We start from the raw sequence: 1,153,433 nt of genomic DNA, 5'->3' as shown, positions 1-1,153,433 counted from the left end.
TGCTTTTAAATTAGGATTACACATTTTTCATTACAAAAACAACATCCATATAACATCTCTAAATCACCATGAGTTAAAGGAAAGCAACCAAAGAAAGAAAGAAAAATACCTCCATAACAAAACATATCTGTATCTCCAGTTGATCTATAAAGCACACAAGAAATATTATTTACCTGCAGCTTTCATTCTCTGAGACATGTTTACTATGCATATAGTCAGAGTTTGGGTCTTATTTCTGAAAGTCAGATATTTTTTTTAATTCTCAAGCAGCCAGCAGTTGTGCCCAAGCATGCCCACGGCTGCATGGCTTTTGTGCTGCCCGGAAAAGAGCATTGATTGATAGCTCAGACTCAGAAATACCGTGCTGAGGAGGGCTGCAATGTAAGTAAATACACTTTGAAGAGGAATTGTCATAGGTATGAAACTATGCTTTTTCCTTTGACCACCTGGATATATCTAGGAGTGTTCCCTAACTCCTACGAAGCTGAGGAAGGACAGTGCCATTGCACTTGGTGAAAATACAATGGAAGCTCCAAGTGAGAGCAGCTCCACACCACAACAAACTGGAGATGGATGAGCCTGCCTGCCCCAGGCAGCTCACTAAAAACCTCACAAGCTCAGGGTTGAAGACTACATAAGCCCTCTCTCAAGGTAGAAGGATGGAGATCTTAGTATCTAATTCCAACAGAAGGAAAGGCTCAGCATCTTCATTCACAGCAAGTCATCCCGATAAGAAAGTGGGGTAAGTACATAAAGTGGGACAGACACCAGATAAAGCAGTCTGGCCCTCTTACCTATAAAGAGGGTCCTTTTTTTTTTTTTTCTCTTAACGAAAATATAACAGGAAAAAAAATCCCCTGAGCTTCATACTCTGCTATGTGCACATGGCGGAGAGATGTTTGGTCTCGGAGCTCCACCTCGCCCTCCTGCACTGCACGGGAAGTGGGGCAGACACACAGGGATGTAGGAGAAGGTTTGCAAGAAACCCCCAAGTCAGACAGCACCAATGATGAACACGGAGGGCTCTTAGAGGAGCACAAGGACTATCCTTTGAGGCTTTGAAGTCTAGAGATGAGCAAAACAGTGTTTGATGCTTAGTAATTATGCTAAGTGGGCAGGTGGGAGCCAGATGCTAAACAACAGCTTCAGATGTGAAGGCACTGGTGCCCCAGTGCTTTGCCTAGACCCTCATGTAGACATCAAATATATTTACACATAAAAAAAATCTAAGATCTGAACCTGAAAGCATGCTAGTGAACAACAGAGTATGTTATACCGGTTGCCATATTGGCTTGTCTAGAGCATTTGGATAAAATTTGTACATTTGTATATTTTATGTGGGATTATCATTTCTTACAGTTTCCACATGTTCTTTCATCAGGAAAATAATGCACGATTAAATGGTAAATCCTATTTTTAAACTGCTTTATGCAATTGAACTGAAAATATTAGTTTATCTTCTGCTATTCTGTCAAGCAATATTATACTGATTAAGTTTTTAAAGTATTATTGAGGCAGATGGAGTATACATAACCTGTGTTTATACTCCATTTCATGTGCTTACATCTTGAATCCTGACAAACTTTGAATTTTTGGCCATACCCCTGTGAAGGATCAGAATGTCATAACCCCTTTAGTCAATATTTTGAAAGGCTAATTTGAGTGAGTAATTGCATTCCAGTTCAGAAGAATATTAAAATAACTAGTTTATGTGAATACATCCATCCTAACAGAAATATACATTCCAGAAGAGATGGAAGAATTAGCTTAATATCACTGCTGTATAAAATTCAATGACTTGAGCTTTCAGGCAGGGCTGCACAGGCAGACTGAAAACGTTTTGGCTCGCTTGGGTTTTCATCCACTATATCTGCTTCCAATCTCAAATTCCAATAAACGAACAACAAAGAAATCAAAAGGAAACGATGTGGCTCGCCAGCTTGAACCTTGCTTGCAGAGAAACCAGACAAAACCACACAGTGTGAGGAAACAAACATAAAAACACAGTGTAATATGTTTTCTATTGTTTCTGCCAAAAAACATCAGTTGGTCCAGATCCACACAAAATCTGCCTTCCCCTGCTTAAATTTACCCCACGTTCACTGAAGGACTGGTGAGACCTAGTGAGCTTTAAAGTAAACGAGGCCAAGTTCTAGTGTAACCTTCATTTTGTTTCTTTGGAAAAATATCACACACAGCCATCTCTCAGTATTAAAGACACAAATTCCTAGACAATTAAAACAAACCCTTATGCTCATGTTCAGCTTACTTTTTCTCTATATAATGCCTGCTACTTCCATGCATAGTTTGGATAGTATCTTCTAATTTCCCAACTAGTAGCTTGAATAGTATTAATAATAGTACAGCAGTACAAGCACACATGAAACAATTAAATCCTCAAGGGATTACATTTTAAGATTGCTTCTAAACTGGCAGCATCAGTGGTGCAGGATGGTGATAAAAATGTATGGGATATATTGGCAGCAACTTGCTGCTGTGGACTGTGTCCCTGGTGTTGAGCACATACTCTGCTCTGAACCAGAAGAACATTTTTCTACAAAAGTGTTGTAGAAAAATTATATTCTTCTAAAACATATCAGTTTGATGAATTACCGGGTTTAGGCAACAGGACTTCCATCTAGAAAATTCTCTCTCTATACCTGTATAGATACTGCCTCTGCCACCTGAGCTAGCTACTACAGTGAGAAAACCACCAAGAAACGATAAAAAGCCACCTCTGCTGGTTGATGCTCTCCTGGCATCAGCAGCTGCAGCCTGGAGATGTCATCAGTCAGAAAGAAGAGTGTACTTCCATCCATACATGTGCACAGCCATAGACATCCAGATACATTTGCTTCTTATTGTTGGCTTGATCTTGAGTTAAGGGGAGAGCTGGTGACTAACCTGAACATACCATGTGGCAGAATGTATTTTTTTTAAGCTTCTCATATTTACTTATTGTTAATCTAAAAGTCTGAGGCCTTCATACAGACTGGAGAAAAGAGAAATTCTTAGTAAGGATCGCTGTCCCGTTCAAAGTTAAATACCGTTACAGATGGCAACAGAAGGACTTATTGCTGCAGGACAGTGATCTTACAATGCACATCTGGAGCATATCATCTACACCCAGAATGGCAGTGGAGACTGAACCCATCAGATGCCATTAGTCAGAAAATTTGTTAGCAGAAAGAAATTATGATAAGTGCACAACATGGTCAGATGTAAGGAAAAGCACCATTTGTAGATTTGTTAGTCAATTAAGCTTTATTTCAAGTGATTCTCCCCAGGCTTCTTGAGTTAGGAACATTTGTCTTCCTTCATTTCACCTAGGCTTGCTACAATTCAGTGACTGTAGAATTCTGGATAGTCTCAGTATTTTTATTTTCAGGACTGTCACTCAAAGCATCACCTAAGCTTTGACGTCTCTCCTGATCCTTACTAAACAACCACATCCAAACACAGATACAACAAAAAAGCAGAAAAACGTTACTGCACAAAACTATCAGCCTTTGTGCCGTGACTGTTCTTAACCTCTCATTAATATTATGAATTAAATCAAGAATACAGCGTCACCATTTTAGTTAACAAATAGTGCTGGTCAAGACAGATTACTCTCACCACCTATATGAGTTCCACCTTTAGGAGGGATGTGACCTTTTTCATTTCCTACTCTAAGATGGGCTTTTGGGGTTTCCAGTACTTGAAAAAACACTCTCCAGCAAAAAAGTCTTAGTACACAGAAATAAAAGGCATTTGTGCAAACCCCAATCATTTCTAGTCTATAGTGTTTACCTACCATTAAAAATACTTTGTTCTCAAGTCAGAGGGTATGCTGAATGCAACAATGCCATACTGTGGCTACCAAATAAATTAGGGACTAGCAGAATAGGTCATAGGCTAAAACTGGTTAGCATCACCTGATTATACCATTATAAAACAGGAAATAAATTCATAGACATCTGAGTCAATTTGTTAAGTGAAAGAAGATTGAGAAAGTTGAATAGTTCACTTGTAATGAATAATCAGAGTAACTATGCTCTGCAATACTGCAGATATTTCAAAGTTACATATTTACTAGAAAGATCTTCAAAATACTTTTTAAAAAGTAGAATGTGTGCTGAACTTTTCTGACATTTACAAAAGTAATTAATTAATATGATTAAGCAAATTAGACTGAGCCAAAGTCTGACTGATTGTAAAGCATGCTGCAAGAGCCACCTGTTTGCTAGAAAGATTAGATACTATGGTGCTGGCAGCTAGAAAAAAAAAAAAACAGAGAATGATGAAAGATAAGATAGAGAAACTTCTATATATACTGATCTTTGAGATCTGTCTTGTCTAACATGCATCACCAAATCATCTCAGCTTTACCTGATGAAAGAATTGTCCATAAGACATTTTTGGTTGGAAAAAAGCCCTACAGATTAAGCTAAAACAGAGTCACTGCTAGTTAGGTCCATAAGAGTATTTATGAATCTGATTCCTAATTAGGTACCTCAACTCTTCTGTGGATCTAGCCAGTTCCCAAGGTCCAGGAAAATCCTCAGCACTAGCCATCTTCTCTCTATATTTGCTTTCCTTTACCTTGAGGGCAGCAGTGTATGTTCTGGCTGAATAGATAACAATATCTTTGCCTCAGTTAACATTTAGCATTTGAGAATCAAACTTCTGGTTAGCAGTAATTGCTATGAGATGCTGTAAAATGTGTAATTATAGAATATTCATCCCTGGCCACCTTTTACAACTTTAAACAAAACTTGAAAATAGAGCAGAGGGATGCTTTCTTGTTTTTATAGTTTGGATTAACATGAAGCCCCAGTCGTGTACCTTATAGTGTCAGGCACTATGTACACATGGAACAAATCCATCACCTCTGTCCCTAGGAACCTACAGTGAAAGTATAAGAGGAGAGACGGCAGATTCAGCTTTAAAGGACTTAGAGAAGAGCAGCACTGGTGGCACAGCACATAGCACGGACAAGCTGCTAAAGTGCTAACTCAGGCTGGTGCTTGATGAGTACTTGATGGACTAACACTTGATAGCACTTGATTTTGAAATCCATACTGACCCCTTTACTGTCCTGTCTATGGTGCTGTTTATATGGAAATCAAGTCAAGTGAGCTTTACTACAAGACCATCAGCACATGTCCGGATTTCAGTGCAGAGCTTTTCTCCAGGCTCTACAGTAGGCCTGCTGAGCTTGCCTCCATGGTTAAGTATGAGAAGACTTCAGAGAACCCAGTTTGTATTCAAGGCAGGAAGGGGATGAGGACTGGAGCAGGAGTGTAGAGTTTTGTGTTTATAGTGCAGACACAGTACCTCAGCTGTGTTGGTAAATGAGATTGTTCTGCACTGGCACAGGGACAAAGTCTGGAAAGGAGGCAGGAAATGTGAGAGAACCATTTTCCAGAAGACAAGCCAAAGGAGCAGATAAAGATGTGGAAGAAGAGCAGAATCACAGAAGCCTTGAGGAACAAGATTTTGAGAACAGTTTATGGTGTGAGAACTGTAAGCCTAACAGTTATCAGGCTAGGAGAGAAGGGCTGTCAGTTCTGTGCAGTTGTATCAACCCCATTAACTTTTTCATGGAAATTATGCCTTAGTGCTCGCTCTACACCCTGCAGATTTAGCTGAGGCTAGTGTGGTGCCTTGTACATTAGATTACCATCACTAAAATAACACATTGGAACCTGAGCAATAACGAACTTTGCAAATCACAATTCTTGCAAAGAGAAAATGCTAACAAATGGTCATCCCTGTGAAAAGAAAATGCTGGATATATAAATTAGCAGAGCTCACTGCTAGTTATGCTCAATTAGGAGTGTGTATGTGGACTTTTCTAGAAACAGCTCAGCCCTGCTGCTTGTGCTATACTTCTGCCATACAGATTAAATAAACACAATATTAAAGATGCAAAAAACTGTGATTTGAACGTTCTAACATAAACAGCCCCTAAAAATGAAGCAAACAGAGCACACATTGTCTATGCCATTTGTGAGCCAGTGGATCTAATGGTTCACTTACTTTACAACCTGCTTTGGAATAATTTGGCACATCTCTAATTTTAACAAGCTTCAGTGGGATTAGATAAAATGCAGACTTTGTTTACATCAATTAAGACTCAAAGAAGTACAAAAGAACTTGTTAACTGCGTTTATGAACAAAAAGTAACAAAGTGAGAGTTTGTCCAAACAGAGTTACTGTATGACTTGCTCAGATTGGCACAGTTGTCCCTAAAAGACTAAAAACAAGGCCCCAACAACTGAACTGCATGTTCAGAGGCAGATGTGTATTTTTAATTACATCAGCAGATACAATCTACATTTGCAATAACTGCATTATCAGTTTTGCATACATCAAATTCACAAAATGACTGCTTTCCTTCACATGCCATGTACACATTCACTGAACTAAGCGGAAAACCAAAACCATTGCAGCCGAGCTGGCAAATACATTGGCCGTTGCTATATTATTATTCCTATTTCCAATTATTTTACCTCGACTGATTACAAGCACATTCTTCTCTACATGCTACAGAGCTGGAAAGAAAACGTGGATGACTTCAAACCTATCACTAACCGTCTTCAGAGATAATAAATGGACACATCACATACTCCTCATAAAATGTTTGCAAATAGTGAGGGAATAAATAAAGATACAGAGAGGGAAGGAAAAAGCAGGTAGAAGGCAGACAGACCTTAAAAAGTGAGAGAAGGAGAAAAGTGCACTGCACTATGGAATATACTATACTATATACTGCAGTATAATGTACGTGTCAGCTATGCTTCTGAAAGATTCAGTCTTTTTGTTGATAAATGTTTTGCCCCCTGTATCACATCATTTCCATAGATCTGTATGTCTTCGAATTTCTAAGTAACATAGAGATACCTCCAGAAGTTGCTGGTTTTTTAACTCCCTCAGGATCAGGCACTTCTAAGGAAGCTTTCTGTTCCCTTCTCAGGTGGGGAACAACAGGCTGCAATCTTTTCCCTCTATCTTTCCCCATTATTACCTGAGAGATTCATAAAAAGATGTCGACACCAATGATGTTAGTTACATTTTGTGTGTAGCCAAAAGGCCTGGACAATATATAAACACACTTCTGTTACTCTAATAACAAGCCATTTTAATTAGACGTGATGCCTCAAAACAACACAATTGAGCTGCTCGCACACACTGTCGCTGGTGAAAGCACTGACCGGTCAATACTGTGTTTCCTGATCCTGCAGTACTGCAACTTCTCCCTCCTAATATGACAAAATTAGTTCTTACCACCTGATAACAAGGCTGTTACTATACTAACAATGGTAAAAGGTGGCTCTGCTGGAACAGCCGGGCGTACTTGAGCATTGCGGATCAAAGGTCTATTGAGCTGCAACAACAAATAGAATCAATTTTTTCAACACTTTCTGCATTTCTAAACTTGCAATGGCACGCCACAGATCGTGACTTAATGCTTAGACGAGCAGAGCCACAGGACAGCCAGCCCTGCTCCAGTCACCAGACCTAAGGGAGAGCTCTCCCAGCCAGGGAACCCGGCCACTGCCTGGAGACAGCTTCACACTTCAGCGTGCAAGGATGGTCAGGATGGAGATCACTCAATTAGCCAGCTAAGAAGAAGAGGCAGGAATGGTGGGAAATGTGCAGTTGACTATATAGATTGATTAAGCCGTACAAACCTCAGTGATCTCTCACCCTGAGCGCCGGTTATGCCCTCTGCCCACTTAACTCCACCATGCTGCTGTTTCAAAAGCTGCACTGATTAACTGCAATGGTTGTGCCAATGGAGAAGCAAGGAAACAGTCTTTAATCAATGGGGCCACATGAGCCATATCACAAGCATCATTCCTTAAGGTAGGCATATTAAGTGAAAAAAAAAAATATTTATGATTTTTTAAGGAAGTAGAACAAAGAGAACTCAAGAGCGAGAGGAATTATATGACATTAAATGTAGCCCAGAGAGAACATGGGGTTTTTTAATAAAGAGTAAAGAGCGAGAATTTAGGAAAGTAACAGGAAGGGAAATGTTCCTCTAAAGTGAGGAAAACCAGCGATGATACAAATCAAGTAAAAAAACCCATAGTTTTAAGCATAGTTACAGCATTACTGGTATAACTTTTTAAAGGAAGTGTTGTGAATGTCATGTAGACCCAGAAGCACGTTGGGACCTGGAGCCTTTTTTCTAGTAACCTAACAAATGGTGGTTACTGAAACAATGACAGCCTGAGAAAACAGTCATGCACACCCTTAACAACCAAGTAATTGAGTTCATAGAGGCTACTTGATTTAGCCCATAAGTATTAACATAGGTATCTAGATGTATCAGAGAAATCTGACTCCAAAATTATCTCTAAAGAAGACCCACTATAAATGCAGAATGTCACAGCACTTATAGATAAATTCCTGATAGGTATCCAAACCCTGGACAATCTCATAGCAGCTTATCATTGATTGCATGCTACACAACAATTTAGGTTTTGTTTTCCGTTAGCAAACACCTCAAGTTACATGAAAGCGAGAAAAAGTTCCCTAGATACAAACATTAAATATTTATCAGCCTTATGTCTGCTCAGTCACCACTCCTTTAAAAAAGTCCATTAATTAAATACTTCAGCAACGATTAAAACACTTCTTTAGAACTTATTGGCACCTGTTAATTCACTGACCCTACGAGGCTATGGCAGTAAATGTCTCGTTTGATTGCTTCTGTTACCAATAAGTCAGCAGCTTAAAGACAAAGGAGACATGATGCAACTCCGTGTCCCACAACATTGCCTTAAAACACAAAAGCCAGTATCTAGAGGCAGAGAAACAGAACATTTATGTAGACAGGGCAGCACAAATAATCTATTTAACCTAATCTTTTAATTACAGGAAACATCTCGTAGCAAGACATACAAGAGCAATGAAATGACCCAGAGCTAGAAATCAAGATGATATATTTGTGCATGTGAAAGTAACACCAGCAGAATTCATAAAAGAAAACCTCCTTGGGCATTATTATCTTTCCATCAGGATATACTGTCATCACATTGAGAGCTGGAGAAAAATGGCTTAAAATATGTTATTAAAATACAAAAATGTAAAATAGAGAGTAAAGGAAAAGAAAACAAGACTAGAGAAAAATAAAATTAGAGGGGGAAAAGTGCAGGTGAAAAGAAATCTCCGTTTGAATTAAAAAAAAAAGGAGCATCTTATGAGGGGAGGGAGGAAAGAAATAAGGGACAGACCCTAATAGCTTGACATAGCCCAGCACCTACTCTACAGAAGCTGCAATGATTTCGGTGTCATTATTTACTCAGAACTGCACTATGCAGCAGAGAGGGGTGTTCAAATCTGTCCCTGCTTGGGCAGTATGCAAATCCTCTCCCACTCCTCTGCAAGCTTTTAAGGATAGCTGGCAGAGAGTCCCCTGAAGAGTCCTGGCAATGCCACACTCTGCGGTGGGGAACGAGCATCTTGCAAAGGACCCCTGAGATCCTCCTACCCCCTCAAATCTGCGCAAGTGGAGAAGTGTTGTCTGGAAGGGGGGGGGCGAGATGGAGCATGTGTGCAGGAGAGGGAGTGAAAATAATACTAGTAATTATAAGAGAGCCCTGAAATACCAGGAGATGGAGATAATAATTGATCCTTTAAAAAAAAAAAAAAGTGTACTCCTTGCTATATATAATGTTTTTCCCCTTCCCATTTGTGATATTCTGACCCTTTGTTCAGATCCTTTACCTTGCTGCATCTAAGTTATTACCGAATATTTGAAAAAATTGGCTTCCCTTCCTTTGATCTTCTACTATTGGATTACATTCTTCCTACTCCCTGTACATGGTTCTTCACTCCCACATTTATTTTCCCCGTTTCTTTGTTTACATTCAATTTTACCATATTTCTTCACACTTTTCTACACGAGTAAAGTCTATGTTATACTCCAACACACATTACTCTTATTCCTTACTTTGCACTTTTTAACTGTTCATGTAGAATATTTGTTTCCAGAATGACAATGAAAAAAAAAGAAAAAAAACCTCGTACAACGGTGAAAACATGTTCCTTCTCACTCCAACTCCAGCCTTAGCTGAATTGTGCTGCCATTGTTTTCCAGCTGAACTTGCATTTCCAAACTTGGGAATTCCCATCAGTCTGTTTGACAGAATTTTCCTGTTTTTTCTCAGAAGGTGTGTATTTTTCAAATGCCAGTAACATACCACTACAGAATTTCCCAGGAGTAACAGCTTGGTTTGAGGGACTCTTATTCAAAGCCTTAGTTCCAAAAAAGCCATTTGAAACAGAAGAATCAAAACTGATTATTTACATTCTATAAATCAAAACAAAACTATAAGCAATGCATTTCAAAATATTGCTATAATTATTTTCTACAGGCTGATAAATTGCTGGACATCCTTTCTTGAGCACTGGTTGGCAATTCTGTGAGCGCTAAACAAAATGTTTATTTAATTTTAGATTGTGAATATAATTATTAAAAGTGTGATTCCAAATCCAAATAAAAAAAATAATAATATACAGAGGGAAAAAAAGAGAGGGGAGCATATTTCAGCTCCATTACGGTGTTTTTACACCCCTGTCTATGGAAGGGGTGAGAGAGGCACTTGCCCCAAGGTGTAACTTGCTGACTGTGCCCTGAGGGATGGCAGAGCCCAGCCTCAGCAGGTCCAGAGCACCCTGAGGAAGGTGACAAATCTCGAGGCCACAGTAATGTCTTCTTATGCCAGCTTGGGGCTGAGAAACTACAAAGCTCAGGAAATCTCTCTCAACAATCCTGACACCATTCTCTAAAATATATTGAAATGAGAGACACGTAAAAATGTATTTTCCCCACTTTTATCAGCATGTTTAGAAGAGAATCTGTGCCTTACTTGAAAAGATAGGGATTGTTTTCTGAATAAATTGCATTTTTTCTTTATAATCTGTGCACCATGCTCCTTCTTTCTGCTACAATAAAAGCCAGCGGATGTTATAAGCTGTGAAGAGCCATAACACAGTAGTAGAACTATGGAGAAAGATTCTTGTCTCTGACTCCCACATTGACACCTGAGTGTTTCCATTTGTGGCCTCTCAAACACGCAGCTTGAGCTGTGCTAGCTGAGGACCAGCTCATACAGACTCTGCCCTATCAGCTCATGAACACAAGAGAAGTAAAAAAATTAGTCAATTCATCCTACATTGATTTAAGTACTGGAAGGTGAGGTATTGAAATGGGTAGATATTGGTTATTTCAATCCCTTGCTCCATGACACCTGCTTGTCTCCTTTTAAATTTACCATACATGAATGATGCTTCTGAATTAATTCAAGAAATCTCTGTACAGCCCACGATTAAAAAAATATTCAATTTTCATTGTTTTTCAGCAGTAGTCGTGGTCAAAGCACAAGTCTGCTTAGCCTGGCTGAGAGTTGGGCGTTTGTTGGTAACAGGTTACTTCAACAGTTCGGGTTAAAAAGTGTATCATTCACTTAACGATGCAGTATCGATGCAATTCATCTCAGTCCGTAACAGATGACATGTTCAATGGAATATGTAAAGTATGCCTCCACCTAGTGATGGCTATGTACAAATAATAGAAAATAATAACAATTCTATTACTTAAGAGGATCTTAATCTCCTGTTTTCTTAAATTAACATGTGCTCTCATACAAATATTCACTTGTACAAACGCACACTTTCCATCCTGGAAAACTAGTCTAAAGCTCCATCTGTAAAAGTTTACCTGTAAACTCTGAATTTGGGGGGTGGGGGGAAGCTAAACACTTTCTAGGTTTCAAGTAGGTTAAAATTTTAAATAATAATGTATTTGTAACAATCATGACTGTGATCAAAAAAAAATGAAACAAAGGGAGGCTGACTGAAGGGCTGTGGATTTTAAGTGTTAAAATCATGTGAAAATTTAAGTTAGTCTATTTTTAAACGAAATGGTAAGAAAACCACAAGTCCTCTTTGCAGCTTTGTTTTCCAAAAGCAATATTTGCTAAGCTTCTTGGATCACCCTGTTTTACAGACGCAATTGCAGATGTAATTACATGAAATTCCTAGGAATTTGTTCACCCCAAATCAGAGAAAAGTCAAAGAAATAAAAAAAAAAAACAAACTAAAATTTAAAAAAATCCCACCACACCAGAATTCAAGCAATCCATTCCCCTAAACTCAAACTCATTTTTTTAACAACTCTCATAATCCATATAAAAATACTCTATAAATAGGATCAATTGGAGATGCATCCCCTAAATCAATAAACTTGAGGAGGAGGTTTGAAAAGCCAGGGTCCCTTGCGGAAAATATTCTTCTGGGTTTTCCTTTCATTTGTACCATCTGGGAACTACCTTAAATGTCTTCTCAGGCTGACTACGCTTGTATTACCATTTCAAAAAGTCTCCCTGTCCCATTAGTGGTCCATGAATCACAGCCTAAGAATGACTGCTCTGCTGAAATCCGGTATATTATCCAAAAGTGAGGGCAGGTCACTATTTGCATTTCTCCCCTTGCATTCTAATTGCCAGCCATTGTCCAGTTAACACCTTGAAACATCCCAAACCATCCTCTCCCCAAAGAATGTCAATAGAAATCATTGCGACACAAAAAATGTGAATCCCTACCATATCGTCTGGCATCCCTTTGCACACAAATGCGAGGTGCTGCCTTTCAGAGAGAGGACAGCCAAGGCTCGCAGTGCCCAGCCAACTTTAAATATCTGCCTCACTCATTAAAGAGAGACACAAAAATGGAGCGAAGTGGCTTCGCCAAGATTTTAAAAAATGTAGTGGCTGAATACAGAAATACCAGCACCAAACATGTAAACAAGTCAGATTTGATTATCTCTGAGTGAGTTCATTTAGGATTCATTTTTCTCTTGGTTTTTTTTTCAAGAGTTCGATAAATTAAGGGATCCTGTGCAATGTTTGCATCAAGACAATTTTTTTTAATATTAACTTACATTAAGAAAGCTGCAAAAATCATAATGCTTTTAAATTAATTTAGCTGTTTGCACTCAGGAGAATCACAAAACCTTAGAGTACTAAAGAATCAGGACAGCCAGGCTCCTTTCGCATGTCTGCACTCCCTTTCAGCTGTTGATTGCCAGGTCTATGAAAACACCATTTTACCCATTTTATGCGTACACAAAACACAGCGCCAAAGGCCCCACATCAGAGCACCCTGGGCTTTACCAACTTTGCCAAACTGGATATCTGTAGCAATAATTCTCATTACGTGCTTTATCTTGAACCAGCCCGTCCTTATGAAGCTATTTACCCTCGCTGATCGGAAGATAATCACCATTTTAAAACATAAAACTAATACCGCATGCATAATTTAGAGAATACAGGTTTACGGCAGCACTATTCCTTCCTAAAAGCAGACATTACCTCATTTAGCAACCAGCTAAAATAAATGTTATTAATATAAACTATTCCGCCAGACACCGATTTTTGCCGAAAGATGCTTAAAAAATGCTCGCTACGGTGATGGTGGGTGCTAAGTGACCTGCACCCCATTCTCTGCAGAGCTGGTCCTCCCTGGGGAAAGGCACAGCCCTGGCGGCACTGGCCACAGCCCTGGTGGCACTGGCCACCTTCACTGCCCACACCACTGCCCGCACCGGCTCGTGCGCTGCCCACGAGATGGCAGCAATATGTTTATGAATAATGCAGCAAGAGGCTGCAGCCCACTGCCATTTCGCATGCGAGCTGCAAAACGCCACTCGCTTCTTCAGCTGTAAAAAAAAAAAAAAAAGAAAAGAAACAAAAAAAAAGAAACAACCAACACAATCTTCCATCAATTCAGCCGAAAAATGATGGAAAAAATAAGCAGCTCCACTGTTGCACTTTGCTCATGGGTAAGCTGCCCGGACTGCTTCGGCGTTATCCAAGGCACAAGGTGCTTCTTGTGCACTCACATATTTGTCCAGACCCTTATGTTCAGCTGTGCTTCTGCCCCTGACAAAATCATTTCACATGCACATTAAGCATTAAGTGCTGTTATGTTTTATTTTTGCCACGCAGAAAATGCCTGTGGCTTGAAATAAATATTTTCTTTTCTGATGGACAAATAACATCTGTACTTCCGAAAGCTGCAGCGTAGCTGTCAGAAGCTAAGTGATTCACATAATTTCTTAAGAAGCACATGTGTATGAGCGCACGCAGCCACTCATACCTGTCACAGTCACTCACATATCAGCACTTACATCCGTCAGAAGATGGGCTCTTAAAAAAGCACGGTGAGCTATTATAATAATCGTTTTTAGCAGAGAGACATCTATGTACACATAAAGTCAGATTTGGGGAATACGAGTTGTGGGGTTTTTAAATCAGCCTGATCTTCACAGAAAACTTAGGCTCGCTTTTCAATTTCATTGTGGAGTTCTCTGGGTTTCAGTGAGACCCCAAGCTCCGGTGTGTTACAGGAGCTGGTTGCCCCGACGTTTCATGGCCTGCAGTGAGTACCACAGCAGAGGCGATCTGCAGCATCACCATGCCCACAGCAGCTAGCTCTTCATCCAGACTTTCAGGCCTTTTCAAAACCTCTGCGAGCCGTTGAAGTTACACTTCTCAAGTGATATTTTTACCAACATGGTGAAATTTTAATGAAATTTTTCATGGGACAGTAATTGGAAAAAAAGGAACTGTCTAGCTAAGATGATATTTAGCTACAAATCAACAAAGTTTTGTAGAGAATTTTGGCTCTTCCTTCAAGTAGCCAGGTACAACAAAATGTTGCTTATTAGGAGTGGACTTTGCTATTTCTGAAAAGTAATAACATTTTCACATTATCAGTAAATTGGTGACTAGGATTTTAATTATTTTAATAAAAAAAACCCTACTATCCTGATTTTGTAGTCACAAAATACATAAAGCCTTTGCTGACACCACTGAGGTTTTGTGTTACCCCAAAGCAGACAGAGGAACCACAGAAAGTGAAAGAAATATATTAGCTATAACTTTGCAGCAGCTCTACCTTAACTGTTCAGCTTGACAGTTTTATGAATAAAGTTGCTGTTCCTTGAAATGCTTGAAACTCTGTTAAAGAGGTTGAATATACAGAAGTTCCTTGAAATTCTATTATAGAGGCTGAAGACTCAGTTTCCCAAACCCTTTAAACGTACACCATCGTCAAAGTCCAGTGTTTTCCTCATGATATCTTGTCTATTTTCAAACTGTACATAGTTTGAAACATAGAATCATAGAATGGGTTGGGTTGGAAGATACCTTAAAGACCATCTAGTTCCAACCCCCCTGCCACAGGCAGGGACACCTTTCCTCTAGACCAGGTTGCTCCAAGCCCCATTCAACCTGGCCTTGAACACAGCCAGGGAGGGGGAAGCCACAACTTCTCTGGGCAACCCGGGCCAGTGTGTCACCACCCTCACAGTAAAGAATTTCTTCCTAATATCTAATCTAAATCTCCCCTCTTTCAGTTTAAAACCATTCCCCCTCGTCCTGTCACTACTTGCCCTTGTAAAAAGCCTGCTTTCCTGTAGGTCCTCCACCACATTTTCTGGGGGGAAACTGGCTTTATTACCCAGCGTTCCTTAAAACATGATTCACATCAAACATTTTTGTGTCCATGTTTACAAAGCAACCTGATTTTCATTTCACTCTCAATATACTTTCTTTGGGCTAATGTGAGTAACATTAAATCTAAGTGTGAAACACTGGTGAGAGAAGGCAAACACGCTCATTCGCCCAGGGTGGTTAAAGCCTGACCATTGCTCACCTAGCACTTCTGAAACAAGGGTGAAACTGCATATCACACAGCTTATACGAGTGCCCCAGTTAGCAGGCTCTTGCTTATTCTGGACTAAATTAAGATCTTTTTCTTTCTCAGCTAATGCTTCTACCTATTGTGTTCTTTAATAACCTGGAACACCTCCTTGGGTCTCAGGGAGCAGCTACTGTCAACACAGGTAAAGTGATTACAATTACACCTGCCTTTTATATACACCAAAAAAAAAAAATTACCAGTCATCTCTAAATGTCTCTCCTCTTTATCACCTTAAAATATCATGTTAAAATCGATAAAGGCAAAGTGACTTCTCAATTGTATAATGTTTAGAGTGCGTATTGTGTGCAATTTTCTATTTTCTGCAAAACATTCCCCACAATCAAGGATATTTTTCTTTTTACACTATGTACTCTCTCTCTTTTCTTTTTTAATCAACAATAAAAATTTGATATACAGATACGCAATGAAAACACAACTCTACTGCCATCACTTGCATAAGATCCAGCCTGGTCTTGCATGCTACGAGCACTATTGTAACAGCAGATTCCAAAAGCAAAGATCGTGTTCTGAACTGCTTGACACCTCAGCAAATTTGGGGACTCAAGTAAGACAATGAACTAAAGAAAGCATAGTTTCATTTGCTTCTGGTTTAAGAGAAATTAAAAGATAATAGGGCAATTAATAAAGAGCCTATTTTTCAGCAGATGTAAATCAAAAGTTTTCCCAAAAATGTCCACAGATCTACGCAATCATAAAATTCAAATAAAAGTTGGGTCCCAGAATCCTGAAATCAGTATAAATGCTATATATTTGAAGTGTCCACCATCCACTGCTCTGACTCTGCATTTTGTATGCATTTCTGTCAAATATGGTAAGTATTATGTGACTTTCAAAATGGAAAATATAAAGAATAAAGACAACTAAATTTGAGGAAAAAAAATGCATTCACAGGTCTTGTATTCAGGTTACAAAAGAAAACAGCTGATAGATGGAGAGGTCAGAAGATTTTCTGCATCTGTTGATTAGGTTTTACTGAATATTTTGGCAGGGGCTTTGCTGGGAAGGTCACTAACAAGACAGTTAGAAGAGAGAAATAGAAACACAACACAGAGCCCATTCCACGCTGTAGTGTTCAAGATCTCCCACTTACACCAATGAAACCAGAGTGCTTCTTACATAAAAATATACACTTGAACATCTCTAAGAGGATTATTAAGACCATTTCTTGTGCTTTTTTTAAACTAATTATAAGTTTATTATTTAAAGAACCTCTTGCTGACATCGTCTAATAACTGTGTGATGTGGCTACGGTCTTTTAATTAGGCAATAATATATTCGGGTCCCTGGGATAGAAATTAAACCACAAGCACAGCAGTAACCTCCGGAAGTGGCAAAATGCTCTACAGATGTTTTAAAATCACAACAGGTCCATCTAACACGTATCTAATTCAAAGCCAGCAAAGGTTACTGCGGGTCTCATAGGAGGTGCAGGCAAGGGCACTGTCAGGCTCAGGAAACAGCACGTTCTCTGGGGCAGGTTCTGGATGGGGAACACGCTCCAGCTGCTGATAAGGACCTACCAGAAGCTTTACATCCATCTGAGTGCAAGGTGGCTTTCTCAGATTTGCCTCCTCTATACAGCATTTACATTTAAAAACACACAAAGAAATCCAAATACCAATCCCAGCCCAAGCCCCTCCACATTGCACTCTCAGTGCTTCCTCTAGAGAGATCATGGAAAAGAAAATGATCCCTCCCATGGCAGAAAGTAGTGACTTAAAACATTCCTGGGAGGCATCCAGATACTATACTGATCCTACAGAATGTAGAACAAAATAGCTTATCATTCAGATTATGCTCTTGGACAAAGCTGGATAGCTTCAAGGACAAGGGAGTTACCCTAGATCAGTGCCATAAGTGTTATTATATATGAAACAGCTGCAAGATAAATTCTTTCATATTACACATAGGTACAGTTGTACTTTCAGCTGTCTCACTGTTGAAATACTGTATGTCTTATACAGATTTCTCTATTTGTAAAATACATTTACAATTCTTAATTGCATATGAATGAGTAACCCCTTACAGCTGCAGTTTCTTGAAACAAAAAACAATAACACACCAGACCTGTGGCAAGAGGTACATAGGGAAAAAATATTACTAAAGGAACTAAAAAATTTCTGTTAGTTAAATGATGGTGCTATTAAGCAGCTTCACAGATTTGTAAGTATGCTGCTCATGACCTTTTTTTTTGCACTCTTCCACTCTCTCTTATTTTTCATTTTCTTTTTTGAATCATCTGAGAGAAATCTTCCAAAACCTCTTCAAGGAAATAGTCTACAGCCACAAGACTTTGTGCTAATGAAGCTCCAGAATTATGAAGCCAGAGGTCAATAGCACATCTTCCACGACGTCTGGGCTGAATTTGAAATTAAAAGGACTGCTTGACTTAGAGTAGAGGATGAGGAAAGCAGGGGAAAGGATAAACTCCAGTTGAAAAGTTTACTAGAAGCAGAAAACGTTGAATATTGAGAAAATCTCTAAATTAACCTAGTTACTGATGCCTCAGCAGCCGTGTCAGTATTGACTGAAAAGCAGCTCATCATGTTATTTTTTTTTGATAACCCGCATCAAGCACCTACTCACTACAAAACTAAGCCAAATAAAGGAAAGAGGAGAACGACAGAGTGACATAGGAGCTGTTTCTGTACCAGTTGCTAACTGACAACACTGCCATCCCTTAACATGGTTTTATTTAGTTATTACAACCATCTCTCTGTAAATGACACTTAGGATTATTTAAGATTATGTTGTAATCCTTTTAATCCTCAGTGCTTTAAATTTCAGGCTAAACACCAAAGAGCAAACTAGCACTTAGCAGAAATATTTAAAGCATGTGATTTGAACATAAATCTCCTTTTATTCACCACTCCTCTGATGAAGAACTAGTGTATCGCGTCATTCAGCCAACAAGAACAAACAGCACGGTATCTCACTGCAAACTGCTACGTTACCCCACATCATGTGAAGCTGTTTCTAACCAGTTCTTTTCCTTGGTGCTAGCTATATCATCAATAAAATAAATTCAGGAAAATCAGAAGGTTATATTTTGTAAGATGTGCATATTTTCAGTTACTATTAAGGAAAACTTGGGAAAAAAACCTTACTATGTTCATCAAGAACAGAAATAGATTGCATGCACAAATTGGATAGTGTGAGAGACGGATCAGACTTATCCTGTTAAACAGGGAGTAGCTCAATTAAAATGAGTGGAGTAACACTGCTGAAAACCTCATGATCATGAGCAGACACCCAAATCTTACTGCCTGAATATAATTTACTTGCAGTTTCCTCTTTTTTTTTTTTTTCCATCGATCATGTTTCCAATTAATTTTCTTTATGATGATCCTAATACTTCATCTTCTTGTTACCATCCATTAACTGTCATATGCTTAGATTTTAAATTCAAAATTTCCTTCTTTTTCTTCAAACCAAAATCTCAATAGTCATTTTCTATTTCTAATCTATAATTCATGAACTCAAATTGAGCACCCAGGCTAAATCAAACTCAAAATTCTGCATCTACTCCTGGTACAACACATTAGCAGAAAGAAACCATTGCTCTGTTCGAATCAGAAAATAATGTTTTGTTATTCAGACAGCAATGAAACAAAACCCCACCAACCACGCTTTGTTGCCATGCTTTGAAGATATAAGCATACTTATTTCTGATCATTTCAGAGTTAGGCAACTAATGTATTTAATCAAATGGCAATGCAATTCATCTATATTTAGGTCAGAACAAAAAAAAATTGAAAAAATCACCCATGTTCTTTTCATTTGAACAGATCTATGAATAAGTAGACACATACTATCAATCTTATTCCCACCCGCTAGGGATAAGCAGATCATCAGAAGCGTTTCCTGAAATACTCAGTATCCAGGTACAAACTGACCTCTCCGCTTTCGAACTCGCCTTGGATTCCCTCCAGACTATCTCATAAATCTTCGCGCTCTCTCTAGTCCCCTTCCCACTCTATCTGCTCGTGTAGCACCAGTCTCGTTCAGTCCTTTCCTTTCCCAAAATGTCACCACTACTGATGCCAAAGCCTTCTCCTCTTTCGCTCTTACCATCTGGCATAATCTTCTTGTAGCTCTCTGTCTAAACAATACTCCATCCCTTTTCAAAACGTGTCTTAACATATGTCCTTCCTCCCATGCTTTTACTTCTTAATGTCTCTCCCACTCACTTATTGGCTTGATGAAGACACGTTTTAATGGGTTCAAACAGTAGTGCATGAGTTCCCTTTCTCACATTATTCTGATTCAGGGGAGTTACACCTCACACTAACAGAAGTGAGAAGAAAATGCATTGCAAAGTCTTCGTACAACCAGTTTGATAAATCAATAACAGAGCTGCTTTTGTCTTTACATTGGAAATGTATTAACTGCAATGAATCACCACTCCAATATGCATTTCCAAACAGAAATTTTGCTTACTGCAAAATGAGAAATAAACCCTAGAAGCTCAGAAGACTTGTCAATGTGCTCAGGGGGTTGCAGGAGTGAAGGCTAAGGTTATACTTAATCACATTCCAAGTGAAAAAGCTGAAGATTGACAGCAAAACCAAAATATTTATTCTAAAAATACCTAGGAAATGACAAAGCTCCAAGTGTTGTCTCAAGACAACCTGAAGGATGTGGGGGGTATAAAAGTATAAGTCTCATTTCTCTTGAAGAAGAGGAATATTTCTAAATATTGCATGTGCTTTAGAAAGATGTCTAGAAAAACAAACCTTGAAAAAGTCTCTGTAGAACACAATTGACCTAAAGAAGTTTCTTTTCAAGAAGCCATGTACAGTCCCTTAGAGGATTTTTGTCTGTAGTGGGTTTTTTTTCCTCAAACTCCAGACCCAGGCACTGTTGGTTCCTCCAGCATGTTTAATTGGTGATGATGCCAAAGGACTATCTGGTAACTAACAGTATCTTGACCCCGACACATTCCCTTCTGCAACTCTCCTCCCTTTATTGTTTGTATTGTTAAAAATTCTGAATGTTAGAACTCTGGGAAACAATTCAGTTCACAGAGAATAATGTTTTGATGTGGCTTGATGCAACTTTTAGTGAAACAAAAAAAAAAACATTTCTACTGATATTCATGGGAGCAGGATTATGTCCAAAACCTGAAGATGTTGCAATAAACTACTTTAGTCCCTAGATCTTGGAATGTTAACCTTACAGTAATGTTTTTCTCATCCTTTCATCTTCTTGGGCCTTGATCCTCCCTTTCAATTCAATGGGATTGAGATGAAGTAATTAAATAATATTATTTTCCATCAATGAAGAATAGTCCTATGAGAAATACATGTCCTTCTACGCTGGCTCTGACAGAGGCAAGCTTTTAAAATCCTTCCCTCCCCTTCCAGAAATGAACCTGGGTCATCACCGTCTGAGGACCCTGAACAGCAATAAAAATAAACAGAATAACCACACTGTGTTGGAGCAATGCTTGTATAAGCAGTTTCAAGAAGTTGTGTTTATGGAAGTCCTTTAGGTCAAGATTCTAGGCCTGAACCCAAAGCAATTACCTACTAAGTTTTAAAAACAAATTGAATATAGAGTATTAATCAATAAATCAACAGGTTCTCATGTGTTTAGGAGACTCAGTCATCAGAAATCCTTCTCTTAGAAAAATAGTAAACTGATGCTTGATAAAAAGTTACACTCCTGTATTCGTAAGAAAAACGTTGTATTAAGTCTCTAGTTATTAAAACTGAGGGAATAAAACCTACCTCTTAACAGAGTTTATACTCAAATGAGCAATGAAATGCATGGACTGCCTCTTACCTGAAAGACATTCTTTCTGCTGGATTTCTCTGAGGTCCACTCAATGCGAGCACCACACAAATCTACACACTCAGGTTTATATCCCGGTTTCTGGAAAGAAAAAAAAAAAGTCAACCATGAATATAGCCTGACTTTTCACAAGTGGGGACAGTTATCAGATAAAACAAGAATAGATCAAATTCCAGTGACAGATTATTGTAGCACAGCTGTTGGTATTACTGAAAAGAGTTCATTATTCCCTGGTCTTATTAAATAACCACTCCTAAGGTGTCTTAACTCAGAAATAAGGTTCTTATGCTAGATACATAATTTTAAAAACAATTAGATGGTTTAAAAATCAGTCCAACATAACAAAATAGATCAAAACACAAATGCATACACATTGACCACATATTATAAATGCTTACTTTGCAAAACCTCTTGAAAAGCCATTGAGTTTAAAGGTAAAGTTTTATGGGTTTTTCAAATACAAATTCAAACTGATGTAGCTGGAAAGGACAGAAATTAGATAAGAACATATATTGTATCTGTAAGACAAGCTATCTCGTTTCTCCAAACAAATTATCACTTCTAGCTCCTAAAAAAAGGCTTCAAGGGCATGTGTGACACTCAAAGATCTCAGCACTAGGGTAGCTCCACACAGTTCGCTACTTCGCAATGTCAGCCCGTGCATCCCCGAGTGACACAGCTCTGCCTCCCTGGCTCCTCCGTATGGATGCAAATAATTCAAAGAGCAGATTTGTTTGCCTGTATCATTTACATTGCTGGGAGTTGGTGTAAAGCACAATAATCCTCATTTGCTATCTAAGCTCCTTCTCCAGGGACTCTGCCTATGCAGCAGTTCTGGCAAATCCCTCGTAGTTTAGAGTAGCCTTTGTAGATTAGGTTGCTGCACATCCCAGACAATAATAAAAATACTGCTGTTAACAGTATAAAGCACTGATAAGTTCCTTTTGGGTAAGATATGGAGTAATATCCATATAACTTAATTAATAAGATTGATGCATCTTTTTTGCTCTGTTGTTCTTAAACCATTTTACCTTAAAAAATGGCATTGGTGATAAAGATAAGACACTTAATAGAAGTTAACAGTGGTCAGTCCAGCATCAACCACATAATCAGCGTTCCGAAGATTGCTCACTGAATTTCTCTGATGTTCTTATTAAAGGCTAAAAAAAAAAATGATGCTTTTGAGATGGGTAGAAAAGGACGTATTTAGGTTAAAAGAAGCAGAGTAAGATATCCTGGTCAAGTAATTTGCAGCCAGAGTCTCTGGTATTTTTCAGTACTGGAGTTATAGGTATGTTCTCCATTTGCCAAACCATAAAACCACCATGGTTCAGCTCCTCTAAAACTGATGGTCCCATGTGTCTTTGTTCTTTTTTGTTATTTTTTTTTTTAATAGAAAAAACATGCTACTCAAAACAGAAGGATGTTCTTGTGGCTAAACCACTGGAAGAGTAGGGTTGGGAATTTTTTCCCCCCAACTCTGCCTCAGACTTCCTGCCTGGCCTCCGACAAGGACTTAATCTTTCTGAACTTTAATAACAGATCAAAACTGCAGTATTGCTAGTTGATTTGACACAGAAGTTGTGAAATTTAATCAGTTAATATTTGCATGGCAAAAGTGACAAAGCTGAAAAAAACCCAAACACACACCAGTCTATTAGCACAAAGAAATACTCAAATAGGAAAAAAAAAACAAAAACAAAACAAACAAACAACAACAACAACAAAAAAACAAACAAACAAAAAAAAACAAACAAAACACAACTGAACTTTCAGTATTCCAGTACTGCACTTTTAAAAACAGGGCTATGGTGTCTCCTTTGACTAGATCACTCTCCTTGGCCAGGAGAGCCCCCAGGGAAGTTTCCTCCCCAGGACTCAATGCAAAGAGCGAGTCTGCACTTGCACAGAGCAAGTAGCTCTGTAACCCACCAGGAACACAGAACACAGCCTTGTCAAAGCGGGTCACCTTACTTTCTTTGAAAAAAATTGCCCAAAAAGAATAGTTTGAGTCTGAAAATACTTTTACAAAGAAGGGCAGCTTTATTCCACCAGCAGAAAGAGTCGAGAAATTTTGGAAACACATAATGAGATGAAAAGATTAAAACGTAGACAAAGAAACAGGAAATAGTTTCTTGATAGTGAAGGATACTGGGCTACAGAATATTTTCCTCAGGAAAACTGCCATGATATTTCACACTGAAGTGAGAAAAAACAACGGAAAGCCCAGGGAAGTTTTGCAGGAAGATGGAGTAGGATTTTACTGTCTCTAATTTCTATGATTGTACAAAAATGTATGCAGCAGCAGAACTTGGACTGCTCTGTGCACTCAGTGCACACACAGTTTAATTTCGTTGTTCCTGTAGTAACCTGGAGTTTATTTACAGCTCTGTTTTTGTAACAAACAGAAGAAAAGTATAAATATGTGCATGTCCCTTTTCAGAAAGGACGGGATGCAAGCTACGGTTTTGGGAAGATGAACACCCTTCCACTATATACAATAATCCACTGGAAAACTCCTTTGGAGAATTTAGCAATTCTGCCCATGATGGGATATGAGGTGTCTGTGAACACCATACAAGCCTCCTGGGTATGGCCTACTATATGAAGCTTCTGGTGGAAACTACATGCAAAACCATTCAGAACCATCAAGCCTGGAACTGTCCATCGTGTGCATCAGCCCTTCTTCTGCATCCGGGGAGCTCCACACGATGTGAAGCCCTGCTTAAACCCATAGGGGCCCCAGGAAAATTGCCTAGAAATTCACTCTGGCCTAAACATTGTCCTGTTACACAGTTTGTTTTCCAGTTTATGCATCACCCTGAGACACTGCAAGAGAGTAAGTAAGGTCACTGGGAAAGCCTGAGCACTCTGAGTCCTTGCTTTGTGTTTTGCAGTCAGAGCAATTATGTTATATCAGCGTTGTTGGAGGGGGTTATGCTGTAAAATGATACAAGTGTCTGCTACAATGAAATCTTCCTAAACATGAATATGGATTTCAGCAGCGTTTTCACTCACTAAATTACTTTGCAAATAGGCTAATAACCTGAGGTTAAAACAACCTCTGTTGAATAAACTATCTGAGGGAACACACAGACCACTTTTTCTTGGTTAAAAAGACCAACTGATAACAGAATTTAACGATGGTAGAAGGAATGGAGCTGTGATACAGTTAGATCACAATGTCCTTAATTTAAAATAAAGTGCAAGTTGTATTCATATGAATGCTAAAAAAAAAAAAGTATATCAAAAGTATGATCAAATGATCAAGGCAGCAGTAAAAGATAAAGATTTATTTACATGGGACTCAAACATGTGTTTTCAATAATATTTGTAAACACGCTCATTTTCTGGATCTCTCCTCTGTGTGCTTTAATTGTTGTGCTCTAACTATTACTAATAATACTACCAGATATTGCCACTAGCTTCACCAGAAAGCTATGGATCCCAGTCTTCTCCGTGCGAATCAATAGGAAAGTTGTTATAGTGAGTCCTACATCTACAAAGGAACAACAAAAAATCCTTTTATCTTTTACTAGTTCTTTGTATTAAAATATTATTAAAGCTTTTGGTAAATATAATTTTAAATCACCTCTAGATTTTATCCTATTGTCAGAAAAAGAGGTATGGTTAGAATATGCTTTCGTTTCCCTCTCTCCTGTTGCCTTATTGTGAAATATCATTCCTCTTATAATGATGCTGTCTTATTCTAAATTTTCACTTCATGTACAGCATTTAATAATTAATAATTAATGAATTAATATCTTTATAATACAAAGGAACATTAATCTTTTTGTTAAGTCACATAATTTTCCTGCTAACAATACAAATGCTTTGTTATAAGTCATACTATCGTGAATGAACATTGCCTGTTACATTGTTTAATTAATGGTTGAGCTCCCCTTTTTCCAAAGTAAACTACAGCTGGGAAAAAAAAATTAAATCAGTAAACAAATGATTCCTAATGAATCCTTTTTGTATTGTTTCCTTTCCACTATCAAAATTACATCTGGTTAAATGGTTTACAAAGGAAATAAGCATTGCATTTGCTTTATCAGATGAGATCAACATGCCGGTTTAGCTTTTCTTGATGTGTGAAATTTGGGGTTAGGAAATTGGGTTGTAAGATTTTGAATACTGACAGCTCTTGGTTTTTTTAGGCTTTACTCAATTTGTTTATTTACCACTGCATATACATTATAGGCAATAGACAGAAAATGTAACTTTAACAGCTTTTTCTCACCTAGTGAACATTGAGTTCACAGCCCCAAGTGTTCGGACCTAGCACGGAATAAAAAAGAAAAACAAACACTATTTTTTTTCCCCATAATGAGCAAAATATGGGATCAATATATCTGTGCTCTTCCTAGCACAGGAGGCAGTAGATGTTATCTCACCTATTGTGAGCACTGGGGATGAAGTGAAACTTCAGGGAAAGGGACTGACTTCTAGAAGATCCTTTCTCATAACACATCTTAATTTTTTGAGTTAAAGAGATTGAGATCTGGGCCACAGCCATATTCTCCAGGCAAGTCTACTTTAGCATCTAAATCCTTAAACAGCCAATGGGAATTTTAACCATGTGGAGGAGTCTCAGAGCAAAATCACGTCTCCTGTGTGTTGAATGCCTGCTCCGAATTTCGCTCCTGGGATTTGGGTGAGTGCTTGCAAATGAAGAGAAGAGGTAGCAGGTAGAAGTGTAAGATAGCTAGTAAGTTATAAGATTAGTTCTAAGAAGTTCACTTGAGACTTTTTTTTTTTAAATAACATCTAATTCAACTTTAAGGAAAACAGATGATTCTGAAAAAAAATTTAATTCAAGCTGTAGTGTTTTCATGGCTTCGGAAAAGTAGTATTTTCCAGCTGTACTGGATAAACACGAGCAGAAAGTACCAGATTTCATCCTTTACTTGCTTTTATTGTTTCATCTATTTTTATTATTCTGCAACCCTCATCTTCTTTTCAAAAAAGCAATGCATGAAAAGGTGTTCTTTAAAGCTGACTTTATAGCAGGTGGCATTGGTAGATCACGAATATATAGAAGAAAAGGTTTGTATCACCTGCCATGGAAAAAAATAGCTTATTGTTTGTGACTCCTGCCAAAGAGAGCACCTTTGTGGCCACTCATCATGCCAATGAGATTTGGCAGGTTTGATCAGGCCTTGAGAGCCTTTCACAACAGGGTTTTGTCAAACCTGTCCCTTCGCTGCCCACAGTGTCACACATTTACCGAATTCCCTTTTTGTTGCCCACATTCAGGTTCGTAGGCTCAAACTCGGCAGTAACCAACACTGAAGGGATACGTGCCACTATTGCTTGCACAATGTAGCTGTCACAGCTCTGGAAACTAAGAAGAGTAGTCTTTCCTTTGGGCACAATAAAAAGGTACTGCAAATTTCACTTTGTAGTAACTATAGGCTACAGAAATTGCATTAGCTGCATTAGATGGAGTCATAGAAATATTCAGGAAGGTTAGCGGGATATGGTAGATGTCACATTTGTGCTACGATAAAAAAATCACTTTGCTAACTTATAATGTTTTCTGCTTTGGTAACACCCTATATTAAGGTGCCATTTATAAATAATTTATTATTATTTATTAATGTATAAGCCACTTTATAGGATGGTAGATAACTTAAATTCATGTATTAAAGATGCACATACATGGTTTAATACAATTTACGTCTCACAATATCCTTCGCAACAGATTCTCATCGCATCATCTGTTAAGCATTTATTACTAATGCATTTTATAACATACTTTATAATACATTATTTGAGAAAGTAGCTGCATTTAGTGATCATTTTCATAAATAAGAATAAAGCATTTATAAATGGCACCTTAATTTAAAGTGTTACCTTCACATTACTGGATAGTCACTCACCATTTGTCTCACTTTGCAATTACTCTCAAAATGCACCTCTTAATAAAGGACATGCTAAGTCCTATTTCTTCTCATACACTACATCTGATTAAAAGTTTATCAAGGCATTTTCCTTCAGCTGCTCTCAAACCTTTGAAGGTTGCCAGCTCAGTCTAAATTTGTCTTATGTAAACACTGAACTTTTTATACTGAAATAATAGTTGCAAGGAAGCCAAGGGTATTGGATGGTTGATTGCCTACCAGGTTGGCCAGCGCCGGCTGCTTGGATTCTTTGTAGAATTCCATTTTCCGAGCTGTGAGAACAATCCAGGACGTGGACCAGTTTTTCCTTAAAAATAAAAATAAAATAAAATTTGAAAAAGGAAAAATTAGCAAGGCATGCAAGCAGGAGGTAAAAGATGCTCCATTTGTAGACTTGGTTTTTAGTTATTTCATTTCAGAAACAAAAATGGTCTAAAGTCAGTATCAGCAACGCATTTCCACCAATATTGATGGAGTTGCACCACCCCAATTATGCCTGGATGTGACCCAACAAAGCTTGAAGGCCTCCTTTCTTCTCATTCTTGCTTTAAAGCTTATCTATGTTCCTTTTCCACCAAGACACCTTAACCACAGGAAAACAGTGGGATTAATCACACATGCTTAAAGATGACCTACACTTAGAGGGCTCCAATAACTGGTGCTCTTCTGGTAACTGATATTTAAAACAGAACTGAGAAGGAAAAATGTAATTTCAATCTGACTATACAAAGCTCAGCAACGGGTCTATTTTGAAAGGTTCCAAATACTTTCCCCTTTCCCTAAATTAGAAATTTACAGCAGAGCAAGGAAGATGAGAATGATATCTGAGAGAGGTTTAAGTAACCGTTAAACATCAGGAGTTCATGGTACAGCTCTAGAGAGCTAGCAAACTGCTGGGGTACGAGAGAAGTCAAAATACACATGGATATGTGAAACAGCGTCCCCTGACGCAGACGAACATAATAATCAACTCAGAAGAAAATGCTGTTATATATTTTACATATAATGTGATGTTTCAAATCACAACATAATCATAAACAAGTAGATCTGGTCTGATAGAAAACTATTTTTAGATGCAATTCTCAAGTTTGAACCTCTGATTTGAGGGTCATAACACCTGATATTTACAAAAATACTCATAAACCCACTATTTTCTTTATGTGAATGCAAATCACAAATCTGAACATTTTAGAATAAACTTGAAAATGCATATGATAAACAGGCTGCTTCACGTGTGCATTGCAGTGTGTTAAAACGGAGGGAGCTGCCTGTAAGGACATGGAGGGCCCACGAAGGAGCTGTTAGAAACACTTTTTCCTCTCTCTTCCCTAGTCACTTTGAGTTTTCTCTGTTTATATATTTCTAAATAACTCAAACACACTCATTTTTTTATTCTAGCAAAACCTGGTTTGGTTGAGTTTTAAAGCCTGTCTTCTTTGTGATGCTCACTTCCAGATCCATCTCAAAGCTCTGCTGCACTCAATATCCCATCAAACTACACATCAGGCATAACAACAGGCAGTTTTTCTACTAATGACTTTTCTTTTAAATATGTTCCAATCATCAGCTTAAGGAGCATAAGAATATTACAGGTGAAGCCCTAACGCCACTGACATTATCAGAGGAACTTGCCGTCACTTCAGTGTGGGTGAGATTTCACTCAGCATGATCTAATGATCATCCCTAAAATACAGCCAACAAGAGGCAACAGCGAAAGAAAGTCTCTGTAGAGGAGATGAATATGTCTGAAGAAAATAGATCTGTATTTTTTATGCCATGTTAATGGGGAAAAAAATAGAGAGAGACATTGAGAAAAAAAAAACAGCAGGGGTTTAGAAAGTACCTGACCATCACTAGCAAATATTTCCCCATGACTGTTTGTAAGTCATTGAAATTTTCAGCTAAATTTATTACCACTATAAAGTTGCATCCTTAACTAACACGAACTATGGACATAGCTGTGGATTGTGCATATTGGCATTAAGAACAGGTCAATCTCAGCTACTTATTTTTTAAATTATCTTTAGGAAACGAGTGTTGTAGCTGAGAATCATCATCAAGCTAGCGAGTACAAGTTGTCTATTGGTAAGTACTCCAGTTCTTTTTAATTTTCTTATTTTTTTCCTACTCATAAAAGGTATTGCAAGTGGACAGGGGAGTAAGTGGCCAAGCATGCTGTGTGCTGGCTTAAACAGATTTTTCCTACAGGTTGGATATCCTGGATAGATATGGATTACCAAAGGATTAAAATCCTTGGGACACAGCTTAGATTCAGTACCCAACTCACACCAAGCACTTGACATTAGCTATGGAGAGGAATATTTCTGTGTCATGGCCACTGCTACCAGCCAGAATGCTGCTTGCTCCAGCTGTTTATGGGGCAGGTTTTTCTAACTGAGAAATATAAATCAGCAATTGCATTCTGGGGTCCCAGACTTGTGTGCAATCTTCTTAAAACATTCAAATTTCTCCTCAAACTAACAGAGAAGTGTGCCAAGATTTGAAAATATTTCATTTCAATCTGGACCTCATTTAAAAAAAATAAATAAACCCAGGGGTTTTTTTTGTGGTTTTGAAATAAGACGTCAAAAACAAAGAAATAAAAAGTCAATGATAAGTATTTCTTAAATTATATCAGGTGAGATGTTTTATCTAAGTTTCATTCTGAATTTTAAGGGGACAATGCTTTAATTCCATCAGGAATAAGAAAATTTAGTGGTTCTGCAGGAAACTATAGGAATTATAGAAGCTATGAGAATGCAACTCAATTTCACTGTATTATCTGCAAGAACAGTTTTTTCCCTTAAATTTAAATTCCTTAGTTCTTTTATTCTAGAGTTGTTTCATTTTAAAAGTGACATTTTAATATCAAAACTTCATTACTTATGTGACCTAAAAAGTATATAAACTAGTCAACGCTTTTATGAGATTGTCCATAAAGTCATCAGTCAGATTAAAAAATTAAAAATGCTTTAAGGTGTATTAGGCTCTGTACAGATGGGCACACATTGTATTTCATGGGATACATGCAGCAACATAAGCTTTTTAAGGTCTTCGGAAGAGTCTGTTCACAATAGTCTAATTTTCGCTATGTGGCACCAACGTTAGTCAATAAATCACTTCCAGCCCCTGAACAGCAAGTTCAGGTAAGTGAAAGGAGGAGTGAGCCAGAGTGCACGCAGACAGATGAATCCCCACCACCCATCCTCTGCGTGCGTAAAGAGCCAGAAATATCATTATGCAGAGAAGACCCATCTGGAATTAAGAAGGATGTTGTGTGAATTCATATGTAGCAAGAAGGTTAAGGTCATGGTTGCAATAGAAGGTTAGGGTCACGGTCGCAATCACAGAATCAACCAGGTTGGAAGAGACCTCTGGGATCATCGAGTCCAACCGTTGCCCTGACACCACCATGTCAACTAGAACATGGCACTAAGTGCCATGTCCAGTATTTTCTTAAACACCTCCAGAGATGGTGACTTCCACCACCTCCCTGGGCAGCCCATTCCAATGTCTAATGACCCTTTCTGAGAAGAAATTCTTCCTAATGTCCAACCTGAACCTCCCCTGACGAAGCTTGAGGCTGTGTCCTCTTGTCCTATCGCTAGTTGCCCATGGAGAAGAGGGCCGACTCCCAGTTCCACTACAACCTCCCTTCAGGTAGTTGTAGACTGCAATAAGGTCACCTCTGAGCCTCCTCTTCTCCAGGCTAAACAACCCCAGCTCCCTCAGCCGTTCCTCGTAGGTCAGACCCTCCAGACCCTTCACCAGCTTGGTCGCCCTCCTCTGGACTCGCTCCAACACCTCAACATCTTTCTTGAAGTGCGGGGCCCAGAACTGGACACAGGATTCACGGTGCGGCCTCACCAGTGCCGAGTACAGAGGGACGATCACTTGCCTAGACTGGCTGCTAACCTTCGCAATAGAAGGTTAGGGTCGTGGTCGCCACAGAGGGTTAGGGTCAAGGTCACAAGCCACAGCCGGGGAGCGAGGTGCGCCCGACCCGCGGGGCTGCGAGCGGAGCCCCGAGCGCTGCGGCCGCCTTTGCATTCTGTCCAACGGACACCTGATGGCAGCACGTCATAGCTGCAGCGGTGCTCGCGGTCTCCGAGGCTGGTTAAAACACGAGCCTGTTCAGAGCTGTTTAAAAATGCGAGCGGCCAAGCTGCGCTGCGACCTCCCTGCGCCCAGCGCCGAGCCGAGGAGATGCCTTGTGCTAAGGGCACCCGATGTGCTGGGAAGGCAGAACTCCCTCCTCGTCTGGGCACCTTCGCGGGTGATGCCCAGGCTCTGCGCACTCTGCAGAGCAGCTTCTGCCACTGCCTGAAGTGGGGAACAGAGTATTGCTGGATTCAAAGCCTTTTCCCAAAATGCCATTTACACCAGTCTCTGATGGCCCCCAGCTGCAGCACGCTTGGCCAAACAGTGACAAGGTTCTTGCTTCAAGTGAGAGGCTGGACTAGGTGAGCTACAAACCCCCTTTTCAACGAGCGTTTCTAGGATCCTTATGCTTTAGCACTATATAGGTATGAGAACTTATTACTTGGCTCCTTTCTCCAGGCATAAAATGTAACATGTCACATTACACTCTCATTGTCACTGGTAATATACAGTGCTGGTCACATCACTGCTACTCTTTTACAGGCTTCTAAATACAGCAAACCACAGCAAATCCTTCCATTAAAGGTAGTATTAATATTCACATTACTTTCAACACAAACAGTGCTGAGTGAGTAAGCTCTGACCACTTTTGATAATCTTGTCTTGGCATCACCACATGGTGGGTTCCTACACCCCATCCTTGACCCCTCAAACACACACTCTGAACCTTAAAATTTGCCTGCTGGAAAATATATTATTGGTTTGCCTGGTGCCTTAAGGTTGCCCTTATGTGTATAAATATATATAATATAGAGGCTAACATCGACACATGTTCATTGCATGCAGTGAGCCTGTTAGGTCCCGTCACTTGGTTTCTGGGACTGTAATCATACATTGGCTTAATACCAAAACAACGGCAGTTTGGCTATAAGTAGCAATACATACTTAAACATGCATCAACTCTGAATTTTGCAGCTGATAAGTTCTGTAACGTTCAGATATAATACCTTAATTTCTTGCCACCGTCTGCTATTTTAGCTTTTAGAAGATATCCTTCTTTCTCCACTACCTACAAGAAAAAAAAAACAAACATGTCATAACCATATCATTTATTCATATGAATGAATCCACTTAGTACACACATGAGAGTCTGCATCTAGCTAATCTACTGTGGGGGCATTTTATTACTAATTCTCAGTTTAGTCACCTATTTTTTCTGATACAGTCAGTTCTTTCGAAAATGTGCAAACAAATTTTCAAGTTTAAAGTCAATTAGTACACAGAATTAACCTCAAAACCGCCCAATAATAATCTATTTGTTGATTTAGAAGAAATTCATTTTAATGTAAGCAAAGTTTCTAGCTATAAGTAAAAAACGAGTTGAAAATATATTGCAAGATTATGTCAAGGTATCATTTCATATACTGAGTTTCATTAGTAGCTATGAGGAACACACCATACTTCTGTAGAAGCCTCTTGCTTCTTATATTCTAAAGAGAGTCGTATTTAGGGGTAACCAATGTCAGAGAAACATCAAATATCTGTACAACAGGAAAAGTTACGTTGCCTTCATAGGTGCCACATTTTGCTTTGAATCAGCACCAAATCAAGGCTCCTGCAAGATACTAAAATGCATCACACTTTTCAGTGGTGCTGCCTTTCGGATGAGCTCTGGTATTGAGGCGCTCACCCCTCACAGCCCTTAAAAGATCACACTGCACTGGGGTTTGTGCATCCATGTGCAGGGAGAACTTGTCTTCAAGTTTCCAGCTGAGCTAAATTATCTCATAGTATGGGGCAGAAAACCAAATTGAGCAGTTCTGTCAATTCTCGCCATAATCTGAAACTGGAATTATAAACAAGGGAAAGCACAGCTGTGGTGTTGCATTTTCCAAAATACACCCAAAAAGGCAAAGCCCGTAGCTATTACCTATAAAAAGCAGCATGCGATATTAGCAACCTGATATCACCTTTGGAGATCCCATACTCTGCTGTCGCTGTTACCGAAACCTGGTCCCTTTTCTGTGGTGTCAGAACAGGCTGAGGGCTCTGCCGGTATACATAAGGCTGTGACCCTGGTTGCAGGGTATCAAGGTTGCACTTGGGATTTGGGATATTAGAATCAAGTCCTAGGCATGGTCATTTGTTTTCATTTCTCCCTCTTAATTTGTGCTCCTCCACATCTCTGCACACACTTTCCTTAAGCCAGAGGCCCTTGCAGATACTTGGTTCTCTATGATCTAGTGGAAGGTGTCCCTGCCAATGGCAGGGGGTTGGAACTAGATGATCTTTAAGGTCCCTTCCAACCCAGACCATTCTGTGATTCAATGATCTGCTGAAACAACTCTTGTATAGCTGCGATATACAATTTGGGATAGGAGTTTTTTTAGGCAATGTAAATTTATATTTAAAAGTTAATAAACAAACAAACCAACATGACTGCTCTTCAGCCAAACCCATTGACCTGCCATCTCATCAGATCTAATCAGCTAAGAGTGTCCCAATTGTGTCACTAATGGGAAAAGAAGCAAAACTGTGTTTCAGAGTGGGTCTGGTTTTCTTTTCAAAAGCTACTGAGTCAGTGCCTGACTGGGATACTGTGACTCCACATGACCCTTATAGTGAATTGTGTCACAAGGAGATTTTGTAACAATTTCAATAGAGTTTTGCTGTCTGCAAAGCCATTAAATAGCAATAAAACATGCTTCAACATGCAACATAAGGATTTTTAAATCAAATATATCTGTTATTTTGATTATACAAAATATCATGATATTAACAGTTTAATATATTTATTTCCTTAGATTTTGTCTGTTGCTGGTATACAGCACATAATGAAATATATGCTGTGTACGTAGCTGTTTGTACCTATGAAAAGGTCCGTAGGTCTGTGGACGATGATTTAGGTGACATTCTCAAATGGGTACATGAGGATTAATGTGTGCATTTCCTATAATTTGTACTTATCTCATGCAAATTCCTGTCATGCATATCATTGCCATAGAAAACCTAGAGAGAAAGTATGTAGGGATTATTGTGCAGAGTCACATCACTATTTATCTAGTAATGGATGGGTGAATTATGAGAGCTAAATTAAGACTTAATCCCCATCTCCACCTACTTTTTTTTTTTCTTTTTCTTTTTTTGAAAATTAAACTTATTTTATATCTTTTGATATTTTTCTTCCAATTCTAACCCTTCATTTTTGTAGCATAAAACTTCTGGTGCTTGGCCAGGGCCAGAGATGCCAAATAACATATGAGAAAGGTTATTCTTTTTAATATCTCTATCCATCTGGAAACAGAAATTGGGAGGAGCATTGGCTAACCATTCAAGCTGTTGATTGCTTCTCTGAATCAGACCAAAAATCTCATGCTTTCAAAGTTTACCCAACACCCATCCCAAGTTGTTATTTTAACCAATCCAAAACTAAAGGCAAATATGATTTTCAACATCAGATCTGAATCACCTCTATTCTCACATTTTGGGAAGTTAAAAATTGGATGTCCTTCCAGATGAAAACTCTGCTGCTTAGTCATATTTTCCTTATAATTGTCTAGAGCTAGAATATCAAATCCACTAACAAGTGTTGGGCATATAAAATATCCTGATTTAAATTACGTAGCTCAAATCTGCCATTTGTTTTAAATTAAACAGCTCAAAATTAAACAGCTCAAAGTTAAACAGCTCAAAAATACAAGATCTTCAGTTAATATGAGACCTCTCAGTGCTAAGCAAAGTAACTTTCATATATATTGCTTTAAGTGAATTAGTACAGGTGCTGTCTTTAAAAAAAATTAACATGGTTTTCATTAATTGATAAAATTGTGCACAATTTTATCTGGAATTAGTGTAAAGGGCATTTATAGAATTACAAAACAACTTTACCACGAAGACAAATATAAAGATTTCTAGGATGAGCCAAATATTTTTATAACCTCTGTTTGAGATGCTGTATTCCCCTTGTTTAACATCTATTAATATCCCCTTTAGTGTTCTACTTGCTTTCAAGAAAATACTTCCAAGACAGCTCAGGTTCAATTTACAATATTTCTGCAAATGGATGATATTAGATTAAAAATAATACCAAATATATTTTAATGATATGCTGTGTTGTTTCTGTCTCAATAAATATCATCATTTGTTGTCAAGCTGCTGCCCTTCCTGCACCTTTTCAACATATGGAAGGTTGAAAAAATGACCCAAAATACCCTGAAGAATTAGCATAGAAATTTAAAAAAATTAATTATTTTGTTGGGGTTTGCATTTGTTGTTTTTTTTTTTTTTAATTTGCTCTTTAGAATAATATTGAAGATGAGAGTATGTATGTGTAAATATTTGAGTTTCTAAATTAAAAAAAAAATATACTCATGAGCTAAGAGTATTAGAAACTATAAGGAAAAGTAATTATCACTATATCATATGTAGGTTCTATAATTTTCTTAATTAGAAGAATTCAAAGCTTCTGAACCTACCTAACCCTGAAAAGTTTTTGTAGGTAAAGTACTACTGATACCAACATCTCTTTGATGAATTTGTATTTGCATATCATTTTCTTTTAATAGAAAAATCTCCATGTTTCTCATTCCCCCTAGAATCTTTTAATGTCAAGGAAAATTTTGTTAAATTTTGTCATCACTTTTACTTATAAAAATTGATATTAATATTAAAAACATCTTAGTATGGGCAAAGACAGGACAATGACATGGTCGCAGTCCTTTATACCAAATATTAATACTGATGAAACTACAGTCTAGTTCAACTGAATTAACAGCAAAGTCAAGCTATATAAATTGCTTTGTACCTTCTAGAATTATTCTTTTTATTGATTAATCAAAGTCCCTCAAATCCCTTAACATCTTGAGGCATCCAAAGCCTTGTGTATTTATTCTTTAGTAAAGCATGTGTAACATTTACATTATAAACATTTAAAATAAGAAGGGTGATGTATCAGTTCTATGGAGCAATTGCTTACCGTGTGCTCCTGTGTACTAATGATGTCTGCAAGCGTTAAGTTATGTTGGGAATGATTTCTTCTGTGACGATTTACCTAAAAAAAAAAAAAAAAAAAAAAAAAAAAGAATTTAAATTCAGGGAGGATTCAAATACATGCAGGTAAAGATGGACCAAAAAAATTAATTACTGAGCATGCATTGGATGGAGTTTTGGAAATCTGGCTCATTTCTGTGAAAACTGGTGTTCCTCTGAGCCCTGTGTATTTGAAATGTTCAGCTATTAAACTCTAAACATCTCTGGTATAAATGTGGTTTTTTGTGATGTCACATTGGCAAATTTACCTAAAAATTAACCAAGTGATAATAACCATTTTAAATTATGACTTTTCTGTCAGGAATCTCAAAAATTGCTTAACTGGTTAGGTACTCTTAAACCCATTTCACAGAAAAAGGAAAGATGTTAATTATAACCTCAGGACCACAAAGCAAGTCAATGAAGAAACTAGAAAATAATTGGGAACAAGCACATAATATACCAGGTACGTTTAAACTGCTTTAAAGTTTATTTTTAATCTCTCCGTGTCTGGAAGGTTGCAGCAATACTGGACTCTGATCCTACAACTGTTCCCAAGGACTGAGTCCCTGATTCCTCCAGTTCCCTCTTTTCCAGGAGGAAGGTAGTGTCACCATCTATGACTTAACTCTGGAAAATTATTAGATGATATTGTACCAGAAATGATTAAGACGAAATAGAAGCTGCAGCATGAATGAAGGGTTTGGCAGAGCTCGACAGCATTTTACTTCCTTACAAATCTGCAATAAACAACGAGTCACCCCAAAGTATGTGTGTATATATTAAAAACTTTTACTGCTTAAATTCAATGACAATCAATAATAATGTAATTTGGAGTTGGGATCCTATAAAATTCAGTGATTATCTCCTCTCTTAACTGAAGCCAAAAAGCAAACAACAAAATATAGTCTCAACTACTTTCCACTGTATTCATCATAATGCATTCTCTTTTACCCTATTAAAGCAGAGTTAACCGAAAGTCATAATGTATTCTGTTTATATTTAAGTGTCTGAATATAGAAAATGTTCTTAATTAATCCAGAGGGCCACACTCAAAAAAACAGTTAAACATATTATGATCCCATATTTTTTCTCCACACATTACTTTCATGTTTATTTGTAAGCACTAACATTTTTAAGCCTTGAAATCTATATCTTAGATATTGCTCTACTCTCCTAGTCAGAGCTAATGAGCATAATGAATTACCAGTTCTAAATTTAATACAAACATTTCAAAGAAAGAGATAAAACATTCTTCACAATTCAAAAGTTTCTCTGACCTATTTATGAAGAATATCACTTAACAATTTCATTAAGGGTGAGTAACAGCTGGTGACATGGCTGTGTCCTAAAGTGTTTTTCTCTCTTAATATTCTGCATCTTAAGCAATCGAGCTTTCATAAGAAATACTTTAGTTAGTGGCAGTCCCTCCTTTGGGGAGAAAAAAAATGTCAGACCACATTTTCTGTATTTTGCAATCTTGTTTTCAGGAGTGTCATGTTCCTGTTTTATTAGCATGTAGGGTAAACAAGAATGATTTGCTGATGCTATTGAGAGAACTTCTAAGATTACAGCCTTCCTATTTAGATTTTGGATGGAACTTAATATTAATGCAGGCAGAGGCATGTATATAAATTCAAAATAAATTAATTCTATTTATCTTTTTCTTTATCTTTACTGTTTAACAACTCTGAAGTCTCTATAGTGCTCAAGACGTATAACTGAACTATTCAGGTCTAGATCATAGAAAGTCTTTCTTACCCAGATCCCCCATTCTAATTCTTTCTTAACGTACAACAGCACATTGCGCAGCAATGATGTCTAAAATATATTCTGCACTCAGCCAAATTAAATAACAAGACACACCACTACTCCACAGTATCTATTTTAACTTTCAGCGGCTCTCTCCAGGAATCACACATGTCTGTTGAGGGCCCTATATGCAACTTTGTGAAGTGCACGGCACCGATCAGAGCTTTCGGTCTGGTCTTTGGTTCAGCGATCAGAGCATCAGCAAAAGAAACGCTCGCATTTGATACACACTAAAAAGAATATATCAGAAGCAGGAAATCCATCCACAACCAAATGAAGAAAGGACATAGTAAAAAGTTCTGGTTTAGCAGTACTAGCATATTATTAGTGGTAGTAGAATAAAGAGACAATACTAAAATTTCCAGGAAATATGAAAGGAGAAGAAAAAGATTAAATTCCAGTTATAGATGATATTATGTGCTTTGAAAACCTATTTCTACTTTGCATACAATGAAGATTAAGGAAAATTACATGTGTACAAGAAGAAAAATAGACCTCCTTCCTGATTATTTAATGTGATACTTTTGCTAAAAAAGTGTTTCTCTTATAGGGCAAAAATACAAGAAATTACACTACTTTGCAGCCCAGCAAGGAGCAATCTCCTGCAAGAAAGTCCAGAAGATCCAAAGTCTGAATCTAGTTGCAGAAATACAACTAAAATCCACAGCTATGTAAGCCAAGATCAAGCTCTTATGGAAAAACACCTCAAATATTTGGCTTACAAATGGAATTAATGGAAACTTCAACAAAGTTCTTACTCATTTCTACCAGCCTTTTGGTTTAGGAATGGAACTTTAAAAAAATGAATCAAAACAGCTTGAAAAAACTCAGGAAAAACAGAGGCAATATATTCTTTAATAAGATTGATTTTATACATTTCCAGCAGGCTCCATACAAATTTGGTCTTAAATTAACTCATTCAGCAGTATTTGAAAATATGTCATACCACTTCCTTTACAGTGTATTAATTTCAGTGTTAAAATGTTCCTAGCAAAAGAACCTGGGTGACAGCAGTCAATATACTCATGTTTCAATATACTCACAATTTTCAGTGGTGTACCGAAATATTTAAAGGGAAGCGTAGGCTCAATTATTTACATTCTTTCATTCAGTTTTTAATAGACAGACTATAAAGGAGATGTTTCGAGATTTTTATTTTTCCTCTATATATCCATGCAATTACCCTAATAAACAGAAGAAAAACCTAAATAATATCTGTCACAAGTCCTCTACCTCACCTCCCAGGGTATGATGAAAGGCAGAGATTTACAGGGGAAGTTCGTGAGATCCCTTTTTGGGAAAGGCAGCTTCTCAGCAGTTTTCTGATTTTATGAACATTCTTCAGTCAGCAACAATGTCACCTGCAGCATTAAAAATCCACTCTGCGAGCGCTTGCAAGTCTGTGGGCAAGTCTGGTTTTGTTAAATTCAGCTTCAGCAGGCCCCCCTCCGTTCCCTTAGCTAAAGGGTATCCATCTCCTACCAGAGTTATTCCAGCATCTAAGCACTAATCCGTCATCATCCTTTCTACAAAGGCAAAGCCTCCATTACATATGCCTGGTATCCTGGCGTGAAGGGGCAACCATCTGACAACTGCTGTTTTAACATTGATGAAGTAAAATACAATAACCTGATGTTTAATTTCATTTCTTCTTATGTTCCCATTTGTTCTTTAAATTCTCCCTCTTTCTTGGGAATTCATCACGACTAACTCATTGCTACTCTCTTCAAATAGTGTGGAGTTGATTTAAAAGAGACTTGGAGGACTGATCTGGATTTTATTTCCCATTACAAGCATATTTCTGACCTAATTCATCTAGTCAACGAGAAGCAGCATACTTCTTTTTGATTTCAGCCAAACCTAACAAAACCAACTAGCACTTCTCAAAAGGCCCAGAATGGATGCTCTAGTGCAAAGTACAAACAGCGAATTATTTCCTGAAACATCGTTCTGAATTCACTCCTATCCCTAAATAACTAATATCATTGTAAGACCTTTCTAAGTGGTTTCCAAGATTTCGCCACAGATTATTTACCCACAAACATCACCTACAAGTAGCCTGGGAAAACTATGGTTTGCTCAAACAAGCAGCACCTGGTGCAGTGGAGCTCTGCTTTGGATGAGAAACCCTGCAATGATTACCTGCTCTTTCTCCATCAGTCACTGTACTGCTCCACCAAGGAGAAGGTTCTCATGGAGGTTTTGTTAGATTTCTACCAAAATATGTCACTGTGTTCATGGGGTCTAATTATTGTTTTGTTTCATCCTACCCACACTGCAGTCATGTGTGTGGAGATTCCTTTATAAATACCCAAAAAAGAGAGAAACCCCTACTGCTGAGTGCTTGCTCCTGCATGTTGCTTTGCTCTGGACCTGATCCAGCAAAGCACTCTCCAATGGGCTGAGTGTTTTTCTGGATCAGGGCCAGAACACTCAATTCTTTATAGGATCGAACTTACTGGTAGCAGCTTGAAAGTTTGCAATAAAAGTACAAACTAGTCACATAAACTTTTGTTAAAACCATTCCCTCAACAGAGAAGGAGGGGGGATACCTGATTTAGTGATGTCTGTGGTCATTTCATTCCCAGTCACTCCCATACTGCAGTGACAGCTCATAATTGCTTAGATAGAGAAACTTAACAAAAATGTATTATAGCATTTCTTAATAACCCCATCCCTTGAAAGACACCTAGGCGAAGGCAAGAGAGAGAAAAATCTGGTAACATTTCACTCACTGCCATGCTCCAAGTCATTTGTTTTGTTTTAAAGATCCAGTCTTAGGCAGTATGGGGAGTCCATCATTATCTACAGAAATTATATGGAAACAGCTCTGCTGTGGTATGGTTTCTCTTCTGCTGTGAAAGGCATTGAGAAAATCCCATGGGGTTCCCCACTTGGAGATGCTCCTTTGTCATCTCAGCAGGTAAGAGGTTTCGGTCCATCCTCAAGAAACGGAGGCTGTCAAGAGACAGCAGGAGCTATCCCCTTCCTCCCTCGACCCACTGTTGCGGATGCTCTCGGTGCATTAGAGCTGTGCAACAGCTCAGTCCAAGACCCCGTTCAGCCCCAGGGAAAGCTCCCCGTGTCCCAGCAGGCTCCTTTCCCGCAGCCGTGACCACTGGTGCTGCTGGCTTGCTCCGAAGCCCTCCTAACACCATCCTCCAGGGGGTTACGTTAGAGCCACATGTTTTGTTTTTTTCCTCCTTGCTTGCCCCAAATACATTTCTTCAGAAGAAAAGGTAACGGAGACTACAAGGCAGTATAACATGACATTAGCTCTCTCTGCCTTTTTTTCTAAGGCTTGCAGGGAGAGAGAGAAGCAAGAAGTGCAGTTTCAGTCCTGGCCCCACCAGCCCCCATTTGCTCCTGACCCTCCCTTCTCATGCCCAGGCCCCCAAAAACTCGTTACTACACAGGTGACCAAGCGCTTTGCTTGGGAATAGGAACTTGCATGGATGGAGCTTTTGTGCGCTGGCTGCAGACCAGATAATCTCTCTATGCATCATTTAATAAGAAAACCACTTCACAGTCCTTACAGGCTTGAGTTTGTCACATATGACATTCACTCAGCAGAATCTGAAGACTGAAGTCAGTGGGGGGGGGGGGGGGGAAAGAAAGCAGGATTGCGTTGCATTCCCCCTGCATGTCTCCCTTTGAGCACACTGCCCTCTGTATTCAGTTCAGATCTCCAGAGCCTGTGAAAATAATGATAATGGTTTTACTTCCCTTGACCTCTTGCTCCCTTATAAATCAGAATCCTATAGACCTTTCCCACAGTGCGAGGGTCCTCCTACGTATTCGAGCCTGTGAAGGTAGGTATTTTATATGAAGGCAATTTAATCATGTGGGCGTGCTCCCTGGCTTCAGAACTTGCTGTAGACAAGCACCATGGCGCTTTTACTACAGGAGTATCTCGATTTATTCAGCTGCTTCACTCATGAAATAAGAGCAAAATAATTATTCAGATCCTAATTTAAATTTCAGTCAGTGCTAAGATGAACTGATTCTCTGTGATCAGAGGATAAATAATCACAAGTTTGATTACAAAGCACGGTCTGTTTAAAGCTATGTCACCTTCCTTCCCAAAATTGTTGGAGGGATGATCCAAATTTGGGGTATCCGGTTTGGGCTAATATTTTAACTCCAAGGATAAGCCTACATCAGGCACTAGGTAATTTTCTCCATTCATGTCTTGCTGTTTCCCAGGAGCAGTTTTTCCCTAGAGTGAGAGCCCTTTTGTTCCCCTAGCTACTCAAAAGAACTTTGAAATTTGTCCAATTGATCCTTGCTTTGAGGGAGTCCCAGCTGATGTAGTTGGCTTCATTTTTAGTCTTTTCAGGAGTAGGAGATCTGCCAAAACCATATGTAGAAGAGGAGACAGCTACAGAAGGTTCTTACCACCCATATGAGTTCAAAAAATCCTAAAGCTGCTCTAAATTTGACTGCAGGTCACTCGGATTCACGTACCTGGGGATCAAACTATCACAAAGGGACCAACAGCTGCGTTGACTCTATTCCTCAGGGTTTCCAACTGGAAATCAAATTGGAACCTGGTCTCAAAGCTTCAATATGCTTTAATTGTATTAAATAAAATACTAATTGATTCAAGAAAAGAACATTTAAAGTGAGGCTTTTTTAATATTTGTACTAGCTTTTTCTGTTGCAACCTGTAATATGTAACAAAATACAGCAACGTGCACACTGTGACGGTATTCATCTAGGCATACACAAAAATATCATAAAATAAAATATATTTATAAATTGCCTACTCATTTTTTTCTATTCATAATGCAGTTGTTGCTTTTGGTTCCCCATGATATTAGAATATATTAATCTTAACTACTGCAGGTGCTTTAGTAAAATTACAGATGAGTAGTGGACCAATGATTGAGGAAATACAGAGTAAAAGCAGCAAGAAAAAATGCAAGACATCAGTATTTCGGCGTTCTTTGACATCTACATCTGCAAAAATGTGTTCTTTGATGTTATGTCTATAAAAGGTAAAAATCAAAGTTAATACAGACAGAGAGTAACAGTAGATTATCTTTTCATGTCCCCTTTGGGTCTTAGGAAAATAAAGACAATAACTATGAGAACTCAGCTACGACAGCAAACTGTGTCAGCAGCTCTGACCTGAAATTGCACCCCTGAATAGTATTCCCAGGATGAGGGGCAAGCAAAAAAAATCATTAAAACTTCATAAGTAAATGTGTAAAAAATCCAGAAGAACTGCCTGTACAAAATCACATCCAGCACATACACTACAATAAAAATGCACTCGAAAGCTCTGTCTCTCCTGAGAGGACTGTCTTAACAGAAAGAGCATAATTAACATTGATGTCACACTCCTGCAAGTCATCGGTTACCAAATACCATATAAATACCCTTGTATACAATATTATTAGTATTCCTAGACAAATGCTCAGTCCTCTCTAGTGGACTCTACGTTAATACATCTCTTTATCCTGCCTACCTAATTCTTTCTCTCGGATTTAAACAAGCCAAAAAACTCACCTTATGCTACTGCAGAAGCAATTTTTATTTTTGAAGGTTAATCCAACTCAGCAGGATTTAGGGATGGCACTTTTGCTTGGTTGTAGGCATGTTGGCTCAGGCCAGACAGCTGTTTGGACATTCTCCACTGGGAATCTTGCCCTCAACACCCACAGTTGATGCACATACATGGTCTACTGGCTGCCTACTTCCATGCCCATCTGTTCAGATGGCATGGTGCCCACTCACAAGTTCGCTGGATCCTTGCCCTTAGTGTGTAGATGCCAGGCAATGATGGGCTTAGATGGGCAGCCTGCAAAATACTGAAAGGGATCATTTTTTTCCTGTAGGAAGTCCTTCCTCTGCAATAGCACTGAAGCATGGACACCACATGCTACCCTACACTTAATAACACCTGTGGACATATATGTGCCAGAAGTACAAGGGCAGGGGGGAATATATTGGGGGAAAAAAATACAAAATGGAATGATACAGGGAAATTGCAAAGATTCTTCTGTAAGAATATGCTCTACGTTGTCAATGGCAGTGGAGGGATACCTGGGCTAACTTGAAACAAACTGGCTCAAGCATCAGAGCAGCATAGCCGTGGCCACATGAGCCAGAGCACAGCCTAATTTATACCACTTCCCAGGCTAGCCTGCTTCTGATATCCTACTTAGCTTAAAACTACCTTGGGCACTGCACATCACTCAGTGGCCATAGTGTATAAAAATCAAAGGTAGATAATACAGAAAGCAGCGTGAACCAAATCCAGACCTGTCTACAATTGTTTACCTTCAATGCACATTCCATATACACCGTTACACACAAAATATTCCATGGTAAACAATGGCACCAGAAAGGTAGATAGTAAAAAAGTCATTTCAACAAAGATCCATTTTAATTTGTGTCATTGTCCTTTGAAATAATAACTGAGAAAACCCGACTTGGTAACAAGGGATTCTTTTTATAAAAATTAGTAGAGGACAAAAGCTTCTGTCTCTGGTGGTTTTGAGCTCAAAAGCCAACCCTATTGCAGATAATTTAGGACAAAGCAGTAATGTTAAAAATAAAGTATCGTTTTCTTCCCAAACATACTTAGATTAACAGCAAATGAACACATAAAATAATTTTATTACTTTAAATATAAGCTACTTACCAAATTAATATTTTTGTTAACTATTACAAAAAATATATTTTATTAACATTCTAATTGAAATTATTTGAACAATTTTATGTGTGCATATAAATCCCGTGGTATTTTTACACACACTTCATAGATCTTTAGCTGTCCTTCATGCACTGAGAGTCATTAGAAAAGTTACATACTATAGTTTCTGCTCTTTGATTAGATGACTGAAACTTTTAAAAGGAGGGAGAGGAAAATCAGAGAGAACTCTGTAGCAAAGAATACTTCCAACAGAGTCTTCCAGGACTTCTTTCTGCCAACACTCTGGCGAACAAACTATCACACTTACAAACACTCATGGAAAATTAATAAAATGAGTTGCAAATACCCATGAAACATATTCACGAGATTATTCTAACAAGTGTTTTTCTCTTTTTTCTTCCCCTCCTCCTTACTCAGCGCACCCCAATACTGCTCTAACGATTACGGACACTTGCTAGCAGGCTGAAAGGAGATATAAAAGCTACAGCATGGCTGGATCTGCAGCCTGGCTTGGGGCTCTTATCTACTCAGCAGTGGAAGCCTGTGCTCGAAGGCACATTTAAGCTGTGTCTAACTTAGTGTTTACTCTAGGGTGACTGGATTTGAGCGCGCTGTCCCTACCCTAGAGAATTGTTTGCTGCGCAGAGACATCAGTCTTGTCTTTGAGCATGCTCCGCCGAATCAGTCATGTATGACTACTTGATCTGTTTTGGTCTGGACATATTGTCAAATTGTTGTGTCCAAGTTTCACAGGAACAGCGCCGAAAAAGTCCTGGCTCCAGAATGAAATTAGATTTATAAGGAACACAAGCCAAAAAAGTCGATATGAATGCCCAGTGACAAAACTCAAAGAACCTGAATAAAAACTATTTTGCTCTGACTTCCAAGCTTAGTTCAGCTCCTTTACTCTGAAGGGAAAGAACCACTAAGACTACCTCCTTTCTGACTTTTAGGTTGCTGATTCCAGGCAATGCAGAGGTAAAATATTGGTTTTTACAATGGAAAGTCCTTTGTTTTTGTCAGTAGAGGAATTTTCACAAAGTACGTTTTTAATGAGATTGGAAAGAATATCTCCTAACACAGGTCATGGCTGAAAAACCCATAGCCAAAACTTATTAAAAACTATTCAGAGATCAAAATTAGAAACTGTAATACAGAACCACTTGGATACCTGTCAGATTGAGAATATCTAGATGGCCATCTAACTTGCCACCTGCTCTCCCTTCCCTTTGCACTAATAACCTGAGTAAGCTTGTGAATGCTTTTTTTCCCCAACCCTGTTGGCTCATATTAGTCTCTCATATCATCACGACCTGTAATCTCTTAAAAAAATCAGTATTGCTTATTAGCATCGTTCAGACAACCAAAGTATGTACGCAGAAGAAGAAAGAATGAAGCAAAGTTTTCAAACAGATTTTCCCAGGTGCCATTATAAACACTAACATGAAAGAAATAGAGTAATCAAGATAATAACTGATCTACTTCAAGTAGCTTTTTAAGCAAATGGGTGATTTTGCAAAGGTCAATTAACAGGGTGACTCCTTCCTATTCTGTTTGAAATCATGTTATTCAGCTAGGAAAAGAACAAAAATATTTAAAAGCTTAACTTTTCTTCACTCTTCCTTTGAGATTTCTCAGTTTTATATTAAATCACAACCTTGCAGCAAAGCAGGTAGGACAGCAGTGATTGCTCATACTGTTAGCCTGCTCTGGGATTCTCCGTTTGCAATTTGCCTTCATCTCACACAAAATTAATATCCTAGCACTTTTATCAAAACCTACTGACACAGTAAAAGTACTATAATGCAAAGGTTAGGGTTTGTTTGGGTTTTTTTAAATACCAAAATTAGTGCTTCAAATTTATATTGGGCTTCAGGGTTCTTGATTTGATCCTTTGTCACACAGGTTAAAAAGAAAAAAGAAAAAAAAAAATGTCATCAATTTGTGTCTTGGCAAAGTAAGAACTACAATCGCAAAATGCTATTATCCATATTGCTTAAGTATTATTTCATTATTTGCCCTTCATATATAAATAAACATTTCAAATAACACAACACTCCCTTTTGTGCACTGAAGACCACATATAAGAGAGGGAAGTGCCTATTTCTGATCCAAGCACACTGAATCTCCTGGTTTTATTCTTGTGGCATTACACTGATAGCAAACCACATAACACTAATACAGCAGACAAAGAAAAGAAGAAATGGAATTATCCTGTTTGAAACTTCTGAAGTGTCTAGACAGACTGAAAATTGCCCCTGGTTTGATTTTCCTCATTCTCTTCTGATAAAGAAGTCTCCTACCTTACATATAACAGAAAACCCTCAACAAAACAAAATGAGAATCATTCATTGCCATCCAAAATGCAGGCAGTGTATAAAGGCAGTACTTAGTCTGGGTGCACTGCCAGAAAAGTCATCGACCTTATTAAAAAAAAAATTAAATTAAAAATTAAATATTACAAATTTTTTAAAAGAAATTAAAAAGAGAAGAAAAGGCACCTCAGGAAAACAAATGAGCCAAATGTTATTAGAAGCTTAGGTGGTACATGAAAACAGAACTTTGAGTATATATTTCAATGCATATATACCATGCTGTACACATATATATACCACACTGTCAGCAAAGTCACAAACATGCATCACATAATGGAGGGGAAAAGGCTTTGATTTATCACTTATGTGCTGGGTTTCTTCCTCTTTCAACCCCAGTCCAATGAAGGCTTTCAAATAGTACCTGTCACTGGATCTCTTTGCTTCTCCACCCCTTGACATGGCTGAGGAATCAAGATGGCACTGCTTATGGAAATGTTTTTATAAATATTTTATCCAAACTGCACTGGACTTAGCCTAAGAAATTTCTGTTTGATATCTCCCTGGAAGGGATCCATTTCTTATTTGAAGACATGAAAAAATGATGAATTTACCAATTCTCTTGATAGTTTCCCACTAGTCTTTGCAAAATGTACTGTAACTCTCATTTTGTTTTGGGAGGGTTCCAACTTCCAGACATTTCATCTTGTATTGCCTTTTTCTGCTACATTAAAGAACTGTTTGGTGCCCAGTGTTATCCCTCAATGTAGGTAAGTAGGAAATCAATTGCTTTTCAATTTCTGTTGGATAATTTAAACGTACTGAGGTCTGTAGGTCCTTCATTGGCAAGAAAATTTTCCTAACCTCCAATTATTTTTTTTTGCCTCTTCCTTTCATAATTCTCATTATTTTAGTATTAATATTCTAGTTTCCTTTTCCTCAATGCCCCTAATAGAAATGAACACTTGCTGTCTCACCTCTTCATTATCACACACGAGGGTCAGCTCAAACTTTTTGACACCGAAACACCTGTAGGAGCTATGTTTTGCAGTAAAGTCTCAGAATACACTTCCTAGTTCTGGGAACAGCATGGTCGGTGTTTCCCATAGATAGATATATTTGGATAAATTAAAATGCACTTTCAGCCATTAAGCGATCCAGATCACTCTCCACAAGAGCCTTTACCCAGATCTATTTGCCAGTCCATCAATCTTTGCTTTATTTTAAAATGTTATTAGAACTGTTCTATTTATTTCCATATCATGGATAAAAAAAGAGTGATTAGTGTCAAGCTTAGTACAAGTCCCTGGAGAACAACTCTAAAAATTCACCCAGTTGATGATGATTCCCCATGGACTACTTTCCGAAATGTGTAAATTAATCAGTTCTTAATCCATTTAACATGTGCTTCACTGATAGAGCACATAGCTAATATTTAATCAGAATGCAACGTAGTATTAATCCGAGTGATTTACAAACTTTCACTACGCTTCACAAACACGGCTGCCTTTTTCAATGAGACCTGCATCAAAAAATAATGGTGTTTGGTTGGGTTTTTAAAATTTGGTTTTTATTTTATTGACATTAATGACATTCTTGACTTCTTTTCTTTTTTAATTAAACCCTGCAACAATTTTTCCATTAATTGACCCAATACTCTGTTAGATTAATTTGTCTATAAAATTTTCCGAGTCATATTTTCCCATTTTGGGTATTGGCACAACAATTACCCTTTTTGAACCTTTTGTAATTTCCATGGCAATCTAATATTTATTTAAGATTGAAATCAACAGGCAAGGACCACCTCAGAAAACTCTTTAAGGCTCTAACATGACATTCATTTACATTTCCTAAAATTTTGCTAAATTTTGCTAATTTTTCTACAATTAGCATCACTGGTAGATGCCATTCAGCATGTTATGAGTCATTAATAGTGTGGAAAGTTCATCATCAGTTTCTTGTAAGCAAATCATGCCTGATTTTAAAACAAACAATCTAAACCCCACAAATATTTATTGACTGTTTCTGTCTTTCCTGCATCACTATGAACAGCTGCATCACCTTAAGAGTGTGCTTGTGAAAGTGCTGGCATTAAGCTCTAATTTTAAGAGATAAAACAAGATTCTAGACACTATTCCTGTGCACAGAGTTCAGAACTTAAAGAATTGTGAAAAGTTAAAGCATCAGTTTGGTCCAGCATTGCAGTGCTTGTAGGATTCCCCTCAGCAATACAATAGCTGGGTGAAGTTTATTACAGGGAAGATTTTATACGCTGTTTAGCATTTGGCTGCTTTTCACTGTGTAAAGGACCTGTCTATCTCTGTAATGGGTGCCATTACAAAAACCAGTCAATTAGTCAATATATCTCAGTTTGTCACCACCTAGATTCAGTGACTATAGATTTATAAAATGGTGAATGCATGACATGTTGTCTTATAGAAAGGAAAAAATTACCTGGATTCTACAATTTCCACATGCTGAAGTAATGAAGTTCATTTTGCAGTGTGCTGTATTTTATACAACCATCTATTTATCTATAAGAAATGTTGCCAAATCAAAAATGGGATAATTTGTCTCATTTATACAGGTGCACATACAATCAGAAAGGCCGGGGCAAGCTGGCATATTGCATCATGCTGATTTTTAAAATATCTGCTTATATCTTCTTGCAGGTTTAAGCATGTGTATATGTTAAAGTGGAACAAAATGGAAGATAAATCTGCCTAAATTACAAATCCTTCAGTAATGTATTACACATTGTCAAAGAAATTAATTTGCAAACTATTTTCTGTGTTGTTCTAGGAATATCAAAATTTAAACAACGCTCTGAATAAACATCTTAGAATGTTCTAATGTCGGTATACAAAGGGCCATTCTCTTCTCAGCTCATATATCCCAAATGCTGTAAATGGAGATTGACCTAAAAAAAACCCTCCTCCAGATTTGAAGATCATCAGATCTATTACACAAACCCATTGAGGCACAGACATAGCGGTTGTTGTAAATGTTCAGAAAGATTAGCATAAAAGCACAAGTAACTCTAATAGGTGCTTAAGAACAACCAGTGGGAAGTGGAAATGGTTGTTTGCATATATACCACTGTGAGAATTCATCTATTTATGGTGCAAACGCACACAGAAGTGTGTGATGATAGTGAATTTTTTCCGTAAAATATTCTTTTAAAAATTACTGAAAGATTAAGAGGTAGTCAAATGGCATAGGTGGACTTTTCTTTTCTTAAAATTGCTTGCATATGCTTTGTAAGTGATATTTTTCTGAGCCTAACACCCTCTGTTTTGTAGGTCATACGGATATCTACAGACTGTGCGGATACTGAAGGCGCTTGTCCTTTAGCCTTCTGCCTCACCACATGATTGAGCATCCATATACCTTACAACCATACACCCTGTCGAGTGTTATTCTCTTACATATCACAATTTACCTCGCTTTCTCCACTCAAACATGCAACCAAGCTGAGCAACAAGCTGCTTCAGCTGCCATGTCATTTCAGTTTTTACACATCTTCTCTTTTTATGTGTGCTCTACATCTCCGTGATGTCTCATCTCCCCGTTCCACTGCCATAGGCTACAAGTCAGGAACAAAGCTCAGGCTCAATGTCAAACAGAGTGAAAATGGGAAAATATCATAGAAGAAAAAATTAATGGGCACAAACACAGCTCTAAAACTTCCATCCTTGTGGGCTTTGCAACTTTCCCTCATTCCTTGGCAAAATCTGAAGTAGAAGGCAGGAATAGTATTTGTGTAGAAAATGCCTTAAAAAGATATTTAGCTAAGGAAAATACAAGTACAAAAAACTCAAAATGGAAGAGTTATGCTTACATATTAAGGAGTAAATAATCCCATGAAATGTGCAAACAGCCCCCTTTTATCTGAAGCATTTTCCACTTTTTTCCATTCCCCTCCATTCTCCTGCCTTCCCCTTCTCCTTGCCTGACCACCATGGCTTGTGGAGATCCGCATTTCCAAAACTGGAGTCCGAGGCTGAAATCATAGCTTCTCTGCCTGAACCGAGGCCTTTCACTCATTTCAAACAGGGAAATTTCATGTGAAACACAAGTGACATCTCTCTCTTCTCAATGGGTTGACTAGTTATGTCTTTAGAACAAAAATGTCACCTTTCATCTTTTCTCACTGTTTTTTTTAGGTAATAAATATTTTTGTTTTCCTAAGGAAATTACAAAGTTTGCAACCTACATTTGAACAAAAATAATTTAAAAATGTAAAACCTACTTTAAAGATGATTGATCTTACCCACACTGACGTGGCCAGCAAATACACAGATTTCCATTGCATGAAATGATGGTCTTACATGTCATTAGTCATTCTGTTACTATGAAATCTAAGACTTTTTAAAAAAATAGGGATCGTATATTTCTGTTACAAAGCAGAGATCCCACAGCACACTATTGTATAAGGAAAAGGGGATACTTTGTTTTTATTCTCACAGTATTGAATTATCTTCTTCTAGAAAATATCTTGTTCAGAACCCTGTCTCGCTCATCCCCAAATGACTTTATTTTTCAAAAAATAGCACTCCTCCTCTTTTTGTAGGTCCCCAAAATCAAACACAAGAGTAAATGCTAATAAGACAAATATTAACATTGGTATTTTATTCGGATCCAGATACTTAATTTATCAGCTAAATTATTTATGTGGGAGATAACACCATACTCTGTGTGACCCTGTTTCTTATTGTGTGTAAACCTTACCTGAACATATTATATGTAAGCTTAACAAACCCTTTCACTTTTACATTACTATACTTCATCTTTTCACTATTTGAAGCATATAATTTATGTTTTTGAACTAACATGCTATAACTGAGTTTAATGCACATTATACATATATTTTTTAAAATTATATAAGATGAGCAAACCAGAGTTGAAAAATAAAATGCCTCTTTTTTTAGGGGTGCATGCATTCATGATGCATCTTCAGTCTGTTTATTAAGTAATCATATCTGGGTACAAGTGTCAACACAATTTATGTTTTGAATAATGTGAAGCAGATAACCTCAATTAACAAGTAATTAGAGTCATTTTCCTATTAAGCAGTTTCCCTAATTGTTTTTGAAACCTGGAACTAAAATTGTAATAAATAATAAGCGGCCAAAACATATCCCTGCATTAGCTTAATCCAGGCTCTTCCACTGGAGCCTGGCTAAAACACAGCAGAAATAAGGGCTGAATATCCATGCGATATTGAGATGTGAGAAATGCTGTTTTGTGGCTGTGGACCCCTGCATAGTCCACTCTTTTCTGTGATTGTTTTTTTTTTTTTCTTCAACATTCTTTTTCCTTTCCCTCTCTCTTTTCACCCCTGTGATTTCTTATTTGAACATTTAATGTGTGAAGTATTTGACTTAATCATTACTGTGGATTGACTAGAGCTTATCAGGGAAAAGCCATCCCACAGTGAATACACAGAGTATCATCTCTGTTGAACTACAGTTTGTAGTAGCACAAATTAATTTGATAGCTCATGTTCTACCTTGCCAGCGTATTATACCTCTGTTTATGTAAAATGATAAATATGACCTGGTTTTCCCAAAGAACTTATATAGAACAATTTGTGGGTTTGCTGCTGGTCATCAAAAAAAAAGTCCTTCCCTTTGATATCGGTCTTTAAATAGATACAAGTCATATGTCAAGTACAATAAATATGCTCAGAGATTATAAAAATCCCATATACATTTATCTGCTTACACTACATGAAATCATGGAAAACACCTATCTTGCCTTTTGTCTGCCATAGCAAAAAATGGGGGGGAAAAAAATATCTAGTTAAATACAAAAAGAAATCCAGCAGCTGCTCTTCACCCTAAGCCAAAACAAACAAACTAAAAACTAACAAAAAACCTATTAAAGAGTCCCAGGATAAAAAAGCAAGTGCAATAATATTGTCTTCACCCACAAACTCCAACCTTAGTCAAAGCCTCAGGTCTTGCAGATAGATTTATCACAATTGCAGCTAGAGAGCTGTAGCAGTAGGATATAACATTTTCACCTGAAGGTAAGGAAAGAGAGATTTCTTCTAGTCTGTGAAGGAACCAAAGTATCTGTGACTACTCAAAAGGGCTCTTAGTATATATCTAACTAGACTGTATCCCCTGCCCCACAAATAGACACTTTGCTGTTGTCTCTTTGTCTACAGGAAATTTTGCCAGCCAGCCCTGGAAGATTATAGGACATATATTTTCTCTATTTTTTAAAAAAATTTTGATAAGGTAATAAATCAAAACCAGACCCCTGAGAATAAAAAAGTGAAAACCCTAGGAAGACACCCTGAGAAATTCCAGGAAAAACTCTGACAGTTACAGGAGGACATGAGCTGTTCAGAAGGAATACAAACATTTAAATAATATATTTTGCTGGAAATTAGGCTTTGGGAGAAATCCCATTGATTTCTTTTAAGTCATTTTATTAAAATGTCTATTAATGCTTGGCTTGCACTTTGTGGCTATAAGAGATGTTGGAATGAAGAGCTATCAAAGGTGGCTATCAAAGTTTTTTTCTTTTTTCCATTTAACTTTTTCTAACTATTAAGCTGCTCATTTTGTGGAGACAATCATTAGTGTCTTTAATGTGAAACAAAGCTTCTGGATAAGAGCTGCTAGCTGAAGATCAATATGAAAGATATCATTTCAGTTACAGCTTTAATAACTGTAACAATAGGGAGCCTGGCATCGCCGACTTTATGCATTAATGTAATTTAGAATCTACCAGGTACAAATCTTATCAAACATTAGCAGTGGCTGCTCTGGGATTTTCTAGGTATGGAAACTGCGTGATAAATGGGAAGTATTTTAAAGGTAAACTTTCATGTAATCACGCTCATCTTCCATAAAACCATGAAAGAATTTACATGAAGAAAATAAAATAAAACCAAAAGAGATTCTTGGAAAAGGATGGCAGTTTATAAGGAACTGGTGGTGCATGGATATGGAACGTGCTCAGAGTACACTAGGATGTCTCTCTTGTGTAGATCATTGCAAAAATCGTAAGACCCACAAGACTGGAGGAGGATTAGGAGTTTCAGCCAAATTCAGTGCAATTAAAGATTTTCTACAAAACACCATATGTAGAAGTCCACACCTACCTGGACGTGCATTGCATAGCTTCCAGTTAAACTATGGAATAGATGAGGAGATTTTTCCCAGGCTGCCCGCAAAGCATCAGCTCTGCAGACCAGGAGCATGACTCTTCCTCTGGCTGGGACCCACAGCTCTGCACAGCTGCAGCAAATTCACCTTTCCCACCCCATTCTTCCAGTCCACCTGCCCCAAATCCCTCAGCTCCCTACTTGCTCTGTGCTTTTAACAATCACCAGCCCATTACCCCAACCTTTCCCACGCTTTTGAGATATTCATGGTGGTATCATCCTTATTCTTCTGCAACAGTTTATCTACAGTCATGTTATTTTTTTCCCAGCTCTTCAATTTCTTAATTAAAAAAAAAAAAAAAATCACACACACCCCCCCTCAAAAAAAAAGAAAATCAGGTCTGAAAATGTTAAAACACAAATTTTGGATCTTCCCTGCAAAGTTACTCTTAAAACCTGATGTAACCAATTGGCAGTTTTTTAAACAATTTGTTTAACTTGTGTCCAAATGTCTTCAGGTTTTAGTGCTTACAGGTGGCCACTTTAGATTTACACTTTAATTTTGAGAGAGATCTAAACTGGGAACACTAAATTTTCAGTTTATCATTTGCTGATAAAAAATGGAAAGCTCAAAGTTGAAGTAGCCAACTACTGAAAAGAGTTGGCACCTGGCACTTTAATTTTTAAACACTGGGTTTTTTTGTATAACGAGGTTATAAAGCAAAGAGTCTGACTTCAGGACCACCATCAAGAAGAATGAGCTCTTAAGGATGACAGAACTGCTGACGTGAAGCTCAGTTGCTCCAAAACTCAGGTTTGGTCCAAATAGACAAAAGTTTGGATGCTCATCTGGGTTTTCTACCTGCCTTGGGGCTAGAGATGTCATGAGAACAGATTCGCTCATCACAGCTGCAGTACTTCCAGTTCTGGCCATGGATGAAATATCTAGGAAGACAACCTTTTTGCAGAGCGCTGGGGAGTGGGGGAAAGCAAGGGAAAACAGGATAAGATATTTCAAAATCTTTCAGATTTGGTTCAAAAATTGAGGGAAGATTCAGAGACTGGAAAGGATAGCACATTATTGCTTTATTTGGGTTTTGCCTGTACTCTTAAATGCAACATTTTACTGTAGCAGTCAGAATATGTGGCAGCTCAGTCAATAATCATGAAAAGAAAGGCATGACTGTTTCTAAAGTTTAGACGTATTCAGCATTGCCCTAAAATAACAAATATAAAATAGTAGTATTGGTCCCTGACATACAAATCATTATCATTCAGTCTGTACACTGAACGATGGATGTCCTTCTTTCCCTCAAGGTGTAGGGTCCTGGGCCCTTGGAAGGGGAAGGTTTGAATTCCAGTCTTGCCATGGCTGTGAAATCGCACTGCATGTATGCGTGCACACCCATAAACACAAAATCACAGATGACCAAGATCTATTTCCATTAAGGCTATGAACCTCGCCAAACAAGAAATCAAACAGAAAATAAAATATTACCATGTTAACATGACTGGATCAGATCCTGCACTTATTGCTCCTAGAAAAAAAAAAAAAGCTGACTTCAAAGGGAATTTGATCTGATTTAGGGCAGGAGAATGCTGCTGTCAACTATTTGTCTAAGAATAGGCACATTGCCTAACAAGGACACTCCACTGTCTGGTTTAAAACCTCTTCTCAGTGCATTAAACAACATTTAGTAAGCATGTCCATGTACTGTGCAATAGCACATGTATTTAGGGTGTGCATAAAATAATTTGATCCCCATTTCATTGCATCGGTAGTGCAATTATTACACTGCAGTAATAAAACAAACAAACAAACAAAAAAAACATGGTTCTTTACCTCTCCTGTCATGTTGCGTTGGGTCACTTTGTGTCACATGATGTGATATAATGTAACTCAATGCAAGGAGACACATGTCCCTTCTCATTGGAAATTTAAAGAAATGGAGCTTGCTTTTCCCCTGTGGGAAACTATGCAGGTCAGGTGCCCAAGACTAGCTACGGGAAGTTTGATATCATCTCAGTTTCAGTACCTACATATTTCAAATCTTATGGTGTTTTGAAAGGAAACGTGTTAGGTGCCACAATTTAGCCGTAATACAGTACTTAATAAAGATAGCGTAGGAGGAATATAATTCCACAGCTTATGTTCCTTGTCACGGCGTGCGCTGACACATATTGCCAAAGAGACTCTTTCAAACAATACTTTTAAGCATACGTTTTGAAATATACACTATAAAACATGAAAGCCCTCAGAGAAACCTAATGCCGCTAAAAAGCACGTGGGTATGGAATCAAGGGAACAGAACTGATTAATGATGAAGCCAAAACAAGACTTTTTTTGATGAAAAATAGAGAAAAAGTTAAACACAGAGAATATAGATAAGGAAAATGTACAGGACCTGGGGCCAAGTTCCCTTCTCAGTTACACCAGCATAATCGTGGAATAATTCTATTTCAATTAATAGAGTTAATATGATGAGAATAGAATTATCTACGTAATGAGCACTATTGAAACATAACAGTTGACCCAGCTCTGAGGCAGACTCTGTGATGTGTGCAAAGGAGATACACAGCCTCCTCAGTCCTGTTTTGCAGGTAGAGAAACAGAAGAAAGGACTCAAAACCTCTTGGCAGGCCAATGTCTAAGCTGGGACCAAGGGAAACATGACAAATTCCAGTCCAGCTCCTTCTCCACTTAGTTACAATCAATAAATACAACACAAGGCTATCATGGAAGCCAAGTGAAATTTTATGTATATAAAATATTATCTCTCTGACATCATGGCACGTTGCTCTCTCACTGCTGAAGCAAAGAGGAGTAGCTTTATAGTGTGTTCGGACAGTTAGCGTCAGGGTAGTAACTTCAGTGTCATTAACATGTCTATACATTTGAGTGCCACCATTTACAGGATAAAATAGCAGAAAAAAATAGAAACCTGAGAAGCACGTTCAGAACAGATGCACGAAATAAGTTTTTCCTTCTGGCAAAAAAGCACAAGGATGTATGGAATGGACTATGAAATAATGAAGATGATCCAAAAGAACTGGGATCATTTCAATTTGAATTAGACTTTAAATTACAGAAAATAATACCATTCAAGGGGTTCTGTTTAGTTAAAACCTCATGTCTAGGTTTTCTTAGTCAGCTCAATTTCCTTACCAGGACAGTTCAAAGGCTTAATTTTGCAGAGCTTTGGAACAAGCAAGTTCTGAGCTACAAGAACTTGATCCAACTCCAAGATCGTCCTTTGGCTTTGAACAAGCAGAGAAACATTTGGAGTTTTTGCAATTTACCTCTTTCACATCAAATTCATAATTTTTGCACATTTTTGATAGAAAGAATGAAGAAAGGGGGTGTCTTTTTTTTTTTCCTCTTTTTCCTTCTAAACTCTTGTTGGTTACACAGCCTCAGTCACCATTTACCACTGAGAAATTAAAACCTTAGTCTGCACCTGTCCCCTGCTCTTAAATGAGACATCACATCCTATGTAATGTGCCCAAAAATTGCTATTACTGTAAGTTTGCACTGGTATTCCACAGATTACAGTAAACCAAATAATTTCAAAAGAAGAAACACATATTTACCCCTTGCATCTCCCTGTGTTTTCTGAAGAACTACTAACACCACCCTAGAAGATATTTTCTGAGTGTTTCTTTATCTATTTTTCTATCACTTTGGAAAACCATGGCTTACTTCCCTAAGTGTCGTGAAGAAAAAAAAGGATTCATTGGTGGAAAAAAATGCAGTAATATTTTCCTTTTCCAAAGATACCTGACAGGGCAAGGGAAGATTACGTAGCATGAGATTGAAGAGAAGAGTGTTCAAGCCACCCTGCACCACAGCTTCTGATGTTCCCTTGAGGGAAAGGATGATGTTTTAAATGAACTACCTATGGGTTAGGCAGAAGAGCAAGGTCTGGGCTAGACTGCCCGTCATCGCCTTTCCGGCAGATACACATGCGTTGGTGTTGCCAAATGAAGGTGGGAACTCTGGCCAGACATCTTACAGGGTGAAGATGGGGTTCCTGATCCTGCCCCAAGCTCTTGCACCTGTGATGACACCCCAAAGCACCAGATCCTTGAGAAGAGCCGGCACTGGCATCTCATGTCTCCAAGGCTACTGCCAGTATCAGAGACAAAAAGGGCTGTTAAGAGGAAAGCATAGATTAAAAGAAAATATGAAACAAAAGAAGTGGAGCACGGTTTTTAGATGGCAAATTAAATACTATTTTCACAACCAAGATTTCTTTTTTTTCCCCTCAAGATATACATTACAACAGAGAGAAATGTCATACCTGAAGAAAAATAAAAACCACCTCTTTAATTTTTTATCCTTTTTTAGTTTGTCCTATCAGCTTAAAATTATTTTTTAAATCTTTACACCATGCTTTCTATGAAACTCAAAGGGATTTGCAGGCTCTGAGGAGCACATTGATCTTGTCAAACATCTCCCAAATTGTAGGCAACTCTACTAATGATGATACAAATGTTTCATTCTTTCACTAGATGTCAGGAAAACAATGGTGAGACATTCACAGAGAGGATGCAAAACTTCCCAGCAATGCATTCGGTTAGGAAGGGCTTTCAATATTGAGCATCGCTTCAAATGAGGTATTTTCAAGCGACGGATGATGGGAACGTCGACATGCTGGAGTCAGCGGCTCTTCTAGCTAGCATCTCCCCAATTTTTAAAGGGGGAAAAAAAAAAGAAGGAAAGGAAGGGAAAAAAAAAAAGCCAGTTTGGCACAGACTTGTGCTGCTGCAGCATCATCTGCTCCGCGTGGGATCCCCGGTGCTGCTCTGCCCTCTCGTGCTGCCGCTGCCGCAGAGCAGCCCCCGCGCATCCGTGCGGGACCGCGCTGACAGTCCCCCCTCTGTCACTTCTCACTTTTCCGGCAAGTTCAAGGTCAGTGCCTAGCTATTTTCAGCTCATCTCTTCTTGATCCGTGTAGAGAAATGACAAGGTAACGTGATTTGGGGTCAGCTGTATTACAGGAACCGTTACATAAAGGGAGAGAGTGGAAATCAATCCCAGCTGACAGTGTCTTCAGGATAATCAGCGCTCACTCCATGCCGCTGTCAGCTCTCCTGCATCAAACACCACGTTACTTCTGTCAGATCTCTTTAACAAAACCCTATTCTCACTTTTGGCAAAGTAAATAAATATTTCACCCGGGCTTGCATTTAATTCATTGTTTAGAGAACTTTAACACTTTGGTCTTGCAAAGAGTCCGCATTTATACCGGCAAAGATGCCTTAGCCTGTAGTGTCCATTGCTGCCTGCAAAGGGCATTGGCAAAGATACAAAGTCTTATGAAATACCCCGTTCTTCATATTTTGTGCTTGATTTCTTCATGCAGACAATTGTCCTCCAATTCTCCGTTATTGAGCAGACCTCGGCTTCCCAAAGTGCTTACCTAACCCACGGTCATCCTCACCCCAACCACATCAGAGCTTTTCCTCTAATGTTTCAGGACACCTTCCTCAATTTGTTTGATTATTATTACCTTATCTGAAGAATCTCCTCCCCTAACTAGACATCTTCCCTAACACAGCATTATGAACATATCATTTCACAAGATGTGCCGCGTTAGCCGCGTCTCAATGACAGCACATGGTATGTCACTTTAGGGAGAGAACAGCGATTCTATCCCACCCACCTTGTGCTCCCATGAAACTGCCAAGCCCGCAGTACTCCACCGAAGAACAATTTACCATAATATTAGTTGTCAGTAAATTCAAAGACGCAACTCCTAAAGCTATAAAATGGATTAGAAGCAATTTAAAAAAGAATTAACAAACTAGAGTAAGAGTATACTGTCAACAAACAAATGCTTCATCATAGCACTGTAATTTGGAATTTTAATTACCCCTCTGCTTCTGTAACAAAACAATGTCTGAACTGGCAGCCATTTGAATCTCTCACAGGTCATTGAGCATTCTAGTTAATTACTCTATGAATAGCCTGTTTTTCTCCCCTCTGGAAACACGTTTCTAATGGCAGTCAAGGTCTGACAAATGTGTCATCTACATAATTAGCTAGGAAGCAACACAAAACATTAAACATGCTTTGTGCCGACAACTATCAAAACATTTCATTTGTTGTCAATTATTCATTACTTTGTAGGTTCTGAAGGGGTTGTTATTATGGAAATAAGTCCAGATGCTAACAAGGTTAGAGTTTTTTTATTCAAATTAGTAATCAGAGGACTAACTTTAAAAAATGTATCCCATGTATGTTTATGGCAGCGTTCAATCAGTACTAAATTATAAACGAATTTAGTTAAGTTCAAGTTAAAATAGCCATGGCAGAGCACATACACTAATTTGTAGAGCTGCATCTCTCTTTGAAGTTTTAGGATCTAAGCTGAAGTAGCAAACTTTCAGAACCTTTGGCAAGACTAATTTGTGCTTGGTAAATAGAGTAAAGATTTTCACAGCATGAGATAATGTAAGATTGAAAAAAAAAAAAAAAACCTGGAGGTTTTTGAACCCTTTTTTCTACCCTTCTGTCACACTGAGTAAAAGTCAAAATCAGCAATTCCGACTCATATAATATCTCGTCTGAACTTCAGTTTGGTTTAACAAGGAAGCCAAACCAGTTACATTCACTACTCTCTTAATAGAGCTGAAATGAATTTAGCCTTGCTTTTAAGAAGAAATAGGTGCTGGTTATTTCTTTTTTCTATGATCTCATTATGATGCTGCCTATCAAGCTACACAGCTGAAACGGTACAGTGAAAATGTGTGGAGGAGAAATAAATGGGAAGTTTTACAATAAAATTAACTTATTCCTTTTTAACCAACATTATTTCAGTTGGAGTGCTGTAACACAAATATACAATAAAGAAAACCTTCTCATAGGCATGTATAAGAAAAAGAAGGGGAAAAATATTTGGAATAACCAAAGGCTCATTCTGAGCCTGAAAAAAACACCTGCAGGCAAAATGCTGATCCTGAAAAGAGGTTTGGAGGCAACTTGCATTGCTCCATTGAGAAAAATAGTTTATTGAAGGTAAAGTGAACCCTAAAATATGTTAATGCATTAATATTCTACTTTCAGGCTCTAAGTCAAAAGAGTTTATGGGATGTAGAACCCCCATGGACATGCAGGGGCGCGCTGGGAGCAATGCCCAGTGCAGGCTGAGGGCCTCTGCCCTGGAGCCGGGGCAGCTCCTGAGGTGAGGACCAAGGGACACGCGTATGAGATGGATGAAAAACTGGAGTCAAGGGCTGAATGAGTCAGTCTGCAAGCAAGACACACACCAGAGCACGGATCTAGGTTTTGAAAGCACAAAACCAGCTTGAATACAGTAAGGGGACATATGACACACTTCATTTTTCATTTTCCTGCACTAGAAAGGAGAATGACTGATGTTACTCAACAGATTTTTTTTTGAGAATATTCATGTTCAAGAAGCAAAATTCAACTGTGTTTATGGTCTCACTGCTTTCATACCCACCCTGAAATATTTGGAGTGAACAAGGTGTAAACTTGTATTTAATAACAATTACCACACTTGCCATGGGAAGCTCATATATTTTTCTACATCTGTCTCAGTGCTATTACATGACTTGTGTAACACCTTGAAGGGAACACAGCTAGTTCCTTACAGTGACAAAAGTAGATGCATCTATAATGGACTAGTATATTACATTGAAATTTACAGAGAATAAAGCCTGGGCAGTCACTATTAGAACACAATAAAGAGAATATTTTTTCCCTTCCACCTCAAGTGTACACAGCTATGACAGGAGAAGGTTTTCTACTTTTAGAAATATTTTGTCAAGATTTGTTTTTTCCTCCAGGAAAAAAGTAAGCTGAGAAAACAAAAGTAATCCTCAAAAACTTTCCCTAAATAAACTATACTATAAAAGAAGCTCTGATGATCTCTCTGAGGTTGAAATAATCCATTTTCAGCTAAAACTACCCATAGCAATGAAACTGAAAATACTCTAAAAGAGGGCTGGAGTCTGTCTTGTAATTAACATTAAACAGATAACATATTTGTGAGGAAGTCAAAATATTTTGGAAGCCGATAATCCTGTAAGCCTTAACATGGTATAAAAACAACAAATAAATGCAAAGTGTTACTGTTACACATGCCTGCCTGATCAATGGTTTTCACATATTGATCTATAAATGGAGTTGACAGTCTGTGTTGGCTGCACATTTTCCAAGCAGCTCTATTTTTGTGCAAAACCAATACGGGCAATTACCTTTGTTTGAGATGCCAAGTCTTATCAATTCAATGTGATTTAGTGTCATTTTAATTAAATATCAGGATCTACTTCAGGACAATCTATACAAACAAAGCCTCAAACTTGACTATAAGCTTGATTTGAAGTAAACATGTACAAGCCCTGCAATTTCAAAATATGGCTCAAAAACTCTGCTAAACAGAAGGCTTATATTTTTAGCAATTTTATTTCTGTCTTTTTGGCTAGCCATAACTTTGGCAAGTGTTCTATGATCACAGGAGTAAGAAACAAAAGAAGATTGCTTCCCGTTTCCCTGATAAAGTATTAGAGAGACAAACAAACCTACCAGTTTGTTTAACCTAATCAGAAAAAGCTCTAATACATTAACATTTTGGAATGTCTAAATAGGTTCTAATTCTTAATATAGACACCAATAAAAAAAGACATTTCATTGTTTGAAGTTGTTCTGAATGAAGCAAAATGCACTTCCCTGGGGTTTAACAGATGAAAATAGCAAATATTCATTTACATTGCCAGTTCAGACACTAACATTAAGCAGAGAAAGAGCCCTTGCTTACCACAGTCTGTGTCCAGCTTCATGATTTGTGCTCTTTAAACTCTACATTAATATCAATTTCAATCTTTGTGCAAACCTCAAGCATTTCCACCGAGAATAAATAACGTAAACCCCCAAGAATCTACATTTAGCTTTTGCATCACTTAACTTATGCACTACACATTTGCATCTTTACTACTATAAAATGCACAAGTGCATATGGCCCTACTGATGTACGATGCATATCCTTCTTTGTCACACTATAGAAAATAATCTGTCCACCTTCAAAAGTATAGCCCCAGGTGTGCTTACAAGCATCACAGCAAATGTTTGGGAATACAACAAATCCCTTAGAGAAAATTATGTATTTCCTTCTCTGTAAATCACCAGTTTTGTGCCTGGTTTTTGCGCCTTATTGTCTAGAGCTTCTTTTTTCCCCAAATATGTTTTTGGAATATATATTTCTATTGATTGTTTAAAATGTGCAAAATGCTGATTACCTTAATCCACTGCAGTCAGTAGGTTTTGCATAAGTTGGGTAAAGAGGATTTGACCCATTTATTAATAGAACACAGGGTATAGTGCACATGTCGAATACGAGTGGCGAAAGAGTAATATGGAGCCCCTTATTCAGCTATTTCTAGTTTTTAAAAAGTAAAATCTCTCCAATGATAGAAGAAAAATATTCAGTCAATGTAAAATAGAAAATAAATGTAATCAGTGGATACCTTATAGATTATATAATCTAAAATCACAGAGGCAGACTGTTGAAAACAGAAAATTTCCAAATAGATGATCAGGATAAATCCTTTTTATCTTCTAGCACAAAATAATTAGCTTTGCTTAACCTACTGGCAATATGCACCTTTTAGCAAGGATCTACGTGACTTTAAATGCAAAAGTGAAGACTGTATATAAATGCACTGGAAAAGAGCGTCACGGATTTTAAAACAAGATTGCTAAATGTGTATATATACACATATATGTGTGTGTGTATCAGTTTGACCCTGCTTTTTCAAGACGCTTGGACAGACAGAGCCTACTCCATCACTTTCCCCATAATCCTTCACGAGTCACACGCGCAGATTCAGATGTGTCAGCACACGATTGATACACGCAATTGATATTTCACTGCTCTTTTAACTTGAATCTCACCACGTTTAAAGCATGTATTTGAAAACCTTTCGATCCTTAAGAATTCTGCTTTTACTTTGGGCATTAGCAAACAACTTTAAGAGGCTTATTTAAGTAAATACGCCCAAACACTTTCAGTCTGTCGATATCTAGTCAGAAAATTCCGCGTGGCAAAAAGAGATGAAAAGAATTGAAATAGAGAGGAAATTAGTAGCATGGCAAGCTTTCAATCTATTATGTCGGAGCCAAGTTTGCTTGGGAAAATGACACAGACTCAGTAAAATTCCGCTTTTATATAATTAGCTACTAAACAAATGTAACACAAAGCAACTTTTCAGCTCTCAGCCAATGGATGTATATTGTACCTGCTATGGTTATTGGAAGGCAGCAGTGAATATTTATGTCTAATTTAACTTTTTAGAGCCCTTGCTCTGTAACAGTCCAGCATACTAGCCCCAAAACCAAAGTTATGTAACAAGGTAATATCAACAATGAGAAACTGCATGATAAAATCCTGCCCAAAAGTGAAAAATGCTAATTTTGTCTCATTTAGCAGCTGGATACAGAAATGCTCATTAGTTTTAAGAGGGTTAATCCTTTTAACTTTTGCATATTGATATGCCAATTATGCCTAATTGTACAAGAGGCATCAGTCAAGGTAATAGTGCATAAACACATGAAAGTTATTAAGTACATCCCAACATGTAATAAAGTAGGTGTTAATTGGTAGCTGAGTTCTGCAGGCTATTGAGGTGGATAATTCATTGAGAGATGGATCACTTGTAATTTCTCTACATAATTCCTTTTGCAGTCTCATGCTGTGATGTTTTCATGCTTGTCAAAAACAACTGCAGCCTAGTGCCTTTTGTTAAACACAGCCAATAAAATACGTTAGGCATCATTAAATATACTTAACTTTTAAACTTTTTCAAAGGTACAGTTCTTCTTGATAATACATTATAGTATTCCCAGTAAATTACTATAACCATCGTTTCAAGTTTGTAAAGGAGGAACATTTCACGTCAGATAAAAAGGAAGAAACATGTACAGTGTGTCTGAAGCAAACAATATCATTTAAATGGAAGGTAAATGAGTATCTTATCAGCTGCTAAGATCTAAACAGATTTTTCTCTCCAGATGTACAAGGCGAAATGAGTTAAGCTATACCAGTGAAATTAATGATTAAAATAATGTATTTCTAAATAAATCTGAATTTTGAGTTTGAAGTTTGAGTAAAAGGGAAAAAAATACAGCTGTTATTATAGGCTTCCTCCACTTAATAACTTTGTTAGAAAGCTGAATAGTTCATAGGAATCCATTACATCAACAAAACAAAAAATGAATGGTTGGCATGGTTGTGAGAAGTGACTGAGACCTGGGACTCTGTCCCCAGCTAACAGAGTTTGCTCCCTCATTTGCATTCTCTGAGAACAAAATGGATCTGGAGTCCAAAAAGTGGCTAACATTGCATAAATAATTTTGTAACATCATATGGCCTCAGCTGCAAGTTGCCACCATTATGGAAGAAAATTAACCAGGAGAGACTCATACCAATCAGTTTGTTTAGTAGCTCAGAAGGAGTACGGGGCAGGGACGCAACTGGCAATAGAGTTCATCACTAACTCTTCAATTTCCAAAAAAATGGTAATGGATAAAAAATGACTCAACACTTTCAACTCTGTCAACTATTAAAATAATAAGATAACTTCAGTGTCTGATTTTTACAATTCATTCATTCTTACAGCAAGCCTTATTTTTGTTACGGACTAAGTTGTCCTTTATTTACAGAGTTGTAATTTCCACTTCTTTTCTTTGTATGCTTTTAAAGTTTGTCTTTTGAGAAATCCTGACATATATCTGATACTGTAAGCACTATTCTCTACAGCAGCCATACTTAAGTACTGTAACATTTGAGAGTTGAAATGCTGAGTAGATCAAGGCCCCCAAAGCCAAATTCTGTCTTTCATTGAAGGAACACCTAGCCATATTCCTAAAAATGTATTAGTGCCATTAAATCCTTCCTTGCAAGGGATGATCATGAAACCAGTATCTTAACCATACTTAAGATAATTCTGTAGTTTTTAAAAATTGAGAAGACTCAGAAAATACTAGGAATATTTTACTTACAGGCTCAGTGACTTTCACATTCTCGGACAGGATCATAGATTTGCTTTGGCTCAGTCTGTCGTGGTGACTGTTGGCATTTTTGATCCTCATTTGAACAGCCCCCGTACTGTGGTGGGAAGGATTAGGCTTTTCAGAGGCTGTATCACTTGTAGACCTTTCCATGGTTACTGGATTGACCTGAAGAACATAAAATAAGAGTATTAATCTAGGGACTCTTCATACCAAAATGTTTCAATGCCAGTTATGTGTTACTGTAGTCAGGAGAAGCTGAGTGATCTTGATCATCTTTGAATACCAGGATAACTATCAGCTGTGTCAGCCTGTAGTTTTGTTATTGTCCTTATCACTCACCCATCCAAACTGCCTTGGAAGAGTTAGTTTATGTAAAAGATTATCCTTATCTCAAAAGCCATTCTCCTTTATGGTGTAATCTCCCTGCAAGCCTCTGTCACGTCCAGCTGGCCGCTACTACACTTCGTCTTTGGCCCTGCTCACACTACACATTTTAAATCTTGCAAAGGAAAAGGACATGCTGTGAAGCCAATTAACATATCTTACCTCCACAGATTGATACATGCATGTTACAAGCGTGTTACAGGACCACACTGCAACCCTGCTAGTGTCCTAGATTCAAAGTCAGATCTGATAAAATATCCCTTAATTGTAACAATTCTACCAACAGCACAGATGGGATTTTTGTTTCTCTGTTCATTTTTAAAATTCTGAATGAGGAAAAGGCTGAGTACATCAGCTCTCAAGTCCTTGGAAGGATCAGGGGGAACTTGTACAGAACGATCACCTTCTCTAACAGTGCTGCTCTTCAGCCTCCTGTCTTGGCATAGTGCAACTCAACAAGCTGTTCTAGCTGTTCAAATTCCCAAAACATTTTCTATCAGACAGAGTTGCTTTATATTTCCTTTACAAAACATTCGGACAGTGATGTATGAAATACTAGGACAGAATACAACTCTTGCTTTTTTTCTCTCCCCCTAGCTCACCCTGGCACTACTACACGTAAATCGTGGGTGAAGTAATATGGTAAGAGTCAGAAGAAAACTTGCTATTTATATTTCTATGTAACCATATGAGAAAACATGTAAGGAAGAGATACTATATAAGATGGAATTTCTGATTTCCCTACTATGGAGCCAGTGAAATGGAAATCCATTTAAGTGCAGTTAAAATACAAACTATTGAAAATCAGCATTTTCCAAATGAGCTTGAAAAGCACAACTTTTTCTAGCAACAACTGCCCAACCTCTGAAGACTCTAAAAGATGAAATTCCCTGATTTCAAGACAGTACGCTTCTATGAAGGTATCAGAGCAGATGAAGATACGGTACAGGTGTAAAGGTAGGAGATAAGGAGCACTACTGCATGTCTCTGGGCAGGACCACAGCCATTGTGTTGGTGGAAGGACACAGCTCTTATAGCTTCACCCTCTTCTGGCCCAAATAAATCAATTCCTTACAGGAAAATGCCTTAGATGTAGAGGATAATAATGAGAGGTCATGCAGTCACAGAATGGTTGAGGTTGGAAGAGACCTCGGAGGTCATTTGGTCCAACGCCCCTGATCAAGCAGGACCACCTAGACTTGGTTGCCCACAACCATGTCCAGACGGCTTTTGAATATCTTCAGGGGGATTTAAACTCATACAGCCAGAGATATGGGAAAGTGAGGAAATACAGCACTCTTGAAGAGAGGAATGAGAAGAAGGAAGTGCTTCAATATGAGCCATTACTCACTCAACGTTACATGTCATGATAGAAACACTAACTTTAGGAAAAGCAACAGTAAAGCGTATACTCATTGGCTGTTTCCTGCATTATTTACTCAAGGATCCCTACAGAAGCTGAACCACAGAAAAAGCAGAGTAAAATTTGGCTAAAGCTGTTTCCTGATGCTCAGGAGTATCCATGTCTATTGGTGCTGCAGAGCTGGTGTATGACACTGGGCAAAACTCTTTATGTGGACCTTTAGGAGACAGCACTGTGTGTTCTTCCTCTCCAAGACACTTCTCACCACCCTTCGGAGCAGTCACCATCCAATCCCATGTCACAGGGACACTTTGCCATTTTGGCAGTAAGGTCTGCAGCAGCACAAAGCAGGAAATGATTTTTTCCTCCTTCTAAACTTGGAGAGTTGAATCATTTTGTATTTCATGTTGGTACCAAACCAAATTTGCTTCTTGACAGATTTTTCAGTAGGCTCTAGGCTGGAGAGCTGATCAGACTCGAGAGACGAGAGCAACACTGGCTCTGTCACAGATCCAATGTTTGGCTGGAGCACATCTCTCAGATTTTCTTCTGAAATTTCCCACCTATAAAACTCTGACGTATCTCTTTTTGGGAGCATTATGAGTTTTGATTAGGTAGTCTCTGTCTGGTGTTGTCAGTACATGATGTGCTATAAAAAAGTTTAACAGTATGACAAAGTCATGCCCTGGATCTTAAGTAGGAGCAGAGTCAGTAAATGACAAGTCTGAAAAGACTTCTGAAAATTTTATTCTAATCTCGTTGAACCTTAGTTAATATTCCCCAAAACTGGAACTAATTCATTACAAGGAGACTTTCTGAGGCACTAAAATTACAGGAACCACCATAAAAGAAAAAAAAAACAAACTATAACATTTCCTCCATCAGATGTTATTTATCTTAGCATAGAGCATGGTGAGATCCTGCTGAATATGAAGGAGATTTTGCAGAACGTGAAGGAAAGGTACAAGTTACAAAAGTTGCTCCCTTAGGATTTCCAGGTAGAAATCCTTTGCTGCCCAAACTCCATGGAGACTCCTGAGAGCGTTACCAGCCCTGCATGCCAGTAGATGGCACCCTGAATATGAGCTCCACGAACTCAACGGCCTTGCATTCGTGTTTGCAGGAAGAATTCGGTAGTACTTACACTCTGCCCTCTTTTTTTTTTTTTCTTTTTTTTTAAAACTTTAAAAAATAACAGAGGGAAGACAGAAAACAGACAAAATATTAAGACAAAGCAGAAAAAGGATCCCATCTGAGGCTTGTATGATTTGCTGTTTCCAAACTGTTATTAGCAGCATCAGGGCCAAGTTCGGGCCGGTTTTGCAGGGGAATTCGTTTCGCTTACTTTGGAAGGCAGAGCTGCCAAGCCCTGTGCAACTGCTTGTGAGGCACTCCATGTTCATTATATAATTAGCCAATTTGCCTTTTGGCAAATAGTTAGCATCTGGATATAAATTTTAGTTTTGAAACCTCCTACGGTTGATTTGCCGGAGAAGGGCATTAAACCAAGACAGATTTTCCTCTCCTTCCCTCCCTGTTGTTTATAGGGTTCCTGGAGCAGAGGAGTAGCAAAACTTTAAGGCATTCACCTAAGAGAAGGGGGACAGGAGAACACCCTGAAAAACCCTCTCGGAAGTAGTTACAGAATCACATAATGGTTAAGGGTTGGAAGGGAGCTCTGGAGATCATCTAGTCCAACCCCCTGACAAAGCAGGTTCCCCTAGAACATGTTGCACAGGGTCGCATCCAGGCGGGTTTTGAATATCAGAGAAGGAGACTCCCCACCCTCCCTGGGCAGCCTGTTCCAGTGCTCTGTCACCCTCAAAGTAAAGAAGTTCCTCCTCATATTCAGATGGAACTTCCCATGTTTCAGCTTGTGCCCATTGCCCCTTGCCCTGTCACTGGGCACCACTGAGAAGAGTCTGGCCTGCTCCTCTTGACACCCACCCCTAAGGTATTTGTAAGTATTGATAAGATCCCCTCTCAGTCTGCTCTTCTCCAGGCTGAACAGACCCAGCTCTCTCAGCCTCTCCTCATAAGAGAGATGCTCCAGTCCTCTGATCATCTTTGTAGCCCTTCGCTGGACTCTCTCCAGTAATTCCTTATCTTTCTTGAACTGGGGGGCTCAGAACTGGACACAGTACTCCAGATGTGGCCTCACCAGGGCCATGTAGAGGGGCAGGATAACCTCCCTTGACCTGTTGGCCACACTCTTCCTAATGGACCCCAGGATACCATGGCCTTCCTGGCCACAAGGGCATATTGCTAGCTCATGGTGAAATTGTTGTCCACCAGAACACTTAGGTCCTTCTCTGCAGAGCTGCTCTTCAGTAGATCAGCCCCCAACCTGTACCAGTGCATGGGGTTATTCCTCCCAAGGTGCAGGACTCTACACTTGCCTTTGTTGAACTTCATGAGGTTCCTCTCTACCCAGCTCTCCAGCCTGTCCAGGTCTCGCTGAATGGCAGCATAGCCTTCTGGGGTATCGGCCACGCCTCCCAGTTTTGTGTCATCAGCAAATTTGCTGAGTGTACACTCTGTTCCTTCATCCATATCACTGATGAATAAGTTAAACAGGACCGGACCCAGTACTGACCCCTGGGGAACACCACTAGCCACAGGCCTCCAACTAGTCTGAGCACCGCTGATCACAACCCTCTGGGCTCTGTCATTCAGACAGTTCTTGATCCACCTCATTGTGCACTCATCTAACCCACACTTCTTGAGCTTTCCTATGAGGATGTTATGGGAGACAGTGACAAACCCCCACAACAGTGTCACCCATGTTAGCCTACCCCTTAATTCTTACTCATAGGCTCTCTACTCGTTCTTCATCCTTCCATAGGCTCAGCTCAATACATTCCAGTTGCTCTCTCACATAAAGGGCAACTCCACCTTCTCGCCTTGCTGACCTGTCCTTCCTAAAAAGTACGTAGCCATCCATGACAGCATTCCAGTCATAAGAGCTATCCCAGCATGTCTGTGTAATTGCAATGAGATCATGTCCCTACGACCTCACATAGATCTCCAGATCTTCCTGTTTGTTCCCCATGCTGCATGCATTGGCATACAAGTATTTCAGAGAGGTAGCCAAGCATGCAGGTTTCCCAGGAGAGGCGCAAGGGGATCCATGATATCTATACACACCCTTGAGGCGGTTGGCTTCTTGTTCCTATCTTGGGAGGCAGATAAGGAATCTTTCTCTCTGCTCTGATTGGCCTGGTTTATTCCCCCAATAGAGGCAATGGCATGAGCATTACCGCTCTGGACCCCACACCCTAAGTCCTTCAGTTTAAAGCCCACCTCACCAAGTTGGCCAGCCTGCTGCCAAAGATTCCCTTGCCTCTTTTAGACAGGTGGATTCCATCTCTCCCTAACAGGTTATAGTTGTCAAAGAGTGTTCCATTGTCATAAAAGCCAAAACCCTCACGATAGCACCAACCACGAAGCCAAGAGTCGATTTCCATTACACGTCTATTTATGGTTGCCCCCTTTCCTCTGACAGGTAAAATGGAGGAGAAGATAACTTGGGCACCAATATTCTTCACTTGCACCCCCAGGGCTTTGTAGTCTTCCTTGATCCTACCCAGGTTCTGGCTCATGGTGTCATTCATGTCCACATGAAAGAGAAGCAGAGAATAGTATTCTGATCTCTTAACAAGTTGTGGCACCCTCTCAGCAATATCTCGCACCCTAGCACCCAGAAGGCAGCACACCTTTCATGATTCTCTGTCAGGTCGGCAGATGGGCGCCTCAGTGCCCCTCAACAGAGAGTTACCCACCACGAGCACTCATCGTTTCTTTTTACGGTATCCAGTGTCTGCTGCTGGTACAGTTACACCTTGTGGATCTTGATCATGGGTATCTATAGCCATTAAAGCTTCATATCTGTTTTTGGTTGTGATACTGCAGGGTGGAGACTGAAGCGGAGTCTTGCTTTTGTGAGTCACCGGGGTCCAAGGAGCCTCTTAGTGGTGTCTTCTAAGGGGGCATAATGCTGATACCACCTATCTATCTCTGCCTCAGCTCCTCTAATACTGTGCAGCCTTCTAACTGTTTCCTTTAACTCAACTACTTCACGTAACAGACCATCAGCCCGTGCACATCTCAAGCAGACACTCACCTTTTCACCGGGGGAAGGGCTGGGGCACTCGTTGCAGCCCACCACCTGTGCTGAAGCCTTTTTCCTTACTGGCTCCGTCTGGGTGAAAGCATCAGGCTTCCCAGGGGCCTTCTCTGCAGAAGCGCTGGGTTTGGCTCTGAGGCGAGTGCACACCATTGTGGCAGGGGCCTGAAGCGTTTCCCTGGGACTTGGGCCTACAGGCGGTTTGCAGGGCCCGGCCTGCCCGCCCCACCCTGCTGCCACGCCGCGCTGCGGGCCGGTCGCGCTCCCCAGGGGCCCTTCAAATCTTCCCGCGGTGCCTCCAGCTCCGCCCCCTCCTTGCCTGATTCGCTGCCGAGAACTTCCGGGTCCGGACGGGCCTCGGGGCCGCTGCTCGGGTGGCCCCGGGTACAAAACCTGCCCGGTACAGCCCGATCTCACCCTCGCCCGCACTCACCTCAGTCGCTGTCGCTGCCTCACCGACTAACTGAGTCAGTGAGTGGGGAAAAGTCAGGGAACAGTACGGGTACCAGAGAAATCCCTGACGTGAGGTTGGATGGATGATACAGGAAGGGAAAATCGATTCATGGCGGGGGGGAAGATTACATTAGATGTGAGAAAGAACAACTTTAATTTCTGGAGAGTGAGTAGATGTACTAATGGGGCAAGAAACACCTATGAGCTGAAGGGACAAAATCATCTTTCTGGCTAGGACAGCAAAACCAGTTCAGTCCTACACAGACAGCCAGTTTGGAGATACCCACAGGACTTCAAAAGCCCTCACTGAAGGAAGAAGCGGTTCATACTTTAAATGAAATTCGCAGCCTCAGTGGGTCAACACCTGCAGTCACTTTTCCCACAAATCGTCCATATGGGATGCTCAGAGAGGAGACAAGCCTGCTCCAGCAAGTAGCACAGCATCCCTGTAGCAAATCAGGTTGAACTGAGGCCAGAGCTCAGCCACTAACTACAGGTGTGGGGTGGCTGCTAAATAGTCAAGTGACATTTGACATATCTGGCAGATCAATGGTTAAGATTCTAAAACCCCGATTTCTAAATGTACAGTCGACTTTCAAACACGTGGTGTGGAAGTAATGAGTATTACAGAGGTGATAAATGGAAAGGTTATTGCGGATGCAAATCCGTACACAGAGTAAAGCCACCCCATTTCTGAGAATCAGGCCCAGGTTAAGAGAGTAACACAGCAAAGAGCAGAGATCAGATCTTGGGCTTCCTCACAAAGTGCTGGATGTTGGCAAAACCATTTTCAAAGAACATTTTTTGCAACGTTTCTTTTAAAAACAATGTTTTCAAAAAAACTTGATGTTTGATAACAGTGAAAATATTTAAATTAGTTCTAATTTTCCTTTGATGGGAAAAAAATACTTTTCTGCCTCTTCTCTTCAAAAATATAAAGGAGATGATAAAGCAAACAAAGTAACATTGTTAACTTTCCAATGAAAAACAAAACAAAACAGGAAAACCCTTCCTTTTGCTCCTTATAATTTCCATGAAAAAAGGAAAAAATACACTTTTCAGCTTTTTGCAGAAATGAAGTGAATTGTTCATCTCACTGCCATTCTTATGTCTTTAGTAGTTTAGTTATGGTTTCTGTCTCACAACGACAGCCAGTAAGTATTCCCCTCCTACAGCAGCCCATGGAGCTAGAGGAAGTATCATGTTGCATTTATCAGGTTTTTAGTCAATTTTGGTGTGTTGCTTTGCCCAGAAATTGATCATATAATGACTGGTGTTACCCAAGAACTTTATTTCATGAGTTCTGGTACAGTATCGGTAAAGTTAGTATATGGATTTTCTACAAAGCAAAGCAAAGCATTAGTTCTTCAAGGAAAAAGAGGACAGCAGTATTACTAAATTTTGGCTTGAGTTGTGCTTATGTTTCCTACAGCTACGTACAGTGAAAGACAGAATGCAAATGTTAATCCATTAGCAACTTGTACCAAGTAGTAGTTGTAGCAAGTACTTTTATTCAGGAAAGGAAAAAAAAAAATCTATCCATTATTAATATAATTTGTTGCACTTGATTTTCAAGCTTATGAAATTTAAAATGTTCTGTACAATTTTCAGTATTTATCAAAATAAGCTTTTAATTTCCAGCCTCATTCCTTATGACGTATCTGCCACTCCCAAGTCGGAAGCGTAATGAACATGAAAGTACTCAACATAGTAACACGAAAACACTGCAAAATCAAAATGCATCGTTACATTCACTAATTCCATTCTTCTGCTGAAGAACATGCTGTACAAGAAGAGCATCCACTGAAGCCTAATGCAACAATATTACAGAAGAATCAAAATCAGCACTAGGTTCACCATTACACTAGACCTGTGAGTCTGAAAAACCATAAAAATGGAAGAAGTAAGAGTTAACAAATGAAAAAACAAGCTAATGCCACACACGTGGTGAGTCAGAGCATTCTTGTAAAAGAGAAAACATATTGCTGTGTCTGTGAAAGTAGCGTTTAAAATCAACACACCTACGTAAATATTTCTGCTGTTGGATTTCGCTCTTAGCCTTTGCTACACTGTTTGTTATCTCTGCTGAAGTACAGCTCAGGGGCAGCAAGTGCTTAAACACACAACTGATGGAAATAAAGGGCGACAGATGAAAAAGCTACAGGTAAAGAGAGAGGATAACAAGTAAACTGCCACATAGCTTTTTTCAATTGTTCTTATCTGCCCTCTATTCTGTATTTATTTTTTTTCAACCATCCCCACCACGCTGCTCTCACAGCTAACACATCACACATCTGCGCCCAGGGCACGGATACAAACAGCAAAGGCTGCTGAGGGATACAGTGTCCTGGGCTGATCCCCAGAAGAGTCCTGAAGCCAGTTTATCTGAGTACTAGAAAAACAGAAAAATCCATTGTAATGAAAATACAAAGTAGATGTAACATTCCTCTGCCTTTTCCTCTGCAGAAAGATGTCATCCAGTCTGGAATAATTTGTACTTAGGAAGTAGCATTGATTTCAACCATCAGTCATATCTCTAGTCAAAGTAGGAGATCAGAAATGGCACCACATCACCATTGCCTGGGTCTTTACTCTAGTTTTATCCTTTTATTTCAGATAGACAATAAAACAGAATTTCGTGCCAATTGTAAAATGTTAAATGTCCTAAACACAACAGCACAGTTTCCCTTATCAAGCAAAATTGCAATCTCATCAGCATACGTCAGTGAGTGAGTTGATACAAAGTCCTACAAAAGCCATGCTCATCAGCATTAATTATCACACCCCTTTTTAATTTTTTCTCCTGTTGCAGCCATATTAGACTTTCAGTGGTGTCTCTCAGAATAGACAACACACTGAGCAAGGATCATGGAGGTCATCTTACCTCATGTGTCTAAGGTAGGCTTTGTGGTCACTCTTTTTTAGACCAGTATTTGAAGACTTTCTGCAAATAAAAGCAGAAATGGCCCACAGAGTTCTGCAGGTAACTCTAATTTACATGTACAGTTACCCACGCCTGTCCTGTGGTCAAAGAGAAGAGTATAGTATCTTTTCTGGTTTGTTGTAGCAATATCTCGCTGCCCATCTTTTCTCTGTTACCATGTGTGGAATACAGTGCTCAGCACATTATTCGTAATTTTATTTGTGCTCTGAGGTAGATAATCCAGTCTCTATGAAAGATGCACCTAAAGGCAAATTTCTTGACACGACTTGGCCCAAATCATAGCAGATTTCCTAGGCAGTAGTACAATACAGGTATAGCATTTTCAAGCATCATTGTTAAACAGCTGTTAGGCTGAAAAATCTTTTATCCTTGAGATTTTAACTTGATCCTTGACATGATGACCATTTCAACATTTTTGGTCTATTCTCTCATATCGAGACAGGTTATATTTTACAATAACTCTTGGTTAATAACTACATAATTCTCATGATTGAATTCTCACAGCTTAATATCCAGTAGGAATAAAGTGTGTTATAGTTTAAAATAATTTCTTCCTAGTTTTTGCAACACAGGACGTGCAGTTTCAGACAGGTCTTAAAGGCCTGATCCTGATCTCAGGTTCACAGTGAACCCACTGAAGTTAATGGAGTTGCAGGAGTGCAAAAGTAACATTAAGCACACCCAAGGAGGAAAGCCAAAGCATTTATTGCATTACGGAACCAGATGTGGAAATATACTTTATAACAGGCTGCAAGAGGGTACGACACACAGACTTGCACCTTTGTACAGCAGTAACTACGTTGTTTAATTTTGGGTCTAAGAACGTACTTTAAGGTTGAGTTCCTAAGAATTAAAGTGTTAAAATGCAGTACTTCATTTCTCATTCCCGATAGCTACCACACACATTAGGAATATGTGATCCTCCACTTACAGTACGTCACAGACTCACATGGGTGCAGAGTCTACACCTCACAGCACCTCACAGACTGTTCCAGTTTGATGCCTCAGTGATTCCTGCTCATTGACGGCAAAGCTAAAAATATGAGGAGGGGCTTACTGCTATGAAGATTGACTGTATGGGGTTTTTTCTATTTTTTAACTAGTGATAGCACGTTACATGCTAAAAAAATAAAATGATAAAACAAAATAATAAAAAGCTGATATCGAGTACTACTTTCTAGCAGATGGCAGCAAAATATCTTACCCAAATACACAGTTTCAGTGGAAATATTATTAATCTTTGCAACCTTTTGCTTGATTTGTCTCAAGGATTGGATGAAGAGAGACACAAAACCAGAAAATTTGAATAGCTGTGCAATAGCTATCAATGGGGATTTAGGTAGGGAGCTAAGGTCCTCCTTTGTGTCATTCTGAAATTTTGTAGAAGATGATAGCTGAAAGCCCCAGGGTCTGTTCCCTGCTACACGTAGACCTTTAAAAACAGTAGGCTCAGATGACAAATAAAAACAGGGATCTGGAAAAGCTACTTGTACCCTACAGGGCAGAGATGTGCTATCTCTGGAAATGCTTTCCTGTCTGGATATAAATGGCCTGAGAATTAGAAAGAGAAGAGAATGGGAGGCTGTTACTATTCCAAAGTTGTGCTGATACAATGACAAACTCTTCACATCTATGTTTAATGACTACAGATCCAACTCTAATTCTGTAATCCTCCATGACTTGCTATCTACAGGACTTCCCTGCACAAATAAAAGCTTGCTAGGAAATATTGCTAGGATATCATTGGAAACGACAAAAACACATGCAATACGGTAAAAGAGCTTCTTCAAATCAGCAAGTGGCTGCATATGGTCATGTCTCCTCTTGCATCACTTAGTTTCTTAATTGTATTACAAGTGAAGGTCTCAGGAAAGGTAACAGTTGTTTCAAAAGTTCGTCTGTTTCAATATATCATATGGGATAGCATAATGGAGTCTATTTTCACCACTCCTATGTCAATTTAATATCTCAGTTTCAAGTAGAACTTGAAGCTAAAAGTATCCTTTGTGTACAGTTTGGCCTGCATATGTTCTGGGAACAGTCGTCCATAGTAGAAATTCAGCTGAATATGTAAAAGAACATGCCTGGGAAAAATTGCTACTTCTAGGTCTTCCTGCTGGCAGCGCGTTTCATTTCTTTCTGGAGTGCATCTGATCCACGACACCTGCCTGCATTTTCCATGCTGTGCAAGCTAGACTACAATCCTTCAAATGATGAATATTGGTCATATATACACAGTATTAAAAAAAACAATGAATATTTTCTGATATGTAACACTTCTAACACATCCTACAACACTGAACAACAGAATGAATATGGCTTAGTCATTAGACCAATGACAGCAAGTAGCTCCCAGCATCCTGAAAGTCCATCACTATTTGATTCACACCAAAAAAAGACCTGAGAAGTGCTAGAGGGGCCCATAGCAGTACTGCTTGGTTAACTCCTGACCTGCCCTCAACTATCAGGTGAGGAAAAAGTTTCCTTCCACCTCCTTCCTTTCTGCTATATATTTATGTACTGCAGATAAGTACAGATTAGATTCATGTCTTTAAAACCACCACAGGTACGACTGAGCACCTCTAAACTCATTTTACACCTGCATGTGATGCTTGTCACATGGTAACTTTTTAGTTTAAAGCTGTCTAATTCTGAATAAAAAGAATCCAATGTTTTCTCTAGGAAGATCACATAAGAATCACAAATTTTCTCCGGTGCTTGAAATAAATCTGTTCTTATAGCCTAAATGTTCAGAAAAGTGTTACTTTTAATGTTGCCAGATCTGAAGTGATGAGATACTATGGGAAAGGTTATTCTTGCAGTATTTACAGATACAAGCAGAAGCAGAAGTGACAGAAATTTCAAAGTAAGACTGCTTGAAATACTTCCAGCTCCATTTTGCAGAACTTCTCCACACAAAGATTCAGATATTCATCCATACTTTCCATGCTTACCTGAACTAGACATGTGGTGATGGTAATTTTGGAACAGCCCAAACTCTCTGAAGAAGCGGAAAAGTTAGTTCCACAAGACAAACTGATGTATTAGAAAAATATTTTTTAAACGCCTGAAAGCCTGCTGCAAATAGCCAAAGAAAAAAACTTCCTATAAGTTCTAAATTTCACAGCTTTGCCAACAGAAATTTTGGGTTCAGTTTGACAGTGGCTGTACAAACAAGCTGTCACAAGGCCAGCCTGGGTAGGATGTTACAGCACATTTATGACCTGCACTACATTCATGCACATGGTCCACTGGTTGATCCACAGTGGAGGGAGCACCTTATGTTCATCACTGAGTAAAACTATACACAAGTTTTATTGCACTCTACCTCTAAATCAATCACGCACTACTGAGCACTTGGAGCAGTTTTAAGTCATGCTTCAGTTTGTCTTCTCGTCCTTACTTCCTGCAGCAGCAGCATCCCCTTCACTAGAAAAAAAAAATGCTTTCTTGAGCTCTGTTAAGACTTTGGTGAAGTAGTGGCAGTTGTTTAAACCTCTTAGAGTATCTTAGACTACCTTAACTTAGTAGTTTAAATGCACATTTACTGTCTCTTAATCCATTTTGTGGTTCCACATACCCATCATCCTAGAGAAGATGTCTGTCAAACTGAGATACTGAGATTACTGAACAAGAAGGCTTTAAAGCTTCTCAGATTTTAAAAATAAATTAAAAAATAAACATAGTAAAACTGTTTCTGACACTACTTGCCTCAATAGTGTCTACAACAAGAGGATTGTCCCTTATTCGGACAGCAAGACCCCATCCCTCTCACTCCCCAGGATAATGTTCAACTCCCTGTGCTGTGCACACGAAACAGTCCCTCCTACTCTCTCTCAATATTCCTCCATACGTATTTGCAGCAGTTTTTTGTGCTGTGATCCTGCAGCTGCTCCCTTACTTCTCACTGCTCCCACTTCCCATCTGAGGAGGGGGAAAAAAAAGCTCCAGACACTTTTAATCTGTTCCCACACTCCATCTCCACTTTGCAGAGCTCCTGGTGCTGCTTTTGTAAGAGATGCTGCTGTGAAACGTAGAGGAGTCAGCACCTACAATTTTAGGAGAAAACTTTTAAGCTATGGCAGGAGCTAGAACGGGAAATTCTTTGCGGCTTGCATCGAGCAAGCCCCTCTTCTGCATTTCATGGGGCCCCTGGTTTGCTTTCTTCACCAGCTGCCTCTGACATGGCCCAGAGCTGAGGATAAGGTGGCAGGAGGGCCTGCCCCACCGCGCTGCTCCTCAGCACCACATGGCAAAGCGGGGAGAAGACAAAGGCATATGTTTTATGTGATAGTATCTGATACTACATTGTGTAGCTAAGATGTCTGCTTTCAGCAAAGGGGAAATACCAAGGGTATTGCGGTGTCACAAATATAATTGCTTTGCTTATGCAAGAAGTTCAAGCGTAGGCTCTGTTAATTATATCTAAAATTTTTACTGCAAATATACATTGTTTTGTGAGGGACTAATGAAAACTTCGCTTCACTAAGGTGGTTCAAGATGACTCTTTCTATGCATGCTTTCTGCAGGCCAGGGGACCAGAGCCTACCTGCACCCCTAGTCCCACCACAGACGTGCTGCACTTGGTAGGAGCAGAGTCAGCAGCAACGGCAGCAGGAGTGCGATGGTGCCAGATCCACGTGCGAACACCAACAGTCATAGTGAGAAGAGTGTCAGCCATTCATCTGCCCCCAACATTTTTAAGAGCAAAAACGCTTAACAAGAACTACATCTGCTATTAGCTGTGGGTTTATTAGGTAACATTTATTAGCAGAGCTGAGGAACTCCTCAAATCCCTTGCTGGCTGAAATTGCTGCACTAAGCTCAAGTGAGCCTTTGCAGTCCCTACGTACCTAAGTTAAAATGTTCTTACAGTGCATCAACATGATTCCCTGAACATCTGTATCTTAGTGGCAGTTGTATCTTAGTGCATGATACAAGTCTGGTAAGAAATCTCTGCATTTAATGTTTTTTGTTCTTTTATTTTATACAATTTTTACTCCACATCTTAACAGGTTCCCTCTCTTCACTTACACTCTAGGCAAGATTTTATAAAAAGACCCAAACTTTAGATGAAAATTAAAACTAGAAAAGAAGTTTTCCAATTAAAGTTTCTGTGAAGCATTTCTGAGTGTCTCAGGTCTGTATGACTGCATACTACTCGATGCAGAGCAAATACTAGACTGTCCAAAGGAAATTCAAGAATGGGTTGAAGAGACCAGTTTCTCTAAGCCTCCACTAAGACTGGGGACACTCCTTGCCTTTGCCAGGGTCTAGGATTCATGAATGAGGAGGAACTGACATGCTTTTACTTGGGCTGTTTCCACTTCCTTTGCCACTCCAAGAAGAGTGGATGGATTAATGCCAACTCCCAGTCCAAATATCATAATGAGAATTTGATTACTCATTACTACTGGTTACTATGCGCTGCTTTTTTTGCTAATAAAGTAACCAGGTATGCAATGAGCTACTGATAATAGAAACATTAATCTTTCTAGATCAAGCCTCAGCACTACTCAGCCCAAAGCACCGAAGCAGCAAGTGTCAGAACAGCTCGGCCAGTTGGAAAGTCTGATGTAACACCTTCCTAGTGGAAAATGTTGATTCATTTGTAGCAAAGCTATTCACTAGAAATGCATTTTGTTTGAGAGCCAGGGAGGCTTCTGTTGGTGTTTGCTGTGGGTGCCCATGGTGTTACCATCAGGGTCTCCTGCAACGTGTGTGGGAGTTTGGCTCTGGCCAGCATCACTTTGTGGGCTGGGGATCCCTCAACCAGTGGGACACACTACCAGTGTTGGTCCATTCCCCTACTGTGGACTTCTCAGTTCCTCCAACTCCACTGTCCCAAGCAGACATCTGCCTGACCCAGCAGCAGGTACATCCTCAGCTGCAGCTCCAGCAGAGACACCAACAATTCTGAGAGCATCCTGACACCCAGCAGGCTGGTGACAAACACACCAGCTGTGGACATGACTCTCTTGGAGACAGAACTCCAGAGCTTCAGTTGTCTTCACAAAATATCTGTGTCATTTCCCTCCTCACCCACAAAGGAAGAGAGTTTAGTAACATCCTGAGCAGCAGACAAACAAGTACAGGTGCTAAGCACTATGCCTTGCCTAGGAGGAGCTTCGGTATCTGGTTCAGATAGGTGCTTCAGTATCCAGTTCAGCACCAAATACAGTTGTGGCTTTGCTCAGGGTGTGGCAGGAAAAGAAGAAAGAAACAAAGAGTAAGCACATACTGAAAGCACGTCTCTTCAGCTCTCAGCCACATTCAGTTCTGTTTTTTCTTCCTTCTTGTCTCCCGCCCCTCTTATCATGTTGCAGTTGTGCTGAAAACTGATGGATGTCTTGGAGAAGGAATCAGAAGTCACTTTAAGTTCATTTGCTCAAGGCCTGTGCCTGTTTAGTTTATCAGGCACAGAGTTTGGAAGAAATATTAATGAAAAACCACAGTACAAACCCACAATACCCAGCTTAACTACAAGTGTTTGATTTAATACCTGTCAATCTCAAATGGTAGGAAGTGTTATATTGTGTCTTAAACAACCTTAAACCACTAACCATAGCAATATCAAACTTGCTTAGCTAATTTACTGAAGAAATGCTTCAGTAAGTATCTGTGCACTGAGTTAGTATTTTACTGCGTAACTTGCACATAGCCTCAGAAATTCAGAAGCTAATTTGGAGAATACTAATACCTGTTAAATAACCCTCTGATGTCTTTCCTACTTAATTCCCAAAACATTTCTTTCTCATGCTAAGTAAGGTGAATGAAAATACAGAGAAATGAAGAGAAAAAGGCCAAAATCTTCAAGCATGTATGAATATGGGGTTCTCAGTTTCTGGCAAACAGGACTCACTTTTACACACGCCAGACCTCAACACTTCCAGGTGACTTCAGCGTGAGCTGAGTAATGCACTGAAATCTGCTACAGCATGACCTGGCTGCATCCACAGACTGATCTCCAGCATGAGTTAGATTTGCCCCATGGCCAGTTTGCAGCATCTAAATGTCTATGCCCAGAAAATGAATGCCTGTGTTTCCCATTCAGATAACCGTCTTAAAAAAAAATCCAATATCATTTCCTTTGCTCCTATTTCAGCCAACCTGGAAGAGTGCACCCCAAGGTCCTTCAAGTTGTAATAAAGGTGATGGGAGTCCACAGACCCTGTGATAAGAGGCCTCACTCTTAAAATGAAAATAGATCTGCATTGAGGAAGTCCCTCTGCAAAGGAGGAGCTTGCAGCATTTGTTTTGTAGTGAGTCTCCAAAACAACCTTTTTATAGTATTTCTCAAAGCAGAGGAGACGGAGGCATGTTGAGTGCATGAAGGCACAAACTTAACATCCAGCACAGCAAAAGGGCAACCACCTCTGTCCTTCAGATGTTGATAAGAGAGTTGTCAGTGAAATTAAGATTCATCAAGACTGCTGGTTGAATCAGACCAACTTTATGAGAAGGTTTCAGATGCAGGTAACACCAATGCCTCCTGACCTAGACCAAGCTCACAGGCTCCCAAATGCACGCCCAACAGCGAAGTGTGCCATTGTGAGCAAGCTGAAGGCACCAGGGCCTTCATCCTGCTCTGAGACTAAGAGGACGTTAGAGCAATTAGTTTGATGGTGACAAAAGCTGTTGGAAGCTGTTTCAATTAAGCTAACACCACACTGGAGGTTTTGGTGTTGTGCCACCCAACATCAGAAGAAGAATCGAAATGTGTCTCTGTCACCATTTTAGTTTCTGCTTCCTGCCTCACTCCAGGTGGGGAGGAACATGCCCTAGACTGCGGTCTGATACAGATCTCTTCTTTGCTGCCCTGGAAACCCCAGCCCTAGTGAGAGGGGTTACCAAGGGGGCCACACACCCATGCTTCGTCAGAAAAAGATGGAGGATCTCTTCCAAGCTAGGGTATGACTTGTGTCAAAGCAAAAGGAAGTTTCTACAACAAATGCTGCCAAAAAAGGCAAAGTTTTTTTGTAATTCAATAATAGTGTACAGCAGGAGCTTTAAAATACAGAGTGTGCTTCAGCTGTTCACCCTGTTTGGAAAAGAAAATGAACAAATGTGCATTACAGATGTAATTGGATTGAGAAGTAAAGTGAACAAGAGATGCTGCTTTTAAATTAATATTCTTTGGACAGAAAGAGGTAAGTTGCAGGGAAGGGAGAAAATAAAGAAAAACATCTCTGAGAATTCAAACTACTTTATGAAATCTCACAGCTCTGTGGAAAATGCATTTCAAATGGCTCTAAGACATTGCAGCAGTAACATAAAAACCACTACAAACACAGCCCAGGAAGAGAACATGTTCTTTTTATACAATTTCCCTGTCTGTGCTGATTTGTGTATGCAGGCGGGACAGCTTTTTTTTCTCCAAAAAGCACAGAAAATTTGAAATATAATCTTACAACACTACGCTAAAATCTGTCTCCAATTAGTATGCACAATTTCAAAATGAGCTTCAAGCCACGTGTGATATCTTTCAACTCTGACCCATATTTCTAAAAGAAAAACAAGTTTTTTCTTACAATAAGGCTATCAGTTACAAACAAAAGTACATATCACAAAGTTTGCAGCGAACTACACATTAGCATGAAAAGAAAACTTCACTGTAGAACAAATCTTGCTAATTCTGGCTCTCCTTTATGTGGCCCCTAATCAAAGCTTTGTATTGTGTTATTTGAATGTCTTCCTAAATCACTATTCCCTTGTAAGGCTCTGAAGGCCAGAAGGCAGTGTTTGCCCACTGATGGCAGTGCAAAGCGATCTTTTCTGATAGAAAGCTTCCAGTGAGATGGGGACTCAGGACACACAATCTTTTTCTGGCCAGCTCTGAGGCAGAGGAGGAGTTAGCCTGGTTCTAAACAGCCTCATGCGGGAAACATGCTACCATGACATCTCCATCGAACAGCTCCACAAGGAACGGCATTGAGAGTGCCCACAGACAAACCAAGGATAGTCCTTGTACAAGGTCCTTTATGCCCCCCTGTGTCCTATTCCTATTAGCACCACTGATGAATAGAGTGGTACCAAACTTTTTGATACCGAGCAGAGCAAGAGATCCCTCTATCCATCTCTTAAATCTCTAGTGATACCGAGTATCAACTAGATACCTACACTTACCATTCACTAACTCTTACAGTATCCACTGCCGCTAATCACCTCCCTCATGGTCACCAGCAGGGAAGCCAGTTAATCAAACAGTGCTAAATTGCACCTGGCAAAGGCAAACGCTGGGAAATGTGATTTAATCTCATTTCCCAGTCTGTGCCACCGGCCTTTTCTACCTTTTGGGGACAACTAGTTAGTACCAGCAGGGATAAGAGAAGTGATTAGTGGTTTGGGATACTAGAGAGGGTCAGATACAGTTGCCTCTTGTGTAGGATGCAAAAAATTTGCTACATTCTTAGTACTAATTTTACCTTTAAAGCATCGTTTCATATCTGTACCCTCTAAGTTGTTGCTCATTACTTTCATATTCACAAACGCTGATAGAAATTAAATAAAATAAAAATTTCCTTACCTACAGCCTCACAGATGTTGTCATCTCATCTCAAACTGCCATCAACCAGCAACAGTTTTAACTATTTCAAAAAACGGAAAACATCTAGGTCACATGTCTATAGGCAGCATTTGGGTTAATCTCCCACAGCTCATAAAGATAGAAAAAAAGCAGGAAAAAAAAGTAAAATAAAACCACTTCCTGCAACAGCAGAAACTAACCATCTCACCAGTGAACGACTTACACCCAGGTTTAGTGCAAAACTCTTCCGGATTGGATAAAAAACCAAATTTTAAAGTATGAAAGCATCTTCACTGTTAAAATTGCAACAAACAAGGAGGGTTAGTTTCTGCAGAACGTAAACACGCGGTTTGAAAGGAAATGCTGAAAGGAATTACGATTCTAAGCCTCAAGACAACTTCCCTTTTCTTACCTTCAATGAAACCCTTTGAGTACTGAAATAAATAGCTTGCAACAAATCTGCTTTGCTGGTTTGAAATGTAGCTTTAGTAAACTTGACACTTAACCATACTGTTACTTTAGATTTATAAAATAGCAAATTCTAGCCAATGAGAGAGTTTGCTACTAAAAAAAAAAATAAAAAATTACTTGTACTGTTGCCTGATGAAGGTTACCCAGAGAAACACTTCTGTTTCTTTGATTTTCTGTTTTAACACTTCTCCACGAAGCAGCCCTTGGAGAAGCAGAGGCACACACAGCTGCTGCCCTGTCCCACTTCCCACAGCATCTTGCACCATAGCAGTCCCTCTCAGGAGGGGGAACCCAGAGAACCAGCAGATTCAGACACAGCTCTGCACCTTCAGAAAAGCCCCTTCCTTGCATACGCCTTCACCAGCGTCTTTCCCCGTGGCCTTTTTTCAGCAGGAAGCAATAATATCTTCCCAGTATTTCTAGCTTGACTTACAAAATGAGGGCTCCTCTGCCTGGTGCAGCGGGGGTTCCCTCGCAGGGCAGGGTGGTTGTGCTGTGTGTATAAGGACCGCCACGGTGCTGGTCAGGCTGCGGAGCCCTCTGTTGATGCTTTGGCAGAATAGGGGGATATTTTTTGTTGTTGTCATCTCCCACAACAAAACAAATAGCTGAGAAAATCAAGACCATCCTGAAGTTTAAAGATTTGTCCCAACAGTGCAGTAAAATGAACCCCATTGACAGCAGTTGCCAGTGGAGCTCCTCAAGATGATGTGCTCTGTCTGCACAGATGTCCAGCAAGCAATTAATTGGGTGCCCTAAAGGAGGATCCTGCAGAACATCTCATGGAGAAAGGGCAGAGAGTTAGGAAACAAGGGCTGGGGCTGGAGTAGAGCTTAAGAAGACCTAGAAATTGATCGTGACAAATTTTACAAGGCTGCAAAGAAAAGACTGATTTGCAGGCAGATCGTTTCCTATTGCAGCAAAAAAAAAAAAAAATGCAAGAAAGTTCTTGTAGAGAACAGCTTTACTGTATCATGCACACACTTGAAGCACATGGGAGTCCTTCAGGGACTCAAGAAGAATACCAGAAAGTAAAAGGGGGAACATAGCATCACTGAAGGAATGGCAGAGCTATTAGGGTACAGAGTGACCCTTACATTATTGTTATTGATTTTGTAATAACTTTTACAACCTCCATTTCATGGCCAAAGATCCAATTATGCTAAAGGCCTTACAAAGCCAGAACCAGCATCGTCCTTGTTCCCAAAAGCTTACTCTGTATTCCATGAGGTAACACACACGTACAGGCAAGAGGAGTTGAACAGCATGACTGCTGGTCTTTGCCGTTCTAAACTAAAATACCATTTCTTTGTAGGCACTGTATTTTAGGGATGTTTTTTAAAGATGGACTTTTGGAACAAAAAAGTAGATGTTGATATGACTGGTGATGAGATGTTTCTCCCAGGTGTGAGGAGGTGAGAAAGCAATACTGTGCTTTTCTGTAAACTAACAGCTGCTAATGCTGGAAGAACCTGCAGCAGCACTAGTTAATTGCTAGCTCTTTTAAAAACAGTATATGTTTTAACTAATTTTGTCATATGGAATAAATTTTATAGACCCACTAATTGAAAAATCCATCGTAGCCATATAGATTTACCTCAAATAAAACCATCAGAAGCATTTTTACAATTAGAAAATATTTGTGAAGTGTGGACAACAGAACTTCATCACTAAAATGTGAAGAAACCATCAGCAAACTTGTAAAATACTGCAGCAGAACTTGTCTCTGTTACCTTGTCCAAAACCTAGATTACCAGGGACATGACATTTTTCATGAAAATGTCTTTCACTGCACACCTAACATTTCAAGTCGAGTTGCATACTCCGTCTGATTTCCTTCGCATCCATTTGACAGTATGTCAGTAGTGACAAAATTCTATAAAAGGATGGCAGCTTTGCATACCGCCTAAACGTATGCAGCACAAGCTTCCTGTGTGATCTCTGGAAGGCTGAAAATACTTTAGATGTGCAAAAAAAAAAAAACAGTTTAGCAAAATCTAAGAGCCTATTTAATCTAAGTAAAACAGAACAGGAAACAGAAACTGCGTAGATGTTACCTGGAGCATCTTGCTGCTCAGTAGGTTGGGCTTTGTGTGTTTGCTGTGCAAGTTAAAGATGGAGCATCATTTCTGAAGCTCAGATTTCTTGTCCCTATTTCAGTGATTCATGACATCATTGCTTATGAGACATGTCATCAAGCTGGTGAACATCCAGTTTTCCACATCTCATAACAGAAAGCACAGAGCATTAAGGCTAAAACAGCAGTTCTAAGAATCATTCTTGACCGAGGATGCTGAATGCCCAGCAGCTCTTACCAAATCAGATCTAATAAATTCAAGAAGTATCGTAAGTTTCATCAGGTACTTGAACAGTGATTCCAAGACTTGTTCTGGATGAGCAGTCTCCTGAGGGGGAAAGACGACTTGGCTTTTTTTTCTTTTTACCTAGTTCAGCCTTTACTCTCTGTTGGGATGACTGACTGGCAGCCCCTAGTCTGGCTTGTGTAGCAGACATCCAGTGGCAAATCTAATTCAGTGGGTAAATCAAGGTATAATAGACAATACAAACCTGATCATCATGCAGGCACAAGTGTGGAAAAACAACTGTGCATGCAATGTCTGGTTCCAGAAGAAAATAATTTTTATTAATTAAAATAAAGTTCCAAAACTTTTCAAGTCACTGGGAAAAACCCTAGGAAACTGCTAGACTATGTGATAACAAAGAAATAACGTACTATTTCCCACATTCTTCACCAAAGAAATTATATTTTTCATATTTGTAGTAGGTTTTAAAATATTGAAATTAAAAAGAAGAACAAAGAATTATGTCTGTATGGACAGTAATTCACGCTCTTGCTCACAGCAACTGTTTGCTCGGAGATCAGATGTCCATTCAGTAGCTGTTATTTTTTTGCTATAAGGGCTTTGAATATTTTATCCCAGTAAAAACATTTCTAGGAGCACATTGTTATGTATCGAGAAGGCCAAGCACGTGACCATGTAACAGCTCCAAGTCCAAGTTAACAGCAGTCTCCAATATTACCTGATCGGGCAATAAATGCTTATTATGTAGGAGCTTGTATGTAAATGTCAATGTAAATATACAGTAATGGTTAAATTCACACAACCCTCTCAACCATAACATGCACTGTAAACATTCTGGTATCATCTTCCAAAACCTTTTACTCTGAGCTGATTTTTCCCCTAAACAATCTATTTTACTTACCACAGTCTTAAAAACATAAAAGACATTTTTAAAAAATTGTCACAGGTGGTAGAATATAGATCCTTAGAGCCTCTCCAGCAGTTTAATGCTGGCTATATGGGAGGAACATATGCGCTGTGAATTAAGGTCTAAAACCCACAACATTCAAATTTTAGGAGACAAATGATCTTGCATTAAAACATCTCTTAATAGCTGAGCTGTTAAAGTTTTGATAACAGATATACTTTACAAAGCAGCAGAGAAGTTTAGCATAGAATTCTCTGAACATTGACTTCCGAATAAAGACCATTTTGCCTTATAATGAGGTTTGGATGTAGAAATATTCATAGCTAAGAAAACAACATATTTCTTTATTTTTACACTCACCATTTTTCCAGCTTACCTAATGTAATTTTTCACTGTTTAAAAAAAAATTAGGACACCGAAGTTAATGAAAACTACTAGGTAAGGAAATTCTATATAAATCCAAGGTGGTACTTTTCGCTCTCTTTCTCAGGTGTTTTACGGATCTTGACACTTATTTTAAAGGCCAGCCTTGCCTCAGGCTATTTTTAATAACTTAGAAAAGCCTCTCCAACCCATTGTATAGCCATACTGTGCTAAAACAGAGACAAACCCCCAGCATATGTTGATGCATTATGTAAAGACTTTCCTTGACAGGATTTAGTTACATGCAAGCTTTAAAGGCAGTGTAAATGCATTTTCTGGAGTGTTAGGCCTCCGAGTGCTAAAAGTGCTACAATACCAAACTGCCAAAAAGGTAGTTTTACATCACACAAAAACGGACCTTAAAAAAGACAAATGAGTCATGCACTTTGGATGACAATATCTTAATCTATGCACCCGTGATCAAGTCAGAGTTGCAAAGTGGTGCTAGCAAAATCCTCTTCAAAGCCCTTCTCTTCTCCCTAGTGTTCACCACTGGCTTCAGATGTGACCTACACTCTCCACGCCAACAGCTTTTTGTCTGGAGATGTTCCAAAAACTGTCAATATTTTCACAGTAAAGGAAGTATTAGGTAGCTCTTCGTGGTATAAAACAGATACTCCAGCCAGTGTTGTTTCTACCTCTACTAAAAAAGCTTCAACTACATGCTGAGCAACAGTGGGGAAAGTACCAAGCCCTGCAAAATCCTACACTGAGGATGGATGCAGAAGAAAGCTGAGATGTTCTCGGATATTCTCGTCCTTTGCTTCAGCCTTTGAGGAAGGGGAGGCTCATTTTTACAGCATCAAATTCCACATTCACAAGGAAGATAAACGTAAGCATGCAGCAACATAAGGCATTCACAAAAATAATACGGCCCCACCAAATCTAGTGGAAAGAAGAATTGTTGAAGTCCTTGCTTGTCTCTTCCTAATACAGCTTTTATCTGTGCTGTAGGCTCTGCTCTCACTCCGCTTCCTCCCATGCAGCCATCGCAGAGTGAGTCAGAACTGTCCAGGCAGTTGTGCCAGAACAAAGAAGTCAATAAAAACAAGAGAAAGTCAGATGCAGGAAGTAAAAACTCCTCTGCAGACAGATGGTTGTCCTCTCTCATGTCCAGAAGCTTTCAAGGGAGACTGTGCTGCCTGAAATGAACGGGGAAACAAAAAAATTAACCAGTTGATCGAAAACTTGAAACAGTTAGTTGATTTAAATAATTCAGTATGTCAGTTGCAATCGCTTCCTATGATTTTATTTGCCCATGTAATAGGAGGATACTTTTTGTTTTGTGCATGACTGTACTCCTCCATTGCCCTTTTCCCCAGCTCCCTCTTTCTCACAAGCAATTGCTGTTGCAGGCTCTCCTACGATCTGGGAGATGTCAGGAAATCTTACTGGTTATTGATGAATGGCCGTATCCAGATTTGGGTGAGGAAAAAGAAAAAAGAAGAAAAGAAATGCACCACTAGTGCAACTCCTAGCCACTAGGTTGAGTATTAGACATGTTGGCTGTTTGCACTTCTTGGAAGGCTTCTTCACAGCAGCCACCTACAGTAAATATGGAGGTGTTCACTCAGAGCACTCCAGCACGTCCTCACAAATACATTTAATTTCACCTTGCTTCAAGCAGGCAAAAGTAGAAAACTGATGGTCCTCATTCTATAGCTTTTGAGATTTTTCCAGTTTCTTCAGTTCCTCTTAATCTCTATAGTCTGTGGTCTCTGAAGTCATATACTTCCTTTTCCCTTGTTTCTCAAGACCACTCTGTTCTCCTCTTTCCTCTGGCTCGTGCTTGTAATCTTGTTTTTATAAGACCCTTCTTATTCTATATCTGCCAAACTTTGTAGGGGCTTTCCTAAAGCAGGTGCACAGCACTGTGATATTCTGATGCTGTAGTTATTTATGTAGGTTATCACAGAACAATCACCTTTACGCTACCATAGCAGGTACTTAATGCCATGTTTTACATCTCCACTCTTGTCTGCTGTTGGGGTGGGAGTGTGCTTAGCAAAAATATTACAATGCTGATTTCTTATCAGCCAGAATTATACCTTCTGAGCTGTGAAAAACATTCATCCAGATTCATTATTTCTATTAGTCCAGACAAGCTCTGCAATGGGACAAAATGTATCATCATCAGCAGTTCAAAAGGCAAATGGTATTTAGGGTTAGCAAATATTTTTAGGTTTTTAGGAGTATTTTGGATTTAGGAAAGAGGAAGAGAGGGAGTTTAAGAAGTTAGGTGTGGCACTGCAGGTAGCAGCCCCCACTCCTTGGTCATGCACGTGGACAGGAGTGTCAGCAGAACCGCACCTCTGCTGCAGCCTCTGAGTGTTTATAAAGACTCAATTAATTATAGTCCCTTTAGTCCACCCCCCTACCTGTGTTATCAGTTCATCTTTATTTCAAGCTTCAGTTATCATGACCCTTTTAGTTCTTCTGAGCAAAAAAGTCTTAGGACTGTTGGGAAAAGTATTCTCCATGAGACTTTTTAATCCTGGTTTATTCTTCCCTTGGAACAGGGTCTGCAAATACAACTTGCGCTCATTAGTCATTTCGTCACAGAGCCAAGAGGTTTTTTTCTAACCTTTAGCAGCGACAGCGCGATGGAGGCACCAGCCCTTCTCCCCTCGTGCACAAGCTTGCAAATCTAAAATAGGACCTTAATGAAAAAAATTTAAACATTATAACTCCACAGTGTATGTCATTATGATATGCTGAATGCAAAGCAGCTGTTCCTAACAGATTTGGCACATAACAGGGGTAACGTAATTTTACAAAAATCAGTATGTTCATTATATTAAATCAATAGATTAAAATTAGACAGCAATGTTTTTTTAAGACCACCTTACCCACAGATCTCTTTATCCTTATGCTCTAAGGTTTGGGTTTTTTTTCTCCTCAATATTCTGTGCAGAGAGGACATAAATGCCCAGATCACTAGGAGTATAAGCCCCTAAATTCATAACTGTTGAGCCTCTTCCAATATAAGCATCTGAAGGAAAGGTACTTAGGGGAAATAGAAAATGACATCATTTTTTCCTGATCTTTTGAAGAGTAAATTATTTTTTTCCCATCCTACAGGAACAGATTCTGGACTAATTTTTTCTACTAAAGGCTTTAAAGTCTAAAATTCATCAAACATCTTGTCCTCAGAGACAATGTCATCCAAGTTCAAAGAATCTATAGCCCTGCAAAACTGATGTCTTATTTCAGAGCTAATGCCTTTGTTTTCATTGAATGTTGGATTTCATCAAATTAAACCACTTCTTATACTTTTTATAAATGTGAGAAAAAAACAGAAGACAGAACCAAACCTCTTGATTCTCTGAAAAAGAACACACATACAGACACATATAGAGGTACGTATATATCATTCACTTGGTATATTTTTCTGTCTAATATTTTTCCAGGATAGTTTTAGTGTAGATTATGGGGGTTTTATATGTTTTTTGAAGAGCCTTTGAATTAAAAATAGTAGTCTTTCAAGACATTTGTTTTAATGAACATCATTATAATTAAGAGCATGCTTTTCATAACTAAATATAAAAAGAATTTTTTTCAAGTAGTCTGGGTGTGATTACTGATGGAGGAACTTCAAGATCTTTTTTTGCTAAGCATTTCAATATTCATTCAGAAAAATGTCAAGATAACAGACTTCAGCATGTAATTTTGGTGATTCATACTTTTTCTGGTATTTTATCACTTCAGTTTTAATATCCAGTTAAAGCAAGCAACTTCGAATAAAATAAGAATACTAATGAACATGAAGCAGTCATATGCTACATCCATACTTCCACAGAACTTAAGATCTTCCAAAAATTGACCTGTAGCATTATCTTTCGTCCATATCTGATACAGAGCAATAGTCTTTGTTTTCTTAGTTAAATTTGAGAAGTTGAGACTAATTTCTTTCCAAAATTCAGTGTACTTGTCACTCCTGCTTTGGTCCAGAAGGAGTTTACCTTATCTAACTCAAGTTATTTCAACAACAGATGAGACTTAGATGCTATAAAGAGGTTTATAAATTCATTAATCTGCCACTGAACTGTGTTCAGACTAGAAGTCATAAAAAATGATAACGAATGGGATTTTCACATCAATTTAAGAGTCAAGTTCCACTATTTTTTACACAAATGTATATTAAACATGATATGGTCTAGGAAAGCAGGAAGCACAATCAACCATTAGATTCTAGAAACCAAGCGTGAGGTCTCGAAATGCACGTTAGCACTTCATAATCAGTAAAACTGAAATACCTGACACCAGGATGGTCAACCATAGAAATCAAGTTGTGTCCTGAGGTTCCCTGCTGCGTGGAGAGGAGGTGGGGCACCCTGAAGGCAGGCTGCACTGCCAGAGGAGGGAACTAGGATTCAGCAGGGCTTTCCACAAGCCCTGCACTGAGGAGAGTTACCTTAAATATAGCAGTGAAAAGTGCCTCTAAACTTTTGGCCAGTTCCTGCTGGGCTCAATGGATCTGGCACACTTGGCAGCACACCTCTCCATGCTGAGGCTCACGTGTTACCTACCCGTCCTCCCCCACCTTAGCTCTACATGATTGCAGCTGTTAGTTAGCACCTGTTTATAAAAATGGAAAAAAACAGAATTCCCTTAGGCTATCAGCACTGCTTTGGTCCTGGATCATGAAGGAGCAACCCCTCAATTCCCCATCCTAGCAGGTGAAACCTTTTTCAAGCTGATGTGCTGGAGAACTTTAAAGACAGCTTATTTTAAAGAAATGTATGTTATTAACCATTATATTTACCCCTCAACTCATAGATTCTACATTTTATAGCTGTCAGATCAAAAACATTTTTACAGTCAGCGATACGGAAATTCAACTGTGGAATCAGGAAAAATAACTCTTTCAGAGGCAATTAAGAGAACTCAGAGGCAGGTGGATCTAGACTTTCACTCACAGACAATTTCTCCAAGGAGACCATATTTTTCTCTGTAGAAAGCAGCAGTACAGGAAAGTCTAGGAGCATCCTTAAAAAGAAACATTCACACACTCACAAGTTATCCAGTTGCAAGGTGTTGTTCTGTCTAAGAAGGCAAGAAATGGCAGAATCTGTTGCCTCTTGACCACACTGGTTTAAATTCGATATCCACACAAGAGCATCTGAGCATTTTGCACAAATTTTCAGCTAAGACGTTAAAACTGCTTCTATGTCCTATCTAAAGGATGAATATTTCTGAAAATTTCCTTTCACGTCCCAGGTGGAAATTCAAATAAAACACTTGTTAAAAAGAAACACATTGTCAGTATGTATGAGGTATGTCAGACATACCTCACTGCTAAAATAAAAAATATATTACCGGCCTGTTTCTGTCGAGACTCATTAGTGACATTTTAATAGCTCCCAGTTCTTACTACCTTGTGCTCAAGTATCAGTGTGAACTTTGCAGGCACCCTGCAGACAGCCTTGCAACAGCCACCTCACATCATGCTCTCTCCCAGACGATAAACATAGGCACCAGGAAAATTTGGACCCATGAGGCTTGATTCGTACTCCATTACCCCAAGCCTATGGTAACACCCATCACACTAAAGACACTCTCTCCTGTAGCAGGCAACTTGCTCTGTGTTGCAAATAGGTGAGACCATGGTCTGTGCTGCAATCTATATGGGTATCTACACAATCTATACTCTGCCGGGTGGGTGGCATCCCAGAAGGTATAATTCCTCTCAAGTGCAGTGGTGTCTCTAGGGCACAGATGCTTTTGTTCATTCAGAACATGCTTTGCTATGAAGAAAGAATTGGAAAAATTTTCATATGTATCTTCATATTTATACCTGGCACTGTGATGATAAGACTGCCATTTGCTTTTATTTCAGATGAAGTTTTCAGTGCTGCTTGCCCCCATACTTATTTCAGAAGCCTGTATAAATCTTACCACATGGGAGTCATTTTGAGCATATTAAAATAATGATTTTTCTATGTCTCTCCCACTTTGATGTAGCCTCCTAGGAGAAAGAACGATCCTGGAAATACAACTTGGTCATGTTTTAACAATTTGATGATCTCTTCAAAATTCTTCAATAAAATGTAAGTTTTCTTAAAAAAAGGAACTTCTGCACTTAGCTCAGTTGGTAAGATGTCCTGTCCCCCACAAATTAGTGTTGCAAATTTTTGAACGCATACTTTAAATTCACAATTCGTTTCTTATTTTTAAAGCTATTTTTTAACATTTGATTAATTGCTTAAAACTGTACACAAAGATAAAGGGAACTTTGAAATTCATACCTTGGAGTATTAACATGTACTCAGGACTAGATGTAAATGTCAGAGAGAAAAAAGATCTAATGAACTCTTTATTGGTGAAATATTGTATTGCAGCTGCCTAGAATTTTAAATGGTTTGTCGCTGGCTCCAAAGCGAAATAACTACAGAAGTTTACTTACAGCATGGACTCTCATTCAGAATTTCTAATGTCTTCTTCCAGGATAGATGGAAGCCATTTGTTTTGCTAGAAGTTGCAGCTACTTCATTTTGTTGAAATTTAGTGGATCCTTTTAACGTTAGCAAAATGTCCAGGAAAAAAAAAAAAAGAAAAAAAAAAAAGAAAAAGTGCAACCGCAGAGGTATTTTTCTGTCTAGAAAATTACGTGACCGTAAGTTTTGCTTTTCCCTGATGTCTTCTCTACCATAATAATGGCTTCAGGATTTAAATCCTTTGCTGCTATTGTGACTTCAAAGCCTTAAAACTGCAATTGAATGAAGTAGTTCATCTGTCATTATTCAAATATGAAGCAATTATGATGAAATAAAGATAGAATTCCATTGAGAAATACCCCAATCAATTCTCACTTATATTTAACTAGAAACATAAAATTATGCTTAGAAGAGTAAGTTTAGGTAACAAAAACGTGGAATATAAAAAGTATGAATTACTAATCTATAACTTACTCATTTCTGAATAAGTTTTCTAAATATATTTCACAAATATTGACAAAAGTTTAAGCTTACAATGCAAAACTCTCTCTCAGCTGGTCATAGAGAGTGACTAGCTTTTCAGAAACATATTTTCATCAGAGTGTGTGCCCAGAGGTTCAGATGGGAACCTACTGAGATTTTTAAGGGTCTCTGAGCACGTCAGTTCCCTCTGAAACATGTAAGATCATGACACGTTAATTGCAGCTGGAATAAGTGGGTTTTATAAATGAGTATATGAAATAACACACCTACCTCAGCCATGTCTTCATTATATTGCTGCCACTGCTTTGATGTTTGCACATCCTGTGAGGCCCCTCTGCGGATTTAGTCCTAGATGCTTATTTTCACCTTTCCGCACACAGCCAAGGCCCATCCCTCCCCCTGGGGCTGGAATTTCACAGGGAATTCCCACCTGTACCCAGCTGTATTTGGGAACAGGACCATAACATAACATAACATAGGTTAAAAAGTTAATTATTTTTATTATCTTCCATCCTTTCTTTCTCCTTTCATCTTTCTTGCTTAATCTACCCATGTATAACACCTTTTGCAAGGTGGATTCTGCAGTAGTGAGACCAAGGGCTCCCAACATTTTGCATCTTAAGTTCTTCAGCTGGGTCATGTCCTTCCCTTTCTCAGTCAAGCAACAAACTCAGACGAGAAAATAACTATTTGTCATACCATTTTTTTCACTCATAGTGTTCTGTTCTTTTGGAAAACAAAAATCATCCTTTTCTGCTTATGGAAGAGGATTTTACTTTATCTTTAGTCTTCCCAAGGCAAAACAGGGTAAAAAATGCAGAAATGGATCCTATAGTATTTTTCCCTCATGTTTTCAACAGTTGCAGTGAGTTTAAGAGATCTGTACAGTATTAAATCACATTAGATGACAGAGATCTACAACATCAGAGATCTACATATTCATGTTTATCTTCCTTCCTTTTGTAGGCATTTTATCACTCTACCTGGGTATCAATTTTCTGTCATCTACAGACACTCATGTCTTGCAGTTTAATTTGAAAAATGTAATTTCTTCAGACAATCCAAGAACTAAATGTTATCACAATTAGAAAGCAGTAGTACTTAATACTGAATTTTAAATCAGAGATGTAACCAGCAAGAAGCATTCAGGGTATATACAATTAATTATTTCACACATAATTATTCCTAATATTACTCTAACTGTAATAACTTAGAGCATTTGAAAAAGCAGACTGTAATATGCTTTTTTTTTTTTTGCACAGAAGCTCTTTCACTTGATATTCTCTCACTAAATAATATGTAAAATACTGACACCTAATGTTAACTTTCAGTATTATTCATTTTGCAAAACTTACTACAAGTAAGGAAAGACCATGTGAAACTGGTGCTTTTGCTGCAGTTTTGTTTCATGTAAATCCAATATAGCCTTCCCTCATTTTTTGGAAATCATTTTCTGAATTTATATATATGACTACAAAAGCAAGGAGCTTTCACGTTTATCTTCACAGCTCACAGGTAAAAGAGAGAGAGTAATTCAGAAAAGTTGAAATAAGTGAGATTTGATGCACTGAATTTAATTAAATCCATCAAATGGAACACATTTATTTATAAAGTCAATATTTGTACCTGTAGCCTGAAGTGTTACTAAAAGACAAAATACTATTAAACATTTATTAATAATATGTTATCTTTCAAAACCTGGACTGTATAGATTCAGTAAGTACTTTACCTGTCCTACTTGGTTCACTTTCCTCAATCAGAGACACAAGGAACCGTTTTCACAGTTTCTGAGTTTAGTGCAGATGTCAAACTGTGACCTCAAAATTCACCATTTATGTCCCTGTGACTTCCAAGACAGCTAGTCCAAACCTAATGTCTAGGTGATATTTAGGAAGAGATTTTGAGGTTCTTACCCTTCCTGAGCTTACCAAGGTCCATCTGATACCAAAATAAGGTATTTTATAGTATGACCTAGTGTTATATCTGGATTTATATTAAGCTTACCTGACTTTATAGGGAAGACATAAGTGACCGTTAGCCAGAGCTGTACAGCAGCACAAGTGCCTCAAAGGCACCGGCAGTGAATGAAAACACTTTTCAACACTGTGGACTGTCACGGTTTTATATTCAGTGCTTTTTTTCATCAACAGTCACTTTATGGAAAATGGTCCTTTTCTAAGATCGTGTCACTTGACAGATGAAAGTAGCTGTGCTGCAGATGCAAGTATAAAAATAAAACCACAGCCACTGAAATACAGATACCTGGTCTGCAATACAATGACAGTGACAGCTAAATTAAAGATCGATGACGTCAACGTAATCAAAACCTCTTGAGTCAGAGCTTTCCAACTGATTAAGACTCCTCTGCTATCCTTTATAACAATATTCTAGTTTAAAAAGCTGTTCTTTTTCTTCACAAGTGCTAAAAATACCAACAAATGCTTTATTTGCAGTTCTTTCAGCCTTTTCCCTACACGTTACAACCAATGAAATAGGTATTACTGCAGCAGGGATTTTAAAACTACCCATTTTGGGGGAATTTTAGAGCACAGGTAGAAACTGCGAATGCCCTTGAGTTTCCTTGTGCAGCAGGAGATGCACAAAGAGTGTGAAAATTTCAATCAGTGGAAACGCCCTTGAGCCAAATTAGTTTGGAGTAGTCGTCAATTCTGCCCCCAAGTCCTTTCTCACCCTTGAAATGGAATAAAAAGAAGTACTACCAGAAGTAATTTTCTAAGTGTTTCATACCAAAAATCAGACACGCTGAGTATCATCAGAGAGAAAGTTTTAGTTGATTCTTGAAAAACAGTATGTGCTAAATAGCTACAGACTTAGAAACTTGGTTGCCATTTATGCCAAGGTCTCGCTTATGTCTTAAAACAACTCCGGGTGAAGTGTTGGTTAAATGTAAGCAGTTTTTCTTCATTGCTCCTAGCTGGCTAGTGCAAATCTCTGTAAAAATTTGGGCCACACTGTAAGTTTACAATGAGATATTTTGCTGCTGCTTAAACAGTTCAGAGTTCATTTTGCCTAATCCGAAATAAGCCTTGTTAAAACTGCAGTAAGTGCTCACACAGCCCTTCACACTGGCTTACACGAACTTAAAATTATTCTCATCTTTCTCAAGCATATCATCTTCAAGATGACTACCTAGAAAGGTAAAGAGTAAATGTTTTGTTTTAGCCAACTATCACACCCAATACGGTATCTGTAATGTAAATTCATTCTTCAATTAAATCATTAATTAAACTAGAATTTCAAAATGTTGGGCCTTTTGAAAAATCCGGCATACAGCAGTTAACAGTTTTTAAACAACCGATTGTTCAACTTTTACTTTTCAAGTATACCATGTACTTTAAATAGAATTGATAAATTAAAAATGTAAATTGGACTGTATATTTTAACTGTTGGTAATTTGTCTATTTTCCACTTTTTATTATGCATTATTTTTATAATAAAGAAGGGATTTTTTTTCATTCCTGTTCTAGTTGATAGCAAATCTTCCATGCTTCTCAAAGCTAATGTAATAGAACTACATAAAATGTTTAAGAAAAGCCCCATTAAAATATACAAAGCATACTAATTCATGAAGTCAAAGTCAAAGCAGAGTGGAAATATGAGCTTTAATAAAACTATGTCTGTTGTAAATAACTATTCAAGCACAGTAATTTTTTTGCAAATTGCATGGGATATAGCTCGGTCTACTCGAAGCACAGAATCGCTCAGCGGGATAAATGCATCTTAGTCAGAAATAGATTAAAAGATACAGCTGAGCCATCAATAAGAACCAGATAGCGCAGTATTGTTTGCTGTTTGTTTTGAAGATGTAATTGCAGATCCCAGGATTTCAATAAATCTGTGCACATCACAGAAAGAATTGTAGAGAGGAACTGGGGCAATGCGAAGAGCATTTGGTTCTCGCATGTCACACTGCAAAACACAAAGGGAATGCTTAGTAAATTCAGGTCACTTCATATTTATCTGTCAGACTATATTTTTAAATGCCATCCTTGTCTTCAAGGCAGAATGACTGGACCAACAAGGAGACACACGTAAAAATCTTTGGGACCCCCAAGAAACTACTGAGAGGAGCATTATTGTGAAGAACATAGCAATAAGAGTAGTGTGCTGCATAAAACAGGATGCAAGGCTCAGGATGGGCAGGACTCTAGCAGTGCCATTGAGGGACTCCAAACCAGCTATGTATCCCCATAATTTACTTTAGCACTGACAGCAACCCATAGTTGAAGAGGCACATAAGTGTCAAAAAAGCCACCACAAAACAGAAACAAGCCAGTATGATAGAGTGTCTTGTACTACAGGTACAAGTAATGTCTCGGGGCTTGCAGTATTTTTCTTCCCCCTTTCAGTGAATTTGAACATTTTGCTGAATAGAATAATCTCTCATATTTGAAGCATACTACTGCATCATGAAGACAAGCCAACAGTATAAGGCCTCGTGCCCTCTTAAAAGGAGTAGTTCCTGGAATTCCCTGGCAGCACCAAAACAGCAGCATATTTAGCCTAGAAGAGTTGCCCTTTGGGGACACAAGTCACCAGCAGAAATAAAACTCATATATCATTTATATGGCATTACGCTATCAGCCTCACCTTCCAGCACTTCTAAATCACCAAATGTATAGCCTTAAATTTGGCTTTTATTCTTTCTGAGCAGTGCTCACTGGTAACCATGCCTCTTTTTCTAAGTGCTAAAACACATCTCTAAGGGAATGATAGCTTTTTAATTTCTCCATCTCGTTGCCTTGCAAAGAGCAAGGGTTTGGCCATTTGCAGATCAGGAAAGGGACTGGACAAGAGCACTGAACAGAAGAGGCCTGTGCAGGCAGTACATTGCACAGGACAGCTGTGTCATATTCATATTTGTGTTTTTCCAGTGTTTTTTTTCATTTATTTATTTTCTTCATTTTTTATTTTTCCTGTCTTTCCTGCTCAGACCATCAGCTTCAAATCCATGACACCTCCCACCATAATACACCCATAAAGCAGCTCTGATCTTCGTAGTGACTACTGGGTGCTACTGACAGACCTATTGGAAAAAAAATCAATAGAGAAAGGACAATCTACAGACTAACAAGTAATTTATAAAATAACTCTACCTATTAGATTGAAGACACTATGTAAGCAATTTTCATAATTCCCAGTCTTTTTTAGCCTTATATGAGACTATATTTGAATAAAAGCAAAATTATTATTTTGCTATGGTATAGATTCACAAAACAGTGCATAAGAAGACGAAGTTCGATTTACTCACAGCTACTCCTCTCTTCTCCAGCTCTTTAAAAACAGATTTGATTGGAAGGGAAAAGGATAGCGTGAGCTGGCATCCTCTTTCCTCAACCTGAGATGGTGTGATTATTTTCACAAAGGGCTTCTCTGGGTTTGTTTTATCCTCACTGTAGTAAAGTTTTATCAGGTATTCCAAGTAACCGGTGAGTAGAATGGATTTCCTTCTCAATGCTTTCATTGTAGTTTGACCAAAAACCTATAATGATTTTAAATCATTAGAACGATAATGTGCTGCTGTAGAAAATAAAAAGGAAGTAAAGAAGACTAAAAGAGTAGCAAATTTCTCTATACGTTATCACTGAAATCCAGTAGTAATATCAGATAGACATTATACATAAACATGGCAGGACTGGGCTTTTGAAAACACAGGATAATGTCATTACTTTAGATAATGAATGACATTTCTGTCTACTGTTAAAGTTTTACACACATCCTTATCTGCATAAATGATTTTCTACACAAGGACAGTTTGCTAAGAGAGCATTCATTTGCATATCTGAAGAGGATCCATAAATTCTCTATACATGCAACATGGCTGCATGAAACTCAAAATCACATACAAGATTTTTCTTGTATGTACCTCAAGTAAAAAAAGCCAAGGGTCGAGACTGAAACATCATAAGTGATCTACAAACTCTTGTCTTTGAAAACAGAAAATTTGTACTAAGGTTTTGACTTTAATGTTTTAAGTCCTGTACAGGCAGGGTTGCAGGCTCTGTCTCTGCTAGTCTGCAAAAGAAAAAATATCTGCTTGATTCTGGTTTAATAGCTCTGTGCTCCTACACAGCTACAAGGATAGGTGAGCTGCAAAAACGCAAAACATCGAGAGACATGGAAAAGAAATTGCTTAAAAATGGCAGTGCTACTTTGCCACATAGACAAGAACAAACAATGTGACAGAAGAGCTTGGGCACAGGAGAAGGCGAGACAGCTTCTGCTTGTGCTCTGGAAAGGCTCAGTTACAGGGAACAATAGAAAATGTGACCTCGGAAACAATTCACCCCTGACTTCCTCAAAGCCCCTCTTTTCTTCTTCCCATGCAAGTAACTTCAGGGAAAAAAGACAAGATGTAGACATGCAAGTATGCAATAGTCCCTTCAAATCAGATCCTGGCACATAAATGTGATATCGCTGCTCATGGATAATTAAGCTTCCACTGACTCCAGCTGCAAAATCAGAGGCAAGGGGGAGGTCCTGCATGGAAATCCATGATCCAGAAAACACCGTTCTAGTCTGAAGGAGTAACACTTTTGAGATTACTTATATCCTACTCAAAATACAAGGTTTGGTTTCCAGCAGCATCTGGAAATCACTCCTTTGTAGAACAGCCCAAGTATCACTCCACGATGCTATCGCACTCACTAGATGCTACACAAAACCAAAAGCCCCTGCATATTATTTCTGTGAAACAAAACGTGGCTGCTGTAAGACAGACTTTGCACAGAGACAGTGCAGTCACAGAAATGCATGTGACAGGGACCAGAGCCACCAGCAGTCAGGACTTGTATGGGTCAACAAAAATCCAGAGGTGCTTCCCTCACCACACAGGGAAGCAGAGGGTACACGTGACTGTTCAGCACATTGCTGGAGATAAAACAGAGACCTGCCTCCAATTCCTCTGGGCTTCGCAGCAGTATGAGGGACGGCTCTCCTTAGGCTGCGTGCAAAAATTTGTTTGCTCAGGCTTTGTGCAAGGAGTATTTGGCCTCCTGGGTGAAATTTTTGCAAAAGCTCTTTTAAATGTGGCTGTAGAGCGCTCCCCTTTTTTCCATAAAAGGGAGCAGCTACCGCCATAACAGTCACTTTAAGCGTTATTGAGGAATAACATGCATTAACACTTGCAGTTTTCATTGTTTCCATTGGAAACACTGCCTTCTGCTTAATGTGTCCCAGTGAAGGTGGCATGCAATTTCACCAGCCATCTCTTGCCAGACATGAAGACTATTTTGTTTCCCACTGTATTAGAGCAATTAGCACTGGGAAATCCTGGCTGTGCCAAAAGGTAATGCAGGCACGGAAAGGGGAGGCGATGGAAACTGCTCAGCCCTCATTGTTCGAGGCTCCCTGCAGTGGGCTAAATGACATCAACCCACACAAACTGGAGCACTGACAATCTGGGTCATAGCAGAATAGCTTTCAGCTTATCTCAAAGGTCACATAAAGTTTAAAAAAATATAGTGGATGTTTAAGGACTGACAAAATAAATTGTCAGGCAGAACAAGAAGCATCGCTGTGCCCTTTGCAGTCCTTCAGCATTGCATGTAAGCTGGAGAGAGCACAACTGGCAATTTTCTGACTTTGTTTGCTTAAGATACTGTTTTTTCAGTAAATGAAGAGGGACATACAGCGTATGGACATTGCTCTTTGTTCCAGCATCAGTTTTGCTGTTACCCTAGCATTAATGGGATGCTAGCAGAAATAAATTTCTCCCCATTTATGCTGATGGCAAAACCTTGCTAACCAAGGCTGGCTTGAAAAGCAGCTTAGGAAAAATTTTAATACAGTAACATATGTAGCATATAGTAGGGAAATCTATGTAAAACCATCCTTTTCAGCCACAAAGACCTAGAGTCCTGTGTTTCGGGGGTGAACCACCCATAAGAAAAATGCTGCTACATCTTGATATGAAACGCAGCATGATACGAGGTGCTCGGAAAATAGCTGCATGCCTTCAGACAGGGCTGAATTGTGCTCTCCAAGGCAGACCAGAGAGCTTTCAGCACGTGGGTCACACTTTCCTGGAAAGGAAAGGACTAACTGTGTATGGCAGGACTGCCCTCTCCACAGCCGTGGTCTCAGCGATTCATATAGAGATAGGTCAGAGATGGGGTTTCTGCTCCTTTGGCCACCAGAAACTAATGAAGAGATGAAAGAACAAACAGTCTGGAGCTATACTACACTCACAAATTCCCCTTTTAGGAAGCACTCACAGACAGCTTCTGTCTTTTCTGTTTGTAATGAAAGGGACAACAGTGGAGGATGAGCCACTGGTTCAGTTTAGACTCCAGGACATCCAGTGGACACATCCATTTTCTTTCATAAAAGAGTTAAGCTGTTTCGCCCAGGGAAATATATGTAGAAGCAACTCTGGATACAACTTTTGAGAGTTACGTGATTCCTTCCTAGGAAGATCTCTAACAGCATCCCTTGCACAAGCTGCACTGAGGCAAGCCCTGAATATCTCAATGGAAAAAGACTCTCTTGGTACTGAGTCCCAAAAAGCCTGGCCAAACACAGTGCTAGCAGTCAAGTTTGCAGGTACAAACCCCAGGTGTACTGGGTCCAACAGCAAAATTTATGAGAACAGTGAAGGGGTGAGTGTATTTATTAAAGGCCTTGGTCTCTCAGGGTTGTGGGGTTATTTTGTTTGTTTTTCATTCCCCCACCCTTTGCTTTTTAGCTATTCTGCAAATTTTTTAAGGGAGACAGCAATAATACACATAACATTCATTTAACGTTTTTATACTCTTAAATTCAGGCTCAAAGTAAAGCAATTACTTACCTCTAAACTAGCTTGCAGAGCACAGACGAGTAAAATTGGAGGATTTGATAACCGAAATCCATTAATTCCTTCACTTAGTTGCAATTCTGGAAAATGGATAACTTATATTAGTGTTTGTGATTTGTTCCTTTTAATGGATTGGACCTTATCTTGAGAAAGTCCGTCCTCATGCAATAAAATATTTCACTAATGTGGCCTGTAGGAATCAGTCATTAGGAGGAAATGGTAATCTATTCACAGCTAATACTTTTAACTTCGAGAGAAGCCCAATTTTATCCAGCGGAAGACTTCATTAGCGGCTTCATGGGAACTAGAGAACTGCAATTAATTTGTTTAAATGGTGTGTGTCAAAACCACCTTTACACTTGAATCTCTTTTAACACTGGCACAAAACAGAGAAACTCCAAGTCAGCAGAGGCACGCTCGCACGGAGCTGCCACGAGCAGGGAATCATGTTCCTTAACTTTATTAAACTGACGAGACACGTGGGAGCTGCATATGCAGCTAAGTGTAGCTTCAGGCCACGTAGAGAAGTTGCGTAGACTTTCGGCTGTGAAATTTCACAAAATCTATTTAATAAATCTATAAAGCCTCGCTGTAAGTTCTGTGTCACCGTTTATATTTCATGCTCCAGCACCAGAGCAAGAGGATGCTGCGGAGGAAATGCTTTTCATGCGCTGCAGATGGGTTAATTTTATAACGATCATTGCCCAACTTCTGCCCTATAAACTGCCCATGGAAATGAATAAACAATATTTTTCTTCTTCTAACAGTATTTCAAGGCAATTTGTGTCTCCTGCTGGCTTTCCAGAGTGCCACTCTCTTACATTTGGTCAGAAAACAAAGAACAGACTGAGGCTATTAGGGAGGTGTTCTCCAGCCAAAGTCACATCAATAGGCGCTGCCACAGAAAATTAAAAATATATTAAAAACAAAACAACCAAACCAAAAAGCTCCTTTCTCCTCCTGATCCCTCAGGATATTCTCTCTGCCATACTTTAAAATGGAGCTGAACAGTCTAGCTGTCGGACTTGGAAAGGAGTCCTCATTTCGTATTGGGACAATAAATATTTAGCTGTTTCAGAGCAGGTTTGGTTTTGTCTTATAACCCATCCTTTGCTAGTGCGAGGGATTTGGAGATGCTGAAACATTAGTGGCATTTCACGACTTATGTCAGGTTGTCTTACCTTTATTTATATAATTTCTCATTAATTCCAGTGGAACTAATCCTAAAGTAAGATATTACCCAAGTCAATGATAGCAGATCCTTGCTCCTCAGAGATTTATGTTTAATTCACTGAGATACTTTGAAACTTTGATCCATATTCTACATCTGCATTTTGAAGGTATTTCAGCAAAATATCTAGAAACAGTCAGACCCATATGCCCAGAGACCAAATTTATTCCCACATTTATTTTGTGAACTCCATTGCATTACATATTTGAGAGGAGTTTAGCTTAATACCTTTAACATAAGTAAGGAAATGCAAAGTTCTATCCTCTCTACTGAAACTGCTATGAAAGCGAAGGTGATTATATATAAATACATGAAATAAGGTACAATTGAAAGTGTAAAAATACATACTGTTTTCCATGAGGAATCGTGTTTTGAAGTCATGACCCCACCAGCCAATTAGCCTACAATTGTGTAAAGAAAGCAAATTAACAGCAGCCTTGGAATAATATCTTTTAATTTAAATTTGAGAGTTAAAAAATATATACGTAAGATTAAGAAGTATGTACATTTCTAAGAACACATTGTATTTCTAACAATGACATAAAAATGCAATAAGTTATATGAATAGCTAGCACTAAAAACTTAATATTACTATTTGGGAATTTCTCTTCAACTACTAATGATAAAATGTGCCACCTCTTTCAATTAACTATTGATTTCTAACAACATCCATTTTGCCTGAATTCATTTCACAAAACGAAAAAGAGAACAGAAATATTTCCACTGTTTTGTTCCAAGGCATTAAATTCACCCCACCCCACATCCCCAGTCTTAGTTTAGTGAATATTGAAAGCTAAAAGGTGTTATAAAATGGTTCCACCAAGCAAAGTAGTTGGTGATGGACAGCACACAGAGAACAGGGCCTCAGAAGGAGGGTTGTGCAGGCATTGCATTGTCCTTACTGTTGGACAGCAACGTGAATTCTGAGTAAACTTTTCTTCTGAATGGAGCTTATTATTAAAAAGTCTTTCTTTAAAATAAAAATAAAACCAATTTAATCCAAAAATCAGGTTTTTATATCATCTTCAGGAAGAAAAAAAAAATTAAAGATCAATTACTTTGAAAATCATTTATCAAAGCTTTTGAATTAGGATGATATTACATTATTATTAACATTTGCATGTTTGCTGAAAAATACGCTCAAGGACACAGCTATAAACCGTTTTCCAAAGCAGCTGGATGCACTGGATCACCTAGTGCGCAAGGCCCTGCAGATAAACTCAGTATTACCAAATCCATGAGTCGCTCCCCGCCTCCCTTGGGTTCTGTACTTCTTGATTCAGTACATGATGATATCGGTGACTAGTAACATCAGCACTACTTGAAGTTTCCCATGTATCAATGCTATTACAATATTAGGAAGTCACCACTTTAGAAGGTCAGGAAGGAGTCTGTGGTCTCCAGGACTGGAGATATTGCACACCACTTAGTCCAAGGCTTTGCTCAGTTTTCTCTATGCCAGGTAGCAGAGCTGTTAGGAGTGAAGCCTGGCAAATATGTAAAATTTGTAATAGTAAAAAATCTATAAGTAAAACTCCCGGTAGATCAGCCCTCCTGGAAGTAAACAGGGGAAAATAAAGGCATTGCCCTGATCTAAAGCATGAGCACTTCTTCGCAGTATACTTAAAAGAGCTTAGCTCTGCGGAGTTAAGACCACGTTTGAGTTAAAGACTTGTTATGTGAATACCATTACACCATGGTGTCAAATAATACACTTCGTATTTCTGTATAACAACACAGATTTTATGTTTACTTCTATGAAAGGCTCTGAGCTGCATCCAAACATAGTGTATTCAGAAAGAGCATGCTTTTTTCTTTATTGCTGCGTGATGTTTTCATTATTCCAAGACCCATGAAAATCAATAGTGCAATACACATTCATTTCAAATGAGATATTGCATTGCCAAAATGAAAATACCCCAAATAAAGTATAAGGCGTATAGTGTCTCAGTTACTGATGTTTTGAACCATAAAAGATATTCCAGCTATTTAATATGAACTGTATAATATGTATAGAACATTTTACTATAAACCCTGAATGTTATATGTTACTACAACATACTACTAATGCCAATGGCACACACATTCCATGAATTCCAAAAGTTCTAAACGGAAAAAAAAAACATCCATGGGAAATATAACATTTGGACTATTGCTCTGTAGCAAGGAGAAAACAATACTATGTTCTGTTTGGACCACATCCTAAAGACAAAGACAAAATAAGTATCAACGTGAATATTACCCAGACAGAGCCTGCTGAAAAGCACTCTGGTTGCATTTTGAATGCTCAAAACTTGCTAACTCCTAAGCTGGCTTAAAACCAGACCTCTGCTGCAGCACCACGTTTGCAACTTGGAAACTGAAATTTCAGAACTTTTCCAAAATGACAGAATGAAAGATTTTTTTAAAGGCAGTTTTCGCTATCTTACCCTTTTCTTACCATAACTTTGACAATTTGATTTTTCTTTTTTTTTTTTTCCTTTTTGGCTGTTCTAGAACTTCAGAGGTGTCACTACAGGATGTGCACTTTGAGACACTCTCATTGATCTAATGGTCCATATGGATGTCAAATTATTTGACATTTAAGTTGACAGGCTTCAAAGTGTGGAAATTAACAAAATCTTTACAAATTAGCAATTTGCTGTTTACAATTTTCTGTGAAAATTTTAAAATGAGAGTTGCCACTGCTATGCCAAATTTCAACCTGTTATGATGGGAAATAGCTAAGGTGTTAAACCCCAAGCATAAGGCTTTATAAATGCTCGCTAAAAATAATAGGCAATAAAACTGCACATTAAAGATACTGCAGTAAAATTTCTTATTAAAGAGCTGTTGCTCTGCATGTGAAATGAGTATTTTGAAACGCAGTCACCATTTTGACTATTCCTGCTTCAAAAACAAAGGCACCAAGATCTAAATTGATTTTTGAATTCCAAACCATAACCTTTGCAAAATGCATAATGTGGAAGGCTCTGAAAAGCCTTATATGATGTGCTTGGGTTTTTTTAAATGCCTTAAATTTGTCAGTAACTGGACTCTAAAGTTATATCCTTTTCAGTGCAGACAAAACCCATTTTGTGAAGTGTGTTAAAAATCAGCGTGCCTGGGGAGAAAGGGGTTCCTGGATCACCTCTACAACTAAGATCTCTCCATCCAGCAACAAAAGAGAACATTAAATCCATTGCAACCACGTCAAAAAGGAAAGTAAATTAGTGCCAGATCAGCTGTGTTTTTTTTCTGAGGTGTACGTGTTCTTGCAAACCCAATTCTGTTATAAATTTTAAAATAGATAACACATTATTCTATTTTATCCCTCAAACAAAACCCGTGTCCTCATAGTTTGACAGCACTGAGATTTTCCCAGGGAATTCTGCAGCTTCCAGTCTATGCACAGAAGCAGTCTTTAAATATGACATATAAAATCTAAAGGAAAATGTTACTAGCTCTGTTTGATGAAACAAGTAGGCATATGATGAAATATTGCTGAAAGGTTTTAGAATTCCTTATTTTTAGCCCAAAATGTTATCTTATTTTACAAGTTAATGAACAAACATTTGCTGGGTGAAAATTACTCCAGAAAGGAGCAGTATCCTCTCATTTAGTCATACTCTCCCCTTAAGTGCATTTACACCAGGGAACAATCTCTTCAATAAGTATTTTTATTTAGCTCATTTTCCTCCTTCATATCTATCTGCGTTAGACTGAAGCACTGGTTGTTCATAACTTGAGCCATATCGTTTGTAGTTGCATTAATGATGCAAGAGCACGGGATATAATGATCATGATGTATGTGCAGCGTAAACATCAAAGAAGATCCAGTTAAAGAACACAGAAAAAATACAAAAAAATTCCTTTGACCTTTGCTTCATAGTTATAGATGATCATGCTACTCATTTATAATTTACAGCCTGAAGCAACATGGGTCTCATTTCCCTTCTTGGCAAGAAAAAATAAAAAGAAAACTCTTGAGTAGTGTTACAGAAAACAGGGAAATACTATTAATGTGGCCCAACTTTTACAACTCAGGGCAATGGGCTGGAAGTATCCTGTCATCTTACGTCCGTGAGAAAGCATGTTGAAAAGCTACAACAGGGATGCAGTGTGAAATTAGTAATACTGTATATTACATTTGCCCACTTCACTGGGCATGGAACAGTTTGTCTTCCCTCCGTTATCAGGTCACAATGCTATCTAGAAATTTCGTACTCGTTACTTAGATTATATCTATATTAGGAGCATATACCAGCAAAGCATGCTATGTTTATGAAAGCGTGGATTAAGCTAAATCATAAACAGGCAGTTTTGGGGCAGACTGTGTCCGCAAAGCAGTTGATGTAGCTGCTGGGTGGCAGCTAAGCTCTTCATTCACACATCGCTTTATTTTTGCAAAAAATTCCAGGTGTTGGCAAGGATTTGTTTGAGTTTTTGTGCTACTGTTCTAGCTATGAGTAAGAATCAGCTCTGAGGATTTAATAAGATGTCTCCCTGCTCCCAAAGTTTATTACACAGAACTCAGGCAGATATTATGCTATGTCTGCAAAGGCAGCCTCGCACAGGAAAAGGAGTGAGATGGAGCACATCCATAGCACATCCATTCCCTGTGCTTATGTCTCACAACACCTTTAAGACCTGTAACAGACAACCAAGAGGCACAGTACAGTTCGATACAGGCTTGGAGAACAGACATTAACTGTGTCTCCAAAGCACTCCATTAGCAGGAAATGTGTTAAATAAACAACCTCTTAGGTCTTAGAAATTAGACTTCAAAAGAATGCAGAAAGCCCGGAGGCTGGAGCCAGCCTGAAGCTAGGAACAAACTACATCTGACCTCAGTCACAGTGACTTGACCATGTTTGACCATCATCCTGCTGCCTAGGAGAATGTGGTGATGCCACACCACTGGTGCCACATCCAGACTCTAGCTCTGCCCAGCTTTCATGTTTCAAAAGGCAGGTTAAAAAAAAAAATAATGGTATAGCCATTACTCCTTATTCCAAAAGTATTCCTTAACATGCTTTACATCCATGTATCAATCTCCAGCTCAACTGAAAGTTTAGTTCCAGACCTTGAAGTACATTCCTCCAGTGTCCTGGGCTCCGCGTAGCACAATACAGATAGAATAAGTATCCAGGACTCAGGTCGTGAGCAGGAGCATCTCTTAATGCTGCTGCATTCAGACAAAAGTCAATCCCAGAAGCCAAACTCATACAAACAGCTGTATAACCCGAAGCCACCTTGCTTTTACCCAGATTTACAAAGAGCCTTCCTCAAACTCTGAGCACAGACCTGATCCGCAGGCTCAACAGCTGGCGCACAGTCTTTGCATTCTACTCTGCGTTATTTTTATTGCAGTTTTCTAATTGCAATATTTTTATATGTTTTAATTTCATTTTTATTGCATTAATTTTATTGCAAGCACATGAGCATGATTGTACCTTTGGATTCAATGCCAAAATTCAGAATAAATAGCAAGAATGAACCCTCGCCTAAAGAAAGCAGAAAAAACTGTTCATTGCTCCATATAGAAAATTTTGACTCACTGACTAGAGTTTGAGAAGGAGTTTCAATTTTCTTTGCTATCACAGACTTGTCTGATCATGGATGAGTCGTTTAGTCTTCCCATGCCTCAAGCCCTCATTCTAGAAATGCTGCTCAGTACTGCCCTAGCTCTCTGGTGAGTGCTGAGAATATATTTGTTAAAATCTTTTCACATACTTAGTAATAAGGACCAGGTAAGAATGGAGAAAAGATTTCCTTGGAGTATCTCACTCTGGATTTTTTGAAGTACAGATAGGGAAAGGGGATTTGGAGGTAATGGCTGATGCAAGGGGTTTTTTTCCCCTCTTCTCTGCCTTTCCCCAAATTATCCTCTCAGGCTCAAAAGTTGTTTCCAGTATCAGGCTTCCGTTGAGTTCAGAATTTAATATTTTTCTTGATCCATGTCACCTAACTGGCACTTACATCAAGAAAAAAAAAAAAAAAAAAAAATCAATATTTCTATTGCTTAATTCCACATAGTGTTTCACAACTGTGCTGGAATAAAACTGAAGCCCAAGTGGACGGACAATGTTATTCCTCTGCAACTCTGCCCTCTCCGTGCGGGGCACCGCAGCAAGGTCCTGCTCTGACCCAGGGCTCCCCTGCTGACAGCTCGCTGAAAGGGAGAAAAATATTTCAAATACTATTTGGTGTGGTGATGAGGGGTCTGCTTAATCAAAACAAAGAATAATTGAAAAGTGACTCCCAGTTTCATTACCAAAATGCAGAACTCAAAGATTTTAACTCTCCTGTGTAGGTGAAATTCTTCATATGCTGCGAAGCTGTCAGTTATTGAGTGTACTTCGTAGTATATATATGGGCTAGGATTTGCATGAGGGATTAAGGGAGTTAGCAGCTAGCTCCTGTTAGAATCTAGCAATATTTGGAAACGTAACTCTCACTGTCTCCTTCAGAAAACCTTGCCAAGATTGCCAGAAGCTATATTTAAAGCCTCTTTTTTTTTCCCCCCTCTCCCTTCTATCTGTTTAGATATCCTTTATCCCAAATGGTAAAATTGGGCTTCTTTCATTACTCTCTCCTGTGCAATGTCTGTTGTTAATTTTAAGTAGGATCTGTTGTTAGAGTTTGAAAAGCTTTTGAAGTCCAGGTAATTATTAGCCTCAGACTTCTGTAGTTTTGGTCTCGTACATACTCTGATGCTTTCCTTACCCTTTTCAACTCATTACAAATGTTTCCTAATTATTAAGCATATGTGACTTGTGAGCAATGTCATACATTATTAATGGACAAGTCTCTTAGAACTCAGCAGAAAAAATCAAAACTCCTTACGAAAAGTTGCTACTGTGAAAGTAGTAACTTTTCATATTTAATATCAATGAGGCTTTACTTTGTCAAAAGACCAAAGTAATATGATTGTATTAGAGGCTAATAGAATGACATTTTTCTTCCTTTAAGTAGCTTGCATTTTCAGCACCATCTAAAGGGAGACAGTTTTTCTCCTTTGTTTTGAGGCTTGTCTTGGTTTAAAAAAAAATAGCTAAATTCACTTTCTGCCTAGCAGCAAATTTTAAGAGCAAAGTCCAAAATCCTGAAAAACAGTTTCATAATCTAAACAATGACACTTACCTATGCAACTGCGAATGGGTGAAATTAAGAAAACTCTAGATTTGAGTAATTATCCTTTTTCCAAAATCAGCTCCCTGATCCTCACTGTTCTACGAGGTAGGGAATTTATTGCAACTGTTGCCATGATTAGAGAGACTCTTGGGTGAAAACCTAGGCCGTTTGGTCAATCAAATGCAAGGTGATTTAGAGCTGATAGGTATTTGAAGATAGAGGGTACACACACGCTCTTCTTGAATTGATTTTTTCCTTGTTAGTCTTTTAGACTCAACACAAGTGGGAATACCTCAGTTTCAACATGTCCCTCCATATTACCCCTCCAGGTCAAAACAAAAGGAGATTGAGTTCACTTTTGTAGCAGGTAACAAGTTGTTGTGATGAGGGCATGAGAAAGAGAAATGGCTGCAATGCTGTGAATCCAATCAGGGCCCCTTGGAGTCGCACAGAGCTCTCCACCAAACCTCTAAGGCGCTTGCAATGAGGGATGATAATTTCACTTGCCATGATCAGGCAAAAGAAAGGTATGATCAAGCGGCAGACAAAATTAGAGCCTAAATTAAATCCCAGGAAAAGATCTCACAAAAACCAACCCCTCTAAGGCTAATGAAGTTGAATTAAAAACTGTTAAATGAGATTACGAACAACTATTATCACAAAGTGCTCATATATCACTTCCACTATCCAAATATCAGATATATGAAAAGGGAGAATACAGCCAACATTATGTTAGCACATTTAGTAAGGGGAAATAAAATATTCTGCCTAACGTCAGAAATTAAAAATCAAGCAGGGAGCCAATTTACTCATAAAGATTATTAATAAAGTTCTCAGCAATTTTTATAAAGTATTGAATAGTTCCCAATTATATTATGGTAATAAAAAACAGCATATTACATTCTCTAAGAATTCAGTAATTTTTTTCTAGGCTGTTTCAAATAGATTAAATTAAACAAGAAGCAAGAGAAACAATCCCTCCTAGAGGTACTTTTAAATGTGACTTCTGACTTAAAGGAGACTTGGATGGTTTTGATTACTATGATGCATTCACTGAACTATACAGTCTCCTCCATGCCTTGAATGAATCTTTGAGGGGATGATATCTAGGATAGATTTCTAAATAATACATGTATCTGACTGAACTATAATATAAAAATTTTAAGATCTGGGAAGTTGTGCTTCCTCTAGTCTTTGTTGTTTTTGAACACTGTAATCACAATATTAATGCAAGACCTTTATCATACTAGAATCCTTATTAACTAAAATGTAAGAGTTATCACCTTTGCTCTTTGCCTGAAACAAGAAGCAATCCACATTAGATGAGATTTTCTTTTTTAATGTCAGTGACTGGATCTTAACTGAATTCAAAGTTTTAAGTGTCAGTAGAGTTGCCACAGAATCCAGTAGTTGTGTTACAAAACATTTACTAACACTAAGTGATACTCAAGGAGACAAGAACTCAAACGGAGTTTACTGAGCCGAAGTCTAAGACATGAAATCATTAAGGGAGAACAGAAACGGGAATCTTTCAGAGTTATTTTAAAGCGTCCCTCCTCAAAAAGTTGACATTTCATCCATCATTAGAGAACATGAGAAAAACGTGACGTAGGGACCTTTCTTTACAGGGTTGTAGTAGCCCTGATTTTCAGTAGCACATAAACTGCCAGTATTTGGGCCTTAAAATATGTTTGACACGAGGTCAAACGTTTGACATGAGGCCCAACACTGGTTTTGGGAAGCCTCCAAGCTCTTCTCACTGCAGAAGCAGGTGAGAAGCCATCAAAGATGCTTATATGGGCTTATTCTTGTGTCACAAACTATCTGCAGCACTCACCACCAACACACACTGATCAAGTCTGTACTTATCTACAATGGGTTGCTAGAACGTCAAGTCAGAAAACGGTCAATGAAAACAAAGGGATGCTGAAAAACTAGATTAGGTTAGGAAATAATTAGACTTTTCTTCAATAACTGTACACAGCTAAAGAATTTAATAAATAATTCTTCACTTTGAGGAGTTGTTTTTCATGCCATGGGACAGAAAGAACCTACAAGTTTCCCAAAACAGTTGCACTGGTGTGATGAGCTCCCTTATTTGATGGCATGCTGACTGAGAAACTAGGAAAAAGAAGGGAATAAAAGAGGGATACAGCATCCTTCCCAGCAGCTCACTGGAAACTGCTCTTCAGACACAGGAGGGAACACCGATTTCTGTGTCCCACACCGAAACTGTTGCTGTAGCTGCCCTATAATTTCCACACCGTAGGAGGCAGCAAGAGGCACCTGCCAGCAAGTGCTTCCAATGACTTCCATGGCAAATGACGAGCAGTGACTGTGATAGCAAGAACTTACCTTCAGCAAACAGCTGTGAAAGTAATTACTACACAAATGGTATGTGAGAGGAAGGATGGCTTAAAGCAAGTGGGCAAGAAGAAACAGTGTAAGTCATGAAGGTCTCTATGAATCTCCTGGCTCAAAGGTGTGTGGAGATGGGCAAGAAGTAAAGGACAGCAGGCTGTGGACTTGCCTTACTGGACTTACCGAGAAAGGAGCTGGGGTGGCAGCCAAAGAAATTATCTAGCTTGCCCACAGCAATGGTGAAGATAAAATAGATTTGACTAAGGGAGCCCAAGGAAAAAGAAAAATATGAAATTGTATACCCTGGTGAGACCATCTTCTTCTGGCTGAGCACTGGAGAGATGAAGGTTCAGCCAGGAGAAAGAGGGGGTATGAGGATCAGAAACCCCATGAACAAATGGAAACAAATAAACACAAGAGGTAAACCAAGCAAAAAGGAAAACCCATACAAAATCCCCCCAGTGTGCACAGACACAGAAAACCAACTTTGCAAGTAATAAAGAGGCTGAATTATTTCCTTAACCTGGGCAACGACCTTCCAATTACCTTTAAAAATGCTTATGGTTTGAATCAGGTGCTGTCTGTGATATGAATCACAATATGAGCTGCATGTGTGATCCCAGAGCTGCGGCTACAGCCAGAGAGCTATTCAGCCAGGACAGGGACACGAATAGCTCTGGGAGACATGCAGTGCAGGAGACCACATCTGAACCGGTAACAGACAATTACAGGAGTATACTCCAGGGGACATAAATGGGGAAAAAAAGTAACTGTACTAATGGCACAAAAGCACAATGTCTATTGCTGGTACTTTCAGCTTAGAGCGATTTCAAGGCATACCATGATCTCGAAGCATATTCAATAAGGAAAAATTAGAAACAATTCCCCACTGTGGGCTAATGAACTAATGCAAAAGCATGAGCAAATCTCATTTTTAAAGGACGTGTGTAGACTACAGCTTTAATTGAGAGTCTTAGGAGGAACACCTCATAGAAAGTACCAAAAGTGGGAATCTGAAGTAGAAAAAGTGAAAAATGATCAAACACAAACTGAGTCAGTATCTAGTAGGAAATCCCAAATGCAGAATTGCATTAGTTCCAGCACATTTCTGCACAGAGGTGAGATCTTCGTGGACACAGCAGAAGATTTACTTGATGTTTTTTGTTGAAAATAAACTTTTTCCTCCCTAAGAGAGAAAGGTTCCGTGAGGTGGATACAGGAACGTACAGATTGAGATAAGCATAAAACAGGAGATAACGTCTCTGTGACTAATTATAAAGGCAGGCAAAGAAGGATTTCTTTCCATTTTGTTAAAAGTGTGTGACACCAACTCGAGTGTTGCATCTCTGGAAGTTCATTCAGCCTTCTCTTATTGGGAAAAAATCAAGACACAGCAAAGTGCCTTCAAAACTACCTGTGTCAAAGTGGAGAACTGAGGCACGAAGAGCAGGGAGTTAACAACACAAGTCCGTGTCCTTTGAAGTGGGGAAAAAAAAAATCGCAGCAACCACACAGACTCTGAGGAGAGCCCCAGGATCTCTTCCTTGTTAGTTAACGGTGATGCAAGAGTTGCCTCCAGGCTACATTCACCTTTCAGGCTAAGCCTGGTGGGTTCCTTTCATGTGTTGAAGCAATTGTGTCTTACACCATCTGATGAGAAAAAAAAGCCAGAGGCGGCAGATGGGAAAGAGCATCCACAAGGAACACAGCCACCTCCCTCTCATTTCCAAGGCTGGGAAGAGGAAAGGGCCATGGCAGAGCAGACTAAGTGGTGTGTGTCCCATCAGTGTGGTCCAGAAGGAGACATCCATGAGAAATTCGAATCTACTCAGATCTAACATGTAAAGTTACTAGTTTAGTGAGTGATTACTGAAGAATTAAAGACCTATTGCAAGAATTTGACCAGCCTCAGCCTTAAAATAAAAACTAGTAAAAAAGAAAAAAGGCTGTGACAAGCACCATGCTTTAAATGACATTCCTTCATATTCTTGGTGGAGTTTTGGACAGAAGAAAGAGCAAGTTGTCAGGCAAAGATTTAAATATACGTAAAATCTCCAAATCTGCACGCAAGGTATGTGCAGATGTCTGCAGCCAAGCATACCTATGCTATAAATACTATTTTGGAGAAGATATGACTCATAGAAGCTAAGTGCTTTTGTTTACTTGTTTATGTCCACTTATCCCAGCATTCTGATGTCTTGATAACAGGCATGAAAAGCAGGAATAAGTCCAGCGTTATGCTTTTTAAAAACACTACTGTATATATTGGAGAAATTTGATAGGAACCATGTCTATGATTTTGCACATGCTCCATTTTAAGGTTTGAGTTTTCAAAACTAAGAGTAAGTGTCTAAGTAGCACGGGAGCACACACAGGGAATGAAAACAACCCAGTACTTTCTCACTCACTCCAACTATCGTATAGGTGACGCAGACTTGATATACAGCACATTTACTCATATGTAGTCCCATGATTTTACAAGAAGGTATACAGCTCCCCTCTCAAACAGCTTAAAATCTAACCAGGGTAAAGATGGCAAAACACAGGGAAAGACCTTCAGGGAGAAAAGAACAAGATTATTATTTATAATGAGAAAAGCAGCAAGATTGCTTGAAGATACAGCTTAATTACAATGGAGGATTTAAAGGAAGTTAGAGAGAAAATGCTTGACAGAGAACAAGGAGACAATCATGGGAGTCACATAAAAGGATGTACAGAGCCGAAGAAATGAAAATGGGAATAGATGATGTGAATGCACACTAACCTCTCTCTTCTTTTCTCCCAGAGACTCACTTCAAAGTTAAAAAATGCTCTTGGATATTTGCCATTCAGTTGGTGAATCCGAGAACACACCCCTGCAGGCCCATCATGGGTCTAGATTGGCCTAATAAATCACTTGTCCCAAGATAATGCAATTAAGCCTAATTATCCGATGCCTTTATTCCTAAACAGTCTCTTCCCAAGGGAGGTTTTAACTTTTGGTTTCTAAATTAGCTCAAGGAGCTAGATTGTTCTCATCTCCTTGGCAAAGAAACAGTTCATTTCTACCTTAGTACTGCATACTTTATGCACTCAGGGGACACGTGTTGCACTCCACAAATAGTTTATCCGTACAGGAGTCCACAATTTGAGTCCACTAGGACCAGTGACAAACCCTTCTGCAAACAGCAGCGTATACACTTCCATCTGTTACCACTGACGTTTGCAGCTCCCTGGAAGTCTCTCCATTGCTTCTCCACATCCTCTCCTTGGCCTGGGAAGGGTGCTCTGCTCTGCTAAAACTTTCAGCAGTGCTGAGATACTCAGAGCTGATAGATTCCAAGGGTCAGTGAGAATTGGACCATCTTAATCTATTATTCCTAGAGGCTTTTTAAACAAGAGCAGCTTTAGTTCTTTCTGATACAGTAGATGTAAAACAACCTTCCCAATTTTTTTATGATTGTCCTTTGCTCCCATCTCATGTTGCTCCAAAGACACATTATTTTCAGCAGTTTTGCAGAAGCTTCAGCTATTTAGTTTGGGGATTATGAGGCTTTAATTCAAAGAGGAATAATGTGATATCTCCTCATAGATCAAGAAAGTAAGTAAAGAAAAACTCAGCTGGAGCTACCAGTCCTAGAAGGGGTTGAGCAACCTCTTCCAAGACAAAGTTACTGGGCAAAGAGGGTCTGCAGATACTCTGCTGTGAACACCTAACTTTTCCTGTACCTTCTATTTCAGGTGCTCACAAACATTCACATTTCATTATAGCTAACTTGCTTGGTAGATTTTAGTTATCCTTCTTTATATAAATGGAGAAATTAAGAAATGGGGGAAGAAAAAAGAAAAAAAAAAAAAAACAAAACTTTTCTGGAGCCCAAAAAGCTAATCAAGCAAAATTTCAGTATTAGTAGGTCACCTTAGCACGCTCTCTGTCTTGGAAACCTCCTCTCCATAACATGACTGCATTTATGTGGAAACTTAGTGGCACAGGATCAGCCTGCACTGACCAAACAGCTTCAGTAGTGTTTCATAGCTCTGCTCTGTCCAGATCTTTTTTTTTTATTTGAAACCTTCCCATAAAGAAATCACTCTACCACAATTAGCCAAGAATATATTGCGTTGTGATATATAGAGCAGGTATTAAAAAAGCTATTCAAGTATTAAAAGAGACTTCAAAGGAGGTGAGATCATGAGAAAACAGGGATATATTGGACCCATATATGTCACATGGATTCAGTTTTACTGCTCTAGGAGGAAAGATAGGGGACTAGCAAAGGACTACCCATCATACTTGGGTACAGATGTTAATTAGGATGGTTACAACATGTAACTTTCAGACCCATGGCCCTTGCAGTGAATTAGAGAACTGTACCTAGGTAAGCCAGGGAGGGCAGGATGGTGTTTGCAGTGACACAAAACAAGAAGGGGATGTATCAGTGTATTGTTCATAGCCTCCATCTGCCAGCCAGGATCAAACCTTGCTCTTAGGAATAAATCGTTTTCCAAGTTGGTGAGCTACTAACTTTTAAAACTCTTGTGGGAAGCTTGCCTATCCATAAAGAAGAGGAATGGGATTGGTGTTGCCTTTTGTCTGCTGGGATATGAAGTGGTATTACTGAATAACACCGGTTTTGGGTTGCATAGGTTTGGAGTTAGGCTGCCACAACCTTCATCTGCAAAGCCAAATCAGAAAACAGTTTCAGCATGGCCCCAGCTGCTGGTGGTAAGGCTATTAAATAAATTAATAACTCTTTCTCAAGTTGCATTTTAAAAGAAAGCCGCAGCAAATAAGTGTTTGGCTGTCTAGGGGGTAGGCTATGGATGGAGCAGCACCCGTGGGGAGCAGCTAGAGGGGAACCCCGTTTCTGGAACTGTGCAGAGCTACAATGCGAGCGCCTGTTTGCTTACACTGCTCTTATTTGCAAGACTCTGGGCATGGACAAAAGCATACTCACAAAATTAAGGAGAGTTAAAACAAAATACCTAAATGCCTTTGATGATGGGCAGTAGCTGGTCTTGAGGGTTTTAAATTAAAATTTTGGATTGAGCTGTTTATAATTTTCAGTAAGTACCTAAGTCCTCTTTGCCTCAGCCTCAGTCAGGAAGAGGCAAAGGCACCTGGAAAATGGTTCTGGGTCTGCCTCTCTGAATTATGGTCAGAACATACAGTTTTTATATTAAAATACAATATACTATTTTGATATAAAAATAACTACCTAGTCAATAGCTTGCAGAAAATATGAAGGATGAGGCAAGTTAAAGAAATCTTTATAGGTGGGTAAAGTGACTTGCATAATACCTACTGTGAGTTGAAAACAGTATTTCAGACAGTTTAAATGACAAAAGGATATCAGGTGGATTGGAATTTAATTACCCACTTATGTGTGGGCTGAGATGCAAAGAAACCAGTGTTTGGTGCTTCTGCTTTTGGCAGCAGGTGTGCGGCCACTGGGTGTCATCCTTGGTTCAGATGACAACCGCAGCCTTTTTAGATGCAACATAAAACCTGCAACTTCCAGAGCAGTTAAATTCCACTCTATTTGATTGTACAACACACAGCAAATTGCTCTGCATTTAAATCAGCTATAAAATTGAATACTTTGACATAGACAAATTTTCCTTTGTCTCACTGCCTTATTTGGAGACCTGAAATGTCTGGTTGATGCAGAAAAGAAAGAAAAGTAATGCAACCGGGGCATATTAACTACAAACAATTTGATGAGTGATTATGAAATCTCAGGAAATACAAAATAACTATGATTAAGTAATGCAAAGGGTCTGTGCAGGAAGTTTGGAATTATATCCTCAAATAGGCTGAAAAACCTATTTCATATAGGCAATTGTATTGAAGACATTCAGTATCCAGATTCAGTACACAAGTTAATGACTATGTATGAAGAAGCTGGTTCAGAAAAAACTAATTTAAGCTCTTACCTACAATACCAAGCTAGTACCCTCACAGAAGTTTCAAAATTTCGTCACGGAGGAAAAAAAGACTCAAAGTCCTTGAGATTTTATTTGTTCCTCCTATTGCTGTTCTGTGATTTCTAGCTGGCCCACATTTTTTCACTGTTCAGCATCTTCCCATCTCCCCACAACTAGGAGCCAGAGATTTGGCCATGAGAGCAATGCCTGGACCTGGCTAACGGGGAAGAAGAAAAAAACTTTCCAGAAGAAGCATCCAGACATTCAGAGTATTTTGCCAGTGTTCACATGGGAGGATCGAATCAGCTCACAACAGGTCATATGTCATCCTAATGAGTTTTCTGTTATGGGTGGCTGAGAAGGACTTATCAGCGTTGTTTTGTTATCTCCTGAGAGTCTAGACAGTCTGAAACAAGCACACAGTGAAGTGAAGCTTCTTATTATAATATTATTTCTCTCTGAAACCTGATTTAGTTTGCCTTCTTCGAGCTAAAATAAAAGTGCCAGCAATTTCTCCAAGTATTATAGCCAGAATGAAATGTTTACATTTATCAGTGCATTAAAAGTATTGCTCTTACTGTTCCTAATATACATACATAGAGTACAGTCATATAATCTTTTAAATAACAGGTATTTTTTTTTAATGCATCTAACCTCAGTTGATAGCACAGCTTTTCATGGATCATACAGTCTTTGAGAACACAGATCTCTATGTAATGCTTCCTAGCTTTACCAGTGAATATAATTTTAATGAAAACATGCCAGTATTAAAGAGCTATTAGACACAGAGTTGAAATTGGCTTTGATTTTGTTCACCAACCAAAGACTTCAATGATTTTAAAAAATCCTTTTTTCAAGGAAGATGTTAAATATTCTCTTTACATTAAACAGTCTCATATGCACACTTTAGGTTACTTGGTTTTAATATTATAAGCATTCTCTTTTATGATTAATTTAGTTTAGAACTGATAGCAGACTTCAAGGAGGAAATGCATTTAAGATGTGAGAATATACATTAACAATTTCAAAATTTACTAAAATTAACATAGAACAACCCATCTGAGGTAACAAAGTCATATAACCAAATTATCTAAACTTGTAATGCCCTTTTAATTAATGCAATAAGTCAGTAACAAATATTAACCTAATGAGGTTTTTTTTGAAGCAGGGAATTTCTTCTGCATCTATACATAGATACGCATATTCATAGTCTATGACTAGGAATCTATACTGTTTCTCACTTTCAGATCTCAACTCAAAGGGAAGATATTTTCCCTTTTAAACTTCACAGCACCTTTTATTTGGGTATAGAAATATACTTACGCTGGTTTAATACTCTGGGAATGCTTCTCATGAATGTAGGCACCAGCGAGGCCTCCTGCTCCAGAATTTAAATACTGCAAAGAATAAATCAACATGTACGTGTCATGCTCATTATTTGCAAAGTATAGCTTTTCTTCCCTCACCCTGCTCTACAGAACAGACCGATTTTAACATTTCTAGTAGTTTCTAACTGTAGATCTTAGCATTCGTCTCAAAGTGCTGATGTAGGTAAAAGCAGATATATTTTTTCAGATTAGTTCTAAAATTGTCTTTCTTGGCTTACATATGATATTTGAAATGTAACAGACAAAAGGCTAGAAAATTGAAGTACGTCTGAAACAGTCTCATGTCATAATACATATAGCAAAGTCATCAAACAATCCATCCAAATATATCTGTCAGTTCTTAATCTCAAGAGAAGTCAAAGGAATTGAAGATACCTTGTTCTATGATCTGAAATTATTTAAGTTTAGGCAAGAATATTCTCTTATTTAGGGACCACTTAAGAAAATCCAATAGCTGCAAGACCTTCTGAGTGTGGGAAATGAGAAAAGCCTCTGATACTGTGATCACAGAGCAGAGTGTGCTTCAGAGCAGATGTTTAACCACCTTAGCATCCATCTCACATCCCCAAGACCTTGCAGATCATTGCCACTATTATCTTTTGGAACCTCTCATAACAAAGCCACCACTAAAGTCAGTGTCCATCTCCTCGTTGTGGCTGGTTCAAAGATTCAGCCAAGACTTGATCAACAGTTCAGGTACAGTTCTCATTCATCTGACCTGTTTGCTGACCCATCATGTAAGTGACATTATGGAAAATAGTCTCAAATAATGAATCTATTTTACCTTGTAGGAGCACCAGCAGGCAAAATCTACTCCCCAGTCATGCAAATGAAGCTCGACATTCCCAACAGCATGAGCCAGGTCAAATCCAACAAAGCAACCCTGCAGGAAAGAGGTAATTAATATACTACTTATCAAGATAAGCATCACTATAAAATTATTTTGAAAAAAACACCTTTAGAGCTTTACGTGTTCTCTATATTGGCATGCTAGCAAGGCCCATCTGTTTTGGGTTATTACTAGAAACATGTTTTCTATACCACAGATATACGTAGAAATCGTGAATTGTTTGTGAGCTTGTCTTCAAGGACGCTTGAATATGGTTTAGTTTTTTCTGTGGTTTAGGGGGTTTTTTGGTGTGTTTTTTTTTTCCCTAAGACTTTTTTCATGCTGTAGAGTCACTTGAAATAAGTATTCAGAACGACTGCATAATTTCAAACGGTTGCATGGCATGACAAGCTCTAGGCAGAGACAAAATAGTGGTGTACATAATGATGCCAGTCACTCGTGAATAATTACATTCCACTATATACTTATACTTAAGGTCTCCCTGATATTTAAGCTATAGGGATCTTGCTCTTTGGGACTCCAAATGGGTGAGGTAACAGTCTATGCAACAGGTCGATCTTTAAGGACTTTTGTATTTGTCCCTAAAAAGTTACAAAAGCGTTCTGGCATATCTCTGAAAAGTGCTGTATTTGTCATAACCAGAATTTGCATAGGGCACGGGGGAAAACAAAAAAAACACAAAAAAAACCCCCAAAAAAACCCCACAAACATCTAAGGACCACAGACGTATAGATCAAAAAGTAGCAGTTTTACACACAAAATAGCCACAGGATGGCAGCATTTTTAAACTAAAAAGTTCTTCCAAGCTTTGCTCTTTATTTAAGTGCAGCGAAATAAAACTGCCTTTTCTGCCTGGACTACAGATTAAGTGCTATTTTGCATTTTGCTTTTAAAACACAAGCAGCCTGCTTGCAAGCAGCACAGTAGGAATAAGAGAGAGAGCAGAGGCTTCAGAAAAATCAACGTCCAATAATAAAACAAAGGATTTTTTTAGGAGTCTCTTGCTGTTCCTTGCACAAAGAGAGCCTTAGCTAAATTATTTAAATGGTACTTTTGTATATTTAATTTTCTGTATAAACTAGATAACAATTTGAATGAAGCAGCATTTTAAGAAGGTGTGACACACTAATTCTAATGGAGGCATTAGTGAAGTTATCAGCCTGAGAAGTTGCCCCAAAATGATGGGAAGAAAACTCATTTGCACAATCTGAACGTTTGCTCTTAAACCGAACCAAAGTTCCAATAAACAGTCTAGCCGTCACATCGTTGGTGGCTTGTCTTCACAGGGACACTCAGAAGTGAGTTAAGACAAATCAACTGAAATGGTGAAGCTAATGCAGAGAAGCTGAAGCACACTGAATGCCCATGGGAACACTCTCATTCAGAGATAAAATGGCCCTGGTTCAGAGAAATAAGCTACAGCAAACTAAAGCAAACCTGCTATTGAACAGGAAAGTTTTCATAGGGTTTTAAGGCATTAACTTCAAAACTTCGGTTGTCTGGATTTCAACATTTACAGGTATCCCTTCGTACATACATCCCACACAAACTTTTTTGAAGAACTGCTATGAGAGATTCGTTGGTTGTAGTAGGAACCAGGAATAACACGATATGCTGAGTCTTGCAGAACGTATGTGTCTAGCAATACGTTAACAAAATTAAAACAAAAACTAAAAAAATGGTAGTTGCTCATGGAAAAGAAACCTGTAAGAAATTTAATTCTATGGTAAGCATGTGTTAAAATCAGTTGTTCTTTCCCTGTTGGTAAGTGATAAACTCTATAAACAAATACATTCAAGCACAAGACGACAAGTTAGGAAAAGACAGTAGATGGAAGGTAGGACAAGACTCCTTAGGACACCAGCAGGTTGGATACCCTCACAGTCATGATAGTGTATAGCAAGGCTCCCTAGCCGTATCTATACCTGTAACCTCAACACGCACAAACTTCCCTGGGCACTGGCACTGGCTGGAATAGATCAGCTTGCACCCACACCGTGGGCTCATCGCCCACAAACAGGACAGCCACCGACATGCCACCCATGGGTCATCTTCCTGAACTGCTTTAACTGCTCCTCAATGCTTTGAAATTGGTTGGTAAATCTTACTGCGCACTATTAAACTTACTAACGAGGTGTAGCCTGAGAATCTGGGTTCAATGCTGGCAGGTTTCCTGCATCACCTCGGAAACACCCACTCGTACCATTTTGTTCAAGTCGTCATCTGCAAGACGGGTGGTGCTGGTTTGCTTTCCCAGGGGAGGCGTCTGACACTCGAGTCGCACAAACAGCAAATGTTTAGCCACACAGATTGCATGGGAAAAAGTAAAACAAACTGAAACTGCTCTCCCTTCATAAGCCACGCAGAATGATAATGCGTGGGAACGTCGCTTCCCCAGACTAGGGGGAAAACAGAGCTCTCCATCTGCTCTGGGCAGAGAAGAGGACACATGCTCTCCCCTGCCTCTTCCGTTTTATTCTAACATCTAAAAGTCATTTCTGCAAAGTGTCTGGGTAGCTGCTGATAACCAGCAGGTAACAACTCAGCATGGGCAATGACATTTGGAGAGAGGGAGAGAAATGACTGCTTCACACCAGCAAAGCTGGGACATTCAGAAAGAGAGACAGGAAAAGAAATTAATATGAAGGATCTTAAAGCTCTTCCTACTGGGACTCAAGAGATTAAAATACTTTACATACAGTACAGAGTCAGTGGAAAGTACAAAATAACTTAAGAAATGAAAGCTAGAGGCTCCTAAAAGTCAGGCATTTCTTCACTTGTAGAAGAATAAAACAACTCAACCCCCTCCATCCTCTAGAGCAACCTCAAAAGTATGAAACAAGGAAAACTGTTACATCCTCTTCAGCCTGCTGATGAGTCTCTTGCAAAATACGTAGTAATTTTGATTTATCTGAGAGACCTAAGATGGAAAAATAGCCTGAGGTAATTTTTCAAGCTTAATTTAGTTCATTTAATATTTAATGACTTAATGAAGCTGTCTATGTGCAGAGCTTTCACTCTGGGAGAAATCTTAACATACGTAGAGAACTTAGGAAATTGGCTTAAAAAATGTAGAAGGAAATCAGTAATGTAATTCATAAATGATTGACCTCAAGAATCCTAGGACATTTTCCAGACCTCCAGAGCTTGCAGCTCAAATCTCTAGCCAAGCCCTGATAGGGCAAAACACTGCAGGATTTTTTTTCAATAGTACATTAAAAGAATTATTAAGACCATCTGTGTAGGACTCTCCTCTCTGTTATACCAGCTGACAAGTGATTTTTTCCCTTCTCTTCTCAAATGACATTTTCACCTTGTATTTTCCCCTTCTGACTCTCTTGCTTGTCAGCTCTCTCCAGTCTATTTTCTGTTCAGGAGCATCGAGTCGTTCACCACCCTTCATCACCAGGAAGGGGAGCCTTGCATTTTTGCTATCAACATGGCTTCTCAGGATTATCCTCTTTCAACATACATTTTAAAGAACTTCTAGCCTTTCTTTGATAATATACAAGACAATCCTGGTTTCATCAGGTCCAGAAGCTCTTGAAGGAGATATGGTCTTTAAGTCCATGCACTTACTGTCCTGAAAGCTTGTCAGCCTGGGGACAGGGACTGGTTGGATGCCACCAAAAAGAAATTATTCCCATACACATTACACAGAAGCTAATGGCTCTGGTTCAGCAGTTGCTTTCTTGTTCTCCTCTAACCCAACAGCAGCTCCTAACATCAGCTCTGATCTGGGAACGCAGAAGAGGAGCTAATTCCTTTTGAAGATCCAACATTTTGGTCTTTTTGGTAACCAAGAGAAGCAGCAGGATACAGGACTGCCTCTTACCAATATTAAGACAGCAAACTCTTCATGAATCGCTGATTTCGTAGCTGTTCAAGCAAATATTTGCCATATGCAGTTGTTTAAGTGTGGTGTAACAGTATGTTACATAGTGGTTTTGTATAAACATATAAACATCACTCTACCCAGGGGACAGAATCCATGAGGACATTGAGCTGAGTGTATTTGATAGTAGGGAAACAAAAACAGGGCTGGCTCATGCTTTTCAAGCCTTACAGGTACGCAAGCAGATCATCAGGCTGAATTACTTTCTTTAAAAAAATACACTAATGACACTTGAGGTCATTAATCGAGCTGAATCCCAGTCCTACGTACTCTAAACACAAAGAGACTGGTAATTATTTTTTTTTCCTTTCTTTCTTTTGAAAGATTTCTGGAAGAAGAGATTCATTTCTAAGTTATGGCATTTCTAACAGGCACACAGGCAGAAACAGGCCTTTGACATCTATCTGTGCCTGCTGGAGTACTGAACTGCTGTCAGAAATTGCTCTCCTCTTCAGTAACACAATACAATCTCTGTAAAAGTGTGCAGTGTTTTTGTGTATATCCACCACATGGAAGCACATACACCCAAGTTAATATCATTATTGCACTGCCTTATAGAAATTTTAAACTCTCTTCACCAAGTCCTAGTTATCTCCTCAGATAACATAAATATCAAATCCATTTTCGCTCCATATAATGAACTATCAGCAACTACTTTTCCCAGAACACAGGTTCTCAGCCACTTTGGGGTAGTTTATAGCTTTCAGTGAAAGTGCATCACTTCCACTCATCCAAGCATCTGGCCCACTGTCCAGAGCACACCAACTCTGGCAGTAAAGTGATAGGCTTTTCCTAGGTTGTTCATGTTTACAGTAGAGAAGAAAGATTTCTCTCTCAGACACCTTTCAGACACATCACAGAGCAGATTTCAGGGAAGAAACACTGTAGGCACGTAGGCATTGGCGACTGAACGAAAGCTTTGCTGCCACCAGGAGTGAGAGCAAGCAGAGCAGTGGGTGGCATCGTCCTATTAATAACCCATCTTCCCCCTTCAAACTTTTTGATTATTTGTGGTCAGCAAGGTGCTGGAAGACCCTCAAGGAAGGCACCACGAAAGTGTTGCTTTTAGAGCTATATGGAGCTAACACGCAGACCTGTTTTCCCCTGCAGCTGCCTCCCCGTGTTTCTGTCTTCCTTGGCTTTCTGCACCCGTGTCAGAAGTCGGTCTTGTTTTGTACTATGTTCAGGACCAATTTTGTCACCAGATGTTGCTCAGTGAGAACATTCCCCTTTTATATCCCCTGGGCCCTGCACTAGCTCTCACACCTGCTGTGCTCTCCCAGGGGAGACTTTACCATCACTTTCCAGCAGCATAACTTACTCCCTGACCTCCAGAAAAATTTCCACTGCCAAACCTACAGCAACAGAAGATGTATAGCCTGATGTGAGCCAGGAATCTCTCCAGAGAGTTAAAACATCCAATATAAATAGTTAGCTGGTTTGCCAAAATGCAGTGATACTAAATAAGTTTATCCTTGAGTGGTTTAATCTTATATAAGGTACATCCAGTAAAAGACTGCCCCTACGGAAAGTCGTGTGACCTCCTGTTGATGAGAAGACTTAATTAAAAACTATTTTCTCCTGGATTCCTGAGGCAATTTAGATGGTTAAAGAAGTTTTACAGCTATGTCCACAGAGCACACTGCCTGCAAGCTCCAAAGGCTGAGTCATCACTAAAACACAGTTGTCTTGTGACGTTGATGTGCCCCATGTTGTGCCTGTCTCCGGAAAACTGATCAGCTGAGTCTGAACACTGCTGGCTCCATGGGGAGCTCACCTCCCTGCTCACTAGGGGCAAAAACTGCCACAGCGTGGCTGCGGGAAAGGAGGAAAATCATGAAAGTCTGCCAAAAAAGCAGAAATCTAATGCAAACTAACTTTTAAAGAGAGAGTAGAGCTGTGATTACTTCCTCCTCCTTCTCCATTGAGCCGCTTAAAATTCTATCCTTAATAAAAGCCCTGTAGAAGTTAATAGTCATGAATTATCTCTCCATATAGTTTAAGTCACACCTGCAAGATTGCTCTCGCAGGGCTATTTCTTCATACAGCCCACAGCCCACAAAGGATCTCGGCACCGAGTGCTTTTACCTTTTATCAGTCCCACATGTTTCCACGTGCTCTGTTTTACACCATAAAAAGTAGAAATTAAAAATATTTCACAGGGAAAATTAATCTAAAATTGGTGTTAAAAGGACGGGTCTGGAGCAATCCTACCTTTTCTTGGCCAGCCTTTGTTATTCTAGGGATGTCAAACAGCTGTCCCGTGTAGTACTGCACCCCACTGAACAGAATGACAGCAATAGAGTCCCCTTCCTTCTCAATTACAGCAAGGATATCTTCAGTCCTCAAGGTCTCCTCCCCCTAAAACAAAGTTAAAGCACACATTTTACATCAACTCTGGCAGTAATGAAACTGTCATTTCTTATTTCATAATCTATATTTTACCATGAGCTGTGCTGCTTGCATAAGGAGATCAAAAGCAAATCCTTAACATGGTAATGATATACAAAGGTAGTGCTATGAAGTAGCCTATGAGTAAGTTACCACAAAAAAAAAAAATCATTAGCAAACTTATCTTGAAGGTATCAGTTATAAAAAGTCTATTCACTTCATATTCTAGCATGCTTCATACTCTTAATATTTCAGATAGTTTTAATTTACAGTAAAAAAAAATCCTGGTGCAAACAGCATGATTTGTATGAGGCATCTGAAATTTCTGACATCCACAAGACTTGAAAGTTGTCTATCAGTTTCACTCTGTTCTGATAAACTTCATATCCCACAGGAAGCTATTATAAACCAGACATAATTATAATTAAAAAAAAAGATAAGTTTCACATAATCAAAAGTACAAAAATTTCCAAACTTGGGGTCATTAAATACAGAGGAATTTCAACAACAAAAAAAAAAACCACCTCATTCTTGATTTTTTTTATAGGAAAATTACTGCCCCATCCTCCTCCCATCTTCCTAGCAAGGGATCACGTAAAACATACCACCACCTGGGGATCAATTAGGCAGTGAATACATAGAATTAAACTAGGCTTGGTACAGAAAAGAGCTTGGGCAAGATTGTTGAATTGCAACTGTTATTATTTCAACAATCTTTGCAAATCTATCAAGTGTTCAGGAGTGAGCTCTTTACCCACAGGATGACTCAGATTTCAGAAGCGAAAGGTCACCATCAGTTTACAGTTAGGTGGCAAAGTTCTTAATACTACAAAAGTGAAGCAAAGCACTCTTTCAAATTAATCTGAATTGCATATTACTCAAAGCAGACCTTTCCCTTAGTCTGTGCTGATACACAGACTGCTCTTGTTCATGTTATGGCAATCTTTTACCTTAGGACATTAAAAGGACACTGGGGTTTCTCAATGAGCTACTGTATTTTGCAGTTCTCTCAGGATGCTATCAGGTTTTGCAAAGAGGAAAAACAGGGAGAATAACTTTTTTTGTTCTATAAAGGCAAATGCACTAGTTGAACCAGACAATTATATAATGGGTTCTAATACCAAAAAATATACACAGAAACAGAATACACGATTCATAAATTTTACATAAAACTATTAGTAGAAATAGATCATAACTTCTGCAGGCAGACACTACAATATTCAAGAATGGATGACTACTCTCCTATGAAACATGCTTCTGCCCTTAGCAATAGCAAGCAGAACTAACATATTTCTCACCAACCTCCTGTGGTTGCATCATGAGCATAGATTTCTCCACATCAAGTCCATGAAGTTGAAGCTGGGACTCAACAGCATACTGGAAGAGATTTCCATGCAGAACATGTTAGCACAATTACATCATAAAACAACTAAAAGAAAAACACATCAGAACTTCAGAAAAAGGATTCAGATGCCTACCTTTCACTAGAAATAACACTTGAAAGCCTAATCCAAACTCCACTGAAAACTTTCTAGATTTCCTTTCATTTGAAAAAGATTGGAATTTAATTCGTATCAGACAGAAAGGATAAAGTCAAAGCTTAAATAAGTTCATGGAGCAGGATGATGGTGGAAATGTGGTGAAGGATGTGCTTTACCAGATTCCAGCAAGCAAAGCCTGCACAGATAACAGCCACAGAGAAGACTAAACATCGCCTCTCCAGGGGCCCTGGGTACCCACTTTGCTTGGTAGCACATGTTAAATCCCATGCTGTCACATACCCACTGCTGTCGATGCAAATGGGTTTTGGCCAGCACATAGATGCTGTCCCATGCCATTCTCGCATCTTAGATTTGTTGCACAGCTGGGAGGAAATGAGAGCTCTAAACTCTCAAGCTATTTTGAAAATCCCACCCACTGATTTTATCAATAAATAATGATTCTAGAGAAAGCATAAAAATCATCAAATAATACTATAAAATTGTTTAAAATTACATGACAGGAACTGAAGTGAGGTCAGTTGCACAGGTAATTACTGAAGTGCCATAGAAATTTAAGCAGCTGTAGTCCAAATGTACAAGCATGTCTGGAACAAACGTGGGATTAGTATGAACATTACTTGGAATAAAGGTAATTTGAGTTTTATACACATCCGTGCTGCCATCTTCATTACAAATAAACCTGTTAGTAGCTTGAATTATTTTTATCGCACCTTAGAGATCAAAATTGTGATCAATTTCCATGAGTTTATGGAGTTGATGATAAAGTAGCAGTGGGCCACAAACCCAAAGATTAATTTGCTCTAAGCCATGATGCACGGGCTATTGTCTTCTATTTTATAGCAGACGAATTATGTTTGAACTAGTAATCTAAAGTGCTAAGAACAAACATTTCCATCTCTGTCTGGGGATATATAAGTGTTAATGTTGTGAGTTTGTATTGATTTGGTTTCATAAAGTAAAACAGCAACAAGAATTAATAAAACATTTACAGCTTCAGTTGATTTAGGCCAGTAGTTTGCTCAATGTCTTTAAAAAGACTAATAAATCAATGTACCCATTCAATCTTTTCTTCTTATAACATTTTTTATTTGAACAAAAGGAATAAAGCTACGATCTGTAAAATATGCTGAGCTCAAAAGCTTCTGACAGATTTTTTTTATTGTAATGTTACTTGGACAAGATGAGCTAATAAATATTCAAATCAGACCACTGATATTCTTTGGAAAAATATGATTAATAATACAAATATGGTGAAATATTAATTTCTTACATGGTCAGAGGGAAAGGCTCTGGCTTCTAGAAGAATTTTATAGCGTCTTGGAGTAGGCTTAAAGAAAGATAGCTGTTAAGAACAAAAAAACCCCAAAAAGATATGTTGAAATGTATCTAAGCAGAGATGAGAGAGATGCTCACAGTATATAACTTAATAAAGACTGCTTTACTGTCATGCAGACTACAGAGAATCCCCCAGAAATTACAAATATTTCTTTGTCCGTATAACATTTATCAAAGTGTTGTAATACTGTATTTAATATATCCATAACAAAGGCCACAAAAAGCCAGCAGTGAATACGTGCTCTTACAGAAATCAATGGCAAAGCTTTGACTGTGGCCAGGGAAGCTGGGATTTCACCCAGCTCCATCCCACAAGCAAAAGCAGCAGCTGAAGAGTAGCAAACAGTGCAAAGGGATTGGATTTCCATTCCTACCCTAAAACATTAGTTATTAAATCATCCCCTCCTCTGAAACAAGCCTGACCAAAGGACTAAGCCTTGTGCAAAGACCTCATCTCAGCACATTTAGGTGAATGGCCTTTCCTTATCAGCTCCGTGCGTGGAGGCAAGTTGGGCTTGCCACCATGTTGAGGGGAATAGGAGAAGACTTACAAGCCCCTCCTGCTCATAGTAGCAGCGGTTACACAGAGCTCAACATGGGCTGTGTATCCGAGCAGTTTGGCACAAGTCTGGCTGCATTGCACCTAATTGACTTGTACTTAGCACCATCCTTCCCTGCTTCAGGTTTCTTAATTTAATGAAGGTCAGAGACATGTTACAGAGGAGCAGATCTGAGTGATAAAACTTCTTGTGTGAACCACACAAAATGAAGCTTTACATTTTTGTTCAAGTTGAACTAAATTTTTGTAAATACTAGAGAATCAGGCAGTATGTAACCACAGAGAGACCTGCACATAAGGAAACCACATTTATGGCCACTATGTACTAAAAATCAAAATCAGATTCTTTACCACATTTTAGGGGTATATAAGACAGCATAACTCAAAATACTACCTCTTGTATGCAACTGCATTTAAGTTTGACTGAAATTATAGCTTTGTCTTGCTCACAGTTGAGCTCTTGTTTCTTAAACTTTGAAATTTGGTGTGAAATTCAAAGTTGAGAAGTTATTTGGAAATGTTTCTTAAATAAGGTCTCCCCTCTGAGGACTGACATGCAGCACATGCAAGAACAGCTCAAACTTTCCCTAGAAAGTCCTTGAAAATATTTCTCTGTCCAGATTTTCTGCTTAATATTGAGTGGAGCCAGGTCTTGCACAAGCCAAAGTATCACTCAGGATATCACTTCCAAGGCTTAAGAAAAGTTAGGTTTTCATCCAGTGCTTGTCTTTGAGGTCTTCAGAAAACACTTTGCTTACATTCACAAAGAAAGGGGAAAAATACTTGTCAACACAGCATCAAATAAACATCATAAAGACATACCATCTGGAGATGCAAATTAACAGTTAGCCCATTCATTAAGGCTACTTCATGTCTTTGGGCCCCTGAAATAATAATAATAAAAAAAATCTGGTTAGGAGTTCTCTTTAGAGTTTCAGAGATATCTAGTAGAGTGTTGAGAAAGCAAAAGTGTGTTTTCAGTCAATGTCTCTCTAAAGACTGGAAAGTAAACAAATGTTTGAGGTGTCATCACAGCAAAGTAAAAAGATTTCTTGTCTGACTCACTACACCACACTGACAGGAAAATATTTATTTTTTCAGGTCAGACACAGAAAACAAAAAACAATGAAGTATTTCCATTTCCCAGCAAACCACTAGTGGATTTATTATCATTAATACCTCAGACAAAAATCAGGTCAAAGACTATAAGTAAAGCAAGACTTGCAGGCTTATTTTTGTCATAAGTTTATATGGTAAAACAAGTCAGAAAACATATTGAGACAATCATCTATCGTAAGTGGTTACTGTAATGTCAAGCTATATCTCATCACTAGTAAAAAAAAAACAAGCAAAGTTTGCCTATTGCATATAACAGACCATTATTAATGTAGCACCATAGCAAGAAGCCATACTAACATAGCTCCAAGGAGGCTAATAAGAGATGCCTTTTGGCTACAGCTAATCATGAGCAGAGCTAATGGAGTAATTAATTGTTATTACTAAGTATTTAGTAACAAATTCTCAAACCCTTATCAACTGCTGATGAAAGGTTTTAGGCAGGACAAAGGACTGCGTGTTGAGCAGGGCGCCACTGAGATATGGAGAAAAATCAATTCCTGTTTCCTTCTGTTTTGCCTGATGTCTGTTGTTGAAAAGCAGTAATTCACCCTTGACACAAATCAGTGCTTTGAGAGTCTTCTTCGTCTGGAAGATGGGCTCATGAACCTTGCCCTGGTCATCACCCCAGAAGTGGAGCTCGCAGAAGGTGGAAAGAGGTTGCAGACAGGGAGGGATGAAGACAAGTGTAAGCAGGCAGGCAGGGCAACAGCCACCCTTGACATCAATAAAAAGGAAGGGAAAACATGATGTTGGGGTAAAAAGGGTAAGGGGAGCCACAAGAAATGGAGAGGTAAATCCTATCCCTGCCTTGGAGGGCACAGAAAGTCCCAACCAACACAGAGAAAAGGCAGCAAGAGCACTGAGACACTCCCACCATGCCCCACAGAGTTTAGGTTCATTGAGTTATCACTTTGCCAGCCTGGGTAAAAGACACAAGCATGAGTTGAACTCAATACAAGCAAATACAGCCCAAGAACATGGAAATCTATAATTAGGAAAGGCTTATTCATAAATCCTTGCCAGGCAGGCCTCGGTTTCCGCCACCAAAAAAAAGCCAAGAACCATTCTGATTGAGATATTCAGTGATCCTTTTTTGTGTTACTGAAATCTGTAGTATTGCACAGAAAGATCTGTCAAGAGCTGTCAGTGACTCCAGAGGACCTGTCCAGGAGATGAGCTAGGAGGAAAAAGAGATATCATGAATAGATTCACTCCTCCAGACACCAGTCACATTACCAAGTTTGTGGGAAGAAATATAAGTGGACCTAGTTCTTCAAAAGGAAAAATAAGCTCTTTTCCTCACTTAAACGACTCTGCTTTGCTTTCTTTTCTTCCCTCTGATAGCATTGCATCTGCAGGCTCCATGCTGTTGGAAGAGGTCACCTTGTGGCTGTTCTATTGCAGATACAGAAGACAGCTAGAGAGAATGATTGCAGCTCAAAACAGTATTATTTGCAGTCTTAATATTTCTATGGAACTCTTGAGGCTGGAAAAAAGGGATAGCATCAAGAAATGGTATTGTTCTTATTTCTCCCTCTGCTCCTTCCAGGAAATCTGTGGCTTTCACAGCAAATTCTGCACAAGCAATCCTCTGCCTGCCTGCTGTACCGTTTCCGTATAAAACAAATGGTTAATCTGTAGATCACTTTTAGCTGCATGCTAGCATCCCAAATTAAATATGACACTACATTTGTCATGTAAGTCCTGGTCTTCCGTAAATTATATATTTATTAAAAGCTTTCCATTATTGAATTTCATGCCCACAAAACCAACCTCATCCGTGTCATTGGAAAACTGTTATCCTTTATAACCTGCACTGCGTTTCAGAAAACAACCTTTCTATGATCCAATTAACCTATTACAATATTCAAAGACCCAGCACACAGGAGACAAAATTATGTTTGCTTTCTTTATTTCCTAACTTTATACCGTATCTCCAAGGCAGGCTAAAACCTGTATGTTCTGCTTGATAAATCTCCTCCTTAATAAAAGGAAGCAGCATTTGCAAAGTACAACTTTGGAGACAATTATGATTGCATTAGGCAGACACTGCCATCCTTCTCCTCTGTGACTGCAGTGGGAGCCTGATCCTCACCAGAGTAAGTAAAAAGCATTTTGCAAAGTGATTGAAAAAAGGCTAAAGGCCCCAATTCTGAAAATAGTTTGCTTATTTCAAATAATCCTTATCACTCAAAGTCACTACAAATCTGCCCAGCATTCAGTCTTCCCTCAACAGAGACCTGCCTGAGCACATTGTACAGCAGCAGCCATACAGTTAATCTTGTTCCATCAGAAGGTGATCCTGCCAAGGTTGGAATGTTTTAATAAAGTCTGGTAGGAGAAGCAGAGATTACCGTCACCGCGTTATGCCACTCGGCATGAGCATAGGAAAAAAGCTTTGGCCTCCACTGACCTTGACTCTGCATTTCACAATGTATTTACTACTGTAACTTTCATTGAACAAGAAAATGTGACTGCATTTAATAAGCAAGGTGTTATAGCACTATAAACCACTAAACGGACAAAGATATTTTATAGTCTTTAGTCCATTCCTGAATAAATCTCACCAAATAATTTTTACTTACTACTACTACTTAAAGGGAGAAATGACAATTCCTCCTCCCTCACAACATATTAAATAATGAATAAAAAACAGGATGAAATACTCTATGTTCTTACATTAAATTCACTAAAAAAGGAAACTCAGAATTCACTCAGCTCATACATACTCAGTATTACACCTTGCTGGAAAACAGTACTTAATTGTAAATACCACGTTGGAAGAGAGCATTTATTCTCTTAGCCTTTTCACTATTGCATATAATTTTAAAAATCAGATTTTATTACAATGCATCCATTATTTGGGAAATATTAATTTATTTACATTCTAAGAATCACTCACCTATGTCCTGGAAAAAGCTATGAGGGTATTATATGAATAAAACCCTGCATGTGAACCTGAGGGCCAGATTTGAGCCCAAAGCACATCTTATAGTTCAATTAAACAAAGTCCAAACAATCCAGACAATAAAATCCAAACTGGTAATGTTGACATGCCTTTTATTGCTGAGGAAAACAACAGGACTATGAAACCCTTCCTAACAACGAATTTTAAAAACAAAAGTAAGTTAAAGATAAGGTGACCTCAGTCATAATAATTCTTTTACAGAAATCTTCAAAATATATGTTTAAAATGAAGAAAGTTGTAATTAATTCAGCGTAGTCTGGTAATTCTGATGAAATAGCACCAGTGTCATACAGAGTTTGGAAAAGAAAACAGAGAGATTGATAAGAAATTAGGGGAAGTTTAAGCAAAGCTCTCATTTCCCTCTCCTTACACCCAGAATACTTTTAGTTAAACAATTATAATACACAGTGAGCTGGCAGCCTCTGCAAGGCAGATGGTTAAGGGAAAAAAAATCCCAGCCTGACTCCTGGCATTCTGCAGTGACTCTTAACCTACAGCTGAGCCCAAGCTGATCCCAGCACCGGCGCTGGCAGGAGGTCTGTGCTCAGCCTACCCCGGCACCCGGCGGGGAGTTCACGCGGGCCCACGTTTTGCAAGCAGAGCAGTGGTAAACGTTCACAGAAGGCGATGCAGAGGATGATAGTTTAGGTGCTTCAAGCTGCCCGTTGGGGGATCTTGGCTCTCTCTCTTGGTTATGTGAAGAGCATCAATGGTCTACCTTGTTACTTTACTAATTTAAGTGCCTGAAAGTAGGTAGGTGTGACTATTCTCCCACTCTCATAAGACATAAGATAAATTCTCCACCCTCCAGTTAATTAAGTTCAACATTTCCAATTTAAAAGCCCTTTCTAGTTGTGTGACAGGTCACATTTCCCCACCTGCCCACAGCTTCCCAGTTATAGCCTACCAGAACGAGAAGATCCACTTGCCAGGAGGGATCAGTCAAGCTAGAGAAATCCTTAAATCAGCTGCGTTCAGCATTTCAACACCCTCTAACCCTTTACATTTTTATGTTCTATGATAGTTAACAGATGAATGTACTGAACTTGCCCTTGAATGTAATGAAAGCAAGAAAAGCAATTTCTTAACCTCCTGAGCAATACCAGGCACTATGGTAGCAACTTCCAAAATCAGAACAACCAATCTGCATTTTGGTTTTTATTTCTTTCTGCAGATGGGATTGCTCTGCATAGCCCAGTGATGCCCAGTGTAGCCATGCTGATATTTATGTTGTCTTTAGTGCTTACCTCATGGATAGACAAACTATAACAATATTTTCTTATATTTGCTCTGCTCCAATAATAATGTCCAGTACTTCATCAATTTGGAAACTTCATGAAGAAGTCAGCAAGTGAGTTTATTTACAAATATATAAATAAACCTCTCATGAAGCATTCCTTAATGTCTCTTGTTTCCAGCTGTCCAGACCCCACTTGCTTCTCTTGAAGGAGAAAGCCATAAAACTTTCTCATTGAACACTTGTCTATTGTTGGAGGAGAAATTAAGAGGCAATATCTAGCTTACAGTAGGTCAACTTAACTGTAATATTTTTCCTTAGTGAAGGCACAAACGAACACATGATAATTCAGTTCAGACAGTCAGTATTGACAGTTGCCTTCAAGGGCTAAATTGAAATACTGACCAAATCTCACTAAAATCTACTAACCTAGCCTTGACAAGGGCTGTAAGGGTTGGGGAGAAAAAGGGTCTGTGAGGGACCCTGACAAGATCATTTCTCTTCCACCTTCTGACAGTTACAACTCTGAAGGAAATCACAGTGAAAGATTATTTCAGCAACTACACACAGGTTAGAGTAAGAGGCGATAGAGGAAATTTGCATTTGGACTCAGACAACTACTTTCATGTCTGGCAAACTCAGCAGGAGAAGTCTCCAGGGCTCCTTCTCAATCTCTAGAATAACCAGATGCATTTACTGCCAAGGTCCTGCAGCACGGCAGATGCCTCAAGGGGTACAGCAGGGTAATGGGAACTTACAAATAGCAGGTCCTGCCCCAATTATCTGCTTCATTGACATAAGCAGTTCTCAAATATGAGGCTGGATTTAGTGGCAGGGAAAGAAGGAAAAGCAGAAAATGTCTAGATAGAAATCATTTTTCAAAGGGGAAAGTTCATTGGTTTATTTCTAGGAGAGAGACTGAGAATCTGTAATGCCAAGTGCCCTTTAAAAGGGCTTCACGTGTTAGACCAAGTGGTTTATGATGCTCCAAGAAACCCTTTGCTGTAATTAGTTTCATGATATGCATATGCTCATATATTATTGCATACATTCATCTCTTAAATCACTCGCAGCTTTAAAATAAAGTGTTAGTCCATGCACACGGCAGTCAGAAAAACTACTTTAAAGCAAAAGAATGCAAGGAGCTAGACTCTGGTTACAGAGTGTCAGGACTTTCAATCTTAAAAGAAAAAATATGTTTCCATTTCTAGAGAAAGATTTTCCCTGCAATTCACACCTACCAACCAGCTCAGCCATCAGGTCCAGGATGCACTCATCTGCCAAAGCCCATGGGCGCTGACCATTAAAGTGGCCATGAACTCCTCTGAAAAGGAAGAGGCAAACGATGAAAATATATGCTGTTCCCTTTGGATTGGTCCTAAGAAACGTACTTGATTTGGAGATCCCACATTTGGAGGAGGAGACTCACTAAGCTGAGCACGGTACTTATGTCGTGCCATTAAAGCTCATAGCAAATGCCATTAGTTTGTTGGTTTCTGACAGGTTTTCAATTGCTTGAAAACTACTCATTTTGGCCCCTTCAAAATTCCTCTAGAAATCCCTCAAAATTAGAGATGATAGCTTCTTCACAAGCCCTCCAGAAGTCTCTGCATGGGTACAGGAAGCCTCCAGGAGCAGGTACGCCAGGAAAGGGCACGGTGGTGCTCTGTGCAGGATGGCACCCCGCTAACCCAGCTCACATAAACTACGCAGAGAGCAGAGATCACCCTGCAGAGTTACTCCATCTGCATTTCTAGCTGAACACAGTACAGTGCAGAGTAGACTTGAATACTTCCTTGCTCCAAGACAGAAATGTTTCTTGTCAGAAACAATTTCTATCCTCCTGAATCTCCTGTCTGAACTCACCCTTCTGCATAACCCAGGCGGTACTTCATGTATATGCAGGGAAGCACCTGCCCGAACAGAGCTGCTTGCTAATTTTCATCGCTTCTCTTCTCCCTGCTAAATTGTTCTAGATCTAAGTGTGCGTAAAGCTGTTTGGTTTGACAGAGGGCATTTAAAAACTTCATTTTGCAAACTGTTCCTGTCTACAGTGGATCATATGGGCACCTTAAACCTGAACACACCACTACTCTGAAGTGACAGATATGTACATTCAGTTCTGGATTAAGAGCTCTGAACTAATTTTTTCTTCAAATGTGACAGAGAAGTAAATTTCTAAGGTAGCCACCATGCATATACAAATAAAAATTTGCCAAGTTTCTTAAACGTGCAGTATGTCGTGTACAGATTTAAATGCAAATGAAGGCAGACTGAGAAAAGTAATAACAGTGTTAATCCAGGGGAACATTGCTCTGGGCTTCCATCTCACACTGGATGATTTTCATATTTGCTGAGCACCACGGGGTACTTGTGGAGTCAGAAATGCCAGGCTCGTGTGGCTGAGGCAAACCAAGTACAAAGCTGTTTCAAAACAGGGACAAAACCAGTAGGAAACTGGGTAGAGAACAAAAAAAAGCCCTAAAAACTGTGATGAGAGAAAGGGAAAAAAAAAAAAAAAAAAGAAAAGAGCACTTAATAAACTTTTTAAAGAGCAGACCCACAATGTTCACTGAAAATTATGAGATGATGTCTGGCAGATTAAGACATGAGAAAGGAGGGCATATGAGACACTACAAGCTAGTGCCCCAATGCTTAAGGCTATTTAAAAGACTGATTTTCCCCATCCACCTCCTACTTTCCCTCCTCAAGTAGAATTTTGTTCTGTCTCCCACACAAATTACCTGGATGTTTTACAGTCAGACCCCTTCTGATTGACTGGGGTCTAATTCACACCTCCTAGGGATATTTCCAAAAGAACCACAGTCCTAAAGAATAGAACTGTTGCAAAAAACACAGTTTCTATTAACCATTTCATGCCTCTTATCCTTGCAAAGTACCATTTGCCTTTGGACTAGTTTTGGTCAACAGCTGAAGGAGGATACAGGTACAACTGAACATCTCTTACAGATAAAATAACCTCCCTATGTTCAACAAGTCCTACCCCACACACACAACAAGGAGGACCCCAATCCCTAATCTGGATAAGGTTGCGGTAGACTAGCTGACCTCTTTTCCCTATTTTGGAATTTCTCTCTGATGAGACCTTGATAGCAGAAAGCAGGCAGTGTGAAATAGTACTCATTTGCAAGGACATTTAATAGATGAGGAATAAAAGCAGTAGGCAGGTAGGGGAGAAAATGCGGTTAAAGGGCAGGATTAGTGCTAAAAGTTCCTCCCTTCTCTGAGACCATAATGCAGCTGCGTTCCCTGAAGACAGTGGTATGTGTTTCACAGACAGCAAAACATTTATTGCTAATTTCCCCTCTCATTCTTAACTGTAATATAGTGATCAAGGGACTTTGGGATAATACAGACTGTTTAAATAAAAAAAAAAAAACAAAGATTTTCAGTGGCTCCCAGCCTGAGTGGATCTGTATTTCTGAAAGAGAAGAGCAAACATAATAAGATGGGAAAAAGAAGCCCTAACTACCTACAGGATTCTCTTTCATTAGCTTTCTCTGATTTTATAGCCATTAGTGTCCTTCTAATGGGAATTTACTGATGAAAGCTCTCTCTACCAGCACACAGGACTAACAAAATTTCAGAAGAAATTTCCAAGTTATCATGAAAATAGATATGAGATTTTGGGCGTGAGAATATTTTATTTTGAGAAAAAAATGATGGAAATTTAAGTATATAGAAAGAGGGAAGAACCAGTACTAATTATCATTCATATTATTATTATTATGGCACAGCTTACTTCCCTCTTGATGGCCAATACAAATGCCAAGAGACAAAAATTATTGCAGTTAAAATTGTAGTTAAAGGCATATTCTTGGACCCTTTTTTTTTTTATTTTAATCACATGAAACTGTAGCCTTTGCTGATGGCACAATACATCCTATTACGCTTAGGTTGTAAAATTCTATGCTCTGCCTCAGAGAATTTATATCTCTGTATATTATGCCACCCCTCTCTCAGCTCTGGTAGGCACTGGGGGTAATAATCTTTAAGGACACAACTGCGGTGCTTCTGGCATTCCCCTCAGACACGGATAGCCTACGTCTCATTTTGTTTCCACTGCACCCTAGGTAGCAAGAGAGATTTAAATCAAGGCACCCAAATAAATGAATACAAAACGTGGCCCATCAAATCACAAATCATACAAACAGAACTATTTCTTGAACTACTGTGAGAGTCTCTCATTGTGCAAATTAATTTTTAGTCGGTTACCATTTTATTTTCAATTTGGCAAGAAATCACAATGCCACATTTTATTCGCTGAGGTCTGGTTGATTTAAAGCTCACTAAGGGAGCTAGAAACACATTTCCTGATATGATCCCAGGGTTTCAAATGCGCTAACAAAAGGGATTTAAATTAATTGCCAGCTTCAGGAATCTTCTGTGCTCATCCAAATCTTGTTCAACTGGAAATTTTCTTCTTATTCCTTTGCCAAAAATGATGCAAGGTATTTAATGAGCCAATACAGACTCTTAAAAGTTTGATGATGGTTTCAAAGAAATAACCAAAAGAAAGGAAGACATATCCAAAGCAAAAGAACTGTATGGAGCAGTAGATTGAAAGCAAAACTGAAAAACCCAGGGCACTGAACCAGGCATTTACAGCTCCAACATACAACCTGCTGAAAGGCACAACGCAGAGATGACTCCTGCCAAATGGCAGAAGTGGGGCTGTCAAACAGAATACGACCGAGCCCCGCCAAGCTGCACTCCTGCTTGCAGGACTGTTATATCTTGCAGGAGAAGTTCAGCACACCATAGAACTAAAGATAACTTTTGACTTACTGAAAACAGTCCTTTCCTACTGCAGGTGCTATATTATAAAGCCTTCCACAGACTTGGATTTTTTTTTTGTCTACTATAGTCACGTCAGAAGCTTGTTGTCAAACTGCTTCAATGCTTAGAAGCGTATATACATATTCAGTTTCTAGCCTCAATTTATTAATTCCTAGTTTATATTTACTCTGCTAGCATGTTATTTCACATAAGTGGCTCCTTTTTCCCCCTATGTTTACCCCTTGATACATTCACAGAGAACAATCATTTTTCCTCTCAGTCTTCATTTTACTCAACTAAACAACTCTAATCCTCAAGACTTCCATTCTTCAGGTTCTCCGCTCCCCAATCACCCTACCAGCCCTTCGCAAGAGCATAACTGGCTATGGCAGACTCCCTTCTGTTTTAATAGTTCCACTTTAACGAGTTACTTGGACATGAGAGACATTGCCTGCTGCAGCGAGTATGTTCGCATGCAATAATGATTCTATAAAATACATTAATTCCTTAAACGGTTCTGGTGGGGGAAAGGGAAAGCAAGACACGGCAAAGCACCTATTGGCCTTTATCCAACCAAACAAGTCACTTCAACTTTAGTCTTTTAGATTCAAAAAAACTGGATTATTGGCTGCTCTAGGCTAAGCACAGAAGAGACAACCCTTCATCCCTTTTTGCCCCTCATTCAATAAATCTTGGATTTAGCTGAAATGAAAACAAAGAAAGATGAAATCTCAAAGGCTCTTTCTTAATCCATACTAAAAACGCCAGTGGCTTGAATTTGTAGTCTTTATACATTAGCATAAAAAAGAGGACTGAGAAATGTGGAAAGAAAGAGTACAAAAACAGAGCAGGTATGTGGGAGGCAGATGTAAGAGCAGAAAACTATAACTCACCATTTAAAGGCGGGGGATGGAGGGAAGAAAAAAGGGACAGTGACATGTAAGAGGGAATACAAGAAGAAATAAATGCATGAAAAGGCCTCTTTCTCTCTAGACTTTAACAAGTTGCCATCACCACACAGCGCTAAAACTACAAGCTTCCCTGCCCTTGACAACAGCTAGCGTGTAATCTTCCTTTTCACTCTTGCCATCAGCTATAAGCAGTAAAAACCATTTAAATAGACAAGTATAGTAGCTATTTGAGATGAGTCCCCAGACACAACAAAAAGAAAATGCAATAAACCAATTTATAAGAGAGTCAGAATCTATATCACAGCTGACTTGAAGGATATACCTAATTTGCATGCCATTTCTTAGATTCTCACTACTTATTTCTCTAAGCCACAGCCACTAAATTCTACGTTGCTAACACACAAGGCATTGAACAGGCTTTGGCTGGTAACTGCTACTACCTTAGACTGGATTTTGCTAAGCTGACCTTGGTGACTGGAATAAAAGCATCCATTTGTGTGTCTCCAGCCACCTATTCTTTTGCAGCCCCCAGCACCCGATCCCGTCCATCAGCTTCTTTAAGCATACGTTGCTCTGTTCTAATTTAGCTTGACCTTACCCTGACTCTCTCATTTCCCTTCGGTACATATGGAGGTAGCAGGATTTTGTTCTGGGTTTTTGTTGGGTTTGGTCTGGGTTTGTCATGTTGTGTGTTTTGGGTTTTTTTAAACTTTGATTTATTCTGGGTAAGGTGTTTGGGGCCAAGCTGTATTTTTGGCAAACAGCCTTTCTAGATATTCTCTTTCTCTCCCGATGGCTTAAAATTGCATTCAGACATATTTCCCCCTTAGATAGAGCTACTGAAAGCACTTTGGATCTTCTGGAGAAACATGCTGCCTACCCTTTTCTTTTGGGTCTTTATAATCATCGAGGAAAAAAACAACAAAACATCCTTCACTGTAGCAAAGACAAACATAAGAATGGTAGTGAACAGATGAAAAGGTACAGTGAAGGAGCAGAAATACGTTTGCACTCCCAGACTCTGAGATAAGAGTACTATCTGACTTCTACCTTGTGAAAGAGCTCAGCTGTCTCCCTGATAAAGTACGATAATCATACAGAAATGGGCAGGGTTGCATTTTTTTTCAAAAGACTGGAGAAACTGCAGTGCTGTGCTGAATGAATAAGCAGGAGGAAGGAGTGCTTCTCAAAGTTCACATTCATTCCCAGTCATTCTCAGCCTCCTTCTCACTTACAAGAGTACAATAATAATAGGAAACAGTAAACCATTTTTACTACCCACAGCATTCATATATTAGCAAGGGAGAGAGCAGCTACAGAGTTTCCACATTTATGTTGTGAAGCCTGCATCTAGACAGTTTCTACTGAAACAAGGCTGCTCCATTAGCAGAATTAGTTTTTCCTTTTCTGCCTCCCTATATTTCCTCTGCTCTCTCACCATGAAGCCACATCCATTCCCCTCATATCCCAAACCCTATAGACGTGTTCATCTCTCTCCCAGCTGACTCACTCATCTGGATGTTATTTTCCTTTCCCATCTTCAGCTCGCTGGTTTTTACTTATCTTTTTCCTTACTCATCCCTGCTCCAGCTGCTCAGGCAGGTGCTGGACACCTCAAAGCACAGATTCTTTATGGAAACAAAATATAATATTAAAAAAAACTTCGCCTCCCATATATCTAAAAGTTTCCCATCTGCTATGATGGTAACGCCCCTTTCCTGCAATGCTGAAACATGTCGCTCTTTTGTCTTCCTGTCTCTCCTACATCAGCTCCGTTCAGCAGAGCTCATTGTGATCCACCCTCAGCTCCTCACCAAGATGCTCCTGAAAAGACAAGAATGCTTCTTGCTAAATAAAATGAACTTGTCAGGCAGAGACCTGGTTTAAGAGGAGCCAAAAACCTGCCAGTGCTGGCAGCAGCACCATCCGCGCTCGGTGCTATTTCAAGGGGAACTGCCCATTGCAAGGTCTGCAGGGTGAATCACAAGCAGTTAAAAATACTAATTAGAAAATCACAGGACCTGAAACTGAATCGTGTTCACCAGCAAGAAGCAACCAAATGAGTTTGTATGTCTTGGGTTTAAATACACATCACAATTGGATGGGGATGGTTAAACTGTACAGGTCCTGCTCATACCTTTAAAGGAGCAATAAATAGTGCTAGGAAAACACTGAACATGTTTTACACCTGGGCTGTAGTGGTTTTAACACACTATTCCTCTAGTTAAGCATTTCCAAGGCAGACCCCAAAATAAAACGAAGTGCTCCTCTGAAGCACGGGTTAGCATCTCACGTACCCTGCAGTGTACTCACGTTCGAGCCCATTTGTCCAGTTCTTCATCCAAGTAAGCTTTAACTTTTCTTGGCTGGAGCCCAAGAGAATTCCCAGCAAAGTATACACAGCTCTCCTCTCCATTCACCAGGCTCAGGTCAGCTGCAAAGAGAAACCACAGAAACAATATAGAATAGAATCATAGAATCTTTTATGTTGGAAAGGACCTTTCAGATCATCGAGTCCAACAGTTAACCTAACACTAACAAGTCCACCACTAAACCATATCCCTAAGCACCACATCTACACATCTTTTAAATACCTCCAGGGATGGCGACTCCACCACTTCCTTGGGCAGCCCGACATGCGCATGGGAGCGAGTACAGGAGGGACAGCACACACGTGTGCGCACACACACACACACACACACGTATCACCACCCAGATCTTTGCCTGCTCCAGATCTCCCTGGGACACCGTGGTCCTCATGTGTGAACAGAGGAGCTGCATCCTGCCCTTCCTTCCAGGACCCCATGCAGGTGACCCTGTAAAGGGGTCTAAGGAGGAAGACAGCTGTGCAATCTGTCGGCAGTTATTCCCCTCATCCTTCTGCAATTTTTGGCCTAGTCCATCTAGATCTCTTCTGGAGCTAATGTGAGTTCAGGGAGCATTAAATCCTCAGGTGTCTGGGGCTGTGTGGGAAGCAGACACTGGTACCGATTTTGTCAGGTCTGTAACCAACGGTGAGAGAATAGGGAGCATTTTCCTGACCAGGCTAACCACTTTTCTTCCATCATCAATATAATCCTACTCAGAGCCACGAAACTACTTGAATCATGCATTTAATAAAAGTTAAGACTAGGTAAATCTGTCTCTTTCATGTAAGTTCTTCCTGCATAATTAAATTGCTATTTAGAAAAACATAGTCTTTGCACAGAATATTTTAAGTCAGTCTCAAAAGTTCTTGTCTTGTCAGCATATATTGTGGGCTGCACTTCATGTCATCATCATCATCCGAGGAGGAAATCTATGTTGACAAATCCTTTCAATGATTAGGAGAAAAGCAAGGCGGTAGAAATTTATAAATAGTAGCTCTAGTGAGGTTCTGAACAATCTAATTACCCCGTGTCATCATCTATCAATCCAAACATTGCCTTTTTCTATTATTTCTCACGTTAGGATTCTTGGAGGGACAAGTGATGGTGACCTTCTAGAAGTAGTGAGCAATTTACATTCATCTATACATATACTTACAACACCCCGAAAGCTAACATTACACCTATTTTCTGTAAATATAGTCAATATACTTCAGAAAAAAGATCAAAAACATAACAAATATGTTAAGATACATGCTCTAAACAAATTATAAGATCACATTTCTCTCTGTGCAAATTTTATGTTAGGGCTGTAGAAAAATAGATTAAATGGCTGGGAAAGGTCTCTTACTACCTTTTGTACTAACAATTACCAACTTCATTGAACTTCACCAGAAACACATTTTTCAGAAGTATAGACAACTTGGGTAATTTCTTAATTAAAGCTTGAGAAGCTTTTAAAAAGCATAAGTCAGAGACCAATTTCAGCCTCGTCTGTTTTACAGATACTATGTCTGCTTTTCATCTCTATTCTAACATGAATGAAAACAGAGAGGCATAAATATTATCCATGCTTCTAAATGGGTTCTATTAACAGTTCTTTTCCTATCAAGAAACACAATAATACTGTCTCATTGGGAATAAAGAGAAGGATCTTTGCTCAAGAATTTGCAGCTCAATCTCACTAATATTCTTTATACTCCAGTCAAGCATTAAAACAGGTAAGGAATTATAAGCAACTTAGCTTTTCTTGCACCACAGTCCTTCCTAAATAAAATGCCTCTTGAGTCACTGTTGGAGAGAAATGGTATTACCACTTTGATAAAGTGTATTTTTCTACTTTATACCTGTTACTTTGGATATTCTTTTTTTTTGGCATATTATCGACTCTGTATTGGGCTGTACTCTCTTGCTTTTCACAAAAAGCCATTTACTTCCTCCTCTCTGACATCATTAAAAGATTCATTTTGGACCACTGCTGCTTCCCAAACTAGGCTTGTTTTTTGCAGCATCTTTGTTATTTCACAACTTCTCCTGACCAGCACACCGTTGTGCTCCAACATTTCCTCAGTCAATGTGATATTCTTTACAGTAACACATTTGTTTTCTTAAGACTAGTGCTTGTCTTTCCCCAGATTATGCTGTCCTCATTTCTCACAGTATTGGCCTTTTTTCTTTCTGGAGGAGCTGTGGTTGACATGCAATATATATTGAAATATTCAAATAGGAAATAAGCACAATTGACGAAATAAAGTCTGGTGCAAAACAAACAGGAGATAATAATTGAAAGGTGTCCTCAGAGTAGCCTGAATAAAAAAAATACGTGAACAATAATTTACATTAAGATTAATTAAATACATTATAAATTATTCTCACAGCTACTCAGATTCATGCAAACTAGTCAGCTCTAATAACGTTCATTATTTTGCATACTAAATATACCCATTAATCTATATTAAAGATGTATTTCTATATCTTTTAAACCTCAAAAATAAAGCAAGTTAATTTTCAGAAATATTCAGTCCAAACAAAAGGGAAAAATACAATGTCTTTATTAACAACAAAGGAAGGACTAAATCTGTTTATACATTGTCTGAGTCCTATCTCTTGCTGAAGGATAAAAGATCACCTCTTTCATACCTTCCTACCCCCCCCTCCACAAGCCCTCCAAACAAGGAGCCAGATTTATAATGTTAACCACTACCTTTAACCATCTCTTCAGGGAAATATAGCTCAACACTTTCACTCTGGGACATCTTTTTATTCCCAAGAAACCCAAATGATTCTCTCTTCCTTTACAAGATGACAAAGCACAAGCCATCGCCTTAATCAGATTGGTGATTTGGTGCCCCATTGCCAACTGCAATCTCGTCATTCCTACCTCCCTCCAGTGCACGAAAAAGCATTACAGAGACTTTGTTGTCATCTTGAAGAGCGAGGAGATCCAGACGTTTCTCTAAATCTTCTGCTGTCATCTTTTCCTACCTGCTCACCTGAGCCTCGTCCCTCAGGGCACATAAAACCTCGAAGATTTGCCAGGGAGTTAGTCAGCTAGTTGTTTCCACTTGATCAATATAACAAATAAACAGCCATGACAGTTTATAAGTTGATAACTAAATTAAACTATTATAATGACTTTCTAAATATTTTTATGTACGTAATCTTACAACTGTCTCCTGTGGGTATTCTCATCTGCTTCTTGTAAGGTTTCATTTTAAAACCTCATTGTAATGTTTTATGTAAATATATAAAGAATATTTGATGGCTAATAACTGTAATGACATTTATCTTCAGAAGCATGTTATCTAGGATCCGCTCCTGTGCTCAGATAAATGTCACGGGAGATCTGTCTCTGTGGTATAGACACACAATGTAAATATATATATATATTTGCACCCCTGCTGTTTTTCAGCAGGGAAGCTGTTCCTGATGACAGCTGAAGCACAGAAAATAGACAGGGGAAAAAGAGGAGGGGAAAAAACCTCAATTTGGGAACACGAGAATGATGGGTTCTCTGTGCTGTTCAACTGGTACAGCTATGTAGGCTGCTTATCTTCACTAAAACATATACATCCACAGTCTCAGAAGTAAATATTAGGGTAACTGAGGAAAAAAACCACATCAGCAGTCTTTGGTCTAAATATCATAGTAATTGAAAAGCAAACAATAATGGAGGATGGAAGGGAAGCAATGAATACTGTCACAGGGATATCAAAACCTCTGCATACTTCTCAGAAGATTCTTTAATATGAAGCTGCTGAGACACTACACTGAAAAGTGACCTTTCATATTCTTGAGACACATTTCACATGCTGCAGTCAAAGACATGGCTGCAGTTCAGGTACCCTGGTTGAGCTGGATTTCAACAGCACTGTCAGATTAAGGGCAGTAGCACGACAGCCATGTGAGCTGCCTTCCAGCATCTTTCCAGCTTTGGAGGGACCTTTTGCAGAGGCACGGTGGCAGCTGAAGTGGCTTTGAGTACAGAATAGTCACACCCAAACAAACAAATGTGGTTTAGGAAACCTCTCAAGCAACCAGAGGGAAAAAGAAAAAAATGACTTCTTGGCAGGTGGGCTGAGAACACCTCCTCTGAATGGAGGAAGCACCTAGTTTAAATATTTTTAAAGTGTCCGGTTCTGCTCTTAATAATATAAATAGCAAAACTCGAGGATTTAAATGTGGGAAAAGATAAGGTAATACCATCAGTACATAGACAACTAAGATTTATCATCCTCATGTCCTAAGGACAGGAGCAGACTGCATTCCCAACATTCATCATCTCTAGGCAGAAAGATACTGAAGACAAAGATAGTTTCAAAAGATGTCCAGGAATTCAAACAATTGATACCATTTTCTATCAGAGATCTTTACTGGACATGATTTGGTGAATGTACCTGTAATTTCTCATGTGCCATCAGTACAGTTCAGAAAAAAAAATCTGCAGAAAATTGTATCTGCATTTATTAGAAAATTAATATATTTTTCAAGAAAGTTCTATTATATTTTTTTCCTTTACTTTTTAATAGATGCTTTCTGCCAAGGCATGACTATGAATGACTATGCTTATATATGTTCACAATCTAATTCACAATGCCATTTCTTCAGCTTCCAGTGTGTGATGACCAGGGCCTGCAGAGCATGGACAGGTTTTGCTCCCCATGTATTTGACATGTGACCTGAAAACAAACCCAGACAGGACTCGGGAAGCAGGAGAAGAGCCCAGGATGGTGCTGCCTCCATAGCTGGCTGCTCCCACCAGGTTTCCCTGCATGATTTTGGCCAGACACAGCAGCAGTGCTGGGTACAAAAAAAATAAAGTGGAAATGTTTTGTACTTTTGCTGGGTTAGGAGTGCTAACTCAAAGCAAATGCTTCCCTCCCAGTTTGCCAGCCCTCCCACACACCCCTCCTGCCTCCCTGCCTGCACACCAGGTCCTCTTTCAATAAATGTGGCCCCTGCTCCCATGCCCAGGCAGTCCACAGGCTCCTCAAAACAACCTACAGACCAGGAATGAAGCAGAAAACTTCTGAGAATCATTTTGCTTGACTACATTAAAGCCATGTGCAGTTACATATTTGTAGGCAATTCATGAGGAAAAGTGGGAAAGATCTTCAAATAAAAGGTTTCATTATGAATTATTTGCTCAGATCAATTATTTGTTCTACGGCACAGTCTTCCATTTGGCCTCAGGAAGAAAATCATCTCTACTACTTGCAATAAGGCATAAATGTTAATATAATATACATACCATCTCTTTCATTAACTAAAATAATTGTAACTAGATAGATAATACCGAACTATATTATACCAAGGAAGCAACTACTCCAAACTACAAGCTACATTGCCGTTTCAAACCATTAGATAGAAATGCTTCTGCCTGTAATTTTCAATCAGTCACTATATTGTTCAAAGCAGCTGACTGACAGCATAAGCACCACGTAAGTACTGTATCCTCACATTTTATTCAGGATGGGAAGGAGAGCATAAAGCTTTCGGTGCTAGAATAAGTTGATGGATTGATTTAGCAACATCAGGGACATACTGTGCTCAGATATGACTGCAGTTGCTCAAATCTCATAAGTGGCAACGATTTCCAAAGATTTGTGATAAACACACGCAGAAGATATGAACCCCCACCCTTCCCCCCTGCTCTCCCACTGTAATTAAAGTTCTCACTTGGAGGCAGATCCTTGACTTTTGGGATACAGAAACATTCACAAAGATGCTTTAACTCATCTTCTTCATCTAAGCAAAAAGCAAGTTTCTTGTCTGCGGGACTGCATCCTAGCCGCAAGGCAGTCTGTTCTAAAATGGTTGCTGGTAACGCAGGAGAAGATGGATCCATTTTCAGGTCATTCAATTTCACCTTAAAATGAGAAATGCCACAGTTTAGCTTCTGCAGTATGCATATTCACAAGTGGCTGATAAGCAGCCACTTAAAGCGGCATCACTCAAGGTTCAAACTTATTTGACGTAAAGCTTTTTAAAAGTGAAGTATTTGAATAGAATGGTAAAACTGATCAATTCAAGTATTTCCAAGGCAGCAAATTGCTGTAACCCCCAAAGGCTTTATTTTGCCCCCCTCTAGAGATACGATGCCATTCGTGTTTTAAGCTATATCGGCAGCTTCTAAATTCTCCCACCAGACCGATACCAGTTACAAACGCTGAAGTGCCATTCACAATGTTGAGATCTCAAAGCCAGAGGCAGCATTATTGTTTCTGCAGTCTGTGCTCCTAAAAATAGCATGTGCATAGCTACACTGAAGTTGTTTCCGGGCTGTGCAACGTTCAGCCTCTTTCAGCTTTTCTTTGTCATAAGTAGGAGGGGGTGTTTGTGTACAGCCATGCTCACGTACAAGGGCAGAGCAAGCAGGATGCAGATGGCAGACAAAGGCATCGTTAGAAACGTAGCTTTCATAGACGAGGACCTTGAATTAATATTTCTTTCTAGCTACAATGAATATCCTGGTGTTATAGCTCCATTTGTCCCGGGAAAGGAGAGAAGCCCAAGTCAAGCTGCAAACATGAGACCGTAGTTTTTAATACAATATCCAAAAATGTAACTGCAAAATTTACAAGCTCATTGATCCTTATAAGAAGAATAGTTCTGTAACTACAATGCTCAGAGACACCATTGTGTTCAAGATAGCACTTGTGCACTTGGCTTTACAGATCTATGGGCAAAGAAAATTCAAAAAAAATACTCTGTACTTTAGGGTAAAACTTCGCCAGTGTTGCCTGCTGAGTTCTGTTACAGAAGGCAGTCAAGAGGCTCACTGGAGTACTTGGTGGGTTCCCCAGTTTAGGGAACTGTATAGTTAGACCACAGAATATTCTCTGCCTTTTTAAACATCCCCAAGAGTTATGGTGCAACAGAAAAACTCCAGGGGATAGGCAGAAATAGGACAAGATTAGCACACAATATGCAGCATAGAGCCACCAGAGAATATAACTTTCTCCCCTCTGTTTGAAAGAGAAGTCTTTAAGTACGTATCTTCCATAAGTACCAGTTCTCTTCTTAAAACCAATAATATATTACAGACAGTTATCTAGAAACAAGCTGTGGAGAGAACAACAGATGATTATATGGGTTGTAGCCAGCTGAGCATTACATTCATTGTCACTTGACCTAGCTTGGGGTTTTGTGGAAGAGAAGTTCTGAGAGTCAGTGTGATGGTATGTTCCAAGTTACAGATTTTTTTAATTAAATCCCTTATGACACATTCTTCTGTATTCTTTTTTGTACAAATACATAAATGCAGATTAAGTTCCTTTATCAAATTTTTATACCAGTCCCTGAAGACCATCCAGAAGAGCTTCACTGACAGATATGAGAAGGACAATAGTTAGTATTTAAATATAAACCCCTAAATAGCACAGCCTCATTACAGCCAATTAATCCAAACCTGTTTATACTCTAGCCAAATGGCCAGCATGATGCTAGTTACCTAGTTTAATTTGCTATCATTTAGTTTATGATGAGAACATTTTCTTTTTCCCCTCCAGACTTGATGTCTTACACAGTAACAATTTTTTGTCTCACATCAGCACATACAGTTTAAAAAAATAACGCCAGCAGAGCTCTTTAAGACAGCAGTTTTCATTTAGCTAATGTTCACCCTCTCCTGAGAGTTATTGGAGATATCCTATTTTTGTGCTGGTTCCGCACAGGTTGTTCACACCTCCTCATTGTGACCAAATTTACCATTCCCACTCATCCATCCTAACCATCCCTTAGCTGATAAAAAGGAAAATAAAATGGCAAAAATGGTTGAAAAAAGAAAAAGATATTTGAAAAATCTTCGTTCTCAGAGTGTTTTTCAAGGGATCTAGGAGGCAGAGGGCTACACCTAGACAAGTAGTTGGGTGTGATGCTAAAGTGGCTGAGCTGGCTGGAATCAATACACCCAACTAGCAACCTCCTGAAGAGTTGCCACCCCACTGAAAGCCCTGCAGATGGGGTGACCAGGGTCCCTATTCCCCAGAGAACCAGTTCTCAGTTCCTCCACAGCTGAACAGCAGATCCAAGACCTTGCCTCTGCCAGCTCTTCTGGTGGGGTGTGGGTAACGACACATGTGCTCTTCTGCAGGTCAGAAGAGTACTGACCTTCTGGACTTTATTTGGCAGTCATTGGGGATGATGGTTTAGAGATCTTTATTTCCTCCAGTAACTGTTGTAAAACATCTAGAAAAGCAAGCTAGGTTCACAGACACTGTGGCCATCACTAATACAGGCACCTCGTTGTAATCTAAAGACACTGTAAGGTAATTTAAGTGTCACTTCTCCAAATCACAAATTTTAAGAACCCATAGGCTTAATCAGTGAATCAGGGTTTATTTTTCAAGCAATATTAGGATCAGCATTTGGAAAGTAAAACCACTTTTTGTTTCCAATGGCTTATTTCTTTGATTTACAGCACTAGCATGAGTGTCCTAATCCCATAGGCATTATCAAGTCATGTCCAGTACATACTCACATATTCAAGATATAGTCCTCTATTTTTAATAACAGTGACATAGCTCCTGAAGTAAGGGAAGGAGCCTTTTAATCTCTCTAAACAGATGACTCACTTGAATTAGAGATATTTGTTCAGTGATGCTTAGCTGCCCCGGTCCCTAGGAGGGGGACCATGCAGCATTGGTATTGCAGTAACCTATGTCCTCTCCTGGATACAGCCTATGAGGAAGGTTTGGGAGCCTCCAATATTTATCTCCTGGGGGCCCATACAGGCAATGCCAGCTAATTCCCCTGTAATTTATGATCAGGAGATGGATGATAAGGGTGCTTGAAGGACAGTTTGGTTTTATACACCAGATCCCTCTCATCTGGTCTGTAGATTTTCTGCTTTACACCATGTGGACACAGCGCAGCATCCTACCATTTGTCTTACTAGCCACCATTTTTCAGTAAGGACACACAGTTATTACAGTGGATTAATGACTATCATATTCCAGGTCATCTGCTGACCTGTCTGGCAAGCATAGACAGGTTTTGTTTCCATTTGAGGCCTGACCCAAAACCCACTGAAGTCAATAGGTATCTCTATTACAGACAAAAATTTCTGGATCAGGCTTTTGGTTCCCTGTCATTGCTGTAGTTTGCTGCATCTGATCAATGACTTACGTTTATTGTGATTCTTATTTATATTAAATTTTGACAGCAAATATAATATTAAATACAAAGATCTAGAAGCTAAAAATGATTAAGTGCTCAGAGGTATCTGATTTAATACAAACATTATGAAATAAGATAAAACTACTAAAATAAAATCAATCAAAATCCTATTGAGGAATGAAATCCCAGAGATTCAATTCTGAGACCAGAATAAGAAAGTACTTTTGTCCTTTGAATGGGAATTAGGCTTCATATAGAGGGAATCCCGTAATTTCTCAGTTGTTTTTTTTTTACTCTGACTAGCATTATTGCATTTTCTAATTGCTCCAGAATAAGGTCCCATGCAATTATTTTACAATAATTGATGAGTCTTTTGTTGTTTTCTACAGGTAGAGCAAATACATTTGTATAAGAACAACACACCTTTATTCCATCCAATTATTTTCATTTAACTGAAAACTATATTCTGTATCCTCTTCAAATTAAAATTCAGACCCATCAGTGCAACATGTAATTCCCACCTTGATAAACATGGTTCCTTATCAGGATTTTTTTCATAAACTTAAGACTAAAAATTATCAACATTCTAAGACAAACAACTTGCCTCCACCACCTACTTCGAAAAAAGTTTTCACGTGTTTTCTTCTTCCTTTCCTTGAAACTTTATTACACTTTTTGACTTAATACACATAGATGACATGAAGTCAGCATATTTTTTTTTTTCATTCTTTCTTTGCTCTTTTGACTCTTCCACAGAATTTGCCTGTACTGTACTGATTCAATGTAAAGAACTCACCAATGACTGTTGGCAATCTTTCCTTTTCAAAAAGAGCATATGCAACTTAAATTAAGAAAGTAGTCATTATTACATATTTTATCAGCACAGATATCAGCCCTGCTACTTCATCTCCCATTTTAAAACTCTAAAAGACAATGGATGAGAATTAGTCAGAGACAAGTGACACAAATGTCTGGGTGATTATTTCTGTTTTGTCCTTTATGCATAATTTACTGACTAAATAGAAAAAAAAGTGTGAATATTAGCAAGCCATCTTATCAATCTTTCACAGGAAGGTCCATTAGGCTTAATTATAAGAATGACAATTTGTCCTATTTTTAGATCCACTTACAATATTTTTATAAGTCTACACTGTGTCTATGACTGTATCTTGATGTCTTTATTATAAAAAAAGTCTGTAAAGTCCCCTCACCCCCCTTAAACATTTTCTTTAAATATTCCAAGATGTTACTCACAGTCTTTCTACCCAGCACAGTGCTGACAGGCATACAATGAATCCCTACTTAAAAAGCTGGATCTATCTCCACAGAGAATAAGAGTTTATCATGGAAATAGCATGTCCTGCACTTTCTGCCCCCCAATAGCTGTTTACCAGGTTGCTAAATGCAGCTCAGCACACAGACCTTTGACATTTTCAGGTTAGCTTCCAAATGAACCCTTTGGAAGGAAAACCGGGGGTGTGCACATGGATAAGCGTGCAAGTTTGCAGTATAGGTCCACACTGTCAAATTACACCCACTGAAAGCACCAATAGCACTGTGGATTGAAGTTGTTTTAAAAGCAAACAAAGAAAAACTACAGAAATGCACAGTGTGTAAGGGCTGCTTCTCCTTCCCATCTTTGCACAAACAAAATTACTTTTGTGAATACAGTTTTGCAGAAGGAAGTTCCTAAAAAAGCACAGCCCAAAGCAACGCACATTCTAGATTACTTCAGGTTAAATACCCTTCAATGAATTTCTTTAAATCACAGAACTGCAGAGAAAGAAAAATCTAAATATTCAGAGCACACCCAACAACAGACACACAGCGGCAAACACAACTGTATAATTAAATGAGTTACATAGCACAGTGTCACAGCTGCAGCAAGGGAATGTGACAGAGAGGAATTATAATAAACTCAGTTACTTAGAGTAATTTAGGCACATATTGACCTTCATGTCAAGAAGTGGTTTAGTGTTAAAAGTAATTTTACATATAAAACTCCTATTTTCCCCTCCATAGTGAAACCACGTTACCCTGCGGTTGGCAGCCGTTCCTGAGAGAGGGTGATGAAATTCTTGTGCAAATACTCGGCATTGCATGAAGAAACAACCACAGTCACGTGCCTGTTCCTCCAGACTCTGACCCGCACAGCAACCAAACACATGATCTCTGAAAGTTAACCAAAAACCAGGTATGTGTGTGTATATATATATATATGTTGGGTTTTTGCCCCTTTGTCACCATGGCCAAACTTAAAGCTCTGATTAAATTTAGAAGGCCCCTTTCTCCCATACAGGCACAAGAATACACAAACAATTATAATGAAAATGTTTTTAAACCAAACTCTTTTGCTTTAGTGAAGGAGCAGATTGATAGCATAACAGCTAGAAGTCAGCAGTGTTAGCAGCTACATGGCAGAGGGAGTGGTGGGAATTTACACAGAGCATGGATTTGCCAAGGTGGAAAACAGAGGAAGAAATAGAGGTGAAATTAGAGAAGAACAGAGTTGATATCTTTCTTCACTCTCTATAAACGTTATCCAAACCAGCCACATGCGAGCCCAGTTACCTTCATTCAAGCTTGAATGACACCCATTCCTACACACAGCTAGAACATAGTCATCTGGAAGAAACAAAAATAGTTTCTCTCTGTTCAGCCTCTGAAGTTTCAGGTGGGGAGAAAAAAAACCCCACGCACACACAAAAAAAAAACCCAAACAAACAGTGAGGAGAGAGATAGGGGCAAAGGGGTCAGAGTTGTGGACTAACAATGTGATTTAGAGATATTACTCCATCTTGGGATTCTGCATGCACAGACCCCTGCAGTAGTGCTTGTTTATTATCTGGATTTCTATTTTCAGTAAGCAGCAATATATTTGACACTGTTGAACTGTAACATTTTATCTCTTTGCTAGAAAAAAACACAACAAAACAACAACACAAAGCACTTAATATTGACCCAAAATAAAGCTCACCTCTATCCATCAGTTATTGCAGTATCCTTACCCTATTTTGCACTGTCAAATGATTTTTTGGACTTCCCACTGGCTTGTCTTGTTTAGTCCACCAGCAAGACAACTGGAGTGCTGCTCAAGAAACTTTGTACCACCAGGAATTTGGGCCAAAAAGCAGAAGGCTGAGGCACTTCAGCTACTTAGGCAAGAGGGATTCAATGTCAAACTCACTCGCAAAGGGTATTTATTTCTTGTTTGGTTGGCCATTCAGGTCAAACCCAACTGAAACACACTGCAACTTTTCACTTTGCACTTGGAAATAAAACTACACGAACAGTAGAGTGAAAATTTTCCCCCTGCATTTTCTTTTGAAAAAGCATCTTGAATTTTACCCTGGATTGTCAATGGTGGCAGGAAAGCAGTCGTGCTGGTAAAGGCCAGATCTTTGTAGACTTTCATGAGAGTACAACTATTGACCCCTTCTTCCCAGCTACTCTTCTCAACATTTCAGATTGAATGAAAGAAAAACAAAGACAAAAACCTTTGCCCTTATATTCAATGCTCAAAAATCAGCAAACATGTCTCCTTGCTAACTTTTTTAGCTGCAAAACTAATCTAATGGTCTGTATTTTTTTCCTGTGATGCTGTGAAGTAACCAGGGGGCAAGAAGATAAGAAGGAGCCGCTGCAAGCCACAGTGAGACCAACGTGCAAGGGAGCGAAGCCACATGAGACAGACACTAGTTGATGTGGCAGAGAGAAGGCAGAAAATGCAACAGAGGGCAGCCCTGCCATCACCCTCTCAAAGGAGCTGTTAGGAGAGTGATGAGAAGGCAGTGACATTTGACAGACAGTTTAGAGAAGGATAAAGAAAAAAAGGATTTGCAGCTTTGTGAGAAGACAAGCTCTGCATGTCTGTAACAGAGGGTTGTATAGGGTACATGGGGTGGAGAAGGAATTAAGGGGTAGACATTTCTCATACCAACAACTTCCCCTGCTCATTCAGAGGTGCTTAACCAAGTTAAGCCACACACTACCAGACACATCCATGAGCGTGCTGATACTGCTTCATCCCATCCTTCACCCTAACCATTTGCCGTACCTGTCTGCCATCCATCACTGCCAGCCCCAGACTCACCGGAGCACGTTCAAGCTCTTGTCGTGGGAGCCTTGTCCCTTGACTGAGAGAAACTACTTGAGCTTTTCCACAGGAACACCAATAAAAATTGTAATAAATTCATTTGAAAAAGCATATGTCTTCTTCTTAATACACGTGACAACAATAAATAACCAATGGTGCCCTGAAGCACACCCACGCCATGCCAGATGGGATGCCAGGACGCTTGGTCTATCAGGTCATGAAGGCTTGCCTTAGCACAGCTAGCCCAGAGCACTCTTGCTGTCAAGAGAGTAAAACGATCCAGCAAACAAAGAAGTATTCTCTTTAACCGAAAAAGACAGGTCTTACCCAGATGAGATGGCCTGGAAGACCCTCAGGCATGGAAACACTGTGGTTTCTACAGCCTGAGAAGGAGCAGTGAGGCAATGATGTACCCAAGCAGCACACACTGCACCTGCAGCACAGGCCTTGCTCAGTACACAGCTGCTTAGAAAAACTAAGACTGTTTGTATTTATAAGGCAAGCCCCACAGCTATTTTTTAAAGCACGCCATCTGCACCTTGTGATGGCATGATCATTTCACCTCAGGCCTAACAGCAATGACTTGGTAAACAACAGCATAAAACCTTTGGTTTTCTTCCTGCTGAGCTTGCTACACCAACTTCTTTATCACTTTTGTTTTCTCTCCAGCCCACCAACACTTCTGCTCTGCCTGAAAAGCTCATCTTTTACAGCAGGCTGCATTTAAACCCTGCTTGATCAGGATGGCCTACACCTGCTCTCACTTACCTTGTTCTCCTCCCTCCCTCACAGGCCCTAGAGAGTTATATTTTGCTTCTGAAGTGATTTGAAGGGAACATGCATATTTGGCCTATTTGCAGCAGTGGATCGCTCTCGTTGTGTGATTCTGACTTTTGGTTTTCTGGTTAAGACTGAAAAAAACTCACTGTCTTTGTTTAGCCCACACCCCAAGCTTAAAAATAAAGTTATTCTATCACCCAATCTCCCCTCCCCAGCTAAAAAAGGGAACTGGGAAAAAATGAGTTAAAATTTAAACAGATTTAAGAAAATAAGAAAACCAATATCAATGCTAATACAAAACACACAAAATTATACTTAGCTCACAGAGTGCTGGCAAGTCCCTCCAAAGATAGCAACCTTTAAGGAGAAGGAGAAAAAGGGAGAACAGAGAAGCTTTCCCATTTATAGTGACCCTGACGTTAATGCTATAGAACACACCTGTGGGCCAGCCTGGGGCACCTGCCCTGGCTTTCACTGCTAACGGCCTTGATCACCATCCCACAGCTGGCCACACACTGAAACAAAATGGAACAGAAAAGTGATTCTATAAATTTTATCCCCACGAAACCAGGAGACTCACTCGGTCCATTTAGCCTCACCTTATGGAGCGTTAACTCTCTATAACTATGATCCAGGGATTCTTTTATTTATGGAGCAGTTATTAGTAGCTCCCACTAAATTATTGGCTCTCTTTTGGGTGGCCAAAGTGAGCTCCTAAAATCTTGCTTGTCTGAAGGACTATTCCCTATTTTCTTTTCAGTTGGACTGTTAGACACACCTCCTTAAATTCCCTGTCCTCTGATCTGCTGCTAATAATGTTTTTCTTCATGCTCTGTATCCATGATTATTTTCATTTCTTCCTGTGTCTTTAAACATAGTATTTGTCATTTAAACCCTGTTCTTAAAGTAGAGTCTCTATGGAGGAAAAACAAACAGAAATAAGAAATTATTTACTTTTCTGCAGTAACATTTAGGGAGAAATATCCCACCACTTCACTTATAATAGTAATACCCATAGGGGGACAATAAGGGTATCAGGGTCAAGTGATTTCCACATAAAGAAAAACAAGAGCGGTAACTCCCCTTAGCTTTGATAACTCCACAGTAGCTGCACCAGCAAAAGAATGTCTTTTGAATAGATGAAACTTCCTTGTATCTCTCCAAGTCTGCTGCTACTAATAAAAGTTGACTGTACTTCTGATGCTCTTACCCACATTTCCAGGCGGAGTGCACATACACATAGGTTTTTAAAAGCCTCTTGCTATAAGGAATGGTTTATCACTGTTGTTTATCTTAATGTTTTGCAAAGGAAAGCATTTTTTCCCCCTCTCTGGTCAAATATTTGGTCTTAATGTTTGCTTTGGACAGCAAGGACTTTTCAAGCTGTTTTTACCAAGCGCAGGGACAGGAGAGGGGATGTGTCCATCCCTTCCCGAGGCAGAGGCAGTCTGACAGCCAAGGGGGCATTTGAGAGACTGGAAGCAAAACAGGGCACCTGGCACCCCCTTTTCTCATGGCAGCTGCTTGCTATGTTTTGCATAACCTTCTTTAAGATAAATGTGAGTGCTTCGGGGATGGATTTACTCAAAGCCAGGTAAAGGTGTCTGTGTATCAGGTATAGCCTCTTTCTATATAGCCACCGTTTCATCTGCAGATCCTGACCCACCAAACGACCAGCGACCAGCGGTGTGCTCAGACTCTCACAGAACAGGACAATTGCCAACTTCTTCATCTACTTGCAGCACATTTCCTGCCTGTGGTCAAAAAGCTTCTGAGAAAGAGGAAATCAGAAACCAGCTACAGGCCAGATGCAATGGGATAATAACAACGAGACCTTACTGAGAGGCTCCCCACAACATCAAAGCTTTCTTTTTTTCTTAAGTGTTTGTGTACCACGTCTTTTATGATGCACTTCATACCGTTGTAGGTTGACTAGTAGCTGAGGACATTAACTGAACCGAGGTAGACAAGCAATACTGGTGCACTTTCCTTCCTCCTCTGCCCCCTGTTTGCAGCTCCATAAAACTGAATGCACTTTACACTTTCATTTTTATTTTTAAGCTCTTGCAGCAGTTACCATCTGCAGCAAGACTCAGGAAGGGAAGAAGGAAGAAAAGACAGGTCAGAAAATAACAAGCTGAGTTTGTACTACATGTGTGTTGTATTAAAAAAAATTTTTTAAAAAAAAAGAGTGCCACATACAGCATAGAACTGGTTAATGAGAAGCACCACGTGGATCCGGACCCTCCAAGGGTTGAAATTGCAAAGACGGGTTATGCTTGATTTAAATAGCGCGCTATTGTTCTGGGTGGCCTTGAGGCAGTAGAAGAAGCAATAGTACATAAAGGATTGTGACAAGCAGCAGAGTGGTGTGTGACACCCCCGGGAGGCCACCATAAAGAGCCAGTGGTGGCTTAGGAAGGGGATATATTCATACACATCCTGTGATAAGAAAGTCATTCTACAGCTGTCTATCAGAAGGGGTTTAACAGCACACATTCAAACAGTGGTAGATCTTTTCGGCAAAGCAGAAATTACTGAAAAACACTTTAATGCCAAATAACACAAGAAAACCAACAAGCTCTTGCATTAAGGCCACCAGGGCATGGCATCGCTCTTGCAAGGGGACAGAGGTGAGGAGAAAACCTTGCCCTTTATTCATAAACCCAGCAGGTTCCACGGGAACAACAGAAAAGTACCAAACTCTTTCTAGAAGAACAAATACGAGTTCTTGTGCTGCTCAGAGGAGCCTTTTGATAACATACACTCACTCTTCCCCTCCCCAGCCCCACATTTGAACATCTCAGCCCTCCCTAACTTAAGATTTTATCTTTGTTTGATTCACTAATAAACTGATTATGCAGCAAATCAGACCACAAACCGGCCAAGGTCTAAATGGAGCTTTTGCCAATACTCAACTTCCTGCCGATATTTATATTCCCCAAATAACCCTTTGCTTGAGCCTCCAGTTGCAGGCAGTGACTCAGCAGTCGCAGGGCTCCTATTAGTATTCTCAGAGCATTTCCAGAGCGTTTTAAACCGACTGTCTCACTTGTGCTGTGATCAGACCTATCAGTTTGTGGCGAATTGCTCTGAGGAAGGTTACAGGTCTCCGTAGGGACTGCACATGATCTTTGAAAAGTGCATTTCCCTCTAGCAAGTCATAAACACTCAGGAGAGTTGCTAAAGATCACTCAAAATATACTATTGAATACTTTGATGCCGTACTCTCATTCTGTGTTATCATATACTTAAAGTATTTTAAAAGGTTCCCTAAATACCAAGTGCATTTACGTGGTATAGATTTGTGTTTTCCAAAGCCAGAAGAAAATAGCTTTGTATCTTTATAGGATATGTAACACTTTCTGCAATTCTGCAGAATAGATTATAAGCACTTGACAGTGCGCTTTTTTTTTTCCTTTTTTTTTTTTTTTTTCCCCAACACCAATGACTGTTGTGATAGACTTTAGTTAACTTCTTTGGATTCTTTTTTCCTTGCTAACGGTCCGCAGTCAAAATGAAAAATAAGAACCTTCTGGATCCTGTCTTGATAAGGTCAGATTGTAGAATTTTTCTTTCCAGCAATTTAGCCAGGCTTTCTCCTTCCAGAATGCATTTACTCCGTAACAAACATCTCCAGACAGCCGGGCTGTACAGACTGGAAACAATTAAGCCAAAATTGTGGAAAGCAGCACATGAATAAGTATTCCACTTTAATGAAATTAGTCTGAAAAATTCAGGAGCAAAGGAAGTAAAAGCATTTTCAAATTGTATTAATTAGACATATTTGTAAAAATCTGTGCTCGTGCAAGTACCTTATGCATTTTTTAATATCAAACTATGCAGAAGATGTGCTGGGTAATTGCAAGCCTTTGGTGCTGTAATGCTGTGGTCAAGCACCAGGCACACACCAGCATTTGGGGTACATAATTTTATGTTTAGTAGGAAAAACAGAGAAGTTTAGCCAATTTTCTTTAAGGCATATAAAAGGAAACCTGCCAAGCAACAAGTTAAAAGGGTGTGCCTTACTGAACTAGAATAAGGCTAAAAACCAGCTTATGCCAGAAACAAGTTAACAGCTTCTGCTATGAAAAAGCCTCATCTCTCAGCTAGGTAAGCAATTAAGTAAATATGTTTCGCTGTTCCAGCTTCTTAGAGATCCAAGTAAAATCCCTCTGAAACAACCCAGAGTTTTTCTATCATCACAAACATTTCACCAGATCCTAAATTCTGTAGTTTTCCAATTTTTGCACAAATGCTTTTACCACTTAGACATCACACACTTACTTGCAAATCCATCACCTGTTTACTTGCAGTAACTGAAAAAAAAAAGCACCTGTGCCAGTATTTGTAATTAAGTTATCCTCCTACACCTGCTCTATCCAACATCCTCAAATAGTTTATAAATTCTAAAATAATTTAGAATTGAATAATTACACATCATGTTTGTGACACCTCTTGGTGTGGTTTTTCTCCAGAGACTCAAAACTAGTACAAAACTAAACTGGGTTTTATAAAGCATTATTTCAATTTGGAAAGTTCACAGCATTTTCAAGAGGAATTAATGAACGTTGCTAATAGCTGGATTCGAGTTATAAGGCATTAGGAGGACACAATCATGAGGAAAGGCAATATATAACCTTTAGATGGGACAATTAGAGATCAATTATTAGAGCCAGAGAAGAGCATTTGAAAGCAGCTGCTTCATTAATCAAAGATTATCCCAAATTAGAATGTTTAATTATTTGCCAAGGTTCTTTGTGTATTCTTCTGCACTAAAAAAAAAAAAAAAAAAAAAAAAAAAAGCCAGGGGCTTTTGGAAAACTCCTAGCTTTTTGGACATTTAATTTTAACGTGGTTTTATGGCAAAAATGCCAGATAATTTAAAGAACCGGTAACACAGAGAAACATAATTCGGAAAATTACATTGAAAATGCCACAGCTGCTGTTTTTTAATATACTAAGACCGGTGGGTATTGTTAACTATTTAGATGTCCAGCTACATGGAAAAAATGTTTTAATAGAAATGGCAAGAAAGGAAAAGATGTGAATATCCTACACACTGTAATGATTTGGGGCAGGATCCTAGGATGTGATGTTAGACTTAGATCAAACTTGTAGGCATCTGAGTTTTAGGTTCCCAAACAACCGAGCATATCCAAAAACTTAGAGTGGGAGGCATCATCACAAACAGGCACAGAAAGGGTGACTAGACCAGCTGGTCAGTAGAAAATGCTGGGCACCAGCATCTGCTCCCCTGCCACCGCACGGAGAGTACCATCTCCCATGTCAGAAGCAGTCCTCCAAATGCAAGCTGCAAAACATACTGGAGGTTTGTTCAGCATTACCTTTCCCCAGCTGGTAGCCATCACTGACCAAATCACCATGTATATTTGTATATTCTGACAGTTTAGATGATGGCTGTGAGGAGATATACCTGGGTTGCAGGAAGGGCCTTTTACAAACAGGAATTTTTGAGAAACCTAAGGGGAAGAGAGCTTTGCTGAGATCCCTTTGCAGTTTAGGCAGGTGCAAAGTACGTGGCTCAGGAGGAACGATAACTCCTACTCATCCCTATAAGAGCTGAAGTGCTTGGGCAAGTCCCCTCTAAAATGGCCCCAAAAGCTACTAGCTTTAGGGAGTACATCTTCAGCTGTGACAGTATGGACAGGAGCAGGAGTGGCCGAGCTGTCCTGCAAAGGCATCGTGGCCATCCCAGAGCACAGTTCTCACACTGTTCGGGAAATGCCATCTGTCAGTTGTTCACGATGTAAAAGTCTGTTCAACCTGTGCTTGGCACACTTGCCATTTATCTCCTATGAGGGAGATAAATGCTTGGTGGGCACAATGCGAGCTGTCCATGGGGCCGTGGGCACCTGAGGACCTGCTCATGGATCTTCTTGGGAAGGGTGCCCCAGCGCAGTGCCTGGGCAGTTATTCTTCAGTGACAGCCAGACACAGATACAGATGTAGTCTAGGGAACCAAGCTGTTCCCATTATGAGATGCCTTTCTTACACAATTATTTTTTTTCTCATGGCCAACCTTATATTCAAGCCACAATAAAATTTCTTTATGTCTCTGTTGCTCAGTAAGGTGTATCATGAAAGTAGATACAGAATTTCTTCTTCTTATAGATGACCTTTCCTTTCAAAGCCCCATCCTTTGTGGGCTAGGTCAGGATGACCCCAAGCATGTTCAGAGTCATTTGAACAAGACTTTTGTACGTATTGCAACCACAAACATTTCTGGCATAACTCCACTTTTAATAGAAATGTATCCTGAGCTCATTCAGTATAGAATAACTAACCCCACGATATTCTGATTAAAACCTGACATGCTTTGTGAGAAAGTATACCAGGACCCCAAGACAAACAAATGGCTCTCGGTCTCTGTCTCTCACTAAGTCTCTCCCCTACCGTTTGTTATTTTTCCTGCTTGTATAGTGAAGATTTGTCAAACATGCACACTTTGATGTAGCGATCTACTTAGTCACCACTGAAGAACATGGCAGTGGTACCTGTGACACATGACAACTTCTGCTGCTACCTCACATGGCGAGGTATGAATTCAGGTGATGCAGAAGGGCTTCTTCCCGCAGAGTGCTTAGCACAAGATCGGAGAGGAGTTCCTCCACAGACGGACATAAGAGAAGGCAGTGTAGGGGATACTAGGGTGATCCTTGCTGATAAAAGAAGGGGGTAAATGCAAAGAATGATGAAATCAAAGACGTAGGAAAATCCACACAATCATTTTCAATGCTCTAGAACTTGTCTTTACTGAGACCAGAGTTTAGGGTCTTGCAATGCCTGTTGGCATTGTCACCAGAACAAAGCAAAATGTTTGACCCTTTCCATACCAAATCGTCATGGGGAAGGGGTGCCATGCATGCCATCATCCTTTTATTTACTCACGTTACCTTTTCTCCACTTTGAATTTTTGACATTCTGCTAAGTATAAGGCAAAACAATGGATAGCTAGTTATGCTGTGTGCTCTTCGCTGCAATTAAAGTCAATTCTTGAAAATCCTTGGTCTGTTTTTTCTTAAAACTCCACGGAAAAAGTTATTTTCACAATTCCCACAGTTTTCTTGAATGCTTTAATTCTTACTGCTGTAAGAACATAACAAAATGAGGTGCTATTTAGAATTACTCAAACGTTCAGCTCATAATAATGTGTGACATAATTACTATATAGACTTTATCAGAGAGGCTGTAGCCAAAATAGCTGTCTATAGGAATATCATGCAAACATATGTGAACATTCAGTATGATAAGTAGAATATAATATGGTTGTTCCCACATTGTTCCTATTTTCTGCAGCAGGAAAAGCATCCAGGTCTGAGGAAACAGGACTGTGGCCATGGCATGTCTTACACCTTATCGATTCCTGGCTGCTTTCTCTGCCCTTTGAATCAGCCACTAATTGCCTTAATGAGAGCAGATTTCAGGATGCTCAAGGTCAGTGCCACCCAACCCAACTATGCCAGACTCTACTCCATTTGTTAATTATTTATGCCTCTTCACAGCATAAGTCACACACACCATGGTGCCCTGCACTTCACTTGCCGTTCCATAAAGCTTTATAGGTAAGATGCTTCTCTCAAGTTGAAGACAGGAGCTAAAAGATTACAGTTCCACAGTCACTTTAAGTCGGTGCAAGGCTTGGCTATTATTGACAGGTTTGATCTCTCTCTATGTAAACTGCCTGTTAATGCTCCCTCCCCTTTTTTTTTTGCTAGCACTTGCACTTCTATAACCAAATCATGAGTTGCAGCTATATATATTGAATTGCTGGATTAATTTTCAGTCATGTATCTGCAGGCATGTTAGGAGTCACATGGGAAAAACAGCATGAATAAATAATTAGTCCAACGTAGGGTCATCGAGACTTCAGTCCTCCATGGCATCGCAGCTTAAATCAACCACTGTACCACCTAAAGGGGTGGCTACCGCATTATACATCTCCATTTACTGAATGCACAGAGTTCAGCAATGGGACACTGAGGCATACGTAAATATCTGGCCCAAGAAAGAGCAAGTAAACCACAGTAGGATGTCTGCATATTTGAAAACTTTTAAACAACTTCATTTTTTCAAGTAGTAAATTCATGTGTTTTTTGACTAAAGAAGCAAAAACCCAGGATCCTTCATGGGTCAGTTCAGGGCTGTGGCAACTCAATGGAAGGAGCCTCAAGTGACGGGTCAGATTTAAGGCCTCAGTGTTTTCTACAGGCAAGCTCTGTGTTGTTTCTTACTCAGCGTGCTGATCTTGCTTAAAAAAAAAAATTAATTCTCTCATATAACATAGGAGGAACATAAAAATATTCTATAGACTAAATAGTTGTGCATTAAGCACTTGATGAGTTAAATATATTCTCAATGGGAAAAGTATTGGTATAAATTGAATTATGCAGCAATCTCTGAAATCTGAAATAGTTTCTGATAGTAGACATCACTTAGTTCACTGATACAGACTTATTAATTTGTGGCAGAAAAACCACCTCTTAAAGCTGCCCATTGACATCAGCCAGAATTTGAGCCAAAACTGTGAGATCCAGTTGCAAGATTTTTGTTATTATATCAGTGTGGAAAAAATGACTCGTCCTACATTTTAAGAAAGCACACAGTTTACTTGCAAATTACAAAAAAGTACACCAATTCTATCATCTGTTGTCACAAAAATTGCTTATTGATTCAAAGAAACTGCTAGAAATATTTTACATAAAATTACTGTTCTAAAACTAGTTTATAGCACTGAAAACTTTTGTGAAGAGTCGTTAAAGGGAGGAAATTAGTTTTATGATAAAAAAGGATAAAATATATTTTAAAAATGTTTTGCAAAAAACCCCTAAATGCAGAAGTTTTGGGTTTTTAAATAAGGCTATTTCTACTTAAGATACACAAATACAAAACAAAAAATAGTTTCTTCTAGCTCATTTTAGTTCATACCAAATCAACATTATCTGTATAGAAATGTAGGGTATTTTCTTCAGAAAGCAGAATCATTTCTAGCAATGTAATATATAAAATAAAATTATTTTTTAAAAATCAGAGTAGAGCATAAATACAAGCATTGTGGCTGTGCTGCTGTACCACAGAGGTAGCTCTCAAGCTTTAATCATTTCCATTCTCTGCACCACGAAAATATGTGAGAGAGGGCAAGAGAGCCAGGAGAGGGCTGGTACTCGTGCAGCAGCACTGGCTTTCCCTTATCAGCAGCGAATGGAAGTAAGCGCCTTGCCTTGACTTCACAAAGTTATTCTTTAGGATTATTTACACAATCAAAATGAAACACCCTCTTACGTGTGGCTAGATCAAAGCCAGAGGTCCTCCCCAATTACAACCCTTCCCTGTTTTGCTGGTGGAAAACTTCAATTTGTGATTCAGCAAAGCACTTAAGCATGCAGGTTGATTCATCTAAGTCCCGTAAATCAACATAAATATACACACACTTATAGTCAAGTACATGCACAATTGCTTTGCTGGAACTAGACCTATATCAACAAAGGAACTTCTTACCGGTCTGTTAATCCTGGTTTATTGTATGTCAATCCTTCAGCGCCAAAAGTGTGTCCAAGACAGAGAGCTGGAAGGGAATTTGCAGACATTTGGGCTTCTGAGGACAACCTGTGTTCCCACACCAGCTCAGGTCCTTGTGTCTCCTCACACTGCAGATCTAAAGGTGCTGGATTACCAGGGATTGCATTTGCCTTTAATAAAAAGGAACCCAAGGAATAAACACTTTTGGAAGGAATTATTGTCTCAGTTACCACATTTCTACCCGATCTAAGATGAGGACACTGCTCTCCATGTGGTTAAACCCTCTTTTGCACAAGAGGTGATGACAGGGGTTGGAAGATCCTCTTCACAAAAATATGAGAATACACAAACCCCCTTCACTGCCCCTCTAGTTTTTGCCTCAGGAAGTTTATTCTATAATCTTATTTTAATGAAGTATAAGTATCATCTTCTTCCTACTGGTGTAAACTTCTTCAGTTCAGTTCAGCCAGAGATTTTGAGAGACAGAGCCCATAAAAACGATGTTACCTGACAGTAGCACAGGCTGCACATTTCTGGCAGAAAGCAAGTTTCACTTGACCTTGGAGAAAAAATTTCCCAACAATTCAGAACCAAGGGTTCATCTGCTTACGTGTTTCCACCGGCTTTACCTGTGAGCTCTCCAACATCCTTCCACACATAGTGTTGAAAAATCAAGGCCATGACTTCACAGTCAGCTGCAAAACTAAGTTTAAGATAAACTTTTTGCAGCAGGGTGCATCTTCACAGTTCACAGTATGGATGTTCAGAGCACGTTATAAAAGGATCCCAATACCTCCCCACGACCACTGTGAGCTTTTGCCAAAGAAAAAAGGAAAAAAAGATAGTGGTGGCATTAATACAGGTGCTAGAGCTCTGGTCAGCATTTCAAATAGCCCCAGTCTGTTAAATGTATTAACCTAACTTTGAAAATAAAATACCTGGAGCAATTCTTGATGCATTTCCCATTAAAGAAAAAATCCCAGTTCAGCTACTTGAAAATTGGTTGCATATGTGATGAGGTATTTCTACAGTATGGCAGGCTTGACCCCAAAATGTTCCCAGTTATTCCTGTACACTCTATTAACAAATGCCTGAAAACAGGATTTATTACAGAAGTGCTTGATCACAGCTTTACAAAAGACAACACCATAATTTTGATGTCTCAGGAGGTGATTGGAAAAGCACCTCACTGCAGGTTATCAGAAATTCTTATTAGCCAATATCTAATTTTGTTCTGTATCACACATGATATATTACTATTTTCAAGTCTCTCAGAGCAGTGCTAAGATGCAGTATCCACCAGGTAAGGGCCAGTCTTCCCAGCTGAGCTCTCAGCTTCACTGTAGGCTTTTTCTATAGTTCCTGTAGTGCAAAAGGTCTATAAATACCACCAATAATACCTCTCATGTCTTCCCAGTACAAGTCTTTGGGATTTCACTGCTGGAGTAGTACCCTTCCTCCCCCAGAAGGTTATCTTTATGGAAAGAAAAAAAAAAAAAAAAAATATGTACAGCTAAAAAAGCCTCTGTGCCACAGCAATCACTACTCATGAAATCAGTCAGAAGCTACTGAGAGCTACAGCAATACCTTTCGTGATTGTGCTGGGGATGAAGTGGCTGCTCAGCACACAGCATAGCAGAGGTACAAAGCCAGATTTCCTTTTCCTGAAGAAGATATTGCCCTGCAGAGGAGGTGGTTCCCATCAGGAATCAGCAGTGACCCCGTGCACAAAGCAATTTCAACATGGGGTCTGTTGGAAAATGAGTCCTGAATAAAAACTCTAGTAATAATTAAGGGAATGGAAGAATTCTGGGAGAATATTCATGGTGGGGACAGCCACAAATATGTGCAGAAAAAATGGAAGTTTTTATTTAAAAATCAGTGTTTTAACACCATCTCAGTAATAAGGGGTTATATCAGATGCTGGAATAATTAACAGTGTGTTGTGAAAAATCATATTTTCTACTCCACTTTTTCTCTCTGACTTCAGAAGGGCAAATGTGATTAGCGGAGAACACATCCACCTACATAAGAACGTTTTCTAATTATTCATGTGGCTATAAATGACCTCTGGCAGCTCATAACACAGTGAAAACTGAAGATGAACAGTACATGCCATTGGGAAAATAGTGCAAATCCTTCCCCATTTCCCTTGAAATGAAATTTTTGGCCTTGCTATGGCAAAGAAATAAAATTGAACACATAGTTTTATTAAGGTTTAAGATCCTCTCTTGTCTTGGCCACATGCTTCCAGCACCTCTCCTGTGTCAGCACTGATAATCATGTGGTTGACAAATTATTTTCTGTTATCCTTTTTTTTTTTTTCCCCTTTTTTTAAATCTATCTTAATTTTCAGCCATGTCAGCTCCTGATCCAGCTTACTATAAGGTCACTCAAAAGTATCACTGCTGGCTTATGCAGAAGACACCTAGATGTTTTGCACAGACAGAAGAGGGGATGAAGGGATGATAACCTCAATGCCAACAAGTTCTTGGACCTGTTCAAACTAGTTGCCAACTTGCAGCCTGATTCATCCTCGTCTGAGGCAGCATAGATGTCCATATTACATGAAGACCTGTGCAATCTTTCATGTTGTGTTTGTAACTATTAACCGCAGCGCAACCACACAATATAATAAAACAAATTGGTTCTGTCTGAGAATGGGAGAGGCAAACTTGTTAGATAAGATGAAAGCCTCTGCATTTCACTCAGAAACAAGCCTTACAGCTTAGTCATAAATACCTAAAAATCTTGTTTTCTGATAGAAATGTGATACAAGTTAATATATCTCATTTCTGGGTGGCACATATAGCACTAGAAAATCCAATGTGTCCCCATGGCAAACCTACGACTGGAAGATGCAATGTTAGTTTTTTCGATACAGCTTACCTACAGGAACAAAGTTCAATCTAGCCCCAGCGGAGAGTTAATTTAGTCATAGTGTTTGTTGTAGTAGCCCACAAAATAAATTATATCATACTAGTATTGCCATTAAATTATGGTATATAGTTTTGAGGTAGCAATGTTAAATAAATATTTATGATTTTCTTAGTGTAGTGATCTTGAATAGTGGTTATTTCACAATTTGCTTTGTCCAATAAGCAGATTAAGTTGCAGATGGAAATATTAAACTTTTTTCCTATTATTTTTTTGCTTTCTTAGAAGAATATTCTTATTGTCCTATTCTATTTCACAATAATTATGCTACACTGAGATAGCTTTAACAATTCAGTAGCCAATTAGAAAAAAAAAAATGCCAAAAATGTATGCAGTTATTAAAGTAACATTAAGTGCTTTAGTAATCATTTTTAGTTGGGGCACACATGTTATAAATAAATTCAAATGCCATATTAACCTTAAATTAAAAAATAGAAAAATTGCAGTCAGCAAGAAAATTAGATGTCTTACCAAACTTTGTATTGCAACTTTTAAATTCCCCAAGAAGATTTTCCTGGAAGTGATACTTAACCTTTATATGTTATGATCTTGGAATGGCAAGGTCTACACTTCTATGGCCAGGCCAATTATCTTCAATTAAGCAATAAATGTGCAAAGCTTGTTCAGTGCCAGTATAAATTCCCTAGCTTTATACTATACCTTCAGAAATACACTAAGAGTTAAAAAACAGAATCACCTTCCAGTAACATTTTAATGAAACACACCTTTACGTAACTTCACCATTTAATACCTTTCATTTAGATAAGGTTTTACAGCAACCTTAAAGCATAAAACTGCTTGGCTCCCTTAATTTGAAATAGAAAGCATATTGCCCTAGTGCCTTACAGGGGTGTCTTAACTAGCAGAGAGGTATATTCCCTCTGGACAATGACAATATAAAAGATTAACATGTTGAGTGTGTTCATTGTAAAACATGAAATTTATAGGAGCAGTTCATTTTTAAAAAATTTACTGTCAAAGATTACAATCACCTGCCCTGCAGGCACAATGGTAACACATCTGCAACATAGCTCACTCATATGGTTCTTTTGTTTTTGTTAGGGAAGAGGTATATAAAATAGATCTGAGACACTTGCTGGGATTTTTTTCAAGATGCATCAAAAACATTATTTAATTTTTCTCAGAAGCAACATATTCTACTGAAGTGCTTTTATTAGGCAAAACACATTGATTACAAAGGTGTAAAAGAGCGGCTGCATGGACTGTTCTGGCATTACCAGGGCACAATAGAAAAGATCCAAATGGGTAGGAGAAAAGTGAAATACAGGGTTCTCCCTGATTTTCACTGAGTGTGTATGGGCCACTTACATCACATCTTGCTTTATAACACAATCCCAGCACGCACAGAAGTTTTAGGATTCACAGAAAGGCTGTTACGCTTTTCCTGACCTCAAAAAGTATCAGAAAATTTTTAGTGCTTAGGGAGAGAAAGCAATACAGGAAAAATAAACCACGAATGATTTTACAAAATGCAGCATGGCATTTACTACCATCTGATGTGCCTTTTAAGCACACGTATTCATTTATTCCTCCAATACGTGTTTCCCAAAGTGAGTCTTGCAAATAATAGTGAAATAAAAGATCACAGTAACCACGTCCTTTCCTTACTAACTGGAGAGACCAATCACTTTTTATACCTGTTTTTACACATAGCCACTTTTTTTTTACCAATGCATTTCTTTACAAAATTGCAGGGCCTGATGAGTCCTGCTATATTAATATTAATATCACATTCACTAGGGTTCACCTGGGTGATGCTTTCCAGCCCAAAGACACCAAGCTAAATTACCAGAGGGTTTTGAGAGGAGAAGGCTCTGAGGCAGGAGAGGGCACGACAGCACAGAGAAGGACACCAAGGACCCTCAGAGAAGCACGAAGAAGTTATTTGCTAGTAAATGGCAAATATCCCCAACAAGGAGGTTGACGATATCCTTCTTGATACAAAGAAAAAAAGAAGCAGCAAAGCCCTGGGCAGGTCCAGCCTCCAAGAAATACCATCAGCTGTTGACAGGAGGCAGAGAAGCAATGCAAAACCCTGTTGCAGAGGACTATCCATGGCTGCAGCTCACCGCTGGGATTGCCTTGGCCACACTCAGAGCAAACGCCTCATCTTTCTAAATTCACATTTCAATGCAATGAGTGAGTCTCCCAAAAGCGTGCTGAGAACACTGATTTGCCAAACTTGCAGGAGCCAAGGTTAAAATAGCCAAAATATTTAATGCTGCTTCTGCATATAAGTCCTCTGCTGTTTCACGCCCTGTTTTCTGTTTTGCATTGCTATCTGTATGTAAAATAAGTGCATGTTGACTGGCACTTGATCTGGGTTTAATAACTGAGAACAGGCAGAAAGGACTCCAAAGCACCAGGCAGCTGGGCAAAGGATAACACAGATTGCTGGATGGAGCCGCTAGCCACATTTCCCTGCTCTCCAGCTTACTGGGAATTCACTGGGCTTAACATTAACCAAAAAAAAAGAAAACAATAGTACAAGCTGCCAGGCAGCCTTAGAGAAAGTGCCTCATTATTTACTGCAGTGAAAAATTATTCAATTTGTCCTTAAATATTTTCAAATGTTTTAGGATTCATTCTTTAAATTTGTTAAATAAAGCTGCCAGGTTGTAAATCTTTGCTGTTCTGTATTGAAATGAAAACCTTTGCTTACATTGCATATATTTTGCTGCAAGGTTCCAAAACATATATGCAAATTTTACATCTAGTACATTCATATAGATATATTATGATCATCCCACAGAATCAGGTTTTAATACGACCTTAAAAGAACTTGTGTTTGTTAATTGGATTCTCCAGAGCCCAGAAACTTGTTTTTCCTCTCAGGCAGAATCCCGTCGGCAAAGTAATATTCAAAAGATACTGTTGTCAGATCCCTCACGTTCAGTTATCGCCTTTGTTCCTACGAGGAGAAGTGCTGTAATTCATAGTCAAAGATACGAAGGTCATTCATAACCAGAGAGATGCACATGTTATGATGCAACCTTCCCAGCAGACATTTTTCATAGTGGATAATCGAAAAAGGAAGGGCTAACATCTATGCAACAGCTTTAATATACATACTGTAACTCTCCTCCCACCTCTGCTTCTCGCTTGTTCAGATGGTGAATGTGCAAGACTCCTCTCCTTAGGGGAAACTTTTTGTGGCGTTTCAAAAGCAGCTATTGAACACGTCTAACAACCATACTCCTCTCGGTGTCTTTGAATCCTTACAACAACTTGCTTTGCCTGGCTCTCAGTAGAGATAAAAAGGATTCAACTAAGAATCTGTGATGTCTCACGCCTTCTCTCTCCTGTTACCCTCTCCATCTGTGGACTTTAAAAATGAAGTCAATGCTGTAGTGCAGGGGTGATTCCACGATAGAAACATGGTCCTTAACTTCCAAACGAAGGAAAAGGAGGTGCTTCCTTTAGCCCAGTTTAAGATCAATCACAACAGCTAAAAAGGAATCAGTTTCTCAGGTTTGCTTTTGTTTGGCTCTAGCCAAATGAATTTGACAGTAATTTTTCTTTAACTTTATAATGAGACTAAAGAAACAAACGTGCAATATCCATATATTTAATCAGAGCCTTATATGGACTCTGATACATCAGTTGGACATAGGGGAGTGGCTATATAGTTACTGCAGCCTTTATTTTGTAGATGGTATTTGCTGACAGTGAGTTATTTTACAATGCAGTGGTTTTCTTCTTGTGGCACTGCTAATTGTGATAAAATTTCTTACTGACTAAATAAACTATCAGAAATATATCTTTTTGATGTCTTTGTTGAAAGCCCAGTCATAATGTCAGTGAGTCCATCAGGAAGTGGTTGGAGGCTTCCATACCTATTTCTCTGAAAAATTATCATGTGTAGTGTGGGCATTTCCACACAGTACGTGTTACATAGAGCACGTTTTCCTTGTACCTGGCCACCGCATATAACACAGCCTACAGCTGATTCTCACCTGCAAGTCACAGCGACAGCACTGCTCCATCAGTGTCATGATAATTTAAAGCGTTGGGAGCTGACATCTTATATGTTTCCGCTTCCTTTCTTAAACCAGCTTTAATGCTCATCTGTTTCCAAGATGAGCTGATGTGACGGATTATAAAACAACTCACCAAGAGAGAAGAGCTGCTGGCTCAGCTTGTGGCAGTGCTGCCTTGAGCCTGCACCATCTTATGTACCCCTAGCACAGACAGCAGCTTTGTTGGGTATACAACTCTTCAAGAAAACAGTGGTTAAAAAAGATAAAAACCCTGACAACTTTGTCTAATTGAGTGTTCTTCCCAGAGCAGAACCTGAGTATCCACGGAAGAGCTGTAGATCTCAGCATCACATTGCTATCTCCCTCCCAAGAGTGAGCGTATCCTGAACGGGAGGAATACAAAAGCAGAAAGCTGAAAAATCATCTCTAAGAGTACTTCTAAGGAAATATTATCACCACCACTTGAGATGTTGGAATTAAGAAAAATTCTCAGATTTTAGATTTTATCAAGTATGCTTCTCTTTCTTAATCCAAATAAGCTTTGAAACATTAACTGTTTTTCTAATGCAGGTTGCACTTCAAACTAGACAATAAATTCATAGCTGTGCTTAAAAGAGTTTTCGTAAAAGTGTAAAACCCATTTCAGTGAAGGGCAACAAAAAGGACTGCTGAGAGACTGAGCAGAACCAACACCAGCTTTTTACTGTGCCTGTGACCAGAAGGGGACTGTCACAGCCCACATAAGCACTCTGGCCACTGCCACTACCCCCGCAGCAACACCTAGGTGAGCTGTTACGGGACAGATATGCAAAAGAACAAAGATAAAATCGCACAGACAATTACACACCTGGCATTTCTTAATTCTGAAGTGGTTTAACTTCACAATTAAAATACTGCTTAGGCAATACAGTTATTCCGTATGTAATATATGCTTTATGAATATATATGGAGATGCTGTACTAAAATCAATGCAAACATCTGAAAAATACTTAAAATATTTTTTTATTAAATGAAGCCAGTTGAACTGATAGTCTTTGGTGTAAATCTATTAATTTCAATTTAATGTCCCCCCTTGGTTATTTTTTTATTTGTCTTGCTTTGATCAGTCTCATGATTGATTCCAAACTGTGAAGCTACTCCTTGCAAAGTGCCTATGATGTGATAAACCGAGTCTATGTGTTTAAGAACATTAACGTTAATAAAGATTTGAAGTTTTTCACACATATCCAAGGCAATAAAAGTAGGATTATTTTCAGCAATTTGAGAACTAATTTTTATTTCTGTGATGAGCATCTATTTCCCTTTCAAGAAGAGATTTCTTACAGAATACCTCCAAGCATAACAGTTTTTATAGGAATTTGCCATTGATTTTATAAATTTCAAGCACATTTTAGAATTGTCAGCATGAGGCCACCAGTATTATGTCACTCAAATTGAAGTCGGCATTTTCCCCCAGTATAACTGACAGATGTCCCAAGAGCAAATCACCTGTTACATTCAGTGATCTGTAGCTGACACTTAATTAGTACGTTAGAACATTACTCCACAATAATTTAAAATTATTTTTCTCTTCAATGGCTTTGAAACAGATAAAGCCATTTGTAACACAAGCCAGACAATTTTTACACTGTGGCAGCACATCCCACATTTTTCTCTGCTGCAAGGGTTTCACTCACAGTGGGAACAAGACACCTATTTAATATCATCCAGGGTAAAATTCACAAATGTTTTTTTTTGTGTTCAATTTACCAAGAAATGCAATAAGGTTCTAAACGCTTAAAGTAAAGGCACCCCACATGGCTCTGGATCTTGCTGAACAGTTTGCCAACTCAAAGGGATGTCAGGAAGAAACAACATTTAACTAGCTGTGATATGCATTGATTTTATGAAAGATTAAGTTTTGCCAAATTGCAAGAAGAAAAATTTAGGCTTCAGAAATTTATTTAACATAAGGGAATGAATGGTGGAGGTTCATTAATCAAAGTCTATAAGGACTTTATTAATAACCTTAACTGTTAGTTATAAAGGAAAACAATGATATTTTAAAACATTTAGAACGTTTAGGGTACCTGCAGGAATTGCCTTTATTAGAAACTATATTCAAACTCAAACTATGTTCATAAGCTCCACTAATAATAAGAAAATTGCTGATATCAGTCTGAGGAAAACATAAAAGAGTGATTTGAGCAAAGATGTGCTTGCAAGAATGCATTGTTAGTGAAAGCACCTGACAGTAGTTATTTGGAGCTTTCCCTGGGCTACATCTATTGACACAACAGCATCTCAACACACCAGACCACATTAAAAAGCTGTAAAAGTAGAAAAAAAAGAGCTGATGTTCATCTTGTTTGCTGTCTTCAATGACTTGACATAGATGACTGTTTAGCTTTTAGTACATGGGGTGCAAGGCAATTCTTTAGATTTTGCATGGCAAACCTATTAATTTCTGTAATTAGTCAATGAAATGCATGCAGTTAAGCCTGTCTCATCTGAACTAATCTTGACAGTGAACCCAGCATTTTTGGGAGAATGTCAGGTTTTGTGGTTAAAGATTAGTTCTAGTCTAATTCCTAATGTACCAAAATGTTACTTGGAAAGCATTTGAAAAAGTTCATTCCCAGCTGTAAAAGGGTTCAGGGAGAAAAAATTCCACAAGCAAATATACAACATTGATAATCAGGTTATTGGAGAATTGAATTAACCAAAGTTTCCATAGTGGAAGCCTTATCCTGAACTTTGATACATACAATCTAAAATTATTTTCACATTAAATAGATAAATACATAAATGAACACAGGCTTTTTATGAATGTTCCAGAGAGTAGAAAATATATGCTTTTCCAGTTTACATAATCCTTATTTTTCAGCTGCACAGTCCTATTCCTTTTAAATTTTGCTTTAAATCTTCCTCTTTCTCTGCAGGATTACTCTGCACAGCATTTGGTGAGGACCTCCACAAAGTATATTATTTAAAAATAAATAATATCTTCTATTTCAGTACTTTTATTCGGGTGAATTTGTGTGAACACCATTAACAAAATTATGACATTTTTTGGAAAGACCTTGGTGTTGAACCACTAAATTATCTTTACTGTGCTGCAACATACCTCTACAGCAGTATTCAGTAAAAGCAATCAGGCTATATTTTTCCACTCATGCTTATGTAAATCAAAAATAAATCTTTTGAAGCCAGCAGGCATGACCCAGTGAGAACAGGTTCCCAGCTGTTAAGTATGGGCTTAGTCAGGAAAAATTTGTTGGATGCTGTGGTTTAGGCTAAATGCAAGTAAAGAGCAGAATTCTCTTTGCTCCTAGTTTATAAAACACGCCTGGAACTTGGGCTTTTGTAACAGGCATTATCACTTTGTTCTTCCCTGAATGCACACAGTGTGTTAATTGCTGTGAGTAGAAGGAGTTGTGATCCCATTCAAACTCTGATTCAGACCCAGCTACTCCCTGACATCCTACTGTCGCCTGAACAGCCTCTTCTTTACACTTCTCACACACAATAGAGGCAATTTACTGACAAACTGCAGAGCCAGGCAGAGAAATAATGTATCCCCCATCTTATCATTCTTTTGGATTCATTTCTTCAGGATTTAAGCTAAAATTCCCAACCCTGAGCAGCTTCAAGTACCTGATCCCTTTTCCCACTGCATTTATCCTGCCGCCTGTCTCAGAGCTGCCCTTTGCAGGCTGGGCTCAGAGAAAAAGCCACAAGACATCGTGGTACAGGGTTGAAGGTCAGCATCAAAAACATTTTACATTTCTTGACGTCTTATTTATCTATTTGTAAAACATGCTAATCACAGTCTATCTGATATAACCTGGCTCGCCTTGCAGCTATTCTGAATGTAACTTGTTATATGTCTGAGAAGAGACAAATAAGACTGTCTGGGCTGCATAAGGGTCGAGTTTGGAGAGTTTCCCCACACAGTGACAGATGAATATACATTCATCCTCGTACAGACCGAGTGCATGCAAACATCAAAATCAAATTTAATTTCTTCTCTATCAAATAAGACAGAGCATACTGTATACTTCAAGCAATCAGTATTATCTACTCAGGCATTGATATTTCTAATCTCCTAAACTCTGTTATCTTGGCCTTCGGAAGATCTTTCTCTGTGATTAGATAGTGGATATAATGCAGTCAAATGAACGGTTGTATCAGCTCACATGCACAACTGCTGATGTCTAGGCATTGATATTGGGAAAACCAAATCCCTTCTGGTCTACATCCCATAATCGGGGGAGAAGGTCTGTTAAATAAAGTAACATCAAATTAGAAGGAACAGGCTCTGCTTTCCCAGCTCTAAACTTACTAAAATTTATTTTACTAAATACACAATCTATTCACTAAATACTATTTACTATTTACTAAAATTTACTAAAATTACTCAGTACAAAAAGACATGCAATGTGGAATCCCACATGTAAAAGAAAATATTCTCCCCAGAACCTGCTGAATTACTGGTTAATAGAGCTACAGTTTGAATTAAACTAAGGCATGATTTTTTTTTCCTTAGTATGGAACTTTCCGGGGAATAAAACACAACAGGTGTTTCAAAAACATATTTCCAAAACTAATATTTCCTTTTAATAAAGCAGATGCATTAAGGGACCAAGGCCTTATTCAATCATTTGAATTACTTAATGGCATGTAAAACAGAAGCAAAAAGTTAAACTGATGGCTGTCGGCAGTCCTGAGCTGCCACGGCCTTAATCAGGTACTTTCTGGACAATAATCCTCATCCAAACCCACCTTCCAGGGCTCCACACCCGAGCTACTGATGGTAAAGTCATTGCCCAGTGCAGTGCTGAGGTTCAGCTCTGATGGTCCCACGCAGCCGTCCGAGCTCAGTCCCGGGATGTTCCAGGGCTTTTTATAATCTTCCCAGTGTAATTACACCCGCTATAAGCCAGTCTGTCTTTGTGTTCCCTGGGCTGGGTTCTGGTCTCCACAGATCACCCTTAAGCATATGGGACCATTTCATCTGACCTCGTGCAGAGCCAGGGCTTGACTCTCCCTTCTGCTACCATCAGCCTTTTTGTTTTACAAGTCTGACTTAGTTTAAAAGCCACTTAATTAGGGTCTAGTGTCTGCCTTTATGAACAGATATTAGTATATGTTTGCTTTTTATTGTTAAAGAGTTATATTTTCCAATAAAAAAATAAGTTTTACAAGTTTCTTTCCATGATTAATTCTATATTTAAACAGACATAGCAACAGTGAGAGTTCAGATCTTCTTGAGTCCTGGAATCAGGAATCATTCAAGCAAGTAAACTCGAAACAGCTGCAGTAATTGGCTGAAATTGCCACTTTTAATGACACAAATTATACCAGAGTGATGTTTAATGAAATCTACAATTCCCAGCTTCTACATGCAAAATTTAAAACATTCTCCTAAATTGTGTTGACCTCTCTTGTTTAATACCCTGCTAATCTTTGAAAATTGGAAACAAATGCTTCAATTAAGAGACAATTAATTGACAATTAATTCAACAATAAGCAGATGGCCAGAAAGAGCATCCTGCTATTAAATGAATCAAATGTGAAAGGGAGCATTTGACCTTTCTTATGTAAAGCCCCCCCCCCCCCACGAAAAGAACACTTTTCTTATAAAAAAAGAAAGCGTAAGGATTTTTTTGTGTCATACTGTGCAGAGCTATAACTTTGAAAAATGAAAATAAAAAGCTTATTTACATCAGTATTTCGGTCTAGGGGATAGGAAATGTGAATTAGGATAGGAATAAATAGAAATAGCATGCAGAAGTGCAAGAGGATTTACAATAGCTCTTGCACCCCAAGGCCTAATAGAAGAAAATAAAGCCGCCATTATCATCAGAACTGCAGATGATCTCATAAAGGGCTTGTCTACACAGGGAGGTCAGTGCAGAACAAGCTCTGTTATGAATTTAAAGCGTGGTTGCAACTTTGCAGGCACGTCGCTGCTTTTCCATGGTTACGATGGATGAGGCTCGGGGTAGAAGTGCCCGCTCTGATCCCTGTGCCTTAACCAAAACTGGGGGAACTACAAGCACAAAGCAAAGGCCAAGCATGTACCTTCTGCGGGGTGTAGGCAGGAATATTGATGATTTACATCGTGTCACCCCCTTCTCAGCTGCTCTGCAGGTGGGGAAGGGGCAGATCCGCACTCCGGGGAGGAAGAAGACTCTTCACATTCATCTTTCCACTCTTTCCCCAATAACATCCCCACGCAGACTAGCCTAAGAATTTATTATTCTTATTACACCTTCAAAGAATCACAGAATCAATCAGGTTGGAAGAGACCTCTGGGATCATCGAGTCCAACCATTGCCCTGACACCACCATGTCAACTAAATCATGGCACTAAGTGCCATGTCCAGTCTTGTTTTAAACACATCCAGAGATGGGGACTCCACCACCTCCCTGGGCAGCCCATTCCAATGTCTAATAACCCTTTCTGTACTAATAACCTTAGTACATATCTAACTATTTTGCAGAAGGTTTGAAGAGAAGCAGTGAATTCTATGGCAGAACTCCCTCAGCCAAGCCAGGACTTCACTCCGTATACCTCAGCAGATCAAAGCCAGATTCTCAGTGACATTGGGGATATTTTCAGATAACTTCAGAAAACAATCCTTCTTCAGCTATTTGCTTTTTTGAGAAGACAGGTAAAGTTCTAATTTTTCTCAAAGAACCATCATATGTGTAAATATAAATTTATGGTGAATTTGTAATGCAGTGCATAGAACAGAGAAGACACTCATCCCATGCAAAAAGAATTATGCATATGGGACACTAAGAAATTAATTTTATTAGAAAAAAATTAATTGTTTTGCCTCAAATAAATTACAAAAGAAAAATCGATGAAAAAAGACTTGACCAAGGTGAGAGTTCCTGGCAAAGAACCTGACCTACAGATAAACCAGTGTTGCTGTTCTCCAAATTTTTATTTAACCTATATGAAAAAATGAACACGATTAATGACTGAGACATAGAAATAAAACATTTCAGTCATCCTGCACATAACACTGCAGGACCTCCTACTATGTTTCATTTGTTAGCATGTTTTATGCAGTCTGGCCATGACTTCATTGGTAATTTGTACTGCATACCTTGACACCTTGCGTGGCAGAAGCAGTAAGCTTGGCTTTCTAGGGCTTTGGCATAGGCAAAGCAAGCAGGGTAATCATTGCTTATACCTGGAGCTCTCTGAGTTTTGTTAATATTCATCAGATACTCCTGCCCTTTATTTCAATGGATGTCTCTTAATCCCACCATGAGAACAAGCTAATCCAAAAGCTGGAGCAGCAAGACCATCAAGCAAATTCATGAATACTTTCCTCATAATACTCATCTTTCCTATGTCAACATAATAGTGATGTTTTTTTCCTTTAATATTAATAATACATTTGTACTTGAAAAAGGCTTTCTTAAGTATTCCAAAAGTTAAACAACCAAATAAAAGTTGCTGTATAAAATCAGATTTATTCTGTGACTCGGGCTCGGACACAATGGTGTCTCCTAGAAAGTACCTCCTGAACTTGTGAGACTATAGACAAAAGTTTGCATGGTTTAGACAAGAAATGTGTAGACAGAACTAATTAAGCTGGGTTTCTCCAGGTCGTTCCTGGAAGGTGGAAGACATCAGTGTAACTGGAAATACACTTGAACACCATCAGGACAAATCTGTTTGTGTCTGTCAGAGCTCTGGGAACTCCAAGTGCGTAATAACACAAGCACAATTTAGGACAGGTCAGCCAAAATCTTTATTAACTATGATCATGGTAATAGAATATCCGGACAGCGTCTCCCCCTCTGCTGCCCTGGTCTCTCCCAAGCGATTGCAGGGGCTCAGCCTATACATTGTTTCAGGGGAAAAAAAAAAAGAAAAAGGTGAAGAAAAACAATCATTTCGCTGTTAACAAAGCCAGACTCCTTAAGTACCTTGCTAACTGCCACGATTCTAAGAAGGAACCAGGCCAAATAATGGGACAATATGGAGAGATGGCTCTTGGTGGAGCCTACAGGAGTGGCACAGTCGGTATTGTCAAAGCTCAGAATTGGGGAGTTGGAAACAATCACAGCTTTTAGTTGAAAGGAATGTGCTTTTAGTTAGGATAAACTTCTTAGCCAGACCTCTCAAATCTTAAATATTAATGATTTTACCACCACACATCTGTTCAGTTTCCTCCTGCTCAAGCTTAGGACTTGAGACTGCGAAATAATGACAAATTGTAAATAAATTTATTATGTTCAGAGCCATAGAGGAATATTTTTTTCTCTCTTATAAAGACTTTTTTACACTTGAATAGTAAAGATTCGATTACTCAAGTTGTTATCTCAGTTCTTTTTTTTTTTTCTTTTTTCAGGAAGAGAGGTCTTGTTACTGCTTACTGAATGATCTTGCCTTTCCCAAATCAAGCCATAGGTGTTTCGTCAAACTTCCTGTGCTAGTGAACTCTACAAACTGCTTTAGAATTGTAGCATTGGTTGCAATTTAATTCTTTAATTAAACTTTCAGAATCCCCTAGCAGTTTTGTAGTTTTGTGCCTCTCTCTTCACTTGGAGTATCTCAATCAGTTCCTGGTCGGCACGCTGCACAGTGCTGAGCCTGCACACTCATTAGTAGATGCCATATAGGTGGGGGGAAAAAAAAAAAAAGAAAAAAATAGAAAATAGAAAGAAGATACAGAATACGATTCAGGAAAATTCACACATAAAAATGTGCTGAGTCTGTCTTCACAGCTCACTGGAATTTAAAAATATTTTAATTGTTCTCCAATATCAAAGATGTAAAAGGAAAAACATTTTTTGAAGAGTCAATTTTGATTATCATCTTTACATAATTTATTTTTAAACTTGAAATAAGAGAAAAAGTATATTTTTACCTTTTCATTTTCAGTTTTCTATTTCAAAATGCCTTTTTTAACTTTATGTTGTAACAAAGGCATCCAAAAATGAAAAAACAAACAACAAGCAAACAAACAAACCAACAATGCCCACCCCCAAAAAAATACATCAAAGCATGAAAGTAAAAAGTTTAGTTTAATAGGAAGTAAGTTTTCTTGGGAAATTTGTTATTTTTAATTTTCATCCTAATAAGAGATTAGGAAAAAAGTATAGATCAGCAAGAAAGAGCAACTTCCACTCATAGTCAGGCTGTATAATGTGAATTTTAGGTAAACATTGATTTTTTAAAAAAAATCACCCCACTTTCTGAAGTTAATGAAAAGAACTTTTGTTCTGATTGCTATTATTTTGTCTAATATTGCTAAGATTAAGATGTCCTTTAATTTTCTGAAAATTATACGTCAATGGTCTCATTACTGTAGTAATCAATATAATTAGAAAAAAGGGGTTTTTATTAGTTCCATGCCAGAATTTTCAAATGTCTGGCAAAGCAGCTATAATAACCATTAATATAAGTTATATTTGTAAGTATTCGTTATTATATTAGTATAATATGGTATTAGAATAATCTGAGGATATTCCAAATGACCAGAAGAAATCTGGACAAAAACATCTTGTCAATATTTTAACAGAGTGCACAAGAGCATCTGGGTAATTGTATTCCTTAGCCTTTGGTTCCAGGCTCAATTTACTTATCTAATGACACCAAAATTGAGGCTTTAACTAACACAATACACCATCCCTCTATAACAACCATTACCGTGAACAAAGGATGAGTGCTCCTCAACATCACACTGAGATCAAATAGATACGTTAGATATTTAAACTGGCAAATTCAGGTATGGTTGATTTCCTTTGTCAGTGAAGGTATTTGAAATAATAAAATACATAAATAAGGGTGTGTTTAACTATTCCATCATTAACAATCTCTAAAGGTGATTTATATTTCACTACAGATATTTGAAGAATTCGTATAAAGCCGGTACCATCCAGGGATGAAACACGGGTCCAGATATCTAAAGGGACCCATGCTCCGTGATGGGTTGTGCTCAGTTTTGCAAATTAAAAAAAATAAACAAATTAGCAGTTTTTCTAGTCTTTTGCCCTCATTTTCCTTTGTTGCTGCTGGAACATAAGCTTAACCGTTTTTTTTTTGTAGCCCTTCATCAAGTCTTGGCAGCTTATCACGGGCTCCAAGGCAGGATACGGGTTAGCAGGGTATTAGCTCTGTGTCGTGTTCACTTGAAACCAAAAAAACGTTCAGTCAGCTAATGAAAGATATAATAGACCTGGCAGTTCATTATAAATCCTGTGCACTCATAAATGGTCCCAACAAGCAGGTACGCTCCCGCAGCTCTCTGATCCGCAGTCAGGCATTTCAGGGATGCATGGAGGATAATGTTCCCTTTAGATCCAACTCTGTCCCTTGCTAATCTCCTGTCAGCCAAATTCTCCTTGCTCTTCTCCATTTTGCACCGTGTTTCATTTTAGAAATCCTTAATTAGACACCGAGGCAGGTTACAAAAGCGTGACATCACTGCTGAGTCAGCATTTCAGCTAACAATTGCCAAAGTTTTTTGATTTTTTTTTTTTTAAGTCCCAAACCCAAGGAGTGTCTGGCTCTGCAGCTCACTTTCTGGGTCTTTGAAATGCAAATGAGTAAGGCCAGTAGACTGAAACTCAATCTGAATTACTCAGAAATGTCAGAACAAGAAAGGCTTTACAAGTGCAATGCCCTATTTAACAAACCTTTTTTAAAAGATCATGGTAGAAAGTGGGGAGTTTGTCACTTGAAAGTCTTTAAAAAGTGGTCTGTCTAATCACAGTTACCACTTTCTGAGCAATATTTTGAACACACAGGTATAAAAGTGTCTTTAGCTAAAGTACAGTTTCTATCCAGTTCACCAAAACCCCTCTGACTGTTTTTATATACAGTAAGGTGTAAGTGTGGTGGTGCAAAGGGTGATGAGCTCAACAAGTTAAGGGCCAGATCCTCAAAACTAGCTTTATTCAGCCATGATTTCTGCAATTCACATTACATTTCAGTGGTGCGTGTGAAAATTGACCTTAGTCCCAGTTAAGTCACGCTTCTGTGAGGAGAGGTGAGCAAATGTATGAGAATCCCCTTGAATGGATGCTTCTCTGACAGACTGCTTCCTCCCATATAATAATTAGTAGGAGTTAACATAAGAATTTGTTCCTATAAGACTTTTTAGAAGCATCAGCCTTCAAAGCCCACACCAACCAGAAATATCCTACGCAGTCATTAACTGTATGATTCACCAGAGTTAAATGCTATATGGGAAATATCAGCGTGGACACTCATTCCCAGACACGTGACATCTGATCTTGTTGCCTTTTTCCCTTGCAGATATGGGGCCCCCTCTCCTTTTCAGGGCTGCTTCTGCTCATTCTCCCGCTCCGACTCTCGTACTCTGTGCAGTGCCCTAAGCCTTCATGCAAGTTGTCAGCTGCATTGGTCTACAAATAAAACATGTCACAAGACAGACACTTTTCCTTAGGTGAACTGAATAAAGGGGTAGAAAAGATGCACTGGCAACTGCTTATAATTTACTCATCTTTTACAAGGCAAGTAGCCCAGATTGTGCTATGAAGGCTTTTCAGAACAGACATTAAGGTTAATCTCAAGGTGAATGCCTTGTATTGTGACTGTAAAAGTCTGATAATTTTCTAACCCATTGAATTACTCCTGGAGAGTCAGGGTGTCCAACGGGGTGGCCAATGCCTTCAGGACTTGGAATCTGCTTGTCAGAGCTCTGGGTGACAGACACCTACCAGGTCTCCTGGTCCACCTGGGGAATGCTACCTGGGCAAAGAGGGGTTTGCCTTTCCAATAGAGCCCTTCTGTATTTCTGTGTCGATTCACTCAAGAGCTCTCTGTAAGAACCACCTGAAGGAGAATGGATGCAATCACAAGCCCTACAACGGCTCCTTGCAGAGCTGAGTTGGTGTTGCACTCCAGGGTCTTCTACCTTGCATCTCACAAATCAATAAAGGCTGCTGGGTACCACCTATTTCCTATCTAATTATACCACTTAGGAAATCTAAACACAAGAGTTTTCCTACTAACACAGCCAGGAACCCATTTTCAGATGGCTAGAGCTGTTCTCTGCTTTATGCAGAGGTGAAGTCTTAGGTCAGCATTTTGTTGCTACAATACACAGATGAGCTCAGCAAAGGTCTTTGAGAAAACAGACCTTCTCAGACCTAATTTCAACCACCACTGAGCAGTTTGTATCATCATTCTTTCTCACCAGTCGACGCCTGTGAGCTCAGCCATTTCGCCTCACCCACTAAGTTACTTCAGATCAGTGCTGTCAAGAATATAAATAACTTTTTTATTTCACCCCATTGCCATTCCTCCTCCTCCAACCGATTCAGAGATCGAGCATCCAGATGGAATAGCAGACAGAAATTCATCCTCTTGTTTGAGTTGGAACACCTGTGCACCATCTCACTTGCATGATTGCTGCACTCCTGGTGCAACCACTGCATCTTCCACATTATTTGGCAATTTATAAACGTAGCTGAGAAACTAATGCATGTACGTTGCACGGCTGCCTGCTGACCCCCAGTTTCTGTTTGGCATCTCCCATATATTTGAAGAAAAAAAACACAATAAAACAAAACAACTTACGGGAATAATGAAAGACTATACCACGAGATACCTGCCCAGAACAGAGTGATTAATTCAAATTAGCATAGGGACTTCAGCGGGCCGCAGGGACACAATGATTAATGTGAAAAATACTTTATGCTAGAATAACAAAGTAGACTTACTCAATTCCATACAGTATTGCAATTAGAGGAAAAAAAAAAGTAGACTGTGCAATATTTCCATGGAGGTGAAGCTAAACATACATCTGTATCAGTCCTTAGCGTGCATGTCTTCAGCCCAAAACTTTACCCTTAGAGCTTACCAGCTCTTCCCAGGGGGGCCCCTGTCATGTTGAACCCCCTGTGACTCATCCCTGCGCCTGCTCCATCCCTGAAGACACAAGCCAGTCTCCCCTCCCTCCAGCAAGCTTCGCTTGGCTCTGTCACACCTTCTTAAAGGAATGTAAAACAACTGCAGAGAAAGTGCAAACAAACAGGAGCTGCCATGTACGTGTTCTGGAAGAGCTTATTCCTGTGTGGGAAGTGCCAGAGTGTGCTAAAGAACTTTCATATCTGTGTAAGCGTAACGCCTTGGGATCGTGCCAGCATCGCCAGAGAAGGAGAATTTCACATCCCTGTTTATTCTATCAAAACTTTGTGCAGGCCAAAATTAGGTTTTATTAACATTGCTCACTATTTACATAACATGCCTGTGCATAACTCTGAAACGGGATGAAGAATGTCCTCTTCCTATTGCTTGAACTGATAAACAACTGAAATATCAGTCTGCACGTGTGCATTTTCAGTTCTACCCATCATGTGTTGCGCAGGAGTACCACGACCGGAGCTCCGAGTCTCCTCCGTATCCACAAAGAACAAATACTCCATGAAAACTTCTACCTGCCCTGTATCTGGAAAGAGTCTGATTTGAAGTACCACGTGCGATCAGGTTTTTTTACCATGCATTTTTAATGAGTGGGGAAATGTCCTGGCTTAAACCTATAAATTTATATTAATAAGGATCAATCAGTAAATAAAAGCATTCAAATGCAATGTTGTCCCCTATGGCCAAAGAAAATACCTTCTATTTGCCGTAGCATAGTGGAATCACTGAACTGATAAATAAATAATACCAGCTAGCACCGAGACTACTGTCGATGTTATGTGCCAAAAGAAACAACACACTACATTTGCCAGGAGCAAAGACAAAAACAATACCTTGAGTAATAAGGTTTGCAAAGTAAAATGTAACTATCCTCTAAAGTAATTAGCAGGTGCATGAAACATGTAAACAGAGGAAAAGGGACATCCCCTGTTTCTGCATCTCAGACTGTCAGCCACGGGTGGGGAGTGTGAACCTGTTTGACAGTGACAAGGCAGCACCGGGAAGCGTAGCACCGCTCGGTGGCAGGATTTCATAAAACCACAGCTCCTTCAGAAGGGCAAATCAGCTGTTCTTGTTCCTCATTCTGCCCCTGCTAAAATATACTGTCTGTGTCCAAATAGAGACATAGGGACGCAAGACAGCTGGGCTGTCGGGCATCCTGCTAACCTAGATCTGTCAAGGTGAACATGGGAAAGACTTCAGTTTTTCGTACACTGGTTGGAGGAAAGTGATGTGCTGTCCCTACGAAGCTGCTGCTGTCGAGGAGTCAGGAAGTTTTCTGCAACACTCGATGGTGTTTGAATAGACAACATACTCATTTACGTGTGGCTTGAGGATGCAGCCGTAAGGTGCCCACATGGAGGGGCTGCTGCTAAGACAAGACATGGGAAAAAAATCATGGCTTGGTTTGTTGTGTCGAGGGAAGAGCCAGGGTTGTTTCCCACTTCACAGTTTTCTTTATCTGTAGCCCAAGCACCCGCCCTGATAGCATCAGGCTCACTGAACCGAAAAGTTAGCAATCCCAGCAGCATTGACTCAATTTTTAATCTTTCTGCAGCAGAAATTACTTTAAGGTTGAGTACTATACATGCTGGTGTTCTTTGGGGTGAAGTGTTAAAATGGGAAATCACGTCTGTTCCATCTGGGCATTTAAGAGCTGGTGGCATTTTGGTTACAAGCCACAGTCATCCTGGCTTCTCCCAGAGATATTACTTCAAATTCTGACAATATTTTCTGAATAATATCATTGAAGCTAAAGTTTTGCACTTTTTTCTAAGATTCATGCACAGACAGAAGCACAGCGGTACATGCACCACTGTAGAAAAGATAAGAATTTTACTAAAATAAGAATTAGACAACATCAGATGAAGAAAGGGCTACACAGGCAAGTGGTATCCTGACAGCATGCTCAGCAGATATCTTTTCCAGATAAACCTAGTCAATACTAGGATGAGTTAAGAGAATACTTAGAGAAAGCAATAGGTGTTTTCAAAATGGATGGGCCATTAACAGCAGATAATTGAATCCTTGTGGTTAAGAAGTGCCATTGAATTCAATAGGAGCCGCACATACATCTAAAGCCAACACGTGCTTTTGTCAGAAACTAGATAAGGGGGGGGCAGCACAATTCTGAGTAAAGAAAAAAAAAAGCATTAGTTTAAGTAAATATTGAAAATTCAAATTGAGGCCTAAATATTTTTAGCATGACCAAACTTTTCTCAAAGTAATGAAAAGCTTGGGTGGAAATACGTGATTCACTCCCTTTGGTGCTCCTTCATAAATACACAAAGTCTCTGTTCCCTCAGGTCTAGTCTGGGGGAAAATGAAGCACTGGGCTGTTTCACCAGAGGTCTGAGGTGGAGGAGTTGTAGTTATGTGGGTCTGCCATAAATTTTCCATTCCTGTCTACCACTTATGTTGAAGAATATATATATATATACACACTTGTAAAGGGTTCAGGTTCAAATTCAATATCCTTTGGATCACTTAACTTTGCTCCCATACAAGGAGCGACAAAACTGCTCCTATGTTAAGATATTCCTGCTTGTTCAAGAGTTTTGACATCCTCCAGACCAATAAATGAGGTGTGTCAAGGGTTTTACACAGCTTAATAATCTCCCCTAGGGAAATCAGAGAATTCACATGATAAGCTAAGTAAAGTGGTGGCTGGAAGACACACACCTCAGGTAGGCACACACTGGCAGATAGATGGAGGTTACCTCCCAGCTGTATTCGAATCCAGCCAGTGTTATAGATCCTTTTTTATGCCTTGAGAGCATCTTATTGCATGTGAGCAACCTCCAGATAATGTCTTGATGGTATCTAAAGACAGTAATTACCCATCTAGCTGTAATGAACCAGTACAGTGATGCATCACAGTCAACATAGAGCTTATACCAGCTTCTCATTGATTTATAGGAAAACATTCAGTCTGGTGGGTGCATGTTTATGCCTGTAAGATCATAGCAGTAGATAAAGTTAAAAACAAGACTTCATGGACTTGCCTCATGTCGTGAGCCTTGGCTTCCCTAATACAGAGGTCCCAGAGCTGACCTGAACTCTTTGACTACTTTTTGACCTTACCCCATCTGTTAGCTCTTTGCTACATTGCTATATGCTATATTAGCATCTTCTTACCCTAGTTATTTATCTGGCTTCAGCTGCCATGTATTTGATTATCTCCCTACTTAACTAAAATGTCGCTCCAAATATTCCCGTTGCCTCTGCTTTCACTTTGAAATTAATTATGCTTTGTTTTCATCTTTAATTTGGATTATGGCTATACATTTGCAAAAATGCTTTGCTGGGAATGCATGCAGCATAATTGCCAGCAACTGTTCTTAAAATATGCCTACTGAAGAAGCTCCTGTGCCAGAAAAAAAATTGCAAAGTTCAAAAGAGTTGCACAGAACTTACAAGACTTTCTCCTTGTTAAAACTTCATGATTTGTATTAAGCATTTGAAATATGAGGTGAATTTATGCAGTTTCAGAATATTATTTTCCTGTAAATTTTGCCAACCTGCAAAGGTATTTCTTTGCTATTTCTCAGTATTTCTCCAGTATTTCTACATATCTTTGTAGGGCTCTGTTGATTACAGTTGTAAAATACAAATTGGCTTACAATTCTTTTGAAGACAGTGTTAGGACTAAATCTATAATGCTCTTCCCGATACATCTGAAGAAGACAGAAGTGAGGATTTCAGAGAGGTCATGCATACCGATGTCTGTGCTATGTGATACTTCACAGGCATTTTTCTCAAAATAAATATGATTAATTTAGTCAAACCTTGGATTTTGAATCTGTAATCACTAATAGGCGGATGTTCCCCTGGTATAAAATGACATTGTTCCACTGACGTTGACGTAGAAAAACCAAAAGTCTTCCTACCTCTTAATTTTGGTTGTGCTTGACCCATTTTGTTTTAAATAACTGCTTTTAAGAGCTAAAATAATCTTAGATTGAAGCTGATTATCAGTACATTTTTTTTATGAATCGAAAGCTGGCATTTTTTGCCAATTTATCTGTTATAGACAGATAAATTGATTTATCTATAAATCAATTTATATAAAATAGATTTTTGCCAATCTGTTAGAAAGCAGCGTAGGGGAAAGGGACCTGGGGGTCCTAGTGGACAACAGGATGACCATGAGCCAGCAGTGTGCCCTTGTGGCCAAGAAGGCCAATGGCATCCTGGGGTGTATTAGAAGGGGTGTGGTCAGCAGGTCGAGAGAGGTTCTCCTCCCCCTCTACTCTGCCCTGGTGAGGCCGCATCTGGACTATTGTGCCCAGTTCTGGGCCCCTCAGTTCAAGAAGGACAGGGAGCTGCTAGAGAGAGTCCAGCACAGAGCCACGAAGATGATTAAGGGAGTGGAACATCTCCCTTATGAGGAGAGGCTGAGGGAGCTGGGTCTCTTTAGCTTAGAGAAGAGGAGACTGAGGGGTGACCTCATTAATGTTTATAAATATGTAAAGGGCAAGTGTCAAGAGGATGGAGCCAGGCTCTTCTCAGTGTCATCCCTTGACAGGACAAGGGGCAATGGGTGCAAGCTGGAACACAGGAGGTTCCACTTAAATTTGAGGAAAAACTTCTTTACGGTGAGGGTGACTGAACACTGGAACAGGCTGCCCAGAGAGGTTGTGGAGTCTCCTTCTCTGGAGACATTCAAAACCCGCCTGGACGCGTTCCTGTGTGATATGGTCTAGGCAATCCTGCCCTGGCAGGGGGATTGGACTAGATGATCTTTCGAGGTCCCTTCCAATCCCTAACATTCTGTGATTCTGTGTGATTCTGTAATTTCACTGGTTATGCATATGGGCCAGAAGAAGGGGCGTCTCCATTGTACTAACTATCCCAGTAATCTTACAACTAAATATTTTGAGGCAATTCCAGAATGATGTATTGGTCTCCCAAAGGTGACTTACGGTCATACTTTTGTTTACAGATTATTCTTCTATAATTTTTAGATATTTTTTTATTAGTGGTACTGTTCTCTAAAATTGAAGATGTTATATTTTATCACTTGAGAGGTGTTGCATATAAAATTGCAACCTGCATGATTCTGCTTTGTGAGCAGTCTGCCAGCATCAGAAACTCTCTTTAGCCTGCTAAACATCTGTTGGGGGCTCTGTTTGTATCAGGAATTAAATAGACAATGAAGAACATGACCACTTGAAAACAATTTGTGTTCTCCACCCAGCTTCCATTTAGTTGTCTTTTCCTAAGAAATATTTAGCTATGGTGAAAAATGCTCGCAGAAATTCTGCACATTAAAAAAAAAAAAAAAACAAAGATTTTTATCCTTGCAGCTGACAAGGAAGAAATTACTGTGAGCCATTATGTTTTGGAGAATTGGGAATACCTTGTGTGAGGGTAATGGTGCCAGCGATGTTGCTGATCCTTTTGGGAGCAGTGACCTTTACGAAGAGCAGCAGCATACAGCACCTTCTTTCTTCCCCACCCTAAAGCACTAATCTGCAAAGACAGAGGAGACATACACAGAGTTCATAAGCACTTGGGACTAGTTGCTAAGAAGGTAGTCCATGAATATGAAAATCCAGCTTACAGAGCACCGGGCAGCTCTCTGGCAGCAATGTCAACAAGAGCTATGCCCTTCCAGTACAGAGCATATATATATATATTTTTTTTTTTTTCAATCCATCAGAATTTGTGCTTGTGCTCTGAGAATTCATCAGCCAGCTATAAAGGCATGACAATAGCTGGTCAAGGACAGAGCATACAATGCCTTTTCACATGGGGCAAAGGCAATCAAGAGATTTCACACATATTTGTGCTGCCTGAGAAACATCCTTAATGTGTGGGGACACAGACAAGGGTAAGAGCAAGAAAGATAAATTATCTTGCTCCTAGTCAGCCTGTGGATAGAAGCAGATTGACACAGTTGAGTACAAGCACCACGAGCCAGAGACTGTAAATACCTGTTAGAGTGCAAGCTGGGCTGAGCAAGGAAAAATGCCTCTCTCCTTCTTCCTAACCCTTCTGCTCATCTTTATCTGTCTCTCCTGGTAATTTCACCATCCTTCTCAAAGAGCAGAGAGGGGGTGGAAAGGGTAAGTGGCATTTCTAACCCTGATCCTAGATATTAAAGGTGAGGTATTTAAATCTGTAAAATAGATTTAAGAGTCATCAACCCCCGGAGACGAGCTCTTAGATTAGCAGCTCTAAAAACTCTTCAGGAATTACAGCTAAAGCAACTCATACAAAGCCTCCTGGTAATCCCATTTTTGCACACTTGCAAAAATGGATTGAGGAGGCTGAGAAATATTCAGTCCTTCTGAAACCTGGTAGCTTAAGTGGCTACTGCTGCAGAGTTTGGCTACTTAGAATCATAGAATGGTTTGGGTTGGAAGGGACCTTAAAGACCATCCAGTTCCAACCCCCCTGCCATGGGCAGAGACACCTTTCCACCAGACCAGGTTGCACAAAGCCCCATCCAACCTGGCCTTGAACACTGCCAGGGAGGGGGCAGCCACAGCTTCTCTGGGCAATCTGGGCCAGTGTCTCACCACCCTCACAGCAAAGAATTTCTTCCTAATATCTAATCTAAATCTCCCCTCTTCCAGTTTAAAACTGTTACCCCTCGTCCTATCACTCCATGCCCTTGTAAAAAGTCCCTCTCCCACTTTCCTGCAGGCCTCTTCAGGTACTGGATGGTTGCTAGAAGGTCTCCCCAGAGCCTTCTCTTCTCCAGGCTGAACAGCCTAAACTCTCTAAGCCTGTCTTCACAGGAGAGGTGTTCCAGCCCTCTGATCATCTTCGTGGCCCTCCTCTGGACTCGCTCCAACAGGTCCATGTCCTTCTTACGTTGCGGGCACCAGAGAATCGTTCAGGGGAGAGCCTCAGCTCCACAAGCAGATGTGGTCCAGAGCTTACTATAAATGTGTGTAATGGATGGGAAAAGTGGGAGTTTTTCTGTAAGAACTGCTGGTCACTTTGTCTTCTTACATATTCCTGTACTGGAAGAGACATAGGAGAGCTCTTTGTACTGGGAAACTGAAATCCTGACTGTGTCCAAGAACAGCACAGTGATCATCTGGGCACATGACCATATGACAGGTCGTATGTGCCAGGTGAAGATCCCAGGAGAGGATTTTCCACCTTCAGAATATTACTGCTAATCACACTCCTCTAGATGTGACAGGCAAAATGCACAGGAGCCCATCAGACTCATAGAGAGGTCTATAAAAGAACTAACATATTCTGTACACAGCAAATATAGTACAATATTGAAATATGAATAAGAACAGAATACATTGGAATAATATTATCAGTGTATTTTGAAATACAACAGTAATACTTTTTGACTGTCTCCAATTGAATATTCTTGTTTTGTTTCACTTCAACTTCACTTTAATTTGGAACTTATTTCACATACGAAGAATTTACCACAAAACAGAAAAAAAAATGTTGCTCATCAGTCAAAAGCAAACACTTTGCATTTAACATGGAAACACAGCTCCTTAGAACAACATGAATTCCTGATCAAAAGAGAAACTTCTGTTTTTTGAAATCAAATATTAGTGATTACTGTAAGGATCACTGTAAATACCATCTACATGAGTGCTCAAGAAGCCCACTGAAGTCAGGATCTATTCACAAAAGCAGCTATGCTAATAACCATAAATTAGACTAGAGTTTACTGAATGTTACGGTTGTGGAATATCAAAAAAAGAACTTGTAAATTCCAATGCAGCTGATCATCCTCTGGATGAGCCAGTGAATAAAATTGTCCCTGAAGTGTTCAAATACATGTACTGTTGAATCACATTTTTCATCTCTGATGGAAAAGCAGAATGACTCTATGTTACCTTAGTTTTATCTCCATGGAGAGCTAAAGACAGCTACTGTCATCTTGTATGCCAGGTCTGTCACACTTGGGACATCTCACATCGGGAGCCTAAAAGTATTGCAATTTTTAAGTACGGTTTCTCAAAAGCAAGATACAAGCTCTGAAAAATTCTTACCAAAGGAGGAACTAAGAAAATCATTCCTTAAGTCGCAAATTGAATGGAAAGGCACACTTCTTTGCCATTTCATTTCCAGAGAGAAGAAAAACAAAGGTCATAATCAAGTGCAACCGTTCATTATTAAAAACACAATTCAACCAAAACATCACAAATAACGTCTGTTGGCTGTAACAAAAACTTAAGGCACAGAACTGACCACCTTCTAGGCAGTTCTCATTGTCCGCTAGAATCCATGTGCTCGCTTACCTACAGTGTTGATAACTGCTTAAGGAAAGTTGATCGGTGTATAGAGTTGAATTATTGGCCAACAGTAAAATAGCAACAAAAACACTTTACTTATGAAACCAGATAAGTTAATGACAATACTTTTCAAAATAAATATATAGTTTTCATTATAACAATGAAGTGTGACATGGAGTCAAGGCCCATGAATGAGATAAAAGGGAAATTGTGTGGTATCCCCCCACCCTTCCTCTTCTTTTGTTGTTCTCTGTAAAGAGAAGAGCCCCAACAATCACTTAAGGCTTTCAGTGAACAATTGCATCAACTTGGGTGTAATTCCCCAATAACCGGAGTTTTCAGGAGTTTCCCCAGCCCCCAGGGACAGAGTTCAGCACAGCTATAGAAGGGCTGTAAGGTGGCTTTTGTCTGCATGATGCCTGAAATACCTATGCATTACCAAGCCAACAGCCTAACACAGAGCAGACATGGACACAGTGAATGAGCCCATAAGCAAGAGGATGGGACCGGTGAGATCTTCATTTTTATGCTGGAGGAGCTGTGTCAAAAGCAACGCTTTTGCTATTAAAAATTAATTGCCTTAAACATTATATGACATTAAAATGTAAATTTAAAGCTCAATCTTTTAAGGAGCTGAACTGTATGGCTTTAATCCAAGGAGGTGTTAATGCTTGTATTTAAACTATGTATGTGTGTAGTCCTATTGATGTAAGCACCTCCATAAAAGGGGACAGATTACAAAGCCTCTTTGAAGATCTAGCCCTCAACAGTGAAAAGAAGTAGTTTAGGCCAAAGACATCAGAGTGGGCTAGAGCCCACTTGTGTTATTTGCATTTTGAATGAAAGCATTTTAATTTAATCACTTTTGAAAACCATTGTACAGAGACCATCCCTCGTCATTTTGAGGAACTAAGTCCTCTTAAATTCTAACTCTTACCCTTCTGCATATTGACAAAATAGCTTTAAGAAGTATCTGGCCATGTCTCAGCTTTTCCATCTCTACAATACTTACCTGAAAGGGCTATTGTGCATGTCATTAAATAATGCTGGTAAAGCACTCTGAAGATCTGCACCGGTATATATAGAGATATCGTTATTGCAGTGTTAGTACCATATGAAGTTTGATACAAATCCTTGAACTACACCATTGGTTACAATTCTTTAAACACAATCTTCAGCATAAAGACATTAAGTGTAAGAAATAGTTGACTACCTTAGAACATAGTTCTGCAAAACCTTTATTCTTGTAGCTATATTATATTCAAATGTCAGAATATATCCAAACCCCTATTTTTATTTTAAGCTTGGCTGATTTATTGATGGTTGTGCTTAATTTTTAAAACATTTTCTCCTTCAGAAATTAGTCTTCTGTCAACCTTTCTAATGTACACAGTCTGGAGTCACAGCGTTCATCTTAAGCAGCTTAGCATTAATGTTTAATTCTGCAGTCTTTACCCTGGCTGTGCAGAACAGTTTGATAGTTTATGTGCTTTTGCTATCAGTAGCTAACACATATTCCTGCATTCTCAACTGTACTGATAGTAAGTTACCATTCTCTCCAACTCTATTTTTCCTGTTTCTTCCCCCTGTAATTTCTACCTGGCTTAATACTCACATAATTTTTCAATAACAGGGAATTTTGAAAGCCAGCAATGGAAATGCTGAAGTACCTGGGCTCTCTGGCCCCTCTTTGGATGCTGGAGTTCGTGAGATGCTTTTGAATCAGATTGTCCAAGCACCTTTGGACATGTTGTGCTTGTTTGCTTCTGTGGGTCGTCCCTTTGCCACCAAAGGCTTTAGCCACATCAGTCCTTAGTGTTATGAGTAGCTCCTTTCCCACACAGCAGACCTTCACACAAGTGTTATTCTTGTTTTAATAAGCAGAAACAATATCTTAACCCTCTCTGGCACTTCATATAGGACAAAATAAAACATGGGGTGCCTTATGCACTGGCATGTCTCCCCAGGGGAGTTTAAATTAGCTTAACTGCACCACTTTCCTACATTTTTGATACCCTCTGTCTACATTTATACATTATACGCATACATGTCTATATACCGCAGGTTTTGCTACCTACTAGAGTCCACACAAAACCCTTTTTTCTCTAGAAGAGCAAGCCTGGTACTCTGAAGTATATGGAGATTGGTTAGGTCCTGATTCAACAAAGTATATGAACATTAGCCCATGCTTATCTTCTATTAAACCTAATAGGACTAGGCACTTGTTTAATGGTAATTATACACTTATGTGTTTTATGGATTGGGGCTTCGATTACTTATTTGATTACAATTAGGCCTGTGATTGCATGTTCACTGAGCTGAGACTATTCAGCAATGAGCCTGACTGCTTGCCTACTCCCCACTTACCCTTGTTTTGAGTAACAGAAGTTGCCACATCTGCAGTGCTGAGGGGTTTTATACGCCTTGTGGCAATGAGGGATTCTCTTCATATTCAACTACAAAAATAAAAATACCATTACCCTTTTTTCAGTGCCTTGTGACCATGTACAGAGACATATCCTTCTCAATGAGAGAATTAGCAAACTATCCCCAAAACACAAACCTTTTACATCTTCAGTACATGAATACACACATACATTACTTTTGTCCAGAGAAGCTGTAAACAAGACGAACTCTTCTAACCTCACTCAAAACTGTCGAACTAAAACCAAGAGAATAAATGCTCTAGGGAAAAAGAAGAGGTAGAGCAACCTTTAGCAGAGAGACAAGGAGATCTCACCGTTTCCACTGTAAAAGCAGAAACCTCAGAGGAGAAACTCCTGCCCTGTGAAACACTAACAGGCTTAGCGCTTACTGTGACTGCAGCGATTTAACAGTTGACCTTGTGGAGTTAAAAACAACCGTCAGCTGGAAACAATATTAATTATAGCGGTACAAGAACGATGCATTTAGAAATCATTTTATAAAGGGTAATAATTATAAAGTTTTTAAATAGTTCATTTCTTTATGCAAAGTGTCTTCTCTAGACAAACACATTAAGAAAAGCTGATATCCTCATCAGAATGGTCTTGTGGTTAAGGTAACGGATGGGGAGTCATTTCTGAGGTCTATGTCCTTTTCGTGTCTTATCTTTGAGAGACAGATTGTGAACCAGTTATTCTCATTGATGAGCAGTACTCGCACTAGTTGTCCCATACAAAATAACGATACAGCTCATGCAGACAGTCATCCATCACTGCAAAAACGACATTCTCAATGTAACCTTTAGATTGCATGAGATGTTCAGGAAAGTTACTATCTCCTCCTGCGTTTAGCACAAATATCTCCCTGCAGCTGGTGTGTCAAAGTATCTGCAATATAAGTAGACAGCCTCAACTGTAGCCAAACAATATCTTTCAAGAATATGTAAGTAAAGGTTATTACAGACAAAATAATAAATTCTCAATATTTTCCACTGTAAAATCATTATAGTCCACATCTCTACGTCTATTTGAGGCCTCAAGAACAAATTTGAGGCTGAAACTATAAAAGAAAAGGAATAGTTAAATACTGATTCATATATAAAAGCTTGGTTTGTTTTTTCCATAAATGACAATCATTCAAACTATCAATCATCTGGAAAGGAAGAATCAGCAGGCAATCTAATTCAAGGAATTAGATTGTAATGCCTGATGTAGATCTACCAGTTAATTTAAATAATGAGTCACCTGGTAGGCAATCAAATCTAGGTCAGGACATTTAGCAGGCTGAAAATAATGAGTCTAACAGCAACAGAGCTAGCAAAACAATCCAGATAATAATGACAGCACAGAATGACAGTCCTAACATAATCAGACAGCATGCACAAACTGTAAATAGACAGAGTAAAGAGAATGAAGTTACGCAGGAAGCAAAACATATTCTCCAATGAAACTATTATGGAAGAATTATGTTTGGTTAAAACGAAGCACGGTGACAATCACAGTGAGGACATACAATATTTATGTGTTGTTACTGCATCTACGATATCTGTGAAAGCATTCCTTCCCAGCTTTTTTTTTAAATTTTGTATGTAAAGCAAATATAGTAAAATTTGATTGTTGTTGCTTTTAGGAAGTGAGACAGAAAGACAAAACTTTTCCTAGTATCTTTTCCTGACTTTTGCTTGCATTGATTGATGATCTTGATTTTAGAAATTGCTTCTTGGTTCAAGAAAATAAGCCTAGTGGGGGAAAAGAAAGGAAATGTTCAAATACAGCTTCCCCTGCACTCCTCTTTGTCTCAGTGTGCCAAGGGGTAGGGGTGTTAGAAACACAGCGAGCATGGACAGGCACCAGAGCCGGGGAATTTCAAGCCCTCATCTTCTGCCACCCTCTCACTAAACTGATGTCCTGGAGCCACGCACCCTGTGCTCTCTGAGTAACCAAATACAGACTGCTCCTTAAGAGCACAAGCAGACGATTTGTTTAAGCAGAAAACACTAGATGTCAGCAGCCCTCCTCACTCTCTGAAGCGTGCTCCCCACTCAAGAGCACAGCACTCAGCTTTAAGCTAATTCAGCTATTCCTGGCCAGGGGCACAGTTACCATTTTATGGGTCTTTTTTTATCTCCACATAGTCCTACCTGTGCCTGGCTGCCACAAGGTGTTCTCTTCTTGTGTTTGATTTCAGTCTTGTTCATTTGCACAAGCAGAGCACAACTCATTCCACTGGTGTGTTGGGATGCTGGGGTCTGAAAACCCTCTTACATAGAGTCCACTGGGTAAAGCGCCTCACCTGAACTGAGGGGAGGCCAGCAATACCTTCCTTCCTTTCCCAGTGGTCTGGTCCAGTATTTTTAAAGGCTTTTTTTTTTTTTAGTTAAGAACAACTTATGCTTACCAACAGCATTACTAAGTTATTAGGATAAAATGTGGAATGGTAACAGGTTTACCTATTGAGATGCATTTTCTAATCCATTACCCATATGATGCTCCAGGCAACTGGCACTCTGTTGGCTTGTTACTAATGCTGGTCTGTTGAGTTTATTCAGCTTAAACAAATAGCGAAGCATATAGGAGGTGACTACTAAATAAATATTCTTCAACTTTGGCATCTCATTATGCCTTTAACTTTGGCATCTCATTATGTCTTAGAATGAATGATGGCAGTTCTTTTCAGAACTCCAGGTAGCTAGCTAATGTTGAAAACCCTTTTTTTTTCCTCTGTGAGCTCTTTTTTTAGGTTCTAATTACAATTTCAGTTTTAAAAGCATTGTTGAGTTACATCCGCAGATTTAAGAAAGGATAGAGCTTTGTAGCTCAGCTTCGTGTTTCCAAACGTGTCACCAACTTCTTTGCTCCTTCCTGCGAATCTGTGGGAGCTCTGGTGATTCCTTACATCATGCTTTTTTTCTTTGAGAAGTAAGGGAATGATCAGACTTTATTCTTTCTTACATCAGTGCGAATTATATTTGCCTATGGACTGGATCTACTGTGGTGATAACGCAATATCTGGTACTTCATCAGGTTTCAATAATGCAAAATGGGTGACAGAGCCTAAACTGGATTTTATAGAAGTAAAAATTTCATCTTCTAAGACAATCTTAATCTTTGGCTTGAGTTAGCCATAGTATTTCAATGTTGTTTACCTTTTCACTTCATTTTCACACACAAAAAAAACAGTGAAAGCTGTTTCTAAAGCATTCAGTATCAAAAGAGCAATAGCTCTTCATTCCTGCAGCAGCACAAGTTGAGTCACGTCTGGATCACAATATCCATGACCAAGGGGCCTGACACAGGCTCGGGGCAATGGATGATGAATGAAAAGATCCCAGCTATTCCTCCAGTTCTGCTAATGATTTCTGTCTTTCCTTGCTGAAAACATTACATATTTTTATGCTAATCCCTCTCTCGCCCTCTGTTTATATTGTGGATTTCTTTTAGGACTTCTGAGCTCTACTGCAATCCAAATGCTAACAGGAGCAAGAGGTTGCAGAGATATTACTCCATCTTCCCTATTCTGCACTCAAGTCAGCTATTCACAGAATTACAAACTCAGAAGTCTTTGTTGTTGTTGTTATTTAATTCTATTTTATGTTAATCAGTTCTATGTGTTCTCAAAGTTAACAAGAACTTTCTGTTGCGTGAAGTGCGTTGTGGAGTATTTTGAAGTCCACCTAAAAGCAGGGAGCCTTGTAAAAGAGAAATTATAACCAAAGAGCAGGCTGAACATTTTAGAATACACAAGAAAACACCAGCCTGTACGGGCAAGATGGAAATCACAACATTATACCTAGTTCCTATATTTAATTTGCATGATTCTTGTTTCACAAATATTGAAGCCTGTCACAGCTAGAATGTTTTTTGCAACTTGGGAGTAGCACACCTAAGTTGTAAGTAGTTAAAACATTTGGCTAGCTGGCCTGCTAAAATGGTAATCCTTAAAATAGTATTTTTCCTCTTTTTACTTATATTTTACAGTTTATAGATGCCTAAAATAGTAATGCAATATGTAATTCTCTTTCTAGCCAAGCTTACTTAAAGTAAAGCAATAAGCACAATATTTTTTCTAATCAGGTCCCCTTGGAACGAAATAATGGAAAAAATGTTCCTGCCAGTTCATGCTGATTACCTGTGTGTCTCATTATTCTAAACCCTTTCTGACAGCCGCACAGTCATAACTGCTTTTCAACAAGAACTACCACTGAGCCTTTTAAAAATAATTTTATTTCAATTTCTAGCTAGTTCTAGCTTAAACAGCACATATAATTGCCTAATAAGCAGTTCATAAGAAGAACATAATTTCAAAGCAAAATGTTGGACCTCTCCAGTCTTTGACAGTAACAGAAATTAGAGATGCCTTTTAAGTCCTCCAGTGCAACTTATTCTGCAACAGAGGAATCAGTAACCTGGAAACTCGTTAGAATACTGATTAAACTTTCAAAGTATGCACAGAATTAAAAAAAAATTGTTATTATTAAGCATCTACTGAAGTTAAAAGGTAAAATCTTTAACAGTTTCAGAAGTAGTAGTAGTCTCTCAAATAATAAAAATCCCAACAGGTTTGGTACGTGGAGAGAGTTAATCATATTTAAACAAGGCATGGCCACAGGTCTAAAATCCTAATTCACCATGTTACAGGTGATAGAATGAGTCCCACACTCACCTTCTAGACTTCTGTCATGTCTTAATTCCTCAAATAACTAAATGTTAAAGTCCAAAGCCTGAAACAGAGATAGTGGCTAAGGAAGCTACCCCCTACTTTTCCTTTCTGAATATAAGAGGTGCTGAGTAGTCTAGATAATGTGTTTCCTACCACTGTGCATCACTGTAGGATGTATAAAAAGTTTTGGCAAGTACCAAGAGAACCAAAAGTGGCTGGCAGATCAGGTAAACTACCAACCTGGGCATTAGTTTAACATCCAGGAGCGTTTTCTGTATCTGGAAGACAGTAAAGCCAGTTACTACAGGAGACATGCTATAGGAAGGTAGTAGGATCAGCTAAGGTTTTTAATGGTAATGCTTTTCTGTTGAAAAAATATTCAGTTCTGGAAATTAATACATTTTGTCAGAACGTCTTGTCTCTGATGAAATTGTGCAAATAAAAAAGAAAGAAACGAATTAAAACCCAATTATTTTCATAAGGTCAAATGTACTGGAATATCTCTATCTGTTATTTTAAATGAAGTTTTATTTTTTTTTATGATACTGTTACAAATTGCATGACCATAATGTAAAAAATTATAAGATTTCTATATTCTGCTTTTACCTGAATCAAATGGGAGACTCTTGACCTTATTTTAAAAGAAAATATTGTGTTATTAATATGGTGCAACTGTTTTGTGAGATTACTTTTAGTAAAAGCTATCAAGAAATTGTAGCTGTATAGAATAAATATCATACAAAGTGAAATAAAATTGCATCATCAAAAAATAGAAGACATTAATTAATACAGGAAATACTTCTGAAGAAGAAATTTCCTTCTCCCATCAGCTCAAGATAGAATTGCCTGTGTTTTTACTCCCAGAAAATGAGAAAATAATTTCATCTATGAACATGAAGATTTAAAAAAAACTAATAAAATAAAATTGTAAAATATAAAGTCATAAATCAAATGTAAGAAAAATTTCAGAAGTGATCAAATAATCCATTTTCTACTATAAATCTGCCTGTGAAATACCCCTTTAACCTGCTTTTTCTCGTTACTTTGGGAAAGTATGGTATATTCAGTTCCTCAGCAAAACTCTTCTTACTTAAAGCATTAATCACTGGTTAATTGTAATTACTTGGCCTGTGGAAAATTTGGGAATGGAATTAGACTGTGACTACAAGTCAAATAAAGTTTGCTTTTACTATTGATTTAAACATTTTTGAGACAGATGTTCAATATGGTTTGCTTAGCACTTTTTTTTTTGGTAATGCTTGGTCAATGCGCTGAATAATAATTGAACTCAGACTTTATACAAATTTTTGTATCACATAAGTTACCTTGTAATCATCAATGTTCTTAATAATAGAGGACAACACATACATTGCTTTTCCAATATACCTGCACAAAATCACAAACCAAGGTATTTTTGAGCTTCTATACATTTTGTTGTTCAATTGCATGAAGCTGACAACATTAAAAATGATTTAAAGCCTGCAGTATACACTTCGACGCCTTCTTTAAACACTTTTAAACTTTTTCAGTATCACAGTCCAATGCCTTTTTCTTAGTCTCACAAAATTGTAATTATGCACAGAAGGCCAGATCCTCAATAGGCTTTCAGTGTTGCAAAGCACCGAGTGAGGATGGGGCTCTGCCTACATCTGACACTGGATTTTCTTCAGTTATTTAGGGCAAGACTCTGAAAGCTAAGGTCAAGGGCTTAATTCTTCCATCATTGAAGCTAGTGTCTTTTTTTTCCCTTCTTTTTTTCTCATCACATTTAGTGTTGATGACTTCAACTATGTGAATAAATATCCAATTTTTCACTGAATTTGTTGCAAACTGGATGAGGTTACTTTCAGAGCCAGTCAAACTCCTTCCCCTCTGTCCTTCCATCTATGCCACAGAGCCCCTCTACAACTTGGGGCTCCCAAAGCTTCCTCTACCTCTGGTAGGTCATCAGTAATACAAGTTCATGAGCACCTGAAGAAATGGATTTGTGTCTTGCGAGGCATTGGCTTTTTAACTGAATTACATCAGTGGTTCACCTCTTTCTGTGTCTGAGTCTGCAAGGGGACAGACATTAGGCCGCCTTACCCAGAGACATAAATCAGTGCAAGTCACCAGAGAATGCAGGTGGGAAGAAATTTTAACTGAATGGTGGAAATGGTGTCTAATAAGGTGTTTCACTATGTCTTTCTCGCTTATCCACTTACCTATTTCACAAAACCTGTGGGAAGTTCCTGTTACCCTCAAGGCTCAACACTTCTGTTGAAACTGGATGAAATCAGCCCAGTGGTCTAAAAGTCCATCCACTTGGAAAAACAAAGCAACTAATAAGAACTTCAGAATAACTGTTCCTGTAAACATTATCTTCCCAGTTTGAGAGCTTGAGATTGGTGATGCAGATGTATATTTACTAAATATATCACAATTCAAGCTGGCAAAAATAATGCCCACCTTCCAGGGGAAACTGTAATTCCAAAAATGTGAATTGACTTTTAAATCTAAAAGAAAACTGAAATGTACTACTTTTAAAAAGTGAGAAATTTGAGATATTGATTATTCCATTTTCTCTCTTGTTCTTTCTTTTTTCTCTTTTTTTCTTTTTTTTTAAAATAGATGTATAAAAGTGGAGGGAGAGAAATAAAACTGGGGAAAGGAGACATTGAAAAAGGAGAATTAAATCACTGATGAAAGACTCTGGCCATAATGGTAAAATTTTGCCAAGAAATATGTTTTTTTGCAAAACTATAAAATGGCAGCAAAGAAAACCTTCCCTGTCATATCATGATGTAATGATGTAACAATACTGATTTTTACAGCAAATAATTTGCTAGTTTTTAAAATTACTACAGAAATTTTTTATGGGCTTCTGAACCAAGCACACGTTACCACTTCTAGTGGCAGATTATTTCACTTTCCTAAATTCTATTTTTCTAAACTTAAGTCTGAATAATAACAGCATTATTTTCTCTTTTCCATTTAGATTTCAAATAAAAAGTTAATGACATTTTATTATGACATATTACTTATTCATGCAGTTTGAATCTCTTGTAAAATACTTACTTTTAAAAAAATATCTGAAAATATTCCCCGATGGGGGGAAAAACATATTTATTTAGAATAATTGGAGTTTTATTTTAAATTCAGTTCCAAATTGATGCTGCTGCTTCAGTTTCCACCATGACCAACCATAACATGACTCATCTAAAATAGCTTTGTCTATTATTATGCAGCAAAAACATAGGAGGTATTATTATTCTCAAACACTTTTAGCTAACTTTTTCCTTATTTCCAGTGAAGGCTAAGGTAATAATTTATTGCTTAGCAGAAAATTATAAGACTTCCACAATGACTCATCTATGTTGTTTGGGTTGTATGTGAAAGGAGACGTATAGCTCATCTTTCCCACACTCTTTTTAACCTGTTTTGTTCTTAAGATTTGGATACTTTTTGAATAACAAGATGGGTAACAAAATGAAAAGATTTTGGCACCTTAAAGTGTTTAAACGCTTCAGCTCTAGGTTGCTACAGCAAGAGCAGGCAGACAAACCAGGCTGATTTCCTGACTTCACGCTCGACCCCAGCTTCTCCAGAAACCTGTGCTGGCCACCAAGATCACGCCATGTTTGTATTCCTTACCCCACAGAACCAGCACTTACAACACCATCTCTTTCATCTTTCTTTTGTAACTGAGGTGATATAATAAAACCCATTAACAAGGACGCAAAGTCCTTCTGATACTCACATAATTCTCCATATTACCCCAGTCTACACAAAGGGGCTCAGATGCAAGTCCTGGGCCAAGTTTCATCAAGCCATGTGGGTATTTATATGGGAAGAAGCACCCTTGTCATGAATAATGCATCAATAAATAAAAATGTATTGCCTTTCTCAGAGCTCTTTCCTACAAAGTAGTGTAGTAATCATGAGCCTGTTCTTACTTACATACATTTTTACACACACAAACAAAGACAAGAATTCAAAGTAAAAACTTGAAGAGAGAATGAATACAGAGCAGAAGTCAAGAGTTACAATATAACTATAAAGGACAATATCAGCAAAACATTGCATTGACCTCTCTACATTTGGTCATGATATAATTAATCCAGTCCAAATCCTTTTGTAAAAGAAATAACTAGTAAGATAATTTTAATGAGTTTTAAACTGTGTGTTATACTTCACATTCTCTCTAAATCTAAATATTGGCAATAATTCCTCCACTGAAATATTTTCTTCTATTATAATTTCAATAACTACAGTGTATGTAAGCCAAGATGTGCCTTAGTAGAAGAAAAGAAACTTTGGATAATATATCATTAACCTGAGGCCATATTTTAATCTTCATTTCTAAAGGTTTCCCTTTCTATACAGTTTATTCATTACACATTGCCCGCTTACAACAAGCAAATTCAGCAAACATTATTTATCAGAGTTCCTTTGTAGGCTAACGGCTGCCTGGGTTTCCTGTTGTGTTGTGGAGGACAAACCAAGGAGGCAGATTCAACCGAAAATAAACGGTTGATGCCCAGGTTTGCACTCTATTTCTTTAAACGTAGTGAAAATGTCCTTAAAATCTGCAAGGACACATAGTAAAGTGTCCCAAGAGGAGACTAATTCATGCTCTGGCCTTTTATACCAGTTTGGTTATAGCATGTATTCAATTCCCCAATTAAAAAAAAAAGATGAAGAGATGAAGAAAACAAGCATAATCCATAACAATATCATCTTGATGCCTCTGATTCTTGAACTGAGTCATGCCTTACTTATAGGCTACAATGAGGTCCTCAAAAACTAATAATCCAAGGACAATAATAGTTTTTGATAAAATATTCTAAACTGAGTTAATCTTTTTTGATCAGCTCTTTTTATGAAACTGTCAAATTTTTCTGTTATGTAATATCTGAATTTTCTGCCCACTCCTTACTTTCCTGTCTTCATAAACCTGGAAATAAAAAATACGTCCTCATTTGAAAGAAGGAGGAGATTCTTTACATCAAAGGATAAACAGTACTTTTCTATCTTGGTAAATGAGGTCATTTTGTTTACATTTTTGTTGCTCCACTCTGCTTTTTTCTTTCTTTCCCTGGATACTGCAGTCTGAAATTAAATTATCTACACTTCCTTTTCTAAGGAACTGAAAAGGCAACTTTTGTGTACATCATAACATTTTTAATATTGTTCTTTTTCTAGTATTTCAGTGTGTTATTTAACTGCATTGCACATTCCATTTCTTAGCTGTGAAAGTTGCAAAGCCACATGAATCATAATAAAATTCAATAAGTTTCTCATATGATACCCAAGGGAATATTGTCATAAACTTTGGCTACATACTAAGAACAATATTTTTCAAAAATATCTTCTCATTTTGGTTTATTTGGTCATTGTGTGATTACTATAGATGTTAGACCTGTGGAGGACATCCACTGGTCTTATTTAAAATTGTAGATATTCATCAATTTTCTGAATCCAAACTCCTACAACAGGCATTTTTCTTGGTGTCACTGATGTCAAACTGAGTTCTGTTGATGAGTCAATGGTACCACCTTCAAGTCTGTAAATTCGTGTGACATTGGGAAAGTTTACATTTCATCAATACCATATAATAACAGAAAGAGTTTTCCAGGAGTTCTTATCCAACAAGACTTTGTTGCAAAAGAAACACCAAATCATCTCCATTGCATCCAAGACTGATGTTAATCCACATTCAATGAGATACCTTACATGAGTAAGAATTACTCATGCAACTAAAAAAAGTTTGAAGGGGTGGCAGTAATATTTGTTATAATTGTACAATGACTTTCATAACTGATAAATCATTGATCAGTTTTATTTTTAAAAGAAATTATTATATTTTTTCCAAAATTCCATAGTTAGTCTTTTTAAAGAATTGCTGAAGACTGAATAGATTTACAATATTCTTCTGTTGGGAAGAGAAACATTAGATTACACTTCATATTTTATGTGAAGAAAATTGTGGCTATTTTGGCCATAAATATAGTCTGGAAGAAAAAAAAAATACTGAATTTGATTGCCAGTGCAATGCTATTATGCCAGAGTAATATAATATCCACACAGATATGATAGGTGCTTTCAAAAAAGTACAGATATGTAACACTCTGTAGATGAAACATTCTCTCTTAATACATACCCTGCATAACAATTTCAGTATAATAAACAGTGGGTGGATTTCTTATTATTGATTTTACTGTCTCAGACATTTGGAGGTCAGCATACATTTATACAGTACAAACTACAAATCCCAGTAGTCATAAGTACACTGCCTCAGCTTTTTTTTTTTTTCATATAGTTGGTACAACAGTAAACACAGAATAATAATCCTTAGTGCTTAGCAATTTCTTTTATTGTCCTTTATATTATATACAATCTTTTGGTGTGAAAGCCCTTAAGAGAAACAAAATCAATAGGACACTATGAAACTGTAATAGGAGTCTACAGAAACCACTCTAAGAATCATCAGATATAATAGAAAGTGATAATATCTCCATAGGGCTTTTCTTTCTAGGGCAAAGACTCTAATAATTATAAAAAAGGTAAAAGCTTGTTTGTTTTTTCCTAGTAGATTGTCTTATATACTACAAGGGCTGAAGAGAGAAAAGGTGTCACTGTAGCTCTGAACATACCCTTGAAGTGTAAACGCAGAGGAAATGCTCAGCCTTCCTTCCTGAAGGACTCACAGAAGAAGACTCTCCCAGAGCATCTACCAAGCTTCAAAAGGGTAAATGATATAAAAAAGATTGGAAAGACTGGAATGTTGGGGGGTTTACTTCTCCAGGCAGTTTGAGATCACCAAGTGCTAAACATCCAAAGCAACTTCTGAGATACTATGCTGCATCGTATTTTATTTAGAGAATAAAAAGATGATACAACTCCTCCATAAAGCCCCCAGTGCTTCCCTATTTATCCCTTGGAAGGAAATCCCAAAGCAAAACAGTTTAGATTTGTGCCCAACTTCTTTTGTGGGTTTTTGATGTCAGACTGCCCAATTCTATCACAGTTTGAGAGCTTTAGCTGTGAAAGGTTCCTTCCCATAATGGCACATCCTGATGAGCTGATGACTCACAAAACACAATACTAACAACACTAAGAGCACCACAAAGTTATTCTTATGTAATTTCTATGTTTAGTGATACCCTCAAAACCTTTCAAGAAGTTTAAGTGGTGACAACAGTATAGGCCCTGATCCAAACTTACTATCCTTACCTTGCCAGTAAGGATGTAGTCAAAAGACTTTGATTTATTTAATCCTGATTTAGTTTGATAATAAAGCCAGTACTGAATTTTAAGTATACAAATAGTTCTATTAAATCTAATTAGCTTAAAATTATGTATACAAATCCATTTCCAGATTGGGGTATATGTTAATACATAAAACATGGGTATAACTTTTCCAATAAGCTTCCTTTTCACAACTAACAAATTCACAGTGGGAAGTCTCAGAATGAGTACTTAAAAATTATATTCCAAGATAAGCAAAAGCTTCAATGATCTTCTGAGTTAAAGACTGGAATATTCCCTGTCAGCTATCATACTTCTGAAACCTGTAACCATGGGCTCTTCATACGGTTTAACTTCTAGTATATTGTGGAGGTATTTTGAATCGCTATCTGCAGATACTTGTCTTTCCTGTATAGTCTACTCAGGCTCCTAGCTTGGGATAGCTAAAATATCTAACTTAAATGCCTAGAGAATCTGAAATATGTGGTGAACCCATCCTCAGTCAACAACAAAAGATCACGTCAAACCCTACCCTCTTCCACATTGATACAAATTTATTGAACTGAATAGATTTAAGACCCATTTGCACTACATCACAGAAAACATATGTATTTGGTTCTGTATTAATCCTCAAATCATTTGTGTAACTATATAGTAACAGTGGAAACAATTTTTTTGTTAATGTAACCTTCTTTTGTGCTAAATATCTAAATCAATCTAGACCGAGGGCTGAACTGATTCATAGTAATGGTAATACTATTAGTGTTCTATTTCCCCTCAATATCCCAGCCACAGAAACACCACTCAGCCCGTATATTCATCAGAGTGTTTTAGTGTATCTTTTAAATTTTCATCATTCTCTTTGCTCCATTAATAAAACTATTTGCATGAAAGAAAGAACAAATTGTCTTCTAACCGGTCTATTACAAGGTACATTAATAAATATAGGGGAACTTTATTAGTACTTTTATGGTGCACCCGTTCACATTGTCACTGGTGTTATTGTTATAACAGGTTGCTTCACAGACATCTTAAAGTGCTGCTAGGTACAACAAACAATGTATTAAAATACAACTTTTACACTTGTACTATGCTTTTTCCTCATAAAATAAGTATTTTCTGAGCAACATTTACCACCAGTCATTTGATGGCAATTGGTATTTGGGCATCTTAAATGTATTTACCAAGCTAGGCACTTCAAGTTCCGTATGACTTCGTCCCTGCAAAGTGACTTTTTTTTTTTTTTTTTTTTTTTTAAACAAAACACAGTTGTAAAATAAATTTTGAAGAGCAGAGATAAGATAAAACTTAATGTTTTATCACATTAACTAAATGATGTCCTGGAAAAAAACTTTACTATAAAATACTGCATTAAAGTTAATGCAAGACTGAATATTATTATGTGGACGTATTCACTGCAGCTTAAATCCTCACTAGGAGTAAGCTTCCATGGACTTGGCTTGAATAAACATGGAGAAATTAAACCTTACATTAAGGAGGAAAATGACCTTCCAGCACATGGGTCATTGTCCTGGTTTGGCCTAAACCAGGCCGATTTTCCTTTCAGTGATTTTTACTTTCAGCTAAGTCTCCTCTAACTAACTGCATGTTTTTGCAGACAGTGTCTGCTTCCAGGACTGATAACGCTCGAAGTTTGTAGTTATCACTGAGGCACCGGTAGGGATGTTGTGCAGAAAGGCTCTTGCTGTACTTATTCTTGAGAGAAACCAAGGTCACTGCTGAATTCCTCATTGCTTACGAGTGAAGAGCCGAAGGGGGGTCGCAGCTGCAGTGGGAAGCAGACAGGGCAGGTGACCCAAAATTGACCAACGAGGGTACTCCATCCCATACACGTCATTCTCGGTATAAAGTGGGGGGATCACGAGGGTCTCGCTCTCTTTCTGCTATGGCCGGTGTCCAAGGAGGACTCCGTCTGTTTTCCTGCTGCCCCCGATCCCGATCCGTGCGTTCCTGAATCCAGCTCTCGACCATCGCTAGGCCCAGGCTGGGCCTTCCCGGAGCCTGCCCTGCAGTGCCGGTGGTGACGTGGCTGACTTCAGGGGAGCTCAATCTTGGTTTTGTATATATATTTGTATATATTTGATTATTTCTATTATTATTATTATACTTTTTTTTTTTTCATTATTATAGTTTATTAAAACTGTTTTAATTTTCCAACCCAGAAGTCTCTCTCCCTTTTCCCTTTCCCTTTCCCTCTGGGGGGAGGGGGGGGGATAACAGAGGGCATCTGCCGCAGGTTTAATCGCCAGCCCAGCTTTAAACCGTGACAGATTTATTGGCGCCCAACGTGGGGCTCGAGAGAAGCTCCGACAGGTTGCTCTGATAAGTCGAATCCCAGCTCCAGTGGGAGGAGACCCGGAGAGCTCAGCCAAGAGAGTATCAGATTTCTTCCTTTGAGATTTACGAGGGGTTGGAAATTAAAACAGATAGCTAAGATGGTAATGTCATTTGTGAGCCTTGTGTTACCTCTTCTCTTTATAAAGCTTGTTTTACAGTTATGTGTAATGATACCTTACTTGCCGTATGCACTGTGTGTTAGTGCTTACGTGTGGTTTAACAGGGCGTGCTGGTCAAAATGTGTCGTTTCGGTATGGGTTGTGATACTGATTTATGTCGTGATAAACTGGGCAGTCATTATTCCGATCTCTTATCTCTATGATACAATGATGGGCAGCTTTAATCGCGAATCGGTAGCTGCGCACACCGGGCGTCTTTTAACTGATTTTGATAGTATCTGCTCCTTTTTTGCCAAGCTGATTCCTGCAAAATTCGAACAGGGCATGTTGTTATTTTTGGGTGTCCTGTATGTGTTACTGGTGTGCTATGTGATTAGATGTCGGTGCAGCAACAGCGGGAGGTATCATGCTGCCCCTGTAACCAGGAGAAAACACCGAAAGAAATCAACTAGTAAAGTGAAGGATGATGATTCAGAGGCTTCTAAGGCAGAGCCAGCACGGGACCCAGGTGAGGGCCCTTCTCAGTCAGAGTCAGGGCCTGACACAGAGGGGGGTTTCCTTGATCGTCTTTTTAAAGAAGGCCCATTACACAAGAAGGACAAGAAAGGTCCTTCTAAAGCAGAACAATCACAGGAGGACTCGGACTCGGAAGTAGAGATAACCTACCACTCCTTATCCCTGAAAGAACTGCGAAATATAAGAAAAGATTTTAGTCGTTATGACGGTGAGCCAATAATTACCTGGTTGCTCCGATGCTGGGATAATGGGGCAGATAGCATAGAATTGGATGGCAGAGAAGCCAGACAGTTGGGATCCCTGTCCAGAGATGGTGGTATTGATAAGATGCTTCCAAGAAGGTCGAACAGTATCAGTCTCTGGAGGCGACTCTTGTCAGCTGTAAAGAGCAGGTATCCCTATAAAGATGATGTTATGAGCCACCTAAGCAAATGGACCACTATAGAAAAAGGTATTAACTACCTTAGAGAACTAGCTGTGCAAGAGATCATTTATAAACACCCTCAGGACATTGTAGATCCTGTAAATCCTGATGAAGTGGAATGCAACCGATCCATGTTCCGGAAGGTTGTGAAGAGTGCTCCACCAACACATGCCCCTACATTGTCAATATTAGTCTGGGGAGAAGATGCTATGGCACGACCTAGTGTGGGCGAAATGGCTAACTATATGCGACAGTATGAAGATAGTATTTCTTCCCCACTGCAGGCCCGTGTCTCGGCTGTGGAAAAACTGACTAAGGAAAACAAAGACACATTGAAACAACTGTCAGACAAACTGTCCAGGATCGAGAATAAACTTGACTCTCTACCTACACAGGCCCGCGTTGCAGCCTTTAGGAGGCAACGCCCTCCTACTGGACCGGCTCAAAGGAAACGGAACACGTCACGAGGTATCCTGTGGTTTACCCTGCGTGATTATGGGGAGGACATGAACAGATGGCATGGACAACCTACCAGTACCCTACAGGCACGAGTACGTGAGTTGCAAGCTAACAGAAATACCAGAGAGAATTTTTCTAGGAGGATGGCTGCTCCAGTTACCAATGAGCAGGACTCCAGTCAGGGTAGATGGGCCTCAAATCCTTTTTTTCCAAGAGTGAATAGAGGAAATGAAGGTCCAATCCCCGTGAGCAGCACGAATCCAATCTTTAATTAGAGGGGCCCTGCCTCTAGCCAGGAGGAGGAGAGGGATAACCGGATTTATTGGACTGTGTGGATTCGATGGCCTGGCACATTAGAACCACAAAAGTATCGAGCCCTGGTAGACACTGGTGCACAGTGCACCCTCATGCCATCGAATCATAAAGGGACAGAATCTGTCAGTATCTCGGGAATAACAGGGGGATCTCAAGAGTTATCTGTATTGGAGGCCGAAGTGAGCCTAACTGAAAATGAATGGAAAAAGCACCCCATTGTGACTGGTCCAGATGCTCCGTGCATCCTTGGCATAGACTACCTTAAGAAAGGGTATTTTAAGGACCCAAAAGGATATAGATGGGCCTTTGGTGTAGCAGCTGTAGAGACTGAGGACATTAAACAGCTGTCTACCTTGCCTGGCCTCTCAGAGGATCCTTCTGTTGTGGGGTTGCTGAAAGTTGAAGAACAACAGGTGCCAATTGCTACTGCCACGGTGCACCGACGACAATATCGCACCAATCGAGACTCCCTGATCCCCATTCATAAACTGATTAGACAATTAGAAAATCAAGGAGTGATTAGCAAGACTCGCTCACCCTTTAATAGTCCTATATGGCCAGTGCAAAAGTCTAATGGAGAATGGAGATTAACTGTGGACTATCGTGGCCTAAATGAAGTTACACCACCTCTGAGTGCTGCTGTGCCAGACATGCTAGAACTTCAATACGAACTGGAGTCAAAGGCAGCCAAGTGGTACGCCACTATAGACATTGCTAATGCATTTTTCTCTATTCCCTTGGCACCAAAGTGCAGGCCACAGTTTGCTTTTACCTGGAGAGGTATCCAGTACACCTGGAATCGACTGCCCCAGGGGTGGAAACACAGTCCTACTATTTGCCACGGACTGATCCAGACTGCACTAGAAGAGGGTGGAGCTCCAGAACATTTGCAATATATTGATGACATCATTGTATGGGGTGATACAGCAGCAGAAGTTTTTGACAAAAGGGAGAAAATAATTCAAATTCTTCTGCAAGCTGGTTTTGCCATAAAAAGAGGCAAGGTCAAGGGGCCTGCCCGGGAGATCCAGTTTTTAGGGATTAAATGGCAAGATGGGCGTCGCCAGATCCCGATAGAGGTGATCAACAAAATAACAGCCATGTCCCCACCAACTAACAAAAAGGAAACACAAGCCTTCTTAGGCGTTGTGGGTTTCTGGAGAATGCATATTCCAGATTACAGCCAGATTGTACGCCCTCTTTATCAGGTGACCAGAAAGAAAAATGATTTTCAGTGGGGCCCTGAACAACAACAGGCTTTTGAACAGATTAAACAAGAAATTGTGCATGCAGTAGCCCTTGGACCAGTCCGTATGGGACAAGATGTTAAAAATGTGCTCTACACCTCAGCTGGGGACAATGGTCCTACCTGGAGCCTCTGGCAGAAAGTGCCAGGGGAGACTCGAGGTCGACCCCTAGGATTTTGGAGTCGAGGATACAAGGGCTCTGAGGCTAATTACACCCCAACTGAAAAAGAGATACTGGCAGCATATGAAGGAGTTAGAGCTGCCTCAGAGGTAATTGGTACTGAAGCACAACTTCTCCTGGCACCCCGATTACCAGTACTAGGCTGGATGTTCAAGGGTAAGGTTCCCACTACCCATCATGCAACTGATGCGACGTGGAGTAAATGGATTGCATTAATTACACAGAGGGCTCGAATAGGAAACCCTAATCGCCCAGGAATCTTAGAAGTGATCATGGACTGGCCAGAAGGCAAAGACTTCGGAATGCCACCAGAAAAGGAGGTGACACGTGCTGAAGAAGCCCCACCATATAATGAACTACCAGAGGATGAGAAGCAGTATGCCCTGTTCACCGATGGATCCTGCCGTCTTGTAGGAAAGCATCGGAAGTGGAAAGCTGCTGTATGGAGTCCCATACGACGAGTCACAGAAGCCACAGAAGGACAAGGTGAATCAAGTCAATTTGCAGAGGTAAAAGCCATCCAGCTGGCTTTAGACATTGCTGAACGAGAAAAGTGGCCAAGGCTGTATCTTTATACTGACTCATGGATGGTGGCAAATGCCTTGTGGGGGTGGTTAAAGCAGTGGAAGCGAAGCAACTGGCAGCGTAAAGGTAAACCTATTTGGGCTGTTGAACTGTGGCAAGATATTGCTGCTCGGCTAGAGAAACTAGTCGTGAAGGTACGTCATGTAGATGCTCACGTACCTAAAAGTCGGGCAACTGAGGAACATCGAAACAACCAACAAGCAGATCAGGCTGCTAAAGTGTTCCAAATAGATTTGGACTGGGAACATAAAGGTGAACTATTTTTAGCTCGGTGGGCTCATGACACTTCAGGTCATCAAGGGAGAGATGCAACATACAGATGGGCTCGTGACCGAGGGGTGGACTTAACTATGGACTCTATTGCACAGGTTATCCATGATTGTGAAACATGCGCCGCAATTAAGCAAGCCAAACGGTTAAAACCTTTGTGGTATGGGGGGCGGTGGTTGAAATATAAATATGGGGAGGCCTGGCAAATTGACTACATCACACTCCCTCAGACCCGCCAGGGTAAACGTTATGTACTTACCATGGTGGAGGCGACCACCGGATGGTTGGAAACATACTCTGTGCCCCATGCCACTGCCCGGAACACTATCCTGGGCCTCGAAAAGCAAATCTTGTGGCGACACGGCACACCAGAGAGAATTGAGTCGGATAACGGTACTCATTTCAAAAACAGTCTCATAGATAACTGGGCCAAAGAGCATGGCATCGAATGGGTATATCACATCCCCTATCATGCACCAGCCTCTGGGAAAGTTGAACGGTATAATGGGCTGTTAAAAACTACCCTAAAAGCAATGGGGGGTGGAACCTTTAAAAGCTGGGATAAGCATTTGGCACAAGCTACCTGGCTAGTTAACACCAGAGGATCTATCAACCGAGCTGGCCCTGCTCAGTCAGACCTTTTACATACAATAGAAGGGGATAAAGTCCCTGTGGTGCATGAAAGGAATCTGTTGGGAAAAACTGTCTGGGTTCTTCCTGCTACGGGCAAAGGTAAACCCATTCATGGGATTGCTTTTGCTCAAGGACCTGGATGTACTTGGTGGGTGATGCTGCAGGATGGTGGAGTCCGATGTGTCCCTGAAGGTGATCTGATCTTGGGTGAGAATACTTAATTCTGAACTGCATGATGTTAATTGCTGCATAATACTAACAGTGTTCATAAGTGTCTTTCAGGTTGAAGCAGTGGTGATGAGACCGGAGCTAGCTGCAAGTGGAGTCCAGTAACCTCCTCGAGACTGACATCTTTAACCTGCAACCCGTGGGCACGAACTGTGACAAAGCTCATATCATCTCTCCTACCCTGGGAGACTCCTAGCCAGATGGAAACCCACAATCCTGAACTAAATGAACTTGATGAACTTTTTTTTGTATAGAGATGAATCATAAACTAATGTTATCTGTATATATTTTAAAATGAAAAGTTAGTGGTGATCTGAGTATGACGTGAATGGTATGGAATAAGGGGTGGAATGTCCTGGTTTGGCCTAAACCAGGCCGATTTTCCTTTCAGTGATTTTTACTTTCAGCTAAGTCTCCTCTAACTAACTGCATGTTTTTGCAGACAGTGTCTGCTTCCAGGACTGATAACGCTCGAAGTTTGTAGTTATCACTGAGGCACCGGTAGGGATGTTGTGCAGAAAGGCTCTTGCTGTACTTATTCTTGAGAGAAACCAAGGTCACTGCTGAATTCCTCATTGCTTACGAGTGAAGAGCCGAAGGGGGGTCGCAGCTGCAGTGGGAAGCAGACAGGGCAGGTGACCCAAAATTGACCAACGAGGGTACTCCATCCCATACACGTCATTCTCGGTATAAAGTGGGGGGATCACGAGGGTCTCGCTCTCTTTCTGCTATGGCCGGTGTCCAAGGAGGACTCCGTCTGTTTTCCTGCTGCCCCCGATCCCGATCCGTGCGTTCCTGAATCCAGCTCTCGACCATCGCTAGGCCCAGGCTGGGCCTTCCCGGAGCCTGCCCTGCAGTGCCGGTGGTGACGTGGCTGACTTCAGGGGAGCTCAATCTTGGTTTTGTATATATATTTGTATATATTTGATTATTTTTATTATTATTATTATACTTTTTTTTTCATTATTATAGTTTATTAAAACTGTTTTAATTTTCCAACCCAGAAGTCTCTCTCCCTTTTCCCTTTCCCTTTCCCTCTGGGGGGAGGGGGGGGGATAACAGAGGGCATCTGCCGCAGGTTTAATCGCCAGCCCAGCTTTAAACCGTGACAGATTTATTAGACATAAACTTTTTTCTTTTTTTTTTTAAGGTTACCCATCACCATTGAATATTGGAAACGAAAAGGCAAATTAAAATGCCTTGTTACTGTTGTTATCCACTGTTATCCAGCAAAGGCTATGTGCCACTGTGGGATGGGCTGGATGTAAATGTCATATACAGGATATAAAATGTGTTGATTCCATAACAATTTCTCACACTGTCACAAAGCATCATCATCATGGTTTCTTTTGTTAGAAATATTTTTAGCCATTTCCTATTAGAAACTGTAAACTGTTTGTGCTTCAATAAAGTATTACACAGAAGGTAAATATTACACAGAAGACAAATATTATAAAAACACAATGTTTAGTTTGCAAATATAAAGAGAAATTTGTTGTTGCTCATATGACTGTTCTGTGTATTTCAATGCTATAAATGCCATGTATATCTAAATTATATATATATAGGTATATGCTACATACTGGATAAGGTTGCAGTCTTTTCACAAGCAGTCCAAAATAACGGGAACTGAAATCAAAACCTTAATAGAAACTGATATTAAAGAGGGATAGTTAAAGCACACTTTTATACATACATATATATATTACAATTTATTATTCACATATGTGAAATTTCTATCATCAGCTATGGCACAGTATCACTTTTCAATGACCTAAGTAACATTTTTCATTGTCAAAGCAAGCTGAATATTTTTTTTTCATAAATCACCATCTAAATTTCTAAATACTTTGTCCTCCTATTCATCTCCAGAACATATGCAGAAAGACTCTTCTATTGAAAAGTAAGGTAAAAAGCCTTTTGCAAGATTATGTCTTGCTCTTTATCTGGTTTAAAACAAAGAATTGTAAGTGTGGGCAGGAAGCTTTGGAGTCACCTTGTTCAGTGGGACCTACCAGTGATAGCGATGGGATTGTGATAAATATTTACAAATGTGCATGGTACAGATATCTTTGACATGACCTAATTTCACTCCATATTCATAATCTGTTCATTCATAATCATTTAGCAGCTTGTGGGTTTTTTATGAAGTACTGTTTGTCAAAAAGGTTTGAAGAAAACTTAATCTGGTGAAAGGGTTTAAACATCTCAGAAGTACAATGAGGTTGAACTTAGCATTAATGTTTATATTCATGAAAACCACTATTGTCTGAGCATTTTTATACTGCTATTTTTCCAAGTTGATAACATCGGCTGATGTACTGTGATGCATTTTTTATTAAGTGTTTGATTATTCAGTTTGATTTCCTGAAGGCTTTAGTGTCTAATTTACTGAGGAGGTAGGAAATGAGCTTAAACTTTGTGCAGAAAAAAAGAGAATGGCACATCTTATGCAGACCTATTATGATGTGGCGTGATTATATGAGACCAATCTTTGTGAGGCTATAGAAATAATCTCAGTTCATGATAAGTGCCAGTGTGGTAGAGCATATCAGGTTACTAGGAATATTTAAAAAGGAATACAAACTTTATGTAATAACCTCAAAATTTAAGAAGTGGGAAGGAAGATATACTGCCACTAGATTTAATTCCAGTTTTGGTGTTGATTTTGCATCATCTACATTGCAAAGACTAAAACATCTCACAGATGTAATTATGTAATTTTTCATTCCAGAGTTCAGCACCATTCTATTGACATTTTCTAACTTAAACAGAGGACTACTAACTAGTCTAATTTTACAACAGGTGAAAAGGACTCCAAATAACCCTTCTCTGATGCTAAGTTTAATTTTTTTTTTTTAATAAAAAAAGAGGATTTCCCACCTTCAAAGTTTATAAAGAGATAAGCTAGTTTAATTGCTGTGTTTGATATTTTGCACTCTATCGTAATATATGGTATGGTAGGTTGAATATGATTTACATGTTGCTTAATATCATATTAAAATTTATATGCAAAAAATATGAGGATGAAGTGCATAACTGCCATTGACAGACTCCCCCAGAAGTTAAGAGGAAGGTTGTATGCAAGGAAACAACAGTATCAAACCTTTGAGTTCTTTGACTAAATTCTTGACTAATGTTCAGGAATGAGGATAGTCGCTATTAGAAACGCAGGTGATATCTTCCACTCAATGTATTTTGTATCATTCACAGCCTGGGTAAAATCCAGCTTGCCCAATTTTGTGTTTGGGGCTGGTAGCACATGTACTGGAGGAGATGCAGCTAACTTCAGGGCCATTTCTCCTTCATGTTATTATTTTTTTTTAATATCATGCATACTTGTTTTGATAGACATACTTCTGTTAGTTGTTAGAGGGGCTTAAAGTATCACAGCGGACTGTATATTTCAAGAAGTATATGCCTAAGAAAAAGTTAATGTGATATAAAACATATATGTATTCCAGTAGAAAGGCTTTATGGGGTTTTGAGTTAAAGAAACTTATGTGGAAAGTACTCAGAAATGGAAGTAAACGACATCAACATAGATTTCTCTCTGTATTTAGTTCAATGTTTTATAATACTGATACAAATGCTCACACAGGTTATTTGAAAACACAAAGCACAGCAAACACAAACAGCGAGACAGAAAGACCCAACCAATTTTTTTTTCGGTTATTAAGCCTCTGACATTCATAAATCACTAGGAAGGCTGACCAGATATTCTGAAGCCCATCCAATTTATCATTGCACTGATAGGTTACACTTTCGAAACTTGCTTGTTCATTCTGATCATTATACTAATTTGAAATGACAAGATAAATGCTTATATTGATTTCATTAAGACAGTATTTTTTGCCATTAGAAGCACTGTTTAATTTCCCCTCCCTCCACAGGTTTAGGCACCAGCTCAGGAAAGCATCTGTCCATAGAGTTGAACACATACTTACTGTACTCTGAGTTTAAACATCTACTGAAAGCATTTAAATAACGCACTTAAATGCCTTCTGCATAGAAACCTCAATATCAGCATTTTTTGTAGAAAGCTACAGATTGCAGCTGGCCTTGCTGTCACCCATGGCTCCTGGCTCCGCAGCGCTGGCGGAGCAGCCCACTCCCAGCCTATCCCATCCTCACCGGCATCATGTTCCCCCTTGCCTTGTGAAAACGTGCATACCTTATCAAAAATATATTTCATTATGTTACAGGCTCAGTCTAAGATGCACTTGTAAAACCAAATCTGTATTGTGCAAAACAGAAAAATAATTTGAAAAATCCTAAACATTATATAGATTAAATAGAATTGGTCGCTTTTGTGAAGCCCACTGGCTTGTTGCAGTTCACAAAAACACCAGGCCCCCTCCCCCAGGTTTAATGGATGGCATATACCTCAAGTTATACATTAGAATCCACATGTTCTTTGTCCTAATTATACAGCTGTTTAAAGAATATATAGCATTTATAGAGATGCGATTTGTCAAAAGTTAGAAATGATGCCTCTCGGCAGGCTGGCACACTCAGATGACATGTCAACCTACAGCGTATACCCATCTAAACATTGCCATAAATAGCGGAGGGAAAGGGGAAAACTTTGCTATTTACCAAGGGGTAAAGTTCATTTAAATCATATTCTTGATTCTTGCTGCTGCTTGTTCTCCTTTCTAAACTCTACAAAACTCTACAAGCTTTTTTTTTTTTCCTTACCCTGTTCCTCTGGGACTCACAGAGCTAACTGCTCTTAATAAAATTCCTCAGAGAATTGTCCTCATATAAAGTGCTAAGGAAGATGACTGCTCGTGCTAAGGAAGATGACTTCTCCAAGAGTTCACCACTGAGTTGGTGACAGTCCTCATTTTGACACACATCTCCCTGCTTTCCCTGACTGAACTCGAGTCAACAAAGTCATCACCATATCTTTGCATTAAAGTCTCTGCACAGCTTTTTTTCATGGTTGACTATCACTCCTGTCATTAAAATATTAAGGATGACTGCTCGGCATGCATCCAGTAGTGTTTCCAAGAGCCCTATTGCCTTCCATTAGTAATGAGCAGATTGGAGCAAGTTTGACTCTAAGCCTTTGAAAGAAGGAACTATAGGAAACCATGTCATAAAAAGGTTTAAAATTGTTTATTTATAACACAGTAGCACCCATGACTATGAGCCAAGAACCTGATTTCCATTGTGCTAGGCATTATGCTGACACAAAATTAAAGGATAATTTTCTGTACAGAACCTTTAAGGCAGTTAAAGTAAATTATTGGATTATCTTTAAACAGTATTTAAGCTTAAGCATTTTTCTGTCTGCTGATGGTTTGTTAATCATTCTACTTGCCTTGGAACCTTCTAAAGCAAAAGCTTAATTTTAAAATATTTGACTTGATTGGACTTAAGCTTGTACTTAATGACTTGAATCAGGTCCTATTACATAGCTCTACAAATATTGATAAACTGTGTAATCTTTCTATGCGTGAAGTGTGATGATGGAAAACACACCCACAAATGAGAGTCAACATTACAGTGAAAAAAATACACTGGCTGTCCAGGTATCAGTTGCTCTCTAAACAGTGGTCCATCTAAAGGAGTCAGTATTTGAAAGACATTGTCACTTATTAAGTAAAGAGACAGTCCAAATACCTTAATCTCAAAGGATTACAACTAGTACAAATGGAAACAAACTTTCTAGCTCTTTTCTAAATTAAACAATTAAGTCTAATATTCACATCCTCAGAGACATTTCACTTGAGCTAGCATGTCTAATTTATAATCAATGATTAACAGAAGATGCAACTAATTTGTCTTTGTTGTTTGATTTTGCCACAGTCAAATTTGCTCAGTAAAATGGATTGAAACAATGTTCTAAAGACTGGTAAGCATTGAATTAGAAATCTGGTATCTGTCTTCTTTGTAGACAAGCATTAAATAGATGTAATACAGGACAGTATCTCTTGCATTAAGTAGTTTTAACAAATTACTTTTGACCCATGAGCTTAATAAAGTCTGTTAAGTAGGCCCAACATCTCTGTTAAATTAAACGGAGACTGAATATTTAATTATTTTAATTGTCTGATAAATTTGAAATTGAGAAAGTAACATCTCTGCAAATCTTAAAATATATTTTCAGCCCTGTGTGTCATTAAGCATTACTCTAGTGATTTTACTGCATTCAAGAGGTTACAAAGTCAAGCCCAGACACCCCTGATTGAATGAGAATTGCACATTAGTTCAAGAAAAATAGTTTTCCAGAGGTTAAAGTACCAGTCCAGGGAAGCCAAGACACATTTGCAAGAATATTTAGAACAGCAATTAGGCAGTAGAAGAACTAACAAAGATGGGCAGCCTTAATAATGATAAAATATATTGTGCTGAAGTCAGTTGCAGTAATTCTTATAATAAAGGACATGGAATTTTACTTCTGTATGTATGAAGAACTATCACTGTCATAGTCGTCGTCTATGCTAAATATAGAGATGTAAACGTTAAAAGACGAGGTAGCTGCAGCAGAACTATACTGCCAGCCACAGCATGGCTGTGTGTGCCCTCTCCTCTCAGCTCTCCCAATTCCCACCAATATACAGTCTTTGCAGACAAGCAGCAGTCTGCTCCCAGTTCTTTTTTGTATTTAAGAGCTTTCTTTTTTGCCTTTTTTTGCCTTCACCCCCTCCTTTTTTTTTTTTTTTTTTTTTTTTACACATACTTACTCTGACACACATCAATAAGTCATGCTTCCACAGAAACCTCTCATATCTGCAACACCATAGCTCTGCACTCTGTTTAAGCTGGTGCTGCCTTTGAAAGACTATGTCCTGCATCCCCCAGCCTTTGGCACTGGAATTGTGGCACCCATTCCCAAGAGGTCTGCTGACCTGGATTGGCAAATACCTGTACTGTCACAGAGCAAGAAGGTGCAGGGAATGGAGAAATATTGGGCAGTAGAGGTAAAGATGCAACTAAACCTTCAGATAGCAGTATCTGGTTATCCAACTACAGCCCAAGTATAAAGTTTTTTGAGCAATCTAATTTCTGAGCAGCACCACTGAAGTCAGTAATAATTGAGACTGTGATATTTCCTAGAAAGAGCTTTCAAAAAAACAAAAAAAAAGTCTTAACAAGAATCATGATCGAACAGAAAAGTGACTTTGCTATTGAGAGGCAGAAAAGTATTCCTTTCATGGGAAATACCCTGTGCAAAGATGGAGTTGTAGAGGGGCAGATTAACAGTACACCAAAGAGAAGAAATATCGTGATATGCTGGGAGAGACATGTACATTTGCATATTTACACATGCCAGGAAGACAAGGATGACAATGTTGCTAATATAGGATTTAATTCACTGTACAGAAATAGAAATTAAACGTCCAACACAATAGAATAACTCAAATATTCTTACTGTGGAGAATGCTAATCACAAAGAATTATTTATTCATTTCATTGGCTCCAGGTATTAGTTCCACCTTCAGACCGGTAGGTACATTGCTTTTCTTGTGTAGCTTTCTCAGTTTTGTGGAGTGCCTATGCCACAGCCTCATATTTTCCTGCAAGATTTTTTCCAAAATGGTTTGAACTGAAATCATCTACAGTTTATGGGCATGCAGTGCAACAGGCCTCTTACCAAAATCATATATTTTAATTTTCCGTAATAGTCCAATAAGAACACAAGATGAGTCAACTGCAACTATTAGGTCTGATCTCTCCAAGTAATTATTTTACTAAGGAAAAAAAAAATTAGTATTTCTGAAAGCATTTTCTCCAGAGGATGGTTGTGCAGTGGACGTAGGATAGATACTAATCAGTCACAGTAAAATAAAAATGACAAAAAGCAACTACAATCAGTATGCTAAGAAGTCATCCCTGTTAAAATCAATATCGTGATTAATGCTGAAACACAAGAGATCAGAATCCATCATGCAATATTTTTTCCTGTCTGTACTGTTATTTTTATTACTTTAACTTTGCTATGCTGATCTGTTTCAGTTCTGAATAATTGCTGGAAACCAGCTCCAGCCCTTTCTTGAGAAACAAAGGGAGGCTGAGGTTCATGCTTAGCTGAAAAGGAAGAGGATAAGAAGGAAAAACAAAGTGAAAACAAATGTGTTATTTATATGAACTTCATAGCATAAAGTATACCATTCAACCTGGCAGATAATTCCTGCTGAAAGTGCTGCAAAGTCTTTCAAGGTTTTCTGAGATGAAGTTAGTCAGTCTCTGCCACAGACACCATTGCTCCGGTGACCCTGGACCTCCCTGGTGAAGGACTGGTGGTGGCAGTATTTCTGCCCCTTACCTTGTACTGTCCTTTTCTGGATTCATTTTCCACTACAGGAAGAATCATGTCCTCAATTTCCATCCTCTGAAAAGCAAACACTGTGAAGTAACCATGATGCATTGATATATAATTTTAAAAGACGTGATCAAGTTCATATAATTTAAAGGTATCTGTTCAGAATATTTCAGTCTTACATTTTTTTATTTATTTAAAGACTTCGATTGCTGCAATAAAGAATGACCTTGATACATAATAAATGTGTTGGTTGTCTGGTAGTTTAACAGATAAATTGCAATGTGGGGTAGACTGCTTTACAAAAAAGGGATAGAATTATATTTGCTTGGATTCTTGAAATAAAATAACTAGCCATGCATCTGCAAAATTTGGCTGGTGACATACCAATATTTACTGTGTGGAAACATGTGACTGAGCACATCATGAAATAACACAAATAATTTTTTCTACCCATAAAGATACAGTGTAAAAAGTAGTCATTTATTCCAGCTGTTCCCCATCCCCATCTACCTACAGTGCCTTAGCACACCCTGGTATACCTTGACAGCACTGCACTGGGGACCAGACTGGTGAGTACCAGCAAATTCACAAAGAAGGAAAACTAACACTGGAGCATCTTAGTTACAGAGTATTAACTCAGAAATCCTGCCCCGTACAGATAAATGTGTTACTCAAGAGACTAACAAGAAGTAACATCCATTATCTATGAAAAATATACCACAACAGGGTTCTCTTCTACTCAAAAGCTATGCTCAAGCAATTCCACCAAAGTCTACAGAATTACACTGATATTAGGTGAATAGAATAAATGAGATGATAGAATATCCTATTTAAGAAAAAAAAAGAAAAAAAAGAAAAATTAAGTCATTCCTATACTTTCTGCTTGGTTGGGTTCTCTATTTATAAATCAGCCTCAGAGACATGGCAGTCTAATGCATTGTGCCCTTAATGTTGTCCCTTTTCCACAACAATAACTCATAATATTATTGATTTCTAAATAATTAAAGTAATTTGCATTTGCCTTACAACTGACATGGGCTGAACATGTTTTTAAGACCCTTAATGACCTTTTGGTCTCATAATATATAAAAACTGCAGAAGTGTTCAGATCATTACTTAACCATTGCTAATTATAACAATAAATGATTTAGCATTAATTATTAAGTCATACAGTAGAGAAAAGGTACATATATTTTATACACCTAGCAGATTTTATTAGACAGCTGTATTGGGCTTTGCTTTTCATCATCTTGCACAAGTTTTTATATCAAAGATTTTACTTTGACATTTTTTTCTCCTTTCCATTTTATATATTATTGATGTATAATTTAATGACAGAAGATTTTGAATGCGTTTGTTGATAAATAGGCGAGAAGCTTTGTTCTCCCTAGGATCATTGCTTTTTAATCTTTTCTTCATCGAATTGTCAAGACTGCATACTTAATCACAGCTAGATGTTGGGCCTCATCTTGAATGCCATGAAGTCAACGAGAGTTTTGCAACTGATTTTTATTGGAATGGGACTGAGCACACTATTGGTAATGTGCAACTTATAAATGCCATTCGCACACATATCAATTTTATTAACTCCCTTAGTACGGAATTTTCAGGATGTAATAGTTTGGCAGGCATTACTTTAGATTTATAGTGCTCCAAGATGACACTATTAAGCCACATTCACACCTCTGAAAATTGCTATAGCAACAGGTTAGGACCAGTCCTTCCTCCACACTGGTAGGTGAGAATCATCTCAACAACTGAAGCTTCTGCTGTCATGTTTTGGAGGGTGTCTCTTAAGGAAAAGGTGGCTGTGCGAGACATTCACCAATATATATGCGTACAAATAAATATAGATGCAAATAGTACAAGCAGATGGTCACAAACTCTAAGGTAAACCAGACATAATATGGGAATGCATAGGGTGTGTGTGGGACAGTCTGATTTTAACTGAACTGCTACGGGGGAGTTCCCCTTTTTGGGACGATGCCTTCTGAATCTTTTTGTCTTCTACAGACCTGGAAACCTGGGACAAAAAAAGATGGTTTGAGCATTTCTTGAAATATCAGCAATTCCTACAAAAAGAGACAAAGTGACTGACCAGTCCGGCTCCCAGTGCTGTCCCCAAAACTCTCTGTACAAACCACGGTTGACCCTGCCAGAGCCACTCTTTCTGTTGTTGAAGGGGAAATATCCACCCAATTCGTCCTTGTGAGCTTCCTGAGGGCAAAAGCAGTGAAATCATCAGGTTTCTGGGTACCCTCCAAGACACAGACCACTGCACAGAGCATGCAGAAGGCCTGAACAGACAAGGAAACAAGAAGTCAAGCTTCGCTGAGGATGCTACTGGAGAGAAACATTATGCACACAACCCCCACTCACCTTCAAGGAAGAAGGGGGATAATCCAGGTAGAGATAGAACCAAGTCACTAGACTGATTTCTCTGGGAGAAGGAATGGAGATTCTCCCTTTGTCTGAGAGAGCAGCTAACCAAAGAAAATCAGGAGGAAAAGCAATCTCCTGTTGCTATTTCCTGCCCTTTGAAGTTAGCCTTTATCCTGGCTATGAAACTATCTTCTTAAAATGTGAAACGTTAAGGGACAACTATTTGTTCTTTAAGGACACTTTTAATTAAAACTTCATACATTTTACTAAACCTTTAAATTTCTACTTGCCTGCGGAACAAAAGGTGGCTCTGACTCCAATGACACGGCAGGTTATTGTACTTTTAAATGGTATTTCAGAATTAGCATCTGGGTCCATCTCCTCTGTAACTGTAATGCACAGCAGAGCCTGAGTCACTTTTTTTGGCAATGGTGACACTCCTGACTAATGCTGAATCATGCTGGCAATGCTATTTAATAATTTTCTAGCAGAAGAGCTACAAGCAGTACTTTTGCAAAACTATGAACAAAGATTAATTTTCCACACAAAAAAATTAAACTCATTATATACTTGTGAGTTTGAGATGTTCTCTAAAGAGTTACCTAATTCTGAATTAATGCCTTCTAAAGCATTTCTGAACAATTGCTTTTTGATAAGATTATAGTGATATAGGTAGTTAGCAGATAATCTTTTGAAATAAAGAGATTTAAAAGCCAGAGGAGTAATCTTCTCAGTGCCTGGAGATGGAGTGTAACCATTGCAAAAATCTCTTCAGTTTTTCTTCTTTAAAAGATGATAAAAAGAACAAAATTGAGGATCAAATTAATGCAATGAGGAGACGCTGGCAGAAAGCAGAATAAGGAGGCTGTGGCTACTTCACAGGTCCAGCACTGGTTGGCAGCAAAGCAGTAGGATCGTCGCTCTTCCACAGTAGCTGGTTGGAGAACAAACATCCAATTGCTTCAAACCAGATGCTTGAACATGGGTGGCCTGCATTCCCTCTGTTTTCTAACCACTGAGCAACAGATTCTCTCTCTTTCTGCAGTAACATTAATTAGACAATACTCCAGCAGCAGACTCCTGTCCTCCAAGATGTACTGAGACAAGAGCTGACGGGGGCGTAAATCATATAATCTTAAATCTGCTGTGCTGAATCTGGCCCAAAGCTCTTATGATTCATTGTGTTTCAAGGTTTTTACTATAATGTCAAACCAGTGCCACGGCCACTGCCATCACCCATGTCACCATTCTTACTCCATGTATTCTCTGGCTAGTCCCTGTGTCGTGAGCACAGGATGACACCAGCAGACACTTCTTGAAGAGGACTTGAGAGGAAGAAGAAAAAAAGTAAAAAATTATTTCACAATTAGCAAGTGAAATGGTATTGTCCTCACAAAATACCTACTGCATCAAACCTCAGATGCAGCTGTTTCTTCCCTACTTCACTGCATGTTTGCTTATGCCTATGCATAATTTGAATTCTCCTCTATGAACCCATCTGCTAATATGTGGCTACAAATGAATTTTGAAAAGGTGGCTTAGCTCACCAGCTATGGAACTTACTCTTTCCTTTCTTTTTTGTTAAATGGAGCACTTCCTTTTAAAGAATGCGGTCACTCCTCAACTTAGATATACTTACATCTTCCTGAAAAATACACTACATACTGATAATATAACTAGTTCTTTTTTGTTGACAGGTCACTAGCAGCCCTGGAGAAATAAAAGGTCCCGCATTAGAAAAAGAAGAAAAAAAATAGCGACACTTAAAGACAGGGAAACAGCTTCTGAGGATTGTTTTAAAAGAACTGAGAGAGGAAATGGGCAAAAAATAGGAGTCTACTAGCATTTTTTGTGTGAAAATAATTTTAAAATATTTGCCATTTGGGGCAATACTTTTCATACCAGTGGTAAATAATACACATTCTTTCCAACGACCTTCAGTTCCTGCCAGTTTAGTTCTGCCTACTCATCTTCAACCTGCTTTGAGTTTCCTATGGATCAAGGTCTCGATTATTATGTGCCAGCTGCATAAATTACATATTATAATCTGAGAAAATTCTGTCAGTATTTTCTCATTTACTATTCTCTTTTCTTCTCAGATAGGTTGTTCAGATATTTTTTTCCCAGATTTCCCTACTATTTTAGCTAGTCTCTTAAAATCTTTGTTTCCTGCAGACTGATCTCTGACAAAGCTCTTTCCTCTGACAAAGCCATTCCAAGGATTACTAAATTGCATATCACTATTGAAAAGAAACTAAGGTATTTCACACAAAACTCAAAGTGAGCCAAACATTATTTATCTTTAAAAAGCTACAAAACAACAGTCTTAAGATAGACACAGAAAACATTCAACAAAAAGTACAATCATTCCTTTAGAGCAAAGGTAAATCACGATGTAGGTTACAAACACCAGATATTTGCACTTGTGTTTTCCCAGGTGATATTGTTGGTGTTATTCATTTCATGTCTAAACTTAAGTCCCAACTCTTTAATATGTAGACAGGATTCTAAAAATAGGTGTTCTTAAATGCTACTGTCTTTATAAAGACCTCTGCAAAAACATAAATCAATATAAGTGCAGCATTTATTTATATTTTCTGTTTTTCTTCTAATGTATATCAGCTGATTTTCTCTCTTAACAGATGGCTTGTTCAAAGTAAGGCTGAATATATGCTATACTGTTTCACTGTAAAGTAAGAACTAGTTTCCTGATTTCTTTTAATCTACCTGTAAACTGTGAAGTCTGCCATCACATAGCTACATATTAGTTGTGGGTGTTATAATCTGTCAATCATTGAAGATTATCTAAATTAGTACGTTTCTTAGACAGTGATTTTCTCCCAGATATCAAGTTATTTCCTTCTTAAAAAGGATACAATAACTTCAGACACCTGTGTGAAAAAACACATGAAGCTCATGGAACTTGTAGATTTGTTCCCACACACAATTTTGTGACATTCTTAAATTCCCCATAAAGTCTTCATTATATGAGTGATTTTCATCTTTGGTGACTAAAACTTCAGGACTACAGATACAGGTTTTTCTAGTAGAGAGGAAAAAAATACTTAAAGCACTCTGTAATCAATGCTCTTCAACATGTGGAGTATAATCCTCTGTTAAGGGCATAAGAAATTCCCTACTGGGTGAGACCCTTCGTCTATCTAGTCCAGCTGGGAGAGCTTGCACGACTTGCCATGATCTGCAGTCTTCTCCAACATCCGCATTTGCTGGATTAGGGATATTAGTGCAAACACCTCTGCCTGATCCCTTCCTTCAGTAGATATTCGTGGTCTTGTTATCCATGGATTTGTCTAATCCCTTTCTGAACGGGCTGATGCTGTCCATCTCCACAACCTCCCGAGACAGTCAGTTCCAGAACTTCACTTCCACAGTGGGAAAAAAAGTACTTTTCTCTTGTATGTTTTGAACAGATTTTTTTCTAGTTCCAATGAGTTTCAGAACCAAGAGGAGTTTGATATTAAAATGCTCCTTTGGTCTATCCAAAGCCCAGACCTCAGAGCACAGATATGACACATTTCTCTCTTTTCCAGCGGTTTTCCAGCACGTGACTGTGCCTGCAAAATTCACCATCCTGTGTTAGCGAGCACACAGGCTCTCCCAGTCTTTTCAGCACTACCACATCAAGGCTTACTGAATCCACAGATCTTCTCTTTTAGTTAGTCACTCCACTTCATTTACCTTCAGCCGTAGGGCAAAAGTCTTCCTGTTGCATAGTCTACCCTTACTCCTTGCACGGACATCAATGGCAGCAATGCAGCCTGAACATGCGGCAGAGACCCGCAAAGCCATGCGTGGTGTGGATCAGAAGTTGGCACTTTGCCCTTGCTCGGATGCCAGCTGGGAGAATGGGGCCTCTTATAGCGGGGAAGCACCACAAAAGCAAAGGAAAACACAATTTCTGCAAATAGACCGCTCCCAGGAACCACTGATGCCTTGACATGCTGTGTCAGTAAACTTAAATTAACCATTAAAATTAATCTAAGAATGACCATTGCAACTGTAGGAAGTAAAGACATTTCTTTAAGAACACTGATTTAGATACCCTTCTCTGTGGTTTCTTAACACATAGCAAGCCCCACTATCTAGTACACATAAATGTCTATAATGGTGCAAGGAATGAAAAGGGCTAAGAGGAAAAAAAAAGGCAGGATTTGTTTAGCTTTTTTTTTGCAAACTAATTCCTTAAGCCTGTTTCAACTTTTTATTTGAAGTGGAATTCAGATAGGTGCCACTTGGAGGCACTCTTATTCTATTCTCACTTGAAGTTTCTTATGAGCACTTCATGCAGGGAAACAACAATTTTTTTTCTTTTTTTTTTCCTCCTAATAATCATCTAGAAATGGGTAATTAACAATGGTTTGGGTAATTAAACTTTGACAATACTCGTATTTATTACCTTGTAATTTTGTTCGAGGTAAACAGTCCTCTATACATTCAATAAAACTGACTTAATTCCCTTGTGCAACGGGTGATAAAATGTTGTCTGTGACGCAATCCTGTTTCTAAGAAGTGGTTAGAAAGGATTGCAAACTGCAAACTTACACAAATTGCTCACTTTAAAACTGTGTGGGGTTTTATCTCTTCAGATTTGAAATTAAACACACAGCTTATAATTATATTCTATATATGTTAAATTATATATAATTTTCTTTGAGAAGAAGTAGAGAAAAGTATTTCTGTTTTATAGGCACATATAATCTCTCCATTTTGATTGAATGTTAGATATGGAACTTCAGAACACATTTCATTGTATTTGGAGCACTGTATTTCTTGCACAGATGCAAAACTCAAACAATTATTCTCAGTCTAAACAGAGATGACATTTTGCAAAACATTTGTGCACCGTAACAGTTCTTTTAAATTTTAAGTGTGATGTTTCGGTTAATTCTCCATAGTTTGAAGAAAAAAAATAATCAAATTAAGAGAAAACTTGCACAGCAACACATTGCACACCTGTGAAAGCCTACAAAGAGAAAAAAACAACTTGAACCATAGTGTTGTCCTCAGTAAAGGATACATAAAGGGAACTGGTCAACTAACAGGGGAGACAAAAAATTCAGAAAATTGCAGATTGGGTCCTTTTCACTCTAACCCAGGGCTGTACCACCCATGCTTCTGTACCACTTCACACCTCTGCCTTGGGTCAACTGACCAAGATTTGTAAGGGAATGACACAGGATCCTGTTTCCTGCTCACCCTGCTGAGGGTGAGACATTAACGGCATCACAGGACCTGTACTGAGGTGCTGCTGGCAAACCCCTTTGCAAACAGCCCAGGGAGGAGAGCTCGCTCTCCTGCACCACCACAGCCTTATGGCATCTCAGCATCAAGCAAACAGCAATATTACAGGCAAGTTCCTAGCGAGGTCTTCCCGCTTCAAACAACTGTTTCACACAGCTAAATCGTGCAGTTCAAAACACTTTTGAACACCACGTGTAATTCAGAGTCATGTATCTCATGTTCATCTTTCCAAAGAAAGTCTTGCATATGCTCTGGATACACATTAGGAATTCCTCAGAGTGAAGGAGATTAGCACGAACTATACTTGAGCACAGCATAAGTCTAAATACCGAGTAGTGAGAGATAATACCTGCCTAGGGAGCCATAAGGACAGAAGTGTACTTAAGGAGAATGATGGGTTTCAGCAATGTCATAAAGAAGGCAGCAAGTAGAAGCCACCTTGCCAGGAGGAAGGGAAGGAGCTGAAAGCCAGGGAAGTCACATGCCATGAGAAGAGCAAAGGGAAGATAGATATTAACCCTTTGGAAATCTTCCCACTCTGTTTGCACTCTTCTTTTTAGGGTCTATAACCTTCCCTTCACAGCAAGCACTGATCACGCTTTTCTGCCAGCATTGTTTTCTTTCCTGGGGGGAGCAGCCCCACAGGGCCAGACCAGCAGTCCCAGGCCCCTTTCCTTTCTCCAACAGCAGGTAAAATCCAAAGCCTGCCCCTGCCCATCCCACCGCCAGCAGCTCAGCACCCACCACATGTGCTTTCCAAAGAGTAAGTTACCCACAGGGAATTTTTCTTCAATGAACGTGTCTAGGTTCTATCCAAACAAAGTCTCTTTGCTATGTCTTTTTATTTTCTCCTCTCTGCTAAAGACATCTAAGCTATTTCTGTATGCTGTACAGGTTTAATACTGACTGTGAAAAAGCAATGGAGACAGTACAAACTTTCCCAGCATCCTATGGCAGGAGTTTCAGAGCTTACCCCCACACTTTACAGCTTGTTTATTTTGAACCTGCCACCTCCTGGCGATCCCTCTCTTTATCTTCAACCACTTGAAACACTTTTTTTTTTTGCCCTTTTCCCCTTCCCATGTTATTTATTTACCATTTCTCTTTTTCACTTCATCCCTACTTTCTTTTTTTGTTCTTCTCCCCTTCCCATGTTATTTATTTACCGTTTCTCTTTTTCACTTCATCCCTACTTTCTTTTTTTGTTCTTCTCCCCTGCCTTTATTTTTCCCCTCCAGTTTCTAAACTCTCTTTCTCATGTCAGGCATGTATTATTGGCATAAAAATATTCTCTGCAAAATTAAGCAGGAATTGGAAAAGCACAACCCCTAAGAGGCAGGATTTCTTATAGGTCTTAGTCTGTTCAGAGAGGTCTTCTGGCACTATTCGTAATGCAGAATTCTATTGAGTAAATAACTGAATATGTTTGGGGTTTTTTTCAGTGAACTGAAGTAGCTGGTTTGCCCTATCTTCCCCCGCCACCCTCTCTGCTAAAGGCTTTACACACAAAAAAAGACCTAAACAGAACATCACCTAAGCCAAGCATTTATTACATGAAAGTCAAATTTTCTGAGAGCAAAGTAATGGAGGCAGCACAAAGGATCTGATGTTTGTTAGACTTAATGAACTATGCATACACATCAGTTTAGTTAAACATGGCTTTCTGAACAGCCCTCCATTAAGGATGGTCTGGAGTCAAAATCTCAGCAGTAATTGGATTGTGGGGGAATCAGACCCTGGCATTAAGGACTCAAATACCTTTTCTCAGCCCTGCCATTATTTCATAGTAGAGCAGTAAGTGCCTCCATGACTTCAGTGTAAAAGGACTCACACTCCATGTAAAAGAGATCATCTCCAGCTGGTCAACCTCTCTGCTTGATGCTTATCAGAGCACAGAAGAGGCTTTTCTTCAAGTTAAAAGTTTCCTTTTAGCTAATACTTCATCCACCCTCAGGTCACCAAATGATTTATGCTTGTGGTTTTACACCCAAACTGGTCCCTGATGCTAATTTGACAAGCCAACTGGTGAATCCTTAAAACACTTTCCTGTTAAAGTGACTAGACAGAGTTGAAACTGTGCATTAGGGCGTCAATCACAGAAACCATCTGTTCTAACAGGGTTTTTTGTGCTTTCCAAATTCAGGCTTTCTGAATGAGATGCTGACTGTTTTATAAAATACTGACAAGAATCAATATACAAGAAATTACCTATTCAGCATCTCTTAGAGATGGTAATTGACAGTAGTCAGTTAACAAGTAAAAATGTTTTGAATGATTAATATTAGGGAGGATGAGTTAGAGTCTCTTCATTAATTCTGTATTAAATTAACCTTCCTAACACTTACAGTTTGAGAATTGCTTTGCAAAACATTGCATAAGAGCCTTAAGTGCAAGGCGTTGTTTCCCATGGCTAGCCACAACTGCCATAAAATAAATCTGTGGTGTGGATGAGCTTTGTTGTCTTTCTTCAAGACAATATCTTAAGGTAATTTTATCTTGGGTCATGAATAACTCACTATCACCATCATTTTTTCATTTATCATGCTAATCTTTCAAAACTAAAAGAAGAGTGATTCAGAGTAGATATGAGGGAAACCTTTTTTCTCCATGAGGGCAGTCAAGCATGGGAGCAGCTTGCCCAGATATGTCGCATCATCTTCAGCCTCAGAGATTTGCAGGACCCGAGTGGATCAAGCCCTGAGCAAGTGGGTCAGACCCCAGAGCTGACACTGCTGGGGCAGGGGGTCTGATCAGAGACCTCTTGGGGCCCCTTCCCACCTAAATTACTTTGCAACCCTTGGATCCCAAAGTAGTCTACCTACACCCAATATTCCACTGCTAAATTTTGTAGACATTAGGCTGACCCTGTCTTGTCTCAGACACCCCGAGGCTCCCTGATCCTTGACAAGTTTAAGGCAGAGTCATTGTATTGTTTCAATTCTCATCAAACTAACTACAACCCTGACCTCTGCTCTGTCCCCTTCAGCACATCTGCTGGTGATCTACCGCACCAGGCTTTTCTAGAGAGATAAAGTATTGCTTCCCTAGAATTTCTTTCTTCCAGACACTCTACAAGTGTGTTTATTGATAGCAGAGTGTCACATGTGGAAATACAAATATCTGAGATACAATTATTCCCAAACTTTATGCCCTTCAGTAGCTACACGGTATTGCCATCTTGAACTTCTTGCAGCAAACTGTAATGGTTATCTGCAGGTGGTTGAGAAGGTACTTTCCTATTCTGAGGGCACAATTGATAAAGAAACAGGTAATACTGAGAATTCAAAAAGGAAAGAACACTATAACAGGCTTCTGTTAATCTGTAATAAAATTAAGCTTCAGTTCATTTTGAAAACAGCAGGCATCAACCTTCCTATAGATATTTATCAAGACTTAGTACAAATATATCCTCTGACAGATGCCTTTTATCCTTTATGATCCTATAACTCTCTACAAACAATACAGTGTTCACCTGTTGATGTGCAGCTACAGTAGGCAAAATTCCTTCACAACAAAAAAAATACGAGTGCCAAAGCGATTCTCAGAGAAAGCAATATATATACTTTAGAGAAGAAATGTCCACACAGAGTGGGAAGAGCCTCTCCATTAAGGTCTTCCTTTTATGTGTTGATATAAAAAACAAGAAAATGGGGGAGTGAACATGACACTAAAATTTATTTCTCTAAATTAAAAAAAAGTCTGAGATATATATATACATATTACATTACAGCACAGCATTCCTTTCTCTCAGCAGCCTGTGAAGCTCACGATGCCCTAGGTGTTCTCGGTAGGGCTGCTGAACAGACTGCGGCGATAGAACAGACCTTTGCGCCGTGAAATCCTGCTGACAGCTAGGAGCTGAATGCTGCAGTTTCTTGTACCCTTAAGATAACACAATTGCTTGGATGCAGCCTTTTACGCAGTTTATGAGGTAGTGATCAATCTCTGATTGACAATTCTAATTAGCAGCTCTCTTATGTACAACATTATGGCATTTTATAGCAACTTTCTGTTGCCTATTAAATCTCCACAGTCATCTTATATGAAATAGAGTACTTCATAGATCATTTGATACCTACCCAATGCTGTCAGTTATGTTTGTTTATACTGAAAGGTTTATTGGTATTGTAACATGCTGATTTTGATATAAAAATTCATATCTATAATACCTACTGATATCTTCCAAGACCTCAGTATTTTTTCTCTAAGGAGCTATTGGCATTTGAGGCTGGCACAGGAGGACTACTCTGTCCTATTATTACTGTTTCCAGAACAGAGTGCATTTCAGGTATAAGGTTTTGTACATTTAGAGATGAATTTTTCCCCCCCTTCCAATGGAGGTGATTCATAATGGAATACAGTAATCATAAGATAAATGACATCTGTTTAAAAATATGGTTCTCTGTTACAGTCACGATGACATATTACATTTTGCTTGGTTGAAAACATGCTAGAAAATGGTGTTCTTTTGAGATGTGTTATGAAATGTCTAAACAGATTTTTCATGGAATAACATCTTTCCCAAAAAACCACCATAAACTACACAAAAATTACACAGCAGGGTCATACCTTACCATCCCCACTAGAATTTGTAACTAGTAGACCTAGGTCCATCAGAAACACAGGAAATAGTCTTGTCTTTTGGTCATTGAGTTTCTCACCTGTATTGAATATGAGTTTGTTTCAGGGTTGGTTTTTTTTTTTTCCTCCCTGATATTTTTTGAGAACTAGGCTTTCCATCATACAGAAGGTGATAAATTACTGAGAAAAAATAGTATCTTTTCTTGTCATATGTGTGGATTGTACCAGAGATCTGTTTTCCCTGGTGTTCTTGGAGGAAGAGAGTATATAAAATAAAGTTTTCTTTCCCCCTCCACAGAAATCCCAGAACAGTAATTTGAGCTTAAATGTTACCTTAAGCACACTTTAAATTAACCACTGAACACTTCCAAAACTAAATTTAAAGATGAGTGATCAGCAAAAATTTTGTAACAACACCAAAAAAGAAAAAATGATTGTGAAGTACAGATAAGGAGGTCGATGATATATGCACTTGAAATACTAGATATCAGCAGACAGAATGCAAAGCACAGCAGGGCAGTTACAACTCAGTGTGATTCATCTTTTAAATGACAAGGCTTTTCTAATTTTATGAAGTATTTGTCATATCAAATGCTTCCTAGTTCCATGAAAAATTTCTTTGATTTCCATCCCTTAGGATTTTGATGTGCAGTACAGTGTTGCCTTCATATAAGGATTAATGCTGGAAGTATAAATAAACCACTCAATATTTAGGGCTATTGATGGTGGTGACACCCTGAAAGTTGATTTCCCTCGCTTCACAGTAACTGTACAGTATCACACAAGACTAAATGTACAGGGAGGACGTCCTCTGTTTTATTCAGAAGGGAGAGGGCCTGAAGATGCATTGATTTCAAAATTATTTTGCAAGTTGCTTTTAGAAAATATTATAAATCCTCCCTGTAAATAGAGAAATGGTTTTTCCTTGGGAAATTAGTCAGGAGGCAATATTATGCATATATCTAATACACAGGCACACATATAAAAAAATTTACTGGAGAAGAAAGATTAAGTTGCATTGCATTAATAAAAGCAAAGATAAAAATTCAAATAGGAGCTTCAGCATAGCCCATCTCTCCTAGTCATATTGACTGTGCATGAGTGAAACCATCCATGATACCCTTTGGCTTTCCCTGCCTTCCTGCCAGGTCACCCTCCTCCTGTGCCCCAGGCAACTCCCACTTTCAGGCTCACAGATTTTTCCTTCAGCTACCAGCCCCGATTGCTATTTGTGCTGCCAGGTGCTCTGCATATCCTCTGCTAACAAGGCATTTCTTCTGCTCTGCTGAAAAACTTTGTCTTTTGCTATTTTGGTAGGCTTCATTCTCTTCCAGCTCTTACTTGTCACCCTCATCCCCCTCCTCTCCTGCACCTTCCTTGAACCACTCTCTCAGATTCACATCCATAGGTCTGTCGGGTCACTATAAGGAGATTCCTGCGTGAGCCATCTAAATAACCCCTGTCCCAAACATCAGGGAGGACCTCTCTGTGCTACACACTCAGTGATGGTACATTTTAGCTTTAAATTGCGCCTTTCCATGACATTAACACAAATTGTTTCAATATTTTCACACAACGTATTAAAGAATGAGAGAACTTGGTCAAATTTAAACAGGACCCTCTCTCCTATGCATTAAAAAAACCTGGCCAAATTTGCTTAGTGTGTTAAATAACAATAATCAGAAGTGGCAAAGAATGCTATTAGCAAACATCATTTGTACTTGGAGAGAGCATGGAATCAGCATCACCCATCCTGAAATCACTGTTAAATTTGTCATCACTAACAGTGCCATAGACGAGGATAAATCTTCCTTCTCATCCTCATTCAAGTGCAGTTCGGATCTCTGCTGTATGTTCTGCACTTCTGCTATTCTCTACTGATTTTTGGTAGAGAGATATATAAAATATGCAACACGGACCTGTGGTGCAAACTGGAGGATGTAAGTTTATTCCTGCTTTGATGAAGGGGAAAATACCCTTCTCTCATCTATTCCCCTTGGACTACATAGGCAGGAGAACTGAGTTCCCTGGTACACCCTTGGAAAGGAAAGTGCTGTTAGCCCAAATAACTCAATCCAGTAATAATGAAAAAACAAAAAAAAATTAAAACACCCCACAGTTTTAATAGTTGACTAGAATTGTGTGACATTCCCTAAGCAGCAGAAATGCCTCTACAATTTTTAAAGTGTTGAACTCACGGAGTTAACATTTACATTTTAGCTGTATAATATAGCTCAGATCTCACCTAATAATCAAATTTAATAAAAATCTGTTGGAAAGCCTTAGGTGTATTTTAAACATCCGTCATTTTTTATCCAGTATCTCGAGATCTATATCCAAAATGGAACTTCAATAACGTAGAGTGTAAGTGTGACGGACAGAGTTTGTATGCCTTAAACAACTTGTTTGACAACTCTGGCTGGAGAAGGATATGGGTGCTACAGAGGCCTGCAAGTCTGGCAAGAGATAAGGGCCTTGGGAATGGAACAATACCCCTGCTGTGCCTTAATTGTTGTGATTTACAACTCTGGCTGGAGGAAGAGATAAATCCTGCAGAGGCCGGATGGTATCTTTTCCTTGGGGCCAGCCTACATGTGCAACAACTTTGCAAGGCCTCAACTATGCTTGTGCAGAAGCGGGGTCATAGAGCGGACACCACAACTAGGGGATCATGACCATCAGACACCCCTTGGGGGACCACCGACTCATTTCGAGAACAATCTAAGACTACAAAGCGCAGACGTCCCAATTAGCATGGGAAGCGAGCAGAGGGGGGGAGACAAGAAGGATGTTACCACCCTCTCCTATCTCGCATGCAAATGACCTAAAGTATTTAGACCTCCTCACTTGGGATGCTGGTGCGTGCTCCCGCCTGCCACCTGAGGACCGATCCTGCAAGCGATTTACCGGAGGAGCAACTCTGCAAGCAACTTACCAACTCTACAGACAACTTACATCGCCGGATCCAAGGGTGGTGATCTCTCTTTTCCTCTCTCTCATAGTCTCTATCCTCTTTCTCTTTTCCTTTTTCCTTTTCTCTTTTCTCAATGCCTTTAGAAACCCAAGACACTTACAACCATGCAACTTTCCCTGTATTAATAAATTGTTCTTAATTTCATACCAGTTATTTGGTGTCGTTTCACCTTAATTTACTCCAAGGGACTTATGAACTAGTTGCGACCAGGTCGTAACAGTAAGCAACAGTCATGCTGAGGATCTTTTACTTTCTTGTAACTATCTTTTTTTTGTATGTATGGACACCCACACCATGAATCAACTTCGGTGGTATATCTTAATATTTTTCAACCTCTGCTCTTAATTTTCTTTCTATTTTATTTGGGTAGCTACCAAAAAATAAAAGCATTTACATATAATAAACTGTTAAATAAAAAAATAATTTTGCATTTTAACATTCATTTTATCTCAGATACTTTATGTCACTTTATAAAAGTTAAAGATACTAAATTTTAATTTAGAAGCTTAATTTCTATTGAATTTTAGAGCTAGTATTATTTAAAGTAGACTTTATCATTTAAAATGACCTATAAAACATATAGACAAAGCACCTTCTGATATACGTGTTCCCTGTACCAGGTTGATCTACTGACATGCCCTCAAAAACTGGTTTACAAGGAAATAATTTAAAATGCTCCTTTATTTTTCTTTATCATTGTATAGATGGGGAATAGGTTAACAAAAAAATTAATTTGCCCAAGATTATCTAGACAATTCTCTAGGAACTCAGAGGTAAAGATGGGGATTGAATATGCATCTTCAAGTTCTTCTAACACTGATGCCTTCCCAACAGACCACGTTATCTCCTATACCGTACCACTTAAAAAATACCCAGAAGATAAATAGTAGACAGGTGAGACTGCAGCCCTGTCTGCTACTTTCCCTAGTTAGAAATGCAAACAAGAATTGACCTGTACCACTTCTCCTGATCTCAAACCAGTTAGAGTGCCTCTCCAGAAGCCAGGCCAAGGGAACCCGAGTCAATGACCATGGATAAAAGCTTTTCCGATAAACTCTCAATTCATTAAATCAAATGGAGACTTTAAATTGATGAAGATTATAATAAATTATTTCTTAATCCTGCTGTATCAATCATAGATGATACTATAACACAACGAGCAGTAACACTAAAAGCTTTATGAAAATCATCTCATCTTCATTCAGAGCTCAGTGATGGCTGGGGGCAGGAGAGGAGTTACAGTGGAGGATGTAGAGCAGCAATGGGTCAACTTCTGTGCAAGTGGAAAGTGGGACCTCACATTGGCATTGCGCTGTGAAAAGTGACACTCACAAACCAATGTCAGCATTTTCAGTGGCTTGCACATATTCAGCAGTTGCCACAAGCTTCTCCCCTACTCTTCCCCACTCCCCGGCCAGGTTTCCAAGCCCTGTGTGTGTGAAGGGCAGCCCAGTGGCAATATCTAAATATGTGGCAGGTAGACCAACTAGTTCAGTCAGCCTAGGAGGAGTACAACAAAGCCAAGCAAAGAATATCAGATTTACGTTATGGTACACCGGTTGACAGTGCCATAAGACCAATCTGTTCTGGTTGCTTTGAGGAGTGTAAGGAACAGGATGTTTCCTCAAATTTAGGGAATATTTACAGTTGTTAGCTATCCCTATACTATTATTATTAACAAGATTGTGAAGCACAGAGCCCCATTAGTCTGCTGACATGTTAGTTATTTTGAACTCTGCTAGCTTATGATTATCATATTAATTTTGGAAAATGCAATACCATTAGTTAACTCTTTGAGCATGTTAACAGATATTTTTTAATGAAATAATCAAAATAGCAGCTGTTTTCAAAGCTCTTAGTATTAGTAAAAGGAGGAAGCAATAGCTCTAAGGAACTTTTGTTTATTTTTAAACAGAACCAGCCTGATAAAAGAAATACACCTTGAAAATGCTCAGATATGGGCTATATTTACTGACTAGCTCAGAACCTGATTATTTTATTACTATTATACATTTCTGCCTGATGTTTTTCTCACTGGCACTTCTGGATTCAGAAGCTTACCTCAACATTGGTAAAATGCAGTGTTGGTTTTGACCCATTAAACTGGATCCTCCTTATCTGAGACTGTTTCTCTACTTCACTACCACAAAGCAAAGAGTGATAATGCCTCCAAGGAAGCACCTGAAGTGGGACAGCATGAGGGCCTACACAGATGGCCCTGCCTAAGTGTCTCAGGCTGTGCAGCCTTCCTCTTGCTGCTTTTGGTTGGAAATGCTCATGTGGTCATCAGGATGGTTGTTGTTCAGGGCCCTTACACACTATTGACTTTCAGTAACTCATGGGAACTTCCCAATGATTTGTATTTATCTAAGCACATATGGTTTTGCATTAGGACAATGACATCTTGACAAGGCCCCCTTCTTTTCATGCTGAACATTAGCTGCTTAAAGACCAAATGAGTTTTCCAATGGTAGTGATTCTACAGTTTCTGGGGAGTTTGGTCCACAGAGTAGCTAGAAAAATCTTTATTTTATTGTCTGTGCTTAACAGATCAGCTGAGCCCTCATATCTACCCATCATATCTGCTCTGAGCTGCAACATCTGAGAGATCTAAAAACAAAAACAAACCAAGAAATGTTTGACTTTGAGTTGCATTTCACTGTAGATATGTTCTATGCACCACAGCATGCTCACAAAAGGCAAATCTGATGGGAATACTACATTGTCCTAAGTTTGAGTCCAGTATCGAAAACTCAAGAGCTTAGATAAAAATCCAAAATTTTGAAGTTCCTTGTAACAGTATTTTAAACTTACACAGCCATACAACTCAACACATTTTATATTTTTATAGGAAAAAATCTTGCAACACTTCTGTGAGACAAATGTAGTACAGTCATTTTACAGATGAGGAAACTTAAGCACAGAGCAAAGTACATAACTGCCAAATTGACATTTACTTTCAATATCTAAAATGGACTCTCGGGCATCTAAACGATGGCTTAAGTATTCACATTCAGAAATGAGCATCTCACTCTAACTCAAAAACAGTTGTCTTCACATATAGAGTACCCAAAATACTAAAAATAACCTAGTCAACATCGTAGGTTAATTTAAAAACTTAAATAGACAACATCTACCTGGTAAATTTTCAAACAGCAACCTTAGGGGGAAAGCAGAGGTCTAAATATTAATAGTCGTTCTTTTGCCACTGGATCTAGTATTACTATAAAGAGAAGCAATTATTTTTGGCTTAAGAGTGTGTGGTTGGGATGTTGATTTATCACCTTGGTAAATGAAAAAAAAAATCAATTCACAAATAGAAGCACAGTAGGACAGTTAGCAACAACTATTGATAAAAGTTGGTCCACCTCAACAGAAGAAAAAATATGTCTCTCCCAGCTAAATGCAGTTTTTGTAATTTTCTGTAGCAGGACATTCTTCAAGAAATTTTTCTATGTGAAGCACCTTTATGTTTTCCCTAAACTGTGAACCCAGGGCATGCATCTCATTTTGATTTCTTGTGCCTTCAGAGTTTGGTCATACCACCTTCACCCACTTGCCACTTCCCAAACCTCTCCTCTTCTCCATGTGCACGGGAGATGGCCCAGACAACACAGAAATCATTCAAATCACTTTACATTTCCAGTACCCGCTCTTCTGCACACACGTTGGATCTGCTATGGCTTGCACTGCCTTGTATCCTCTGCAATAAATTTTAATCAGATACTTTGTACCCAGTTGTACTCTTGTCTGAAACCATCCAAAGTGCTGTTGTTGCTAAGGAAACCACTTCCCCGTTATCCTCACACTCAGCTCTGCTGCCTCCTTCCCTCCATCTCCCCATTTTTCCTTGGCTCCAAGGGGCAACTTTGGCACCATATTATGAGCGCTGAGCCATTTACCCCCACATCCCTTGGAGTGCAAACTCACTTGAAACACAAGAAGTCACAGCCACAAGAATTTGTGGTATTTAAAGTACAACCATCCTTTCACAGGCCCATTGCATTTAATTAATCCTTATGCAGCAAGAGACAAGCCGATCCCAATGGGCTGTGAGAGTGAGGAGGAGCTCTAACCCACTGTGAAAAAAAGCAGATGCTCCACTCTAGGCTCCTCTTGCAGGAGCTGAAAGAAAAGTATATGAAAGAGAGCAGAGATGGGATGGATATGTGAGTGTATGAGTATTTTTTTTCCTAAGCAATAAAGTTCCAGACCCCTTCACTCCCCTCTGTGCCAGCCCCACTGCAGGAAGAATTGTTTACCTCTTCAGAGAAATAAAGTCCCCTCAGCCATTTGGCTGCAGAATTGATTTCTGACCCTTTGCTTCCTTCCAATCTCCTAATGTTTAAATTATGAAGCCAACAAGCAGATCACAAGAGCAGCTCACATTTAGGGTTATGTTCTCAAAGCTGTGAGCAGTGCATGCAGAGCACAGCTCTATGACCACAAGCACATGGAAAAAAAGAGTGAATTCGGCTTTCACCATGTCCCTCCTGTAAGTCCAGACCCAGAAGGCAAAAATGTAAGCCAAGCTGTTAACTGAAAGGCACGGGGGAAGCACAGTAAGGAAAGTTAACAAAATTAGAGTGCTTTCTTCAGCAGGAGTTGATAAAAGAGTATTTAAATAAAACATCAAGTTTTATTTTGTAAATTTTTTTTTTAGGGAAAAGGGAATACATTCAACATACACAACTCCCTAATGAAAGGGCCCCTGTAACTGTCCATTGTGCTTGTCAGTAATGGTAATTTTGACACATTTCAGCTTTTTCTACGCTCGTTACTCTTTTTCCCTTGCCTTGCTTTTGCTTTTTTATCACATTCTACATCCCACTATACAAAGGTGAAGAGACAAAAGGCAAAATTCAGAACTAAAGAGCAAGTAAGCTCTAATATTATGAAGGCTTCTCTGTGCTTTTGCTTTTCCAAACTAAGCCTCATTGCCATTAGTATTGAGTGTAAGGATCCTGCTGGGTCTGTTGCGGTTGTCCTATTGACTTTCTCTGGATGAATAAGTTCCTGTCAAGAGCACTACTAAATATCCACTTTAGAAAAGCACTTTTAGCCATAAAAAGCACATTTTCCCTTCCTTCCTAGAGTCAGAGCCAGCACTGCAAAGCAAAATGAAAATGCAGTCTTTGGAGACAGATATAATTATAAGTAAATACTTCATAGGCATTAATTAGCAACATTTTTTCACCTGTGTTTTGTATAGGGAGTCAAACATCCCTCAACAGAATTTGCTGGTGCTCCTATACTTCCTACTACCACTTTACAAGTAATAATTACACCAAACACTTGTACTGCACCAAGCTTCAGATGTTTGAATAATATGAATCTAAGTTCTTTAGTTGTACATTTTTTTTTTCCTAGTCAAGAGAAGCTAAGATACTGATTCGGAAGCAACTGCATGGCAGCTTCTTAGTGTTTCTTTGTGGTCAGGAACTGAAGTAGGGATAGACTCATTGCAAAAAAATATCCACAGAATTCCATAATGTTTATTTGGGACTTCAGTTAATTATCTGAAAACAACCATTGAGAGGAATGAAGCAATGGCTCATCTGCATTCAGCATCAGTGCCATAAGATGAAGGTTAAAGAAAAAACCCAACAGAAATAGGACAGCAAAAGAGATGAAAAATAAAGGTCACTATTGGTCTTCACACTTCTAGAAACAGCAGAGCAAATGCTCACTGAGAATATAAGCCACTAGGTCTGCATTTGCCAGCAAAGAGAACAGCCAGTTTTTTGGGGCTGTTTATGTCCAAAGGCTATGCGGTTTTTAATCAAAGCCTACTGCTCTCGCTGACATAGACAGTGCATTACTGATATTGTACAGTAAAGAACCTTAAAGAATTGCTTAAGTTATTTTTCATTAATAAATTTAAGAATTCTTGACTCACTTGTCAGAATTCAGTCCTTTTCTTCAGGCACAAGCCATGAAAGATGTCTCTTCCCTTGCTTTGCTTGGATCATGTTCAGAGTTAGAGCTCCTACACCAACGCAGAACACCGCAAATCCCACAGAGATGCTCAGGCATATATTGCCAGATATTTACAAAGGTTTTAGTCTGGTGAACATTATCATCAATAAACCTATGTGTTACAGAAAGTTCAGAGGTGGGTGGAAGAGAAACGTTGATGTATTCATCTGAAAACTAAAATAAGTGCTAGGAAGACTGGAATTATTTTGCAGAAGTCTTGAAATGAATGCCACCAGTGTGTCTGTATAACAGCTATAGGAAGTGCTGGCTGTGAAGGCAGACTAGTGGAAAAATAACACAGCCACTTATGGCTGTGACTCAGCATCATGACTGTCTTCTGCCATACAGTTTACTGCTATCATGTACTCAAAGGGGTCCTTAACATCAAGTGGCAGAACCTGTATTTTCATTCTTAAACACGTTCACGTTTGCTTAACCTGGGACTTGTGAATGCCTAGTTCACCTCATCCCTTAGCTGGGCAGAGGGGAACATCCTTATAACTGTCTTAACATTTTCATCTGAGATGTAGAGTTCGCTGTTGGAACATATGAATATGCAGTTCGAGCCAGAAGCTGTCAGAAAATCATGCAGCTATTCACTGGAACAAACAAGAGAGGAGAAATGTCTTAATATCAGAGCTGTCTTGACATTTCCCAGCATAACCAGATCTGGCTGTGGTCTGCAAGAAATCAATTCACAGAGAAGCCACAAATATCACCTAATGCCTCGATTCATAAACTTTTATCTGTGCCGGTATGAAAGTCCTATTAAAGTAAATAAGACTATAGTCTCATATACTCAGATTGCAGGACCAGAGCAGGTGAGAAGTCAAGCAGCCTGTTTGAAAGCTCCCTGGGGATGAGGGCAGGGATGTCATTTGGAAACCAGCCCTAAACTTTTTTCCTTCATACAGATTCACATCCTCCTCGTTTTACCCACCCTGGACAGTCTGAACTAATGAGATTGCTTAGCGCCTTGGTTTTGGTAACAAGTACATAAATATGGATCACTACTGGAAAGGTTCCAAAAACCTTTTAAACTGACACTTTTGTTTTGCACTTCTTAATTATCATTCACATATTTTGGAAAGAAGATTTCCAGGTTCCATTTACTTGATAAATGCTTTTACTGAATATTGCGAATAAGAAGCTTTTATAAGACTAGGTAAATCGTCGGAAGATTTTTGTTTTAAGGACTACAGTTCACTCCTTTAGATCTGTTATTTTTGACAAGAAGTAAGAAAGGTTAGAGTAGTGTACAGCATAAATAATTTTCAACTAATGATCTAAAACTTCAGGGTCAAGTCTTTTAGGGGTTTATTATTAATCTCTTGACTTCAACTGACTTACAGTTTCTCAGGTTTTCATTGATGGGTGTCTTGATTACAATTTTCCTGAATTCATGGTATGCTTCTGATGAAGAAGGGGACTTGGGGGCTATTTAGTGGGTGACAGGATGTTAACACTAATTGGGGCTACACTGGGAATTATTCTTATAAGTATTATTATAATGGAAATAGAAATAGCCAAGACAGACACATTAAATGTAACTGTGCTTGCAATAATTAATATTTCAGAAACCTGTGAAAGCGAATTGGCAGTAAAGAGCCAGAATTGCAGCTTGGATTTCCAAGTCTCTGCTCCAAAACTAAGCAAGGTCAGGGATGGGATTAATTTCTTCCACACAGGTTACTGTCTCAGTGGTTGGTTAAAAACTATATGACCATTAAAAAAAACACGACTGGTGCATGAGAAGGAAGTGGAAGAGTATTGTTTATCCCCACAACTGATAGAAATCAAGACCCATAGGAACTTTCTCCAAGGTTATTGGCTGAGGTATGGGCTACTACATTTCCAGGTACTAAGAACTGTTTCAGTGATGGCCCTGCATCCCAGCAATGAGGCACACAAGTAAATAGGTTTCCCATTATACACGTCATTGCTCAATTAAAGACACAGCACTAAGTGAGCTCTCAAAGTCCCGACCCAAGACAGGGGTAACATCAAATCTAGGGGAGAATCCCTCAGGAAAACATCTTCTTTGCTATCTAATTCCTTCTCTAAAGCACTACATAGGGCAGTCCAACTTCAGCTCTAAGTTTTTTTTAATTTTTGGGCAGTTCTTTGTCAGCAGTTGTACAAGGAAGGACTGTAGAACCTTCCAGCATTGTGTTAAACATGTAGCATTTAATCACAAAGATAGTATTTCGATATACTAATCAAAAATACCACACGTTAAGGATAAAGCCTATTGAAAATATACTTTGTCAGGAAGAGGTCTGATTTTCTATCAGGTGCCCTTTATTTGTAGCCCGGTTTTGTAAAGAGCAGCAGTGGCTGAAAACAACAGCAAAGCTCTGGTTTACAGAGCTGAATCCCACAGCCCTTGCAAGAGCAGAAGCCCCTCCGAAAGGAAGGGACTGACCATCCTAAAGCAAGAACTGCTGCTGTACAAGGAGCAACTCAGCAGGGGAAAAAGAAAAGTCTCCCCTTCGGCTAGGATGTTACGCCTGAGAAGCTGTGCACACAGAGCTCCAGCTCTTCTAATGTCTCCTATGCTACCAGACTCATGAACATGTAATTCCCACTTAGGTAAAAAGCATTAATAACTGTTTTACATACATAGTGGAGGATGTTGGGTTTTTTTTAAATACACAGAGAAGTTAAGCCATCTATATTCTGAAATCATCCTTTACACATTTTTAGAAGCACACACTTGTGTGACGGCTGGAGTGACCACGTGGGTGGCTGAACTGGCCTATGTCTCCACACCCTTTTCTTGCAATGTGGAAGGATCTGGCTGAACACAACCCCTTACACCCTGTAGGCAGACTTTGCAGCTGATTAGTCAGCCACACGCTTAAGTCTATTAATATATATCTTTATTGCCATGGCAGCAGGTTAAAGTTAGAAGTAACTAGATTTGAATAATTTAAATATGCTAAAAATACCAACTTCTAGGCTTAAGTGGTTTTCTCACTACACTTTGTCATCCATAATGACAATTACCACCTATGTTAGAAAGGCTTAGAAAACTCAGTCACTGCATCTGACTCTAGTGATGCAGTAGTTCTCTTATGTCTTCATACTCCAAAAATCTGTGTCATATAGATCCACTTGCAGACACCAAGGCCAGTAGTTTTGTTTCTCAAATATAGTGAATACATGCAGTTTGAATGATATCATAAGCCACTAACCAGATATTGGAAGAAGGCTGAATAGATTTGGTTTGATTCAGTATGGCCTAGCCAAGTCAGCCTCCAGACAAACCTGAGTACAATTTCATAAGTTTCTCTTTTCCTACGTGCTTACAACTACACAAAGACCACACAAAAAAAATAAAAAATTTAGATTTTTAAAAAGTGATTTTGCAATTCAAACATATGATGAAAACCTGCAGAAGATGCAGAGAATGCCAAACTAAATTGTCCTATCATCTCAAAGTAGGGACCATGCTTGAAAAAAATAAACCAACCACAATAATTAACACTGGGCTTCAGAAAGTTGATAGAAAAGGTAGTTCCCCTACATCAGTTCGCCCAAGAGCAAACCCAATGTCTGCTAAAATTTTTCCTGTTCCTCAGAACTCCTGAGTGCTCCAGAGCCTCCAAATTAATCCAGTACCAATCCCAGTCAATATAAAGCACTCACCTAAGTAAAATCACTCAGGTGTATTAGTGTTTCCACAGCTGCTGTTTGACAGCAATGAGAAAGAGACATGGCTCAGTTAAAAATTCAAAGGAGAATTTCTATCTGTATTTAGCACAGACCCAGGATTCAAGATCATCTTGGCTTCTCATATTCATTTATTAATTAAAAAACTAACAAGGAACATTAAACATCTCCTTGTTACATCTTTCAACTATGCAAATTATAGATACAAGCCTACCAGTAGTAGCCTACTAAAAGATGTGGCTGTATGACAAGCAGGTGCAAAAAAAAAAAGATAATTTTAACATCAAGTGATTACAACTACAAATTTACCTATCAGTAATCCAGTTGGGAAGCTAGTCTAATGGACACTGGATTGAGGATTTTGAAAGAGAAGTAAAGAGAAAGGAATGTACTGCATAGTATAGAAAAATATATTGTTAGCTCTATAATTTAATATACTTTGGAATGGATAATCTTTTTCACCTTCTAGGGGATGAAGAAACTGCTTTTATTCTTATTTGTGCCACATCTACAGAGATTAAAAGACTTCTATTTGCAATTTACACGTAATTCCCCCTCCCCATCTATCTGGTCCAACTCTTGCCTGCTGGTCAGACCATAAAGCCATGGATAGACATAACTGCATTTATTTCAACTATAAGAACAAATCCAACTCTTGCATAGTGATTTTCTCCCTGCATCCCCATAGCACTGGCTATGCATTACTTGGAGCACATTATCTCTCAGTCCGTGTACGTAAAGGTGGCCTTGCACAAGGTGAGAAAGAGCTTTTGTGCACAAAAACACGTGGGGGAAATTGCTCTCACCTTCAGTACCTTCTCTTTAATGAGACCCCAAAGATGGTAATAGCCCAGTACGACCAAAGGGAAAGATGTGACTCAGTCCCCATTTCTGGCTCCATGGTCATTCCCAAGAAGAAAGATGATAGCCATGCAATGCAGCCTGGGACATGGTGCCTCAAAGGAGGCTCTCCTCCTCCCTACATCTTGTGCAGCTCATTGCAAGTGAGGAAGCAAATGTTTTGTTGATTTTTTTTTTTTCTGGAGGAAGAGAAAGGAATGAGGCAGCATTATGGCTTTGATGGAGCAGAGACATCCTCAGCCAAGGGCCAGTATGGATGGAGATGTCTCTACACATTTCTCCCAGATCCCCAGGGGCAGAGCAATCCTATTTTGGTGAGGTGACAGAAAAGAGTGAATGGCCCATGACGAAATGACTGCTTTGCCTCTGCCAGGCTGTCTGCAGTGCAGTCATGGGTGGGAAGCAGCTGAACTGGGGGTCCTGTCAGGCCAAAGATCCTCCCTGAGCACGAAAGAAGAAGGGCAGCTCATTCCCAAAGGTGGAACAAAAAGTACTGACTCTTCCTAAAATGGTCTAGCTGCATATAACAGGAACAGGAGGCTAATTGGCAAATAGGGCTGCAGCAAGGAGCTTCTGGAAGGGATTCTAAAGAGGAAGAGAAGAGCCAGCTAAGCTTACAGAACAAGCTGATACTGATAGCTGTGTGAAATGGAGATACAGGGAGCCAGAAAGGTTTTAAATTTGAGCTGTTGTTGCAACTGTGGATTTCAAGAACTGCTTCATTTGTTGCCCCCACTAGATTGCCACTCTAAATTTCTGTTAGATTATGATGTTCTGGGAGATCCTTCTCCTGGGATCATTAGGCATCTCTCAATTTAGTTTTCCAATAAAAATCTGAAAGTTACAATTTAGTGGCACAGCTGCAGTTACTGAAATAGCTCTGTCTCTGCTGGCTGAGGGCTCCAAGGTAGGGAAGGAAGGGCAGAATAGCCACAGCACAGAGGAGCTGGTCAGGGATGAACATAGGAAAGACATGGGAAGGACAAGTAGGCTTCACATCAGCAGAAGCAGCCAGGAGAAAAGGTGATGCATGTCAGCAGAGACTTTATTTCATTATGTTCCTCTTTCATACTTTAATGAATTACAAAATCTTGTTCAGACCCGGGCCAAGACTGCAAGTTCACCTCCCTGTTCGACCTGTTCATGGTCCTCCCCACATGTGCTGGGTATTACCTGCATTAAACCAACAGCTTGAGTATCTTATTAAAAAAAGAGGCAAAACGAAGACATCTACTCACAATTATATAGCATAGCACCACACTGCACAGGCTGTCATGCTTGCTGAACTCATAGGACAGCTGTTTATACTTTGTATATGCTGACCCGTGTTAAGTACTTGTGTCAGTTGTGTTTCTTATGCAGCCAGTTCAAACATCTAAAATGATGCTTCTTTACTTCTATGAGTGGATAGGTATGACCAAGCTGCAGATGGACTTGCCCATCAAAACAGGTCTTGAATAACACCATTAGTACTATCAACTTCCACACTTTGAGCTGGCTTCCTTAGGTCTTTTGGATTTATCTATTCACAGCTGCAGGAAAATGAAGGAATGAGAATAAGAATTGTTGGCTGCAAATCTGAAGGCAGAAGATTTATAAATTCACAGAACAATTATGTTCCTAATCCAAAGGAACAAAAAAAGGAAAATGTACGTTAAAAGGAAATGTCAGCAAATTTGAAGGAAAAGTCAAGATAGTCCCTGGGGTTAAAAAAACCCAAACACACTCTAAAAGTACAGCTGGTGTCAAAGGACAACTTATTAAGGGCACTATATCAAATAATCCTGATGCAGGGAAAATGAAGAAATAAAGAGACTCAGGACCTCTAACAATCCAGATAATCAAAAGAAAATTGTCTTTAAAGTGGAATTGTGCTGAAAGTGGAAATATAATTAAGAACTAGTGTAAAAGAATAGCCCAAGTACGTAGGCATAGAATTGAAAAGGCAGAGTCACAAAAGCAAGTTATAACCAACTATTGATGTAAATGAAAACAAGAAAAAAGTTCTATAAATGCATCATCCATAACAGAAGATAAAGAACCATCAAGGTCCCTTATTTTAGTCAAACAAATAATGGCAACGCAGAAAAGCTCAAGTACCCAAAGCCTGCCTTTCTTCAGTTTTCACTAAGGTTAATTACAGCCAGATACTTGAACAATTAATTTTAACTGGGAGATAAAAGTGTAGGACAGGAATATGAAAAGGACAGGTTGAAGAATATTTAAGTTGGACACAGTCAAATTTTAGGGACAAATGAAATGCACTTTCAAGTACTCAAGGAATTAACTTAAGCCATCTAAGAACCATTAGCAATTATCTTTGAGAACTCAGAGGACAGGGAAATCCTGGGGGACTGGAGAAGGGCAAACAGAGCACTGACTCTTAGAAGAGAAGGTGGCAGGAAGGTCCAAAGATTTAAAGATCAGTCAACCTTGCTTTTATACTTGCAAGTATATTAGAACAGCGCTTAAAGTGACGAGACAAAAGTGTGAGCATCGACTGTATGAATGTCTTGAGAACAAATTAATCCAGTCACCAAAAAGAGGTATTCCTGACACTGATAAGCACAAGGTAAGTTGCAGGCATGCTGATAGCTAGAAGATTAGCTGTCATAAGTTTCATGAGTAAACTCAGGAAATATGGCTTAAATATTATTATGAAGTTTATAGACAACTGGTTTAAAAACACCAGTTAAAGCTATTACCTTCGATCATCAGATAAAATGGGAAGATGTTTCCAGGGACCTTTAAGAGGAGGCTTTTCCTGGACTTTGTTCTGGTTTATATTTTGTGAGGTGGTAGAATTGATTGCATTTCTTCATAGGTCTTTCTGAGAGATAACATGCTGCTTTTTGCAAGAGATGCATGTTTTCAGATACCACTGTTTGAGTGGTCCCAAAGTAGTAAACAGATAATAGAGTAGCATTTTGCTAGAGGACTGGGAACAGTTATTTTGTGTTGGAGACATTTCTGTAAAGGTTGTTTTGCATGAAATGCTGTATGTAGTTGCCATGCTCAGTAAATTTAAGGTTGCCTCTTGCTTCTGTAAGAAAGCCGGTAGCAGAGTCAAGCATTCAAGTGACAGTGCTGAAGACAGATATAAGGAGATGAGGATTTATCAACTGAGATAAGGGGCTTTGGCTTCCTCATCAGTTACAGCCACTGTGGTTGAGCAACTTCATCCAGACCAGGGGGGACAAAGCTAGCTACAAATTGCTGAGAATGCTGCATTCGTCATCAGCTCCAATTCACTTCCAATCTAAACACTAGCAATGCAGTTGTATTTATACCTCATTCAAGGAAAAAAAAAAAAATAATAGTCATAACAAAGAAACAGCCATTCTGGAGCAGCTTGATGCAAACCCCATTTCAGACTTTGGGAATGCAAGAAGCTCATAGTTCCCACCATAACTGAACAAGCAGTGCAACACTACCCACACAGCAATTTCTTTTCTTGAGAATCAGCCAACCATAAGGACAAGTTAGCCCAGCTGAGAAGCAGGCCATGTTATCTAGGTGGTGTGCTCACCAAGTACAGTAATATTGCTCTTGGTACTCAAAGCACGTCTTGCTCAAGACTATGGAAATCAGAAATTATTTTACCCTTTTTGTTAGATTTTCTTTACCATCCCCTGTACAAACAGATAAGGAACATGTTCTCCCTCATGAAATCAAGGGCCTCTTCAAAGTCTTAAACAAGTTTGAAAGAAAGTCACAACATAAGACCAACCATTCACAGTAACTGAAAAAAGTACAGCAGACAAGCTCTACAACTGCCTGTCCTTGGGGAAAAAAAAAAAAACCAAAACACCTCTATGGTATTGACCTTTTTGTAAAAAGAAATAAAAACCACTGATTAACCTTGAACGGCTCTAGTATTAAATGATCTACAGAAAATTTTCCCTGCGCTTTTGTAGTGTTAAGAACAGACTGCACCTCTTCTCCATTCCAAGGAGCCTACAGATATTTTTATGCATAATACAGCTTGACCCAGAAGAATATCAATTCAAGGAACACACGCCTTGACAGCAGAACTGAAGATAAATCTAAACATAATAGAACAAATTTAAACTGTTGATGGGATAGTTGCATAATAATCAAAAAGTTGCCGAGTTCTTGATATTGAGATAAATTAGATTCATATAGAGGGACATGAAGAACAGTGTGAATAGAGTTCTTCCTCACTTGTGCTCTTCCACATGCTTCACTCCTAGTCCTTAGGCAACAGCACAAACAACCAAAAAAAAAAGAGTGATTAAGATTAAGGCTATTACTTTTCCACCTGTAGTCTTCTCAGCAAGCCAATTGGGGTATGAGCACATGATATTTGGAAAGAGAACAGCAAGGGAGAAAGCAGGCTTGTGTTTCTTTGCTTCTCTGAAAGTATTTTCTGGAAGATCTTTTCTTCATGTGGAATTAAGCTTAGTCTTTCCAAGTTTGACTAAATGATGAGGATATTTAGCATGAATGCTCTTGTCTTAAAAAGACTGATGGGTTAAAGAGGCTAAACTTTAACAAGCTGTATTTTCTAGAAACTCATTGGACCTCTGACTTCACAGAAAAACAACTAAATTATTTGCCCCAAATGCTCTGTTTTTATGTTATCAGTGTTACTCCCTGCACTAATGATTCAGTCACACAGGATCTTTCAACCTTAATGAGACCAGACTTCTAATGTAAAACATTAGCAGAGTTCCACCCCACTTCTTCACAAATATTGCAACTCTAATACAAAGCAGCAAGACAGGTCACCATCTTTTTTTGTCCAAGTAATAAAGTATTTCAAAGCCATGTCCCCCAGGCATTGTATACACAGACACACAAGCACAGATCCTGCTGGGCAGAGACTTGAAACTACAATACAGCATTAAAAAGTATATTTTTCCTTCAAAGTCCATTTGTAATTCCCACCAACACTTATGGGACCTGTGCAAACCCATTAAGAAAGAAATGAATATACTTCCCTCCTGAGCATAGCCTTGAATTACAAACCAAGAAGAGCTACAGAGGTCTGACACCTAAAAGAAAACCTTGAAAATCTATATTTCTAATGGAGATGCATCTGCTTCTCTCACTCCAGCAGTGCTACAGTACGGTGTGCTACGCTCACCTCCGCTGCCGTCGTTATGCAGATATACTCTCTATGGTAAAGGTGAAGAAGTGTTAATGATATTTAAAATCCATTTCCGTAACAGTCCTTTCTGCATCTCCCTCTCCATCGGTATCTGTTTACTTGGCTGAAAAATCTGTCTGCAGTACTCTGATATTTTTCTGTAGAAAAGTCATGCAGACATTTATTCAAGGACCAGAGATATTCAGCAGGTTTCCAAGCCTCTGTGGTATTTGTCATTTCCAAAGTGCTTTCTTGCTTTCCATTATAAAAAATAGTCATAATGAAACATACTTTGGAAAACAGGAAAATAAACATCAGCTAACAGCTACTTATTCCCCTCCATCCACCTGTCCAGGAGCTCTCACTAGTAGCTTTTCATAGACTCAAAGCTTTTCTTAAAAGCACTTTATGGTGGCCTTTCTCACCCCCAAAACTATAGCTCTCTCATCAAAGCCAGGTTTTGACCCTCCTCACACCGACCTTTATAGTCCTGTGATGTCAAACACCTGCTGAAGCACAAGCATGGGCCTCAATGGGCTTGGCAATTTGTCCTTCACAGGTAATATGGGAACAAACACATTGAAGTTACTTCATGCAGAAGGAGCATATGATTATATTGGAGTTCATGTGTGTGAGAAATTAATTTATCAAAACCAGCTGCCCATTTGCCTTTAAGGGTGTAGTGAATTAATTCCTACCACTGCCTCCTCCTGCACAATTTCATTGCATAGACTGGAACAAGCATAGTTTGAAGCAAACTCAGAATTAATTGTAAGTCATCCTACTTAAGGACAAATTATTTCCTGGACTAGCTCTAGAGAAACCCCAGTTCTTTTCCATCTGTGTTATCCACTGACTGACCTGTTCACGTTATTTTTTCTGTGTACCTTATTTCTTCACTTGAAAGGAGAGTAATAATCTCCAACTTGAGTACTGCCAGATCAATTTGCCTTAAGAACAGCTATATATGCATAACTAAGAATTTCCAAAATGCTAAAGACAACCTGGTGCCAATCTCCTATGGCCCATCAGTGAAGCTAACCACTGCACCACTGGAAATCTTCTCTTCCTTCCCTAATCAGGACTAGCAACCAACCCCTAAGAAATTCCTAACACACAGTAACTCCTTCGTTATTTTCAACACTTCACTGTCATTTACAGATAACTTCTGAAATTAACCCATTGCACAAAGCATGTTCCTTTACAGGTAGATCATATAAAATGCACCAGGTGGTGATGGTGCTCATGAAGTAATCAGAGAAATTTTTTGTCAGTCAAATGACCCCAGGGAGCTCTTTGTTGTACAGCCACCATAAGGATGGCTAGTGTCTGTTTCTGCCCTTTTGAAATATAGATTCTTTAGGTTCATCTGAGATGCCTGGACAGCGTCTGCCCAGAAATCCTTCACTTGTTCTCCATCACACACAAATCAACCCCTCAGCGCATGCTCACTGCCCCCAAGGAGTGTTCGAACGACTGCTTGCCTGCTTTAAAATTGACTTTTACATCTTGGCAAATTTAAAAGCCCCAACAGTACAGCTGCGCGTGTCAGGGCACGCAGGTCTCATGTTATATTTGCTGGCACACGGCATCACAACAAATGGCTTTTTTAGGGGACAGTGGAAAAGGGTGAAAGGTGCCGGAGCCTCAGGGAATCATTCACAATTATTGCAAAGGAGAAATGAAGAGTTTACTGAAACAAATCCTTGTAGCAATAGCAGACTACAAACTACTCTGTTTGCAGCTCTGCTTGTGTTGATGAGCCAGAAAAGTCTGTACATACCATCAGGAGAGAGCAGGACTCAGCTTTCTAGGCAGCTCTCTTTTGCAATGTAGGAGTTCAACTTTTTGATTATTCCTGGTGGTTTAAGGATGAACTTTGTTCTAAACTATTAATCCATGGCAATGGGTTAAGCAGATGATCCTTCTAATGGAAAATTGATTATACAGCAAATTTTGGTGCAGAACTGAAATAGTATGGATGTTAAATGGCTCTTAAGCAAGGAAAAATGATTAGTCATCAAAAGTTCTAAGTAAGTTCTGATTTGAAATAAAAGGTTAATGTTTTTTTAAAAAATAATTTCAGCTTCATTGAAATATTGTTTCGACAAACATCTTTTAGGGTTTGAGGTTTTTTTTAGAGGTTTAAAAAACAAAGGAAAAATTAGAAGTCAAAACCTTTTTCAAACACATTTTAATCAAAGCACTGAAAAGACAGCTTCCTTATCTTTTGTTAAAGTTTGCTTCATAAGAATTGTGAAACTGTATTCAAACATGCATGCTATCAGATCTGCACTTTGTCAAAGATTCCATGGAGGAACCTCTGCACTACTCCTTTTAATCTCTTTACTTGATTTTACTGTATTTGAAGGGCTTTTTTTTTTTTTTTTTAAATTGAGCCCTACTCCCCAGCAGTATTCAAGGCCAATGCTGAGGTGTATGTGCCTGTACTCAGATGGGCCACATTTCTGCTCTGACCTGTTATCTCAGATAATTCCACTTTTCCAGACTCACTCGGATATCTCTGTTACACGTCAAGTATTTACCTTAACTAAACCTGGTATGGCTGCCTGTCAGACTGCCTTGACAACAGCCATTAGAACAGTTCTATGAAACACTGCACTGAGTGTATGAAGTTTCCTTCCCGATCAGAGATGCACAAGCAAACTTAGTTTTTATCAGGTGCAAAACCACTCCACTTAGGGGCTGAACAAAAGGAGCTCAGTTTTCATCCATCTTATGTCTCACCTGGCCACTTCCAGTGAAATGCAAAAAACCTGCCATCCAAGAAGAGAAACAGGCTATACCTACTGCAAACTTGCTTTGCGCACACATAACCATCCAGCAGAGCCAGCTTCACACATTCAGTGTTGCTTAATTCATAAGGCTCTCCAGTGGAGCTCAAAGGCAAAGTAGACCAGTAGAGGAGGTGGGGAGAAAGTGAAAAACGGGTAAGAAAGAGTGAGAACAAATGTTGCTGGACATAATCTAGAAAAAGGACAAGACTGAAAAAGGAATTCTCTCAGATATTCAATAAACAAAAATATAACAACTATCCCAATGTGCAAACACATAGTGCAGTAGCAAGTATTTATGTTAATGTCATTTAAGAGAGATTTCTATTGTTCAATGCAGAGGGAACAACAGTCAAATTCATGATGAACAGATTTCAATGTTTTTGCTCAAAGAGACTGCAAAATAAGAAAACAATATGTACAAGCACATTCACAGTCTGGAAGGCAGGAGAATATGAACACGGTAAGGCAACTTCCTGACCTAAGAGCCAGAAGTTCAATGTGTTTCTTTTACTACAGGTAGAAGAGACAAGCAATGTCATCCAAAATACAACTTCACTTCTCATAGTGGTTTGACACACTAAAGGTATTTAATATTTGGCATTAAAATCATTATCTCAGTGGAAGCCAGCTAAGCAACTGTAGCTGTTAGTAATTTTTGAGAATTACTGCACACCACAGAATCATAAGTGTATTTTTCATTAGGGAACACAAAGAAAGGGAAACTAAAATTATGCAACCTATCAGCAGCTAAAAAGAAAACAGACTCCAAAACTCTCTTCATTAGGAGGGACAGAGGAAGAAAAGAGCAAGAGTGGGATACATCCACTGGTCATTGCAGGAAAGTGAGTAAAATAGGTTAATTTATGTCCAGGTGCTGAAGAATGAGCAACAGCATCCTTCCAAGGAGGCAAATAGAGCTCCCATTTTGTTTCAGAAGGTCTCATACAGCCAACAATGTTGACAGGTTAAATGGCTTCATCTAAGGACACTTTCCATCTGAATAAATGTATTCTCAAAGAAGTATCAACATCTCACAGAGGACCACAATTTCAAGTGGTAGTGAAATTTGTCTCAAATTAATTGAGCATAATGAACTAAGCTAATGGTTTGGCAAGTGTTTGAAATTTTGCTCATTGTTGTTATTGTTAAGCTTGGATGCAAGAAGAGCAATCAAATGCTTTATCTGGGGAAATCTGGGGGCAAAAGGCACCAACACACTTAATGAATGCTGGTAAAACATCTTTCCCAAACAACTCTGAAAAAGCCACATTTATCAAGAAGTCCATTTGAGGTTTTTTGCCTTGAAAACGGAGTCTAGGAGCTAATGTGTCATGAACTCTACTATTTGTATTGAAAAAAACCCTTGAAACAGGGTCTAGGTGAATGAGAACATGTCCACCACAACACAGCTTCCAGACTCGATGCTTAGGGCTTTGGAGAAACAGAGACCACACACCTTTTTACAGACAAATAGGACTGCCGAGAAGATTACTTGTTTCTGCAGCTTCAGAGACATCCTGCCTAATAGCTGTCACTGTAGGTGAAAATGCCATCTGGGGATGAGAAATCACTTCTGTGGGAGTGCTTTTCCTCCTATTGCTGCCACCCCTGTGCAAGAGACATGTGGCCCCCTGAATGTTGGCTTTGGGAAAGCAACCTGAACACTTTCCACATTCACTTTTTCACCTGAGCTCACTAAAATTGGGACTAATGTCTCCAATATAACACTGCAGATCTTAAGCCACGAACAGAATGAGAAAACCCTCGCTTTACTTGCCTGGCCAATAAATTTCAGACTCCTGCATAATCAGTGCTGCACCTGGCTGCTGCCCAGTAGCCCTCTCAGAAAGGCTATACATTTCTGAAGTCTCCTCCACAACCACCAGTTAAAATGGGAAGTTTCAGACTGAGAAATAATCAGTGTCAATTTTATGAATTTTTTTTAAAAGCATATTTACCTCCTACCGTTAAACAGATAATATCTTGGTAAAAATAGACTCAAATTATAACCAATAGTGTTCTTAAGCTTTCAGAAACCTTGCAAAAGTCAAGGGGAAGTGTCACGGTTTAAAGCTGGGCCGGCTATTAAGCCTGTGGCAGACACTCTCTGTTAACCCTCCCCCTGCCCCACCCCGAAGGGAAAGGGAAAAGGGAGAGAGTCTTACAGGTTGGAAAGTTAAAACAGTTTTAATAAACTATAATAATGAAAAAGAGTATAATAATAATAATAGAAATAATCAAATATATATACAAATATACACAAAACCAAGATCGAGCCCCCCCAATGTCGGCCACGTCACCCCCGGCACTGCAGGGCAGGCTCCGGGAAGGCCCAGGCTGGGCCCAGCGATGGTTGAGAGCTGGATTCAGGGATGCCCGGATCGGGGGCAGCAGGAAGACAGAGAGAGTCCTCTTCGGACACCGGCCATAGCAGAAAAGAGGAGCGAGACCCTTGTGATCCCCCCGCTTTATACTGAGAATGACGTGTATGGGATGGAATACCTTCGTTGGTCAATTTTGGGTCACCTGCCCTGTCCGCTCCTCCCTGCGGGTGCGATCCCCCTTCAGCTCTTCACTCGTAATCAGTGAGGAATTCAGCAGTGACCTTGGCTTCTCTAAGAATCAGTACAGCAAGAGCCTTTCTGCGTAACATCCCTACCGGTGCCTCAGTGACAACTACAAACTTCGAGCGTTATCAGTCCTAGAAGCAGAGACTGTCTGCAAAACATGCAGTTGGTTTCAGAAAGTGCAGTTACTTAGAAGAGACTTAGCTGAAAGTAAAAATCACTGAAAGGAAAATTGGCCTGGTTTAGGCCAAACCAGGACAGGAAGAAACAGTAAAAGGATAAAAGGTAAGAAGTCACTTTCACATTCTCCATCACGTATAGGGAAAAAATATTATATACCTTAATCATTGACACATACATCTATATACTTAGCTACATTTCTTACTCACAGACCTCAAAGCCACAGTGGAACAGGGAGAGTCACTCACATTTTCTAAAAGACAATAGATTCTCCTATATAGCTTGGAAGGAGAAGTTTTCAGCCAGTACCATACAATGAACATTATCCACTGCTCCTTTATTGAGATAATACCTGCCAGATTTTCTTATTGACCTTCCATTGAAGCCTCAGTACTAGGCTGTCAAAAAACTGTTTCTTTTTTGTACCACACAAGCTAAAGAGTCATCATCCACCAAACAATACTGTGACAAAAAAGTGCTTACAGAAACAAAAGAAATATGAATTTTGCACTCTAACATGAATATAATTTTTACCTAGCAATAAAAAGGAATCATAAAGCTAGTCCACCATTGCCTATCTTTTTCTGAAAATAATTTGAGACAAATATATGCTGCAATTCAATCACATATGGAGCTTGGGAACCTCACATTAGAAGTTCTTCAGTGGCATTTCTTCAGGTCTTGCTTTGTGATGTAGGACATTAACATAGCTCTGGGTGCAAAAATACTTTAGCCTTTCATGCCATTTCACACATATGTAGATTGCAGTGTGGTGTTACAGCTTGTGTATTCTCTCATTCAGAGGTTACGAGATGTAAACACTCCCTGTGGCTAAGTGCTTGTAATTAAATACAGTGCTGAAGGAGCTAATTAAAAAATGTTTTGATGATAGCTGCATAATACTTAATAACCTTCACAGTGGAACAGCTGTGCAGAAAATATAGATTTGTTAATGTTTTGGGGAGTGTTATATTAATACCATGTTTACATGACTGCAGGCACTAAGGACCAGGGGATACAAGCATTAGCTTGAGTAGCTTTTGGGCTAATCACAGGGGCTAGGTGTCACCTAACCTGCCCCCAGGACCTGGGCACAGGGGAACACTGCTCTGCACCACTACCTTTTGTAAGACCTTCAAGGCCAGGCTGGATGGGGCTTGGAGCAACCTGGTCTAGTGGAAGGTGTCCCTGCCCATGGCAGGGGGGTTGGAAGAAGATGATCTTTAAAGGTCCCTTCCAATCCAAACTGTTCTATGATTCTATGTGCAGGTACCACTGCTGAGGCATCATTTTAAATGCACATATAGCCTTATGGTAAACTCGGGCTTGGCCATCTTGCATGCAAAAGTTACAGAAAAGGCAAAAATCTGCTTACCATCTCGTGGTGGGGAGCTTCCCTTTCATGACAGGAGTGTTTTGGGGCTGCATGTGTACTCTCTCCCCTTTGCTCTATATGGGACCTCAATGCAAAGTTTGGGATTTCTGGTTTCTACTCTAGGGCCAGGAACTAAGAGGTAGAGGGTACAGCATATATAGTGACCATTTTCTTACTTGAACTAGCTCACGTACCCCAGATTTAGTTATTCTCTTTATATCAAGTCATCACCCTCCAACAGTTACTGGGACTTAGCTCACTGAAGTCATAAATGGTCTCATAATAAAAATCACTCTTTTTCCATGCCTCAACAGCACAATAAGTTTTCACAAACCACAGAAGTCAAACACATATCACTGTAAGGGACAGATTGCAAAGAAATATTTCAACTTCATATGCACATGGAAAAAAAGGGGACAAAGCAAAATCAATAGCAATATGCTTGCTAATATGTGTCTCAGCCACAGGCTGCAGCATGGAATGTAATATACATAAGGTAAACATTTTCAGTGCAACAGTTCAATAAAATGATAGATATTCTAAAAATAAAGTGTCCTCAAAGAAACAGAAAACGTAATATCTGCCCTAAAAAAAAAAGAAAATCCTTGTAGTCTCAGCGATCAGTATACAATGATATATGCCTTCAAGGCTAACTTTGTAACAAAAAGGCCTTTTTGGGGGGAAAAAAAAAAAAAAGTAAAGTTTCTGATATATTGCAGTCCTGCAGATAGGCCAGGCACCTCAGAGCCACTCACTAGCAGGTGGTGATCAGTAACACTTGCACGGAGGTGTACTTCTGGAGGGGGCTGCACTCAGGGCTGTGTTAGCCAGAAAGTTCAGTAACCTCCCGTGGCCATAAGCCACAGGGAGGAGAAGGTAGATCTGAACAGAGTCCTACGGGCTCCGGCAGTGCAGCAATGAGCTTTCAAAGTGGAATAACGTCTTCCTCATAGCACAATATCTTCCGAGAGTAAACAATGTGAGAGTGAAAAGCAAAAATTAACACTTTAAAAAGCGGAATTTCCATTTCCAAGAACTTTGAAAGGTCTTTGTTCCTCCTGCATTTTTCACTTCTCATCACTGTCACTGTGGGACTAATTTCATACAACATTGCCAAGGTTTCATCTGATTGCTGTATGGAAAGAAAACACAAATCAGTCCTCACTGCCTGTTTGGCAATTATCTGATTTTTAACGCAATCCCCCAGTGCATGTGATTTGTAGGGGAGAATCTGAATTTGACAGCCACATCTCACAATATTGCACATAAATTTAAAACATATCATGGACTTCTCAAAGAAAAACCTTCAAAACACTTAGCTGGACTTGTTGCATCAGAACAGAGCAGCTCCTTATCAAGTATCTTCTTATCCAAAACTGGTCATCTTCATTTTTCCAGTCAATTGGAAAGAGTCAGAAAAGGGGAGGATGACAGAGGAAGCACAGCTTGCTTTAAAACATTTTTATTGTTTATACTGAGGAGCCTCAAAATGTTGAATTGCAGTCCAGTTAAATGCAGATGCTAAGGATTTGGTCTAATTGCTCCTTTTTTCATCTTGCCAGGTTATTTGCTTTAATCCTATCACCACAGTGACTGCCACAACCTAATTATACCTTGAAGAACCAAGTAAAAAAATCTAAAACAGAACATGGCCAAGGTTTCTTGAACACTGTCTTAAGTCATTAATAAAAATGAAAAATCATTTAGGAAAACAACAGTTCAACAAAAACATAGAAATCTGATTCTTCACATGACTGTTTTGCAAGAACAAGTATTTTTGTGGCTGCAAGATTTTTGTTGCAAAAGAATGTATTTTTGGATGGCAAAAGTTTCTGGAACCTTCAATGACTGAGTACCTTTTTTCATTATGTTAATTTAAGTGGTAAAAGGGTTTCCTGACTGACACTAATTGATGGTCCCTCCTGGGGCTTAACTGACATGAGTTTGTCCCTATAAACCTGCACTGTTAATCAGCTCCTTACCCACTTTGAAAAAATGTTTGCAGCTGAAGTGTCAGTGGGGGTTACAGACAGACAACATTGATTCTAAGTGAGGGTACTTTTGAGCACTCTAGTTGTGGGTATTTCATTAAACTGATATTTTCCTAATCTCATGCTAAAGTAGAAAGATAGTCTTGGGTTCATTTACTACTGGAATTATTTTTTGTTATTGTTTTGTAAGCATTTCATTTAGATGTTAAGTGTTTCCTTTTATATCTTGCAAATCAGTAGGCTTCGACAACTAGATGTTAAATTCTGTCAGAAAACATATAGAATCAGCTAAGATATCAAGTCATCCTATTCCTCAAATAAAGAGTCATCCTTTTGACTCTACACTCACAGTATTCCTGTAATGATACCATATTTAGGAAATACAAGGAAAAAATTGTGTTATGTTATAGTGATTGGACAAATATCCTTTCTTCCTGTACAGAACCAGCATTGAATATTTTCTGAAGTTTCTGTCAACTATTAAACTACACTAGTATTAAATTACCCCAACAACTCTGCCGCTTGGTCTAAGATCTTTGTATATTTGATTTAAAAAGTCCTTTTTTTAAAAAAAACAATGCTTACTATCTAAATTGGGCTATAGCCATAGTCCTTTCTCCTATACCAGCTGCCAGTGCTATTTCCAACTTCTCATTTTTAGCACATCTTCTACTTGTATCAGTTTTACGATTTCTTAAGAAATCCTGTGTATTCACAATACAAGCCATTACCTATTAATGATAACACTACAGTTGCTATAAACTTCCAAGATAGGTGATAAGTCTGAAAATCTGAATTCCTATCTATCATGCATATAAAGAAAAGGTGATTCCATGGCATTGTTTCTCAATAGAAAGTAGGGTAAGTGTCAAGGTACCACTTTGCTGATTATAGTCTTTGTTTGCTAACAGTATCGGAAAACTGGTTAAAAACAGTTTTAAAGAGTAAAAAGGGTGATTTAGGAAGCATAACCAATTACTTTACTGCCCATTGCAGATGGTAGGGATGCTTGGCAGAAATAGGAACTGCTGAGCAACGGCACTGCAGGTGACACACAGAGGCAGAGAGCCCACTCTATGTTTTAGAAGGACTCTTTCTTTTCAGAGTTTAATTCTCAAAAGATCTTTGGGAAGATAAAGCAAAACAGCTATAGATAATCTTAAGTTTAAGTAAGTTATGCAGAACTAATCCACAAGATATTTTGGGGATGCAGCTTTTCCTCTTGCCTTAAGTCATTGGCCGGGCTCCCAGCCTTTGGGCCTCAGGAACAGAACCGCTCTCCTGCAGCCCCAACCAAAGCAATCCTGCTGTACTGATCTACATGCATAATGCTCATGTAAAGAACACTTTACTAACCCATCATGCTAACTACACGGCTCCTTTCTATGCATTCCTCTACTCACAACCCTCCCTAAAAGAATCAAACAAGTTGTTTGTTTAGTTTCACAGCCCTTAGCAAAATAACATGTGCTCTATCATCCCTCCTGCTCTATCAAGAGCTCAGTCTTTTCCCCATTCACTCCACATTGTTTAAAAAACCTGAGCGATGAAAGCCAATCATCTTTGTGCTATCTTTTACTCTTGGAGGAACACTTTAGAAATACCTGTAAAGGTGTTTCATTATTCCCCTTTTCAGCTCTTCATAATTCATTTTCTATGAAGCACTTTGGAACAGTAACTAGATTTTGGAAGGGGTTTTGCCCTGTGTTTGTACAGTACTTGCTATAAGGTCACAGAAGCTATAGACAAGTTGATCATAATGGTAATATCTGGTGGGTTCACAAAAATGCTGAACTACCTTCAGTGTTATAATAGCTACCTGAGTGGGAAACACACAGCAGTAAACATGGCCAAATCCATTTTTATAGACATGTATATAGATTATTGGGATAAACTCATCAAAAGCACAGCAGGTTAACTGGTATACCAAGGAAAAAATCTGATGATGTCCTAAAAAGAGCAATACAAGCGTAGCCTTTAAATTGTTAAATTATTTGGACAGGGAAAATTATGTACATAAAGATAAATTATTCAGTATGCATCCTGTGCTTATTTCAGTTCAAGCTTTTGTTTCCTAAGAAGTCAAAGCTTGTGGGTTGCTTTGAATTTACTAGTCATAATGGGCTGATCCAATTTAAATGAGCACATTGCAAGTCCCCAGAACCATTTTTCACGGCATCCATTTAATATCTTTTTCTTTTTGATGTCTGTATTGTTGAGCTGGTCATATGTGAAAAGGTACCATATACTGTCAGGATATTTTCTTAAAGTTACGCCAAGGAATAGACTGAAAAGATTTTAAGATGGGCTCATGAAAATTTTCAATCTTATGCTGTTCCACAATACATAAATCATACAATTGCCCAGGTGCCAGCACTCAGTGTATGGTGTACATCTGTTAGGCAAGCAGCTATCAAAGCCATTTCATATTTCTTCCATTCTGCTATATTTGCCTGCTTGATACCCCATCCAGTGTGGCTTCTCTCTCTTCTTGCATGAAATGCAAGACATAAAATACATAGATATGGTTCACTGTTGTCCAACATTCACAAAATTGACTTGAGGTAACAAACTACTGAGAAATAATCATTAACTGCTCTTAAGTACAAGAACAGTGGCTATAAAGCAAATTCCAGACTAGATAGTGGAAGAGTCATGTACTTACTCTAGCCAGTTATAGTCACATAGTAAAAGCTGCCATTGTAAGGTTCAAGCCCAAGTTACCTATAGTTCTTACTTACAATCCCCCAAGACATTTTATTACTAACATAAACAAGAATTTTCCCTCCAAAGCATTCTCCATCATACTCTGCTCCTACTGCTATCGCTGAGATGCTGAATACTGAGATAACACTAGCCAACACTCACTGCATTTTACAGTAATCAAATACATTGATAGGGTCCAGCACAAGCATCTCTTGAGTAGCTCAATAGATGACTGGTCCAGACTTACAGAGTTGCACTATGGTTGTGTTACCTGAGCTGACACAGACACATAAAAATCATTTCATCTAAAAAATTTGTAGCAAGCAGAAATGCCCGCAGCAACCTGAGAACATGTTATAGCTGAAAACAAAGCTCTACAGTCAACCCTGACAAATTCCTCAATAAAATGCTATTTCTAAATAGATTAAGTAAATTATTTATGGCTCTAGAAGAGTCGCTGTGTGGCGTGCTTGCCAGCAATTCGCTCAGGAATTGAAGAAATTTTTCTGAAGCCCCTTGGGAAGCTCAGACCTCAAGCATTTTCCCCTACCACCCTGATGCTGTTGAATGTAAATGGGTATACACCAGTCACTGGGAACTTCTTCCACTCCCACGTTTGTGATACCAGCTGCTGAAGCATCCTCACATTAAGGAGGATCTCTTACAAGTCTTATAGCCACACACTGGCCTCACTTATTTTGTTCCTTAATATCAAAATACTTGAACATTCCAAAATTTATTTGTTTCTACCTTAACAAGGCTTGGATAAATGAAGACACACTTCTTCACAAACTCCAAACAAAAACAGAGGCTTAGAAGGATGTAGATGGGGAATACAGTAAGTCTCATTTAATACACTTACTCCAAGGTTAAGCATAAAAGACCTTTTCTGTCCTAATCTAGCAGCCAAGCTTTAGGCTCCTATTTAACCTAAGTAGGCAAAATCCTAGTTTTAATCCACATCCATATCCCCAGGATTGTTTTCCCAAGCACAAATTTTGTGTTGGGAGGTATCACCCTCAGACAGATTTGCTCTTTGCTTGGGGATTCACTCACACCTCATCTGTTTTACCCTTGGACTTGTTCAGAAGGGTATTTTTCCTTCAAGACTTCACCTATTTGGACATATAAATTTCACTTTGGCAGCCCATTATTTTTTGCATTTAAGTGGCTGGAAAACTGGAAACCCATTAGGCCATAAAAGGCTCTTTCTCACCTGTTAACACCATGCACAAACCTAAGTGCCAAATGTTTCCAGTCAGCCAGGGACGTAGTACATATTTATGTGCAAACAGACAATCACACTTTAGAAATCTATAAACTTTAATCCCATTTATATAATTAATAATTCTTGATTAATCACTTTGGGGGAAAAAAAGGCTGATGTGTAACCCTTGTCTTCGGACGTTACCAAACCAAAAAATTTAATTGTTATAAGAAACCTAGCAAAAAAAAAAAAAACAGATAAAAATGTATATACAAGTCATAATCTAGTAACTGTCTGTAGCAAACACATCAAGAATAAAACTATGGAGAAGAGGGACAAGAAATCCTTAAGCAAACTCTGGAGTGTTATTACGGTGTTTTATACAAACCAAAACCCCCTGACTTCATGCATTTATATATTCATATCAGAGGTAGCATGCAGTAGTACAGCTTTCAAGCATGTATACAAGTTACCCATTCTTGATACAGAATGGATTTATGTGGGAAATTGAGTTCATTTCCAAAGACTCAAGTAATCAAAAACAGAAAAATAAGCGGCTCAGATTTGAAGCAAGCCCATTCACCAGGCAGCTCTAACATGAAATGTATGCTTTATTAAGTCAAGGAAAGTGTGCACATTTCTGTTGGCTAACAGCCAGTTATTGTGAAATATATAGATCTACGCTGCTTTTCTAGACATAGACGTTCCTGCTAGAAGAGTTAGTTTGTCAGCTGGGTGATCTAATTAATTTACTCTTTCTGCTCAGGTACTGTAGTTGTCACAACTCAGTAATTAGGTGTGTGCAAACAGATGTGTTCTAAGTCAGCATTTTCTGAATCAAAGGGTTGGTTTGACTATCAAAACTTTCTCAAGATGAACACTTAATGCTTATATCCAAGTTACTAGTCAAACATCCAGGCTTGGTGCAATGAGCATACTAGTGGCATGTAATTGTAGCCTTGTGGGGTCATTTCAAGCCTATTTTGACAAAATCAAGAAACTATTCTCCACAGACAACAAGGATAGTACTGGAAATGAGCATCTCTGTCACCACATCAGGTCCATGCTTTCTTTTCCTTTTGCAGTGCTGCATACATTTTTACAATGACTTATTGCCCCTGAAGTTACGCTAACAACAGGCCTTACTAATCAGCTCATGTTACCAGCATGCTCAGAGAGAACTTTGTTTTTCTGAAAAGGTGATGCTTTTATTACAGTCAGAGACTGATTAAAAAGTCAAAGAATGGTTTTCCCTGTACAGTTTCACAGGTACTCACTCAGGTTGTCCCTGTATCTCTTCTGCAAATTCCCCCACACTATTTTCTTAGAGTGAAACTAGATAATACCACTTCTGATAAACTGTTTGATCCTTCAGAGGTAACACCTATCTTCTTGTGGATCATTCCAGGAAATTAGTATTTTGGGGAGTGTCAATGACACTGTGTAGGAACTCTTATCTGTTTTGGCCCCCCTCCTCCCTCCATGGTTTTATCTGCATTTACACACAGGGAAGGTAATGTGCAATACTTCAACAGATATTGCATAGTTTCTGGTTGAAAAGAAAACCCTTAAATTTAAAAACCCACAGAGAAAAGAAACTGAAAGCCAATGTTAAAGGCTCTGCACTAAGCTCTCCATACACAATTACTGTGAAGTGTTGCGGGACAAAAGCAAATCCTTGCTAAACACTGCTTTCAAACTGTCTTGCCACATTATTATATTGCAGCTTTTCAAATACAAGGAGTAGCTCTTAACCCCATATATTTTTGCCTTTTTCTTCTACTTTTTAAAGTGACAGCTGCAATCAGTCGTCTTTTCTGATAACATTAGGAGTTGTCCATATAAAATGCTGCCAAGGAAGACTCTCATACACTTTATAGATTTTTTTTTTTTTTTTTTAAGAAAGAGACCCTTTCTTAAGTCTAAGAGAAGTAAGAAATAGGAGAAGCAATCCAAATGCACTACTAAAAGAAACAAAACAGGTCAAGCAGTTAAATTCTATTTGGGAGGTGAGTGTTTTCAGAAAGAGTAGCTTATGAATCTTTCAAGTTTAGACCAATGTGGATAGTTAGAATACTTAAGTCTAAAGAATCAGACAGACACATGGAAAAGAAAAGAAGAATGCATTTCCAACCATGCCATTACATGGCTGTGCATACTAGTCCAGCTCTTCCTATCAGATACATTCAGTGCTTTCCTTATTCTGGGTTGCTACACAGACAGCAAGACTGACAAGATAAATCAGTCAAAAACAAATCCCACAAAAAACAGGTGATATTTCCTTATATCAGTGACATAAGCTAGGTTAGAGCAGGTACAAGAGAAGAAAATGGAAAATGTTGGGGGGAGTGCAGTGAATTCTTGACCCCTCTGGTGGATGTACCAGCTGAGGTTAACCCCATCTCCTCAAGAAGCCACGACCTGGTAAAAACAAGTACAATCATTTTGCAAAGTGAACGTGAATAAAGAGGCATTTTTTGTTGTCAGCCAGTTGAAAACCAAGACAGGAAGAATCGCCTCTTGCAACCTGCAAGTTCACATGATGATATTTTGAAACCAGCACTGAATAATACATATTAGGACACTTGGCAAAACTCAGCTTATGTCAGGAATCATTCCTGCCATTACAGTGGCAACAATGTCCCTCATTGAAACACTGCCACTTTTTTGCACTCCTGGAAAACAGATTAACATCTTGGTTAAAAATTCTTGGGGTTACAATTCCTCTATCTAAAAAAGAGCCTGCACAGCCTTTTAATACGTGGATTAAAAACAAACCTAAAGAAACAGAGAAACTGCTTCACAAAACACACCAGGCTCACCATTGCCATGGGAGGAGCCCCTGGATGCTCTGTTTAAGCCTAGTTGATTACTTCTCACACAAAAGGTGTTCACACTGGGGAAAACTACTTTAGTTTAGTATCAATTTGCTGTTGGGCATCTCTATAGTACTGTGCTGTGTCTACAGTGCCTCCAATAAATATAATAAAAAGTAGTAATGCACTGCTATGTTACACGATGACCTCAAAAACGTAACAAGTAGGGGCAAAAGCACCAGAATCTTAGAAATGGAGAAAGCAATGCAAGAAAGGAGCAGGTGGGGAGGAAATTACAGAGAAAAAAAAATCAATGTGGATTTAAAAAAATACAAGGAGTTACTACAGGGACACCTAGGCTGGATGAAGAAAGGTAGAATTTAGGTGGCTGGTTTTATCCCCCTCTAAGGTGCTCTATATCTGGAAAGATATTGAAGGGTCAGAGGAGTTGATATTAATCACTTGACTTGTAGTTACAAGCTGCCATTGCAATGATGCCACAAGAGAGAAGCACGAGACCTGACTCTCTTAATCAAAGCTGGAGAAGCTACTCCTCATGCTGAGGAAGATTATATGTACTCTTCCTGAGTCTACCCAGACTGTTTCCCCACTTATTTAGTTTATGGTGCATTCATGTGTGTATTTACAAAGTGAGATTTTCATGGTGCTAAGCCACAAACATTGGGGGGAAGAGTTTCTGTCTGTTCATAAACAGCATGCCATAACTGTATAGGTGTCAAGGTTGCAATTCAACTGAGCGTCAATAGCTGACACTGAATTGTGATAACAGAGGCAGGATTGCATAAAGGAAGTTCTTCTCACTCTTAAATTAGATTATTTCACCTTTGTCTTATTCAAGGTTTTTGTTATAAAAAGGAAAATAAAGCCTCAGATTTCTGACTCATCTGACAAGTGATGAGGAAATATGAACATGTTGGACTAAGGAAAAGACGGCTTGTAACTCTGGCTCTGTCCCAAAAATCTCTACGATCTCTCCGTTTCCCCCTGTGCTTTTAGGGAGTGAATCCCCTTGCATGTGTCCCAGCCCAAGCAGCCATTCTGCAGTTGTAAAGAAAATATACAACAAATCTTCAAACTCCAAATCTGTAAACACAGTGTTTGGCCATACAAGTTATCCCATATCATTATATTTAAAGTGAAAAAAAACATCAAGAATAACATCCCAGGGAGAGTATGAAAAATAGTGACACCTATCCTAAAAAGGCACGAAGCTTCTCAGAATACCATCCTCACTGGTATTTCTAACTTCACAGCATAAAACTTCTGTACACTCTAAAAAAATATCTGTTAAAAGTACAGGTTCTGCCAGAAACAGACACAATAAAATGCAAACTTTCTGAAAAATAGGGAAAGCTTATAATATTTCTGTCTTTTTTTTTTTAGTGTGCCCTTGGAAAACATCACTCAGAAAATATGAAAGAATACAAGCATAATTACTATGTTGCTGAGCCTCCTTTTTCTGAGCCAGGTGTCTACATGAAGGGAGCAGATCTTCAAAAGCAGTTAATACCTCATAGCTTCCCTTGATGAAGGTGCTAGCAGCTCCAAAAATCTGGTCTCCTCAGTCTCATAGTTTAGCTATTACTGCATTTAAAAAGAAACTAATACAAATAATGTATGCAGTCACAAGCTACTAATATGTGCAGAAGACTTGCCACTGTGACCAGAAGCATCCTGGAGACTCTCCATGAAGAGAAACTCTCCATTTCTTCTTCACCCCTGCCTCAGTTGGAGTGTCACAGCTTACAAGAACCAGGCAGAGAACTTGGAAGAAATCCTGTGCCAAATGCTCTAAGATGCAGCAGGCCTTTCTAAATGAGGGACCTGTAACTAAATGGACCAGCAAGAAAGAAAACTAGAAATATTCACATTTCAGTTGATAAGTTCTTGCCCATACACTAAGAAATAAATTTGGAACTAGTTACAGGATAAAAACACCTATTTTTTTAAAGGATTAATCAAGAATTTCAAAGGGCACCACAGGGAAACCGATAATTAGCTTTTCTGAGCCAATCTGTACTTTGAGCACTGGAAAATTATGTGGTATGTTCCATATACCTGCCAGCACAGAGGAAGCAAAGTTTATCCTTATCACTGTGAGCCAAGTCCAAGTTCAGCTAGCCAGGCTGCAAGTGGCTGTAGACTTCTGCTAATGTTAAGAAAGGTACATTCATTCATTTGAGGGGAATTTACTGTAGGATATACAGATCAACTAAGCAATTCTGAAACTTGGATATTTTGTGGAACAATTAATTCATTTAAACCGCCTTTATTACATTAATTGAGATAAACCAAGTTTTATAACAGACAAGCAGCCATAAACAGCTTCTCTGCTAAATAAAAAAAACCAAAAGAATACGTAGGTGTACATTTTGAAAGCTTTTTAAAGCATCTTTAAATGTAACATCAGAATCAGTGGGAGGCAACACAAAGCACCATTTAAGCAGCGTCTGCAGAGGTTTGCTTGGGTGAATTCATTATCGCTTGGCAAACTAAGCACTTTCCTCAGGAAAATTTTTGTCATTTGGAGTTTTTTATTTAAACATATTTAGTGGATGCAGCTTCTTCCTAAGTCTCTCTTTCTTAAAAGCCCCTCTGGCAAAAAGTAGAGGATAAAGGCAGAGCAGAGCCAAGTAACCAAGGATCTACATGCAGCTAATGCCTGTGTGCAACAGCCCACTGAGTACCAGCTTCACCCCCAGAAGCCAAGGACAGGACAAAGGTGAACACAACCTTGACTGTAATGTCCTTGGGCAGCCATATTTGGAGGAGGGCCTGCCTTACAGCAAGAGCAAAACCCACCAGGAGAGCAGTATTCCTAGTTTTCCTAAATTAAAACAAATTGTGTTCAGCTTTTCCAGAGGAACCCCACTACCCCCAACCCAGCCACATGCCCATACCTACCTTGCTGCTGGCACCAGGCTTGCTGCTATCCCTCCTCCCAGCAATCTCCCCCATGTGTGCTCCCTTGCTCTTAAATGCTCTTCCTTGCAATCAGACATGTAATTCCTCCCACCTGTGCTACAGGGCAGCCTGGCTCACCCTCAGTCTAAAGGCCAGTAACATTAATATATGCTATGCTGCAAAAAGATGGCATCTATCTCAGGCTGCCACTGCTTGTACAATGAGTACAGCCTGGAAAGATGAGACAGACCAGATGAAGGCCCTAAATATTTTCAGTCATGAGTATCAAGTAATGAATAGAGTCTTGGATCTCTTCTAAGAATAAAGCTCATGGGAAAAAAAACCAAATACTGGAAATTTCTTACCTGTGTTACATACGTTGTGTAAATCCATCTAGGCGAGGAGATGAGCTTTCTAACTTGGAAGCTTATGTAGCCAAGATAGATATGCAGGCTCTAGCACTTCATTAGCAGAAGAGACTTGGTTACCAGAGAGCAGTAACTATAAGAAAAATGGGAGAGATGGCAGAAATCCCAGTGTCATAAGTGGCACTTTAGAGCAATTTGGGCTCCTAGTGCTGAAGGTCCTCAGGACCGTCCCCGCTACCGTCTGTCACAGCAGCATCTCATGGGTATCTGGAGGAGCAACTTGCACCTCCATGATCATCAGGGGCAATTTTGAAGTCATCTGCAAGTCTTCGATACTATTTACATTGTGAAATCCTGGCAAGAGTCCTGAGTGACTCTGGGACATCTGGTGTGCTCTTGGAGATGAAATAGGAGTTTGTTTTCTGCCAACAAGAGTATCTTGCAGGTCATAGTCATGGGAAGTCCCCTCTCCTGGCTGCTGTCTCTAGTGACAGAGAGCCAGAACCTCTGCAGAGGTCTGGGTACCCCACGGACCAACTCAAAGCCCATTGGGTCCGTTTCTGGACACCTGTCTCTGCAGCACAGAACTACATAGGTTAGGTTGGGCAAAGAGCAGAGGCAAGAGCAGAAAGAGTTTATGTGGCTTAGCTGAGTGTGAATACCAGAGAGGCTGAACCTAAATATCAATATAAACTATTTCCTTCCAAGAATGTATTTCTTGGCCACTGACTGATCAGTTAATCCTCTTTTTTATTCTCCTCCCTTCAGTAAAACTCCCAAGTTATTACAGGTGTTATCCAGGGACACAATATTCACGGTTCCACTGTAGTATGTTTTACTGCTCCAAATAAAATTTGTACAAAGTTTACAGACTGAACGTGAATTGTGCCCTTACTGGAAGCTGCTTGAACCCCTTGGTTCTGCACTTTCATCCCGCACGATGATTATCCTCTTCTCAGAACTACCTGAATGATAAATGAACCCCTTGCGTTATTTCTCTTCCTTCTCCTTTTCGTACTTTCTCTCTTATTTTCTTTCTTTATGTCCCAAGCCTTCCTTTTTATAAATCCTTCAAAGTTCAGCATATGCATATACCTCAGTATGGGCCTATCTTGAATTGCTAATACCATGTGCTATACGTGCTTTCCGTCTTGCTGGAGTGAATGCGGTAAAAGAACAGAATACATTTTTCTGAGATGTCATGTAACATAAGATATGTAAATTGGCTCTGATTGGGAAGAAGAGATTATTTTTCCTGTCAAATACATATGCTTTATGTAGACTGCTTGTTAGAACAATGTTCAACAAACATTCGATTTTTAAAGGCTAGAATACTCTGAAAACGAGTTTTGCATGTGAAATCGTCACCTCTAAGAAGAAAAATGGAAGTCCTACGCAGTGTGTTCTGTTATCAGGACTAAACAAGGGTAACAACAAGAGTCCGAGGGAAAGCGAGGAATGGAGACTGCCAAGCCTGTCTATACAATGTTGAGTTTGTCCTTTTTTTTCTTGACCTGTGTGGTGTGTTAGGGGGAGAGGGAAAATATACAGCAGTGGTGCCAGCAACCGTGCCAGCGCTAAGAGGAGGGAGGGACAGTTGTCGGGACACGGTGGCTCTGTGCAAGCTCTGTGATATCCATAGGATTTAGCCAATCTGTTCCTGCAGATGTCTGTTTTATGCATGATTTACCTGGCTTGACACGGCTCCTGCTCCCGCGCCAGCACTGCCAGCTCGCAGGTTCGAAAGCCGTGGTGCCCCGCAGCCGCCGCGCTGCCAGGGCTGTGCAGAGCATCTATTCAGCCCTCTGCTGCCCCAGAAAAGGGAGTCTAAAGCTTCTGTGACTTTGGTCTGCTTTGTTTTAGGATTTTTCCTGAGCTTTTCTATATACCTCTGAATATTTGCAGTAGAATTTTTGTCTTTTTTTTTTTCCCAGATGGGTTTCTACTAAAGATTACAAGTAAACAAAGGAAAAGAGACACAAAAAAAAAATGCTTTTTTGAGCCAGACACTGGGACAGCACATGCACTTGTCGTCCCCCCGTGAAGTATTGGCTGTTACAGATGTAATATTTCTGCTATATCTCAAATGCAATATAACAAGACTGACTCTGAGTGAGTGTACTCGGCTGACCTTCTGTGAGCATTTTCAGTACACTTCAAAATATCATATTATTTACCAGTTGTGGGAAAGCTTTCTTTAGTAAGTAGTACAAAGCAATCACAGTGGCTTTGGAGATTTTAAAGATTTCCTAAGGAGCCACTAGTGTCTCTAAGATGCCCTTGGGGCTTCTGTTTTGCACTGTGATTGTGCAGTGGTTTATTTCTGTCATAAAATGCATACAAAGGGAAAAAGAAAGAAGTAATCTTCTACAGCTGGAAACCAAATTACAGGACTCTCTTATAATAAGGAGAGATTTTCCCCAAAGTGACACAGTGGGACATTAAAGCTTTGAATTTGATCCTACCTAAATGAACAGGAAAAAATTCCATTGACTTTAGTGGTAGAGGATCAAACTCCAAAGGAGCTATTTAAAATGTTATGTAGGTGACTTATGAATGTGGTTTTATATATGTTCATTAAGAGTCTTTTTATTCCCTCCCTCTCCAGAAATACTGTAGAAATATTATCAAATTATGTGATTACAGCTGTGTAGTGATATGGCAATGGTATCTCTATGAACAGCATTTCTGTTGAGGTACTTACATGGGCTTTATATTAACATGGATTCACAAATAAGGATTTGTTATCTCTACTGTTGACAATTGTTAGTACACACTAAAGCATTTATAACATTCATGCAATCAGCAAATAAAATACTACACCTCAGTACTGACAATGTGTTGGTACATTCAGGTTCCAAGCATTACCAGGAATTTGAGTTCCAAATAGTTTCCTACCTAATCGACCTTTTAGCAGTACTTCCAGAAGAGAAAGAACAAAAAGAGTAAGAAAGCAGCGTTTCTGAGAAGGACACTGTGGCATCTTAAATCCTCGAATTGACTTTGGAGAAAAAAATGTATGCATCAGTAAATTAAATGCTACATGCGCCCTACTATATTGGTGTGACACACATTTAGGAAATTCGGCTTCTGTGGCCAGTTTCATAGAGGTCAATATTTCCTATTTTACCACTCATAGATACCATGTGGAGCACCTAGAACTGAGCTCAACTTGAGAGGAAATAGGAATTTTACAGTGATTATTTTGAGTATGAAAATGAGTATAGTTTAGTACAATGCAATGACAAAGTGGTTGTAATCCACTTAACTTTATCTTTTTTATCTGCACTAAACTGTGAAGTTGCTTGCAAGTCAGCTGCCTCTGGGTTATACTTAGAAGTGTATTGGAGAAAAGGTATTGCAACTTATGAGGTCCAGTATTTCAGTCTCATTCCAGTCAACCTGATGTCCTGAAAGGACTTGGATTTGGCTTGATGCTTCTTTGGCAATAGGATAGCTAATGGATCGCCAAACTAAAGTTCAGCTCTTTGGATTATTTTGGAAAGCCACAACTGTTTCGTTGGAAGGTCTGATCCAGCGACCGCTTGTGTCCATCTTCCCATTCACTACAACAGACTTTAGAAAATGTTTAATAGAGAGTCAGAAAGTGATATGAGAGCAATCGTACATTTGGTTGCTAACTATTGAAAGAAGAGATGAGCTAAAACTGAGCTAATGGCTTGCCTTGAGAGATTCTTATAGAATAAGATCATTCTTAAATAAAAACTGTCAAGAATAGGTTTTCTAATTTTGTGAGAGTTGCTCCAGTCAGCAGAGTAGCTTTGCTTTTTCCACAGAAAGAACTTTTAGTTTACAAATGTAGGGTATAAAATTGCAATATGGAATAAACCAGGCAGCTTCAGGACAACAACTAATGAAGCAACCTTTGAAAGAAAAGATAAAAAAAAAAAACACCTTTCAAAAGTAGTCTCTTGAAGATCCAAAGAGGATGATTTTGTAATTCACTTTCTTAACAAAATCCTTGCTAATACCTACGTTCCTGTAAGATCAGAAGTGCTGCTTTCACACAGGCAAGCAAGTCTAGACTGCCCAAACCTGAGCTGAGCCCTCCCAAACCATAAGCTTTTCAGTAAAACGCAATAACATCCCTAACAAAAGTAGCTGCTTGACTCCTGGCAATTGCTTTCTCACTCACCTTCGCTTTCTGTTGTTGCCTTTACGCAGCTGTGTGCGCATCACCGCTGGTCTGGTGCCGGGCTCTCGGGTTTCTCTCTCTCCTGCCTATCCGTATTTTAGCTCAGGGCTTTCAATCGCCGTTTATGAGATCCTGTGTTATTTTAAAAAGAATCTAAGGGCTGTGACTGCACACAAGCTAATGCGCTGTGATGCTTTCCTGCTCCCAAGTGGGAGGTCTTGTCTCCTTTGCCTTTCCTTCCCCTGTGGTCCCTCGTCTCTCCTGCCAGCTCTGCCCTTGCTGGGTTTGTCTGTGAGCCCAGTTATCTGTATCACCTAGCAGGAACATACCTTTTTGCTGGGTGCATTTTCCACCAGCTTATGTAGTTGAATTAGCTCACAGAGGGGTGTGATGGACTGGCAAAGCTGGTGCAAAATACACAGTTGGAGCATGTAACAGGGAGGAGAGAACAGGAAGAGTGGGGTCTCCTCTTTCCAGTGGCAATAAGTTCCTGTGTCAGCTCACTGCCTCGTGGAAACGCACCCACAGGCATGTAATTGGGGCTGTAATATCTTTCAGTCTACTCCTCTCTAAAGCAGTATTTTGTGAGGGTCAAAACCAGCCAGCACAAGAGAGCAGGCTAAAATTGATATCCTCAGACTAAAGCTGCCAAGAGGGAGTAGCAGCACATCCCAAGCATAGTCACTCAGGGCTGCGTTCAGCAAGAGCCCCCTGTTTGGTATCATTAATGTCACACACTCTTCTGCAGATACGTCAGATGGATTCCTTGGGGAACGCAGCAAAAGCTCACATTATCATTTTCGTTAAAACCACAGACTGAGCCTAGAATGGCACATTTTCCTAAAGAGAGCTGTGGCTATGGCACTTCCTCACTATGAGGAAGACACATCCCTGATGCTGTTCAATCATTTTAATCACCTGCACGGCAGCATATAGCCTGGCCTCCACTTGGCTGTTACAGCTCCGTGTCCTAGTTTAGTCCTGAACGTGAATCTCTGCTTCAGGGGAATGATTATACAGCTTACATGAAACTCCACTGCATAAATAGCTGGTCTTTGAGGCAATGACTACACTCCAAGGTCCATTGCTCCTTAGCATCCAAACCACAAGCCTACAAAAGCTTCTTTTGTGTTTTTTATCCTTCTCCTGTTATACTTTGAAGTACTTTTATGCAGAGTGAAGCAGCTTGAGAAAGAGAGACGATAGGTGCCTTCAGCCTGCATAGTCTGTAGGCTGGTACGCGCTGCCCAAAGAGGCAGGTTCAGGTCTTGCCAGGCAAAGCTGGGAATTCAACATGTTACTTTCCTCAGGTAGGTGCTCTCCATGATAAGCAATGAATAAGAAGGGATATATAACCACCTACTCTGAGAGAAAACAGGCTGTAGTCATATTTAATGGGGAGCTCAGTTTCCCATGGAGCATTGCTGGCAATGTAAGGGCATGATGGGCACGAGGGAAGTCGTAGCTCAGCTGAGATTAAAGAATTTTCTGCAGGCAGTCCTGGTGTAAAAGGAGAAAGGGAAAAGGCTGTAAAGGTTGTACATTGCTGCATGGTATTCTGGGGCAAATATCTTGCTGAAATGGCTGCAGCAATTTCTGGAAAGCTATTGTGTCCAGGTACTTCATTAACGACTCCAGCTTTGATTGCTTGATATGTTTTCTGTTCAGTAATTTGAAGCGATCATTAAGTAATTAAGAGTATAGTACTCTCAGTGATACCTGATCCTCTGAGATTGGAAAAGTAACTTTCTTACACCACATAACATCTCTTTAACTGTCTCTGTGGAGATTGCAGGGAAGCAGTCGAATTTTTTTTAAGCAGACCTTAGATTCAGAATTCCAGCAGTGCAAACTGGGAATACTATGTTCACAAGAAGCATGATGGCCTGAAATCCGAATAGCTTTTACCTACGTTTTGTTTTTTTTTTTTTTAAGAACACAAGCAGTATCAGTGGAAGTTTGCTGAAATGGACCACTGATTTTACCCAGAAATGTTCAAAAAGCAGACTTTTGAATACATACGGCATAGAAGTAGGAAGAGTAATCACTCAGTCAATAAGATTGGCCTGGACTAAGCAATAGGTTAACCTTCTGAAAAACTATTATTTCAGTTTGAGATCTGACTTCTCATCAGAGCAGACCAGGGTCTGTTTCCAAACAAGCATTCCGATCATAAGACCTAAGTAAAAAAAAAAAAAAAAAAAATAGCCTGAGAACAGAATTTAAAACTCAAAACAGATTCCAGACTAAGAGTTTAGATATCTAAAGCCCCTAAGAGTAATCTGGAAAACTTTCACATTGTGTGGGGCATTACTAGGAGCTAGCTATTAGGAAATGCTAAACACATAACTGTATTGGAAGTCTCAGTCCTCTCTGGAGATTAAATGCCAGGCTGAATCAGGTGGGAAAAAAGGCACTCCCATTCCCTTCAGGCTCCACAGTCTGCAGTAGATTCCCAAGGGTTTAAATCAAAAGTTTAAAAAGTTTAACTTTGCAAAAGTCTCAACTTAGTGCCAAAGCCTAGCATTATGTACCATGACTCAATTCCCTCCTCTGGGTAAGCAGATAAAACATGCATTTTTCATCTCAGAGAACCTTACAGATATGCAGTATTTGCACAGATGTGGGGTCACTGTACAGCAAAGGATGCGGGAGTTCAGGAGTCAGAAAGGATTAGCAAGATGGGATATAAAACTCAAGCTGTAGCAGATCGTCTGCCCATCAAGGAGCAGGAAAGTTGAGTTCAAGTCCATGCTTAGACAGTATTTTGTGCATTGTTCTTCATGATGATAACTGGATGCAGAAAGATAATAATGTTGAGGGTTGGAGCACAGGACTCTGCTGAGCCTTTCAGCTTCTGATCATCCCTTCAGGTCATGCATCACCTTGCTAACTATGGAAACCAGGATTTGGAGCAAGAAGGTGCCTTAACCCAGATCAGCCTACAGGTTCATTTCTCGGTTGGAGTTTCAGACAGGAGGCATGTCTGAGGCACAAACTTCTTCTTCTGGAATGTCTTCTACAACTAAGGATGGGCCAGAAGACCATGGGTGCTCAGCAGGTCACAGCAGGCCCAGCTCAAAGGGGTCTTGGTGGGTGGCTCACCTGGGGTCACAGGGTAGTGCTACAACCCCTTGCCTGATCAGCCAAATTTATTGCCTGGCACATGCAAACTTTTTATATTGCATTTCAGTCTACAAGGAGAAAAAGAAGGGGGGTAAGGGATTTTGATCTGGAAATTAGATAAAAGTATGGTGGGGGTATATTCTTTTTTAGTTTTGTTTTTTTACTTTAGGATGTCTTATTTAAATATATGGTGATTGCTATCTTTTTTGAAAAGGAAGAGTTTCAGAACTCAGCTGTGCAGCTTTGAGGTTTTATCAGAAAACTGAAGATTTAGCTGGAAGCTTGTTTTCGGTTGTCCTTCAAAATTTTTAGTAAGGTTCAAATTTATGTATTCATAACAATTTTATTTGTTATCTATTGAGTGACAGGCTAGAGATAATAACATCTTTGAAGAACTGGGTTTTTTATTGGATATGAATGTAGGTCATTTTTTTCTTTGGGTACCTTAGGTAGAGCCTAAAATTCAGACCATTTTAAGGCAAATTTCTAATGGTAGCATGATAAGATTGTGAGAGAACAACAGTTCTTGTGGTAATTTCTGTTCTCAATGACATAGATTTTTTGAGTAGAAAATGTACCTCTACTGGGTGCTGCAATTCTTGTAACAGATCTGAGCTGCACAAGTCACAGGCACTGCTTTCAATACATTGAACATGGATGGTACAGTACTAGACCCTCGTTAGGAAAGAACATTTGAAAAATAATTGTCTAATGCTGCAAAAGGTAAAAAATAATGGAAATGTAATTATTTTTTCCATATCTCCTATTGAATCAATCTCTGGTCTTCTTAGGCAAGGAAAAAAAATGCATGTGTCTTTAATAAGGTGAAATACTTCATCAGGAACAATTCTCTTGACTTTTTGGAATTGGCATAAAAGTTTTTTATGCAATGTGTTGCTTGATTTAATTTCTGGCATGATAATCTCTCTCCCTTGCTGGATTTTCAGCTGCTTGAGAAGAAGAAAGATGATGGATTCGATCTATGTGAGAAAATCTTAGTCAATGAAATAAACTGACAATTTCATCTAATTCCAACTAGAATGAATGAACACCACACAGATGATAAGTAAAAACAAACAAAAAAATGTTTCAATGGCATTTAAGTCTTGTGTTCACTTTCAGTGGGAAATAAAATACTTTACTGAAAAAGTATTAGGATCTCCAGACAGCTTCATGTCCAGACTAAGGAGGAAATACTCAGAAAACTTTCAATTAGACTGAACCTTTAAGCTTATCCCTGCATATAATTGGAGTCTGGATACACAGATGTTTAAGCCTTCCTCATTTATGGCTGAAACAATTAAATAATTTTTCTTAGAGCATGGCTCCACTAACAGAAGAACTTTAAAGTCTACCTGTGAGCCTGTTTTATATTCCTTTTAGTTTCCCCTTGAACCTCCTGCTCCTTCTCCTCCTTTCCATTGCAGATTTTGTCCGTGGTTTTCTCTGCACCTCAAGTCTGAAAGTCTGGGGTAGAAATTTGTATTTCTCACAAGCCTTAGTGGATCTGCAGCCATTAATATGTGTATAAAACTTTTGTAACTTAAGACATATTTTGCTTTTCATCTTTGTTATTGGCACAGAAGCTCTTTGGATAAATGGATAACCTCAAAAAAAAGCCAGTTATCTAACTAAATATTAAATCAAGCTTTGGGTGAGCTTTGGCTGAAGTGGCTCAACTGGCTGAAATGTTTGCCTCTTGTCCATATGGGCATTGCAAATTCTGTATAAAATTTACAAATATGTAAAATAAAGAGGCAGTATAAATGTTGGGTTTGTCCATTAGGATGTACAACATAGAACAGCAAGTTTTTCTTTTTATCCCCTTTCATTTAGCAGCAAGATTGCTGCAGCTTATTATGCTTCATTATGTGTTTAGCAAAATCAGCAAACAAGTTCAGCAACTGAATAATTAGAGGATCACACACATGTGAAAGTGTACAGGAGGAGTCAGAAGTACAGAATTACAAGCTAAAAATCTTTGTAGGAAGAAGCAGCTCTCAGTAAAGTTCCCCTGTGATCCTTGACCACGCAGACACAGGGACCATCTGAGTGAGTGAACTGCTGTTCAGTGGGGTAATTGTTTGAGTAGTTATGGCAAGAGTTGCCTTATACAAAGAACAATTTCTTCCTTTTTACATTTTCAGCTGTTTCACAGACAATTTTAAACATCAGTGTTTCACTCTTTCAATGACAATATTTAGACATATTGTCTGTGGAAAATACTTTCCAGACAAACACCGACAAGGATCAGTAGGTTGAATTTTGCTCTAAGCTGGTCTTTGTTCTATGCTGATTACAACTTCTTAGCCAAAATCAAATGCCAAATTCATTGCTTCCTTCCTCAGCTCCGTTATCTGTACAACTAGAATATCGGTCTGCAACTGATGGTTACAGTCTCTTTTCTAGACTCTTAGGAAATCTTCCAATGTAAATATTAAAAATGTTTCAACAGCACCAATCTATAAAAGTTGATGGAAAGTCTTACTGGCTAAGCTGACTCTGCTCCTTAATGGCACCCCCAAGTGCTATCCATCATTCACCAGGATAGGCTGCAATATCAAACATCCCCACATGTCAGAGGTTGAGGTCACTTCTGGAGTGTCCTGTCTCCCTCTACACTGCACTGAGACAGTGTGTGATGCTTCAGGTGTCATGCAGCAGTTTGGTACTTGCTCCTTTAGACCCTTCTAGCCCTTCTGCTGCATAGGACCTTTCTGAACCATGAAGAGCTTGCAACCTACATCACCCCCTTTCCTCAAAAGACGTGACATTAATGCTCTCCCTATTATGAGCCTCAACATCACATGAAATCTCAGTGCCCAGACCCAATGTATCTCTGCAGCTTTGGAGGAGGAGACCAGCCAAGGCCCCATGTGGCTTTTCCATAAGGTAAGCAAATGCACCTGAAACTGCAGATTGGGGCACCACTAGGGCAGCCGTACAACCACAGACACTGGACAGGATTGCCCCTGGCCTACTGCACCTTGATTTGTCCATTTTGTCGGGTATTTTTCATTCACATGTACAGTACAATTCCTGAGGAGTCCTGCCAGTGAATACATGCCCCATCCTTCTCCCTGGAATTCGCATCACCAGCAGGAGCACAAGCCACCTGCAGAGCAGTTGCCACCTGAGGAGCCCATGCTGCACTAGCTCAGGTGGTGCTAATGCATGCACTCAGCATGGCGGACACTGGCCACCAGGGGAAAACATCCTAGATCACATCAGCACCAGGCTTTGGTGGAGGAGAGCCCCTGACCAGCAATGTGCCCCAGCAGATGGTGTACAGGTGGGCTCTCATGGAGTATCTGGCATAGAAATAACTGCCCAACCCATCCCTTACCTTGTCAGCCCCATGGCTGCACTCCTTCCTGAACTCCAGTCTGCTTTGGCCTGCTGGAGATATCCAAGGCTGATGCATCTGGTGTGGCTTGAGCCACGAGTGGTGTTACCCAGGTAGTAACACAAAAAAAGGGAGCAGGCTGTTGGCATTCAGTAGCTGGATCTGGCAGCAGTGTTCAGGCACTTGCTGAGCCCTTTTTTCCCAGGATTCTTGGTAGCTTATGTGGCTGGCAAAGATGGGTTTGGTAAGCCTTAGATCTCCCATGGTAGTTTCTGGCAGGCTTGAGGCAATTCATATTTTAGGAGAACTCAACATGTACATCTGGTGGCATGCCCTCGTGTCAGTTCCAGAGGTGTTCCTCTCAGCTGAAAAGTGTGAATAATCTATGCCGACGCCACGGATGCCCTTACAAGTCAGCACAGGTACTTCATCTTAATGGGGTTAAAAATCTTTGGTTGTGTAGGAACTGCATAGGATACTGATTTACCTCAGGAAAACCAGTGTATTAATGCGCTTTTAAAATGTAAAGCACAATTTCCACTAAGAAGCCACAATGAATCTGCAGAGAATCTGGTAAAATTGATTATTGCATTATTGTCAGATTATTGCATTGAAAAAGCGCAGCTGTTCTCCTCCAATTTCTATGTGGTAAAAGATCCTAAAGTTTTCAGAAAGTAGTCAGGAATTTCCTTTACTGTGTCTTCATTTTCAATGTATCGTGATCCTACAACTTTATGTTGAGTGTAAGGTGGAAGATGCTTTTTCTCTTATCTGTAATACTTTCTAAATTCTCTAGGACTGCTGTGTCTCATCTTGCATAACACAGCAGATGGGAGAGAGAACAGAGTGGGGCAGAATCCAGTAACATCCTTTGGATGGTTGGACTGGCAGATTGCAGGGAACTGTGTTGATGGTACCTGCCAAGTCACCAATCAGTCTGAATCAATTAATTGTCAAACTGGCACACAACTCCTAGCAGGAAGCTCCATGTCTCATTCCGGCTGGTCGTCTTTGTTTTTCTATTTTTATCAATCCAATGTCACATTTATTAAAAAAAAATAGCTTCATTCTTTTGTATGAAAGTTCATCTTTTTTTTTTACTGATGTCTCAAGTATCCATACTTGTAACTCTGTAGATAATACATCAAAGTCAGTACGGCCTGATTTTGCTAGTGTTTAATGTTTTCTGGATAACAAATTGTTTTCAGAAAGTGAAAATATTATTCAAGGGAAGATATGTTTAAGATATCAGAAGTTAAAGCATCAGTGACAATAACGGAAAAGAAAACATGCTTTATTTCTTCATTAGCAACATCCTCCAGCCACTAAACTTAGAAGTTTTATTTTCTATTTTTGCATGTGCCTTTCTCCAGTATTAATATTTCTGTTGGCTTCACATAAATGACCTTGTTTATGTCTTCATATTTATTCATAGCACCAAGCTATGATATAGTGTACAAATGTAATGTACGCATGACTAACAACATTTAAATTAAATATGGTTTGTAGCAGAGGCAGCTCTTTCCTTGAGGATAGTGAGGTCCATCCCCACCAACCTTATTCTTGTTGGTAAAATTTTTCTGAGCCTTATTTCCTCCAGGGCAGAGAACATGCCAGCCCCATGCTGGCACTGAGGCAGTAGGCACACACAGAACAGGAGATGCTCCGTGAAGCCCTCGTGGGCTTCCCCACCACCTAGGAAGCATTACAGATGCCCTTTATCTAGATATTATTTTATTTTGGCTTCTTTTCTCACCAGATCTTGCTCTGCCTCATCTCCCTGCCTGCCCAAATGCCTGTAAAGATATAAGGCTCCAACCCCAGCAGGAGCAACATTTCCCAGCACAGTGGGAGCACCCCATTTCCTCATACCGACTGTCACAAAATCTGGGGTAACATTGATTAAAGCTACTGTGGACAGAAGCTGGCTGCACCAACTAGTTTTTGGGTAAAATGTAGTGCTCTTCGTAAGTGGGTTGGGAGCTGCAACAGTGATCTCTATGCAAAGAACTGCTCTTCAATGGACAAACCCAGAAAAAAAGTTTATATTTTCACAAGTGTAACTTTCTTTAAGATGTCTTTTTTGTCAGTGTGTGGAACATACGATACGCTTCTAGAAGCGGGGGCCTGGCCTGTAGGAAGCAGGTGTTCCCTTCCAGTCCTGCGTTGCCGTCAACGGTCTCGAGACATATGTCATTGTGCATGGAAAGGTAGTCTGAGCTGGAGCAAAAATGCATATGTAACTGGGTAAGTTTGTATCGAATGAAAAAGAGTTGCAAATGTTTCAGAAAAGAAATTAATGTTAAATACTGCAGCCTGTGCAGCACCTAGGAGAATCTCGTAACCTAAGATGGTCCCACAGTTTCAATGCTGGGTGGCCAGGGCCAGATACACCCCTCAAGTGATGAAGGACTCTGGGTCCTGCAAGGCATAGACCCTTGCTATTAATACTAGATCTTTACACCAGATTTGACCTGATATCTCCATTTCTCTCAAAGTAACCAGTGCACAGAACATGGATTTTGTGTCAGTGTTATGACACTGAAGGAAGACAAATATTGGATGTCCCAGCATCCAATGATAATGATAAGCACGGTGTCTCCTCATACAAAGTTAACCCATCAAAAAATTCCTGAACACATTTGAATCAGCAGAGTGGGTTCAGACCAGGTTAGTGCTCTGTATCATGAGGCCACAGTGGCCCTAACCCGGTAGCAGAAGCCCTGCCAGATGATGACTGAGCAGGGATCTTGGATAGCCTGTGGTCTGTCATGTCCATGGTCTCAGCCTTCTCCTAGACTGCAAACATTACTCCCATTCATGTCAGAATGGAACTGCATTGGGGTAATATTCACCCTGGATCTAGCAAGCCCAAGCACTAGGGAGATCAAATGGCCAAAAAGTAAGACTAAGAGATGACATGATTCTCAGAAATACAGATCCTCTAGAGAGCAAAGGATGAATGCACAAGTGCACGTCTGTCATGGAGGTGAAATCCTTGTCTGCACACACAACCGGAGAATTCGAGTGCACAACTTTTCCCAGAATAAAACACTCACATGCCCAAATATAGAACTGCATATGAAATCTTAGTAATTTTTAATGGGTTTTAATCCAGCCCTTAGGGTTTATTTGGATACTTGCCATTCTCTTCCCACATCAGTGCATTATTCAATAATAAGTTAAACCTATTAAAAAGTTGCTTTGTGTTGGCTGAAGAATAGAGTTTGAATTGCTGTACAAAGGATTTTTCCACTGATGAACCTAGCGTATGCTGACTCTCTCTACACTTGCCCAATTAATTTTGTTTCTAAACTTGAAAAAAAAAAACCCCTTGTATCAGGGTAGTTCCTGTTATACTTCAATGCAATTTTGATTACATTATACTACAGAAGCAGCACTGGCCTTCCTTCAAGTCTAGGTGAGAAGCTAATTGGCTTCAAACTGTTTTAAATATGCTGAAGTTATAGTTGTCAATTATTTTTCTGGAACAATAATAATTTCTCAGATTGAACCCTGTTTTGTTAAAGAGCTTTAAAAGCTAAAATAATTAAATAAATGACATAATTGTTCATTGTCTTCCTCTGCTTTCACATTTAGAATCCTTTGGTTTTTGACCTCCAGATCCTGTTAATTTTGATCAGCTTTCATTCTGAATTTAAAGTGTGCCGTGTGCTCTTATTTTAAATTAGCATTGTATTAATACATTTTACATTGCTTAAAGTTACTTCAGGAACTGGTGCCAAAGGAGATGCAGAAATATCATTTAATAAGCTTGCTATTCATGCTTACTTTTAATGTCTTTTTACTGATCTAATCAATAGTTTTAAAGCAGCATTGCACCATCTTTGTAGCCATCTCTCATCTAACAGATTACAAATTCTTTTTAATAAATATTCAAGGCTAATGGGCTGTTATAAAATTTAACTATAGAGATGCAATAGTGTTGGATGCACTCAGAATTGCTTTCAAAATTTCAGCTGAGAGTTGCACAAAATTATTATCCAGTTTCCAAAAAGAGAAATACTTCCACAAACATTGCATTAGATGTGTGTTTGTCCCAACACCGCATTCAAAACACGTCTGCTTACTCACAGATACAGCAGTCTTTTCGTATTCTCTGGGTAATATACTGTTGCCACAGAACAGTTATCACTTTTAATACGTAATTATCTGTAAAACAGGGATTAGGATTTTGTTGGGTAAGGCCCAGCCATATGTGAAATCAGAACAAGGGTCATTACCTTTAATGCCTTTTTATCTCTTCGGATGCTGGAACAATTACCGTTTGGAAAGAAGGAGGACCAGGAGTGAGAATGGGCGTATTCCAAGGTGTTCAAGACATCTGTTTGCCTGGATCAGTGTACAAGAGAAAATAGAAAATCAAGACATTCAACCAAAAATTAGCAGATAATCCTCCTCAAAGGCACATAGCAAAACCATTGCAGGGAATGGAGTGTGCGCTGGAGACGGATGGGATGCTGATGGAGCAGAGTGACTGGATTTCCTGATGGAAGAAGGAAGATTTCCTTGGCTGTGTATGGCCAGAACCATATTTCCAGCTTTAGCCCTCTGTTTTCAAGAGTGATTTAGGGTTTAACTGATGGAAATGAATAGCCTGATGGAGTTAGCCTAGATATCGAAGCCTGAGGGAGTTAACTTTAGTTTTGGAGGGTTTTTACATGAAAAGCCAATATACATTTTATGACTATAAAGAATATAGGATTCACCTTGACAGATCACATTAATCTAGCACAAGATCCTTCTATCAACAGTGGCCAATATCGATGTCTGATACCACTCAAATAGCTCTTGGATATGTCTATAACAACTGCTCACCCTGACCCTGAGCAGCCCGATAACTTCTCTCCTGGTGTGCGGGGATATATGACCCTCATATATTTCTATTCTCTCAGTGTAACTGCAGACATTTTATTGGGGTATTTTTGGTTTATTTCAAATATTTTTTTCTCATCTTCTTTGAATCTTATTAAGCTTCCCTATTATTAGCTGTAAGGCTGAGCTGGTGTCACTGCAGCTCAGTGTGTTTACCTAAAAGGATGTGTTAAAAAAGATGCTTCTAAAGCCAGACGTACTCCTCTGAAAACCTGGAGCAGACATCTGATCCTGCTCCTGCTCCCGTTGACATCAGGGGAACTGCTGCCAGTGACGTACGTGGGAAGGAGAGGAGATCCTGCAGGTGTGGATTTTTACGGCTCTATACTAGGTGCCATGAAGTCGTGATCAAAGCTGCGTAGTCTGAGGCGTGCGCAGCGCTTGCGAGCGAGATCTGAGCGCCTCTGAGACAGCGAGCTGACGCACGGTGGGCACGGATGAGGAGAGGGTTTGCAGGAGTTCCAAATATCCTTTTAAGAACTGCTTGCTTCTCTTACCCACTTGCGTTCGGTGTGGCATGCTCGTCCTCCCACTTACCTGCAAGTTAAAGCGAACTGAAGCAGCAAGGGGACCCCCTGCTCTGCCCACGGGAGCAGGCTTTCTGGAGCACGTGGAGGGAAAAGGGAACTTCATTTTCTTGTTCTCTGGTGAATTTACCCATGTAGAGAGACTCCTTCAGAGTGTCATGAAGACAGGATAAATGTTATGAAAATAGACTAGATGATCACTGTAGGTCCCTTCCAACTGAAAATATACTCTCTTCTCCTCTCCTCTTCTCTCTTCTACTCTACTCTATCCTAATTACCAAATGCCCCTGAAAGAATGATCTGACAGAAGGTATCTGCTAACATAAGGTGTGCTGCACTTGGGGCTGAGGGAGAGATTGGTTTGGAATAGCTTTTTTCTGTTCAGTTGAAAATGTACTTAGTTACTTCAGAGATCAGGCTGCAAGACCCAGAAAACCGTTCTTTCTCCAGATTGGGAGCATGAGCTGCAGCAGCAGGCTCTACTTGTTCATTCTGCCAACATGTCTCTGTCCTGACGAGGAGAGGCCACATATTGAGAAGTGCAAGTAATTCACTTTCCACACCAATTCGTTTTTTTTGGCTTCTTCACTAAGATTAATTCTTCTCCTTTGTATTTAATAGCACCATTAACTAGCACAACAAAAACAGCCTTATGAATATCAGCAAACAAATCTCCAACCAGGTTGCCAGCTACCGTGGTGGCTTTGCAGGCGAGACATCTGTCCGATGGCAACTTGACCAAGATCACCGGCAGAGCAGCAGTTGCAGCCCCACGTGCTGACTTCAAGCTGGTGACCTCCAAGGACTAAATGAAAAGTTGAGATTTTCTCAGTTCTGCTACCAGTCCTCTGAAATTTCCAATCTGTTTCTAAAACACACTTTTTATTTCATACTTGGCATAGGACATGCCCCAGAATGCAGCACAAAGCTTTAAAAGCAAAATAGCCTGCTCTTCTTTCCATGGAGTTTATGCACAGGCTTTTCTCCAAGGCCTCATTTTCGTTATCCAAAAGATACTCGGACAAATTTCAGCCCCCATCACAGTCACATCCTGAACAGAATTTAAATTTAAATCTATCTGAATAAAATAAAATCCCAGCTAAGTATACCCTGAAACTGGAACCTAGGGCTGAAATGTAAATCCCTTGGATCAGAACACAAACCCATTTCTAACTCTAAAACCATGATGGACTTATTCCTCAGTTAAGGCATGGTTGCATTCACACGAGAAAAGCTATTTTTGTAAAACTTTGCCTTTTGATGGCAGGAATCTTAGATCTAACTTCTACAATTTGAGGCTGAGCAGCTATGAAACATATGTTGTGAAACACAGAACAGAGTATCTGACCCTCTACTCCAGCCCTTCTCAGCCTCCTGCTCCCTAGCAGCCTTTTCTGAGCCCTCGGGTCCCAGTTTGTGCGCACAGTGCCAGCTTTTCCCTCCTTTCCGTGCCAGCCCCAATCTCTTGTCTGCTCTAAATACGGTTTTGGCAATGGTTTAGGCGTTTGGTTGAAGTGTGTGTGTGTGTTTTAACTGGTACACTTTTTCCCCACAATTCCCTTACAGGAACATGCCAGACTGATTTGAAAGTGCCTGACACAGGAAAGGCTTATTTGCCTTTCCACCCAGGAACTGGGATGCTCTTAAAAAGCACAGTTACACTGGAATAACCGAATCTACACCAATACAGGTAAAGTGGTGCAACGTCCTGGCACTCGCAATGCATTTCTCCAGTTCGCAGCATTGCTCCTTGCCATGACAACTCAGTCTCTGCTTTTGTCACGTTTAGCATCTCTCAGTCCCCACGCCAGGGTCTTAGGGCAGGGTGGACAGAGCCCACCAATCCTCTGTTATAATCTCCAGGACTTTTTAAAAGAAATGGAATCGATATAGTCCAACTTTGAACTTCCAGCACGCTCTGAAGCTGGCTGAGCATATTCTTCCATCTTCAGTTTCTAATATGCCTCTGTTTGTCCTTGTTGTACAAGCAGTTCTTGGCTAGACATGACTGTCAACTTTGCTGGAGACACAGTGTAAATATTTTGCACTTGTACAGCAGTGTACTTACTGAAGGAGATTGTGCTGCATACCAGTCTGTGCCGGGTTAACAGAAAAAGCAAGTTTTCTCATCTCTTTGGAGCAGCTCAGTCTGTAGTGTGGTGCATGATTTAGCAGCACTTGTGATGTTTGCCTGATTAATTCTTAAACAGGTCTCCTAGCAACAAACGAAGGGAGACCACAAGTACTTTGCCATAGGAGAAACATCTTTGTATTTTCTCATGATGTCAAGTATTAGGATTCTTACTTTCCCATTTATGAATGCACACAGAGGTCTCTGGTATAGTCACCTCTCCACACAGATATTCCTGAGATAAGGCACTGCGATAGGGGAGCTTCTGTAGGCATGATAAAAATAAGAAAAGTAAGTTAATTTCTTAAAATTCTAGCAACTGGATTGAAATTCACAGTTATTTCTTGGTTAAAATATTTCTTAAAGGATGACAGGTTAAATTTTAGAGATTTTTGGACACATTTTGTACCCTTCTAGGAAATTCATAGATTAAAAGAGCGAGAAAAGTAAGGTGAGACTCTTTTTTTGATATTTCTGCACACAGAACAACTGTATTTGTGATTACTTTCCACTGTTATAGAAACTATGTGTAAATATATGTTTATGTTTGAGCTCCTGACTGATATGATCAGAAAATTTCATATTAGAATGTGACCCTCATGCATTTTTATATATGAAACTGAAATAAGACCGCAATAGAATAAATGCACCATTTCCATTTCTTTCTACCTTCCAGCCCATAAAAGCCTATTCCTTTAAAAATTAAGCACAGTGCCTACCAAAGTGTCATTAGCCAAAAAGCAGTATGTTTCCACTGAAACACAAAGTATCAGTAGAATTCATCTGCGATTTGAATTAAAATTATACCAAAAGACTGCAGCATTTGTGCATCCTTCTGGAAAAATAAGGGTGGAGCCTCAATGGCAGATTTGCCTTTGCACGCGAGGAAACCTCCCATTGGGCGTGCTAGGAGGAAAAAGCTGGTATTTTCCTAAGGGCAGTAAGACAACTAGTTAATCAAGGGAAAAGACAGTTGGATAATTGTAAGCTGTTAAATCCTTAATTAAAGGACAGTACAAAGGAATCTCAGCAGACACATACCCAGTTCTAATAAAATTGTTGTTTCGATGGATTTATTAACTGACTTCAGGATTAGATGCTTTCCTTAGGTATGTCTTCACGATCTGCAAGTAAAATTAACATAACACCAGAAAGCAGATTCCAAAGTGAAAAAGAAGTTGAAGTGCTAAAGAATTGAGTAATAAGGAAGTGCTAAAGAATTGAGTAATAAGGATAAGTGCTTAGTTGAGGGGCTAGATCTCTTTAGGAAGCAAAATCTAACAAATTAGATTTGTTTTCCTATAAATTATATCTGGGGAAGTAGGACTTTATGGGAAATTAATCCCAACTTTAGAGTGAATATCCTGTGTGTATTGGTTGTTGCTTGTGTAAAGATTTGCAAGGCTGAGCTCTCAGCATACATTCCTCAGTCATTACCTTGAAATCAAGTTTTGAAAGCGAAATATTGAGTTGTGGTCATTTCTGAAGACCCTACGGTGAGTATTTGTCTAAGTAGGAAGGTGGGATGGGCAGATGGGCCAAGAGGCAGGTTTGGGTTCCCCTGTGCTGGGGAGCGGGGAGGGGATCGTGAGGACTGCAATCCCCCAGCATGTACAAAGGGATGCTGCTCCATCCTGCACCCAGAGCTCGGCACTGCTTCCAGCTCAGCTTGTCCTCTGCTTAGCTGCCTCCTAGGGCAGTTAAAAGTACGAAGCCTCAGCTCCCATTTCCAATTCTCAGCTCTCTGCTCCGCTGCACTGTGGGCAAGCAGTTCTCTACGCTGAGAAACAGCTTGACAGTTTGAAGAAGTGTATAAGACTATCCATCATTAATATGAAGCCTTAAGAGTATGTTTAATTTTGTTGTCTTCAGGAAACCAGCAGACTAAAATTCCAGCTGCTCAAAATATGTCAGCGTTAACTGCAACCGCAGGGTTTTGAGAGTAAATCGTAGAAGCCACATTGATTTATACGTCTACCTGCTTCTGTGCTGCAAAGCTCAGTCTCTGCCTTTTATCTTTGGTTCGTTATTGGTGCATCCCACCATACTTGTTTGGTTTTTATTCTCAAGTTTTGGGTAGTTCAAAACGCAGGACCAGTGCCTGAAGAAGCTGCCGTCTTCAGAGATGTTGAACTATATCAGTACAACCCAGTTGTGATTTTCTTGTCTTGTGCTAGTAGGATACCCCTCCAAAGAAGCACTGGGTGCAGTTTTACAGCTAAGCTCACCTTACAGTACTAACACCCCGCTTCTCTCACAGAAAGGTATTTCAGAATATACAGGGTAGTGTGGTTTCCATATCCTTTCAGCAGATGGCATCAATTAACCCGTCTTCTAATTCAAAATGTTAATATTTTATAAGAATGAGAGAACATTCACTTATTTTCTTCCCCTTCCCACACACATACACTTAAAAATATTTCCTAACTTATCTTAATTCATATCTCCTATTTTGTAATTACCATTTTACTATACTTTCTGCCCCTGTCAGAGCTTAGTTATGTTTTTTGAAATTTAATCAAATAATAATTGAATTCTGAGGGTAACACCTCTGGTTATCTCTCCATAATTAAACTTTACTTTTTCCTTCAGAAATATTTGAAAGGAAAAGGCAATTGCTTGTAAAAATGCATGCATATCGTTTGTGTGTGAGTTTGATGACTGAAGTGACTCTGGCAGGGAATTCAGAGATGTGCTTAATGCATTCAGATACTGGCTTTTTGGAATTTGTCTTTTTTCATGTGGGATTGGTTAGCTAGTTTCAAGAAGTCCCAAACAAATGCCTAACACAAAACCCAAGATGTTTGTAAGTCTTCTATCTTAAACATTGTTTCTGCTGAGCAGGGTAAGCAATAAAAATTGTTCTCTTTTTTATTTTTCCTCACAGACAGACTAAATTAGGCTACCGTTTAACATAACTCAGAATTCTTTCCTAGATGTTTTCAAGGGGGATTATCAATATTTGCATAAAGGAGCATTGGATTTTTCCTGAAACCTAGGGAAAAATCCAAATCCCACTTTGCTGAAGAGGAGTGAGATAGTTAGAGTGCCATTAATATGGTGAGAGCCATGCCCAGGGTACCATTCTGCTTAGGCAACAATCTTTCTCCACTTGAGGCAAGGGTTACTTGGCATCTGAAATTCACAAAGACAAAAAAACCCCACACCATAACCCTCTCAATATTTCAGAGTTTACATTGACAAAATTGTTCTTAATATTTTATTGGAGTATCTCCTCACTAGACGGCTTGAGGGTATTTTCCTCAAAATAAATAATGGTCGAGAAGATCTAAAATAATAGCTTTATATTGTATGGTTATTTACAGTCCCATGATTAAGTCATGAAACTGCAGAATAGGTAAAGAGGTGATTATAACACTGTCAGTGTCAAGCAAGTTGTCTGACAAGAGTTCGCTGGGCAAGTACATCCCCAGCTGTGACAGATGTGGCAGCGAGTGGATAGAACATAGTTTTAGTCTATCAGCAGTGGAAAGTGAGATTTGAAAAGTGCTGTCAGAGATGAAGAGGGAAAATTATTATGATGATAGAGAAAGTGATGCAAGTTTCCCCAAAGCTGAACTTACAGCAGGGCAAAGAGAGGGAACAGTAAATAATAATCAGTGTACATGTTACAGGAAGGATGATGTGTTTGTTCTTAGTTACATGGAATAATTCTGCAAGCAAAATGGGCTGTTAAGTATTACACATCAATGTTTCTTACCTTATTAGATTACAAGGTTTTACAGCACTCTCTCAGAACCTGATAACAGTTCAGAGTCCCTCTCCTTACACAAACCTTGACAACTATACATTTTAAATTTAATTACTTTAGCTGAAACTGTTGCTTGTACAAAGGTTGTTTTCAAATTAATTAATCTGCTTCCTCCATATGTCACAATTCTCTTTTGTATCCTTCGTGATCTTTCAGACATGCACAAAACTCATCCAAGATCCATATGTCTATATATTTGCTGCTGTTCTACATTTGTACCTGATACTTTTTATTTAAACTTTCATTGAAAAGCTACTTTTAAAAATAATAAAAAGCTTTTCAGAATGTCATCTAATCATAATATACTTTTTTTTTATTATGTGAAAACTGTTATCCCCAATATGAACACTAATCTCATTCATATAACAACTACCTAAGGAAGATACTGGGCATTTGATCTTTTAATGCAATCCAAGAGCTGGAATAACTTAAGCCCACAGAAAATCAGCAGGAACTCTGCAGATCACTGTCTAGTTGTCCACAGACCATACAGCTAACTGCTAATATTCTAGAGCAGTTAGCACCTAATCTAATTAGTTTCCTTGGGTAAAAAAAAAAAAATATAGCAAGCACTATCTCTCTGGGTTTATAATGTCTAGTTTTTAATCCTATAATTAGCATTGCAGTGGCTTATCCTGGTAGCATGAAATATTCAAAGTTATCAGCTTTGCTACCTAAATTAGAACTCTTAGCCTCTCCCAGTTCAAACTATCTCAAAATAATTATTATAATTTTTTTTTTTAAAAAAAAGACAGGAATCTCACAACTGTCTTGTGTCCTCATACAGTACGTTTGCTGACAAAAATGAGAACCTTATTATTTTCCAGTGGTTCTCAGAGGTTGGGCTGGCAGAGGACAATTGTCTGGCATCCTCACATTTTTTGGTACAATCTCACAGTAAAAGTGCTCTGGATCTCAGAAACCTCTTGGCCTCTTGATCGATGAAGGACTGCTGTGACCCAGGGAATGGGGAGTGCTTGAACAAGTCCTACTTCCAGCTGCAATAGTCTCAGCCATTCCCCTTCTGGGAAGGCTTGGAGATCACTGGACCAGCAAAATCTTCACTAATAACAGCCACAAGTATTAGAAAACTATGAATATGTCCTCCCTAACTCTTTTCAATCTCAAGGTTTGTTATCCGAAAGCTGAAAGAAAATGTTTTTTCTCCATCTTAATTTTATTACTCCTTTTTTTTTAAACAGGAGCAGAGTATATATTAACAGTAACACACCAGGTCTTGAGTTCAGTTACATTGTTAGGAATCCACTGATAAAACAAGTATTAATTTGGTAAATTATAACAACATAGTAAGTGCTACATAAAAAAGAAAAAAATATAGCCAACTTCTACTCCAAGGTATTTTTTTCTTTCCTTCTTTTTTTCTTTTTTTTTTTCTCCATATTAAGGACAGATAGCAAAAAGCACATGGTTTTCACTTCAGATTTTACAGCATAATTCTGAATACACCTTAAACCATGAAGGATGAGGCATAGAATACCAAGAATTATCCATGCCTCAGAAAAAAAGGAGAAGTTACTAGCATAGTTTTGTCCACAGCTCTTCTTTACAAACAACAGCAAAAAGGGAGGAGGATGGCAAAATGAGAAGATGATGATTTATTACTGGCAAAAGCTCCAAGTCTGGGGAGCCTGATACAAGACCCAAAATGTGACAATTTAAATATATGAAATTGCAGAGGATTAGGAACTCTATTCTGAATGTCATATTGAAATACACTACACAATCATCTGCCACAAAAGTGGAGCCATTTAATTTTAAGGCAATTTTAAAATCAAAGTGAACACATCTCTCACTCAAAGTGAGTGAGACTTGGCAGGTCCTTTACAGATGAGAACAGTTAAGCCATGGTGCAGACTGCGAAGTTTGGTTCATAGAGGAAGAAACTACAGAAGGGAAAAAAAATCCCTAACAACATCTATGACTGAGGGGAAAAGTGTGCCCCTGAAAATCAGAAGGGAAATCAGAAAAGTCATTGGTGTGGGAATTTTTATCTCCAGATCAAAGCGTTCAGAGCAATACAGGCTGTTTATGTAAGAAAAACATCTTTAGAGCAGGGAAGAGAAAAAAAGATAACAAGCACATGGGAGTATTTGCTCTAAGAAGTCAATGAAAAAATAAGTATTCATTACTAAAGAAGAAACATTTGCACAGTTCAACAAACAGCTGATGAACAACAGAGGAAAGGGTAGAAAGCACAAAAAGTTTTGAGTGTGATCCCAGGAAATTAGTTTAATAATCTTAAACTCACATATGATTGAATGGGTTTGTAACTCAACGCAGACCATCAATGTGAATGAGACAATTTGATACACAGGAAAAAAAAAAAGGCTAAACTCTGCAAAAGTGCCTAGCGAACAAATCTATTAAGTTATTCAAGTGACTAAACATGTACAGAAAAATCAAAGTGGATTTTTCAAAAGCACCTAGATATTTCCACATACTGTTGGCCCCAGCTCAAGTTTTTGAAATGACCTAGGGTTAGATTTGTGGAGTTGTTCAACAGCCTAAAATATATACATAAATGCTAATGGGACCTACATAATTGCTTAACTAATGCAATTGCTTGACTTCTGGTAAAAATTTCAATTAATATATTCCACTGGGCTTTCAAAAGAAATTGTAAATGCTGAGAATTTATTCATTAAGCATTAATCTTCATAATCTAGTGTGTAAGAATAACAATGTTAAATGCTCTTTGCTGCCATCAGTTGTATCTTTTGACTACCTAAATCCAAGCAGTCTGAAGTTATCTCCTGTAGACTGTTCACTATGGCTTTATCAAACATGGCAAGCCAATTTCACTATTATTTCTCCTAGCATAAAATTTGAGTTTTATCTTCAGATGTATCAGTATGATTTTGGCTCCATCTGCACTTGGTGAGTAAAATTAATTGGAATCACATTCACCACGATGAAACTAAAATTAAATAAGATTATTTGAATGGAGACATATTTTTTTTCTGTTTTAGGTAAAGCTAAAATAGATTTTTAGTGTTCTTTCCTGGCTGTGGAATTTTTTCTATTCACTCTTAAACCCAAAGAAATAGAAGAGAATTCAGCATACTACTCTGCTTTTTCTTTTCTCTATTACCAGTTAAAAAACACTATCCATGCAGGCTTTTTCATTTTAAAACACCAATAGCAAAATTATAGACTCATCTATTTCTTAAAAAAAGAGTACCATTTTGAAAATATACAGGGAAAATGATTAATAAAAAATGGAGCACCGGCATTGACTGAACATTAGTGTATATGCTCAACCACTAAGCCGAGCTGTGTAAGATGTGCTTCATCCTCAGAACATTGTGCACATTCAGAATGAGAAAATTGGTTTAAAACTATCTGAGAACTTCTGAACCACGGATTAAGTTCTATCATCCTCTACAGAAAGGGAGAGCAATTGTCATCCACTTACTGCCAACACAATCCAGGAAAGGAATGCTTTACGCTCTCTTCTTTATGTACATAGAAATGGCATGCAATTTTAATTTCTTTCTTGGTGAAGACACCGAGGCTGTTTTCCTGTATTACCTCTAACTTTTTATTTTGTATCCACTGACAAGACAGGAGGAGGAATAAAAGTTGAGTAAGAAAAACCTTAAAAATATGTCAACATTTAATCTGCAGATCATCTCTGCCCAGAGTGCTGTTACCCAGCACTTGATATCCTACATTAAATTACACTTCTAATGGTTCTCTCTAACCTTGAGTTAAAGGTCCATTTCCACCCCTCCTCCTTTTAAGCAAATTTTTCAGGCTGACCTTTTAAGACAGAAGATAACAATATTATTTTCCACTCTGATTTTTAGAAGGCATTCAATTTCTGAAATACTTTCAATTAGTAGAACATGGCAAAGGGTGTCCAAGTCATATTTCCATTCTGAAAATAACACAAGCTCTCATCACTAACTTGTCAATGCAATTAGCCACGTTCTTCATCTGATGCGTTTCTCCAAAGCACTACCTTTCAGTTTATTGTCAAGGACCACGTATCTACGACAAACCTTTCAAAATGAGTGAAGAGGTTAAAAACATCTACTCTGAGTTTGTGTTCAAATGTTCTGCACGTTCTCAAACATCCCCCTCCCCGACTGATTTTCTGAGGTCATGTTTTTCATTCTTACTCTGGTGCTGTGGTTGCTATGCCTTTAGACATCGTGATACCATGTGAGAAAACGCTAAATAACAGCGTATTGTGAGTGCTGACTTAGTAACTAACAAAATGAGAGCTTTACTGAACCACACAAAAGATCCATGTTTCCTTACACTTAACAAACTGCTGAAAGACCTGTAATTTAGATAGCAGGAACTAAGAAGTTCTGTGCTCTAAGTAGGGAAGAGATAAAGGGCTATAAGGCAGAGGAAGGGAAAAGATAAAGAGCATCTCTGCAAGACCCATTTTTGATCCTATCTATCCCTTTTAGCCATCCCTTTTAGCTAAAAGGTTTGTTTACACCACCCTGGGTTTTTATTCCAAATGTCACAGTGACAGGAATGATATGAAAAACACAGATTAGAAAGCAATTGCCCAAGTGCAATGTCCTCTGAGGCAGAGAAGAGAATTGCTTTATGAAGCCTTTGACTGAGGGAACATGATAGCCCTTTCGTACTACAGATTGCAAGCCAGCTGACTACAACAATACTGCTAAAACCCAGGATCTCCCTTGTGTTAATCAGTGATTGCTGCCTATACTACACCAACGGCACTAGTTCCTGGAGTTCCCTTCAATGGAGAAAGGGGAAAATTGCTTCTGTCTGTCTTGGCAGACCATGTCAAGGAGACAGCTTTGACCTTCAGGCCAATGGAGGTGGGTAACCTCACTCCCATAGAGTGCAGAGCTATTACTCCTTGGAGCAGACTGGACAGGTCTAAACTGGAGAACACTTGATTTGCATTCCCATGGGTTGCATACGTCACCTGTGGCTAAGAAGGGATCACGGGAAGAAACTAGGATGCACGCTACTTGGACAGCCCAGAGAGCAGGGCTTTGGAGTGAAGTGGGAAACAAGCCAATGTAGACTTGGATCCTTTTTGGAGGAGGGCAAATAAGTATTTACATAAGCCTTCCATGTTGCCAAAACCACCTTGACACCACAGGCCAGTGTAAAATTGGGTCTGGTATATGGGATCGTTATTTATGCAAGGAAATGAGCCCTTGGTTCTTGATGTGCAATATTGCTACTTCAAAAAGAAAAAAAAAAGCTTTGAAAAATTGGTGGGACTTTTTGGAGAAAGCATTAAAATGATGGTTTGCAGAGCTATATGATATATTTTAAATGCATGTAAAACCACCAACCAGTTCTTTACAGCATTGTCTCAGTACCAGATTTTGCAGCAGCCACATCCACAGAGCCCTACTCTGTTTAGGAACACACCAGATTTTTCAGCAGCCCTATCCACAGATTTCTACTCTGTTTGGGAACACCAAACAATAACGATTGCTCCTCTTTTATAGGTGCTGCTTGTCAACATTTTGTTACAAATGGCTTTCACTGAGCTTCAAAAGGAGTTGATGTGTTAGTGTCTTTGACCCTTGTTCCCTGCAGAGAATGATTAAAGTAAGCAAAGAGGTTGCATTCATATGGTAAATTTAGCCAAGGCATGTCTATACAAGTGCAGCTACCAGGTTTTACCGTGTTCAGGTCAGGACTTGAGCTCACCGTGTGCGTGTCCACACAGTTCAAGAAATAACCTAAGCTCCAGAAGAGGTCATAGGAACAAAGCAGCATGCATGCAGGATGGGCAATCAAGAGCCCAGGGCTTCACAATAGATTAGGTAACAAAAAACTTCTAAAATATGGCTTGTATGACAATGAGGACTTTGGACTGGATTATCAGGAGGTGGGTAATTCAGCTGCTCTCCATGTTCTTGTGTGGTGGGCAGCTCTGAGGGTTGTCTCAGTTTGGGCTGTGCCCTGAGCTCCTAATGTTTCTAGCTGCAATGCAATGATTGACTGTGTAAGTGATATTAGTCCAGCTCAGTGCAAAGGTGAGCAGAGCAGTTTAAATCATTCTTCAGCAGTCATTTAAACTGTATTGAATTAAGAGCATCCCTTTACAGTCATACCACCTACAGCTGTGGAGAGCTTTAAAAAGCTGTCCTTGACACCTCTTAGCTTTTACTTATTCTTATCTCCTTGTTTCTTTATGACTCTGTCATTCAATCCACCATCCAAGCTGCATCTTGCTCAGAAACAGCTCAGGCCAATTCCCTGGTTTTCAAGAAAAAAATGTGATAGCTAAAGAACAGAGAGTGTCTGAGGGCAGGATCAGGGGACTTGGCAGCAAGGGAGGAGCAGGACTTTAAAAGAGTGGTATTACAGCTGGACATAACTGCAGCTGTTCTTCCTCTTCTCCCTCTACACAGGCAGGTGAGGTCTGAGCCTCATTCAGGGTTGAAAAATGCCATCTTTTTGGTCAAAAACAGACAGAGTAGCTCCTGGAGAGGGAGAGCAGCTGCAAATAGTCTGGTGTTATGGTGAAAACTGTTAACAGCTCTTTTGGTAACAATTATAAGAATTACATTGACACTTTTCCATCTAACTTTTGGCTGTTCACTCATTTTTGTATGAATTAAGCATCGCACAATCACCATTTCTTTAAGAAATATCTACAACATTGTGAGTCTATCCGAAACAGACTTAATTATATTCTGCCCCAAATTTATATCCAGAGTTCTCTCTTAAATCTGTCTATAACCCCATATACCCTTAATTGTGTTTTCATGAATCATAAATTCTTGCAAAATATTTCACTGCAAATCACACACAATCCCTTAGTATCATTGTGGTGGATTATAGAGGGCTTAATCTGCTGGTCCTCATACCTGCACACTCAGAGGAGCGATGCTCCTGTCTGCAGGTCAGGCTGGGCACAGTCTATTTTGCTGGTTGCACCCCATGCATATATATACTTCACTACCTCAATGACCTACTGTCTTTTTTTAGCCCACACCTGGGGCTAAACAACTACAGTTTTTCTCTCACCCAATGTCCCTTCCCCAAATGAGGAAGGAAATTGGGGAAAAGAGGGAGAATTGTGGGTTAAAATTTAACAGATTTAATAAAAATCAAGAAACCAACATCAACAATAACACAAAACACACAAAAGTATACTTAGCTACAGAGTTGCAGCAGGTTGTTCCAGGAACAGCAATTGTTGGCAGTTAGAAAAACAGAGGCCAAAAGAAAGAAGAGCAAAACCAACCCCACCTCTCACCACCAAGCCCTCCCTTTTATAGTGAGCTTGATGTTAATGCTATAGAACACACCTGTGGGCCAGCCTGGGGCAGCTGCCCTGGGTTTAGCTGCTAATGGCCTTATCACCATGGCTGGACACAAACTGAAACAAAATCCCAATGAAACCAGGACACCTACTCAGATTTACTCTGCAGTGATAATGTAATAAAAAACCACATGATTTTGCCCACACACAGTATCATGTACGTATCAAGTTTGATCTGGTCTTATCTCACCTTGGGCTGGCTTGGGTTGGAGAGCACTGTTTGGCACAGACAGAGCAGGCGAGGAGGGCTGGTGGGGTGCCCACATTCGTGCTGCTCTTGCTCAAGCAACAGCAAAGCACAAGTGCAGCACAGATCAGCGCAAGACTTGATGCTCCCAGTGCACCTTCACACTGAAATGTTCAAGAAACTGGATCAGCGAAGGCAGTACTCAGATATCCTTTTTAATCAGGTGTTCCTTTCCAGCTTTCAAAGCCTGAAAGGGGGAATATGTAAAAGCAGCACAAGAGACACAACCCAAAGTGGGCTTATAATTAAAAAACAGTAGCAGCATAATTAAAATGATAACAGAGGCAGAAAGATAACTAATCTTCAAAGGTGATTTGAGAAAGCACCAAAGGTGAACTGAGATTTTTGCCATTAACTAACCAGGGCTGGGCTTTCGCTACAAATTTAACGCCTTCCTCCGTGTCCGTCTTAATTTTTGTACTTATTAGGAGCTACACAGGTGAAAATAAAGTACATCATTTTCATTGTGTCATACTTTCAAAAATTGCAATGGAAAGTTGTATCCTAGAAAAATAATGTTTTAATTTTAGAGCATAATATTTATTTGATAGTTCAGTGCACTATTTCAGCATTTCCTTTTACATGAAATGATATGTATGCAGCACGGTGATACAGAATGGTATTATAAGAAACATTTCACAAAGTTCAATTGCACATAATGGTTTATATTGCCTATGCATATGTGCATACACTGTATAAATTTTATTTCAGGAAAAAAAACCAGAAATCTGCAGCATTTGTTACACTTATCAGACTAGAACACCTTTAAGAGGTTTCTTTTGAAAGATGTTTCTGTGTGACCAAAAGCAGTTAATAGTAGTTTCTTGTTGAACACCTCAAGCTATCTTTCCATAAAAGACTGATACTGTAAAGCCCTGTATATGTATTTCTGCTACGGCCTATGAAAATCTAGTTGCACGACTGCAGAAGAAGGAGCAGTGCTTGGGCAGTGGGTTTTGTTCAGAAGGGCTATGCTATGCATCTTGTCTGTGTTTTCACAACAATCCACTACTGCTTAATAACAATCCATAATGTCCTAAAAATAATAAGCCTAGGTGGTCTGGAAAAATAGAAAATGGAAATCTTGTCACATTTTATCCAGAGGGATTTGATACATTTTGGTTTGCTCTATTCCCTAAAGGGTACAGCAGATGTACAGGTGCTCAGCTAGAAATAGTTATAATTACAAAACCTGTATTCAGTTCCTTGGAGAGCTTTGAAATTTTCAACATACAGTAGAAACTCGAGCTTTGAAGAGAAAAAAAAATCCATATGCCTGAAGAACAATAGAGTAGAGGATGATTTCCTGAATTATTTACTGCAGCAAGTCGATCTAAGAAATACAGCACAACAAACAAAAGTCAGAAGAAGCACTGTAAATCTAAACAATATCAGAAACAAAATTGCTAGCCCACAAAGGGTTTACATATATACATACACATACAACTTTTGTTTTACACTTTCTGCACCTACAGAGTGGTTATATAAGAATCTATACAGACTGACGTCACTCTTCTCCTCACCCTGTCTCTGCTGCCTGTGAATTGCAGCTGTTTGTTTTCTGGAAGGGGAAAAGTCTATATCATTACTAACACAGGAAAATGAGTTGAATTCTGTATGTTCTTGTTCAGCTGCAAAAAAAATGATGCTTGCTCTTTATTTGCAAAAGGTCTATCACTGGTGATAGCAATAAAAGAGAAAAGATGTTCAGGTCCTTGCTTACAATTGTGTTGTGCTGTTGGGTACCATGCCGTTTTCTTAAGTCCAAGAAGCCAAGGATGAATCTTCTGGTTTCTCGGGCAGCTCCAAAACTTACTGACATCAGTATGATGCTCATAGCCTTTTATCAGTACTGCTGGGACACTCACATGTTTCTTCTAAATCAAGATACATAATTTATGGATATCTTCTGAAGACTAGAACATTTTATATAGATCTGTCCCAATTATTTGACAACCTGCACTATTCAAATTTCATCCCTTCCTCATATCATTTGAAATTCATATGGAAATTGAAATGCACTGTGAGATGGTTTCAAATTTCTCCTGGGAGTTTGGCAGAAGTGGAGTTGCCTTGTGTTTAGCATTTTAACCCCCTGTTGTATTTACCTGCAGCCACCTTGCTACAGGGGAATGCAGCAGCCATCTCAGGGATAAACGGGGAGAAGCTTAGTGAAAGCGATGCCTGGAGCATTTGGTGACTGGCGTAACACCAAATTATTAATACTGTGATAACAGCTTCAAACCAGGTCCTGTGATGTACATCCTTTTCCTTTTAATCGCTGAGTGGTTTTCTGCTAGTCACTGTCACGGCTCTTATTTAATCTCTTATGTTTAGGAGATTGTGTTTAAGTGGGAAGAGTGAGGCAGCAGAAAGCAGGAGTGAGCGATGTCGAAGGAGGAGACAAGAGCAGAAGGCTCAAGGCAGTGGCTCAGACAGATTAACTGAGCCCAGGGCAGCCATCATGAATCCCTGTGAGAAGACACGAACTCGTGCACTGGTACCCCCAAACAGAATGAAGCAGGACCTGGGATTTTTCTATTTTTTCGCTTTGATTTCTCATCTGTTTGCAGATCATGCATTATGCACTACTCCTTACTTAGCATGGTTTACAAATAACAGCCTAATCCCAATCATCACTAAAATTATTTGATAAATAATCTGTTATACTAGCAAAACTCCAGTTGCATTGAAAACCTGAAAGCTATTATACAATAGATTTTTGGCAGTCTCACTGGAGCCCACTCTGATAAAATCTATAGAGAAATCACTCCCTGCATTGCTCTTCTCATTACGTGGCTTTTTAGACAATAGGCTCACTATTGCTAAATAGAAAAACTTCATTCTTTGCTGTTTTTCACATAAAGCAAACCCAAACACCAACAAATAAAGAAGTTATCAGTTAGCTATTGCTGTCACTTTGGAGGGACCTTACAGAGTAGGAACTTTCCATTCAGTCTCTGCAACTGAGAAGGAAAAAGTGTTAGCTCTTCTGTTCACCCTAAACACAGCATCATGTTCAAATGGACTTCACAAGCTCAGCTCCATCAGCAGACACAAAAGGAATGCAATGTCACAGTTATTTTTTCTGTGTGTTTTCAGTTGGTGTAGCTGTTTCTGTTATGGAAATGTACCTTTCAAGTCTTCAAGATTTGTATTCTCCAATACAGAATAGCATGAATTTAATAGTATTGTCTGCATCCTGAGGTGCCCCGACTTGAGAAACAAAGCAAGAACCTACCTTTTAGACTTTTACATACAAAATGTATGAAATGGGAAACTGAAAATCTCTGTAAGTAGCATCATTCTGTGAGCTTGATAGGTTTCTAAAGTATGTACTAAATTGTGTTAGTACGGCTGATAAACAGAAGCATTTAAAAGAAGAGTATTTCAGTTTTTTTCAAAAAAACCCACAAACAACTGAAAAATAACCCTCAGAGAATATGCTGGCACTTACATTTCTCACAATTAAGCTCCAAGCAAGGGATTTTTTCTCTACTTTGAAGGAAACTTCTGTAGTAACCTTTCCAAATGTTGCAAAAAAAAAGAAAAGAACATACTAGAATTGCACCGCATTGTGTTTCATCTGGCATAGCTCTTCAATCTCTTCAATAATTCCTGGTGCCACAAAATGTCTTCATGTAACATAGCAACAGATTCAGCAACCAGGCAGATTTAGAATCATCAAAAACACTGTAGTTTGGTCTAAATCACATGGATCCTTTCCCTATTCTATGCATTGTATAATGGGTAGGTATGGTATTTACAAATAGCTGTCTCCCCTCCCACAGCAAAAGAGAAGAATAATAAAACAATGAGAACGGATACCACGTCCGATGCTTGAAATCTCTACGAGGCATCTGAGACATCTTGGAAAGGAAAAACTCCTGACTTAAGGGGAAGATATCTCATTTCTTTTTGAATACTTAATAGCAACACAGCAAAGATCAAAATAACCAGATAGCAATAAATAAAGTGGAAATGCTAAACCAAAGAAAGATCTATTGCTTGTGGAATGTGTGCTTTCTCATGCAATGCACAGAGCTCCAAAATAGCTTTTAAATAGCTGGTGCATTGCACAAACCAGCCTCTGACAATAACCATGGAGCACTACGCTGCTGTCTTTACACAACTTCTCTCTCTCTGTCTGGAGCAGAGCTGCAGCTAGCATGGAAGGTACAGGTTTCCCATTTCAGCAGCCATTGAGATGTTCAAGCCATGAGATGCTGGTAAGCAGGTGAGCAATTCGCTCATTCTGAATACGTAGTTTCTGGAAAGATCTCATTTTCCCTCTCGGAGAGTACATCCTGGCAAATAATGGTGAAATCCAAGATGGGTATGAACGCTACAGGAGTTACACACTAGTTATTCACTAGTGGTACCTGACTTCATCTTCAGCAAACAGCACATTGTAAGCGTAGGAGAAAGCGTAATCTAAATGATCTCATTTAAAAACAAATATATGATATTAGGGGAAATCTCATCCTTAATGAAGTCCGTTAGGTCTTGCAATTAACCTCATTATAACCAGGATTTCATGCACATGGTTGCTTGCAGTATTAATACTGACAGTAACACTTGCCACAGCTGGAGGTCATGAGAACTTAAGGGTATTTTCCAGCCCTCTTCCCTGAGCACCACTTTTACAAGGAATAATTATGCAGAGTGAAAGCTGATGGATTGTTCTGATATCAGTGAAGCCTTCATGTCTTTTCACCAGATGTAAAGTGTAATCAGGATTTTACAGAAGTACTTCTGAACGTCATTTTTTCAGTTTTCTTGGCAGCTTTTTAGAATCCATTTCCTGACATACACGGGGGTACAAAGAGGCAGAATTGTAAAAATGCTGCATTTCTTTTCCTCCTTTTTCTTAAGCAGGGGAAAGGTAATGACAAGAAATAGAGAATCCAATCAATATCAGACGTGTAACACTGTGGGAACTTTGGTAGCCCTGAAAGCTGGCTGTGTTTTTTTCCATAGTCTGATAGTGCCAGGTTGCCTATTATCTCAACTTTTGTTTTGTAATTAAAATGTCTTTAGTCAGAAGTATCGCTGTATTGCTATGCTTACTGACTGAATATTTCAGATCATCAGCATCCCTTGCCAAACGCCTCATGCACGCTGTGCCTAGCACCTGGAACGTGTGGTTTACAGCAGCTTCCTCTACTGCAAAGAGGAAATATTTGGATTGCAATTCGGGACTCGCAATGGTAAAGCAGAGCTAATGCCGGAGCGTGGTGGTGTGCTGCTGTGCCAATGGCAACAGCAGATCGGAGCAGGGGAAAAGCTCAGCAGAAGATTGCTGAATTATTTTTATAGACAATCACCTACCTGGCCAAACTGCAGAGAAGCCTGTGGCCAGTCACCAACTTACTATTGCTACTGGACCTTTAATTGAAGTCTATCACTTCTAATTGCTGATAGTGTGCAGTTAATTTAGTGTTGGTAGATCAACTGTGTGGACTGTTGCAATGGGCATTTGCGAGTCCACAGTGCCAGGTCATAAAAAGATTGGCAGCACACAACAATATTGAGAATCTTACACCTGTAAAGCTGTCAAACCGTAGATAATGTACGTATTCATTGTCTTACAAAACAGATAAAGAGAATAGTTTATCAAAAGGAAAGGAATGTGCCTGCCTGACTGCTCCAGATTGAAAGGAAAGATCCGTATCAGCAAGATCTTTATCAATTTAAGGCTGTTTTCTGGAATCATTAAGGGTATTTCTGCTTCTCAGACTTCCTCCTGACTGCTACTCTGGGAGATTCAGCTTAGTCTTTGCTTCTCTTCTCTGTTTTGCTTCTTAGTGAGCATTTGTACATTGTAAAATAGGCTCTTTCCCTTTAGACTGAACACAGGCGACGACTGGGAGTTGTTTCAGGAGACCTGAAAGCATAGTGAGGGAACAAAACTCGAAAGCTCTTGTTCTCAGTGTTGTACAAATAAGTTATATTGTAGACCATGTTTCTGAAAGATCAAGGGAGAAAGCATTGCCCAGAGAACAAACAGTGCAGGCAGATGATGTGGCACATCATGACCAGCTAGAGAAGGTACCTCTGTAAAACATTTTAGTGAAATAAGGCCAAGTTTTATTTGTTTTTTACTTTCATGACATGACTTCAATACCAAGGATGTATTTGAAACTGTGTTTGATTTTGATCTTGTTAGGAGTTAAATAAATGGGATGGTGACTGACTGCAGGAGATGTTCTCCCATGATGTTTTTTACACGAGAACAAAAAGTTGTCATATTATGCATTGCGTGAGTAAAACCAGGAACAATGGAACTCAAGATAAACTGCTACACAGCATCTTGATGTATTTGTTGGGTAATAAGAGTCCAAACAGTTTGCCTTTGTTGTGGTTAATTAGCCCAGTAAGGGCTTGCAAAGTTAAGGATTAAATGATGCTCTGCAGTTTTTGCTCTATCATCTGCATGATGTGGTTGTGCTGAGATATTATGCTTGACCTTGGAAACAAATGCAGTCTGAAACAGCTGTCTGCCTGTGCATCCCATACATAATGCAAGCTCCATGAGCTCTTCTTCATGACTAGTCACTTCCACCTGAGTCTGCTAAATCGCCCTTCCTGTTCCTTCTCTCATTTTTATGATCCTGTTTTAAGATGGATTTGCCATTCCCTGAACCCTCTTATTTACCTTGTTTGGCTTTTCCCTCAAAGGCTTGGCAGCTTTCCACAGATAAGGTTGCTATTGAAGATACAGTATTTCAATGCTGTTGTGGTTTAACCCCAGCTGGCAACTAAGCACCACACAGCCGCTCGCTCACTCCTCCTCCCTGCAGTGGGATGGGGAAGGGAATTGGGGGAAAAAAAGTAAAAATGTGGACTGAGCTAAAGACAGTTTAATAGGACAGAAAAGGAAGAGAAAATAATAATATAATAATAATGAAAGATTATACGAAACAAGTGATGCACATGCAATTGATCACCACTCGCTGACCAATGCCCAACCCATCCCCCTGGCCAACTCCCCCCCGTTTATATGCCGAGCATGATGTCCTACGTTATGGAATATCCTTTTGGTCAGCTGGGGTCAGCTGTCCTGGCTGTGTCCCCTCCCAGCTTCTTGTGCACCTCCAGCCTTCTCGCTGGCAAGGCATGAGAAGCTGAAAAGTCGTTGAATTGGTGCTTAGCAACAACTAAAACATCAGTGTGTTATCATCATTATTCTCATACTAAATCCAAACCGCAGTATTATACCAGCTACTAGGAAGAAAATTAACTCTATCCTAGTCAAAACCAGGACAAATGCCAATATAGTCAGAGAGGAATTTAACTAATCGTTATCCAAATATTAGTATGCATGCCAACAGTGATAATGTCGCTTTTATGACAAATTAGAATGTGCTTTCTAAATCTGCTTTCAGATTTTCTTCAGGGTGGTGAGATATTTTCCAATACACTGTGCCTTTATACCAGACTGCTGCACTGGTGGTATGTGGCTGACAGGTAAACAGAGAATGTGAGCATGAACAAGAAAGGTTAATAATTGAGCATAAATTACCACAAGTTATATTTAACCTGGGAGATGTTATAATCTCTAAGGCATAAGACACAGGGGTCCTGTACCAGCTGACAATCAAGACATGCAACACTGTTACCCACACTATAAGAAGGTTTATTTCTATTCCTGTAATTTCAAGTAGGTCTTAAGTAGAATGTAAGTCTCTCTTAAGTTTGCCATCTGCACAGATGTGAATTTCATCAAGCTCCGATGTAGTTATTATGCATTTAAAAAAAGAGCATCTAAAACAGCAAAGAGCTGGGCTCTATCCAGAAATACAGCAAAAACAACTTCCCTAGGCGTCACGTGTCTCCGATTCTGCTCCTTATGGCTTTGTGTGACACAGAGCATCATAACCTTCTCATAACCACCCAAAAGGAAGGATGTTTTGTTTTAAAGGAACCCTTTAAATTTTCTTTGCCCTCCCCAAGATGCCTAAATAACATAGTCAAGTCATCCAACCTTGAAGCCGACTTATCCAGCCTTGATTTTTCCACACCCACACACCAATATGAAAAGAAATACTGTCTCAAAGTCAATAGGTTTATGTATGCATTCAGGAAGATTTAAGTCTGTGTCAAACACAAGCACTTGCTTTCAGATTTAGCTGAGTACGATCAAAACTCTTGTCAGATATAAGTCTTTAATTAGATTGATTTTTTCTCATGCTATTCCTACAGTAACTTTTATATAACCTGTGAGAACTGGTAATATCATTCTCCTTGCAGCATATTTACACTCCAACAAGCTCCTGTGTCCATAAATGCACCCAGAGACTGAGACCATCAGTTGCCACCATTCCACAGCCAAGAGCCAAAACAGAAGAAAAAGGGCAAAGCTGTTCATGTATTTTTTCAACAAACTAAAGAAAAAGAGTCAGTCATGAGAGCAAAATGATTGCCACTCTATGAGAGATAAGGTTGCAGCTGCAGAATGCAAAAGAATTTCATTGACCTATTGTTAGTTTGAAAGGATAAAAGGTTTTCTCTAGAAGTGCTTTAAAAATGCATGTATACACACACACATACCCATGCACACGCATAAGAGTAATAGAAAGCTAAAAAAATTCAGCTGCAAGCAGTGGTTAGAAGCTATACCAGCAGGGCTATTATCTCTTCATGTGACAGTGGATGCATTGTGGTTGTCTCACTGCTTGTCGAGTCGTTTCTGAATGTCTGGAAAAAGAAGAGAAATCCCTGTTAATTAAAGCTGAGAATGGGAGAAATGCATCTGTGAGAAATAAAGGGAAGGAGGTAATCAATGAGGAAGGAGGATCCTGCTGGTAAGATGCAATTAGACATCAAGGAAAAGGACACAGCGTGACTGATCATACGATAGCGCCCTGGCTATCATGAAATATTTTGCTTCGTTCACTATGAGGACACAAAAGTGCTAATTGTCAAATTAGTCAATCTTGCTGTCAAAGTTTTAAACAAACAGAAAGTTGACACAGATAATTGTATTGAATGAAAAAAAAAACCCCACACTGGCAAGTATTGAGAATCACAGCATCTTTCCATTAGATATTGGGAAAGAGAGAAAAATGGAATAACAAACCTATTGCACTGGTGACAATTTGGTCTCAATAACGAACTCTGATACACAGAAATAAAAGCTGAATTGTCTCGGATGATCTTACAGAACGAAGCCCAGCAGAATTGTGGACAGAAGTTTCTCCTTAGCAAGGTTGGTAGTAGCAGGAAGTGGTTTTGATGAAAAGTAAAAGAATGAGTAAATATGTAAAATAAAGAAAATCTGTTAATGAGTAGAAAAGCACATGAGATTTTCTTTTCTGCAGAAACCACAAGACAGCCTGTAGCTGACGTGGATGTCTGTCTCCCTTTGTGGCTGCTGCGGGTAGACGTCCTTTGAAATGGGATGGACCACTGTGAGAGTCTAGGTGAAATGTTTTTGACCCAAATCTCATCCTATTATGTGAGTTCACATTTTAATATTGAATTCTGTTCTGGCTGTGGCAGGGGGTCAGGACACCACTGTGATAATGCTTGTCAAATTCATATTAGACAGGGTGGTCTCAAAAGCTCATAACTAATTATCAGCTTAGTTGTTTATTAACAACTAATCCAAGCCCTATATTTTTTATAGAAAATAGGATTAATCTGGTTTTAAACTTCCCTCAGCCCAGTATACCTTCTGGATTATTCTTCACATAGGCTCTGTTTTTTTTTTTTATTTTTTTCAAATCCTTCAACACTGTATGACAAATGCCCCCAAAAGACAAACCATCAGGGGCACAGAATGGACTGGGGCAGGATATTACAGGACATAAATAGAAAGGAGCAGCTGTAAATTCCTAATATGCTGACTACTTTCCTTACCTTCACCACTGGGGCTCCCAGGATATATCGCTGCCATTGAGGAAGTCACCTCTGAAACCGAAATGGAGAAATGGCAAATGTTGTGTTCTTCCTGCAAGGTGTTTTCTTAGAGGCATTTAATTGTTTTCTTTTTTAGCAGGGAAGCCACAGCAGTTCATTCTGCTTTTCTTCTTCTTGAAATTAATGTTGTGAGCAAATGAAAAAAGTCACACCTAAAATAATTCCCCATCTGTAAAAATGGGGGTAATAACACCTTCTACACAGGGGTGTTGTACATCCCAGTTAAGGGTTTGGCACTCTCTGAGCCATCCTCTATCTCTTTGTGTGGCTTGGTCAGCCCTCATCTCCCTCCCTATGCATTTGCACAGGAACTGAACCTCAATAACATTTTAGAAGCCTTGATTTTCTTTAAAACTAGTGGCCTAAAGCTCATAGCTTACCCTCCAAATTTCGAGTCTCTAACCTGTAGATCTTGAGTTTTACTCTGATACAGACTTCAGAAGAACACAGTAAAGTATAGCACATGTTGGGTGATCATTTAAGAGACTTTTTGTAATAATATGCTCTAAACAATGTACAGCCTTTGGGTACTGCTGGGTAATAGTCCAGGGCTGGCCAAGGGGGAGGAGATGCAACCTGCATTGCTGGAGCTGGAGGACCCACACCCAGCTGATACCCTACATACTGTGCTGTCAGCCCTATTGTACTCATAACACAGCTGCCGTTCATGCAACTTCCTGGAAATTATTTGAAACAATTTTTTTTCTTTTCCTTCTACTTCCTCTAAGATTCAAGCTGATGTGAATTTGGATATGTTTTTTTGCAGGTTGGGTTCTTCCTTTCCTACATGAAAAGTGACATCTTTTGACAGCTGGGTGATAATTCTTTGACAGGAAGGGTTTTTTTTGGGGGGGAGAGGAATCAAATTTGCAACCATGAAACATTTAAAAAAATTGCTTTGGTCTCTCTGAGGAGCTTGTGCTGAACAAATTTCATAAAAAGCAGTTAGATTTGTGTTGTACTTTGCAAGGTAAAAATAATATCATCTTAGTGAGCATTACTCTTGTGCAATGGAATTGCATATGGCTGAAAGATACTCAGTGAAAAGACATTTTAGAGACACTGAACATAGATTAAAAAAAAAACTTTGTTTCTTACCACACTTATCTCCTCAAAGAAGAATGTTTTCCTAACAAAATGTTCATGTTAAAATATTCTCCACCATCAAGGGCTGGAGTGAGCTGCAGTTCAGGCTGAAGACAATTGTTTTTCTTTAAAAATCAGTGGGAGAGGGGATGTCAGTGGCATCATTTCTCCCTACTTCACAGCACATTGCAGCCTTTCCAGGGCCCCCAAGCTGCAGGAGAGGTTTGCTCCCTTCCCCATCTGTACTTTCTGCCCACCACTGGAAATGGCACCCAGTGCAAGAGGGTAGAGATACAGGTTTCCTGTTTTATAAATATCCTTCTTATTGTGGGATACTGGCTCTGCCACCCCCTTCACTGGTGTAAATCACAGCTCAATACGTAGAGATGCTTTGGTGTAAAACCAGCCTAAGGAAGGGAAGAGTTAGACCCCTGTCTTTGAGGAGTTCCTGGTAACATGCTTTTGCCTGTGGCGATGGTTTACTTTTGAGGTCACCTTTCTACAAAATGTACTTTCAACAACTTTATCCTGTTTTCCAAGTATTTAGAATATATTTGCAGCAGCTCAGGGGAGTCAGAACTCTTAAAAAACAGGTGAGACACCCTTATCATCTTTAAACCTCAGTTTAAATATTCTTTTTTCTCCCCAATTGCATATATACATGCACCGTAAACAGGATATATTTATCACTAAACTTACACTTTTCAAAATTAAACATTACAGTTTCATAACATACAGTCTAAAAGCGAACAATATGAGAGGTAGTGGTGTAAGGGCACTTCACACCAGCCTACTTTCCCCTTCCAGAGGGTCCCAGTGCTGAGCTGAGACCCAGCTGCAGCCCCGCTGCGCAGTGGCTGCCCTCCCACTGACCACCGCTCCCTGCCAGTATTTCCTAATTGCTGCCGCCAGCACCTCTTTGCTGCGGGGTTCCTCCTCCTAACAAATGTGAGCGCCTCCGTGAATGTCAGACCAACCCTGTCGGGATGAAAATCCTCAACAAAAAGATGATGATTACAGAGTCATTAGGCAAACCTATAGTGAAAGTGCTGTGACCAAATGTTCAGTACTTACGGTGCCATAAATTTTCCTAAATGGTAAAGCAGTGTTTGAAGCAGGCACACACTTATTCTGGGTCAGGGTCATTAGGGAATGTTTCTCTCTGCTTTAACTCATGTGGCAGAAACAGAGGTTGTATATCTTGAGGTTGCTTCATTTTTACTTTTAGAGATGGTCTTGAGCCAAAAGCCTGGATCTGAACTCAAGCTTTGAATCCAGGCTTGCACTATCAAAGCATCCCTCTAACAGGCAAGAGCAGTGGAACATAGGAAATGTTTCTTTTGGATTTGAATTTCAAACTTCCAGCTGAAAGATCTGGATCCTTGTTTTTTGATCCACTGAAGATGTACAGTATCTGTACACAGAACAATTTTGGTTTGCACCTTGTATTTGGGGAGCATAGATTGTTTTATAAAGAAAAAGAAGCCTAGTATACTCACAACAGCAATTAATATTAAACATGCTGTATGTATAATTGATGGTGATGACGACTGAGTAAATTAACTCTGGGTTTTATTTTTCTTGGAGGGGTTTGAGTGTTTCATCCAAAATTGATTAGTTGCCTTGCCTTGACTTTGTTGCACCGTATTGAACTCACTGGCACTGAACCTGCTGCACCTGTGTCTTTGAGGGAATGAGTAATGCAACCTCCACAAAGTGTCATATGAAGGAAATAGCAATCTGGACAGAGAAACAAAGTTATTGATGTCTGTCTTGTAGTAAGCTAAAATGATGCTCACTGTATCTTCCACTGAGTCCTCCAATATTGGAGCATGTTGGACATCACTCAGATATTTTCTTGAAGGAACATCCAAATGGAAATCTTGGCCTCCTACAAGAAACTGAGTAATAAAAAAAAGAACTAGACTTTGGATACAATTCTACTATGATTAACAGCAGAAACAGTGAAAATATTTTTCCTGACAGTGTAACTGAATGTTCAGTTTCATCATTTTTTTCCTGTGTACTGCAGTATTTTCTCAGCTGTATCAGGAGTTACTGTTTGGCTCTGGTCACCAGAGGGATAGGCAAAACGAGCTGAGCAATAATAGAGAAATTTGTGTGATTTCAAGCACTCTTGCGTTTGCTTTTTTGAGTGACAAATGGCAGGAAGCCAACTTTTAAGCTAGTGTTTGGAAGAAGGGACGAGTTCATTGTACTCCCGTTCAAAGCATGCCCACGGGTAACCGAATGGAACAATTTACCACTGTCGAAAGGCTGAGATGGGACATGATCTCTTTTCTGAATACAGCATGGAGCTTAACACTGGAAAGGAAGAAGAGCTGCTTAACTTAGAGACAATATTGGCACAAGAGAAAAACAAAGAGGATAAAATGTTCATAAATAAATGGAACTGCAAATCGGAAGGTTTTTAACCATTACAGGAGTAAAGTTATGGAACCATCTTGAGATTTAGGTCCACATATCAGCAGAATCTCATTCCTAGAGATGACCCCACAGTATTTACCTGAGTTCCTTCATTCCTCTCGAAAATGAAAAAACAACTCATAGAAATGCTCTATTGACACGGTGTCAGTCCCATGAGCCTGCCGTATTCTGCAGAGAACTGACTATAGCTCCACTGTTATCCACCTGGATTGTACTGTTAGATTTGCACATTTGCTCTCTTTATTTTTTTTTTCCTTTACTTATATTCCTGTATGTAATATCTTTCAAAGATTAAATAAATTACTTTTCAAAAGGCAACATTACAATTCTGTTTATACTCCCAGGTTCTTCACTGAAACTCAGGACTACAATGCAGTTTCTAAAAGTGAAAGAATTTGCTTTTTTTGTAAAATATGTTAATATAGAAAGACTTTTGAAGGAGAAGGAAATTGAAAGACTCTGTAACCATTACTATTCTATTACTATCTAGTCCATACAAAGGTTATCACAGTAACTTACCTCTATGACAGTGCATATGACTACTTATTTTTTCAGACTTTAGGACATATGGGGGGAATGAATTAAACTATCAGTCATTTCACAGAATGGTTCTAGGGAAAGATTAAGCTTCACCTGTGAATTTCCCTGAAGTACAGTAATTTGTACTAATATATGAAGCAAAATGCACTTTCACAATATTGTGTCATTATACAGAACCCTTTTCCCCTAAATAAATACTCAGCAAATGGGCATATTTGCACCTTTGCTGTTTTTTTTTTTTTTTTACTTGAAGGATTATCTTTGTTACTCATTTTCATACCCTGTGAATTATTACTTGACTGAAGGACCTGGGAGGTTATGTAGGTATTTCAGCTGGGGATGTTAAAAAGGAGTTCAGTGTCTTGTCGCCATGAAGATTTCTGGATCTGCTTCAGTGAACACAAAAGCCTAGAGCAGGATTTGCCCCTCGCAGTGGGTGCTGCTGGATTTATTAGACCCGTATTGCTCTAGCTGCTGGGCATCTCTGGGAGCTACAGGAATACAAGGAGGATGGACTGCAGAGAGGGGTAGTAGCCTCAGCCCTCCCATATATTGCCACTATATTTCCCTCTGCCTCTGTCAACAAACATAATATCTCTTATATACTTTAATCACTGGGGATTTTTTTCTTTAATGAACCATCTTTTTCAAAAAAATTAGACTCGCACACATACACTTATATATACTGATATTAATCAGGCAAGATATTGCATATGCTCCGAGCCATGGAAACTTCTTATTCTCCAAAGACAGTTACAGAAATTGTAATCATTATTAAAGAAAAAAAAAAAAAAACAAGAACCTCAAACTGTCAAACCTTCAGAAAGAAGTTTATGAAGATTTCTAGAGGTCTCTGAAAGGCAAAGGGGAGCATTGCTTCTGCAGTGTGCCCATCAGAGGAAACTCAGAGCACACGATGCTCCACCAGGCAGGTTACTCTGCACTGTGCACACGTGGCAGTGAATGGCACCCCACAACAACAGTCGGCTACAGAAACCATTATTCCACTGAATTTCAATTATTCTTTTGCTTTGAAACAAAGTCTGTAAATATATGTTTAAAAATCTTTTCCGCTGTCTTTTGTCAGCACAAAGCACCTCTTCTCTGGTCTGTATTTAGTATACCAGACTGAAAGAAGGCACAGCTTTGTAATGCAGGCAGGTGCCCATAGTGCTTCGTCATGGGGCTCAGTGGGCAGTGGATTGGGGAAAAATCATCCCTCTTCAATCCCCTTACTATGCCTTAATTCTATTTTAAGAAAACTGCACACTGCCAGAAATCAAGACATGAGAAACATCTGTTTCCTCATTTTTGTTACACAGTTATTCTTTGAGTACTGTCTGATGCACATCCTACACTTATTTTTTTGTATTTTGCACATTTTACATTAAAAACTATTTCTTCTATCATTTTCTTTTAGAGTGCTGTTTATTCTTTCTGCCATTATAAGGTTATTGAAATTTAGAGAAGGAAAAGCAGTAACCATGAGATCTTGAGGTGAGTGTGTAAACTAAACCATGGTTTAGAAAGAGCCTGTAACAAGGTATTACAACAGGAATAAGCATGAGACAGGTGTATCATCAGAAGTCAGTGAAAGCAGAGAAATGACAGAACAAATTAGGTTCTATAAATTAAAATGTAAAGAAACTCTGACTAAGCATCTTGAATGTCTCATGAAATAAGACATCACTAAAAGATTGCTCTTGCTTGTGTCAACAGAATCCCTTCAAAAACAAGTGCCTGTCTTGTGCTGGTACGATGATACATCTATTCCTCCATTACTAACATCTACATTTTTGCATTACATCTCTGTCAAATATTGAACACAGCATCTTTACTCATTACCTTATAAATCCACTGTAGCAACCTAGAAGTCATAAAATTGCCAATGTGTATTTATGGAGTAGGTGTATTTTATCAGGGCTTTTTCTTCCACATATTTTAGTGGCAGTAGACTGATACCTATTGCAGTTCAGAAACATTTGATATAAATAGATATTTATTCGGTTGTTATTTAAATATATGAGACTGTACTATGTGTGTGGCTCCTGATACTGACATGCAAATTTCTTTTTAAAAGATGACTAAGCCAATTTAAACTGCTTGTAAAGAAAACATTTCTTTACCGAGACTTGCATGTCAAATTTCAGCCAGAGAGAACTTTAATACAGAACCCTTAGACTTACAAACCCCTCAGAAACAATATTTATAATGGAAATTTTGACAGCACCTTCAGTACAGCAGTGAAAATAACACCACCATAATGAAAAAGAAATTATGATAAACAGAATATATTATAAAGTAGGGTCTAACAAATTCATAGCCTTTATTTTTGTCAGCAAGCTGGCGACAGGCAGTGAAATACAAAACAAGCCTTAGCTTTTAAATAAGAACAGCCTGAACAACAAACAGGGCTTCTGTAAAATAGATTAAGAAAATATAATACCATCCTTACTGCATAAAGTACTATTTTCATTAGAGACCATAATTCACAAATTAACACTAAGAGCACTTAGAACTGAGGAGGTGAAAAATGTGGCAATCTGTCATTTTGGTAGCATATTTTCTTCAAAGACATTCTTATTACATTTCCCAGGCAGGTTTGTTAATGCCTTTTGTTTAAATATTCATACGTGGGCTTTTGAGTCTGACTCCTGTGAAAAGAGACAGAGCCTGGGAGCTCCTGCTGAAGCTGCTCAGAGATGCAATCCCTGGCAAGATGGGGTGACAGCCATGGGTGGATATATGGCCCTCCTTCCCACACTATCCTTGTGGCTGCCCCACGTCAGAACGTACGCACATACCTACGTACATACGTAGCAACAGGCTACATGGGAGTCTGGTCCATGCTAGAATTGGCAAAGCAAACACTGGGAATGATCCTTTTTCTATGTTTTCTCACCATGTTTCTGCATTACAGCTTTTAAAGACAGCAGCAGAGGACCAGTTCCAGCAGTGGTATGTTGTGAGGCCAGGGGAGGAGATCTTCTCTTGCCTAACGCGTCACCGAAGTGACATTTCCATATGTATGCAAGATGTAAATGCTCCCATAGAAACAAACGTGGGTTCTCATCAGTTTTTTTTGTATGTATACAAATATTAGCTTACACAATGAGCCTGCCTGTGTAATAATATGTTAAACGTGGAATCAGCCATTCTTGCATTGGTAGAAAAGACTCTATTTAGTGAAAATGTACATCTACAATAGAATTTAGATTTTGTTAAAATGTAAAAGGTAAAAGATATTACCCAGACACTACTTGGTTTCCATATTTAAACTGTCTAATGTAATGCAATACTTAAAAAATAAAATGTAAGCCAAAAATTTCAGAATAATGACACCCTACCTCTCTATTTGGCATGTTCTATGCAAATCAGATACTCCTGAGTTTGCAAGGTATTTAATTTTCCATTCAAGACAAATATCAAGATTAAACCACTAGAAATATATATTATTTCATCTCTCGCATAATTTCACTGCAAAGCATTGCCATTTGCTGGCTAATGTGAACTGAGGTCTTTAAAGCAAAGAAACCAGTAACTTACTATATAATTTTGAAATGATCTTCACAAGAAACATGATTCCTTATACGGGCACACTCAGATACACAGAGATGTCTATTCATGCATATCTTTTACTGTCCTCCATGCCTTCAATGCCCCATTCGAGAAGGCAAGGTGTAATTTATCTGCTCTGCAGAGTAGATCTTTTTCATTTTAAAGGTTACTATGAACAGAGAAACAGTCCCTACCTCTTTGTTAGTTTAAGTCTTGTGTCACTCCTTTCAGGATCCAACCCAGCAGATATTCTTTCTATACCCAGCAGAGTCACATAACTTGTGGGGAGCTACTCATTACGTCACCTCACCTCCTAATGGGCATACGAGGATGACAATTACATGATAAAAACTATAATAATGAAATTATTTTATCTTGTGCATTACGTGATTTGTCACAGTGTAAAAGATTAAACTAGACAGCAGGTAGTTTTCTTCCGTGTCTGTCAAAGCCGGGCCTTAAGTCTTCACTGAGGCCTTGGAACACTTTACATCCATAAAAAAGTGATAAATAGTAATGGTTAATTAAATCTTGGGTTTCTGCTAAGAAAAGATCCTCTTTCATGTTCTTTTCTTGGAAAATCCTTTGCACAAGTAACCTGTGCACACTAGTTTATTAGAAAATGGGATGCATAAGGTAAAGGAGAGAAATTTTTTTACCCATTATTTTTACTTTGAAGAATAACATTCACTTACCTCTTGAAGGCAGTCTATCTTGTATCTCACTTTCTGCAATGCCTCTCTCTAGCCTGCTGGAGATATATATAGTAACCAGATAAGCCATCTTTACATCTCTCTATTAAGTTACACCTGAGGAGTGTCCTCTCTGCACTCACAACTCTGTCCTTCAGATTATCTGAATCTGATGCATGCTCCATACAATGTGGAATATCTGTGGGCTTGACCCCCAGCCTAGAAGTCACTGTAACCTTGGCTAGGTACATCTAGCACTTCAAAGTGCTGCATCATCTGTCCTGTCCATGGATTTAAATAAAATCACCTGAATTGCTATTTTCGGCCAAGACACAACAGCACAGAGGATGAGGCACTGGGGCAGTGATGCTGGGCCAAGGTCACATCCAGACTCCTGGGGACCACAGCCAGGCAGGGGAGAGCGACAAGCACCTGCCCCTCGGGCTCAGCCCCTCTGACTGCTTGCACAGAGACGGTGCCTCCTCCTCTGCCCATGACACCGGGACCAGGCTGGGCCAAGCAGCAACCTCTGCAGAGATCTCACAACAAAACAGATGATAAGCAGCAAAAACTGGGCCTGTATATTTCACTTTACATGCTAACCTCTCAGCAGCTGACAAATACATCATCCATTTGTTAGGGTGTACCTGGGACAAAACACACTCTTCACATTTTTGTTGCTGGCAATTTCCTTTGGCATTAACCACATTAGCAGCACATTACACCCCATCACTAATTTTCTGTTAACACATAATGCTTTCTGGCCCCATATGACCTAACCTGGATATACGCTTCATTCAAATAAAAAGCTTTCTCCTGTGCAAGCACTGTGGACAACACCATCATGCTGTCATTTCATCAATTTCTAGCTCTCTTTCAGGTAAAATCTTGCAGATATTTTCTGCTCGACACCTCTAGGATGCATAAGTATTATAAATATCAAAACAGTTAGAAGTTAAGCGAGGGTCTCTTCACCATGACTTTCAGTTTCTGCAGTACTCTTCTCTTTGACGTTATCAATACGTGCCTGCCTCGAGAAGAATGCTGTTCTTAATCCTCTGTCTTGCTCATATTACTCCTCCAGCTTCCTCTGCCGTGTCAAACACAAACTTCTTGTTTCCTCCTCTGAAGTCATGTTGTATCCCCACCTCTGACCACATCACACTGCCAAACTCCATTTTTAAAACGTTCATTTTTCAAGTTGGCATTTTCATGCTTTCTCCCATACTATCACTCCCTCTTTGCAGGAGCTCCCCATAAACATAAGAAAAAATAACTGCTCCTCCTCCAGAATGTCCCTCAAACCTCTCTTTTCTGGAAATGACTTTTCTTTTCATTGGCTATGGGCACACTGAGATGTACTACATACCATGGTAATCAATATTACCTCATTGCTTTCTCATATTCACCCATTCTTTTTTATTTATTTCTACATTCTTGCCTGTCTTACTCGGAGATTAGAAAATCATCTTTTAGTCCTGCATGTTCACCTTATTTAGATAGCTGCCCACCCCTATGATGAGGCCTCATAGGCAATATAGTGACACTAAAAATAAAGAGTTATAGGCATATAAAGATGTCTGTGAATTGGAAGCATTCTCCTAAAGGGAGCAGAGTGGGAATTTACCGATGAACATTAAATCTCAACTGCTCTTTGATTTTAAAAAGATGATGCACCCAGACTTGGATGGAGACATACTGGTGAGCAGCATGTGGTTTCTCATTAAGTACAGAGATATACTTTGAGTTATAGCCATGCCTTGGCTCATTTTTTACAGGAGAAAAGTACAGAATCTCGGTAGGATTTACCTCTAGGTAAATATTCCTGCCAGTCTCCATGAGACCAGCGTTTTGCAGCCTGCCCCACCAAGAGGTTGTACTTTAGTACTTATTTCTGGAAGAAGACAAGGCATTTGTTGTTTTTTTTTTTTTTCTCTTCTTCAGCACAGATGTTTCTTGATTCAATATTACATATAATGTAGCATATGTACTTGAATATGCAGGAACAAGTGATACAAGACCCCCCACCTTTTACCAGCCACTGTCTGCAAACATTATGATGAAAAATTGTAGATGTTTTCCCATCTTATGCTGTTCTTCATAATAACTAGCATAGGAGAGGTATGACAGGAGGCACAGGATGCATCACTGTAATACTTTTTAGAGACAAAACTTTGCAATATACTACTGATTAAAATGTTCTTGTTGAAATGGTGATGATGCCACCTTTTATTCTCTTAAGGACAAAAAAAGCAGTAAGCTCCAATATTTTTTAATACTTCTTTACATGTGCAGATGATGGAATGCCAAAGAAAATCATGCAAACAAAACCTTCATCAGCCTGTCCTGGAGGCCAGCCAGAGACTAGATAATTTGGACAAGACCACGATGGGCCGGATGAATGAGTGGGAATGAGGTACTGCTTCCAGGCTTTGTAAAACTGCTGTAGACAGTCTGTCCTCTTTTTAAAATGTGCTTAATTTTTTTTTTCCTAGTAAAAACAAAGCCCAGCACTTCTCCCTAGTTAGCTTGAAAATAAAGTCTTGAGAATAAGGAAAGAAGCCATGTTTTGCTATAATGGTGCTATTCAATTCGGTCATAATCTTACAGCACAAAAAGTACACCACTTAAGAATCTGCTTTTTAAGAGCTGCCAGGATTTTTAACCTCTTCTCAAAATACATGAAAGACCTCTTAAATGTATTGCCTTAGCACATTGCAAATCTATTCATTTAGCAGTTGTATCAGATATATTTCTTTGTCAGCTACCCATTTAAGAAGGGATCATCTTAAAAGGCACTGACATAAATTGTTGTGGGGAAGATCGATTAGTTTAAAAGGTTTTTCCTTTTAACAGATAGGATAGCTATTATATCGCACCATTTGGTATATGGAATTTTCATTGAACAATTTCAGTATTTAATTACTTCTTTAAACACATTCATTTTAAATGATTTCACCCAGATTCCATGATCATGAGTTACTTAAATGAGTTTTCCACTTGTGTGTTGTATTGACTGGATGTGATCAAATAGCCAGGAAATTCTTCCAAAGAAACCAGTTTAGTTAGCTAGGAGAGGCTTTTGTTGGAAAGGTAGGCTATTCAGCTGAGGCAAGTAAAAGCAGCTTTTATGAGGTAGGTCTTAAATTATCAAAATTTTGCTAAGTATTAGGGAACATACAGGTGAGCATTACACATCTCTAGCAGTCATGGCAGGGGCAGTTTGTTGTGTACATGACAATTAATTCCTACAAGTGTGTAAAAAGAGTCCACATGAATGGTTATTTACTCTTCTGAAAAATCACACTTTTTTGACAGATACGTAATTGCTATTGTTTCCTGAAATTATTTCATAAGAAAGATACTGAAAACAGCAATCTGGTAAATAACTTTAATTGAATTCTAAGGGCAAAATTCTGCCAATCATTATTCCCATTGGGTAACACTTTTCTCTGCAATTAGTCTGTTGATTTCGTTGAGATTACTGTCAAGGTTCACTTTAGGTACCACACAAATAAGTGACAGAGCAGAACTTCACCTTAGCACTGAAATGTGGCAAGGATACTTCCTTTCTCAGAGTCTTTCTATCTTTCTTGGGCTGATGGACTCCATCCTCTATCCTGGGCCACCAGCGTTTATTCTATAGCAGAAATTAGACAGGTCAGATGGGGTACTGCTGAGCATCTGTGCCAGTTTTGTTTCCTTCCTATCTGGAGAGACCCTGGCAGCTAGAGTAAGAGTCCTTCTAGCATCCAGTGGCCATGATCCACTACTTCTCTGGAAGACGAGCCTACAACGCCCATACAGTCATCCTGCTTTAATATCAGCTTGGATATTATAAATAGTGTATAACAGAAGCATAAAGTTCTAGTGATAGACTTCAGTTGTGTGGTTTCTTCTATATGAATCGCAACAATTTATTTTTTTTCCTTGACCTGTCAAAAAAAAAGTTTGACAGCTCCACAAACTCCAGACTCACCGAGAATTAAAAGAACTGCAGTAGAACTATGATCTCATGAGCCTCCCACACATTTACTTTTGTGTTATAGTCATTTATACTGCATGCCTAATTAATCAGGGGACTTGACAATTACAAAACTAAACTACCAATAGATTTTATTACAGTCTTAAAGCTTTGGAAAAAGAAATAGTATAAAAAAGACAGGGTTATGAATCAGAAACTTGCTGGAAGTGGTATAACCACAATCCTTCATATTTAGAAATCATTCAGCTATCTTTTCAAGCCTGTGAATGAGTTTTCAGACTAAGTCGCACAGCAAACCCAGATTTATACCACTGCTAAGGGATTCTTTTATTATTTATAGTTTGTTTTCTCGTGAAAGCAACATAGGAGAAAAAAAGTATTTCCATCTTTATTCCTTTTTTTAGCATACTTCCATAATCTCAACAGGAAGAAGAAAGTGTCATATTTCAGATGATTTTATACAGATTCATAGAGTTTTAGAGGCAAGAATATCTCCATATGAATGGCATTTCAAAACCAGATTCAAACATTATGCTGTAATTCCCTCTGAAGATTCTTTCACATACTACACATTGAATAACAACCTGAAACAACTCCATGTTTCAAAACTAAACTGGCTTTTTTATTATGAAAACTATTTACAGAGAAGCTGCGCACTTCACATACAATACACTGACTTGCTGATTCCCCCTGAACCTCTTTCCCCTGCTAACCTATGCTCTTACTTAAGCTTGTTATTGGCTGATACAAGTTCCTTTTTAACGTTTGCTGTTTGTATTTCACACAAATGTCTGCTGGGGACAGAAGTTACATAACTCAATGAATATTCATTTTCTAAAGCCACTGGCCTCCCAAATGACAGAAGGGACATTTGTGCCTAAAATTATTAGTTTCTTCACTGTTGAAAATTCATTTTTATCTCTAACCTTTTTCAGGTTACATCGTTATGTGCATATAATTGTGTTTGTACCAAATCCATCCGGAGAGTAAGAAGGAACCAGATTCCTTTCATGTTTTTATCTCTATTTTCTGGACTACCAGCACAGCCTTTCAGAAGTCAGTAGATGTCCTGCATAGGAGACCTCTTTAAGTATTAAAGAAATGTGTTATTATATTCCTATATCATATTTTCTTCTCCTCACAGTCAGAACAACACTAATTGTAGCTTGAACTATAAGGGAAGGAGAAGTCCTTCAAGCACAGAGCTTCTGCAAGAGCTCCTGGACCCCATAAGCATGCATGCCAAAAGAGACATGTTGAAAGACTCTGTCAAGTGGCTCCATGACTCCAGAAAATCAATATGTCAGAATTCACAAAGAGCAAATACATTTGTTCTGCATAGGTCAGACAGTCTGTCCACCAAAACTGGTAATGAATAGTCATTTCTGTTTGGTCTTTGTTCAGTGATAGTGGATGAATTCAAAACCAGCCTACCCACAAAACCATCTGGTTTACAACACATTCAGACATTTTGCCTTTCCTTACAGGTTTCCAACTTCCCTCCTGCTGGATTTTACTAGAAGTGGTAGAAGTCCATATTTCAGTTGTGTTTCAAGTTGCTTTTGGGAGGCAACTAAGGAGGGAAGTTTGTTGTTTCTAAGTCTTGCTTGCCCTCCAGGAGTCCCTGAAATAGGTGCATTCTTTCAGGTAGGCTCAGCCAGGGGTGACTGCTCTCTCACATTGACAGTTGTATGGTGTATTCAACAAACCCCGCACCTTACATCATCCTACTGCCACACTGTTGAGTAGACTCTACTCTTGTGCATCTACTTCAGGCAAATACATGTTCAGATAAGCAGTATATATTACACTTGTTGGATTTTTCTGGGTAGTCTTAATTTTCTCACTAGTCTCAGAATATTTTTACTATACTTCACTACTACTTGACCATATTTCTTCACATTGCTTCTGGGGTTATATTCACAGAATCACAGAATCAACCAGGTTGGAAGAGACCTCTGGGATCATCAAGTCCAACCACTGCCCCTACACCACCCTGTCAACTAGACCATGGCACTAAGTGCCATGTCCAGTCTTGTCTTAAACACATCCAGAGATGGTGACTCCACCACCTCCCTGGGCAGCCCATTCCAATGTCTAATAACCCTTTCTGTAATTGTTTCTTGCTGTCCAGTACAGCTGGAAATAAATGATTTGAGAATAAGTAATTGCAAATACTGCCTTCAAACGTCTAGCAATCTTTTTTCCTACATTGTACTTATTACACATATCACTTATTACATTGTTTTTGTCAGTCATTGCATATTTTTTTGCCTTTCTTGTTACTTTATGGAACATATATACTTGACATGAGTACCTGTCAGTGTGTCTAGCTCTTCACTGAATATTCTAGCTATGAGCACAGAAACCAACTTGATGAAATATTTTCTAAACATTGCCTTTCTGGTTTTCTCTTGAAGTACCACTTACAAAAAATTAGAAAGGACTGAAAGCAATCTGTCAGGAGAATGGACCAAATGTACTTGGATTAAAAAAATCTCACGACTGGAGACATTTGTATCAGACTGTTGATGCTTTAGTTGTGTGCCCAGTCAGAGTACATGCCCTGATAAAGAAAATAAAGCAGTGAGATTTTGAATTAGTTCATTCAGGTGACAATTTTTATTGGCATGTGCAATGAGTTAAGCGGTATTTCTTATGTACTAATGATGAACAGCCTTTCAAGTACATAAAGAAGGTGCTTTTGCAAAACTGACTCATGACATACATTGGGATTTGAGAATATAACATTACAGTTTCATCTCTAACCACACTAAACCTACGTTGTAGGACACTTTCCCAAAATACACATTAGTAGTATGTCCTATATCCTCTCTGTGTGCAAGCCAAAAGCAGGTAATAGTTCTCAATCACATAGAAGGAAGAATCTCTTGAATAATCAAAGAAGATTGTGACTACTTAGTATTTCAGAGTTGTTTTAACCAGGGGAGAGCACTAAGAGCCTCTCAGGAAAAGATGGCATGCTGTAATACACAGGCAAGGTAAAGATTCATGCCTGTTTTTAAAAATATGTAAGAACAACTTCAGATAAAATAAGAATTCAAATATTTCATGTATTATACTCAAGGGCATTCAAGCTCCTAGCTAGCAGGTATAATGAGTAACTTCCCATTTAGCTATTATATTGTTGTGCTGTATAGGGTTTTTCCACCTTTCTCTGAAGCATCTGGTATGGGTTATTGTCAAAATCCTACTTTGAGCACCGCTTTGGCTTAACATAATAATTTCTATGCTCCTGAAACTAGGACATTCTAATTATCTTTCAACTTTACAGTACTGTGCTACTAAAACCACTTTAATCTATAATAATAACAGAAAAGAACCATAAGCCAAAAGACTGTTTACAAGTTGACACAAATGACCTAATCTTTGCGAAGAGTCATAGTGGAAAAAGTGTGAAAAATGTACTTCACAGAAGCATCCTTGGCAGACAAAGTGAATCCAGTGAAAAGGTTTAATACATTTTAATGAAAGCCTGAATTGGATGGCTGAGCTATAAGAAGTGTATCTTGTACCAAAAGTGTGGCCAGAAAATATCTTGGAAAAATATAGTACATATCTGCCGTGTTACTGAACTTGGTTTAAAATAGCAAATACAATAAACAGACAAGTGGCAAGAAAGCGTCTGAACACAATAAACTAACCTCTGCAAGATTCTTCACGCTATCTCCTTGTATATGACCCGTGATTTGAATGTATATCAATATTCTTCTAGCAGTTGTATAGGTCCATTAGCCAAATGCTATTCTTCATAACAAAACCATTATAAATATATGGCCACAAAGTGCTTTTGGCCTGATTCCAGCTGATCCCATATTTCAGCAAGCCATTTCAATATAGGGAAAAGAGAAAGGGAAATCTTTTTCTGAGCATGTCATATCTCCAAATCTAATAATGCGTAGCAGGACAGATCAGGCAGATTTCTGCATTGTCCAAAAGTTATACGTTAAACCTGGGAGAGACTGTTTAATGAAGTATGAGTCCTGCCTGGCTTCAGCACAATATGAAACCATGACGTTAACCTCAATACTGCTGTCTCAACAGCATTTAGTTTTCCTCTCTGGAAAGAGAAGTGAGATTTGAAATTCCATACTCAAAGAGGAAATGCCTGGTAATATTGCCAACCAGAAGACAAATAGAAATAATTATTTTATAAAGTCTTATCAAGGATATTATTATTTTTATTTTATTTAAGTAAGAGAAGTGAGAAAAAATACTGTCACATCATCCTGAAGTAAACTGTGCTTACAACAGTGCTTAAAGCAAGCCCAACACAGTTCACCAATACTTTGTCTGAGAATCGATCTTCGCAAAACAAAGGGGAGGGCTGTCTCGGGCAGCATCTGTTACAGCACAAGCATAACTTAAGTGCTGGAAGGAGAAAAGTTAATGTGGGTAAAGCAAAAGGCCAAAGCCACATTTTCTTGACTGTGATTTCCCAGATTTATTGTCGTGCCCTGGTGCAGATTCCTAATTTTTCCTTTGTCTCAGCTTCCACATCTATAAACTGGGCATAATTTGCCTTTATCTGCCTTGTGTATCTATTCAGTTTAATTCATTTTCACTGAGTACCCAGGATACACAGAGGTAAGAGCTATCAACAGAAGCCTTCTCTGCCTAGCTGATATTGCTTTGTCACTCACTGTTGAATTTTTTTCCTCATTTCCAGGGATCACATACAGTCCAGCTGTTGAGCAAGTCTTCTCAGAAGCTGATCTACAAGACAGCGTGAGCTTCTGCACAGAGCAATCAGCAGCTGACCACTTCAGGGGGCCTAATGGCAGAAAAGCTGTTCAGTGTGAAAACGGTCTATTGCTTTAAAGGAAATCTAATAATCAGATCCAGCCTAGGGAAAATGTTAATTAGATGTTAAATGTTAACATTCTAGCACAAGCAGAATGTAATTCTAATTGCAGACTTGTTAAAGCAAAATATATTTGTATGGTTTTTGTTTGATTTTTTCTTAGAACACAAGACACAATGTGAAATCGAGTAGCTCCAGTAATGTTAGTGGGACCATGAACAATCAGTTGATCAACAGCTGGGATTTGCCCCACCCTGAGGGTGTCAGGCATAGTATGGTTTAAGACAGAAAAGTGCTAGCAAGATGCAAAAGTTCTTGACAGCATATAGACATCAGGTAGTATAACAATAAACAGATGTAAACAACCATTTAAAAATATAAGGAGATTAAAAATCAGGCTTCCCTACACTTAGTGCCACAAAAATAAGACTTCCAAAAACAGAGAAGTTCTTAGAAAGATCTTGTCTTTCAAATTGCTTAAAAACTCTCCAATTCCTTTTTCTCTTTACCTTTTTCTCTTTGTTCTCCTTCCCCCCAAGAAATCTGAAAAAAGACTGATACACATACAAAAAAAACCAACACAAAAACAAGTAGCACAGACAAAAAAATAACTGGAGGGATTGCATTTATCTTATACAGCTGGAGCAAAGCACAAATCCAGCAACAAAAGGTAAGTATCAATGAGGGCTTAGCTAGCTCCATCTGAGACAAAGACACTTTAGCCAGAGGTCTCAGAATAATAGAGATTCCACAAAAGCAATCACTGGAAGTAAACAAATATTTGAGCCTGTAGTAAAAGGGACTTTGCATGCATGTGTGACAAGAAATCCAATGAATAAACAAATTACATATAAACACTGCAAAAGCCCTCAGCTCTGCAGAAGTTCTGAAGCAATCTGTGGTTGCAAAAACTTTTAAAAAGCAGGAGAGATTCACAGCCAAGTCACCTTTCCCTGTCCCACTTTGAAAGGTAGTTGGGCACTGGGAAAATAAAGCTCATAGGGGGTTAATCACCCCCAGATGCTACAGGTCAGCAGTCAGCTTGACCACAGGTCAACACCATGGCAAAACAAAGCCACATAAGCCCTATTTGGAGTGTCAACACAGCAAAAAGTTCCTGACATTGGCCTTCCTCTGGCCCACACATTGTGGTACTGGGCTTTATGCAATGTAGACCTGTCCTGTTCAAGGCTGCCTTTCACCAAACCAAATATTGCAACAAATAAGAGAATCAGGTGTGCTGGCATAAGGGCTCCAAACTGCTGAGCACCACATCCCCACCATGTGGGGGTTATCAGGTTGGGGTTTTCTTAGCAAGGCACTAACACAGGAGAGAACTAAGAAAAGAACATGTATTCCTTTCAGTTAATGATTTTTCAATTTTTAATTTGGTTTTAAAGATTTTTCATCAATTGTATATTCCCTAATTTTTCCACTGTTTGAACGTGTCAGACAGTTCTGAACCAAAGCCAGACCACATCTACGGTCTCAAATTAATGAAAAAGGTAAAATGAGGAAGTTTTATTTCCAGTAAACTAAATAAGAAAACTCTGTTGCAAGTAAACCAAATACACAAAACCCAAGAAGCTGAATGCATTCTTAGCCAATCTGAGAAGCATCTATTTTAAAAAGGGTACAATTTTCAAAAAACATTTTGTCTCCATTTAGCCCACACCCAGGGCTAAACAATAACCAGTTGTTCTATCCCGCAGTGTCCCTTCACCAACCAAAAAAGGGAGTTGGGAAAAGGAGGGAGACTCATGGGTTAAAATTTAAACAGATTTAATAGAATAAAGAAACCAATATCAATGCTAATACAAAACACACAAAATTATACTTAGCTCATGGATCTGCGGCAAGTCACTCCAGCGACAGCAATCATTGAGAAGAAGGAGAGAGATGAACAGTAGAAGAGATCAGATCAAAAAGCTCACCCTCCTCAGGAGCTTTCCCATTTATAGTGACCCTGCCGTTAATGCTATAGAACACACCCGTGGGCCAGCCTGGGGCACCTGCCCTGGCTTTCACTGCTAATGGCCTTGATCACCATCCACAGCTGGCCACACACTGAAACAAAATGGAACAGAAAAGTGATTCTATAAATTTTATCCCTGCAAAACCAGGACACATTTCAATCCTATTAAAAAAAAAGATGCAATGCTTTGGGGCCCAAGTCCCATGCTCCATGGTGGCATTACATACATTGGGAATTCGTATTCACAACTGTAATTTCAGCTACGGTGAGTCAGCCATGTTGCACCGAATGAGTGGGCCTTTACACCAGCTGAAGATAAGGCTCAGTTCAAGCAAAGTTTCCTTTAGTAACTTGCGAAAACATGATACTTGGTTTGAGACACTCATCTTGAGAAACAGCTCTTTCTTTTCAAATCTGCAAAAGTTATTTGGGAGTGCATACTTTCTGGTCCTTCATATTTAATGGCCACAATACTTCCATTGTACGATTGTCATTAAATATAACACAGCCATCTGACCTTTGAATCACCACTAGAAGACACTGTGAACAATTTATATGCCAATCTTGATTCCCAGAGAAGGCTCAGGCACAGTTTTTTTGTAGCCTCTCCTTTTAAAATGTCCAGACATGCTTTGTATCAAAATAGAAAGTAATATACTTGTGAAGTACTTACCATTGATTACAAATATCTGTTGCAAAATTAAGTTGGTGGAAGGTTCTTTTATGCCCAGAAACTTTAAAGAATTGCCAAAGGCTAAAAACTGTTAGATACTTTAAGTAGGTTTATAACAGAATACCATATCTTTGGCTTTGGCGTGTCATGAGTATAAAGCTAAACTGATAGAATTAAAGCTATTCATACTGGAAAAACCCAGAGTGTAGTTATCAGACTCCAGGACTAATATGCATAATGAAAGAAGTCTTATGAACAGAAGGGAATTAAAGAAAAAAGTTTGAGGAAAAACTCATTAAAGGACTGATCCTCAATGTTGATACATTATTAGCAAATCTGGGTGCTATGCACCTTTCCAGACCAAAGCCTAAAAGCATTATATGCTTCAAATGCCTTTTGTAATCAGATAAGGCTACTCTATATTTCACTATTGTGTATGAACCATTCGCTTTATGCAGGATTTTGATAGTGGGAAGTGTTATGAATTATTTTTAATAATTAGCCTTATTTGTTAAGCCTTGAAAATTGCCTTTGTACCTTTTGCAAAGGGTTTTGTCTTTTTTTAGTATTTCTCCTCCCACCCACCTACCAAACCACTCTTAATCCTTTTATTCTAAAGAACAATATAATAATAATTTCTGTTTATATGAACAAGCATGGCTCTCTTAAGCATCTTGAGCTCTTACACAGACTCCACATCTTATTCACTGAGTACCAGAAGTGAGATGGGCATTGAAGCATGAACATTAGGTATTACGCACTGCTTGCAGGATCCCTTTCAAATTAGGGGACCATGAGATGGTCCCCATGGGCCCATGCTTTGAGACAGCACTGCATATGAGCATGAGAATAAAGTAGTTAGAAGAGCCAAAATTCCACTGTGCTCTGCATATTTTATGTGGTTTAATTGTATTATATTGATTTGAGTCCATTATAGCCTGGTTTGTTACTCTAATAAATTACATTGTTCTTTGAAACAATGATGGCTTCAGATTGAAATATTATATTAAATCTTATATCTGACTGGCATGCTTCAAATTTGATATTTACCATTGGCTGTGGAAAAAGTAATCCTTGAAAGGTTTTCACTCTTTGAATAAAATCTCTAAATAAGAACCTAGAAGTTTAAAAATGGTCCTCAAGCATTGGTTACTGTGGGAGGAGAACAGCAGAGGGAACTGCCATTTTTCAGGCTGAGATTTACAAACAGGACATGTAAGAAAAAGAAAAGGAATAACTTCTCATTTAGATCTGAGGAACAGGAAAGTTTTAGTGTTTAAACTCCAAATAAAGCTTTATTATAATAATTGATCTTCAATGCTAATACCCTTTTGTATACACCTTAAGTTAGGGCTTTGGAAAAGTGAAAGAAAAACAACTTTCCAAACATATCTGTATTAAATATGTCATTTATTATTGACTGTATGCTTTATGTGGCAATTCATATGAAATCTGAAGCTAGAAGAATTTGTATAAGACAGCATAAAAAGATGAATTATTTTTGTGACTGGGCTTGATTTTTATTAAAAACACAACCAAAAGTGAACATCTTCAAACTAAATACTGAGACAAGACTGAGAAATTAATTTTTTTAAAAAAGCTGCTAGGCACCATACACTCCACATATTCTGTGTGTTTTTCTGGAAGCACAAAGTTTTTTTAAATGAAGTAAAAGGGAAATGGCGTATTGCTGGAATGGAGAACAGCATAAACAGCTCAGAGAAGATTTAAAAAAATAAATTTTTTGATATCGTACACACTTAAATGATGAAGGTGAGTCATCAACATAAGATGAATACCTTATCTTTTAAACCCTACGGGACTCCTCTTTGATGAGCAGCAGCATAGTCACTGCAGGTAGGTGCATGTTGAGAGGCTAAGTGCTGCATTGCACTAATTTGCTCTGTCAGAAATTCCCACTGTAGCACTGAGGTGATATTCTTGCGGGATTTAGCTCCTGGGATGCAGCAAGTCTGGTGATGGGACCCTGCAGGAGTAGGTGTTCAGTGGCAGAAGTGGAAGCTGTTACTGAATAAGAAAAGCATGTCTTTACAGCCCAGATAAATTACTGAACAATACCCTCCGACATGCAGAATTTTAAACTTTATGTAAACTTATTCACAAAAGTGAACTTTGTTTAAAACACTCATACATTGCTTTTGAAAATACCATGAAAAAGTGTAACTAACAGAAATGGAATTTTTGTAATTGTGTTCAAACCTGTTCATATTTTGGTGCTTAGTTTGAAAATATATGTATATAGTCTACTTCATTGATTACTCATTTTGCCTGCTGATGAGTCTGACAAATACACACAAAGTGGGACTGGACGACTTGCTCCAAATGCCTCCACTTTGAACCGAAGCAGGACTGAAGCCACAGGAGTCTGACACCCCACGTCCCGCAGACAAGAGGAGCTGCTGTTCATCGTCCCTCCCGGTCCCTCTCCCCAGCTAGGTCTGCAGACAACCCGGGGTTTGGTGGGTTGTGCCGTTGCTGGAATTACCACTGGGACTGACATTACAGAATTGGTCATTCATCATGTTTGACACCCGGGCTATTTCGGAAAGTACTGCTTTGGCACATTCAGGAATAATTATATCGAAGTTGGTGCTGCACATCGCTTCAGAGGGAGGTCATGCAGACAATAATAATGCATCATATTTTTTTCTCAATTGTAATGCTACCTATGTCTTATCTATGTCTCTTGCTGTTCGTCTGTAGCCTTCCGGTGCTGTGCGCCAGGGCTGTTTGCCTGCATGCAGATATCAGTCAAATAGCAGAGAAAAGTGGAGAGCAATACAAAAGAAAACAAAAAGAAACAAAAAAAAAAGCATTTGGAAAAAAGTAGGATTCTTATACAAAATTATACATGTTAAATATATTAAAAAGAATTCATAAGAAAAGTCAATGTGACTTGCATAAATCTAAACTTATAGAACAATATGCAAACTACCATTATGTGTTCAGAACATATTATGTTTCATTTATAAAGGCATATTTTGCAGTCACAGGAACAGACACTGCAAAATTACTTGATTTACACAAAGTAGAATATACACAAACCAAATTATAAATATAAATCAGAATATTTTAACTGCAATCAAAAGGCCTATCTGTATACCTTTCGTACTAATAGCAAAATTGTGTTTCCAGTAGGCATAAAATTGGCTCATCATGGCCTAACCCCACCAACGTTACTTACCTCGGCCTAGTCTGACGTCAGCCTTATGAATAATTCTATGGGTGTCAGGAAAGATGCAGCTGTTAGAATGGGAAGCCAGGCCTGATCATTAGATTAGCCTGGAAACAGTGACTTTAAAAATGGGAGTTCTCACAACTGACTTCTGATGTTAAATCTTTAGCATCACAGAAATAGCTTTCTCAAGCTTTTCTCCACCAAAACTTAAAATTAGGACTTTTTTCCCTTTTCCTTTCTCATTCTCTTCCCTTTTGAAAAGCTCCATTTTCATCAGCAACCATAGCTCATAAAGGAGATTTAAGGGGAATATCAACTGCGACAAGATTTACAATAAACAGGCAAGAATCAGCAACATGGAGTTTGCAAGAGATCTCTTCATTTATTTACTGTCTTAAGGAGACTGTCCTAAGGAGACAGAAACTACTCAGTACCACACAAACAACAATATTATCTCTTTTCATGTTTGTACAAAGTGAACTTCAAGCTCCAGAAATCATATCTATCTAGTTACATTATCTCCTGTTCACAAAGATTATTTACCTGACGAGCAAACCAGCAGAACTGAGATGATTTCAGTCCTTGCATGTACGCAGTACCTCAGGTTTAACAGTCAGTGTGCATCGCAGACAAACAGAACACCTTAAAACACAGTTAATTATAGCTACTGCTGTGTGCTTCAGATGATATAAATATATAAGCCTGTTTATTAGGAAAGGCATTAGGACTTTGACCTACTGGCAGTTTACATTGAAAATAAAAGATCAAACAGTTCTCTAAACATTTAAAGACCAGTTTTCCTTATGTCAGGTAACGGCAATATTAAAAGCTCCCATTATTATTTATATTTTTACCTTCTTTACAATGATGATGAAACCAGAACAGGAAAATAGTTCCAGAAAAAAAACCCTGAGAAATATCCTTACACGTTCTATTTTTACAGCTGTAGATTACATATTGAACATTTCATCATTACTGTCCTTGATTTCCTATAAGCAAAGCACTCCTATGAGTCAAACTGCACACAAACACCCAGCGACTGCACTTGCTTTCACTGCACTGGCAGGAATGCTTTAAGATTTTGTAAAGGATTTTTTTACCCTATAGAGTTATGGCTGAACATGCCTACTGCAACATAAAGTTATGTTTTAACATTTTAACCACAACCAAAATACACCTTTTCTGACACAGCAGCCACACAAAACTTCCCTGGAAAACACAGAGTAGCAGCTGGTAATGAAGATAATTCTTTGGTGTAGGCACTAGCAGCTCAGAAAGAGGAGACGCAAAGGTACAGGCATTAATGACAGCAGAAGGCAGAACTGGGAGACGGAGGAAGGGTGACGTCTGAGGATGAGGAAGGAGGAGGTGATGCATGAGTGCAGACAAGAACTGACCCTCCTCCAAGAAGCATGCTCCTCTGGGACCCTACGGACAAAAGGATAACCATTTTGTTTTAATATCATAGAATAGAATCATAGAATCATAGAATGGACCTTAAAGACCGTCTAGTTCCAACCCCCCTGCCACAGGAAGGGACACCTTTCCACTAGACCAGGTTGCTCCAAGCCCCATCCAATCTGGCCTTGAAGACTGCCAGGGAGGGGGCAGCCACAACTTCTCTGGGCAGCTTGGGCCAGGGTCTCACCACCCTCACAGTAAAGAATTTCTTTCTAATATCTAATCTAAATCCACCCTCTTTCACTTTAAAACCATTCCCTCTCATCCTGTCACTACTTGCCCTTGTAAAAAGTCCCCCTCCAGCTTTCCTGTAGCCCCTTCAGGTACTGGAAGGCTGCTAGAAGATCTCCCCGGAGCCTTCTCTTCTCCGGGCTGAACAACCCCAACTCTCTCAGCCTGTCTCCATAGCAGAGGTGCTTCAGCCCTCTGATCATCTTTGTAGCCCTCCTCTGGACTCGCTCCAACAGCTCCATGTCCTTATGTTGGGGGCCCCAGAGCTGAATGCAGGACTCAGAATCACAGAATCACAGAATCAACCAGGTTGGAAGAGACCTCTGGGATCATCGAGTCCAACCGTTGCCCTGACATCACCCTGTCAACTAGACCATGGCACTAAGTGCCATGTCCAGTCTTTTTTTAAACACATCCAGAGATGGTGACTCCACCACCTCCCTGGGCAGCCCATTCCAATGTCTAATGACTCTAGGGCGGCTCTCACAAGAGCAGAGCAGAGGGGCAGAATCACCTCCTTCGACCTGCTGGACACGCTTCTTTTGAAGCAGCCCAGGACACAGTTGGCTTTCTGGGCTGCAAACGCACATTTCTGGCTCATGGTGAACTTCTCGTCAACCATCACCCCCAAGTCCTTCTCCTCAGGGCTGCTCTCAATCCATTCTCCGCCCAGCCTGTGTTTGTGCTTGTGATTGCCCCAACCCACAAGCAGGACCTTGCACTTGGCCTTCTTGAACTTCATGTGGTTCGCACAGGCCCAGCTCTCAAGCCTGTCAAGGTCCCTCTGGATGCCATCCCTTCCCTCCAGCGTGTCGACCACACCGCACAGCTCTGTGTCGTCACCAATATATGAAAATTGCCAAAAAAATTCCACATAGAGAAAATATGACAATCTGAGACCCTGGTGAAACTGAGCATGGCTTAGCTTCCCAATTAGAAAATGTAGGAAGTCAGAATTGTGACTACACTTGAAGAAAAACATGAAGTTTGAAACTACACAGTTAAGACCAACAATCTCTGTACTGCATCTCAATCATTAACTGAAAACCAATCTCATCCTTAAAAAGGCACTGCTTCCCCATTTCTGGTGTCAGGAAGCAATCTGCCTAACTTGCCATCTGACTCCACTGCTTCCAACTGACTGATAGCCAGACAAAGGTGTGCCTGCACCCATCTGTTCCTGACACTTTTAAGACCCCATGTAGCTTTGACAAAATGAGAAGTTTTTACTTTTTCTTTTTTTTTTTTTACCATTTCAGTATTTAAGGATAATTATCCTCAGATAAAGGACAAGTGAAATTCAAAACTGTTCTCATGTTTTGAGACTTAATATATACTCCTAGGTATCAATGGTGGGATGATATCTGCTGGGAAGCCACCCTAAAGTACCTTACACAATAAATGTTCAGCATAGCAGTGATGATACTTGGCAGGGATCAGGTTTCCAGCTGTTAGTTACACATTCCAGAGCTTGTTAGAACCATATAAAACTAAATCAAACAAAACTGCTTTAAGTATTATGTAAAAACCCTCCTAAATACTAAAAACCCTGCTAAAATACTAAAAAATGCACTATGTAAAGTTTGCCTCTAAAACAAGGGTGATTGATAACATTTTTTTCTCTCCTTACCTACAAGGGTAATCCAAAGCAAGCCCCAGATTTTCACTTTTGAAAATAAGCCCATATCTTTAATGGAAACTCTGAGGAAAATGTTAATTAATACTTAGCAGAACAAGGAGTCCCTTTTAGGTAAATTCTCTTTCTTCCCAATAGCTAACAAGAAAGGCAAAGGAAAGTTTTTGGAAAATAAAGGATACAAAACCCCATCGCTTATACTACAGGTTTCCTTGGAACAAAAACAAAAACTTTGTCTGATGAGCACGAGAAGCTTCAATTTACACATGGCATAATTCTTTTCAACTCTCATGTCAAACAAACTAAAAGAGGAATTCTGGCATAAAATCCTCTAATAATTTGCTGTTACACTTTTAACTTATTCAAGAGGTATGAGGTAGGGAACCAGTGACTTTGCTGAAACTGGAAGAAATTAGTACATTGATTGAGTAGTAACGCAAGAACTTCATTTGGATGAAACGCTAATACTTTGATTAAGCATCGCCGTATACAAGGAGGAATTTTTACAGATAGATTTGCTGGCTCACACATTTGCCCAGAGTTACCACAAAGCACCAGCAAAATTACATCTGTAGCCTGGAATCACCCTGTTTTACCCATGATATCACACTCATAAAATTAGAATATAATTTAAGATTTCTTGCCCTTGCACTAATTGAACTGACACAGCTCTATTAAAGTGCATACAATCTAATAACAGCATTTCAATGGATGGGAAATACATTTTCTTGTTTTTCTTAAAAGACAAGACGGGAGAAAAAGATATTTTTGGGTTGGCTAAGCATCTGTTCCCAACTCATAATAAGGTTGTTATCAAGCAGAAAAGCCTATTAAGCTAGAAAATGAATACTGAAAGCTTTCTAATTAAACACTTTACACTTACATGATACTGAAAGAATAGAGTGGAAGATGGTGGTACTGATACTGTATTAGTCATCGTATCACTCATATCATGATGTTGTAATCAGCTTTCGGGATAGCGTACATGAATAGCCCAGGTGCTCAAGCTGTGCTGCAATTTGTAATTGGCAATATCTTTGGCTAATAGGTGTCTCATGAGTTGTCTTCTCTTCCTGTCATATTTTTTAATGTTATGTGACTTATAATTGAGTTTTGTATTAACTGTCATGGAATTGTTTTTTAAAACTTTAAGTCTGATCCTGTCAAGCTGCTCTGTGCGGATTTGTCCTGGGCTGGAGTGGAGTATCTCCATGGACATGGTATGGTATGAGTCCCTCTGAAGCAGCCAGCAGGATTAAGGCTGCAAGCTTTTCATTCTTTGAGGGAGGATATTATTTTCATATCTATCCACAAATATCCCCAGAATGAGTTGTATACCCTGATATAGGTACCAAATTATTCTAGTAGCAACAGAGCTAAGCCAACAGCAACATTCCCCTTCTTCAAATGGATATCTCATATCACTCCTTACTAAAATTTTGTGTAGCAGAGGATGCAATGAGTTACAAAGATTTCATTACATTGAAAGCGTAATGCAATATTCCAAAATGTTGCTAACAAGAAGCATCACTTTTGCCATAGCTGCCAATAAGTTCATGATTCTACATATCTGGTTTGTTTCAAATGTAGTAATGACTTTTGTCGTTATGAGACATCCAAGAAAGGGGGAGGATTTGGTGGCCAGCCTGATATGAAAGAAGCTTGAGAAATGCAGAAATTAAATTTGGTCTGAGTGGCAGGTTAAAAATCGTAGCATCTCAGCTACATGAAAACTGCTGGTATGTTGTAGATTCAAAACAGTCACAGTGAAACCCACAATATTTCAACTAACATAATTTATTTCCTTCATATTTTTAATTAGGTATATCCACAGATCTGCCACATATTGTTCATGGGCTTTACCAAGACACAGCACAAGTCTATACAACAAATCATCTTGACTGAAACATTAAAATCATGATTAGCTTTAATGTTCTCCAGTGTAAACTGTTTCTAATATATATTCTTCTATAGTCTAGCCAAAAGTTTTTAGATTATGCAGTAACTAGGGTACTACAGGTATACCAGTAACGGCACAGATCTGAGAGCACTTGATGCAGTACTTTCACAGAAGTGAAGCAGATTAAAAAGCTGGATATAAATATATAGTCAATCTATTAAATATATTAATTACAGCTAATTTTAAAGTGCTTAATGCTTTATAAGAGAGCATCCCTACCATAGGAGTGCATGGCAGCCTGCACGCAGGACACCAACTCTCCCGCAACGCAGTGACCGGCAAGGAGAGGATGATTTACAGAAGTTCCTGTTTGTTGAGGTTCTTCCAAATCCCCTTCTGGGGATGATTGTTCTTCAGTTTTAGGAAAGTGACTGTACTTAGTGGCTGTTTATTCTCTTGGCTTTCCCCCATGGCCAGTGATAATTCTCCAAGTACACATACCAAGGACAAACAATAGCAGGGGCTCCTTTTTGGACACAGAAGAAGTGGAATTAGCTGCAGTAATATTGGATTATGGGGATTGTTGAAATCTTTTTGAAATTTTAGACAGTGGTTTGGTTTTGACCCAGAAGAAACTGCAGCTGGCTGGCAGTGCTGCCCTACAGAGCAGGCTGTTTGTGTTATCAGCCTTCCTTGGCTGATTAACTACAGGGTGATATGTAAAAATGCAGTCCAGGTTTTAATTGCACTCTTCTTTGGAGGAGATGACTGCGGACTGTTGAATACAAGCCTCATGGCTTCCTCACCCGGTTTTGCTGGCCTGGCTCCTTTGTTTCACTCCCCTCTATGTTTGGTTACACACAGAGATACAGCTAATACTGCCTTATGTTGTACAGTGGCAGAGGCTGCCCAAAAAATTATCCTCACTAGCCAAACAATTTCTGTGAGGCAATGTAGCTAATTCTTGTTCTAAATTGTTTCATCTTCACACCCAAGGTCGCTGTCTCCATCCCTGTGAATCAATCTACAAGATGGGAACCAAAATATGTTGTGGTGGCCAAAAATTTTAGATTTAAATTGTAAATGTGCAAGGAAAGCATCAGCTCAGTTCTTTAGTTGTTGGTAAAATACAGAAATTTAAAATGTTTCCCTTAGATGCAAATTCTGCAGTGTTTGACAGTGCAGAATCTTCCTTCCCTGGGAGTTTGGGAACTTAGTTAACCATGCAACCATGTGGTCATTTATTCTAATCAATGGGAATACATTTACATTTGCAGATCTATCAGCTTTTGCAAGCCCAGAAACAGCCCGCAGTGGTTTTATACGGTGCACACTGATGTGCTGGTGGAGCACAGGACACGCTGTTTAATGCAGAAGGACTGTAGGTACCCAGTGCTGAAAGCCCCAGACCTCCTCGCGCTGATTACAGATCAGCTCCATCCATGTCTTAGGTACTATAAAGATAGGAACCCTTGAGATGCGTTGCACTCGTATCATCTGGAGAATACAACGGTGTTACACACACGTGCACTGCTCATCTGTTTGGCATACTGAAGAGCTTGGCAACCCTAGAGGTCACTGCTCACAACAGTAGTGTGCTGGGCTGAGCAGTGGCATCTCACCAAAAATCATGATTGCAGTAGCAGAACTTGGGTTTTTAGTGGTAATGAAACTGATCTGACTCTTTATTAGTTCACTAATAGATATATATTTTATTTCTAGTCTGTTCATGGTGGAAAAAAAATTTAAAAGACTTGAGGATGAGCTGAAAGAACAAATGATAGACTAGAAGGGTGGTGGAAGGACAAGCAGGGTGGTGATTTGAAGAGTGGGCATTGACCTGAAAGGAGTGGACTTGAAAGTGGACAGAAGCTGTAGTCTCAGAAGTTGAAGATTTTGTGCAATGTAGAAGGCTGAATTACCCTGTATAGGCAGCAGACAAGAGCAGCCCTATGAACAGTTACATCCTGATCATCCTTAAAAATCATAAATGAGGACAAACTGGTAGAAGAGGTGGTATGAATTTGATAAAAAAATTACATGTGCTGTTATAATACAATGGGACTTCCTACACAGTTCCTATGTACTTCCTATGCACTCTGTTCTCAGTAGATGTTTCCCGGTATCTTTGACCCATGAAAGCCTGAACTTACCATGTAACAGTAGTGGAAACATTTTGTTCTGACAGAGAGAGAGATCAGAAACTGGACTTAATTCTTCACATTAAAAATAAAAAAATCAAGCACATAGACAAGTCTCCTTGAACCTGCATAAATTAGAGCTGGCCCGTTCCTTTGTGCTTTGTTCCCAACTGCTGTTACTTTCTTCTACAGACAAGATTTTATTTTGGAAGTCACAAGTTGTTAGTTAAAACAGGTTTAACTATTTAGCATCAGATTCACCCACCTACATAAAATTCTCCAACTGCTGAAGTTGTTAAAGAGACACTGTCAATTTTAAAACTGCATGTCTGTTTAAAAATCTTTTACCTTCTGTTGTTAGGAGTGAGCCCTAAGGTTGTATACTTGAAAGGCATTAGGGAGAAAATATCTCCTTTGACAGTATTTTGGGTATCATCCATTTCACTGATTTTCTTCCTAACTCACTTAGGCCAGATCCTGCAACGACACACACTGATGTCTCCATGTGGGACTCCGGTTGTAGTGTAATTGCTCTAGAATTAAATAGATTTTTTTTCCTAAGTGATTGCCTGTTAAGGTGATGCTCAATACAGGATAAATTATAGTGTAAGTTTTCAATAGTGCCAGGCAAAAAGATCTGCAAGAGGCAAAGAGTTAACATCAATAGTGCTCCCTTTGCCTGACATCACATCTTCTCCGAGTCCCCATGGTTTGAATCCTGCCCTTGATCAACTGCTTCACATCTCTGACACTCACCAAGAATTAATTCTTCCAAGGACTGACCTGTACTGAGAGAGGAGATTGCAATGGTTTCAGGGATGTTGAAGAAATAGAGAAATATAGGGGTGAATGAAGAAGTAAGAAGATTTAAGGACAGGTGAGAGAGGGTGAAGGCAGACTAATACCATGAAGGAGCGAGGGAGAAGTTTTGTGGGAAAAGATATGAAAAGCTGTTATTAAAGACAGTATGATATTCCACATGTAGAAGGAGGCTTAGTTTGAAGTGGCATGAGGTAGCAATGGTTTTTATGGCATTTCCAAGCTTCTAAGTGTTTGATTTTGCTAACTTAACATTCTTTTAATGTATTTTTTTGTATGTAATATAGAGATTTGGAATGCTCTATTTTTTGTGAATGCAATGTATAATTCTGACCGACTCAGCTCTTAATTCAATTTCCTCTTCATAGTTCAGGTTAGAGGTCTTAAATGAGGCTGTACAATATAAGTGAACTCCCTATCCTTTAAATGCAAAGGCATGGGAGATTTTGGTAAATATAGCTTTCATACAGCTTTATCTCTGTCAGAATAACTGGAAAGAAGGAGTGAGAAACACTGAGGAGATGCTGGCAGGCGGTCGAGGAGCACCCCAAACCACCGATGCCTCAGACTTTCCTGGCAGCACAGAGAGAAGCAGCCGCTGGAGAATGCAAAACTCCCAGGATAAACTCACTGAACGGCTCATCTCTGTATTTTTGCATACTGATGCATGCTAAAGGGCAGAGAAAGTTTTGTTGCTGCCTTCAGAAGTAGAACTGGCTTCCAATGCATTTTAGATGTTGTGTAAATTACCTACATAAACCCATGTTGTCCTCATGTAAACCTTTGCAGGTTTCTAAATAAGCAAACCAAAGTGTCTCAGCAGTCGCTTTTTTGGAACGAAGTCTAAGTGGGCGCACATCATTGTGCTCCTAATCTGTAAGAGAAGGTAGGATGTGTGTTCAGGAGAGGAGGAAGAAGGAGAATTTGGTTACTTTCTTGTCTTTCTAGGATGTTCTGTCTTTCCACAGTTTTATATTTTTAAGCATTGCAAATTATAATAATGAAGACTAACGACCTCTTCAACTTCCTAATTTTAACTAAGGAAGATATGAATAAACTAATACTGACTCTGATAGACAGATGGGTATAACGGCTGTTTAGAGAGACAAGAGAGAGAAATAGACAAAAACGCGTATGTTTATTAAGGCCCCATTCACAATCACAGTTCACTATTTGTCAATAAAGCTGCCTGAGTAAATGCAAGCATTTAATGGCACTTCTCTTCTGAGTAGAGTTATTTTCTCTGTAAATACCTGCAGAATAGGGATATCAGACACCTGATATTTCTCTTCAGGACCACAGCAAGGGACATTCATTCTGATTTCACTATGCTAGTGTACAAGATCGTAGAATTTTTATCAGTATCACGATGTTTTTCTAAAAGACCTGATTTTAAAGGTGAATTATGCATGCTGGAAATGCAGGGAAAAGGAGGGTTAAGTGTCTATGTGAAGGACTTTTGCTCGTCTTCTGGCATAAGCAAGAATATTAACAAATTTTCTGAAAAAAGGAAAGTAGTTCTGTATTAGATGACATTCATTTTTCTGAAAGATATAACTACTTTACTTAATGCCTGATCTAAAGCCCTGTGAAATTTTACTCACTTCATTGTACTCCCATCTTCTCCGTGGAAGAAATATTTGGTCAAACAGTTAACAATTAATTAAGTAAATTAAGTACTTTGGCCCCAACTTCCTTCCAGTAAGACTTGAGTAATAATAACGATATCAGTGCATGACATATGTGCAATGAAGTCAGCATTTGACATAACGCTTCTAAAGAAAATTTCAGTGAAGTATGTACCATTAGTGATGATAAAGCTAAGAGAACAGGCTTAAAAATCACATTCTCTTACTTAACAGATCTGATCCTGATGATCACCGTGAGTCTGTCAGATATACGTTTGACTCCACAACATATGTGACTCACAGTTGCCGGAAGGCAATAAAAAAGTGTTTAATGGCTTTTTTTTCGTAGTATATTTTCATAGGGACTTCAGTGAGAATGAGGCAAGTTTATGGGGATGGGGAAATTAAGGAGTTATTATCACTTAAACATGCTATAGTTTTAGTGCAAAGGGAAAACAGAATCAAGCAGAAAAAGAATCCACAGAAGTCTCCAAGCACAACATACTGAGTGATAGACGTTTCAGACGAAAGAGAGAGAAAGAGAGGGAGAAAAGTATTTTCTGAGCTATAATATGAATGAGAAGTATTCTAAATAGTCCAGAGAGAGTTGCTTTTGTTATTGCCATTTTCACTCGAAGTAAGATTTGTGTATTTGTAAATTAAAATAGATTAAGTTAATTTGAACATATTTCCCTGTTGTAGCTTTATGATGTTAGCTTCTTTACTGGTGAAAAAACTGAATCTTCTCTGGAGGTTTGCTTAAAAGCCATTAGTGTATACAGTAATTTACAGCTACTCAGAACTATGCCTTGAGTTACTAATTGATTGCTAATGTTGATGCGCTTGATTGAATGTCAAGTTATGTGTAAAATTTATTGCAAATAATTTTGTTTCCTTCCTCTCTCTACAACTCCAGTCATTAAATTGAGATATATATGCAGGGTAGTTATATCTGTCTCCTCAGGCCTGATCTTTTATAGAACCTCCCACCAGCTAAGACCTTTTCAGACTATACAATCAGGTTATCCTAAAACGTGTTACTAAGAATAAGTAAAATATAATATTCTTGTGCCCTTTTATCCCCTACTATTTCTCACAAAGACATGAGAAATGTCGATAGCATTCAGTGCCAGAGGAACTTTTCCGACATTTCAAATTATATTCAATTTAATAAAAGCATAATGAAAAGTCAACAAAACTATGAATTGTAGCATGATCACTTCATATTCATTTTTCTTTTGTTTTTCTTCTTGGATTTTAAGTGAGAATAGAGCAAATGTGCTGAGAATTTAATCCAAAGACCCAATGTGCCAGCGGGGATTAATGAAAAGTGTCTAAGGTCTCTGCGATAGGAGTTTCTGCAGTAAAAACCCCAGCAAACAGTACAGCTTCCAATTTTCTAAACCTCCATTGACTGTCTTCAAGTTGCCTCATTACCCATACGAGCAGGTTTAACCTACTGCGCTTTGAAATCAGCTGGAACGTTAACTGTGATACTTCTCCTTCCTCTGCGAGCTGCTCCAAGTCCCCACGGTCCTTTAAACTGTGAGTTACAGGTGGTGAATTACCTGTGTGAGATGAAAGAGCGATAGGTCTGAACGCTGTCATCCTCTCGGGAGGCAGCGAGGACGGCACGCCGGGACAAAGCCAACCTGAGAAGCGTCGGCACTGAGGAAGCCGCTGTGCGCTGCCGCCAGCGCGCTTCGCGATAGGACGTTGCGTGATTTTGTTTCCTGGCTTTGTAGGTGCTTCAGGACATGCTCAAAATGATCAACAGAGCAAAACAATTTTCTAATCCCAAAAGGAAGTGCAGCTGTTAATGTGTATATATTGACTCAACAGCTGGAAGGTTAGCTCAGGATCAAATATCTGAAAGTTTACTTTCCAACTGGTAGAGGGGATAAAAAGATATTCTCAGACATTTTAGAATAGTATTTGTTTCAGTTATTAAGCATTGAAATAGCACTACTACCGGTCTAATAAAAGGAATAGTTTTAAAAAGGCTGGACTTTGTGCTCCCTGGCATGCTGAAAGGTGGGGAGGATTGGAGAGGAGACAGGAGGGACCCCGTACTTGTGACAAAGCTGATGCAGAAGCATCAACAGCATTGTTTGCATTCAAGACCTTAGAAATACTCCTGTGTCTGTGTGTTTGTGGAACAAGGTACTTTTTAGTCTAGAAGGAGGCAAAGGTACAAGCAAAATTTGACAGTGTTTATAGTACTTTTTTCCTTTCCTCTCCAGAGATGGGCTAGACAGAAGAGAATGACTCAAGAAAAACATGTTACGAGGGAGAAGAATGCATTTGATCAAAGTGCCTGAAAAAGTGCCTCATTTTGGAGGAGATGTGGGATGATCTAACCTACACTTTTGTTTTAAAGATTACCTGAAAAAAATTACTTTCCAAAGCATTAATATTACTAAGCAAGCAACAAAACATTTCTTAAAGTCTATGACATGAAGACATTAATATTTCTTTGGGGACTTCTTTTTTAATGCCCCTCCTGACACAGCATTAGGACTGGAGCACCTATTCCCTTTTTTCACAGTAACTTTACACTTTTACCTGCTGAAGGTTGTGCCATATGTGCTATGCAGATCCCTCCGTGGCAGGGAAATGCGACAGCAACTCCACAGGGTAAATGCTGAAGAAGTCTGGCAACACCAACCTGCTTCCCAGGAGATTTCCCAAAGGAAAAGCCAAACTGTCCTTTGGAGCCCAATTCAAGGCTTTCTATGAGTTTAAAATGTGTTTTATTTAAAGGATAAGTAATATACAATTGTATCGTAAAAGAGAGAAACTTTACAGAAGCAGGAGCCGTGTCTGTAATTTTTTCTTTTAAAACAAATTGCAACATTTTAGGCGGATATTTTGAATTAAACCTTTTACCAGTAATTGTTGCAGTATTTTGCTGTCTAAACATCCTATTATGTACTGTCATCGTATTCATTTTTCAGCTTTCAACGGCAAAGACGTGTAAATAACAAAATAGCAGCATGTCCAAATTAGCTTATATAATCATGAGTACTGCAGAGTAAATAATTTAATAGAGACCATGTTTCTGGAAAACCTAGCTTTTTTTTTTTCTGTTAAGAGTACATTCGAAAGAAGTTCAGAATTGACATGAATTAATTTACATTCCACACATTTTGTATGGAGAATTTTTAGCTTGCAGTTTCATCTTGAATACCTCTTCGTTAGGTTTTAATAATCCGTGTCTGAAAAGAAGGCTGCCCCAGCGCTCAGTGCTGCTGCAAGGGAACTGGGAGAGCAAGACCATGCATGGGAGGGATTTGGCCTTAATTTCTCTGTGCCTCTAATATCCACTTGAAAGATGATGATAATATCACAGTCTTTTTCAGAAGCACAAAGGAAGCTCCTTCGCTTGCAAAACAAGGGAAATCCTGTGACAGTGCCTGTCTATGCTTCATATTCTTGGGTACCACCTAGTGGCACCAACTTGGTTAACGATGGATGTAACTAATTTACAGAGCACTCCAGAGTTTGGTTACCATGATTCTGAGATGAAGTTTGTGTCCTTAATAACTGACCTTTTCAGTGTATCTAGAAAGTGATGAAAAATAACTGCAGTAACCTACTGAAAAGAAACAGGGCAGATATTCAGAGACAGTATAAATCAATATTTCTTCCAATCTAATCACAATAACCCATGTCCATCACTTCATTATAGTGGTCGCTGTATTAATCTTAAGTCTTTTTCCTTAAACTGCAACTGATTTACTAGCAGCTGAAAAACTTTAAGATATTTTGTACCAGTTTGCTACTGCAGACATATCATTATTCCCATGGAGAATAGCTTCTAACTAAACAGGAGAAGCGTACCAGACCCTCTGTGGGTTTGATGGTACATCCACCAGCAGTATAAACTCTTTGCAGACAATGCAAAATGCCTTCATTTTATAGATTCTTTCCCCGGCATCCTGAATGAAATGCATATCACTAACCTATTAAGTACAGATCGCTTAAAGATGTAAATTTTTTATGACTTGCTAAATGCTAATGTATGACTTGTAAAATGTTAAAGTAGTAAATAGCTTCTTTGAGCTCATACACACTAAATTTCATTTTGTAGCCCTAAGCATTTAAGGTAACAGTCACAAGGTATAAGTCAGAGAGATTTCCATAATCCTCATTGACTTTAATTTATTGTTGTTAAAAAAAAAAGATAATTAAGAGTTAATGTCAGTAGAATAGAAAAATAGGCCATTGTCAAAGGATAATGGTCTTCCTCTAATAGGAGACTGTTGAGACATTCACTGAGAATAAATGTTATGAAATATGAAACACATGATACAATACCACGATGTGTAATAATAGCTATTTTATGTCAGCTGTTCTGACTCTAGAAGACATTATCAAAATCTGATTAATGTATCTGCATTTGATACTTCTTGATCTATTGATGTAATAACCAGCTGAGAAGGACTCTTCACAAACCCAATTTATTTAAAGTTTGCCATAGTAGCTCATACACACCCTGCTTTCCATCTTCTAGAATACTTCCTGTATTTAGAATAATATATGTATATAAATGAAAGCCACCAAGTGGAATTTGTTCTGGCTGCAAATATCAGAGGCTGATATGGTTATTTGTTGAGAACGGAGCAAGTCAGTTTCCAGAGAATATTGATGAATGGTCTCCAGATACACAGCAAAGAGCTAAATTTGGAGATGTGAAATTAATGTGACTGCACCTGTGAAAACTAGCCATGAATTTGATGCAAAATGATGTATTATGAATATATGGAAATACCAAAGATATCCAGGGCCTTGGAACAAACACTGTAGTAAATCACAAAGATCTTAGCATTAAAAAAAAGAAAGGGAAATATAGTTGTTCTTTTTCCCCCACCTTTGCTTAGCTATGTCAAAGTTATCCGGATATTTAGTAACAAATTTTGATTCTGTCATTCTTGGAATATTTTAGTTTTCAGGGACTGTTTAGGAATTGGTTCTTGCTATCAGTACAGGTTTTCCCTTCAGGTCCCAAGTGAGTAGATATGCTAAATACTTTCGTCTTCTAGAATAAAGATCATTCTGTTTCAATTTTTAATAACGTTTTGAGGTCTAATCTAAATGGGATTCATTTAAATAAAAATCAATAGGTTCAGCTGCTTCTTTTGAATCATTTAGGGCAACATTTTTCCATTGGCTCTTCATCAGGGCCCAAATTCTGACCTTATTTATGCTCTGATTTACATTGCAACCCGTTGACTTTAGAGGATTTGTGCATTGTGTAAATTAGCACAGATTTGACTCCAGGGATCTTCAATAAGTGGCATAAATTAAGAACAGGGAAATTCTGCTCTCTTTTAAAACCCCATAAAGGTCAATACAAAATTGAGAACAAGATACAGCCCCAAGTCTCTTAGTTAAAATGTATTAAAAGGTTTCACGAAGCCCTTTAATCCTCCCTACCGCAATCTGCCCTCATTCTCCTGTCCCGCGGTGTCTCATTTCACACCCACCACGCCGGTATGCTGAGAATAATATGAGTCAGATTTTGCCCCCCAGAGAAGCATATTTCGCATACTGTGTTGACTTCTAAATTGGATGATAGCACCTGGCATCAGCTTAAGTAAAGGTGACTGTGGCTGAAACAATCGTTTTTATCGCCTGCAATCCCACAGGCTGAAACTTCTGTCTGAGGAAAGGATTTACGCAATGCTAATCTGAGCATTTCATTACAAGTATTAATATTCGAGGACATCTGAGACTTCTGCAAGACAACTGCATAAAAAATTCAGCAGTACCAAGGAGCCTTATTGCTTCTGGATTTTTACACAGAGAGGCTCCCTTCTGGCAAGAGCACCTTCTCTCTCCTGTACCATACAACATATAGGGAAACAGCTATTTGTGACTGGTGCCCAATGTTGTGCTCTCTCCTGGTAATCAGTCACTTCCCCTTGGTCACCAGGATGGTCAGGGCAGATTGCCTGCTGTCCTTTGTGCTGACAGGGTCATTTCAGCAGTAGAAAAGACACTAAAGAAGGTGAGATGTGGTCCTTTTGAACTGTGCAGAACTGTGCAGAGTGAAAGCTGTGGAGACCTCTATTGGAATTAATTAGGTTTTTCTTAACAAACATCAAACATTTCCTTATAAAATGCTGGGTCTCTCTTAAAAAAAATCACCAACGGTCAAAGCAACACTCAGCTGTAGACTATCTGCTATTTTTATGAGAAAGACTGGCTAAAAGAATCACTCTGCAGTTGTGATATGCAGTAATCTCGCATGGTCTGACTCATGACTGTGTCCTAAGTTTATGTGCCCCGGGAAAGTACATCCTATGAGAACATTTCACATGAAGCTGTAGGTTGTGCATTATCTTCTTGTAAGACAAGCAGTATCTTGCACCTTTTCTTTCTGAGTATGGAAGCAGTGACTGCAGTGTCTGTCATTAGATGCTGTCAATGGAATTAATGGGATGCAGAAAGTATTTTGGCCAGTATAATCTATGACTCATACAAAACAATAACTAGGGGACCAGACATCAAATCTGAAATTAAAATTCAATTTACTCTCAAGGCTGCAGGGAACTAGACTTTCTGATGTGTGAACAAGCACAGCAAATAGTCCTGATGGACTGGTCTCTTTAATGTATGTGGACAGAGTTAATCGAAGCGAGGTGAGGATTTTTGTGCATTTGATGAATTCAGGGAGTGATGAATTCTTTTAGGTTTACTAAGGAGAACTTTTGTTGCAATGCTGAGAGAAGCATAGGGCTTATTACTCATATGGTAAGTGATGCAAATTAATGCAAATATTTTGTGTGGGCCATAATAGAGAGAATTTTACCTTTAGAGAATAAGATAAATTCCCTTTTAATCCCAGACAGGCAGCTATATTTAAGCATCCAAAGCATTCGGTATATAGACAAGTTCACAAATGCAAGACTCCACAAGAGTCCACGTAGTTCTCAAAAGCTATCTCCAAACCTCCAAGGAATAAAGTTCAATTTTCAAATGGGATTCAGAATTTTGGCCCTTCCTGAGTCATGCTTAACACTTCACACTGTCTGGATTTGCAGATATTAACCTTCAAAAATTGTTTCAGTGGGTGCAGGGATCCATTGTAGCTATGGTTTCTAGCATTTGATACATTAAGTACCTGGTTCTGCAAACAGCAGTTAACAGTAAGAATTGCAAACATCTAGCTGTAATACTTGAGTAGTGGTTCTATGAAAATTGCATATTACATCTACATGTACACCAAATACATTTATAAAGAGTACTGTCATTGCAGTGAATAGCAAAACAATGAAGTGTGATTAACCTCTTCTTGTGAAATGTTGCCATTAATTTTGGTATTTACACTGGAAATACTTTTGAAATTTTACAGGAGATTTGAGTATTTTTATTGATATTTTCATGGGCTTTTTGGTTACTAAGAAATGAATTATCTGAACATTTTAAAGTCATGAATATACAAGAGATGAGGAAATACGGCAACATATATCAAAATGTTCTACCTTCTCCATTAAAATCGGCTTTAAGGCACAGGACATAGGGAATTAAAAAGCTGGTCTAGCTCAACTGTTTATAACTATCTGATACTCTATCAATCACTTTAGTTAACATTAGGCTATTTTGACAAACACGTAAAATAAAATCCTCAACTCACTTAAATTCACTGACTTCAAAAGCGTCAAGATTTCAACTATATTCTGCTATTTTTAAGGAATAAAAATTGGGTGAAGGATAAATGAATTAATTCAAGTTCAGCTATTCAATTACACAAATACTCATTTAGCTTCAGAGAGTTTCCCAAGCTTTCAATCTAGGTTCATTTTCTGAGGCAAAACTGGTCTCTATCTGGGTGGATTTTATTACTCCCCCACTTAGGTGAATTAGATACTCATAAAAACTGGCCAGTGGGTAAGGGCTGGGGCTCTCATATTTACAAAAGTCTGACATTTCTGACCTGCACTTACAGATGGAAATCGGGCAAGAACTAAGTTGTTTGCTTCTAATTTGGATCAGCATGAATTTCTAGAAGTTTATTCCTTATTGATATATTTCAGAAAAAAAAAACAGTAAAAATAGTTTTATCTAGAGTATAATTCAAACAAGATAGGAGATTCCAGTTTCAAATGACTATTTATAACAACACATATCATTTTATTCAATTAAGGAAAATGTGGATTTGTTACCAGCACCTATAATTTATTCATACAAAGTCAAAGTTCTTTTTGCCTCATGAGTTCAAATTTATGCCAGATGTTTCACATGGAGGGATGAGCCCTCTATCCTCCTGAGATTAAACACAAAACAAAGACACTAAATAGAACACCTGGGAAGTAAAGAATCAAAACCAACGAGCACATCTCTACAAAACAAACAAAAATCAGGAAGAATCATAGAATTGTTTTGGTTGGAAAGGACCTTTAAGATCATTGAGTCCAACCGTTAACATACACTACCAAGTCCACCACTAAACCATATCCCTAAGCACCACATCTACATGTCTTTTAAATACCTCCAGGGATGGTGACTCCATCACTTCCCTGGCCAGCCTGAAGTCATGCAAGAAGTTTTCTGAACTGATTGCGAACACATTGTACAGTCAACTCATGCTCTTCAGAGTCCCAGTGAGCAGTGTAGATGAACTGGAGGCATGGAGGGGACAAAAAGGTGACAGTGGCAGTGATGGGCCACCAGCCACAGTGCTACTGAGTAGGGGAAGGAGAGAGAGACAGTCTTGACCGGTCTTTCAGAGACTCTAGCTTTCAGAGCAGTTCTGCCTCCAGGTTGACAACCCAGAGCAGATTACCCAGGATAGTGGAAATGGCAGAGTGGGAGCATTCAGTTGATCCTCATAGATTCATTTTATGTGAGAGTGAGGGTCAGATTAAATTTTTAGATAAATTAAATGAACATGTAATAGATTAGATAGATAGTTAGGAAGAAGCAACTCCTGACTTTGTCCTAAAGGCCACTGAGCAATAGGAAGTCTACCTGTACTAAAGTAATAGCAATTTTATTGAATTAATAAATCATCCTAAATTTTATACAGTAGTTTTCAAATTAATATATGACATAAGGAAAACTGTAGAAAGTTGAAAACACCTTTTAAAAAGTTGCTAAAAGGGGAAGTCAAAGGACTGACATGTTTGCAGTAGGCTGAGAGCATTTTTGATTTAAAAAAAAAAACACCTTGTTTTTGACTTAAGGCAAACTCTCAGCAAAAATAACTTTAGAAAGGTCAAGAAAAAAAAATAATCATAAGGCTTAGTTAAAGAACACCGCACAGGAGATAATTAGAAAGAATAAGACATCCTTAGAAAAAGTCAAATCCAAATAAAGGAAATAATAGAAAACAGTATGAGCTCTGTCAATTTAAATGTGAAAGCACGGTCAGGCAAACCTGAGTAATAGGAATGCCTTCTGCAAGGAGTAGTGAAAGGATTTCACAGTGCTGAGTAACGGAGCAATAAAATAGCTAAAGAAATTACAGGTGTAGAAGTGTTATGGAAAGTCAGTACTCACTCAAAGTCAGAAAAGCAAACAAAATGCCAGGGCGTGTTAGGGGAGGCACAGAAAGCGGAACAGCAGTCATGCAGCATTGTGCCACTGCACAAACCCACGGTACACGCACATCCTGAACCAATAGTGTAAAGGCATAGCAGAATGGAAGAGTTTGAAGAAGATGACTAGAGATTTTTTAAAATAATGGGATGGCTTCTGTATGAAGATCAACAAAATGGGATACCACCTGTGGTCTGGCCAAAAATTCCTTTTATTCCATTCTTCTACTCATGGCAAAGGAGGACAGCATGTGCTCAGTCTCATCTGGAGTGTTGGCACTGTTATTTAATAGTTGTTTTTGTGTGTGTGGTGCCAAGCCATTGATAACATATAAATCAGAGGTGATACGTGGGAATTTTGAATAGTTTATACCTTAGCATGAGCAGAATTTAAATAGTCAGATTGTCTAACTCATGTTTTAAAGAGCCCTTACATTATCAGGTGGCCTCTGTGGTTTGAATTCGTGTTTTTTTTCACATCTGCATCTCACTAGTAAACAGCAAGATGTAGGTTTCCAACTTTTCTGCCTCGGTCACTCTGAGATTAGATTCCTGCGAAGTGTTGCCCATGCAAATGCACCTTCAGTCTACTTGGTAATCGTTTGAGTTGCAGAAGGCACATGTGCTCCTAAGTGATACCAGTGTTGTACGAGTTTTTCTAATGGCTTCTGGCTTGGATCTGGGGTGGAATTTCATCGCCTATTAATTCCTCAATGCCACAAGATCTGCCTCTAGGAAGTCTGCATCTCCTCCTGAGTAGTATCTTCTTGAGTCTAGTAACCCCTTCAAAAGTAATTTTAAGTGCTCACATTCAAATAAGGACTTTCTAATAATTTCCATGTTTATGAACATTTAGTGTACCCAGATATTACTCTTCACAGGGAGCACAAAGCATGGTCTAACACTGATCCCCTTGATCGGTTTATATTTGCCAGAGTAAGTCGTGTTGATACCAGAATGATATTTCAGTGATGTTTCGTTCTAGTCTTAATTTGCAAACCAGGATAGTCCTGCCTAATGTAAATTAAATTGCAGGTTACTCTGAAAAGAAGGTAAACAACTAATAGGTTGAACATTTTATTTAACACCATCTATTCACTGAAAGAATAAACTTTTTAAAGCTAACCTCTGACCTGTCCTTTGATTACACATCCCCAGGTTCCTCTCACACATTAGTGAGTGTTACACCTGGACCATATTTGACCCATACACACAATATTGATGCACTGTGATTTCTTGTCAATTCAAACACATAAGAGAAAAAGCTTAATTTAGTCTACCAGATATTTAATTTGAACAAGTAAAAAATTAGCAAACCCATCATTTTCTGAATAGCATTAGGTAATCAAAGGAGAAACAGAAATGATATAATTTAGTCAGAGGGGGCAACACTTTGCAAGCCACAAGTTCTCTCTTTTAATAGCTTTTATAAGGCTTCACTTTAATTTTCTTTCCAAAAAGCAATAAAGCAGAAGTTGTTTTCACAAAGCAGATAGAAAATTGATTCACTAAATGTTGATCATTTTCCAAGGGTAGTTCAGAATTTCTAAACTCCTGCATATTTAATAGCAGGGTTTTTTTTATTTTAAATAAAAATCTCAATAAATAGATTAATGTTTAACCTGCTTATGATTTACATATTGATATATTATTGTTTCTGGTACATTTATCCATTATGTTGTTCTGTTTGCTCATATTTAAAAGTCAGACTTGGACATTTTTGTCCTCTTTTACATTGATTGCTCTTTTTGCTCACCTCAAGTAAACTACTGTACAACTGAAAATAAAAATCTGAATATAATAGCATATTGCAAGCAATTTACTGCTTGTACTGCTCATTTCAACTGGTTTTTTTTCAGTTTTTTGATGGGAATGCAATTTGCATTTTCTTATTAATGCTCATAAGAAGCTGGACATTACAGTTATTGAAAACACAAGTCAATTTGGTTTGCCCTTCAAACAAAATACTCCTTTGTTACGAGATTTGGCAGCTCTGTGTTAAAAGATTGATAGGTCTGAATGCGGAATTCTTTGTAACTGAAAGGTTACCAGCAAAGACTTTATACTAAAGCTGAGAGAGAATTTGATGCTACCTGAAGCAAAAAAAAAGAAATTAAAAAAATTATGAATATGTGTATGTATTTTAACTCTAAGTAGTTCTGAAACAAATGCGAATTTTAACCAGTGCACTCAGTGTACAAGAGTGTCATCTCAAAGGAGTTGTGAGAGAGATGCTGAAACAGAAAGTACAAATGCATGAGCTACAAGAACAACACACAAAACCTGTTTAAGGGAAGGAGATCTTTTTACTTCAGTCCAGATTATAGTTCTTTTATAGACAAGGTCACATAATTTTATAGATAATGAAACTAGTGCCAAGCAGATAATAAGCTGCTCTGCTCAGAATGTTTGTTTTTCAGAAAAATTTAAAGTACAGTGGTTCTATTTCTCTTGCCAGGAAACTGGATATGTTTTTGGATAAATTTTGACAGAAAAAGGCACTACCTTTTTATTTTTTTCTATAGGAAAGCTTTCTTCTCAATCCATATCTAAGGACATAACTCGATTCAGAAGCAATAGCCACTAAGGCTTCTTAATGCTTTATATTTTTTTTAAATTGAAACCTTAAAAAGTAATATTTTTATGTCTAAAAAAAGGTTGAGAGGGAAGAGGGAATAATGAAAGAGAGCAGAAGAAAGAATGCGAGAAAGCTAGAGCTGACTATAAAAATATTTTTCCTTTGTCCTCTCCTTTTATTTTCATTATTATTAATTCTTCCACCTTAAATTTAAGTTCCTGAAATATTGGAAGAAATATTCACCTCAAAATAAATGTCTCTTTGCCCTTTCAAAACAATCCTCTGCTGCCCTGTTCTCACAGTGTGCTTTCCCTCTGGATGAAAAACGTATCCATTTGAGGTTGTTTGTTTGTTGGGGTTTTTTTCTGCATACAAAGCAGGACTAATACAAGGAGCGGTCCAAGCCCATTTCCAGTAATAACACTGTGAGTTCTGCTGCTGAGTTCTCAGGATCCGTATTTTGCAAGACTCCGTGCATGAGTTGTTTTTCTCTCGGTTGGAAGTATCACTCAGGGTAAGAGTCAGGTGTGACAACTGAATGACTCGGGCTTTGCACTTGCTTACGACTTATGAGCAGGTCATTTATTAGAGTTTAGCCTGGGCTGTACATCACCACATGGAGAATGCCTTTATTGATATAAAGATATTCTCCTTTAGATGCATGCCCCTGGAGAATGACAAAACAAAAAGAGATGGCACGTAGTCCTTTGGTGCTTAAAATAGTTTGCTTCTAACTTTATAGAAACACATCAGGGCTTGGGGATCATATGACACCAATTTGATTTATATAAACTAGCTCCACTGTTTGCCTTTGTAGGTTGTACTAGACTTCAAGGACAGTTTTCATGTTGGAATGACAGAATGGCAGGATTCAAGTAAACAGAGCAGTCAGGGTTTTTTTATTTTGTTCCTCTATTTAATATAATTGCTAGTTTTTTTCTCAGAGTGACCCTGAAAGTCACCCCAGTGGTAATGAAATCGAGCTGCATAAACAAAGCTGTCTGATTTGAAAAAAAAATTAAGGTCCTAGTTTTTCACAGATAAGGAGCCCTTCGAAGACTGATGATTTGATTTTAAATTGACCATCTCCAACTGAATATATGCCTTTATCACAAAAAGCACTACTGTTTTCTTGATTAGTGGTTATATAAGAGAGAAATATGTCTTGATCTGCCATGTTTAGTTATCTTAATATATGTTAACTTCACCACTCCCCCACATCCTCCAAGACAGGCAAGTCAGGGCTGGTCCTATTCATTGATCAGTGTAGGAAAGATCCCATTCCCTCTGTCCATGAGACTTAAAGGAGGTGTTAGGAGGATTTGAATCTACCATGCTGTACATCCAACACCTAAAATGACTATTAATTGCTTTTTACATACATATGTTGGACACAATAGGATTTATCTAGTTTACCTGCTTTCAAATATGTGCTCCATTGACCGAACAATGATGAGCGTAAGGTTTATGCCAAATGACCATGATGGGAAGGTAGCTATATTCTTGTTAGGGTGTTGCCACTGCTCCTTTTTAATTCTGCTTTTTATGAAAGAATATGGAGGTATCACCTAGGTCATTGTGATCTATGATCACAAGGCATGGGAGTGAGAAAATATGCAGCTCAGCTCAGGCACTTAGTGAGTCTCCATGGGATAATCCTTTTGTAATGGGAGAGAGTTCAGAGTTCCCAAACAAGGAACCCTTGAGTTCACTCCAGAGAAGATCTTAAATAGGAACTAACTTGCTAGGTGGGGGAGTGTGGAACTGGCACGAAGATGGCACAAAATGAGGAACTCGCTACAGAGATCATTTTAGTTCAATATCTGAGCAACTAAATAAAGCTTAAAGCCACCTCATCACAAAGCCCGAGACCACATCCAGCACAGGAGCTACAGGGACTTCTCTGTCCAATCACAGACATCATCTTCTAAAGGTCCTGCTTCTGTCTGTTGAAGCTGAAGGAGACAAAGTAACTGAACTGGTTACCCCAGGTGCCTAAATGGAGTGGTATAGGGAGCTGGGATGGTGATTCCTGTTTCCCTAGAGGTGTGGGCACCCTCAGTCTCCTCTTCAGCATGTTTGCAACACTTTCACTCTTTGAAGTTGCTTTCCTCAGTGTGTTCCTAGACCACCTTAAAACATTAAAACATTTTCATATAGATAAAACTGTCATCTTTGAGGAACTGAGCATGTTGTTAAGGTTGTGAGCATTCATATGATATACTCTATTAGATGTATAGGATATAAACAGTATAGGCTACTCATTACACTCAATTTCTCTAACTTTGGAAAGAAGGACTATGCCTTCCCCCACTTTGTCCCCTTACAACACTTCTGAACTATTCCTCGTCTATTCTGTCATTCTCACATCTGAAATGTTAACAAACAGAAAGCTTGATGCTCTTCATGCTGAAGCCAAGGGAGACTTTGCTGAGACCATAAAAATCAGCTGTAGGTGAATTCGGCCAATTATTTGTAGATTTTTTTTTTGCCTTGACTCTCTCCTAGCATTAAGTTTTCATTAAGTTTTCTTAATTGAAAGCAGCCAGGTTCAAGTAACACAGCCAGTTTACTTTTGGGTGACTTTTCCAAATTCTGACAGTAGGTGCTACACATGGTGTCTCTTCAACACAACACCATATCCATCAGTTACTTCTGTGTTAAGTTTCATCCAGTAATGATTTTTTTCCAGTGTCAATCAGAACCATAAAGCAGAATGGATAGCTAGAAGTAGGAGTCAAGATTTTGACTGACAGTGAATAGCAAACAATATTTCCAGCTCAATAAATGTCAGTGAGCTTTTGATAAGCAAGATAAACTATAATAATCTCCAGAGCAGAACATAGTACAAGAATAGTAAAAAAAAAATTCTAAAAATTTAATTTAGGTGAAAGAAGCAAATTCAGTTATTTGAAATGGTGTGATCACAACTCTGTATGAACAGATGTATTTGGAAAAAAGAAAGGTAAAGAGCTTGTTTTCATTAATTCTGTAGATATAATGAAATGACCTAAAACAAAGGCAGCAATATAAAGGAAAAGAAGGTTAGTTTTTGTATTGCCAAAATTAATGTTTACTTTTTATGCCCAAACTATTAAAAGAGCAAGTTTAATCACCACATGTAATAAATACATCTAATACTATACCTGGTCTAAATATAAGTGTAATAAATTATGTAATAGGAATCTTTAAGGATCATTCTCAGAAGCTATACAGATAAAAACAAAATAAAACTACAGAAAACATTTCCAAACTGTGGATGAAAACCCTCTTTTGGTTTGTTTGGTGCAGTTGACTAAGTTTAGAGGTGGATGTATTTGGGATCTCTGGACATTCATTTCCATAGTGCATATATTATATGTCTCCAAAATTTGTTAGAGTTGAGTATTGTCGTGTACATAATTTTTCTTTCCTTTTGGGGCAGGGGAGAAGGGAAACATAGAGCATTGATTTCTTGTGCTTAGAAGTCATCATGTCACCTTCTCATTAATCAGGGATATGCCCAATCCTAGATGATTACAAATTTTGTAGTCCATCCTTATATTTTCAGTCTCTGGAGATCTTTTCAGGGAGCATGGCAAATCAGCAGTCAATACTTGGACTTAGGTAGACCTAGATTAATAAACAGGATATCTCTTTGCTTTCTGAAACCTGTCATGCTGCGCCATAACTTGCTTCAATAATCCAGCACAAAAAATAGAACCACTTCGAAATTTTAAAGTGATTCTAAATCTTGAACTACATGATTTCTTAAATTTATTTAGTAAACCCTTGATTTAAGTAGTGGATTCACACCTTATTCTCAGCTGAACAACTGTTTATATTTTTTCCCAACATGCCATAACAGATTGCAGAGAGGAAAGTTTTGGAGAATTTTCTGTGCTTATGAGGAGGTAGGAGGCAAGGTAAGGACTGAGAACTAGTTTTTGATGTATAGTAACTTGTATAGATGTTTTGGGGGTAAGAATACGTTATTTATTTCCTGATAGAATATTTTTGCACAGTGCAAATGATGCTATGATCTGCCTTCCTGATCAAAGTCTAGTGGACATAAAAATCTATAATGAAACAATGTCAATTAGGCTTCTAATGGTGTTATTACTTTGGTAGATTCAAGATTGTAATGGATCTGGATCAAGGCTTAAAAAGGTGTTTTTGGGGTTCTTTTTATGTCAAACATTTCATTTTCTATAACAAAATATCAATACTTAGGAAGGAAATTTTTCTGGGAGACACAGATTACAGCTATTTAGGAAGCTGAAGACCTTCTGAATCGTGAATATCCTCCTAAAAATCTCAGTAGCTGTACATGATCTTGACCCACATAAGTTGATAAAGTGCCACAGAGTCACACTGGAGGCTTCTCTGAAGCCTCATTTGGTGCATTGCTTTGGTCTGGGCTTTGTTTGTATTTAATCCTCTCAACATCTGTGTGAAACAAAAGTGCATTAAAGTCTTTGTCAAAAAATAGGCTACAAAAGAGAAGATCTTCAGCATTGCTAAGGGTTCACTGATTTCTAGTGCCTCCATTTTGCTGGAGGGAGAAGGATAGGCACTCATCAGAGACATCTAAAACGTATTCAGAGATGTAAAATTACTATAATCAGCCCCTACTCATAATCAGTTTCAGTAAGTATTCAGCTAATCTAAAAATTGATCTCGGAAGTGTCTCTAGCTGCATGTTCAAGTGGGACCCAGAAGGAGTGAGCAGCCTTGGACCTTTGGGTGCGCTGCCTGGACAGGACTGGCTGGAGAGGCTTCGGCAGCACTGGGAATCAACCTGCTCTAGACCAGCCTCATTCTGCGTCAAACCCTCCACCTCAATTCAGACCAATTTACAACTGCAGCAACTGCTCCACTATGGAGACCTGCTCCTGGTCATCACTGCAGGCTAATACAGATACAGCCACAAAGTGCATGAATAAACCAGGGGGGTCTGCATTTACCATTGGGGTTCTGTGCCCAGCAGCAGGTATGTAGCCTGAGACGTACCTCATACGTAGGAGAGAGAGAGACGATCTTTTCCTCTAACCAGATCATAAGAGATCTGATAGTCTGACAAATGCCTGATACAATTTTTCCTCACTTGTGGCAATGTTACAGTTTTAACACGCATTTTTTACTAACCAAATTACCATATTTGGTCTCTTATCTATTCACTGTCATCAACTTACCTGAAAATAAAATAAAGAAATCTAACAATTAGGATTCAGTGTCTGGGGACGATGTTGCCTTGACTGAAAGCCCTGGAATGGCTTGTCATTTTACCACAAAGAACAGTAACAATTTGTTCAGCGACACTGAAAGGCCACCCAAACTCTTTTACCTCTCATAACATTGATTTGATGGGATCTGTCTCAAAGAGAGAGAAAGTAATTTTAGCTATGAAATTCTTGCCTTTTCCCTTTCTGCAAGGCTGACCACCTGTGATTATTTGGTGTAAACACTTCATCATAACACAGGCTGTGAACACCAGCGGAGAACGCGGCGGACCAACTGAGATGAGGTAATAACAGTTTCCTCTCAGCAACAGAGGTGACCAGATTTAAACAAATTCTCCAGTGAATTGTACCTATACAGGACTGACTATGGATATCCATTTTGGGCTGCTATTAATTTTACATTAAGGAAAGAAAAAAGAAAAAGTATTAAAGTAACCAGAGTTTTGCCTTTCTTCTTGTAAGTCATTCAAGTTGAAATGACCTAAAGCCTTTCTCTTAGCTATCAATTTGGCAGATTTCTTACACTTTAGGATATAGTCCATTGTAAATAAAAAGATGGGGACATCTGTTACAAGATTAAATACTTCTTATCCTGTTACCTATCCCCTCAACTATTAACTGCCTGCCCAGTTCCCTCACCAGTGTCTTGTACTTACACTTTTCCCCTTACGTACTGAATGACAACCCTGTATTGATCTGGCAAAAAACCTCTCCTAATTTAAATCCCCTTCAAGCCTTTCCTCTGTCATGACAACTTTGGGAAATCATCCAAAAAACGGAGACTGATTTGGATGAGGAGAGGCATGAAAACTTATCTTTAAAGATAAAAAGTGTATGCAAGCCCCATGTTCCTCCTCTTTTCCAACCTTATGCAGAACTGCCTCATTTTCAGAAGCCAGACTGGAGGGAAGGAACACTCTGGCCCCATCCCTTGGGAAAAAGGAAGAAATAGGGCTATGTGGAGAACATCAGTTCCGTGGACTTTCTGCCCAGAGCCAGCAGTTCCCGCACTGCAGTGCTGTGGCTGTGCTGCCGCACACACCCACGCCCGGCCAGATGTTGCAGCATCTGCAGCTCACCGCTGAGTGATGAGCCGCAGAGGGCACGGGGAGCAGAGTTCAGCTCATCATCCATCCTCCTCTTCCCAGTAGCCATTCCCTGACTCTTGTCGGTCAAAAAGGGCAAACCAAAAGGGACATGCAGCCTGAGAGCGCTGCATGAGGCCAGCACTGCTACTGACAGCGCTACGCCACCGATCCTGGGGAGTTGAGTGCAATATGATGCATCGATTGGACAGAATTAATCATTTCACAGATGCCTTTAATGTCATCATTCAATCAATTTGGAGTTCGCTTACATTTTTAATGACTCCTAAGTAATTGCCAAAGTTACCTTGGGGACAAAGGTTCACATAAATAACTTGGTAACCGTAGCCTGCTGCTGGGGGTGGAAAGCTTCTCCTTTTCTGGAGTCTCTCACCAGCTGGAGATCTGAGAAAAGAAAGCTTTTTTGTTGTGGTACTGTGCTGTAAAAGTTATTTAGGTTCCATTGAAAAACACCAAAACAGAACAGGTGGGGTTTTCTCTTCTTTCTCCTCCTTCATCCTCTGTCCCAGAAGATGCTGGAGGCATAGTCTTCCTAACGGAAATGTCTTGGGTTGCCTTCATCGTATCATGCTGCTTTTGCTTTGCATGTTTTTGTTCTTAGCTGGACCATTAAGTGCTAACGTATTTTCTTTTTTTATTGCTTTTTACCACAGTGACTCGAGGAAGAGTCAGATTCTAGAGGAATTATTTTAAATCTGACTTTAGAGGACCTTGGAAAGGATCCTGAATTTGAAATACATTGTTCTGCCATCTTAGAAACACATTTTGGCACTCCCTGTTTGAAGATATCATAAATGGCATATATGATCTTTTATTCATAATCTACTGTTGCAGCTGATACAGTTAGATCTATCTATGTTTTTTTCTTCATAGATAACTGCATTCTTTAAATGACTTTGAATCTTTTTTTAAGTATGAACATACCATAAAATATGTTGTGACAACTGGTTAATTAGACCTGATTTCTTTTTTTTTTTCTCTTTTGGATGTTTTCCTTTTGTGCACACACTAACCTGTGAATCATGTTTACTTTCCAGTGTCAGCGATACCAAAAACTAAAAAGCTATTCACAAAATCAGCTACCAAAAGTTCTTGGGCTTTTTTTTTGGTTGGTTGGTTGTTTTTTTTAATTCCCTTGGCTACCATTTCTGACACATTAAAGAGAGAAATTTGCAACCATGCATATCAAAGAAATTCCACAAAACAGCTAGACTCATGCTATCCCATGTATTTGATCTTCCACGTTTATTTGATCTTCCATCTGCACTATGCAGGAAGTCAGACGTCACAGCCTGGCGAAGCTGCAATCAATGTGACGCAGGGCTGGGCTGGTCAGCTCGGTGGCTGGCAGTGGGCGGCCACAGCAGCCTGCAATAAATGTTTGCTGCTCCCTGAATTCACTGGTTTTCATGCTCTTCTCCATCCCCACCTGTCTGCTCCTGCCTTTCCACAGATGACTTCTGGTGCTCACTGGAAACCATGATAAGGTCTGAGCTGACTTGCTGACTCTAACTACGGCCACAATAATGTAGACAGACACTGTGTTTTGATAGCTGTTGTCCTTAAAATCTACAAATCTGTGGGAAAATTATGAGTTATGAAAGCAGTTACATACACGAATAAGACAATTCATTTGATCAATCCCAATTTTAGTGCTATTGACTGTATATTCCTTTGGAACAAGAAAATCCATATATTGATAGTCATCATCTCCAAAATTGAATTAGTGATAATTCACATTTCGCTATATTATTATTTTTATCTATCATCTAGAGCCTGTCATGTAACAAAGCCTACAGTGTACAACGGAGAAAGAGTGCCAGGAAATTAAATCAGAAAAACCTACTAAATACATTATCTATATTAAACTTATGATTCTGCAGATATTTAAATTCAGCATGAAATTGATCCACAGCACTCCAGAAGGAAGAAGATTGCATTTTGGTCTTAAAAGTATCCAGACTGGCCTCTTTGTGTTATCATGCCAGCTCTTATCTTCCCCTCCTTGCAGGGACAACAGTAGACTTATACTTTCCATATCTTCCTGAATACCTTTCAAAAGCAGAAGTGTGTTACCCAAAATAATAAGGAATTTCATATATTCTCAGTACTTGTGTATTTTGAATAATAATTATATATCATTAAATCCTGAAGGTCTTTGGGGTTTTTCTCAGCGTACAGCCAGACAAACTCCCATTCATACAGCTATCCGTGAAGCCCATAAACTACTAGTTGCAATTTCTTGCCTTTGACATATGGATCCTAGAAAAGTCAATTGTAATTTCAATTAAAAAAAAAAGTTTCTATCTTCTTCTATGTATAGTGATCTCTATCGCTCAAAGTTACCAATTGCACCTAAAATTAGCTCTCAAAAGCTTCCGAAATTTTGAAAAATATGACCTTACATACCTTGATTTTCTGAGAGTCTATCAGCTATGAGTCATTTCACCCCTGGTAAAACTGGGGCAGGCACGAGCAGTCCCCTGTCTCCTCCTGCTGCCTTTCTTCAGGAAAAAAACATAGCTTGATGGGATTTCTGAGAACGTGAGTTAGAGAGGTGGGCATTGAACTCAGGTGCTGTGCCTGAGCTCTTACCTGGGACAGAGTGGGGTCCCTCCCCTCAATACCCTGCTTTTGTGTGATCTGCTGTACAAATTAATTGTACAATTGTGCTCTTGAACTCTCCTTTTTATGATGAAGTTTTGTGTTGGAAAAGAAGTTCAGTGAATGCATTAGTGGATTCTGGTGCCTTCGTGCACCGAGGACCAGCCCTCAATGGGGATTTCATGGGCTGCCCCTCCATTGCAGAGACGGGCATGTGGCAACTCCGGCTACCCACAAAAAGGCATGTGGCAACTCCAGCTACCCAGAGAAGGAGGTTGCAAGGACATTTACAAAGAAATGTCTCGTTCTTCTGTTTTCTCAAATATAACTAAATATTCTTGTCTTGCTCAAATTCTCTTGAAAATTTACAATGGTTTTTTTTTGTATAATACTGTTCTCTCAAACCCCCATTGCACGCACACACATACGTCCACTGCAAGTTTTTTTGCTGAGAACCCCACCAGGTAAAAAGCATTAGAGCCACCACTGCTGTGCCCATAATCAAACACGTCTGAGTTATAGCAGTTTAACAGATTACACTTATTAGCTGAGTGACTGCATCTGACTTTGTACATAGTTTGGGCTTTTTTTTTTTTCACAATGACAAGCATAACACTTTAGCTTAAATCTCTGTGGAGGTGATTTAAGTAAGGTCTATTGCTCTATGATTTCAGCTTTGAAAGTGCCTTTCTGTGGTCTTGGTCAAATAATATAATTTTACCCCTATGATGCCTCAACCACTTTCCTCTAAAACAGGAAGAACACTTGGTTGACATGGAGGACCATAAAATAATTGAAGCTGTTTTGTTAACTGTTTATTTAAAATGCTAAAAGGAGATCAATATGGTGATTTGTGTGAGCAGATATTGATTTGCATGAGCAGATATTTGAGAATGTGAGTAAAGTGTTAATGATCTTTCCTAACTAATTAATACCTGCAGAATGCTAAAAAAAAAGTCCTACAATTCACTGAATATAGGAGTATTCAAGGCCTGAAATTCCCTTCAGTTTATTCAGGCAATTACTGCCAATTTTTTTTAAAAAAAGGTATAAAAGCTTCATCATGATGGAGTCAATGCAGTTACCAGCCAGGACAACCTAAAAACTATTCAATAATGGCACTTTGGGTCCAATTTGAAAAGTAGCCCAAGACAGGAAGTCATTTCCTCATCTCATAAAACATTTTCAGATTATGAAAGTCCTATTCTGAGGTGAGGTATAACCAAGAGGTTTCAGAAGTTTTCACCATAAAGCAAAATTATAAAAACTCATTGTTGGAGGCATGCACCAAAGGTGTGCCCGAGCCAAGTTAAGCTCTCCCCCTGTCTGGTTCAGGGACTTCAGTCTGGGACTTCTTCTGGAGACTGGTGCCTGCCAGCCTGTTAGGTATTCCTGTGCTGTCCTTCTCCTGGCTAAGTCTACTTTTCACAGATAAATAAATAGCTTTTGAACAAGTAGAGGTGTGAGGGTGAGGAAAGGAGGCTGACTAACTGCTTGACTCAAAACAATGACATGATCCTTTTCCCAGGTGGGGACCATAACAAATTGTTCAGAAAGTCTTTATCACAGTGGTTCCTCTTTGTATAAATGCTATTTTGGAATAGGAAAAAAGAATGAGACTACACCCCAATGGGGATACATGCTCATATATTTGGAGAGGGATGGGTTCAAGTGTCTAGTTTGCATCAGATAAAAACAGACACTTATTTCTAGAGGTAGTTTTCTCTTTATACTGCCAGAATCACAATTGTCACCCTCAATTTGTAAAACATTTGAGATAAAAGTTTTCTGAAAACTGGTACTTTCACATGAAACACTTCTCTTTACTACAGTGAGTCAGAATTTCCTGACTAAAACATTCTGCTTAAAAAAAAAAAAATCCTGACTATACTGTAAACTTTCCTTCCATCAGTAATGCTGTTAGGGGAATTTGGTGCATGTTAGAGTCAAGGTTAGAAGACCATTGCCCATATGTAAAATAAGCCATTTAAATATAAAGTCCGCTATATACTGAGGTCATTGTGGAGTGACTTATCTTCGCTGCAGAGAAGCAACAAACTACTACTTTTCCCACCTTCTGCTCAGTCAGCCATCTCAGTTCTTATTGATTTCAACAGAGATTCACTTGCTTTAAGGTCTGGTTTGTAAGTTATACATTTTGCATTTGACCTATTACAAAGATATATTTTTACCCGTTTTCTCCATTTCTATCCATGCATTTTAATCCCAACAATTTTACAAAGGAATAGAGCAACTAATTATAAAAAAATCCTTCTCTTTGAAAGCCAAATTAGAAAATATACAACCTTTTAAATGTTCATACTCATTATTTTCATTGTCATATTCATCTTTTCTGTATCATGATCAGAAATAGAATGAAAATAATTATCCTTTCCTTCATAACTGAGCAGCATCCTTACAGAAGGGGGTAGGCTTCTAGTTTTCTTCTTCCACTTATGACCTGATTTAGGAAATTATTCAAGGTGATTGTGGACAAGATCTAAAAGCGATGCAGGTACCTAAAGTGTGACTTAGGTGAAACTGAAGTATCCAAGTCAAACGTTTTGCTCAAAATGTCTTCCTGGCTGCTAGATACCTCCCTGTGCATGTAGCGTTTGGCCTCTTTTGCTGCCCACACTTTCTCCCCTCTTGGCAGGGTGGTGCCTACTTTACCTGTCACGCTGATCGGGACTCAGAAATCAGCCTTCTTTTCTCTAAATCTCTTGAGGAATTTGATCTAATAGCTGTTCACAGATCACAGCCAACAAACATGTGAAGAATACAGATGAAGTCACTTTATTTTTAAAACTTGGCCCTGGAGAGCATGATTGGTAGTAGTGCTCATGTGTTATATACGCTAGCTATTTCTTACAGCATTTGCCCAAGAAATGGGGAATATATATTTAATTTCACCTTCTGCCAGGGAAAGTTCAAGCCCACATTTCCAGCCCCACAGTATAGTTCCTTAACCATTGCACTACAGGCTGCTGGTGGGTTTCTGATCTCAGGATCAGATGTATTTTCCAAAGGCAGTTTAATCTAGCAGCAGAGAGTTTAATTGCTTCCGACTGGGAAGGGAGCTGCACTCCAGGCTTCCGTGTCTGTACAAATGATCAAACCAGTTGGCTGTTTCACAGGTGCTGGACGTGACTGCTGGCTCTTCCTAAAACAAACCATGAACCTCGGCCGGTCTGTGAAGGGTGGTCAGAGGTACCTCTCCCAGGCTGAGGGTATAAGATGGACAATTCACCCACCACGGCTGTCACTCTGCCAGCTGACAGCTAAGTCTGGACGTGGGCAGGATGGAAAAGCCTTCTCTGTGCTCAGCATTTGCTGCCACTGGGCACCTCTTTGCCCTTACCCTGCTCCTTTCCCAAATACCTTCTTGCAGAATTTCCACATGGTGTGTTCACCATCCCAAAGATGTTTCGTGGAAAATAGTAGCCCTGAATAAACTGCTTTGTTGAAACACTTCTCTCTGAATTCTTTTTTCCTTAGTTATTTAAATAGTCCATTACTATAGCAACTAGTGCCTCACTATCTTTAATGTATTAAACTTCACTACACCATATGAGGCAAAGGAATATTATTATTTTACTTTGCAAAGGTGGGAGTGAGATAGAGATACTAAATGCGTGTTTACATAGAAAAGCTAAGTTAGGATTTCAGCAAAGAAGGCGCATTCAGGTTAACTCTAATTTAGCAGTCACTGGTAACAACAGGAGCACAGTCAAACAATCTAGTGTGGACTAGTAATTGGGAGACCAAAACTCCCAGCTCACGTTGAAACCCACGCCGTCATCTGCCCCCTGCTCCCCTGCTACAGGTCCACGTGTCAGAGGAAAGACAGGGGAAACTCACCTTCGTGTACGTTTTGCAGCCACATATTATTTTGCCTGGGTGATCAGGGAGTCAAGTGTGATGGGCATGAGTTTTCCTTTCATAAGTCATAATACCATATTTTGATCCTTACATTTCTACGTATAGGAACACAGCTCTGGACAAAGCTGAAACATCGCTCAGCTAAGAGCTGTAGCCCAAGCACCATGCTCCATCCCAGTCCCAGGTCAATACTGTATGAGTAGGCAAGTACTATATCAACCAGGGTTTTGTGTGTCTGTGTAGCATGTATCATACAGTATTATACAATATAAGACGTGTCACTTCTTGAAGTCAACAGCATTTAACTGAGAAAGCACATGAATTGATAGCACTTTATTAGCATTGCTGGCACATCGCTCCTGTAAAACAGAGTGGCAAACGAGGTCACTCCCTCATGTGAAGAAATGTGTTGTATTATTCCATTACTCATTTTGATCTTTAATTTATTTGCTTCATTTAAAAAAAGATCACTGACGGATATGTTGATTCAGAACGTCTGCTAACACTAGTGCTCTGAGGTTTACCAAAGACAGACATGTTTGAAAAGTAAGCTAGATTTTGAAAAAGAAAGAAAAATCAGAAAAATATAACACAAGGGTATTTTTTTCTTAAAACCTTGTCTGAAAATTATCCTCAAAGTTTTAACAGCAGCTGTTGCTTCAAATAGATTGTCAAATTTTTTTAACTTTTTCAATAAAGATGTTTGTAGAACTAAGTTTGAACTTAGATTTAACTTAACCAATGAATTAATAATTATAAAATACTGCATATGATCAGGGGATCTAGGACTAACATGAGAAGAAGTTGGCTGCTCATACAGATAGCTAATATATATGGGCTAGATACAGAGTCTGCAGAAGTCACCTGAAGTCTCCTTACTGACCTTAGCAAGCTGCAAACAACTATATTGAATAGAATATTGCAAAGCCTGACTGTGCCCTGCACCAGAATTTGCATGGAAAACTGTTCTTTACTATGAAATCATCTTCTGGAGTCTCAGGTTATGGTTCTTAGATGCTCTGCTGCTAGTCGTGATGGTTACAAAGAGGAGCTTGAAACAGGTAGCTGAAGGTGAGACACTACAAGAACATATCCCTGAGTTTTTCAAGTCTGAAATGGTGTTCGTGAAAAGCAGGAATTAAGTGTTTATCCAAAAAGCTTGTTAAATCCCAGCCCCTGGGGTAACAGCAGGCAGAGAATTAAATGTGTGGGGACCTAAAGAGACCGTGAATTTCAAATCAATATAAAAATATATAACACAGTTGTTACTGTAAGCGAATGTTGTTCTTTTTTCCCCATTCAAACTCCACTTTCCCTTTGGCCATATTCCTGTTATTAAACAGCAGAAATGTCATTAATGTCACTGTCCCAGTAACTAATCTATAACCTGAACTACTGCCACATACAAGACCAAACTGGCGTTTAAAAATACATGCTTATTACTAGGTTTACAAAAGAGATTATTATAATTTGTGCAAGCATTTCTTTCAGCGTTGCAAAGGAAAAAAAAAGTAATGAGGAAAAGTCAATGCTAATAGTAGGAAAAGCCTCAGGATGTGCCTTGCCTTGCAGCACGTTGTAACACACGGTCAGGGATGTGTTCTCCTTCTAAGGACGCCTGCGTGTGTTTCCCAGAGAGGCAAAACCTCCTTTCACAGGCAGCAAGTGCTCTGCTGATAGTAAGGGCATAGGATGGAGGGGATTGCTGTGAGGTGGAGGAACGTGGGGGAGTGCTCCCGCAGCCCAGCTGGGAGGTGGAAGAGATAAACTGCTTGTACTGTTTCTCCTAAGGGAAAAACTCAACACTAGTGCGTGGTTATGTGAAAAGACCTTAACGCTCTTCTGACGCCTTGGAATAATCTTGAGACATGTCTGTGGGCACCAGAAAGGAGCCCTGCGTGGAGAACAGGCTTCTGAGGTTGCAAAAATTGTTTCACCTTTCTTTTTGTCATTTTAAGGGGTATATGCTGAGGGGATCCTGTTGGTATGTTTGGGGATTTTTTTGAGTTCTTAATAGAATTTTTTTTTTGAGTTTTTAACACATTCAGAAGTTGTCTTGAAAATATAAGTGGGATTAAAAACCCCCAATCTGACTGCTGTTGGCAGCATGGTACAGCACTAGCAGAACCTAAGGAGCCACCATCCTTCTCTCTCCTTTATTCACCTTATGACACAACTCAGCAAAGGTTGAGTGCCTGACACTCCTCTCGCAATCCTCTCCCTCCACTCTGTTCTGGCCCTTTGAAATATCCCGTTTACCCCTGTGCACTGCCTGGGTACTCCTTGTCCACTATAACCATCCTTTGCTGCTTGATAAGGAGTGATGTGAACTCTCATAGTCGCTGGCTTAAAAGCCCCACTTTTGGGAATCATGTGAAAAGCATTTCTTTTAAAATGAAAAAAGCAAACAAAACCTTTTTTTTAACTATCAAGGCTACAGATAAGAGCATGGAAATACATGAAATTAACCAGCTTATTGGTGCTGAAGGTGTCTGCTTTGTATGAATTATAAAATCCATCTTCAAATATTTCAAGGCACATTTTATAACAGACATTTGACTATTGAAATAATAGTAAAAGTAAAAATAATGGAATTTTTTTTAATCAGGTTCTCTCTTCAATCCATAACAATATTCTAGTTAATGACTTGACCTATTATATAGTTCTGTTACATGCTAGTAAACTTAATATAGTCCCATTTCAAAAGTGCTTTCCAAAATTATTGTATCAATTATTCTTATTAAAGTCTTCTGGTGGTCCTGTGGGGTGGATTGTGCAAACTCAAGGTGTATTGTTACTATGCCTCCCTAACCCTTTAAAATGTGTAGCGTAGATGCTACCTTTTGAGCGTTATTACACCAACGTGTTGCTTTTGTGTATTAGCAAACCCTTTTGCAATAACACTGTCAAAGGAAAGTAATGCCATGGTTAGCTGTACATTGAGCAAACTAATGGATCTGAAAGAAATTGCAATGCAGTAAATAATCTTCCGTCGGCTATAATTAAGGACGTAGTTGAGAAGAGGAAGATTACTTATCTGCTAGCATGAAAGGAAAAGACGGTGAATGAAAATAAATTATGTGCAGCCCTCTCCAGCAAAGAGGACTGCTCCTTGGTGCTCACTCCAGGGGATTTATGCATTTGTGCAGACGTTCCTGCATCTGCCCCCTCTCTGGCACAGAGCAGGCAGCTGTTCCAGCAGCCGCTCCTGCCAGGCACAAGTCCTGCAGGGCTGACAGGAGGATGGAGGTGAAACCTGCAACCACCGCTGCCACTGCTCCTCTTCCCTCTATGGCAGGAAAAGGTAATGCCAATGTCATCGTGCCACCAGCCTCCTCATGCTGCACAAGCAACCTAATACCTCATTACACAACATTCACAAATTATTCTCCATTCAGATGTTGAAAGTCCTGACACAATATCTCTTTGGCTGATGTGAGCTGGTGTATGCTTATGTACACATCATGTCATATTGAACCATGGTAAGTAAAAGCTCGAAAACTAGGAAGTCTCTAAATGATTCAATAGCAAGTGCTGTTTAACTACAACACGAGCTATCCTCCTCCCTGCCCTGCCTTTTAAGATGGGTTTGTAGGATGTTTATTCCCCAGACCCCTGCTCACAGCACATATTAGGTTTGACAGCAAAACCATAAGGTAGATGAAGAATAATTTCACCTGGGGATGATTTCACATGAGATTATTTGCAGGGAATGTAGCATGATGTATTTTGGAGAGTAGTGAATGACCCATCTACCTGTGTGCAAGCCAAACAGACTGTATCAACACCGTGCCAAGACCAAACTCAAACACACATCGCATCTCATCTCCTCTTTGTGGGTTTCCTCCCATCTGGCTGCCTCCAGTGAGAGACAGTGCTGGAGAGGAAAAAGCTGGGAGGAAAAATTTTTGGAACAGAAGACCTGAATTCCATGAAATATGACATTATTCACAGGGGTTCAGGGGCCCTGTGCAATGTTGCTAATTACTTTGGATGCAGAAAAATCAAAATAACTTTTATGATGTTTTAGGAGATGTTGTAATCTTACTATGGAACCTGGCATGGACAAAAAAGCAGCAATTTTCTTCTTTCTAGCACTTGCAAGAAAGACGCAAGGACACCTCAGAAGGGACAAGGTTGCAGAGATTTTTTTTTCTAACTCCAGCATGTGGTTGGCTAATTCCATGAAGCGTGCGCATCTTATGAAGTTGTCACTGTACATTTGATGGTGGATGCTCTTGCTATCTATACAAACCCATATTCTTTAGAATCTCAACTGTGACTAACATTGAGTTTCAGAGGTTAATTGTGTGAGAAGGTGGGAGAGAAGACATATAACTTTCTGCTTTCTTACATGTTTGAAAAAAGAGCACTTTCAATTTTATTGAATGTTTTATCCCTCTTACATTAGAAAGTTTATATGATCTCAGAGTTTACCTCCTGGAAAGCAATATACAGCACTTAGTATTTTATTTACTGCTTCCTTTTTTGTCATTTCTGCACAAGTTAAACCATCTTATTTTACATCATATTTTCCACATATAAAACCAAAATTATTGAAAGGTTTCTCTTTTTTACAGTTTGCATCTTTGCTCAATATATTCCATTATTAGTGTTACACACTATGAAATAACCAAAATTGAAGTCATAATTACAGGTGAGGCCATACCATTGAGATGATTTGTTGATGCTGTAACCCCTCCAGCAGTAAAAAATGAAACAGAAAATTATCCTAGTATTTTGTTTGCCTTTCATTCTACCACTATGGCCAGATATAGTGTTATACATTCCACTACATAACTCAAAAAAATCTGAGAGAATGGATTAAAATAGGTATGTTTACTTTTACCAGTGACTGTAATGCTTTTAAGAGGTACTTTCTGGTTAAAAGGTACAGAATTAGTGGTTCTTTTTGTTCGTTTGCAATCATAGCATCACCTAAGCTGATAAGCATCCTGACTCTCACAGACCTTAGGAGTAGAAATACTGGTTCATAATCATTCTGAAAGCTCCTGGAGCAATCCAGAGGCCAAACTATATTATTCTGCATTGGTACAATATTGCTTCACACGAGAATCTGAAGAAATGTAGTAATTTGAATGGATGGGAGTTCAGATGGAGGCTTTCATTGAACCTACTTTATCTAGAAAATCCAGATGTGTAAAGTCCAAGTTGTGACTCTGTGAGCCAGTTCAGGGAACAAGCATCCTCTTTAATTGCAAAGGATAAATTCCAATTCATTTTTCTCAACATTGCCTCTTCCTTTTCTCCTTACATGTTTCCAGATGTCTTACAGAATGCCCCCTCATCACTGCTTTCTGAAAGAGCAGCGCAATACGGAGAAAAACAAGGTACAAATCCTTTTTGTGTCTCCAACTTCTCCCATTAGTTTGGCCAAGTTGGTAAAAATTTGCATCTCATTTCTGATTTAAGGCTATGTCAATATGTTTTTCTGCAAAGCACTGGCTGCGTGAGGGTCCATACACTGGACATATGTATATACACACACATATATATATATATATAGTTAGGTCCTCTGATCATGCAGAAGCTACACAAATAGCCCAGAAAGTTTCCCAGAAAGGTGAGCTCTTATTTTACTGGAAGTACTAAACTAGAGCTTTTTGCTGTTATTTTTTCTTCTCAGATTAATTTCTAATTTTGCTTACTTTCTTGATCTGACTATGACATCTGAGAAGAGATCACTGACTGCAAATATCTCTTTGGCAGAGTCATCCCAGTAATTTGTGCTGACCATATGATTATCCAGGTAGTTAATACAGCAAGGGAAGGCTTTGTTTTTATAAAGGGGGGAAAAAAAAGCGTTCCCTACAGAGTGTTGTGTGAAAATATGGGATCTCATTGAACAATTCAGTTAGGAAGAAATTTTAAGTTCCAGTAAAAATGCTTATTTTCAGTTACTCCAGTGTAGATTTGAAATTACTTCATTGAAGTAAGTGAAGTTATTTTTGTGTTACCTTGGGCTACATGCTCAGAATTTAGCCACACTGCACCAGTATGCATTTTTCCCTACTAAAAAGGCAGAATATCATAACTTACTTTTTAATGGTGAAGGAGGCATTAGCACCGTATTTGAAGTGGGAGCTTTAGCTCCTGTGTCACACAATTGCCAGGGAAATGTCACATATGAGCACAGGACTGCAGCCTGCCTACCTCAGGCAGTAATCACTTTTCTGGCTTGCAGTAGTTTGCTTGAGGTGTATTTTATTTAAAAGAAGGTATTTTCCATATAAATTTGGAAAAAATATATGTTACATATACATACGTATGTGCATGTATTCTGTCAAGGAGAAAAAGTCGTGTAGGAAGCATGCAGGATAAGTGGCATCCCTCTAGTAAGGTCAAGAATGAGACTGGAGATAAGTCTAAGCACACTGTAAAAAAAAAAGCCAACCTCCAAAATCATGAGACTTTCAGTGTGTGAATAAGTTAGCCTAAAGTCAACCCAATTACTGTCTCTTCAGTGTTGATTCTAATTCCTTCTGGATATTTTTATTCATTTCCTTGAGCTTCCCTCAGGCTGATTTCTGAGTTTTTAAGCTAATTTTTAGGCTCTGTGTTGTTTGTTTTGGAAACTTCAGAATATTTGTAGTTTTCATGTAGCAGATATCATGGCTTAATGGACTAAGCCCACAGGTCTCCAATTCACACTAAATGAAGGGAAAATAAAAATCTATTAACTGCTTGTTTTATAACAACTCCTAAATTATGTGAATTATATTTTAGGGTAAAAATAGAAAGGCTTTTAAAATCAAAACTAAGGAAGTAATCTCTGTGTGTTCATAATGGCTCTTAAATCAAATGATTATTTTGGGTTTTCATTACTGTTATTAACATTTTAAAAGAAAATGTGTGTAAAATAATCCAGTATTCCATTCCAAATCTGTTGAGTTTTTTAGGAGATCTCATTATTGGAAATAAATTTGATGTAATTCCAAATGTCCAATGTGAAGTTATTACCCTAGCTAGTAAGATTACGTCGATTTGGAGTTTCTTCTAAAATCACTATAAACAGAAGGGAACAGTAGAAGAAAATATCCTGAAATCTCTGCTTAATAGACAGGAAAAACAAGAGAAGAATAGGGAGAGAAAGAGAAGGATGGAGCTGATGGTAGATTAAAATCATATTGCCCTAACAGTCAACTTTGAAAAAGTTCAAAGAAACGTAACGCCTTTATAGAGAAAGCTTTAAAGAGAAAGGGAATTTAAATGATCATTCAAAATTGCTAGTATATTCACTTGTGGCTCTATTACTCTAGCAAGACACCCAGTTTCCTTTTGTGCCAAATGGAGTAGCATACATGCATCAGCAGACTGACAAGACAAACTAACAACATTTTATGTAGCGAGCTATATTTGGCATCACTCAGTACAGTCTTTTATAATTCTATAAAACTACAGTTGTGGTTTTTCAAAATCACTGTTACCAAACCTATTTTCTCCATTTGTGCATACTAATCCTGTCCAGCAAAGTACTAAAAATACATGCAATGATTGTGGGTCCCTTTTTCCTGCTTCTAAATTTAACATCATTCTACTAATAGAATCCCATAGTTTTGGTCCTGTCCTGAAATTCAGGCTTACATTAATTTAATGTTACTATTAATGGATGACATCTATAAGGCCCATGTAGCAAGACCTTGCATAAACTTAAAATATGTCAATAAAATTGAATCCATGCTAATGAAGTAATAATTTGCTAATATTTTCAGGTTCTCTTAGTGAGCAGAAGACAAAGGTGTAACTTGAATCATGACTGCATATCGCTATTGTGATATTTTTTTTATCTAGTTCCTTTAAACACGTCTCAACTACACGAGTCAAGATGAGATTACACCTCATGGAAGGAGCAGCAGCAGCAGCTATTTTTCTGCAGCATAATCTCTTACAATATATTCTTGATGATAACTTTGGTGTGGGGGGTGTCTTTTTGTGCCGATGCACACAGTTTAAGCTCTCACCTTCAAGTTAATTTTATACCGCAGCAGGCAGAGCAGCCATTACATAGGAGCTCAATGAAATTCAGAGAGCATGCAAACACATGGTACCTGTGAGTGCCCAAGTGCTGCTATGATGCAAAGGCCTGTCTTCCCAAGATGGTGAGGGAGGATGGTTCAGCAGGAGGATGCTCCTCGATGACCTGCAGAAATACAAATACATGTCACTAACCAGCCACAAGTCACTTAAGTTTAGAAGTAAAAGCGGTGAGAAATAGTAGAACACAAAGCTCTAGGTATTAGAAACTTAGACTAAAAGTTGAATGCCTTCGAAGTTGTCTCCATTTAGCCCGCACCCAGGACTAAACAATAACCAGTTGTTCTATCACTCAAGACCCCTCCCCAGTTGAGAAAGGGAATGGGGAAAAGGAGAGAGACTCATGGGTTGAAATTTAAACAGATTTAATAAAATAAGAAAACCAATATCAATGCTAATACAAAAGACACAAAATTATACTTAGCTCATGGAGCTGTGGCAAGTCACTCCAGGGTTAGCAATTATGGAAAGGAGCTGAGAAGAAAAACATAGACTAGAGCAAGGCAAAGAACCCCCCCCTCCCTAGCAGCTTTCCCATTTATAGTGACCCTGATGTTAATGCTATAGAACACACCTGTGGGCCAGCCTGGGGCAGCTGCCCTGGCTTTCACTGCTAATGGTCTTGATCACCATCCCACAGCTGGCCACACACTGAAACAAAATGGAACAGAAAAGTGATTCTATCCCTGTGAAAACTAGGACAAAAGTATGAACCAAAAAACCCAAAGCACTGAGCAGGGATGCACTCTGATGTGCAAGAAGAAATACCAATGACAGAGGTGAGCCTAAAATTGCATTGCTGTTGTAAGCTCAGCTGCCTGAGCTAAGGCTGAGAGCACAGTACTTATGTTGCCGGGAATGAAGCCTTAGAGGCATCTTGTAAAGGCGGCTGCCCATTGTTGCCCTTCCAGGTAGGGCTTTCTCCCTTTATAACCCAGCTGGATGATGAGGTACTACTGACCCATACACAATGTAAGAGTTTCTGTCCAAAAAAACCATTTCTAGACCCACTCTACGGAGATGTGAACTCCTCTTCCCTTGTGTCAGAGGGTGCCTGGCTGGAGGAACACCCTCGGGGTCTCCTATTTCAACTTGCCAGAGGATCCAAAGTGGGGAAGAACATTTAGGGCTCTCGGCTGGTAGAAAGGAGCTCTGGTTCCATGTCTTGCTCCCATACATCTTATTCTTCATACTATAAATAGTTGTTAGATATACATGGAAATAACTCTGATTAACAGAGCATTATCCAAGATAACAGGGAAGAACACAACCATGAGAGAAAAAAAAAACCCAAACCAAAAGATGGCATTTTGAAATGCCTGAGAGGCTTGTTTTCTTCACAAATACTTGGATACTGCAAGGTAAGCCTATTATTTCTGCACGAACGGGATAACTGATGCCCAAGCACATTCTGCAGCACAGAATAGACTGGATAAAATTGTGAGGAATTCAGATTTGAACTAACAGTATAATTTTTCTCTCTATTTTTTTTTGTGAGGACAGGGAGGTGTTTAGGGGAGGAGAGAGACAGGGCTGTGGTGACTGTAGTTTTTCACCTGGTACTTCTCAGGTGACAGACAGGCGCTGGGAATTAACCAGAACTCCTGTGCCAAAGTTCCCATTTTTCTTCGAATGAAGCTGCTTTTGCCAATATGCTCCTAATTCATGATGTTTACCTTGACCACAACACAGTTTTAGATCTAGTAATTCTTGGCTCATCAGGTTCAAAGGAACTTTCCAAACTAGTTTTTATATATACACAGGTGCACCCCAGTACTGGGGTGTGGATTAAAGCCTTACTCGCAGGATGGAAGCTTTGACTGTAGGAGCTGTGAATGGGATGTTCTTGGCATCTCTGGTGGGCAGAGTAAAAACCAGTATTTATGTATAGGTGCTTCCTGACTGTGTTCCCGCACCCATAGCCTTTTACATAGTTTATTGCTTTTACTGTTATCGGAGTAGAGCAATACTATGCTGGGTCGCTGCCAAGCTGAGGATGCTATTAAAACTGCATTTTAAGGTTTATATTTTGAGTGCTCTTTTATGCAACTTTAGATTTTGGCTGAAATGTTGTAATGCTGGAGAAATGTCTAAAAATAATACTTTATAATTGCAATGTATAAATCTTACGTAATGCTGCCTTTCAGCTGAGACAGGTACATTTGCAATGGGAAACTGAAGCCCTTGGTGCTTCTGGCTACAGCAGAGATTCAAATGGGGAGGAAAAAAAGAAAAAGCCTTGTTCTTTCCTACAGAGTGTTGTTCTTTATTACTGTCAGTATTCATATCTATTATCAGAGGTGTCTCAAGACCTCCTGAACAAGGTATGAACCGTGCCACAAATACAAAACACAAGAATTTACACAAGGACGTGGCAGACAGGACTGAGTAAGATGGCAGCAAAACTCTTAGGGCTGCAATCTTTTTTCTCTAGGCTTGAGTAAGGGTTGGTCTAAGTGAGTAGTGGGGACAGGCTGGGGCAGCGATAGGAAAGTATGAAAATAGGTGCTGAGGTGAAGAGGCTGAAGGAAGTTGGCAGGATCCTTTGGTAGCAGGACAGGATCAACACCAATTTTGCAGTCCTGAGCTATAAGCAATCAGTGCAAAGCATTTAGCAAGTGGCAGGCTCAAGTTTGGGACTCAGGATTTCCTTTTTCTCATCTTTTTGTTTATATCTTATATTAATTTCTCTGCAATTTAAAATATAGTTGAAGTAAGGGAATTATAAGTCAATTAATAATCATTAGACCCAAACTAAATAAGTTTTGCCTGTAAGAAGCAGAAAAATAAACCAAGCATACCTGTGAATATAAAAGACATTTCAAAACAGAGCTAGTATTTAAGTGCCTTTAGACTTTAAGCAGAAACAGCACTTTTCCTCTTTAATTTGAGTGAGGTGTGAGATCAATTTTTACTCTTCTGGACCCACTTTTTAGCAAACTTAATTTTTTTGGTTTGGTAAAGAAAAAGCATATAATTGCCACAGATATGGCTATATTTTTGCAATTTAAGGATCAGAACATGCAAGTTCTATCTTGAAATTATTGCACATTTTAATCTTCTCATCTAAGGCCTTCAGTATACGATTGTACAGGTGTGTACTGACTTCCTAACAAGGTTCAAAATGCAAATCCCTCTCAGTAAGTTGGCTTTTATTCAGCAAAGAAGTAAAACTAGTAATTAAATGATTTTTTTTCTCACCATCATTAGGTGGGAGAGGATAGAATACTGGGCAAGAATAAGACACCTGCTTATTGCATTGTAAGATGTTTTCATATTCCCCTGTTGAGCGTGTTATGAATAATGGGTTTTGATAAATTTCTCCAGCCTTATTCAAGGAAAAATTGTTGTCTTCATCAGCAGAGGCAAAAGAAATCTTTTTCTCTTTTTCCTTTTGCCCAGATCTCATATTTCTGTGGTTGCTATAGAAAGCTATTACTGGAACTCATATCTAATAAGGTTTCTTCTCCATCACCAAATAACCCTCTAATACCCAGTATCCCTAGGTGTTTGTTTTAGACATTGTTCTTCATGATATCTCTTTTTTTTTTTAACCTGTAAAAGGGTCAAGGTTTTCTTTTCTCTCCACATGATACCTTCTAACTTAAAAATTTCCGAATTTAATGTAATTCTTCCATTGTCAAGCTACAGCCACCAATATATACAGCAAACCACTCTTAACTTGTTCTGCTTTTGCTCTGTTGCGAAGACAGCTTTTCAGATGAACGCTGAATGGTCGTGGTTCCTCCTGTAGCTGACAAGGACCAGCTTTGGTTGCCTGCCATTTTCAGGTGGACTGATTTATGCAGGGTGGCAAGTCTTTGCATCTTTCTTCCATAGTAGCAGGGGTGCCATTAGCCTCCGCTGGGCCAGCAGGAGCCAGGATGGGAAGTGGGGTGGGAGGAGAAGTTTAAAAAAAAATAAAAAGGAAAAAGAAAAAAGTGGCAAAGCACAGAACTAATGTTTTTTTTTCAGACAAAATAGCCATGGCAGCAGCCTTGCTTCTAAAAAGCAGATGTAACGTGGGTGACAGGAAAAGGGTGAACTGAAAAGTCTTGAGAGCAGTTCTTGCAAAACACGCGGCACCCGTTTGTACGGGTGACTGGTAAAGATGGAGTTTTGCCTAGGGCAGCAGAGCCCCTCCAGCCTGCCTGAGTGAAGGGATTATTCAGGAAACCTGCTTTCCAGTCAGTGTCAGGTACGTGCAGGAGATGATGCATAACTTGACGATACATCATTTATGCTATTGTCCTATGAGGTTTATGAATTTCAAAATGTAAAAGGCACTGTATGACACACATCTACTTTTTACCACTCCCTTTAGTGAAATACAGGAGTAAAGATGTACTAAAAGCAGAAGTGTTAGCTGAATTATATCCCATCACAAGTTTTATGTATCAAACAAAAAAGATTCATACTTTTAATTATGCAGAGTGAAATGCAATAGTAAACTCAAAGACTTTTTTTTATCTTACTGCTTAAATGTTAAACTAGATCTAAAAAGGATGCATAAATAAATGATAAATTGTTGATTACTTTGAAAGCTTATTTGAAATTTGTGTACTGTGTCGCTGACAGTGAGTGTCCTAAATTGGCCTAAGGGATGCAACTTAATGTAGAAAACACCATGACAGCATGTAGATTCACCTGATAGTGAGAGGGGGGGTTGGAGTAGGGTTCAAAGTACTAAAGTGATTCTGTCCACGTGAAAATAAAGCCATTACGTAATCTGTTACAAGTTTGTGAGGTTTCTAACACAGGAATAATGAAGGAGGAAATAACTCTAAATTCAGCCATTAAATCTGGCCTGGCCTTGAAGAACTCATACAAAAAATATGACCTTGATTTTCCTGTGTTGAGTATTTTAGTGTAGCATAAATCTATGTTTAGCTAATTCCCCACTCCCTGCCTTCATTTCTACCAAACATTGCATTTGTACAGACGCATGCTCACACTTCACCATATGTACACTTATTCCACGTATCTTTTAAGGTGCCTGAAATTGGTCTACCGAGTGGCAGAGCATGGGTTTAATGGTCTGACTTCAAAATTATACCTGTGCATTCACTCACTTCAGAAAGGGAGCTACTACCCTTAATCAGTCCTTTTCTTCAGGTTGTCATCATGTCTTCTCCAATCTGTCCTGGTGTTCTTGCTCACAAATCCTGGAAAGCTCACAAATCCTCTCTCTGCCACCAGCAGGATGAGCATTACCTTCAATAGGTGAGGACAAGGCAGGCAGGCAAGCAAGCAAGCAACAGCATGCTCCTTCTTTCTGCAGCTTGTGGACAAGTCAGGTGTTACTGAGAGTTAACACACCAAGGAGCGGGATGTAAACCTGGCATCTGAATCTCTGTTTGCTTTACAACTCTCTCTGCTGTTTGATTAGAAAATCAGGGTTAGTCAGTTCCCTTGGGAAACCCTGCTGCCCTCCAAGGAAATTGCTGTGCTCCGGAAGTCTACAGGAGTATTGGCTTAAGCTACCCTTCTGGGGATGCAGATATTTGGTAAAGTGGAAAAGGCTTTTGTGAATAGCACAAAAAAAACAGAGGAACATACTATCACAGCCCTTCCCCTCCACAGCTATTTTATAGAGCCGTGCAGGCAGTGAAATCAGCTGCTTTTTCAAAAAGCTAGGACAAGTGGAGAATATTTGATCCTGTGATGCATACTTTTCACTAGATTAATTTCATGCTATTTAGACCTCTCCTGGAGGAACTGGTAAATGAGTGGGGCAACCAAAGGCAATGCCTGACAATTTTACCACAAAGCCAGCGTCCAGTGGAAGAGCAGGACCTTGCCCCATAGGTATCGCCCCATCCGCATTCCCCCTTGAATGACCTTATCGCTGACAGTCCGGCTCCATCTGTGCTACAGCCTTAGCGGGTTGTGTGTTTCCTATCAGCGCTCTGCAAAATGAGGAAGGCAGGTTTACTTCTGTCTTGAATTGCAATAATTGAGATGCTTTTTGCATCTGATGCCTCTCAGCATGCCGAACACAGATTACATTTCCTGGATTGTCCCCCCGCTTCTTCCTGTGCCATCCACCACCCACCTCTGCTTGCGCTGGCTGCCTTCTGCACTGCGCAGCAAAGGGCAACATATGCTCCATAATCAGGAGCATCTCCCCTCCAAAATTCAGGATGGATGGGCGGCCAGCCGCAGTATGACAGGCGACAGACAGAACGCAGCTCATGCGTAGGACCTAAGGGTAGGGAGAACAACACATGCCAAAACCTCTGAGGTCTGGGTGTGTTCCTGGTGGGTTTTGATGCTGGGCCAGACCTGCTGCCCCAGCTCCTTTTCTGCTCCGTGCGCTCACTCCCCCAGGGAAAAATGTGGTGGGGCTGCGTCTTTAGGAAACTCAGATGAGCCCCAAAGTTGGGGGTTTCACCTTGCTGTGTCTGCCTCCTTGGAAAGGAGCAAACGTTTCTTCCTGGGGTGGTAACGAGGAACGCGGGTCCCAGGAAGTGGGATCAGGGTGCCGAATGCCAGGGCTGACATCCCGCAGCCCTGGGAAGGAGGCCAGTGCATCTCTGGAATCTGAATTTAAGACTCTAGGCTGCCAGGATTTTGTTAAATAGATCTCATTCTCTACGCGCCGGACCAGATCTTGCACTTTGAGCATATCACTCAAGCTGCTGACAACAGGGTTCAGCGAGCTGAACCTGCAGGATCAAACTCTGCCTGCTATGTAAAGTCTGAGCTCAGGCAGCAGGCTGGGCTTTAAAGGAAGGAAATCTCATATTTATTCATGATTTAATTAAGAGAGATCAGGCTTTTCAACCTGTTTTGAATGTACATGAAAACAAATACACAGGTATATCATTCCTCATATCAGCCCTGTGCTTCTGAACAAAACATAGCAGTTCCAAATATTCTTGATAGAGTGACTTAATCCACCACTGAGGTCAGACTCTTCTTTTCCTGTATAGGGATTTAGAGCGTGGTACTACAGGTTTGAATCCTGAACACCAAACAAAGACACACGAAAAGCAAAAATCCCTCACTGAATTTTGTTCAAGCCTTGCTTGAACACAAACCTCCCTGTGCTCTGGGTTTTATTCATTAAAATAAAGCACACAAAATAACTCTCACCTATTATTATTAATCACAAGGATTTGCTCAGGAAAACAAATATACTTGGGCTTTCAGAACAAATCAATCCAGAGAAAGGGAACATTTTGGCTGCCATGGCAGCCCAGAAGAGGGTAAAAACAAACATCTTTGCTGCTGCTAGTTTGCAGCTGACTGCGAGATGGACTGTTGGTGATGTGTGATGCTATTTTTAAACAGCAATTGTTTAATCACTTCTGTTCCCCTGGGCTGAGACTAAAAATGATGCCTCCAGAGCACTTTGTCTACAAGCAGGTAGAAATAATTTGATCGCATCCTTTATGTCTGCAGAGGAGATGGAGCTGTATGAAGTATAGGCGACACATTTCGCAAAGAATCTAAATACTGAGAAGAAGTGAGGGTGTGTTGATCATGACATCTAAGTGGCGTAACGTCACCAAGGGATCTGCTATGAAACACATCAACATCTCCAACAGAAAAGGGAATAGCTTGCTTAAAAGTGTATATTCTTTTCTGGCTTTCTTTTTTGCTGCAGAGTTAACTCTCGGGGCTCATGTACCCACTATACATGAAAGGCATAGATTATTGTGAAGGACATATGTAATTGTATGTCAGCATTTCAAGTGGGGGTATTTCTGAAATTCTTTATTGGACTTGCTGCTGGTTTGCAATAGTTGACATCTCTATTGTGAACTTCTACCAGGGAAAACATAATTAAATACAGATGGACTTGCCAGGCAGACAGTGTGACAGTGTCTCACCAACAAGATTTAAACCGTAGGCTCCTTGTAATGCTTTAAAAAAAAAAAGTGTTTCTATATCTGAACTTTTACAGTATATCTGGATCTTACTTGTAATACAGAAATAATTCCTATTATTAATGTTAGAAGCAGTTACTCCTGCAGAAAAACATTCATTTCAGCAAACTGGAGATATTTCCTCGGTCAAACTGTGATGTAACTCTGTGTAAATCAGCAGCATTATGCAAGCAAGAAACTTGACCTAATAGAGAGAGCAAACACTTAAACCTCCAGCACAGAGAGTAATAGCCCGGCTTCAGAGATGTCAATGGGAATTTTACTATTGACTTCCATAGGGCCAGGATCTCACCCATATCTGCATAGATGATTAATAGCTCCCCTGCCTTTCAATATCCTCTCTGGCTATCAATAAATTATCTCTGCCAGTGATTACTTTTAAGATGTAGCTCATAAAAATGCTTGTGAAAAGCAAATAGTTTTGCCTTTGGGACAGACTATATTAAAGTAAGTGTTGGATATTTCTGAAATCTTCCCCAGATGGATTGCCATAGGGCACTACAAGACCTTCCTGTCTTCATTTCAAATAATCCCAGCCACTTGTCCTGCTATAGCGTTATCCTCGTAGATTTTTTTCAGAAAGAAGGAATTAAGCATTCTATTAAAGTGCATTTAGTATGAGTGTTTGTTAGATGGTTTTGCCTCCTTCCTTCTTTATGGGTTTGCAGATACTTGTGTTTACTTTGAGAAAAGACATAAATACAATCCCTGGCGTCTGGTGTGGTTTTTTTTTTTCTTGCATAGACATATACCCCTAAGAAACAGTACAAGTTGATGAGGGGAATCTGTTATTGTAATTTTATTTTTATCGTCTTAAAGTATTGGCCAAGTGCCAGCTTTGGCATGTACGTCGCTAGAAAGAAAAACCCTTACTGATAAAGAACTGAGCTCTGATTTTGAAAGCTGCAGGACCCCTTCATTCAATAATCTTCCTGTGGGTCACTGGCTATTTAACACCTCTTTCTGCCAGAGAAGGCATTCCCATTCCTGCCTCTCTCCACCTTTTTTTTTGATTTAAATAAGTTACTAGATAAGCTGGAGAAGGCTTCCACTAGGACCACTCTTCCCAACTGGTGCAGCTGCCAGCAAGTTTCCCTTTACTGTTCATTTCTTGGGTTAGCCTTTCTGTCTTTTCTTGCTTTCTATATCACTTACTTACTCTTCTTCGATCTCCTGCATTCTTATTTAGAGGAAGGGCACCGGGTTACTGGTGTACACAAGGCTTCTGCATGTATTAAGACAGACAAAGTATAAACTGCAACGTAAGTGATGTCTTCTTGGCTTGTGTGTGATATTGCAGAAATATTCAGTCTCCTTGGGGACCCCAGTAATGACTTCTACTTTCTCCACTGAGAAAATAATCATTTACTGTTGCCCTTTGTTTCTTTGTTAGTTATTTATCCATGAAAGAACTCCCTCTCTCATCTTGCTGCAATTTTCTTTTAAGACTTCTTTGACAGGAATCCTTGAAAGCCCTTTGAAAAAGAACATGCAGATGTTGAACCGTGTCCCTCTTGCACGGAGAAGAGCAGCTGAGCCCCGTGTTTCTACATGTGGGGAGAAGAGATGTCATGTTGCCATCAAGGAAAAGGGCTGGAGAACAGATCCATATTCATATCCTCGTGATTAGACCTGAAAGTGAAGTCTCAGTATCTCAGGCCAGGTCCTTCACAGCCACAGACATACACATCTGTTATGATATCATCTGCCTTCTTTTGCTGCTGTTCCAGTGTTGAACAAAAATTCTAAAGCCCTTGAAGTTATTTTGCACATGTAACTGGCATTGGATATTACCTAATATTGAGTGCCCTTTTATTTCTGTATGAGTGCACAGCCTGCTGCCGCTTTCCCTTTAGATGGGCATATAACACACAGCCATGAAAGAGCTTCTCAGGTTATTGAAGTGAGTACCCATATGAACCAGGATCACTGGAACAAGGGATCAGTTTATCGTAAAGGTCTTTCGTCTCTACTCTTCTCCTTTTCCTCCAGTACCACTGCCTGTAGCCTCATCCCAGCTAAAGAACATGGGAGAATTTGTACAGCCCAGAGGAGGAGGGAGGGAGGGAGGGAGAGGGCAAAAGGAGCAAATCAACATTTTGAATTATAATCACATTTTCAAGAGGAATCTATCTAAAGCCCTTAGTAGTGATTGTGAAACTATTATCAATGAAGACCTACATAGCAACTTGCTAAAGGAAACTTCTTCCCGATCTACTCAGGGTACATTGCAAAGCTTGGAAAGGGAAACAGGCTTCTGAGTGTCCCACTACATCAGCCAAGTCCAAGCAAGCAAAATTCCTCCCTGCAAGGGAAGGCTAACAGCAAATGAGTCGGACTTCAAACCAAGGAGAGTCAAAGTCATTCTATGGGAAGAGTCACTCTGCAGTTTTAGGACAGGGATTAAATTTAATGTATAGGGTCATGCTATTCTCATTTGTGCGCTCGCACAGATAGCAGATCTACCTGCTTCTGTTATGAGGAAGAAGAGTTATATAAAGATGAATGTGATCTTTGTTTAGAAGTTGAATTTTCAGTACCTTGTTGTTTCACTCAGCACCATTCACTGTATTTTCTCGTTTCTAGTTCTCCTTCTCCTGCATGTAGCAATTTCTGAGTTTCATTGTTATTCCATCTACTGACATGAAAGAGTAAATGCTGTGATTCCCTTACAGCATTAGCTGAATAAGGCTGGGGGAGTTCACCCCTCAGAGGCTTTCTGTTCCGTTGTGAAGCATGTTGTAACATGTTTCGCAATGACTGCACCTCTTGAACCTTTTTTTTTTTTAATATCACAGTTGATTTTTTTTTCTCGGTACTTTCCTTTGCCCCTTCTGCCACCTTCCTTCTTCATGCTCCATAAGCGCATTTATGCAGACATAAGATGCTCCAAAGGTAGGTAGGTATTTGACAAGGAGGTATTTGACACCGCCAAGGTCATATGCCTGAAGTTTCATCAGCTACCAAGCGCAATGTTTACTCTAACATCACCCAGCAGATAAAAGGACAATATATTTTAATGTCCTGCCAAAGATAAGTGGAAGGCAGTTATAAAAAGAGAGAATATTAACATAACTTTAAAATTCATACTTGTAAAGTGTGCATCATAATTAACTCGTTATTTTCTTGTCTAATAGAATATATGAATTTATTTCAATTCTCTTACTTTGAGAACTACATCAATGCAATTTACAATATCCTTTTGCAGTTTGTCTTCCTATAAACCTTGAATTCTTCGTTAATTCTGTTGGAAAAGTGACTATTCTGCTTTTTATAATACATTATAACTATGAGGGAAGACAGTTTATCAATGTAAATGGCCATACTTAAATAAGTTATATTTAGATTTAACTAAAGCTTTAACCCCCCCTATACATACACAGTCCTCAAAAAAGAAAATATAATGTAAAGAGTGATTGGCATCAGAGTTCTGTCAACCACTGTAATTTTCCTTTGTGCGCTATATCTTGACTGGGGGGAAGCTGTTTTTAAGGTTTTAGGCTCCTTTTCCCCAAGATAGAAAGATTTTCGGTTTTATGCCTAGTTCAAAACAATTATTTGAGCAGTAGCCTATGGGGGGCACTCAAGTACTGCAAACAGATCCTCCTCCTCCCAAACCAGTCACACTGTGCTGCGAGGGAATGGGGCAGACCCTGGGGCACATTTTCACATTACCTTTTATATTGAGAACAAAAGTGAGCAAAATAAACTAAAACATTTTTTGTCGCAGCCTTACTATTCCCCGATGAAAGACAAAGTGATATTAAAAGGTGCATTTAAATGACATTCAGAGCCTGATTATGCTAAAAGCACCGTGTAGACTGTGGAGCTTGTCTGCATTTTTAAAATTCCAAACAAGGTACTTTGTACATTATGTTTCAGTGGTAGATACAATTATTATTTGCCTACTGAGTTTTTGGGATTGCTTTAAACTTTAATGACAGTCACACGCTCCGTTCTTGATTTTATGGACTGAAACAATTATTTATTCAAATTACTTTTGAAAATGTTTGAGGGTTTTTTTTGTCATGAAGGAAAATTTTGCCTACTGTTGTAGTGGTGGCTGTTTGCCACAGCAGTCATTTGGACTGCTACCGTAAAGCCTTTATCTGATGGCAAAAACCTTGTACCAGATGTTCCTTTATTTGATCTGTTTTATGATTAATCAGATTTAGCCCAAATTCAGAATGAAAATCCTGCTATGGCACCTGGCTGCCATCACACAATAATTTTCTCTGAAGTGGGGGGGAGGCTCATTTAGTCTTTAAAATGCTGTGGTGCCGACCTGTAAGTTTTCGTTCTGATAGATTTTGGAGGAAGATACTGTGGAAGTGAATATAATAGCTGTCGGCAGGATAATTTTCCAAACGTCTCAATCTGGTAAATACAACTCATTTCTCCTAAAGGAAATGTTAAAGGAAGTTTGAATAGCAAACAGGCACACGAGCTCTCGTCTCTGGCCAGGCGGCACTGATGCCGCTGCAACGCAACAGGGCTGGGACGGAGGCTGGGACGATGTACCAGTAGCCATAGGGCTAAACTCCGGCTAAGTAATAAAATGCAGCTTCTCTGTAGAATAAAAAGCTGTGCCAGAAGGAAAGTGTTTGCACAGGCTTCTTCAGTAATGCACGCGTCCAACATTTATCAAGAAGGGGAAATTTTATGAGTTTGTAACGCTGATAAATCAAGCAATATGGATGTACGTTTGGGATGGCAAGGGAGCCTGTCCCTTGGGAAAAGCACCTATAATATAATCCCACAAAATCAGGAAGTATGAACTGATATCATTGCTTTGCTCCAAACCAAGATATTTTTTGCATGTGGAGCTGATATACAACAGATAGTGGCAACTTTACTTTTTTTATACTAAATAAATTTATTATAATTTATTTTCTTGTCATAAGGAGAAGTGATTTATGTATTTCCAGGGCATGTTAGATAACCACGAGCTTCCCAGGTTTGTCAGTATAGGCACACCTACTCGTGTGGTATACCATCTTTTTCTTCATGATATGCTGCATGATTGTGAATACGTGATTGATACATATCATAACGGCATGCATTTACAATACTTACTAAGTGCTACGAATTCTCTCCCATTTCAGTACCGCCAGATGTAAGTCTTAAAAAAATACTTATTTTTTTAAATATTATCTCTAGTTTCTGCGCTTCTGGCAAAAGACAAATATATGCTCCTGGAGAGCAGTAAAATATGGAAACCTAATAGAAGATTGTGGAAATGCATAATGACTTCTGTCGAATGATGTTATGCATTATGTATTATTATTATTTTAATCATTCACTATCACTGAGATAGATCCCACTAGATTATTCCTGATGCCGTGTTTAGGAACTAAAAGAGGTAGATAAAGCTGCACACTTTACTTCACAACACTTAGGTGACAAAATTGAAAATTTCATAGATTAGTTCATTGAGATCTAATAAAAAAAAGATGAGTTCTCTCCTTAGGCAATTTTCCTGTAGATTTCTGAATAGATCCTATGTGAATTTATGAAATTAATCCAAAGTTACTATAGGTAGGATTGCTTACCTCTGCCACTTCTAGGTAGTACTGTAGAGGTGCTTAGGTGTCCAAATCTCAATCATTTCAGCAACTGGACCTTCGGGACTAACGATGTAGAATATTAACATTTGTGTTTAACTTTAAGCATGTGCTCACAGGTATTTGTGAGGTGAATTCAAGGTGTCCACTGTCTTGGAAAATCACATTTTATTAAACAAAGGTAATTTTATTACGGTACTTGGAGCTACAGAGTATATTTATTTTGAGATAAACTGGAGAAAGAAGTACTTTGAACTGGTTAATACGCCACATGGTCTTGAAACAAATTTTACCATGGGAGTTTGAAACAGATTTAACCAGATATTTTTCTCTCTTTTTTATACTTTTCATGTTTTTTCTCAGCATCAGCCATAAACGCTATTTTTTTGGACAAGGAGTTTCTACTCCACTTATTGGAAATAAATTTGATCTCTCCCTGCACGTTGGTGCAGCAGCTCTGAGTGCAGCAGGGTGGCAAGTAAGAAAGTTGGTCTGTTTTATATAAGCAACTTAATTTATTGGGTAATGAAATAATACGAAAGTTTCTTTTGAAAGGGATGCTTCTTTTTTTTTTTCCCTCATAATTGTCCTTTAAACAGACTTCAAAAGGTGATGAGTTCTTTTCTGTTCTAATAACTTTTATGAGCCTATTTTTATGAGAAACAAACCTTGCAATCAGCATTAAGATCTCCCATTTATGCCTTCGCTAAAGCATATCCAGTTAACTGCAAAATGTCACTTGTCCCGAGCAGATGTCCGGGTACCATCAGCTGGCATTTAGCTGCCTTGTCTTTAGCAGACTTGCAGCAGTTCATTGCATTTCCCCTGAACGGGCGTATGGTCCAGCACCACCTCTCAAGCATTCGCAAGCAAAATGATATAATGGAATTTCTTTATGATAGTCAGCAGATGGACACTAGGAATAGCTTAAGATCATGATTTCCAGGTTTAGGAATTTGGGTTTTTCTCGCCCCATTTATTGTTGCGCTTGTGGGGCAGGTCTTCACACTGATCCGTTTTCATGTGTTTTTTAATACCTCCCGATTTATGTACTAAAGCCATGCATCTCGGACGCCAGGCAGCGATTTCCATCCGTGGCACTCGGTATGCAAATACACACATTACAGCTCACACATGAAGAACTTTTCCAGCAGCTGTTGAAGATGCACATTCAGAAAGCCTTTAATAATGAAACCACTGTTGCAGTGTAGTAATGAAAAATTCCTTCAGGGATGTTTTCTCCAGTAGGGACAGCTCGTAACGCAAACCCCTGAATTCAGATAGGGTGGGTTTTTTTGTTCTTTTTTTTAATCTTTGGTCTTTCTTCCCTTCTCGCTCCTCTTTAATACTTTCTTCCTTCTTTCTGCTCCTGGGTCAGCTGCTGCCTGGCAACTTTTCTCTGTCTGGTGGGACAGGGCAGGGCACCCGGCCGCCTTCAGACTGGCTGCCAGCACCATCCCCTAGCAACCCGGCTGGGCGCCCACGATGCTCTCCAAAGGGCCGCACACATCGCCAGCAACCTTCAGCCCTACCGCCCCGAGTCCACAGCATCCCTTAACTTGCCCCCGTCACATCGGGCAGTGGGGGAATCATCGTCCCTACCTACCTACACGCCTACTCGAGGGCCATGGCTGATATACAATAAGTAAGTAACGACATAACCCAATCCTCAGTGATGCAATCGAGGTAGTTTCATAGTGACTAATGTCAGAATTACCTTTGGCTGATAATTAATATTCCTGTGTTGTGTTATACCAGCGAGTACAAATGATTGGTTCTACTTTGTTTAATTTATCTCAATAAGAGATTTCATAATATTCTATACCTTGATGAATTCATTTATTTAACCTGTCAGTGTTAATAACTCTGATTAGGAGGAAGAAGTTATAAAGCACCGTAGGAACAAACTGATCTCTAACAGTAGTTTTAACTTTGGATTTTCTGTCCAGCAAGTACTTCACTCTAGTCTCCTACATAATTAACTTTTTTTTGGCAGTAGCAAGGAAAAGACATTTCTACACGCTCAATTCCTTTCTGTCTCTCTCTTCCATATCCACTCTCAGTTCAACTCCCTGGTGCTTTTGGTTCAGTTCTTTCAAATGGGAGTGGCTGGAGACCTCAACAGATATTTGACAAACCGATCTCGTTCCTGATCTGTGTGTCTGCCACTAGTCCTGCGTGTCTTGATGTTCAGGCACCACGCAGAAACTGGAGTGAAGTTGTGTGCATACAAACAACAGCAGGGAGGCTGGAAACGCACAAACTGTATCCAGCTAAAATCTCCATTTCCTTTATTTTTTCTCAGGTCTGAGGTATAGGAAAAGCATGTTGTACAGCAGGTGCTTGCTTAAAGCGTTTGAATTATAAATATAGATACTGGCTTGGATTCTTCTCTGGTCACGTCAGCAAACATTTTTAGGTTTATTCATAGAAGATATACATTAAAACTTTCATACAGCTTGTGGCGCTGCCTTTTTTTTGAGGTCGAAAGGAGATATGAGAGATATCAGAATGCCGGTTACTCCTACGTATTTTTACTGTATTGTTGAAGTTGTCCCATGCCATCATATAGAGATGTCCCATTGTCCCATCACTTCATAGCGAGTGATGTTTAATGGAAGTGAAGCAGAGGAGAACGATTTATCAAAGGTCAACTTTTATTTGTTCAACAGTCTGTATTTTAAAACCAGGCTTCTATGATAATTATCGCCTCATAGTGCCATCTTAAAGCAATCTACGTTTTTAGGCAGCAATTTGACAAATGATTACTTACAGGTAATTGCATTTTTAGTCATAATTCTGACTGCATACTCCATATTGACACTTTATTTCCTGTAAACAAGGAGGCCATTGATTTTTATTATAAATATTATTTAAATATTTTAATAAGTTTAGGTGCATATGTGATCTGCAGTATTGAAAGCAAGATCAATTAATTCTTCAAAGACTCTCATAAATGTTAATGTTGAAAATGGGCAGCAAATTGCACCGTATCATTAAAGAAAATTACTCAAGAAGAGTAGTGAGGACTGTTGTTAAATAAGTATGGAATAAGACCAAAAAGGAGCAAATTAAAAATGAAGCATCAGCTGGTGGAAAACAGGATTTTAGTCGAGGTGTTTTTGTGAGAAGGCACGAAAGGGCAGCACGCCAATTAACACATAACGTGTAGGGGAAAAGCATGACCCCTTGTAACCTTGTAGACCTTGAGACTTTTGCAGAAGATGCAAAAGTCAAGACGAAAGAAGACCATTCTATAAAAACAGTTCCATATCCTGAGAATACAGGGACAGCGTGTTCACTCGCAAATATGTGTTTCTTTATACCATGTGACAGTCCTGGCATATGGGAAATGTCACTGATTTGAGCAGGAGTTCCTCACAACTTGGAATTCCCTGGTTTTCCTTCACACATTTTCTCATCTGGCTCTAGTATCTACATATTTTCATACTTGAAATGTAAAATCAAATAAAATCATAATTAACGCGTAAGAGCCGTATAGGTGGCTCTGGTGGTTTACAGAAGGATGCAAAGCAATCTCATCTGTAAATGCAGTGGAATAATGTTTCAGTGTGACATTCAGCATGACTTCATTTTGGTTATAAAAGCAACCATGGACACTGCCAGATTTTTTCACCTTAATTCAGATCTGCTCATTTCTGTATTAGCAAAGGTTTTCTACACTGGGATCTATAATTCTGCTCAGTTATGGCCATACAAATACTAATTGACTGTAGGGGAATTACACAGGCTTTACAGACAGCAGATAAACGCAGAATTTGATCCAACTGGATTTTTCTCCTCAGCCGTAAATTATTTGCAGTAATAAAGCTACCAGTAACCCTCTGTGAGTGTTGCCAAGCCCTGATCCCCGAGGAGCCCCTGGAGCCAGGACTGGGCTTTTCAGTTCTTGGGCAACTATCACAGGGTCTTTCCCCCTTTTCAACAGAAATAATGAAATATTTCATGTTTCTCCTAGGTTGTATATTATTCTGTCCTTCAGCATCACCTGGTCTTTCTGCCCCTGGAAACCTCTTGGCTGTCCTGCTTCATATAAAAGGTATTTAGGTTCTGTGTTGGGGAATATAAACATGAAGTTAAAAGGACTGAGGCTTTACCCTTGAAATGTAAGGTCTCAGCAGTCAATTTTAGCACCTTGCTGTCTTTGGAGAAAACTAGTATCTGAGGATGATGTAAGAGCTTTAGCACCTTTCATCTGTTGAAGGGCCTGGTTTAAAAAAGATATGTGAAAATGTGATAAGCGAGCCGTGTTTGTGTTATGCGACAATTTCAAGGTAATACGCTTATGTAAAGTAAAAGTTATGATTCAGCCGCGCAAAGCGGGGAACAAACACAAAACGTGAGCCTGCTGCCTGCTCAGATGTACTTCCAGAAGCATCATTAGCTGAGGCCAAGTTTGCGAGAGCTGCTTTGGACGTCACCTTCGTGTTTACGGACAGAAGCAGCGCGTAGGCCTCTCACGGCGCCTTCATCCCCGCTGCTTAACAAGGCACGAGTGTTTGTGGGTTTTTTAACCTTTTTTTTCCTTTTTGCTGACTCACCCACCGCACCACCCGCACCTTCCCGAGCTTTGACTTAAAGAATTTAACAAAAAATGCCTCAAAACTTAAAAAAAACCCCAAACCCCACAGGCAAGGCGGGAAAGCCGGGGCCACGAGGCGCTTCCCGCCCATCCGGGGCACCGCGGCTCGCGCCCGCCCCCGCGCGCGCCGCGCGGCTTCGCGCCTGTCGCTCCGCGGGCGCGGTGAGGGTGCGGGGCGGGGCCGGCGCGCGGGGCGGGGCGGGGGGAGGCGGGAGGCGGAGCGCGGCGCTGCCGGCCGCCGGCGCCCCGCGCTGCCCGCTCGCTGCGTGAGGCGAGACCAGCCGCGGCTCCGCGTTGAAAAGTGACGGCGCGGCGGCGGCTCCCGCAGAGGCTCCGCGCACACGGCGGCGCTGCCGCTCCGCTCCGCACCCGCGGCAGGCAGGCAAGGCTCCTTCCGCGGCGCGGTAGCCGCGATGTCCGCGCTCCTCCTGGCCCTGGCGACGCTCTGGGGATTACCGCCCATCGCTGAGGTGCTGGCAGCGGCAGCCCGCGGAGGTAAGGCGCGTCCGCGGCGGGACGCGGTGCGAAGCGCCGGGGCTCGCATCTTGCGCGCCGCCCGCTGAACTTTCCGCCGGTACCGGCTTCTGCCCGGGAAGTTTTGCGGCGCCTTGCGCGCCTCCCTGCCCCTCCGCGCTGCGTGCGGCGGGCGCGGCCGCGGAGCGCTCCCCGCAAACTTGGGTGCCGGGTTAGCGGCGTGCTGGGCTGCGGCTCGGCGGAGCGAGAGCCGGGCGAGCGGCGGGGAAACGAGTGGGGACGGGGCGGGGGAGAAGCTGTGCCCCCGCAGCGAGCCGGGCTGAACGCACCGGCTCCGAATTGCCGCTTCGTTATGAGAAACCACCGCGGGCGTTAATCGCGGGGTCCAGCCCCCCCGGCAGGGGAGAGACTGGTACCGGTGGAGCGGTACCGGCCCGGGCTGGGCGGCGATGTGCCGCAGGAACGGCGGGTGCCCTCCGCTTGCCCCGGTGTGTCAAAAGTTCCTGCCTTTAATTTTGGTAAGTTGCCACCCACTTAATATCTGAAGTTGTACGTAGGCAGCGGGTGGCTGCTGAGCTCGGTACAGCCGGTGCGGGAGAAGGAGCTCGGGACCCTTTAGCCCAGGTGGGGAAAATTTCAGAAGTTGCAACTCTGTTTCTTCTCGGAAGTCTCTGATCAAAGAGGGCAGCCGTCCTCTTACCGGAGCTGGTCTCAGGGTACCAGACCTCTCTTATTTTCCTAGGAGATGTTTGGATTGAATATTTTCTAAAGTACAGACTAAGTCCCCTTTCTGCACCCTTCAGGTACGGGAACGGCGGTGTGCTGCTCTGGCTCGGGTTTTCTGACCGCTGTAGAAAACGCTGCTAATCAGAAAATAGTCTCTCGGCTGGTTTGTAGCCCTTTAGCTTCGAAACTGCATGATCTCATGAATGAGACTGCTCTGAATGTTGTCGTACCCAGTCGGCGAGGATTTAGCCAGATTTCAGTAGAAATATAACTCTATACAGCATTGAATTCTTACTGTTAGACATCCGGCTCCTCTCCACCATGTATATGCTATCTACTAAATTGTTTACTAACTGCTTACAACTCGTTTGGGTGAGTGCAGATGCCTCTAGCTAGTCAGGCTGGGGTATAGATTAATGCTTCTGTCGAACTACCAAACGTCTCCGGTCCCTTTCCCACCTACCTAGCAAAATTACAGAGGTGATTCATGCTGTAAAAATGAGAAATAACTACCTATCAGAGAGAAAAGTATCGCTGCAGCATCACAAACTTGCATGTTTAAAACACTGCATCGTAAGGTACAAGGATATTGCAAAGAAATGGGGGTAGCATGCAATATACTGGTACCTGAACAGCCAGACAGGAAAGGTTCTGAGAAAATCTTTCAGTTTTGTGAAGGGTACATATGCTTTTACTTTGATACATGAAGATTCGTGGTCGTGTTAGTGCTTCTTTGACGGAAAATATTTCAAGAACTTTCCATGCTATTCACAAAATGGTCAGATTACATTTCAGCAGCTCTAGTGTGTGCCTGATCTTATGAATAAAAATCAAACTTTCAAACATTTTGTGGAATTGTTCTGGAAACTGATTTGTCACTCTGTCTTCCTTGATGGAGATAAGCAGGTGCCAATTATTCATGAATGTTAATTTCTTGTGTTTAAATTTTGCTTCATTTCCCCTTTGTTTTGTTTTCATAGCTACCTTGCTCTGATTTAGTGTTTCACCAAAAAAAAGTGCTGTCAGCTTACATTAAAATCAATCCCATCTTAAAAGGCAACATCCTTGTAAATCATAGCAGCCCAAAAAGTGGGATAAATCAAATTTGCTTAGAATCAACTAACTCATCATAGCATAATGTCATGTCTTATCAAAACCGAGTGGAGTACAAATTAGGATGTAAAAGGCATTTTGTTTAAAAAATGTCAAGTGGTCTCAACCTAAACGGGATTCAGGATGAGGCATCCAGAAAGAGAATTACATTTGCACATCAGATAAACTTTGATACACTGCAAAAATTATTGACCATACCAAGCTGATTTTCCTTTACAGGAGGAAATTCTGAGTCACTGGAGTGTGCTAAGCTTAATGTATGTGAAAGGCACTGAAATTTGGAATGCACTGAGGCTCACCATTGGTAGTAAGAGAATTGGGAAAATGTCACAGGTTGTGTTAATAGCAGTGTTGTGGTAGCCATGGTAATATAAAATATTAGTGAGGTGCTGTAGGCAGAGGCAATGCCTTCTGTTAGACCAGTGGATAACATCAGGAGAAAAAAAAAAAGAGGTGGTGGGGGGAAACCCCAATTAAGTTTGAATTATCTCTTTTCTCTTGGTTTGAAATAAAATGAAATTCTTCCACTCTGTCGGGTCTGTCCTCAGCCAGGTTACAACTCCTCTGATTTTGTATGTATAAAATTAGGAAGAGAAAGTGATAGGGAGATGGGGAGCGGGAATTGGGATGGAAAAAGGAAGTGAGGAGAGGGAATCCAGCCAGGAGGGTGACAGGATAAGGGAGAAGTCCTGCAGTTGAGGTTGTGCCATTTAAGCCATGAAGAGGTGTGATTTCCTTTTCTTACGCTTCAGTTAGTCGGTTCCTGAGGAAGCTCATGGACCCACGTTCCCTTGCAGTTATTCTGTGAAGGAGTTGCAACTGTTGCAATAAATGAATTTCAGAAGTCTGAGGAAAACCTTGCTAACAGCTTTCCAAGCTGCAAAGACTATGTTTGTTACCTGCTCTCCCTGAAGATGTGCAGGGGAACTTCATGGGTCCCATCTCCACCTCTTGAGCACTTGAGCTGAAGGTGCTCTGCAGCTCTGGTGGGCGTATTTCCTTCCCACAGCTTTCTCCAGCCTTGGAGCTCCACCTTGGCTTAACGCCTAGGCTCCTACATCCCTTTTTTGTCATACTTGTTTGAGTTTTGTGGCTCTGCTGCAGTGGAAGAGCAATTACGTGAATCCACTGCACTAATTGGCATCATTACCTAGAGGTTATCCAAAGTACATAGATGCCCCAGATAACAGGAGCTGGATTTGGATAATCTTCACAAACGCGTGGTGTTGTCAGTGAAATGTGTATCCACAGTAGTATTAATGTGTGCGTTGCTTGTTATTAATTGACTTGCTGTCTGTGGTGAAGGTGCAGGTTGGTTGTGTTCGGTGTTGGTGGCAGATCACTCCTGTCGGCAGCACTGAAGTGCTGTCTCACTAGGGACTCTTCCACATGTGGTTTTAATGTGTCAGATCTGTCATTCAAGTGCTGGTGTGATGAAACAGCTCATCAGCAATGTCTTGCAAGAGGTCCTCCTGTACAGGTAGACTTTATACAGAGTGGGAAAATGTTGTAGGGGAATTTAAAACTCAAGTTGCCTGAGTGATGGCAAAGCCTTTACTCTTTTTTTTGGTAATTTTTAAGCTGTTTTAAAGAAGGAAAGGCAAATTTTCATGAACATTACTCCTCCCTGAACGCACAAACACTTCTAAAACTTCTGTCTTTATCCCACTTAGCAGGGAATTTATTGTTTTCATGGTGTCCTTTGACCATATTTAAGTGAAGGCTGGAAACAAATTACTTTGAAATGGAATTTTCAGGTTTAAGGTTCAGCTGATGTGAGTTTGGATTACTCACCCTGGTAGCAGAAACACAAACCAGGTGAAATAAATCTGTCTCCTCCTGATGACTGCTGTTGGCCTTCGTTCCCTGGTAAGGTATCACAGCAGGCAACAGCGAGTGCATCAGGGGGGCTTTACAACTCTCATTATTAGTAGCTAAATGTTTGAAACCAAGTGTACCAACCACTGCTCTGTTTCACCCGTCTGAGCTCCAGCTTGGCCATCCATTGGAAAGTATTCTCAAAAAATAAAAAAAAGCTGTTTCTGTGCTGTACTACAGGGATGTCTGTTCCCATACTTCAGTCTGTTCTGTCTTGAATGTCGATAACAAGTATTAGTATCTTGCATGCAAAAGAAATGCTTCCAAGGTCACAGTGACATTGCTATTTATTTATTTATTCCAAAAACCAGCATTACTTAAGAACTTACCTATCATTGGAGAGGCAAAATTAGAGGAGGGTGAAAATATATAGAGGAGTTTAGTTAGAAGGATGTGTGATAAGAGGCAATTAAAGACTGAAATTGTGCGAGATGTCCACAAGTGCAATTTCAGTGACTGGTTTTATAGGTGGTCGGTGATTTGTACATGTCCTCAGTTGAGTATGTGAGTGTGTGCACAAAACCCTGACTTTTCTGGAGACTGAACAAACTGTGGATGTGGTTTTCTGTGAACTGATGTGCACATTCTTTCTTATCTGGATTGTTATTTTAAGTTCAGTCGTTTTGGAGAGCTTTAGTATATTACACTAACTAATACAAATATTTATTATATAAAAATAAATAAATAAAAGGAAAAGTTGTAGAAACACACTGTTTAAAAGGGTAAAATGCATTTTAAAATTGAAAAACTAGGTGTTTGTCGTGAAAAGACTGTGTAAACTGGTTTTGTAGCAAACCTGTTACCAATTTATTGTAGAGTTTTCTGCTGATACTCCTGCAGGTTGAAGTAGCTGTCTTCCAAAGACTTAAAGAAGAGCTCTTAGTTCACACAGTGGCTCTTTTAAAGTACTATGTGACTGCCACTATGTAAATTTGAGCATAAATCATACTTTAAGGTTCATATGGACCCCAGTCTTTCTCCATTTAAAGAAAGTGGCAAAACTCACATTGACTTCAGTGAAATAAGTCTGCAGCTTGGAAGCACATGTTCCTCTAGCACCTTGTTACAGAGCCTTTTATCTGCTGTTTGCAGTTGAGGAAAATAGGTTTCTCTTTATTGTATTGACTCTAAAGGATGTATATGATTTTAATTTGTGAATTTAGAATTATGGCTATCTGTAGAAATGCTAGTAGTTTAGATAGCAGAACATTGTTTTTGCTACAGTAGCATATTTTAAATCCCAGCATGTTGTTGCTTTTTCCTAGTTTTTATGTATTAATCTGTTCTTTAATAGTCTTGTTCCTTCAAATGCAATTAAAAAAATTTTGCTTAGAGAACTCATTTTAATTGCACTTACCCAAAATGTTCTTAATGATGAACAGTGAAGACAAAAATATCAGAACTTAGCTATTTTTATGCAAGTCATGCAGACTATTGAGTCTGTATTTAGTGTGAGTTTGGACTAAGTGTAGACATTGCAGAACTAGGTCCTAAATTTGTAATAGCAATTAGGAACTAATTGGATTTTTTTTAAATATAATTACTCAAAAAATGACTATGCACCTTCTGTCCAACCCACTAGTTTGTTTTTTAATTAAACAAGTTGATTTTTTTTTTCCCTTAAATTCTGTCTCTTGAAAAGATGAAAATATTTGTAAATGTAGTTATATTCCAGCTAGCGAGTCAGTTATTGCGAAAAATTCCCAAGATGTATCAAAACTCCTAGTGTGGTAAAGCAGAATCTTCCTTTTTACGTAGTTGGTAAAGTGAAATAACCAGGACTTGTTACTGTAAAAGCAGCCACCTGACCCAGCTGTGATCCAGCTGATGGGGTGCCTTTGCCTTGTGTGTGTGAGGGTGCTCCAGAGCCTTGGTGGGCTGGAGAAGGGCTGTTTCCCGTGAGTGCCGGGCTGTGTGTGAGCAGGATTGGACCTCGGTAATGGAATTCCAATAAAACTCAGTCAGTGCCTTTTAATTAGATTTAATGGGAACTGGGAAGGATCATTACAGAGACAAACACATGCTTTTGCCAGTAATATATTCACTATATTATTAATCTGATTTAATTTGTAAGATCCTCATAGCTGGAATAAGATCTTTCTAGGTACCTGGAAAGTGTTAGATGGGTCTATTATATTTTGTTATTCTATATGTCATTGCTTCGCAAGCAGTATGTAAATACAGAATTGGAACTGGGCTCTATGTGTGGTGTTTATGAACCCTACCAGTCTGAGGATAGAATTGGATGCTAGAAAGAAGGTTGTCTGTCTGTAGCAACCACGTGTTTATTGACTATTTGTAGTGAATTGCAATTGTGTATAAATAATGCACTGCAATATGTAGAGTGTACTACTAAGTAATAGGGCTTTTTAAAGATGATGTAATGCCAGTCTGGAAGTGAGGTACACTTGGAGATTTTTATTTCTATTCAGTTAGAAATGCAGTCTAATTCTCTGAGGTGGAAAAATAGAGATTACAGTATTATGAGTTCTAGATATGGTACGTTTACTCCTGAAATGTGCTTTCAACATCTGCCAGATGTTCCCAAACATCTCACGTGCTGCTTCCTACTGAATGATGTGGCCTTCCAGAGGAGCCAAACTGTTGAAACACAGCTTCGCTGCAGAAATAAGAATGTACCTCTTCTCTTTCCTGGATAATATCAGTGTACTTTGGACTGTCTGTTGCCTTATTGTTAGTAGGACACCCCTTGGTAACTTTTGTGTGTGACACTATTGAATGACTTATGCTTCAAGTGTAATAGGATAAGTGCTGTAAGATAAATGTTAAGCTTTGAGAATAAGGAGGAGATGTGTAATTCCTCAAGGTTTTTACTAACACAGAGTTTATTAATAGCACTTAATAAGCTTCACTATTGTTTTTCCTTGAACGAACAAAGAAAACCTGGAGAATGAAAAGGTGCAGTTTATTTTTTTTTTTACTGGAGGGGGAATAGACCATGTGCAAGGCAAAAGCTGATGCAGTACTTTGCAGATGCAGTATTTTTCGTGTGAGGTGTTCTGTCAAGGAGAAAGACTTCTCTGTTAACAGGGACACACACTCCTGCAAAAACATGCCTGTGTGACTTTCGTATAACGCTTTATGATTTTAGTTTACCTACCTGCAAAGTAGCAAAAATATTCTTGTCAGTGACTTTTAAAATATAATTCTTATATGATCAAATAGTTTGGGCTGCTACTTATACTGTTCTCAGAGGCTGTGATGTGGTGGAGAGCACTTGTGTTTCCATGTATAGGTCCCTTGACATGCAGCAAGTATTTTTCCTCAAACATAGTTCTTCTGAGTAATTCTAAGGCACTGGAACCACCACAGCGCTACCTTTTCTGGTACATCCTTATTCAAATGTACCTTTTTGGAGAAATGCTGTAGTGTTGTGTAGTCATAAAAATACGTTAAAGTTACCCTAGTGCAAGAAGATAATGAAAAATCACAGTAATTTTCTGCATAATAGATAGGTTTCCCCAAAACATCTGCCTCTCTTTGCTTGCAAATATGGTGAGGATAAAAGGAGAGCAATGTAAGGTTGTTGCTAGTTGGATGCTCTTTGGCATATGCAAACACACGCTGATTTACCCAAAGCATATTGATATTTGTCTAAAACTGTGTGCTTATGAAATGGAAGTATGTCATTCACCAGTGAAACTCTTCTCTAGAGAAGAACAGTTTTTATTTATGTTTTACTGTGCTAACAAATAGATTACAGACCTCAATCTACACCACTGAAGCCAATGAATTCTTTGTTTGTCTTTGGTGGTTATATGGTCAGGCTGTATAAGTAAGGGAACTTTGGACCATTTTATGAAAATTAAGTCTTACTTAGAAGACAGTTAATGAAATTACAGTCTGTATTCTTATGGCTTTTATTAAAGAAATATCTATTTCTTGCAATATTTTTATTGCAAACTTTGATTCAATTTTACCTGAGTTCCTTATATGGAACCCAGTTTTATTTCCCACATCTAATTTTAAAAGATATGGATCAAACTCTTGATTGCTTTTCATTTCTCAGTTTGTAATAATCCTCTAGAAGATGAGTTAATAGGTAAATTATTTTTAATAAATAAATCAATAATTTCTCATTTAGAAAAAATCAATTTTTGTGAGGAGACCACCTTCTCATGAGGTCAGAAAACCAGAAGGAATTTGAGACAGCTCAGTATGCTAAGATGTGTATGGTCTACTGCTTGGAAGTCATTAGGTTAACCTAGTTCTGTGTAATACAGATGAAGCTGCTGTTTTGTTTAGATGAACAACTGAACTTTTAGTTGTGGAAAATTTGTATTGCTGTTGGCGGGTTTTGGTGGTGTGGAAGGAATGTAAAGGTGGTACCTTCTCATGCAGCACGTTGGTTCCCTGTGAATCTTTGCAGACTTAACCAGGGACAAGCTTGCTTGGCTTTCTTTTGAGACTCGTCTAGACCATAACTGGGGGTGGGTCAAGCCTGGGTGTTCTCCAGTGCTGATACTCCTGTACTGCCTGGAGGGAAACTGGCCTGACTTCCAAGTTCATCAGAAACACTTGGTTTAAAATACGCTTATTTTGTGTAACTGTGTTGAAGTTGGTTTTTGAGCGTTGTTTGCAGGCAGTGGGAGTTAAGGGCTAGAAGCAAGGCAAGAAGGCTGCAAAGCTGAATTAATTCCTCTTGGGTTCCACATTCTGAGCCAAGTTGTTTATTCTTATATTCAGATTACAGAACGAACGGTGAACAGCGAATGGTTTCTTCATAGTGGTGTCTTATTATAGTAGTCTTCGGCAAAACACTTGATGCTGCAATATTAAATCATATACGAGGGAGATGAAGCAAGTCGAGACTACAACAGTGTGAAAACTAAAGCACTGTCCCATGCCTACAGCTTGTCGGTTGAATTGCTTTTGCGCCTTTGATAGAAACAAAGCGAGGCTGTGTGGGAGCAAGAAGGACTTTTGCAGGCCGTGTCATGGAGGCTAACCTGAGCTGCAGCAGTTAATGGTATAGGGCTGCTGTAAGCCACTTCTGTGAGAATGTATTGCACGTATATACATGTGTATATAAAACCTTGGATAGAGAGGGAGAGCCATGAAAAGTCGTATTGCGAAGTACAGAAAAGCCAGGAGTACCAAGGGTTTTCTTGAGCAGACAAAATCTTATGCCCTGACCCAAGTGGCTCATTATCACATTTCTTCAAATTGGACTGTGCTATTCGGGTCAGTGTGTATGTACAGACCCATCTGAGTGAGTTCCTCAGCGTGCACTTGCTACGTTATATTTCTTTCTCTGGCTTTCGAATGGCTGTGACTTGAACAGAGTTGACAGTACACAATATTACCCATTTACTCTGTAGATTATACTTCTCTGGAGAATTGGTGTCAGCTAATCTGCCACATCTACGTTTTCACAGAGACCTGTGAACTGCATCTCCGGTAATACCGCAGGAGAGTGTCACATCTAGGTTTCTGTAATTTTGCTATTTATTTCCCCCTGATTTCTAGGTGTGTATGTCCAGGTCTCCAGCCTTTGTCCCTTACATTGTCCTGTGAATAGTTTCCTTTCTGTGCAGAAATTCTGTCTGTCAGTACCCAATTTTGTCCACTCTTAAGGCGGTAAGAAGCTTGAAGCAGATGGTTGTCAACAGATGATGACGAAATTCTGAAATACTGCTCAAGTACAAACTGTGAGGCTCAGTATTTAAAGCACATTTAAGCGTATAAAACCTGCTTATATTTCTAATGCCATTACTACCTTTGCTGTGGAATATTCTAGGTACAATTCATACATTTCTGTGATAACAAATTGCTTCTTTTACTGAAAACAGCAGAGCTCCCCATACCAATTAGTAGTATTCAGTAATGAGTAAAACACTATGAACCATGTTATGATTTTATGTCAACTGGAATCGTTAAATGCTCCTCAATGAAACCGCATTGATTTACATTAATTGGTAGCCTGTCTTCTCATGATAGTATCCCACTGTGTCAAAAGTGCCTTGCAAGAAGTTAAATACAACTAAACTTGCAGTGGTTGCCATTCTGTTGTTGGCTGGTGCTTCAAAGACAACCAGTGAGAGTCTTCAAAATTCAGGAGAACTTAATAGGTAGCTGTGAATCTTGGGAGTTTTAAGTAAAAGCTTTTGCATAAAATAAGTGCTAAAGCGCTAGTAGGTGTGGCATAACTTGGATTCTGCTTCTGCATCGCATTTGCTTATCCAGCAACTTGGAGTAATTTAAGTGCATTATAAAAGGCTGTTTATGTGTCTATGAAAAGCATGATGCAAATATGCAAATTTAAGAGAGTGTCTACAAGTTTATACATCTTAATGAAAAATGTCAAAGCGTAATGGATCAACAGTCTGTTTAGCCCCATGGTAGCCATTTTTTTCTAAAGATAGCACAGCATGTCCTCGATGGTCCTAGGAGTAAATTAACACTGCAGCGTGCTTGCTCTTGAAGGCAGCTAATGACTATTTGTCTGATTTTGGGGAGGAAATACCTGTCTGTCAAGGATGGTCATCTTGAAGTGGTCACCACTGCCTGGTCGTGCATACATACAAGTAATCTGCCCTTACTAGTTTTAAAATATCCCTTTATGTTTCATTCCATTTGCTTTACTGTTTGATGTTGAGTAGAAAAGTTGACCCACCTAAGTGGAGATCTTCGAATATCTGTATTTCATGTGACGCTTGAGAAGCATATGCTGGCCATGGGCTCTGTGTTCGTACCGTGGGCAAGCGGAGTGGTAATTCTTCTTGTTCGCTTTGGATTTCACATTGGCACCTTCAGTAGGATATCTCATTTTTTTTCTGTCAAATTTACAAAATCTCATGCCTGGGAAAATCTCTTACAACTTCAGGTGACCAGGTGCTGCAGAGCTTATCAGAGGGTAACAGCTTTTGACGATACTGGCACCTGTTGAATGCTGCTTTCATTTGGGATTACAGCCTCAGGAAAACAAACTAGAAGTAGATATTGGAAACAAAGAGAGGCAGGGAGGATTAGTGGTTAAATTACAGGGTTATTTTATTTGGTAGGGAGCAAGAAAGGCTGTGTCCAGTACAGAAATCCTAACAGCTTCCACAGTGCTTCTGAACCAAAAAGAGCGTGTATTTCTGAATAGGTGAAGAGATAAGCAACACTTGGCATGTGCAAGTATTGTCTTTTGTAAGCCATGGGGAAATCAACCTCCATTCTTTCTTTCCTGAAAATACAGGAGCCTCCTTGAAGCACTTGCTTTTGGGAATTAATGTATTGGTGAAGAATTCACGGATGATCCGGATCTAATTTTTATAGAAATGAATGGTAACATGCTATGGGAATTCAGGTCTGTGTGGGTGTATTTTACATTCACCTACCTTATTGTAGGCTTAAAGAATTTTTTTTTTGCCACTGATAAATAACTGAAGGTTTAAAGTAGCTCATCCTGATAGAAATTGCTGCCACTGTAAGGAAAAAAAAAAGTCGTCAGCTGTAGTGCAGTGATGTTTTAATAACACAAAGTAATTCCCCCATACTTTAGTAATAAAGTTACATGGGCTACAGTTCGCTTTCTTGTTGGCGTCTTTCTATTGACACCTTTCTGTCAAAAATATGAAGTGAAGAGTAAAACTGAACTCTGTTTTCTCTTATGTTGAACGTATTCTGCAAAGCTTTTGTGAAATACAAAGCATATGGACTTTGCAGATAGTGTTTGCATTTGGGACTTGTGGGAAAATTTATGTGAACTTTGTGCTGTGGAAATTGTTGCCCTTTACAGTGGTTGGTTATATTTAACATAAGCACATCCCTCAAAACTGGTTTGTTTTTTTTTTAGAGTAGTCTAATCTTTAGAGCCCTTCTGTTTTTAGGGGCAGGAGTGTATAATTATTGGTATAAACTGAGTTCTCAAAATTGGCCACTTGGAATGCATAGATAGACCTATCATTTTTTCTGAGAAATCTGTTAGTGTTTAAAATTAACAGACCAAAACAAAACCCTGGCAAACTCAGCCCACAACTGCAAAGTACTCTGGCTTAAACTGTCTAATAACATAGTCCAAAAGCTCATTAATATTGACCTTCTTAATTCTCTCAATAACCCAAACACTGGTTCTAATTATAAGAGGAATAAAAAGCAGACTAATATGTTCTTAGATGTCAAAGTCTGATGGACCACAAAACATCGCAAAGGATATCCTTGAAAAGCAGTAAGTAGGAGGTATGTGTATGAATTTCATTAGCTGGTAACAATATGCGTACCCATACTTGGGGGAAGAACACCACTTAAAACATGTACTTTCTGCTAGACCAGTGGGGCTTGTACACCTCCCAAGGTTAGACCTTCTGCCACCCCTTTGCAGGCTTTTCTGCCGAAGTGGCTGGGGCAAGCATTTGCAAAACTGCTGAGTTAAATGTATTTTTTAAAGGAAAATACCTGAACAGTTGGGTCTAGGTAAAGCACTGCAGGAGAGATTGGAGTTGGGCTTCTGCTTTGCCCGTGTTGGTGGTGGAGCAGAGTTGCTCATGGGCATGTTCTTCAAGCTTATTGTGTGAGTGAGGCAGGCATCAGGAACAGGGTTAGTTCTTTGAGCAAAGATAAGTAAGCATTCAAATGCGTTCTCCTTAAGAAAAAAAGGAAGCATTTGTATTTTTCAGGGCAGTGATAAGGATTATAGAGTGGGGAAGAATGTCTCTCCTTTTTCCTTCCCTCTTTGCCCTTGGTAACCCTTTGATTGCCAGATAATCTGATCTGAGAGAGAGAGAAATGCCTTCTGTGCTGGAGGTCGCGGTGCTGGTGATGCTGTACCTGGACTGGGGTGTCCTGGATGTACCTCTGTGACTTGCCCACCTGCACCCTATCCTGGCTGTTGCCCGGGGGAGGGTGCTCACTCCTCAGACCTCTTTATCTGTCAGGGCCAGGTGACCATCTTTGATTTATGTTGGCTTTGAACCAAATAATGAGTAAAACAGGGAGGGGAAACCTGAGCAGCCCTTGGGCATTACAATACAGCCCTCAGGGCTGAGGTTGCTCTTCTTTCCATGTGCTTATCAGGTGGGTGATGCTAAAGCTTGAGATCTTAAGTTTGAGATCTTGAAACTCTTAAGTTTCAGTGCCAGAGATTTGGAGAAGACTGGCTAGTAATAGTCCAGGGAGGAGAAACTGTGTCCCAGGAAAGGCAAAGACATGGCTGAAGAGGGAAAACCCAAGGGATTTCCTTCCCTGAGTGCTCACAGCTGGGCTCTGCCCTGTATGGAGGAACAAAGGGAAAGGCTCCATCAATCTCCCTCTTATTAAATTGACACAGCTAATATAGTCCGCTAAAATGTGTTCATCATGCTGTTTAAAACAACCAGGTTAGAAATCTACTGACAATAAATGAAGATTTATTGGTTTTGGTGTCATTGGGGCACCTAATACAGGTTTGGAATACTAACTGGAATTTGTGAAAGGGGGGAAAAAAAATGTCCCAGTGCCATTTAATTAACTATCTGGCCAATATTTCTCCCTTTTTATTGAAAAATCTGTAAGCTGCAACTGGCTTCAAGCGTACTCTCGTACAGCTCTGCCAACAGTTAGCAAATAAACACATTAAAATACAGAAAGTCTTGCACAGCTCCACGTGTACCAGGTAGAATCATACCCTGAACTGCAAAGATGATTTGTTGTAACAAACCAGAATATAATAATTACGTTTTGTAATTAAAAGAAAGTGATTAGAAGACAACTAGTATTTATTTTATAAGCATAGCAGGAATATTTCTTGGTAAGTGTGTCTGTGTGGGATAACTAAGAGATCAGTGCAAATATAAGCAGTGTTTTCTTTATAACATAAGACATACTGGTAGCCCAATGTAAGTAACCTATCTTATGAAAGGCACACTGCACAGGCACTTTTATTACTTATTCTCTGTATTATATTGTTATTCTGAGTGACACTGTAAGCTGTGATCAAAATAGAGGAGCTGCAAGTCTTAAAGTTTCTACAAGAGTTTGAATCAACTTTGTTAAATCTTATAAGGTTTAATTAAAAAAGATACAGACTGTATTGTCCTTTTGGAGAGCTGATTTAAATGAACTTTCATATAATTTGTCCAAGCAATCTTGAGTGAGAGAGAACTGTATGAATTGTGAGCCCTAACTCTCTTTCTGGGATGTCCTAGAAGTCTAAATGGGAAGTTTCTGTGCTTTGCTGGTCATGGTCCCTCTCCATGCTTCCTGTGGGCTCCTGCAGCTCCCTGACCCTTGCCAAGATTGCACCCGCTGCTTGGGGAACTGCTAGTGTAAAAGAAAAATTCTGGATTTGTCATTCAAGGTCAAAGCACTGGCGTCAAATGAATAGCTTGGGTTTTAGCTTAAAATGCTGCAGACAGCATCTTACGGGCACAGAATAGGTAAAGCTCACCTCTTCTGTAAGATCTACCAAAGGGGAAAAAATCTAAACCTGTCTGGTGACACATTAATGCCATGTCAAACAACTAGGTTTTGGGGAGATGGAGACCAAGTTTGGAAGAGTTTAAAAGACAACTAAAAGAAATCTAAAACTACTCAATTGACTTTATTATATCTCTCACAGCTGCTGGAGCTTTTGCAGTCCCTCTGGTCAGGCTTGCAGTGGTAGCTTTCAGGTTGAAAGGTTAACGACTCATTTACTAAGCGGTGCAGTTTTCTTTCATTTTTCATTTACAATTATCTCTACTCCTTAAAAAAAACCCGAAAGGCCCTTCCAAAATGTACTGTACTTATGCGTTATTACTGTCAATTAAAGTTATTAAATCATAGAACTTTAAAAGTGAATTCCAAATGTACATTAATATATTCAGTCACTGCATAGCCACTCTGTTTAGAAGTGACAAGTATCGTATTGAGGCAGCTCTGGACATTGGCAGATGTTCCTTTCTAAGCATCGAAGTGTTCACTTGAATACCCATTTTGTGGGTATTCTGGGGGATAGATGGACACTGAAGGAAGAGCCTTAAGGATGGCAGAGTAGGGGAGTGGAGCAGATCCAGCTGTAGTGTTGGTTGTGAGTTGCTGGGGCAGATGGGTGAGCAGATGAGATGGTGATGCCTTGTATGTAGAGGTAATAAAAGATAAGAGCCACATCCTGAGCCCTGGTTAGAAGGGTGATGAGGAAGAAAGAGGAATCGCCAATAACTTGCAAATCATAGGCCTAGAAGACTGAAGTACTGGTGGTGGTTTCAGGGAAGGGAAGATGACGAGGGCAAAAGCTAAATTTTTCACAGCTGTTTGATCTGGTATTCATGTTCGTGCTCCTTTGTGAATTCCTTAAATTAGCGATTTCACTTTTCTGCGAGTCTACTGTACTTTGACTCTTCACTGAATTAAGTCCCATTATAAATGACATCTCTCCAACACTTGGAATACAGGTTAGTGCTCCCAAGAGGGGTGCTTTAATGAGGGTGTTGCTATGACAGCCCAGCTTCATGCGGCACACGTGCCACTTCGAAATACCCTCTCTCCCCTCAAATATTACAGTAACTTCTGGGAGCAAACTTTAAAACTTCCCTTTCAGTGGAATTTATGACCAGCACTTCATATTTCTATTCTCCCAATAATGCAGCTGAGGTTTTGACAGCCTGTGCTGTTTATTTCTGCTTTTAATTCTGAAATGTTAATAGCAATGCATGGTTTGACAAGTTAAAGAAACAACAAGGAGTTAACTCTATGGAGATTTCAAAGGATACTCTATGGAGTAAGTCAACAGATTTACAGAAAGAACAGGCATGTACACTACAGTGTTTACAGTGGAAATGTATTGGGCCTGTTTGTCTTAAATTCATGTCCGAGAACTTCTCAATAGATGGAAATTGTTTATTATATACTATGGCAACTGGTAGGAATAGAAGCGTTCCCATTATGATGAAGCCATGTAGGTGGGTGCAACAACTTTGCTCTTCAGAGGAGCTGGCTGTGGTCTATGGCTGTGCTGCGTATGTAATGTCCTTCCCTATCTCAAAGGTGTTAAATCATGCAGTTGTATTTTTCAGAAAGACTTTCAGCATGAGTCTGTGAAAGGCTGAGAGGCAAATGCCAGTGTAGAAGCCAGCAGTTAGGTGCTGTTTCTGCCGCCTGCAATGCAGAAGGTGTCAGCAGTGCTTTACCACTGCTGCCTGCCTGGGTCGTGTAGGCGCCCTGGGTAGGAGAGAAAGAAGCCTGTCCTCTCAGAAACCAATTCACTCCATCTCTACATTTCTCCACTGGCTCTGTTCTTCTCTAATACCAACTTCTGCGTGGTTAAATGTGAGTAAGGTAGTACCAAGCCCAAGGCTTTGAACCTCAGTATGGCTCAGAATGATGTCGATACTAGTACCTTAAAAAAAAAAAGTAGCAAAAATCAGAACAATTATTTAACAATGTTATTCCACGAAAATGTTGGGCCAGCCTTTAGGAAGGATGGTGGCTGAGTAAGCAGTCTGTATTGCGAATATTTCTCTCTTGTTGCTCGCCTATGAAATAGCAAAATGTCATGTTTAAACTCAAATGAGCAGCTCTAAAATATATTTCTGCTGCCTCGGTGTTTTCCAGTTGCTCTGTAGACGTGGATAACTCTTCATTGTTCAGTCTCTTCCTTCCAAGCTTTGGTCATGAGTTTTTAAATTTAAGACTTTGACATACAGAAAGGAATTGTACTCAAATCTGACATGCCCTATATAAATATTGCCTTAAACATTGGCCTGGATGAAAGGGCTTATTCCCTTTCCATAGGTGCTCAGTTTGCTTGTCTGCTTAGCTGGGCATTGCTGCAGTCGCTTCTCACCTGACATGTGCCTCTACCCACCAGTGGGTGCTCTACCACCTCACTACCTCTTAGAAACAAGCTGCTTTATCCCCACTCATATCAGTGAAATTAAACCCAGGGAGCTGCTGAGGAGCTATGTATTCCACCCCAGAAAGCTTTGCCTTTTTGAAGTTAATTGGCTTAAAAAATTTTTTTTGTTTGCCGCTGCTGTAGGAACAGTGCGCTATAAAAATCTGGATTTATTTTTTGGAGTATTTTATTGTAAACTAAAATACCTTGGTACTAAAGAATAAAAAGGCTGGCTGTATAAATCAATGCTTCATTGTATTTATTATGCTATTTACTAGGCTTCCAAGTGTACTAAATTTTTATAAATGCAAAATCATTCAGCTACATCCAAATTGATTCAAAAGATGCTGATGAGAACATTTAAGGTTTTTTCAGGTTCTGATCATACCCTTTGCCATAGGTGTGCTCTTGTCCCAGTCTCTTTCTATGACTGAACTGAAAGTGCAATTTCTGTATAATTTCAATGACCAGTAAATAGATTCACATATTCCACACATCATGTTCTTTTTCCTATTCTCTGTTTGGCTTGCTTGGCCATTAGTGCCACTTATTCCCTGGTCATAATTTTGTCCTCTTTGGAAAGAAGGTGAGATGGAGATTAGCGGGTGTTGTGTGTCCCGTCTCCCCCCACCCCCAAAAAAAAACCCAACAGGAAAAGCCAACCCAGCACCCAGGATGCATCAACAAAGGAGACCAGATGCAGAGTGAAAGGCACGTGATACGGATTCTGACTTCTCCCTGCAAAGACTGGTACCAGAACAGAAAACACGCTGTGATTTATTCTCGTGGTAAAAAAACTGCAAATGGAACAAGAAGTACAGAAATCTCAATATGTTGGTGCTAATGCAATTTACATTTAGAACAGTGTGTCCCCCATCGCCACTATGCTCTGGTTAAACACAGCTAAATTAAACTAGACTATAGGCAGAGCTGCTTGAACTGCAGTCAGAACTTTCACTAAATGAACATCTAACACTTAATTTAATGGTAATTATACAGCTTCTAAAAAAACTTTTCCCATGTATTATATTTATTCAGTAGCTATCTCCATGTATAATAATATCAAATTATTATGCTGTCTCTCAAAGTCATAAATCGTATCATTTTTACACAGACCACAAAATGACTTGCACTTAAAGATATGTTTATCTGTATATATGTGGTGGATTTTAAATTGAACAGTTCCAGACATAATTTTCCTAATATTGGTTAATCCATCTTTAATTAAAATGTTAATTACTAATCCAGATATTACACATGGAAAAGTCAGCCTACAGTAAACTGTGCCTTATTTGCACAAGGACGAAAAATGTGCAATTACATGGCAATCTGCTCTTGGGAATGTCAATGTAGGCATCTTTCATCTGTGATAACCAACTAAAAACATATTGCTGAGTTATTGTACTCATTGTTTACCCCTGAAAAAAAAAGGAGAGAAGGGGGGAAAAGTTAATTTAGTGCTAGTTAAATATTCCCACTTGGATCAAAGTAGGGCCTGAAGTACTCGTTTGGGGGAATTGTTGCACAGGATGGGTTGTGCCAGTGCTTCTGCGGCCAAAGTGGCCTCTGACAGTCCATCGGCCGGTAAACACTGCTGAAATCATGTCTCCTACATAGCCCAGAACAAAACTCCCTCTGTGTCTGAGCAATGTATTTCAGAAGTCAGACCCAGTCAATCTTGTTTTCCAGCCAAGGGTTATGGAAGGTAAAGTTAGCTCGGTGAAAGTTGTGCTCGTCATGTAAGAAGTGCATTAAGGCTCCTAACTTGCTTCGGAGAGCTGTGGTGAGGAAGGCTCGCTTCTCTTTTCATCGCTGCGATACAGTCTGTGTGCAGCTCTGTTTACTGATGTTTTTTTTTTTTTTTTAAATACTCCATACAGAGTTAAGCAAGTGAAGTTACATCATTTCACACTTACAAGTAATAATCCTGTGACTCCCTGTGCAGAGTCACACATGTGATGCGGCCATAAGTCTTTGTGGGGGGGGGGGGGTTGAATTAAATGATCTTGTTAACAGAAGATAATTACAATCCTAGTGGCTGAAAATTTCTTATTCCTGTAAAATATTAGGAAATACTTAATTGCTGAATGGAGTGACATACAGTGCTTTGTAACCTGAAATCAGTTCATTCAGGTCTTCTGGCTTGTATGTATCTTTTCCATCTGTCATTAATGGCATTGTTAGGGATAATACAATTTAAACATGTTTCATGCAACTTTTTCAGAGTAGTCATGTTCAAATCACAAGCTCTTCAAATCACGCAAGATTTTATCAGTCCAAGCCATATATTAAATGAGGAAAATAGACTTGCCTATAGAGTGCCATCTGTTGATTTTTATTTAATTAGAAAATAATTTCCATACATCTGTCTCACTTATACAAAATGTATACTAATAGGTAGGCTTTTAAAAATATCCTCATTTTTTTTCTTAAGATGTGAAAGGAAAAACATTCGCCCAAAATACATGTAAAATATTAACTATCACTAAATAGTTTTAAACAAAAATAATGTCTCTTAATTCCAGAAATCTTAACAATCTGTTCCTGTTAGGGGTTTGCCTGAATACCATTGGAAAGGCTTGAGCTGTTGGGTTTTGGGTGTGCTTTTTTTTTTGTATTTCTTTAACTTGTTCATTTTTTCATCAAAGGAGGTCACCTCTTCACCTTTCTTCTAATCTTTCCTCCCTTTCATTCCCCTTATTCCAGTGTTCTTTCCAACTTGTGAAAGTCACTTAATCTCTGTTTGAAACTGTACCTGATTTGCTCCAGCAGCACGGCTTCTCTTATCAAGTTCATCCAAATGGATAAAGAGGAAGATGCCTTTGACATTTCTGCTGTACCGGGAGGATGCAGCCGCTCCTTGGCTAAGAGCTACAAAAGAGAGGTTATTTTAGGAATGGTATAGATTTGTATGTATCGCTGTGGCTCAGTTTACAGTCACTCTGTCTTTGAGACGTGTTTGAATATCTGCTATTGATGCATGAATAATACTGCTATTTATAACTTGTTTTCAGGCAAAAAAACCTGGCCACTGCCACCAGGAGAGGCAGTCTGCCTGCCTGCATGGAAATTGTGTTCGTTTCAGTTCCTCACAAGGCCAGAACAAATCTAAAAAAAGTCCAAGCTCCACCACTTTTTCAAGGTGAGGGGGTGTTTTTGAGCTGTGCTCCTCGGCCAGGCAGAGCCCTCTCCAGAATGGCTTGTCTAGGCAAGCCCAAAGCCAGGCTCCTGGGGGAGCTCTTGTCTTTCCCTCTGCCAAGTCCTTAAACCATCTCTAGTAAAAAATAGGAAGTTGTGCTATCAGGTGAAAACGTGCCACCCTACCACCTGGTATCCTTATCTCTGCAACCTGCTGGAAAACTGATCTTCTTCCCCATGGTCTCCTAATGCCTGGTCAACTTAACACAGGCAGGTAGGTGGGGAAGAGGAAGTTCACTTGTGCATCAGTGGTATTATTTTCTTTTGTTCTTAGCTGACAGAACGGATTAAGAATTATGTCCTTTTCCTCTTGCATTGTAGGCTAGGACTAACAAAAACTAAAGACAAATCTCCTATTACAGCTCTTCTCTATGAGAGAACAGAGTGAGTGATAAGGTTCGGGACTGGCAACTAATAGACATGTAATATCACAAGATATTCCCAAAGTCATTATTCAGTGAATTATTCAGTGAATAATCTTATAAATGAGGGGTTATATAACAATTGCATTCTCAAGAATAATACATTTTTCACTTAATTTGCCTTTGCCAGCTGATTTTTCTTGAACCTGCAAAATTGAGTTCCTTCTGAAGTAGAGGATCAGTTACCAAAAAATTATGAAGTGCATATTTGATTTATGTTGAGTCAGGGGTTATCTGGTGTGGGAAAAAGGATGCATTTAGGAAGAGAGCATGCAGATAAATCGAAGTTTCTCTTCAAAAGAGATCAGGACACCCACTCCATGAATGTGAGCAACTGCCAGGCTTCAAATGCCAACTATTCGCTGGTGATGAAGTGGGAATGGGGATGAAAAGGTGAGCGACTGGAAAACAGTTGGAGTGGGTGTTTAAAAAAAACAACAAACCAAAGGCTTCTGTTAGCATGATAAAAGGGAAGGATGGGAGGTCTGACTCAGGTGCTTTTAGTGGGTAAAGTGGTCAGAAGGGTCCTTAAGTTTTGAAGCAAAAAAAAAAGATTAGGGTGAGAGACGTAGTTCTGGGGAAGAAAAGGACAAATGAAAAGTGGGAGATGTCCTTAATTTCTCGAGAATGCTTCCTTTTTCCTTCCTTGTTCAACGTAAGCAGATTCACTCTGAATCCCTAAAGCTCTCACATTTATCTTGGAATAACCGTCCCCAGAGCTTCAACCTTTTTACTAAACTACCTTTAAAAAAAAGCTCTAAGTGAAAGTTTAACAACCCTTCTCCTCCAATAAAGATTGTTCAATAAAATCATAACTGTGTATTTCTTGGCCCAAATCCATGTATCTGATTCTGCATAGATGCAGGGCAAAACCTGCTGGAAGGCTAGGAGGGCATCCACCAGATTTACCCTATTTGTTTTTTCTTTGCTTATTTTATCTCTGCTTGCCCCCCTACCCCCTGTCTTTTTCTTTATAGACTTTTTGGTGCAGTTTATGAGACAGTATTGGTGTCTCTGGTGTGTGAGCCCTTTCTTCACATCATCTCGCTGTACATGTTTTAAACCAGCTTTAAAAAGGGTCCCTTTCTAATACCACACCCATAGTTTTACGATTGGAATGCTCCGTGTGAACAAAACCCCATAACTTATTTACTGTCATGCTCTTGGGCCTGCCTGCCATCGGACTGGGTTGATGTACCTCTTCTATCCCGTAAGGTTCTCTTTGAGGTTAGCCATTTATTTCCTGTTATAGTCTTTACGATCCTACTAGCTTTTTATTTAATATGCTATGCTTGTTGTCATCAATTTAGAATTTCCTTGCAAAGTAAGCACAACTCTTGTTTTGTTTGGGCAACACTTCAAGACCTAAGACTATGCCTGCAGTTGTAGAAAATCATATAGGGGGAAAAAAAAAGTCTCCCTTTAAGAATACATCTAATAACTATGTTCGTATTTCTTCAGTGGTATAGCAATAAGTGCCTTCCCACTGTGGTGATTTCTAGTTCACTTTCAAAAATCCAGCTTATTGAAAATGTCACTATTAATAGCCTTCTGGTGGTACAATAAAAGATAATTCAATAGGATATCCCAGTTAAGCAGGGTACCTTGTTTACATTGGGTTTCTGCCCAGCAGCTGCTTATGCTAAAGTTCTACAAATAATGCAGGAATTAATCAAGGTGTAACCATGGGGACAACACAAGCGTAGTCACCATAATGTGACCTGTAAAGATGAATTACATAATTCATCTGCAATTTGGTATGATCATAGGTAATAAGCTACCGATTTCTTGACTGCCTTAGGGATGTGGCAATGCTGTTGTCGCTGATGCTTCCCAGAAGAGTTGAAGAAAATGTAAAAACAGTATTTATTGAATTAGGGCTCCATTTTTCTTAAAGGTGTGTCCGTAAGGTATGAAATTAGGTTCCAAGTATGTATATATACAGCAGTATAAATGTGTTTCTTGGTGCAAATTACATGATAACTTGGGCATGTTTTCTGAGTAAAAGGTGCAGGGAAAAACAACTGGTCAATGTTGGTGAGAATTAAGTCATTTAATTGGATTTCTCATATTTATTTTTAGCTTGCAAGATAATTGCCTCATTATGGGTGGTAGGTTCTGATTTTATCATATCAATGTTTATCAGAACTACATGCAGTTCCTGGAAAGATGTAACCAGTCCCAAAAGCCCTTTGGGTGCTCAGAAATGGCTATTAAGAAAGGAATCGTTCAAATATATAAAGATGGGTTATTTAGCGAAACAGCCGTTTTGGTGAGGCCAAGGGTCATTACATTATGTTAAATTAATAGTACCATTTCAGCTAACTTGGTCCTACATTTAGGGCTCATCAAGACACCCATAGGAATATATGAGTTTGTTTTAATTGCATTATTTAATTTGATTGTTTATGCAACCATTTTTTAGCTGAAAACACTTTCTGATTTGGATTTGCCTGTGTGCTTGTTGTCTGTGCTCACTATTTTGGTTCTCCTCCGAAGACCTTTTTTTCTTTTTTTTTTTTTCCCCTCAGAAAAATAGTGAGAATTAATGTGTTGGCAAAATCCAGCCATGACTTCAGAGAGAGCTGTGAATAATGAATGCAAGATCTTTCTCTTTCGCTGCAATGGCAGTAAAACATTAGCCAGCTTTTTATTAAAAACGCTGCATTTGTAATTACGCCCCAGAAAAGAACAATTCAAGTGCAGAAAACTCTTAGACCTTGATCTGCCAACATATTCCGTGTGAGTAGACAGATGGGGCCTGATTTGATGTAAACAGTTCAGCACTGGTTCAAACAGCTCTATGTACATGCTGCTGGATCCAGGTTTAAATGTTCCTGGAGAAGAAACAAAGTTAACTTTCAACCAGGGCTGGTTAAAAGATAAAGGTGGGAGGGGATGACATAGGAAAAGCTTTACAGCATGAGGTTGTGCGATTCTTGATGCTGTTTTATATCAGTCTGTAAAACACCTTTATCAGACGTGGCTAATAATTGTTTAAACGTGATTCTGGCAAAACCAGGCAAGAGTTTGGTTTGCGCAGCCGAAGGGGATCCTCCTAAACCATCCTCCTGAAGTCAATGGCAGCTTTGTCATTGACTTAAAGCTTAAAGGGTTCAGGAAGGTGAATTGACTTAAATCAAAGTGATATAGCTCTGATTTAAACCAACAAGCAGAAAACTTTGCTTTAAATAATTGTTTTTAATCTTATTGTGAATTTATAGTGTTAGCTGTTTTCTTAGAGACGAATTACTTGACTGATATATCAGTTTAAATGTACTGATTTGTGACCAAATAGAAATTGAGCAGATATATTTTTTGGCCAAACAGTGAGATACTCCCCTCTTCCCAGTTACATGGGTCTTTTCCTGACCAGGTCCATATTCAAGCTTAACTCTTCATAAATTTTTAGCTCCTGTTTGAAATGTCGGTGGGTGAGATTTAATTCAGTATCTATTAATTCTCAAGCCAGGTATTAGTTTTTATATGCCTTTATTTTAAAACTGGGTATGACTTAGCTTGATTCCATGCACTTTGTTCACCCTTCGGAGTGGATTTTTGTGGACACTAGAGGGAGCACATATTGTTTCAGGAACTTAAAATTTTAGTGCTGTCAAACCAGGGTGATCTAACCAGGCAACAATATATAGCTATATATATGATATTAGTAGTCATGTTTGTATATCTCAGGTCACTTACCAAGGGGAAAATGTGAAAAAGATACAACATTTTTAAAAAAACCCTTCTCTTAAAAAAAAAAAGTATTTATCACATTGTCTAGGATGCAAGAGTGGCACCTTGCGTTCTCTAGCATAGTTTAAAATACAAATCAGGCACAAAGTGGTAAGGTAGTATAGGCAGATCTCAGGCATATACTGTTTTTCAGTCAGTACTGCTGTGTGGTTGGGTGTGAGAGAGAGGTACCGGCAACATACTCCTGCTCTTCTGCCAAGCCCTTGTTTTGCACGGGGCTCAGTGTTTACCTTGCCCCATCACAGGAAACCCCACAAAAACCATAGCATCCAGGCAATAGAGACATGAATCGGAAGATATTTTTAACTAAATTCCTAAATTACCTACCTAAACCAGTAGGTAAATAGAAATTAAAAAAAAAAAAGGTAGTAGTGCAATGCTTTTCACGCTTCATCCTTCTTTCCTTTGTGTTAAGGAAATCTATTGTCTGACTAAAATGAGATTGCTACGATCTAAAATATCTTTTGGGCAGGGACATGGAGTTGTTGATACTGCATTAGATTGTACAAGATGAATGAGGTTAGTGTTTGGTGATGAAGAAATAGAAACATCCCATGCTTTCTGATACATAATAACGGTTGGAGCACTGGTAGTAATTTTTTTTGTCTGTTTTTTATTCTCTTTAGCCTTTTAACCAGTTTTGACTTTGAGTTCCAATGACTCCACGTTTGTTTCAATAGTGTTACATACATTCCAGTGGAAATTTATTGGTTATAAGAAGAATATTTCGTCTCATGTAATTTTATTGGCTTGTGTTAAAATGCATTGATTTTTTTGGCTGAAATATTTGGGCTTCGGGGTAGATGCATTTGTTCTGGTTAGGAGTGCACTGGAGTCAGTAGAGCGCTTGTGTGTCAGCAAATACATTTCCATTTAAAAGCAAATGTAACATTTGAAAAGATTAAATGGACATTAATCGGTCAGGCATCATATTTTCAAACATGCCATTCTTTCTAACGTAAAACGTTATGACACTTGAAAGGATGCTTTCTAATCTTACTCTATTAATCTTAATTTTAATGTATGTAATTGTAAATCTGTTTTGTAATGCGGTGTTTGCCTTACTAAAATATGTGTTTATACTAGTGATTTCTGTATTTCTGTCTTAACTCAGAGCTAATGAGGTTGGCTGACTAATGCCTATTTAATTTCTCTTACCTCTGCAATGTAATTGAAGTGAGATGTGAACACAACGTCTTTAACCTATCATCAAACAAGAGCCTTCAAGTTTCTGGTCTGAAGTAGGGCTATCAACATCATCCGTGATAGCAGGTAATCAGTTGCACCTATTGATTTGACACGGATTTCCATCACTGCTGCCAAGTGTGCTGCAACCCCTCCAAAGCATCTGCTACTCTAAAGTTACTTTCTCTTCTCTGCCTTCTTTTCTGCATTTAAAGTGGGAATATTTTCCTGTCTTGCATGGTGAAGAACAAATAGTAATGTTTTAAAAGTATTATAAAGTTCTAGAGCCTTCTGGCACTGCCAGAGTTTGAAACTTTGTCATTAATATGCAGGGTGAAGTTCACTAGTGCCGGTACTGGAAACCAATACCCCTTGCTTAAGAAACCACCACCTTTGAACCAGAATCGAGACCCAATATTGAAGCTTAAAGCAATGGCTGTATGGCTTTTTTCCAACAAATTACTCTTCCTTGTGTACAGTTATAATGCAAACTCTTTGCGGTGGTACTTAACATATATATATATATATGTAAAATACATATATTTATTGAACACATACATAGACCCATATTTTCCATTCCCACATTGAAATCCATGGAAAGGGTTTTGACAGAGGAAAACTGCAGTTGTTTTGTGGGGAGCCTCTCTCCCCCATTCTTTTTGTTTGCTTGTAATTCTCCACCAGTCATCTCCCATCAGGAAAAATTGCTCTTGCTTCCTTCTCCATGAGTAGTCACTAGCTCAGATTTTTGATAGGTCTGTGCCAGAGATGAAAGGTCTGTAGAAATTATGGATATGATAATTCCAGCCGAGCTTTGGCTGAGAGTGTTGTCCATGTCAGCAGATGGGGCTCCAATGGACCTCAGCTCTGTTGCCAACACTGAAATTGCCTCACTGGCTGGGCAGCACAGTTGTTACTCGATGCCTGGCAGTCTGGTCCCAGGTTCATAAATAAGATGCATTATTTGTGTTTTTTTTTGTGGTGGTGTTCTCCACAACTGATGTGACCAGCCATAATGCAGATGGAGCAAGTGGACTATGGTAGAAACAGCTTATCAAGCCATTACTTCTGTAAAAGAACCATACCTGTGATGTGGCTGTTGACTGCTGCCGTCTGTGCTGTTTGGCCATGTTGAGGAGGGTGGAGAAGCCTTCCTCTTGCTCCCTTCCTCCTGCCAAGTACCCTGCCCCCTGATAAATCTGTGCCCAGAGTATGAGCAGAATAACATGAGATCCAAAGATTGCTTAAAATGTGCATCATGAAGCCAACCGTGACATTTTGATGAAAGTATGTTTAATATTAAATACCTGTGCATAAGATGTGCAACACATACCTGTTATGAAAACGTTGTTTTACATGTGTATGTCTTTCTTGTGACCTTAACTATTTTTTCTACATTTAGCTGCTCAGCTATCCCTAAATATCATGCAAGTATTAGGTTAATATTCAAATTCTGTTACAGCTGCCTTTAATTCATATAAGAATATTTTTTTTTTACATACTGAAAGAGTCTAGCTGCATATAGAAATCCTGTCACCTCTAATGGTTGTTACTCAAAGTAAAACAAAGGCAAACAGACTTTTATGTGTTTAAATCCAACTAGTATAGCTATCAACAAATTAACGACTTACAAAACCAAAAGCAATTCTGCTACATTTGATATTCTGCAACTGCAAGCCAGTGTATTATATACATTAATCAATTTGTCATAAATGAACCCCTGTTTTGTATACAAGCAAATAAAATAGACATGCCACAACATATTTTATTCATAAACCAATACGTAACAAACAAATGGACATAGATTTAACCTCTCACTTTTTAAATAAAATATGCTTACATCAATCTGCTTATTATACAAATTTATATAACCTATATGAATCAATACGTGATATATATAACCTGTTTTTAACTCTGACATGTTTGGTACTTCATAATTACCTCAATTTAATGAAAAGTTCCTAGTTTTAAGACAGTCCTAGAAGCAACTCAGATTTTAATTAAAAGTTTTACCTTGGTTTTAAAAAGGTCATTTTAGCCAAGGGGAGATAATGTCCTTTTATAGAAGTACATCTTGCTTCTCTTCGTAATTGATGTTATTTGCTGGCTGCTGAAGAATAATTCATGCTGCTGTTAGGGAGAGGTGGGGCTGGGGGGAAGAAAAGAATTTCAGTAGTGTTGTGGCAATTTTTTAGAATAATGTTTTTCAGTACCAGGATGGTCATGCCTTTTCTTTGTCCTAGTAGGTAAATAGTGTTTAAAAAAGAAATGCATAACAATGTTCTTAATCGGTGGAAAAATGTGCTATTTTACTAACTAGTAGTGGCTGCCAGGGTGTGTTTACTGATGAGACAGCAGTGTGCGCTGTGGCCCACTGGAAAATGAGGTGTTGAAGCATATACATACCTGTCCTCTAGCTTCCAGCCCAGTCCTGGCATTGCTTATCTCGTTTCTTTTCATTTTGGTTGGGAAAGTGCCCTGTCTGTGATGCTGGTTGCGGAGTATTTGCTCCAGCACTGCAAATGTGTGATTACAGAAGACTGCTAGGTACCTTTAAAAAACTGCAGGTTATTAGAACTAAAAAAAAAAAAAAAAAAAAAGGAAAAAATATAAGAACAAAACAACATAACAGTTCAAAGAGGATATGTAAAGCAAGTGCTGAGCATCATTCAAAAATCAAAATAGCTGCTGTTTCAATCCAACACATTTTTTCTGAAAGAAATTCCCCTCTGAGGCAAAATACTTTCTTGAGAGGACTACAGACTAAGGGGATACGTGATGGGAGACAAATTAAACCAAGGGGAAGACAAACAATAGATTGACAAAAGCAATCAAGGGAACAGTGAACGAAATGAGGAAAATAAGGGCAATATTTTGACATCCTGGTCTTAAGGAAATCTCTTCCTAATCATCCTAGTGTCTGTAAGAGTGGCCCTGCAGTCGTGGTGTGGTGCTGTTTAATTCAAGGGAGGCCCAGGGCTGGAATAACAGGAACTTGAAGGCAAAAGCTGATCCTGCTGATAGACACCTCCACTAGCCAGATCGTAGCCTACAAGGGCAAAAAGGAGAATGTTTTGAGATATTATTTTTCCTTTGCCATGTGCATGGTAATGTGATGCCCAGCCCAAAGATAATGAGGAATATTTCAGTATAATTCAAGAAACTCCTGCATATGTCTGCATTTATTTAATTTATTGATGCCATTATTGCTTCATTACAAACAACCCTTGTGTTTAAGCCACTTCTTGGTCCTAAAATGATAAAAAGAAAATTCTTTTCATATTTATTGAAGAAATTGAGTGACTACCTAGCTGTCGTTTTCGTAAAACTGTAATCACAAGGATTGAGCACAACAGTGACAGATGTACATGTAACTGTTAAATTTTTGAAAAATAAATTTGCTAAAAAAAAAAGCTCAGACACCTTTTGTTAAGGCACTTAAAATTTAAGAGACAGATTTACAAATACTCACTGTCGGCTTGCTCTGAGAATTAAGGATCCTGCTGAGCAATAAGAATTATTGAAAATCAATAAATTCTTAGTATGCAGAAGGTCAGATCTGTTTCTAAAATAGAGAGATGTACAATTAAAGTATTGCAGTGCATATGTGTCTTGTTTAAAAGATCTCTTTACGTCAGATTGTTATTCCCCTCAATCTATCAAGTAGTTAATTTTAAATCCTAAGGAAACATATCCTTATGTGTGTTACTCCGGAAAGTTGTTATGTTGCTTTGAGTGTAATAATGCATATTTTTAATGTTGTGTCTGCTTCTGTTTTTGTGTCAAATTGTTTTCAGAGCCATTGTTATTTTTATGCTAATTACAAAGTTATCTCCTTTGCTGTTCTGTAGTACAACTCATGGAGTTTTAAATTTCAACTCTTTTTTTTTTCTTCTTCTTTTCCCCCCTCAGCAGTACAGCGCTCTGTCTTTACGCCCCACGCCAGCCTGGCTATGCCTCCATTAACCTAGATTACTTGATTTACTACCTGATTCATTTGATCTAGAGCCTGGAATTTTCAGAAATCTACTCTAAAGCTTAGCATACGAATTCGTGCTTAGGTACCAGAATAGATAATTTGATCGTCAAAATTGCAGAGTTTGCTGCACTTCCCACAAAGTCAAAAGAACTGCTTGTTATTCGGGGGGGTGAATTTAGCAGGCTGGGGGAGTTTCTAGTTTTTAAAATCTTGGTCCAGATTCTTGCTTTTGCCAGACAAGTAAGAGTTAGGCAGTCTGTCTGTCTGCCAGTCTCAGAAGGTACTTGCAGTATCGGATGATGTAGCACTATTTGATAATGAATTTCGAATGTATCGTGGAACCGACTGCTACGTGCTAGGAATCCTGCAGCGTCCATTCGTATACTGTGTCGGCAGTGTTAACAGTGATTCTGCCACTGAGCGTCAACACTCCTCAAATTATCTTAAGTTCTGAATAATCAGTGTAATAATCAGTAAAAAGCTCATTTAAAAATAAATATTAGTTGAGCTAAGGGCTTTCCGTGTCTCCCTCAGAGATAGCAGCAGAGCGGAGATGGTTCATCCCAAAGCTGGTGTCACCACAGTGTGGTTAGTAACCTGTGCCTGGTCTCGGTTAAAAAAAAAAAAAAAAAAATAAGCATACATTAATCCACCTGTATGTAATGTGCATGTTTATCTGAAAAATGAATTTCAGTGGTTGAACGCTGTCCCTGAGCAGTCAGGGGCTGTGTAAAGAGGAGTAGTGTTTCTACGCGGTGGGTGGGAGAAGACTTTCTCTATCTTGGCAGTGCACAGCAAAATAACATTAAGAGATGGCCACGAATTGCAGCAAGGGAAACTAAGTAGAGAGAACAGAATTTCACCATGAGAGGATGTTTAGCAGTGGTACAGGTGTCCAGAGGGGCTGTGATATCTCTAGAAATATTCAACAGCATACTTAACAAGCTTCAGTGCAAGCTGATATATCTCTGAATTTAATTCCGCTTTGAGCAAGGGTTGGACAAGGACCTTCAGAGGTCTGTTCCAACTTACAGTAGTATATGACTTCCAAAGCAGAAGAGTCCAAACAGTATCACAGTCTTAGAAGATTTTGAACCACATTCTCAGTCAAGTACTTAAAAAAATAAAAAGGTGCATCTGTCAGCCATTGAAAAACACAGGGGCTGTGAGAGAAGCCTTTAAAACTTACCTGAAAATTGCACCAAAATAGTAGGCTTCTCGAAGACACAGTCCCATAGTTGAGGCCAGATATACATGTATTTCAAGTTAGCTTAAATCATGGTTTATTTCAAAAAGATTTTTGAAAGCTATGGCATTTGAGCAAACCATTATTGTTAGATAACAGAAAATATCAAAAGTTCAAGAAAGAGCCCCTATGTAAATTTGCAAAGGAAATTTTCAGAATATAAAAGGCTTGTCTTTAGAAAAGCTGTTTTCTCTGTGAAAGTGTTTCTGACCAGTGCAGTAACTGCTATGGGATGTATGTAGGGTAGCCGATAATATAGCGTTGGCATTGTAGTGTAATGTCTACCTCAGAAGTAGGTTTTCACTGAAAACCAACTTTTGGGTTGCAAAACCAGTTTAGATAGATACAATGAGCAGCTTGATAAAGCGGGAGGAGAGAGATTTTTGCTTTGTATAGTGACATCAATCATAATTGGAAATTTTACAAAGAGCTCTGAGCCTTGCCAACACAAAACAACTGAAAGAGACTGACAGGACAGGTTCAGCTTCAGAAATTTAGCTTTAGCCTGGGCTAGTCGTCAAAAGTGGTGTTGATCCTTGGGTAAAGGTAGCCTTGACTTTGACTTGTCAAGACTCTGAATGTGAAGCAGAGGAGATGATGCATGGGCTATGTGTTTAAGGCTGTATAGCAATGTTTATCTCGTTGTACTTGAACAACTGTAATAGTTGAGCCAATGCAATGCAAGTGTTATTTGGACAGGGCACATAGAGCTTTTCAAACATAAGGGACCCCAGGACTTAATAGGGTTTGCACTAACTGACCTGAGTGGAAGATAGGTCAGAGGCCCTTTGACTAGTGCCAACTTGTGTTGGAAAACCACCTTTCAGTGTAAAGTGCAAACAGCCACTGAATGTGTTCAGAAACTGCGATGATTTAGAAGTTGGTGTTGGATTTGGGGGAGCAGAGCCACTCCCAGAAACCTCCCAGGCAATGGCGGACATTTTTATGTGTTTGTCTTGCTCTGTGAGGTGCAAACATTTTGGGGAGAAACCTTTTGAAGTGGTAGTGTATGTTCATGGAGCTAGCTAGGACACAAAGCAACCTCATCTGTTATACTGCAGACCATACATGTAAAAACTTAGTAAAATATCACATCTAGAAGTTAGCCATAAGCAGAGCTGAGAGGCATCATGACTCTAGATTGACTTTGAGGACAAATCTGCACAGGATGTTGAAGTAGAAAATCACTGTGCAGATGCACTGAAGAGACTATAGTAAGCCAAGTTACTAGTGAGTTACTTCCTGTTTTAATTATCAAAGACACAAGCATGGTGGGACAGAGGTAGCCTGTGAAGAGGTAAAAGTCCTATTGACACCAGAATTAAAGTCAAGTCTTACAGACCCTGAGCTTTTGCAGTGGCTCTGAGTGATGGAGATTGAGAGGTGTGAATTATGGGGATTTAACACAGCAACGAAGCCAACAGCTATGGGAGATCTAATAGGTGCCCTGAATGGGTCCAAATGACTCGTTACAAAGGTTAATGACAAATCCTGCCTGTTCAGAAGGAAAGCTGTTTTATGGGTGAAGGATAAGGTTGTTTTGGTTGCTATGGTAGTAATGAGAAATTGGTCAAAAAATGCATCTTGAAGCTCTACAAACATACCCAGTCTATATTGCTGGTGGAACAAATTACAGGAGTAATATGGAAAAATACAGAAAAAGTAAATTGTATATTGAGAAGGCAGGATTAGAAAAAATATAACCAGTAAAAATTCTATCTTGTTCATGTCTCTGGTAATGCAAAATAATTGTGTAGAATTGTGCTGTTCAACGAGTGGTGGCCATACCCCACCTGTATGGGAACTGCTGTTCCTCTGGTTTCTTCACTTTGGACCTATAATCTCTATGAACAAGTTTTATTTTCTTTTTGGCTGTGAATGCAACGCAGAAGTTCAGAAGAATGCCACTTTTCATTAAATTGGTATGTTCATCTAAAAGATTAAAGAAGTTCAGGTTTTAAGTTTTTGACGGCACTTTGGGTCAATTCCTGTTTCTAGCTAAATTGGTTCAGTCTTCCCAAGCTACACTAATATGAATTCCCACATGTATAAAAAAGCTTTGTGAAGCATAACATGTCTACAGACTTTTCTGTAAATGCAGCAAGGAAAATCAGACAAGATAGGTACATCAAGGGGAAAAATTCTGGCTAAGCAGTCAACTTGCAATAAAAATAAGAAAAGTAAAGACTGTAAATTACTTGCTGAAGTAGCACAGTATCCTTTTTGAAGGTGTAGAAAAGAAGTGTGAAGGACAAGAGTGACTCAGCTGAGATTTTATAAATCACAAACTTTAGGCATTCAGTTTCTTTTCAGATTCTGACATAAATACGAATCCCAACCAAACCACTGTTCGTTCAATATTCATGAATGAAAAGTCATTTTGTTCTTAAGTCTGCTTCAAAGAAAGTGTTCCGAGTACTGAGGCCAGCCTTTGGAAGTTTAAAATTCTGGATGAACAGGTAAGTTTTGAGAGATGATAAAATAATAGGAAAATGAATAAATGTCAACCCAAACATAACGGAAGCGGTTTCCATAGGAACACAGATGTGTGGCTCCTGTGCGGGACATATTTAGCAATTTGGTTGCGTGTTTGTTCTGACCTTACAATTGAAAAAGGTCATTTGAGAATTCTAGCATTTGAGGATCCTAACAAGGGATGGTTATGCTAACAGCTCCTGAAATATCCCTAAACTCCTGTGTTAAAGTTCATAGCTGTAAATGGCTCACAAAGAACCTGAAGCATAAATCATTAAATGACTGCGTTCCACTTTACCCTCAGCAAAGTACTCTACTGACTGTTAGCACAAAGAAAATGTGTGTGGAAATGTTCTTTAATGTATGTCATGGTGATCTTGAAAGCCGAAGCAGAAGTAACATTGAGCAGGAACCTTTATCCAGTAAGTACAGCGTTTTCACGGGTTGCCCTTAGGGCAAGTGTACCCTAACGCTCGTTCTGTGGTAGCCCACCTGCAGTTGCACAAAGCCCTCCTTGGGGTCTGCAGCTTCTCCTGCCTCTGATGCTCCTCTTCTTACCAAACTATATATTAAATGAGAAAAGTCTCCCCAGGCAAAAGCTATGTTTGTAGAGGTGTGTAACTCCGTAGAGACCTTTGGAAATACACTTGATTACAGATAACTTGTTGATTAATGTGAAACATTTCAGTGTCCAGTATCTTAGCTGCTTAGGCTGAGCTTTGTAGAGCTTGCCAAATGAGTCTATGTGAAACTTTCTAATCTGCATAAAAGTTGACCGGTCAATAATTTTAGCCTCTACTGATTTGAACACATTGAAATGTTCACGTTGATGAAAAAGCTTTCTGTGCTGACTCATGTGGCTTTGTAATTATTTTTTTTTGATGTGCAGATTCAAAGTCACAACCTGAGCAGTGGCCCCTCTGTTGTGGCACTGTGCCTCAGCAGGTGCTGGGGACACTTAATCGCCTCCAAGGCACCATGCCATGACTTACTTGCTGTGAAATTCTCTTATTTCTGCTGTAGTTATAAGGGGTATCTAAATTGGAACATAAATTGTCTCTAGTTAATTATTTCATTAAATGAGCAATGTGGACTGCTAAGCATTATTATTCCCATTTTACAATTGAAAAAATGAAGTTAGCGACGACGTTGTGATACAGATGTAAGTATTTAGTTGCGTGTCTGGACTCTCATGAGTATCATAAATAAGAGCAAAATCTGGCATGTTTCAACTGTTCTGGTCGTTGAAAACAGACTGATAATGAAGATAAATTTGTGCATATGTAGTACTTGTTCTGAATGTACAATTGCTGCTCATTTCGGCAAGAATCAAAGGCGAGGTCTGAACTCTGGCTACCAAATGCTCCCGGATAATTAGCAAGCCCGAAAAATGAATCCCAAAATGGGGTATAGTAATACTGCTGATCTCTTTGTTGTAGCAAACTCAGGTGCTCTAACAGAGATCTCTACATTTAGATCCGCTGTTTCATCTGGCACATGATTTTCCTGGAGATAAGGATACACATTACAATCTAGTGGTATTTTTCAAGGACTTTTTTTTTTTTAATTGAAAAAATGGTTTGTTTTGTTGCAAACTTCTTTTAGCAAGATGCATGTTACCTTTCAAAGCGGGGAGCGTGTGACCTGACTGGGTGCTTGTAAGGATTTCCTTCCATTCCCAGACATTTTGTTGTTAAGTCTTGACAATATATGGGTTTTAGCACTTAGTTAATCAGAGATGTCTGAATGGAGCATCAAGGACACTTAGCTCTCAGGTGAGTCTGTGACTGCTCTTGGAGTACTTGAGTTATGAAAGAAAGAAATGGTTTTCACTGGCTTTAACTTTCATGAGAAGACATTAAAATACTTTATTTTGGCTCTTCAAATCACCTTGAAGTGAAAAAACAGAATTACTAATGCAAAATGAGACTGGCGTCACCATTTTTTTTTGTTCTCCAGCATGCAATGTTTTTCCAGATCCAAATTCTCTTTTAGGCATGCCAAGCTGAGGTGGAGTGACATTGCCTAAATACCTCCGTGGGGTGTGCTTATTGTTTTTTTTCTCTAGTACAGATGGAGCGAACACAGGGTGTCATATAGATGCAAGTGACTGTTTTCTCGTAAGGGTCGTTGTCCACATAACATTATTATTCATTGCAACAGATTATGTTACTAAAATACTCAAGGAGTACAGTATTTGCATAAACTCTTGGGCATACCTGTGCTTCAGTGTTGTAATTAGATGGTTGAGGGTTTCTTTATGTGACCTATCACCAACACTGGGGCACTTGGAGGACCTCGTAGGCAAATGAAAATGCTGTCGATTTGTGGAGAGCTGCGTTCCTTCGTGAGATGTATTTGTGAGATCCTGCGGAGAGCTGAGGAAATCTGTTTCAAATACACTGTGCCCTGCAGAGAGAGCTTTCACGTAGGCATTCTCTGCAGATCTCTGAGGAAATGCTGAACTTTTAAGTGCTCACCAGTGTGTGTCTCATCCAGCCCAAGGGAAATAATTGGGAAGTGTTTATAAAAGACATCTTTGGCATCAGCATTCAGGAGGGGATGGGAGAAAATGAGATCCTGTGTCGTGGCAACCGTACTTGGTATTGTAATAAAACAACTGAAGAAAGAGGATTTGTGTCATATGTTGTAACTAGAAAGAATCATAGAATCACAGAATCGTTTTCATTGGAAAGGACCTTTAAGATCGAGTCCAACCATTAACCTGGCACTGCCAAGTCCACCACTAAAGGATGTTCCTAAGCACCACATCTACATTGTCTTTTAAATACCTCCAGGGATGGTATATCCAATCTAAACCTCCCCTGGCACAACTTGAGGCTATTTCCTCTCATCCTATCACTTGTTACCTGGGAGAAGAGACTAACAACCTACAGCATCTATGGCCCAAGCAAAAAATGCGTGACAATAAAAACATCCAAACATACTCATGCTCTCTCCCATGTGTTGAGTTTAGAGGCCAGTTTGGTTAAACTACATTACTAAAACAGCAGTGGCTTAAGGCAAAGTAAATTAGATGGGAAAAGGCAATTTCTAAATAAATATTTTTCACACCCTCATGCATTTGAGTTTAGTATGCTGATCAAAATGGTCTTTCCAAGGAAGCTGAACCTCCTCTCGCCCATGGGACAGTAGGCAGAGAAACGGGTGATGGCTGGTTCAGTTGACATGAAGCATCTTTGGATTTGCCAGGGCCACGGAGGCCCTCTTGCTTCTTCCTCAGAGCTGTGTTTGCTTCACTGTCAAGCTTTGTGTGAATAACGTCTGAAAGTATTGACATCTAAAGAGTTAAGGACCGTGATGTATGAAAGGCAGAATTTTACAAACTCAAGAAGATACATCTTACTATTTAATCATAGCCTCAAAATCACGGACCCAAATGTGTGTGTTTTTTTTTTCTCTTTGCAACACTTATGATAAACCAGAATTTCTTCATAAGGTATTGTATGAAATTCTGGAAGAGGAGGCTAAGGGGATTGTTTTGTGGCTCCATCAAAGTATTTAAAGAACGTAAGTTTGGCTTTCAGGATATTATGAATCAAATGCTTATTTTGGAGTTTTGCTGTCATCCAAGTCTGGGTTTGAAGATGAAATCGGATCAAGATTTCACAAATGTTTCTTTCCATGGACCTTTTCTGTGCTTACGGGTTTTTTGATTCAAAGATAGATGGCTGGATAGAGAAAACTGTTTAGTACCTAGCAACTGCAAATGATCTCAAAGGGATGATTTTTAAAGCCCCAGATGGGCACAGAGCAGCTATAACCTTTAGTGACTTTAGAAAAGTTCATTGAGCAAATGGGAACGACTCCGCTCAGGTAACCTGCTACCCTGGGGAGGTGCCTGGCTGTCAGCTAATGTGTTTCTTAATGTTGTGCCCAGAATAATACTTTCAAAGTTAGCGAGAGATTGGTTTAAGCATATTTGAAGTTACAAGCATATGATCATTGTAAACATGTACTTGTGTCATAGAAAGAAAAATCCACCTTCTTCAAAGAGAGACCAGGGCACAGATTAAAAAAAAGCCCCTTCTTTTCTCTGCCATCTCTTACAGGTGCATTGTCATGGTGCTCCTCTCTATCCAACTCCACGTTCAGTTAAAAGGAATCTATTTTAATGGTTTTGTTATATTTTATTCTTATTTTTTTTTAGGATGGCTTTTAGACCATTTATACTTTTGTTACTTCTTCAATCTCTTGGTGAATGCAGTAGCAATATTTTTTTTAATTAATATTATGGCATTAAGTAGGCCTAGGATAAACCAATGCCAAATTACTTCCTATCCTCTGATGCAAAGTACTGCATATTCCGAGAGGCTTGGTTTGTACGTGTCTAAAAAAAAGGGGATGTTATGCTACAGTATCAGCTGATATTTGGCTTTAAAGTGTGTTCTTTTTGTCTCAAATAAAATACCTTTCCTTTTGCAGTACAAAAGGATGATGATCTCTTCCTGCAGTCCTTTCCCATAACACTGGAATGTAAAACTTGCTACCAGCTACTGTACAAAGCAGCTGGCACTGAACAGAAAAGTCACAAAGGATTGACCAGAATTCAGACTGCCACAAAATGAAATGAAAATAATCTCCTATCAGAAGCATCTCAGAAGTATAGTTTCCTTTGAACAGTAAAAACTAGCATTTAAATTGCATGACGGACCTGAACAGAACCACAGAGCGTAAGAGGGAAATATAGAACGCTTAGGTCAGCTGAGCTTTTCTTGTCTAAGAGGAAAGGCAATGGCAGATGAATGCACTCAAATACTGGAAAAATAATAATGCTTTCTGGTATTTAATGCTTGCCACTGGAAGACCTCCAGATTTTTTTCTTTAAATAATAGTAAAGCATTTCAACTATTTTTAATATCCCATTAAGGAAGGCTTGATTATGTCCCTTTATAAGTACTAGAAACAAGGTTCTGTCGTCCTTTATCTCAGGTTAGAAATATGGCAAATGGTAAATCTAGGAATAAAATCAAGGCGGTGTAGACAGAGCGATTGAACGTTTTCACTCTGGTGTGTCAAAACAGGCGATGTTCCCGTTACGTTCAAATACCACAAATATCACGGGCTGTCTGATCTTAGATTAGCTTGTCAGTTCCCAGAAGGGCTGTTGCCCTTCCTGGTAGGTGAGTGCTCTCAGTGAGCTGCTTTTCTGCCCTTTCCTGCCTTGGGGGTGGTCTTCATTTTGCAGAAACCTAACTCTCCCAAAGAAAAGTTGTACGTAAATTCACCTGAATATATAAATCAATGAGTTTGAAAAATGGCCATAATCTGGGTACCTGGTACCTTTTTAAATCATGAAAACATATAATAGGCGAAAGGAAATAAGAGCAAAATGAATTAGAAGTGAGGAAACGAGGTATTTTTTCACCTCTGATTTTTAATAGGTGAATTTAATGGAAGATCAATAGTGCTGGCTAGCGTCAGCTCAGCTTTAAGAAGGTAATATGTGCAGTTCTCAACATGGTCTTCTACAGGATCTCAACCATGACCATAAATACCATTTGATTCCAGTAGTGCATCAGTTGGAAGCAAAAAATGCCAATCATGCTGTCTTGTGCACTGATGTATGAGGAAATCAATAATAATGGAATTTGGTTATCAAAGCATGTTACAAGGTAGTGTACAAACATTAATTAACCTTTAAAAATAAGTATGAGAAGAGTAATGTTGTTCCTGTTTTGGAGCTTGTGATAACTGGAATATAAGAAGATAAGCATGGCTGGGTTTTCCGAAAATTGCAAGGGTCTTACTGAATGTGAAGGAATGGCAAGTCCTCCAGTCCTGGGGTGCATTTTCTTGTGTAAGACATCACTAGAAAATCCCAAATCATCTCTAAAGGTATCTGGCTTTTCCACCCTGCCTAATGCAGCAATTGCATTGGAGTAGCACAAGTTGTAGATGGACGCAGAACCAGCACTTTGGCTTTCCCGTGTTTGGTGCAAGACCAGATCGTAGCTAGTGGGCTGTACTTGAGGCAATGCATTTTAAAGGAGTTTTGCTGGTAATGAGAGGAGTTTTTAGGTTATTTTGTATACATATTTACAGTGTGGATTTGTGCTGGTGTCCAGTGTGAAAACACTGTGACGTAAATCCTGAAATATGAGGGGTAACGGTTTTAAACTGAAAGAGGGTAGATTTAGATTAGATATTAGGAAGAAATTTTTTCCTGTGAGGGTGGTCAGACCCTGGCCCAGGTTGCCCAGAGAAGCTGTGGCTGCCCTCTCCCTGTCAGTGTTCAAGGCCAGGTTGGATGGGGCTTGGAGCAACCTGGTCTGGTGGAAGGTGTCCCTGCCCATGGCAGGGGGGTTGGAACTAGATGATCTTTAAGGTTCCTTCCAACCCAAACCATTCTATGATTCTATGAATAGAAACTTTGCATACCCCATTACAATGCATATTTTTAAATTGTGGGTGTGGGTGCAACTCCATATGCCTGTGGCAGTGTCTCTTCTGGAACTGTGTGAACTCTTTGCTTTTTTCTCAGTATGTAAAAGAATCTGTCATTCTGACATATTATAGGCTCTTTCATTAGATTTAATTTCTTCTCTTGTTTATTTTATTGCACTGACTTAAGAAAAATACGCTACCATTCTTGTCATTGCCTTAGGGTTTTTTTTTCTATATAAATATTATCTTTTTGATGATTCCGAGAATTCTGATGAAAAAAAACTATTGATTTCTCTATGTCAAAAGGCTCTTCTGTATCTCGTAAATATTCTTTTTGTCAAGATTTAATAATTCGTTGTCCAAGCCAGTGCTTAAGTGGAATAGATTTATGTTAATACAAACTTTCTTTGGTATTAAGATGATCCATTTTTCAAGTGAGGAAAAAAGGGAAGGTGTCAGGAGCAAAAAATGATCATATGTACTATGGTTTACTTATAGCCTCAGGTTCAAACCAGATGATCTCGAGGAAGAGTTCATCAGAGAGATGTTAAAGTGCATACAGGGAAAGAGGTACTTTTTGCATAGCTACCTGTAGGGGAAATACTAATGCTCATGTGCACTTAGTGCCATGGTCTAGTTGACACAGTGGTGTTAGGTCAAAGGTTGGGCTTGATGATTCCAGGGGTCTCTTCCAACCTAGTTGATTCTGTGATTCATCAGAGTCAACAGCTGTTGAATCAAAATGTTTACAAGATGGTTTTCCACACTTGTCTTGGACAGCATCCAGGAACAGGAAAAGTAGAGTCAATATTCAGATTTCAATTAAGCCTGAAAAACCCAGTCCAGCGTGCTTAAAAGCAGTTGGACAGGTCCGTGTTGTTCACCATCTCTTAGCCAGGCTGCAGCCACGCACCCGCAAGGCAGGGAGAAGCTTTCTGTGGACTTGAATAGGAGTCCTCGTAACGAGGCAAAAACGTCCCTTCTCCTTACTAGAGGTAAGAGTAATTAGGTTTTAAAGTACTTCATGTAGCAACGAAACCACAGTGATTCCAGTTAGAGTAGATGAAAATGAGACAAGGTACTCAATTGTACTAAGTGTGATAAAAGCCAGTTTGGGACTGAGGAGATAAAGACAACTGGTACAGTATTAATCTTTTTGGGCTATTTGTGCCTAGTAAAGAAAAGCTCTTGGTAAATGATGACTATATGCATATTACAGACAAGATGAACCCTACAACTTGTGTAGGATCACCTCTGATTGAAAAAGTTAAAAAAAAAAAAGCTGGATCCGTTGCCTGCCTTCACTGACCTGCTTTATTAACGTGTTTTTTGTTACGAGTGTTCTCTCTAAATGTAGGCTGAGTTTTGTTGCTGACTTTCTAACCATGAGGAACACAATTTAGAAATAAATCCATCCTAACTTAATTACCTGGGCTTTGTTTCTAATTATATTCTTCTACTAATCGAACAGCAAATTATGTAAAATTGAGAATGGAAAAATAAATTCGCAGGGTATTTTTCTTTGCGGTTCTGGTGGTCATTATGTTATGAAATCGTACCTCGTTCATGAACTGAGCTGGGAAGGTAAACTAGAATGTAAATATTTTGTTACATGTGTATTGATGTTTTGTATTTTAATAGGACTCAAAGTTTGACTTGCTGCCTGACAAAAATAAGAGAATTATATTTCTTTCTGCAGCAAAGTTTCGGACCACTGAACCTTCTGGCAGGATGATCAAAGCTGAGTTTCAGCGATGGCTGTACAGATTGCCAGATTATATTGTATATAATTAGCATATGTTGTTCAAAATTCTTCTTGGTTATACCAGTGAGAAGCCAGAAGTACTCTCCTGAGGTCAATGCATTTTCTCTGCTATTTACACTGCTGAAATCACAGTTTAGCTCATTGTGTGTTTTTATAATATGTTGTACACAACTGTGAATACATATTTGATTGTAATAGAAATGTGATTAAATTTCAGCTTTGTTCACTTCACCTGCTTTTGCTCACTGTCTCTCTACTGAGATTTATTCCATCGTTCAAAACCCTTCAACTGCTTCAGATAGCTGCCAGAAAGATGAAAACAGCGAACAACAAACAAACAAAATCCCTTCTGCCAAGACCTTGATTCCTTCTCCTCCTACAAACACGGGTTTCATCTCTGCCACTGTGGCAAATTTATACATCGGGTATTTCCATTCACTGTAACAGCAGAAATAGAGGCTCACAGTCGAACTGTGAGAAGTGGATAGGGCTTCAAATACGAGCTTGAAAATAGTGGTCTTTTTATGTAACAGGTAAGCATACTTCCCTGTATTTCATGCGCAGTGGTTTATTTTCCAACAGGAAAATTTAAAATTATTCTGATAATTGTAACACCATTGCAGTCTCTCAGAAGAGGCTTTCCGTAGCGTACATGGCGGTGCCGGGGCGCCTTATCGACGTGCACATGGGCTGCCCGGCGTGAGTCTCAACTTTGTCATTTATGAGGACTTCTGCAATCTCAAACACCAAGTAGCTCTAAAATGAGAAATAAAACTTTGCTGGCATTGTTGTCCTGTCTTTATACGTGAGAGGCAAGCTCTTGGGGTAAATCAGCACTCTTGCTTTAATGCCTGTCGACATAAGCCAAAGTTCTCCTGCTGCAATTTTTCCCTTAGTATTGCATCCAGTTTTATGAAGTAAGCCTGTGATTATTATCATCTTCTCTCCCTGTTTGAAGCAGAAGAATACAAGTTATCTTTTCTGAAATAGAAGGGCAGATACGGTCATGGAACTTGCATCTCTGTAGTGCCCTGAATTTGCGTGACAGAGTTTTCCTTTTTGTTGGAAACAATGTGCCAGCCACTGACTGGATCAATGAAAATTGATTTTTGAATAGTGAGTAGAAGCAAACAATTGCATAAAGGGGGAAATAATCTTATGCTGAAAGTAATGGGATAATACACATTTTACCAGTAACTGATGGGCATGTGGAGATAAAAAATAAAGCAGGTAATTTATGACCTAGGGAGAAAAAAAAATTAAATGAGGTTTTAATTCTGATTTGTGGTATTTTTATGACTGATATAGAACAAAGTATCTAATTTTATTTTGAGCAGGGTGATTCTGTTTTTTTTTCCTTTTTTTTTTTTTTTATCTTTGCTGGCTTATTTCTGTTTAGTTGTGAGAGAAGTGTGCTAAGTAGACCCAGAAGGGTTTTCAAAGGATAGATTGCTATTGCTTTCGGTTGTACAAATAGGTTAATTATGGAGGTTGGGAAAATGTTGCTACTTTAATGATAAGGGACTGCTATACAGAAATGACTAACTGAGCTAGTTTTCACGGTCATCTTAATTTTAAAATAAATGACAAAACATCAGGCTCCTTGATCATTCTGAGCATTAAAAATGAAAGGTCTGACATGCATGAGAAATACCTAATGACCAGAAAATCTGGAATAGGTAGCAGAGGAGGAGATCAACCAAAAAATAATCCATTAGAATTTCTATGTAACACAATCTTTCTAAAAACTAATTAAAAAAATGTACCAAACCAAAGTTGTAGAATTTTTGCCAGACTTCATAGACTGTTAAATAAAACAGAATTTATAATAAATTAAACTGTAATTTAAACCCCTATTTTTTATGCTTCTCCTCATGGATCTTAGTCAGCCATTCAAGTCAATTAGGTACTGCAGGATTTCAAAGGAGAACAGAATTTGGATTTTATAGTTGACATACTAAAGTTGACATATTATCACCATTTTTGCTTTAGTGCTGGTCCTGTAATGCAAGTTTTCAAATACAAAATATGTATTTCCCCCCATTTTTGCACTAAGTAACTGAAAAAGGAAAAGGTCTAGTCAAGGTTTGTGCAACATTTCTTTGCCAGGAATATGAAGACCTGTAAATTACAGCATTTACTAGAAAATACAAGGAAGACCATACCCATCAAATTAAAGAATGGTTGCTTAAGAGCATCATCCTTGAAAAGTGCTGAGACCAATTGTGGGTAAACCTCCATAGCTACCAGAGATTCACATTCTGCTTAAATAAGTGCTCTTATATGAATTCATTGTGTCCAATGAAAATTGCTCGGGGCTAGCGAACCTCTAAGAAATCTCGCAATAACCAGCTGCCTCCTGAGATTGTCTCAGCGAGGTGCCCTTGAGGATCACCTCTGTGAGCAGCACTAGGTACGGGTTGTTGGGATCCAGGGCTGTTCTGTGCTGGGAATGGTTGGTGCTCTGCTGCCAAGCCAGGCCCGGCAGAATTTCACAACAGAGGGAAATCCTCTGGGGCTTAGATGCAATTTATTTTGTAATACCTTCTGTATCTATTACCTTACAGCTTTTGACTACTGTCATTATTTTAAGTCATCTGTTAGACTCTGAGTTATATTTGAGGACCAAGATAATGCAGCCCAGGCTACAAGGAGTTTGAGTTTTGCACGTTCCACTCTGTCTTTGGAGTTGCAAGAATTTGCATTGAATTTTGAAGGCAGACATGTTTTAGCCCTATTCCACCCTACACTTTACTGACTTGAATGAATTGAAAAGCGTCCTCCATCTGCCTGCTGTGCAAACAGAATACCTGTAGGAAGTGACCAAGCAACAGTCACATCAGTATTCCCAAGATGCTTCATTTGGTTTTAATACTTCAAAATCCAATATCCCAGTATTTAAAAAATTTATAATCCTGGCCTGTTGCTGTTGCAGTCAATGAAAAAAATATGTTCAAGTAATGCAGAACTGTTAATACAGTAGAAGTTAACAAAGGTAGATGTTTGGAAGTTATTGCATTAATTTATAATTCATAGAATTAATGAGTTTTGTATAAAAGTTAATATCTTGAGATACTTAGAATGAAAACAGTTATTAGAAACATTGTTATTATTGAAATGAAGAAACATTTTGCTTTTCATATTCACTTCTGTGCATGTCTTGCAGTTTTGAAATATGTCTTACAAACTGTGATGGTGCAGGAAAAAATAATTGTGGAAGTTTAGTGGTGTTGGGGAGGTGGTGAAATATGGGATCTTGGCAGAGCATTACCTATGTGAATTATTAATATTAGTATATTTGACTTATATTTGTTTCTTTATTGGTTCTTTAAAGGTAGTTTTTTTCTGGTGTTTGCAAACAGGACTAACCCTCACTTGGGGTGTGTCTGTGGTGGGTTTTAGTTCAGGTCAGCAGCGGCAGTTGTGCCGTGGCATCACACTAGTGCCCAGCGTAGGCACAGAATGAGCTGTAGACTATAGCAGGTATCATGAGGTTGTAGCCATTCCTCAAAATTGCATGGGTATTAAATAAATAGATATGTTTGTGAGATTTTACAGTTAGGTGTTGTTTCTTTACTGTCTTGTTGGTAAGAGTTACAAGACTTTTCCCCAAATTATGTAGAACATTGGCTACCATAATCTACAACTAAAGAGCAAAACTCTTGCTCATTCCAAAGAGTCGTTACTGAGATCTTGGCAGAGGCACAATGTTTGGATGATGTAGAGTTAAAGAAAATGCTGCTGGTGAAATAATGTGGGAAAGTCGGTTGTAGAAGCTGATGCTTGTTGTGATGAGAGCAGGAGCTGTAGCTGGAAGAAGGGACTGGTTGGTGAATGGAAAGGGCCACTGCAAACTAAAATAGGTGGTATTGCAAAGTAAGGGAACTGAAAGCAAGGCAAAGACAAGGAGAAGGAAAGCATTTAGTAGGAAGACACTGCTGAGCAATGGTTTTAGTAGCTTGTGAGTTTGTAGTTTATGCAAGAGGATCTTGGATTCTGAGAGCAATAAAAATTACAAAGCATAGAAAATGAGAATTGTGGATATTGAGAGTCTAGAAAATGCCGGGGATGAAAAAGACTGACAGGAGGGGTTGGGAGGAAAAGCGGTTTGGTGTGTCTGTGTTTGCAGTGAATAGATCAAGCCACTGGTGAAGACTCCCTGGCGCTTGGGGTCTGTTTGGGGGAGTAAATGCAGAATTCCTCTGTGCTCCAGAGATCTCTTGGGCACTAGAGACCCCTGGCTCAGCCTGGCACTTCGCTGCTTTCTGGTAGACTGCAGTTCACTTAATTTGTAAATTTTTGCACATGTAAAAATGCAGTGTATATGTAATAAGTACATAAAAGCAGTGTGTCTTTTATTGAAATACCTCCCCTAATAAATCTAAAATATAAGCAGTTGGCTTTGTTCATTCCGAAACATGTAGTTTTGTAATGACAAATAGTTCCATTTGCTTTTGTTTCACATAAATACAGGAAATAAATATTTTTATTTAAGGTAGTTATTCCTGACTAGCATATGTTAGTTTGCAGCATAAGCAGCATATATAGATTTAGGAGTTAACCAGGACTTAAGTATAATTTTGAGCATTTAGCTATTAACTTCATGCAAGTAAAACCATTGAGTTGCTTATTTAATGGCTTATTTGTTTATATGGAAAATCAATTAGCACAGCCCCTGTGGTTTCCTTACCTTTTCTCTTCAAGGGTTCTCACCAGGAGAGGCACTGACACAGCGTGCTTTTGGCACCCGCCGAGTCCCGCGGTTTGCGGGGGGCTCCCGTGGCGCAGGGACGTGCCAAGTCAGTGCCTCAGAGCAGGGTAGGAGCTGGGGAGTGAGACTTCAGGGCCTTTAAACTTACTTTTAAGGCTGGCATTAATAAATACCAGCTTCAGGTATCGATGGGGAAGATAAGGTTAATAGAAAGGGAAACATCACTGTTTTATTTGAATTATTGGTGGCTCAAAAAGACTCAGTTCCAGCCTGTATGAGCACTTGGAACTGTTTTTTATGTTGGTCTTTTTTTTTTTATTTCTGCTTTTGTTAAGAGGTGGATGTCCTTTAGGACATGAAGTTGTGTACGTACTGGCGAGGAATGTGCTGGAATAGCACCATATGCGTGCGGGTATGGAGGCGAGAGGTGCTGGGCAGGTCTCTCTCATTTGCTGCCAATTCAGCTGTTTCTGGGCTGTGGTCGTTCCAGGTCTGGGTCTTCTCAGAGCAGGAGCAGCCAAGAGGCACTGCTTTGAAGCAGGCATACATCCTCTCAGGAGTCTCTTGAAGCCTCCAGCACCTAGTGACTATGCCTAAACTGGCCCAGATTTACAAAGCAGTCCGTATATGCTTGCTACACTGAGATAAATCAGTCTTCTTTTCATGGCAAATCAATTGCATTCCCATTTATTTGCCTGCATGTGGCTATTGATAGGAACACTTCCAGTCCAGGAAGGCACAAAGCAGGCGATGAAGTGAACCCCACACCCTTCTTGTGGTGTTTGGATACCAAATCGGCATCAGCATGCACCAAGATAGTGTTTGAGCGTGGGCGTGTTGACAGCAACACGTGTTCGTAGCAACTGAATCCCAAATTAAAAACAAATGACAGTGACAACACGAGCAAGATGTGCTATTAAGAACATTATTTTGATCCAAAGCAGTGGCAGAGGGGTTGGATGAATAAAACACAGCCAAAGCACCCTCAAGGGCAGCCTTAGTCTGGTGCAACGAGCACTCTTGGCCACGCCACTATTTTCAGTAGACATTCAACAATACTTGTTTTTTAATTCCAGCTTTCCCTAAACCCTCACTGCAAATAATAAAGGAAACTCTGGAAATAAAACAGCAATACCTGATCTTCTAAATTCTTGTTTATTTTAATCATTAGTATCATGGAGCTTCCTAAAGACCGGGAGATGTTTTGATCGTTCTATTTAGCTTATTTGGAGTTTAAATCTTTTTTTTTTTTTTTTTTAATTGTAGAAACCGAGAGAGAACATTTAAGAACGTTTATTTTTAAAAAACCTTAGTTTCTAATAAGTTTGGTGACTTAGCAAGAAACTGAAAAATAAGGACTATTTTAACCTGTTTGGAAATACTACACCTCGAAGTAAATATTGATTTATTTAAATAATTGTGCTAAATTTTGAAACTAAAAATTTTAAAAGGCAAAGAGATTACTATTCATGGAATGGATGTCATGTGTCATTTCACAGTTTATTAACCCATGCTGCTCAGCAGAGGAAAGGCAGAGGAAATACCCTGCTGAATAGAGTTTGATCATTGTGTTAGGTGTTGATGAACTGAAACAGTGACATTCAGCAAACAGGTTTTAAGGCCTTTGTGGCAGATATGAAATGAAGAGTAAATATTCCTAGTGGACTGTATAAGCTTATACCATCAGCATCTCCGACTGCCTCAGTCAATCATAAACCTTCCCGAGGTAGCGCTGGAATTGGCCTTGTGTTACGCAGGCTCATTGACTTTTATTGTGTAATGTATTTCATCCTCTGCAGGAAGAAGACAGAGGGGCAAACAGAATCTTTGCATTCAACTTGTTCTTAATTGCAAGGAGAGGGAGTTTGTTGGAAAGGAAATCAGGACAGCCGCTTGCTCTTGGTCGAGGAGGAGATGCTCTGACTATTTTAGGAAACATCATCAGTCTGAAATCCAATTAATTAATTATATTTTTACAATAGTTCACACATCCTTTCAGGTGTTATATATGTGCCTGGGGTGTCAACAATGTCATTTTTTCTACTTCTCTCAATTATCACCTCTGCAGCTCCATGAGAGCCTGACACATACAAAAGGCAGCCAGACAGACTTTGTTCTGCAGTCTGCCCCTGATGGGAATATGTGCACGGTTCCCATTAAAGTGAAGGGATGTCAGCGCGGGAGCAGCGGCCTGCTTGGACACAGCTGGAAAAACTGGAGCTTGAAAATATTATTTCAAAACAGCAACCATGAAACTGGTGACTCATGCAAAAAGTGCTGACAGTACCTTACTATGCACGTGTTTTTAACATACACAGTAATACTTGTATAAAATAGAGTTAAAAATACAGAGTGTGGAATTACCATTAAAAGAAAGTGCCATCATTATGGAGCACAGAATTTCTCTAGGAAAAATTCAGGTTCTTAGAAGTCCCAGAAGACAAATTAAATAGGTTACATCACTAATTCTTGTTTAAGCTGTGGAGATTGTGGAGTTCAAAATGGCTGCAAAAGTGAAAAATTGAGAAATTTTGGATGTACTTGAAAGGGAGAGACTGGAATAAGTGCCGAGATTCAGAACAGATCGGTTATTTTGAGTACAAGACTGAGGGAAGCTGGTGGGGTAGGGTAGAGGAAAATCATTTTGGGGGAAGTCTTTTTTCAAAGTGCTCTTTAAGAAGATACTTTCTTTGTGGTGTTTAGTACAGAAAAGAGAGGTTATGGTCATAAATGAGTATGTTCCACAATGAACATACCCAATTCTGTGTTATGAGCCTCTGTGCCAAACAGGAGATAGACCTGCGAGGCCTGCTGGCAAAAGGGTAACACATTTCCATTTAATGGAAATTAAATGATGTCACGTGTAAGAACTTGGGTGCAGTTGGCCAAGAAAAGTAGAAGAAGTAAAAGATTATTTGTCATTAAAGGCCATAAATCACCGTGGTCAGATCTCTTTAGCGGGGAGTAGTGCCTCAGCTGGTTGGATGTCATCCCGGGTGAGCAATAACTGCGTAATGGCATTCCTGTTAGGGCAAATGGAACCCAAGGAGAATTTTGTAAATGTTCCCAGTTAATTAAGATATTACCAGTTCAGCAAAAATAATAAAAACATTAAAAAATGGAATGAATGTAGATACAATTAGCATGTTTTAATGGATTCGTTCTTTGGTGATTTATCTCCTGGTCAGCATTACTTCCAAATACAATAAAAATGGAAGAGATGTGGAGTAACTGGAATAAACGTGGTTGTGAACTTCTCTAGGAGTGGTGCAGTGCTAATGCTCTTGATCACCACTCACACCTACGCACTGACACTTTAACTGCGAGCACTTGCAATTAAAAAATGAATCCAGGTGCCTGTTGGTGTCTAGGAAAAGAGAGAGATGTTATATTTTCAAAATATCTGTAAACTTTAATATGACACATCTGGCAGCAGGTGGAAAGACTTACTACTTGAGTTGTAGGAAGAAAACCTTATTTATATTAGCTCGCTTACCTTTCAGATGCTTTTAGAAAGGCTGAAATATGTAGCTCAAAGGAAAAATATTCTGCCTGAAGCTAGGGGGAAAAAAAAAGTCAGGGCTGTTCCTCTTTCATCTTGCTGCAATTAGAATACAACTGTACACCATGTATTTCAAAAACTGTGAACTCACAGGTCTGAACTGAATAACCATCTGTAAAATTTTAAAAATTAAAATCCCTTTAGGAAATAGTGACCTTGCAGAGCTTAAATTGCTTATAAAATTCTGAAGGCTGAGTTAGTTAGGAGTAGCGATGAACTAGATAAAAACTAAGTAAAAAAAAAAAAAAATACAAGCTGTTCCTCCCTGTCTGTCCAAAGGGCTTGAAGAAACAACTGATTTCTCGCTGAACTATCTGTGTATGCTGGTTTTTCCAGTTTGCTTCTTATCGTATTTATGATCAGACCCCAGCAGCTTTAGCGAACAACTTGTGCAGTAGCTCAGCTTGGAGTGATGAACTAAGTGTCTCCTGCGACTGCGATCGATGCTGTCAGCAGGATGGACCGGCACGTGCCGGTGGGGAAGGATGAATGTAAAACGGTACTTACACAACAGAAGCATTTTGTACAAACCATAGGTCGAAACCGGGTTGCAGAAGTGGATCCATCCTGGTGCTGGTGTTGGGGCTTGTTGGTATTTGGTTGTTTTCTGTACAGAATTCGAGTCTAGATAAAAGGAGGGATGTTGAATGCCAACTCCCAGTTGTTGCGAACTCAGCGGAGCTAAGGTACTGTTATACCTACTCGTCTGCGTGTTGCAGACCCTATACTGTTAGTAGTAATAGGGTGGTTGTTATCTCGGGCGGTGGTGGTCTGCTGCGGTGAGAAAGGTCTCGCTCTACTCTTTCTTCTCTACCTTTGTATCAAAGGTGATGCTCCTGAGGAAGTTTTTGGTGGCAGTAGAAAAGTTCCCCGTGGCCTCTGGTTGTCAGACATTATAGACGTTTTATTATATGGTAAATAAGAGATGCTGTGGAAGGAAAGCCATAAAGAGAGAGATCTTGGCCAAAATACCATGATGCAAAATGGTCTATAAATTAGCATGCTAGTTAACTCCAGCACCAGCAGAAGCAAAGAACCTTATACTGGCCGTTATGGGGCACTTAGGAGTTTTTACAGCAGGCTGAACTTTCTGCCAGTTAATTTTTATGTTGTTTTTAAACTTGATCATCTTCACTATTGTTGTCCAAATGCCATTAATTTAAGGAACTGTCAATCAAAGCTGATTATTAGTATGCAGGGGTTGTGGTATGCTGCGTGTCTAGCAGAATTCACTGAAGGCTGAAAGGCTTTAGTGCGTTTTGCTTGTGTACAGGATGGAGATCAAAGATGACAGTGGCTGTTAACAAAATGATGAAGAATCTCACAAAGCACACAATGTATTTTCAATAGTACTTTGAAGTTGGAGTTTTAAAATTCCATTATTTACTGTTTAACCACAAAAAAAAGGTACTTTCTAAAGACTAGGTAGCAGTGACATGATGTCATCAGCTTTTAAGAGTTTTTCTTTCATATACATACCAGAAGTTGCCAAATGAAGAGTTTAAATCTGAAAAGGACAGAATTGTTGTTCCAGTGGTACAAAAATAACAATTTAATACCTGTACGAAGGAGCATTACTGTACATAGGGAATAAAATGCTCTGTAGAAAACCCCAAGTATAAGATTATTCTACTAGTTGAAAACATACTTGCTTTATCAGAGATCTGATAAATAGCTGAGCCATGTTGGTTACAAGTTAGGTCTGTTGCCTTTCTGCTCTTCGCTATAGGTAGTGTCAGATTTCTACCTAAAACAGAGCAAGAAACAGTAATAAAACTCTGATATAACCAGCACAAAATTTCAATAGTGTACAAAATGTCACTTAGGAAACTCTTTGATGTTTATGGAAACAGGGTATTAGCTTTGTTTGTCAGTACTTTCGATTTGCGTTTCTGTGCTCTTTGCTTCCTGAGGAAATCTTTTTCCGTTTAATTAGAACGAAAAGCTAAGATACGTACTTGTTAACATGCTTAATTTGCAATGCTATGCCAAAGGTTCTTTCAAGTCTTTGTAGGGAGTGTGGGAAGAGAAGAGAGTTTCATATTGTTCCTACTAAGCCCAAACGATAATGGTTGTTGCTGCTTTCGTACCACTGTCTCCATTGTATCTGCTGTTGAGTTCCACACTTTTTTGCTCTTAATCAAATTTTAAAAAGACCCTATCTCACCTACCTCACCGTCTCATGCACCTGCAGATGTGTATGTAACACCAGTTCTAGGTGGTGGTAAATCTGTGACTTTGAAAATCTCATAACTTTAGTCAGGTACATACATTATCAAAATTTGGGTTATAATCTCATGGAAACAAAGTTTTTCAAGGTTTTCTAAAATTTTAAGTTCACTTCGGATTATGGTCATCTCTTGCCTTTGTTGATTTTTAGAACCATGTAAAAAACAAGAAGGGCGAAATATTATGGCATGAATTTCTCTTGTACACAAAAATACATATGAGGGTCCTAATTAGTAGTTTTACAAACTTTCCTTTGTGTGTGGACTTCTGTACCAAATCATACCATGTTTGCAGCATGATTTTTCATGCAAAGTAATTTTCTTGTCCTGTTAAAGGGTACTTTCTCTCTTTTTTTATACAGATAGGTTGCTTACCACTATTTTGCAGTTAGTGGTAGGAAAAAAGTCTTTCCATCCATCAAGAAGGATTAGAGAAGCTAGAGATTAACAATGACAGAGACAAAACTTCATTCTCCTTTAAAAAAAAATTATGAACCAAATTCAATCCTGGACTTCGATCAGCTTGTTGATTAGTACTCAAAAAAATACCAAACCATTGACTGACGTAGTATGTTAGGATCCATGGGCGAATTCCATATTGCAATATATGTGCAGAGTGTCTCAGCCTGAGAAAGCTGCCCCGTGTAATTCACAATATTCCACCTAAGGAAGGACTAACTCAAAGAAAACAAAAATCTCTGCTCTCACAAGCCTAATGGCCAGCGGTACTTACTCGTCATGCCAAGCACCTGTTGCCGAGCACATTTGTTACTTTAAACTAATCACCATCCTAAAACAACTTCAGTGTAATCCCAAAAGGTAACTTCCAAATCATACGGATTTCCAACTGCCAGCAAAATGCAGCTGGGAATTCCCTCACTTGGGGTGTTTTGTAACAGCAGCAGATGACTGAATTATCAGAATGGAAACATTTAACCCTGAAGGGTTGCAGACCAGCCCCTTACAAGTTGAAGGAGCGAGGCAGGCAGCCTGCGGGTGCTTCGCTGTAGCAGCAGCCAGCCCGGCTCCTCCGTACATCACTTCAAGGTAGTAGTGTGCGTGTGTAAATGAAAATTAACACATTTCTATTTTGTGCAAACACCAGCATTTTCAACACAGTGGACACGTGGGCTGTTTAGACTATATGTATAAGCTTGGAAGCAATTTAACTCTTTAATTACACATTTTATAACAAGTTACTAAAGTGTACATAAGTAATTTACACATTGAGCAGTACATGGCCCTCATCCTCTCTTCTTTTTTATTCCCTTCTTAAAAACGGCATCTGCAAGTAACTTCTTTATTAGCAAAATCCTCATGTTTTCTAGGATTTGTTGCAAAATAAAATTTGACTATTTTATTTCATCCCTTTCGTTGGTTACTGCCTTTTCATACTCTTAAAGCAGTGATGTACACTGTAGTGCTTGAGCCTTATTCACAGCAGTCCACTGTACCAGTGTTCCCATTGAAATCCCTTGAGTTTGGTGCAGATAAGAGGGTCTCTGCCCCTGGAAACAGCTGGAAGACAGGGGGCCTGGGTTTTTAGATCTTTAAGTCACCAGGTAATGGTTTGTATTTTAAAGCACAGTGTACATTTATAGTGCTGTTTACATGGTAAAGAACTTAGAATCCACACTGAATGTCCTGGAATATGCTAAATGAGAAAAACTACCAAGCGTAAGAACCATAAAAAAATCATACTCATTGTGTCGCAAATAATTTGTATAATTCTATTTAATTTCACTCCACTGCTAAAAGCTACTTGCAGCAGCTCAGGTTCAAACTCTCTTCGTCTAAACCTGAATCCCTGCAAACTTTCACAATTTCCCAAGCAAAGGCTGGGAGTTCAGTTCCGTGATTGCAGTTTCTTTCCTCAGTCGATTTAGAATAAAACCCTGTTACTCGTAGGCACGATTGGCAGACGGCCGTGCGAGGTGTTATTAGTTAAATTTGTGGAGACTCGCAGTGCTTGATTCAGTCCTCTTGGGCTGCCTCAGCAAGACTTTAGGAAGGATGCTTGCACATTGTTAATGCTTTGGTAGCTACAGAGAGAGGTTTAGGAGGCTATTTCCCATCCTGGAGGAGTTGTGTTCCCCATAGGAAGCTAATGTGGCCTTCTTTTAGAAATAACAGCTGGAAATCACACTGCAGCAGGTAGGACAAGCTATACTTGGACTGGTTTTGCAATGCCCGAGGAAAAACAAACAAGCATCTAGGCTGAGACCTGGGGCTACAGCTCCAGGAAAGAGGATGACAGGGCTTGAGTTCATGGGATGTCAAACTGTATGGGGAGAAGCAGAAATGCCAAGGGGACACCTGTGTCCCAGTCCACTGGGGACTTTGCAGAGAAGCCACCAAATAACCTTCACTGCGTCCACTTGCCACCATCTCTGCAGGCTTAGTTAGGCTGTATGACATTATCACACATTGGGTCACTATTCCAGAGGGAAATCCTGGAAAGGTTTTCTATGAGGCAGTGCTGAAACATCCCTCTTGATCGTTTTTAAAAAATGTTTCTGGATTGCAATTTGCAATTATTCTTGTTAAGTGGTTTATTTTGCATTTACAAGATGATACAACACAACAAGGACAGGCCTGATTTAAAATAATTATTTGGACCCACTTAATTGTTTGTTTAGAATGTTCATTTATGCACATTTTGAAAATTTAGGGCTTGTCCAGAATTGGAATAAAAATAAGACTTCAGATGTCTAGTTTATGTAGGGTATTAGTTATGTGCTTCATATCCAATTTGACTAAAATTATACTACACTGAATCCGAATGATGCCATACCCCCTTTACATAAAACACTTTCATTATTGTATATTTGTAACATTATACTGAATATGCTATGTAAATTGAGTTTTTTTGATTGAGAAGAAGAAAAATCATTGGTCATGTCTGACTTACATCTGCACTTACTGTAGCATTTAGAGCTGAGACTGAATTACTGCTTAACTGAAAAACCAAAAGTGTAAGAGACATTGTACATCTTAACAACATTCCAGAACCTTTCTAGATTTGAAGTAAGAATCAATTGTCTGCTTTATCAGGCAATATAGGGTTTTAATTGCTACTGTCTTTTCAACCCATACTGTCACAAATTAGTCATGATTTATATGTGAAGCTACACACGATGAGTTATTAACAGGGGCAATATATCCTATTATGTATGATATGTATACTCTATATATACAAAACACAAACCAAAATGCATCCATATGTATACAAATGCACAGTTATAACTGTGTGTACATGAGGACATACCGAATCCACTCCATATGGAAGAGGATGACCTTCTGCAGGACCAAAGGAATTACAAAATCTTTTCTAGCTACTACGAGTGTATAGATTATATTCTTCGAGCACCCATAAAAGTCATAGTTACTGTCAATTTGAGAAATTTTAGCTCAGTGCTTCTGTTTCTCTTTTGCTGTCACAGGAGAAAAGAAATCCTTTTTATTAGAAGCACAAGATGTACTACTGGATCGTACCTTGACAAATGACCTTTTCCTGGCTTCAATAGCCCTAGGAAGGGCATCCTTGCAAACAAGTGGGTGTTTACATGTGCCATTTGCAGGGGGGAGCATTGCATGTTTAGCCTGGCCTCTTCGGGTAACGTGGGGGAAAATTGCCTTTTGACATATTCATCCTGTACATTTCTCCTGTGCTGAGGAGTAGCCTGAAATTTCTCATGCTGCTTTTGTTTTACTTCAGTTTCATAACAATTGATACAGAATATCTTGAGGAAACAGATTGGTGCAGTATTGCTTGTTGCAATATTGCATTGCTGCATTAAGTGGAAAAAAGGCATTATTGCAACTTTTCACTAAGGAAGGACAAAATACAGCCTGCCTTATTCATTAGACCCTGTCAGGCTGTGACCGTTCTGTCACAAGTGAGATGACAGGAGGCCATCCTTCACAGCGATGAACATGTCAGCCCGTCCTCTTCTCCGCTGTCACCGTATCATTATGCATATGGCAGAGAATAAAAAAAAAACGGGCACTTTGATTGAAACAGGGATTTGTTCAGATATAAGGATCGCGCTCAACAGATGTGATCCTTACATTTGAGATACGAATGAAAATACGGATCAGCCTTTATTAAAGTTTGCCCAGCTGCCTCTTATTGCTGATGTCTTGGGTGAGAGGGGTTCTGGTTCTTCAGCTTTCCTACACTGAACACTTGCTTTCTGATGCCCTTCACTGTTTGGTCACCCACAAAACAAGCTTCCTTATTTTTAATAAGACTACAGCTATGTCTGACAGTGTTTGTAATAACAGATACAGCTCCTAGTCCTAACCTTCACAAATTAAAACAGGAATACCTGGTAAAGACTTTACTGAGTAGCTTGTTGCCTGGACCTTTAGAAAGCAAAGCTTTAAGTCGGTAAGGGTCAGAGGAAGAGCTGGTCTCTTAGGGGAAGGCTGTGCTGGAGCTGAATGTATAGCTTGCAGCAGGACCTTGAGCAAACTGCTGAATCTTAAGAATCTTTTAATAAGCACAGCTCAGATAATACAAATTTTATTTTTTGTGTAAATATTACAAAGCAGCTATACAAATACCTTACATTAAAATCACTATTCCAGTTAGAAATCTATATGATTCTTACAATTCACTACATACCAGTTTGACCCAGACTATTTATATAGCTTCTTAGCTTATTAACTATACAGCTGTCTAGAGAGAAGAAAAACATCCCACGCAGATTTCACAACTGCCTGCTATCAGAAGAAGTGACATTAAAAGCCATTATATTTGAAGTCTGTTGTAGAAGGGGGTTTTGATGCAGCAAAATCATACATTGAATATACTGTCGTTAAGGTATTTGAAAACATGATGCTAATCTGACAGAAAAAATAAATGTGAAAACGTTGACCTGTGTAGAAAACAAACTACTGAAGGGAAGTAAATCAGATATAATGCCTGTGGTGACCACATCAAAGCGTTTGACAATGTGGTGTATGAGAGGAAACAGTATCGAGAGGAAGGAAGGGCTGGAAGTATTTTAGAAAATACTTATAATTCTGACGTTATGCTTTCAGATTAGACTGATTAAGGAAAAACAAAACCAAATCCAAACTCATGACTCCTGAAATTCGCATAATGCATTTAGTCTGAGAGTCACTAGTGATAAAAAAAGTGACAGAGGATCCAAGGCCTATCTGAGAAGAAGAAAAAAAAAGTGATGCAATGTCCTGGCTTAAACTTGATCTCATTTATTCTAGTTATTGCAAATTAGTGGAAACTAATTTAAGCCTTACTTACTGCAGAGTTGCTGCTCCTGATCTACAGAGTCAGGAGGGAAACATGAGCTCCGGTATCAGCCATCTGTACAGCGCTTTTTGTTGAGGCCCTGAAAAAACCCCACACTCAGGACTTTTTTAACTTACATAATGTGTTTCAGTCCCAATTGCTCTATCTATCTATTAACCTATATACGTCTATACTGGGAAAAAGAGTGCAAATCTAAGATGCTATTTGCTATTTCAGTCTGTCCTTGAAACTTCAAATAAATCAGACAGAATAAGACCGCTCTGGTTTCCACCAGCACCACACAGAGCAGGGTTTCACGGGGAGTAAGTAGCAGGGCTCTTGCTGCAGTAATTCAGTGTAGCAGCAATGTATTTACAAAGGGGTTTTTATTATTTTCAGATTAAAATGTAGCATCAGGGATAATGTACTTCCTTGTCACCACACTCTAGGCAATAGCACATCTTTTGAAGTACGATCAGTGCTGTATGCAAAGCTCCTTTTTTCTTTAGAAATAGAAATGCTGAATATTTTTAACTATGACATGCTTTTAAAATACTATCCTCCGCTGTCACTAGGCTTTAATAAGGGCAAACATCACGCAATAAAATAAAAGGTCATTTATGACAAGAATGTAAATAGATGTTAAATCCTCCACAAAGATATGCCTTGAAGTTTGTTGGGGGAGTTCATTCCAGTCTAGCTTTCCTAAGGGTAGAGTATCTTAAGCTATTTGTTTATCAACAAATATTACTCTTCATAAATTTCATACGATGCTTAAGTCTTTTTTCCCTGTTTGCTTTATCTGCAAAAACACACACTGTCTGTGGCTTCTTCAGGCTGATCCTGTGCAGTCCCTAGCATAAGGGAGCTGGTGCAGCTACGTGTTGTTTTCTGGGGGGAGGTTGAGGTTTTTTAATTTTTATAATTTTTTTTCAGGAGCACTTATTTCACACAGTGAGCCAATATGAGCTATATTTTGAAAAAAAAAAAAAAAAGAAAAAAAAAGAACAGAAAAAGTAGGATAACTTCAAGTGATGTTTCGAGGCTTTGCTAACAGAGCTGCACCACGGTAATTGCTGCTGACAAGACTCCGCAGTGTGAAGCTGGCCCGGCACAGGAGCAAGGGCACAGGAGCTGCACAGCTTCATTGTAAAGCCCTGGGAACTTGCCTAGAGGTCCCTCCCACCCGCTGGTCTCAGGTACTCTGTGGTACCCCAGGGATTAATTACAAGGATTGACAATTAATAGGACAAAGCTAGATTCAGCTGTACTATTCCACATTTAAGAAGTCCTGCCGTTACCTTAAAATGATGTATTTCCTCAAAGGCTTGGCAATTCATCCGAGTCTGAGCTAAACAAGAGATGGGACTAAGAAAAGCATAAACCAAAAATAAAACCCTTGGCCTGAATCTGACCATTTCAAGATTTACTTTGTGCTTGATTTTGTTCACTTCCTATGTGCCCTGACACAGGACTTTGTTTTCTCTGTGCGTATTAATAACATTATGCAGGGAAATAATAAGATGGAGTGAATGTTTGGGGGAGCAGGTAGTGTTACTCTTAATTCATTTCTACAGTAATTACTGTTTTTCTGCATTTTTGGTTCTATTCTAAGACCTTTTTTTTAGAAGCACTTACATCCAGGTCTCATTTTTTACTTTTCTGCCGTTCTCTTTAAATAATAGAGGTGTTTATTTAAGGACAAGTAAGAGGTGCTGGGAGGGGCAGGCATCGTGATTGAACCGTAGGTTCCAAATTGAAAAGACTTTTAAAGTTAGGTGTTATTAAGAGCTCATTTAATCAGGGAAAGTGACAAACAATTTGTTGTAAGACACATAAATACTAGTGGAAAACTAATTTCAGTGGCATAAAAAACAATCAAGTCTTGCATATAAAGTAAATGGAAAAAGAGTTCCCCTGCACGTTATTGCTCCTGCCGTGTACCACATTCATTTACAACAATTACTTACTTCTCTTGACCAAAACAGCCTTTTTTTATCCACAGAGTAAAGCAGGAGCAGAAAAATATACAGAAAGCACAGTAATATGCAAAACCAGCCACAGGTTTTTCCTTTTTTTTCCTTCTTAGTTGGTCATATTTAATAATCATAAACTGCCGTGTTGCTTAAGAGCCTGACCTTCTCTGTTAGCAAAGCTCGCACCTAAAAATCCTGCAAAGTTTCAATTTCTAAATGTCACAAAATATCAAATGGGTGCAGAAGACAAGAAGCAAGTCAATAAATGTTTGTATTCTTCTCTTGATGCTCTTTTTTTATTTCATTTTATATGGAAAAAAAAATTAACCCAAAGTTTAATCTCTCCTCCAAATAAAAGAAAGAAAGAGAGCAGAGCCTGGGGTAACAGTCAGCTAAAATATTGATTACAGTGCATAGCAATTTACTGAAAAATAAATAAATAAACCCAAAATGCCTTCAGACTATTTAGGAGAAAGCATACTGTTTCCTGTGGTGGGAAGAAGTATAATTAAAAAGCTATCAACAGTCCGGGATTGTCAAAAGTACTTTGTCACCTGAAGCACATTCCTTGTAATTATCTTCTGGGCTTTAAGCTAGATCACCATTAACCTCCAAAGAAGAAGGGTTACTATGCTTTCTGGGGTGAGAAATTGTATCATCATGTAAATTAAACCCTGTTAGGTAGTCAAATTGGATTTGGGAAACGATTGAGTATTAAACCTAGTCATGTATATTATCAAATGACACAAAGCATGAAATGCTAAGAGAGAAAGAAAGAGAAAAATAATTTTTTCCTCACTTAAAAATGTCGACATTCTGGTACATTTTTTTTTTTTAGGGGGGAAGGTAAAAACAAGAAAAGGAAGTAATATATACATATTTTGATTACATATTTTCTTTTTAATTTCCAGAGAATAGAAAATGAGACAACCCAGTGCTAGCTGATAATAATGTAGCAGTCCTTGAAATCATACTTATCTATTACCCAGGTCTCATACCCTGACACGAAATTACCAGGGTTGATAGGCAATGGCTCCTTCTACCCATAGGAATCCAGTTTCCCAAATTTCCTGCTGATTCATCTGCAGCAATAGTGGATGGAAAGCAACTTTCTTCATCTTTGCAACTTAGTCTAGCGGGTATTGTGGAACACATGAAACAGTTTTAACCAAATGCTGAAAAATTAATAATATTCTTCAGAACATAGTAGGTATTATTTAGGAAAAAAGGAAAGGAAAAAAATTACTTGATTTTCTTTTTACCGTAGTCAGTTTATGCCTGAAGAATTTGTGTTTTGAATCCAAGGAGAATAAATACCTTTTAAGTATAGATTTTTTTTCTAGCTGTGTTTACAAAGGTGCAGTATTTCGATGACAAGCATAAATTAAAGGGTGGTTTCGCTCTGCTTGATAACAAGTTAGTACTTGGCTGTGCTGGAGGTGAGCCTGCAAAGATGCCAGGTCGGTGGGTAGGTTTAACGATTGCGTGTTCCTGCAGCTGTTTTAGATGGGCCAAGCTGAGGTGCATTATCGAAATTTCAGGGTTTAAAAATTGCTTATGGTGGCAAACTTGTTCGTTGTCCTGTTCCGTGCCATCCCCCGTGTTTGCTGCCAGCTCTCTGAAATACTATAAGCTCTTCCAGAAATCTCAAGCTCATAACAAATGTCTCTGTGTAGCCAGCCCAAATGGGGCGGTACGAGGTCCATCACGTCCATCACATCTCCCAGCTCAGCATCGCGACCGGCCGCGCTCGGCTCTGCGGCCAACGTGATGTTTGCATCCAACACAGCGTGTTCAACAAGTGCTGTTCAGCCGTGCCTAACAAGGCTCCGGCTTGACATCAGCTTTTTAACGTGTAAAGGAAAATCTTTTCCCTTTTGCAAAACATGGTGTGCAGAAAGGAGAACGCTGAACTTCAGTTAATGGCGAGGGAAGAGTAGATAATGTATTTTTCTCAGAAACATGAGTGAAATCCAGAGCTTTGCAAATTACAAACACCCGGTTCCATCATTAAGGAGCACATGCTTCTTTGTAGTTGCTAAATATAAAAATAATTTGCCAACAATCTCCAAAGCTTTCTGAGAGTTGAAATATTTTTTTTTATTTTGAAGAGAGCTTGTTTTTTAAAAAATTTTTCTGCCAAATTACCGCGTGTTGACAATGGGCTGTATCCAGCATTTATAGTCTTTCTTCTTTCAACTTGTGGAAAGTGGGTAATTGAAGTGGTGTGCACGATAAATGAGAACATCCATTGGTTCCGTATAAACCTTTTAAAAGCCTCGAAATGGAAAGTAAGGCAGGCTAATAGGAATTGCAAAAGGACACAATTAATTTGTACATGAAAGAAGATTTTTAGTATGCCATTAGCCTCTGTAACAGCCAAAAATAAAAAGGCAATCATGTATAACCTTGCCAAAAGTATGACAAACTGCTTGTCATGAGAAAGTTTTGTATTTTAAACAAATGCATAATGTTTTAATAAAAAATTATTCTGTTAACTCTTTTATGCTGCCAATGAAATTAGGTTTAAAAAATGCTATTAAAAGGTAAGATCATTTCAGAGTAGTCAAAAAACATCAAGAGCATCTGCTAAAGCAGGTGGAAGTGCTGTTGCTGTTTGGAAGACTTCTGAATTTTCAGCAAACCAATTCTGTCTTATTTCCTCTGTGTCTCTACTCCTTTTCATATGCTTTATTAATGGAAGCATCAGTTAAAAAAAAAGTCATGAGAAAGTTCTGAATCTCTGTTCTACATCCCATATCTTTAAGAACCTAATTTTTCCCATTTTTTTTAAATGAAACTCTCTTCTCTTTTATTGCCTTTTCTTCTCCCTAAGTTACTTAATCTTTTTCAGCATATATTATCTGCATATTATATAGCATATATTCTATTTTTAGAAAAAGTATGTAAATTCTAACAAATTATTAAGTGGTTTTATTTCTAGATATAGCTAGCCAAGGTCATAAACTGCTCTTGAAAATTCCTGCTAACAATGAAAGTTAAATTACTCTACAGATATTAAAAAGACAAGATTGTGTGACTGATAAATTATTTTCTGCATACCATGAAAAAAATGAATCATGGGATTTCAGTAGCCTGATTTAATCAATAACTCTGTAGTTCCTAGTCAATCATAGCTTACTTTTATCCATCATTATGAGGGTGCAATAATTATTAGTCCTCTGTGAAAGTATCTGACAGCATTAAATAATATAGGTAGAATAGGAGCACTCTTATGAAACAGCAGGGAGCTGGTGTCTTGTCAGTGATTGTGAGCAACCATCATTTATGTTAATAACATGGAAAATATCACAGTAGCCGGAGGAGAGACCCGAGACCCCTGAATCCTACAGCAATAATAGGGATTACCAGTTGGATCTACTGGAAATAAGGTTGGGGATATTTGGTGGAAAAAATGTATTTCTCAAATACTGCATAGTATGCAATGTTTAGTATGTATTTATTTGAAAAAAATCATTATGATAATTTATGGTACAATAAACTGCGGTATGAGGGAATTGTATAAGCCTTTCTCGTGTGCCCGCTAAGGAAGAGTCTTATCGATTATCAGTCTGATGTTTTCATCAGTGCAGCTCATTTGTAACTCTGTTCAAAATCATTTGGTAGAAGGAGAAGGGACAGTTTCTCAATGCCTACGGCAATTGAGACAATTTATCTCCAGACAGAAATCTCCGTGCCACCTGAGTCGCAGTGCTCCGGTGACAGCTCGGTAGCTTCTGGGCAAAGTCCTGGATCTGGTTCCCTCCTTGCTATTTGCTCACCTTCATACTCTTCCTGTGCAAAGGTTTTTATATTTCTTTTGATATGTTTGGTTGTACATATCTGTACAAATGACTTCTTAAAAAGATCCAGTTGGATCTCTTTGTGTTAGGTAGATTTATGATTGCCTGTGATATCACTTTAGTCTGGCATATTTTGCCATATACATTTTTAGATTAATCATATTAATTATGTTCTGAGTTCCTCTCTTTCTCTTTTCTTCTTTGATATTGTAAATCTGTAGAAAACAGGACTGATGAGAAACTTGCAGTCAGTGTATGTTGTGTAGCAGAGAATCTGTTTCTCACCATTACACCCAGGTTTTTCTTCTTCCTTTGTGATCCTTCTTTGCCATCTCTGACAAATTTCTCCCCTCCGCCGTGTTTTATTTCTCTCATTTTTCCTCCCTCCTCTGGATAAATGCTGCCTTCTCCAGCCTCTCATATTTTCTCCGGTTGTGTACCACTCAAGGCTGTGCTTGTCCCGGGCAGTATTTCTTTTATCCTGCTCTCCCCTACGGTCCCTTCTCATTGCAGCCGTGGCACAGATTTTGTGTTTCAGCTTTGCGATACCTCATTTTTTTGCCACTTTTCCAGCTGTGGAAAATACCCCTTTTGATGAGCCAGCTGTTGCAATTGTTGACAATTACAACCCCATTAAGGATTCCTCCTATACGTTGGCTATCTATAGTGCTAACCCCAGGATGGGATTGGGCGGGGACAAAGACCTACAACCTGATCTAATGTTGAAGTCAGCCCTTGTACGGGCAGGAGGTTGGACCTCCTGAGGTCCTTGCAACCTAAATTATTGTATGGTTCCAAATATAACCTTTTTTCCAAAGAATGCTTTAAAGAGACCCGTAAGACTCCCTAAGGGTGCATGAAGCATCTCCTCTTCTTCCCCATCTGTATTTCTGCGCTTCATTTTGTCTCCCAAAGAATCCACACTTGAAAGCACAGCCAGGGTATTAGGCTTCTTTCCAAAAGAGATAAAGAAATATCAAGTTCCAATTAGTCTTAAACTTCTTGATTTTTTTCTGAGGTAGGAAAAATTAATAATGACTGCTCCCATATAGAAAACTGGGAATTACATACAAATGGATTATTATTATTATTATTATTATTATTATTATTATGGATTTTACTTGAATGAATCTTTCCAGGCCACTTAAATTTTCTTGGCTTATTTATTTAGAACATAACATTAGGTAAAGGATTGTACCATTTGCACTATAACTTTTGATAAGAAATGTGGAAAGGCAAAGAGTCAGACTCACCCTGGCATAATTCGATCTGTTTCGGTGAAGTTACACCAGGGACTAGTTTGGCTCAAGAAGTTGGTAATCATGTACCACAGATGTTACAGTATTTGAAGGCAATGGTCCATAATAGCAGAAGGAACAATGTTATGCCCCAAAGGACCTATCAAGTGAATGAGATGCTGGAGAGGTTTTTTACACAAACACTGAATCAATACTGGTTGCAAGATCCAAGTGTGCCTAAGAAAATGAGAGACCTTACTGGATCTTAGCATTTTAGATTAAACCTACCAATTAAAAAGCAGAGGGCTTTTTCATATCATCCCCTAGCTGCCTATATAGAAATGGACACTTCAATATGCAAATGGCATTTCTGTTTCTTTACCAATGGTCTTAAAATTTTTGAAATTATATCTTTATGTGTAGCTCCAAATCTTGCAGAAATTTTATCTTAATAGAAATGCTTAATGTAAGTTCTTAAAATATTTTCAAATATTTATTGTAAGTAAATTTATGTGAAAATCTACAGACATTTGTGTATTTTGAAAACCAGTTACATGGTTTATCCTCTGGAGGGTAGAGGTCAGAGACATATTAGAAATAGAACAATTATGGTTTGTACTCTGTGATTAAATATCAGAAGCATTAACCAGCCACAGCATTACAGCCATAATATTAGAATAAAAATGACAGTTACTCTTGTAAAAGGCTAATGAGGTTGTGTGTGTATATAGCTCTTCTGTAATTTAAAATCGGATACAGACCTGCACGTACCGATTCATTCCTCCCACTCAAAAAAAGAGACTTCCCAAATGTTTCGCATGCCCCAAAGTAAACATTGAGTCCTTTGTTATGAACCAGCCAAACTCTGAATCACTGGGGGCTCATTCCCAGCAACCCAGCTAGTTAAAACGGGCAGCTCAATAGCTCTGTCTTTTTGGGTTTCCTTCACTGGCAAGTTGTAAGGGACTAAGATGATGAACCTCAAAAGAAGCTTTGGTTTCCGTACTACTTCTTTAACTGACAGTGGAAAGAACTTCCCAGGCAGCTCAAGTATCCAATAGAGTCCATTTACTTCTCCTGGTGACTGAATAACAAGATGCTCTTTATTCTGGGAAGATGTCTTATGCACTTTCTCGTTTCTTAGCAGTTGGGTTTTCTTTTTCTAGGTTGTTTGTGTTTTCAGCCTTGCTCCTGAAGGTCACGTGAGTCTCAAATTCTGCTTGCTGTGGCGTCAGCTGCAGACTTCTCCATTGTTGCTGGTTTTCTATGTGTGTGTTTTATTTAGATTAAAAGGCAAAGTACATTCATTCAAGGCTTAGGCAGTTTAGCATAATTAATTGTACAATACAAATAATTTAATTAAGTTTAAACAGTGCTAAATGAAGTCCTCAGAAACCACATTGACTGTTTTTATACTGCCAGACATACACTCTCTGTCTTCACTGGAGATTATTTTTTTCAGTGTACTCAGTGCAAGGAAGTGCCAGGGAATAGCAACAGTCCGAAAAAAACACCAGATCCCAGTGAGGGCCCTTTGCTCTTGTAAGAAGGGGGTCGAGTGCTCTCACAGTAAGACAAGTGATTGCCCTTAGCTGTTGGATGGCCATCGCATTGAAAAGGCTGAAATGATTCATGGCTCTCCCTGCCCCTTCAATCCCTCTCCTGGAAGGGTTGCCCTTGCCCCGTATAACAACGTATATTGTAATATTGCGTTGTGTTTCTCATGTCTGTCCTACAGAAAATGGATTGAACGTGTCTGTCAGCCCCATGAGGTCTCCAGAGCGCTATGATTTCTTCATTACTCTTCCCATGATTGGATGTCAATTAATGACTTAAAAATAAAGTCTTCATCAAGTTAACAATCCCTTGGGCTCATGAGTCTCCCAACACCTCAACCATTTTAGCTAATTTATTATACAGATAGAAATGAAGTACTGCTGTCAGGTTGCACTGGGGAGAGGGAGCACATGAGCTCCTGTGTGCTGTGAGGTCTCAAAGACCCAGCCTCCATCGAGAGGGACCACGGCATGTCCTCCGAGAGACTCGTCCTTAAACCAGCTCGCTCCTTTCAACTCGGTGACTCTTTTCACCTACGTAATACGAACGCTTCTAGATATGCCTAGCACGGCATATTTCTGCCTTTTTGCTACTCAAGAAAAAGATTAAGGATGAAAATATCTGCCAACTTAGGTCTTTTCAACTGATTTTTCAAGATAGAGTCCAGCCGCAAGATTTTGTATTGACAGTTGGTGAAACGTTCATAGAAATGACATCTGCCTGTTCAAAATATCCCTCTTACTTTTCCATGTCCTCGGGGGTTTCAAAATTGCAAATAATTTTCAGGAGAGATGTAGCCTTAGATCATGTTATGTAATAATATATCACTTCCATCAAGTGAAATAATCACGGTATGATACAGGAATATTAAACAGCTGCCTTCCCGCATGGTATGCACAGGAGTTTTTGGAGATTTCCTCTAAGTGCCTTCGATTGTTATTTCGTATTGTGACACCTGTAATTGTATATAGCAATCTAGACTTTAAAATCCTGACAAGGCTGCTATGGGTTCCGCAGCGTGCATAAATCCATCACAGCATACAAGATAGATTTTAAATTGATGGTACCACACCAAGCACTGAAATAAAAGCACTAGCAGCACTTATCCTTGTAGACTAATAGCTGCAAATGATTTTATGACTCATTAGTTCAGATCCTATAGTCCTACCCATTTTAAACCATTTCTAGATTAATGCTTTTTTGTCTGTGATATGATATTAATAGTCTACTGAAAAGCACGCAGTTTCTAGTGGTGTGTCACAGCAACAGCTTAGTGGTGGAAGGGAGTTTGTAGTATTGCAATAGCTGATTAATTGCTCTCATTCGGATAGCCGGCGCTTTTTCAAGAGACTGTCTCCTGAGAGCTAGTATCTTGTGAACAGATCCGAACAGGAGCACAGATTACCTGCTCCTGAGTAGTTACGCTTGGATGATAACATGGGACAAAACCCCCTCAGATTTCATACCCCAAAAGTACTCCCTTAAGTAGCAATCCAGCAGGAACCAGCAAATGGTGTTTCAGCGTTCCCCTGGTTTTGCTTCAGCTTGTGTCGGTAGAGCAGCGAGCAAACTCTGAGCATCAGTTGTTGCACAGTCTGTTGTGGCTCCTCTCCCTCCCCAGCTTCAAGGCAACACAGACAGCTGACGGCAAACACAGCGCCAGTGGAACTGGATTGTGCCTGGAGCTGGTGGGTGGGAGCTGGGAGGGATGGGACACAGGGACGGCTGTCGCTGCAGCAGGGCCCCGGTGTTTTGCTCCTGCGCCCTCTCCAAAATGGGGCCTTTCCCTTTCTGATCACATTCAGGACTTTTCTGTGCCACAACAAAGAAGTGCTGAGAGATGTTTTCTTCTTCAGTGAGTAAATAAGATCATAAATTCTCAGTTTTGTGGAGGAAGCGTCATCTCAGGCCTCTGCTCTTAAGTCTGCAATAAAGATCCCATTATACGAAGGCAGATATTTCTTCTGTACGGTAACTATGCATTTAACCAGTCATTTTCTTGTTCAGTTCAATTAGTATTTTCCGGTATTTCTCTAAACACCATGTGGTAAATGTCGTCAGTGGTTTGCAGCAGATCACTGTGCAGCTCTCGCTAACGTGAGCTGTATCATGTTGATGAATCCTGATCCTGCTTTAAGTATTTAGCTGCTATTTTTTGCCTATTCATCTCTCCCAATGTGGTGAAATGTGCTTGCTCTGAGTAGGTTTTTTCACAACTAGTGCTTACTACTGATGACCTAGATGTAACCCCTACATGATGCGTAGGGATGTCCTTTAAGGATAAAGTCAGCACAAGGAGGGCTTTGCACTGGGATGCCGCAGGTTCGTTGCCCAGCTTTGGAAACCGTGGGTGCGTTTCCTTCCAGGTTGTTAGATGCAAAATAAAGGGTGACAATTTAGAAAATCCATGTTTATCACATTGTACTGTACTTTTTCCTGCAGCTGAAGAGGATAGCTGGGTGTCTTCCAATACTCCTTCCATCTTCCATGTGAATGTCCTTTCCTTGATGAGCAGCTGTGCCCTGGCAATGACTGTCCTGGCTAGAGCTGTATGGGTTTATCTGCCTCCCATTACCAGGGACAGTGACCACAGGCCTTTAATTTCTGGACTATGGGAAGGCCATGCATCCTACTGCATGCCTAGGGCTTTGTGTAAGCTTGATAATCACAACAGTTTCAAATTCAGCTCTGTAAGAGTAATTAATAATTACACAGAATGAGCAAAACTCTTTAAGTGGTTATTTTAAAGTAAATGAATCTCAACTGCTACCTTTTGGCTTAATAGGTATTTAATATTAATGATACTAAAAAGGTGAAATAGAAAAATAAAACCCAGTGTGTCTACTCCTACTCAGGCAGGCAGAACAATGCTCTTATTTTCCACCTCCCTGTCATCCTCCCTAGAGAAGTCAGGGCAACTGGTCTTTGGAGGAACCTCTCTGCTCTCCATTAAGTGTACGGAGCCAAGGAGATGAGGCTTTTCATCGTACATACCTAGACAATGATGGTATGATGTCACGTTTTTAACACAATGGCAGAAAAAAATCTATGTCTCTGTTGTTACTTAACAGGCTTCCTTTATTGTGCTGTTGAATCCAGGAGGATCAGAGGTTAGTAGTAACAATGTGATATAAGGACCTGGAGTGCTTGAGGGCTAACACTTGAAAGGGATGCACTTTCTGTAACGGTAAGTTCTTGGAAACTGTTGCAGTTTTAATGTTCTTACTGCTTCATTTAATTTACTTCTCCTTCTACAGTGGGTAGTAAATCACAGAATCACAGAATCACAGAATGTTAGGGATTGGAAGGGACCTCGAAAGATCATCTAGTCCAATCCCCCTGCCGGGGCAGGATTGCCTAGACCATATCACACAGGAACGCGTCCAGGCGGGTTTTGAATGTCTCCAGAGAAGGAGACTCCACAACCTCTCTGGGCAGCCTGTTCCAGTGTTCGGTCACCCTCACTGTAAAGAAGTTTTTGCTCATATTTAAGTGGAACCTCCTGTGTTCCAGCTTGCACCCATTGCCCCTTGTCCTGTCAAGGGATGTCACTGAGAAGAGCCTGGCTCCATCCTCATGACACTTGCCCTTTATGATGTTGAATATATTTTCTTCTGTATCCCAGATGAGAGACTGACATCCATCTATACCTCATTTGCAGTGGAAGGCAGAACCATAACTTTTTTTTACCTTTTCTTCTACTCTATCCCGAATTCATAGGCTGTAGTATCTGGTTTGCAGTACTAAAAATAATAGAAGTCTGTGCATTTTCCAGACATCTGTAAATAAAACATGCAGGCATGCGTACATTTTTAAGTTGCAGCATATAATGTTATCATATATTAATAGGTGCAAAAGTCAGATTCTGCTATCGAGATATTAGCACTTAACTTTTTAGGTAGATAGGTAGACAATTTTGTATTTAGATCATGTTACCAGGCACATCATTCAGTCACTGCACCGCAGACCTTGAACACACACAAGCTGACATTGATAGCTACGGAGTGTGCTGTGGAGGTTACAGGGGAGTTATCTCTATCATTATGTGCCTCCGCGTTCTTTAAATAAGCTGAAGGAATAAAAGAGGGAAGAAATGCAAGAACAAGATTTCTAGAGGATGACTGCATAAACCTGGGAAGATGGATGGGTGTTAGATCCAGCACACACGCTCATGTAGGAGGCTCCTTCAGCAGACCAATGTGACCCACATTCTAGCTAAGGAGAATGGCACAAAGTCAATGTCACTCCCCCTCTTCCTAAGCTTTTTTTTTGTTTTTTTCGCCATTCAAGGTTAATCACGGAGGGATCTCATGTCATGTAAATTAGAATAACCCATCAACTTCAGTAGCGCTGCCAGGATTTCCACCAGTCCTTGAGCCCTTCCAGAGGTTAGCAGGGGGTATTGCATACCTGAGTCAGCCTTCTCTGTCTAGTTGCCTTAATCAATTCCTGAACGCTGTGCTCAAACATATCATGATATTCATCAATTCCCCTCTACAAATAAGCAAGAAAAATTCCAGGAAGGTTTTTCTGTCATTGCTGATGTTCATAATGTAGTGAGATTGATGGATGGCACAAAAATCCTCACTGTGGCAATGGCCCATTTTGAAATGCGTTGGAAAAGAAAATTACTTTAGTGCAGAGGTATGCAAGAATATTTAAAGGTGTTTTGGTGAAATGTGCTGGATTTAGAAGGGATATGGGTATATGAGGAAGAAGCGTAAGTTTAAACAAATGTGTAAATCATGAGATCAAAACTTGTTACTGAGCTTTAAAAAAATGCACTTTTGCAAAGGCATCCCTTTTACAGTTTAATTTTCGTAATTTGTAATAAAAAATGTAGTGTGTTGTGGACAGTCTTTGGGAAAACCTTAGCGGTTCTCTAACACACAAAAGCCTTTACAGGAGGTAGTTAAAGGGCTTGTCAGTAAACCTAAAAAATAGGGTTGCTTAGAAGTACTTATATTGAACATCATATATGCAGATGGTTTTGTAGAAGGAAAATTAGTTTTCATATATAATTTGTATCTAAAAATGAGAAAAGAACAAAGCACAAGATCAAAGTAAATGAGCTTTTAGATCATGCAGTATGTTGGTGGCGAATGTAACATTCGCCAATATTATTTGGCTCCACATATTATTTAACACGTTTGTGGAAAATGTGCATGTAACCATAAAAGAAATCTCTGCATTTGATCCACAAATAACTACCACAACAACTGTCCAGTTTGCCTTTATTTATCACTGAAAGCAGGAGAATTTCTTGTACAGTAGAGAAAATCATGTCTTTACAAGGATAGAAGGCACAGATATTAAATGCCAGCAAACATCACTCCCAAAACTAACCTGCCACTTTCATCCGAGAAACAGTATTTCACCTTGAAAACTGTTTCTTGATCTTGAGTGTTTGACACTCAGTCCGGCTGTCTTGTATGGTCAACAAGATCAAACTATCAGGGTCTTCCATGTAAAAGGTCATACAAGGCTATCAGGTCTGCTTTAGCCAAATCTGAACAATCCCAGCAAATCAAACTCCTGAATCCTGTATTGAAAACTTTAATTTCTTTCTCCAAGATCATATCTGCTCTATCTTATGTTTTCCAAGAACGTATCAAGCTTCCTTTCAAATCAATTTGCCTGTACCATCTTCTTTGGGAGGTCTGCAAATTGTCAGAAATCTCCTAAATTCCAGTTTAAATTTATTCATGAACAATTTATAGCCTCTCTGTCTTGTATGAGTATCAGCCTTTAAAGTTAAATAATTCTTCTCCCTCCCTGCTGTTTACTTCCGAATGTACCTATAAAGAATAATTGTATCCCCTCTCAGACTTCATTTTGCTAGGCTAAACAGAACAAGCTCTTTTTAATTTCATCCTCCTGAATCATCCTACCAGGACTTAGCTCTGCTTTTTCAAACCAAGGTGTGCAGAATGGTTCACAGTATTCTGCATTGCATTCTGCTAATGCTTCATGCGGTGGTCTTGTCTCTGCTTAAAACTTACCTTCGTGAGTTACCTCTTACTAAATTCTGCAAATAAGAGAATGTACTCACAGCTTAATTTCAAAAAACTTATTTCTTATCAGAGTCAGGAATTATCCGTTTGATGGCAAAGCCTGCTACTGCCTGTGCAACCTGCTTGGGTTGGAGTCAAGCCTTTGCATTCAAACACACAAAAGCTTCTGAGAACCCTGATTTCTCTAACTAGTTTTATTGTTGTCTATTCCAGAAAGAGGCATCTTCACTGTAGAGATGCAATTTTTAGGTTGAATCATAACTGCCCTAAAGCCATCCCAAGCAGGCTTACACTTGCTGTAAACAGAATAAAAAGTCATGTGCTGTCCTCCCTAATTTCGTCAGCCGTGGCGTAGGACAAGTTCTTTAGCATGTGCTAAGATCCATAAACTCCCAGTTTCACCTACGTGTTGCTTGTTTTGCAGTTTAGGCTCCTTTTGACACCTCGCCTGGTTCATCAAATTAATTTAAAACAATTTTGCACTAATTGTGTGATTAGCCAGCATTCACTGTAGTCCTCCTTTTGTCTTCTGGGATTTTCACCCAATGCAAGGAAACTCATAGTGTATGTTGTTCCAGATTGTATAAATATTTGTGAATGAGTATTAAAATCTCGGATGTCAAGTACAGTGAATGATACCAGAAATGCAAAAAACCAGACTCATCAATTTCCTTCCGTGATCTCATTTTGTCATCATTAGGTGACCTGCCAGCCAGCTAGATGGTCATTCAGCGATCTTACAATTTTCTGTCTGCTCCTGAAAGACCAAATGGGTAAGCGGCGACTTTGTCTAGCAGCAGTGTGGACTCTTCCCAGCTCTGCCTGCCATGACCTGCCCAACCTCTCCGTCACCGTAGCTATACAGTTTGTAAATTACAGTTATCTGTCCCCTGGCAGGGACTGAGGACCTTGGTTATTAAGAATTGTAAAGAGCGGAGAAATATTACAGGCAGTCAGTAGAAGAGCTGAGATGATAGCTCGTGGTCGCTTCACCTGGACCTCGGTGTTCTTTGTGCCGAAGCCGAGGGTATTGTAGCAAGTGGCTCTCGGAGCAAGCACGTGGCATTTTATCCGTTTCTTCAGAAGCACATTGCAGTGCTACAAAATTCATGATACTCCCCCAAAACAAGTGGCAGGTCTATATGTAAGTGTCTTCAGGCTTCCAGCCCTGTGCGTTAACCTCTGCCTGTGCATCTTCTTGGGGCTCCCTTCTGGCTAAGACGAGGGTTCCGATGAGTGACTCTGGGATAAAAAGAGTGAGTTGGTGCCTCCTCTGTGGCAGGTCGGGCTGGCGGTGGGAAGGTGTGACTGCCTGCCTGCCCCTGTGTGCCGGGCTGGGGGGGATGTCGGAGCACGGGGTGGGAGGGAACCTGGCTGTGGACAGCCACAAGGTCACCCACGGGCTGGTGATAGTAGGTGACAGAGTAAAGAGGTGGTACAGAAACATGGCGTTATCCTGCTGAATAAGTAAAATTATTCTTCTTTTTGTCTGTTAGAGATGGGCACCAAGTGACGCATTCCTTTGTATTTCTTCTCAGAAAAGAATTTGTATTTCTTCTCAGCAAGGGTCATTAGACATTGGAATGGGCTGCCCAGAGAGGTGGTGGAGTCACCATCTCTGGATGCATTTAAAAAAAGACTGGACACGGCACTTAGTGCCATGGTCTAGTTGACATGGTGGTGTCAGGGCAATGGTTGGACTCGATGATCCCTGAGGTCTCTTCCAACCTGACTGATTCTGTGATTCTGTATTCACACTCTTATGGATAGAAAAGACTTGTGAAATTATATCTATGTTTTCAAAAGCTAAATGCTGCTTTATCAGAAATAAAATCTGAGCCTTTAGCATTTCATATTGGGCCAAAACATCTCAATTAATATCAATACAGCATTGATACTGTACAGAGGCCACAGAAGATTGTGCTCCCGAACTGTCCGCTGTTGGGAGCAGAGACATTTTCAACATCAAACCAGGGTTCCCTCTCTGCCTGGCTTGGACACCACCATTACAGCAAATGGCCACTTCTGTGTCTTCTCCCATCCTCTCTACTGTGCCCAGTGTTGGTGGAAGGATGCTCACTAATTTCAGTAGGCTTCAGGTCTTGTCTTAAATGATCTGAAAGCAGCCACTTGACTGTAATTCTTTTGTAGTAGATGTTATGAAGAAATTGAATCCACTGTTGATTATGAAATTCCCCCCTCATTCACAGTTCACTAGCTGAATAGGAGATGCAAGTGAGGGTGCTTTCTAAAAACAGCAGATTTCTCTTTTGATACAGTTAATCGTGCAGTGCATGCCTCAAAAATCCCCAAACCAGACATTTAAGAAGTGTGAATTTCATATAGGATAATGAAACTAGTTTTGGGAATGCACACCTGGGTGGAATCACACCTGGAAAGAGATGGTGGATTGGTGGATTTTTAAGATTGGGAATAGTACTTCCTCTGCTATCGCCCAGGTATTGATGGAGGAGTTCTGCTCTTGGGGTGTTCCTTGGGCTCTTAATGATGTGCTGCTGGAGAGGCTGCAGATGTCTGTAGATGTCAATATGATTTTCCCACCTCTCATCAAATTGCATGTTGGACTTCTTCCCCAGGGTTGGTGAGAAGTTACCTGTGCAGAGGTACCTGTTTTTCCACAATATGCAGAAAACTTGACATTTGAAGACATCAGATGTCATCCCATTTGCTATAAGTGCAGGTTAGAAAGGTGTTAGAGAAATATGAAGGGGATTAGGTGTTGGTTGAGCAAAGGCAGTTGGAAAGTTCCCTCTAAGAACACATAAATGAAGGCGACATATGTAAGACATGGAAATCACCTTCTTCCAAACTAGCCCCAGAGGCTACCCAACTTCACTTGATGGGTGATTCTGTTTTCTGCAGTGCATGTGACATCTTTATGTGTGCAGGATAAGAGAATGGCTCTTATAGGTAAAGATTATGTCATTTATTTAAAACCAGTAAAATGCAGATTTCCCCCCTCAGATCGTCATTGCAGTCCCTTGCAAAAGGCAAGCTGGGCTCAACTCCCCACAGACGCGTGTAGATGATTGCGTGATTTGTATGTCTGAAGGCTGCATTGTGGAACTATGATTGGAAAACATCTACAGCAAAGCGTACGTGCGTTAAGTGCCAAAGCCTTCAGTCTGAAAGCAGCGCTTGGAAATACTTTTTTGAAAGGCCATATTGACAGGCTGAGTTCTAAGCACAGTTACACTGATTATACGGAATTATAGTCTCCTTTGCACTAAAATGCGCCGCTATTAGATCGATTTTTAGTCAGGTGTTATGTGAGTCTCAAAGAATGACAACCAATATACTGGAGCAGTTAGGTTTTCTTTTCTATTATTAGTGGCAGCGTTCTCCTGAATATTGAAACAAGTGTGCATTTTCCACTGAAAACCTTGTGGATAAAAGAGGTGAGATAGCAGGGGCTGGTGTGTCTGGAAGAACACATCCTGACAGCAGAGGAAAATGGGGTCACCAAATACCAACTATTTATCTTTAAGGGGTTCTCCTACTACCCATATACTGTCATTGTCTCTTTTGCCAACACCTATGTCTTCAGTCATATATCATTGCCTGCAAGGCTTACTCAGTTTTTCTTAAAGCAATTCTCCACTTTTTTCTTGGCTCCTCTGCAGAGCTCCTGCCACAATTGGTCCTTTCCTCACACTTGCCTCTGATGTGGTATTTACAGCGTCCTGAATAACAGCCGTGCATTTGCGTGCAGTAGATGCCGACTGTGGCACTGATCATCATCATTTCGCTGTCATGGCGTGCGTCTTTAACCTCTCATTGTACCCATCTGCTGTCTCTGCCTCACCTTATGCTTTGGTTATGAAATTGTTGTTGTGGGGATTCTCTGTCTGGGATCACTGTTTGTACAGCTCTTAGCATAGTCCCGTCCTAATCCCAAATCAGAGCTTTTAATTGTTGCTACAATACAGATACATTGACAAGGTCATGCCAGCTGTTACAAAAATCAAAGCTACCTTTTGGCTGTCTTCCTCTGTGCCAGTGCCCTTCACTTACAGAGAGAAACACTATTGCTGTGCCCTCAGTTGCCCTCCATGTATCTCTGGTGCTTCAGCACTGTGAGCTTTTACCCACTTCTCTCTCCCATTTAGGTTATTCCTGTAGTTTATTTCTGGTACCATACGTTGTGCAGTGATGTCTCCAAGCCAGGGAGCACAGCTAGATGTGGGGTGGTTCTCGCACAGCTCAGGAGGCTCCGCGGGTACCGCTTTGGGGTCCTTGTCCTAACTGTTCCACGCCTTTGGGAAGTCCCATAGAGATGTCACGGAGAGGCACGGCTGTGACGATGGATAGTCCTCATGCCAGCAATCATGGGAAAAGGATTCCTTTCCCTTTGTGCACCTGTGAGAGCCTAGCAACTATTTTCCCCTGGGTTTTGAAGAATACTTCGCAGGCTACCATAATTTAAAAGGTTAGGTGAAATGTCTGGTGAATTTAAAACTGATAGCATTGTCTCATGTAATTTCTTTATGCTTGTTAATGAGCCTTCATCTCCTTCTGTTCATATTAGGGGCGTAAAACAGTAGTGGAAGTTGAGATACATAGAAAGGCTTTGACAAAAGCCAGTCTTCCATGAAATAGAATCTCAACTTTAAGGAAAAAATGACCCACTAATAAATTGCATTCCAAAATGTATCTTCAAATAATGCATGAAGTCTGATTTACATAAAAACGTGTCTGGGAGCCCTTAAGCTCTTGTTGTTCTACAGCAAGCCAGGATCTCTTTCAGAAAGACAAACGAGAAGTGTCCCCACTTGCAACCTTAGCGTAGAAAACTGATGATTTTCCTGTGTCCCCTGTTCCGATGAAATTGTTTTCCTAAGCTTAGTCTGTTGACAGACCACTGCAGAGGATGCTTGGGAATAGTGGAGTCCAGATACGCTGTGTACATCCCCCCAGTGCCGCAGAAAATCGTGTGCACCTTTTGATGTGTGTGGTCACTGGTGGGGACCATACATGCAGGTTTGAACCCTTAGAGAAAAGAACGGGAGACTTTTTTCCCCCAAAGGAATATTGTAGACAGCAGAAATAAGTAATGATGCCAGCTAATGCCAATCATGATTAGGGTTTGTTGAAGAACACCCGTTAGGGGATTAATCACGCTTCTCCTCTGTGCTATGAAGGACTCTGCCTGCCTTAAACTCGTAAAGCAAGAAAAATGTTGGTTTTGAGGACCTACAGGCAATTCTGCTGAAGAGCAGCCTAGGACACAGCGTTATGGATGCGGTGAAAGGTCGTGGTGTCCCACTTTCAGAGGGGCTCTTGTTGGGCTCTCGTTGAGCAGGATTTCTCCCCATGGGCTCTGTAATGTGTAAATGGCACCGATTCCCACAAATCTCTGCTCCTAGCCATGTGTCCATCAAGTCTTTGTTTGTTGATTGGTCTCTTTCTCTAGAAAAGAGCAGTTATGGAAGTACTGTAAACCCATAACGTATGTTAGTTACAGAAGGATAAAGAAGTCAACAAAAAGATATTATTTCCTTTATTTTTCTGCATGATTGTGCTTGCTGGGGTTGAGATGCTTTCAGAAAGAGGAGGGACAGCAGCTTAAGCTGGGAAATTCAGATGAACCCTCAAATGAATTAGTATTCAGTCTTGGTATCAGGGACTTTTTAATCCTTCCTTAGCCTAACATCTCCCCAAAACAGTCTTATGAGAAAAGCAGACCAGCAAAAAAGCAGCTTATAACAGCAACTTACAGGTTTTCTTGAAGGTTAATTAATTGCAATTAACTGTGAAGTACTGTAGCAATGAACAGTAGCTCTGAATTTGATAATGAAAACTGAAAAAGAAAAAAAAGAGAAAGAAACAAGGAAAAACCCATATGGAACAATCCTGGGCTTGCAGATGTGTCTTTTTCCTCCCCTCTCGGAAGGTTTGGTTTGCAAACTTAACTCAGACAATTTACAAATATAATTACAGTGGAGAATTAATTTAGGGGCTGTGCGGTGTGGTGGAAAGAACAAAATGTTTTCATTAGGAAAGCTGAGACCGGCAATTCTGTAAAGGACTTGGTGAGCAAGACCATACCCATGAGCTTCACAAAGAAAGGGTGACTTTAAATGAGTTTGTCCCCTGATTTTGGGACTTTTCTATTTAGATTGAAATAGATATTGAATCAGGATTAAAAAGAATGGAAGGCTCTTTTTTTGCCTTCAGTTGCTGTAGAAGAAGAATCTTCTCGGAAAATGAGCTGGGTGGTTTGGCTGGTTCCCCAGAGGGGTTTGTGTCGTGGAGTACAGAAACAGGACTGGGATAGTCACTGGGAGGGACTGGGATCACTTTTCCCATCTTATCTTTCTCTTTCCAATTCAATGCTCTGAAGAGACTGTTGTTTGTTAGCATTAAGGTAGCGCCAAGAAGCTCCAACCAAAACTGTTGTGGGCAAATGTTGGTAGACATCTCCTAACCCAGACAGCTCACCAGTATACAAGGTGGGGGATTGAGTCAGTAGAAGATTGATTTCTTGAAGGCCAAAATTGCTGGCAGAATGAAAAACAAACCCAGAACCCACTCCCTTCGTATTGGTGTGCCGTTCCCTCTCTCATCTCTCTCTCTCTGCCTCTTGCCTACCATGACTGCAATATTTGAGCTGGTGGTTCACCTGGTGGCTTAAAGACCCATGGCCCGGAGCGCTGCGTCGCTGTCACACCTCCGGGGATGCTGCAGAGCCCGTGGGGAGCAGGCTCTGGTGCTGATGAGTTGGAGGAATTCACAGCACAGCCTCCCCACTTTCCTTGGCCCGAAACAAGAGTCTCACCGTGCAGGGGAATTCATTTCGCTGCCTTCTCGTCTGCTGAACTAATAGGGTCGGATCAGCGAGGAAAGCAGAAATTACTTTCAAGTTCCCTGACTCGCTAAGAAGGCTGCTCTCTGTGTATGATATGGTTGCAGCTCCCAGAATGAGGTATTTATTTTACAGCCGTAGCTCTGAGTGCGCAGGGCAGGGTTACACAACAACGAAAAAGTTTACAAAAAGAGATACTTACCTTGAAAATGTAGAGCTAAAATAACAGAGTGCAGGTACACACAGAGATGTGTGAGATATAGCTGGTAACGTTTGTTCATAACAGACTCATCCTGTCATAATAAAGGATCCCTTGAGCCATCTCAAAGTCTTATTTCAAAATTTATTATACTATTTAGCATGTACAAGGTTAAGAAAATCAGCACCACAGCCAGATGGCTGGGGAATTGTATCATCCTGTTGCTGTCTTCCCTCCTGCCAATAAATTTGGTGGCCAAGGCAGGGTACCAGATGCAAGATGCTGCCAAGTGGGCCAGCTGTGGGAGCGAGTGCCTGGAGCTCCTCCGGTCTGCTGCCGCTCCCTGGGAACTGCCTCTGTGGTTTGGCTGGGCAGTCTCAGTCATACAAGAAGTTACTGCTGCAAGAGGAGAGCGCAACAGGGGTGGGGTCAGAGGAATCGACACTTTATCCGCCTGTTAAAGAGGAGAAATATTACCAGTGCCATGAGGTTGTTATGAAATGAATTAGATAAAGAAGAAAAGTCATATTCAATTAAATCATGCCCTTTTTCTCTTCTAGAAAATGTGACACTGAGGCTATGCTTCACAGTTTATAGATTTGTGTAGAAATTGGTGCTAATAGTCAATTTTGTGTAATTATCGTGCTAGTAACATTAAAAATGAAGAATCTGGGTAGAGGGAGGAGGAGACAATACTTCTATGAATAGTTAATATCCGAAGGAGGCAGATGGGGTAAAATTATATTTAGAGATTAAACTGGCAGCAAAGAACCTCTGCGATCTAATTCCAGCTCTGACCTGAAGTTTCTGTCCATCATGAGATATCACTAAAGCTCACTGGGTTTGGGTTATTTTTTTTTTTTTAAATCTTTTACATGAAGATAATATCTTGCTGTCTCACTGGGGCTTTGTGACAATTCATGTCTGTATAACGCTTTGAAGCAGAGCTTGTAAAGCGCTAAGTATTATTACGATGAGATGAGGAGAATCTCTCATCTCAAACACCAAGTTCTTCAGGGGTGGGGAAGGAGGCAGTGGTCTATTATCCATGATACTTCTCTTCAGACTAAGTTTGATCAGCCTTAGTGTGATTCAACAAAACCCCGTTCAACTGTGGACAAATGGACATCTCTATTACAAGTGATGAAATGGAAAGCTGGATAAAGGGAGAAATCACCCAACACCGTCTTTGATCATAATCTATCTGTGCCTCAAAGGAGAACATAATAATACAAACATATTTGCAGGAGTAAGCTAAAAATAACTCCTACTGTTGTTCTGCCTGCGTAAAGCTGTCAGGAATGTGCACAGACAGTTGTTGTTGTTGTTGTCAGCATTGTGCGGTGTTGCCGTGCCAGTTAAGAGGCTGCCAAGTAGCTCGCTATGGGGGCTGTATTCCAGCAATGTGATTCCCTCTTTGCAAAATTTTTAAAGCACTTGAGCGTCTTTCAAAAAGGAAATGAAGAATTATGATAAACTGTCACTCGATAAATGCCCACTAAACCATCTCTGGGCTAGTTTAAAAAAATAAATAAAGCCTTGTTTTCAGGCAAAAGCTTGTTGCAGAGAGAAACATGGGACAGAAGCGGCTATGGGGGCAGATGGCAGCAGGATGGATGTAGATAAGTTTTAAGCAGTAGCACAGATTCTCATCAGGTCTTTGAGGAAGAACAGGAGGGAGTAATTTGGTATGTAAAAATGCTCTTATCTGTCACTAACCATGTTATGAAGCAGCCCAGAGACACACTAACATTCAGAGGCTATGCTTTGCTCTTTCAGCAGTTGGAGCTTTCTGGACATTATTTCAAGGTCACACATCACTGTCACCCCTATTGTCAATCAAACAAGCAGCGTCTCGCTCACTCCTCCTCACGCTTTCTGCTTGATGCTCCATTCTGCCTCCCTGTGCCCAGGGTCAGCCTTTAGTGCCTTTTACTTTAAAGGATGCCTTTTGCTTACAGGGTAAGGTGTTTCAAAAAATAAATAAGACTTTGAATTCTTCTGATTTGCAAATCTTTCCTTTTTAGAAAGTATTTCCTTTAAGTAAAAGCCTGGGAAATAAATGCAGATTCGTAAACTAACTGTTATTCATTTGTTTTCCTTGTGGATCTGCAGCACCTTTCTGTGAGATGTGACACTTGATGAATATTGGCATGGAAATAATGACTGCCCGTTGCTACAGTGCCACTTGCATTATCTGTTGGAACCAATGCCTTCATTACTTAATAAAAATAAACCAATAAAAGCTATTCTATCCATTTGCAAGGTGACCTATAATTTGCACCATAAATTCTTATCTTAAATAATCGTGTACTTCAAAGGATGAGTGTGCTGATTGGAATAGTTTTTAGAGAATTTGGAGTCCCTGAAGGACATATTTCAACCAATTTTCATTAATAATTAATCATGACACTGGTACTAGAAGGTTAACAGGAACATAACAAGTATAATACTCCCAGAATTACAAGCTTTGGGTGAACATGGCATGATATATTGGCATCTTTTGCCACTTTTATCTGCTGTGGCCACTACTTGGGATGGGGATGAATAATGAACGATTGTCTGTTCTCTGTCCTTTCCTGCTGTGTGCCTCTTTCTTCCCAAAGACGTTTTTCCCTGTAACTAATGATGGACTCATGTACCTGTTCACTTGTGAATATCTACTTTATATATAGGAATATATATATATATAGGAAATATATATGGGAAATACCAGTAGGAGCATCTTTATTTGAGTTTTTACCTTTAAAGGTTTCACCTACTCTCTTCAGAACCATCCATCTCTATGAGAGATGGCATTTTTGTATTTCCTACCAGCATAATATTCCAGGATTGTCCTAATTGCATGTGTCAGGTTTAGCCCCTCCATGCTCACTGAGTAATCCTTTCAGGATTGCTAGGATGCTCCTTGTTATTGATGTATTGTTTTTTCAATATGCACTTTGGAAATTTCAACGTACTAGAAGGTAAAATTGCATACCGTAGGAGCTCTTAAAGTCAGATTTTGCCAACCACAGACTTGTCAAAGGCAAGTATATAAGGCTAATGAAGGAAGAGTGATGGTATCTTGAATCTCACAGTGCTTTATATTAATTGCTCGCAAATGCTGACTACTGGCAACTGTTCCTCAGTCAAAGTGTAATGGACTTGAGAGGCCAAACTTGCATTCCTGCAATGTAGCAATTTTTTATAATGCAGTCAAAATAATTGCGGAGGACATTTAAGTGTCTCTCTCTGCCCGGCGTGGTTTGGGAGGTCTGCAGGAGGAGCAGCCGTCATCCGAGGGCAAGAGAGGAGGAGCAGGGGAGGAGTAGCAGTTACTCTGCAGGTGTCCTTTGGTGGTCTTGGAAACCAGCGATGGGGCTCCTTGCAGCTGGAGAAATGACTTGATTCTGCACGAGGTCCAAGGCTTCGTTTTCTCCTAGTCCTCACCTTGCAGTGGGTATTTTTCAGACCCGTGCAAGGGCATAGCACCACCACCCCAGGCATCTCTCTTCTTTGGTACCTGGCAGGCATTAACACCTACACGTGCAGGTTTTGGAAGTGTGAATTCCCCTGTTGGCACATGGTAGGGTGAAAAAGCATTAAATTCTTGGGAAGATTTTAGTATTTGAAATCCCGAGCTGCCAGAGTTCATGTGAAGGAGAAGAAGACAGACTGATGCTTTTTGTCAGACGGATAGACTAAGGAAAACCAGGTCCAGCTGTTACAGTGTTGGCTTGCTATTTTGAGACTTTGAATGTTCATGCTTATTTTCATAAAACGACTTAAAATAGTTCCAGTGGGTAAAATAAATACAATGTGGTTTACATTTTTTGGGGAGGGTTCATATTAAGAACAGGTTTATTCCATTAAAATTAAAGCCTGTGTTACATTTATACAAACACAAGATCATACAAATGATACATTATCCAATATAAAAAACAATCAACAACAAATGCTTGTGATTTAATAGTAATAATAAAATAATTGTACAAAATGTAAATGCAACTTAGCTAGTGTGTTATGTACACTTAAATTAGCTCTTACCACATTTTCAGATGAACTCTGCAGAGATACAGGATACAGAAAAAGAAGGTCCAATATCCCAGCCCTTCTGATGGCTCTTAATTTGTCTGAATGTAGCAGCGTAGTCATAGATGATACTCACACAAAATGTATTAGTTCAAAAACCAAAGCAGATGAATGGAGTTAAAATTCTAGACTTTCCCTACTCAAAATATATTGTCTGTCTTTTTCAGAATAGAAGGTAAAAGATATATTAAAGACAGGGAGGCATTGCTTATCTAGTCTGATAGATTAAAAAACGTTGGGAGACAAGTGGGAGAGTGGCATGCCTAGCCCAGGGAGTCTGTGAGAGAAAGTTTGGCTTTGTTTGCCTCCTTTTTGTAAGATAGTTTCCAATTTTTTGACTGTCTTCATTAAACTGAGGTGTTTTATCTTGCTTTGTACATCACAGCCTACTCTTATTCTTTCTTGCTCTTTCCTTTTACCCTGAAACGTATGTTCTCCTACCTAAATAAACAAAGTGAATATGCAGAAATGGAAAGGACAGGATGGCACATCATAACGTGTCTCTTTTGCCTTCCTGACTTTTTCCCAGCTCAGAATGTTTTAATGTTTTGTCTGTAGAGGCATGTTTGCAGGTTTTTTGCATATGAAACCTCAGGAGTTTTTAAGAGCTGCTAGTGGACAAGTTAAAACCAAACCAGCAACCACGAGGACTTTGGGGAGTATTCTGTTTATGAAACGTTTCCAGCATTTCCCTTTATGCACTGGGAGGTATTAGGACATAGCGCATGTATGTGTTCCAGAACGCTGATATTTACTTGTAGCCCAGTGCTGTGGAAATGGTAACGAATGAGCAATCATAGCTTCTAATTAACAGACATGGGGAAAAGTATCGGGAACAATGAGGTTTTAAGAAACAAACCTCCATTTTTCTGCACATCCTGTTAGCAATGGAAAATAAGGGAGAAATTCATAATTACAATACATGACATTAAAACTTTGCTTCTCTCTTAGGTATCAGCTCCCCATAATTGGGTGGGTTAGTTACTAACGTGACTCACCGTGTTTTTGCGGTGTCAGCAGCGAGAGGCTGAGGTGGTCACCATGGACCCACTGTGAGTGGTTGAGGGATTGACTGAGATGTCCCCAGCACAGCTCAGTGAAAGTTTTCCAGTTTGACAAGTGACTGGTTTGGCTGAAGCCGATCCCCCTTTGACAAATGTCCTCTGCTGCCAAATTGCTCTTGTGCAACGTGAGCATTTAATAACACTGCACCAAGACTTTGGGAAGATGTGCAGGCTTGGAGGGTGTTTGTGTAGCATTGCTTGTGGCAGGCTTTCACCCATAAAAATCACTCCGTTGATGTTGGAAGAGGTGTCTGTGTTAATCAGCTCGCGCTCATCATTATGAGCAAGCTTGACATAGCTGCAGGCTCAAGATTCAAGGCAAGATTTCAATCAAAATATAGACCACAGTCATTTTTGTGGCCAGATCTGCACCCTGTGCTGTAACAGAGGAGCTGTCTCTGCCTGTGGCATAGAGCATTCATAAAAGACCTTAAAAGCATCCTGCAGACCAAGGCAGACTGAATTGTGGCTCCTCCAGAACTAGCCAAAAGATGAATCAAGACACTCTCGTGCTTTTCACCGTGCTCTGTGTACCCAGACCATCGCCCTTAAACAAGCTGGGTGGGCTCCAGGCTTACCTGAAACTTGTGTCCCCATAAATAACAGAAGCCTATTACAATAATTATTTTTTTAAACAATGGAGATTTGTTTTTCCTCCAAAAGCACTTAAAGGTTTTCTTAAAAGATGCTAAAAGATGTATGTAAAGTTATTTTTGCTTATACTAACAGTAAATAAGCTTATACGCAAATTAACTTTGAAAAGGTCTGAGCGTTCCTAGAATGCTTCCTGTTATTTTACCTAAAATGCGTACATTAAACAAAGAGTTAATGCTCCTTCCTTTTGTGTTTAGACAGAAACCAGGTAGTTTTCCACATTAGGCAGCAAAAGTTATAACTCTGGCAGAGCCATGGGGATAAGCTCATTCAACCCCACTGAAATGTTGTCATTTTCAATAACTTTTCTTATTCTGCATGAAGAAAATTTTCTTGAAGTCTCAAAAAATTAAGCAAAATTACAGTTGCATAATGAAGCTAAGGTCTTTATGGCTAGTAATAGAGGAGCAAGAATTGAGAATTTAGTAAATTCATAGTGGTTCGGAAATGTTATGACAGAAAGAGGGCAATGCAGATACAATAGCAGAAGAACTTTCCATCCTATGACTTCATGCTTCATATGAGCAGATTGCGAGTTCTGGCACAATCTGTAGCAGAAAACATATCTATTTTTCATTTTGCAATTATCAGAAAGATCAGCAGTTCCTATTTTTGTATATTTTGCTGGGGGAATTTGGCTAAGTTGCTCAGAAGCTAATCCCTAAGTGTTTTTATACGTCATGTGCACGTACGCGCACCTAGTGGCGGTAGCCCTTTGCTCAGTGAGCAGCCTCATCCAGATTCACAGTGGCAGGAGGACCTTCCCCACCAAGAAGAACCAGCAAAGCGTAGCTCAAAGCATTCCCATGGCTCACCCCAAGTTCTTTCACAAGTCCTGGACTACTCCTCTGCCATCTAACTCACCTGCCTCCCACGTGTGCTGCAGCCTAATCGAGCTGCAGCCTAATCGAGCTGCAGACTGAAATACTGTGCAGTGAGACTCATGCAGTCATTTCATCCCTTCTCGTTCAAAATTGGGCTGGAAGGCATAAATAAAGAGAATAACATTAATGGAGCTTTTCAACAACAGCTTATTATGTAAGTTTGATTCTGGCAAAGAGTTGTGGGCTGTGAGGTACAATTCGCCACGTTCATTTATTGGTTTCGATTTGCTTGTGCGTAATCTTGTCAAAGTGATTTTTTTCCCTCTATAAGGCTGTTGTGTGAATGGGAGCTTCAAAGTCAGCAGTACAGAAAATCAAACATGACTTGGTGTATGCCTTCTGTAAGCAGTAGCTCTTTTGCACACAAAGGAGAAAATGAAAACAAATGAAAACATCCTTCAAAGACCGTGTTTCTGCTACATCAAGATCACTGGCTGTGTGATGCAAGGGATGATTTCTGAGATATATTCACAGAGAGCAGCGAGAGCTTTGATACTGAACGTGCACGGGCTGTGGTGATTTTAGCACTGCAAGTGCAAAGGAAGCCGTGTACTTGGGTTGTTCTGTTTTTTTAAATTAAGGATTCATTATACTAATAAGCAAAACAGATGCACAGGAAAAGATGTCCTGTAGTGAATGTAGAAGGCTCTGTAATACATAACTTAGCAAAGCATTAGAAATGCTCTTTGGCTTTCCCTTTGTGGATGCTCAGCTGCTTAATGTCGGGCATTTTTATACTCACAAAGCAAAGCAAACTCTTCTGTAGTGCCTGTTGCCTTGGTGTTTAAGAGACATGCAGCATGACAGGAGGTTTCATGTTTCTTACTTTGGTCTTACCCCATTCCTAGATGAACCATGATTTCACAACTTAGGGACCGCTTTGATTTGCATCGAGTACCATCAGTCCCCACTGCTTCTGCCGAGCGGGCACCAGCCACTCCAGCCATCTCCGTCCTTTTTTCTCCAAGCTCTACAGAGATCAGATAGCAGCTCCCGTATCCTCCCTCCGAGCAGAGAGAACAATGGGTTGCCATAAGCATAAAGAGCACAGATGGTTTAGTTCTTAACATCTCAAGAACTTTTATTTTTAATTTCATTTGGGCTAATGACAGAAAAGACAATTAACCTTTCATCATGAAAAGAGTTTCCCTAAATAGTTGCAGTATAGATAAAGTTCAGGACAAGTAGGAGGAGGAAATCTGCTTCACCTCTCTCGGGCCAAAAAGTGTGCATAGTTGTGCCGAATGCAATTGCAGTAGTTTTTTGTGTGCCCAGGCCTCTAGATGGACATAAGGTTGGGGAAGTGGTGGGGTTTTTATTATTGCAAGGCACAGAGCATCTGCATGCAGCCTCTACCATCATCGGTTACATATCACCCATCCCTGGACCGAAATACTGAAGTGCAGCGTTGTTGAAAGTAATTTCTCATTTACTCCTTTCTTTGTGCAGGTTCAAACAGTATTTACTGCTTCTCTAAAACAAGGTGCTTGTAGGAAATCTAAACCTCTGCTATGTTTTCTGCAGACCATAAACCAATATCTGCAACAAACTTCTTCAACGTTACCTGCTTGAAAGCCTGGAAACAAGTCGGCCCTGGGGCTAACAATACAATCTCTCTCTGTTCCTCCCACCTGAAAATTTCTTTGTATCTCTTCCTTCTGACTGGTCCATGGTAGAGCTGCTCCCAAGGATTGCTTTTTCAGGTTGATTTTTGTCTCATGCCAGCTGGGGGCTTCAGAAGAAACAGCACAGGCATTTGGGGAGCGAAGACTTGACCCCAAACAGGCAGGTAACCAGAGAAAAACAAGAGATGATATTCCTCACCCAAAGCATTGAATCATGCTGCATCTGACAGTCCTTTTCTTAATCCCAAAGCCAGTGCCTCGTGTCCTGGCACACAGGAACCCCGGAGCCCTCTGCTCCCGCCCCTGCCGCGGGGTGGCTGTGGTACCAGCCTCTCTGTTGCCCATCAAAAGTAAGTGATATTTCAGCACATCAAAGAGAAAAAGTGGGAATGCTGTTATAAGTATGAATGCCAAATATGACAAGATATTTAAGAAATACATTACTTGCAAGTGGAAGGTGGCTCAGCCCTGCATGACGCAGATAAGAACTGGTAGTAGCGACAAGCCCAGCTCGGAGCTTGTGACTTGTGAAAAAGTTTTGTCTAATGAGGAAAAAAGCTGAAGCAATCAGTGCTGCAAAGTGCTGACTGGAAGAATAAACATTAAGGAGATAAAGCAGACCAGAAGGCAAAAGCAATCAGATTTGTAAAAGAGAGCAGATTCTGATTTTATCTTATGGAAATAAATGCAATAAAAGCTTTCTAACTGGAGTTGTATAGAGTTGCAAATTTTTTTTATGCAATAGGAGAAAAATTGATGCCGGTGGTTGTTTTAATATTTTATGGAAATGCTTCAGCAAATAAATTGAAGTGTTTTTTATTTGCAAACAGAAGGTAAATGGGAGAACTGAAGCTTTTTTGCTAAATATATTTATTTTTTCTATTAGACGACTTCACCCAATGGTTGGGTAGCTTCTGCAAATAGTTTTTAGATACCATTTAAATATCACGAGCCAAGCCATCTCTGAACGTCCAGGACTGAAAGTGTTAGGGGCTAGAAATGCTCGCCTCCGTTTTACCGCAGCGCTGGACTTTGTAGCCACCAAAACCCATTCCCTCAGTTCAGAAGAGCAGTGCCAGATGGATCAGGTATTTTGCATGTTGCCGTTCGCTCTCCTGAAGTCACGTTGGCACCCTGCTGTTTTCACAGCCTCTCTGAGCACGCCGAGCGTGGACCATCGATCTGACCTAATGGCCAACATTCAGATCCTGTCTCGATGTCGCTAATGTAAAGCCTGTAGTATAATAAAGCTGACAACGAAACTGCAGCACATACAGACGTATATGGCTTTTCCTTTGAAAAGTAAGGGAGCCAGCACCATGCATTAAAGCAGTCATTTCCTTTTATCTGATAGGGGGGGAAAAAATTAACCCAACTAAAAATAGGCAGGGCATTTTGCCCTATGATCTCTCTTCATCCTATGGATCAATATGTCCTGAGCTTGCATCCCATACATAAATAGCTTTCATGGGTGAGATGACCTTGCTGTGGAATAGATGGATCTTTAATCAACAGACCCGTGGTACAGTAGTGTGAGTAGGGTGGAGGCTAACAGAGTTTATAAATAACTGAATTCAATTAAATTCCAGCCAAGATAAATCAGAAGATATTTCCCCAAAACCTCAAGACTTAACGTTCATGAAGATGTCTAAGTGCTGTGGGAAAACCTTGTTGATAGTAGCAGCACGTTACCAAAACCTGGCAGTTCTGTTCAGTGACTCTTGGGTTTTTGGAGGGGGGGCATAAAAATACTCCCACCTTTTCTAATTTACCTCTGACAGGTGGAAACTGGAGGGGCAGGAGGAGTGCGCAGCACACAGGGATTGTGATGAAATAAGAAGCTTAGGTCTGGCTGTGAAACAAGTCATCACACTTAATCCCTTTATTATTTTAGAGTGCAAGGAAGGCTTCCACAGTTTTTACCCCTAAAATTAGTAATAATTGAGGACATCTCTTTCTTTTTTGAAAGTAGTGGTTCTTTCATCAGTAAGTGCTGGGCATGGTGTCCTAAATGAGTAATTAGAAGAATACTGAGACTTAGCTGCATGATTTTGTACTTCGGTCATTTGGTCGTATGCTAGGAGAATTGTATTTATTTTTAGAGTTAAGAAAGAATTCTTTTAGAGATTTTGTTACTAAAATGCAGGCTAGGCCCTAAACTAACAGAAAGAATAGCCATTAATTTATTTTATTGATATTATTTCCTCATTATTTGTCTTTCTTCATAATTAGGACATAATTTTTTTGAGTAACATAATTCAAGAAGTTCATAGGAACTGTAGATTTCTCTGTTTAAGAAACACAGAGAGCAGACAGGATCAGCATGCTTGTGCATGTGTGCAACGTGTGAGGGTACGTACGTGGTACCTGCAGGGAAAATACCCTTCATGCATTTTTCCTTCATCTCTGCAAGACTGCACCAAGTTAATGCAGCCAGCAGTGAGGCAAGTGAAAAGCATTTGAAGTGGGGAAAACCTGAGTGTAATAAATACAAAAACTCTGCAGCAAGTAATGTCAGACATGTTCAGCTCTAAATTACATCTGGAGTATGGTGGGGCTGCTTTGTGAGGAAATAGAATGGGTTGAAAGAGGATAATATACTTCACACATTGAGACTGCACCAAGGTTTGCTGCAGAAATGGTCCAGGAATCCGCAATGAGGTTGATCCTCCAGCACTGCGCACTGCGTTGGATTTCTGTGATTTCCATGCTGTTGGCGAGTCACAGGCTCTTTGCGATTCTCAGTGTGTGAGCCAGCCTGCCTGGGGGAATGGGGACTGATAATTAACCCAGGCCATTAGCACGGCCAAATTCAGTCCAGTCTGACGGGTGTTCTGTCACACTTGATTTATTTAATTTCTGCCTTGATTAATATAAACTTTTATTAACACTTCAATTTACAATTTTCTTATCAGTTTTAAGCAAAGTTCAAGTAGAAGATGTAAAGAATTAGAATTAGGTGAAATCCGTCATGTCCTGATTTGATTTCTGCCGATGGGAGAGTTGCAAAGGAGAGAAAACATCCATGGAAGTACAGAATGCAAATGGCTCAGCACGCAGTGGGTCCTGACACAAGCTGGGTGTTAATTTATTTAAAGCTCATGATATTGTAATGAATTCAGGGTTTGCTTGGCTTTGAGGGAGAAATTGTGCATGTATCAGGTAGCAGTAGGATATAACATTACAGAATCAACCAGGTTGGAAGAGACCTCTGGGATCATTGAGTCCAACCGTTGCCCTGACACCACCCTGTCAACTAGACCATGGCACTAAGTGCCATGTCCAGTCTTTTCTTAAACACCTCCAGGGATGGTGACTCCACCACCTCCCTGGGCAGCCCATTCCAATGGCTAATAACCCTTTCTGTAAAGAAATTCTTCCTAATGTCCAACCTGAACCTCCCCTGGCAAAGCTCGAGGCTGTGTCCTCTTGTCCTATCGCTAGTTGCCCGGGAGAAGAGGCCAACTCCCACTTCACTACAACCTCCCTTCAGGTAGTTGTAGACTGCAATAAGGTCACCTCTGAGCCTCCTCTTCTCCAGGCTAAACAGCCCCAGCTCCCTCAGCCGTTCCTCGTAGGTCAGACCCTCCGGCCCCTTCACCAGCTTGGTCGCCCTCCTCTGGACTCGCTCCAACACCTCAACATCTTTCTTGAAGTGCGGGGCCCAGAACTGAACACAGTACTCAAGGTGCGGCCTCACCAGTGCCGAGTACAGAGGGACGATCACTTCCCTAGACCGGCTGGCTACGCTATTCCTAATAGAGGCCAGGATGCCATTGACCTTCTTGGCCACCTGGGCACACTGCTGGCTCATGTTTAGCTGGCTGTCGATCAGCACCCCCAGGTCTCTTTCCACCGGGCCTCTTTCTAACCACTCTTCCCCCAGCCTGTAGCACTGCATGGGGTTGTTCAACCGGTTAATCTGGCCTCTGCTATTGTGGATAAAGCCCATGCTTCTTCCTCCTTCACCTCTTGAAAGCAGTGGCATGGCTCCTCGGGGTAGGATGAAATCCTTGTAAAACTGTGCCCTGGAAGGAAGGAAAGAAGGAAAGAAGTCCGTTACGTAGGTGAAACAACATCCTTGCAATCTGGGGCATACTATGTCTTCGTTCAGGTGAGTCGCAAACGCGGTGGAGGAAAGGCTGAGCCGTTTAAATTTTATAGCCATGTAAATTACAGATAGAAATCACTTCTGGAATCGGGTGAATTACAATTGCCATGTTCAAACCGACCATTCAAATGGCAGCTGATGGGTAAGTTTTGCGAGATGGTGATCAGTGGGAGTAGTCACTGGTAATAATTTTATTTAAATTTCAGCAGTGTCCAGAGACTTCAATTGAGCTTCCACCGTGGAAATCTTTGCGCAAACACCTGACAGGAGACCTTCACAGGGGTTTAGAGTAGGAGACAAGAATTGTTATTATTCTCATTTTAGAGATTTAGAGAGACAGAGCAATTTGGGAAACGGCTCCCAGGAAGTCTAACGCAGAGCATTGCATTGCTGTTAGTAAGCAAAGAAGAAATCCAGTCGATACTTTGGTGGCTGCAATTTAACTATAGTGCTTTTAAAAGCCATGCCTTTTCTGTCTTTGCTTTTTGGAAATATTTGGTGTTACAGTTCAACTCATGAAAGACTTCTGCTTACATCCTCTGGCAATTTTTTTCTCATGGTTGCAAAGTTTCATGTGTATTAGTCCATAACCATTATTCAAAGGCAACTTTCTCTTAATTAATATGCCTGTATTATGGTTTATGTTCTAGTGTTATCTTCGAGTTCAGTACATAAATTTTGACGTTTTCCACCCCAAGTCTGTATAAGCAGAACAGGAGGATAAGAAATATAATGTTAAATTATACATGGCCCAATAGCGTGTTAACCACTTTCATGTTCACCAAGTAAAATGGAGAAAAGCAATTTGTGTCTAAACAAGGGCAGCATTTTTACATTGTGGAGGTCACTGGAATGTGTTGTACTCATTAGATACACAGCAACCTTGGTAAGAAGTTGAATCCTAGATAAGCAAAAGCAAACCTCTAATGGATAGTCTGCGAATATATCAGCTGATTTGTAAAATGTAAATGTTTTATGAGTAATAGGGTTTTAAAGCTGATTTTGTTTAATGAAATGCAATCTACTTATTCCTTCAGCAGTCAGCCTACAAGCATCTGACCAACTAATTAGTCTGTTTAGGTAAAGTATTAAATCTGCCTTTTGTTTAAAAATAGGAAAAAGAAAAACAGACCTGCTCTGGAAAGTAGGTGCAGTAAGGAAAAAACTTAACCCGTGTGAATGACCTAATTAGAAAAGCACATAATGACTATTTCAATCTTATAAGTGAAATTATTAAGTGGAAAAAATGGGGGGAAACTAAAATTACATCTTTATATTTTGCAGACTAAGGCAAAGATGGTTTTGTGAAATTAGGTGAGGCTGTGAATCTTCAGGTCAGTTTAGTGGTCATTAACATGGACAAGTTCTGCAAGTCTAAGAAAGTTCTCTTTTATTCTTTTAGTTTGCATCCGTGCCCCAGATGCCTTAGTGAGATCAGGTATGTGCGTTGTACACTACGGCATTTGTGAATTGGATTTCTTAAATGATGTGCTGGAGAAGACGCTTCCAGCAAGAACTTGCTGAAAGCCATTGACCCAGATGTTATCCATGTGATAACACTGGTTTTGATGTTCAAATATTTGCAATGGGAAGCACTAAAATGGATTTGGTGGATTTTGTTTGTTCCGGTTTTACCGTTCTTCCTAGTTTTGTTTTATCTTGTCTATCCCATTAAAACAAGAAGACTAGTTCCAAACATGTTCAGTTCCAGCATATTCCTCTCACAGGGATACAGTCATAAGACTGAAAACTGCAGATGATTAACAACAGCACCTGAATCAACCACACACCCTGGGGTTATATTGTTTACATACCCTGATACCATACCTTCATCCTATGCCAATGTCCATCAAGTATGGTGACCAGAGAGGAAAGACACTTTAAAAGGCAGCGAGATGACACCTTTGCAGGGATAAGAGAAGGGAGAGTGGCAGAGACAGTGTGGAGAAGACAGGCGGAGGCTCATCTCATTCCCAAGAACTGTTTAGTTTTCTGAAATAATGTGCTGGTTGGGCTCTTCCGTTGCAATTCATGAGGCTGTCCTCTCCATCAGAGCTTGTAATGAAGCCTGAGATTAGTTGAGGCCAGATACATGCATACTGCGGTTAATATGATCATTCCCCAACATGCAAAAAATATTGGAGCTGTTAAAACATTTCAGACTGCATTTCATCTTGTACGTGTTTGGCCACTGATGGTAAGTAATTGCTGTCCTACTTCACTGAACTATCGGTCTTTGCATAATTCTTCTTTTACATTTATATTTACTTACTATGCTGACTGCTGCTAGGGAGAGATGGTAATTTTCAAGAGGCAAGATCTGGAGTGATAGCAATATTTTACTAAACCTCAATGAAATTGTACCTTCCTGACTAACTAAAGTCTTCTTTGGGTACAGCTTGTACAAAGGTAGGAGCTCTGGTTGTCTGTAGTCCAGTAAGATCGTATGCCTGAGTGACAGCTCCAGTGCTGCGGAAGGAAGGTTCAGTCTTTCATCAGTGGTAGAGACTTTGTTGAGAAATTTCTCTGATTCAATTTCACATCATCTCAAAAATAATCTGATTTTTTTTTAAAGAATATCTATTTTCTTTGTTAATATTTCCTTTCTTTCAGGTATATTTCAGCTGTTTCTCTTTTCCTCTGCCTTTCCATTTGCCATTAGTTCTCACAATAACATGCCTTGATTGTTCTTTACTGGTAGTGCCAAGATCACCCTGGTAGTACATCAGCTATTTCCCTTAGGAAATGCATTTCTTCTTCTTGGAAGAGTGGAAAGTAGGAAAAAAATACTATATTTCCATTATATTTCTAAACCCATCTAAATTATCTGCTTCACTACATGTGTAGACAGTGCTGCAGGACAGTCAGAGTCAAACCTGTTTTCTCTTGCTTCAGAAATTTTCCATTATTGCACATCTTGATCATTTCTTTTAAGTGAAGAAACTTCTGCATAAAGCATCACACAAAATCCCTCTATTTCTTCGTTTTGTGAGATTGGAAAGATTTGGTACACAAACACCATTTCATCCTGAAACTCTACTAATCCACATTAGAAACACTTACTCATTTCAGTGTTTCCTCAATTCTACCTATAGGGTTGACTTTGGTAAAGATGCTCTGGCTGTTACTCAACACGCTTATCCTGCTAATATTTTCATGATTTTCCCATTCTCTCTCTTTTGGATGAGAATTAGGATTTATTCTTCCGCTACTCTGGAACCTTCTCACCCTTTTAAATATCCCAGGGGGATCTTTCATAATTCAGTTACTGTTCCTCCGCAGCTCTAGCTGTGAAAGCTCAGGCAAAGCTGCTTAGCAAGTAAGTGAGCTCACTTTAGAAAAAAATTGCCAGATTCACCAGGCTTTTATGTTTGACATATCCGTACCACATGTCAGTTCACTGGGTTCTCCAATTCCTTCGCTTCCTTGTAGTGGCTGCATCAGCAAAAACGGGTTGTCAACCAACAAGTGACACAAGCTTTGTATCTTGCCCTTTGCTTTCTATCGATATATTTGTAAAGTCTTTTAGCGCTTTTCTGTTTTATTTCCCGCGAGATGCTTTTAGCACTTATCCTGTTTAATACCCTCTGAGCATTCACAACACAACAGCTGTACATCAGAAAAGGTTTATATCTAAGTCCAAGGAGTGAAACATTGCCATCTTTCCACAGCGAAGTGGCAAATCCTCTGACCAGGACAATGCCTGGAAGTCATTAGTGAGGATGGAAGTGGGAAAACTGCTGCTTTTAGTCCGAGCTTTCCGGCACAATGATACTATAAAGCCTCTGACCATTGCCCCAACAACCTACAGCGTTTTGGCACTCTTTATGTTTGAACAATTCAGCTGATGCTGCCCATAGAAGCGGTGCCTTCCTGTGCAGATGCAGAAGTAAAGGAATCCCAAGAATATCCATGGAAGCACAGAATAATTAAGGTCCATATGCAAACTGAACGCTAGCCAGCGCGCCTTGGTTGGTAGAGCGCCCATCTGAAACGTAGGGATGAAAAAGCACTAAAAGGCCATAGTTAGTTCATGTTGCTGGTTCATCACTAAAATTACTAAACAGGCTCGTCATCGGGATACATTTATTTTAAAAAATGGACAAACGCTTTTTGCTGCAATGCCGTTAGACCATTTACAAAAGTCAGAATGGTTGTACATTCTGTTAATGCGTTACTGGAATAAAATCACGCTGCACATTTAACGCTGGATTATGTGGAGAGCAGCCAATACTTGTAGCATTGATTACAAGGTCTATGCCTAAGTAGTTCTCTTCCTGATTTATGAGCAATGCATTATCATTCATTGAGTGACAGAGTAAGCTACTAGATTTGTTAATTGGACAGTAAACCGCACTTTCATTCTCATGTTACAGCGTTGTTCATTAAAAAAGAGGCATATCTAACATTTAACCAAATGTTTAAATAAATAAATGGATACAGAAGTGTTGAATATAGAACATTTGCTTGTTTCAGCAGAAAGGAGTAGTGTACGGCGTATTTATTAATTAGTCTGGCAAAACATAATTAAAGGGCTGTAAACTCTGGGAAGGAAGTTAACCAGCCTTGTAATAAATAGCAATTTACAGGTACAGTAGGTCAGGTAGTATTAAGTAAAGAGATAACCTGCATTGAAACTCATTTTTAGCATGGAGACAATGTAAATAAGTTGTCATCTTGAAAAATACAGCTGACCTTGCAGATTCAAAGGCAGCAGATTGCAATGTTTTCACAAGTTCACGTAGTTTTTTATCTCCTAGCAACTGTATGTCATTTACATATTTTAGCACATCGAACATCTTAAAGAGATTTTCTGATGACTGTTGTCGGAAAAAAGTCATTGTAATGTAGTTCCTGGAAGACTGTTGTTTTTTATAACTGTGCTTAATGTCTTTATGGGAAGCTCTGAAGCTACATAAAAGATTTTGGTGTAGGAATTTGATATTACAAGCACTTGCAGTTATTTTGTGGTGTTTACAAAAACACTGGGGTCTGAGTTCAAGAACTGGCATGGCTCCTGCTGACATCAGTCTGAGATGCACCAGTATAAAGTATGCATATATATAGTGTATAGATATATAAAATTGTATGTACACTTTATATATATATATGTATATATAAAAAGTATAAGAATTTTCTTCATTAGTGTTTTTCTTCACTAGTTTATCAACAGTGTTCTGCTCATTAATTATCTTATGGCTTCTGGAATAACAAGGCTTCAATTAACCCATAGGGCTCCCTGCAATGGCAAGGGAAGGAGGCTGGGGCCATGGGCTGACATACGTAGTAGTGTTTCTGTCTGAAAGGTTAGACATGGATCAGGCTGTACATTTTCATTTCTGTAGGAAATCTTTTGTTCTTGTACCACTAATGGTAATAGGTGGTGAAATTTCAGTAGACCATGTAAAAAGCTTGTTCTTTTCCACGCTGATGCCAGGAAAATCCTGGATCAAGATGCAGACGTCATCCAAAATACATGAGGAGAAATGAAAGGTTGTTGCTATATCGTCCATCCAGTCTTCTCTTGCCTGTAGCTGAGAAGCAGAAAGACTCCTTAACAGTGAGCCTCAGGCATGGGTGTTGTACCTGTCCCTGCCATTAGGAGTTTAGTTGTGGTTGCTATAAATCGCTCTTCAGTCCCACCAATTTTCTATCATCAATGTAATTAATAGTGGGCTCATTTCTCTATCCCGGCAATTTTGTGTAATCAATTATAGCACCCCAGTCAGAGCAGTTGCTTTGTGAAATTTGTGAGATGACACAGACCTCATGCAAGCTGTACAAAATTACCAATTATGGAACTACACAATCTTGTCTAGGATGCCATAAAGTGTCGTTATTTACCCTAGAAAGAGAATATCTAAACAGATCGGTTTCTCATCAGATGCCATTGCTCAGGGATCGGAAAAATATGGAAATGCCTGAGTTTAAATCATCCGTATGCCTGAAACAGCATAAGAAATTAGTTTCTTGAGCTATTTTTATGTTTTTCTAGCTTACAGCTAAATCATGTATTATGGTGAATCATTAACTACTGACTTTTATAGCTAATCCTTATATAGCCCATTTTTAGCTTTGATGATATTTTTGAAATACAAGATTTTATAGACTACAAATATGCATCAGACAATGCAATTATCTGTTTTCAACATGTCTCCAAGTTTAGTCTTTCTCTGGAGAAAATACAGAGAGAGGCTGACCTTTATTTCTAGTGTGCTTTGTACTGTACTTTGATTCCTTCTATAGACTCACCTTCATGGGGAGTGATTTTCCCATCATTTGGGAGAGATGCACAATTCAATTCCTGCTACACATAAAATCCCCGCCGATCTGCCGCACGGACCGAAATAGCCGACATCTGCAACACCGAGCGCTCTGCGTTCCCTCCCTGTCACCAGGGAGGAGACGAATCAGTTCAGACTGATTCCTGTCAGGGTAAGATTGGAGGGACATATCTGTTTGCTTGCTACATTTCAATTGAGAACAAGTCAGGCCTTTAAACTCGAACGCAAATTCTCCTGTAATTTCTTTGTACGGAAATGCGGATAATCAAATCTTTTTCTTGCCAGAGACAATGTAATTTTATGCTTTGATTTATTCTGAAGCATTCGATTTGTAGTTCTCCCTGGTCCCAAAGAATCCTGTTGGAATTGAATAAAGCAGTGGATAACATCCCAGTGAGAGTTTTCTGCAGGGAAATAAAATAAAGGAAACTCTGCCAGAAAGAGATCCTTGATGAAACCTGGGGCTCGTAGGTGTTTTAGCACATGTAACTCTTGGTGACAGTGACAAAATACAGATAAAACTGAGGATGTAAATAGACAAGTATGTGGGTTTAACTCCATATGTGCATAAACTCAAACTATGGAGAGATGCAGGAGCCTCAGTTGGCGTCCACGGGGTGTGGGATCTCCTTATGCTGCCAGCAGAAAATGCCTGGTATGGACAAAGGTTGAAGACTGGGTCATCTTGGCATGGCCAAAGGTTGAAGACTGGGTCTCCTTGGCATGGCCAAAGGTTGAAGACTGGGTCTTCTGCTGAGAGCTGTTCTTTTGCATAGCATGCTGAAATGGGTAATAAAATAAAACAGGAAAGTAGTGTGGGAGAGCAGGAGTGAGACTGACAGTGCAGGTAGCACCCTCATACCTGGGTGTGGGGAGCAAGGACAGCTGGGGCACAGCCTGGTCTGGTGCTCCCAGACCTCAGATTGCACTGGGACCTGCCTGAGCTGCAGGAGACACTTCATATAATACAAGAAATAATAATAAGGTGCTTTAGGGAAAGAGGTTTGTGCTAAAAATGGACAACATACTGGCCCTGCAGGAGGGAAGGGCAGCAATGAGGCAGGGAGCGAGACCTGCAGGGCCATTGATGCTTTGCAGCATACAGACATCAGAGAGTCCAAGGGGATTTTAAAGAATTACTTTTGGTCCAGCACGTGTCAGACAGGTGTACAAATCCTGCTTAAATTTCTCTTTTGAATCTACCTTCCAGATAGAAGAGTAAAAGGGCCAATAAAAGTGTGCCTAAAAATGTAGCTCCGGTTTTGATTGCTCCCTTCTCAAGAATGTCTCATTATTACTCACAACTAAGGTCATTCTCTTCATTATATTTAGAAATGCTTCACAACATTTTTTTTTTAATGAAAATGAGAAGACCCCTTGACAGTTCAGACAGGTATACATTAATATTGAATGATTTGGTTTAGACTGACAAATTGAGATGCTTTGGTTAAACTTCAGTTATCTGAAACGAAATTATTTGTTTCCATTTTTCAAGGAAACGATGGCAAAATCAAACTCTATGTAAACTTTATTTACCTGGAAACTTCAGAAGTAGCTCTGCTTTCAGATGAGTTTCTGGGGTTCATGTCTAGGGTTTGTTCAGGATTAATCTAAGTCTGTACATAGATGATACCTTTGTACCTCCTTCTCTCTGCCAACACCACCATGGGCTCCTGTGTGGTAGTCAGGGAACCAAGGAATGCAGCTGGTTGCAGAGGGAGTCCGGAGCTGGAGGCAGGGGCAGGGCAGGATCGCTGCAGCAGCTGCAGGGATGCGGGTTGGCAGGGGGATGAAGGTTAAACTGTGTCCTCAGACTGGGAGTGAGATGGAGAGCACGGGAGATGAGTGAGAGGTGCTGGATTCACATCACTTGTGGTATGTGATGGTAAAGAGATGCCAACTCACCTGTGTGTTGGTGCCCAGGTCTTGCTGGGCCAGTTCTCAGAAAGGTAGTAATGGGGCCCAGAAAAGAGAAGAAGAAAAACTGACTCATGCCAAAGCTGAGGTTTTAGTCTTTTTGAGATGGTGGATGTAAAACTAATAAAAAAAGGAGAGATTTGAGCTTAATTTAAAGGTAAGCCTCATCATAAGCACGTGTCTTGCCTCGTAAAGGTAAGGCAGGCAATTCATTCTCATATGCAGATGCACCAGCAAGGCTGGGAGTATTATGCAGTAGATGGTGGGTAATGATGCTTTAAGGGAGAGAATATAACATTTTTGAATTTTTCACAGCTCTCCTTTTTGTTCTCTGTGGATAGGAAAACAATTAGACTTATAAAGCTCTCTGATTAGCACTAGGATGGGCAGCGACGTATCAAATGCCTTTTCTCAGGGGGAGGTTAAAGCATTGTGGGTAAACTTTTAAGTAAACAGAAGATTTATTCACAGTAGTTGTGTGCCTTTCTTCCAAACTGAAGGCATCCTTTTAATAAAAATTATCCAGTTCCCCCTTCCCCTGCAGCCTCTGAGGGTGTGTGTCCGCAGGGACGAGCACGGGGAGCGCGTTCCCGCTGCCTTTGGATGCCTCACAAGTCTCTCTGTGTGTGCCTTAATAGCCTTCCGAGGGAACTGAAGTCTCATTTTGTGTGACTGTGAATTTAAATCCAGGTCACAGAGATGTTAAATAGCAAATGACACATTTACTGTGCCACCCAGCTGCCTTCTGTAATGCAGCAGGAATGCTCTCTGAGCAGGGACAGTCTGCCAATATTAACTTACATACAGGTTGTTTTGTTGTGGATGCTAATGTTCAAAAATAAGGAAAAAAAAAGAAAGGGATGCTGCTCACATTTAAATAGCTACTTATTCCCTTTGCACCTTCTCTCCTGAAGTGTTAATGCTCTTTCCTGACTGAAGAATTCCTAAAACATTAGTTCTTTTTGCTTCAGACCTTTACATTTATAATACCAAAAATCCAATTCCGATTTCCAGGTCACCAGAAATCAAGATGATGCTGTCAATATGCTATTCTAACTTCTGTGCTTGGTTAAAAACCTGAATTACCTCTTCGGTTTATGATACTGTCTGTAATATTCTCCTTTCGTAAAGGCACATACTTTATTTCTCAGGGAGGAAAGCGGTTTGTCAGAGGCTGCTGCATTATTGCAGCCTTACGAGGAAATAATGAAGTTGGACACCTGCATTCTGTACAAAAAGGCTTTTCTCAGGCAGATGGAGAATGTGCTCCAGGGCATCAAAAAGGCTCATCACAAGATAGAAAAGATGGGGATATTGGGGTATTCGCTACACAGATGTCCTTTCTGGAATAGTATTGCAAAATACGTAACCAAACTGCAGCTGAATTGACTTTTGACCAATAGATGGAGACAAAAAGTGTTTTTCTTCATTAACCACTTTGGTTCATTCCTGCTGAGCAGGTCAATTTACCTGCAGTTCCTTCTCTGGAAGCCAGTTTGTTGAAAGCAGGTGGGTTTCTCTCTCTTCCCGCGCCCCGCCCCCCCCCGTGAATATTATCAGATGAGGGATTTAGCATTGCTGAGTGCTTTCTCAAGTACCACAGTTTCTTTTCCCTGAGTTCACGATGCTGTTCTGATGCTGTGGAACAGCTTTTCAGGTTCAACATTTCAGGTTTGCTTCAATTTTTTTAACCACATACAGACACTTGCTGAACTTCAAGTATGGCAGTCTCTAACATGCTAACGTTTGTGAATTTTCTTTGCAAACCCTAGGGCCTGAATCATGTATGTCCTTGAGAGAGCCCCTTCAGCCCCTGGGACCTACAGCAGGTCCCCTGGGACCTTCCCTGAACTAGGGAAATGTGGACAATAGTTAGGCTTGGCCTCAGGTTTCTTCCCTGCTCATTTGACAGTGTTTTTAATTTAAAAGTCAATCTCATATTGCAACTTACCCTTTTCTGAATCTCTCTGCCTTCCAGGACTGAGTTACCCCAATGTCTAAGTTAGAAGTTTCTTCTTCCAGTTACCCGGTACATGGGTTAACCTCTTTCATCTTTCCTATATATATTCTAATTGCCACATTTTTAAAACACACATTTATTCCAAAATCCTTGTTAAGCTCTGACACTGTTGTCTTATAAATCTAATGTAGATAAATGTGTGCTAAGAAAAAAAATCAACACAAAAGAATCCCCAAACCCCAGTAGTGTTCTGCCATCTGTTGATTATGTTCTGATATGCTGTGGTGAATCAGTACGTATTTCTGATCCGTGAATCTAAACGTAATTTCAGTTTAGCTCTGATTTCCTCAAACCACTGTGTTTAATTTATAAATTGCTTCTTATATATTCCACTCATGGCTAGTGAATATAATTAACATGTTCTTGTGAAAAAACCCTTACCTATAAATATCAAGGCCATGACACACATTATTAATTAAAAAAAATGGTGGGGGTTGTTGGTTTTGCAAAGATGCAAATAGCTTTCTGAAAATGTGTAATAAATGTTCACATCTAATAAGTATAAATATATTTATTTTATGTTTATTAGGAAGGGGATGTGAGAATACCATAGTAGTATTTAAGTATCGCAGCAGGATCAAATTAATGAGACCTGGAATCACTGCTCAGTACTAAACACCCTTTCCCGTGCATGCAACTGATTTTGGTCCTGAAGGACATGTGTAAGAAGTTTGCATTAACATCCAATTTCTAACCTAGGATTGAGGCAGTCTGCCTTCTGTACCCTTTCACTATTATTTACATCTCCTTGGCAAAAAATACTCCATTGCTCTTGAAATAATGTTTGTTCGTCATTGGAACCATTAGAAATCGTCTTTAAACTGGAAGTTAATCAGTTAAAATTTTGTTGGGAGTTTTGAATCTTCTGAATGACTGGAAATGTGAATCCTCAGCATTGGTCTGTCTCAAATAAACCATCAGAAGATGGGCTTTGATTAAAACCATCCCAGCCAAAGTTTGAATTTCAGTGCAGTCTTCTATCTGTTCACAGGTTGGAAAATAAACTGACTCACTTAAATAAAGTCAGGAAAGTAAAGTCAGAAATAATCTGTGCAAAATGGGTTATGATCTGGGCCCTTTGAGTGAATTTGTGAAAAACTCTCCGTGACTGTGGTGCAAGTCAGGGGTTAGCACTGCTCCTCTTTTCTAGCTGCTTCTGGTTTCTTTTTTTTTTTAGGATTGTTTCCTTGCCCTTTTTTCCAAGAGTTTGATCCCAGTATCTATAGGAATTCTCTGGGTGGCTGATAGGGGAATTTTACCTCTTACTGCTCATCTTTTCATAATCAAACACATGAGATTTAAACACAGAGACCCAATTTTGAAAACTTCTATACAAACAAGCGACAGAAGTCCCTTAAACACAACTATGTTTTTAAGTGCCCCCTTACTACTGATCTTCTCAGGCTTTGGTGGTGGTGCAGCAGCATGCTGAGGATGTCAGTTTGGGAGGATGAAGCAGTTTCAGGTGTCTGACTCTTGCTCCTGGGACTACATTTTCCTCTTTTCTCCCTGTCAAGGAGTTCTGATAGATTTTCTTCTTTTCTTGCCTAGATGGCAGATCCTCGAGACCTTTATTTTCTGGCGTGCACAAATAAGGCTTTTCTTCAATATGAGATATTCATAGAATAAAACACTTAAGACGATATTAAAGGACAAATGGCATTTAGTCCTGGTCCCAACCCTTCCACCAATTCATTCAGTCCCATAAAGGTGAAATTCTGCTGGGAGTTAACACAGAGCTGTGACTCAGAAATGAGGTGATGAGCTTCAAAACAGGTTGGAGTAACCATGCTGCGTATGAAGTTCTCATAATGTCGTGGTAAGTATTTAGGAGGTTTATTTAAAAACACATTTTACAGCAGGTAAACATGATAGGCTGAGCTTGAGCAATGCAAAGTTCTAGCTCGTTTTCTAATGTATCCTGCACCCAATTTTCTGCGTGTTATTATGCCAAACTATATTTGCCCGTGAACAAGCCCAGATCAACTGGGGGTTTGATTAGGACAAGAAAATTAATTTTTACTGGGATTTAGGGTTTATTTGAACCCACTAAAGAGAGGCTAGCCCTATATTTCACCTTGATTAAAGAAAAAAAATTGTCTGGTATTATACAATTACACCAGAAGTGACATTATGATTTATTGCGTCAAACCTTTCCTTCTTCTTACAGCACCACAAAGGTCAGTGACAAAACAAGTCTGCTGCGTAAGATGGAGAAAGAAACTGGTAGTGTGAATAAAAGCCAGGAATGTCATTTTTAATTTTCAATGTCCCTGCTTTTGTGGCGGCGAGCCAGACCGTAACATTTCACTTGCTTTTAAAAAAATTATATGCAATGCTTTTTTCAAAGGAGTCCAGTTGCGCTCCCTGGAGAATTGGGGTCAGGGCTAGAAGTGTAGTTAAAGGGATGTTAGAAAAAATACTTGCAAACTTCTTTTTTATGACATAACCTTCTCTGATTGGATTCCTAGTGATTAATTTTTTTATGCAGTTTTATGGCAAAAGGGGGAAAGAGGTTGCTTAGAAAAACTTACAGTGGCACATGTTGGCATTGCCCTGTTATATCATGCAAATCGTTTCTAATTCTTCAAACTCGTCATGCAATTAGAAAGCAGAAAGAATGGCAGGCACCTGAGCTGATAAATTTTGTAAAATAATATTATTTATAAATTAAGAGTATAAATAGCAGAGGAAATAAGCAGCAAACATCCAGAAGTCCAAGATAGTTGTGCGTGCAGTGTATGGCGCTGAGTTTCTTCTGAAATGAATTCAGCTCAGTTGTTCTGAAGACTATTAGTAGTATGATTTTAATGCAATCTTAGTGACACTTTACAGAGAATTACAGAAGACTGTTGATCATTAAATAAGTAATTCACTTTGATTACTTTTGTCCACCTCTAACAGTAAATATGATTATCTTGAATGTGAAGATGCTGTCTTTGGGATGGAGAGCAGCTCATTTCTCATATCTCTTTTTTCTAATCTTCTGAAGTGTTTTATAAAGTAACATCTTTACGTGTTGGACATTGGAGCGCAGTAAGCACAGACAGAAAAGATCCCTGAGGTTAATAGTGATTTTTTTCAGCTGAGTGCAGTGATCTTCATGTGGTTGGCAATATTTGACTAGGTCTTCAAACGCTGCTGTTCCTGCAGGTTAGCTGCAGAAGCCACAATGCAGAAAGACTGAAACTAATCAAATAAACTAATTGTTCTATAACAACAACCTATCAGCAAAGGGGTAGAAAATCCCATTTTGGCAAGGAAACACTTCAGCTTTGTTCTTCTGGTGTTAGGATGTTATGAAGAGCCCTCAACAGAGCTATAAATGTGTGTTACATGAGTGTTTATCTCATGCCCTCCGTGCACGTAGTGTATAATTTGAAACACTATCCATACTCTTTTCTTGTGCGTTCGTTGCTTCGTCTCTCCTGGTCTCCTTTTACAGGAGGTCTCAATTTCATACAGGCTTAGGTGATTCAGATAAATTAAAACAAGTGTCTCTACAGACAGTGTTATTTCAGTTTATATGACATACTCCACTTTACCGCAGATTGCCTGTGGTGCAGAAATCTGTTACTCATAGTAACGAGTTCCTGTGTCCAGGACTTTAATCTGTTTTTTTAAATTGATTTAAACCACGGTAAAAATGGTTTATAAGGTTTACAAAGTCTTTTCACTGGTTCAGCTAGATTAATTTAAAATCAGGCGAAGTCAAATAACAACTTGGGGTAGATAAGCCCTTATTCTTTTCCTATCTTTCTCTTTCACGTGTCTCTTGTTCTTATAATCTCTTATGACTATGTATATTGCAGGACATATTTTGGTATAATTTAATGACAAGAACTTTTGAGCTCTTTCCCTGGCAGCTGCGGGAGATGGCCAGGTTTTTGAAAGAAGATATTTACAGCTTGCTGTTGTAAAAATAGTACCTTATAGTACCTAAAAATCATGGAAACTAGCCACACGTGCAGTCAGCTAAATGGCTAGGAAACATCTCAGTCTTTGAAACCCCAAACACAGTGCTCTGCATTTTGTTCTTGTTTTGGTAACTGGGTGTAACTGGATTGACTTCAGTAATGCCACATTTGAGAACTGAAACAGGTTGGCTCCATAATAATATCGCTGCACAACTCCATGATCTGTGGATGGAAACTTGATATACAAAGTTCACATTTCTGGGGATATTTGCATATATACTGTATCAAGTCAGTGCATGTGTGACGGCAAGAGTGTGGGTGTGGTACTGGTAATTATTGAATTGCTCATATAGTGAAAATAAATGGAGGGATATGAAATTATTGTCAATTGAACCTAGCCAATTTCTAGTTAAGCATATTAAAAAGAGGTAATTTTGGAAGAAATCTGAACTTCAGGTAGTTGCATATAGTGGTATCAGTGCTGAAGAGAGCTGATCACATGGTGCTGTGGTCAGGGAAGAGGCTTTTATTTAACTCGGCCAGAAGTGCCAAGGATGGGCTTCTGCCCCGCAGCACCACGCGGATCCAGCCTGCAGTGCTACCGTGATGCCCACCAGCTGGGTTCACACTGCAGGGGATACCTGAGAGGTGCTTCACGGGTTGAGATAGGTACTGTACAGTATGTGAGAAAGGTGGAGTGAAAGGAGGCAATCGCGTGGATTATGTAGGGAAAGCGTGGGAGAATTGTCATGGAAGACTGAATAGGTAGGGTTGGTAGTCCCGTGTTACATTAATTGTGTGGTAGAGGTGGGTGGGATGGATCAACACCCCTGTCCTAGCATCCTTGCCTTCCCTTTGAGCTTCTAAAACGTGACTGTGATGCCCCTAGCAAAAACGAATACAGTGGTACTACCCAAACACTCCTCCTGGATTCAAACACTGTTCAAGTTACTACTGAGGAAAAAGAAGTTCAGAAAGATTCAGTGCAAAGAGCAGACTTTTCCAGAAAAAAACTTTTCAGAACTTCTTAAGTAGTGTCTCAGCTCCAGTCTCTTTTGGTGGGATTCAATACGAGACTAACTTAAATGTCAGTACGTACGTGCAGCCAACGTGTCTCATCTGCTGTGTCAGTGGAGACCTCATCGATAAAGCCAATGAACCCTGGGGAGTGGCTGGGCTCCGGCTCCCCATCGCGTTGCTCTGCAGGTTCCTCTGCCTGCATGCGCTGGAGCTCCAGCAGCGATGGGGTTTTAGGCATCTGGCTCATACACAGGAGTATGCACACTGGCATGGAAATTTAATCTTCTTGTACTGCGGCTTTCTTGCCATGGCCTCAGACAGTCATGCTATTTTTGAGCTTATAAACTTTTAACTCCATCTTAATGAAGTTGTGCTACTAGAAGGTCCCATATAAATAATTTAATAATATGTCTGAATGAAATGACTGCTCTCTAACTTGTAGAAATAACAGAAGTGATTAAATTAAATTCAATATACACATTAGCCACTGAACTACATAGCTATAAAAGAAAGAAGAGTGTGGTCTGAAGAGTTGTCTCTTTTCCTCCCACAGCTTTATAATTATATCTTCAGGGAAATGCCACAGCTCAGCATTTAACGATCTGCCATCAGAGACATTTGTGAGGAGATTTTCAGGGAAGGAGAGAGTTGATAGTATCTTTTTCACAAAAAAAAGCAATCATTGAATAGTCTGGCAATCGTCTGCTGAGAGGAACATTGGTCTGTATATTTACATATCATGTGAAATTAATAATTCTAAGTTTTTCCCCCAAGAAAATCCCCAACAAGGTCATGATCTCCCAGGACACGTTTGGAAAATAGAGCATAAATCTTGGACAATGTCAATCTGTCACTGCCCTACAGCAGATCTGTATGGTTTGAAAGAGCACAGCTGGTCAGTTCAATGACTCTGAATATTTTCCATGAGGGATGGCTCGGGCAAAACCCAGCCCCTTTGCGACGCTAAGCACAGCGTATACTGGAGAAGGGGGAGACATTTGCAATGTAGGAAACAGCGGAGTGAAAGTATTCATGCAGAATTAACAGATGGCACAGAGTAAACAAATGGAAAAATTAGCAAAATACTTTTCCTATTGCCAGACTGTAAATCAAATGAAACATCCTTTGTAGCTGTAGCTGGGATGTATGTGCAGACATTACTGTTACTTTTGAGGTAAAAACCAAAAGTCTGGATGAAGACTAATCTATTAAGTGCTCAGCATGAGTAATTTCCAGCTTAACTACATATGTGATTACCCAAATGCACAAGAAAAAGTCCAGGTTGTGGTTATCAGGCGTTTCTTAGACATTTCAAAACATGGCTTACGTAACTGCTTATCTCTCTGAGCAGATTAGATTGTCCAAACAGATTCTGAGATGCAGGAAAAGATCAAGTACCCTTAAGAAGAAGAAGAAGACAAACTTAAACAGATCTGTGAGTGCATTTATTTGACTGACTGAAACACTCAATAAGAGTTGAAGAAGTCTCTTTAATTAAATTACATGCACTCCTAATCTAGTGAAAAGGGGATTTCTGAGATGAGATTGTCAGATTCCAAGTGAGGTGGTAACAACATCTACTGCTTTGTCATTTGTAGTGACCGTTTAGCACTTGCATTTGTCCCAGCATACGCAGGCAGATAGGTAAATCACAATAATTTCTATTTACAGCAAGAATCAAAATACTTTATTATGTTTTATCCAGTTTTAAAGTGGTAGCTCCCACTGATGTCATTCACAGACTTGAACCTCGCAGAGTAGCACTGCCATATGTGTGAGAGCGACAACAGTATGCCTTTTTCTTTTGGGCATCCTCTGCTGCAGCCAGCGGACAGGAGAGCCCGTCATCACTGCCGGGATTTTGCGAAGCAGGAAGTAACCAAAAAACCTGGTTCAATTTCAAGCACCATTAGCCACAGTGTTTGCCAATGGAAGAAGACCAAGTTGGTTGGAAATCTTGTCCTGAGACCTCTATGTTGGTATTAAAAATCAGAAAGAGAAGGTAATTATAAACAGAAATCACATAATATATCATCTGAATCATTTACTTTAAAAACACTCTGAGTCTTTTAATGTTTTTGGCTTTTTTTCTAGTAGAATTGTAATTACTAATGTTCTATTAATTACAGAACTGTAGTAGCAACCTGGGTTTTCCAGTACCAGGTTGTTGAGATCAGTGTTTGAGTGACTTAAAGATAATTAGACCGTGTGTGTGTATATATATACACACACACTATACACACACACACGTAAATTTTCTTTACTTTTCTTTATCCTTCTTTTAAAATGTTGCAAATGCACACATAGCAATATATGATGTGAACACTGTAAGCAGAGGAAGAAAACAGTATAATTAATAAAGAGTAAAGCTGATTTGAATCCAATCTATTATTTTTACCATGATGATTAGTTTGAGTGGCAAGATTTATTGCTCACTCTGCATACTGAAGTGCTTGTTTTCATGCAGAACTTTTCCCCCAGGAAGCTATATGTTCACATCTCATCAGATCCACTGCCGTTGCAATGCTGATATGTTATTCTTCCTGCAAATGTTATCACGGATGCTGGGGGTGGTGGGCTCCTGCCCATGAGTTGAGAGCCAGGTCCTGTTGAGTAGGGTGAATGATAGGTTTTACAATTTCACATTAGGAAAAATTTCTTCACCGAAAGGGTTGTCAAGCAGCAGAACAGGCTGCCCAGGGAAGTGGTGGAGTCACCAGCCCTGGAGGTATTTAAAAGACGTGTAGACATGGCATTTAGGTACATGGTTTAGTGGTGGACTTGGCAGTGTTAGGTTAATGGTTGGACTTTTCCAACCGAAATGATTCTATGATTTACATTTAAATGATGAAGTCATACTCAAGTTTTTAAGGTCAGAAGAAGTCACCAGAGTACCCTAAAACAACATCGAGGAAATTGTGGGCCACAGAAGGTCATCTCCTTGTTTTGTGTCCAGCTCAAGTATTTGTAGGGGAGGCTCAGTAACTGATGTAAGAAATATCTCATTGACTCTAATATGAAGTAGGTTGGGCCTCTGCTCTGAGATATCGGTTCAATTGGTTCATCAGCTAGAATGATTGACACGAAGGGATTCGAACCCAGTCCTGCAATTTGGGCTGATAGTCATTAGCTGGGCGCACGGCCCTGGCGTGTCGTTCGTAGGCCTGACAAGCCCCAGAGCGGCTGTCGGGCATCTGAACCATACAGCTCTATTCTCCATTTCCCCTTGAGAGCTATTACCGGAGTTGCCAGCAGAAGGTAGTGTGAAAAATTAAAACTATCCTTAGTTTGGAAAATAGAGACCCTCGAAAGGCGATAGCAGCGCAGATTCTTGAGTCACGTTCCCATGAGGGTGAGGGGGCTTGGGCTGGAGGTGGTGCCACAGGTAAGGCAGGTGAGACGAGCAGGAGAATTAAATTGACTCAATGGAATTTAAGTTGAATCAAATTTAAAACGCATATATATTTGTGAGCTTGTTTGTTAGGAAAGATGGAGTCAGTTCTCCCAGCCACCCTTGGGGGCTGCGCCGGCCGCCCCCGTGCAGCGTTGGTATGCAGTGCCAGCAGCAGGCTGCTGCGTCCCAGAGCGCTGGAGAGTGAATGTCAGCTCATTTAATCTTTGTCAGCGTGGTCCTCCCTCACTTCATCCTCTGACAAGGAAGTTTAAAAGGATGCATTTAAAGAAATGTTTTCAAGATTCACTCCAGGAAGTGTGCTGCTCAGTATCTCCCGGCTTTAGTTAACCCGTTACTCTCCATCAAGTGATTTCAGAGTCACCTCCAACAAGCTGGAGTAATTAGTTCTTATTGAAGCTCCTAATACAGTGATTGCTCTGTAACTCAGGAGGGAAATAGCTGTGTGTGTGCTGGGCACTGTTTAAAAAGTCAGTGTTTGCCAGGAGGTGGCAAATCCTAGGGCTTGCTGTAGTTGGAGCCGGACCCGTTCTTGTCTTGTCACTCAGATTTTGTATATATATGTATGTGTGCATGCATATATATATATATTTATGCCAGTATATCTATCTATCTATCTATCTATCTATCTATCTATCTATCTATCTTCTCTCTCTCTCTCTCTCTCCATACATACCAAGGTTGGTAAGGAAAGAAATTGATATAGTCTCATGTAAAGAACTATTTTAAAGAAATACTTTCACATCTGATTTAGCTTGAAACAAGGGATTCTGAACACTTTGGGGCTTAAAGATCTGACTGATCATCTTGAGAATGTGCTGAATATATCGGTGTGTTCGCGTTCGTCGAATCCTTTGGATGCTCTTTGTCACTGCGGGAGGACAGGAGACTTTTACAGCCAGGAAGGAGCAGCTCGTATAGTCTTTCCTACAGAATCCTCCTCTCCCATACGAGAGGTTTCTACTTCCCAGGGAACGGAAGACGGCACACACTGCTCGGCTTTATTGCAAGGCACTGCACCAGCTGAAGAAATGGATCCACTCATTCAGGGCAAGTAAGCAAATTCAGCTGGCTGATGAAAGGAAGCCTAGACAACGGTGTTCAAACACTCGCTCCCATTTCCTCCCCTCCCCGCCCCCCGCCCCAGATGTCTGGTTTCAGTTTTAAAACATAATAACATTTCATTAAGGAGCCATAGCAACCCTTCACTAATTTGTGAAGAGTACATTGTGAGCTACATTCTGTACTTATCAACATTTGAGCACTTCAGATCTTGTTTCATCTCATTAGTGGATGTTTATGGGACCTGAGGGTTTCAGCACTCTCTGACTCATTAGTCAGCCTGTGGTGGTGCAGGTTATATACTACAAGAAATGATTTCCCCAGCCCTTAAATGCTCGCAGAAGCTTCAACAAGAAGTTCAGTCGCAAATGTTTTCTCACATTAAACCGCCAGTCAAAAAGGAATGTGCAAAGGTGTGTTGTTTTTTTTTGAAACATCACCATTTAGTATAACACCGTGTACATCAAAGTCACGTTGTGCTGAGTCGCAGACAGCTGCACCGCTGAAGAGATGGATATTTACATTGCTGCCTGTGGAAAATTTAGGCATGGGATGGCATTTACAGGAAACAGCAAATCAGAAGAGTATGTTGCATTGGAAGTTGCTTGGTATTAACATCAGAAAGAGTAGGAGTCCTGTTTCCCTGCTCACTTACTGGACCAAAGCCTTTTTTTCCCCAAACGCTGCAGTTAACGTAGGTTCATGCATGATCTAATTTGTATGAAAATAAATGTTCTTTTTCCTCTACTAAATTTATTAAGCAGTGCACCATTTAGTAAGCTGTCAGTAGCATCTGTTGGAGAAAGGCAAATAAAACGCTGATGCAGGAGGAGGTAGTTTGTCCAGATTACTGGCAAGTAGTTTCACGTACTGTGAAAAAATTCCCTGAGTGCATAATTTAATAGGAAATAATCCACCAATCTGCTTTTTGTGGGTTTGTTTAGAATATTGCTTTTTCTTCCCCATCATGATGTACAGTTTTCTCTGAAATGCACTAACAAATAGGAAAAACAAATACAAGTGTGAATTAACAGTGTGATGTAAATGACGGAGCAGGAAATGGCATCTTAAATTTGTTTACAATATGCTGCAAGTCAAAGCATAGGAAACTGCTTTATTAATAAGCAGTTGATAGTCATGTTAATTAGGAAATCACAGAAAAAAACGTGCTGCTTGCATGGTAATTGCCTTATTAACACTGCATAGACTGTATCCATTTTTTCAAGGATTAATGTGGAAGTCAGATTCACATGTTGTGCTTTTGCAAAGATAGTAGGGATTCGCTTCGTTATAGGTGGAGCTCTGGTGCTGTAATTGGGAGAAGATGGTTGGTGAGGTCCTTCAAAATCTCAGCCAAAATGCATATGTGATGAAGATCAGTATCAGATCTTATCTGAGTAAATATTTCTGAATTTTACCGTTGCTTCATGGCAAACTCTGCATATGGAATAATAACTTCACAAATTGGAAAGCTCTTGCCTCGCTTATCAAGTGTTCCTACACAACAGGAGGAGTTTGCTACCAATCCTTTACGCGTGAGTTGCTGTGCACAGGGTGGTTCTGGTGGGAAGTGAAAAAACGAGGGCTCATTGAGGGGATTTGAATTGGAAGGAGAAAAGTCAATATTTTATTTCAAAAGGCTGCAGTACAGATAGAAGCAACACCAATGCTTCTGTTTCATGCCAACGACGTGGCCAAACAGTTTGTAGAACAACAAGCTATTAAGTTCCAGCACATTGTCCTCCGAGAGGCTGCTGAAGTTGTCAGAGGACACAGCAGCTCGGCCGCAAAACGCTCTGGTGTGCGACAGAGGCTGTCGGGGTGCTGCGGGAGCAATGGTTGGACTCGATGATCCCAGAGGCCTCTTCCAACCTGGTTGATTCTGTGATTCTGGGAGGACGTGCTGTGGCTCCGGCATCGCGGCAGGGCGCCGGGGCAGCACAGGCACTCCTGCACCGGCAGCTTTCCCTGGGAATCCAAAGTGGGGATGATTTACAAGAGGGTGAGGCTGCTGCATTTAGTCCACGTTATACTGTTTTCAGCAATTAGTTCAAGATGACGCTGGTAGTTGGGATGTGAGGACCCTGCTAGTTGAAAACAGCCCAGCGCGGTACCTGTGCGCCCGCCAGAGTGGCTGTGCTTAAGAACCAGACGGCACTCGAGAGCGTCTTCAAGCTCTAGTGCTTGTTCCATTTTATCCATATTTCTTGATTCATTTCTTCAGCTGCAGAAGTTTCTGCGCTTGCACGAAGGGTAAAAGCTGTGTTTGTAGAGTTGTCTGGCAGCACAGCTTTCCAAGCTTGTTTTTTTTAATAATGTTACTTGAAGCAAAGTGCTTGCTTTTCTGCTGTGCACAACTGATGCCTCTGTAGCAGGGTGGCAGCACCTGCACACACCTGAGCTCATGCCATCACTACATCATCCCTATCCAGGTATCCAGGCGGTGGGCTTGAGATGGGTTTGAGAGGTCCATGAGGAACATTCTTGAATGGAGGCTGAAGGCTGGAGTCCTCTGGCAGGAATTGGGGAGAAATGTGATTTTTCATGGTCAAGATGTATGCTTGATAGGAACAATTGCAGCTCTGCCTGGAAGCAAAGCCTCCTCTTCCCATGGTGGCCTTGCAGCTCACGAGGCAAATGGGTCAAGGAAATAACAAGGGAAAGGGTTGGTGGGTTAGGGAAGGTTTTGGGCACTGCTTTATCTTTAACCTTTTGCCCTGGGTTGCCACAGATTGTGCTGTAGCATTTTCTTCCAGCACAGGACAATTCTGTCACTCTGACTTCATGGCCTGACACGAATCTTGTTTAGGTGATCAGCCTTGACGAACTGAGGAAAGGTGCTCCTCTCTGAAGTGTTTAGGGGCAAGAGCGTTTGCTGCAAGAGCATGATTAAGCTGGAGGACTTAAAGGGACTAAACATTAAATGCTGTCTTAAGCTTGCTCGTCTCTTGTTAAGCTTCTTTCTCCGGGTCCTGGTGACATAGTCCTGGCTGTTTGTCAGGCATTTCCAGTAGTCCAGGACAAGTTAATAGAATTACTTCAGTTCTTTATTAACTTATTATATGCCTTCAGTTCCAGGGCATGGAGGCCCTGGAATTGCTGCTTTTAAAGGCTGTTTTGAGGAGTTTTCTTAGGCCAATACCCTGTGTAAGTGCAGTCTTTAGTCCTGGGCAGAAGCCACTGATTTTTGCTCTTCATGTTGATAAGTTGTGTTACTGGATGACTCAACAGGGATCTTCTATCTTCATCTGTGCTGGCTTCCTCTTCTTCCTCAAATCATACCTGTCCCCCTCACCATCCTTTCCTGTATTGCTCTTCTTGCTCTGTCCCTGATGTGTGCCCTGTGGAGTCCAGGCCAGACCTGCAGTGCTCTCCAGGGGCCAAGGAGATGTTGCCGTCACATGCCTGGAGAATCACAGCAGGAATGTGCAGGAGGTACTCCAGATCTGTCACCCTGGTGGCTGTTGGGAGGACAGGGACTATATTGTCACCTTGAGGTATGCAGGTAGGAGAAGTCGATGGGCCATGCTGGGCCATGCTGAGCCATGCTGAACTGGGCTGGACCGTGCTGGTAGTCAGCACCATCTCGCCTTCACAGAGTATCCTGCTGCTGGACTTCTGCTAGGAAAGATTTATAACTCCTTCAAAAATACTAATAAAAATATCTTTGTAGGTAAATTTGCCACAGATTTCCACAATAAAAGCATGAATTCTAATCTAAAATCACATTTAAATGTGCTTTTGCAAAGTCTACCTTCTTATGAAGCGTTTGTCCTTGGCCATGGTACATCCAATGCAGCATCCTGGCTGTGACCTTAGATTTGAGTAAGTAGATTACTTACATCTTCTTTACTATGTAGTGATATATCTGCATCACAGCTCAGCAGACACTGAAGTGTTTTATTGAAGTCAGAGTCACGTAAGAAGGTATCGCTGAACTGCCATAGACCAAGTTCTTGGCGAACTGGAAAATGAAGAAGAAGGAGTTGCGGCAGGGGTCTGATTCACTGCTCCGCTGTGACTCAGTGAAACTACGGGAGTCACAGAGGTGTCGGACTGGGGTGGCACCGCACTGAGACCGCTCCCTTGCCTCGCACTTACAAACACCAGGCTCTGCATTTTCCAGTTGCTTTATGACTTTACCACGTCGATGCTGAGCAAGGGGAATGGGCGCAGATCTCATTTCCTGTTGTTATCAATAAGAGTGACAGTTCATAACTCCCCAGGGAGTTAGATAATATTTTTGCTCATTTTTTACTTTTATATAAATGAACAAAAAAGGACTAGCAATAAGCACACAGTGGCCAAGAACATCCTGATACTTACCATGTGCAAAATTTATACAATGATCGCGGCAGGAAAAACAAGTGAATATTCCAGTTTAAATCCACTCTTTACTTTGGTCTGGCTTGCCCACATGGCACAAAACACTTCTCCTAGCTATGAGATAGATGGCACTTTTTATAAAGATACAAGGAGAACGAGTAATTGTTCCAGTCAACGATGACATATGTCACATCCCGTTTAGTGAACTCAATCTCTTTACTGGTTCGAAGTGTTATTTGTGAAGCCCTTGATGTCTGACACATTGACTTGTCCGTGGAAAAGGCAGAAATACCTAACGTTTACCTACGAACAAAGTTTCCCAACAGCTGTCCAAGCTGGAGGCCCTTCTGGGACACATGGTGAGAGTTTCTTCAGCTGCAACCCAGAGGACACATAGAGGGGGGGTAAGGGAGGCGGCGTTTTGGCCTCATCCTGCCACATCCAACCCAGGAGCTGGGAACTGCTGCCACGTTCCCGCATCTAAGCAAAGCCTTAGAGATTACGTCTGCTTCCTTCAGCATGAGCTCCTGTAGTCCCTTATTTATGGAGAACGTTGTTTATATAAGGTGCTGTCTCTCAGGTTAAAAAAAGAAAGCTAATACATAAATGTTGTAATTTTGATTTAATAACATAACTGACACATTTGCTGTTTAATATCCTATTCCACACTGAACAAAGTCCCCAGACTCATCATATGCTGTTTATCTAAAGTAATAGTAAAATACATTATTTTCTGTTTTAAAGATCTATAAAGCAGATATTAACTGATATTAAAATACATGTACTTCATGCTCGTGTGTAAAGAAATCGTCGTCTTCCCAGTTCTGTTCAACTGCAATTCTACAGAACAATTTTTCTTTTGCTCAGATAATTTTTTTTCCTGTGAATGTTTAATCTGAGGATGTGATTTGACTTCTTTCACTGTTCAGGGCACTAGTACAATTCGTGCTGTGCAATGTACATTTTACATGCTATTCTGCTTTCACAAAAAGCTAATGAACACGAGCATTTGGGATTCATTGGAAATGGTCTACTTAATGTGATGCTTCTGTAGCAGATACAGTACTTTCCAAAAGTTACTGCTGCTCCAGTCCTTGCAGCTATTCCTATCACATACACAGGGGATCACTGGCAAGGACATGCAGTACACTAGCTTTTTTAGTGCCAAAATGACTCTAATCAATCTTAATTCTTGTTTATTCTTTTCACTAACGTTCAACAGAAAGACAAGCTCCAAATTCTGACTTGTGGTAGCGTCTTCATTAGGACATGAGTGGGGAATTCAGAGAACTTATGTGCTTGGGACACTTCTTAATAGACATTTTGGAGTATTTCCATGTCAGCAGGAGTCTAACCCTGATCTTATTCTTCTGAAGCCTGTGATGATTTTCTTTTTAAATGCACTGGTTCAGCATTGGCTGGTAATAAAGGAAGAGGATGATTGTCCTTAATAGTAAACCTTTCAGTCCAGATCATTGTAAAAGTGGTGTTAGTGTGATTAAGAAGAACCAGGCCAAGACTATTTAACTGCTTAATCTTAGAAATGAGATAGCACAGATTGCAGTGCAAGTGCCTGGGCTGCAAGATCAGCACAAGATGTGCTTTTTGAAAAATACATACGTGAAATTGTCTTGCCTGTCCGTGAAAAACACTAGATGAATGTATGTGTCCCACCTCTGCTGGGAAGGCAGCAAGACTGAGGGAAGCCCTGCCATTGTGCCATGCAGAAACACCCAACCATCCTCCACTGGGGAGTTTTCTGGGCTCTTCTCAGAGGGGGTTTGGGGGACAGAGGTATAACTCCATAATTATGTAGCTGCTATGCCTTATGAAGGGAGCAGACCACAGCAGTTCTTCTGCTCTCTTGAACCCATCATTTGTGGAACGAGTTCAGCTTTAGGTTGGAGGCTTTGTTCACCCAGTCCCAATTTCCATCCACTTCAGATACCAAAGCTGTGTGCTGCCAGCTCCCTAATGAATCCCTCGTTCTTTAATGTCTCAATCTTGATAATTCCTCTGTGAAGTTAGGAAAAGCACAGAAATTTTAATTGTGACATTAAAAGCCACCCAGATCCTTGTACTGAAATCCAAAGGTACCTGTGAGATTTCTAAAAAAATCTTGTATCGGGAAATGTGACAGGGAACTGAATCTGCATCCTTTTCATTACAGACTATTGCTGTAATGATGCAAACATCTTTTCCTCATCAGGGACAGCACATTTACCATGCTATCCATTAGGGAGACAATTGCTCCTGGAAGATATGCCAAAATACCACGTTTTTGATGTGTGAATGTTCACAGTCACCTGTATAAATAGCAGTGGGCTGCTAGAGAAAACTGTATTGATGCTTTTGCCTTTACTTCTGGGATTTAGTTTATTTGCCTTTCATGATCAGTGAGAATTTTGTAGAACTGCTTCCCTAGAGCAGTGCCTGTAAGGAGCAGGGGGGCAGCGGGCGAGTGCCGTGGGCCTGGGGGGGCCAAGCTGGCAGTCGGAGCTGGTACCTGTCTGAAACTGTGAACTTCATTTAAAAGATATCTGGCGTCTGCAATAAGTTTTATTTCTAGACCCATACTTTGAGAGGGAAGAGGGGCAGGGATCTGAGAGGAGTTCTCTGTTATTGTTGCCCCACACGCTGCTGCACCAAAGCAGCGATAGATGCCAATAGGTTTCTGGTAGATAATTCATGGTAATGTTCTTCTGAGCACTGCAAGATGGGAGCCTTTAAAAGAAAGAGGTTAAGAGACAAGTAAGTGGGACTGGAGTGCTATTATTACAGCTATTTTTCTTTACTTCTAATGCATGTCATCCTCTTTTGTTAGGAGCTGACTGTTGAACCAGGAAAACCGATGCCACAGTATAAAAATGACACATAGGCAAGGAAGTATCATTAATAAGTGATCCGAATGGTACTGATCTTTCAGAAAAATTGGATAAAAATATACATGCCTTGAAACTTTCAAAAGTAAAAGATCACCTGCATCCTCTCATTGTGCTCAGAGAGCACAAGTGCTTCTAGCAATGACAAGGAAAACAAAGCCGCCGCGATCCCCACCTTCACCTCCCAACCACGGGAACTAGCATTGTGCATCGCAAAAATCACAGCTCTCGCTGCACCGGGGAGCTGAAAAGAGAACTGAGAATATCAGAGATGTCACATTTGAGTGAATGCTCCCCAAGTCCCACTTGTACAACTGTTACACTCTCAGTAAGCTATTCAAATATCAATTAATTAATGTTTGCTATTGTGTGTGATTTAACCATATATTCAGGGCTGCTTTGTTCACTTAGCAGCAATAAGATGTCACTGCAAGATCTACTGAGAGACTGAGGGGGAAAGTCAATTTTTAAGTGTAGCCTTGTGAGCTTTCAGTGATTTCCTATAAATTTATACTGGCGCTCTCCCAAATTCACGCTCTCTTCTTTCCGGGTTCTCTGTACCCATAGGCACCCATCCTTCCTGTTTCACATATGAGAACACAGTGTTTGTCTTAAACATCAGTTTTTCATAGGTTAGATTTTGTAAATACTTTGTAATATACCAGTGTGTTTGTATGCATTTGATGTGAAACTTGCCTACTTTCCTTTTCATCTCCATAAACAAGGTTTGTGTGTCCTGCTCTGCAGAGGCTGTTGCTGTCAGCCTTCCAGGACTCTGAACAGGGAGTTTTTGGCTGAGATGTCTTTTTGTGAGCTTCTGCTTGGCTGCAGCAAAGAAGTCTGGGGAAAAGACATTAGGCAGCTAATAGCAGCTCCCTCCATCACAGCTTTCTGGTACCTTATGAAAGAATTCTGTTTAGACTAGAATTTGCAGGAGTGGAGGCATCCTTGATCAGCTGAATATAGCTTGAAGAGAGGAGATTTTAGTCATATGCATCCCGTTCTTTAATGTACCCAAAACATGTATATACAGAAAGAAGATGTAGGTGACAAGGCTGGCAATGAGTGCAAGAAAGCTGCTTAAACTTCTTTGTGTGGACATTATGTAAGTAGAGTATGCACTCACACAGATCTGCATCTATATACACTTAGATAAGCTTTCCATTAAGGAATATAGCGAGGGACATTGGTCAGATATGGCCCTTTAAACCCTCCATTTGAAGCTGACTGATTGCTTTCTGCCTGTGTGTCAACACAGGGGTACCTGCGCGTTGGTTTGCAGGGGGCTCGGAGGAGCCTGTGGCTGGCTCCACGGCTGGCATGGGGCTCCCCGAGGCACGAGAGGTGGCTGCTCGTGGAGAAAAATAGTTTACATAGGAAACTACATTCCTCAAGAGACATAAAGAAATAACAAAATAATAATTAAAGAGCTCTAAATCATCCAAACATGGATTTTCTTCTAATGCTTGATACCCTTGGAGAACTTCAGAGGAGCTGATTTCCAGAGAGTGTGCAGTGTAGTGTACTGCCAGGTAACTTGGAGTTGCCTAATTTCCCCTTGCTGTTTCCTTCATTTCTTTTTTACACACGTTATCCAAACAAATATTGAGAAACTGGGAACGAGGAGAGAAATAGCCCCAATGTCACATCTGAATTTGGCTATGCTATGGGCTTTGTGTTACGCTGATAAAAAGATCAACCAACTGCAGTGTTAAAAGATGGGTTTTCTTTTAAATGAGTTAGGTTGGATTTAGCTTGATGTTCCACATCACAGAACTATCAGTCTTTCTTCTGTGAACCTGAAAGCTGTCGGTCATATGGAAGTGAAGGCCATATGTATGTAAGGGTGGTGCAGATTCTTCCTTTTGACCTTCAACAGTTGTGCTCTGGGTAACACAGAAGAAAACTGCTGAGGTCTTTGGGGTGGGCAAGGTCTTTGTCTCTGCTGGGATCCCTAAAATAGGGAAAAGAACGGTATTTTAGGGACCAGTCTTTCTCTAAGGAGGGGAAAAAAACTAGCAAGGAGACTAGGAGGTTAAGGGGAGCAGAGGAGAGGTAGGGAATGAAAGGAGAGCCAAGAGGACTGCTGTCAGCTGAGGCTTGACTTGGCTTGTTGGAGATGGTATGTCAGTCTTGGCTGAGGAACGGCTGGAGATCCCATTGGAAGTCTGACTTGACGCTTCGGCCTGCTGTGTACAGGCCATTCTGTCATTTTCTTGGGGAAAAAATTCCTTCACTTCCAGATTGCTAGTGAAAAAAAAAAAAAGCCTTTATTTTTCTGCTCAAACCCTCCCTATCAGGGTGTCGGGTTGGTGAAAATTACCTGGCAGCAGAGGTCTGGTGTAATGACATTTTGTAAGGCATTGGCTCCTTAATAAAGTGGAATTAAAAGCTGATTTAGAGAATCATCTTCTAAAGAAGCAGCAGCAGAAGGTATTGACACCTACACGTGATATAAAACGATCCCTTCCCCAGCTCCTGGTACAGAGGAGGTCCAAGAGCACCCCAGCAATTGCCTTTCTCCAGTGTGAATGCAGGTGTTTTAACAGCAGGCTAAAAAGTGGAGAGAGAAAAATGGCAAAACCGAGTTGTGTTTCTGGACACGGGTGGTATCTTCAGGAACAGAAAAGTAAGTCAAAATATACCAGTTCTGTTGGTAAACAGGAGACTGTGTGACGGTTGTGACTGTTGCTCCAAGGCAGTGCAGGATCTGACCATCAATGTTCTCGCCTCTCCTCCTGGGTAAGCCACGCAAAAATGGAGCCTGTTAATTTACTTGAGAGATTGTAGTGTAAAATGAAGGTAGAAATCCAAGCCTTTAGGCCAAGTTTTTTAATCTTCAGGTTCGATTTAAATTATTGCTTAAAGTATCCACCAAAATAGTGTTACGCGAGTAATTAGCAAATTAATAGCTCACCATGTTGTGCAGAAATGTCAGCCCCTAGAAACGTTGTTGCTATTTCTTTACTACCTTAACTATTCTTTTTTAGACCAATTATTTTTCTCCACTGAGAACGTGCTGTCTTGCTGCTGAATAATGGAACAATATTTATAAGAAGGCTAGAATTTCAGCATTTGGAAGACGGCTTAATTGACATTAATTGACACTTCATGTACATAAATACATCTTTTTGCCAAGGTGATGTTCTTCAGCCTGCTGGAGGCAAGGGAGAGGTCTGTATCCCATCTCCTGCTACCACAGCTCCCAGATGAAACAGAAGATCCTGGAGGTTTTGATGCTTCAGCCATCCTCAGGATCTGAAGCACACAGAGATGTGACTGGCACCTTGGGGAGGGACCCACTGTTGGCCATCAGCCATGTCTGGGGCTGCATCAAGAGCAGGCAGCTTGCAGCCATGGCCTCTATTCAGAGAGCTCACACACGCCATGTTCCCCGAGGTGACAAGGGTCCACCCATTTGTTACACACTGGCAATAATTTTTTTCCTTCAGCCATTCTCAGCCAACCCCTTTAAAAATAATGATCGGGATGCGGGAGCCCAGATCTGGTGGCATACCTGAGTAATGCAGCACTTAGTGCTTTGAGTGCCTCCACGCTGCCGCTCAAGTGGCACTTGTACGACCCCGTGGGTGTGCTCGTGAGGTCTGTGCCGCCGTCCCTGCCGCTCCCATGGCAGGGATTAGATCACCCCAAGGGCACGTCTCTGGGTGGGTTGCCTGCGCTGCCTGAAGAAGCAACAGGACATCTTATTCTCCTTCAAGCCATCGTAATATGTTAATTTACTTTAGAGATAGTAGCCTTCTAGCAGCCTCCCAGTACGTGAAGGGGCTACAGGAAAGCTGGAGAGGGACTTTTTACAAGGGCACGGAGTGATAGGACGAGGGGTAACGGTTTTAAACTGAAAGAGGGTGGATTTAGATTAGATACCAGGAAGAAATTCTTTCCTGTGAGGGTGGTGAGACACTGGCCCAGGTTGCCCAGAGAAGCTGTGGCTGCCCCCCCTCCCTGGCAGTGATTAAGGCCACTTGGATGGGGCTCAGAGCAACCCGTTCTAGTGGAAGGTGTCCCTGCCTGTGGCAGGGAGGTTGGAACTAGATGATCTTTAAGGTCCCTTCCAACCAAAACCATTCTGTGATTCTATGATAATGCACGTTACAGTTTGTGCGTCTCTGTTACGTACTGCGCTCCGGGATGAAAAAGTCAGCTTTGGTTTGCTGTAGGAGCCCAGTACAGAGCTGGAACAGACCAGTGAGGGATGAGAGCGTGGATCGTGTCTTCAGTTCCTGCAGAAACCTGCATTAACTCTGTTGCAAAAGACGTACTGGAATCTGGTAACTCAGCAAGGAATTCAGCTCTGAAAAAGAAAATGGATTATGAAAATACTGTATTGCATTGCATTGTACCTACCAAAAATCCTGGTACCTGCCATTTAGCATTCGTTTTTGTTTGGCTGGATAATTAGAAGGCTATTTTGTCTTGTTAGAGCAAGTGCAAACAAATTGATCACGTTATTCTCAAAATGCTTTGCTTTCTTAACAGTCATTGAAAAGCTGGGGCCAGAAAACCACCATCAATACCCATATTTATCTAATTTAAAGTTTTTTAGAAACTCTTCAGGAGGGCAAATAAGTATTAAGATGACTTTTTGATGCTGATGAAAGTAAAACTGGAGTTTTCTTTTGTGTGTTTTTTTTTTTAAGCTAAACCTCTTTGTTATATACTCTCTGGTAGAAGTGTTTGAAGGTTACTATGAGGTAAACACAAATAGTTGCTAACTCCTTTTTCAGTTGTTTTATGCTAATTAAAAGCAGAATGTTGTTTACTGCATAATATTTATTTAATTGAGGTTTGCAAACCCCAAGTAACAATTTACTTTTATTGTTTCAGCAGTTCAGATCAGTTTCATTTTGATCACAGAAGAGCCGCCAAGTAAACAGTTCATCTGCATACCATAGATGATGTTTTTTTTTTACTAGTGGGAATTTTTCCTGGTGGATTAACTCTTTCAATAGCGACTTTGACATTATTGTAATTACACCTCATATATAACCTATCACATCAGTAGGAGGAAAAAATTAAGAGAAACAGCCATTAATTTTGTTCATTCAAATTGTGTTTGCTTGCAAGAAGACAGGCTATTATTTCTTCTTACAAAAGCCATAATGAGAAATTTTCAGAGCTGATTGTTCGGATCAAGCAGAGGGCAACGTGCATTTGATTAAAGTCCACCTGAAGCCTTGAGCCCAGGCGTATCGAATGAGAAAGCAAACTCGGTTTCTAAATCCTGGAACGGTTAGGTAGACCCCGGGCCAGGGTCAGTTGGGATTTTTTATCAGAAAAAAAAAAAAGTAAGGCTAGATTGGCTGGAAAGGTTAAAGGTGAGTGAGAAAAAACCCCCAAACACAAGCAGATCTATTGTGAGTACTTCATACCTTGAAAAGCACCGTTGATAAGACCCAGATAAAATCTTTTCTTGACTAGAGTAGATGCCACTTACTTTTTGGAAGTTCATTTTATACTCACTTTTTAGAGATTATTTCCCTCTTGCATTGTTAGTACCTCTGTTTCCCCACATGCAGCACTAGGAAAATAACAAGCAATATGAAATTTGTGAAAATATCAGTCAGTTCGATGCCCCATACTTGATTAGATCCCTGATCTCCCTGGGTAGACATGCCATTTCACAGGATGCAATCAATACGGCAGCAGCAGCAGTCTGCGAGCTCTGGCAGTGTGTTAATAAATCCCACTTTTCCGGTGAGCTGTAGATGAACTTGGCGTTGAAGTCACTTGGAGTTTGGAGAGCTGATCAATGTCAGGATCGGACTCAAAAGCCTAATGAAGAGGGAGAAAAAATGTTGTGCCGCTCCAAGTATCATTGGTGTGAGCGATATGAGAAACTGTGTCATACGATTTGCTGCACAAAGCAGAGTGTTTAAGGATCGACAGCAGAGTTTTGCTGATGCTGAAGACTGTGTGAAAGGTACAGAGAATAAGTTGAGGTGACATACATCAATCCCAAACGTTTACTGCCATTTACATTTGCAAAGAAAGAGGCAAAATATTTCACGTCGCGGTGCACTCGAAGGAACTGCTCACCCCCGTCGGGTTACTGCCCTTTGTCCAGCAAAGATGGTCTCATGTACATTTTTTTCCCCAGGAAGAAGCTGTGCACAGTAGTTGAGGGAAAGGATGAATACAAAAAGTGTAGCTCTTCAGTCCTAGCTCAGCAGGCACTCGTGCGGTCTCGCAGTGCTGCGGTTGTGCCCTTGCCTGGTGTTACCCTCCCTGCTCATGGAACAGGGCTGTCAGATAAGACCTGGGACAAAATCTCAAGAGGTAAATTGGTACAACTGGGATCATGAGCACCACTAGCCATCCCAGTACCCTTTTATTTCATTTACTTCGCTGTCTTTACTTTTTCTTTTTTACCCAATTAAGTCTACAAAAATTAACCAATCTCTTGGTAAAAAACCGCACAATTTGGGCATGGTAGCTTAAAAGGACTTGACTTTGCCATTCAGTACAGAAGCGGGTCAGTAGAAGCAGCTACTGTAACATCTACTTCACCAGAGACTACTCTGGATATTTTTTGCGCTGGTTCTAGGACATGCAGCCTACACACTGGATCTGCGTTGGAGCTCTGATGGTGGGGCAGGATTTCGTGAGGATGCACGCGAGCCCCGTTAGAGCTAAATCAGAAACACCACCGTATTTTCTCTAATAACACCTGTTATTAGATCATGTAGTGTTGCAAAGGCTCAGGGCTGAGCTACTGTGTTTAAAAAGGAGCGATGGGAACACTTCCTCTGAGGTACTCCGGTTGCAAAAAGGGGTGGGAGTGGAGAAGGGCTCAGCCCTGAAGACTTCCTTGGCAGTAATAGTTACATGGATACGTCTTGTTTTCTGACTAATCTGTATCCTGGTGGAAAAATATATTCTTTTCAGCTTGACCTGCCCATGACCGTGATGTTTTGCTTGTGTTTAAATGAAGGATATTTTTTAGCTGATACCCTTTCTGGTGAAAACCGCAGTTTTGTTTGTGAACCCAGCTGGGTTCTTCTAATACTTCCACCTTATTTCAGCATAAGCAATTTTGTATGCATGAAGGGAAGTTTTGGAAATATTAATTAAAAAAGCAAAAATGCCAGGTTTCCTGAAAATGTCTGAGGCTTCATAACCAAAAAAGAAAAAGGACACGAAGTGTTGTGTCTATTTGTGATTTCAATTTAGGGCTTTGTCTCAGAGCTGTTAGGGCATTTGTTACTCACTTGGATATTTCCTTGTACTCTTAACAGAAAAATATGAGAATATATAAATGTAACTGCATAATTTTTAATTTCTGCCCTATGGCTCTAGTTATTAGCATTAATTGCTCTATATTCTTTTCCCAGGGATTTTTTGCAAAGGACAGTTAGTGTGTGAGAAACGTTGAGTGGTTTTGTACCTTCATATTTGAAATACAAGCAGCTTTACTTAGATGCACCGGATGATGTAGTGTGTTTTATTCTCTGGTTAGGTGTCTGCTCCCATGCCCAGTGAAGTCAAAGAAAGAACTTTATTGATCTGACAGAGTTTATTATTAGGATGAGATTGCTATCACGAGGTAGATGAGTGAAAAAAAAATTATTTTTGTATAAACATGATTATAAGTTTAAAATTCATATCCTAATGTTATTCTATTCATATTCTGGGATATTAATTTTAAATACACTGCTTCAGTGATTAATCTTGCCTTAAACAAATTTGCTGGAATATTGAAACCCAGGGAACACAAAGGGACAAGAATGGAGTAAAAAGAAATTCTTTTAACAATCTGGATATTTCTAAAATGGTTACTGTTCTGGTACTTACTTAGCAATAGGGTTTTTTCTTTCTAAGTTTTTATGTTGCCTTGTTTTTAAACTTGCTGGTTCATTCGTTAGGTGAAGGCAACGGGAGTTTTTCCATTAACTTCGTTAAACTATGAAACAGGCACCGCATGTCACTGCGTACATCAACCCATCAGTTTAGTCTTAGTGTCTTTTTTTTTTTGAATGAAACAAAATAATAACTCTGCAGGGCAGCTGATCACCTTATTATTATCCATAAATCTACATTACTGTCACACACAAGAACTGCCTCTCTGCCAGAGAAGAGATTTGATTAAAAGGCTGCCAGAACAAATGTACCTGCCCTGCATCCCAAAGTCAGACACATTTGGTTCCAGCACAATCCAAGAGCAGCTTTCTCAGATGAAAGCCCTCCGCTTGAAATGCCTCGCCCCTATTTTTACAGAGTTTGCTTGAGGAATCAACAGCCGAAACGTCTTTTTACCGCCCTGATGGATCATAGCTCACTTTTTCTCTATCTAGACAGGGATCATGTCATCATAGGATAGAGCTTCTCACTGCAGATGATAATGTAGTTTTGCTTTACCAACTATTTACAAAAAACTATCTAAACGTGTTACCTCTTGTTTAGTGTAGAAATTTCCTGTTCCCTCATTACAAGATACCTTAATCCTAGATGGGATCATGGTAGATGATAATCCAAACAATACAAAAAAGTAAGTTACTTTTTTTTCAGGAGCCACCTCTAAATAGGGAGGATTTGTTCAGGTGCCCTGTGCTTCCAGCAAGGGGTCCATTTCTGCTGTGTTTCTGTGCTCTTCCTTGGGATAAAAACAAGTGAAACATCTAAACCAAGAATTCTCCTTGGGAGTTCCTCATATTGGTGACAGGGGAATTATATTTAAAGAGCCTTGTACATTGTAATTAGTTAGTGGCAGTATATTAAAACTCTATTGAAATCACATCTTTAGAATCTTGTACTTAAAAAGAATTTCAGCTTTCTATTTATTTCTGTATATGAGAGTTAAGTTCTTGCACCTAGAGTCAAAACTTTAGCATTTTCTTTCTTCTGTGCAATATCTAAAGGCAGCAGAAAGGCTCATTGGATTCTCATACTTAGTTTATCACTTTGGTGTATTTAGTAAGCTTTTCAATGCTTATCTTTATTTTTTTGTCTTACAGAAGCAAAAATAGATGTCATCTATCATCTACTTTTTCTGCACTAAGAGGTCTCATACTTTTTGATTCTGTAGCATTTTCTGCTAACATTTCCATGCTGCTGTTAGTGACCAGCTTCACTCAGGTGCCACGTTATTATTCTCTTATTATTTTTTCTGGTGTTAGTTTATTATTGGTTCAAATTTCCTCATTTTTAAAGTTGCTGATGACATTGTAGAAGTAGTTTAGTTTCCTTCTGATACAATTACTTGTACTTCTCATACTTTCTGACGCTTAGTGAATTTTTTGGGAGGAGAGCCATCGCCTTTGTCCTGTGTGCTAGAAGGTGTGGTTGCTAGGGAAATTAGTCACATGCTGCTGTACCCTCCAGGTCATCAAATAAAGCTGCTGTTTAATAAGCAAATCTGCCTGTGCAGATTCGTAGCAGATTCGTATCAGTTACAGAGCTCGTTCTGCACCCATTATTGGGGCAAGTGTCTTAGTGCAAAAAATGACAGTGTCTGTTTAACTGAAATATAAAGAAAAACTGCAGGTAAATTTAAAAAAAAAATAATGCTTGCACCTAATGCATCTAGAATTAGGGTTTTTAAAGGGAAGGTGTTCTGTAATGTCCTACCTTAAGGAAAACATAAGGAAATCTGTGTGCAGCAATGCTCGTCAGCGTACAGCAGAGTTTAATGGCAGCAGGTGCCAGTAAGTGTAACATCACCTACGTGACAGGGATTTTAAGGCTAAGCCCCCGTCTTGATGGTCTTTGCCTGTGAGCTTCCCTTGGGGAATGGTGAAGATGTGAGAAACAGCCCAGCCTCTTCTCTGAAACCCTCTCCCTCCTGGGAGCGATGAAGCACAGGGAGGCTCGGGGACGTGTACAGACCTTTTTGTCCCCCGTCCGCCCTAATGCACCTCCTGCACCCGCGATTCCCTGTGCGGAGCGTGTGTGCCCAGTGTGGGAATGATTTTGCACTAATCAAAATACGGTACCTAAGGAAGCCTTTGAGAAGGGGAGTTTCCAGTAGTGATGTCGGCTTCAAGCCTTCCCGAAAGCCTGTGGACATGGCAGGTGTGTTATGATGTTTGCCAGCTATCTCATCTCCAAAGCTACAGCAGAACTGGAGACACAATAGGAAAATCAATTTGGTCCCAACAAGCCAATTCAAAATAATTTTCAGGGCAAAAAGCAGCGAGGAGCCTATGTTGATCCTGCTCCACTAAGTTCTCATTCCTCTCAACTTTTGGAAGTAATTGTTATTACAGATACAGTAAAAGAGCAGAAAAGCTCTGTTCAAGCAACATGTAGATATTTTTTGTCCCAGCAAAGGACTGACGATACGAGGATTTCTCTGGTGACACGAAAGATTTATTTAAAACTACTTTGTCCTTTGGCAGCCCATCTAATGGTGATACTGTGTCACGGTTTAAAGCTGGGCCAGCTATTAAACCTGTGGCAGATGCCCTCTGTTATCCTCCCCCCCTCCCCCCAAAGGGAAAGGGAAAGGGAAAAGGGAGAGAGACTTCCGGGTTGGAAAGTTAAAAGAGTTTTAATAAACTATAATAGTGAAAAAGAGTATAATAATAATAATAGAAATAATCAAATATATACAAATATATATACAAAACCAAGATTGAGCTCCCCTGAAGTCAGCCACGTCACCACCGGCACTGCAGGGCAGGCTCCGGGAAGGCCCAGGCTGGGCCTAGCGACGGTTGAGAGCTGGATTCAGGGATGCACGGATCGGGATCGGGGGCAGCAGGAAAACAGACGGAGTCCTCCTTGGACACCGGCCATAGCAGAAAGAGAGCGAGACCCCCGTGATCCCCCCCCTTTATACCGAGAATGACGTGTGTGGGATGGAATACCCTCGTTGGTCAATTTTGGGTCACCTGCCCTGTCTGCTCCCCGCTGCAGCTGCAACCCCCCTTCGGCTCTTCACTTGTAAGCAGTGAGGAATTCAGCAGTGACCTTGGTTTCTCTAAGAATCAGTACAGCAAGAGCCTTACTGCACAACATCCCTACCGGTGCCTCAGCAATAACTACAAACTTCGGGCGTTATCAGTCCTGGAGGCAGACACTGTCTGCAAACATGCAGTTAGTTTCAGAAAGTGCAGTTACTTAGAGGAGACTTAGCTGAAAGCAAAAATCACTGAAAGGAAAATCGGCCTGGTTTAGGCCAAACCAGGACATACTGGTAGAGGTATACTGCATTTAAAGTCATTTTTTTGCCTCCTGAAGTGCCATTGCAGAGTGTGTGCATGGAGCTGTACTGTGAGCGCATCGTTTCCTGCAACATGGTGTATGTGCTGTGATGTGTGTGCTGGACCTCAGCTGCCTGTAATGCAGAGGAGATGGCAGGAACCGGGTTGTAGTCTAGGAGTAAGTACTGCAAGTTCTCGGCTATTTTTTCCACCTTCCTAAAATAATACAGAAAATGGGACATTATTATTTCAGAGTTACAGCACACGGGAAACCTGCAAGAGTGAGTATGCGAGGGTCTCTTTGGAGGATGGTCCCCTTTACCTCTCTCTCAACAAGACGACTGTGGAAAACAAGAGTTCTGCGTGAGCTTTTCCTCCATCCGAAATCTCTTCTCCTGCTGTGGGGTTTCTCTGCCAGCGAGCTGCGACTCTGCCAACTGTTAGGGAAACAAAAGCTCTTTCCAGTTCACTTCCCCCAGAAATAGCCTGCTGTCTAAATTCCTTCCTAGCCCAGCTCCCTGCTCTCTATTTTAACATCCCCTTCCTCAGTTCTGTGAGGAGAGTCCTAAACCTCCAAGGTGTTTTTTCCTGCAGGTCTGGCCTCAAGCTCCCTGCGGGCTGGGCTGCAGGATGCTGTGCCACGGCCTCCTTTCATGGCACAGGGCACAGAGGATGCTGCAGAGAGAGGTCAGAGCCCTTCATGGCGAGAGATCCAAGGGAAAGGCAGCTTCATACACTCTCAAAGCCAAAATCTTGCGAAGGCTCTCAGGGAAACGCATATGTAATATCTCAATTCTATTTTAAAGCTGCCAGACAATAAAATAACACCGAATCCCTGGCCTGATAATCACATTCCAACCAGAGGAGACAGAGGAAAAATACCTTTATTTCTCAGGAAAAGGTCTGATTATGCTGATTGTGCACTGACATCCAGAAATCCGCAAAGAGCAGCCCATGGACACTAGAGGGCAAAACATTAGATTGCCCATTTAGTTTACAGATAGCTGGATTTAAAACAAATAGTTATATGAAATTTTTCACTCTGGTGTATGCACAGTGCAGGGTACTGACAGGCTTCCCAAAGCACATTCTGCAACAAAGAACTCGTGTGTATTATCTGTGTGTTGTAGAGAGAACGGGGTGTCCAGGTCCTGGTGCTCCTGGATCTGACTCTGCGAAATAGATGCAAGAATTTTATATGGTCAAGCCCAAATTACTGGTGCAATCACTATTATCTGCTTAAATGAGAGTCTGCAAAGCAGCAGATGCATCACTGAGCATTACTTGAAAGTTTGAAACATTATTTTATTTCAGAATCCTCTGATCAGAAACAGAGCTTGTAGGGGATTTTTAAATGCATTTTCAAACACACGTTTAAATCTTTCCCACTTAGTTTTAGCAACTAAATACATTAGTGCCCCCAGAACAGAATATATCTACCAGAGATGCTGAATCCCTGAGCTCCCCTCCCTCCTACATCGCTGGGAAACTTTGTGTTGGAAACTTGGAGATCACGTATGACACTATGGCAGCTACCTGCATCAAAATTCTTGATTGCTTTACAGACTTGGCTTACTTTGCAAATCCTTCAAGTACATTTCAATCAAACTTGAATTTGACTTAAAAATAAAAATATTTCATCCAAGAAATTGGATTTTTCAATTTATTATAACTTTAAAAAAGATTCAAGCTAGTGTGGATGACCCAATATTGTATGACTACGATGTTTTAAAAATCATCAAAGCAATTCTTTCTTATCATGTGAATTTGCTTGCAAGGTTGACCTTACTTGCTGCATTTTCCACATGTACTGCAATGCTTTAACCACATGATTTCCAGTAATCTTTCATGGCTATAGCTCTGCTTAGAAAGTCAGATGGGTAATAGCATTTCAGTGATGTCACTTTTCTTTATATCAACTTAATCTAAAAATTAAATACTTTGAAATTACAGGGAAATTGAGGGAGAAGCAGAAACTCTTTTTTTCTTCTGGAAAATATTTAAGATTTTTATATACATCTCCCAAGGCTGTTAAAAGCTGCAGTAGGCAGGATGGCTTTCCTCTCGTCATCTGTGAAATTCAGGAACCTGTAAATGATAGTTCTTATTTGTGTAACCTTAGTGTTGTTGTAAGGAAACGATTACTGTATGTGCTGTACATGTTACCACTCTGGCATTGCCTAGACTGATAGATCAAAATAAGGCTTTTATCCACATCCAGGTGAGAGTCAGAAGAACAGATGACTGAACTTGTTAAGACTGTGAATCAAGTTAGAAGGGGCTGTGGTTCCACCAGCACACAGAGAAGTGGTTTCTGAGGCTTCTAGGAAAGATTACTACTTATTGATCAAAGCTCCAAAAATATAGTAGAAAAAATAATCTCTTCTTTTTTTGCCAGTGTTGTGACTCTTTGTCCTAAAACTATTCTTCTTATGCTCCAGTCATTGTGTAGGACCCCAACAGTAGTGGTAAGAGTCCTCCACTGATCAAGGATCTTGCTTTTCAAAGCCATAATAAAGAATACTAAGGAGTGTGGCATCAGAAATTCACATTAACACAGCCTTGATCATCTCCTCAGATACTCTTCTCTCTTTTTGCTTTGTGCTACTGGCACCAAGACACAAAACATACCAGTCTTTTTATAACAGTCAGATGCAAAGTACAGTGATAAGTGCTGAATGTTATGAACTGGGAAGCTTAAGACCGTGAGCTCTAGCAAACAATCTACTCTCCGTACAGTATTTTATACTTTCCGTTTTTACTTAATGCCTGGTTTTGGTCTTCTGAGTAGTTTTAAGTGTTATAATTACAGCTCTGCTGAGTGCATTGTGCTTAAGGCCGCAGCCCTTGAACCATGGTGCCTGTGAACCTGGTGTTTGCAGAGGTTTTGACCCCATTAGCTGGGCAAACCTGAGTGCATTTGAGTCACAGCCGTGCTTTGGGGAAATCTTCATCTTATTCCAACATAATTAAGGAAATCCAGGCCACGGTGATTCAACGTAGAGTGTTTTATGCTCACTCAAGTAGCATTACAGGGGACTGTTGAAGAGGTGTATTAAAATCTCCAGGATTGTAATGTGTGACTTTGATTGCCAACCAAAACACAGAGACAGTTATTTGATGACTTGAGTGTTGCATTTTTCCACTTGTAAAGACTATATTGTCAAACAGGATAATTTAAACTTCTGCAAAAACAAGTTCTGTAAAAACAGTTTGTATATAATATCTATTTAATACATCAAATCTTCCTATACTGCATTTCCTTGGCAGTGTGGCCTGTGCTGCAGGGCCAGGCCAGCCGTGACGCCGCGATGTGAACGGGCAGCCTGTGTACCGTGACCAGGAGCACACGTTGGTCACGCAGTCCACAGCATGAGCCGGAGTTTTACTCTTTGGATCTTTGTGCAGCAAAAGAAGAGTGAAATTTTGCATCATTTGCATGTCTCAAAGGACAGAATTGAAATTCCCCCTGGAACAGGGTCAGAATGATAAAAGAGACATGAAAGAGGGTCTTTTTAGAAGGGTGTCATTGAAAAACTTGGGCTTGAGAAAGAACAAATGTCTCAGGGAGTTGGTAATGGGATTCAGATTATTTTTCCTATAGATCACTGTCTCTGTTCCTGTATAGATCAGTAGTAGTGACTGAACAGCACAACTAGCTAACAGCTCAGGCAGGCAGGCGATGTGAATGTATCGACTGTTTCGGTCTATTTTCTGGTGTGATTATTCACATCTCAAAAATGCCATCTTGCCTCTGAGTAACTGCTGTCCCCATTAGCACTGTAAACAAGGAGGTCAAGGACCCAACTGGAACAAAGGCTGAGCTATTGCCTCCTTTCAGGCTAGGCTGAGCCTGGAAGCTCACAGGGAAGATACAGTCACTCTGCAGTGAGATTTCCATCTGCAAGAGACTCTTCTTAAAGGGCTAAAGTGTCCAGCTAGATTTATGCCCTGACATAAGGACTGATTAGAACTGAAAATAATGTGATGAATAGTTTAAAAAAGAGTAGTTCAAGCTCACACAGAGAGAACAAGCAAGGTAACTTTTTACCTGAGACAGAAAAATTGCAATACTATTTTGAAGATGGTTTTCTGCTTGTCTTGTAGCCTTTAAAAATTGTAATCGTATTTACATTTCTAATTTTATACATTTCTAATCCCATATATTTCCAATCCCATGCATTTCAATGGACATTATGCACTGAAATACATTTAATCCCATTCTCTCCTCCCCAAACAGAATCTCTGCTTCAGGGCCCAACGTTTCCCTGATGGAGAATTGACTGACAGTCTTTTAAGTGAGAGCATCAAAAAACCACCATGAATCTTCCAGTCTCTAAAGCTGTATTTTATTAGAACACAAACCTGATAATCTGGAAAAAACTCTGGTTTGCTGGATGACACAAATTGCATGTTAAAATAAAAAAATAAATAAAATTAGAGAGCACATTAGAAATCCCATTTATTTCCAGCCCAGTGACATTCGTAGCCCTCTAGGTTGCTCCAGCAGCACATAGTAAGTAACAAGCAATGAGTAAGAAGTAGTGAGGACCTCCTTTCTGCTCCCTAGTTGCACCCTGTTACTGAAACACAGAACAAATGCTGCTTATCCATTCAGCTCCGAGCAAGCAAATTAAATGCTTCTACTGCCAGTCCTCGATGGGAATGTTATTTATCTCACAGGGATGCCAGAGAAGACATTGAGCACTGCAAAGGACTATTAGGTCTTTGGAGAGGACCGAGTGCTGTACAGCTCAGCACAGCGGTAGCAAAGCACCCCACCACCTTTTAGCATCCACAGTCCAGGGAAATGCCTGCCGTCCTCATCGATTGCCCGAGGAGAGTTAAGTGCTGGAAATGGAGCTGGCGGCGGTGAGGGACCGCGCTGCTCTCTTGGCCGAGGAATAAATTGGTACGTGAAGGCAAAGGTGTCAGCAGGACCCTGCCACTTTGCAGATGTTATACAGTTAAGCGGGGCTCGGGGACTGAGTGCAGGGATCCCTGCCTTGCTCAGTAATAAACTCCGTGATCACAATTAGCGTGTTGGCTTCTTTATTGCAGGTAGCGCTGCTTTTCTCGGCTGTCTTCTCTGTAGGTTCCAGATGTGCTCTGAAAAGGCACGTCAGGTCTACCTCTGGAGACAAGAATATCCATTTTTTTTAATGCATGCAGCAATTTCTGATAATTTCTGTACCTGTAGATATTTTTGGCAATTTCATATCAGAAATAAAACATGGTTTTAGGATTTGTTTGGACCTGTTTGTGGCTCTCATTCACAGCTGGTGTGGTGATGGATGAAGCTGAGGGGGATATGGGACAGCGGAGATCTTCCTGGATTATGACGTGACCACATAATCTCTTTTATTGATTAATCAAACTCCATTTCAAGCTGATTTGGTTTATGGTGTACTTTTGTCTCTGCTGTCCTTCCTGGGAGGCTGTCCAAGAAGATGGTGTCTTATAAGGAGCTGTCAACTTCTTAACCTTTGCTACTCCTAGACAAAATATATAGTATCTTACTCCTTGGCAATGTCAACTTTAAACTTGAACACTTCTTTCCTCCTGATGTCTACTCCTTTTTCTCTCTATCCCATCCAGCCTTACCTCAGTGTGTAAAGATATATGACATAAACCTTATTTTTTGGTTTCAGGGTAATTAGTAATATATTGGACCTATTTTTTTTCAAAAGGAGACTGCAGGTAAGAAGTGTAATATCCACATAAAGTCTAATTTCTATGTCAGTGTTATTTTGGAGTGATTCAGTAGATGTGTCTGCAATGTGACTAGAAGGTTGATAAAGTAATTACCGTTTTTATGAATCTTGGAGTTATTATTCCCTTAGTACAAGCCCTTGTAACTTGTCAGCTTCAGGGGGAACATTCATCACAATTTTTTTTATGGTGACATGATATGAAAATGCCTTATGCAAGAAAATTCAGCTTACATGTTCTAATAACTGCCTTCAATTTGTTCTTCCCATCAGCACCATTAGTATGCAAATACGATCCAAAATTATGATGTCACATTATAGACCTATTCACTATATTCTACTTTGTATGTGACATTTGCTATTCTTCTGGAAAAATACAAAGTATATGGAAATAAATCATGATGACCCTAATTGTTGTTCACTATAACCATGACAAAAGAAAGGTAGAAAAGTAAAAATGAATATTGGAAAAATGAATTAGCCCTCTGGGTCAGCCACTGGCAGGTGTCCTTTTTAGACAGCTGAAATGGATCAATAATGTCCCTGGAAAGCATTAGTTTGTGATATATTGGTTTTCTCTTACGTGAGTCAGAAGATCATATTGACACTCAGATTTGTGATTCTGTCTGATTTGCTCTGTTGTACTATTTTACAATATATTTACATAAAATTATTTTAAAAAATAATAATCCTGTTTGGCTGCAGCAATAACACAGAAATAGGCTGTTATGGTATTTGTATTTATTTGTAAACTTTTGCTTCTCAATAAGTATGAAATTTTTAAAGCATTCAGGTAAATGCTAATTTAGTATCCATCTTTAATCGGTTAAAAGAAATTTCAAGAAAACTGTACAGGATGTGCATAGAATGAGTGCAGCCAGCACGGAACTGGCGTGTGTGAAAAAAAAAGGAGAAAACAGTGTTTCCAGCTGCTAATTTGAGATGTCCATCCTTGGTCTCTATGAATCCACAGGCTGTGGTGTAAAAATAATTTGTTGGAAATATCAATAGGCTGTAAGAAAAAGTGATGTCAAAACCAATACTGGAAAACCAGTCTTTTTCCAGGGGTTCCAGCAACCTGCTGCTTTTTAAATTTTCAGAACCACGACGCCCCATCCTCATGGTGTCTAACTGCCGTGTTAATTAAAAATGGTTTTCTTGAGGTAAGAAAATGAATGCAAGGAAGGCAGTGCATTAGGTAATACTACAGGAATGTTGTGTGAATTTACAATCAATTTTTTTTTAAAACCATATATTAATATCATTTCCAGTTCTGTTTGTTTTGTTCTTTAATAGCAGCAGATGAGCCTGAACATATCTGTCGTTTTCTTCTAAGCTTCATCTAACGGCGGTGATTATAACTTGATAAAGTCCATCACTGGATCCTCCCTGCAAGAACTAGACACTAATGTGAGATTTATGAAGTATTTAAGTACACGGTCTAGAACCGAGATCCAACAACCACCCTTCATCTGCTTATTTTTTTGGCTAAAGGTAACCCAGACATCTAAAGATCTGCAGAAAGTCCTTGTTCTTCTGGAAAGAGGTACCTGGCTCAAAGTGGGTGTAAGCCTCCCCCAGCATTATAAAACACGTGGATACTGGGATCACACCATTGTAAAACACGCGGGTACTGGGATCATGCCAGCAACTGGTTTATTTGCCCTTTCTCCTGCCAGGAAGCTCCAAGGGTTGCTCCTGGCCGGGGTGCTGGGGTGAGGGAGCAGGGCAAGGAGACACCAGGTATTCTGAGCAAAACACTGCAAAAAGTAGTGTTTTCCTCTAACAGTCCTGTAATCCAGAAACAGTTACAGTTGCAATAGAACAAGATAGTTCAATTTTTTTTTCATTTCGTGTCTATTTATGTTCTGTTACACGGTTTTTAAAAGACCATAGATAAAGTTACATGGCATCCAGCAGGATTTCGAATTTTTTTAAGATGGCAAAAGGTCAGGTCAGGTGTGACTAAAGAGGGGAAGAGTTCAGGTCAGCTGTGATTAATCAGTTGCCTCCTCGTTGGACTTGGTGGAAAACACCTGGACCCCATAAGGATTCAGGAGGCAAGGATGGAAGAAGAAAAGCAGTAGCTTTTATAGTGCTCTAAGAGGAAGCAGGTTCTGGGATTTAACGTGGGAAGACTGAATAATCAGACATACAGAGCTGTGAAGAATGAACAAGGTGAGTGGTAGAAGATTAATTACTTTTAGATAAAATTATACAGTTTGAGGCTGAAAGGAGAGAGCCATCTTTAATATGGGTAGTTTAGGGTCTGGAAGGAGAGGGTTGGTTTTTATCCTTATTGAGGGCAGAGCTGGCAAGTGAAATAGGAAAGGACACTCCTTTATAGAAGCCTTGATGCAGTGACTGCACTGAAAGAACAGCAAATTTTGTGAAGATAAGAAAGGTAAGGCAGGGGGTATAGTCTCTGGGGTAAGTCTCCAGTGTTTGTGCTCTAGGACTGAAAAACAAGGGGGCTTTGGTTATCGCGGGTGTGCGAGCCGTTCTGCTGAGAATTTAATGTGCTGGAACTGCTCGTGTCATAAATTATTCTTGGAAATAGGTCTCAGGTCGAACCTGGGGAAGAGTAAAGATTATTTTCAGTGTTGAGACAAGTAACTTGTTGTTCAGGTTTATTGGTGGGAGAAATTTGCTATTTGCTCACTCGGGGTCCAGGGGAGAGAAGATGGATGTGGGGAGTGAGATGAGGTGGGGATACAAGGGAATGGTTTGTTTTTAGGGAAGACCTGTGCAAGTTTAAATACAAGAGAGAGAAACAGTCACATTGGCTATTATTAGCCACAGTTGAACTATGACTTCTGAGTGCTGTACCTAAGCAGGGGCACAACAGCACTGTAACAGCTGGAGACACCTGAGTGTGCAAAAGAAAAAAAGGGAAAAGAAAAAACCCGCCCAGGTGTCACTGGGGAAACTTGGACTAGAGCTGGTGTTGGCCCTGGCTTATGTAAGTGGCTTACAAAGCCTTGCAGAGCTGATTGGGTTTACAACCTCAGAAATGCTTCTTGATAGTTTCTTTGAAGTCGGCTGTTACAGCACGGTGGATTTTGTGTGACATGGAGCTGACTCTGAAGTTTACTTGTGTATTGATAAGGCTGCTTATGGAATAAAAATGCTGTCTTTCTGTCGTCTGGAACAAACCGTGTAAAACACGTGTAGTTTTTAGAGTGACTTGGACTGAAAAATACCCGTGTACGTAGTTCTGCTGTGTCAGAGCGCTTTTGCCAAGCCAGCCTGTATCCCTGGTCAAAGCAGAGGAGAAGCATTTAGGTTCTTGGATATAAATGGATAGAGAAATGGGATCGACTGTCTGCTTGAAAGTAATTTGTGTGTCTGGGTTGTATCAATTCTCTGTTTCCTGAGGCTTGATGCAGCCACATTGAAAAGCAAAGAGAGTGTATTTCTTCGCTTCAGGCACAGTACGCTGTATCCATACACCGAGATAATAACTATACAAATTTCCAACAAATATTTCCTTTTATTTTGGAGTACAGGGAAAGGTGCAAGGCAAAGAGGATGCTGAAATAGCATCATTTGGCCAATCTGGAACATGCATGGGGCTCAATTCTGATTTTGGTTAGCTAAGGGTAAATCATCTTGACTCTCGTGACTGAATACTTTGATTGACATGTGAACTGCCTTCATTTCCCTGTGCTTCTGTATCTGTCCCTGCATACCTAGTCCGTCTGTTGCGTAGTATTTTTTTTCAAGGTCAAACTTAAATTTGCCTCAGCTACTTACTCCGTTATATTAAAATAAATGTTTCTGGCAATGTCAGCAAAACGTATCCATCTAATCAGCATCACACAGTGGATCCCTCCTTAATAGGAACTGGGAAGCGCTGTCTGGTGGTGGAGGCTGACTGGCAGCCGCGGTGCTACTGTGCAATTTAAAATCCCAGGGTTACGTCTCGGGATGTTGTAGCGTTCCCTCGAGTCCCAGAACCATCTAAATTGCACTTCTCTTTTTCTACCTGCTATTCAGCACTGAGCTTTGTAGGCTGGGGCTAATCAAAAATACGTTTGCCCAAGGGAGAAGGCGAGTTTTGTATTAAGCACTTCCTTCCTTATAAAGAAGTTCAACTGATTGAGATCTATATTTTTTTAACCAGAAGCAATGGGGAATTCCTTCACCAAAATATCTGAAAACTTCTAAGATGTTTCAGTTCTGTGCACAGTTGACAGAGAAACATCCTTCAAATGTAGTCATATCTTTGTTTATTTGAAAAATAGAAGTTTATCAAACTTTCAAAACCCACCTTTCAGTAAATGGAAGTACAAATTTTATTTAAATTTTAGGAAAAAAACACAATATTTTCCACATACTTTAATTTGAAGTAACTTGATGTTTTTAGACCACTTCTGATCTTACTTATCTGCCGCAATTAATGCGAGTGGTGTACCCAGGAAAGCCAAGGTGGAGCATTAAAAGAGAAGAAGGATCACTCCAATTTATGTGAAATACTTGTTGTAAAGGGTATGATAACCACCTTAGAGATATCTAGAGGTTATTGTGAGTCTCCAAGAGAAGGTGCGTGTCTCTAATTAGCTGTTAATTAAAATCCTGATTATCTGGCCTGTATCCAGTGCCATTTCCAAACAAGATGATAACATGGTGCAGGTGTAATTCTGTTATCTTAGAAAACTTTAACTAGATTTCCTACCAGCCGTTGTCACATAGCTAAACTAATTTTTAAAAAATTATTCTCTAAAGACAGTTCTGAAGAGGCCAGGTGAAATATGTTTTAAAAAAAACAAACAGAAAGGAGAAAATAGTCTCAAGATCGTTGTACCAATGTAATAGTTTTTTCTTTGTCTCTGCTTCTCTTGGAGTTGTTTCTTGCTTGCACATAGTTCCTATTTGAACCTGGTAAGAGCCTATTAGCAAGTGACAGATGTCAAGGTTTTGATGCAGAATACTGAGGCTTCAGCTGCGGAGCTAATGTAACAAGAGGCTGGCAACGAGGAATAATCCAGACCTCCCTGTATAGTGGACTTTATGATAACACTGTGTTTAAAGATTCTGTTTCCCACCTCAAAACCTTTGTCCCTTGATTGCGGAGCTAATGTGAAAGCTGCTTTAATGCAGCTTGTGTAATTCATGGAGCTTTTCTCCTTTCAGCAGCTGCCAACATCTTTCATCGTCTAGTCCTTGGGGAACAGAAGGTAGTGCGAGGGACCGCGTTTCTTTTTGCTGATTACAGCCGTCCTGATGGTACTACATAACCTGGATGTTGTTCTGAAATGTTACGTGTTGCGCATGGGTCTCTGTGAACAGGCTGTCCAGGGAGGTTGTGGAATCTCCTTCTCTGGAGATATTCAAAACCCGCCTGGATGCAACCCTGTGCGACATGCTCTGGGTGAACCTGCTTTGGCAGGGGGTTGGACTAGATGATCTCCAGGGGTCCCTTCCAACCCCAACCATTCTGTGATAAGCTGTAGGAGGCAGGTTGCAGCGTGCTGCCATAATGAGTGGGAGATAATTTGCTTACAAAATTTGTTTCCTGGGGGCTTAATTGTAAAGGAAAGTGACTTTTAGTAAGGAGCAGAATAGTTTCGTAGAATCATATACTCAGTGGTGACTTACCACCAGCTATTTTTAAGCTTAGGTAACTTGTTGGTGTCTTCAACTGAAGTTTTCTTATGTAAGAACTATGGTGAATGAAAGATTTTTTTTTTTAAAAAAAAAAAAGGTGTGTGCACCATATTTGTTGAGTTTTATTTCATTACTGTTAGCTACTGCTAGTGTTTTATTCAATTTAATGTCTGAAAGGACTAATTAATATCTTTTTGCAAAAAGTCCATACCTGCCATGCCCACGTGATTTGTTCTTTTCCATCTTTAACAAAAGAAGATTTTCTTTGGCAATTAATTCTTGTTGGTTTCTCAAGATAGATTTCACAGGTTTATTAAAGTTTTCCATTAACTTTTCTCAGGGAGGTTTGAGCATCCTCCTGGAAAGCTGACAAAGAGATGTAATTGGAAAAGGAGTTAGACTTTTCAAGGTAATTGTTGGTTTTATTGTTCAGTAATTGTTTAATGCAAAATTGTCTGAGCCCTCCTAGAAGTGGAGGCTGGAGCCCAGTCCTGACAGATGGTCTGTGGTCTGATGGGATCCTTGGTGCAAATGCTCTCTCTCATCCAGAGAAGCTTGTGTTACCAGCCGTGTGGTGACGTGGTTGCAGAAGAGGAGTGTGGAGTCCCTAGCTAAAAGCCCTGGTTTGGTTGTTCCCCTGGGAGATGGAAATTTTGGGTCAAGTGTCTTCCTTAGCTGAGGAGTTTGTGGTGTATGTCAATGCTTTGACATACACACTAACCATTTGACTACTGTAGAAATAGCCCTCCAGCATGGTTTGAAAGGAAAACAGTAAGACATTTCTTGTTATTTATCTAATGGATGTTGATTCTGTCCTCAAGGAGAAGGCTCCAGCCTGTGGCTCTTGTGCAGATAGAGGCACGTACCAGTGTATTAAATCAGAAGTACCTGCTCCAGAAGGAGTAAGACTTAAAGCCCATATGGGTAGCATCTTTCATTAACTTTAATCCTAGATCAGTCTTTCTACAGTGCGCATCCTTTCGAGCAGCAGCACTGAAGTTGTTCAGGTGTCCCTGTGTGCTCTACAGGACCTGCTCCCGTAGCTGAGGATTTCTATCTCCACTGCTCTGGACCCTTTTTGTGACATCCCTGATAGCCCTAGCAGAGACTGAGAGTGCATAATACAGCATCTTCTGGCTCTGGACACGGCGTTGTTACCAGTTCAGCATGTTTTTGTTTGTTTATGAGAGTGTGAGCAGTATTGGCAGTATGAATCAGAAGTTAATACACTCAACTGAATGTGAGTGCGTTTGCCCTGTTCACATCCTTGGTTCTATAAAGCTTGTAACAAATAGTCTGAGTGGCCAGATTGCTTTTTTCTATTCTGTCCACGACCCCCCTCTTTTGGTGACTGATTTCTCTAACGTTCAAGTACTGTTAATCCTGTTACTCTTAGTTTGGAAGGCACAAGGCATTTACTTTTCATCTATTCTCCCTTAAAAAAAACCCCTACTAAAATGAAATAAGAAAGTCAGTTTGCTTTTTCACCTAGCTGTGGTGATGAAGTGCCATTCTGTTCAGGAAGACAGCGGTGATGTTAGGAGCATGGTGAGGGATGGATCCATTTGCTCTGTTCACCATGGTTTTCTCAGGCACGTCCTAATGCACCTTTACAAATAAACCCCCTGGAAACAGGACACTGCTGTTCTGGCACTGAAAGCTGGCAAGAGTTAATGTCATCTTGAGCAAAGCTTTTTGCTCATTTTATGCTAATCCTATGAAAGTTTTGTAAAAATAACAACTCTGTGGTTCTTTTGTATGTAATTTTGCTAAGGGGAAGATCTGAACCCTTTTGAAGTTGGTGGCAAAATGCCATTGACTCGTTCAGCCTTTAAATCCTCCATGTATCAACCAGACCGTACAAGTAAATAACCTTTTTCCATGACTTTGACTAAACCTCACTACACACGCACAAGTTTCGCAGAACATTAAACAGGCGAAATGCGGCACATGTTCTATTTAGACGTTGAAGAATTCCAATTTTCTTCAAAGCCAGATCTTCTGCAGTATCATACAATTACTTTCACCTGCGTATATGCTTTTACTTCCAGGACTTGCCTTAAATGTGTTTAAAAGATAGGAAGGAATTTCTACCAGGAGATAGCATGAAAGATCAAATGTGTTCCCTGTCTTCATTTTCTTTATCTCTTTAGAAGGCTTAGAGACAGCAGCAGGTAATTTGGGGTCCACGTTTTTGAAGAACTTCAGCCCCTAGCTGTTCCCGTTACCAAACCAAGCCCTCGGAAAAACATGGTCAATTCATAAGGATGTCTAACAAGAGCTGTCTTTTTTTGGGGAAAAAAAGAAAACAAAACGCTGTTCATCCTTAGCTTCTATTTAAATAAAAACTGAAATAACCTAAAAAGAGGAAAAGCAAAAAGGGAATAATATTCAGCAAACATGGAATATATACGAGAAGGGAAGTAGCCCCTCTGGTAGGATTATAAAAGAGAGAGGAAAACGTGTTTTTGCGTGGCTTTGTCTTTGTGCACTCAAGTAATTAAAAAGGGATGGTAGGCTTGGGTTTGGCAAATGGGAGGAATGTGTCCTAGCAGCACTGAGGGGGGTTTAATCCTATTTTTAGAGTTCATAAAAGTCCTTTCCTGAGTCTAGTTTGAGAAAACATTACACGATCCCTTTGGTGGCTCGTGACAAATAGCTGCGATCACAAACAGGTCGCTGGTTGTTTAAAAACAAGACATGAAGTTTGTGTGGGGCAAAAATAGCGCGTGTCTGCTGCCTTGTGAAAGTTGGGTTTGGAGGAAGGTGAGGATTTTCACTCTGAATGTGTTCTCACACTGAATTTCTCACATACCACATTCCTCCTCTTCATCCTCCCCTTCATCTTTTCTCTCAATGATACTAAACAAAACACCATCAACATTGCTCACAACTAAAAATGTTTGCTACCTCTCCAGCATTTTACTTAAACAAGAAATGCGGTTTAGTTTCCTTAGATGGAAGACTTGTTGCCTTGCATATGGGTCCTTAAGTTTTCCTGTATTATCAAAAACGTATGAAAAATTAAGTAGGCCTTTTAAAAAGGCAATCTAGCTTTTTGTAGCTCTATTCCCCAAATTCATCCTCTTTGCTGAGCAGCTCCCAGCCTTGTTGATGGCATCCATCGCTGCTTGGCCCTGCTAAACTTGGCTGCCCTCACAGCCAAGGGACTGGTCATGTGGTCCTGCAAGTCCCGGGCTGTGTAATGCTGTGCAAATTCAGAAAAGCATGATAATAAACAGGTCTAATTCCGATTCTTTGTTTGAGCTTCATTTGTGTGTTTGTTTTTTTCCCACATTGTTTTGTGTACTGTCTGCCCTGTAAAGTGTTGTCCAATAAAGCCATTAAATTCACTTATGTTCACTGTGGATATTAAATGTGTAAGTTTGAAGCTGGTGGGAGGAAGAGTGAGTGAGGTTGAACTGTTCTCCTCTTCTTTCTGACATGGCACTGCTCAAAATTTCCAGAAGGCTTAAGGAAGAGGCTAATACTTTAATTGTCTTGTATTTCTCCAGCTGGGATTAATAGCACTGTCAGTGCATGAGATGATGTGAAGCTGAAATACATGCAGGAAAACGCACAGCAAGAAATATAGAGCCTCACCGATTCACTCGGAAGGGCCAAATCCTGCTCCTTTGGGTACATCGCTGGCTGTGCGTTGCGAAGGTTCTAGGCCAGCTGGTCACGGTTATGTTATGCTGCAGCTGGACTAGATGATCACTGTAGGTCCCTTCCAAGTGAACTATTCCATGTCACCTACCCTCAACTGTAGTATAATGTGTGTACATACAGAAATACAAGAATTTAGTAATTCCTAGTGGAAAATCCATAACTTCTGTGGAAGGCAAACAGGTTTAGAACTGGGTCCCTGTGCTGGAGTCATCTGCCAGGGCACTGGGGAAGGGGGAAAACCGTGGCTGGAGCTGTGTAGTAGGTACCTTCCACTTCACTGAGGGGGTTTTGCGTGGGTTTGAAGCTATCTGCTGGTTTCACTTGTAACCCTGCTTCTAAATATAGTCCCTCTGTTCCTTATACTGAACGGTTCTGCCTTCTAATTACTGGTCTGCTAGCAAGTATATGCATCATTGGTTATGTTATAAGCCTGAAGGACATTGCAACTACGTGGGAAGACGTGTTGCTCTTAAATTTTGTTTTTTTTCCTCTCTAATATGGGTACAGATTCTTCATGTTGACTCTTCAGCGTACACTGGGAATTAAAAAAAACCCAACAAACCCTATTGTAAGGGAAGAAATATTAATAACAGAGAAAGAAAACATCAAAATTTGCTGTTCGGTGTTTGCTCCTCTGAGTATTTTTAAGGTTGTCAGCTGGCAGGGGGTGTTGAGCCCAGACAGATGTCCCTTTTCTCAACTGGAGACCGAAAGCAGAGGGACAAACTGGATTTTTCATTGCTCATATTTCTCGTGAGAGAGAAAGTGATGTGAAACTTAGTTTCTACATTACCAGAGAGAAAACAGCTGTTTCCGTGAGCTTCGGCTACAGATTTCCAGTCATCCTTGGGCTCAGCACTGCAGCGAAGCCTGGCTGCCAGCCGGCGGTTAGTGCAGTGCGTGGTACGTGCAGAAGGACATGGAAGAAGTGGGGGGAGAGCCGGCATTTGTGGGTGCCTTACAGCCACCATACAGGGTATTAGATTTATTTGTGTAACTAATGGATTTTGTAAATTGAAATTCCACTTGAGGTAATGCTCATCTTGAACTCTCTAGCAATTGTGTATAAGATGGTTGGGTTTTTTAATAATATGTGCAACTAATTTGCATCTCTTTATTCAGAGGACTAAGCAGGTGTAAGATATGGTACAAACATTTCCTATACTTGCTCTTGGAAATGGAAGTGTCAAAGACCTCTGGGAACAAAGGAGGAAAAGATAGGCTACTTACAAACATAGCTATATTTTATTATTTCTATTTTATTTGTCATTTTAGGAGAAGAAGGGATGAATCTGCAGAATAATGCACATTATTATGAAGAAGCCCTAGTTCTAGTCTCCTGTTTTTCTGCAGCAGGAGAGCTGGATGTGAGCTTAGTCTCCTGGTTTTATTTACCCTGGTGAATTCCAGCCATGATTCAGTCTCACTAATGAGATGAAAGCACAGAGTTCCCCTTGCACTAACACACTACCTCAAAGACATTAATTGCTTCTCCAAAATATATGTATGTTGGCAAACCCACGGAACTTCATTTTGTTTTTGCAGGTGCTTAACCAACCTTTGAGCTTGAAAAATATATTATTTATTTTATTGCACTTTATGCCAAATGAATCGATGAGAGATTACTCTCCAGTGAAAGCAAACCCTGGCAGGTAGCAGCTCTCTGTGAGCGTAGCCAAAGGTCAGTCCGGGCTGGGTGTGGGAGCTGATGTAGGACATGCTGATACTGATAAGGGTGATGAACTTTTATTTTCTAGCCTGAGAAATTGATAGGGCAGCAGAACCGATAGGATAGCAGTGTAATGCCTTCCTAAATGGGATTAAATAGGATTGGTGCTGAAAAGGTGATGGCAAATTATGGCGTATCCACTTCTGTCTTTGTGAAATGTATTGCAGTTATCTGAATCTATTCTGGCTGTTACCGAGAAGCAAAAAGGTTGACCTATAGGGCAATCATGGTCTTTAACTTAAACAGTTTGTAGACAATGTTATGCTTAAAATATTATTTAAAAAAACAAAACAAAACAAAAACCGTAGGCTGGTCCAGTTGTTTTGTAATGCAAGTTAAATTCCAGCAGCTGTGTATGGCAGGTGTAGATGATCAACACTTCATGACAATCCTGTTTCTAATTTTCCTCTAATTTCCTTGATTGCTTATGAGTTAATTGTGTGTGTGGTGATAGAAAGACTTCAGAATGCTGCTTCATCAGTTAATTAAGAATAAATAAACACATTTTAAATGGCTGTAAAATAGTTTTAGACTTTTGTTTATGTTTTGTTGAGCAGTAACTGCTTTTTTACATTTCTTTTTCTTCTTCTGAACTCAGTCCTCTGCAAACTTGATGTGTAATTGGCGATTGGCTACTGAATTGGAAGTTAATGGATTAGACAACTATCAACATGTTAATTAAGAGATAGTTTTATATTTCTGAATCTCTCAAACACCTCTGTTGAGAGATTGTAGAAAGAATACTGGATCTGAGCGATGCTTTGGTTTTAGTTCACTAAGGAGTTTACACGAGTATGAATATAATTGCACCTCTTTTTGCCAATTGATTTTATTACAGTGCTTAATGGTTTGTTGAATAGTTTATAGGATAATGAATGTCATTTCCTTGTATTATACTATAAATAACTTGGCAAATTTTTAATTAGGACAATCATGGTAGCTTTCTCTACTGCTGTAATCAAGCTTTGCTTTTTGCATCCAAGAACTAATGTACATCTATATCAAGTTAGACCAATTATGTTTTTCTAGAGAGTACAAGTTTTTGTTGATTGTATGTTTGTTTTATTTTTTTAATAGCACTTCCCTTCTTGAATCTTGGCTCTTCTTCTGTTGAAATGGTAATTAGCTCCATTGGATGAGTTTTAATTACTTTAATACTCTGATTAGAAGAATGCAGAGGACAGAAGTTCTGTTCCATGAAAGATCTTGAAGTTTGGCTTTCTGTAGCATTTGAAGAAAATCAGGCATTTCCTAGTTTAGTGTATAAAGAAATGTTAAAAAGCACTAATGAAGTTAAATGCTTACTTTGGTTTCAGGTGTAATCTTAAAGCCTATTAACAGTTTTAAATATTAAAAAGACAGAAAAAGAGAAGCAATTCAAGCAGAAGTTTGGAAGTGCTCCAAGTACCGCATGGAGGGATCTCCTGTTTGGGGGAACGTGGTGTGCAAGCCCATATCTCCAGCACAGCTGGGGATGCCTGAGGGTCCCCATCTCCTGGGGGCTGGCAGGATGGCTTGCTGTGCCCACAGACCCACGCCATGCTGTTATCCTGACTTTGGAAAGCATTTCCACGGCCACAGCACTGTATATTGTGAGGGAATAGTTTCCATTTGCTTTTCTGGCCACCTGCACTTTGCTTTTTTTATTGCCTGCATAATGTTTACTCCTTATGTGGTTAATTAGTGTATGACTGGTCTTTACAGAAAAGGTTTTGTACCGAAGTAGTGCTGTGGGTCTTGCACTGACAAGAGTCACGCAAATGGGAGTTGTGGCCAAGTAAATACTACAAATTTAGACAGGCATTTTTGTGTGGAATTGTACACTGTTCAATTCAGTGGGATTCCTCTTCTCTCAGGCCAGGATTTCAGTCGTGCAGCACAGGGCAGATCTGAACCCTGCTGCTGTACAGTCAAGTGGATGAAGCCTTGAAGGCGGTGGGCAGCAATGTGCAGCTGCAGTGGAGGGTATCAGTTAATGTCTCCATTTCACTTACTTTGTTCTGCTTTCATAGTTTGGAGATCAACTTGAAGAGGGCAAAAGTGCTCGGGGCTTCTTCAGTGCCTTGAAAAAACTACATTTACATCCTCAGCTAAGATTGTCAAGAGCCGAAAGCCTTAGAAAGCTTTCAAGAGTGAAACATTTTCCTGCGTTTGATGACTTGTTATCTTGTGGAGCTCTTCTGGAGGGGTGATCTAATGAGTTGCACATGAGGCAGCAGGACAGATACTTGCAGTTGTTCTTAAATACCCCCTGCACCTCTTATGCTGCTGTACCCTGAGCACGTTCTCTTTGGAGTGCCTTAGAAGTTGCTGGTTGGAAATTTTTTCAATTACGTAGACTTAATCAGAAAAAAGCTGGTTTGTCAAAAAGTGAAACATCGTACATGTATGTGGAAAGCATACCACTTCTAGTGAAACTTTTAATTAAGAAGAGGATCCTTGGGTTCACAAAGGAATTCTTGACAAGAAAAAGATTCTAATTTTGCTATTTTGAGCAAGAAGCAGTTTTCTACCACCTACAACTTCATAAAACATTCATGAAGTTTCTGTCTTATCATGTTGCTGTATTGTAAACGATGATACATTACAGAAAGGCCAGCTCCTCTTCTCCACAGAAACCAGCCACTTGGACAGATTCAATTTTACTGTTTCCTTGATTACTCCTGTAAAAGTAACAGAGGGACCTAGTTTATATTAAGGGCTGCCTGGCTTCATGCTTCTACTATAGTTGACAATATAAATACCCATTTCCTTGCTAAGATTTGGAAGTTGTTAATGTGGCTTTTGCTGCATTGCAGAAGGTTTCTTCAGCTCTGTGGCCACAACACAGCTAACGTGAAGAGCTCTAGCTGCTTGCTCGCTGCAGTTTTGCAATTATGTCATCAAATACAAATCTAAACATATGGTCATTTCTGTAAAATATGGAGCCTGAGAAAACTGGAGAGGGCAATGATGAGTCAGAAAAAAATCCAGTGGAAATACAGAGTTAAATGTCAATGTCTGCATTGTGCCTAGTTAATATTTCACAGGAACGCAGTCAACTTGTTATAGAGCCCAAAGGATTTACACATTTTTCTGACAGATGATCATGATTCCCATCAGTACACATAATGCCAACATCTGTAGGGTTCCACCTAATTTGGGAAACAAATATATTCTGTCCTCGTCAAAAAAGAATACTTTGTATGTTCCAGGAAATGCTTATTACTTTAGGGTCATTGCAATTAAGCGGAGGACAGAGATTTTTTTAAAGGAGTACGGCATGGTAACATTATGCTTTCCTTTTGGCTGCTGTTTTTAAATGCAAGTTGGCTGATGACAGCTTCTGGTCTTCATAACGCAGTGAAAGAATGCTATTGGTAATAGCTCTGAGTAAACACATTAAATTAAAGTGTAAACATGCTCCTTAGCACAGACTATGGAAAGTTTCAGTCATACTGTCTGTGCTTTATGGATCAAGAACGCTGGGAATTTATTATATAAAAGAGCTTCATCTCCCATTCATAACTTTATTTAACCTCCACTGTATTTTTTTTTTTTTAAATTTATTTTATGCCTTTATTGTTCCTTAGGGAAAGTATCTCAAAATCTAGCTTCTCTAACCTTCTTTACATTAAATCTTGGCCAGTTTAGATACTAATGCACAAGGACACCTGTATAAACATTCCTTTTTCCTGTGTCTCTTCTAACATCTTCATAGATGGTGAAGATATTCCCGTCAGCCTTTGCTTCGTTCTGCTAAATAAATAAATTTCACTTGTTCTCTTGGTGATCTTCATTCCCCAGATCACATTTCAACAAGCTGGATTTGCTAATTATTTATGTGAGTGTACTAATACTCAAGGAAAAGTTAGATGTCATGTTGTGCATGAATTATTTTTGTATGGACAAACATAGTTGTATGATACCAACATAGCTTTACTGCAAGTAGAAATAGAGCTTAGTGCTCTTCGGTCATTCTGTAGAAGATACAGCAGTATACCTGGCGTGTAGCGTTGTATACCTGGAGGAGGTAAAGCATCACCAAAAATTCTGCAAAATGATAACAGAATTTCTCATGAACTCTTTGAAAAATAATAGCAAGTGCAGAAAGTGGGAGATGTTAGCTTGTATCGGGTTAAGACAAAAGAAATGCAACTTGAGTTTATGCAAAGAGGTCGTTACTTTTGGAACACTCATAAAATGACTTTCCTATAATCTGTGTAGTTCTGCAGATTTTTCTGTTATTTATCGCTTCTAAGTTATGTAAAGTAACTATCTAGGTTAAGTTCAGTGTTGCTGAATTTTAATTTATGCAGCACTTAAAGCAGTTACCTTCAGGGTTGGAGGGAAAACAGGAATTTTTCATGAAGTGATCTCTTTTATGTCGGTGGTGTTTAACCAAACCATGATTAGAAAAACTTAGAGAAGGATTTTTACCTGCCACAGAATGCTAGTTGGGATATTTTTTAGGTAAAATGTTTGCTTTTCAATGATAAATGTACTATTATGTACTGAAATGTCAGCATTGAGATTGTCTTGGGCCTGTGTTCTTTTGACAAGATGAGGAGGCACAACGGTGTCTGTCAGTGAATCTGATCAGAATAAAAATGAACTTGTAAGCCAATAAAGTGGATCTAAACCACTTTATTAGAAGCAGCATTGAGTTAAACAGGAGCGATACTGCATTTGGTTTTGAATGATGAATAGGACTTCAGTTTCAAAGGTTATTTTCTCTGTCTACTTGATGCAAACTTAATGTAACACTGATAAAAGGTTCCTTCTGACTCACCTGATTCCTCTGCGGATTTTAGATGTGCAGAGGTCCAGTTTCTAAGTGTATAAAAGACATTTCGCACAAGATAGTAACTCCTTGGGCAGCTCTTTGTTTTGCCTTCATCCTGGTAGTTTTTCATATTTTTTAGTTGTCTCTCTTTTCGTTTCTTTCTTGTCTGTCTTATCTCCAACATCATTTCATCTTGTTTTTGCTTCCTTAACAACAGTCCCATGGTACTCTTGGCCTTTTCTGTCTTCAAATGAGAGAGTTCTTCCCTCCTGGCAGCTTTTCTGGGACATTGTTAAATAATGTCACTTGGTAGAAATAAGAGGGGAGATGATGTCCAGCGATGTGTTTGGGCCAACACAGAAAACCATGAGGACCAAATGATGTCTTTGTTGTCCTTGCTGAGGTCAGGGACTGCAGGGGAGTGAAATCATGAAAAGCAGTTCTCATGCAGGTGTCCAATAAAAGCCTTAAAGACCTGACCTTTCTGTCATGAAATCAGTGTATTTTGGAAGAGTTGTGTGGAAACATGGATTTGTAACTCATTCATCTTTGTAAAGCGTGAGAGATTTTACTTCTCCTCCCTAGTGCTCACAAATACACAAGTATTTCTGCTGCAGAAAGTAAAATTCATTTGGAACAGCAGATAAATCTCTGTGGGAGGTTAAATCGGTCACACGTCTGCCAAAAGAGGGAAACTGTGGACCCGGCTCTACCTCCTCGCTCCTCAGACTGCATTGTGTCGTGCCCGTTTTAGCTCAAATGGATTCACAGTGGGATATTTGTGAGTGAACAAAGGCAAGGGAAAGTGCTGCCCGAGGTGCAGGCTGGGGTAAAGCGCTGTTCTGGCATGGGTCTCCATCAGCACGTCAGGAGATGGGAAGAGAAATAGTGATTCGATTGGCAGATGTAAGCCAAGATGGTTTAAAAAAATATTTCTTTTGTGAAGAATAACATTGGTAGTTTGGATGTTTATGCCTCGGTCTGTGAGGAAGATGGGAATGGTGTGCAGAGATCTGAACAGAGCCTTGAACCTTAAGCCACTCAGGCCACGAGATACAGCTGAGCTGGTGCAGCCTCAGGAGGCCACGCTCTGTCCCCTCCTGGGACTGCTTAAAACACCTTAGTGTTCCTGGAGATTTTGTGAAAGTCATGACCGCCTATATTTGACTTACCATCTTCTCTGTCATAATCTAATAATAATGATGAAAAAGTCCTCGTTCCATTTAGCAAAGCAGTGAACAAATTACTGTGCGACTAGGCCATCTTACGCTATTTTTATTCTGAGCTGTGTCTTGGGCTTCAAAATTGTGAACGTTTTGATCAACTGTTTGCAATATTACAGTGTCATCTTCTTTCTATTTCCTCCAAAGGCCAGTTTCCAAAATACTTTCAAGTATCCAGTCATTTTAATGCGTGTCTCAAGGGATCTTCAAAATAACTTTATACAGGTGGTGAGAGTTGAAAAAAAAGTCTTCCCCTGTGTATTCAGCTGCATTCATCACCTTAGGTCTGCTTCAATATTCATGTCTTTTACCTGGAATACTCTTTTTGTCCTCAGTGATAACATGTGATTTTCTTCAAAACGAAACATATGGTTTATTTTTCTTGCCAAATTGCCCTTAAAATCTCTTGGATTTTTCTGGTATTTGTATCTTTCAGGATTTGAGCACTTGTGGTTGCTTAAACTTTATATTTATGATAGTGATCATTGCTAGGTAGCAAATAACAGGAAAAAAAAATTTCTTTGTGCAGATGCACAAAGCAGCTTTCAAAACAGCCTGTGTATGTTGCTGGATCTTACCTAATGTTTCCTCCTGACCCATCATAAATTACTTCAGTCTTACAATGCAGTCATTGGAAATATATCTGAAACCATTGCTTTTTTTTTTTCTTTAATGCCACTGCAACAAAATGAATCTTAAAAAAAAAAGGTTTTAAAAATGTGTCCTTGAAACAGAGTGGGATTGGATGGGGAAAAAAACCCAAAAAACTGTATTGTTATCAGTTAAGTAGAAGGTAGATGATGAAAAATTATTAATTTATTAATTCCTAAGCCTCGGTTTAGTTGGACTTGGTTCAATCAATATCAGTCTTCTGTCATCTGAACTTCTTTGCTTATAAAGAAACTCGTTGCAAGGTAATAATTGTTCTTCATACTAATCAGTCCACAATGGCTTCATGAGAACCAGGGGAGGTTCAGGTTGGACATTAGGAAGAATTTCTTCTCAGCAAGGGTCATTAGCCATTGCAAGGGGCTGCCCAGGGAGGTGGTGGAGTCACCATCTCTGGAGGTGTTTAAGAAAAGCCTGGACATGGCACTTAGTGCCATGGTCTAGTTGACATGGTGGTGTCAGGGCAATGGTTGGACTCGATGATCCCCGAGGTCTCTTCCAACCTGATTGATTCTGTGATTCTATGAGAAATATATTTGAATAACTTGAAATAGTCATCGGGACAAAAGTCAAAAGCAGTGTGAGGGAAAGCATGGACTTCTCTTAAGGTGAGAAGATTAATGTCTCAGCTGATCTCCCAGTGTAGGTGGATGGAAGGCATGGCTGCGACGGCAAGGGAGGAGGTCCCTCCAGCCCTGGTGGTCTGTGCGTGCACTCAGCAGCGAAGTCGTACAATGTGCTTAATACCAGTTTGACCCAACTTCACGGGCTGATTTAGTTGCAGTCCGTAAGTGATGGTGTAATAGCATCTTCAATTCAATTGAGGAACAAGGGTTTTACCACACTTCTTCGGTGGAAGTAAATACACAGGTCTTTGGAGCTATCTTAGGAATTAGTGAGCCTTAGTTACCGGTGCTTGAATACATTTCAGTGAGCCAGATCTGTATTTTTATTTTTTTTTTAGATAAAAAAGAATAGGTGCCACCATTTTGCATTTCTGTGAAATGACACTTTAAATCTGCTTGAGCATCATTATTGAAGAGACTCAAACAGTTTAGATCTTAATTGATATTAATAGGAATAACCCTCAATGACGTGAACTTGGCAAGCCAGGAATTGCAGCTGTTCTCAGCAGTCGTGGCAGTAACAAAGATAATTAATTGTTTTTCCCTGGGAGATATATTTAGATTGTACAATCTAAATATTCCGTTCCCTGAGCCCTAATTCAAGCTTGTATTTGTTCTGCAAATGCAGTAAGCAAAACTAAAGTTAATATTTTTTGAATGTCACACCATAATATGAGCTATTGCAGTTATTTTTAAGTGATAAAATATTTTTAATATTTATTACACAAGCCTTCAAATGATGACTTAAACAGTTAATACTGTACATGATCTTATTAACATAAAATAGGTACGAATTTGATTTTTTTGGAGGGGAGGGGGCGGAAAAACCCTTTGTAAGAGTTGGTTTATAAGAGCCAATACCTCAGCTGGCCCCAGCAGTAACATACAAAGGGTGTCATATTGGGTGTAGCAGAGCACGTGTTCCTGGCAGAGTTTTAGACAAAAAATATTCTTAAGTGAGCTCAGCCTCATTTGCTAAGAACTGGCAGTCGGCACTGTAATCCTCCTGGATTATTAAAGAATGCATCAAGGTTCAGTCTTGAAGTGTTGAAGTGCGCAAGGATGTGTTAGTGGCACTGTAAAAGGTTAAGACCCACTGTACTAGAGACCTCTGCTTGGGTTATTGATTGCCAGGCTTTAAATTCCTTATGTTTTGCTTCAAACATTGTTCTGAGGGGTGAGGAATCTTCCTGGGTACTTCCCCCAAAAAGGAGTATTTGCTTCTGGTCTGGGTTCTCGAAGCTGTAATAGAGACACCCACAAGAGTGTATATTCATATGCTTTAAGTGTGTGGGTTTTATTAACACTTATTTTAATAGGGGTTGTAAAACTCATTACTTTAAATGCTGTTCTATAAAGGGACGTCGTTCTGAGCGGGGGTTTCCTTTCATCAGTTATTTGTTTCCACAATACGAAGGCGCTAGCGTAGGTATTATTTTGTCTATGCCAATAACATCCACCCTGAAAATGCAACATGCACAGGGTGCTCTATTGCTTGCTACAACAGTAATTTCCTATTGCAGGTTTAAACTCTGTGTATCTTAAAAACCAGACAGCAGCCCCTGGGTGGGAACTGTCGCCTTCTGGGCCGGGCTGGTGATGGAGATGGCGGTGGGGGCTCTTACTGAGGCAAAGCAGGTGCCCTCCAGCAGCTCCACAAACACATCCCTTCCTAGTCAACATATGAGGCTTTATTTACCTCTAAACTAATTTGGCACTAAACCACCAAACTAAACATTTACCTTTGTGAGGTAAATATTTCCTAAGCTGAGCTTCTATCAAATTGCATGCTGCTCGGTGAGAGATACAGACTTTGCAGCAGGAAAAGCTGTCTTTCATGAATGGGATGAAACGCTTTTTTCACTTGCGTCTTAAATGAAATCTAAATTATACATCATGCCTTGCATACAGCAAAAGTAATAGGTATAATGAAAAAACGATTGCATGTGATCAGTAGGAGTAGTGATTTGAATGTTTTGTCCTGTATCTTTCCTTCAGCCTACTGCCCAGAAAAACTGCTTTGTTGGTGTATTGGAAGAAGTCACTTGTTCACCAACTGAGATATTTCAAAACTCTGTTTCTGTGGATCTCCCTGTGTTATTTTGACCATTATATGGATGGAATATCAGTTGCTTAGGATGCATATTAAAAATACTGCACAATCTGGGTTGGCATTCAGGTCTGCATCTTTTCAACAACAGTGGATTTGAGAGGTAAAACTGCTTTTTGCTGCTGTCCTAAAGTACAGTGGACTGCTCTTAATGAGTTCCCAGCTGGAGGAAACGTAGAAATATGGTGCCATAAATAAAAACATAGATAAGCACTGAAAAGTATTGTTATCACCGTGATCATAGATCAGGCCAGACCAGCTCTTTCTGGCGTGTGTGTACGTACACATATGTTTCTGAGGCATCGTAAGGATTGTGTCTGCTTCAGTGATTTAGCCCCGTCGCTGAGGTTCTGTCGAGCAGCTGCAAAGAATAACTAGCGCAGCACCAAAGAAACAGCCTTCTCTGTAATTCCCTCACTCGAAATCACTTGCAAGTAAAATCGTTCTGCTGCGGAGTCCAAAGCTGCATCTGTCTTTTGGGGAGAGTTGGCTGGTTGTGTGGTTCTGCATCTCTTTCTTTCCTGCTGCTAGAATATAATTAAAGTTGCTAAAAATACATGCTTTCTAATATTGTTTTCTCGGTGTAGGCATCTGCTATTATACTATTCTCAAGGGAGGAGATAGTATAAGGATGAATGCTACTTAACTCTCTTAAGTGGTCCATACTACACAGAAATACAAGACCTCCTTATTTATGGCCTGATCCAAAGTCCCCTGAAGTCTTTAAATTAGTTTTAAAAAAAATAATTCAGAGGAACCTGCTGGCTTTTTTAGTTTTACAGAAGTGTTTTTGCCCATCAGATGAGACAAGACTTCTGAACTGTGAACCACCAGTTTCGTGCTAGCCTGTGAGAATTCATGTTTTTAGTGCTAAGGAAATGAGTAGAACAAATGGGGGCATAATTACTGTGCTTTTACAATACTGACATCGTACTAATTATAGTTTAATCTACAGAACATACTGTTTGTTTTATAAGTCCCAGCAGAGGTAGTTTGAGCATATGTTTTCGCATCACCTGGAGGTAGCTGGGGATGACTGTGGTAACACTGTCAAGAAGGTGACAGTTTGCAAGATTTTACGTATTTTACAGCGTACAGCATGGCTCACCTTCGATATGCATGAAGTCACTTAAAGGTGAGCAGTAATAAGCATATAGAGCCAAAGTAGCTCAATGCAAAGAGAGTCTGTTCCCCTTTATATATGGTAAAACCAAGGCATAATTTTCTAGCAGCTAGGAAAGCTGGTAATAAAATCCTCAGCACCCCTCTTGCTGAAGTGAGATCTAGTTATTGCTAACCAAGGTTAAACATCGATCACCCTTTTGACCTGCTAAAATGATGATACGTGCAGGTTTTATCCAAGCTTACTACCTGAGAATGTCTTTTCTTGGTTTTTATTTGAAGCTGGCCAATTTTTCCTGACTATGATGCTCTTGGTTTCCTCTCCTGTCTCCTCAGCCATCACTTGAATTTTAATTATTGTTTTCCACATGTAGAAAGTCTCAAAAGTAACTTAAAGATTTTTGGAGATAGGAGAGTGGTGACCTGAGTTTGTATTTGTGGTGGCTGTCCTCCAGACGTTTTTGTTGTAAGGTGGGACCTTCCTCTGCGAAAGTTGCGGTATGTCATATTTATTCAGGTGCCCCCTACCTCCTTACTCAGCACATCAGGCTTATGAGCCTGATTTCCGTGACTGCAGTGGAAATTTTTAAAAGTTAGGATTGCCTTGGCCACCCTTCAGTCCTCAGATACCAGTACACTTTTAAGAAAGCAGTTATGTTAAAAATGAAATTATTTCCTCCTCGATTTCCATGCAACTAAAACCTTTAGCACGTGTGTGGAGTCATGCGTACCATCGTATCGATTCTGTTCTTGATGCTGTCTTTAGTTTTCTAATTGACTGTTTCCATCCTCTTGACCGACCCGTGTGACACGATTAGCCCTAGGGATGGCAGGGATCTGAAAAAGCAATAGCTGGTGGAAGCCTTCCCACAGGACCGCTGCCTGTGAATCCTCCATAAGGATGTGGGTCTTGTTTATCAAGTGTCCATATGTGTTGGCAATAAACTTTTCTTAATTATTTCTACAAATGCTTGATAACATTATATCAAAAATTGTCTTTATATCTGTTTTGATATCTGTCTTCCTACAGTATTTTTTAAAAATATAAGTTAACATTTATGAAGGATAATAGAATTTCACCTTAATAAGCCAAAAGAAATAATTATCTAAACTGATAGTTCTCTGGTTTTGGTTTGCCTTTGAATAATTCAGTACTTAATTTTTATATATGATTGATTTTTAAAAAGATGATAATGTTTCAAAACATTCAGTAAATACATTTTTATCATAACTTTTTCTATAACATTAAATAATTCAGAGCAATAGCACTTGGTTTTCCTTGCATGGTGAACCTATGATGATCCTAGAATGCAAGCTAAGTCAAAAGCTCCTTCCTGCAGGAAAGCTTTCATCAGGGATGGATGATTCCTGGCTTGCTGTAAAAATAAAAGTTTTTGTTGTCGGTCCATACTCGAGGCCTGTGATGGTCTTCTCACCCTTTTATCAACCCAACTCTTCTCCCTAGTGTCAAAGCTTTGACCGTTTCCTTCTTATTTCCAAGGAGCAAACGGGCATATGTGCTCATTAATCCTGCGTGTTGTTACTCAAGGCTCCCATAACTCACTCAACGCTATTCCCGCTGTCCTGTGTGGGATAATAAATCCAAGCAGGGGTAGTTTCAAAACTTGTTTGTAGGTAGCTGGGTGACACTGTGCTGTTCCAGGTGATGCAATGTGCCCATATGTTGGCTGTATCTTTACAAAGCAGAAAGGTACTTCAGATATGAAGTCCATCCATTATTTTGATGTGATCCTTTGTAAAGTTGCTGGTTTAGACAGAATACAAGTTCCCCTTGTAAATGCTATTTAATATTTTCCAGTAGTAACACTTTACTAAATATTACACCTTTCTACCTCTAAATAATATGTTTGCCTGCTCAGATATTCACATTCAAGGCATACTGACAGCAGCAGCTAAAATCACAATACATTGTTCTCTAGTGGTGTGAAAATTATTATTCAATGAATACATTTCTAAATTACACCTTAAATTATCAGTGTTGGATCATGCTATCAAAAAAGTCAGAACTGAACTGCAGAAGATCACAATTTTAACTACTTTCCTGACAGTTAAATTGCAATCAAGCCTATATTAGGTGACCCTTTGGTGTGCCATTGACTTAATTCTTACAGTTTAACTTAGAAGTGTTGATTGCAGTTATTTCTTGTAATATATTATGAGAAATTAAGCATATTTCTCTATAATGGATATGACTTCAGTAGGGCCCAGCATAAATATGGGGCCATTTGTAGGGCTGGAGTAGATTTTAGAGTTATTTATATCAAAAATAGATACATGTGGTCGTGTTGTTGCAAGTTTCTAATGTTACTACCACATTTTTAATATTTGTTCTGAGCTTTTTTGGTACTAAAGTTATGCAACATCCAATTTGAATGGGATACTTAACCCTGGTAATAAGACTCCTTTTAGCTGTTTATGTAGACTGTATTTAGAAAGGAATTGTAGCTTGGTTTTCTGCTAGTTATTTCATCCTTTTAATCATTGAGTTTAGTGTAAGGATATCTTACAGTCTTTAAGCCCATTTCCCTGTAGATTAATTATTCCAATATAAAATGAACAAGTATTAAACATATGTAGTTGCTTACGGTAGCAGATTTGGCTGTTTCATTTCATATAAATCTCCTGTTGCACAAAACAAAACCTTTGTGTTTAAGACTTCTGTGGTCATTAAAATTGAATTATGTAATAGGCTTCCATCTGCTATCGAAACCTGTTCATCATTATTTCATGTCATTAAGTGGGATCGTTCTGAGATACGTTTAGTGGCAGCAGGCTTGCCACTCCTGATGCTGAGAGTACGGTAGGACAGGGCTTCCTTCCTAGCTGCACAAATGTCTTGGTGTTTGTTGTCTTTGGATAAAGTTTCCTCTAAGAGTTGGGTTCTCACTTCTCCTGCCTTGCCATCCTCCGCGTCATTGTGTACTTAAATTGTGTGTAAGTTGCAAGTTCTTCCATACATCTCCCCCAGCCCGTTACATTAATCGCTGTGGGATAAAAAGCAGCTTTGCTATCCATCAAACTCGGCCACTATCTCCATGACACTGATCATGGTTAGCAGAGCAGTTAGTATGAAATGATTGGCAATGGAACGACAAAAGAGTGGGTAGAGAAGATGGATAGCCCGGTGTTACTGCGCTTACGCGTGAGCTGTGAGCGGCAGTTCAGAGCTGGGTAAATATTATCTGATTGCTGTAATGACAGCTGGGCTGGCCGTTATGGCAAATGTGCTCTCTGTAAGAGTAGCTGAGTATGGGAATAGATGAGCTAAGGAGGGCAGACATTTCACCACAGGATTTAAGAACTGCATTGGTAACTGTGTGCTAGATAGGCCTTGGGAAACAAGACTGTGCTTTACATCGAAGGAGCTGGACGGGATAACTTCATGGGGTTGCTCCTAGTCCTGCGTGTCTTGAGGTTCTCTGAAGTCGCTGATGACTCCCTGATGTCCCTGAAGCACACGGGTGGGAGGGAAGGGAGAAAGGCCCACTGAATCCACAAAAAGTAATAGAGTATATATGAGCTCTTGGGATTTTTCTTGAACAAACCATTTAGTTGCTGGAAGACTGTACAATTTCAGGATTAGACTATCTGGTACAACATTGAAAACGTAATTTTTGGCAAAAGGAACAAAATTAGTCCTTGAGTCTTAAAGCAAAGCAAACAGGCGAATCAACCACCGATGATAATGAAGCCTCAATCCTTCTCCAGGGGAATAAAAGAGAAAGCAAAGAAGACAGTTCTGTTTAGTCCAGATACTATATAGTTCCTTTCATACAGCTTTAGGTTTTTTTCATCCTTTAATATCACTCGTTGGTTATAGTTATTTTCTCTGGTTTTTTTTTAAGAATAACTTTGTTTTCCCATTATACAGACGTCTGAATTACCTACATCTTACCTAACTGTCTCTTTCCTTCATGAAGTTACCTACGCTTTAAACGAAGACTTAAAACTTTACTTTTATTCAAAGTGATGATCAACAGAGCAGAATTTTTTATTGCCAGAATGTTCCTGGTGTCTTCCAATATTGCAACAGTTTAGTATGTGCCTTTCCTTCCTTGCTTGGGCAGATGTCATTCTATTAGCATTTGGGAAATTAAAAACAAATGGTTTTGTTATGTTTTACATGGTAATAAAACTACTGAATTAAAACAATGACATCATTGATTACCCTTTGATATATGCAATTTATCTAAATTAATTGTCTTCCAATATTTGCTAAAAATGTTAGTATGTGAAAATTCACAACGATAGAACATCTGCTCAGCAGAAGCCTTATCAAAGGTATTGTAATAAGCTATGTAATGAATGTTTTCAGCTTTCAGAAGAGAAAACGTTGTGCATGGCATTTATTTAAATAATTTGTCTCGAGTCAGGATTTCCATCTTACTTTAAGAAAAAAAAGCAATTTTGCCGTGAAAACATGACAATTAAATTTGGAAGCTCTACCACTAGCGAAGTTAAAAGTGTAACTTGGAAATAGTTAAAACAACTAACACAGATAGTAGATGAAAAAGATTCATTTGAAGTCCTGCTTAGAGGCACGCTAAGAGGCACGCTGTGTTGAATTGGGTTTGAAATCGGCGCAGGGTGACTTGTTCTCAGTCCCAATCCTTCTGCTCATTTCTTCTGCTTTTCAGGGGTTTGTTTGTCAGACCTTTTTGAGATTTGATCCTGGGAGTAGCTGAAAGCCTTCGTCTTTTCTCCATTGAGGTTCCTGAAGAAGCAGCAAGCATGTATGTGTACACAAAATGTATTATGCAAGTCATCTCTCCTAGAATTTCTTTTGCATGTGAAATTTGTGTTGCTTATCAAGGTATATACTTGGACTAGGGAGCACATCGTGTCCTCATATATGAGCTCTTGGGTGTCCTGTGAAGGTTCCTACCAAATTCCTCACAATTCCTTATAAAGACTAATTTTTTATTTATGTATTTATTCTTTTTGAAGTCTTCTGTTGCAACCATTTCCTCCTGATGAGGAGGCTTACACCAGAGCAAATGAAATGATAATATTATGAACACATTATGACCATACAGACCAAGGTGGAGAGATTCAAACGTTTTCACATTCCATATAAATGGTTTCTTCAAAGACATTTTGTTCTGTGACATGGGAAAGAGAGAAGGCTTGTTTCAGTGGAAACCTTTGAGGGCTTTCCACAAATGAGTGCATTTTTGCTCATGTTCACCCTGGCACTGTCTAACTGTCAGCAACTGAAAGGGCACGTTGTTGACTCTGTTATGGGTCTTGTTGTTCTTCATGCATAGAGGGATAAGTGATGGTCATTTTGACCCTCCATCCTGATAGTAACATTCAGTCTAAGCCTGGCTGTTTGGAAAGAAGGACAGCTTCAATCTGGGGAACGTGTTTGCGTGTGTCCTTCTGTTTTCAAGGAGGTAAAAGATAATTGTGAAGAACTGGTTCGTAGTGAGCTTGCTGGGACTTCAAATTCCTTTCTGTATATGGCTACTTGGAGTAGGCATTGGCAAATGACAAGATTACAGGTAATGTTTTTCTATTAGTATCTCTCTATTGTATTAAAGAAGGTGTCTGGCTATACTGTAGTATTTTTGTGTCATTAGAGAACATCTCTATCATGTCATTTCGGAGTTTGCCGAGATACGTATTATTATGTGACCCTTTGCTGATTAGGTAAAAATTGTCTCAGGAATATTTGGGTCTTTCTCATTATGTGAATATTTCTTAGATTTCTCTGTCCATAAAGTGTGCCAAATTAAGGCTGAATAGTAACCTTCTCTGGTTCAAATCTGCAGGAGGGGCCTCGGGGTCAGCCCCCACATGGAAATAGGTTTTTGTCAAAGGAAGAGCAAAAATGAGAGGAACAAGGCTGCCCCTAGGCTTATCACCTGCCCAGCTCCAGAAATATTTCAGGAATTTTACGAAACAGTGGATGTTTCTAGTCTTCTTGTTAATACGGATCTCTAACAATATTTGCTCAGCCTGATCCATAAGTTATAATAGCACTGAGCAGTCTGAAAAATATTGTAGCTGCGTGATGTAAATAAGGAATTTGAATGTGAATATTTATGGACTAGGGTATGGGCTGAGAAGTAGGATGTCTGATGTCAACCAAAAGACTGACCAGACTCTAAACAAGATGTCTGTGACCTTGTTGGGGTGGAGGATGTGCAGGCTGAGAAAACTTGCATGTGACATTGAAAGATATGTAGCATAAACTGAACATGTGGTGCTTTTAGTGACTGGTACCTGTGCATGTGCTTTGCCTATGGATAAAGCAATTAGTTGGTTAGTAAGTGCTGAGTAAGCAATAACTAATATGCCAGGAACTGAATAATTACATATAAAACATATATTCCTGTTTAGGAATGCTATATACATATGAACATACCCGCAGCTGGTTAAGCCCCTTTGCACTGCAGAAGCACAAATCAGGGTCTGGTAAATCTTGAGAGAGATTTTTGGATCCTGTGAATAAAACTTTACTCTCTGACTTTGAACACAACGTTGTACTGAACTGGATAGGACAGAAATAAATGATGACATTTTTTTATACTCTGAATGTAAAATTCTGTTTACTGTTTTGCAAGACTCATTCCAAGGATTTTGTTTGTAGATTAGTGCAGCCAAAACATAAATGTTATACTCTATGGTGGGCTCTAAAAATGTAGATTTAACACAAAAGGTATAAAAGGTTGGAAAAAGATTATGAAAGTCTGAAAAGTCGTAAGTAGGAAGTGCTGTGCATGCTCTTTCTTCACATCTCCCTTTCAGTTACAGTAATTTAGGTTTTAGCATATGATGAATTCTATCATAAATTACTACCGGAATATACTTTTCAACTTTTGAGTAAATTTTGGAGAAATTAATCTGCAAACCCTTCCATGTTTCAGTGAGAGATCAAAGAAAATCCCAAATGGAAAACATGCTTTTGAGAGGGGGAAAAAAAAATTCTGAGTTTTAAAGCTCTTGTAATGAAGATAACTTAATTAAAATCAAAGCAAAACTAATTAAGAACTTAAAGTGCAAGTTTTTAGTTGCATAATATCCCTGAAACATGGCAGAATGGGTTTATTATTATCCGTAGAAGTTCGTGGTCATGCGGACAGGTGATGCAGTCACCAGTGGGTCAGAATGAAAATATACAGCTGGATTAGAGTTTTCTGACCACTCTTATTGGCCTTTCTGCTCCTTCTTAGTCTTCCTGCTCTTTTGCTTCTGAAAAACTTGCTATTTTGGCAGGCAGTTCCCCCTCTTTCCTGGGAGTTTTGCCTGGGTACGCAGTTGGGGACAAGTCAGCTGAGTACTTGTATGTGTTTATCTGGGTTTTTTTTTTTTTCATGGTTTTCGTGGCTCTTTCCTTGATCTTGCCATTCCCAAATTGAGCAGGAAAGCATGTTTGCACATACGTCTCCTTATTCTGTGTGTGTCTTTTCTTTCCATTTTCTTTGCTGAAAAAGGAGAGGAGGTTGAAAATTCCAAACTTGTTTGTTTCTCTTGAACCACAGTAAAAATATCTTTAATTTTTTAATGAGTGCAAAAATTTGTTAAATTGAATTAATGAAACATTCTCACTTCAGGTTAATCTTAAGCTATTTTTATAAAAGCTTTTAAAAATTATGTTATGTGATCTTTTATCCTAAACATTCATTCAGATAGTGCTATATCATATCAATCAAAAGCTTCTGTTTGAATGTGATTTTTGGATTAGTTTGCATATGTGCTTTTTATGAATATTTAGTGAAAGCCTAATGAGCGTACTCCCTGCTATAATGGATCAAGACTTTATTAGACTGAGTTTTGTTCGCTTTGAAGAGTGTTGCCATATGGGAGATTTGTTTTTTTGGGCTCTCAGGTGCTCTAAGCAGATGGAGATGGAAGTGCTGTGAAGACAGCACACCAAGCAACTGCTGCCTGAGCGGGGTGGTGGGGTCACCCGGACCGTAGCGGAAGCCTGTCAGATCCATAGAGCACCCAAGCAATGAAGTCCTGAAAGTGAGGACAGTGCTGACACCTGCAGGGAAAAGCAATTCTAGAAATCAACAGCTTCTCTGTGCGTCTGGTTCCTTGACGAAGGCAGATATTAATTAGATGTGCGGTGAATCATTTACATTCACATGGTAGAGCTGAAGAAGCACTCAATTATACAAATGTTATCTCCTGTATAGTTCTTTTCAAGAACCCTATTGACCTGCTTTTCATAATTGCATTCCCTCAAATAAGAAGGATCCAGACACCTTTGACCTCTACCCGTCAATGTGATCACGGACGGTGACCTTTATCCATCATCACTTGGGAGCTGAATGCATGTTTACAGAGGCAACTGCCCTATTAAACTAGGAGCATTCCTGTTGTAGGCAGACATTGGCCAATGTCTTCTGTCCTGGTTTTTTTTTGTTTACTTGCCTTCCCTCCCCCCCCCCCGCCCCCCACCTTGTCTATGAATTTTGTTTTTCCACGATTAGTGTAATTGCATAAATTGTAATTAGTTTTCTAATGGAAATTTTCAGCTTTGTCCTCTTTAAAATATGCTCATCTTTTGGAAAAGAAACACATTTTTGGCTCTAGAAACATTGCCTTTAAAACAAAGGCACCGTCTTTTTTGTGAAACTTTCCTTCTAAGAGGCATTGCCAGGTGTTTGCAGCATAGGATAGGAGTAGTGTCCTTAGGGAGGCAAAGCTTTCATTTACCCATAGAGAGATGATTTCTAACCATCTGCTCTGTATCTCAAAGAATTGGTATGTTAAAAATACGTGAATTTTCTCTTCCGCTGGGAGCCCGCCTGTGCAGCACACAAAATACAGAAGGAAACTGTGCAGAGAGGAGTCACTGAAAATAACTGTTTTCTGCAGTTATTGGCTTCAAATGCGATTTTCTTAATGCTGGGCTCTGCTTGCTGCAATATATAATTAGACTTGGTGTATTGCATTTTGGCATAAATGACAGCATTGATTTCTCCTTTTACCCAATTATTCAGTTAGGACTCGGGGAAAAAAACAAGATTTGGTTTTGTATAGGTATTTTGCACGGAGGTAATTGAGTAAGTTTATGTAGAACCAGTCACTTGTGTAAACTTGACTGTATAAGTGTTTTCACAACTTTATATTTTTGTATTTATTCATTAATGGTTTTTTCACTTAGCTGCCAGTCGAGAGATCTATAAAAAGTAACATTTAGAAAAATCTAATTTGAAATAATTTGGTCTTATGGATCTTAATTCATGCAAGTTAGCTATTTCAGCTGTTTTTTTTTTTCTCTGAGAAACGATATACAAAAAGAAGAAAAAATATTGAATGGATACTATGAGCATTTAAGTATTTCTACTATGGTTCTGATGCTTAAGACAAGGCCACCAATTAGAAAAATAAAAGTTCTTGAGTAGTATAAATAAGTGGACATGGTAAATAACTGGTTTTGTGCTAGTTTTAATATTTCCAGGTCTATTACGAACAGTCATGTAATACACAGAAAATGATAGTTCACGCTATGCTACAACGTTTACAAAAAGGAACAGAAAATTATTGTGGATTTCAAGAATATTATAAAAACAAATATTAAAAAGTTCATGCAGATTTTGCTCATACAACTGTTTCTCTTTGAAATACTGAAACTTGCCAAACTCTCTCCCTCTTTCTGACTTCCAAGATGATTTTTCAAGAAGCGCTATCAAAGCAGGACCTTTAGTCATTTCCCCGAAAGATTTAAGAAAACCACTTCCATGTCTGTGTAAACTGACACTTTTCATTATACAGTAACTTATTTTTTACAGAGATAAACAACTTAAATGACTGAGTGCTGTTTGCTGTTGTAGTAAATGCAAGGAATTAAAATATAACAAAAATGCTTTGATTCCTACAGTGTTATAGAGGCCACGATGTAGCTAGTTGAAGCAATATGGAAGGTATCTACATAGTAGTTGCAACTTTGGCTCGCTTAAAACTGTAGCTGTCGATAGTTTTAGAGACTGACCTTGAAAATGAGGTGTGCACATATGAAATGATGGGACAATTTTAACAAAGTGTTTCCGTTGTTATTTCCTAGAGTAGTAATACGTAAATGTCCCCAAAACTGTGCCATAAGAGCTTTCCTTTCAAGCTCAGTCAGCTTTACAAGCACATTTAGGAACACATCTCACAGTGATTAGGCAACACAGTACATATATAGTATTTGCAAAATAGGTATTTTGTTCAGAAGGCTACCTGAGTTGTTCTGAGGAACAGTGGATTTTTGTTATCATGCTAATTCCGGGTTGACATATCAGACTAAGAAACCAATATCGTAAGGCTTCTTGAAAAGTCAAAGCATTTAATCACAAGTTGCAGCAACGAAGGTCTTTCAAGAGAGCAACTCGGTTCAGCGGGCACTGAAGCTGACGGTGTGCAGGGCACTGACTTACAGTGTGCAACAGCGATAAGGAAAAAAAATAATGTTATCTGTTGGCTTTTCGTATGAACTAAGCCAATGGATAGACCTACAAGTGGCATTGGGCTTAATTCTCTCCTTATTTATACCTGGTTTTGTATCTTTGTAACAGTATTGACTCCAGTGAAGTTTTTTCTCACTAGAATCAGTGTAAGAATAATAACAAAACCTACTCCTAGAGATCTGCAGTGTAACCTTGTGGAAGGCACTACTGTAAATTATATATTGATAAAGTGAATAGAATATATTGCACAGAGGCTTTGTGAGCTTTAATTAATGCTAGAATAGTTTTACATTAATTAATGATGGAATAGTCTTGAGTTAATTAACTCTCGATCTCAAGGACATCAGACTTGGTGGTTGAATCCAGCAGATAGTTTAGGTGCACCAGGCTTCCAAAATTGCCCTCTGTTTAAGGCAGTTGGTTTCAACGTGCCTCAGTGTTGACCTTAAATAACTAAATCCTTTGTTTGCAAATTTGTCATGTGAAATATAAAATAGTTTTTATATAAAACTGTGATAGGATTTGGTCATTAAAATATGTACCTAAAGAAATAGTAAAAGATATCTTTGTTTTTTTAACAAGATCTCTTACTGCTTACAAAAATACATCTTTGAAAACTGATTACTGGAAACAACAATTTGAAAATATTGTCTGGGGCAGGAGAGGAGAATGGGGTTACCTCCCTGCTGATAATATGAAATTAAAGGTTGTTGATTTCTATCTAGTGAGCAAATTTACTTCATGGTGAAATAGTTAGAGAAAAATAGAATTTATTAAAATTCTATTTCATAGTGCTATCTTAAGCTAATGCTGTTCATGTCTTGTTGGAACAGTTATGGGGTGCTCCCACTGAAACACTGTGGCTGGATGTTAGGGCTCTACAGCCTAAGTAAGGGCATTGCCATTAGGGATCTCATTAAATTATTACTTCACTTTGTTTCTATTGTTTGCTTTGATTTCTGATTTCAGAATCACTTTATTTTCACTTTTCATTTTCATCGTGCCACTTTATTTTCCTTCATTTTTAATCATTGCATTCTAAACCATTCTCATTTTCAGAGGAACATCAGTTATGTGACGTAGGAGAGTTTCCGTGTCGTGATCGCGTGACGTGTGTCTCCCAGCACTGGCTGTGTGATGGAGAGCCTGATTGTCCTGATGATTCAGATGAGTCTTTAGACACATGTAAGTAAAGAAGGAGCCAATCTTATTTTATCTTCCTTTTAATGGTAACGTTTATATTTGCACTAACTATACAATTGAAAGGATGGATGGATTCAGTTTTTTTTATATAAATCCTGAATAAATCTTCATATCAAGGGGAACAGGTTACATTCAATGCGTCGGTGAGAAACAAAAGAAACGGAAGAGTTGGAAGATGTTTTGTTCATGTGCCACTTGGTAATGAACACTGTCGCCAGAGCATATGTTCCCTGTGCTCTCACTGAGCTGTAGATGAGCTGTAGAGGGCAAAGGCAAAGTCAGACAGGAAAAATGTGTTCCTCTCAAATGGGGGGAAATGAATAGTGCAAAATGTTTTCAATGAAAGTATGAAAAGCTTGCAAACATCAAAGGGAAGAATGAAAGAAGATGTAAAAACTATGAGGGGGAAAGAAGCAAAGAAAGGAAAATGAGGGAAAGCTTTAATAAAACATGTTTAATTATAATAAAAGACCTTGTTTTTTTTAATGTGGCTAAGAGCTTCTGAAGACCAGAGTAGCAACCTTAAAGACTTTTTTCTTATCAGCCTTGTAGACTACTGATGAGGTGATATTAAATCTTAATGTTCCCTTGTTTCCTGAGTTCTGAAGAACATGAGGGAATTTCCTGGTTTTATCCCCAGGATAATCACTTAATGTAAGAGAAGAACCATGTATTTTGTATCAAAGCAGTACTGACAATCAGGAAGGCTAGAAATGTGGTTTGCTGCTAAAAGAAAAGAAAATATCAAACATCAGACGGTATTTAGGAGTCTAATCTTTAAAATGAGGGACAGAAAGTCGAGATGTCTGGAAACCATTTCTGTCTGGGCAAACATTGCACCGATGATTGCAATCTTCCTGCTCCACCATTTGTTCTCTGGAACAGATAGGAAAATTGCCTCTGGGGCTGTGGTGAGGGTGCTCTGATTAACCAACCGCCTTTGTAACACGTTGGGATTCTCAAAAACAGAATAGTGTAGTTGGAAGCATCAGGTACAGTTAAGACTTTATTACTCCTTTTATGGTTGATTACTGTCTTCTCTAATATAATCTTAAGTTAGTATCTGCAGTTAAAAGTTTTTCTGCTAACTAATGAATATTGTGATAAGAGCACCAAAACGGACACACACACAGTTTTTAATTTGCCTCCTGATACTTGGCAGGTGGTTCCAAATCCAGCAGCTTGCTGGATGCCTAGATGTTTTCCTCTCAAGGACTTTGCATGTTTATTGTACTGGACCATATGATCTCTGTTTAGTAATACCATTCAAGATCACAGCATATTAAAAACATAACCTCTGAAGTTTATTGATGGCTTCAAGAAAGGGGGACGGGGTGGAAATCAAGCCTGCACTCTTCCTGATATCAGCTTGCCTGGTCCTCTTGGAAACACCTTCCTCTTTGCAAATGCTAACAGTTTCTGTAGGGTGCATTACTTAGGCTGTCCTAAGTCCAAGGTAGGAGTTAGCATCATTGCTTTTCTGGTCATAGAGCAGGAAGATGTTTGAATCCTTCTGCACGTACAGCTTACGTAGCCCTTTGCTGATGAGCTGCTGGTTAATGAGGTGCCTGGGCAACACTTGACTGTATGGACTGAGAGGGTAATGATGTTGGGTCTGGTGCCCTGTCTCATCCTTTCAGTTCAACTCAGCCCAGGACTCTGCGTGAGAACCAAGCGACCACTGGAATGCTGGGGGAAACTTTCCTATGTATTTGTTCGCAGTTGTTTTGCTCTTGATGGTTCTATATTTGTTTAGTCCGCATAATTTACTGTCAACTCTGGTATTTCTTGAAATATGTGTATGTACTCTGGCTTCATCGGGTAAGTTGTTTCTCATTAGAGATTAATATAATGTTCCTGGATTTTCCTGCTGATGCTTTGCATCACGGTATCTGTAAGGAGTTATAAACTACCTTAAAAATATTCTTATGAAATATTTGAGGACTCTGTGGTGTTAATGCCAGGGACACAGCGCCTTCCAGTTTTAGTGCGTCTGTTTGTTTATAGATGAGTGCAGCCTCTATTTGTCAGCTCTTTGCTGACTTACGTACGATGAATTATTTGGTGCAGCCTGACAGATACTGCTAGTTGTTCCTATAGCCATAAACAAATGGAGTTTGATTGATTTTTCTGTGGATTTGTGCCGAGTAATAGGGTTTTCTGGGTTCTAATAACGTGCAAGCATTGATCAAAGCTTTTCCTGCAAGTGGAAGTTCTTAACTTCTCTCCCGTGGGGATTTCAAGGTGTCTAAAAGGAGAGAAATTCTCATGCTGCACTTTTTCCCATGGTGAGAATATGAAAAGTCTTATTAGTCTCATCACTCAACCGTCTATTTGCAGAAAACTTCTAGCAACTAAATATGTTGGTGACCTCTCTATCCTGGTGGCATTTTAACCAGGTTTTGCAACAGAACTTGAAAGTTATTAGGCTGTACAAACACAAATGATGTGACTGTATCAACTAATTTCCTCAGGAATCCACCTGAAATCATACAATCTAGTCCCTTTATTAGCTTTAGTAAAGAGATCTGGGATTGGACAGAAGGGAGAAAAAAGCAGCATTATTATCATTGAATTCAGTCTCTGTGTTGGCAAAGGTTGGGGCAGGGCTTTAAGCAGGCACAGCTTCCATGGGCTTTCGACGAGTGTGATGGAGGTGTCCTGTCACTGCCTGTGCTCTTCTCAGTCAAGGGACAGCTTCCATCACCACTCTGCTCCCCTTCTACTTCCCATCTTCCACTAAAAGGTCTCACGAATAGCTTTGTAAAACCAGAAGCTAATTCCTACAGCACCTGTACCTGTGTTCTGTTCTGTTTTTTAGCAGCTGTAATTCTTTCTGCTCTCAGTGGAGCTGCTGCTTTTTATACTGCCAAAGAACCTGGTTCAGTAATTCGTAATGAATAATTTAGTGAACAAATTTTGTTGCTTTTCTGTTAGTGAGTTGTTTGTGAGAAAATGGATTTAAAAAAAACTGTAATAAAACTCTTGACCATGTAATTTCTACCCTTTCTTGGGTGGTGAGTCTCTAGGTTGTTCATAAGGTTTTTGCAAATAGTCAGGATTCAAAAATCAATCTGCTTAACCTAATCGGATGATGCTCGGTTGTTCAGTAGGCTAAATCAGCAAGCACACTTGAAATCAATAGAACTCTATCAGGTGCTGCAGAATCTGACCAGACGTGTGACTTTTACAGATAGATCTTGGTCTGGAGGTTAATGCGAATGCTTAGAGGACTTCCATACTGTAAAAAGAAAAAAAAATGCTGTCTGTAGGCTCATCTGCCAAACTGTTTCGGTGGGACAATTACAGAAGTCAAATATACTGCTGAAAAGCATAGAGTTTGAAAAAGAAAAATAGTGACATCCTTTTGTATCGCGTAGTGTCTGTTCAGTATTGCCTGCTTTAGGCACTCAGTAGTTGGAAAAACATGTTTATTACTGTTTTTCCTGGGGTTTTTTGTGTGTTTTGTTTTGGTGTGTTTTTTTTTTTTTTTTCTAGTTTTACCATTCTTGCCACTAGTATTGGTCTTAAGCTGTAAGCATTTGCTTATCTAAGCAACTTTTATAGCATCTTTAATAGGGAAGGTCACTAATTGTATCTCAAGGTCCCATTTAAAACATTGTCACTTTAGAGTACCAGTGTGTGTTGCGTTCCGCAGTTGTACCTCTGAATAACATATTCATCTCTAAATGAGCCATGCAGTTGCCCAAGGAATATCAATGGCTGCTGAAATCTAGACATTTGATGTACTATTACCTGGTTTCCTGCTCAACATCCTGCTAATAGGGTTGAGATCTAAAAGGTATATTGGCAAATGACACCATCCATTTAATATTTAAGGATTTTTTTTGTGTGTTTGCCTCTTCAGGATTTGTCTGGCTTGCACATTGTTTTCTAATATCAGTTCACAAACTCCTCTCTGTCAGAATGCGTTGTGCTAAGACAAGGTGAAACAAAGGAGCAGGAAAAGAAATTGCTTATTTTCTGTAGCTTCTTTCTGGAACTGTACACACTGATTGTGTTTGGGTTTTGTAACGCTTGGTGCAGCAGCAGTTCCAGCAAGGGCTGGTTTATTGTCTCTTAGCCATGAAGTAGAGGAAGGTGCTATAACACTGCCTGATACTTGCCCTGGGAAGAGAGACTTGAGGTCTGGCACAAGTATACCCTGAACTCTTTTCATATCATTCTGTGGCATGTTGCAGGCAGCAGAGCTTTGCTACGGCACAGTTGCCCATTAGAACCATCTATGACCCGAAGTATTGCTTGAATATCATGAATATCTATGAGAGGGGAAAAAAACACAGTACAATATGAGATCTTCTACTACAAAGACATGAAAGTATTTGGCACTCAGTTATTTTAGCAGCATCAGAATTCTGAAAACAATTTACTGCACTGCCAGACTGCAACTCCGTCTCTTGTGTTGTCCTCAACTGCACTTTCTTTGTTATCTTGGCACTGTTGTTCTTGTATTTGAGCTTTCTTAAATGGTATCCGAATGCCAGTTTGAATACATGCCACACACACAATTTATTTGTAGTTGACTCGTTGTGAATTGAAAGAACCCCAGTTTTCATTAGCAAATCATCAAATTTGAATGGTCCCTCTCTCTGGAAGTTTGAGTAGATGTAGCCCTATCATAACATGTTGAAATTATCTCTGATAATAATCTTTCTCTGGGATTTTGAGGGAGTATCATCTTCTATAATCATGATTAAACTGAAGTTGGAGGAGCAAAAGAAAGGCAGCAACCCGAAGCACCTTGTTTAAAAGCTTGAGTCTCACTTTGTTTGCTAAAATAGCTTCTTTCATTCTCTGGATGCTAATTATGTGAGACTAGTTTCACAAGCTTAAAAATTGTTAATTGGGTACCCCAGTTGTAGTTCTTTTACCAGCAAAGGATAAGATAATTGGATGCCCTGTTGCTTGTGTGGTATGAAACAATAAAGAAAAATTTTCCTAAAGCTCCTAATTTTTTATGAGTAGATTCATTGAAATTCATTAGAAGCCAGGCTCCCAGACCACTCTTAAGTAGCTTTGGAAAATTCCAGATCAATAAATAACTTATATAGATTGAAGATGAGCTGCCATAAGGCTATTGAAGGTAAAAGAAGAAAACACCGGACATGAGGTAAAAATATGGTCTTGTGTTTTCACTCTTTAAAATTTTGCTGTATGTAGTTACTATTGAACAAAGAATCTGTTAGATGAAATAGCTGCTTACACCTGTTCTTCAGCAAGACACTTGGCCGTGTTACTGGTCACGTTAATTTAAACTGCTCTGTAGTGATGAATGTATACTCACTTTTTCTCTCTGAATCAGGATCTTTCATGTCAGTGGCGTAAAACCTAACTTCTAAAGCTCTTGTAGGAAATGAACCACAACAAAATGACAAATGTCAACAAATTTTATTAAACTGTTGTTAATTTACATAAAATTAAGTTAAATGCTTAATGCAGCAATACAATATTGCCGCTCTCTTATGTTAGCTGGTGAAAAGAAGTGCTTCTGACAGAACAGGGTGGGTGTTTTGAAGCAGGATTAACTTTCCTGATACTGTTTTTACAGACCTGAAAGAAACCACACTTCCCACTGACAGTCTCCATGCAGTTTACCCTGGTAAAGCTAATGTGGTGCGTAACCACTGGTAAAGAAAAGATGTATAAAGATTTTTATTATGGCTGATGATTTGCCATCCTATTTTCTGACATATAGTCGCTCGGGTCTGCTGTGCTGGATCCCGTTCAGATAGTTTGTCGTTGTCTGCCCCTTTCCACGTGGTGAACACCTGTGTGACTGCTACCAGGGCTTCAGCTTCTGACCTCTGCTTTCTCCTTACTCCATCATTTGGGAAAACTACTGTGCTCAGCCCCTCCAGGAAAGGTCGTTTTGCTGGTGTGATGGGATTGCTGACGTTCTGGTAGTTAATGGAATATTAGAGCAAACAGTCTGGAAAGGATGAATGTCGATGGTGCTCATACCCTCTAAGCCTTTTGGAAAGGTTATAGAGAAGCACCCCGCTGAGACAAATCCTGCGTTGCAGTTAGTCTGGAGGACTTCAGGTTGTTCCACTGTGGCGTTTAGGACCGGTGTTGATGAGGCCTGGTTGTCTTCCTGAGGGGGTTTGTGCTTTGGGGATGCTCCTACATTTCTCACCGCTAATTCTGTTCCTTTGCCCTTTGGGCCACCCCATCCTTGGGTGCAGGGGAGCACTCGTCTTGGGCCAGGAAATAACCTTTACATTTTTGCACTTACTTTCTGTCACAGCCAGCATATAAGCAATGGTATTGAGACCCTAGAGAACATTTAGAGGCAATTCCTTTTTATAATTTCCCAAAGGATGGTAATACTACTTCTGAGACATAAGCACATTATCAAATTACTGGAATATGTGCATTATCCTTCTCTGAATAAAAGTAGTTCATTTTGTATGAGTGACTTTGAATACTTGGTGTGATGAAACATATGTCTTTGGCCCCTAATACATGAAGCTTCTTCCTAATATTATTTGGAGTTGTGCCGGGTGGTGGCAGCCAGGCCTGTGGGGCCTCTGTGAGGAGAGGCCAGGGCTGCCCCGTGCCGGACACAACCGGTTCCGCAGTGACCTCAGGGCAGGGCACCACCGGGCCTGTCAGCGGCACTGGTGGCACCTCTGGGAACGCGAATTTAAGAAGGGGCAAAAAGCTACCGGGCAGTGAGGTGTGAGGAAAGAAACAGCCCTGTGAACCCCAGGGTGGAGGAGGAGGAGGGGGCGGAGGGACTGCGGGCACCGGGGCAGAGATTCCTGCAGCCCCTGGGGAGACCATGGAGGAGCAGGTGGATATTTCCTGAAGAAACTGTGGCCCCTGGAGAGGAGCCCACGCTGGAGCAGGTTCTCCTGACAGGGGCTGCAGCCTGGCTCTGAATTAAATTAACCTTCCCAAACTCGAGTGTGTTTTGCCTGTGACGGTAACTGGTGAGTGATCTTCTCTTTATGTCGACTGATGAGCTTTGCCATCGTATTTTATCCCACATCCTGTTGAGGAGGGGGAGCGAGTGAGCAGCTGGGTGGGCAACTGGCCACAGTCAACTCACCACAGAACCATCTCTATCTGATCGCAGTGTTATATGGGCTGGGTCTATACAGCCTGGATACAGATCTAAACTGGCAGCGAGTGAAAGCCAAGCAAATGTGCTGGTGTAACACTGAATGCTGGTGTAGCACTGAACACAACCTGATGGGTCCCACCAGAAGGAGGTTATATGGCTTTTCGTTGGAGCTGCATGGCATTCTGCTGTCTGAGGTATGGAATGACTAAGCTTGTGCCTGCTTTTAATTTTTTTTTTTTTTTTTTTTTTTTTAAATGAGGAAGGGTGGTGCTATGTATCCATGATAACTGTGGAAACGAGTAGGGTAGGAAGATCAGATCCACAAGGAGTGTTTGAAAGGATAGATAACAAAGTTCTTGAGGAATGCCATGGTACGCCGAACACCTATTGTATGTATCATATACCCTGTCAGATGGGTAACGCTGCAGGAACTAAAATTTACACTGTACTGAACACAAAGATCTTGCAAGAGTGAGTTGTAAGTCTGTCCAGCTGGTGTTAGGAGTATAGGGAGTCTCGTTCCTGGTGACTTGTTGGGCACTGCTGCCTTATCTGTAAAGGGTTAGCAACAGGGGCTTGGCTTCCAGCAGCGTTCGTTTTCAGTTTTGTGAATAAAAATAGTTTTTCTTAAATGATTGTTTTGTAAGTGACATGCTACAGTGTTGCATGCAGTCTTCAACAATAACCCGTTCGGCGAAGGTGACACAGAGGCATCCCCAGCCTCTGGGCCAAGAGAGCACAAACACCAATATGAGGATGCTGCAAATGGCGTTTATTTAGAGTGATACATTGCTTTATATACTCTATAGATCTGTGCACCGCCCACCAGTAATTTTCCACTGGTCCGAGCCTTATTGCAACACTTATTCTGAGCAAGCTTGTTACTTCCTTATTGCTAAGCCCGCATACAATAACATGTTTACTCCGTTGGTGTGGACTTATGTAGTCAGCAGTTTTATTGCTGCATTGGCATTTTCGGTCCCTATTCTTTCCGTACATCTCGTGATCTTCCGATCGCCGATCCCTACACTACAGTCAGGTAAACATCGGAATTTGGCAGGGAATAGAATTACTTGCTTCTGCTATTTTTTTTTTTTTTAATAATTTTAAAGACTAAAAGCATTCAATAACTCTTTTGTTTATAGTTTATTTTCTATACTGTGTATTCACTTCTACTCTGTTTTCCAGTCTGAATGTTGTTTAGAGTTGTCCTTTACATAGTCCATATACCCAATCCTGTTTCAGCCAAACGTAGCTGCCTTAAAAGGTAGTTGAAGACTCCGCAATAGATTTTGATTATCATTCTGGAGTTCATGTAAGTGTTATATATGCAGATATTTGAACAATTATTTACAACTTACCAATATAAATAGTTACATTAACTTTTATTCTAGGCCCATAGGTTTTTGTAAGGCTAGCTCTTTTGTGCTTTACTAGTAACGATTCACGCCTTACAAATGTGTAGCTGGAGATCTTTGTGGTTCATAAAAAGTTTAAGAAAGAATAATTCCTTTGTTTTTTAAATGCTTTGAGCTCGTAATATGAAATGACATTTAGACAAGATTTTCCCTTGTGCTCAGGAAAGTGCTAGAGTTTATGTGACTATCTGAGTACATTGCTGCACCTCGAATCCTGTGTTCAGTTTTGTGCCCCTCACTACAAGAAAAACACTGAGGTGCTGGAGTGAGTCCAAAGGACAATGAAGCTGGTGAAGGGTCTAGAGAACAAGTCTTACAAGGAGCGGCTGAAGAAACTGAGGTTGTTTAGCCTGGAAAAGAGGAGGCTGATGGGAGACCTTATCGCTCTCTACAGCTACCTGAAAGGAGGTTGTACCAAGGTGGGTGTTGGTCTCTTTTCCCAAGTAACAAGTGATAGGAGAGAAGAAACAGCCTCAAGTTGTGCCAGTGGAGGTTTAGATTGGATATCAGGAAAAATTTCTTCACCAAAAGGGTTATCAAGCATTGGAACAGGCTGCCCAGGGAAGTGGTGGAGGCACCACCCCTAGAGATATTTAAAAGACGTGTAGATGTGGTGCTGAGGGACATGGTTTAGTGGTGGGCTTGGCAGTGCTGGGTTAGCAGTTGGACTCGATGATCTTAAAGGTCCTTTCCAAACTAAACTATTCTGTGATTCTGTGATAAAATGCAGCATTAGATTTCTTTTTGCCTTTCCACACAGGGCAAATTTTTCAAAATGTTTATTTCTGAACTTAGGGGCGGGGTAGTGTCAAAATCACTGAATCTTATGTCTGTGTGAAAGATGAGAACTGCATGGGGAATCATGGTGTCTTGATTGCACGGGACCTCAGCGTCCCTGGCAAGAGGTCCAGGTTCAAATAGGTATAATTTCTGTAGCTCTCTGGCTGCACGTTTTCTTTTGGAATAATGTATGCAACATGAAGTTCAGGATTGAAGGACTTAAAGGTCATTGTATCTCTCAGTGACACGGTCATTAGAAGTGCTACTTTTTTTTTTTATCTACAGCTGATTATCTTGAGCATGGTGTTCCAAAAGTGGTTCATGGGGAATTCAATTAAATGCTTGCTGACAAAAATGAGCAAGGTCTGTGGAAACATGTAGGTATAATACAAGGCCAGGATAGAGCCTTTGAAGGATGATGCCCAATACCTAAAACTCTGAAACAGCTCATTTATGGATTAATTGCTTGCTAAAATTGCACTTCCTACACAGAAGCAGATCTAATGGGATATATACTCATAAGAAAAGAAAATGAAAAGATCAATCTTTTGAAAAGCCTATAAAAGTAATTCATACTTTGACCAAGGCTTTGTTTTCAAGTTTTTAACTCAAAGCAATTTTATTTTTGTAGCTAAGCTATAAATTACACCCAAAAAAAAGTGCACGTGGGGAGAAGAGATGGAAAGACTTGGCACAGTTTCTCTTTCATGAGGTTGTGCTGGCTGTTAAGCCTAACCTAATGACTTAATCTTTTTTCAGCATTGACCTTCTTGACAGTATTTGACCACAAATAAGACACATGTTTCAGTGTTAATCACAGTTTGGGCGTGGGCTGTCTTTCAGGTACAGACGCAATCCCCTCTGGTTTCACAGCAGGGATGCATCTACTATACTGTCCACACAGGAGGGCCCAGTGAGGGACTAAACACTAGCACTGTGGTTGGAAGGATCTGCACCAGCGAGTCTCTGAGATATACTGGGGCAAAAAATGCCTGGCTGCCTGAAAAAGTGGGGCAGTAACTGATCATTGGGCAAGTGACCGAGGGGAGAAATGTGATGTTGCAGCGTGTTTTTTTTTTTTTATTTTTTTAGAAGCTCTTTATTTAGTTTGATGTGCATCAATTTGAACTTTTTTCTGTGATGTTTTTGTCCCTATTTCCATGCACATTTATTTGTAATCCATTTAATTTTCATTCTCTTCTACAACTTAACAATTTTATTACTCATTTTCTTTTCTCCTCTTTCCTTTCATACTTATGTCCTTGCAGCTCTTTCAGGGCCTTCTATACTTCAGTTATCCCTTTCACTCCAGCTCTGCATTTTTGCACAATATTTGTTTAGCCCTAATCCTCACTGTTGCTTTATTCATTATTTTCCCACTTTTCTTGCTTTTTTCTTAGTACTGCTGACAAAACTACTAAAACTACTATGAAAACTATTTTTCATCCTCTGTGTTCCTTTATTTTTCCTTTGTTATAATCCTAAACAGATTCCCTTTCCCCTCTCATAGGTCTCATCCTTTTCTTTTCACTGATGTCTTAATTCTTATTCCTTCATTTTTTGTCTCAGTTTTTATCTTCCCATTAACAGTCCTTTGTCTCTTGCTGTCTCCTCATGCTGCTGCTGTTCAATAGTCAGCATCAGGAAAAGAGTATTTTGGGAAAAGGGGAATGCACCTTAAGCAGCATAATTCAGCCCAATATCAAGATGATTGTGAGAACGTTGATTGTTAGGCTGTCATTGCACTCTGTACCCGGAATGGCTTTGGTAAAAGGGAGGCAGAGAAATTACTGTATCACAGCATTGTCTATTGATTAGGCATTGATAAAATTTAAAAACATATTTAGGAAAAAACGTACGTACATAGCATCATTTTGGCTTTGCTAGTATAAAAAGGTAATTTTTGATAATGCAGGGATTTATAAATTACAGCAATATTATGTATGAAATGTCTTGTTGAAAGATTTTTATCTGAGGTGATGCTACTTTGCTGTGGGCCCCAGTTGCACTGAGACTCGTTACAAATGTTTATAGTTATAGTGATGCATCTGGCCTGTAGATCCTGTACTGGGAGGAACGTAGTGTATTTAAATAGTGGCCTGGTGGTATTCTTTATTTGTCACTTAAAAAGTGCTAAAGTGTAATAAGCATTTTTTTTCTCAAAATTACTGATGAAAACAACTCTCATTAGCAAGCAGATGGCTTTCTGGAAGAAAAGTAAAATTGCTCTTTTTGAAAATAGGGCTGTGATTTAAAATAAGAATTCAGTTGTGTTATTAGCGATGAAATGCACAGTAGTTTTAGTCAGCAAAGAGGGCATTTTGCTATGGATGAAGAAATAATGCAAGACAAAAACCTCTACTCACAAAGAATAATGCATAACTATGACAAAAGAGTGTAATTCACTGTAGCCAGCAGTCTGGATTCAACTGTGCTACGTTTTAGCCTTTTAATAAAGCAGAAAAGGCAATGATGGAAAAGATTTCATTTCAAAAAGTATCCCTCAGGATTTAGTTCCTTATGTTAACGTACAGATGTACAGAACTAGTCCAGAAAGTCCCATGTTTTAGCAGCTCTTACTCATGCCCCAGTACTTCTGGGTGAAACTCAACTGTGCCAAATGAAACATTTGAAAGTCTGCGTTGCTTAACGCCTTCATCTTACATTATTCAAAGGTGCATCAACATCCACGTGCATCTACTTTGTAGGACTGTGAGCTGTGCCCTCAGAAACAGGTCTTAAATTGTATGCAAGACTTGGATATGCCCAATATGAAATAATTCCGAGTTAGTTCTACTCATGAGAACAGGCATTTATAGGGTTGGACCCAAGTTTGTGTATATATTTCCTCATGGAGAATGTTAAATTAGTTTTTACCCTCTGACATTTTTAACCTGATTAAAGGCACAGCTTCTCAGAAGATACAGCTGTTAATGGTGTATTTGAAATAACATGACTTACTCCAAAGTAAAGATGTGGCAAGCTTATTTTTCATTATTTAAGAGTTGAAACAAAATCTAGGTGGAAAAATATAATTTTTTTTACCCATCTTGTAATAAAATTGCCTCTGAAGTGTTTATTCTCTTTGCTCCACTTCTTAAACATTCATAAGTATGCCAAGGCTACAAAGAGTGTCTCTTACTGCCTGTACGCTCAGGCTGTAGAGAATATTGAGGTGGCATTTTCTAATTAATTCTGACTTTTTCTGCTCTTCTATACTGGGCTATTTGATATTTTAGGTAATTTTTTAAACTATTTAATCTAAACTTCTCTAAGGTGGGTCTCTAATGTGCTACTGTCTTTGTTTTTTAGCTTCTTGTTGCAAGAGGTAATTTAGTTTACAAGTGTGCTCCATAACCTAAAGCCAATGGTATGTTCAAATACGAAAACCAGGTACAAATAATGGATAGTGTAAATAATAGATATCTGCTCTACTATTGAGAGAGAAGTTATGTAGCATAGTACCTGTTCAGTACAATAATAAAGATACGTTATTCTTCTTGAAATCTATCTTCTCTGACTGTATTTTCAGTAAAATAAATAGCAGCTGTTGTTGTCTTGCCTTTCAATGAATTCGTCTCAACCTCCTCACCCCCTTCAGTCCAGAGTCTTGCTGGTGGCCACAGCTCTGCTTTCAGCCCCTGGGAAGTCACGTGCAGGAGAACATGCGGGGAGCTGGGACCGCAAGGGCAGCGTGTGCTTTGTCCAGCATATAAAATTAATAAGGGAACCTACTCGGGTGTTGGCTTTTCCATGATAACAAATGCTTTGTTTCATTGATTTGTAATTCCCTGTTCAAAATGAGACAATTCCGTTTAATAGCAGACTTATTTTCACAGTTGGGTTTTTATTCAGTAACACAGTAGTAAGTTCTCTATCCAAGATAGAGACTAGTCTTTTCTGTCTCCACCCTACCCAAAGCTGGATTTTTAGTTTTTTATTTATTTCTGTGACCTCCATGTACATGTAAGTGTGCTGAAGGCTGACGGTTTTACTCATTAGGCTCCTATAATGCCAAATCTCATTTCACTCTGGCTGCACTGGAGATGTCTCTGAGGTCAGCCAGGTCAAGGCTTCAGTTGCTACAAGTAACTGTGTAATTTCTTTCTTGCATTCAAATCCCCAGGATAGTTAGCATCTGATGAATAAGGTCAGTTGAACTGAACTATTTTTGTATTTACAAAATTATTTAATTTGCCTTGTTCTTCTCTTCCATGGCAGTGACTTTGGCCTGGCCTTCCACCCTAGTCACTTCTTGATACGTGATGGGTTTTTGTGCATATCCTGACTATGTGACTTCATGGCAGGAGGAGGAAATTACCAGAAGGTCGTTAAAGTGTGAAATTAAATTCTTAAAGATGAAACATCTAAAACAGCTAAAACATTACCCCAAAAACAAACAGTGCAATTGATCCTACTTAATTACATGCTTAATAATTTCATACCAATGTAAAGCACATTGATGATGTACTAATCCATTTCATATTCAGTGCCACCACAGATTTCCTCCTCCTTATTTGCTTTGAATCTCATCATTATCATGCACATAAAACCAGTATTCTTAGAATTTTTATAGTATTATTTCCATATAAAATTAGGAAAAGTCTAATATATGAATACTAAACAGCTCATTAACATGGTTTGTAATACATCTATTCGTGATAAAAGCAGCTGAGAAATGCTGATATAAAATAGTACTTCAGTCCCAGAGTATATCTAAGATTAGAAGAATCATGCCTTGGATAATAAATACTTCAGGGAAAACAGGAAATCTTAGATACAAATAACATCAAATAAAGAGGTTTGTATGCTTAATTAAACACATTAACAGATGCATTTATTTCAGTTAAATAATTAATGTATTACTAGTACTGGCAGCAAGAAATTTTGTGTGATTAAAAAAAAATAACCTGGAAAGGTTTTAATTTCAGGAGAAAAAAATGCTGCCTTTAAAAGACATTAAGGATGTTTTTATCTGGAACTGGCACAAAGATTGTTAATGATGGAATTACACAGCGAGCAAAACGCCTGGCAGAACAGCCTAATCTACCATGTCAAGAACCCTGATCTTTAAATTTGCTCTATATGGGCAAGCCACTGTCTCCAGCCTAAGAAACAGGATTGGCTTTGAAACAGCTTAGGTGATAAACGGTCCTTCTCTACCCATGTGCATTAGGAGTTGGTCCTTGAAGTTATTGTCTCTGGCCTTTTAGCTGTGCTTTCTGTGTCTGGGCCATGGGAAGAGGCTGTTGTGAATTACCTGTCCAAAACTGTCGTAGGTTGTGTGGCAGAGAAAAATTCTGCTTTCATGGTGAGTGTTTGTTAGAGATTGGAGCTGAAATTTAGGAAGATGTACTGCAGGATTAAATGATGTATTTGGGGTTTAAGTTATCATCAATTTATATTTTGGCATAGATTTAGCTGTGTGCTTTTTCCCTTTCTGCAAGCTTTTTGTACTGATCTAAACCAGAGTAGCTTTGCTACTGTTTAGTTGTAGTTGTGCCATAACAATTCAGCTTACGTTTCATATTCAACCCCGGAATTTTAACCTATGAAGAAACACTGCTGACAGCTTTATAAAGGGGTTAGGTGTGGTCTTAACCTTTGCTCAGATACCAAATTATACAAGATGTAATTAAGATCAAGATATAACAATGTTTGATCATCTGAAATGTCAGTAAATAAATATCCCACAAATTATTTCTATTAGAAATGCATCTGGTATTGTTGACAGAAAATGACTTTCTACACTTCTGAATATTTAGCCCCAGTTTGGAAAACTCCCACTGATTTTTTTTTTTTTCCTTTTTTTTTTTTTCCTAAGATAAATGCGAATTCCTTCTGCAGTTTTCAACTTGGTTTATCAGGAACCTGATAAACCAAGCAGGAAAAATGAGAGATCATTCAGAGGGTGAATGAATTCATAAATAAGCAAGGTAGAATGCATACTTGTTTAGAAGATCAGTATAAGGACCATTCACAATGTCCCTTTTAGCTTGTGAAGGAGAGAGCACAGTCCTGGTGCTGGGCTTGGGCACAGGGCTGCCCTCCCACCACCCCTTTAGTCGTTCGTGATCATTATTTGCAGTAATGGTACAGATTAGCAAGAATATTAAAAGAAGCCCCTTCATAGCACTGTTCTTTAGTCTGCCACAGAAGAGGATGCTGTAAGAGGGGTCTTGGCTCATTTACTGTTTCTATGAAGTATGGTGATACCTGGTTGAAGTATGTATGTGGATTTAAACATTTTATTTAACATTCTTTTGTATTTCCCTAGAAGTACTGGCAAATTTTGAAAGAGATAAATGTTTCTTAATAAGCTAGAACAAGGTTAAGTTTGACTAAGCTAAGCTTAAAGAAAAAGAGATTTGGTGGTTGGCTTTTTTTTGAGCTGATGATAGGTTGAAATGATGTATATAATATTCCTTGACCTTTAAGACCCGGTCTCTTTGTTTCTTGGCTTGCTGCTGTCAGGAATAGCACCCAGAAAGATGAGAGCACGCAGCAGTTATACAGCCAGCATCTATAACGCAGGCACAGCTCGTGATGTAGGAAGCCCAGCTAATGCTGGTGCAATGATCTCTTGCAGCTGCCTGTTTGAGGAGCCTCAGAAGGCTGCGTGGGACAAATGGCTGAGGGAGAGCCCTTGGCCTCGCGAGGGGAAGCTGTAGATGGAGGAGCAACAGGATCTAATCAGTTCCCAAGTCTTCCAGCAGCCTACACAGGTCAATGCAAACGGTGCAACCTTTACACCTCCACCCAGATTACGAATGGCTGCTGCCAAACAGTGACACATGCACAGTGACACATGCAGGCTCGCACTCGTGAGTCACCTGCCCCTACCCAGACTGCCAGACGCTTAGTCACAGGCTATTGTTGAGCGCTTTTCAGCTCCTTTTCCTACACTCAAACAGCTTTATCTTGTGGTCCTGTCTGCGGTGTACAATTTTTTTTTAAATCTAATTAGTTTTCAAAGTAATTGGAATACTTTGCTCTATTTGGGAGCGATCCAAGCCTGGGAAGGAAGGGAAAATTGCAGTGATCCAGATATCTCCGTTGCTCTTCTGTGGTAAATCATAAAACCATGAATCATGGTATGTTTATTCTGTTTTTCCATGACTCAGCTGTATTTGTAGCCACGTTTTAGTAGCCAACAGGCTTGCAATTTTGAAAATATAAAAAAATAGTGTGAGATTCCTTAAGAGAATTTTACTTTTTTCAATCTGATTTTTGTAACAGTACAGTTTTTTTCTGACAGTAAATAGCTGAAAAACTTCATGCACAGTCAAGGGGAATGTTCCTTTTCCAGCGTGGAGAAGAATGATAAGAGATATACAAAATGGCAACTGGGGAGCCAATCGTGTGGAAGAAGCAGTGATGCAGCACCCATAATTACCTCAAACTTTCATTTTTTTAATCCAGATTTGGACTCCTTGCACGTATGACCCTCATTGGAAGGGGTTGGTAACTTACTAAAAAAAACTCCTAGTGCTTGGAAAATCCATGTGAAAAGTTACTCAAAGCAGAAGGAGGTGTTGGGTTTCAGGTGCTTCTGTATGGCTGTCTCTGCTGGGGAGCTCTGTGATTGAGCTCTGTTTATATTTTTCTGGCTGTGCAGGGGAGCACTACATCAGATGTTCTTTTATTCATGTTTGAATTTAAAGATTTCTTTCTGTTCTTAGAGCAGTGCAAAAGAACCTTCTCATAAATGTGTGTGTGTGGGGGTGTATATTTCTATAACAATCCTACTTTTAATTGTATATAGCACATAAGGAGCTACATACTTCTAAATGCACAGGTAAGTGCATGGATTCAGTTTAAGCCTGAAAGCAGATCTTGTGCTACGCTGGTGCAATGCTGGACTGAGACTGAAGCCCTTCTCTTGGGAAGTGCATCTTCCTATCTTGATTAAAGCTATATAACTACATGAACCATCTGTAGCACTGCAGGTTGGTAGAGTAGTACTAAGCTGGTATTCCTGTAGTATGGTACTGTATGTACTTCTAAAGGCTGAGATCAGAGGGTTTCCCCAGGGTAATGCTGTTTCAGTGCACAGTGGTAGGCAGGATTCCTTCTCAGGCACAGACTTATTAGTGGTACAATTTAATGATACTGGGATGTTCCTTGAAGGGATTTTGTCTTATACCAAATTTATGCATCAAGTTGACAGTAAGATCTCTTTTAGCAACTGAAATTTCCAGAATAAAAAGTCTGTGCAAAAACCCTAACCATAATCAGCATAGAAACATGCCAAGTACCAAAGCTAATTCCCACCACCATGTGATGACCTTGGTGAGCGTATTACACCGTGTGCCCGTTTTACTGTCACTTTTTTATAATGACAGATTCGTTTTAGCAAGATGTTTTTAGCTTGTTAAAACTGCATTAGTTAGTCTGCAGCCAGCAGTAATATTCGGACAGTGATCCATGCCCACCCCAAGAACCTGCTCACGAAGCAGTGATCTTGGGTGCAGGCCTCTGTGCATGATTGTGCTAAGCTCATTAACATGTCTTAGCCTCGTGGAAGGTATCAGCTATATTAAGTATGGAGTTCTGGCAACACAAACAAATGCAGCATGGCATGGAAATACATTAACATCCCCTGGTTCACCGTAGCATCATGTTTTCAAGGAAACAAACAAAGGCAATGTAATAAACTGAGCTGGCAGCGGCCCATTTATTCTCGGCGAACTGTAATGGCTTTCCCAGGGTTCAGGGTTGGGTCTTCTGCATCATTAACATTCCTCTAAAGGCATGCAGGGTCTTTATTGTTGAAATAAGGAGTGAATAAAAGAAAAACTAGAAATCCTTGAAGGCTGTACAGGACCTTATGCTGGTGTATTACTGAGAGATGTTTAACAACATAAAAAGCTCGGAAGCAGCGTGGATGGTTTTCCTGGTAGCTGTTAGGGCCTGTTCCAGCCACCCACAGCACAGCCTGCCACTGATGCCACTGCAACGTTTACTGTGTTGCTACTACTTGTTATTACTGACTACTCAGACGTTAGTTAAAACCAGTCTCTCTTGCATGTGTGCTCTGCTCAGTGCGTAAGCTCTGAGTGCTTGCTGTGATTCACTAATAAACTGTGTAACAGCAGTTGGACATGGCTAAAACATCTCAGAGTTATTATTCTGTCTTATATTTTGCCAGGCAAATCTAAGGGTGTATGGACGAATCGGGAGGAGTGTGGCTTGTGCAAACTAATCATTTCTTACTAATCTACATGGCACCCTCCATTACCACCCGGGTAGCAGATTTCATCCTCAGCAGCTCTGGCAATCACTGGCTGCTTTTTAGCTGGTGTTGGAAGAGATTTTACATATATGCAGAGTCTGCTTCCAGTTTGGACTTCATGAATCCTTTGTCTACAGAGCTCAAGTGCTCAATACAATGTTTTTCAAGTTTGGTTTGTGAATCCTCTACTGGTAAATGTTTGGTTTGTTTTTTTTTTCCTTATTTTTTTCCCTTTCTCTTCTTCTGGAGGGGCTTTTGCAAGGCTGTTTTAGCAAGGATGGTACGAGGGTGATTGTGAAGTGCAGCTAATTCTGGCATCTTGTAAATATCAAAACAACACATTTTGTTTTTACACTAATGCGCTGAGGTCAAAATTGCCTTTCTATTTGAAGAGATAAGTGTTTCATCTTTGTTAATATCTACAACTTAAAAGCTGGAGGAAGAAAACAGGAATTTTTAATACTGATGTGTTGTTTCAGCTTACTCTCTGAGGAAGACTTCTGAAGACAAAAATATAAAATGACAATGTAGCACTCTGGTGTATGCCAGCTTGTTTTGAGTGCTGTGTATGGAGGTGTGTAAGCTGCTTTCTGGCATGGTACTGTAACAGGACCGGTCAGTGTTGTTCTGAGCTCTGTGCTTACTCTTGTTTCAGGATAGTTCCTACTTTTAATTAAATCCCTTCAGTTTCCAAACTGTCTATTGAGGTTGGAGTCTGGTATCTGTTGGACGTTCCTGAACAGTAGTTTTTTCATGTTGCTGACTCAGTTGGCATCATTCCCCCCAGTATCATTGTATCTTATTTACTTTATGTGTGCATCTCTTTAGATCTCATACTCCTCAGGGCATACAAGATCACTAATCTGAGTCCTCAGTTTTAGCTCACTACTTTCTTATTCTTGCAGTTTGATGTGCAGTATAAATATCATTGGTGCTTGAGCACTAATGTACACTTTAAAAACAATAAATACCCCATTTGCTGAAGGCTAACAGTCTGTTCATTTTGTGCAGTAATATCGCCTGTTACTTCTGTGAAGAATTTGTCTTCTGAGGAGGTGATTCTGTGATCTTTGCCATGCCGTGCAAACTCTTGCAAAGTGATAGAGTTTCACTTCTTTCTTCTCTTTTTGGGCAGCCTCAACTGCCTGCCTTTTCATGGATTTAGCCTGATTGCCAGACTGCCTCTGTGTGCCAGGGCAACCACTTGCCCCAGGGCGAAGCTTTGAGTGGTGGAAACATGGTAAAACCTGACTCTGGAGGAATAGATGCTAGTGCTGCCTGGACCCCGGTCAAGTGGAGGTTGCCTTGAGATGACGGGTAACTGCATTCCTTGGTGACATCCTCAAGTGTAAGGCTGGGGGCATGCAGGCTCTGCCTTCTACTCAGCATAGCTTGATTTAATGTTGGTTTACCTCTGACATGTTAATCAGTGCTGTCCGTCCATGTGAATTGTACTCCTTAAGTTTGGCATTTTATTTATTTATTTACTACTTGTTTAAGGACTACTTCATTCATGAGGAGCATCGTTCCTCATTTCAGTCTTGCATTACCTTGAATCTCTTCCATGTTTCTACTTTCTTTTTGTACTCTGTAACCCAGGAGAAATACAGCTCACTGTTTTTTCATATTTAAGTGGAATGCAGTGGTCCTTGAGTTTCATAGTTCGTTTTTCTATGTGAGTCAACTGGAAACTTTTTGCTGTTTTAACAGAATTTTCACCCCATATTTTAAGAGACAGTATAGCCTGTAATGGGCTTAATATCAGCCATGTCATTAAAAAAAAGTTATACAGTTACAAATGTTATTCTTTAATCACTCAGCCATGAAGGCTCTGAAGAAAGGTTGGTTAGGTGTGGCCATAAAAATGTGACCAGTATATTGCAATATTAGCTTTGGCACAAAATAACAACCACTTTCACACTCTTCCCTGAGACTTTTAAATATACAGATTCTCACATGCTAAGGCCACTCTGAAAAGTTCCAGGAATTGTGAGAGAATAAAAAATGTTTTAACCCTGTCTTTAATAAGGATTTTCAGCTTCAATCTGTGAAGCATGTTGTAACATGAATAGAAAAAGAAACGTAAATAAGTGCAATAAAATAAGCTTTGCTTGATTTTAAAATGCAAAATGGCACATAAAGAACATAGATCTATCTAGAAAGGAAATTTTTAAGATAAAAATATATGATAATTTATTATTTCCAAGATTGTCTCTGTTCAGTAGTGAGGAAAAAATGTTCTTTTTTTTTTTTTAACAGTAAGGTGAAATAAAGAATGTTATTAGCTTTTTTGGTGAGTAGTGGTATAATCAGTTTATCAGCCTATCAGCACTTGATAAATATCTATTGGAGAAGATCTACGTATATGAAGAGAGTCTTATATTAAAAAAAACATCTATATAATCTCTGTGGAGTTCTGTCTGATGTCACAGGTATCACATGGTAGGTGTAGCTAAAAGATAAAGCATTTTAACTTCTTTTAAAGGTGATAATTCAGATGAAGATCGACATATGTATACACACAGACACACACACATGCACAGTCATACATACATACATACAAAAACTATCTCTTGTGGTGGTAGGTTATTCTGAAGAAGGTTTATAATGGTGCCACAAGTGAAGTGGGGGTAGAGAAACAAGAGATGGTTTAAATGGTGTGTTAGCATAGCCCTAACAGAACACCAACACCAACAAAAGCGTGGTGCGAAACCTGTGATGTTGCTGTGTGTGGCAGTTAGAGAACCTGAACTACCTCTAAAGTAAAAACAACTTCTGAGCTTGAATCAACAGACTTGAGAATGGCTGTATCTCTTGGTGTCCAGTTATTTTGCAAGTAAGTCACAATCACTTCATTGTTTCAACAAATTCAATATTTGGGGATTTTAAAAAAAGATAATATTTGATTGCCTGTACCCATAGCCTGAGTCAGCAGCATAACTATCAGGAGAGCACTGAAGCCTATGAACCAAGACATGGAAGAACAGCAGTGAAAAATGTACGCTTGGCTAGACAAATGGAGACTATTTCCATTCCTTGCACAGGGACCCTGTACAAATGCACCTTGCTCCTATACTGTCACTGTAAGCAGTACTACCCTTTAAGGCAGGTTTTTTTTTCCTGAAAATTTAATAAACAGAATCGGTAAAACATTTGACCAATGTCTTTCCAGTAAGTATTTTTGTTCCACACTTTAATTTAAAAGGTTACAGTGATACTTACCTTATAAAATGGCCTATAAAACTGTACTCAAAATGTTCTAAACACATACAGGACAAGAACAAAATGTCTTGAATGTCGGACATAGTGGGCAGAAGTAGAGCCTATGGTGACTTCATATTTGGCAGGTATCTATCCCATCTATATTTGTTTATAGGTTTACATAAACATGTTGGGTTTCTTTCTCTGGCTTTCAAATCTGTGCTGATTCTGGATCAGCAGTTTGTGAGATGATGGCTTTGCAGCAACTGCCAGGCTTCTGTCATGTTGATGACAGAATGATATGGTAATTAAGCTATTGATCATATTAGGAATTCAGTCACAATTTAGTGAACTTTATTCACTAATATTCCAGTCAACATATTTCTTTCTCTCTTGTAATCATTATGTACTTCAAGATTCATGTGACAGATTTTAGAATATGGGGTTGTTAAAAGTGTCAGCCGAGAACCACTGGTTTAATGAGGTGGTAGGAAAACAGTTGCAGTTTGTACCAGGTGAGAAGTAAATTAATCTGCCTGCTAGCTTGGACAGCACCTTGCTCTCTGTATCAGCCAGAAGGTGCCTCACAACATGAGGTGACCTACATGATATATTGTGCAAAATATATTGAAAGAGTTGAAAAAACTTTTTTATTTCATGATGCACGATTGGCTAACATGGTATAGAGGATAAGGAGCATTTAATGTTAATGATTAATGACTATGATTTAACGATAATGGTTATTACTGGTGCACATAAATTGCTAATGAACCAGGAGGCACACTCTTAAGCTTTTCTAAGCTTTTTAGACAGTCTTTTACTTACCAGGTAGTAAATCTAGATGCAAGCATTTCTTTCACTGATCACAGCAGCATAATATTATTCAAAGAAGCTGTTGCAATATTTGTGGTGGCCTGGAGGCAAGCTGATTCAAAAAGATGCAAAACTCTTGCCATAGTGATTTGCCAAAAGAGAAAAATCTGAGGAGTTCTCATTTTGAAACCTACACAAGAAAAGTATGTGATGGATTTGAGTTTAGGAATGGAAAGAGAAGAGGAGACCGAAGCTTTGATGGTGTCCCTTTAATCTGACTGCGGGAGTCTTTGTGTTTGGCTGAGCATTAGGAGTGTTAGAGCAGTGTTGTGCAGAGCCTATTGAATTGGATTATTGGTACAGTTGTATATTTATCTTAATTTCCTCTTACATATAACAGCAAAGGACTTCTTTCCTCAGCATACCAGACTGAGACAGTAGTGTACTTACATGTGTGTTTCTTGGGTAGGCAAAATCTATAAAAACATATATCAGAGAGAAAGCAAGATCATAGTTATTTATGGCATTGCTCAGTGATCGTAACAACACTGAGCTTTCTTTAAAGGCTTTTCTAAAACCTTAGACATTTTCGATGTAAAATATAGTTTTGCTGTTTGTTTACCTTTTTAATTGTATTGTTCACACTAAACCTCCTGAGAGCCCTTTTCAGCTTTCTTCAGTAAAGTATCACAAATAAAGTTGAAGAGTTAATCTACAAATCCCTTTGTCATGTCCTATAATAAAAAGATGAGCAGAAGGTAGTTAAAGCTATTTATCACAGCATACTTGCCAAGTCTGGGATGTGTTGAGTTAGATAAATTGGCAACTACCTGTTCTCCATTCTTTATCTTATAAGACAAAACTAAAACCAAATGAAGCATAGAGCCTTCTTGCTTTAGGAAGATACGGGAGGTTACTACTGTATTTTTTATTTTTTAAACTCAGAAACTGTTGAAGAGAACTTAGGACACTATGCCTTTGCTTCTATTAAAAAATATCTTATGTATAGTATCTTTATTTAACAAGTATAATTTGCCTTTCAAATTGATTTCCCCCCCCCTTAACTCTGTCTGTCAGAAAATTATTACGTATACCTGGTCATTTCAGCCACTTACACTGCATGCTAAATACACTCAATCAGCATTTCATTTAGCATTAATGGGATAATTATTGTATGTGAAATACTGATTTATGATAAAAGGCACATTTACTAGGATCTGACATTTGTTCTATTCATTACTCATGTTAGATAGCAATTAAACTTTACAAGGTTATTTTAAATTGATCGGTACAGAATTTTTGTAACAAGTTACTATAATACATGTGCAGTGATACATCATGTACAGCTACAGTGCCACGTTAACCAAACATTAATTTTAACTAATGTCTAGATGTTCAGCTAATTATAGCTACTCATTGTTTACAATGTGTTGTAGCATAGAAGGCAGAGGTAGTAGGTATAATGGGTATTATTATTACAAGTGTGCAGACAGACATAAAGGCTGCTGGTTTTCGTAAAAGGCACTTCTGGCACCTCCAGCTTTAGTCTTCTGTTTCCTTAATCTCCTGTACTTCTTGGAAGAGCCGTGGGGATTTTCTGTTTCATTCTTAAATTCCTATTAAATAATGTATAAAGTCCCTGTCCGTCCCATGAAAAGTCAGCGAAAGTGAACACTAAGTTTCATTTTAAGAAGAAGGGTGTGTTAGACAAGCAGCTGACCTTCGTGTCGATCACTGCCTTTGAACTGTGAAAGTTCTCAGCATTCCCGTGGAGCAGAGTAATACTGCACTGGGAGAGGGATATAGAGCTCAGACAAGGGAGGCAAATGAGCAATTGTGCAGCTTGTATGGGACTCCGAGCTGCCTCGACAGCTTCTGCCAAGATTTCATGTTGGTGAGCTCCCTGCGGCTCTTGAGCATCTCGAAGGGAACGGACAGCTTCAGGCTCCCCATCGCCACTGCCTGCCCCGGCAAATTCTTGCTCTTCCAACCAACGGTGACAGCGGTTGGTCCTGAGTAGCTGGGGAGCCAAATAATAAAACTCTTCCACTTTTGGCTTGTTGCTTGCTATTTCTTTTCTTTTGTGTGCTTAGTAGTGTAGAAATTCCCCTGCTGCATAGCTTTTTTTTTTAATTTCTTTTTTTTTTTTTTTTCCCCCTCTCCAAAAAATACAAGGGAGGTATAAAAAGAGCGGGATATGAAATGGGAAGATACTCCAGAGACTAGAAAAGAGGAAAAAAGAGACCTGGCTTTGGGAGGGAGTTGAAAGAAAAAAATCTTCAGTCCAGCATTAAGTTAGGGCTGTGAATTCAGAAAACCATTATTTCCAAGGCTTTGAAGTCTGTTTCCTACCAAAAATCCCTTCCTTCTACCAGGATAAGTGCTCTTTATTAGAGAGAAAAAGCACAAGCAGGATTTACAGTATTTGGTTTAGGAACCAAAAATATGTATTTGTGGGAAATGGCATGGATAACCTTTAGTTAGCTGTCAGCTCTGGTATCTAGAGGAAATCACTTTTACATACAGATTTTTAAGTTGGTATTATACTGATTAATAGCAATGGTATGAGGCTACAAATTGTTGGAGACTTGAGGAAAATAGGTAGGAAAATAATACCAGGTACTTAACCATAATTGGCAGGCTTTTTAGTGTAGTGTTTTGATTTAAATTGGAGGAAGATGCTCGCACATCAGCCCTAAGTATATAGAGAACAGCAAAGTGCAGCATGTTTGTGAGAAGTGGGTCTGGTAAAGCATCTTTATAAAGCGCCCAAATTAATTCTGTGTGTGAAAAGGGAGGACTGGGAAGGAGAGTGGTTGTCATCAGAAAACTTGGATTTTGAGATCAATTCCTTTGATCACAATGCATTTTCAGTTGTCCTATTAGCATAATTTAATAACATATATGGGGTTGGATTCTTGCATATAGTACGAACTCTTTACAGTTACTGTGGCTGACCTTTCATATTGCTGGGGCTTTTAGGAACGTTTGCCATAACACTTGGTTGTAATTTTGTTGTAGTCGTGATGTTTTCTAATAGGTTAAGATACAAAAACAAACCACTAAAAGGTAAATGTGCATTTAACTCTATGCACTATAATTACAATGATACTTATGTGCAAATATTTACAAATTCTAAGCATTTGAAGGTTTGTTGGTTTTTATTTTAGGTCATTTTCTTGATGCTATGAAAGACTGTATGCCCATGGTTTAGTCTGCTGTAGTATGCTAACTTTCTTGTATTGTTAGAACTTATGCGTCTTCTAAAATTTTCCAGGATTAAAAAAAAAAAAAATCCTTTGTCGAAGTCAGATGGTTTCTCACAACTTTATGTATTAAAAAACTCCATCTTTTCAAGCCCTTGGAAATGGGAAAAAATTCTTGTAGAGAACTCTAATCTCTTGCTCTGATTTATGTAACGTATAAAACGTATCCATTCTTTTTAAACTTCCAGTTAAATAGATTCTCACTCATTGTTACACTGTTCCAAGGAGGAAAAAAATGAAATAATACGAAAAAAGATGAAAAACTTTTTTAGAAGAGAGACTTCTTATTGCTCTTAGAATTGGCAAGTTGGATTTTATGTAACAGCCAGTGACTGAAACGTCAGTTCAGAAATTAAAACTCCTCTGTGTTTTCACACAGTTTTCAACTTCCCCATCACTTCTAGTTTAATGTTCTTGTGATTTCAGAAATAAATTAAAATAAAAGTTTATCGCAAGAAGAGCACTGTAAATAATTTTATTTTGATTTTTCTCTCTGAGGCAAACGGACAACCTAAATCACTGGTGTTGATAAAAAACCCCCGATTGTCAGCTTTTTATTGTTTGTCCATTTTTTTAATGTTTAATGCAGAAAAATGCTTAATGTTGCTTGAAAATAAAAAGACAGAACATTTTGGATACAACAAGGTGAAACATCTCAGGTTTTTGGAATTTTTGGGGGGCCTGACCCCCTTAAACTTGTGCATCACATTCTATCTGGTGTTAACTCCAGGCTGTGATTTTTATTTTTTTATTTTTTCCAAATAATTTTTTTTGTCTGAAACTCCTTTCAGTTATGAAAATACAACTATTATACTCTGAGCTGCACTCCTCAGAAGAGCAAGTATTTGCAGGGATTGTGCTGCTTAAGAATGCCACAAAAACTAAAAATGAGTGTATATGGTCAGTGTCCTGAACCCATGTGGTATTATGGGAGTAGATATTCTTAATATGAAGCCAAACCTACTTATGAGCGGGTTTGATAAACTAAAATGGAAAATCAATGCTGAGAAACCAGAGTGAAAAAGGACACGTATGTGCTTTTGGGTTTTTTTAGGTTTTTGGTACCTTGAGTAACTCTACACATATAGCATGTTTCAGTGGAATTAAAAGCAGCATTTCCTCCCTTGTTTTCATATTTTTAGCTTTCAGCTTTTAGCTTATATGTCTGTGGAACTTTCTAACATAATATACTGGGATGAATTCTTGTAGCTATTTGATTGCATAGGTACTTTTGGAATGATTAGACTCTTCAAGTAATTAAAAAAAAAGGAATTGTTAGTTAAATTGAAAAAAAAATAAAAGGCATAATTCTGATTTTCCATTAGTCAATTCATTTGTTTAAGTAAGTGGAGAGAAATAAAATGTCCCAAAGTATAAGTATGTCTCTTACAGAGGATCACTCCCACAGTGTTATTTCATTCTGTCTGGTTTTATGTAGCCTGCTGAAATTGCCTGTTTTCTTGCTTTCTCTATTCCTGTTCGTACATAAAGAGTCTTATTAGCACATCAGTGATTTGCAATCTAAATTCCCTCGAGGGACTGTATTTTTCCTGCACTTTTTATGCAGGTGTCGGTGTTCAAAGCACAATGCAGAAACCTCAGGTTCGCCAAAGAAATTCTCCTGTGTCATCACGGCACTGATTCTTTTTATATTGAAGAAATGCAAAGGCTAATGGAATTGAAAGGAAAGTTATTGCAAAAAGTGCTTTCTCTCACGAACTGGTGTCCTAGCTCCAGAAGTAATAGCAGATTGAAATGGGAAGAGCGAAGTTTTGCTTGCGGCACTGGGCCATAATGGGTCATAGGATCTGAGTGTTTTTACAGGTTTGCATTCTGTAACTTTACCTTCACTTCTTTAGCACATCTCTCTCTCTTATGCTGTGTTAAGAAGTTCCTTATCTCTCTGGTTACGAAAGGGGAGCGGTGAGGAGAGCATTACCGCCAGAGAATAGCTGTCTGCTTTCTCTCCTACCAGAATTATAACTTGAGCTGTATCTCTGCTTCTGGTAGAGACTCTCCTGCCTCCTGAGGCAAGGCACTCGCCTGGGTATCCAGGATTCACCTTTTATGTTGTGTAGAGGTCAACAATTCAAGCGGGCGGTGAAATCCTCTGACTATTTCATGCTCGGCATGCTGTTGTTCACGATGTCAGCCATAGCACGGGCTCCTCATGTACAGCCTGGCATTCGGTGGGAACACGCTGTGGTTTGCAGGACATTTACATGGCTATTTTCTTGTTCGCTTGGGCTGCCAGACACTGGAACAATTAAAGGCTACATCCACAGAGTTAAGACAGATGCCTGTCACTTAAGAAGCTAAGTCCAGGCTTTAGATCTTCAACAAGCAGCTCAGCTGCCACTCAAGCTGGCAGTTTCCAGCGGTCTCTTACGCTTTCTGAGGAATTGTGCTCTGCTATGCAGAGTGTGCGTGACGGATTGGGTTATGTAGGAAGTGCTGGTGGCAGCTGTAGATTAAGTATTTGGCATTCATTGGAGCGGGACTGCAAGTGAGGCAGTCATCGTTAGCTGAATGTCCTGACCAGCTGCTTCTTGAATGTGATTTTTTGACTCAAAATGCTCTTTTGATGCTGACCCAATGAATATTATATGTGTAAAATGGAGCAGTGCCAGCAAGCAGAATGAGATTGCCTGCTGCACCTTGCTCAAAGATGCTGTGTAGGGCAGCGTGTGGAGAAGGAGAAACAGGAGATGCACACGTAGACCCTTCTGCTGTCATCTGGGACAGTTTTTGAAAGACAAGCTATCGCGGAGGTGTGGTGTTGGGGCACTGAATTGTGAATGAAAGAAGTAATGTGCTTTCATCTTAATCCCACAAAGTGAAGGACTGTATTTCATATCTGCTTTTTTGTGTTTTAATGAAAGTCACGGAAAGATAAAAAGTACAAGATCTTCTTAATCATCAACGGCCTTTCACCTGCTTCAGCACCTCAGTTCACTTTCTGCTATTCTTTTTTTTAGACTATGACAAACTTAGCATCTTTTAACTTAATCTAAGATATCTCTTGATCCTGCCTTCCCCTCCATCCTGCCCTACCAGGGAAAGGGGTTGGGAATGGACAAAAGGGAGATTTGAAATCCAGTTTCCTGAGGACAGCTTGGGCAGCTAAGCCGCTGCTTGGGCCGGCGCGGCGGAGCCCCACGGAGGCTGCTGTGCCGCTGTGGCCCCAGACAGCATCTCTGCTGGGGCTGTTACTGGTGGTCGCCACGTCCCAGCAGCTGCTGTGCCTGCAGCCACTGAGACTGAAAGACAAGTCCCGCTCTTCCGATGACTGTGGGTGATACAATTTGGTTGTGGGGTGCGAGGGGAAAACAAAATATCCTTGGTGGCTTGGTAAAAAACAGCTTTTCTCAATGTAATATGAGAACAAAAGAAGTTTGGTTGTAAATTGCAAGCTTAATTGTAGTATTTTCAACCTCTGGCTTTTCTCTTCATGTATCTTTTTAGAGTATTTATTTCCTGTAATATAGTACCTGTGTCACAGAGATTATATCTTTGAATAGGAATTGAACCTACTAAAGGAAAAAATGTTAAGAATCATACTACACTTCTTAATGCCATAGGGTCTCTGTAATAAAATATATTTGTTAAAATTAATAATTACGTTATTTTTTGTAACTATATGAGTGTTAGTGGAGCAGGAATGTGGTTTATGGAGGAATTCCTTTTACAGAATTGCTTTCAAAAAATTTTCAAGTAGAATAGTACTCTACTACTTTTTTTTTCAGTTCAGGAAATCTGTTTCAGTGGGAATTGTACTAGATAAAAGCAAAACTTATTATTCCAATGCAACTAATTTCTTTAATTTTTAAAGTCATAGTTTGAATGCTTTGTGGGATAACTATACTCGTAGTGGCTTTGCTATACTCATATCACTTACAGCTATCATTTAGTAAAAGGGAAGGACATTGATTTAAAATAAGAAAATCCTATCTGGGAGTAGATCCTATAGTCTGTTCCAAAACAATAAATTCTAGTGACTTTACTCAAGACGGTAGCTTTTCCAGAACAAACCAGTCCTATTTATGTATTACTGTTGCTTGAAGGCTGTGGAGAAGAAAGCAAAAGTAGCTTTAAAGTTACCCACCAAAGGGCACACAATAATTTCCTTTAACCAATGGGACCTGAACGTCCCACTGTTTTGGAAAAGAAATTATAAACTCCTGCAGAAACAAGTTTCCATCTGGTGTATAAAATCAGGAAAGCTTACCCTCGAGTGAAGAACAGGATGGAGGTAAAGTACAGCAGGTTCTGCTCCCTGTTCTTTCTTAGCTTCTGTCCACAGAGGCCTGGAAAAGCTTTAACGGTACTTGAAAATACTGGCTGCTAAAAGGCAGAGTGAGCCAGGGAAAGCTGGGGAATAGCAGTGGGAAGGCTGAGGCTGCTTTCGAATACAGAGATTTGGTACGCTGCACATCAGGAACAGCCGTCCTGCTGTTGTAACGTATTCAGAATTTGTGATTCACGGGGGAGGAAGACCTCGGAGACGGTCATGGAAATACGAAGAAGGGGGTGAAATCTTAAGTGATTTTGTTGTTTCCAGAAAAAGCTAACGTTTGCCCCTTTGCACTGGGGGTGAGGAAGGGAGAATGGAGTGTGCTGCGTTAGTGAGGGCCAGCAACGTGCCGATTTGCTCAAGAGCCCTCCCAACCTGGTGCCAGTTGGCAAACTGGGCTTGTGTTCAAGCATCAGTCAAGAGATTCTGGAATGAAATTGTTTTGCAAACAGTGCCTCTCCATGTGATTTTAATGATAAGTCTGTAACATCTGGCTGTGGTTTTGGAATCAGAGCTCATACATTTACATGCCCTGGTCCCTCTAGAAATGATTATGCTCTTGGAGGGTGTACAGCGGACTCTGTATAAACACTACATCTGTGGTTCGTAATATCGCCTCTTTTGATTGCTTCTTAGCAGCCTAGAACAGATATTTTGAAATCGCTTAGGAACATGTTAACTTTAAAAGAGTTTGCTGGAAACGTCTCTGTTTAATTGTGCCTGAGGTTGGTTATTTTGTTCTTGTTGTTTTCAAAATCCTTCATGAGTTTCTTACTGTTTGTTTCAACCAGTTCTGTTCCACCAGAACATGGGGCACTGCAGCCTTTTCCGTGCAAACCCAAGATGCCAAGGACTGTGCTATGCAGAGCTGACCTCAAATATGGACGCAGAAGTTTGCGTCTCATATATACTGTGCTCCAAAACTAGCAATTCTAATGGAATTGAGATGTTTCTGTCAAAAAGACTTAGAATATACATTCTCATTTTCATGTTGAATTAGTAGTGAAATCTGAAAACATTTTATTTTTCATTGTTACATTTTGGAGGGGATTCTGTTATCTCAGTGTCACCATTAAGGATAATAACTGGAAGATGGGAGTAGAAGTAGTTGTAATTGTCCGAGAATCAAGGGAGACAGGAAAAAGGGAAGCAAACGGAGAAGTAAAATACCCTAATGTTTTAGAACCTAAGTAAACAGCAGTGGTACTGAATGCACTGAATGAAATCAGTGAAGTTTATCTGTAGCATGGATGCATGTAGTATTTTATTGAGAGGATATTTAAAAAAAAGTTGCAAAGACGTTAAACTTTTTGGTTTGATGTAGTGGTTAAACAAATAACATATGCAGGATCTGCCTTAGGCGGTTCATTGGAGATGCGTTTATACTTACCAACAAAATGTTTTTGTATGGACTCCTTTTAACTTTCAGTTATGGTTCTGCGATGTGGATTCCATGTTTCCACGGAAAAACTGAATGCTGTTTCTGATCCCTAATGAAATGCAGGGCAATGCTCTTCTTTGTGCTGGAGTTCTGTTACCAATAGCACATTAGTTTGTGTGGGAATGTAGCATGGGATATCGGAGCCTGCAGCTGCTTACCTCCACTGCTGTCCCGTCCTGTCCCTCCTCCTCTTGCCAGGACACTGGCCGTGCACCCACTAATCTCTTTGAACTCATCCCGATGCCCAGTAAACTGCTCCATGAGCAAATTTAGCTTGCTGAAATGGGAGTAATTTTTTTTTTCCTTTTAAAAAATTGATATTTACCTATGGGGCTTGCAAGTTAACTGATTCAGTGAAAGATCTGGCAAGTGCCAGTGTCTTGGAGGAAGGGAGGAGGTAGAACCCTGAGGCCAGAGCAGCAGAGCGAGGAGGAGATGGGCAGTGGGGGGCTGCCCTACTCCTGGCAACACTGAGCCATGTCCTGTGAAAAAGCAGGCTCTCTGACCCTTTTAAACTCCCATGTCCACACTATGGGAACGGAGACCGCAAACTGGTTTTGTTTCCTTTATCCTGGGAGTGAAAGAGATGGGAGTGTGAATGGAGAAAGATTTGTGATTCCTGCAGGGGAGCCAGCTCCCACCAGTGCGCACAGACTGCCGCGGTGGGCACAGCACTGTGAACACGGCTGTTCTGCTCCGTGCATGGCCTGAAGTTGGCAGGTCTCTGCACGGTGAGCCACTTTGTGTGGCAGTCTCTGGTAGCTCAGAACTTCTTGCAGAGGATTGCACTTTTGGAAAGAGGCTGCAGACTCTGTATGGGTGGGAATGGTTCAGCCTGAGGTGGCTGTTGTGCAGCGCTGGGGTTTTATTGTTTGTTTGTTTTTTCTTTTGAAATTGCACTTTCCCCTGTTCTGAGTTTGGGTCTGAAACAGCCTCTATTGCAGCTTCTTTTTGCAGTGACAGAGAAGCTGAAACAGACAAAACAGAATGATACAGTAAAAATAATCCCCATTGATAGATGGAGCACTAATAGACATAGAACAGTCTATAACGACCAAAGTACTTCCAGGGTCACTGTATGCAAAGTGAAATACATTTCTTGTCCGATGCAGTTAACTTTATTGTCAGTGAGCAGTTCCTAAAGCGTGTGCTCAGTTTGTTTCCCTTTGGAGTTTGAAACCTGGAGGTTTTCTTCAGGAGCATAATGACTGACAGTCCTGTGGTGATGGCTCCATACACCTCTAGCTGCACTGCAAATTGTCACCAGGAATGAAGTAAGAGAGTAAAGTGGACTCACTGAGAGAGGCTACGAAAGCAATAAACTCATCCATACAATGTGACTTATTTCAGTGGCAGCCACGTGTTCAGAAAATAACTGACTTTGAGTCACAGTGAAATCAACACTTGTAAAAGAGGAGCAAGAGATGGATCGTGTGGTAATTATACTGAGGAAAAAAGTGTACCAGTTCTGGTAACAGGGCTAGAAGTGACTGATGGTTTCTTTATGAGAAGTGCTAAACTAAGTCTTTCAAGAGCATGCCAATCTATGGGAGATCCAGAATAAAAATATGTCATTTAAAAGGCACTTCTTGTAGTGGCCCATCTTGCATCAAAGATAACTTCTGATTTTGTGTGTGTATCAGACCAATGAATCGTTCCTTATTTACTGTATCACCTCATTTTGTTTATAGTTGCACATATAGATATTTTTTTTATATTCTGTAGATCCTTCATTTAAAACCCCACCATGAATGCCATATCCCAGATTTGACGGGAAGTTTGCAGCTCACAGTTCTGTGATTTTTAGTACATCAAACTACCCGGCATAAAGGACTATGTAGTGTGATACACGATAAGCGTGTTATTTATGGTTGGCTTTCTACCACTGCCATCACTCATTGCTTCAGCTGTAAGAAGCAACCATTGCAGGGCTGTGAGGTTTGGTGTGTGCCCTGAGAGCAGAAGCTACAGCGGATGCGTGTTGCAGTTTGCTGTCACTGAAGTCGATGGTAAAGAGTTCATTGATTCCAGGGGAGCAGGATCAATTAGTCTTCAATTAGAAAATGACCTTCATACTCTTTCTCGAATCAGCATTTCCCTGTCACATGAGTGCTGCTTGGCACTGTCCTAGCTCCAGTCTGAGTAATTTTTGTTTCTATGGGTCTACATTACTGCTTTGAGATTGAAGTAAATTAAAGTAAATTTCTTCTTTTGCTTTATACCTGTACCAATGTGCATCTTTTACTTAATGCAATCCATTAGTTGTCTCTCTCATCTATTATCCATTATCTTATTTTTTTAATTTAGAAGCTATAGATTTGCTTCATTAGTCTTTCAGTTTTCCTGTAGCAATTCTTTAAAAGAAAAGAAAAAAAAAATCATATAAAATGTACACAGGCAAATATAACAGTTCTTAATCACATGAAATTTATTTATTACCTCTTAAGCAACAGAACTGCACATTTCCATAAACTCTTTGAATATACTGGTTAATTGGTATGTGATCTTTTCTAAATGTGCCAGATCACTTCAGCCTGAGTGCCATTCAGCGTTGTAAATTGTGTTTTCTGACTTTTAATCATTAGTGGTTTTTCCCCTAATGATCTTATTAGCCTTGAGTACAACTACTTCATATATCCCACTAAATAACTAAAAGTCTGTGGAACTCCTTAAGTATGCCTGGATATCCAAAAATATTTTTAGTCTTTTTCTTGTTCACAGGAGGTGAAATGAAGCCACACTGTCACTATATAACATCGTCTTCACAAATTCTATTGTTACAAGACTGAAAACTGTAATATTTTGTAGGGATAGGCAATGTCTCTTGTTTGACTGATAGAGATGGAAAATGCAAGCAAGCATTGTACATACCAGCTATCTGAAAAAGCTCTATCTTATTCATTTGTTGTGTTTTTTTTCCCAAAAAATTATATTAACTAGTCCAGTAAAAGTTACTGCATTTCTGTACACATTTTGTCTCTTTCAAGTCTTGAGCCTGTAACATGGATTGTACCTTTTCAGTGCTGTTTTAGCAAGGGCCAAGTGTGGTCCAAGGACACTTTTTTTAATTGATCTATGATGACAGATATCAATACATAACTATGTGTTATATAAAAATGATAAATTAGAATGTACAAGTGTGATTTTGATGCTGATGCTTCTGTATAGAGATTTACTTGGAAACTGAGGTGACGAGCTGAAGTTTTGATAGCACTTTTCTATATTTGTTCTGTTTACTCTCAAATGTTCATCGCTTCTGTCTTTTTGTGTAGTCTATATGTGAAAATGGTTTCATCCTCTTCAGTGATCTTTCTTTGCAAGTTTTTACTCCTGGTATCCTAGAGTCTGCCTTTACAGGGACTCTGTGAATTGCTGGTATCATGAGGGTAATTACAAATGTTACCTCTCCTTAGAGTTTGAGAGGAAAGTTGACATTTCCTTGGCATTTATGTCTTTTATCTTTTCGGGAGTTAGGATTGTATTACAAGGTGCTTATAAACTCGAGAAGAGCTGCTGACTCTGGCTGCTTGCATCAGCCCATACAGATTGAACGCTTCTCTGGCTTTGGTTCTGTGTTGTTAATGGTGGTAGGGTTTTTGTCTCTCATTTTCTTTTGGTCTTTTTTTTTTTTTTTTTTTTGTAGAGTGGTTTGTGGTGTGTTTTGGTTGGTTATTTTTTTTGTGTGGTGTTGTTTTTTGTTGTTTTTGTTTTGTTTTTATTTTTTTTCCTAGGTTCCCCTCCGGCCCCAGTTAGAGACCCTGGTGTTCGAGTTCACAAGTAAGGGTAAGGCTGGCTTCGACACAACTAAGTGTTGTGTGGGCAAGTATTCCAGTCACAGGCAAGATTATTCTGAGTTTACGTTATCAGGCTAAACATTGTTTTGGTTTTTATTGCTCTGTAACAGAGCAGCAAAATCACTAAATCTATGACCAATTTGAACCAGTCTGCTTCTAATGGGACATGGGACAGAATGGAGGAACTGGGACCTGAGATAAATAGCAGTAGAGACTTTATTAAAAGATTTAAGTGTAAGGTCACATCAGGGAAGGTGCAGTTTCTTGATCTCTTTGTTTTAACTGCCAACCAGTTGCTTGTTCTGTAGGTTTCTGAGGATTTCTAGACACAGAAGTCTCCCAGCATACTTCAAAGTTTTATAAACACTTATCCTTACTTTTTCAGATGATACACTGAGGCACAAAGGGGTTATGTGATTTCTCCAGTGAAAATGAGCATAACAGAGCATTGGAATCCTGTTTTTTACCACTAAATATATGTATATTGTGTGTGTCTAAATTATAGTGCTTATATATATATGTAGTGCTAAAAAAATATTTTATGCATATTTTTTTTTTCCCGGCTGTCTTGTTTTGTTGGTGATAGGTTTAAGTTGCATTTTTTTCTTTTTTTTAACCTACTTAAAACTTAGCCTTTCCTCAAATATTGCCAAATACCATGAAACATTCGTAGCTGTCCTAATTCTGGCTCATAAGCCATGCTAAAAATTCCTCCTTCAATTGACAGCTTTCTTTGCCAGATTATAATATTCCCAGCTGATTAGTTATCTTAACCGCAGGGTCTTTTCTGAGAAGTAAAATTAGCAGAATTTGTTTCAAGCTACTCCTAGCAGTTTGCTGTAGAATGTAATTTCTTTAACGTTTTCTGAGCGTTGAATGTTATTTATGTATTTTTGAAAAATCTGTTGCTAAGAGTGTATTTTCATCCCTTTCCTTTCTTTCCTCCTCCCCCAATGCCAAGAAATAAAAATTAATGTCATGAGTAAATCCAGAACTAAGAACAGCCCTGGCATTTATCTGTGTGGGATCCTGGATATGCAGCGGTGGTTATTGTTAAAATAGAACTATTTATGAAAATAACACCACGTAGAGAGGGAACTGGGAGGAGAGGGAGGGGGAAGCAGGAGGATTAGGAGCTTTCAGGAGTATGGAGTTGGGGATTTCTGCACCTCGGAGCAGGCTGTGCACTGCTGGGCTGGCTCAGAAGAGGCTCAGCTCATAGTTGAAACTTGGAAGAGTCAGAAATGAAGGTGGTGCCCTTTGCCAGCATGGCCATTTCATCTTCATTCGTTAGGAAGTTCAGAGACTGTAAGCTATAAAGCAGAAAGCAGTTGTTTTATACCTCTTTATTTATCAGCACCGATTGAAAAGGCAGACAGCAATCTTCGTGTAGCTTTTACAGAACTTTATAAAGATAAAACCCTGTAATATATCTTCACTGTAATCCGACAGCTGACGTTTGCTGAATGTCTGCTAAAGTGTGATTAAATTCTTGGAAAAAGAAGAAAAGTTTCTGCAAGGAGCTGTTAAAAAGCATTAGAAATAAATGCTGGAGAGTGGATGTGTCTGCTTTCCATCATGGGCACAACAGTGTGGTGGGAGGTAACGCAGCAGATCTGAGTGGAAGAGGGAGGATGCAGGAAGAGAATAGAGCTAGTCCCAAATTTCACACTGTCATGGGCTGGCTGTTTTACAAGGGCTTTTTGGAAGTTGAACACAAATTTGAAGAAGTGATATATAAAAAAAACCCATCTCAATGTGCATTAAATGCATCTCGTGTTTATAAATTGGAGCCATGGACAACTGTGGTAAGAAAGATGTGAACAGGCTTTCTGTTGCTCAGAATTAGGAAGACATAAACTCTGTCTACTTCTGTTTATACTTAATTGTTCTGACTTCATATTTCCTTCAAACAGTGAGAAGGCTGAAATGCTACACAGGTACATTGGAAAATGCCATAGATTGCTCTTTTACAGCTGCATAGAAAATCTAGATTTTTTTAAAAAATATCTTAGTAAATTTAAAGGGTCTGAATCTGTTATTGTAAACTGTCGATTTTAGAGATCTCTTTCACAGATTCGTTGATTTTAAAAATATGGCAATAGGCATTAAACGAGAAGCTGGGCTGAGTATTTACAAGACATAGGTACAATTTTCATAGGACAGGGAAGTGTCAGTTGTGCGCATTAGGCCATTAATGGTCATTTTCACATTTACCAATTAGTGGAAAGCAATAAAGCTGTTTAAACTCTGGGTAATATTTATTTTAAGTTGAATGGTTATTTTCAAACTGAAGTCATAGGAGATTGCAGCCTGCTTCTCTCTTTATTTCTTTACTTCCTTTTTGTTTGCTTTTAAAAAGAAATAAAAGACTGAAGAGATTTACATTGACCAGAGTTTAATTTGTATTGACATTTATATCTTACCTCTGAGGTTTAGAAAAAAATGGAATCGAATTAGGTCAGACACATACAAATGAGAAAATATTGCTTAGAGCTGCATGAGCACTGAAACACCGAAATCCAACTTAAACAAAAGTGAGCTGAACTCAACCCAGCATGTGAGACATGGTCCGGGGGGCTGCAGAAATCTGTTTATGTTTTACTGAGTATTTCTTGAAGGCATGAAACTCGGGATTGGAGGGAAGGAATTCAGAATACAAAATTTATTTTAATAATAATCTCATCAACAATATTTGTATGGGAGAAAAATAATCAGTTTATCTGCCATCCTATAGGTGATAAAGAACGTACAAACTGAACTAGTTTGCAATAGTAATGCTGCAGGTCTTGGTCATCCCATGCAATTTAGTGCAGCATGTGATCACAGGCACTTTATATTACAAAATAAACTTGGCTTTAGGGAATTATAACTTGTATGTAGAACAAACATACCATACAGGGAAGTCAAAAGACCATAGACTGAATTGTTTTCCTGTTCTAAATTATGATTGATTTTTCTTTTCTAAAAAATTATTTACCTGTTATGAAAAATTAATCTTACTGATTAGTTGTTACTGTGATACCTTTTGTATTGCTGCCTTATCTGGTGTGTTGAACAGACCTTCATGAAACAAATTTTCAGGGAAAAGCAAGATGAATTCTCTTTTTTTGTTGTTGTTGTTGTTCTTAAAGCAGATTCGTGAATATCCCAAGATTTCCTTCTCTATCACCCCGCTATCTACCCATTTGTGAGTGTTCTCCAAAGCTTTTTTATAAACTTGCTTTGTGATTGTCTATTGAATATACAAACATTTTTTTCCACAATATATGCTTAAAATGGACCAAAGGGAATATCAGTTGAATTTTCAGTTCTAGGGAGAAATTTTAGAACTCAGCTTTCAGTTAACTATAAATTTCTGCCCAGGGTGTTTTATTCCTGAGAACTTTGTGTTCATATCAAGTAGGATAAATGCTTTGCTGTTTACATATTAATACCTACGTGATACTTGGTGTTAAATAACAAAAGCTGCCTCTTACATATTCTCTCACAATGATGTTGCCGATCCCGTAATTATTACAGGTATTTTTGATCCGCCAGCTCTTGCTGTGATGCTGCATGGAGCAGGGAAGTTGTCTCTAGCCAAAGAAGTGTAAAACCTTAGTGAAAGGCGATACTGTTGAAATCACCCTGTACAACCTGTCAATGAAATGGATACTCTGAACATTATCTGCTGACCCTGATGGCTGATGATATTTTAAAATCACTAATAAAAGGCTGGCTGTGATGATAGGAGTTCTTGGCCAATGGGGAATTGCCTGACCCTTTTAAAGGCAGACTGCACTGCCTCCATATATGAACTGTCTGTAAAATGCACTGCTGGAAAATTATAGGAAAGTTAGGTGTGGTGTTGTAGAGATTTTTGTGAGATGAAAGGGATGCTTAAAGAAATCTATTTAAATAACTTGGGTTTCTTTAATAGGATGGAGCTTGAATCAAATTCCTTACACTCCGGTATTAATAAGCCTAAAGGTAAAAATTACTTTTTTTATGAGCATTTATGTCAATATAATGGAGAGCTTATTCAAAACCGCACAGCTGTGCAGTGTCCTGCACAACCAGGGAAACAACCCTGATGTAAAGCACCATAATGTGCAAGCATTGCTCCTCTCCCTTCTCTCACTGATGTTTGAGCATGATAAAATGTGGCAGTGTGACAGATACCTTTTGGGAGCACTTAGCGCTTAAAATGGACTCTCTGTGTTGCAGTACTAAATTGTAGAGTTACCAGCATCAAACGCCCCAAATAAATTTACATTTAAATTGTAACAGAACGAGGGAGATAATGTCACAAGGAGGCAACGAAACAGGAAAGCAAATCCCAATATAGATCAGGTCCTTATTTCAGTCTCCAGTTAGTTGGGAAGTTGGGAACTTAATTTTGAGTCTCACCTTGCCAAGAAAAATAAATACATTAAATCATTCCTCTGAAGCTCTTCAGCCTCATGGATAAACCCTCTCCAGTGACAGCATGGACCAGGGTGAGGGGCAGGACACGTCCTGGTGCGTCACTGCAACCACAGTCCCTGTCTCCCAAAGCTCTTCTTTCTCTCCACATTGTTTAGAATCTGTACTTCTTGTAATTTGCCGTTATTCATTTTAAGACTTTTTTAATCTGTGGTGGTATATTTTTTTTTTTTTTCCTTTTTCCCTTATTCATTTTAATTTACAGCCTTCACACGATCTCTCTCTCTTGTTCTCTCTCCCAGAATGTTATTTATTTAGGTTTTAGGAATAATCTAAGTGCAGCCTGGCTTCCTTGGTACCATGGGTGTATTAGTATAAAAGTGGTGTGTAAGCAACTGGTTCTCGAGAATATGGGGTAGAACATATCTAATTTTTCCTCTGGTCCGTAGAAACACAGCGGATTAAGTCACCTCCTAATGGTGAATGGAGCGATAGTGATTTTTCTGCAGCCCGTCATTGTGATGTGGAATTAATATTCAGAAATATCAGTGGAGCTTTTTCTTGAGTCAACTTCTGCTTAGTTAACTCGATGAGTGGGATGGAGATTTGATCTCAGAAGTGTGCTTTGTGAGGATGGGTCTTTTCTTGGTTCTGAAATGACTTTTGTGTTAGTCTAACTTGTGCAGATAAATTCTGCTTTAGCAAAAAAGCATGGCTTTCCTGCACTTGAAAAACCTACTTTTCCATTGCTTGAATCTGTGGGTTTTCCCAAAGTCTAGTTAGTTCACTTAGAAAACTTTCTAGGTAGCTTGCGATTTATGAATAGATTGAATTGCGCTTTTAATATAAGGGCTTTTTTAATACTAAGAAAATAAAACACACATTTAATAAGGGTAGCCTGTGATAGTATTTTCTGTGACTTACGTAAAATGTATTTGTCTTAATAATAGCATTGATTTTTATAGCTCTTATAACTACAAAAATAATTAAGAGCATGTCACTGAACTAGAGGGATGATTCTATTCACTTGAGAGTCAATTTAAATTGCAAATGAAATAAGGAAAAAGTGCCCTAAAAACTGCTGTGTACATATTGGTACCACCGTGAACAGATAGCAATTAGTGATAAGTGATTTGCCTCAAAGTTGCTTTGAATAACACATGACACAAAGCTCAATACATAGGAAATAAGCTTAAACTCGCTGGAGGGAAGACAGAGAAGTTACTCTTCCCCCCAGGGCAATAGTGTTCCAGGTGATGTATTTACAATGGATTTTGTCACATTGTGTACTAACACTCCCAAACCATGGATTTCCACTTCTTTTTTTTCCTTAGGAGATTCTTTCACAAATGATCTATTTAGCAAGGCTTAGACTTTCCTTGGAAGCTTGTGTCTTTTCTTTCCAAATGAATCAATAGCATCAATTAGGATTGATCAGGAAGGTCAGACTTGGTGTTGCATCAGAAAGATCCGTAACCAGAGAAGGTCATGGCATGAGCATACAGTATTGACTCGTTACGCTGACTTAGGGGAGCATGAGAATGAAAAACAGTTGCTGCCTCTGGAGACAACTAAAACACACGTTACACAGAAAAATGTGTGAAAAAGCCAGTGACTTGACCCAGAATTCAGTCCATCTGAATTGGAGACTCAAAAAAAGAGTGGTCTCTTGACAACTGTTTATTGATGAAATAAATAATCTTCTAATTGATAGTTGAACAACATTGCAATGGCTGTAATGAAGTGTCAGCTATTTTGCTTCTACTGATATGTACAAATAACTGAAGTTACTCACTGATTATAGATGGTTTTTATAGCGTTCTGTCAAATTTAACACCCTTATTGATGACAACTTTGAAAGCTTTCAGAGATTCATATAGATATCTAAACTTATATTGTATTTTACTGAGCAACCTGTCTCAATTATATTTCGTGGCAGAGAATTATTTCATATATACATTTTTTTATTGGTCGGTTTTGAATCAGTTGTGTTTTATACTCTTCAGCTATTTCTGATTCTTGGTTTTGGTTTTGATTATTTGGTTTCCTTCCTGAGAATTATGTAGTACAATTTGACATTACCCAACAGAAATATGTTTGAAGGCAGATTTTTTTTTTTCCCTGCCTTCTAGTTTGGCAGAAGTAGGAATACTGCATGTCTGTATTTCCCTGAATATGTTTATTTTCCTGATGAATATCTTTTCTGGCTGAGCTGGAAAACTTCAGACCAGACACCCTGTAGTGTTGTCATAGCCAGTGCTTTGGTTAGACTGGAAAAATCCAGGTCTGCTCTTGAACCACAGCGGATCAACAGATCAGCTCTTGTGCTCCACAGTAAGCTCAAACCAGTGAGATACACTGAATAAGACGTATGCAGGTGTGTATGTATTTCTGTCTAGGTAATCCAGGACAGAAATATGTGAGTCTTAATGGCATGGTAAAAAGAAAAATAGCTGGAGCCTTAAAGGACCTGCCAGGTCTCTCCTCAGAAGCAACTTTTATTCACCACATTATTTATATGACTGATTTCTTTGATGTATTTCTTTCTCAGAGAGCAAGATACGGTGGTGGAGACTCTTGGCAAGTCAATTAAAATGTTGTGGGAAATATGGGTGACTCTGGTGTGTACCTTTAAATTGCTGGCTGCCTCTGGGGAGGGTAGAGGCTTCCCTGTTCTCTGCCAGCACAGCACTGCCTGACACTCAGCCCTGGGTTTTCCAATCAGCAGCCTGCTTTATTGATCCACCTGAAATCAATGGGGAAGTGCTGCGCAAAAAATTAATGGCAAGGTTAAGTCTTCACACCGAATGGCAAATGTGAAAGAAACTTAAAAAAGTGGAAAACCAGAGTTTGGCTTTATTCCAGTGAACATCTTATTACAGAAGGTCTTAGAGGAAGCTGAACTAGTCACTTATGCAGCTCGTGCCAGATCATTTGCAAATGAGCATGGCAAGTTTGAGCAACATAGAAGGCCCTTCACCCCCTTCAGAGTCTACCAAGGGTGTTTGCTGAATGCCAGATATGGACTGCCTCGTTAAAACAGAAATTACTTGCATTGATTTTGATGATGTTGGGCTTCATTTCAGAAGCTTCAGATGTTGCTCTAGTGTGGAAGTTGAATAAAAGGACTTCAAAATTAAAAAATAAAATCCCTGTAAAACTCCAGGAGTAAGCTGGCAATCAGAAAAGTGCTGGCACCTTTCCCTGATCTGTAGTCTTATTGGACTAAATGCAAATCATCTTTGGGCTGAAAGTTGCACATGTGAAAGCTTTTCATTTTGTTAAAATGAATTACCTATAATTATCTTGTTGTTAATATGTGGAAGTAGACTACTAAAAGACATTGAATATTCACAGTAATTTACCATTAATCAAGGAAAAAACCTCAAAAGACAGGTTAAAATCACATTACTGCAAAAACAGCTAATATCTTACATCAGTAATTTGCTGTGTAAAATTCAAACCAGAAATAACAGCAGCGTGTGAGACTGTTTATTGATGAAGTTTATATGCAGGTGTTTCTTACGGCAGTAGGAGGTCAGATAGGTACTTTGCAAGCGAACATAAAGACAAAAGAAATAGTCGTCTCAAAATGTCCTTAATCCAAGAGGCATATGTGAAAAATGGCTAAGAGTTGTCCCCCTGCTCGGGGCTGCTCATTGTTCCCAAGGGATGTGCAGTCTGTCTTTCCAGCAAGTTGGTATCAAGTATTTAGAGGTGCTGTGGCGAAATGGGAGGCCATGCATCCATCCTCCCTCATTTTGGTGCCTTTCCTCAGAGAAAAGGAGAGCAAGCACAGTGCACTGTTGCGCACGTTAAGCGAGCACAGATTGTACCTCTCTGCATGGTCACGCAAAAGCAAAGGAGTGGTATGTCTTTAGCGTGCGTTGCAGTATCATGGCCACCCTGACCTTTCACTATAGGTTTAGTTCACACGCCGTTTTTATTTACATTTCCTCCTTCCTTTAACAGGGGATAGTCTAGACTTGGTCCGTGCTCTGCCTGGAGCTGCCTACTGGGAGCAATGTGGTGCTGAAGCTTCAAATGTGTTTGTTGTACTGTGTATAATCAGGTTAACCTTGTTTTTTGAGCTATAATTATTACACAGAAGGGTGAAATTTTGCAAGGAAAGGGTGAGTTTATTGTAATGAGCACACTTTTGTAAATAGTCTTATTCTGTTTATTCTCATTCGTGTCGTCTATTAACAAACAAGACAAAGATCAACATCAGTAATTCCTACAGCTAAAATTACAGCAGACATATATTAAGTTTCCTTGAAAAGCTAAAACTTCAAGTTTTCTGTGTTTTCAAACTATGGAAACCTTTCCAATGGATGTCTTGAAGATACCCTGTCTTTACCTGCCACTTTACATCTCTGTTAATACAAATGATGGTTGATACTTATCGTAACAGTAATCCCTTGGAAGATACTCTGTGAACACAGATGTACTTAAAGTTTGTCATGTGCTGAAATAGGTTTTCTGAATCAGGTTGGAAGTGAGAAAGAGGTGCAAATTCTTCTAAGTCTGGTAAGCAAATTTTAACAACACGATGACTGCTGTAAGAATGTGAGTGCACACCATTAAGGGGAAGGTCTTCCAAAAGCACCTCAGCACTGAAGGCTTAACCACTCGCATCATTAAAGAGCGAAGGTGTCGGCTCCTAAATGGTTCTGGTGCTCCTGTAGGCATTGCTGCATAAGCTGCTGTGACTTTATGTAGCCCCCTATCATTTTCCTCAGCTTTATGTGTTGCTGTGAAGCTTTGATCTTTGTACGAAGCTGACAAGTGATGAGAAGGTTTCTGGAGTCGCGGTCTATTACTGTATGGTTTATCTTGTCCAGTTAGCAGCAAAAGAACAGATAGTCAGTCAGATGGATTTTGCAGGTAGGGTTTGGCCACTGTAGCAAATGCTGCTCTGTGATTTAGCCTTTGCAGTTCCCCAAGTCCTTCAGTGTTTCTCATCGTAGTGTTTTAAAAACAAAAGCAGAAACACATTTTTTTAGTCTGATAATGCAGACTAAAATGCAGAAATGTTTCATAAATTATATATGAATGTCAGTGATATAGAAATGTACATGCTAAACTGATGGAAGATCTTGAAATGTGCTACGTTAGTGTATAACATTATTCAGTTCTCATTTTTAGAGTTTCAGATTAGGTAATCACCTAAAATAGTACTTCAAAACTGATTTAAAAAATATTGTCATTAAGATAACTTAGGTTTTTATTCACTATTAGTATATGGGAGCTGCCATGTACCATACCCATACATATATAGGATTTCAGAGGCTGGCCTACTGCTCTTTCATCTGAAATCGTTAATAAATTTTCTTGTCGAGCTTAGTTAGGTCAACGCTGAGAGTCTATAAAAAATCCTTAGATTTTACTGTGTAAGTAAAGGTAGACCATTGAAAAATTAATTGATGGCAACTCTTTGGAAAGTGTTTTATCACTATTACGTGCCACTAAATTAAGGAGGGGTAATATATACTAATTCACATACAGGCAAACATAGAAGTTACATCTTGAGCACATTTATCAAAAGAGTGGTAATGGAAAGCTTCGTGTTAGCTCGATACCGTGCTCAAATTTCTTCTCTCACAGAGCACTATGTGTTATCTTTTCTGTCCATCAAAATAAAATATTTTGAAGCTTGAAGATTTTATTAATCAAGTAAGCACATCCAAATTAGTTTAATTTACTTGTAAAGCTCTGTCAAGACACATGAATCTATGTGATCTAACTGTTTTTAACCAGGAAGGGAGAATCTAGATGAAAATAAAAACTGCAACTCCTAAGTCTTGCTAGTCCTTCTCTTATAGATCAGAACAGAAACCTTAATATTTCTCTCTGTGGTCACTGAAAGATCTGAAGCCAAAACTGGTAATGTGCTTCACAGTCAAAGGAGCAGAACCTTTTTGGTTATTTATGCCTATTTTTCTTTTGCTTTCACCCTTACAGACGTACTTTTTTCCCCCAGCTTAGCATATTTCTCCTTATACAAATACACTTACTTAGAACTTATGGGTTGCTTGTACCACAGCATGGCCTTGGAAAATTCAAAGGGACATAATTAATCGGAAAGCATGTTCCCCAACCACAGTGAAATTCAAGATAATCATTTTAACCTAATTTGTTTCAACTGTTTGGAAGGATAAAGTTGATTGTGAGAGCAGCTGGACCTTGAACTTTTTTCCTTAGGACATTTTGAAGATTTATTGTGGAAAATGAAGGAATGAAAATATAAATCATTTATGTCATTTAGTCTCAGGGAAATATATGCATCAAGACTCAAAGCATTCATGGGTATAGCACTTTATATTCTGACTGCTTTATTGGCAAGCATTGACTTGGGTTGCTTGTGCAGCTGACCGTTCTAAACAAGCACACAGATCAAAATTACTTTAAACAACTTTATAATTATTTTATTATTTATTGTGCCACATGGACATTTCATTTAAAATTTATGTTTTAATTAGGTTTTATATTTAGATGGAGGAGAGGCCACACTTGCATGGTGAAGTTTTGTTGTAGTTCTAAAAACTGATTAGTGTGGTAGTGTCCATTTTATGCTAGCATTAAATGTGTATGAGTATCAGTGCTGTGTATCAATTTGACTGGTTTTGAAGTGTTTTTGTTTTCTGTTCACAAATGCAATTAATGTTAAACTACTTACTACCTTCTGTTGGACTCTGAGTAAGATGTTTATGTGAATCAGTTATTCCGTTTTTCATACTGTTATTAGACCGTAAAAAAAAAAATTCCATGTTTTTAAGAGCAGTCTTCGAGGAAAGAAGTTCAATCAAACTCCCCATTTGCAGAATGCCTGGAATAATTCCTCAAATATCAGTCCAAATGAGGTATATCATAGTAGGGTAAATTTCCCCTTCCCTCAAATACTGTTTCTTCTCTCTTTTACTGTCCCATCTTTAGTGCCACAGTTATCTGATTTAAGGTATGGCCATATGGATTTTTTTCTTTCTTTTCACCATTCTTTTTATTTTCGTTCTTTATTATTGATGCTGATAAAATAATTTTGTCCAAGTTGGAATAATTAACTCTCTTCAAGGCTCTGGACCTGCAGGTTCACTTTATTGAAAGGCATTTTTAGATGTAGACTGTAAAATTTAACCATTCCTTTGTTAGATGTTTATATGGAATACCGTTAAAAAGAAAAACAACAACAGAGTAAGAAAAGGAGCATAGGAAGATTTTTTTTTTTGTCATAGGCTCTATCCTGCTCTAAAAGACCAACCTGTATTAAAAGTAGCAAAATGTTACATTTTAGATCTTGTAGTCTGCTTATCACAACTATTTTGTTCACAACATTTGATAGCGTGCAGCAAAGGGAAAGGAAGTCTTCTGAAATGTTTAAAAGGGAAGAGTGATTTAAGAATCAAGAGTGCGTTCCCTGATCACATAGGAATGTCTTCAGTATGGGAATGTTTTTGTGTAGTATAAATCCAATTCCTACACCATTCTCACCAAACCTAGTGGGAATACAGTTGAATTTCATCTGGGATTGTGGTGATTTACACAAAGTCTTTACTACAGTGGGTCTTCAGCCTTCAGTGACGTCTACATTGATTAAATAAAGGGCTGCAGGTAAGCTTATACCACTCCTTTTTGGTCTGTTTTAACTGTATTTTTTTCTACAGTTGTAAGCTATGTCAGAAATTTTAAATGAAGTAGTCACCATGAGCCATGAACTGTTTCTGCCATGCTGATGGTGACTCAGTGGATTCTTAAAGTTGAGCTCTTAAGACTGACCTTTAAATCAGGAACCAGCTAATATGAGAAAACTTAGCCCTAGGGTGACCTGCTACCAAGATTATGGAACTTCAGCTGTCATAACTATATTTATAGTTATTGGTAACTTAATATAGGAAATGATTCACCTATTAAATCTATTAAGTCATTTCTTTGTGAGCTACTGGCTAGCAAGGTTGTTGGCAGTAAAATGTGTCTGTTCCCCTTCCTTAGTAATGTAAGTAAAAAGGAGTTTGCCAAACCCCAATTTCTTTCTCTATCCTTTGTCAGCATCTTTCTCCTCAGTAGATCTCTCCTCAGAACCCTGAGCCCTTTGAGGCAGACGTCTGTCCCACTCTCTGATCCTTAGAGGCTCACGTAGTTTAGGACTTACATGTGGTGCAGCAAAAAGCACCAAAGAACCTTCAGGATTTTGAAGTTCTGTAGACCCCTTTTTCTTGTAACTGGTTTCTTGACTTTGGCCATGACTCTGCTAAATGGCTTCAGAAATGGTGTTAATTGTGTCAGCAAGTTTCCTACCTCAGTTCACCACAAACGCTGCCTTTATTGCCTGGGAGAGAGCCATGCTATTAATGAGTACCCACCTGCCTACCTTTCAGAGCCAAATAGGACACAGCCTTTACTCTGAAGCTCTGTCAGCTTCCACAGAAACCCACCAGACAGAAGCTTTTGTTCAGAGCTGGACCCCACTCTGATTCCTTGGGACCAAAATCCCCTTCTCAAAGCAGAGATTTGCCTACCCAGGACCATTTCCACGTTCCCAGTGCTGAGTTTGTTGCTACCTTTTCAGTAAAGCTCTGGGACATAATGACTCAAAGTAGCTGCAGAGGAGGCTGCCTGCATCCTTTCATGGAACAATAGCTCTCATCTCTGTTCATTAAAGAAAAGGGTTTGCTGAAAAGAAGGACAATAAAATAAAATACTTACGCCTGGTTCTCTTTGCCAATGTTCTTCCTGAGACAGCTAAGCATTAGCAAAGGAGAGCTTGCAAGAAAAAAAATTGCTGGGTATCTCAGTTGTTTTTACCTTCACTGTGTCTTCTGGTCATAGGCAGAAGGATGCTGGTTAGTTGGGTGTTTTGTGGCCTCCTGTGATGGACCCTCTTCCCCTATTGTTATCCCCGTGAGGGCTACCCTTGTCCATGTGACCAGCCCCACTGCTGTGCTATGCTGGCTTGACGTGTTAGGTAGAGTTATCCTGCTGTCCTCAATTAAACAGTTGCTGAGGACCAGCCTCCAGTTGCTCATTTGTGGGCGCTGCTTGCAGTCAGCGACAGTGAGGTGAAAGGTACAGAACAGGTTACTATTTTCCTTACTCTCTCTGCCTCCTCCAGAGTAAAATCTAATTAAAGGACTAAGGGGACATTGTCCCTTCATCACCTGATCTGTGACGTGTCGGGAAAGGTTTGGGATCTGCCACCAAATAAAAATACTGCCATAGTACTTGCGTAACACTTCTTAAAGCAGCACAATTATGAGTAAATAGCAAGGCTTTCTGTATAGATAAGAGATTTTTGGCAAGGTATGTATTGTGACCTGTTAAGTAACAACTCTTGCTGGTAGCTGAGAATTACAGTTATGGACATGGTTATTGGCTAAGGCACAACAATGGGCTCTGGCAGAAACGGATGAACCTCCCACTCAAATTTCATTATACCCAACTGAAATTAGAAGAGAGATTATAATTACCAACCCAAATCCAGGGTTAGGAAAATATCTACCTTTCTGTTCATGCCCGTGAAGCAGGTTTTTATAAACATGAACTCTAGGTATTACTGATGATTAGTGAGAAGTCTTAGTTGGGGTATGCAAGTCTGAGGTGTCTTTCTGACAATGGCTGACAAGCAGTAGAGGGCTGCAGGGTAGAGGAGGGACCTGTACATTTAACTTTATGCCAGGATGCTTAACCATCGGGTTAAGGGCTAACAGTTCAGGCCAGGCCCCTTGCAAGGCTGAGTGGTCTCACTGGGCAGTGGCTTTTCCTGCTATTTTCTCCCTTCTGCAGAGCACAGGATGTGCAGAAGGTCTTCTGCTTTGCTCCTTTATCCATGGACATCTCTGATCTCCTCTACTGGGGAAGGGGGTCGGGGGAGATCAGAGATGTTAGCGTGCCACTGCTTGCTTGCTACTCCTCTCCGCATTTTACTCTTGATGAGTGGGTGTACAACACTCCATAAAATAATCCGTATATGCAAATGAACAAACAAGTGAGTTATCAAGAACTATCAGTTGGGGAGGAAAAAAAGTCAAGTGTCTTATCTTTCCTAGAGACATATGCTACGACCAGATAAGCAGTTCATCATCCCAGGTATGTTCCATTTAGTATATTATCCAATCAACTAGGATATATAAGACATATTGCAACTCTAATCTCCTCAGGCAAGTAGTATTCAATTATACTTACCATTTTAAAAAGAGAAATCTCCTGAGCATTTAAAGTGCTTGCATTTTTGGCACTCAGTCTTGTTATGTGAAGGCTAATAAAGAACATTCCAACTAAGAAGGCATGGGACAGGCAGATGAAATATTGAAAAAATAATATTATAAAAGTACTGAAGTGGAAATGTTCACCATGCCTCAAAATGGTTTCCTGACATCTTATCTAATGTTTTGAAATTAGGTCAAGGATAGAGAATGAGAGAGAATTGCCATCCATTTCTATGCCTATGGTGTATGTTTTATACAGTTATAATTAAAATAGACATGCTGCTGAATACTTTGTTTGCAAGTGCCCTTTCTGTTTTAAAAGTGCATTCAATGATGTACTTTGTTTTGTTATGTAAATTGCTTTTTGGATTGAATAGTGTTCAGACAGACCAATTTTCCTGTTACTCTTGTAAGCAAATATTAGAGATGTCAGAAGTCTATCTGTGCAGCTCCTGAAAGCTCTCTTAAAGAGATGTCTGCTCTACCACATCAGATGTAGCAAATTGGCAGATAAGTTCAGTCACAGACAGGTTCATAGTTTGGTAGGAGACTACTGCTTCGATTGGTTTGATTTGAAAAGAATCTAACATTATATCTTTGGAGGGTTATGGGAAAAACTCTGCTTCGTATCTGTTACTGGAAGAACTTGGAGCAGGGGTTACAGTTGAGGTTGTTTACTGCCTTCCCATATCAAACCCTATTTTCAGTTGTTTATTTGCTGTTAAGCTTTAAGTATATTGGCAGAAATTTCAATGTCAGTTATATGAGCTAAGCTGAATACTAGGATATTTCAGTCTATGAAATATGTCCAGTATTCAAGAGAAAGCGAGATTAAGGGAAAATACATTGTCTGGCTGAGTATTACATATAAATGGTACAGCCTTTCACTGAGGTGCTGTAAAGACTCAATGAAGCAAGGAAGCATTTCCCAAATTCCTTTATCCCTCCATCCCTTTCTGAAGGGACCCACCTTCTTCATTCAAACTGCAATTAAAAAATGTTGTTGAGAGTTTACATATTCTGTTCTTGCTCCTGCCCTTGAAATACACCAGTCTCTCTATTCTTCATTTCCATCTTTGGCAAACATATAAACATCTAAAAATTAATGCATATTTACTAGATATTTTCTTACATTTTAGCATCTACTTTCTTTAAAGGTCCCTTGCATTTTGCACAGAGCATGTTCGCAGAGCCACGAAGATGATTAAGGGAGTGGAACATCTCCCTTATGAGGAGAGGCTGAGGGAGCTGGGTCTCTTTAGCTTGGAGAAGAGGAGACTGAGGGGTGACCTCATTAATGTTTATAAATATGTAAAGGGCAAGTGTCATGAGGGTGGAGCCAGGCTCTTCTCAGTGACATCCCTTGACAGGACAAGGGGCAATGGGTGCAAGCTGGAACACAGGAGGTTCCACATAAATATGAGGAAAAACTTCTTTACAGTGAGGGTGACCGAACACTGGAACAGGCTGCCCAGAGAGGTTGTGGAGTCTCCTTCTCTGGAGACATTCAAAACCCGCCTGGACGCGTTCCTGTGTGATATGGTCTAGGCAATCCTACTCCGGCAGGGGCATTGGACTAGATGATCTTTCGAGGTCCCTTCCAATCCCTAACATTCTGTGATTCTGTGATTCTGTGATGTTTCATACACCCGTGCAAATGATTACACATGCAACATTATTTTCCCCCCTCTTTCCTTTTTGTTCCCCATTGTCCCACCAGCACCGTACAGATATCATCCCTGGACTGAAAAGAATGAGCCAACCTTGCGCTCCTTCTTTCTCCTCTTGCATGTAGGTGCAGCACAAAAGGTGGGGCTGCCTATGGCCAAACAGATTCTCACGTATGTCCCCTTCTCTGAAGACTTCCTTTTGCTCCTTTCTGGTGATCTGGACCAAAGAAAGTAGTTGTTTCCTGGTTCAGTAGCAGAGATATGAGATCCAATGCAGGCAAGGGAATGGTGAGAAATACAATCATAGTCTTATGTGCCATCCCAGGGAAGGTGACCTGGTAGAACGGGATTCTTCATCAAAATTGACATGCATTCATCTGCTTATTAGATAGGCAGATTTTGCCTATAGATATTTAGTCTTCATATATACCTTTCGGTCTGACTAGTCAAAGCTTAAACCTTGCAAAAGTAACAAATCTTTAATTAGCTCTGTGTGATCTGGAAGTGAGGAATGCACAATATATGAAAGTTAATTGCACAATAATTTCAATGTTTGCAAGCACAGAGAGAATCTGGGATCTGTGGATATGCTCCAGAGGATGTGTTTGGACAAGTTTAGTCTCATATACTCTTGAAATACTTGGTATAACATCCATTTACAGAAGAACTAAATTTGTTAAGGTAAGTAGACAAGTTAGTGAAGAGATGTACTTATTAATGGGAAGAAATATATGTACTTGAGCTGAAATGGGAAGCTGACATCAGGGGAGTGATATACCTGTCCGTGCCCCATAGTTGTTTTCTACTCAATTTATATTGTTCTCAGAGCAGTACTAACCTAATCAAGTAGAATACATTCCCCGCCCCAAGCCAGAGCACGAGGCTATTTGTAATTTAAGGTTTTTGGAGTCTGGCTTTTTCCCTCGCTTACAGTTTTTCAACACAAAACCAAAACGAAAGCAAAAGCCTAATGTGGTAAATAGGGCTTATTACTTAGCGACATTGCCTTCTATTTCCAGCCTCAGGTTCCCAGTGGGTCCATACACTTACCTCGCTAGCTAACTGCAATGAACTGTTCATCTCTTTCAAGGAGAAATGGCTTTTCAGAAGATAAGCAGTTAAGACAGCATTAATAAAAACCTCTGTTGCAACACTTACCTTCTGGTGGCCTCTTGGGAAATGCTGCCTTCTTTTACATTACTTCTTTCCTGTATTATGCAGGAAAGAAAAGTATTTGTCTGGTTGTCCCCATAGCTCTTGCAGTCTAAATCAGGCCCGTCACAGATACTTAGGTCATGCTACATGTTTCCTCCTGAATTCCAATTTTTAGAAAAGTTCAAGACTCCCAGCAGATCGAATTAATTGGGGAGTGAACTGTGAATCAGTTTCTTGACCTTCCTTCTCCCTTAGTCTTTGTTTCTTTAGTCCTCACTGAATAAATAGTTCGCAGCAATCCAAACGTCAGGAATTTCAAATAGCCAGTTTATAAATAAGCACCCACCACAACCAAAAAATGCTACACAGAGATTATTTCACTTTTTGTAGTAGTGTGTTAGAGCAAGAAAAGCGGCATTTGTGTTAAAATCTCTCATCGCTTTGAGTGAGTTTTAGTGGAAATCTGTAACGTTCCTTAACGCTGTGGCTGCTGTTATTCAAACATAAGAACTGCTGAAGGAGCAGTGAAATTATTTGAAGTAAACAGATCTGAACTGGTTCTGTCACAAAGCCAAAAACTTTAATTAAACTTTCAGAACTAGATTTCTTTCTTTGTTCACAGAATAATAGCTGTAATGATGGATCTGTAAGGTGGAAACATTATAGAAAAATAAAGGAACTTCTCTTAATTTTTTCTTCCTACATTTCTGTTATATCTTCACCATAAATATAGTAGAATAAATACTGTATTATGTTGTTTGCCCTATGGCTTTACTGACCAGAAAACATTTTCAGATTACCTATATTAATGTCTCCTGCCTAAGCAGCAATTCTTACATTTGGTAAGAGATTCCTGGTACTGAACTAAAAGTCCAACTATTAATAAGATACTTGCATTTGACAGAGTTCACACTTTTTACTAAAATCCATGTATTCAACAGCTTGGTACGTTGTAGTGTGTAAGGAATACTACTGTCAGGAAGAGTAAACAAGAAGTAGCTAATAACAGGAGTCCAATACAAGCTTGCAGCTGAAGGAAACCATACCTTCTGCTGTGAGACTGGGTTACTCTATCAAGAGTACGTGCCTGTCACCATCTCAGCTAATTACCGTGGTTGCAACTGAAGAAATGTCAATTTTCCAGATAATAATATCCCTTGATCACCTGCAGTACAAGTCTGAGGTTATCTTTGCCTGCCTGTGTAAAACCTCAGTATAATTGGTTGTGACTAAATCTCCCATGACAAAATTTTGAAATGATTTTTCATCTTGACATTTCAGATGCATACCGTGCGTGCTATATTTTCAAGCATTAGTTCAAAAATAGTCTGAGGATAGCTTATAGGGTCACTAATGCACCTGAATGGCATTATTAGAAATTTCATGACAGATAACAAATATCTGGGCCTAATGAATAATTAAGCAGAAGTACATTAATGCTTTTTATCAAAGTTTGTTGTTAATCATCAAAGTAGTTTGTAAGATTACATTTTACATAGAATGTAGTATGATAAATTATAGAGGCTTTTTATTTTTGGTTGATCATAAAATTTCAGAAATATTCACAGGTACCTCTGTAGGAGATTTACTGAGCATTGTTATTATTTACTGTCACTTTCGACCTAAATCTCCAGGCTCTGAGTTTAAGGAAAAGGGACTCTGATCTCACACACCAAATACTTTTATTCATTTCCATATTGCCTTAGCTAAATATCATTGATGTATGCCCTCAGCCTACCACTCAGTATTTTCAGGTCATGGATGAAAAACAATCATGGTGTGGTTTTGATTTCACCAGAAGCTGCTTCCTGCAGAAACAAGGTGCTGCTGTTGATAGGTGACACCATGCTTCTGTGCTAAGCAAACCAGCCTGTAGCACCTTCTTAGGTGTGAAAATGGAGATCAGTTCATAGCAGCAGTTCCCTACAAGTTTCTGCTGCTATTCAGAATGCAGGTATTTGCCTAATTAAAGGTAACGATAACAAGGATGTGTTAGTACTCAATATTTTAAAAACTAAGTGATAGTGGAGATAGTTTCATGATGATCACCTCTACCAGCATTTCTATCATCTTAATGAAATACCCTTTTCAAGGACTGTCACTTATTTTCATATTCATATCTTATAGTCTCCTGAGATGAAGGGAACAATATTGTAGTTTCTTGCTTTATATAACTTCATACCAACAGCTTTTTTTTTTTCAGTTTTTATTGCATAAAAATCAGGTGAATCTAATCCAGAATAAATACATCTAATAGAAAAGGAAGAAAAAGGCAGAGAAGTCAAAAGTGTAACATATGCAAAGGCATTTATTCTGTGTGGATTTTGCATAAATACTCAGCAAGTGGGGGCTCGTTAACTTTCTGGTGAGGTTTCTCAGGTTCATGAGGTAAAAGAAGTAATGATGAATATTGAGGAACAAAATTTGTTCTTTTCTCCTTTCCTCTTTCAACAGCAGTTTTAATGATACATAAAATCAGCAAGCCTTTAGAAAATCTCTTTTTCTTTTTGAAGAAATAGAAAAACTTAACCTGAAGAATTCTGTGCATGTATTGCCTGGGGATATCAAATTTATTCTGCATTTTAATGAAATCACAAATGAGTCAATTTAAAACTAGTATACCATAAACTATGCTTCCTTCCTACATCTGTTCATAAACACAGAAAGGATGTATACCTAGGGGAAACTTGGTTCCTCTTACATGCGAGGAGGAAAAAGTCTAACTGGGAATACGTATCTTTCCCCATTCCCTGTGGGTAAACATCACAGAAGAAAACCTAGTTAAGTTTCGTTTCTAAGACACAGAGCTTCTTGTCAATCATCATTGTTAATAAGCTTTGATGGAGGCAGAAGTGTGTCACTACGTGTATCCGTGTAGTGTTGCAACTTGCATTGAGTCAGTCGAGTGTAACTCTTGCCTAACAAACCATACAAACCGTAATATCTAAATGTAAGGCTAAGAAAAGTCTTATTTACTAACAGCTTGTTTTGCAGAAAGTTTCCTGGATTCTATAACGAACAGAAACTCTGTCTTTAGAGAAACCTTAAAAGACCAAAACGAAACAAACTTTGAAGACATGTTTAGTAGTGACATACAATTGAAATAGATATATGTCATTTCTACGTCTTCTATATGGACAGTTTTGTAAGTTAGAACTGACATGTGCAGGGAGGTTATAAATGAACCCTTGTGTAATCGTTGCCTGCTTTTGTCAAAACTGGATCCCCAAGCTCTGCTGAATTGCATTATGTATGTAAGTATTTCTAAAATAGTATTTGTGCTGATTGACATAATCAGGCATCAGTGGTTATAACTGACATCTTGGCTGTCATCGTTAAGTCACACAGTGATGCGCTGCTTAGGCTGACTGTTCCTTTTGTTTAAAATGAGTGGAACAGGAATAGGGTAATCCTTGTTTGTCAAAACTTAGGTCCTAAATCCATGTCTCTCTTGATAACAGTGACTGGTCATAGTCATATTTGGTGAACAGAAGGTATGTTTTGACCACTGTTAACTTTTTTTTTTTCCCCTGACTCTTTGAGTACTATTATTCTTACAATTCTCCTAAACTAACCATCCATGTGACTTCAGAGAAGTAGAACTTATGGCAAGAACTGCAAGTTTTTAGTTCAGATTAAGCGGTCGCACCAGTAACTCTTTCAATTTAAATGGAACTGTAAGTGTACGAAATAGACGTGCATGGTATTACCTGTGCTGGAAATAGAAATATTTTTTGAAAAATGTTACATTTATTCTCGTTGATTCAAAGCTGTTGCTTCATTGTATTGTTAGGTGATTTCCTGGCTTTTTGTGCAGTGCAGGTCAGCACGACATGTAGCGTGTGGACTTCATATGCTCAAATTACATAAAGATGATGCTTCATGGACCTAACCACAAATAAAATACACAATGGTGTTTACATTGCTGTAGTAATTTTGAGTAATTTTTCCATTGGGAAATCAATCTGGAGCAATCCTGAGTAATTCTTGAATTCATTTTTGTTCCTGAAATGCTCAAAGCAGTATAATTGTCTGAAGTGTAGAAGGAAGATTCAGACTTAAGAGTATGAAGGCGGACTTTAGTGCTTACTGCATTAATTGTGCACGTTTTTTGTCCCTAAAAGTATATGTGGACATAATTGGCCCATGAGGATACTGCTACATTTCTCGTTGACGTAAGGAGCAGTAGAGAAATTAGGAGATCTGCCATCTGAAGTGCAGATCCACCATCATCACAATATGATCTCCAGAAGGTGTTCTACAAACATTACCATGTAGTGGGAATGCTACAGTGATACATACTCTCCTTAATTCCTGTAAATTAGTATTTTCTTAATATCTCTTAATTTCTACACTGAATCAGTTAGAAATGGTCACAATATTTTAACAGCTTTTCTACTTCTAATATGACACTTCTGTTTGAGGTGAAAGTTGTGCTCTCCTCCATCTCTAATTAATCGTGCCAGCAGCCATAACATTTTATTATGTGATTCATACAGCTTTTATTTGGCATGAAATAGCAGTGAGCTGGCTTTGGGGTATGAGCTGTTCCAAGAGCAGAGCCTTTTATTTAATTCTCTTTAACATCACCTTAGAATATATTTAAAGATTCCTTTTAGTCTTGCTCAGGTATTTTTAGGCACCTTGGTGGTTGTTCTCTTTGGATGTTGTTAGCTGACAGTTCAGAGATCAGCCATCCTGGTGATGTCCCTTTTCTTCTGCATAGGCTGTGCATCTCCAGCCCTGCAGTATGGATTTGCCAGTTGGTGTCTGATCCCTGATCACTGCAACATGGTGACAGGGCCTACCAAAAGAGTTGGGCATCCACTTGCTCCAGTGTAGGGTCATCCACAGGCTGCAGGTGGATTGCTCCATTGTGGACCTCTATGGGCTTCAGGGGTCAACCTGCCTCACCATGGTCTTCACCAGGAGCTGCAGGGGAATCTCTGCTCTGGTGCCTGGAGCACCTCCTCCCTCTCTTGCTTCACTGGGCTTGCTGTCTACAGAGTTTTTTTGTCTCACATATTTTCACTCCTCTCTCTGGCTGCAATTGCCATTGTGCAGCAGTTTTTTCCCCTTCACAGAGGCCCTACCACCATCGCTGATGGACTCGCCCTTGGCCAGTGGCGAGTCTGTCTTGGAGCCGTCTGGCATTGGCTCTGTCGAACTTAGGGGAAGCTTCTAGCAGCTTCTCACAGAAGCCATCCCTGTAGCTCCCCCACTACCAAAAGTTTGCCATGTAAACCCAATACATAATTACAATTCAGATCATTGTGTTTTGTAATATCTCATATCTAAGATATCTCTATCCAGGATTAGAATAAATTTAGTATAATGTTTTCCATGGTAGCAGCCTTTAACTCATCAAGACAGCTATAGTAGCTAAACAGGGTGAAGACTTTTTGATTCGAGTGGTTGATTAGCAAAGGCTGGATCTATTTGGTTTAAACATGAAGCAAGATGAAGGGGAGGGAGAAAAAATATTTTATGATGGAATCATTTGACATAGCTTCCTTAAATCTCTGCCTTCTACCTAACATCGTGTTAGTTCGATATTAAAAAATTAAAAAGTTTTAAAAAGTAGATAGTGTTAGGTCAAGGTAGTTGCTGAAACAAATGGACAAAAGTGGAATAGCAATGCAGCGTTTTAACATCCAGTAAAGCCGAGACCTTATTTCTAGTTTGTGGCAGGACAGTGCAAACAGTCAGGTAAAACCTGGGAGTCTGGGTGGGCAGATTTAAGAACTCATCTGTCCTATCCGTGCGCTTCCGTGGCAACCAAAGGGAAAGATTAATCTTTGGCTCCTGTGACATTGATACCTATATACAAAAAATAATTTCATTGGAGAATAGTTACAATTCATCCCTGTGGCCATTACACGAATATTTAGCATAAGATCAAAATGCCGTAACCATGTTCTTCCTTCTGATTCAGAACACGCTACCATCAGGAGAGAGCCTCCAGGTGTCAGCTGCCTCTCAGAAACCAGCCTTCGTAAAATGGTGTTCAAATGGTGTCTGACTTGCAAATACGTAATTCTCCAGGGCTTCCTATGCCGTAACCTCAGATACTAAGTTCAGTTTTGTCTTCCCAGAAGTGGCTTTGGGAGGTTCTGTGCTTGAAGTTGTTTTTCCTTGTGTTTTGTAACTTACTGATATAATTCTTCAAATTCCTTAGAGATTTTCAATTTTTAAGGTCTATTTATTTACCAAGAAACAACTTCAGAGAAAAAAAAATGATCCAAAGTATTCAGAACTGGGTGGGGGTGTAGAAGGACAAGTCTGGTAAATGTACTTTGAATCACAGTAACACTTGCAAACTTATGAGCTTTGAGCCAAGCACAGTCTAACTTCTGTGTATACAATCAGTTTCTGATTCTTTTCTTTCTAGAAAATCATGTAAAAAGCCCCAAACCAAAATACAAACTTCTCAGAAATCTTTGACCTTCAGCAGATTCCAAAAGGTCAAAACCGTCATTCTGATATTTACGGGGTACCATTCAAAACTGTCGGCCAGATCTCGTGCCTGTTTTCCTCTCTTTTCTGTATTTTCTCTTAAAGGTTGGTACTTACTGGGAGAATTAAGACTAACAGGATAACATCACATCAATGTCAGTGTCTTTGGCGGAAGGCAGCAAGTATTTTTTTCCTAATCCAGACTAATTATCTCCCTAAAACACACGCAAACACATGAAGTAGAGTGTATCTTACAAGTTGCCTGTCTATTTCGCGTCAGGTTTTTCAGAGCCGAGAGGGTGAGTGGCAAATGCATTTAACCATTTCACTGTTAAATGTTTAACCATATTCCAGTGAGGATTGTGCTGTGGAATGGACTGTAGAAATAGAGGAAAATTGCAACATTCACTGTCAGTACAGCATATCTTATACTTTACTTCCTTCCGTGCTCTTCCCTATCAGTATAGTTTATTTTAATAGCTTTGAATATAGCAAAACTATTAACTCTCGAGAGAAGAGTTTATAACATCGAACAGGAAGAAGAATATTTTACAAGCATAGCAATGATTTAAGTATTTTCTAGGCAATTTCCTTGCTTTTAAGCAAAACTGATGGTAATATATGTTGCAGTTTCCCAAATGTGTGTGTGCTTTCAGGTTTATGCAGAAATTTGTAAGTGCTTTGCTGAATGGGTGTCAGTGGCCTGTGCTGAGCAGAGGACTTGGGCACGTCCTTAAATGTAAGCACACAGTTATGTGCTTTACTGATTTCCCCTAAATACACTACATCACTAAATATTTCTTATTACTAAGGAAAGATTGCTAGGATAATGAACCGTAAATGGTGCCTTCCCAAGGGTATAATGCCCTTCATAAAATCTTTTAATGCATCTGTGTGAAGATATATAGCTTTTTGCTTATTACGGTACACTTACCTTTGACTCTGCCTTGAATGGAACATGTGCCATGCAGTATATCTACACAGAGGTAAAGTGAGGGAGAAGGTCTTCTCAAGAAATACTGTAGATTGTTAAATGAACAAAAAATGACTGCTAGAGTTTGCGGTCAGTACAGAGGAATGTGTAAACTCAAAAATTTAAGTTTTTCCATGTAACAAAGTATGATTTCTTGTTCCAAATGAAATATTAATTGGTAGAAAAATCCCACGCTAACCATCAGTTTACCAGCTTTAATGAGAAAAGTTACTATTTGTTTGCTGTGTCCCCAAAAGCAGAAAATTAAGATGGTCAGATATTCCTGTTAGAAGAAGGATTATCTTTCCTTGTAAGCACCACTGAAATATTTGCTGAGAGTCTGCCCCAAGCCTGTCAGTGTTTAAGAGGCATTCGGACTATGCCCTTAATAATATGTTTTAACTTGTGGTTATCCCTGAAGTGATGGGGCAGTTGGACTTGATCTTTGTAGACTCCTTCCAGCTTCGGACTTGATGATCGTTGTAGACACCTTCCAACTAAACTATTTGACTAGACTCGACTTGACTCTATTGTATTCTTTTGATTTTGAGACTTAAAAATTACCCCATATAGAAACAAGAATATCAAAGATGTGAAATAGTTATAAGGAAATGTTAGAGAACATTTACAAAACTTCAGTTCAGGTTGGGAATCGCATTTTGTCAAAGGCTCACATTGAATTCTCTTTTCATACTATTATTTTCTTATTTTTAAAAAGAAAGTTTCTAATCACCATGGGAATTAGGTACTTGAACTGCTTTTGATAGAAACAAAGGTAAAAAAAAATTAACATTCTCATCAGCTTATTACACTGATACTGAAACTTGGCCTCAATAGCAGAGAGTGGCCACATGACAGAATTTTCCCTTGACCCCTTGAGTACCTATATGAGCACTATTTGGAGATAAATCACCATTTCATGTCCAGCTGTGATGTACAGTTGGCCTTATCAGGCTGGCGTTTTACCAATAGTATGAGCAAAGCTTGTTTGCTCTTACCCTGTCCTCGTGCCTCCTGGCACTGTGAGCAGCAGAGATGCTCTCTGTTCTCTCCCGGCAGCTGCTTTGTGATTTATCTGAAATTCAGAAATGTCTTGGTCTTAGAGGATTCTGGATTATGCCCGCTTCTCTGTCCTGCCTGTGCCTTCAGAGTGAAGCTGCTTGGTTAGTCCTTTTCTATCTGTTGTAGAAAGTCTCCAAACTGTGGGTTTTCTTAGGAACAAAATTCTGAAGGATTTAAATCAGCTGAGACCAACCTGCTCTGCCAAATCAGCTCCTGAGCTTTACCATCCTCACTTGCTACTTCTTGACCCTTTTAAGAACATGAGTGGAGGAGAAGTTGCTCTCTGGTGCATCCTCCCCTAACACTCTCCAGCTAGGAGGAACCGAGGAGACTGGGAGCACCGGTATCGGTCTTGCACCTGGATACCAGGAGAGCTGAGCAGGGTATCCTGACCCTAAGGTCACGTCTCACTTCACATTCTTATTCCTTAGTAAAAGAAGTTCATGACTGAACTTAATACTTCTCTCCAGAGTGCGATCTCCCATTGTTCTCTCAGAGTACCTATCAAAATAGAAAAACTAGGTTTGTTTTGCAGTTACCTTGGAATGCCATTATTTTTGTTATGAAATGATTTTACAGCTAAATGTATTATTTCAGCTCAACCTTGACCTCCTTTTGTAAAGAAGGGAAAAACAGAACACTGGAGGTAAATCATCCTTTTAATTATTAAAAATCCCTCCATTCTCTCTATCCCCGCTTAGTTCTCTTGCTGTCACAATATATGCATACATATATATAGATATAGATAAAATATATGAATAAAATGTACTAACCTGTGCATGCAGAAGAAAAATGAACCCAGATTTCTGTAGTTTGCTGTACTGAACCTGCTGTTTTGTTTTGGAATAGAATGAAAGTTCCAGCCGCGGGTGTGCAAAGGCAGGATCTAGTGTCTCAAACCTGGTGAGAAACAGGCATGGAAGGCTGCTACCACTATTAGCTTGCTTAATTTGTTTAACAGCATTTTTATTTACTAATACTTGCACATGTTTAAGGTCAGCCTGTTCTTATCAAAGTAAACATTCTTAAATACTTCTACTATAAAACTGAAGTTAAGATTTGGGCCTCCATTTTTGTCCCCTTTCTTTTCCTCAGTATGAAATAATTTGCTTTTGATGAGTATCAAGGCCTTTTGTGACTATATACACAGGCAGATGACCTGCAGTCTTTTGTCATAAAATAGCATAACTTACTGGTTTATTTGGAGGAATTTTTTTTTAATTCTCAGTAATAATTAAATTATATGTATTAATGTTTTAGTAGGAACACATTATATTTCTTACTGACAATTGGAGATAACATTATTTTCTAATGGTACCTAGTAAAATAATTTTGCTATAATATCCTTTAGTTTTCAAAAGAGAACTTGATTACTTCCTCTGGAGAAAATAAAAAGAGCAAGGAGCATAATCTTTCTTGATTAATTTTGATTAAAAAAGCCAACCCATTTTCATTTATATTCACGTACATCTAGGTCCACCTTAAGCAAAATAGCTTAAAATAGTCCTCCATACATACATTAGGATTAGATTTTCAATATAATATTTGTTTTCAAATGTGCTTCAAATGTAGTTTGTTACGTGTTGGACTACATACGTGAAAATCTCAAAGAAGTATATCATTAAAGCAGTTTCTGAAGGATGACTAAAGCATTCCTATGGTCATGTGAAGTTTGAGCAGCTCTAACAATATTCACGGCAGTACTTGGATTGTAAGTGAAGCCAGCGTAGTGCTGGCACTAGTACGGTGGGACACTTAGGTGTATGCAAGTCAACATTATTTGTTGATAACTTTACTAGTAAAAAAATACAGAACTACAATTTCATTGAAATATGAACTTAAGAGGCAGATAATAAATATGCACGTCAATATAGTCAAGGTTTATTTATATACTGGATCTGGAAATGGTTTCTAACAGAAAATTAACCTTTTTTCTAGCTAGATTTGCAAGGACAAATGAGAGGACTTGCAGGCTTGCAAGAGAGCATGTTCAGAGGCTGGACCCTTGTCACCTCTGTGGTATACCTACGATTGCACTTACCTATTACAGCTTCTTCTCTTATTTTTCGGCAATTCCTGACTAAACAGCAATTACCTTCAGTGCAGGACAGCAAGGGGTGTACAGGGAAAGAAAGAGCATTTTATACTCCATGTGTATTCTGTGGACTTGCACTTTTATGTCATTTGACAGGAGGAAGCACAGAAGATAAAACAGGCAGCATTGGGTTTTGATTTGAGTTTTTTCTTTTTAAATGTCCTGAGACACTAACATTGTTCAGGCTGCGAGATTCAGATTTTAAACGCTTTTATTTCAAGTGTCATTGCTTATCATTATGATAAAAAGACATTGCAACTGAGAGAAAGAAGATGGTTGTCTGTATATTTTCAGACCCTCTTTCCAGTGGATATTTTCAAACACAAGAGCCTGTTGAATTTAAAGTGCATGGAGGTTGATTGATGCTGTAATTGATTTAAAGCTGATTTCTCTTAGAACTGTCATTGGAAGACTGAAGGTGATAACACAGCTTTCATGATGGGCACTGCATATGGTTTACTGATAAGGAAGTTGGAAAGAAAATACTATATTTAAAAACCTTCAGGATGGAAGGAAGAGAAGAGGGAATGAAGGAAAAAGCTCTGACAGTGTTAACTTTTCTCTTGGATCCAAACCAGCACAGAGTCCTTCATCAGGGCCAAAAGGATACATGCAAATTGAAGAACTGGAACCCAGATAAAAGCAAAAGTTGTTTTCAAAACAGCAGCAATTATTTTTTTTAAAAAATGCATATTAAAAAACCCCCCACCATAGTGATAAATTATTACAAGACTTGAATGTTCCTCAAAATACTGTGACAATTTCCTCTAATGTTGCTGTCTAATTTACCTTCTGCAGTCAGTTTAGCCCAGCTGAGTTGAAACTCTTAACACACAGATTTATATATACATGTATGTGATTTTTCATTTTATTTTAGACTTTGCTTCCTAGTTTTGATAGCTCTTCAGGTGCCTGAAGATGGCACTTTTCTGTAATTTTTTAATTCTCATGGTTTTGGAAGTTGCTCAAGTTCATTCACACCTTGAGAACAGCTTGAAAAATTCATACCAGTCTGTTCCTGAAATGTTTCTGATACCCAAAATGGGGAAATGCAGTAAAACTGGCAAGTACTTTTAGAAATCTTAAGCTGATACATCATACTATGATTTAAGTGCAAAAATCATAATAGTAAACAATTCATACACTGTAATTTGTTAATTTAATTTTATGATCTTTACGTAGAAGATGAATAACCCTCCCAGGATTTGTGCCTTGATTCACATATTTGTCTTTAAAAACTGGGATTTTACTTGTAGCATTTCTCTCCGAAGTGCAGTTGGACATATGTAGTACCAGCAGGGGCTGTTCTGCCTCCAAGGCTTCGGTTCTTTGTAGGTCTGCCAACACTTTGGAACCCATATATAGAAATACATGAGGTAAGCAAATGTTATTTATAGCATTTAATATGTGTGGGGTTTTTTATTACTTTTTTTTTTAGCAGTGATATCTCTTGAATCTTCTTTGGCTATAAAATGAAAGAGCAGTGACAAATAAGTCTATTTTATGCAAATGTAGGTAATGGTCCATTCGCCCATGGTATCAAAGCTATTTTCACGTTCATCATTCAGTGACCTTCTAATATAGGGACAATAAATACAATTCCAGCCTATTCTGTTGAACTAATTCGTTTTCTAACAGTATAATAAGCTTGTAGTAAAAGAATCAAATTTTGAATTATAGGTGAGGAATGAGGAGCTTAGTGTTGAGCACACAATAACCTCCAACCCCAGGTAAAAAACAAAACAAAACAAAAAACCCCATAACAACCAAAAAACTTTAGAAGTGAAATGTTTGACTTTTGGTTTTGGCACTTGGATTTCAGAGTGTAAAGAGCAACAGAGAATAACAATTAACTGTAACAGTGATAAGAAAAAAGCTGTTGTAAGCATAGTACATAGTATTAGCAGACAGTGAAATCAGGGTCTCTCTTTTTTAACATTTTTCTATCCATATGCATATCTTTAGAGTACTTGTGACTGGAAAAGGTACCTGCATCTTCTGTTTTATCCATATGGTCCCATAGTAACAGATGCCTGAAGTGGCTTAGGAAAGGTGTGACTCATACTATCTGCTGGATTTTTCCTGGCATTTTTTCCCTTGATTTGTCAAAATATTGCACAAAAGAATGTTCATTTATAGGATTACAGACTAAAACCTACATTTAGAAATGCTGTCATAAATGCCTGCATGCAGTCTGGCTGGCTTTCCTGCCAAGGACTGTTAATGCTTAAATTAGCCACCTGATGGTCTGGTGCCTTGTTGTTCACAAATGTCAACTGCTCATGAAAGAAATAACAGTGTTTTTTCCATCAGTTCACAGAATAACATTCTGAGTGAGCTCATAAACCCCACTAATTGCTGGCTAAAATTTTCATGTACTTTCTTTTGCATTGTTTAGTGCTCCATTGTAGGTTAAATGGCACCACGCAGAGCTGCCACCAAGACTGCAAGTAGGACTCTTCCCACTTTGTCTCTTTGAAGGAAAAAGTGGCTGAGACAAGAAAGCAGAAAACTTGATCTCAGTCTTATTTCCTGTTTCTGGTTATAATTGTATATAATTATTAGGTAAAGAATTCAAATTACAGGTTTTTCCTCTATACAGGGTTTATTCAGATAAAAGACATATTAATTTTCTTCCATGGAAGTGTACTTAGTGTTTAAGATGATTCATTTCTTTTTTGTCTTCTTCATCTCCTCTTTGCCTTATCCTGTCCAGCTCTGAATTCCCCAAAATCCAGAACCTGTATCAAAGTACAAATGAATTTATAAATAAATAAATAAATAAACTAACTGTTTCTAATTTGGGAAGCAGTGTTTAAGAAATTTCATCTTCTAAAACCTTTCTTGAGTTGTCAAAAAGAAACAGATCAAACTGTGACACATTTCCTATAATGCTATTTAATTTCTAAAATCACATCACCAAAATAGCTATTTAATTTGTTCTTTTCAGCGATTTTAAAGTAGTCCTGCACTGTAGTCTTAGGAACTGTTCCTGAGAACACATTTTACCTCAGACATATAACTACCCCTTGAAGCTCAGACATCCTCAGTCTGATTGAAAATGTGATTTTTACAGCTCTCTACCAAACTATTCTGAGAACCAATTAATTGGTTTGGGTAGCTACAAATATCTGTAATTCCCGTAGCTCACCAGCAGTTTATTTGACAGTAAGCAAATGGAAATATTTTCAAAGAAATAGAGGATTTAGTGGACAGGCTGAGAAAACAGAGTGCTCAGGTGGAATTTTGTCACCGTCGCTGTGTTTGTATCAAACTGTTCCATTTTATTTCGTGCATGTTACCTGTGTGTGGGATGGTAAAGCATCCTTCTTTCAGAAGGTGCGTGTATGTGAGCCAGCATTTGGAAATGAAGATGAGGGCACAAAGAGATGTGGTATTCACAGCAGGAACTTCAAACCTCGCGTCTGGCACACGCTACTTGCTTTTAATAGCTCGTGCTCTGAAAATCTGTTAAAAGCTCGTTATGCTAGTTAAAACCAGGCAATAATGAGTCCACAAGTAACTGTTTGCTTTGGACCATAATGGAATATGGCAGTTTCCTGAGTAGACTCAACCTGCTGAAAACGTTCCGATATAGATGTTATGAACACAGCAGGGTAACAGCTAAGGGTTGGCCATATAAACTATTCATCTGCTGTGAACAGTGTACAAAATGACTCTATCAAAACATAAGTGATTTGAGAGTTTTCCAGCATATTTAATCTGTGTTTGAGCTTTTTTTCTTAAGCCATAACGATTCCTTAAGCTTGTTGAAGTTGCAACTGATCATAATTAGCAGCAAGCTTCTAGGCTACTGTTGCAATAAGAGAGTACTTTCTTTCTAAAAGGCTACAGGACTTTGTATATAAATTATATAAAAGATTAGGATAAGTAGGCTTGGCTAACTTAAGCTACACCAATCTCTATAAGAAATGTTTTATACCTTTTTTTGTTTTTATAGGGATTGGATAAAAGGTTCCAAAAGCTTTCTGGAATGAGTAGTTTTCTTCTTTTTTCCCCTTTCCTTACCTGGATTTCTTTGTGGCTAAAAATCAGTTGACTAGAAGACTCCTTTTGTTTAATTTTGTTGTTGTTGTTTTTTTTTTTCTTTTTTTTTCTTCCCCCTCCCCCCCCTCCCTCCCCCAGCTCTACTTTCAAATCCTCTTAAATTATATGTACTCTTTTAATTATATGAAAGAGTGGTGTGGTCTAGACATGGCTTCAACTGGTATTTTTGGTTTGGAGGAAGGATGGAATTTCTTGAAAGTTTAGTAAGTATTTGTCTGAGGTTTGGTATCACTCAAAAATAGCTGGTCATCTCCATGTTGGCTTGTGAAAACCGTCCTACTTCTGCTACAGGACATCGCTTTTACTTTACTTAGATCATCTGCTGTGCTCCAGCCAAGTACTCTGTGAGAAACTAGCCCTTTCATTGTGCATTAAGAATTAATAGAAAAAACTAGTTAACATGGGGTTTCTGTGGAGAATCTTGATATTGTGATCGTTTGTTCTGCATTATTTATGAATGTTTGCTATAGTGGTGAGTGAAATGGATAAACATTTGGCATTTTAACACTGCATAGAGCACACTAATGTAGAAAAGAATTCACGCGTGTTGAAACTGCTTCTGTGCCGCATATTCACTTAAATGCAAATAGCTCATTGTCGTTGTTATATAGGGTGAATGAAAGGGTTGGAGACATGCCAAATTTTCCTTTTTTATAGGCTACAGAACATTTATTAGGAAATAAACAGAGTTCTATTACTTTGAGAGACATATCAGGGAGACTTCCACCTCACCTATGTTTCATTGAGATTTTCTGAGGCAGAGTTGGAAAACAAGTACAGGTTTCAAAGATGCCATCATGTTCCTTGTACCAGTGCAGAGCATTATTTGTTGTGGTTGAGGGTTATGATACACTTTTGCTGCTGTTTTCGGTGAACTGTCGGTAAAGTGAATAATAAAAAATTTAGGCACAGATTAGCGGTAAGTAAGAATATGGTTGCTTTTAGTGATGAAGTTAGACAGGCAGAAACTGCTCCTGTGGGTATTGTGTACTCTGATTTACTAGTATTGCGGCTTCAAAAGATTTCTAAAGAGAAAAAGGAAATCTACTGGGCACTGTGTAGTTGAATGTCATAAGATATTCTGTATCTTGAAAAATTAGCTGATAAAAGAAAGACTAATTATGTCACTGATATTAACATTTTAGGGAAAAACACTTAAATCATTTTCACTCATTTGAAATACTGTATTGTTTCTGGAAGGTGATTTACCTCTCAGAAAGAAGTATTTTTGAAAATTTGATTAAAAGAGATATGTGAATAGTAAAGCAGTTAAACCAATTTTCTCTGCAGTGTTTTTGACCAGAGTGTGAACTTTTCTTAAGGTCTAAAACTTTTATGAGCTCCCATCTGTATCACTGCTGTCTTCAGTTATGGTAGGTTTACATAAGCTCCTCATTTTTTGTGATAGTGTCAAAACTTTTCATCTTGACATTTGCACCATTTTGGTTTTGCTTCATAATTTTACTTCATTTATCTAGTTGTCTAAACCATTCTAAATCTATATTGTAATGACATCTATTTGTTTTAAATAAGATACATGGGTGCTTATTCTGCATAACACAGTATGTATATAACACAGTATAATATCCAGTAGAAGGGAAATGAAATGACATTTCATTTGTTTCAGAACTTCCAATGCAATTAATGTTCTATAGGGATGTAAATTTTTATTTCACTGCAGACTTCAAGTATATAAATGTATGTGTGTGTTTGTTTATGAATATATGAATACATGATATGTATATGAATATAGCTATACAAACATAGCTTAAGAAATTTGAGGAACAATTTCCTTCTGAATGTTTTTAATCAATAGCTTTCTGTTGCTGTCTCTCTGCGATAATTTTTGGCAGTATCTGACGGTGTGTTCTTCCATCAGTTAGCTACATTGCTCGTTAAAAGCCTCTTCTCAACCCCTAGCTCACTGGCTAGAGCACGCCACCAAAATACTGAATGGTGGTAGGAGCGGGGCTCGGGATCTAGCTCTTCCCTCCACCCACACTGTAAAGTCAGGTTTACTTTTTCCCCTCTTTTTAGCTCGGTGGCTACGTACGTAATCCATATAAAACGTGATAGCAGAAACAGATGGAGTTGCATAATACCTGACAGCATAACAGTTGGGAACCCTCCAAGGAGGTGTGAAATAGGGATTAAAGTCTCCTCAGCTGGAGGAGGATATGGACCGGGATCTCCCCTGGGTGATGCTTTGTCAGCAGGGTAGGCAGTAGTAGGCAGGGGGACACCTTTTCTTTCTCTTTTACTTGAAATAATCAGAGCTCATCTACATGATGAGCCCGAGAAGTGAAAGAGCTGAATGTAGTCTTGCCCTGATGGCTCCTGACAACAAACTTGAACATTTTCAGACCTCGTTTTTGTGCCTGCTCTGTAAGAGGAGCTCTGGGTACTCATAAGCACTAGCAAGTTGGATGTAAGCTCTTCATGTTTATGGATTTAGATGCCTAAGGCTTCTTGAAAATGTATTCTAAAGGTTTATACCAAAAATGTCAAATTAAAGTTACTTCGGCAATGGTAGTTTTGCTGTTTGTGTAGAACTGTTTTTTGTGATAGCTAAAATAACTCATCTGGGGAAGGTACAGATGCCAGACAGAAGGATAATGTTGTGCCAATATCTAAAAAGAGTAAATGCAACAGTCCTGGTGATTGCTGGCCTGTTAGCCTGGTATTGATCTGGAGCAAAATAATGCAGTGGTTCATACAAGGCTTGCTTAATAAAAAAAATAAGGAAGGTAAAGTAATTAATGTCTAACAGCATTGGCTGAGGGAAAATAGACCCTACTAAGTTACCTTGATACTGGTTTTGATGAGATTACAAGCTTGACTGTTAAAACAAAGATGTTGACATTAGTCATATGCCTTGGAAAAAATATCTATAGCATGATACCTTCAGTGTAACAAAAAACCATCACGGTGCAGTAGATTGAAAATAAGCAACTGGTATTTTTGTTTAAAACAATTTTGGCATCACTAAGTAGATATGTTTTGAGGTTCTTTTTTCTGTACTATTTAGCACTTTTTATCACAAGTAATAAATATAAAATGAGTATTCATAAAATTTTCAGATTACACAGGGGTTGGGGATGAGGTTAGTGATGACAATGACAGATCAGATTCAGAGTGTCCAGAATTTCTTGTATGCAAGCAAGCAGCGTGCGGAAAAGCCCATGCCTTTAATAAACTCACACTTTCAGAAAGGAAGAGCCTACCTAGGAAGTCATTAATCTTTCAGGCTGTTATTTTGATGGAATTGAATTATATATGAGTTCTTAGTGCTATCCCCTCGTATATGTACACAAGGTGTATCAAGTAGGAACGGAAAAAAGATACCTCTGAATTTTGTTCATTTATAAACACTGTCAGAAAGTCACCTAGCTCTGTCCGCAGGTCAAGGTATGTGTTGACAATTTAAATAATATTCATAAAGACTTCCTTCCAAGAAGGATGGAAAGTCTGTAAGCTCTCCCTGTAATGGAAAACTGGAAGAAATGAAAATATTGTAATTTGTCCAAATTTCTGTTCTGACTTTGGTTTTGGATGGGGAACAATAATTTGATGGCTAATTGGAGGGGAACAGGTACTTTCCTGTCCAACAAATAACAATTGCTAAAGGCTGAAACCTTTGGTGTATCGTTTTGACTGGATTTCTAAATAGTGCACAATTAAAACCATTTTTTAGCCTTAGTTACAGAGCTGACTGAGCTGTGTCATTGCAGTGATCCTTTCCGTCTTACACTGAAGGATTAGCATCATTGTGGTGACGGTGGTGTGTTTGTGATCCCAGCTGAGCCACTGTCCAGCAAAACATCCAAAGTTATGGAACCTGGAGCTTTGCTTGGTGAGGGCGTCAAAACTTGTTCCAGCAAAAAAATCCAAACACTGTTGTATGGGTAAATATGCAAATCTCTCTTATAACATTTCTGTCGTAATAGTAATGAAATGGAAATTGCTGATAGCTAAAGACAGGTTAAAAAATTCCATGCACAAATTGAAGAGCGGGTAAATGTTGACTGTGGAAGTGCTGCCTGTAAGAGCAGGGAAAACCTCTATCAAGCTGAGGAATCAGGAATTGTCAAGGAAGAGCAATGTGAACCTTACTGGTATATATTATTTTGAGAAGCTTCAAGACAGAAATGACAGTAAGTGCATTTTTGGAAGGTGAGAAGGAATAGAAGATAGGCAGAACAAGCTCCATACCCAAGTTATGTAAGACAAATTCCCAATTTTATTTTTAGCAAGATAGCACAGTTGTAGAGAACAGAGCAATATGCTATAAATGAAGAGTGCTGACAAAGCATGTGTTGTTAAAAACTGAGGAAGGATAATGAAATAGGACAGAGAAGGCTCAAATTTTGTCAGCATTCCATAATGCAAATGAAAAGAAGCCATTACAGTTGATGTGCCTTGAGGAAGTGGTCTACATATATTCGTTTCATAAATAAAAAAAGAGTTTAAAATCTTCAATTAAAAATTCTTAATTTTCTACTTCAGTTTATTATAAATATCCTGATAGAACTGGATTTAGAGTTCTACAACTAGGACACATGAAATGGAGAATGATTCTCAAATAATTTTTTTTTCATTACTATTATCTTATCCTTTTTGGGAAAGGGAAGAAGTAGCAGTTGATCATGTAGAGAGAAGAGGAGAAACTTAGGAAAGTAAGTTCTAATTTTGAATATAGAATTGACTTAGAATTTCTATGCCAAATTAATTTTTCTTTTAAGGGTTTAATTTACTAAATTATGTCTCTGAAAGGATTCTAGACAACATTCTAAGTCTGTTTTTTTAACCCACTTAAAATTGCTTTTCTTCTCTGCTGCTACCTTTGTGAGCACATAGAAATGAATAGAGCTCACTCACTGTGCGTATGCTTAAATAATAAGTGTTATAAATCTGTGTTCAGGTGTATACCCCATGTGTAGTGCACATCCTCAAGACAGTCATGCTTTTGATACATATTTTTTAATTATCTTATTGTTTAGCGTGCATTACTCTATCAAGCTAGATGAATTCTAATTGTCTTGAGAGTAGACAGGATAATAAACCAAGAACATTAGTAAGCCCCAGAGTACAATTCCAGGTAAACCTGAAGCAAATATGGTTAAGTGTTCCTAAATACCCATAGCTTAACATAGGGGTAATATATTTTGTTTTTACAGACCTATGTACTTTTGGTGCATGACCTGGCTTTGGGGTGAGGGCGAAATTGCTGGAAATAATCTAAGGCAAGCTTTTCCTTGTGCTATGCGGAATGCTATAAATCTTTCATTGGAGGCAGCCTTCTGAGTTTCCAAATCTCCTGTCTTAATAGGAGATTCTGTCGAACATCCAAAACACCAAGGACCTCCGCATAACTGAGCCTCTGGCTCAATGAACTCCATCTCTTACTGGTATTGAACAAATATTTTTGTCGAAAGCAAAAGTATTTTTCAATTTTCCGCTATTCTTACTAAAAGAGAATTAAAAAAGTACAGAAAGTTCCTGGTGATATCCTATAGTCCCTATATTAATCTGTTTTTTTCCATCCCTGTGGTGTAATTCATCATCAGTATGGCTTAAACATGTACACACGTTCATCCTGCCTGGGCCTGGGACCCCTGTAATCCCCTGACCCAGGCTAGCTAGATGAACAAAAGGAGGCCTTAATTAAATTATTGCATAAATTCCCTTTGACGAAGCCGAATAAAATTCACTAGATGTAGGATATCCAGCTCTGAGCAGTTGTGAAAGGTAATCTGCACGCCTAGTGAACTGGCAAAGAAATCCCAAATGTAAGCTATTGAAAAGTGGTGCTTCAAGAGATGATTATTTTTGAAAGAATTGCGTCCTCTTTTGAAGCTTTCTTGTTTTTTCTCAACCTAGCTATGGCTGGGAGGTTTGTTTGGATTTGATTAAATACATTGTACTTATGACTGACAGTCTAGTTGGTGCAAAGAGGGGAGCGTCTAGGTTTGCTGCCTCAGTGCTGTGCAGCGTACAAACTTGTCAGAAGAGCAGCAGAGAAACGTATCTGTTTCTCTGATACGACAGGATGCTGGAGAACAGCAAATATTATATGTAGTTCTTGCTGGATTTGTGAAGCCAAAATATTTTGCAGGGATCTGTCAGTTTGATATTTTGGGTGAAGAGGCGAAGGGGACAAAGGACTTCCCAAAATACTGTGTTAGTCTGAAAGGACTGTGTTTGAGTGCCCTGAATGAGGTACTGGGAGGGATGGAGAGCAGAACCTTGAGCATGGTCTGTGATGGGCTGTGTACTCCTCCCAAATACCATCTTACACACATGTACAGTTCCTGAAACCAAGGAGTGCCAGTATAAGTTTGAAACAAGACATATCAATCTGCCAGTGCGGGGTAACCATTAAGGACACTTTTTATTTTTTCTCAGTGTAGAACAACCGCAAGTTTTGAAATACTAAAACTGCTGCGATAGAGAGTTGCCACAGCCTTGCAAGGGTTTAATTGCCTGCCTGTGTCTGTGGCTTTCTGTCTAACAATAACTATTAAGTAAATGGATTTAGGATGTTATTGTTAACTGTGGTACCCCATGGCTTGTCATGAGTTTTAATGGAACAGTCACCTCTTCCATTTCAGGATGGAGCCCTATAGCTCCAACTCAAACTGCTGTCTGAGTCGGAATCCCATTCTACAAAAATGTACCGAAGATGACATGCATGAGGACCAATGGTGTTACATCATATTTAGCTGTTGCATTATATATAGCTGCCCGACAGCTGGGATGTTCCTTAACAAGATGTAGTCTGGTAATAATATTAACAGTGCAAAACCTGACATGGTACCTTAACAACAGCATGTTCTTTTGGTTCTCCTGTTCCCTCTTAATGCCACTGCACAAGGAGAAGACACAGTTGCTTGTTGACCAATTTGGTTATTTTTATGTAGTTGAATATGTTGCTAAAGCTGCTCAATTAGGATCACCTTGTACTACTGGGAGGTCTTTATCTATGGGACTGAAAGCATTTTAAATGTTTAGCAAAATATCTTTGTAGAGAGAAGCGAATAGTCATCTGAAAAGATGAGGAAAACTCCTACTTTTTCCTCTTTAGTAAGGACTTTTTTTCATGGAAATAAGATGTTGTGGAAGTGTAGGCTCTAGTTTTACACTGAACAATAATAATGCTGATGATAAAAAAGAGAGTGAACCGTTTGCATATGGTTCCTCTAGCAGCACTGTTTCTGTTGTTTCCTTCTTTACTGTCCCTTAAAATCTGTTCATCTGCACGGTGAGCCGTGTTGGGAGCTGATCTGTCTGCAGACCGTTCAGTATTTCAATCAGTAGGGTTAGTTTTGGCACATTCGAGCTTTCTAAGCAGGCTTGGATTGTGCAGGTGCTGGCGTTGGCACTCAGGAGCAGGACAGCCAAGTCCAGGTTATAGAGGAAGATCAGAGGCAGATATTCTAAACTGCCGTGGGACTGCAGTCCTGGTGTATTGTCTGACTGATGCGTGTCGTGAATGGGAGAAATTCAGCAATTTGCTGGGTAAGTTGTTTTAGAGAAAAATACTGAATAATACTGTCCAATGGCTCAGGCAGAATCTGTTGATTTCAGTTCTTGACCTTTGCCATTAAGTTGTCTTTCACTTTTTGCAGTACAGCAAATTTTCAGCTTATTTTCAGCTCTCAGTTAGCTAATAGTTCTGCCTGAGTAGGTTCACACTGCTTTAAATGTTGTCTCACTGCTGACCTTGTGCGGGGTGTTCTCAACCCTCGTTTGCATAGATACAAATTTCTGAGAGTGGGGCGAGGAATACATTCCTTCTGTCACATCGTGGAAAATGGAGTTTTTTTCCAACTTCTTTGGAAAGGTATGGGAATGCAAAATCAAAAAATAAATGGAAAAAAAAGAGAGAAAATGTTTGGTGTTGGGAAATAGCTTTATAATGAACTCTTACCTCCTAACTATTTCAACTAGATAAGATAACTCTTATCCAGTAATAAATGAAATAAAATAGTAGCTACATCAAAGTTCAGTTGGATCAGGTGTAAACTAATTATAAATAAGCTTAGGGATTCGGAAGTGTAGTCCAGAAGCATAAAAGCAGCTAAGCTGGTGATACCAGGAGTCCAACCCATTCAATAAAGTCTTTAGGAAAGTGGCCACTGGGGAAAAATAAAAGATGCAGGACAAATGGAGACTTACCCAACCTTGGGATACCTCACAGGTTTTAACTGATGACTTAAGGAGGAAAGAAGGGCACTTCCTAGCTGGAATTTGTGTCTGTGCCATTGTAACTGATAGGCAATGACGGACTCTGCCCCTGACCTGTTGTTAAACCCATTAACTTTCATCAAATCCTACAAGACCGTGTTGTAAAACTGTGGTTTTAAATGGTGGTTTTACAAGATTCTTTCTTTTTAAATTCATCCTCCTTTCTTCTGTATGAAACACATGAAATAATAATGTTTTTTTCCAACTTCATCATATGATTCATTATTTTATACACTCTGGTCTTGTTCCTGTTTCTTTATCAGGCTGAAAAATTTTTCTCTAATTATGGTGGGTTTTTTTCTTTTTATTATCCTTTTTTTTTTTAAATTTAGACACTTCTGTACAGTGTATCTTAATTTTTTTGTACTTTTCCATAGTTCTACGCTCTAAGTCCTTCTTGAGGTAAGATGTCTAGGATTGCATGGAAAATTCCAGACGTGGTACATCATGAACTTGTACAGTGGCATAATGATGTTTTTCAGATATTCTTAATAGTTTTCTGTTTACCTTTTTGAGTGCTACGAGCGTTAAGCTGACGCTTTTAGAGAACTGTCTGCTATGACACCAGAGGTATCATATGCATGGCAATATATTATCTAGGGCCTATTACTGTGCTAGGTCGGTTTGTTTGCACTTGCGTGCAGCTCATTGCCATTGAGCTGGATCTACCATCTTATCACCAGACATTCTGTATTGTTGGTGCCTTTTCAGTCAAACTTATGTACAAATGTTCCAACTTGCCACATGATTTACTTAAATGTTGAATATCACGGATCTGAGTACTGATCCTTGAAATAACCTACATGTCCTATTATGAAAAGAAAGTAGTTCTGCCATGTCCTTTTTATCTTTTAGGGAATCTTTAATTCACAAGATGACCTTCTCTCTCATCTCATGACAATATAGCTATTTTAAGATATTTAGGTAAGGGACACTAGCAAAAAAGGTTATCATATAGATATAGCTTATATTAATTATTCTTTTCCAGAAACTTCTTGCCTTTTCAATGGGCTTGTGTAGACTTGAGAGGCATTTAAATGCCATTTTAATTATTTCTTTAGGTATCCTATTAATTCTCTTATCTTACATGTCTGTTAGTGCATTTTTTTGATACAATTTCCACCTGTTTGCTAAGATTAGAAGTCTCATTTTGTATCTATACCAACTTCTGGTTTATGTAGATACTAATAACATGCTAGTTGCATGTTATTCTGTTTTATGTAGATACTAATAACATGCTAGTGCTGTAGTGCACCTACTAGTAATACTTCAAGGGATATGAGTATGATCTGTCACATGTAGGTTGTTCTGTAGGACAGATTAATAGTAACATAGAATGGGAATATCTGAACAGGTTTTTTTGTTTATTTGTTTTTTGTCTGAGCTGATACTGTAAGACTCTATGTACAAACCTGGAATTTTTTATGATTGTGCTTAGTTATTTACGTGAAAGGGGAAAAAAAGTTTCCTTAGCAATTTTTTTAATCTGGATTTTTACTAAGCTCGCATTATAAAAATGACTTGCCTCTGAAGAATTGTTCTCTATAAATTTAGCCTTCACGATTAAGTTTAGCAATGTAGTGAAACAGAATTTTATCTCATTTAGAAAATCTCAATCCATCTCTTAATGAAGTTTCCATAATCAACTTATATGGGGGGGAAAGAAAATTAAGAAAATTCAATACTTAACTGTTAAAATGTGACACTGTGCAGACCCCAAGACACTAGGAAGAAGAAAGTCCTGCTAGGCTTTCCTTTAAAGAACATTTTCCATTGCTGTCTAGAAGGTAATTTTCAAAGTTAATTTTCACCAGTGGAGTAGTACTGTGTTTTGAATAGCAAAATTTGATGTTTTCTTTTATTACTGCTACAAAACTTACCCATCTTAAGCTAAAAAAGATGTTTTGATACATTGTCTTTCTCAAATAAGTTCTCAGCACTGAGAAATTACAGTTTAGTGTCAAATGGTGATTCTCTGTCACTGAAATATGTTCTAAAACGGCAGCTCTCACGACACAAAGCTGTCTGGAATGGCACCATGTGCTGCCTCAAAGACAGTGCGGATTCTCGAGTTGTTCCTGGGCAGATGTGAGGTGAGGGAATTAATAACCTACACTGCTCTTGAAAAGATGTAATTTTTCCCCCTCATTTTTCCCTGTGTAAGTTCTGCAATAAAGCCAAAAAAATTAGATTTAGTATTAATAATATTTCTATCCTTCTGAATGATTAAGATTTGGTTGATGAGTTAGTACGAATAAGATTATTCAGTTCTTCTGGTTATCAGACTTAATAGCGATAATGAACTCAAGGTTAAATAATGCTTATATAGCACCTTTCAGTGGGGAAGTTCAAATGTTATATACACGTAATTAATTATACTTTAGAAGATTACTATTATAAGCATGTAAGTAATATTAAGGAAAAGCAAAAGTTAGCAAAACCCGTATTTTGTCCTGAGTTCACATAGTGAGAGAACCAAGAACTCCTGAGTTTCGGGTCTTCTCTTAATCACTGGACACAAGCACTTTATTAAAAACAAAACAAAGCAAACCATATTAACCCAGGGAGATAGCTAACTCTGCACTCAAATTGTTATTCTGTTAACTTAAAATTAGCTAAAAGTGGGAGAGGAGTGAGTAAATGTGAGTAAACTTTTGGGAATGCAGGTTTTTTATAAGAATGTCACTTCAGTGGCACTGTGTTGAGGTACACGTGATGGACACAAAGTGACTGAGCAGCAGAGCACATTTAAGTGCCAACAAAAGGTGAGGTTACCGCTTAAATGGAAAAGGGTGGCTGTCGAGGAGATCGAGAACTTGCTGTAACTTTGCTGTTCCAGTACATGAACAGGTCTCTTTGTTTGGCTCAGGTTTCCCTGCTGCCTTTGCAGTCAGCCAGCCTTTAAATGTGAACAAAGAGGTAGGGTTTGGGGTATTCTAATTTAATTTAATATTATTTTATTTTATTTTAATTTGATTTCATAGAATCGCAGAATGGTTTGGGTTGGAAGGGACCTTAGAGAACATAGAGTTCCAACCCCCCTGCCACAGGCAGGGACGCCTTCTACTAGACCAGGTTGCTCAAAGCCCCATCCAACCTGGCCTTGAACACTGCCAGGGAGGGGGCAGCCACAGCTTCTCTGGGGAACCTGGGCCAGTGTCTCATCAGCCTCACAGGAAAGAATTTCTTCCTAAGATCTAATCTAAATCTACCCTCTTTCAGTTTAAAACCGTTACCTTTCTTCAGAGCTTTATTAATTAATAGGATTTTAATTAGTGAAAATAGAAAAAATATAGATCTACAGTTCACAGCATGGATGCTCCTTCCCAAAAGAAAAAATAATTCTGAATTATAAAATGATTTTAATTACTTCTTTTAGTAGTCGTAGAACCTTATGATTTGAATGTACGCATTTATTTTTTTTTTATAAGTGGAGATGAGAAGGGACAGGCATGGAAGACATTTATCACTTGGCAGAAGAGATATGGCACTGCCCAAAATAATGGAGAATCAAGTCCCACTAGAGGAGTGTTTATGGGAGTCAGTGCCACAGAATGCTGCCTTTTGCTGTTTTCCCCCAGCACAAGCTGTGAGGTGAAGTCAGCCAGTGCCCACTCAGACCTGTGACGGGGATCTGGGAACCATCAGGCTGCGGGTTGTACACCTCTGAGCTACGGGAAACCCCTTGCTCACATGTCCATGAATCCTTGATCTCAGGTGTATCCCTGGCAGCGGAAAAGCGAGGATACGGCATGCCCGTGCACACAGTCCCATCAGGGTGTGTGTGCCACTGCGGTCCGGGAGCTCACCCCTTCTCCCCTCACCTGCCATGCGTCTCCAGGGTGAGGGAGGGTTTGCTGCACTCCTTAGTTGGCTGAGAAGCACAACACGTTCAGCTCTGGCAATTCAAAATGAGTGCAAATTAAGGTAAATTAGAAAATCATGAACTATTTAATACTCCTATTTCCACATTATTTATTCAGGAGAAATTTCTATTAACAGTGCATTGGACTCACAAAGCAATTAACTCCATCCCTTTCACAGATCCCTCTACAGATACACTGACGTGCTCTGCAGAACAAAGGATTTGATCTTTTGGGACTAAGATGCTGTTATTTTTTTTCATTTGCTTATCACTGTGTTAACATGGGAGGGAAAATGATTAGTTACATTGCTGCATTCTGTGAAGACACAGAAAGTCATGAAGATGTATCTAGATCTACATCCACTTCAGAAATATTTTCCATTGCTAATATTCAGAGCATCCAAAATGATTGTCTCTTCTTCCTTCGAGTCTGCTTTGCCCTTGTCTCCCTTTGAAATATGGCTGAGTACACAGCTTCTGATTTCTACATTTAGTTTGGTGCCTGATGGAGATACAAAACACAGATAATGGTTCTTCTCAAAGAGGACAAGTGTTGTTAGATAAACTATCAAGTATTTCATTGACAGAAAGATACATTCTTTCTCAGTTCCACGGGGTTCAGGAGTCAGTTCTGGGATGGTGGATGCCTTTGTGCAAGATGGTTTGTTTTCTACATAGCTCTAATAAATACTGTAATGCTGAAGTAAATGCACACTTTAATTATTCTAAAACATAATTTATACATTAGTTTCCATAGTAACTTGACATTGCTGTGGCATAGTTGGAGCTAGTGGCATTTGTGAGTGTAGAAAGTCAATTTATGCAATGATTTACAATGTAGCATTTGGTTTCTCAAGTAAATATTGTTTTTGTTTGTTATGGCCAGCTACATTTATTGTTGTGTATTCCATAGGTATAAACTAGATGGGAAAATCAGTCAATGAGGTCACTGTATTTTAAGCATCAAGAACTGTAATTGAAACCTGTTCCTGCAGAAGGCTGTATTTTCAAGAATATACTAGTTCGACACATGGGAATATTGTTTCTTCGGGGCTTGCTCCACTGTTAAATAAAGACTTAAGTGTCTAGCTCTGAAGGGATCATCACTTCCAACCAGGGACAATTCACTGTGCCAATAAAGAGGTTGTGTACAATTTAGAAAGAACAAGAAAACAATGTTCTTGGCTCTAATTAGTTTTCTTGATATATAAGGTAATATATTTCTCAGAAGGATATAAATGATACTAACACTTTTATTTTGACATAATAAGCCTTCTGAAGAATTACTGAGTTTAAATGAAAAATACATACAGTACTTGCAACCCTGTTTTCCACTGTTATGCTTGCAGCTATTGTTGCATGTATCTCTACATGAAGAAAACTCTCGTGGATTAAAACATGAGCTACTGCTGCTGCAAACTTATTTTTTTAATAGGCGCCTTTAATATATTATGGAAATCTGCAGCAGTAGAACATCTTGGAGAAGAGCTAGTTCATCCCAGAATGGGTTTGCCAGTGTGGAAGAGAACTGACACACAAATCTTGTCTTGATTACAGAATCTGATCGCTGCAAAACCACAATTCACCCAAGAATGGTTTAACAAAGACCTCACAGTCGATGCTGATAAAGTTAGAATGCCAAATACCTGTGATTTGATGCAGATTTATCTGTGATTAGTTGCCATTATTGTGAATATAATTTAAGCTGCTCAATACTGATCTCAATGTCAGGGTACCGATGGTAATGAGTTTAATTCTTCAAAGCTTTAAAGGTTTCTTTTGGTCATAGATTCACTAGATTATCTGCCAGTACATGGGATAAAAAACGGATATATTGGAACAGTAGTTTCATATATGATTTTTTTTTTTATAATGTCAGTTTTTAGAATGTAGGTGACTAGTTATTCAGTTTGAGAAGGAAGTACAAAATGAAGAATAAAGGCAAATGTGACTTAAAAATATTTAAGCTAAGATAATACAAACTAAGGCTGAGGGGAGTCTTTCTACTGTGCAGGCACCCTGGTGAAAAGGCCTCTGTGGTGTTAACAGTATTCTGACAGCAATGCGGACAGCAATACCAACACGCACAGTTAAAGGATTTGGTGTGGTCCCGTAGGTGCCTTCACTGTTGTGTAGCTCCAGGCCTTGCATTTGCAATTCTCCAGCCAGCCTTTTGCTTTTAGCTGTGTAACCTCTCGTGTAGCCGCTGCGGCTGTGTTCCCAGGCCCCTGCGGCAGCGATGCACCTTGCACCTTGCTGCTGTCACGCCGTGGTTTCGTGCTGTCGTCCCCATGGTCTTGCATGTGCAAACCTGTGGGGGGTTCTCATGGGAAGCAACTGCTGCTGGGGTGAGAATCGCTCCGCTCCTCCCCGCCTTTCATAACTGTTTCCTACTCCGTATTTTCTGCTTTCTCTTTTTCATTAGTGGCAAACAAACCTTTGCACGTAATGAAGCAGATAGTGGTCATTTAAATATCTGATAGTGTTACCCAGCAGTACATGTGCACAAAGCTGTAGTCACTAATCACAACACCACGGTTGCGCCTGATCAAGCACTCTCCAGTCAGCAGTAACAGCATCCGAAGTGGTAACTACCCTTAGGGAGTTTGAGCCAGGTCCAGTGAAAAGTGTATCGAACTGGGGGAAAGCGTAGCAAAAAGTCATTGCTGGCATCACTACCTGCTGCGTTGCAGAAGCCTGTCTCAGCATCCTCTCTGCAACAACTTAATGCTTGAACCTGCTCATCAGTAAATTACTACCTGAATTACAGAGCATAAGTATTGCGCTTGTAACTGCGCCCAGTTCACAAATAGGTGTTGCATTGTGAAGGGACAGGGTGGGAAGCGGAGATGGAGCAGAGCAAGTTATCAAAAAACATCCGTTCTACTCTCCTGCTGCCTGAGAAATGCTCATTGTCCGTTGCATCTTTTGTTTTCATTCTCCTTTTCATTCTCATTTGATGATGGAGGAATAAGAAATAGATCCGTTCCTAGGAGATCAGTCAAAACGCTGATGGAGAAATAGACTGAGACTGTGTTTTGGAGGAAATTTTCTAAGGCGTTTCAATGTGGCTTTCCTTTTTCTTTATTCCTTCCCCCCAGTCCAGAAACAACTGGCCAATGAAAGTTATAGAGACACTGCTGGACTTCCACCAGCTACAAATTCATTTGTATTTTTATATTTACCCATGCTGGGTGTTTCCTGCTCTTGAAGGAGATAGTGAGAGACTGAGGATAGCATTATAGAAATCTGCCCTGAAAAATAGTGGGGGTTGGGATGGGTAAAATACATGAATAAAATCAGAAAACAATAAAAAAATCACATCAGTGAAGCTTCTCTAGCACCTGCTGTGCTTTTAGTAAAGTTTCTTAATAATTTTATTTCCTACAAAAGATCTATACATACATGTATTGCAACTATTGCAATACTGCAAAGACAGTAAAAATTAACTTGAAAAAGGCAAAATATGGAAGACTGCTGAAGTCTGGCTATATCTTGAAGGCAGTGTGGAAACAGCAAGGACAGATTAGAAATAAAGAATCAGAAGTTTGTCACCATTTTGCTGTTTTACTGTAATGTCTCAATTATTTTATCTGTAAATAGGATGTCTGTGTTGGGTGGACTGGTCAGAATACGGTCACATAAACAAATTGCAATAGTTCAGGAAGTTACTGTTTGTCAAATGAGTAGCAAAAAATGTATGAATATTTCATCTTGTTTCCAAGTAAAATGTGACAGCTTAACCCATGTGCATTATCCTTGGGAAAGGGAGTGTATTTTACACACACACACATTCACACACACAGAGTTAATGACTGTGACTTGACAGATAAACTATAACGTAACTGTCATCATGTGAATGTGACCAGTGATTTGTATGCAGAACTGTAACACTCCTCACCAGCTTTGTGATCCATGTTTTCTAAAGGCACAGACATGCACCATATGGGGATGTTCTTATGCCAGAGGAGAACGTTTAGGCTAGAGTACGTAGACGCCGTTGCTAGTTAGTGGATTTTATGCACATGCTTTTTATGCAATGTTAGTAATGCTGCTGTTGGAATCGCAGCCATTTATCTAAGAGACTAAAATCTTTTCCTTGTGGCCAGTTACCTGAGATGTCTTGCTCCTTCACTCTGCTTTTGTTAATGGTGAGCCTAAAGGAATCTAAATATTTTGCTACTATTCTGTCAATACTGCAAAAATATTTTGGTAAGCCGATGCAATGTACTTTTCCATACTTTTTGACAGTAAATTAATGTCTGTGGGCCAGAATTTTGGGTGCCATGTATTTGATGCTCCAGGAGAAAAGCTACCTTTTTCTGCACTGAAGCAAAGTTCATCCTTCCCTCAGTAGCTTCCTTGTGTGTGTGATCCCATCTGCCCTCGTTCAGTGGCTAGCTGAAGGTGGAGGGTCTTGAAACTTTCTGGACAGTTCTCTTTTTAATAAGAAGGTGCACCAGGCTTTGCTTTTCTGTGCATCCAAAACCCACCTGAGCTAGAGAAATTAAGGACAAACTCTTATCTAAGCCTGGCAGATCTAGTTCATAAGTAAGACATGGTGATAATTAAAACTTCAGGGACACTTATTAGCGTAGTGCTTAAGGTACAAGAACTCGTGGTTCCTGCTGTCCTGCTCAGCTATAATGGCTTAGCGGTCAGAGCACTCTTTCTGTTCCCTTGTCTTTTTGAAGGATTCATATCCACGCCTACCCCACAGGCTATGGAGTAGGGGATTCACACAGAATCACAGAATCAAGCAGGTTGGAAGAGACCTCTGGGATCATCGAGTCCAACCGTTGCCCTGACACCACCCTGTCAACTAGATCATGAGACTAAGTGCCATGTCCAGTCTTTTCTTAAACACCTCCAGGGATGGTGACTCCACCACCTCCCTGGGCAGCCCATTCCAATGTCTAATAACCCTTTCTGAGAAGAAATTCTTCCTAATGTCCAACCTGAACCTCCCCTGGTGAAGCTTGAGGCTGTGTCCTCTTGTCCTATTGCTAGTTGCCCGGGAAAAGAGGCCGACCCCCACTCCACTACAACCTCCCTTCAGGTAGTTGTAGACTGCAATAAGGTCACCTCTGAGCCTCTTCTTCTCCAGGCTAAACAACCCCAGCTCCCTCAGCCGTTCCTCGTAGGTCAGACCCTCCAGACCCTTCACCAGCTTGGTCGCCCAAGTTTTCAGTTTTGTTTCAGTCTTAGTTTCCAATTAAAAGATATCTAATACGTAGCCAATGTTTCCCTGTGCCTCTTTGCTCCATGCGCATGTGTTCAGAGATCCTTTGGGAGTGTCACATTTTGTATGATGGAGACCAAAGTGCTTAATTCTTGGTTGTGGATACTACACCGCTGTTAGATCTAAGACTTGTTAGAAGGAAAAGGAAACTCGGGGAAAAAAATCTGAAGCAGTGGTTAAGCATAAGAACTAAATGCTTTAGTGAGAGAATAACAGCCAGCATGAGCTGACTCTCGAGGTGGTGTTTCCTCTTCATCTCCCGATCCGCAGGGGGAAGGACAATGAGAATTTCCTCTCTACTTTCTCATCATTTCCTATTCATAGTTGCAATATTTTTACTCAGTTCAGGGTTGGATTCTGAATTGTTTAGGTTTGGACCTCTTAAACTCTGGATTAGGTTTTCATTTCAGTGAACTGCATTGACATCAGCTTCCATTACTGTACAATTGTGCCTATATACTTTGTCCCCATTTCTGTATAAGCAATGTGTTCTTTGATTAATATCTGAAGGGATTATCAAAAGCATCCATTTGGTGACTGAAAGACTTCTATATTTTAGGCTTATTTCTAGAAATTACTGAAATACAGCATGTGAAATGCTGCGCTATATAACACTCAGGGATCACTGGACACCATACAGAAGGTTGTAAAATATTGCTATTTCTGTTAATTACAGTGTTGTGAGTCTATGCAGTTATCTGAAAGAAGTTTTAAAACAATGAAAGGATTTTAGTTCAGCAAAATATTTATTACACTGTGATCAATAAGACCAAAAGAATTTTAGTGCATGTTTAGATTTCCATTGAGAAGTTGGTGCAGCTTTGAAATGCATGCACAACAGAAATGAGCAGGTCTTCCTTCCTTTACATGATATCTATACACATTAAAAACATATGTAGTCATGAAAAACTATCAATATTCACCACATATATCTTTATATTGCCATGCTTTGGTGGTTGCTGCATCATTTTTTCACTACAAAAAGTGGCATATGTAATTATAGGGGAAGGCACAATTACAAATTGCGTGCAATTACGTCCAAAGAAGTAAACAAAATAAAACTACATTCAGCAAGCTAAGGAATAGCTGAAAGCCTTTTAATGGAGATGCCAAGGATGAGCTTTTGCAGCTCTACAATTTTCCAGTCAAATTGTTGTCATTTACAAGAACTTTCCCACAGAAGCTCAGAGCAGAGCAAATGATTGGCAAATTGACTTCCTAAATTATTATATACTGCTCTGATTGGTTTTCCCCTATTATTCTTTGACAAGATCTTAATATTTTGGAACTTGAGAACTTGCATATTTTTTTTTCAAAAACTGAACTTTCCTATTCTGCATGTCTCATGAAGTGAGACACATTCACTTTGTGGGACGCATCTCGGGAAATCAGTAATATTTTGAAGGTGTGATTGTAATAAAAAAGCTTTATGAGTTTTTAGAAAGACCACAAAAAAGAGGATAAATACTGCGTCTATATTGTTCAGAAGTTTATCACTGAAATAAGTTCTATGTCTGGTTCTAAATCAATGGGAGAAGTAAACAAAGCTGCAGAGATAAGGTCATGTTCTCAGGTATAGACAGATCCTATTCTAAACAAATTAAATTTTGACTGTAACCGACTGCTGAGAATTTCTTTGTTGTCTTGTATACAGTTACTAGAGCTGCAGTATAATTAATGTGGGTTAGCACTGCAGGACACGCGGATCAAACGGATGTTTTCTCTTACCTTTCCTACCATGATATGCGACTGCGTTTTCACGCAGAGCTACAACCACCCTAATGGAATTTCTCATCCTTTCTTGTGAAAGGGACAGATTCCCATACAGGACACTGCTTGGTTTATCATTTTTTGAAAGATTAAAAGTTATCGAGGGGTTTGGATAAAAGGCAGAGCTGGCGTAGGGATTCTTCCTTAACCCTTTAACAAAAACGAATAATGAAAAAAATGTTCCTCAGCCTATCCAGACCCAGTCAGATTATTTTACAGTATCATGGAATGCATTCTGCAGCTGCATCCTCTTGACAAATAATCCTCCCCCTCCACCAACAGCGTACTTGAAGATAATTGGCTGAAATTTTCTTAGCAAATAATTATTTGACCAATTAAAGCTGTTAGTCTGCAGAGTAATGAACTGTGAATAGATTTTTAATTCCTGTGAAATCCTGCATTTTTACAAATGGGGAGAAGATAAAGAATGTTAAAGTTGTTGAACAAATAATTTCTTTCAAAAACACTGAAAAGATGCAAAAGTTTTTCTTTCTGCAAATACTTATGGGAACCAAACACTATTTAGATTGATGCTTAAGGGAAAAAAGCAGTAAAATGAGAGGTGAATACTGACATATCAAATTTATAGAGTTTCTTTTAGACAAGGTTTTTTAATCCTTTTTTAGTTTATTCACCCAGAATTATACAGTAAAAGATTTTCTGTAGAAGTCAAGACCTACAAATGAGGGCCTACCCCGTTCTGTGAAGAACTTTTGATTTAACTTTTATTATGTTCAAGCTACTTTAAAACATTATTCAATTAAATGATACATCAAATAGACACTACATATGGCATATTTCTCCTGCAGCTGTGTAACAAACAAGCAATTTATAGCAATATTAGATTAACAGTCTGTGTTCAGGCTATGGAGCGTGTCACCTACTCACTGCTTTGTCAACTCAGAAGAAACCAGCAATGGAGGTTCTTTGAGATGGAACACCTTTAAAAGGACCTTGTAATTGGGCAGTGATAGTCTCATACTTGAAATATTTTCCTTTATGACATTGAAACTGAGTGGGCAAGCTACTGCAATGACTTGGATTAGAAATCCTATTGGAAGCTAAGAGAAAAAATTAATAAGCAACCAGGGGCTATGGGGAGAAAACCTGCTTGCTTATATATTAAAGAAGAAAGCAGATAACTAATAAATGGAGGTGGAGAACAATATCCAATCTAGGAGCAGATGGCCAAATCAGGAAAATCTGAAAAATAAATGAGGTAGTGGGCAAAGGAGTACTAGAAAAGCATCAGGAGCTAAAGACTGAAGCCAAAATAAAAAAGTGCAAGAGTGGAAAAAGTAGCTGAAATCACAGCATTTATCAGACTTGAAACAATGGCACATTTACACCATCATGTTCTGAAGTAATTTGCCTGTAAGACAGAAAAATATCTTATTTTGAAATCAGATGGAAACTAAAATGCAGCAGCGTCTCCCAGGTTCTTGTTTTAGGTAGGTTTTTTGACAGCTGCCAATGCCAGAAAAAGCTTCCTATCGTAGTGTCTGTACTTTGGGTTAAGAAAAACAAGCGAGAAGTAAGACTTTGATGAATCTTGTGTCAGTGTGTACATGGATATAGATTTGAGTTATCTATTACTTTCTGGATAGGCTGCAGAGAAGTTGCTTAGATTTCAGTAGTGTGAACTGAATTTAAACTAAAAGTGGTTAAAAATTTAAATGTATGAGAGAGTACAGATTTAAAATCAACATGCACTTCAAAGTACTGTCAAAAAATCTCACCTTGATACTTTTGCGTAGTGTCACATTAAACAATTGAGCTTAAAATTTTAAGAAATGAAAAAAAATGTTTCATATTTGATTTCTTCATAAGTCAGTGATGCCTCAAATTGGAAGAACTCACCAAATTGTCCCCAAAGAGCACCCAGCTGAATCCCAGCATTGGTTCTCCTGGGCTTCAAATTTGCACACTTCTAAAATATTCTGCAGCATTTGCTCTGACTGCAAATTGTCCTGCCACTGAAACTGTGAAGAACAGAGTCACATGCCACAGGTACAAGTTCAGTTAAGATTTTAGCTTATCCAACGTGGTACTGATGTGATTCCCCCCCTAAATGCTCCACCATCTCTGTCCTTACGCTGGCGTTAGCTCTCACTTGACCCCTCTGGGAGCTGACATGTCTTGCTGTGGTTAGGACAAGAATTCATCTTTACAAATTTTATTTTCCCTGTATTAATTTTCTGCCCACTTTGCTCAATGGAGACAGCGATGATTCTGCCTCGCTGCCAGGCTTTGTCTACAGTAATGTTTCAGTTCAGCTCAGGGATGTCTATGTCTTAAGTGAATTGAGATCTTCCAGTTCTCTGAACAAACTTCATTGATTAAATACTAGCAATTTTTCAAGACTAGTTCTTTCTGTTCTGACAAATTTGTATCCTTGTGTGCATTTGTTAAAATAGAGAGAGACCATGGTGAAATGGTGCAAATTTTCTTAGTTCCTTAAGTTAATGATGTTTTGTGATTATTATATGTAATAGGTTTTACAAAATCTGGGAGGAAGGAATGGAAGCAGGGGTGCAAGGAAGATGGATATATTTTTTTTCCTTTCATCTCCTCTTGTTAATCTGAATAGTAGCATACAGAATCTTTCTGCAGTCTCAAACTCAAGGTTAATGTCAGACTGTTTAACCCCGTTGTGGAACTATAGTGTGAACAGCAAACAGGGTAGGGAAGTTTGAAAGCCAATTCATCCAGCAGTACAATCTTTGCTTCACCAGTCAGTACTCAGAGGCTGCAGCTTTAATTAGAACTGCAAGTAACCTTGATCTGATCTTTAGTTTATGTAAAAATGTCATTATATATCAGTAATTAGACCAAACAAATATTGTAAAAAGGTATTTGCCAGTCTAAGTTGCAGGAAAATCCATGAATTGTATTTTATTCATGGGACCTTTTATTTTCTCCTTGCAAACATTCATAAAAACATACTTTTAGTCACAAAATTGTGCAAAGGGAATGATACATATATATGGGTGAACTGGTGTTCATAGCTGGCGTGGTTGAAGAGAGATCAAAGGAGGTAAGGAAAGTCGCTGGAATTCAGAAACCAGTTGTATAGGTCCAGTGGCTAGTAAGAAACTTATACTGGCCAGTGTATTGCATAAATGATTAATCTGATTTTGAATAATAACTAAATATGATTCCTATCAGGTAAAGGGTTCTATATGTCTTGGATACTTTGTTTATGAGAAATAGTTCCCCCATCATCAATTAATTCTTCCTACTTGAAAAGTAGCCATAACGAACCTTTATTCTAACAGGTTAGGTTGTCTTTACCTGCATCTATTTTATAGCCCTGTAATTGCCTTGTTTTCTGTGAACTGACTCTTGATTTATGTTGCTATAAATAAATAAATAAAAGTATTAACCAATATAGCCACACAATCTCCATGTAATTATATAGATGTTAGCTATATTAACCTCTTAGCATCATACTTGAAAGTCTGGAATAAAGAACATCAGCTGCCTTACAGAAAGGTTAGAGAATATTAATAGCTCCAAATAGAAGAAAAATTTCAATTATGGTCTAATAAATTGCTCAAAAATGTATTGTGCGTGCACTTAGTATGTAGAAAATTATGCATGATCTTCCATGCATTTTTTGCTTTTCCTGTATATTCGATTACTTGAATTTAATAATTTATGTACTGCTTCTCCATCAACATACCCTTGAGACACTGATCTGATGTTTTTCAAATTAAAACCTCATTGGTTATGTTAAATGGAGCTAAATATATATTTCAGAAAAATGAGAAGGACATATCAATATGACATCTCTTCCTGGAATTCAGGGACTGGAATGAGAATGATCTTGAAATCTTGATCTGAACCTTATTTGAAGATTTTATGGAACTCAAACTTTCACATTTTTCCATTAATATTTCTTGATGATTTGTATAAATATATACGTTTCTGGGGAATTACAGGGTCCCATAGTACAGTAAGCTTTTTTTATTTGAAGCAAATGGTGACTGTGAAGATCATAATTGTATTAAACCACATGAATAGTTCTTATTTTGCATGTGAGGTTAGTATAGAGGGGTTATGTTACGTAAAGGTTATGACAGAATACCTGTTAGTTGCACTTACTATATAAAGTAGCAACATTTAATTTAAAAGCAAGTGAGCTGTGGTTGTCCTGGTGTTCAGTTCTAGTCTGTGTGTTCCCCATGGGTACATGAATGATTTGTCCGCTAATGGTGTATGTTGTTTCAAACTGGGAATTTGTCATATTAAACTTCTTTTAAATAGTTCTGAAGAAACAGAATAATTAATCAGACCATTGCGCAGGTGGTGTGTGCAGGATTCCCAGCCTGGATGTTACTTTCTGATGGCTACCCACTCTGTTTCCCTATACGATGCCTGAGCTCGTATGTGAAAGTGTTTATTTGGCGTCAATAATCAGTGTCATGCCTAATACACGTTGTGTGCTCTTCTTAATGTAGTAGTATTACTGAGAACCGCATGTGAAGCTTCATGCTTTTGCATTTTAGTGAAATAATTACCTGTCTTGGAAATACTGTTATTGACAAGGACATCATCATCTAGTTCATGAAACCCCAGATACTTGGTGGATCAGGTTTTTTTCTTATATTTTGGTCCTGTGTCTTCTACTTGCTACCACTATGTCTTTTTTGGATGTTTCATCTGATTTTTATTTTTATCATCGTTTTTCCCAGCTAGTGACTTTTGTTGTTTGATTACATTATCTGCTTGGCCAGATTAAAGATTTTGCTAACTACCAAACAGCCAGATCAGGCGTGTCTGTACAAACGGATGAAAAAATTCAGTTACAAATACATGAAGAGTGGCTTCTGCTGAGTGACTTAGTAACAGTTTTCAGAAAAGATTTCTCTGACTAAAAGTTAGTAGCACTTCATTAAAGGGTCGGCAACATAAAAGCAGCTGTTGCTCTTGAAGACGTATCCACTGAAAGAAGTATCAAACCCAGTGCTCTCAAAGCTTTTTTCTGTTATAAATGTAATTACTGTTCTTCACCCTTCCTGTTCGTCATCTTCTTAAAATGACTTCATATATATTATTTTGTATCTTTTTACTGACATTTGCCTTTTTATTTTTGAAGTCTTTTGTCAGTGTAAAATGGTGTTTTCGCGTGCGTTCTGTATGCCTCACCTAATGCAGAGAAAAATCAATGATGGGTATACTTCTCTATTCGCTCTGTGCTCTCCCTTCCTTTCATAATGTCGATTCTTCTGACATAAATTCAGATAATGTAACAAAGCAGCAAAATACCCCATCTATCTACCTTCCTGCCTACCAATCTGCCCACCTATTTATCTGCCTACACACCAGAATGGACAAGATTCATTCCATGTCCTGAAGACCAATGTGACATTGTGGCCTTCGCTTACACCTTGTAGTTTGCAAGGATTAACATTTGGCTTACTCATTTCGTAGGGAATGGAGGATAATGAATTCAGTCAGAACCAAATCTCATAGTTCTGGGAGAATTTGGGAGAATTTTGACTTGGCAAAAGGTTTGATAAAATGCAGCTTATCTATAGAGTTCATTAGTTTTTTTAAAAAATTTACTTTTATTTATCTTTGTTGTTTGTTTGATTGTTGGTGAGGGTGTAGGTTTTAGATTGGAGAGGGGTAAGTATTTCTTCCCCTTTGCTTTTTCTTTTAAGGTTGTTTTTGTACTAAGCACCAAAACAGAGTCAAAGCCTGATTGCTATGCTGACCTAAAGAATAAATGTCAGTGAGCTCATGTGCACTGAGGGACTTGTTCTCTTGAGATTATATCTGTGTTCAGCAGCTCGCTGAAGCTCTACGAAAGACCGATTACAGTCAGGTCTGACAATCATGTGAATCTATGTGCATGTCAACAACTGTCCTCAGATCAGGGGTGACGGACAGATCTCTAGCTGTGTGGAAACAGATGTCAAGTCACTCAAGCAGTCATCCAGTTGTTGAAAATAGATAAGTTGTAAATCACTTTAGGTCAAGGGAAAAAACACTTGCGAGAGGGCACAGGGAGAGTTAGGAGAAAAAGTGAGATAAGAGCTGGAAAAGCAGCCTGTAAAAGCTTCAATTCCTTCAAAGAATCAATAACGATAAAAACATTTGGATTTTCTACTTTAATTAATGCAGCTGCTTGTGACAACTCAGCCTTCAAACAAGTTGTCTGGCTTTAGAAATTTTCATCTAAGGGATTGAACTAGTGGTTACAGCATTGCCACCAGAAAAAAGACATGGGTTTGGAGGATGGCATGCTTGGCTGAATAGGAGACACTTACAAGAATCAAAAGTGATAATCCATTTCTATAACATACAGTGCACTGTTGCGTTCCAGGATGAACATGATCAAACTTTGCCATGCTCAAGGGATGTCTGAGATTACGCTGACTTCCCAGCATCAGCACACTGCTGGATTTTGGTCCTATGAAGTCCCTGTAAAATAAAGCAGAACAGTAGTCATAGTGCCTGCAAAACTGCATACAGGAGGGAGAAGGGGTTTAACTACCTACAGCTTTCTACTGAGAGAACTAAGATATTTGGTTCCCAGCTTTGTGAGTGCATATATGTGACGCTGCCTCTAACTTTCAAGCAGTCTTTGGTAGGGAGAACTATCCTTCCATGAAACCCCGAGGGGAGGTAGCAGAAAAAGAAATTTTGTTTCAAGTCATTTTCAAAACTTGGAAGGAAAAAAAAAATACCCCTTTCTTTATGAGGCAGTTTTGCCAAGTTCAGTGCAGGCATAAAATCAATTTCTCCCCATTGAAAAGTGCTTTTCATTTCACTGACTGGTAATGTGTGCATGACAGGCTGGGGGGTGAGTTGTCTGTCAAGGCTGAAATACCTCTTGCTGCAAAGCTTGTTCTTGGTTTAAAAGTTGCCTACCTGCTGACACTCCCCACAGTTCATATGAGAAACAATGGGAGGTGGCAGAAGGTTCTAAGCCCTTATGGAAATTGATTATTTGTTTTCTTCAGTTCACATGCATGGTGCATTTAAAATAAATTGTAAAGTAGTCTGTTAAAAGGGGATGATTTCCTGCAAATGAAGGTAAATATGGTTATAAACCAGGAAAGACTTGCAGTGTAAAAAAACCAGAGCCAAACGATGAATGTGGCAATAACAACCAAGACTCTTTCTGTAAGTATTTATCTGTCTATGGCATGCATCCAGCACAAACCAGATGGTATCTGAAATGCTGAACAATTTAAGCTACTGACTGAAGAAGTCTCAGCTCGCCCATTAAAAACAAAGCAAAACAAAATTATTTTGCTTACTGATCTTACTGATGTTGGCTATGAGCTATAGCAATGGACAATGCAGACACTTAGGGTATAGTTTCAAAAATATGAACTGGTGCAAGACAGAGTTATGTTGTCATGTTAAGAGTTATGAGGTTATGTTGGAATATAAGGACTTTGTTGGTGAACAGGAGATGCTGAATGTTGAAATAGACGCACTGCATGGACAGTAATCGTTTTAATTAAATGTTATTGAGAAAGTCATGATATCAGAGAGCACAGAATAATCCAGTGACTAGAGTATTCATCAAAGATGTGGAAAATTCAAGTTCATGTGTTCCTTCTGCTCTGGCTGAGAAATCTCAGCAAGATTACAACATTCTGGGGACCATTTTCACAAAACAAAACCAATTTTATTCTTCCTACTCCATTTCTATTTGGAAAGGAAAAAGTAGGCTGTAGCAAACCAGCTAATGAAGATTAGCAACAGAAAACCTAGGAAAAGTCTCAATAAAAAAAAGACAAATTAAAAAAGGCACAAACCTCTATAAATGACGAAATGGGGTCATTCAAAAATCTGCCTGCATTTTGTAACAAAAATCTTCTTTGCTTTTACTGAGATCTGTTGGGAAATCTACTTCTCTAGATGATGAGAGAAAGATGTAAAATGTACAGTCTCCCTGGAATTGCTATGGCACAGGGACTAACTGAAGCTCATGAAAACAAAGATGCAAAAGTGTTCAGAAAAATGAAATCTTGCTGGTAAACAGAGTTTTAGAAGTGAGATGAAATGGGAAGTTTTCAGGAAAAAAAAGACTATTAATAGTGTGTGGTTGGTGGACTAAAATGGCTGAGATGCCATTGTGAATACCCATCAAGAGGAAAAAATATATTTAGTTAACATTTCGATTTCTTTCTTCAGCTATAAAAGGACACTAATTGTATGCAGTTCATGTTCAGAAAGGGAAGAGATTTGCTGTGAACTAAAAGTCATGCTATGAAATAGCCATGCGGTAGCGAAATTGGCAGTTCTGCACAATAGGCCAAGCATGAATTCCATTACCCCTATGGCACGGGCGCTCTGAAAGCAAAGCTCGCCGTACACTACCCAAAAACTGTGCAAAAGTCAAACTGTGTAGCAGGAGAGAGGACGTTCGGTACAGCAATTAGTCATCAAATAATGTAACGCCTCTGAAAAAGAAGCTGAATGACGAACAAAATGCTGTGCCTGTCTCGAAATCCACTTGTTAAACCAGTTAAAATCCTGGCAGTGGAAGTACAGAATTTCAATAGTCCGATAAACTGGTTTTGTGGATGTAAAATTTAAACTTTGAATAATTCATTGAGAACAAAGGATTTTTGGAAACTCAGAATGTCTCAGACTTGAAGGATCTGAAAAATAGGTCTCAGCTTTTAGGCACCTAAGTCCATGGACTTCTTTGCTCAGAAACCATGGCAATCTCTCTAAGAGCTTAGCTGGGAACTAAGGAAGTTAACTTAGACCTCTGAAAATCTTTCAGGTAATAGTTTGTGTCTGCACACCAGTAAGTATGCCAGGGAAACAACATGAGTACTGATGAGGTCTTGGAACTTCCATGGAGCTCTGCAAACCTCCCTCTTGTTTATCTTTCTACACAAAAATGTGCCTTCATGGCAGTGAGTAAAGTATCTATCTATCCATTTGTAGACATACAAATACCTTTCTTGAATATATAGAGAGATATGCAAGACCTTATTTCTTCAACTCGTTCAAATTAAGGTAGAAACTATTTCCTTACTCATCAATCAAAGCCTTTCAGCAAACATTGTAGGTGTTCAAGAAAAGAAGAGCACAAAAATGTTGTAGGAAAAGTAGATCTCGATTTTTTTTTTTTTTTTTTTTTTCCCCTCCCCCCATGTACTGCATGCATCTGTTACCTAATTTATTGTCTCTGGTCCTGGGTTATACTTCCAATGTTACTTTTACTATGAAGATATGTACTCTTACTATTTCTTTTTTTTTATTTTATCCTTAATATCTATACTTTCTGATGGATTCTGTAGCTGCTTTGTAGGCAGTGTGAGGGGGAGAAACTTTTAAAACTAATATTCACATGAGCCACTGCCTGGAGCAAGGAGCCTCACAGCTGTTGTTTTATGAAAGTAGGTGGGAAAAGCACTTCTGTTTAACTGTAATATCAAGTCCTTGAAATTTATTTGGAAACTGGTTCATAGGCCAGGAGGTTTACTTGTTACTGTTCTTCTGATAACAGAGAGATACCTTGAAGCAAACTTGATACAAGCAAAGCTGAGGAATAAGATTCCAAAGAGATCTGAAAATTATGCGATATATTTGGAAGGAAAAATGGGGCCAATATTTTTACATTGTGATCTCAGCTTCAATACCTTTCTCTTAATGTGTAAAGTAAATGCACCATGGTAAAACCAGTGACTGTCAGAAAGGAATGTGAATAGCAGAAAATGAGTCAGGACTAAAGCAGCACTTAAAAGTGGTGTTTTTTTTAAATAAAAACTCAAAAAACAAAGACCACCAGGAGGCAGAGATAATAAAAGATGGGAGAAAGGTCCCCAAACAGCATATTGAATTTTTTTTTGCCATAAAAGCTTCGACAGGACAATAGCAGAGAGAAAAGGAAACATCACTCTTCAAGTATTTGTTGTAGTTAAGAGATCCAGAGGCTGAGACCGTTCTTCATGGTGCGGGCTTCTCTTTTTTAATCATCTCTAGTGTAGGAAAAAGCAAAAAAGCTTCTGTGAGGAAGAGCAAGAATAAAAGTTACGTTTAAAATACTTCCCTCCAATTCCATTGTTTACTTATACTCTTTATAATTGAGATGTGTAGGTCAAAGATCAGGAAAAAAGAATTTCCTACATTCTTTTAAAACTGAAACAAATTTCAGTAGCACAAGAATGAAACATCATTTTTGGAACAGAAAAATGGAGGAAAAAAAGTCATCCCAGCAACTGATCTTCTTAACTGATCTTCTTGGCATCAAAAAATTCTCACGCAAAATGGGCAATTTTTTTGCCACCCCAGAACTTTTGAAGGTTTGGGAGGTAGTGAACAGACACAAAATCAGGTCTTTGCAAAATGTTTTTAAAGCAAATTATCTGTGGACACCATTGATTGCTTTACTTTGGAAGGCAATAAGAGACGTTGAGGTGTAGGAAACAGCATTAAAAAAATATGAACACGCGATAGCTCAAATCACATCCTGCTCTTGTGGAAGTTGCTTAAGGTTACTAAGAGTTGAGCATGGATGAAAGCTAAGCAATGCTAAGAAAAGAGAGACAATTACATTACTTTTTAGGTCTTAACCCAGAAATATACAGCACAAAGGCAAACTATTAAGATTAATAGAATAACATTGTCAATGCAGCAGTCTGTAAATGGAATCCTTTAAATATATATGTCCTAAAAGTCCTTAGGAATGTATTCAGGTAAAATATGAATATTACAATCTTTTCTTTCTGAGTTGCTTTCATCAGAATAAAGTGACTTTTGTGCTTCTCCAAATGCCAGAGCAAAGCAGATAGGTTCAGTAACCACAAAAGGAATTTCTTGAAATTATATTCAACTAAATGAACTACTCCTATAATCTGACTGTAACGAGTGTAAATAATTCTGACAGCGTTCAAACTCATCCATGCATCTTCTGTAGTTATCAGATATATACTTTCTGTCATTTAGTCAACCATTGTAGACTTTTTTTTTTAAAAGAAAAAACAAAGCGGCAGTGCCCCAACAGTATCTGTTATGGACTGTCACTTTTCTGGAAAATTTCCACTTTTTATGTAAAGTGAACAGTAAGTGTCCCTACTCAAAAGATACTTACATTGCAGCACTTACTCAGAGCTGCAGTAAGCCTATCCATTTTATAGGTACTGCTCATTCTCAGCAAGAATTACTGAACACTGATTCACTAGTAGTATTTAGGAACCATGTCTTAAAGGTTTTTCTTTTTTTGTTGCTGTTGTTGTCTTTTAATATAGTAGAAAAATAATCAGTTTGATGTCATTAGTGTCACCACTGCTCTTGAAGGGCAGGATTTTGTGCCCATACGTGTAAAGCTCAGTATAGAATTGGAGTTGAAAATACCAAGTTCATACCAGAAAATTCATGCATACCAAAGTGGCCTAGGTCTATATTGCTACAGGTAAATCAATGGGAAGGATCATATTTCTCAACTCAACACTTGGTAAAGGATTTTCTATTTTTTTTAGTAATCATGAAATTACAGGGACAATTGTATGTTTTTTCTATCTAAAGCTGAAAAGATTTGTTTATAGATCTGTACAAGAACTTTAGATTGTTTGCTATAGATCCAGTGTTAAATAATGTTTTTTCTATATTGAATTTTCCTATAACTGTTGAGTCACAATGTATTAGGACAAGACAGTAAAGAAGTTCTAGACAGAAACTCCACTTTTACTTTGACAGAGTAGCATGTTCTAAAGTTTATAATATTATATATAAAAGCAGCTTAATATACATCTTGTTTATAAACCATTTTGACACTTTCTTGGGTTTGATGTTTGAAAACATTACAACTTTTCACCTGAATACATTTTTAAATCTTGATTCTTGACAGTTAAAGCCCAATATTGGGGCAAATGGTCTTAACAGCTATCATAAGTTCAGCTCAGCACACTCTGTTGTGATTAATGGGAAATCTCTTCACTACTAGTCCTATTGTGAAAGAGATGAAATACTTTCAATAAACTTTTCTATGACTGTTAAAAATACAAGTATATCTTCATTTCTCTCTTTAACAGACTAATTTTCGCTAATTAGTTTATCACCATAAACTTCTAGTACAGATACATAAAACCCTTCTAAAAATTGTATGCACAGATGTTAGGACAAACTATGGTCTGTGTCCATTTATATTTGTAATTTTTTACTATTTCATATAGATTTATGTGAAACAGGTTTAATTTTATTTCATAATTTCATAAAAAGTAGTTAGTTTGAAGTTTTTTTCTTTCTGAATAGATTCTAAACCTAGGGTTTTAATAATGACTTGGATCCATTGGAATATATTGTTGTGTAAAACAAAAAGTTTTTTTTCTGATTTTGGAGTATAATTTTTAAAGACTTTTCCATGGCACACATCTCTTTGCTAGACCTTGACGAATAAAGGTTGGATTATTTAATAAGCACTGTCTCAAGCTACCTTTGATGGAAGTGATTTCCCTGGTCACAAATGATGAATCTCATGGCTTAACACTACTACTTTATTGAAGAGAGAAGAGAAAGAATGTTGAGAAGGTCATAGAATAGTTTGCGTTGGAAGGGACCTTTAAAGGTCATCTAGTCCAACCCCCTGCAATGAGCAGGGACATCTTCAACTAGATCAGGTAGCTCAGAGCCCCGTCCAACCTGACCTTGAATGTTACCAGGGATGGGGCATCTACCATTATAAAGTAGAAGATGAAGTACAAAACTGAACTACTTCTCTTTCCTCATTTAAACTTCTTCTTGGGAGTAGTTAGCTTTCTCCTCTCCCTACGATACCTCCTTATAACATGCCTTGCCAGGTAGGAAAGCCTCGAGCAAGTCGCAACTGAGACTTGCACAAGTTGCTCTTACCTTGTAGTGATCACTCACATTTGGATGTAGCAGGTTTTGGTCAGACTTTTCATGTTGCAGCTGTATAATTCCCTCAGTTTTATGGCATTCTTGCTTTTAGAAGTAGTGCTGCCAGATATGGGAAAAGTTGAAAAGCTGAACATGTTTTGGGTTATTATCTGCCAGTGTTCAGTAAGTATTAGCATTCAGGTATTACCATTCACTTCCCTTGCCTCCACCAAAGTCCCTAGGCTTCTGGACTCCCTTTCCTTCTTGAGTCCTCTGAAGTGTTCAGCTCTTCTAGGACATGGTGGGAAGCTTAAAATACATTATAAGCAATGAAAAGCCTAAATGTTCCACTCTGAAAAACTGTATTATTGGCTGATGAGGGAGAAAAAGTCTCTATCTCTCTTTGGGGACCAGAACTCAGCAGGCAAATAATAATTTTTCCCCCACTGTTTTTCCTCTGTATTTCACATGAGATTGTTCGTGCTGCTTCAGACTGACCAGAGTTTCAAGCCCCTGTCCTCTTCTCTTGGTGAAGATTCTGTTACAAGCCGGGCACGGCTCCTGGAAATTCCAGTGTGCTGGACTATTATCTTAGTGGTGAAGTATCAATCTTTGTTTCAAACAACATTATTGTACAGAATTACACCGAAACTGACATTTTAAAGCATTACTTTGGATAAACCATGAGCACTTCAGCTCTTTGCAATCTTGTCTGTGCACCGGCAGAAACCTCCAGGAGTTGCTGAGCAGGTGGATAAGGATCATGTCTCTTAAGTGTTTGTATTCAATTCCAGCTGTGATGGCCTGGCCTTGAGTTCAGCAAAATCTTGTTTCAAAGGGAATGGAGCTGAATGAGCTGGAACTTTCCCATGAATTTCATTAGTACATGCCCAATAATGGGGGAAGATCTGGCTTGAAAGGGCTAGAGAGTGGTGGCTTGTTCACTAAGATTTACTGCGTTTGTGTCTAACACGGGTTCTTTGTCTGCTTCCACCGTGCTGTTATCTGAAGGCGCTTTGGGGTTTGTATTGTGAAAAAGATACAGCCAAGGCTGAATCATGTTAAATAATGGCCCTTTAGAATTATTCTAGGAGTACAAAAATGAGGAGAGAAGGTTATTTTATTTCGTAGCTGGTAAACATATAAAACTAATTTTCTCTCTGAATTGTAGTACCTATCACACTGCAAAGCCTTTAGAAGTCTGTGAGAACTAGTAATTGAACATTTCCCGTAAGTAATACAGGATTTTTTTACCAGCTGTTCTAATTTTTTGTCCATATGAGTTTTGGTTCACCATTATTTGCTTCTAAGGAAGTAAGGACATGGATATGTTGTGAGAGAGAGAAACTTTACTTTGATATACACTACAACATATGTTACATTTTGTTAGAAATTAAAGACATTCCAGGTCAGTTTATAGTTATAGGACAGTACTGAATCAAATAGGACCCACAGTGTCTATACAATATGAAGCCCTGTAATTTTTACCGCTTTGACACAGTGTATACTCCAACAAACCTGCTTAAATCTTTTACACTGTTAAAAATTTTGTACTTAGAACAATGAAAATTGGTTCTTATCATTTCAGTGCGTGAGTGTACAAGAAGAAAGAAGTCACACAATTTATTTTAATTAGATGCAATTTACATTTATGTGTCTGTGTACAAAATAAAAATGAATAACTTTGCAAACTACCTAGCTCAGTTTAAAAATGCATGAGATGTATTTCTAAGTTACTGCAGTAAAGCTGAATTAAACATATAAGATAATCTTTAAAATGAATAAGTAATGCAGATTTAATAACATTTTTCTTTTTTTAAAAAAAAGCTCAAATACTTAGAAAATGTTGGCCCTCTAAGCTAAATTTTCCCGTGGTTATAGAACACAGTTATGCATTTTAATGGAAAATTTCTACCCCAAAATAATAAATAAAACATGCATATTGATACTAACAACATCTACTAAAAAATCTTAATGTATTGCAAATGAGATGGTAACTTCATTTTTTGCTGTTTAAAATAAGAAGTTCAGGTATCAGTGTATGTTCTAGTGCTTTCTTGGTTTTAAAACACTTGTATCTTATGTTATAGATCTCATCAAGCCCTGTGAAATTTCATGTTATTTGAGACTTTATAATTATTTCTGGGTTTGAATTCCAGTTCCACTGATGCAAACATGAACTTAGTAAATTCTGTCTCAATCCATAGATGTTTCTGAAGTGGTGTGTGGGTGCATAAATGTTCACAGGATGGGGGCCATAGAAGGGTTTCCATCAAAACTTCCAGAGCTTGTTGCAGATACGATCCAGTAAGGAACTCTTTCTGTTCCTTTATTTTAATAGAATTTCTGCAGTCTAATGAAGAGCCAAGCGGGGACATGATAGAATGGAATATATATAGATGGATGATGTGTGTAAATATAGCCAAACACATTTTTATAATGTCTAATACAGCTGGTATGCTGCAGAGGTTCACATATCATATTCTGTGTTGTACCCAGCCGTTCTATTACCCCACTATATTGTTCTATAAAGAAAGTCTACATGCATTTTTCCACTGACATTTATACACTTTGGGTATGTAAATATCTATAACATAAGTGTTGATGTGTTACAATATTGCTGGTATTAGGTACTTTAATTGTGTAAGTAATTAACACTACTTTTGTTCACCTCATTATCATTTTTCTCAAACTGAGACTCTATTAGCAGCCCATTCTGTATTGTGCGTAGACATCGAGTCATTACAACAGTTGACACAAGGCAGCCTTGAGATGTGTGACACTAATTAAGTAAAAATCTCCAAATTAAAAATAGGTTCCTTATAACTAATGAGGAATGACCATCTACATGAGACAATATTAATTTTTTACTTCATTGATCATAAAGTATTGCTTTAGTGTGTTGTAGTAAATCACCAAAAAAATCCATTAACAAAGCTTTTATGTCTCTGCAAGTACAAAGATTATTAATTATTTTTACTTCCTGAAAACAGAGCATTTTTTTTTTCTCCTCTTCCTACAGTCTTCACTGACAAACGTTTGCGAATCCATTCTCCAAAAATATCCAGGGAATATAAATCTGCAATGGTTTTCCTTATGTATAAGTACATAGAAGGACCTTCCTTTATATTCTGATACATGCTATGTGCAAGAGCTTAGTAAAACTGCATTTTAGCTTTTTAATTTTTAGGCACTATAGCAAAGAACATAAATTCTCTCTCTCTTGGTGTCTGCATGTTAAGTTTTACTGCAGAAGTTGAAGCTGCGGTCATTGAGCAAGTATATAAAAATACTAAAACTCATTGATGCGTAACTATATTATGTTGGGCAGTTGTGATGGAAGATTATAATGGTGAGAATTGTTTTATTGTTGTTTTTAATCAAACACCACTGGCACACTGAGTTTGGCAAGACAAGATAGAGACTTAATTTTTAAGAAAAGTTCATGCTACGTGTGTCCTCTTGTAGGTTCTTCAGTCATCTTTTTTTGCAAGCACCAACCTGTGTTCTCTACAGCTAGATATTTATATTAATATTTTCTGACTGCAGAGGGTTTTTTTGATAGTTCATGTGAGATAAAGAATTTTCTTCCATACTATGTGATTTTGTAAGGTTACGTTTTTCCATTTATGACAAATTCAAATGAAAATTTAAGGGTGAAATTTAAGAATATTTAAGAAGAATCGGAGGTTTAAAAACTGTGTGAGACCCATTTCTAATACTTATATTCACAGCTCCAGGGTATTACAGAATGGGGAATGGAAAAGTGCAATTGACAGTGTTAACACACTAGTCAGTCATATATGCTTTTTGTAAGGCACTATATATGTACATATGCATGTATTTATAGAGTCCATAAAAAGAAGATAGTTGTTAAGTCTGGGACAATGAAAATGGTATAATGTGTACAGAAAAGGTGAGTTTGCCAGCATCTAATGAAGCAGTAGAGAGAATAGGAAGTTTTGATTTAAGCAATAGGCAAAAATTAAGATATTTACCGTAACTTCAGTAAAGGGCACAATTTTATAATCTATTCTATAGGAATGGAAATGTCTTAGAAATGTGTGATATGCAAAGTACACTCTGTTGCCTTATTGCATGAAGATGCAGCCCTGCTGGCGATGTCAACAGAGATACTTTCACTGACGTCTGATAAAATGGAAATGCAAAGGAAAAAATCACATTAAAACATATTTCTCTTTTGGACTTTAGGTCCTTGTCAGTTCCTCTATAAAGTACAGTTATGTGTCTGCATTGCCCTCTCCCCTAAACTGATTTTCATTCTGATGATACAGTGTGACAGTCTTTAAGCACTATATATTTTTTAATTGATTTATTACATTAATCTTCGGACACAGTGTATGAACTCTTTGGAAAGAATATTGGAACACTCCAAGTACTTGGACTCCAGTCTCGTTTCCTCTCCCCATCTCTTTGCCTCTGCCATTGTTTGTTCTTTGCTTTTTTTTTGTATAACTTAGAGAGGCTGCAGAAAAGTTGGTGGGCAGGTAAGGTTTGGTGTTCCCTTTGTGGCCACTGATTTCTCTGACCACCCTTAACCTTGTTTTAAAAAAATAAAATAAATTAAAAACAAAAATGACATTGTCATGCTATTCAATCCAGAAATGTTTAAATTTAGAGTTCAATGAAAAATTACTCCAGTCTTGTAGAACTGTCATATCCGATGGGTTTGGGCTGACAAGGTGGTCTTTTCTCCCTTTGGCCAGGTCAATTTTCTATTTGTGGTAGTTTTTGGATGCAGAATGACCAATTGCATTTAGGAATCTAAGTGGATTTTTCTGTTATGACCTGATTTTACTATTATCAGTCCAATTACCTCCATGGTTTTTACAGTTTTAGTAGGTAGATTTATGTTAGCCAAAAACCACTTTTAGTTCAGGTCCTGATTCTGGTGGCTGCTCTTAGCCTGATCACCTGAAGAGCTGTATTCTGACTCCAGCCCCGTCCTGGCCCACGTGTGCCCGGAGAGGGATTTTTAGATAACGATCCAAAGCTCAGCTCTTTTAGAAAGATTTCCTCTACCTCTTTTTTCCTCTTCATCAGCCTTTGTTCAACCTTCAACATAGTTTTTCTGCTTCTCTCCAGTGGCTACCAGCTACATTACAGTGGGGAAGATGAGTCCTGTGGCTCCTTTAATTATTTACATCTGTGTAGTGAAGATGAGCAAGTGTCTGACACACAGAAAGAAGTGAACAGGAAAGAGATGGCCAAAGGGAAAGTGTTTGCTGGAGAGCCATCTCAAATGGAGCTCCTGACAGAGTCATTATAATGGCAGTATGCAAACAGTGTTCATGTTTTTAAACAAAAAGAAGTATTTAAACAATTAAAGTTATTGTATAATATTAGATTTAGGCTGTCTGCTGTTTGCTTTTCTCTATTACTTACAAAAACACACAGACAAAGAAGAAAAGGCAAGCAATGGTAGAGCATCATAAACCCATATCCATATGCTGTGTTTTGCACCTGTGAGTTCATTTGCATACAATACTAGAGCCAGTGCTCAATACTAGTGCCAATGCTAAAAGCCCATCATGGGAGTATAGAAATCAGAGTTTTGTGTGCCGCTATGAGACTTGATAAGCTTTACAGGTAGATAACCTCTTGAACTATTCTGTCTACAGTAACACACAAAACTGGAAACCATCCTTCAGAAGTGAATTCTAATGTGGTATTTTTTTTTACTTATGAGTTTTTGACTGCCTAAATTATATATCATAGACTCATAGAATCATTTAGATTGGAAAAAACCTTTAAGATCATCAAGTCCAACCATTAACCTAACACTGCCAAGTCCACCACTAAGCCATATCCCTAAGCACCACATCTACATGGCTTTTAAATACTTCCAGGGATGGTGACTCCACCCCTTCCCTGGGCAGCCTGTTCTACTGCTTGATAATCGTTTTGGTGAAGAATTTTTTCCTCATATTCAATCTAAACCTCCCCTGGCACAACTTGAGGCTGTTTCCTCTCATCCTATTGCTTGTTACTTGGGAGAAGAGACCAACACTCACCTTGCTACAACCTCCATTCAGGTAGTTGTAGAGAGTGATAAGGTCTCCCTTCAGCCTCCTTTTCTCCAGACTAAACAACCCCAGTTTCCTCAGCCAGTCCTCATCAGACTTGTTCCCTAGACCCTTCACCAGCTTCCTTGCCCTTCTCTGGACTCGCTCCAGTACCTCAATGTCTTTCTTGTAGTGAGGGACCTGAAACTGCTCCCAATATTAGAGGTGTGGCCTCACCAGTGCCGAGTGCAGAGGGATGATCGCTGCCCTAGTCCTGCTGGCCGCACTATTTCTGATATAAGCCACAATGCTGTTGGCCTTCTTGGCCACCTGGGCACACTGCTGGCTTATGTTCAGCTGGCCATCGATCAACACCCCCAGGTCCTTTTCCACCAGGCCGCTTTCCAGCCACTCTTCCCCAAGCCTGTAGCAGTGCCATGGGGTTGTGCCCCAAGTGCAGCACCCGACACTTGGCTTTGTTGAACCTCATACAGTTGGCCTCAGCCCATTGATCCAGCCTGTGGAGATCCCTCTGCAGAACCTTCCTGCCCTCCAGCAAATCAACACTCCTGCTCAACTTGATGTGGTCTGTGTACTTACTGAGGTGCAGCACTCTAAGCACAGGCTAAGATCAGTGTAAATCCTTGACTGGATTTGGGAAGCTTTGTCTTGGATAGCTGTGGTTCTTCTCTCTGTACAAAGCCAAACAATGAGCCAAAGCCTGTTCTTGAAAAGGGAGGCAGAGACCAGAGGGCTGATTGTGTCGACACGCCTCTGTTTATAAAGAGAGAGGAGACACTTGGTGCTAGACGCGTAAGGGCTGTGAATCAGCACAGATGACTGATATTCAAACTGTGATGACTCAAAACCATCTTTTGATTTCTGAAGTTCTTAATTTTCTCTTTTGTTTCTGTTTGTTTCAGCATTGCTTTCTACAGTCTTTAGAATGTCTCTTACGTTTGGTTGTAAGTTATGAGGGCGCAGTATAACTATAGTCATTCGTTTGCACACTCACACACCTACTGGCTACCACTGGTTTTATTCTTTCTTGTGATATATTATTTTGGAGACAATATGCTGTGTCAGGGAGGTCAGAGATTACAGCTATTGTTCTGCTGCAAATGCATGATACTTTACCTGCTTTCCTCTGCTTTTCAGTTGTCCGCATCCCACCGTAAGTGTTTATTATTCTCCGTCTGAATACATGATTTCACTGAAGGTAACTTCAAATCTATATTCGGTATTGGTCTACGTGGTTGGATAAAGCGTATGGATAAAAGTAGCCATGAATAAGGGGTTACTTATGCTACATAAATCCTTATTAAATATGAATTCCTTTGTTTGCATATATATGATACCAGAGTAAAGATTTTACGTAATTTCCTTAAATTTATCCCAGTGTTTCAAAGTCCTGATATTAAAGGTGTGCATCTAATCTGTGTGAAAAATCACTTTTTAAAGCAATTATGATATCATGGGATACCATGTATGTTTAGTTTACACTTTTCACATTAACCTGTAACTACAGAAATTAATATGTAGTATTCAACCTGTTGGAAGTTTTCAAACATTTAACATAAAAAAAATGAATCATGGAAGTATAGTCTCTTTTTCTTAGTAACCTCTAATTTTCCCACAAAAGCAACCTCTTCTAATGGCCATAATTTTGCCATAAACCTTAAATATCTTTAAGGCACAGTATGTCTTGTGTTGGCAGGGTCAGAAACAGTACTTCAAGATGTTGTGATTTCAAGTTTTATAAAAGATAAGCACTTTTAAAATCCCTGTTATTGATGATATACTGGACAAAAAATAAATCTAAAAAAACACCTGTGAAGGTGACTTCTCACACTTTTAAAATTCTATCAGATATTTTATGTTACTTTGTCTGCCTGTAGCAGGTTGATTCGTGTTGCCAAGAGCTATGTTAAAGAATAAATACTAAGTTTTTTAATCAATTCTGCAATCTTAAACATCCTATACTGTGCTCTGAGTCCGCAGTAGAAAAGGGGTACCAACAATGCTGTGGAGGAGAGTTAACAGGCAGAAAGAAGTCTCACAATCTTCTATGTGTGTGTGACAAACCACATATTGCGTTGCACCATAGTGGAGTATTTTCATTTAAGACCATGTTTATCCAGAGAGATCCTAGAAGTTGTGTGGATTATTCTGGCTTAAACTTTGGGCTGTTTTGGCTTAGTTACAGTTATTAATCAACTTCCTTTGATAATACCACAAAGATGACGTAGGTAGTTGCTATACCAAAAGTTCTCTAGAGGAATGTGTGCTGCAGTCAGAACAGTAAAAGATATTCTTTGACAACTTTGTTATTTGCATCAAAATTATCGATTTTGTCTTTGGGTCAGATTCCATCCACTACATGTTCATGCTTTTGTACCTGAAAAGGTACAAAATACCTTGTCCAGGGTTCCCACCTACGTGTGCAAACAGCGTTGAATTCAAAGGCCATTGAAGCAGCGGAATAAGGTTTTGTTCAGGATAACTGCTCACTGTGGAGAAGGTTCACTCCATAAAGACACTTAGGAGAGCAGGATGGATCTGTAAGTCACTGAGGTACAACACAAATGGGAATTTTGAAGGCATCCAGCAGTTTGGTCTAATTGTTTCGTGTGGCTGAGGACAGCTCAGGATTAGAGCTGCTAGAAAATTGCTGGTCTTCAAGTAAATTGGATGCAGTGATGTAAAAGGGATGTACCACATTTGGCTGCCTAGTCTCTTTATTTAAAAGTCTAACCACTTACCTGAGGTGTTGAAAGAAAAAACACTTTGTAAAAACTTAGCTGAGAAAGACAAAGGTGAAAAAATAAACTCAGAAGTAGCAGCTTTGATGCTTTTTTGGTAACAGTTGTCAAATACGAGCATCTCTAACTGAATTTGCAAGAAGTGAGGGAGTGTGTTTTACTGTAATTCAATAACTTTTTGTGGACCTTGTATTTGTGCTGTGCACCCTAGCGTGTCTCCTTTTGTCTGGCTATTTCTACAATCCTTGCAACTATCTTTTATTCATACTTTTTAACTCCTTAGTAAACTTAGCACACAACGTTGTACCATAATTTATATTAAATTAGGAGGAATGTTTCTAGAAGAAGGAAGCGTACATAATGAAATAATGTTAATCCATATTTTTTGCTAATAAACACTTGTATATTGCTTATGATAACAAAAACTAGTCAAAATAATCAGCTCGTAGATGCTTAGTTGCATTCTCTAGTTGGAAATGTAGTATAGCATGAGCCTGAAGCCAGGCAGGTGCAGTTTTGGTTAAGCACAAATTCAAGACCGATACGATGTCAAAAGTGTGTGGTAAAATGTCTCTGCTAATTCTGACAGCAGTCGTTAATACTTTCTCACGATGCTTCTTTGGTGGGAAACCAGAGATCGTGTTTGATTGATTCCATCACTCCTGCTGGAGGATATCACAAGGACTCTCTTACCACTTCTCAGCCCTCACTGAAGTACGGGCATTTTCCTTGAAGGGACTTCAGCTAGATTCACTGTACACGGCACAGGTATTGCCAAAACACGGTGCAGTTTTCTTCCTCGCTTTCTCACATGCTGGGAGAGTACAGTGAGCCTTGACACAAGGTGACCAAATCAGAAATGGCTGTCCCAGTCAATTCAACAGCCAAAGAAATCTGGATCTGAAATGAATCGCTGGCCTTCTGTTTCCAGCCTCTCTGCTCCTGGGTACAGCCTGCCTTCGGGAGGATTTGGAAAAGCAGCAGTGACCTGTCCCCCTGGCCCCGCCTGGCCATCCCAGGGCTGTGTCTAACCCTGGTACCCTCACCAGGCCTGATTCTGACCCCCACCCATGGGTGGACATCGTGGTTCATCCCCACGGAGATGCCCGATGTCTCAGGCTGCCCCAGCCACCCGCTGGTTGGGGTGGGACGGCCCTGGATGCCAGCCCCAGCAGGATCCCCCACAGCCCCTGGCTCACCTTTCTGCAGCTCAGCTTTTTGTTCCATTTCTCATTTAGCCATCTGTTAAGAGGCAGTTATGTCAAGGAGACAGTTAGATACTCTGTCTCCTGAGCCAGAATCTCTTGAGCACTGCATTAGCAGCGCTGCTCCATCCTCTTCACCCTCCAAGCAGCGTCCCGGTATGAGTGTTTGAAACATCGAGGTGGTGTATTACCATAATTGCTGCCAGTAGGTTTGAGTATTTTTCCACCAAGTGGCAAGGCTAGGAATTATTGTGTCTTTTGAAGGGAAGAAAAGACACCATCCGTCTTTTATAGTCTTAGCATTCTTGCTCTGATGTAAAATACACTGAGATTATCTTGAAGAAGAACACTTTTAAATTCATTTTCCCAAAGTTCACTTGATAATGCTGCCAGAAGTGGCTGGCTGTTAAAGGGAGAGGGAAGAGGAGTACATAAGATAAAAAGCTACTCATCTTTATTTGCATTAGACGTTTCAGAAAGTGCAGCAGCTGGGTAGGATTCAGAGGGAAAAGCATGTGCTGCTTGAAAGGCATCGCAACGTTATTCTTTGTTTAGCTTAATTTTTTTATTCAATGGAGGTGGTAGGAATTGGGGGCAGGGAGACCTTGGGACATGCTGTCTTGTTCCACTGACGTTGTTGGGTGATTGAGACCTGTTACCTTTTAGAGTCATTTTGCGTTCTTTAAAATAGGACTTTTTTGGACTGAAGTTGTTCTTCATTTGTAAGTCAAGTTGCCTTCCGTAGCATCCTGCTAGTAAGGAAACAAAGTACACGAGTTTGCCTTGATCACATGAATTAGTTCATCAGTTCTGATCTTAACCTTTCTGTTTTCACAAGTGGTGCTCAAAATTTCTCTTGAAAACAAAACATTGTGAGTAATAACTTCTTGGAGCATATTTCAGTTTCCCCTCGGATACTGTTCCCCCTCAAAATCTCTAATTTAGGAAGCCTTGCTACTACTGATTTTAAGTTAAATAATGTATTTAAAATTGCAGTATGTTTATGTTCTGAAGGAATCTTGTATTTTAAAAGCAAGAAGCATCAAATCAAAATTAAATCCCAAAATCTTTAGACAGAGCATATCAGACAAGTCCTGTTGAGATTTTAAATGTTAATTAAGAGATTCATTATTTTCACTCACTAAATTTAGAAGATAAATATATATTCCTAGAAGATAAATATATGTATATTTTTGGTCACAGATCTCATTTTTCTGTTTGGTAAGGTATGAATACTGAAAGCCGTCTAGCAGTCTTGGGTTTATATGCAAGTAGTGCAAGTACCATGGTTTATATGCTTCACAGATCTAAGTTTTTTAATGAATGCTCTCTCTTTTAGAAGAAAAGATCTTTTTTTACTCCTCACACTCTATTCACAGTTGCTCTAATGCAATGAATAACCAAGCTATAAATGGCAAATCAGAAAATTAGTTTGGTTTTGTTAAATGTTAGGTGCCTTCAAGTCCTGATGCAACTGAAATGGGAATCAAATTAAACCTTTCAGTTTTCTATGACCTACCTGGCATTGAGCTATCCTCAGCTGCTTTATTTACATTCCTCTTTGAAAGCTCTGCCGAGTTAAACCAGGCCTGGAGGAACGCTGGGCACTGACAGAGGCTGTAGGTACTGTAGTGAGCTTTATGTTCATGGGACACTTCATGGCGTGAAGTGTCCGACCTCCAGATAACAAACAAAAAAAGAGTTAAATGCCCAAAGCCCGAGGGAAGAAACCTCAAAGCCCCCACCCAGTGGCCCTGCTGCCTGGGATGGGCATGGAGGCGCATTGCCCCCACCTCTTGTTTCCTGCACAGTGCAGGGGTCTCTGCCAGCACCAGGAGGTCACACCTCTCTGGTTCTTATTACCACGGTCTTCAAGTCCTAACATCTAGGATAAGTTTTAATCATCTCTTAACTTTCTGTGGTTAATTTCCTCCTGTAGTTTACTGGAAAATATAGGAAAAATGTATTCTTTGTGAAGTGTTTTAATTCCTCTACATCTGCTAAGCACTTGTTTAACCTAGAGCATAGTGAGAATAGTTGTTTCTTTTCTTTGAGTTATTTAGACTCCTTATCCTTAGCTTAGGAATTGAAGAAAAACTGTATGTAGCATATGGCTGTAATAAAAAACATGGGTTTTTTTTTTTTCATCCTGGAAGCACACAACTTGTTTGACACAGAGTACATTCATGCCCATATGCATTGCCTTTTTAATCCCTAGTACCAGCGTGCTGTGTTTCTGTTCATCAGTGATACACCAAGGAGGTAATTGGTGTCACTCCGTTGGTGCAAGGTGTGAAGCTGGAAAGCCCAGAGGAGGGCTGCAGGAGCTGGACATCTTGCCTTCCTGTGCAGCGGGTGCATGCGTTTTAGGGGCGCGTGCCCTGCTTGGGGAGGGGAGCACCTGCCCTGTGCTGATGGGACTTGTGTAAAAGAATACAGGCAAACGCATTGTAAACCATGGAAAACTGGTATTCGTTGTGCCCACTCTAAATGGTGGACAGCTTCCTGATGTGTAGCACAGCAGTGGGGATTTTTAATTTAAATTTTCTAATTGGGACAAGCCTCGTAAGTTAGGATTTTTATTTAATGGACCGTGCTAAGAGCTGTCTGTATTTGTCATAGAAATCACAAATTCCCCCCAGAGTTCTCCTTTGCTTTCTCCTGCTGACTTCAAGAGACCAGATCTGCCAAAGATGAGATTTTTCCCACTTACAAGGGAGCTTTCAGCTACTGCCTGTGATTTCTATCCTTCGTCTTGGAGTTAGTGCCTCGAAGAAGGTGAAAGCATATTACACTTGAGCACAGTGCGGCCTAGGGTATATTTCCCTTGAGGACTGTTACAAGTTGTCAGAGTTTAGCACAGACTCAAGGCTCCAACACAAGCAATCAAGGAGCTTTAAGTTGTTTCCTGAAAAATTTCCACACCTTCAGTCTCTGTGTAGCTAATCATATGCTGTGTACAAATTATGATTCATCCTCTAAATGAGCTAAACCCTTCAGACTTCTAAATGTTCTTTGTAGTGTGTTAAAAATCTCTAAGTCTTTATCACATGAAATTATGTTTGTGGGTTTTTTTAGCAGTCAGAACCCTCTCTAAGAGATCTCAGAAATCCCTGAACTTCCTGAAAAATCCCTGTACACAACACTTCAGAGATAAGAGGACAGAGAGTGATTGCAGGGATGGTTCCCAAAGGGAGCAATCACAGCATCCTTATCCTCTCCCCCCCAGCCTGTACTGTGCAGTTTCAGAGGCAGACTCCTGGGCTGCAGGAACAGCTTCTCTGATCTAATGCAGCCATAAATATGTTGCATTTATACATAATTTCATAACTATCTCAAATTATCTATATAGCACAACAGTGAATGTAAATACTGGTACCTATGACTCTTGATATGACTCTTGATGTGATACAATATTCACAAGGCAATTGAAAATCTTATGATACTTTTAATGTTTGCAAAGCTTAATTTTAGCATCTGTAAAACACCTGCATTTTGGGAAATAATACTGTCTGACCCATTGATTTCCTTTTAATTGCACTAATCATTTCTTGATGATTTTAATTCTCCTAAATACAGCAATGATAATGCACTAAAAATCTGCAAAATGGACTAATACATGGAGTGTTACCCTTAGCTTTAAAATTGAAATGTAGTATAGAACTTTCTTTGCCTTGTTGTAGATTTAAAAATACATATAAGAAATTTTCTGTGTATTTTTTAGGTCCAGAGGAAGCAGATGCCAAGTGCACCCCGAATTATGTTAGCTGCATCGGTACAAACAAATGCATTCACTTGTCGCAGCTCTGCAATGGTGTTTATGACTGTTCTGATGGGTACGACGAAGGAGTTCACTGCCGGGGTGAGTACATTTGCTAAGGAAAAAGTGCTTTAACCTGAAGTCTTCTGCTATAGTTTCTTTCTGAGTTCAAAGAGAACCAAAACTTTCTTCTTCTTGGGAATACATATACATATAAAACAAAAGCGGATTGAAAGAGGCATATTTTAATGTATGTTTCAAGTTCATTTTAGAAATACTTTGTTGTCTGAAGCAAATGCAAGTAAAAAGCACATACAGGTTTTCAGACTTTTTCTTTAATGGTTACTAACTTTGTATGATGGAAATGGTTATACCCAAAGAAAGACGAGGAAGCCTTTTCTTAGGGAGCAAAGGTTGGGCAGCACGCTGTTTGCCAGAATATTTTTTTCTACTTATAACTTTTGTTTAAACAAAAAAGCCAAAGAAAAACACTGAAAAATACATCAGATTTCCTAGGAGCATTATATTGCATTGAGGACTTGCTTTTGGGGGGGATTTTATTGTAATAATCTACTGTATGAGAGTTCAGTTACCAAATTCTGGCAATGAGAAATCTTAGGGAGAAATTGGTGGACGTCAACTTTTTAAATATCTCAGCTCTACTGCTCAGAAGACTCATTAAAGTCGGCCTTGGGGATAGTTATAAGGCTGCCATATTAAGCCCGAGTCTTAGATACCATCAGTCATTAACGTGTCAGTTATTCTCAGTAGACTTTACTGCTTGGCAAATGATTGTTGATAATCCTCAACAGCACTCATGTTCAAAACCAGAAACTCAGGGACAGGCGTGGGACTTCTGCTACAATCCAATGTGACACTATACAGTAAAAGATACAATTAATGGTATAGTTCAGAAAGTTCAATTAGAATTTAAAAGTCCATGTGGACAGATTTCCAGAACTGTCATAGTAAAATCTAAGCCCGCACCAAAAATAAGACGTATGAAAGAAAAAATTAAAATAAGAAAAAAAAAAAAAGCCATCTGTAATTAATCAGTGTAATACTGCTGACTGCACAAAACTACAAATGGTTATTTTTATGTAACCAGGTGAGGGGACAGGCTGTCATAAAATATATGACAATTCTTATTCGCAGTGATAGGAATCATTTCTTTTCTTGAAGGCTCTACTTTTGTGTACTCCTCGTTCAACGAGCATTACAGAAAATCAAAATTTGTGTCTGTGTATTGATTTTAGCACTGGTCCTGGCATCCAAAAAACCCCCAGAGTTGAACTGGCCAAAGCAGTATTTGGCACATCCTGACGCTTTCTGAGGCTGCAGATTTTCAGAGGTTTTCAGAGAACAGTATTGATCCATTAAGCACTGTTTAAATGCCCATTCCTCAATAATTCATATATTTGTATGAATTACTCTGGATTAAATGGCAGAGGATTAAAAACTTCCAGTGCTGAATAATTATTGTATTACAGCTCAATTGTATTTTAACTCTTTAAATTAGGAGATTAATAAATAGACTAAAATAAATAGACTAAAATAAATAGACTAAAAATAAAATCCTATGTTGGAGTAAATTAAATATGTTTGGTTTTCATATGTAGCATATTGTATATATACTTTGGAACGTGATAGCACATAAAATACCTAATCTTTAATCATGCCCTTTTAATTTATGCTCAAATATACCTTGTAAGGTTTATGTTGATTCCCACTCCTTTCTTTATTATCATATATGAATATAAAAAATTCCCAATGGTAAATTAATGTCTGCTCTAATAAATTACCATAGAATTTAATAAAATATACTAAACAAACATTTTGTCTAAACCGCACAGAACACATAGGTAATGAAGTTCTTTTATATTCTATTTTATTAAGAATTTAAAGTTGTCTCCCAGTACCTAATCTAGTAAATGGTTAACAACTTGTTAATATTGATTTTTGTAGTAATTACATATTTTAACTTGCTTATTAGAGGCAGTTCTTGAAATTATTGGTGGACACATTTCTATCAGCAGCACGCTTCTATCAGCAAATCCAAAGAATATAGAAAACTGTAACTTTACATTGATCATGTAGCTTGATACTAACAACTGCCACTAATGCATCATTATTATATGTTCCTATGTATTAAATATTTGGTATGCATGCAGTATAGTTGTTATTATTCTCTCTATATATATAATCTATATATCAGGACAATTCATGGGTAACTATTGAGTCAAAAACTGCAAAATGGCTTCAGAAACCTGGCAAAATAGTTTAGCTTTTTCTTGATATTAGTAACAAAAATGCCATTCTAAGTATGTTCCTCTTTAATTGACATTGTTCATATGAAGTTGTTGATTGATCAAGAGGATGATAGCAGTTTTAAACATTTAATTGCAAACAACTCAGTTGGTCACAGAGCTGACTATGTTAAAATAATCTGTTGCTATTGACACTGATATTGCTGGGTATCTGTTGCTATTGACACTGATATTGCTGGGTAAATAAGTCACGGTCTATGCACCAGGAAGGTAAGGTATGATATGAAGTATGGGGTGTGTGACCACGGCAAAGACTATTTCAGTGTACAGGTTGCAACTCCACAGGGGTGAAAGCTTCTAATAATGCTTAAGAACTAATGGTGTATAAGCATTCAGTAACTGGAATCTCTCTAAATTTAACATTCTTATGTTAATTCATTATATTATGATCTTTGAGAGATATATTCAGGCCTGCACCTTTCCCTGGACAAGTAAAAATGTGATCATTTCTGCAGTGTGAAATGGTAATGTATGTGAAATTTCAAGGAAATAGTAGTAAATACAATGACATTCCTGTCTCATCATCTTTTATTTCAGGCACATATGCATTTGTTCTGGTGAATGTAATGCATAAATTCAAGAAGGGTTGTGGCAATATGAAATAAAAAATGTTTTATTATGTATGGTTGTTTGATATTATGTGTTGCAGTGTCCTTCAGAGGAGAAGAGGTGTGTGGTTCACTGAGACTGAAACTCACTGCATGTAATAGTAATAAGACATCTGTATTTGGTCATTTTGGATTCTTTGCTATTTTTTGACTAGGTAAAGAATGCTTTAGAGTGGCTGAATAAGCAAGGGATCAAAGTATATACTAAACCCTCTTATAAAGCGTGAGCTGGGGCTGTTCAGCTTTCTGAGAGTCACCAGATAATTTCACCACCATCCAGTCCTGCTGAATGGGGCAGTTAGTGCCCGTCAGCTATTTGGAGGTTTGATAAGGCTCAGATAAAAATTACCAATGCCAAAACTAAACCCAAGCTTGACTAGTTCTGGTAGAGGACTGATCTGAAGCCGCTCTTGACAATTACGTTTCTTTCTTCAGGGTTCTTTTGAGAGACAGGTCTTTATTTCAGTTGCATTTTCAGCCACTTTTAAAGCTCAGCCATGCGATGAGCTGGGAAGTCTTCTGCCACAGGAGGGCTGCCGGATTGTTACGAGCTGAACTATTTAGCTCTAAGTCTTTCCTTCCCATGGTTCATCCAGTCCCGTATGAGGTCGCCCCGGGGCATTGCTGATACGGGACTGGGACTTGGTCTGGCTGTGGTCAGTTTAAGTAGGTGTCATACAGCTCCAGCCTCTGATTTTGTGGTCTTTTGAAGGTTAAAATACCTCATTTTTTTTCTGAAGGCTTTAGGAAGAGCTTAGACAAATATCCATTATGGATTAGACAGAGGAACTTGGCCTTGAGTGGGTAAAGGATTAGATATATCCTTAAGATAATTTCTAGAGAATTACAATCATGTGAATCTTAGAAAGGGTTTTTTATAGGGCTGCAGAGGTGATCTGTACAGTTTTATAAATCAGTACTTTATATATATATATATATGTATATATGTATGGCAAAAAATTGAAAGTAAAATGCCAAACAGTTTTTGGTCTGTCTCTGAGTTAGAGCTATAGAAAACTAGAACCTTTACAGAATATAGAAATGTCCTTTTTCACTTAACTCACTTAAGGGATAAGTTATTATTAATAGCTGCAGGAATCGTTATGCTAAAATTCTTGATATTCCAGTCAGAAAATACTAAAAGAATACTGAAAAAAATGCTACCACAAATACTTTGCATATCTTTGGCTGATGCCAATTTATCATAAAAACGGGACATTTTTGGAACAATTACAGACAAGCAAAACTGACCTGGAATTAAGAGGCCCAGGTAGGAGCACAGTGAAGACACTAATTACATTCTGACTTTAAAGCTGAAGTATTTTTTACATTTTACTGCAGTATCCATTGCATTTCTATGGACTGTGTTGTATTATGCAGTGGGAATACTGCAGCAAGTTTATCCATCCTACTTGACAAGATGAAATTGTAACAGCATTAATAGTGTGCATGTACACTCTGCAATGGACACATTCACCATGAAGTACATTGGGATCTCATTAAATAGTCTTCTGTCACAGCATAGACATGGATTATGCTCTGTACTACTTTGGTTTGAGGATAGACAAGCCAAGGCTTTGGGAAGGGGAAAGCAGGAATGCTGTAGGGATTCCCTGGAAGTCTACTTGCACTAAAACCCTGAAGTGCAAAGAGTGGAGCAGGTTCTGGAGGATGCTTTCTCTCATTCTACTTGCTGCTACTGATTAGCTACAAATGGTATCTGGCCAGTATTCTGGCTCTGTGACATGCAGGAGTCGCTGGACCAGGGCTTGGCGGAGCTTAGAACATTGCTCTTCCTGGCTCTGAGTCACAGCAGCTCCCCGCTGCAGATGGAGTTGCATGAAAAAAGCGACTGTATCTTTTCCGATCTGAAATACTGATTATTCAGATTGCTTATACCATCTTATATTGAAATTAATCATAATAAGATTGCAACATCCATTAAAGTCTCTTGCTATTTGGAGAGTCACTACACATGAGGTAATTGCCTGCGTGTCTACCTGTCTGCCGAACTAGCACCGTTGACAAGATGAGCCTGGGCATACAGGAGAGTCTGCATTACCTTTGGAAGACTAAATATCCTATGAAAATGACTTCAAATTTTTGTTTGACATGTTAACTAGATGTAACCCAACATATTTTAGTAGGCTAATTAAGATTAAGAAAATCTGGGAGACATCACAGAGGTTACTTGAGATACTTTCTTTTTTAATTAAAATTGGAATCTGAATGCAACAGATCTCGCAGAATCCTTCCAAGTCTTCAGGTTATTTGGATCCTTGTTAACTGTGATGTGAACCATAATATCTAGTCAATAAAATATACAAAGGCAAACTCTGGATCATTTAGTATTAAAAAACTGCAGAACACACATACAGAAGATTTGGCCGAATAATTGTTATGTTTGCAGCAGCCTATAATCAGACTATTATTTTTCTGTTTAGGTTTTTGAATGAATTGTTATCATAAGACGAAGATAAATGCTGCTATTACTGAATCATGTTTCTGTTCTGGCACTTCTACAGCTGGAACACTGGGAAATTTGAAGTGGTGTTTACCAGAGGGGAAAATACAAATTTCAGAATTTTATGGAAACTTCAGGCCTTTCAAGAATGAGGCAAAACTATAAAACTGAAAGTTATGGAGCTACATTTAGATCCTAGTCTTACTCTTTTCCCCCCTTTTGTTTCTTATGAAGTCATGTAACGAGGTAACAAAGAAAACCTAAATTAGTCTAGAATTATAAATGTTCCCACCATTTTCTCATGAGGCTGTTTCTGGAAGTAGTGCACACCTGCAAAAGAAATTCCTGTGAACTCATTTGATTTATTCTGGCAGGCTTTAAATCAGTCATCCTTTAAGACTGGGATGTACAAAGTGTCACATCAGGTTACTGAATCCTTGAACCCCCAAGAAATCTCACAGTGCTCCTGACATACCAGTGGGGCTGCTGAAACCATCAGGTAACATTCAAAATGGTTCCTCTGCAACCACTCTGTGTTCTGCATCCACTCTGCATTCTGCATGGAGCTTTTTACTTGTGGTGATAAGACAGAAAAGATAAAAAAGTGTAGGCACTAAAATAAGATGATCGTGGGTATTTTTGCTTTGGAAGAGAGCTGCTAGTAACTAACTACATTTCTGGATGAAGGCTCATTTTGCTTTTTTTTTTGATTCTATTGTACCTTCTTCTCATTTCACCATCCAAATATCCAATTTCTTGTATATTACTCTCTTTCCCATCTTTTTGCCTTAATAGAGCATGATGTGGCTCATTGAAATTAGCCAAGGTCATTTAGTCTAGTCTGCTGTCAAGACAAAGAAGTCATGGGCTTGGTGATTTAATAACTTTCCATCACAAAATCCTGTTGCAGCAAAGCAAATTAAAGGTGCTGGCAGGGGGATAGAGCAGTGGAAGGCATTTGAGTGATGTGATTTCATCCCACCTTTTATGGGCTGTTGCTAAAGAGAGTTTTAGGCCAGAATGCACAAATGAACACCATTGTTAAGGTATCAGCATTGTCTATGTGGCAAATTAAGTGTAGAATTTAAATGTTTGACCATATATGATAATAATACATGGTAACAGATCATTCTGTAATACATAGTTTGTATAGAGTGTTGTGATCTTGTCCATTGAAGGAGCAATGTATGTCTTGTCTACTCCCAATCAATATTTCCATTTCAAGTTGCAGTATTCATTTTCCTGAGAGAAAAATGTTGGATATTGTTCCTTACTGGGAAAATCAAGTGTTAGTCAGTTATGGCCTCCCTGAATACAAATACTGATTAGTTTTCCTATTTAGCACACATTTTAAATACCTATATTTTCTTCAAGGCCATGGAAACCATGTTTACAGTAGGAAATGCAGTGTTGAATGGTTGCACTATGGAGTCCTTTTTAATCTTCCTTATGAGAGAGAGGAGTAAAGATTATAACTCCAATATTTCAGTTTTTCTATGATCCTGTTGCCCAATAAAATGCACAAAGTGTAGTAGACATGCTAATATGTCATATTTTCAACAAGGTTGTTGTCGTTAAGAGGACCAGTTAGTCCTGATGGTAGTTAACTGGCTCGTGTTCAGGGCTACACAAACCTGATGAAAACAGCTACAATCAGTGTCGTAGGGGATGCAATGGAATGATCTGAGAAAGCTTTGTTCTCCTTTCCAGGGATTTAGGTTAAATGGTATTTATTGTTGCCTGCTGTTACTGTTTTGAAGCTGCCCTCTATGGAGAGAAGAAAACAAACATTTAAACTCTTACTATGAGCATCCCCTTTTCAGTTTTATTCAACAATTTTTATTATCTTTCTGTTGATTAGTGTGTATAGTTACCTGATTATTTTTCCCTGTTACAGCTAATAAAACTCTTTAAGGAATTCTCTTATGTAAGAAATGTAAGATGCTTTTTGTACGCATAAATTTCAAAGTACTTTTATGAAGATAAATACTCTGGGCATAATCTCTATATCAGGAGTTCCAGATATATATTCACATGGCAAAAAATATGACACTCATAAACTCATCCCGCAAGCAGGAATTGTAGCTGCTGCCTGGCTCCTATTAGTTCACATCACAGAGTATATCTTAACTGCATTTTCAATATATAGGCATCGGGGACAGCTTTTCAGTGAGGAGAAACTAGAGCCTGACACCAAATGCTTACGAAACACTAGTAACCTTGAGGCGTAGGGAGAGTGATAGCACAAGGTTTATCTTCGGCTATTGTCACCAATGTTTGGATAGCTTACACTTACTGAAATCTTATTTAGAAGGAGTAATGCTTTTTTCAGTTTCCTTTTTTCCTTTTTCAGAGTATACAGGAACTTATAAATTTAGACCTATAGGGTAAGAATTCAATTAATATTTCTTATATAAACTAATAGTAAAATTATATCTGATGAGGAAAAATGCATCTGAGGCACCTGTCCATCAATAAAACTCATGATAATTAAATTTCCAGGGCCTCTTATTCCAGTGACATTATTTGCATTTTCATTGCTCATATCAACAGAGTTTTAAAATAATTGAGCAACCTGGTGTTTGAAGTGAGGAAGAAAATTAAGTGAGAGTCACATGTGCTGAAAAACATGGTTTTGGTCCTCCTAAAGCTATTCGTAAAGTCGACCTAAATTTACAGAATAGTATCAAATTGAAGATGGAGAAGAAGAAAGAAAAGAGCAAATTCTGGGGCTAGCATCACATAACTTGTCAAAGTGCAGTTGTCAGTTTTCTGCCCCAGGAGTCCTCAGCCCAGCTAAATTATGAGACTTGATTTCAAGTGCTTTCTCTCCCTGCCTGAGGGGATTTGACTTCCCAGCTCCTTATCTTCCCAAGGTGAACAAACAAATGAGCAAACTACAAGTTGTTCCGTGTAGGGGGTGCTTTTGCTCCTCATGGCACTCTTCTCTGTAGAATAAACAGTTAAACATTTATTATAGCAAATAACTTGAAGCTCCAGGAGTGTTCATTTGAATTCTCATGGCAAAGAGTCAGTTCTGGTCTCTCACTTGTTCCCATCTCAGCAATTACTTGTGCATTGTTAACCAAAGTGGGTAAATTCTGGGAGGTGGGGTAGGTGTAGTCCCACCTGGAATACCTATGCCTCTACACAACATCCATCTGCCTGGCTGTGTATATACAGCATACACCATATTCTGCCTTTTCACACAATAAAATTTATAGCTGAAAATAAGAGAACTCAAATTTTTCTTCTAGACAAGGACTTTAATTTCTTACTGCATTCCACTTCTTGCATCTTGCAGTTTTAAGCTCATGAAACTGTATAATCAAAAAGTCTTAAGTAATTTTCAGACTGTATAATGTAGTTTAAAAATTAAAAGTTACCATCATTTCACTATGATAAACAAGTCAAGATGTCACCAGCAATTTTAAGTGAGATTGATAATATTCAGTGGTGTGAAGAAGTTTCCTTTGACACTTTGAGAAATAACTCTTGGTCTTCCACTTGGAAACAAGAGCATGCATAGAGCATACAAAAACTGATTTTCAGAATTCATTATATCTTCTCTGGAAGATTTCAGTCATCTTTTCTCCACAAAATCTGTGTCAAGAAAGTGTAACAATCTTTAACTCACTGGAGTAATGCCTGTAATTTGAGTTATCTGTGAAATGTACAAATTAAAATACTGTGAGATGAAATAGAAAGAGTTAAAAATTGTGGGAGAAAGAAAAGAAAAATAAGTGGTACCATGGGAAAGTACAGGCAGTAAATGGCAGGTAAGAAGAATGACTGGAAGCAATCAAGTAAGAACAAAAACTGGGAAAATACAGAGACCAGTCAATAAAACTGTTCAGTATAAACCTTGAAATGAGGGCTAGTAAAGCAGACCTATTGAAGTCAGCGCGCTCTGTTTGGAAATACGTGCGTCAGAGGAGGAATGTGTTCCCACTAGTATAAGAAAACAAGAGTTTGCCAGGAAACTCCATAATCTAAGAATATTTCTCTTTTGTGAAAATGGATGTATTGAAAGCATCGCTGCTGTGCATGCAATAGTATCTGTATGGCTCATCATCGTTTCTTTGTGGTAGTTACTCCCTCTGCTCTTTGTGTCTCCGGTTGTTGGTACTGGTCCTTTAGAACATCGTAGATCTTACCACAGTTGCTCCACACACCACTTGCCTTACCAGTGTGCAAGATAGCACACAGTATATGTTTTAAATGGTCAAAAGTTGTGATTTGTCATCATGTTCTTACAGATTTGGAATTGAAGAAACTGCCTACTTCCATACTACATACTACAAACTTCCATTCCCTGAAATTTGGAGAGAGAGCTAAAAGTCACCTGAAACTGTGAAGATGAGAAAATATTCAGATTATATCAAATGATACTGATATATGCTTCAGTACTGTTCACTAAATAGATGTCGTAGAATTGTAGTGCATGTGAATCATATAATCTATACTGTTGTCATACAGCAGAATAGACATTAATAATTTATCCTAATATAGTTTTTAAAACCCAACATATTATGCCAAGAAAACGTAGACCTAATTTACTGTTCTCTGTGTAGATAACATTCTCAAGTTAAGTTCGTTAACAACTTCTTCAAGCGTGAAGACACTTCTTAAAAAAACCCTTAAAATAAGCAGTGTGCAAGAATAAAAAAAAAATCAGTTAGGAAGAGACCTGAATCCTACTGGAATTAATGGCAACATTTCCATGATTTTATGCTTCTGGACTGGGCCTACCCAAGCCAAAAACTGTGCTTAATTTTTTTAAATCACTTGTATTCAGGTGCTGTTTAAGCATATGTAAAAGGATTTTTTTATTTTTTAAGAAACTGTAGGAAAATGCTACATCTGCAGAAGAATGAGCCATATTTAAAGTCCAAGATGTGACCATGATCCACTCTGTGCAAAGCAATAATGTTTTCTGATATCATAGTAGAACACATCCTATGAAATTAAACTTTCTGAGACTATATTTAGCATCTTTCTAAAATAATGTTTGTCTACACAGTCATTCTTAAAATCCTTTTACAAAGTATTAAAAATGCTGTTTGGAAGATATCTTATGCGTGGGGTGGATTAATGGAACAATGGACCGTTGTTGGCCTTCCCATTTTCTCAAAGGAAGTGATGACCTCTAATATTCAAAAAGAGGAGGAATTAGCAGCAGACCAGATTATGGTTCCAAAAATAGGTTTATCCAATGCTCAGTGACACTTTTCTGACCCCTTCGTGATGCAGCTTGGTTTCCACACTCGTGTGAGGTTCCGTGAGAGCTGATGTCACGTTCCCAGAGCCGGATCAGCCAGAGGGAAAATGTCTGTATTTTAAAGTAACAGACTCATTTATAGTAATTTAAGCCCCAAACACATCTTTTTGCCCTGCTATAGAAGGTCAAAATCCTCTCTCATTAAGAACTATGTATGGTCTTTTAAACAAATGCACTTTTTAATTACCAGCAGGCAATTCAGCACAATTTGTTGCTGTCTAAGGTACTTTTCTTTTCTAATGGTTTTGCATATTTGATAGCCTCTTTCAAAATTATGCATCAGATGTAGGGACCTGCCACTTGTTTAATTGACTTTTTTCCCTCTTTTAATGATGTGCATCTCCTAGAATTTTACCAGCACTGAATCCAGCTACTTATGGGAAAGGCAGCTCATTGTATCAGTTACGTACATCTGGAACACAACTCTAAAGGTCATGGGATCCCAGCCAAAGCCTGCTCACCCCTGGGGGATCTTTTTGGAGTGGGGCCAGGGGAGCTGTGACCTATGTACTTTTGTCAAAGGGGATATGTAAGAGAGAAAATGCCCTCTGCTGAAGGGCAGGAGCTGTTAGTTGCTTTGCCCCCTGTTTCTGGGAACCTGGAACACACTCTGCCTAGTCAGAAACTATTCCTTGCACTTTTTTCTTTTCCTGCTTTTAGGGTGCTTGAAGGAACAATCTCAATCTGTTTATCAATTTTAATAAGGTACCGCCATGGTATGCTGCCTCAGTGTCATTCTAAAACAGTTTCAGCAACTGTCCAAAAACAATAGCTTGTGCCCTGGACTGGTTCTGTCATCATTTTGGTAATCATTGGTTTAGTTGCGTTCGTTGTTATTGACTCTTACAATTTATTTATTAAAAACAAACATCTTCATTTAATGAGCATTCAGATCTTGATTTACTTCCTAAACTAAATTCTTGAACAAAAATAAAACCAATGTGAATTCACATTGTATGTTCTATTTTAAAATATTTATGTTAGAACATTTCCATCTGGGATCAAGACATTATTATAGAAAGTGACATAGACTTACAGACTGAAAAAAAATAGTTCCCAATTCTGAAGTAGCAAAACATTTAGATGTCTTTTAGCAAATTTGAGCTTTTTTACTTCATTCTAAGACAATGAAGTGATGGAAGAATGGCATGAAACATTTATGTGCAGGTAATTTTTAGGTTTCTACAGGAAAGCTATGAATATAGTTTTAAAATCTCAAACTAATGGTACTCGGTGGCATCAGGAGGATAAAACAGGATGGGAATAAGTTCTGTTCTGCAAATTCTTACATAAACGTGCACAGTTACATAAAACCAAAACTGTTCAGACATCCTGGGTACTCACATTTAAGGTACGTTGTTATTAATACTTTTGCGAAGTGCAACTGTTCTGCTTTCTGCCATGAACTGACACTCATAATTTATGTTAAAAAATAATCTGATATTTACTCACAAATTCAAGTGGGCACAGTGTGGGGGCCATACTTCTGCTTTCTGGTAAACTTGAACGTCCTACGATGCATAAAAATGTAAAGTGCTACACTGGCCCTTCAGGAAAACCTGGGCTTGCGTCCTGCCCTTGGCATGGGAGCTGGATGTTTTGGTTTTAGAGAAGGGAAGAAAACCCAAATCCAAACTAAAACTCATGTCGGTCATAATGTCTGATATTAGTAGAAAGGATAAAACACAGTGATCTTCAAACAGTAATTTCCCCCTCTTGAGCTTAATGGAAAGATACTTTAAATATCAACATACCTTTTAGTGACGTGTTGGGGATTACTGTTCAGATGAAGTAAAAGGGGGAGCATGGATGCTTCCTTTCTTACTGAAAAGGTTGCTGGTTCCCACATACATGTCATGTTTGGGTTTACAAAGGAGAACTAGATGAGAGAGAAAAAAATGCCCTTACATGATCCCCACAGAAAATCAGACTTTCTCTTATTTGAAAACGTTTTGTTTTGAAGTCCACCAATATGTGCCAGGTTTCTCGATATTGTCTTGAAACTATTGTAGAGAAAGAATCATTCCTGTGTTAAGCCTATTAAATTTGCAGGATGGAAGAACTAACAAGCATTTCCTGTTAAATGCAGACATTTGCAATCCTGTGATTTACATGCCTTAAAGAGTCCGTAGATTACATTTAATAAAAAATTGTTCTCCCAGTCCAGGAAATTTTTCCCTCTTGATGCCAAAGGGGTCTACAGCTGGGAGGAACCATTTGCAAAATGCCTCAGATTTTCTAAGACTCATCACAAAGTCAGAAAGAACCCTTGCTGCGTGACTAAGGGTATACGTAATACATTTGCTACACACCTAAAGATGTACATGGTACATATGCAAGTTCGCAGCACACAGCAGGAGGGAGAAGCTGGGTCTGATGGAAATTCACATAGAGCTGCCCAGCAACTGGGCTGTTTTGGACCTCAGCTCTGCAGACGTCCATGTCTACCCTGACATACTTACAAAAGGCCCTGTAGTGCTTTCAAGGTATTCAGCCCTCCAGTACTTGCATAAGGGAAGTCAGTCTGTTGATCTTAATAAAGCCACTACCAGTGTTCACCAAAGGATCTTTTCAATATATGCACTGTAAATGAAAGTAGAAATTGCTGTTGGCTTGTGTTAGCACGAGTTACAGTCATCTTCCAAGTAGAAAGTAATGTGAATGAAATACAGTTCTTGTTAACAGCTACATCTGCAGGCCTGTGCTTCTGACTTCAGCTGTGGAAGTGCTTCTCACATCTTTCTTTTTCCCCTAATGAAGGCACAGCTGTGCATTTAGGCACTTGACAAAGAGTGTGATTAGGAGTTCTAGACTTCCAAAATAATTTATCTGCCTTCAACAAGAGTTGTTATTAGCAACTAATTCTTGGTGAGATTTATTATTGTCTCATGGTGTGGGCATTTTTGGTGATAGAAGCATGGAAAAGCTGTTTAAACTCAAGTTACTGTGCTGGGATCTTCTTTAGCTGTAACACATGTTCTATCCTGAATTTCTGTTCAAGAGCTTGCCTACCTGTGGGAAAGGATTATTAATGTAGACGAGAAGTCTGTTTGGGCTACGTAAGATATGTCAGAGATTTCCAAGGAGCTGACAATGCTGATGTTCAGCACTGTGGGTTCTGCTGGCAAGTAGCTTGGAAGCGTTGATGGGAGTGCTAACCATACATTAAGGATGTATTTCATGCTTTAGGTCTAACAGAGACTGTTTTGTATTCTAAACTGGTTTGTGCTGTAGAAAATGTAGTTTTAATTTTAAAAACCTACTAATCATTGACTCTCACTCTGGGAAATCCTGTCACACTTGAAAATGTGACCATAACTAAAGCTTGCATATTTATAATTCCAATATTTGGGAAACTATTATCAGGACAAACTTTAGCTGTAGTAGTAAGCTGACAATTAGGATTTTATAGATTCCACTACAGTTATACTATATGTATTTCTAAAGACGTGATCGTTTACGGCCTTAGTGCAAGTAGATGCTGGGATTCAGCTGTTGGTCTGAGGCACAGCCTGGGTACTTACTCAGTTTTTACTTAGATTTTTCTCAGGGGAGCTACCAGTGAGCAAGACTCTCACATAGGTAGTTTTGGCACAATAAGTGGTTTTCTTGAGCATAGCCAATACCGCCATTCTTTTATTTGGGGCATTTTATTGCTAACTTTGTGGAGGAAGGTACTTGCATCTGAATGCCAAAAATGACATTTTTTAAAAAAAAAAATGTGTGGAGAACGATAACATGATAATTGATTTTGTTCTTTCTTAACAGATGTTATCTAACAACTTGGAGAGATTTTAATAAAAACTCTAATCTAAATGGTTTTAAATTTTGCTGTATAGAGAAGACTAAAATATTTGTAAATTAAAAGGTCAAAGGTGGAATTTTTAAAACAATTTTATATTAGCTTTTTAGTAAAGCATCACAGAAACTCTGCCCTTTTAAATATGAATATAGGCTTTAATTTTTTTTTTTTTTTCCCCATACTGATGCATTTTAAGAGAATTGCAGAAACCTCCAATAAATCCATGCTTACACAGAGGTGTTTGCTTTAGAGAAAGGTCAGACAATATGTTATAGAATTAGAACCTAAAATTCTGGAAAAATAGATTTTATTCATTGTGACAAATATCTAAAATAATCACTGGAAATTAAGATTTCACAAAACATGAAGTATTTTAAGAATCTGAAGATCTCCATTTGGATCAGAGGTGCCTTGTCTCTGAGATATTATCATGGTGACTTTTCTGTGCTACTTGCAGAGCACAGTTAGTTGATGAACTTGGGAAAACATAACAGTTGATCACGTACATTCTGGCTGTGGAGGGAGCGGAGGTGGTGCTGAGATGCAGGAGACCTCTGGGTCCAGGCTGGAAAATGTGCAAGGGAGGAGGAGAGCACTGTGCTACCTGAAATCAGACTTCAAATGGGGAATCTTCTTCCTGGTGCATCGTTATTCTGCCTGGGGTGTCCTCCCCTCATTTGCTCTGGACAGAGCGTTCAGTGGGCAGGAGATAACCACTGATATATGAGTATGACTGGTAGGAACCTTTGAAAGCACACCTGATGTTACCTGAAATAAATAGTCATGCCATTGTAAAGGAGCTTACAAATTCTTTTTGCTTCAGTTCATATATGCTATTTTTAAATACGTGTGTCACCAGCTGCAGTGTACTTTGCTTTTAGAATGTAGTGCTAAAATTTCTCTAGGCTCCTCAGAGAGTCATCTAAAGATGGATGTTTTCAGGGAAAAAAGAGATACATAATCCAAAACACTGCAGGATAAAGCTTTTTATTACTGTTTTGAAGTTAATTAGAATTCACAATATTAATTCATATTTCTTTTCAAAAAGGTTTTAAAAATTAATGTTTGTGTTAAAAATTATGGGTACTTGATATCTTTAAGAAAATCAAGAGATGTATTAATGTTCTGGAAAGACACTAAAAGGTCTAATTAGTCTGTTTGAAATTGAGTCCTTGGCACATTAGACAATCGCCTCTCATACTGACCATCGTATTTTCTGTCATTCGGTATTTCCCTTCCTATTTCCCTGCATAGCTGGTTTGTCAAAGATTGGAAGTTTCCTGTCCCAGAGAAAACTCTGGCTTGATGCAGGGAATCTGGTCTGTGGCTTGAACTCCTGGTTACTAACGTAATAATTATTACCTTATAATAATTATAACTAGTCACTCTACAGACAATTATCACACACATAAGAATGCATATAAGGGAAAACCAGTTGGTTATTACATGAAGTCGGGATCAATGAGCCTGTAGGGTACTATAGGATAAAATACAAACAACGTGACTGCTATATTCAGAATACTCAACAGGCCCTCCAAATGAAAAAATATACCAACAAGAACAGAGAAAATGTTGCCTGCTGTGCCTCAGAGAAAAAAACAAAAGCATTTCTATGAAATTTGATTGATTTGCAAACTAAAAGAAACTTCAAGGGGGAAAACATTGCACAGGCTCCACAAAATTGCTAACAGTGCTTATCATTTTAGTAAGAAGAAGCACAAGTTAAGGAGGGGATTTTAAAGGAATAGTTTAAATGTTTGCTTTTTCTCCTTCCTTTAACAGTTTGTGTAATAAGAATCAGTGGCTATTTGCCTTCCAAGTTCCCGTAATCTCTTCATGGAATGAAAATTTCAAAATATGTTTCCCTGGTACAGTCAAATGCTTTGTGGATTTATATTGATGGTGCTCTGTAGCCTGTTTGCAGCAGTGATATGTGCTCCTTTTAATCCATCCATCTTTCAACAGTGACAAAAGGTGGCTGTTCTCTTTTTAGTCATAAAGTTAACTTCAAAAATGGGAGTAAGTAAAAGAAAGTGATTTTCATCTTTTAATATCACCACAAACCCATTTTTTATTGATAGGTGCCAGAAAAGGTTGCAATCATTTTGCATGGCTTTAAAGCAGTGATAGCTTTACTTTGAGCACATCAAATCTGCACTGGTGGCTTATAGAAGGGAGCAATTACCACATGGCTGTTGTTACTCGCAGAGAGAAAATGATGAAGTTCATAAGTACAAGAGTTAGGTAGTTTAATCATTGACAGGAATACTTAAATCTATTAATCATTTTGTTGTTTGACTAATGCTTTATTGTTGGGCTTGATTTGCCAATGCATTCATTTGTTGCTTGTTATTTTGTCACTGAATTATAATTTCATTATTCTCTGACCTTGTTTGTCCTTTGCTCACACAATTGCGATGTAAGGGTGGTTGAAACTATTTGGATAAAATAAAAACCAATCAAAACTTTTGCTTTTCAATGAAACTATGTGGAACATAAATCTGAGTTAGATTCAGCTGATTTTCTGCTGTGGTTGCAGCCGTGACTGCTGGCAAAGGACCAAACACAGTGAGACAGTCCAACATGGAGAGCTCCCTGGGTAGGCCTGGAGCATGGTGAACTAGACATCTCCAAAATTTCTGATGGTCCATCAGAAAATCTTGTAAACTGAAGTTTGGGGACTGCTGAAATTGTGTTTTAATTGTTTTAAAACTAATAAGCCTGATATGTTGTACATATGCATATTTTTATGTTTCTATTATTGCTTCAGTAGTTATTTACAGCAAAATGAATTGGCTTTTGTTGAACTGCAAAATATCTGCATCACCTTTCCTCTTCTAATTCAGTGCTATAGATAGGAAGTACAAGACTACTTTCATTTTAGAGTGTTCCATGCAGTAAAAAACTAATATAGTAGAGTAGTTATTCATGGTGGGGGGTGGGGAGACGGACACATTTTTATGCCTTAGTTTCCAGTACGTAGGGAGAAGCTGGTTGTAGCCTTTTGAAAACAAGAATTTGGTGCACTCAAAAATGTTTGAATTCTAATCTTCCCCAGAGTTCAAGGTTACTCTGGTGCACTGATATAATTTTCACCCACTCTTCATATTTTACACTAGCGTGGAGCCAGAAGTACTGGAAAGCCTGCCTCAGAGGGCTCCATCTTAAGTTGCGAATTAAATTTCATATATTAGCATGTGTATCTAAACCCAGACCAAAGTAATCAATCTTTCTACCCATAACTAATATTATGATAATGATAATTAATAAGAAAATGGACCTAACATTTGTGTGATAAACTTTTCTTTGGGATAATGGGACTGTGTAGAAAAAAGAAATAACAAAACCTTTCTCTTCCTAGTGATTTTTTATCATTTAAATTGGAAACACATCAGGGATTAGGAGACAGGAGAGACTGTCCTTCCCTGCTCTGATAGCCTCCAGGATAACACATTTTTATGATTACAGAATTCACCTGTTCACCGCGGTTAATAGCTGTTTGAAACAGCGACGTCTCTTTGGTTTGTGTCCTGTACTGCAGCAGGCATGTTAATACATGGGTCTGTCTAATAGCTGTATCTGGGCTTAAAGGCTTAAGCAGAAGAGTCCATCCCCAGCTGAAACAGCGCATTCGTGCCTTTCTTACGTCGTGTGCTGGTGTTCTCGCTAACGATCAGGGCGCTGACTCCAAGCTTAAAATCTCCTGCAGCTCCTCACCTTAGATTTGGATTCAGCTCTGAGCCTGTCATGGAGGATGATTATTATTGTTGCTAGCTAACTGCCTTCTCCATCTGTGCATCAATGAGGGGATATCCTCCCAAACGAAAACAAATCTGGCGGCTGCCTGGAAATCTCAAGCAGCTGTGTCCTACATAGGTACGGTTTTATGTGTGCTACCGTGGAGAGATCTGCAAAATACACCACCACTGAGACTATTGCCTTGCTCAGGGTGGATTGGGAATGTGATCTGTTAAAGAGAAAATTAACAGCACAATGAAAGAAGAATGTTCGCTTTTAACAGCTCTTCTTTTATCCTCCTTTCAGAGCTTGTTTGTGTTTTATCTCCTTCATGTTACGCAGTAGTTATGAATGTTGATGAGCCAATGCAGATCCTTAAGTACTTAGTCTAGGAACCATTTACCTATTCATACAGTGGCAGCTTGAGTCAGATTCAGTTCATTTTACACAATTCATTTCCTAAAAGCTGTCTACAGAGTGTTTTGTGTATCATGGAGGGCAGTTTGGCTTGAATAGGATCATACGTGTTCCAGTTTTAGCCGATGTGTAACTTGCATCAATGTCCTTGGTTGTAGAAAGGGCACCAAAACGCATGTGTTCCTAAATGGCAATGGCTAAAGGTGAAAATGCTGTACACTGGGTAGGTGAGTAAAAACAGAGAATGGTCATGCCCAAGGCCTGAGGAATAACCAGGTGATGGGCCTGGCAGTGCTCCTTCTGCCTCACAAGCACTCTGGATGTGTTGAAGACAGAACTAGACCTCCGTGTCTCAGGTTAGGAAGGCACTTGGTTCCTGCACTATTTTATTCCAAAGTCCAGGTGTGCTGCATTCATTATCTTGACTATATTTGTTCTGTGAGGTCTATACAGGCTTAAGTTTCATTAGATGCTGTATTTTATTTTATCCCAAGTTGTCACTGTTATAAGGACTAGGGCTGCTATAACATATTCCCTGCCTTTCATCCCAGACATGGATGCATTTTAGTTTGAGGACGACTCTTAGGTAGCTTGCAAAATTACTTTATGATCCTTTTGCATGGAAGATTATTACTCTTCAGCACTGACCTGGATATTTTTCTTATGTGTTAATACAAGTGCTTGGCACTTTGAAGCAAAATAGAGGAATAAAAGCATAACCTCCCACACCAAAGAGCTGTGGTATGGTTATAAGAAACAGTTATGAAATCCTAATGTCCTGCCCATACTTTTGATTTTTGGGAGGCTGATACATTGGTCCTGTGTCCAGCTGTAGGATTTGTGTGGCATGGAAGCTGCTGTTCTCCTCCTCGCAGCCCCTGGCACACGTAGGACGGGGGAAGGCTCACCATGCAGGTCTCCGAAGTTACTGCACCTTTCCTTCAGTGGCTTCGCAACAACAGTGTCTGTTGGGTTCTCATGCTTTTTACCAAAACACATTTACATCTGCATGGAAATCAACTAAAAGAAATTACTTTCATTATGTTTGTTTTCTTTGTTTTCTGACTTAAGTCTAATGCACAGGATTATTCTCACCAAAATAAATTACACATTAGAAGCAGTACAACAAAGGTATGTCCTGTTTCAATGGAAATAAGTTGATATTGGGAAAAGTGCATAAATATGAGGGAAGTCCAACTGTGCATGTTAAGAAGACAATAAATGAAAATAGGCTGTTTTTACACAATTTTTAAACAAAATTGATATTCATTAGTGTACTGTCTGTGCTTTCGTCCCTTCTTCTGTGTTCTCCACCTCCTCCTTGGTATTGACTTCTGGAAGAATAATAATGTTCTACGGAAGAAGGGTTTGTGATTTGTGATTACAATTCACATGCTTCCCTAAGAACACTGCACCCTGCTAGAGTTATGCCGCCCTGGCCTCGAGGTGGAAGCAGACTTTCTTGATCTTGCACCCCACTGAGCTGAGTAATGAAGGTAGTGGAGAGCAGCCAAGGCATCAAAAGCAGCCACCATCCACTCTGCTGTCAGATTTCCTGATTTTTTTATTCCTTTTTTACTGCAATACTCAGAAATAATCAAATGTATTGTTGTAAATATCAGCATGTTATTGCCGTGGATAAGTTGTACTGAAAAATCTATATTTCATGGAGGCTAAATTGTGCTGAATATCCAGAGGTATTCACTCGCTACTTCTACTGTTCCTGCTGGTTTTTTGTGTACTTCAGGGAAGTAATTTATGATTCTTGAGTCACCAAAATTTAAGGTGACATGACAACCCATAAAAGCATTTCAGTCTCCCAGACTCTTACATGCCATAAGAAAAGCAGTTAAACAACTGAGATTCTTGATGTTGATTTTGTCAACCTTCCTTACTGTCTACTTTCAAAAAGGGATTCGCAATTCAATATTTCCCACTGACCAACCCCTCTTTGCCCCTGAATGACCAACATAATTGTGCAGTTCGTTCTGGCACAGTGGAACCAGCAGGCAGCCGCCGTCTGTCCTGCGCAGGAGAGTTAACCTTGTGAGTGACCCCTCTAGCACGAAGGCAAGAACAAATGGGGAATGTGCTGCTCTAATATTCCATACTGCACAAAATTAGAATCTATTTTAATGATGTTCCATTTTTCTTGTGTCCACCCCAACCCTTGCTCTTATCAGATGTACTTTCTTTAAGGACAAGCTGCAGGGTCTTTTCTGTTGCAAATTCTAGGAGTTTTTCTATGAAGCTGAAACTCTAGAAGGAAAATGAAAACTGTATTGCTACTGATTTTCCTCCTACATGGGAAGAATTGGAATCTGCTACTCGTGCTAAGGAAAACTCAGAAGGGCAAGAGCACAGGATAAAGTACACTACCAAGAGCACTCATTGGAGTATGCCTGTCTTCTTGAAGAGAGAACTATTCTGTTACTAGGGTATGTATGCTGGGTTCATTTTCCAAAAAGAAGAGGTTTTTTGAGTCCATGATCTCTAGTCTCAAAATGGATGTGATGCCAGGTGTTACTATCACACTTCCAGACTGTGCCTGCTGGGTGCTAACTGTCCAGCAATTCTGATTGGAAGTTTATTGGCCGTCCTGCCAAACCATGGCGAATAATATGTTTCTTCACAGTGAAAAGTACCTTGTAATACATTGTGTTTTGGGTTTTCCAGTTGGTTACAAAGCAGATTTGTGTAATTAAATCACAAGCAAATGCCAGTCTCTTTCCTAGCCATGCGTTTGGTCTGTGTATCCTTGTCATGTTCAGAAGTGCTTGCTTTAACCAGGTAGGGCGTGCTTGTGTGTGGAAGTACATACAACGACCAATAAAGGGAGCTAGTTATAGCTGGAGGTTGTAGTCATTTCCGCAGCACTACCCAGCACCACTTAGGCATGTACACTGCCCTGATATAGATGACTGCTTTCCTTAGTCAGTCCCAAAAATTAGTGCATAATTTTTATTGTCAGTTAAATCCAAGTCCACATAACAGACTCGTGATGTTCCCGCCAATCTCTTCAACCACTGAACTCCAAAGTGGATTTGACTAAACAGAGCCCATTTATATAGACTCACGTTTAGTCCTGGCTGCATTGTAGATAAACAGTCTGCCCTGTCCTCTTTATCTCTAACATCATCCTCATTGCACTGCTAGACACTCGAAGCATACTTCAGTGCTATAGTCACTGTGCTATAGTCACAGTGACTGTATATGCTCACAGGCACTTCTTTTACTATTAGTCACTATCCTATTACTATTATTCCTTTAATATCTCCTTTACCTCCTGGGAGAGTTCCAGTTTCTAAGCTGTCTTTTTATTTTCTATCCCCTTACCGCAGTGTCCTAACACCTTGAGTGTTTTGACCTCTCCCAAATACATACAGAGGAGGGGTCAGTTCTTTTAACCAACTTATCACCTATGTGATTACTGCTTCTTTTATCAGTTCCATCACAAGTACTTCACCTCTCCTTGTTGTTTGTAGTGGTACTGTTTGCTATGTATGTTAAAAAAAGTATGTCACTCGCAGTGTGTTCAAGCTAGCACTGAAATTGCATGAGTTGTCATGTTTTCTAGTGAATGTTCCCAACTTAAAAACCCCAAACCTGTTTTGTTTACTTTCTCTTCTGTCTTTTCAGTCTTCTCTTACCACATTTCAAGTTATTCTGCCCCTTTCCTGATGAGCTCTAATGTTTCATAGCTCAAAAGCTTCCAGACTGTAATCCACTGAGGGTTAATTAATGTACATCTAATATACGTTAATATACATGTAATAATCTTTGGAGTCTTCCTCCTTCTTAGATCATTCCCAATAGTCTCTCATTAGAAACCGCCGGTTTCTCTGCTTACTCTGTAAACTTTAAAAAGTCGTGAAAACAGCAGAATTCTTCCTTTCAGCTTCCCTTTTCACCTCAAGGCAATTTCTAAACCTTTTGTCTTGTCTTCTCTACTCCAGTTTCTAAAACTGCCGAGGATTATAAGCAGAGTTCCAGTCATAGGTGAGACTTGCTGGGTGATAGCATAAAGGTGGCATTGAAAGACTTCTCATATTTGCTGTCTTTCCTCCAGGTCCTATCCATTGGTCTCTTTGCAAATCCTTCTAATTAAAACTGAGTTCGGCGAGCTAGAGGGATGTATACGGATAATAATCAGAGAAGTTCCTGGCAGCTGTGTGTTTCTTCTGTTCTTGTCATACATGTGGCAAGAGGACACTTCATATTAGTTTGTTGTGATAAACTTAAACAGAAGGACACATACATGTAGATGCTTACAGGTTAATCACTCCTCAGACCTTAAGCCTCAAGAGTATGACAGTCGCTGGGGTATCTGCTGGCTTATGTGAGCCCCCATTTTCTGCAGTTTCACATATCCTAGATCTGCTCAAGTATCTTACAGTCTTTCTGTTGAGTAGATCAGATGGACCTGAAAAAAAGACTTTGTCTGCTGGAGGACGTGTTGTGTCACATGAAAATCTTCAGTCTAAAAAAGCTACTGAGTTATTGCTAAACTGTTACCCCTTGAGGTGGGGGTAGGGGGCCAGATCTGGTGCTTGCTTTCGCACTTGAAATACGTTACATTTTCAAACTTGGCACAAACTTTTAAAAGTAGAAGTTATTTTTGTTACTGGTCTTATGTGTCTGTATAAGGGCATGTGTAATGATGCCTTGGTTAATAACCACTCGTGAGACTTTTTCTACTGGTATTCCAAATCAAATTAATTACGTGAGAAAGCTTTTTAAACATTTTTCTTGCAGATTTGCCTTTTCCCTTACATTTCAATGCCATTTTGTTCTTCTCTATTTTCCTCCCGATATATTTAGAGAGGTTTTTTGATCAGCTTTGCTTCACGTTCCAGAATTTTTCTTGTCCATGATAATCAGTTTCTGACACTGGAAGCTGATGAGAGCCAACAGTAGCAGTAAATTAATGGAAGAGAGGCAGCAAATATGTATGTAATGCAGATGATAATGTTAAAAATCAGATTAAGTTTATATACTTCGTTGTGGAACCGAGGCTGAGACACCTGCAAAAATCTCTGTTTAAATTTTGTTTTCGTTCCCGTTAGTGTGTAATAAATAAACACCACACGTGACAGTAAGGAGGTTGCCCAAACAAGAACAAAATATTGGACTGGATGATCTTAAAGGTCTTTTCCAACCTAAACAATTCTATGAAAAAAAAAAAAAAATCCTGCATAGAAATTTTCTAGTTTAGCATCTCAGTTTTTGGGTTGTGGGTTTTGTGGGTTTTTTTGCTTTTTTTTGTTTAGTTGGTTGTTTTTTTTTTCCCTAAATGCCATTTACAGGTATATAAAGTAAATTTAGTTCATTTCCACAGCTTTAACAGGTGTTACACTCTAGACAAGTATTCCCTAGCCAAAAGTCTGTGTATTTTAGTTATTATAATTTCATTTAACTCATTAAAGATGCAAAGGAAAATAATACAGACATCTCCTTTGAATCAATAGATTAAAATAGCATTCTGTCTTCCCAAGCTCCTCCTTCTTTCCTTTCCTTAGGTTTTATAGTTTAGCCATGCATTGATTAAAAGAAATTATACACAGGAAGACTCCAAGGGATAAAAATTAAAACTGCAGTGGTCTCAATGATCCTTAAATTTTATCACAATTTAAATTCAAATTCTTGGCAACTTTGAATCAGTGTAATTCAACTGATTTCAGTGAGATTATTTGAATTATAATTGTCAGAACTGGCTTCCGAACCTAACCAAACAAGCCTTTCTTGGATGAATTCTCCAGTAAAATGCTATCCAATATACAGACTTGTGTCTTTGTTTGTGCAAAAAGAGATGGACAGCCTTTGCGACGTGTTCTACAGTATGCAAGATAGTAGCTCTAAGTACTTAGAAAATAAATGTTTAAATGTTTCAGACTGACAGCTGAGCCTCTGAGCACCTTTAGTTGAAAGAACTGGGCTTAGGGGTTGTTCTTTCTGAGCCGACTTGTGGGGTTTTATTACATGGTAAAATGTACTGTAATATTCAGTTGATTGTATTTGCCATTTTTCTTTAAATTCTTGATAGACTTCCAGACGTAGGTAGACTAATTGTTGTAGAAAATTTAAGTTTACGACGAAGGAAATATACTTTTTTTCCTAAAGCACATCTGTGTTTAATATAAAAGGACACAGCAAGTTCCAGAATACGGAAGGTATTAAGGTAATGTTATTTATTTACTAATTGTGTACTCTAGAGACATCGACAGTGCAACAGACCATGTTAATATTCTGATGGTACTTTCTGAGATTTCAGAAAGGTTTCTGCTTTATGTTAGAATGGATTCAAGACTCTTAGTTTTTCCTCCCCACAAAACACAGGAAAACAGTGTTACCCTAAAATGCCCAAATGCTTGAATTAAACATTCTCATGGGTATTGTCATTGGCTAGAATGAGATTCTAGTCAGACCATTGTTTCAAGACAGCTAAAAAGGTGTCAGACAATATTGTTATCTCCATTTTATAGATAAGGAAGAAAACCAAAAGAGTTTAAGTGACTTATCAGAAGTCTGTTGCCTCACCAGGAAATAAAATGAAATTTCAGAGCACCTAAAACACATGGTTATAGGTCCTCTCTGTATTGTGGTGCTGTAAACGTAGTGTATTTGCTGACTTTCATTTCAATTGGTGCCAATGAAATTAATCATTGAGTTAATTCTAAATACAGTTTTGCTGACTCGCCCAAGCTATGCTGTCATATATTATTATAACAATTTATACACGCTGACGGTTTTATACTCCTGAGGATGAAGTTTTAAAAATACAGTATTATTTATACTAGCATGTTAAGTGACAAGAAAATTCACTAAATATAAAAGCATGGTCTAAAATTCCTCAGAGCTTTCCCTGCCTGAGTGACCAGCTAGTGAGATTTTATGTATCGTTTCAGGTCTGGTTAGAGAACTTGTCTTCATAAATCTCTTCAGCACCTAGCCAGGTGATAAAATTCATGCCAAACATGACTATGCTGTTTATCATTTTATGTGCAAGTTTGTACACATCCCCACTCCTTCCAATACTATTAGATCTAAGTAGACAAATATGATATATATATACTGTGAAAGAGTGCTGATCAATATATCTTCCAGTGCTTGAAAATAAAGATTTCAGGTTAACAAATTGATGGAAGTCTACCGATCTTTGGGAAGAAGAAATCTTCATTGTTGGATAGACTATGAATGTCCCATGAGAATATACTAATGCTGAGAGATTATCAGTGTGTTTTTTCACAGACCATAATATATCAATTAGTATAAAGCATTGCAAAGAAGTTTCTGTCACCTGTTATTACAAAAGATTCTCTGAGCACTCCAGAAAAAATATGGGGACTTGTAAGTATGGAGAAAAATAGAAGGAAATCTCGATTAAGGAATGGGGGGACCCTCCCCATCTCCTCTTTCCAAGGTAAATAATAATTTTTCACTTCTTGACAAGTGGTACCGAATATCAACATTTTGTGCCTTGCTTCCAAATGAAAACAAATGAGCACTACACAAGCAGATCTTTATGCTCTTTGTGTAGTGAGTGTATTTTACACTATGTATGTTGGTCTTTCAAACAAAGAGGCCAGAAGCAGCCCACATGGGCAATTGCCACTCATTGGAGAACTTAACCAGAGCGCCCAGGAGATCACTCCTTCTCTGTTATTGATTCTAGTTAGAGAAATCAAGATGGACAGAAAACTTCCTAATTAGTTGTCAGACCTTCCTCAAAGATTCTCTATCCCAAAAGCAATACAATAGCATTTTCTTTTAAGACTAAAACCTTGCTCATCTAAAAAAAAACCCTTTATCAGTTAAATCTTTGAATGTTTAACAGTGCCATCTGGTGACCTTTGCCATAACAACAGCAGTGTATTTCGGAGCATCTTTCTTTTGAGGATCTTAAAGGACTGCCCAAACAACTGCGTATTACCAACTGAAAACCCTACTTAGGCAAAACCTGAGACATTTATTATTTCTATTTGTCTTCCTTTACAGCTTCCAAAGCTGAGATAAGCTGATTCATAACCTCATATTTTCTTCTTAATGATAACACAATTGAAATAATATCTATGTAATATTTTATAATTATAAAGTACCTGTAGAAAGGCACATGAGATTATTGCTGGGTAACCAGACATCAACACAATTAATAGTCACTTATTGAAAGATTCCTATGAACTATGGTAGGATTGCAAGCAGTGTCTAAAGACAAATCACTTAAATCACTGACGAGGACCCTGTATCCAGTCATGAACCTCAGCAGTGACAGTTTCTCTTCTTTTGTCATCCAAATTTATATTTTTAATATTATGGTTTATTGTACAACTCTTAAACTTTCAATGCATTTTTTTCCCCCAGTGACAAGATAGAGGTAATGTATGTTCTTAATCCTTGCCTGCTTTGTGCATTGAAATGTTAAGCATTGCAGGACAGGGACTCTCTAAAAGTGACTTGGGGGAAACTTGCTATTGTTGATCTCTCTCTTACTAGCAATAAAGCAAGCTGTTAGAAATATAACAACTGAAAAATAAGTTTTGTATTTGAATTTAGATTTTGAAAATGGTTTAGGAAGAACAGTAATTAAAAATGCGATGAATGCTGTTTTTCCTTCATCGTTACAAAATTCCTGCAAGAATACTCCTCCCTTAAGAGGAAAGAAGAAAATTAAGTAGTTGAAGTGGTTTAGAGAGTTGTCCTTAAGCATCTGCTAAATGTGACATACGGAAACTGTTCATTGACTGTGGAGACGGTGGGAATACGTTTCTCCAACAAACCTGGAACACCTGCTAAGCTCTGAGACTTTCAGTATTCATTTGCACGCAGCATGCTTTGACATGTAGAATAGATACAGGTAAATGAATAGAAATCCTAGAACAACTTAGAAGTGATACATATGCCTTCTGCCTCATAAAGGTGCATTTGTCAGTTTGCTGTTAATCTAATTAGATGAAAAGTGAAAAATTGACAACCAGACCCATGCAATGGGAGACATCGCACTGCGTGTTTGCCTGCATGCAAACCCATTTTTCTCATCTCTTTTAGTGATAATATTTATTCATTTTCTTATTTCATTTGACTCGTCACTGAGTAATTATTGCCTATGCTGCTCACCCTATCCATCAGTTCTTTGACACAGATTATTCAAAACTCTACTCTGACATTTTATTTCCTTTCTGAATTTTAGATTTAATGTGTTGTTCAGGACTAGAGATTGTGGGAGTGTGTTTGCATACTACACTTTGCTGCCTTGCAAAGTACATTGTGTGAAAATATCACGTTCCTGCACGTGAAGAGAAACACTGCATGTTACTGAGTTGTGTAAAGGTCTAAAACGTTGTAAGGAATAATTCTACTGGGTTGATTTGAATTTTTTTTTTTTTTTTTTCTGGAAAATGTTTGGTAACAAACTAGGAGTTGGTGGATGTTTTTGGTGACTTTTTAATTGAAATTTCAGGTTTTACTGAACAATATGAAAGTGATGGGGAATTTTAACCACGTTTACAGAACATATTATCGTGAGATGCACAGAATTTTGGGACAGGGGCCCTTGCTCTAACTAAAATGTCTGTGCTTAAATAATTTCACCAGGAAGCAAGAGACACTGTTTCAAACTCTGTCTGCTTGGGTCAACATGAACTTCTCCTTGCCTCGCTTAACACAGTTTACTAGATCATCATGCTGCAGGGTGTTTTATGTGGGCAGCTCTCAACCTCTGTTGATGCTGATTTCTCATTAAATTACTGAGGTTTCCTTTAGTGAAAAAATGGAACCTAGCTGTATACTTTTGGAGGATGAACACTGAGTTCTAGAGTAATCATCTTTTTCTCTTTTTGTTAAAATACATGTTTAACTCCTTAAAGTGGAACATCCTAACCAAGATGTTTCCTGGGAAGACATAATTTTAAGTCAGGCAAGTGAGATCTCTGTTTCAATCTCCCACAGACTGGGTATCAACGAGACTAGTTAGGGAATGAAAGGCAGCTTCTTCCTGTCTGTTTTGATAATAAATGTCTAAATTTCTCCTTAAGTTTTATTGACTAACTTTGTTTAAAATGCCCATAATAGAAGTAAAATACTTTGTAGAACTGGGGAGAAATTAGTAAAGGGGAACAACTTTTATTGAATGAGGATGATTGATTAACTTTTTTTTAGGAATGATGGAGCAAGCTAAGACTCTTCATCCTCATAAATGGTAGTCCATGGTGCAATATTTTAGACATCTGTAAAAGCATGAGTGATATGGATAGGGATTGTTGTTCAGTATGGGGCATCAGGCAAAACTGATGGGTGGCAGGTTTCAGAACAATCAGTAGAAGGTGTTTGATAAGCAGCCTATGAAATTCTTCACCAAAGAATGTTGTAAATGTGTGAGTTTACATGGGTTCAAGGGCAAACTGTGTAAGTGCGTGGAAGAAAAATCCACTGAGGGTTATTGAATATATAGCAAATATAGCTTCCTTAGAAAATCACTAACCTGTATATCTTTAGAATCTGAGAGACTACTAAGAGGAAAATGTCATATTTGTGCCCTTTTCTTACTTTTCCGTGGGCATCAGATATGGTCATTGTTAGTAACTGAGTTGGATCGACCACTGGCCAAATGCCTTATTAATTCTGAATTAGAAACTATCTGGGGGAAAGGTGGTTCTGCCAAAAATAAATAAATCTAAACCTGTGAATATACATTTTTGGCTGATGTATATTCACCATTTTTTTAATTCCTGCTTTTCAGTTTGCTCGAGGGATTTGGCAAAGGAAATAGAATTAAAATTATATAGCTACAGTGGCCTCATTTTAACTTTTATACAGTCTTATTGTTTCCACATGCAGGTGTATATTCATGAATAAATAAGACATTGATCACAAGAGAGAGATAATTTTTTATGTATTTCCTTTTAAAACTGGTCAGATCTACGTCTTATTCCAACTACTATATTTCTGTTTGATTTGTTTTTTTTTTTCTTTTTTTGGATCATCCTTTTTTTATCCTTGGATTAGCAATAAATCTGATTTCTAGAAAGAAAATAGAGTATACTCTACCATATATCATTCCTAAACTTCAAAGTGAAAAGATCTCTCATCTTTGAAACTCATAAACACACGCAGCAGAGACAGAGTTTGATACATACCAGTCGGAGCAATTATCTGTGTCCCAGAGGATCCTTCACTTTGTGCTAACACTGATGCCTGATTGTGTACACAGGTCATGAATGCTCTAATGACCACAATTCATGTTGCCATTTAGAGACTAGCAGAGCACGCTGTGCCCCCCCTTGCTTTTACAAGACTAACTGACACAAACAATCAGGGCAAAATCACAGGATATGTGAAGTTGTTTTTATTATACCAGCACAACTAACAATGCAACAATTAAATGTGTGTAAGCATTTCCATTATAAATACAATGCTTGGCATTTAAGGTCTCAGCTTTTAAAAATCCCAGTAGATAAACCACGGTGTTTTCTAGCTTGTTTAAAAAGAAAAAAAAAATCAACATCTATTAAAAGAAAATACTTCATGTTGGTCAAGCTTTCTTTTAAAAGGGATAATGAAAAATTTTAAATGTGCTCGGTCACCTGATGAGTGATTTTAAAGGGTGACACTGCTTTATGTTGTGTAGTAAGTTACGTTCAATCATAAAAGCAAACCTAGGGAATCGGTTAGTTCAGCTTAAGCCAGGATGATGTACATTGCATGTTGTTTTGCCTGCAGAGTCATTCTGCGAGTGTGTGAAGGAAAGGAGGGTGCAAGGGGCAGGATCCTCCCGGTGTGCCTTTCAAGGGTCGCTCCGCTGCCACATTGGGGACAGGCTCATTTTGCACCCAAGCATGTAACCTGCTTAACAGGAGGGTGCAGGAAATGTGGTTTAGAGCCAGCTGGGCTGGGCTCATGTCTGCATGGGTATGTCCAGTCCCACCTGGGCAGCGGCACAGCTCTCGCTGGTTGTCTTGTCATTCTGATTCCCATTAGGGAAGCTCTTAGACATGTATCAAACATGATAGATGGTAGTAGTTTTATGCGTCGGTTTATGCCTTGCTCTCTTTTCTGTATTTCCTGCAATTACAGTGCTATTTACAAAATTAGTGCTAAACTTGATAGTTGTTTTATATTTTCTCATTATAATATTGCTGTGTATTTTATCCCAAACTATAGCACTGGGACCATAATTTTAGCAATTATACATTCTTTCTTCTTATTCAGTCAAGCAGGAACCCATCTTTGCTGAGCGTGTAGCTATGTTAATTACTGAGTGGATTACATGGGACTCTTGTTAACAAGTTTGAAAACAGCACATATGAAAGACGTATATGAGCTGGTCATCATAAAGTGTGTTTTCCAGGCAGTAACATTTATGTAAATGTACTTGCCCAAGATGAGCTTTGGAAAGCTTTGACAAAGTATAAAGCAAAACACTAATTGGTGAATTTATTAAGAGAGGAACCACGAGGGATTTCAGTGGATAAAGATATTGATAACATATTGTCTTCTGAGGCAAGATAGTGACTGAAAGGGTGTGCTCAGACAATGTGGTTTTCTTTTCTGCATTTAATTTCTAAAGAGAACAATGCAATGAGATGATGAAGTTTGCTAATGACATTAAACAGTTGGGAGAAGTCAGTTCAAAGGAAATTATAATGTTCCAAATTACACAGCGAGATTAAGGGAATACACAGAGATGTAATCAAGATACAGAAGAAAAAGAATTCTGAAACTAAAGCAATAGTCAAGTTATAGCAAGGGTGTAAAGTTGTCCTGTAAATACCTGCATTCTGTAACATCAAATTTGTGAGCTTGAATGATTAGTTGACTTCTTTCTTCTTCATCCCTCTCCTTTAGACTCCTAACAAACTTCAATATTTAAAATACTCAGAGAGGCCAAAGACTAAGATCTTGCAACTGCTTCTGCAGCTCTGAGAGGTTTGCTCTAAAAATGCTCCTTTGAGCCAAGAGTGTTGGCTCCTTTGCTCTTTTGAGCTACTGCTGAAGTGTATCAGCCTCAGTTTGAGTATCAACCCCAGCTTAGGTATCAACCACACTGGTGGAAATGACAGTGTAGGAACTGAGTCATCAGTGCCAAGGAAACTAAATAAAAATAAAAGCTCTGTGTCAAAGAACAAGCTAGGAGGGAACTTAGATCACAGACCATTTTTTTTTCTTTTTAGTTCTTTATTTATCCCTATGGATGACTGTAGGGATTCCAGAATAGGATTTTTAAAGCATTAGGAAAAATGGTAAGGAATGCATAGTTTATAGTACACAGAGAGCGGATGAGACATCTGCTAAGTTGGTTTTGTTCCCCTTTATTTACTTGTCTTTTGATCATGGAAGTTCTTTAGCAGATCTTACATAATTATTAAATTAAGGCAGATATATTTATTTTTTATTTGATGGAAATTCAGATACTACTGTGCCTGTTACTTTGTCTAAATTGCAATGAAAAAATAGTTACTATTTTTGCAGTGTAGATTTGCATATATGAGGTTCCCTCTTTATTACGGTTATGCAAGAGCGGGGTTTTAGACAACTTTATTAAATGCAAAACTCTATATCATTTCATGTTTATACACTGTATTCATTCTGTAGGCTGCCAGAGAATCCATACACCATTAAGAGCGAGGTACAAGAACTGAACATAAGGGTCTGATGGTTTTTACATGCTGTAGGATACCCAGTCTTGGGGCTGTTGCTCCATAAGTCTCCCACAGATCCTTTGTCAGGTCTGCCTGCCCTATGCAAGGGCTGTAATTTGTTCTGGAGATCTGTTGTTATTACAGGAATCCTTTACCGTAAGGACCTGAAGTGCTTTATCTCTGTTGATCTGCAGCTAGTCTCCGTGAGATACTGATGTCCCTTCACCCACAGAGTAATGTCTATAGCTCATTTATTTGACAAAATACTTTTACGTTTGTGATATTACCTGATTTATGTAAGATTAAACATCCCCATTTAAATATATATATATATGTTATTTCTTTTCCTAAGAAGAAATTAACCTAAAAAAATTGAATATGAGCTGCTGGTACAAGCTGTTTGAATGATTTGAACGTATATGCCTTGGGTGGCTGCTGATTTTGGCAGATAAAGAATGAAGATTTCTTGTATTGATAGTCCTTCTTGCTCCACTCTGAAAAATGCAAAGCATGTAAAATGAAGGAAGCCACACCTAAATATTTCACAATATCAAGAAAGTTAAGTGGGGGCAAGTTTTCCTGTATATCCTTTTCCCACATGTTCAATTTTTTTTTGTAAATATTAAAATACGTGAAATATTTTGTTCTGTGATATTCCTTAAAACATTTAACAAAAATATTGGTCTGTTGTGACTGCACCTATTACATTTTATTGTTGCATCAATTTTTTGTCACAATACATGACACACATGCATCATAGATCACACAATTGATATACGCTGCCATTCATCTGATGTGCCACATAAATCACTTCAGATAGTGATACAATATTTTAAAGAATTGACAGAACCGGTTCAGCCAGAATTGTTTTTCTTTTCTCTTACTGAGATGATTTGGTGGAAATAAAGAGTGGAAAGGTTGTTGGTAGGTCAGAGTTTTATGGTTCTTAAGAGAAGAAAAAGGTGCAAGTAATCACTGACCCTGCACATAATTGACCTTGGCATTAAAATCATTGTACGTAGATAATGTGTCAATAGAAGCAATGTAGAAAGACATGTTCATAGTGGTGAAACAGAGGAACTGTGCTTAACCTAAGACTTCTCACAGCAAACAAAATAAGAATCAAATATATTGCATTCTAGAGAGCATTGTATGACTGTTGAACAGTACATATTTACCAGTCTGAAGATATCTGAGATATCCTATGAGATACCCAGCCAAACCTTTAAACGGACGTTGAATAAGAAAGCTTCAGACAGCTCTTCTCTCTAACTCTGAATGCAGAAATTGCCCAGGCTAATGATTTGACCTTTATGTTGTATAAGAGAAGCACATAATTTTTCAGGAATGCGCAATATAAATGAAATGTGGTCTCCTTTACAAAGTAGTATGTAGTCACCAGAACTCTCTTCAGAGCATTGATATATTAAATACATATTATAGGGCAGATACAGCTAAACTTTGGGAGTGAATGTGTATGTGGTTTAGCATTTTGTTTCCTTTATGCCAATGAAACATACAACATCTGAACTGAAGGCTTTCCACAGTTAGGACTTTACCCACTGAATTAAATATGCATTGCAAGTGCTCGCTGGCTTCCAATTCTATCAGGCTCCACTGGGTCCTCCAAGGGAAAAAAGTATTGTGTTTACTAGTAAGGAATTTCCATCAGCTTTATTTTTTGTTAATTTTTCATTTCTCCTTTTATTTGCCTTTCAAATGTACTACACCTTTGCCTACTTTATTTTAAGATTCCAGCCTTTCTTAATTGACCTTTTCATCACATTTGGATTTGGCAGGTGAGATACTGCTCATCGTCCTGGTAGTGCTGGGAATTTCATTGCATTCAGCAATCTATATATTTTTTAAAATTATCAAATATAGCCTTTTTTGGAAAAAAACGTTGAGAATTTATAACCTTGCAGAATAACTCATGAAAATAGTTCTGATAAACACTGTGTATTACTAAGCACATACGAAACACGTGAAGATGAGCTTTCCTAGCATTAGGGATTTATACAACTCTTAGACCTTCTCTACCGACGTTCTCAGCTGGCCCCATACAAAATGTTTTGGTGTGGTCCAGGCTCTCAGCAGAGTTTCCTAAGCAGGACAGGAGCCGTACCGCCCTGCCTGTACACCACACAGGAGGGAAGTGGCTTGTGACCAGGTCAGAGAATAGCATTAATTCCCAATGCAACTTTCTAAATGATGTCCAGATTGGTGAGATTTATGAGTTGATAATCAGATCTTAGCTAAAACGTGAAGTTCAGTGGACTCCATCTTTCCCATATGGAGATCTAGAGAATCTGTATTAACTGTGTGCTTTTAAAAATTTGCACTACTGTTGTGCTTTACTCCATGGAGAATTATGATTTTGACAATAGCTTTGTATATTTTTATGGCAGATTTTGTCATAATGCCATTTTTTTTTTTTAAAGAGCCAAGTCAACACTGCAGGTGAGTGTCTGGCCATAGACAGTTCTACAGTGTCTACGTTTTCATTTATTGAGAGGAGATTCTCGCTCACAGCTTATGTTCACAGCGTAGGTTAGGTTTTTGCAAAATTTTTCACAGATCTTTCATACAGTTCAAAGGTTTTAGCATGCGACAGAAAATAATCTATTGCCTAATAGAGCAAACAAACCGATGAGGCAGGTCGTGCACTGTCACCACCATTAGCCTTTTAAGTATGGCCAGGTTCAAAAGCCATGACTTTAAATTACAACAGGCCTTGGCTTGCTCTGCAAGCAGTCGCTCCTTTGTATCCACTTGTCACGGTTTAAAGCTGGGCTGGCGATTAAACCTGCAGCAGACGCTCTCTGTTAACCCTCCCCCCACCCCACCCGAAGGGAAAGGGAAAGGGAAAAGGGAGAGAGACTTACGGGTTGGAAAGTTAAAACAGTTTTAATAAACCTATAATAATGAAAAAGAGTATAATAATATTGGAATAATCAAATATATACAAATATATATACAAAACCAAGATCGAGCTCCCCCGATGTCAGCAACGTCACCACCGGCACTGCAGGGCAGGCTCCGGGAAGGCCCAGGCTGGGCCTAGCGACGGTCGAGAGCTGGATTCAGGGATGCACGGATCGGGATCGGGGGCAGCAGGAAAACAGTCGGAGTCCTCCTTGGACACCGGCCATAGCAGAAAAAGCAAGAGCGAGCAAGAGGCCCGAGACCCTCGTGATCCCCCCGCTTTATACCAAGAATGACGTGTATGGGATGGAATACCCTCGTTGGTCAATTTTGGGTCACCTGCCCTGTCTGCTCCCCCCTGCAGCTGCGACCCCCCCCTTCAGCTTTTCACTTGTAAGCAGTGAGGAATCCAGCGGTGACCTTGGTTTCTCTAAGAAAAAAGTACAGCAAGAGCCTTACTGCACAACATCCCTACCGGTGCCTCAGCGATAACTACAAACTTCGAGCGTTATCAGTCCTGGAAGCAGACACTGTCTGCAAAAACATGCAGTTAGTTTCAGAAAGTGCAGTTATTTAGAGGAGACTTAGCTGAAAGTAAAAATCACTGAAAGGAAAATCGGCCTGGTTTAGGCCAAACCAGGACATTCCACCCCTTATTCCATACCATTCACGTCATACTCAGATCACCACTAACTTTTCATTTTAAAATATATACAGATAACATTAGTTTATGATTCATCTCTATACAGAAAAAAAAAAGTTCATCAAGTTCATTTAGTTCAGGATTGTGGGTTTCCATCTGGCTAGGAGTCTCTCAGGGCAGGAGACATGGTATGAGTTTTGTCACAGTTCATGCCCACGGGTTGCAGGTTAAAGATGTCAGTCTCGAGGAGGTTACTGGACGCCACTTGCAGCTAGCTCTGGTCTCGTCACCACTGTCTTAACCTGAAAGACACTTATGAACACTGTTAGTATTATGCAGCAATTAACATCATGCAGTTCAGAATTAAGTATTCTCACCCAAGATCAGATCACCTTCAGGGACACATCGGACTCCACCATCCTGCAGCATCACCCACCAAGTACATCCAGGTCCTTGAGCAAAAGCAATCCCATGAATGGGTTTACCTTTGCCCGTAGCAGGAAGAACCCAGACAGTTTTTCCCAACAGATTCCTTTCATGCACCACAGGGACTTTATCCCCTTCTACTGTATGTAAAAGGTCTGACTGAGCAGGGCCAGCTCGGTTGATAGATCCCCTGGTGTTAACTAGCCAGGTAGCTTGTGACAAATGCTTATCCCAGTTTTTAAAGGTTCCACCCCCCATTGCTTTTAGGGTAGTTTTTAACAGCCCATTATACCGTTCAATTTTCCCAGATGCTGGTGCATGATAGGGGATATGATATACCCATTCGATGCCATGCTCTTTGGCCCAGTTATCTATGAGACTGTTTTTGAAATGAGTACCATTGTCCGACTCAATTCTCTCTGGTGTGCCATGTCGCCACAAAATTTGCTTTTCAAGGCCCAGAATAGTGTTCCGGGCAGTGGCATGGGGCACAGAGTATGTTTCCAGCCATCCGGTGGTTGCCTCCACCATGGTAAGCACATAGCGTTTACCCTGGCGGGTTTGAGGGAGTGTGATATAGTCAATTTGCCAGGCCTCCCCATATTTATATTTCAACCACCGTCCCCCATACCACAAACGTTTTAACCGTTTGGCTTGCTTAATTGCGGCGCATGTTTCACAATCATGGATAACCTGTGCAATAGAGTCCATAGTTAAGTCCACCCCTCGGTCACGAGCCCATCTGTATGTTGCGTCTCTCCCTTGATGACCTGAAGTGTCATGAGCCCACCGAGCTAAAAATAGTTCACCTTTATGTTCCCAGTCCAAATTTATTTGGAACACTTTAGCAGCCTGATCTGCTTGTTGGTTGTTTTGATGTTCCTCAGTTGCCCGACTTTTAGGTACGTGGGCATCTACATGACGTACCTTCACGACTAGTTTCTCTAGCCGAGTAGCAATATCTTGCCACAGTTCAGCAGCCCAAATAGGTTTACCTTTACGCTGCCAGTTGCTTCGCTTCCACTGCTTTAACCACCCCCACAAGGCATTTGCCACCATCCATGAGTCAGTATAAAGATACAGCCTTGGCCACTTTTCTCGTTCAGCAATGTCTAAAGCCAGCTGGATGGCTTTTACCTCTGCAAATTGACTTGATTCACCTTGTCCTTCTGTGGCTTCCGTGACTCGTCGTATGGGACTCCATACAGCAGCTTTCCACTTCCGATGCTTTCCTACAAGACGGCAGGATCCATCGGTGAACAGGGCATACTGCTTCTCATCCTCTGGTAGTTCATTATATGGTGGGGCTTCTTCAGCACGTGTCACCTCCTTTTCTGGTGGCATTCCGAAGTCTTTGCCTTCTGGCCAGTCCATGATCACTTCTAAGATTCCTGGGCGATTAGGGTTTCCTATTCGAGCCCTCTGTGTAATTAATGCAATCCATTTACTCCATGTAGCATCAGTTGCATGATGGGTAGTGGGAACCTTACCCTTGAACATCCAGCCTAGTACTGGTAATCGAGGTGCCAGGAGAAGTTGTGCTTCAGTACCAATTACCTCTGAAGCAGCTCTAACTCCTTCATATGCTGCCAGTATCTCTTTTTCAGTTGGGGTGTAATTGGCCTCGGAACCCTTGTATCCTCGACTCCAAAATCCTAGGGGTTGACCTCGAGTCTCCCCTGGTACTTTCTGCCAGAGGCTCCAGGTAGGACCATTGTCCCCAGCTGAGGTGTAGAGCACATTTTTAACATCTTGTCCCATACGGACTGGTCCAAGGGCTACTGCATGCACAATCTCTTGTTTAATCTGTTCAAAAGCCTGTCGTTGTTCAGGGCCCCACTGAAAATCATTCTTCTTCCTGGTCACTTGATAAAGAGGGTGTACAATCTGGCTGTAATCTGGAATATGCATTCTCCAGAAACCCACAACACCTAAGAAGGCTTGTGTTTCCTTTTTGTTAGTTGGTGGGGACATAGCTGTTATTTTGTTGATCACCTCTATCGGGATCTGGCGACGCCCATCTTGCCATTTAATCCCTAAAAACTGGATCTCCCGGGCAGGTCCCTTGACCTTGCCTCTTTTTATGGCAAAACCAGCTTTCAGAAGAATTTGGATTATTTTCTCCCCTTTGTCAAAAACTTCTGCTGCTGTATCACCCCACACAATGATGTCATCAATGTATTGCAAATGTTCTGAAGCTCCACCCTTTTCTAGTGCAGTCTGGATCAGTCCATGGCAAATAGTAGGACTGTGTTTCCACCCCTGGGGCAGTCGATTCCAGGTGTACTGGATACCTCTCCAGGTAAAAGCAAACTGTGGCCTGCACTTTGGTGCCAAAGGAATAGAGAAAAATGCATTAGCAATGTCTATGGTGGCGTACCACTTGGCTGCCTTTGACTCCAGTTCGTATTGAAGTTCTAGCATGTCTGGCACAGCAGCACTCAGCGGTGGCGTCACTTCATTTAGGCCACGATAGTCCACAGTTAATCTCCATTCTCCATCAGACTTTCGCACTGGCCATATAGGACTATTAAAGGGTGAGCGAGTCTTACTAATCACTCCTTGATTTTCTAATTGTCTAATCAGTTTATGAATGGGGATCAGGGAGTCTCGATTGGTGCGATATTGTCGTCGGTGCACCGTGGTAGTAGCAATTGGCACCTGTTGTTCTTCCACCTTCAGCAACCCCACAACAGAAGGATCCTCTGAGAGGCCAGGCAAGGTAGACAGCTGTTTAATGTCCTCAGTCTCTACAGCTGCTATACCAAAGGCCCATCTATACCCTTTTGGGTCCTTAAAATACCCTCTCTTGAGGTAGTCTATGCCAAGGATGCACGGAGCATCTGGGCCAGTCACAATGGGGTGCTTTTTCCATTCATTTTTAGTTAGGCTCACTTCGGCCTCCAATACAGATAACACTTGAGATCCTCCTGTTACTCCTGAAATACTGATAGGTTCGGCCCCTTTATGATCCGATGGCATTAGGGTGCACTGTGCACCAGTGTCTACCAAGGCTCGATACCTTTGTGGTTTTGATGTGCCAGGCCATCGAATCCACACAGTCCAATAAACTCTGTTGTCCCTTTCCTCCACCTGGCTGGAGGCAGGGCCCCCCTAATCAAGAAATGGATTCGTGCTGCTCACAGGGACTGGACCTTCATTTCTCCTATTCACACTTTGGAAAAAGGAATTTGAGGCCCATCTACCCTGACTGGGGTCCTGCTCACTGGTAACTGGAGCAGCCATCCTCCTAGAAAAATTCTCTCTGGTATTTCTTTTAGCTTGCAACTCACGTACTCGTGCCTGTAGGGTACTGGTAGGTTGTCCATGCCATCTGTTCATGTCTTCCCCATAACCACGCAGGGCAAACCACAGGATACCTCGTGATGTGTTCCGTTTCCTTTGAGCTGGTCCTGTAGGAGGGCGTTTTCTCTTAACAGCTGCAACGCGTGCCTGTGTAGGTAGAGAGTCAAGTTTATTCTCTATCCTGGACAGTTTGTCTGACAGTTGTTTAAATGAGTCCTTGTTTTCCTTTGTCAGTTTTTCCACAGCCGAGACACGGGCCTGCAGTGGGGAAGAAATACTATCTTCATACTGTCGCATACAGTTAGCCATTTCATCCACACTAGGTCGTGCCATAGCATCTTCTCCCCAGACTAATATTGATAATGTATGGGTATATGTCGGTGGAGCATTCTTCACAACCTTCCGGAACATGGATCGGTTGCATTCCACTTCATCAGGATCTACAGGATCTACAATGTCCCGTGGGTGTCTATAAATGATCTCTTGCACAGCTAGTTGTCTAAGGTAGTTAATACCTTTTTCTATAGTGGTCCATTTGCTTAGGTGGCTCATAACATCATCTTTATAGGGATACCTGCTCTTTACAGCTGACAAGAGTCGCCTCCAGAGACTGATAGTGTTTGACTTTCTTGCAAGCGCCTTATCAATACCACCATCTCTGGACAGGGATCCCAACTGTCTGGCTTCTCTGCCATCTAATTGCATGCTATCTGCCCCATTATCCCAGCATCGGAGCAGCCAGGTAATAATTGGCTCACCATCATAACGGCTGAAATCTTTCCTTATATTTCTCAGGTCCTTCAGGGATAAGGAGTGGTAGGTTATCTCTACATCCGAGTCCTCCTCCTGTGATAGTTCTGCTTTAGAACGACCTTTCTTCTGTGATGGGTCTGCTTTAAAATGACGATCAAGGGAACCCCCATCTGTGTCAGGCCCTGACTCTGCCTGAGAAGGGCCCTCACCTGGGTCCTGTGATGGCTCTGCCTTAGAAGGCTCTGAGTCATCATCCTCCTCTTCACGAGCTGATTTCTTTCTGTATTTCTTCCTGGTTACAGGAGCAATTGGTACAGATTCGTTAGATGCTGGACTCTGAGTAGATGCAGTGGCTGTCGTGGGAGTGCTGAGACTCGTTAGAGTCTGAGTAGCTGCAGTGGCCATCTTGGGGGGTGTAGCAGCTGTGGTACAGGCTGCCGAGGTTTCAGTGGATTTAGTGGCTGTAGCGGCAGCACACGCTGTAGGATCTGAGGTGGCTGCACAACATCTACAACTGTCCCTGCACCGATATTTAATCTTATCCCACATCAGAAACACATTCAGGACAACCGAAAATAAAAACATGCCACCTAGACAGCACCATCCTAATTTCACAAAATCTAGAGGAATCAGCTTGGCAGAAAAGGAGAAGGTACTATTTCCCGAAGTAAAATTGGAAGTGTAATCATTAACACAATCAGCTAAAGGACGCCCGGAGCCCGCAGATAAAATCGCTGCTACCGCGGTCAGAATAGTAACAGCCCAGTTTATCACGACATAAATCAGTATGAAACGCCATAACAAAACAATGCACATTGACCAGTGCCCAGCAGTGATAAACTGCACATAAACAGTAACAAACAGCGCATACGGCAAGTAAGGTATCATTACACTTAACTCTGTAAAAGGCTTTATAAAGAGATGAGATAACACAGCATTCAAAAATGACATCAGCATCTTCGCTATCTGTTTTAATTTCCAACCCCTCGTAAATCTCAAAGGAAGAAATCTGATACTCTCTCAGCTGAGCTCTCTGGGTCTCCTCCTGCCGGAGCCGGGATTCGACTTATCAGAGGAACCTGTTGGAGCTTCTCTCGAGCCCCACATTGGGCGCCAATAAATCTGTCACGGTTTAAAGCTGGGCTGGCGATTAAACCTGCAGCAGACGCTCTCTGTTAACCCTCCCCCCACCCCACCCGAAGGGAAAGGGAAAGGGAAAAGGGAGAGAGACTTACGGGTTGGAAAGTTAAAACAGTTTTAATAAACCTATAATAATGAAAAAGAGTATAATAATAATATTGGAATAATCAAATATATACAAATATATATACAAAAACCAAGATCGAGCTCCCCCGATGTCAGCAACGTCACCACCGGCACTGCAGGGCAGGCTCCGGGAAGGCCCAGGCTGGGCCTAGCGACGGTCGAGAGCTGGATTCAGGGATGCACGGATCGGGATCGGGGGCAGCAGGAAAACAGTCGGAGTCCTCCTTGGACACCGGCCATAGCAGAAAAAGCAAGAGCGAGCAAGAGGCCCGAGACCCTCGTGATCCCCCCGCTTTATACCGAGAATGACGTGTATGGGATGGAATACCCTCGTTGGTCAATTTTGGGTCACCTGCCCTGTCTGCTCCCCCCTGCAGCTGCGACCCCCCCTTCAGCTTTTCACTTGTAAGCAGTGAGGAATCCAGCGGTGACCTTGGTTTCTCTAAGAAAAAAGTACAGCAAGAGCCTTACTGCACAACATCCCTACCGGTGCCTCAGCGATAACTACAAACTTCGAGCGTTATCAGTCCTGGAAGCAGACACTGTCTGCAAAAACATGCAGTTAGTTTCAGAAAGTGCAGTTATTTAGAGGAGACTTAGCTGAAAGTAAAAATCAGTGAAAGGAAAATCGGCCTGGTTTAGGCCAAACCAGGACACCACTACCAGTTGCCAATACCATCCTTTTATGTGGTGTGGAAAAAACGATTGAACTTTCTATTGCATCTGGGATGTTAGTGAATAAGAATCCTTTAAAATGATGTTGACTCTATTGAGATTTTTAACTTTGCAGAAATTCAAGCAGAGCAATTTAGATGCTTGAGAGACATAGTTAATTAGAAGTTTTCTTGCCTGTCCTAAGTGGATCGAACTGTAGGAATGCTGATATAAACAAGTTACTGTATAACCCAGAAAGGTTATTTAAATTGTTGCTCAGGAAATAAAACAAATGTAAGAAATTGTGCAAGTTAGTAATACAAGAAGGATTGACACTAATTAGCATATATAAAAATGAATCACTCTTATACCAAATAAAAATTAGACACGATGATTCATCAGTAAGTACAGGGAAGAAGTATTTGGATACATAGAGCCTGCCCCCTTGGCGTCTATCCTGAGTGAAGTTTGGGGTTTTTTTTTGGAACTGGGTGAAAACTTACAAAATGGCCCAAGGCTCAGTTAGATCTTTGCTAAATGACCATGTGGCCTGGAAAGTTTCCTCCTTCACTAAACACTCAAATAGAGCCTCATAGAAATATTTCTTTCATTTTTTTCCAATTTCAATTTCTGGCTTGACCAGTTAAGTTTGTCTTTATTGCATAGTGCAAATGCTGTCCAAAAGTGGAAAGTGTCTTAAAAAAGGGACTTGCCTGTTTGAAGGGAAGTGCCACCTTCTTGTGATTTCTTCTGTCTCACTATTTACTAAGGCTTCTACTTCAGGCTTGCATCAGTGCTTCCTGCTTTACCATTTTCTGCCAATTAAAACATTCAGCGGGCAGTGATAGGTAAAGCATTTCTCCTCCAGATCCACAAGAAGTTTAGCAGCTAATATTCCCCCAGGCTATCTGATCTGATAACTATTAAGTTTCAGCAAGTATCTACTATTCCTGTACATAATTGCATTACTAACATTATTACTTTGCAGTAAGCAAAGAAAAACAGTTGTCCAGAGGTAAACACCACTTACAGACTGGTGCCTCCAAGTTGTGTTGCCTCTTTTTTCTTGCAACAGGAAAGTTACTTTCAACTAATGTTTGTTTTATGTTTGTTACTTGGTCTGCAGTATAACTGGACTTCTTAATAGTTGTGGGGTATTGGGTTTTGTGGCCATTCTCTTCACAGTTTTTTTACTCAGGACATAGTTAAATTATCCCTACAAGTCCAGAAAAATGTAGGTGCAGAAAAGGGATTAGTCACATTCCTGGTAGTAATATTGATCAGTAGCTAGTATACCTGCTACAGCCATCAGTTTGAGACATTCACTGGCCACTGGCTGTCAGTACCTGGGAAGATAAACCAGAGGAAAGATGACTCTGCACATGTCTTGTTGGTACTATATTTCCCTAAGCATTTGCTTCTGGCAATTTTCAGAAACAGGACACTGAGCTGATGGATTTTGTGACTGAGCCAATATGGTATTACATATATCTCCCAGAGCTCCTTTCCACAGTTTTTTCACTACTTTTTTTTTTCTTATTTCACAAACTGATCATATTTGTTCAGGAATGTCATGGAGCAGATGAGAACCCTCTGTCCCATGGACATCTTGGACATCAGGATGTATTGGGGACTATTGAAAACAGCTTTCTTTCCCTGCCCTGGTGATGATTCCTCTCTTGGTTATCACTGCAAGTTCCATGACAAATTTCATAGGAGCTATAGAACAGGTCATTTCTGGTTTATCCTGGAAGCAATTAATCTGTTATGCCAAGAAGGCAAGTCTCCCAAGGTCCTTTATCAGCCTGGATAGTTTCTTCTTTCTGTATCTTTTAGCTTTCAACTGTGCCTTACCCATCTCTGACTGATGTCTGGAACAAAACCTTGTAAAAACGCCAGACGCTAAACTAGGATAACCAAGTCACATTAGTGATGGAAGTTCTAAGTTCTTTGGCACCACTGGTTGGTTGCTGGAAACAGGGTTGGGCTTTTTTTTCTGTCAATATTCCAAATATTAGCAAATAAGTACTCAGAAGTCTTTCCAGTCCTCTCTCAGGTGCTTAAGTCCTTCCTGCGGTTCTTTTCTACTAAGAAATTGCAAGTTTCCTTTAACTTCTCTACCGTTTTACCATGAAAAATATTTTTGTCAGTAGTAATTGCATTACTAGTCACTTCACCCTGATTTGTCTTACCATTGTGAGACAAATGGACTTCATAATCTGTCTAGACAGTCTGGTTGTTACTTTAACAGATGTTTGATCTCCAAAAGCAAGACATCCCTCAGCTGTTTTCTAGAAGCCTTTCAGACACTGCTATAATTCATTTTTATGTGTCCGGCCCTTGTTTTAAATCATATTTTTCATTTTCTGAGACATCAATGAGCTATGAAAGTACCTACACTGTTTGTTCCGTCATGGATCATCAGGAGGAGAAATTCCTAGCTACTTTCCTGGGAAACTGAACCTCCATATGTAACATTTACGTTGCCCCTTTTTCTTTAAGCTGTTAACCAAAATCAGGCTCTTGGAGTTTGTTTCAGGTAGGAAGAAAAAAATGATGCTGTAAACTAGTTTTTTCTTTTTAGCACAATCCTATTGAGTCACAAAGAATATCCAAAGCTCTTTTCCCTCGGCCAGGAACTGTGACACAGATGATGTCTCCAGAACCTCTTTGGCTGTGCCCCAGGCTTATTTGCAGCTTTTTTTCTCTGCTTCACTGGTCTTTCTACTTCTCTCTCATTAATAGACAAATGGTCACAAAATAATACTCAGGGAAACTCCTGTTCCCAAATGCCCTGTGCATGCCCTATCAAGCTGAATAGTGACGGTTGCCAGAGTTTTAAGGGAGTCTCAAATTGTTTCAGCTACCTGGCTCCACAAAGGAGCTTACCGGCTTCTTACCAGTATCTTTAATGAATTCACACAGACAGCTAATTCTACGACCTATCATCCACTCAAGAAGCAGAACATAGCAAGCTTATAATCAAAGTAGCTCCCTTTTGGATTACTGAGTATTCAACTCCACTGTAACTAGGCTGCAGTCAAAGAATTGTTCAAAGAAATTAGAGAATGATTTTAAACAAGAGATAGTTATTTTGGAATGTTGGGAAGCCAAAAGAATTGTTGAGCTTCATTCTTAATATATATTTACCACAGATTTTTTTTTCCCTCTAATTTGAGCTATAGAAATAGGGAACAAAAGCTCATCTTAAAAAAAAGGACTTTTTTTTTCTGAGGCTTCCTTTCATAACACTGCTTATTCTCCAGAACCATTTCACTGTTTTTAATTTGATGTGTTATTATATCTTTTTATTTCTAGGTATTTTTCCTCTATGAAAAAAAATTTATGCCTCCACATTTCTTTAACAGGAGCTGTGTACATGACTGTTTTTCTAAGTCTTTTAATATGTGAATAGTTTTGCACAACTTCAGTTATCTAGCAGTATTCATAATGTGTTCTGTTAGTAGATAAATATTTTTTTTAGTAGTATTAGGATGGTTCAATATTGTGGAATTTGTAATTATACAGTTCGGAAAGAAGGATAGTCTCCAGGCAGCTATTTTTTATACTGCTATAGTTGTGGTGTTTTAATAATTAAATATAGAGTTAATTAAGTATGGGTTAAATTCAGTCATTGATAGTTCTTGCTTTCCAAGTGGAAAGCTCTCTGAATTTATATATGTGCATATTTTCTAACCTATACATGCCTTCATATCCATATCTTTATTTCCCTCTTATTTTCCTTGCTTTCTGGACAGACTAAAGACTTGTGAAAAATATTAAAACCAGGAAGAATAATGTCTGAAACAGAGAGGCCGATGTTTTATTCATGTAGGGAGCTGTTTAGGTCCTGGAACTAAACCATTAAATGTTCTAGACGTTGGTAGCAGAGGATGCTTGCTTTCATTCCTTGTCAGTTCCAGATCTTTTTTGTTCTTAACATAGTTCCTTGCTCCTCCCTGCCGATCCCAGCTCTGGTTACTTGCGTATTGAGATTTTTCCCTTTTTGCTTTCATTCAGACTCCGGATCTGAGACTGGTGTTTGACTCTCTTGCCCCTGAGGCTGGAAGAGTACCAGAACAGAAGCAACCCTCAGTGAATGCAATGACATATCTATTTCATATCTTACTCTCCAATGACATTGCAGAAAGATTGCGAACCACTTACACGCATGATTTTAGTAGTTGAAATGAACATGCTTTTTGGTATATTCAAACCGTCTAGTGGGTTTAGTGACAAGAATGCTAATAGAAACTTAGATTTTAGAATAGTATTGCAGAAAATTTTGCTTTAGATGGAAAAATTTAATATTCACATCAGAAAATAATTAGATATTGCAGCCATCCAAATATGTGACAGAAACATAATGTGTGATCTGTGGTTTCAGACAATTATTTCAGCCTGTAAGTGCTGAATACCAAATGCCCCAGAGGTTCCCTTACAAAACTAGAAATTACAGACCAACAATTATTTACAGAAATCGTTCACAGGTTATTTCCAAAGGCAATAATAAAAATATTTACAGAAAAATGGCAATCTTCTTATGAGTAAAAATTGGATCTTAACTCATCTAGTGAATTGTTAATTATTTATCCGTCTCTGCTTGGGAGTTCAAGTAAGTGTAATTGGTTTGTCCCTAATGAGATGCAGCGAAGATCCACATTTTCCCTGTTGAGTTGATAAAAATCAAGTTAGAAGAACCTCTGAATACGTCTGTCAGTGTTGTGTATGCAGATAGGGTAATTTCAGCTGTGCTTGGGAAAGGTCTATAAGGGCAATGGGAGAGGAGAAGAAGGTTGGGAGCAGGACGAGGTGCTAAATTGGTGGCGGTGTTCTTGTCTTTTTCTATTTTGTTAGAAATGCAAATTAGATACTTACTATATGAATTAATGGCTGGTCTCCAAACAGACAAAGTGCCATTGATGTGTGCTATCCAGTTTTCAAAAATATCAGTAAGAGAAAAAAAAAAGACAAACTAGATTTAATCATTTGTGGAACTGGGAATACAAAAGTGCATTTCTACAGCAAAATAAAATGCGACATGAGGTGGGAGCTGTAGTGCAAAGTCATGCATAAGAATTCAGTGTTACATTGGGGCATACTTTTCCTTAGGTTGCTGTGCTTTGAGCGAGTGCAAATTATCTGCATGCTGTGCTGTAGAAGAAAAAATAACCCACAACAACCAACAACTAGGATTTGAAGTGCCTGAGATAAATTTGCCTTTTTATTGCATTTGTATGATTTTCATTGTAACAAAATAGTGCTGTTTTAATGAATTTTTAAAACCTAAACTTTAAGGGCCTCATGTCATTAATATTTTGCATTGTATACCTCACAAGTGACATTTGATAGGGCAATGTTACTTGTATGTTTTCTTTACCTCCCTTCATTGCTTTCCTTGCCTTTAGCTCTTACAGCTTGTATTTCAATGGCTGTTACAGCCACAGTGACTACATAGTCTTTAGCAATACTTTCCTATTTCAAGTTTGTACAATAAACACATATTTATTTCAAATGGGGATTAAGATTTTCATGTAACCCAACAAAAGTAAGATATATATTTCTAAAAAAGGCATTGCTGAAATGTACAGTGTTTGGGTTGTGCTATGTCAATTTAGTCCCACAAACTCAAGAGAGGAAGAAGGGCTGGCCATGCCCTTAAAACATCTTAAAAAAAGATATTCACAAAACCCAACAGGTGTAATTAATGACTTGTAGTGAACCAAGAGGTGAGGTGTTTCTGCTGGTTGACCCACTTGCTGATTACACAGAGCTGCCCTCCGTGCCCTGGCCGTCTACCGATAGCCTGGGGTTCCCTTCCCACTGACCTGCCCATCTGCTGCCCGTTCGCTGCTGCCTGTGCTATCAGCTACCGGCTGCACCTGATGGAAACTCACTTTTAAAAGTCCTGGCTTCGGAACAGGGAGTAGTGGCTTCTTGAATCTAGAGCCACTTTGAAAGTAGCGTCAACAGGAGCAGCATGTCTCCCCTTTCCCCCAGCTATAGCTGTCTTTAGCAAACTTTCAAAATACTGATAGCAATAATAGTAAAAAACATCTCTGCATTTGTAACAAATTTTAGTGCAAACAGCATGTCCTAGTGCAGATTCTCTGGTCTAAACACCCAGACACAGGGTTTCAAGAGTGCATGCAAATCTGTCTCCAGAGGTTTAGATTTCATTTGTGATGGGAGCTGACAGATGTAAGAAATTAAAAGACCTCTTATGACACAGTCAAGAATCAGACTATTCCCTATGGAAGCCTTCTGTCCCAAATGCTGCCTGCTTGTGTATCTCAACACACCTGGGGAACATGTGATGGGGAGAGCTCTGGCAGAGGGGTGAACAATGCCAGATTGTTACGAGCACATTCAGCTAAAAATCTGAGTGCTGCGTACAATTGCATAAGCTATTTCTGTTACAGATCTATAAGCTGTACTTAGCAATTCCATTTTCAAAAGACATTTTGAAGCATTGAGCAACAAACAATGAGGATCTTGATTTCCTTATTGTTTCATAAAATGTTTTGATTTGGAGATGTGTGTTGAAATGCTTAGGTTTGTATAAAAAATATAAATGACACGTAGAAGATTTTGACATGTACAATGGAGTCTAAATTAACTTCATTCAAGAGGCACAGCATCAAAATATAAAGCATAAAACCATTTTTTTTTCTGTATTATGGTATAAATCCAAAGAAATAATCTTGATTTATATCAATGTAAATTAATAGAATTTGGCCCAAAGTCACTGTCTTATTACAGTATTTGTTATTTTGTCCTTGATAAATAGAAGATATTTATCACTGTGAAAGCTCTACTATAATTAGTGTCAAATCCAAGTAAATAAAAGATTATCGTTAACTGACAATAATGAGATTTATTTAGTTGACTGTGGCCTTAAGTTGAACCTGTATTAGCTACATGGCCTTGTAGAAACACAGCAATCAGATCTGCTGCGTCTGAGAAAGATCTTACCTCACACGTTTCTTTTAACAAATCTATAAAAAACAGTCCTCAGAGAATAAAATAATTGGATATGTATGTATGGAGCACTTGTCACTAAATTTTATTCTTTAACACAAATAGTTGTCTACTGGAGGTAAGAATAGAGAGATCAAACGATCATGTTCCCTGCTATAGCTTCTCCTACAACAAGCTCTTTTTCTTACACGTTTGTTGAATGTAAAAATTACTCTGAGTTCCTTCTGCTTTGTGCAATTAGGTTAACTATGCTTTTGGCTAGAAAAATAGGTTATACTTAGGAGTTTGTTAATGCGTTCAATTCAAATCTGGATACTTATTCAATGGATCAAAATCCCAATGTAATTAAGGTGGTTTTTTATTGGTTGGTGAGTTGGGGTTTTTTTTTGGCACAGTTGGTGGGTTGGGTTTTTTTTTGCACTTCATGTTTCAGAGCATCTTTTCATAAAGTTGTCTGCTATTGCATTATTTATTGTAGCATCAAAACTGATGGAAATTGATCTTCAAAAGCTTTTAGGGAGAAATATATGGTATTTTTCCCACGTATTGCAAGTCTGAGTGGGTGAAATCCTGCACAATAGTAGTAGTAACTTCCACTGAAAGCAACTAGAAGGGCAAAGGGGAACTTTGGTGAATTTTAAGGGTGTGCTGCCAAGGCCTTTCAAAGAACCTCTAGTAGAGTAAAGCCATCTGGATGAGGTGATCTTAAATAAGAAAGAGAAATAGTTAGAACATAGCTCTTTCTCTTCTTGTAAAGCCAGCAAAGGTCCACTTTTTTCCCCTGCATTCAAGAGAAATCTCTTCATTCTACCAACCAGTGAACAGAAAAATATCCTTCCAGTCTTTCCATCTTTTAACTGCTAGCAGTCTAATAAAAGTCAGATGGAGGATCCCTCCTATTCAGAATTTCCTTTCATTTCTGTAAAACTTTTACCTAACTGAGATAGTATGTTTTTTGCGAGATGACTGTGCGGTTTTAGTAGTCAGTACGTAAGATACCAGTTTTTAAATTAGTAGTGAAAGTATTCAGCTATGTGCGATTTTACCCCGTGACTGCAAGATCCACTGACTACAACCTTTTTCTTCTTTATTAGAACCAATCATATAATGATATCTTTATTTCCTACTTTGGCAGTAAGGCATTTTCATCAGCTGCTTTAAAGGGTACTAATAGTAAAGTCAAACTAATTTTCATCAAATTATGGGATTTTGGAAATATTGCTCAACAGTTCATCCCATAATAGTTCATCCATATGAAAAATGAATCTTGACCCTGCTCTGTATCAGAGATACTAGCTACTTAATGCCCGCATTGTGTAACTGAGAGCTACAGATGGAAACATTATTTCCTCACTCCTGTAACCTCCAATTAGATGTTCAGATATAACCCTTTCAGCTTCAAGAGATACCAGACTACTGTCCATCTGTCAAGGCAGAGATTTATTTAACTAAAAATGTGTAAGATCTGAGCAACCAAATCATAATTACCCAAACGACTTCCCTATCAATTAGCCCTTCCTTTGATCAGCTGGCTGCTGCAGACTTGGGTGATCAGCGCTTCTCTCCCTGCAGCAGCCTCTCTACTGCAATGCAGGCAAACCCAAAGACCCTGCCTTGATCTTCTTCACGTATAAACCTTCGTGCCTCATTGGATGCATGGGGTGATCACTTTCAGCTACTTGATTGCTAACTTTGTTTGCTAATTTTGCTGAATATATGCTCATACATAAGCTGTAGCAGTCTGATTGCTAAATTCAAACAAAACAAAAAGCTTATTATCCCATTCCTTGATTAACATGCTAATGGACGTAAGCAGCACCTTGACTGCTTCCCTGTTTCTCTTTTTTCGATAAGCTTTTTCAGCCAGAGTTTCCATGGCTAAGATATAAGCCTGTACATCAGCTAGACGAAGATTCAGGCCTACGTTCAGCATCTATATAACATCTCTCTTGGGAACAAAATTCACTCTTTCTTAATTCAGTTTAGCAGGTTTCTGCTGATCTGCATTCTGATATCTGGTATGCAATGAGGCTGAAATCTGTAATTGTCCTGTGTGCATCAGAGAGATTTATGTTGGTTTTTAGTTGTTTATGAAATATCAGGGATGCGTGCGATCTGAGAAGGGAAATTTGGTTGGGCAGTGCAATTAGTGTGTGTAATGTTTTGTTATAGAGAGTTTGTTACTCTGCTTTTACATCTTCTTATTATATGGTGTTTAAACCATCACAAAAATACAATTTAAATACGCAAATTGGCCAAAATGGTGCATTATGTAGTTTTAGCTGCCATAAGAGGAATTTCCTACATTTAAGGCTCTGTGAGTTAATTAAAAATTAATTATCAAATGGGAAACCACTGCAGAGGCACAACACTAAAACTATGTGTTCTGCATTGCTTAAGCCCCTGAAATGCCACCATTTAATCAAGAATTGGACTAACAATAAGCACACTAAGTGGTGAGGCGAGGGGATGATTCTGTTTAGCGATGAACGGATGAGGTGTCTTTCCTTAATGTGGTTTTGGATGCTCAGGATTGATCAGAAATTGTCAGCTCTGAGGGAAGGTGCTGCGTTATGAAAAGCTCCTTGGAGATGAAAGGTACTGTTTCTTACGGATGGCAATGCTGAAGTGAGATGGCCACCAAGACAGGTTTTATGTATTATCACAGCTAAGTTTAAGAGGTGACGGTACTTTGTCTTAATACATCAGCATTCTAACAAGACCTCACCATACGAAACAACAATGTTCATAGCACACTATAAATCATTCTTAGCAGTACAATAAGTTTTCGTAGGGCGTCCTGATGGGTGTCAGATCTCAGCAGATACTTCATGAATCTGAGAGAGAAAGACTTGACTACCAGATTCCTTCTCGTCTGTTTATGTGAAGTGATAAACGAAATGTAGTATTGTTTTTGACCAGCTTATGTCACACAGAAGTCATGTACGGAGTTTCAGTTTAAAGGCCTAGCATTTGCATTTTAATTATAAGCAATATTTGTACTTTGTAGTCATTTCTGAAGGTTTTTCTCCTTGAAAAATAATCTGTCAACACAATTACCTTTTTTCTTTTAATTGGTTTTGAATTTGTGCAATACAACATAAGAGAGAGATAAGAACTAACAGTTTTAAATAGGGAAAACCAGAACCATTTCCTAAGAAGATTTTGTTGAAAGGGAGCTGGTAAATGGATAATAGGCTATCACAAACAAGAAATGATTGTAACTCTTTTAGAAAAGAGAATCTATGGGAGAAATTATGAATAGCTGAAAACCAGGATTTCGATGTAATTCCTGCTGATTTTCATGATGGCAAGGTTAATTCTTAGCATTTAATTTTCAAACATTTTACAAATATTAGTCGAGCTTCACAACATCCTGCTGGAGTATCTGCAAGTTAATAGCTTCTGTGAGCGGATATTGCAGGACTGCAGTTAAATCTCTGACACTCCTCATCTCATCTAGGACTTGGAAAACAGACATTCCCCTTCACAGCTTGTATCTTCCTCAGAAGCACAGAGCCCTTACCCGTCTACAAACTTTTCCACACCTGTGTCGTTCGTTCAGTTTGATTTGCAGTTAATCTTTCCGCTCTGCTTCTCATGCTCTTCCTGGGCATGGCATGCTACTAGAGGCAGTCGTGTAAGGTCTGTACAGTTCTGAAACCTGACAGTTGTAATGGAAACGCAACAAACTGTCACTCTTTAATAGCACCAGGTCTATTACTACAATTGCAGAAAAGCCTGTTCATAAAACAAGCTGATTTTCTTTATATACTCATAGTTAATACTGAGATCTATGTGCTGTCAGTTGAAATACTGCTAATATTTTTAATGCCTCTTAGTTTTTTGTCATGCTGCAGCAGTCTACAAGCAGAGACATATAGATCCCTGAACAAAGACAGCCGTCAGAGACATCAAATACACATTTGCCTCTTGGTGTAGAAGACAAATAACTGTTTCCAAGCCCTTCGTGCTGAAGGAAATTGTATTCACTTCAACACTCAAGACGTTTGTAAAAGCAGTTGAAACTCAGCTGCAGGCTATTCCATGAGTTTGATGACTGACAAAGTCCTGGAGGTGGCTATAAACTGCTGTTAGACAAAGAGACTGGGGGCACTGTGTTGGTCCTGTCTTTCCTTTCATGTTACAGAGTGGGAGAACAGAATTAAGAATAAGATGGAGAGGAAGAGGCAGGAAAACTGTATGCCTGCACTCTGCAGTAGGTAGGAAGCCACTTGGGATACGTATTGTAGGAGGATGTGGGGCTAGGGCTCTGAAAACCAGAGAGAGGAATTTAAGCTGTGAGTCAAAGCACTGTAGGAGGATTGGAGGGATTAAAGGCAGGAGGCAGCGAGAAGAGCTGTTGCTGTTGAATTCTCAAAGTAAGGCCAGAATGCAGCAGCCTCCTGGAAAGGGGGAAACGTAGGGTTTAACTATAGGAAAGTGCAAAGACCAAGAAAGTAGCGAGTCAGAAAGTGAAAAGATCCTTATTCATCAAGGACCAAGAGAAAAGGAGTTGTTTCATAAGCATAAATTATATTAAAAAATTGAATAGTATCTTGTGTCTTCATCCATCCCCCTCAAAAATGACAAGTCACAGAATCACAGAATCAATAAGGTTGGAAGAGACCTCTGGGGTCATCGACTCCAACCATTGCCCTGACACCACCATGTCAACTAGACCATGGCACTAAGTGCCATGTCCAGTCTTTAAATCCAGTCCAGTTGCTGTAGTCTTCCCTGAAACCCACAAGTGGACCTTTCCCCTTCCTGCGCTAACCCCAGCTTTCCTTCCAGACCTACCTCTGCTGCTATCCTTCCCACCACAGTCTGCATTTCCCCAGATCTGCTCTGGGGCTCCCTGCCTCCCTGCAGGGCTCCCCAACGCCCTGCCTGTCGCCTCGCTGGTCGCCGCCGCAGGCAGCCCTGCGGGCTGTGCCTCCTCCCTCCTGTCCCTGTGGTCATTGGCGGGGCAGAGCGTGCGAGGTGATTGCCAAGCTTGCTGGGGCAAACCAAAAAGGGAGTTTTTTCACACCTTCTCTGTTAGTGGAGGCAGGGAAATAAGTTTCTCACCTGCCAAGCTATTGATTTTCACAAATCTTGTCAGAATTTAATACCTTTAAAACTCCCAACCTTCAGTTTGGTTGAAATAGGCCAACAGCTTCAAAAATTGTAAACTGACTGTTCAAGTGGAAAAACACTTGAAATATGTAGCTGTGTTTTGAAGAGGAATGCTTTTCTCTTTTTAACATTATTCCTAAATTCTTCATTATTGTGAGTGCATAACTGCACATACAATGTGTTTCTTTCAGGTTGAACACCCACTCTGAATTATACATGAACAAAAATGAATGTCCCATGCCTTTGCTGTGAAAAGATGTCATGTCACGTCCCAGCATTTCTCTTGCATATTTTTATATGTGCCTTCTGATTTTGGAGATCATGAGACACACAACATTTGCTCTGATAGCTGGATTATTAGAGAGGACAAGAGCATCTCTGCGGGACTCAGGGACAGGAGGTTGACCTGGACACAGGGATGCAGACAAAGCTGACTTTATATCCAATAGAGATCAGTGCAAGATACATAGCATGTTTTTATATATACCTATGTGTATGTATACGTGTATGTGAATATATATTAGTTCAGTATCACATAAAAGCCTGCCCAGCTGAACAGTGCAACTGGAGCAGATAAGCAAACTGAAGCCTGCATAGACTTTCTGTCTATTGACAGATTATTTTTAAACCACCCCCTGTATTCCCACGGTGCAGTTTAGGTTCACAGATACTTGCTGCACCTGCTAACAGACACAGAGGAGCTGGATGCCAGTTGTTTTGCTGCTTCTCCACTTAAGTACCACACGTAATTATCTGTGTGGCTCCCGCATCTTTTATCAGTGCGGCCGCTACTTTCTCCTCCGTGCCAGTGCCACCTGGTCCCATGGCGAGGTGATAGGCAGTAACAGCCTGCCTAAGAGGAAAGACAGAAGAGAGAAGGTGAGTGTGAAAAAATGTGAAAAAAAGCATAGAGAAAGATAGTCACACATATATTTACAGTCTTATGGAGAGTATTTGCATTACAGCCCCAAAGGATAATGTAACCACTTCCTCTCCTCTGTCGCTACTTACCTCTCATACAGTCTCTCCCATGTCTTTCAAACCTGCTAAGAAGGACAGGGAACAAGGTCACTTTTTCCTTGGCCAAGAGAAAAGCTGATGCACAGAACTTCTGTCTGGCTCTCGCCTGCAGACAGAGTACGGTAAATCTGCAATGCATGCACTTTCCCTAGGGTTGGGAAACTTAACAACTGGCTTGCATTTGCAAACTGTAATACAAGGTTTTAGCGAGATACACTGAACGTGACAATTCCAGAGCCCTGAATTATACAAAGGAGTCTCGGGTCTATGTTCAGATCTATGTGTGAATGGAATTATATACTGAATTATTGCTGCCTACCTGTTTCTGAACAGAATCACAATGAAAAAAAAAGTGCTGGAGTACTGCTGCTTTATCTCAGAAAACATTTTAAAACCTATTACTTTAAGTAGTCATTCCCATTGAGCTGTTACAGAAAATAGATGGGCCTGGGGTTCCCTCCTGAAGGTGTTAATCCCCTGGGTGTAGATGTTGATACTGTACTCTTTATTTTGTTTGTACTAGAAGAAAATAACCTCCAGCACCCAGATCAATTTTAAATTGTAAATATGCGGAAGAAAAATATTAAATCCTGAGTAATTGTTGTACACAAAAATGTAAACCTTGTGCTAATAATGTCCTCGGGACCCTTCTGATCAGACAGGCTCAGAGTGGCAATGGCTTTAGCCAACGTCTGGGTCGTTTCTTTACTTTTGAAGAGCGTTATTGTCAGTACTCACACAGGACCAAAGCTGAGCAGGGAACTAGAGACTTACGGTGACATTACTACTCTGTGAAGTTTTAGGATGTTGGTATTTCAAGTATCCTTGATGCTTTTCTGTATTTTACCAAAAAAAAAAAGGCATATTGTTTTTAAATGTATGGAAATGGATTTTGACTTTCACTGAAGGCAGCACAGGGAGCATCTGCTGTGCTTGAGCATCCTGGCATAAGCAATGGAAGAGGCCTTTATCTCAACTCCATGGTCCTGCAGTTCATATCACCTTCTATTGCTACACAACATGTGTGTGTTTGTTAAGAATCAAGTGACATAGCTGTTATGTTCTTACTAATTGCAACCCCCAGCTATTTATGTATTCATGTTTATGTCCTTTTTGGCTTGTATTCAGTCTTTCTAAGAACAAGCTTTATTATTCCTATCGGGAGATAAACATAAAAAGCAGTCTGCAAATACAAAAACTCATGCCTATGGTAATCATTGTCATTCTGGTTTAGTCCTTAGCACTGAATTTCCACCAGCACAGCCTGTAGAGATGTTGCTGTGAATTAGGTCCGTATTACTCACCGGATTATTAGCAAAAATAGTGTTAGATTAGGCCCATTGAGCTTTACATAGTATGAATCTGTGGTAGAATTTAAGAAACCAAAGTTAGGATAATTTTGGCTGAGTGATAAGATATTTTAAGGGGTGGTGGCAACACAGATCGGGATAGCATGTTGCTTAGAATACAAATTGCAGCTTGCTGATGACTTTTTCGAATCATCAATAAAATATTGCGCTTTCTCTCTGCTTCTCTGTCACACAAATATAAGTTATCTTGGTCTTTATAAGCCACTCGGGAGAATTGCTTTTAGATGAAGGAATTAAAATATCCCTCATTTGTTAAGGTTTATAAGCCACAGTGCTCTTGTTAGAAAATGTACTACCATGCAAAGGTAGTTGTATAGCCCTGTGCAGAAAGAGCTGTGCTTTCAAATCAGGCTGTAAACTTGCACAGGGAGCAGGAGTGGTAACCATTTGTCATCGTGGTCTTTCTGTTGTCTTCCCCATCGTTTGAATTCAGCCTAAATTCTTTTTGTACGTACATTGTAAGGGCACATTAGGGAATTGCATACACTAACTTGGCCTACTAGTGCAAATTCTTTGGTGCAGAATAACCATTTTCAAATATGAATTGTGACATCTGAAGCTCATTTAATGAGTGTAAGAATAATAGAAGAATAAGAGAAAGACGTATTTATTGATGAAACTAGAGAAGCCTTCCATGTTTATGATCCTCTGAAAAATCCTGCGCAAATGATTCAGTGACTTTAGGATTTTTTTCCCCCAAATAAATCAATTTACTTATGAATAAATGCATTTTTTAAGTTGAAAATTTCAAAAGCATTTTAATACCGTGTTCACATATTGCAGGTATCCATTTTTGCTGAATGAAGTCTTGCTCTCTTTTTTTTTTTCTTTAAGCTGGTGTGGTTGACTTCTTTTCATCTAGCTACATCTGTTACTTTTTATAAATAAGCCTTTTGTCCCCTAAGAATCAAGCAGAACTTCTTCCAAGTCTGCTATTCTCAAGTGTAACTTCAGAAGTGCAGAAATAGCTTTAATACTTGGCCTTTATTGGCTGATTCAAGAGCTTTATGTACTGTAACCGAGAAAGGTAAATGTAAGGGGGGTTATAAGGCAAAGGGAGAAATTTTTTCTTGGAATTTTGACCTCAAAAGAACTTCTCTGCAAAGGTCCATCTAGCCAGGGGTCCGGGCCCTGCCAGGAGCCAGGAGTCAGTGCTTCGGAAAAATAGAAGAAATAAGGCTGGTGGAGAGACCAGGTGTGCGCACACTCTGTTTTGGGATGATGAGCATCTTCCAGAGTCACGTTGCATCTGGCTCACCCTGTTCTGCCTAGTTTTATGAATTTCTTTCATCCATTTTGAAACGTTTTATACTTTTTCCTCCATAACAGTATGACCATGATCTTGTCTGTTCGCTGTTAGCTCCTAGTAATACAATCAGCGATTATAACAAGAACAGGCGTAGAGGAGATCTGTATTAAATGTCTTAAACTTCTTCACAGCTAAAGAATCTACAGGCTCCATCAGATTTTGTGTTAAGACATGAGACCGCTCAACCTGATAGATGGATTTTGATGAGCGAGATCAAGCCTCGTACTCTGTACTGGTGTCGTCCCTGAGGTCGGGGAGGGTTTGTAGAAGGCCCCAGAGGAGCTGGCAGCAGAGTGACAGTCCTTCTCCTCTGTCTGCCTTACTGTTCCTTGGTGTCACTTGTGAAGGAGTGGATTTTAGCCACCCTCAGAAGGATTGCTATCATAACTTATTACCACTGTCTAATTCAGGGACTGACACAGGGTAGATCTGACTCTTTCCAATACAGTGAGCAATAGCTGACAGCTGTTTTGACAAAAAGTCATATATTTTGCTATATTCTTTGAGATTCTTATCAATAATGCAAGTCTTCCTACGATTAGCTATATTTTATCATACAGAAAACTACATAGTTTATTAATTTTAATTTTCCACATAGTAATTACTCCTGAAGGCTGTAAATTTCAACTTATTTAGTGGCACACATCTGGAGTGTATAATAGATAGCAGCATAAGTTCACTGGGGTTACATTGTGAAAAATCCTTTGGGAATGAGTGTTGGTTATTATCAGTGACCTGAATTCTATTACAATTTCAAAAATAGAAGTGTAATCTAACAAAACAATGATGTACTAATAAATGCCCATGTATCCACATTAGTTCCTTTCTTCGACAAGCACATTTACTCTTACTGAGTGCTGTTTATGACATCTCCGTAATGTAAAAGGTTTACAGTGAGGTCAGAGAAATTAGTCCATCAAATTCAAGTCTTATTAACACAACATTCTGAAACATCCAAGTTTTATTACTGGTTGTCAAAACCATTTTTCTCTGACTTCAGATAAAGTAGTTTATTGAATTAAATGGTCTAAGGCAGTTTTGAAAACAGCTTTTGCTTTATGGTGCTGTAATTCTTATAATATTTTTTTTTTATTTCAAATTGCACAAAAAACATCTTTCTTTTGAAATATAAAGATAAATCAAAGAACAAAATATTCTGAGGAAAATCAATCTCCCACTCACCCTACAACTCGTTTTTTTCTCAACTGCTGTCAAATATGTCAACCAGTCATGTGAGTAATGCAATCCCAGATTTGGAATATGCTGGTGGTTGGACATATGTACAGCACCAGTGGGAGTCCTGCTACTGCTCTGAACCCAAGAGTTTGTTATCTCTTTCTGGTCTTTGTTATTTTACTTTCCTTTAAGATGGTGTGAGATGATGCTGATATTGACTAAGCATGAGCTTTTGGAAGAGTGTTTTATTTTTACCCAACAGAAATTTGTGCAATCAGAGTTATGAAAGTGGCTGCAAAATGAGAGTGATTGTGACAATTATAGCAATACAGATATGGCCCTCCTCACTGAACTTGTGTGCATAAGAAGCCTCATATAAATAAGGAAAAATATAATTCTTACACCTGTGCATGCATTTTAAGGACAAATCCACAGACTGGGGAGGATTTTCCAAATCGCATGATACACAAAGAGTAAAAATCACATAGGAACAGACTTTGGACGGCAAATTCAGGAAATGTGTTGATTTTAGTTAGATCAACCGAAAGAACATCTGTCAATAACTGCTAGTAAAAACTGTGCATTATATTTTCTTGTGAATTGTATAGGGGAAGGAAACTGTAAGTTGGTATTGTACATTAAAACAGATCTGTAAGGCTTTTAATTTATGATGATAAGTATATTGAGCTAAGAAATTCCAAGTAGCTGTCTTTCCTAAGTAACCCACAATGTTGATCTTTATAGGTTCAGAAAAGTCTGGCTTTTTTGAAGTTGCTTTCATATTCCAAGTGAGTTCAAAAGGTGTCTTTTTTATTAGAAGTAGTAGGTCCTGTGCTTTGAAACTCCAGTTGTATATTGAGCAACAGAGATGGCTATATGTTAATGTTTGCCTTCTTTATTAGGTGAAGCTTGATGGGATTTCAGAGTGCCAAAATAAAAATAGAGAATTAATATGCATAGAAGTTGTAAATTTAATTAGCCGGTATTATCAATTAGGCACAGTCAGTAGAACTCTAGTACGAATTTTGATTTAGAATATCTCCCGGAGAGCTGGACAAAATGCAAAATGAATATTCAATTAAAAAATGAAATTGATCAAATATTCTGGTTTTTTCATCCAGTAATCTACTAGAACCAGTAGAGAGGTAAATTTATTCACTGGAACACTCAAAGTGATAATGTCCAGTTTTGAACAAGTAGGGTGTGATCCTGTAGTTGTCTCTACTAATTGCTAGTAAGCATAAACCAATTTCTAGGTTTTGATCTAATTGTGGAGAATTTTTGACTATTATATTATAGGCACATTGCTACTGAGCAGTCTATTTGTAATTTTTAAAGCACTCTTTTAACAATTACTATGATCAACTCACAGAGTTATTTATCAATGAATCTAAGAAATTAGAGATGAAATACTTATATCTTCTGGTCATTCCTCTTTTAGTTCAGGATTGCTCCCTGTAGTAGAATTTTGAGGAACCTTCTGCCATTTCTCTTTGAAAATGAAGCAACCATTAATGGTATATTAAAAAAAAAAACAAACTACTTTTCCTTTAGATTGCAAAATATGGGCAGGAATTTTAGCAGTTGGAAAAGTGAACTTGCTGAAGTGGTTTCCACTTTCATGGGCCAAAGGGAAAAACAAGATGATACATACAGTTCTATAATCTTTAGTAAAGTTTTGGTTGGTTTTTTTTTTTAATGTGAGAGAAGACCTTCCTAAAGAGTTTCATTAGACAGTCCTCTTCCAGTACAATGAAATGAAATTGAAATGCAGTACATATGTTCATTTGTCCCAACTTTAGATAGTCTCATTACTCAGCAGTTACGAGTACCCTTTTCTTTGTTGTTATGATATCTTTTTATGTCACAATCGTTTTTTGTGTGAATGGGAAGAAAGAAGAAAAGAGGGAAAATATGCACCCTGTGTCCTTCCCTACTAGGTTTTCTTCTGGTCGTGTTTCTTCCTGTTTTACTCATTCACCTTTAGTCCTAACCATTTGGGGCTTTGGCCACAGTCCTCAGTTTCTGGGGTCCAAACACCAAACTAGAAAGGAACTTTTAATGTAAGTAACATTTCAAGCAAGAAGAGGATAAGAAATTATGTTTTCTCACTGGATGTAAGCTACTAATTAAGCTACTATCAGACAGCTAGGCAAGTGGAAGGGCAATTTTAAAGTGTAGCTCTGTTCTGTGTAGTACTGTCAAGCATGATCCAAAAGCAAACTGCAAGTCATTTTCTTCATCACTAAGCCACTACAATATTTCTATTTCATTAACATCACCTTTCTTAATTAACATTTTAGTACTTCAGGTTTTGGTAGATCCAATATGCATCATCAGATAGTACCAACTTAAAAAGAGGGTTTGTTCTGAAATCCAAGTCTGTAAAAGTGGAATCTGATTGCATGTTAAATCTGCCCCCTACCTGCATTTAATACAGTCAAGAAAAAATACCTGCTGCTTTTTTTAATAGAGGCACATCTCTGCTATTTATTCAGCATGAGCCAGTAACAGAAATTGAGTTATTCATGCATCACCAAGAAAATGGATAAATTACAGTTACCGAGAATTCTGCTCTCAGTTGCTGGCAAAAAATAATAATTTGTATAATAAGTTTGTATTTATGTTGAGTAGCCACAGGGTAGCAGACATTACACATTTTAAAATATTTACAGAATTAATTTTTGAAAGTGTTCATTAGTGTCCAAGTGCGAGCTAAAATTTAGAGAAATGTGGATAACAAGTTATAGTATTCTTTTGTAGGAAAATATATTTTGTGCTGGTGAGGTTGCTACACTGACCACCACAGTATCCGAGACCTTAATGCAAGGATCTTCAACTCTGTGACCAGCATATCTCTCATTTTATTAATTATTGAATCTCAAACCAAAATATCATCTCATAATAAAAGACAGTTGTCTAATTAGAAGATACTTATTCTAGTGACACTAGCAAGGAAAATATTTTACCACAAGGAAAAATATAAGCAAAATATTTTATAATAAAAAGAGTACTAACATGACGTAGTAGTGTTTTAAAGAATATTTATGTGGGTTTTTTTAAGTTCAAATACTAATTAAACACAGGGCTGTACAATAAAGCTATCAAAATCAAATATCAAATTAAAAAATTTATCATTAATAGTACTTATTGATTTCTCCATCTTGGTTTCGAATCCACTGACAAAGAGCAATGTAGGTAGCAGCTTTTCCCAGTAAAAGCTGGGTCTCAGCACCCATCTCGGCTTGCCTGCCTTGAGCTGGTTGTACCTCATTTGCTTGTGAACAAGCAAATATTGTCTGACCTGGCTTAACTTTGATGTACCCTATTATTATTGAGGCTTTTCTGTGTTAATTATCTAATGTGGACTAGTGGACTTTTATTCTATGAAGAAGAATTGGACTAACAATAAATGCTTTGTTCCACGTGTCTGGTGTGGTCCCTTTTGCTCAGAACAAGGCTTTGAGCGCGACCTTGCAAACCCTTATGTCTCATTCCTGTGGACAAGTCAACAGCACATCCTGCTCCGCTCTCTTCAGGACTGCTGGTAGAACGAATGTGTGGGCCTCATGTAGCACCTGTGCAGTAGACAACATTTTGATTTACTGCTCTTAAATCCTACAAACTAATTTCCAAATCCTTCAAATTGTAGAAACAGAATTCAATAATCTGGGAATATATTTCCTAGTTTTATTCTCCTCTAATTTTCTGTAGTGTTTCAAAATTAGACTTAAAAGGAACTGTTTTCCCTCTTACCTGGATCAAAATGTGCATTTTGAACAACTTAGAAATAATAGATATGGTCAACATAGGGCTACCTGCCTCTTCTTGGGTAGGGCAGGTATTCTTATTTCTTCTAGCATTTCATGTATCAAGTGTGAAATATGGATGTTCATATTTAAAGAAATCTTACTCTGCATAAAAGGCACCTAATCAAAACGGAGCAAGTTGTTAGAAAAACAGGGCCTGAGTCTAGGCTAGAGCTAGTTGCATAAATGAAGAAACAATGAAATGTGCAGAAGGACGTAAAGTTAGGATAAGATCCTTAGAAGAGTACCTGGGCAGTAAAAGACTTGGCATTCAGCATGCCTGAAACACAGGGAAAAAACAGTGACAGCTTGCAATGAGGAGCATAACAGTTCTCATCAAGATGAGTGACAATCATCACCAAGATACAGAAAAGAGCCACTCTGCAGGAATTGTGGTTTTTAGTTTAATTTGCATTGTGCAACTTCTGTGGCTTTGCAGGTGGGCTCAGCACCAGCTCCTGTCCATGCCAATTTGCTGTTCTCTCAACATTTTCCTTTTGCACAGCTCCCAGAGGAACAAAGCTGTCACACTGAACATTTCTGCCGTCCCAAACCTGAAAATCCTAAGAATGGAGATTCCTATGAGGATTCTTGATGTTCTTTATGATATGCTTGTGTCATCAGGAGGCACTTGGGCAAGTACGAGTACACCGTAGGGTATACAGCCATTACATGTATATATAAAATGTGTCCTTTGCCAGCTGCATTTTTTTTCTGACTGTTCAAGTTGTCCTTTCTATCCTCTAAATCTCTTTCCCTCCCAGCCCTTATCCACTTCTACCTCAACCTCTTATGTCCATGCATTTTCCATAGGCTTGTCCAGCTTCTCATTTTTTTAGGATTGTAACGATATTCCAACTGACACCTGCTGCTAGATGGTGGATGCCATCTGTGCATTCCAGCCACGAAGGGTGGGGTGTTCTGATAGAGAGCAAAAACCATATTGCAGTCTTAATCTTAATCTCATAATGTAATATTGAAATTATAGCTGTTTTGGAAAAAAACATGAGCTGTTTGCCTTGCCTCATGAGACAGTTTACAATGGAGAACCTTCAAAATCTCTGGTGTTGCAGTAAAAGCTCAGGAGCCTGCAAACTTCCTAACAGAGGGAAGCTGCTGGCTGTGAAATCATACTTTTTATACTTGTGATTTAAAAACTCAGTTGTACAGAGTTGCAGAGAAGTACATTTATACCAATAGTAAACACTGATTTAACAATAAATTTGCATGGTAGGTGGCTGAAGAGTCACTGAAACAGTAGTTTTCACACGAGAACTCAAATTGTGTACTAGATCTCCCCAGGGAACAGTCTCTTTCTTTCTTTCTTCATTTCTATTCCTGTGCCAGGACCACTATTGCATCTTCAACAATAATTATTATTCTGTGGTATTGGAGAGCTCTTATCATGAGATCTTAGGTAGATTTCAATAAATTATGTTTAAGCCAGCAAATGACAATCTAAAGAAAAATTTGGAAGATCAAAACGTGTGAAAGATGGGGAGCACATGAACCAGCATACGGCAGAGATTCTTATATATGCGGGGAGTGATTTTAATTTTAACAGGACAGTTTTTGAACACATGGTGTCATGGTTTAAAGCTGGGCCGGCTATTAAACCTGTGGCAGACGCTCTCTGTTAACCCTCCCCCCAACCCCCGAAGGGAAAGGGAAAGGGAGAGAGACTTCTGGGTTGGAAAGTTAAAACAGTTTTAATAAACTGTAATAATGAAAAAGAGTATAATAATAATAATAGAAATAAACAAATATATACAAATATATATACAAAACCAAGATCGAGCTCCCCTGAAGTCAGCCACATCACCACCGGCACTGCAGGGCAGGCTCCGGGAAGGCCCAGGCTGGGCCTAGTGACGGTCGAGAGCTGGATTCAGGGACGCACAGATCGGGATCGGGGACAGCAGGAAAACAGACGGAGTCCTCTTCGGACACCGGCCATAGCAGAAGGAGAGCGAGACCCTCGTGATCCCCCCCCGCTTTCTACTGAAAATGACGTGTATGGGATGGAACACCTTCGTTGGTCAATTTTGGGTCACCTGCCCTGTCCGCTCCTCCCTGCAGGTGCGACCCCCCTTTGGCTCTTCACTAGTAAGCAGTGAGGAATTTAGCAGTGACCTTGGTTTCTCTAAGAATCAGTACAGCAAGAGCCTTTCTGCATAACATCCCTACCGGTGCCTCAGCGATAACTACAAACGTCAAGCATTATCAGTCCTGGAAGCAGAGACTGTCTGCAAAACATGCAGTTAGTTTCAGAAAGTGCGGTTACTTAGAAGAGACTTAGCTGAAAGTAAAAATCACTGAAAGGAAAATTGGCCTGGTTTAGGCCAAACCAGGACACATGGCCACAGGCAGATACAGAGGTGAAACAGCTCTGATGGGGTAAGATGCTGTTGCTGTCTCCCAGCTGGCTTTGCTCTGAAGCAGAGGAGCAGTGCTTACACATTTCATTGACTCCACAGAGAGCAATAACAAATAAGTGAAATAATGACAGCCATCTATTATTTTCTGTGCTAGCTATTTGCTGTGTGAATGTGCCTCCACACTCCAAAGGATTTGGAGCTCTCCTTCTGTGGAGTCTTACATGTTTAACTGGAGGGCAGCTGCTCGTTATTGGGCCTAGTTTGGCTTTAATAAGTGGGCTGGACAAATATATTCAATTTACGTAGAAGTTTTCTCTGATTTAGAAGCTTTTTTACCAGATGCAGACATATTCTCCATCTTTAAAGAATATATTCAAACCTAGATATCAGAACTGAGATTATTTCTGCAAATACTGTTGTTCTTCACATTGGTTTTCTGTATAATTTTTTCCTCTTTTTCTTTGCTACTCACCCAAAATTGTATGTATATTGTTTGTAGCATGATTCAGATGTAAGAGAACAAAAACTCTTAAGAAGTTAGAAGATATGGTTAAGTGAAGAGACTTTCTTAGAGTTATCCAGGAGTCTTAAAGACTTTTTTTACCAGAGATATATCTAATTTTTAAAAAGAAATTTTAATCTTGCAACCTGATAGTATATATTTTTTTTCCCCTGTAGTTAAGGAATAAGTTGTTGCAAGTAGTTTAGAGTTGGCAGTTAAATGCTGAAGCATAGCATGGAACAGGTCAGGGGTTTCATTTTTTTTTCTTTAAGGATGAAATATGGATCACGGTAGTTCTTCTATCAAAGTGTTGGATATAAGTAACAGATGTCTGCACCTTGTCCATGCCCAGGTACTATAACCTCCTTTTTAAACATTTAGCAGCAAAGACTCAGGGATTTGATCTAATCATATCATTTTAATATGAAACATTGCTTTTATCAAGAAGAAATATTTTACAGTTAGAGTTTGTGTAATGAAATAGAAATAGCCATGAAGTAATATCCAACATTCAGTAGATGAAACAGTGACTGTCGCTGGACTGTAGGACTCTCGCTGTTAGCCTGGTAATGCAGTGATCTGAGGGCTGCTCTTCGTTTGGATGCCCCGGAGACTTAAGAGTACATTTTAGAGGTATCACCATTTACATAGGAACAAAGATTTTGAAACAGATGAAAACTGGGTTGGAGCGGGAAAAAAAATTATATAGATTATTGCCCACAAAAATTTATCATGAAGAAGCAGAGGATGTTAAAGGAAGGGGCATGCAGAGCAGGCAGCAGAAGGTAATTCATGATACTGAAAAGAACAGTAGCTTGTAAAACCATGTTCTTCCACGTTTTTCTATTCTGAGTCCATCCTTCAGGAAGCCTCTAGGCCTTTCCAGCTCTTTGTGTGCTTTCTGTCTAAGATCTTACTAAGTCTGATATCATTCAATCGTGTTTCTTATCTCTACTTGCTTTTATTGTAGATATTCAGTGGTATTTTCCACTCAGTCTCTCATTCTGTTTTAATATCTCATTTTGTTATTTCTTGGCCTTACTTAAGTGGATTTTGTTCATGTAACGCTTCTGTGGAATTCCTTACCACATTATTTCTTCTTTGGTTTAGTTCAGATCAAAACTAAAAGTAGATTAATTCTGTAATGATTACAGCTCATGTTTATATGACATGTTGTTTTTTGGTACTGTTTGCTATAGGATGCACAAAACACTGAGTTGAGATTTGTCAAGTGCAGCATATTCAGTTTAAAAAAAGATTTATGAAAAAGAGTAATAGAAATACTTTAAAACTTGAGAAGATATGGTGGCCAAAAAGACTCAACAATAAAAGACTCATAGAAAGTCACAATAACAGAAGAACCTAGAAGTTATGTTAGTAATTACAAAGCACTGAAGGTTAAAAGAAAAATAAAATTATTTACTGGAAGACAAAAATATGAAAGAAAGAAAGAATTACTGAATTACAAAGCTGCAGGGAGAGGAGATAGAAACTGGCAACAGATTTTTTTGTTTGTTAAATTGGAGGTGGAAAGGAAAAAAAAAAAGTTGGTTAACTAATCAGAATTAGAAAGTCTTCTTGACAATTTTTTTTCCTTTTTTTTTTCCTTTCCTTTTTTTGATGGAGCAGCCTAAGAAATAATTAACTCTGCTGGTCCCTGTAGTGTTCAGAGAGAGTGCGTCAGGGTGGAGGGGATACAACAGGGCGGATGAAACTTTAAGAAGTTGTGCAGTTGAAGAGAAGGATGTCAAAAGACAAGGCAGAAGATGTTCAGAGCTAGGAAAAAGTGTCGCAGAGGGAAGCGAGTGGGAGATGTATTGGCAAGAGATAAAGACTGAGATTTGAGGCAGAACTTTCCTTGGTGACATTGAAAACACTCTGTTAGGCGTTTGGAAGTAATTTGCTGTATTGATTCTGTGCTCAGGGTGGAAATGACTATTGTGTTTTTGCACCAGCTACTAAACATGCTAAGCTCTTTTATCAGCATCTTTTAGTTTTAATATTCTGAACGATAGCCTTTTGCCACTGTAGTCCCATGCAGAGGAAGGCATTCTAATCCCCTCTTGTACCTGATTTGATTTTATTAACACATTTCCTTTCTGACTGACAGGCTCCATTTGTTAAATTATGAAATCCAAATTAACCCCAGGCTGTGTGGTCTGTGTCATTCCTTGTCAGGGTCAAGGGAAACTAACTCAAATTATGTCATTGGCTTTTTTTTTTTCCTCCTTTTTTCCTTTGCAGATCGTATTATTTAAAATAAGGATTGAACTGTATCTCTCATCTGTTCTGAAATACTTCCATGGTTCATTACAAACAGCTTTAAACAGATCAAAATACAGATTTATTAATACTCGTTGTAGAATTAGGAATACCGGCCAGCTTGAGAAGAGCCTGTGGATATCCCTACATATTTATTTCCTGCAGAAGAGGTACCAAGTTCTTCTTCTTTTGCACAAAAACACCAATATGGCTGTGAGGAGCTTCTGCAGCATTACTCAGCCCATTTTGCAGCCTTTTCTATTCATGAAGGGGGGAAAAAAAAAAAGCATCCAACTTTTAAATTCTGTAAATGAGGTCTACCTCCCTTTCATTGAAAGAAAATAGAAAGCTTGTTGCCTGGTAGAGCTCAGCTGGGGCCTGTTACCTGAGAGTGATTAGGAGAACATGCTTTCTGCCCACTCTTTTCTCAGTCAGGGAGCACTCCTCTCCTTTGGAAAAAAAGATGGGACAAAGCTATTGTTGCTGACCAGCATTTTTTGATCAGGTCATCTTCTCTCTTTATAAAAATCTAAAGAAGAATATTGCAGCTGCTGCCAGTTGTTCTTGAAGGGCTTTTTGAATGTCATTTCATTAAAGAAAAAAAAAGATTTTATCTAGGGATATAGTCATTCTTGTAAGAGAGGGGAGATCATGAAAATACATTAGGTTTTTATTTTTCAGCTGTAATTGTCATCCTACCAGGTCTCTTAACTTGGGATTTTTGGTGTTCTACTACTAATTTTTTTTCCAGTTTTCAGTTGCTTTTTCAAAGATTTTTGTCACTGTCCACCTTTCGTATTTGCTGTCTCCATCTTTGAAGAATGAAATTAAAGAATTTCTTCTGAACTTAAATTAAATCAGATAAATATGGAATTAAATGATAAATGTAGCTAATAAATACTGGTTTATCAATGTACACAGCACATGTCCATGTAATTGCGGAAAATACAACCAAAGGTGAAGTGATTGTCAAAAGTCTGGGAGATGTTAGTAACTTAAATATGGACTTCATACATTTCTGGGTTTTTTTTTCAGTTTTGATTCATGTTTTGGGTATAAATAGCCATATATTTATATTCCATATGGTCCAATAGTCCATTATATTAATCCATTGACCTGCCTGATACAGCAGTACTTGGACTGTTGTGCCTCCTGTCTTACTCTTTCAATGAAAACAGGAATATTGAGTTCAGTATAGCATTTCCCATATGATTATGCCTCCTTTGGTTAATTAACTTTGTGCATGCTGTTTATGAGTTAAGTCATTTGCTGTTTCTGGGAGTCCTGCTTTCCAGCCCCGAGCGCTAATGTCTTAGTGCCACTAGGAAGAATTTTTTTCTGTGAGCCGTTTCATACTGAAAGTTGATAGTCAGTTTCTTGAATTTTTCAGAAACGTTTTCAAGAGTGCCTATAAATTTTTCAAATGTAGAAGATAAAATATACAGCAGACAACCATCCTGTAACAAATGGTACCATCTGAAAATGTGGAGTTACGATTGTCATATTTTAAAGTGCATGATTTTATGCTGAGCTGGAGGCTGCACAAGCCGTGTAGATGTGGATGCGTGTGTGTGCCGTGTCTCAGGTTGCTCACGGAAAGCGGCAACACTTTGCTCTGAAAGCTCCTTTAAGTCATCCCCGTTACATTGCAATGGCTGTGGGAAGTTGTCAAGTACTGCAGCTGCCTGGGTGGAGCACAGGAGCGTTCGTTTGTTTTAATAGCAGCAGTCTCCTATGCTCAAGATATATCCTGCTATTGAAAAAAAGACACGGTATTTGCATACTCACTATTTTCTAAACAATCTTTCTTCTTCTGACTTTACCAATGTGCCTAATGCTACATAGACTTTATGACCTTCCTGGACTGCCTTCTTGATATGTGACAATGCAGACCCGAATTCATCAGGCTGCCTAAATTGTGGAGCAGCAGTAGCAAAAGAGCAACTCGACGCAGCGGTATCAGCCTCATTAGCAGCAATAATGGGCTCTTAGTGCAGTCTTGATTCTCATATGATTTTAATGGCACAGCTTTCTCTGTCTTTTTTTTTGTATGGAGAAAGCATGAAGTCAGAGAACTTTTGTAGCCAATAAAATATGGAGAGTTGCAGGTAGATACACATTTCTTATTCTCGAGGTGTAGTTCTCTTTGTTCTGAAGAGCAGACCATTGTCAATAAAAAAGTGTTTGATGGGAGATTTTCATTAGGAAACTCTGAATTTGAAATATTCAGGTCAGGAAGAGCACACTGTGATAGTCAGCATTTGGTTTGAACTTCTGAACGTTGTAAGGGGTTTTGGAGGTACTACTTGAAAGAAAGTAAATCTCTGATCCCGGATGGTCTTTCAGTTTATTAAAACCCTGAATGAACTAATAAAGGCACTTCAGAGAGCATTACACACTGTAAAAAGTCAGTAAAAATAATACTAGTCTCTTAGAAGTTCTCCATACGAATTTTTGGAAACAGTTTTTGGACGTAGTTGTATTTTTCTGATAGTTAAGCCTGGTGGGCAGCCAGGGTCTGCAGAACAATTGGATTTCTTACTGGTTGTCACGTTGCTGGATTTTGCTGGTGTGATTTTAATTGGAAGTCTTCTTAGTAGTCCTTACATCAGCGTATAATCCCAGTTTTGTTCTCATTTGTATTGAAATAAAGATCTGTTTTTGCCTTTAAGAGATGAAATCTGAATTTTGGCACAGCTCTGCTTCATACTGTGCCTCATTCTCACAAGGAAATCGTATTTCCTTTCCATTTTATCCTTACTCCAAGGAGGCAATGTCATTATAATGATTAGCAATTTGTTTAAATATATTAGAGTGAATCCTAGAGGCCAACCAAGGTCTCCTCCCTTACCAACCGAGTGGGTCAGAATAGCACAGTAAGAAATGGAAGTAGGGATGTAATTCTTCAGAACCCCAGTTTTCATGCCTCTAGCTATCACACAACTTGCTGTGCTTATTAGAGACAAGAGGAGCTCTACCAAGAGAGAAGAACTGTAGAACTCTTCACTAAAAATGGTGGGAGCCCAAACCTTACATGTCCTTTACCTATCCTTCAGTAAACTGATGAAGGGGAAGTGGTGATCTGTTCTTGTACATATTTTGGGACAGAGAGTAGCTAACAACATCACATCCCCAGGTATATAAAGCACATAAACTGTCGCAATCCAACCTCAGAGTGAACAGACATAATTTTAATACTGTAGCATATCAGCAGAGTATAAAGATATGTTCATTTGCTCAATCAGTGGGATGTTTCTCCCTTCATCACTACGGTCCTTGGGTCCCCTCAGAACAATCCATACATTTTGTCTCTATACCAGCCATGCCAAAAACAAAGAACTTGATTATCTCTAATTTTAATCAACTTTAACATCAGAGTCAAGAGGATATGTATGAATCCTACTTCAGTCTTAGGCTGTGAAATCTATTTTTTTTTTTTCAAAAGGTAGCCATTATTAACTTCACTACACTTAAATCAGCCTAGAACAAAAAACCTGCTAGGTTTGATATTTTTAATAAATGTTCCCGTTATCTCAAGAAAAAAAGTAGTTTGTATTGGGGAGGACTTCAAGGATGATCATAGTTGTGTTTTATTAATACAGAAAATTGTGTTTGAAGGAAAGCTAGAATTTATTTCCTCAGTATTTCCTTCAAGCTTCTTTTTAAAACATAAATTTTCCTTGTTTATACTAAAAGCTATTAAAAAATTGTATTTCCCTCCCTGCAAAAAGAGTAGAGGGTAGGATATGCTGATACTACTTAATATACACAACTCCTTTCTTATTAATTTAACAACTCAGGGTTGTTTTATTCCCCATGTTTTATAGTAATGGTCGTGTATGTGAAATGAGTCCGAAGCATTATAGTAAAACTGTGGAAATATTTCTTGTACCAATAGCTGACATCCTGCAGCTCATCTGAGTCCTGTAGCTGAATCAGAGACAAGCAGAGCAAATGGAAATGAAGTAAAATAGAAAACAAAAGCAGCTATTTACTACAGTTGACAATATGACCTAACATTAGCACCACTTCTAGGTCCCACACCAACCTTTACGTCACCTGAATGTAATTATTATTTCCTATTCAAATATTCCATAGGATTTTGCTTTTTTACTGAGATCTGGATATGATAGCCCAAAATCTGAATCAGGTCTGGAGCCTCAGCTGTACATGTCGTTGTACAAGAAATGTACAAGTCGTTGCAGCGACATGCGGTGTCTGTACTGAAAAGCATGTTTTCAGGAACTACGGCAAGAAAGTCTTGTGATGGGGTTGAGACTTCAAAAAATGTTTCTAAGCTGGCTTCAGGTTAGCTCACTAATATGCAGATATTTGTGTTCCTGGGCTCAAAGAAGGTCCCAGAAGCTGGGACCTGTCACAACCACATTTTTATGGGCAGGTGTTGGTGCTGTCACGAGCTGCTCTGCACAGCCGGACGAGCTGCCTTAGAGAGGAACGTTGCCTGTGCCAAGGTAACCAGCCCAGGTGGAGCCCAGTCAGCCTCCAGGGAATGTCCCAATGGGTTTGTTCTCCTCTGCTTCCGCTGGCTCCTGTGTTTCAGTCGATGCATGAATGGTCTGGGGGAAGGCAGGCAGCTGCTGAGAAATCATTTCTACACTGATCATCTAAAGACGTATGTGCATAAGGATACGTGTAAATAGTTCTACGGGCTGTTGACCTGTAACACGTACATACAGGTGAAAGCCGATGCATGAGTAGATGTGCTAGCATCTGTTTATTACCTGCTTCATAGGAGGCTATGTGGGAAATGGTTATATTTTTGGTTCTTTTATTAAATTATATTTTTGGTTGGAGTATTTGCTTTCTTTGCCTTCTAAATTATTTTCTTATGGAACAACAGCGTGTTGTACAACACTGGTCTCTTGCTCATTTTGATTTCCAGATTCCTTTTTTGGATCAAACCCACTGTTTTGTAGATATATTTCACATTCCCATAATAATGAGATTTTTCAAGCAAGCCCCATGCATAACTGCATGTACTTAAAAATATTCTCCGAACCAAAAAACTTTACATAAAATAGGAAAAGGGATACATGAAATAAATGTGCAAATTGTAGTAGCACTGTAAATATGGCTTATATACTTATGCAGCTCTTGCTGCAACTTGTGACATCTTTCATAGAGTGTCACCTTTAAGGGGCTATTTTTGGCAATGATGTTTCAGCATGGGATTTTAAGGGTAACAGTGGGTATTGGATATATTCTCAAGAGATCACCTTCACATTCCCTCAACTATTTCTAGGCGTATTAAAAAAGTGAGCAGTATATATTGCTGAATAGCTGTGCACACTTGTTTTATTCTTTCTCATAAAACCAGATTCAGTAAAAACATCGCCAATTTTATGGCATGTTTTTTGACAGGATTCAAAGCTATTACTTTCTTTGGATAAACAGCAGTTAGTAGAAATCTTAAATATACATGTAGGAAAATATTCAGGCTCTGTAGCATTTGTCACTTGCAGAACAGCTAAAGCAACAGAGATGCACAGCCTGAGCCAGAAAAATGTTAATGTAAACCTTTATACCCCGAGAGCTTGGAGTTAGCCACCTTTCACTTTCCTTGGCCATGAATGGTCAGAAGAGGAGGCATTTATGGAACTTAACTGACTCTTACTTTTCCTTCCTTCTTCAAAGAGTATGAAACCATTATACGTTTTAGGAACCTGCAGGTTCCTAAGGGCTTGCTGCGTATGAGCTGTTTAACGGAGCTCTGCAAACTCTGCTAGCAAAGGCTTTGACATTTTCATGGCTTGTAGAGAAGTCAGTCATTACAGAGAGGCTGCTAAATTATGGAAGCAATTTTTATCTTCCAGTTCTTTGCTACTATCGCTTCCTATAAACTTCAAGGACATTTGAGGACAAAGTATTGGTGTACTTGGTTGGCTGAGTGGCTCCCTGAGTTACTTACAGCCGTTCATTTCTAGGCTGTTCACGGATTTCTTACGTTGGCCTGCACCCTTTTTGGCCACGCCAGCGGGTAGGCTGGTCTCCAGCTCATTTTACAGACAGTTCTAGGAGGCTGCAGAGAAAAGAAACCTTCTTTTGCCTTTCCTCATGCCAAACCTGTTTTGAGGATTCCTTACAGAGCTCTGCTGCTGTCATTGCAGTGCTCTCTGTGCACAGCCTCCAGTCATGGAGCACATGAAACAAGGCGGAGAGACAGAAAGAATTTTTAGAAAGAGGAAGCAAATACTGTGAATTTCTGCTTTGCTGCTTCCTTGGTATGTTCCCTGTCAGAATTTGACTTAATAAATAACTCTTTGAATCGGTATTTAGAAGGGGAAGTATTTTAGCAAGAAATAAGACTCAACACAACCAAATCTATTTAAATGCAGCATAATTGAAATGTCAACATAGTCGTGAAATGCCTCAAGGTGTTTCTTCAGTGAAGGCTGGGTATGACACAAAATAGATGTCTGTTTACTCTGGTACAGAATAAAGCCTTTGTGTACTCCTCAAATCTAATCTTGCACTCACCTTACTGAATGTTTGAAAATGCTCGGCTGAAGCCTGACTGCCGCTACGGTCCCTGCTCTTCCCTTCTTTCAGGGAATCTTACAGTTCAGAGAAGGTTTTGATCTTGGTGGAGAGAGAAGTTCAACAGCTCGCAAGCAGGGGGCCTTTCCTGCAGGGACACCCGGCATTTACTTGGGGATCCTGCCCTGCTTCACAGTACAGATCTTATACCTTCTCAGTGAGTGCTAGTGGGCACGCTTCACTCAGGAAATGGATTGGGAACCTTTTTTTTCTTAAAGTGGTGGCTGATTCTTCGTTCAGCTGTTGATGGAGTGGCTTGAAAGAAGACAGCACTGTTTTACACCAGCTGCTATCCTCTCGTTTGGGGAAGGGCCAATAGTCCACTAATAATGGACAGTGTGCTGCTTTACTGGCCTTCCAGTGGAAATAAAACCTCTGTGATAAATGGTAGCCACAAGCAAAAGGGATGCCCTTGCTGTTCTCCCCCCAGCTTCCTGGCTGGTAGTGCTGGAGGAGGATGGGCCACAGTCATGGGGACTGTTGTGGTTATAATTATCATAGAATCATAGAATCGTTTTGGTTGGAACAGACCTTTAAGATCATCGAGTCCAGCCATTAACCTAAATCTACGAAGTCCACCACTAAACCATATCCCTCAGCACCACATCTACACGTCTTTTAAATCCCTCCAGGGATGGCGACTGCACCACTTCCCTGGGCAGCCTGTTCCACTGCCTGACAACCCTTTCAGTGAAGAAATTTTTCCTAATATCCAATCTAAACCTCCCCTGGCACAATTGAGGCCATTTCCTCTTGTTCTATCACTTGTTACCTGGGAGAAGAGACTGACCCCCTCCTCGCTACAATCTCCTTTCAGGCAGTTGTAGACAGCAATAAGGTCTCCCCTCAGCCTCCTTTTCTCCAGACTAAACGACCCCAGTTCCCTCAGCCACTCCTCATAAGACTTGTTCTCCAGAATATATACCACGTTTCATTTATATGTCTACCCTAGCCCGCTCTCTGGCTCTAGATTTCAGTCTGCCTGTGCAATACATCTTTTTTTAGCAGTTGATAGGCAGAGAAGACTAATCCATCTGACTCGTGCTTTATGAGGCAATACAGTTTTTTTTAAAGAGGTTAAGTTCAGCTAGATCTTTATCAGCAAACTGCGATTTCAGAACTAAAATGAACTTGACAACTGTTTTAACAACCTGAATGTTTATGTATGTCTTTGGTTAATGCCTAAAGTCAATATTTGTTAAGTCTGATTGATAAAAATATGTGCCTTTCATCAAGGTCAAATTAATTTGTCGAAATTTGCTTTTGCTTACCATGCTGCTTTTGCACAGAATCCCTGTCAGACTTTGTTAAAACTATGCAGGCATTTTCTCATTTAAATTATGATTATCTTCACTGTGAACCTCCCTGTGAACACTACCTCATTTGAACGTGTCTTTTCTAAAGGATGCCTCAGATTGGATTCCAATTCACTCAGGTGATGAATTACCTGACTTGACCTAATTCATTAATTTTAATGGTATTTGAAGTCTTTATTTTATTCAGGGCTCCTCTGATAGACCTATCTTATAGACATCTTTATCATAATGTCCATTCATCAGCTCCTTAAAGGACATCAGTTGAAACTGGTTGTGACTGCTGGGATGCACGCTGTCTGCTTGTTTGGGTCGTGTTCTGGCTTAGGCTTTCAATGGACACCGCAGGTTACATCAGGAAAATGAAAAGCTGACTTTGTGTTAGATAGTAAGGCTTGGAAAGGAGTGCTGAAACTGTGTATATTCAATATGTATGGATGAGCTTATGGATATTCAAATGTTCATATAAATAAACTGTGTTTAAACTGATGTTTTCACACAGTACAACCACACCATATGTTGTACCGTAGTTCTTAAGTTACACTATGGAGTGTAGTATAGGACTAAGTAAATGGCATAATTTTGTAACTGAGGTCATTAGAGTATAACTTTATGGTATACAGAGATGGAGGGGTTTTCCCTGATATTTTAAGTATTATTACATATGTAAAAGCTGTCCTATGGAATAATGAAGTTAATTCTGGAAAGAAAAAAACAACCAAACAACCTTTGCTATCTTGCTAATGCAGGTTCATCTTGTGATCTACTAATGTTTGTGTCTGTTACTGGTTGGTTCCTATCATATGTTTCTGAAAATGGTACATGCCTGGATTATAGGCATACAATTTATGTGTGTTTGTATATAACTAACTGGGGGCGAAAAGCAGGAAGGAAGGATCAGTCTGGGGAAGGGAAACACAACAAAGCTGAAGAAGCAAGTTAACACCAGAACTGGAGTATACCAGTATTCAAGATATCCCAGCACTTCCGAACAGAAAAAAAATGATTGGCTTGTGCTGATAGGGTATACACAATAAAGCAAGTCTTTTTGTAAATTTACATGGAATTATTACGTCCTGGTTATGTTAGAAAAAGTGAAGGTGAACTGTACACACTTAAATTTGGCTACTGCAGAAAATGCTTTCCCAATTTAATTTTCAATTTCTGTTTTCTTCATGAAAAGTTTAATTATACTGCAACTATTTTAAATCATTCTCTCTTTAATTTCCTTTTTTATTTTCACAGTAATCATCTATTCAGAGTTTCTAGTGTACAAACTGTGATGAAATTCATGTACTTAATGGCTTGTATTAAAAGTCACTAAATAAATAAAGGCTTTTTTTTTTCCCCCTCATGTTTAACTTTGGGTATAGCTACGCATTTCCACTAGGCTTGGTAACAAGGAATAGCAAGAAGATAATTAAGAGCCATGTATAATGTACCAAGTTTGTTTCACTGATGTTTTATAAATCCATTATTGCATGTCTCTTCATACGCATGATAAGGATGTAGCTATCACCAATATGTAAACAGTACAATTTTTCAGGCACATGCCCTGTAGTAATAATGCCAATATACTGTAGGCAAAATACTTGTATCCCATTTTTATTTCAGTATTAATTTTCAAGGAAAAAAAAAACGGGGATTCTATAACTGTGAATTTCTTGTCATTGCTGTTCAAACTCCTAGCATGACTGAATTTTCTAGAAATTATGGGAGTACTTATCTCTGTGGAGAAAAAATCTCTTTGAAGTCTGAGCATCCTCTAAGAAGTTCCACTATTAAGTCAAGCAAAAAGGACGTCTAATCCCAACTAAAGATGTTCTGCAGTTGCAAAAGGCTTCCTGCCTTCAGAGAGCTCTTCCATTAAAAGATTTTTGTTACTCTTGACGGTGATAAAAGCTACTACAGATTTCTTTGACTGCATATCTAGTAACCTACCAAGAAGCAAACATGGTTCAGGAGAAAGGTTTGCTTCTTGTTCTTCCATCTGGGGAAGACTGCAGGAAATAAATTAATAATGAGACATTTTGTCCAATATCAAAACCATATTTGATTACTCCATATTATCATGTTACTCTAAATTAACCATATTGCTCCTTATGAAAGTCTTCAAATGACATGCAAAATTTGCAGCATGCTTGAAACAGTCTCCCGTAAGAAGCATTTACAGAGAAGTAAATGAATCTATCCTTCATTTTTCCAAATGATGAAGTGTTTGTGTAACTTAAGATGATATTATAGACAGGAGAACCCTGTAACTTAGGTCTTCAAAAATACTGTTAACTATATATTATTCTGTATTTATTCTGTATTTCATATATAGAATATAATTAGGATGTACACATAATTAACAGTATTTTAACAATATTTTTACATTAACAATTTGTTGCTAGTTATTTAGAACTATTAACTGTAAGTCTAACTTTTACTTATATACAACATAGAATTAACAGTATTGCAATAATGTTAATGTTATACTGTTATACTGAATAATTTTATTTCTAAGTAATCTAATCTTGCAAAAATCCATTCTTGTGATGCTGAAATGCAAAAAAAATAGCTACAAATGTAAGCTAAGGCAATGCATTTATTTATTAACTTCCTAATTTGGATGTAAGTGGCTCTGCTTAGAGTCTTACATAGCTGGAGCATAATAGGTCTTTAATGAGAAAATAGTCAGGTTCTCTGCCAGACTTGGAATGAGCCAAGAGCAACGAGAGTTACATCCATCTCCTGTGTTTCTATTTGAAGAAGTTGTGAAAAGCTACACTGAGGGATCCTAGAATTTTGCTATACTTTGTGAAGAGGATATTTCAAAACAGAGTTTGAGAGAACCAACGATCCCCACCAAACCTGAGCAATATTTATTTCTGAAGCCAAGCACTTGGTGCAGTTGGACTGTTCTCTCTAAAAAATCAGAAGCTTTAGAAAAGGAAGAAAAAAGAAACAGATGTTTTTTTCCCTCCCTTTTGTTTTTTTTTTTTTTTTCTGCCTCCAGAATCTAGGGAAGAGCCCGGTTAACTTCTAATGTGCCAGAATGTAGGAGCCAAATGTTGAAGTAATACATGAAGCCCTTGTGTAAATACCACGGCAATTCCTTCTTTATTCTCAGTAGCTAGAAATAGGGCTGATCTTTGTAGTACAGTTTAACCTCTAAAGCACATCACCTGAGTCACTAATTTTCGGTGTTATCCTTTGCAGCTGTGCCTCTAATAATCTCAGGCTCTGGCATGCTGAAATTGGTATTGAGAATTTTTACGTCATGTTTTATTAACTTATTTATCAGCCTTTTCTGTGAATGAAGCTAAAGGGGCAGGATACAAGGATGACATTTATTTACACTATCCCCACTAATAAAATATGTCAGTGGCACCTCCTGTGAAAAACTGCATTTTTATTTTCCTATGCATGCAAAGGTACACACAGCTAGACAAAACCAGAACTGTTACCTAACCATAAAAACTACATGTGGCTGAAAAGATTAATCACTGGAGTATGCTACTTACGAGTTTTTTGATTTATTGGATGGGCTAAGGGAAAGGTTTTATTTTGGGCTCTAGAGGCTTGAAGTGCTTTGAAAAAAAGTACTGAAACAACAGCTGGGGAACTCACAATGAAAAATAACAGATGTCATTGTCCTATGGAAAATATTCAGTAAAAATTAAGCTTTCCTATGTATTAGTTGTGCATATGACAATAGCACGTATGGGCAATAACGATGCAGAGTTTTGAGCAGTGGAGCTGCTGCACTGGGTAGATCACCGAGTTACAACTAAATGAAGCAATGAATGAAAAGCAATTCTTGTGCTTCTGTTGCCTTCAAACTCAGCAACACTGAATCAATTACACATTGCCAAAGGCTAAAGTCTTGTTAGTTGGGTAAAATATAAGAAAAGCAATGAGGAAAGATGAGTCATGGTAAAATGGCAGGAAATATTACCATACTTCACAGTGTTATTGCTGATTTCATGTTTTCAGCTGGTGCTCTAAGTATCTTTAGTTCTTCCAGAAAAGTCACCACTAAGCAATCCTAGCTGGATGCAAGGTGAGATGGTGACAAAACATCAAACATACAATTGTGCGTCTCCTCTCAGACATCGAGAGGGTGGGTTTCAATCACTGTGATTTCCTGGGCTTTGGGATTTGAAGGTTCATATTTTCTTGCTTCTCTGAACCTCTGCATTTCAGCACAGTAACATACACGTATGAGACAAGACTCAGATTTGTAACACTCCAATAAGTAAACTGTTAAGAAAACCACTTGCAACAGTCTTGTGAGAACTGGCAATTGTGAGTCTTCCCAGACACCAGCACCAATGTACAGCTCTAAGTGGAAGTTGTCATGAATTGTGCCCCTCCAATGGGGCAAACACTCCAGAAGCCAACTTGCAATCCAACCCTGCTTGTTGAAGAGAAAAATTTAAACGTTCAGTCTCTTTAGCTGGCAGACACTGTAAATGCTGCTTGTGAAAAAATGTATCACTTATCCCAGCCCCTGCCGCAGTTCAGAGTATATGTGTCTGTCTCCCAGGAAAATTTTTTATTTCTCCAGTATAATTTTTCCTCGCTACCAGGTTTTTAATCCTCTTCTAGTTTAAACTCCTTTCCCTTATCCTTCACTGTGTTTAGTTGTGCATGTAAAAAAAAGTTCAGTTACTGAATTGCACGTTTGGTTCTCTGGGATCTATTATTCAATCCCTTTATGTAATTGATTCCAGGTCCTTGGCTGAGTTTCCAGGAAGGCGCTGCCTCGTGAGTCTGAGGTTTCTGGCAATTTTTTGAGGATTTTATCTGTCAAGTGAAGTTGTATTCATGAAGAGTAGCAATTTCTGAGGTACTACTTCCATGAAGAGGCATGAAATTGGATGTTGGAAAAAGTTATTATGGGTGTCTTTTATGATTTCAAAATGATTTAATTATGTTTTTCCACATAACTGAGAACTGAGCAAAGTAAATAAAGATGCTAGCTTTTTTTTTTTTTTCTAGTATCAGGAAAGGAAAAGTAATAATCTTTTGGCCTCTCTGGAATGTTTTAAAACTCCCACACCCTTCCCAGCTCTATTGCACCATTATATCTGCAGCACTAGTTGAGGCGACAGAGCAAAGGTAGAGGCTAAACTTGTCATTTGTCTCTGCAAACTGTCATTCCAGAAGAGGACCAAGACATCTTGGTGTGCCACATAAGGGGAAAATGGTATTGCAACTGCCAGGCTGTATCTGCTTGAGGCACAAAGGAGATTATCAGCTGAACTTACTGGGCCATTGGACTGGACACTTGGCATATATCAATATATGAAAATACACCAATTCCTTGCTTCACATTGTCAGATGGCCCAGGGGCTTCTACACATGACAGCTCCTACACTCCACAGAGCACTTGAGACCATGCACAATACTCCTGAACATCATTAAAGCTTGTGTGAAACGTCCTTTGGATCTTGCTTTGCTCATGTAAGAGTCAGTCTGGCAACACTGCCATCCTCTTTTCTTGCAGTAGCACATTAAAGTGCCAACTAATAGCCCTCTACTCCTTGCATGCACCTCCTCCCAAATCTGGGACTCTTAGTAAGAGGGAGCTTGTAAATACCACCATTTCACAGCAGTCTGTGTTCTGTAACAGTCTCGCTGATTTTATTTTTAATAGAGGCTTGATATTTTAAAATGTTTTGATTCTGATCATAATATAATGAAAGACTAAGCAGCAATTTACTGTGAAGACAGAACAGAGATTTAGGAGCTGGGAGCAGAATATCTCCTCTTATCAAGATGGATTTAGTGCATGATAAAACGTGAACCGGACATATGTTTGTGATGCCTGATCCCAGAGCTCTTGGGCTCCACTGTCAAAGGTACATGTACGGAGAATAACTTGGGATATCATCAATCCTGAACAATGGGATTTTTTGCATTTCTGAATTATCTTTGAAAAATGCTATGCTGAATTTTTTTCTAACCTATGCTACTAGCTTGCATGACATCTTATTTCTACAAAATTTATTTACTAATGAAACTTGGTCACTTAGAAGCCAGTACACTGTAGTTAGATAATTGGAAAAGTAATTCTTCTTAAAATGTATTGCTTCATGAATATTTAATCTTTTTTCTTAAGCTGAGTACCCAGCAGAACAAGCAAACTAAGTGCCCCACAGCATAAATGTACAAAAGTCTTCAAGACACATCATTGTTATCCCTATAGATTACGCTTTTGTAAATTGTGTCCCTGTAAAATAATATATGGACTAGTCTACCACTGTCTGCCTGCATCTCACCACAGGTGATCCAAAACTGATCAGTGGTAGCTGAAAGGCTAAAAAGATGCCAAGGAGTATCAGGCAATTAACTTTGCCTGATTTGGGGGGGGATTGATAGGCATTCATTACCATTAATGATGTTGTTTCTATGATGTGGACAAAGGTGAGCCAATCGAAACCTAGGAAGATTCATGTGACTTATAGTGACCTTGTATGTGGCTCCCAAGTCGTAGAAAACATCAAAAATATAACTTTCTTTGAACTTGCTGAGTGGTTGACATGTTAATGCCTTAGAGATGGTATAAGGGCCAAGCCTAGCAGCCACTAGGACCGAAAGAAACCCTTTCTGTTGATTTTGTTAGATATAGATAGCAGTACTGAAAATTGCAGCATTAAGAATTTCAGTGGAAGCATTTCATACAAGAAAATTGACTGAGGTTGGTTCACTGAGAACTCTTGTGATGATCTGGGTCTGTGGCTGTAGCACGTAGTATCAGTTGCTGTTATTTAAGTGTGGGAGAGGGATTCCAGCTTTCTACTGTCTTCCCTTGGTCACCGGATCTAAATCAGTCTCGGACCATTGCAAGTGCTTCTCTGTACATCGAGTTGTTCAGAGCTACTGCAGAGGTCACGTCTTCCTGAGACATGTGGAGGTGTTGCTGTGTAGCTGCTGGTTTGGGTTCACGAAGCAAGGAGAAAGGTTACTGGTGTGGATGGTCTCCCATAATTACAGAGCAATTAAAACATCAGTTAAAAACCTTCAGAGTAATATGCTGCTCTGTTTTGTGATAAAACTCTCATTAGTGCAAAATGGCAACAGACATTAATTTGGCAACAACGGTGTTAGTCACGAGTCTTCATTGATGAGATGCTAAGAAGTTTTAGTTTAGAGCCTTAAGAAAAAGATTTTCATTCTGTTCCATAGCTTCTCAATAAATAATATTTCAAAACATAAATACTTCCCTTAAGTTTATGGGAAACTCTCATCAGAATTGCTTTCTGGACTATAAAAAGTGTCCAGATATATAGTATGACTTTGGGACTGAAGTACATTTTAACAAAGGAGATTTTTCTTAATTCATATATTCTGTGATGCTGTACAACAAACTCAAATGACCTTTGTATTGCTTAATGTAGATGGACTTCAACACAATTGTTTTTGAATGAGGAGATCTGCATGAGGAAGTTAGATGTTTCAGTCATCTACAACGGACTGTTCCAAGAGAGACACTGAACAGTGATGATGACATACTGTGAGCTGGCTTCCCACTAAATAGAGCTGGAAAACATGTATAAAACTACCGTAACAGTCGCTTTTCTTCCACTTAGAAGTCCTTGTTATCCAGTGATGATAACAGGCTATATGAGCTAAGTGGAATCGTATACAGGAATGTGCATCACTGGTGAACTTACACTAATGATGGAGTGGGTAACTATTACAACAGAACACTGTGGGGCTTCAATTATTAATTAATGTTTCCAGAGCACTCTGAGACTCAGTCAGTAGTTTTTAGTTGGAGGTTGTTGTATTAAAAAACTGCTTAAAATCATTACTTCTGAGATGACTTCTTAAAATGCATTCAGTAAATGTTTGAAGTTACTGACACGTAGGTATGTGTGCACATACATATATATTTATACAAACAAAAAAGCCAGAAGTATAAAGCATTATTAAAAAATTAATGCCGCAAAGATTCAACAGGGGTATGTTTGAGCAAGTTAAAAAATATCATCAACAGAATGTGAAATAAGGCTGAGTATATAAATATGAGAGTGAACAAGGTCATTGAAATACTTGATGGTCAAAGTAAGTGATATTTAAAAAGCTGAAGTGGAAGATGTTGTTTCATCAGAGAGAAGGCTTCTATACTGCCTCTTGTAAAATTGATAACTTTACTTTTTCAGACAGAAGTCTCTGTAAGTTAATTTGGTTGACCTCACACCAAAGCACATGGGGAGCTCTTGTACAGCCCATTATGATGTCCAGACCTTCCAGTGGCTTTCAGTTTCAAAAAATAACCAGTGCAAGGGCTATATGAGCATGCCATATCGGTCCTGTCAGTGTATTATTTCTCCTCCACAGCTGCTTGCTCCTTTTCACATGCAAAGGTTAACTGTACAGTCTTACAACAGCACTTGTACGATAGCATAGACCAGCGTCATGTGGGAGTTTACATTTCAGTGTCTGTCAATTATGAAATTTAAATCCCCTTTTTCCTTCATTTGGTGACTATAGCATACATTTCCTATTCCCCAGTGTGTGACTTTGCTTTTTGTTGAATTAAGGTACAAGAGCTGGCTCTATTTATTGCCTAAGTAGATAGCTGACTAGTGCAAAAGTCTCGAAGGTGACATGCTGTATGCTTTGCCTGAAGAAATGGAGATTTACTGTGCAAGGATGAACAGCCTCCTGTGTCCTGCCAACTCTGTGCAGCTGTCACTGACAGAGGGAAATTAGGGGTTAGAAGAGACATGAGAGAGGGACGTGATAGCAGCTTCCACAGGGAGCAATCACTGCCCGATCTGCCTTCCCACCACCGTCTTGCCTGCAGAAGGGAGAGGAAGGGAAAGCTCTTCCTCAGCTCTCCATCTTGGCTTTATTCTCTTCCCATTGCCACCTGCCCTCTGCAGATGGTATTTAATTGCACCCCTTCCTTGTTGTACATTTCAGGCTGCTGCATGATGAAGTGTGGGTAGCAGGTCTTCGCAAGGGAGGGACAGCCTGTAGGATCCACAGGTTCCATGAGGTTGGCAGGGACCTCTGGAGACCATCTAGCTGACGAACTCTAGGATCACCTAGGTCAAGTTGCCCAGCACCATGTCCAGTAGGGTTTTGCATATCATCACAGATGGAGACTCCACAACATCTCTGGGCAACCTGTTCCTGTATTCAACCACCCTCACAGTGAAAAAGTGTTTTCTTATGTTCAGATGGAAATCCCAGAAAGACTTTTGCTTGGAGGGGTATAGGGTTCATACCTCTGGATTGTGAATAATTAAAGACAGACCTTAGTGAAAGGACAACCTAGGAGAAGGGTACCTGCCTCATCAGGAACAGACTCCTCAATCATATTTAGAGTTCCAGAGCAACCCTTGAGAAACTTTCTAACATCCCTTACCTCCCCAAAACATAACTGAACTTCTTTCACACCAGAGCCTGCTCTGCCCCTGCCACCAAGTTACATTTTTTTCTCTCCATGCATTCCTCAGGCACTGAAATGCAATTTACTTATAAGGCTGAGAAATCATGAGCTGATTCTTTAAATGCATTTCATATGACTAGGTCCAGACTACTTAGAAGCCCGGGTGGCCTACTCTTGTTGACTGCTGGTCCTCTCTGTAGTTTATCCATTCTGCCAGTCTTTGTCACCATTCACAAACTATTAGTCACTACGTTCACTTCTGGATTGTTAATGAACATGTTCAGTATTGTCAGGCTTCGTAGCTCATTAAACAAACTTAATTTAATGATGATTCTCTGTAACTCAGTGAACCTGCTTCAGTATGGACATGGCACTTAGTGCCATGGTCTAGTTGACATGGTGGTGTCAGGGCAATGGTTGGACTCAATGATCCCAGAGGTCTCTTCTAACCTGATTGATTCTGTGATTCTGTATGTATTTAATACTATGAAAATACCTAAAAATGTGAATTGATTTATATAAACTTAAACAAACATGCGTTTTCTTCTCATATTAACTATATCTATTCTTTTAAATCTATATCTTGTATCTAGATTAATAACCAGATAAATTACTCTCTTTAGACATGAAATCACTTACCCAGTTTCGTTTTTCCCATGTGAACTTCTCTTTAGCTTATGCTTACGCTTGTGTACGGCAGCCAAGGTGTACCTAAAACAGCGAAAGGTCAAAATAATGAGCCATTTCCACTGGTGAAGCTAATATTTTACTACATGCCTACTACCTGCTGATCTCATCTTTTCAAGTGTTTTCTGATGCTGTGGTTGAAGAACACCACATAAAACAAATTGTTTTGAAGCTCAGCCAAATATTGTAGGTCAAGATTTAGGCAGGAAGACATTTCAATAGTGCATCCATGAAAAATAAATTTATCCATGAACATGGCAGGGAGATACTGTTAGATAATATTTAGAAGATGGATATACTCACATCTGAAAAGGAGTGCTGAATGTGGTATGGATTTGGAAGATTTGATTTGCTTATTTAAGCTTTGTTCTTCCTGCAACATTCCTTCTTCTTTCTCACTTCATTAGGTTGTATATGAAAAAGAAAAAAATAAACTTAAAAAAATCTGTCTTTTTAAAAAATATTATCTTGTTAATCACAATGAGCCTGAATTTACTCAGCAAGACGTTCCCATTTTCACTGAACAATAATCACAGTAAGACACTTCTGGTTTTGAGCAGACTGACAAGTGCATTAAACAAGATGTGTAATTTTCTTGTAATCATAAAATAGAGAAATACATTTTAATGTTTGTTTAAAATAATATATTAAGTTGTTCAGCAACTCATTGCCAACACATAGACAGTGATGTGTAGAAAGACCCAACAGAGGGTTGAGGTACATAGGCAGAACTTATGAAGTGCAATCTGTGTGCCCCCGTGCTCAGAAGTGCTTACCTTGAGCAGACACCTTCCCTACTTCAAGTAAAACGTTCTGCATCACTTGGTGTTGTGGACCAAGGTTTCCCAGTGTGGAAGACCTACTGATGGGGAAGAGCTCTGATACAGTATAGTTAAGGCAACTTTTTCTTAGAAATGATAACTAATATGACAAAAGCTGGTGCTCAGCTTTTACGTGACAGCATTGTCCTTATAGCACTCACTTAGGAGGTGGGACCGAGGATTACCCAGGTGTGCCTTCAGCCTCAGGGGTGTTCACACATCGTGCCCCATCAACCGTTCCCCCATAGGATGCACCAGTCACTAGGTCTTATGCAATGTAAGGTGTTCTTGTGTTGAATCAATACTGTTAGGAAAAAAGGAGTTTTGTGGGCTCAGAGAATGCACCTTAGAGTATGACTCTTGCTGGATGATTATAGCAATGGCAAAAGGTAGAAATACAGCAATCTGTTAATATGTTTTATCCAGTAACTATTTAATGGAAAATTCAGGAGCAGCCTGGTAGCCAGGACAAAGCACCATTCTCAAGCATCATTTCTCTGCTTATGTCCTAGAAATATTACTGTAACACTCTAGCCTGAGGAGAAGATTCTGCACTCTGGAGTTTAAGCAAATGGAGTTACCTAACAGCAGTCCAGGCTTAGACATCTAATCTCTGTGAAGGAAAAGGATTGCAGTTATAGTCAGGACTTACAATTTGCTTTACCTTGCTATAGGCAGTTCAGGATGCAGGGTTTTCCAGTTGTCATTCTGGGTTATTGTTACCCTGTCTGCACATTATGTAGAAATCCTGTACTGCCTAACGCATCTCCGGGGCTAGGCAGCTGGAGGCTGGCTTGCAGACCTGAACTGTGAATGTCTCAGTTTTTAAGGCATATAACTTTTAGCTAATTTTTAGCAACTAGTAGAAAACTTCAGTCCTGTGTTTTCCCAAGACCGTGAGTCAGGAAGCAGCAGTGACTCGGCTGGTGCCCGGACACAGAGGCTGCAGCCTGACCTGGGCTGGCCATGGGAAACACAAAATATGTGGAGGAAACAATCATCTAAGCACTTGTCTAAGGGCAAACGGGAATCTTTTTTCTAGCCTGAGGTGTTGTTCCCCTTCTCTCCCCCCACCCCGTTTGAGTGTAATGGGGCACATCTGCCATATATTGCATGTTTTTTTAAATTTTACTCCTTCTGCTTCTCTCCTGAACTTTGACAGGGGTCACCCATAGTGGGAGTATAAGGTTATGAGGCTGATCTCTGATTTCCGTATCTCTTTTTCAGTGGTGTATCTACCATGAGAGAGTTATGAGCCGAGGTGTGTGACAAAGATGATTACATTTTTGTCATTTTTTTTTATGGTACGATAGTCAAAACTAATAAAATGACCAACAAATGTAAGATAAAAACATGCTGCATTATTTCAATCCAGCAATTGAATTCTATCAATCAAGCTACCCTTTTCTGTCAGAGAAGCAAACCGTGGAGCTTTATATTGCGCATATAACAGCAACAATAACAAACAAACAAAAAACTTAGGGTAGATTACATTAAAGAGTCTAATCTGTAAAAGAATTGTACTTCAAAAACTCGGAAAATGAACTAGAAAAGAAAAATAAGGCTTACAGCATATGTGTGATAAGAATAGTCTAGACATCAGTGTATGAATATTGAATCACAAAAAACGAATGAATAACACAGTGATAAGATCAAGTAAATTCATGAAACACAAAGCTGCCAAAAAGAATATGAATATTTGAAAGAAATAAGAATATGTATGGGGTACAATTAGAAGACTAGTTCAGCATTGTGGTTTAACCCCAGCTGGCAACTAAGCCCCACACAGCTGCTCACTCACTCCCCTGCAGTGGGATGGGGGAGAGAATCGGAAGAGTAAAAGTGAGAAAACTCATGGGTTGAGATAAAGACAGTTTAGGACGTAAAGCAAAAAGCCACACGTGCAAGCAAAGCAAACCAAGGAATTCATTCACCACTTCCCATGGGCAGGCAGGTGTTCAGCCATCTCCAGGAAAGCCGGGCTCCATCACATGTAATTGTTACTTGGGAAGACAAACACCATCACTCCGAACGTCCCCCCCTTCCTCCTTCTTCCCCCAGCTTTATATGTTGAACAAGACGCCATATGGTGTGGGATATCCCTTGGGTCAGTTGGGGTCAGCTGTCCTGCCTGTGTCCCCTCCCAACTCCTTGTGCACCCCCAGCTGACTCGCTGGTGGGGTGGCGTGAGTAAAGGCCTCAACACTGCTCAGCAATAATGAAAACATCCCTGTGTTACCAACACTGTTCTCAGCACAAATCTAAAACATAGCCCCATACCAGCTACTATGAAGAAAATTAACTCTGTCATCTCAGGCAAAACCAGCACATTCAGTAACAAGCTTCCCTAAGTTTTTCTCTGGGTATGTTCCAGCAACAAAGAAAAGGATTAATCTTAGTTCCATAATGAAAAATGATTTTTAGCATCAGATAGTGTGTTGCTTGAGGAATATAGTAGTGAAGGAACCTCCTGGGTCACGAGCACAGTTTCTGGTGTTTCAGGGGCCTTTCCATATGTTGTCTTTCATGAATCTATCATGATCCATGTCAAAAGCATTTATCTATTTTCTGTCCCTGCTGTTCCCATTCAAAGAGGAGTTCCAGAACCTGATTACGGTAATAGCTAAGAACCTTCTCATTTTCAGCCAGAATTTATTAATGGGCAATTTATACCCATTTGTACTTCTGCCAATAGCCCTTTAGCTTAAATTGTTTCTTTCCCCACTCTTGGTCCTCTAATATATTCACAGGCAGCAGTCATAATTCCTCTTCATTTTCATCTCCCAGCACTAATCAACACAAAAACTTGCAGTCTTCCCTCAGATTGTAGCTCTTGGTTCCCCTGGTAATCCCTGAGGCCATTCTCTGATCCTTCTCAAATCTGAGTTTCTCCTCCAGATATCCATCGGGGTGGGCACAGCAACAAACAGCTGCATCCTGGAAGAAAAGGACTCGTGAGCATCCTGGGCCTTGATATCAACACTTTATCTATGGGAAATACTTATCCTAGTGCTCTCAGTGATGCATTTCCCTTTTTCCCAGGCAACATTGCACTGGTAGCTCATAGTCATCCTCTGATGAACTCTTTGACAAGGATCCTTTGTTGTTTCAAATTGTGAAATCTCCACCTGACAGCACAAGCTCTGCTATTACTCCCTAAGCATATCATCTTGCACTTTAAACTATCAAACTTCAGCCCATTTCTTTTCCTTAGTCCAGCTCTATATCATTGATGATTATCAACATCATGTAATTGGTAAATTTTAATTTGCAGAGTACGGTGAAGTTGTCTATACTCTCCAGCATATATTGTCGTTACAAAAAGAGCAGTACAGGATTTATATATTGCAGATGTACTTAATGAAACATAATGGAGAACCCACTGTAGCCAAAAGGGCTTATGACCATCCAAGTGGCTCAGAAATAATGATATCTAAATGCATTTTGCTAGGTGGGAATCTAGTCCTCTTTCATCCTCTCAGGAAAGGCAAAGCTACCTGAGGTATCTTCATAAATTCACTCTATTGCTCGACAATCCTGAAGAGCCAAAAAACTTCCCAGCATTAAGAAACTGCACGCTGAACTGCTTTTCTTGTTAACAGAAACAGCCAAAACATCTAAGTTTGAGAACCTGGTGTGAACCTATTGTGAACCTCCTGTCAGCTCAGGAGGAACTGACAAAAAGGATAGTCAGATCAATCGGTTAATCCTTTCATTAAAAAGACATTCAAGAGATGATAGTTCCTTATATCATTCATCTCGGATGAACTATGATAAGCAGTGTATTTCCTTGAACAGCGAAGAAATAAATGAAGCCATGGTTTTATGACTATGAAGTCCTGTGGGAGCAGTTTGTCCAAGAAGCTTACAGCTCCTCTGAGCCGTTGTCAAAGGTATATCACTTTAGGGGAGATGAGATCAGCAGCATCCCTGCCTGCCTGCCTGCTCTCCTGCGGGACTAGATACCTGGGAGTCAGAGGAAATGAAAGTCAGGAAGCGTAAGATTGACACGGGTTACTTTGAGAAGGCAGGGTGGCTTTTGTGGTAGAGCTGGAACGTACTTCAGAGAGGGTCGTTCATGGGGATGCAGAGGAGAAAAAAACGGTGCCCTTCATGTCTCCTGTGGAAGAAAGAAAACACTGAACAAAATGACCTAAATCAGAGCAGGATGAATTGTCAGTACTCCCGGGGTTGGAGAAAATAGATCATCCTAAAGGCACTCACAGCTACTTCTGCTACCCTGTATTTCTGCAAATCTCATGGCTTGCTCTGCAGCTCCCTGTCTTGAACTCTCAGTCTCCTTGTGAGCCATAAAGCTCTCTCCTGTTGCTTTCCCTCAAAGCAGCTTCTTCCTTTAAGTCTTGCAGCAGAAATACCATGTTTTGACAAACTGATAACTTTCTGTAGCTGTGATAAAAGTGCAAAGCTCCGTGATGCTCATTCTTCATTGCCTGTGTACTTTGTAAAGCAGTTCATGTTGAGAGAGGGAGACCAAAGTGGGTGCAGAATTTTACTCTGATCTGAAAGCAAGGTAGGAAGGACAAGAAATGAGGATCCCTGCCTTTTACCTCTTTAAATTTCCTATCTGGAGCATTAAAAATACCAGTGTTCAGTGCTTCACGATGATTCTTTGCCTCCTCACCTCTTCCCAAGAAGCCTGTTACAAATCTGACCAACCCATAAATGTCTACACTGTCTTCCATAGTATGTCCTTCAATACTTAAAAAATATGAGCAGATAGACTATTTTTATTAATTTTCCCTTAACTTACCTGCTAGTTTATTGTTGCTGTTCTCCAGCACACTGACTGTGAGCAGGTCCCACTATTCTGGTTTAAGCTGCTGGCTGTCTGCATCAATTATGGAAAGAGTGCAAACAAGACAAGTCCCATTTATGAGTCAGTTATCATGTGGTAGAAGCTCCTGGCTGTATAGCATCAGACAAATATTTGACGAAGAAAATTATAGGTTGTAAAGGATGGTTGATCCATGTTTGCCTAGCAAATGAAATGTATATGTCGATTTAGTTTAGATAGGAATATTAAATAAACAGATACCACCTATTCACTCTTGGTTCCAGCTCCACACCTCAGTGTGTGGTCCCGTTTTAGGTTACCTTTAGGGAAGTTTCCTGGTTTTCATGCTGCATGGGACTTGTTCTTGGAAAGGTATAATAGATTTAAGGACTGGACTAGGGACAAGAAACAAACAAAGCAAGCTACGGCCAAAAAATGTATTTTTTTTCCTATTCACAAAGGCACAAAAGGCAGAGAAATAACCCACAAACCACTTGGAAAATGGGCAGATTTAGACAGTGGGTGGTTTATCAGCCTCTAGTCAGTCTGTAGAGTGTGTGGATTACAGAATTCGAAGGAATTCCCTGTGATAATTGTGTGAAACCTCTTTGGTTTTAGAATAGTTGCGTTATAGTCAGTAGTATGTTTGGGTGCCAGCCACATCCACTTTTCTCTCCAAATTTCGGCTTTGACACTGGCAGACGTTCCAGAATTGAAGCCCCAGGGCTCAGATGCTGATGCAGACTCTTCTTCGTATTAATTTTCATTATACTCCCAAGTAGAACTTGATGAATAATGATCGGACGGGTTAAAACTGCCCCACATATTAAAATACAGAAGTCTCCTTTTCGTTGGGACATACCCAGTTACTTTCAGCCAGCCCTGTAACAGAACCTTTCTCTGTCCATTTGCAAGTTATTTTCTGATCCATCTGCATATAGGTTTGAAAAATATCTTCAGATCAACTCTGTAAGCTGTTTTCCTCAATCCTTTTCTTATTTTCCTAGAGCAAAAAATGTTGTTGCTCATTAAAATACTATTTTTTTCATCAGCAAAATTATCGATACACATCATACATGTCAGGGTTGAGAAGTGTTTGAGTTTGTTTAGTTTGTTTTCATGCTGGAAATCATTACAGTGTATATTTGTACAATATTTCCTCTGGTTGTTAGCATCGTGCCTTGTGCTGATAGTATGTATTTAAGCCATAGATTCTCTGAAGGACTTCAGTAGTAATGACATATATAATGTCCACTGTTTATCCAACATCACATGTCCAACATTAAATTATTGAGCCGGAATGTATTCCCATTGATCGCTGTGAAGGTTGTATGTGTATCAGTAAATCAAAACAAGCTTGAAAAAGATAGAAAATCAATTGATATGAGGAATAGGAAAGACATAGATGTTGAAACCTTTCTCATAACCTTGGCTGGTTTTTATAGCTATAATCTAACTGTTTGAGCTTTGGTGTTTTTTTTTTTTTCCAAATCATTGCTTTGACTGAAAATGACCAATGTGCAAAAAATGGATGTCTAAGCAGTACACCTCGATAATAAACTTGTGAGCAACTTTTGACAGAAATAAAATGCTGATTTCTATTTATAAACTTTCTGAAATGCAATTTTCAAAGCAAGCATTTTGCAAAGTATTATGTGTCATATTTCCAACACCAGCTAACGTAAATGGTGGCGGTGTTTCCTTCCTGAGACATGCACTTACATATATAAAAGGTTCTAAAGTCTGCAATTTAAGAATAATAAAAATATTTATTAACATTTTGCTCTAATTGATATTATTTACAGAATTGCTACCCAAATGCCAACAGATGAATTGCCAATACAAATGTGCCATTACCAGGAACAGTACCAGGTGTTACTGTGGAGACGGATATGAAACAAGCAGTGATGGAAGAAGCTGCACAGGTAAACAAGAAATATGCTGTAACATTAACACCCGGGTATCCTCATCGTTCCCTGATGGCTGCCAGGGGCAGAGAGCCGGCGGTGAGCTGCCAGCTCTGGCCGACGGTGGGCAGCCGCAGCCGCTTCCTCAGCCATCTTCAAAGTTGTTCGTCAGGGAATGAGCGTGGGCTTGTAGGGTCAGGCATGGGGAAAGAGTGCCCCTCCAAAACGAGAGTCAGAGCCTCCCTGCTGACTCTTTGGTGCTTCCCTGTCTGTGCCCCAGCAGTAACCATTTATATCAGAGGGCTGGAGCATTTATATCGGAGGGCTGGAGCACCTCCCCGATGAAGACAGGCCGAGAGAGTTGGGGCTGTTCAGCCTGGAGAAAAGTATGCTCTGGGGAGACCTCCTAGCAGCCTTCCAGTGCCTGAAAGGGCTACAGGAAAGCTGGAGAGGGACTTTTTACAAGGGCATGGAGTGATAGGATGAGGGGGAATGGTTTTACGCTGAAAGAGGGTAGATTTAGATTAGATCTTAGGAAGAAATTCTTTCCTGTGAGGGTGGTGAGACACTGGAACAGGTTGCCCAGAGAAGCTGTGGCTGCCCCCTCCCTAGCAGTGTTCAAGGCCAGGTTGGATGGGGCTTGGAGCAACCTGGTCTGGTGGAAAGGTGTCCCTGCCCATGGCAAGGGGGTTGGAACTAGATGATTTTTAAGGTCCCTTCCAACCCAAACCAGTCTGTGATTCTATATGTTACTGGGAGGAAAGCATCCTCAGCCAGACTGGAGGAGGTAGGGAGTGTTTCCCACTGCTCAGAGCAGCTTGCAGCTCATTTGTGCAAGCCACTCTCCAGACCTCACTACTAGGAGGCCCTGTAAAACTTGTAGCATTTTGCCTCATGCTCATAAAGTCACACCAAGATTAGAATTTGATAAATGGACACTCCCAGATCATACAGCTTAGCTGGCAATGTTATTTCGGCATAAATAGTTGTACACTGAAATTGGTGTTCTTTTCCATTTTTGAAATATATGACTTCTTAATTCACTATCCAGGTATTTATTTCTTGTTTTATTTTTTCTCTTTTTACAAGCATATTGGAGTTCTGTTGCCTTATGTATGTGCTCACTACCAATCACTCCTCTCTACAAGTAATAGTGCTAAGCCGGATTCTTCATAAATGTAATTTATTATAAGTTCTTTTGCTCTATGGTTGTCATGGTTTGTGATTGAAAATATATCTGAGCAAATAATTTCAACAGCAGTTTTTAAAAATGTCAATTTATTACTTAAACCCTCAACCACTGTTAAATAGCATATCTTGATTTTATGGTATTATGCCTATATAACCTAGTTGAGAAAATTGTTCTTTATATTTATTAGAGAAATATATAGTTTTTGATGTAGTGGATGATGGTTTAATGTAGAAGTTGTGACAGTTCATTTAAGGAACTGTAAGACATTGACAGCGTAAATAGGTTGAGAAGGATAATCAATTATTTCCTCTCTTGAAATGTGGCTTCATTCATCAACGCTGATAACTAATGGTCTCTAGTACTAACAAGAACCCAAATGTCTCCCTAACATGATGTAGACATTGGATACTACTTGAAAAAATGAAGGTTTTATCTTGCAAAATTAATAGCTATTAAACTTGAAAACTCCTAGCCTTCTGTTTGGTTACTGGAGTAATTTCAACAGCCAACATCCATGATAAGGTCATGGCTTGAGAAGGGGAAAACATAGAGCATCATACCATAATGACTTAAGGACTTAAACTTTTCTCTTAGAATTCTGATTTTTTATTGAATTCCTTTTTCTTTCTAATCCTTAAACAAGATCTCGTTAATGTCCCTTTAGATTTGAATGAATGTAATATGTATGGAAGCTGTAGCCAGATGTGTATAAATACAGATGGATCATACACCTGCAGCTGTGTGGAGGGTTATGTACTTCAGCCTGATAACAAATCCTGCAAGGCCAAAAATGGTAAGTTTTAACACCTTTTTACCTTAATTAAAATATTTTGTGTTTTGGTCCTATCTAGAGGATACATATGAAAAGATAAGCAAGAGATGAACACAGAAGAGATGGACTTTCCTTCACACCACTACGAAGAGCCACACAACAACCCTATAAAAACTTTTCACATATTATGACAATACTCTAAGGGAAATATTAGAAGTTATTATATGGTTATTATTTGTTAAACTGAAAGACTCAATTCAGCCAAGGTTAGAACCGTTCCCAGCTTCCCTGTTCATAAATAAATCAAAGATTTTCCTCACACAAACAAAATAGACTGTTTACTCTGGGAAGACAATGGAGATAGTGAGAAGGCAGAGGAAGTGGTCGTGAGGTAATTGTACCCTTAGGATAAAAAAAAGACATGAGATTACTTTGTCCTTGCAGTATCCCAAGCGGTGAATTTCATGATATACGTATTCACACTAGGATTTTGTTGCTTAGTGCATGTTTTCATTAGTAATAGTAAATTGGATATTTAAGGAAATTAGTGAATTGTGTTTAATGAAGCGATATTCTACACAGTATTTTCTTACTCGGCATATTGAATCAATTTTATATTAAAAACCTCAAAAGTTCCTTAAGCAATTATTCAACATCCACAATGATTCCCCACCCAAGTATAAATCCCTGTTTGTTTGTTTTATTAATCTTCTTTTTTGTGGTTATTTTGCAATCAGAAAATGGGAAGGTCTGCTGGGTTTTTTTGAGGCTTCTTCATGTAATGAACATTGCTAAATATGTTCTGACTTCAGCACCAGTAAGAGTTACAGATTTTTTTACTGCTTGTAGGAAGGTTTGTATTGATCCATACAACATAGCTGAGCAATTTGTTAAAAATCCACAGCAAAGTATTGTGAGATAAGAAAGTCCATATGAAGTAAAAATATTTTAATATTCTTCTTCCTCCAGTACATGAAAATCAATAACACAATTCTTGATCAGGAAATCCTCATCATGCCAGCACTGGGCTTGGGATGAGTCTTTGAGTTCCCCTTCTTAGATCCAGCAGACTGTGTAACAACTGAGTGTTGTAGTGAGCTGTCAGTGTCTTGGTGATCTTGATGAAATGAATCAGATTAACAAAGAATAGCTACTCCTCTGTCTTTCTCAGTATTTCATCATGTTTATTTTACGGTAGTTTTCATCTTTTCTGTTATTTTCAGGAGGTAATCACTAGTCATTAATCAGAAAAATCACTGCAGAACAGTACAAATCAAGATCATGGTGCTGCAAAGAAATGAGTGTTGCTCATTACATTGGTTTTGTGTTTAAACACAACTTTTCCTTGAATTAATGCTGGATTAAATTATCAATATGAGGAATATTTGGGCCAAATACTTCATAGGCCACAGAGGTCAAAAAGATGCCTGGCATAGTGATGAAGATGCTTTTATCACAGAGCTCTGTAAGAGCTGCAATGACTCTGTAAGAGCTTATGTTGCTTCACTGGGCCTGGCTTACAGTGTGGAAAACAGCAAAGTTCCCATGCGCAAGCAGGTCGCTTTCCTGCACTGTTACTATTACATTCATAACTTCACTGATCATACAAGCTACTTTTCACAAGTTTCTGCCTTGTAGGATGAGATTCGAGCAGGGACAAAAGCAAGGTGTGGCCCTGCACGAATAGACTGGTGAAAAGTATCTAAAATGTGTAATGGATCACAAATCAAAAATGAGTCCGTGTCATCTTGTTGCACAGGGGGCAAAGTACTGTCCTGGTGTGTGTAAGTAAGATTATTACTTCCAAGGCATATGAAGTAATCCTGCTACTTACTCAACACTGGGAAGTCTTCAGCTGGGATATGACATCCAGTGAGGGGCACCACACAAGGCAGCTGTGGATCAGTAGAACAGAGTTCTGGAAAAAAGGTGCCTAAGGGGAAAAAAAAAAAGAGCACTTAGAAAAATTGTCAACTTTTTTTTTCCTTAAAAAGCCTGAAGAAAATAATGATGGAAAGAGCAAGCATTCCGCTTCGTCTACATTTGACAAAAGTAGTTGTCAAATTGATAAATAAAATGAGCTAAGGAATATTCTGTTCTGTGTGTAAAAGCTATGAAAGATAAGAAGCAGCAGTAGAGGTTTAGGTTAGGTTAGGCATTATGTAAAACTTTCAATGTTAATAACAGCAGATCAGCTAAGAATGTGAATTGCCATCCATGTTGAGATCCTAGATAGGGCACAACAGGCAACCCCAAACTGTCAGCCCTTTGCCCCATCTTAGTTGTCTCTGTAAATTGAGTGAAAGGTTTCTGAATATTTACAAGTAGCGAAGGGGAGGAGGTGTGGGAGGCCCCGGTTCTGGAAGGTGCTGAGCAGGTGACACGTTTGTGAGCACGGGTGTGGAGGAGCCCTGCCCCGGTGCAGGGGACGGGTGCGGTGGCAGCTCTGGCATGGCCTTGGAGCCCGTCCCCACACAACCATCTTTCCGCACGTGGTATGGTACAATTAGCAAAGCAGTTCACAGGAGCTGCTTTTTAACTACCCTTCAGGCAGGCAAATGCGTGGCTGTGAAGGTGGTAAGGTTTAGCCCTCATTAAATTCTGCATTTTCTTCCTCAGCTCATTTAAATAACTTTGGAGCCGGAAACTTTTAGCTGCACAATACCTTTGGAAGGATGTTAAAATAGGTATCAAAACAGCTGGGGGCACACCATGGTTTTTTTTTCAGACTTTTTAACCACACTTTCTTTTATGACTAAAGCAGCAGTTAATGACTTCTGCCGAGGTGAAAATGAAACAAAATATAGGTTTGCTGAACAGAGTTTTATAACTTGTTTACCAAGCTTGTATGCCTATATTGCAAGGCCTGCATCTGATGAAAAGAATATTTAAGGAAACAAAATGACAGAATTGGAAATCTTTAGCTGAGGGAAAAAAACTTCATCTTTCTTCCAAAAGTTCCTGGTATGTTTTGTATCTGCATAGCCTATATAGAGAGAAATGTCATGTGATAAGAAACATTTGTTATATAGATAAAGCAGGATGAACTGATAGTGATTAAAGCAAAAAGCTTTTTCTGATCTTTAGAAAGCTTTCATCATTCTTAAATTGATTTCACAACAGAGTTTTCTTGTAAAATCTCACAGAACTAAGTTTTGGGGTTTTAGAAATAAAGCAGCTCATTTGTGGGGCATGTTGTGGATAAATATTGAAAATTAATTTCAAAATAGAATTGGACTGCATTTTATTCAACACTACTAGATATTTTTCAGACTTATACAATACATATATTGCTAAGAGCAAAGTACTTATAATTTACAATGCACACCTCAGGAGAAGGGTTTTAAGCTGCTTGTAAATACTGAATTCTGGGTTTTATCCTTTTCATATCATTGTAGTGGGAAAAAAAAATTGCTGGCATTTCTGAAGCTTTTCTTCCCGAGGAGAAGTAGGACTTTTGGTAGAGCAAAACGCCTTCGTTTCTGATTTGTTGTGACATCACTTATTGATCTGTGTTTTAGACAAGATCAGGGAGGGGGAAAATGGAAGTCTTTCATCTTTTCCACTACTCTATCTTAAACATAATTCAAAGGAAGATGCTTTCATTTTAGTCAAGAGGGATGAATCATAAAACTTTCCTGGATCAGAGAGCTATTCACTTCTTATCTTTCCTATAAAATGAAAAAAAAAAAAAACCACCAAACCAAACTTGTGAAAAAATAACACACGTGAAGTCCAGTTATTTGAAAAGCTGCTGTCAGCTCACTGTAACTCATCCTAGATCTGTCCACTAAACTTTTAAGCTTTGTAGATTCTGTTCTTGAGAAACAAACAAGCAGTTTTTGTGAGCAAGAAGACATGGTTTTTTTTATCTTCCTTTTTGGTTTTCATCTGCATTATACAATACACTAAGATGCTTTAAATATTTTTGGTATTTTTGTAGGAACTTTTAATTTTTGTATAGTTTTATCATTAGTATAATTTTACTCTTTTTTTTTTAGTACGTAATTATGAAATCAGCCTTTATCTGAGTGACACTGAAATAAGCAGGTTACCTACCCTGATTAACTGATTCAATCCATTGAATTATTGCATGTATGGACTTCTTGAAAAATATAATTTCAAGCTCAGTAATCTAGTTTTTGGATAAGTTCTGCCAGAACGCAGATGTATTTTTAATGTTTAATAGTGCCTGCTGAGCAGAACCTCTTAGCAGTACCACGAGTCCTTATGATTCCTTTGTCTGCAGCCAGGTTTGATTACAACTGTTGCTCGGGAGGTTTGACGCTCATTCTTTTTCAGAATTCCCTTATGTCTTAGAGATTAATACTAAAATATAACCTTTCTCCAGAGTTTAGTGAGGTATTAAATCCTTGTTACAGTTTTCAATAGGTCAGTTCAAAACAGCGCGAGAAAGGATGTGGTTCTCTATTGCAACCTTGGACAATTGAAGAACCATAATGGCTTTGTAACTGCAAAGAGCTCCTGTGTAGCTGCCTCCGTTTGAAGGCTTTATAGATTGCAGAGGGTGGAAATATCTTAGTATAAGAGCAAAAATAATAATAAAGGGGTTTTCACACTGCTGCTGGTTGGGAAAGGAAAGATTGAATCCAGAATTAGGTAGTGGTATTATTTTGTGGGAAGGGAGAAGCTGAGCACAGAGCTGTTAGATGGAAGAAGAATCCCAAAACTTAGCAGGATGCAGATGGAAACCCACCTTTTGTACCAGTAGCAGAAGTTTATAAGAAAGGGGGGAAGAGAGATTTACATACACCAGCCACCAGTTGACTGCAAATGGACCTACCTGGCAGATTTCAAATAAAATTGCTTACTAAGAACCCCCCTGCCTTCTCTTTTGGAAAGAGCAAGACTAGGGACCTTCACTCGTGGCTTACATCACAAGAGGTTGTTTCACAAATAAGTTCAATCCCTTCAGTTGTTAGATATCTTCTGAAATTTAAAAAAAAGTTCTTATGCATCGATATGACTGATGTGTTGGTGGAAGTGAATGTGAGGCAGATGAGGACAGTCAGTAAGTTAGGAAAATAATACTACAGAAGTGTGGTTTTGCAGGTGTCAGTGTGGGATTTCCTGGTGAGGGAAAAAGTATGTTACAAGGTAAAATATACATTATGGAATGGGAAACAATACCAAAAGAATAAATGAAATCCACTTTAGAAAGAATACATGCTGGTCCATTACAGCAAAGAACTTTTTAACGTAACGAAAACAAAACAAAAGTCAGCAAAAGAGATGTTCAAATAAAAGTAAATAGGACCAAAGAACAGAATTTAAAGCCTACTCCTGTGGGTTTGAGTGAGACCACTGAGCACTCTATTAACCGAAGCATTTTCTTCTCTTTAATCAGACTTGCTGATGAAGTATTATTTGTCAAATCCTTTTATTTATGCAATTATTTTTCTTCATTTAGACAGCTGGAATTGCTTCGTAACATTTTGAAAACTTTAAGTAGAATGTTGATTGAAAGTACTACATTTCAATACAGCATTTAAACATTGTTTTATTTCTTTGAATACAAGCAGATTACGTTGGGGTGAGAGCTCTTGACTTGGCAACACAAGTATTTTTCACATATGCTTGCAACCGCAGTATGAGTTTCTATGGTTTAGGTTAAATTTCTAAAATACAACTTCCAAAAGTTTGCCGACTTGACAACATTATGTAATTTAAGGAATGAATGGGATGAATAGACATGTTGTAGTGGTGCTGAGCATGTTGCAAAGGACAACTTTCCATGAAGTGATTCACATGAACATACCTCATTGCAAAATTAGACATCACTGTTATTCCAGTCAAACCTGAAGCGATTTTTAGGGTCACTGTATCTTCCTCTCTCAGGGAATCTTCTCTTAAGGCCCTACATCAGCTCAGTCTCGGCTGGAGCAGGACTCTGAATGCTGAACATCTAATAGGAAAGGGATTTTTCAGGAAGCAGTTTCTCTATCCTCTATCTTAAACTTGTACATCTGTCTGATTTTTTTTCTAGCCAATTCACATAATATTTTATGTCAACAGCAGTTCTTCGTTATAAACTGAAGCAAAGCAATGTTACCCTACTGTTTCTAAACAAGGGGTTCTTCCCAGAAAAAAAAGAGAAACTGCTGGCCCATGGTTTTGATATAGATGTTTCCCTGACAGTTCTGGAGTAACTGGGATCTTATATCTGTTTAGAATACTAGTCTAGATCTAGAACAAGGTGTCACTCAATTTCAGCAGTGGAACCACGTATAACAGACCCCTCGTCATACGGAGACTAATACTCATTTGCAGTTGACTAAGTCAGATGCATAATTTTGAACCAGCCCTGGATGTTTGAGACAGTCTATCTAAAGATAGACCTAAAGCAAGAACAGCTGCTTTTGTGCCCAGTAGTAGAACTCATCATAATGCTAAAAATATTTTGTCTCAATGAGAATTGTTTGTTCCTTTGTATCGATAATTTAACTTTTTAAAGTTTTAACTTGAACTGAAACATTTTGTATTTTAAGATACATATTCTTCACTATTAAGATACATATTATTCACACATTGCTCAAGTATTTTTATAAATTACTGGCAGGGTTTCTAGACAAGGTGATTCAGGTGAATGTGACAACACTTTAAGTTGCATATAATGTCTTAATATTAATTATTTCTTCATATTTTTTGTTTGTTTTTTTATTGTGACATTAATGGTAACCCAATGGAAACTAAGCATTCTCTGTTCCCTTTTTGCTGTCAGGAAACTCCATTGCACGATGCTTTCTCCTTTATTATGTATGGTATTAGGCCCATCACCTGTATGATGTAACCAGGTTTCATTGCACTGGGTTTTTTGTTAGCTTGGTTTTTGGTTTTTTTTAGCAGCATCCAGTCCTCAGGTTTTGTCTTATTTTACAGACTCTGATATGCAAAGTACCTTACTATTTCATGTGTGCTCAAAAGTTCTGCAGATTTTCCTGGCTTTTATTCTTTTAGAAATAGCAGTAATCTGGATAGAAATCATTTGCATAACTTGTATTTCATTTTATGACTTAGGCATGAAAAATGTTGCAATAATGATACTTGGAATTAAACAGAAGCTGTGGGGCTAGGGTAATTAATTTTCTTTAATGATGTGAACCATTAGAACAGCAGGATAAAATAGACTAGTAATTTGGAATATATGATAGTTACAAAAATAAAAACAAAACCAATTTATTATGACTCTTAAAGCATGCAGGTAGAAACTACATTAAAACTGAACAGATAAATATGGTATACACGGTCTGTTAACTGTTTAAATTCTCTTTATTTTGTTTTTAGAGCCTGCTGATAGACCTCCTCTTCTTCTGATTGCAAGCTCTGAGACAATTGAGGTATTATATCTTAATGGAAGCAAAGAGTCTGCCCGAACTCCTGTAAAAGGATCTGCAATTTTGACACTAGACTATAGCTACAAAGAGGACACCATTTGTTGGATTGAATCACGAGATCTTTCAAGTCAGCTGAAGTGTACCAAGATAACAAAAGCTGGCAAGTTAACAGATGAGTGGATAATAAACATTGCTCAGTATCTTCACAGTAAGTATTTGACAGTGTTTTAGCAAAACAGTGGTGTCTGTCTTCTCAAACTGTTGCCGGAGCCTTCAGAAGTATTTTGGGGCTTGTTGTTCTAGGGCATTAAATACTGCAACTCATACTGAAGCACTTTTATGTTTCTCACTCCTATATACGTATTCAGTGTGAGTTGCAGTATTTATATCTATACGAATTTTTTGAAGATGTGCATTTTTATAGACTAAATATTATATGTGGAAGTTACAAAAACAGCAGTGCAACAGAAGAAGAAATGTAAAATGCTTCCTTTTCTCTAGTGAAGTGGTGCTACATAAAGCTTGGAAATTATTCTTTGCTTCTGGGACAATATTAACAATGAATTAAAGAGATTCACGCTTTTCACATTTGCTGTCATGGAACTGGAGCCTCGACTGTTTTACATTGGACCTAGGATTTTGAAACATCCTTTTAGGTAGAGATAGAATCACAGAATTGTTTTGGTTGGAAAGGACATTTAAGATCATCGAGTCAACTGTTAAAGCGTCAGATAAAAATAAGCATCGGATAAAGATAGGCGTCAAAGAATAGCTCTAAAAGGATTTCAAACTCTCTGACCATCCACTTCAGGAATATTCAAATCACAACGTTGATTATAACTCTTAGAGGTGCATGTCAAAGAGATAAATTCTTCACAGAGATTGTGCTTTAGACTATCAAGATAGATGTTGTCAGATGTGGTCGTTTCTGTAGAGTAAAGGGGTTGTTTTTAACCTGTTTTCCTAATTATATATTTACTAGAATAGAAAATTAAATTTAAAAGAAACCCAAAAAATACGGTTTAGGTTTTAGTTTTTTTCTTCATCGCTCATCGCGACTATTCTACTTTTAGAGGACTCTCTTATCCTAGATGTGAAATATAGGTGTATTCTTTTTGCCTTCTTCCTATTTTGTTGAGGGTTTTTTTTTTAAAGTTGTATTTTAGAGGGGTTTTCATACTTTAGATATCTAAGAGCCTTAAAAATTTTGGTGATAGTGTTTGATTGTGCTTTTTTAATTCTCTCTGTTATTGATATTTTTTCTTTTCCTTTTAGCAAGAACAATCAAATTAACTACAGTCTTCAGCAAAATTTGTTCTGTATTGAACTGGGTGGTGTCAGGGCAACGGTTGGACTCGATGATCCCTGAGGTCTCTTCCAACCTGGTTGATTCTGTGATTCTGTGATTCTGTATGTGTGGGTCTGTTTTGTCACTTATCTTCCTCGTCAGAGTGGACCTTAGCACTATGTTTTGTAGTTCTCCACCAGTTCTGTCCTGGGTTCCTCTCCCTCTGTTCTCTGCATGTGAAGAGAATTGCTAATCTCTGTGGTGTTTGAATCTGCATTAGTGCATCTGTTTGCAAAATTTGGGCTGTACGATGGGTTTGAAATGAACACAGTGCCTGGAATTACTGAGCTAATTGTTTTTGTAGCCCTAGTACGCATCAGCCTGTGATGTCTAATATTTTTCTGAAACTTCAGTGTTCATTGTTCAGTCTTGTTTAGATGAAGAACAGAAATTCCCATGGACACGAATCGACTGTAGAGACTTGTTCCAACTTCTTGTTTAATTTTGATTTGGGAACTAGTGCTTGGAGGCTTAGAGAAACATTGCTTGGAGTCAGGCTTGGAGCTCTGACCAACAAAATCTAGCAGATTTAGCTGTGGTGGTGTTTTCTCCAGGCACACACACCCACAGACGCTCCTCTTGGATTGCTGCAGCAAAGCAGTGGCAAGTGCATGGTCTGAGCATGCCTTCTCAGAGGGACAAGTGGTGTGAAAGCTGCTTTTGTCCCGCTCCTGCTCACAGCTCTGCAGTGAATGGTCTCAACAGACTGGTTCACTGGGGCATCTGAGGCATGAGACAGCACAGATAACGTGCTGTTCCTTATAGGAATAATAACTTAGAAAGCTTAAATCACATCTCATGTGTTGCAGATTTGTTGGTTGTTGTTTTTGTTTTTGTTTTTTTTTTTCCTAGTACTCAATGCAGAAATTATCCACCTGATTAATATCTTTTCTTCCAGACATATATCTGGATTTATGTCTGCAAGGGCATGGGAAGAGTCTGGTGTTACTGTATCTATTATAAACACCTGCACACAGGTATAGGGCATTTTGTGGCTACTGCAAACCTGAGTTTTAATTTTAAATTCTTTCTTCCCTCCACCTTCTGTTAACTATTTGGTGACTTTTGCTATTTCTCTTCGTTATATAGCGCCTCCATCTGATGAGGCAAATGAATTCATTTTAACTCTTTGTCAAGAATTTCAGCCCAAGCATTTTCAAGTGCAAGTGCATTCCCTGACAGCTCAAGCCAAATAAATGGTCATGTCCATGGCGTTATTCACATAAAAGTGGAAGGTGTGTTCTTCACAGGAAACTTTTTGTGTGTTTGTGTAACCAGAAAGAAGATATTCCTAAAAGTGTTAGGGAAAAAAAAGAAAAAGTTTTCTTAGCAGTGTTTGTGTAATTTTCAATTTTTCTATCCCAGTCTTCTAGTCTGTTCTTTTTGTTAGTTATCTGGAAGAAAACATCTCATCTGCATATGACACAAAAAGTGGTAGAAAAGTCAGTTATACACAGTGATTGGGACTGCTTGAAGTAGACTTATTCAACGTGTTTGTTTTAGTGAAGGCAAGTAAATCTTGTAGTTAGGAACAAAGAATGTAGATCATGTTTTAAGATGAAAGACTACATTTACGAAAGCGGGGACTATGAAAATCACTGGTCACGTAGTACCAGCTCTACGTATCATAAGCTTTGGATTCACAAAAGAAAAGAAATTACAGTCCTTTAGTATCTGGTATTCTCCCTCAAAAGACAGTCCAATATGACTTCATTTTGGTGTGTATGTGTCCCCAGTGGATACAACCAGGTTCCTTTGAAGAGCAGTGTTAACTTGGTCTGCATCCGTGCCTCATTCTGCTTAACGGTAAAGAAGGCGGAGAGGCTGATCCTGCACTCGGGTGTTGCTTGCTGCGGGAAAATGGGGTACAGCTCCAGTGATGGCATTCCTTGAGCTTAGTTATTAAGCTGGTTTCAGGCTTGTAATATTTATTATATCATGGCTAGGTTTTGTGTGATAGGTTTATCCTTTTAAATAAGGGTAGGTTTCTGTCGGCATGGTAATATCAGTACAGGAATTCTTATCTTGGCCAAGGCCAGGCATTGGCATGTTGTTTCATCTTTGTCTTTTTAAAACCAAGAAGTTTTTGGAAGAGAAGCTGGAAAATTTCCTCTTGGAAAGATTTACGCAGACAATGTCAGAGCCAAATAGGCTTTTAGGGAAGGTTCTCATATAAGGCAGGCTTGTGCAACCACTGCCCGTAATGGGCATGCTCCTTGACACTTTAGCTCACAACCCACTTCAGTGAGTGCAGCAAGACATTCAGGGACTATCATTTATGTAAAGTGCCAGCTCTAGGACCAAACTAGAAAAAATTCTTTTTAATGGCACGAAGGTGGAAAATCTCATCATTTGCTGCCCTTCCAAAGCCATGATTTCCAATGTTACACTAATACTTTTGTGTGTTGGAGGTGGGGCGACAAGAGCAGGATCTTCTGGATAACAGAAACTCCTTCCTTATTTTCAAAGGCATTTTTTGTCTTCATCGTTGCAAGTACCAAGCACCTTACGTGCTCTCCAAACAAGCACCAGGCAGCACAGCCTGAGTTTTAGCAGCTATTGTGCAGAATAGAACAAAATCTCTTCTGGGATGATGCTTCAGAGCATGATTTTTTCTGCATGGCTGGTATTTGATTCAGGTTTTCTTGGCATTCAGTTATCACAGTACACCAGTACAAAGCCGGGAATGCTTGCGTTTAGCTTTGCCACCTTGTGGTGTTTTATACCTCCAGACAGTCGATCCTACCTTGCCTTGGAAGGCATACAGGCTTTTCTGTTGGCACATGTGCTTGTACAGGACCGATCTGGATGAAAAGAAACCTCTTGCTTCTTCTGTACTAATTCCATTTTAATCTAGCTGCCTTCCCTCGCCTTCCCTACCACAGCATGGGGGAAGAGCCGCTCCAAGGTTGGAAGCAGGTGATGGGCATGGAGGGTTGTAGTCTTCGGTGGGGAGAAGTATTTGCCTCTCTGCTTGTGGAACCCAGCACCTTCTACTCGCACTCATGATCACAAGGCCAAGCTGACTTTTTGGCTCTACCACTTTTTGGATGTGGTTGCTGTGAAGACCATCAGACAGGGAGTCCAGAGGAATGACCAGGATCCAACAGTGTTTGTTTGGTTACATTCCTGTTTTCTTCCATGGTTTTGGGCCCCCTAATCACCCCCCCCATCCCCTGACCTAAAACGCTTCCTAGTAGTGATTAACCACAACTACTAGTGCTATGTTCAGAATAGCTACAGTCATTTAGCTTGGTATCGATGGGGCTCAGTCATTGAAGGACACACTAAGCACTAGGGATGGGGCTTCTGTCAGCAACCTTCCTGTGAAGTTTCTGTGAATATTCATGAGAAATTAGAGCAAAGTTTGGCTTGCTCAGGAGGAGAACTGTGAAGATCTGGGGAGAGGTGGTGTATTCCTACATAATAGGAGGGAGTAGCTTGTCTCCAGGCAGGCATTATAAGCTGTCATATAGTTGTAGAATGTGATTTTTCTTTTTCTTGTGTGATAGACAGTCCATGCTTACAGACCTCCTAGAAGATGAAAAGAAATGAGAAGGCTTCATGACAAAGGTCATTTACACATCAAATGGCACTTTAGTAGTGTTCAGAGCCTCTGATACAGTAATGGGAGCTTCTAAATGTTAGCTGTGAAGGATCTGTCTGCTTTTGGTGCATCTTGTGGATACAGTCCATTCAATTTGACTTGCGGATTGTGCTACCAGCTTGAACAGTGTCCCTGTAACATTGCATTGTGCTGTTTTGAGGCACAAGCTTCCATGACAGATGCTCTGATTTGGTGGCATTTCCCTCCAAAGTTAGGTTACCTGCACTTAATCCTTTTTGACACAAGAGCTGTTTATTAACTGCTTGTTAATTGCCAGGAGTGGAATTTTTCAGTCATTCAAAGATACAATACTACTATTTCTTCAGGCTTTGTTACTTGTCCAGCTTCCACAATTGATCTTTCATTGACATCAGTCAAACCCCTGCTTCTGTTCTTAGCAAAGCTGGCATGCTATTTTCTTTTTTTTATGTTTTTCAGTAGTCATGCCCTGGACAGTTAATTCTCAGACTGAGTACAGAAAATAAAATGTCTTATCTCAATGGCATTGCTCAGTGCAAATTTGTGATTGCCTTTTTTTTTCCCCCTCCTCTAAACTCCTAGGCTCTGCCTGGGACAGTCTCCTGAATGCTGTCTCTGCAAAGTCTACGTCTCTTCATGTTCTTATTATTGGTTTTGCATTGCTGGATTCCCTTTTCCCTGATTTGCCAGCTTCCTAGCTGGCCATTTTTAGACTTCCATCTTAATTAGCTTCGTTATTGTCCTAACAGTGGGACATGCCTGTATCTTCTGTGTATCTACCTTACATCTCAGTCCTTCCTTGACAGCAAAGGTCTTGTACCAGGGAGGAAATCCAAGAGCAAGCAGGCTCCCTCCCACAGTAGCACAAGGATTTTGTAAATAAAAAATGGACACTTTGTCAGTATCAGTAACCATGTAAATTTATCTTTATCAGGCATAATGCTGAGGGACTCTCCCTCTCTGTTAAATTGAATTATTAGACTCCTTGTAAAACAGTAACATTTGTATTTTGTTAACAAGGTTTTGAAGATAGAATAAAATATTTGTGGGGGCTGTAAAGATCTAATGTATAGATAAATAGGTTGCTGCAAATATAAAATGCACAATTTTGCAGTGAATGTATTTTACAAAGGCATTTATATCCCCAGATACAAAGTAATGAAATATCAATAAAAGAAAAACCAAACCCACAAATATTTTTTCTTCTGAAATGTAGAATTAAATAATTCATGTTTTATGGGCTTTGATACACATTTCCCCATAAGCCTTTGACATCCATATGAACCATGTTGGCTTCTTTTTGGTTTTTTACTTGGTAGCCACTGGAACAGTTCTTTGTAATATGATTTTCACAAAAACTGAACTTGTTCTGCTTCTGTAAATCCACTGTGGACTTCAATAAGGGGCAAATATTCAGGGAGCCACAGATATTTGCATAGCACAGCCTGCAAAGAGATCAGGAAAGATGCCTCCCTTCTTCCTCTGATTCCAGCTCTGGCTGCGTAGTTTCTTTGCTATCTGCTGCAACCAGAAAATCCTTTCGTTTTGTACCATGCTGCAGCTGAAACAAGAACAAAGTGGCGTTGCCTTTTACAACCCAAACTTGTACCCGCTTTTGATCCTACGCAGGATCTAAGCGGCCGTCTAGCTACAGCAATCTTTAAAAGTTCTCTACTTTTTATGCTACAGCTTTCAGACTCTTGAGGTGTCCTCAGTATTCACAGAAGCTTGTCTTCTGCCTTTCTTCTAAGGAAGGAGATGTATATAGGAGGCATATAGTTGTGACCTGCCCATTTCAGTAAAGTTGGTTATGAACTTGAGGCTTCAGGTGCACACTCTTAGAAACTATCTTCAATGGCAATAAAGTAATCTGATTAATATTTTAGTATTAGATACCATCAGCTGATTATATATGCATGAACTTTTTTCATTTTCTACTGGTTCTTTATTATTTTATTTATAAATTTCACATTTTTTAAGATCTAGCTAGTGGGTTTCTTCCTAAGTGGAGATATTTCGTTGTAAATTCATGTCACACACGATGCTATTCAAGTTTGCTTCAATTAGACTAATTGACAGCAAATTTGCCATTTACTTCCAGTTATTAATTTATTAATGCAATTTTTTCATTCAGACTTCATCCAAAAAAAACACACTAAAGTCGACTGAAGGACTCAAGAAACCTTTCTTTCTGCATAATGTACTTCAGATCAAGCTGTTAAGATTAGTTCTTCTGCCTCCCAGAGACTTTTCTCTGAGACAGAAATCACAGAATGCAAGTTGCACCAACATTGCCATAAAATTAAAAAAGAAAACTCTGTGGCTCCTTCAAAAGTACTTTTGGCTTTATAGAAAAGAAGGGGACATGAGAAAAACTACAAACCCAAAATACTGTTTTTTTACATCCAACATCATAACTAGGACCATATTTTGATACTATATTTTGGTACCAAAACGTGGTACCAGTTATGAAGCACTTGAGCAATTACAGACCAAAGTCCAACCCAGACAGAGATTTATCCAGTAGCTAAAACCGTTAAGGAAACAGTATGTTTTCAGCAAAGAGCCTGAGAAGTCTTACTCAATGAAAAGAGTATTAGAATAAAACCCCAAGTATTATGAGTTGTGATCTAGCTGGTGGCCTCTACTAATTGTTGTGGTTTTCAACTCATATTTTGATCTAATGCTTTGTACTGCTACAGTGAAAAGGGTAAATAGAGATAATGCTTTTCATAAATGAATAAGAAATTGCATTAACCCAAGTAAATCTGAAATCAGAAGCTACGTATCTGATAAAATAAAAACCAGTTGCAGTAGCTTTGTCACTGCTTTTTAAGAGATTATACAAGCTACATCACTTCAGGCTCTGGGCTAGTCTGCTTTCAGTGCTCACGATAGCCTGGGTATTTCTGTGCTGGGCTGTAGTCTGTGATGGAGACACACCAAAGAGTCTGTGTGGGTCAGAATAAAATAAAGGGCTTACTTAGTACTTCGGGAGGAGGTCTTGCCAAAAGAGGAATTGCATGTTTGCAAAAGTTGATGAAACTGTGATTATTATTTACAGTGTGGTGGACACGACAAATTAAAGCCACCATCTGATTTAGGGGTTTAATATATGATTTCTTTTTCCAGTTTTTAACTTCTTTGAATGGCAGAAGCGATGACTAGCTCAAGAAGTATTATCTGGAGTTCATAGAAATATTTTTGTCTTCTCAATCCACAAAATTTACGTTGTGGATTTCTACTTAGAATGAAGCAATTTGATTTAAAACTTTCTTTTGACTTCAGCATTGGAGTGGAACTTGAAATGCTGAAAACCTTATGGATCCATGCCAGCATTATGAAATAAATAGAATGGAAGAACAAATCCTGTCCTCACTATTTGTCAGTTAGGTTGAATAAAAAAAAATCTTGGGTTTGCTTTAAAATTTTTATTTGTGATTTTAGTGAAGCACTTACTCTGAAATTGAAAAATTACATGTAACAAATCTTTTAAGTGGAGTAGATCACTTCTGCTAAAGTTAGGCTTAAGCTATATAAATTTCTTAGTCCTGAAAAAAAAGCATTTTAATCAGTGTAAGTAATTAAATAAGAAGAGAAGGACAGAATATGCAAAAGGATTGGTTTGCGCCAAGCTGAAACCCTGCATGTTATCAACATGTCACAGGACAGCTGCCGTTTGGTGGGTTGGGTTAGGCACTCGCCATGGCAGTTCTGGAGCCGGTGATAAAGTTTGGATAGTTTTTTGCATGTGTAATTGTGTAAAATCTCTGTCACGCTATATAAGCAAAAATAATGAGCTGATTGAGGAATGTGTGGGGATACCTGCCACGATTTGCAGTTCCAGAAGCTCTTGCTCTCTGGCATTTTTAGACTTGCTTGCATACCATATGTTGATATTTTACTTAAGTATATGATTCCATTTTTTAATATGAGGAAGTATTTTTATGTTTATATAGAAGGAGACTAATGTGTTTAACAAGATCAATGCTATTTCTCTTCTAGTTAGGAATATACTGAAAATACGTATTTTCATTTTAAGACTCTTTCAAGAATATAATGGTTAGTCATTGAGTCTGTTCAACTAGTTGCAAAATTCAGATTTGTTTTTAATAGTTGTAACAATGCATTCACCTCAGAAAAGAACCCATTGGGAAAAGCAGATTCAAGTAAGATGAAGTAGTGGGGAAATGTATTTTATAACAGCCTGTGAATGCACTGTAATCCATGTTCTGTATCTTCCAAAATAATTGGTCACAGTTTGAGTTTTGGAGGTTTTGCCTTTTGCAAATATATACTTGGACAGACAATTATTCTTTCACGAAGTAGACTGAGAAAAAAAAAATTATTTGAAGATAGCTGCTCTGAAAAGAATTGCAATACACTTTACATGAACTGTCACATTGGAGAGCCTCGTGCAAGGCAGAGCTGACTGCGGGCTGAAGGGTGCTGGGGAGGGTGGGGGCAGAGCCTGGGCAGCACCCGGTGCCGTGCTCCTGCTCCGCTCTAAAACACAGAGAGCATTAACACCGTGTATCTTGCTGCCTGTGGGATCACTTACCGCACATCAGGGTAGGCAAAAAATATTACTACAAGGAAGACAAGAGCATACGTTGCAGAGGGGACCCGGAGGAGAGATGAAATGCATATTCATGTCTCTCCTCTGTATTTCTTTGCAAGTGTTGGGACAAATTCTTTTTACTGTTTACATGAAAGGAGGAGTGATTTATGAAGAAAGGCAATGTGCTGGTAGTCAGGAGACCACTGTTTTTCCTAGGACTCACAGGATGACATTTAGCAAGTAATCTTGTCTTTTCCCCTCTAAATGTAAAATAAGAATAACAGTATTTCCATATGGCATAGGGATGCTGTGAGGTTTAAAAACTGAAATGCTAAAATGATAGGGAGTAGTTAGCGCAAAGTACACAAGACTTCTGTAGTTGAGAAGAGGTGGGATTATGGCCTCATATCTTTCTGAAGGGGCTAGTTTTGGAAAGGGCTGGAAGCTTTCTGAAAGCAAAGTTCAAGTTCTGCCAATATAAGAGCATTGAATTTGAGCTGTATTACTGGAAGCAGCAGCTGTTTGAGTGGTTTATGAGACTTTTTAATGGAATCTGTGGTGGTATTGCTTTTTAAGGTAATGCTCAGGTAGATCAATACTTGGATCCCACCACTCTAGTGATGATGATGGATAGAAATAAACAAACAAACAAACGGTTAGAAATGGATAGAAAAACAATTAATGCATAACTCTAAACCCATGTTTTATTTTTATTTCCTGCATGAATGGAAATAAGTTAGCAAGAAAAAATATTTTTTGTCTTTAAGTGCATCAATGATGCCTGTATTTTAAGTCTGGGCAGTTGTCTGCTTTGTTGGTCAGGTCACATATAATAAATAACAGTCTTCTCAAAGGTTACTATTTTGATATTGAAAAGATGTAATAAATGGATGAAAAAAAGAAAAGGGCAGATAGTAAGGAAAGGAGGATGAGGTAATGGTTAAGTGAGTGTGCATTTCTTATAGTCAGTAGTCAGCCAGCATTCACAGACATGAAGGAGTTTATTTGTTTGTTTTTCTCAAACTATAATATGAGGCAAGTGATGTTAGTGGGTGCTGTGCAGTGGTTTTGAGTGTTTTGCAGAAGCACAAGGATGCTGATGGCATCAGGTGGTGACAGTGATTCCACTGTTAGAGGGAGGGAAAAAGATGAAGAAAACAGCTTAATGTCCTTTAATATAAGAAGCAATTTCTTTTTCTTTCCTTAGCAACCTTAAAAAAACAGGCGGTCTCATCTGGTAAGGTACATGATATGGTTTTGTTTCAGAGATATTATGTGGGACAATGAGGTATATATTTGCTAACTGTGCAGGTTATATTTTTTTATGATTGAAGATATTTTAAATTTTTCTAGTATTCTCTAAGTTGTAATTCTCAAGCTGGATTTAAATTGGGCTCCATATGCAGATTTTAATTATACTATAAACAAGTTCTGTAATAAAATTTATTTTAGCCAAAAACTTTTTTGGGAAAGTGTTATGTCTTCTCCTTTTCCCCTAATATGTTTGAGATGAAGATAAAGACTTTTGTGCCCAATATGAATATATCTTTAGATCAGAATTAAATACTCCATGGTCAGTACTACCTTCTGATTAAAATTGAATGTAATAATGCCCTTTGGGGAAAAGAAACATTGATTTATAGCACTAGGTCATGTCATGTACTGCACATTCATATTGTCTAGACCATATATTGCTGATAGCAATTATAGTGGGCTCAAACTGAAATTATCCTACAAAATTATGACCTGTGTTTTATCTGCAAGAAACTACAGCATGCTGCAGAACCTTGAACCAGTGCTGTCTGACAAATGTTAACATCTGCAAAAAAGGTTCAATTTGAGTTTCCTTTGTTCCCTAAGCCTTTCTTTAAGAGCTGACGAAGATAATTTACTTCTACATTATCCCCCCAAAAGCGTTCCTTAAAGCACCATTGCCTACCTCTGGTATTAAGCTGTTCAAACTTTCTCTGGAAGTCATTTCCCTTAAATACTTTATATTGCAAAAGTAACTTCATATTTTATTGATGTATCTTTAAAATTGTAATAATCTACTGCTTAGCGTCTTTATGGGAAAATATTTAGGTGACCTTATTTTTGTGTGACAATGGTTTATGAAGTTCATAATACGTGTGGCAGGCAGTCCTGGGAGGGTGGCAGGTAGCAGACTTTCGCCTGTGATGGAAGGTGGTTAAACAAGGCAAGTGATACAGCCTGATGTAGCCACGTCATCTTCCCCGCAGCAGTTCTCATAGTCCACATGCTTGATGGGATGCCTATTGCGGCTGAATTATGCTTTAATTTTAACAGTGGATGACTTAACTACGTTGAAGTAAATAACTGGGTTTGATGTACAGTCTCAGCAGATTTATAAGAAGCTTTTGAATGTGCAGTTAAAAAAAAAAAGATGCTGTTATAGCTATGTACCTCTATAAATCTGTCTTTATTGCTCAGCATGTATGCAGGCTACTGGGACCCCATTACACGTTTACAATCACTGGGCAATGTGTTTGAAACTCAGTAATGCAGAAATCAGAAACATTATGGCTTTCAACTATTCTTACTTGTTTCTGACATGAGATTGATGTCAGAAAATTAATTCCTTATAAAAATCATAATACTCAGGATTAAAAGATAGGGCCATTCATAAGGCACTTATTCCATTGTTTCACACTTTTTCCTTGCTCGTTTAATCTGTTGGCATCACAGCCAACTCTGTGAGTCAAGACCCAGTAACAGAAAATTTCACTCATTTTACTTGTTCCAGAAACTTGATGCATTGTGTGGTAGAATCATTCTGTAACACTAGTAAAAGAAGAAATATGCTAAAAAAATTTAGGACTAGACTTTGCTACCTTGCTTTAAAATTCCTGGCAGAGGCACAGACCCGAGCATAACTGGGGTCCACCATCATTACATTTCCTCTGAATGCTCTGTAAACAGAGGGATTTGTTAGAAGAGGAAGATGTGATTTTTTGTTGTTATTGTTCTGTAGATCCCTGGGTTCCCAGTGGGAGGAAGAAGTTTATCGTTAAACCTGCATTTCTCCCTCAGTACCTACTCAATGTTCAACCTCAACCAATGTACTATATAGCATGTCGGTCTTAATAACTCTCCGTTGCCTGACTTCCATCTGTAGCAACATGCCTCATAGCAGCCTAAGAAACTAAGCCATAACAAACCTGAAAATGTCTGGCTTCTGTAGAAATAGAAGTGTACAACAGGACTATTGCAAGGCAAGGTGTAGGTAGAACAAGGCCACGAGGTGAGCCAAGACTGTATTTTCAGCTGAGGAGAAAACTTATATAGCTTTCTGCTGTACTGCTTAAGAGGCCCCCAAACTGGCTTCTATGACCATATCTTACCATCAGTGCTCAGATACTAATTCATAGAGGTGAGGACTGACAGGGATCTTGTAGGCCAGACTGGGTCATGGTCTTTGTGGAGTCCTTTGAAAGGTATGGAACTGCTCATTTTAGAAACTCCTAAATCGTGTGAAGTTTCAGGTGTTGGATCTTCTCTTCTTGATAAGTGGAGAAGGATAAAAATCTGATTTTAAACAGAAGGAGAAATGCCCATACAGAATAAGTGCCTAAATGTGTTATCTTCTGTACCTAGTTGGAAGCTGAATGTTTGAATCTCTGAGTGACTGGATAGACTGCCTCTGAGAGACTAGGTGTCTTCGTGAGCTATCAGGATATCATTAAGTATTCATAATAATTAGATTAAGCTCATATTTTTGAAAACTCTTCGGCTTGGGAAAACTGCCATTGTCTAAATGTTCACATTTATAGGTTTTTAAAGCAGTATCTTCTAATATCCTGTAGGGTTGGAAGAATACTAACTGTATTTTCGACAGTAACCCAATTTATTGAAATTTAAATTATGTTGCTCAACAAACAAGAGGAAAAGCTTTCATTTCTTTTGAGGAACTTGAAGTCTGGAAGCTTTAAAGTGCTTATTTAAATTTAGTATGTTTTAGGTTTTGCATTATACTCTTTACAAACAGTATCTGAGAAGGCTGATTTAATTCAAAGGAATTAGATATTTGAGGATGAGTCATTTGGAAAAGAGAGATGAATATTTTTCATTTGATTTTTCATTTTTAAACATATGCAACAATCACTCAGGGCATGGCTGTTAAAAGTTTAGACACCAGTGTGTCTAACTTATTGAATAGCGATATTTTTAATAAAAATCATATTTTGGAAATGGCATTGCAGACATAATTACGGCAAATTGCTGTCAGTAGAAGGGGCACAGAAAAATCTACGCCAGCTTAACTTTCCCAAGCCACAGTGTCAGTATAAGGTTGTCTGGGCTGCTAATTAGGAACATTACTCTCAAAAGAGAGGCACAGCAAAGGCAGTGCTTCTGCAAGAGTTCACAGCCTGTCATTTAAGTGTGTTTTAACTACTATTTACCTGGTCTCACCATTACTGGCTATTTTAGAAAAAGAAAGGCTTGCTACTATTTGTCTTGCTATTCAAAACTTGTCTTTTTACTCAAATGGAGGCAAAAAGCCTATTGCCAAGCTGCTTGCTCTTGTTCTTTGGAATAAAATCTGTTGGTTCCTTTGCAAATACTTAATTTTATCTTTTTTTTTTTTTTTTTTTTTTTTTTTTTCTTCTAGATAAATAGTAAACTAAACAGGCCTGTCCGTGCCTGGCACTTTTATCATTTACCTACCTTCCACAATTCACAGAGCCTCACCTGCTAAAATCTCAGCTTTCAGTCAAAAGATTAAAGCAGTTTTCTAGTCATGGAGAAGTAAAATGCATGTATGTGGAAAAAAATACACTCTGAAGATTGAGAAAACATAGGGAAAGGCAAAATATCTCAAATATGTTGTCCCATGTTTACTTATTTTTTATGTTACCTCATTTTCATGGTTTTGGCTTCCAGATTAATCTTTTATTTTTGCTTTTATTTTTGTCTCACCTCTTTTGACTCAGCAGGAAGCAGGAGATGCTTCCTTAGCCAAAATACAGTGAAGCAAACTCTTATTTACTCCGGGCTGGTTTATGAAAGCAAGCCCCAGAGGCAAACAGTTACTGACATAACAGGTTGTAGAGTAAGCGGGTGTGAACATGCCCAGGAGATCTGCAGAGCTGTTGTCCAGGCCTTTGGGGAAAGAGGGACCAGAAGGTGACTCTCCCTGGCATGGGGCACTTGAGCAGTCCTATATTGCACTACCACTGGGGACTATACTGACATCTTCCATGTGTTAGGATGCTCATTACGGAAATGTTAAGCTCCTGAAAGTTTTATTACAGCGATCCTCTCTTACTTCTCCGAAGCGTTTATTCCCCTAGCATATGGCCAACCATCCAAACAACTGTTGCACAATCCTCAGAACTACCCTGCTTATATAATAGAATAAATTAAACAAGTGACTCTTAGCAGACCTGACTACCTGTGACAACGCTGAGCTGCTCTTTCCAGTGGAAAGATTTCTATAAAATAAACGCTTGATGTTTTGGTGCAGCAGGAGTAGCAAACACTTCCCTCCTGCAACGGTAGTTTCAAGGCTGTGTTCATGGGGAGTCAGGGTACCTGCTGTCCTGGTTCGGCCTAAACCAGGCCAATTTTCCTTTCAGTGATTTTTACTTTCAGCTAAGTCTCTTCTAAGTAACTGCATTTTCTGAAACTACCTGCATGTTTTGCAGACAGTCTCTGCTTCTAGGACTGATAACGCTCGAAGTTTGTAGTTATCACTGAGGCACCGGTAGGGATGTTATGCAGAAAGGCTCTTGCTGTACTTAGTCTTAGAGAAACCAAGGTCACTGCTAAATTCCTCACTGGTTACGAGTGAAGAGTCGAAGGGGGGTTGCAGCTGCAGGGAGGAGCGGACAGGGCAGGTGACCCAAAATTGACCAACGAGGGTATTCCATCCCATACACGTCATTCTCAGTATAAAGCAGGGGGATCACGAGGGTCTCGCCCCCTTCTGCTATGGCCGGTGTCCAAGCAGGACTCTGTCCATTTTCCTGCTGCCCCCGATCCCGATCCGGGCATCCCTGAATCCAGCTCTCGACCATCGCTGGGCCCAGCCTGGGCCTTCCCGGAGCCTGCCCTGCAGTGCCGGTGGTGACGTGGCCAACATCGGGGGAGCTCGATCCTGGTTTTGTATATATATTTGTATATATTTGATTATTTCTATTATTATTATTATACTCTTTTTCATTATTATAGTTTATTAAAACTGTTATAACTTTCCAACCCGTAAGTCTCTCTCCCTTTTCCCTTTCCCTTCGGGTGGGGGGGGAAGGTTAACAGAGAGCGTCTGCCACAGGTTTAATAGCTGGCCCAGCTTTAAACCGTGACACCTGCCCACCCAGGCTCTTGTATTGAAGATACAACCACCACTTGTTAAACCACTTCCCCTTCTCTCATCTCCCCCAAGCAAGCCCAGAATACAGCTTGAAATTCCTGTGTGGAAGTTTGGATGTTACATTGATTCAGAAGAGATGTATACGGGTTATGGAAGAAAAATTAGTACCTTTTTTTTTTCAGCTTTTTGGGTAAATCAAAATAATTCTTTAAGATCAAGTTCTACAAAAGGAAAAAAAATGTGACAAAAATAAAGAATGTTTTTAATCATTTGCAAATATTTACATTACTTTTGAGAAAATGCAAGCAAGAAACCAAAACTCAATTTATATGTATATATATATTTTTTTTTTTTTCATTTTAAGAGTGTCCAAAGCCATGCCCAAAGAGAAAGAACGAATCCTGGTTCTAATTTCCTATAGTAACTGTCAATGAAATTGTTACTCCTTGAGGCTTGAGTAGATTTCCAAGTTCCTTAGGCAGTCCTCATTGCAGTCATGGTCAGAGCAAGGAAAATTTTAAGTATATGAGGCAGTAGAAGCTAAGTTCTTTCCCTTAAAATAGAGAGACGTTGTCTATCTCTTCCATTATTAAGCAGAAGCATATGGAGAGTGCACTGAGCATTTTTAATTTTAATTATATTTCATCAAAAATCATTCCCCAGTTCACTCAGAAGTTTCTAAAAGTCTCTAACTCCAACTACTTTGAGTTCCACCGAGTAGTTAGCTTAGATCATTTCTCACATTAAAAACAAGGGATGCTCTTACTGAAGTGTATAAGTGGAGAAAGCTTGCTAATATTTCTCTTTCTAGTCTTTCTTCCACATCTTGAAAAAATGAAGTCTGTTAACATAATATTGATTTTAATAGGCAGCACGTGTGCTGAATCCTCGATTACAACAGTAGTATAAATACAAGAATATGGTGCTGCTTCTCCCTGTCTTCTGTTAACTGAAGCCTTCTTGTCCAAGTCTTGGTTTGAAATTGAAATAAATGTAATGCATACAGTACAAGATACATGTTTGAAAATCAAAGTGAAAGAAGACAGTCATTCAATATCACTCTAATTTTCATAGACTATATTTTGGCCATAAGACATATATTTTCAGTACCCTTTGAAAATGTAGCCACCTTCATATGAAATTGCTATTTCCTCTAAAGTTATAATAATATTTGTGTGTTTAAAAAAATAGAAAATTTTACTTCTAACCACACTTTTGCTAGTGCCCATGGTCTACTAGAATTTAGACTATATGATTTCTTAACTATTCTTTATGAAGTCCGTAAGAGGAAATCCTAGTTTTTAGAAAGTAATAAAGGAAGGATGATGAAATTTCGCAGAAATGCTCCAAGGAAACTGTTATTAATATAGGAAAAATCCTCAAAAATATATACAAGATTTCTCAGAACAAGTATGTGTGTTTTCAGGGGGAGGCATTTCTCTTTAGAGACTGTGTGAATGAAAGAAAAAAAAAGAGTAATTACTTTAAAGATGAGAGTGGACTAGACATCTGTACATATTGGGTTTTAATATATGAATACAGAAATAGGCCTGAAATGAATTCAGTAACTTCTTGAGTACAAGAAGTTATATGTATTTTAAAAGTCCCCAGCGCAACCAAAACCTTATCTCTATGGTATACAGTGCATTCAACTTGGGTGATAACTGCAAAGCCATTCAAAGTAGCTTAATGCATAGCTGCTAGCGAAGCCAGAGAGATTAAAAGTTTGATTCATAAACACTGTTACCTGCTAGCTAAGTGGATTTTTCACGTAGAATATAATTTTATGGGGGAATGAACTTGGACAATTCTTTATAACCTTCTTCTCTTGAGAGAAACGGATGTGTCCAATTCACTGCAAAGCACATGGAACAAAAGAAGACAAAACTCAAACCAGATCACTGGTATCTACACTACACAATGTGTTTGTAACTGTTAAATGCAATTGCTACTGTGCATTGAGTGTCCAGGTTAATTACTAGATTACAGTGAGGTACTGCATGAGAAGGTCTATTTTTGAGAGAAGTGTTCTTTGCATGGGAGATCTCTCCCCCATTTCATGCAGTAGACTTCTGACGAAAAACGTGAATTAATGTGCCTCTTTTTCTGGAAATTGTGTGATAAAATCTTCAAGCCTAGCATGTTTTGTAATGAACAGCTTCACAAGGAATGCACTTGTAATGAGCCTGGGTCTCTCAAATAGCTGGTACCTCCGTGCCCTTCCCAAAGACAACCTGCTGGGGAAGGGAAATCAGGTGAATAGGTGTGAAGAGCTACCAATGCTTTTTGAAGTCTTTGACACAAAGGTTATGACATGAAGTTGCTTCTGGATGTCTCACTTTCCTGGATTGCTGAGCAACCTGAGTTCTAACTATTTGATGCAAATGGTTATGCCTAGTATGACTTACAATTTATTATCCTTGTTGTCCATATAAAATACCTGTTTAGTGCCATTTCTTGTGATATGTTAATAAATAAGGAAAACATATAGCCAGTATTTTATAAATGTGAGTATTATTAACAGATCTAATAATCTATATATGTCATGCCTTTCAGGTATATATTGCATTTATGTAAAAATAGGCACTTTTCCCACACTTGTAAGAAGAAAACAGTACCCTTCTCCAGCAGGCTGCTATTTAAGCTTGTTCCTTTTCATCCACTTCCCAATGTATAGCAGTCTTCTAGAGCTCTCATTGCAGGAATTTAATTACTAGTTTTATTTCTACAAATATTTAAAATTTAATCCCTTTTGTAACTTTCAGTCTTTATAAATAACATTTTCAGAATTGCTTCTGTTACATGGAAGCCTATCTTCGATTTTCAAAAGTCTCATTGAATCGGTGAGCCATAAACCTTTAATTCCATGAATCCAACTTCTGAAAATGGAAAGCAGACACGTTGAAAATGCTTAAACTGATTTCCAGAGGGACAGAGTTTTTCTGATGTGTTTTAAACCATGTCCTAGCTTTTGTTTGGACAAGGAAAAAAAATCCTTTTCCTCCCTATTGTCTAAAATACATTAGTGCTCACATGTGCTTCATAGTGCACCTGACATTGGCCTCCTCTGGAGGGTGGATACTGGACTAAATGGAGCATTTCTTTATTCTGGCTCAGCATATCTTTGTAATAGGAGCTATCAGGAGGGAAGAGGCATAATATTCACTTTGAATTAAATGGAAAATGAATAGCGGAAGGGGAGAAACCTGAGATAGAAGAGACAGCAGTGAACTGTGTAATGGGATGGCCGAGATGGAATACAACTGGTAGCTATTCCTGATATTTTATTGAGTAAATCTTGTTTATGTTACCTACACTTTGAAGGACAACACATGAGTCTCAATGTCTATTTTAAGTATTTAGCTAATGCATGATGCATAAGCCCTCAGTTATTGTCAAAAAATGAATGACTACAATTTCTTTCTGAATCAAGTTTACTTTATATTCTCCAGTGCAGCATGTATGTGATGGTAGCAACAGGTTCTTGTTGGAGTGGGGAAAAAACTCCTAAAAATCCGACTTGTGAAGGATGATAGAAATGGAGGAAACTGAAATTAACAAAAAAAAAAAAGCTACTATGTGAAATGATATTTTACTACATCTGGCTTCTGTCATCATGAAAGAATTGCAACTTATGTTAGCAGTACTTTGAACCCATTGTAATATAATGAATATACATTTTTAAACTAAAAAATCTTTAATATTTAACATTGAAAATATTTAACAGGAAATATTGTTATTGGGTTATTCATTTAAGAATAATTCAATCTTACGGGGTGATACCAATACAGTACTGTCAAAGAGAACGGGAAGTAAAGAAATCTTAGTTAAAGTTACGTTCTTTGCGCTTCTTTATACTTTTGCTTATTGTAAGACTATGCATGGACAGGTAGGGTGACTTATAAGAAAAATGCAGGATTTAGAAGACATCTACAAAAGTGGTTCCAGGATCACATAAGAAAAAGAACTGACTATTTTAAGACACTTGTGTTAGGTAGCTGTGAAGCTACCTTAGCGTCCCAAGAAGGAAAACTCCCATCATCGTTGTTAAGAAACTTCTCTGTATAACTATCACGCAGTTACTTTGATGCTACTTGTTGTGGCAGTTGAATCAGAAATCTGGCAGCATCCAGATTTGCCAGAACTACAAAAAAAAAGTAACTTAAATGAAAATGAATGCATGCACACACGTCTGCTATTCCATATAGTGGTTTTAGACATACATATCTACACACAGGTTTTTTTAAATTTCTGTGAGGTATTTATTACCTGGTTTTAGTCCCCTTTAAAGAGATCTGATACACTCTTATAAGCATTATCAGTGTAGCATCCCCGTGGTGTAACAAGGATTCTGGAGCACTAACTTCAGAACTCGAGTGGCTCCAGGGGCTGCCTTCCCACTGCGATCTGTGACCGTCAGCCATCCACAGCCCCGTTTCGGACCCCTGTTTCACAGAGGCACCATCATTCAGTGATGTTGCTTCTGAATATACCATAAAAAATTTCACAATGACAAAATTTAAATATTTAAGAGAACTACAAACAAATGTGGAACTTTCATGCCCTTGAAGTTACGATCAGACTTTTGTACTTAAAAAGGAAACGTACTCTCCAACCAATGCTTCTGTGTTGAGAGTTGAATTCCTTAATACACCATATAATACATGTAAAAACAGCTTGAGCTCTTGAACTGAGTAGAGCATCTGCTTGGTGAAGCGGCCAGGAGTTCAGTTATTTGTATTGCAATTGCACTTCTGAGCTTTTTTTCCTCTCTTTTTTTTTGGCAGATGTACAGCAAATAGCAATCGACTGGATCACCGGAAATTTTTACTTCGTGGATCACGTCAGTGACCGGATCTTTGTTTGCAACCAAAATGGATCAGTGTGCATCACCCTCATCGAGCTGGATCTTAATAACCCTAAGGCCATAGCTGTTGATCCAACTTCAGGGTAAGATAATTTATTTGCATTAGGAAATGTTCATTTTAGATGATGTGTGCTTGTTTGTGACTGCATGTGGTATATCTGTTTCACTCAGGTGTTTTAAAAAAATATTTTTTCATTGCTGTATTGAGTTATTTGCATAGTTGCTGTAACAAAACAGTAATGTGTTAGGAACTTGTAGCAAGTAGTTAACTATAGTAATTGCAACGTGTGCCTCATAACTTCTCAAAATGGAATTAGAAATGAAAAAACAATTCTATCCCGACTTGTCACAAGATTTTCTTTTCCCTCTGTTTTTCTGTAAATTGTGTTTCAAACTGTAGTATGTGAAAAAGGAGCTTTTGAGGGGTTTTTTTGTACTGTATCCCCTCAGTTGCAGGAATACTGGGAATGGCTTCAACAAGTTTAATTACATAAAGAAGTGGAAGAATTTTCACTCCACTTTAGAGGGTCAGCTGTAATGGTAAAATTACATTGTATTTGCTTTTTCTCTTCTATAGATGCATTCAGTGTCACTTGGGAATAAAGGCTTGTTTAAAATACAGGGTACTAAATGTCTTCCATTCTTTAAAAGCCACCAGCTGGGAAAAATTTTCAAGCGAATGATGAAGTAAAAGCATAACTTAATAGGAATAGGATCAAGTTAATTTAAAAACTAAATTTTGGTGAGGATTTTAGAACAGGGATTTTATCTTGGTTTTATTAGTCTGCAAGTAGTTTAGACTGAAATGCCTGGTGGAATATGTCCTGAACTGCTATAAGCCCCTTCTCAATAAATACAAAAATATTTACTGTAGAACAGCTTGTCATCCATATGTGGACTTTTGTCACTCTTTATTTAAAGCCTGATTGAGTATTAAGATGCATTATGACAATGACTTTAATTCTGACAGGAACAGCTTGCATGTAAAGTTTACAAAGAAGTTTTATAATGTAATCCTTGAATATAGCTGTATTTCTATCTGCAGCAGATGGTAAGCTTGACTTGATCTGACTGCAGAGTTGTTTTAAAAGAAAAATAAAAATTCATGTATAAATTGATTTTCTGCAAGTTCTGATCTGAAAGAACTTGAGAAGGTTTCAAATTTGCCAAGAGCAGCCTTTTTTCTATACGTTTGCTTGTATATTCTGTGCTGGATTTAGTAGATGAATCCAAAGCTTGTCATTAGCTAATCTTATCTGTCAGGGATGTGAGAATTGTATTCAACCCTTTGGTTCTGTGAGGAGGGGTGGAACGGAAAAAGGCTGTTTTTCCTTCATTTGTTATCTGGTGGCTACAAACCATTCTTACTCAGGTAGTTGCCTTTTTCAGTGCCATATACGAGAGTAATAGTGTCTGGTTTAGTGTAGCTGCAAGTGCTGGGCTGTAGGAAAGACCAGAAGTAACGATGATATGTCACAGCGTGATTCTTCATATAGCAATACCAGTGTATTTCATGGTGGAAACACTGGGTTGAAAATTCTCTCAGAATACATGTTTTGCATTTCAGCAGTTCTTTCTTTACTGTTTTTATTGGCAGTTTTATTAATTATCTGACGTACGTTGTTCTGTTAATTGGATATCTAACATACATTTTAACTGATAAGCCCCAACTTATATAGTAGTTTTGCTTGTTTGTGACTGGGTTTTGGTACAGGATGCAAACAGATAGTCAAAAAGCATTCTGGCTACTTAAAAATGTTTTGTTCCTTTTTTTTTTTTTTGTCTTTTTTGCTTTCTTTTTACTCTTTTCATGCTGATAGTAGTTGAGACATATTTCTGTGTTGAAGTATTAGCATAGTATTGCTGCCTACGTAACTTGATGGTTTTATTTTATTTAAAGAAATACAGAGACATCCATACTAAGAAAATGTTGCAAGCTGAGCACTGAATGAGTGAGTTGCATAAGTGTGTGTGCAATAGCTTCTTAAGGCAGTTATGTTTATACACTGTAAGCATACGATTATAAATCACATTTTTGGGGTTTTTTTTGTATTTAAATATGAAGCCCTGGCTGTCTGGGAGGTTTTACCTCCTGTAAGAATTACATATTAAGGTATTACATGCAATTACATTTTAAGGGACTTGCTCCTGTAAGATGTATTGCTATCATGGTGTGTTCATTGTCCCCAGCGTTCTACAAGCTGAAGGTACACTCGCCCAGAGGAGACCTTTTCCTATGCTGAGGAATTCAGAGCATGATCGCAAGGCTTTATGCCTATGATAAACTTCCTGTAGTAGCACAGGGTCAAGCCCTGCTATTCTTACATGTTCACGTCTGTGCTGTTATGCATTTAGTTGTTTTGTGAACCAGAGATTCTGCATTTCTCAGTAGAGCAACTAAAGCACTGGTGGAAAATTTCTTAATTCCGAATGGTTCCCCTCGCTGAACTCAAGAATACATTGTGAGTGAGATTAATTCTACATCTCTCTGCCTACGAGTTTTGTTGGATGTTTAGTGGTGATGGTGTTATATATTCTTCTATGAGCTTACAATGGAACTTGAGCTACTAAGCTTATTTCGTATCATACAATGAAAGAACTTTTATTATTCTTCTAAGACTGAACTTTAAATTGAGTGAAGAAAGATTCTGCTATTCAAAAACCTCTTGAACAAGCACATTTGTTGTTTCTAATATAAACATGTTACTTTGGTTTAGGATTTCAGCACTTTTATCAATCTGAACTGTGTTTCATTTTTTGGTTACTCCATTCTATGTCTGATGGAAGCCCACCTAAAAGATTCAGGAAAAAAATCAACCGCCCTCACCCCAAACAACGAAGTAATAATTTACCTAGCTAGAGGTTTTGCCGTACTAACACTCATCCGCTATATCAACTAATTTTCAGTTAAGTGTAGCACAGCATAAGTAGCGAACCTGTGTGAAGGAGGTCATTACCAGAGGGAACGGCTGTGTCTCTGCTGATCACCGTGAGCTCTTCAGAGCCCAGACTTGTCAGTGAGGCATATATTGGAGAAGAAGCTAGAACAATGCTAGTGGGAAATAAAAGTGGCAATCAGAAACAGAGAGGGAGAATAAATTGTTTTGCAATAATATATTATCTATCAAACGCTTTTGAAGTAAGATGTTTGGCTCCTTAGGTCTGCAGTTCATAGTTCTGATAAATTTTAATAGGGGACTTCTTTTCCTCAGTGGTCAAGAAACAGAAGCTATTGCTCTTACTGGTCCTTGAAATTGGTGTAAAATTGATGATGGTGCTGATGACTGTCACACGAAACAAATGTGAACTGAGTTAGAATGATTTTATCTCTAGCTATGGTCTTCAGTGTAGCTCTACTGTACTCGTAGGGAATGACTTTTAAAAGGATTCCAGCTAGTTTGGCAATCAGCTTGCATATTCATGAGACTTTGATCACCATACATATGTGATGGGGAAGGTAATACATTTAAAACTCACAAGCAGATAGATCAGATTTAGGTTCTCTCCCAGCTCTGCCACCGACCAGCTAAATGTCTGTAGACAAAGCATTTTCTTTTTTAATGTCTCTGCATCCCCTTGTATTTAATAATTAATAGCATGCATGTTGTTTAAGTTATCTGGCATTTGGATGCATTCAGGAACATTAGGAATTAATATTGTAGAATGCACTGCAAACTGTGTACATCTACATATTTATACTGTAAATATGTATACTTAATTACCTCCAGCGTTCAAAGTAAATTGTTGCCTTCCTTTGCACCACACTGGCAATGGAGAACATACAGCGACACTTGAGAAAATAAAAATGCATTGGAGTAGGGACATACTGCAGTTCCCTCCCAAGAAGGGCACTTGAAATGTTCTCTCCAGATTGTACTGCTTAGACAGCTACTATACATGGAGTAATATATATATATATATATATGTATCAGAGCTACTTAATTTCTCCTCAGACCCATTTTCCAATTTCTTTGGGAATGCCAGCGAATGGGGAAAGGCAGGAACAGCAGACAGGGCTGTTGGCTCAGGGCTGCCCCTGGTTCCAGTAATGTGTGACTTGTAACGATGGCTCTGATGCTATTTGGGATGCTGATCATCATTTTCTACTGTATTTCATAGACTTATGCAAAAAGATGAATTTTAAGGAGAGCGTTTGAAATGCAGAGGGTGTTGATGTAGCACCCACTTACAAAACTGTTCCAAACATAAGGAGATGTGTAGAGAAAGGGTGCATAGGGTGAGATTACAAAGAGGATGCGCAGAGCAAACTGGCGTGTGGGAGGACGCACGGAGCAGAGTGTAGAGAAGTAACTGGGAGTGAGGAAATGGGTTTAGACGCCTCCTACATGAATCACCATTAAGGCAAGGCGTAGTGGAGGGGGAGAAGAGGAGGAGGAGAGAAGAATTGGAGAGGATGCCCAGTTAGAGGCTGAACTCATTGCGATGGGAGCTTGTAACTACCATTTGAATGTTGTATTAGTGACAATGGGGAGAAAAGACTGCTAAAGAGATTTGTAAAAGGAGCAAGCTCACACTTTAATACTGCAACAGTGTGTGTCATGTAAATATTTGAATAAATCTTTTAATCGGCTTTTCCTTCTGCTATGTTGTAGGAATAAAAAAAAACGCAAGCTCTGCTTATTTCTTTCACACAACATTTGTAAGTGCATACAGGAAGAGATTGTGATATGATGATGTTAGAAGAACAGCATCTATTAATGTGTTATGGTGTTATGTACCGTTTCTTGGTAATGTTAATAAGTCAGGAAAAAAAACCCAACTGCACAACAGCAAGAAAAAAATTATTCTGTTCCATTTAAGTGTGTAATAGGGATCAGTTGATACCTTTCTGATACACAAAGGTGAACAAGGGAAACAAGGGAAGAATTAATAGCTTAACTTTCCCCCTTCCTCATCTCAGAAACTTGTTCTGAGGAAAAAATTAAAAAAATATTATTCCATTAGCTTCCTCTTTGATTCTAAGGATTCTAAGCACTGATTTTTCTGTGGCTAAAATCAAAGCCGCAGTATCAAAAATAATAATAATAATCATGAATACATAATGAAGTTCTTGAAACAGTTGGGAAATTTGCTTCAGTCTAAAGTTTCAGAAAATAGGAGAAAGCAAGGGGTAAGATGGCACTGTGAAACGCAGCCTTCTGTATAAGGACAGAGTTGAGCAACATCCTTAAAATACTGTATTTGAGAGAAAATCCCAAGAAACAGTTGTTTCTGCCTTGTAAAGTTTTTCTCTTTACTTGTAAATGTGTTCCACTTCTGAAATAATTCTGGTAGGCAGAAGAAGAAAGAGTTGGAGGTTGGTCATGTGAACCCTGTCATAGTCCAGAGCGATTAGCTGCTGTTGCACATATCCTTGTCCTTAATCAAGCTGTGCATGATTATCCTCCCGGGGTGTTTGCATTTATTGGACAGACTGAAATGTAACGTAAGGTCTACTGAGCAGTTCACACTAAAAAAACAAGGGAATGGGAAAAGTTTTACACACCGTTGAATCAAAAGTTTTCCTTGCTAGAGAGCTATGCACAGGACATAGCGCCTGGGGTATGGAAAAGCCACACCAGAGGGTGGAAAATAACCCTTAAGAGGCCAACAGAATATTATTTTTCTTTTTCTTTTTTTTTTTTTTTCCCCTCCCATTCAGCCTGCCTGGTGAAGGGGGTCCCCGTGCCCGGGCTGGGGAGAGGCATGGCCCTTTGCTTCTCACCTGCTCTTAGACAGTAGCTGGAGATGGTGTGATGCCTGAAGGGTTGCTCGGGTAGGCAGAGAGAAAGGAAGAGTCTTCAGCCTGACCTGGCAGAATGCCCTGACAGTGCAATAAATGGCAATTGGATTTTGAGTGATTTCTCCGACAAGGAATAGGGAGAGAAAGTCGAGGAATTTGTTATCAATGGGGACATCAAGTTTCTTACAGGGGAGGAAGAAATTCAAAAGCAGGGGAGGTCAAACCAGTATCCATTTTTCTTTATTTGCTTCGTTCTTATTTAGACAGGGGAGTCTTTCAGGATAAAAATAAAACATCTACACTTACCGTCTGCTGCCTTTTTTATTCTCTTTTTTACTTTCTTGTGTCTGAGCTTTTATAGCAGCCACAAAGCTTGGGAGAGATCTTTCAGTCTTAAAACTTTTTTTTTCCCTCTTAGATTAGTCACCATTTTCTGCTGATCAAAGAGGAGTGTTATAATCATTAAAGCTCACTTTTAAACAGCAAAATCATTAGTATTTTAATAACATGCCATTATTAAAATAGCTCAGTTCCTTTTCTTGTCACAAAGCAGTTTCAAAGAGCTAAGATACATATAAGACACACTAACTTCTAGAAAGTTTTAAAGGTGACCTGAAAAAGAATCCTCTTCATAAAAAGAAACAACAAAAAACCCAAAAAACTTTATAATGACTAATGATAATATGAAAGTTTTCATTAAGAATTCAGATTTTTATTGCTCATCCTCCACCTCCACAACCTCTTTCAGGCTGTGAACAGTTGGAAATGCTATAATAGTGGAGCCAAAAAAAGCTGAGAGGAGAAAAGATACTTACTCAGACAAAAAAAAAAATCTTTTAAAATTATGTTTTCTTTAATTTCCACCTATTTAGCTCCAATGCTTGCTAAACATTCAGGAAAAAAAAGGGTTTTTTGTCTGCGCTCAGGTTTTCAGAAGACTGCTTCCAGTTCTGTGCTATTCCATGTTTTGAGTTTAATTATTGCTAACTAAACTGAGCCATAAAACTCTGTCACGTTTACATTTCCCCCTGGACCTGAGCTCCTTTGACACTTGGTTTCTTGTGCAGCAGTACAGATGTGCTCCCTAGGAAACCCTGCTGCTGCTGCTGCTGCTGCTGCTCTTAAACAAGAAGGAGCTTGGGGTAACAAGAAGGAGCTTCTTAAACAAGAAGGAGCTTCATCTGCTCTCTTTCCCAGACTAACATGACATGAGTTTGCATGCGTGTGCAAACAGAAAATAGAAGAAATAATGTTTTTTCTTCAATAACCTAAAAAAAAAAAGGATTTATGAACATAGAAAGATACGAGCTTGTGTGTCAAGGTCAGCTAACACAGCTGAGATGTATTCACAGTTACAGACAAAACTGAAGGAATCAAAATATTAAGCACATTACGTAACTGCATTAAAAGGGAACTCATTAACAACATCGGGTTATAGAGTTGCATCAAAGTGACTACTGTAATCAAGAAAATAAAAACAATAAGCTTGAACAGGTTTGGTACACGCATGTTTTCAAGTAATTACGTGATTGCATTTGCTATTGTGCATACCTTTTTAGTAATCAAATATTACTGAAATTAATATTTAGTAATAAACTAACATCCAGTCTTTTGTATCTATTTGAAGATCTCCTGTACTGAGTACCCAAGGAAAAAAAAAGGAGCTAATAGCAATGAAAATCTGTGAGTGATAAAGAATATTTTTTTCCAGTCATCATAAAATTTGGTGAAAGAGTTGGCAGTATGGACTCTGGCAGTGCCATTAGAATTGCTTACTGATGTTCTGAGAGAAGGTATTTAATAATCAGTAATACTGTTCAGAGAATAAAAAGCTAACTAATGTAATACTGATGAAACATCCGTTGCAACATGAACTTAAGTAAGCTTTTTTCTTCTGCAGCATGTGCCTGGTAATGGATTTCATAGCTATGTTGCTACTAATAGGAAGAATATTAGAGTAGTATCAATCAGTATGGAAAAAAATCAGTGGAAATATGATGCTTCAATAGATGAGCTTTTTAAAAAACACAAATGAAATCACAAAATAGCTGTAGTTTGTAATAAATTTGCAAAAAATAATATAGCTTATAAGTCAGTAAAAGTTTTTTCACTTAACAAAAGTTGCCTTTCGGCTAGTTGGTCCAGAGGACCATGAATGCAGCATCACACCTCCCTCACTTGGCTCAGGTTCTCCTGAACCCGCCTGAGAACTCAGCTGCCACCAGACTAGAGAGTCTTCATCACCAAACCTGCTTGTTGATGGGGTGTCCCTGGTGCTTTTGGTTACTAACCATATGAACCATCTCGGCAGAGCAAGCTGAACACATGAACAGCAACAACACTAATAAAACTCCGTGAGTTTGATTGCCTGGGGCAATTCACAGCTGATGCAACACGTGTCCGCTCGCTTTTGTTTTAAACTGTCTCTGTGTAATTAGTGTAGTTACTCTTATGCCTGTCCTCAGATCCCTGTCCTTCAGTCTTTAGCTAATTAAGCTTCTGATCAAAACGCTCATCTTTTACTGGAATTACTATGAATCTATGAATTAGAATTTGTTATTTGTGAAGGAGGTGGAAAATGGGAATGTTATTCTGCCTACTATGGAAATCTTGAAGTACTTTTTTTTTTTTAATGTGCAGGCAAAAGCTACATGATTTAAATCACCCTATCAATGATTTTCTTCAAGATGAAAGCAATTAAGGTAGAGAGAATTGAGGCCACTTTGTTTCAGAATGAGAATATAAATGGGAGTTTAAGGCTCTATAATGCATGTACATTATATTCATGTCCATCTGAATTCTCCTTTTTTTTTATTACCTGATTGTCTTATTATCTAACCAGCTTCTGTAAGGTCATTTATGTTGAAGACAGGTTCTGATATGAATTAGAGCACTGCATGAGTGGAAGCACAGAAAGATAGCTTAAAAAATAACTGTTTAGGACCCATCTTTTTTTATAGTTGTACTTACCTTATCGTGGACTTAGGTAGTGTCTGTGTGTATGTATATATATTTAGAGAGAGAGACTTTGAAATTTTTTCTATAAACTGAACAAGATTAAATTAATAAAAAAAAAAATAATATGTTTAACACAGATACTATATTATGTTATAAAGTTCCCCAAATCTTTTTTTCTAGTGAAGACCACGCATTTCTTGTGTTGTTTTTACACCAGTCTTTGTATAGTAGCAGTACCAAATTGTGTAAACCACAGGTTTTCTAATAAGCTATTGTCATGCCGTTCATTTCCTTCCTCTCTGACCATAAATCACCACCTGTGTATACACAGGGTTTGACATTGCTCCTCTTCTGGATTAACCAGAAACACCCAAACTCGCAAAAATGCTGAAACCCCTTCAGTTGATTCTGCAGCAGTACGATGATATCATCCTGATAGAAACTGCTGTTCTCTTGGGGCTGCTTACACGGATAGTTAGTTTTTCATATTGTTTTCCCAAATTTTGTTTTCCTGAGGTTTCCTGCATGGCAGTGCCCTCATTGCTATGCTCAGCAGTGTGAAGGTGCCTTGCTAAAGCTCAGCTGAAATGTGACCCCTGTTGGTGGAAGATATAGCAAAGCTGAAGGAAATAAAAATAATAAGGAACAGAGGTTGTAAAAAAACATTGTCCTGTGTAAAACTTGCAGGAACAGTGGTAATCTAATCTAGAAAAGAGAAGGTTGAGAAAATCGATAACTATTTTATATAAAGACTAGTTAAATAGAAAGGTGGTTTATTATTCTCCTTGTTAAAGAAAGGACAGGAAAAAAATCATTTTCATTAGCAGAGACTTTGATAGATACAGGAAAAATTTACAAGGCTGAGGAGACTTTTACTTATGACTCATGTAAAAGTTATAATCTCTGTCATTAGGGCCCCTTAGGACTATGTCTGTCTGGCTGGGAGATTCTGGCCTTGTGTTACACTTCCTCAGTATGGGAGGCTGTGTAAGTGTACGTGTCTATAAGCTTATAATGTAAAAGAATGAGATGCTAGAAGAATAAATGTGAATAAATGTGTTTACTAACATGTCAGTGTTGCTATTTTAAAAGTACAGCTGAAACATTACAAAAGTAACGATTTGGTTTGTTTCTCTACCTGAAGGGATTGGAGAGCTTTTAAGCAAAAAGGGTCAAAATTTTTTTTTTATTTATTTTTTTTTTTTATATCCTTTTCTTTTAGAGGTGGTAGGATTTACTGCAAATGAAACTGAAAACTGGGTTTTAAAAGGATCTTGATACCAAACCAAAAAATGTTGTGGCTGCCCCCTCCCTGGCAGTGTTCAAGGCCAGGTTGGATGGGGCTTGGAGCAACCTGGTCTAGTGGAAGGTGTCCCTGCCCGTGGCAGGGGGTTGGAACTCGATGATCTTTAAGGTCCCTCCCAACCCAAACCAGTCTGTGATTCTATGATTCTATGTACAATGGAACATCTGCAAAAGTTCCTGTCCCCAGGCTGCATCCTTGCCTTTTAAGAATTGCCTTGATTTTAACAGAGACTGCGTTTGAATTGTAAGTTTAAAAGTCATATTTAGGTTTGCATCCATAAAGCAGTATGACCAGCTTTCTCCTGTTGTGCTCGAGAAGGCTAATTACTGCGCTGGGTAGAAGTTTAAAGACATTGGGGGTGATGAGCAGCTTTTCTTTAAAGATGAGTGTTCCCAAGTTACTGACAAAATTTCTCTTTCTCCTGTTTGATCAGTTAGGTAGCTGTTAAATAAGTTGCCTAAAGTTATCTATCGAAATACACGACTATGTTAACACACCGTGGAAGGAGAATCAATTGCTGCTTTACTATATTGAAAACCAGAGCAAAATAACTGAAAGTGGGGGAGCACTTGCTTTTTCAGTTTTCGAAATGAATATGCTCTACTGCTGGAAATTTTTTTTTTTTTACTTTAAGTTTGCACATTACCAGTTAGCTTGAGCTAGTTAATTCATTTTCAGAGATAACAGACACACAAACACATATATACACACACACAAAATTTGGTCCAAGTTTGCAGTTGGCCTCAGGCTTAGCGTTTCTAAGCTACACAATTTATGAGTTTGGACAGTGTCCAGACTGGCACTTGAAAACATGTTTACCTTGAATAAATGAGTAATTAGCTCACTGAAGACGCAAACTTTTAGCACAGAGAAGTCTAGAAGGCGGCCATCAAGAAAACAAGTGGTCTCATTGACGCTGCTTCAGCTTGATTTAGATCAGTTTAATTCATTAGGATTTGACAGCAAATCTACAAACCCCAAACCAAAATACTCAGAGATTTTGTGTTAGGTTAACGGTCACACTCGATGATCTTAAAGGTCCTTTCCAACCAAAACGATTCTATGATTCTGTATTTAACAAATTTTAAATAAGAACATTATATTAATAGTAGGATATTTGAAACTCGCTGCCTTTTTTACTTGCTGAAAAACAACCACTTACCATCTCACAGGTTTGTAAGTTTTACAAATGTGCAATTTTGCTTACAGACTTCTTCAGACACAAAAATGGTGCAGCACCAGCTCTTGGATGATCTTACCCAGCAGAATGATATTACGTGGTACTTTCTGCTGGCATGGCTCATTTGTCTGAGCATAAGGAGAGGGGAATAAGCAAACTGCTTTTCCAACAGGGATTACACTGACTTCAACAGCAAATCAGACCTCTAACAAAAATATTTAAATTGGAACAGAAACTGGTTGACTACACCAAGCCAAGCTCTTGTTTGTATTCCCAAGTGTTTGACATGGTTTACTGATGGGAAAGTGTTACATCTTCTGCAAGTTCAAGGATTTTTTTGTTTGGTTGGGTTTTATGTATTGTTATTGTTAAATTGCTCTTTAGTTATTTGTCAAGTAGACAGCTTTCTGAAAATAGTAATATTTTAGTGTATCATCATACTTCAGTATATGCAGCTCGCATCTCAAAAATTGATGTATATTCTAACATTTTCAAATGTGACACCTTAATATTGGCACTTAAACACATGTTTAAACATTCACTATACTGGCAGCTTTATTTTGAAAGATTTGAATGCCTACAGGTCATACCCAACACAGCTGAGACTATGCAGAACTGTGTAAGTTAGGCTGCTTATGCAGTGTGTGTGTGTCTGTGTATGACGTACACATAAAACACACATGCACAGACTTTCATTTCTCTTACCACAGCTGGCTTGCCCATTGTAGACCATAGTAACTCTCAGGCTTAATGAAGCTTTCCTCATTTGTTATCTCCATCTGGTAGGAAGGTAGGGATTGTATGAAGAGTAAATATTTTTTTCTTGGGAAAGCAACCTGAATTCTACTTAGGATTTTGTCCAAGATTTTAGGAAAGGATTCCTGTCTGTTGCTGGTGAATTATTTTATCCAAATGTTCTGCAAGACACTACTGCGTATTTATTTTACATTCTATGAATAGCCAGCATGAGCCACCTGCGTCCTTGGTATGCAGAAGTTTTGACTGTGTTCAACTGTCTGTGATTTGGAATAAGGTTTTGAAAATATAATGTCTCAGTGTCAAAGGCAAAATCAGGCTGTGCAGTATCAAGCTTAACATATTTTAAGCTAAGCAGTCATAATTAGTGGGTAGGTTTGAAATTCTGGGTTGAAGTTCTATGGGAGATTACTTCATTTAAGCTTGGGAGGATTTTGTGAAGAAGGATTTATTAATATATGGGAAGCAGTAGGAGATGGTGGTGTGAACACTGGTGAAATGCCCGTTCAGAAATGAACAGCTTTGTATTCAGAGCAGGATTTGAACAAAATGCATTTCTGTCGTAGGGCACGAGGCTGCACATAATGTAAGAAAGCAATAGTCACTCTTCAGGGCATGAGGCAGGGTGCTTTGAAACAATAATAAGCACAGATGTAATCACAGGATTTTGATTGATCATACCATGGGATAATTTAAGACAACACAGGAATTGTAATGCTTGCTAACATTTGAATGCTTGGATTTGCGCTTGTAACATTTTTGATGGAAGTTTTTATTTGTTCTTACTTATCTCACAGTGTGGAGATAAGTTAGGTAAATCCACACCTGCTCTACCTTTTCCTGTTTACATGAAAAAAGAGTAGAGATTAGAGTTAGAGGTTGAGGGGTCACCTATTCTGTCGCCTCGTTTGAAGGCAGAACAAACTAGCCTGCGACATTCCTCAAGGAGGTTTTCTCTAACAGTTTCATAATATTCAGGGAGGAGATACCATGAACCTATACGTTCCTTGCCTCTTACAGCTTAACATTATTGCCTTTCATTATGCTGCAAGCTGACATGAAGAATAGTTTATTTCCCTCCTCTTGTAGTGACTTTTTAGATACTTCAGGACAACTAACAGACCTTCTTTTAATCTAGACTAAGAAAACTCACTTCTTGCAACATTGTCCCATATATTCCCCACCAGCAGCATGTCCTTCATCCAAACTTGTGGTTATTGAGTGGCTGCTCTTTGTATAGTCTCCATTTGGTCTCCAGTTTCCTAGCAAGCTAAGGGAAGTAGGAAAGTTTGTTTGTTTGTTACCTATTGTAAACACTTCAGTATAACACTTGCTATTTTTCTGGACTTAGCACTGTGATATAACTGACTTGGGGCTAGATTCCGGGTTAGGTGTTACCTTGGTGAAAGTGATCTAATCATTCTGATTTCCCTCTCCCAGCTACATTTTTCTGCTCTTACTTGTTCTTTCCATGCCCTTCCAGCTGTCACTCCCTCAACTGAGGGAAGTCAACAGAGAGCAGTTTGTGTTGCCACACTCTAAACTAGACTTGTGAAGGAATCCAAGATAAACAAAAATCAGTTTTAAAACAGTGCTTCAACATGGTCACAGCAGGAAGCGACTTAGCAAAACAGAGTGGGCCACCACCTGCCAGAGAAGATGCAGTGCACTCTCTAGGAGTAAGACCAATTCAAGCTCTATCTATCTGCTGCTGTCAAGGGAAGACTAACAGGCCTGGGACCTTTATGTTTGCTTTGAGATCCTCCCACCCCTTAGATCCTTTCCTGAAGACCTATTGCTGAGCTAGGTGTTCCCTACCTTGTACCTGTGTAGATGATTCACTGATCAATGAGAGTGGGTCAAGGGGATTTTGCACAGGGATGAGCCATTGGGTTGGTTCAGCTTTTGTTGAAATCAAAGTGAACATACAGCTTTTCCTATGCATCCTTACTCAATTATATCCTATTTCAGTTGGAATGGTATGATATCTAATTTTCTTCTCCATATTGCTTCTCATCCCTTACGTTTCAGTGCTGTTTTTCAAAGCAAGATGTGTTCTGTATTCTGTTATCCATTGTTCATTATTCTGAGAGATAGTTTTCTTCTGCCCAGCAGAACTTCAGAAAATTATTTCTACAGTCTTTCCACTTCCACTTCTTTAAGTAACATTGGAAGGTACAGAGAGACACAGCTGCCAGAGTGTGGGGAGTGCAAACTCCTGCTTGTCATCACCTTACTGTTACACCACTTGCAGGAGAGTGAAGCTGGCAGCGGTTGCCCATCAGCATGATGGTGTGTGAGCTGGCTTTTGACCCTTCTACAAAAAGGGAAAAAATAAACACATACAGCATAATACTGTTCTCAGTAGGAGTACAGATGCTGAGAAATACAATGCAAAAGCTTTTTGACAAGAGATTTATTACTGTGAATATCCACACACAAACCACGACACTGGATAAGGCTATTCATATCTTTCATCTAATGTACTCCTTAGAGATATGGCTGTATTATCTGTTCCCTCATTGCCAGTTAGTAACAGGAGATATTGACTAAATTCTGTTAATAGTTTTCAGAAACATTAGCTTCAGAAATATTTCCATTTAGTCTGTAGCTAGTTAATCAAGCCTATGTTCATCTGCCCATACAAGCTATAAAGTTCTGCAATGAACATCTAATTGTAATTAACATCATTGACCAGTTACAAGGCGTAAGCAGTAACGTATCCACGAGTGAGTGCTCTGTGCTTGCTGACAATGCAGGTTACACCAGATGGGGCCCTTGGTGCCTCCTGTACCCCACAGCACTTTCTGTGCCGTCTATGTCAGATAGTGCTTTTGCTTTCTGTGAGATCATTATTACAAAATGTTTTGGGTTTTTTTATTGTCCAAAGACCAACTAGCTATATCACCTCGAAGGCATCAGCTTTAACAGATGAAGGCGGCGGGTGATACTGCATATGAAATACTTTAATGTAAAGTTTTGCTTGCATTCGAGGATAGCAAAAATATAATTAAAGATGGCAACAAAAAAGTGACTGTGTACTCACTGCAGGCACTCACAGTCAAACTCCAGTCATCGCTCACAGTGTACTGCTCTTAAATATGGTCTTTTTCTTCATTTCATTGTAGAAGTATTCACAATCATTAACATCACTTCAAATATGGAGTGAATACATGTTGTGCTATTCAGATTAAGACATATTGTTTAGCCCTAACAAACTCAGTAGTTAACAGGGTTACAGGAGAGTGTAAGACCTCAAGTCAGGGGCTAAAGTACCACAGCTGTATTCAAGTCACTGACGTCAAGGCGGTGGTCTTGTGGGGCAAACATTGTCATGGAGACCACGAATATGTCTTGTGGACAAAACAGTGTTGTGTTCTGGCTGCCTGAATTCATACAGATATCACACCCCAATAAGCAGTATGCATTCCGCTCCATTCTTGCAGCAATATGCGTTCTGCTCCAGTTTTGCAGCAATAGGCCTGACCTTTAGGCTCCTGCAAAGTAGAGCTCTGAATTCCACAAAGTTTAGATACCCTTAGCACAAGCAAGGTCAAACTGGGATTTCAGTAAGCTGACAGTTTTCTTTCTTTGCCATTAGAGAAATGCAATACTGGTGTGTATATTGGCACTTCTTTTCCTTTTGCCTCAGCTCCAACATCAGCTAGTTAAAAAATTGCACACAAACAAGTTTGGGCATTTGCATTCAAGTAAACGTATGGATAAAGGGGCTGTAGTACGGACTGTAATGCGTAATAAGCTACATAAAGCAAAAGAGAAACATCTGCAGTCAAAATCTCCAGAAAATTCTGCTATCAGCTTCTGCAACCGATTGAGAACGTTGCAGAATAAACGTTCCTGGATTTTAATGTTCCGAGTAGCACAACTAAACAAATACAACGTGGATTATCCTCTAATATATTAAATGGCAAACGTTCTCCTGCAGAAAGTTTGGGTATCCTACAGAGAAGGATTGGAATCCCAGGCAGAAATACAAGCTTACTTGCTTACACATACAAAAGATAGTACACCTGTGCAGCTGTTCAACATCTGTCCCCTGAAGATAATGTTATAAACATATGACAAACAATATGTAAATATCTGGCAATTAATATACCCAGAATTATAGGTGGTGGTGGTGGAAGAAATCTGAAGTCAAGTTGCTGGAGCTGGGCCACAGATATCTGACAGTATAAAACTCCAAAAATTACTCCAAAAATATAAATGTGGTACAATCACAAGTCTATTCTGAGTCAGTGCCTGATCTGTGGGTTTGTGTTTGTTGCCCTGGCTGTCAACCAGCGATCTGCAGAAGCTGTTGGATTGCGTCTGAGGGTTTGTAAAAGGTGAATGAGAAAAGCAAGCTCATTCATAGACTATTGCATGATACATAAATGGGATTTTGTAAGTCAGCTGCCTTAGAGGTCCAGTTTTCCACTGGGAGAAAAAAAAATTGCACCTACAAATAAAAACCTCGAGGTATTACTATTAGTATCCTTCATAATAATAACCCTCCACACAATTCTCTTCATATTAGATCCCATTTTAATAATTCCTAGGCCTAGAATAGCATACAGTTTGATTGCAGTTTGTATAACTCCTTTCTATTTATCATTCACACATTTAAATGCTCATGAATAAATACAATGCAGATTACCACTTAATATATTAAATGCCAAATAGTATCTTGCCAAAAGCCAACTAAGCTATCTATTCCTGTTTTGGCTTACCTCCATATTCCCACATACTGGGGCTTAAGGAGGGGTACTTTATTCTGTCATGTTATTTCTTTGCAGAGATGTTTCAGGGGAAAAGAGACTGTAATGAAGATGTGAACTTCACAATTACAGAGTCTTCTCTGTGATCGAGTTTAAGTGTATGGTTTTTAGTGTCTCTAGGCCATTGCTTCTTCAGTTTTGAAACATCACTTTGGAAAGCTCCAATTCCTTTCTCATATCATATATTGTAGAAAAGAAAGCACAATTTAGTGCTTAAAATGAGTATGGACAGATGTGGAGAAGACAATACGAAATGCCAGATCGTAGACAGTGCAGTAACAATAATCTGAGATCAGACAAGCAGATACGAGTGAAAATGCAAAAGGAGTAAATTGGGTGAGATGGGACAAAAGTACGTGAGGAGGATGTGGAGAACCTTATTTGGAGAAGGAAATGAGGAGAACAGTCAAGGGAAAGAAGCAAAAAGTGAAGAAAACTTCAGGATGAAGACTAATATTGGGATGTTGTAGATGGAGATGACGTGGGTAGGTATTAGGAAAAAGAAAAGAAGTGATCCCACACATTCGTAAAAATTCGTGCAATTTGTGGATTGTTCCCAGCGCACAAGTTTTGTTCTGATTTACAGTTTTTAAGATGAGTTGGCTGCAGGTCGAACCCAGACTGTCTGCAGTGGAGCATCCTGCTCTCAGGATGGCCAGCCGGCCACCTCCCCGGGTGAACAATTTAATTTCTCTGTGCTTGCTTTTACTTGGATTTTACTTGTAAAAGTACCACGGTAAAATCAGATAATGAAGTCTTACACGCCTCTTAGAATAAAAAATATGACAGCTAGTAATAACAAGGGGCACCTGGGCTGTATTTTCTCCTCAGCATGTGGTGGGTTTGAGAGCTCCTGTTAACAGTTTGCCATGGATGAGAAAGGTAATTTAGCCATTTTCTATCTGCTGAAACAGAAAATGGTAGAAAAGCTCTGACAGGAGCTTTCATATGTTTATGAAGTTGTAAGTTCTGTCTTAATGTCATGTAAGTAATTACATGCAGTTATAAAATGTGCATGTATTAAATAATCCTTGGTAACATTTTCAGTCTTCCAAGCAGCTAGAAAGCAACTATGATCCTTCGTAAACATGTTTACTCAGTGTCTTCCTAGATAGAGTCACACAGTCTATATGTTCCTAAATGCATGTCTATCTGAACACCCAAAGGAAAATGAAGGGAATATATTTCTGTGGTGGGAAAACATCTTCTCCAGTGCTGTGAGACAAATCTCCATTTGTTAATCGCCTTTGGTTGAACTGCATATCAACTTAAGTAACCTGCTTTTGTTTAGGTAAAGAGAAAATAAGAGCAATGAATGGGCTACTTCATGTAAAACAGAATTTAAAAAAAATTGTAGAAGCTTCAATTTTCCCTTAGCCTTGGACGGGACCCAAATCTTTCTTGACAAGCCAAATCCTAGCTTTTTCACATCTGGTGTCCTGCTGGTATTTTATTTTGCTGTTGTGATACTGCAGAGAAATAGAGCTCTTAATTTGCATTCTGAAATCCACAGGTGTTGATAGGAACCTTTTGCCACTGCAGTGTAGTATAGATTTCTACAAATGGTAAGAAAACCTCAAGATGAAGATTGCAGAGACTTCCTTTTCTAAGTAGAGATCTTATGGGTTTTGGAGATGATACTGTATCTCAGTATTAAGAGTAATGACTGTCGTTGTCAGTGCCAAATGTCTGGGGAAAGATGTTTCTGTTTGCGCTGGGAAAGGTTGGGGAGGAAAGTATACATAACACTTCTCAGTCACTGCTTGTTTGCAACCAAAATGAACAAAACGAGAGCTGCTCAAGCACTTTTTCTAACAGTAAAATGCTTTACCTGACTCCTGGAACCGGTACCATTACGGAATAGATTTTGTCTGGGAAGCTGCAAGCAGAGTAATGCCAGACGCTGTGAATTATGGAAGAGAAGCAAAGGTAAATTAGCTCTTAGGGTGTTCAGCAGCCCCTTGGCCTGGGCAGTACTGGCACTTAGTCTAGCTCTAATGGCGTTATGTGTACATCACTGAACTCAGTCTGATAGTTTCCATATTTTGTTTGCCTCTCTGTTAAAGTAAATACTATCATTTTAAACCCAGTACCATCAAGTCCAATCTATTCAAGTGCTAAACAGACTAGCGCTGTGGGTGTTAGAGCTAACCCTCAAGCTTCAAAGGATATTGATGGCCCGCATTTTCTGCTTCCTCTGTTTCCCTAATCTAATTGTCAGGCAAACTGTACTTCAAATTTCAGATTCTCCGTAGGATTAGGTGTTCTTGGAAGCTGCTTTGACAGGAATTATGCTATAAAACTAGGGAAAAAAAGGTAAGATACTAAAGTTTTACCTGGGAGGTGGCTCTTACTAATCATTCTGAATTCCTGCAGATAGATAATTTATCTTGTCTGTGGCTACAAAATACAGTTTCCTAACTAGGAAGTCTCATGAAACTTTAGACATCCGTGCATAACCTTATTACTTCATTCATTTATAGCAAAAAGTAGACTTAAAGAAACATGGAAAATTCCCTGTGGAGAACCCTTCTTGTGTTGCTGCTGGGTCTAGACATGGCTTTGAAGGTTGTTCCAGTTCTGGTTTATGTGATTTTTTTCACTCCTATTTTCTGTTTCTAACCCCATTCTCCCAAATAAGATATACACAGAAAAGGTCAGGCTGCAGTTCGGTTAGCAGCAGGGATGTTTTGCAGTGCACTCGTCAGAGGTCGTTGGCTGACCTGGCCTCTATAGGTGAAATTCTCTGTGTAGTGTGGATATTTGCATATATGGTACAGATTAAAGCAAAAATTCATCCACGGAATTTGTTAGAAGACTGAAGTCTTCTCTAATTGTATTTTAAACCATAACATTGGTGACATTTACCTTTCACCAAGTCAATTTTATTTTTCATTTTGTGCTTCAAGCCAGTGTTCCCCAAACTCATTGCTGCTTAAAAATGCTTAATCCAATAAAAATGCTTATTTTCCATCAGTGGATTTTTAACTACAGTCATGATAGATTAAAGAAAAAAAATTAAACAGCTTTGTGACAGAGATGAAGAAATATTCATAATCATTATATGCATTTTCAAATTCATTGTGTTTAAAATACAGTGAATTTATCTATGTGCAACATGAGTTCTTTTCAAGCATCTGCAATTACTCTATATTGAATGCCAAACTCAAAATCTCATAAACAAGCTGAAGGAATTGAGCCTTTTATCTCCCAGATGAAGACAGCTGAGACTGCTTAACCTTCATGGCTTTCAATCAAGGGGCAGTGCTTTAAAACACTGAGGTGAGTGACTTGGGTAAGGATAAACATCCAGTGAAAGAATGAAGTAACTCAGTGTTAGTATGAGAGAATAGATGGATGGAGAGACTTGGAAAGAGGCAGGAATTTAGGCTAAAGAAAAAATAGAGTGGGTCTCATTTTGCACAGGGAGTAGATATAAAGAAAGAATATAAGGAAACTCCATGATTTTGAAAAGCCGCCTCAGGTAGGTGGTACAGTCTTAGTCTTTGACTTAAACCTACAAGTGTTCAACGCTCCCGGGGAAGCTGCGGTACACCTGAATATTTATTGTAGCCACTGATGTAAAAATTGATTGGCGGGAGAACCCACAGAGAGTATGTGCATCTTTCTGTTTTATCAAGTGCTTGTCCTTGAGAACTGAACTATGAATCCAGCCTGCAAAAAGCAACTGGATCTCAGCAAAAATGGATCTAAGGACCTGGGAGTATAAGGCAGTTTAGCTGCAAAATCTCAGTCCCTTGAATCCTCTGCACAGAAATATGTCTGGGAAATTTGTCAGAGAAACAGGGGAAACCAAAGAACACACGTGCACTCTGTTGATAAAATTAAGCATCTTGTCTTAATTACAGCAGCTGCTATTGTGGCTATGCAGTATACCAAAAAGGTAAAGGTCTTAATGAAACCTTACCAAAACTGATTTTCATCAGGTTTCGTAGCTGTGTGTTCAGGAGAAAGCACTTAGCTTGTGTTTATAAATTTTTGCTCTGTGTCATGGCCATGTAGAGTCCTCTTCTTCTGTAACACATCAAAATAATTTTGCATGAGCGAAATTATACAGTTTTGAGGTTTTATACTCAATAGATTTATAAATTATTTTACATCAATGCGGGGCTTGGAAAATGAAAGCAAATATTTGCTATACCTAGCAAACGAGGCAATGTGAATACATCTCTGTCACTTGATGATGTATTTAAGCTCTAGGCATGCTGCCTGATTGATGTTTAGTAAAGACCTGATTATAAACAGATGGATAAAGCACAGGTGTAAGAGCCAAAAAAGCCCTGAGGTTTTTTCCCTGATTTAATACTTGTCAATTGTGTGAGCTCACTGCTCTACACCTCAACCTCACCACCTCTAAAAATACCTTACTTTTGCTGAGTGCTTTGAGAAGGATGAAAATTAATGAGTATTTGTTATGAATGACTGATTAGTGACAGTAAGCCTCTTTTCAAGTTTTCCTATTAAAAATAATAAATATCATTCTTTTCAGTCCTTTTACTCTGTGATTTTCTTAGCTTTCTTGGATCACTGACTTCATTATGTGACATTAGAGAATGCATTCTAAAAACAACTGCTAATAAAACACATGTGTATTCTGCTCTTACCGCTTCCATTTCGGAACTTCAAACAGAAAGCATTCCCCTTCCAGTTGAAACAAAGCTTAATGAATATCTCGCTAATGTCCAGTGATCTGTTATGAGCATTGAACAGCTTTATGTCCAATTATTTTTCTTCTATAAATAGCTGGTGTTTTCATAAATACGTGATGGCGGGGTGCAGTTTAAAAAATACGGAGCATTGATTTGAAACAGCTTCTCTGTTCCTGAATGTGAGAATAGCTGGAGATCCTTAGCAGGTTAGGGAAACACAAACAGCACACCTACCCCCTCTGAGCTGCTTGCTTCAGTTTAGGCTATATGTAAGTATGGTTCAAGGAGAGCATTTCAGAGTAAAGAATAACTTGGTATCTCGGATTTCTAGCATCAAAATGGGTTGGACTTTTTTTTGTTGTTTGTGAAGAAAATCGAATTATTTTTATGTTTTACTGTTTCGAAAGTAGAGCTGCTGGGGGAAACTGTTTCTGTCCTGCAAAAGATTTTGTGTTCTATATTAGGGTGAACCTGGGAACTTTCAAAGTTACTGTGAAAGAGGAAAAGTCTTGGGAAAGGCGTGGCCACAGGAGATTCTCATATAATGTCTGGGACTTCCAGGTTCAGGTATCTCCACTCCTCCAATACACCAGACAAGTGTTTACCCACCAGATATTTTCTCCTTGAAACTTTTTATCAACGTATAAATAAATAATTTTCATCAGTGCAGAGATGAGAATTTTTTTGTCTCTTATGCCTGCTCTTACTGCTTTTGTTCTGTATGTTTAATTAGTAATAGAAAGCACAAAAGCTTCAAAAGGAAATGTTGGGGCAGTTCTCTGATACTGAAATAGGTGCATACAGATATGAAAAACCCATCTAGTCAGCAACAGATTTAACCCAGCCAGTGGGGTATCTGCTACACTGTGCTGCCCTTTTAACAGAGAATTTCATGTGATGCTAAAATCACTGCTTGATAAAACATTCGACCAAAATTCCTAATGAGGAATAATGTAACCAATAAACCAAAGAAATACCCTGCCCTCCCTGATCTACACTTCCTTTTGATCTAACTTCTCCTCACCTTTGGAAATGCCCTTAGATTTTCAACTGTTATGTAGACAGTGAGATGAGTGCTACCTTTTTCAAGACATATTTAATAGCATGATGCTCAGATGGTAATTTATCTCCTGTTTACAGCTGTCTGATACTTGCAGATTAGATGTTCCAGCCTGGACTTTGAGTGGCAGAGTTTGAAGAGCATTTTTAGAATGTACCCTGATGTATTTAATTGAGTTCAGAACATAGGACAGCCTCAATTACTAGTTTAATTAAAAAAAAAAAGGGGGAAAAAAAAAAGAAAACCAACAATAACAGCAAGGATGTATTTTTGCATTATAATTGAATAGTGCTACTGTGAATCCTAGTTCAAAGTGCTTCACTCCCCTCTAGTTGCTGTGCAGGGACTTGAGGTTCATAACTTGTGTTGTGAATTCTTGTTTGAATCTGACTGCCCGGGGATGAAGACTAGATTTCAAAGATGTTTAGACATGGTAAGAAAGCAATCAGGGTATTCAAAGACATCTGCACAACTCATTCTCAGGGGTTTATCCTTTATATTGCCATGGGTTTCACTGGGATTTGGGCACCATATGATCTGCTGTGCTGATTGTCACTGCTGCTCTCTCTCCATTATGCTTTGACAAGTAAACACATCCCTTGCCAGGTACCATCAAGAAGCAGGCTATATCAAGCAATTACTGGTTGCTGAACACAGGAACACCTTTAAAGCAGATAAAGTCATATCTTTCCTGCTCTCCTTTTCTCCCGCTTTTGGAGTAAGAAGTGAAAAGTCCAGGAACACATCTTTTAATAATGTAAGAAAGGAAATAACTCTTCTGCAGCAAGTGGTGTCTTGTACGTCCCAACCCAGGCTATCTTCCACCTTGTAGTAGAGAGCAGCAAGGAGTTTGGGTGATTAAAATAGTGCTGGAGATTGCAAGATTGTTCACTGGGGTTATTTCAGAGAAGGACAATTATGTTGAAACAAAGTGGTGGAAAAAAAGCCTCAAGTTAATCTGTGCTCCCTTCAACTCCGGCTGATTAGAATAAATTACCTGCTATTGCAATTAATATGCAAAGTAGATATTAATTATTTTTCTGACACCAAATAATGTATAAATATAACAAAAATAGTCTTGAAATGTATTTTGTTAATTGTGCCTGTAGACTATTGCTTTCATTTTGTAAAGCAAGCAAGTAAATACACAGCCCGCTGCCCCTCCTCTCCCAAACCCACAAGGCTGTTTCTGATCTGCTCCCCACTCATGTCAGTGTGTATCAGTTTGGGTTTAAAATAAAGAAGTCAAACCTTCCTACAGATCATGGTGACATATAGGCGCACCATGATGTACTTTCAGACTTGAAGGGTTGTCCACTGGAAGGGGAAGCTTCTCCTCCAACTGTATCAGTTGCTTTAATAGCAGATATCTCCACTGATAAATCTTGCTCTGGTACGTGTAGCTCCCTTCCCTGCACAGTGTCAGAAGCAAAGGTGCTTACCTCCTTTTCTGCTGTCACCACAGAGCATGTGATGGAATATACTCAGCATTATTATTGGGGTTTATATTGTTTCTCTTTTCCTAAAAATAAATAGGTAAATAGTTAATTAATAAAACTAATTAGTTAATTGGCTCTAAAATGCAACTGTGTGCATCACTGTGTGCCCAGTGGCCTGGAGACTGAGGGGAGTGATACTACTTGGAGCAGGGGAAGAGTGAGTTAGTGACCACTTATGCAGGTTGGGCATATAACAACCTGTGAGACTAGGTGAGGTGCATCATAAATATGCTGGAATCCCATTTCTCATGTATTTTTAATGACATGAGCTATAACTGTCACTTCTTCCAGTGTGAAAATTGTCTTAGATTGGTATTAAAATTTGTCATGTAGCTTGGAGAGCTCAGCTATCAATGCATCAGTTCATGCTGACATAATCTAATTACTTTGTACATTAGTATAACCCTATACTTGGCCAGAAAAGTATTTTTATGTTATTTTTTCTGCAATTCTTTCTTCATTTTTTTTCCAGTTTAGTCATTTTCAGAAATAGAATTAGCACGACAATGTAGGGTAGGTTGGTATTTGAAAGAATTATTGCAGAAATGGTGTATGCAGGGTGTACTGGTTTCTCCCTCCAGAAAAGATGTGCTTTTCTGCCCGGACAACAAGCAGATGTGGAGCAGGAGTCACAATCTTGTGGCTGAAGGTGTCTGCCAAATATAGATAGATAGAGAGAGATATAAATATATAGAGAGATACATATATAAACTTGCCCAATATTTCCCTGAAATAGTCTTTTTTGTTTTTACGCAACTTGGTGAAATTTTCCCATGGCTGATTGTTTTGGGGGTTCTTTGGGGGAGAGCTGGGCTCATTTTGGTTATATCTCAGGTAAATCCCTTCAATCATTTCTCTAAACAAAGATGATGTATAATTTTCTGCTAATAAATTTTACCATCATCTAAAAAAACCGAAAAGGTGTGTTAGGCACAGAAGTGGATGCTATGCCTCTGGATTTGCTGACAGCTTCTTTAATCCCGTGATTCCCAGGTTGCTTCCTGCAGTCTCTTGTTTAATTCATTACTTATGTTCAAAATTCTGTAACGAGTACGGCAAGCGTATTACAGATACGGCTTTTCTATAAAGTACTTTGTCATGCCAGCACAGGTTTTCCCTGTTCTTGAAATGAGACAAGCTTCATGTGGAAAATAGCAGCAGATGATTCAGTAAATAAGGATTAGAATGATCCACTCAAATAAAACGGGAAATCTCAAGCCAATAACTCAAATAAATAAATATATAAAAGCAAAATTTCAGATATCTTTCAGATCTTTCAAATTTCAGATCTGCCCTGCACTCATCGCAATTAATAAAAATCTCAAACCAAATTCATTAATTCTGAGTACTAACAGTTTCACAAGCAAAATTTAGAACAAAGGTATCCTTAGGAAAGGTGAGAGGACACAGAATTAGAAGTTGCCTATGAACACTATGTGAGTAAAAGCCACCAATTTGCTTTACTGGTATTTTAAAATCACAATATGTATGTATAAGCATCATCTTAGGTTGTATGTTTTTCATTGAGAATATTTTTGCAAAATACATTTTGCAGTACCACTAATACTGTATACTTCAAGACTATTTAAGCTGCAAGTACGGTTACAGCCATTTGTAACACATTCATCTTTGGAATAGTTGCAAATGTTTTTGAATAAATGGGAGATAGGAAAAGCCCCTAAAAGATGTAAAATAGGTTAATCCCTGTTTGTCATGAACAGTAACAATTCTTCATCTATTTTGAAACTATTCTAAGAATATGATTTGATTGTCCATGTGCCGTTGATTGAACAGCTATGAACACCAACAAAAACATAAAAAAAAAAAATTGAAGTTGACTGCCAGGTTCTATGCCTGTGGTTAGTAGATATTGGATCTCAATCAGTATTGTACTAAGAAAAATCAGATTTTGTTTTCTTCCAGAGGGGAAATTGCCTTATTAAGCTGCTCATATTTTCAGGTGATTATCTGAGTGAATGAAATTTAACTCTGACTAGTTGACATTAATACAAATTCTGTGATAAGGTGTAATTTTGGATAAGGATTTAATACCCACTCACCATATTTTACTTAGAAATAAAGTGTATATAAATGGAGGATAATAAAAGTTAGTCTTTTTTTTCCTATGAAATAATAAGAATTCTGCAGGACTAGAAGCCAATCTACTTTTCCAACACCATAGTTATCATTTACGAATACATAAGTGAAACATGAATATTCTGAGCTTTGTCTACCAAATCGTTGCTCACACACAAAGAGCGAAAAGCAGTTCCCCCGTGTGTCCCATTCATGGAGGGGTCGTTAGGGAATGAGCCTTGCCCTAGAGTCATTCAATAGCTCATATCATAATGTAGTTCATCTGATTGGTACCAATATGCTAGTTTTCTGAATATGAAACTCAACAAATATTAATCAATAATCAATTAATCTCCACTGAAAATTGTCAGGGAAGACAAGAATGTAAGCCGTTGAAAGCAAACTGTATGTGACTCTAGACTCAGGAAGAATTTTTTTTTATGGTCACTGTCACAGGCAATAAAGTTGTTCTTAATGAGAGGAGAAAGCAGCTTTCGGAAGTTACATGTATTTAGCCATTGCCATGAATTCAAAAGTATCAAAAAGCCTCAGGACCAAAAAATAACCTCTTAAAAATAACCACTTGTCACAGCTTGGCTGAGCAAAAGAAAAGTGACAATACTGCAAATTCCACGCAGCTGCATGAACTGCTGAGATATGCCTTAAATTTATGATTATGTGATGGTAAGTGTTAGTGAAACAGAAAGAAAGATGTGGAAATATGCCTAAATTCCTCCGTAGATGTACTGTAACTGCTTACTTGCTGATCTCCTGAGCAGGTGAATCCGCCTTTGTGTGAATGCTCAGCTGGGGGAAGCTGTTCTCAGCTTGGTAAGAGGCATGAACGTGTTTTGGAAGTACTCCCAAGAAAGGGCTATTTGGTTGGACCACAGTGTGTGGCTGCAAAAAGCATTTATTGCCTCTTGTTTTCCTGTTCTGGTGATTCCACTTGGAACAGCTCTGACCCATTCCTGCATCAGTATTTGAGCTTCTCATTGTCTTATCTATCCCTCAGTACAAAAAAGTGGACAACAGAATGACTCCATATACAAAATTGCTTAACACAAAATGTTTTATTTCATATCTTGTCACGTGCCATAAAATATCAGAGTACCATAACTGTTCCATCCTTTCACTGCTGTAGGTGCATGAGTGCACCATGTGCGATACCATGTTACGATGCCCCAGCTCAATTAAAATCACTTTGAGCATCAAAATACACAGACTCCATTAATTTACTGTTACACTCCCATCAGCATCTGCTTATTATTAGATACCACCACGTGCAGAAGCTTTTTTGTCCTTGTGTTCTTCATAGCATTCAGCAAAACTTTGAGGAAAAGTTCATGAAAACATTTGTGAACTAGAGCAGCACATGTGAACATTTTTGGATGATTATTATTTGTGTAACTTCTCTGCCACAGTAGAAAGATAACAAGTAACGTCACCGGTCATCAGTGGCCGCTCGGTTATGGCCATCTTTGGGAGTCAAAATTGAAATCCTTCTGTTGTTTATATGTTTGTGTTTCAAATCAGCATTCATTCGCTTTATATGCTGCGTATATACACCAGTCAGTTTTCTAGCAGTTTCATATTAGTTCTAGTGATTAGGCGCTAATTATTAGTAGTAGTATGAATCATTCTGCTTTCCCACTTGGACTAGCTGCTGCAAATTAAAAGATAAGAGATCAAGAATAGAGGAACAGCAGCAAAAACACTAGAGCCTTCTCCATGGTGAAATATAACCAATTTCGTTGTCAATTAACCAAAATTGAGTTCTGTTTCATAATGCCTTAGGAAAAAAAATTAAATATTACGGCTATTAAATATTAAGAAAAAATATCATGAAGATGTAAAGAGTTTTTGATCTCAGAAGAGATAAAATAATGCAAGTAGAATACTTCCAATCTAATTTCAAACATTATGATTCTGTATAAATCATGCTTTATTTTTTCTATTAACTTGATAATTTATTGTCTATGATCTTTGTTTCAGACCAGACTTTACTTTTGGTTTTGTTTTTGTCACGGTTTAAAGCTGGGCTGGCGATTAAACCTGCGGCAGATGCCCTCTGTTATCCCCCCCCCTCCCCCCAGAGGGAAAGGGAAAGGGAAAAGGGAGAGAGACTTCTGGGTTGGAAAATTAAAACAGTTTTAATAAACTATAATAATGAAAAAAAAGTATAATAATAATAATAAAAATAATCAAATATATACAAATATATATACAAAACCAAGATTGAGCTCCCCTGAAGTCAGCCACGTCACCACCGGCACTGCAGGGCAGGCTCCGGGAAGGCCCAGCCTGGGCCTAGCGATGGTCGAGAGCTGGATTCAGGAACGCACGGATCGGGATCGGGGGCAGCAGGAAAACAGACGGAGTCCTCCCTGGACACCGGCCATAGCAGAAAAAGAGCGAGACCCTCGTGATCCCCCCACTTTATACCGAGAATGACGTGTATGGGATGGAATACCCTCGTTGGTCAATTTTGGGTCACCTGCCCTGTCTGCTTCCCACTGCAGCTGCGACCCCCCTTCGGCTCTTCACTCGTAAGCAATGAGGAATTCAGCAGTGACCTTGGTTTCTCTCAAGAATCAGTACAGCAAGAGCCTTTCTGCACAACATCCCTACCGGTGCCTCAGTGATAACTACAAACTTCGAGCGTTATCAGTCCTGGAAGCAGACACTGTCTGCAAAAACATGCAGTTAGTTAGAGGAGACTTAGCTGAAAGTAAAAATCACTGAAAGGAAAATCGGCCTGGTTTAGGCCAAACCAGGACATTCCACCCCTTATTCCATACCATTCACGTCATACTCAGATCACCACTAACTTTTCATTTTAAAATATATACAGATAACATTAGTTTATGATTCATCTCTATACAAAAAAAAGTTCATCAAGTTCATTTAGTTCAGGATTGTGGGTTTCCATCTGGCTAGGAGTCTCCCAGGGTAGGAGAGATGATATGAGCTTTGTCACAGTTCGTGCCCACGGGTTGCAGGTTAAAGATGTCAGTCTCGAGGAGGTTACTGGACTCCACTTGCAGCTAGCTCCGGTCTCATCACCACTGCTTCAACCTGAAAGACACTTATGAACACTGTTAGTATTATGCAGCAATTAACATCATGCAGTTCAGAATTAAGTATTCTCACCCAAGATCAGATCACCTTCAGGGACACATCGGACTCCACCATCCTGCAGCATCACCCACCAAGTACATCCAGGTCCTTGAGCAAAAGCAATCCCATGAATGGGTTTACCTTTGCCCGTAGCAGGAAGAACCCAGACAGTTTTTCCCAACAGATTCCTTTCATGCACCACAGGGACTTTATCCCCTTCTATTGTATGTAAAAGGTCTGACTGAGCAGGGCCAGCTCGGTTGATAGATCCTCTGGTGTTAACTAGCCAGGTAGCTTGTGCCAAATGCTTATCCCAGTTTTTAAAGGTTCCACCCCCCATTGCTTTTAGGGTAGTTTTTAACAGCCCATTATACCGTTCAACTTTCCCAGAGGCTGGTGCATGATAGGGGATGTGATATACCCATTCGATGCCATGCTCTTTGGCCCAGTTATCTATGAGACTGTTTTTGAAACGAGTACCGTTATCCGACTCAATTCTCTCTGGTGTGCCGTGTCGCCACAAGATTTGCTTTTCGAGGCCCAGGATAGTGTTCCGGGCAGTGGCATGGGGCACAGAGTATGTTTCCAACCATCCGGTGGTCGCCTCCACCATGGTAAGTACATAACGTTTACCCTGGCGGGTCTGAGGGAGTGTGATGTAGTCAATTTGCCAGGCCTCCCCATATTTATATTTCAACCACCGCCCCCCATACCACAAAGGTTTTAACCGTTTGGCTTGCTTAATTGCGGCGCATGTTTCACAATCATGGATAACCTGTGCAATAGAGTCCATAGTTAAGTCCACCCCTCGGTCACGAGCCCATCTGTATGTTGCATCTCTCCCTTGATGACCTGAAGTGTCATGAGCCCACCGAGCTAAAAATAGTTCACCTTTATGTTCCCAGTCCAAATCTATTTGGAACACTTTAGCAGCCTGATCTGCTTGTTGGTTGTTTCGATGTTCCTCAGTTGCCCGACTTTTAGGTACGTGAGCATCTACATGACGTACCTTCACGACTAGTTTCTCTAGCCGAGCAGCAATATCTTGCCACAGTTCAACAGCCCAAATAGGTTTACCTTTACGCTGCCAGTTGCTTCGCTTCCACTGCTTTAACCACCCCCACAAGGCATTTGCCACCATCCATGAGTCAGTATAAAGATACAGCCTTGGCCACTTTTCTCGTTCAGCAATGTCTAAAGCCAGCTGGATGGCTTTTACCTCTGCAAATTGACTTGATTCACCTTGTCCTTCTGTGGCTTCTGTGACTCGTCGTATGGGACTCCATACAGCAGCTTTCCACTTCCGATGCTTTCCTACAAGACGGCAGGATCCATCGGTGAACAGGGCATACTGCTTCTCATCCTCTGGTAGTTCATTATAAGGTGGGGCTTCTTCAGCACGTGTCACCTCCTTTTCTGGTGGCATTCCGAAGTCTTTGCCTTCTGGCCAGTCCATGATCACTTCTAAGATTCCTGGGCGATTAGGGTTTCCTATTCGAGCCCTCTGTGTAATTAATGCAATCCATTTACTCCATGTAGCATCAGTTGCATGATGAGTAGTAAGAACCTTACCCTTGAACATCCAGCCTAGTACTGGTAATCGGGGTGCCAGGAGAAGTTGTGCTTCAGTACCAATTACCTCTGAGGCAGCTCTAACTCCTTCATATGCTGCCAGTATCTCTTTTTCAGTTGGGGTGTAATTGGCCTCAGAGCCCTTGTATCCTCGACTCCAAAATCCTAGGGGTCGACCTCGAGTCTCCCCTGGCACTTTCTGCCAGAGGCTCCAGGTAGGACCATTGTCCCCAGCTGAGGTGTAGAGCACATTTTTAACATCTTGTCCCATACGGACTGGTCCAAGGGCTACTGCATGCACAATCTCTTGTTTAATCTGTTCAAAAGCCTGTCGTTGTTCAGGGCCCCACTGAAAATCATTTTTCTTTCTGGTCACCTGATAAAGAGGGCGTACAATCTGGCTGTAATCTGGAATATGCATTCTCCAGAAACCCACAACGCCTAAGAAGGCTTGTGTTTCCTTTTTGTTAGTTGGTGGGGACATGGCTGTTATTTTGTTGATCACCTCTATCGGGATCTGGCGACGCCCATCTTGCCATTTAATCCCTAAAAACTGGATCTCCCGGGCAGGCCCCTTGACCTTGCCTCTTTTTATGGCAAAACCAGCTTGCAGAAGAATTTGAATTATTTTCTCCCCTTTGTCAAAAACTTCTGCTGCTGTATCACCCCATACAATGATGTCATCAATATATTGCAAATGTTCTGGAGCTCCACCCTCTTCTAGTGCAGTCTGGATCAGTCCGTGGCAAATAGTAGGACTGTGTTTCCACCCCTGGGGCAGTCGATTCCAGGTGTACTGGATACCTCTCCAGGTAAAAGCAAACTGTGGCCTGCACTTTGGTGCCAAGGGAATAGAGAAAAATGCATTAGCAATGTCTATAGTGGCGTACCACTTGGCTGCCTTTGACTCCAGTTCGTATTGAAGTTCTAGCATGTCTGGCACAGCAGCACTCAGAGGTGGTGTAACTTCATTTAGGCCACGATAGTCCACAGTTAATCTCCATTCTCCATTAGACTTTTGCACTGGCCATATAGGACTATTAAAGGGTGAGCGAGTCTTGCTAATCACTCCTTGATTTTCTAATTGTCTAATCAGTTTATGAATGGGGATCAGGGAGTCTCGATTGGTGCGATATTGTCGTCGGTGCACCGTGGCAGTAGCAATTGGCACCTGTTGTTCTTCAACTTTCAGCAACCCCACAACAGAAGGATCCTCTGAGAGGCCAGGCAAGGTAGACAGCTGTTTAATGTCCTCAGTCTCTACAGCTGCTACACCAAAGGCCCATCTATATCCTTTTGGGTCCTTAAAATACCCTTTCTTAAGGTAGTCTATGCCAAGGATGCACGGAGCATCTGGACCAGTCACAATGGGGTGCTTTTTCCATTCATTTTCAGTTAGGCTCACTTCGGCCTCCAATACAGATAACTCTTGAGATCCCCCTGTTATTCCCGAGATACTGACAGATTCTGTCCCTTTATGATTCGATGGCATGAGGGTGCACTGTGCACCAGTGTCTACCAGGGCTCGATACTTTTGTGGTTCTAATGTGCCAGGCCATCGAATCCACACAGTCCAATAAATCCGGTTATCCCTCTCCTCCTCCTGGCTAGAGGCAGGGCCCCTCTAATTAAAGATTGGATTCGTGCTGCTCACGGGGATTGGACCTTCATTTCCTCTATTCACTCTTGGAAAAAAAGGATTTGAGGCCCATCTACCCTGACTGGAGTCCTGCTCATTGGTAACTGGAGCAGCCATCCTCCTAGAAAAATTCTCTCTGGTATTTCTGTTAGCTTGCAACTCACGTACTCGTGCCTGTAGGGTACTGGTAGGTTGTCCATGCCATCTGTTCATGTCCTCCCCATAATCACGCAGGGTAAACCACAAGATACCTCGTGACGTGTTCCGTTTCCTTTGAGCCGGTCCAGTAGGAGGGCGTTGCCTCCTAAAGGCTGCAACGCGGGCCTGTGTAGGTAGAGAGTCAAGTTTATTCTCGATCCTGGACAGTTTGTCTGACAGTTGTTTCAATGTGTCTTTGTTTTCCTTAGTCAGTTTTTCCACAGCCGAGACACGGGCCTGCAGTGGGGAAGAAATACTATCTTCATACTGTCGCATATAGTTAGCCATTTCGCCCACACTAGGTCGTGCCATAGCATCTTCTCCCCAGACTAATATTGACAATGTAGGGGCATGTGTTGGTGGAGCACTCTTCACAACCTTCCGGAACATGGATCGGTTGCATTCCACTTCATCAGGATTTACAGGATCTACAATGTCCTGAGGGTGTTTATAAATGATCTCTTGCACAGCTAGTTCTCTAAGGTAGTTAATACCTTTTTCTATAGTGGTCCATTTGCTTAGGTGGCTCATAACATCATCTTTATAGGGATACCTGCTCTTTACAGCTGACAAGAGTCGCCTCCAGAGACTGATACTGTTCGACCTTCTTGGAAGCATCTTATCAATACCACCATCTCTGGACAGGGATCCCAACTGTCTGGCTTCTCTGCCATCCAATTCTATGCTATCTGCCCCATTATCCCAGCATCGGAGCAACCAGGTAATTATTGGCTCACCGTCATAACGACTAAAATCTTTTCTTATATTTCGCAGTTCTTTCAGGGATAAGGAGTGGTAGGTTATCTCTACTTCCGAGTCCGAGTCCTCCTGTGATTGTTCTGCTTTAGAAGGACCTTTCTTGTCCTTCTTGTGTAATGGGCCTTCTTTAAAAAGACGATCAAGGAAACCCCCCTCTGTGTCAGGCCCTGACTCTGACTGAGAAGGGCCCTCACCTGGGTCCCGTGCTGGCTCTGCCTTAGAAGCCTCTGAATCATCATCCTTCACTTTACTAGTTGATTTCTTTCGGTGTTTTCTCCTGGTTACAGGGGCAGCATGATACCTCCCGCTGTTGCTGCACCGACATCTAATCACATAGCACACCAGTAACACATACAGGACACCCAAAAATAACAACATGCCCTGTTCGAATTTTGCAGGAATCAGCTTGGCAAAAAAGGAGCAGATACTATCAAAATCAGTTAAAAGACGCCCGGTGTGCGCAGCTACCGATTCGCGATTAAAGCTGCCCATCATTGTATCATAGAGATAAGAGATCGGAATAATGACTGCCCAGTTTATCACGACATAAATCAGTATCACAACCCATACGGAAACGACACATTTTGACCAGCACGCCCTGTTAAACCACACGTAAGCACTAACACACAGCGCATACGGCAAGTAAGGTATCATTACACATAACTGTAAAACAAGCTTTATAAAGAGAAGAGGTAACACAAGGCTCACAAATGACATTACCATCTTAGCTATCTGTTTTAATTTCCAACCCCTCGTAAATCTCAAAGGAAGAAATCTGATACTCTCTTGGCTGAGCTCTCCGGGTCTCCTCCCACTGGAGCTGGGATTCGACTTATCAGAGCAACCTGTCGGAGCTTCTCTCGAGCCCCACGTTGGGCGCCAATAAATCTGTCACGGTTTAAAGCTGGGCTGGCGATTAAACCTGCGGCAGATGCCCTCTGTTATCCCCCCCCCTCCCCCCAGAGGGAAAGGGAAAGGGAAAAGGGAGAGAGACTTCTGGGTTGGAAAATTAAAACAGTTTTAATAAACTATAATAATGAAAAAAAAGTATAATAATAATAATAAAAATAATCAAATATATACAAATATATATACAAAACCAAGATTGAGCTCCCCTGAAGTCAGCCACGTCACCACCGGCACTGCAGGGCAGGCTCCGGGAAGGCCCAGCCTGGGCCTAGCGATGGTCGAGAGCTGGATTCAGGAACGCACGGATCGGGATCGGGGGCAGCAGGAAAACAGACGGAGTCCTCCCTGGACACCGGCCATAGCAGAAAAAGAGCGAGACCCTCGTGATCCCCCCACTTTATACCGAGAATGACGTGTATGGGATGGAATACCCTCGTTGGTCAATTTTGGGTCACCTGCCCTGTCTGCTTCCCACTGCAGCTGCGACCCCCCTTCGGCTCTTCACTCGTAAGCAATGAGGAATTCAGCAGTGACCTTGGTTTCTCTCAAGAATAAGTACAGCAAGAGCCTTTCTGCACAACATCCCTACCGGTGCCTCAGTGATAACTACAAACTTCGAGCGTTATCAGTCCTGGAAGCAGACACTGTCTGCAAAAACATGCAGTTAGTTAGAGGAGACTTAGCTGAAAGTAAAAATCACTGAAAGGAAAATCGGCCTGGTTTAGGCCAAACCAGGACAGTTTTGGTTTTTTTTTTAATTTAACTTGCAAGTACAATTTAGGGGGGAAGGCTTGTTTAGTTGGTAGTTAATGGGGAAGCAGAACTGCCTATTTTTCTTTACTTGCTGTCAAATGCCAAGGTGAGGCATGGCATCAAATAATTCATTTGATGCTGACATTAAGTAATGCTCCAGCGAGGAATCTGTAGTGGGGAGATCAGGGGCTCTGCAGGCCTGCCTAGAGATGTGCCGTTAACCAGCCTTGCGCAGACCGGCAGTGTCCGAGACAGTCTCTCCAGCAGGAGGTATTTGATCAGAAACTCAGGATGTAGGGCAAGTTCTAATATTCACTTCAGAATGTATTACCTTACAAAAAACATTAAACAGAGGAGATTTCTAAACAGGAACATGGAAGTGTTGGATGAGAATCTTGGTTTTATTTCATTTTGAACAGCTGTTACAGTTTGGGTAGCCCTGAGTACCTCCTCATTGCTGTTCACAACTGGAATCATCAATTAATTGGAGTAATTCTCTAACCTGCAAAGTTTACTGCTTCATCCCAGAGGAAAGCTCTCTGGGATAGATAAGATAAAGATCAGCTCTGTCCATTGCTGTCAGATACAGGCTGTCTCTTTTCTATGCTACACTGCCCTAAATAGCCATATGCTCATCCTAAACTACCTGAAGGTTTCATTGCATTAGCAGTGTTTGCTTGTGTAGATCAAATAGGAAATGTATTTTCTCCTCTTTGGCATAAGGTGAAATCATTAGCATGTGCAAAGCTTGCTTTAAAGTATATTGTTTATATAAATTAAAATTATATATATGTATATTTGGAATGTAAATTTAAAGTGTAATTTTTGTCAAATTAGTTATTCTACATCATAGCCTATGTCTTCATCCAAGATCATCTTCAGCTTTGGTGTCACTTGTGATATTTAGTGATTTAAATCTAAGCCAAGAGCTTTGAGGACAGTAGTACTGGAGCACGTACTAGCACAGTCCCTTAGCATAGCATCCTAGATGTGACTTTTCATAACTGTAGCAAAATGACATGCTTAGATGAGAAAGTAAGAATAAAAGCAGCACACAGTGGTAGGTCCCACAGCAAACCTGTCAGCTTCCAGTGGCGTACAATATTGGGATTTTCAGCATTAGAAAAATCATTGCATGTAATAGCCACTGATATATTTGTCTTCCGTGAATCTGTAGGAAAGAATAAATCCCCATCCTTGCTGCTGACTGCTAATTCATCATGACTTTAAATCATCAGTTTTCAAAACTGGGGTCTGAAGCTCTTGGGATCTCAAGAGTACACATCTAAATGTAATCCTAGCCTTTCCTCATCCTAGCCTAGGATTTCAGAATCCTAGGTCTGCCTGTGAAGGAAGAGCCCTGAGAGTCCTAAAGCTTGCAAACTGTGGCTTTTTGATTAATTTAATATAATCCTATATAATGATGATTATTGTAGCATTTTCTGTATAAGATGGATGAGACAGGTTCTCAAATGCCAGCTATTACTGACATTTAATCTAGTATAGGTCATAAAATACCAAGGCGGAAGAACTGTTCTAATTTATTTTTCACATTAATAATAAATTTAAAATAAATTAATATTGCAAAAATGCTGCCTTTTTCATTCTCTGTCACTCTAAATAGAAGAAGTTTGTTGACAAATCACAAATTTGAAGACAAAGCATTCTTAGTTTAAAGTAGATACCTGTATTGTGATAGATGGAGGTGATGTAGAAAACATGATTTTAAATCTCTGACACACTGAACGGGTACATTTTTTGTGTTTCATAGTGCCAAGCAGTCCATAGAACTCTCATTTCTCAAACTGGGTTGAAAGGGCCATGTCTCAAATTCTGGGAAAGAAAAGCCACTGGAGAAGTGGGGTTGTGTTTGGGAAATAACAGCCTCCTGCGTCTAGACAGTCATTTTTGAAAAGCGAGGTGCTGCTGGTGCTGCCCTGATTCTCTCCGTAGCTGAACGTAGCTCTAGGACAGAAGTTAAACCTACCAAGCTCCAGTCTGCTTCCCTGTTAGCCTGAGTTTCATCCAGCTGCAAGTCAGACACACTTTCAGGGGTCGTCTTTTTTTCTATTTTTTTTCCCTTACAAGTACTGAACAATTAATGAAAACTTTTTTCTTTTTCCCTCAAAAAAACCCCCTATTTTTAAAAAGTAATTTTTAAAAATTGTCTCTTTTCTACTAAAGGAAAAGGTTGTTTATTAAGCGGAAGAAAAAAATAGTCTACCTGCATATAATAATGTATTGTGAAAATTAAATAGCTTCAGGAAAAGTACTGTTTATTTTTTCTGTGAAAGAGCTGCAGTACAATACTAATTAAATCTTTGAAAATAAGTCTTTGAATATGTGTATTCTGCTATGTACTTGGGTTCATGTAAATATTACAAAAGGTCAAGTGGCACCATTTTGTTGTTCCAGAAATCATTCAAAGCAGAATAATAAAAATATTACATTAAAAATACATCTCTCTAGTTGAGTTTGAAGGAGAGCATGTATGTCAGACCCTGAGTTTCCAATGAAGAAAAATAGTTTTAATTTTCTATGGCAAAATTATTTCACTGCATCTTGTACAACTGATAAAATATACAGTAGCTGGAAATATCCATCTAATTCTCAGAAATAATTACTCATGATAATCCAAGAACTATGTTCATCATTATGTTCTCTCCAGGCTCAGAGTTACAGATTTAAGTATATATAACAGCAGTGTGTGCATGAGTTGGATGTAAACATACATTTTACAAATATATAGAGTCTGTGAAATAGTTTAGATTTTATAGATATGATTTAAAAAACATTATAAAGACTTCTTGGTACTATTTCGCTGTCATCTTAAAAGTCTACTTAAGTGATAATATAAAAACCATGTTACATGACAGTTTGAGTGTCTTTAAAAAAGGGATTTTCTCAGTGGATGAACACAGAGATTTGGCACAGCTGGTTTGTGATAAACTGGGAATAGTCAATGTTTCTTCATTCTTATGCTAACTGATGAGCTTGTAGTAACACATGGGGAAGTACACATGACTCTACTTCCAGATTTCTGCATCTGATTTCAATCTGAATCCATACGTTTTCAGATGAATGGCAATAAATGGACAAATGAGATACTAATGTTTGGGGCCGTTAATGAATCCATGAATACATCTGCAATGTGTCTGTCAATTAAAAATAACAGTTATTAAAACTTTGCATATATTTATGAAAAACAGTGACATGAAAGGTAAAATTTCATTGACTTCCTATAATTTTACATTGGGAATACATTTTCAAAATTCAGACAGCATCCTTTCATTCAGAAGAAAGAGAAACACAATGAAAGTGCACCATTGCTGCACAAAATTACTCAAGGTAATTACATGGCTTTAATGAACAGATATTGAATTGTATTTAGACAGAAAGCAGATGAAGCAAGTATAAATTTGATATATGTTAAGGGATGCAGTTTTTTAACAGTACATCTCATAGCTGTAATCTTACTATTGATGGGGGAAAACCCCCAGATTTAACTATTATGACTGTAAGAGAAACTTTCTTTTCATTTTTGTCCTCTATCAAAACCTATGAATTGAATTTTCATTTCTGTGGGTGTTTGTTTGTCTTTGATTTATTGGTGTTATATTCCAGGCTTGCATTTTCTTAGCATGTACAGAAACTCACACCTATTCCTAAGTGAGCAAGGAAGAGAATGTGGTAGGGTGGATATGGGTTTGCTACGTATTTACTCTGAGTGTGAAGAAATACAGGTTGTGAGAGAAAATTGAAACTGTGAAGATATAAGATAGAAAGTTAGCTGTACATCTTACTATCATATATTATTCCTGCTGCATCTGGAGATGGTCGATGGGTGCACTGGAGTGCCTTCTGCAGCTACCTCCCTGCAGAGAAGGCATATTTGGGTGGAAAAGGCAGGGGACAAAACTTTTTAAGGGTCATTATGACCTTTAAAAAACTTCATGTGTATTTGGTTGCCATTCCTAAGACAAAAGAAAGTGAAGGCTTTTATCCCCTCAAAAGTGGAAAGGATCAAACTTGAACAATTCTATGCAGGATTTTGTTTTGATAAGCTAAAACAATGGTAGAGCATAGTTGTAACAAGGTAACAAATCACAGTCCTGAGTTATCATATTGCATTCACTTTGTAACATCTCCAAAAATGCATATTTCTATGTGTCTAAGGAGATCATATTGGGTTCGGGGGTCCAGTTGATGGCAAACCAGTCTGGCTTTATACTAGGCATATTTCTATAGATGGACAGTTTTTGGGGGGGGGAAGAGGAAAAAAATAGTTGCAGGATTTTTCTCTTTCCCCCCACGTCATGCTGCTCTGTTTAATAAGAACTCCACAGATTATGGCAATTTGTAGCTACTTTAGCAGTGAACCAGACATCATATAACAGCCATCCCTGTTACTGCAAGTAAGAAACCCTTTGTTTGAACTGGTGATTTCTGTGTAAAGAGAAAAGGATTTCATTACAACTGTCCCCCCTAAGGCATTTGGGTTGAGCTTTTGCTGATTTTGCCTATGTTCTGTTGTGCAACAAACAGTGGTTGGAGCTTGGCTCTGTGAGGTGAGAATGAGTTGTCTATCTGGGCTTTACTTTTTATCTGCAGCTCGGCTCTGGGCTGCTCATGCGTGGCACTTAGTCTGCAGCCCTCTACGAGAAGAAACCATTATTACTTTACTCTTACGCACTCATTGCTAGGATTCCAAAATACTAGGAACCTTTGGAACATATGTCCTCCCTTACGTTGCAGAAATCACAGAGGAGCTTTAATAGAATTTCACTCCTGTGTAGCCCAAAAACGTCCACCCAATATTTCCTTCCAAAACCAGTTACAAAAGTTAAGGCATGTTTCTGCAGAGCCTGCTGGTTTCTATTCCCCCTAAAATAGCGTGGATTTGCAAGGGAAATTATCCTCATGGCGATGGATGATGCATTTTGCTAGAAATAAAGAGTGAAGGAGGACCCAAATGCCCAAATCCAATGGCTTTTGCCTTCCTGCCCTGGGGAAAAATTTGTCTTTGCCCCAAATCTAGCAATTGCTTTAAATGTTGATGTGTTAGCAAGCAGTCCTCTTCAAGTACCTAAGATTTGTCTGGTACACGAAGGGCCGCGGCTCATTTACTACCAAAAATGGGCTAAGTCTGAGCGTGGCTGATTTCTTTTGCTGTAGATGCAGATAAAAAAAACCCTACTGAACCCAGAAATCAACTTAAACAGCAACGGAGGGGAAAATGTTCCTGGACCATGCTTTAAAGCATACTATTAATTAAATGCAATGTAAATTAAATCAAATCACATTCATTTGATTGAATGCAGTAGATATGACACTCCCCTTCTGAGAATCCAGTAAGCAGATCACCTGATACCATAAGCTTTAATTTACAAGCAGAGAATCCCACAGCTGTTTTTACACAGTCTTTTTAATTAGGTGTTTTGATCACCTCCTCTGAAGATGGTTCCCTGTTCGTCACAGTCCCCATAATTTTAGTTATCCTACAGTGTATCTTTCTGTGTTTACAATTTGTGCTACGAAATATCTGGGTGGTTCCACTCAATGCCAACAATCTTCTCACTAGTTTTTAAACTGATAATTTTTTTATTTTATGTTATTAAATTGCACCCCATTTATGTAACTCCAGTTCAGAGTTTTTTCCCACACCGTTATCCCTCCTTTAAATTAAAAAAAAGCGCCTCTACCGTGGTGTCACTTACTTATAAGTTCCAAAGCATACAGTTTGTTTTTTTCATTAAGCAAAGTTTCTCCCAAGACCAATGCAATATCTTTAGTAGCTTTCTGTCTTGATAATGTCCTTTCAGTGTAATTTCTGAAAATTAAATACTGCTCTTTCTATTGCTAGCTCCTGTTAAGGTACGCTATCTACTATTTTACTTTAATCTTGATAGGTCTGGTCCACAACAGTAACTTTGTCTAAGAAAGCAGCCTTCTTTCTATATATACTATATTAATTTCCATCTGGTAAGACTGCATTGCAGTTGACTCTGCCCTGTGAGCTGCCAAGCTCACTGTCATTCTTCCCTCCACAATCTGCCCCAGCAATTCCCACCTTCTTGAGATTAAGCTAGTGGACCTGTAATTACTTCAGAAGAACATCCTTTCTGGTTCTTCAGGTTAAGTAGAAGGAGCTACCCTTTAAATGTGTGTGTATTTGTAATTGTTATAATTTCCCTACCAAGTAGTTCTCACGCTAACACATCTTTCTCTCTGGTAAGAGAAGAACAGAGGAGGAGAGAAACAGATGGAGAGGCAAAAGATGGTATTGTCCCTGGCATTGCCATTTGACTGCTGCGTGGCAGCTGGCACTGGCTGGGTCATGTTGACTGTAGTGTTAACATATGAGCTTTAGGTACTCTATAGGACACCATGTCTTCCCTCCCACAGAACAGGGAGGGTGTGTAGTTTGGATACATCTGTGATTAAACTGTTTTTGTATCTGGGTCCATTTAGCCTCCACTCTTGCATTTGCTCTTAAACCGCACCATACTATCAGATGTGTGATGGTTTATCTTCTGCACTTCTGTCCTGTTTGGGCATGCCTGAAACTGCATTTTGCTTCTCCTCATAAGGGATTGACATTATTGTACAATAACAGATTCCTCTTCCACAGATCCACTGAAGGAGCACTTGAGGTTTAAAAGCCAAGCTGGGAATTAAAGGAGCAATAAGAAGTGGGAATAGGCTGGCTTGTGAGTTCTACGGGGAATAGTTTAGAGTCTGAGGCCTGGCAGCTGAATAGGTGAGCTTCTGGACATGGTGACAAGTGTACGTCTTTCCTATTACAAAGAATAATGAGAGACTGAGAAGGGAAATAAAGAATAATAATAATGGCACATGAATACACTCTACTGTGAAGCACAGTTATATGTGTCAGGAAAAAATTGAAAACTACTTCATGATACCTTATAATATTGTTCCATACATGGGTGGTGTTTTTTTTGCCAAAGTGTTGCAGAATTGTGAAATTTTGCCCCCCAAACGTCTGATTATGCTGTACAGTATTTGGCTTCTTAGCTGCATCAGCAATTAAGAGTTTTCTGTCATCCAAATGCCCAAATGTAGCTCTACAAGGAAAACATATTTCTTTCTCGGCTAATTAAATAGGTGGATCATGAATTTGGTGACTGAAAGCTTGGAGAGCAAAAGCAAGAGAGAAGAGAAGTTGCTGGACAAAACCAATGATGATAAGGGAGGCACATAACATTTGGCAGCTGAACGAAGACAGTAACTACCTGGGTCTGAAAGGAAGTTTTTATTGAGGACAGATGTCTGTCAGGAAAGAACAGCAGGCCTCTTGAGGCCCTCCTTTTGTGTTTTTGGGGCCTGATAATGAAGGAAAGATGAATCTGTGACCACAGGGACTGGGAAATTCACTGTCACTTCTGTCTCGTGACGGCATTCTTCTCCTCTGGAATTAGTTTTATTTGGTAACGTGACTTTATTGCGATGTATAGTCAGTGGCTTTGGTGAGGATATTTTAAAATGTTATAGAGCTTTCATTGCTCAGATGTGGAGGGAATATTCCCTGTGTTTTCCTAGTTGAAGCCAAACTCTTGTTGGAAAAATTCCAACCGTAACTTTTTAAGACTAAGTTGTGAAGTTATGAAACAGGTTTTATCTCATAGACTGGCAAAAGTCAGCTAAACCCTGGGAAATCAGCAGAGGGAGGAGGATGTATGTAATAGCTGGTGATCAAATGACTATAAATCAGCAGTGTAACAGAGCTGTGAAAATAGCAAATGTCATCCAGTGATGGCTGAATCTCCAGCTGATGCAGGGAAGTTACAGTGCTGTTGTACAGACAGTGGTGAACTCCTCTCTGGAACAGCACATCCAGTGCTGACCGTGCTTGTTCAATAACATGACCTAAAATTGGAATAACTGCACAGAAGGGCAACATAAAGAGCCTGTCTTATGAGATGAGAAAGATTGACTCTCTGCTTATCTCTAGCTGCTAGGTAGAGAGTGAAAGAATTTGATTGTGATCTAGAAACACCTTCGGAGGGGAAGGCAAGTGAAAAGAAATGTTTAAGCCAAATAAGCATGCTGCAGGAATCAGTAGGTATAATTTAGCCTTGAAGATACCATTGTTAGTTACAAATGTAGATTCCTAACTGTTGAAACAACAATGAAACAATTTTGGAAGAGCTTCTGGACAGAACAGTGGGACAAAACAACTAAGTCCTTTTATGAGTTTAAGAAGTTTGAAAAAAAGAGTAGTATAGGATGCCTGCAGAGCACCTGGACTTGATGAAGAAGATGGCCCTTTTTGTTCTTGATTAACAACGGGCAGAACATGGAAGCTCAGGAAGTGTGAGTTACATGAGTACACAGTGAGGTGGATCGAGAACTGGCTGAAGGGCAGAGCCCAGAGGGTTGTGATCAGCGGTGCTGAGTCTAGTTGGAAGCCTGTGGCTAGCGGTGTTCCCCGGGTGTCAGTACTGGGTCCAGTCCTGTTTAACTTATTCATCAATGATCTGGACAAAGGGACTGAGTGTACACTCAGCAAGTTTGCTGATGACACAAAACTGGGAGGAGCGGCTGATAACACCAGCAGGCTGTGCTGCTGTTCAGGGAGACCTGGACAGGCTGGAGAGCTGGGTGAAGAGGAACTTCATGAAGTTCAACAAAGGCAAGTGTAGAGTTCTGCACCTAGGGAGGAATAACCCCATGTACCAGTACAGCCTGGGGGCTGACCTGCTGGAAAGCAGCTCTGTGGAGAAAGATCTGGGAGTTCTGGTGGACAAGTTCACCATGAGCCAACAATGTGCCCTTGTGGCCAAGAAGGCCAATGGTATCCTGGAGTGCATTAGGAAGATGTGGCCAACAGGTCAAGGGAAGTTATCCTCCCCCTCTACACTGCCCTAGTGAGTCCACACCTGGAGTACTGTGTGCAGTTCTGGGCTCCCCAGTTCAGGAAAGACAAGGAACTACTGGAGAGAGTCCAGCAGAGGGCTACAAAGATGATCAGAGGACTGGAGCATCTCTCCTACAAGAGGAGGCTGAGGGAGCTGGGTCTGTTTAGTCTGGAGAAGAGAAGACTCAGGGAGGATGTTACCAACGCTTACAAATACCTTAGGGATGGGTGTCAAGTGGATGGGGCCAGAGTCTTCTCAGTGGTGCCCAGTCACAGAACGAGGGGCAACAGGCACAAACTGAAACATGGGAAGTTCCATCTGAATACGAGGAAAAACTTCTTTACTTTGAGGGTGGTAGAGCACTGGAACAGGCTGCCCAGGGAGGGTGGGGAGTCTCCTTCTCTGGAGATATTCAAAACCCCTCTGGATGCAACCCTGGGTGAGGCTGCCTTGGCAGGGTGTTGGACTAGATGATCTCCAGAGGTACCTTCCAACCCCAACCAGTCTGTGATTCTGTGATTCCATGGGGTTTGTAGTTTCCAAGAGCTAGGGTAATATTCAGAATTTTTATGCATGAAGAAGTCTGTAGCTTTCAAAAGATAACAAGCCTTAATAAATCCAATTTAGTACCAAAATTTTTACTATTTTGTAGCAGCCTCAATTAGCATCCTCCTTGGTAGTGTCAGGAAATAAAGGCTGCAACGATCACAGCTCTCCCTGTCCCTGTCAGAGCTGGTCCCTCAAGGTCAGTACTGATGCACAGTGCTCGGGCTGTACAGGGAAATGCACGTGGTCAGTATTCCTTTTGAAATTGCTCTGTGATTTGATAAAAGATTTCACCACCCCCTGCTGAAAATGGATAGGCAAATCCAGCACCATTTGTGAGCAGGAAAATTAGTCTTGAGCTGAAATAAATACTACTACAGTGTATCCTTGAGAACTCCCAAGGCAAAGGAAATACAGTGTAATTGTGGGTCAGCTTCATGTGTTATAAATGCAATTCCAATTTAAACCTCATTCTAAAATCTGCATTAGTCTTTAAATAGAGAATTGCATTTCGAGATTACATGGTGAAGCATTTGATTTTCTTAATTTAATTTCCAGTATGCTTTGATCATACAGCAGCAGTTAGGCAACTACATTCTTGTGCTGTCTTTTGCCTCTACATTAAAAGAAAAGTTTTATTATTGTCAGTCTTCAGGAGAAGAGTAATTTTTTTAAAAATGAAAAGTATGTCATTTACACATGAAGTCACGCTAGCTTCCTTAGCACAAATGATGTGCATATAAAACAGATACTTAGAAAACAAAGAAATGACCCCCATCCCTGAAAGCTGGAGACGCATCTTAAATTAGATATGCTTTATCACAGAATCACAGAATCAACTAGGTTGGAAGAGACCTCTGGGATCATCGAGTCCAACCGTTGCCCTGACACCACCCTGTCAACTAGACCATGGCACTAAGTACCGTGTCCAGTCTTTTCTTAAACAGATCCAGAGATGGTGACTCCACCACCTCCCTGGGCAGCCCATTCCAATGTCTAATAACCCTTTCTGAGAAGAAATTCTTCCTAATGTCCAACCTGAACCTCCCCTGGCAAAGTTTGAGGCTGTGTCCTCTTGTCCTATCGCTAGTTGCCCGGGAGAAGAGGCCGACTCCCACTTCACTACAACCTCCCTTCAGGTAGTTGTAGACTGCAATAAGGTCACCTCTGAGCCTCCTCTTCTCCAGGCTAAACAACCCCAGCTCCCTCAGCCGTTCCTCATAGGTCAGACCCTCCAGACCCTTCACCACCTTGGTCGCCCTCCTCTGGACATCGCTCATAGATGCTTTGCTGTATCTATCTGGACTGCTTTACTGTATCTATTTGTTATTGACGTACAAACGTTTTATTTCTTGTCTGATCTGAAAGGAGAATATAGTTGTGAAAGGCAAATAATTATTGTTTCTAACTTGTGTGTTACTCTGTTTTGTGATATCACATGGAAATATGAGGTCTTGTGTAAGAATACTGTGCGCTAAGCGATCAGGTAAAGAGCCAGTCTGAAGTGAAGCTCCAGGGCTTTGTAGTTGCTCTGTGTGTGTATGTGTATTTGTACATACACACATGTTGGGGGTGTGGGGGGGTGTGTGACTGATAACAGCACAGCCCCTTTGGTTTTGTCATTGCGAAATGAGCTTTGTTTGAATTACTGAATCTCGAGACACAAAGTTTCCTTAAATAAGCTAAATCAAATCCCCAGAAGTACAGACTGTAGACTAGAGTATGTGTAATATTTTAACAACTTATTTTAAATGTAATAGGTGTTGGCCTTGTTATTGCTGATGAAATACATACATATATATGTAAAAGTATACACATACATAAACACAGTTATTTGGCTGTTTTCTTTGTAAATTAAACATTTGCTTTGCAGACATAATTCTTACTTTGCACAGCATCTGTAGTACTCACATTTTGATTTATATGGAGCAGAATGTTAAGTATGTGGTTTTTAAAATGTTCTTAAAGTACAGCTGAGATACGGAATTACAATGAAGGACAAGACAGGAATTCAAAATGGTTTTGATAAATAGAAATCACTGTCAGGAATGGAGTTATCCCTCAGGAATATTATAGGTAAAGTTTATTCTGCCTTATGCCTGGTGATGGACTAAATGACCTTTCAAATTCTCCTCAAGCCCTATTTTATGATTCTGTGATCAATTCATTTTGGCATTTGACAGCTGCTGTACATATACTATAGATAATTTTACTGCCTTCAATACTTTTAATGATTTTTTCAATTTAAGTATTTTGTACATGAAAAACTTTAACTACATTTAAAATGTATTCTTATTTATTTGAAGATGGTAATAATGAAGGTTATGGGTCTCATTTGGCTATTTAGCAAACGTGTATTCTTTCCAGCCTAAAACATACTACAATGCTGAATTTCTATGAGAGGTTACAAGGCTATAAATTACTACTCTTTAACATAAAGATATCTCAAGGTTTATCTGCTGTTGATCCAATGTTATTCCCATTAGTGGTAGTAGCTAGGAGATAATTCCCTTCATTTGAAAATTGAAATCCTGATTCTCAAAGTAGTTTCAGTAACATTCAGTCTGGAATCAGATTATTCTTTATAGCATGTTAAAGTCATAGCAAGGTGGTCTTCAGCTTGCAAGTGTGATTTAGTCTCACAGATAGGTAATCTTGTTAAAATATTGTCAGGTTAATCAAGATTGATTTGTGCGTACTAAACCCGGTGAATGCTAATCAAGTATCGGGTTAGGAAGCTTTAGTAGCAATTTTAAGTCTTTGATAGTTTCCCATTATTGTTGGATGGAACGACTCACTGGATTTTTTGAAACATTTTAAAGCCTGAACATCCTTCCAAGACTGGATACAAATGCATCTTCTTCTGAAATGTATTTTCACAAACCTGACAGTGTGGATCACTGTATTTGTTATACCTCATATGCAGTAAATTGTTCTCCAAACCATGTAAGTGCTTTGTGGTTTTGCCACTCTCTGTTATTTGTAACTCTCTTGCCATTTTTTATAAATAATGGTTGGAGATATCTAAGATTGTGATGTAGTCTCTGTACATATGAATACTATTCATTTAAAAGACAAGTATTACATGGTGTATCTGTGGTGCAAGGAAATGCATTTAGAACTTCTATATGTTCCCTTTGAAAGAAAATTCTGTGTAAGTGTGAATTTGTTAGAAGGTATGGTGGATTTGTTTGGTAATTATATGATTATCAATATGGGTTACACAGGTTATTGATAGATGAACTCCCTGGAATGCCGAGGAACAAAACCTTACTTTGCACAGAGCCACCAGGAGCTTTGCACTCTGCTCACACCCTTTGAAACTCACAATATCTTATTTTCTTTCAACAGAAAGCTTTTCTTTACAGACTACGGGAATACTGCCAAGGTTGAGAGATGTGACATGGACGGAATGAACAGGACGTGGATAGTAGACTCTAAAATTGAACAGCCAACTGCTCTTGCACTAGACCTCGTCAATAAATATGTGTACTGGGTTGACATATATCTGGATAGTGTGGAAGTTGTTGACTATCAAGGGAGAAAGAGGCATACAGTAATTAAAGGCAGACAAGTAGGTATTTATTTGCAAATTAGTAAAAAGTCATGATATCAATAAATGAATGTACATAATGCTAACGGTTACAGTAATTTCAGATTTTTTTCCTCTTTTTAGTTAAAATGTGTTAGACATCAAAATATCCATCTGCATCTTTTGTTTTATTTGCGATTTAGCCCGTTTTGCAACCTATGGACAAGCTTCCATGCAGTGTCTCATTAACAATGCACCATGTAAGTCACACTCCCCATTGTAAAAGACTTCGGGAGGGAAAATTTGGGGCCATGGAAAAGTACTAGGGGAGAAATTATCAATGACAAGAAGATGTCCTTGCCAGTTCAGGAGAGGGAGACTAACAGGCACAAGAATGTGAAAGAAACAGAAGAGCAAAAGCTATTCAGCTGTTCAGACCAATCTGGATGCCCTTAAATCATATTTTGTTGATGGCAATGATGCTTTTCCCGGTTGATCCAGATGTCTGGAGTCATAAATACAAATGCTGAGACTGTATAAGCCTGTGAGCAGTATATCAAACTGTAATTGTTGCTTCAGCTTGGAGAGCAGGGTGGTAGGTAGCAGGGAAAGGAAGGGTTCCTGCATAGTTGTGAGGCTTGTGGAAATTGAGGGAAACTTAGCAAAGACCAAACTGTTCCTGGTTGCTACTTGGACTCCCGGAGCTGGTGTGGGTACCATGAGTACACCTGCTTCTGCCTGAGGTTAAACTGAGTGTGTAAAAATGTGCAGAGAGAATAAACATTTGACCTGTTCTGCTGTCATTCTTTGCTTGCTTCCAAGTAATCACTGTTTACCAAGAGACAACTGTTTAGCATAGCTACCATTTAAAAACAGGCAGAAAATGTGACAAAAAGCAGTCTAGGTCACGCGGCTAAATAGCATACACCTTCCTATTTTTTAACAAATGACTCCCAGTCTTTAACCAGTTGTTCTGGAATAACAGGTCTTGTAAATTCTTTTTTTTTTTTTCAGGTAAAATTTTGGAATAGATACTTAAAAAAAGAAAGCCATTTTCAGAAGCAACTAACAAATACTTTTACAGGCTTGTAACTGAGTTATACTGGTTTCATAGGAGAAATGCTTGTTCTTTCTCTTCTTTCTGAAATTTAGATGCAAAAGAGGATTCTTTATCAAATTCAGAGGGATTCTTTGTTCTCTAAACTAGCTAAGAAGGGAGAAGGAGGTCTCTTTCTTTCAATATGGGTGAAGGGTATTAAAAAATCTGGCCTTTCAGTTGGCCAATGCTATCACGAAAGGAGAAGCATATTGGTTCTTTCCACTCAAATGAAAAATTGGTGATTTCACTGCGTTCTGTGCTTGCATTTGCCAGGATTTAGAATGACTGTTATTCTAAGTTACTGCTCGTTAGTCCAAGGAAACAGCAGACCAGAAAACTATTCTCAAAAATGTTAGGGATTAAAGTTTATTTCATAAGTACAAGCATATCAAAAGACATGCTTTCCAAATGATACAGGCTTTTATGATTGATAGCCTTTCAAAGGACTATTCTTTGTAGCAAGCAACATTTCCGTTCATGCATAAGATAGCTGGAAAACTTCATGAGACATAAAAACCAGCAAATGCATTAATTAAATACAAATAATTAAGTCATTATAAAATGCATTGTAAAAAGAGTCACATAGTTTTAATAGTTTAAATACAGAAAAGGTCTCATGAGAGTTAAATAATAAAGCTTTAAACTGAGTGCAAATGGAAACAGGGAAGAAAGGTTTATAATGCAGAGGAGAATTCAACAATTTGGTAGAGATGCATCATTATTTTCAAGGCTATTTTCTTTTCCATCTTAGTATAATCGGACTGAATGTCTGTTGGGTCTTAATCAAAAGCTTCCATTGATCTCAATTATTTAGTTTTTTTTCTGGGTAAGGGCAGAATACAAAGGCAAGATTTGGCCAACAGGGGGTAATTTCCAAAAGGGATTGAAATATTTGATGCACGACAGGGGGTTTTTGTTTGGGGTTTGGTTTTTTTTTTTGGTGATGTATGTCTGAATTTGTGAGTATATGAGCTAAGTAAATACTTTGTGGTGAACCATTTATTGATTAAACTAGTAAGATATTCAGCCTGTGAATATCTGAATATCTGCCAACAAACTGTCTTTAATTTATTCAGCTTTCAAAAATGCCAATGAGATATTTTACGTTTTCTAAATCTATAAATCAAGCACAACTGCTACATTATCGAATACTTCATGTTTGAGCTGTGATTGGCTAACTAACTAACAAACTAACGTTAGGTAAATTTTAATCAATGTACCCAGACACATCACAGATTAATAGAAACATAGAATCGTTTTGGTTGGAAAGGACCTTTAAGATCATCAAGTCCAACTGCTAACCCAGCACTACCAAGCCCACCACTAAACCATGTCCGTCAGCACCACATCTGCACATCTTTTAAATACCTCCAGGGATGGTGACTCCACCACTTCCCTGGGCAGCCTGTTCCAATGTTTGACAACCCTTTCGGTGAAGAAATTTTTTCTGATATCCAATCTCAACCTCCCCTGGCACAACTTGAGGCCATTTCCTCTCATCCTATCGCTTGTTACCTGGGAGAAGAGACTAATACTCTCCTCGCTACAGCCTCCTTTCAGGTAGTTATAGAGAGCGATAAGGTCTCCCCTGAGCCTTCTTTTCTCTAGACTACAATCTTAGAATTCACTTTTTGAGAAACAAGCAGTACTGTGCGACCACAACCATATTCAAAGACACCAACACAAAAGGAACACAGCTGAGGGAATTTGTTTATTTATTCGTTTATTTACTTAAGAAAGTATTCAGTGGGTATATCTTGCACTATTTGCCTTGCTTTGATCATAACATAAAAAAAATACATCAATTTAACCTATAAACTGTGTTTTAAATATCTATATTTACTATATTTATTAGTTAATACTAGTTAATATTAGTTAATTTATCTTAGTTATTATTAATTAATATTAGTTAATACTAACATAAGCTGTTGCATTTAAAGTATGTAGGAGTTTTTAATTTAGAAGTCAGAAACTGGGAAATTCAGAGGATAAATTGCTTTGGATTGCTAAATATTTTGAATTTTCTACCTGTCTTGTACAAAGCTTTTCTAATTATAAACTTCAGACTACAAGAATGTGAACTATACTTGTAGCATAGTTTGTGTTTATTATTTGCAAATATTTATGGATATATTCAGAAACCCTTTTGTACAGTTTAGCATGGCGTGTACAACTCACAGTAATGTTTGATGTTTACAAATCATAGATATATCTAAAATATTCAGCTAAAATAATGATAACTTTTTTTTCTTTTCCAGATTAGGCATCTTTGTGGCTTGGCAGTATTTGAAAACTATTTATATACAGTTAATTCAGATAACCTCAGCATTTTACGAATAAACAGATACAATGGCACCGATGTTCAGTCTCTTGCTAGACTTGACAATGCTAAAGAGATCCGTGTATACCAGAAAAGAACTCAAACAGCAGGTAAGATCAAAATCCCTCTTTCTAGGAAACGTAAAACCAGATATTAGGTGGATGTGCGGTTAAAAAGGTTCTTCCAGAAAATGTATCAGAAGATGCCGTGAAAATTTGTCATGGGGCAAAACTCTCTGTTGCTTCTTCATCTGCCTGGTTTTCTATGTGCTTACTGCCAGTTTTCCTGTGTCTCTGAGCTCCTAACAGAACTGCTTCCTGAGCATTCAGCTTGGAGAACCACCAAAGAGCCCTGGTCTGCAGGTTCTTTGGCTCCACGCACTCAACACTTTCAGAATTTAACACCTACAAAATTGATAGATGTCCAATACCGTCCACATGCTTGGGTCGCAGACCTCAGAGATTTATGGTTTCTCTGGGCCTGCTTTTCAGACAGACTATGAACCTCAAGGGACCCCCTGTCTCTGGGGTTGCCAAAAGAGCATGGAGATGTGGGCAGTTAGCCTGCTGAACTGCCAGCACAGCAACGGCTGAGCCAGGGAATTGCTGTTAAGTTTTCCTTGGTTTGTATAAATCTCACCTTGGTTTGTATAAATCTCACCTTTGCCTTTTGTGAAAAAAATCTTCATTTTCATCTAGGATGAAAAACTCTTTATAATCTCAGAATTTTTGGTAAAATAGCAATTTCTGAGGTCCATAGTCCTGTACGACTCTAATCATGACTCTGATCGCATACTTTCTGTGTTCAGAGTAGCAGTGCGAATTGTGGGAACTTTGTGCAAAGATAGCAAGATCTGAAATGTTTACAGCGATACTTTATGAGAATTTCTTGATATGACTGATAGCAATAAATCCTTGCTATGACTGCTTGGACAGAAAAGCTAACGCATCAATTCTGGTGATCAACGTCAATGTTATTAAACAGACTGACTGCTTTTAGAGACGTTTCTGAAGTGGGAACAAACTCTAAATTGATGTAGACTGGGTGAACTAATTTTCACCCTATAGCTGAGGGCATTGACTCGCAGATGTCAGTGTCTGAAGGAGGCTGCAAAGACCCTCTCCTTGCTATAGGCCCCGCTCTTGTAGCCCTGAGGGAGTCAGAGAGGTTGAGTAGAAGATAAACATGAGCACAGTGTAATCTTTATTACATCCTGTGATTACTCTGTTCCTCTTGCCCTCTGTTCACTCTGCTACTTTTGTTTTGAATGGACATGTTTGTTGCTTGTCAAGATTCGCTGTAAAGGCTCTCTCAGCTTGGTAGAGTTTCTGTATACCTTCAACAATATCGACCTTAAACCTCTTGAGTACTTTTTTTTTTTTTTTAAACAACTAAAAAGCTTGAGGGAAAGGAGAAAGAAGATAAAAACATTTTTTGAGCTAAAATACTGTTGACTTGTTGTAAGCCAGCTCAGTAAATGTAGGATAGCAAGGTAGATTTTGGTTTCTCATCAGATTTGCCTTAAAGAGTTTAAATAAATGAATTTGATATATTAGTCTGCTAATTTAGAACCGTGCATTTGAAAATATGAACTCAAGGGAAAGGAATTCTTTGGCTTCTTCGTTCTGATTTATGTCCCAGCTGTAGAAATTTAGAAAAAATGCTACAAAGCTCGCTCTGTTCTTCAGTTTCTGCACAGGTATCTGCCCCAGAAAGGTGCTGTCTAATGGAGCTGAATGAATAGCAAACTGCGTTGGCATGGGATTCCCTCTGTTCTCAAAAAGCCAACCAGCCAACCAACCAAATGAACCAAAGCAACAAATAAAAAAGGGGGAAAAGTGTCAGCTACCCCAGGGGAGCGCTGCCTGGCAAACGCCGTGCAGAAGCTTATTCAAAAAGGGGTGATGGCATAGAATGATGGGTATGGCTTGATAGCCACAAGATGGCCCTTGGGATTACTTGTCTGGTTTGGGTATCACCTTAAAAAAACACCTTCTTTTGTAGTTAAATTCTGGGGAATGATTTATTGTGACAGAAATTCCCTTTTTTTTTCCTGTGTAAACTTTCTACATGCTGCTGCATAAAATTCTCTTGCTTTAAATGGATTTCAATCGTGCTGTTTTTCACTGGCCGTAGTCAGAAGCCACGCGTGTGAAGTGGACCCATATGGAATGCCAGGGGGATGTTCGCACATCTGCCTGCTCAGCAGCAACTACAAAGCACGGACTTGTCGCTGCAGGACTGGCTTCATCTTGGGGAGTGATGGCAGGTCATGCAAAAGTATGTTATTTACATCGAAGAGTTTGCCAGCTGCTAATATTTCAGGATATAGTTCTGGGTGCTATTTAACATGCTTATCAATAAAAATCGAAATCATATGGGCTGCTTTTGGTAAAATTTGTAACATGTGCCTGACACTTTGTTCATATACTCCTTTCATTCCCTTAAAATGATTTGATTTGGCTTAGTTCATAGAAGTGACAAATTAAACCTGGGATTCTGTTTAAAAAATTCTAAAACTCATCACAAGTTTTAAGTTAATCAGTCTTACTTTCCCTATATACCATGCATTCTCACAGCACATAGGTACTGAAATGCTGTTCAATAGTTCTTCACATCTAATTTTTACCCACACAATCAACTTGTAACTCAGCAGCAGACCATTCCTGTGAATAAGTCAAGCAAGGTTTTTCTCATAATACTTTGTGAAAGCAAGTTTGATTTGTATAACTATGGTTGTACCTAACATTAGGCATACACAATCTCTTGGTCACCTACAGCCAACAGGACAGTCCTGAAAGTTTCAGGGAACACCTTTTTGCCTGGTTTCTTGATCCAACAGCATTGATTTAGTTCAGATGAAAGGCATGCAGTTAGATACTTTGATGGGTGCTGGTAGCTGGATATATTTGACCTCAGTCAAACCTCATATGGTTTTCACTAACAATTACAACAAAATACCCTGAGAGGCATTAGGAAAAGTATATATCTTAGAGTATTTTAAGAGGTATAATGATAGTACTAAGGATCCAAGGATATTTATAAGTATCTTTAAGGAAAGAAAATCACCTTACTAAGCTTCAGCTATTTGTAATTAACCTACTTGATTAAATTGTAAAAAATCACCTCAGAAACAGGAAATATTGGTATCCATGTGTTGTATCTCAGTAGGAAAGAACAGTGTGTGTTGATTTGTTCTATTCCTTCCCATTTGAAAGAAATTTACTGTAATCTTTTGTCTTGTTTGTTTCTGAGAAACTTCAGGTCAGAAAAATGGTGGTTTGTATTTGCTGGAATTTATGGTCCTGTTAGATTTAATGATTACTTCAGTCATGGTCTACATTACCCTGATAGATGCTAATGAATTGTAAAATTAAATGTCTACAAAGCTATATATGTCCATTTCACAGTAGATGCAAAGTTATTCTGCGATCTAGCATTGCTTTACAGTGTGAACTTTTATAGAAAAAAATAATTAGATGTAAGCTTCTCACTGAAGTAATTTGTATTTTAATTAAGGTAATATAATTAGCTAGATTTCTTGAGTTTAGATACCTTCAGAATATATGAAAGTTTAATTTTTGGTATTGAATAACACTCCTGCTCCCCCACTAATTGTGCCAGTTAATTAAACTGTGACATTACGCACCGTAAAGAAGATTAGGCAGCATCAGTTGTTTATGTTTGTAATCTTTCTTTTGCAGGACCAAAGAATGAATTGTTTCTTTTTTATGGGAAAGGACGCCCAGGAATAATACGGGGAATGGACCTGAATACCAAAGTATCTGATGAATACATGATCCCTATAGAAAACTTGGTCAATCCTCGTGCTCTGGACTTCCATGCTGAAACCAATTACATTTACTTTGCTGATACTACCAGTTTCCTAATTGGACGACAGAAAATTGATGGCACAGAGCGAGAAACAATCCTCAAAGATGGTAGGTAATGCTAACTGATACTGACATTCAGAGAATCTCACTAAGAAGTTGTTGAACTGATGTTTACAGATAATTTAAAGCTTTATTTAAATCTCCCACGGAAAACAGACCCAAACTAGACCTTGAACAGAGTTGGAGGTATTTCTTTTTTTACAACTTCCTGTTTATTTTTCTTGAGTGCAGAAATGTAAAGGTCAATTAAATTGCTCTGTTGTGAATTCTTACTTTGTCCATTTAAGCTTATACCTGTCCATGAGTAACTCCTACATCTCCACTGTATTCTTTAAGTAATTAGATACAATGGACCCATAATGTAGTTCTTTGTAACCGTTCACTGAGCCATCCTGTATCCTTGTGGACTTTAAGTCTTCTTCACTCCAACGTGTATCACAGTGTGGATTCTGGAGCTTATTCAAGTAGTTTGGCAGAGTGAAACTTCCTCTAGAACTTGCAAACTCATTAGAAAAAAAGCATTGTCTTTCCTGATGCATTTTCCATTGTATATGTGGAAGCAACAGGAAGACCTAAGCACTTTTTAGAACCTTAATTAAGATGTTTGTACCATTTGTTATAACAACGAGAGAAAATACCAGCAGTTCTCTAGTTTCCACCTCTCCCACCACACTGCACAGAATGTCCCAGGTCTACAGTCATATCTCCTCATACTAAATGCTGTTTCAGTGATAAAACCTCCAGTTTGTCAACCCATATTTGTTTTTCTTTTATGAAGCCTTTTCATGAAAGACTGCTTCAGCAGGAGGTAGTAACTGCCTCTGTTGAAATCCATTCTACAGTAATTATTTTCTAGTACTCAAGAAAATAAGCAGGTATGAATATTCATCTTGGCCTTCAGAGAGCTTAATATCTTCTCTTGTAAGTTGAAGCTCGAGACACTGAAAGTAACTAAAATACCATTGTTTTGGCACAGTGGTTTTCATTCCCTGTCATTCATAACCCATGTTTTAATCCACCGTCTCACAGAAGTTATCTCCCGTTTGCAGGGATTTGGTGCTGGTTTGGTATAAGGTCTCTCCCCAGACCTGAGTCTGCACAAAGATCCCTTCAGTAGTAGTAGCAAGGAACAGATGGCTCTTTACCCAATATTGGTGATTGCTTAATAAAAGGCAGCTGTCTGAGTAAATAGCTGTCAATGTGGTAATTCTTCATTTCACTGCAAAAATGGAAATTGTTACTATATATCACAGAACTTCCATTGCTGACCTTCTTTTACTGAACAACATGTTTAATTTTACAACAAAGTAACCCAAATCTAGAGTAGAGGAAGGAGCAGACAGTATGTAGATTTAAACATTATAAGGTAGCACCAAGGAGCATCCTTGCTGTAAGGTGCCAAACAGGTTGAGGTTAGTCTAATCAAACGTGCAAACGTGAATAAACTCTGTATACCAAACGAGCAAATTGAAGAGAGTCTTTTAAATAATGCTTAACTGCAATTTCTATTCTTTATAAGTACAACATAGCAAAAATACCAGTGCAATACCAGACGAGTTATGGATTATCCTATGATGTATTATTGGTGGTCGTAATACTTACAAAGACAAAAAAAATGTCACTGTCATTCTCCCCCCACTCCTCCTTCCCCAGGAGCTTACACTGTTAGTTACAACTTCATGTAGTTTCATAACTTTAAAGTATGTTTAAAGAACACTTGTTAATGTATTTTTCATGATTTAAAAAATTAATATGGCCTCCAGCCATACCACCTCAGCTTTTATTCTTGTCAGCACTCAAACTCAGCAGGGACAGATTAAATCGTTCCTTGGTGGAAGGCTACTAGAGAAAATCAGGTGTGTCAGGAGGTGGTTTAATATTCGCTCTGAACAGCATGCTGCTAAGGAACTCTATCTGTGGTAGGTGTCACTTCTCAGATTAGAAGCTGTCATTTTTTGTGACGATCAGTTTTTACAAGAACAGATATGCTAGCTCAAACAACACCATAACTCAGATAATTACAGTTTGCCTACATGAGAGCCTGATCCTACAAGCTGTTGACTGGGAATTGAGAATGCTGAGCACCTAACACTGCTGGAGTTTGATTTCCCATATAGTTTCAGCTGTGATTTCTTATTCTTCACTTCGGGAAACAAACTGCTGTGTAATATTGATAACTATTTGACAGCCCACAGCATGGCCTAGAGTTGGCAGCACAACTGCAACAGTAGTGTACTTTCACCAGCACTAGAAATTGCTATAATTAAGGTTTCAAAATTGCATGTGAAATCAGTTTTTTTAAATAAAAAAAAAAAAAGGAACAAACCAGACATTTTTAAAGGCATTTAAATATTATTCAGTTGAAGTAACATAAACACAAACTCTGGGGGTTTTTTACTGGTCTTTGTCCCCCTTAAGTTTTTGGGGGTTGCTGTGAGCCTTAAAGTGTTATATATTTGTAAATATTAGCAAAGGTGTTCAAGGGCTAATTTTTTGCTTAAACAAGGTCAAAGCAAGTCTCTAAAGATCTTTGGAAGCTCTAGAATAATTTGGTATCTAGAATAATTATTTTTTTCACTGGTTTTCATGTTAATCTAGTAATCTCTGTAATATCTTTTGGACCTTCAGAATGATTTCAAGTTAATTTGATATATAGGGCAGAGGTCCAAGTATAATTAAAATCCTAACATTTTGTAAGAATATGGAGAAGAGATATCAAGGACAGATGATTTGCAAGTTCACTATTGATTTCTGCAGCTGAGCATAGCAATGTGAACACAAAAATTGTGAAATGGAATTATAATGGAAGAGAAGAAAAAATTTCACAGTTCTTCAGCTAAGTAGTCAAAAAACAAAGGAACACATGAATACAGAGGTAGACAGGCTTCAATTGTTCTCATATTCAAAGAAACATTTCAAAACAACTGCTAGAGATGTTACTTACCCTTAATTCCTGTGATTGTTCAGGTCACTGCAGGTGGTAGATTGTATTTTGCAGTTCAAAGGCTGGAGAAAAAAAACAACAAACGAAACCTAACAAGTTTAAAATACCTCACAGTTTTATATACATACATACATACATCTCCATGAGTGTTCATTTAACATAATCAATATGCATGGATAGGATGATTACACACTTGGAATTATATACAGAATTAAAGCTAGAAAGAACCTCTAGTTTGAATCCTGAACTACTCTAGGCCTCGTTAATTTCTTCAGGACAAGTATACTCTTTTCTCAATTACTTTCATATATAATTCTGTGTTATTGACAAAACTTTATTTCATGTAAAAAAATATTTCATTTGCATATTTATCTTTATTCATCTGTGCTCTTTCTCCACTGCCATTGTGCCCAGACAGGGGATACTGATAAGGGAAAAAAGCAGTTTTAAAAATTTTACATGGTTGTCATGCCATGACTTTCAGTAGCTACCACCTTCTTTTAATTTTCTATTTTTAAACATTGAAAGAATACTGACTGAAGTATCTCTCTTAATAAGGGGATCTGTGTTTTTTTTTAATTTTAGTATACAGTGCAAGTTTATGTCATAACCTTAATATACTTCAACAGTACACTTAAATGCATTTTGCTTTTTTTAAAAAAAGGAAATAGTTATAAAATTAACAAAAATTAAACATTTTGCAATGACAAGATATTGGAAAACATTAAAGCTCTGCTAACTTGACTGGGAATATGGTGGTATTAGAGTCACTAAAAAACATTGTTCAACAAAAAGGCTGTGAAGTAATTTATCATGTTCCAACGCTATTGAGATTGTAACGGCACCTTTTATAGATGCTGTTATTCCATCCGGGTGTATAAAAAGCACAATATTTCATTTATGGGGTAAAACTGTCATATTTTATCTTAGTGTATTGTTGATGACATACCATATGTTATCTATGGGTTACAGTAAGCAGAAAGTTTTCTGTACTGCACTAAATAAGTTATGTAGACTGTGACTCGGTAAAACAGCTTTGCATTCCTGTCCATCACAAAGAATTTTACTGATTTCTTGTAGGGAATGAGAGTTTATTAGAGTGATAGTCGGTTGTCCTAGTTTTGCAGGGATAAAATTTATAGAATCACTTTTCTGTTCCATTTTGTTTCAGTGTGTGGCCAGCTATGGGATGGTGATCAAGGCCATTAGCAGTGAAAGCCAGGGCAGCTGCCCCAGGCTGGCCCACAGGTGTGTTCTATAGCATTAATGTCAGGGTCACTATAAATGGGAAAGCTGCTTTCTTTGCTCTTCTTCTCCTCAGTGGTTACCATCCCTAGAGGCACTTGTCACTACTCTGTGGGCTAAGTATAATTTTGGGTCTTTTGTATTAGTATAGATATTGGGTTTTCTTATTAAATCTGTTTAAATTTCAACCTATGGGTCTCCCTCTTTTTCCCAATTCCCTTTCTTGCTTAGGGAGGGGACACTGTGTGATAGAACAACTGATTACTGTTTAGCCTTGGGTGCAGGCTAAACTGAGACATAGGTAAAGGTGTTTAGGGTCTAAAAAATATTGATGAAAAGTTTGTCCCAATGAAAATATGCTGAAAATACGCTGATATGTTGTAAAAGAAAACTTGTAGGTATGCTGAAGTTACAAATGTTAGTAAGACCTTTCCATGAGTACTTACTGATTGTATTATGGTGAGATATCTTGGTGGAGAAATCTGAGGGAAGGCTTAGATGACGGCAACACGGTGCCACTGCACAATGCTGTTGCAGTGAAAATGGCTCTGATAACAACTTGAAATGCCCCAAACCAGCACTTCAGGAGTTCCTGTGAAAGTGCTGTCTGGAAAGCTGACAGTTAACTTTCATATGTCTGGCAGCATAGTTCAATTAGTAAATAGTTATGTTCAGTTTAGCAGATTTTCATGTATATTTCTGGTGTAAGCGTGATTTAAGTAGGATCAGTAATTTTATCACATCAGCATTTCTTTAAAAATGGTAATATGTGAATTTTTTATATACATAGTGATAAAAACCTCTCTTCATCATGTTTGTTCTGAGAAAATCTTTCAAAAAACTCCAGCGTTGATCAGAAAGTGACATCAATACTGGTAAGAATGAAACTGACGAAAACTTGGGTCTAGATGGCATTCCTGGTGTAAATGTGAACAGAAAAAGCAGTTTACATTCCTTTTTTCAAGTTTTGATGATTCCCGTCATTGAAATGGTACTGTAGGGTTGTATATCTGAGTATGAAAAGTAACACAATACATATTGTCAAGAAGTGTTGTCGTAAGGGGGGGGGGGGGGTAGGGTGGGTTTTTTGTTTGGTTTTTGGGTTTATTTTTACTTTTTCAGCCATGCTGACCTTCATTTTGATCACAGCAAAATGGGGGGAGCCCTCAGGCTCTGTGGAAGCACGGGAGTCACAGCTATTAACGCTGTCACCCCATTATCTTGTGACAAGATACCAGACAAGGTATAACAGTCAAACGAGCGTTTCCACCCCAAGTTTGGCCTCAGAAAGGCTACTAAGCAAGCAAACGCGGCTTCCTCGCCTTTGGGAAGGCGGCGGGAGGCAGCAGGCCCTCTCCCGCCTCTCCGCCCTCCGTCAGGCGCCGCCGCGGGGCGCTGGGCCTGGCCACCTCTGAGGGAACGGCCCGGCAAGAGCTGGTGCGTGGGCGGGCGGTTGTGGTGGGCGCCGCGGGGGCTGGGGCTGCCCGGGAGGCGGCGCGGCGCCGGTGCTGTGTGCGCCCGGCCGGGCTCCACAAGAGCGGCTGGGGCCGCCGAGCTGAGTCGGGCCGCGGAGCCGGAGGGCTCAGCCGCGGTAATGGCCCGCTAACGGGGCTGGTAGCGAGTGCCCCGAGCCGGAGGCAGGTCCCCAGGCTTGGAGGTAGGATCCGGCCCTGCCACAGGGTGTGAGTAGCTCGGCGGAGTTGCGGGCTGCGGCACTGGTAAGCACTGCGCTGCGCTCGGGGGGGTTTCAGTGTTGGGTGCATGGAGCAGCGGCTCCGTCCTACCCGGGGAAGTACCCCATGGAGGGACTGAGGAGAAGGGGGTAGCTAGTGCCTGCTGCTTGGGCTGCTGGAGCCTCTGTGAAGGTGAGGGAGAGGGACCCGGAAAGGTGGTGGTCACTGATGCCACAGCTCGAGCTCCATCGCTACCCTCAGTATTACCGCGCCTCTGGTATCGCCTGATGAGTGGTGGGATCAGCGTGTAGATGAGGAGGGAGCGTGCCAGAGGGCTGGTGTGTGCTCAGCTGCGAGGCGAAGGGGGATGCCTGAAGTTGGGTAGTGCCTCAACCTTCACAACACTACAAAAGCCACAAGAGAATGAGGAAATTCTCTATATCTCATCCCATGCACTGGGCCTTTGAGAGCTTTAGGAAAGAAAAGGGAAAGGGTATGATGGAAGAGTCCTTTTAGAGACCCTTATGCTGTCAGTTAAGGTATTGGGATCATGTGGGAGAGGCCAGGGCTCAGTTAATGTTACAGGGTGTTGGGTAAGCTTGAGGGAGAACTTGTTGCTTGGGGAATTGTTTTACTAATTCTCAAACGGGGGAACCTCCATGCTGTGTGGAATGGATATTGTTGACTCATTTGGGTTCTGGATGGAGCCCCACCACTGTCAAACTCATGAGCCTGTTGGTGCATCCATTGGTAGCATTGCTCTTTGCTTGTGTATTGCTTACTGTGTTAATCGTTTGTACTTACCTGCGGAGAATAACTCGGACTGTTGTGATGTTCTTGCTTACATGTTTTTCAAGGTCAAAGGACAATGGAACAAATGTAAATTGAATGCCCATTTTGCTTATTTTCTAATAAGAATGAAACTTGTGATTTGGGTAAAAGCAAAATAATTTAGAGTACTAGAGCTAATCCTAGAAGCTGTTCTTGACTTGAGTGATACTGCTATTTAGGATTAAAATTAAGCAGGGTTTTGTTAAATAGTGGTTTGCTCAGGACCAGCTATGGTTAGCATATGAAGGCATGTGGTTTAATACACAAGTTTTTGTGACCAGTCTTTCTTTCGTAGGGTGCTTTCAGCAAAGATTAATTTGGATTCAAGGGAGTAATCTAATTTAGCTATATGAACCATATATTGTCCAATACTAATGGATAATGTTAGAACATAAACATATAATATTAATCTCTTATTACTGTCTTCTCTCTCTCAACAGATCTCGATAATGTAGAAGGCATAGCAGTGGACTGGATTGGAAATAATCTTTATTGGACAAACGATGGCCACAGGAAAACAATTGCTGTAGCCAGGCTGGAAAAAGCTGCTCAGAGTAGAAAAACATTGTTGGAGGGAGACATGTCCCACCCTAGAGGAATTGTTGTTGATCCTGTCAATGGGTATGAAGTAGACTAATTTATGTTGTTTAATGATTGTCTTTATAGTATAAATATGGGATTGAATTTTGCTTAGAATGAGGTTTGTAGAGTCATGTAGTAGTCTGTAACTCTATAGTAGTCTGTAATATCTGTAATTCCTGTCCCGCATTCTTGCTTGAAGCCTTCAGAAGAATGTGTATGCTCAGACACCGCTGAGCCTACATCCAGTTAATCTGAATGTGATTCACCTTTTTCTCAAACAAATTGAGCGTATCAGACCTGTATGTATTTCTAATACTAAGTGAACTTTATAATACTCTTCTTTATATATCTCTTTGTAAGTCTCATTTTCTGAAGATAATTATAACCATATCCTTGTACACGTTGGTTTACAAAGCTAAGTGAGACAGGTACCTTTCATTACTTATTAGCATAATTAATTGTGATAGGCTGCATAATAAAAAGAACATTATATTAGTGTGATATAATTGCGGTTTACCTAAAAAATTCCCTGTTACATTTATTCAGGGAATTATCACTGGAGAATGATGTAGGCAGGTAATTCTGGCGTGGCTAGATTGATTGCTGTTTTCCTAGTGCTAGAATGTATTTACACTATCATGTTTTTGCTTTTGAGCTTGTCCTTTGAGGAATGGAAGTGACTGTGGAAAGGCTATGATTAATTAAGGTCAGATAGTAAGGATGTAAAAATCAGACTGCAAACCATAACCATACCTACAATTACTTTGTTAGATTTTCCAGCTCAGTAAATCCATGGCACAGGAAATAGTGTATGGAGATGTATTGTCTGAAAAGGGCTATTATATAAAACACTTTTCTAATAAAATAGCATGCCCTTCATGATTATACTTCTCATGGAAGCTTTTCCTGAGGGATAGCATTTATTATGGCATTTTAATTATGTTTAGAAAATATTAGTCTTGATTTAACTCATGTAGAAGCATTAACTGCATTTTGAGATACAATTAAAGCACATTAATGTAAATGTCTGTTACTGTAAGCATGTTTTAGCTTATGACATAACTAGAATAAGTACAGATAAAAAGTTAATGGAGAAAAGCTCAGTAATTGCTGTTGAGCAGTCATGTAAATATTTGTAAAACATATTTTGTCTTCCAGTAAAACAAAAACGATACTGACCTGCATCTCTGCCTGAGCTCTAGGGCATGCGCAGGTTTTATAATTCTCTGATTAAACCTAGTGTTGTTTGAGTCAAACATGCAATGAAGTTTATAATCTTCATGGATCAAAAATTGGTTGATGTTCTTAGCATAAATTTACAAAAATATTAAAAATAAACAAAACCTTCTGATGGGTGACTGGGAAGAGACAGAAAAGAAACAAAAAAGGTACATTTGCATATCTGTAACCTGTATAATGATGGTGCCTTTTTTTTATCTTTTCCAATTTCTTATATAAAAAACAAATTGATCAAATTATGTTTATATGTAAAAGTGTATTTGAATAAAATTTTTGACCAGTAGATTTGATATCATTTACACAAATTTTATAACAAAACTGTTTTTCACTTCAATGTTTCATTCCTTTGTAAATTCAGAACTTAAATTCCAGGACTTTATTCTTCAAAGTATTGACAGGTTAAGTGGGTTAGGATCACACAAGTTATTTCAGAAACATCAATCTGGCGAAATCAAAGATGAGGCACGTAAATACCAATTAAATCATGACAACTTTAACAAGTAGGATCCATTTAAGACCCATATGGTGTTTTTCCTCTATTTAATCCTTAATAATTGAAATCCCAGATTTTACTTTAAAAGTAAATGTCTACTATCTAGCAAATTTTTTCAGCATATTGATGTCGCTGTGCGTCATATGATCTGAAATGCTGTTTAGGCACTTCATAGATTACATACAGGCCTCTGTGTTTCTTCCCATGAACCTGTTTTTCCTTTGGGGGGAAAAAAAAAAAGGATGTTGCTTAGCATATTTGCTACCCTCTGCTTTTGTATAAATTCAAGCTGTGTATTTTAAATTGTTGAAATCAGTGTTGTCACCAGCAAATTCTGTAATAAAATATGAGATTAATTCAATAAGGAAAAAAAAAAAGAATTATGGAGTGTGTTCTGTAGTGTCCAGTAGAGAATGGTTTGGAGAATTCACCTGAGCTAATACTTTTAGATGAGTTACTACTTGTAACTCATCAATAAGTGCTTGCTTAACTTTCCCAAAGTGGCATTAGTACTTATTTTTCAGAGTTGTTTTGGTTATCTACATTGCTGCACTATAAACCATAAAACTGTGCTAAAATTGCCTGCCAGCTATTTTTCAAATAACTTTTATAGCCAATCTTTCTAAACATTTTTGTGAGCGACAGAGTACTCATAATAGGTTTTTTTGAGGAGTTTAGCTGCTTTCATGTGGGATGTGAAGTTCACAGAATGTCAAGGTTATCCTGTAGCTGTTAAACCATAGTGCAATTAATTATGTATTGCATTTTTGATAGTATTAAGCATAATAAAAAGCAGATTTGCATCATAAAGGGAAATTAGACTTGGCCAAAAAAAAACAAGCAAACAACAACAACAAAAACCAGTGAAAGTTTGATCTTTGTGACGAAGTCAGTAAAATTGCTGGTTTAAGAAAAAATAATCCTAAGTCTGGTGTGGTTAAATAAGGTCTTAACCAATTCTTTAACTTTTCTTGTCAGTCCATTTGATATTCATGTAATTCATTACAGTATGAGCAAAACACCCTGTATCATTTCAGTAGCATCCAGTAGTACACAGGGAAAGTAAATACACTGGTAGAAACAGTAGTGGAAAGAAACATGTGAAAGTCAAAATCGCTCTGGCTTGCGCATATGCTGTTGTGGACTGCTGCTAAAAGTGTGCAGTATAATTCACATGATTAAAATGGTATCTGAATGTTCATTTTTATAATTTCATAGCTGGATGTATTGGACAGACTGGGAAGAAGATGAAATAGATGACAGCGTGGGAAGAATTGAGAAGGCCTGGATGGACGGCTACAGTCGGCAGATTTTTGTAACATCAAAGATGCTGTGGCCAAATGGTTTGACTCTGGACTATCATGCCAACGTATTATACTGGTGTGATGCCTATTATGATCACATTGAAAGGATATTTTTGAATGGAACTGAGAGAAAGGTAAAAGAAAAATACTGCTGTTTTGCCCCAGGCATGTTCTTTGTCTGGATTTTATTGTATTATGTTAAAAATACTTTTCAAGCTTTTTAAAGTCTGCATAACCCTGTGGCATGTCCGGTGTCACCTCTGCTAAAACAAGCAATGTTGGCAGTCTCCTGTAGGAGACTATAATACAGCTTAAAATTTTCATCTTTAGAAAGTGACGCAAAAGTTGATTTTTTTTTTTCTTTTTTTAATCTGTTTTTCTCATGTGTCAATGAGTTACATTTTGATTGAACCATGAAGCTACAAAGAGCTTTTGAGTAGAAAAAAAAAAGTCTTTTGGCTCTGCCAGACAGAAGCTTTCATTTAATTTTGCTGGATAAGCTGCTTTTGATGAATCTCAGCACCCCGTTTGAGCATTTGTGGTAATACGTAGAGGGGAAGCACTCAACAAGTGCAGTCAAAGAAGGAGAGAGATTGTTTTAGTTGTTACTAGTGGCTGTACTAGCTAGATACAAGTCTATATAGGAGTTCTGTGTTGTTTTGTAGAAGTAACAAGCAGAGAACAGACACCTGGAAAATGGTTGAAGTGTAGACTGGAGTCTGAGCATTTGGGGAAGGTTTAGCATCTGCTTCATAAAATTAGTACCTTGACAACTGTAACTTCATCACTAATTGAGAATGGTGGGCAGTAAGTCCTTCTGTGGGACTTTGTCACACAATGGACGTGTCTTGTGACTTCTTATTTATCCTTTGCTAATGATTCCCTCTATGATGGCCTTGATAGGACCAATACGCAGATCTCTAGTATTGAAAGTAGTAACTGCAGACACAGTTACTGCGGAACTCATCCGTGTACAGGCTCGTATTTCTTTAATACTGCTTTTAAAATCCTTTATGTTGAGTGGTCTGTTGTTAAGCCTGTACTAATGCTGTAGTGTTGCCGTTTGTCGTGATGGCTAGGTTAGGATTTACATTTAGCACTTCTGCTTTTGTTCCAAATCCATTATGGTCCTGTAATGGAGGGGAGAGGGGGCTAAGCACATTGGCAGAAAGACATTTTTTGTCTTTGTCTACTAGCAATGCTAGACTTCCTGAGAAGTTCCTGGACAGAACAGGTCTAGGAAGGTTAAATGCAGCTGCCATGGATTACACCTGGATTACCAGTGAGAACTGCTGTTATTGCTGGTTTTGCCTCCTGCTAGAACTGGTGAAAAGTAAGAAGGACCTGTCTTTACAGGTTTTATTTTGAAGTGTGTCACAGGATAGTTCTGTTTTTTTGAAAAGTGTTTTTCTATAATCCTGTGATTTAAATAAAATACATAACTATTTTAATAAAATTTATATAGCCAAAAAATAACTAGAAGATACTTGGTTTTGATGCTGAATAATTTCTTCTTTATTACAGGATATTTTCGTCATCATATAACTGGGTCAATAGCATCTATAATTCTGTAAGTGTCAGTATAGCAGAGGTTTTAGGGGGTGGGGAGGTCCTACAAGAATTCCAAGGTGGTGGATGATTGGCTGATGGATTCATTTTGATCAAAAGCAGTTAACTGGGATAAGGAGTTTTGACCAAAAGAATTCCAAGCCCAAAGAGAAAATTTAAAGGGAAAAAAGAGATATATGTCACCTCAAAGCAGTTGTGTTTTAGTGGGCTTTATCTCCTTGTTCCTGTGTTTGTGTCTCTCAATAGAGGCAAGGTAGGGCATCTGATGAACTGCTTCCTTTTTAGAGGCAAGATAGAAATACCCTGTTGGGCATTAGGTCAAGACAGGACCCCAGCTGGCAGAAGACAACTGGAACTTGGTCGTTCCAAACTGCAGCTACTATGATGAAGTATAAAGGCAGGGCTCCCAAAAGTAGACGACAGAGTTCTGCAGTGTTCTATGTCCTTTTTAAAGTAAATAATTCTAATTACTGTAATTTATTTGATGGTAAGTTTAGACTCTTTTTAAAGTCTTGTTTTCACTCTATGGGGGTTGAAAATATTTTTAAACTGTTCTTCTTTATCACACAGCTCTTATGTAATGGTAGTTGCAATTCTTGGAAAGAAGTGCTGAGACTGGAGCTATAGCAAATGACATGGTTATAGAACATCTCTGCAGCCAGTAAAATCAAGACAAGATTTGGGATGTAATTTGTAGTTTTGTGTATGAGTTAATAAACCAGAAGTAGAAGGTTCACAGAAGAAAATTTGTCTTATTTTGGGAACAAACTGTGGCATGTTTTTTTGTTTAGTTTTTTAAGTTATCACAACCCAAACTAGAGAGGAAGTTTGCAGAAATAAATAAGCAATCTCTGCACTTACTTCACACTTCAACAAAAATAAGCAACTCACACATGCTATTCTTTGCTTTAAAAGCAGGTATTTGGTATATTTGACAGATACTCAAAGTTGTGTGAACAACCATGCTTCCTTGCTAGGGAAGAAGGTACATATTTACTGAATGTAACGATTGCATGGGTACTTGCATTCCTCTGCATTGTCTGACAGGGGACACTTAAAATGAATTTATATGAAGTTTTGAGGTTAGATATTGATGCTGGTGCATAGAATGACTTTACACTCTTTGTTTGATTTTATTGCATTAAGTCATTATGGCTGGCTATAGTTCTTATCTCAGTTTTCCTGTTTCCCGTTTTATGTTCTCTGCACTGTATGCTAAGAAAAATAATTATTAATTTTAGCCTTGCTAATGCTCACCTGCCACTAATTAATTGCAGATAGTTTACAATGGAAAAGATTTGAATCATCCTTTTGGACTATCACATCACGGAAATTATATTTACTGGACAGACTATATGAATGGGTCAATTTTCCAGTTGGATCTGGTTACAAGGAATGTGACACTGCTAAGAAGTGAGAGACCACCTTTGTTTGGGCTCCAGATTTATGATCCACGTAAACAGCAAGGTATTTATAACATACAATTTCTCCAAAGGTCTGTCATAAAAGAATATTTTTGCTTTACAGTGTCCTAGTATTTTGAGGTGACTAGATGAACAACAGTAGAAAAAAGAATATGACTTATGGCCTGAGAAAGATAGTTTCCAGTGTTTCAATCCATTCATGTTGAAATTGATCATCTCATGCTTACTGAAAAGGGAATCATGGTATTATACCTGTCTGAATTTCTTCTGTGTATTTACATTACCTTAATTGCCATTTTTCTTGTGTGTCAAAGACATTCTGTGAAAGCATAAAATAGAATAGATAATATATACACATTGGCTCATAGACATAAAATATATTATTGCATTTACCTTTTCTTAAATAAGGTCATAGATCCTGGCTGTCTTTTCCTTTTTGTAATTTTCTCCCCCATCTTGGTCTAAATCAGCACCGCATGACTTAATCTCCTGAAAGTACGTGGTGCTGTTACACAGAATCAGTGTATACATACATTTCTCTGTGTGTATACAAAAATGGTCCATGTATATATGAGAATAAAATATAGTGGATATTTTCCATATATACAATGGCTAAATATTTTGCACAGGTTTACTGTACATGCTAAATATTTTTATTGTTTTATTCTGTCTAGTCTTATTTTTTTTTCATCCAGCAAAAAAACAACTGGTGATTTACAAAGTGAAGAAACAGTTTAGTTTTCAAAATGATGCTGAAGTATGAAGTGGGAGGTGCATATGTGTATAGGCAAAATACTCGGCATGTAGTGTCTGCATGTATAAGGTTATTTAATTTATGTTTTATTTTAAAATTTACTATATTTGAGGACTTAGTTATGTAGTTAGTATTCTATGGAGAAGACAAAGACTTCTTGTCTATCTAAAGGTACATCTTTCAGTTTGTTTCTCCTTGGGAAAATCACTTTTTACAGTGTCTCACTTAACCATCTGAGACCCTACTGAAAAGTTTAGTGATTTTCTTTACAACAGGTTAATATGAAATATTAACTTTTCCTGCTAAATAATACTTTTATATGTCCAGCTAGGCTTTCTTAGGGAAAGCTGTTGAGATTAATACTTGATTATGGAGTGCTGAGGTCCAGACAGCCAACTTGTAATTGGTTTTATGAGTATGGAGGCAATGCAGAAAGTTTCTCCTTTCTGATATTGTAACACCAACATTTTCAATACCTAAACCAAACTGCAGTGTGTGTAGTACTGTGCTATGTCAAGGTCATTGTAACAGTGTTGTCTCTTATCACAGATGCTTTACAGGGACTCTCTTTTACTTCCAAAGTAATGTAAAAAATATGGTGTGTTTGGGGCTTTTTGTTGGGTTGGGGTGTTTTTTAAGGCAAAATTGGTTGGCCAAATTTCAGAATACTTTGAACTGTGTCTGCTAAGAGAGGATGTGCTGATTGCTTGAAATACTTAGTACTTCTGCTGCTTTATTTGGTAGTCAGAAAGTTCCTTTGCTTTTAGAAAAAAGGAAATTTAAAAATGCATGCAGTTGCTGTTAGCTTCCAAATAAGCTAAGACCAGAGATAGAAGACTGAAATATTACCTCTTAGACATTTTTAGCTGAATGATCTTAAATCTTGTGAAAGAGAATTTGGCTCTTTAATGTATTCTTTGTTTGCAGTTGCAGTTGGAATTTTGTAAGCTAACTGCAGTCTTTAGGATCTTCCCTTTTTGTCATGCTCAGTGAGGTTGATCTTGCATTGTTCCCAAAGGAACATAAGCATTTATTTTAAAGAAAGTGCAGCTATTGTTTTTTTCTGTGTTTCTTCTAAAAGAGATCAAGGCTGAATCCTGTAGTACAGAGAAAACCATAGTAGTTCATTTTATGGTATGAGTTATATTTTATAGCTTATGTGTACATACCTTAGAAACGTTTGGCTGTTATTTTGAAGTTGCTCTTTTGATGCCGCTGTTATTGTCACTGTCTACACAAGCAGAAACCATGTCAATTCATTTTGGCGTAGTTGAATTGAGACTGGCATTTTTATTAGGAGGTATTTTACAGGATACTGGACTGTGCCAATCCTGCTTTGCTTAGGACTATGGGTAGCGCCATTAAGCTTCTTTTGGTATCTCCTTCAGAAGATGTATTTTTCACTGTCTTTGTATCTCGTGAGCATGATCCTCTTGTGAAGGAACATTTTTTTCTTGCTTTCAGAGATTAGATTTCGTCTTACTTTCTTAGGCTTGGTCTTTGGGTCTCTACACATCAGGAATACCTTAAAAAATGGGGAGATGGCAGGAAGCATAGTAATCATAGGAGTTGGATTTACAGTCAACATGTGAACCTGCCAAGGCTTGTGGGTATTTCCACTGCTATGAAAGGGGAGATTGCTGTTCCTATGTAAGTAATTCTTGTGTAAGTCCGTTTACAGAAGTTAAAATAGCCTCTTTTGAAACCAGTTGATATTTTAACTGCTCAGATTGCAAAGAAGAGCTGCTTCAGCCCCAGCCTGCTGCTCTTCATATGTGTAGTATGATCTTAAAAGGAGGCTTACACAACTTTAGCAGTACTTGAGATTAGGTTTATGGGAAGGTAGAAACATAAATGACTACTCACGAAAACAGAATTACAATGACTGCTAAGCAGCAGTAAATACCTCGTATCTTTTAAATGAAGATTAAGCAAATGTATGTGGTCAACATATTTTTTTTTTTTCTGAGAATGATGACTGAGATGCAAGTACGTGGTTGTTTTAGCTCTGGCTAATTTTTTTCAAATTAAAATGGAATCAGCCTAATTTAATCATATGCAAGTGGCAGGACAGCAGCTGTTTTAAAAGCTGGCAAAGTATGAAAAATATTATAATAACTTTGAAAGTAGTTCAAAAAGTTTGGGAATATTTGAAGAACACCCATCTAAAATAGCTGTTATGAACAGCAGTAAAGGAAATTTGATTTCATAAATACTTGGTAGCTAAAAGACTTCCACAGGTTGCTCAGTAGAGACTTAATCTGTTTGTTGTACTGCATTTCAGGAGACATTTTAGCCTAGGAGTCTCTTCAGCTAGACTGATGGGACTGGAGGTTTCATTGCACATTCAGGTTGAAGGCTTCCTTAAAGCTCACTTTATAAATATTTTTATCTAGGATCTTGTTGCTTTAACTCTTGGTACTTGTATTTTCCTTGTTGTCATCCTCTTTTTTATTGCTTACTTAGCAAGTAACCTACTGTGCTGTAGTTTGTCATCCCAATTATGAGGTTAAGTAGGAACTTTTCATCTTCAAGACGGACCAGTTGACTTTGATCTAGTGCTTTAATTTTGGTTTTATTTATTTTAAGCTTGTGTTGGGCTTCGGAATCTTTGTGAGTTTTCAAAGTGTTTTTTTATATTTGTCCTAAATAGTCTTTTATTCTATAGCTTATTCTTTTTTAGTGATCTGACAAACATATATTTCCTTGACTTGTGGTCTATGATTTTGGATTCACTTTTGAAGATTATATTTTAGTTTGGTTTGGCAGCTTCTGATGTCTTCTTAAATCTTTGTGTTACTGACATTCTTTGATTTGTATAATGGGTGACCCTGTAAAGATGTAGATTTTCAAGGCTGCTTTGTCTGAGGTAGTGATGTACCTGAGATTTTCCAAGATTTAGACACAAATACATTTCTTACTCTTGATGATTTGTTCATATTATTTGGATTTTGGTGAGCATAGACATAATAAAGGAGTTGAATTTTGTACATTGTTTTAGGTCATAGTCTAAAAGATGAAGTCAGGATCCAATGAAGTATTTTAAGTGCCCAGTCTTGAGTTGGAACTGCTCTATCTAAAATTGTGATCCAGCCTTCACGCTTCAGAGACTTCCAGTTTTCCCTGTTTATACAGTTTTGTTCTTGCCATCTCCCTCACACCCTGCCCAAGGAAAGTACCAGTACCACAGCGGCTTCCCACAGCATTCTGTATTAATAATTTTTCACAAATTTATTTGAAAGTTCAGTGGGGTTTTAATGGACTGTAGACACATTTGCTTCTAAGAAATGATGTGTGCTGGGTCAGAAGAAAGCCTAGGAATAGATTATTATAAAATGCTCAAGGTCTGTATTGTAAGATGTATTAAGGTACATCTTAAAATTTGAAAATTTTCAAAATCTTAAATTATTTGCTGGTTATCTGATGTTCATTTGATGATTTGAAAATGTTTCCCTGCACATGCACGTATGGCTCTAACAGGACAGCTTAATATGTGTGTTCACAGCTGCCTCTATAAGAACTTAATGTATTTTCTATGAAAAGAGAAGTAGTAGTGCTTTGAGGAGAGGGAATTGTGTGGAGTCTGTTTTAACCCAGAAAGCTGATGAATGTTTTGTACACCTAAAAAGGAGAAGCAGAGGAAGGAACACATGCTTTTTACTAGGATAGGAAGGTGAAAAAAAGTAGTTTTAATTTAAAGTTTCAGCAAACATGCAGTTTTATAGCTTGCCTGATCATAGCCAGTTATCACCAACACTTGAGATTAACAGAGCTTTAATCATGAGAAGATGAATGTCCTCAGCAGTGCATATCTGGGCAATTAGGTCATGACCAAAGTGACACAAAAAGAAATTGTAACATTTGTTTCGGTGGGCTTGGGTTTTAAGTCTGCTTGCCTAAGGAATGAGGTGGTGAGCATGCAGCAGGCCTTGGTAGATGGTTAAAACACCTAACAGCTGTCAGTATCTTCATGTGAACAGCATACAGCTTTTGAAAAGGAACAATAACACAGAAAAAGAAGGTAGAGAAATAGCAGATGTCCTCAGAAAAGAGTAGTGGAATATCCGCCTTGTATTTTATCTGCCATAGATCTCATTATACTTTTAATTTCTGTTTCATTTCTCTTTTTTCTTAGTCTGCATTTGTAGTCACTTTGTTTTAACATGTGCAGATGCCAATATACTTCAGAACATTCCTTTAGGTACTGTTTAATTTCTTACAACCACTACATGCGTGTCACTGCATCATATTAAATATTTTGTAGTATTTGTTCCCCTCATAAAAAAAGGGAAATAGAATGTTGAGAGCTCATCAAGTTTTTTTTTTATTCTTACATGTTATTGCTACCTGTAACTAAAATTGTTTAAGTATTATAACATGTAGTGAACAAACTATGAGAATAATGTCTCCCTAAAATGAGAGGAGAATAATTGTAAAAAATTCTTCATGTGCTTACATTCTAAGCAAATATCTTCTAGTTCTAGCATGGCTGTTAGTTTTAAAGTTGTTTTTTTTTTCTTTTGTTTTCACAGGTGATAATGCATGTCGTGTTAATAATGGAGGCTGCAGCACTCTTTGTTTAGCCATTCCTGGAGGCAGAGTTTGTGCCTGTGCTGATAATCAGCTTTTGGAGGAAAACAGTACAACCTGCATGAGTAAGATCTTTAAGGAATATCTGAGTTGATACTACTGTTAAGGGATCAAGTCAAATCTGAACATAAACTAAGAAAGTGTGGTCTCCTAGAGCCTTTTTGCTATTCCATAAGACAAAGAAATATTCCTTCAATAAAGATTCTAATTGAAGACAGTTTATTAAATATAATAATGTTTTTTCAAAAAAGACAAGATATTAAGTACACAATATTTGAGGGTAAAATGCACTGGAAAATATTTCAGAATGTGTGATATGATAAAGCACTTAAATATTTCACTGACCTCTTTTAAAGAACATCAGAAATACCAGGAATTAATCTATATAGTTATTATATTAAATCTATATAAACTGGTTTCAGATTGCTATGTGCACTAAGTATCTTAAATTGAAATGGGGCATAGAAAATGTTCATGCTGAAACTGTTCATAAAACACGTCAAACAGATATACTTATATATAATGGGTCCTGACACACAGACTACCCAAATTTCACTGTCTTTTTTTTTTTTACATCTCTTCCTTGGATATCTTCATTGACACACCAATAAAAAAAAATTGTGTTAATAATAAAATGTGGGATTTTCAATTAAAAATCATAAATCATCAGATAATACAGCTATTTTTTAAATGTTTAGATCTGATATTTGTAACTTACTCAAAATTATCTTTTTTCTTTTATTAATCTATTTCCTGAAGTGTGGCGTGTAAAACTTTAGGTCTCCATCAATAAGCCTAGTAGAGATGAGTAGAACGTAAGGATTATTTCATAATATGATGAACATTTTTGAGCTTGCAATTACCTTGAATTTGACCCAAATGCATGGCTTGAAGAGCCATCACTGTTGCTAAAGAAAACTATTTTTCTTTTTAGCAGAAAATACTGGAAGGTGGACTTCTCACTGGTAAGATGGAATGTAAGCATTAGGAAGAGAGGTTAGACACTTTCAGATGTGAATGAAGCAGGTTTCCTGCTTTTTCCCCAACCCACTTCATTGCCCAGCTCTTTGCAAGGACTTTGATGTTCCTCATAGGGGCATAGGGTGATGTGTGTTATTTACACATTAAGCATTCTGAACATTATGTTGAGAAATATCTGTCTGGATTTATCAATAAGCTTGTAGCTTGCTACTTCATTCTACCTCAGCAGAATTTTATCCTTTCTTCTTTGCCGGGTCTGTATCAGGGCATAATGCAGGTGTTTAAGAGTTGTTGCTTGGATACAAGAATCAACTTTTCAGTAATCATTTTCTAGCCCTTTAATGTACACCAGAATTTGGTCTGTGTGGTGAGAATATTTTCTTTTCACCATCAATGAGGCGTTGCAATATTTTAAACTGATGTTTTTATCCTATCATCTAAGCACCGATTTAAGAAAGAGTTTGAGTGCCATTCTCTTCCGAGTTCTTCCATTTCTTCAAAGTGTATTACCTCAGCCATACACTCAGATATGCATGCTGCTACGGGCTTCAGGTGGAGTTACCTCAAATATGCAAAGTTTACTTAAAAAGTGTTCTGAAGAGTGATAACAAGAATTTATATCTATTTATATAGAGGTAGTATTGCATTCTGTATGTATCAAGCTGATAAAATAGATGTGCTTCTTGGATGTTTTTCCTAGTTAAACATGGAGAAGTGCTACCACAGCTGTGCAAAGCTGAACAGTTTCAGTGCAACAATAAGCGCTGTATCCAGGATCGCTGGCGCTGTGATGGGGATGATGACTGTCTGGATGGCAGTGATGAGCATTCTGAAATTTGCTGTATGTATGCTTTTACATTTTAACCCACAATTCATCCTTTATTTTAAAAGTGGGAAACAATATGAGTCTGAGAGGAGTCAAACAAAAGCAGTAAGTCATTCATATAAATCTTTCATTTTCTTCTTTTCCTGCATATAGTAATAGTTGTCCTTTCAAATGACACCCGTGTACTCGTTTCATAGCATAGTACAAGAGCAGTCATCTTTTAGTTTTGACATCATCATTTCTGATTCTTTAAATGTTGGTACTTTTTGCTTCGTTTCCCACTATTGCACTTTTTTACATGGATCACGGGATAACTCAGCTTGGAAGGGGCCTCAGAATATCTCTAGTCCAACCTTCACAAAGCAGAGCCAGCCTTACCTCAACCTCCAGGAATGTGATGGAACAATTAGTCCTGGAAACCATTTCCAAAGACTTGAAGGACAAGAAAGTGATTGGGAGCAGTCAGCATGGGTTTATGAAGGAGAAATCATGCTTAAAAAAACAAACAAGCAGGCAAACAAATACCCAATAACACAAAAACTCTGCAAAAAAAAAAACCCAAACCAAAACCAACAAACCCCCCCACACACCCACACACTTCCAGTTTTAAATTAGAGGTACTTTGTCTTTAAAAAACACAGTTTTACTAGAGCTGTGGGGTTTTTTTTTGCTGTAGAGGAGTCCTGCTGTTGAAATCAAAAATAATAGAAAACATGCCAATTATGTATCTGTGTCATTCCTAGAAAATACTTAGATAACCTGCTATAAAGTTAGAGTTGTAGCAGTGAAAATTCCTTTCCTTACTCAGTTTGTCACAATACTTCCTATTTCTGTCATTAGATTATTTCTCTAAACCAAATCTCCTTTACTGAAATGAAAATACATTATTTTTTTCCCTATCAATTGTAGACATGAAGAACTGATACACTCTTCTACTGTGCAGCATTGTTCTATGTGTCTGAAAACTCTTATCATGGTATCTCATTCTTATCTCTTTGAGATAAAAAACTCTAATCTGTTCTTTTTTTTTCCCAGTAGATTATGGATTTTTTTTTTAGATTTCATTGCTCTTTTCTGAACTTTACCAAGTGATCCTAGGGGTTGGATGTCCAAAACTGGATGTATGTACTTCTGCTGAGGCCTTTATGAAGCTGATTAGGCTGAGAGAATGTGTCTGTGAGGGTTGGTAGTCCTGTTCATACATCCTTTAGTAAATCTTGCCTGCTTCTCACTGGCCTGATGTTACTGATACATACTGAGCTTGTGATCCTCTGTAATGCCTACATCTTTTTCTGTATGGCTGTTACATAGCCACTTTGTTTTTTTTCCTGCATTTATGTATTTTGATAGCTCCATGTAGTAGTCATTACTGAATTCAGTCCTAATTCTTTTCAAAACATTTGTCCAGTTCTGAATAGCAATGCTTACTAACATTTTATTTTAACACCAGGGATTCTTAAACGTAAATAAGGAGCTCAACTAATAAAGACAGTGAGAAAGAAAATCTTTTTGCAGAGTTGACTTGATTCTCATTTAAATTAGTGTAGTTTAGACGAATTCATTGGTCAAAGCTTGTAATTCTCAGAGGATTTATACAGATACAAATGAGATCATAATCTGGTCCCAAATCTGTATGTGATAGATAGTTTAAGTGGCCAGTATGATAACAATAATCTCTTTTCAGCAGTTGCTATAGTAACTTCAATAGTTCTTTTTGAGTTAGTCTAAATTATTTGCAGTTATGAATAGAATACACACACAACATATTAGTAAATATATATGAGTAAAAACTTAGCTACCATTTGAAACAGTATCTATGTCTAGTATTGAGGTCAGATTTAAAAAGCTTCAATTTTTGATTTTATTACATGGATGATAAGTTTTGTTCTCCAGTCACATTGCAAACTAAATTGATTCATAAGTATTATGAGACTTGGAATACCTTTCTGCTTAGATTATTAATTAGTCTTTGTTTCCAGTGTTCTTGCATCCTCAAAACACTCATGAAGGGTTTGTGTGGTATCACACTCGCTCTGTGTTGTTTTCAATAGGAAGACTGAGTAGAAAGGTCAAAGATAAAAGCTACTGAAATGTCAAGGATAAGCCTGCAGGACATCCTTTCATTTTAAATACCGTTTGTTTCCGGATATATGTTAAACTTTAAAAAAGAGACTGTGGATGGTGAGTAGGTGGAAAACAGCTTGAGATTATTTTTAACCCAGCATTTGAAACTGTTGTTGCTCTTATGTAGATAGCGATTAGCAAGATCTGCTAAAAATGGATCTTGTTATTAGCATGAATGAGGCAGATCATATGTACTTACTACAGCTGCAAGAGCAGGCCAATAGTATTTACATAATTTCTGTGCTTTCAGTCTTCATCCTTCCCATGATATTTGGTAGCTAGCAAAAACATGTTTCTGTGATACCTTGTTCACTCTTGCATACCAGAGTTTTTTGTCAGTTTTACACTGTGGTGCATATTTCACTTGGACACCTACAATTTCATGGTGAGTAAACAGCAGATCTGTATGTGGCCATTGACTGTAATGTGCATGATTTTAGAAGCATTTTATAACCTGCCCAAATCCCTGCTCACTGTGGTATAATATTTGGGATGCGCACTTAGCAACTTGTGTCTGTTCCCTTTGGTGTTTTATTTTGTTTATATGCACTTCAGTTTGCAATCCTCATCCCATTGGTAAAATGTGATGGAGGACATGTTTCTTTAAGGAAATAGCAACGCTGTAAAATGCTGCTACCTTTTATCACCTGGTAGTTAAAAGAAGAGGATCTACATATTGACAGTAGTATGATAGGAGAATATTTACTATGTATTATTTAGTTTATGATTGAAGTACTGCAATATTTTTTAATTGAATGGCTTGCTGAACAATTTTTATATGATGGTGATCCTATATGCAGGATAACCATACTAACTGCATCACCAGGGAATACCATTTAATGTATTATTTTCAGCTGTTTTTCTCTGATTATTTTCTTAGGAACAAACTCTCTTTTTTTTCTCCCCAGTCAATCATAGTTGTCCTGATGATCAGTTTAAGTGCCAAAATAATCGCTGCATTCCCAAGAGGTGGCTTTGTGATGGAGCTAATGATTGTGGTAATAATGAAGATGAATCAAATAAAACCTGTGCAGGTAAAGATTTTGCTTGATTGTGCATACAAGTTCTCTTAACTCCAGTTCCATAAACCGTTTGAGGCTGCTCTGAACTGAACCAGTCTGATTATTGCCATTTTAAATTAATTCAGATTTTGTTTCCACTAAGGCTGGAATACAAATTGTGTTTTACTTAATCCTTATGCTTCACTGTGCTTTCCAAAGTGATTCAGCACTTAATCTATCTGTATGGGTTGACTGTCAAAGCGCTGCTTAGGTACAAACTTGTCCCTGCTAAATCTTTTTTGGCAGTTAGAATTTTGTTTGTTAGCATGCTGCGATGACTACCATGTCACTAGTAAATTTTATTTTATGCTGACAAAAGCATAATTAGTTATTCAGTTTCCCCTTGGTAGCTTGATATTGCTTTCATTTGTAAGTTATTAACTGTATAGTGGATTTCTAAGGAAATACTGAGATGAAGATTGCTTACTTATTCCACTGCAATAAATCACGGAGTTCCAAATCTGTCCTTTGCTTGTATGGAAGTGATGTTTAGTACTCGTCGGTAGAGTACACTAAACAATCATTAAATATCTGATATACAAAATATCGGGCATCAATAAGCTGATGACTATTTTAAACTGAAATGCAGTGATAGACAGCATATATTGTATATTAAAATATTCCCTGAACTCCTTTTTCTTCATTTAAATTTTCATATGTATTATAAGCTGTTCTGGTTGTTACTTGTGTGGTTTGGCTAAAAGCACTCTAGCACAAATACAGATGTAAAGTGTCCATATTGCCTCTACAGTATTATTGCAGATGTATTACATCTTGATATCCTTTGATATTCAACTGTTTGTTTGTAGGATAGAGTCTGATTTGAAGACCACATTTTGCATCACTGTCAGTTGGGTGTGGGTTGAATTTTGTATTCTTGTTTTTCCTTTTGTTCCTGCAGTGGAAAATGCTGTTCATAGTATTTTTTAAAAACATGAAGTATTTTAAACTTCTATTCTTCTATTGTATTTTGAGCTATTTCTATGAAGAAAAAGGAAAATGGTAGATGAGAATAGCACATGAAGAAATATTGTGTTGATTTTTGGGGTTTCTGATGTATCAGTCATTTTTTTTTTTAAAGCATGGAATCACATATAGATGAACTCTAAAAGCTTAAATTTGGAATTAAAATCGGTGTCACTATCACTGGCATTGTAGTTGTGGGTTCACATTTTGAATAAACAAAGTTATAATTAATATCAGTTTTATATGTTAGATTTTTATTGAAGTTTTACTGTTCATCAGCTTTCAAAGTAATTTGCGTATTTACATAGCATGATCCTTTTAGTGATCTTTATTTCCTCAGAAGAAAGAACTGCATTGTTTCCTTTAATGGATCATTACAGTTGCATATTTGCAAAGACAAAGATTCTAAGAACAGTGAGGCCAGGCACATCACACACATGCTGTGTTACCATTTTTCTGTGTAAATATGAATCTCACTAGATCATTGTTTATTAAAACACAATTTGTTAATATTCAAGTTGTAAGTTAGACATTTCTATGCTATGTTTGCTTCAACTCTAGCACTAATGTTATTTTATCAAGCATTCATGGTCTTCTACCACCTACTTTTGTATAATTACATATAAAACTTTGTGTTCTCATATGTTGGAGAAACCACTAAGAATTCTAGATAGCAGAGGTAGAACACTGTCCTGCAGATAACCTCAATTTTCTCTGAAATCAGAGGAGGTCAATGATGTTTTAGTCAGATCAGGTAAAATGTGGAGCAGGCCAGGAGATGCCCTCCAGACCTGCAGCTTCTACATACAGACGTGCACCAAGAGACCTAACAGATTTAGTCCATTTCCCTTGCATTTTTGGAGTGTTTTGTCTTGACAGCAAGAACGTGTCAGATTGACCAATTTTCGTGTGGGAATGGACGCTGTATTCCAGTATCGTGGCTGTGTGACAGGGAGGATGACTGTGGAGATGAAACCGATGAAATGACATCCTGTGGTAAGTAAATTTTCTTTTGGGGAAACAAGTAGAATTACTCCATAAAAAGCTAAACATATAAGGATCTCTACATGTGAATGAACAGATAGAAGAAGTATGAGGGGCCTTTTTGTTTTTGTGTGAACTGATAATATCCTTTCTGAAATTGCTAATATAATTTATTTGATTAATAAATGAATTCAAAGCAAAGGCTACATTTTCTATTAATGAGTTTTTAACTGCAATACCAAATATGCAGATCAGTCAACACTTTTCTAATTTACAGCCCATTATCAAACAGTGTCACCCTCAAAAACTGATGTTTATCTCGGCCGCATACCTCCTGACATGGGCCGCCTCAGCATCTTCTAGCTGTCAATAAAATCAGACTGTTTCAATTCTGAACAGAAGGATATTCTGATGTTGTATTTTGCAGGAAAAAAATGGTCTTTCTTAGTTATATCATGAGAGAGTATCAGCAACTCTGCTGATAGCCGCTTTACTGCGATATTGCAAAGGGAGATGCACTCTCTCTAATCAGCTGCTTCTAAACAGTTATGGTTTTTATAAGTCAGCATGACTGCCTTCATCTGTTTGGTAAGTCACAAGTGACTGCAGAGCAAAAGAGTCTGAGAGCAAATGGGTCAATGAGCTGTCTGCAAAATATTGTATCAGGGTGTTCCCAGTTTACAAGGTGGTATTTGTGGTATTTGACTTACTAATGTGATTAGTAAGTGTGTCACAGTATAATAGGATATGTTTCTGGAATTACTTTTCAAGAGTTTTCAAGAAAGAATGCTGACTGATTATTTTAGTAGCATCAGCCATGTAAACATGAAGTGACAGGTTGTGCACAAAAAAAATTAAAATCTGAAGGGTACTTGTTAGGATACTTAGTAGTTAGACCTGTATTTTTCTCACGTATAGCTGATATTCTAACTTGATTCACTGCTATAAAAATATAGTGTTTCTTAATTAAAATCAAACTATGAAAGCAATGTAGTTGATAAAACATTACTTTTTTTTTGTTTTTTGAAATGTCTTAATGCTGTAAACCTTTTCAGTAGAGTTATTAGAGTTTGTTTAATTTTGAATTATTCATGACTGGCAACCAGCTAATACCCATTAGTTGAGTTTACATTGTTACTTTTTAAGTCCATATGTAATTCTCAGCATTTCCTCCTTATAAATTTCTCAGGATTTTGACATGTAAATAGTTGTTATATTTCCTGGAATGTTCACCTGCTTTTTCTTGCCTTATTTCTTACTACTTCCTTCCTTTTTCGTCTTTTAATAGGGATATAAACCAGAAAAAAAGAAAGCTAATTTTATATTGACAGTAATTGACATTTGATCAGTTACTTCAAAATAGATAACATTTAATAAAATCTAAAACAAAATAAAATCATTATGTGAATAAAAATGAGATTATTAAGGTAGACTTCTAATTGCCATGCTTCAAATCAAGTAGGTGCTGTAGTGTACAGAGGTAGAATGGGTGATCCCAGTGGACTCACTGTATTTTGCCATCTATAAAATAACGTTCTGTGTAGTGATACAGCGTGGCACTTGGTACTGTAATAGTTTATCTGACTACTTTTGCTTTGTGTTCTTAGATACCTTCTCAATATGCAGATGTTAATGTCATCTTTGTAGTTTCTTCCCATGTATTTTGTTTGGTAACCTGTCAGCTGATCTGGAATTTTTCCTCAGATCGTTTAATCAACATTTATTTTACTTGCTGATTTTCAGTTTGGCCAAACTTTACATATGTTTCATGTTTTAGAATCTTGTTTCTTTATCCTCGAGCACTGTGGTTGTGCAAATGTGTCAAATATTTAATTTTTCATTCTGCCTTATAATTTGATGGCTAATGGGCATGCTAATGGCATCTGTTCTATTTAGTGGTATATATGTTCTTTTTATATTAAAAATTCTTGTATTCGCAGGTTTTTATATTAAAAGTAAAATCATGGTTTGCTTTTTGTTACCATTACAAATCATTGTTTTTTAGCTGCACCAGTCTTCAGCTATGAAGAACTTTTGGCTCCTATTCATTCAAGAACTTAAGCATACTTATATTGGCATATAGCTGGGGTGGGCAGGACTGAAAAGATGATGCCAGTATCATAATGCATACACTGTTTCTTAAGATAAAAGCAGATTTACTAAGCAGTGTGATGTTTCTGAAGAAGATTTGAGAAGAGAATCTCCTTATTTTTCTACTGCTTTCCTAAGGGAAGCAAGACTTGTGGTCATTTTTTGTGTCCATCTGTTTATCAGTTCGTCATGCCATTTGTGCTCAGTAACAGAAGGGTGAAAGAAGTATCAAAGAACCAGTGCTTTTGCAAGACAGTTGGTTAGCAGAGAGAAATGAGATTGATGTCTACACTGTGGAGAGACTTCACTGTGAGCTCAAGAGGCACCCTGCTTGCTTGCTTTGTCTGCAGAGCAATCAGGACAGGGATGGTTGTGAATCAGCTACACAGTGTGATCTCTTTGCTGTGAAATAGGAAAGGAGAGGAGTGCTGGGGAGACCGTAGGGACAGTGAGGGGATGTATTGTGCCTGTCCTCTAGGACGTGAGAGGGAGCTGTGGATGATGGTGGAGGGTGGGCCAGTGAGAAGCAAACACTGGAGATACTGCAAAGCGTCCTTGGAAAGACTGTGCTGGACTGAGAATCATGAGATGAGGGGAGGGGATGGTGAGGGTAATCACAATTCACTTTAGTTTCTGTCTCTTTATACAGGTCTTGGGTAGACAGATGCACATAAAGCAAATAAAGTCATGAAGATATTAATGTACGGAAATGGGGGAAAATTATATTTAATGTATGAGTTAAATTTGTGGAAAAAAATATTGAGCAGCTAAAAACCAAAATTAATAATTGCTTTCAGCTTTGCTTGAAGCACATAAGGCATATATTGTAGCTGAGTACCATTGTAGTTGCACATTTCCATTATTTGTCTCGGAACAGATTTTTGTTGTCACTGTAATGTATTCCCCCAAGAAAAACAGCTTTTTTTTTTTTATTTAACAACAACAAAAAAACAAAACTTTCTAGGAGTAATTGACAAGGTGTTGTCATCAATGTTAACTTTTCTTCCCACCCTTTTCTATGTTGAAGCAGAATAATCATTTCAGTCTTACGATGTTCTTGGTGATCTCTAAATTTTAATTCTTGTCCTAAGGAAACTTTACGTTTACGTGGCATGTTTTAAAAGTTTAGAAAAACTCTTCGGTTCTGAATACATGGCCTAATTCTCAAAATCTTTTTGAAGTTTAGCTTTGTCGTCTCACTTGTAACAACACTAGAACAACCCAATGTAGTTAGAGCAACCTAGTGAGGAATACACTTGGAGAGTTGTTCTAATCTTGGGCAGTTTTGGTGTGGCCGACAGGACTACGCACCATTGTGGAAATTTCTTGCTGTTGCATTTAGGACGTACTGTGTAGGAACTTCCAACCTGAAGCCCTTCAGCGAAGGACCAACTTGCCTTTAAGTAGCCGTTTGGGCAGATTGTTCCCGTTGTCCACTTTGGTTTGCATTAGGTATCAGTTACTGAGAGGTGTCTTATTCTCTTGATGGTCGGTATAGAGGATTTAGGCTCATCCCTGTTCCCTTTGAATCAAGTTAGACTTTCAGATTGTTTCCTATGAATTGCAGGGTTTTGTAAAGTAGATCTTGTATTTTCCAAACTGAATGGGTGCAAGCAATGTTTAACATGATAATGGTGTGAATGCACACACCTGGCTATGTCATTGGTTTTAGAAGGAAAAGGAGTCTGAAAAAATTCAAGTTGTTCTGGGTGAAATGTATTAGACAATTATAAAAACAAATCTCTGTGTAATACAGATGGATCTCTACTTTATGAATTATATTGTCTGTTTTCTACTACTTTTACTGAAATGCTTGGAGGAAATGATTGTAAATACTGACATTTTATTATGTCAGTGTACAGTAACTTTTATTGCTTGACTGTTCTTTTGCTTGAACTCAACCTTCTCATTTTATAGTCTTCCATTTCCTGTCTTTTACTGGCAGCGCTGTTGCAGTCGGGGAGCTTGTTTTATAGAAATAAAAACGTTAAAAATACGGTTTGTATCAGTCATCAAGCTATAATTAGTTGTAAATATTAGCATACTTAGTGGCAAAGACAGCCCTGGTCTGATGGGAATATAGGACCATATCATATGACACAGACTAATGCATTTCAGTGCATATATGCATATAGGAGGGAGGAAGAATATTACTAAAGAGTATATACATTAAATAGTTTTTACTTCTTTTTGAACACTTTCACAGAATTCCCAACATGTGAGCCACTAACTCAGTTTATATGCAAAAATGGAAGGTGCATTAGCAGCAAATGGCTCTGTGATTCAGGCAAGTATCAAGTGTTCTATATGTGAAATGAATATGGTAGATATTACATAAATATTGCTTTGATGCTTTTTTCTTCTGAGACTGGTATTGCCAGTTCGGTTGGTAAGTGGTCAGAGAATAAATCTACTATTTTTAAATTACTGACCTGACCTAGAAAGGAGCAATATTGAAGCTTCAGATAAGGAATGATGGATATGGTAATAGTTACAAATAGTATATTCTGTAGAATGAAGTGTGATGTAAACTTTCATTATTGAAAAAAGAAAGGAAGCTAAGCTATTGCTTATGAAAGTATTTTCTATTATTAGAAAACAAAATAGTTCCGGTGACCAAAATGTCTTGATTTTTTGTTGTTTGTGGGCAAGTTCAATTTTATAAATAGCATCCCTCAAGAGGGAAGGCTAGGAAGACTTGACAATGTTGTTATTTCTTTTGTCTGAAAGAGTACATATTTGAATGACAGCTGTTCAAATGAATCTTCTCTCAGAGCTTGTGATGTAGGAGTGATGTCATGCCAGTCCTAATAACATTGAGTGGGTTCTTCATCCACCATAGCATTTGATATTACTATAATTTTATGAGGCTGACAGGAATTCATAGCTGTAAATGGACAGATTCCCCAAATTCTCACAGTGTGCTCACTGAAATTCTGTGCAGGGAGACCCTTTAGTGTTTACCTCACATATTTATTCTGTGGGCAGTAACCATACTGTTTTATTTACTGAAAGTTATTTTTCTCTTTCTTTTTTGGAAATATATTTTTCTCCTTACATCTTTTATTCAGATTTTTTTTATCTTTTAAAATAATTTTAAAAATTAATATTTGCAGATGATGACTGTGGTGATGGAAGTGATGAACTAGGCTGTATTCACTCATGTTCTGCTGATCAGTTCAGATGTTACAATGGTAGATGTATCCCAAGTCATTGGGCGTGTGATGGTGACAATGACTGTGGAGATTTCAGTGATGAAACCAAAACAAACTGCAGCAAGGAAGGTTAGTGGGTTTTTTTTCTTCCCACATTTTAATACTTAGAAACACAAAGAATACTTTATTATAAATACAGAAGACCCGTCTTCAGTAAATGGAAAAAGAGAAAATTATTTTAACCTTGGTAAAGGTTGGAATGGAAAATATGTCAAGTGTAATATGATAATACAGAAGTGTATCATAGAAGAATGCATTTGAAAACAGAATGGGTATTACACTGAGATAAATTTTGTAGCTTTACTTTACTGAATTATGCTAAATGTGATGTTTGTCCTTTTACAGAGATGCACGTTGCCTAGAAAAAGAGACAGCAGCATTCCTTAAGTTACTGTTTATATTTTCTGGGCTTTTTATGCTGTAACAGTCTGATTTTTGTGTGATGCAAGTTTTGGTTTTTTTTTTTCAATAGTGTTACTGAAGTATAAAAATGTTTTAACAAACTACAGTCCCATTTAAATGCCATACATTGTATTTATTTGGGTGGGGAGAGAAGGAGAGGATGCTTGTAGCAAAGGATAAAGAATAATCAGATAAGAATGAGGGAATGTTTTTCTCTCATATTTTTCTCATAGTGATTTTTCCACATCAAACTAATTGTACACCATTTTCTTGGTCCTTTTTCATGAGTTTATATTCTGAATCTAATTGCAGAGCTCGTACAAATAGATGAATTAGCAGAATGCTGTGCGTGAGTAGTGTGAAGTCCTTAATTTTTATATAGTGACAAAACTTATCATTTATCTGTATCAAAATAATTGGTCTGGAACTAAACTACTCACTTTCCTCTCTGTTCATGTCCATCTCGGAGTTTAAAGTCCTGCTCTACCTTTTTATGCAATACCATGTTATGTTGGGATTTGCAGCACTCTCTCTGAAATAGCACTGTTGTACACCATTATTGTCAGTTCAGAAATCTTCTGTGTCCTGCTCTGCTACGTGATGCACACTTTCCAGCACCTTGTCTTTGCTTTATTTATGATAGAATGCAAGAATGCAGATTATTTAGAAAAAAACAAGGCAATTTTAAAGAAAATAGACCGTATGTTTATAGACAGTGCTATAAGAATGTATCCAGATAATGCTTTTTGATACAAACAGGAATGTGTAAGTTTATCATTGCTTTAAAGTGCACGTTGTTGTCATATGTTACGAAATACTAGAAATACAGTGGTAATAGTTTGGGAGAAGGAGGGGGAGGATAAAATTGAAAAGGCCATCGTCTAGAAAATAGAGAATTAAGTATGTGATGAATAATTAAAATAACATAGTTACTGTGTTTTGAAACATTCAAGGCTAGTTCCATAGCTGCACTGAACTGAAGTTCATTCCTGTGAATTCAGAAAGGCTACAACTAGTCTGCCAGTGCTGTAGTAGCATCAGCCAGGCAGGGGTCGGGGCCAGAACTCTTGTGTCAGTTAGAGCAGAGGTGTGACCTTTCATGTTTTGTGAACTAGGAGATGGACCTTGTTAGAAAAAAGAGAATGACGAAGGAGGAGGGTATGTAGCTTGAGGGTGAGAGGCAGGGCTTATGAAGCACCAGGAAAACTTCATCAGCCTTGGCCTTCCTTACATCTCCAAATTCATTCTTGTCTGACAGCTGTGCGAAAAAAAATGGTATTTACCTTGAGCTTGTGGTGGAGGGGGGGGAGTGAAGGGAGTGAGCAGGATAAGAGCGAGCTTGTCTGAAGCTTGTGTTGGAGTGATGAGTTAGAAAGGGATAGTGAGTTTTGAGTGTTATACTTGGGGACTCTGACTTTGGCTTTGGTTGGGCAGGGGGATTCTAAGTCATTGTAGACTTGGCATGGAAGAAAACTCATGTGAGCAAGTTCTTCAATGTAATTCTTATTTTTCTAAGAAACTCCCTCTCCTGGAAGATGCAATGGGAAGGAATTTCAGTGCAGTCCTGATGGGAACTGTGTTCCTGAGTTGTGGCGCTGTGATGGGGAAAAGGACTGTGAAGATGGTAGTGATGAAAAAGGCTGTAATGGAACTATACGACTGTGTGATGAAAAAACAAAGTTCTCCTGCAAGAGTACAGGTATATGCTTGCACATATGTTTTCCTCTCATTTACTCATTGTGTGTGTGTTTCTGTTTGTGTGATTTGATCACGTATCTACCATTTGAATACTGCTTTTAATGGGTAATACTACTGAGGTGATGTTACTTATTGTACTCATATCAGGAAGAGTGTTAATATACTTCCCCTAACCTGTTTTCTGATCTACAATATAAAATGGATGGATTTTGAGATCACTTAAAGGTGAAACTCTGCTGTATGATGCTACATCAAACCAAATACTTAAATGTAGCATTTAATAGTCCAGGTATTTTCTTTTATTTTCCATCTTTGGCCCTAGAAATAAGGTGATTGAAATGGTATAAAGCTAAAAGACTTCAAAGAATTAGAACTACAGCACTGGAAATTTGAACCTCAATATTGGAAGAAAAATACATTCTTTGAGAATGTTTAAAATCAAGTTTTCCTAAGTATACTTCATTAAAAAATGTGGAAAGAATGTGGCAATCTTTACATGAGGATATTTTGCAAAATAATGCTTAGATGGAACATTTTCTTAAGGGACAGTACAGTTAAGGAATAAATTAATATATGTCAGCATTGTATTAATCTTTTTACAATTTCTTTCAAAGCTTAATGAAGTATTGGGGGTAAAATAACTTTTAAAAGCAAAATTTAATTCAGGATATAAGTAGTAATGTTGCCATTAGGCAACTACAATTATTACAGGAAATGAGCACCCATTCTAATGCCTGTGTTATAGCTAAGCGTGATAAATGTTGCAGTCTAGTTGTGTGAGCTCTGTCCAAAAGTGTATGTATACAGTAAGATACTTTATTCAAGTCTAAGGTGTGAACAGAGGGTTCATTTTTAATATGGGAACTACATTAGGATGTCTTAGAAATGCTTGGAGGTTTGCTGCTACTTGGCTTTTAAAGTTACAGAAATCATAATTTCCGGATAGATATATATGAAATACTGAATTTTTCTGAATAAAAGATTTCCTTTTGTGTTCTTACAGTTTCCATAAAGATGTATATAACAAGGTGCCATTAAATGAAATAGCTTCAATAAGTAAAAAGGCATTATTCACTTTTAATAGAACGGTCTGTTCCCTGAAATAGACTGATAGAAACCCTGACGCAGGAAATACACTTCTTCCTGATACTGTTTTTTTCCTACTGCTTAAATAGGGAAAAGGTCTCAAACTACCCTATCTCGTTGTACACCTACCTGTGTTTACAGTCGTGTGCATGGAGGGCAATATCTCAGTCAGTTTACAGGATGAAGGATGAGTTGTACACCTACCTGTGTTTACAGTCGTGTGCATGGAGGGCAATATCTCAGTCAGTTTACAGGATGAAGGATGAGATATGACTTCTCTGGCTGCCACATGTAAATATAGCAAAAAAAAAAATATTTTCATCCAGAATTTGGTAAATTCAAGGGTATATGGCTTTGATTTAGAGAAGAATGCAGTCATGCTTTTGGTCGTGTGGAACCATCACTTTAGGACTTGGTTGTGATAGTTTCATCCATAAGTTTTTCCTTTCACTATTTTGCTTCAATCAGTCCTGGAAGGAACAAAACTACTGTTCTGGAGGAGGCTTGTTGGTAATGCATTGGTACAGAAAACAGCAAAAACAAATTCTTGTTTAGCTGCTTTTCAGTTCAATTCCAGATAATGGGATCATTGAGTAATAATGGTTTTATAAGAAATCATTTCTGTCACGATCCCCTCAGGTTTCAGAATAAACGTCATTTTCTGTGTGGATTATTCTAAAGAAATAATACTGTCTGGATTCCACATGTATGAGAATTGTTCAGATGAGGAGAAACTGGCTAATCCTTCCCTTACAGATTGCTGGGTGGTGCCATCTGATTTCCTAATACAGAATGTGGTGGGTCTGGGTAGGAACGTGTGTATGGGGGGAGGTGAAACAGCCGATACATTTTGAGGGAAATGACAGTTGTTGAGAACAGTAATAGTGAGATGTTACTGCCCACTTTTTTGCTTACTACTTTTTTGTTTTATGGCTGCAAATAGTAGCTGCAGGGTCTTTCCTTGGTGTAGTTTTTGTGGGCTCTGCTTAATCTGTCACAATGCCACAGGCACGAGTGTCACGTTACAACTACAGCGTTTGTCAGCCTTCAGCCAAGTGGGATTTTTCTGTTTAAAGTACTGGTGGTCTCAAGAACCCATCGTATCCAGCCCCTTTTCTGATATGCACTTAAGAATATCCAATAGAGAGTAACTTATACAGATAGCGTTTCAGCAATTTGAACATTTTTTCCGAAGTCATCTGAATCTTTGCTGCAAGCTTAGTTGATTGTCTTCATCTTTTCACCAGTGTAAAATCTTTTGAATATTGGAAGACTTCTGTCCTATGTCTTGTTAACTAAATTTTTTGTTGAATAAACAAATACTTTTTTTTTGCCTTGCATGTCTTCTATTTTTATTTCATATTTTTAAACCTTTAGCATTTTTGTTGGTCTCAGTGGAACTGTCCGACCTGTGCAGTTCTTGAGCTGTGGTATCCAAAGTCAGCCAAAATGCTGCAGGGCACTTGAGTTAACAAATTTCAGAATGACGTTTCTGATTTTTTCAAGAATATCAGATGGTTGTTTGTGGTGATGTGTGATGAAAAATATACTAGAGTTTGTGCAGCAGTAGGATATGAGATGCAATAACTACCTGATTGAGATTGACTGCTCTGGGGCTGCTTCTAGCCAGTTATTTTCTGATTTTAAATTAGATTAGACGTCTTTTAAATTAGACGAGACTAAATTAGATTAGACAAAAACCCAACTTCCTATTTTAAATTCTGATTCTGTCCTCCAAAAATTATTACAGGCATGTACTTCAGCTCAGTTTTATGTGCTACATAAACCTATCCTTTTTATTCTGTCTTCCTACTTTGCAGTTAGTAGTACTGGACCAAGAGCAGAATCTGTGCAATCTCACTTAGAAAGTTATCTAATTACTCTAAGGATCATTATCAAGTACTTCTGTGGAGACAAATGCAAAAGAGCCATAAATACTTCAGTTTACTAAGCAGGAGATCTGAACTGTATTGTATATTTGTCATACTTACTGTTTTTTATATTTCTTTCAAGAAGTAGTTAATTTTGTATCTTAGCATTTTTAATGCTACCCTGTGGGCTATTATTTTATACTTCTTTCTTCTCACATGTTAATAATATATTAGAGGAAAAAAAAGATGAGAGAAGTAAGATTTCTTTGGAATGGAAAATAAGGAATGTACATAGAGAGGAAATAAAGTCAAGGGGTGATCATTGCAGTGATACTGGAAGAGGAGGGCAACAGCAATAGTACTGTTTGCATGGAAAGTGTAAGTCAAGATACAAGTATGTGAGGTGTGACAAGTAGAGAACGGAGAGAAGTTGATAGTGAGGAAGACTGGGGAGGAGGAATTTTTGAGAAAGAAGATGATGAGGAAATTGGTAGGGCTGCCCTACAGATTCTGTGAGGGCTGATGAGGAGAAGAAAAGGGTTACTGTGGAGAGATATGGCACAAGAGGAGTTTTGGGAGAGAAGATTTAGTAAGAACATAAGCATGGGAAGCATGGAGGAGTTCAAAGGGTGGATGGAAAGGGTATCGGTTACAAGGTGGGTTTACCAGCGTTGCTTCCACTTGTTCCCTGCCTGCTCCGTCCCCTCTCTCACTGTTAGATCTTTAGAGCTGCACAACTTGTACAACTACTTTAATAAGCTTTTTGAACATAATGATGGTTCAGAATGATTAAATTTCTGACTGGAGGGGTGGATTCAGTTGACATTAAAAATTTAAGTAAAAAGAAACCACCACAGCAAGTAAACTAGAAAATTGTGTGTTGTTCCAATACTGTTTTTATCCTCAGTTCATATTATCAGTGTTTTCTGTGGTAACAGCTGTCGTCTTTAGGCCCTGAAATTTTTTCTTCTGTCTCATACAGGAGATATTTATAAACATGTTTTCTGCTAAAACCTTTTAAATACCAGAAATGACCATGTTCTTGAAACAATATATTTCAGTCTAAGTCTCAGGTGTGTTCTATAGGACAAGAAAGGTCATTGACCATCACAGCATTTTGTTAAATATGTCAGATTAGAATATTTTTCATTTTAATGGGAATGAGATTGAGTCCATTCTCTAGGTTAGGAAGGCATTACAGCTTTAGGCAGCAAGAAGTAACTGTAAGAGGAAACTAAATGCAACTAACACTCTACCAAAGTAGTTTTCCTACAGTTGAATATGTAATCAGTTGAAAAACTTCCTGGGCTCACTATCCCGATAAAGACTGAACAGTATATAAAAAGTTAATTCTGTTGTGCTTGCTAATATTTGTAGAAAATAAAAAATGTTGGAGAAGCATTTGGATCACGCTTTCCCACATGCTTGTTGCTTCCGAACTTCTGATTCACTACTTCACACCTATTTCTTCTGTGTTACACAAAAGAGCTATGGAAAAGAACAGATATATCCATTGATGCAATCAATTTATGATGGAATTTTACTAAAAAGGTTCCTGGAAACCAAATGTGAGTTTCAATAAAGGGCAATAAAGCAAAAATACTTCAGTGAATTTTAAGTAATGATTTCAAGACAGTCATAATACTTCATTAAGTCCATCTCCTTAGAATTTTGTCAAAGATTAATTCCTTGAAAGTATATTCTACTTAAGAATATGTGATAGCTACCATAGTGGAAGGTGAATCTTTTATTATAAAATATATATCTTCATTAAGGTAAAAGAAAGGCAGGAAAACTGATTTCCTCTGAAAACATTTGTATGTATAAAAGATTAAAAAACAAATTAGGACCTCTACTGGAAGCAATGTCAATTTACTCTGGGATCTGATTAGTTTACTTGACGTTGGTGTCTTTTATTAGCTTTCATTCTACTGCTGTTATAATAATATATAAGATCAATTCTCATTTCAAGATAATGAATATGGACACTTTTTTGAAACACTTGTGATTGCATGTAAGGATAAACTGCATACATATCATGCATATAACTTTGATTTATTGTATCTGTGCAATTCAGTCTTTTCAGTGTAGGACATTTGGGACTTTGACCACTATAGAAAATGGTGAAAGCTTTTCATTCTAATTGACACCACTCCCTGTTTAAGTTTTCTAGGTGATTTTGCACTGGTAAAATTATGTTCTGTTGTTTGAAACCACGGTCACTGGAGTATGATCCTGCAGTTTCACTTCTTGCTTTTCTTCAACAGAAGTGAAAGCAGTCTCACATTTGCCTTGTGAGATGATACAGAAACATTTTTTTTATTGTTATTGTTTCACTGTATTTTATCCCAGTCACTCTGTGAGGACAGCAGCACCCTTCCCATTAAAAGAAGATTAAAATATCAAACGAAAAGCATTACACTAATCTTAAGCTAACCAGCAAATATTTCTTTTAAAGGAAATTGAAATCTGCTACTTTATTATGACAGACAATAGAGTTACAGTTGGGGCCAGTTGCTACATTGTGTGGACAGCTGTACAGAACCTCTTTTGAGGTTGTTTAATACAGAACTGTGTCATGGGAAGTGGAGAGTAGAAGACAGCCTGTAGTGGATTTGGCACTGAGGTGTATTAGAGAGACAAGGAGATTAGAGTTTTACCCTAGCTGATTATTTCACCCATTTGCTTGTTTCCCTCACAAAGTCATAATCAGTCTCAATTTCCTATTAGGAAAATTGCTGCTAAACTGGGAAGGTGGCGCAGAAAGTCATGTCAGTTCATGCTGTGCAACAGTTTGCAGTTACCAGTCTCAGGCATCTCCAGTCAGTCTGTGGGTATCCACCAGCATTGCTGTCAACAGAACCACATGTTTCCAGTAGCTTCTTACCCATTCCAGCCTGATTTTCTTTACCTAAATAGTTTATAGGTAGAAACACAGTGCAAGATCAGCTTCCTAACCCATGGTTATACCTGTTGTCTCTTTATTAACTGGAGAAGTACATGCCACTTCTGTTCAGACCAGGTGGTATGAAAATTTACAGCTAGCCCATACTGGTTTTAGCTAGCAGGTCACAAGTTTATGCTTGAGAGCTGAAGAATAGTTTGGCACAGGAGCGCATACACATACGCCCCTGTACGTGGTAGCACTCACAATCTTGGTTATTTTTCACCTATTACAATCTCCGGCTTGGGTCATTCTAATTTAAAACCTGTATGTTTTTTAAAGATCATAACCCTTTTCCCAGTCAAGACACTGTCTTGCTTCTCTAAACATTGATGGTTAGCACGAAAGTGGAAATTTTTTTTCCCCTTTTGGGGAGTGAAGGAAATGATCTGGACCCTGGTTTCATAAAACTGAAATCATGTAAGAAATTTCATCTGCTGTAGTCATTTTGTCTAGAAGCTGGTCATTTGTGTGACATAATCTGGGAATGTATTGTGTATACTTCCTAGAAAGATTTTTGTTTCTCAAACCCATGCTAACAGAAAGTCGTATATTGAAACATTGCTCCTATGGAAGGCTGTTGAAGTAGAAGAGAGAGAAATAAAAAGCAGAAATTAAAAAAATAATAAAACATTTTAGTATAACTTGGTATATTTAACAGATTGTGAGAATGTCCTGCCTGTATGCAGTTCTGTTCATCATAGAAATAATCAGGATTGATGTTGTTTGGAAAATTAGACTGTCAACACTGATGTGGATGATGCTTCAGAGTACGAGCTGGTTTCTTTCTGTTCATCTAAGAGGAAAGTACTATTAATAGAAAAGCGTAATAAAAAATATGTAACGTTACTGAAGATTTTTTCCTGAAGTTTGCTTCCAGTCTGATTTCCTGTGTTTATTGTCTCTTTCCTCCAAGGGAGATGCATTAGCAAAGCGTGGCTATGTGATGGCGATATTGATTGTGAGGATCAGTCTGATGAGGATAATTGCGAGGGCTATATGTGTGGACCACCAAAATACCCTTGTGCTAATGATACCTCCATCTGCCTACAGCCTGAGAAGCTCTGCAATGGGAGAAGAGATTGTCCTGATGGATCTGATGAAGGCGATCTTTGTGGTACTTTTTAGACACTTTTTCTTCATTATTCTTGATATTGTCTGTCACAATACTTCCTGTTGAAAAGAACAGTTCTCATGTTAATCTTACTGAAATTTTACCACAGTAGCCTATGTGAGGATTTTTATTTAATTTAAATCATATTGAGTTTGTGCTTGTAAGTATTCGTTTTCTTCAAATAAGGGAAAACATAGTTCCTTAGGTAAGTGTTTCATTTCCTAACCCCTTAAAATACCCCTGGAGGTAAACAATTTAAAAGGCTCTGGTATACATGAAAGTATTTAAGTTAATTTGCAGTTTTCTCAAACTACAAACGCTTGAGCTTATAGAATCCTGTCAGTAGCTGTGTAGAAGCTCAAGAAGAAATGCATTGGGATGACTAGGAGGAGTTAACATGTCTCCTTGATGGTGGTGTTGAAAGGATTTAATGGCATGTCAGACAATGTAGATTATCTCCACAAAATTGTATTCAGTAAAAAATGTACAAAAATAATGGTATAAATCTGACAGAAGTAGAACAGATAACCTAACTGAATGATTATAAAATATATGCAAAGATAAAATTAATCGTTTTTAAAAGAACATACAGTACTATAGCAGTAGTATTGTACTATAGTGATGGGTTAGGGATAAGAAGTGAAACATGGTTTGTAGGAAAAAATTGGGTAATTTTATAATTCTTTTTTATTATATCAACAATTTGCCTCTCCCTACTGACCTTGCTTTGCCTAAAATATTTTACAATCTCCAGCATTCTGTTATGAAACATTTGGAGATGTTTGCAAACATTTTCACCCTCTAGGATCTATCTTTACTAGGTGACCCTGCACTGGGCTCTGCTGAGTCACCTGAATTGCTTCACGTAGCGGGCTGAGTTCACTCGTTGGGCAAAGGCTGCTGCAGGATATGGCAGAGATCTGTACGCTGTCCTGCTCTGTTGGTCTGCAGACTGTACTCTAAGGGGGGATCTTAAATTCAGTGTTCCTTTGGAATATGTTAAGATTATGTTGTAGCCTTAAGAGAGCGAGCCCCCTTTAAGAGCTACATATGAATCTCGTGCTGTCTAGACTCCAGGTGAAAGATCTTATAGCATAAGATCATTTATTTTATTTCTATGCTGTTTCTGTGTATGGACAGTTATCTTCCTGCTAGTAGTAGCTCATGACGACACCAGTATCCTGTTGGATATTGTTTAGGGCCAAGCTTGGTTTTTAATGGTTTTTACAGCTTTTAGATGGTGTGTTATTAGTCAACAGGTATTTCAGCAGTTGCTAATTATTTATTTTTTAAACATACCTAAGCATAAACTGAAGGACAAATATGAGATGTTGGGCAACACATTTACATGTTAGACACATTAAGGAGCTTGATCCTTTTTTGTCATGGTAAAAAAAAAAAAAAACACACACTTGAAATCTGAACAAAGGACTGTTAGAGTAAGGACTTTTGTGGTTTTTTTAAGTGGGAAGGAAATAATTCTTCTGTAGAAAACTGGTGTGTTTAATACATCTTATCACAAAGGAGCAAGGCTTTCAGAGACTTGTTAGAATCAAACAGAATAACTAAAAGATAGAAATAGTTTAAAAAAGAAAAGTGAAGCCGAGTTTCCAGTGAAACAATGGACCAGTTTGGCCCTCCCATTGGTTTCCTGGATATCAGTAGCACTATGAGGTAAGGAGTAATTCTATGCTTTTTTGCTCCAGAGGTCACAGCATTTCTCACAGACACAATTATCATGCTTTTAGTTCAGATGCTTTAAAGTTCTCACAAATCACCTTCAATCCATTAGCAGAGCTTTGCAAATCATCAGTTACATGCAGAATATGTGAGAGCACTGACACAGAGAATGCAGAAGTAGTATTCTCTAGCAGCTGTTATTGTAAAAGGAGGAGAAGGAAATCCTGTCTTTTAACTCTTATTTGTACATGTTTCTTTGTCAAGTTGGTTGGGATATAGATACGTAGGACTAAGAGTTGGAGCCTTCTCCCCACAAGCTCAAGTGGCTGGAGGCAAGGGAAGTATTTGGGAAAGTGTGTTTATTTCTCTGTGCGTCAGCTTTTGGTCACCGTTGAAGGTGGCTGACCTGTAATGGTCTTTGGACTGACTCTGTATGGACAGTCTTTAAGTCTTAAGTGAATGAAATAATATGCATGAAAGCCTGTAAAAATGTATATATATCGTATATCTGCCATTCTAAAATCCTGAAAGATTGCTGTAAAGCTACCATGCTGAATACTAACAAATTAGATAATTTTAAAACTAAATGTAGAAAGCTGTTTAACAAATATAAAATTCAGTTTGCACTTCTTAGGGACCTTTTATGTGTTTTAGTTGACTTGGTGACTTTAAGAATATGCAATATCTGACGGCCCTTGGGGCTGTTAATGGTTTTTCTTTCCATGTTATTTCAGATGAATGTTCACTTAACAATGGTGGGTGTAGCCATCAATGTTCTGTGATTCCTGGAGGAAGAATTGTATGCTCTTGCCCTGCAGGATTCAGTCTTAGTATAGACAACAAAACTTGTGAGATTATGGATTACTGTACCAAGCACCTTAAGTGTAGTCAAGTATGTGAACAGCATAAAAATACCATCAAGTGCTCATGTTACGAAGGCTGGAAACTCAGTAAGGATGGAGAAAATTGCATTAGTACTGGTGAGTTGAAATTCAGTATTTTCAGTATTCCAGATGTTAATTGCCTTGTCCATTTAGTGAGAGGTTATTTCCTTTTTTTTTTAATAAGAAACACAGACTTGAATTGTCCAAATGTGGGGCTGATAGCAATCTGAAGAACTCATTAAAGCTGTCCCTATTGGTGGAGGATGAAGGGGTATTGCAATATTAGTTCATTGCTTATAGGACTTTCTTAGAATGTTAATACCAAATAATTTCTAATGTTTTTGAAGTTTTTCATGTATATTTAATATGCAGGGGATAGATATATGTGTAAGTGTGCGTATATATATGGAATAGGGGGGATTTACTCTGTATTTTGAAGAAATGGATCAATCTGTGACATGATATTGATCAGTATTACTTGAGGGTTCAGAAGTTTAATTTTGAACGTGCATGCACACACGTATTGTCAATTATCTGCTGCCTGTTAGCATTCGCAATTTAAGCTATTTTTTCACCTACGACATTCTGATACTTGTTTTTTGACGTTAGTAAGCCTGTTCAGCTCACTGATCAAGAAGAAAACCAACATAAGGTTGTCACCGATGTTCTTTTAAATTACACATCTTGTATTTGAACTATTTTTTTAATTCTTTAGGAATGTGGCTTACATTCATCAGACTGGAATAACTGTTGTCATAATTCCCAGAATGACCTCCACATTGAATCTTTGTATCCATGATTGTTACTATCGTATGTAAATAGGTACTACTACAGTATGAGATCAGGAATGTGTTGTTCAGGTGTTACTGAGCTCTGCTGATAGCAGACTCTCAAATCATGCTTCCCTGGCATATTACTGTGGTTCTGTATATCTGAACTTTATAGCTGTGAAAATTCTTATTTTATGACACTGCTTTAGTCTTATTGACTTTTGATCAATCTAATTTGTTTTATTATGGACGTTTTCAATAATTCAAAAAGTGTATTCTTAGTGGGTTACAGAAATGAAAGGATTAAAAGTATTTAAGACAGTGTAAGTAACTTGGTGGAGGAAAGCTTGAGACAAACTTTAAATTTAAGCAAATAGAAATGACTAGATTTTGGAAACCAAGGGAGAAAACCCCAAAATGAAATATACTCACTTGTGATTTAAAGTCAGAAAAGTGATACTATGGTTTCTCAGTTTTTCTTAAGCCCATGAGATATTGCTGCTTAATGTTTACTAATGTTGATGAGAATCTGAAGTTACAAATTGATTTTTACAGATTTTCTCAAAGAATATAATATTAAATATATGATCTGAGATGGGTGATCTCAGCTGGTATAAAGAAAAATGATACCTTTCTTTACAAAGCGTAAAGATACTATCCTAATGCTGTCAAAGCTGCAACAACATTATTTCATATTAAACATGACATATGCTTTTATAGTAACTAATAATCTTGGCCCCTTTCAGTTTTTCGTTTGAAAGGCATGATAAATACTTTGAAGGACAGATCTTCTGGTACTTTAGTTGTTGACTGTGTGAACAGCATTTTAGTAAAATAAGCACAGTTTTGGTCTCATTTGTGAATGTGTTAGCCTCAAAGTGTCCGCACCATTTACAGCTATGTGCATAAGAATTTAAATGAGCATAAAATAAAGAAAAAAGCTTTCATACAATACTATTACAAGTAGAGTTCAAAGCGGTCTTGCGAAGATAAGCAGTCCCCCAAATGCCAAACTACTTCAATAATACCGGTTGGTATAAAGTAATTCTTAGAATAGCCACGTTGATTTAAAATGCCTTGAACCAGGAGTAGGTGTGTATTATATTAGAGCAGTAACTAACAATCCTTTTTCCAGGAGAAAAAAATTACTTTGAGGAAAATGATTACCTTGCCCTTAGCTACGTTTTTTTTTTGCTATCTAAAATAGCACTTTCCTATATACAGTCAAACACTTCACTAGTACACAGCAATAATGCGTAAAGTTAGTATGCAGCACTTCACTTTTTCAAAATACTGTGAAAACATTTACTTGAGTGTCCATCAGAAATCTGATGGCGATATGAATGCTAAAAAGGCAGTAATGTATGTGACTTTTTTTTTTGAATGGCATATCAGAATCAAATAGTGTTTTTTGTCAGAGGAATCTAATGAGAAATATGATGAGTTACAATGAGTGATGGAATAATAAGTATATAGAAATAAAATGCTTGAATTGGGCAGTTCTTTTCTTCTTAGCTTCTCTCTCAATGTCCTTTCAATGTCTTTCCCTTAGTTTCTCCTGTTTTCCCTTATTTCTGCTTATGTTCTCTTCATTTCTTGGAGGTTTTAGGTGGTGGTGTTTTTTTCTCCTTTAGAGTTTCTTCACTTTCCGTATCTCTTGTTTTCATCTTAGTTTGCTTTTTGCTCTTCTGGCATGTAGTTACATTACTAACTTCCTAAAGACTAAATGTTTCATTCATGTTTAAATTTGTGTTAATGGAACTAAATGTATGCTACAGAGCTCCATTATTCAGATGAAATGTCAATATAAATTATATATTTTCATACTCCTATTCCTAGTTTCTCTTAGAACACACTTCAAAATAAGTTGTGCTGATATATTGCAGTTGAACTCTTTTAGATTATAATATGTTCAGCCTTTCAGAATTTGGTACAATAAAAGATGAACTTAGAAACACTTAGCTTAGTTAAAAAATGACTGTCAACCTTTTCTAAGCTGTGGGAACTCTGTTATATCACTAGATGGATATATTTGAAAGAGGATGATGTATATTTGTTTGATCTGTTTTAGCTGGTTTAAAATTCAATTTTATTATAATTTCCAGATAGCTTTCAATGCCAAAACGGAAAAAAGAAGTCCAGTCTTCTCTGAGCAATGTCAAACTTTTAATGAAGTTTTTTTGCAGTCTTTATGAAGTTATCGCTTTCCTTTGAGATAAATTTTCATAAAAGCACAGTATAAATTGCTTGCTGTGCTACTGTTGTTACAGTAAACTTCAATGAAACAATAAGCTTCAGTTTGCATTTTTTTCAAGAAAGAATTTTAAATTAAAATCCCTTGAAAAGGTGAAGCATTATTCTTTTTATACAGTCTCTTTTGAGTGTGTTGTTTAGGCAGTTTTCTTTATCAGAATTTTTTCTTACAACTGTTAATGCAGTTCATGCTTTATGTTTGTATCCTATATTTTATACACTTACCTATGTGGTAAAAAACCTTGGTGCAGTTATGAAATCGGAAGGTACACAAATGTATGATTTTTTTCTAATAAATTGTTATCAATTACTTGCCTTTGAAAAAAGCCTTAAAGAATGGAATCAATAACCATTATATTCGATTGAGTTAAGGTGAGATTTTATGAAAATAACTCTTAATCAATCAGTAAAATGAAGAGTATTTGCTCGCAATTTCCAGAAGAGGAATAAAGTGGGAAAATAAGATCAAATTTTTGTTTTCTAGGGTGGTGGAAGCATAACCTTAAATAAAATTTATTCAATTCAGTCTGAAAATTCCAGTTCATTATAATATAGCTCATTTTATACATTCATTGAGTTATAAGGTTGGAAGGAAGATCAAAGGCTATCTAATACTGCTGCTGTTATCTGCTTTCAAAACACCTTCAGTGGTGAACTCCAAAGTTTCCCACGGGTGAGATGTTTCAGTGCCTCACTCTCTTTAAGATCTTTTTTCTAGTCTTTCTGAGTCTTCCTGCTCTAGTTTCAGCCTTTAATCCTTGGCCTACTTGTTATTTGTATAGAAAACAAGATTTTTCCCATTTTCAATTAATCAGCCTTTTATGTCTTTGGAGAATTTTCTGTGCTTCCACTCATTGTCTTATTCCATTGTTTTTTTAGACTAATAAATTCCAGTTTGTTCATCCTTCCCTTGCAGGCCATGCTTTCTAGACCTCTTACAACACTTGCTGATTTCCCCTTGCATTCTGTAACTGATTCGTATTCTTCTTTATGAGCTGTGCTTGGAACAGAGTACGGTATTGTGGACTGTCTTCACCAAAGCTTAGCGGGAGGGAATGGAAGGGTTATGTCATATTTATTTCAAGTGCAAAACTTTAGTTGACCTTATTTACAGTGCCATGCCATTGTTGCTCTTAATTTTCTAGATTCTTTCCTACAGATTTGGTATCTATCAGTCATATACTGAATTTTTATGCAGTTTGTTATCCTTGAAATGTGGTACTTATTACACATACAATAATGGGGGGGGTGTCAGGCAGTAATAAATAGAATTCTGGATTACTCCAATTATCCAGGCTACAGTGATTGATTGCTACATTATATAAAGCAGAGTGGTGACTGGACTCTGGCTCGCAACTCACCAGCCAGGCAATAATTACTACTATCCATTTGGCTATATTTAAATAGCCTTATCATAGAGGAACCTATGTGAAACTGGTTTATGTCTGCTTTCTGAATTCCTTCCAGAGAAATTTAGCACTGCGATGCAGTGCCTCTTGTTTGTCACAGTATCAGTCATTCTTTTATGTAGTATTGCATCTGTAACTTGACTGTATATCAGCCACAATAACTAAGGATCTGAATTTACATCTTTACATTGTTACGGGAAGGATAAGAAAGAGAGGAAAAAAGCAGCATGCGACCTGCTCATTTAGACAAAAATGTCCAAATAAACAAAATGGTGTTACTCTGCCTACACATATCTTCTTACCCATTTCTCGTTGTTGACTTACATTCTTAAGTATTGTAACTTAAATTTGTCAAGATCCATTGAACTCTCATCCTCTTCACGAGTATACTTGATAATTTGCACTGTAGGTTATGTAGCTTAAGCTAGACTTCCTCTACTCTGAATGAAAAAACTCCATCCAACATAGCACAGATTTATTAGGTTTCTTTTTTCCCATTGTGGTGTTAATTACTGAGAAACATAAAAGAAGCTACTGGTGATGTCCATCATGTGTGTTCTTATGTATTGGAGTTGTCTAAAAAGCAGTATGTCAGTAGCCTGTGGTCTCCTGCCTAATAACTGCCAATTTATCAGAAGCTGGGAAGTCCCATTAAAGTGTTTCTCTGGTACTTGTGTTGTCAGAGATCTTGTTCTTCATTAAATGATTTAACTACTGCAGAGCTTTGAAAAATTGGCTTTGTGGAAAGTCTTTCATTGCTTTAACAAACAGGAGGATCATTTGGAAAGTCCAAGCCAGATTATGAACAAGTACTTCAAGAGCAGAAACAGCTCTGCTGAGGTACCTGCTTAACTTAGAACATCATAGATAATTTCATCTGTATGTGTAATGGTTATAAAGAGAAGAACATGAAATTAATCCTTTTGAAAAGAGATACATGAGATACATAAGTGTATTTCTATTTGGTGTTAATTTCTGCAACTTTTTCTTTGAATATTTCAAATCAGTGCAATGTTACCTATTGCCATAAACTGACAATAATCTGTCTTTTATATAAAATGGAGGCTTAATTGTATGGAAAACAAACCCCAGTATAGTTTGTGTCTCACTCTAGGAGAAAGAATTGAAAAAAAGAAAAAAAAAAGCTACTTTCCCACAGAAAAGGCTTGGTGTGAAAAACTTTCTTTATTACAGTGGATATACTGAGTTGATTCAACAGTTTACAGAATCCACTTTTTGTCTTTTTTATTTTATTAACACAGCTACTTCTTTGAAAAACTTTTCCTAATCTAAAATGTGTAAGAACTATAATAAAAAATCATTTTATAGTATGGTTGACCTATGCAGAGAGCATTTGCAGATATTTATGTATAATTTGATATAAGCTCACAGGCACAAATAATCTAGCATTAATTAAATAGCGAAGGAAGGAGAACTTTAGTGGTAGATGGATTTGTGATGGGGTGTGTCACGGTTTAAAGCTGGGCCGGCTATTAAACCTGCGGCAGATGCTCTCTGTTATCCCCCCCCCCCCGCCCCCCCCCTTCCCCGGAAAGGGAAAGGGAAAAGGGAGAGAGACTTCCGGGTTGGAAAGTTAAAACAGTTTTAATAAACTATAATAGTGGAAAAGAGTATAATAATAATAATAGAAATAATCAAATATATACAAATATATATACAAAACCAAGATTGAGCTCCCCTGAAGTCAGCCACGTCCCCACCGGCACTGCAGGGCAGGCTCTGGGAAGGCCCAGGCTGGGCCTAGCGACGGTCGAGAGCTGGATTCAGGGATGCACAGATCGGGATCGGGGGCAGCAGGAAAACAGTCGGAGTCCTCCTTGGACACCGGCCATAGCAGAAAGAGAGCGAGACCCTCGTGATCCCCCCTCTTTATACCGAGTATGACGTGTATGGGATGGAATACCCTTGTTGGTCAATTTTTGGGTCACCTGCCCTGTCCGCTGCCCCCTGCAGCTGCGACCCCCCTTCGGTTCTTCACTCGTAAGCAGTGAGGAATTTAGCAGTGACCTTGGTTTCTCTAAGAATCAGTACAGCAAGAGCCTTTCTGCACAACATCCCTACCGGTGCCTCAGCGATAACTACAAACTTCGAGTGTTATCAGCCCTGGAAGCAGACACTGTCTGCAAAACATGCAGTTAGTTTCAGAAAGTGCAGTTACTTAGAGGAGACTTAGCTGAAAGTAAAAATCACTGAAAGGAAAATCGGCCTGGTTTAGGCCAAACCAGGACAGGGTGTATCAATAAGCATATTAAATATTAATTTCCTTGCTTGATAGTTTGGGGTGAGGTTTTTTTTTAAGCACTTCAATTGAAAACAAAAAGTACATTATATATTCAAAAGGTATATTATATATATTTTAGTAAATTAGTAAATTTAGTAAATTAACTGGCATTTGAAACAATGTATAATTTAATGGATTAATTTTTCTGAAACTTTTGAGAAAATATATTTTAATTTTGATAACATGAGACTTCTTAAAGCTCTAATTATGGACTCCTTGTGGTAGAGCTACAAAACATGGCTCAATAGTTGAGTTTGGTATTCCCAAATGTAATGTTTAATATATGTAGTTGTGATCAAAGATAATGCTAGAAGGGAGAATTGAGAAGTCTATTGGACTAAAAGCGTATTTGAAAGACTCCTTATCAGAAAATGAATTGTTTGAATCATCTGTTTCTCCTGATATTCTGTTGTTATTATTCCACTTGTCATGGATGATATCAATATGTAACAATATCTTTAATATTATTCTTTTGAAATGTGTAATCTTCTGCTTCCAGATCCATTTGAGGCTTTCATAATTTTTTCTATTCGACATGAGATCAGAAAAATTGATCTTCACAAACGTGACTACAGCCTCTTAGTTCCTGGTTTAAGAAATACAATAGCACTTGATTTTCATTTCAGTCAGAGTTTACTCTACTGGACAGATGTGGTAGAGGACAAAATTTACAGAGGCAAGCTCTCTGATAATGGAGGTATGAATTTAATCTTTTATTTCTTAACAGTACGAACAACTGTAGTTACAGGGTGTTAGACCTGATAAGTTGTAACTGAGCTACCATTCACAGCAACAGAAATTATAATGGCATTCTGCTTTAAAAAGGTGTATATCTAGATTGTACTGGATGTAGAGCTAGAAAAAGACTTTTTGATATAAAAGTTTCCTTTTGCAATAGGCTATAGGGGGAAGAAAATGGCAAATACAAAAGGCTGATATTTCTTCCTGGTCCACTGAGTGCAATATTGATTTTTTTTTTTGTTTTTTTTTTTGTAGTTCACCTTCACCTTATTAAAAAAGTATAAGAATTTATCAGATGTCTGATAAATTATCTGCTCTCACTAGGTGAAAGACTTTTTATTTCATAATTGTATAACATTGAGAAAGACTTGTTCTTTGCCCTGGTGACATAATTATGGCCTATAACTCAATATATTCTCATAATTATATAGAAAAGTGTTTCTACAAAATGTTCTTTGAAGTATATATTCAGGTACTTTCAGTCCTGCATGAGCTAACAGGCATAAGCATGTTTAACTTGCTTTTCTAAAAGTTCACATATGCATCCATGCGTATGTTCTCTGACACGTTTGTTTTTTGTTTTCTGGGTTTTTCTTCTCCCTAGTAGATAGTATTTGTGGGTATTTTTATATCCATAGATGCAGACCAGGAAAGAAATACCCTACACTAAGTATGTAAAGACAGCGAAAGACTTGCTACTTTTCATTAATGGTTCTGGTGTTTGTATGAAACCACTAAGGTAGTCTGTTGTCATCACTTTGTATTACAATCACACTGTACCAGAACCCCAGTGACTTCTCTACTGTATTAAAAAAAAAAATAAATATATTACTCCCTCAGTCTTGCAGCTGTCAAGAACTGACTTGCATCTGCAAAAAGCACTGTGCTTTCCTGGAAGTCCTGAGGGCTAACGGGGTGTTTTTGTAGTTGCCGTTTGTGTGAAAAGTTTCAAGACCCTCCAGAGGAAGTATTTGGTAGGGAAGAGCTGTTGTAGACAGTGACAGTATGAATTGTGCATGTGAATTTGAAGGCACAAAGTAAGGCTATTTATTGTAGAGCTTTTCAAAATGTGTAGTCCAAATAGGGTTCTCCCTGTCATTTCCGTTTTTGTCACAGTCTTTCAGTTTTCTCTTTTTCTGATTGAGAAAGAATTGAAATAGAGCTGAATGAGTTTTGTCGAGTATGTCTAGTCACTGGGAGGCGATGCATGAGCATGTCCTTCACAGATGCTGCAAAAGAAGTCCCTGGTAATAGGGCACGTGTACGTCTCCTGTGTTACTCTACATGTCACCTCTGACCTTTGTTGGAAGTTTCAGAGCTTTATTTACTAAAGCATCAGAGAACTAAAAATTTCTATTACTGTGGAATGTAATTTGTATGTTACCAAAATTTATTTGTATATTACCAAAAGTGTACTTATTTACAGCAGTTTTATTGCATTTGTAATGAAAAAATGTCATATGGAACAAAGTATTATCCATCAAGAATTCACTCCCAAGAGCATATGATAGACTTGTATGTCCATGTTCACTATATCAGACTCTATATTCATTCTTTAAGACTCTCTCTTTTTTTTTTTTCTTCCCCCACCTTTTTTCAGGTGTTAGTGCCATTGAGGTGGTAGTACAACATGGTCTGGCCACACCTGAAGGTCTTACTGTAGATTGGATTGCAGGAAACATATACTGGATAGACAGCAATTTGGACCAAATTGAAGTAGCAAAACTAGATGGCACTTTGAGAACAACGTTAATAGCAGGAGCTATGGAACATCCAAGGGCTATTGCTTTGGATCCCAGATATGGGTAAGTATAAAAAGATTACTTTTTCACGTTGCAAAGTATTTTAAAGGTAGATGTTTAAATGTGAGGTTGTTTAATTTCCTTCTTTACTGTGAGCTATAGTTCCTAACTTGTATTTAATAGTTCTTGAAAGTATATTTTGAGTGAAATACAATAAATTAAATTATAAGTGTGTTTTGCCCCAATGAACAGGGTTAAGAAAAGGTAAGTTGGGAGATACAGGGGTCTATTTGTTGGCAAATTACTACTTTTGCTATGTGATTGTTTCATTTAATTTTTTAATGTGGATGATAGTAACTGGAGCCTTAGACTTAAGTAGTGGAAGGGAAGTAAAACTGTTCATGGAACACTTAAATCCCTCTTAAGCTAGGTGTTGGTTCTGATTCTGTGTTGAAACTCAGTCTACTACTACAAAAATTTTACTATAGTTGGAGTTAGAGCAGTGTTTTGAGGCTATATGACATTGCAAACTCATTACAGAAACCTCATTACCCAATATTGTGTGTAGCTGGATCCTCTTAAAGAGGCCAAAAGGTAATGGTCAATAGCTACATCTGCCTCTCAAAAGTATTGTTCTTTCAAAGAGGAAAAAAAAACCACAACAAATGTGGCCAAAAATAATATAAATTACGATGAGTTTGCAGAATCATGATACTTAATTTTGTTTAGGAACCTGATATGGTCTATCATGTGTCTTCACTGAATATTTATTTCAGAAACACTGCTATGGACATAAAAATAAAAGTTGATTCTGGGATCTGAGGTCCCTCTGGGACCTAAAATTCTGAATTGGGAAGTACATGCTTTAATAAGTAAGGACCCTGCCCTCTCAATTCAGATTCTAGAAAGCTTGTTTACAGAGTGCATCGCTTATCTATAGAGATCTTTAAAAAGAGGCATCCTGTTGGCAGAAGAATTGGCAGATAAGTTGTTCAAATTAAATGGTTGGGAGGGAAAAAAAAACCAAATCACCAGTCTTCCTGAAACTGAAGGTTTAATCTGCCTTTTGAAAACCTAGAAGCAATTGTGTGCTATATTTTGTTAGAAGTAAGGAAAGAATAAAATCTTTGAACACATATGGGAACAGCTTTTCAATCTTTTCATAAATGAATATAAATAAACAAACGCTGATGATTCAAAGTAGATAGTTGTGTTAGGATTGCACGAATCCTGTATCCCAATGGAGGCAAGGCTGCCATAGCTCCATGCCTTTGATTCCATCCAGCAGTGTGGATGACCATGTATTCTCAGACACAGATGCATGTATAAATAAATGTATATACATATATACACGTGTGGCCACAAAGGGTCTGCAAGGCAGAAACTGTTGGCACTGACACAAACAGCACCAATGGTCTCATCCTGTTAACTTCTCTGGCTGTTAAGGTTGAAGGTCTTCTGGTGGGAAATATGGACATATGTATAATGTGGATTCCTCCAGTAGCTGGATGTAGACAGTCAGTCTGCCCAGGGGCTGGCTCCGGGATCGCTGGGCTGCCCAGCTGCTGGCTCCAGGATGTACGAGCCCCCGAGGCTGCAGGCCCACAGCAGCTGCTGCTGAGAATCCCAGCACACACACAGCTGTAGCTGGGCATAGACACCCAGTCCATCCAGTAGCTCTCCCTGGATCCTCGCTGTCCCCAGCTGCCACACGCACGCACATGTGAATGTCTCAGTCAGGCCCCACACCTCGCAGTCTCTCTGCCAGTTAGCCTGGCCCCCCCCGTCCCTCTGGTAGCCAGCTCCCCTAGGGGCCTTGCTGCCAGACACGCACATCCATCTGGCTGCCAAGGCACTTGACGCACTGAGCAGTTAGTCTGACCTCACCTCAGCCAGCAATCACCCACGGACATACCCACCCTCGCTCGCTCCAGTTGCTGGCACCCAGACGTACGGGCCCTGTGACCCGTGGTCTGGCTCCAGCTGGGGGCACGCAGCTGTCTGTGCACCCAGCGCGCACACCGAGCAGAGACCCTCGCCAGGGAGAGAGTTAAAAATGGAGTTTGGTAGGAAGATAGGCCTTTTTATACCCTTATTCCTCGTTATTTGAATGTAGCTCCTACTGTTGTTCAGAGGCGCTAAATGGAGAGGCCTTATTAGAATATATGTTCAGGACTGAAGCTGTCTGATGTTACTTGTCAAAAGTTTTGTTAGTTTGACTCTCTGCAATTTGTTCCTTACAACTAATTAAAAGTTTTCCTATCAAAGGTTGTATTTTGCTTTAACAAATAAATTTTTGTGTGTTGTTGAAAACTTAATAAGCTAAGAACAGTTAAGAGTGTATTTTTGGCCTTTTGGTGACACTGCTTCTGTTACTTAACAAGAAACTTCTTTGGTCACACAGGTGAAAGCTCTCCTTATTGAAAAAAAATCAGATAGCGCATAACTGAAAGAGCCTACCATACAACACATCTTTTCAGTTTTCTTAGCAGACTAATCTGGGTAAAATTCCTTAGTGACATACCAAAATCTAGAGGATTCCAAAATCATTGGAATGCTCTTAATGAATGGAAATCTCTAATTTGTTATGTTCCTTAATCCCTGCTACCTCAAATCACCTTTCTTCCCTTTCTCCCCTCCCCATCCTCCTCATCTGTGGATTACTTTCAAAGACTCCCATTATAATTTTTTTTAATGAGCTCGATTTCTTATTATAGAAGGAAGACAAGACAAGCTGTTACTTGTATTAATAGACATGAAAAAGGGAACGCTATTAGACTTCTAGTTTTTAAAAAACTTCTTGAGTGTCATGATTACTCTAACGCTAATAATGAAATATTACCTCCGTGTTACCCTATTACTTCGAGGAATTTATGTAGTTGCCCAAATTAATCTATGTTTATTCCTTTCATGTAAAATGTGAATGTTTGAACTTTTTTCCACCTATTGTCTTATTGAACCATTTGAAATTATTCTGCATGCTTTAGTATTTTCTTATATCTCTTTTCTTATCCTTTTCCTCTCACCAGAATTCTGTTTTGGACAGACTGGGATGCAAATTTTCCTCGCATTGAATCCGCTTCCATGAGTGGAGCAGAAAGAAAGATCATATATAAAGATATGGATACTGGAGCCTGGCCGAATGGCCTTACTGTAGATCACTTTGAAAAAAGGATAGTATGGACAGATGCCAGGTAAAGTGATAACAGTATTCTTATCTATTTATAAATCCTTATTGTTTCATACAGAAATGTGCACTACGTTGTAAGTGGAATATAGTTATGTACATGATGTACGTAAAGTTGTGTGTGCGAATATACAGTATGTACATTTTTTTAATTGCATTACTGTTATACATAATTTCTTCATGGCCTGTACCAGCAGACCTTAATGGCCCTGAGCAGGCTTCTCGGGGACCTCCCCCACACACCCTGTCTGTGGGCCCAGGAGCCCATTTCAGCTCAGCCCTGGAGCTCAGCCCCTGCCTGAGTGACACCACTGGAGCACATCTCCAGCCCACCCACAGCAATGCCTGGCAAGTGCTGGCCCTGTTGATCCAGATCCCAACCCACAGGGTGGCTTCCTGAACTGACTCTGTGTCACCACAAACTTTTTGGGGGATTTGGACTCCTGGTTGAATTTGACTGCCACCCCAGGGGCCTGCCCTGCTCACCTTGCTCGGGGACAGTGGAACGTGTCCCTGGACAGTGAAGCCTCTGCCTTGTCAGCTGTGGTATCATCTATGGTTCCTGGCTCCCTGTGCCTTAGAGAGCAGTCGGACATTAGTCCTCCCTGACACTTACACATGGAAGACCCAAGCTATTTCACTATTTTTTCCGTAAGTTCACCTGAATGGAAACTGATTTTCCTGCTGTATTTTCACAGCATGGAGGTAAATTTGAATTTACAAACAGTATATAAGCAAGCCAGTATTTAATATCCCTAGTTAATAATGTGAACTAAATAATCTCTGAAGTTAATGGTTGCACTGTAAACATACTTTGGACTTACTAGTATGTAAGAGTAAGATTTTTATACATTTTGCACCAATGTCGTAATAGTTGTGTGATTTCATTTTATTTTTATATAATCATAAATTTGGGGTTATCTTGTAGATCAGATGCCATTTATTCTGCATTATATGATGGAACCGGCATGATAGAGATTATAAGGGGTCATGAGTACCTTTCGCACCCTTTTGCTGTGTCTTTGTATGGGAGTGAGGTATATTGGACGGATTGGCGGACCAATACACTTGCAAAAGCCAATAAATGGACTGGCCAAAATGTCAGTGTAATACAAAAAACAAGTGCTCAGCCATTTGATCTTCAGATATATCATCCAAGTCGTCAACCACAAGGTGACTATTTATACAATAATTAATTATTATTCCTATAAGGGGAAAAATTATTCTTTTTATGTACAAATATATATATATGAATGTGCCTTCAACTGACAATTCTTAATTAAATGTATTTAGCGCTAGTGTGCCTTGGTGGTAGTAGAACCTTTATTCAAACCAGAAGCTTCATGGGATCAGTGTCTGTGAATATTGCCCATTTGGACTCTTGTTCTTGATCTGTTACAAATATAGTCATTTAATAGGCTTCCAACTTATTTTTTTAAACTGGAGTAACTAGTCTGACTAAAGTAAACATAACAATGTTAGCTGTCTTCCTCTTGCTTCTCTACAGAGGAGGATGAACTTTTATGTGAAATAAACAGTGTGTACAATTTTAGTTGGAAATATTCACTTTGTGCTATAATTTGCCTTAATTTACTCATTCACTTGTCTGTCTCTATTTGCTTCTCAGTCTTCTTGTTCACTCTTAGGAATGCATAATTCAAGATTCCACCATTGCAGACCACTACTTTTCTACCTAAATAGCCTCAATTAGGTGTTGTCCATAAACTGACACTTCTCCAAAGCATATCCTATTCACTTAACAGCTTTTATATTAAAATAACATTTACAATTTTCAGTTTCAAATGAACACAGTATGTCTTTCATGGGAGAATGAACTCCACCTCCTGAAGGCGTGAGTCTGGAGTTTAAAACTTCAAGGAGCATCAAAACTTCTTTTTGGCGTGGATAACAATCAAAACTGAAAGGAAGTTCACAGTATATGCATTAATTAAATAATAGGAAATTCTTTAATTATTTCTTGTTACATTATTTTGTAACTGTAACTTCTCATTTTCATCTGCATAAAGCTTACCTCTTCATGTGTACATATTTCCATTTCAATTTTATACCAGCTTTTATATTATAACATCTATTTATAGCAGAGCACTGCTGTACAATTATGGTAAGGGCATAGGCTTTGTCATTATATAGATAGTCCAACTGCAGTTGTGTATTTAGTAATCTTCAGCTACTACAACTTCAGAAAAAACTGTATTAGTCTTGAAAATAGATAAAATCTGGTCAGTTTTCATCTGGTTTAATGAAATATTCTATTTAATTCCTAATGAAAAATGCAGCAACCTGCTAAAACTTAGCTCATTGAAACAGATTTACAATGTCTGTCACATAGGTAAAAAGACTAATGATTTTCCTATAATTTCAGCTGAAGCTTCAAACGATTTTATCACTGAATAATGAATGTCTCATTCAGATGGTAAATATTTACTCAAGAAATTTAAGTTACTGACTTCAGTGGTCATATGTGTGAAGGTTCGTAAGGACCAAGAAAGAAATCACAGAGTAGCCCATTAGTTGCACATCTAGTGTTTTTCTAGAATATAACTGTATTTACTACTTCTCTAAGGATTACAAATACAGAGATTTTATTTAACTGATGTAAAATTATTTTCCACTCTAAATTTTCTGGCTTGGTTATGGCAATATATGGACTGTACCGAAGCGTGTTGCCAATAACATAAGCGATAATTAAATCCAAATTAATTCTAGAGGGACTTAGCACATTTTGCTGTGAATTCATCCTGATACCTACCTGTTGGTAGCACTATCTACTACTGGTCCAAACATGCCTTCCTGCCTTCCCTCATACTTCCTTTTTTCCCCAGCTGCTGTCCAGTTGAGGATAGGTGAATCCAAGATACTTAGTACAGTGCTGACAACTGGCAATATTCTTCCTAACAGTTATCTCCACTTCTGCCATCATAAAAAAGAGAATTATAATTGGGCTTTGTAGTTCCTCCTTCTCTGATTTTTCAAACATTGAGCTCTTCAAAGTAATGAAAGGATGTGATAGGATGCTGAGCAGAAGAAAATGGTCCTGATTAAACTTCAGTTATTTTGTTGGAAGGATGCTTGGAGATCAGTTCTCTCAGTGGATCCCCATGTAAAATGAAGAACTAAATAAAGCGGCATTTTTCGATACAACTATAGCTACATTGATGTTTAAAATAAATAGAAAATTACAAAACTGAATATAGGAGAAGACGACATTATTATGATATTGCTGACAATTTCAAAAGCCTTTCTTAGAAAGAGATGCATTAGAGTATTGATCAAAAAGAGAACAGAGCTCAGAACCTCTCAACCACGGCTGAAATACCAGCTTTCTCACGGTAGTCCAACTCTTCAATATTGCTTTCCTATACACATGTAGCAAATCTTTTATTAGTTGTATGAGCCATATGAGGGAAGAATTAAGTCTCTCTAGTTTTTTTTTATATTTTATATCAATAACTCATGGGTTATTTGTAGACAACAGATCATCCAAAACAGAACAAGTCATGATTAATGAATGAGGCGAGTTGCCCTCTACTGATTATGCATATGTTTAAGTTTACTCCAGCAACTATTCTTTTGCAGTGGTCTTACTGTCTCCTATCTCCCATAAGCTGTTCATTCTTCCCTAGTAACTTCAATGTTTCTAGTTCTCCATCACCTGTCTTTGACTTTCTGTAGGTTGTTGATGTAAATGTGCTTAAGGATAAGGATTATGTAGGGTGTGAATAATACATATTTTATAGATACCACACCCGTAATAATGCATAGTTGATATATGGCTAAATACATAAACATATATACTTGTATGTGTTTGTACTTTATATATGCAAATGTATATGTACATTTTTCCCCTTATTTTAATACCTTTGAGTTCAATGTTACATTCTGACATGCTTGTGATACCACCACATGCATTATCTTTTCTTTAAGTTTTGTTGGTACAGGACACATCTGGGCCATATCTAGCTATAGCAGCTCTTAGGAAGTGCCCTGGAAAATACCAATGCTGAAAAAAAGAAACGAATATGTGTTTTTATTGCGAGATATAACAGGGGACAGTGACTCAATTTGTATGTAAATATAAGAAAGAAAAAAATTCTACTGGAAGATGACCACCAATTAGTTATAGAATGTTCCATGATCTCTGGATAAATGTCAACTCTTTTGCCAAAAAGTTGATGGTAATAGAAACTAGTTCAAAATTTGTATCACCTATACTTGTTGGGGTTTTTTTAATATTGAGAAATGATTTTTTGTTTTTTTCTCACTCAGGGTTTGTAATGCTCAGTAAGCTATTCAGACTTTATGTTAGTAGGTTCTGAGCGATCTTTATTTGAAAACATTAAATCCTGACAATTTTGTATGGCTTTGTAAATGTCTTAGAACCCAGTTCTGCATTAGTTATCTGTAGACAACTATGGATATGTCTCTAATGTAAATGAGTACCAGCAAGTAAAATTCTCCCTGCACACTAGCAGTCAAAGGAGTTGAAGAATGCTCTCTAATAGCATGCATTGAAAAAAGGAGAGCAATGAAAACAACTCACTGTTAGTCCATGAGTCTAAGCATGATGACAACTGTGATAAGGACTCAGTGAACAACTCCTAACCTACCTTGCAATAAGTGACATATATGGTCAGGATACGTTTTTCTGGTGGCTTTATTTTAAAATAATAATGAACTTATATTAAAGAAGAATGTTACTGTTTTTCAGTGGTTGTCAAATTCCTTGGGCTTTATTACTTTTTGAAATAAGCCTTTTAGGAGAATTTACTTTTTACACCAGGGTACTGTTCTAACAAATCTGTCTGACTTCTGGAGAGAAGTGTATGTACGCCTAGGTTCTTAAAATATGGGTAGAGCAAATATGCATCTCTGTACACCCCTTTCAAGTAATGGTTTTTGCTATTATTTATAATTAGTCATTTCATGAACTTTGGGATTTGAGGAACTGTGTGTTCTGTAGTTGGTGTTTTCACAGCAGTATTAGCATTCCCGTTAGCCATTTCTCGCTGTCAGAAAAAAGAAAAAAAAACAACTATTTTCTGTTTGGACTGGGGCCAGGCAACATCTTTAGAGAGAGACTGTAGCCTAGGGAGGCGTCAGTCAGTACTCCATAGTCACAGATACCTTGGCCTCAAGGCAAGGTCTAAGCTGTAGAAGAGATTTCAGCAGTTATTTGCGTGAATCAAGTTCAAATGTCAAGTTGTGCAACTGCAGCTTTTTTTCTGTGCTGTAGAAAACACCAGATTCCGATATATGATTGGCCTTCTGGGTTTGGTCTAAATTATTCTCTTTCAATGAAAGCAGTTGCTTTCTACAAATGTCCAGTACCCAGCTTTACTGGAGCTAGAGAAAAATGGTGATACTATGCGATTATGTCTTAATTTTTCTTTTGAATTTGTAGCAATTTTGCAATAAATGAAACAAGATAGCATGCAGTTTAGAATCCCAAGATAAAATTAACAGTAGATTAACACTGCAAAGTGTCAGTATAAATATAACACTAAAGGACACACATTTTGTAGTCTCAGCTCCGTAGGTGTATATCTGGATCACCTATGTAGGTGAAAGGCTGTTAGCTTGTAAAATATTTCATGCAACTTATTCTGATTGAAATAAAGTAGAGCAGAGCTAAAGAGATTCCTGTGGCCTAAAGCGACATTATTTCAGTTAATCTAGGACAGATGCTAATTTAAGGTAGTGAAGTTATAGCGAGATACTTGTATGGATGATAGGTTCATCTGTTAGTAAACCACAGGGGATTGTGGAAGGCTTCATGTTCTAATGCAGAATGATGTCAGATCTCAGGAATATGAGTTTGAGACCTGCTCATCTTCACAGAATCAAAGCTGCGTGTCAGGAATGCTATTAACATAGCAAACACAGGTTTTCCAGGAATATTTTCTCAGCTACCATTGTATTTTAAAAATCCACTTGCTGCAAAGAGTAAGGTCTTCTATTTTAGGCACAAGAAGTTGTACTATGAGGTGTACTGCTGAGGACAGTGATGAGGGGGGTACATATACTGCATTGAAAGGATCACAGCTTGAAAACAGTTAGAAAGCTATGAATTCCTCACACATTCCCCAGATTTTTGTATTTCTCAAGGGTATTACTTTTAAATTAAAAACAAAAACAAAAACACACCAAAACCAAAACAAACAAAAAACCATGGCCATGACATTATTTTTCTTTTTTTGCAGATTGAATTTTTATAGACTAATCAAGACAAGCAGTATGATAACTGCTGAATATAAAATATATTGGTACCACTGGGCTCTTCTGTAATTAAAGCATGAAAAACATTTAACTTCATAGCACTGTTTTGTTACAATAGTCTCTTGAGGCCTGGATTGCCAGCTGTTAAAAATAAATAGCTTTTTACAGAGATGTAGCTTAAGATGCACATGAGCAAAGTTTTGGATATTTTATTTTGGGGGAATTTTAAAAATTTTATTAGTTGGAGATTTTATCACAACCTTCTTGTGTATGTTCCCTTTAATTCAAAACCAGCAGCAAGATTGGTACGTGTATCATGCAAAATATATACAGCCTTTCTGAACTTCAAATTGGCTTCCCTTGTGCCTTGTGAAAGTTCCATTTTTGTTTTAGGAATTATAAAAGCAGCCTTTCCTACCTTTGTCTTAACTCAGCATCCTGTCTTTGACAATGGCTTGATCAGTGCCTACAGGACAGTATGGACCTGAGGGAAGATAACAGCCATGCTCCATGCTGTCAGCTTCCGGTAACCTGTAACTCAGTGATTTTTGAACCTAAAGTACTATCTTTGTGCTTCAGAGGCTTTAAAGCATTTGACTGATTCTTCTTGCATGACCTTTTTTAGTCGGCTTTTGAAACTCTCAATGTCTGCAACTTTTTGGGCAGACGGCTCTGCTGTGTAACTGTGCACTGTGTGAGAAAGGACCTCGTCTTGCTTTTTTTGACCTTAATACGTGATAATTCTATTTGGTGTGTCCTAGCTCTTCTAATAAGAGGGGTATTGGACAGCCATTTCATATGTATAAATATGATCGCTTCAGAAAAAGAATCATTTAGGTATGGATACTATTTCAATGCTCATCCTCATGTATATAACGAGATTGTTTTTTTTTTTCTTGTCTATTACTATACATGTATTGAATTTTATCAGATGCTTTTTTTCTCAGTCATTCTGTCATGTAACTTTTGTGTAGCTTTTCACAGTTGGATTTAATTTAATCCTTTGTTACTGCTTTTTTTGTGACTTTAACAGTAGATTTCTGATTTTTTGAAAGTTTTCTATAAATCGTAACACCCGCTCCTAAAAGCGCTATTGACTTTGGCCTTTCCATGTGGTAATACCTTAGCATCACAACACTTGTTATTCTTTTACATCTGTGTTTCTCGTCTGCCTAGTATGTCGGTATGCTTTTTTAAGGCCAGTCATTCCAGGTAATCCCTTCTTAATTTTGGACTTGTATCATTACTTACATTTTTCTCTGTTTCTTTTCCAGTAGCCTTTCATCTCAAACTGTACACTGGGGGGAGAGGGGGAACAGAGAGATTCATTAACAAGGGTTTCAGAATTACCATAAAGCTATCATACCATGTACAATAGAGTATCATGAAGAATTGTGCTAACTTTGTGCTAATAATATTCTTGTTGTTTCATGGTTGTCCTGGTTTGGCCTAAACCAGGCCGATTTTCCTTTCAGTGATTTTTGCTTTCAGCTAAGTCTCCTCTAAGTAACTGCACTTTCTGAAACTAACTGCATGTTTGCAGACAGTGTCTGCCTCCAAGACTGATAACGCCCGGTTATTAAACCTGTGGCAGATGCCCTCTGTTATCCCCCCCCCTCCCCCCAAAGGGAAAGGGAAAGGGAAAAGGGAGAGAGACTTCCGGGTTGGAAAGTTAAAACAGTTTTAATAAACTATAATAATGAAAAAGAGTATAATAATAATAATAGAAATAATCAAATATATACAAATATATATACAAAACCAAGATTGAGCTCCCCTGAAGTCAGCCACGTCACCACCGGCACTGCAGGGCAGGCTCCGGGAAGGCCCAGGCTGGGCCCAGCGACGGTCGAGAGCTGTATTCAGGGATGCACGGATCGGGATCGGGGGCAGCAGGAAAACAGACGGAGTCCTCCTTGGACACCGGCCATAGCAGAAAGGGCGCGACCCTCGTGATCCCCCCCCTTTATACCGAGAATGACGTGTGTGGGATGGAATACCTTCGTTGGTCAATTTTGGGTCACCTGCCCTGTCTGCTCCCCACTGCAGCTGCAACCCCCCTTCGGCTCTTCACTTGTAAGCAGTGAGGAATTCAGCAGTGACCTTGGTTTCTCTAAGACTAAGTACAGCAAGAGCCTTACTGCACAACATCCCTACCGGTGCCTCAGCGATAACTACAAACTTCGAGCGTTATCAGTCTTGGAGGCAGACACTGTCTGCAAACATGCAGTTAGTTTCAGAAAGTGCAGTTACTTAGAGGAGACTTAGCTGAAAGCAAAAATCACTGAAAGGAAAATTGGCCTGGTTTAGGCCAAACCAGGACAATGGTGAATATGTAAATTTTTGTTAGATGGTATACTGACTAATATTTCAAGTGAATGATTAAAAACTGAAGTAGAAATAGTGAATATAGGCAATAAATGTGTATTTTAGACTAATGCATTCTCTGATCAGTCTTAACTTGCAAATTCTGAGGATGAATGCTAAAATAATTAGATGTAATCAGGTAGTATAAAGATTTTAACTTGATGGAGTACAGCAGAAGGATCTTTGGCCCTATGAAAAGCAATATTACAGAAAGTATTGACAGTGAGCAGAGGGTTAGATCTATAACTGGTTTTAAATATGAGTTGGGAATAGCTTGTCAGCAATTTAAATGTGGTATCCTTTTGATGTATCTGTGCATATGTTTGAAGGTGTAGGCAGAACTTCATCACATCAGAGCGAATATCTCCTTCTCTGGAGATATTCAAAACCTGCCTGGATGCAACCCTATGCAACGTGCTCTAGGGGAACCTGCTTTGGCAGGGGATTGGACTAGATGATCTCCAGAGGTCCCTTCCAACCCTAACCATTCTGTGATTCTGTGATCACGTCATTCACCATTTAAGGATAAGATTAAAATTTTGCATAGCTAAAAACTGATGCCAAGAGGGGACGGGTTGAATAAGAAGTTAATATGGAGGATAAGTTGGTCCCCAGTGAATGCATATTCAGAGACTGTCAGAGTACCTGTTCGTTTGTCAACAGGTGATAGAATGTCTGAGGGGTTTTTTAAGAGTTACTGGTCAATAAAATAAACATTTTCTTTAAATAATGTTTTAGAGAGCAGTCAAGAAGAAATAGATGACAAAGAGTGACCTATGTATATCTGTGCACAGTACTGTAGGAGAAATAGATTGACAAGCAATCAGCAGTGGAAATCAATTAAATAATGCAAAAGGCGGGTCCGTTGGTGAAGATGCCAGTTCTGTGGGTTGCCGTGATCAAAAGGAAAATGGATTGGTGGAAATGATTAGGAAAGGAATAAAGAACGACCCATAGCGAACTGTGATGCTGTATAAATCCACAGCACTCCCATATCTTGAATGCTTTATACAGATCATATAAAAGATGCTGAGAAAGCTTGACAGGCTGATCAAGAGTATGGGAAAGGTTTTTATATAAGGACAGGTAAGCTGATGCTTCTTGAAGTACAGTTTATAGACAGGTTTCTGTATGATGGCAGTCTGTGAAATCACAAATGACATGGGGAAGGTGAATAAGGAGATGGTTATGTGGTTATTCACAATAGAAACAGAAAGAAGTGTTAGAACTAGCACAAGGAAATGAAAGAGCCAAATTTTTGAGAGTCAAAACGATAGTATAGCCATTTGCCTTCAGGAGAATTATTTTTTAATAGAAAGCAAAGAATGGGCTTAGCTGTTCTTCAATGAAAGCAGTATGAATGTGAAAGGAATATATACATATGTGCTGGTATAAGTAATTTCTAGATTATGGTAGTTTACTCGTCCAATTGCACATGCATGTGGAAACAAATACGTCTGCTTTATAACACTTCTCTTTCTACCAATTTTGTCTGCTTTCTAACACTTACTTTTACACCAATTTTGTATTCCATGATATATGACAGGAATTGTGATGTAGACAGATAGTACACAAATTGTACTGTCTCCTCTTTGTTGATGCTTGTAGCACACTTTAACCACTACTGTTTCTGTAACGTGATCATTAACCAGCATCTTGTTCTATTTGAATTCCATACTCAAATAGCTATCAACTTCGGAAGAGAAGAGCATAATGAACTACTTGCAGAGAAAGACAAGATGTGGATTATTATCCTTAGGCCCTCAGTAGATCCTTGCCACAGACAGTCATGTGCATATAAAGAGATTGAGGTTCCACTGAAATTACTACTTTCTATTGGCAAACAAAGGAAATGCTGTTTTACAAAACATACGACTAAATTCTAAATCTCGCAGCAGCAATGTTAAGAATGACAAAAAATGCATGAGGTTGAATAGCTGGATAATCCCCTGAGATCCCTTACAACCTAAATGGTTCTATGATCTCCTTCTCAATATTGTCAAAACCCTAAATTATGTTTCATTTTTGATGTGTAGTTCATAGAGATAGATGACTTACTTATATTAATAGTCCATTAATAACTGATTCTTATCCTGAAGGGCTCCTGGAACCTTCTTAACTTCAGACTCTTTTCCTCAGCTTCACATTTGTATCTTCCACACAAAGTCATGAACTTATTAAAAGAGATCACCACAGATTTTTTCACATTGTTACTACAGATACGAGAAAAGTTATTATGTTAAATAAACATTTCTCTATTGTAATTTTGGGGAAAGGCAGAATCAAATACAGTCATCACATAAGGTATTTACAGTCCATTAGCAGTCAAAAAAAGATATCAAGTCATTAACCAAGAATAAATATCTTTAAGCTTATTGGCCCAGCTGACTTTTTGTCAGAGGTTTGGAAGAGCTGACAGAGAGGATATGGGATGCTGCTTTTTAATAAACCTTGGAACAGCAGGAGAAACTGGAAAGCCTGGGTGAGTGCCGAGTGGCCCCCAGTGCTGCCAGTGTTTGAAAGGGGCAAATGGGATGGCTTTACAGAAAGCTGTGAAAGCCTGTGATTTTTTGAAAGAATGATAGAAGATGCTGGATAGAATTTTGTTAACCTGTGTATCCAAGGTTTTGAAAGTTTCATTCGTCCTGTAGTACTGGTCAGACAAGTAAGCAGTTAGATTCAGGAGTTGATGGATAAATTTAAGGAAGCACACGTTATTGAAAAAGACAAATGGTTCACTGAAGCAAACCTTGAGTTTGTCTTCAAATTTTAGTGCTTGAGTTTGAGCTAAATTTATTTTGCAAAGGAATTAAAACATCAGATTTCTCTAGTTATCTAATTACTTATATTGCAGGCTAGCACAGTGTTGGAGGGATATATTCTAAATGAATTGATTTTGTTAATTATAAGTTTGCCTTTATGAGTCAGTCATTCCCACTTCCCTTTTCATCACTGTTAATTTTCTAAGGTTTTTTTAGTAAATGGAAAAATCAATGTTACTTTCTATTTATACTTGGAATGTCTCTTTATGAGTGCTCTGGAACTGTGTGTATATAATAATGAATGAAAATAATAAGAATAGTTTCCAGGTTTTGTAAGACTAAGTAGTTTTCACTGGTCAGCTTGCTTTCTGCTCTTTAAAGCAATTTCAGCACATCTTGTTCAATCACTGAACTGTAGGAAGCTACTTGAAAAAAGCTACACTTAAGAGAGGTTTTTCTTTCATAAAAGTAGAAATACTTTGGCATGTTTTTCAAATTATTTTTGCATGTGAGATTTCCAACTAATATTCTAGTAGGTAGATCAAATCAAGAGGGAACACTGAATTTACCAAAATTCATCACATAATCTAAGCTTTGACTCTTCACAAAATGAAATTTGTTGTTCATGTCCTTGTTGTGTTAACATTTTTTTGTGCCATGTGTCCTGATTAAGAGTGTACTTTTCTTAACATTCAAAAGTTTATAAATAGATTGCAAAATTCATATCTCGCTTAGAAAATTTTATCCAGTGGCTTCATGAAGTTACAGTGATAAATTTTGTCTGTACTAAAAAAAAAAAAATATATATATATATATGCTGGGACAAGAGTTTTAATATTAACCTAGAAAAAGTGATTAGAGTACAAACTCAATGAATCAATGAGGCTGGTTTTGTCTTCAAACAGAATTTTCACCACTTACTCACCAGTGTGGCTTATGCTAGTTTGACAAACCTTAGTTCCAAAAGGTGTTTTTATATTTTGTGTATTTCATTACTCAATTTTAGCTTCCAATCCGTGTGCTGCTAATGAGGGCAGAGGTCCATGTTCTCACATGTGTCTGATCAATCACAACAGAAGTGCTGCATGTGCCTGTCCACATCTGATGAAACTGTCTTTAGACAAGAAAACATGTTACGGTAAGTTTTCCTCCCAAAGCCAATTGGACTGATTTTAGAATTTTGAACTGTACAACTTAAAATACATAATCTTAAAAACAATCTCTACAGTGCATTTTAATGATATATTTTAAAGGGACATCTGCTTTTGGGGAATTGATAACTTACATATGAGGTGTGTGGAGATTTCAAATTTATTACCACAGCCATTTTTTCTGTTGCTTATGATATGTTAGTAAAACTTATCTCTGCACAACAGGAAGATTTATACTGTAAAGTGTGTCATCAGAAAATGATGAGTCAGGTAAGTGGAATAACAAAAAGGTACTTAAGAGCTTAAATCTCTACCTGTTCTTCTAAAGTTGTCTTAGTTTCATTTTCAAGGATTAAGGAAATAAAATGAAGAGCAAATATTAGACATTCAGCCTTGCAGAGGAGTTTTATAAAAAATTACAATAAACACTTTTAAGCTATAAAAGTCCTCAAAATGTCAAACCATTGTGTCTATTGTCTGTAAAACCTTGTACTACATTCCTCTTTTGAGTGTTGATTAATAATGTTTAGGAAATACAAAAAAAAATACTTTATCGTATCAAGGATATTGCGGGGAAAAAAGTTGCCTTTACTGTTATTCACAGATGTTTGCTCCGATAATTTAGACTTTTGACATTAAAGGCAAAGCAGAGGTCTATTTTTTTAATGTATCACACTTTTTCATTAGTGGGTGTCTAAATTAGAACAAGCAATGCGTTCTTTTTCTTCCACCTGTTTGCCTTTCACTGCTTACATATACATTGTGGAGTTCCTTCTGAGTTTTGTTGTTTGCAAAACTTCCATGGTACTCTGTTCCCCTGAGATACCAAATGTTAATATCTGATATGATGTGCAAATGAAACAGTAGTCTTTTTTGACTGGGATAAGTGGGGTAAATTTTGTTTAAGTATCATTTAACTTTTTTCCTTAGACTTGCACAAGACCGTATTGATTTAGTGGTGTAGTAACTTCTTGTCCAGTGTCCAGAATTAATATATTTTTTCCTGTGATTTTTGTGCTCTGTAACATACTTTAAGTTTCACTAGACTGCAGGTTTTCTGGAAATGTTCAATCATCTCGTATAAACTTTGTTTACACATTTGTAAAGTGATCTCAAATGATATGTTGACTCCTGTTACCAGTGTTGTGAAGAGGATGAGGAGTGATGTTTTCCTTTTTTCTAACAGAAAGGAAGAAATTTCTTCTTTATGCAAGACGTTCAGAAATAAGAGGGGTGGACATAGAAAACCCATACTTCAACTTCATCACAGCCTTCACTGTTCCTGACATTGATGATGTGACGGTCATAGATTTTGATGCTATTGAGGAACGATTATACTGGACAGATGTGAAAACACAGACCATCAAACGTGCCTTCATTAATGGGACTGGCTTAGAAACCATTATTTCAAGAGGTAAATAGCATAACATGAAGGTAAAAATAATTCATTGTAGGTAAATGTGTGTTATAAGTATGCTAAAGTATGAGTGTGCAAGTACTTGTTAGGTATACCTTTCGTTGGTATTGGATAATTGATCTAAGCAATAAGAAAGCACAATTTTGTTTAGGCTTCTAGCTCATTTTATTGATTCAAAATTCATTTTTATTTAAATAAATTGAGATGTAATTGTAACATTGCTTTTATATAAGATTGAAACGTGTAGCAAACAATGGAAATAATGTCTTCTGGGAAAGGTAGAAAGAATAAAGAAGAAAAGCAGAAAAATAACAGCGTCCCGACAGAGCTTTGTATTGAAGAATTTCATGTGGATTTCCTATGTCCTTTGGCTACGTGCTTGAAAATAGGAAAACTATCTGACAGGGACTATCTGGAGGCAAATTTTGCAAACTCTGGTTCCTCAACTGTTAAATGTGTGTTTGAAAGGGAAGAGGAGAAAAGAAATAACTCACTTCTGTAAGATCAGACCTCTATTTATTTTGAGAACAAAGGAAAAAAAAAATGAAAATACTTCTTTAGCTGATTATTTAGTTTGATAGAAAATTAATTAAAGCTCTGCCCCTGGTATTGCTTTAGAAGAAATTTGTTCTGTATTAGCATATTTTGGGAAATCATTGGACAAATAGGGCAATATCCCCACTTGCCTATGTAGATTGATGAATTTGTTTATTTTATCTGGGTATCTTTATTTTTCCCCTGGTATCTCAGAGGCAACTTTATTAACACTTGGAGACGTTTTTCAGTACCAGTAACAAGAACATGGTTTTAGAGTGCCTTTTAGAGCTCTGCTATACATCATGAATTGAGGTGCCCAAAAGAGAAAGAGTTGTTGTTTTATTAAATGGTAGTAGAATAAAAACATTGTGCACTATATGAAATATGTAGTGAAAAATTACAAAACTTGTCAAGAAACTTAGTAAAACTTAAAGAAACATACTATATGTGAGTGTTTCTGTTATCAGCATTCCTTCGGAGTTTTTTTTTTGTTGTGGTACGTTCTGTGGTGGAGTTTTTTGGTTTTTTTTGTGCCAGTTGTAACTTATTGTACATAAAATTTGCAAAATTACAATGTTCTGGCACATCAAAACATTATAAAGACTACTTATTAAGTGTAAATGATCTCATTTACTTACAGTTGTATTTTTATACTTCTTATAAGAACATAAGAAGCTTTGTAAGCACACACTAGTGGGATTCTCGTTGGGTGAAGTCTTATACCAATGTCACAAAGATGCCAAAGTCATACTTTAATCTTTTTAAGAGTATGAAATGCTTGTTTTCTAGTTCCTCCAACCAAAAAAAAATGAAAAGGCAGGGGATCAGTTTAAAATGTGTCAAGGCTATGTATTCAGTGTCCTTTCTTGCATTCTCTAAAGTTGGCAAACTTCCTAATGCACAATCACCATTTGACCTTATGTATATGCAAGCCAGTCCACAGCCACATCCACGTTAGTTTGTCAGTGGCAATAATTCTGTCAGTGGAAGTGACCACATTAAGTTGACAAAGAGATATTGTACAAACTATGAGCTATAATGAAATCATTAAATCACCCTTGGCCTGTTTCCTCGTCTACAAAGGTGCTGGCCAGTATGAACCATTGCTCTGCCAAGGCAGAGTGGTATGTTGCTATCTAGATCTTGGGCAGCATTTAAGGCAGATATTAACATATATGAACATTTTTTAATCAATATTTTGCTAAGGAAGACTATCACATGCAAAGACACTTGTGAAGCTACCAAATTAATCATATCTTACTCATGTTTTGCAACCTCAGGTAATACTGGTGGTGTGGGTTAACTGCAGAAGGCAGCTAAGCCTCACACAGCTGCCTCACTCCCCACAGTAGGATGGGGAAGAGAATCGAAAGGTGAAAATGAGAACTCATGGGTTGAGATAAAGACAGTTTACTAGGAAAAGCAAAAGCTGCATACACAAGCAAAGCAAAATAAAGAATTCATTCACTGCTTCCCATCAGCTGACAGATGTTTTAACAATTTCCAGGAAAGGAGGGGAATAAGTTGCAGTCTTCAAACTCTTCGGAAATAAAACCAAAAAACTTCTTCAGTGATGTAGCTACTTACCTACTTATGTGCTATAGAACTATGCTATAGACCAGGGGTTTTAGTTCTGGTATTCTTTACTGAGCCTTCCTGGTGCTAAAGAAGGAAGTAGGCTTTTAAACTTCAGCATAGTTTTGTTTTAGAAAGCCACTTGATGTTCCATAAGTAAAGTACAACTCATGACTAAAGAAATATGAATCTTCTTTTTATGTCATGAGTAATCTTTATTAAATAAGATTGTTGAACTTCCTAATGGAGGCTAACTCATTCTACATTATCATCTCTGGAAAAAAAAAAAACATGACAAACGACACTTTTTTAATAGTGCACTGAGTAATAAATGCTTTCTTAAGTAGAAAAATACTCTGCAAAATTCAGCATCTGTCTGATTATTATTTTTGGACAAAAGGTTTTATGCTAATTTGTAAAGATGTATTTATGGAGGATTTATCAAATCTTCAGTGCAATTTCCATGTTCTTATTGTAAGTGTATCAAACCTGAGAAGAAAAATAATCATTGATTCTTGGCAACTACTTTATAAATACCTCTGAATAGAATAGTGCACAATATTGTTAACAAGCTGTAGAAGAAATTGGTTTGTTTTTTTTTTTTTCTTCAAGACTGAGAATAATCCAGAAAGAAAACCAAAAAAATAACTGCTTTCACTTTTTACAGATATTCAGAGTATCAGAGGTCTTGCAGTGGATTGGATATCACGTAATTTATATTGGATTAGCTCAGAATTTGATGAAACGCAAATTAATGTGGCACGTTTAGACGGTTCCTTGAAAACCTCAATCATCCATGGAATCGATAAACCCCAGTGTCTTTCAGTTCACCCAGTAAAAGGGTAAGATATTTGTACTTTTAATAAATAAACTAAGGTAAAGCTCATCGGAAAATTTTTTCTTAGTTCAGATTTTGAGTTTGCTTATTCTGTTTTCTTTCAAACTTAAAGTAAATGCATGCGCTTGAAAGATTTTGCTGAGAATTTCTTAACTGAGTACTGGTTCCCTACCAAAGCTTACTGTTGATTAAATCATGTAATCATTAGTTGTATATTTTGCCTGCTTCTAAAATTACAAGTATTTTCACTGCTGATGCATTAAAAATACCGTGTACACAGAGCAAGATTATAAATATGTTCATTTTCTTCTTTAGTAAGCTCTACTGGACGGATGGTAACACAATTAACATGGCAAATATGGATGGCAGCAACAGCAAAATACTCTTTCAGAATCAAAAAGATCCTGTTGGTAAATACCTTTTTTTTTTTTTCTATTTCGTCTTTATTTTGTAGTGCTTTATTATGGACGTTATCTTGAAACACTATTTTAAGTATACCATGATGTTTTTCATATGCTATATGATGGTGATAAGAACAGGCATAAAAAAGCACTGATATACTTTTGTGTTTCACAATTTAAGATATTTTTGGCCTATTCTAATTGAAATTCACTGTAGTGGATTAAGTATAGTATATTAACTTCTAGGACTACAGTAGTTGTGTAGACTGAAGGTGAAGGAGAACCCATCTGTATCTCTCAAACTTTAGATCATGGGTAAAAAAAAAATGTAGAGAGCAGGGTTTTAATAAGGTATGGATATATGTGAAGGGATACTTTGGAAATGTAGACCTTCCTCACCAGAATCCCAGCTGCATGATCAAAAGATCATTTGACTCTTTTCACATAGAGAAAAGAGCAACAGTTGAAGCATGCATTTCATATAATGACTTAACCTCAGTTTTAGTAATTGAGAATTAATATAGTTGATAAATTCAGAGCTTTTCTGAAAAAAGCTCTCTGTATGTACTATATATTTATTTTTGAATCAGATCGATCTCTTTTTGTAATTTCATTTTTTAGGGAGTTAAAGTGGTTACGTCAGTTGTTGCCTTATTAATGGCCAATCAATAAAGTTATTACATTATAAAGCATTTATGTTTTTTCATAACTGAATGCATTAAGCAAGCAGAAGCAATAATTACTTAAATAGTTAAATATTTCAATAAATTTTACATTAGAGCAGCATGACATGCCTTTTATACCCTAAATTCAAATAATTTTATAGAAATTATTTGGTAACTCTTACTGTTGATTTGATTTTCTATCTATCCACTTGAAGAGAGTGTTATCTATTTATCTGAAAAGAGTTATAAACCCACTAATTTTAAGTTGAAGCATAAAAGCGTTTAATAACATTACGACAATGTTAAGAAGTAAGGCTGCGTGCAACATTTTGCACTGAATATCCTGTGATCGTCAGTCACAAGGTCCTAAATTGCAGTCCTTATGGTTTCTGTTGCTGAGTTTCTTCTGAGTAGCAGTAAAGCCATTGAACCAAATAGATGGTAGAGTGGTAAGTACTCCTCTTCCCTGCCCCCCCGTAACTGTATCAGTACTGTCAGAGGCTGCATGTGCAAATCCATGTGGAGTTTCTGATGGTTTTCTTCATGGACATGACTGTCTCACTGGTATCAGATGGACTATTCATGCAGTTAAACATTCCTGTAAGCCTTGTGGGAGGGAGGATTGTGATACAGGTTTTTTACTTCACCACAGAGATGGAAGTGAGACAATTTGTTTTCTTTCTGTAGTATTGGATTAATTTTTAACACCTGATAAGAATTACTTGAAATAGGTTATATTCCAGACTGAAGGTTCTTACTGCATAATAATGAGCCCTATCACATAATAAGGAGACCATAGAGATTTAATCGTTTTTTCCTCCTTCTTGGCAGTCTGAAAGCATGCTAAATTGTAAAGTATGTAAAGTGTAGAATATGTAGTATGTAAAGAGTGTAGGAATGTAGGTACGTATGTAAAGGGAAAATAAAAGTTTGCACCTGTCTGTTGCTGAAAACTTTTTAATTGGTAGATGTCTTGGCTCAGTTTTATTGTCAGTTAGGATGGACATGAAAACAGATTCTGTTACATGTCTGAGGAAAACTGATCAGATACACTATAGATAAAACAAGTATTAAATTTCCAATATCAAACTCCAAATATATGCAAAATGCCTGTTTTAATGGTTCAAATTATTTTTACTATTAACATAAGACATTCCCATGCTAAGAACAAGAAAACACTGCTGAAGAACCAGAGAGTAGCAGTCTTAAAACATTAATTTAATATTTCATTTTTAACTGAGAAACTGTCTCCATAAGTGAAACTCTAATTCCTGCAGTGCTAAGAGGTGAGTGATCTAATAAGTGAGTTCACAAGTAGATTACTGAAAAAGACAAATATATGTCTTATTAGAGTTGGATGTCCTGATAGTTGATGGAGTTTTTAGTTTTCTGGAGACATAATTTCAGAATTTGAAGAATGAGTGAAAGTTTTCCGATCTGTGACCTGATGGATGCTGATAGATTTTTTTATTTATTTTTTTTTTATTTTTTTTTTCCTTCTTAATTTGAGTTCTGTCAAAAGAAGGAGAAGATTTCAGTTATTTTGTATTAACACCAAGAGTATGTAGTTTTGAGATTTTGGAAACTGATAATCTTAGGATGACAGATTGTCTCTTATTTTTATCTCAACTAGTACATACTAGATATGACTTGCTAGCCCACTCTGCACTTCTAAAAGGCTGAAATACTGACACATATAGATTGGTTGAAAAAGGAACTAGTCACTGGAGTTCCACTAAACCATATTCTTAGGAATTCAGAGTTTCTGCTTAACTTGACTTTTATACTTTGTGAGGCAGATCATTGGTGTCTTGAACTTATTTTCAGTTAAGCAGTTCTTTGTTATAAAACTCTAAAAATACAAACCGTGCATCCATTGAATTGTTTTTAAGGAAATTACTATTATTAAATTGTAGAGTATTGTATTGTTAGTAAGTTTTGAAATAGCTTGGATAAATAACCTTTAAAAACATACTGGATGACTCAGCTATATTCAAAGGACTCCATAATTATAGGTTGGCAGGGAGGTGTTGTTTGAGTGTGGGTTTTGTGGGTTTTTTTTCAATAGAGTTCAATCCTTTCTTCTAAACAAACTTAGAGTTTCCGTTTTGCTCATGATTATAGTACAGCCATATTTGCTGTTTTAGCTGTTGTCTCATTTTCTTGGCTGACTCTACTTGAATAACTCTTGCTAATTTGTTCTTTCTTTTGAATATATAGCATAGTCCGCAAACAATTGTTGCAGATGTGAACCAAAAATCTTCTTGAGACTGGCTTTTGAAATTTTCATCTTAAATTTATTTTGTTTGTTTAAAAAAAGTTATTTCATAAGTATGTATGTGCACTTAGTAGAGAAATAAACCTAGGGATTTCCTAATTTTAAGCACCGTTTTTTCACCTGAAATGTAATCAGCCATAAGCAATTAAAAAAATCTTTCTAAAGTCATTAAGGTGGGAGATGTGACCAAAAATTCTAAATATTGTTTGTATAATTAATCTAAACTGTAATAGCAATGTCCAACATTTAATTAATTTAGGTAGTATGAATGAATCCCATCTTTAATGTTCTTGGAACACATGGTTTCCTTAAGCTTCCACTGCTTTTTAGAGAACTTTTCCACAGGTAAAAATAAAGTGCATACAAGTACAGGATTACTTGTAATATGTTTTATTTTAGGATTTTGAATAGCCTTTGGTGGAAAGAGTCTTTTAGTATCTATGTGGAATATACTTGAAATAGAATTCCATCATAATCTTACCAAAACAACTGAACATTCATTTTATCAATGCGCATTTTTATTGAGTATTTGAAACCCTCCAGTAGTTTTGGCTGAAAAAATGTTTTTAAAAAAAAACCTAGAAACAGCAGTAGTGTCTACTTTTTAGGTTTTTTGTTGGAGAAATAATTTTTCAAGCATGTGTTGGGCAAAAATAACTTGAAAGTTGTGATAGATCATCTGAATGTTTTAGTGTACTTCAGTCCTTTTCTAGGATGTGTTCTAGTTTCTGAGTAGAGCAATGGTTCATGTATCTTTTTTAGTTATGCTCTTTCTCCTTTGTCTGTTATGCCACAGTGGAGGATCTGGGGTGATCTAAAGAGGTCCCTTCCAACCAAAATGATTCTGTGATCTGCCATCTATATTTAAATCACTGGTTAACAAATTTTTGAAACTTGAGTTGTTGATTTAGGGGAAAAAAAAAAAAAAACAAAACAAAAACAAAAACCAAAAAACAAACTCCCTCCCCAAAGTGATAACACTGACCTACATTACGTTCTGAATACCAAAAGGCATGGAAAAAACCTGAAAAACTGTAGAAGGTAAAGAAAACATTACTACTTAATTCCACAAAAGACAAAAGTAATAGAGGTACCTGAAGAGAAGATTTAGTCTCTTGAAATGCTAACCCATTTCAGTACCAGTGGCCATCTTTCAAGAACCCAACTCATTGAAAATGCCCTAAGCAGAGGGTGTGTGGCAGAAGCTGTCAAGAAGACATGTTTTTATTTTTATTTTCATGTGTCAACTAGTCTATATTTACTGAAATTCTGAACGCAGGATGTGTTTCTGACATGCAACGTAGCAGCAAGCAGCACACTCCCAGGGTATGTCAAGTCTTTCCCAGATCCCATCCAACTGCACTTGAGGAATCTAGGATTAGAAGAAGTTGCTTTAAGACTACTGCGAAAAAAAGAAATGACACTGTACCTCTCTGGAGAAAATTTTTGATCTTTCATTTCACTGTTTTTAAAAATACACCTATGTTTTAACTAATACATAAAATTTGGAAGATACCTTTCGTAATACTAGATTATTTTTGTCTGTCGTATTTGGGAGGAGGATACCATCTGTGTAATTGTTTCTCTGACTTTGTGTTTTAATTTTGGAAAACTCTCAGCCTACCAAGGCCTGGTCTGCAGGTGAAATCAGTGAGCAGCTGACTGGTAACAGTCAGGAGTTACAGGGAATAGCAAATGCTAGCTGTCTCAGAGTAAGGAAACCTTTATACTTGCATGTTGCCTTTGTAACCCATAGCAAGTTTCATTCGTACTCCCAGGAAAATATCCTGTGCTAGGCCTAAGTACTGCAAGTGCTGCTTATCTCCAAGGTCTGCGGCTCTGTCTTTTTGCTTTGAGCAGTATTTGTACAAGCATGAAAACACGTATGTGCAGAGAGACACTGCAAGGTCAATCTTTCCTGAAGCAACTACTCAGTATCCTTACCCTCTCTTGAGCTTGGTAGTTGCTTTTCTTCTGGGTGATGCACTTGCAGAGAGGGGAAAAACATCTGTAACTGCAAAGGAACTGGAAAGCTGGTTTTGAAAGCTCAGAAAGCAGAACACCTTTTGGCCTACTATGTCAAATGTGTGTAAAGAAGTAGTGGCATGATGCCAGCTGTAAGTATTGCAGCACATGGCACTGCTTTCTCCTGCCAGGATTTTGAAAATAGATCTGACTTTCCACAGTGAAGCAGTTTACACAGTGGAAGAAGAGTACTGTACAATACCCAGAGGTTGACCTATGGAGTGAAATACAGTATTTTTGGGGAAGTTGCTTCTGGATACCTAACATGAGCTCTGGGAAAAGTCTGGTACCAAAGCAAATTATTGTGGCATGTATTGTCACCATGCCAAGTGTATTTCACTGTGGAAAATCTGCTACAGTTACTTGAACATTTTTAAAGGATTATAGAAGTCTGAAATACATTATCATATAGTTCTTTGCTCTTACTTCCAGAAATGTATATACTTTGTTTGTTTAGTAGGTTATTTTGCAAGTATTTTTATTTCTACATTTCTCTTGCTCCTAACTCCAAAGAACTGATCATGAGGTCAGTTCACTGTGAAGAAAAATTAAAATTAATACTATAAATTTATTGAGAACTAGTATTAGGGTTGGGTGTTTCAGCATTCGAAGCAGAGGGCTGTGTATGTAGGGAGAGAACAGACTTTTATAGCTCTGAATCACAAAAAGTAGCTTGTTTTCTAAGTCTTTATGTATTCATAATTTTAAAATATAAATGATGGGTTCTGGTTTGCACATGCAAGAAGTTAATGACCTTGTTTAGGACCTCAGTTCATTCACTGATTGATTGCTGTACATGTTGGGAGAAATAAGACAGAAATCTTTTAAAAAGCATGATTTTTTCAATATAAATGGCCAAGTTTGGTTTTCTCGATTGTTTTTTTTTTTTTTAAAGTTTGAGTGGATAGATAAGTCATGTGTGTATATATATATTTCTTAAATACATCTTTATTACGAAAACATGTATATTTATATGTATATTATCTATTCAAGCCATGGTTAAAGTTGTATACATTAATTACAGGTTTATCGATAGATTACAGCGAGAACAAACTTTACTGGATCAGTTCAGGAAATGGAACCATAAATAGATGCAACTTGGATGGTGGTAATCTTGAAATAATAGAGTCAATGAAAGAAGATTTAACAAAAGCCACAGCTTTAACCATTATGGGTAAGTCAAATGGTAATAACTTAGTTTTTAAATGGTTGGAAGCTCATTAATAATGAAATATCAAAAGCTTGGAGAAGCTATTGTTTTTTTAATGTAAATAATACAGTACATTGACTAGTAAGACTGTTTTACTTGTGAAAAACATTTTTATATTTTATTGAATGGACAGTTTCCATTCTGTATTACATGTTTTTAAATGTAGTCTTGCATATACATATACACAGGATGAAGGTAACAGACTGATGACATTTACTATAGTTGCTTGTAAAGCATGTTGGAAGGAGGTGTGTTATGCTCTTTAGTACAGAGAATTATCTATGACTTGTTTCTCCTGCTGCTCACTTAGTTCAGAATAGCCCTAGTTTGTTGGCTTGCACTTTGTGAAGGCTTCTTTGGGTTATGATTTGAATAAATTGATGATTTGGATTTTCACATGTCTACTGATATTCTGTGTTTTAAATTGGCTGGAAAAAAAAGTTGTTCTTTTTGTTATACTTTGCACATTAGAAATGTTTAGAACATCTAAATTATCAAAAAAATAATCAAAAGAACAGTAACACAAGGAAAAATTCTTGAAAGATTCAAGAAGTCTTTAAGTTGGAGATTTCTGAATATTGTGCTAATATTGCTTTGAATTGACAGTTTCTCATATGCATCTTCAGCTTTGGCCTCTGGTGGCGCTGGGATGCAGCATGTTAAGAAATTCCAGTCTGACTCAGAAGTAGTGTTTCGTATTATTCTAGAGATAACGTTAGAACTTTCCACATTTCTTCCAAATGCATTGCTCACCTCTCTTCAATTAAAAATTATTCATATTTATCTTGGGTGTTCCAAAAAAAGTTCACTTTATAAGTAGACTTTTGTTGGGATAGTTGACTCATCAACTGCCAGAGTCTTTTTATAAAGTATTTTATTTGATTGATTAATTATATAATGTACGTATAGTTGGTGTGCCTGTGAAAGTTATGCTAAAGGAACTCCAAAGACTATGTACATGGTGTAAATTAAGTCATATTTTAAGGTAGTAACTGATAAAATAGTTTTATTATTAACATATTTGGCCAGGATTGAACTCTAAACGCTGTCAGAATCTGTTGGGAAGAGGGAATGCTTTGATATATGCATTCATAAACAACAGCAAGTTTTGTGTCAGAAGGAGTCATGAATGTTATTATAGAAAAATTGTCTTTCATTGGTTTGATTGTGACTAGAAATAGAATGAATAGATGACCTTTGCTTCAGGGAGCTATTGGAAGTCTTTAATATGAGATGTTGTAAAGCGTATTTGTTCATACTGTCACTGAGGTGTCTGTGATATCAAGTCTTCATCCGTAATTCATAGAAGCTACAAAAGTGATGATCCATGTGGGATATGGAATAAAGAGTTTATCGCTACCATTTAAAGAAGAATGTTTCATGCTTGTTTGTGCAAAAGTAGTTGAATTTTGCAGGTGTGGAGATGCACAAATTTCTGCTGCGTAGCTCTTAAGCATATATCTCTCTCTCTCTAACATTCCTAGTTTGGGAAGCTTTCTTTTTATGGATGATGACAATTCTTCCTACTCGAAATTGGTAAACAAAACTTAAGTGTGTTTCGATTTTCCTCTTTGTTTTGCTTTTGGGTTTTGTCTTTGCTTTGGAGCCATAGTTGTGATAAACTTCAATATGACATTGCAGTATGATTCTGTATATAAATCTGTTGGGGAAAGGTGCAAACAAATACAGCTTTATAAACAGTACTGTATGTGCTGATTGAAAAACAGGAAAAGTTTCTGTATTCATTTCTCCTGTATGTTTTTATATTGCTGAACATATTGTAGCAACATAAATGCCATCTATTTTCCTGACGTGCTGGTGGCTTTATGTCAGCTTCTTATAGTCAGGCTTTCGTGCACGTAAATTGTTCAGAACAGAAAATGCAATGTGATAGGAAGCAAGATAAGAGATCTGTAATTGATAAGTGATCATAACTAATAATATATTAAAAAAGAATGAATAATTTGTTCCAATGTAAGATTTAACATGAATAGCGTGGGAAAATTTAGTACCCCTATTGGTTTGTTTGCCTGCAAGTTTAATAGGAAGTTTTAGCGGGTGGGTCGCAGTACAATGTTTATTGCATCATTTTTGGTCCATTTCATAAATTTTCTTGACTGCTTTTATCTAAAAAAACGGTAAACGCATAAAAAACAGCATGAGCTGGAATGTTTCTTCTCTGTGTATATACTAAGCTAACTTTTTTTACCATTTGAATTCATCAGTGACTGCAAAGAAAACAGATATATCTGTGCCCAAACTCTTAACTGTTTGGTGGCATTTAGGTTCCACACAGAGCTACAGAGTCCTGTAGGCTTCTGCTGTCTTTTGCATTTAGTTTCTCCCCAGATAAAAGCAGTACTTTGGACATTTGGAAATTTGGAATTATATTGATTGTTTATTTTAAGAATATGATCATGTCGTATTGTTGGGTTATGTTTCCACTGGGGCAGAAAGAGGAGACAGAGTTGGGTATTTTGAGACCCCTTTCGTACATAGTCTCACCAGGTCGTACATTGGTCAGTTGTTGATCATCAGCACCTTTATTGGGCTGAAGAGCCTAAAACAAGGAAGCAGTGAAGGGAACCTTGGTGGATTGAGGGGGACAGGGTAATGTGATCTGAGATAGCTCTGGTTCCCATGCATGCCGCACCCCCCCCCCCCCCCCCCCCCAAGAGTAGGTGCACTGCGGGAGAAAGGATTGTCAGAAAATAATTATGAATTTACTCTACCAGTGATCTGTTCTGGCACCTCAGTCCTTCTTGCTTCTGAAATTCTTTTTAGCTGTTTGTGAAGCATCTCCTAACATCTCTCCCAGCAATGAGAATCTCCTTGTCAGAAAGCATGAGCTCCCAGAGACACCTGAGGATAATCCAGTAGTCTGTGCGAAGAGCTGGTGTCTTCCATTCTTTGTCTGGACAGGCTTTTGCACAGAAAGCCTGTGCAAACAGAACCGACAGATCTTCTGACGGTTTCCTGTGGGTTTTACTGTATCTTATAGTTTACGTTCCAGAGGATTTTTCAGAACTATAAAAAACTAATGACTGACAGCAGCTTGGCCCAAGTCTGACTTCTTTCTTGCTTTGATAATCTCTGTGCTGTTCTGATTGTCTCTGTGTTATCTTGATCTTTGATTCTGTTAATTTCAAAATGGGAAAAGTAATGAGAAGCAGTTAGACACTCCATGGTTCTGTTCATTGATTCAATAAATAATGCTAGGTAAGTCAGTGAGTTTTGGGTCGCTTTTTGATGTAGCTTTCTTGTAGGGAATGTTAGTTTATTAGAGTGATAGTCAGTTGTCCTAGTTTTGCAGGGATAAAATTTATAGAATCTCTTTTCTGTTCCATTTTGTTTCAGTTTGTGGCCAGCTGGGGATGGTGATCAAGGCCATTAGCAGTGAAAGCCAGGGCAGCTGCCCCAGGCTGGCCCACAGGTGTGTTCTATAGCATTAACGTCAGGGTCACTATAAATGGGAAAGCTGCTGGGGAGGGGTGAGGCTATTTTTGCTCTCCTCTCTTTTCAACAGTTGCTGTCCCTGGAGGGACTTGCCACCACTCTGAGCTAAGTATAATTTTGTGTCTCTTTTATTAGCATTGTTACTGGTTTTCTTATTTTATTAAATCTGTTTAAATTTCAACCCATGAGTCTCCCTCCTTTTCTCAATTCCCTTTCTCGGTTGGGGAGGGGAGATAGGGTGGTAGAACAGCTGGTTATTGTTTAGCCCTGGGTGGGGGCTAAACAGACACCCACATAATTTTCAACACCTACTACTGACACCATTTACAAGATCATAACAATTATAGCCACTGTTTTGGAAACTCAGTATGACCCATGTGAGAGAATCTCTGATTTTCTTATATGGTACAGCAATACTCTTTTCAACATTAAGAAAATGCTTCCTATACTTGCGTTAAGGTTTGAGTTCAATATATCACTTCCAGTATCTGATTTTAGCAGTTTTGCTGGTAGCCAGTGTCTGAGTGTAATCAGATTATATAGATGTATTTGGTATTCTGCATGAAGTCTTATTTCCTGCCTTCCAAGTTACTTAATGAAAATGGTTCCTTGACTGTAACTAAAACTAGTTGGAAATTTACCTTTGTGGTGAGAACTAAAGGTATTTCTGGATTGGTGAGCAGAGTCATTATACCACAAGATTTTTGGATTACAAAGGACCTTGCAGCAACATCTGACGTATTTCCAAAGTGGTGTATTGTTTCTTGAATGATATATGGCTCTGAATCATAAACTGAGCATTGCTAGAAAAGCATTGATTAGTTACTGTGAGTTTATCGCTAAGAAGAAAAAGATATTGGAGGCTTCTGCCAGCAGTTTTCGTGGAGGTATTTGATTCAATTTTGTATCAGGTCCTCACAGAAATACACTTTGCACAAAATCACAGAAGTCAGCTCATTTCACTACAAAATAGAATAAGATGTAGATTGTATAATGAGGATATAATTTGTTGCGCATTAGTGATTTTTTTTTTAAATACTTGTGCTAGAAACCTCAGAGGTTTCTATGATGCTCAGTAGTAGCCTTTTTCTAGTTGTTGTTTACTAATATAAAATAGAGTAACTTCATGTAGTGAATGATTCTCTATAAGTGGTATTTCTGTTGAAATTCATGTAAAAAAATTCAATCAGCAATGTAACAAAATCAGACATATATAATAGCTTTTCAATGGGAGTGCAGACATTAGAACGATGTCTTTTGAACACAAAGTGTATATAATACAGCCATCAAGGTGTATTATCAAACAATCAAAATGGACAGTAAGGATTACAGTATTTCATTTTAGACAGAAAATGTGGGTTCCTATTACCAAAATATATTCATGCTGCCATTTACTTTCATCATGTGGTTAAATGATATATTGGTTATTTGATTTTTGTTTTATCCTAAATAAAGTTTCAAAAATAACACCGGAATGCATTTCTAGTAACTCAAATGGTGGGAGCTGTGACTTTGCTGAATGTAATTGCGAAGTGGAAAGGGGCTGCTTAGATCAGGAAACTTCAAATACATACACCTTAATTTTCCAAGTCATCAGTCTTCTAATTGCTGTAACACCATTCATTACATTAGCATTAATATATGAAATATATCTAGGCAATTTGCCCAGTTCTAAGTACAGTACATAGTTGTCTTCCATAAATACTCAAACCACCATTAATGAAAACTAATGGCCCATCAAAATTTGCATTCAGAGTACTGCTTGAAATCTCCAAAGGACTGTCCACAATGCTAGTATAGCAATTTTTGGCATTTGAAATTGCTGTTTCCCAACATGTTGCTGCACTTAATGCTAATTACCCAACAAAAATGGATAAATACAACAATTTTAATGTATATTATAACCCAGTTTCAGCAACAAGATTGTAATTAGTGATAGAAAAACACTCGCATTAGCATAATCAAGCAAATAAATCGTTTAAATTCAGTTTGATATTTTAAGGTTTCAACTGGTGTTATTTCTTCCCTAGTTTGTGAAAGCAATTTGTGTTTATGCTAAAGTCAAGTGGTTTTATAAAATCAACTAGTATATTTTTTACTGAATATAGAAATAGATTAATTCATCCTAATACTAGAAATCACAGATGAATTATCTACTGAGAGAATATATTAATAATACAGTGAGAAATAGTCAAAAATTCTGCTTAGAATTATGGTAAAAAATAGCTGTGTAACATGTTGGGGGTTTTTTGGTATGAGACTGGGTTGTGGTGTATATTGGCTACCCAGCAGTTTCTGAACAATTGAAGCCTTTATTCTTTAGGTCTTAGGGCATAACTGGCCAGCTGTGACCAGTTCATGTTTTTTGGCAGGTAGTCATAAGAGGTTTGACCTCAAGATGTCTGTACTTCAGAATTTGTGGGTGGGTTTTGGGGGTTGGTTTTGGGTTTTTTTTATGTTTGCGGTTGGTTTGGGTTGTGGTAGTTGCTTTTCTTTTGGGTTTGTGGTTTGTTTTTGTTTTGTTTTTTTTGTTAAGATACCTGAAATGTCAAGATTTGCATGAGCTTCACCTTACTTAAATTTTCAGATTGTCTTTCTCATTTATCTCCCCATACTGTATCCATATCTCCTTCTAAAACTTGCAGTGCACTATATAAAGCCTCCATGTAAAACAAGAATAAATACTAGTTCAGTAAGATTTTTTTAAGTTATATTTTTAATTAAAAGTTTATCCAGATGTCATGTTAACAAGGATGGAAGAAGAAGATAAAAGAATCATTATGAAGCCTATTTTGAGTATTCACTTGTGATTTGTCCTTTTTAATGGTATAAGTGGCATAGGATACTTACTCATCCTCTGTGTTCACAGTCAGGTACTTCAAGGACTAGTAATGAGTTTATCTCTGTACCTTGTGTTGTGAAGGGAGGGAAAGAAGAACTTTATGATCTGACATGTCTGACACTGTTGATGGAAATTTCCTAGGTGCTGTTAACTGTATATGAAAGCAGCAATAGTCTCATTTAATAGCTCAGTGTCGTGGTTTAACCCCAGCCAGCAACTAAGCCCCACACAGCCACCCACTCACTCTTCCCAGTGGGATGGGGGAGAGAATTGGAAGGGTAAAAGTGAGAAAACTCATGGGTTGAGATAGACAGTTTTAATAGGTAAAGCAAAAGCAATGTGTCCAAGCAAAGCAAACCAAGGAATTCATTCACCACTTCCCATGGGCAGGCAGGTGTTCAGCCATCTCCAGGAAAGCCGGGCTCTATCACATGTAACGGTTACTTGGGAAGACAAACACCATCACTCCGAACGTCCCTCCCTTTGTCCTTCTTCCCCCAGCTTTATATGCTGAGCATGACGTTGTATGGCAGCACCTTTGGATGCGTAGGATGATAATTTCCTTTAAATTGTAGAGGTTTCAGTGGAGAGTTTCATTTATGTCTCCATGTCTTCATATTCAGAATATTTTAATTCTGTAGTTGGTGTCTCATCATATACCTGTGAAGACTACTCAGTAAGTGCTTTTTTCCCTTGATACTTTCAGAGTTTTTTTTCTTTTGTGCAGTAACTTTTTACAGTTACTGCAATGGAAATTATTTTTCAAATGTGCAGCTTTCATCATGAAACACTCGACTGTATGGCTCTATAAATTAGTTATTTAAATATTAAAACTGCAGCATAGGCAACAGTTCATCTACCTGAAAAGAAAATGAACTAGAAATTTGTGGGAGAGGCAGCATTCCTGAAGTTTAAAAATTTTTTCAATCTAGGGTTTTACTTTTGGTTCATCTACAATAATAACTTTTTCTGTCTGAAATTAAAATGCTGATGGTGTTAAACTTGTAATTATACAGACTTACCCCATTTAATTATTTCATGTAAGATGTTTAAAAAATACATAACTATTGGGAGAAAAAAAGGAAGTGTTTGTACTTTTTTCTTCATGTAGAACATCGCTGCAAGATTGTATTTCACAGTAATTAATACTTTAAATGTAGTCATGAATGTATTAACTCACTGCAAAGCAGTAGTTTGTTAGTAACCTAAGCAGTACTGTCTGTATACTGCCATTTACGTTGTGCCAGTTTTAAAATACATGTGACAAACTGAAGATAAAGTTCAATTCAAATTGCTGCTATAGTTTCTTTTCCTTTTTCTGTTGTTTTACCATTCATGGTTAAATTTAACATTCTCACAGAAACTACATTGTGTTGTCCATGAGACTGTTGGTCAAAGCTAGGTCTGAGGTAATATGGTATGAAAACGTTAGCTAGTTCAGTTTGTTTTGCACAGTTACTTTTCTAAAGGGCTGAGAGCAGAGGGAAGTTGCTTGCACTTATTTTTATACCATTCTGTTAACTCAGAGAATGTAACAGATGGGCCAGGGAAACCTTGTTTCTTTACTGAGACTAGTAAAGAAACTATATAAAGTATATAAAGTAAAGTCTATAGAGACTATACTTTACTAGCCTATAAGGCTAGTACCAGCACTAAGTTTTATTTGATTAAATTTTACTAACAAAAGCTTAAATTTCTTTATAGTGCAGGAATATAGGAAAAATATAGGTTGTGGATCCTCAGAAGTATAATTTTAAATCCATAACATAAAAATCCGTAACTTCTGTTCTGAAGTGGTGAGCTACAGAGTCTTAGCCAGTCCCTAAGGTGAATGACTTGACTAAGTCAAGAGAATCTGATAACCCACAATGAGCTAGAAGGAGGTCATTGTACTGTTTAAGTCTTGTGAAGGGGAGTAAGGACCTCGGGTAGGGTGTCTGGCATTCAAGGAAAATGAGAAACAGACACTATGAAATATGTTATGGGCTGTGGAACTCATCAGCCTGGAACACTGAGGGCATCTCATCATACAACTGTATGTACTCTAGGGACAGTGAGGACTAATGTGTTAAGGACTTGAAATCAGAAGATTGGCTATGGTTTCTGTGTCAGTGTTTGGCCATTAGTTCACTGAAGTTTGATTTCGATGTCAAAGCTGTTTAAAATTGTATTCTGATGCAGTGGGAGGTAGAGCCCGCTTTGCATTTTTTTCATGATTTTAGTTATTGATTGTAATTTGTTTTTAATGAAAAATGTGTTTTAGCATTACTAGCAATTTTGTTCACTTGTGAAAATGGATTTCTTCCCTAGAGTAAAGGCAGTAGAATTTCCATATATAACTAGGCATTTTAATTTAGGATTTTCTATGGAAGTAGCCTCAAACTAGCAGTTGTTGCAGCAAAAGTGAAACTGGTGAAGACTTCTTTCATGTCTCCTGAATCTTAACAACACAGTACCTTCAGCTGCTCTCTATAACCTTCTCTCCATAATACTGCCAGTGCAATACCCCACATATTTCATCTTAAGACCTCACCCCAGTTTCTCTCCTGCTCTTACACACAACAGATGTCCCTGCTGCAAGCACTTACAGAGCCTTCCCCCATTCACAGTTCCACCATTAGATATCACGATACCCCATTTTCCTCACGTATTCCTTAAATTTCCCTTTTTTCTCTCCACTCTATTCCCCATCTTCTCTGTGTCAAAACAAAGCGCAGGCTGTTGCCACTCTGGAGCTACACATGAAGTGATACGCTGGCCAGCACTGTGCTGCATGGCCATCTGGCTGCCAGCAAACTGAAGGGAGTCAGCCAGTCAATCATGCGGCTATTTTGCAGTATACTGGGGCTCAGTCAGACAAGATTTTGTACGGGGTAGCTTTTGAGTTCATCAAGAAAGGATGGCATATGTGTGTTCTTGGTTTCACTTCAAAAATAAGTCTGTATTTTGACAAAGGTTGTGCATTTTTTCCTAAGATTTTAAATAGTTATCAAAAACTAACAGAAGTATCTTATGCCTCTGCTGTTGAAAAGTAGAATACAGGATGTTGTTGTTCCCGTTACACTCGATAGAAGTAGCTGGCAGTGCTTTGCCTTTGGATTTGTTTGTCCACAGCTAGAAACATGAGGAAGTTCTTCTCTGAAATAATGCTTTTATGCAATGTCTGAAGGATGACACTAAGAGTTAGCGTTGGCTAAGTGTTTTCTGTATGTTCGGTATGCTCTGTGTTTCAGTCTCACCCAGACAGGAAAGGACTGATTTGCTTTGCTTCCAGCAGCCATTGAGATTGATGAATAATGGGAACAAGCTGGCTGAAATTAATTACGATAAAAATGAAAAGATTATATTATAAGGGAAACAGCTGAAGGACTTGGCATTGGTTAGGTAAGGAGCTCTTCACTGTGAACATTCAGTCACTATGAGTTAGCTAAGTTCTTGTTTTGGAAGCAAGTTGAAGTTCTCAAGTGTTTAGTCTATTAAAATTAGACAGTAAGCATAATTAATACAGAAAGCATCGTTGCTACATTTATTATTCTTTTGTATCTGACAAAAGTTTGCTTGCCTTTCAGAAATACGCTTGTGCAATTTCAATCCATTCTTTAGTTTCCCCTAGACTGAACTGTCACCATGTATCTCATGGAAGGTATTTATGTAGAATATGTTAATTTGCATTAAACAAATTGATCCCGCCTTGAGTGTGTAATGCTGGTGCCTGCGTATGTCAGATTTAAAGGTTGGGGTTTTTTCTGTCTTGGCACATGGCAAGTCACGTAAGCATGTCATGGCTGATTTCAGTACCCTGATTCTCAAGTTGTGATAGTCTCAGATGTGATATAAGGGTGAGCAGCCCTTGGGCACCCCTGATTTATGACAGTTGGCTGTAGTCCCTGACAGTATGGCCGTTACAGTAGCAGTGCCTACTACAGAGCTTTTCTATCATCACCCCAGTGTCTTCATTGAAACACGGATGGGGACGTAGCTGTTGCAGAAAGCAGTTCTATGATCTTGATGTCATCCTTCAGAGCTGCAGTAAAGCTAATAACTGTGGCCTTTTATATGTATAGGGGTATCAAGAAATGCCAAGAGACTGAAGGGCATTTCTAGTGTTCTTCTAATTTCCCCTCATTTTAATCTGTTGTCTTCCACGTCTTAGCAATAGTGAATACAAATTTTTTATGACAGCTGCTGTGAAGGTTTTCAAAAGCGTATACTTAATATTCTTTTCTTCTGTTTGCATTATTTCTTCTTGCTGTGTTTCCTGATAGGTGGTCTTTGCCTTTTTCTTTTGCTTTGTGGTTGTTGTGACTTACTTTATATATACCCCATTTGTGCAATATCAGGTGATGGCATGAAACATGAAATATTCAGAACTTGGTAGGAAAACCACCCCAATACTGGTTTGAGGAAAAGTATTAAAGATTGTTACTTTAAAGAAAGTATAAACCACTGACGTTGAGACATCTTACTAGTTTGTGTTAGATGAATAAAACACTACAACCTCTTTAGCTGAAGAGGCTCTTTCATTAATTCCAGCAGGTAGTGAATCAATGTCTCAAAATGATAAAAAAAAAACAAAACTCAAGCTGATAAGTGGTGTATATTTCTGAACAAAACTAAAGCAATTTCTAATGTTGATATTTAAATTATGTTAATGAGGCTTCAAAAATAACATTTTCTTGAAGTGCAGTAAATGAAATGAAGTAGCGAGTTTACATTGCATGTATACCTTTCAGTTTCTTAAAATTTCTTTTAAATTGCTTGTCGTCTTACACTGTTATTTAAACTGTTATGAAGATTATCTTTACGTTAATATTGGCATTTGTATCTTAATTTCTTTTTAAATTAAAATTTACATTCCACAATATGGCCACAACAATATGATCAAACTTAGGGTTCCTATCCTCCTGTTGCTTAGAATCCTGTTTGAATTTGAGTGAAATCTTTATGACTAAAGTCACCTGAAATCCAACCCTTGAAATATATGTTGCATATACTGCAATTGTGCATCAGGACAGAATTCTCTGTCATGTATTTTTGACAAGTCCTTCATACTATGATTCAAGTATTCTGCATGTGTGGATTGACGAGGATGGTTTGAAGTTTTATGCTAGTATGTGCATAGCGTGTCTCATTCTTTCTGTTATTCTAAAATCTTGTGTAAGTCATGATGAAAAAGTTACTATCAATGTAAGTTAATAATTTCAATAGTTTCTTTAAGATGGTAACAAGATTCTTAATTATTTTTATGGTAATTGTTGTACTTACTAATTTTAACACTCAAGTCAAGTAATGAAAACCTGGAGCCAGAGTTCCTGTCGTCTCTACATACATAATGAATGGATATAGCAAAGCTGGAGAACAAACTCTGTGTTGTAATAGTATATGATCTATGTATAAGTTTTTGTAACTTTCAGATATAAATTGGGCATAATTCATTTTTTCCACTTAAAAATGTGTGAAAACCTGTTACCTAAAGAGAGAAAAGTAAATTTATAAATCCAAAATTTCTCTTTTTAAAATTAAAAAAAAAAGTTATTTATTCATTGAGCAATTTTCCTTAAAATTTATCTGAGAATTAACCTGAAAAGCTTTTTCCCACCTTAGATTTCAAACATGTATAATTTGATAGTGATGCTCTTAATTTTTAAAAATTGAAAATTTTACAGATAAAAAGCTTTGGTGGGCAGACCAGAACTTGGCTCAGATCGGTACGTGTAACAAAAAAGATGGAAGAAACCCAACTGTCCTGCGAAACAAAACTTCAGGTGTTGTACATATGAAAGTGTATGATAAAGCAGCACAGCAAGGTATGTTAAATTTTTAAGCATATTTAACCAACTTTTAGACTGCATAGTCTCTTTTCCCATGTTATTCTCCAAATGTGGCTAAAACAAAATAATACGTACTTCAGTGTAATTCAGTGATAAAATACTATAAAATGTATTATTGAATAAATTACTGAATATAATAGGATAATTGATTTAGAATATCTGCCTGATATATTTTAATTTATCAGATGTTTTGTGAAATTGATACTGTGGTGAAGTCTGAAGTTCTTTTAGAGAATCCAAGTTTAAAATTTTTAGTAAAAAAAAAAGTGTGTGAACCTCATCAAATTGTTGAAATTTGAAGTAAATGAAGTATTATGAGAGAATTCACTAATATTCTTAATTATTTGTTTGTTTTAAGACAGTTTAATTAATCTGAATTGACAGTAGTGTAAATCAAAGGTGAGACAGCAGAAAAATGGGGGAATATTACTAATGCTGCGAAAACTCAGTTGGCAAAGTGGGAACTAAGATAATACAAAAAAAATGTAATTTGGAGTCATGCACACGGTTTTATGAATTTGGAGATCAGAGATGAAAACGTTTGGGAGATTCTTTAGAAAGAGATTGCTTCTGATTCCAGCTGCTTTCAGATTGTTGATGGTGAGGATGGGATCTACGCGAAACAAATAATTTCATTCTGCGGAGAAGCTTCCAAAAGAACACAGGATGGAGCTAAGCTGCCTGATACTTGATGGTATCAGGTAGTCTATGCACAGAGTACTTTAATTCAGTTTCATATTGAGCACTCCTGGGAACACTTGCCATTTTATCTAATCTAGGAAACACCAGAGGTGCTTTCCCAGTCTTGCCCTGAGTTTTAAATGTGGTGGAACAGTAATAAAAATTTAGGCATTCAGTGATGTTTCTGTCTTGTTAGAATGCTTGAACTCCCTACCATGGAGACATACACATAGCCTCATGAGTGCCGAGATGTTAGCACTATCTGCTGTCTGTGGCATTAATATATGTCTTCCATTGTACAAATGTCAAGAAAAGGAACATTTCTGTCTTTTTGTACTCCTGAACTTGAACCGTAATGGGAGCCCTGAAGTTGTGTAGCGAAATGTCACCTTGCTGGTCTGTATGTTGACAGAGCAATGTCAGGGTTTTAGAAGTAAGAATTAAACACTGTAGATGGGATTCAGCTTTACACTTGTGTGTTTTGTTTTTTTTTTAAAGAAGCTTTGCATATTTCATATGCATCTTGCATTTCATTAAATCAGAGTGACATGGGAGCAAATGGGATGTGAGAGCACTTACAGATTTCTCTGTATACAAATACAACCTTTGTCTGAGGATAACTGAGACATTGAAACCTCACCTCTCTTTTCCATTTGTATGGTTAGATTGTTAGAAAACATCTATGATTTTAAACTAAGAAATGCTTTCTGTTTCAAAATTAGGAATGGAAAAATAAATGTGACAAGTAGCTCTCTGATTCATATGGGCTTGGTAACTTGTAATCAACTAATTCCTTGAATGTCTTCATAGACTTAAGTTTCTTCATGAAGCTTCAAATTTCTGAGATGTTTATTGCACTGTGTATAATGTTTATTGTAAACCTTATTAAAAAGTGTTCATCTGTTACTTAAAAGTAAGTATTGTTTTAATTAAGAACCAGGAGCATGTATCTGTGAGATCACATTGGCTCATATATTAAATATATCGGACAAATGGTGGCTCATGAAGGTACAAGGTTAATATAACATTTGATGAATTAATACAATACGATCAATGATTTGCTTATGGTCTAGAATAAGATACACGTAGCCTAATGTCAGTGAGATTTCAGAATTGCTACTCAGAAACTTAAAAAAAAAACCTGTATTAAACTGTATTATTAACTGTATTTACAGTTTTATCATATGCTTTTACTTTAAAATAGGCAGATTCTTCTTCAGAAAACTGAGTTATTTAAAAAAATATTCTAAGGAAAAACCCCACTGTTCTAAGTGCACAGATAAAATACTGTAAGAGTGAAGCATGGAAGAATATATGAATAGTATCATACCCTGAAATATTTTATACATATCTCAAGTTTTCAAAGAAGTCAGCTGAAAAAATTTGGTTTTGGTAATAAACTGATGCCAACATTCATTTTTAGTCAGGATTGCACTGTTCAAGTTTTGTTTCCTCTTCTGTCTTCTCCCATCATGTTATAGGTAGCAATTCCTGTCAGTTAAACAATGGTGGATGCTCCCAGCTTTGTTTACCGACATCAGAAACCACCAGGACCTGTGTGTGTACAGTAGGCTACAACCTTCAGAAAAACCGCATGGCATGCAAAGGTAAAACGGCTTTCACGATTTATTTTAACTAACTTCAGTTTTATGGGAAGACTGTAATGAGTAAATAAACTTTCCTTATTAATTTTAAGTTAAAAAAAAACATATTAATATGCTTGATTAAAGCAGTAAAGAGAAATGTCTATTGTGTTTAGGACAGAATTTCAATTTAGGTTTTTTTTCTTAGTTCTGCACAGCTTTTTGTGGAAACTGTGAGGAATGGTTTTTAGGGGGGTTTATAAAGTAGGCAGAAAACCAGACCAATTTGAGCCATCATTAATAGCAGTACGTATTTGTTCAAGATCATATACCTTAACTTGAAGCTAAATTGTAGGCTACAGTATCTGAAAGGTTCAGTATCTCATCTTACTGTATTGCCCTCAATATAAAGTAAGGCCCGATTTTTTAAAATTTTTTAATTTAAATATTTTGTCTATTTGAGCAGGAAAAAATAAAAGCATAGCTTACATCCAAAGTCTTACTTTTTGACTGAGTGATACAAAACAGCCTTATGGTCAAGGTGTCTTATAGTTGTATGCCTTAGAGTCATTTTTACTTTTACAATTACTTCTTCAGATACTTATAACTTTCACTTGTGGGTTAAGGTAAAACTTGTGGATGTTGTGTATTTGAAATGTATTACTCCTTTATGTCTAGATATACTGCTTTCTAGATCATAACAGTTTTTTATTATTAAATATTCCTTCAATTAAAAAGAGATAACAAGTCAAAAACATTTTTATTCTGTCTTGAATATTCATGGGGAAAATCTGACAAGTACTATTCTGTACATATGTACTTGTTTAGCATTGCCCTTTTCATTTGCTAGCTAGATTTCTTCTTGCTTAGAAGAAAATTTTGTAATTATCTATCTAAAACTTTTTAGTCAACATTTTTAGGGTCTTCTACTAGCCAGCTCTTACAAAGAAAATTTTCAAAGAATTGATGTGGAGAAAAAGGAGCTTTTTTGTGTATGGTAGTTAAAGTTCTTCAAGAATGAGTTATGTATCGTCACGCTGCATAATTGCCCTTAAACTTAAAAGTATTCTGATCTGTGAACACATTAGGGCAACAAAGTATTTGTTCTCATTTTGGTTGTCAACAATTAGGTGTGATTCATCTCAACTAGGAATGACTACATAACAAGACCCCTACACAGTAGAATTTCTTCCTACTTAATAGAAATAGGTGCATCTGGAGTGTGGTGAATCTAGCACAAAAGTAGACATTTAAAATGCGTCAGCTGTGTTATTCACTAAAACGATGTATTTCTCCCTTTGCCTAAAGGAAGTGTGCATGACTAAACGAGGTGAGATGAATCCTGTGCCTCAAAAGACAATTCACAGTCTTGAGTCCTGCTTTCTAAAAGTTCTTTAAAATAGTCTCTTGCTGAATATGTACAGAAAGTGCAGATGTGCACTGAAAATATTCTTAAATTTCTCATAATACAAAACCATTTTCTTCTTAAGTTTTAATTTTCATTACTGCTAATTACTTAATTCTAAGGTGATGCTTGAAATGGACAGTGATTCCCTTCTCTTTGTAAGACTGCATTTATCATTTCATTAGAAATACACCATAAATAATTCATGGATGTTTTTCCAAAGAGTTGTCTTTCTGGAAAATTATGGAGCAGTATTGGAAGACTATGTCTGGTGCTTGTTAATTCCTTAAGTATTGTTAATTGGGAAAGTCTCCACTTTTTTCTCATTGACTATTTTATTTTTACCATAGGTATTGAATCATTTCTTATGTATTCTGTTCATGAAGGAATTAGAGGAATTCCTCTTGATCCAAATGATAAAATGGATGCTTTAATGCCCATATCTGGAACTTCATTTGCTGTGGGCATAGACTTCCACGCAGGTAAATATTATGTATAATTTATTGTATGTATGGTAAATATTGCGTTCTATTCTATTAAATCAAATAAAACCCCAGTTTTCAAACCTTATAAATAATTACAACTATATTTGAAGGAACTGGAAGTTGATTTTTGTGTATGTGTAGATTGCACTAGCAACACTATCCGCTGTTTTTCAGTGGAGACACCACTGCGAACTCGAGTAGGAAACTCGTGGTTTTAGAGAAAGTGGTCATAAATCTGTAGGAAAGCAGGTTTCATTAGTTCCTTTTTCATATGAAGAAGCTTGTTCCTGTCATGACATTTTTTCCACTGAATTTTCTTAGTCCTATGTATTGTACGTAGCAGGTGGGTTTGACAGCTGAGTGTGGGATAGTTTTCTTTCTGTCCAGTAAAGCCAGACCACTTCACTGCAGTGTACAAGCCAACTCCACATCTGTTTCTTCCTTTTAGAAGTGGATACTCTAACAGCATGAATAACAGGCATTTCTATCTTAAGTACACTATGTACCTTTTCACTGCAGTGTATAAATAGGAAACAGTTTTTAGTTTAGAGAGCCTCACAAATTTCCTATGAAATTAGGAAGTTTGTTTTGCATACATAGGCAAGAAGGTGGAAAGAAATTAAGGATCAGATCCTGAAAAGTAGTTGGGTACATCTCCCACTGGTGCCTGAATATCTTCAAAGGCATTAGGAATTTATGGTTAGTTTACAGAAATAGGAAATTTGTGCCCAGACAGTGACCTGAAACCATTGTGTATCTCCATATTTTTGACCCATTAGCTCTTTGACCAGCCTTCCTGCTAAACCGATTTTCTCATGAGCTGTTTTTGTTACTCATTGAGTTAACAAACTAGCAGTTTAGAAATAAAATTTTAAGTTACCTGTTACATACATATGGACCTTGGCTTCCTGAAACATACAATTATTTTGTCATACTCCATTATTTTTCCTTTTGAAATAAATTCTGCTTGGGAATTCAGCATTGAGAGATCCTAAGTTTTTCCTTAAGTATATGTTAATATATGCCTTCATATTAAAACCAGACCTTTTTCTGCTTGTTCTGTTTGACTCCTTCATCGCACAGATATCACTAATCTGTTGTTAACAGGGTAGGAGTTATACTCATTAAAGTCTTCTCTTCCTTTGGCCTGCTTTCTTCATTGGTGCTCTTGTACCTTTACTTTGCCTAGTAAAATTCCAATTTCACTTAACATTTTACAGTGCCCTCATAATTGTATATTTTGCTTTCAAATCAGTGACCGCTAATGTTCAGAGCTTTCATTACATCGTAGGTATAGTTCAGTCACAGTCTACTAAGACATAAAAATCACTTAAGAACCAGTGCCTTTATACACATATCTTAGATGGAAAGGACTATGATACAGCTGTTTTCATCTATTTCTGGATACAGGATGATAGAGAAGTGGTAGCTATGCATGTTCTTGACAAGAGTACAAAGACAATGCAATTAGGTTTTCCAGGGATTATATTTTTTATTATAATATACTTACCTTAAAAAATACCATTTTTGAATTCAAATCTTCCAGGCTTTGCAAAATTATGATGTGTAATACAGAAATCTGAAATTTGACCTTTTTGTTCTAAAATACTGATACTAGGATTTTATTGGGGATTTTGCATCTTGTGTTTTCTTTGTTTTGGGGATTTTTTTTTTTTTAGCATCCATCTACTTGTATGCTAGCTCCTACTTTAGAGATCTTTGGACTTCACTAGTCAATATCAAATTAATATTTTGGAAGAATAAGATGGGTGTACTAATTTTTAGCTTTTTTGAAAAATGAGATTTGAGAAATGATGAAATTGAGTGAGGTTCACCAGCTTCCGTGATGATCAGTTACAGCACAGGGAACATGAATATGATCGACAGTGACAATGCGTTGCTAAACATGAATGTAAATCTTCTGTAGCAGTGAAATCGCAAGGGGATTCTGTCATAAAAAAATTACAGTACAGCTTTCAACTGCTTTTCAGCTTAAAAAGCAATTGTTTTTCTCACTTTGATACCTTACCTTGAATTTTCTGAATTCATTCCTAAAACCTTTGTTCATCAAATACGATTCAGAAGGGGAGACACTTTCAGATTTCATCTTGGTTTTTTCTCACTTAGGGACTATTGCTTGCATTTAATTCTTAATTGTGAAACATCCCCAAATTCTGATCTGCTCGCAGTAATGTTTAGGTATGCAAAGTGGGTAAAATACATTAACATATGCTAGTAGTGTTGCATATCATATTTAAAAGATGGCAAGATTTTTTTGCATACATGAAAGGGCTAGAAGATAAATGCAGCCTTTATCTCCCTGTGTCTTGGTACTTCTAAATTTTCATTAAAGAACCACAAGAGTAGTTCTGACCTTTTGACTTTAGAGGTTGTTGGAGAGTGGGGTTGCCAGTGTTACTTAAGACAGAGATTTATAAAACTGAGTGTGATCCTGGTAGCCTTTCGTTTCTGTACTGTGAAAGATAATGGCATTGATTCTTCCCTGCTGCCAAAGACAACTTCACAGTATGTCAGGCAAATGCCCATTGCTTTTTCCTCTTGACATTATTCCAGGAAGCTCACCATACTTTTTACGTTAGTATCTGGTTTGTGTTTGTTGAAATCATTGTTTCATGTGGTGGGAGGTACTCTGTACTTAAGCTTGGTCTGGTTGAATCTGGAGAATCTGCATGGTAGAGAAACACTACTGCATTTCAGACATCAAGGGCATCTAAGTATTGAAGAAACGAGAACATCGTGTTTGTTTGCAGAATGCTGGTCTTCAAATTGATGGGTAGAACTATGTCTCCAAGAAAGTGATCCTGTTCATCAGGAGACACTATCTTAACTCCTGCTGACTGAGAGGGCACAAACTACTTAATTAGTAGTAGCATTTCAGCCTTTGTAAAGTACAATGCAGAGCAGTTACATGAATATTTTCATTAGTGCCAAAACCCCCCTCCATAAGTGTGGAGTAATAGTTAACATTGTTGATAGTTTTGGAAGAATACAGTGTTATTGCTGAGCCTCTAAGTTCTGCAGTAGTTCATCTCAGAAATAGCTTAAGATTTGCAAGATTTTGTAAGTTCACTCTCTGCTCAAATAAGTTTTTTAAACATTTACAGACTAAGCTGACAAGGTCTAGCAAAAGGAGTAATATTCAACACATACTTTGTTAGTTGAATTTTGAGTTGCGGGATTTTATTGGCAAAATACTAATGCATTAAATGGAATTAATTTTCAGTGTTTGCTGGTAAGCTGCCTGTGGACTGTAGGAGTCAATGTGAGGCCGTGGTTACTAATGCTCACCACTTAGCAAAATGCTTGTACAAGCTGCGTAAAGTTGTTTCCCATTTTGTGGAAACTGTTATTTCCAGGTGGTAATTCTCTTCGCTTCATATTGCAGCAGTAGAATGGATAAATAGATACTGAAGACTCCAAACTGAGTATAGGTCTTCTTTCCATCTGTCTAAAGCCAGAACTGACTTCACGAACCAGATGCTGAAGGGAGTTTTTGTCTCTATCTCTATTATTTTTCAGAGTAATTGGGAAAATAAGAGATTTGTGCAATTATTATATAATAGTGCAACCTGGCAGAGACAGCATTGACACACAGATCTGTGAAAACTTTGTCCACTTTTATAAGTGAACAGACTACAACAAAATAAAGGCCAGTTGCTTAGTCTGAATTCTTGTTACCTTGTTCTGCATGGCATGGGTCTTCAGCAGCTGAGTCCTACCGAGAATGTTTCATTTTATTGAGATATAGAGAACTTTGATTATTAACCAAAAGGAACCGGTAGAAATTGCTGTCTCCATAAAATGAGAGGGGTTTTTCATTTGGATCATACCATCTGTATCCAAGTGCAAACTGAAACTCAGCAAATGTTGTGGTATTATCTGTATTTGAAAGCCACAGGGATCTTTATTGGTTTAATGAAAATTAATTCCGTGGATATTTTCACACCGTAGAGCACAAGAATATAGGCGGGTTTTTATGATGAACTGTGATGAACTACCTGAAAATCAAAAAATATTCTCCAATGTAATGTATAGAACATAGTGACTGAAAAGTTTTGCATTGCTGTGAATAAGTAACCTTTATCAGTACTTCAGAAAAAAGTGATTATTTTTTAATTGCCTTAGAGCATCTTTGAACAATTATATCAAAATGTCACAGTCAGTGCATTTTACAGCAATGTTTAACAAAGATTTAATTCAGGATACAAAATGTAGGCAATTAAGGCGTAGGACTGTAAAAGAATATGAGAATTTTAAGGAAATTATGTGTTAGCTGAGGTTTAATATCAGTGTATGGTTGAGTAATTATTATCTGTGCGTACTCAAGCTGTTAGCATTTACTTTTAAGGGTACTTTCTAGAAGCAGTGAACTGCATGTGCTTTGTGAACTTCCTCCACCACAGCAGATATTACTTGAGTTTCCCTGATTAGTTCCAGCCCCAAAACTACTTCCATATATGGAGAGGAATTAAACTAGAATATGAAATACATAAATTTCACTTACAGAATGTCTTAGCCAGTTGGCAAACATAGTAGATAGAAAAACATTTTTTATTAACTTTGTATTTTCAGATAAGACTTTGTAGTAATTCTGTATATCTCATATTCCAATGCAGGGTATTTGGCAATCATAGAATCACAATCTTATTGTTGAATGTATGTGCAGTTAGTATTCAGATCTGTGTAATTTTCATACTCGTTTGAACTAACTAGCAAAATACATGGCTCCAGTGTGTGATTATCAAACTCCATGTTTAGAATACTTGAAGTCAGCATTTTATTGTATGCAATTTCTTCCTAATATAACTTGCCAAAATGAGAGGTGGTGTGGCTAGGGTTCTTGAGCATACCGAACTGGTTTGGTCTTGGAATTGACTGGTATCTGTGTAAATTTTGTTTTTCTCTTTTCTTGTATATATCTATATACACACACACATATATAGGTAGATATATAAATATTTATAAATGTAATATTTCTATATTTATGTATAGCAATATATATTGTATAAATATATATACACACACACTCTCTGTTAAAGTATGAAAAAATAAAGAATGAACAGATATTGTTTGCCCCTGAGCCATGTCTTCCCCAGACAAAACAGCTCACTCAGGAGGTCCCCAGCTGATGACTTTGAAAACAGAATGTGGGTTGCAGCATGGCTGTGTTGTTAATTCAGAGCTCTGTCAATGGAAATACAGAGAATTCTGCTTGAGGGACATCATCACTTTGTTTGCCCCATCTCTATTAAGGGTACTTTGTGGCGACAGAGAGGAGTGCATGTCTGTGCTTTGGCCACTCCAAATTCTGAGTTGGCTGATGAGTTTCAATGGTCAGTGAAAACAGGTTTGTACTCCAAGACTACATAGTGGTCCCTCTCTTCTGCCTTATGGACAGCCAGCTGCAGTGGAACAGCAAGGAAGACGGCTGGAAATGCCTTAAAACACCAAAAAGGACTCCTAGTGAAAGCTTGTCAGGACATTTAAAATAAAAGATGAATTATGGATAGAGTCAATTTTTTATTCTTCCATCAGTATGTCACTCTCAAATGTCACACTTTTTCTGGTTAAATTTTTTTATACTGCCAAAATTCAATCTATATGATTACTGTATAAGCAGTTTCACACTGTCATTTCTCAAACTCCTAAATATTTTGGAATGGTGAGTAACAAACAAAATAGTATGTTTTTCAAACATTTATCCCATTAGGAAAAAAAAATGTTTACTGTGATTTTTAACAGGGGTAGTTGTCATGGCCCTATTGTGTTGGATGTGCAGTACTACACAACCAGTAGAAAACCTAGAATTCTATTTCAATTATTTTAAATTTAAAAAAAGGAAAAATAATGAGGAATTAAAGATAATAGTGTCGATACCATTCTTTTGTTTACTCTGAGACATATTAATAAACTTATAATTGGCAGTTTTTACCGTTACTGATGTAGATACTTGGACTGAAGTAAATGAATTAATCCAAGAATCATTGCTGTATATTTTATAGGAAATGATACAATCTATTGGACAGATATGGGTTTCAACAAAATTAGCAGATCTAAACGAGACCAAACATGGAAAGAAGACATTGTTACAAATGGTTTGGGAAGAGTTGAAGGCATTGCAGTGGACTGGATAGCAGGTAGGTCTTAACCTGCTTCAGGAGTTGTCATGATTTCTGACAGTACACTCATGCATCTTCAGCTCAAGACTAAATAACTTGGTTTGCTTTCAGCTCTAATTTCTAATATTCCAAATGTCTAGATATTTTTCTTTGAAGATACCACCACTGTGTTTTTCAGTTTTACTACAACAGGAAAATTATTTAAATATCTTGGACACTATTTCTTAGACAGTCTCAATGGTGACAGCCACGAGTACAAGTTTATACTTCAAAGCAGAAGGCTGAATAGGACTAGAAATTACAAATATGAGATACATATAAGTTAAAAGACAGCAGTTTGCTTCTGGTCCTAAGTTAGGCACTTAAGATTTAAAAACTTTTCAAGAATTCTTTTATTTTTCCAGTAACTTTAAGGTATTTTTCCTAGGTAACATATATTGGACGGATCATGGCTTCAACTTAATTGAAGTTGCCAGGCTCAACGGCTCATTCCGATATGTAATTATATCCCAGGGTTTGGACCAGCCACGATCTATTGCGGTACACCCAGAAAAAGGGTAACATGACCATGGCTACTTGCATTTCTTTTAGTTTGCATGCTAGCACTGAAGGTCTTAGACAAGTAAATTGAGGCCTTCATTCTAATAGATAAGCATTTAAGAAAACCCAAAAGGATTGTATTGGAAACTATTGTACTGTAACTAAGCACAGGTGGAAGGAAGTGTTATTCTGATCATACACTGAGTTTTTTCATTGGTCTCTCTATACATGACATACTGTACTTTCTTTGCAAAACACTTCTCATTTTCTAGGACAATAATTTCAACGGAAGTTTAGACACTGCTTGGAAGCATGCTTAAATCTGCTCTTAAGTTTCCAGCAAATCCAAGGAAATCACATTAGCTAATGATGACCTCGATGTCATGATAAAATCGTAGAGCAGTATAATCCTTGGTACTTATGAATTCTGTGTCATGTAACATCCCACTACAGCAACCAAGAATATTGCCCAGGGTAGCTGAAAGTAATGTGAGATGAAGCATATGGGTAAGAGAGTAAAGGTGGTCAAAAATGGCATCTGTATTCATACAAATGTTTGTTCAGAGTAGGGACTACACTTCTCACTGAGGCCAGATTGACACCAGTGATGCAAAATGCCGTTTGGATCTTTGCCATGATTTCTTCTCTGAGAATTTAGACATAGCAATCTGTGTATTTTCCAGACTAGAACACAGCAACTTAATGTATTGAAGAACGAAGGTGAAAGCGATGACTGGTTTTATTTTCTGCACAATGTAATAGCTTTTGCCGCAGATCATTACAGCTGTGTTCATAGAGCACCACTGGTTGCTTGGCAGTATGTGCTAACAACTTAGGATTACTGCTGTTCTTCAGAGTAGGGTCTTCTCCAGATGCTAGTCAGGATCTGGCTGAATTAATTACTGTATTTTTGTCTTTAAAGTACCAGAATAGCTTTGCTCTCCTGTTAGAAAAAAATTTTAAAAAACTAAAAAACTTTTGACAATAAGTACCCAGAAGCCTGATGAAATTCTTCTGACCAGAAGGGTGGACCAAACTTCTTCAAAACCATAGTCAATTTACGTGTAGTTTTCCTCAACATGTATATAATGTATTTGCTGTACACATACACAGATAGGTTTTCACCCCTTCCTTACATCAATGGAAAGGAAAAGCCCCCATGAAGTCTATGAGGACTAAATGCAGTAGATGCAGTTTCTCTGGAGAATCCTTAGATATTAAAGTAATATGAATTATATAAATAAAAGGCATTATTTTCAACTAGAAATGGTAAAAAAGTGTAATCAACTCTACAGCAGAATTTGGAGAGGCAAGATGGATTGTAACTGAGACCCAGCATTTAACAATTGCTATAGGGAAGAGGAAATGCAGAACCCTTGACAGAATAATATTAAATACAGCTATTGATAGAAAAGTTGCTTTTTTTTACAAAAGTGTGGATTTTTTTATTTTAATGACAGTATTTTCACATGATGCTTTCTGACTCAACAGTTCATGGATTTATTTTACCGAAATGATAAGTGTGCACATAAGCAGATGAAATAATAGCCAACAATATTAACAAGATTCATTGGAAAGAAATAGTTCCTGCTTTTAAGTTAATGGATATTTAGAGATGCCACTGAACCATCTTAGGTCTTAAAATAGAATAGTCTAATGCCGTCAGAAAGCAGATATTAATAAAATGTGGTTAAGATATAATTCAGAGGAGTTTGAATTATTGCCCTTGAAACAAAAAACAGTAAAGAAGAGAAATGCTAAAGGTAGAAACTGATTCGGTTGTGAAACATTCCTTAGGTGTTTTCATCTTGTTGAGTTTTATAGTTGGTTTTTGGATGTGTTTGGAATGCTTAAGAAAACATAGGATGAGAGGAGCACAGATTAGTAATTGTTTTACATGTCTGTGTCTCCTGTGAAACAGGAGTGTATCTCCTGTGAAGGCAGGTAAGCTTCATATCTCTCTTTTTAATACTGTGCCACAAAATGATATCTTGAGATGTCTCCAAAGTTCCTTCATGAGAAGGATAGCAGTGTTTTGCTACTAAAGTACAGGTATATGTTTCTGTGGGAGGATTAAGGCCTTTTTACCCTCTGTGTTATTGTCATATCTCTTTCCTTTTATGAGGCAAAACTTTCAAAGGTATTCTTCCCTCTCCTTGCTCTGACTTCACATTCTTCATTTTACTTGAAGCTTGAGTTGACAGCTGTAAGAATAGAGAAGAAAATAGCAGTTATTAGATCTCGTTGAATCTGCCAGTTACACCAAGATATGAAGCAGCCAGCATTCAGCTGGTTGGTAACATTATTTATTATTACTAGGGAAAAAGTTAAGAATGTGTAGTCCTACAAAGGAATGTCTTTGCCCCTCATCAGGTATACTTATCCATATAACGTACACTTGGCTGAGGTTTTTTTCCGAATTAAACAATAGTTTTCTGTTCAAGCTCATAACTGTGACTGAAATACGGAGTTAAGCCATACTGAAATAATTCTTAGATTTTGAAGATACCTCCTTTAAAAACATTTTGGGAATTTCATTTGTGTTTAGGGTTTGGGAGAGTTTAAATTCTGATTTAGTTTTTTTCCACAGAAGTTTTGAAAGTTGTTTCTATCATTGCAATATATACAGCAAACGTGTCGGCAGCATATTGCTGCTTACAAAGATCCAGGAAACAAGTATTTTAGATGGTGCTTCACAGACCTTTTGGGAAGATATGGCAAGATCAAGTTTTTCTATACTAGTTAGTAGTTTATATAAGTTTATATATCAATATAATCATTACTGTTCTAAATGAGTATTAACTAGCTTGCCTTACCTTTTTGGCAGCTATTCAAGATTTTCTTTGGAGGCTTCTAGATTCATTTAACCTGCTAATTATGGTTAAGTTTGGTTTTTTCTTTTTCTCAGAGTAAATAGCCTAAGGAAAAAGCACAGACTATTTCCTTCCAGTATATTGAATGTCCACCTTTCTGTAATCAATGTTTAGTTGATGTCCTGTGTTAAGAAAGTACCTCTGACTAAATGCCCCAAAGCAGGCTGAGGTCTGTTTAGAGGTGCTGTTAGTAACCTGGTTAAAGTTGTAATAAAACTTAAGTGGTGACTGCTGATATCCAGCTGGTTAATATAGTCTATTTTAACATTTCTAAAACATGTTTTTAATTTAGCTAATGTAGCAGTTCAATTTCCTAATGTAGTATAAGTATTATAGTTAGTATTAATATTAGTTTGTTATGTCAAGAACTTAAAGAAATTCTTTTTTATTATAGCCAGAAAGCCCTACAATTAGAGCCAAAGTAAGCTGGACATTGTTTCAGAAGCTAAATTTGATGGGATAATTGTAGGACCCATATTTGTTCTCCCCTGTCTCATTTTTATCCCTCTGTGTTTCACGTATCTGCAGTCACCCAGTCAAACATAGCTATTTAACAGATTGGTACAGTGATATCACCAGACTCTGGCTTATGGCTAGAACTGGTTAGTAATGCACAGCACGCTTTTGTAATCTTTAAAACCAGACTAATGCATACATTCCACACAGAGTAAAGCAGTGGGGGATGGTTTTGTATCTTCTGTTCACTTTGTGTACAGCGTATTACTAAACAATGTTTTAGTGTGTTCTTACAAATATTTGCTATGAAAATGCTTCTCATCAGGTGATTAGTAATGTGCTAGACCTCAATTATCAAACCATTATCTCAGAAGAAGGTTTCTTGCTCAGAATATGTATGTATGTATTTGTGTGTTTATATTTTAACACAAATATATATACATGCATATGTATTTGTAGACTCATAGACATTTACTTAAAGCTATTCCATAGGTTACTGTCCAGTAAAGGCAGTGCTCTGCGTAGGTTCACTGGCTTCATTTTGCTATACCTAAAGCAACAGATTGAGAAGTAGGAGGTCAACGCAGAAGTTTGACCTAGCGTTTTACCCTATAATAGTGAAGTTACTGTGCCAGTAAGTATACAGCAATATAAAATTAGATAAGTAACATGCAGATTCTTCCCACGTGCATTAGGAAGAATAGGAAAAATATTTTCTTCCCAAATAAAATCCCTTGGCTCTACCATTTCCCACAGTGCTCCTCACTGCTTCATATTTAAGACAGTTCTAAGTTAGACATAGATCTCTCATATTATCACAATATTTGTTAGTAATTAGATGCGAGAGCTTCTGTTCCAGTAATTTTTTTTCTAATTTGCTTTTATTTTCCCAAGCGAAAGCTGAGTTAAGGAATAGAATTGTGTATTGGCTGATTGATTACAGTTTTAAGAACTACTTCATATATATCATTTGCAAAAACATCTCTCAACAAAGTGTTCTAATACAGTATTACACATTTTCAACTCTTATTTTAATGTATTTTAATAGGTAATTTCTGTAACATTTTAGGTATTTATTTTGGACAGAGTGGGGACAGACTCCTTGCATAGGCAAGGCACACTTAGATGGGTCTGAGAAGGTTGTGCTTGTGAGCCTGGGGATTGTGTGGCCTAATGGGATTTCCATCGACTATGAGGTTAGTTCCTCTGTCTTCCAGTATATGTGAAAATGTACAGTATTTGTTATGTTTCATTAAAGCCAGCTGGTCTTCCGCTTTGATGTGATCTTAATAACTCTTAATTAAATACTTGGACAAGACTGTTGATATTTCCTTTAAAATTAATCTTTAGGAAAATAAATTATATTGGTGTGATGCTCGTACCGACAAGATAGAAAGAATTGACCTTGAGAGTGGAGGGAATCGGGAGATTGTGCTGTCAGGGAGTAACGTGGATGTGTTTTCAGTCGCGGTGTTTGGAGCTTACATCTACTGGTCTGACAGGTAATTTATTTTTCATAAGTATTCGAGTCTCAAAATGTTATTTCAGCGCCAGGTGCTTCACCTTTGTAGGATTAGCCATTCCTTAGCAAGGTCGCAGAATGGATCGCAGAGAGCTATGCAATTTTCAAAGAAACGGCATTTCTGATACTGAAAGCTAAAGCATATCAGTGTAATAGATGAGAAAAGGTTTCTTCACCTTCTGTTAGGAGAACTCTCCACTGCCCTCCAGTCATTTGTTCGGTGTGAATTAGTTGAGGATTGTTCATGAGACATCTTCAACTTTTTTGGCAGAGCACATGCAAATGGCTCTATTAGAAGAGGCCACAAGAATGAGGCCACGGATGCTGTGACCATGAGGACTGGCCTTGGAATAAACCTGAAGGAAGTGAAAGTCTTTAATAGAGCACGAGAGAAAGGTTGGCTGTTCTTAAGGATGCTATTAATTGTTTTAATATCACCTACTTTTTATGTATGTTAAAGCACACCAAAAGTTAAGTAATCACTGATTTTATCTCCTCTTTTTACTTTTGAAGTTTTTTTTTTAAGCTAAAATTAATGTACTAAGGAAAATATATAGTACAAATTCTACTAAAATTCTTCTGAGTGTTTTAAGGAGAAAATCTAAAACCAAAACACTTCCTGTCATTCCAGGTTTGGTGGGTTTTGTTTGGTTTTGTTTTTTTAAAAAAGCAAAAAACAGTCTTAGGAATGAGAGGGACCTTGAACTGTGCTTTAGAGAGCGGTAATCTCACGCAGTCTCAGATTTCTATTGGAAAGCAAACCAAAAATTTTTTTTCTAGAAATTCCCAGCCTGTGTCTCTCAAATATCTGAAATTACTTGGTTTTGAGTCCTAGGTTTTTTTGTGGGGGATATATATTCTTTTTGTGAGTTCAAGAGACAAAAGTTATCATATACTCTTGGTGATTTATAGTATCCATGGTTAAATTTTATTCTTCACTACCTGACTAAGAATAATCTTGCTTCTGGCTGTCTTTTTCCTTCTAAATTTCTGGTTTTGAAGAAACCTTGAAAAACTTGTTTCAGTGAGCAAAGGTGGTTAGAAGTCTACCAAAAATGATGACTATTTCCTCAGCACAAACTGCTACCAGGAAATCCAGACAAAATTTTCTACAAATGTATTCAAAAAGAGACAAAAAGAAAATGTTACTATAATACAAGATAAACTTTTTAATACAAATATATTTCTGGCGTTGGTAGCGCTCAAAAGTTGCTTTAATCACAGCATTACACACCCAAAGATCCTGTTTCTTGTATATACATCTTTCCTAAATAACCACATTTAAGTATGACTTTTAAAAGAAATTTGCATTTTGAAAGAAAACATCTTTGACAATCAAAGAAAAAAAATTTTCTTTATTTTTCTAAAGGAAATTTTAAATAGTTTTGAAAAAAATTACTTTGCAAACATACGCATATTAATTTTACAAAATTTCTGCATGTAACTTCAGAGTACTGTGGTCATCATATTTTGTGGATGAAAAGAAAATCCACGCAAAAATTTATCTATTCTTTTAACTAGGCTAGAAATAGTTAATGTCTGCTTGCTTGGAAGGGCTTTATATTATAGAATTAGGAAAACAGAATAATTGGATTAAATAACACTTCTTTAAATGTAATTATTTTATTGATAGCTTTAAAGATTTGATCGCATTAGGAGTAGGTGAAACGGTTACTGAGGCTAAAAATCTTTTGATGATAGTTTGAAAAACATAACTGAATGATTTTTTAATACGTTTTTCAAATTTTACTAGGGTACAAATGGTTATTGTCTTTGGGAGGGGCTGTCAGTGAGCCAGGAGGACAAAAGGGAAAAAACAGGTGAAAAATGTTTTTGGAATGTTTTTCTATATCACACTATTATATATATATTTTTAAGTTCATGGAACTAGAAATATTTAACACTGTTTTAAAAAAAAAATGTAATTAGCTAGCTTCCTGACCTTCTATTATTAAAACAAACAAACAAAACCCCAAGCAAACAAACAAACAAAAAAACCCCAAACACCAATGACCTGTGCTGATTGTGATTAATGCTTTTTTTTCAAACACCTGTTTTACCCTTTCTAGTGAACCAGTCCTGCAGTGCTATTTGCAAGCAGGTTCCTGTCTTTCAGTGCTATTTCACGTGTGTGCAAGGATATACCCTAACTACACTGGGTTTAGAATTGGCCTTTTTTAAAGATATCTACAGCTGGTAAACTGTGGAAGCATTGCAGTTTTCAAAGAGAGATTGTAGAAGCTTGAGGATCTCTTTCATATATTTTCCTTTCTCTTCTCAACCTTTCATCCTTCCAAACAGATATTAACTTTTCTAGCCTAATAAAACTTTAAAAGAATCTTTAAAACAAACCAAATATAAAAATGTATACAGCTAAATCTCCAAATGTTTTTACCTAACTATAGAGGGATATGTCTCATGTAATTTTGCCTAGGAACACAAAATTCAACATTTCTAATTTTAAGAGCAAGTTAACTCTCATCCCCCATTATTTTTTTTCTTAAAAGTATCTTCAGCTTGAAATGTAGCAGTTAGAAAATACAATTAACAGTACTTTCAGACACTACATATTCCCCAACAATTATTACAGTTTTCTAACTGAAAACAGTCTATTTAAAATGTTTTATTCTCCTTCGCTATGTGGAAGACTATCAGAAATGGGAAGATGGCAATGTTAAAAGAGCTGAGTTGTTACATGGAAAGTGCTGTCGGAAACAGAAACTAAATTATCTAAACTAACTATAACAGTAATTCATATATAGTCCAAAAAAGACAAAGGAAAATAGCTCCTGATTATTGGCAATTACTGTAATTTTAAATATTGCTTGCAACAAGTGTAGTTTAAGTCATTGAATTTAACTAATTTGACAATGTTTTCTTAATGGTGTGAATTTATCAGGGAGTAAGTTTTTAAAGTCAGGTTGTAAAGGAAATTGGAACGAAATGTTAGGAAATGTCTTTAATACAAACAGGGAACTGGATTGACACAGTTTTGTACCTGTCAATATACATGTTGTCATTTTGATAGAAATTGTCTAAAAACAGTACTGTATTCTGATGGTATCTAAATTTGACTTTTTTGCCAGTAACAGGTGTTTAAAAAAAAAAAAAAATCAAAGCACTTGAAACATTCTCTAAGTTTTCAGCTGGTTATGGAGGAATAACCCATTTTATCATTTTCAATTAATAAAATATACACTCTTGTGAATTGGAAAGGACATTAATTATATTTCCTCATTAATTGTATTCATTAAAATTGTCTTTAGGTTGTGGTTAAAGTTAGATTCCTTGCTATTTTGACCTTTGTTTTACTTGTGAATATTGTAGAAACAGTTTTAAGAGAAGAATTTTTAGAATACATAAAATTACGGTTTGATTTAAGTTAGCTAAGTGTAATATTATAAAAGATAGAAAATTTTTTTTTTTTGTTCAGGTACTAATGTTTGTGCCAAGAATAATGGTGGATGTCATCAACTTTGCCTTTATCGAGGAAGTGCACAGAGAACATGTGCTTGTGCACATGGCTATCTTGCAGAAGATGGAATTACTTGCCTGAGACATGAAGGTTACCTGTTGTACTCGGGAAGGACAATATTAAAAAGTATACATCTTTCAGATGAAACCAACTTAAATTCACCAGTAAGGCCATATGAAAATCCAGAGTACTTCAAAAATGTGATAGCTCTTGCTTTTGACTACAGTCTGAAAGGAAGAGGTACGAATCGCATATTCTTCAGTGATGCACACTTTGGAAATATACAAGTTATTAAAGATAACTGGGCTGGCAGAAAAGTGCTAATTGAAAGTAAGTAAAATAGTCATTTCCCAAAATGCATATTTTATTTCAATAAAGTTTATTAAGTGAAAAGTTGATAATCACTTGACTTTATAGAGTAAAAAATGTCAATAAAGTGTTACCGTGCTTAAGTATATAACACAATTATTGTAATTTATCCCTGTAAGATACATTTAAACATTATCTTTAGAATTGCAATTTCAAAATAATTTATTTTATAACAATCTTACAATGAGTGCAGCATATGACTAGAAAACAGAAGTGGTAATGATGGTGCTTAATTTGTATTATTATGATTTTAAGGAGCTTTACTGTTGAAACAAAACCTCATTGTACAATGCCTGGAAATGAAAGAAGTTCCCTTACCCCACAAACCTATTGGTTGTTTATTTTTCTAGTTAGTGGGGGTGAAGTACTGTAAGATACCTCTGCTGACGTAACCATTCCTCAGCATAACATATTAGGACCTTGGTCAGTGTGTCCAGCTGACCCACCCTTCTTGCAGTGAGCCCGAGAAAAGTGACTTGTGCTCAGTGATAATCAGAGGCAAATTCCAACCTACAAAACTGTCTGCTTTTAGTAGAGGCTTACTCAGTAGCTTTGCATGCTTACTATGCCTTCATTCACCACATTAGTAGGAGGAGTTGTATGCAACTTGACATTTTTTTAGCCTCTGAATACTTGAAGCCTGACACTGCTATCAAGGAATTGATGCCAATATCATCACCAAAATCTTCAGGACAAGACAGAAAACATAGGGCCTCAGAAAAATCTTCTGGGGATCTGGAACTGAAATCTTTATCAATGAAGTCTAACATAACTTTTAATACAAGGTGTACCTAAAAAGCTATCATGGTTTGTCATGGTAAAATTAGAATTCAAGGAAAATCTGAATGTGGATGTGTAAGAAATACATCCTTAATCCTAAACATCCAAAAATCTGTGCTATGAAAATCTAAATTCTGAAAACTTCTGCTGTCTTTCATTTCTGTTCCAATTTAATTGTTTTCACATATACAATAAACCTTATTAATCTGTAGTCAGTTATCAGATGCATAGATTTACTGTGTTTACACAGAATCACAGAATGTTAGGGATTGGAAGGGACCTCAAAAGATCATCTAGTCCAATCCCCCTGCCGGGGCAGGATTGCCTAGACCATATCACACAGGAACGCGTCCAGGCGGGTTTTGAATGTCTCCAGAGAAGGAGACTCCACAATCTCTCTGGGCAGCCTCTTCCAGTGTTCGGTCACCCTCACTGTAAAGAAGTTTTTCCTCATGTTTGTGTGGAACCTCCTGTGTTCCAGCTTGCACCCATTGCCCCTTGTCCTGTCAAGGGATGTCACTGAGAAGAGCCTGGCTCCATCCTCTTGACACTTGCCCTTTACATATTTATAAACATTAATGAGGTCACCCCTCAGTCTCCTCTCCTCTAAGCTAAAGAGACCCAGCTCCCTCAGCCTCTCCTCATAAGGGAGATGTTCCACTCCCTTAATTATCTTCGTGGCTCTGCGCTGGACTCTCTCTAGCAGTTCCCTGTCCTTCTTGAACTGAGGGGCCCAGAACTGGACACAATATTCCAGCTGTGGCCTCACCAGGGCAGAGTAGAGGGGGAGGAGAACCTCTCTTGACCTGCTGACCACACCCCTTCTATTACACCCCAGGATGCCATTGGCCTTCTTGGCCACAAGGGCACATTGCTGGCTCATGGTCATCCTGCTGTCCACTAGGACCCCCAGGTCCCTTTCCCCTACGCTGCTCTCCAACAGGTCTGCCCCCAACTTGTACTGGTACATGGGGTTGTTCTTGCCCAGATGCAGGACTCTACACTTGCCCTTGTTATATTTCATTAAATTTCTCCCCGCCCAACTCTCCAGCCTGTCCAGGTCTCTCTGAATGGCTGCGCAGCCTTCCGTTGTGTCAGCCACTCCTCCCAGTTTGGTGTCATCAGCGAACTTGCTGACAGTGCACTCTATTACCTCATCCAAGTCATTAATGAATATATTGAATAGTACTGGTCCCAGCATCATCCTCATCATTTTTGAGTGTTGTCTGGTTTTTTTGGAGGCTGCAGTTAATTTCGGTAACTGTTTTCCAAAATGTCTGAAGTGTTGTTTAGTTTTTTCTCCTTATGTTGTGGGTAATTCCCATCTGAATTTCTGATGTTGTATGTTATGTTGTCTGTGGCATTGCTACTTTTAACTATTGGTTTGGGTCAAACTTTTTATTAACGAGGCCAAAGAAAGTGATCAGGAAAAATGGAAGTATGTTTGAAGTGGAACGTATCACCGTTTGCTGTAGGATGTTAATGGAAATATTTTTAGAAAAGAAAGAAGTTAAACAGCTGCAAACTGATTAAATATTGTTCTACAACTGACATTGGATATTTGTATCATTATGTACCTCTGCACCTTTTTTTTTACCTTGAGTTTTTATGTGTGCACATTTTAGAGGGCTTATAATATCTATATTAATATATGGTAAAGAGAAACTAAGCAATGTTGTCAGGATGTTCTCATTACTCCTGGGAAAGCATTAAAACCTAGGGATTCAGGGTTGAGGTTGGCCATACAAGAGACACAGCTTACAAAGATGTGCAGTGGTGACATATAAGCACTATTTTAACTCTGGTGTTATGGGAAGAGATGAAAAGTATTACATGAAAAGCCACTGGAAATTTTTACATTTAAAACAGAAAGAAATACTGGTGAAGCACCAATGCAGATACAAATTGGTTTTTAAAAAGAACAATAAAATATTCCAAATTACTTTATAATAGATTGTTGTACAAGAGCTAAAGACATTCCGTAAAGCGTAGCTGGGAGTTATAGTTTTAAGGAAGTGTTTCTACTTGTAATCTTAATACGCCCGGTTTTGTTTTTCATTAGCAGAGTCAGCACTCTGAATAATTGAATGCCAGATGAAATTTTGTTTCCTTGCAAAAAATATCCTGTATATGCTTGAGATGTATTTTTGAGCTGTGGTGTTTGTTTTCTAGAAATGCATCCTTTCAGTTGTTTTTTCATTGTAAATGAGAAGGGATATCGCATCCCAGTATATTTTCGTCTACTGTTCTCCTTCATGTGTTTTAAACCCCTTTTCTTATGTTGAGTCCTTCCTTTCCACAGTCTGCACGTGACTTTACTTACAGGGGAAAAAGCAGTGTTAAGACTGGTTGACATCAGTGATTCCATTCACTGGAAGACATACACTTCTAAAATTTTCTGTTTTCCCTGTTAACTGTATGTGGTTACATAGAAATTAATGAATAGAATCCAGCTGAGAGATTTTAGTAATAATGTTTCATTGTACGGTTAAAAAAATAACAATCTTTGACATTCATTTTGCTATCTTTTTCCTCCAAAATTATTAGTATAGGTCTGTAGCAAGTTTAACTTTATTAGGAAGATATTCAAAACCACATTGGAAATATCTAGTATAGTTCTAACAATTCTACAACCCCTTTTGACCTCATTAATGTGAGGTCTACAAATCATGCAAACCTTTACTCAGTATTTGACTCAAATAGAGAAAACAGAGTACATGATATACAAGATACTGTTGTCCTGGAGTTTTAGTTCATGGAATGTAGATCTGCTCATGAAGAATCCATTAGCTGATGGATTTCTACCTCACTGAAATCAGATATGCCACTCAAATCTAACACATTCGTGAACTTTTCTGCACACTAAAAACAGAGTTAAGATATATAAAGAGCCCTGTATTAAACAAGTTTCCAGTTCACTAAAAACAGATTTACAACTCACGAGCAACCCATTATCTAATATGTTTTTAGCTCACTGAGAACAGATTTACTACCCAGAAACAACCCATTATCTAACATGTTTCCAGTTCACTGAAAACAGATTTACAACCCATACGCAAGCTATTATCTAACATAGTTCCGACTCACTGAATATTGATTTAGAATTCATAAACAACCCATTATCTGACAAATTTTCACCTCACTGAACAGATTTGCAACTCATAAACAACCCATTAGCTAACACATTTTCGGCTCAGGGAAAGTAGATTTACGGCATATAAACAACTTTATCTAACTTGTTCCAGTTCACTAAAAGCAGATTCAAAACTCACCAAGATCCGAGTACCTGATAGGGTCCTGTCTTCAGCAGGGAGAAACAATAACAACAACAAAGAAACACCGTAGCATATGTGTAGTATGCCGTACCCTAACACCTTTAATTTTTGCGCAGCATGGGTTTTTGGAGTGGATTCTTCCTTATCTGAACTCTGCTGACAAAATGAGTGTTATTTCCTTTGGTCGGTTAGTAGGGACTTTTTCTTTCTTATTTTTAGAAGTAACTTTATGTGGTTAATATTTGTTGATTGCCAGCTTTTAAAAATTTACCTTGTTCTTTGTTGTAATCTTGGTTGGGTCTTTCCCACAAATACTCTTTTGGGTGATGAATTATCTAACCATTCAGTAGCACTCATAATTTTATTGCTATAGCATCATGTACAGTTTAATCCAGTCTGCAGACACTTTAAAAATCATCTTATCAATGCAGCAATACCTACATTAAATATGATGTGACGTGAGTACCATCTATATTGTGTGTTTTGATCTCAGCCTTTCCTTCCAAAAAGGGTGTAAGAGGTTATAATTTATTGTCTTTCTTGCTTTTTAAGTACACACTTTGAGAAGTGTCAGACTGTGAAGGAATGAGTAGGTACTTACTGTGTGGTCCCACCCACTAATTTCCTTCTAACTTACCACTCTGTCATTGTGAAGATCAGCCTTGCAGTTCGCTTTACACAGGTTAGACTGCTTCTGCTTCTAACCTGTAACCGAAGCTAGCTATACGTATGTGTACTTTTGTATCCTGTTGTGTTGCAAAAGCTTCATGAACCTGTTAAGGCAAAATCTGTGTATTCTTACAGTTCCAGGAAATGGACGCAGAGGCCTTTTTGTCTCAGAAACCATGAGAACCTTGATGACGTACCATTGTCAATGGTATGTTAGTCCTTTGTGAAAAAAAACACAGTTACAGGGGTTGTATTTGGAAAATTTATGCTGATATACGCTTCCTCTGTTCTTTGAGGAATCGTGCAGGATTAACTCTGCAAAAAGGAGTATTTTTTCATTTCATGTAAACTTTCTGGAGCTTTTAAGTGTGAAAACCAGTGCCTTATCAAATCAAATCTGAACTCGGTATTCTAGAGATCCAGAGACATTACATACACTCTGGAAGTTGTTTATCATTTTATTTTAGGCCCTGATGGACTGTAGGCTTTACAGAAAATTGAAAGGCGGCATTAAATACAAAACCAGGTAGAAAATGTAACAAATTTACGTGAAAGTGACACTGAGTTTAAATCAATATATTGGTGTGGCCATCTCCGAATAATCTTTACAGGTTCTGTTCAGCCCTACCAGAAGGTGACCTTCTAACTGTTGCCATTCTATCTGGGAGAATTTGTTACTGAAAACCTAGGTTAAAATGAGGTAATGGAGCAGTATACAGAAAGGAAGCACAGAAATCAGTAGCAGTTAAAGGCACGGCGTTATGTGAGGAGGTATTTGGAAATCTGACTTGTTCAAAATTGCTACAGGTTATCGGTTTCATTTGGAACAATAGGGTCTATTCTTCTCTCAGAGGGAGCCCAGGGGAAAATTTTACTCTTATTTTCTTTGTCGTTAATCACTTCTAGACAGAACAACACTATTATTTCAAACTTCTGAACTAGTTTCTGTACTACTCAAAATGGAAGCTATTTCAAAGGCACTCTGATAAACATATATGAAGTACTTTAAATCTTTATAGATCTAAATAGACCCATCTTCTATCTGCAAGTAATTTTAAAGTAGATTGAAACAACTGAAAATGAAAATGTTTCAACAGAAGCAAGCATCTCTTTGATGTATGAGATTTTAATATTGTATGCTTATCCCCTCTCGTATCACGTCTTCCATTGGCTGCCGTTGGTTTTGTCAACTAGTAAACAGTGAGTTGACTTTAATTTTAATGACATGATGATCTGAATAGAGATCTCTTCAATGTGGAATTAGAGGTCTCAGTTTGGCACAGAGAAAGCCAGTGAAAGATAGTATATTATTCACAAGATTCTTTGTCGTTTTGATGGAGCAAACAACTAATGGGAGCCTTAATTAAATTAAAATCAGGAAGATCAGTATGCTGAACTTTTTGTTTCCTGTTGCACATAAAATGATTACCACCGTGGATTGACACATTAAGCCCAAAATACATTATATTGGATGGGATAAACATATGTTTTTTTCTTCTGTAATATCCAAGATTAAGCCCTAATTCGCAAACCATCTGCTAAACTTCTCCTCTTCGGCATCCTTCGTTCTCTGCCTGCCTAGAAGCAGAGTGCCAGAGAAGTGTCTGTTGTCCTTCTTCCTTCGTTGGTGAACATGACACTGTGGATTAGCAGCTCTGAAAAAGTGTATAATTTCCATCGACTGAGAATGGAGAGAATACCATCTTAAACCATCTCTCTGATAAACCATCCATGTGAGCTATCTTCCAGTAAAATCACAAATTAGAATTAGCTTTAGACAGTGGACGACATGCTAAGTTGATGATTAATTTGCAGTGGGAAACGAGAAGCTGCCTCATAGTATTTCTGGAGACTGTTTTTGGTTGTCCTAAGTTATTTCAAAGCTTATGTTTATGGAAGGAAGACTTCTTTTTTAAATGACAGTCTCTGCTTCTAAGCTAATAGTGTGGTCTCCTTTTTTATCACAGGTAGATGTCTGAGATAATATATTCATTAAGGAAAGCTTGCCTCAGTGTATCTGTAGAAAAACAGTGCAGTGGTCAAGGAGGTTTAATGTAGTGGTACAACACTAGAAAGACCACCACTACGGAAGTTAGAACCTAAAGAAGAGGGGAGGAAAAAAGGGGGAGGAAAAGCAAAAGAAAGCAAATAAGAAAGAAGAAAAAGCGTTCAGATGAGATACTCTCAATGAGCTGGGTTTTTTCCTAACAGTGTAAACAGGAGCACTGAGACGTTTTGCCAGTGTAACATCTTTCGCAGCACAAAAGGAAGTGTTAGGTGAAAAAATGCTTCTGCTGTTTTGAACTTTAGGCGCTAGTGTCTATAGAAGGCAAAAATCTTTTCACTGCTACCATAAAGTGTCAGATCCTGTGATGTATTGTAAGGCTTTTTACAGTCTGAATTTTTTAAATGTGTTCCAATGTGTGCTACTATTCTTTGTAACTAAATGGGCCCAATTTAACTGTCAAAAAGGCATTTATGTTCCCATTTCTCTTACAGAGCACTAAATTTGGTACGTTGTATGAGGTCCCTTTGGCTTTGGAGCTTTCTTCTTCAGGAAAGAAATTTTTAATCTGTTAAAAATAAATAGTTTAATATTGTTGCTACATATTGTAATGCATAAAAAGATAATGTGAGCTCTTGTAATTGAGAAAACCAATTCTTCCATGACAATTGTTGAGAATTTTTTAAAGCTTGATAAAACTCTTCCATCTCTAATGTTAACTTTCCATTCTAAAAGTCTTTCTGCTTTTAAAGCTTCTTTTACATGGATACTTTAACTATTTTGAAGTTATGATATTATAAGACTTGTTAACTAGTAATATATTGAACTATACTGGGACAGCTACAGTTTACAGTTAAACATTATTTTTTTTCTAACTTGTTGAGTATTTCCTTAAGTACATGATGTGTCATTATTCCTTTGTTACATTATTCCCTGCTGACCCTACGACATTCCCAAAGCCTAATCAAGCAGTTAGTTATATCTAGGATAGTAGAGAACAAAATAGGTTGCATTTATGTTGATTTGGTTTTCTTCAGTGAACTGAGGGAACAGCTATGGAAGGGCCATATCCATTGCTGGGGAAAAAAAAAAAGTAATTGGAGGGTAGATATGAATTTCCTCATAAAAAGTTGTTGGGTTTTTTTTTTCCCTCATGATAAAAGAGCTAGATCATTCTTTGAAGAAATGTTATGGTCCACAAGAATCTAGACATAGAATTAAATACGTGATTGTTGTATTTGCTAACATAAACCAGACCTGATTTTTTAAAAGCTGATTATCACAGCAAATTATGGTGATACTATCTACCGTGGCTTGACTAGTGTGGTTTTTAAATGCTGTTAATTGGGAGCCAAAAAGAAACCCAGCATTTATGCATAAGTAAGCATAGTTCTGAAACATGCTTACTGTTTTCAGAGTCAATTTTTTCCTCATTTTAAAGAGTTGATTACTTGTTCCGTGTATATTCAGGTAAAAATGACCAAAAAGTTAGTGGTGGTGTTTCTGTTCTGTCATTGTGTGTTTCTGAGCTCATCTGTTTGATCCAGAAATAAGCTAAACTGTAAAGCAAAATGTAGAAAAACCACCAGTGCTGATAGGGAACAAAAAAAAAATTAAAAATTAAAATCATCTGAAATTTGAAATGCTGCTATTAATTGTCTGTTTTTTCCTGTGAAGTTTCAGAGCTCTGCCTGAATAACTGAAAATGTTTGTAAGAGTCAATAAAATATTTCTGTTAGTCTCCATAATGAAATTATAAACAAATGAACAAAATGTAGGTTAGGTTCATAGTCTTTTTCATGCTAAATTTTGATGTTTCCTACTCTGAATAGTTTCATCAGGTATTTTGTTACAGACTTTCGTAAGTTCACTCACGGACTATAAATATCCTACTATTTAGGCATCTTCCTGGCTTTCACACTGTACTTATTTCACAGATACAGTAATTACATACGATATTTTATATATCTTCATTGACATAGACTGAAGCAATGTTATAAATCCAGAAAGATATTTACCTGCTAGTTTCTTTTTGCTGAATGTGTTGGTGTCTCTTGAGCAGTCATCCAGTATATGTATTTTCATTTTTATGCACATGGACTGAGTTTCTGTTGTCATTAGGAAGACAGCAAATGTTTTGGTAGATGTGAGATTTGAGTATTATACTTTCTACAAAAAAAAAAAGGGTTATTTTCTTTTGGTTTCTAAAATTATTTTGTTTTTCTTTAGATTATTCCCAACAAATGTTCATTCTTTCCAATACTGGCTACTGCAGTAAGTTTGAAGGAATAGTAAGGTTACATCCATGGAGATTTTTATCGTGTATTGAACTTAGGCTAGTCCTTGCCTTTAAGAACCCAAAGCCTTTGTTTATACTATTTTATTACATTTAATAATCTTTAATGTGTAATAGCGTATAGCTTGGTTTTATATTTTAGAGATACAGAAAAATGATACAGATGTTTGCTGATTTATGGTATAATTTTAGCCAACTTTACATGTGCCGTAAAATAAAATAATATTCTTAGGCTAAATAGGATAATTAAATAATTGGTTATTACAGTTCAGAGTTGTTTATGCCGTATTTAATATTAAAGATGTCTTATAATAGAATATATGATGACCTTGCTTTACCCGTGACTGAAAGAAGCAGTTAAGAATTTAAATCACCCTCTAATTTTTGAGACAAATGGAACTCATCTTGCCTTTTTTTATTACAACTTACTATTGTCTTAGAATTTTTGTTTAGCAGAAAGACTTCGTGCTTTATGGCTACTTGAAGAGCAAAGTAGAAGGGTAAATAATTAAAGTTCTAATTGTGCAGTCAGATATGTGAACTATAAACCCTTTTCTTGCTTATGAGGCATTCTTTTCACCTTAGATCAAATGGTGACCACCCGCTATCTTTCACCATACTCTTATGCAGACTGACAGAAAGCAGTACCATCTTCTGACCAGGCTGGTATAACAATTGACAGGCTGTATCCTGAAAACTGTGAAAGCCAAGTCAGAGAATGAATAAAGATCAAGCAGGTGTTTAATGTTAAGTGCTGAACATTAAAGCCTTCTCCAAAGTTCTGATATCAAAGTGCTGTTTATGCTCAATTTTATTACTTTGATGGCTTTTCAGTATTAAAAAAATTATGATGTTGACAGTTGTTCTTGCTTTACAACCTTGCTAAAGAAAAGGAGTTGGTAAGAATACGAAATTAAAGGAGAAAGGTAGTTGAACAGATGCAACTGGGAAAGTTTAGACTGTAAACTTTCTGGAGAATTTTAAAAGTAGAAGGTAGGAGATGAAAATCTAGGAAACTGAGAAATAATGTATTTATTACCAGAAGTCAGTGGCAACAACTATTGGATAATTTAAACTTTATATCCTTCAGTATTTTTATTGTGTGTTCACAATAATGAATATTCTGACTTCTTCAGTTATTGATTTGTTGCTTGTCTGTTCCCTGGGAAAGTCAGATGAAGATCAGCATGACAATATTTATGGGCTGCATCTCATCTGTGGGATGCAATCCATCTTCGTTAAGTTCAGTAAGAGTGATAGATAGCATTTGGCAACGTAATAATGTGATCACTCTACCATTGCCTTTGTAAATCATAAGCTGTTGCATTCTCTTGTGTAGATATTTAATCAGTTATACACCCCATTACTGATTTAATTCAGAATGTCAGTGGCAGGTGAATAATGTGAGTATTTGTATATTAATATCATATTGTATTAATGTTCCTTTCATTTAAGTATGCTATTCATGTGAAAATCATAAACTGTTGCTTCATGGCTAGAATAAATTTAATCAGTGCTGTAGGCATCTAATGCCATCAGTGTTTTAATTCAATATGTCAGTGAAACGAATGTGTTTCTTTTCATTTCCAGTTTCTTTATGCTTTACTAATTCAGAACATTATATGATGCTGTGAAAATATGAAACTGAGAGTAAACAAATTGCTAATTTTCATCCTGTCAGTAGATTTTGGGGCTGAATCCGCAAAATGTAGCAGCAGATAGGACGAGTACATATTTCTGATGTATTTTAAAGTATCTGAATATCTAATGATAAATTAACTTTTTTAAAAAAAGTGCTCTAGAATATTCCTTAAGGAATTGTGAAATAAGTAAACATAAAATAATATCAACGGAAGCTGATAATGGTACATCACTAGAATGCAGTTGCTTTGGAATCTTTTCCAGTGTCTTGTCTTTGGCAAGATGAAGTTGCTAGAAGGTTTTGCTTTTAAGGGACCACCTAAAAGTGGCTAGAGGACCATTTCTAGGTCCATTTCTGTCCTCAGTTGGCACCTGCTTTATCATTGATGAAAGGATTTATATGAATTTTGGGATTCTTGACTAACCTCTAAAACAAAAAGTTTATTTTAACCTAAAACAATATAAACTAACAAAAAATACTGTATCGGCACGATAGCTTATTATACTGAAAATTTGCCTGAGTAGTATGCTGATGGTACTTCATCCAGCTCATACTACGTACTAATAAGAACAAAGTTAGTTGTATTTTCTGTTGTAAGAATTTATCAAACTCTTGGATCACTTTAGCACCTCTAGGTCTTATGCCATTGACTTTAAAACCACCTTATTTACAGATTTCTGGAAGTATTAAATGATTGTCTTCTGTATTGGTGGAGTTCTCAATTCCATAAGTAAGGAACATGATAAAACTAAAAGTCTATTGACTAATAAAAGAGAGTGCTTGGCGTAAATGCTTCAGAATTTATACTTTCGGTGGAGCTAAGCAAATGCACTTGACATATGTTTGCAGCAGACAGTTTTACATTTAATTAGTGTTTTTTTCTTGTCTTACATCAAGGCAATTGAATTCCTCTGATTTTTTTTTTTCTATAGAAAAGCATATTTTTTTACTCTGAATTTTTGTGTTTGTGGTGTTCATGAAACCATTATCATCCACAGGCTTGTCACCTGAACCTTTTGATAGTTTCAGATTTATTTTGCTCAAAGATGTGATCATCTAATAAGGAGCCCTCTCCTTTAAAAAACATATATACATCAAGCAGTTCCTGAAGTTTTATTTGTGATAAAGCATTTCCTTAATTGGATATTAGATATTTGATTTCAGGCAGCTTTCACAGCCTGATTCTGTTGCTGGGTTATTTTCAGAATTTTTTTTTTCAGTCAGTCTTAATCTTTGAAATTACCATTAAGATAGAGATTTCATGTTGTTTTTTTTTTCTTTACTGTAACTTCTTTATTTTCTTTTAAAGTTGTTGCTGCTGTTCTCTTTTAAATAAAATGTTTTATTAATTGTTTGTTTTAGTTCTGCTCCACTCAGAACATGTATATATGGCAAGGTTTTTCAAAACTGCACATTTTGGATATTTTAAAACAAGAGGAAGATGCATTTTTCATCTGTATGCTAAATGTTTGCTTATCTCCATATACGGCATAACTTTCCATGGCTCTGTTTTCTAAAAATTTAGAAATTACCATGTTATAAATAGTGATGTTGAATTATACCTTCTGCCACCATTTACACACCTTGATGTGGAGTTGCAGTATGATGTGTTGGTCCAGTTTAAGAATGTGAAACTATACTTTCTGATTCCTGTAAAAAAATTGAGTTCTCTTAAGTATAGAAATTACAAGTAAACCTACACATCTTGTATTTGAAGAGCACTTTCATCATTCTAGTTTTGTTCTAGTTCGTCACATCCAGCTGTGGCAGGAACAACATCATTATCTTTTGTCTACTACAGAAGAGTTTTAGGCTATGTTGTATAAACAGTTTGCTTTCAAATTTCTTGACAGATACAGACAAGAAACAAAGCTTAAGTTGATAGAAATTCAAGAGGTTACATGAGGGAAATGAATTTTTTTTATGATAGTCATTTTCAAACGAAGAGCATGATTTGCAGCAAATCATAGTTAAATCCTCACCTCCTAAGGGCTGTGTCTTTAACCACAAGACAAAGACTTGATTTCATTTTTCTAAAAACTTCCATAATAAAGATGAGGAAACACTCAACATTCACAGCTATGAAAGGTAAAAATAGTGGGTTTGATCGTTACAAAAAAAAAGTGCAGAATTGGTCAGAAAATGTCAATATATCTTCTGTCATTTTTTAATAGAATCACAGTATATTGTGAGTTGGAAGGGACCCGTGAGGATCATCGAGACCAACTCCTGACTCCACATAGGGAAACCTAAGAGTTAAACCATATATCTAAGAGCATTGTCTAAATTGTATCTCAGAGTATTGGGTTTAGTTTAGAGAATTGTAAGTAGTGGTAATTTGGGATTCAGCATATAATTTTAATGGAAAATAGTAGATTAAGTTAGAATTGTATTCCTGGCTTTTTATTTTAATATTTATCACACTTTCAAAGTTTTCTTTTAATTTCACAGTTAGTGGAAGATTTGCGAGAAGTGACCAAGTATATCAGAGCCCGTATCTGAACTGTACAGATTTCTGCCCCTGGGAGTGATCCCTGGGCCCGGACCAGGGAGCGGAGTGGTTCATGTGTGCAGTCTTTGGCCTGGTGCCTCTAGGATAGTTTGGGCAATCCAAATCTCCTTTGAATCTTGTTTTGTGTTTCTCTGGCTCTGAGAAATTATAATTCTTTTAGGATTTCTTCTGGCTCATGCTGCCTAAAATTGTATGCTGGCTGTATGGCAATCCTCAGGGTAATATTTTGATGTTATGATCAAGGATATTTTTTGCATGTCCTGAAGCATGGTGTGAGAAAGTTAAGGTGTGTTTGCGGTGTAAAGATTTGAGTTATTGAGAGCTCTCTGTAGGCAAAAGGAACAAAACCTGATGTGGTCTTGTTTATACTCATCAAAGAGGGGTTTTTTTTGTTTGTTTTTTTTTCAGAAAGAGTAGCAAATTTTTGCCGGCAGAATAGCTGGGTTACATCTCAGAAGGAATTTATTGTTTCATTCCAGAAGGTTGCCCTGGTGTAAAGTAACATTCATGTGATGTGGGTGCTCAGAGGTGCAAGACCCAAGAATGAAGCAACTGACTTTCTCAGTTCATAGTAGACACAGATACACCCAGAAGCTGCAGAAACCATAGGTGATGATAAGCCTCCATACAGACGTGTTCTAACTGGTTTTAAAATACTTCAGTAGGTGTTTGCACAGCTCTGTCATGATGTTTGAGAAAACTGCTTATCTTTGATTTCAGTTGGTGATTTCTGAAACAAAAAATAAAACCTTTTTTATATCTCAATATGATTTTGATGCTTAAAATTCAAAATAAATTAATAAATATTGCACTAAAGAAATGATAGTTGTAACCCATTCATCTTTTTGAAAACCAGAATTCTTGTCTAAGGGGTCATCTTTGCAATGGTCAGAAGAATTTTTTGAAATTTCAAGTTGCCTTCAATGCCATTTTAAAAGTTAAACTCAGTCACTTTTTTGAGTTACTTGCAAGTGTGCTGAATGTATCTTTTTTCATAAATTCTCCTTCATAAGTCAGAAAACCCATATTACATATATTCGCCTCCCTTTAAGTAGTGTCATCTAATTTATTTTTTCTGTTCTTTCTTCAAGACAAGTCACTGAGACTTCTCTACAGATATGTCATGAAAATGTAGTCAGAAGATCTCCAAATGCTTTAGAAAGAAAAATATAAAAGAAACTGATAAATAATTATTTGTCTCATAGTTTTGATCTATTTGCCTCATAGTTTTGATTTAGTGTTAGCGCTTCCAGTGTGATCAAACATATTTTGGGACTTTCTGTTCTGTGTATATGAATTGTATGCTAAAAATTACATCTTCCAGCAAGCCAAATGTAAATTGTAATAACCAGCGTAATATAATCCGTATTATATTTCTAGGGTTTTGCCTTCTGTAGTTCATTAATAAGCTGCATGAACCTTCTGGTCTAAAATTATTTGTTTCTAACAAAATAATAAGTGAAGTAATCAACGTACATTTCTGTAGTAATTCAAAAATAATGTTAGGAAATAATTATTCCTATTTCTCACAGTCTGTCACTCTCATATATTGGAATCAGATACAATTTATCTTTTCGGGGCGTTAAATATATGCTTTAGCTGATTATTAATATTTGCTTTTGTTTCTAGCTCACAGTTTTTTATGTAGAAAGGAAGTGTAGTATTGTGACTTATTAAAATGCTGTGTTGATGCTGAGACCTTCAGAGTTGGTCTTTTTTCAGTGTTTTTCAGGTGTTTAAAAAAAGCCTATGCAGCTAATAACAAGAGGACACTTTGATTCCTATTAATGTAATGTGTATCTGTGTTACAAAATACATCGAAAGATAATGCTTAAATAATACAAGTAATTAGTGAAAACATGCCCAAGACTTGGCTTATGTGATGTTTGAAGTTGTGACTAAATTATTGCTGTCTTGAATAAATGCTTATTATTTCTAGTGTATTATCTGAACACACTGTAGTAAAAATATTAATTTAATGAGTGTTAGAGTTGACAAATATAGTACAGGGATATTAATAGTGATCTTGCTCTCTATATTTTTTTATTTAAATTTATGAAAAAACAATAAGCCATTGATTCCAATAAAAGCATAAACAGGTGAAGCAACCAAAGCATTGACAGAGTCAACATGCTGAATTACTCTGTAATTCTGCAGGATCAACTTCAAGGAAAAAGAAAAACAAACATCTTGTTAGAAGGAGTTTTATTTGCTCTGTCTGTAACCATCTCTTCCAGATGTTGGATCAGTGGAGGGACTTGCTTATCATAGAGCTTGGGACACTCTCTATTGGACCAGTTCGACCACATCCTCAATCATGAGACACACTGTTGACCAGAAACGTCGAGGAGCTTTCAACCGGGAAGCAGTAATAACAATGTCTGAAGACGATCATCCCCACGTGTTAGCTCTAGACGAATGTCAAAAGTATGTATTATATCTTTCTTACTGGATTTTAGTTTTTGTCTGATGTCAAGGCCACAGCAGCACTTTTTTATTTCATGGTCAACTAGTACTGCTGAACTATATGAAGGTTAAGTAGATTTCTTCATTTTAGAGATAATGTTAGAATTAATTTTTTTTAAAGCAATTGCAGAACTAAGATACAACATTTTATATGTTTTTATGTATCAGATCAAATAGTCATTACATTTTCATAGAATATTAAAAAATTCAAGCTGGTTTCAAGAAAAGTGAGCTAAACGCAAATTCTCAAGAGCGATCATTTCACTGATTTCTTTTGTCAGATATGTTACTCTTATTGCTTGATAAAAGCAGAATTAATTTAAGTCTTTACGAAAAGGAATCTGAGTTTCTTGTGTGGCAAATTGATAGGTCCATGTATTTATCACAAAGATCAGTGTTGTATAAAATTATATAACAAGAGATGTACATTTAAGGTGCTTGTGGACAACGTCCTGGAAACAAGTCTAATTTAGTTCCCTTTCTGCCACTCTCAAGAAAACTCTATTTCCTATTTAAAATAATAGGAGGGTTTATAGTTCTACTTCAGCCTTTTGCTAATAAGTGTCTTAAAACTTGAGTTACTTTGATCTTTTCTGTTAATTCTGGAAGAAAGGCAACCTGCTTTTTCTGCCTCTCGTAATTTTCTCCCCTTTGGGAAGGCTAGGCTACATTTCTGCCTTATTGTGTTCTATTTTTAATTTGTGATAGCTGAGCGTACGATGTTGCATTAGGTAGTCAAGGATGTTATTTCCATGTGTGACTTCACGTACAATTTATGCAAATTAAGAGTTTATGCTGTATTCTAAAATAGGATTTATCTAGGTATCATAAATAAACCGTCTAAATACTGATGAAGATTGCAATGAGAGAATGGGCAGGTTCTGATCAGTGTGTAAATTACATCCACAGCTCATTTTGTCCACCATTGTTTAACAGTAGCAAGGGGCCGATGGTGCCTCCTGCAGAGCATATTAAGGTCACTTGATCCCTCATTATTATCCTTCTGCATACGAGTCCTTTGGCCTGCATCACAGTTCTAATATGGGAAAAGCTGCAGATTAATTTCACTGTTAGAAATTACTAATATACATGTTAGCAGAATTAAGTTTATATTGTTAAACAGCTTGTATCTATCTGTAATGGTATATTGGTATAGAGACACGATCAGAGTTGAACAGACCTGTGAAGAGAAAAAAATATCTGTACTCATATACAAATTAATGAACTAGGAAACTGCTATAATTTATAGGATGTTGGCTATCCAATTTTCTTATTCACCATTGATTATCACAATTACTTATAGATGCCATTCATAATTGTCTATGAAGGCATATGTTTTTTCTGTTGCTCATTTCATAGAGAATTAAATTATAAAATGTATCTTATGGTTTTGTTTGTTATTTTGATTTTAATACAGCTTAATGTTTTGGACTAACTGGAATGAGCAGCTCCCAGGCATCATGAGATCTACCCTCTCAGGCAAAAATGCACAGGTTATCATTAGTACAGATATTCTGACACCAAATGGACTTACCATCGATCATAGGGCGGAGAAACTTTACTTTTCAGATGGGAGCTTGGGAAAAATCGAGAGGTGTGAATATGATGGATCACAAAGATATGTAAGTAAAACAAAAATCCCAAACATATTCATTGTAAATCTGCTTGTTTGCATTTGTTAGCATCTTTAAAATGAAAATGTTACAGAAAGATCATTAGTTGCCTAAGTTTCTCCTAATATTAGTTGTATATTAGATTTAAAACTGAAAACGCTTGTAAACTACAAATAATGCTGTGCTTACTCAACACTTTCCAGTTTCTGAATGACCTGGAGATTCAGACCCTTACCACAAAAACTGTTTGCATTGGTATTGAGCCTGAAGCATCGCTGTCCTAAATGATCTATATGAGCTTGAAAAAAAAGTAGAAGTAACTTCAGTAGAAGAGGCAGAGAAATGTTCTGCTTTACATAGGGCGATTCTAATTTTCCTTCCAGTGCCAAACTTTTCTGAATGCAATAGGATTTCTTTTGTGTAATGCTTGAGTGTTACTCTACTCTTCTTTTTTAACTATCCATTTTCAGATATATTGAACCACACTCCGTTACTCTTTTATCATAATACATTTTGGTCCTTGAGTGCTCTATTAGTTGCAGCTCAAGTAGATCTTTTGCTTGGAATATGCTGAAGGCAGTTGATCTGTGCTTACGATTTCATTGCATGTTTATCTCTACATTTCTCATATTTCATGAAGTCTTCCTTTTGAGGTTTTTGTACCTCCTGAACTGCATGATAAAATAAATGAAGGGCATGTTCTGACTTTTATTTTCAATTCCCAACTCTACAAGATAATGTTTGGTACATCAGCTCACTTTCATGTCTATTAATGTAAAAAAAAAAAAAAAATCCTTCATATACTGTATAAAAGCTTTGAAATCTTTTTGCATCTTCAGTGAGAATTACATGTTTTTTCTGGAATCTTATCCAGGAGAAGTTCCACGTGCTTTGTTTAGATAAAATTTCCATATCAGAGCAAAATAAGAGAGACAAGTTTGTAACAGCAGAACAGAAGTAAAATCAGCATGACTGAGTATAGGTTTACGTCATTTCCCTTCTCCTTTTGTTTTCATTTATATAAATTAACTGCAAATTACTAATGTTTTCAGATGCAGTAACTGTATTAGAAACTGGACAAACCAAAGCTATATGGATTCTGAAGTATACAATTTCTGTCTATATCTTTGCTGTGGAAATTGATTGACTTTCTGGTTTTTTTGCTCAGTGAATCCTCCTGTGTATCTGAAAATAACATACAGAAGGCAGTTTGGTGGTTTTCTTTGGGGTTTTTGTTTTGTTTTGTCATTTGGGAGATGAAAATGGAATTACTATCTTTCTTTCTTTTCATATTATTGCTTGTTTTTATCCGTTAATTATGATTCTAAATGTTGTACAAAATCTGTACTTACTTTTTATTTAAATTTCAGTCCTACTTTCAGAGATGATTCGTATCATTTAGATCTGTATGTCCTTCAGTTACTGCTGCATCTTTTGTCAGATAATGTAACAGAGCAGCACATGGTGTTCCAGATGTACATGTAAGGGATCTATATTGAGCCATGTAACAGCTCAGTAGTATTTGCAGAATTGTTTATTTTTCTCTTTATGTTACTAAATATAGGCAATCAAAAGTTTTAACTGGGTTGTATGCAATGATCTTGGAGCTCCTACTTAAAATACAAAAGGATGTAACTAGTTCAAGGATACAACTCTGCTTCAGCAGGGTTGTACATTGCCATGTAGATATACTCTTACTGATATAAGAATGCCAGAATCCAACCATGAAACTGTATTATTGATCTGGTGAAATAATATTTCCAGGGCAGTCGTTTTCCTTCATTCACATGCAGTCCAGTTTGTTGAGTTCTCTGGTTTCTGTAACTTAAGGATAATAAAAGTAATAATCATTCCAACGTTCTGGCAAGCTGAGATTCTTCAGGGTGCTTCAGCCAAGGTCCTGCCATCAGCAACCCCTCAAAAATAGTTTAAGCAGGTTACCCTTTTCCTCCCTGTCTCTGCTTCATTGCTTTCTAGTTTCAGTTAGGTTAACAGAGGTAGAAATTGTATAGTAGAACTTGAAATGCTAATGGTGATGTAATGAATTTTCTTCCAGGTAGCAGCTGCTTTCTGCATTCTACTCACCACAATAATCTAGTACGATGAATGGGTAGAAAATAATTTGGCACTATTGAATTAACTCTTTTAAGTGGGTTATAAGAGTTTATTGATTTTTGTGTTAAGCTGGTATTTTAATACTAGTATTTGGTTGCTGGAATACTCTTGGAAGAATTTTTTTGTTACTTTTGTTCCTTTTTATTACTTAGAAGATATGTAGGGGTTTTTTTTTTTAACATTTCTCGTTCTGCTCTGTCAGATCTTCCTGTTTAAAAAACAAAAGTGGCAATTGTTTCTTTCACAATCCCTCCCTGTTTTTCTATCATTTTTTGCTCCTGCCCTTAATTTGTTTTACTATTGTGGCCACAGCTGTTTTTAGCTGCTTAGTGCTTTAATTATAACATTTTGTTCATCAACATAGAGACTGAGACAACAACAAATAAAGCTGATTTTGTGTTTTGGACTTCTTTTTCCAATAAATCGAGAGCTATTTTGATTTTTTCATTTTCTTCAGTGTTCAGTATTCAGCAACATTTTACTTATCAACAATCTAGAAATACAGTTAATTTCCTATAAACAGAAGTCTGGCTACTTTCTAACATCCAGGTTGGAAGGTTTTGGTTTCACAGTTTTGTGGACCTACAGGTGTGACTGTTAAAATCAATATGGTTTTAGAGGTGTCTCCAGTAATTATAACCTTCATGTAATTGCAACTGTCCAGAAATTATAACTTTCAATTTCTGGAATGTATGTTTTTTTTCTGTTGGAATTCTATATTTAAGCAACTAAACAAGCTCTGAAGGTGATGTTCAACTTTCATTATCTTCAGTAACATTTTATCAGATCTGTTCTTCAAACTACTGAATGCAGAAGTTAAACTTAAAGGTTTGGCTGTGCATTTATGAAAAACTTGACTTTATGATTGACATCTAAAAGGACTTTTCAGACATTTCATTATATTTATTTGTAGTAAAAGTATAATTGAGGACAGCAGGGTAATTTTGGTCAATTCTTGGAAGGTATTCATGATTACATCAACATTACCTTGAGAGGTAGCCGAAGAACTCACTAAGGCAGGATAGAAGTGACATGGGCCAAGGTATCCAGAGAGATAAATCATGCAAAATATTAACAATTAGAAATGTAGAATATCTAACCCCATTAAAATCAGAATGTACTAAAAACGCTTAGAAAAGATTTTTACAAAGATTGAACATGAGCAGTTACAAAAAGATGCAGGTCCTGAATGTGTTTCTGAGTTGAAGAATCACATGGTTGTATTCTCTATATACTAATAAATTATCAGATGTGAAAACTAACCCAAAGGAAAATAATGTCAACTAGAAGGCAGATATTTTAATAAGCTTGGAGACTTGTCTAGAAATAAAATAAAATAGAGCCTACCCTCCATAGAGAAATTATTTCATCAGTTTCTACTGCTTCCTTGTGATTTTGTTAAACAGCACTAGAAGCAATAATAATAAAGAAATAAGAAATGCTAGTAAATATTGATACTTATCACAACGTGCACGGTTTACCACCTAGACATTTAAGTTCATCGTGTTTTGCCTCTCACATTCCTTCTTACGATAATTTATTGTTAGGTTCTGGGCTTTTTAATCAATTCCTTCTTTCTGTCTTTGAAAAGTAGCTAGAGTGGTGTGTATAATCTTGGAAATTAATGGTACTAGAAGTGAAGTTGTGGTGGATTTTTTAATTTTCTCTGTTCAGCAGTGTAACTGTATTAGTTGTACTGGGAATGTTCTGTTCTTGATTCTTTTCTCTTGCAAATTTGATCAAAAACGGATCTTTATTTTTCAGCCTGTCCATGTTTCCCATTAACATTTATCTGAAAAAGTCCAGAATCACTATAAAGAGTGAAATATCTCCCCTGCTTAATTAGTTGTTTTTTTCTAGGGAGTTCACTCCATTTACATTGAGTTACTTTCTTGTAAGTAGTTCTGTAAAGTAATGCTAAAGTCAAAGCTAACAAAAGTCTTTCCCTAACCAATGGCAATAAAATCCTGTAATCCATGTGAGCTGGGTAGCTGGTTGACACAGATCCAACACTGTTAGCTTGGGACTGTTGGCTGAAGTATCTTGATGTCCAGTGTTGGTAGCCTATTAGAAATTAACTGAAAGAAGGAATTAATGAAAAGGTAAAAATAATCTCTAAGGCTATGGAGAATAAGCTTATTTATAATATCTCAGGATCCCATGAAATTCTAGGAGATGGACATAAATGTAACATTAGATGAAGTTTGTCACTGTCATTCATGATGTTTAAACTAAATATTGTGTAGTTCATACACATGTAGTTGCAAAGAACCTGGTTAATATAGCCAGAATTGACAGAGAAGTATACTTTCCATTTGAATGGCGCTGAAAAGTACAGGCCTGTTATAAACAGTTGCTTAATATATCATTCGACTGAACTGCAAATCTGAGTAGCAGCTGGAACACTGCAAATTTAGCATTGCAGTTTGGTTTTCAGTGCCTTAAACTTGTTCCTTTCTAGCACAGAGAAACAAAAATTCTTGAAGAGGAAGCACTTCTGATTTTGTTACATCTCACTTGGACAATTCTGTGGAAACAGGATCTTAAAAACCCTGTTTAAAAACTTGTTAGTGTAAGAAAAAAAAAAAAGTCTGTTCAGCTCAGATCTTTGTAATGCAGAATGGCAATGCGTTGCTTTTTTTTTCATTGTGTGCACGTTAATTCAGTACCACATTTCTCTCTTCTGTGACTGAAAACATTGCTGATGACCATAATTATTCTTACTTTTTTCTGTGCACAGGATGCTTTTTGGAAATTTCTGTCCTTTGTAGAAAAGATCTTAAGTATTTTTACAGCACGGCAGTAGTTTGTGGGCGTGCATGAACGTGGCCTTTGTGAATTAAATTTCTGTGACATTGCGATCTATATCATTCTGGGCTAAATTTGATGGTTGACATTGCACCTTCTAGTTCTCTCTACCTGTATATTGTCTGCATATGTTAAAAAGTTATTCCATGTGTAGTACTCTCTGTAACATAGATGCTCAGTTTCTTGTGGAACTGTGTCCTTTTTTACTGAGTCAGCATAGACAACAGCTCTTCCATTTCAGCACAGTTTATGCAACCTTAATTGAACAAGAGAGAGCACGTACTGCAATTGCAGATTAACTGGGCAGTATGCTTGTGTTGGTAATGTGCTTCTAGATGGGATATGTAAAGAGGGTTTTGCCTGTATTATCGTGAGAGCACTGCTTTGGGTCATTTGTGGCTACCCAGCCACCAGTTCATATAAAACTTGCTGTAAGTTGATTATCTTGGGTTTTTTACAGTTTGAAAACATGGTTTTTCTTATGGTTGAATGGTGATCACTGATTCTGCATTGACTCTTCTCTGTGTTATGTATTTGGGTACCTGCATTTCCTGAAAGACAGCAGCAGTTGTCTTACGTCTTGATCCAAAGCTTATCAGATTACTATCAATAACTCAGAGGAATAAATCTGCAAAGTGCTTGTATTGGCTTCCATCATTATTTTTGTTAGAGACAAGCAATCGGCAAGAAAAAAGGAAGCAGGAACTGGGGGGCAGACCCTTTTGTGCTTCCTACCCCTCCTGGGCCAGCCAGATTGGGACACCCAAGGAGGATTTCAGTAGGGTCACAGTGTAAGAACCTGAATTTTTGTTACATGATCCTGCTGGTGAATCTGCAGGTATCTCTGTCCAGAGCTGCAGGCACTGCTGGGAAAATGAACATGCAAGCTGTACAGAGTACAAGATTTGGAAACATAGATGACTTACAACAGGTTTTTGATACACAGCAGATTTGGTTGACACTGAATCCTTGGGACTTAAACGTGATTTGGCAGGTAACCAAAGGATGAACAGAGTTTTAAAGACAACTTTCTTTTTCAGTTAATTCTGATCATCCAGGAGTGGTATCAAAATTAAAAAAAAACAAACTGTCAATCATTTTCAGCATTATTGTATAAACTAGAATGTTGAAAGGGCTGAAAAGTTGACCGAAAGGTGGCAGAAATAGGAACTCCTTCTTTTGGATGCTAAAATAAAACCAGTGTTCTTGGATAGTGCTGGGACATAATAGAGGAGACCCCGGTGAATGAAATGCTGCGAGCATTAGTTAACAAATATTCCTGTCTGTTACCTTTTGTGACCTTTTCTTTGGATCTCAGATCTCCCAGGGTTGAACAATGATGATCAGTTCTGTAATGAATTTACATTCCTTTGTTACAGTTTGAGAAAAATTATGACAGTGCTACAGCACACAGAATGCTGAACAGAGTAATGCTTTCCTTGGCATTGGTTGTGACAATAATATCGTCAAATTGGGACAGTTTCACATTATCGTGGAGAACAAATATGGGCTTGCAAAATCTGTTAGGCCAGATTTCGAACAGATCTTTCAGAAACATATATGATTGATTTTTTTTTTTTCTGAAATGTGTCTGAATATGAATAGCACAGGCTTTTAAGAGTGTATTATGAAAAGTGTCTTACAGTAAATGTGCACAATTGCAGAAGAGCTCTTTTTGTCATTAATACATTCCCATCTATCTTTTAATACTTCTAATTTTGAAAAAATGTTGGTTAGAGAAAATTTGTCCTCCTGGGACATTTATCACTGGTTGCTGGTTAAGCGTTCTTACAAATATGCAGAAATATATAATGTGCATAGTGGTGCAGAATTTGTTATAATTATCAGATTATTAAGTAATTTGATACTGTATCTGTATAAGTGAATTTAAATATGGCCAGGAATGCTCCTGTGCACTAGAATACAATTATTTATGTTAGCAAATTGTTGAAATGTTCACGTGTCTCAACTTCATCTGTGCTAGCTGGTGCTCTTTCCAGATAGTTCTTGGGAGTAGTTTGGCACAGAGTCAGTCCAAGGACATTCCCAAACTCATTTTACAAACCACTGTTCTGGAGGCTGTTCACTGCTTGGCCCTGGGCAGGCAACGGGCAGAGGTGTGGACAAACTGCCGCTGCAGCGTTACTTGGTATTGAATACTGCAGAGTTAGGGCACCTTCTTAATCTCCAAGGCATAGGTGTAGTGGAAAAATTGGTTGGTTGGTTGGTTGGGTTTTTTTTCCAGGCAATTGAATTTGGATGTCCTCTATGTTAGGTGAATTCTTTACATGATGAGAAAGATTTTTTTTTTTTTAAAATTTTATTTTTTTTATTGTTGTTATACGAGATTGACCATTACTACTTCTTTTTCCTTCCATCTTTAAAAAAAAATGGTACACAGCATCCACTTGTAAGTAGGCTAAACAGTTGACCAGCTGGCTCTGCATGCACAGTGCAGCCAACGTGCGTGTGTGCAGACAGCATGAATAGCTCAGATTCGTCAGATGTGCTGTGTATATGCAGATAAGTATCCTCTATATTTCAACTTGATTTCCATGTATTAAAAGGTCCTTTGGGAAGGAAGATAAAGGACATAAAGCAGATGGAAAACCATGATACCTAAGTAGAAATATAGGTTGAGCATTGATGAATATAAAAAAAAAGTGTGTTTTCTGTTGGGCTGTAAAAAGAAAGATACTCTTTTTCTGGTTTTATCCCAATTTTCCTATGTTAAGTAACAGCTAGATACATAGATACAGGGGGGTTTTGTCAGCCTGGGTCAAATGAACTGTTCTTACTTTATACATACACGTGAGTTACTAATTTTCCCAGAGAAACATGGAAGACAATGCAATAAGTATGTTCAGAATATTGTTTGTTTCTGTTATTTCTCAAAAATTGTAATGAAGAAATAATGACCCACTTCCAATAATTCTGCTGTTCAGCCAAAATTAAATTTTCAACTAGAAAACTGATTAAAAATGTGTTGTACTCGTCAGAACAGAAACTGTATGTTAAATTTTTAATTCTGATACATGGAAAGAAAGAATATATATGAAAATATTTTAGAGGAGCTGTGATTTAGACTGGGACTAAATTAAATGCATTTTTGCTGTTTTCATTCAAACTCTACTATATAGTGAACTGTAATTTATATTTTCTTTCTAGGTTTTAAAGTGATAATTAGTATGGTGACTGAGTCATAAAGATAGAGTTTTTAGACTTTCAGCCATGCTACAGGACCTCTTTTCCTCTGTTCTGTTTAGGCTATTAAGCAGGTAGTGTGCTGAGTAGGTATTTTTAGAAGCACATTTAGATAAACTGTGATTTTTTTACTTAAGGAATAGACACCTGGATTTCTGAAACTCAGATGTATCGATAAATAAGTTAACCCTTGTAGGATCCTTTTAATGCCTTTTTAATGCCTTTTAAGTGCTGTTATCTCATTTTTGCAGGTGCTGTAAGTTTAGAAGAATTAAGTGTTTTGTCTAAAACTATAAAGTGATGTGAGCCACAGTTTGCAATTTCAAAACTTCTTATTCAGTGACAACATTCCTTCACATGTTTCTCTTCTGTATTTACATATTTTAGGTAATTGTCAAATCTGGACCAGGTACCTTTCTCAGCCTGGCTGTATATGATGATTATATCTTCTGGTCAGACGGAGTGAGGAGAGCTATTCTGCGTTCCAGTAAATATACAGGAGGAGATACCAAAGTCCTTCGTTCTGATATCCCGCATCAGCCCATGGGCATTATTGCAGTTGCCAATGATACTAACAGTTGTAAGTTACAAAGCAAGATACACTATTTTGTTAATTCCAGTATCATTCATTTCAAGAATTTTAGTTTTAACCAAGTTAAAACATTTCATGGTGTTTCATAAATCCTTTTTGTTGTAGGAACTGTTAACAAAAGATGGGGTATAACCTCTTCCTCAAGTAAATAAATATTATTGAAGTAGCATTTTCTGCTATGGGCGTTGTGCTCATTTGATAGAAGTTAAATCATTTTCTGTGAAATGCGGTTTTGAATGTTGAGTTTCTAAAATTATTATATTCAAGGTAACTCCATTTGTTTATCTTTAGTATGCCAGCATCTGAGGCCTGCTGACATTTTCATCTGACTGATAAAACTTGCATCAATTGCTCATGAATCTGAGATATGGTGATCTTTGCTCTCTCGAAGACGTTGGCCATTGAAGGAAATTTAATAAAACAGAGTTTATCTTTTATCATTTGTTTTTCAGGTGAGTTATCTCCTTGTGCACAAATGAATGGAGGTTGCCATGATTTATGCCTTCTGACTCCTGACGGACGAGTGAACTGTTCATGTCGAGGGGACAGAATACTGATAGATGATAACAGATGTGTGAGTAAGTAATACTAGCTGACACAATGCTTTTCTATGCTGTGGTGCAGCTGGCTATCATAAGCAAAGACAGTTGGCCCAAACTGTTAATTTTAGTGCTTCTATGTACTGTAAAAATTGATCTGGCAATTCAGCACATACCAGGCTTTCAACTGTTTTATGTCTTATAAGGCTTTAGGGGGGGTTAAAAAGCTTTAATACTTATACTCTCCTTAAATTCCAGTTTGGGTAGTTGTGTTCTACTGAACATTTTGCATTTCCAATTTGTTTCTGTTGAGTACAAATATTTTCATTTCATATCCTTAGATATATGAAATAGTTGTAACTTATTAACCAGCTCTTGTGTTTAATCATGTAGAATTGGTGTCTTAGTAATTGAGTCTATCTCTTTAAGTTGGCAGACTGATTTTGTTGGAGAATGTTCTATATTACACTGTTCTAAGTTCTCCTCACATCTTCGCATACTTCCTCTGAACCAGTATGTCTCAGCGCATGATAAAATATGAGATAAATATTTTTTCATAGTTCAGAAGTGGTTCAGAATATATGCTTATCCATTGCATCTTCTTTAGATCACTGTCCCTGTGCAGAATTGATGTTTAGGATCATGGAAGTATGTGCTGGTAATTTGGAGGGATGTGATATATACATACTCCGCACTCTTCCAGCTTTCCTAATGATTTGGAGAAAATTTCTGTCACTTTGGTAATGCTGTGCCTTGGCAGGAGTGAATTAACTGAAAAGCTTTGGGCTGTTTCCCCAGTGATGACCCACATTCATAATGTGGAATATTACTTTGTGCTTCTGCCCTCAACAAGTGTAGCTGACTGGATTTGGATGGAGGGAAAGCTGGAGGGGGGGAGCGTGCGGTTCCTTATGTCTTTGTTAATGTCACTGTTTTGTAGCTCTTTTGGCACAGTTAGAGACCCCTTCCGAATTCCAGTGGTTTATTGGACCTTTGCCTCTGTGGGGTAGAAATTCCAACTCTTAAATCATGTTCTCCACTATCTGCCAAGTATGCCTGTTCTACTGCTTCAGTGTCATAGCTTTGACTGACCTGCTTTCTCTAAATCAAAATTTTTTTGATCGTAACAGTAGAGAGAGACATTGTAACATTCAGAAAAATCCTAGTTTTGTATATGATTAGGCAAGAATTGCCATCCTGCTAGAAAGTTTATCCTGCTAGGCAGTTTATCTGCTTCAGACTCTTCCGTGGCAGTCTGTTGCTCCCGAACAGCCTAACAAGTGGCTTCTCTTCTAGTGATACAGAGTCACTTTTAAAATGCTGGTCTGTGTATGCAGAGTTGTCTGTGTGAGATATGAAGAGATGTAGTCCTTCATTGAGATACCTGTACTGGTTATTTTGCAAACCTACTCCTTTGCTAATAGATCTTATTTGGGTCATGCCAGGGATATTTTTCATGCTAGAACGATATTAGGCATTCCTGGTATATCTGAGTCATTGTATTTGCATATCCATGTTTTCATAACAGGAAAGAATACTGTTTAATGATCAGCTGAAGAAGAACAAGAAGTGTGCTGCTGCTAAGGGACAGTCTTAGGCTCCCTCCCACCATATGCCTTTCATCAGCAATAACAGTTGTGTAGCTGAATGATGACTTAACTAACTTGCTTGGCTGAGTACCAGGATTTTTTTGGGTTTAGACCTAGTTTTGGTGGCATCAGTGAGCAGAGGTCATTCAACTTGACACTGCAAGATTACTAGAGCCAGTTAAAGAGAACTAGTGAGTACAGAAGACTGATGAGAGAAAGGGTAGAATTGCACCTTAAGTATTGGTGTGATTTTAAGTGGGTTAAGGCATCCTTAGGGCTGGACCCCAGTCCTTTAGAATCAGATTCTTGTGCGTGGCAGCTCAACTACATGGCTTTGTGAAGAGCCTGTAAATAGCTTTATACCATACCAAGCTACTTGCTTTGTTATTGTATCTAAGATTTTAATCCTAAGATTTATTTTGCCAAGTTTATTTTGGGTTCATAGCTTTGCCTCTTGCTTAGTTTCCTAAAATATTGCTATTAAATGAAACTAGATGCATACACTAATTATGCATATAATCAGTATAGTCATATAGTAGCTATCAACACGTTCCAAGTATAGCAGTCTTGGAAGCCACCACTCTATAGAAGCTTTTAAGTTCTGGTGCCATGGTGGGGTTTTTTTGTATTTAAGTTCTCAAAATCTGTGTAGGAGATATTTTAAATGCAACCAACATTTTTCTCATTTTCACCAAGTGTAAATCTATTAAAAATTACGTGCTAATATGTTTTATTTTTAGCTAAAAATTCTACTTGCAACATTTATTCCGAGTTTGAATGTGGAAATGGTGAATGCATTGATTATCAGCTAACTTGTGATGGCATTGCTCATTGTAAGGACAAGTCTGATGAGAAACTTTTCTACTGTGGTAAGTATTTCCAGACATTTCACCTACATGTTCTTATTTTGGTCGTACACACTTACATTTGTTCCTCAGTGACTCTTCTACTTATTCATACCAACTGCTCGCCAAGATGCACAAGAAGAAAATGCCAACTCGCACATTAAAAAAACCCCTGACATTATATAGATAAATTACTTCTACCTGAACATATTTGCCTCGCAAACTTTATGTATTAGCTGACTTATGTTTTAAAAAAGCATCTCAAATGTTATGCTTCTGTTTCTAAAACAAAAATAAGGAAAACCAAAATTAACTGCTTGTTAGCTGTGTGCCTGTAACTCTTGGCCTTTATCTTGTTCTGTATATTCATATCACAGCCTTGGTATCACTTCTGGTTCCTGTATGATGAAATGGTTCCCATATTTCATGTCGTTTCAAACCCATCTGTTATGTTTATACCTGCCACTTCTGTACCTTTATGAAAATGTCTGCTTTAATTCCTGGGGTTCACCACTGCCATTTGAACAGAATCACAGAATATCGCAAGTTGGAAGGGACCCGTAAGGATCATCGAGTCCAGCTCCAAGGTTGATACAGGAAAAAAAGAAATGGAATAGCTTGCTCCTTTTATTTTTTCCTTAAAGAAATTAACACCCACCAACCATCCGAGTATAGCAGCTGATACTATGTAATTTTTTTTTTCTTTCATCTTCAATTTGTGCCCTGTTAGCTTTCAGACTTCTGTGTGATGATTGCTTTGATTGTGTCATGTAAAACTAATAGCAACGTTCTATCAGATCATCTACATGTAGATGACTAACGAGGTTGGTTTGTTTGGATCTGGGGAAAAAAGGCAAACACATCAGACAAGGAAATAAGAATCTGGAATATGCAAAACACTTCTAGTTACCACGGGGAAAAGGCTCTTGAATTACAAGTGACAGCTTCAAGTCACTGAAAAGTAAATGACTTATGTCTGTGAATTCCTCCTTAGGTTTACTTACTAAGTGTTTGTTAACATATTTGCATTTATGTATGCATCTTGCTTAGACATAAGAAGCAATTAAAAAAAAAAGAACACAACAAAAAACCCAAACCAAACCAAACAAAAAACAAAAATGACACCACCACCAAAAAAACCTGTCAGCTATATTTTTATATGGATTAAACCTCTCTCTGTCTCTACGATTAATTTTAGTCATTTATTTCATTCACAGTTCATTGAAGAGAAATTAGGATTTCATATAGTTTCTTTTACTTTGTTAGGAGAGAAGAGTAGGTTGAAGGAATAGAAAGTCATCTGGGAATATATAAGAAAGTTGTAGCTGGTGAGGAATTTCAAAATACTCTTTCTTGTCATTCCAGAGAAGTCTTATATGTCAGTATAAGTTTGAGGTTTGCTGAGCTGCTAAAACTATTTTATACTTCATTCTACAACACTGAAAAAATGTAAATGCAAGATCCAACAATTTGCCTTTCCATGGATTTGCTACATAATTTTCTGGAGGACATTATGTTAATTTGTAGTGTGATAGTGTACGTTTTGCTTGATTTAAATCAACCATACTGAACTTTCTGCTACACATTGGAAAAAGTAGGAAGAACTGTGGTTCTGTCGTGCACTGGATCATATACAGTATGTTGTTTTCTGAATCTGATAAAGTACAGAAGCTGGACTCATTGATTACCTAATCCAATAAACACTATTTATTTATTATTGTGGCATGACTTCTACAGTGGTTAGGGCTTTAGCAAATAATTCACGAATTTTCAAATATAGCAACATATGTAAAACTCTTACTTTCTTCAGATAGTGTACCTGCTTGAGCAGAACACTTTCAGTGTTGGTATTCAGAAATCCAGGAACTTTTCTGCTAATGTTTTTGGTTATTTTAATCTCCATTTATTCCTAATTTCATTTAAGGCAAATCTGGTATGTTTCGTTCAATATGATAGAATTACTGGTGCTATGTGCAAACATAGTCACATGCCTGACAAAAGTGTGTCTAAACAAATGCATTTAAAGCACATGGAGTTTTATAGCACAAGATAATGAAAATTGGGAATTAGGTTTTCCTTTTTCATTTTTGTCATTCTTTCATTCTCTCTCGCCATGCTTTCGTTTATTCTTTATCTGTTTGTCAGTCCATGTTCTTCTGCTGGACAATAAATGAACAATTTCTGAAGTTCTTCCTGTAGCTTCAAATGCATTTTCATTTAAAATGTTTTTCTGGAATGTTTGTCTGGTTTTAATGTCAGGCTATTTTTATTATATATGAAGCGTCTAAATGAAATTATGTCCTTGTACTTAACTTTCTAGAAAACAGAGGCTGTCGGAAGGGTTTCAAGCCATGTTCTAATCGTCGCTGTATTTCAAGTAACAAAGTATGTGATGGTACAAATGACTGTGGTGACAACTCTGATGAATTTGACTGTAAAGGTAAATGACAGTTACTTCCAATAAGATTTCAGAATGTTGCTCTGTAAATACTTATTATGTAAATAGAAGTAGCTAGAAAATGCATGTAACTATTGGAATTACAGGTGCTGGGATTTGTTTTGTTAGAATTCAAAAACAAGCAGGTGCACAGTGGTATGTTTGAGAGAGCATGTTTTGGGATTGATATGAAATCCAATTTTGGTTTACACTTGCAGTCCTCTAGAAGGAGAGTGATTTTGGATGTGGAAAACTCAGAAAATACAGTTGCTGCTTCTTCTATGAAGTAATAAATGAGGGAGTATCTTTACTGCAGACAGAAAGGTTGAAATATGAGCGATTTCTTCTCTGCATCTGCTGCACTGTTTCTTCTTTGAATTAGCTAGTGTGCTATTTCTTTTTCTTCAGAGGCATGGCAATGTCTGCCCTTTGCTAAACTTACCAGAATTGTTCTCCTTTTTATATCAGAATTGTTTTCCTTTTTATATCTTAAAACATGAATATTTATGTCTGTGCGTCAGCCAACAAATAAACACTAGCTAGCAGACAACACAAATCCTTAGTTACGATTCACAAAGATTGGAGTGGAAATTATTCCACAATATATAACTAAAACCTATGTAGCTGTAGTAGCTAGCATTTTTTTTGAAAGCACTGTGTGGTTCTTAACCACTTATCTGAATATGAGTAGTGAGGAAAGCATACAGGCAAAAACCCCAACCCAGTGTTACACAGAAGAAATCTGAGAGATTCATAGATGGTCCTGAGAGTGCTTCTTCCTTCCTCACATGGTGATTATCTCAAATTGAGTTGAATTGTCTAGAGAAAGACTTTTAGGCTCAAAAAAATAAATTTAAAAATTAAACTTATGATTTCAAGTTTTAGACCTTATTATTTCTACTGAATTTTTAGCTAGGGAAGGTACATTGTGTTCTGAATGCCTCATCCTAAAAGGTAGAAAGTTTAAACACGGTACACATAATATGCATCTGAAGAGTCTGTTTAGTACACAAATTTACATCTTTTCTAACCATATGTTATAGATTCAACGTGTGCTTCTACAGAATTCCGTTGTGCAGATGGGATTTGCATTGGAAAATCGGCACAGTGCAACCAAATCATTGATTGCGCAGATGCTTCAGATGAAAAGAACTGTAGTAAGTTTGTGTTTGTCTGTGCTTCATCGTAGCATTTGTTCCGTGATTATTCCTTGTTATATAGCAGTTAATTCATAGTCGTTACTAGTTGGATACCAGCAGCTGCATGGTCTGTGCAAACTCAAGCTAAACCTGGAAACCAAACTATAAGGCTCTCAGTCTGTATTGGGTGTGATATAGTAATTTACTGTCTCTTTCCAGATAATACAAACTGTGCTTACTTCTATAAACTTGGAATAAAATCTTCAGGATTTATTAACTGTAATTCGACTTCACTCTGTATACTGCCAGAATGGATATGTGATGGATCTAATGACTGTGGAGATTATACAGATGAACTAAAATGCCCAGGTAACTGTGAAAAGAAAAAAAAAAAAAAATTACTTTTTTTTTAAAATATATTCTCATATTTCTGGTTCTTTTTTCTAATTGTATTTCAAAATGTTTATTCAGTCTGTACTGTTTTATTAATACAGAGATTAATATAATGCCAAATGCAGTTTTTTCACCAATCTTTATTTGCAAATGTGCAAATTATTACAAATTACTAATGTATTTCTCTGAAGAAAGCTGTAAAGTCTGGCTTTCTATTTCCTCAAGGTTAGGTCTGTCATTAATCATTTTTATTTAAGTAAAACATCAGTCATTAAAATGTCAAGCTCATCAAGCTTCAGCACAATCACTTGGGAACTTTTATTAGCTACCAGTTTAGTGGATGATATTTCTTTCCTTGTTTACTTTTTTAACTTTCTCTTTTATTTTGTTGAGGTATTTGGAGTAGGCTGCCAGGGTAGAATCCAGTGTTATTGCTTTTGTGATTGTTCTGGTCTTCAGCCAGTACAAAGAGATCATGGTACACTTGAGTCCAGTCCCAGGGCTGAGATTGTAGGCTTTGAGGAAAAGAGGAGGTATTTACAGCTGGAGATTATGTCAGTTTTCTAGGTTTTCCCTGTCTTTTTCTGCTCTCCTATGGGAAAGACATGACACCCTATGACATGTAGGAAAAAAAAAAAAATCGTAAACTTCGTGTCTTGGAAAATGAATCGTATGAAAAAGTTATTAAAATAGAGATGGGCAAAGAACCAATAACAACAAGAACTGAGGTAAACATCCTACATGGAAGGAACAAGAAGCAAACTTGCTTGACATTTTAAAGTCTTCTTTTTTTTCAACGTCTCATCTGACAGTTTTTCATGAGAAGGCAGAATACTGACACGTTAAAAACATAAAATTTTAAGATATATGCGTATATAAATTTGAAGGATAGCCTCTGCTTTCATGAGACTTTATGATGCAGTTTTTGTCAGGGTGACCAGAGTAAGTGTTAATGAGCTTCAGAAGTTAACAAAGTTTTTAATGTTAAAATAGTTTTGCCCTCTGAGCCTATCTAGAAGCAATGGAGGGAAAGATCCCTCATGCAGGAGTATAGTGTTTTTGTGCAAGTCTCTTCTGCAGTCTTGAGAAATGCTCATTTTACCTCACAATCACAGTTTTAACATCTGCTTTCTATTATTTCATAGGTTATTTGGGTTACCCTAAATTCTGAAGTGTTGTACAAAATCAAATTCTTAACGATGAATGACTATAAATACCTACCTGTATTGTGAATAAATATTTATTTGTTTGGAGTTGTGGAATTTTTTAGGGATTATATGATCTTTTAACCCCAATCAATAAAGACATTTAATACCATATTTAATGTTAACCAATTAATTATTCACAGTACTAAATTCTTACCTAATGAAGAATGGCATTTATGTGTTTGCTCCTTTATTATTCAGAACCCCTCATTTAAGTTTGAGAATACTAAGTACAATATGTAAACATACCTATAATTAAATGACAAACTATTTAGAATGAGAATACTTTAATGAACACAGGTTTATTGATAGATGTTTGTAGGACTAGGCCCGTCCTAGGAAATTCTTATCAAACTGAAGACAGAGCACTAGTAAAGAAACTCGGGATGTCAAGCATGTATCTCCTCTCCTGCACATTGAGCTTTTATACAAAAATATGTAAAATTAAAAATTAGTAGTATTTTTTGCTCGTAGAATTCCTGTTAACTGTCATCTTCCAGAAACTCATTCATTCTTTTACTTTCTAGTCTACATGTATTCCAGTTTATACCTGTTCTTATGCTGAGAAGGACCTTGTAGTCCTTCAGTAATCATATCCTTACTCTTTACTTGCAATGGCAAATAAGCCAAGGCATTTTATAATTCCTGCTTTCAAGGCATGGATATCTGTCTGTGTCAGTCATCTCAACCTGCAGCTCTCTTGAATATACCAGAACAGTATCCAGTGTGTCAGATGAAGTCTTGCTTTTGCCTTGTATCAATGAAAATACATTTTAAATTATTGTGTATGTTTGTTTTCATAATTGACTTGTGCTAGATTGTAATTGTCTTCCTGTGACCAGTACCTCTCCCTTTCTTCTAAGAATTATTGTTTAGTAAAAATAAATATTTACTAATTAATAAATGTTGTTAATTAGTAAAAATAAAACTTTTAATATTATGTTGTTAATTACCATCCAATTTTTGCTAGACTAGTAATTAACATCATCTGATTATTCCCATTTAATATTCTGCTTTTATGTGTGATGAGCCCATTGTGTCACCAAAAGCTTCTCTTGGAATTGTTATATATTTTGTGCCAACTTTATTGATGAAAATAAAACCAGGATCCTGAAGGCACCTAGAAATTCAGTACTAATGTCAATCAACCTGACATTAAGAACTTTCATCCTCTCTATAAGCCATACGGATATTAAATTATAGTTTTCATTCTAATCTCCATATTCTCCAGATTATTTAATAATTCTTTAGAATTCACTATATATAATGTTTTATTGAGCTCAAAATAGCTTAGATTTGCTGTATTTCCTTTGTCTGTAGGGTTTTTTTCCCATACCAAAGAAGATTTTGAGGGCAGTGTGCTATAGCTTCAGTAAACTAATGTTGCATAAGTAAACTAATGTTGCATTTTATTCTATAGTCCATTTATTCGTATTACTTTGTTCTGTCTTTCAAATGTGTGCCAAAAAGTTCCATCCTTTTAATGTGTGACTAATTGCCTGGATCATTCCTCCCTTTACTTGGAAGCAACACCATTAACTCAACCTACAAGTGATTTCCTTTGCCATTTCATTCAAAACTGACCAGCTTTGGAACATTAAGTTTTTGAGTGTTGTTTCTATTATGAATATGATAATTCCCATTAACAGTCTTTGTTCAGTGTCATTGTTCTTACAGAAAATTAAGGCAAAATATTCATTTAGAGGTGGCTATACTTAGATAATCTTTAATATCTACAAAGTCATCATAGACATCCCACTTTATTTTTTTTTTTCCTACTCAAACAGCTGTAGAAGTCATAAATATGATAACTTTAACTTTCTTTTTAAGGGGTGGGGGGGACAAAACCAGTGTCGATAGCTCCAAGACATTAAAGGAGTAATAGAAACCTTGGCAGGCAGAGAGCTTCAGTGATCTCCAGTGCTTGGAACTAGTGTGTATCGCCTGGGTTCTCCCAGGCTAAGACCTTACTTGAGATTTTGAAAATAACCTGTGCCACTCATTAGACTAGTATTTGTGCTTATGTCATGAAATTAAATACATGCTATGTTTTCTTTCCTCATGTCTGTTTTCTAAGTATTCATAAAAGTAAAATCTTAAATGACTTTCATGCTCTACAAAGAAAAAAGGCAAGGAAGAACAACTTTTTCAGTTATGGCAAAGTCTAAATCTCTCAGTGGTATAACTCCAGTTAGTGCGTGCAGCAGATTTATAGTTTATCCAGTGAATGTGACAAAAATACCACCACAATTAGGTTATCTTGTAGATGTTGGCAGAGAGATCAGAAGGGCAATTTCTTCAGCTGGTGTAACAAGCAATGCTGATCTACCTGAGCTCAAAAACTGTAAACTGAACTACTTTCCTCGATAAGTCCTTTTAATTTAGTTTGAAGCTGTGCTCTGATTCTGCTCTAAATAAATGAGGTATTTCAGTTCCCTAAACTACTTAGCTGTCACTATTTTCTAATTTGTATGAACACAATTAAATAATATAAATAGTATTTTTTTTTCATTTTTAGACATAAACACTTTGTCCATTAGTGTTCAGAAATTTGGCAGAAATATATTAGGCTCCTAATCATGCTAGTAGAGACCATTTTACATTACATTCTTTATTTTATCACAGTTCAAAACAAACCCACATGTGAAGAAAATTATTTTGGTTGTCCTAGTGGAAGATGTATTCTGACCACCTGGCTTTGTGATGGGCAGAAAGACTGTGAGGATGGAGTAGATGAATTGCACTGTGGTGAGCATTTGATCTTATTTGTATTTCCGTAATCACTAATGCACATTGAAAACAGAAAGTGTGCATTTATATCTCAGAGCTTGAATCTAGGGCTATATAAAAAGGTCTAATACTACATTTTCAGATTCAACTCTCTAATGCCTCATGCTGCCAATATCTTAAACCGTATCTCATGCCAGAATGAAAGCCCTATGAAAATTTTTTTGCTTCTAAAGTTATATTTCTATGCAGACTTTTCTATTACTTTAATATATAACAATTTCACTAATTCTTCATAATTTCTCATTAGGACAGTTTTATAGATATAATCAGTTCTTACCAATATCGTGTGACTCCAACAGGAAGTAACCAAAATAGACCTTTATGGCATAAAAATAGACATTTCTTTGCATCAGAGGACGTGCAGGTATAATTATTTAAAGTAACACAAAAGTGATGTGAATAAAAGACAGCATAAACTGTGAACCAGGTTAAGGGTCCATTCTGTCTCACATCTTTTAAGATTCTTAAACACTACCTAACTGTGGAGCAGTAGAAGCTCATTTGCTCATAGTGACAGCTGGTCTTTTAACTTAAATTTGTCTGGATTACCTGAATGGATTATTTCTATAATTAAATTGTGGCAGAACAGCAAAAGCAGTATCAAGTTTTCCTATTCCCCATTTAAATAAAACCTGAAATTTGTATATTCCTTTTTTTTTTTTTGCTTTACCACTTATGACTGGAAGTTATATGTTACTCTCTTCATGACACGGTTTCCATTAACATACTTCCATGTTTGGTTTGCAGTTTACATTGTATATATACATCTTATAACTTCTAATTCAGGAACTGCTGTGCACTATGAAAATCAGAAGGTTTTGTGTTGACCACATTCATCAAATGTAACTCAGTGTTTACGTTTCCAGGTTTTATTACACATACATACTTATACGCAATGTTGTAAAAGCACTTAGCCAGTTTTTGTGGGAGAGAGGCAAGGGGGTTTAGTACATTCTTTTTTCCCTACTCTTACCCATTTTGAGTGTTACAACACTCTACTTTTAAATTCAGATTGTATTACTTAAAATTCTTTTTACTGTTAATATTGAAATTTGTTATCATCAGTTAAAAAGAAATAAATTTTATTCTTAAAGAAAAGTCCAGGAAAAGCGGATGATTTGAAGTTTTCAGGAAAGGTCATAATAGTAACACTTAATTAGAACAGTTGTGCAAACTGATTTTGAAATGCAGAAGCATGCCATTATTTTCTATGTATACAAAAGTGTAAATGGGACAACAGAATGCAAATACACAGCAAGTTTTGTTGTGAGAGAAAAGAACATGAAATCTTTTAAAGATATAATTAAATACTGCAATATGAAGAGGAAGGCTGTGTTTGGTCAGTGCCATTTCTGCCCTACTACCAAAATAAAGCAGTTCACTATAGTTATAAAATCCATGTGAAATACACAAACCAGATTTATGTCTTTAAAGTGTTTGTCCTCATCCCACTAGCAAAATGTTTAAAAATATTAGAATGTAAGCATTTTGAATGTTTTACTATTTATTTATTTATATATATATGAATGTATTGGTGAATGCAAAATGCTTAGACAAACTGATAACATCCTGAACACCAAGACTAGGATTATACTGTGTTTTAATACACTAAGATTGGGAGGACAGAAAGGAGCAGTGTGGAGATTCCTAAACTATGCTAGAAAATATAGGGAACACAGTGCTGTTGTGAACGTAACAAATGCAGTGGCTGGTGTCATTCCTAGATTCGTCTTGTTCATGGAATCAATTTGCTTGCTCTGCACACAAATGCATCTCTAAGCAATGGACTTGTGATGGAGAGGATGACTGTGGAGATGGTTTCGATGAGAGTGATGCTATTTGTGGTAAGTAGCATAATTTTAGTTCTGTATTCTGTCAGATCATACACGCTGAAAGAGACCCAAGTGATCCAGGAAGGTGGTGGAAAGGGAACAAGTACAGCATCTCCAAAGAGCGTGTGCTTTAAGGATAGGGTATTAGAGGATATCCTCCCCCAGTCCACTCCAACCAGCGGTTAGACACCTTTTCGTGGGCACTGTATGGTTTGTGTGTAGTCTATCAGTGAAGATATGAATGGCCCACTAGGATGGGCAAAGGGAGAACAAAACTTTTCTCCCATTCCCATCCTTGAAGTAAAACCCCTGTATCGCTGTTTGAGTTTTACATTTCAGTGATAGGTGCCTGAAGACTTTGACGTTGTTTTTCTTTTTCCCAGCTCTTTCTCCTATTCCCTTTAATTTTTTTTTTATATAGTTATAAGCATTATTACATAATATTCCTCTCAAATTCCCAAACCCTTCAAATTGCATCAGGAATTGAAAATTTTACCTTCATTCTGGGGCTCAGTTGACTGGAAATGTGTTAGTAAATTCTTTCCAAAAGAAAATCACTTTGTGTCAAGTCATACTGTCACAATTTCATGATATTTTATACATTGGTTCCATCCTTCTCTATGCTGTACTTTAATATTTTCTTTTTAAAATTTTATCTTTTATCTCTTAAATATTTCTTTTCAAAAATCCTCTTAAAATCCATTCAACAAAGATAATTTTCTTCCATATTTCATGTGTGATTCCATAGTAAAAATATTGTTGATAGCTTTACTGGAAGTGTTAAGTAGACAGAGAAGAAATTTCTTAAGCTTGTGCTCAGAGTTGTGTTTTTTTTAAAGTAGTTTCTTACTCAAACACATGTAGAAATGCCAACAAATGAAAAGGACGAAGGTGGAAATTATACTATTCTAATATGGCAAAATATGAATGAATTAGTGCATTAACTTCAAACTGACATCCATCTACAATACATTTTTTCATGGTATTCAGGTCATGCTAAGGACTGGGGAGTTGAGGGCAATGTCTGTTTGAAAGGGAAGATTTCTCTCTGCCTCTCTCCCCTACGAAAAGGAGAAGGTGTGAAATAAGACAAGCACCTCATCTTGAGGTGTTGGAGTGAGTCCAGAGGAGGGCAACCAAGCTGGTGAAGGGTCTGGAGGGTCTGACCTACGAGGAACAGCTGAGAGGGAGCTGGGGTTGTTTAGCCTGGAGAAGAGGAGGCTCAGAGGTGTCCTTATTGCAGTGTACAACTACCTGAAGGGAAGTTGTAGCGGAGTGGGAGTCAGCCTCTTCTCCCAGGCAACTAGCGATAGAACAAGAGGACATAGCCTGAGGCTTTGCCAGGGGAGGTTCAGGTTGGACATTAGGAAGAATTTCTTCTCAGAAAGGGTCATTAGACATTGGAATGGGCTGCCCAGGGAGGTGGTGGAGTCACCATCTCTGGAGGGGTTTAAGAAAAGACTGGACATGGCACTTAGTGCCATGGTCTAGTTGACATGGTAGTGTCAGGGCAATGGTGGGACTTGATGATTCCAGAGGTCTCTTCTAACTTGATTGATTCTGTGATTCTGTGTGATCTGGGACTGCCATAGAACAATGTGATACCCTAAGAAATATCAAGACCTGAAGCTTAATAGGAAACTTCGAGCAGAAAATAGAAAAAAGGAGGGGAAAACAAAGGCCAGCAAATTGCAAAGTGTCACTACAACATACCTTTTTCTTTTAAGCTCGTTCAGAATTACTTCTTTTGATATCACTGGCAATACAGTGTAGAAGAAAGCCCACCCATAAAATTGTAGGCTCTGCCTTGAAGAGGGAAAAATCCACACCAGTTACGAAGAGCGGGGAGTTACGGCTGTATTTCTCCTTAGGAACAGGAGGCAGATATGAATTGCAAGAAGAAAAGAGAGATCAGGATGACTTCAGATTTTTCAGTCTTAGAAAATCAATATTTTTTTAACATGAAGTTTAAATTCAGAAGGGTCAAAAAATGGCAAATGAGTATAAGTAAACAAAAGTTGTCTCTTGCATAAATAGTACAAAAAAAATCAAATTTTTGAATTTGTTTTACTATTAATTTCTAATTAAGATTAGTAGAAAATACAGTCTCCTTTTTAGTGAAGTATGTTTAACTTATCTGAGAGAATACATTAAGCGATGGATTGCACAAAAGTGTACTTCCAAGCACCTTAAAATTAGTCCTAGGATATAATATTCTTATCTGGAGAAAGGCCTGTTAAAAAAAAAATAAAAATTAGTCAAATAAACAATATGTTGAGTTACTTGTGTTAGAACTGTCAGGCATTTTCTTACTCTCACTGCTATTGCACTTGGTACACGTTCTCTTCTACATGGGGCTGACTCATGGAAGTTTTGAATCCCTTTCTCCTCCTGGCATAGAGTATAGCGATGTGAGGATTATGTGGTTTACAAGATTAGTTCCTTTATTTGGTCAGTCCAGACATGCAGTCTAACATAAAGACCAAAATTGGTTTGAAAAGTTATTCTGCTGGACAGTTTTTATGAAGTATGGTAAATTAAATTTCCTTGCAGAAAATTAAGAAACTGAATAAAGGAAAAGAATGGAAGAAATAGCAGATTGTCAAAATTTTACTGTAAAATACAACATTAGCCAGTATGTTTATCAAACTGTGCAGAACAAAATCTTCCTTCAGTTTTATTTTAAAAATAAAAAAACCTTAGTCATTACCCATTACCTTAAAAAAAAAAAAATTAGAACATGTTCAAGACTCACATGTAATGTTTTTTCAGGTTCAGTGACCTGCGCAGCAGATACATTCAGCTGCTTAGGCTCCCATGCCTGTGTTCCCCAGCACTGGCTTTGTGATGGTGAAAGAGACTGTCCTGACGGAAGTGATGAACTGTCTACAGCAGGCTGTGGTATGTGTGCATGTTAAAAACATATAGTATTTCTTTTCTTGGTAGTTCTACCTTTACAATATCCAGATGCTGTTTGTGTCTGCACTATCGTACCCTTATACTGTCACGGTTTAAAGCTGGGACGGCTATTAAACCTGTGGCAGACGCTCTCTGTTAACCCTCCCCCCTGAAAGGAAAGGGAAAGGGAAAACGGAGAGAGACTTACAGGTTGGAAAGTTAAAACAGTTTTAATAAACTATAATAAAGAACAAGAGTATAATAATGATATTGGAATAATCAAATATATACAAATATATACAAAACCAAGATCGAGCTCCCCCGATGTCGGCCACGTCACCACCGGCACTGCAGGGCAGGCTCCGGGAAGGCCCAGGCTGGGCCCAGCGACGGTCAAGAGCTGGATTCAGGAATGCACAGATCGGGATCGGGGGCAGCAGGAAAATGGGCAGAGTCCTCCTTGGACACTGGCCAAAAGCTCAAGCTGCAGAAGCAGACCGAAGCAGCAGAAGCAGCCCAAGCAGGCAGAGGCCCCCAAAAACAGCAGAGGGGGCCGAAACCCTCGTGATCCCCCTGCTTTCTACTGAGAATGACGTGTATGCGATGGAATACCTTCGTTGGTCAATTTTGGGTCACCTGCCCTGTCTGCTCCTCCCTGCAGGTGTGACCCCCCTTCGGCATTTCACTCGTAAGCAGTGAGGAATTTAGCAGTGACCTTGGTTTCTCTAAGACTAAGTACAGCAAGAGCCTTTCTGTATAACATCCCTACCAGTGCCTCAGTGATAACTACAAACTTTGAGCGTTATCAGCCCTAGAAGAAGAGACTGTCTGCAAAACATGCAGTTAGTTTCAGAAAGTGCAGTTACTTAGAAGAGACTTAGCTGAAAGTAAAAATCACTGAAAGGAAAATTGGCCTGGTTTAGGCCAAACCAGGACAATACTGTCAAGATTGTTAGTAAAGATTGATGGACCACATGAGCATACATACCAAGATCCTTCAATGTTTTAACCGGCCTAACATCTTCAGGTTTTGTTAATATATACTGAGGCACACCAGCTGAAGATCAGTATGTATGTCATGTCATAGATATTATACAGCATGTTTACGACTGAAAATTAGCACATTGTTGATAATGCAGTTTTATTTCTCTTCCTGAAAAAAATGCTGCTGCACATCGGGAAGGCTGTGCGTCAAAAAGGGAGACACAGTTCTGGCTCCGATTTATTCTGGCTAATTGTTCAGATCTTGACATCTCTTGCCCTATAAAATATTACTTCCAGTCTTCTGAGATACGTTTCTATTAAGTGTCAGGAGTTCAGTAGTAGTTTCATTAGGGATTTTGTTTTATTAATGTATATAAAAATGGTATAGGTTAAAAATATTCAAATATGTTCTGTCCACTGAATGCATATTCTATCACTTACCATTTCTAGGCTGAGATATATTTTGAGTATTTATGGATTTTAAAGAGCTGCTTTTGTTCAGGAGCAAAGTAACATAGGCAGGACATCTCTACTTCCCAAATGTTCTTTTCCTCAGAGGCAGACCTTAGGTTACTTGTAGACAGCATGAATTTCTGAAGCCTTTCTGTGTTGGATTACATGAGTTTTTAGCTTTGCTTACTTATTTATCTATCTTTGTGGTGATGAGTAGCTGCTTCTGCTATTGAATTGTGGGGTGCTTTTTGTATGACTCAGAAGTTACGGTTATTTCTATTGAATCCACTCAGACTAACTACTTCTCATTTCATCTTTCTGCAAGAAAATGGCTGCATATTTTACTGTTCTCAATGTCATTTATTTTTATGTACTGTATTTTCCGTAGCTCCTAATAACACTTGTGACGAGAATGCTTTCATGTGCCATAACAAAGTCTGCATTCCCAAACAGTTTGTATGTGACCATGATGATGACTGTGGAGATGGATCAGATGAATCTCTGGAATGTGGCAAGTATAACAAAAGTAGAGTAAATAGAAAAATTTCTGGCTGTTAACCGTAAGGCCTTCTGCAAGGTCTGTTACTTTGAGTCACTATTGAAAAAGAAAGCTCTTTGCTTTTAAAATTTTTCATGTTAACTTGTAAATTATGAATACAACTTGGTATTAACTGGGAGCTGGAGCTACAGTGACAAATTATTTGCTATAGTTATGACTTACAGTTGTTTGCTAATAGCATTTAACAGAATTTTAAAATTACAGTCTATAATTTCGTGTTCATTATATATATCTTTTTAATGTATCTTTGTTGTCTTTGTCTCTATACATATTTTTTTCTATCAAATAATCAAACATCTCTATCATGATTATCGCTGTAGTTAAATGATACCAACTAAAGCCATATGTGAACATTTAATTTTCACCATTCATATGAGTTTAGGGTTTCTTATGTGAATGTCTGTACAGTATATCTAGGCCATACTCAGGAACATTCATCTATATAAATAATAATTATGGAAAATATAGAGCAAATATTCTGTCCAAAAAGACAAATTATTGATTTTCATGCCTGGTTTTGTGCAGTTAAAATCTGTATTGCTTATTTACTCTCTGAAATGCACTCAAGAGATGAGAACCACAGCAGAAGATAGCTAGCTATGTATTTTAGGCATCTCTATTGTACACACCACCTGAAGAGTGTATATGCATAAATGATGTAATGAGACATCCAAAGATTGTAAGAAAAAACATGTTTGGTGTTTGCATTTAGTAAAATTTTTCATGTAAAATCCGAGTCAAACATGTAATGGAACATTTTAGGACAATAATATAATGTAGCAAATAAGAACTGATTTGTTTGCTGGTCATATAAAGAACAGATTTCATCAACATCACTTAAACAGTATACGACATGGAAGAAATCTGCTCCTGTGATGAGCTGAGCAGTCACCAAATTGTCCTTTCCCTCTCTATGCTCACCAGAGGTAGGCTGGTACCTAAGAGCCAGCAGCCATTCCTGCCGCACTGACATTAAATAGGTCAGATCAGGAGAGCACCTTTGAAGTGAATCCCCCACTCACTCCCGCATACTGTGTTTTGGCTCACATGGAGCAGTGTCAGAGCAAGTGAACTGAAAGGAGAAGAGCCACAAATGCCTGTAAAGCTGAGCCAGCTGATATACTTCAACCAGCAGTGAACATGAAGTCCACAACAGCAGGAGAGAGCTAACATGAGCTAAAATCCCGAAATGCAGCTAGCGTGGATATTGGGTTCTCCTTAGCAGCTGTTTCATTCCACTGCCCCTCCCTTACTGCGCCACACCACTTGCCAGCATAGACTTCTAGATCCTTGAAGAAAGAAGGGAACAAACCTGCCTTTGCTAGCAAACTCCATTTGCTTTTCGCTTACGTGAACTACATGGTGTTTGGAAAGGAGTGGTTTGTGACAATAAGCTGTTGTAGGGAAAAACTGCTTAGTTCATGTAGTTTGAACCAAATCAGGATCAAAGCAGGTTATTGATTTATTAATGACAGATAACTAATTGGAAATCAGTGAGCTATACATTCAATATCAATAGCAGCAACGCAGTGGGTGAATCACACCTGCAAAATGTTGATATATCTTATGCATTTTTAAACACCATTTATAACTAGGCCCATAAAATTCTGAACACAGAGGCACACACAGATTAGAGTATATGCACCTTCTGCTCCAGCCCAGGACCCGGGGTTACTAGCACATATGCCCTAATCCACAGAGGGCTGTAGCTCTCCGCGAGGTCAGATAGGCAGCTCCCCTGGGTGTGCCCATCCTGCCAGGTTCAAAGCACACGCTGTTACACTCACATTGCTATCCTAACAGCTGTGGTGATCCAGGCCATCTTGCCAACAGGAGGCTGTGAGAGCGGACCCACACAATAATGAAACTGTAAATTATTTCCTCCATTAGCAATAGTTTATGCGTGCCAGAACCCTTTATAGAAAGTAACTCATGAGTTGGTTCTTCTGTTTAGCGCTTCTATTTAGCACTCGAGGCCACACTTCGAGTACTGTGTCCAGTTTTGGGCCCCTCACTTCAAGAAAGACATTGAGGTGCTGGAGCGAGTCCAGAGGAGGGCAACAAAGCTGGTGAAGAGTCTAGAGGGTATGTGCTATGAGGAGCGGATGAGGAAACTGGGACTGTTTAGCCTGGAGAAAAGAAGGCTCAGGGGAGACCTTATTGCAGTCTACAACTACCTGAAAGGAGGGTGTAGCGGGATGGGGGTCAGCCTCTTCTCCCAGGCAGCTAGCAACAGGACTAGAGGACATAGCCTCAAGCTGTGCCAGGGAAAGTTCAGGTTAGACACTGGGAAAAATTTCTTCACAGAAAGGGTTATTAGGCATTGGCATGGGCTACCCAGGGAGGCAGCGGAGTCACTATCCCTGGAGGTGTTTAAGAGAAGACTGGATGTGGCACTTAGTGCCATGGTCTAGTTGACACAGTGGTGTTAGGTCAAAGGTTGGACTCGATCCCAGAGATCTCTCCCAACCTAGTTGATTCTGTCATATGATCAAGTTGAATGGTGGGGGGAGTAAGAGAACCTTTCTGATCAGATTTTACGTGGAAGCAGTCTTAATTTCCTAAATACCTATTTAGAACTAAACAGTCACAAACTTCGGAAATAGGTGCATTTTTTTTTTCTACATGCTTATAATTTCTTGCTGGTGTATTTCATTTGTTTTCTATAGCATCATATACATGCATGGTCCCTTAAAATACTGACAAATAAACAGTGATGGTTTGACAGACTTTTGGAAAGAGACAATAAGGAGGAAACAGCAACAGAAACAGAGGATGTACAAACCCTTGACCTAATTGTAGTATGGACCTGCCTTCAGGCACTGGCTCTATTCAATTTCTACTGAGTAAACTGAAATCTACAGCAACGTTTGTTACATGTTGCCCTGCTCCAATGCAATTTTGTCTCAGCTGGTAATCAAATACACACCTTAGTGCCTGACTTGTATGGTAAACTTGTTATAGTGTAATTGTAGGAAAAGGTTACATTCTTTTATGAGAAAGGGAACTACTTGTAAAGAGTAGGAATCAAATTCCAAAACAGACTTTTGAGATGTTGTCAGGATGTAAAAACAAACCACCAAATTCACCAAGATTTTAAAGATGTGATTTCTGATTTGGCTGCAAACTAGGTAGCCTGATCATAGTTCTATTACGTTCTAGAGCTAGACCTTTGCTTCTTGATATCCCCTCCCCAAAAAAAAAAAAAAAATACTCTTTAGCAGCCGGTCTACTGAATGGGATGAAATTTGGTTTGAAATACATTCCTAAAACCTGAATTAAGGGAATCCATTTAAAAAATCTAGTGGGTTTTTTTTTTTTCCCATCTGTATCATTGAAAGGTATATTTTCTTGTTTGCATTTCCAAGTATTGGAACAGGCTGCCCAGGGAAGTGGTAGAGTCACTATCCGTGGAGGTATTTAAAAGATGAGTAGATGTGGTGCTGAGGGACATGGTTTAGTGGTGGACTTGGCAGTGCTGGGTTAACAGTTGGACTCAATGATCTTAAAGGTCCTTTCCAACCAAAACGATTCTGAGTCTCTGATTCTAATTGATGTGATAACATATTGCATTTTGAAAATAGTACATTAACACATTTTTAAATGACAACTAAAGATATGCAAGAGGTTTAAAGCTCTTGATGGAAAGGGATATCTCATCCCAGACTGTCAAATGTTATGTCTCCATCTGCTATCAGAAAAAAGCTGTGCCTACATAGAAGGAAATACAGTAATTAGAAGAAAAGAACAAATATTAACTTTCTTCTTCTACTGAGTACAAAGTTATGAGTGCTCATTTCAGATGTTCACAGCCTCAGTCGTTAAAGCTTCAGTAGTTATTATAATTTGGATTTATTTCTTGGAAGACTCAAAATTTTGGAGGTTAAAATCTGCATTTTTTTTTTTTTCCAAGAGGAAAGAATGTTAAACAATTCAGTATAATTTTTCTAAAAAAAATTGCAAAATCATTCTTTGTAATCAGAATGAATATTGCTACATAATTCTTCCTTTATAACCATATTTATTTTTTTTTCTTGAGTTTTAAATTAAATCAAGGCTTGCTTTCAAGGTTCTTTGAAAGGACTGCAGAGTATATGAGGCAGAATTTATAGTTGTAGAATACAGGAAAGGTTATGCTTTTCTTTCCCAAACAGAACCATAAGTTTTGTAGTAGTTGGTTTAGTGTAACGAATCTTACCAGTAAACATCTTTTCCCTCTGGGAATTTTTCAACTTTCATGTTTCAAAATTGAATAGAAAAAACTAAATTTGTGCTGACTTTTCTAAATTTTTCTACTGCTTTGTTGGTTTTGAACTCCAGATTGAACACTCCAGCTGTTCGAAGAAGCAAATGCCTGTCTGTGGTTTCTTTACTTCATTATATAGTATTTTCTGTTAGAAATCCACTTCAACTTTTAAAATGTATACATTTTATATATATTGATTTTGTGGCCATCTAAGAAAATGCATGTTTAGAATGATTAAAATTATTAGTGTTCTGAAGTTTTTAAAGGGAAAACATATAGTAGAAAGCATATTACAAAAATATTTGCTAGGTATAGTAATTTCTAAAATGTCTGTTAGAAAGCTATTTCCTAATATTAGCAAAAAGTTAAATTACACCTAAAAGAAAATGTATTTATGATTGAGAGCATTTTACACATGTGGGAATTGTTTTGTGACTATACTGTGCTGCATAAGAGATATTTGAGTTCTTTCTTTGTAGACACTTGTGTATAAGCATATAATGCTTTGTAGCCTTTTATGGAACAAAAGATGCTTTTACTTACATTGTCTTGTAAAATTTTATGTCAAAAGTATGAAGCAAATTATGAAGTAATTGATCACTGTATTTCTAGGGTATCGTCACTGTCATCCTGGAGAATTCACTTGTGCTGATGGAAGATGCCTGTTAAATTCCCAGTGGCAATGTGACGGTGATTTTGACTGCCCAGACCATTCTGATGAAGCACCTATAAACATAAAATGCAAAAGTTCAGGTTCATATTTAATTTTTTGAGTAACACATTTGACCTTTCTTTTTAGAAAGCAATGGTTTAGGATTGTAGATAGGCAACCTTGTTGCTAAAATATCCAGTGCTTTCACAGTGATGTTCCTGTTGTCAGTCCTCAGCATGCAAAACCTCAGCTCACAAAGTTCAAGCCATCAGTTCCTATGGCATAAGAAGGCTGCTAGTTCATTAATGCGTACATTCTCTTAGTACTAAAATAAGATGATATTAACATAATTATTATCAAAGTTCATAGCTTGCCCTGAAAATATTTACTATATTTAATATACTCATCACACAGAAGCAGATCATACAAAAGGGGATGTTAGGTTGTTCTTCCTATATTAAAAACCGGACTAATTTTATTAGCAAATGACTGACCAAATGTGATTCGTTTTATTGATACTTTCTACTGGCATAAGTTTCCTGAGGTCTGGCTGGTTTTTGAGTGGAAAATGAATCCTGGTGTGTATATCATACCCTATTCTGTGGCTTTTTGAAAGACCAATTCTTCTGTCTAGATCTTATGACTTTATTGTACAGTGGCCCAGCCCATTATACCAATTTTGATGGAAATCAGTCATTTGCTTTGAGGTAAGGTAACATATACCTACTTTATAAGTGTTCTGATTCTGATTTGAAGAACCTGAATGTATCTGGGCTGATGTATTCAAGTTTTGCCAAACAGGGATAAAAACATAAATACGTTCCCTCAGATAAGAAATGCATTGGAATTCAGTCGGTCATGTTACTAACACCTCAGCATCCACAGGAGAGAGAAGCCATGCTTTTTAAGTTTTGTAAACTATAGAAATGTATTTTGTGCAGAGATAATGTAGAGTATTCTCAATTATATGAAAACAAATGTGTAGGATGGATTAATAAGTTGAAGTATTCACACATTTTCCAGGAGACGAATAACCTTTAAAGACACTGAAAAGTAAAGAGGTATTATAATGCTATCAATAAGAAATGAATATTTAATTTTTACACAGTTGTTTCATCTCATATGAACACATTGCAGCTGGTCCCTGAGAAAATTAATTCGAAATACTAAGAGACTACACAAAGTTGTGTTCTCTTTTTTTGTTTTCCAGAGCAGTCATGTAACAGCTCTTTTTTTATGTGCAAAAATGGCAAGTGTATTCCTCAAAGTGATGTGTGTGATAACAAAGAAGATTGTAGTGATGGATCTGATGAGAAAAGCTGCCACGTTAATGAATGCCTCAGTAAGAAAGTTAGCGGCTGTTCTCAAGATTGTCAGGATCTTCCTGTTGGATACAAGGTGAACAATTACAAAATGTGGTGTAATATAATGCAAAGTCTTAATTCTTAACTGTTTCATAACTACTGTGTGATTATAATAAAACTCCAGTGTGTTGTACTTCCTTATAATGAAGTAGCTGACCTGCCATAGTAACATTCAAATTTTTATTTCTAGTAAGCAGACAATTGCCAATTGTGTAAAAATACTGCTACAATACATACTTTTAACCTATGGAAAAGAACATACAATGCTTTAAATACATCAGGTCATACTGATGTATACAGACCACTGAAAATCAGTCATGAAAAAGGGAAACACATAGGAGTGAATAGCAGGAATAAGTTTTCTCCAAAATTTTTTCTAAGTCAAAGATAGTTACAGAAATATTTAAACAACGTATAATTGCCTTAGTTGCAGAATAAAACCATTAGTTGTCTGCATATGGTGGTGTTTTCTGAATCACCTGACTCTGCTCTTTGGCCTTGAGATGTAGAGAGGAATACCTCTTGGCTTTTATGTAAACCCTAGCCCCTGACTGCACTAACTGGTAAGTAGAAGCTGAGAATAGAGGAGAGATTTTTATCAGGGTTTTAACTCTGAAGTATCCCTAACTGCACCTCTAAATGTTCCATCTTTTTAATAGAATATTGAGCCACTGAGGACTAAATAAAATCTGTCCATGGCTTAGCTCTAAAGGTGTTCAAACCTCTGAAACTGTGACCTACTCAGGAGGCCAGAGACTAGAGAGCTGGAGACTAGGTTGGGTACAGCAAAAGCCGCCTTGAAGTAGTGTCGTTGTGGAGAAAGCATATCATGGGTCTCTGCAGAGAATAATAGAGAATACAGGAGGGAACATGACACAGAGTTTTCTATTGATAAAACTATGCCCTTATTTCAAAACCCCTCTACCCTGTTGTATTTTGCATCACTTACATTGCATGTGATAAGCTTGCCATGGTGATCATCAGACCCCAATAAAAATCAGCTTTGAGAGTTCTCATTCACAGTACTGTATCTGTTACACAGAATGCTGGATGTTACCAGTGCTTCAAGAAAAAATATTAAAAACTGTATATCTTTACTGAAGAGCATTATGTGTACTTGAAAATAAAGAAGTCCAAAAGGTCTGTTCATCTTTATTTTCACGGAAGAATCCTCTCCATATTTTTTAAAAGATGTTTTACTTTTTCGTCAGTTAACGAAGAAAGAATAATTACTCATTCTGCAGGGTTATTTGGGAGGGAGCTGTACTTAGGATCCCACCAGCAATAGCTGAAAAGACATGTAGATATGTCTGCCTGTAAACAGTATAAATAGCTATGTAATTAAGATGTTACTTGAAAAACTGAGACTACATGAAAAAGTTTATGATGCTAACATATTCAGAAGAAAGTACATAAGATAACAAACAGATATGAATGTATTTGTTTTTCTTTCCCAGTGCAAATGCTGGCCTGGATTCCAGCTGAAGGATGATGGCAAAACATGTACAGATATTGATGAATGTTCATCTGGATTTCCCTGTAGCCAGCAATGCATCAATACATATGGAACCTACAAATGCTTGTGTGCAGATGGGTATGAAATACAGCCTGATAACCTAAATGGCTGCAAATCCCTTTCAGGTATAACTTTTTTTTTTTAATCCACAGCTGTATCCAAAATAATTTGTGAAATACCTTTGCCCCAAGGTCTCTGTTAATCTCTTATGCAAGATAAACAGAGTTACTTTGAAGCACACTACTTCTTCAGTAAATGATAGGAATGTGATTCAATGTCTGAATGTAATAATAATTTCTATTTTTAGTATGTATTGTGCTCAAATCATTTGTAGTGAATAGTTACAGGGGGTTATGAAAGTTGAATTAGTAACTTTATTAGAAAAATTATCAGGGAAGTTAAAATACATCACTTAATTCTGCTTCTGAGTCACGTGTTAGTAGTATGTTTATGATAAGTGTTTAAAAGACCTTTGCTGTTCTATTTCATCAACTTTAGAATATTAGAATGTACTTCAAACTTCCTGGTATGAAAAGGGGGAAGAGGAAAAAATAATAGAAATTGCAAAATCCATTATTCCTATAGCATATGAAATCCTCCAGTCTAATATACAGTGAAGTTCAAGATATAAAAGAACATTGGTTATTTCCCACCCCTCTGTCTATGCTACTGATGTTATTTTTATTTGCTTCAGTGAGTGTGATTCACTAGATCAGTGAAAGGAAGAGCAAAATGTCAACAGGAAAACCAAAAAAACCCATTACTGCATTCTGCTGGATTTCCTTCATAGATCAGGCAATCTTCAGCTTGAGCAGACTCCTTCTTATTCCAGTCTTGCACAGAGTTGTTTGTGTTTTGTTTTGAAATATCAAAAAAACTTCTATTTTCTTTCTAAACAACAAGACTGGAACCTCTGCCTCATTGTCCTGTGTCAGGTGCTTCCCTGAGTGATCAGAGGAAACACAGGAGAGGGCTGAAATACAGGATCTGTTTTTTGCTTTGCTCCTGTCTCACGCCTTGCAAGCCAATCATACACATAGAAGCCATAGATCACTCAAATGAGAAGGGGAGCTGGAACGCACCATAGTACAGTTCATTGGAGTTGTAATATCTCAAACTGCAGAACTGATCACAACAAAGCTGTTGTGCTGTGGCAAGAATGGTTGTGCTGCGAAGAGGAGCCAACATGTGAATGTGTGGCCTAAGGCAGATTTCTTGCGTGAATTGCCTTGAACTCTTTACAGCAGAGCAGAGCATTACAGCCGTTCTCCACAAACCACTAACAGTCAGTCCTGAGGATGATGCCTCGGATCATTTAAGAACTGGAGAATGTCTTAAGAGTTGAACATAAAACGCAAGCAAGGTGGTACAATGTATTAAGTACAAGAGCAGAGTAGGTTGGACAACACATTACACTCAAGAATGTATGAGCAGTAAATACAAGTCTTAAATACATTTTTAATTATTAGTAGTATTTTTTTTTATTTTAGCTGAAGTGTCTGTTAATAGAGCTAAAACTAAGACAGCTTTTTAAAAAATATATATTTCTTTTACTGTTATGTTTGTCAGTGTCAGAGATGTTTCAAAGTAAGTGATGGCGTGAATGAGTATCTGAAGGAATATTTTCTGATAAACTAGAAAACCAGGGATAAAAAAGCAAAATCTGGCTTCAGTTCAGAACTAGAGAAACAAGGTTTGTCCAAATAGCTGTTTCTTTATGTCTATAATTTTCAGAGTATTGAAATCTCAAAAAGCAATTGTCAAAATGTTCTTGGTTTGCCACCGTAACAATAATAGTCTTAGTGGTAATTTGAAAGTGAATGTTGAAATTAAAACAAATGGTATGAAATATATTTCAAATTTAATCTCTGACATTAAATTAGCATAAAATACAGTATGGTTCCCATATTACAAAGGAAAAAAATTAAATTACATTGAAAGATATACTAATTGATTGCTTTGTTCATTTTTATACTGCATCATTGATCTTTCTTGGAACATTTGAATGTTTTAAATATTTCTTTCATCCATAACATTGATCAGAGCATGTAACATTTATTTTTCAAACCATCTGTATTTCAGCATTGTATTCCTGATTTCCATAAATTAACGTAAAAGCTAGTCTAATATATTCTTTCTCCCGGGGTTTAGATGAGGAACCTTTCTTAATTCTGGCTGATCATCATGAAATAAGAAAAATTAGCACTGATGGATCCAACTACACTTTGTTGAAACAGGTATAATCATAGTACCATGCTCTAAGTTTAACTCAATACTTTTATTCTTTTCTAAAGTGTGCAACTGACAGAAACATTATCCTACAATTGGCATTGTATGCACCATAGAACAACTGCAGTACCGCCACAGTTTTTATAATATTTCAAATTGACTAATTTATCTGAGTTTGACATGATTAAAGCTCAGGCAGTTGTTTCGTCAGTCATTCTGATGTACTAAAAAAATTACGTTATTTGTGATCCTCTTCCATCACAGTATGTTTTGCTCAATTTGTATATTTCAGTTTTCAAAAAAAAAAAAAACCCAAACTATTTGGTCATGTATTATTTGGGCTACTTACTGTAATAATTCAAATCTATTTTTTTGATTTAGACACACAATTCCAAGATTTACGGTATTATAATACGTTAATGTATATCTTTGGCTAAATCTTAACTTTTTACATAATTACTCTAAATTATTATAATGGGAAAAAAAAACTTATTTGAAAACTACAAAAACAAAGTCATCCAGTAAGTACAGAGCTGTCATTTTAGCAGTTGCTGCTCTGCTTCTATGCTTCACCTAAGTGTAGTTACATACCATAGTTTAGAGTTCCAAAATATGTTTTAAGAAAAATGTCTGTTTCCTTGAGTACTAATTAATCAATTGTAGAAAGACTAGAAAAATCAGTTATTCCAGTCAGTAGCATTAGGGTTTTTATGACTTTATCAGTAAGCTGTGCATCTTAATGTCACAAGAGAGGTGTTCAGGTCTTCGCAGCAGTAATTACAAAATTAACCATCTTGCATTAAACATTGACTTTATTTAAGCATAGCAAGCGTTATGTTAAAAGTCTGCTTGTTCTTCTGAAATCCTTTTGACTACCTCTCATTTACATCTCACTGCCTCTCTCCTCTTTTGCTGGTATATCTCTTAATAGAAGCCTGTGAAAAGAGGGGAGCAACAGTAAATTTTCTTTATGGCTGACAGATTGGCTCAGAGCTTCATCAGTCTTGAATTTAATGGACTCCACTTCAGTCCATTAGAGACCGTATAGCTCCAGCCATTGAAGAGAATCTGTGTTTTCCATATCACATTAATTCACTAGTCTGAGAAATACCTCTGCTATTGAACCTACTGGCCTTTGATCCTAAAATATAGCGTTTTTAAAAGCATCTAGATTTGAAACAAAAGAGGGAGGTATACCAGCAGAACAGGTGGGCTGTCTTCCTCATAAGGACATCTTTTTGTCCTTGTAATGTTATGATGGATTGGTGTTTTCTTAGACATCTACCAGATGAAGGCAAATACCAGAGCTGCTCTGGCAAAGGAGCAGAACCACCCTTCTCTGTGTATTTGATCTGTGCTTTGCCATTCTAACACTTGTTCATATAAACTCAGAGTTTATATACAGCTGAAAGTAGGAGCTGAAAGTAGGAGCTCATTCAGTCTTCTCTGAGTTGCTACGTGCCAGCTTTTTTCTCTCCTTTTTTTTTTTTTCCCCCAAATATACATAAACAATACAACTGCTTGAATTGTGATTTGTGTATGTTCTTTGCCTTCCATTTCCTTCACTCCTGATAGTCAAAATCCTTAGGGTTTCCATAGACAGAGTAGATAGAATCTTGCTACTCATTATTTGTTTTTTACCTGCACTTTTTTAATGGGGGCACCAAGGGCACACAAATCATGACCTAGGATACCATGTGCTGTATGTTACAGAAACAAAAACACAGGCTTAAGATGAGAGGCTAATGCAGCTGATGCCATCCCTATTCCTTCTAAAATCAGATTACATGAGATATGACAAAGAATTAGGCTAGGAGGACCTAAAAGTGGCATGTAGATCACGAGGAGGAGATGTTGTTTGGATAAAGAACTCTGTTGAAGACGTACAGAAATAATTTTACCTGCAGCTGATGTTCTGATAAGTATTGGAACTAAGCTTACCCAAAATAAAACACTTGAAACCAAAGACTTGCAGGCAGTCAGTTCTCTTTATTAGTCTGGATACTTAAGAAACTTTTACAGTGGTGTAGAATGTGTAGATAAAAGGCTAATTTTTCACAAGTTACTGACCTTGATTTCTAGAATGTTACAAATTTCTTATTTTAGTGGCCATTTAGTGCCATGGTCTAGTTGACATGGTGGTGTCAGGGCAATGGTTGGACTCAATGATCCCAGAGGTCTCTTCCAACCTGATTGATTCTGTGATTCTGTGAAATTTGTGATAGTCTTTTGTGTTCATTCACCTGTTGTCTCTTTTGTTAAGAATTTGGGGTGGGGGTTTATCTGTAGATGCATTTATACTAATAGTAGAAAAAGAGACAGGAAAAGCGTTTTGCAGCACAGTTATGACTGACAGAACTGCAGCTGGTTTTTTACAACACTGTGTGCATGGATATGTGACTTTTGAAAATGAGAGCAGTCCTCCAACACTATATTGTTTAAGGCTTTAATGAAGGTTTATGCGGCTTAATCACTCTTTTCCTCTACATTTTGATCAAAAGACAGATTTACAGTATTACACTGTTGTACTTGGCAGATAAGCCGTGTATCACTTTCTCTACAATAAAATATCGTCGTTGTTAGTTGCTTGTTTTAGAGTTGGCTAGTCCAGCACGTCCCCTCTACACCCGTGAATTACGTTAACAAGGGAGGTTGCTGATCTACCTGAGAGTAGAATGTCATTGGGCCGATAACAGAATTGATTAACTGATCTTGTGGTTTTAAAAGGAGTGCAAACTACTTCTGTTCTTTTTACCACTGCCGCTCTATCTTTGATTGATAACATCTTTGTATATTAAGAATAATTGTGATTCCACTACACATCGGAGTTTTAAGCAGGTTATGGGGCAAAGCTTTCCTAGTCTCAGATAAGGAAATAAGAGCCATGATCTGAATGCAATACCTCTCTTTCTTACTGCCATTTGGGATGAAAAGCCATTATTATAGCATTGCTCTTTCCGACGTATAGAAGTACCTCAAATATGACATCACCCTTTCTTACAATGTATTGGCTTAATAATTGGAGGCATAGGAGACTTCCAGATGCCTGCTGGATCTCTGACTTCCACACTTTATGTATATACTACATCTATGTGTGTGTGTCTACACATATGTATATGTACACAGTACCTATAATGTAGCATCTAAGAATTGAAAACCTTACTTAGGAATTAAAATTCATGCTTTTTTGGACATGACAGTTTTGAATTCTTGAGTAATCTATATTAACAATGAAATGTTTTCATTATGTACGATAATAAATTTTACGCTATTTCTGAGCATTGTTATAAAATGAATGTCTTCTAGTTTGCCAAAGTACTGCCAAAGGTAGTAATTAACAGACAAATTGAGCAAAAGCTAAAGTATTTACTGTTAAAGTTCATTTTAATAATAACAGTGAAAAACACAGAAGCTTCCTGTAGTTTCATACGTCATCTCCATTTTTGAAGTGAGATAGTTCTTTGTTGCCATATTTATTTCTGTTACAGTTTTTATCTTATTCTGATTATTTACAAGTAATTTATGGAAAAATGAGAGGTACTTCAAAAATATGCAGTCAATAAAATAAAGCATTTTGAATATTACATGCAATGTATTTTGCATTGTGAATGCTAGCAAACAGTTGGTATTCAAACATTTGAATAAGTGGACTTTTTTTTCCTGTTTTTAGGGACTGAACAATGTGATTGCAATAGACTTCGACTATAGAGAAGAGTTCATCTATTGGATTGATTCCAGCAGACCAAATGGCAGTCGCATAAACAGAATGTGTTTAAATGGAAGTGACATCAAGGTAAGTAGGGATTAATAATGACGCTACTAGAATTACATTTTTTGAGTATTTTGGGAAATGCTCCTTCGTGCTTTTAACCCTGATTGTGAGGTTTTGGTATATGCATACAAGCACAGCATGAGCTAGCAAGTCCTAGTGAAATTTAATTGCATTTTTATCTTATTTAAGTAGGGAGAGGGGCTAAGAGGACTGTATTTTTGAGCTAAATTCCTTATGACTTAATTGACAGTTGACTGAATTGGCAGTTCCATGTGGTTTACAGGACGACAAAGAAAAAAGAGGTATAATTAGGTGTAAGCTGTGTAAATACACTGATGTATTCTTCATATACAGTTTTCCATGGTCTTCAGTTTGTTTTTGTCTCATCTCCACTACACTGATAATGAAAATAACTCAGTGTCTGTGTTGTGAATAATCCAGGATAAAACTGCTCTCCCATTTCTGCACAGCCTGTCTGTTTTGCCTCTGTAGTGGAATAAGTTCACAAATCCACTATTAAGCACATTTATTGACTTACGTGAACATTTTTCTAGAATTTGTGATAAGAGGTAAGGACAGGCTTGAGAGCTGGGCCTGTGCGAACCATATGAAGTTCAACAAGGCCAAGTGCAAGGTCCTGCATGTGGGTAGGGGCAATCCCAAGCACAGATACAGGCTGGGCGGAGAATGGATTGAGAACAGCCCTGAGGAGAAGGACTTGGGGGTGATGGTTGATGAGAAGCTCAACATGAGCTGTCAGTGTGTGCTTGCAGCCCAGAAGGACCCCCCTGGAGTCCTGCGTTCAGCTCTGGGGCCCCAACATAAGAAGGACATGGAGCTGTTGGAGAGAGTCCAGAGGAGGACCACAAAGATGATCAGAGGGCTGGAGCACCTCTGCTATGGACACAGGCTGAGAGAGTTGGGGCTGTTCAGACTGGAGAAGAGAAGGCTCCGGGGAGACCTTATAGCAGCCTTCCAGTACCTGAAGGGGGCCTACAGGAAAGCGGGAGAGGGGCCTTTTGCAAGGGCATGGAGTGACAGGATGAGGGGGAATGGTTTTAAACTGAAAGAGGGTGGATTTAGATTAGGTATTAGGAAGAAACTCTTTCCTGTGCAGGTGGTGAGACACTGGCCCAGGTTGCCCAGAGAAGCTGTGGATGCCCCCCCCCGGCAGTGTTTAAGGCCAGGCTGGATGGGGCTTGGAGCAACCTGGTCTAGTGGAAGGTGTCCCTGCCTGTGGCAGGGGGGTTGGAACTAGATGTTCTTTAAGGTCCCTTCCAACCCAAACCATTCTATGAGTCTATGAATTCTTCTTTGCCTGTTGTCTTATGTCTGACCTTCTTAAACAAAGAACAAATAAGCAGTAACATATCCTGTGAATTTTGTTCCCGCATTGCACACCAGTATACTATGCAGGGAGAAAAGATTTCTATTTCTCATTTACAGGTTAGTGCACAGACTGATACATCCTCAGAGCACACAGACTTTAGTCTTTTTAAGGGTTAAGGTTTGGAACTTACTGGCATTAGTGAACCTTGTTTCCATCCTTCACACAGAAATAACTCTTCTTAGAACTTAAAAATGTGGATGAGCATGAGTTCTGGCACTCTTGATTGCATTGGGATAAAACTAAAATCCAGCATGCAGTCAAAAGTTCTAGTGAGTCCCTGCAAAGATTCTTCCTGCAAAAAATAGGAGACAGGCAAGTGTGGGGTTCAAAATCCATGAAATCATTGAATCATATTTATTGCCTTTAAACATTTTACAAAGCATCCTATTCAGCTTCTTGTCCATTCTGCATGAATCTGTATTTTGTTATTTTAGGGAATGTTTTCAGGACTGGGGATGACCCCAGACTTTTTCTTTCTAATCTTAACTATTTCAAGAAGAACAAAGAAGTTTTGTCTGTCAAAAAGTTGTAATTGCCAGATGGGAGAGTACAAAAAACTCCTGTTGCTTTCTAATGATGTAATAATAATTCCATTTTTTTAAGGAAAGGTTTCACAAATTTGAACAAACATTAGAAGAAAATTAGGTTGGGGGCTTGGAGGGTATTTCTTTTTTCCTTCATTAATATTTTGCAATTTACAGAACGAGTATCATCTTGATGGAGATTTTACTCAGGATGCCAAATTCAAATCAAAAATTGTGAAAATACGTGCATTTAATTTTCATAAGAATTTTTTTTTCCACTGAAAAACTTGGCCCAGGTTTGGCCTCTGTAAGCTAAAAATGTGTGGAAAAATTTATCAAGAATTACATATTGTAGCTGTCTGGTGTTCTGTCAGTACGCTTTTATCCAGTGCCAAATGATAGCTTTAGGTCTCTTTGACTTAGATTTTAATAGGTTACTATAGCACATATTTAGTAATTGATGCTAAAAATAATTAGTTTCCCAGTAAACCTGTTTAATTTTTTTTATCATGAAAGAGTTTTTATGGTTGACAACTTTTTCCCTTGAAGTATGAATTTCATATTTCCTTCATGTTTCTTGTTTTACTATTTGCTATAAATAAATATACTGTTAGTGTAAATGATACTGTTTGATATCTTACCTAGGATTTCCCTTTTAAAAGATAGCATCTTTTCAGCATACCAGCTCTAGTTTTCTTGGTCTGGGAAACCTGATGGCATCTCATTTTTCTCCTGCATCTGATCATGGAGGAGATATTTAAGCAATTAAAGCAACAACTTTTTCATATAAATTTGTTCAAACATTAACACAGTGCTTTATGTATAGTATCATAGATTCAAATGAAATCTGTTGTTGGAAAATGCTGTAGTAAGCTGGATCGTGTACATTAATTGTCACATTGGTGATCTCAGTGATGAGAATAAGCTTAAAGTGACCTTCCAAAGGAAAAATCATCACAAAAGAGAGACTAATTACTTCAGTTGGTGCTTCTAGATAATGTAGCTAAGCCACTATCCAAGTTTGCAGAGCTACCCGTTTCTACGTGAAATGTCCCATGTTACAGTGCAGCAGTTGCTGCAATTACACATTTATAGAACAGTGAAGCTGGTCGTGCTAAGGTATTAGAAAATACAGTATTTTATTCATATTAAAAAGTCAGTGCCTGCCTGGATTTAATTTTAAAAAGATTTTATAAGGTGATAAGTAATGTAATAACCCGAAAGGGTACTTCTACGTATTCATAACTATAAAATTGGTTTAAAGTATCTCGCAGTGTCCCTCCTTATCTTAAAGGTTTTTCAGTATCTTCAAATGGTAAATAAAATTAAAAATAACACATTTAGTTATACATAATCAGGTTTGTGTAAAGTTTATCCTCTATTTCACATGCTTTTAGTGGTGAAGATGATGATAAATTAGAATGTACACTACAGTAATAAACCCATTATTAGCACTTAAGAAATCTCAAATATTTTTAAATATTGCTCTCTGATTTTTTTCCTTAAGTTCTAGTTGCACAGACCTAATCAGGACTAGAATAGGTCAGAACAGACCTTATCAGGAATAGAATTTTTAATTCTAGAAGAAGCTGGACTCTAATGATTGGGAATATTCAAATGTCAGTCAACACTTAACATGAAGTACTCTCGGCCAAGCAAGATTGAGTCATACAATCGTGATGAGATAATGTAATCATGTATATCTAAAGGCATTTGTTCAAGTCTCAGAATTACTCAAGTAGTCAAAAACCTTGAGAATAACACACCCCTGTCAGTAGAGCGTAGGCTTTCCAGTAGGTCACTAAATTGCTTCTCTCTCTCTTAGTTTATTCCTTAATAATGTAGTCCTTTTTGAAATTTAAGTAATTCTTAGAAAGTGCCTCTTTCTTCTGCCACGAGAATGTTGGAAATAGTGTTTACTATTAGCACAGTGTTTACTTTCCAACTAGGTAATCTTTTTCTGTTTGCCTGAGTTGAGTGCCCTCTTGGTCTATCTGTCATGATGACATATGGCGCCACTGTGATATTAAAATGGAATATATGCCAGTCTCTCTGGTGAGAGACTGGTCAGCTAATAAGCAGACATGTTTGAGGGGTTGCCACGAGGAGAGAAGCCTCATCTCGACTCTGTTCTGTGAAAAATATACAGAATAGTAAAGGGAAAAAAGTATTTTTTTTTTTTAATTAAGACAAAAGGAAAATTAGAAACTTAAGATGAAAAATGAAAGATACTTAATTCTTAAAAGTTAGTGCATAATGTAGGGAAGTTGGACATTTGATATTTACTACATCATGGTATTCATTCTTCCTTACTATAAGGAAAGTGTCACATTGTCTTAGTTACTTAAGAAGTGTCATTACTTTAGAAGTGTCATTGTTTAACAGGGAATAATACCTATTTTTCACATGTTGTATGTCACTGTATCGTATATCCAACCTCTTAATGTTCTGGTATTAATTCTTGAGTTGTTGTTCCTTTTCCCAGTATTTAGATGAATAATTTATGTATTTTTTTGCTTTTCTAGGTAGTCCACAATACAGCTGTTCCCAATGCATTGGCTGTTGATTGGATTGGGAAGAATCTCTACTGGTCTGATACTGAAAAGAGAATTATTGAGGTGTCTAAACTCAGTGGCTTATACCCTACTGTCCTTGTGAGCAAAAGGGTGAAGTTTCCTAGAGATCTGTGCTTAGATCCTCAAGCTGGGTATGAAGCAACCATTTTGCAGTAATTCATTAGTAATTCTAATTTTCTATTGAAATATTTTATATGAAAACAGAAGATAGGAAGCACTAGTTAGTTTCTTATTATCTGACTTTCAGCTACACTGGATATCTGTAGTCTAAAATGCATTACCAATGCTTGCTATAGCATCGTTATGTATCAAATTGTATAATAGAAAGATTAATGCAGGTACTAAACCACATTTTGTTATATTTACCACTCTGTAAAGATTTTCTTTTACTAAGAGGAAAGCAGATGTTTCATAAAATATCCCATCTTTTTTTAAGAAGTGTGTTACTAAATAACAAGAAGTTCATATTACATGGAAGACAGTTCTTACGTTTTGTTTCATTTATTCACAGAAGTGAACTCTTTTTAGCCCTCTCTTCTGTGTTTACTAATTTTCAAAATAATTTGAGCCATTCAGTTAGCATATATTTGAAGACTTTTTTCCTGATAGTTTTTGCATGTTAATCGAAGAGTTAAAATGTTTAATCCCACATAATTTGAAGATAGCTTTTGCCTTTTTTACTCTATAAAATTAAAGTTTTTATTTTCACACAAGTCTAATAGCTGGACTGATTAATTATTAGGATACATTCATTTAAGGGCCTTATTTTAGGAGACTTAGTTTCTAACTTCAGTTTTCAGGAGTTTGAAATTATCAATATGCTTGAAAAATCTATTGCAACAACAGTGATAAGTGAGAACTGCCTAGTTAGTTTAAGTAATTTGTCAAATGGTATCTTTAATTGCTAATTTTATTAATTATTACATGGCTTATAATTTATTAATAGAAATCTGTGCTGGTATTCTGAGTGCAGTTTTGAGCACCACTGCCATTTTTGATTTCTTGACTGGTGTGGGAGCTATAGGAATCATGGACTTCTTTTTTCACAATTATATTATAATTTTAAAAGATGATAATTTTTCCCATAAAATTGGTGTTCGTGAGAAAATTAACCTAATACTCTGAATTTTAAAAATCAATTAAAAAATAAATAAACTTTCCATTAACAAATTTATTTAATATTTGATTTTCACAGAATCACAGAATAGTTAAGGTTGGAATGGACCACTGAAGGTCATCTGGTCCAACCCCAAGAGAATACAACGCCTTTTTACTTTTTTCTGTTTGTTTTTCTATTGGTTTTCTTTTAAACAGATATGTTCTAGCCACTTCTATTTGCTCAAAACCAAATCAGCATTAGACAGACACAAATAAACCATCTAACCATTTCATGCCAGCTTCTAATTCAAGTGATAGAAGAAAATTTTATATTCTTGAAACAGAAAATGCATAAAAACATTGAGATATTTCCTTTTTATGTGATATGTGTAATGCCACAGCCATTGCTTTATATGGCCATTGGTCTATATGGCTCAATATGCAGTTAATGCGTCATAAACAGAGGCCTCTCAATTCACCAGTAAACCATCATCTATATTAACACTATCCACTAAAACAACAGTATAGATTTAATTGAAAGTCATTAAAACCTGGTGGATTATATTCTCTTAAATAAATATTTATGCTGCGTATAATCTTTAAGAAAAATATTCTGTTTTGTGGAACATTAGGATACATCTGTGTAAATTGGATGAATGAAGCTATTGTAGTGTCTTACAACGATCTTACAGTACCATGGCAAATTAAATATTCTTTTCCATCTCTAAATCCTAAGGCTCAAGTAATCATCTCAAGTGTTAGTGACAGGAGAAAATTGTTGAGTTGGTCTGAACTCTACCAAAACAAAGAAAAACAGTGTATTTCCTAGCTGAGAAATGTAACCTATCTACTTTGCTATTTTTAAGAGAAAAGCCATTTTCTACCTGTTCTTAGAATTATCAATGAATTCTCTTGTACCTTTTCTTCCCTGTAAAATTTGGCAGGGAGGATGTAGACATTTCTTGAATGTATTCAAGATACCAATACACAGTATCTCTCTCTGGTTGGCTGGACATCCAGGATATGTTCCCTGTGTATGCAAAAATCAACTCCACAAAGTTTGTACAGAAAGTCCCAGTCTTCCAAGGAAGGTTTAGATGTACACAGGCATAATAAACTTATTGTGCTCCTGCTCAGTGCACAGTATGTGTACAGACTTAGCTTTCCGAGGCCAAGCTCTTTTTTTTTTTTTTAATAAATATATTTATTTGTTTGTTTATTTCAATATGGAAAGCTGCTGGAAATAAAAAATGTGTTTGCATTTCAAATTCAGAGTTACTGTTCGAAACAGTATTAATTGTATCTTAGTTTTTTTCTCACAAATAAGAACTGCCAAATCAACTATATTGCTGATGCCATACAACACTAATGATGTGTTTCCAAAGAAAAACTTTTCTGCTGGAGTCGGTGGAGAAAGTTCCCTTTCTCTGCTGCTTATTTGGAGCAGCTCAGTGCCAACATACTGCACCTGTGTTTTGTGGGATACCTATAGCTGCTCTTAAGGCCACGATTTTCTCCTGCACACAAATACTATTCTAGGTGGCTGTTAAGAATATGAGCTGCATCTGGGTTTTTGAGAGCCTGTCCAAAACCTGTAGAGTAGAGGCATATCAGCTTCCCAGCTGGAAAGATCTGTCCTGAGGTTCTAAGTAATGATGTACAACAGTAGCAACATGCATCCAGGTACCAAATAATAGGACTTTCCTTTTTGGTTAGTTGTGTTTTTTTTTTCCAAACATGCTCTGTATTGTGGATAAATAGCATATTGAGGAGAAAATTGCGACTCAGCTTTCCAGCAGTCTTTCTCAGCACTTTACCCATTTTTAAGCCCTTTATGTGAGAAACTGTTCTAATGTTTTGGAACTAATACTTCTTGGAGTAATACAATTTGCATCATATTACTATACACAAAAAAACAAGGTTTTGTATTGTGTAAAAAAAAAAAAAAAAAAAAAAAAGTAACTAATACAATATTTGTTTAGTAGTGATGCCATTTTTGCAGAATATGAGATTCGCAAAGTCCAGTCTGGGTGGTACTTCAAATTCTAAGGTATCAAGACTAAGCAATTTAAATGCACTTTTTAATAATCCATAATGACTTTGATGAAATCACATCTGACATAAGGACTCTGCTATTCAAACCCTTTACGTTTAGCACAGTCATTTACAGACAAGTCTAGAAAGATCCAAAAAGATCTGAAAAATGGAAATGTTATAGAATGATTACTGATTTATTCTTGAGATCAAATAAATAAATCAGTTCTTTATTGTTACTATTTTTGCATCTCTAAATGAAGCAGCTGTTGTATTTTGTTTTGTAGATACTTATACTGGATTGATTGCTGTGAGTATCCTCACATCGGCCGTGTTGGTATGGATGGCTCCAGTCAAACAGTTGTTATAGAAACACAAATATCTAGACCTATGGCTCTTACGATAGATTATGTCAACCATAGACTGTATTGGGCTGATGAAAATCATATTGAGTTTTCGGACATGGATGGATCTCACAGACATAAAGGTTGGTCAACAGCTTTTTTTTTTTTTTTTTAGTTTGTGGGTTTTTTTGATAATTTTTAAAGTGAATGTGCTTTGCATGTTATAATTATGTAAAAACTGTAGTTTAAAACATTTTCACAACCTTTATTGATATATTTTTTCTTTTAATATTTTAAAAGTTGCTTTTCATAATCCTCTGTTATGAATGTGAATAATTTTTAGACATGTGGTAATACGTGTCCACGGAAAAAATATCAAATGAAAACAAAGTCTAGGAACAGACTCAGCCATCAGGGGCTGCCCTTTCAGTTCAGTAGTCTAGTGTATATTCGCCACACATGCTCTTGACCAAGTTACAGAGCCAGTGTAACTTGGCTGTTAAAAGTGGAAGAGGTGATGTCCTGCGTGCCATGTGTCAGAATGTGGCTAAAAGCAGCCTTTTCTCCAGCCTGGGCTGGAAATGCCCGTTAGTCTGCTCAGCATGAGTCAATAAAGAGACGAGTATTGCAAATGTAATTTGAGGCTTTCCTGGTAGATGGATGAAATAATAACTTTTGAAATACTTATGTAATGAAGTAATCTTTATTCCTGTGTTCTGCTTCTCACCTGGCAGATAATTAAAAAGCTAGTATCTTTTATCTATAAAGTGTTAAAAAAAAAAAAAGTTCTACACTATGATGAATAGTTCTCATATTCCAAATGGCATAATTAAAGATCTTTCACTTCAATTTGAATATATGAAATACTCAGTATCGGTGTGTTGGTTGGTTTTTTTTTTGAAAGAGTATTACTTGAGCTCCTTTCCACAAGCTTTACCCAAACCTCAGAAGTGCTGCTATCCTGGTAAAACTTCACGCGTTTGGGCTTTTTTAGGCTTTTATCTCATACTGGGTGCCTCCAGGTTTTCTCCAAACCGGAGTTCATGAAATAACTACTTCATTTTCAGACTGAAACTTCACTGTGAAATAAAAGAAGCAAAAAAAAATGTTTTCTAGCCCTTATATTTGTGAATAATAAGTTATAAATAGATAATGAACAATTCAGTGGCAGTTATTTGAGATGGTAGATTGGAGAGACTGCAGCAGTAGCTATGAGAGCTGTAAACATTCCCATTAATCTCAGCATTAGCCTCTATGGTTTTTGTACAGAGCCCAGGACACTCATAACCCGCTCACCTAAGCTGTACTTGCCCAGACATACCCCCGAGTGCCGGCTGGATTCCTGCTGACAGTCTATTTTTCTGACAGATGAAGCAAAGCTCCATGCTCCTCTTGATGTTATTCCCTGTGCTGTCCTGCTGTTTTGTTCTCATACAATTATCCTCTTACTCTTCTTTCTGGATCTTTCAAAGGAAAAAAGTAAATAATGGCCAATGTGTCTCTCTTGGCCCTAACCTGACTGCAGTGGTCAAACCTTTCTCGATTTTCTCTTTCAACCTGAATGTTTCAGAATTTTTCTTTCTCAGAAAATGTCCTCCTATCACTGGATTTCAGAAGATACCTACAAAACTCTAGTCATGTTGTCTTTGGTGTCCATTGCCTTGGTGTCCAGCCTGTGAATTTCTCTGGCCTGAGTGGGTTAAATCAGCTTCAACTGGTTTTATGTTCACGGGGTTAATGTCTTCCCCTGAGGATATATGAACCTAGAGAAGAAGGAAGCTATAGCTGCTACCAGTGAAGAGCAGTGTTTCATAAAACAAATTCTCTCTCTTGTTCCACAGAACACGACCACTGCTAGTTTTAGACAGCTGAATACGTTCATGACTGCTTAAGGAGCATGTCTGACTCTCTGGGTATCACAGTGAAAGTGTTAAGTATTACTGGACATTCTGGAGGCTTCCGGGCCTGATTTTTTGGTACCAGTTAAATATCAGAGGCAAGCTCCTTAAGTGACAGTGATGGTGTATAAACCTGGTATCATACGACTTTTAAAAGTACATATTATATATAAAGCATTCAAGCAATAAGAAAGTTTTGCTTTAGGAGAAAGATCCTGAGGCATTTAAATTATGTGGGAGGAAGATTTTCTGCTTAGCTAATGCTGTTTGTCAATTTCTGTTGTCAGGAGCTTCACTCAAAATGCGATTATCAAACCAAAATCAAGTTGTAGAAAAGTTTCTGTGGATTTAACAAAGAAGTGATAGAATTCTTGATGACTGAAACGGATCAAACATGCCTGTAGGTGCCCCAAAGGGTGCTCTGGGAATTTTGCAAGTCTCCTACATAATGATCAATTTGTCTTTAATCAGAATCTTTTCCCTGCCTCCCCCCTTCTCCTGGAACAAGTTAGCAAATAAATTTTGCATGACTTCATGTTTTAGCACAAGACTGGAAATATTTATGGAAGATAAAATTTAACCATTGCAAATTAATTGTCTTAGTAAGGGAAACTCGGAGAAGTTCAGTGTTTGGAGTTTAGAGGAGGTAAAACTGTGATCCCATCTAGCTTTCTGATATGAGAAACTGTGATCCATGTTGGCAAGCACTGAAATGAGAAAGATCGGTTTCATATCTTGTGATAACTGTGTTTCTTGAAGACTTATTGTTCACATGGATTTCATGGTCCATTTTCCTTTGTCATTTTGAGACCCTTTATATTGTCAAAGTTAACTAAGGGATAGTTGAGTTCTTTTCAAATGGAGAAGGATAAAGGCACAGATAGGAGGACTGTAAAATAGATACTCCTGGAGCAGAGAAAAAAGTCTAAATGGGGATCATGTGAGTGATGCAATCTGAAGTGCTAGTTATTGTAAGCCAAGTGTTTTTTCACCTGTTTCTGTGACCTTTGAGGATAAGGCTAGCTTGCTGTGAGTTTTTTCTGAGAATGTTTTTTGGATCTTAAACTACCTGTTACAAAATGTATCAGAAAATGCTACAGAGATTTCACAAGACCCAGCAAATAAGTACCTTGTCAGAATGGGTGGATCTTTTATATAAGAAAGAGATATTATTGTATGAGATAGTCTGTGGTGTTCTGTGCTGTGTGCTAGATACTTCTTGAGGACAAACAGAACAATCTGTGGCTAATTCTTGACATACTGTATGTTAAACCAAGGAGTGTTTATTCCATGCAGTGGGAATTTACATGTATTTTGGAAATTTAGATCTTAGTGTTAACACTTGTTGCAACAGTTTGGGGTTTTTTTTCTTACAAATCTTAAAGTTTTTCCTGGAAAAGAGAACATCTGCTGCTTTTCTCTTGTAAAATTCCTCCTCATTTCAGTAGAGAAATAGGCTTTTAGAATTGTCAAGAGAGTCCTAGTAAGAACTTTGAAAACATGCTAACTAGGCCAGAAATCTTACAGTCCTTGGGAGCTCTTCTTGGCGCTAGGGGCAGCAATGACCTTTCTTATCTATTTGAAGTTTAACGCTTGATTACGTAAACTGTCTTTAGAGCTTAGCCAATTTATCACTGCAGCATTCACAAATGTTATGCACCGTAAATGATTAAGCAAGCATTGAAGCACTAATCTGGCTAAGTACTAAGCTGGTTTACTTCTGTGAGCTTTAAAAGAAAACATTTAAGAATTTGTCAGACTTAACAGCTGCTTTTGGTTCCCACTGCCCAGAGGAGATGCAAGCTCCGCAGTTCCCTAGGTATCTGATTGCCTCATGCAGGTTTTCCTATCCTTCAGAGCTCTTAAAACCCAGAAGTACCTACCATTTTCCCATTTCACTCTTTGAAGATGTGAATTTCAGTATAATGAAACTATAAAAGAGGAATCTGATAGTCCACTTTAGGAAGCACGGAAGCTTCTCTGAGCTGAGATTAGTCTTTAACTGTGTCAAGTTCTCTGATGTTCTATATTGTAAAACCAAAAATTGAGCACTTTGTTACTTCATCTTACAGGGACATGAAAATTAAGCAATGAAAAAGTGTTGAACCTTAAATGAACTGCGTCTTCATAAAGGACTTCTGTAGCTGTAATGTAGTTAACAGAGAAAAACTTTCCTATAGCATCTCAATTTGAGAGTACCTTTTCTTCAGAATTGGCTTCTGCCTAAGTGTTTACAAACTGGTGTACATATATGCAGGCTTTAAAGTATCAAGTATAAGAGGGTTTGTAGATTATAACCTTTTTTAATTTTTAGTACCTGTAATTTTAAAAAATTGCTAATTGAAAGGGCTTTGTAGGTAGAAAGTGAGTATTTATGTCTAATTCTGAACTCTGCTGCCAGAGTTTTATAAAAGAGTAAATCCAGTTATTTATGAAATTGTCCTAATGTAAAAGTAATCTGAGATTACAGAAACCAGTTTCTTCCAGATTTGTACTGCAGTTTTCATAGCTCAGAAGTTAGAGAAGTCTAAAAAGAGGGTTTCTCATAGCAGATGAGAAATAAACAGTAGTTCTGATATTGCAACAATTTTTTCCCAACTTCTGAGGAGTCTATAGAATTACTCATTATAGCCACATCTGATAGAACAAACTGATAATTGCTTCTCCTCCACTATTGCATTCTAGATTCAGTTTTCATAATTGTTCAGATAAAATTCTCCAATTCTTATGTCTTCCTAAATATTTTTATTTTATTGTATTCTATCTCTTTTAAAGGATAATATTCAGGAAAAATACACAGATTCACCTATATTAAAGGCAATTCAGACAGTTACATTACTCTAAGGTTCCACAGTCTCCAGTTTATGGAGCCCAGTTTATGAAGATTGCCAACAGGTTGGTTTCTGTATCCACCACTGTTGCTGTGATAATATGTCCAAATTTGATTAGAATATAAACTTCTGAGAATATTTTTTCTACATGATCATAAAAAAACTGGGCAGACATTCACTGGTAAAATCTATGACGTTTCCATATTAGCTGGACATGGTCCATCACAAATTTTAAGGGATGGGCATTACTTTCCATGCAGTTCTTGTCACAAAGCAACCAGAACAGAGAACATAAAATACAGTTTTTCTTGTGTCACAGTGTCTCCCCCTGTTCATATCAAAGCAATCAAAAATGGGAGGCAAGAGGCAGCCTCCTGTTTTTGATGAAGAAAGTTGCAGTGTTGAACAGCTCCTACAGTTGCAGTAGCAGATAAATGAGATAAACCCAAGAGGCCTAGCAGATTATGTACTCAGAATTGGATGATGGAAGGAGATAATCCGGGCAGGAGCATGGAGAGGCAAAGATGAAGGAAGGAATAGCTTTGGGGGCAGAGTGGGGATGAATATTGAAACCGGTGGCAAGACACGGGTCTAAGGTGTAGGGGCTGCTAGGCATGCAAATGGTCTCTGTAGATTTGAAAATGAATTAAAGAATCTTTGAAACCCATTAGCGCACTATGAGTAATTCTACTCAAGTAGTGACTTGTATATGTTTGAGAATAACTTAATCACTGCTGTGGCAATGTGCTGTTCTGTACTACTGCGGGGTTACTGACATAAACAACTGCTCACAGTGAAATTAAAAAGGCAATAAAACATTTTGAAGTGGGACAATCAAATATTACAGTCCTAGATTTGATCAACTGATTTTATAGGCAGATTTTTGAAAATTTATTCAACTCTTCTCATGGTATCATTACAAGTCATATATAATAGTCAGCTTTAGTACCACGGATACATTTGTGCCTTAAGATGTTTAGATTCAATTTTAAGTCCAAATGTTCTGCTTCTTTTGTGATAGCAGTTTTGCGACATATAACAATTTTTATGTGAGTTTATTATACTGAGATATTATCAGTTTTCACTATTTCACTTACATTTTTTGACTGACAAAATACCTTACCACTTAATGCTAGGACCTGTATCTTCCATACTTAACCCAGTATAGATGTGTGATGTACATATTACATTTGCAGAAAGAAATATGTATGCCATGCCCATATTCTTATTAATAATGTCAGTAATTATCATCCTAAAAGTGTATTCATATGTATTTTTTTTTCTCTGAAACATGGCTTCAGTTACTGGAATTAATGTGTATATTATATGAAAAATGTTTTCTTCTGTTCATTGAGTTTGACAGGTTTGGTTTTTTAAACAAAGTGTTAATTTAGTAAAAGTAACAGTGATTATAAAATGTCTCATCTTTTAGAAAAATTAGTGTTTTAATGTAACATACTTAAATTTAATTACATCTATCAAAATTACATACTCTTTCACAAGCTTAATAGACATAATCTTATTGTCATTATTCATTATTAATGTCATTGTCTAAGCACTTCAAATCCTTTATCACAAGGAGCAAGTACCAGGAGTAAGTACTATACAGAAATAAAAAAAATATTGACTGTTTCTCAAAGAGGTTACAAGTTGAATGTAAAATGAGACAGAAATGGATATAAGGGACTTCAAATGGAAGAGAGGGCAGTATGGGGCAGTAGTTTCAGCACGAGAGAGGATCAGCACTTTCCAAGTTTATTTGATTTTGTAGCTAATGGCTATTTTCTTATTTTGTAATGGCTGTTTTCTTAGGTGTTGTTCTTCCTTGATGCAGTTTTTTTATCACTGGTTCTGTTTGGGTCAAGATGTCAATAGGCGTTTTATTTTTATGTTATTGACGTTCAGGAAATCAAGAGTTTCAGAGAGTGGAATGCAAAATAATGTAGCCTGTTTTTTAAGATTTGATCACCAGTGTAAGTTTTCTGTCTTTGGGTGCCAAAATTCTTAAACAGAAGCTGCTCTAATGCCACAATGGGGGAAGAAGGTCATTTAAAACATTGCTTAACAATTAATTACCTTTAGCAGTTACTTACCAGCACTGGAACCCTAGCTGGGTGAATGCATTTTTGGGAGGAGCATGACACGAATCATTCACCCATTCCCTTCTTTGGGAATGTCTACACTTTGCACAAGGGCATGGCAAGGTTGTAGTCCCTTCTCTTTGAAGGGGAAGGGACAGATCTCGTTCTAGCTCAGAAGTGAAGTGATCAGCCAGCTTCAGCTTGAACAAGAGCCAAACGCTGAAGAAAATCTAACCTTGGTGGACATGATAGAGTACAGATATTTTTGTAGTGTTTATTGGTTAGAAGTCAGCATTTGTCCTTTTTAAGGACGCTTTTTCTTGGCACCTGGATTTTACCAGCTGACAATGAGACCTCTTTTTCTTGTTGTTCATTTTAGAGTATTTGCTTTTACTTTTGGAAATATTTGTGTTTCAGTAAGAGCTGAGTGAAACTGGACTTCACTTCTTCTGTTTGGCTTCTTCAGTAAGCATATTGTGTACTTAAGAAGTCCTAGGTGGCATGATTTTCCACCCTGAAATCAAATGAACATTGTTTATGCTGAAGTAGAGGTAGTCAGAAAATATAATGGAAACAGAGTTCACACAAGAGAAAAATAGGCATTTTTATCACAGATATGACTTACAGCATATGAATTTATATTCTTGGATCAAAATGCAGGGGGGAGAGGAAGAGACGTACATTTTAAGTCTCTGCATGCTTCTCACATGTCTGCGTAATTGTGTTCCCTCTTATGAAGATACGTGGCTCTTCTTCCCTTAAATTCATGCAGCACTTTATCTCCCTTTAGTATGTTACCTATTACCATTTTTATTTGTGTTCAAGGATCGAATAATATTTATTTTCCACTGCTACTGATCTGTTGGAAGCCTCTCCTTTTTTTCCCTTTTATTACCCCCCTATATTTCTTCTTCCTTCGTTCTGCAGCTTTCTGATAGGCCTGTGCATTCTTTCTCTTTTCTGCCCTCTCTTTCTTATCGCATTTCTCATCTTCCTGTTGTATGGTCAAGTACCGTTTGGGATTAGCATTCAGTGTAAGAGAATTCATGATTTACATATAAAGTAAAACCCCAGTAGAGAACTAGAGGTGGCAGTAGGAGGCTGGTTAGAAAAGGAGGGATTGGAAGGGACTCGCCCATCTCTGGTAGGAGGAGGCTGTTGTAGGAAAGGGAATCATAAAGCAAATTTCAGTTGTGGTTTTTCCTCAGAAATTACTTAGGGTAGTGATTTTGCATTCCGTGTTTTTTGTCCCTTATAATTGTTAAGTTGTTGAATATGCCCCCATAATGCATTTTATTACACACACACACAAGGAAAAAAAAAAAAAAAAAAAGAGCAGGGTCTTGAAAATTAAAGTAGTATGTTCTGAGATGTTCTATATCGTAAGCTGTAAGAAATTGAGTGACTGAAATAACTGTTTCGATCAGCTGAGTAGTGCTGTTCAGGTAAGGATTCCTGCAAGGGGCTAAAGGCACTTCTCACCTCTTCCCTTACGCTGTGGCAGCTGTCCAGTGTGCCCGTCCAAGATGATGGAGTCTGAGTCCTGTGGTGGTTGGGCAGTTGTCCCTTTTCTGATGGAACTACACTTCAGTTCTAGTTGTTGAGATTTCTTCATCTGAGAGAAAAGTAATATGCATGAGTTACAGGGGATTATTTAATGATTTGATGCTCTTAACAATGAGGGGGGAAAAAAAGCATGTGTTGTAATTACTGGTCTAGTAAAATACTTATGGACTGCTAGAACCGTGTCCAGTGGATTACTGGTCTGCAAGTGGGGTGTTTTATTAGTTACTCTTGCTGAGATTTTTGTGATATGGGTTTGGCTTCAGTTTACTTCAACCCAGTTTTTGAAGCTTTCATAGAGGCTATAGGGTGACATTGTTATGAGAAACCTTAAACTGAAAAAAAAAAAATCTATTGAATACATAGGTAATTCTGGAAAGTAATACCAAGTGAGTGCAGTTCTCATGGCTGGCTGTTAACGTATGACTATTTAAATTCTTCATGAATTTGCTTGTGGCGATCTGACCCTTATGTTGGTGTAATGTTATTTTTTTTTTTAACTTTCTTAGTAATGGATTGTCAAGTAGACATCTGGATTAAATGTTTTCAAATAGGTGATGCAGGGGAAGCGGAGCTACTTATCAGTTATGACTAACCTGACTTTACTTTGAATTTGCAGAAAGTAGTCCATTTTCACAGTGCTTGCCAAAGAAGGGAGAGCAATTAGTCTTGCTTTCCTTGTTTAAAACTGTGATTAACACCATAACATACGCTGTGAAGTTAGTAATTAGAATTGCAACATATAACTAATGTATGTCATTTATGAAGAGCTAGATCAGTAATGCAGCTAAGGTTCTCTTGAAGTTAAAGGAAAGACTGAAGAAAGAAAGTGGCTGTTTCTTCTACTACATACATTTATGATAAATCAGTAGCTGTCAGCACCTGAAATTTTGGAAAACTTGAAACACTGATGTCCTCAAAGGCAAAGAATAAAGAGCATAAGAGACTATTTTACTGTTCTATCAGAAAAAAAAGATGTAAAAATTCCCTCACAGTTTTGTGTTAATTTTTTTTGCTCATTCATAGTTGACGTGAACTGTAGATTTTATAACCTATTACTTGTCAACAGTTCTGATGTTTCATTCTTTGCTATATGCTAAAAGTGAAAGCAAAGAAAAATAATATTCAGGTATGATAGAACTATTCCTTAACATGCAAGTAGTTGATCTAATTAGGTGATAATACATATAGGTCTTCCAGTGGACAGACAAACCCTGCTCTAGCCTTTGGCTGTTTTCCCGAATCTAGGAAGTTTTTTTTGCAATTTATTGTGATAAATCCATTGGTGAGAAAATTAGGAAAAAAGAGGAAAGAATAAAGAGAATCAGTATAATGGAAATACCTGTACTTATATTCTTGCTTTGTTGTACTTGCTTTGTTGCTTTGTCGGAAAACTGAAAGTAATGGTACTTGAATTCTTTCCTTCCTCACTCAGAGGAACAGGATAGCGACAATCGCTGTGGGGAGTGATTCGCTTCTAGTTTGTAGACCCCCTGTTCACGATGGGATTCTATAAATAAGGGAAATTATAAGAGCTTTTCTTGGGGGTACTATGTTATGTAAGGAACCATGCCAAAGTTGCCTACATAATAAGTGCTAAAATGAAGATATCTTTGCACTTTGACTAATTTCTCAGAAATGTTATGAAGCTTTTTAAAAGAATATCATACTGTTATGTCAGTATGATGGCTATGGTATATGTAAACATAAAAGAAGGGAAAATAAGCAGCGAGGTTTCCTTGACCAGAAGACAACATACCCTACACTATTAAAAATTCCAGCTGGAATTTGAGATTTCCAACTCTATTTAAGCTTGATCCAGGTAGAAAGATGAAGCTATTTTCATCTAAGAAAACAAGGTAAAGATGTTAAGGATATACTGGTTAAAAATGTCAGACTCATTGTCAAATGTCAGATCTGCCTGTTCAGCTGTATACATAGTTAGAGGGATTCAGCAATAAAAGATTATAATTTACAAATTGACCATTGTGGTCAGGTATTCTCCTGTGATATTTATGATTACAGCTATATACATTAAAAAAAAACAAAACAAAACAAAAAAACACACAAAAAAAACCCCAAAAAACCCCAAAAAACAAATGGAGTTCAGTTTATGTTTACCAAGAACAAATAGTTCAAGATTAAAGAGTGTACAGCAGAATAAAGGGTGTTCCAAAGCTTTTTCTCCCTTTTGTCCTTCCATCCTTTTTTAAGTGATGTTGATTCATAATCTTGTGATATTGTAGCAATGGGGTATTATCATCACTTCATGTATTTTTTTTAAATTGTGTGGTTGGTTATGCTAGGAATATGCAATAAGCCCTTGTTTATTTTAATGAAAACTTTTTTTTCCCATCTCTCTTGTCAATATATTTTGCCAAAATAAAATACTATTAATTGCCTTAAAGGGTGTTAAACACAGCGTATCTGGAGATGTATACCTTACATCTTGGGTGTTTTCTAATAACTTTTATTCCCATAAGACAGCAAATTAATGTTGGCCTTCTGTAAAGAGTAGGTTAGGTTATATTTATGTTATATACTTCTTTCAAACTTAACATATCATTGGTTTAGAATCTGGAGGTGATTTTTGTTAACTGAAATTCCTTCGTTTCCTTAACACTGATTGGGCCGATTCTAAGCAAGCAGAGCTCGTACCCCATCCATCTTTATCGTAACTGGTAATAAAGAACCCTCTAGGCTTGACATATTGTCATGACAATTATTCTGAAGACATTATATAGCAGTTGTATCTGTCAACTCATGCAGTATAGAATATTTTAACTTGCAGACTTCTAAGAGTGAACATTAATCTTAGCATCTCTTCCTTACAGTACCTAATCAAGATATTCCAGGGGTCATTGCACTAACATTGTTCGAAGACTACATCTACTGGACAGATGGGAAAACCAAATCGCTCAGCCGTGCCCACAAAACCTCTGGATCAGACAGACTATCCCTGATTAACTCATGGCATACCATAACAGACATCCAGGTGTATCACTCGTACAGGCAACCTGATGGTAATTATTATGTCTATGTTTTCTGTACAGCACATTGATGTGTTTCACTTAGTAGCCAGTTGCTGAGTTAACGGAAGCTCATTTATCTGCAGTGATTTATTTTGGTTTCTGTTCTGTTTCAAAGTGTGGAAGTTTTTCAAATTAGCATTTTTAAACATAAATCTGTGATTTATGTTGTAAGTATATCTGGTAGTAAATAAATATGATATATCTTGTTCACTGGCAAGATACCAATTTGGGTGCTTAAAAGTTAACTCGAATACCGACTGGAAGTAGAGAACTGTTAAGTTGCATTACAGTACAAGTTACCAGTTACCAAGACGGGAACAGCGTGTTATGAAAACATGTAACTTTATTATTTGAAAAGTAAGAGGCTGTTAACAATACAGAAGAATACTGTTATTTAGAAACTTGTTGGACTGAGGGAATGTCAGAAAATGTAGGCGTCATGATTGCGTCTGATCTCCTGATGTCCCTGTGTTTGAATCGTAACTGGATACAATTTGGCACTTGACCTAGATAAGCTAATTTTTTCTCATTATAAAAAAAAAAACTAGTGCTTTTTTCTTCCTCTCATTCTCTCAGTATTGAATCTACATCCATAGTAACAATTAATTTTTGCATACAAAAGAGAATAATAGCTTAAAGGCAAAAGGAAAAGTTTGCCTCTTATGGGTTTTTCATTTGAGGTGTTCCATTGTAAAAATAGTATGTGCAATGCATTTTTCTTCCTCTATAAAGCAGATGCCCTGACGTATACTGAAACAATAGGCTCTGATATTCTTTTCCTATTCTGTCCACAGTGTCTAAACATCTGTGTATAGTAAATAATGGTGGTTGCAGTCATTTGTGCCTTCTAGCCCCTGACAAGATGTATAGTTGTGCCTGTCCCACTAACTTTTACCTTGCTGCGGATAACAAGACGTGCTTATCGAACTGCACTGCCAGTCAGGTGAGTGCGTATGTATGGAGGGGAGGGTGCGTGGGGATTATATTTTACTGTGTTTCCACCTGCTTGTAAGTAATGAATGCTGGTGCCCATGAAATGTGGAAGCATCAGTCAAAGGAGCTGAAGACTAGGTAACTCAGGGGTGCGTTTAAAGCATTTCATCTTCAAGGCTATTAGTTGAAAATAGACTTGCAAATGCTTTTTTTTCCCAGAGAATGCAGATCTTGTTCCCTTTCAAATGTGGATGTTTCTGCCAGTCACTAGAACAAATACAGCTACTAAACCCATAAATATTGCTTTGAAAAAACATTTATATAAAATAGGAAACATAATAATACAAAGTGTATTTAACAATTATTTCAGGGTATTCATGCGTGAATGAACTTTATATTAATACAAGAAAATGAGCTCAACCCAGTTAGGTAGATAGGGTTACATTAAAAACAGTCCAGTAGCTGAAATGGAAGTGGTAGAATATGCAATTAACAGTTGCATCAGTTAAAACATTGAATTCTTTATGGGAGGTGGATTCCCTAGTACCTGAAATAAATAGTTGGTAATTTTTTTTCATGAAATATAAGGTAGATTAAGTAGAACATGCTGTTTTCTTATAAGAGAGCCACTTTTGTCAAAATCTTTGGACTGTTCTACTCAGACAGTTATTTGGGTGATAGTAATAGTACATATGGACTTTAAAATCTTTCTAGCAGTCCAATTTTATTGTATTTATGCTAATGACCCCTTGGAACATTCTACATCATGATGCATTTTGTCTGTACTCGTTAAGGAAAAGGTTTCATTCTTAATTTTTAGGGAACAGTGGTCATCTTAATGATATACAGTTTCATTCAAGTAATAGTGTTGTTTAAGAAACCTTCCCACTGTCTTCCTCCGTTCCCTTAAGGTAGTGTTTGGTGTGATTTTACTTCATTCATCGTATCTTTTCTGTTTAGATTGTTTGCTTGTTACTTCCCATTAAGTGATGAACAAAAAGAAAGTGTAAAAACACTTGTAAAATGAGGAATTTCTTACCTATTTTTCCCCTATATCTAGCTTCTCAGATTTGTTTGGTTAAAAAAAAAAAAAACAGCACTTTTTTCTTTTCTCTTTCTTTAAATTTTCTTTAAATGGCACCGGAAGCTTATTCCACAGTGAACTTATATGCTAACAGTTTGTTAAATGGCTCTGTTCCTTTCTAAATAATTCATTGGTAGCCTGAATCGAAGGATAGCATCACATCTTGGATCCTCCAGTAGCAATATTTTATCAGTTTTGGATTCCATAGGAGGGAAAGCAGAGTTAAACAGAAGAAGCTGCTTCAAACAGACAGTTACAAGTTGGCAATGGTTATTAGTCATTTTCTTCCCATTTTGAAATCTATTTACTGTTTGATAATTCGTCAGTCTGACGGCATCAGATGGCATCAGTGGCAAATATATACTTTGCTACTTAAGCTTTTCAGATTACGCTGTAAAATCGTAGCTGAGCCTATGATGCTCTTGACAACACATCCACTGGTAACCATTTCTGAATAAAAGTATTTGAGGTGGCTGATGGGCTGGTTTTACACGTCTGTAGGCTTTCAGCTGTCTTTTGATGGCTAATCTGATGTGAGAAATTGTTTAGTACAAAATGCATCAGACTCTAGAACACTAAAACTCAGGTCGTTCGAGGCCTTTCCAGGCACACCCATATGAGTTTGACCCCCAGTTTTGTAGAGTCTACCTCCCCAATTTAGCAGGGAAAGTAAACATTTTCATGCAGAGCATAACAGCGTCTAAGAGTTAGTACCCATTTCCTGGAGTTAAATTCATAATGTCAGTTTAACAGCCTGAAGTCCCTTGTGGTGAGCAGAGCATGGTTGACACCTTGAACAATTAAGCAGCAGGAAGGCTAAGTTAGCAAATAGAAAATACTAAGAATGAGAATTGTCTGAGTGTTTGTCTCCTACACTTGGAGGCTTTCTGCTGAGCTGCTCTGAGATGCATACCTTCGTGGAACAGTTTGACAGTTTAGAATAGCTGCCTTGCAAACCCAACCTGTTATGCCCTGTGTCCCTCAATGGGGTACAAGAATGATGTGGCTCCAACTATGGGTCCTACTACCTAAATGGCTGTGAAACCTTAAATTTTCTTGGCAGAAAAGAGCTAATGCACCAAATTTAATATACCTTTGAAATACAGCTTTATTGAATAATCAGTGGTTTTAAAAATGTGAAGAAATGAAAAAATTATGCCTAGTCACAGAAAATAATGTCTTGCACTTCTAAACCTGTCAGTTTCCTCCTTTCTGTGCTCATACAGACACCAGGTAGGAAACACAACATTTCGTAAAAGTTCCTGACAATCTATCCAGATTTTTCTCCCTAGCATTAGCCACATGATGAACTCCGATTTTAGGTTTAGGTTTAGCCCTAACATCAAGTAATTTCTACTCTGTTTGTTTGCATTCCTCTCTCAGTCAGCACAAAGGCACAGTGTTGCCTGAGCTCAGAGTAAAGGCACTACCAAGGTCTTACAAAGGATTTTTCTTTTTTGTACAAATATTTTATCCTTTTGAAAGGCTGGAAGGCCTCACTTCTGGTTTTCTCATTTAATTCAGACAATATAAGCAATACTGTATACAAGTACAACACTGCACGTTAAGGCCCTTTTCCGTAACTGTGGGTGTTTGGGTTTATCTGGGGAAAATGATATTAAAACTGCTTCAACAGCCTACAAAGACTGCTGAAGAATTGAAGTGGTTGTTTTGAATAAGATCTTAAAGGATCAAATCATAGAATGCAGCAAAATGCAATGAGTGGTTCAGATCAGGGGCACTATAAGTCATTGTAGCAATGTCGTTGAAACGACAATGATTTGTATCAGTGGAAGCCTCAGTGCAAAACATCTCCAGAAAAAGAATATTTAAAAAATAAGTTTTATAAAATTAACAGCCAGAGTTGATTACTGGAACAATGACTTAAGCAGTGAATCTAATTTTTCATAAACTGTACTATTTCTATTTAAAAATCAATCAATAAATATACATATCAAAGTTTTTCTTCCTTCTTTCTTTCCTTTTACAGTTCCGGTGCAAAACTGACAAATGTATTCCGTTTTGGTGGAAATGTGACACTGTCGATGACTGTGGAGATGGCTCTGACGAGCCTGAGGAATGCCGTAAGTGCATTCTGCATTTGGAACTCTACTGCCAGTAGAGTCCAAATCAAATGTAATGTTTTATAGGTGTTAGGATGAGGGGGTTTCTAAAAGCTTTTGTTTGCAGCACTGTTTTCTTCTGCTTGATCTCTTTTCAGATTTACAAAGGATGCAAGCTCTTGTTTGTCAGCCTGTAAAAGATTTTCATTAACTCATGTCTACTAATTGTCTTTTAAGGTGTTTGGAAAATCATGAGAACATGTTTTTCATGTTTTAAACCTTTACTTGATCCCAGTTACTTTTTTTTGCTAAAGCTTTTTCTTTTAGTCCTAATTTCTAAGGTTGCTGATTTTTAATGTATAAATAAAAAAATCTGCCAGATTATTTAGTTTATTCTTGTGTATAGTAGAAATGCAGAAACTAATCTCATTTGCTTGTGTTTTATCGCAATTATACAAGTTTAGCTACACATTATTTAGTGCAATTTCCTGAACAACAAGAGTGTTCTCCATGTGATTCCTACTAAGATTCTGTGTATTTTTCACATGTTTTTATTTTATAGTTGTATAAACATTGTCAAAGGAAAGTTTGGAGAGCTAAATCTCACCCCTCCAGTACGAACAATTCTATGCAACAAACACTTCTCATGCATCCTGTGTAACTTTGAAACACTGTCCTGAAGGTGGTGTAGATACAGCATGTTTCTCAGCGGCCTCCCATAGTCCAAATAGTAGGTTACTGTAGTATTCCCCTGTTGAATTGTAGACAAGTTGAAGGCAGTTACGATGATGTTTTCAGCATCCCAAAGGATTGTCGCTGTGATGGCAGCTGACTGCAAGTTTACTTACTTAGAAAAGTACCTTTCTAGTGTCCTGGCTTCATAAATCTGTTGATGATGCTATTTTTCAGTGGCAGTCACTGACTGCTTTAATACTATTGTTTTAATCTACATAAATCAAAAGATTCTTGCCTTCTTCCTTCAAGCTTATACATACAAAATACTCTACTATGTGTTCTACAAACTTCCAGTTAAGTAACAGTTCATTTGATTTTTTTTTTTTTTTTTTATTGAAAGCTCTTACCCATATTTTTACAATTCTATAATTAGTTCTCTTTTTCTGCTGCAGAGGCCTTTGAAGCAAGCTTTAACATATGTAATCATTCTACATAGGATTACATTTAAGCTGCGCTATGTTTATATAAAATATTACTATAGAGGTGCATAATTGCTCATTCACTCAAGTGGCAGTGGCTGTGAGAAGGAACAATGTTAGACCTTTCATGGGGAATAGAATTGGAGTGGGTTAGTGAGTTTCTTAAATGCGGACTTGAACTCAGGTGGTTAGATCCTATACTGCCAGTCTCTGCTGAGCTAATAGTAAACATCAACCTGTAGGGGGTTGCACTCTGTATCATTAGTAAGGTGTAACTACAGTTAGGCAAATTTAAAATCTCAGACTTTGAAATTAATTTTGCAGCAGTACGTGTACATTTGCATCTACTCAGATTGAGATTATATAGGCAAATACAAAGGTTTATAAGTTTTTTTGATTAGTCCATAGAGGAAGAACACCACTATCGATACTTTAACCATTCCTCTGATAGTATCGATAAGCAGTTTTCTTTTTTCTCAGCTGAATTCAGATGTCAGCCAGGACGTTTTCAGTGCGGAACTGGCCTTTGTGCTCTTCCAGCCTTTATCTGTGATGGAGAGAATGATTGTGGGGATAATTCTGATGAACTGAACTGTGGTAGGTGGTTATATATATTGTAGACTTCCGAAACATGCTAAACTGATTTAAATGCCATGCTTTAAATTTTGTCAAGAAACTAACTTATATTTTTAAATCTTTTAATCTTTAACTTTTAATCTTTTTAACTTGTTATTTTTATTCCTTTAACTTACAGACACACATGTGTGTCTGTCAGGTCAGTTCAAGTGCACAAAGAATCAGAAGTGTATTCCAATAAATCTGAGATGCAATGGACAGGATGACTGTGGTGATGAAGAAGATGAAAGAGACTGTCGTAAGTTACGTTTAGAGAATTTTGCTGTACAAGAGAACAAACTAAAATGACATTTATTAACTTCAATTTTTAAAGTCATTGCAAAGAAGAGGGATGCGTAAGCAATTAATTTCAAGCATTTAATTAGGTTTCTGACTTAGGCTGAAACATCCATTTTACTCTTAACCACCTCACAAATGGCTCATCTTCTTGAGGCTTTCATCTGCCATGCCTTGCAGCAATGCATTTCAGTGGAAAAAGATATTATCCTGCATCTTTTATTGGAAGAGATGTAGATACATAGCTCCTTCTACATCATTTTTCTTTCATGGAGTTTTCTACCTTTTCTATTCCCTCTCCTCTGCAAAGTTCTTCATTAATTTGTCTATGTTAGTTGATTTTCATTTACTCAGCTTTTAATACATCTTACTTTTCATAACTTCATTTTGACTCCATATTTCTTAGCTATAAGTAGAGAAAATATTTTCAGATTTAGAATGGAAAAGTATTGAATAGATCGTGTCTTTGATCATTTTGTAACTAAAATGATGGTTCTGTCTTGAAATACATCTCTGTCCTTCACTTAGTTCATTATTCAGATCTACTGCTGATCTAAGGTGCTTATTCCTGTTTTCTGAATTAGCTTTCTCAAAGTTTGCATATGCTGCATTTCTGCACAGAACGTGACCTTCTCCCAGGGAAGAGTTGCTGAGGATACAAAGGCTTTGTTGATGGTCATGTTTAATGGCCGCCTTCCAAACAGCTCAGCAGATCTGTAGCCTCTGACAGACAGTATCATATGTTGGTTTGCATGTTGCGTTTCTTTAAAAAACAATTAAGTGGGGTCAGGTAAACTCCTGTGGAAGATAAAGGAGATTGCTTTTTTCATTATAAAGAACTGCACACGGTCTGTGAAAGGTTCCCAAAACCTTGAGGTGTAGCTGACACAAATGAAATGAAATCAGAGCAGCGGAGTCTGCAGTATAGCAGCGCTCAGGGCCTCTGGGAGGGACAGAGTCAGGATCAGCAGTGATGGAGTTGAAAACTTCCTAGGGATTCGTGGGGGTAGGTCAGTCTGCTGTGACATAAAGCAAGCTTTTGAGTTGTCTCAAACTCAGCCATCAACCCACCTGCAAAGACACAGTGGGGAGTGGGGGAGATTAATTACATACATTTTTTTATTGCTGTTCTATATTACCTAGACTTTATTAGCTTCTCTCTTGAGAAAGTTAAGTGTGCTAGTTTATATTTTAATAAAACCTCACTTGTGGCTTCTGAAAACTCTTCAGTTGCCTTTGGGAAGATTTCAAAAAGGGGAGGTTTTAATAGGTCTACTACAAAGTCACAAGACAGATAACAGATAAGATTATCTATTTCATTCTAATTTCACTGGACCAGGATTCATAAGATACAAACCTTTTTTTCCAGCTCTACCGCTGTTTGGTTTTATGTTTCAAGTGACCTTGAAACAAGTCACATTTCGTCCTTGGGGCTTTCCATATGTAAAATGGAGAAAATCATGCTGGTCTTCCTTCTAAAGCACTTTGAAATCCCCTGGTGAGGTGTCCTAGCTGAGAATCAGTATTACTTTTTGTAAGTGTAGTCAGCAGCATAGCCAAGTCTAAGTGCTTTTTAATTCCTGCATTGTAAATTTATATATGGAAACATGACACCGAAAGAAATAATACACCAACATTTACAAACTTAAAGTTTTTCATCTTGCAGAACCCCAAGAAACGAGAGTGATCATATCAAGGAGCAAATTGCTTTTCAAGAGGGGTAGGAAAGTTAGTTAAAAACCGTATGGAGATCCCTAGGTAAAAGTGGGAGAAACATTCATGTGGGAAAACATTATCAGAGAATAGATCAGACTGTTTTCCACTTATGCTCCATTCAGTTTAGAACAATTTGGAAGTTCTCATACGTACTCTTATCTCTAAAGAAATCCTCATGCATCCGATCACAAATAGCTTGCTCACAGTCCAGTCCAGATACAAGTCCTCTGTTCATCTTACCTCTATACTCTCACTTATAAGAGTTTAAGACATAGTAAGAGCTGGCATATATGCTTGTGAGGGAGTCGATGTAGAATCATGTGAGGGCACTGAGGATCATCTTTGTTGTCAAGTGGCTATTCTAAAGTTAAAGCAGTTAAGATTTAACTTAAAGCATCCTGAAAGAGTAGGATGAAGGCTAGTTGCATATTTGTACCTTTAACTTGCTGTAGGATTCATTCAAAAAATTGTTCTGCTACACTGATAAAGTGAAATAATTTTCAAACTTTTCTCACCATTTACCCATGGTCTCTTTTAACAGAGAGCACAGAATTTCAGCAAAATTGTACATAATTTTGATTACCTTTTCAATCAAAGCATTAAGAGCTGCCTAGTCCTTCAAACTAACTGACTTTCAGAATTGATAACTGCTGGTTTAGGAAGGTAGAAAAAAAAATTGACTGCTTTTTACTTAAGTGGTTTGATTGTATCAATGTTAAGTCTATTTGTTATTAAAAGAATATCACAATAGACACTTTATTAGATTCATTTGATCTTGTTATATATAAAATAATATGTAAAAAGAAGACAAAATTATAAACAATATAAACCTGAATGCTGTTTTCTTACAGATGTTATGTAAGTGATGCTAGAGATATCAAATTTCTGAATTTTGAATCCTTTGTTTTCTTTAAAACAAATATTTTGAATATTAGCAGAAATTTCTAGTTTTAATTTAGAATCCTTTTATTTAAAGCTGAGAACAGTTGTTCTCCAGACCATTTCCAGTGTAAAACAACAAAACACTGCATTTCTAAACTGTGGGTATGTGACGAAGACCCAGATTGTGCTGACGGATCAGATGAAGCTAACTGTGGTGAGTATGCCAGAGGTTTTGAATATGTTACTGTAGCTTGACGTTTTCTAAAAAAGCAGCAGAAGGAAATAGTCATCCCACTTAATATGCCCTCTTTCAATGTATGATAATACCTAGCTGATATGATAGCTGTATCTGGCTCATACAGTTCTTGTTGAATGGTAATCTTTATATAAGTAGTCTATAAATTTCGTATTATACTACTACTTTATTGGCAGAAGCTGTAAATGAGTATCTCGTTTGGAATATAGTGGCATTCTTGATTTTTCTCATAGTATTATCCAGTTTCTGTCAATTTATTCTGCACACTTTGTTGCTGCTGTAGTTAATAAATAGTGAAAAATGTAATAATTCGTGTTAGTTAAGACCGGCTGTGCAGAAGGGTCCAGAGCAGATTCCAACTTGACGTGACCAACTTTTGCTTCTCTTTGTGAGCTCCAGGGAGTTATGTGCCCTAATACACCACTCCACAAACTTTGCATCCCCATAGACTTCTCCAAGAACCCCTGATATTTATGAAACTTCTGTACTTAAATCTGATAGTTTGAGGAGGCAGATGCTCTACAGAGAAGATCACACCATTACCAAACCGAGCCTGAATTTCCATTAGATTTTACACAATATCCGGAACCACAGTGTTCTTCCCTACTGAGGCAGATTTTTTTTTTAGAACAGAAGTACTAGCTTTGAATCCAAGAATTTCTTTCATTGCTTTTTTGAAGATTCGTTGTTGGATCACAGCTATAACTCTACAGTTTTTAGCATGTTTCTCATTGACAGAACGGAAGAATTGATTATATTTCTGCAGAAACAGTTAAAATTATTTTATAAAGACAGTACTCATAGGAAGTTGAAAATATCTAAGCAGTTTTCAGATTGGTCTATATGTCATATTGTGTTGTATATACCTGCTGTTCATCATCACTTGGAAAAAAACCCATACTGTATAGCAGTAGCAGTTGTTCTCAGTCGTTGCTTGCATTGGTGGAAAGTACTGAGTCAGCTCTTCTGTTGTAAATGAAAGAAAATAATAAATACAGTATTCCACCTGGGAAATGTATTACAGATAATCAAAGTCAAAATAAGTGGATCAGTATTGTTGGAAAATCATTGGACATGGATGTCAGTTCAAGAGCTGCACTCACCAAGTGCAGAAAAACTTGTGACAAGTTTCAAGACAAGTCTTATAAAGGAAAAGATGAAAAAATGTTCTGAGATAGAAGAGAACAGGACAAATAATTGTACAAAAAGTTCAAAGCTGACCATTATTCATCCTCACATCAATAAATGTTTTGATGAAACACAGGAGTCTGGAGAAGTTTGTGATACTGCTGGGACAACAGAATAACAAAATTACAGTCTGTAATCAAGAACAAAGCACTGAAACACACCCAAATTTCCATGGATACGTTTCAAGCAATTGACACAAGCACATCTATGAAAATGTTGGAACTGATAAATGTGTCTAGGAAATTGAACTCTTCCTCAACACTGAAAATGCAAGACCATCGTTTGAATTGTCAAGAAGGGGAAACTCATTAGTTATGTCAAGTGGAGAGAAGTTACAGTCCAAAAAGCATTTAGCTTGAAGAAACAGTGAATGCAAAGCTTATAAAAGGAAATGAACCTATGCTATAGAGACTCTATATCCTGTTCTGAGTGATTCTGGAACTACTCCTACACAGCTCACCTTCTGATTCACTTCATAGGTGTTTGTCCCCCATCACCTTGGTCTCCAACATGCCATTTCCTTCCAATTTGGACAGCATTCCAAGCTTCCAAACTGTGGATTCATATTTTGTGACCCATGCAAGCCCAACTGATACAGCACAAAGGGTCTTAAAATAATTCATCTTATAATATCCTCAAGACACAAAGTTTAAAAGCAAAGAGGAAAAAATAAAACCCTAATACTGAACCGGAAAAACTGGATTTATAATAGGTACTTCACTGTGATTCATCATTTTAGACAATAGAAAGAATAAAGTCCAAATTACTCAAACAATTAAGTAGTATAGAGGTGCAATGCATGCAATCCCAAATTAAATAGGGTTTTTCAGGCACAGTATATACAACTGATTATCCTGGTTCATATATGAAGACTCATCTTTTAGTCTGTTTCTGGCAGTGACTCTGAAAGCTAGTATCTAGGGAAGAATATGTGAGCAAAGCAGGCCTGTAGTGAAACTTCCCTGGGGTACTCTTCCAGCCTCTAACAGTTTGAAACGGAGAGATTTTGAGTCAAATATGTCTCTGTATGCCATAACCCTCGATGGATTTCAGTCTTCTTTAACCTTTGTAAAGCTTTCACAACAGCTGTAACAAGGAGTTCCACAGCTTAGTTACACACTTCCCTGAAAAGCCACCTCTATTTTTTTTTTAAATCTGTTAGCTGCATATAATGCTCTTAGGTTTTGTGTTGGAGGAGACAGCACAATTCACCTGTATTCGCAATCTCTGAGCCACTCGCAGTTATGTACACTCATAGAACAACTAAGCCTTGACAAGAACAGGATGAGTTCAATCCCATTTTAAAGTTTTCCATCATTTCAGCATTTGAAATACGTTTAAATGACCTTATTATAGCGGTAGTTAGAACACAGTTTGGTCTTCTGCATTGGTTTGGGTTTTTTTAAATTTAAAGATGGTTATTTTTATGAACAAAATTTGATAGAATTAGATTATAAAGCTGCAAGCCAAGTGTAATAAAGATCTGCATATGTTGGTGCTAATACTAACTTGTTATCATTTATAGTTCATTTCTAAAATGCTTACAATGCAAAACTTGTATAAAGGATAATCTCTTTTTTGCTTAAGTGCTCCATAGTCATATATTTTGCTTAGTCAACATTTCCTACTGTGTGTTATTGGCGATATTATATTGAGTAAATTTGTTAGAAGTAGTCTGAATGTATTTAGTCTTCTGTGGTTACTTTCGGGCTCAGACAACTGAAGTAGAATTAGGAAATGTATGCTTATTGATGAGTGTGTGGTGTTTTTCAAAGAACAGTAGTTAGAGTTAATTCATGCTTTCTGTCCAGGCAATTAAAAGAAGCCATTAGATTATGGTAATCCTTGCTCACAACTTTAATACTTTATATCACAAAAGGCCCTGTTTCAGTTAGAATCTGAAGAAAGCTGTGTGCGGTCTTGGAAAGTGATTATAATCTGCTTTAAAGGTTATACGTATTTCAGGTCTTTATTAGTGTCAGTTTAAAGCTGGGACTGCTATTAAACCTGTGGCAGATGCTCTCTGTTAACCCTCCCCCCCCCGAAAGGAAAGGGAAAGTGAAAAGGGAGAGAGACTTCAGGGCTGGAAAGTTAAAACAGTTTTAATAAACTATAATAATGAAAAAGAGTATAATAATAATAATAATAGAAATAATCAAATATATACAAAACCAAAATCGAGCTCCCCCGATGTCGGCCACGTCCCCACCGGCACTGCAGGGCAGGCTCCGGGAAGGCTCAGGCAGGGCCCAGCGACAGTTGAGAGCTGGATTCAGGGATGCACGGATCGGGATTGGGGGCAGCAGGAAAAAGGACAGAGTCCTCTTTGGACACTGGCCATAGCAGAAAGAGAGCGAGACCCTCGTGATCCCCCCGCTTTATACCGTGTATGGGATGGAATACCTTTGTTGGTCAGTTTTGGGTCACCTGCCCTGTCCGCTCCTCCCTGCAGGTGTGACTCCCCCTTCGGCTCTTCACTCATAAGCAGTGAGGAGTTTAGCAGTGACCTTGGTTTCTCTAAGAATCAGTACAGCAAGAACCTTTCTGCATAACATCCCTACCGGTGCCTCAGCGATAACTACAAACTTCGAGCGTTATCAGTCCTGGAAGCAGAGACTGTCTGCAAAACATGCAGTTAGTTTCAGAAAGTGCAGTTACTTAGAAGAGACTTAGCTGAAAGTAAAAATCACTGAAAGGAAAATTGGCCTGGTTTAGGCCAAACCAGGACAATTAGCATAATGTGTCAACAGTAGTCTGACTGCTTTCTGCTTCCGTACTCTTTTTAATATTAGTTTTATTTTTAGCTTAGAGTCAAAGTGGTTTTTTTTCTGATGATGAAGAATATGTTCCTTGAAGCATTTGAAGGATGCATTATATAAATTTAAACTTCCTTCAACAGGCTAATAATTTCCTGTATCCAGCATCAGTGATGGCCTGCCAAGCTCTAGATCCTCAATCAAAAGCGAATTTCTTTTCATTTTGGATTTTATTCCTCTCAGGCATGCGCCCACAAACATGCACATATATGAAATTAAAATCCCCAAACAGCAATGCAGTGCAATTAGTGGCAAAATAGAGGTTTACTTCATAGGGATTGATATTTGAATCAAAATGCTTTTAGGGTGCATGTGTAATATTTTGGGCTTTGTTTTGTTTTCCATTTAAGCCTTCATCCTATTTTCTTCATGATCATTTAGAATTACTTCTAAAACAAAATCCTAGTTCGCTGTGCACAAAAGACGAACCCCAACTGGCCAGCGGCTACTTCAGCCAGTCACACAAATATCTGAAAAGGGCCTATTGGCTGTTAGAGTAGACCAATGAATCTCTTAATAACAATTTGAAGAGAGAAATATGAAAATTGAGTTATCAGTACTTCTTTGTACTATTCCTTTCTGAACTTCCACATTTTAAGGTGGTCTCATTTTAAGAAAAATGGAAAACAATTTAGTGTTGAATACAGCAATGACAAAATGTATGTAGGCCCATGTGGACTTTTCAGGGTTCCACGATAAGGTCTTGCACTATTTCCTTTGAGTCAAGTAGATCAGTCTTTCTCAAAAATCAGGTATTTGTTACACAACTTTCCCAAATTTCCCTCTTTGTTATACCTTATTTTTAGTATCCTAGTTTTCCTCAGCTCTCATTAACGTGAAGAATGAAATACAAGACAAGCAAATCTGGTTTGTAAGACATTGTACGGTGTAAGCTGCTCTGAGAGATCAGTCAACCCAAAAGAAGAAGAAAGCTTTCAGAATCCTGAAGTGAAGGAGAGCCTTACAAACGTGCAAAATATTTTGTATAAAGAAACTATTTATTTGTTTGGTAAAAATAGAGTAAGAAGAGAAAGATGAATATTAAAGTGGTAATCATAAGGTTAGACTACATATGGATAAATTTGAAAAAAAAAATCCCACTTTTCTTCACAAGTAGTGTGGCTTCTGTGTATTGCTGATTAGATCTTGGTATTTGTATTGGATGTGGAAGGATAAATAGAATATAGCCTGTCATTAGTCTTTAGGACTCATTTTTTGGGCAGGTATGTTAATGGGAGATTGTAGACTTTACTAAAAGTGCTTTAATAAATATAGGATGGATTTCTGGTTTGAAACTTGATCTTTTGCAAAGCTACAGAAACAAAATACAAGAGTGCCTTATTTTGGGGGGGAGGGATATTTTTGTGTTTTCCAATATTAAATGTTTTTTAAGTGCTTGCTAATGCAAGTATTTGAAATGTCATGATTGAAATATCATAGACTGTCATCTTGAGAAACATAGTAAGAAAAAGTATTTTGGGAGAAAACTACGTACGATATTGACAGAGAATAAGGAACAAATGCAAGAAGAACTGTTGTAATTACCAAATCTTTGAGTTTACACAACTGAGCTGCAACACCGTTTACCTCCACCTTCTTGATATTCAAATGTAGTTTTGTTTTATCACTCTAGTTCCAGAACCACGCGTAAAACAAAGCACAAAAAGCAGCAGTTTGGGCTGTAGCATCAAATCTAATACTTCTAATTTGTGGTCCTTTCCATTTCACAGGCAGAGAAAGCAGGTTAATTTAAGCTAGTGTTTCAGTCCTCCTTCATTCTGTCAGTTATTAGAACTCAGCGAGTTGTCATGATAGCAATATGAAGTCTGAACTGACATGCTTCTGAAATAGCCTAAATGGAAATTTAAAAAATTTCTATTGAAATATCATAACAGTGACATGTAATTTTAAATATGTCATTGAGGCATTTACAAAGCAAACTTTTTTTTTCCAAAGAAAATGTCACTGATAACTTTTTAATTTGCTTCGTTTCATCTCAGTCCTTAGAACCTGAAAGAATTACTCAAGAAATAAATATAAATAAAACACAGAGGCAGCTCCTTCCTGCTGTAGGAGTTCAGGATGTTCATGCATCTCCGAGAGGCTTTGCCTACAATGCTACTCTATAAACAAGAAAGTTCATTGAAAACTTAATTGCAGGAAGAAAATTAGTCTCAGTTGAGCACTATCTGCTTTATAATGTTTTACTTTGTATAAGTAGACTCCCAATCACAGACATCCGAAGGTGAAAACGTAAATCAAAATGCAAAGTTTTCTATCAGGTATGATTAGTCCTAAATTATTATATACAAACATAACTTTTGAGAAATATACGTTTTGTACATTTTCAAATAAATAGCCTTGTGGCTTACTGTGATCTGATCTTTTTGTAAAGCAATCTTACAGAGAAATTCAAGGAAAAGTCAATGCAGTTTTTGAGATTCAGTGCAATAATACCCACTCTTCAAACTGATTTGTGATCGCTTCTGAATTTCGTTTTTTTTTTTTTACTTTAAATGACAGTGTATATGTCCATATTTTAATTTTGTCATCAAATTTATGAGCATACCCCTTTTGGTATAAATGAATAAACAGAATCTTAAAGAATGTGGTATGAGAAATAAATTCTTTCCGAAAGTAACATTTCAAGTATTATGGTTGCTCCTTCTTAAATGTATCTAGCAATATTGTCATTTCACTATTTAGTAGCAGTCTTTCTTGTTTTGATTCTTTGTCTGCAATGATCTAAATGATATTCATCTTAATTACAGATAAAAAAACTTGTGGGCCTCATGAATTCCAGTGCAAAAACAACAACTGTATTCCAGACCATTGGAGATGTGACAGCCAAAATGATTGTGGTGATAATTCTGATGAAGAAAACTGCAGTAAGTAACTTTTACCAAAGTACATGTTATAAGGAGTGGAGTCAGTTTAGCAACATGTAAGAGGAAACTTTTCAATTCTTATAAACTGCACATGTATGTTTTTATACAATGCCATCTCATCTGTTGAAAGTCAGTCAACCAGAACTGAAAATGACCCTTGCTGAAATTCTCCAATTTTATTCATTATTATAAAGAGCTGTAATTCTGTGTCAGCTATGCAAAAATGCCTGACCTGACTTTTCAATAATCTGATGAATGCAAAATAAATATTACAATTAGTTTACCTTTGTCAATAAGTTACATATCATATTTCTTATCTCTAGATAAGAATCATAAAAACTACTCAGTGAAGTGATAAACTTTTGTTAATGATAAAGTTTGATCAAACACTATCTGCTCATTATATTTATTATACTCCTGAGATGATTTGACTTGTTTTATATTGTGAGAAGTCCATTTCCATAATACTTCATCCCATTAAGAAGTAGATGTTGTTATTCGAAGTAGCTCAGTTAGCCTAGTCCTCTCCTACCTATGAGGAACCTAAAATGCCTAATAAATCTCTGTAATGCCACTTTCAGTGAGTTAATTTAGATCTGGTTCTCAGGAAAAAATGACAAATTCTTAATGCTTTTATCTCATAATCATTTTCTTTATAAAATATTTCAAGAGGTAAATTCCACAAATAGTTCTGAAGTGCCTTCTCTTCAGGTGACAATTTCTATCCTTTTTTTCTTTTATACTTAGAAATCAAAAAAAATAGGATCTTTTTGTGTAGATAATCTTGAATGAATATTCCTGATTGTATGTCATGAGGATATATTTAGTATCTTAAAGGTAATAACCAAAAAGCTTAATAAATTAGGCATTTCCATGCTGAGTAAGTGCTGTCTGCCCCTTTCTCCAGTTCGAGACATAGTGTCCGTAGGTACAGGATGTCGGAAAACCCGCTCATTCTGATTTAAAGGTTAAAGTGGATTTGTCTGCCTTTTAATCACTATCTACATTGGAAAATATTGTGAGTTACTGAAAGCAGCAGTGCCGTGGTTTTTATATGCAAGTGCTTCATCTAAAGGGGAAAGTGTCATGTGGCTCCATAATCACTCGGAGCCATTTATTGTACCTTGGGGAGGGGATTGACACACAAAAGCTTTCTTAACTTTGTGGGAGATTTTACTTAGGAATTGATTATTAGTGCCAGTGGGTTTTTTCTATTTTTTTTTGTATTATAAATACCAAGAAATTATTTTATGTTCTTTTATTCTTATGTAAAAATCAAAGAAAGAGACAGGGTTTTGCTATAGCAGTGGTAACGTACATGACTAGATAATCTTTTGAAAATTTGAAAATTAAAAAAAAACAACTTCCACAAAACATTATTGCTGTTTGCAAAATAGGCGTCAAGCATCTTATTTGAAATTTGCCATATGAGAAGTGGGACTTATTTATCACTTAGTATTAACGATTTTCTTCCTTAAAGTTTAGATTTTCATAGCACAAAATGATTAAAAAAAAGTTCAAATAATGAGGGAGCAATCATCTATCCATTTTTTTAATATTTATTAAACTTCCCATCTTTGCGTTCACATCAATAATTAAGTTATATATTCAGTTCTTGGCTGTTCTCTAGACTTGCAGATAAAGAAATCTGTGGTTAATGGTAATGGATAGAATTAGTGAGTACCCAGACATGGCCAGTGCATCACACTAAAGGCCAGACTGGTGAACTGTAGTTTGTGTTAGCTTTTTTTCATTTTCTCTTGCTTGTTAAATGCATACTTCAGTTCTAACTGTTGAGTCCCATATTCTGCTGTTTAAATTAAATACAGTAGGCTGATATAGTTTTAAAATTCAAAATCTTGGAAGCATAGGGAAAATACATAATAGTGTTCAGTTGTTTGAAATAGATGTATAAAATTCTTTATAGGCTGTCAAGCCACTTATAGAATAAAGTGTAATGAAACAACTATAAAGGAAATTAGAACTTCAAAAGCATTTGACAAAATATATTACATTGCACATTACAATAAGTTGTTCACGGCATACATGAATACACAAAGGACTTGTCAGACAACTATATCAGAAAATTAGTTGTTTCTCAAGAATGCAGAATAAATTCATTGAATTATAGAAATTCTGCTCAAGTATTTACATTTCTGTATATAGTTTTTTCTCATGCACACACACCACCCTGGTGAAGTTATCCAAAGTGAAACAGAATGCATATTAAAGAAATATCACATATGGGTGTGAAAAATTCTTAGTGGCCTAACACAAATAGTTGTGCCCAATATGACTCTCTTATTTAACTGCATTTGTCTTACAATCTATTGTTCTTTAACTACATTTGGACCCTCCCAAATAAGTAGGAGTTATTAGGAAGGTTATATGTCCATACTGAGTTAGCACTAAGCAAAGCAGAACACATTTTTAACTCTTCTGAGTGAATATTTTTTTGGAAGGGAAAATTGCTTTCAGAGTTTATTTGGATTTTTAAAGACAAATTAGAGCAAAAATAGTATTTCTCTTTCAGGAAACTTCAAAAAGGACAATTCCTTAGTAATGACTATCTTATTCCTGCTGAAAAGCAGGCAACAGTAAAGTTTTATTGAATGTAATTAGAGAAAATATAATACACTGTAAACATTGAAGCAAAGCAAATGCAATAATGCTGTAGAAAGACATGAATTCAATCAGTGTAAAAATATTACTGTTGCTAGAGAATCTTCTCAAAGCTGTTTTGTTGCTTCTACAAGTTGTCAAGAAAACAAATTAGTTAATTTTATTCTGGGGGAAATTTGTATCCCAAATGCAATGAGGTCTAGCAATTATTTAATGTTTAAGTGAAAACGTTTTAAACAAGAATATTGAAACAAACTAAGCTGGAATGTCCCATAGTGTCATCTTGAGTAAATTTTGAGTGCACAGTGCTGTAAATTCACGTTCTTTACATTGCTTAAGGCTCAGCTGACTTGGTGCAAGTCAGACAATGGCTACTGTCAGTTTTCTAAAAGCAGCTAGGTGTCAATGCTAGCCAAAGGCAAATATGCCACTTTAGTATCATAAAATGATGTGTACCAAAGGTTTCTTCTTTTATGTACACCTACCAGTCTTATGCCTAGATTGACGAAGAATGAGTGTCATCTTCATTTTGGTGAAATACAATGCTAAAAGTATAGAAAATCTGCATTTAGTGCCACATTAAATATATGAAAAAAACCCACCTATGACCACTTTAATGATCTTGTCTTTACAGCCATTCATTCTGCAGGATGGTCCATATTACTGGTTTTTGCAGTATTGTAATTGAGAACTATAAGGAAGGGTGTGTTTGTTTTTTTCCTTCTCTTCCATTTTGTCACGTGTACTGGTTTTGGCTGGGATAGATTTAATTTTCTCCATAGTAGCTCCTATGCTGCTGTGTTTTGGATTTGTGATCAAAACAGTTTGGTGACACACTGATGTTTTAGTTGTTGCTGAGCAGTGCTTACACAGAGCCAAGGCCTTCTCTGCTTCTCACCCCACCCCACCAGCGAGTCAGCTGTGGGTGCACAAGAAGTTGGGAGGGGACACAGGCAGGACAGCTGACCCCAACTGACCCAAGGGATATCACGTACCATATGGCGTCTTGCTCAGCAATAAAAAGCTGGGGGAAAGGAGGAGGGGAAGGGGAGATGTTCAGACTTATGGCATTTGACTCCCCAGAACTGTTAGACGTGATGAAGCCCTGCTTTCCTGGAAGCAGCTAAACACCAGCCTGTTGGTTGGAAGTAGTGAATGAATTATTATTTTGCAGCTTTTGTTTTACCTATTAAAATGTCTTTATCTCAGTCGACAAGTTTTTGCACTTTTACCCCTCTGAGTGGCTGTGTGTGGCTTAGCTGCCCTCTGGGGTTAACCCACAACATCATAATACTGTTTTGCTGATGTTATGTGGATACATTGTACTGGATGCTCTGACTTCGTTTGTTGGAAGGTTTCAACTCCAACAAAACTATCTAGTAGTAGATCTGATGAATACTACTTCATCACAAGAAAGTGTGGCCTAAGTGTGTCCTCTAATTCCTCTAAATCTTTGTGATCTACTGCCAAATGCCAGGAAGAATCAAGAGGTCAGTGTACACTTCTAACTCATTTTGGTTGAGGTTCTTCTGCCCTGTGTTCGTACCGCTGTTACTTGTTTTTCTATGTACAAGTTCCATCTTTCCTATCATACAAATTAGTTTCTTTAAAAGTTTGCTTTGTGACAGCTGTTACAAGACATAGGATTCTCACAAGGAGCAAACATACTTATCCTATACAAATACAGGTAAAAAGTACACTATAAGTGTGGACTTCATATCCTATTTTAAGGCAAAAAGTGTGTTTTTTCCCTCAGAGTTGTATATCAGTACCTCAGTCTCCAAAAGAATCCTTTCAATTCATGACTTAGTGCAATATCTATGCCTATTAAATGCAAAATTGAACCCCAAATATTAAATCATTTTGAATGTTTCTCATGAGATCCTTTTCTTGTTACCATTTAAGTTGATGACAAATGTCTGTTGGCTCTACAGATTATTTTCAGACTTTGAAATGTGAAAGAAGTAGATCATCTAATGTGCTGTGTTTCAAATAAAATTCTTTCTAATAATTCAAAAATGCTTTTCTTGGGAAGGAGTTTCGGTGTTTTTATAAAGCAGAAGCTGAAAGATGCTGTCCTTCACTGATTATGCAGAAGTCCGTTAGCACTTATTCCTTTCACTAACAGTCTGAGCACTGATGGGAAAGTACTCTGCTGTGTTCATATGTAAATCACAGAGATGTATTCCAGCAGCAGAAGAAATATTTCTTGCAAACAGAGAACTGAGAAGTTAGCTCATTGTGTATATTTTTCCAGGATCAAATCTGTGTTTATAAATAATTCATTAGCAGTATAGAAAATATATTTTCTTATATTTTGCAAATCAATATAGAAATATATGAAATGTTTATTTGCATGTGAATTGCTTTTTCCACAAAATATTTGCTTTATATAATTTATCATATCTTGAACTTCCTCTTCCTGGCCTGTTGACAACAAAAAGAATCAGATGTCAGTGATTTACTAACGTTTATGCAATGAGCTTTTACTTTGAAAAAAATGAGAAATAATATGTCTATAATCTAAGGATCCATATAAATGCTAACCTTCGATTTGCTTAAATGTAGCATTGCTGGAGAACAGATGCAATTGCTGTAGATCTGCTTTTATTACGACTTTCTTGCAACTTCGAAGTGAAAAGTTGTGCCTACCTGAAAAATGAAATTTCTCTTAAAAACTTTCAAACAGGGTCATTCTGGCTTTTTTTATGAAGTGAAGAAAAAAAAAAAAAGCTGAAAGATTCATTAAAACTATTCGTTTCTTGAAAAAATTGTTTATTTTTATAAATCCAGAAAAAAAAGTTCAGCTTTACCTTAGATCTGCGTAACTCACGTCTTTTATATTCTCATGCTGATATTTACAAGATTCTTCTTAATTGGAAGCCTCTAATTTCGTGTTTGCCTTCCTTGATCACTATGGTACATTTTTCAAAATCATTTGTGCTTCCACCTTCCACAACCAGCTAAAGGCCCCTTCACCATTACCCAGTCCATTAGTGTCCATTGCTACTGTCCACTCTGTCTCTCCTTTCTTTTTTACCTGTTCTCCATTGATTTAGTCACTGTCACTTGCCATTTGCCTGAACTTTTTCCCATCTCTTTGTTGAGAAGATCTTACCAATTAATTCTTATTCTTGATTTTACGTTATTTACATAATTAAATGTTCACTGTGATGGCAATAAACTCACAAATAGTCCTTGTTTGCTTTTTCAGTCTGGCAAAGTCTAAATTGCATGTAGAGACTCACTTAAATTCTGCTCAATCACCACTGCTTCTCTACCATTATTTCAACTAATGGCTCGAAGTCCAGGCATTAGCTTCTTTTTTTCCAATGTCTTTTTTAATGGTCCTTATTTCCAGGAGTAAGGCACATAGTAGCAGTCTGCTGGGGGAATCATCCACATTGGTCCTCCTTCCAGTGTTTTTGTGGCAGCAGTATCGAAAAACAGAGCTGTGCAGGCAGTGAAGTAAATAAGCTGGAACAGCTAAACTCACCTTCTTGGGATTACTCCATCACTCCCTGCGGCCCGCTTCTTCTGTTTGCTTTGCCTGTACCTCGAGTTAATTTTGTGTCTGCTCTTCCCCTTTATTGCATCCACCTTTTGTAATGACTTCAGACCTCCCTGTGTTTTATTTCTTCCCAGGGAGTAGAACAACATACCCATTTATCACAAAATACCCCACTTAGCTTCCAATCTTTATGGTCTCCTATCCATCTGTAAGCTCCTTAGATTCTTTCTGTCTAACATCTCCCTTCTACTTTCCCTAAAATTACTTGAAAATTCCATTCTTATCTTTATTTTTTTTTCGTTTCTGTGTTTTCTATCCTATTGATAGTAGTGCCTTTTTATGAAGGTATACTGTCCGTTGACTTTTGCAGCTCACTGTATTCTCATTCTGTTAAATCTGTCTAACAAATTTATAAGTATTTAAGTCACTGAGTTATTGTTATTCTTCCTCTCATACTTAATTTCTGGAAAACTGAATTACTTGACTTGAAACTCTCAACCTTACCTCTTAGGCATTCCATTTACCATCTCAGTACTGTTCCCCTGAATGCTTAGCACAGGGGAAGCTGACTGTTGACACACAGGTGTGTTAAAAGGTATGTGGTAAATGGTGTACTATTGCATGTTTGAAAATCAAATATCTGCTTAGTTCTAATCAAGTTGGGTATTAACAGGTGCAAAATGAATTTCTAGTCTGTGGTACATACCTCACAACACTTGTACTAACATATATGCATTAAAATAAATAATATTTATGTAGTCAGCATCACATAATTTTCCAATGAAATTTGGTAGAACTGAAATGAAAGTATTTTCCTTACTGTTGTACTATGTGTAAATGAAATTTAGTTATAAAATGTTATGAAACAAAATCCTACAGAAAAAAAATCCCTATAGTTTGTGAGTTAGTGGTTTTGACTTTGTTATAATCATTCATTGATTGATTATGGGGTTTTATGTATAAAATATTTTATGGAGATGCTAATAAACCTAGGGTTGTTACTTTTCTTTATTCAGAGCCTCAGACATGCACTTTGAAAGACTTTCTTTGTGCAAATGGAGACTGTGTTTCAGCAAGATTCTGGTGTGATGGAGACTATGACTGTGCAGATGGCTCAGATGAGGTAGGCTTTTTCCAGGAAAAATATTTCTTTAGAAAATTAGTAGTTTTTTATTGTTGGAGAATAGATTCCCTCATGTGAATATCTTAAAAAGCAGCAATGAGAATTCTACACATTAATCCATGTATGCAAGTGTATTTATTAAATTAAAACTAAGCCTAAAAAGAGAACATGCAAATAAAATCAAGACATGTTTAACAGCAGTCTACATCTTTTTGGGCCAGCAATGATCTGGACCTCTCCTCATCCTGGATATATTTTATGTCCTGGTTGGGGAACTGCTGTTTCTACACACAGCAGTGGTTTGATTTGTGGGGTTTTTTTGCAACAACAATGTAGACTGTTTGTTGTGTAGCAGAAGCTCACTGGATAATGCTTTGCTGTTTTTCTGTTCTTTCCTGTCCCTTTTGTCCCTTCTCCTTTCCTGCCAATGCTTCCCACCTTCTTAGAGGGTGTGAGCCACCCTTCATGAATCGTACCTGTGAATATATTTTATTTCACAAGGCATTACTGTATTTCATAGCATGGAGGAGTATAGGCTGTAACTTCTTTGATTAGCTGTATATTTACCCATATTTATATTAAACTCTTGATCTCGTATATACATTGTTTTTATTGTACCAGAGGTATTGTGAAACAGGCTGTTCAAGAGATCAGTTCCAGTGTTCCAATGGTCAGTGCATATCAGTGAAATGGAAGTGTGATGGTCATGAAGACTGCAAACTTGGGGAGGATGAGAAAAGTTGTGAACCAGGTATTGTTTTAAATAATGCTGAGAAATAAAACTGAATGGAGCAAGGAAAAAACAGAATGAAACAAGGAGAAAATAAATAACAAATCAAGATTCCTTGTGTACTAGGAGTATGGAGGGGTGCAAAGAAATCCAAAATACTTTATCGTTTGAATGTGTATCATTGTGTCTTCCTGCTCATGTTTTGAAAAACCCACTGATGTACAGCCATGCACTATGAAGCTTGTTTGGGGGATTGGTATTTAATTATATTGAAATATAATTTGATAATGTATATTCATCTTACAGAATTCTGCTCTGAAAAGAGCAGTAATTCTTGGCATGTTACTAAAGTGTCTCTGGGGATTTCTTGCTTTGTGGTGTTCATTCAATTTTTACTAGTCCTTATGCAAAGGTTTTCTCTGGCAAATTATTTTTGTTGTTATTATTTTATTTCCTTAGTAGTGTCATGGAAAATGTAGTTGTTTGTTTTTGCAGGAGTTTTGCTAAATTTTTTGTAAGCTTTGTCTAGATGGGTGCAACTGATAGAAGCCTATGACAAAACTCCCCTGATTTCCAATGTGACAAAAATATCCATCTGTATTTTAAATAAAACTGATTAATATGCATTTATTTTAATTGTAATAACATATACTTTCTAAAACCATGGTTTCTTATAAATTTAGTTTATTTAATTATAAGCACTTGCATAACTTTAGCTAAACCCTAAGCCCATTTTAAAGAAAGCAATTTTTTTAAAACTCTTTCTATGAATATATGTATAGTAACCATTGTTACCAAGCACAAGGAAAACACAAAAAGAAATTTCTCAGTGATAACACAAATATCCATTCACTAGCATTATACATTTTATTTAGGATGCACCAAGTAAGTTTTGACAAATATTTTGTTGTTGTTTCTGAAAATTTGGAAAAGCCCTGGTCAGCTACAAATGCATGTTTGCTCACTGTGTTAACCAGATGAAAACATTAAATTATAAAGCAACTTATTTATAAATTGCCTTTTCTTAATGCTAAAATATGTGTTTGTAACCAGCATCTCCAACCTGCTCTTCAAGTGAGTACGTGTGTGCAAGTGGAGGCTGTATTTCAGCATCTTTGAAATGTAATGGAGAGTATGACTGCGCTGATGGATCTGATGAGGTAGCTGACAAATGTCCATTGTTGTTTTTTTTTTCCTACTGTCTGACATTAAATTTGTTAACAGTTTTGGAACTGAGAATAATTAAAAGGGCAAATGGGGGTTTTTTTGCATCCATTGAACACTGTCAGGTGACTTAGCCCCATGATTTTGGTTCGCTGGTAGTTACATTGCATTATGTTTGTTTGTTTTGTGGCCACCTTTTGGAGTAGACAGATTTGTTTCCCCTGAGTCAAAAGCTGAGCTTGGTTCTGGGGGAGTTTGCTTCAGGGACTGCTCCGTGCTGTCAGTGTGGACAAGTTTGCGTCACGTTTGGTTCCCTCTGTCCTGTAGATTCACCTAATACAATCCTAGCAGGCACCTCACCCTCTGTGGCCCTTCATGCCATGTTCTTCCTACATGTTGCACTGTTGGTCTGTTTTTTAAAAATTACCCCCTTCGTGAACAACATCAAGAAAAAAGACCAAAAATAGTTGTTACTTCTCAGAGCCATAAAGGTGCCAGTTAGAGCCTGAAGGATCCCTGAGCCAGATGCTACATGGTGCAGGTGAAGACAATCCACTCTGGAGATTTCTAGTCCTGATCAATGTGGATGTAAGCCAGTTTGTACTAACTGTCCTCATATTCAGGGTTGGTTCTCTTAGGGCAGTTGACTTCAGAAATGTCAGTCTAGTCATTTTTTCCATTGCCAATACTAAACAACATAAAAAAGTAATATCAGAACGTATATAACTTGTGGTTACAATTTCAATTGGACTTCAGTAACTGTTTAATTGCACATTCTGTTGTCAGGGGCAACTGTGTTGTATTAAATACTTAGGGCAATGAAAAACAGTGTTGGTGAATTCAGTTAGGTTTGTCTTTAAGTGTGTTGTTGTTGTAATTCAGTAATACTTAGTGCCTATCTGTATTCACACAGATGGATTGTGTAACCGAATGTAAAGAAGATCAGTTTCGATGCAAAAACAAGGCCTACTGTATCCCTGTCAGATGGCTTTGTGATGGGATCCATGACTGTGTGGATGGCAGTGACGAAGAAAACTGTGACCAAGGCAAGAGACACTTTTCTTTGGAAGGCTTAATTTATTGGGTTTTGTATTAACACACGTCGTAAGTTAGTGGTACCCTGACCATGCCGAGTGATGAAATGAAAGCTCTGTGACCTTACAGTATAGCAGCTTTACAAGCAGTTTGCAGGATGAAGCAAAACTTACATTGTTTATAACACAGCTCATTGTTCCTTCTTTGCGTTTCCATCCCCAAGGACCAAAAGGTCGTGTTATTACTGGAAGCATATTCTGTCTCATCAGAGAAATCGGTAATAAGTCCAGTTAATTTACAGTTTTATAGGCAACAATAAATTACAAAGCCATGCAATATAATGAAAAATTGCTAAATAAGTAATCTTAAGACCCCAGTTTTCTATTTATTTCCGTGGAGATGAAATGTTGCAACTAACCAGAACCCATAAAACCACATTTCGAATTCTCACTCTCCTTAGAGAGCAGAACTATGCACATAAGTTTATTCACATGAAGCTAAACAATACGCTCAGACTTTCATGCTTATGATTAAGCTTCAAAATATGTTTCTGCGAAATACATCTGTTGGTCTAATTCTCATAGTTGCTGCAAATTCACAAATCTTGTTCTAATATGTCTTTTCAATTGAGCGTTCATATATATTTACATACATACCTATATATACATACACACACATAGATGTATTCAATTAAACATTATTAAACAAGTTCCCTATAGTATTCCTTCTAAGGGTAAGACCATGCAAGTCTTTATTTCTGATTTATTTTCTTAACTGAACCTTGATTCATCTACCAGGCAGTAGCAGTGTAACTGCACAAAATTCTTAGTAATTCTAGTAATTCAATAATTGTGACAAACACAGAACTTCTCACTCAAATTAAAGAATTTTTTTAAAAGCAAATTTTACTCAGCGTTTTATCAGCTTCTTGTTTTTTCCAGATTTTTCTTCTTTCATTTCTTTAAAGTGGGTAGTTCTGTGTGTTAGTCATCTACTATCACATGATATGTGTGTAACTTCAAAAGCATAATGCATTACAATAAGAAGTAATAATGATCAGAGATGAAGCAAGCAATTGCAGAGTAAAGTACCCTTTGCTTATTTTGTCATAAGTCTGTTAACCAACACTTAATGCTAGGGAAAAAAAAAAAGGACTTGTATGGGATAATTAAGTTTGAAAGAGAGACCAGAAAATGAAGAAAACAGGAAGAATGTTCCAGAGACGTTTAGATGCAAAGAGAAAACCAACATATTTGGAAGTGTTGAAGATCAGTTGTTTTGAGAAGACTGAGATCAACAAAGTTTTAAAAAAATTCTAGTCCATTTTAAAATTGTTTTTAAAATATCTGGACTGTATCTCTTTAAAAACCAATGAAGTGTAAGTAAGTAGTAACACACTTCTTTTATCTGAAGCCCACATTATTCTTTGGATAGCATAATGGAACTTCTGTGAACTGCAGATTGCTTATAATGCAATAAGAAGCCTTTTGCCTAGTTGGTTATTGCTATAATACTTTATATTTATTTCACAATTATGATTTCTGTTATAGAAGTCTATTCTATAAAGGAATTATGACAGACTGAGCAATCACATGAAACAAATGCCAGTTTATCTCAATGATAACTAATTTTTTCCTCTTTGGAAATACAGCAAACACAAATGGGGTTTTATTCTACAGCATTCGAAAACAATCTCCATAATATTTATTTGTAGCCCACTGTGCATATTTATAAACATAGCTCTTACGATCTTCTTGTACAACTAGAATGATGGTTTCATTGTGATTACACACACAATTATTTATATTCATGTCTTTCATCATGAAGAATACTTGAATTTTATATATTTTTCCTTGGATGATAATAAAGAATATTTCTCTGAATGATCATAAGTTATATTTGCAATGGGAGAGAATATATTTGGTAACATAGTGTGAGAATTTCCAGCATTCTCTTACAGGGTGGGTATTTCATGCAAATTAATTTTCTGGAAAAAAAACTAAACCATTCTGAACTCTTTATAGCGAAAGAAAGCCTTCTGTTGATTTTAATGGGGTGTGAATAGGGCACTGAGTGAATGAGTAAAAAGCCACTGGAGCCTGATCTAACTATTAGGATGGCTGTAATGCATTGAGGTAAGCCACAGTGAGAGTTTTGGTGTTATCATATAAAATTTCATTGTTTCCTTCTCTGCAGGTACACAGCTTTATTTCTTTTACACTCTGCTTCTCTCAGGAAACTAATACAGTACTACCATAACTACCATAAAAATGTGTTATGTAGAAAATTAATTTCAAGAAGTTTTCATAACTTCGTTAATTGGTAGTGGTAAAATTTAGTTGTAATTTTGGAACAAAATGCCTTCTTACTGATGCACATATTAAAACTGAATCGAACTTGAACCATTTTTTAAAGCTTGAGCACTCCAGCTTAAAACATTTTCTCTCACCCTCTGTTCCATTTTGTTAGATGATTCGGAGTTCAGTCAATACTGAAGTTACATGGAAGAATTTATTCTTGCTGCATCTTTGTTCAGTAATTAACCTAATGAGGAATTTCAGAAGTTACAAAAAGGAGGAGACTGTTAGAGGTCACATAGTCTTATCTACTCTGTGCCTACATGGCTACATCTTCCCTAATAACAGAGTTTATAGTCGATGGGGACATTAAAAGCCTGGCCAAGCCTATTACTCCTCAGGAGAAGAAAAAGGTGCTACCTCGTGGCTAAAGGACTGCAATCACTTTGTCTCTTCTGAACACAGTGTGGCTCAGAGAGTGGGAGTAGGAGTAGGTGGAGGATCAGATGTTCATGTGAAACAAACCTGGACCGAAGTGGCCTTTCACAAGCTTGACTGTATTTCTGTCTTCTGCTTTGTACTGTTCTCTGACAACACAAATTACTGATGTACCCAGCTAGGTCTTTTCTGAAAGGCAGCATCACCAAAGGAAGTTACAGCCAGAAAGACAGTTTAAGCATCTCCTGGCTAAATGCAAGGAAAGCATACCTAACTGGTGGGTTGCCAGTGTCCTCCTTTGGTAACTGCCCTTTCTAGTCAGGCCAAATAGGTGATTCCTAGCTAACAGTCATGAAAAGAAAGTGAAAGAAGTATATGGTCAAGGAAGAGATTTTTAAATGAGTATTGCTCTCTGCCTTTCCAACTGTTTCATTTGGGATTTGTTCATTTAGTTATGCTATGTGTGTCATTCTCTGAGATAGTGTGTGATAAGAGGCTGTACTGGTTTTATCAAGAATTGACATTCTTTCTTTTGTCTTTCTGTTTTCCTGGGGTTTTTTTCTGTCTTCTTTTCATCCTCCCAGGGGGAAATATATGTAGAGCTGATGAATTTTTGTGCAACAATTCCCTCTGCAAACTACATTTTTGGGTTTGTGATGGCGAGGATGACTGTGGAGATAATTCTGATGAAGTTGCTGAAATGTGTGGTATGACATTAAATTTTTCAGTGCTTTTCATGTAGTAAAGCAAGAAATGACATGTGACATACATAAATGTATAAGGACATAGGCTAAGTTTACTTCATTTGACTTTTAAAAGATTGGCATGAAATGTGGGATGTAGTTTTCTGGTGTTAATGCTATTCATGTAATTTCAGATAGTATACTTGTGAGAAATTAATCTTTTTGTAGGAAACACACGGATGGGAAAAAGTTACTTCCACATTGAAATATTGATTATTCTTAAATTTCCTACTTCCTTTGTTTTATTTCTGTCATGTTTACTGATTCTCAAAAAGAAGTGTAATTACCCTTATCACATAACATAATTTCATTCTCTAAATGAAAAACACTGTAAACATTGTTCAAGTGTTTTCTATTAGGTCCCAGAAGTTAAAATCAAGTACATATGTCAAGTACAACTCTGTTCCCATGCCTGCTTATTGCTTTGATAAGGAGACATTAAAGATGATTCAAGAATACTAGCTGGGTAATAGCTGATTCTTTTTTTAATATACAGTAAAGTTTCCGTGCCCTCCAACAAGGCCGTACAGATGTAGAAACAACAGGGTTTGTCTGCGACCTGAGCAGATTTGCAATGAGGTTGATGACTGTGGTGATAACTCGGATGAAGATCACTGTGGTAGGTGGTATTACCTTTCAAGGCATTCAGATCAAAGAAAACAACTTGAAGGCAAACTTTGTTACAGAGATCTGCTTGTCCTTCAGTAAAGCTTAGCTGGAGGTTAGTAGATCAGAATTTGAAATTGAAAGACATTCAGCTTGAATAATTTCCAGTTGCTTAATGCTTCATGGTCATTCCCATTTGCATGTGTCTAAAATAATCTAAGAATCTTGAGTACTGATTTATTTTTCTCTTATTAATTTGTAATTATATAGATAAAATCACGTATAAAGCAAGACCGTGTAAAAAAGATGAGTTTTCTTGTAATGATAAGAAATGCATTCCAATGGAGCTACAGTGCGATTGGTTTGATGACTGTGGAGATGGTTCAGATGAGCAAGACTGCAAAATAAGTGAGTTTGGCTGACAAGATATGTTTTCATGATTGTAGCAGAAAAGAAATAATTAACTGAGACTTTCATCCATGCAAAACCTATTGCACAACACAGAAGTTAATTAAATTTAGTTATTTTTTTTATTTAAAAAAGAGTTAATTATATTTGACATACCACAAAAGGAAAACAAATTTTATAGCAATTCAGGTTGTAGTAGTGTAGTTCTTGAGTTTTTAATTAGTTTAGCTACATGTTGATTGCACTTTATTTCTTATCTGCAGCAAAATAAATTTTACTATTAAATTATTGATACGAAATGAAGTATCTCAAATAGTGTCAATGTATATGCATATGTAGGTAAATACAGTAATGTCATATATTTGTTTAAAATCTACCTTGATGCTGTTTAAGAGAAAGATAATTTGTGATGTTATTTGTTGTTCTTACTATAGATCTCATTTTTAAGTTTAAACAAATCTATCAGGGTTTTTTTTAGGCATTTTATTTATGTTTAGGTGTCGCTGAATATACATGTGAAGATAATGTGAATCCTTGTGGAGATGATGCATACTGTAATCAAACAAAAACATCCCTACTGTGTCAGTGTAAACCTGGATTTCAGAGAAACAAGAGGAATAGACAATGTGAAGGTACAGATCTTTTCCATCATGCCTTGCTGTAAAGTATTAAAAGTCAACTGCATAGTCAATTTTCTGTGCTGGAGAAGAAGATACATATCACATGCTTTTTTCCACTGAATAAAAATTATTTCAGAGCTATGGGTTTAAGAAATAAAATAAATAAATAAATAAATGGAAAGGATTTACAGGATGTAGATTCATGTATTTTACCTGGAGAGGTTATCAAAGATTGACATCGATTGTGAATGTCAAAAGGTTCAGGTCAGGCTGTTAAAAGATTTTACAATTTAAGGGGTAAATGGGTGATTTAAGGTCTAGTAGATTATTTAAATGAGAAATGGGGCTTGGTATTTCAGTTGGTATGTGAGAATATTTTGAGATGCTTAAAATAATGAAAATGCATAAAAGTGAAAATGGAAATGAAAATAAACAGATAGAAAGTAAAATACCTTAGAAAATGTAGTCAATATATATGATGCTAGACTGGTCAGAAAAGAAGACATGGTTGTTATAATGAAAGAGTTGATAAGAAAGATAAATTTACCCTCCCAAAGAATGGGTTGTGAATCCATTTTCTGACTGGTGAGCAGTAACTTACAGAAAAAGTGGAGATAGCCCCACTGAAGCAATCAAAGGCGAATAGATAACTTGCGAATAGATACAAAAAACTTAATTGTTTGGCTCTGAAGAAAAAGGTTACACAGGAGGTTTTGCAGTATGAGGTGGATCATGTAGTTTGGACTGTAACAGAGATAGGTATGTTGGAGATAACTGTAACAGACATTTTCATTCTCAAAGTTGATTTCAAGCTCTAATGCTAATAGGTTGATACCAGAAGGATGGATAAATAACATAAAATATCTTTCTGAGATATGTTGATTGCAGCAGAAATAACATTAGTGATAATTGCAGAAGGCTTCCTTTTGCTCTTGCAAGATCACAGATATACCAATGCTTACGAGTTCCTTTTGTGCACTTGCTTTGCTCCATGATGTTCTGAACATGTTAAATAATTGTGTGTTAAACTATAGGTATATAAGTTACAATTCTTTTCCCCATAGATATCAATGAGTGTATGGTATTTGGTGCCTGCTCCCAACACTGCAATAATATTAAGGGGTCATACAAATGTGCATGCGAGAAAAATTATAAGGAGAGGAATAACAGTTGCATAGCAAAAGGTAAGGCTATAAAAATCAGAATAGATTGACAGTACTAAATAATTTGTTATGCACATGGTTAGTAACACTAATGTGTTGCATATACAATTTATTTTTAGATCAAAATTTCTTGAATAGTGCACTGAAATAATTCTCAAAACCACTCATATTTACCTTTAATTTCAGTAAGTAGTAAATACTTATTACTTCCATGTAAATGAACATACTTAATATGAAAGTTGATTTCCAACTCCAGCTTTCCCTATTTACAAAAATATACACACAAATAAGAAAAACAGAGATTATATATTAGCAAGCATGTAAGCATTCTGATGAAGCTTTAGAAGCTTGAGAGAAGAATCAACTATTTCATAGAAGCATGTTTCGGAACTTTAGGCATAAATTAAGTAGTATTTGGAGTTAACATGTTTTGCTTTGTCTTGTTGAGAAATCTTATATAAAGTGGAGTTTTTCTAAGTAGAGTTACCTACGAATATACTGATATAAATCACTTGCCTAAGTCCAGTGAAGGTAAAGAAATAAGCATACATATATGTTATTTCCGTCTTTCGTAAGGCAGAGGTATCGCACAAAATTGAGGTAATAGTTAAGTCTGGGTATTATGTAACTTTTAAATCATTTTAGAATTAAAAAAAGCAATAATCGATCTGCGTGAGTAAAGTTAACGTAATCTTTATGGATCTATATCTGAATAACTGAAAGTATGATCCTAGCATCTCACCTGCGATTTAGTGAGATTTTGGTGTGAACTTGACTTATACCTACACTTGGAGTCTTCAGTGCAGAACCAGTGTTGAAGGTACACATCTCTGTGCGTACCTGGTGCACAACTACAAGCAGTACCCGATCTGAACCTCATGGCCAGTAAGCACACATTGTGGACATACGTCCTAGAGCTGTAACAGATTGTATCACGTTAATTCCAGTTCTTCCTGCTTCCCACCACACCAGTCGGTAATGTAGGTACACCCATGCTGGGTAGCTAGATGGTCATAGTCAGGTTTCTTACATGCTTTGTTCACATTTTCTTGAAGCAAACCTGGGAGGATCATATTAATGAGTCATTACTAATTTCCTCTATACGTATTGTGGACTCTGTGAGGTTCTAGCGTCATTACCTGTTGTTGAAGAAGCAGTCAGATTATCACATGGGAACAAACAAGGTTACTGTGGATAGTGGCCTGTTATAGAAACACAGGCACAATTCTGAGGGCTTATAATTTAAAAATCCAGGAATCTCTAGCCTACATCTGATTTTTTTGCGAGCTTCATTTCCATTGTAACACAGTTAATGGGTTCCCTCTTTCCCTCATTGATACTTGCTTGAATGGAACTCCTCTTTCTCCTGGTGTTTAGCAAGAGTGAGGGGACAAATGATTTTTGGTATTTCATACTCATAAGGAGGAAATGTATAGGACAGACATTATAATAAAGTTGATTCTCTATGAATAAATGTGATACAGATTGGAAATCTAAAGTTGCAAGTGCATTCTAATGTATCCAGCAAATTTGAAACTTTCTCAAAACTTAATGAACAGATACCAAAGAGCATTTTCTTATGAAAAACATATTTTGCATCATCTGAATCAAGATGATAACTAGGTATCCATAAATACAACCCATTCACGGGTATCTATAAATGTTAACTATCTGAAATGAGAAGATATAAGGCACAACTGCACATGTTCTGTAGCAGCTTTGGTCCAGTTTGCTCATGTTGCAGTCAATTTCAAAGCTTCACTGCCTTCACTAAAGGTAGGATCATTCCACTTCTGATTTCCAATTAAGCCATTTAAAATAAGGCTATTTGGCAAGTTTGTGTTCCTTTAATACATAAACTTAGGACCCTCAAGTCACGACGTGCATATAAAAATATGTAGCGATTCATATGGGCTTAATGCATAATATCCCTTATTTTTTTATACTGCTTGAAGTGTTTGAATTCTTATATTACTCCTTAAAATGCAGTCTTAGGTGTCACAGTGTGTGCTTGGAGAGCATTGAAATAATATATATTGCTCTCAGAGTATGAAGAGTTGCATTTATTGCCCAGGGTGTGAGTGTTTTTGCAGTCTTCAACAATCAGAAAACAATTTTAACATGAGAAATTCTATCAGATAAACACCAAAAAGCTACTTGAGTGAAAACCACTGAGTTTGCATTAGTTGACATTTACCTTATTTTTGTTTCATTATAATAATCCCTAGGCTCTGAAGATCAAGTTCTCTATGTTGCTAATGACACTGACATCCTGGGTTTTGCATATCCATTCAACTACAGTGATGCTCATCAGCAAATATCACATATTGAACATAATTCAAGGATAACTGGGATGGATGCATATTTTCAAGGGGACATGATTGTTTGGAGTACTCAGTTTAATCCAGGAGGGATTTTCTACAGAAAACTTCATGACAGAGAGAGAAGGCAAAGTAACAGTGGCTTGATAGTAAGTGATCAAAATCAAAGATTACATGATACGAATTTATTTTTATTTACTTTTCTGTTCTGATTGTAATAACATGTGCTGATTTAGTAAATTAAAATGTCTGTCTGATTTTATTCAAACAGTATATATGTCTGCTAATACCTTTCCATTCAAGACTGACAGACTTGGTTGAGTCTCTAAGAGAACACAACTATAGTATTTAAAAATGTTTTCTACGGAGAATGTTTTTCTACAGAGAAATAACCAGTATGTTAGAGACTTGGAAAGATTGTATAGTATCAAGATTTTTTATTTTGAGAGAAAAGAGAAGATGTGATAGACGTATATAAGCAACACATGGTTTAAAGAAAGGCATGAATTTCAAATCCTCCGAAAACAGAAAGTGTAGATAAGCCAAAGACAAGCTTGGTTTCTATAGTGACCATATAAAGAATAATATTGACAAAGCTATGACAAGCATTTAAAAATCAGAACAATAAGTATTTATTCCTTTATATGTTGAACTGTATAGTATCTTCCTTTGAATAAGCATAAATGTAATTTTGCACTTTACAATAGAAATGTGAATTTTTATGATGTTGGGTAATTTCAAGTGGTCTTTACTTGAAAATAAAGTAAATGCAGATTGCCTAATTATTTCTACAAAATTCTCAAAGAAATGTTAGTGCTGAACAGAAGATGATAATGTGATCTTTAAATCGGTGTTACTATAATGCTGTAAATTTAGATTTTTCTTTTAACTTGTTATTAAATGTGATGGCAGAGGAGGGTTTTTAGTTTTGTCTTGGCCAGTAATAAATCAGGTTAGAAATAACACCTGTGTAGCTGTTTCCTTAAACTTAGGAGAGGTTACAGGGATGAGCTTGCATCACATGAATGCTTTTATATACCCAGTAGAATAAACAGCAGTAGCAACAGTAGACTAGTGTTTCATCTGTCATTCAAATTTTACACATCTGAAACCACTTCTAAATGACTTCATCCAAGGATATTTCCTTTACAAACAAATTGCATTCCTGACCTTTGATGCCAGCAGGGCAAAAACCCTGGGGATGTAGACACCAATGGACGGTGAAGATACCTGGTGTCTGTCATGGCGTATGTATGGGAAGAGTGGTTAAAAACCACCACTTCCATCCGCCCAGCAGGAGAGGGTCTAGATTTTGTTGATTGAAAGAATATGTAAAGTAAATCTGAAGTAGAAAATTATTCCTAGCATTTCTAGTAGGTCAAGTATGTCATCTGAGCTTTGGGGAAGGATACTTTGAGAACCTAAGTATGTATTGAAGATACATGGATGGAGTAAGTCTGCTGTGCCATTTTTCTCATTAAAATGTGGCAGATACCTGTGTCTAGGAAAACCTGATAGACACATCTCCGTATCAAGTTCGTTATTAGAAATTAACAAACTTGTAAAATCTTGTGAAATTGAAGTGTAGGAGTTTTTTGTTGTTATTTATTTTATTTCTTTTGGGCTAATATGTAGATGCCTTCTGCAAGGACAAGTGTAGTCCACTGACCCACAACCTCTCTAATGGAGCTACTCTTTTTTACAAGTCCGTAAACCTGAACATGAGCTTCCTTGAGACTTGTTCATAGTCCAGGGGTTGAAATTCTCATAGCTGATTTGATATTGTGTCCCTGTTTAAACTAATAAAGATAAAATGTTTTTAAAATTGCTATTATTTTTCTGAAGTACTGAAGTACTTTTTGCTTTTTGTATCTCTGTTTCACCATTATGCAAGAGTGCTTTCTAGTCACTTCCTCTTAATTCAAGACTATTGAAAAAATTGTGTTTTTCTTTATACACTATTTTCCCCTAAAACTTCAGTGCAGGTAGGTGTTCTTGAAGATGCTTTATCCAAACCAAAGCTTTTTTTACAAATCTGTCGGTGGAAAATGCACAGACTGTGAATATATCTTGGAAACGTTTCATTTATATTTGTGAAGCATTTACTTCTCATTGTGCTAGTCTGCTCAGAATATTTTCCCAGCATTCTCATTAATACTTAAATATTATTGCCTTATATATAACTGATCAGTAGGTTAATTGTTTTTATGGTGTTGCTTTAATATTGTCACTTAAAATTGGTTTTGAAAAGCTTGAGAACCTTAACTTTAACCCAAGTTTTTTTAATGGAGAAGTTGTATTATAAGTTGTCTGTCTAGACTTTGATATGTAAATCAGGACAGTAAACTTGAACAAAGTCACCTGCATTTTCAGGTAATTACATTAATGCAAAAATCTATTTCAACTGAAATTGATCCATGGAATTATAGCATATCAAGAGCTTTCTTCCGGGAATAGCTTTAAGTATCTCTTGTATTTTTCTGTGAAAAGGGGTTTAAGTTTGGTGCAAATTGAAGCATTAAAGGAAATAGTAAATATCAACTCTTCAGAGTTTATTGACAGATGCAGAAGAGGATTGCATTCCAATTGAGTTAAGGTGTTATAAGTGAATTGGTGATAACTGGTGCAGCTGTTTACTGGCGTAATCCTTTGAGATAGATGTATGAGTTATCTGGGATGAATATTCATCACAGAGTGACTTGCCACTTAAACTCAAGTGTTGTTTTTCATGGAAGAGGACACAAAGCTAAACATTAAAATAATTGTACCATATAGTAAGAAGAAAAACATAGGTTTTGTAATGTATCCAGTCAGTCTGTTATGAGCTTGCTCCAGCCCCACTGTTCTGAGAGCTTAACAAGGACCCTTAACCACTCTTGTGATATATCCACATATATACTCCCAATGTTTGCCCCAGGGCCCAGTGAAATTCAGTACATCACTGTGAATGGGAACAATTTCCAGGCTGTTTTCTCTAAATACACTTTTTTGCAAAATATGAGAACCCAATTATCTCTAATTTACTAAAAATGTGGTTTCATATTTGAAAACCATGCCTTATAAGAGATGACCAAACTTACAGTTTCTACCAGCCTCAGATAAAATAGATCATAGCTTAAATATATTCTGTTAATGCACACTATATGAATTAGGTAGGCAATTTAGTATTTCACTAATGTTCCAGACACTAGTTTGAAATCCATAAAATGTAAGGTTTGGCTTACAAACATTTTCCAGGTTACCTTTAGAAAAGTTTTCTATCACTCCTCTGTTTTATTCTGTTAATCTAACTAACCTGGGTATTTTTTGCCTCATGCTGTGTTAATTATGGAAAAGATGTTTTCCAAGGACAAAGAGATATTATCTTTAAACATTTCCTGCTCAGATCCATACTTTGGGATGTGTAGGTACACACCATGATACCATTTTTACAGGAGAGCTCCTGTATGAGTGCTTGCTGATGATAGCAGGTATTCAGGCCCAGGGAATATCTAAGGAACATCTGCACTGGTCGTTTCTGCTCTTCACTGATATAAACAATATGCTCCCAACAGGTTTTCAGCTTCTTTTTTAGTAGCGCTTATCATAAAAATGTTTTTACTGTTCTTAAAGGTAGTAGCATTAATTTATGGTTTTACCTTAAAGCTATAGCGCTGTATGGATGAAGTTTATGTCCTTAGGAGACCTTCTCTTTCTGGAATCATCTGGTTGGGATTTTTGAATTATCCGACTTATGTAATGCAAATGGTGGCTTGGTGAACCCTTGCACCTGTTGGGCTGCTCATCTGTTGAGGAAAATTTTCAGTTTCAGCGAGTAAAAGTCTAAAAGTTTTCTAGTGTTATTGTTTCTTATTTATTTTTACTGTTCTATCATATATCATTAGATAATGTATTATTTTTAGTGAAGATATTTTAATAATAATAAATCATTGGTTTACTTTATTCCACAGCAATGCCATACCAAAAACATCTGTAAAGTAAATAGGGAAAATATTGCTTCACATGTCCCTATGATATAAATTAGATTTGTAATTTAGTCTTCCTGTATTAAAATGCTAAGCAGTGCAAGGTGATAATTTGATTTTTTTGTTTGTTTGTTTTAAATTCTTTACCTTTAAAATAGGTTTTATGATAGGCAGCAGTTCTGATCAAAAGTCGTCAGGCTGACATGGTCTGTTGTTGTGCAGACACTACCGTACTATGAAAGGCGATTAGGCTTCAAACCCTGATTTTTCTAATAAGTTGTAGTACTTTATATTTAGCATCAAAGTGGGCTAAAATAACTGTATAAAATACTAATGTGATTTTGTTCCTGTATTTTCATCCTTATTCTGTATGCAAAGTCATTCTTCAAAATTAACATAATCCAAACAAGCTGTTAGGTAAAAGCTCATTTACAGTAAGTAATTTTCCTAGACAGTATGAGAAGATGCATAAGACATCAGAAATATGATGTAGCTGGGCTGAAACTTAATGAATACAACTGAGAATTACACGGCCGTAGCATCAGCTAGTGTTTTTTATTCTCTTTTTTTTTTAATCTCTTACACCAGATGGCTGCTTTTCATTTCTTCTGATTATCTCTTTGTTCATTTGGTCTTTAATATGTGCCCCAGCATTACTGGAATTTCACTTCTGTATAGCTGAGAAGAATGAGAAAGGGTCAGTGGTAGTAAGCAACCCAGCCTTGTTCTGGAATCTTTTTAGGACATCCCATTGTCTCATCTGCTTCTACTATGAGATTTTTGGGAACTATCCCTCACTCTGCATGGTAACTCGCATCATGTGCTTACCAGGTTCCAAAAAAAAGCAGCCTTACTGTAAACAGCGGTTCTTGAACAGTCCGAAGAAAGGCAAGGGACTGTGCTGTCCTTGATCATAGAAGCATAGAGTTGTCTTGGTTGGAAAGGGTCTTTAAGATCATCAAGTCCAACCATTAACCTAGCACTGCCAAGTCCACCATGATAGCTGCTCTCCTTCTAAAAGAATATTTGGTTCCAGTCTTGTAGGCCAGTGCCATTAACCTAGCAGTCTCCAAAGCAGCAACTGGAGATCTCCAGGTATGAGAGGCTTCTTGACACAGGTGACTATCAGTCAAACTCCAAAAAGGAGTTTGGATTAAAAATACGATGGTGTTCATCAGCAAATACCCACATTTTTAGGTATCTTGTGTTTTATGTGAATGTTGCTTGGATAACATAACAAAAAAACCCCACAGATTGTTGTATGCAAACACTACATTTCGTGGAAAAAAAAACAGTTTATGGTAGTATTATTGGAAGCATATGCTGCCAGTATCATCATTTTATAACAAAGAATTATGATACGTTATTTTGTTTAACTTTAAAAAGTTACTATGACCCTATTTTTAAAGAAATACTGTTTTGTAAATGCAGTGATTGATTTTGTTGCTTTAATACTTATCTAAATAGGAAGGCCGGGCTGTGTATATCTTTAGAACATGCGTTCTATGACATTTTTGTGGAATTAAAGGTTTATGAACAATGAACCATCTAAATTCACCCTTGCAGTCCTATTATTTCACCTAGAGAATGAAATGACCTTTATTTTAAGATGAAAATAGTCTACAAATGTCTTGTGGTATTAGGGAACTCTGACACCTGAGGAAAACAAGTTATTTTAGGATTTTCTTTCCTGATTCTTAGTTACATAGTTTAGCAGCATTCTGTTACTGCATTTGTCAAGGAATAGACATTTTTTGTTAATAACTGAACTTGATGTCGTTGTAGGTAAACAGGCAAACAATTGCATATATATTTATCTCATGTGGGTCTTGAAATTTTTATGATATGCTGCATCCACGTTAGAAATAGTTGGGTAGTCCTATTTTATGGATTTTTTTTTCAGGAATTCTAGTAAACTTTGGAGAAACTTGTTCATATATATCTATTATTTGCAATATGAACCTCTACCCTTAGGACTATTCTTTAAGATCTAGGCCTTAATGTTAACTGTGGAATCGTGATAGAGAGACTACAGTTTGTTTTTAAAGTTATAATCAGGCAAGCCTCTTTTACATGTGAACCTTAATATTGCACTAACTCTAGTTTTAATCAGTGTTGGAACACAGGAACAGTTAACAGGAAGGGAGGAGAACATTTTTAAAATTTCCTTACAATTGCCTACTAGTACTGGTCAGAATACAGAGGTAATTTTATGCAGTTTTCTAGATGCAGTGGTTTTATTTATTCCTGGCAGTCTGCTGGGCAGCCATACCTCCAGATGGTCTCAAGCACCATTTTCACTGAGGGCTTTGGGAGGGAATATAGTATCACAGTTCTGCGTGGAGTATCATAGCTGTATAATCTTAATTCTTCCTTTTCCTTTCCTTTTGAATTACAGTATGTAACATCTATTTGCTTCAGTATCGATAGTTCAAGTAGTTCATGCCCTTTTCTTAATGTAGGTAGCCTTAGATTTGACAAAACAGTTTTGAACCATTGACTTGTTCTTCTACATTGAATAGAACTGTCAGCAGATCACTTAGAGCTTATCACCTACAGGTGGAATTTATGTCTTTCCAATGCAGTGTTTTTAAATATTTCACCATATTAAAGGTAAAAGTTACTTAACTGGAAAAAGTTACATAAATCTGTGACTATGCAGCTGCTGTGAAAGATCATTTCCGTAAATCTGACTTTTAACATCTGTTCCTTTCAGTGTCCAGAATTCAAAAGACCTAGGGGCATTGCTGTTGACTGGGTTGCTGGAAATATTTATTGGACTGATCATTCCAGAATGCATTGGTTCAGCTACTACACAACTCACTGGACTAGTCTGAGATACTCCATCAATGTAGGTCAATTGAACGGACCTAACTGTACAAGACTCCTTACAAGCATGGCAGGAGAACCATATGCAATTGCTGTAAATCCCAAAAGGGGGTATGTATGTTTCAACATTACTCTGTTGTGGTAATTCAAACGAAAATGTGAAGTAAAGTAAGAGAAATAAAATGATTTCTACAAATGTCTAAGCTGTCATTTATTGAACTTTCCTGCTCAATTTACCTGTACATAAATCAGGTTCTGTTCTCTCTCATCTTTCAGGTAGGTTGGAAAGTTCACAGTAATTTAATCTCAGTGAAGTGTTTTGAGGTTCTGTATAGGCATCCAGCTTATTTTTAATGTTTAATATTTTAGGATGATGTACTGGACAGTTATTGGGGATCGCTCTCACATAGAAGAATCATCTATGGATGGTACTCTGAGAAGGATATTGGTCCAAAAGAATTTACAAAGGCCTACAGGTATACAGCTTATCTGGTTTTCGTAATTACATGGCACTTGCTAAGTCACTGTAAATTCAGACTGGCTGAATTCCAGTTTCTCAGTTTGCAAAAAAATTATATACTTTAAAAAATATGTATTCTGGTTATTTATATGCAGTTACTAATCAAAATTATGCGTTCTGTTTTTGAATGATACATCTTAATATGACTTTTGTAACAAAGCTTAACACAATGATTTTACAAAGCAGTACCAAAGGAGTATATATAATCAGTTAAAATATGATTTGTTCAATAACACTGAACAAGCAAAATCAATTAAGAGAACACCAGTTAGTGATGAGACACATTTTTTAAGGGTGCATATGAAATCTCACAGCCTATTCTAGGAACTTTCCTGAATATACTGCAAAATAGTATAAAACAAGGTTTAAGTATTTAAAGAAGCAACAACTTAATTATCTCAGTATTTTACAGAACAATTTTGAAGCTTGACAAGTACATGTTGAGACCTTGTGAATTACCATTAAGACTCCATTGGCAGGATAAAAGTAATTTTTATGACAAAGGAAATGATAAATCCAGAATGAAATGTGTGTCTCTTAAATAGCAGCATCCTGTCTTGAAACCACAAATGATTTGTTCATGACCCATTTTCTCATGCAATAGTTGATGTTTCTCCAGGCTTACAATGATAATTTGTTATTATTGCATTGCAAATTAGGGGTTGTCCAACTTTGGTGTGCATGTCTATTAAAACATAGGCTTCTTTCAAGAGGATGCTGTCTGAATATCTAAGTGTCTCGGAAGCTGCCACTGTTGCAGCAACAAGTAATAATATTATAACAGACTGTGAAGTGCCATGTTGAGGTGGGCTTATGGTGTTGCATATGCAAATTACACTCACCCCTTAAAGAAAACACTCTATTGACATGATTAGATTGAAATATAGCAACTTAAGAAATTACCTTTGTGATAAGGAAAGCTTTCAAGAGAGGAAGCGTATGCTCCTTAGGTAAGAGGCACAATAGTAATAATAACAAAAAATACATAGTCAATAGGAAATTCAGTAAGAAGCTTCTGATTATTCAGGCTGAAAGACGACAGAATTTTATGTTTATCAGAGTTGTTACATATTCTTTGCTGAACTTGTATAAAACATTGTGAACATATCAGATATACAAATCATACGGTTTAGTTCTAATTGCTGGAATTGGGCTTTTTTGTCTCTAATTGTCGATCTGGTTGATTGCCAAGGTTATGTCCTACGGAGCCAGTCGCCACTTCCTTGGTCATTAAAGGGCATTTAAACCCCTTTTTTTTTTTTTTGCCATCAGTATTGGATTAGTGAAATTATTGAATTTTGTAGGTAGTAATGGTATCAAACTTATCTGAAAATGTATTTACTTCTTCCCTGACCAGAAGCCGAACTGCAAAAGCTTTTCTTCATAAAATTTTCCTTGATATATTTTTTAATAAAAAATTTTCATATAAGCATTTAACCAGAACTCTGTCTCCTTGCAAGGATGAATAAAATGAAAATTAAGGAAAATAGCAGAGTTACCAAAAATGAGTACACTTTGCAAAGAGGGAATTTCACAAATGCCTTGCCACAGTATTGCATTTTCCTGTACATACTGCCTGAAGACGCTTTTGTGGCATCCTTCTGTGCTTTTCTTCCTTCACTTCATGGTAGAAAGTAGACATTTATGGAGTCTTGTAATTTTTTGTCAGATATTTCACACAGATCCATGTCTTTCTAGAGGGAATGCAAAGAAAGAGTCCAAGGCTTTAATATTTCCTCCCAAATGAGACTTTAGTACTCTTGTTTAGATGAAGTTTAAGATTTTACTGAACATCTGTGTTCCACTGCTCTTAAATTTATTACTGAATAATATGCCTTTCCTACTTCAAGTAAGAGAGAGTGAGAGTTTGAGCATTTGGGCTTGACTTCACAGAATTTGCATAAAAATGACTTTTATAGGAGTGCTGTATGTATAAAACAAAAATAAGTACTTTTTTATATTGTTATCTCTGATACTGTGAAAGATACATCGGAAATGTTATTTATTTATTTATTATTTGATATTTAAATATTCTTATTAAAATACAAAGAATAATTTACAGCTGGAGACTGGGGACTGCTTCTAAAATATTCCCCCTTACAGGTACCATGCATCACACAGATTTGAAACCTTGTGATTGTCTTTTACCAGAAATGATTCTCTTTAGCTCTATGCATGAATTCCAGCGTTTCTTTTAAAGTAGTTTTTTTTAACGGAGTTGCAAATGTAAACCTATTACACTGGTCTGTGCATCAAACTTCCTCCACTTCATCTCATCTATCTGTAGTTGATTAATTTATGACCTTAAGAGCAGAATTTTTGCTGTTATGTGTAATTTCTTTTGATGTATTTTTTCTGACTTACCTACTTACATAAATAGGAAGAAAAATACTTTTCCCCATTTGTAGTAAAAATACACCACAACTTCAAAAGCTCAGAATTAAATTATTTTATGATTCACATATTTTTTCACGCTGAAACTTTTGACGTGACCTAAAATGGCATAGTAATCATTTAATCATCCTCTGTGAAACATGGACATCTTGATTTAACTATCTAGTTATTGCCTAGAGGCTGGGTAGTCACAATGTTATCTGGTTTATTCTCATTTGCGCTCTCAGTCACTCACTCTTGTGCTTTCTTTTCATATATATGCAAATATATACATCTGTCAATAATGCTGTTTAAGACTTGTTACACTAATTGAATTAAAATAATCTGATTTTTAATTCTCTAATCATTACAACCTGTGAAGTATTGGTGATAAAAAAAGAACACAATTATATTCTTGAGGAAACAGGATAGGTTAGGAAGGCTCTATGAAATCTGAATGCCTTGTTTTTAACACGTGGTCACACTGGTGCTACTGCTTAGAAATCTATTGACATAACAGATTTTTTGTTGGTAGAGCAAATTACAGGATTAGATTCTAGATTTAATTCCCACCTGGTATATAACTCTACTTGCTGAGGATAATGGGTTTGAAAAGGTGCTGACCTTGGAAGAATAAGTTAAAGAAAGTAAAAAAACACGGTTGCCTCAAGGGGAAGGTTTAAGCAGAAGGTGTTATATTTTATTCTCCTTTCCAGTCATGTTTTTTCAGTGTCACCATATTTTATGTTCACAAGAATAGGAATGATATAAAAATGTAAACTACATAAAAATACTATTTTTTTCCATGTTTTTTATACCTATCTGAACTTTATTTTCTTTGTAGGTCTCGTAGTTGATCAGTTCAGTCAGCGTTTATTCTGGGCTGATTTTGAATTATCTGTTATTGGCAGCGTTCTTTTTGATGGTTCCAATTCAGTTGTGTCTGTGAGCACTAAACAAGGTATGGAGAGCTTTTCTGTAACATGATTTCTATTTTATTTTGTTTGGCTGAAGTTTCACTATTCAGAGAAACTATGTAAGCAAAAATGTGGGAGTCGGCCTCTTCTCCCAGCAACTAGTGATAGGGCAAGAGGACACAGCCTCAAGCTTCACCAGGGGAGGTTCAGGTTGGACATTAGGAAGCATTTCTTCTCAGCAAGGGTCATTAGCCATTGTAATGGGCTGCCCAGGGAGGTGGTGGAGTCACCATCTCTGGATGTGTTTAAGAAAAGACTGGACATGGCACTTAGTGCCATGGTCTAGTTGGCATGGTGGTGTCAGGGCAATGGCTGGACTCGATGATCCCAGAGGTCTCTTCCAACCTGATTGATTCTGTGATTAAGAAATATTCATTGCGTTTGTTAGATAATACTTAAGATATTATCTAAACAAATAGATATTTAAGATAATTTCAGATAATTTTAGCTTTTAGATAATCTGATAAAGTTACTTTAGGGGAAGAAAGATTCAGTGATATGTGCAAATCTCTGATTGTTACCTAATTATTAGCTTAGGTATTATCAAATAACATTGTGATTAATATTTATGCTTGGCGTCACTTGGACTTGCATAGCAACAGGAGGACCTTGATTAGTTAGAAATTAGAGCTCTCTGCATAGCACAGGAATTGTATAGTTTATAGAACAGTCGATCTGAATCAGTTCTGGGAAAAATAATGGATTTAGCTTTCAGGTCAGTAAGTGATAACAGAATTCTGCTAACAGAATGTGAATGAGGGAAGTTCCTTTCACAAGAAAAGAGATTCTGGTCAAACAGACTTTTTTTTATAGAATTGTATATCGACTTTTTAACAATTTGATAATATATGTAACAGTTTATGAAATTTGAGTCGAAAAGAGATGAAATGTTTTAAAAAGTTAAAAATTTGAAAGCAGACTTTTTTGGGGGGATTGCTTAGTGGGCAATTGGTAGTGGAGCTCATCAGGATGATGCTATGTCTAGTGCTGCTGAGTGTTTCAGCCAATGATCTGGAATTCACCAGGGAGTTCTGGAAGATACTAGGAAATACCTCCCATAATCCAAATTGAACAGGACCAAATTTAAATAATCTTATTCTGGTTTAACAGCATTTTATTTCGCAACTCGGATCGATATAGATGAAAGTAGTCATCTCAAGAAGGATTACTTTGAGTGTAGGGACCTGACTACAGCCTCCTGTAACACTGAACCATACCATGCAGGTACCTGACAAAAGATTTTGGAAGACAGTAACTCCTCCTCATAACTTTGCTTGCACCTTTGGTTATAGTATTTCATGGTAGCTAGGCTGTAATCTATCAAAAAATACATCCTCAGTGCTTATGCTTAGTGCTTGTGGCCGGTACGAAGGCTGATAGAGTATCCTAGATTGTGTCTTAATGTGTCTCAATAGTCACTTGTATTTTAAGAATAAATGTGAGGTTATTCTTCAAGGGAAGAAAAGGCACAACATTGCTACACACTAAAAGGCGGCATATAAAGTGATGGCTTTCAAAATATTTTATAGCACAGAAGGGCTATACTACACTGTGCCAAACCCAGCAAATTTGGGGTTTATAAAGGGGAAAGTGGAATGCAGACTTCTTAAATTCCATATGTAGTATTTAATGCTGAAATACAAGATCAGTAATGGAATGTCACCTTTTCTCTCCTGTTGACATTTTTAGTAACTATGGAAAAATTAGAAAAATAGGACCGAAAGAAAATCGGGGGAGTTTAGAAATTGCTTTGCACTGAGACTAAAAACTTTGACCCATTTAATTAAACAAGCATAAAAGAATGAATTCAAATTTATAAATATTTGTATTGAAGTAAAACACTGAGTAGCAATTATTGATAGAGTGGAAAAACGATAGAAAGAAACGGAATAAATACAAGTGAAATAGAAAACCGTTTTTACAGTAAAAGGAGATAGTAGTAGGAACAAGAGATCACAAGGAATGATAGGTTCTGTTTCTTTCTGGCTTTGCATCTGACAAAGAAGTTTTAGTCAGAAGCTGTTGCCTTGTTGCATGAGTAAACGTGTGAAATTCTACAGAGAGCTGTGCACAGGAAACCCAACTATGGGATCTAATCTGCACTCGGAGCTCTTAAAAATGAGGAATTGGTAGAGACTTAGTATTTTATTTTGTAATAATTTACTGTAATTGTGAATTAAAATAAGTGTAGTATGAAAACATTGCTAACATGTTGAGAAGGAGCTGAAGAAACATTTTGTCAGAATAGTTTGTTTTATGTATAGCAAAATAACCTGTTTCTTTCTTGTCACACACTTCTAGTTGAAGTGTTGCAGCTAAGTATGTTCTAATTAGCTGGTTGTTACTGTGACATTTCCCTATCTTTCAATTTTCAACCAGTTTCTGAGGCTGAATTGTGTGGAAAGCTAATACAAAGCTAGAGATTTTAGTTGGTTGTAGTAGGGGAAAGTTCCTGTTAAGAAGATGCTTTTTAAAAGGCAGTCTTTGTGGGTACAAAACAAGCTGTCTGAGTAATGATATCTTCAGGTGGGAATTGCAATAATGCGATTGAAATTATTATTAAACCCAAGTTGTTTATTATTTGAATATGAATATATATTTGTATTTATTATTCATTTTTATTTAAGGATTACTGCATCCACATAGAATTGACATTTTTGAGGACTACATATATGGAGCAGGTCCTAAAAATGGTGCATTTAGAGTACACAAATTTGGCAGGAGCCTTGTAGAATATCTAAGTGTGGATGTTGATAAAGCAAAAAGTGCCTTGATTTTTCACCGCTACAAACAAATGGACTGTGAGTAAGCATAATTACTTTAAACTCAATATTGAGCAAATTCACCTTGGGGCGGGGGGAAGTGTAACCAAGTTGTACAAATATAAAACAGATCCTGATTGTACAAACTGAAAATAGATTTAGTCATATTCTTCATATAATTTTAATTTAGATTTTTGATGCATTTTCTCTCGTTTCAAAGGACATTGGACAAATGCTTTACCTTGTGTACCAGCACTGTAAATGAGGTATAAAAAAATTAGAACAGAGCTGAATACAAATACCTCTAGCTGCAGCCGTATGAGCTTTTTACCGATATGTTTTTTGTTACTGGAATAAATTCTGTCCTGGTGTGAGTCTTGCACTGCCATTTGCGTAAGTGTGTTCACTTACTTCAGGCTGTTGATATTCTGGAAACTGGAAGTGTATCAGAATTTTTATATCTGATTATTTATTTTTTCCTAGCTCTATAACACAATGTAATTCTAAAAAAAAAAAAAAATAAAATTTTTTTAATATTGTCTCTTCTTAAACAGTGCCTAATCCATGCTTGGACCTGACATGTGAATTCATTTGTTTACTCAACCCTTCTGGTGCAACATGTGCTTGTCCAGAAGGAAAATCATTGGTGAATGGAACATGCATTGATCAGAGCCTCTTAGGTAGGTATTGAAAACTGCGTGGGAAACAGTAAATAAACCAGTGGTCAGTTTTTGTTATTGCAAAAGGCTAGACTGTAAGTCAAGAGTTTTGTGATGTTGTTCAATATACATTTACTTATCTGAAATGGAAACTAAATATGAAGCAGCAAAATTCCTGATTCAAAAAAGCTTTATATTCATGAAAATGAAAAATGAGCTTTCAGCTGAACTGATACAAGATGATATTTAAATATGAATGTGTATATATATTGACCAAAAGAAGTCTGAAAAGCTCTGAAGTGTTTTGGATTCCAAATTAAACATTAGCCAGTCAGGAGAAAAAAATAACCTTAAAGACCATCAGGAAACACCTCTACTTAGACTGCAGCAGTAAGCAAAAGGCAGTAAGAGCAGCACAGCAAATAATAATGACTTTGAAATAACAGGGAAAAAAAAAGAAAAAAACAACTGAAATATTTTTATCTAGAATTATATCTTTCAGTAACATCTAATAATAACTAATATCAAGACACAGGAAACCAGACATCATGGTAAAAGAGCTACTAAGTTCTTGCTGTATTTTAGGGGGAAAAAAAATAATCTTCTTTTCCATAGAAGAAGATTAGTAAGTACTCTAAAACTCTTCCCACTGTAATTGAGGCCAAACCTAAGGTGGTCAGACAGCTGGAATGAATTCTTAGCCAGTTTGAATTTTAAAAGGTTCCGGAAATCATAGAATAGGATTTCTTATGTGTATGAGAAGTCAGAATGTATTAGGAAGTTCTTCTGATGTTTAATTCCAGGCTCAGAAGTGTAAGCGATACATATTTTGGTGAGATCCTCGGTACTTGAAATGTTCAATTTAGCAATTAAATTAATTTACCTGAAACATCGTCATTCTGTGAAGAAAATCTCACCTATTTATACTGCCTAGTCTTTAAATATTGAATTAATACAACTATGTTTAGTGTTTTATGATGAGGTATTAATAAAGCTATCCTGTCTAGCAGCATTTCTCTTTCTGTATCAAGAAATTTAAGAATAATTTAGAGAGTAAAACAATATTAGAAAACTTGTCCTAGGTAACAAACCTGTTCATGTTTTTTGCTTATGTAGGAGCACATTGTATGCAATGCATTTGCAATACCAACTTCTATATGGACTGCAAAAAAAATGCTCTTGCAAAAGTAAATGAAAGCTTTATTACTGTACCCCCTTGGCTGAGTACCTATCAGTGTGTATTTATATAGTAGTTATACAACTATAAAACAGTTTACAGCTGTTTTACATCAATTTCCACTGTTAGGGGAGAAGTGATGTCACTGAACTAGATGTAATAGAAAAGGCTAGTGTACTCTGCAAGGTTTGTAACTCTTGAAACAAATCGGTCTAAACACCCTTTGTCTTCAGAGAGCATCCACCCTCCCTGCCCCTCCAAGTATCAGCTCTTTGTTCGTCTGAGACGGATACTTGTCTGCCTGGCTACTTCTGATTTGTCAGCAGGAGCCAGAAATGCAGCAATAAAATTACAAGATTTTCTGCTGATACAGTACTACCTAAAAATTATTTCCAATGACCCATAGTTACTACTTAGGTGTTGAAGAAAGGACAAATACAAGAATACTGTTTTTCACTGGTGAGTGGTAGTAATTTGAACCCATAATTTCAGTAATGCTACAGTTTTACTAGTGGGGCAAAGGATTGTGCCACGGTAGAGTTTTCAGGAAGCTATGTTTTTATTAGAGAAAGATCTGAAGAGGCTTTTAAATTATTTCACTGCTGGTTGTAAATTTTTATGGATAGAAAGAAAATGCCTAGAGAAGCATTTTTAATATATTGATAATTTTAGGTATCTTCCACAACTGCAATATCAGTTATGCCTTTTTAAAGGGCTGCTGAACAAGTGTTTCTTTAGTTTTCTGATTACAATTATATTTCAAGTGATGTCTAGCATAGGCTCTTTTGTACATTTTTTCTTGTGTTATTTTTATAGTAGTAGATTGCAGGTTTCGTAGCCTCACAGATTATAAATTATGAATTGAAACAAGTTCAGTATCATAGCATACTAACAAATGTATGGTTTTGCACTATTTTGACTTCTTTAGAAAAGTATGAAGTGGATGTTAAATGTTTGTCTCATGCTGACACTCCGCTTAGGCTTCCAAGGGTCAGCAAAGATTCCGGGAAAAATCAGAGTTGACCTCAAGATCAGCATCTTGGATTAATACAGATTTATAATTAAAGGCTGGCTGACAACCCACTTGCTGTCAATAGGTTGCTAAATAGCCTTCAAATAAAAGACATTATGTAGATTATCGGTAAATGTCTTTTCTTATTGGAAGTCAAGTTCTAAACCAGGTTCTTTAGGAAGTTATACAGCATGGAACCTGAAAGGAGGTTGTAGCGAGGTGGGTGTTGGTCTCTTCTCCCAAGTAACAAGTGATAGGACAAGAGGAAATGGCCTCAAGTTGTGCCAGGGGAGGCTGAGATTGGATATTAGGAAAAAAATCTTCACCAAAAGGGTTATCAAGCAGTGGAACAGGCTGTCCAGGGAAGTGGTGGAGTCACCATACCTGGAGGTATTTAAAAGATGAGTAGATGTGGTGCTTAGGGACATGGTGGTGGACTTGGCAGTGCTGGGTTAACGGTTGGACTTGATCTTAAAGGTCCTTTCCAACCAAAACAATTCTATGATTCCTGTTGATTTCGGTGGTCTTCTGGTTTGTCCCTAAAAGAATGAAATCCAGAAAATTTTAATTTGAGACATGAGTATCTGTGAAACACTTTTTAACTGATGTATTCATTTGATTTTGTTACTGGTTTGATAGTATAGTAGATAGGTTACAATGATTTATGTACATTATGTTTTGTGTGTTCAAAAATACACTACCACTAATTTACAGATCTGAAAACTTAACTTTTTAAGTATCTTTCATTCATGTAGCAATAGAATTGAAGTGTACTGGTTGTTTTGTACTTGCACAGTAACTATTTCAAGTCATGTAAGAAATCTTTTAGTTTCACAAATTAGTAGTAATTGTGGATATCAATGTGACTAAACTGTACTTTTTGAATAATATATAATTCAAGTTACAATAGTAAACGGTAGCATATTGAACATTCATAATACATTTTAGTGTCTTTAAGTGTTTTGGGTCTTTTAAAATGTAGTAAGGAAGCTAGCAGTAGATTTCCGTGACTTGACAGTCAAAATGGGGCAGCCACCTCCAGTTCCCATCTTGAATAGTGCCCCCAGGAGAGTCTGTGTTTGAAGATTTTGTTTTAACAATGGATATGTCTATCCTTGTGAACCATGCCTTCCAACAAATAATGATTATTTTCAACATTAGTGTGCCATTCTTCATTCTGGTGGTTTTTTACATGACTACTGCAAAGATGCCTCACACGCTTTGTACAATTTCTTATTAGACAGTCTACTCTAAGATTGGTGACTGGGAGGCAATCTCAGTCTTGCTCTGTTTTTGTGAGTATATCCCAAAAACTGACTCAGATTCTGGTTCATTGGATTGTTGGGAGTTTTTTTTTAACGAAAGAAAATTGAGGTAAGTCTTGAAATTCTGCATAATATTACTACTCGCTTGATCCATTGAGTTGCTTTTTCTTCATCAGTCCTATGTGAGGAATTCTAAATGTTGAATCCTCAGTGGCTTTCTGTGAGACTGAATCCAGATTGCTTCAGACAGCTGTTTCACCAGCATCTCATGCAACTGATGAGAAACAGCTTTTGTGTTTGATTTGGCTTTTTCAAGCTGGAGTTATTACAACATATGTGTTATATCATTTAGAATGTCTTTATAACAAAATGAAAGTGAGTTCCTGTGTGTTCTTCAATAAGTTTCCTTCTCATTTCTCCCTAGATGGTTATGATTGACAGAGCACAGTTCTTTTGAGGTTTATTTATTGACTATAGCAGGCCTGACTTTTTCTGTTTAGAAGCTACCCTTTCATTTTCAAATGGGTAAAGTATCACTTCTTTTTCCTAAAAGAGACCACTGGATTTGCATCCATTAGGTTTATTGTATCTAACTGTAGCTCAATGAAGCTAAAAACGTACCAAGAAGATGAAAATACAGAGACTTGCACTGGAGGAAGATAGTGTGTGCCACAGCTGAATGAGGAAGAGTAATGAACACTTCCAAGAGTTCGGTATTCTGGAGCTGCGCGTTTATCACTTTCATTTTAAAAAGGGAATATTTGTGCTCTCTTGGCTGGATGAAAAGCCTGAGAAAAATGACGAAGACTCAGATCTGACTTTACTTCTGAACAGAGATGAAACATTTAATTTATCATGGTGTTTCCTTCAGCACATTTCTGTGGGGACTTGCCCACTGCACAGATAGATTGCAGGCAGACCAAGTACACTGGCTGGTGATGTAGAAGTTAATCCCTATATACCTTCTTTTTCACCTAGAAAGTCTTCCTCAGGGAGTTGTACTAGCAAAAGCTATGGCAGTTCAATCCAGGCTATCTTCTTGATTTGTCCTGCTTTCAGTCTTTTTAGCTATCAAATAGAACTGGGATCAAATACAGAAAGCTACTTCTGATTTGAGAAAAATCTGTTGTTTACAGTAGTATCCCCTGTATTTACAAAAGGGTTACCATTTGGACTAGTATTTCCCAGAACGGAAGAAAATGGATTACATTACAGCAGGTGTCGGTTAGTTTTTTCTCACTGTGCATCCTTTTCTTAGCCCTTCTCTTCCATTTAAAATTTTAAAGCAAATATATTTTTAAAAGGAAAAAAAATGTGAAGGGAGAGCAAAGAGAAGGGTCTGTCTTACAGCATTCAGACAAAATTTGGGAATTACAACTTGTTCTGATAAATTTCAGCAAATGGAAAACCAGCAGATAGTAAGACCCTCATCTGGAGGGGCAGGAAGATTTATACAACCTTACCATAAGATTAGAACTCTGCACTGTGTCTTTAATAGGTGCATTCAGCTCAGTAAAGGGTGAGCTACACCCTTGTTTGAAGTACAGTCAAGAACGAATACCTTTCTGCCCCAGGAGATATGAGTATTTTCCACTGTGGGGAGGAAAACAGTTCCTGTCCCAAAGAAAGCAGTTCGTTAACCCTGTGCTCCATAGCGTCATCTCTCCATTTAACTGCCTAATCTGGAAATAAGTGGATATTTCAAAGGGAAAAAAAATAGCAAAAAATAAGATGCATTTTTCTCAAGAAAGAGTTGTTACAGAAATGCCAATAAAAGATACGTGTGTGTGGTTGGGGGAGAGGGATGGAATATCAAAAAGTTGAACAAGTGAAGGAAAAAAATACCAGCAGAGTTCACAAAGGTTTGTTTTGCTGCTTTATCAGTATTTCTTGTGTCAGATTTTCCTTTTACTTTCAGTTAAAGGGAAGAGTCAAAGATGGAGCAAATAAGCCATAAATCCATTAATGTTTGTGTCAAACAGTCATATCAGGAAGAAAAACATAAGAAAAACTGCAAATCAAAGTTATTTCATGCTTTATTAAAGATATATTCAGTTTGAAATAGGCAAATCAAGGCAGCAGAAGACTAAATAAACAGGCTAGGAGAGAATATGTAAAATTACATGACCTCTAACCCTTTCCTTTCTTTCATGTTAGAGAGATCCAGTAGCTAGACTAGGAGTAGTATAACAAGTGAAATTATTTACTTCTGTCACTTCTGAAGTGAAAAGAGCAGCTGAGAGGCCTTTGAGTCCGAGTTCCAGGAAGCTCAGACCAGTATTGAAATGACTCCAGATAGAAACTCTTCTGATTTTTTTTTTTTTTTTTTTATGTTAAACTTTGTTCCAATAGTGGGTACTTCCTAGAGCTGTTCCCAGCTCTTCTTTCAGAGGTCTTTATTCAGTAATTCAAATGAGGAGTATTCAGCTTTTTATAACAATTCTTCTGTGTTTCTCTCCTGTATTATTCTTCTTCTTGTCTTCTCCTGTGGGACCGTTCTGTTCCTTTCTCCTACACAAAGGCATCTGGTCCCCTTTTGTACTCAGTTGATGTGAATCAGCAAGAGGAATTTGATTCTTGTATTTACCTTGAGAAGACAAAGCAGCAGCATTAAAACCCCTGTATTGTTGAAGTCTAACATAGTATTTTAAAACTGGCTTATCCATACATCTTTCAATCCTATTTCTTAGCTTATTTTAAGTCCAAAATTGTTGTAGTAACTTTTCTCTGTATCATATTAGATCTGTGTTGAAACTCTTGAATTTAAAATGTTTTATAGAGAACAAAATCAGTAGTGATTTTTAATAATCCTATGGTGATACAAAATATTACACATGTTTATGTTTTTTCAGGAACTTTCTCAATTGACGATTGCATAAAGTAATAACGTATATTGCATTTTAAAACTGTAAGACATGAGTGTCCCAATCTCTGAAAGCCAGTTGGATTAGAAAATTGTTACTGTGGGCATTTTTTTGGCTCAGTATATTTTCCTGAAAATATGAAAGCGTGTATTTCTTGGTGTGGTTAGGGTAACTTTCAAGTTTGTAGTTCATGTTTTATAGTTCTAAATATGCCTTTTGATACTTTATTTTCCTCTTGAATTCATAGTCTTAATTTCCATATTTTTTTCAAATTTTATATCTTAATGCTGCAGAATTGCTCTAGAAGAGAAATATAACATGTTTTTAATGTTCTATCAGAAGGGTTCATAAAAATGAGCACTTGTCTGTACTTCAGTATTATTTATTCTGTTTTTACCAAGTTCTGCTCTATAAATTCATGACTAATGATAAGTAAAAGAGATAAGATAAGCAAAACAAAAATAGACCTTCTTTCCAATAAGATATGCTACATTATCCATTTAAACAGCTTCTATAATGAGTAACTGAAGAATGGTTCATGGAACATCAAAGGATTTAATGAACCACCTAAATAAATAAAACACTGAGGCATCCTCAAACTCCCAAATACAAAGTAGCTTTGTTAGAGCAGATATAGATATCCAGGGTGCATACAAAAAAATTAAGCGCCTATGGTATTTCATATTTTTGTTGTAAAACACCTGAAATAATGATGTGCCAGTCAGTCCCCCACAATAACTTCTAGATTTGTTGTCTAGTTTCAGCTTAATTTGAGAGAGGTACAATTGCCTGGAAGATGATCAGGTCCCACAAGTTTTGTTTAAATAGGTTTGATCCCAGGTTACATGTCTGCACCATCTCGGCACTGGCCATGAATGGAGACAGCCAGACCCTGCCGAGGAGATGTGTACGTGGGCAGGGAGGAGGGGCTGGGGTGCATGCAAGGAAAAGACTGCAAAGTTCTGTTACTGAACTTTGCAGAGTCCATGCTGGAGAGAACTGTTCAGCTAGAGGATATCAGACATTCCTAAACGACGCTCACAATGCAGTGTGTTTCTTTAAACATCAAAAAAAAGGAGTTGGTGTGCCTGTGTCGGTCAATGTTAGATCTCAACAAGTATAGGACAAATGTTAACATTGGCTCTTTTTCATTAGTTATTTAACTAAAACAGATTAATTCAGCAAAACATCTGCAGCTGGTGGATATATTACTGAAGAGTTCTCAGTGTTTATGGTATCCCTCTTATTAAAAGCCATGTAGGTTCAAATGCTGGATTACTTAGGCAGCAGTCTGGCTTCACAGGATTTGTTTTGCTATGTGAGAAATGAAAGGTCTTATTGCTGAAAGCATGTTTTGGGCTGGAACGGTGCTTGTCTGTTTCTTTAGGATTACAATTATTTGGATGTTTGAGCATTGTATGCATGCTAGTCTATAATTAATTTCTTGTTGGTGTAATTGAATGATTTTATATCTTGTTCGCTGAAATGAAGATAGATTTATTTTTCAAAGTGTTTCCAAGACAGGCACAACTCTAATTGCAAAACAGCTTTATAGAAAGGTTGAATCTGGCCTAATCAGAATTTGTGTCATCTCTTGCCTCACCGCTAAGACAGTGGCACTATTACTGTAAGCACTCAGTGAAGGCAGAGCAACAGGCAGTATCTCTTCTCAGTGATTTTACAGACTGAGCAGATGAGAATAAGAATAAATCGGAAAATAATGTTTAGGAGCAACAAGTTAGTATGCAAATATCAACCTTTGAGGAAGACTTAAAGGCTGAATTATTTCCTTTTAAATATTTTGGATAGGGTTTAGTTAAGAAGGGTATTAGTTAATGGAGAGAGTGGAAGAGAGATCCAAAAAATCAAATAGGAAAAGACTGAGGTCACCAGAAAATGACTGGGAAGTTTTCTGAGATCCCCCAGGTGAAACCAACATACATTTTTTCATTTCTTAAACTGACGAGGAATTATAGTTTCAAGCAAGAACCCACACTGTCATTGCTAGCTTACGTTCTAAGGAGGTCAGCTTTCCTGGGGCGCCATTTGGATGAAGCATAACTGCCATGCGCAGGCCCCCAGCTCCGCACGGTACGAGCTCACAGCCCTGCTCTACAGGCTAGTGCAGGCCCCCAGCGCTGCAGCTCTCAGTGAGGGCTTGGCGTCTCCTAAGTGTGTCTTGTTTTCTAGTACTGTGGAAACAGAAGTGATCATTTACTATCTCCATTTTGAATTTTTTTCCCCCCGTTGACAGAGATCCGTAGCTCTATTTAAGATGCAGACAGGTTCTGTTTTGCCAGTTGCATGAAATAAGATTGTTGGAAACAACTCTGTGTGTGCGCTCTTGCTGCAGATGATACCTGTAAATTAACCTGTGAAAATGGAGGGAAGTGCATTATAAATGAGAAGGGGGATCCCCGATGTCACTGCTGGCCAAGTTACTCCGGTGAAAGGTGTGAAACAAACCATTGCTACAACTACTGCCAGAATGGAGGAACCTGCGGAGCCTCTCTCCTCGGTAAGTATTTCTGAGCAGCCTGTACCTTACTATTACACCTGCTTTAATTTAAGTGTTTGAATTTATTCCTTGTTTGTGATAGTTTTTCTCTTTGTAACTTAAATGCTTTGTCCGTACTTAAGCTCTGTGCAATATAGCAGTATATACCATACATGTACTGTGTAATCAATAGTGCTTTTCACATATCTCGGTGTTGTAGCAGAATTAAGCTGCATCCCACAAAAGGGAGCATGTAAGTAAGTATTCAGTATAAAGACGCACATGTCAAGGTGTAGAAATTGAATTGTAAAGTGTAAGGACCAGTCAAACTACACCTGGAACAACCCCACACATCTTGCTCTCTGTCTTGATTCTCCCTCTAGATTTTTAGGTGCATACACAGAGATATTTCCTTAAATTAGAGTTGTGTGACCTCAATCTTTTACCTTTGTCATACTGGAATTCACGAAGTAGGCATTTTACTCACCTCTCAGGAAGATCTGGCTGATCAGAATTCAGATGCTTTGTTTTCCTGAAGGAATTTGAAATCACATCTCTTATCTTCAGGGACATGATCCTAACTGTCAAAACGCCGGTATTTGGCAGTTGGTCTTTTGTCCCTAACGTGTAGGCTGTTGTAGCTTGTATAATGCAGTTAGTGTTTGGGCTAGAGAGGGAAAGTGTGATAAGAAGTAGTCTAGAATTTAGTAATTATGTGAAAAAGGAGAAGTTGAATTCTGTTTTCTGCTCCAAGGAATATTTAAATATTTGATTCAAAGTAGAACAGCTGGTGAAGTTTGCTGTCTCATCTCTTAGAAGCCTATCAGCTGCTGAAGGTGGTGTGAATCATTTTCTCCCACATGATGAAATGACCAACACCCTGATCTCTGGAAGAAAACTACAGGCACCTGACTTTAGAAGGGGAGTTTGTGACTGTTCAGCACAACCTGGGAGAGTTCCCTATAATGCAGAGTTATGTATCTTAGTCTCTATGACAGAGGGGGCTTAGATCTCAATGTTTTCCTTAGCTGAACTTACTAGTTAAGTTTAGCTTACATAGTTTAGTAATTTAGCTTCACTTGATGGCTTCTTTGGAGCCTCCTCTTATTTACTGAAATGTGGTGGCAAAAATCCAAGTGAATGCAAATCTAGTAACCTGTTGTGTGCCAAACAGGTTTTTTCAGTTCTGAGCATTTGAGGGTTAATAATGTTGTTCATAGTTAACATCACTAATAATGACTAAATATTAGAAAACGAGAATTAACTTGTACTTGAAGTTGATTAATTATACTTGAAACTGCTTCTAACAGCTGATGGAAGTACTGACAGAAATGATAAGCAGAGATTTTTATCAATGTAGCGAGATCAATACAATGTTTAGTGAGAACATGCAAGTGAATGAGAGTAAGTCCTGGGTGATTTAAATGACATGCAGAACCTCCTTGTCGTCTGGGGAGAGGATATTTACTCCCAAATCTTTACATGTCTGGCATTTAATTGATACTTTTGTGGGGTTTCAAGACTTTATAAAATTAATAACTCAGCTCCTAGAATTCAGCTCAGTTCTGAGTCCTGCAGAGACCCCCGGGTTTTATTTAATCCTTTTCTTTTGGCAGTAGCCACAGGGCTCCCTCACCTCCAGCAGCTCGTGTTTTCTGTCCCAGGCAGCTAACACTTGCTGTGCTCATACAGCTCTACTATTGCCTGGATTTTTTTATTAATTTTTTTTTCCCTACTAAAGCCAGCCTCTGAAATCTCTCGGCCTTGCTGAAATAATCAGTGTAGTAGGTTTGGTCACCAGTGAGCAAAGAAGAGAGTTGAGCAGATTCTACCATATACTTCTGCTAAATTGTTGTCATGGCCCCAGCTGCTACAGAGGGCCTGGAGATGCAGGCAGTAGCCTTGTTTCTGCTTGGTCTCAAACAGTGTGATGTGCCTGCACCAAAAATGCATCAGGAGAGCCAGCATGGATGTCACCACAGTCCACATCTCACTGTTCAATTGCCTGATTTTGGGGAATCTGAACCTTTAACTGCCCCTAAAGTTTACTGTATCACACATGGCCAAAGTGTGCCAAGCCTTTATGAGCAGAGACCAACACAGAGCTGGTTCTGATGACCCTTACTGGGCATACCTGCTAATAGGAATATTCTTCTGCTGTGCTGTGTCCACTTTCCTAGTTTAATCAAATTTTCATAATCATATTTCAAGTTTATCAGATTTATCTGCCATTTCCAATTCATGAGGGTACTGATGCCCTGAAGCCCATGCCATAACTTTCATGTGCTAGAGACATGGGAAAAAAAGACCGTATGTCTTTCTAAATCAAAGTGACTCCATCCGGCATTCCAGATAAAATTTTCAAATTGATCCACGTCTCATCTTCCTTGTGTGCCTAGCCCCTGGACCCTGTAAATATTCTATTAAGAGGAAATCTCTATTTCTTATCAAACCGTATTTCTTATCTGTATCAGTCCATAAATTGTGTGTTTCTGAAACAAACTAGTATGTCAGTGAGATGTCCACTTATCCTAGTTTAATCTAATCCGTGATACACTTAAGCCATTATGTATTTTACAGAGGGAAGCTAAACTGGATGCCCCAAAAGTATTGCAAACTGTAATTAAGTGAACAAAGCTGAATTCCTCAAGTGTTTTTGCAACAACCATTGCCTCTTTCCAGTCAAATATACCACTGTGCAAAGCATGTCATTGTGTCAGTGAGTGCACATTTAGCAGCAGGGGCTGCACACACCGTTCCCAGTTTGGACCGATGGTGTGAAATCCAGAACAAAGCAGCATTCATCCACTTCCTTCTCGTTGTCTCAGCCTTCAAGGCAGAGCTGATCTGCTTTGTCAGGTTCATGTGAGTGTCATTAGTGTACATGTTACTTTATTCTTGCACGTTGCTACACAGAGGAATAAAAAGGTTCCTTATTATCAGGAACTGCTCAATTTTTCCTTAATGGTTGTAAAACTTAAGCATTATATTATATCTAGATTTATAATATTACATCCTACCAGGCTGACCTGTCCACTAGCAATAGGTACACTGCACACTTTTTTATGGGGTTTTTTTTGGTAGAGAATTCTCTCACATTTCTGCAAAGTATAAAATTATTGTTTTAAAATAAAGTCAGCTCAATATGATCTTAATTTCTTCTCCTGTGCTATTGCTATCTGTGCATACCACCTCCCGTACTATAAATGGTCACAACCAGCTCCTCAAAAAGCAGCATTTATACTTTTGATCCATTATACAATTGTCTCATCAACAGTCCTGCTAAACTGATGCAATCAAGTTGCAAATATTTTCCCAATTTTCTCTTTTTTTTTTTAATTTATTTTTGTTCACAATGGTGAAGCTTTTTCCTCTGAGAGATGCTGAAGCCAAAAGTGTGCGAGTGCCAATCTAAATCCTATCCGCAAAATATAAATGACCTGTGATAATTTCAGCTGGCTTGACTCTGTCTTTCTTAGAAGCTCTGATTGCCCTTATCGATTCTCATTTATTATCCAACTCAAACAGCTTTGATGCAGTCGATCTACCTAGTGTCATTCTTCATGTGTGCCCTTTGGAAAGCTTTAGGACCGCCAGTAAATTTAGTCTCCCAGGGAGATGTGCTTCTGCAGGGTCCCTGCTGCTGGGACACTTCTCTAGGAGTCAGGGAATTCCCTTATTGATGGCTTCTGGCTCAAAAACCAAGGAAGAGAGATCTTGAAAACAAACCTTTCATCATGTTCTGATATAAATAAAATGACGCGGCATATCAAATGCTTTTCTAGTGAATGTGTGTGTTCTAGTGAACGTGTAAATCCCATTCTCTTTCACCACCTACTATATAATAGTAATGTGATAACCAATTAAGTAAATTGCAGAGTATTACTCATTTTTAAAACATGATTGTGCTAAATCTTTGCTGGATGTGGTAAGTTGTAGAACCTCATTATCAGCACACAAATGTTAATTTGTTAAACAAATCCCACTGGCAATTCGGGGATTATTCACTGTTGGTTTACTTACTGCTAAGCCTTTTGGCAAATTCCTATGAGAACATTATATAGCTAGAGATTGAGGCAGCTTTAATTAAAATTTATAAGTTTATGACAGTTGTATTTAACTACAATAATGGAACAAAGAAAATGTCATCAGTTAATTAAAAGTACACATCTGAGACGTGTAATTAAAAGTTTGGTATAATAATGAACACTTTCCAGTAAGCCAAATTAATGGGAATTTGGAAAAAAAAATTGAACGTTACCATAAAAATGCACTCCGTTCTCCTTACAGTTCGAATTAAAAATGTTGGAAGAATAATTTACTGAATGTCTTGAACACATTAACTAGATCTAACTAGTTCACAAAATCAGATAAATACATATCTGTAGTATAGTTACAGTACGGAGAGTATGTCCAACTACATAGAACTGTGACGTATGTATCAAAATGAGTAAAAAATGATATCTTTCCACTAAATGAAAATTGATTAAATACTCTCAAAAATAATTATATATAAAGTAGATATTATTTTATATTCTATTTTATAGGCAAAACAAGTTGATTTTGGGACACGATGGTGCATACTGAAAACACTGTCAGCAAAGAACATGTTTACTTTGCTAAGGTCATAACAGTCCCAGTAGTCTCAAAGGTTCATGCTGCGTCTTCTTGTCACCAGGACAGGGACTGTGGGAAGGGGAGAGGGGTGGTAGTTAGCTAGATGTCATGGCTGTCTGGTCTGGTGTGGTCATACAAAATACGTTATATTTCTCTGTTGTTTAGGCAATAGCATGAATCAAAGTTGGTCTCCTTAGAGTTCTGTTCATTACAAAATAAATGTAAATCGGAGTTCAAGATATATGAGTAGATTCCCAAAAGAAATCACCTAGATATTACAGAGACAGTGCACTAAAATATTTATTAGCTATCTTTGGAGGCAATTTGAAATGTTATTTACTATTACGTAGCAAATTAAATTGGCAAATTAGGAGTAGCTACAGCTTCTGTAATCACAACCTAGTAATTGGACATTTTAGGATTTTATCCCTTTCGTCTTCTTATGGATGATTTTTCTATGTAAGAAAGGGGAAACTGCATTTCATCTTCATGCCAAAAACTTTATGTATTTGTTCATGTGCTACTGCCAAAAATAATTTCATGTTTCTTAGGGTCACCGTAAATTATTCTCCTTTAATTTACTAAATTCTGTGCAAAACATTTGAAAAAATATGTGAGAATTTTATAAGTTTGTTTCAAGTTCTAATGCTGCTAGAATTAAGATTAAAAATTCTGTAAATTATTATTCTTATTTTTTAAGAGAGAGGCTACATAGAGAATCTTCAGATAATAGTGACTATCAAGTACATTGTTTCCCCAGACAATTGTCATTACTCTTGTTGTTACTTCTTTTATATGTCTTACCAGGCACCCTTTAATGTATTCTCTGCAATTCATTTCTTTAGAATTGTTATTTAGAATTATTTTAAATCCAAAATACTCTTATCAATATAGGACCTACATGCATTATGTTTCCACTTGCATATACATAAAATGAGAAACACAGTCTATCCAAGTGTTGGATAAGAGATAGTAAATAGCAAAGTGCGTGCACATTGCAAATCGCTAAGAATGGAGAAATTCTGGTCAAAAAAAAAAAACACATGCTTCTTGCTCTCTAGATATTATTACTGTGGTTTTCAAGTTGGAACATTTACATGTGAGATGCTGATAATGTGCTGCCACCTTGTCCTCCTTGTCACTTTGACAAACAATGTCTTTCAACATAGGTAATGGAAACAGGAAATTTTTCTTGGGATTATTATGTTACAGAAGAGGCTAAAGAGGAGGACAGGTGAAGGCTAGGATGCTAATCTGCAATAGGCAGAGGAAAACAAGACAGTATTCTCATAGAGTAAATCCAGTTGAGGATTGCACAGAAGAAGGAAGAGCTCAAAACAGGGCAATTTTTTGTGTTTTCTTTCAGAAAACGATTTTTGCACATTTTTTGCATAAAATACACTGTAAGATGGTTAGCTGAATTTGAAACAGTTTAACATTCCATAAACCACTTTCCTTATTAATATTTTCTATACTCTAATGTGTTGTCAATGTTTCTGTGGTGGTGAAGGTCAGGAATGAAGAGACAATTTTACTTCTGTCTCTGTACAGCTCTAATCCTGAAAATTCATGACCAGTGTAAATACCGAACTTTCCTGCACGTGAGATTACCATGCAATGTTTGTTAGTTAGGATAGGTGACATCTTGGTTAATGTGACTATTTCCTCTGCAAACATAAATCGATATTCTGATTCTATGATACAAAGCATTATGGCATTGTTTGTCATTGTTTAATACTGAAATTTTATTAAACTGTTCTTGGAACCCTTTTGTATCAGAAATAATTTATGAGAATAAGGCAGATTAAAATGTCATTATTAGTATTATTTTTAGATGCAAACAGGCTCTGTATAAATAGGCAATGAACTATTAACATTACTAAAAGTCATGTTAAATTGAGTGACAAAAATGGGGTTCAGGCTATACTGAATTAAATTTTCATATAACTGTCAGCAGTTTGGCATATTTATAAGCCTACATTAGCAAAGAAATAATTTTTCTACAAACTAGGAAAATATCAGTACCCCACCATTTTAAAAAATAGAGAAATATTAATAACAGAAACTGATTTCAGACCTCTAATCTATGTTCTATCACTACTTTATTTTAACTTTTTTATTGAAACACTGATTCAGAAAAAGGATTATGTGAAACCCCCTGGCTTAGGGGGAGAAATTTAAATACAAGTGTATACATGGGGAAAACCAAAAAGAGTCTATGCTAACATCTGAGTTCAACATCTTTGATTTAATGTTTAGATCACAGGGGACAGATATGAATAACCAGGCTGATGCATATTAAACTAGTTTGAGCTATTTTTAAGTCAGTGGGTTTGTTCCTGCTGTACTCATTAGAGGAAGAAACTAAATGATCTCATGGCCTTTAGGATGATTTGCAAAACACTTCAAATTAACATAGCTTAAAATAGAAAAATATGGAAAAGAATTACGTGAAGGGTTTCACGTAAGAAGTGAGTGATGGAAAAAGAATAAATAAATCATTCTGCATGAATCAGAGTAGAAAAATGAGGGCACTTCACTTGCATTGGAAAGTTCTCCAACAAATATCATATTAAATGACTACATAGTATTAAAGTAAAGGCAGACGAGAAGAAAATTAGAATTGTGGGGTTTATGGAATACTTAGTTTAATCTACATTACTTTAACGAGACAGCCAACTGAAAAGAGAAGGAAAAAAAAGGTAAGGGTTGCACATTTCAGAGTTTTAGATGCAGCTGGGTAAAAGACATCAGGAGGCAGATGTGAAAGTCGTGGATTCTTACACAATACATCGTATTAAAATGAGGAAACAATGAATGAGACAAAAAGCAGCAAGGAAGGGACCAATTTGTAATATATCAGTAAATCAGGCAGTGGTAAGGATTTCCTGGTAGATCATTATGAAGATGAGAGATAATTATTATGAAAAAGTAATCCTTAAATGTTATTTCATTTGACTACTTAGGATTTTGGCTCTTCTGTATGTTTTAAACTGGATCAGGCCCAAGTCAAGCATAGCTGCTTTTGTGTGCTCGCTAACCTGCTCCTCCATGAAGTAGGATTGTTTATATGCAAGAAGTTTTTTTCTGCCCTGTGGTGTTGCGTGAAGTTTTTCAAGTGTAAGTGCAGGGATAACTGGAGTTTCTCATCACTAATGTATTCCCTGACTTTCTCTGGTACCTTTTGGGTTCCACAGTCGTATCATTATCTTGATTGGGATGTCAATAATAAAATCTAACAGACTATGTTTCCTGTTTATGCCTGCAGTTCCAGTCCAGAGGGCTTCTGCATCACATATACAGTACATTATGTAGTTAATTTACTAATCTGATTGACTTTAACGCTTCTGAACATGTAGCTGTATTCCATCACTGGTAAAGACTAGATATCAAGGAAATGTGCATTAATTTTACAGCAGTTAGTTGCCTTCCTTCTCCAAATCTGCCATGAGCAATTATATTGATGTTCCCATTCAAGACTAGACGTTTCGATTCTCCCATCTTAATTCTTAAACTTTTACCTTTTGTGTAACGCACATGTGTTCCTGTTTTGGTTTTCTGTAGTCTACTTATGAGGCATTCCTCTTGTTCTGACTGATACCTGTTTGCTCTTTGACTAGTGCTGGCCTATGCACGGTCCTTTACTCAGAGATATGGGATTTCTGTGACTTTACTGAAAGGGATGAGCCTTTGCCTGTCAGCTACCCCTTAGTCTCCAGTGACCCAGTTAAGCTCTTGATTGTACTTGCGAGTGGGTTGGGTTCCTTATGATTGAAATGAAGACCATCCTGTCTGCCCTTTTATTTCAGAAGTGTCCTCAGGTCCTGATTAATCTTCATCTCCTTCCTTACCCATCTTGGAAGCCAGGAAGAAGAGTGTTGAACTCGGTCTGTTTTCCCTAAGTTTAAGAAAACCCTAAAGGCTGAATGAAAGCAAAGGGAAAGAGGATGGGGGGAAAATAATGTTTTGTAAGAGATAAGAATGGTAATAGAGTATTAGGAAGTGAGAAGGGAGATGGCTAGCTGGACACATCAGGTCATTTACTTGAAGAGAAGATTACAAAAGAGATATAAAAGCAAAATCAGGAGATGGAAAGACATTTATGGGATCTAGAAATTTGTTTTAAAGAAGATAAGCCTTAAGGAAAAAGTCAGGGAAAAGAGAACAGGTTTAATAAAGCCATGGAATTGTAACAAAGCTATAAATCCTTTAGATATGAGATTTAGATAAGGAAAAAAATGGGAAAATTACAATAGGTAAGAGTCATAGGAGAAGAATGCATCAGGTTTTAAACACTGTTTAAAAGCCCTTTAAAAAGAAGCTATAGACTAGGAGTTCATTTTGTGCAAATGTTCATCCCTAGGTGTTTGCTACTTTTCAGACATAGTATATTGACCTTACTGTCATCTTTGGTCTGATGCAAGACAGCAATTTTTATGTTACAGTATTTATTATATGAGCGGGATAGGATAACAAAACAGGCACAGATACTTGTGTTTTAGTAAAAATTATTATGTCATTGGCTATTAGCCATTAATAAACATTTGTATATTCCTGTGATTATATGTAAAGGTTGGTAGATCTGAGAATAATGCAATGTGTTCTGAAGAGGCATCGATGTTGATTACACAAACATTTATCCTCTACAACTGGAGGAACCTAGCCTGGCAGGATATTTGAAGAGCTTAGCCCTATCTTAAATTCCTACTTAAGATTGTCTTTTAAAATAATTCCCAAATAAAGAGTCAATGACCATACATGCACAAGTGTAAAATGCATACATGCATTTTTGAGGTGTGTGTATCTTACAGCACTGACTTGCTTTTTAAAAAGTTTTGAATTCAATCAATGTTTGCAAAGGCATGTTTTATTGGTGTCTAGAGAAATGTAGTTGGGCTCATACATTAAAACTTGCTACTGTTATGATAAATGTATGTCTCTTTAAAGTGCTGATTATTATTGTAATGTTTATTTATTTTTATCATAAAATAGTTTTCTTTGTTTTGGATAGGGAGGCCTACCTGCAACTGTGCGCTGGGTTTTACGGGGCCAAACTGCAATCAGACCGTCTGCAATCATTTTTGCCAGAATGGAGGAACCTGCAGTGTCACTGCTGGGAATCAACCCTTCTGCAACTGTTTGCCTGACTATACAGGAGACAGATGTCAGTACTGTAAGTAATCTTCACAAACTCTTAAATCTGGATTTATAATAAAAGTTCTACGAAATGGAAGTTTAACATGTTTCGAGTGATTTTTCTATGACACGTTGGTAAACTGGGCTCCAAAATGATTCATACTGCTAAGGGAATGAAATCTGATGTATTCATGTGATCTTTGAACATATTCCCACAATATCCGTCCACATGTGTAGGAGATGAAAAAGGTTTTTTAGGAATGATTTATTTTAGTGTTTTCATGAATGAATATGTACAATGCAGCTGTACAAGACAGCTGACTTTGTCGATAGAAATGAGATAATTGTGTTAAATTTTCTACCTCAGCTTCTCTTATTTGTTAGCTTTTGCTGATGGAATACCTAAACATGATGAATTAACATAGTTGGTTAAAGAATTTCTCTGGTATCCTTTATCTTTGCAGACCTTCACTTGTGTCTCCACCTACTACCTTACCTTTAGTTTTTATGTCTAACCCCAGTAAGCAGCATATTGACTTTTGAGTTTCACGCCTCTATATTCATTCATTGCTCAGTCTAAAATCACCTGCAGTATGGTTTTTGCCCCCTCCTAGTGTTGAAAATCAAGATTTCTAAGTATTACTCTTTGATTCTCAGAACTTATGTTCTATCCTCTGCATCTGAAGTTCTCCATAGTTTGCCTTTCCACTGACCCGTCAGTCTCTTCTCATCGAGATACTGTTTTCCAAAGGTTTCCATGCCTTTAGAAAGGCTCTTCTCACTTTTTAGAACTTTCTCTAGATTTTTACTTCTTTTACAGAGGAGAGGGGAAAGAAGATTATCAACCAGCAGGCCTTCTGTTCTTATTCCATTTATCTTTCTTTTCTCTCCATGCCTTCTCTTAGCATGGATCACCATTATCTCTTTTCCAGTGACTCAAGACATTTGAACATAATCTTGAATTTCTTCTTTTGGTCACTCATTTCAAAATTAGTTTGTCGTCTTCATGTCTCTTCAACATGATGACTCACTAGCAACCCTAACCTAGAACTGATTATTTTTGTGAGATCAGAATTATTTTTTTTAATCTCCTTTTTTCTACTTTTGCTTTCACTATGACACTCTAAAATAGAGGACTGTCATAGTGGTTGTTATAGAATAGAACATTGAATGTGAAAGCAATGATCTCTTTTGTACATACTTGAGTGAATTTGCTGAAGGCGGATAGATTTAAACAAAATGGAAGGGAAATTAGCTGCTATAAAGGTCTGATTTAGGATTATCTACAAGAAATAAGAAGTATTTAGTTTTGGTGAAAGGTGTGTATCTTAGTGTGTATCTTAAGTAGGATTTGTACTGAAGTAAACTGCGTGTATTTCCAGTTTGGAGACTATGAAATAAATTGAAACCTTTGAATGGAAAACCAGCAGTAACTGTGATTCTCTCCCACTTGGTATTAAATAAACTGCACAGATCCACAAATAACTATCTGCAAACACAATTGGGTGTTTGAAAACAGTAAAGTACATAAATCATGCACAGACAGACACACAGATTAAGAAAAAATATTTACTTGAGGTTTACCCAAAACCAAACAAATTGTTTCTAGTTGAATGCTTCTGCAAACATCTTTTTTTTTTAAGAATTAATTTAAATGTAAATTTAGGGATACTTTTTAAACAGTGCTTATTATCAGATTTGGATTGTCTGCTGACATGTTGGAAAAATACCACAATACAGAGACTCGAACACATTGGAAAATACAAAATAAAATTAAGCTTTTGTTTATTTAAGCCTCAATACTTTTAGGATAAAAAGGAGTCTTACAATCTTTTAGAATATTTTTTTCATGGCCAATAACACTTCTACAAAATTTTACAGGTTTACAATTAATAATGTGTATATAAATTCACATCTATGATTTTTTGCTTCATTAATTACATTCACTTTGTATGCATCTTGGAATATATTAATATGGCATTATTGCAAAGATTGGTTGCCTCTAAGATATCTTTTTCTGTCTTTCTGTGATGTGATTGAAACTAGTTCATATGGAAAGGATGATACATGATGGTGCATAGGTATTTTACTTATGCTCCCAAGCTGAAAATATTATTAGTGTGTTTTATGGCAGGGAGAAGACATTACTTGCAGTAGTGCCAGATTGCAAAGACCTTATTTTCCTCATACTTATTGTCTCCAATTACCCAATGCAGAGTTTCTCCTGTGATTAGTTCACATAAGGGCTAATAACCAAAATGTGTGCTCTGTGTCAAGGCACTGGCACTGCTGAAATAAATTTAAGTGAATGAATTTACATAGAATTCCACTAACATTGTGCATGTTATTATATACATATGTATTTGATGTATTTGAATATAACTCCCTATTATAAATTCCTGAAATAAGACATACAGACTAGTTAAAGTTCATTTCTTGTATCATTTAAGGCCCAAACAACCTAAAAAACAGAAAATGTTTTCACATAGTTACAATCATTCAAAGTGGATAGAGCGATCTCACAAGCTGTTGCTTTCCCTGAAACTGAAATTCTTTTCTTGGGGAGAGGGGGGAGAATTATTTTTGTGCAATTTCAGTCCAAATGTAGCATATGCATTTTAGATATAGCAGAAGATTAAAGGTGTTTGTGCCTACAATCAGTACTAAAACCCAATAATTGTCTTAGAGTATGAACTTCCTATTCCTAGAGTTTGGGGTTTTTTTTGCTCCTAATGTACATGGAAACAGTTCCCCCTTGGAATGCTTTTTTCATAAAATGTCTCTCAATATTAACTTTCAAACTACGGTAATTTTTGTTCAAAAAACAACCCCCTGCTGCAAATTACCATTCTGTAACTTGAATTGGGGAACGGCAAACAATGACCTACTTCATTGGGTGCCTTTCAAGCCTCTCCAGTTACTCAGTAGTGATTCCATAAGTACATGAGTTTACAGCTTGCATAGACAGGTGGGACATACCATGAATAATCAAACAGAAATAACTCCTCCAACAGCAACTGCTTTGTTCCTTTAGCAGAACTCTTCCAGCGTGGTGAGTACCAGTGGCGTGGCAGTCAGTATTTACTTCTCTGAGAGGGGAAAAAACTGAGCACAGAGAAGCATAAGCAAAATGTTTCACGCTTTAAGAGATACCCTCAAAAAATCACCCATCTTGAATACACTCAGTACAATGTATCGATTTTAGTAGTCTCCAGTTTGCTGCTTACAACATGCCCCCAGTCAACCAGCAGGTTGAGAGTTTATGCTTCCAGATTCAAGGCTGAAGGTACCATTTGGCCAAGGTTTCGTTCTGTAATGAACAGCTTGATAATGCCCTGCTTCTACCTGCTACTGACTCATCCTCAGCCTATAATGTGCTGTACAGGACTTGAATTTTTTAATTTTGTCAGAAAGGTAATATTTTATTAGTATGGACCAGTCTAAGCTAATACAGATGCATAGTTCAGAATTGGTACATCTTATATATCGGTTACTTCATCTGTCCATCAGGAACACCACCAAAAACTCAACACAACCTGTTAACTACACAGAAGCGGATAAAGTATTAGAAATAGGGAGAAATAGAGACTTTGAATGATTTGGCCTCATTAAGAAGCTTAAATTACAAGACTTAAAAAACTCACCTGTTTAATCAAAAGAAAGTTGTGACTACCACAGAAATAAAAATGAACCTAAATGTTAAGGTACCATACTGGAAGCTTCTTCAGTCAGGCAACTTGGTTTTTTTAAAGGGACATGAAAAAAAAGAGACAGTTACTGACTATTCTAAAGAGTTAGAGAGTTCACTACTTGAAATCTCATTCCTGTTGACATTTAAGCAGTTAAATTAGATAATGGGGTCTAGCTCAGTCTATAAAGATAAGCATGTATGTATTTTGTAGAACTTATGGATTATGTCTTTATATATTATTATTAGAACTTCATGAAATTTTAATATGTGTGTAAATGAAAATAAAACTTAATTATTTCAAAATACTGTTTCCATTTTGGTTTATCATAGTGCTGTTAATGCTAATGTGAATGTATCAAAAGATTTTTATTCAGCCAATGTCCCATTAAATACATTAACGTTGCTTTGCTTTTCTCATCAGTGGTCTTTGTTATGTGGGATGATGCCATAAATGGTTAGACATCTAGAAGGAAAAGAAAAATCTCTTCTAACTTTATCCTTCCATTTCACTTCTTAAGACTACATTGTTAATATATTATGTATCTCTTCATGGGATATTCTTGATTCTTATAGTTGCTAGTGAGCCACTAGCCTCATTCATCATTTTGTTTTTATTATAGTACCTTTTAAAACATAGAAAAGTAAGGTATTATTTTTTCTATGATACTACTTAATGTCTTTTAGTAATTAGCTTTCATGTTGCTTGCAGATGTTTGCCACCATTATTGTGTGAATTCTGAATCTTGTACCATTTCTGATGATGGAAGTGTAGAATGTGTCTGTCCAGTACGATTTGAAGGTCCAAAGTGTGAAGTGGACAAGTGTATCAGATGTCATGGAGGACACTGCATAATAAACAAGGACAGTAATGACATAGTATGCAAGTAAGTGTGTGTAAGGGGGTTGGTTGTGTTCAAAATTATATATTTAATAGCAATTATATTGCATTATCCTTTAAATCTCTTACACAGTGGCTAGCCCCTGAACTGGTCACATCAGAACAGTTCCTTTCTGTGGCTCCTGCCCACACAAAACCCACTGGCTCCTGCCGTTTTAAACCAACTTTTGGAGCACTCCTCACTGGGGGAAGCATAATGTAGCAGGAGACTGGATGGGTCTTCACCTGGAAAAATTGGAATATTTAATAAAGTTAAGAGCGGAGTTTTACCACATTGTTGAAAGTTATTCATTTTGCAGTATCTGTGACAGTGATAAGAGGCATTTGTGTGTTAATGAAAGCATATGCAGTAAGATGTGCTGCTACATTGCTGAGTGATTATTTTGTATAGTAATAGTTTATTTTCATAAAAGGAAAGATTAAAAATATTTTGTGTAATAAGCTCGCTGCCTGTGCTAGCTTTTCAAAGTGGAAACCTAGGATTCTTGCAATCAGTAGACCTTATACATATCATAAAATCAATATTTTAATATATAGATAATTATAAGGGAATTCACCAGATTTAATAAAATACTAACTGCTATTTTTTAACCATGACAGTTGCACTAATGGAAAGATCGCGTCTACCTGTCAGTTATGTGATGGCTACTGTTACAATGGTGGTACATGTCAACTGGACCCAGAGACGAATGTACCTGTCTGTCTGTGAGTATCCTGTGTTGTGTAGATCATTAAAATATCTGTGTGCCAACAAATAATAAAATTGTTATGCACGTGTCTGTATTTTTGATCTCTCTAGGATGTATAACGTGCTGTTGCAATCATAACTTACAGTACTTTTTCTAGCTGTTACTGTAACCAGATACTTTGTCTAACTTTACGCAGTGTGTCTATTGAAAGGTGTAACTAAGATATGTATTGTGAATGCATACAAAGATATATCTTTGGAGACTTATAATAATTTCAGGCCAGATCTAAAGCCCACTTAGGCATTTGTTCTGGAGTGGAATCCGGAGGTACAGGATGGTTGCCTGCCCTGCTTCTCAAAGGTGGATTAAGTCTTTTCTCCTATAAAGATGGTCAGAGGTGGGGGTGGTGCACTCCTGTAAGGACCCTGATGGCTAGAGAATAGGAAGAATAATGTCAGCGTTTGTTTCCTTTATGGGTCTGAGGATATGCTCATGTACCTCTTGTTTCTGCCCTAACCTTCACACTGCCCACAGTAGCTTGGCTGTTCTCTGGTGAGATTGCTCTCTCCCTCCTGCACCATTGTTGAGAGAATAATTTGGGATGTTTTTCTTAAGCCCAGACATCAAATACCAAAGGAAATGTGAATCTTTAGGTGGTGAAGTACTGTCTTAAGAGGTAGGAAAACCTACATTCTAGTCCTTTCTTGAGAGCTATGGTGTATCTTCTTTTTCAGCTGTTAAATATAAAATATAGAAGTAGTCATTGTAGCAAGAAATTAATTTCTTTCCTGCTCTCAGTTACACTGAGCTACCTAGTTGTACTTCAAGGTTTTTTTACTTTTGCTTAATAAATGATCCGATCTTTTCTGCACTGCAGAAAAGCTTAATTGTGAAATACTCTTCCACTTCTCAGAACAGCCTGGAGGTCAGAGCATCCTCCAGGAACATATGGGGTGTTGGAAGAGAAAATGGGACTCGAGTGTTTCATTTTCAGGGTGGCATAAGTAAGTTACTGTCCTAAGGGATCTGGCATTACAACTTTGTAAATACAGATACAGCCACTCCTTCATTTTGGTGATGTCTATGAGGCAGGTGATCTTCAAAGAGAGTGCCTGTTGTATTCAGACTTTCAAGGAAGTTACACAGAGAAATGCCTAGCTTTTGTAGTCTGAGCAGTGTAAGAGACAGAACAACTGTTCCTCCCTGTGAGAGCTCAGGCGCTTCTGAATGTGCAAAGGGGCAAAACTGTAGTTGCTGTACTATTGAAAAGTTGTCAATAGATGTTTGCAGCTTTGGGGTTAGAGACAGTGCGATGCAGTTCTGCATGGTAGTCCTGATTAATCTGAAAATACTTTGAGTGCCTATATCTCTTTTCATTATTATTTTGATCCGCCCCTTTTTGCTTGTTATTTGTATCTCCTGAAATGTCTTTAGCTGAGGACTAGAGAGACTTGTAAATCTCAGCAAAAGAAGAATGTCACAGCTATAATATGTAAGGTCCAAATACGATGATTAAATCTGGTGATCCATTTGCTTGAACACCTAGAATGGCTATTTTGAAAGCTTGTCATTCTTTCTTTTTCCTTATAAAACTGGCTTATTCTTTTTCAAATTCAGATGGAACACCATAGCATCTCAAGGAAAACAAGTTTCATACATTTGTGTATGGATTTACAATACATAAATGCTGCAGCACATGCCAACACTGTTAGCAATGCTAAGAAAACAGTCATGAACATTTTTAAGACCATGGCAATCTGGATCGGTCAATACAAATGAATAGTGCATTTGAGAATAATACGTTAAGAATGTTATATTCCTGAACCCATCAGTTAGTATAGGCCCATTGTTATAAAAGTGTTTGGTCAACACCGATGAGCAGACTTTTCAGTATAGTCAAATTGGACTTTCTATGAAAAACGGAGTATTAATTGTGTTATCTATGGGTGTGTGTCTGTGTATGTGTGTGTGTGCCTTGCCATCATTATATATATAATGCGTTTAAAATCTGTTCAGCAAAAGGTAGAATATTTATATAGGTCTATTTTACTGAAATTCTGCAGATGCTCTGTGGGGTTTAAAAGTCAGCGCTGTGACCAGAAAGTGAACCCTTGTGATTACTACTGTCAGAATGAGGGAATTTGCACTTTAACTGCGTTTAATGAACCGAGATGCAAGTAGGTTTAACCTTCCACTTAATGCTGCACATTCTGTGACATCATTTCAGGCCACAGTTCATTGGTTCAAGTCATGCACATTGACATACATTTCACAATATATACTTAATCTGGGGGCTCATTTCTATGATACACACTTATCCTTTGATAGTTGCACTGATGAGTATATTTAAACGTACTTTTGGAGTATCTGTATCATTGGAGGAAGAAATGAAAAGCTTTATTTTTAAGAAGTGAATTGAAAATACTGCAAATGTCACTTGGCTTTTATTGTTCATATTTTGAGATATTTTACCAAATTAGTCCCACATAGCATAAAGTTTAGCAAACAGTGGCATTGCACGTGTTCTGTAGTCCAAAACTGGCTTCCTATTTCTTACCTGCACAGGGAAAGGAATAAAAGAGCTATTTAAGTACCACTTCAGGAGTTAAGCCTGTATTCATAAGTCTCATTAACTTTATAGAAATAATGCTGTAAAGTAGAAACTGTTAAACAGAGATATATGATTTAAAGAATGTATGAAGTAGATACATTTGTATGCTGTATTTCTCTGAAAGATTTTTGGTCTATTTCTTAAAGAGAAAATTTTAATCCTCATCAGGGAAGGAAACAGCCTTAGTATTTGAAAATGCTGTTAGGCAGACGTACGCAGAGATATGAAATACCAGTCAGACAAACATAGCTTTACTCGACATTTGTCATGCAAATGTCAGAATTGAAATCATGAGCCAAAGACCTAGACTTGGGATAAAATATGAAACTCCAACAGCTTTAATCTTATCTCGTCTAAATGCATGGTTTATGAATATATAAAATGCTGTGGGGATGTGATGAGCTTGTCTGGTGGGTAACAGTGACAGTGACTAGGTAAGGTGAATAATCTATTTTTTTGAAAAAATATTATCACAATCCTTTATCAGTGTTCTCAAGCAATGAAATTTTATGACTTGAGCTATGATAAATCCACTGGAAAGTAGATTAGTCTTCTAACTACCACTTCTTAAACTTTAAAGAGTATGGAGTAGGTCTGTTGATCAGCATTTGTGTGGGATGTGTTGCTTGGAACAGTTTGTATCTCTGTGTGTCATAAGTACATAATTCACTTCTTCACGTTCAGAGTATAAGCATAGATAGAACTGATGTTCCTATTGTCTCTTCAGACTGATTGTTGGGTTGGTATGGCCACCACTGCCTGTGTCTAGGACTTGTTAAGAGAATCTTCTAAATTGTTTCTGTTTTTACAAAGCCAAGGTGGCTTACATGAAAGGGAAGAGAAACAAATAGAAGTTGTTTGATGGAGTTGAAGACAGTTACAGTGATAGAGAGGAAGAAGTGTAACTCCATATGTCTCCGTTCTCCTTGCCAGCCTCAGTTCAAACTCCAGTTGTTCCCAATATCTTTTGTTTTTCTGGCACCAAATTAGTTCTTAACTGGAGCTTGTTTATAATTTTACCAACCTGATGCTGGCAAGTAGAAGACCTCAGGAAGGAATGAACTAATCCCATGCTTCCCAAGAGGAGTCATTGTGTCAGCAAACAGGAGTCTCAAAGATTTTCACTGTAAGTTCTGCTCCATTGTTAGGGAAAATGGTTTGTCCCTCCAACCTGCATGTCTGACCATGCTATGTATGACATCTGTCTCTGGTCTCTGAGAGGCACTTACCTAAGGGCTAACATTTTTCTTAACCAGTCTCTAATTCATGGGTGGGTGATTTTTAGAAGAAATAGGAAATAGCTGGGTTTATTGTAATTCAACAGGAACTCCTCTCTCTCTCATAGTCAGATCAGTTGAGAATGCAAACTTTGTATGTAATCAAGCCATTATTATCATTCAGTAAAGACAATGGAGAATAGGATTTATCTGTTCTAAAGGGCAATCCTAAAGCCATAATTATACGGAGGATCTATAAGCCTGTAAGAACATACTCTCCTTTTACCAACCTGTACTGTTAGGGTACATTTTTATTTTATCTTCCTATCTCAAGGGTTTTTTAAACTTGAATGCACTAAATATTAGGTGCACATTAGAAATAGAAGTTATGCTTTTCACCTAACTAGTTTAGGAATGAATTAAGTCGTCACTGTGGCTGCATATAAGCCACCAAAAAAAGGAAGATTTTGTGAAGTTGCTCTCCACTTTCAATGAATGCTCTGTCAGGTTTTAAAAGATACAGAATATACTGTGATTTCTCTTTGGATATAAGATCCTACACAATCTAGAGTATTAATTCTTAGCATTATTTTTGGGAATATAAAGAACATTCTTTCCCTCACACCCTCCCCCCCATTATTGTCCTTCTTGCTCAGTAACAAAGATTGCAAGAGAATTTTATATCAGAATGTTAAAATTTGAGGTACTGACCTTTTCTGAAAAATGTACCACTGAGTCTGTTACTGTCTTTTTAGCATTCTCATACTAAGTTTTTTAAAGATATCTTTAGTAGTACTCACTAATGGATTGGGGGATGTGTGATGTGTGTAACAGCAGAAGCACATGAGAGATGTCCAAATTGCTCCAGTAACTTCACAAATCCATTGAAAACAGAATGAACAGGAGATCAGATTCAGATGGGAAATAATCAAGAAATGCTTTTTTTTCTATTTATGTAACAAACTGGCAGTTCCATCTGTTCTATCAGTCTGTCTTTTGTTTTAATAATTACCTTTATTTGCCTCTCTTGTTTCCTTCTCACTAATTATCTAACTGCATATACGTTCATGGAAGAGGACCAAGGGTTAGGGAGAAATTATACCTTGTATAATACCAATGAGGAGAGTTGGAAAAAATTAAAACTGTCAAGTACACAGGATTGTCACTGGTTGTTACGTAGGCAGTGCTCTATCAATTTCTTTAGTATGGAATATTGCTTTCTCTCACCTTTGTTTCTTTTATGCCTTCACTGTAACTATATAGGTTGCTATAATTCCATCTTTTTATTTATATTACTATTATCATTTGCACCTGCACATAGATGTGGTCTGTTTGTATTGCTAGCAACTGCAAATAAATGTGATCAAATCATAACCCCCTTACACTTGGGATTATGGAAATATAATGAACGATAGTTTCTGTTATAAGTTTACAATAAAAACTGTTAGAAGATAAAATCATATTGATCCTTATCTAAAGCCAACTAAATTTAAAGAGAACTTTTAAATGCTCTAGTGAGCTTTTGGGCAATTCTGCATGACTGTGGCTGAGGACTTTAAGGTGAAACAATTAAGATTATATTATGCTGGCTAATTAAGAGAATAGTAATTTATTCCTTCTTAGGTTGCTTTCTGCATAGAAGTGTGTGCAATTCTGTGTGTCTGCAGTTCAGAGCTTCTGTTTCCCAGGTGTTGTCAGACATTCTTACCTTGGGATGACAGAAGCTGAGTTGCATCTGAAGGCTTGTTCCTTTGCAGTGAACAGCATGCAGCAGCTGTGAATGATGATGCAATCACAATGTCATGCACAAATTAAATTCAAGTTTAAAGTCACGGGGTTTTTTTTCACTTATTTTGTTACTAAATTTAATATTCTTTGGGTTCCTAAAAAGTAATTTTCTGTTGTTTTGTATGCTTTTGGATTATGCACTTTTCCTATTCATAATTTATTGGATTGCAAGGTAATCTGTATTTCATTTTCAAGTAACGTTGTTGAGTTTCTATCCCTTAGCGTCTACATCTAATTCTTTCACTTTGTTTTCCTTATAAAGATACCAAGTAATGCTCATTAGACAAAAATACTAAAATGTGGTCTGATCATGTGTAAAATAATTATGGAAAAGTTATTATTTGAAAATAAGTAAACTCTACAATATAGGAGATGGTACAAGATGTGCTGTTGATCAAAGCTGGGCTGAGGTTTTGGGTCCTTCATTGTTATGAAAGTTCTTTTTATCCTTGAGGATTTATCTATGGGTATAACTCTATAATATCAGCTCCCTGTATTAAGAAAGTATGCTTCCGAAAGTGTTGCTAAATTTATTATAAGGAATAGTTTAGTGAATTGGTTTAGTTCAAGGATTTTGTTATTCTATGTCATCCTACAGAATTTGGGGGTTGTTTTGATTTCCATCTTTCAATGCAATTTAATGCAAATAGTAAATAACTATAATCCAGATGTTCTCTTCTCTCGTCTTACAAATAGTTTTGATATTAATGATAAGACATATTGCAGTGGAATTTTAATGTAAGCATTCTTAAAATAGTGAGACTGGATGCTTTCATTAGGATGTTTTGCTGTACATTACTCTCTATGCCATGAGTGAAAAGAAAAGTAAAGTTAGAAAATTACTTTGTATAATGAAGAAATATCATCTATAAGTAAGAAACATTTTCAATTCCCCTTCCACCTCTATTTTGTAATGACTGTTTCACAGATTCTGTTATAGACTAATCTTTCAATGCTGCTTTCTGTCATTTTTTTGATCCACACTGGTATATTGAGTTGGAAAGCAGTTGTCGACAAAAGCACTTTTAACCGCATATTATGCCTGCTATATTATATTTTTATGGCAATGCCTGTGGCACAAAAAAAAAAAAAAAAGAAAAAAAAGAGACACAAAAATGAAAAAAGTTGCACACTGCCACCAAATTAGCCTTTTTAATAGCTTCTTCTATTTCTTTGGACGTTTCATAGTCAAATGGTTCCTTTTGGTCAAGTGCCTGTATAATTGAGTTGAGTGTTTCAGTGCACTGACCTGTAGGGGTTATACAAAAAATAGAGGAGAGAGGCATTTCTCTCATGAATAGATTCTGTAACAACAGCATGATCAGTCTCTGAAATGTAAATATCTTAATTCTTAGTATTCCTCATTACAAGTGGGACAGCTTTATAATTTCAGTTTAAAGTTTTTAAAACATCTCTCTTCTGTAATACTATTTCCTTGAGATAAACAATTCCTATCAAATAGGCATTCTGTACCTCAGAGCATGTGGTTCTCAAACTGCTATCTCTTTCTAAACATAGAACTAAATTGTAGCAGAGAGAGCTGTAGCATACTTTTATTGATGACCTTGGCAGCAGACCATGTACAACCTTTGTTTGTTACATTTGCTTTCAGTTTTTATAGTGGCATTCCCTATGATAAAGTTTCTCTTTGATCTATTCACCAATTCTGTTGGGAACTGGAGAGTTGCACTTGAAGATATTCACTGTAGCGCCTTGCACCACTCAGCTGACTCCAACCCGCCCTTCACTGTCGAGCTTCTCATCTGTTTCCATCTCTATTTGTTTATGTGTAGCTTAGATTAGGTTTTATCACTGTCTTTCTTCACAGTTCTTGATAATATGAATGTCTTCAGTGAAACCAGTGGCTTTATGTAGTTCTGCTTTGTTAACGCCTTTTTATTTACCCGTACTGCAAATGTCGTATCTCTGACCAGACAGCTATTGGCAATACTACAGAACAAAAGCTCCTGGTACCAAACAATTTGGAAAGGTACAAAATACTGTGCATCAAATTGAACCAGAAGTCACTTCCCATGCTAGGTACTGAGCAGTCTGAGTTTAAATAGCCTAATATCAGAAAATGTTATTAAGAACAATTTCTACCTACGGTATCTGAAGACAATTGAAACTGGTTAAGACCTCTTTCCCACGTTCCTACATGAAAGTTGTCCATGTCCCAACCCCATCATTATTCATGTTCCTGCTCATGGCTAATTTTCTGTGTCAAATTCCCTTGCAGACAACGCAGCTTTCCCCTGAGCTTTATTTCTTACTCTATTCTGTCTGTCCAAGCCAAGTCTTTGCTAGCTTGCTGGACCATAAAAGGGCAATTATTTTACCTCTGAGTATAGAAGGAAGTGACTGTCAGCTTCAGTCCCATTGAAATTTATTGGAGACAGCAAACATTTGGAAAAATGAGAATGAAGTGGCAACTTGCTCTCATGTTTTTATGGGACTTTTATCAAATGCCTCAGAAGTGTTTCAGTATTGCTTTTACAATTTAAATGCCAAGATAGGTAGCAAGCTGCTAATATTCTTACCTTAATTTGTTCCTCTGTTTACTGCATGTATAGCTGTACGATTTCTTTCTTCACCAGCTGTTATGATATCATATCTGCTGTAAGATTTTGAAGAGCATAATTGTACATTTTACACAATTTTCTCACAACCTTATACTTGCATGCTCCATAGTGATTCCTTTGCTCGTCTCACTATCTTATATTCTTTAAACTGTTTTAAGACAGATTTATAGTAATGATTTTCTTATACAGCTGAAGTGTCTGAAACCTTCAATATAAGGATTTAAGTAGAAGGTTATGTCTGACTCTCAAAGAAATCTTTTCCTTTCAATAGTGTGGTATTAAATGAAAATTGTCTCTCATAATAAGCTTTAATCACATGAGCTGAGTCCCCAACAGCAATGATGCAAAACTTCCAGTAAGAAATAAAAAGACTATTTTGTGGTTGTCATATGCCAACAGTTTGGATCCCAGTAGAGCATTCCAAGTATAAAGATTTATGGTGTTTCTCTACAAGAATGGAGATAGTTATTTTGCAGCCATATGTTGAATGGTGATCTTTTGAAAAAAACAAGTTCCTTGAATAGTATCTTAGTAAGGTAAACAAACTTATTTCAATAAACATGAACTCACTAAGTTATAATGCAATTTATCTATCGTGTGAAAATTTTTGAATCTATTATCAATTAATAAACATGTCTTTAAAGACCATCTGCGCTTTATCTCTATAGAGTTTGAGTTAAGCACTTTCATAACATATCCTACCAAAAATGGAATTAGATCCCCGAAAAATTTTAATTTATCAAATCCAGTAAAGAGATTTGTCTGAATGTTGGATTGTGCTGGAATAGGCTTAGGAGCAAAGAGAGAAACTAGCCGTGCTTCTGCAGTGATCTGCAAAGACAAAAGAGAGTCAAAACTATCACCAGCAAAGCTGGCTGGGGCTGTCCTTTAAGGATTCCGCAATTTCTGTCTGGAATATTTTGTACCTTTCCGAACCTTTTTGTATTATAGAACAATGTCAGTTGTTAAGCAAGTCCACCTCTATAATCTACTATTTGTTAAATCCTTAGAAATGCATCAGATAACAGTAGTTCTTAGAACTACCTGCAAAGTAATGCTCTATTGCATTTTCCTAAAGATAACCCACGTTGAAATTCATAAATAATTCAAAAATACTTAGAATAAATATGATTCATTGCACAATATTCAACAGAGGCAGATGAAAACTGGCTGCTTCCTGCCGTTTCCACAAGAAGAGTTTGAGGTTTTGTAGTAAACTTAATCATATTTACAGCAGGATGAATAAGCAATTGAATTTCAGTCAGGTATTTGTTTCCATTTTTGATGGATTTGCTGAGTCTGCACGCATGCACTCCTTGTGCTTGCTTGTATGCATGGAGAGCATTCTGGATCTCAACCGAGGAAATATTTGCATATTGATATTCACACAAGGAAATTATAGCAGAATAACTGTGTACTCATCCAGGCACCTGGCTCATAAAGCATATATTCTGAACATAAACAGTATTCGGGGCCCTGTGAAGCCAGTAGATACTCCTGTCTGTTCAGGACAGCTCTTTATGCTTTAACTCTCACACCTGCTTGCACACACATGCGTATATATTTCTACAAATACATATCTAGTTATATAGTTCAAAATTTAAAAAGATAAAGCCATTAAATTGTAGAATTTTCAGGGAAACATTTGAATCTGAAAGCAAAGAAAAGAGGAATTTCAGTTAATTTGCAAATATTAGTCAAAGGTAGGTCTTATTTGTTCAAGTAAATTATTACAACCAGGTCTGTAAGAACTATTCTACAGTAACCATTGCGTTATCCAGAGCAACGGGGGACAGCAGAACTCTGGAAGGAGCCAGTTGGTGTGGATGCTGCGTGTTACAAGATGCGTGTAGTAGGTTATGTCTAGTCAGGTGCTTTGTGCAGCATGGATGTGGCTGTTAGAGCCTCTAGATCGAAGCTGACCCTAAAACAATATGGTAAAAATAAAGTGCCTTAGCAAATCAGCCATGCTGGGCTAAACTGGCTATGCGTGGATCCAGCTCAAGTGTTCCTTCATTATTGCATTGTAGGTGGTGGTTGGTTTAATAGGATGTTAATATACCATTGGTTATGCCTGGTTTATTATTCAAGAAATTTAGAAAAGGACTCTGGACTGAAGATTGCAGTGATAGTAACAGGAATTGAAGATACAAAGCTGTAGTTTTAAACTAAAAACGTACTCAGAATGTTTTAAGTGCCATGGCAGAGTACTGCTGACTCCTTCCATGAAGCTTGTTTATTTTGTGGAATCACTGTTGTCATTCATGTAGCTCTTGAGAAGATACTGGTGGTCTCTTTAATAGGTTACTGTGTTAACAGCTGACATCTATTAATTTTACCATCTTAATTGGATCCTTTTAGATGTTCAGCCAACTGGTCAGGCACACAGTGTGAGAGGCCAGCTCCCAAAAGCAGCAAGTCTGACAATATCAGTACAAGTAAGTACTTCAGATAACTGCCATCACTTGTCAAACTTGGCTCAGTTTAGAAACTTTAACCTGGTGATATTTTAGAATGGAATTTGTGTCATGTGCTGGTTACCTGTATTTAAAAAAAAAAAAAAAAAAAACAAAACACAAAAAAACAAACTTAGATCTCAACTTTTTGATTGACATTGTGTTTCATGAGGTGGTTCTGATAGAAGCCATATGCTACACACTCACTGCTTCAAGGCTAGCCTGCACTTTTCTTAAAGAAAGTGTATCAAGTGGCAAATGCTTGGTGATACCACTGCTGTGCAGAGAACTAGTATGAGACCTCTGACCATTTAAGTCCTACTGAAAGCATCAAAAATAGAGTTGTAAGTAGTTCATAACTTTTGCATTGGCTGTCTGCAGAGGTTTGAATTTTACCTACTATGAAAATCATCTTGAAAGTAAGAATAGCTCCTGTCATATTTTTTTAAACGTGTCTGGAAGCATAAAAGGATGGTATTGCTACACTATTGGCAGTTTAAATTGGACGAGGTTCCCTGTGGTGCATGGAGTATGCTGATGGTACCGTGAAGTACGTCTTGGTCACATTTAACCCAACTGGAGCAGTAGAATGAATTGCCCACTATTCGGGTCAGCTTGATGCTTAGATGAAATCTTCCTAGTGATCCAGACAAGTGAAATAACCCTTACAAGCTGGAAATGGGCAAAAAAGCAGCCAGAACCTAGATCGGTGTTTCTCGTTGAGGGGATACCTGCTACAATTTGGGAAATAGGTGTTCATCTTGTGCCTGCTGCTAGACCCCAGGCTGCACCATGGTCACCAGGTGGCAACTCATGCCTGGTGAGCTGTTTTTCAGGGTTTTTTCTTAAATGTTTACCTGCCAAGTCAAAATGAACCTTTTTTTTTTTTCCTCCAAAGTAGAACTTCATCCAGTTATTTATCAAATATTATCTTAAAATAGCATTGTTGTAATTTCCTTTACATGCTAAATCTTCATAAGCTCAAATGAACTCAGGATGCTTCAAGATTTTATTCACTAGTACTTCATTTTGGGCCTCTGACAACCTGACTTGGCTTTCAGTAAGCCTTCACGCAGAATTCAAGGCATCTTTGTCAATTCGTATTTAGACTGTGTTTAATGTAGAGCAGAAGCTGCCAACAGTTTATTTTTTTAATAAATCAATAAATGTAACCAATGAAACAACCAGCAATATTTTTGTTTTCCAATAGTTAAGGGCTGTGATATTAAAGGAAATGCATGTTATTCCACATCAGCTTTATACTGGAGTCCTGTAATTTATAAGGGCCAGGTTTTTATAACATAGAATTATTTGTTTCATGTATGTATTTATTGCCAGATACTTATATTAAACATGAGAAATTCTTAGAAGGGTACAATTGCTGACCTTATTTTTGCAGGTAGTCTCATTTCAGTGAAGTTATCCACCCAAATAATGTTAAGCCCATTTTCTTCTTCCCTGTTCCCTCCCTGTCTGATCTGTGCACTGTTTTTCTGCTACATTAAGCATTATTGTAGTTTCCTTGATTGCCTGTATCAACATAACAAAATTATTGGCTCTGGAGTACAATGCAGTAAAATGCAGGGATGCACCAACCATCTAGAAATGGATATTGCTTGCTATTTTTCATTTTCCCCCAAATAAAAGTAATAAATACATATAAATGCTAATAATGGAATTCTTCAGTCAGAGCCATGCTTGCTGAATATTTTAAATTAGTAGTTGTGTGACTTAAATAAACTACTGAAGATGATGGTGGCAGTTAAAGTCAGTGGCCATGCCACTCCAGTCCAAATTGTTCAGCAGTTCCACACACCTTCCTACGATATCGCTGCAAATGTGAGCAGGGAATTAGTACAAAGTATATTGGTATCCAGAAAGAGGAAGCCGCTGATTTGTTGATAAAAGTACTTGTGTGTACACCATTATCTGTAGTGATTTTTTTTTAATTGATCAACACTAGAACCTCAAATCAGTGAAGCTCATCATATGAAATTACATTTGTTGGTGAGGGAAATTATTCTTTTAAAATTAATTTTAACTGTTTTACAGCTGTGAAGAAATTATTAGATGTAGCTGTGAGCATTCAATGATATATACTTTTCCTCTTTTAGGAAGCATTGCAATCATTGTTCCTCTTGTTTTACTGGTGACTTTGATCACTACTCTGGTAATTGGACTATTTCTTTGCAAAAGGAAACGAAGGTACGTAATTCTACATTTTTACTTCATATGTCAATATAAATCTTTAAAGTATATGCATCTTTTTGATATAAAAAGTTCACTTTATATATGCTGAGCAATTAAAAAAAAAAAAACACAACTAACAACCCAAAACTTGTTCCTGGATGCAGTGAGTTAGTTACGTTTTGGTTCTTGCTGGAACAATTATGTCTATTATTTATACTTATATTCCACATAGACTAGATAAGAAAATGTAGTTCTTTTCTTATCCGGTTTGCTCAATCCTGCCAAGGCTGTATAAGTGTTAAAAATTTTATCCAGAAACTTAGTGAACTTAGTAAACAGAATTAATGTATTTCCTTGGCACCACGTAATTAATATTGTTCATGTCTATAAATACTTTAATGTCTATAAATCCTATAAGTTCCTGTCTGTAAATACTATAAATACAGGTAGAGCCTGTGCAGAATTTCCAGTTTCTAGTTACAGTTCAATTTATTTACTTTGATTAGTTCTTTTAAATTTTATGTAAGTTATAGTAAAGATGTAGACAATGTTCGAAGTATCTACTGTAGAGTACCAAGCCTTGTCATCATAGCTGTATTTCTTTAGTAACTTGCATAGGAAGCCAGATTCCAGCACTGAACAGTGAATCTTTTGTTCTCTTGAATTTAGCTGCCTTAGAGCTGATAATGAACTTGGGGAGTGTAGTAGACATTTTGACTTTGGCCATTTCTCAAAGGCCGTGTTGGTGGCGGGGGAAGTAAGGGTGTTTCTACTGTGTCCAGATACCTGAGCAAGCTGCTAACTTTCTTGCCTTCAGAGAAACGAGAAAGTGATGTTAGTGGCAATGCAGATTTAACAAGGAAAGATTCCAATTAATAAGGATGTGGCCAAATAGGGAGGAACTGGACTTATTTCAGTTCTCTAGACTAAAAGAATCTTTTAAATTGCTAGCATCATGCATAGCATCTCCCTGCAAACTGTGGTCCTAACTAGTAAGTCTTAATTTTTAAATCCTTTTTGAAAAGCCAACAAGATAAATACATTTCCTGACCATACTGTTAGTAATGCTGACCCTGCCAGGCTCCGTGGATGTCATCACGTGCTGCTGTGCCTAAAGACCAAATTTAGTGCTAGCCAAATCCCAAACACCAGTTGCTGGTCTGTAAATTGTTTAATTGGAACAAGTTCTTGAGAATAACTTGTTAAATAATAGATCTTCAGTAGAGAAATAGAACTAACCTCAGTGAAGAACTTTTTTTTCTTAAAATTATATTTGAAAATGTATTTTAGGGGTTTTTATCTCTTCAAAGAAGACTCAAGTATTAAATTAGGTATAGATGTTCAACACTTGTACGCCACAGATTAGTGTTTATTTTGGGAAATGTTTTTTTTCTATGCCGTTTCTGAAAAATACAGATCCTTTAGTGTACTGGATTTCAGACACTGACTGCATCTTTCTCAACCAAACAAGAGAGCTCGACTATTATCATCTTGACTGTGACCTCCCTATTATTCCTTTGTAATTCGAGAGAACATATTGCATTGGGAAGAATTACCCTCTTGAGATTATTTCAATTGCTTAGACTAAAATCACCTCCTTACCTAAAATAAATTAATTCAGCAACTAAAACAATTCAACTCAATCACTTATCTCTACTGGTATCTAATTCAAGGTTAAAATAAGACACTATCGTTTTATTAAAGTTTGGAAAAATTCAAGTTGAACTTCAGCTTTCCAATAAGCACTGGCAGGGAATACAACTGGAACTATGAGAAGTTCATACATTTTTAATGCATTGTAATGAAACCATTTGCCTTGTCCTCAGATTACAACTGACTTTGGGCAACTGATTTCAAATGGAAGTGAAATGAATGAGCAAGGGGACATGACTCACATTTGCTCCATCTTCATTACTGCAGGGAATCTGCAATGAATGTGCAAGGCTTTCCTTGGGAACTGAGGAAAATCTGGAAATAATAGGAGGAAGTCGGGGTTATAGATGAGTGAGCACTTTGTATGAATTCATATCGCTACAGCCAAACTGAGAAAAACAATAAAAAGCTACTTCCAGCTTATGTGAAATCTACACATAGACTCAGATTGCACTTGGCTGGAAAAATGCAAGGATTTTCTGATTGTGTCTGCAGGAAACACTTTTTCATCCTATTGGTCTTAATGATTAAAGAGAAATAAAATAAAATTTGTAGTATTTTAGGATGATGTATCCAAGCAATTACTTGAAAAGTCACTAGCTGCTTTTTTTTTTTGTGTTTATGCACTATAGGACAAAAACTATCAGAAGACAACCCATTATAAATGGAGGAATCAATGTAGAAATCGGCAATCCATCATATAACATGTATGAGGTGGGCCACGATCACAGTGAAGGTGGTCTTTTAGCCTCAGATTTTACTGTAAATGCAGAAAAGGTAATTTTTTTCTTTTTCTAATGGCAAAATCACTACCTATTTTGTCTCACAAAGGTTTTGTCTTTAAATGTAATTAATAGAAAACTAAAATAATGACCTTAGATTTAGCTACACAATGAATGTCAAGGCACGTTAGATTTCATTAGAATAAACTTCATGAGTATGTTAACAGCTGTTTTGCAGTCTGATGCTTGCTCGTGGACAGTATTCCTAGTGCTTGTGTTTTACCAAAAGAGAGTTAGAACTAAACTATGAAATGAGTTTTCTGTCATCGACACATCTGCTGAAGTTGCCAAATCGTAACCTATCTTTTTAGTCTAGTTGCAAATACTGAATGGAAATATATTACCTACCTTTTGAAGTGTGAGTGTATTCGTACATACGAGACTAACTTATTTCATATATGAAAACTTCCAAAAGCACAGAGAATTCAGAGTCCTGGCTGGGTAGATAGATTAAATGTTTACACAAAGCTCGTAAGTATTATCATTTTCCTGTAAAAGGTGCTGTCACTTCTGCAGCACCACTCTGCAGTGATTGAACTCCCTGAGCGATGTGACATGGGATGAGCAGAGTAATGCTGCGATATCTTTCCTAGAGCTCCATAATCAGACATACACCAAAGGGCAGCCATCATTCTGTGGCATTTCTGACAAAGCAATAACCGGATTACTGGTAGCTCTAGGAATGTCATCGCCGAATCGCATAGCCAGTGTGCTGAATGCAAGAGGTAAGCTGAAAATGGAGTTACTCACTGGAGGAAGTAACTGAGCCAATGCTTATTGTGAAGTCTGGCTCTAATCCTTAATGGAAAATGATTTTAAAATACTGTATTTTATTCTCTTATGGAATGCAAGAATTTTTTGTGCTGAAGAATTACCTGTAAGTAGATTTTTTTTTTAATTGTAGACCACTCTAAAGTAATGTTTTTAATTGGTGCACTGTTTATTTAACAGTGTTGATACGTACACGTGGAAAATGCTCTATCAGCACCGAAACTGAAATTTTCTGTTTATACAGGCCAGATACATAGGGGGAGGGCCCACTGCATTCAAGCTTCCCCACACAGCTCCATCAATCTACCTAAACTCTGACTTGAAAGGACCACTGTCAACAGGGGTGAGAAATGATGATTCAAATCCATTTCATTCCACCACAGCCCCTTTCTAAAGAACATTTGTCTGTTGTTTTTGAGTAGAGGCATCTTCTGTTTGGTTTTAGTTTTGTTTTTCTTCTTTTAATGGAAAGAAGAATGACAGTAAATAATACATTTTCTATTTGAAATTAAAGTTTCCTCTCTGCATACAAAACTTCATCTGTATCCATCATTGTAACGTGATCTAAAATTGCAAATACGTCTTTCAAAGGAACGCAAAACCAGTAAGCAATGCAGTGCTTTTCCATAGCATTATATGTTTAGCATAGCATTCACAGCCATGTATCTTGATATATTTGCAATTTATATGTAATCACATGTGTTTAGTGAAGTTTATCAAACTGAAAGAAGTTCCCAGATAAATGAAAAAAAGGCCTTTTATTTTAGAGGAGTTTGATACACACTAAAATGAACAATTTCCTTTAATGTTTGCAATGCTTTTTTTGATTGTTCAGCTTTCAATCAAATTTTATCATAAAATAGTTACTTTTAGAATGTCAGATTTTGACTACAATTTAACATGATGTTTGCAAACATTGACATTTAAAATATTAAGAAGGGACATCAATATGACATTCATTTTCATGTGCCTCTATATATATTCATCTTTTGTGCCATTTTCGTTCTTGCATAATTGTAATATGTTGCATTTGGAAGTTTAACAATTTGTATTAGGGTATGATACTTCTGATGGAGCACAAAACCGTGGATGATGAAAGCTTGAATATATGCCCATCTCTAACATTAACTGTTTCTCTTATTCAAGTCATTCCAGTTACTTTCTGTACCTCACTGTACTGGATTGTGCTATCAGTACCAACTCAAAGAGGTATCATGAGGCAGAGCCTACTATTATATGTAATTTTAATAACTCCATAAGGCACTATGTAGATGCCAAGTGTCTCTGTTCTGTTGTGGTTATCATCCTTAATAATGATTGTCAATGAAAAAAAAAAGTCCTGGTAATTGAAATAAAACTAAATTTCTGTTTTCCTAAATTTCTGATTATCATCATTACAACAAATGTGAAGATCTCTTAATTCAATGGGAACAGACAGGTATAACTGAGAGTTCGCTCTCATAAATTACTACAGCAGTTAATTGCATATTTATGTGCCATTAATATAGAAGAGTAGCTGCTGCTTGCTTTCTTTTAAAAAAAAAAAAAAAAGTGATTCAACTTTTTCTGCCTTCATTCCAAGAAATTGTGAAACACCAGGCAATCACTTTGTCATCTGTAATAGATGGCATAGGCAGCTTTTAACTAACTAGCTGAGTGGCTGCCATAGCTAGGCAGCCTAAGGAATATTTGAATCCTGGGCTCAGAAATTGTATTGATCAACAGGGAAATGAAGAAATAAGATTCTAGACAGCTTTCATTCCTTGCTACCCAGGGTGTACTCAGGAAAGTAAAGAAAATCTACCCACTTCTGTTTAGGGTAATTTAAAGGTTAGCCACTTCTTATGTACACTGAATTAATTTACCTATTTCATAGCTAACTGGTGTTCCGCTCAGTATTTGTGTAAGCAGAGCTGTGCTGTTTCGTTAGTTGTAAAAAAAAAAAAAAAAAAAAGAGGACAATTTTGACCATACCCTTTCCAGTTATTATAGGTAAAAAGCTGAACATCTAGTTGGGTAGCAAAGGTCTTCCAGGAGACAATAAAGGCACAAAGTATGAAGGAATTAGTGGAGATGTTTACATGACAAACCTTGGATAGTGCTTTCTCCTTAGCAGGAATAATAGGAGGGTCAGTTTTCATCCATGTTATACATCCTCCTATGCTGTCAGACTCAGGAGATTTGTCATGTACTGAAGTGCTTTGCAGAGTTAGAAACGGACTTGTCCTGTACTGAAGAATCACTCAGTCCAGACTGCCAAAGTTGTTGAGAAAATACTTCTCAATCTGTAACTACTATGATATATTAACAATTAATGCTGGTTTATTATTAAAGTTTAATTTACATTAAGTATTGAATTTTTGGTCAAATCATGTTGTATATTTGGGCCACAGAATTCGAAAACATGGTCAGCTATTGATGGGATGCTGATGTCTTAGAACAGGTAATATATGGAAACCATTGGTTGCAGTTTTCTACTGTTAAACTTGTCACATGGTCTCACAGTGCACCTTCTCTATAAACTTCTTCATATCTATTCTGAAATCTTCCCGTGTAATAAGGTGGACAAGTGAACTTCAGAGACATTTTTCAAGGATTTTGTTTTAATTTCTGTCATTGTTTTTATGGTTTTAATATCATCCTATGCTGCATGTCATGTCATTGATTATTTTAAAAGCATGTCTCATCATGAATTTAATTTTTAACTAAATAATTAACTCATTATCAGGTTTGCAGAAGTCCAGGTATCTATTAAATATGTCCAGTTACATTTTATGTGTACTTGTTCTTGCTTTAACAAAACCATTTCCATTTCCATAAACGTTTATTTTGGTTTAATCCCACTGATCTAATGTATGCTTAATTTCTCTGCAGCCAACAAATTATGCCAATCCAGTATATGCAAAGTTATACATGGATGGACAAAACTGTCGAAACTCCTTAGCAAGTGTTGATGAAAGAAGAGAACTCCTTCCAAAGAAAATAGATATTGGGATAAGGGAGACTGTGGCATAATCTGCTGTTACCTTTTATACTCTGTATAAATGTATAAAATATAAGGATTACTTTTCTATGTACCAACAGTATTATAATTGTTTTGGCATCAGCATTACCTCTGTTTTTTGTTTGATTGATTGTTTTCTGGGTTTTTCTTTTGCTGATGACTTTTGACTGACCATTTGTAAGGTATTTTTATGAAAAAGAAACTGCACTACGGTACAATTTACAACAATGCTGCTGAAATAACACACCTTTAAATTTGTTGAAATTGCAAACAGCATATTCGTTTGTAGCGTGAAAATGAGCAATCTATTTTCTATGAACTTTTTTTGTTCTACTTAATCGATGAAGATGGTATCTGCACTTTTTCATTATGTAGTCTGGAAGCTGTAGTACAGTGTGTAATTTTGTTTATTTTAAATGGTGAAAGAATGATTGAATGGTCTACTCTCTTCTTTGTGCCCGTTAGAATTTCTCTTCAGATCCTGATAAAGCTAGATAACTTTTCACAAACAAACATAACTTGCTTTTAAATTAGCTTTAGGTTGCCAAGAAGTAAACAAGACTATAGAAATGAAACATCTAATGATCTGCATGAACACAATGATTATGTTTCAGAAATTCAGTGACTGTACATGATATACTAAACATATATACCATGTAAACAAGCTTTGTATTTATTAAAACCTTCTAGAACGTAGTAACGATATATCTTGGAAGCTGAAACCTTACTTGCTGTGGGACAAAGCATATGAACTCCAACAGTCCTGTAGGACAGTAGCCACCCTAGAGCACAAGAGGGCATTGCCTACACATGCATTATATGTTTATTCACTTAATCACATGCTTTACTTATGGATTAATAATTCCCCATCACATACCAAGCAGTAGGGAAAAAATCCAAACCCCAAACCTTAAGCACACACAGGTGATCACAGCATTCAGTTTTGACAATCACAAAAAAGTCGTACCTGTTTAGAGATATTAAAGAATTCAAGACACAGCAGTTTCTTTAAATGATGATAAACTGTGATATTGCTGAGGTAAAACATAACCAAATTGCATATTAGTGAAACTTTACCTAGGGCCGAGTTTCAATAGTCTGGGTTAAATTATGAAAAGTGAAAAGCATCAGTATCAATTTCCAGCACTTGCTCTGACCTGGTCTGCCTTCTGTTGTTGCTAAGAGGGAAAATCTGACTCACCTTTTTTAATTTTGATGGAAATAAAGAATACAATTCCTTTCAGGTTTGAACTGAATCGAAATATTTTATACATAAACTTTAAAGGCACAAAAGACGTATTCACACATATACTGTGGAGGACTCTTCCTTCCTCTGCTAGACATGACTGACTTTTAGCTATCATAATATATTAACCTAACAGATTAAATATGTTTGTGGTTGCTCTTTATTCCCTTTGTACAAGCATTACAAAAATAACTGCTGTTTTATAAAAGATTTTTGTTGTACTATTGTGCATGCATACTACCTATTTCTAAACTTTGCCATATTGGGGCCTTTATAAAACTCTTGGTTTATGTAATACTAGTGCAATTTTGCTTGAACAATGTTATGCATATCATAAACTTTTTCAGGTTCTTGTTTAAGTACATTTTTTTAAATTGAACAGTATTTTTCATTTTGGTTATAATAGTCATTTTGCCTATGTTTCTACAATGAAGTGTTAAATACTTTATAAAAAAATTGTTGACTGATTTATTTAAATGAAAATCTACATACTTAATTCAGTGTGTTGACTAATTTTTAAATTTAACTTACGAAATGAAAACTAAAGAAGAGCAAATTGAAGGGCAAGAACGTGACTGTACAAATGACTAAATTCCTTTTCTTAATGACAGTTTTTTGCTTTTTATACAACTTCTATCTGAATGTTTTTGCAGCTCTGCACATGTTCGGATAACTTAGGTGTATAGCTGTGTATTATGTCAATAGAATTTTAAAAGTATTTTATTTTCTATAAAAATACTGAATTAAATAGTTTCATACCGTACAGCTATGATTCCACAGGTTCTGCCTTTATTCCGCTGACATCATCAGAGATGGATTTTGCCCTCAATTTTTGCATAATTACAGTTGTTATGAGGTGTAAGTAGTTGGTCTTTTCAGAAACCTTACTGTTTATTTTCTGGCAGAGAGTCTCATATCTTTAATACTCAGGTAGAACTAAATTGTAACTAGCGAGTATACAAGTAACATCAGTTTGAAATCACAAACTCTTATATGGACCTGATGAAATGTTTATTGTGATGTCTCATGTTTCCTTTCAGTGAGACATTTTATTTACTTTACAGTTGCTTAAGTGTAAATTACTTTTTAAAAAATTAAATTTATTTATTTTCTTAGAAATACACAGTTGATGTCAGTGAAGCTATTAGATACTGGATATTAGATCTGGCAGAATTTTGGTGGAGATATTGAGCTCTACCACTGCCATGCCTTAAAGGTCTTTAAATTACCCCTCAGAGTAACAATCCCCAATGGATTTTGTTTGTTTTTTCCTTTACCAAGGTTCTTCATGGGAACTGTTTCTCACAATCCTTTAACAGCCCCAGAATCCCCAGGCTCTGTAGCTGTGCAAAACACACAAGGAGCTGGAGGGTGAAGGTTTGAGAACCTAATCAATAACCTGTACGTGCATCCTCATAAGTTCAGTAAAATAATTTTGTGCAGAAAATTCTATAAACTTGTACAAGGAACAACAAAAATTTTTAACTTTCTACATTTCCACAGCGTTCTAGCTGTTATTAATGCCACAGATTCCTGTGTGTTTTAAGATGACATAAGCTTAGAAGAAAAAAATTTGGATAAATGTGCCTGTATCACTGATTAAAACATTTGTCTCTTCAGGGTATAGTTGCAAGGCTTTTTGTGGTTGCTTTCCTGAAGATACTAATGACATTTCATGTGAAATGCTAGTACTGTACTATTTCACTGAATTCATCAGGGTAAAATTTTTCTTCCACACTACTAATAATTTTTCTTAGTAATGTGAAGCAGTTTGTGGGTTCCATAAATATCAGGTATTAAAATTATTCAGGGAAATGGAACTTCTGGTAAATCTAACCCTGAAATACACTCTTCATTTACTTCTTACTCTTAGGCTAAGGAGTGGTTCCACGTTCCTGGGTGACCACAATATACTTCTGTGTCTGTTTTAACTTTCATTGCCCACATTTTCATTCAGCAGAAAAAAAAAATACATGTAAGCTTGAAGGGTGACATGATGTGCTCCATCACAAACTAGGTTCTTAAATTCTTTGCTGAATGGAGAAGCTCTACGCAAAACGTATGAAAAAAAGCATTTGTGCCAAACTTTGTGTAATTGTGTCTAATGGATCTTTTTTTTTTTCCACAGAGGTTATACTAGTATATTTACGTGTAACAACAGTGCAGTGGAGTCTGTGCCTTGTGATAGGCCTCTTGTTCTCTGCAAGAGTTTGCATAAACACTAAATTATGACAACAGAAGTTCAAAACAACAAATTGAGATTGATGATGCTCTTGCTACTTTGATTAGTCATTCCACACAGCTAAGCTAACAGCAGTCTTGTTGATAAACACACTAGGAAGCGTATTTGAGAATATTTACTTTGATGTGCATATTTTAATTGGTCTTTCATTTCCAAGACGTTCATGGGGTTTGATGTTTGACAAAGGAAAGCTCTGTAGTGGAATGGTTTTAAAACTTCTAACCAAGTTTTTCATCTGAGACTGTGGAGAAGGTCCTAATATAACAATAATTATTTTATTTTTATTAAACTCTTAAGTGACCAGAATCAGTGCTGTCAAGTATGTAATAAAATTTTGTGTAAACACATTTCAGAAAATTTATTTCAGTAAAAGTGCATAACGTATCTGAATAAAACCAAGTATCTTCTCATTCATCCCCCTTTTTGGAGGATGAGAAGATGATAAAGGCAAGAAATGTCAGTGATAATAAAAGGTCCTCAAGGTAATCAGCCTTAAAAATAAAGACATTTTTCACATGGAACAAGCAGACCCACAGTGAATCTTGTCTGTCTAACCCTGGGCATCTCTGCAAAGGTATTGAGGCATTTGGAATTTTTCAAGTCTTAGATGGGCAGAAGTATGGCTGACAGAGGGAATGATAATTTATCATCCTAGTTCTCTAATTTATCGTGCTTACCGTCTTCACATGTGTGAAATACAGATCTGATGAAAATAACGGTTTCTAATTTAGTGCCCGTATTGTATGATGACAAAAAGGAGCAAAGCAGCGTAAAGCGTCTTTTTGCTTCCCTATGCCAGCTGCACATCACTTGGTACATGTTGTGACTCTCATGACCTCTGACAGTGGTCTTCAAAGTAGTACTTGAATAGAGGGAAATGTCTGCTGGCCTTAAGAGGTTGCTGAATGAGTTTTTCCTGGAAAGAAGATAATGATACTACTACCTCCACTGCTGTAACTAAACCTAATAATGATCCATTTTTGTCAAAAAAAAAAAAAAAGTAAATATTAAATATCAAGATAGGTACATATACACAATATGTATAGTATCAGAATTGATGTGTAGTTACTCTGAGTAAAAACTCATTTTTACAGGTGAGTAGAAAGGAAAGTCTGAAACTGCCCTTGAAACTCAAGGGATATATTAATGTAGGATTACTGTTAAGCTCTTTTAAATTAAGTGTTCAATCGGGAGAAAAAGAAGGGTTATACAAGCTGGTCACTGCATTTTTCTGAATCTTAAATTTTGAACGTTACAAGAGTTGGCACCTCAAAAGATTTCAGAATAAAAACTGTGTAGTCAAACAGTTTCTCACTTGTGTTTCATGTCGGTAATGCACAAGTAGCAATCTTGTGTCACGTAAGTAGGTGTTTGATGATTTGTTAGAGATAAATAGAGTAAGATAAGCACGTGTAGATTCACGGCAGCACTGGCTGAAGAGGAGATCTGCTCAACAAGATCAGTGTTCAGCAACCTGAATAGCTCAAGAGGTTGGAAAGGAATTGCACTTGAGCCTCGGGGGAATGAGTTTCCATCTGCATCGACATGCCCGAATGTGCTGATGTCCAAATCTGGCGACCTGTTTGTGTTCCACACACTGAGCTCTGTTACAGACCAACACCTAAATCAGGCCAGTAACCCCAACAGTCTTGCTCTGTACGAAGAGCAGGAGACAATGTTAAGATAAAAAGTTTTAATTCCATTGATGACTGTAAGGTTTGGGCATCACCCACATGGCTAATAGGGTATCCCAGTCTAAGGGTGGTGGAGTCCTGGTCTATTAGAAAGGCAGGAATGAACCTTTGATGAGCACATCGTTGCTGGAGCAGTCACATCTGATAGGAAAGCCGTAGCAGAGAGAATGTCAGATGGAGCTTTCTGTCTTCTGTCCCAGACCTCATGCCCTACTGGTGGACATTACCGTGCAGTGCCTTTCTTTCATGGTGTTCAGAAAGAATAACCACGTATCTGTACCTCAGACTGAGAGGTTACGGGGTGCGCTGTCAGCTCAGACTGTTTCCCTGGATAATTGACTGTGTCTGGACCTGTGTGTTAGACTGGAGCAAAAGGTGTCGGCTCTCGTGGCGGTTAGAGCAGCTGCTTAATGCTCTGTTCACACTTGTAACAGGTCTTACTCCAACCAGGAGGCTGCTCTTCCCTTAATTTCGGTGAGCAGGCTGCACCTTACCCTGGGAAACTGATACAGATACAGATAAACTCTGGTTTTCCTCTGGGTCGTGTTGTCTATATGTGATTCACAGTCCCATCCTTCTATTTTTCACTGCCAAGAAACAGGGTGTGGAAAACATTGTGTCTTCATTTGAGAGTAAAAGAGAATAAGGTTTAATCCTCTTCCCTTTCATGAAATCTTAAAAAATACAGTGAAAGCTTAGACACGTCCTTATGGATACTGTGCCTGCAGTGTTTGCATATAGACATGATTCCAGTGTGAGTGTTCATATAGGCGAAATATCTTAAAGAGCAGCAGTGCCAGGTAAGTGACCTTTCTTTCCAGAGGGGAATTACGTCGCTGTTCAGATGCAATGAGCGTGTCCCGCACTGCGTTTTGTTGGAGCAAGTCTCTAAAATGGTTTTCTGCCTGTGTGTCTGAGGGGATCGTCGTAATTTAATGGAGCACGTTTTCGCTGAGATACCACGGTGATCGCTGTTGTACAGTCTGTGTTAGCGGCATGCTGATAACTTGGTTTAGGTGGCCTCTAAGGCTGGCAAATGGCATTACATAGGTTGTAGGGGGCCCTTTTTAGTGGGATACATGCTTCCTGGTGACTCATATATGAGTCCTGAATTTCAAACAGTAGTTTCCAGTGTTGGCAAGCATGAAGCGTAGCAAATAGACCTTTCCTGGAATAATACACTGCCACTGTGAGCTTAAAATAAATTAAAAAAAAAAAAAAAAAAACAAGATTTTTATCTGTTGATTCTGAAGCCCAAGTCTTGTTAAGAGCTTTGGTGTTAGATGCATAGCTGACGTCCTTGGCCAGAACTTCCTGCCTTATAGTCAGCAAACCTCATCTATGGGAGTTAGTTTGATAGATATTCTGGAAGCCTTGAAAAAGGTTGGAGAGAGGAGCTCAGTGTCAATTTGGGAGCTGCCCAACAGAAATTCTGCACGCTTGGTGAAATATGATATGAAAATAAGTATTTTTTAAATCAGGAGCTTCAAACTTGCAGAAGTATATCGGCTAGAGACATGTTATTAATTTGAGCTGACAGAGGTCCACGGTCAATTTTCTTTTTAAAAGGAAAAGGAAGCAATGCCTGACTAATGCTCCCACATAGTGGAGGGGGTCTGCCACCTCTTATAACAATATTTCAGAAGAGATTCCCTTAAAGAAGAATAGACTGATGAGAGTGAGGTGGGATGGGAGGCGGTCTCTTGTGTATTAGGTTAAGGTTGCCCTTCTCCAGGCATGTCTGTGAATCTTTCCTGCTCTCCTACCCCACCCTACTGTGTGTATACCCTGCACTTGTAAGTGTGTAGGCTCCTAAATCCTCTGCTTTAAAAGTCTGATGGTATTTGCTGGTTTTGGTAGGAGGAGGAGTGTCGCATCCAGGTAGTTTTAAGGTGGCCAGTGCATCCTCCAGTGATCAGAACCCATTTGTTGACATGGCATAAAGTATGAAAGTGTGCAACACTGCACTGCTGTCCTTAACTGCAGAAGTCACAATTTTCCACTTATAGATTCTTGACAGTAATTCAAACTTCTTTTTAGTAGCAAGAGTACACCAGGACGCTGTGTACAGCATAATCAGAGTCGCCATGCAGTAAAAGCCATGCTGCATGTGAGCTCCCCAAAGCTGGTGTGCAGCCCGTGCTTCCCTAGGCTGGAGGTCCCATGGTCTTTTGGTGGCCTTTCAACTGGCTGTGGTGAGCTACTGTGCTTCAAAAAACCGTACCTGCCCTGTAGGGTTTTGTAGTTCAATAGGCAGTCTGAAAATAGGTTTGTCATAGAAAGACAGTGACCTTCTTCAGGTCTTGTCTGTGTGTGATTGGGTTCATACATTGTACTGCCCTGATGTGTCTTATCTGACACTTTTCAGAAGATGTTAAGCCTTTGTTGAAGATGTGTGATGATTTTCTGCATGCATTTAGCTTTTCTAATCATCTTGAAATTCCTGAAGTCCTAATAGTTCATTGCCCTGAACAGTATTTTAATGCAAATTTTTCTACAATTGTAGCTTTAATTCATTTTTGAGTTTGTTTCCTATATTGCAGAATCAGATATCTTTTTCCCCTATTCTTAATGAACATGAATAAAATAAAACATAATAGAGTAGCTAATTTGAGGTTGCTATTATATATACCACCAAAGTTGTGTCTGACAGTATGAGGTTGTCCTTTTTTCTGCTTAAAATTAAAACATTAATGTAGCTTTCAGTGATAGGTACTAAAACATCTTTATAAATATTTGAAAAGGCGCTGTTCAATGAACTGTGCAAGACAGGAGGCTGACCTCACACAACTAATTAATTATCACAATCAGAGGAACTCCAGACAAAGTACCCTCTCCAGCAATTTGAAAGCTAATTAGCATTCATGTCTCGTAAAAGTCACTTGACTTCCAATTATGGTTAAATATGCAAGGTCACTGGGACACAGCAAGTGGAAGAGCTGAAAGTAATCCCATAGTACTGCGGTGACAGTTAAAAAGTAATGTCATGCACTGAAGGACTGTGCAAGAAGTACAGATTGCACATGGCTGTGTCCCACTGTGCTGTGTGAAGGACTGATGGGGACACCACCACCACCAATGGTTTTGGCCCCGCTTCTGTAGACCAGCAAAATGCTTAACTTATTTCTGAAACTGAATCACGGTGGACAGTTACAGTTGTCCATAGGCCTAATCAGAATACTGTCTATCCAGTTTTAAGCTATCAAGCTATATGACTGCTCTCATCATGCATTTTACTATAAAATCAATAAGTGTTAAAGGATTGAAGAGCATCTCCTGTCACTGAATAGTCCTAATTAATCACATCTGACTAAACCATAGTGCCCTTCCTTAAGGAATGTCAGAATTGAAACAAAGAATGTTACATTGCTTTTAAGGGACTATGATCTGTAGGGCAAACCCCTTTTTTTCATACTAAGAAGTTCATCCATTAGTATTTGCATCTACTGCGATAAATATTTTAAAATGTGAATAACATTTCAATATTTAAAAATAGCTTAAAAGAGTTTTCTTCTCATATCTTATAAAATAGTCCTTTTTAAAATATATTTTTTGAAAAATGAATATTTAATGAAGGAATAAAATAATTGAGGTTAACAAGCACATTAACGCTAAATGAAATAGCAAAACATTGACCATAATGTAATCAAAAAGCAGCAATGATATTGTCTGTTTAAATAGGCATATCCAATAAATATAGTATGGCAGCCTGAATCTTGTCACATATTACTGTATCACATCCTATTTTCGTGGACATCGTTATTACCAGAACAATTGTTACAGTCTACCAAAGAGAAAAGTGTTGAGGTCAGTCACCCCACACTCGTCGTCACTCCAGTGTGGTAAATAGCTATCGTGTCAGCCAGGAACAAGCAGTAACCTGTGAACATTGAAACTCCATTTAGATACTGCATCAAGTGTGTTTATTCATACAGTGTGACGTAAAATAGGAAAGTTTACTGAAGAGGACACTTCATGCTGAGATGTGCCTGGTGACTCTCCAGAGGGGAGGGAGTAGGAAGCGTTACCCTTCACTGGGGGAAGAAGCAGTTAATTAGACCGTCAGGAAAGGAGATGACTCTTGACCTAATAAAGCAACCGTTGTGTCTCTGAGGAAGTGAAACAATGCACTGCTTAATTAAGAACACCACCTACACAATTTTATAACAGCAAGTTTCAGAGAGCAAGATTTAATCGGGGACAAGCCTTTGGGGGACTTGCAAAATACGCTTGGCTACATGAGCAAGCATTGTGCACTGAGAAGGGGCTGTCTCCAAAGGTGCCGCTTCAGAGGTGTGCAACAGGATGGAGACTCCAGGATGTACGTGGAAGGCTACATGCAAGTTACCTAAAATTAAAAAAAAAGAGGAGAAGGAATGAGACTGATTTGAGGGTTTTCTTCATTTGCAACTACATGGTCTGTTTTGAATGTTGATATTATGAAGAAATACTTCTGTTTAGATTTTCCTTTTGCTGGCTGGAGCTTTGAGGGAGGTCAATATACGAGATAACAACCAGGCACTCCACACAGGAAGGTATGGCAAAACTGCAAATCAGACAATATCTCTTAACAGTTGTCTCTGAAAACACCTCCACTGGTGACACATAAGCCCTGTGAAGTGGCTTAATGCACACATCAAGAGAGGACAAAGTCTTCTTCCCTCCATTAGCAATCCAGAAGGTTTCACCAGTGAGCCGAACAATAGTGGGGAACACATGTGAACCCTAAAGACCTCCAGGGACTCTTGTTACAATCATTTTGTGACGTGTTACTTTCTGTGCAAGGATTACAATCAGAAATAACAGTGGCATGCTGCACGAGGGGGGCTGAGTCCAGAATGAGGTGTCCCAGATTCTGCTGCTTGCAGGTGAAAAATACTAACGGCATTCCAGTGCAGGAAGTGGAAACAGAGTTATACCTCAGTAATTTCCTATTTATTAATAAATTTGGGCTAACTAGGTATTCTGTTTCCAGTTGCTTGGACTATTTAAACAAGAAAAGGAGTTTAACCAGTAAATCACTTTATCTATTATATACATTAAAAGAATCAGATGGGATTATTTTAATTCTTGTTTTCAGCTATTTTAGAGAGTATCTGTGTTTATCCAAAGTCTGTAGGACTCGGTGACCAGCAACATCTTATTTGTTAAATTGTTTTCAACCCTTCCTTATTCGTATTCCAAAGTACTCAAATGCATTTCTGTTTCTTTAATGTTTTCATAGGATTTTTTGCTTCCTACTCTCTATGAAGCAGTTCACTGGCAGGTTGAAAAAAAAATGGGGAAATTAACTGGATTTCCCTGGATACGGATAATATGAAATAGAGTTCTTTGTATGGAACTGTTCTTTTTATTTGTACTTAATATACTTTTAGTGTTTGAATTACAATTTAAAAACTTGTGATGTTTTTGCAAGATTTGAATGACAGAAAAACAGAGTCATATTCATTACAGATGACAGAAACCCTGTAGACAGCACCGAGGGAGGGAACTATTTAATTAAGAATAACAAATGCAGAATCACAGGGCTTGACAGGACCTCGGGGGGCCTTCTTGCCCTCTCTCTGTTTCCCAAACAGCACCAGCTATAGCTAAGCCAGCCTCTATAGGCATTTCTCCAGCGTTTTTCAAGAGTGACAACGATGTCTTTAAACAACCAATTTCAGCACTTGCTGTCCTTTTTTTTTTCATCATGTATATGTCTCAGTTTTCCGTTGCTGAAGTTTAAAGCTACTTGTCCTATCCGTCATGGACAAACCATACTTCTTTCTACAGCCTCTAAGAAAGTGAAGAGTCAAAATGAAGCAGAGAAGATGACCCCATTGTGGTGTGCACATCTCGGTCCTGCTCCACATCTCATGAGCACAGAGGAGCCTGCTGGAATAACATCTCCAACCAGACTATGAGTGGCAGCATGAAGACCAAAGGTGTCATGTTGTCCTCCTTCACTGCAGCTCTGGACTCTGCTTAGTCTCTGAAGATGTCAGTGGGTGACATGGGACTCATGGAGCTGCTTTCCTTCCTGTCTCCTTACTGCAGTCCTAATGAACACAGAATTCTAAATTGTCACTTCTTTGCTTTTAAATCTTACTCTGTAAATGAAGACGTGCATTGATCTCTTTCTGATGCTGGGCACAATCTGTAAGAAACTAACCTCAAACTGAAGTGGCACTGCGAGCAAATATCTTCATATTTCAGCAGAAAAAAAAAACAAGTCTATATCCATATCTAAAAAAGGCAAGAGGTCATTTCTCTGCAAAGCTCTGGACATCAGAGAATCATGTAGAGGGTATCTAAGGTATCTGATTTAATTATAACTATACTTACAAAAACAAGACTTGGTCCTACAAAGAATTCCTAGTCATTTCTGCTAGAGAAACCTCTGAGCTTTGTCGGCTTGAAGGAAGGTCTCTGCTGACTCCCCTGCCCTGCCTTTATTTCGCAGCAGCAGGCTGTATCTATTGAAGCATCAGGTCAGTAACGCAGGTAACGAATCAGTAATGCCAATAGTGCAACAAAACTCCTAAGTGCCATAAATTGAAATACTAACTATGAAATTTAAGAGTGTGTTGAACGGGGCTGCTGAAAGAACTTCTTACTACAAAGAACAGCTTAAGGGGTCATTTGATCAGAGCCTACAGAGCCCTCCATGAGACAGGATAGAGGAGTATAGACGAGTCTGGAATCCACAGGATTAATTTAGAATCAGATGAGTGAAATTTGATGATGTTCAGGATAGAAGTGTATTTTTGTTTAGTTCTGAGGTTTTGTTTTCAATCAGTGAGGATATTTGCCACACAATCAAATTACCAAGGGTCATTGTTGCAACCTCCATCACTGGGAATCATTAAATCAAAACTAATTGTTTTTTTCTAAACAGATAATACTGTAATTCAGCCAAGACTTAATTCAAGTAGTTCTTATATTATACAAGGGGTCAGTCTAGAAGTTCATGATGTTCAGGCCATCGGGATTATGATTCTGTAGGCTCATTAAAAAAAGCAATTCAGAGGTGGTTGAAAACTTTCTGAGGGGTGCAACATTCACCACAAAACCCACCCACCAAACACCAGTAATGTTCGTTTTCATGTTTTATTTCAAAACAGTTCCATTCCATTTTCTAGGATAAAAATTACAGTGATAAGCTGCAAGTCACATATTGTACCTGTGTTACAGGCTGCACTTCATGGGCACATTATTCAACTGTATTTTAAATGCAGAGGTATGTGTGTGATTAAGTTGTCTGATGATACTCATCACATCAGCAAGAAAGCAGTGATGTGCTCTGTTTGTAGTTCCTGAGATGAGTGAGTCCATTAACAGTTTAGCACTAACGACTGACTGTAAGAAGTACAACTGCAGATGCTCTGGCTGCAGCAAAGGCGGCTGAGGAGGAGCAATCCATGGTATTTACCGAACACACTGGGGCTGCTGGCAGTAGAAAGTCAACAAATACCCTGTCCTGGTTTGGCCTAAACCAGGCCAATTTTCCTTTCAGTGATTTTTACTTTCAGCTAAGTCTCTTCTAAGTAACTGCATTTTCTGAAACTAACTGCATGTTTTGCAGACAGTGTCTGCTTCCAGGACTGATAACGCTCGAAGTTTGTAGTTATCGCTGAGGCACCAGTAGGGATGTTATGCAGAAAGGCTCTTGCTGTACTTAGTCTTAGAGAAACCAAGGTCACTGCTAAATTCCTCACTGCTTACGAGTGAAATGCCGAAGGGGGGTCGCACCTGCAGGGAGGAGCAGACAGGGCAGGTGACCCAAAACTGACCAACGAAGGTATTCCATCCCATACACGTCATTCTCAGTATAAAGCGGGGGGATCACGAGGGTCTCGACCCCCTCTGCTGTTTTTGGGGGCCTCTGCCTGCTTGG

General features: G+C 38.2%; 3 protein-coding genes across 3 annotated transcripts in view; 1 reads left to right on the top strand and 2 right to left on the bottom strand.

The window, feature by feature from the left end:
• The window catches only part of ARHGAP15 (Rho GTPase activating protein 15), a 311,247-nt gene extending 244,532 nt beyond the window's left edge, over positions 1-66,715 (bottom strand). The window contains exons 1-5 of the mRNA XM_068408177.1: positions 66,554-66,715; positions 36,565-36,639; positions 32,597-32,658; positions 27,708-27,795; positions 21,574-21,663 (exon numbers count right to left, since the gene is read on the bottom strand). Of these exons, the coding sequence (XP_068264278.1) occupies positions 21,574-21,663; positions 27,708-27,795; positions 32,597-32,658; positions 36,565-36,639; positions 66,554-66,715 (477 nt within the window). The remainder of the gene's footprint in view (positions 1-21,573; positions 21,664-27,707; positions 27,796-32,596; positions 32,659-36,564; positions 36,640-66,553) is intronic.
• A 33,468-nt stretch (positions 66,716-100,183) lies between these two features.
• On the bottom strand, positions 100,184-157,570 carry KYNU (kynureninase). The gene is made up of 14 exons (XM_068408059.1): positions 157,532-157,570; positions 152,837-153,026; positions 147,105-147,225; positions 140,322-140,404; positions 134,579-134,640; positions 133,133-133,204; positions 131,663-131,737; positions 130,184-130,330; positions 124,009-124,107; positions 123,160-123,233; positions 106,801-106,853; positions 105,216-105,301; positions 101,679-101,909; positions 100,184-100,336 (listed from the first exon to the last, which is right to left on the bottom strand). Exons 1-14 carry the CDS (start codon positions 157,562-157,564, stop codon positions 100,184-100,186), a joined length of 1,479 nt encoding a protein of 492 aa, XP_068264160.1. The 5' UTR covers positions 157,565-157,570.
• A 411,901-nt stretch (positions 157,571-569,471) lies between these two features.
• Positions 569,472-1,140,383, top strand: LRP1B (LDL receptor related protein 1B). The gene is made up of 92 exons (XM_068407216.1): positions 569,472-569,493; positions 569,664-569,789; positions 682,885-683,022; positions 776,466-776,585; positions 778,424-778,552; positions 785,837-786,094; positions 806,500-806,662; positions 854,332-854,554; positions 857,870-858,041; positions 860,068-860,211; positions 861,636-861,872; positions 868,958-869,138; positions 872,050-872,269; positions 874,982-875,171; positions 880,415-880,537; positions 882,154-882,294; positions 885,312-885,437; positions 887,310-887,426; positions 891,712-891,792; positions 892,622-892,789; positions 894,639-894,821; positions 901,638-901,838; positions 904,250-904,495; positions 911,633-911,830; positions 913,475-913,679; positions 916,646-916,810; positions 917,732-917,976; positions 929,176-929,307; positions 930,507-930,734; positions 933,517-933,691; positions 934,003-934,097; positions 940,081-940,230; positions 952,231-952,371; positions 954,558-954,683; positions 956,415-956,546; positions 962,573-962,707; positions 963,117-963,246; positions 967,628-967,754; positions 967,909-968,060; positions 968,352-968,476; positions 971,514-971,885; positions 987,341-987,530; positions 988,987-989,191; positions 997,697-997,889; positions 998,354-998,479; positions 1,000,770-1,000,898; positions 1,003,195-1,003,314; positions 1,004,355-1,004,468; positions 1,004,670-1,004,819; positions 1,008,674-1,008,796; positions 1,010,563-1,010,682; positions 1,013,443-1,013,571; positions 1,015,394-1,015,516; positions 1,020,423-1,020,563; positions 1,021,673-1,021,860; positions 1,023,284-1,023,467; positions 1,025,494-1,025,579; positions 1,029,242-1,029,364; positions 1,033,783-1,033,964; positions 1,037,253-1,037,452; positions 1,048,517-1,048,705; positions 1,049,509-1,049,657; positions 1,052,722-1,052,815; positions 1,054,429-1,054,545; positions 1,054,703-1,054,822; positions 1,057,553-1,057,672; positions 1,064,490-1,064,606; positions 1,071,756-1,071,862; positions 1,072,484-1,072,613; positions 1,073,646-1,073,752; positions 1,074,670-1,074,802; positions 1,078,111-1,078,233; positions 1,078,766-1,078,888; positions 1,079,146-1,079,283; positions 1,079,781-1,079,915; positions 1,080,968-1,081,087; positions 1,083,295-1,083,536; positions 1,090,069-1,090,292; positions 1,090,551-1,090,657; positions 1,093,919-1,094,035; positions 1,096,679-1,096,852; positions 1,097,368-1,097,493; positions 1,106,144-1,106,308; positions 1,115,916-1,116,077; positions 1,120,441-1,120,615; positions 1,121,230-1,121,334; positions 1,123,382-1,123,495; positions 1,131,878-1,131,954; positions 1,134,087-1,134,177; positions 1,136,448-1,136,592; positions 1,137,613-1,137,711; positions 1,140,243-1,140,383. Exons 1-92 carry the CDS (start codon positions 569,472-569,474, stop codon positions 1,140,381-1,140,383), a joined length of 13,854 nt encoding a protein of 4,617 aa, XP_068263317.1.
• Positions 1,140,384-1,153,433: the final 13,050 nt, after the last annotated feature.

This window comes from Nyctibius grandis, chromosome 9, assembly GCF_013368605.1.
Source record: "Nyctibius grandis isolate bNycGra1 chromosome 9, bNycGra1.pri, whole genome shotgun sequence".
Lineage (NCBI taxonomy): Eukaryota > Metazoa > Chordata > Aves > Nyctibiiformes > Nyctibiidae > Nyctibius > Nyctibius grandis.
The sequence above is the reverse complement of the archived record's forward strand: the minus strand, read 5'-3'. Positions and strand labels throughout refer to the sequence as shown.

Coding starts and splice junctions, on each gene's coding strand:
- LRP1B (XM_068407216.1), top strand. CDS start 569,472: ATGTTAGGGCTCTACAGCCTAA. Junction 1,083,537..1,090,068: donor AAAGTAACAGTGGCTTGATA/GTAAGTGATCAA, acceptor TGTTCCTTTCAG/TGTCCAGAATTCAAAAGACC. Junction 1,090,293..1,090,550: donor GCTGTAAATCCCAAAAGGGG/GTATGTATGTTT, acceptor TTAATATTTTAG/GATGATGTACTGGACAGTTA.
- KYNU (XM_068408059.1), bottom strand. CDS start 157,564: ATGCCTGTCAGCACTGTGCTGGGTAGAAAGACT. Junction 147,226..152,836: donor AGTCAAGGATCTGCCTCCAA/GTGAGAACTTTA, acceptor TTCTCTTTGCAG/CTGACCTGAGCCTGGTGAAT. Junction 106,854..123,159: donor TCCCAGAGTATTAAACCAGC/GTAAGTATATTT, acceptor ACACAATTGTAG/GCTAATTGGCTGGTGGGGTC.